Below are 1,058,710 nucleotides of genomic sequence, written 5' to 3' on the forward strand. Positions count from 1 at the left end.
GAAGCTTTGAGAGCTGTAACCAGCACTACTGTCAAGCTAAAGATGAGGATTACCAAATACTGGAGAAGCTGCATATGACAAACACCACTAAGACCCTTGATGGAATCCCTCAGCGATAAAACAACTCATTAATCCAAAATTATTGTTTGCATATAACTACAGTGCCTCATTATAGCCCACCTTCACCAATTTGCTTGTTTGCCCATGCATCAGAACTGTCACATACAGACAGACACGTGGCCCAATTAACTCCTGTAGAGAGAAGTCATGATGAGAACAGATATATAACCTGAATTTAAGGTATAATAATCTCTCTTAAAAAGGAGAAAAAAAAACCCAAAACAAACCCCTCCCTCCTCTTATAGGAAGGGCAGTTGCCTTAAAACCAGACTTCTTCCTGGTTTTGTTTAGTCCTTGTTTTCTAAAGCTGCTGTTGTTACAAGTAATGCTTAAGATCCTTGTTGCTGGAAAACATTAGGAGGAATTTGTTTATATTCCCTGTGTGTGTCTTGCAGGCATTTCACAGCATGCTGTGCATAATCTTTTCTTGCTTCCTCCGCTATGAAGAGTTTTCTTTGCTGGTTGATTGGCTGTTTCCTATAGTAACAAAACAGATAGAAAAGGAAAACCCTTGTTGAACCACAAAAACTAGCAAGGGATTTTGTGTAGTGCCTGAAATGAACTTTTAATTCAGTCAGAGAAATCAGTCTAGTCAGAAAACCATGTCCATTGCCATAATGCCACTTTCTGTGTACTTACTATCCCCTACTTTCTTCATGTTGTCCCTTGTATCTTCTGTGTACGTGGTTTAACTGTGCACTTCTGCTCCCCCAAAGACTCTTTCCCAATTGCTGGGTCACAGCTGCATCCCTCTGGGTAATCCATGGCCCATATATCACAGGACACATCAAAACCTCCATCTTACAGTGATTTGGAGAGGAGAGAGCTATAAGTACCTGTCTGAAGCTGCCAGATGCCTGTGAGAAGCTAAGCATAAAGCTCTGAGCAACGCTCGCCCAGTGCTAGCTACTGTGCAGCATTACTGCAGCACGGTCAGGATTCAGGTGCCATGCTACTGGAAAGCAAAAGGTTTATGCCAGTGTATGAATCTCTACTTCACGCAACAGTGATCACTTTGTATTATTTAATTTTCCTGTTGACTTTTAGCTTGCAAATGCAGATGTGCTGTTATTCAGATGCTCAGCTAGGCAGTTATGTGCTCTTGGCATTGGACCGAATGTCTGAACGAAGGATTTTGGCACTAGCCTGTCTGGAAGAAAGCTGTTTGCCTGCTCATGTTTTCATTAGTATCTGAGCTGATGAACTGCATTCTTCTGCATTTCTATGTTCCTAGATATAGATCTGGCTTCTCTCTCCAGTCTAGGCTAAATTCACAGCCAAGCCATTGCTCTACTGGCTGGTGAGCTTGTATCTGCACTGCTGAATTCATGCAAACACTTGGAGAGCCCGAGATGCACTGTCTGCCTGGTGGCAAGTCCTGCAGACTCTGAGTGTCCAGAAGAGTTAGCGTAGCTGGCCATGGTACAGTCCCTGATGCTTTCAAGAGTGAACTGCTTCTACTGATCTACAGCAACAGAACAATACACAATGGTAGCTGGGCCTCTGCCAAAATGTAAGTCTCTCCCTGGCCCCTCCTCATAAATACCTTAGCTGGTTTTAGCTTGTGTTGCTGTGTTAGCTCCAGCCAGAGAAAACCTGCCCCAGAAACGATGCTGTCAATTCTATCACTTTTTCCTCTCCTCACAATAACGACCCTTGAACTCCTTTTGCAGTAGGTAATACCAGCCTGCTGCCACTGTCCCTTACTCCATCTCCATCTGGGAAGCAGAGAAGTTTTATCTGCTGCAAGAAACTTCTCCTTGCACTTTGCTTGGCCTTTTCTACTAGAAGAAAAACCCAAATGCTCTCTCCACACACAAGAGCAGAGGTAACTCTCAGAAGAGGTGGTAAGTGTGATCCCTGGAGCAACATCCACCTCTCCTGCCTTCTTTGCACTCCATTCATAAGTGTGTCTTCCCTGCCTTTCCTACTGTCACTCAGAAACAGAAAAGTTTGTGTGCACTTTTACGTATTTCTCCATTCAGTTGTTGGATGGTTTTGCTTTATGTGTGTGCACACAAATGGCTCTTTCTAAGCACATCAGCCCCGGATGATTGCTTGTTAATTCGTGCTTTGGGCTATTTTGAGCTCTTTCCTCTCCTCCCAGGAGGGTGCGGGTCCTGTGATGATCCTGGTGTGCCACCTAGTGATTGGACTATTCCCTTGTCGCACGTCATTTATCCTGGGCAGCGAGTACACACATTTCCACCCCATGTGCCCACTGTCACCTGGATTGCAGGGAACCTGGCGATACCTGCAGCCCGTCCACTCTGCTCAGTCTGTCCAGGCAGGGAGGACCTCACTGCACTGCTTTCCCCTGCTTACTCCCACTTTCTGTCTCTTTTCACCTGGCTTTCCACCGTAGTAGCTGCCTTCTCTCGGAGGTAGGCAAGAAATGGGAGCAGACCATTTGCTGATGTGCTGACTGCCAGCTTGCAGGTCACCCATGGCCATAATCTAATCCATCAAGCAATATTTTTGCATATCATGTGAAAATTTAGTGTTACATACATGGCAAACAAGTGCTGTTGGGTATTCTAGACAGTGTTTAAAGCCCCTGTGGCATGAGGGATATCATTGCAAATATCAGCTGCCACTGTACTGCATCACCTCATAAAACAATTTCTGAACTATTCAGGCAGATCAAGGCTGGAAGAGTGATAGGTGGTGCTAAGGCTGGAGCTGAGGCCTTCCTGGGAGAGATTTGTGTCTGCTGCTCTCCCTCAGACACCCACAGGCGCTGCAGGAGACTGGCTGGGTGGAAAGGAAGAAAGCGCAGCCGAACCCGCACGCAGGCAGACTGACCTTCACCGCACTCCTGGAAAATGTCCTCTCTTCCCAGGTGCAGCTCCCCAGATGTTGACCTCCTGCCTGGTTTCTGCAGTTCCCTGGGGCATGGGAGTTGTAAAGAAACACCCTTCAGTTTACAAGCATCTTAGCAGGGCGGGTTTAGACCCTCCCAAAGGTTCAGTTCCTGGCATTGTACCCTTCTTTAGATGCTGCCAGGGAATCCAGCTGGATGCCATGTGTAGTTGCAGCAGCAGTGTGATACATACAAGTGCTGAGAAGGGACTGAACTCTATTACTGGACTTACTACTCACCTGCTATGAGTCATGCAGCAAAATTATGCTGCAGAGGTTGGTAGCTGCTAAGTCAGTAACTACTGTCTCAGCTACCCTACAACGGAAACTCAACTGCAAGTAGAAACATGGTGATGAGCAAACTGACTCCCACAAGCAGATGGGGCAATTAATAAAAGGTGAAGTGTAGGAAGTCAATACACTTTATCAGTGTAGATCTGTGTCGGAGGTCAAGGTAAACAGTTAACTCTTCTGAAAGCCTAAAGGGTCATTTCTCTCCTTGCTGGGCAGCCACGGTGAGGAGTCTCTCTGAAAGTTGCAAGCTTCCTGATCACAAACTCTTTTTTTATTCTCAGAGCAAAGGTCTGTTCAGGCAGGAAGGTGAAGCTGCTGCCTGGAGGCTGGGTTTGGAGCTCTCTGCCTTTGTCAGCACCTGGGAGCAGATGAGGCATCCCAGTCATATACTTACATTCTTAGCTGTACTTGAGGCATCCTCTGGAAACACAGCTTGTGTCTTCCTGGCTTCTCTTACTAGTGTTATTTCCCCTCTGATTCCACAGTTAATTGTCCTTGGATCTAGAAGGTTATGAGAGCCTGGTGAAGTGGGTTTATCCTCTCCTTACAAACTGCTGATCTTAGCACCTTCATAGTATTGCAAGGTGATCTGTGATATGACAGCAATGGGAAGAAGTGGTTATTTTGTTCAAGGAGCTTGAGCTTTGATTCAGCCTTAAGTCATCATTACTATCAGTTGACCATCCTATGTGAGTAAGTGGTCATTCTGGCTGGGGAGCCTGTGGAGGTGAACATGCAGAGATAACCTTCCCTTCCTTGCATACCACAGGCTTGCTCTCTGCCACAAGATCCCACAGGGTAAGAGGTGCAAGCTGACTGCTGACCCCTTGTTTTTATTGCTTTGCAGTACACAGTGATGTGTTGGGTTTTTTCCTCCTTTTTCTTCTTTTCTTCAATTGCACTACTAAGTGTGGGTGTGAGGGTAGGGGCTTACTGACTACAGCTGATGCTCAGAAGGATTTCTCAGGATTCTCACTGCTGCAGTTCTTATCCCATAGTTAATCAAGACTTCACAGTCAAATGTTGTAAGTGGTAGCAGAATCTGTACCTGTCCTAACACTGCCTGGGGCAGGGGTTTATACAGTTGCAGTGTAGGAAAGGGAGTTAATGTGGGCACTGTGGGGGTAGGAAGCATCTCAGCTGGGAATGGTGCCACTGCTTATGAAGCTTTCCCTGAGAGGGAGGACCCTGTTTCCTCTTATTTACTCATCTTTTACTCTTGTTTGCTCTTAAAAGAAGAGCTTTTGCCAGTACCTGCGCAATTACCAGAGGACTGCAGCACACGAGAACTCAAATTAAACAAGAGCTGATACCATCTTGGCCTGCCAATTGAGCCAGTAGGACTCTCACCCGCCCTCTGGGGAGCAAGGGTGTTAGACTGAGTCCTTCCCAAATATCTCCTGAGGCCTGGAAATGCAGGACCTGAAGGGCTGAGCACTTCAGGCAGCTTGTATAGGAGGCTGAAGCAGAGCTGCCAGGGGGCAGCTGCAAGCTGTCATATTCCAACAATGCACTGGCTCTTGCAATGAAGCAGGCAGGCTCCGAGCCTCCTTATCTGCTCAGGTGGGCCTGGGGGCTGAATCCCATGTTCTCTGAGAAATAACCCCATCTGCAGTGCACCATAGATGTGGCAGGGACTGGAAACCTTAATTTTGCTCTTGGCATTTTGAACTTAGGTGATGAGGGGATGGGAGCGTGAACCTCTGCAGCCTCCTCTCTGAACACCTGCCAGGTGCCTTGCAGGGGGAGAAGGCACAGCTGTGGGTGTGCTGCTCTTGCCTGGATAATGACGCTGCAGGCAGCTCTGATACCTTTGATCCTTCAAGGAGCCACGAGGGCATGGGTGAGAAGTGTACCCTTCCAGGTCCTCCTCCCCCTCAGAAGCGCTAACCTTGCTGAGGGTGCATGGATCTGCTTCATGGGTAACTTAATATGCCAGGGGCAAGGGGCAGTGCAAAATAACAACTTACTGCTGCTGTTAAAGCGTGCAGTGCCTTCCAAAGAGCTGGGCTGCTCCATGGAGCCAACAGACAGGGAAAAAAAAACGTCCCAGAGGAATGGAGGTCTTCGCACGCAGAAAGCAAACGAGGATGGGGCTAGCGATGCTGAAGGGTTTCTCTGCACCCGCCCCCCTCGCTGTGGTTAGCTTCTCCTGGGAGTGTCAGGGGACAGGACCGGGCTGAGGACGAACTCCGGCAGCCGGGAGGAAGGGATGTGGGAAGAGGAGCCTCTCCTGAGGCCCGGGAGCGCCTGAGCAAGGCTTCGGTCCGGCCGCCGCTCCCTGCTGCCGGGCACGGCGCAGGGCAGAGGCGGAGGCGGGCGCTCAGCACTGCCGCGGGCTTCAGCTTCCACGGCCAGAACGGCCGCTTCTGGAGCGGGAGCGGGGATGCTGACGGTCATGTCCCGCGGAGCCGTCGCAGGCTCCGGGGGGCAGCGGGGCAGGCGCGCCCGCCCCAGCGCATCTCCCCGCCGTCCGCTGGGCGCGCTGCGGGCCCCGCCGCGGGACAGGCGGCGCGGGGGGGCGGCGGCCTGCCGCTCGCTGCCTCTCGGTGGCGGCCGGGACAGAGCGCAGGGGACGGCCCCTTCCCCCGGCCGGGCGGGGCGGCGCGATGGCGGCGCCCGCCGGGAACTACAACTCCCGGCGTCCCCCGCGGCGGCTCTTCCCGGCGGGCGCACGCGCGGAGGGCTCGTGGCGCGCGGACTCTGTTTCCCGGGAGGCCGAGCGCGAGGCCCCTGCCGCCCCTCCCCCCCGTTCCATGCCCGCGGCTCGCGACGCCTGCTCGCGACGCCTCCTCGCGCGCTGTGACGCGGCCCCCAGCGTGGTGACGCGCAAAGTGTGTGCCCGCCATAGCAATCGCGGCCGCCGCGGGGTGTGCGGGGCCGAGCGCAGGGGCCGGGGCCAGCGGCGGCGACCCAGCGGGGCATCGGGCAGGTACGGGGTGCCGGGCGGGCCGGCCCGGGCCGCGCAGCCAACGCGCTTCCCCCGGGCCGGGCAGGGCAGGGCCGCCCGGGCAGGGCCGGTTGGCGGCCGCGGCCTCCGCGCCGGGCAGGGCGAGGCGGTCGCCTCAGGCCCTGGCTGAGGGAGCCGCCGGGGCGGGGGGGGCTGAGCGGGGCGGGGGGGCTGAGCGGGGCGGGTTGGCCTGCGCGGCCCGCCCCCACGCTAGGGGGCGCCCCCCGAAGCGCCCCTCGGCCGAGCGGCGGCCGGCACCCGGTGAGGCGCTGCGCCGCCTTCCCCCCCCGCCCCCCCCCCCCCCGCGGCCTGTCAGCCTCCCGGTGGGGGGGGGCGGGCCTGCAGCCGCGCCGGCCTCGCCCGCCTCGGGCCTCCGGCGGCCGGCCCGCCCCCCCCGCCGGGGCTCTCCCTGCGCGCCGGGGCGCCGCCGGGGAGGGAGGCTCTCCGGCCGGGGCCCCCGCCCCCTCGGCGCACCTTTAAACCTTCGGTTGGAACGGCCCGTGCCGGTCGTTCCCCGCTGGGCGCCGGCGGGCCGCCCGCTCCCGCAGGCCGCGGAGGCTGTGCGAGCTGTCACCGGCCGGGCCTGCCCCGTCCCGCCCCGCCGGGTGCGCGGCCCTCGGCTCCCCAGCCGTGCCGGGAGCCGCCGTTAGAGCGGGAGCGCTGGGTCCTGTTGGGCGGCTGTTGGGCCGTCGTTTGTAGCAGCAGAAGGCTGTTCCTGTTTTCTGTGCTTGTCTTGGCAGATCGGTGTGTACTGCCAGGTTTGTTTAGTAAAAGCAGAAATTCCAGGAAACTAAGTGACTTCGTGGTTTTTCCGTGGTCATAAACATACTAGAACCATAAAAAATGCTACATTTTAAAACAAATATTGAAAGCAACGTTCTGTTGTAACGGCCGCATTGGAGTCCTGTTAGGTGTTGAAGTGGGAAGTTGAGCAGATGAGGAATCCCTTCAGAGCTGCCCTTGTGTGCGATGCCAAAACATGATTTTGTGCTCTTTAGATTGTGAAGATTTTGTTAGTTTGTGGCGTGCTTTATTCCACAAGTGAACTTGAGCGCTGACAGTTCATTACGCTTCAGCATTAACTTTGGCCTGGGTACTTCAAACTCAACAGGTTTAGGCAAATAGCTGTCTGGTATCTCATCCGTTTAAAGAATAATTGTGATGAGAGGAAGATTTTTTTTTCATTTTTTTTAAAGTAGGGAATTCCTCATGTGAAAACATAAATATGGAAGAACATACAGATGTGTTGCTCAGCTTGCTATGTATTTAACTGCATTCCAACTTAAGTTCTTAGCTTTTCCTTACAGTGTTACGTTTCTCATCTATATTGTGTCCTTAGTTATACTTAGAATCATGCATAGGAATGGTATGAAATTTGATTATTTAAGCTAGGTCAGAATGTAGTTGTTAGAATTTGGGTTGGCTGTACATGTGGATGTACAAATCCTCTTGTAATTTTGGTCTGCATATGAATTTAAATGTGCAATCTTTCTACAAAGTTAACTAAAACTGATTTTTTTTTCCTAAGGTAGGATTTTTGTTTTTGTTATGTGGCTCTTTCATTTTCCATTTAAATTGCTAAGGTATGGATTTTGTGTTTGTTTCCCAAATAACCAAAATACTGGTTTTCAGATTTTACAAATAGATTTATTTTCACGTAAGAGGTTTCATACTTGAAAATGCATGTCTGTACTGAGGTCAGTGTGTTCAGAACCTCATAATCCTTTTCATGAACACAACACAAAATCAGTAGGTGAATGACCTGGAGTAGTGTTGCAGTCCGTCTGACGCTCAGGTATGTTGAGGAACAAAAGGGTGAAGCTGAACTGCTTGAACTGTACGGCGCTCCTCAAGGTTTGCAGTTTGAGGTCAGTGGGATTTACATTTCTTCGCTGTTCAGCGGTGTCTTGACTAAGGTGCCTCCAGCACTAAGGTGCCTGAGATTTAAAAAGTGTGAGAGTAGTTCTAGATATCTGTGTCTGAATACTTCTTTGGGTTTCCCTTTTCTGTCAAATTTTTACATCTAAGTTCAGAAGAGTAAAATGCGCACAAAGCCTTTGCTGTGATGTTGGAGTATAAGTAGTGTTTAATATTGAAGCAGTACTATGTGCTGAAACGTGCATGTGTGGATTTTCAGTGGGAGTGTTCACAGCGAGTCATAATTAAGGTTGTAAATATTTGTCTTTCAGAGTCAAGTCCTTTGAGTAAGTGCTTCATGTTTGGTTAATATCAGTTCTTTCGGTGATGAAATTTTGACAATAGTGGCATTTGCAAAAAAAAAAATCCCACTTCTTAGCTTATTAGAGATTCTAATTGAAATCCATAGTAGGCCATGATTTTCAGAACTTATTAAAAAAAAAATTAACCCCCCATGGATTTAAATCCACAATGAGACAGCTGCTCCTAGTTCTGCTAGTTTCTGGAGAGCAATTTAAGATGTAATTTGTTCGCCAGCTTGTCCAAGGGATATAATGAAAGTCAGAGTTGCTCTCACAGGCCTTCCTCTCCAGCAGGCTGGGTATATTTCTGACAGTTTAATTCATACTGTTTATGCTCTTGTCCTTTCTGCAGAAATCTTCAGTTTAAGATGGAATTCTTGAAAAAAGCGAGCACAGTAGGAATTGCCTTGGTTCTTGTATTTAAAAAGTCATTCTCCTGCCTTAACATTCCATCCACATATATATTATACTGCTAACATGCATTAATATGAGAACTGGGGAAGCAGATGCTTCTGAGGTAATTTTTGTTGTTGCTGCTCTTTGTGGTGTCATCTAGAATAGTCAAATTTATTTGAATAGGCTGGGAGGGATAAGCCTGCCGGAATAGATGAGATGCTTTAGTGAGGCATTTACATTCATTGCTGTGTACTTATAGAAAAGGTGGCATTTTAAAGTTTTATTTTGGGAAGATAGTTGTGTGTCAGCACACCCGTAATGCACTTTTAAGTGAGGTAGCTGTCCCTAAAACCTGGAATACTGGGATGTTTCTATTTTCACTTGGTTATGGTGTAGCGCTGGGTGTCCCAGAGGGCAATGTGAGCAGTTCCTCTGGTCTTCCTAGCTGGAGCTTTGCTGACCTGTTGTAGGTATTGCTGGACCTTTCCTGTTTTCTGGCTGGAGTAGTTAAGGGTTGTTAGGGGAAATAAGCTATTTTTCAGGTTGTAGGAGGGCCTGTTACAGGCCTTACGCAACCTCTGGGGTCACAAGGCACTTTTTTTCTGTATCCCTTGGTGTAGAACAAAGGTGGAGGCATCCAAAACGGTTGAGTGCAGATACCGTTACAGCACTTGAGTTCTGAGGCTGAGAGTAGATTTGTCTGTATGTTTATCTGTGATATTTAAAAGCTCAGAAGTGCTGCTGGCAAATGTTATTCAGTTAATGAAAAAGGGAAGGGAGCTTTTTGAGCTCGGAATAGTTTTCCCTTTCAAAGATGTTTTGGGGGGTGTGTGTGTACAGTCTCATTATGTTTTGTTGCCTGCATTTAGGTAGTGCTTCTTTTCAAAAGCGATTTATGCATTTGCATCAGATTTCTCAGTCTAGTTCTGTGATGAATGAATAATGAATGCTTTAGATAAAATCATAATTACTTGTCATTTAGGAAACATCATCTTTCTTTATGCTTAGGTGGGTTTTTTGTTAGCATATGCTCACTTCATACAGTACTTATCAAAATAGTGTTCTTCAGACTGGGTGTCTTGTAGTCACAGGTTTATTTTTCCAGTCTTTCGGTGACGATTTTTCACGCAGTTTCTGCCAGTTTCATCTTCAGCCAGGTAATCTTCATTTCTTGTTTCCCATTTAACTAACCAGTCGTGATACTTTAAATTCAGAAGCACCTGTGAGACAGGAGGTAGATCTGTAGGGTTGTTCATCCATTCCCTGAGTGAGAAAAGGTTTTAAACCAGTTAGAGGTATCTAACACTCAATTAAACGTGGTGACGTTTTTCAGAATGAACTTGGGCTTATATGACCTGTGTTGACTTTACGGCTCCTTTTACAGTCTGTCACTTAACTGGTTCAAATACGTATTTCAGGAGTTGATGTGTATGTCACTGTTTGAAACGTATCTGTATTTAACGTTGTTTTGGAAAGTTGTTTCTCTGGGTCAGTTATGACAAATGGATATTTAATTTCATAGAAGATGGATATTGGCCATGTTATGGCTAATTAAATGCTGGAAATTTTAATGTGTTTTTGGACATGAAAGGATTTCTTCTGCTGTGTTATCTGCCCCTCATCTCCAATACAATGTCAGTTTTTAAATTAGGATTGGGTGTTCCTTTCTCCAGAAGTTACAGCTCTTCACGGCAATCGCAGTCTGTCAGATTGGAAACTAACTGAGGGCATGGCAGTGTTTTGAGACAGCTTTTGTTCTAGTTTGGTCTGTCAATATTTCTAGTAGATTTTTATCAGACTGACAAAAAAATGACACCTGGAAACTTAGAGGCTTAAGCAGAATCTAGAGTGATAGTTCCCTCCATTGAACGGTACCGTAACAAGTCACTTGGTACTGTAGGTTCTCACTTTTGAAGATGGGAAGGTAAAGCAGTCAGCTGCAGTCTTGCAAGTAAAAGGTCGATAAACCTGAAGTAACTGCTCCAGCGGTCTCTCCTGTGATCGTTCTTCCTTTTTACTAGAGCCACTGACTGTTCTTGGAAAACTTGAACAAGTAGTGATGTGGCAACCCCCCAGCTGCCACTCTGGTGCTCCTGCTGCTGCCCACAGCTGCTCAGTGCCGCCTCTGCCTTCTGCCTTCTTGGCATATGATTCTTGGCACTTTCACTGATGTCTGGAGGGTGCTAAACTGGAATAACAACACTGATCGTAATCTTGCTGCCCTAGCTTTGTTGTTTCTCGAGTAAATCCCTGAGCAACAGCAAAGGACTAACTTGGGTCTGGCTTGTGGAATTGATAGTTTTAAAAAGCTTCAGTACCGAAGACACTTGTGGTTTGGTGTGCATACTTGCCATCACGGTCAGGGTTCTCATACACCAGTTAAGACTTGTGTTCAAAGTGTGTGCATGTTCTTTATTCTTCAGGCGCAAAGGACCAAAAAGAACTTTCCAACTTTTGAAAGTGAAGTTCAGCAGTATTCTGTCACTTAATCTTTTTTTTCTCATTCCTTGTTGCTGGGTGTTTACTTGCCTCTTCCAAATGACTTGTAATCTTTGATTGGGATTACTTCAGTGAATATAGTAAAACCGTGTAGGATTTCCTTCTCATTTTTCTGCCTTTTTTTTTTTTCTTTCTTCCTTTTTTTTTTTTTCTTGATTGTTACCTCTGCCTTAGGCTAAGCCATGACTTCAGGATCTGGGCATGTGGACTCCAAGGCTGAGCTCACTGCTTTGCTTGAGCAATGGGAGAAAGAACATGGCAGCGGGCAAGACATGGTTCCTATTCTTACCAGGTAAGATCTATTAAATAAATTCCTAAATACCTGAAGTTACATGACAGCAGCTTTTACTGTGTTTTGGCTTGATATTTTTATATACCTGATTACCTGTTGGTAATTAGTTTTCTTGGTCCGGAAGTTGAACTACAAGTGTGGTATTTAAATAAATACAATTTTTTGTAAGAAATTTATATTGCAAAGGTCTTACACAGACGGTCTCTAAGACTTGAGTTTAATTCTCTGAAATTACAGTAGTCAGAGGTATCATTATAATAGTTTAAATAACTTTGGTATCTTCACCTGAAGCTTGTAAAATGTTGATCAACATCAAAAGCTGTGAGAATGTTGTTCCGTCAGAGTGGTGGTGTGGGGTTTGTGATTGTAGTAGTGTTGGTCAGATTAAATGAAAGGATGAGAGCAGCTCCTTGGATGAATCAAGGGGATTATACTGAGAAGACTTTATTGAGGCTCATAGGGCATGTTTAAAATTTTAAAACTTGATTTTAAAAACTGGATGTTGATTGACTGGTATTGTGTTGTATGTGTGTGGAAAATATTCCTTGGACTGATACATTATTTTTAGGAGGTGTGTAGGTACTAGTAACACCATTAATTATAAGACACCTTCTATTACAGGAGAAACATTTGAATTATCAATTGCATTTGTGGTTTCACAAGCCAGGCCTTTCTTGGGTAAACTGATAATACTCTTGCTTTAATGTGAGATTCACAGAAATTCCACCAAATTCCTTCTCGTGCCACTGCTGGCAGACCCGCTGGCTGTCTTGTGTGTGCAGGACTTAACCATGCTTGTATGTTAAGAGCAATCCAGGTGTCTGTAATGCACTGCTCTGCATTGTTGGGTCAGATGAGTCTGTGCACAGATTCTGAGCTGGTACTGGGTGGAAGTAACAGGAATCCAGTGGAACTTCTTTGCACAGGTCTGTGCCATGCCTCACCTAGTGGGTACAACTTGTCTTGCTGTTCTTACTACGTGTTAGAAATTGTAGCACAGAAGAGGGAGATGAGCAGCAGAAAGCCAGTCCTAAACACCTGAAAATGAATAGGTCTCTTGAAAATCACGAGACCTTTTTTTGTGTATCTTTGCATATTGTCTGATTCATGTCTTCAAGGAAATGTGCTGTTTCAAGGCCTTTTCTCACAGGCGTAAACAGCAGACATTTACTATATTCTAAGAAATTTAAAGACATCTGAATTAAACATGTCTTTTCTTGTGTTTATAGCAGTCTGGCACTTACTGGTCCCCATCAGCTCCCTGAGTTCCATATGTTATTTATGCCCAGACAAGTCTGATAACTCTCTTTAGGTTCTCAAAGGTTTCTGTGCAGCAGGCAGAGTGGTTATAGATGGTGAAAGCTTGGGTGTTTTGGCTTTAGTGGAGGTAATAGCAATTTTTGTAAGCTAGATAGCAAGGGGACTCTACTGGCTCTGGCAGAAGTTGGATTTACAGGGCTTCAAGTGTCAAGTAAGTCATATGCCTGTTTGGAGTAGGGGGTTTTAGATTTAAAAGAATTTGCTGGAAGAGATACTAGGAATCCTCACCAACTGGACCTTGCGTTAGCTGATGCCCTGAGGTGCAGTAATGCCCTTGCATTTTGTTTTAAACTTAAGGCAGAGGAAGCTGCGGTCATGCTTGTTGGTGAGTGACATTTTTCTACTTCCTTCCACTTTCTGAGCTAAACGGAAGAAAACTTCCCTGTGTGGACTGGGAGTCTGTTAAATGTGATGCCGAGGCAGCCTATGTGAGAGTGCAGTAGTGAGTGTTTCAACAGTAATAGGACAAGAACAGTGTGACTTACAGGCTGCAGCTGAATTGTCACTTCCAAATAAGCTAGTTTTCTGAATTTACAAACTCTGGAGTGTCAGAAGGTACGATTGAAAAAATCGCTTGGAAAGTGTCAGCAAACAACAGATACTTAATATATATGGTTTTCAAAAATACTGTAAATTGAAATAATATTGCAAGAGCATTAGTTCATAGTCTGGATGCAAGTCGTGTTCAACTGTTCTAGCAAATCCTGGGAGTCAGATCCTTCACTGCATCCCAAGAGCCTTTGTCATAAAGGGAATAAATCAGCAGCTTAACAGCGTACACACAGCTTTCCACAAAGCAAGCATGTTGTGGTATGGGATCCCAGGGCATCGTACGCTGTTGCAGTCTGTTGTAAAGGTTTAGGTTGGTCATTAATGCCAAATGATGGCATAGAGCAATACTAGGATGGCTTTACATTATACCATCTAGATCATTGGGAGTCTTGCAAAGTTGACACGCTTTTATGTATACCACTGCCCCTTCCTTCCTTACTGCCAAGGTGAGCTCAGTTTGTGGAAGTGAAAATGAGGATCTGACTAACTTTCCAAAGATGATTGCAAAGGCAGTTGTAAAGAGAAATCAGTAAGAAGTGAGGGGAGAGGACCCCTACTCCCATGTAAAACCTAGATCTTGTCAGCAAACACTGAAGTGGCTAGAGAACCAGTGTAGCGCCAACTGAACAAAGGAAATCTTAAAACCTGAATAAAAGTTCAGTGTTTCTGTGAGTTGTTTTTTGCTAAAGCCCTGCGAACCACGTGCCTGTGTTATGAGGCAGCCATGAGCTTCGTTAGCTGTTTGACTCCTGTTGCTTCAACTGAGAATTGACAAAGCTGTTGGTCTAGATAGATTCATACAAGTGACTTCACAAATCACCTTTGTACATGTTAGTTAAAAGAAGGGTATTGTAAGCAAGCTTGATTATTTTTATTCTTTTTGAAAGTAAATTTAAAGAGACAGTGCTTTTTTATTTTGGTCTGACAGTTGTGACTAATTGTCAACCCATAATTGGTGATTCACCTGCCTGTTTCATCTAGGCTGTGATAATGTTGTCATCCCTGAAATCACTCGGCAGCTTCAGCTGGCATGCTGTTTGGCTGCCTATCTAAACAGGATGGACTGATGAGAATATTATGGTCACTCTCCATGCTGCTCATCTGTCCTTTCTGGCACATAATCAAAATGCTGATTGTCACCTAGAAAGACCTGACAAGTCTAGGGTACAGCTTCTCAACTCCCTGTTTGTCCTAGTTGTCTGTCAGCAGGCACCCCTCAAGCTATTGGTTCTCACGGAGAAAAATGAGAAGCGGGCAGTGGGGTATTCAAGTAACTTGCTTTTGCCAGAAATTCATGAGAGCTCAAGCTGTGCCACCTGTTAGCAAGGGACACAATTTGCATCTGTCCACATTCAGGCTTACTAAAAGTAAATATTAGAACCCCACAGGATAAACACTTTGCTGAAAGATAATTGTCAGATCAGAGACAAGCAGGAAAGTTCTCTACTCATTTCTGATAAGCTAATTTGCTTTTCCTACAATCTGGGTGGGCTTCGTAACATCATCCTCTGCCATACCTGCAAGTCAGTGTAGTTCACTGAGGCAGGACCAAGGACATTTTTTGCCTCTGATTGTCCCTGGGAACACAGGATATTTTCTGGAAAGTTACAGGAGTGGAGTTGAAGTCAGTGACATTCTGTAAGAGAAGTCCCCTGCAGAAATGAAATATTTTTTTAGGGATTCGTGCTGCCTTCCAGCAGTTTTTTCCCCTCGTCTGTAATAAACTCCGCCTGGATTGCTACCCTGAGGTGTTAAGACCTTGTTTTAAAATGCTGTGCTCACATTCTGCACCCCATTGTAGACCTCAGTAGAGGGGAGGGGGTAAGGTTTTATACCAAGGAAATAAGATTTAATTTGCTGATGTTCTTTGAATGCTGCACTCTCTTTCACCTCAGACTGCATATATTTCTGCTATAAAACTTCATGGAGAAAGGCAGTGTGTGAGTATGGAATTATTTATTCCTTGACCATAAGATAATCTCCCTCTTGCTGATTTTGTTTAAATAAAGACAGTAATTCATTCCCTTACTGCTCATTCTAAATGAATTAGAGCGTAGGATTTCTTGTGTCTGCTGAAGCTGCTTCTCAGTTTAGGGGAAGGCGTGGTCAAAACTACCTTCGTTGTTTTTTTCTGATACAGAGGAACATTTAACGCATTTTGAAGGTCTGTGAATAGGGGGCTGGCTGAGCTTCTTGTCTTAGCCAGTGCAGTAACTGACGCATATTAAAAAGTTGAGCTTTGATGAAGCTGAAGGGATAAGTTGAATAGAGATTGCACAACACTATTAAATATTAAATATTTTTAATGTTACACAAATAATTAAAATTTCATATTCAAGAATAACAGAAAAATGTGTAGGCAGTTTGAGCAGCTGCCCCTGCACAGGCTGAATAGGAAGGAGGACTAAGTCACCTCTTCAGGACTTACTCTGCTGCAAAAGAAGGGCTATGTGATGGTGAGAAGTACTACTCAAGCCCTTTATTTGCTCTAGTTCTCTACAGTACATGTTGTAGAACATCACCGGGACTCTTATCATGAGTAAATAAAAGGTGTTGGCCCCTCCAGAGTGTCATGCCTGTCATCACTGGGATGTTGTTGTGGGTTCAGCGTGTTTTGGAGCACAGTGGGGGGCGTGAGATACTAGAGGCAAGTCTCGCTTCTCACTCCTCTGTTATGAACAGTGTGAAACCCTCTAGTGGCACTGGATATTGTTCAAATGAAAGTTACTGAACTGTTCTGTAGTACTTTGACAGATAGGCTATTGTGAGGAGCTGTGCACTAGGAGAAGATGGTGAATTCTGCTCATCTGATGTTGTTCCTTCTGCAGAATGTCCGAGCTAATTGAGAAAGAGACTGAAGAGTACCGCAAAGGGGATCCAGACCCGTTTGATGACCGACACCCAGGTAAGGTGTCCTGAGTGGTTTTGGCAGCACCAGCTCTGTCACAATGGGTACCTGGTAATTCATATTGAAGAGAAAACAGTTCTTAGCCTCAGCGTGCCCACTGCTGATCAAAGTCTGATACTGCTTTTGCGCTGGTTAATTGTGCTCTGTAGGGCTGATATCTGGCTGTTTTGATGTTTGCTGCAAGAATTTGAGACCCTGTGTGGAGTTTTGGAAGAGTGTTTTAGAGGCTGATTTATGACATAAGGGTATGAGCATGTTAACAAGTTGTAGTTAATGTGAAGTAGTAAGTGTTAAATGGACAGAGAAGACAGTCTGTCCCAGATTATCTTGAATTTGCTGTTTGGTAAGTGCAGTGCTTTGGAATAGTTAAATGCAGTCACTGATGCTTTTTATCTTGTTATTCTTAGAATTGTTTTTTTTGTTTGGTTTTTTTTTTTTTTTTGGAGGTCATTTATTTCCAATTTACTGGAACAGTTTCCCTGGCATCTACATCTTCACTGTCTACAAAAATTGACAGTTCGATACTATCGGACTGCTAAAACATGTTGTGCTTTGACTAGTAGGCATTCCAGGGAGGTTATATCTACTAGAAAAAATGTTAAGTCATATAATTTCTTCAGTAATTTTCGTTCTGAGAAAGGTCCTGCTAACTAGAGTATTCCACAGTTGATTGGAAGATAAGCAGTTCAGTATTAGTCATGACATCTTGAGGTAAGTAGATAATCTTTTCCTGTTTCTCCCACAGGTCGAGCGGACCCAGAGTGCATGCTTGGCCACTTACTGAGAATACTTTTCAAGAATGATGATTTCATGAATGCGGTAGGTTTGCTCTGGGAACTGTATCTGTCAATTCCTGACACCTTCTTATGTTTTTTGTTTACTCTGCTGGTCAACCTCAGTACTTACTTAGTATTTATTTTACTGTTGTCGGGACTATCTCTTCCATAGTGGTGTTTTTTAAGAAGAGTTTAAGTGCAACTCATTTGCCACTGTTAAAGTGACTCAAGGAAGGGGAGAGTTCATGAGCTGTTCAGGAGTGCTGGAATGTGTGTAGTAACAATTGAATCAGTTCTTCTTAAGGTTTATCAGTCTCTCTAAAGAAAATGTAGCTCCTCTAATACAAGTTTAAAAGCATAATTATTTTCTGTAATGGAAATTAATATCATTAATTCCAATGCCTTGTCTTTGAATACTTGGAAGTGCTGGAATGCCTGTAGATGCAGAGGAGTATGTCAGCTGTAGAAGACTCAGGCAGAGAGTTGGGAGGCAAAGATCTGGCTTTCCTCTTGCATTGCTATACTCTAACATGAGTTAATAGCTAGAATTTTTGTTACTCTCACGTCCCTGCAAGCACCTGCATTGGTACACATTGCTGTAAGGATTCTGACAGGTTGCTCGCACGTAGCTTTGTCTTAAACAGCAAGCAATAAGTAAAGACAGGTGCCATTTATAAGTGTGCAATTTTTTATGTGAAATTTTTTTTAGCTATTATGTTTATATTGTTATCGAACTGCAGTTTGTTTTTAGGCATTTGTCTTTACAAATCAGTTCAAGATGATGTTTAGTCAGTGAACAGCAGATCAGAGGGAAATGCTGTTTCTCTGAGAAGTAGTTTCAGCTTCTGAGGCACTGAAGGGAGCAGGTGAAAGGCTAGTCATCTTGAGATCCAGGGCTTGCGTATGACATTCCTTTATCATTTTTCTGCTGTGGGAGTTGTAAGGTTTTCACTGCACTGGTTTGGGTCAGAGTTAATTTCAGACCAATGCTGTTCCTGATCTTCTCTAGCTAGTGAATGCTTATGTGATGACGAGCAGAGAACCTCCATTAAACACTGCTGCCTGCCGACTTCTTCTGGATATCATGCCGGGACTGGAAACAGCTGTTGTCTTTCAGGAAAAGGTATCATCTGTACTAAGGCTTGATTTGAAGTTTGGTGTATTATGTACAGCAGTTCTTGCCATAGGAGAAACCAGTAAAAAGCCATATTGAAATCCTGTCTCTGGGACACAATATATTCAGTCTTACTAATGGTTTGGGGCTTTTTGGTCTTGGCTTGTTCAGCTGATGAAATCTTGGGTGTTTCACAGCTTTTAAGGTGTAACGGGACTGAGTCAGAGGAGCTGGAACTTAATGTAATGTTTTGGGAAATGTTGAAATTTGAATTGTTACTATATAGGCATGTGAGTGGAGCAGGCTGTATAGAATGTGACAACTTGCTGTAGGAGTCTTGCCCAGTAATCCCCAGCTACAGCAGAGTGACAGCACGATTAGAGCTGAGTGATAAGCAAGTCATACTTTAACTAAGCAGTATAAAATCCACGTGCTTTGCAGGGATTATCTGGAACTGTGATGGACAGCCGAATCGGACTTCTGTATGTTGACAAGTGTGGTTTTCTGTGTTGAAAGTGAGGAGAAAGTAGATTTCACTCCTGAGCCATAGTTTCATTGTCAGTAAAAATTAATGTTTTTCTGAAGTTAGGAAATCAGGTAGTGCTTTATATAAAAGTTGTAAATTGATTTCTTTACCTCTGGAAATATGGATATGAACTCTAAAGCATGAGAAAAGGAAAGAATAATGTGCTGCTTCTGTGAAGGATTGAATTTAATTTGAGATCTTTTTGATCAGTCCAGAGACTAAGGCTGTGAGACTTGGATCCAAAAAAATGAAAACTAAAATAGTAGCTCTCCATTTGTGGAGGATATAGCTTTTTTCAGAGAGTAATGTTTCTTTAAATTTAAATTAAATTTTGAAATTGTTTTGCACTTGAAGACTTTTTTTTTTTTTTTTTTTGACGAGTATATATGGAACTCTGTTACAGCACATTGGGTTTCTTTGTGCAGCTTAGGGGAGCTGACAGAGCCATTTGAGGAGGGCACTGTTCCATCATAAAGGAGCCCTCTGCTGTCTGAGGTGGTTTACATCTTACAAGTGTTTTGTTTTGTTTTTTTAAGGGACATAAGAGCATTTAAATAATAATGCAGTTTTCTTTGAATGTATAACAGGCAACTCTTTAAGAATCTGTAAGCTGAGAGTTCTCATTGAGACATATGTTTATTCATTATTACTTTTAACTGATCTTTTGTATTATACCTGTGATTGAAATTATGTGCGACATTGCTGTCACAACAATGATCTGTTGTTGTATGATGTTTCAAAATCCAGTAATGATTTGGAGGAAAAATTGAATCTTGAATTCTAAACCATTGTCTTTTTAGTTGACTGTTTTACTTTTTAATTACACATATCTGGCCTTGTTAAAAGTTGCCTGACAGACTGTGTTCAAACACTGCTGATTTTGTTACTGTTAAAAATACTAACCATATTTAACATTGTTTTTCATATGTATGGATTGATACACTTGCTCTCTTCTCCAAACGTTATCCATTTTTGACTAAGATGAGAATTGTTCTTTTGCTTGATGAGTTGTCATTAAAGAGTTCCTCTAGCATCATGTAGCTTGCATATTTAAGTGACTTTTTTCAATTTAGCCCTAGTAAGCTTTTAGCGAAATGTGAGAAATTTAGCCAAGTTCTGTTCTACTTGGTGTAAGTTCAACACAGCTTCTTTGAGTTCTGTTAAATTGCTGGAGATGTATATTAGTGGAACAGGAGCTTGGGCTTGTTTTATTTCAACAAATCAATTCACCTGTAGTGTTTTGCTACTTCCTAGGCAGTAGGTTGACTGGCCACTTCAGAAGACCTGTGCAGGTGTGCGAATCCTAGTTTCAAGTATCTGAATCCTAGGAACAGTTTTATGCAGCTTAAAACGTTAGATTTATTTCTTTTTTTGGTTTCAGATATTTATGATTCATTACATGATGGGTAGGAAGTCTAGCCTGGTTGTTACTAGAGATAGGGAGAATTGTTACCAACAGATGCTTTCACTGTAACTGAGAAGTTAAAAATTAAATACAACTGTTGGAATTGCTTTCTTATTTTCTTCATTCTAGGAAGGCATAGTTGAAAATCTATTTAAGTGGGCACGAGAAGCTGATCAGCCACTAAGGACGTATGCAACGGGGCTGTTAGGAGGAGCTATGGAAAACCAAGATATTGCTGCAAATTACAGGGATGAGAACTCGCAATTGGTAATGATCTGTCAATCACTTTTCCTTTTTTAGAGGGCAGATACCTTTTTTTTTTTTTTTTTTTTTCCCATTTCTGGGAAGCTTACATTCTTGAGTTAATATATGGGTCTTACAGTGGTTGTAGTAATATCTGTAAGAGTCAGTAGCTCATGCTTTCCATCTTTTCCTGACCATGCATTTGGTGAGGTTGGTACATGCAGCCTGATTACTCTGTTATACCAGTTGTGTTAAAAATGCCACTGGAAACATAAGAAGGCAAATACTGTACTTTTTGATGGGACTCATTCATAGCTTCCTTAAAAATTTTCGGAAGCTTTACATCTGTAACTGTTGCATGTTACGATTTACATACTGGACAGGGATTTTAAAATGAAAGGTAAATCAACATAGGGACAACTTAATATGAAATTCTATTAACTTCTATACTAAACCTTTCATCAGTGCAGTGTTGATCCTGTATGATTATCAGCAATTGAGATGACTTTTGGGAGAACATAGGATAGGCAAATTTGTCTCCCAGGGCACGGTACTATGTGTTGAAGCACAGGTGAATTCTAATTCTTGCTCAGTTAAGGCCTTTAAAAATGAAAGTGTGACCTTAGGTTTTGTGGAACTGCGATTTATCAGAGCTGCTGCTTTGAAAGGGAATGTTGCTTTTATTCTAGGCTGGGCAGAGATGATGGAAAGATGGTGCAAGTTGGTATGTGGTTCTGCTAGCACCAATATAGCTCATCTGCTCTTAATGGCTTTCAAAGCACTTTCTTCTTTCAAACCAGGTGCTGGTATTTTAGATGAAAGTAGCTGTAGTAAAAAGGATTGGAGTTCTCTTATTCACTTTGGAATCATTATTCCTCTGGGCAAATGTATGCCACACCACACTTGACACTTTATGCTGTGGAGTTGGTTGTATGATAAGAACAAAAAATACGGCTGATGTGAGTTGCATGATGGAAGCAGGAAGTGTGTTCTCATGCGTGCTTCTTTTCTGAAACAGGTAGCTTTGGTGCTTCGACGGCTACGAGAGTTACAAGTTACTGAAATGACTACAAAACAAGAAAACAAGCGTCCTAGTCCTCGGAAAGTGCCATCGGATCCTCTGCTGCCTCTAGATGAAGAGGCTGTGGATATGGATTATGGGGAGATGGCAGTAGATGGAGAGCAAGAGGAGGTTTCTGCTGATATGGATATCTCCTTTCATCTTGATTCAAGTCACAAGACCAGTAGCAGAGTAAACTCTGCTACAAAGCTAGATGATGGGGGACTGAGAAAAAGCAAATCAGGGAAACAGCATGAGAGAGACGGCTTCCGGAAAGCTAAGCAGAAGCTGGGCTTCTCCGCTTCAGAACCAGAGCGGATGTTTGTTGAACTGTCCAACAGCAGCTGGTCAGAAATGTCCCCGTGGGTGATTGGCACTAATTACACACTTTACCCTTTGACTCCGGCCATAGAGCAGAGGCTGATTCTTCAATACCTGACTCCCTTAGGGGAATACCAAGAGGTGAGCATATGAAGGTGGGAGGAAGCACTCTGTGCTTGAATTTGAACTTGAATTTGTCCTGACAAAACTGAGTGGTATTTGGGGAAAAACTTGCAGAACTGTTGTTACCGCGCTCTGATGTTTCCTGGTATGATTAAGATCAATAACCTTTCCTGAGTTGTTGATGACTTTCAGATTGATGAAGTCGTTAGTTTGAGTATTACTCGGTAGGTAATACGCAAACCTGAACCTAGCAGGTGTGTGGTCTAGTAGTTGGAGCATGGCACTAAGAATTTTATTGCTGGTTTCTGTTGGTGATTGTTTACATGACAGAGGGCAAGTCACTTTGAAATGGAGACATTTTTCCTGTTTCTTCTGGAGGATGTGAGAGACTTACACAATTGAAAGTCTGAGGAAATAATGAACTTGAAATTCTAAATGAAGTGGTTTGTGTAACCTCTGCAGTTGTTCTGATGAGAAATGGCAGTGCCCATGTTCTGCAGATGCTTTTGAGAGCTGTTGTTACTTATGTGGACAAAGTAGTTGGGCAGTGTCAAATTTACTAGGTGCTTCCTTTTTCTTTTTTTTTAACCATATAACTGAAGTTAGCATAGGTCTGCAGGCCATCTTTATCTCTGCCTAATCTTTTTTAAGGTGGTTTAACTTAATTTGAAATAGAAAAAATCAACACAGTTTTGCTTTGTCATATACATAGTGTGTGTTCCTTGCTTCTGTGAGAGCCAACGGAACAATTATCCCCTTAATACCCTGCATGCTGACTGGATCACTTCATATGCCAGCAAGAATAGCATATAAAAATAGGAATAAACTATAAAGCTGTTACGCAAAGAATTATGCAAAGGGTTTTAGTTTGTTGCCCTGCTGTCCTGTTTTTTCTGTTTAGTTGTTGGGTAGTTGTCTTTGCACAGATGGAAAGTGGAACCTATCGCCAGGGTGGTATCTGTGTGACTTGCCATAGCTGCACTTGAAGGAGAGTCTTAAGATTTCAGTGTGGCAGCTGTCATGCACCTTGCTGCAGTCAGCAGATGCATTACAAGAGGTCTGTTAACCTTTATTGCTTCCTATGGATGGAGCTGGTTATCACTGACCTCTCATAACAGGTATCTGCTAATAGGGGAAAACTGGGGGTTTGAGAGAGTAAAAACCAAAACAGACCTTGTATTTTCTGTGAAACATTCAGCTAGTCTTCCATTTCTATTTTTCGCAGCTACTACCCATCTTTATGCAACTGGGATCAAGGGAGCTAATGATGTACTACATCGATTTGAAGCGAACCAACGATGTGCTGCTCACTTTTGAAGCCCTTAAGGTAAATTACTTTCATGATGCATGAAACATACCATAAACATTGTAAAATCATTGAATATGTCGCTGCATGTGTCGAAGGCAAATGCTTACCTTCTTTTGGCTCACGTATCTTGCAGCATTCCCTGGGATTGGAATTGGCTTTCACTCAACTTGAATACGTTGCAGTTTTGTTTTTATAACTCTTAGTTACATAAAATAAGAAAAAGGGGGGAGGGGATAAAAAGATCTTAATCATATAGGAAGTACATAAGAAAAATCCCTTTTTCTGTCAAATGCTTGTTCTCCTGCTGCCCTTAGATGGCATTCCTGGGTTGTTCTGCTACCTGTCATCTCGAGGGACATTTGTGAGGGGTGAGAAGCGTAAGCATCTTACTCTCAGAAGCCCCAGCATGGCATTTCTGAGCTGAATGTTTGAAATATAGTAGTTTTGCGTGAGTAGTCTTAAGGTTACCTTGCCAAGGTACAAAACCACAGGAAATTACCTTATTGAAGCCAAACCTGCAGTGCAGCAGCAGAAGTTACATTTTTATGTGCGTGCATTCGCTCTTTCACAGTAACTTCTCTGCCTCTGATCTTCCAGTGTTACTTTCTGTTTCATTTTCATTTGTCTGAGTGTTTATTTCCATAGAGCAGTGTGTTCCTACAAAAGGTGTAGGTTACCTCAGTTGGTACTTAAGGTTTTTCTTGAGGTGTTGGCAATATAGAGTGTAGCAAACTTCAGTGCAGCTGCAGACTTCCATTTTAATAATAGCCTTTAAACTTCATCTTGTAAAATTCTTTTTGACAGCAATATGGCATATACAAAGCGTGAATGCAAATTTAAGTATTTCTTGTTGATAATAGAAAGTGAATTAACATGAAAAGAATAGGAAGACTTAAGGTGGTCTGTTGGATAAATTCTGAGTTGCTCTGCTTTTCTTGTATTTCTTTTGCAAGATGTGTAAAACAAAGTGCTAGTGCCTTTTTTTGCTTTTGTCCTTGGGATAAATACTGCATTCTGGGAGTTGGGAATAAAGTGGACAAGTTAGGGGAGCACTTGAGGATTTTTTTTTTCTGCCATCTGTTTTTCTGCGGGTTAGGGGATGGATTTGATGATAGTTTGAAGAATTCCAGTCTAATCTGCTTTTATCCTTCCTTAGCATTTGGCATCATTGCTGCTGCACAACAAGTTTGCAACGGAGTTTGTTGCTCATGGAGGAGTGCAAAAGTTGCTGGAGATTCCTCGTCCTTCCATGGCAGCAACAGGGGTCTCCATGTGCTTATATTATTTGTCCTACAATCAAGATGCCATGGAGAGGGTAAGAAGCTTTCTTTTACTGTAACTGCAGTGATTCCCATAATTTCTTAAGTGTTTCTGCTTGTGTTCAAACAGTCAATAAACACCTCCTAAACTGAAAAGCAAGTTTATATAGAAGACTGATATGTGCAGAGGCAATAGGAAGTATATGAATACTGGTGTATTTGAGTGTTTTGGTTCAAGGGTGCGAATTTTAGTTCCTAGGGAGTTAACTGAAGACCTCTGTCTTGTTAGCATTGTCTCAATACTTCCATCATCCTTTTCATCCTGTTATTCCGTCGTTCCCTCAAAAAAATGTCTTTCCTTTCCCACCCGTTCCAATGGACTGCTATACCTGAGCTTGTTTTTTCTGTGCACAGGCCCAGTGTGGATAGCTTCAGTGGTACTCAGCACCTCAGCCAGATTCCAGACAGCAGAGAAACTTCTGTGGTGGTGTTAGAGTGCAGCAGAAGACCAATGCAGTTCTGGACTGCATTGTTTGGAAAATCAAATTAAATGATGCTAAGGGTTCTTTGTGGCCTGAGTTTACAAATGTTAAAACAGCTGGTAATGAAGGCAGAGTTCCTCACCTCATATTTTAGCATAGAATATTTTTTTTTAAAAGAAATCCTCCTCCTCTCAAGTAGTGTTTTTCCAGCAAGCATTTCTTCAGGCTGGTTGGTATGGCAGTCCACTCTTTCAGTTTCCCGGGCACTTCAAACAGTGTTCCTATATTTTTTTTTTTGTTTGTTTTGTTTACTGGAAGCAAGCACTTGTGTGCTGAGCCAGATGTACAAACTGATTTAGTTTACTCTAAAATTGCTACTGTGCCAAGAAAAAAAAAAGATGAACTTTCAGCTTTGTCCTGGTTTGGGCTGGGATGGAGTTAGCTTTCTTTTTAGTAGCATTAGTACTGGCATATGGGAGCATCCTGCTCTTTAGATTCGTTCAAAGCAACTGCAGTGCTGTAGCCTTAAGCCTTCTAATTCTACTCTGCTTTGAATGATGGCTTTTGACTCCTGGCTTGTCCCTGGCATTGTCTAGTAGGAGTTTAATTTTAACTTTGAAGTAGTTTAACTAGTAACTGTACATATCTGCTTATTCTTTCCTAGTTTTTGATGCTGTCTGAATGTGTATTGTGATTTAACATGCTTAACCACTCCTAAGCATGTAGAGGCTGGACTGGTAGTAGTTGTTTAAGGCTGTATCCATGTGGATTCTGTAGGCATTTGTATGAGCGAGTTCAAAAACCTTTTGATAATCATGGCTGAACAGGACTGTCTGTGCCTTGTATTACCTCTCTTATGAGGTCAAGGAAGGTGAAGCTAGGAATAAAATTTCTTCCATTTCTTTTTGCCAATTGTGTCAGAAAGACCAACCCTGGCTGCATATGATCTGCTTTGGTGTTTCTCTGAACTCTCTACGCTCCCTTTTCCCCTTCTGTCTTTGCTTTTCCCCCTTCCTTCGGCTTTTTTGCTTTTCCCCCTAATTCCACTTGCTGCTTGCATGGTTGTCCAAAAGGAAATCCAAAAGCTGTGGCAGGGTGCTGCATGAGGATTCCTTCTGCTTGACATCCTCAGGCCGTGTTGTAAAACCATGCAGCTGTTTTACAGTGACATTGTCTCATCTGCCAGATGTTATCCTCAGTATCTACAAATTCCAGGTAGAGCATGTTTCAAGGGGCAGTCCCTTGTCACTTAGTCTATGCCAAGCCTCAGGTCTTGGGGTGGAAGCAAGGCTGGAGCTGGTAGCACTGTATTCTCAGCGTGCCTGACACCAGCAGAGAAGAGATGAAAAAAATCTGCTGACTTAGCATATAGTTGGTGCCAGTGCTTCAGCTCTCTATGCTGTTCCTCTTGGTGCTGACCCTGGCAGAGGGTTCAAGTTCCTTATTGTTAGAAGTTAACAAATACATGCAAAAGTGCAGTTTTGAGCACATGGTCTGTACGTCTCAGAGGCAGGGTTTGAGAAAAGAAAAAGACAAGCTCAGTTGTCTTATTTCCAGATAAAGTCAAACTTCAGATTTGCATTTGATGGTCCCTACAATCCCCCTAGACTTCAGTGCTCCCAGTTTGCTAGAACTTCAACATAGTGTATGATACTGCTACACTGAGAAGAATTTTTGTTTTTTTTTCCAGTGGTAACTTCTGTTCCTTCTGTGCCTCTAGCATAGCATTCTTTGGATACCTTGAAGTGGTGTGGAGAAGGACTCTCTGGAATTATACTACACTAAGACTGCTGTATTTATTGTGTTTACGTCTGGGAATGGGCCAGTTGCTAGTCCTACATTGCTGCATCATAGCCTTTATTAGCCTACAGGGGCTTTCTTTCACTGTTCTGGAAATGGCACTTTTTTTTTTCATGTCTCAGATGTCATGGGTCAAACTGGGAGTAACTGATATTTGTCCTTTGTCTGTTGCCCCTCAAGGAACCCTCATTCTCCTTGGACAAACTCTCTTCAGTAATTTGTCTGAAGTCCTTCTCAAGAATGTTCTTTTGCTTTCTAGGTGTGCATGCACCCCCATAATGTGCTTTCAGATGTCGTAAACTACACATTATGGCTAATGGAGTGCTCCCATGCCTCAGGCTGCTGCCATGCAACCATGTTCTTCTCCATTTGCTTCTCCTTCCGTGCTGTCCTGGAGCTCTTTGACAGGCACGATGGCCTTCGCCGTCTGGTTAACTTGGTAAGGCTTGTAGTTTTATGTGGTGAACAGGGTTTTAGTGTCAGGTTTTGCACCCTTTATAGTGCAACTGTGGAGAATTCTATTCTTTTGTTTGATTTCTGCTCTGGGTTTTTTCCCTCCTCTGTCTCTTGGGAACTAAGAGGTGGGGTGAGTTTTCTAAGCAATGTACATGTGGATCCCTTTATCTTTATTATTTTTCTTATTGTTAAGATTATTATGCAGAGACTTGCTACCCTTTGCGAGCTTTGTGGTGCAACTCCTGGGTTAAGCAGTACTTAAACAGTGGTGGCTTAGTGGTAGTTCAGATGTTTCTCTCCATTCCACATACATGTGTAATATTGTCATGCACTCTTTTGGGTGCAGATAATTCCAGCCTTGTTCCAGGAGGGGTACAACTGTGTGTGTGCTGTGGTAACCACAGAACCTTATGAGCACAAATTATACCGTTAATGTACAAAAGCTGGTATGTCTGCATGGTATTGCTGTGCAGTCCTAATAGTTTGGGTTATATCTGACTCGGGGACATCAGCGCTGCAGGGTGTAAGCATCCTTCGTGTTGTGTAATATAATGCCTAATAGTATTAGGCAATACGCTGCCTCCAGATCAACGCTCTAACTTGTGGATTTCTTTCTTCATAGATAGGGAAGGGGGGGAGTGGTTCTTTTTAGACTTACTATTTATCCATGCAGACAGCCTTTTCTGTTCACACAGTTTTTGTCATCTCTCAGCGTGCTTGTATGTCTTGTGCTTGTATGTCTTGTGTAGCAAAGCAAGTTTGAGTTTAGTGCAAGTGCAGCTGAGAATTGTAGGTGCTTTTTTTCCTGAAAAGTGAGCTAATGAAACTTTTTTTCCCTTTTCCCTGACCCAACCTCTTTCTGAAGATAAGCACTCTTGAGATCTTAAACCTGGAAGACCAAGGAGCCCTCTTGAGTGATGATGAGATCTTTGCCAGTCGCCAGACTGGGAAACACACCTGCATGGCCTTGCGTAGATACTTTGAGGCTCACCTTGCTATCAAACTTGAACAGGTGAAGCAGTCACTCCAGCGCACTGAAGGTGGCATTCTGGTCCATCCGCAACCCCCCTACAAGGTGAGTAGTATGTTGCAAGCTTTTAACATTGTTGTTGCATTTTTCAAGCGAATCCAAGCTGCAGGAATATGTGGATGTTCTTTGAAGCCAGTGAGTGGAATAACTAGGCAGTGTGCAATGTATAGAAATAGGGTTGGTTTTTATTTGTACTTTTTTCTTGTCTTGTGGAATGACACTGCAGTAGAAAAATACAGAAGAGCCTTTGAGGTTCAACTGAACTACATTAGATTGAGGTTCCTACTCATCTACTGTGGTTCCCTTTCCATCTCGCAAAAACTGAAGTTAAAGGCAGGTTATTTTTGGTACTTGTGGGTGTTTCTATGCTTTTTAATCTCTGAAAGGACAAAATCTGTGTGTACAGAAAAGGGCATAATGCCAAAAAACTTGGAAATAAGTTTGATAATGACAACTGAAATGTGCCTTTTGGAAGCTATTGTTTTTAGGAATGATCTGGGAGATTCTTGTGTTGGCCATGATTTTTTTTTCCTACTTTCTCCCTGCAAAGTAATTATTTTTTTTTAATTTGTATTTTTAAACAAACCAAACCAAAATACTTGAATTTTATGGCTGCTTGTTTTAAGGGAGCACGTTCACCTGTGGTTTCTGGTTTATTTTATGATGGTTTTCTAGAAGAGCTGAAAAAAGGAAACATAAGGGGTTTTTTTTGCTTCTGCAAAAATCACTTATTTTCAGTAGCTAAAGAAATGTGTATAAGCTGTTGCCTTGTGTAATTAAAAAAAACACAACCATTTATTGAAAGGCAAGCTTGTAAGGAATTTACTTTTTCTTCAGTGTATTTTGTAGTCAGAACTTAGAGACTGTAACTGAATAATTTTTGCAGCCTTTTTAAAATATTTTAGCAGAAACTTATTTTGGATGATGGTCTAGTGACTACTTAGATTAGTAGCTTTAAAGCAGCATAGAAATTTAATTTAATGTAACTTTTCTTCTTCTTAAATTGGCCTAACCCCTTCTAGGACTGCAAAGAAACTTAAAAGATATTTTTCTTAAGGTTGTTATTGTATATTACAGTCACAATTGCTGTATTTTTTTGTGGCTGGGGAGTAAAACAAAAATTACTTAATCTTTGTGGATGCGGTTTTCAGTTAAATCCCAACAGTGGAGGATGTGATGTGCAAGTTTGTAACCCTTGTGAACTTTTTCTATTGCTTCCAACTCACTTCCCTGCAGGCCTGTTCGTATACTCATGAGCAGATTGTAGAGATGATGGAGTTCCTGATTGAGTATGGCCCAGCACAGCTCTACTGGGAGCCAGCAGAGGTTTTTCTCAAATTGTCTTGCGTCCAGCTCATGCTTCAGCTCATTTCAATAGCATGCAACTGGAAGACGTACTACGCAAGGTGAGCTATTTGCTGTAGTACTGTATTTTAGTGCAGTAAGCTGTGACTCTTGGGCAGCACACTACATTTCTATATTTTCTACCTCTCTGATAGCATTTCAAACAGGCATGTACTGGTTAGTGCTGTTAGGGCCTGTGCTGTGGCTGCACAGTACTTTTGAAAGTTAACACTGTGGAAAGCAGGACTAAAGTTTTGAGGTAGAAGGATGGATGTAATGAGACTTCTGAAGATGTAAAATGCCTCAGGCCTTTGGTTTCTGAGAAATCAGCATTATAGTACAGCTTAATCACAATTCTGTGCCACTTTCTGTCTCAGAATTTGTTTACCTTTTTGTCAGAGATAGGCTAGAAAACCTTCAAGCAGAGGGTGAAATCAAAACATACCTTAATCCTGGAAGGAGGTGGAATGTCTGTTTGGGTGCTGACAAGGAGAGGAGGACATGGTGTATGACTTTATTGATTTGTTGGTAGTAGAGTTTACTGAGCAGATAAAACTCTGCAAAGGAGTTGTGTGAATATGCAACAAGCTAGCATTTGAGAGAGGACAAATGCTGAGGACTGTTACTCTGCATTGCTCAGGCTCATGTGCCTAGACTACACCACTAGCTGTTAAATTCAACCTGCTGGTAGAGGGACTCACCTTATGATGCCTCTTTTTAAGTTTCTGCCTTGTCTTGGCTGCAGACAAGCTGTGGAGGTACCGTGATACTCTGTTATCTTTCTGTGGCACCTTTTCCCCCCACCTCCCTACCCCAAAAAAATCTGCAGCACCCTTACTCTTACAAAAGAAAGGGAACTGCCACCAGGCTCTGATAGGTATTCCATTAGGATCCTGTCCCCAGTGCAAAAGGAGGATGGGTGCAAAGTTCCAGCCTCTGTTTATCCTAATAACCATCTGCTCACCAGAGTGCAGCTGTAGTCCTCTCTAGAGATATGTTCACTGGTGAGTCACTGTCTGCTATAACTAGTTGTCATCAGCAGTATTATCGTCACCAGGACTCCCACCTTATTTCTGCTTTCTACAAAAGCTCCTTGCCTAACTGAACTTGAAAGCCTTTGAAATCTGTTTTTGCTTCTGCAATCCCCTGCCTCCCTCCCCCTCTCTCGGGTTTCACTCTGAGTAGTTTCTGTTCTCCTGTTTCTTAGTATCTACAGCTGTTTCCTAATTGCTACCTGGATTAACTCCTACTTTTCCATACAGGCTTGCAAGCATTTCCCCTTTTCTTGCATTGGTCTGCTCTCCCACCTCCTACTTAACAGCCCTTATCACCTTCCCCACACCTGTGTGTCTCTTAAACTGGTGCCTGTTGATGCCTTTTTCCCTATCACAGTTGTCTGTTTTACTGCTAAACAGTTTCCCTTCACTTCAGAAAATCTTCCTGTTTGACCAGTGACAGAGTATTTTATGCAGCAGTGTTTCCCAACTAGGATGTAGAGTTAGATTAGATTTGGAAGCTCAATTTAGAATGCTTTTCTGGATGTCTTAACATTCTTATTTTTATAAATACAGAATTGCAGTGCTTTTAGAAGCCTGTGGGCCATGTGGGATTAATGTTGACAAACTGCAGGCAGTGCTGTGCATGTGAGCACTGCCTTCTGCGGAGACCAGCCCTTTGAGTGGAACATTGTAAAATCAAAAGGGACCATAGAGTACATCAGATTTGACTGATTTACTCCTATTTTTTGGAGTAAAATTGATTGAATGCTATTTTATGTTATTGAGACAACTCTGTATGTACACCTCCAAGAAGTCCTTCTGTTGTTGTCTTCCAGGAATGACACAGTACGCTATGCTTTGGATGTACTAGCCATCCTGACTGTGGTTCCTAAAATCCAGTTGCAGCTGGCAGAACCTGTGGATGTGTTAGATGAAGCTGGATCTACTGTTTCCACTGTGGGTAAGCTGAATATGGTCCTGATGACTTACACGCTTCTCAGTTGTCTTCTGCTACATGGTTTTTAGCTGGCTGTTTCTCACCTACAGTGAGACAAGGGTTAAAATAATTAATGTATTTAGAGTTACTGTCAAGGTTGCAAATAAAGGGGAAGGTAGACCATGGTTAAAATTGTGTTGTGATTAGCACTGTGGTTGGATTACCAATTTGAAGGCATGGTCTTTGACTTGCACTTGTTTTCAAGAGCTCATTAAATACAGATGGAGGCAAATCTCCTTTTGTAATGGGACTATTAGGTTCCCTCAGCTTCCCAGAAATTTAGGTCTCATGGGGATATGGCGTTTGAGAATACAGGAGAGGAACAATTATTGTTGTTTGAGTTATGCTCTAACTGGCTACCTGCAGATTCAATATGCAAATGATTGAGATGGCCTGGATCAGATCTAAGACTTGTACGTTAACTGGAGCCTGACACTTAAAGAAAATAAAAATAAAAGATTGGTAGAGTACCAGTGGTAGGCACAAAACCTTTCTTGAGACAGACATCAATTCTTTCTTGAGTGAAGGTTTTGATCTTCTGAAGCAGACATGAAATTAACAGGAATTGTGTCTGAGGAGGGAAAAAAAACCCCAAAGTTTCACTTTTTTTCCTGAATCCTTTTGGAAGCTGTGATATGATTTATTTTTTTCCCTTCATAACATGGGTTCTTTCCTTCTTCTCGGTTTCCATTTTTTTAGTATTTATACAAGAGAGTTGCTTTCTGCAGTAAGAATCAGAGGCATGTCTGTGCATCTTTGTCTGTGCCAGATAATCTCCGATCTTGCATTCCTGGGCCATGCCTGATCACCATCTCTGAAAGGTTGTTTGACTCCCTAGTTACTGATGGTGAAGCGGAGGAGTATCAGTGTAGGAAAACACTTTGCCAGGGAGGTAGAATGCATCTTAAATTAGCAGAACTGCAGAAATTCCCGGAATGAAGAGAATTACACATTTTTCTCAAATTTGTTGAAGGCTTCCTAACTTGTCTGATGAAGTCATAAGCTACATTTTAGAGAACTAAAGAAACTATTTCTTTCCCTCACTAGGTATTAGTATCATCCTTGGAGTTGCTGAGGGTGAATTTTTCATCCATGATGCTGAGATTCAGAAATCAGCCCTTCAGATCATCATCAATTGTGTATGCGGTCCAGATAATCGAATCTCCAGTATCGGCAAATTCATCTCTGGAACTCCTCGGCGAAAGCTTCCTCAGGTCCCCAAGAGCAGTGAGCACACATTAGCTAAGATGTGGAATGTGGTACAGTCCAACAACGGCATCAAAGTGCTGCTGTCATTGCTGTCTATAAAGATGCCGATCACAGATGCAGATCAGATTCGAGCACTAGCCTGCAAAGCCTTGGTGGGGCTCTCGCGCAGCAGTACTGTCCGGCAGATTATCAGCAAGCTCCCCCTCTTCAGCAGCTGTCAAATTCAGCAGCTGATGAAGGAGCCGGTGCTTCAGGATAAGCGCAGCGAGCATGTGAAGTTCTGCAAATACGCTGCTGAGCTGATAGAGCGTGTCTCGGGGAAGCCGTTGCTGATTGGCACAGATGTCTCTCTGGCTCGGCTGCAGAAAGCAGATGTGGTGGCCCAGTCAAGGATCACGTTTCCTGAGAAGGAGCTGCTGCTCCTGATTCGGAACCATCTCATCTCTAAGGGCTTAGGAGAAACTGCATCTGTCCTTACTAAAGAGGCCGACCTACCCATGACTGCAGCATCTCATTCATCTGCCTTCACCCCTGTTGCGGCTGCTGCCTCTCCTGTGACCCTGCCTCGCACTCCTCGCATAGCTAACGGCATCTCAGCCCGTTTGAGTAGCCACACTTCTGTAGGTTCCACTGCCACCTCTGTCCATGCTCAGGCAAGGCCGTCTGCATCCCAAGGTCCACTTGCCCTTCCAGGCCCTTCTTACGCCAGCAATTCTCCTCTGATTGGCAGGATTAGCTTTGTCAGGGAGAGGCCATCTCCTTGCAACGGCAGAAAAATTAGAGTGTTGCGACAAAAATCGGACCATGGCGCTTACAGCCAGAGCCCAGCTATCAAAAAGCAGCTGGACAGACACCTTCCTTCCCCACCCACGCTGGACAGTATAATCACAGAGTACCTTAGGGAGCAGCATGCCCGCTGCAAGAACCCTGTTGCCACCTGTCCCCCTTTCTCTCTCTTTACTCCCCACCAGTGTCCTGAGCCAAAACAGAGGCGCCAGGCGCCAACTAACTTTACCTCACGGCTGACCCGCAGGGCAGCCTTTCCGAAGTACGGAGGGGTGGATGGTGGCTGCTTTGATAGACACCTTATATTTAGCAGGTAAGGAAGACAAATGTTTCTTGATCCCTCTCAGGATGTACCGTGTGCCAAAAGGCCTTACCTGGATTCAGGCTCTGCAGTCCCACAGGAATGTTCTCGGAGAGAAAAGTGTTTTAATTAAACAATGACCAGTGGGAGAGCCTTGAAAGGCATTTTTGGAAGTTCTGTTTCTCTTGTCCTTAGTAGTGACCCTTGGTACGTAAAGCACGCTTATTTTCAGTGTCATGTTAATTCATTAGCAACATTGACAAATGAAGCTCATAGCTCTTTTTTATCCTTTGGAAGGTAATTGTGTAACACCAGTTTTACACAGGAGTGTAGTGTAGCCATGAGGATAGCTGGCTGACAGATGCAGGACAGCAGAATCCATATTTTGCTCTTGGAGCTGAATCTGCAGCACCAGAAGTTGCTAGCCTTTTTATGTGGCCTTTCTTTGCTGAGGTTAAATGGGAAGATGTGAAGTTTATAAAGATGACACAGATGAGAGCATCTTCACAGTGAAACCAGTATCACCTTGGGAAATTATGGTGACAGGTTATTTGGCTGATGTGCCATGACTTCTTGTGTTGAGTTTCACAACTGTTAGAAAATTTTTTACTATCTGTACTTACCCAGGTGACAGCATTACAGGTTTTCCATCAATCCAACTTTGAAGGCAGCCTGCAAGTGCTTCAACTTAATGATGTGCTGTAACAGAAGTACTTAACAGTGCAAAACAAACCCTGAAGCGTTGCAAACACTGTTGTAACATGCTCACTTGAGCACTAATCTTACAATTGACACTTAGCTTGTCCTAGAAGAAAGCTATAAGAAAGGTACCTACACGATTTTTTTCAAGGACTGGATTTAGTGTCATCACACAGCACTTCAGTTTTGCTTCTCTCATCTCTTTCGGGTGACCCTTGTATTTCTACCTTTTCTAGGTTCCGTCCAATTTCTGTGTTCAGGGAAGCAAATGAGGATGAGAGTGGCTTTACCTGTTGCGCGTTTTCTGCAAGGGAACGATTTTTAATGCTGGGTACTTGCACTGGGCAGTTGAAACTCTATAATGTGTTCAGTGGACAGGAAGAGGCCAGTTACAACTGCCATAACTCTGCCATCACGCACCTTGAGCCATCCAGGGTAAGTAATCAAAAACCTGTTCTGAGTTCTGGAAGTTTCACAGCCTAAGCCCTGGTATGTTTTGGGCCTGTCTGGGTATGTACATCTAAAATGCACCTACTGGCTGGCCTGCAATGCCTGTCATTAAAGTACTTGTAATAGTTACATACACTCTCTCTATGAGTTCTACAATTTTTATTTTCTTCCCAGGATAATAGAGAATATACACAGTGGCTGTGTGCCTTCATAAGTAATGAATATATATATCTCTACAAGTGGAAAAATGCTTAAACTGACTTTATTTAAGATAAATGTGATATAAAATATCAGAGTTTCTACAACCTCCCTTTGCTAGAGAAAGAAATCTTTAGGGGGATGATTCTCCGAAGAAAGAAAAAGGTAACAGATTTATAAGCAGAATGGCCTGCACTCACAGGGCATCACAATTTAGGCATGGGTTATCCTGATTTTATCTGCTATTAACATCATAGATCATTTCCATTGATATCTGTAACATTATTCTTTGTCTTCCAAGGGCTCTTTATGTTATAGCATTAGATGCCTAGACTTTGTCCCCACGGGAGTAGTTTAGTAAGCACAAAATCTGCTATAGCCCCTAAATTCATCTTGTAAGTGTAAGTTAAAAGTGTATGGATAAGATGATAACCTCTGTTTTCTCTGGTATTCTTTTCCCTTCTTCCCCCTCCACTTTCATCTGGAAATATAGGATGGATCTTTATTGCTGACATCTGCTACGTGGAGCCAACCTCTCTCTGCATTGTGGGGGATGAAGTCTGTCTTTGATATGAAGTAGGTATACTCTGATCCAGCTGTGGGATATGCTGCAGTTAGAAAAACCATTCAATATAGGCAGAAACCCTAAGAACAAACCATAATACAGCACAGCTCTCACAATGTCTCATGAAAAAAAGAAATGTTCTCCCTTTTCTTATGTTTAGTATCTTCCCTATTTTATTGGGTACAGGTACCTATGCTAAATTCTAACTACCTAAAGTCCTATTTAGTGCAAGATAGATCAGTAAAATCACCGTTGTCCTGAAGACAAAGAAATATGTTTGCATTTTTATTCTCGTGTTTGTAAAGTATCTTTGCAATCTTTCTGTAGCCAGTTACAGATTCTTAGTAGTGTGGTGATATGCATGGTGAAGTTTTCAGACCTGGGTATAAGCTGTTTTTCAAACCTGTATAAAGCTGTTGAAAATTGATTTCAGTATTTACACTTGTTCCTTCCCCTAAAAAATGTGTGGAAGGCTCTTCATTTTTAAAAGGTTTGACTGTTTTCTGCCTTAGTTGTAAGCAGCAGTTTTGGTATGGCCTGTTTTAAGTCAGCTAGAGGGCATTCTTCAGATAAAAAGTTGAACGTGCCTTAGGCCTGCACATGTGTTTGAACATTCATGATGCCATTCATCGCTCGCTCCTATTAGTGCAGTTAGGTTTGTGACAGACCCTGTTGATGACAAGTCTTTGCATTTGCTGCCTGTGTTTTTTTCATTGATCTGCTGTAAAGGCTGTGTCTGTAAGAGATGTTTTCCTGCAAATGCCGGTGTGGTATTTGCACCCTCACTATTGTGGGGGCGGCGAGGTGCTGGAACACATTGCCCAGAGCAGCTGTGGGTGCCCCGACCCTGGCAGGGCTCAGGGCCAGGCTGGACGGGGCTGGGAGCGACCTGGGCTGGGGGGAGGGGTCCCTGCCCATGGCAGGGGACCTGGAACTAAGTGATCTTTAAGGTCCCTTCCAGCCCATTTGGTGATTTCAGCATTGTAATATGCCATGGTCAATGGTGAAGGAAATTTTTTTCTACATTTTTAGTTTCACGCGCTGTTGAAACCTCTGCAGAAGGTGTTGGGATAGTAGTGTTTGGTTCACACAGGCAGTTTGAGTCTGCAGTTCCTTGACTTCTTTACTGACTTTGTCTACAGGCATTCCTTCCCTGATGACCACTATGTGGAGTTCAGCAAGCACTCTCAGGATAGGGTCATTGGCACAAAAGGAGACATTGCCCATGTAAGTACCAGTAAAGGTCACGGTTCTGAAGCTGTGACAAGAACATAATTCTTGACAGGACATTTATTAACATATCTGGGTGCTATGGTGCTCTGTGTAACTGATGAGCTAAGAGGCTTTAAAGGAAAGCTTTGAAAGTGCCAAATAACTTCTCCCTGTGTCTAAGGGTATAAACTGGACCATTCCAAACTGCCTGTAGCACAAGCAGTGTGCAGTGTGTTGCCTCTGTGGTTCTATTCTGGGCAGTTGTAGAATCTGCTTTGTTTTGTTCATGTGAGAGAGATTGTTCAGGGGTTCTTTTGTTTCTGTTTTTTCATCTTAAGTTCCCTCCTTTGCCTTATTTTTTCAGTAATAGTAATAATAATAATAATTAAAAAAGTTCCACTGTAAACAGTAGCTCAGTCAACAGCTGTGGGAAACGGCCTTCAAAAAATGTCCTTCTTAAGTGTCCTTCCCCCTGCCTCCCCAATTTGCAGCTTGTGTTTGAGTAATTTAATTTTACCAATGTAGTTTCAGAGAATGGTGTTGTAGTGTTTTGTATGAATGCCTGCAAATTTGACAGACGCAGGCTTCAGAGTGCTTCTGCTTCTTCTCAGTGCTAATTTGTGTTCATTATAGGCATTGCCTCTTTTGAAAGAGTATTTGCATGAAAAATTGTCATGAAGCATAACTTACTCAAATTATTTATGAATTTACTTACTGCTCTGATTTGTTTAAGCAAGCTATCCATTCCTGCCAAGTTTTTAACTTGGATTTATCTGGAAGTCAGATCAGTTTGCGTATTGTGTTTATCTGGTAAACAGATTTGTTTTCCAATTCTAGAGAATTTTTTCCTCTCTTAAGTTTGAATGAGAGCTAGGTTCTTAGGGATGTTACAGATCAAGTTTATCAGAGAAGACTGTAATAAACCTTTTGTGCTAGTACAGCCCTTCTTATGTTTTTATCTTCCGAGAGTTGTTTGAGGCAAAGCTCAGAAAGTTGCCTTTCGACATAAATGCCAGGTATTTTAACTCCTTTTCTGTAGTTCCTGGCTTTTTTTCCTCACTGTGTGCTTGGAGTTTTTATGTTTGTAAATACCATCTGCTCCTGAAAGCAGTTCCATTTCTGAAACGGTTTCTGGCTAAGTGGTACCTAATGACGACAGCTTTGCAGCCCACTTTCCATAATGGGGTTAGTTTCTTTGGAACTAATCCTGTTTGTATTCAAATGTGTCAGTGAATTGCAAAGTACTGGCCAAAATGTGGTGAGGCTTGGTGCCAGCTGTGAAAAAGGACTGGTAGGAAGGGTTATCTTTGGAACGCTCTCAGTTGAAATGGAAAAGCAAAGTGGGAAACGGGGTGATTCTAGAAACAATCTAGAAGGGGGAACATAGGGTGATCTTAGGCACAGGTATATTACAAATTGTGACTAATCTTTCTTTTTCTTTTTAATCTAAAAGATCTATGATATTCAGACTGGCAACAAGCTATTGACTCTGTTTAACCCAGATCTTGCCAACAACTACAAGAAGAACTGTGCCACCTTTAACCCTACTGATGACCTTGTCCTAAATGATGGTGTCCTCTGGGATGTCAGATCGGCACAAGCCATCCACAAGTTTGACAAATTCAACATGACCATCAGTGGTGTTTTCCATCCCAATGGGCTAGAGGTCATAGTCAACACAGAAATTGTATCCTTTGGCCACTGTGGTAATGGATGTGCTGGGGCCTAAAGAATTTGTATTGATAAACAAGTAGCTGTTTGCAGAAGTTGTATTAATAAGTCTGCTGCGTTACAGGGTATGTATAGTAACAACAGTTTTCGTCTGTGACTCAAGTAAGTAAGGACTGTCAAACAGCTAGCTAATTTAAGTCTAGACTCTGTGTCTGATGGGGCCTAGAGGAAATACTTAACATTTATAATAACTTAAGAGAGAAAGCAAGAGAGAGGTTCTTTTGGAATATGTTCTGTGGTACCTCTGTTCTCTTCCCATCTCTTACCAAGATCAGCCTTGAAGCTGCTGCAGTAACTTCTCGTGACGGGGAATGACATTTTGAGTAAGAGCTTTTTTGTTTTGGACATGTGGAAGGGATTGTGGTGCTCGAATCAGACTCTGGTTCTGTTGTATTTGCAAGAGGGTGGCAGTGAGGTTTCTCCAATGGAATTAATCAGTTTACCACTGTGTTGAAAAGTAAGTAGAAACTTTAAATTGTTTGTTGCTCCTTAGCCTGTATGTTTCCAGTGGGACCTCCGAACTTTCCATTTGTTACACACAGTACCTGCACTGGATCAGTGTCGTGTGGTGTTCAACTATACTGGCACAGTTATGTATGGAGGTAGGACTTCTCAGTTTTGTATTACTCACCTTAGTCACCTCTGGTTTGAGATAAGTAGATGCTTATTCAGTGAAATTTGAAGCTTCAGAGGGTCTTGTCTAATGCCAGGCTTTGCTGGCATGTGTGAACTGGAATTTTTTCAGGATGTTTATGCTATGTGTGTTGCTGGCAAAGTGTTCTCTAACATCACTAAGATGGCAACTCATTTGTGAGATTAAAAATCAACCCATTGAAAAAGAAAATACGTATAACGGCAGATCTGATGATGCTTGAGAAAATGTTTTTGTTTGTAATAAGTTGCAATGATCTGCAGTATTAATAAAGGCAGCTCTGAGAAAGTAGATATGAAGTGGGTCTTGCTGAGCTATTAAATAAAAAGAAAATTCACGTCAGTCTGATTTGTTCTTAAGTTGGTTTAATGATAGCGGTGAATGGAAGGTGGATTTGTGGAATAATTTTCCCATGTATCAGCTATGTTGCAGGCAGATGATGAAGATGACCTTCTGGAGGAGAGAATGAGAAGTCCGTTTGGCTCTTCTTTCAGGACGTTTAATGCAACTGATTATAAACCTATAGGTAAGAGAGGAGCAAACAGCTTGGTCTGGAAGTTTGAAGGTTTATTGAAAGTTTTGTGTAGTAACATTCGCTTACAAAACAAATTGTGCTATGACCTGTTCTGATTGAAGCACAAGACTTGGGCTTAACACTGACATAGGTTCAAGGATCATATCCTGTTCAGCGAGTGATTGCTTTACTTGCTACTGTCCAGCAGTTCTGGCTTCATTTTCATTTCATCTTTCCAAGTAGGGCATAATCTGAGATAGTAGGTCATTTGGCGAGGATGTCATTGGTCTCATTTCAGGAAGGCCTTTTTTTTTTATTTATTTATTTTTATTTTTTAATTTTGTTTTCCTTTTCCCAACAGCATTTCCCCATGCTGGTAGTTCAGAATGCTGTCAATTTGGCCTCCAGCTTGTAAAGGTCCTGGAGCCAAGCTAGTTGCTGCTGTGGACTTTAACAAATGTGGCTTTTGCTATTGAAAGGAGATGTGGCTCACAGCTCAGTCCCTTGGTTGCCACTTAGCCTGGAAGATTATCTGTTGTTTACTGTGCTTAAAGAAGCAAATAAACATATTATCAAGAGAGAAGACACTGTGCAGAGCAGGTTAAGATCTTACCTGGCTATTTTTTATGACAGTCTCCAACATTCTGTTCTTTATTACAGATTGAATTAGTTATAAATGGTGATTTCCCTTTTATTTCAGCTGTTGTTTCTTGTCCCAACATTTTTTTACCTGCTTTTAGACATACATTGTTAGATCTTTTCTGTCAGCAAGCAATAAATAATATGCAATTAACCACTGAGTTTGTGTTGTGATGTTTTCCAGCCACCATAGATGTAAAGCGGAATATCTTTGACTTGTGCACAGACAGCAAGGACTGCTATTTGGCTGTCATTGAGGTAAAGGAGCTAAGAATGAACTCTGGTCTCTGTAGCAGTGGTTTGAGTGCAGTGCTTCTTGGTTGGTTTTTTGTTGTTGTTTTGGTTTGTTTTTTTAAAACCTTCAGAAGTGATGATTCTAGAGTTCCTATGTCCATACAGGTGTGCTGTAAGGACTCAGCCACGGTACCAGAGGGAGTCAGCAGTAGAACAGGACACAATTCATGTCCTAAGCAGTGGTGATGTTTTGATGCAGAGATGCTGTTAGTTTTCTGTTGTGCACCCACAGCAGTCTTGTTTTTCTGCCTCTGATTCCTTAAACTTCCAAACACGTTTGTGTCTCTTCTTCAGACACTGCCCCTTTTAAAATGTGCAGAGGTTTTCTTCTCGTAAGCATAAAGAGAAATGAATTTTTTTCCTATTTGTAGCAATAATTTCCTATTAAAATTTGTGCATTGTATCAAATAACTGGGAAATGCAGTCTTCCTGGGGCTTCCCATGGAGCTTTTCTGTGAATCACTCTTGTTGTTCCTTTTTCACTTGTCTTCCGAGCAAAATCCCAGAAGCTAAGGATTTGAAGCAGAAATTACTGAGTGAAACTTCTGGTTTGTTAGGGCAGAAGTAAACTTAAACTAATGGGTCTGTTTCTTTGCCCAATAATACATTGTCAATACCCAATTTCTTGAACCTCCTGACTATGTGCATGTAGTGACTAATTTAAAACCAAATATTGACCAAAACATCTGTGAATCACTGATCTTTACAGACTGCAAAAAGCAAGTCAAGAGTTTGTAGTAGGGCAGGCTTCATGTTTAACTGCTGAAGTTGGAGTTGTCAAGGTTGTGAGGCCAAGATATGAAAAGTTTCTTTTACAGAAGTCACTGGAAATGTTACTTCAGGGCATGTGGCAGCAGTGGTTTCTGGGGTGTCAGACTGCTGTCTTCCGGAACTCTTGCTATATGATGGCTTTTAGCACTGTCTCAAGGCATATGGTTCAATAATATGATAGGAGGGCAAATTTGAAAGGAAGTGGTGTGCGGTTAGTGAGAACTAACCCCAAGCTTGTTAAGGATCCAGTAAAGGTGGTGTGAAGTCTACTAGTAAGAGTGTAACTTGTGGATGACAGAAGCAAAAAATAGATATTTGCACCACTCCTGGGCTGGTCCTTGAAACCAAAAAGACTTTTTTTTTTTTTTTTTTTAGTGCTAGTTGTACTGCTGCTAGTAGATAGGAGGGAAGGATTTGGTAATGTTTTGTGATTGAGATCAGATATAGCATTGAATACAAATGTTGAGCTTATTTCCTGGGGCTAACTGCTGTGTTGGCATCTCCTCTTCAGAATCAGGGGAGCATGGATGCCATGAACATGGATACAGTTTGCAGACTGTATGAAGTGGGCAGGCAGCGTTTGGCAGAAGATGAAGAGGATGAAGAAGAAGATCAGGTGAGAAGTATAGCATTAACTTGGTTATTCAACAGCAGCTGTTAGCCATCTACATGTGAGAGGCTACAGGTGTTCATTTATTACCCATAAAGTACAAATGCCTCATTTGGTCTCACCTAATGTGAAGTAGATCACTTTACTGCCAATGTAAACTAAGACTATCTGTGTGGAACTTGTGTGAGCAGTCACTTTGTGCACTGTAAACCAACATGATAATTTATAGTTTGTTTATTTATTTTCCTAAGCGTTTCAATCTTGATCAGAAACTTTTCTTTTTGTTCTGCTTGGGTTTTTAAAAATATCTCTACATCCAGTAAAGACAGTAGTGTTTGAGGTTTTCCTTTTTTCAATTCCAAGTCTCATATGTGGGCATAACTTGTCACCAATTTCTGAATGTGGCACAACTTCTGACCAATGCAGTGAAACTGCACAGGACTTCTACACAGCAAAATGTTTTAAGAATTTTAAAGAAACCTGTAGGTCTGCATTGGGATGTGTTGGTTTTCCTTCTCAGATCAGCCATTCGATCTCTGGCAACTTGACAAAAGAGTTAACTGCAATAAGTGTCCCTCAGTGCAGTTGGTAGAATACACAGTAGTGCAGGATACTTAGTACAGTACAGTGAGAATTAAAGACAAATTTGTAGCTTTTTGGGTGTCAGGTGGTGGTGGTTTTTTTTTGTTGTTGTTTTTGTTTGTTTGTTTTTAACAGGCAAAGATCTTATACTTCAATTCTCTAAAGATTTTAAATGCATTATTCTCTGCTCTTTGGTGTCTGCATTGTAGTAAATCACATATTTGTATCTCCTGTGAGAAAAGCTGACTTGACCTTTTTCCAAAGAATGCCAGAAGGTAATATATTGGTGGGTTTTTTTCCCAGACTGTGTGGAAAGCTGGGTTTCTGATACCCTTTGTCTCTGAATCTTCCTGTTGCTAGGTTAGAACTTACAGTTTCTAGTTCAGAAGACTGGATAGCAGATCCCAGGAAAGAATAATATTCTTTGCAGATAGTTGCTATTACAATTTCACTGTAATTCTGAACATAAAGCAGTAGTTCTGTTTTGTGTATGTGCTTTGCTGTCCTGTCCTCTCAATGTGCTACCAGGTTGCAGCTGAAGTTTTGGCATTCTTACGAAAGTGCAGGTCACTGTTTCTGCCCCTAGATCGGATGGATTCAGTTTAGGAACTGTTAGGACGGGTGAAGAGTAGAATTCCTTAGAAGCAATAAAGTAGGGGGAATTACTGTTCCTTTCAAAGTGTTTCTACTTTCCCAGTGGCTCAGGTAGTAGTTTCTGGTTTTTTTTGCTTCCGCTGTTTTTGTTCACATTGAGTAAGCTTATCCATTTCTTCTTTATCAAATCTCAAAACATAGTTTGTAGCAGAAATTGATTTTGCTTTGTACAATGATTAACTAGCAGCTATCAAGACACTGTTTTGCAATCTCGCTGGTAAGTGTTGACTTAAGTGGAGATGTGTATTTGTACAAGAAGATGCAGTCTGGATGCTGTTGGTTCCAGGCTGTAACACTAGGTACCAAGCAGAGATAAGGTATCTATCATCCATCAAACATGACTGGGGACGCTTCCTGTCTTACAAGTGGAGGTGGCCCCAGGTAGATTTTAAGTATGCTAAAAACTTTTCTGTAAAGCTTGTGGAGTATTCAAACAAAGCTGCTCCGGGATCAATTTGCAGGCTAAGAGTGACTAGTTGATACTGTGTAATTACTGCTTTTTATGGTCATCACTTCTGGGGTGTATAGATCCTAGACAGTAATTTTTAGGAGTGGTTACAATCAAGTTTCTTTAGTAAGAGAGATTTGGTTTTACTATAAACAACACTTATAAACCCAAATTCAGTTCAATCTATATATATTTAGCAAAACAAACTAAACCACTTGCGCTCTGACCCCTAGCTATTCACTGCTGTTCCTCCAGGTTGTTCTAGTCTTAGGCTTACAAAATACAGCTTTTGTCTCCGGAGACATCCAGCATTGAGCTAGAATGAGTGGAGGTTTTCCAGAATAAAGACTGAATCTCTCTGGCACACTTGTCTGTTAAGGCCATCAAGAGTAATTTGTTTCCTAATGAACAGAGGAGTTTTCTGTGTATACATATGCTCGCACTTATATAGGTATTCACTGCTTGCCTAGTTAGTTTCTGTGATTTGGGCTTTGAAAAATCGAAAATAAACTTTTAAACTTGTTGGGACTTCTCACAGATATTCTAAAACACGTTCTGGCTAAAAGAAGATGCTGTTTGATCTTTTTCATTAAAGTGGTGTGGGGGTAAATCCATGTGAATCAACATTAACCTGGTATCTCTTTGGTCTGGATTTTTAGAGCAGATATTCATCTGTTTGCCCTCTCTGTCCTTGCACCTTGACTTTATGTATCTATCTATTTTTGTATGTGATCTACATGGGTCAACGAGTACAGTTTTTTACCTATACAGAAAGTAGTAAGTACTCAAACAGGAGCACTTTTGGTGGGCAAGCCTTGCTTGGAAGTCATGTGATGCAGAATGAAATTTTAAAATTTAAAAAATGTGCTTGAGACAAGTTAAGAACTGTGGAGAAAAATATCTGCCTGACACGTTTTACTTTTAAATTTTGACGTTCCATGATGGCAGTTTTGACAAATGTCAACTGATAACTCTGTGACAGATATTTAAAAAGCAGAAGACTGAGAGTCTGTAAAATGAACCAAACAGGGGTATTTGGCCTACAGATACCTTTCAGTTCCTTCTCTCATTTAAGTGTAGAAACAAAACAACTATATTACTCCCACTTTCTCAAACCAAACCTTGTAAAATCAACTGATCTGTTACATAAATTACCCTCAAATTAAATGATCAGGCTGACTTAGCTAGCTTATTAGTACATGGTATTGCTGCAGTAAATGTTTATGGTTTTGAGAATATATATATATTTGAGAATAGCACCACTGCAGCTGGGTTCTTCCTTGACTGTTACAGTAGCCTTTTGAATGAGATCTCTGGAAAGCTGCCTTTTCCTAGTTCTGGCCAGTAATCCAGAATTGTCAAGCCTTGTTAAACAGAAAAAGTGCTAAATGGATATTGATATTCAGTGGTCTGCTCCAGTTACGGTGATAACTGAGGGAAAGTGAAGATGTAACACTCTTAGCAAGAGTTTGTGAGCCTTTTTTGTTGTTGGATGTTTTACTCTAAAAATACTGTCTTTCTGCCTTGAATTTTCATGAGTTTTGTGGATGATTTCACTGCTGGATGAGTACCTAAATGGGTCCATCTGTGACTGACAGTTTCACTCACAAGTATTTGCAAAACTGATCTGTCTGTGGGGAAATAAGCAGTTTCCTATTCTTCAGTCCTGCAGCAAGGTTCTCCTGCTCCTCCTCCTTTATTAGCCGCTTTTTTGATACTCCTTCAGAGTTAGACTTAAAAAAAATAAGATGGGTTTCTGAGCTACTGGTACAGATGCTGGACCATCTTTTGGTTGTTAGCTTGCTTAATTCTTATTTATTTCCCTTTCTTGGTTTATTAGTATCCCCGTTTCACTCGGTAATTACTGCCTTATGTATTAAGGCAGACCAGGAATTTCAGAGGAAATGGCGCAAAGGAAAGCGGACGTACTGATCTGGCCTGGAAGTGGCAGATGACAGTTGCTACAGGCTAGAAAAGAGACTTCAGAAATATTAAGTGATCAGAAAGGCTAAAGCCAAGGGAACTAGCTAACCACAGAGTAGACTCCAAACTGAAACTTAAGTCTGAATGGTGTGATCTTCTGAGCGGGTTAAAGGATTTTCAGTCTGTGCATTTTTACCTCTTTATTTTAGTTTTTCTTTCCATATTATTTCTTTGAGGGCTGTTTTTCTCTCTGTGGTACATGTGTATGATGTTGCATCTGTGAGGCTCAAATAGCATTCTCAGTTGTTGTCATGTTCAGAGAGATTTATGGCTTCAGCAGCAGATTGCTTCACCTAGCTGTCCCTGTCCTATAAAGTGTGTTCTACTTCTTTTGCCAGAACTGAAGAACTGTTAATTATCCTGCAGTGCTTCTGGGCTATCGAAATGGTGATGGTAGGTGTGTAATTTGTCTTTTTGCATTGGTTTAGAAAATTTAGGTGATGTGAAATGAAAGCTTTGGAGATAAGCAATAAAGACTCAAAAGACAATCACTATTCTAACATGTGGTTTATCCACGATGGAGAATGTTTTTCCTTAGCTTTCTATGTGGTCATTTGTGATCCCAGTTTCTGCTTTTGTTTTAGGACTCTCCCCCTATATGCCTGCAACAGCAATTCCACTGTATTTTCATTGCTGTTGGTTTGATTTAGGTTTGTTTTCGTGCAGATGCTTACTTGCTGAGGAAAAACCCCACAAACCTTAATCCATATTGGCACATGTATTTGAGAACCATCAGACCATAGTAGTGCTTTGTCACTACAAGCTGCCTAGAATGATTTATGTCATCAGGGACCCTTTGCTTTTCAGGAGCCGTTCCTGTAATATTTGAAGATACGGTTTCTTTCAAAATCTTGCTCAAGATGAAATGGTTTATGAGATAATAGCTGGAAACAAGTATTTTCAGGTGAATATCTCAATTGATAATAATATACACGTTTATTACACACCTTAATAGGAATCTTTGAACTTAGCTGCAGCCAGGGAGGCTTAGTAAAGAGTGGTTTCCATCAAAGACCTGTTTACATAATAGATAAATCTCTTGAACAGACATACTCCAAAACAGGTATTAAAAATTAAATAAATAAATTCCCAGTACCTGTACTTCTAACCACATTTTTAAGATAGCAGACAAATAACTGTGACTGCCTCAGCCTATTCTGCTGTTTCAGAATCTAGTTTTACTTGCTGTCAGTGCAAACAAAGGAAATTCTTGGAAAGGGAAAAGTAATTGGAGCTTTCAGGCTAGACTTAATATTATGGAAAAAACCAGTTGCAGCAGAGATAAAAGCATATTCTGGCTGTTCTGTGACAGAAAGCAAAGGTTGGCTTTCTCTCACCTAATATGTCTTTCTAAAATTCCCAGAGTAGTTGGGATCCAAGAAGATAAAAGCTGCCTCAGCTGTGATGAGAAACGTCAGTTGGAAGCTTGAGAAAATATAGGGAAAAATTCTAGTCCCTAGAGGGAGGTTCATTTACCTGCCAAATTTTGAAATTCCTTTTACTATTTTTTGTCATGCAATTAAAGGATTTGGCTTATTCTTGTGAGTGAGTGTGAGATCAGTGAGTGGAAGGAAGCAAATTCAGAAATTGCACCTAGTTCTGGACTCATTTCTGAGCCCTATAGCATAGAGAATATAATAGTCACGTTAAAACACTTTTATCCCTAGCATTAAGGAGCATATCAACTGCAAAATGATGACTTGCACATACCTTAGAGAGGACAGTGACTCTGGAGTTAGACTGATTATCATCAGGTACACACAGTCACATTAAAACGGAAACATTTCATAGGCAAAACTAGAGTATTGGTCAGAAGAGTCCCAACTGAACATGCCAATCCAACAGAGGCCCAGTTGCTTGAACATTTATATTTTTCTGTGTCATGGATGCTTTTTCGTTCATCACAGGTAAGCAGTCATTGTTAGACAAGCTAAACCTACTTACATAGACTAAGAGAATAACTGCTTTTTTATTTCTTCACTCCATGTTTTGCCTCTGTGACATACTGTATGCTGTGTGCTGTTTCCTGTGTTAAATCTGCATATACCTACATCTGCACAGAAGCCTATGGTAAGATTTGTTGCTTGCTACATATAGTAACTTCTGTGCATTCCCAGGCTTCTACATTTTTAGCTCTGTGACCTTATTAATGGCTATGAAGAAGTGGATATTCTAACACTGAAGTAGCCAAGAAAGTAAAAGTAGGTGTAGCCCTGCAGTGTGAGATTGATACTTTGAATGAATTTAATGGTGTGATAGTAAGAAATGAGTTTGGGCTTGCTATCTGAGGGGAAGGATGGAGACTAGGTAATCTAGGACATAAAATTCCTTGCATGCTTGACCCCCTAGAAGTACTGTTTGCTATGTTTCAGCTTTTTCCACTGCACATTGTTCAGGGAGTGTTAAGAAGTAGGGTGGGTGGAAGGAATTGGATAGAAACTCATAAATGACTGAAAACCAGACATTGTCACTTTGTCATTCCTGAGAATTGCATAGTGAAGGATCAGAAAGTACAAGGTGCTACACAGACGCTTTGGAAGCAAAGAGAACAATTGTCAGAATATAACAAGAGGATTGTCTGTGGAGAAAGATAAATTACTAAAACAAGGAGAGACATTCCCGTGGAGTGAAATATTCCTCAGTGAACTTGTATTTGAACAACAATCATATGTTCTTTTTTATTAGAGCGAAACCCCTTCCCATGTTGGAAATAGGTAGTAATTAAACTAATACTGGTAATTTGGAGGAGACCAGATTAATAAAGATGAGTTTGCTTTTCTCTAGGAGAAACTGTGGGTGGGTGGGGGTGTGTGAAAGAGAGGGAGAAGTGAACTAGTAGGTGGTTTCTTGCAATAGCAAATAAATTGACCAAAGCAATGATACTCTGGGAAACTTAAGTTTCTTCACAAAAAAACCAACATTGACTAGAGAAAATAAACAGTTTGTAGAAGCAGATGCTTACCAGCAGATGATTAGACTTGGCTACAAATAGCCAGAAGAGAATTACATATGAGCTGAAAGACTTGAAATCAAGTGGGAAAACTTCCCTGACATTTGATTAACTTTCTCAGGTAGAGAAAAGGCAGCCTCGTAGATGAAAATAAAGAGTATTAACTTATGGTATGATTCAAGCAGAGGTGCAATAGTGATTGTGTTTTCAGAGGAAGGGACTCTTGCTGGAAAGCATCTGCAGGTGAGAGGTGTTGACATGTAAGAAAACTATAAAAAGTCTTAAGAGAGCTTATAAAGTAAGCTGACATATTTTTAGATACTGCAGATCTGCAGTGCTGTAAGCCATACTTCCTGGACATACACTGATTTAATGTTAAAATATAGTCCAGAAATATGTTAAATAAAGAAGAAAAATCCCAAAGTTCTGCCTAGTTAGCATGTATTTTGCATCAGACGAGGAAACAGCCTCAAAGTTACAGCATGGGAGGTTTAGATTGGATATTGGGAAAATTTTCTTCACGGAAAGGGTGGTCAAGTATCAGAACAGGCTGCCCAGGGAGGCGGTGGAATCACAATCCCTGGAGGTGTTTAAAAAAAATGTGTAGATGCGGTGCTGAGGGACATGGCTTCGTGGTGGACTTGGCAGTGGTTGGACTTGATGATCTCAAAGGTCTTTTCCAAACTAAATGATCGCGTGATTCTAAGTGAAAGGCTGGGTTTTCCCTGAGCCTTTGGATCTTTTTTGAGAGGTGAACACGAGTGAATTAATTAAGTATCAATAACCTGTACTACCCAAAAAGACAAATTTTCTGAATTCTGTATGTGCAAAATGAATGGGTAAAGGGGAACAGGAAGAGAGTCTGTCGTGTGATGAAAGTCTGAGGTGCATGCAAACATACATCAAAGAACAACATGGAAGAAAATGTGTAACGCTTGAATGAGCAAAGGGTACTCACCAAGTTCCGAACAGGCTGTAAATACGGGCACATGAAGAATTAGGTCAAGCATTTTTTTGTTACAGTGCTGCCACCCCTACATGTGCCATTTCTTTAGGGGATGTTTATTTTTTTCCTTTGTAGTTACAAATGATAAATTGATTGAACTAAATCTACATGGCTTTCTGAATCTTTACATAACTCCACTATTAGTGTGTGATCTTAAGGTACCAGTAACATGCTTTGAGATACTCTTGAGATAATCCTTTGCTATGTGATCAACTTTTCTGATTCTGTTAATGTCCAGCTTTTCTTGTACTACTTCTACATCTCTGTAAATCTGCCTGTATGCAGGCATGTTAAAAAGCTGATGTGAATCACTTTTGCCCTCTTCATCATTCTTGAAGTAGTTCCAGGGTCATAGACTGTGTGTTGAAGCTATTTATGTGTTACTGTGCAAGTGAATTAGTGAATTTTGGTGAGTTAGTGAGTGTTGAGAGATTTCTCTTAAGATGCACACTTAAATTGTCCCGTTCTGCAGTCTTACTCTAGAAGAATTGATAGTTCCTGCATCCTTTATACTTGTCTAAAATATAGAAATGATGGTACTGTACATTACTGCCTCACATTAGTTAAAACGAATTTTGATTTAAATGGGTACAAACCCTTTGTATTGATGGTCTTTGTCAGCCTAAACTAGTCTTTATTACTTGAGCCAAATTAACTCTTTGAGTCAAACAATTTCTGTGTTCAGCTGGGGCCTGTCCCTGTGCGGGCACCCTGCTTACATCTGTGGATAGCATTCTGCACTAAGGTTGCAGCCCCCTTTTTGGCTATCCCCTTGTAACTGGGGTTTCGTTCTTGTGTTCACTTTAAATTGTCAGCATTGTCTTTGTTCGTTACCTTACTTTTGCAGCCTTTTTGCTTTAACTGTGGTGCAATCAGCACTGTATTTGTGCAGAGAAGTGGGGCCAGGAAGCCATTTTGTGTATGAAACAAGGTGGGTGTTTCCTAAATTAAAATTCCTTTATTGTGATACTTTTATGGTACAGTGTTTTTGAAGAGCAGAAAGAGGCAGCCATCCAGGTATGTTGATACTATCATGCTGTCTGCATTTCAGCTGTTACGTAGTGACATCTGTGTATGCTGGAGTTGAAGAGCAGTGATGCTGGTGAGGCATTGTGAAGATAACACAAACCCACTAGTATTTGTATCCACTATGATATGTAATAAAATTAATACATATCTATATAATTACAATTTTGAGTCTCATTAGGGGTCAATGGGTACTCTACTTTAAACTGTTCTACTCTTGGCATCTGTCAAGGTAAAGCTCCCTTAAGTTAATCCTAAATTTAGGTATCTGCAAGCAATGAATATACCTGACTCAGTGTAAATAAAACGGGTAGCAGTGTGGCATCCTTAATTCAAAAGCTGGGCTCCCTTATGTCCCTCTGAGTGTTGCCTACTCTATTTAAAAGGGAACAGTAGATTTTTTAAATTTTTTTTTCTCCATCATAGCCTCGGGTTGGGATTGTTTGTGGTCTTACATGAACTATCTAAGAAGCCAGGGTTTTGGTCTGTCTGTATTGTAATGATAGTGCACCTGGCTGTAGAGTAGGCACGCAGAAATACCAGGCAGTGAGTCAGCGTGCTGGTAGTGATGTAAAATCTTTTACGGATGGAAGGTTATGAGATGGTCAGTTTGTGGTTCTGTAACACTACCCTCGTGCCTTCTGCAAAGATAACTGGCAGCTGTGAAGTGGCTTCTGTTGGACAGTGAAGAGAATAGCTTCTAAGGAAGCAGAGGAGGAATGTGAGGACTGCATGAACGGTTTTGAGTTCTGATCTAAGCTTTTAGAGATCAACCCAAACAGAAGAATATCTTCAGGCATCTAAAGGAGTTAGTGATGGCTAAAACAATTCCTTGATGCTGTTTAAGTCATGTGGAACGTGCTGGTCCATGGGTTCTGTGGATCATTTTACTCCAACGAGGAAGATAAGCACAGGTGCATGCTTGCACAGATGCGTGCTGCTTTTACATAGATATGCATGCTGATTCTTTCTTCTAGCAGCATCTGTGTCATTGCCCAAAGCTTTTGGAAACTACCGATGAGCAGGTAGGAGCTTGCTTTTGCAGGTTTTTCCTTCACAAACCTAGACATGGTTTTGGAGTAACTGTTCTGCCTGTCTTCCCTTGTGACATTGCACAAGGATTTTTTTCACTCTTATTTAATATGCTTGTATGAGTTATTGGGGAAGGCATGCCATTTTTTATCTGTAAATGGATCCTTATGTGAGACGGTTATGGTATCTGATAAGGATGCATCCTAGAATCCTTTAACAGACTGGATATTACTTCCATATGATGGTGTTAGACTCCACGTGGTATTTTCTCCCACCTTTCTCAGCTGTATGTCCCACAGGTTGGTTTTGGGTGCAGAAGCTCCATGTGCTTGCTTGAAAGAGATCTCACCACATATGTGCAAGCCTTGTGTTTCCAGGCTGGCGTATTGCAGTGTGTCTGCAGTGTTTGTATTTGGAGATGGTTCAGTAGCTAATCAAGAATTAATTTGCCTGTTACTTAGCAGAAGCATCACAGTTTCCAGGATCCTGGTTTTGTTCTTTAAAATATAAGGTACAGGCTTCTCACTAATTAAGAGCAGTCCTCTTCAACTGTGCTCTGTGTCCATCGTTCAGCTCGGTAACGAAGTGCGCTGCACCTTGTCACGCTCTCTTGCCACATGCACACCTGACTTCTTGTAGCGTGGTTTTCACACTGTTTTCTGGTTTACCAAGGACAGGTATAATTCAGATTTCATCTTACTGTTCTTAGGTGTTTTTTAAATGAACATGGCCTGATTCTAATCGCCTATTTCAGATTAAGTAATTTAAGCTGGAAAGGTGGAAACACTTCAATTCTCTGGTCTTCTGTTGCAATTTGTATTTTCACAGAGGACACTTTCCTCACTGGTTGGTATAATCCTTCAAAGTTAATGTTAATTTTCAGATAAATATACACCCTTTCTGTGTAACTTGGTTTTTATTCTTGTCAGCCAGGAGAATTTTTTAACTTTATACAACTATATTTCATTTCATCCTATATTTGAAGGATGATATATGCCTTGCCTTAAGCTTGAATGAAAATGTAGATAAAACAGTGTTTCAGTTTCCAGTAAATACGTTAAACATGAAACATAATAAAATTCAGTAGTTTTGACATTTTCTTTTAAGTCATTGTGGGCTAACTATTTAGGAAAAAATGCTTTCAGAAATTCCACAGATTTGAAAATGGAAGGTATCTATCTCATTTCAGAATCCTTTAGGCTTCTACTACATGAACTCTAATTGAATCTTGTAGACAATACACTTTTTTCCTAGTGTCTATGGTTGTGTGTCTGTCTCTGGGCACTGAAAAACTTGGCTTAATTTTTTTGAGCTTTTTAAATGAATTGATCTCCTCCTTTCCAGCTTCAGAGTTTTTTAGAGACTAAAAAAGGGTAATAAACTCTCCTGCCTTTTCAGTTTTTAATATTTTTTTCCACTCTGAATAGAATAATAAAGTTTAAGACATTGGTATCTCTGCAGATACTGCATAGAACAAAAGTAGAAGTTATTATAGCAAAAGCTTTTATATTCAAGCTATTTTATGGAAAATTATACTCAATATATGGCACTGCAGATCAAAACTGTGAACTGCAAGTAAGGTATTTCCTCTTCCAGTGTGTATGCAATTCCAAAAACAATATTTACTTGAGGACGCATTGACTACAGTAACATTTGTGATTGCCTACTATAAACGTAGGCTTTAATACAGGTTGTTTTAGTTTTATATTTACTGTAAGCTCTTTCAGAAAGAAAACTGTATGTAGCAAGCCAATGTTTTTATACTGTAATCTCTATTTAAATAACACAGCGCTTCTGGTCCGTAGAGACTTGGCTGCCTTTTGCCAGTGAAGAAACAATAAAATTTGCCCAGGCTTTTTGGCATTCCTTGTTTCTTTTGCCTGGGACAGATGTTGGATTTGCAGGGGTGTGGTGGATTCTTTTTTTTGTATAGTACTGACTGAAGAAAAAGTAGGCTGGGGAGATGACAGGAAGGTGGTTTTCCTCTGCCCTTTTAGATCTGAAAATGCAGCAGTGTGAAGAGCACAGTGTGAGTGTGGTGAGCTTGAGGACCAAACTAGTCCTTGAAGTGGGTTATGTTAGATACCTATCTTTAGAGCTTCGTAATTTTGCAAAATGTGTTCTGCTCTCGAAACAAAGGGGCAATTAAGACTGGATGACTGGAGAGCTGCCTTCCTGCCACAAGAGAGTGTTCTGTTATAGAAAAAGGGTGTGACCAAGAGGTGCGGGTATATTGAACCCTTTCTTTGAGCCTTGGAGACTTCCTGGAGCTTGGCTTGTCATGGCACTTTTGGCCTCTCATTTGTCTGGAAAAAAGATAGACTGTAACAACTTCTTCCCACTCAGTTTTATCCACTAGGCACAGATTTCTGGATTTGATCTGTACAATGAGGAATTCAGTTGCTTTATTGAATGCAGATTCTTACAGTTTGAATGAGAAGGATCTTGATCTGCAGGTAAATGCCAAAGATGAGACTTCTGAGCTGCTTTAAGTAGTTCTATCATCTGAAGCTGAGTGATTCAGGGAGTAGTTTAGGCTTACGGTAACCTTCCCTACATTTTACATCTAATCTAAATAAGGAATGGCTGAGAGATTGAACATGCATGCTGTTTGATGCAAAGTAGAGGTTTTGGTCCAGTTGAAGCTAAAGCAGTTTGTACAAAACTAGCAACAGAGCCGTGGGTTAATGGGTCTTATTGCATGTCCTTCTCAAGAGTGCACTGTGGCGACACGTGTTGATGGCCAGTATTGGAGGAGCTTGAGGCGTTGGTGCCTGTGTTGCACCAGCATTTTGCAGATCAGACTTTGCAGGCCTGCAAATAACGTAGCATGTGTCACGTCCTCTAGTTGTGGAGGCAAAGTGTTTATAATATGTGATGTCTGGATATGGGGAGAAGTGAAAACCATAGGTATGTTCTTTGTATCTTCATATGTATATAGCATATCTTCAGTTACTCCATTTTACATTTTTTTTTAATGTCTGCAACGGACTATTTTTGCTGTCTTTATAGGAGGAAGAAGAGCAAGAGGAAGAAGATGATGATGAAGATGATGATGATACAGATGACCTCGATGAACTAGATACAGACCAGCTGCTGGAGGCTGAGCTGGAGGAGGATGAGAACAATGAGAATGCTGGTGAGGATGGAGAAAATGATTTTTCTCCCTCCGATGATGAGGAGCTTGCCAACCTCCTGGAAGAGGGAGATGAGGGTGAAGATGAAGATTCTGATGCTGATGAGGAAGTTGAGCTGATTCTTGGAGATAGTAAGTGTGTGCCCAGCTTGGTGACCACAGGTGACCTTGTGCTTGTTGCATATTTGTCAGGACACTAAGTCATCATGCATGTTCACCTGTGGAGTCTCAGAATAATCTGTTGGTAAAAACAGCTCTGGAAAGGAAGGTATCTCCTTTCTTCAGGTGCTCCCAGGTATGTGTGTGAGGACTTGGCAGGCCAAGAAGCTCCACATGAAGAAGCTTTGTCTGATTGCTTGCTGGTCCTGCCTTTCAATGGGACACTGGTTGAACTGTTACCTCACCCATCTTCTCTGCCTTATTTGTAGTTTTAAGGATGGAGAAGCATTTTTGGTCCTTGGTGCTATTCTTTTTCTTTTCTAATTGCTTAAAGTGCAAAAACAATATAGCATTTCCAACTTCACTCCTTTTTTTAGACTGTTCTGAAGCTAACTTAACTTTTGGGATAAAATTTAAATTGTTTTCTGGCATTCCATAGAGTGATTTGAAAGATTAATGTTGTGTGTGTGTGTGTGTGTATATAAGAAAGAAAGGTCTGAACTTTTTACGTAGCAATTTGGAAAAAGGTTTCACAAGAAAGAGAAAGTACGTAAGGATAGTGTCAGGCTTGGGATTTGCTGCACCGGATTCTGTTTCCTTTTTTTGCAGCACGATTATTGTGCTTATTGTATGTGCAGCCAAGCCAACTTAGTTCTTTTTAATTTCCAAGCTGTAAAGTAGGTGTAATGTAGTTACTTTAAGTGAAAAGGTTGGTAAGGATGTGTAATTACAGTGTGCAAGGTGTTTGAATTCCTGCAGTGATAGGAGATTAATGTGAGAGCTGAGGTGGGAATCAATCTTCTCTGCCAATGCACTGGAGGATTAAGCATGCCAAGCCTCTGTTTTGGCGCTAATGTGGCTGGCAGGCTCATTTGTGTGTTTTCTATTAGAACGTAGCTCAGTCATTTTTAAGGATGTGGCCGCATCAGGATGCCAGAGTTATTGTGTGGAGTCAGTCTTCTGTTCTTTTGAAGGTAGTAGGTGTGCAATGCAGGGGCATATAGGACATTGACATTGCTCAAATTCATTAATAGCATATGGCAGTTCAATGTTTTTGGGATGGCAGGTAACTTTAGGTCTGTCCCAGTAGCTGGCAGAACCTTCTTGAACACTACTCCACTCCTGTTTCCTCAGCGCAGGGCCAGAAGCTAGTAAGAGAGAACCCAGAGTACTGTAACTTGAATTGTCAAAGGGCCAGAATTTGGGCCATTTCAGTAACTTTTCCTTTAACAAAACCAGGTGCTACTTGACACTTAGTTATTTCAAGTGTGCTCTGCAGAGCACTATGCATTATGGAGTGGCCACATCTGTATGCCATTTACAGATAGAACCACTTGATCAGAACTTGGATCTGGTATGGCTGTGGAGCTGCAGCTAGCCCATCCTGTGGCTGTTAGGTGGCTCAGCAGCATCTTTGGGAACTTCAGGCAGGCAGTGCAGCTCTGCTAGGCCAATGCATGTGCGGTCATTGCACAGGGTTTGATGAGCGGGGCTCTGTGGCTTCTTCTCTGTGACTGCAACTTCATCTGGCTTGCTTTTGTTTCTCACCCAGCAAGAACAATTAAAATTTCCCTCTCCTTTGCTCATACTCTGCTCCAGAATTAAAAGTTGTAAGGGCACTGGCACTGTTGCAAAGTACAGGTCTGAGGCATAGTGTTGTATTTAGAATGCTTCCTATTGCAGACCCTCACCGTAGTTTGGATGAACCCCCATAATGTGAAGTAGGTGTGCTTCAAAACAGAGTAACTCCGAGAACAGCTGAGACAGGGTTGCCAGTGGCTTTGGTTCCTGGTGCTTTGGAAGAGGTTTTGGTTCCTTTTCAGGAATAATCCATGGAGAACCTTTTAAGTGGAAATCTGTGTTCATCCTCCTTTGTCACCACCTTGGGGAGGATAGATCTGTTTGTCTTGCCCAAAGCAGCTTATGCATTGTGCAGATCTTTCAAGAGCTTGTTCCCATGCCAGTGGGCTGTCCTTTTTGAAATGCACGTGTGACATAAGGTGGAAGAAATATATGGAAATCTGACCAGAAGCATGGTAGGCTCTTGTTTCCTCTTCTGTAATCGAAAATGGCAGCTTCCAGGCAGGTCCATAAGCTTCTGCCAAGCAGTTAACTTCAGTCAGGTTTGCTTGTAGGCATGGAGCTCAAAGCTGGAAGGTTGTGTGGTGGACTAGAGAATAAAGAGTTAAAGAGAACCCGTTTCAAAGCTTTCCTCTAATGTTCTAAAAAACCCCAACCACTAAAAACCTGCCACAAAACAAAACCCAACAACTTTCTCAGCTCCTCTTCTTCTCCAGAGTTTCTGGATTGTTACCTCACTTGTGCTTTTTTCCCTCTAGTGCTTAAGCATAGCTGCTGCAGCACTGGTTGATGTTTTCCAACTCCCCTTACATGGCTGTAGCTGTTCTGGGAGCACTGATGGCCCTTCAGCTCAGGCTCGGTACGATGGATGGTGAAACTAGAGTGTTCCTTGCTGATCGCAGTGGATGGGCAGCTGGCTGACCTTCAAGGAGGAGGGTTGGGGTAAAGGGTTTGTGCCCTCTGCTTGCTTGCCTGTGATTTTTTTGTTTTTCCCTAAGGAAAGCATCTGAGAAGGGGTGAACCTTCCAGAAGGCCTTGCTTACTTTGACAGGATTTTAGAGATCCATTGTAACTGAAATGGCTAAAGATGAAGTCTTGGTGTCTTTTGTTTTTGTTTTTTGTTTTTAAACTTTTTTAACACCTAGTTAACTGCAGCATCCAATGAATTCACAAAAGAAAAAGAGCCAACGTCACCTGTAAGGTAAGGCAGGAGACCTCTTGCTGCCAGAGCTGCTACCACTTCCCTCTTGCACAGCTGAGGGAGGAAGAGATCTTATGTTTTAAGATAAAAAGCAGGGTGTGTGTGTGTGCACGCGCATGCGTGTGACTGCTTCTGGCAAATTGTTTCGTGTCTTCATTCTATACCCAAATGAAGAAAACCAGGAAAAGTACAATTTTCAGGTCACCTTTAATGAGTGCCACATAGTTAAATTCATTACAGAAACCTTCAGGTTGCTAGAGGAAGGTTCTAGCTGTGAGTGTATGGATTGCTTTCCCCTCAGTGGGGAGGTCTCCTGGAGTGCCAGGCCAGTAAGGACCCAGTACTGAGAAAGTGGCTCTCACTCATTGCATAATGAATTAGCCCCGTGCACATTATACAGAGGCCGTATTTCACCACATCAGGTTGGTGTAACCATCAAGCTTGCTTTCGGGTAACAGCTGTGAGGAGTGGCTGCCAGATCTGTCCAGCCCCCGGTGTGACGAGCTCTTGCACTTAGATGTGCACAGAAGTTGTGCAGGCAGCTCAGGTGCAGCTAACTTACTGCTGGTGTCTTCCCCATCTTGTCGTGAGAAAAAAACCTGCCAGCTAATAGAAGCTGCCCTTGCTAGGGCTGGTCTCCTCTTGACATTCTGTTTCAACCAGGGTAAGAAAGCTCTGGTGCAGGTTTGCTAACTGCTTTTGATTGATTTGAGATGCACTAATGGTGCAGGCTGCCTCTGCTGCTGCTGGGAAGCCCTGGTCTCAGGCAGCTGGTAGCCATCTTCTGTAACTGTGAGTGCATTGCCTGCTTGGCAGCTCTGACAGCTGGGTTCTTCCACAAACCAAACATAACCTTGTGTCTCCTTTGCAGCTGACAGCTCAGATAACTCAGACCTGGAGGATGACATAATCCTGTCTCTGAATGAGTGAGTAGTGACTGCCAGGCGGGGTGTTGGCAGGAGGAGATGCTCCCTTCCCAGCAGAAGACCGGAGACCAAATTGGAAACCGATTTTGAGCACCCCAACCCTTTTTCTCCTGGGAAAGCCTGAGGAACTCCAGCCCATCCGCTGTGTTGGTTTGAGTCAGTTTGAGGCTCTACAGTAAGGAGACCTGGGGTTAGGCCTCTTTTCTCTCTGCCTTTTTTTTTCTATTTTATTTTAGGCTGAGATGACTCTCCTCTTCAAGGAAACTTCTGAAAATATTTCACAATATATTTTCTTTGTATAAAGTTCTTTCCTAAAGAACAGAAATAGTTTTATATAAAACAGAAAAAAAAAAAAAAAAAGGGGGCAGGTGTTCTAGTAAAGAGGGGATGAACTTTGTATTCCTGTAGTACCTTGTTACCATGGGGTAGGTTTGGGGGAGAAAAATGGTTTAAAATTAAAAGAAGAGGCATTTTTATGCAACTACTAAATGAAATAAGAGGAACATGGTTTCTAATATTGTTGAGGAGTGAGAATATTTTTATTTTAAATATGATTTTATTTTTAAAAAGAAAGCAACAGGTGTTAACACCTGCTAGTGCGCCAGTATGTTTCAGACGCTTCTGTCCTCCAGGGAGGAGCCCGGGGGGTGTTGGTAACTGAGCGTACGGGCTGTTTAAAGTGGAGATTCTCGCTGTGATACCAGCTGTAGTGGGAGGCTGAAATCTTGGTTTGGCCTAGTCAAAGAGCCTGGTATTCTTGAAGACAGTGGGGATCTGGGATTGAAGTTTGAGCCCTCTTTCTCCCCTCTGCCCTTTTGTGGTTCACATTTTTAAATTTTTGTTCCCCCCTCCCTCTTGCCCTCTGTGTGGAAACTGCAAATTGAAGGCCTTTTTCTTTAATGTAAAGTGTATTTATTAAAAAATGAAATACAAATCCTGTCTCTGTTTATGGCTGTGAGTTGTAGCCATGCATTCCTCTGGCACCCATGCAAAAGCGGTGCTCTGTGCCCCCGAGGAGCTGGGCCTGCGAGCAGCTGGGTGCAGCTAGTGGCCTGGCTGCGATAAGAAGGTTAAAGTAAACGAGGAGTGAGATTTCTGAGCGTGCAGCCCCTAGGGACCCCTGAGCTGCCCGATGGACGTTGCACAGCGCCTGTGGGTTCAGCTCTGCCTTGCTGGTTTGCCTGCCAGCCTTGCCTTCTCGGCAGGGTGGTGGGCAGCGTGGCACCGCGTCCTCCCCGTGCTGTGTGGGAGCTGGAAGGCGCTGCTAATGCCAGGCAGTGGTTTTGTTTAAAGATGCCCCAGAACATCCACTCTGCGGTTCAGCTGCAGGTGGTGTGGCGGCTGCTGAGAGCCCTGGCCACCCTGCTGGTGCGTGCCCGGTGCTGGGAGCAGCACTGGGCCTCTCGCCCGTGCGGTTTGCAGCGTGTAGGCTGCCTTGCAGCTACGCTGGCAGGAGGCAGACAGGTGCTCCTGTTTGTACGTGACGGGAGGCCCTGCCCTGAGAAGGGGATGAAAAAACTGCAGCCGAGTGTTTGATTTCAGTGTATGGCGCACAACCGCACGGCGTAGTTCTGTGAGTCAGGAGTGGAAGGTAAGTACTCGTTGCTCGTTTGGGCAAGGCCAGTGACTGCGCTAGTTATTCCCAGGTGGTCAGGTAACATCCACTCACCTTTTTACCCTTCTCTGTTTTGGCCACTTTCAGAATAGGTTGTGAGGCAGAACAGGGAGCTGGAAGCTTCTCACTCAACACTACAGCAAGTTTTCCACCAAGAACTGTGCTCATTTCAACTAAGCCTTGAGGTTTCACTGCTCGACGAAGATTTTCTTTTTAACTAAGAGAAGGGATAGCTTTTCTTCCCTCCAGCATCACACCTACTTAATGCACTTGCCAGGGCTGCCTGTTAATAATTAAAAAGAAATGTTCTGCTGCAACTTATAATGGATAATTGTACCCTACAGAGTCGATAAAGACGAACAAGTTGTGATTACTGCAGCTTTTAAGACCAGCAATTGGAGCAGCGTTCTGATTAAGTGAGGGGATGGAGAATTGGATATGCCACCCAACATCTGTGGAAGTCAGCCTGTGCCTTACCAAAAAACATCTTATGCAACTTTACCTTGAGCAGCATGTTTTGTTCAAGAGGAGGGGGGGAAAAAAAGAAAAACAGTGTGTACTTAACTACTAACAGGGAGGTGCCGTTGCCTATCTTGTTCTGGCATTACACCACAGCTGTAATCGGCTGCATCTGCTGCTCGTTTAGGCCTGGCTATCTTGGAGAAATTCAGCAGCTACTTTTGTGACAGAACCAAACACCTAGGATGGAGCTGCTACATATAAATTTGACTTGAAACCAGGCCACTGTAAGTATATGTGCCATCCCTCCCCTCCCACACCTGTCCTCGCTATTGAACAGAGACAGAGGGAGGGTGCTGGGGCCCGATCCTGCTGCGGAGGCGGCAGGGCCTGGCTGCCACAGCCCGCAGGTCACCCACCCACACCTGCGGGAGCAGCCCCCGCTGCCTGTCCGGGCAGACCCCAGCCCCTCTGCTCGCTGACCATAGAAGCTGCTGCGGCCGTGGGGGGAGGCTGCCTGCGCCTGCCTTGGTTCTCCTGGGCATCGCTTCAGGGTGGTGGGGAGTAGGTTGACTGTAACAGGCTGGGTGGGTGCAGCAAGGGGGTTCAGAATTGAGGAGTAGCAAGGGTTGATTTGTTTATTTTTGTCAGGCCATAATTGTGCAACTACTTCAGATGGGGCAGAAGTCTCCCATTTGATCTGGAAAATCACTTCTTCCCCTGGCATCATGCTTTAATCTAAAAGCATGGTGTTTCGAGACAGTCCTATAACCTTCCTGAATGCACACAGCATGTTGATGTTATTCCATGCAGTATTTCTGCTCCTATGGAGGCATTACAGACCCTGGCTTAGGGGATGGAAGGGGCACTGGAGTCCCCTGCCAGCTGGTCAGGATTGCCAGCTGCCAGAGTGGGAAGGGTGCTGTGCTTCCTCCTGTGACGTGAGCAGAGGCATAGCCCAGCACCAGCCTGCGCCCTTGGACCAGCATGGTCCTCTGCTGTGCAGGCCATGAGTAACTGGCCCGTTCGGTACGCGCACGCCACAGCACCAGGCTGTGTAACCACCGTGCCAGCACCTGGGAGGTTATGCCCATACCCCTGCAGCGCAGTGGTTCGAACATCTCGTACAGGCCACGGCTTGGAGAGCAGGGTAGGAACCTCAGGGCTGGTCAGTAGTTTAGCCTGCATGTTAGCAAAGGGTAATAATAATTAAGGTATGATTGGCTCGTCAGCACTGGTCATTGCACATGCTGGGCACCCAGGACTGCCTAGGGCTAGCCCTCTTGTCCGGGTTTCTATTGTAGTAAAGACAGCCAGCAACTAATGTTAAAAAGAGGCTTTGTAAGACAGAATATTTACTGAATGGATGTGTTTGGTTTTTTTTAAAAGGAACAACTCAGTCTAAACACTAATGCTCTCAGACCACCAAATCCTCCATCTCATACCCTGATCCCACTTAAAGTTTCAGACCACCCTCAAGGAGTCAGAGACCATTACCCTGTTGCAATTACTTTACTGCCACCGCTGTACCAGGCTGACAGACCCCCAAACAACCCCCCAGCACTGCTGCACCCACCATCTTCCAACATCACTGGGTGGCTTAGGCCTCCTAACTAGGGCCGTGGTGTTCCTCCCACACCCCATCGTGTGTCTTCTCCCTAGAACCACATCCCATCCCAATTTAAGGACCAAGTCTTGCAAGCTGTGAGATACAGGTGCAGTGCTGTTTTGCTGTAACTATCTACCCTTTTTTAGGGCCGTTTCTCTTGGAACCAGCCTGGCTGTACATGTGAGGGGATGGGATGGCAGACAGGACGGCAGGACTTGGCACAGTCTGTTCAAGCAGTGACTGTGGCTCACTTGCATGCTGGGGACCTGGGAAGGCTCAGGGTCATCAGGTTAGAGGGCTGATGCTGCTTCTCTCCCAGGTGTTTTTTTTCCTTAAATGCTCCAGCTTTTCATTTATACTGGTTGGTTTGCAGGAGGGAGATTTGTTGGTCCTCCATTCATGCACACATGCTCACAACTGTCAGCTGCCTCCCTGGGAACAGAAATCCCATCGTTAAAAGTCTTACTCAACCCAAAGCATGACAGAGTTTGTCTTCTAAAAAAAATCCCAACCTTATTATTTAATTGTCTCAAAAGGAAAGTGGGAGAGGGGAGGTTTCTGGTGGTTCCCTGGCTTTGGCATCAAGCAGTTGCAGCTTTTATCATACATTTATTTTTTTTCCTTCCATTTCCTCACATTCACACACCGTAACGCAGGCATGCACAGGCACAAGACACACACACGCACACACATATGCACAAGGCCACTCCACGCTACAGCTCCCTGCCAGCAAAAAGCCAGCCAGGCATTTGCTACTGCACCACCACACGCTCTGCCTTAGGCTGAACGGACAGCTCCGACACGTAGCATACTCTGACAAAAAGCTGTAACCACTCTGACTCTGGCCATAAGGGGTATTTAATAGCACTTGGTTTCAGATAACACTTAACGGTTACAATTGTTGACATTTGGCACTGTCTACATTACAACAGCATTGGGGACTTGGTCACAAGGTTAAAAGTCAGCGTCCCTGTAACCGTGTAACACCGGGGCAGTCCCGCTACCCTGCACCGTGCAGCCCTGCTTTTGCGAAGGGTACCTCTGTGCTGCCCAGTGAACCCAGTTGGCTGCTGGGAGCAGCAGAGTTGCTCCTCTGCTCCCACAGTGTAAATCGGCTTTCCCAGAGCGCTGCCCCTTCCAGCAGACAAGCAGCTCACCTCGCTGAACCTCCTGCACACCACGGACAGAACCCTCTGTGGCCTTATAGCTGCATCCCGGCCCTTACAGACAGAATTATGTTTTCTGGGGTACAGACGATGCATCATCAAGTGAAATACTAACCCCCTCATCATCACGCTAACTCATTAGATTTACTTTTAATATAATCACAGTATTAAATGTTAAAAAAAACCCCAAACAACAAAACAAAAACCCAACAAAACAACCCTTACTTGTTGATATCAATACATTATTAAATTAAGCAACCGCTCATACATCATCAGCTGATGATGCCCCTACTGTGAAATTGCAGGGTTAAAAAATAAAAAAGAATAAAAGCATCATTAGACTGAGTTATGCTCCCTGCTATACAGGTGTTAACACCAACCATACCTGAGAGCACAGTTTTAAAAGGGCCTTTGGCAGCCATGAGCAAGTGCATCTGCTCAGTCACAGAGACTGATGCAAGAAAGACTCTGGTTCTCCCAGGATTTTTTCACTTGCTTACCACCAAAACAACAACAAAACCCCCCACACCTGCAAATTTAAAGAAATTCTGTAATGTAGTGTTTTAAATCCCACACAATTTTCTGTAAGCCTCCTAAAATCTACAGGCATCATTTTAAAAAACAAAAATATCCCCAAACTGAACAGTGTGAATTTTAACTTGAACTAGTTACCGCATCCTTACACTACTGAGCAACAGAGGTGCAGATGTCCTGGCTTCTTTCCTGAACAACTGTCTCATACCACAGACGGAAAAGATGACAGAACCATCCCATCTTAAATTTCAAATTCTGATCTCCAGAGTTTCCTACAGTCATAGACAGGTTACTTGCGGTAACATAACACATTTTCAGACAGCCAGACATGTTTATCGCTTTTTTTGTAAGCCTGCAAACAGGTTTCAACTTCAGCAAAAAAAATTTTGCTGTTTTTCTTTCAGTAAAGGATTTCAGACAGTGCAACACAATTGACTATGCAAACGGGCACCTACAGTTCACCAAAACCCTGTGCCCTTTATTTGCTTGTCTACATCTAATATAGGCCCAAAAGGGTTCCCCTTTGAATTATTTTTTTTTCCTCCTGCTTGTTTTGTTTTTTTTTTTTTTCTCCTTTTATACACACTGGTAATGTCAAACCTCATTTTTGTATAACCGAAGAACTTCTATATCTGACTGAGACATGTATCAGGTGCTCTCAAACCTCACAACAAAGAGTTGAATACAGAGCTGACTCCTTAGTAGCAAACTTTTTGCCAAATAATAACTGTAAATTTTTGTTGTGCATAAAGACCACTTCTATTCTTGGTCAGGATCTGCTTCCTTGGCAGCTGGCTTCCTGGGAAGCTTCTATCTTCAAATAGAGCATCAACAGGAATGCATCCAGACTCAAATTTATGAAATAAAAAGCAAACAGGACAAAAAAAAAAAGAACCAACCTTTCAGTCTCTCATACAGCACAAAGAAGAACCACCCCCTTCCCTCTCCCACCTTACAGGACACATAGAAAGAGACGGAGGAGGTGTGGGAGGCTGGGGTCTGAGAAACTGAAATGCGTTGGGGCCGCCCCCTTCCAGCTCTAGCGCAGGGAACCAGCCCTTCCTGGGCCATAAAAACTAGGATACTGCACAAGTTTAGAAATCCATCAGTGAACAAGGCTTTACTGACAACTTTTCATACAGTTAAAAAATAAAAATACAGAACAACAGCGGACAGTGTCACATATTAAAAACGAATAAAATGGGCTCTATTTAAATGGTATTAAAATTAATTAGAAACTAAAAAACTTACCACTTTGGTCGAGGTGTTTTGAGCCTCCACCAAAATGATCAGCCTTAAAAACAACTGCGTTGTGTGACACACAAAGAAAACATGGAATTTGAAAAGACAGTGTGGGCTAGGCAGTGTCTTTGACTATAACTATCACCATATGTTCTTCTTCTAACTTTCCCAATGTCCTTAGTGCTGACTGGAGGTACTGCTGAGAGAATTCACAAGGAGGGAACGCGTAAAGCATGCCTGTGCTGTCTCTGCCCTTCGCCCCTCCCACGGGCAGGCTGATAACCCCAGCAGCCTGCTTCTGTTTCAAGTAGGAGACCAGATTCCTGAGAAGCCGTCGCTGCAAGCCAGGCTCTACAACAGGGAAGGTCCCCTCAGCCCCTGCCCCTGCCAGGGTGGATTGGGTCGCCAGGAGCACAGCGTAGCCGTTGGGGCTGCCTTGTTTGATACGGCGAGTTACTTCATCCAGCTTGGGCTGGTCGAGCCGAAGTCTCTGAGCGATTTTGAGCTGCGTTAACTTCCCGCCGGATGAATGGTCTTTAAGGAGTCCGTTGATAACACCGAGGTCTCCCTCCAGGATGTGCATAGAGGTGGGGAAGCAGCTGTTTTTTAGCACAAGAAGCCCATTCCAAGCAAGCTGCAGCGTCTGAGCATATTCCGATAAATTCTTTAGCTTTTTGGTCTCAGATTTTGGCTCCTCGTGAGTTTTTGATTCCGATTCACCAGTTCGATGATTGCGTTCGCTGTCCCTTTTTTTAGGCTGGGGAGCATCAGATGGCTCACGATGGGGTTTCTCCTCAGTCGCATGACGATTGTTCTGAAGAGAGTTACTCTGCTCTTTCTCCGTTCCAGATTCTGTAGTGTGATTTTCCTTGCGAGCCCTGACTGGGCTGCTGTCTAAAGCTGGCCCACTGGCCTTTGTCCTGCTTCTGTCCTCGTAAGGTGAGTGAGTAGTCCTCCCGCGGTCACTGGAAAGACTCCGGCGTTTCCGCCTCTCTTCCCACGGTTTGGGCATGCTGCGATCGCTGTCGCTGCCCCAGCGCTCTCCGCTCCGGCTACGCACCGATCGGCTGTAGCTTTCCAAGTTGTTTCTGCGTTCAGCATTTTTGGCAGGGCTGGCCCAGTCTGCCTCTGCAAAGCTCCTGTCTCTGTCCGAGTACAGGAGATGCGGAGGAGTCCTATCTCGCACCCTCAAGTCTTGCTCTAGGCTTCGGTGTCTGCTGTACCCGTCAGCTAGCAGTTCGTAGTGCACGGGGAGTGGTGCAGGCTGGTACTGCTGCGGGTATCTCGTCTCTTCTGCTTTGGCAAAATCCACTCGGAGTCTCCTCTCCGGTCCACCCAAAGGAAAGCCCCTCATCTGCGCACAGGCGGCCTGGGCAGCATCCAAGCTTTCGTACTGGATGTAAGCGAAGCTGTCTCCCTTCACGTAGTCAATAGTCCTGATGCTGCCGAAGCGGTCGAACTCCCTTGCCAGGGCAGCCAAGGAAGTACTTGGACCAAGACCACCCACCCACAGCCTGGTGGTAGGGTTGGCTTTCCCGTAGCCAATTTTGATAGGGTTCCTGCCAACAACGCGGCCCGACATGGCAACCTTGGCCCGATGCGCCATGTCCAAGTTTTGGAACTTGAGGAAAGCGTAAGCCCCACCTTGGCCACGGGCAGGGCGCTTGATCACCACTTCTTCGATGATGCCGTACTTCTCAAAGGCACGCCTCAGCTCCACCTCTGAGACGTTGTGGTCCAGGTTGCCGATGAAGAGGTTGCGGGTCGCCCTCTGGTCGTCCTCCGGCATCAGGTCTTCCTCTGCCACAATGGGGTAGCTGTAAGGGCGGCCACGTTCGTCGTACAGCCCGTAGTAATCCAGGGCCCTCTCCCGCTCCCGGGAGAGCCCGATGGCAGCCGCTTCCAAAGCGAAGGCGGCGGCGGCGGCATGAGCGTGCCTGGGCCTCGGCTCCCGCAGCAGGGGGCTGGTGACAGGAGAGAGCGATCGCTGCTTGTACTGGTAGGTGCTGTGGATGGGTGGCAGGTAGCCCAGGGGCTCCGGCGAGGGCGCGGGGGGCGGCGTGCGGCTCCTGCGACCCCCCCGCAGGTACACCGGCTCCACCTTGAGGGGTCGGTCGTAGAGCAGCAGCTGCCGGGCCCGGGCGTGCCGGCGGGCGTCGCGGGCATCCCCGGGGTGTCGGAAGTTGACGTAGGCGACGCGGCCGAGCTCGGGCGTGTGGGAGAGTTTGACACTGATGTCCCCGGCGCCCCCCCCCGCGAAGCGCTGGAAGAGGCGGAACAGCCCGTCCTCCAGCAGCTGGTCGGGCAGGGCCGCGCTCAGCCCGCTCACCAGCAGCGTCTTGTACTCACAGGAGCCGGGCGGCTCCCCGGCCAGCGCCGAGCCCCCCAGCGGCGCCAGCAGCAGCGAGGGCGCGGCGCCCGGCGGCGGCCCGGCCAGCAGCAGCGAGGGGGCCACCACGGCGCCCGGCAGGGCCTTGGCCTTGGGCACGCCGAGCGCCCGCGACGAGGAGGAGGAGGACGAGGGGGCGGCCTGGCTGCCGCCGCGGGCGCCCGAGGCCGAGCCGCTCCCCGCCGGGCGGTGGTTCGAGTCGCCGCCGCCGCCGCCGCCGCCGCCGGCGCGCTCATCGCCGCGGTGGCTGCGGGAGCTGGAGCCACCTCCGCCGCTGCCGCCGCCGGTGGTGCCGCCGCCGCCGCCGCCGCCGGGCGTGGACTTGTCCCGGCTGCTGCGGGAGGCGCCCGAGCTCCGGTGCGGGCCGCGCCGGCTGCTACTCTCGCGGTCGCGCTCGCGGGGCCGCTTGGCGGCGGCGGCGCGGCCGCCCCCGGCCCCCGGCGGGCTGGAGTCCCGTTCGCTGCCCCGCTTCATGGCGCCGGGGCCCGCGGCTCAGGAGACGCCTCCGGCGGCCGCCGCCATCTTGGACAAAAGGGAACGAAGGCGGCTCCGGCCGCCGAGCCGCGCGGGCCTTACGTCATCGCCCCGCGTCCGTCCGCATGGCGGCGTCAGGGCACGGCGACGTGACGCCGCAGCACCGCCCGCCCGCGCGCGCCGCCCGCCCGCGCGCGCCGCCGGGCAGCCAATCGCCCGCCCGGGGCGGTGGCGCGCGCCCGGCCCCGCCCCCCCATCCCCCCGGCTTTCCGCGGCCGAGGAGGAAAGAGCCGACGCGCGCGCGCGCGGGAAGGGCGGTGCGAGCAGGGGGCGGGCCGGGGCCGCAATCACGTGACACGGCACGCGTCCGCCCGGTGGGGCCGTTGCACTTTTAATGACCGTCCCGTACAGCGCGCGCAGCTGCTCAGAGGTCCGCGCGGGCGCCCGCGGCCCGGGGCGCGTGCTTGGGCATCAGTTCGTGGATGCGGCGGATGAAGTCGCCCTTCTCGGCGCAGCCCTTGCACGCCTCGCCCCAGTCGTCCAGGATGCGCCGCAGCTCCTTGACGCGCAGCTTGCGCAGGTCGGCGGTGCCCAGGTCGATCTGCCGGTCTGCGGGGAGAGCAGAGCCGCGCTCAGCGGGGCGAGGCCACCGCCCCCGGGCCGGGCCCGGCGGCGGCCGCTGCGGGGAGCGGCGCGGAGCGTGGGGAGGGGGGGCCCCGGCCCCGCACAGCGCACGAGGCGGTAGCGCCGGGAGCCGCTCCGGGAGCCGCTCCGTTTGGCTGGAGCCGGGACGCAGCAGTTCGGCAACAGCCCTGAGAGCCCCTTTCTGACGCCAGCAGCGATACTTTAATTTTCTCTTCCGCTGGATCAATGAGAGGCGGCAGGGTGGTTTCAGGGGCACAGACAAGCGACAACAGAAAGCTTTTTGGGAAGCAACAGGACGTCAGGACGAGAAGCGTGGGGTGGGGAGACCCGCAATCCAAGGGGCGTCTCCGGGGAAGGCAAGGGCAGAGAGAGAGGAAAGCAGTCAGGAGGAGGCATTTCCCAGACCGTTCTTCATATTAGTCTTTTTGGGAAGTGTACATCACCCAGGAGCGCGAGCGTTCCAGGAAGGCGGTAAGAACCAAGAGTGCTGAGTGCCCTGTGCAGGGCACCAGAGGCGAGAGCCCAGGGAGCAGCCAGGGCTGCGCAGCTCAGCTAAGGGCGCGCAGCCCAGCCATAGTGACAGACCTGGCTGCTCCCCCGGACAAGCCTTACTGCACACTCTCCTAAATACGGTATTCCAAGCTGTGGCCTGAGCACCGTAGCGCTGATATGCCTGGGAGTTACTTACTTCAAGGCAGATAGTGGCTGCGCAGAAGCTAGAAAGGGTTAGTAGGCAACGGTCTTACCTGAGCATCTCCACAAAACTCTCTAGGACAATTGTTCATGGAGAGCAACCCAGGCTGTGCAGCCTCACTAGGCTTGTGAGCTTCCTACAGAGCTTAGGGCTGAGCAGTTTTAGCACGCTGTCTTACCCAGACAGTCCGTACCCCAGAAAAGCACAGGCATTTCCTCTTATGCTGGCAACTCACCGTATTTTAGTTCACAGATCTGACTGTCTTTCTTCTTTAGTTTCTCACAGATCTTTTCCACGGGGATGTGATGACTCATGGGCTTTGATACCTCGTTAATGATTTTGGTGGCCGCGTCGCTTGTGGCCCCAACGTAATAGCACTAGAGGGAAGAAAAGAATGAGGGGTGTGTGTGTGCATGGAAAAATGCCTTTAAAAGGGAGTTTCCTATCAGTCTTCTCACTCAGGTTTTGCAGCTACTGTAACAGAACCTTTCCAAGTGACTGCTACAGGCAGGCAGAAGGAACCCTAACTCTGAGCCCAGGCTACTGAGCAGACATTTCCCATCACACCACTTCTAAAGCTGTTGAGGCTGGTCGTCTGGTTTCTCAACTTTCTGAAAAATTGGATTAAGAATAAAGTCTTCTTTCTGAAGCATTCCCCCTCTGCTTTCTGATGGTGTCTCTCCAGTTCTCTTCTTAGGAGAGTTCAAGGCCTTTCCCTTGGGGCTCTTCATTTGCAGACTGACTTCTGTTTCTAGTTAGGGCAATCTGGTTTTCCTTTTTATTTAGTTTTCAGCTAAACAACTGAAGAGCATAAATATTTTAACAGCTTATACAGCACCCCAAATACAGTTTAAGGGACAAGGAAGTCCTACAGCAAATAAAAGCTGTGAATCCCCAGCACTTCAGTAACAGGGAGAAACAAGGTCAGCCAGTAAGATAGCTGTTGACAAATTGGTGGCTTTTTTTTTTTTTTAAGGCTAAGAGATCCAACTCCTTAAGTCCTCTATTATAAAAAATACAGGACCAATTGCGGCCACAGAGCTAGGAAGAACAGCCCCTGGGAAGCCGTATCATACAAACTCAAACCACTAGTTTCCCCTCCTTTGCCAAGTATTCTACAACTTACTGCTTCAGGAGGCAAGTATCGTTGACTCTTACGACTTACCAGGCGGTTCTCTTTGCCTTTTGCTTCTTTGCAGGATTTCAAGAGCTCCTTTTCAATACTGGCAGGTGTGAATTCAACATCGTTGTCCTTTAGACTCCGGTAGAACCTTCCCAGGAACGTGATGCACACTGGAAGGGAAGATGGACAGGGTAATCTGCCAAGTGCAGTAATCTTGTGGCAGCTCTTAGAGGGCACTTGTAGGGAAACATAGTAAGGAATTTGGAGAATAGAACTTCTAGAAGCTGCATTAGTAGTCAGTGACTTCACACATATTTCAGTAAGTCTTTCAGATCATGCGTGAATCAACAATATGCCCTGGTATTTTTAGCGTGTTTTTGAGAAATCTGAGAAACCAGATCCATGGAAGTGTGCAGCGGCTTCTATATACTGTCCTGAGTGAGCAGCAGGATTCAGCTGAGGGATACAAGACCAAACAGTGCCTGTGCAAAAATGTAAACTTATTTTTGTCTTATTCTTTCCACTTGGAGAAGCAATTTATCAGACCATAGGCTTCAAAACCAAAGTTCTGATTGAAAAACAACTCTCTTGACATAATCCTGTTAGACTCCACATGTGCTGGTTTTAGTAATACAGTATCACTGATTATCAAGTCAGTTCAGTTCATAGGCAAGTTATTTCCAAGAGAAAGGAATAGTGTGGTCACACGCTATGTCCACTTGGTGTGTTTCTCCTCTCTTCATTCCCACAGGCTTCTGAATCAGTTTCAGATTGAAATAAGGAAGAGTCTTAAAGATAATGAAACTCCCACAAGTGCACCAGCAGCTGAGAGGAGAGATCCAAGTTCCCACCCACGGGAAGGGCACACAGGGTCTCAGTCGTTACCCTTTCCCCTGGGGCAGCAGTCACTCTGCATACGCTGTAGCCCAAGCGCAGCACACCGTGGGTGGCACAGCACGCCTGCGTAGCTGGGGCGGCGGGCGGACCCCTAGAGTAGGCAGGAGCTATGGGGCAGGGCACTGAGGGAGACAGTGAGAGTTTTCGAGTGTCAGGTTTGGCCTCACGCCGCTGCTCATGCAGCTCGCCTGGGAGTATCAGCATCGCCTGGACCAAAAGCGCTGCGGTCCCACCAACTCCTGCAGCAGGACCTGTGGATTCTCACAGCTTCCAGGTGGGAGACAAGCCAGGCGCTGGGCTGCCCCTAGCTCAGGGGTCCTCAAACTTTTTAAACAGGAGGCTGGCGCGTGGATGAAGTGGCAGGAGGTCATCTGTGGCTGCTTGGTTTCCCCCCCCAACCCCCGCCGGGGTTCTGTAAATACCGGGGGCCGGATTGAGGACCCTGGGGGGCTGTATCTGGCCCACGGGCTGTAGTTTGAGGACCTCTGCCCTAGAGGAATGTTACGAGTTACGTCTTTCATGTGATTTGTTTACCCCAGCAGGAAGAGACTGGCAAGTATCGTTGTCATTAGCAACTTGTATTCAACTCTGAGCACAAGCCATGGCACAGGGAAACCGGGCAGATACAGGAAATCGAGTGTGATCATCACGAAACCAAGCAGAAACTTACTCTCATTATGTTAAAAGTAGAATTATAAGCTGGGCCGTTTAGGAAAACATTTTCTTGTACGTGTACAACACTGTCATTTACCTCACATCAGTTTGTCCCCAGTCACAGGCACGCACTGATGTCCACTGTGCGCTGTTTGGAAGTGAGAACCTTTGGAAAGAGTGAAGATGCTGCAGGCAGTGGTACCGATGACTATAGTACAGCAGAAACAAGTTTCCAACCTAGTGCTGGGACAGCAGCCAAAAGTTTTGATTTACTATGTCCCCTCCCCCTCCTTCTTACTGTTTCTCTCCCTACAAAAAGGAGGAAGGGGTGAGGATTAGTACCACAAACTCCTGACCACTCACTAGAGCCCCACCTCACGCTTTCCTTGCTTTGCCGGGGGAATGTGCTCCGCTACCGCGGCCCGGCCGTGCAGCTCCGCAGCCCCCAGCCTGGGGGCTTCGGCCTTGGGGCGGTACGCCAAGCACCGGGCCTGACTCGGAGCGGCTGCGGAGGGGGCACCCACCGCTCCGGCGGCCAGCGCCCAGGTAACGGCAATAAACACCGCGGGGAGCGGGGGTCGCCCGGTGAGCAGCCACCCCCTCCCGCTCCGGGCGCCCGGGGGGCACAGCCGGACCCCGCGGCCCGAGGGGAGCCGGTCCCATCCCCCCGGGGGGCGCCTGCCTTCCCCGCGGGAGCTCCGCGCTCCCAGGAACCCGCCGGCGGATACCGGCAACTTGTGGCGGCGGCAGCGCCGGGAGGGAGGAGCCGCCCCGCGGGCCGGGCCCGGTTCGGGGCAGAGGGGCAGCGCCGCGCCCCGCCCCGCGCCCGCCCCCGGCCCCGAGCGGCTCGCCCGGCCCGGGGCGCACTCGGGGGACTTCTACGCCGACAGGAGCCGCTCCCGCCCCGGCCCGGCCTCGGCGGCTCAGGGCTGTCACCGCGCCCCGCCGGCGGCGCGCAGCCCAGCCCCCAGGCCCGCCGCGGCGCTGTCCCGCGTCCCGGCCCCTGGTCCGGCGGGCGGGCCGGGCGGCGAGGAGCAGCCTCGCCTCACCGGGCCCGGGGACCGCCAGCCGGGCCGGGCCCGCCCCCCCTCCGGCCCGGCCCCACTCACCCTCGCACTCCCCGTCGTGCAGGGCCCGGCCGCCGGCCGGCAGCAGGAGCAGGGCCAGCACCGCCCAGAGCCCGTGGGCCGCCCGCATCCCGCCTCGCTCGGCAGCCCGCGTGCACTGCGCCCGCCGCACCGGCACCGGCACCGCCGCCCCCGCGCCGGCTCCCCCCGCCGCCGCCACCACCCCATTGGGCCGCTCCCGGCCCGGCGTCCACGCTCCCCCCTGCCATTGGCCACGCTGCGGCCTCCACGGGAGAGTTGGCGGCTGCTGATTGGGGGAGGCGGCGGAACGCCGGCGCGCGGCGAGTTTCCCCGCCTCCCTTTTGCCGCCATTTTTGTTAAGGGAAAGACGGCCTCGTGCGCTTCCCGGCGGCTGCCTGCGGGCGCCATCTTCTAAAGGGGCAGATTCTCACACCTGCAGCCGGGCCGCGCTGAGGGCCGCGGCGGGGGTGGCTCGGCCTTGGCTCGCCGTCAGCACCTGCCTCGGGGCCGGGCCGAGCGGCACACGCGGGCTGCGGCCGTGCAGGGTGGGCGGCGCGGGGCTGGCCCTTCGGCTGCTGGCCGTGTGCGGCCGTTCGGGGCGGGCGAGGCTGGCTGAGGCGAGGCCCTCGAGCAGCGCGGGGGCTGGTGCCGACGGAGGCTTCAGGTCGCAGAGGTTCTGGTTTTCGGGGCTGCTGTGGCCTGAGGGTGTGTGGGTGAGGCGGGGGGAGGGAGCTTGGCGGGGCAGAGAGGAGCCCCCAGGGCGGGTGGCCCTTGGGAGGGAGCCCCCCTCCCATCCTCCTGTGAGGTGTTGGAGCGGCTGCGGTAGGGACAGGCCTCCCCTCAGCCGCGGTGCCAGCGCTAATGGAGCCACTCGGCGTGGCCTTTGGTTAAGCCTGTAGCCCTGCGAGTTACAAGGCCTGAATCCTTTGCAGTGGGACAGCTGAAAGTTGAGTGGTTAAAGTAGCAGCCTGCGTATGGCTTGTTTCTGGCTTCTTGGGGGATGGTGATGCTTTTTCAGACTCAGGAAAAGATTTTTTTAAACTTTTAATTTAAATTCCTACTTATTATCCCAGTCATTGGGCTAATCACCTTTTGTTCCCAAAGGCCTCACAGGATGTGCTGAGAACTATCCCCAACCCTCTGAGTTTACCACTTCAATCCCTTTGGAGTTGTAGGCCACCTGGGAGGGCAGTACACACCTGCTGATAGTTTCTTGTCTTATGGGGCTATGTGTTAACTGTACATGTCCTAGGCTATCATTCTAGTAAAAGAAGGTAGAGGCAAAGTCACGTAGCCCTGTGCAACAGCAAGGCAGTGCACATCTTAGCTTGGTGGCTTCTCTTGGTACAGGAAGACTAATGAGGCAGCCTGGTTGTGCCTGCCCGAAGCAAAGCTGTGGTAGGAGCTGTGAGGAATTTTTTCAGTGTCAAGAGTCTGAATTTTATTGCAGGTCATCAGCTGCAAGTTGTAAGCCTGACAGAGGTGAGAGAGGCAGGATGGGGAGGAGGAGCAACCTGGTTCAGCAAAGGTCACGTAGTAGGTGAGTAGTAATTAAGACACTGTATCTTGCCGTGTGTATACATCATGTGTGTTTATCAGATAGAAGAGGTAGCTTTTCACCTTTCTAGATCTTGTTCTCTCTCAAAATGTGTTTATTAAGATTGGTAATGATATTGTCTTTGTTGTTGTTTTTTTTTCTTTTTTAATCAGTCCATCATGATTCCCAGAATTACTCAATGTCAGTGTACTTTAGGAAGATTATTGGCTTTTCTGATTGCTTGCTAAAGTCACTTAGTTGTGCGGACAAGTAGTTACTTAAATTGCCCTCGGTTCTTACCAGGGTACTGGCCAGAAGAACCACAAGATGAAGCGGCATGTTAATTAGTTGGAAGTAGGGCTTACATTCAGAATTAGGAGAATTTAGGAACTTCACAGTAGGGAAGAAATTTAACGATCAAAGGAGTGCAATTATGAAACATCTTCAAATAAAGTAGGAATTTAATATATTGCTATAGAACTGACTGTGTGAAGGGATAGGAGTGATTTTATTTGGTTTTGGCTTGGGAAATGAGCCTCTCTGTGTTTTAATATGACATCCTCAGATGGGTCTGGGGAAGAACAAAGATTCCTTTTGACAGCACCCGCGCCCCACCCCCTTCTTTTTATTTGTAGATTATTTTCCAATGTTCTGAGCTAGGAAGGATTGCCTTCATTTTAATTGCTGCTTCTTTTTTGATCCCTGGCAAGGTTTCTAGGGTTCTGCTCATTCCACCACCCTCCAGCCACTGTCTCTCTGAGTGCTAGTGATTTCTCATGTCTGAAACACAGGTGATGGAGAGCTTGTGCTGGTCCTCAGCAGTGTTGGGACATTCTGACTGTTACCAGTCTTAAGTTAAATGGGTGTTGAAAAGGCAAGAAACTTTTTTTTTTCCCTTTTCTTTTTTTAAATGTAGTCCTTAATTTCCACATGTGTAAGCAGTAAGCGGTTAATATTCAGGATGTTGGCTGAGCCTCAGAGATCCTCCTGCAGTGTCATGTGCTCAGGATGCTTTGAGTTGCGGCAACATTCATGGTTCCTAGTGTCTATCTTTTAAAAATGCTTGGGCTGAGGATTTAGTTCTGTATCTGAAAGTTATTTGGTTTTATTGTTTAAATGCCCCATAGTTGTTAAGGAGGCTTTAGCTACTGTTTTACTGTCCCATTTTAATGTTTGAGTTAGAACTATAGCTGGAGGAGGATATTAATCAACTAATTCTCTCTTTGGAATAAAGAGGAATATGACAAGAACAAGGAAGGAGAAGAGGTCTTCCTGTATGTGAGAACTTGAGATTGACAAAATGTGGGTGGAGTTTTACATTGTTGTGAGGAAGGTGCAAAGGGTGTATGTGCCAGCGATGGGGGCTTCTGGTCCTGTCCTAAATTGTGCAGTTAGACTGATCAAACAGAAAGCTATTAGCTCTCTGTTGGGGAGGTTGCTAGTGCTGTGTCCATTACAGTTGCTATACCCTACAGGATGCTGTGGGGGACAGAGGTGCTTGTGTTTCCCATGCTCGTTGGAAGCCTTTGGCTATGGGTTTGGTCCTAGTATTAGCTAAGCCAAATAGTACCAAAGAAGCGAGCTGCTGGGAAACAGGAGAGTTACTGTGCCAGTGAACAATCACAGGTTTAGAGCTGGAGCATGTAACCGAGTGAGTAGTAAACTTCTAGTGATATCTGGTCAGCTTTTTGCAAGCTTTAGGAACTAGGCACTCTGTGATATCATCACAATATGATTATGGATGGGTAGTCTGCTAGCAATTTAGTGTTGCACTGCATAGATGATAGGGTGTGACTTTATTTTTCAGGCCATAGGTGGTTTTAGAGCGAAGGCTAGGCATTATTCCATTGTATCTGGGCATGTGTGAGTGAGAGAAAGGTGGGTTATTTAAAGGATACCTAGATAGATCATCCCTTTTCAGTTTTCCTTGTGGAAAAGGGTGATAGTTAGAGAAAGGGAGCTGTTACAGAGAAGCAGAAATCAATTTCAGCATTAAATCATTTGCTTGTTTTCCCCATTCATAACCACCAAAGTTGGTGTTGAGGTGGTTTCTAACCAGGCAATTGCTATAGCTGAAAATGCTCTACATGAAGAAAAAGATTAAGAGGAGCCAGGTAGCTGTAACTCTTTGGGCTTGGCTGGGGCTCCTGCAGCGTGTGGTTTTGGTAGGCTGGTAGTACAACAGGAAGGTGTGAGCAGGGTAGGGCTAATAGGGGAGCTGGAGTATGCTTAGCTCTTAAGTCATGTGGTAGGAAGAGGTCATAGACTGGTTTGGGTTGGAAGAGACCTCAAAGATCACCTAGTTCCACTCCCCTGCTGTGGGCAGGGACCCCTCCTCCCAGCCCTGTCCAACCTGGCCCTGAGCCCTGCCAGGGTCAGGGCACCCACAGCTCCTCTGGGCAATCTTCCTCGTGTGTAGTCTAATTTTACTCAGCCTAAACCCATTACCCCCGATCCTGTTACAACACTCCCTGATAAGAGTCCCTCCCCACCTTTCCTGCAGGCCTCCTTTAAGTACTGGAAGACTCCTATAAGGTCTCCCTGGAGCTGCCTTTTCTCTGGGCTGATCAGTCACTACAGGCTAACAGGGCAATGGCAGCATGCGAGGGGTGAGCAGCAGAGTTAATTGGGCTTGGTAAATCTGTGGTGATTGGAGTTGTTGGTGTTGCCAGGAGGTTTAAGGTTAAGAGGGCTGAATATTTATCAGCTAGGTTATAGTCCTTTCCAGAGGTTTAATTTCACCTCTTATCAGCTATATAATGAAATTCATACTGAGTTGCACAATTCATACGTTGAAACTGTGCTAAAGTTTTCTTATTTAGATAAGGTGAGCTATTTGAATGTGGTATTTAGATTTCAATCTGACTTGCGTTGCCTTAGCTGAAATAAAGTATTTTGCAGAGACTTGCACTGAAAAAAATGTTCTGTTCGAAATCTGGTTTCTTTTAAAACTTTTTTAACCCTTGTTTAAAGCCAAAGGCTTCACACTTTTTTTGTTGTGCCAAATACAGTTTTTATTTCCTATGTTTGGTTATTAAATGTCTTTTAGGTGAATAAAACAAATATTTACTTAACTAAGATTTGGTAAGTTGGTCTAGGAACAGTCTCAAAGGGTTTAACTTATACAGATGTTTTTCAGGTGTCAGGTGAATACTTTAGCTAAGCCACATTTTGATATTTTAGATGGACTTTGAAGTGCCTCATTACCATCTGCGTCTTCTCAGTATTTGTACATGGTACAATGAAGAGGGTGGCTTGGCAGTCTATGTACACGTATGGCCAGCTTAAGTTAGACTGTTCCTATATTTTACTGCTGAACTTGTCTTTTGGGGCAAGTTTCTTACTTTTTTTTTTTTTTTTTTGTTAGTTTGTGAAGGCAGGATGGGACAAATGGGTTACTTTTTCTGTCTCCTGCACCTTGACCTTGTTTGTTAGTGCTAATGGAAGAAGATGCACATCTTTGAGATTACTCACGTGTGCAAGTCCCAGTAGCGCTTAATTCCAAAATCCTGCATTCCTACAGGTCTTAATGTTCTTTCACACCTGTTCTGTTAAAATGACTGGTATTTAAATACTGAACATTGAGAAATATCTTGCTATTGCGATAAAAAAGAAATGTCGCTCCTCAAGTAGCAATCTACATAGTGAGATATGTATTGGAGAACTGACTCAGTTGATCTCTGAGAGTACTGCCTCAAACCCATGTCTTGGGTTGTTGCACGTGTCATGTAAATCTACCTGACTAGACTAGCTGGTGGATATGCCTGATGCTTGCTTTAAGAAGCTGACACTAAATAGAGTAAGTGTATTGTCAGCTATGAGAATAATGTGGAAGCTGTTGCCTCGCCATACATAATAGCCACAAGGTCCTTTTGGTTGCCCCCCAAGTCTTGTGAATGTTTGGAGCAGCCTGAGGATAACCCTGTCTGGAGGACAGCAATGGACATACAACTGTACCATTTTAATATCAGGTATTAATCTTTAATTCCACATCACAGCAGTCGAGTGAATGGGTAAGGGAAAGAAACCCAAAACAAACAGCAGATATTTACACCTAAAATTCACACCACTTATTCGTTGGTTCTGGAAACATGCTATCACAATATATACAATGAAGTACCTTTAGGACACTTGTACAAATTAATTTTTTCCTTTTTAAATTTGATTTCCATTATAGATAAGATAGCTGTTTTCATTTTATTTTAAACATGAATACACAAAAGAGAAGTGGTTAGAGGTTTTTGCCTTTTTTAAATAAGCACAGAATGCCAGAGGTTAAAAACACATTTACAGGGCAGAATACCAGTCAGACATCACAATCTATACATTTTTTGCTCAATTTCCTGTACAAATACACAGCATTCAAATGGGGGTATTTACAAAGAAGCATGATCAGAGGAAATTTTAAATACCACATAATTTGTTTCCCAAAGGCTCTTGCTCTCTCCAGCCTCCCCAGTTTTGGCCAGTTCTCCCCCACAGAAGGGATATGCAATATCCCTTAGCTAAAACAGGGTAAGTAAGCTAAAAACCAAACAGAGGAAAAGACAGAAAAGAATCTTAGTCTTGCACACAGTAATAAAACCAAGCCAACCACTGGAAAAAAAATTGTAGGATTCAGAGAATTTGTTTTAATTGCTTTTTCTTCTGCTACTGTAGTTCCTTCTCAATTTTGTTTCAGATGGGGCCAGCAGGTACATTGATGATGGAGAGATTTGTAGCAGAATTCCACCAGTTCTCTCAGGAATGCACATGCTATTTTGTGATGCAAAGAAAACCCGATGAAGGCAAGTACATATTAAGTTTAAGTATAGAATGACAAGGTCCTGTTCAAAACATCCTGTTGCTGTGGTTTATACAAGGAATCTTCAAATCCTGCTGGGCAAGTGCAACAGCTTCCACCTACTCCAGGACTGACCTCAATGTTGGAGTTGTACTACGCTATTAAGACATCTCGCCCTACAGAGAAGTATTGTATTATCCAAGAAGTATTAGTTCCAACATTTGCAAAATCTTAATGATAGTCTCTCTATCTTCTGCACCCTTTAAGGCAAGCACTGAAAAGGGAGACAGAATTCTTGGTAGATGTCAGAACAGTAACAGAAATTTAACTCCAGAGTGGCTTAAATTTGGCAAGTTCATCAATTTGTCCTTCTCTGTGTGGACCTGCCATAAACTAGGTATCTGTATGCATCATCCGATTGATCTTCAAACCCTTACAAATCCATAGCAATGTCAGACTCCCAAAATGGATTCACTGGTATTGTACAATGTCTCTAATCGGAGCAGGATGATACGTTTTGAGAGACTGATTAGAGCTCAGGTTTTCCAGCTGACTGGGACTTAGTCCCACGTTAGTTGCATTCTTGGTTTTGCAGAGTTTTCTTGGCAAGACCTGCTGGTTTTTGTTTTTTTTTTTTTTCAATAAGGAAGCTCAGTAAGTCACTACATTCACTACTTTTAATCTCCTGTCAAAAAAAAAAAAAAGGGGGTTGGGGGGAGAGTGAATTGAATCGAACACATAGTTCTCTTAAAAACTTTACTTGAAGAGTCTCAGATTGGAGAATAGCATATATGAAAATATTTCACTCATTTCTAAGGAATTACCTTGACTTACCTGTACCAAAAAAAAATTCTGAGTGAGTTTTCATACATGTGTTCTGTACCAGAGATCCGGCTTGGTTCATTAACATTTGGGACTGTCCTAGCCTTGGAAAACTCTCCTTCCTGCTAGAGATGAAACATCCACTAGAGGCCAGGTTTTACTTTGTCTTATTTGTGAAGGATATAATGATTACAAGCAGCCTGTGTTAGTAACAAAATAGAGGAAGCAAGAGAGACTTTGTTCCAGCCAAACAGGCCATTTAAGAAACAAATCCATAACTTATTAGTTCTGCATGGGCTAGAGCTTGAGAATGAAAACAAACGAATCCTCTTAAAATCCCCTTCATACAACCACTAAGTCCAGACTTTGTACAGACAGACCATATTTAGGAGAGTTCAGAAGCAATGTACTCTGCCCCAGTCACTGTATTTAGAGGTAGTGCTAAAGGTGACCTGTAAAAGATTTGTAATATCCTTTTTTGCTTCTTTATGCCGTTTGTAGCATGAAAAACTGAGTTGTTAGGGCAAGAATTCAGTATGAAAGTTGAGTGCTATGTTTGACACTAATTGATGTGGTAGAGGCAAGTCTCTTATTTGAATGTGCTTCAGAATTTTCAGTGGTAAGAACGGGGGTGGTCTGTTACCGTCCCCTGCAGTGTGCTTTGCAAGTTGCAGATGGAAGGGGTCATAAGGAAGGCTAAAATGTGTGTGGGCATGGGAGCAGGAAGGAACACCACTTGTTTATCTAAAAACATTAAATATTTGATACTCTCTTGATTGAAAGTTTCTTGAAAAATATGAAAATAGGAGTAAGATTTCTTAAGTGTTCTCAAAGAACAGATCTTGGCTCTATGAACCACGGAATTTTTTCCTAGTCTGTAAGTTATGGAACTAAGCAAATGTCAACTAAAAGGCATGGTTTGTGTTCACGGACTTGTACTGTCTTCACCTCTGTATAGTTCTGTTTTTTGGTTTTGGGGTTTTATTTTTTTTGTTTTTAAACATTCTTCAGTCCTTTCTGGAGCCTGTTAATAAAAAAAAAAATTGGGGGTGGGGGGAAAGGCTCTATTGCTGACTGAGGAGAAAAGAAAATAAATCAACCTTCTAGAAGAGAGAAGAAGCAGTTCTTAAAGCTGCTTAAATCCTCTCTAAAGAAGCAAAAGAGGAAACACATTTCTCCTTTACAGGTTGCCTTTAAGATTCCCGACTCTAGGGTGTACACTATAAACTGGACATTTCTTGAATCTTGGTGTTTTCTGTCTAATGTGAGAGATGGAGATTCTTTCTGCACACCAGCTGCAGTGAGTTTTGGGGAGGGACTGCGGACATTTATGTTTACACGGAATGAATCTCAGCTCCTGGGTGATGGAAGTTGGTGACAATTGTGATGTTCAGCCCTGAGGCAAGGATTGTTGTATATGATACATTTAAGCCACCTTTTCTTTACTGGCTGGATCATCAACCAGCTTGTGGCATGAGAAACTCAATTTGGTTGTGGTTTGGTTTCTTGTTTGGTATTTTTTTTTTTATTTTTTAAACTGGAATAGAAATGCTGGTGTCAACAGCCTGCCCAAAGTTGGGCATGGGAAAGGCCTACAGTTAGGTTGTAGCTCCAGTGGCTACTAACCTCCTCTCATTCTGTAGCACAGATGAATAGCGTATGATTCCAATGAGAAAGCAGGCTGGTTTAGCCAGTGAAAGCAAATTTAAGAAATCAAACAGTACATAAAAAACAAAGGAGGCAGAGTTTGTTGGAAATGGTATCTTGGAAATCAGTGCATCACCACTGGTTAATTGCCTCAGCACCTGTGAACCAATGCAGGGAGATCACTGCACAGATATGTACAATCTTGCTCTCAAGAGAGCCAATTTCTTCTTAGAATTTTCATCTTTCCACTGCCTGCAGCTCATGCACCTTCCAGCCTTGACAGTTCATAGAATCCCTGATTTCAGCAATGAGCTTTCACTTCTGTACAGCAAAGAAATATGTCCCTAGTGCAACTGCTTCTACTCATGTGCGTCTCAGAACTGGGAGGAAAGCAGTTTCAAAATCAGCTTGCTACGTTCCCCCCTTTTTTCCCCCTCCACTTAAAGTTGTTTCAGCTTCTGCAAGTCTCTATGGCTTGTGTGCCATATGATGTGGTTAAGAAACTGCAGAAGGAATAAACTGTCCACTGCACAGAAAGTTAAAAAACATAATGGGAAGGTGTAAAAAGAAATTAAAAAGGAAAGCAGCAACCTCCCATGCTGGCCCAATTGCTTCTGGGGCTCCAGACATAAACTTGCAGCAGTAGAAAATCGGTTTGCTGTTCTCCGAGTCCTTATCTCTCTCCTTTGTAGTCAGACCTGGAATGATGACGCAAGCTGCTTACCAGGAGTTGTCCCTACTGCTCACTGATGCCATGCTCCCATGCTACTCTGGCCTGCTCTTCCTTTCCGCCACTCGCTGGTTGGGACACTTTACGATGCAATGGGCGGTGTTTGTCATCATCTTCAATTATCATCCCCTCCTCGTTCTCCATGTTTGGCAGCCGGGAGTGGTAAGGTTTGGGGGGTAGAGCAGGAGGGTCCATGGTGTCCTGAGGAATGACTCCAGATGGAGCAGAGTGGCTTCGGCATGGCTGGGATTTGAGTGACTCTAGGACATCAGGCTCAGAGAGACTGTACCTGACAGGGAGGTAGGGTGTCTCTAGGTCTTCATCAGTGTTCCAGGCCTGGCTGGGGACAGAATCCATGGTGTCTGTGCGAGGAGGTGGTTCAGAAGAATGTCCAAAATTGCTCTCGCTCAAGGAAGAGACACCACTGCTGGCACTGCCGGATAAAGTGGAGTTACTTCCATCTAGACCAGACTGCGGACTGGTGGGAGATGCAGGGATAGGATGAAGAGGGGACTGTTTGGAGAAAAACAAAACCAGGTTAAAATCGACAAAGGAGGCAATGCTGCATCTTATGTGTTGTTCCACATTTCAGCTTTTGACAGTGATGTTAACAATGGTACGTTTCCATTTATGTTCAAAATGTCAATGATTATTGGTTTATATGTGCACTCCCCTGACTTGTATGGAATTACCTGCTATGGGCAGACAACCATGTGTTAACACCAGACTGTTAAACAGTAGTTGAGGTGATAATCAGTGTGCCTGAAATCACAGTGTATGATGAAAAGAAGGAAAGTGGAAGGGCCTACAACACACATACATTATTTCTATAGAATTCAACTCTGGAATAGGTTGTGAGGTTTCAGTGAATTTTCTCATGTGTGAGTTACTGGCATGTTAAAAATAGCGTTGCTATATTAAAAAGCTGCTTGGTGGGAGCAGAGGAGGGGGGATTCCTTCAGGAGCATATTATTTTCCTTCTACATCCCTCTCTGCTCTCCTGCCATTTCCTTTTTACCTTGCGCAGCGTTCGTGCAGGCAATGCCGGAGGAGCATCACTGAGCTGGTGATGGAAGGCATCGAAGTGCAGTGAGTAGTGTCCTGGAATGAGACAAGGATCAGAAATGCAGACTTGTGCTGCCTCACTGCAGGGAAAGAGCTGGGGGTTTACACTCTGTAATGCCAGGTAGCAGCTCCAAATGCTGGTAACTCCACTCTGACAGAGGGCTTCCTTTCTCATAAGATACTGTGGAGTGCATCTGTCACACACACAAAATGCTAACAAGAAGGTAAGTGCAGTGACAGATTTCCATCTGCCCCTGTTATCAAGGATCTCATGGCAAGGCAACAGGCTCATAAACAACAAACATTTGAAGTTTCATTTAATAGGTTTGTAACCTTACATTACCACTGAAGATGGTCATTGGCAAGAAGCCAGGCCAAGCTTCAACACTCACACATCTAATTGTAGTCCCAAAATACGCCCAAGTCCATATTACTATAAGGACCGCAAAAAAATCTAAGATTTTTGGGGGAAAAAAGAAAAAGAAAACTTTATCCAGTGCTAACCTAGCAGACCAGGAAAGACTTCAGGTTTTGTTGATGATTTTTTTTATAGAGGCGGGGAAAAGGCTAAGGTCAGCTTTCAGGGGGTCTAGATTTACCTCTGCATGACTGCAGGCGTTCTGCAGCAGGCCTACTGGGCATTTCCTTACCATGGGGCAGGCTTCGGGGAGGCACTGGTGGGGCCAAGATGCTCCCAGCATGGGCAGACAGGAATGGCAGGGCCTCTCTGGTTCCGCTGTCTAGGCTCCAGCTACTGGGCGCTGCTGGCACAGCTGAAGGATTGAAACAGATTTAACTTGGGTAACAAGAGGGAGTTTGTGGGGCCAGAACGACTGGCTTTCTGGTGTGCTCTTTAGCAGTAAAGAGACCGATTGCAGGGACTTGGTGAAGGGTAGGTTTGAAGGCATACAAAGACATTGTCTAGTCTACAGCGTGTTAGGTTTATCGGTTGCTTTGTTAAGGAAGCAAGAGTTAGGTGAGCGTAGTGTTAGTCTGCCCATCTCCCTTCCATGGCCCCCTCGGCTCATTTAGCAAAGTGTTTTTGTTGTTTGTTTCAGGTGGTGGTTTTTTTTTTTTGTTTTTTGCAAACCAGTGAGTAAGTAGAAATGAAATCTCACTGATAGAATGGCAGCTGGATCTCAGTTGTAAGCTGTTCTGCTTTGTATTAAACGATGCAGAAGGGAACGTGTGGTGTTGCTGCACTAGAGCAGCTAAGTGAAGACTGAACGATGGACATGAGGGAGGTGACACCTCAATCTGTTAGAGAAGAGATATGACGTTAAAGCCCTGATTTACTAAGCTACAGAGTTGATCAAAAATTTTGATCAAAAAATATTTAAAGATAGCAGTTTGGGTTCCTTGTATTACAAAGTCACCTGAAGAGATCAAGTCTTTGTGTATAAGGCAGTATAGAGAGAGGAAGGTTTTCCTCATATAACGCATATTGAGTATGATCTTAATGAATTATTTTTTTGGTAGAAATAAACCCTGCTTCTTTCTAACATGAAAGTTTTTCAGGATCTTGAGAATTCTGTCAGCCTTAAACATTATTAAAATGCACCTTCCCTCCTTCCAAACAAACTGGAAGACTATTTATTCTGAGAAGACAGACATGCAATAATTGTATGTTTATTTAAAAACAAATAAGCTATTTCTTCAGATTAGCAAAGAAAAGGGAGAAGGCAAACAAAGTAATTCAGTGAGCCTACCAAAGAAAACTGAGATAAAAATAGCTTTTTTCCATCTTCAGTTTGGAAAATGGAAGCCTGGAGAAATAAACATAGAGTTTGACATCTGAAGAGGATTTCTCCTTAATTAAAATGCCTGTAGCCATTTTTGATGTTTCTTCCCTAAAATGACTTTGAAAGGTTTGCTTGTTTTTTTTCTCTTTAGTTCATGAGTTAGCATGAACACAGGCTCCCCAAGACCTAAAATTCCCTAAAGTAAAAAAACATCACAAAGTGACAGCTTCATAAGACAGAACAAAGCCCATAAAAATATAGAAGTAAATGTTTTTAGAGAGACCTTCAGCTTGAGAAAGGCATACTGAGAAGACACTAAAAATCCTGACACGAACAGGTACAAACCAAGGGCTACATTTCAACACAAGTAATGTGGCTTCAGATGAATTTTCCGAGTGTTCCTGTACACATGCCAGAGTGCTCTAATTTGCACTACTCTTAGTGTCAGAAGGCTTAAACAGAGGGGCAAGATGCAAACAATGCCAGCTATGCTACTCTCTCCTGCAGTATACCAGCGTCAAGTGAAAAGGACAGAACAAAACGTGACTTGCTTGGCCTGTAAAATGACTGTTGTACTTGTTTGGTTCTGTTTTTTTCAGTTGGTGGTGGGGTTTTGTTTGGCTTTTTTTTGGTTGTAATTTTGTTTTTTTATTATTTGAGCACTGAGGTGCAGTAGAAGAATGTGAAGAAGAGAACATGCTACCCCAGTGCGTAATCCATTTATACTTTATTAATGTTCCCTCATTCATGGCCTTTTGAGTGTTTAGAAGCGCTGGAAATCATTCTAAGGTCAGATGGTTTTGGAGAGTGGCTGCTGCCTGTTAAAACCAGCATTTTATCCAAAACGCTTCAGGGAGGAATCTAACCAGGGAGGTCCTAGTGCTCTGTCCTAGCCCATCTCTCTTTTCATAACAGTGTTTAGTGGCTCAGTGGCCAAGTTTAATTAGTAAGGCAGGGAAGCTGCATTTGAACCATTCTGCTCTGGGCGACTGATGTCACCCTGCTGTCAATGAGAATTACTGGGCAGAGCTTCTGACACAGCAGGGAAGGGGGTGGGTAAATTCACAGGGCATAACTGTTAACAAAACCCAAGGCAGATGGCATCCCAGCTTAAAAAGAATGATGAGGGTTCAAGGGCTGCAAAAAATGCCTGTAACTGCATTTATGCTACCAACCTGGCTGAAAAGCTGGGATTCCCATCACACCATCCTGTAAGAACAATTACTGAACATCTTCTGTGTCTTTCCTGGCTTCTTTGGGCATCTGGAGGGGATTCTGTCTTTGATCCCATTCTCTTTGCTCTGTATGCTACGCTCTTGCATAATATTGCCCACAAATACAAATGAAAGTATTTTTCCTAGACAGGTAATAAATATTTCTCTGCCTTCCATTTCCAGATCTTTCTCCTGTCCAGTATAAAGATCTCACCACCTCTGTCATATGTTCAGTTCAACCTAACACAGATAAGATGGAGCTCTTAATCTCTTGCCCCCTAATCTTAACTCTCCGTTGTCATCATTCATTATTGTCATCAAGTAATCATTCTGCCATTTATTCAGAACTGTATGCTGGCCTTTGGTTTCAGTCTGGACCGCTCCATAAGGCTGTCACATTGTTAAAGCAGTGGACTCTGATTAAAAATTCTAAAATAAAATTCAGATTTTTTTCAAAAAGATAATTTGGTTCAGGCACAGTTACTGAAACAAAAATACTGATATAAAAGTCTAATGGAGCGCATTATATAGGTCAGACTAAAGAGTTGTGCTGGTCTTTCCTGGCCTTAAAAATCTTTTAAGATACCATTTTTCCCAGCCGTATGTGTGACTGTTGCTTGCTTAGGCAGCCTCCTTGTTTCAGATTTTGACTCATGAATTTTGTCCTCTTCTGCTTTTTCAGAATGCTGCCTTTCAGATAAATTTTTGAGCCCATCGCTTTGTCCATGGCACCCCCTTTCGCAAGCTCCTCCTTTTCTGTTACACCAAACAAACTGTGTCTTCTTTCATGTGTTTTTCTGCAAGGGCTCTGCCTATTTTTTTCAAAGCAATGAGTTAAAAAAGCATACATTCCTAATGATAAATGTAAATATTAAGCTACCTTAGAGAGGGATTACAAGAAATGTTAATATTTTGAACAATAAATGCATATTAAAAGAAGTATTTATCTCATTATTTAAAAATATAGTCCAAATCTTGCACTCTTCTTTCAGATAACTTCTCATTTGCTGCTTTGGAAGTTTTGCTTGATAAAGGCTGCAGGATTTGTTTCAATAACAGAATGCTAAACTTAGAAGGCTTTCTGAAATAAAGAGGTTTGTGCAACTCCACCCTTCTGTGAATGATGTGAAATGACTATAGGTTGGAAGAAAGCCCAGTTAATTAAATTGTTTACTTAAACTAAAATGTGAGAGAATGTACTCTGCCAGGAAACATATAGAAGCCCATTCGTTACTTGCTGTAGCATGACCAGCATAATAGTATTTTAGAAAGCATGCATGCTGACGAGGAAAAAAAAGAGTACCTTTCTCAGCCACAGACAGGTTGGGATCACTGCAGGGTTTGCATGGTCCAATCATTTGCTGGATCAAGGCGCGCTGGAAGTTTGGTGGCTAAGGGAGAAGAAATTTAGCAAAGAAATGTAAAAAAAATATAGTAAAAAAATTACAGGTTAGGTGGTACAGAACCCTGGGGCTTTCTGTTCGCTTTTTTAAAGCAAAGAAAGTTTCTAAACTGAAAAGTTCACGGGAACCTTAGGCTGTGTCTACATTAGCAAGTACAGCAGTGCAATACTAGTGGATCTCTGGAGTGGAACAGTGCTGAGGACCCGCAATTCATGCTGCTTGTGTTCTCTGGAGGACTTACTTCAAACTAGGTCTAGGGTGGCCTTGTGCCCATAATCAGCTTACGTGCATCACGTGCCTTTCTGGAGCTTGCCTTCTGCCGTGGTTTCATTTGAAAGAATTGAGTTTGCATGCTCGGAGACAGTTCTCTGTTGTGAGTGGAAGTGCGCTAAGCAGGCATGATTAGGAGATTCCCTTCAAAAGTGCATGCCAGGGCCAGATTAAAATGCTTACACAGAGGCACACTCTGAATTTTTCAGTTTGTCCAGAGAAAGTAGGACCTACAGGCTCAGCATGTTTGGAGACCCTGTATCAGTATATTGTTTCAGCCTGTTGGGCTTTTTGATACCGCTGGGAATCATCATAAAGCTATTTAGAATCAGCTTTGAGGCTAGACTGCAGGACGGCCATGGTTCCAGAAAAATGAATTAATACAATAATATGACTATTTGCACTGGACCAGCGTTCATAGGATACAGCTGGGAAGTAAGAAGAGTCCATTTTCACAGAGCCTATCTGCAGTTTTAACAGTTACCACAAATTGCATCACTTGACTACCAAAGTGGGTGGCTCAAGGTGGTGATAAATATGAAAAGTTCTGCAATGTTAAGTAAAGTAAGTTGTTGTGCTTTCAAATAATAAAAAGGGAAGCTTGAAGGTGGTCAGAAATGGTAAAAATCAAGTTTCAGGTGGTCGAACCGACATAAAAGAAATCAGAACTGCTACCTGTCCATTTTCCATGATAGCTGTGGGATACATGGCGCTGCTAGGTCGGTCCCGATGGGCTGGCAGCAACATCATCATCTCCCGAGAGTGGCGATACTTATCTGGTAGAGAGGGAGAGCCTGTAAACAAGTGAGAATAATCACGTACACGTGACAAACAACAGCCATGTCTTCGCATGCCCAGTGAGATAGTCCACCTTTGCAATTTGGTCAGACGGATGATCTTACAGGACTCAAGAAAACATGGTGCCGAGCCCACTAAGCAGCTAACTGTTGGTGGGGTGCATAGCACGAGGATGAAGTAAGAACTGGCTTGTTATATACAATTAAGGACATACCATGTAAGGTATATAAGATGTGTGGGTCCCTAGTTGTATGTTGCAAAGTACCTCCTCTTAAAAAAAAAATGGGCATCTGTGTGGGATCAGTTGCAGCTGTGCTGTAGAGTGCCTGATGCTTCCTCACCCCATAAACTATATAGAAATGCCATAAAATGGAGCATTTTAAGACTGAACGTGGAAGGAAGGGTAGAAGCTTGAGATACACCATTCAGTTAAAGCAGGAAGTTACGGGAAGCCACTTCATTCCTCAGTTCTGGTGGAGATAGTCTGAGGTGTTGCCATTTAGCTGCTGATAGCTTCCGTTTTGTTAAAGCAAAACCAAACCCAATAATAAACAGAATTTTCTATTACCATGGGTGGCACTTTGCTTATAGTGCCACTGGGCAACATATGATTACTACTGAGCATGTTGGTAGACTGAGCCATTTTATGACAACAGGATGTTTACCAATGCTTACTTACATAGTAGGAGTGTGCTTAACTATGTGTTATCTGTGTAGCTGTCATTTAAGTTCTTAGGGTCGTGTAAACAGCTTCCTGGCTTGTGGAGTTACTTGGACTCATGTCCTTCAAGGTGAGTGCCATGTTACAGTATGCCTTCTGAGATGCACCAGCTGACAATGGATTTGCCAGAAGAATGATTCTCGTTAGTGGCTTCCTAAAGTCTGAGACTACTGATACACACATCCCTTGGGATGCACGGTATTAGGCAGGAATTGATGTTCTGAAGCTGCTGGAGTGAGCTTTAATTTGCACTGATTATTTCATTGCGTCACAAACACGCACTTAACAGATGGCAGCAGACAGCGCATTACAGAGCCATGCCGGCTTTTGGGGAATACATGCCCCCTTTTGCAAACTTTCCACAACCACACACATTACCTGGACAGCACTCCAACATATGAGCAAAGGCACTGGTGCTGGTTAATGCAGCTTTTACCCCAGCAAAAGCAAACATGCAGTTTTTGGGACTGATATTCAGCACACAGTGGAAGGAACAATGTGTCCAGCAGAATGCAAGATAAGGTCCTACGACTGCAACAATTCCATCAGGGGTGGCAGATCCCAGATTAATCTACACCCCCACCCCAACATGAACAGCTGCAGAGTATCTGCATTCTAGTTCCGAACTCATTTTCTCCCCAGACATAGAATGGAAACATTATTAGACAACATTATTTGCTCTTATGTACAACATCAGCTTGGAAAACACAGTGTTAACGCTTTATGCTGAGTCTCTTCCTCGCACTTCACAGATAGTCCTGTTTCTGCATGACAGATGTAAGGATGCTGAACTTTTAGGTGTGCCCAGAACTACATCACAGCACAACCTACACTGTAAACTTTCCCCTTTTATTTATCTTGTCATCCTTGTTCTTTTATATCCAAGATGCAAACCACCTCTATGTGCCATCACTTTATATGGGATTATAGCTTCCACAGACCTTGCACTGCATGACCTGAAAAATCCCACACGTGCTAAATATGGTGGCAGAGTCTAGTTTACAAAACAGCTCTGCTGTTTGGTACCCTAAATTTGTGAGTAACTATAGCTATAAAGATTGTAACAGATTATGCCAAGTATCCAGTCTGCAAACAAAATTAAGTACTGATACTTCTGAATTGTGGGGCGCAAGAGGAGTGGCTATAACTGAAGCTTTGATTAATAATCAGGCCTGCTTCTTTGGACAGATAGCACACAATCATCATGGTTTCTTTCAGGGACTGGCAAAACTTAAAAAACAAAAGTGAAAAAAAAGCAGCTTTTAAAAGCTTCCAGAGCAGCCAGTGGCCATATAAAATGCTGCAGCATGTGTCAGGGCTTATTCTTTTAGCTTGTAGCTTGGTACACTTGATGTGTGCAGCACTGAACATACTATTAATGAGAAAGGAAAACCTATGCTGAAGCCAGAGGTAGTTTTTTAATTATGAAAATATTAATCCACTTCTAACAAGTATTAGTTTTAGGTTTATGTAATTAGAGTCCAAACTCTGTGAATGTTTTCTCCTGATTCATTATTTTTATTACTGTTATGAAAACAGTTCGCTCCTGCACCAAATCCTAACTTCTGTGCTTTAAGAAGGGAATTTTTAATGTAAGTATATGGGTCCTTGCAAAGTGCTAAGTAAGACACCAGGACTCATTTTCTACACCTTAAAAAGGGGGCTGTGTTAAGGAAGCAGCAGGGTGCCTGAAGAGGTGAGTCACTACGTGCCAAGTGGGAGTTGCTTTTAGAGTGCATTGGAGGAGCCCCAGCCATATTTTAAATAAAATTACTGACAAAAGCCTAACCCACTCCTGGCATTTTCCAGGCCTTTGTGCATTACAATTTCTGCTTAATGAACGCTGGCTTACATAATCATTTCACTCCAGTAAGGTTAGAGCAGTGCCCCTTGAGTCACCTCAGATGGAGCCAAGACACACTCTGAAGCTCTCACTGATCCTCCATACAACAACACTGTTACTTTCTTGACAGGGAAGAAGCTACACAAGGGTCAAAAGCCAGGTGAAAACTGAAAGATACATAGTTGTTAATCTGAAAAACAGAGTAACTAGTAATGTCTTTGTCCTTAGCACAGAATTAGAAAATTCTTCCTGTATTCTGATTACAATTCTATTTAAGATTTTTGTTCTAACTTGTGCATATTAGAACTAGTGTGAGGTTTGCTGCTTTAATCTGTTGTTCAGTGATATAATGAAATCATTAATCTACTGTCTTGTTGACTATCCTTTAAAATTTTTTTGGATTAATGGCTTTATTATTTTCTTTGGACAAGCCAAATAATTTCTCTGTGTTGCTGTTTTAAACACCAATGAAAGGGTCATTTTTGGTATGATTTAAATTCCTGCTGGATTCTTAATACAAATGGCCATGGCTTCCTTTGGTCACAAATGGAACTAATTATAAGGATACCCCTTTCTTCAGAACAGTGCTAGTAGCTAAGCTCCAGAAAGAGCTCTGCAGTTAAACAGAGCAGGTGGTACAAGTATCTGGATAATGGGATAGTGGTTTTTCACCTCTACGTTGTTTGAATCAACGAGAGGAGCATTTAAAGATCTGACAAAATCCTAGAAATTCTAGATAAACGTGCTCAGGTTTAAAGCCACAGGTGACAAAGATGCTAAGCTGGTAAATTTAGGTGGCCTTTACAAAATGAATTGTTGGCCTTTGTATACTTCCCATCTTAGAAGTGGTTAACTGCAGCATCGTGACTATCGTAGCTTTGTTGGCAGTCTCAGCAGAAAGGCCAAGGTTTGGATGGGTCATGGCGACTGAACTATCCTCTCACCTCTAGAGGTGGTCCCTCCAGGACAGAGATGAGGCACATTGGTGGGGGCAGCGTGGGGAAGCTTGCACGGCTGCCGCCCATGCTGTATCTGTTCTGTGGATAAATAGAGGGCTTCAGCCTCCAGTGTTGTCAATCCAGCACCTTTCACCAGCACTAAATTAAAAAGAATATAAATAAATACCAAAAAAAAAAAGGTAAAAAAAAGGATAGAGGTGCATTGGCAGAGCTGCACATGTAATGTTTGTGAAGTACCTTGCTCCAGCCAGTGATACTGGTCTCTCATTTTCACAAGCATCAAATTCACCCAATTAAAAAACAAAACGAAAGGAAAAATCACCAAGGAGAAAACCAAAGCTGCATTACCACAGTGGAACTTAAGTGTAAGGGCTTTTTCTTGTTACAAACAACTCCATTCCAGACAGCGGTGTCATAATAACCAGAATAGTGACTTGCACGCTGTGAAACACAGAGAGCATCTGGGACTTTACTAGAAGTGAAATCCTGTAATCAATGGGTAATGTCTGAATGCTGTGCTCACCTAACTCAAAAGTGAACAAAACTAGCAGAGAAGAAATTGTGTCACAGGCTGTCAAAACATGTTAGTAAGAATGAAGAATAAACCAGATACATATATTGAAGTACTTTTCAGAATTTTCTCTTACTGTTTCCTCATCTGCAGTCATTTACACTGTCTAGTTCTCATCTCTGGGAGGTGCTGTTGGCTCATCCATCAGCACCATACCCTTTGTAGCATTCATCACTGGTTTCTAAGCAACAGCGAAGAATACAGTAAAGAAGGAAGTTGGTGATGCTGTGAAGTCATCAAGCTCAGAAAGACCATCACAGCCTGTCACTGTGAGCACTGGACTTTTAAAGTGGAAAAGAGCCTGAAACACTGATCACCAAAACCCCTCAGATCCCCCAAAAGATTCAGACCTTGCGTGCCAGCTGAGGCACATCTATTTAGGGATGTCTTCCTGACATGACAACCCTGTACTCAGTTCCACCCTCTCTTTCCTGTTATGCCAGTTTCATCTGGTTACTTTACTATTGTCATTACTTTCCTTCCAGCCTTTGGTAATTAGTGAAGCTATTTGCCTTTATTTGGAGTTGGCCATGTCTCACCTTCCTACTCCATTTCATCCTTCAATTAAATCACTTTGATGCATCTGTGTCATAACAACAGCCAGTCAATTAAGATTTTACTGCAAGATTGAGCAAAAAAGCCCCAAGCTGGCCCAAGAGAAGAGGCCCTTCTGTGTATGCTCTGTCCATAAGGAGATGTACAGTTCCCCTGTATGGGAAAAAGGAGTAAGATTTAAATATCAGCCTGTATCTCTGACTGTATCCCAGATACCTTCTTCAGACGCCTGTGAAAAGAGGTGTAGAAATTTGTAAACCTGCAACTGAGAATTCAAAATGAGAGGGAAAAAAACCGAACTTGAATATCAGTTACCAAAGTCAGCAGATTGCAGAGAGTAGTTTTGCTTCAGCTCTGAGGCTTGGGAGGAAAACGATTAGCAGTACCAAGACCAGCTACTGTAACAGCAAAGGCAATATGAGTACCCCATAGGGTCTGTTTTGACATTTTTCCTTTCTTCAAGAACATCCCAGCAGGGAAACCCTTCTTTAACACCAGTCCTTAAAGTTCTTATCTTTCAGCATTCATTGTATATATATGCTGTTGTATACATACATTTCTGCTAAACTGCCTCAAGTTCTTTTTTGTGCCATAATTTCAGTAAACAAGTAAAATGATTTTTTGGCCTTTGTCTTCATGATTTCTAAATACTGTACCAAAGACTATTCTTGTTTTCCTCTAGATTGCCTGCCACAGTTTTGTGGCAGAACAATGGAAATCATTATGAAATTCAACTGCCTGAAACGAGCATGTGTCAAGAGAGACATTCCAAACACTACTGAAAAAAACCCCTATTAAATCCATCTCTGGAGAATGAAAACCATTTTTTTAAGAAATAATTTTTGGAGGGGCATTTACAGCTCCAAAGGAGAAACAGTGGTGTATTTCAGTGTCGGTGGTTTTTCACCAGGAAGTCAGCAAGGTTGCCAGGTTTAGGGGGATGCCTGCAGGTCCAGGTAACCCTTCATTTGGGTCCGTCCATTCTTACCTCGAGCACTGGAAGGGGCAGAGTTAATCATCTGGGACGGTGCCGAGTGAGTAGAGCTCAGGCTTGAGGTGGAAGGGCTAGCCTGGGACGAGGATAAAACAGAGACATTGGTGACTAAGCCTTGGTACCTGAGGTTAGAGTAAACAAGCTGTGAGAGGCAGAGAAATCGAAGAGAGCGCTGAGCGGATCGGTGCATTAGATACTGACCTGTCTCAGATCTCCTGGTGTAGTCTCTGTCTAGTAAAAAGCTTCAGTGCAGGCCACTACTGATCTGCAGTCAGGACTGCAGGACCCATCTCACCCCCTGCCCAAACCATGAGCAATACTAACCGCAGATGTTGAACTGGTCAGATAAAAAGCATGCCGACTAAAATCTCACTTTCTGAAAGCAGCAGTGTGATCTTGGCCACAGTGTCAACTGTCACTGTACCAAAGCAGAAGATTCCTTCCCAAAGTAAACCTAGCTGAGTAACTCCATCATCTTTCTTGAACAGTGTTAGATTCTACCTGTTCATTTCTTTGAGGAAGTATCACAGGACAGATCCAAGCCTGTGCACAGGTGCAGCATACTCCTGAGCATAACCCTCCAGAGCACATGCAGTGCTGTTTCTAACAAGCACTCCTGGCTGTGCTGGAGGTACCTGCATGTGGTACATATCCTCAGGCGTCTCTCCCACGGAACTGTCTGTTAGGATAACCAGGTTCCCTGTTTCACTCGAGGTGTGGGATGACAGAGAGGATGACGAGTGTCGGACTGAACCAAGCAAGTTCAGCGGGCTAGAATGAAAACAGAGACAGAACAAGGGCATTATTATTTTTTGAACCTGTGTTTCCATTTGTGAAGTCTGATTTTTTCCAAGCTAGTAAGTACCTACAGTTACCTACTGCTTTAGGTCACCTCTAGATGTCAAACACTTTTGTAAAATCAGGCCCAGTAAGCTTAAACAAATCCATATGTGCGAGCTTCATGTATGAAAGAAGTGACAATAAGGTTACATGTAAGACAGCATAGAATGTAGGATGCAGAATTTCAGAATCCAAAACTAGGTTAACATCACGTCATGATGCTGGGTGCATATTTATTTTGTTTATAAAAAGACTATTCTGAAACCACCCTAATTTCTAATGCTGAAGTACAATGAGTGGGAGTACCTTAAAAAAACATTCCAAAGGAAGCCAAGCACAAGACCCACAGGTCCAACAGTTTTCCTTATTTCATCTGTGGGGCCTCACCATTACAGTTGAAGGCAACTTAGCAGCTGACAGTAAATTAATACATGCCAGTTGGCGTGCAGGCTGCACCCTGATCTCACTCATTTCATTTTTTGTCATTCTGAATTCACATACACAAATACTTACTTTGTACACTGCAGAACGTCCCTAGTTTGCCCTAAGAACTAAAAAAAGGCTTTAAAAAGTGAGGAATTCTGAGGCAAAACATTTTATCACCTAGGCACCAATTGTCAACTGCTAAGCTGCTAAAGTGGTGTAAGAGCTACTCTAAATAGTAGAAAGAATGGCACCATCCTGGATTCGTGTACTCAGGAGTAAGTTGCCACAGCTTTTCATGCCAGCCTTTACAAACAGCTAAGCTATATAGACCCACCAAGAGAAAAAACCATGGAAGAACAATTGATATTTCCTAACTTCAGTGACATTCCTGTCACTTTTTCGAACTGGCACAGATATATACATTTTCAAAATAGGCAAAATAGGCACTGTTTTGCTCTGATAACCCAAATTTTTACCCTCAATCATCTCAGGTTTTGTAGATGGGTATTCAGTTTGAATAAGCACCCACACTTTCAGATGTTTCTGTGAAGGCTGAGCTACTTCTTGGTATTCTGATCAAAACAACTTGGCAGCCTTTCTTATATTGGGGTTCTGATAAAAACAATGATGTGAACCTTTTTTGATCCTTAGAAATGGGTACATACTGAGTTGGCTTCTAAAAAAAGCAGTATAATTTTCCTTTTATGGTAGAAGGACCCATTTTTTTGCTGTCTGCATAACAGAAGTAGGAGAAGTTGGAACCTCCAAAGTCAGATTGAATCGGGGGATCCGCGTGGCAGATGTGTGTTTCTGCTTCTACAATAAGTAAAGTGATGGAGTAACAGCTGGAGGTGTTCAGCATTTGCTGCAAATTGGATTTCTCAACTTTTTGATTGCAGTCCTCAAACTTCAATAATTCACACTGAATGAAGATGAGAGGCACTTCTGCCAAAACTCATCCTGCTCGCTTAGATCCTCAAATCATAGTGCAACAGTGTGCAGAGATCCTAGGTATTTCAGTAGGAGAAAAAAACCAAGGGGGTACCTGTGTCGATGCACCAGCTTTATGCTCTCTGGGCTCATAGGTCCATGTGACACCAAGACATTGCTGCGTGGTGTACTAGTGCCAGAACAGGCTGGACTCAGCTTATCCAAACCAGGTAATTCCTGCAAAGGAAACTTACTTTAGCGAAACTGGCCATGGAAAACTACAGCTTTTCATCTTGTGGGAGTCCTGATCTGTTTCTATGTTCTCTACAGTTTTCCTCAGTTATCCTGCATTTCCACAGGATAAACAGCTTCAGTGCTTTACACTCTGTTGATTTCCAATTTCAGGAATTCGGGAGGAAGATAGAGGCATAGTGTGGCCCAAATTAAGCCACCTACATTTTTCAAAAAGAAAAAAGTGGACTCAGAAATACAGATCTTGTCCAAACTCTCAAGAAAGGTAGCAAACTTAAACTGGCTACTTCAACCTGTACAGATCTCATCTGCTTTGCAAGAGAAAGGCAGGATTTTAAAATTCTGGTGCTGTTATTTTTGGCCATCCTTGCATAGTGTTCATTCCTAGGAATGGAGGGGAAAAGCCTTCAAGTTAGAAGCTACCTTAGAAAATACGTACTCCAGTTGGAAAGTAAAGTGCTAACACACATATTTCAAATAATTCTTTTACATTATAGAAAGATATCCTTTGGTTTGTTTGTGATAATGTTCAAGAGAGTGTCTACTTTCTGCAAATTTCTGAGACCCAGCTGGCAAAGTTATCTCAAGTATAGTTGCCTGGGAATACCACAGCAGAGCACGTAGAATGAAAGGTGTCATTACTAGAGGATGGTATTTGTACTGCTGGTATATACCAAGTGGTGTGAACCACGCTCTGGAGGCAGTTCTGGTGACTAGATAGGAACCAGAGACCCATAATAGTGCATGTTCTGATCACCAGTTGGATGCCTGATGCAACCAACAGGAATTTCTGTTGCTGTCTGTATAAAACCACTTCTGGAGGGCCTAATCCATGTCATGCTACTCCAAATTATGGCAGTTCTTTCGAAGAGCTATCTAGCAGTTTCTGTTAATCTTTCTTCCCCTCTTTTACATAATTTTCTGCTATGTAAGACAGTAACAGAAAATTAAGCTTTGCGATTGTTTTGTGGTACAACAAAGAACATACAGATATTAACAGTTCTAGTTTAAATTAAAAGCCAAGTTAACATACTTAGTAGGACTTCCTTCTTGCACAGAAATCAATACTTCTTCTGATAATTTGGCAATCCAGTAGGTTCAACCAATGCTGTATCAGCCCAGTTCTTTTGTGAACCTTACTGCAACTCATAAAAGTTTAGTGATAACTGTGAATAATTCAAAACGGGAAAAATGACTTGTCAGCTTACATGGTACAGACTGGATCGCATCATCTGGAACTGGTCAATGAGCTTCTTATGCAGGGGACGCATTTCTGGGTGTACAAATTTCTCATGGACGGCCAGACCCACTCCTAAGACATGTACCTGTTAAAAAGAAAACATAGCATCACAAAACCAAATAAATCGTGCCTAAGAGAAGCCTGTCCCACAGTTCTGTCCATGTGCGAGGAAGTACTGTAAAATATGCCACTGTTCATTTGTGAGAGAGCTGATAACTAAGCAAGCCTAGGAGACCTGGCAAGTGCAAATTACTTCAACAAGTACTTTAAGGGTGAGACAACTACATTTATGTCATGTTGGATTACTTTTAAGAGATAACAGTAAAAAATTCCCAGATTGATTCTCTCTCCAGAGTGAACAGCATTATGTCCTCACACAGATAATGCATCGTGACAAGGAAAATTCCTTCCACCCGGTGTCAGAGAAGGGGTCAAAGTTGCCCACAGAGATTTCTAAAAGGAGTTTCTGATAATTGAGCTGAACAGTGGCAGTGTGGCATGCAACTCTTTCTGTTGCTCATTATTTATTTTTAAAGGTCACTTTTTCAAATGTCAAACACATAGTATTAGTGATTGAATGACATTATATAAGCTCCCAGATGAAAGAAAATAGTAATGACAGCAGGCTTAAGATGTATATGATTCCCTACATGATCTAAAGTCTGTACAAACAATACCTAATTAATCTTCAAACATTCTCTTGAGGACTGAAGGGAGATAAGCATTATCTTTATTTTACAGATGGGAAACTGGAAATGGAGTTAAGTGATTTGTTGAAGAAACAGGCCTAGTCGCTCTGTTCAGACTTGGACACATTGTTTAATGGGTATATCTTTGCCAAACTTTTAGTTAAGAGGGATGTGATTTTCTGATTTCACTCCCATCAGAGCATCTAGCTAGCTTTATCTACAAGATGTTTGATGGAGACACTAAGGGAAAACAAAACTGCAGATAATACAAATAGGCATCAAGTTTTCCTATGTGCCTCTGCCAGACAGATCAAGCCTGATCTGTCCTGTCTCTGATTATCTTTGAAATTTACTGGGAAGACATAATTCAAAATGCCAAAAATGAATGGCAGGCTTGAAACATGGCAAGATGTCTACTGCATAATAAATGGAGAAAACGAAATTCATGTACTTTTAGCAGAGCTTCACCTCACATCCCATAAGGTGAATAGCTTGTTCATAAACTCCTTGGCCATCTTCCCCCTCTTTTTTGTTTAAATGTACTAAAACTCATTGCTTCTGAATGAATCAATGGGATCTGATATGTTTACACTGACTGCTGATGAATTGAGACACTGTAGCAATGTTCTTTTGCATCTGAAAAATGGTACCTGTTCCTGCATGAGTTCCTTGAGCTGTGTGATCTTCTCTGCATCTCCAGGGTGCTTTGTGATATAATCTTTATCAAAAAAGGCCTGTGGGGAAAAAAAAAAAAAAAAAAAAGTCTTCTGCTTACTGGAAGATACTTTGTCATCCAAAAAGCTTAGAAAAACTAAACATATAAAGCTAACAGCAGCTGTTCAGCCTTATAGCTTTTAACACTCTGGGATCCAGCTAAAGCTAGAAGACAATTTTTGCAACCTAGATGATTCTGTTGAATCATGAATCTGACCAAGTTTCCCCATGTGATAAGCAATACCACTAAGCCTTGTATCATCCAGTTATTTAAATGTTAGAGTTTCCTTCACATAACTGCCTAAAGTTAAATTGAGTAAAGTGGTAACTGATGTAAAGCATGAAAAGCGTTCTCTTCGTGGCTCTGTAGGGAAGACGTGTCCCACGCTCCTGGACTGCTGCTGCCATTTTTCACCCTAGACTTACCTTTTGCAATGCAGAGTTTTAAGTAACAGTTTGCCAAAGATTATGCCAGATAAACATACCGCATATAAGATAATTTTAAGGTTACAGTGAATCTGAGATTACGCTAACAAAAATAATGGTTGAGTCGCACAAATTAGTGGCTTTTCCTGATTACAGGCCCAATCAGTCTCAACTACCATGAGTCCCACTGCCTCTATTGCAAAATGGATTTATAATGTAAGCAGCACAAAAAAAAAAATCTGCTTCACTCTTTTTACCTGCCAAGTTTCGTTCTTGAAAAACCCCACTGCCAGGCATACCTACTTCAACACAATATCCAGCTCCACCTTTGGATCCTCCTGTTGACATGCTGCTATGCAAGCACTGATGCAGAATAACCAAGCAGGATTTTTAACCTCATATTTAGATAATGTACATGAAAATGCCTTATCTTATTAAGTCATACTTTCTCTGAAACAGAAATGGAAACAAAATTGAAAAAAGGTGACACTAAATTCAGAAGCAGAGCCTGGCTTACCTCCTGGTATCGTGCAATTCCCCCATTAACAGCTGCATCAATCACTCCATTCAGACACATGCTGAGAAGATTAATGTTCCCATGCATTTGTTTATGCTGGTACTGGCTTATCAGTGTTCTCAGTTCCTGGTTTTTGTTCTCAACCACTTGAATGGCATTTTCCAAAGGACTTACTTCAACCTCAAAGGCAATAAAATATATTTTAATTCCGTGGACACTTAACTGAGATTTATTACCTTCCCTGTAATGAAATTATACTCTAGAATTGTTCAGTGATCTCAGTTTTTACTGCTTGTAAAAAATTAGCTACATTAACAAACTTTCCTGTTGGCAATGCTGTGTTTGAGGTCACCGAGTTGTGATAACTTCCTTCTGTTTACTGAAGACACGGCAACAATGTCACTGTGCCATCTTTTGACTCTGTTACATTCCCATGCTTACATTCAGCAATTATTTAGACTAAGTGGTGGAAGAAGGACATACTTCGTCATTGCTAAACTCTGTCACTTTAAACTGCAAGATTTCAGCCAAAGGAGCTTTAAGTTGCCTATCCCATGTCCTCAGTAACTCATCATTTCAAACTCCAGTTACAGGAACTATGAATGTTACCAGTTCTCTTCTCTCCACTTCAAACCAACGAGAGATCCCAGGCAGACTGTGAGTCAAGGTCAGAGTGGTACGTTCAATCCACAAGCTCTGCAAAGAGTAATTTGGGATGTGAGGTACACAGTGAATCACAATCACATCATCTGTACTCTTAGTACAGGTGCAAAGGGGGAAAAGTTCAGAAAATAATATATTAACCTCCCGAGCATTAACTTACTTTGCAGAATGTCATGCTGTAAGTCACTTGAACAACACAACCAGAATTCAGTATGCTCTAAAGCAACACATTCAACATTTCTATTAATTTTTAGAGGCTGACCACCAATTCTCTCATGGGAACCAAGAAGATACTGTGGACATATGGCAGTAAAAAAAAATCCAGCCAAATAAAAAAAACCCCATCCTTGCTTCAAAGTGCGTTTCTCCTGGCACTAAAATAAGTCACTTTTAAACTGGACGATGCTTTAATCAGGTCAGGTGTTTAACCACTGGACTCCACAGCTACTTGTTATTTGAGTTACTGTAGTAATCTTTGGTCATCAGCTCAGGATTACTTGAAAGGTTACATCAGCATAAAATAACAAGACAGTATTCACCTTGAAGAAATTAACTTAACATTGCTTATTCACTACTTCTACCTTAAATTCATTCTCCTTGTCCTTTGGGCCTTTGTGGAAGGGCCTGTCATAGCGGAATTTCCGGATGTTGTTGACTCTGTAAAAGCTCTTTATGCGATCAGGGACACGGTCCATTTGCAGCACATCTATATTGTCTGGGATTGGAGTCACTGCATAGATCTGTAAATCTGTCAATTATATGGTCAAAGAAAGTCACAGGACATCAAACAGAAAAGCTCTCTCTGCTTTGGGAAGAAACAGAATGGTGAATTCAGAAAGTCATCGTCCTCTTTGTTTTCCAACACTCTTGCAAGTGAAACAACAGAACACTAGGATAGAACTAGTAGGGGAGTCTACAGAGTTACAGTACTACACAGCCAGGTTAACCGAAAAGGAAGGTACCTGAGGATGTACAGAGTATGTAGTGAGACATCCAAAATACCTACAGCAAGCAAAATCCAGTTCCTATTAGTTTTAATTAGAACTAGGTGCCTCATTTGTGCAGGAACTTTATTCATCTTGATGTACTTAGGTATCTACATATCCAGTATTTCCCTTTGATATATTTCACCTTAGATACTTCAGCTTTGTATACAAACCAAAAATGTCCTAATTTAATCAATTTACAGTCCAGTTTAATTGAACTAGTTGAAACTTAGTGTTACAAACAAGACCTCTGCAAGCATCAACAAGCCAACCAAAATACACATACAAACAACCCTTCTGCCTACGAAAGTATCAGTGTTCTATAGTAACAAAGAGTGAAAAGGACATGTTAAAAGACAAGTGAGAAACAGCAACCCATTTCAGGAGACTTCACGTGCTGACAATGTCCTTCCGGTTGAAGTCCTGCACAACATCCTTGCTGATGTCACACAAGCCGTGTTCCCCTGACTCAAATCTCCGAAAGTCTCTGCAGACCCATTACACGTTACATGGTTCAGTCCTTAAATGTATATAGCATTGTACTGGTTGCATCAAATCACAGTACAGATTAACAGTGAGAAGAATGACGTTGGTAAAGGTTAAAACAGGGATGTGACCAAGCACAGCTATTTCCCTTACCCATCAGATATGACCTGCATTACTCCAAGTAACGAGTGACCGTTCCCTCCAACAACACATAGTGCAGTGAACCACTTTGCATCAGCTGTAGACAGGTTTACAGCTTTGTCCATAACTACCCTACCTAAGGCACTCAGGAACCGAGGGATCCAAGCTGATGACCTTTTCTATACCTTCCTCCTTTGTGCTCTATTACAGTTCTGATCGTAGGGTTCCCTTTCACTGAAGGATACACTGGGCATCACACTGCAGTATGGAGTCATCTGGGTGGTTTGGATGCTGCATTGCAATGGCCTGTGGGAACTCGCTCAACATCCTCTGCTGGAAGGCTTCCAGCCTCTCGTAGTCATGGCCCCGACACACATATTCTTTGTTCTGCAAGAGGGACAAGCATAAATTAAGTCTCCTTAAAAGTAAGTTAAATTCTAATAGCTTTTATATCGCTTTAAATTTTAATGCTTCAAAACCAAAGATAAATGACAATGCTAATATGAGAGTAAAATGTGCATTTAACACAGCTGATAGATTTTATTTCTTCCTTTTTCTTTACAAAGTATTTCATCAGGAAGTTATAAGTAGACTATTCCACTGATCTCTCAACAGAAAGATGTCTCTGATCCATACACACGTAACATTCAGTCCTACTGTCTTTTAATTGCTTCTCAGACAACTGAAAAGGGACTGTTTTTTAAATGGACTGTACTGAAACATGTCAACCGAAACTTAAGACTGTCACCAGCTTGGCTGTTCTGCACTGGGAAAGCTGCTGTCAAATAAGAGTTTACACCAGATGGATAAAAGTCCTGAGGATTTCATAGAACAGAGGGAGATACATGTTTATCAGTTTACCAGTTATCCTTAGAGAGAAGTCATAACAAACTGTTCACAGAAATCATTAATGATTGCTGCACTGTCACAGCCATACAATCCACTTCTGATCATGTTGATCGTCCTTCAGGAACTCCTCGGTCTATAGCGCAGTAACGTGGAAAAGCCTTACTAAGAATTCTCAGCGGCCACTTAGCAAATTCCCCTTCAGCCCTAAAAGCACTTTCCTCTTGAACAAAATTTCATTTCTGCTAGTAATGGAAAGCTTGCATTTAGATATGCCTCTTAAGGCATTAAACCTCTTGTGCAGAGTTCTTGGATGCTTTTTTGAGCCACCTCAAACTCTGAACAGCAGATACAGGATTTCTAAAGTCCTCAGTGTCATCAAGATTGTATTCCTGTGTCTCAACCCTGTTTACCACAAAACACAGTTCTCATCGGTGGTAACGTCTCCTGATGCAAGACCAATCAAAGCAGGCAAATTCCCTGATTCTGGTGGTTTTAATTCTCGTAACAATAACAAGAACTACAGGGAGATTTTTCACCTTCATAAAACAAAGAAAGGATCCCAGCAAACAAGAACAGTTCACCCTGTCCTATATCTTGCATTTAGAAGCCGCAGTATGTGCAATAATGTTTGGTTAGATGCTCTGGAAAAAGGTTCTGGTGCACAGCTCTTGATCTGGTAGCAAAATCAAAGAGAAAGGAGCACCTCCCCATCATAAAACACAGCCAAGGAGTGCAGTTATCTTTGGCTTTGCATTTCAACTGTATGGAACAGACCTCATGTTCAAGCTGTGACATATGTCACACTGTATGCATCAGTCACAGCAACCGATGAACTGGGAGAAAAACTGTATGATGAATCTTGACAGTTCAGTCTGTAATGCTCAAACTTTGCAGCTATTATTAAATTTGGAGTGAGTCCATGTTTAAAGGTGAATCTCTTCATGACACTTAACTGCATTTTCTATTTTAGCTTTTGATGGCAGCAACCCAGAAAACTGTAAGCCTATAAATAAAGTTATTGTGATTCTAAAAATAATGCCCTGAAAACACCTCAAAGCTAAATTTAATGGACTTTTCAGACAGATGCCAACACAAGATCTCTCAACATGGCTTCTCAGGCCTTACTTGAACTTCTAGTAAGTGAAAGACATGGACAGTTTTAATTTACTTATGTAGGATGGCTAGAAATAGATGCAGAGATCACAGGAATGTGAACAATGACTCTTCTAGACAAAGGGTCTTCAAAATCAAAGATGCAGAAAGAAGTGGTTATTTTCTGTCTTAGGCTATACAGCAACAGAAAAATAAATGAGAAAAGGGCTTGGAGTTATTTGATCAGTTTAAAACACTTCCATGTCCATTTGGAAATTTTAAATCCGTGTACATCTTCTTCTTCTCTAGAATAACTGCTTCCAATCTCTTTAGTGTGATCCATGCTGATGTGCTTGCTAATGGGCTTAGTCTGTGCTCCGCAACGTGTATGCTGTATGGATCATTAGAGAGAGAAAGGAGGAGGATGACTTTTAACGAGATTGCTACGTTAGTAATCTGCTATCAGAAGTACTGCTACCAAATATAATTGCAGAATTAACAAGGATTATAATTATGTACGCTCGTGTTCACTCTTCATGTCTCCAGCCAAGTATCCATACCGTTACACCATTGTGCAAGGAGTAAGTGCTGTGCACTGAAAACTTGTGCGGTGTTAAACACAGAGGCCATGCAGGATCCACAATAAACCGGTAGGGTCCATAATATAATAAGCTAAGCTGGATTCACTGATACTACACTTCAACTGTAGCAATGCTTACATGCCATAATTGCTTTGTTGTCATGTATTTTCTGAAGCATCTGTTGTTAGATATAAAAAAAGAAATTGTCAGTTTTCTCTGGAGGCTGTCACAAAGGGGTAGCTACTGCTTCATGCCGCAACACTTGTCACTTCCTCGGATTCCTCTGCAGGTGCGTTCTACACACTGATTCAGGCTGCTACATTACGGCACTGTTAACTTCATCTTTGAACAACATGAAGCCACCCTTTATCCACTGGTATTTTCACCTTTATTAATTCCAGCTTGCCTTTACTTCCCTTGCCTGTGTTTCTGTTAAAAGACTGGCATGAAACACCAGTGTTTAAAAGCCAGTTAAAAAACCCCCAACAACTTAGTAATCAGAGGGAAATTTAAGAGTGCAGTTTGCAAAATGGTACACAGTTTGGTGTTTTGTAGCTTCTTGCTGTACAACTCAGGAGTGGTGCCACCTCTTGTCAAACCATTTCTCTAAAGAGGACATAAGACATGCACCTCTGGTCTCCGAAAGCACGTTTCAGGCTAGCTTGTCCTGTCAACCTAGATGGCATCTACCATCAATTTTCAGACAGCTGTTACAGCAGTTGTCAGATTGTATTCCTTCCTTGCTCTGAACTAGCAACAAGACATTGTGTGAATAAATATCCATTTTCAGTTTGATTCCTCATTAGGAAAAGAAGATAATTTTACTTTTTAAATGGATTTCAGACCCAGCTGATGCTGTATACACCAGCAGACAGTAAGCTCAAAGTGAGGATGGGTCTGGAGAAGCTGCGAGGCTTTTGTTGAAGAGAGAGGAAATTTTCACTTGCAGATAGCATAAGAGAGTCATCAGTCTGGTATTAGAATGCTGCTGTCATGTGAGACTTTTTAAAGCGTGATAATTTAAAGTGATGGAAATTATTTCAGTAATGACCCAGCACTGGTGCAATATAGCATTTTGCTTAATATAGAGGCAGTTTGTGCTGCATCTGCAGATTGTCAAAAATACACATAGGCATGAGTCAAATTTCTGATCTGTTCCTAAGAACATTCCCGATGGACCACATCCTTCAGTTCGGCCCAAAGCTGTTTCCACTTGTGCAGGCATAAAAAAATTAAGCTGAATGGCAGACATCATATCTCCACAACAAAAATACAAAGCCTTAACTGCTGCTCTGAGCCTGGTCACTTTGTCATATTTTGTATAACTCCGGCTTACCCGCAGGAAAAATGGGAATTTCCGACCATAAAAACCAACTCTGAAAAATTCAGGTTCTAAGCGCTGCTGTTCCATGATATTATCATAATACGTAGCTTCCATTTTCTGTGGAGAAAAAAGATAGCTGCTATCAAACAACCCTTAAAGCTGCACTTAAAACATTAGACTCTCAAGATACATTAAAATATCACGTTACTCTTTTGCCCCCACAGTTTTTTTATGAAAAGACCAAAATTCTGTTGAAGATAGAAATTATTAATTAAACAGTCTACATGGTGGGACAGGCTACAGTATCATCATAATCATTTTACCTTTTTGGAAATTTTTCTGTTGTATCTCATTTTAAATTTTAATTTTTTTTGCATTGCAGAATTAATGGCAAAGCTGAGATTAAGATCTATGTTGCCTGTCTCACAGTGTCCTATTCTCTCCTACAACTCAAAATCTATACCACTGTCAGGAAAGTTACCAATTCAGTTGGTTTTGCTTTAATTGAGTTGAGGGGCATGAAAGAGGGTGAAACAAAATTAAATCTTCTAACAGCTCTGTGCACCAGTAGGTTTAACATTGAAGAAAAATGGGATTTGAAAAAAGTAAAAGGACTTTTCTCTAGTTCTAATTATTAGTTTGGTGGCACTGTGCTAGCGTTTACATCAGGAGTGGGATTTCAAGACCTCCTGCCAAACTGAATCTGAGTTGAAATGCTCACAGGAACTGCACTACAGCGAAAAGAGCTTTTTTATGAGAAGAATCAGTCTGACATCATTGCTTCCACTGCAGAGAACCCTGACAGCAGCTTTGACTTAAGTGTTGCATCAAGGTTTGGTTCTTGGTTTGCACAGATATTAACTCCTTCTCTAAACGGGAGAAGCTCTCAAAATCACTGCAGGAAGAGTAAAGGAATGCACTGAATAATGCGAGTGGCATAGAGGAAGATTCTTTACAGTGGGGAGAAATCCAGGTGAGTTCAGGTCAACACAGTTCAGATTTAGGAAACCTGAACAGAAAACATCACACTCAGGTGAGCAAAAGGATGAGTGACCTGGTTAAACTGATCAGCTGAGATGCTCTTCACCTGCCAGCCAATTAATCCAAATAATAAAGAGGCAGTAAAATTAACTAATTTACTGATATTTTAGGAAATAAAGTCTTGATGCATGACAGTAAGTTTGTTTGCTTATCATTTATGATCACTTTACTGATACGGTATTGCCTGTACACCAGGATCAGTTTTTCACACTGCCCTATTTTAGATGTGTACAACACACAGTGCACAACCCATGGCCACCCCTACTCTCCTCAGGGCCACTTTGAAGAAAACAGGTTCTTCAGAAGTGCAGTTCATGAGACCTAGTTAGACCTGTATCTTCAGATCAGAATAAATTCGACTTTTAAAGAAAATTTAAACCACTGTGTATAAGAATACTTCCACATCGCATAAATAGTAAAATTGGATATACACATGCTACTCCAGGGGACAAAAGCAGCTGAGCTATTTTAACATTCATGAAGTTTTTAAATAACAACCAGAACTTCAACTTTCTGTGACTGAAGCATAATGCTGCAAACGTGCCCCGATTTCATCATGTGTTTGGTTTTACTGGAGGACCAGATTCTTGTAAGTTGGTAGGGGTGCCATAGTTTGCCTTCTCCATTCTTTCTCTCTTGTTCCTCTTATGTCAACTGAGGCATGAGCTGCCCTTGATAGTTTTGGAATTAAAATGAAGTATCTATATATTGTTTAGGAAAGAAATAAAAGAAGATATTTTATGCAAAAATATATAAAAATATGAATTGCAACAGCAATCCCAGCACCCGTGTGTGTGCTGTCTCGACATACTCATGGGATTTTCCTGCTAGCAGTTACTTCAGTGGACCTACAAAGTCATCAAAATGATTCAATGCAAAGGAGTCGCTATAAATGCAGGGAGCTGTACAGGGAATATGACTGTTTTTTTGAGTTCAGAATGTTCTGAGAGGAGAACAAAATTCCCTGGGGAATGACATGGGAGTCTGCAAGGAGAGGAACTGCTGCTACTTACCCGAATCCAGCTGAGGCTCTGATAATCATAGAGACTCTCATACTGTATGGCCAGTTCTCTGCACAGCGGGATGCCAAACTCCCAGCTCTGTGAAAGCAATGCAAATCACACTCACAGCAAACGGAATATTGTTGCCAACTCAGATGAGGGGAATATGGAAACTCAATTCTGGGAATTAATTTTCTATGAAATGTCAGGGATTAGATGTGAAAATGGAACGTGATGAAACAGTTTCCATTAACTATCAGATTAATTCCTTCTGCAAGATGGTAACGCAGGCATATGTTCCACTGAAATTACACACACATGCTGCCCGTTACTGACAGTTCACTCATGAGACTGGGAAAATAATTTGGAGAAAGATTAATATCGCTGACAATTTTTCTTCTTGTTAGACACCCCTTCACCCCACCCCCACATGTCCTTTGCTCTCTGCGCTAGGACTCCCTGAAGTGAAGGGTTCAGGCCTGGCCCCCAGCTCAGCACTCCCCCCCTGGGCTGCTGCCGCCTCCTGAGAGCACCAAACCCAGGAAACACTCACGGCGAGGGACAAACACCCCCAGGACAGACCTGCACCATCCCACTAACTGAACAGCTGTATTCAGAACTGAAAGCAAACCTCATCTGTTCCCCTGACAGTCTGCACACAATCATCTTCCCTAGTTGCTGTTCTCGTCTCCCTCGGCAGCCAGGAAGGAGGAGGCCGAGTCTGTGCGTACCCGCCTGTGAGGAGGCTCCCCCTGACCCCACTTAGCTTCTTTGGAGTGCTCATTTCACACCCCTGAACTGAAATCTCCTCTCCCATCATCTTCTACTTGCATAGACTGGACACCTTTGGGGGGAATGACTGTTCCGTACCATACTCATAGAACACCAAGGTCTCAGCTGAACTTTATTGGATTAACTTTTATGCATTACTGGGCTAACTTGCTGCTTGTTCTAACTGGGATGCTGTTGCAGTGAAAACAAAATTAATGTGTGAGTTAGACCCAAGTGAGTTACACCTCGAGTTTTAAGAATATTAATAGCAATATTGTAAACTATCGGTAATGGTAATCAACAGTAATTATGTAAAATATTAGCACATTTAATATGGAAATAAATTTTTCTTGTTACATGTACCTTCACTTATAAAAGTGAATCTCTGCACTGTTTGATTTAGTGTATTAGGTACTTTACAATGCTTCCCTTGATGCACATACATTCGCAGTTTCTGTTCTTTCATCCTCAATAATAGCAAAGCTGTTTATCTCTGAATAGCAAACCCAGTAAGTGTAAGAGCCTTTTCTATTAAAAGGGGTAGTTGTAAGAACTAAAAAGGCAAAAATAATGATCCTACATCTCTTTGGCTTCAGTAAATTACAAAAACTTACATAAGTACTTGCTAAGTAAAAGATTCTTTCAGAATCATTTTGGGTATTCTGACAGCATTAGTATTTTGGGATGATGGGAAGCCTGAGTTTTATTTAGGTAAATACAATACATACAATAGGAAATGGACTGGAAGACCAGTTACTTGACTATTCAGAATATTACTTGGGTTTCTGTGATCTCAAATTACCAAGATTTTTGCTGTGGGTTGTCACCATGACATACAAACTGATACACTGCACTGAGATCAACAACTTTAACCATTTAAGTGTTTATATCTGCAAACACAAACACCGTTGCTGTTTTTTATAGGTTTCAACATTCTTTACAGAGATCTTATACAGAGATTTTCAGTCCTTAGCTGATCTGTATTTACTTGGAAGAATGGAAAAGAAAACTCTCTTCTGAAACACCTGGCCAGGCATAAATAGATTTTGTCACAGAGTGTGAGCAGAATCTTGCTTCCAAATGGAATGCTGTGGCTAAAGCCTACATAGTTCTCTTATCTGTCTTCCAGACAGAATCAGAAAGCTAGCTGGCTGTCTTCCCTTGAGGTGACCCTAAAGATGTAACCTGTTCATGTTCCTTTTCTGATGTGAATTAACTTAACAACAGGTAACCACATCTCATTTCTCTTTATACCAGCTCTTCTACATGTACCCTGATGCTATTCCTTGTCATCCCAACTCAGGCTTTCTCTCTTTGTTTCAGTTAAGACTTCTACAGAGAAATCCCACTGTGCTAGCTAAATATTCTGTAGATACAATATGAGATAGAGAAGCGAAGAAACACAATATATAGGTAACTTCTTAGAAAGAAAAGAGTCTGCAGATATTTGAAAGGAAAAGAGAATGAATGAATACCCAAGTCACTGGGATCCTCAGTTTTAAAACCTGTGATGTTAATGAGTACCATCTTCACAGTGTAGAAATTTAGTATGTATTTCCATGTGCTATGCAAGTGTCACTTCCCCCTAAAGCACCCTTCTTCCCCCTTCAAATTATTTCCTCATGTCTCCACTGTTAATCTCCCTTGTTATTGTTTTCTTTTTTGCCAACGTCTGATCTGTTTGCACATTGTACATGTTATGTCCTTCACTTGAAAAGCACATTCACATGGTATTTCTTGCATCTTTCTCCTGTTGCACCAGCAACTCTCAGTTGAGCACCACTGACTGCACACAAGGAGGCACAGAGACAATCAACATGAATGGCAGCCTTTATTTACTCACACCCCAGTGTGCAGATTTCTTTTGGAAATACGATTCACATGGGGGTGCACAAGAGAAATTAGTTCAGATGTTGGGTATGGAGCACACGATCTAAAAATGAACTGCTTTCGAAGTAGCTTTGGGTCTCTCACGGCACTTGGCTGGTGCTAAGGAGAACACACCGTGCTGCTGTGGTGGGAGCTGGTCAGAATTTTTAGCTAATAAAATCTAGCAGGGAACTCGACAGAAAAGGCTTTGTTAGTTTTCAAGCTGTTGCTGTCCAGAAGCATGATCAATTGGGTTCGAACTGTTCCATTCACGATCGTCTTCAACTAGAAAACCTCGCGTTTTAACAGACAAAATCGTAGTTGTGAGCTAAAAAAATAGTAATTTTCATTTAAAGTTATGCCCTTGCACACAGGGCCAACTGAGCCATAAACCATTTCAAAGCACAGCAGAAATCAGTAGGAAGGAGCACACAACCAGAAGGTGGCTAGAAGCGTTTGGGGACCCCTTGTTCCTCCCCAGCATGCGGCTGCTACTGACAACGCGGTTATGACGGGCACTACTCAGCTCTGCACCCAGCGCCAGCCCTGCCGCGGGCCCCGCCACCGGTGCCACCACGCGTGCCCTCCGTTGGCATGCTGGTGTGTCAGACTCAAAAGGCAGTCTTGTGGCCACAGTTTTCCCCCATTCCTGTGCTGAAGTTTTCCCATTAAGCAGTGCAGAATCGTTACACCCTCTTCTGCCTGCCTTGGCCCCCTTTACATAGTGGAAGATGCCAGGAGCAGCATGAGAAACTTCACTCTAGAAATGTAACTGCAGGACACAGAACAACAAATCCCACTCCAGGGCCTGAGGAGGGACCTTCTTAGGGTGGTCCAGAAAGAAAATACCTGACACAAGTTGAGGGAAGCAAGTTTCTTGCAGCCCCTGAGCTGTTCCCTGTTACAGAGCAACAGAAAGAGGGCTGGAAGGCAGCAGCAGGATTTGGCTTCTCAGCATCTTTCACTTCCATAGTTTGAGTGACATACACACTACTTAAGTGGATTATTTAGTCATTCAGCTACCATTTATAATAAAGGAGGATTAAAACACAAAGTCAAGTAACTCCAAAAACATCCAGTGGGGAAAAAACCTCAAGAGGTTAACACTCTATAATACGCTAGGAGTTTTACAGCAAAATTACACCTGTCAAGTTTTTACTCCCTTTCAGTGCATATATGGATTGCCTGGTTTTGTCAAAAATCCAGGCTCACTTGTTTTACATAGTCTCTGTATCATCTTTGCCAAGTCACGACAGTACAGTACAGCAATATTTGCACGTCAGTAATTCATTTTTTTTAAGTGCAGTCTGAAAAACCCTGAACATTTCTGAAACTAAAGAGAACCATATATAGTATTATTACAGGAGAACAGTTCTGCTCTCCCCCTCCCCTAGTTCTCCTTCATCACTTCCTCCTATATAGGCCACTTCTTCCTACATGCAGGAATCTGCCTTCCTTTTGCAGGTTCTGTAACGAATGTCTCTGCCATATGCAACTTTCTATTATCCGGGCTAGGAAAGAATTATCTGGAATGGCAAGCCCGTATGAATCAAACTGCATTTGCATTTAATGCCACTGTCACTGCTATCACAGGCAAAACCAACCCCGAGGCGCACATACAGATGCCATCTTCCAATAATATAAGCTGTAGGAATTCTTCTAAAGAAGGGAAAAATTTGAAAATATTCTGACAGATGATACCACTTTTAAGGTTCACCACTGAAATGTTCCCAAAACACCACGACACAAGGGACTATAACACCTACATCTGCAGTAATTTTTAAAAAAATATTTATTGTACGAAAAACATACCGAATATCTGAAATTGAAATGTACTGATTTTCTTCTTCTGCAATGGATGAAATGGCATTGTAATTGAAAGGCACTTTAAAATAACAGTGACACTGAAGAGACTTAAATCTTTTTTAATAGAAGGACTCCTACAGTGCATTGCCTGCCGTTTACTCCTATAGGTTAGAAACAAAACAAGTCCTAATGTGACTCATAACACAGCAATTTCCACAGATTAACTACAAAATGCAGTCCTGCCCCCTCAAAGCTAAGGAACTGGCATTCGTAGACCTTTCTGCTGTAGCAGGTGGTCCAAAGTTTGGTTTAAAGGTATAAAAATGTTTTGGTGTTTTTCCTGTTGGCCTGCTTAAACTAGTTCCAAACGTTTGGCGTAATGAAATACCCATATCCAGTGGCTCATCTGTTTTTTTTTCTCCAGAGAGCCAAGAAGCAATTTGCCAAGCTATAAAACCTTGTGATACAAATTTACTTCCAGACTACTGAACAGAGATGATAGGCTTGCAAGCCCTATGTAAGTCAGGAAAAGGGAAGGAAGCTGCTGGAAGAGAGAAGAAGTTGGCATACCTTCCCTTTGTTGAAGTAATGGATAATCTTACGGCACAGACCTTCCTTACGTTGCCACTCTGACTGAGATGGGTAATGCAGGAACTCTCTCAGAGGTCTGTCCTCCCACTGAAGCAACTCACAGTACAAAAGCAAAGTAAATGCAGCCTCTGTTGGAAATGCAGTTATTGAACACTGAATCAATCACAACAAATAAAGACAAGCAATGGGTTGAAAGGCCACTAGAGCTGCTTCTTAAACAGGCTGGCATTCCTGATTTACAAGTTGAGAAAACATTCTGAAGTCTTAGATGAACATTACATTATTCTATTACTTAAAATAGCAGCACAAAGCTGTTTCCTATGAACCTAATTTTTAGGTACAAATCTGCCAAGTTTCTTGTTGCTAGCTACTTGATTTGAAAGCACAGTCATATATCAGATACTCAGATATGTAACTAGATTCGGGGGGCCTGCAGCTGTGAACAGAGCTTGGACAACACAGTTAAGTCTACACGCTTTCTAAGTGCTCCCTAAATACTACAGTGCAAGGAAGTATGGCGAATTGTAATCTAACAGTGGTTTTGTGATATTAATCTTCCTCTACATTTGATTCCACTGCTGTGATTCTTTTGATCAGTCTTCCTCACAGGACACTTAAATGTAGAATCTGGAGCGTAATGGAGTAGTTGTATGGGCGTGTAGGCACGGACGTACATTATTTGACTTGAGGGAATGAGCTGGACTCCAGCTTCTTATCTTCCCAACTGCCCTAACCGACTCTTTTTCCAAAAGGATACATCAGATGTTTGAGTGTAACACTGGGAGAGTCAAAAACTTTCACCAGGATTTCAAGCAGATCCCATATGGTGTCTTACTAACCTGTATAGTTTTCAGCCTGTAAGTGCATGTCACACAGCTTGTGGATGTAGCGGATGTACATCTCTTCCTTGTTGATTTCAGATTTATAGAAATTCTGTGAAAGAAAGAGTGAGTCATTATTCTCACTGAGACTCTTTTGTCATTCAAGATAATCAAGATAATGTGTGTGTATAAGGTTGTTGAAAACAAAATACGTCATTAGCCTAAAAGAAAAGTAATAATTATTTTCACATTCACACTGGTTTAACTCACTAATTTTATTGCTTCACAGCCCCCACCCCATCCCCCTGAATGAAGGCAGTCAAAAGCTGAAGGAAAAGGTGAGCGAGGCTGTCGAGCCTCTGGCACCAGGGCTCTCGGAGCTCAGCTGTACGGCCCGAGGGACCTGACCTACCCGCCCCGCCTGAGGCAGGGCTGGGCTAGAGACCCCCAGGGGATCCTCACAGTCCCTGTTCTGTTCCGCCACCCCAGTGCTGGGATTCTGAAGCCACCCTTGCCTGACACAGATTCCCATCCCAACCCAATTTTGACAACCCGGCACAGCATCACAAAGAGATAAAGGAAACGGCTTTACCATGAGGTTAACAGTGCAGCCAATTTTCTTGTTTTCTGTTTCATCTCCTTTCATACAGTCCCTAAGAAAGCAGAGCAATGTTGAAACATACATCTGCAAAAGAAGTCCTTTTAAAATAAATTTGAAGCTATCTTATCCTCCAGAGAGTTTTCTTGGATCACAAAGAACAGTTAATCATATCCTTTATTTTATAAAAGTTACTCTAAGATAAATGCCCATATTATGGCTTAAATGATATGAGAACTGAGTGTCCCCTTACATGCTTGACCTAAGAAGCACCTGATATGACTGCTATTTAATTTCTTACAAGAATCTGAATAAAAATCAGATAATAGTGGCCAAAAATTATCTGAATGAGATCTACTATAAAGGTGAAAAACTATTTTTTTATCCCGGCGTAATGTTTAGTGGTTACCTAGTCAAAGGATTAGCTTCCTTTCAGCATGCTGAAAGATATGCCACTAGTAATATGGACTAGATCACTATTTTTTTCATAAGTAAGTTAAATCCAAAATTTATCTTTAGTTTCTGGAACATTTTAGAGGGTCTATTAAAAATTTAGAGGAATTTAGAGGAATAAATTAGAATATATTAGAAATTACTGATTTTTACTTTGAAAGTCACATTCATTTGTGAAAAAGAGGAAAAAAATTAAAGCAGTGACACAGCAAACTGTCTTGGGAACTACTCTGTCAGCTGGACTCCAGAAGATGCCCGTGTATTTCCAAATACTGATGCAGTTCCCTGTTCTCTCCTGGGAATGAAAAAATCTGCTGTGTATTAAAAATCAATTAAAAACTGGCATCTGTTCCTTACTTAAGCATGAATATGTATATCTGTGTATCAAAGCTGCATTGATAGCAGATTTAATTTAAAAAAGGAAGTTCCCTTTAGATGTGTCTCAGATACCTGGTCTGGCATAGGAGTGGTACAGCAGCTGTTGTCAGGAAACAAACAGCAGATTGGATCAAACCGGTAAAGGGTAACAAAAAGAGCAAACTGAAGAGCACAGAAAAGGATTTGGGATTGCAGAATACCCAGCCGAGTTACAGGGTTTCACCTATAATGAGCAGCAGCAGAAGAAACAATTACTTGAACTCCTGTCAGTAGGCTAAAGATAGAAATATTTGGGGCAGTTCTATATAGTTTCAAATTGTCTATCATTCCATAAAAACAACTCTGTGTGTGAGTGTATAAAGTTAAAATATTTTTTTGTAACTCAATCAAAATTCAGCTGTATTAACACAATAGTCCTGCAAACTTCAGTCTAAAACTAAACAAAGGATGCCCAATTTATAGTGGAGTCTTGCACACATGAGTCACCAGCTGACATGCCAGACTTTCCTCAGATGGAAAGTTTTCCAGCCCTGCATGTCTCGATGAGGCATTCAGCACATCTTGGTTCAGCAAGGCATTTGAGATCATTCCTGCATTTAGCATCTATTTCGCTGAACTAGATGAGACCATGCCAGTAATAGAAGGAATTAATCATTTAGCAACCTGAATAAACCTAAGTACAGAACTACGAACTAAAAAATGTCTTCACCTTTGCTGTTATCAGGAACGAGCATACAGGAATGAGAACTGGGGCTCTAGAGATCAGGAATTCAGATTTTTGCTCAGAACCCAGCAGCAGTGAGTTAGGCTTGCTTAATACTTGCTGTCAGAGGCCCATGCAGCTTGATAAACAATAAAAATAATCCCTGTAGAAAAGAAACCCGGTACTACCTCTTTACAATCTTCTTATACTTAGAATATATTGCTGTTGTTGGTAGATACCTGTAGTCAAGCAGACGCTCCATGAGACGTGTAACTGATGTAACAAAAGAGATTCCAGTCTCCCGCCACGTTTCCTGCTCAATCTTCTCCAGCAAACTGTTGGGAGATGTGAAGACAGCAGGTGAGGATTCTAGGGAAGTGGTGTAGTGCAAGCAGGCAGCTGTGGACAACTCGGTTTCTCCCTCATGAAACTGATTCATAGAATGACCGACTGATCTTACCTGGGATAAGGCCCAAAGAGCTGGGTTCTACTCCAGGCAGCATGAAGCAAAGACAAGGAAATTACAGCATTGACAGGAGAAGGACAAATACTGTCACATTGCCATTTAAAATACGTGTCCCTGCTGTGGCAGTGGCGTTGGAACTAGCTGATCTTTAAGGTCCCTTCCAACGCAAAGCAGCCTACGGCTCCATGAAGAGGAGCAATGCTCATGATTCCCATGCTATTCCCTGTAGCTCCGATACTGCTAACCGCAGTCAGAAGTTGGGAGTCTAAACCTGCTGCAAGTATCTCCTCTTTGCTCATCCCTATATACATTTTCATCTCTAATCAGCAATCAACTAACCAACCTTGAATCACAATTAATTTAAAGTGTAAATAAATATAGGCAATTTGTTCCTGCTCAGCAGGCTAGACAATACAGCAAGCATCTCACTGAGACAGCTGGGAAGGCTGAGAGGAGGCTAGAGTGAAAACACTGAAAATCGTATTTCAAAAGTAAAAAAAGAGCGTATTTACATGATAGTTTCCTGAAACTGGATTTCCACTCAAACAATTTGCCATTTCTGCACTGGTATGAAGAAGGAAATCCTGCTGGGTGTTATACATGTCCTCAGAAGAGGCAAACTCTTCTGTACGGGAATGATTTCCAGCTGAGGGAGCCAGTTTACATTTCAGCGGTATAGCTGAGACAGCAGAATTCGGGGTCAACTGTTTATTTCACAGAGCATTTATTAACTCCGTGGAATTGTTTCCTCAAAGTTCACATTGTTCTCAGAAAAGTCAGTAGCGAATATAAACTAAAAGGCAGCTGGACTTCCAGGCTACGTTTCTTTGTAATACATCCAGTCACTATCATCTAAAAATAAGTAACAAGCTACAGTCTATTAATTCTTAACATTTTGGGTAACAAACGCCTTCAGCTGGAGCAAAGGGAATGCACAATATTCCTCTTGCCAGGTGAATTAAAAAAATAAATAAATTCTTTCCTTTATCCCTAAAAGACTTAGCCGTACACATAACAAACCAGGCTTCCCAAGGCTGAAGGTACACAAACACATTTGCATGCTTCCCAGCTTCCCAAGATAAGCATGCGGGATGGGCAGGCTTATCTTTCCTGAAAACAAACGAGTGTGCCATTTTGAATTCAGAAATACAAGTGTTTGTTCTAGTGAAACAAAGGTTTATGCCTCAAACTGCCAGCATGCTGTTGGGGGCTACAGAAAATCGTCTGGAATATATGGCTAAAATTCTGCTGATGATCTCTGTGGCTCACTGGAATACTAAAAGACGTAGGGTTTGCTGCTATGACTCCCAGAGTTCAAAATAAGTCCTTCTGAAATAAACTAAGAACACTGGAAATGAAATTTGTAGACAGGTCAGTAATCAAAGATAGCTAAGTGGAAAGTCAGATGTAAAGTCTTTATCCTTATGAGTGCAGATTTTTGGTGAAAAAGGGAGTGGAAATACAGTATCATGATGGACTCTGGAGAAAGCAACTTGCAAGTGTTGAGCCAACCAAAACACGATCTTCAAAAACTGCAAGAAGCAAAGGACAATGCTGATGAAAATCTTTTTTGCCCTACCAAGGCCTGCCTGGCTGGACAGCAGCACCTGGCTGCTCTGCGCAGCCCTAAGGCCGTCACTTCTCTTACTGCTGTGCAAAAAGGAAGGCGCCAGCTGCTCCGGCACATCGGGTTTTGACAGGAGGGTGATACCCACTTACCTGTGCAGCCACACATTAGATTTCACAGAAAGAAGACAAAGAAGGACTCAGATTTTTATATTCTTTCCAGAATGAGAGGGACATATTTCTGTTTCACCGAGCTGTGTCACGAAAACCTGCCCGAACCCCTTGGCTGCTGCCTCGGCAGCCGGGCCCTGTAGCCTGGCTCCGCAGCGCCCGCGCGGCCCGACGCGGGGGCTTACAGCAGGCTGAAGAGCTCCCTGTAGTTCTCATCACCCTTCCCTTCGGACACCAGGCTGTCCAGCTTATCGATCAACTCGGCTTCCACCTGGATGAAGAATTTGGTTACAGATTAGCTGTTCAGGTAGAAGACTGGAGTTCCAAACACCAGGAAGACCAAAGAGTATTTCATTTCTCGTGCCCTGGGGCTGCCCACTGCTATGTGTGAGTGATCTCTGTGGCTCAGTCAAGGGGCCCACCTTGCTCATTCTGGGGTGAAATAGGAGGACTACAACTAAATTATCATTTTGGTTATCAGGGTCTAAATGAATCCTGGACAGGTAACACTTCTTTACAGGGATTTCTGAAGTTTATTGTCTTATTAAATAATCATTCAGAGACACTTTTTGTGTACTGGTATCTCAGATAAATGATACCCTGTACTGTAACAGAACATCCGCACAGAGAAACTAATTCATGGCATGATCGCCACCGGTCTCCTGTGATGGTTCTGCTGGTAGGTAACTGATTTCCACTCATCCAGGCATCATTACATTGGAAGATTATTTGTTTATTAAACCCAGCTTTGTCCAGCCTTTATGTGATGCGTTTTCTTTTCACAACAGTATCATCACATTTCTTTTTCCTTAGAAAGGTTTTGAATCTGTATTCATTTCCCTCCAGGTCTTAATATATCATATAACAAAGTTTGATGTCAGGTATTCCCATAACACTGATTCAAGCGTAGAAATCAATGTATCTACCATTAAACAAAATTTCATGTAGTCTTGGAAATCTTGTAGGAAACATACTTTCAGTACTAATGAAGACAGCGGTTTCTATAGGTTGAAACTGTTTGTAGAGATATGGCTTGTTTTTATTTAAAGACAAACACAGTTTGAGTTTCTCTCTCTTTTTCAGCTGCAAAGGAAGTCAAGATGAGAAGGAAAAGCAAATCACCCGGTGGCACACAGAAGGAGCTGGTGCTCTCCTTGCTGAAATCATAAAAGTGAGACCTGATTTACCATGAATCAGACTGCATTGTTACACAGTATCACTGGAAAAATAACCTTGTTAAAACATGAGCTACTGAAGAAAATAAAAGAGTAGGGCTTGAAAATGAGTTTCCAGAATTTTTATGTTTTCTGACAACCAAGTTAGCATTCAAATAGTAAAGAGAAACTAAAAACTAAAAACCTGTACCCTGTCTTTGCTTGTGATGTACAGTGACTTGATAGAAATCAGCAATGCGTCTGCCCAGCCACCTGCCGCTACAGTGGCGACAAATAACTTCCTGGTTCCAGCAGCTAATGTTAGTAAGGTTTAATACATCTTGTCCTATTTAACTATTTATTTCATTCTCACTAATACAGATGATTATTCTGTCTTTTTAATCTTAGAAAGTTACAATATATGCTTCATAAAGCAGTGTGGAAATTTGCTCCACCGGTAATTTAAGAAATATTCTTGGAGCTCTAGTTTAGAATACATTAGTGATTATAAAAATTCAGTGAAGACTATGAAGAGTTCATCTTGACACAGAAAGTATAAACAGGTCCAGAAACTTGAAGACGACTGTAGGTACCTATAACTGCAAATGCCAGAGCAGGGACTGTTCTGTTGTTATGCTAAAACAAGCAAAAAGAGGATATGATCAGATGCTACTGTAATAATAATGGTAATTGCAGTAATAATCGAGGGAGTTAAGAGGAACAAAACCATCAGTGCCTGGTAATACTTTTCCACACAGCCTTTAATAGGTCAAGTTATGGAACACGTCTGTTATTCTCCCGGAACAACAGATTAGAGCTGGCATTTTAATGAGTGGGTGGATAACAAATAATCACATGAATTATGATAATTTAAATAAAAGGATTTACTACTTCAGCACACTTATCTGCAGACACTTGCCCCCAGTATTGCCCCAAACACAATGACAATGAGGCATTGTCATCTGAGGAACTAGTCCAAACTGATCCTTCATTGTTAATATTTTGCAGTTCAGGGATCTGTTTTGCCATGGAAGATTTAAGCAATTCCCTGACCATGACTGGACAACAAAATGATGATGACTCCTCTCCTTGCTTTGCAATCAGAGCTCAGAGAATTGTTGTTGGGCATAACCGCTCCAGGAGAGCTGCCAGGATTTCTTAAACAATATACAATCACAAAGTCTATTTCAAAACACGGTATAATTATTTAATTATGCCATACCATTTTCTAGCTGGAAATTGAAGACAAAAAAGCAAAACCCACTGTTTTCACAAATACTGGTGAAATCCTTACATCTCTGTTTTTGGCTCTCGGTCTGACCTATTTAACGGTTGACTAATAATCCAAGTGAAACCAATGGGAGCAGTGGGAGCCCAGCATTTACAAAATTATTTTGTCTTCCTCATCTCTGGTGTGATGAGCACATCACTCCTCTGTATCCACGGGAAATGCAGCTTGCTGTGAAGCACACTGTTTAAATGAACTTGGGTCTTTTAATAGTTTTGTAAATTATGCTTCAATTTTTCTATTTTTATGTGTTTACATGACAACATCTTCACAACCAGAAACAGATCAACAGATACAGACTCCTTGCTTCAGCTGTTCATTGCAGGTAGAGCAAGAAAAAGAAAACTGGAAATGCCTGGGAAGTGACTTCACCTGTTTGAAGTTGCCATTCTTTCTCTGCTCCCAGTCCATCATGTCATGGAAGATAGGGATCATGATATTCCGGACTTCTGGTTGTGGAACAAGTGTAACACCAAGAAAGGGGCCAATCATTCCCGGAATAAAGTGAATCTTATGCTCGCCTGTACAACACAGAGCAACTGTGATTAAATAAAAGCCTTTGTTATCTGTCACTGAGAAAACAGGGAACCCCTGCAGTAATGACATATACAAAGTAGTAGGCATGAGCATTAGGAAAGCAAACACGTTGTTTTCCTGAAAGGACTGGGAAAAAAAATATTTGCTTTACACGGTTCCTTGTGAAGTCTCTAAAAGCATTTTAAATTTCACTGTAAAAGCCTTCAGCAAAAATTGTCAGTGCATTTTACTTGCAAAGGAATTCAAACTGTCAAAAATAACCAAACTAAAACATACTAACTAGGCGGAAAAGAGGCCACAGATACTTCCAATTTATGAAGAAAAAGATTTTGAATGGGCTGCTGAGAACAGTGGCATTTGATAGAATAAATTAGATTTCAAAGAACTACAGAGTTCTTCATTCTCAGTGCTCTGGAAGTCTCAATTTCATAACCGACCTTGACTCAGGACCAAATTGCATTGCTTCTCAGCAGCAAACCCCACGGTGTTCTGCTAACACTCTCTTCCGTGGCATGCTCACTGTGAGTCGCAGAGAATAAATCAAAATAGCCGCATTCAGCGATATGTATCTGTATCTACATAGGTAAAACAGGCTTCTCACTTTTCATCTGAATTTGTCTAGCATCATTTTCTGGCCATTTGATCTCTGTTATATTGGAGAGCCTCCTATTCTCCACACAGATGCTTAGAAACTGTAATCAAGTCTGGTCTGGCAGTAATATCATCCCTCTTCCTTGACTCAGGTTTCTTCCATATTTTCTCAAATATTATGGTATCTTTTTTACTCATGACACTTTACAGGTAGCTCCCATGCTGCTGATTGTCAGCAAGATACATTTGTAGTCTTTGTTTTCTTGAATAGCACTCCTACCTATATTCCTACAAACTAAATGTTTGGGGTTTTGTATCTGTTGCTTGCAGCCACATTATGAAGTTATCCAAACTGATTTGTGTCATTCCTTCGTGCTCTTAATGATTTGCCTGTTCTAAGGTAAATTGTACTATTTGTGAACTCTATCAGCAAACATTTTCATATTTTCCTCTGGACTACTACATGCTTCCTTTGTCCGCAATCATTTCCATAGGTGTCCATCTCTGGTCCTGGCTGGAGGCAGGACAGTGGCCCAGCTGGACTTGCTCTCGTGCAGTACAGATGTTATTTGGCTTTTCTATGAATAAAATCCTGAATTACCTAAGCCCAAGACTGCTGCAGCACACTTTTGAAAGCACAAGTCCTAGATGAAAAATCACCATTTACCTTTTGAGACCTGTGCCGAGACGTGTTGTTCCCCATGTTGTAACATGCTTAATGTTTTAATCAAAATATACAATAAAAGGTCAATTGAATTGCAGAAGTTGCAATTTTATCACAAACATTGTGTTATTGTGGACAGGGCTTTTGTGGGTTTTGGTTTTCTGATAATTTTTTTTTTTCTTTTTAAGGCAGTAATGTAGAATTTGGAACGCATACCAGATACCTGAAGCCCCAAAAGAAGAAGCTTTACTGTATGCCACTTCTGGTCTTTATTATCAAACACATATAGCTATGGTTTAGTGGGGCACTTGGTAGTGTTAGGTTTACAGTTGGATTTGATGATCTTAAGTGTCTTCTCCAACCTAAATGATTCTATAATTCTGTAGTTATGAATCATGACAACTTTGAATTTTGAATCATCCACAAATTATAATGTCAGTTATAGCTGTGAAGATTTATATTTCTGCTTTACAGCCACGGATCAGACAGAAGTCAGAGAGTAACAGTATATCTCCATATAAACCTGACTGCAGCACAGTTGAATGGATTAGATAAAGCTGATTTTGTATTTGCAAATACATAAGACCTGTCACTGATGCGTCAAAACAACCAAAACCTGCCACTGTCATGTTTGCGAAGAAAGCATTCCAATTCACAGGAATGTATTATTTCAAATAAAAAAACTATGATGGGACATAAAAGAAAAAGCGGTTTTGGTGGAAGAAAAGTGCTTTCTGGTTTTACAACTCTTAAAGAGAAACTAAGTATTCTCTGACCTCACAAAAAGTAAAAATATAAAAAAAATCGAACAGAAACGTGGGGTTACTTTAGCTTTGTTAGGACAGAGAGGGAAGAGACATACCCAGGTTCTGCCACATGCTGAAGAGCTCATACGCCATCATGACTCTCATATCACCGTATCTGAAAGAGAGGAGGCAGAGAGCTGCCTAGTGGAACAAAATCTGGCAACGCACTGATGTTAAGAAAAAAAAAAAATCAAATTCACATTTAAGTCAATGTAAGAATATCAAACAACTCGACTAATCACTGAACGCTGTATTAGGACATCTACTTATTTATTTGCCAAGCATTTCCACATCCTAAGTTCCGTAAGAAATCACAGTGACTTGTGGTAGAAAAATAAGTCTCATTTTCTGAGGTGGCAGAAAAGGCTGGGAACCCAACAAAATGTATTCTTACTTATCCAGAATCTTCTTCCTCTTAGCTGGTGTGGCGTTTTCCAGTTGGAGACTTGGCTGGTTTATAAACAAAACTGCCAGGCTGAAGTAAGAGTTCCACACCTGCGACACAGGAAGGAAGCTTTCATCATTGCACTCCATGAAGGAAGTTTCAAACAAGGCTAGGAAGACATATGTTCCTTTCTTTAATCAAGACGTAACCTAATCAACATGTATCTGAACCACTGAGACAGTAAACTCTTAAGGATACCAATGGATTACTCAAAACCTGGTAGGAACTAAAACCCCCAGGAAGGTAACGCCCCCAGGCTTTCCTCAGGGCCAGAGATCGACAATGAATAAACTTGGTGACTTCAGCAAAGTTGTAAATTGTTTTTTGTGTAGGCTAAACAGATTTTATCCCCCAAAGATCCCCACAGATTACCCTATATCATGAATGAGAGCCACATAATTTCGTCTGTTTTCCCAAAGAAATGAGGCTTTTGCCATCATGCTCTGTGTGCGTGCACCCCGGTATGTCTGGCAGCTTTTCCTTAGCGACAGTGAACCTGTTGCCCATTTTCAAATATAGCAGACACAGGGAAAACACTGCGATACTGGGTTCCTCCCAGTTTTAAGTCAATGGCCAGAAAGAGGCTTCTGGGAGAGGAGGATCACGAACGCCCCAACTTCAGGAAAAGTTGTCTGAGTTTACATTTTATTAGCCACGAATCTGTCAGACAGCATGCTTCATTAGCTCCACTGCTGATGAAGACACTAGTTTCCTTTATGAGGGACTCAATTTTCTTGATTTGATCTCACAGTGTATCTGTTCTGCTTCCCCTCAATTCCACAGCAGATTCAAATTCCTGTCTTCTATCAGCTAGGTCATCTTCCTCACAGACACTCAAATAAATGCTGCAAACAGAATCAGCTAATGCAGAGAACAGCCCTCACTCCTTTGTGGCTGCTAGTTTAAGAAGATGTCATATTTTCTGAGTATCTTACTTTAAAATCAAAGTCCGTCTCTGTGAAATTCTTATGCAGCGCAGAAGACAGGTACTGAACGGTTGTAACTATGATACTGCAGTCAAAAACAAACAAAAAAAGAAAACAAAAAAAGCATGTTTGAATCCAGCGTATAACACAGTACAGTGGTTTGTGGTACTGATTTTACGGTATGTACAGAGTCAGGCAATCTTCACGTAATCACTGCTAGAGTCACACCGAAATCGCCTATTTATCTGTGTCATAATAAACAATTTGTACGAAGTGATACAAGATTAAGAATTTTCATTGTTCCTGTGACGCTTGGAATTTACACAGGAGCATCTGAAGTCCTGTCTATCTTGAACACCTGGGCCACGTTACCTCCAGTGAAACGAAATACACTCACCTTCCTCCTATTTTAGGCAGAAAGATTTGTTGGGGTTTTCTTCCCAGAGATGAGCAACTCAGAAAGCTTTTTTCATTCTTGGCTATACAATGGTCCTTCATCTGGTTCACATGTCAAGATATTTGTATTTTGCCAATTCTGGGTTCCCTGGTATATTTTTGTAGGTGTATATGTGTACGTATAAAATTGCTTTTAACCAAGGTAAATACACCTTGGTTAAAGTCAATCAAGGCATGCGATAAATTCAATAAACAGCATGTAGGAAAGGCAACAATTAGTATCAAAAGAAACACCACATCGCCGATCCACATGCAAGCAATACTTCCAGTAACACCGCTGAACACACCTATCAGTCTAAGGGTTTAATGGCAAAATCATGCCAAAGGCAGCCAGGTAACCTACAGCGTCCAAGGCAACTGCTCCTTCATTGTGGATTTTTCTTTTCTTACAGGGCTTCGTTTAAACTTTGTGCTTCAAAGACTAAAACCGCTTTCACTTTTCATTAGCACTGTGAACTCCCAGAGCATGCAGCTCAGATGAGCAGCCAGCCTCTAGGAAAGCTTGTACGACATCTTGTAATGGGACCGCTCCAGTTGCCAGTTGGTCAGTATAATTCTATAGGTATTCTGTCTAAAGAAACTAGTAAATAATTCCAGCCACCCTGTGTTCATCACACTACTGCCATTCCAAACAGCACAGTACTTAACTCACCAGAATCATGAAAATTAGATAAAATTAAGCATTAAAATGGTAAATGACAACTTAATTGAGAAATAACTCTGTAATGCACTTTGTGTTGTCACTAGGGTCTGCTCCTCCTTTTCTAAAATAACTGCGTACTCCTCCTAGGTAGGTTAAGGAATGATGTTCATGGGAAGAGACAGATGTTTAATGCAGTAATTTACTGAGGATGGCAGCTGAGAGGCCTGTCTGTAAACACCACTTGGCATGGGCTCCTTGCCACGTGGTATGAGAGCTGCTGTGCCACTCTCACCTTCAACGCAGCTACTTCAGCTGTGAGTTTAAACTTTCAATTCTGATGCCAGTGCAAAGCAGAGTTTTAAAAAATCGCATGAATACAGAAGCCCCAGTTTGGTCCAGAGTGCTAAGATAACTGCAGAAGGAGGATGAGTGCTCCAGAATTCCTGTCTTGATCACCATATCTCAGTCTGATGAACACACTGCATCACAGGTTTCAGCTGCCCAGCTGAGGAGAAAAAATTCCGATACAGAACGTCAGCAGTTTATACCTGCTTCTCTACTTACTTGCTGGTGAGCAACCTCATCACCATCCAGTCTCGAGGAAAGACACTCATTTTCATCAGGTTCCGAAATACACAGAAAATCTTCAGAAGGAACTCCTGTCATGTAGGGAAAAAAAAATTTAAAAAATCACCAGCAGTTGCAGACTGATTTCTTGATTATAAGAAAGGCAATCAAGCTAGGCATGCTCCACTTGAGCATTGTGTTACTAGGCCATTCGCCTGAAAACATGGAAACAACATATGTTGGGATATGGCTCTATTCATTCTGTATGCACCTAATACAGACTAAGCAAGGTGCGACTAGCCGTCTTTTAAATCTTAAGTTCTACAGTGAGATGTGCATAATTGTATATGACTTTACTATCTAGAGCTCCAGTGCCAATCTGCAGCTATTTTTCAAATATACTGGAATCATAATCATTTATGCATTCATTTAATTACCGTATCTGTCCAAATTTCTTTGCACTTATGTCACAAATTTGACAAAACCCCACACACTCAAGCCCAATAAAGCTCCTACATATGCTTTTAAAAATAGTAACAGAAAACCCCATTTCTGGCAATATGCAGGTGAAAAGACCTCTTAAACACATTCAGCTGAACACCTGCTTTCCCCAGAAAATCCCCAAACATAGAGATCATTTCTGGTCTTTGACTGCCTGTACCTCTGTATTTGCAAAGAACAGCAGCGAGGATCAAACATGCCAAGTTGTTGGCCTTGCAAATTGTTTTGGTTTTCTTCTACACAAAATCAAGATAGCACAGAAAGCGGCAGTGCAAAATTTGTTCAGAACTGTCCTGCCATTATGCCTTAACTGCAGTGGGAGGTCGGGAATGAGCATCTCTGTGCAACTGAGCTCAGAGTAAAGCATCAGAAGATCCTTCACTCCTGGCCTCATTTTGGCCTCGATGTAACAGCAGTAAGTGAACATAATGCCTTTCCGTGCAAGAAGAAGTATTAGAAGTATTATTACAGCAATATTTGAAGGGGGGGAAAGAAAGTAATATATTTTATTAGGTCAAATGATAGTTGTAAAAAAAGTTTGGTATGAAATCTTCAGCCTCTGTGATACTCCTGGAACGTGTCCTTCAATTATCAGAGATACAATATTGTTTGTTCTTATGAGTGTAAAGACAAATTTCAGTTCAATGACAAACGTTTTCACTGGTCTGACATAAGAATATAGTTTAGATATGTTTTAAAAATATCTATTAAAATTAATATTAATTTACTAAATCATTTTCCTATGAGCAATTTGAAAGTTACCTGAAAAGTAGTAATCTCAGATAATTATCAACCTGAGATACATTGAATCCTGTAACCTAAAGTAAGAATGATATCATCCCAAATTTCTTTCCGAGACCTATTCAGCCTCTTTATGTACATGAAATATTTAGAAGCTGAAAACCTATTCAGAGAGGACTTCTCACTGTTCCTGTATTTCATTTGTTAAGGCAATTTAAGTTATATAAGGCCACATGATATTATTCTACTTGTCCATATCTTATTGAGCGCCATGCTAATCAACAGCATTTTATATAAAATCTTGTCTTTATTCGTGAAATGATTCTGCCTTTTAAACAGACTGTTGTCAGAGATTCTCCTCTTTCCTATGGAAGTTGAGATATAAAGTTAGTTTCTGCTGTTGTGAGATACATCATCCCAAAATTTCAGTGGCAAAGAAAGCCACCAGAGAGGTCTGCACCCTCACCAACCCCTTCTGTTCATGAAGAGCCATATTTTAAGTTAATGTTCACAAATCTGGGAAGCATGCAGCAAGTGGAGTAGTAAGGTTACTGCTTTCCCAAAAAAGATTTCATCTGCTAAAGACATCTGTATCCCTGAAAAAGCTTGAAATTCTCTTTTGGCATAAAATCAACACCCTTCCTAAGTAAGCTCCAATGCATCTTGTACATCTAGTAAAAGGCTATAGAATAATTACATCCACAGGATTAAAAAAACCCTGTTCCTCTGACTGTGTTCTGTAAGGTACAGCAGCGATATCCTTTTAAGTCTCGTAACAGCTATACCGGGACTTCCCTTGCTGTTATGAAGATAATTCAGTGCCCCGCGATCTGAAATGTTTTTTTAACACAACACTTATTATTATACAAGTGCAAGGAAGGTCGGTGACCAGAGTGCCCGTGAATGGGAACGGGAAGCAGAGCAAGCAAGGCTGGAGGGAATTCCCTTCCGCTCTCCCATTCCAAGTGAATCACCCGACAAACACGATGCTCTGTCGTACCTTTAGTTCATCCTTGCTTTGGAAGTTGTCCAGTAAGTGCTGGAAATGAGTGTCTGACATCTGACGAAGCAAAGATAAAAGGCAGGAGACATATTCTCCCTGTTGACCAAACAAGAAACTATTTCATTCAGACAATCTGAGATTTCATAATTATAAAACTCAACCCGGGGTGGGGTATAAAGGGAGGGGTCTGAAATGGCCCCAATGCCTATGACAGGAAAGCTGACATGCACAGAGATTAAAAATACTGCATGTTAACAGTTCTTGACTGTTAACACATAGGAATACACCTCTTAGAGGCTCCTCCATGGGTGCCAGTTTTAAATGTCTTTTACCCAATATTGTAGTCTAAACAAAAACAATTTAAAATGATTAATACAGACGTACATGAGTAGCCCTCCGAGCATGCAGGTTTTGACAATCACCTTTTTCAGTTGCTTGATATACTGTGTCTATCAAAGGTGTGACTGCGGCTCATGCAGACATACCAGGCGTTATTTAAACTAATTGGCTCAGATACTCACAACAGTATAGTGATGACAGCATGGGATCAGTATGGGCTACAAAAGGCGTCTGGAATCTCATAAATATTTGGTTTATTAGTGTTCATCAAGTTATGTGCTGTTGTAGCTAACAGTACTCCAGTAAGATATTCTGAATATAGTTGGGCAGGCCTACATGAGCTACAATTACATTTCTGGCCTGCAAAGCAGATGCACCCTAACCAGTTACCACAGTATCCCAAAGTGTTTTCCAAAGATGAGCTCCCCCATTTTATATATCTGAAAGCAAAGCACAGAGAAGTTAAGCAATCTGTCCAAGATAACAAGCAAGGCAGTGCCAAGAACGTAAGGACTATGTCTTTTGACTGCCACTCCCTTGTGCAACACTTTTTCTGTGACAATGAGCAGTTAATTTGGAAAATTAAACTTCCTTCTAAGCAGTATCTAATAAGATTCTGCATACCACTGTGCTGCGAAATATAAATTCAGGAACAAATACAAGGGGATTTTATACTTAGGACTGTCCATTCCATTGTAATTTTACTTTTTTTTTTTTTTTAAATTGGCTCAAGTATCTACCCAGAAGCTTTGACACAGGTTGTTCCAATAAACTTTACAGGGTTGAATTTCCTTAGGATAAAAGGTCTGCTCTTCTGTGCGAGGTGTCAGTGATAACAGTAGGTCAAACGGTAGGAGTAGAAGGAAATTGAGATGTTACTGGACATTTGCAGGCTACTGCCTTTCTTGTTTTGTATCAAAGAACGTGTCTGAAGCTACTAAATGCCTTGTTCCTTATTAGGATTCTACCATTTGTTACTTTATCTGAGCTCACACAGGAAGATACAGCCTTTTCTCTCGTGCAAGAAGTGGACCTCAGTGCACATCTGCCCCCAACAATACCACTGAGGTTTCAGCCATCTGATAAAAAAGCAAGTCTAAAAAAAGGGATGTTCTGAACAACAGCTTAACATGGCACATTGTGCAAAAGCTGCATTAGAGACTCTGACAAGCAAAAATAGACTAAAATAGGCTAGAATAGAAAAGGGCAATGAATCCAGAAAAGCAGAAAGCTGAACAGCAGAATTTAATTCTTTTTCTCTTCTTCCATTGCATGTCAAAGAAAAATTTCTCCCCCTAGGCTTGTGCTGGCAGTCTGGACAAAGTGGTGGCTGTTCCCTCTTCTCCCACCAAGCTCTACTTAGGATCTATTAATTTTTTTTTCAAAAGTTATGTTGTATTTCATCTGCATGAAATAACCAGTGAACCTGGACAGAAGCTCTCCAGGGTGTTATGGGACCTGTCCACTGAGCATTATGGTACTCTCAGTCTTAGGAATCAAGGGCCTGATGCTCGTGTAGCCCTTGGTGGTACCTGTTTAGGGGTGAAGCCCCAGGCAGCTACCTAGCTAGTGTATGCTGCAAGTTCTAACCGGTAACTTGCAATCACAGCTCCAAAGGCAAATAAGAAAATGACCTGGAAATCCACAAAAGCTTCCTGAGCTCCACCGCTTCCTGAAGACCTCACTACTGCACAGAGGAAGGAATGGGTTTGTGGCTTATTAAGGGAGAGAGACACAGCTCTGGGCATTCATGCAGCAGAGATGATAATGAGGTGCGGGTGGTGGTGAGGGGCTGAACCATAGGTTAGAGAAGCAGGAAATAGAAACTGATTGTTAGTTACTAACAGTGATTTCTGCTGTGCACTGCGGGCAACGTTGCCCTCTTACCGCCTCCTGAGACTGCGATTTACTCATGATTGTGAGCAGAGTTTGTAAAAGCACATCCAGGAGGCTCTCCACCATCATCTCAACCTCCTCCACGACATCTCCCTCCTACAGTAGGTGATGAGCAAACAGACAGTTAGAAACTGGAGAGAATGGAACGGACAAAGACAACCCTGCCAGGTCAGCCATAGCACAAACTCCTTGTGCCAGACAACTCCGCAGCAGATGTTCGAAGCAGAACAACCAAATTCCTCACCGGTACCTGTGATGCCAGAGTGAGAGAGAGAGAGAGAGAGAGAGAGAGAGAGAGAGAGAGAGAGAGAGAGAGAGAGAGAGAGAGAGAGAGATAGCGTGTGTGTGTTCGTGCGTGCGTGTGTGCGTGTGCGTGTGTGCGTGTGCGTGTGTTACTTCGTCAGTCTGATGGGAACATTCAGGGTCAGAGCCATAAAGGTAAATCTATAACCAAAGGTTTTCATACACTCTAAAACACAGTGGGATCCGATTATGTCTGGGAAGCTTTAATCCATGGCAGTATTATTTTAGCTTAAAACCACGATACCTTCCATCGCATTCCTTTCACACAAACTGTAACTTGTGATTGGAAATAACACATTGCTATGAATTATATTTAGCACCATGAGCTTCCTCCTTTAGTCAGGTGGGTAAACTTCACCAACCCCTGTCTGTGGGCATTGCTTTAAATGATCAAGTTACCATTTGGGATCAGAGTATTACCATCATCAAGGCTGCGTGTTTAAACTCAGCAGCAATTTCCAGAAGTAAGTGTGACTTCACTGATTGGATAATTTTAAGAGTATTCTCTTCACATGAACCAAAAAGTGCTAGTTACTGTCTCTTGCAGAACTACAAGTCCTAGAGCTGTGCAGAGCTTTTAGACTTCACTGACACCTAAGTTCTGGGCTTGGATGAAGAAAATTAAACAGTGTCAAACCTGGTAAATGCGTATGCTTTTCCCCCCTCCTAACAGCATGAAAACTCTGTAATCAGAATGCTCTGAGTCACACACACAGCAGCAGACCCTCATTTCAGGTGTTCTCCTGCTGACCAAAAGTTAGCAGAATTCAATTTTTAAAAGGATCTTAAAAAAACCTGTATTAACCTATAAAAATCCCTCAGTCTGAATTTTACTAAATTAGTGGTGCAATTAAAAAAATAATAAAAAAATAAAGCATCAGATTACCAAAGAGCTGGCCTTGATTATGGAGAAGATACTACTGAGGATCCCAGAGCAGATAAGTAGCTCCTTCTGCTGTCGTAGGTGAAGGTGAATGTGGTGAAGAACTACAGGTAGCAGGATGCGCCGGGACTCTGAAAGAAGGAAAACCAGATCACAGCTCTTCCAAACAAAATTAATTTTCAATCATGCCAATCAGTAGCCTTTTGGTATCCAAACTATTCTACTGATATACACTGCATTTGATTAAGTGGTGCAACTTCTATCGTACACATTGTAGTACACTACACTTTAAGAACTGTCTCTCATGAATGAACAGTACTTCTAGTTTCAGAAGTTCATATATGCAGTACACATGATGTTCCCAACAATGACTCAGCTTGCAAACAACAGTTGTGAACTGACACTTTCTAATGTTGATTTCTTTTGTGCAAACCCTTTCTCACTTTGCATTGCTTTCCAGCTCTACTGTCACTGTTAACAGAGCTCCTCTACTGTGTGCCTCTTGAAACTGGCTAATTCTCTCTTTTAGCTGGCTCACAAACCTTAATCTTACAGAAGGGAGAGCAGGTAGCAGCTGCAGAAATCAGTAGCCAAAACAGGAAAAAAAGAGACAGGGGAAAAAAGTGGCAAGATGTCAGCAGACTGATAGGAGAGCTAGAAAGAAAATAAGTCATCACCATATAGGAGGCAAGAAAAAGAGTACGTATCTTCCTTTAATGCAAGACCTGAAGAGTAGGAATGGTGGGCAGGCAAAAGATAACTTTGGAAACCAGATTCATCTTCCCAGGGGCAGACAGGACATGGGAAAGACCTTTGACAAGGAATATCGGGTCATGCTTCCACAGGAAGGAAGAAGATAGGGTCTGCCCTTTTGTTGGGTGGAAAATGTGGCAACTGTACAGTCACAGCTGCCTTGCAACGCTGAAGCTTTCTTTCTCGTTTCTGATGTTGTAGCGAGATGTCATGCTGCTATGCAGCAGCTATGCTGGTACCTCATGAAGGAGAAATGAAGGTTAAGGGGAAGGAGTAAAGCCCTAGACCCTGTGGGTAAAGTTACACCTGTCTTTATTGAGAAGACAGAAGAGGAGGCTTTCGCCCATGAATTGGCACTCACAAAGACAAATATTTTTAACCATAGGTTCAAAACACTGCAATTAGGTAAAATTCACTGCCTGTTTCACTGCCACCTTTGGACTAAGCTACTCATTCTCTATACTCTCATATTTTTTGAGATTAATTTCAAAGTTAAGAAAAAATATGTTTAAGAACAATTACAATGGATGGTTTAAACATGAGTCTGTGCTATTACCATTCTCACTTTGCACTGTGTAGAGTAATTTCAGTGCAGTAACTTAAGATCCTCACTACAGGGAAGATAAGCCCAAAGGTGCTTTTTATCTTCCACTATTACCTTCCTAACTTCTTTCATCCAGACTTTTATGTACGAAATAAACTCATGGTCTTCAACCCCTCTTCATTCAATTAATTCTTAAATAATTACTAGTATGTTGAGCTAAAGAAATACAAAGTTATAATGTAAAGATTAAATATACTTTAAAAGACTGTGGTGGGTCTCTCATGTAACTTCATCTCCCTGTTTCTTTCTCAGAGAATAAGCTTGCTGGAAAGGAGGTTATCTTCCTACCCAGGACAGCCACAGAGGAGTAATACAAAGTACCAAGTGAGATTTGGCAGTTTTAATAATTGATTCGATTTGTTAACATACATACTTTTATCAACCTTTAGAAACTACAACTTATCCATGATGTATTTATAAACATTTCCTACCGTAGGGAAACTTGGAAAGTACCTGCAGCAAATACAGGTGACAATGATGCCGCCAAGATAAATAATTACCAAGATTACTGGCATTCAGCAACAAACTGTTTGCAGCCAAGCAGCTGCAGAATGAATGCAGCATGTTCCTACTCTCAGCTAGCAGCATGAGTTAGCCTCAGTACCACTGCCTTACCTGAGAAGGAGAACAGGCGGCTGTCAACAGTGCGTGCGATAGACTGTAGCTTAACAACATCCATAGACTGCCCGATGTGCACGGTACTGGGCATGCTGCCCAGCGTTCCCCGCACAAACTCCGCCACTTCCTGCACAGTGAACATCTGCAACAGCTCGTCAAAGATAGCGGGGAAGGAGTTCAGCAAGGCGGCCTGGGAAAAGTAAATGAAGAAACTGAAAATTTTGAATTCTGGAACTGCAGCTAAATGCAGTGAAATAGAAACAACAGTAAAACTGAATTAAGGGTCTGCAAAAAGCTACCCAATAGTGCACTATGGTTGGTGTTCATGTTCTGCAATACCTGAACTCCACAGTGAGCAAACCACAGGTAGCAGATAAAAATCAAGCGCTGCTGGAATACCAAGTCTTACAATAAGTTGAGCACATACATACTGTAGAGCTTCAAAAGGCTGTGTTTTAGGACACAAGCTTATAAAACAGAAAAACACTGAGGTACCAGAGAACAGAAAATACTCAATTCTTGTTGATTTACTTTTTTCAATAAATATAAAACTTGCTTCTGATTAGTGTGTTCCATACCAAGTTTTTGTAGTTAAAACTCTTCAGAAAACATTTTGAAGTAAAGAACATGTTGACAGACTCTTAACCATAGCAGCCACTGTCATGTGACATTATATTTCTGCAACAGGGGTGAGGTGTGATTTCATGTGAAAGAGGCACCACATCATGCAAGGTGTGCATGTGAGTCGTGCAAGGACTGGTACTTCCAGTCAGCTGGAGTCACCTCGAAGGTGTTTCTTAAAGTGCAGAAAAAATACCAGCACAACAACAATAAAAATCAAACTCTTCCTCTCTTATGTCACACTTTTTCAATTAATTTCTTCAAAACAGTAGAAAATCCCATGCCTGACCCTATCCTCAGGTCCCACAGCCTTGATGTCAGACCTAACAACTGCCATACACCTCCAAGGTTTTAAAAGTCTTCTCTTCTACACCCTACCCATGCTCCAGACCCATTTCCTCACTGTAACTACTTAAATTCCTAGACGGTTGCACGCCTCAGTGCTGCACAGTGTGGTTTTGATCCAGCTGCCTCTCTCCCAGCCCCCCAGCCCCACCGCTGGCTGCTTCCACCCCCTTGCCTGTCACTCTCCACACAAACCACACTGATGCACCAAGCTTTGCTGCACATCCCTGTTCAGCTTTGCCCTTCCAGAGTCCCACCACCTGCCAATATTTTCTTCTGTTCTGCAAGTTTCCTTTTCTTCACCGATTTTTTAATTGTCATGACATAAAACATTTCTGTAACTCTCCCACACTGGCTCTAACACTTGGCATGCCTTTCCTAATCCCATATAATACACCGCTTCCTTCTTTGCAAAGTCTTCCCTCAAAGTATCTTCAAACAACACTGGTATCTATTTAATGGTCTTTGAGCAAAGTCTAAGTTATTCTTACAACTAACACTGTAGAGCTCATTAAATTATTCTGAATATAAATTTACCTCTTTCTTCTTCGTGCTCGTTATCTCTCCCAACATCTTGTTTTGTTACAATCAATTCAGATTATACAAAACCTCACATATCCTCCTGGGTGTTGTCACCTATTTGTTGCTACAAACATACAATGTACTAACAAAATAAACAAATAGGAATCATTTAAAATAGCTGATGGCACTCTTGGAAGCCTGAACAGCTGCAAATCTAGGCAGCATCTTTATCTCTGGGATAAACAAGTGAAATTACAACACTGGCCCAGCAAACCCTTACAGGAGTTTTCCTAAACTTATTTCTAACTATTACTATAAAGCAGAAGGATTTCTGTGGCCATTTAGGATATCCAGTAGCAATCTAAGGATATGCATGGGATCTCTTCAGGAAGCTTTGGATCCGTCCTGAGGAACAGCTACATCATTGCATCCGTTCCTTGAAGGGCCCTTTTTTGTACGACACCCTAAAATATGCTGGAACATTACTCATGTCAAACTAATTGCCTGGAAGGAAAGACATAATCAGTTTTAATCTCATTGCTGGGAAGTACTATATTGAGATCTCTCTAATATCCTGGATAAGAGGACAACTGTGAAGAAAATTATGCTTGCTAGGGCCTCAAGCATCTTCTCTAGATATTTAACAGTTGTCCAGGCTTCCAGAACCAGTACATAATCTCCTTGGCTGTCCCTAACAATATGATGTACATAATCTTGTGTATGCCCTCAGTACTGCCTTTTCAGTGTGTGGATGCCATAAGCTGTTCCATTAATTACTGAAATATTCCACATTTCCTAGTTTTAAAGTACCAGCCACTTAAACATCAAATTCCAGTTTATATGCAGGAAAAGAGGGTTTGGGGTAGGTAAATGGAATTAATTGGGAACATCCATGATGAAATACGTGTGCAGTTCTGGGGATCATTACTTACAGCATTAAATGACGGCCTTGACGTACCACCACATTTTTGTGGGGCACATGTCCCAGCTCCGCTCGCCTGCCCTCCGGGCTGAGGCGCCTATGGGGCAAGTGGGATCAAGGGGCAACAGAGTGGCAAGGGGGAAAGAAAAAGTAAACTTTTCAAAGATTAAATAAGGACAGGATTTACAAATCACAGAAGTCTAAAGTAAGAAATACCATAGTGAGCGAGAGGAAAATAAGGAGAGCCCAAGAGAAAACAGGCCAATAACACACCGTCAGAGCCAGCGTCCCTGGACCTGCGACCAGCATGGCTGGCAGCCGACCAAGCCCAAACAGCCTGTGCTCGCAAGAGCCTGTTTCCACTCACTGTCACTTTGCCTGCAAAATTCTGTGCACTGACTTCTCATGTTCGTGGCTCATCTTATTATACCCACTAATGGGTGATTAAATAAAAGATAAGAGCAGCTGTTCTCAACATCTGTCAGACCAGCTTCTTAAGAAAGAGATCACACTGCTGGCAGCTTCCCTAACCGGCAGAGCCGCTCAGTTTTGTTGCAATGTTCACAGCAACTGCTTCCTTGGAAAACTACATTCGGTGTTCAAAACATCTGTAAATGGTGATTAGTGATTACAAATCACCTTTGCATTACCAGGAAGTTCTAGGTGGTCCATTTTATAACTTTTAAACACAGAACTATGTAATTTTGTACAGTGGTCTTTAAAATACAAAACAAAAATTTAGCAGCATCCGTACTCACTTTGAGTAGTATCTTACGCCCACATGAAGTCTTCATCAAGTCATCTGGGCCATATTTAAAATAACGCATTAAATGTCAGCGTGCTTGTGGTTGGGCCGCGTACGATTCTGACCATCATTTTAGAGTATGCTGGAATTAAGTTTACCTGGCTGTGAGTACACTAGTCAAACTTCTCTGCTGTGACGTTGTTATGACCCTAAGTATTGACTTGAACTGCTACAATTAAGGATTTAAAATTTCTTGAGGCCAACTGCAAGACACGTGAACGAGAGGACTTGAAAACGCAGTTTACTTTTGCGGAGCAAAAACTAAAAGCTATTCTTGTGTGACAGGTCACTTTCCTCCTGAGAGCCCACGGTTCAGCTCACCCAGACCTGTGATGTGGTGCAAAGGTACCGGCCAACCACGTGAACTGCCTGTGGTGTCTTCCAGTATCATCAGCTTGTTAGAGGGGGAAACTCTACTAACCTGCTTTTAATCATCGTGTGCCCATATATCCTATCTGTGCAGAAAGTAGCTGCCTTTTGGTTTGCCGATTAAAGTGTAGAAAATAGCAAACCTGTGTGAAGATGAGAGTCTCAGAGCTCCTGCTGTCCAAGCTGAGCACAAATCTGATGGACTGGAAAAGCTCTTGGATGCTGGAGCGGAACTGTTCCTCCTCCATTCCACAAGTAGCTCTGGAGTAAAGTATCCGAGATTGGACAATGAACTTGAAAAGATATTCCAAGGCCTTTAGGAGCAGGAGGTGAAGGAGATTAAGACAGAGAAAAAGAGAGAAAGAAAAATAAAGGAGTTTTAAAGAGAACCAGGAAAGATTCTAGGTGCATAACAACAACTAAATTCTTCAGCTTTAGAAAGGAGAAAGAAAAACAGGTTTTGTATATTAAATAATTCAGTTAAGGAAGAGTTACTTATAGGCATGTACCCATTCTCAACCAATAATCTTTGTTACCAGTTTGCCGCACTAACAAAACCAGGAATGCAGTCAAGTCAAATAGACAAATTTGAGTCACGTAACTTGAGGAAAATCTTGGTGAAGAGACGAGACTTCGTTTTCTCATGACTTAGCACAATGACTGTAAGTGTCTGAAGAAGCTATTCTCCTGTTTTCATTCCAATTTTACCTTTAATTACTTGAGTTAGCTAATCTAAATTAAGATTAGTGGACTGCCAGTGGAACAGAAAAAGGGTTACCTGAAAAAGGAAAATCTACTTTTCAATATGAACACAACAGCAAAGTTCGCCTTTATTTCTGGCAGGTATATGTACAAACAGAAATAAATGCAGATGCAGACACAGAGGAAGACAAGAGCAGCATGTGAAGCCCTCTGGCAGCCCATGACAGTAGCAAGCAGCAGTACTGTAGTGAGTATCTTTTTACTTCAAGCTGCAGTAAGTTAAAGTCTTTCTTTTATCATCACATGAAACTTGGAGTCACCCAGCAGAGGGAGAATAACCTGCACAGAAGATGGCATTTAACACCATTACACAATGTGTGATAGATGCCGCGCTCCTGAAGGACTGGCAAATTGGACCTTTTTGTAGTAGAATGATCATTTGTTCTACGACATGTCTAGAGTAAGCCTGAATTTGCAACATAAACATCTTTAACTAGAATTTTGTAAATGGCATTATTCAGAACATTTATTTGGCAGCAGTGTCAATGAAGAAAAATACATTATTCTATGCAGCCTTTAACAAGCTGTCCTATCTATCAAATGTTCTCACAGGCACTAACACAGCAATGTAACATTCCACACAGGAACAAAGCCTTTTTGATCATTTGGAGTGCACAACTGTCATCACTGAAATGTACTAAATATCAGTGACATTTAGACTTTACTCCTTCCCTTAGTGCTTAACATGATACAGCACTAAAGCAGGATTAAGGGAAGACATGATGTCTAGTCTGATGATATCCTCAAAATTCAGCACAGGGAACGAACAGGCTGGAGCTTCAGTAATCACAGTCTACACAGAAACATATTCCACTGTATTTGCTGGAAAGTATTCTTGTCATGCTTTGCTGTTTGGAAAATGAAAGTTAATTCAAATACAAATCTTGCCCTCATCAGATATTTCTGCATCCATAAGATGCCACTCATTCAATCTCCACACGATATGCATGAATATGCAATGTTATGTTTTAAGTTTTGGAATGCTACAGCTTTAAGGATAGAGAATGGGAAGGTGAAATTCCTCATAAAGCCATGACACATTCCAAAATGCCGCTTATACTTAGAGAATTTTTTTTTTTTCTTTCCAGGAATGATTGCAACTGTGGTCATTTGGCATTACGTTAGTTATACTTCTGTACTAAAACATCTCCCAGTGAAGCTTCCTTCACCAAAGAATTTCATCAGGAAATAACACTTTATGTTTCTGGATAGTATCCAGACAAAGGTCAATTAGTTCACAAGAGTCAGCTCTTTAAGGTCAGCATCTTTGCAGCGAGTCAAGTGCTCGTACAACCTGTTTTATAGGTTTGGTTTAGACAACCATAATTCTAACCTGAAAGCTCATAACTTTAAGGTGAAGCTTATGTTTTGCAATGAATCAGAGGATTTGTGTATGAAATTCTGTAATTGTCTGTTGGAAGTGAAATGGCAGACTTTCAGAGAAACCCCACAGCCTTAGCACAGGCAACTCAACTGTTGCCTAGAATGAACCCATAAAGGCAGTTAACTAAAGAGTTCAGTGTGTTTGTGTTTGCAGACACATGGCCAAGATGGTAAAAGTACAAACCAAGTCTCATTAGCACAAATCAGCACTTGGACCAACTCTGCCTCCTACTACTTACAGAATCACAGATACGATGCATATATGTGCCTGAAGACATAGAAGTGTTGCTCAGGCAACACTTGAAGGTTTTACTGTAGCACATTCATAAATCCGGTGGACAGAACTGGGGACAGTCCAGTTGTGTATCTGGACTCTGCTGCTGCTGCTGAGACGAAGCGTATGTCCAATCCAAACAAAAGGCAAACCACACCTGATGTTCAGAGTATGAACAGATGAATCAGCTTTGAATCAGAGCTGCTTTAAGAAAAAGCACAGATTGATTTCCTAACATGAGAAACTCGAAGATTACTTTAGAAAAGACGCTGGAGCATGTAGAATGGGTAACCTTATCATAAGCACAGTGTAGGTGAAGAGGATTAGCTCTGAAGATCTGAATCTCTTTCACTGTCCTCACCAGAGTGAATAAAAGCCATCTTCAGTGTCACACTTCAGTCTCCGAGTATTCACTTCACCATTCCAGAGCAGCTAGCAAACTTCCTGCTACTGTCAACGTGTTTTTTCCAGAGACCTGCATCCCTGAAGTACAAGAAACATCTAGTATGCAGTTTTAAGAAGAAAAGTGCAAAGGTTCAGGTTTCAATACCAATTTGAGTCTTGTGAGAGCAGATAAAAGACCTAGGGCGAACTTCAAGGCATCAGCAACAGAAGAAGTAGCAGGTCGCACAACCAGGCTGACCAGGGTGGAACAATTATAATGACATCAGCAATTTTCTGGTATTCTTACAAAAGCAAGACTGTAGAAAATGTAGATCACCAAATAAAGTAATTATTAATTAAAGAGTCTTGAGATAGATTGGTCTCAAAAGCAACAGACTGACACTTCTTTTTTAAATTCAGGGCGAAGGGAACGATTTGGAGGAGCCCCCAGCCTCAAAAGGCAGGCTGAGAACGTAATTCCGCATCCCTCATTCACTAGCTCCCTGACTGGCTTGGCTCAGAAAGTATGTTCAGGGTTTTGAAGAAATCAACTCAGAAAACTGACCCTTTCCATATCACTGCTTCGTGTTACAAGAAGCTGTGCCTTCCTGTGGGATCATGCTCTTGTCACAGAACTGTGGTTCAGGTCCTGTGCAACAAGAGTTAGAATTTCCATCCAGTTAAAGTTGAATCCCCATCATAATGGCACGCAGTACATCAAAATTTCTTAAAAAAAGTCTGATGCACGCCCTGCGTGGCTGAGCTCCAGAACACCGGCGTGAAGGTGTGCCTTCCTCGGGAAGAAAAGGGCTTGCTGTTCAAGCGGGCTCCTCAATCTAGGCAAAGAGCACCTGTGATTCTGCCGCTGGAAGATAACTGAAGCTGAAAGGGCATCTCCTGGAGACACTTTGTAAGTTTTGCCATGACTGGTAGGGAAATTAAACCTGTCTGTGGAGCCATACGTGGACACTTTGTTACGGAATTCTCTAGGGAGGCACCGGCAGCTGCGCCTGGGTGCAGCTTACACAGAGCTTGTTATAGCGCATAATAAAGCAACATGATGCCCTGTGTTCTAGCACAGTTAAATATGTCCTTTTGGTTATAGCTTCTCCAGGTTTCATAGAAGTATTTTGACAAGAGCAGTCTTGAAGGAGGTAAGTAATTTTAGAAATAGTCTAGAGCACCACTTGCTAATGCCAAGGTCAAAAAATCAGGATCTTATGGGACATCTGCATATCCATCATGGACGTACATGGGCAGTCAAGAGCCACAAAAGAGTGCACAGATAATTCACATCTGCTTTCAGGTACTACATTTAACAGCTAATTCAGGGAAAAAGGGTTAGAGAGTTATCCTGTTTTCTCAGCTGAAGAACTACTAATGCAAGGAGTGTAGTGAAGACCATCCAAGACCACAGAAATTCCCAACAAATACACAGAATACAGTACGAGTAATGGCATGTTAGTAATGACAACGGGTTTGGTACAAACTTGCTCCAAATGCCTGAAATAAAATCTGGAAACAAAGAAGATTAATCACTTTCCTGTAACAGAAGAAGACAGAGACCTTAATCTGGGCCTCCAAGATACACCTGCAAAGGCCACTGTCTGAATAAGATGTGACAGCAGTGTCAGTGGTAGAGGATGCACTGTTAGGGCTGCAGAAACTCCAGTGGTAATTGTAATTCTTGTGCTTGGAAAGGCTTGGGCTGCCACATCTTCAAGCTGACCTCAGTCACTGAGGGAACAGCTGCTTTCTAGGAAAGCACTTGAGATTTCCAGTAAGCAAAGAGCTGCCTTGGAATCCTTGAAAGGATGTACCTTATTCACAAACAGTATGTTGAAAACCCAAGCTTCTGAAAGACTCCAGCATTCATATTTTTAACAACTCTGAAGAGGACTACTATGACATTCAAAAAATGCAGATCACATAGGGACAATATCATCTATCTCCTTTTGCTGCACTGCATATAGCACTAATGAGTGGTTTGAGAGAGAGAAAACCTTCCAGAAGTCATCCCAGCTAGAGATCTTCCTCTCATCTCATAATTTTAATAGGTTTCTTTGTAATGTCAAAAAAAAGGGATAATGATGGAAACAAAAAAATGTTGATAATTTCCTGAAAAGCCATCTTTGCCCTATTTTTACCGTTGCGTATGAATCTGTGGCTGAAAAATACTGCAAAGAATAAGCTCCTAAGTATGTAAATATCTACAAAAGACAACGTAAACACTGGTATAATGCCCTTCTAAGTACCAGGATATGATCTTAACAGGTGGTCTTGAAAGCTAGTTGATGGCAGCGATGCTATACCATTCAAATGGAACAAGGATTCTCAAAAAATAAAAATCACTTCCTCAAAATTACTGACTAGATTAGACTAAAGGAGGCAAAACAAAGGAAAAAAAATATCACAAGAAGAAGAAGCCATAATAAAGTTTGAACCGTATGCCAGGACACAGGCATAAGTACGTTTACAAGGAACAGCCTCTGCCTTTCCCAACTGGTTGCCATAAATTAAAGTAGTAGCATATGTATGTGTGTGTGCTTCACCTGTGAGATGCTTCACCTATTTGTACTGAACATGAAAAAGTGAGGAAAAGAAAGTACTAATCTCTGCCACTGGTACGAGTTCTGAAAGTGCCCAGTTTCAAATGTTTGGATGCTCTGCTCAGAGTAAGAAGGTACAGATGGACATTCACTCAAAGAAAAGTATCTTCCTGCAAATTTTGGAATCTTCTGTTTACGTACTTGAAGCACTACCTTTCTGTTTCGCAATTACACATGGTAAAACTAATAGTTTATTTATTCTGATTCCTCTGTAAACAGCACCAAAAATACTCCCTTTGTTTCACACACCATCAGAAAGCTGTGCCTTCTGGTGGGATCATGTTCTTGTCACGGAACTGTGGTTCAGGTCCTGTGCAACCAGAGTCAGAATTTCTGTCCAGTTAAAGGCTCCTTTATCTGCTTCTTAAAGTACTCCAGAACTTCAGCCCGTAATGCAATGAAGCTGTGCTGCAGCCAGAAATGAAAACCCTATCTTTGATCCACAGCACACCTCTGCCTAATACCTTTACAAAAACGGCTTCTTGAAGCGCAAGGTGCAGACCACATATAAATGGCCAGGGCACAGATACTCCATGAAAGTCCCACTGAAGTTCTCCACAGGGCTTCAAACAGACCTGACGAGACATACTTCTTCCATTTTTTTCTGCACAAGAGTGAATCTCCACCCAACATTACAATTTTGGCAAAATATTATTAAAAAAAATAATCTAGTTAACACAAATCAGAAGTCAGTGCCAGCCTATCCTTGATTTTATTTACAGCTTCCCCAGCCCTTTTGTAGTCACAGATGGAACAGACACACAAATACTTCTATTCAATACATACTCTCATCGCTTCCTGGATGTGGTCTTGGCGTACAAGCTCAGCTGAACGGTCCATGTACCACTTCAAACATCGGATCAGTTCCCTGAATATAACAGAGAGAAAAGAAGAGGAACCTTCAGCACTATTTTAAAATCATTTAGGCAACAAACATTTTGGTTTTAGGGAGAAATCTATAAAACAGTCTCATTTCACTCTATTTCAGCGGTCAGCTATAGCTGTCCTAGCTGCTTAATTTACATAATACATAGGTTTAAGTTTCAAAACTAGAACATAATTTCTTCTCTGAAATTGACTTAGACCATGCGGAACACTAAGATGTTTATTTAAAAGCTTTGATAAATGCATGCAACATAGTTCTAAGACTAAACCACACCTTTTTAAATTAAGTTTATATAAGAAATTCCAGGTCTCCCCTAAGTAAAAGTTTTTAGAAACTAAGATCACAAAGAAAATACGTGCATCTGTTTTCCTAAGTACACAATACCACTTGGACTAACTTGAAGAGCTGTCTTACAAACATGTTGGATTTCAGACATCAGACTACCAAAAATCATTTGTTTTGTCTGAAAGAGGTGATAATTGACACAAAGCAGAACACCTTTTTAGCCTCTGAATGTGACTATGCCTTCTAGTGTTGTATGGTACCTACAGTTTTTTTACCTGCCATTGACGGAAATTTTTAAGTATTTTTTTTAATTACACTAAAATGTGAATGGCATAAAACGATTAAAGCAAATTATAAGTTATTTTTAATATTTTACTGTGGCCAAAGATAAAATACCCTCAAATACACAAAAGAAATGGTCTAAAAGAAAGAAAAACAGCACCCAGAACGATAACTGTTACTGCTTTCAAAAATCTCTCTTATTCCCTGATGCAAGACTCGAAAAAGAATACTAGCAAATAAGGCAGAATCTTCAAAGTGACGGTGAAAACTAAGTTTCTCATCTACTGAAATTATACATTTAGTGTAATCAAATAGAACATCTTATCTGTATACCTGTCTACTTTGGAAAAGGAAATTAGAATTAGTTCCCTAAGCTTTCATACAAGTCTTACACCCCAACATCCTTAAGGCAAAAAATGTATATGCTCTTGGTAGCTCACTAGTACAGACTGGTAATGAGTTGTTGCTGAGCGACAGTCTGCCTCCGGGTAAAAAAAAAAAAAAAAAAAAAAAAGGAGAGCAAGGTTCACCAGCCTTAGAAAGGCAGGATACATCCCAGTGTCTGCTCATTTTAGCCACCGGTGAACATCCAGCAGCTTTTCTCTACAACTGCGCTGGGAAACTTCCATCTGAGTAGTTCTGCTTTTGACAACCAATGCTAACGTGAGGTTATGATTCTGATGGAGACATCATTCAAAAGCTTGTTAATACCATCTCTTGAAGTGATGGTTGAACAAAACCTACTTGTAAGCCAGTGCTCCTGCAAAGTGCTTCTGAATGTAAGTGTCCATCACAGGTCGAAAATGAAAATACTTGCTGTCACGCAGCAGATTTATGATGAACACCTGTGGGAGATAAAAAAGCGAACCCATGCTAAAGGAAGCTGCACATTGTTGCTAGGTCGCTACAAACAAGTTACACAAGCTCAGGAACAATGAAATACATGAGTTTCTTTAAAAAGATAGTAGTTGTGCTGTTAGATGTTATTGTTTGCTTCTCCCAAGTGATAGCAAATCTTGCTGTCCTAGGATCTGCTGAGGCTAGCCTGCCCTCCTCACCCAGAAAACGTAAGGCTGGATCCAGTTGAAATTTTATATTTCATGGAAGTAAAATACTATCAACATGATAATTAGAAACTTAAAGCTCACTGACCATGAGATAAAGAAAAGTAACAATTCAGCAGCTTACCAGAGACTGAAAGACCAACAGACCATACTTTTCTGTGTTGTCATCCAAAACTACAAACAACGTGTCGAGAATATCTTGTAGGAACTAAAACGACATGAATAAACAAAGAATTTCAAATTCAACTGCATTCAAAAGAAGGTTATTTCCTCCCTGCTTTAATTGTTTCATACATGTTGGTATCTTTGTGCAACACTTGCCAAGGACAAATCACTTCAGGTTCATGCACACGAAAGATTTTCATTTGGTTTTACTAAGAAGAATTTTTCTCTTTACAAGGAATATTTCTAAACAAAAATGACAGAAAACCAAAAAATAAGAAATATGTACCATGTCTGATTTATAAATATAACTTCAGTGTTCCTGACTAAGCCGACGAAAACTGCTGCCTAACAACAGTGGCAAAACAACTTACTTTAATTCTCGTATCATTAAGAGTGTATCAGATACTGTTTGTCATCAAATTTAAGACTTGGAAGCACATTAACTGGTGCTCCAAATTATGTTTAATACTGAAAACTTCTGGTATATGACAAAAAGTAAAGCTTTTATAACAAGCACTAACTGGGTCAAGTTACATATTGCCAAATGTTTCCTTTATCCATAACACCGCGGCTTACTCAGCGCTGGCGCAATTCAGTGATTTTCTTTCCTGAAAGCACAGTCCTCAAAAGGATGGCTGTGAAGAATAATGCTGAAGATCAAGTCAACTGCACATCCTCTCATGATTTTTTAATCTATTCCAATTAAATTTCTGATGCGGAAAGCAAGAAATAAAATATAGTAATTTATGAAGTCTCTGAAAGGACACAATTTCTTATTTTCTGAATTATTGCATGCTGTGCCTCATATCCCAGTGCCTAGTGGCAGCTGATTTAGGGAGGGAATCAATTACTTCTCCCCTTGGAATAATTTAATCCGTATCTTTTTATGCTTTTCTCTATAAAAACAGATACTTGTACTGCCTTGCAAACGAAGTGTACAAAACATGGCATTCTTGGAGAATTCCAGTATAAATGGGGTATTGTCCTCTTCTGTCTCTGTTATGAAGCTATCGTGAAGATTAATATTCAAGATATGGCAACATTCAAATGAGTTACAGTGAAGTGGCTTTAATCATAAACTACTAATTAAGTGATGTGATTTCTCTTTGGTTTCTTTTCTTTGGTCATTTGCCGTTACACATTATCTCCTTTTACTTCTAGATTTATAAAAATAAGTTCTAGGGGGAGTTCTCAGCACACCTAAAATTATCAGAGAGGTATGTAGAATGAACTTTTTTTGCTGAGTATTCAGATGCATTTTGAAGTTCCTCTGACCTAAGAAAGTTCAGGTCACACACAGGACTGGCAAGTAAAGCAATAGGGGTTACACAACATGATGAAATTATGTGATAGGAGATGGATTACTGATAGGTTAGGAACGCTGGAGGGCAACTGGTGCTCAGGCTCTACGCAACAGCTCCACTTCACAGTGCTGGGACAGGAAAATGGGTCTGCAGGATGGGTCACCAGCCACTGAGCAAAACTTAATTTCAAGGTGTCACATTTCTTTCTCCTCTACACAGATGTTTGGAGCATATTTGCAAAACAGAACTACATATCAGCTCTGCCAGCTGTTTGAAAAGGCCAAGTTTTCTGAGCCAGCTGTTTTCTTCACTCTAGAAATGACCAACCACATTCAGGCAATTTCAGAGAATGTCCTTTAGAAAATACTACTGGAACAGAGATCGGCACAAACCACCACCACCAGCGGCGACGTCTTTGTCAGCAAGCAGTGTGGCTCGACAGGAGCGGTCCTGCAGAGTGGGGAACGTGGTGCCCACGACCTGATACTTGCAGAGTATGAGGGTGAGGGAATTTTCCTAAGGATTAGCTACATTTTGATACCAAGGATTAACTATCCATTAATTTTTGGTGTGTACACTCCCTTTCAGTTTCATGTCAAAATAAAATCCATTCAATTCATACACTCTGGAAATTCACAGAGTGAATCAAAAAGCACAGCAAGAGGGAGCACTCAGAAGTGCATTGCAGGTCTGATGAACTTGCTATCACAGATACATACAACGACTTATTTCACGTAGTACCTTCACAATTTCCTCGCCACTGACATGTCTCAGTCGTCCTAGAATATCCATCACACGGTCTGGGTAGGCTTTCCATTTCAGCAGGGCAAGCAAATCCACTGCAGAACAGTGAGAGAAAGAGCTACAGTCTGTACGCAGAGGGACGGATGGCAACCCCAGACCCACCAGAGTCACTACATGTTACACTTCCGCTCTTGCTGCAGTTCACACTTCTCAGGGCAGGGGGGAAAGGGGAAAACAAGAAGGAAAATACATATTAAGTCCAATACTGCTAAGAAAGTAACAAATCGAGGAACGGGAAAGTGCTCTAAAAACAGCGAAGACTGCATTTTTCCCTATGTGACCAACACTGCCCTGTGGACAATCTACTTTTGTCTTCCCATGCTTCAGGGAAGTTGCCGTAAGAAGTTTTTATTTACTTATTAACCCTGTAAAAGCCAAAAAACCCCAAACTTCAGATTGTACAGAAAAGCCAACATTGAAGTTTTTATCCTTCAATCACTTAATGAAAATAAACTTTTCTTTAATGTATTACCCTTCTCTTGCACTTACAGTAATGTCTGCAATTTCTCTGCCACCTATCAATATCCTTATTTCCTCAAAAACAGTCTCTGCTCATTTCAATAGTGTTAGTAAAAAACCAAAAAGCATGCATATAATGAAATTATAACAAAGGAGTATCTTAGTAAAATAAACAGAGCACAAGCTTACCCATCTTACCTCCCTCTTCCCAAGCCCGCTGCCCTGGTCGATTCTGAAGGCTCAGCTACTCACCATTCTGGGTCAGTTTGGTGGAAGAAAGCTGTGTGGAGACCGAAAAGGTCTCTTTGGTGCTGCGCTGGAAAATGAGGCTGGAAGGGATGTTGGGGCAGCCGTTGTAGTCCTCCTTGCAGCAAGGCAGCCCCAGGTACAGTGCGTGATTGTTAAATGTGCTGTTCTCATCACACTGCGGGTACGGGACAAGACATGGAATTGTACCTGGTCAATCTCATTCCACATACTCACACCCTGACAGCAGTTGCCTAATGGTACTTTTATTGACCTTTTGGGTGCACAAAAACACTTCTAAGAAAAAGCTTTGCTTACCACCTTTGGGGTCTGTACATACACAAAACAGACCCAGCTCTAGAAAGTGTGGCTTCCTAACCACTGACTCCTTAGAACTTACCACGATCTTCCAACTGTACAACTTAGTGCTGCTGTCTGAAAATCATACTGCAGAAATAAACCAAATCAGCAGGAACAAAGAAAATACAACCCCTCCCAAACCCCTAATTACAGGTTGCCAAGCTGTAGCACTGTAACATGATGCATTTGAAGTACAGCCTAATTTCATAACACAAAGGGTGTAGAGTAATGTCATAGGCTGGTAAAACTGCTGAATGCTCATAAATACTAGTATGTTTGAATTCAAAACAGATAGGATTAGAGTCATCATTATCTGAAGGGAAAAGGCAAGCTTTATCTAGAATAGAAGGCTATATCTATACCTAGTCGTGTGACTTTGAATTTGTAACATTTTGAAACTATTAATCTATTCCTCACATACTTCTAGTAAGGGGAAAAAGCAATGTAATGGCCATTACTTATTTAAACTGAAGTATAGATGAGTAGGTGAAAAGTCTGCAGAGAAGAATTGGTACCTTATAAACGTAAAGCTCATGGATATCATCCGACAAGGTAGTGCCATCGTCTCTCATCAGCGGAGTGAACGCAAACCCAAAGAGCTTCTTTTCTCCCTTGTCTTTTGCTATAGCAACAGATGGAAATAAGGAATCGTATTTGTGCATCATAGAATCACAGAGTGGCTTGGGTTGGTAGGGACATTAAAGATCATGCAGTTCACCCTCCTGGCATGGGCAGGGACCCCTCCCCCCAGCCCCGCTGGCTCCCAGCCCCATCCAGCCTGGCCCTGAGCCCTGCCAGGGATGGGGCACCCACAGCTGCTCTGGGCAGCCTGGGCCAGCGCCTCGCCGCCCTCACAAGACAGATAATTCTGTCTGTCCATATATACCACAAGGTTATTCACGAACTTCTCTGCATGCCTAACAAAAAGCATGCAGGTTACGTAAGAATACACTATGTCTAATTCTATGCAAGTGATTAGCAAGCCTCAAAACAAACACAGACATGCTGAGCACAGTAAAATATAAAATATACATGCTGTACAGAAAATATTCTACAGGAAAACACAGCGAAAGAACAGCAAGGGAGAACATCTGCAAAATATTTTGCCTTGCAGTGGTTGTTCATGTTTTTAATGTGCTGTTTAACTAATGTAGCAACTGGCTAATTAGCAGTGCACCTTCACTATATTTTAGATTGGCATTGCTTCCCTGCTTTCCTCCCAGTAACAGCCTCACCCAAATGTACACGGACAATGGAAAGACCTCAGCTTTTCTAGAATTTTCTTGGTTATATTTTGCACTCACTGGAGCAATGTCTGAACTCAAACCGGAGGTGAGATCCACGGAACCTGTCTATAGGGATGGGCAACTTGATGATTTCTCCCCACCGAGGGCTGTTATTGTGGTAAAGGACAAACGAGTGGTATGCACTCCTGCTTGGCTCTCCTGAGCCCAGGCTGATGCAGTCCTGGAACAAAAGAAAACAATTTCAGATTAAAAGACATCACATCACTACAGATGAGTCATTTTATTACATGGTGATAACCTTTATATAATTCATCTATTTCTGTAGACATAAAGGAAGAGTCAGAAACAGAAACTCAGACACAATGAAAGCTGAAATGTTTAAAGAGATCTTTAAACTGTGTTTTGGGTCAAAGGATGAGCTAGGAGGCCTATGATACTGGATGAATTCCAGTACATTATTATTTAAGTTATTATTTAAGCTAAGTGTTCTGTCAAGCATTGAACAGATACAATAAACAAATAAGTCCAAATATATAAAGATGAGTCAACCCCCCCCCCAAACGAACAACAAAAAGGACCTCATAAGACCATCACTATTAATATTAGACTTTTCTGAAAATATAATTTAATCTGATTTCTGCTTCAGTATCTCTGTTCAGAAGTGATACCTGAACTTTTCAAGCTCTTAAAAATGTTGGTCTATTGAAACTACAACCAACCAGCTTCAACAAGTAACCCAGATAATTCTGGTCAAGTTACTCCATTAGTGGTAAGCAAGGAATTTCTGTTGACTAATCATCACCTAAAAACACAATGAGATCTAAATTTTCGCTTTTAAGATTTAAAAAGTTCAAAGATCTTAACCAATCTATGTATTCTCAAAATACAGATGGAAAACATTCATTGATATTTAGGAAATACAGAAACCCTTAGTCAGAATATGAGTGAAGGAAGTTAGAAGAAATACTGACATCCTGAAATAAGGACCGTAAAAGGTCCTTTGTAATGAAGACATGGAGCAGGAAGCACATTTCTTTATATAAGCAGTAACTCATGTTCTAGACCTAGCACTTACAAAGTGATCCAAAACATTCAACATCTTATAAAGCCATGCAGAAAAAAGATACCTTAGAGATTCTTCACTTTTAGCATCTCTAAGGATAACGAATCCAGGAAGAAACAGAAGCTAAGAAGACCCAGAATGACACAAGCGATATAAATTCCAACATTAAAGCACCCCACATAGAACAGTAGCATGACAATAAGAATTACTGGTCATTTTCCCAAAGCATCTCTAAATTCTAACCCCCAAAAATATCAACAATGTTGATTTATTTTTTTCACCTGTAAACAGGGGACTGTCAAGCCAAGCACATCCCATTAACCAGCCCCAGTTAGCTCAGCCTCTGGTAATATTCTTTACGCTTTGAGAAAGTTATGAATTTGTGAAGGAGCCAAAAAAGAAAGAAAAGTTCTCTGGAATTTTGGGATTCAATGCAAGAACAGCTCCCTGGACAGAGATTCGTTGCAAAAGCTCTAATCCAAACTGGGTGGCTGTAGCACATACAAAACTCAGCCCTCTCACGTAAGCCTTAGTCACCATACGATACATGCCACAACCCCAGCAGATATTAACACATTGGAGTGAGTGCAGAGGAAGCAGTACTAAAACCTAGTATGCCTGCAATACCCCAGTCATATTTTGTAATAAGAGTAACTTGTCAGGCTTCAACACGGCAATTCTGAAACCTCATTCTGCATGGGGTTCTTAGGAGAAAGTAAAATAGTATTTGTATTTCTTCTAGAAGGTACAGTAAAAATTCAGATTTTCATCTGAGCTTTTTTCTGTTGCCTCAAAAAATTACCTGCCTTGGCAGAAAAATGGTCAGTATTTGAATGGTGTTTCATGCTATAAATGTTAAATAAATGAATAAGTGAAGCGTCTTTCTTTCTGGTTGTTAGCTGTTTCTATGCATTTGTACTACAATCTATAGTCTGAGGAGGGAGGACTGCTTAATCTTTAATTCTGAATTGTGATCTGCAAAATATAAACATGAAACTAGCCTCCGTACATCCAGTTACCATAAGACCCAAATATGTGGGTGAATTAGAGGGCAGAGGCAAGTAAGGGAAGCTAAACTAGAAAAAGTATCAGCTAATAATTTTATCATTTAAGGTATGCCTTGCAATTAAGATATTCCTGCTACTGCAACAGAAAGAAGTAGTGAGAAATGTGTCAAGGATTTTATTTTTCAGACTATATTGAAAGATACTAACAATTGAGTAAGACCATTCTGAAAAGGAAATACTAATTTTCATTTCGAACAGCACTGTATTCTGGGAATAATTTCACTGCTTTTGGTAGGACTATTTCTGGACCAAGATATACTCAGCAGCAATAAGGATGTGAGACAGACAGAATATTGTCATTATTGTTGCAGATGGTTCTGCTAAAGTCTTCACAAAGGCGCAATTCCGATTTGGATTGTGCTGCTGGTCAGGAAAAGCTTAGAGATTTTATTCTAGTATCAGATGAAAATGTTGTGGCAATTTCCCCACACCTTCTCATTTGGCAGCCCCTGCCTGGGAAAGGCAGAGGGCAGGCAGGGACAGGGCTTCAGCCGGGAACAGCAGTGCTTTGGGGGCAATGACTTAGCTGTCAGTGTTCTGCCCATGCTATTCTAAGCTCAAACTGGAGGGTTTTTATTAGCTTCTCCACTGTATCACCTCCTGAAAGTTCTCAAATGAACGTCATAATTAGACAAAATGAAATAGAAGAAAGAAAATAGCTACCCTTGACTGACTGTCCAAGCAACCTTGGGTCACACAAGCGGTCATTAAGGGACAGGGAACCCCAACAAAGCAATTCCCTTTATCAGCGGTGCACCAAGCCCTAACCAACGCACACCTTATTCCTAACATTTATGTTAAAAAGTTAAGACTCCTCTTGTTGCAGTCTTCAGTATTTTCTTTTATATTATGCTGAATGACTGAAATGGATCCAGAGCTAGCAGTCTCTCCAGCTGCTTTGTTTAGGAATAAAATTATATTCTGTCTTTGGGTGAAACCACCTCGCTCCTAACAGAAAATGGAAGGTCATCACTCTAGGTGTCCATACCGAAGATTACAGAAACCAGATGGCTGCAGTGAAAAATAAGCCATCTAGGGTTTAAAACCAAATCTGTCATACAAAAGGTAAAAGGGTATCCGTTTAGTTGCATACTAAAATAACCCAGGACCTGTCTTACGTTTTAGACCGACGGATACCCAGACTTCCCCAAACCCATGGCAAGCTGGGATGGGTAGCTTGTTCTCAGGGCTTTTAACCCGAAGCACAGGAACATTCTGAGCACAAGCTTTGCTGTATTTTACAACCAAAATCTGCATTCTGAAAGTTGAGACAAACTGGAAATGTACAGATTAAGGAGCTGAATCCTCACAATTTTCAGGGCGTTTCTATAGACTCAAAAGCAGCCAGAGAGGCTCTTAACAGGGTCAGCTGTCTTCTGCAAGGACAAGGAGGTTACCACTGGTAACGCTGGAGCCATCTTACAATGGTAAGATAACTCACTAAGTTAGAAGTAATTCCAGATGGCTGTCTCATTTGCTTTAGCTTTGGTAGATGAATTTGCAGAATTTTTAAATCATGTAGAAGCTATGGCAGTGACAAAAAAAGAGGAGACATGATTAGTTTGCAAACTCATTTCTAAGTAGCTGCTTCTTTCTCTTATGTGCATGTGATTATTCCTTCAAACTGTCATTTAGCACTTTTGAACTGTCTCTGTATTCAATTCAACTGATACTCAGGTTTATGTTATTTTTCTAGTTCTATTCTGCAGTTAAAAGAGAACGCAAATGTACCTAAGCAGCGAGGAGTTGGAAATAAAGGGAAGGAGAGTTCAACTTCTGTTGTCTTTGATGGCCCTTTTACTTACTTTTCAGTAGATAGGCTAGCTTACACCTCTGAGTATTTCCTCTGTAGAAAATTCTAGTGTCTGCATGCTTGAAATACAATGGATCTTAAGCATCATTAGACATCACGAACCAAAGACCTCCCTGACATAAACAAAGTATCTTTGTTGCATTGATTGCCACTATACAGAGAAGCAGTAACATAAAATCTGCTATAAAGATTTTCTTTTAAATGTGTGGTTTGAATTTAAAAAACACGAAAGATCCTTTATCTGTAAAGTCTCTTCTTTATGACAAATGTTCATCCAAATTTTTTCTAATCGGAATGACTACCTTTTACTAGTCTTTGTTTGTACCACATCTGCTTCACTATCCCATGGTAAAGTCTTGAAGCACTGTTACAGTAGTAATAACAGGGCAGGGTAAGAAAAACTATAACTTAGCATCTGTGAATGACCGTTCCATGCAAAACCACAGCAGAAGTTAAGGCTGATAATGTCTAGAAATTATACGGCTTTTATACTTAATCATTAGCCACAGTTACAGTATAATTAGCCACCACCATGTACATTAGTATTTGAAGATGCTGATATTGCAGTTCGGAGGGCAAAGACCTGTATTGGTCTTTGGCAGACAGCTGTGCAGTAAAGTGATGATTTAAAATTTGTCACTTCATTTGAAAGGTACGCCTAATTCAATTAAACAAAAAGGGATTGTGGTCTTCCTGCTTCAGCTATGAGCACAAACCAGTTCCTTAAAAGAGACATACTTTACTTTTAATGAATTCACAAGCAATTGTAGTAATAAAGGAAAGGGTGTCCTTTCAATTAAAAACCAAAGATTGTGGCAATGAGTTTGGTACACAAGCACTTCGATGTTTACACTCTTCTAATAATAGCTACAAAGGCTATTTTATTGTGGTGGATGTTAAAAGAAGGGAGGGGGGAAGTTATTTCTGATAAATATTTATGTTAAAATACTTTCCATTTCCTTCTCTATCCTCACACCTTCCCACCCCAGCCAAAGCTGACTTAACTACCCTTTCCTCTTCAATAATACTAAAAGAAAGAACAGAGGAAGAAAGAAAAGTATTAACTATCACCATTCACAGCTGGAATGGAGCCATCCCAGGGTGAAAGCCAAGATCTTGGAAATACAGCTAGTGACATTTATTTTCCAAAACTACATTCAGTACCGTAACTCCAACAACACAGATTTAAGTCTCTCTTGTAATCACATTTCATCACATTGTAGGACACACATTATTTAATTTTAGATATTTGTCACATACTCTTCAGCTCTTTCTGACTACAGTTATTCTAAATTTTCTTCACTGACATCACATTTTGAAATTATGGAAGTTTTTCAGTTTATGAATATTTTCTCCAAGTTGCCTATTCCCATATAGGGGTAGTGCTCCAAATTCTTTCAAATTTATAACTGGCTACTTCCTTCATCTTAATATATAACTTAAAAACTTGGGGGAAAAAAAAAAGTAAAAGCTAGTTTTATTTTAGCACTTCCCTTGTATTAAGACAACAAAACAAGGTAACGTGTCCATGGAGCAAGCACATGGCACCTGAAGCTCAATGAGGAAGGCACTTACCTTCAGGATTTCTCCATCTGCATAGAGCACATACATGGTCACTTCAATGTTCTTCTGCACACTTTTCCCACCTCTTTCAAAGTCTCCCTTTTCTAATGTCAGGTATAAGTCATTGCGTATATCACCTACAGTAAAAGAGCGGAGTCACACACTTAAATTCAATATGGATGACTCAGTGTCAGCAGGCAACAGATTTTGATTCTGCAAATCGATTTTTGTTTTCTGCAAGACCATGGCTGATGCCCAAATCATTCCAAGCAGCAAGTAAATTGTTAATAAAGATGAACGTTTTAATATCAGTGCATAAAATCAGACCATTGTTAGTAATGCCTTTATTAAATGTGAACTAGGAATCAATACTTGCTTTTATTGAGTAAGTGAGAAAGGGAAAAAAACCCTTTTACTGCTATGTCTAGTTAGCTGATTTGGAAGTATCAGGTTAAGCCTGACTAAACATCATTAACACCAGACTTCCTAATTCCAATATATTTTAAGAAAAGTAAGTATTGTTTGTGATGATCAACAGAACATTTTGTTTAGTTAGCTCTTCAAGTACGTTCTACATTTTCCTAATTCCTTTTTATCATAAAACACAATAAAAGCGGCCTTTTTGGAAACCTTGTTGTAATTCAGTTCAGATGGATTAAGAGGGAATTATAAATTCTTTTTTTGCTAGATTTCTGGCTAGCCTCTGGTATCCATATGCATGGATATAACAAAGCACGCAGTATGGATACTTGCCAATTTCTCACTACCTCATTTTCGAGAGCTTTCAGAGCAAATGACTATTCAGAAATTGAAATATTAGCATCTCTCTCAGCATCTTGTTATCCTGAATTTCACAGATTCTAGGTCACGTTTTATTTTCTTTTAGGAATCTGATGTGGGAAACTCTGCTTTCAAAACTAATGCAGTAAATTCTAAGGCATGCACCAAAAGGAAGCAGGTAGCACCTATTTTTCTGTAAAATTTAGTTACTGTCACCACTTCATGACAGCTCACACTTACCACATTTTTTCATTTACTTGCCAGAATAGCAAACATATTAAAGGGCAATATATAAATATATATACATAAAAAAATAAACAAAAAAGTGAACTCTTTCAAGGCAAGTATTTTGTTAAGCAGCCTCAAGAGACTAAATAATCAAGTAATGGAATGGCTATCCAGCAAAGCAGAGACTCCTCGAAGGCCTGATTTCTTCCACTTGGAGAAGCTGATGCAGTTAAATCTGTTTATTAATCAGAAGCACAATGAAATAGGCAGCATTTGCTTTCAGGCAGTGAGGGATATCCTTTTGTGTCTGTCAAAGAAGCACTTCAAATTCTTTGTGACGTCTATAACCCCACAGAATTTGTTCCTTAATTTACTGTAGGGACGGACAAACAACAGGAGCTTTCAGTCCTGCCTTTACTTTCATTTTTATTTCTGGAGATAAGGACAACTTTTTTAAGCATGGAAAATACAGCTCTGTAGCTGACATTCAGTGCTTTCTGCTAGGAACTCTCTATGAATGGGAATCCGTATGCAAAATGTCCTCCTTTTTCCATCAACCTCACTCTCACTGTGGATTCACACAGAGCTGCCTGCTTGAAACACCACGCAACTAGAGGTTTGAAAATGCTATGGTTCATTAACGGGAAAAAGATGACAGCAAGATGCTGGTGAAAGACCTCAAATATTTGATCTTTTTTTTCTCATCAAATAATAGTCATCAAATGCAACTCTCCACAGCCCCCCACAACAGAGAAAATTATCTTGCTGTTCAAAATCAAGCTAAGCCACCGATATGCTGACTGTAGGAATATCAAGGAAATAAACTATTATTATTATATTTGCAACGGGTTTTGTAAGTAGGGACTTCTGTTTTGAAAATCCTCCTGCTTAACAGAGTCCATCCTTTTTTCTCAGTAGTTTGCACAAGGAGGAAAAAAGTTTCAATTTGTATGCTATAAATCTTCACAGAAATCAATTGTACTCAGTATAATTAGCATTTTGGAGCTTCCTATTTATGACCTCTTTTCTGGAAGACAGTCTGGTTACACAAAGTCCAATGTCAGATAGCAAATCATTTTCCAGCTGAAATTAAAGGGAGTTATTTGGTTATATATAGCATCTTATCTTGCGTGAAGCTTAACAGGAGGGATATCACTGCACTAATTTAGAAAAAAATAAAAAATGCCTTCGGGGTGGGGGGAGAGGAATCTAAAAACCAGTGGATCTGAATCAAAATGAAGAAAAAAGAAGAGAAATAGTATTTTAGTGAAGTATAATGGTGCACCTTCTCTTGTAAAAATATTGTCTATTGAATCTCGAAAAAATAAAAAAGGTTATTATATATAGTAAAAATAGGAAAGTAAATGTATCTAGCAAAGACAAAACACATTTAACTATCAGATATGGAGCCCATCAGTTTCTTGAAAAATCTGGAGATAAAAAATGCTTTTTAAAAAGCTACAAACTTTCTAAAGCTAAAAATCAAACTCTTGCATTTATCTCAGTGAATATAACCTCACTGCAAAGAAGCCTCTGCTCTCCCCATCACGTTCACTAACCACACAGCTTGCTGAGTCCTCACAAGCCATTTTTTTTCTCTCCAGTCGCTACTGGTTTTGAGCGTTTGAGCTCAGATGCACTAACAGGATGCACAGAAACTGGAGCAAATGCTCGAACACTGAGCAGTTTATTAAAAACTTTGGGTATGCAAATTGCAAAGCTAGAGAAAACATTCTGCACACCAGCACACAAGTGCACGACCAGAGCGCGCAGGGCAGCTTGCGTGTGGCTTAACACAAGCGTGATCAGTAGGATCGCGAGTGATCCCTGGCAGCTTTAACACAGAATGACAGCTAGCTATCAACTCAAAAATCTTGGCAGACAGGGCTTTTCCCATATTTAATTCCATCATCAAAAGAAAAAGAGAAAAATAAGGTCCTTTTTTAACAAACCAGATAATTCACGCCCTCTGCATGGCAAACCACTGTCCCAAAAGTGCTGGCTCTGACACGGCAGTAGCGTGTATTTTGGGAGAAAAGCAGCATGGCCCACCAGCCTGGGCCCACGGGCCTCCTGGCTCCAGAGAGCAGCATGGCCTATCAAACTGGGTCAGCTGCAGCCTCCGATCATCAGCACAGCAATAAAAAAGTGCTAGAAGGCTAATGGGCCAAAAGTACTTATAGGCTAAAAACTGCAGATGACATTTTAAGCTGAGGGCTTTTTGTGTTAGGTGACTGTCAAGGATAAACTGAAAACCTAGAGAGTTTTCAGAATGGCTATTTGTTTGGAAGCCCACCCCTCTACAACTGTTTTCAACTTAAAACCAAACGTAAACTCCTCTTTAGCATACTACATGCACTTTTAACATATGCAGTTACTGAGCTTCATTCTTTATGAAATGTCTTGAAAGACAGGATTTTTCACAATAATATATTAAGAAAATATTCCTGAGGTGTTACATGGCTCTTCCTTCACCTGTGGGGTTTTTGTTTTAACCTATTTACAAAGCCTTATGTCAAACGTACAATTGTTTAAATCACAAATCACAGATTATAGCTTTGGAGGGTTCACTTTTATTGAAATTAAATCCTTTCTCATATCACCTGAAATGATTTTAACAGTAATGGGGAAAAAAAGGAGTGGTGGCAAAGGCTGCACTAGCCAAATATTGATTTTGTGGTTACAGTATAAAGAAATGTACTGGAAGACTTCCAAACACTTATTCATCATTTTCAAGTCCAAGTAACTTAAGCAGTCCAATGGCCAGTAACTGACTACTATCTATTAGAATAAGTAGGAGAATTATCCTGATAAGATTTGTACATTTTCTACTAGAAGATTAATCCGTTACTTGAACTGCAAAGTAGTAACAATTTACAGAAGCTGCCTGCATTTAATGTAACATTTTTCATTTAGGGTTCCTACAAGATTTTGTACACCGAGGACAGGAATGGTTCCTGTTTTATACAGGTGAATACTGTGACAAAAAAAGCTTACACAATTCATGTAAGTTCCCAAAGGAGAAAGAGACAAACAAATATCTGACATCATGATTCTAGCAAATTTGTTTTCTAAAAGGTCAATTATTCTGTGGCTTTGTGAACCTGTAAAGGACATGTAATATATCCCTGTAAGCTGGGGAACAGTGGCAGCTCACAACATTCAGGATGTGTAGGTCCAGTTTCAAGTAACTTAGTAAAATAACTGTATTTATTCAGAGAATCTTAATGGGATTTTTTCAACTGGAAGTTTAGTCTTTTACAATTTAAGCAGCCAAAAATATAAAAAACCTATCTATGAAAATCAGTATTTATGCCTGTATTTGTTAAATTGTTGAGACGGTCCTATTTGCTTAGGGCCCAACACTGTGATATACTGTCTGCTTGACTCTCTCACATCACTGGGTTTAGGATCTTTTTGAAAATACTGGCGTTTCACAGAAGCGTGCCAAAAAACTCCAGAGCGTGAATGGGCAAGGAGGACTCTTAGAGTATGCTCCACAATGGCTTAGGGAGTAAAACCACAGCCATACAGTTACGTCCTATACATAAATGAGCATTCCCACAGCTAGATTCAATCAGCATCACCCCACTGACTGAAGTTACAGCAGTCCAGACCACTAAGGGTTTGACTCAAAGAGTCCAGCAAGTAAGTAAAATCTTTGAAACAAACTATAAAATGTAGAATATATTCATGTATAGCGTCAGAATGTGCTTTGCCTGTATTTGTTCTAGCTCTTTACAATGGTAACCGCTGTCCTTTCAGGCCAAGATAATCACATTGAGCTGGACGTTCCCTGGATGCACAGCCCATCTCTGCTGCAGCTTTGGAGGCGACTGCACAAAGCAGGGCACCAGTGACTGGGTTCTGATCTCAAAGAGCATACTACGCCTTTAAGTTGCAACTTTCTCTAAATGAAAAACATGCAACTGCTTCTGAAGTGCAGTGATTTCAAGACTGATGAGGTTAACAGAACGATGCCCACAATCAGCTCTGCGATCATCACATTTTTTTTACAAACCAAACGGACTAAAGGAAAAAAACTGACCAAGTGCACTGCACGGGAAGGGTCTCAAATGCTCTCTGGCCTTCCTTCTGGCTGATTATGGACTTGTTCTCAATCACAACTCAACAGATTAAGTGCCAGGCCTCACACTGCATGATTTTCCCTGGCTGTAACAGTGCAGTCACCTTTGATGCCGGTGTGACTCTGCTGTGTTGCCCACTGTGTCACTACTTGCCTGTTGGAATGAAGAAGCCTTGTACGGTCAGACAGGCTCTGGGAATCACATTAGATCCACTGCAGCAGCTTATTTTTCTTTGCCCTTTCACCAGTCAGTAACTAATTGTTTTAAGGTCCATATTCTTCAAGGAGTTACAGCATGTAACTGTTAACATTATTGCAAGTAGTATTACAGCAGCAAGGGGAAACAGAGCTTTGACCTACTGCCTATATGGTGAATTAAATTAACTTACCCACCCACCCCCCGAAGAGAACATCATGCAAGTTTAACTCTGTGCGTTCCTCGAGCTTTCAGTGAGCAGAACACTCAATTGTTTCAAGGAAAAGGAACAACCAGTACCTACTAGATTATTTGCTATCCATCGTTTGGCCTCTGTGTATAGAAAAGAATTTATACATTGCTCTGTTTAAATTCAATGATTTCCCTGAAACAGCTTGCTTTTAGTATTTGGAAATTGATTTTTAATATATTTTTTATTATCTCCACCAACTTTGCATTTCTGCAAGTTTATTTGTGACAAAAATATTTTTTATTCTCCTTGTAAACATTTTTTTGGCATAATTATTAAAAAATTACATCTTCTAGTCTTGTTGACTCTCGTCATGAATGTTGCAAGAACAGCTGATGGATTTTGCTATGTCCATTTCTTAATGTCCTTTTGCCATGACTGTGCTCACTGACAGAACAGATGCTGAGATGTTTCTCACCTTTGCTACTGATTCATCTGTCATAGCTACTAAATTTGTCTGAAACACTGTGGTATGAAGAAAGACTGACAAGACAAAGCCTGTGCCTCTGTTACCAAAGCTTCCCTACGATGTTATGGTTTGCTGTCTTTACCGATCCCCAACATTCCATGAACGAAGAGAAAATGGGAAAAAGCAAGCAACAGGCAGACATTACACAGAAAAGCAGAAACTTACACCCAACTATCTTCATCTCTGCATCAGAAATAAAGAGGAGAGAGTAAAGGGAGAGGAAAGGGAGAGAAGCCAGGAAATTACGACAAGGAGAGAGAAAAAAAAAAAGAGAAAGAAACATCACTCACAAGTTGAAGATGAAGCATGCACTTTTCATCAGAGCATCAAAGTAAAAGACAGAATACTTATCAGCACATGGGGAAGGGAAGGGATGTCCTTTGGGGTACTGACAAACGCCATGCCTATGCAATAGATTTCTGATCAGCAAGTTCTGTATACAAATAAAGTTGCAATCCAAAAGGCAAGCAGCACATGCCTCATTGCTTTTATCTCTGGGGAAAGGTAAAATTGTCAGGATCAGATGGATGGTCTTAAACCCAGTCATAATTTAGAAAAGAAAAAAGAAAACCCACAAATGAACAAAAGCCCACCACACCTCTTCATGAGGCTGGTTTGACTCAATCCCTTCTGATTCGGACAAAAAAGAATTCAAGTCTTTATGATGCTCTTCTCTGATCACAACACAGTAGGAAACAAAGATCATTTTATCTTTAGAAATGAAGACAGGCATGGTTATTTTGTAGGCCATTAATCTTGTTCTGCATAACCATGCAAGATATAAGCACATAAAGACCAGTTAAACTTTATTTCTTAATGATGACCAGCTACCACCTACGTTGCTCAAATGCGAGTAAGGGGAAAAAATTGCTTGATACAGGAACTAATGCTACGGTTTAGAAAACAAAACGGGGCAAGAAAACTGTGTGATAAGACACAGCTACAGGATTTTAATGGTTAAAATGTGTACATGTGAAAGAATTTCCTAGTAAAACAGAAAATGAAAATGTCAGAACCTATAATCAAGAAGATTAATTTGAAACCCTAGAGCTATTTACTTTTTAAAAAACAGATTTCTTGGTTCAGCAGAATGATCACTACATATTTTAACAATACCAGGTGATGTAGCCCTTATTAATGTATTCATAAAGAACATTTTTAAATCAGTGCCTTGAAAAATCTGCATCCACTTGCAAAATACAACTGATGAACTTTCTGTGCTCTTTTCTGAAACAGGAAACCCTGTCTTTAATGAGAAAGAATCAGTTCTGAAGCAAAGCAAGGAAAAGGTAGTTTGACAATGACAATTAAAGCAGTAGACATAGTTGAGAACTGCTAACATGCATGACAGTTTTTTTGTTTGTTTGGGGCTTTTTTATAACCTCCCCTGACCCCAAAGTATTTTCTAGCTTTAGACAACACTAGTAAAGCTAAGAAAGAATGTTTGATTCTGGTTGTTACAACAGAAGCACAAAAAAACCCTGACAGGCATTCCTTGTTCATGTAACTTGGCTAATTCACCTGAAGGGTAACTCTGCCCAAATGTTCTATCCTGGACATCAGGTAAACTCAAAGCTCAGTTTGATCTATTGTTCTAAAAACAGTAATTCTAAAAACAATTGTTCTAACAGGCAAGTATCTGCTGTCACTCGAATAATGTCAAACACACTTTTATGTAAAAAAAAAAAAAGATAAGTAATTAGAATGAACACTGTTCCCTGCATCAGTGAGTTTACATTATATTTTAATCTCCTAATTTTTACAGAGATTTCATCATCCTGCAGAGTACCCAGGAAATGAAAATTTTTCTTCAGAGCACCATTCACTGCTACCTCTCTCTTCAAATCTCACCTCTACTCTGGTAATGTCCTAATTTAACATTATAGTGAAAATCTATTCACACTTCCATGGCTGTGTTTAAGGACATTTACAAACTGCCTTTCTCCGCAAACATAAGCAATTTTTTTTCCAGAATCAAATGCCTAAAGCTTTCCATCTAAGTGCTATATATGCAGCCCCCTTCTAGCCCCCTTTGAATTGAGAAGTTCTGGGTGTCCAGCCGCTCTGGAGAGGCAATAAGCATCTAACAGCAGAATGGTGGCTCTTTCACACATTTTTTTTTGTATCAAATCAGTATTTTGAGCAGATCTATATATATGAGCCCAATTCCAAACAGATTATCATCTTAAAATCTCTGTTTTATCCAACAAAAACTGTGGTTTTCACAATCATGACATTACCAAGCGACTACGGTCTTTTGAAGAATACCATTTAAAAAACTGATGGGCTGACCAGCGCTGGGAAGTTTACTACTTACACCCGTATAGCCAGCCTTACAGTGGGAGTGCTGCAAACACACACTCTGGAATCGGGTTTTAATTTACTTAAACATCCAATGTCTCTAGGCTGAATATCACAAAAAAAAAATATATATACTTCAGATTTGTTGGACATCTTTTGCACTGAGGCAGTATTTTCACTAGAGTTCTTAGAGAAAGAAAGTTTGGAAATTTGAATTAGCTGCAATGAATAAAGAATTGTTAAAGTTTAGGGTAGGAGTACTTTTCACATGAAACTGCTAACTGGCTTGTTCAAGCCCTGGACAAAAGCATTGCCCAAAACAGCAGAAGCACAGGGAAGACAGCCTACTATGCCAGCTTGCAGAAAAAAAACAGGGCCCAGAAAATGGTAAAACAATTGAGGGGAACACTGAGGCCATAAAGCTATTCCTTAGGCGGGCTAAAATTCAGTGGTCTGAAGCACCTAAGGGACAGATTTATACACAGAAATGGAGGATAAAGCAGTTCTTACAGGAGAATCAATTCACTTATAAAGGTATGCAAATGTTATTGTTGATGTTGACTTTTCTAGCTGTGATCTAGCTGGTCTAGCTGACACATCCAGCTGTGATCTCAATTACAGCAGATCACCATGCAGCAGCTGTGCCTGCATATCAACAGACAATATTTAATCTCTCCTCTCTTTGGGTTAAGACTGAAACTGCTATAAGGTCACTAAAAACTAAAATCTGTAATTGTCATTATAGCCCACCTCCTCTGCTGCTCTGTTACTATTATTTCCAAGTTTGTTAGTAAATAAAACACATACTGTTCTAAATCCTGTTACTTTAGTTTCTAGAAATTCTTCCTACCTACTCCCTATTTTTATTGTGCTTTCTGAAAAGCCTCCATAACAAGGCCACAACAACTACTTTTGATACTGATGCGTCACTACTGCAGTCTTTCAAGTAATAAAATCTGATACTTTTCCCATTATGCTTTCATAAAATTTCCCATGTCTGCAAAGTCACCCTTGGCCTTGGTTATAACGCATAGCAAAGCAGTAGTATTTCAAATGCTATACATGTAATATAATTTGTAAGCCCATTTCTTACTACACTGTAAAAGTGAAGGCAGTATAATGCCAGGTTTTATATCTATTGATTGCATGACTGGCTAGGTTCTGGTTTCCTCCCTAAATGAACTCTTGGCTATGCTGGGGCTACCTCACCTTGTGCCAAAATAAGAAGCATCTCAAGCTGCTGCTCCAGAAGTAAGGAGCAAATGAAGTACAGCAATGCTTCAGTCAAGACCACTGTTGCAGGGACTACGTGCTCTGTAAGGCCAGCTGGAAAATCAGACCAGATTTGCAGCCTCATATATTGTCAACCATTACAAAAGGCTCATACTAATTCCAAAAATCAAGGCGGCAAAGTGGAAACTCTTTCCAGGCTTTGGATTATTGGGAAGAAGAAATTGATGCATTTTAAAAGAAACATCTCTATGCTTAGCATCCATGAGGGATATCTAACTGGCAGGGAAGGTAGGGAGAACATCAAAGCAATCTTTCCAGATCAACTTCCATGCATGTGAATGTAACACTTTCTATTACTATAATGTTTGTTGATTAAAATGTTTTAGCATCCCTCCCTGAATCTGGAATTGGCATTTATTCATAAATAAGGCAACTCTTCTATTAGCAATGTTCTTTGAGTAAATCACCCATTCCTGTGGGACTTGTCTAGGAGAGTATGAGAAAAAAATTACCAATATTTTAAGATAAGAGTTGTTATGTTTACCTGGCATTATAACATCAGGAAAACCCAACTTCCTGGTAACAGAAACGCCTCTGTTAAAGATCATGGGGTTTTCCCTTCGAATCTGCTCCATGTCACCACGAAGAAGCTGAAGAGATATTATAAGTCCTGGAAAAAAACCCAAAGTTGTTAATTTTTTCAGACCTAAGAATTACATGTCTGTACACAGAAGGCATGTAGGTAATATAATGCTTTGCTCCACAGTTAATTTAATACAAATACATAAATACAGAGTTCTTTTCTCCCTTGGAGTAATTTAAAATTGAAATGGAAGAAACCAAACTGCTTTAAGGGATCAGTTAAGAGTGTAACATTGTGTTAAAATACATTTTTTTAAAATCAGAATACTTAATTTCACAGAGATATTGCAAGAGACAGTGAGGTACTTAACACTATTTCTGTTCCTCACATACAGCAAGTTACAGCACACATATGAGCAATGCTACCTCTATCTGAACTACCACATCACACAATGTCATAGAATATCTCTAAAGTGCCTTTGATCCTGCTTAATACCATAAAAAAAATAAATTAGAAAATCCTCAAAGCATATCTGTTCCACTTTAACTATTTCATACAGGAATATTGATTTTAATGAAATTCCCTTCAGTAGCTCGGCAAGTTTCAAGAGCACCAACTAGTCAAAGTGACTTCTGCAACTAGCTCTTTCAACGCGACCTGATGTTCAGTACATCAACCGAATAGCTGGACTAGGAATAATTACACAGTTAATCTCAGTCCAACTGCTTTCCCTAGTTGCTTTTAATTTAAAGCATACTACACCCCTAAAATGAGGATAATGTATTGGTAAGGTTACAAAGTCAAGTGTTGTGATACCAGAAAACACCAGGATTAAGCTCAACCATGCAAGCTTAGTCTCATCTGCCGAGTATATATTACCAGCTTCACATATCAATGTGAATTACATTTACACAGCAATTTTCCACAACCTTTATCTCATCTAATGACTGCCAGTTAGTCAACAGTTTTTTCTATCCTCTGTTCACTCAGTGGAGCAGCACATATGAAAACAGACACTGCCTTGTACAGTCTCGCCTGCGCCAACTAACATTTTGCTATTTCCTAAGATGTATATACGAGCTTTGCAGACAATATTTAGTTGCCATTTTGTTAGACAAGTTACCAGGGGAATGAAACTGGTAATATCATGTACCTCCCACCCACTTTCTGCTCTCTTCCCTTGAAATAATTTTCAAGCCTGTTGTTTGACTTCAGCCAAATCTGGCAAATAGCTAGCTAGATAATATGAAGATTGTATATGTTTAATGAACACTGGGAGTTGGGATGAAAAAAAGAGCATAAAGCCTTAAAACAAAGGGAAAGGCAGGCCAACCAGCCAGCTGGACAACCAGCATGTATGCACTCCAAAGCTGCCAAAACAGGGACTTGCAACTGTCCAGCTAAGTAGGCAGGACAGCGCTGCAAAGCACTGCAGGGAAAGCAGAGGCTTTATCACCACGGAAAAAATTCAACCCCTTTGAATACCATGTGCAATGTGCATCTGTGTGTGCAGGCGCTACAGAAGGTTTAACAGAACACAGGAGGCAAAATCACTAGAAATCAGTCTTGACTATTTTTGCCACTTAGAGAAAAACTTGTTTATTTTATATCCTCTTTTGCTATTAAAAACAAACAAATAAAATTAAATTGAAAATTCCAGCAAAAATGACTGGAGCAAATTTGGAAGTTCAGACCTCCCCACATCCAACCCCCCCAGTACTTAGCAAACAGCACCAGAATTAATCTATTATCTATAAAAATCAGTCACTGGAAATAACAGAATATGTCATTTTCCAGCATGGTATTACATGTGTTACTTACGTGATGCCCTCCCACATATTCCACCCCCAAAACCTTCTTGCTCTGCCCATGAGGTTTTGTACATCTACTCTCCAGTCCCCTTTTCTGCTCAGCCTATCCTCCCAGTTCTTTTCTACTCCTTGCAGCAGATTTGAGGATTACTTTTACACAAGCCCTGGGAAGGTGGGGAGAGAAAGAACCAGTGCGTTTTTCTTCAGGGAAAAAATCACACTTGTGATTTGAGCACTTTCTCACTCTAAGAGCAGGCTCTGAGATCCAAACCGTATTATTTACGCTTAAATAATGTCAGCCTGCAACACTGCCCCTGCCACCAGGGCAATACCTCTGCCAAGTTTCAACCTCTTATTCCAGAGATGCATTAGATCTTAAGGAAACGTTTGAAATCATTATTTTGAAAAGCCAAAGGCAAGGATAAAAAGCTACTATTTCTTTCTGCTCTTCAAAAAAGCTCACGCTTGATAAAAAAAAACTTTAGGCAGACCCCTGGCATTGGAAATAAATGCAAGTTTTCAAAATGTAAACAATTCAGGAAAATCTTTTAAGAAGTGGTAGATGACCTTAACTGTAACAGGAGGAACAGCAGGGAAGGAGATCAGCTTTCCAGGTAATAAAATTTGAAACCTGAAAACAGTTTCATTTGCTTATTATTGTGCTTAATATCTTCTATAGAAGTGTGAACTGTATATTCCACTACAATACTCAATATGCAGTCAAGTGAAATTAAGACGATATCAGTATTCGGACATCGGTAAGCCAACGAATCAGGCACTCAGTAATGAATGCCAAACTAGCTGTAGCAAAGCAGAACTGTAACCTACCAGCTGGTTCATTGGAAATGGAATAGTAATGATAGCTCTGAATTCGTGTACTACAGATACCACTAAATGAAGTAACAAGATAGGACAAGATTTACTTTCCATATTTATCTGCCATTAGCTAGGAAAATAAAAATGGATTTGAAAGGTGTCAAAAAACTCTGCCAAGACAGTTATTCTCCTGAACTATGTAATGAAACATTTAGCTGAAACTATCACAGAGAGTCCTCTGGATAATTAATTTGTAAGTATGAAAACACTGCTTATTTTCTGGACAGTCAGGCAAATACATTACAACAAATTTAAGCTCTGGCTTTCATTCTGTTGACAGGGCTGCACGGTATCCTCAGGAGAGCAAGCCTCAGATATGTGCTATACCTGGAATTTTCAAGGGAATACAGGATGAAAAGGAAGACAGTTTTACTCAGGGAAATTTTGATGAATAAAATTTAAATTCTTCATTTCCTGTGCAGCCAAGTCTGGTCACAGTAACTTAAGCCAGTATCATGAGAAAAACCCTTTTAAAGGAGTTCTGCCAATGCCAATTGCTGCTCATGTTGTATCCTCCCACGGGCGAGCAGTTTTCACAAGCACAGATACTAAGTGAAGATTCACAGAGTAAGCTAATACTATAGCAGACCACTTGCTCTCTCTGCTGCTGACCTCTCTTGAGATAAAATAACAATACAGATATAATGATGAAGGTTATTTAGCATGCTGAATTAATACTATTGTCTGCCATATCTCGGAACAAAAAAAAAATCAGGTGTTTTTATTTTTTTTTTTAATTTCCTGGTTAAATTGGCATATGCAATACAGATTTTCACCTGTAAACTGAACGTGAATGAATTTTAGCTAAACTTTTAAATCACAAGTAGGAAAATTCAGCTATGCATAATCTCACATCTCACTGAATTTGCCTGCTATAAATAATTAGCAGTTTCCTAAAGGAAATCTTCAGCTGTTATTACGACAAAAATGCACAAATAAATATTTACCATAGTTTGAGCTGGGTGCTGTGTATTTGGTGCTGGACTTGCGAATAATATTTTCATGGATCTGGCACCATTCATTTTCGTTGTTACACCTAAAATAAAAGAACACTAATTCAAGTTAAAAGCTTTCTGCTGAACCGTCTTAGGACAGGAGAATCAGCTTTGCTGTAGAGCTACCATGAAAGGCTGGGGGGGTTTGATGCATGAGAGAAATCCCACATACTCTTGTTTTTAAAAGTGGAAGGAAACAAACCCACGCCTAACATGCATAAGCCTTTTTTATGGACACTATGGAGCCTGCGGTGACTTTTCAGTCATCAAAGCCATTGTTTCACTCTTCATATTATGACCAAACAAAGAAAGCTCTCGACACCATATTTGAAACCTGTGAATGTAGAAAAACAATTTTAAGCTGAAATTAACTGTTGCCATATATTACATTTTTGGTTTTAATTTTTTAAAAAGTGAAAATCAAGAAATACAAAGTGAAATTTGAAAGACTAAATAAAACCCGGATTTCTTTTTAGTATCTCAGGCATCTGCAACAAGACTTTTGCTTACCTACGTATTTTAGAGAATGCCTTGAAAGATGATGCAACTCCCCCCGCAAACTGTAGGACAAAAATATATAACACCACAAAGTATGCTTCCGTATGTGTACCATCTTCTGAAGGAATATTTCACGACTGTTTATTCATCTACATGTTATTTTAATAAGCATTTGTAAATACTGTTATACTTCATTTCAGTTACATTACCACCTGTAAATCCTCAATAGATTTCTAAGATAGAAATGACAATGTAATTATTTGTCAACAGATTTCTCATACTTTCACTCATTAATTTTTCACCAGGAAAAATGCCACTGTTAGTTCCAACAGCACACAGCAGTTTGGTGCTGGGATTGTAACGTTTTTCAGACGCTATTCCGGCAGGAGAGCTGACTGCATCGCCCTTGATGAAACACTCGGATTCAAACCCACTGGATGTACATCTGGCCAAGACCACTTAATGGCAGTACCTACAAACAAAACTGTTCTAGACATTTCCTACCAACTCTATCTTTCTGCGAACACAAAGGAGCTGAGGAACAATGGCAGGTGGGGGAACAACGTCAGGCGCAGGAGGATGGCCAGCACACTGTGCAGGTGCGAAATCCAGTAGGATGACTCACCAGAAAGGCTCTCTGGATCCTTTTGATGACTGCAGTGGGTTACTGCCTTTGGCGATACAGGGCTCATTATGGGATGCTGGGGAAGAGCATTTTGGGATTGTTACAGACTTAATGTGGATTGTAGGGAAACAGAGGGATAATGGTATAAAATGGCCCATTCGGATGTAAATAGGTTGCTGTCAGTATGCTTGTCTGACCATGCCCTATGCCTGAACTGAGTGCCTAAAACTAGGGACGGGAGGGATCTGTAGTGTGTATTTTTATGTATGTATGTATGTATGTTTTCCACTAAGAAGTTTTTACCCTGACAAACCAGAGAGGAAAACAGGATGAGGCCTTTTGAGGTGCTTTATGTGTTTGTATCAGCGTGTACTTTCGCCTGTGTTGACTTGTGTGGCTGGCTGTACACGTGTGTGTTGTGTGTATGTGCACGCGTGGGATATAGGTGCCTGGCTGGACCTGCGGGCATGGAGCTGGGGCAGCTTCACCTCTGTCAGGCTGCTGGATTCAGCAGCTCCTAACGTCTCCCATCACCATTCCAATGCCCTTAAGAATCTTGGAGATTTTAGACTAATCACGTGACATTGCATGCACTTACATGAGAATTTCCTTCTGTTCATTTTTTTTTTTTAATGGCTAACTGCCAATTCCCTCCTGCATTCTCAACCTTTCTCAGGACTGTTTCCTCAGATTGGAATATATAATCTTCAAAATACAAGTTAATGAGAATTATAAAGACAACAAGAAGGTAAGAAAAGAACGAAGAATGGACTATGCTCTCTACTGCAGCATGATGATGTTCCCTTGCAATAAAATCAGGCTATGAAACCATGCAGTGGAAAGTCAAAATCAGTATCAATTACTGTTCTGCTCCATGCCTTATGTATAAATACTTTGAAGTGGGGAAACATTTAAAAAAAATCCTCTGTAAATCACTATCTCTATCTATAGCTCTATAGATATTCTCATTACTCTGATGGCAAGATTCTGGAGAGAGAAATTAGGGACACTGCAGCATTTGGAGATTACATTGTGACAGAGATGGCTGAGAGCACCAGAAGCAGATGTTTCAGTCTCCTTCCCAGCCATGGAGAAATACAGATTACTCTTAATGATAGCCCACAAAAAAAAAAAAAAAAAAAAAAATCATGAGCAGAGAGCCAGCAAAGCAGGAAAGAGAACAAGAGCACACCTGGATGCTTGCTTCTTTCTGGATCTTGGGTACCTGAGTCAGAAATGCCATACTTCTGTTTAGGATCCAAAGCCAAAAAAGCAAGAATTGCAGTGCCACTGAGAAAGCAATGAAGGAAACAAGCCCCATGTTCTGAGTCAGTAGGCTACTGGTCCATTGTATGAGAAACGTACATTAGACTGGGGTGGGGTGGGGAGGCAAAGAATTGAAGTGCCCCTCTATTAAGCTATTACATGAAAGACGATCCATATAATCTCTCTTGTGAGCTGTGTTTTTAATGCAAGTGACTACAGCTGTTGTGTTTAGCACTGGATTCAGTGTCATCAGCACCCTTAGAGGTCTCCTGGGTCTCTCTGTACAATCAGGCCCCTAGGAGATACAGGCAGATCTTCAGTTTCATTAGCTTTCCCTGTTTCCAGGCAGTGACTAATACCTAAACTCTTTCATAGAGTTAGGGTATTAACTTACATATTCAAAGACAACAAACCTCAGGTATTAAAACAATGGCAGGGACCAAAGTGTAGGCATAATATAGGTTTGGAGCTGCTGAAGCATTTCTCTGACTTACCATTTTGGAAAATAAAAAATCCCTATGTGTGTATATATATATATATACTTACTGAGCTACATTATTGTATCATTCGAGTCTTTTTTCATCCTGCAACTTTTATTCAACCCAAAATCCTACTCCCATAGAAAGTAACCCATGCTATATGTTTAGTGAACTACCCAAAACTTTTCAAAAAGCAAAGACACAGTCTTGATCCCTTAGAAAAAAATTTCTCCAATTACAAGATATATTCACAAGTATATTTTGTAAATGACTGTTTACACAACATACCAATATTTAACTAGTATTTGTTTACATGTTTCTACTTTCAGTTGGGAAAAGACATTACTTGGTTAGTCTGGATCTAGCACACTGTGCACAGTTCTGGGTTCTCCAGTACAAAACAGACAACTGGGGAGAATCCTGTGGATGGGCAGGTGGCTGGAGCACACACTGTTGGAGGAGAGGCTGAGGGACCTGGGCTTTTTCAGCCTGGAGAGGACAAGGCAAGAAGGAGAACATAAACAGCAGCCTTCAAAGACCTACAAGCAGTTATTAAGACAAAAGAGCCAGCCAGATTCTTCAGTGGTGCATAGTGAGATGGTGTAAAGCAATGGGCATAAACACAAACAAGAAAGGTTCAGACAGGACATTAGAAAAAGCTTTTCCATGAGGACAGTCAAGCACCGTTGGAACAGGTTGCCCAGAGAGGCTATGCAGTCTCCATCCATGGAGGTTACTGAGAAGCGACAGGAGAAAGCCCTCAGCAACCTGGTCTGATCTCACAGCTGGCCTTGCTCGGAGGAGGGTGGACTAGAGAGGTCCCTATCAACCTGAATCAGGTTTCTTATTTACCTTAACACCAAAATCACATAATTTTATTTGCACTAGCATATGTAAACCTGTATAACAGAACTGCTAAACTCACTGAACTCGAATGGAATCATACTGGGGAAAAAGTGCCATCACTGCTATAGCTTGTTATCACATAATGAAGTAAAAAACAGCAATGTAGACTACAAGCCTTCAGCTCCTAGCAAGACAGGAGTCTTGACACCTAAGTAACTTGCAAAACTTCTCCCAAGCATATTAACTTTTTTCGGTTTTCTTGTTTCCCCCCAAGAGGTACACAATGTCAGCAAGATCAGCGTAAGCTACAAACCAGCTACTGTGAAAACAGCAGCGATTTTTTTGTCTTCTGCATTATGTAGCTGAAGAATAGTATGGCAAAAGGAATTATGGCTATCTAGAACAAGTAGTAGCTGGTAATTTTCCATGGCTTCAGTATTATGAAACCATATACTGCCAAGAGTAACGAGATAACCCACAAAGCCTGTCACGGCACACTTACTGACCCCCCCCGCAAATGTTGATTATTATAAAAGGAAAAAGAACATAGACAACTTGGAATAAATTAAACACAAAGCACAGACAGTAAAAAAGGAAAAATGGAGAAAAAAGATGAAGAGTTACTTCCTCCCAGCCCAGTATGCTATCCAAAAGTATTCATGTAATTAAAATGCTGATCAGACTGTATTCCCAGGTTATCTGGTGCAGTTAGATTGGGATTATCCCACCTGAAATCTCAGCTCCACCTATATCAACATTCCTCCTTTCACTGCAGTGGGTTTAGGTACCAGACATCTCAGCTGATTGTTAAGAACGTAAGAACATTAAAAAAAAAAAACAAAAGAAAAAAAGAGCTTGCCACACTAGCAACAAGAGATACTATTTGGGCAGGCTACGTGAGCAGCCAGGCCCAGGCCCCCTGCTCCCTGAGGTTGCTGGATTGCAGCTGTTGAGGTGTGCGATTGTGTCTTTTCCTATTCCTCTGCTTATGGACCTGTTGTTCATAAACCTGTCTAACCCCCTTCGGGCCTGCTAATACTGCCTGTCTTCACAACGTTCTGTGGCAGCCCAACCCAGAAGATCATTACCTGCTTTCTAAGGAAGTACTTTCTTCCATCTTTTTTTGATATCATCTCCTACCAATTTCATTAAGCATCCCTAATTCTTGTACTATTGTGTTCTGTGAACAACAGTTTACCCTCCACCATAATTTTGTAAGTCAAGTCTTGGTCATATCCCTTCCTACCACCACTTTTCTTCTTTTTGAAGGTGAAGCTCCCCACATTCTCAATCTCTCTCATAAGGAAAAGACTATGCTGTTAAACATTTTAGTTGCTCTACTCCATACCTTCTGTGACTACTATATCCTTTTTGGGAGGAGAGATCAGATATCCACAGAGTAACTCAAGGCAGGTCAGCACTGCAGTGACCTTCCAGAACTTAACAGTGTGGCAAACTGACTATACTGGCACTCCCCAAAACAATCTCTCAAAACCAAAACACAACAGAAACATCAAAGAAAGTAAAAACCCCTTTTCGATAATTGTGGTGTTCTGCACTAACTCAGAACTTTAACCAATATTCAGCTTACTTGTCACGAAAAAATAACCATCTTTGCATTGCCAAGATATTAAAAGTCATTTATCCTACCACAGATAATATTCTCCTTGAAGGAGAGAGATAACCTATAGGAAAAATTCTATACCATCCTCACAGATAAGACTATAGAAAACTTCTAACCTCTGATAATGTTTTTACTTGCTGTACCAGCCTCTGGAGTCAAGTTAAAATAGACTTCAGCCTCCAATGACTTATGCCTGCAAATTAACCTGGAACAAAGTTATCCCAAAATCAACGGACTGTAAAGATAGCTTTAAGCTAGTTTTGTACCAACTACCAATATAAGCTGCACTTCACATTTCCTGAACTCAAAGAAGAAGAATATTCTCCCAGGTCTGAAATGCTGGCCTGAAAATACTTGCTTGCTGTGCATTTTATTAACATTTCACTTGTCTAAATACCAAACACACTACAAAATATACTTCTCATTTAAATAAGAATTTTCTCCTGAGCCATCCATCACCTTTTCAGGTTGGCTGGTTCTACAGTAAATTTACCACATGGAATGTTTGCCATACTGCATCAGACTCTGATGTCAGACAGATGGGGACAGAAACGCGATGTACGCTCTTGTCCAGCTGGGCAAATAGCAACAACTGAGTATCAAAAGGGAAAGGCATTCAGGCAGTATACCACATTGAGAGGTAGGAATTTTAAGAGCTAGTGCTGGAGAAAGAGGAAAAAACCCCAAATAACTGTGAGAAAATAAGACAAAAAATAAAACTGAAAAAGATAATATGAAAGAGAAATATATGAAGTTTTAGGGGAATGGGATGATTGGCATAGAGTCATGTTCAATGAATAAGAAATTCCATTAAAGATAAAAATTCATATAAAAATATGAAATCAAGTGATTTCAGGAAAAAAAGAATCAAGAATTTAGTTTCCATCTCACTTTTTAAATATTTTACATGGATATTATTAAAAAGAATTTAAAAAGTAAACCTTCATGCTTTGACATAATGAGCTTATAACTAGAGCTGTGGTACTATATCCTCTTAGTAAGATTATAACATAACTGTGGGATTAACAGAAAAATCTGGATTGTGAGAAAGAAGTATTTTTCAGACATAAATCTTTAACAACAATAAGGCAAGCTGAGAAAGACTGGTGAGGTAAATTGATTTCCCCCCCACCCCTGATAAGCACTCTCCTCTTGTGGATCCAGCAAAAGTCTCCATTGAAACACCATGTATTTGCTTCAGCCTTTGTTAGGTTTTCAGTCTCAAATTTTTTCCAGCTTCTCCCTGTGAAAAGGCTTTTCTGGCTGTATGCTGCCTCATTTGTGGCAGTTGTAAGATTTAGAATTAGCCAGACGGTGTACAAAAAGGAATGCTTTTTACTTTAAAAATAGAAATATACCTCTCTCCTTATTTCATTTTTATGATGTTTTGGGGTTGGCCTGAGGCATTTTAACAATAATCAAAACGAAAGCAGCAGGTAAGAGAGTCAGTTCAGCGTTGTTTAAGTGTTCGTATACAGTTTTAAACTTACAAAGGACAAAAATCTGTCATTTCAATTTTAGTCTACAAAGCAAGAAATGGTAGGTTAGCTACAAGAATGTGCAAAGCGAAGCTGCAAGCAGATAAATCTGTGAAAACTTTCAGTCACGGCAGACCAAGAGCTATTGAAGCTGCAAAAGGGATAAGCTGGTGCTGTTTGGATAGATCCCTTTTCCCTTCTGAAGATTTTTGTTGGAGGTTTACAGAGAACACTCCAAGGAGCAGTTAACGTGAAAATATGCTGTACAAGTTTTACAACCACCCAAGTGAATGATAGTAGTGATAAAAAATTACAAGCATCTGCTTAGAGAGCTGAATTCTGTTCCAGGCCCTACCTCCACTCTGGGAAGGCAGGAATGGCTGCGCATGGATGCTGGAAACAAAGGGTGTGGGGAAGCAGATCTGCAGAACAACAGCTGATATAAACACTGAGGCAGATCCAGCTGGTATTTGGGTGATGTGGGAGGAATCCATATTACCGAAACACTTCAGGTTAAGAGGAGGAAAAGGGGAGCTCTCCATCCTGTGATTTTTTTTGATCATAGTCCTAGGACTTTAGATTGCTCTAACTGGTTGCATGACTTTATTTGTCACTGACAAACAGAGAAGTCCAGTATTTTACAAGCTTTTTCTCTCCCATCTTTCAGTGAGTAAGAAGCTAAAGATGCATTAAATGGGAATCAAACCAGAAATGTGATTTGAGAATGTTCCATTACTGTAAGCATTCAAAATGTTGCAGTTGCAATTATTAATATCACACCTACAAGGTCAATATTAACATAAATTCTATAACCAAAAACCACTGGTCTGAAATAAGCTAAACTGCATGGTGACAAAATGCCAAGATCATCCAGATTTTATTGACAAAGAGAAGAAAGAAGACCATGTCCTTCCTTATAAATTGACATTTTTGCTACAGTTTTTGTAACCATTGGCAAAAGAAGAATGGAAGAACCAACTGTGACAGACTTTTCTTTGAACTTACAGATTTCTAATGTAGGAAGAGATATCCAAAAAACTTGCAGTGAACAGTGAAAGCCATTTTTTCATTTCTAGTTTCCCTTGAATGTCAGATTTTCTGTTGCTGCACTTCTGAAAGAATAACAAAGTTCTGTAGCTTCCCCCCCCAGTTATCTTATTACTCAGAATAGTGACCACAGATCACAAAGCAATGTCAGCTGTATCTCAGCCCATCTGCAAAGCAGATCTTGCCAGTATTTATCTTCACTGACAAGAGATTTGAATATTCCCTGCAGGCTCCAGACAGTTTGTCTGTGGCCTCTTTATTACAACTGTGAGACCACATTTCATAATCAGAATTTGTTAGTTCAAAGTCTAAAATCACAAATAACCGAAGATGTAGGTTCTTGCTCAAAAAATGTCAACTTGTTTAGAGTTTTTTGGTCACATACTGTTGACTTCAGTTGTTTTCTACTTCTTTTGCCGGTCACCATGACTGATAAGGAATGGGGCCGGGGGATGGGGCATTAGTAACTATTCCCTTCCTCAGGTGAAATACAGCATATTTCTTTGGTTTTGAGCTTAGCAGATTTTAAGTAAATCACATTAACAGAAGTGCAGCTTTGTATGTCACATAGATTTAGGCAGTATTCAATAATTTCTGAAGCATTTCACATACCTGAAACATCTGTGCTAAAATTAATTAGTTTCTATAAGCTTCTGGAATAACAAAGGAGAAAAAAAACAGTGCCAGCAACACTAGCTTACCTTGTGAGGAGGATAAAGCAGCAAATGCAGTTTATGGCATGTTGATATTTAATCTCTCTTTAGTATCTCATCACCCAACATATACAAAGTGGTTTTCCTAATTATTTTCCATCTAGGAGTTACTCACGTGTAAACTTTGAGAACAAAATCCTTCTCTTCTTTTATTTCAGAGATTGACTGAAGTACATCCATGATGCTCAATACTGCACAGCCATAGGGGCGACGATAGTGTAAATGAGGGGGCCCTTTTTTTGAATCATTTAGCAACATGCGACCTAAATTAACAGAAATTTAAGAGGTTAGAGATTCACATGTAGCCATTCTGTCTATTCTATCCTATTATCCCTCTGAGTGTGCATACCTACAGCAAGTTTCAACTACACCTTGCAGTCTTTCCTATACTTCTGTATTGAGTCTGGCTGAGATGGAGTTTATTTTCGCCCCAGCAGCCCTCACGGCGCCGTACTTTGCATTGGTAGCTAGAAAAGGGGATGATAACACAGTGGTGTCTGGGCTACTGTCAAGCAGTGCTTGCACAGCGTCAAGGCTGTCTCTCCAACATTCCCCTCTTACCAGCAGGCTGAGGGCGGGCAAGATTTTGGGAGGGGACACAGCCAGGATGGCCGACCCAAACTGACCAAAGGGATATTCCACACCATACGACACTTGCTCAGCAATAAAAGCTAAGAGAAAGGAGATGGGGCATTTGTTATTAATATATCTGTCTTTCGGAGCAATGACTACATGTACGGAAGCCCCACGTCCAGGGAGGTGGCTGGACATCGCCTGCTGGAGGGAAGTAGAGAGTAAAACTTTTGGTTTTGCTTTTTTCCTTGGGTAGGGTCAGGTCTGAGCACTCTGCATCCTTTAGATAGCTCTGTGCAAGCAGCCAGGAGAACCTGGAAAGCAGCAATTGTATGCTGCTGAATGCTGCGCTGCAAGCGTGACAGGTACTGCTGCTAGCGCTCCTTTTGGCATCAGCAGCCAGAAGGAACACCCGAGAGGCGTGACAGCTCCCCTGCTCCTCTGTTGTACAGGATCTCCCTAAACTTGAGTGTGGGTGCTTGGGAGCACCACAGACTCCTACAGCAGAAAACAGATCTCTCTCTCTCTCTCTGTATATTTGTCTAACAGCCTCTGATTTCCTAGATGTGAACAGCCAGGTATACTGATGCCCTGCCCTGTAAACCAGCTATATATCCTCAGTAAAGACACCTCATTTGAAATTTTGGAACATTAAACCAAAAGCTTTTTTATTTCCTCCCTCCTCCTCCTCCAACTGTGGTTTTTAATCAAGTATTTTGTTTCAGACTGAGAAAAAAAAACTTGCTGTTAAACAGTCATCAGCAACTTTGTAACACTGAGCTACATATGGTCTGAATATTAATCCCAGCAGACAGGCATGGTCTATGACTGAGTTTTCTAACTGGTTAAATTGTAATGTCAGTTAATTAAAACATACATTTAAAAATACTGTAAAAACATTGATAATTATATATATATTAAGCATTAAATCATACTATACCTATTCGAATTACATGGGCAACTATGTACAAATCTCTCTTCATGTCCTTGCTGCTGAGATCCTAAAAGATTTGAAATAATATATATATTAAGAAAGAAGACATTGCATTTCCAAATTAAGTGCCTTCAAACTCCCACGAACAATAATAAGGACTACACAGTATTGGTCTCCATTCATTTAGCTCCTCCATCTTTAAATAGGAGAAAGTAGTATTATTTCTAATTTACAGACAAGAAAAATAAAGTATAGAAGGATTCTATTTGGTTCAAGTGTCCTTCAAAAGGAAAAGTAATTAAGGATTCTGACTCCACTGACTAATGATGCTGTATCAAAAATCTGGCAAACATTTTATATGTTCATTTAATCCTTAATTCAAACACGTAGTAAATTTAAACCCCTAAGTTACCTCACGTGCAAACCATTCTGGCTTCCCTCACCCCACTCCCTGACTGCAGGTCCCAACACCTGCCTCTAACCCTGTTCCTTTGGTTCTGCTTTTATTTTTTGGTTTTTGATTTCTCACTGCGTAGTCTTAGTTTCACAAGATGGCTCTAGAAAACAAATTGCAGTGTGACTGTCGGAATTTAGATAAAACTTCAAGTGCGTTTGGACCTAGTCTCCATTTTACGAGTGGATAGGTGCAATTCTGCACAACAAGCAAAAGTCTGAAGACAAAAAAAATGTAGAAGGCTGTATATTTTAATGCTTTTAAATGTGCAGCATCAACCCTGTTTCATATATGTTCATTACATTATGAGAGCAGCAAGGCAGCGCGTCGACCATGCACAGCACGTATGGGCTCTACCTGTAAGGGCTGGTGGGAGCCCAGGGCAGCTCGTTCATAGCTGAAGTCCAAAAGCAGCGCAGGCTGCGTGCAGACCACTGACTGGAGATGCTCCCTGCCCCATCCTCACCGCTGAAACACGGCAGGGCATTAGCAGGGGAGCATGGTAGATGCAAAGCGCCACATTCTAATGGTTTAGCGACACAGATGGTCACTCTTACATTTAGGACATTTGAAACAGTGGTACAGTATTGGAAAACCTAAGAAATAAACTCAGTTTTAAAATACGGTAGTTGCTTAGCAAAACACAGGACTGTAATATCTCCCAAAAGTTATTTTTATGGCAAGCAACTAGAAACACGGACAAAGAATCTGAAATTCCATGTCACAGAACAGCAGATCAAAACTTTTAAAAACGAGCTTGAAGAACCACCAAAAAATGGGAAAAGGAGAACCTACAGAAGAGTAAAAGGAAAGCTGAAGCTAATGAAGCCTTTTTTGTCTTGAATTATTGACCCTGTAAAGTATTATTGACCCTGACAAATATTTAATAATCAAGAAAAATTAAGAAAATACACATAGAATACTTTTCAATAGTTCATTACCGTGGCATTTTGCATTCACATGTTAGAAGCTGTCTTAACTGCAATTTCCTTGGCATGTTGTATTTTTTTCTGATAACATTATAAACAAAGATCAGCTTCTAAGACATTCCCCCCTCTTTTTGTTTTGGTTGTTGTTGGTTTTTTTTTTAATTAGAGGAAAGATCTAAGAACTCTTTCTTCCTAAAAATATTAGCATTCTTCAAGTTTTCCTTATGTTACTAATCTCCAAAACAAGAACACTTTAAAAAGTTAATATGTACTGTGAGAATATTCAGTCACGTTTCAGACTCTGATGCAAAAAGGGCTGTTTGTGCTCTATCGCAACAGCTGCTGCCTCTTTCTCGGCTCTACTGTGTTATCATGTTATTGTTATGTACTGACTTCTGCCACACAGCCCCCAAATTCTCCCCCCCAAAAAAGGGCATCGCTCCAGTCATTTCTCAGGACAAGAGCAACTGGAAACACAACACGATTAATGTATTCTTCCTAAGAAGGTGGGAGAGAGGAGAAGTGTGTACGCATGCGAAAGAGAAACACCCAAAACGAAGGTTTTAGCTCAGTTACTGTTGTTCACTTCACTCCTCCCCTTACACTGATACAACTGCCATCACTTCACATCTTTCTAAAATGATTTTTTTTTCGTTTGTTTGTATAAAATGTTTTCAACAGAAGGCTTTTGAAAAACAGCTCTAGGGCTTTATATATGACTTTATAAACAACTTGAGATGATGGCTATGTGTGCATGTTTTTTCACTTTTTTTTTCCTTTTTACTTGAATAAAGATGTCCATCCCAGCATTAACAGTCACTTCTAAAACACAGAGTTGTGTGGGGAGAACAACGCTGGTGTATTGGCTGTCTACCACTAAACTTCTTTTGAAAACACAATGCAAAAATCAACTGGAAAAATCTCAGATTCAGACAAGATCTTTTATTTTTCTTTTTCAAAAACCACACAACTAAGTGATATTAAAACCACTGTAAAAGGGAATAATGCAATTTTTATATAAAGAGTGAAGGAAATTTTAAACTGTGGCTATTCAAGTTGTCATTCCTAGTCTGAACCAACTTAGTGTATTAAAAGTTGTATTTTGCTGGAAGCTAAAACATGAACCTTAAGTCACACAGCAAATCTCTTTCCCGTGTGACTTGAGAAACCAAATCTCAAAAACTATGATGGCAATGCACATAAATGCTGAACTTCAGGTTATAATGACACATAGCACAATAAAATCTGGGCATAGTGACTGAGAACTAGGCATAAAGAGGATTTATTCTAAAGGAGAAGATTCAGTCCCTTTCAGATAGCGTTATATTGCTAAATTACAGCAGGCAAGTAATAAATCCACGGCTGTATCGTCTTACTCCATTTAAAAGGAACACTGTATTTCCCTGGGCAGCATATGCAGAAAGTTGCAAATATGCTGTTTGGTATGCTTACCAGCAAGCAGATCATGTCTCTCTGAAGCCAAAGAATTAAGCTATATAAATCTTCCTTAGCATTTTCTCTTCAAGTCTTATTTTGCTGCTGCATGAATAAGGGAACATAATTTCTAGGCTTTCTTCATCACCTAACATACCAGTGTGGCATATGGTAGGCTTTATCTTGCATGTCTTGGAGGAATCGAAGTTCCATGATAAGAAGGGATTTGACATAGTTTTAATCTCAGTAGTGCCTGACAAAAAGTTCAAAAAGCAAAAAAACTTGGAGGTAGTGCTTAATACTCCAGAAAGTAATAAAATTTTGAAAATTTCTATGATTTCACAGGGGAAATTTTATTATACTACCGGATTACTGGTTCTAATTAACAGCAATTTAGAGAATGACTTTTTCAAAGGGCAGCTGTCAGAATATCAGAAAATGGTAGGGCATGAACATATTGATGGGTTCACACTTTAGTTGCTTTTCAATTTCACAAAAACTATACTGTGTCACAGTCAAAAGACAAAAAATGTGGGCCCAGATGGCCTCATATTTCATTTTGTACAGCAGAGGCTTTTTACAAGACAAGAAATTCTTACTACGACATGGACTAAACAACCAAACCCCCAGCCTCTGTAAGGAAGTTTTCAGATAGCTTCTTTGCAAAGAATCCATGCACATGACTCGGGACCCAGAAGAGGACAAACTCTTATTTATTATTTGCTTGCATGCAATGTAAGGAAATCAATTTCCAGAAAGGTGTTCTTGGGGCTGCGTCCTCAGGGGGTTTATTTCCCACATCCTTCCGAGCTTCTTAAATGATACTGGTTGATAAACAAAATAATTTCATAATAATTCTAATTGCATGGCTTTTTAGAAAATCACCCTTAATTTTTTTCCCCCATACTGAGCATGGAAAAGACTTACTCCATAATAATTGTTTTTCTTTACAATGCTGGTTTCTATAAAGGTCTAACTGTATGTTACAGAAACTAAATACCAACACCCCCAGAACAATGGAATCAAGGATACCTGACTGCCAGTAATTAGCTGTTTAAACAGCTTTACTGAATTCAGTTGCTGACCTCATAGGCCACAGAGAGTAAGGTATTAAGCAAAAACCAGCAAGCTTATACTGTGTAATTACATTTTAATTTAGACACAGGAATGTTTCTGAAGTGTGCATAGACTGAGGTTTGCTTGAGTGAGCTCTGATCTTCAGAGGATGCAGGTTCCTACCTTTGGCGTGATATGACAGTGGATCTAAAATGAAAACCTAGGTAATTTTGATATCTAACACATGGAGACAGCTAAACCCCTAAAAGCTACAGAGTGAAAAGACAGGGATACTTTGAATTAAGATACAGGGCTTCTTGCCTCTGGGAAAGATTAGAGTTTTAGAAAGATACTGCAGGGTGGTGGGGGAGGGCAAGGACACAAATAAATAGATTTAAAGTCAAGACTAATACAAACTTGGGAAGAAACCTGAAAATCAGAGAACTATTTTATTTTTGAAGCATTTCATAATCAAGAAATTATGATGATAGAACCATTGCAGATAAAATGGTTATTCAAAACCCTATTATTTGTTGCTCCTTTGCTACATACTTTGGAAAGTTCTTTGAATTCATTGGTGAAAAATATTCTATCAGAAGTGTACAATTTTTTGCACAGATTATTTTCCTGTTACCATAATTCCTGTTATGTAGAGCATACATTCTGCCAGAAAGAGGGAGAGACAGTAAGTCTAAGCACCTCAGAGAGCCGATAGTGCAGCAGCTTTGGTATTTTTGTATAGTTAAATGGAAAGGGGGCTTGGGAGTGATCTCTGGTCAGGATAGGTGCGACAGAGCAGCACACGTCTGCAGCACTTGGGGCTGGCCTCTTCTAGACTAGGCTGGCCTCGTTCATAATATGCAGCAAGTCTCTTCTGGAACTATGTTATGCCCCTGGCCATAGCATATCACTACTCTTTTTGGTTTTTTGAAAGTGTTTTGCAGGTCACTGGAGCTAAATTGTTTCATGCTGCACAACAGGGTGTAAAACAGGACAGTTGTTACAGGACCCTAAGTAGTGTGGCATTGGTGGGGGCGGGGAAGTTTGCTGGTGAAAATCTTTTTAAGAATTATGAACCTCAGAGGCCAGAAGGTGCCAAACTTGATACAAACCAGTCTGTGCTGCCTTTTGGGAATAATCCATAGAGCAATTATTAATTCTACACTCAACCTTTTTGCGTGATCCAGACACCAGCGCTGACAAGTGCCCCCAGACACCTTTCTCTTAAAAGAGAAATACACTTGCTCTTGAGTTATCAACAGTGGAGTCATCAGTGCCAACAGCAATACTAAGACACCGTTACCTCTACTGATGTTTTATCAGCTGGTAGCACTTCACTGACAGTACCAAACCCAAAACTGCTACTGATGTCAGCATCAATGTCTATGCTATTTTTGGATTGAACTGTATCTTTTATATCCAGATAGAGGCAGAACTGAGCATCCTTAAATCTGGATATATATGCTCTGTTCCTTAAGAGGAGAAATTCATCTCTCTTCTTACAGGAGAAAAGGGAATGGTGGTGGGCACCATGCCTATTTCAGTGTCCAGCCCTGCTTGGCCTTCAAGGGTTTCTTTGCCAGAACTGAAGCTTGTACCAAAGCTGTCTGCCATCTTTTTTATTCACTGGAGGTAAAAATACTTCTGTCAAAGAGCTTCCAGCATGTGCAATAGCTAAAGGTGAGTCACGATGGAAGGTGTTTATCACACTTGGGATCTGAAATTCCTTATAGTTATTCTGTGATGAGCTGTTAAGTTTCAGTGCCTCTAGATTTCCATATTCTTTCTGAGAGAAGTGGCAGATAAAATTATGGTCTGACACATGATTCTGAGGCAATTTTTTACAGAACTTAAGACCAGTGCAGAATGGATATTAAAGCCCAAGTGTTTTGAAACTCCTATTTTGGCATAACCTAAACTATGAAACAAGATGGTACCTAGGTGAGAGGTGAGTATGAAGAACTAAAAGGAAGTAAATCTTAGTTGGCTATTTCACACCCAACTGAGGTATCATCTGGTAGGAGCCAGATGGGTACTACTTATCCTGCCTTTCTGGCACAGATGGTTAAAAATAGCTGGTACAGTTGGTCATATCTGCTCTGCATCAGGATGGGGTAGCTATTTGCACAGACCTGCCATAGAAACTTAGGAAGTCACAGTGTTTCCTTTACTACAACCAACTCTGCAGCTTAGCTTGCCTGCTGCTTCTGCAGCACATCCCGGTCTTTCTGCTCCGTCACACCCCCTGTGTTGCTGGCCTGGGAGGCTGCACCATATGCCTGGAGAGGCAACACAGACTCTAGAATGGGCCATGGCAAAAATCCATTTGGAGAATTTTCTGTTCTGCTCTCTGTGTGTTGTTGTAGTTGTTTGTCTAACTTTGATTCTGAAAAAGTGCCTTGCTTTATGTTCAGGCCAACACAGCTTTTTCCTGTGCCCTGTTTATCTAAGGGCATAGTACATGCAATAAAAATATTCAAAATTTCAAACTATAAGCAGGAAAAAATGCATTTAAAAGGAAGTACTTCAGAATATTTACTTAACCATAAAAATTACTTAGAAGTATGTCCATTTGCTTATGTTAACATTTAGTTATAAACATAAAACTTAGAAACAGCTTTCTTTCTACTCAACACATTGGAAAGGAAGAATGAGGGTTTTTCCCCTCAGAGTGATCACATCTAAAATCATACTGCTGTAACGGAAGGAGAAAGGGAATGGACACGTACCGTGAAAAGCGCACACATTCGGTCTATCTTCTCCGGATTCCTGGGGCCTCCGTTCTTGTTTAACCTCACCATAAACCTCTCACTGAAAAGCAAACAACGTTAAAAACAATAAATACGAGTTTCAGGTACACACTTCAAAATGAAAATACAGGTAGATATGTTTGGGGTTTTAAAAGATGTGCTAGGTATTATAATTTTTTTTTAATTCTGGAAGCATATGAAACAATATACACTGATCTACATACAGTTACATGAAATCGCATAGAAGACTTTTAATAGCAAGTAGCCTACATGTGAGAACATGTGTTGATGCATATTCATGATGTAACAGCATTCAAAATAATGTGACTATATGAAGCACAGGATTTGAACACATTACAACTAACCACTTCAGGCAAAGCTCACGCGCAGTTGCTGATGTGTACAGTGCCTTTGGTAAAACTGAGTTCATTAAAATCCACTCAAAACTAAAAGTAACAAGAATACCAATTAAGCAATCTCCTTCAACATATACTATCCATAGAAGTAGTACACCAATTCAAACACATTAAGATTCAATTGGTAGAACTGCTTATCAATCAAATTAAACAGTCCTTTCATCAGCAAACCCAGCATGTATAGCCAGACTGAAAATAAATAATCCTTACTATGGATGGTAAGCCATGCACATTGATACTATTTCTTAAGACAGACAGAGAATTTATGTCTACAAATAAATCAGATGAATAATTTATTCACTAGATGTGCGACAACACACTAAGTATTGACCAGTATTTTCTTCCTACAGATTCATAGAAATAAAGCAAGAACACATCATTAAATCTTCTATTTACATTTCCATTATATCACAGATCCTTTCAATTTTATCCAGTATGACTGTATCAACTCCAGTAACCTTTGACTAAAAAACATCTTCCAGCATATTATTCACTGCTGGTATGAAAAATATAAATATGTAGAGTACACACTACTCCCGTTGGTAGCTTGCTTCAAAAGGCTATTCACCCCTCCTGTTAAACCCCACGGGTTAACATCAGCTTGGAGATGTTTGGGTTTGGTGCTTAGCCACTGCTTTTTGTTACACTCTCTTCTGTATGTTAAAGAGCCCTTTAGAAAAGTTAGTTTCTTACAGCTAGCGATATCAGTCATTAATTACATTATGTAATCAAGCACCTCTCCAAACAAGTAAGGAATTTAACACTGTTAAGAAATTCAAGAAAAAGTGTTGGAAGCATTTTATAGAACTTACCCATAGTGCAATTTTTCAACACAATTTCATGAACAGATCTAAAAGTCTAGGTTTGTAACAGTCCACTACTGGTACCACCTATGCCATGAATACAAATACACACATATATGAAATCAAGTCCCTCCTAATCCTAATTTATCAAACATCGCATATTAGCCTTTTTACTACAGCATTATGTTTGTGAGTTCATTTGAATCGACCTGTCCATTACAAATACTGATAGATTTTCAGAATTGCCACTTTTGCGGGAATCGTCCCTAATTCTGTAAGCATGACTCATACATCTTGTTATACACCTTTGCACATTTATTTGTTTAAGTTTTTCTTGCTAAGCCATCTAGATGCTTTCTGGCTGTTTTACTCTTCCTGTTACTCACTATTACTCCAATCTCCATGTATCCCACAACCTCATTCAGCAATAATTTTTAATTCATTTGTAGCAGATGCTTATAACCTTGGAGATTGCTAACACACCCCAAAGAAACCCACAAGACACTGGTATTTGATGATTCTTCACCTACAACTACTTTCCAAGATGTCAATGAATAAATTAATGTCTTAGCAAATGCTTTAATGACATGGTATAATCTAATCTTTTAGTAAGAATTTTATGACGCAGTAAGTGGAGTGCAGTACAATACTACAACTACAGTACATTACAGGAAGTTACAACAATACTACGTCTTCATAGTTACTTCTACCTAATACATAAATCACAAAAAATGAAGTCAGAATTTTCAAAATAAGACCTATATTCAATAAAACCACATTAATTACATTCTTAACCTTTACCATTAACTCAGTCCTGTGCCCATTATTTTGTTGGTAACTAGCTAAAGGTTGTGCAAACACATAAGCAGCAAGAAACCCAAGCAGGATGGCCAAAGTGGTTGCTTCTCCCAGCTGTTTGCCTGAGTTATTTGTTGCTCCTGCAAACAGGTCACACAAAGAGGCCCTCCAGCACTACCTGAGCGATTACATTTTAGAACTCTAAATATTAAGATAAACTGAAACAGGTGTTAAGTTTAGTGGCAGTTGCAGTTGCTGGCATTCAGCTCTCCCTACTCAATGAACTTCAGAAGAGGAGCAGGCAGGACAGTTACAGTGATGCCCACAGGTAAGCTCTGGTTAAAACAGGGAATAAACCGGAAGGTAACTTTTATACTATCAAGTTCCAAACAGGAACTTTATATCACTAACATGCTTTATATCACTAAAACTATGTAGTAATTCAAAGAGATATTAACTCATGGCCATGTTCTTTCCATGCTGCAGCAATAAACATCAATATTTCCAATACCTTCAAAAACACTGCTCAGGGAGAATCTAATTTTAACAAATCCATTTAATTTTAATCCTTGAACCAGTTTAATTGTAAAACCTTTCATTTAGAAAGATTAGGTCATAACATACACTTTGTTTCTGGTACAAGTATAATTTGTAAAACATGTCTCCTTCCATAAAGAAAAGTAAATTTTCTTAAAGAAAATAAAAAATTGTCATGACCTACAGAGCTACAGAATTTAAAACTGAACTTGAAACAATGGTAATTAAATGATTATAGTTTATTTGTTAAATGTAACTTTGCCAACACTCGCTACTAGTACACTGAAAAATAATTACTGTGCCTTATGCATATTAACCATGCCCTATTTTTAAGGCTAAGAGCATAAAATGGATCAGTACTACACCAACAAAATCTCTGGCAAAGTGTTCTTTCGCTTCTGCTGCTGGGACTATAATCTGGCCACCAAACAGGGGTGCAACAGCTGAACACAAAGCTAACACATGCAGCCTAAGACAAGGAGGAAACAAGACAGCAATCAGCCTGCCAGTTGAAGATTATGAGCAACATAAATCATGCCTGCAGGGAAAAATGTAGTCACTGGTGAAGATGTCCATCCAAAACCACAGTGTAAACCAAAGCTGGCTCACTCATATTTGATTGCAAATCCCTGGAAGTTGCTATACCCTATACAATAAACACCTGGAGTATCTTCACTTTCATTGCAGTGGTCAGACAAGGCTGATTCTCTTAATTCGGAGGATGACTGATGTTTTGAAGGGAAAACAAACCAGTAGCAGAGCACCACACCAAGCCCTTTTGTGAGATGAAGAATTATTTACAGAAAAGGAGAAGATAAATTTGGAAGTGTACTGCTGACTAAGAGTATTTTCAAATTCTGGGATAAAAATACAGGAACTGTATACTACCATCCAATATTATAGAACCAGAAGATGCTGGTCCACAGCTAAAGATAAATGGAGTTGATGGTCAAAATAGACAAGTCATAACCACGGCCCTCCATATGAAAGGTCTGCCCTACCCTACAGTCCCGTCTCCAGCAACGTCCAGCAATGGATAATTAGGGGAAAAAATAGAAGATTGAAGAAAGCATGTGGTAATGCTCTGCTGTTGTGTACTATCAGCTTACACCAAAGTGAAGCTCAAGAAGAGCAGTGATATCTTTGAGTTTAATAGTCCTGGATATACTGAACCCAGGAAAATATTCAGGCTGCTACGCTTAAAAGATTCTGACCAGCCATTTACAGACTTACTATTAGAGAATGAACTCTACAGTAATATACGATATACATATGTGCTACACAAATGCACATATATATGCATTATATAACATAAGAATCTAAGAATTAAAACTCATTAAATAGACGTTCTTCAAGAAATAATTTTAATTGCTCTTTTACCTCCACTGATCTCAGTAATAATGTTACATACTGTATTTTAAACCTCCCCTAAGTGTTAATTTTTGAACTTCCAACATAGGTTTTCTTTGAGAAGTTATTTCAGCACTAATGAGCACTTCATTTTCACAGCTGAAGTTGAATACAATACTGTCTGCCATAGGATCCTGCGCAGGCTGCCCCTCCGACAATGGCAGAGAAGGGACTGTCAAGTCTTTCAGCTGAGGTGTCTATTTATACTTGATTCATTACCAGAAGTTGCATTGCTTAGTCTGCTTTCAAAACATCCAAAGAGAGATATTCTGCAGTCTCATTTGATTGCCTCTTGCAAGGTTTTGCTCCATTAACAATGGGAAATCGTTTAAAATTTGCAATTCACCTTTTTTTTTTTTTTTTTTTTTTGTTACAGCCACTGAGAAAACCTGGTTCTTGTCCCCATACTCCAATGCTCTGCAAAAAATGATCCAGACCAGCATCTTTTTCACCTGGCTATTCATCAGTTGTCCCCTTATTCCAGCACCACCTCAATAACCACCTTTAAATTAATACCTTTAATTTCTTATCCTCCCTTGAGTCCTCTTGAATTTGTGTCACTAAATAATTAAGGAGACTTTGAGGCAACCGCAGCATGTGAGAACTGTGGAACACGAAGAGGCATTCTGTCAAAGGACAGACCAACACGACAACGAGGATGAAAAGACGGCAGTGCTAACAGGCAGTCTTAAAAGACTAAGCCACCTCAGGTTCTCCCACCTTTCCTTGCAGGTCATTTCTCACCTCCAAAATGTCTCTAATCTTTGGTATTACTTTTCAAGAACAGTTTACAGAAACTAGCCTAAATACTCCCCTGAGGTCTCACTAGTGCTGATAATTTTAGTATGTCCTGGAATGGGACTTGAACTTTTTTACACCGTTGACCCATATGATGAACTATGCTCCCCATTTTACAACTGCAGATTTATTCCTATGTCAAAACAAACCAGGAAGAATAACCTTGTTTTCAGTGATCTGAAGACCCACTGCCTTCAGCTATTATTACAGATCTTTTTTTAGACAGATACACACATTTACAGTCAAATATAATGGGAATTCAGTCACTTAATTTCTTATTTTGGGAGCTGCTTCCTTTGAAGGAGTTCAGTCTTCTCTATGTCTATTCCTCAAGCTTATCTTCTGCACAAAGACAAGAACATGCACAGCACCTAGACAACAGTAAGGCACAGTTTAGTAAGACCAAAACACCAAATCTGAATAAACTCCATATGGAATTAATTGCCTGTGTTTGTATGCTTTAAGCATTATTCTTATTACAATTGAATATGCTCTGTTTTCTTGAAGAAAACAGATAGACAATACTCTGTTAAAAAAACCCTTCAAATACATCATAAGGAAAACTTAAAAACACAGCAGTTACAACTGCCAAATGAGCGGTGGAAATGAAGTATGGGGAGGTACTGAGCATTTGATACAATCCGTCTGTTTGATCAAACTACTATCAAAAAAATAAATCAATTCATTTTCAGCTATTCTGAAAATACACCAAAACCAGTTCTTTCTTGCATAAAACCAGAGATAAGAAATGCACCAAAACAGAGAAAAGAATTAACATTTTACCTTGTTGAGTTCAGTCCTAAGATGTGCCACACCAGTAGCAGTACTTTAAACAAAACTTTACTTATTCCTCTTGCTCCTACATGCTATAAGCAGTCTTCAATTACTCTAACTGCAAGATCTCCTCCTGTGCTAACTCACATCATAGTGAAACCACCTCTTGTGCAGCAATAAGTTAGGTTTTACAATCACTTGCATCATTATTAATTGCTAAAGCTACTCAAATATAAGAAACATTGCTCTGATAAGCAAAATCAAATAGGTTCTTGTTCTTTTACTTGAAAAGAAGAAAAATGAAAGGAGCATAGTGTCTCACTTCTTGGCTTCCTTTAACTGTCTGAAAAGCAGGACCATACTGAACTGGCATCTGTTTCTGCAAAAAGGAAGCAATCAATCAATGGTTTGGGACATTACATTTTCAGCATGAAGGAAGGGGCAAACAGGGACAAAATTTACTGTTGGGTGAGCAGGAGTGGCATTATGCCTGCGGGGAGGTTTTGTTGTTGAGGTTATTTGTTTGTGGGGCTTTTTGCATAACGTGAAGATGACAACAAAAGCCCTGGCAAAGCGCTTGGAATTAATTAGTAAGCTCCCTTGTACTAACCCATTGGTGGGTTTAGTGTGGGGTTGCGAGGCAAAAATTCTGACTGCCTATCAGTTTATGAATGTAGGTACAACATTAATAGATGCACAGTGCCAGAGCAATGGTAGTCTGTAGAGAGTCTGCAGATCCATTTTTGGATTTAATTAAAAACTGATGATAAAAGAACATGGATTTTAAAAAGATATAAAAATCTTTAGCAATGTATAGGAGATTAGTTTTCTGAAGCAGAAATGGCAACACATTAGGGCATCAATCCACTTAAGCATAAACCTCACATCTTGTACCTTTCCCTTGCCTCAAATAACACTTTGGTAGCCATTTCTCCCAGAAACAAATGTCTCTTCACCCCTTCCATTTCAATATGCCACTAAAAGGGAAAAGGTGCAAATCTGTTCCCTCATTTTTCTTATTTTCCTCAGTCCTTCTTCCTTCCTTCCAGAGAACAACTAGGGCAACACTGAAAAACCTCAAGATTTTTACAAACAGCTCAGTCCTTTCTCAAAAGCTGTATCTAACTGGGTTTTCTGAAACTAGCATTTGAATGATCCCTTCTAAGAATAATTGTTAGCTTTAAAATATATAATGGTCCCATGACATCTGTACCTGTGCATAGGGAAAAGGGTCATACAGTCGTGGAGAAGGTCATATAACTTGTATTTTAGTCCTTGACCTTCTCTCAGTGTCTCCCTAGGTTTCTTTCTTACTTTCTAGTATCATGTAAATACCTACCTGCATACGAAATAGGAACAAAAATCTGAAGGTGCCGTCACAGACGCCAGCAGGAATAAGCTACATACAAAGACCTGCCTAACCAGCACAGTTCACCTCCTTCCATTGTACTCAGCGCTACCATTTAAGAAATGGTGATAAGCATGCTATTATTTAATGTCTCACACACACAAAATAAAGTCCCTTCTATTCTCTTTTTTAATGAATTCTAATATGACAATAATTCTGACAATCATTCTAGAATAAAATTTGAGTTGGCATATGAGTATTGTAAGTATTTTAAATGTTAAGGTAAAAGCACCATTTCTTGTCCCAGATAAATCCTGAGAATAAATTCTATGCACTGCAAGCCCTGGTCATCCAGGATAGACCTCAGGATGATCTAGCCATTCTTGGTGACAACAGAAACCTTGCCAACATTTGCCTTCAAAATACAGCATTCTTGCTGTGCACATCACATTTTGGACAGTTTGCTTCATCAGTGCTATGAAATACTGCATTCTTTCTACCACTGTGTGCACAAGCTCTACAAGGACAATATGTTGACCAGGTGAATGGAATTACATTAGGAATTAACTGGTATACGACCAAAATATTTTCTTAAAGCTGCAAAAAAAGATGCTTGTTTCAAAACATTCATGAATTAGCAGAGAAACACCATGAAAGAGATTCCTGGGGTTTGGTGGGGGTGGGAGAGGGAGCGAGAACTGAACGACAGTCTCTAAACCTTACAGTTTGGACATGCCAATATTTACATGAAGTAACCTGTGAAACTCTTCTCTGTACCAGAGAGGAATTACACTGAATCAGCCCAACAGAAGTTTTAGAGACCAATGCAGCAGCATTAGCTAGTTTTTAAGGAAAGCTGTTACTGCTCTCCATTGCCTATGTGGTGGCAGAGACAACCCCAGCTGTATTGCCCTGGCTTTCCACTTGTGCTGTATCCTGCAATGATAACACCACCAGACTTCTCATATTTGCTTGTACAACTTTACTTAAGATTAAAGAAAAGACCAGAATTTCCTTCTCATTTGCCAAATTCATCAAAACGTTTCTCACGTTTGGGCAAAAACGTTACTATGCTCAGTGATCAAAACGGTCCCTACAGGACAGCATCGCATTTCGATGCTTTTGAGAACACCCTGTAGAAACTTTCCAAAAAGGAAACAAGTTTCACATCAGGACTTCTGAACTTTTATTTCAACCAGATGGTCTCATATTCATGAAGAAAGCATGCATTAGACCAACATATCAGTCACTTCCCATTGTCATAAATAGTGGATTGATTTTTCTCTTGAAAGATGATGTAAGCAGTAAGAGAAAGGATTTCCAATGAAGTACAACTATTCATGACCCCTACGTAAGTATGTGAAGAAATGGAAAGTGAAGTTATGACCAAACGGTAAATTATTTTTGCTCTTCCCAAGAGCTAAGTCCCTTATAAATACTAATTTGTGGAAAGATCACAAAAACTTAACATAGTTCCATTTTTGCAAAAGTACCTCAGAATGCATCTACATGTTGCCATTGTACTTAAAAAGGGAGAACTCTTGGGATGATTAAGCCATTTGTTTTGCAGTCCATTTAGGAGTATCCTCTGTAAAAAGCTTTTCAAATTTATTTTCTGTTACTCATGTTTATCTTTTAGAGTTGCTAATTTTGGCTTATCCTATTGGAAAAAAAAATCTAAAGTCCTTACAGCTACTGTAAGACTGACCTAATAACAAAATCTCCTAGTGCTCCACAGAATGAGTCTTCAGTTCTCAGTCTACGTGTGAGAGTAAGTCAAGGTATATCTACAGAATGATACAATGTGTGTGAAGAACTCAATTCCCATTTATAATGTAAACCAACAGCACATACTAGAGCCCATGGCCCAGCCATATTTGAGCAATCCATCATCAATAGCAGTCACTCCCGAGCCCCTGAGACAGAAAGATCACCTCCACTGAACTTTCAGTTTGCATACTGTCTGAACAAATGATTCATGGACTATTTAAAATCTTCCTTCTCAGACAAGTGCTCATGCTGTATGTTTGGGTTTTCCCCTTTTTTTTTTTTTTTTTGGGGGGGGGGGGGGGGAGGAGAGGGGAGTTCTTTCATGAGCTGCCTCATGCAGCAGGTCTGCAATAACCCCAGCTTCAAAAACAAGTGAAGAAAAGATCACCACTTTGGCTTATAGAGTGTATTTTATAAAGGCATCTTAGAGAAAAGAACAACAAATCTGTGAGTGAAATGAATCTGGCTCTGAGAAAATGCCTCCAAGCAACGCAGTTTGCTTCCCAGCAAATTCAGGCTTAATGCTCATGAATTATTAAATTACCACATTGGCTAGAAGCCCTGGGGGAGGATTACAGAGCTTACAGTAGGCCTGTTACTGCAAACACTGGGTTTCCATAGAAACAGAAAATAGTGAAAATAACTACCTGTCATTTTTCACTACCACATTCAAGCAAAACCAACCACAATGTTAAAAATGTTATTAAAGCTTGCAGCAGAAATGCAGCTAAGCACCGATCACACTCTCCTTGGGTTCTCATGAGTCTGCCACACTTCAACATTCAACGCCCTCATTAGTATTTTTTTTATTATTTACATCATGAAGGGTACATACTTGTGTTCCTGAAAGGAATCCTCTCCATTAGCTAGAAAAAGTTTCTATTTCCAAAAAAAGAGACTTTGGTTATGTAGTATGATTCCTCAGTCCCTGCCAGTGATCATGTTTTTAACTAACGAAAAGAAAGCCAGCACCGCCCTGCCAGGTGGTAGGTGTGAAATGCTTTCACCGTAACTGTAGGGAAGACTTCAAATTTTGGATTACACCTATTTTATAGAATGCGCATTTTATCACCATCTCTAACGTGGGAGAAGCTAATGGCTCTGAGATCTAAGACAGCAATAGCCTCTTTTAATTCTTGCTCTACAAACCAGATATCCCTGTTACTGGCTTTGCACATGACAGAGTCATGTCAGCCAGAGACACAAAATTACGTTTTGACAGTGAATTTTGCAGCAGAAAGAGCTCAAGTATGAAAAGTAGTATTCATTACACTGGGCCTTCCTACAGACAGAAAATTAATTGTAATTGCTTTCTCTGAGCTATGTAGTTAACCTAAACATTTGAGTAACTGTATTTGCACCCAGCCAGTCGAGACAGCAAAATTGCTTCTAGTTGCATGTGCGCATGACACATTTTTGTTCTTTCTGAGCAAGAAAAAGGAAGAATTTCAAATACCTGCAACTCATTGATTTCTTCCTGTTAACAACTAAAATAATTTAAATGCCCCTGTAGAAAAACCTGTATCCCTGCCTTTTGATATGTGATCTCCAATCTGAAAAAAAAATGTTTTGGGAAAGAGGGGGGTTGTGGTAGGAAAGGTAAGATGGATTTTTGTAAAAGCTCCTGTTTTATAATAGCTTCAATATTAGGAATTTTATAGGAAAGAATTAATATCTCTAGTAACACCACCTACCTCTCTACAGCAACTTTCATATAAAAACCCAGAGATTAATAATTTCTTTAAAAAATGTAATATTAACAGGAAAGGGGATAAATAGGAAAACCAAGCAAATGCAGATTTGGGAGAGATAGCTAGGGAATGAAAGTTAGCTGAAGCAACTGGCAGAGAAAACCAAAAGGCGTTACTCCTCCTTCACTGTTTCACCCTTTTTAAAAAAATCTACACAATCAAAAAAATCCCTTATAAAATATTCCGTATGTTTTATCTGTCTCCAGTGATGATCAAACTTGTATTTTCTTATGTTTTATATTATGTATTATATCAGTTACGCATTATAATTATGTTATATATATATATATATATACACACAGTTATGTATGAGATCAGGGAAGGCTCTTTGACCCCTGCCCTATGTGGCAGCAGACTTTAGAGACCCACGTATTTTCCATGTTAACTAGAGTGACCAGAACAAGGGCCATGGCTGTGGATAGCAATATTCCTTAATGTTTGCTTTCTGGATGATGTTTTTTAAGGAAGTTCACCCTGAGCAGCATGAAGAACAGACATCCTCCTTGTTACTAATGCTATGGATTATCTATTACACAAAAATCAGAAAAATACTTTCCTTGAAATACAAAAAATACAATAAACTGAACTACAGGAGGAACTGATGAGGATTAGCTAACCCAACAGATCAGATTGCTAGAAAAGAGGTAAAAATTAGAAAGATGGATTTTTTCGTGACTAAGCAGAAGAAAAACCTTATTAGTTGGTAAACCTAATCCCTAGGAAAATTCTCTGAATATTAAAGAAATAATTCTGAATGATATAAAGTTATTTTTTCCCAGTAGACAAATCATTATACTGACAGTGAACGAGATAACTTTTCTATTTTAAAATAACTACAAGAAGGCTGCTATTAAAAACTAACGAATGGAAAGCTTAGCATGTAATTGCACAATAAAAGTAAAATATAATTTTCTGCTTCCTAACATAGCAACTAGCAATAGTAGAACATGATAATATTTTAAAGCATTTAACAGGGGATAAACACACACACATTGCCACAGCACTCCCAGAGCTATTACCAAAAGAGAGAAGCAATGTAGAACAAGGGAATATAAAGTCAGTTCTGCACTCTGGAAAAGAATGCAGGCAGACTTTTTTGCCACAGCTTTTAATGTGATTCTTTCCACATTAACTACATTTCTTTCTCAGCTATTCAATTTCTACCATACTAATCTACCCAGTGATCCTGTCTTCCCTTCTTCTGACCTTATTAATGCCTATCTTCCTGTTTATTCTTCATCTGTCTGTATCTCTCCAACCCCTTTGCCAGTCTGAACTACTAAGCCTCCCTCTACCCAAGCAGCATCTGATTTCTAAAACATGTACAGTGTCTACAGCTCTGCTGTGCAGCATGTAGAATTGCCCCCATTAAGCATGCTGATCCTGCACATCAGAGCTTTGAGAGCCCCAAATCCCTAATCAGATAGAACTTCTGGAAAATTTGCTATTGCTTTTTCAGAAGTTTGCTCAGAGTTTAAAATGAAAGTTCCAGACTACAGCAATTGTCTACATTAGGAAGTGTTGCAAAAAAATTATTCAAGAAGATATATGTAAACGCGATGTAATTTTAGCTACACTGTTCTTGCTAACATTTTTGAGCAGCTGATACACATTCCTATTGACAGTTTAAGAGTCAAGAAAATATGACTAGATGATGACGAGAACCATGGAGCTAACTGTCATCAATAAATACACAAAGAGATAGAGGATTCCTGTCAAATTCATCGAATTCAGCAACCTGGTATACAGATTTATATTCTGACATCTGAATTAGGAATACTGTGTCGGAGAAAATTCCTACTACAGAAAAAGTGAAAATCAATTCCTGTACAAATTCATCATTGCTGAATCCAGTGTTCCAAAGTGGTGCATTTTATTCCAGTCTACCAAAACACTGTCACAGACATTTTGGCATTACAGCCTCCCCAGAAAAGCCAGTATCGTGACCTCTATCAATTCAATAACACCTATGAGAAGTAATGGAAATTTAGAGATAGTAAAATAGGACAAGACTGTAGAAGTGAGTAGTTAAACTGGTCCAGCCAAAACCAATTTGATCATGCAGTGGAAGTTAACCAGTTTTTGAGGCCAAGGGGACAATACATTTAAAATAATGATCATGTTGTTCTCTAATATTTTTACACCTTTAATATCCTACATTTTTATATGTTTGTCTGCTGATTTTTATCAGGTAAAAGAATTTGTTTGGAAGTATCTCAAGACCATGAGACGAGTTACAAATGGCAAACCATTATGTACATTACTTATGCAGTTACCACCTATACACAACTGTACAGCAGTATTAACAGCAGAACATTGCCTCTTATAATTTTTTTGATTCAGCCTTAAAAACAAGGGGCAGATGATTTTATGTTAATAACTTTAGAATAGCTAAATCCAACTATCATGATATAGCTTAACAGCATTTTCTTAGTCCATAATTATGTTTCCAAATCACGTTTCTTTCCCGGGAGCTGTTTTGTCAATGGCGCTAAATTCTTAAGACAGAAGATGAGAGACAGGCTGCACTACTCACATGCTCCCTAACGTCCACCCACAAATTCAGAACATTTCCACAAAAGCCATTTTTCCATATCACCTATTAGCAATAGTATTAAAGAGTAAGATTGTGTTTTCTCTTATTTTGCCTATTGCTTTACAATTCTATAACAGAAATAAATGTTTCAAAATTACCAAATTCCTATGTTGAAAACCGGCAGCTGGGTAGAAGATATGCTTCTGCCTTTCTAGTATTTTAAAATCACTGTGTGTCTCCATTTTCTCACATTTCTGCACGTGTTTTACCTAGTCATCTGCTGAGAAAGAACGGATTACAATTTTAATCTTCCGTGAGAAGAAAAAGAATGTGAAAAGGGATCTCAACAAAACACAATGAGATGCTTTATACAGGACTTGGTTTAATAACAAGGTCAATACCTCCACATATCTGAGGTAAGAACCAAAGAAGCAAGAGAAAAGAAGGAGGCAACAAAGCTGTTGCATGAACTTTGGAAGATTTCTGTTTTTGTTTTTTGAAGGAACAAGGACTTTCTCTGTAAGGCACCTAACCAATAAATGTTGATTTGCATCAGAAAAGCTACAAGCAGTTATAAATTAACAACTGAAGGATAAAGTCTTGCTTCAGAGAAGAAACAGGCTTCTCTACTCTGTTTCTCATTGTCCTAGGCAAAGAGCAACAGTGTGAAACTTGGAATTTTAACGTAGAATCTTTGGTGGAGAAAATACTCTGCCAGCCTATCTTTTCCGAATTGCAACCTCTCGTTAAGATCAGCTTCTGTCACGTTGCTGCTAGGAAACTACTAGCTGATATAATACAGTATATACAGAAAAGACTTCCATCTAACAGATTAATTTTAAAAGCAGCTAGGATTGTTACAATAATTCAATCTTGTCTATTATATAACACAGACCACACACCATTTATGTTAAGATATATCCTTGGGTTTATTTGTTTTAAGGCAGGCGAGGCAGAGGCAGATGTCTGGCTTATCACAGCATCACAGACTGGTCAGGGTCGGAAGGGACCTCTGGAGATCATCCAGGCCAACCCCTGCTAAAGCAGCTTCATTGAGGGCAGGTTGAACACTCGTGTCCAGGTGGGTTTTGAATGTCTCCAGAGGAGACTCCACAGCTTCTCTGAGCAACATGTTCCAGTGCTCTGTCACCCTCAAGGTAAAGCTCTTCCTCATATTCAGAAGGAACTTCTTGTGTTGCCGTTTGTGCCCACTGCCCCTTGTCCTGCTGCTGGGCACCACTGAAAAGAGCCTGGCCCCGTCCTGTTGACACTCACCCTTAAGATACCTGTAGGCATTGATAAGCTCCCCTCTCAGTGTTCTCCAGGCTGAACAGGCCCAGCTCGCTCAGCCTTTCCTGAGAAGGAAGATGCTCCAGTCCCCTCACAACCTTCGTAGCCTCCGCTGGACCCTCTCCAGTAGTTCCCTGTCTCCTGAACCGGAGCCCAGCACTGGACACAGCACTCCAAACACAGCCTCACCAGGGCGGAGCAGAGGGGGAGGGTCACCTTCCTCGACCTGCTGGCCACGCTCCTCCTAATGCGCCCCAGGATGATCCCACTGGCCTTCTTGTCCCCCAGGACACGCTGCTGGCCCACGGGCAACTTGCTGCCCACCAGAACGCCCAGGTCCTTCTCTGCAGAGCTGCCTTCCAGCAGGTCAAGCCCAGCCTGTACTGGTGTGGGCGCTGGTTCCTCCCAGGTGCAGGACCTCACACTTGCCCTTACTGAGCTTCATTAGCCTCCTCTCTGCCCAGCTCTCCAGCCTGCCCAGGTCTCGCTGAATGGCAGTGCAGCCTTCTGGCTCATCAGCCACTCCTTCCAGTTCCGTATCACCCGCAAACTTGCAAGGGTGTGCTCTGTCCCTCCATCCAGGTCACTGATGGATGAGTTGAACAGAAGCAGACCCAGCACTGACCCCTGGAAACACCACGAGCTACAGGCCTCCAGCTCGACCGTGCTGCTGATCACAACCCTCCGAGCTCTGCCACCCGCCAGCTCTCAGCCCACTGCACTGGCCGCTCACCCAGTCCACACTTCGTGAGCTAAAATATGTATATTTTGTTTTCCTATTTTTTATTCCATTCTGATTGCTTTTTGTATGAGCATTTGCTGTCTCTCTCCTTCCATTAGAGTGCAAACGATTTATGCTTATGATGTGTATTTGGACATCACCCTGCAATGTAATAGAATGAAGTATGCTCTGGCAGTACACAATATTTCAACACAAAATTCTGGACAGGCATCTTACATTACAGCAAACGTATTATGGTAGCAAGTCATACCCTGCCCCCGTATCTGAAAGTCTGAGTACAGCACTTCCAGTCACGTCTACATTTATTGCTTAAGTAATAAAAAAAATATCGTAACAACATGGTATGTGCCCATCGTGTAACGTTACAGTTAGGCACCATAATACCATTTAGATAAAGCCCGAAGGCACAAATTAGTACAGAATAAAAAACCCAAAGGTGTGAAATGCTAATCAATCCAAGTTAATAACCACCCAAATTATTACTACACTGTTACTGTGCCTTTCCTACATTCCTCTCTCATTGCAGTGCTTCGCACTCCCACAAGTTGGCTCTCATGTATGATTTTAACTCCATTACTCTTTTTTTCTCGTCCCCTTAAAAAATGAGTATTTTCCAAATTATTTTAAATGATGATCAGTGGAAGAAGTTCTACTAATTCCACCTCAATATTTCTCTTACACTGACAACTAAGGGAAAAAATAAAGATCTGAAGAAAAAATACACATTTAACTTCACTAAATTATTGAAGGATGGATGCCTGCAAAAGGAAATGAAAGAAATAGGTTGAGACAAGAAAAAAAATGCTGAAAGGTGAAAAGCTTAGATAACTATTTGATTAAGTCCTGGAGAAACAGAATTTTTAAAAAGGCAATATGAAAAGACTCTGTGGGCAGAATGTTGTGCTCTGTACTAGCGTACTCAGAAATGCATTACGGAAATGAGACCGGTCCAGAAAAAGTAAGGGAATTTGCATACATGAGAACTAGTCAAGCCTTCAAGGTCAGTAACTATGCAGCATCTTTCCTCTCATTTCATTGTACTGTATGAGAACTGGGCTATCAGTATACAGATTTATATACACCCTTTAAACCTGATTGTCAGCTATGATCCCCAGAAATTTCCCATGCATTGAAGAGTCTTAAAAGTCCAGTTGGAAGTACTTAAGAAGGAATATGTGGTTCTGCATTTGTAGGCACATTTATTTCTTTGCTTAACTCCTACCCCCCACCTCTAACTGGCATCATTAATTCTCTTGAAGCAATAAAAAACTGTCAAACAAAATCGTACTGAAACACATGGAACACAAGATCTACATAACGCATTTATGTGTACCCTCACATGAGAAGCAGACAGTAGTCCTTATGAACACTGACCAACCATCTATTTTTCTTTCCCAGTTTTATATCCTTTCATCCTTTTTCTTATCTTTCTGTTATTTGGACAGGCCCCATATAAGATAGGCCGATTACATGACTTAAAATAAAACCCAAACAAAAAAATATTTAATAAGCCTTGTTCCAATTGCATTGCAGTAGAACATACACCCGTCTTGTTTTGCCTTATCTATAGCACTGAAAAAACTCAAGGCAGAATTGGCAGCTAGAAAATATCTAAATGGATCCGTGATAATTGATGTCTTTTGCAATGTGATTTGATCCTTCTTATTTAATGAGTATCACACTTATTAGAACAAACTCAGTTTTGTTGGAGAGTGACACAGATAGGCCTCCAGTTCAGCCACAGACAACCGAATCCAAACCCTTAATCTTCAGAAGAATTGAAGTCAGATAACAATCATCAAGAAGTCTTCAGAGCCACTATTATCTCAGGATTCAGAGCATTCTAAGCATTTGTAACAGGAAAAAAATGTGCAGGAAAAATGGACAAACCTAAACTTACCTTTTGATGTGATAAAATAGGGAGCTGGATATAATGCAAATTACTTAGTGACCTTTGGAGTGTAGACTTACTCACCACTACCATAACGCATATACCGTGAAACTTGCCTCTACCAGTGGAAGACATTTCTTTTCCTCCCCATGGCTCTGTCAGCATAACTCCTCTGGATGTATGCCCTATTGGCCCTGCGTATCCTACCAACAAAGTGCTGAGGAACCAGAGAGCTGCTAAAAATGCTATAGCACTCCTAAATTTTAAATATCTGCCACACCTTTGGGTGAGACAAGTTTGGATTCTGATCACTAACAATCATTTTTACCTAGATAGAATTTATGGGCAAAATAAGATTCTTACTTAAGAACTTCTGCAGTACTGAAAAAGTTACAATAACACAGATCCACAGAATGCACCATGATGTTGATACTAAGTATTCCCCATGACTTTGTTAGCATCTCAGTTGGCTTCCATATTCCTTTGGGTAAACTGGAAAATTGGAATCTTCATTTCTGGTAGAAATACCTTTGGTTAGGATAGCTGCTGCCACTTCTTTCCTCTTCTCTGCTTTTTTCCCCAAGGCAAAATCACAGAATAAAATGTAACATTTTGTCTTCTATTGCATCTTGGTTTTGTTTCTTTTTTTTGGCTAACTTTTAGTTTAAGTAAGCTTTCTCACACATTTCCTGGGACACTACAAGATCATGAGGGGAAGAATGTATTACTGTACTTCTCATCCTTCACGTTTCCTGGAGTAACATCTCCAGAGTATATTTTCATTAACTTTAAACTTTCCTAGTTTTAGGTTGCATGTCTATAATATAAGCTTTTTAGATACACTGCATGTTTAGTATTTATCAGAATATAATTGTATCAATCTCTTAACAAGATGTGTTGGGAGCATCATACAGGAAAACACTACAATAGCACAGAGTAAAAGAGAAAGCTGTTCTTAAACTGAGTAACATCTACCTATACATATATACTTAATTTGTTCTATGTGATCACTTCTGGTAGCCTTACTATACATCACTTGAAGAAAAAGAATGTAATATCCTGAAAAGTTGTGAAACGATTTCCTTTGTTCCTGTTTCCAAAACCAAAATAAAGATAGTATCACGATGACATTGCAAACACAGTTACATAGATTTTTGAATTAGACAGAATGGAATAATAAATGTTTATGATCCAAAAAAAAAAAAATCATATAAGCAGGAGAGAGAAAATGTAATGTGCACTGTGGTGCTCACTGAAAAGTATGTGATCTTGCAAGTGAAGACAGATGGTGTAAGAGCAGCAAATTGGGTGTGACTGAACTTTTGAGGACTGCACAATGCAAACAAAAGAAAGTACTTTTCAGTGAGTTTCTTTCTGCATATATTACAAAAAAACAACATCAATGACAGAAATTCTTAAGAGTTTCAGTACCATGTCATTGTAAATGTTCTTAGTTGCCAATCTCCACTGTAAATTTACATCGAAAAATACGTACAGCCACCTGTTGCTACTACTACCATTGGTTAAGATGAAAACATTCATCACTTAAAACAGCCACTTTTCCTCATGCCACATCAAATATTGCCCTGCTGAGCATTCGGGCCAAGTTTTCTTTGCCCTCCATTTGCAGCCAATGTACCTTACAGAAGCCATGCCTGCATGTGTGTGTTGTATCTTTCTCTCCCTTTCCACATTCAACTCCAGCTGAGCTTTTGCTTTTCTATTCTGTCTCTGCATGCTCAGGCAATTTCTTATTTCCCCACGTAGCTAATCTGATACATCTGCTTGATTGTCTGCATGTCAGAAAGGACCATCCTTGAACTCCACAAAATGCAATACCAAGATAAACTGACAGCAAAGACAGACATCATGCAGAAACCAACCAACCAAGGCAGTGGTGCATTCTGACTGAATAGACCAGCTGAAAGATCCTAAGGCCTTCTCATAATGCTGTGTATTAAAGAGAGGAGACCATCAGCAAACATATGCCTTCCACAGAGACCACAGAATGGATCTGGTCTCACAACAAAAAGGTGTAGACTATATTCTGTATGAGAGACGTACACATGGACTTCCTCTGGCAAAGCTAACAACAGTCATGGACACATGATCTACCACATTTTCCAAAACCTCCAGTCACGAGGTCTTTATTATAACAGGCACAGTAAAGGCACAACAAGTAGGTAGATGGAGGAGTTGCAAGCAGAAATATGCATGGCATTATTGTTCCATGCACAATTATTGCCTAGGCCCCAGTTTTTTTCAAATTCAATCACATCAGAATTTCTTTTTCGTTCCTCTCAATCTCCATAATTAAGGCTATTCCTAGCCAACAAGAAACTGTTAACTCCAAGTGGAGTAAAATAGGGTAAAATAGTGCTAGAAACATCTATTCTGGTTTAAGATGCAGGCAGAATAAAAAACCTTTACATGTTTAAATATAAACTTTATAAAGAAAAAAATCATACTGAAATTTATTTATCCTTTTTCATACTTAGTGGATTCTTCAAGCTTATTTTCAGAAAAAACTGATATCATGCTTTTGAATGTGTAAATTTTGAAGTCGTAATTTTATACACTTATTAGTAAAAAAGAGCTATTGTAAAGGTAGCTGAGCCTCACTGCTTCAATGAATTTGGTTTATTTCCACCCACCAAAATAATGCTGCAAAAATGTTGTTTAAAACAAACAAAAAAAATCTTATTCACTGCATCCTTCCAGCACAGATAATACTCTGGATCTGTTTTTCCACCAGTTTTCCAGCCCCTTTACAATAGCTTCATCCAGTCTCTATCTCCCCGCTTTACCATACTAAGTTTAATGCTTCTCTTTGTCGAGGCATGGGGTGCGTTCCCACATACTCGAACAAAATCAGTTAGCTCTTACGTGACCTATGCTTGACAGATCTATGGTGACTTTTACCGATCGTCTTGTTAGCTTCTTAGTGCTAATAAACAGTTTATTTGTTCCAGAAATTTTTGCATTTGTCATCTGATTGCAGTTGACCTTCTTAGGGTGATTGAGCTATTAAATACTCCAGCTATCTTGGTAACATCTGCTGATAGCTTAACGTCCCCTTTAATCTGTTCTGTTATTTCTTGATTTTGTAAAAAAAATAAAATTTGCTGCTAAAGCATTATAGAATTATTCTTTTTTTGTCCTTGATGTCTTTTGGTAATTGTATTTTTCTAAAAGTTTCTGTGTCTTCCCATCCCTGTTCACACAATTTCATTAGTTTCTCCTTTTTTACATTTCCTACCAGACTCCATTTCACCAAAGAATTTGTGATACAGACTTCTTCCTGTTGTTGCCATATATTTAAACTCTGCCTCATCTTGAAACAACTTGCTTTTGTGCTCTTCAACAGTACTGTTAAGAAACTGACAACTCTCAAATTTCTTTCCTCCATATGAATTTACCTATCTTTTTTTGGTGTTTATTGACACCTGCCTTATTGAAGTTCACCATCTTTATGATAATATTTTCCTTCTTTCCTTTTCTAGTTACTATCAACTCTTATCATTTCACAATCATTCATCCCAAGGTACTTCTCACAATGGCTTTAATCAAAACTAGACTGATTTTCTCATTGTTTTCCACTACCTTCCACACGACAAGCTGAGGTATTAAATTTTAGTAACAAAGATTCTGTTGCTATATTAATGTCTTTTGTATGTAGAAATGTGGGACAATTTTTGCAACTAAAAAATCCCAAAGACTTTAAAACATACAAATAGACTTTCATCCCTTTTGATCTGAGCATTTACCTAACACTCAGACTGACAGGTTGCTTCTGCTGTGGGCTGAAACCAGTTATTGAGGCAGACATTCACCAATCCACTTACTGATTTACTTGTAAGTATTTCTTTTTATAATTCTGTCAAGAGTAAAAATTAAGTCACTTTTTCATTTTTTTTTTACCTCTAGGTTTTACCCCTCTGATAGCAGCATTGTTATTCTTGCTACCCATATCTCCCCACTGGCATCTTTTGTCTGCTTCTCATTTTTAGACAGCACAAACCATTGAACACAGTACAGTACCATATTTGTATTCAGAACCTGGCAATAGATATCAAACTGTATTTCAGCTGCTGCTCCAACCTTCTGATTGCTAATCCATAATTGGTACATGCTATTACTTCAGCTCTTGAAAAACACTGGAATTTTCACCGAGCTTCACTTTACCTAACTGGGAAATAACTTGCAACCCACAGGTTCAATGAGGTTTGTAATCTACTGTATGTCCAAAGCACTAACACTGAAAGCCCAGTGTGAACCGTTTGGGTAAGAAATTTATCAACCTCAAAACCATTTCAGAAAAGTCAATTTGTCCTTTTCACTTAGAATGCAGCATGCAGAAGCTTTGCTTGTTTTTCTACCTTAATGTACTATTTCCAGAGAGGAAAGAAACTTTATCTTTTAAAGTAGCTTTAAAAACATAATTCTAAATTTGTAGCAGTGTGTGTGACTTTTCTGTTTTTAAATTTCTTCTCCAAAACAGAGCTCAGCCTCATTACACGCTTCTTCCCCACCACTCTTGGGGATGTAAGAAAATGTAAAAATTATGCTGTTTTCACTGCAGTAGATCACTGATGCATAATACAAAAAGCTAAATAATCACAACTGTTTGCACATCAAAGCATTATTATATATATTTAAATATGCCTGAGCCACTCTTTGTATGTTTTCTCATTATAACTATTCTTTTTTAATTTTTTTTACCACTGGCAAAACCCCTTCTAAAGGCTTTCTCACTCAATGTTTACATACTATGCAAACTGCAATCCCAGACAATTCATCTCTTTCTAAAGCAATTTCTGAGGCCTTCTACAGTCATGGATGGCAGCAGCTTGTCCCTTCCTCTTCCCTGCAGCTTTCCTCATCTAAATAATTTGATATTTTACTGCTTCGTGGTATGAACTAACTAAAGTGTGCATGCTTTTGTTTTGTTTTGCCATTTTCACCTTTCCTTCTTAACAGCTATTTTCTGTTCATTCTCTCAATAGAGGAATTATAGGCATATCTTCCTAACTACATCAAAACAAGCACTTCTCACTTAGTGAGGCTGAAATAAACATGATGTAGTACCAGATTAGGCGTTCTTGCCATATTCTGCAAAACAATCTTTAAGTTGCCCAACTAAACAGTGACAGACATATATTTATAACACACAACTCATGAGAGCTTTTCAATATAGACCACTTGTTTAGTGGAATGTATTCTGAAGAGCTACAAAGCTGTTATCACTCTACTCTGAACTTTCTTGGATGAAAATTATTCACAGAATAATGTTCTTCCAAAGAGAGGAAGGAACATTTTGAAGCTCTTCCCTCCGTTTGGAACAAATCTAAATCTAATTTGCTGAAAACTAGGACAGTTTTGACCACAGTAGCAAACATGGTCTATGCTAACCGTCAGGACATGCCTTAATCAAAACTCAAAAACCCCACAGATTTGCTGTACTTTAGATCAGACCAAGTTACACATACTTAATTTCCAAGACACAATGTATATGCTGCAATATTCTTCTACGTATTCTGATGTTTTCAAAAAGAAAAACGAAAGACATTTCATATTTGCATATGTTAGTACCAATTACCTCAACATACTGAGCAGCACAGCTGTCCTGCCTAGGCTTTGCGATGAATAGGAGTACTTTAGTTTATATTGATAGCAACAGAGTAATGAAAACACGCTGTATTGTAACATACCTGTAAGGCAAGGAGTGGATGAGAGTTAAAGAGCCTCAAATTCAGCACCCAGACACACAGCAATCCTCTTTTCAAACCAGTCACACAGTGTGGCCCTGCCATTATTAGTAGCTCCTGAACAACAGCCCTAAGAAAGAAACCACTAAACACTAAGACCTTCAGTACCGTGTGGAGACAAAGTCACAATCCAGAACAAAATTCAACTATTCTGTGCCTTTAATGCTTTGATTATATGTAAGCACTAACCTTCATATGGAATGACTTGTATTACTGATACTCTCATGTATGCATTGCAGGGCTGTCACAATTTATCAGCTTTGTCCTTTCAGTTGTGCCACAAGAAGAGCTCACATGTTTTTCTCTAATGCATTTTCTTTGTTCATATTTTTTTTTCCCAGGAAGCTCTTTAGTTATTTGATACAGTCCTACCTGATCTGCTTGCCTTCTCGAACATCGTACAAAGAAAAAAAGACATCTGTGTCTTCTCCAATTGTATTGTAGGTGAAGCTCTTTAGACTGAGGAAGAAGTGATGAGGCACTGGCATACGGCAAGCTTCCCCATGACGCTGACGAATTGTATCCACCTGTTTAAAAACAACAAAAATGAATTTTAGCTCTTCACAAATAAAAGACATGACCAACTGGATAATTTCAACTGAAATTCTGCTCTCTTTTCTTAAGTTTACTCTCAAATATATTCTACCTTACAGACACATACTAGATTAAGTTTTCTTCCCCTATTTTTTTCCTCTCTTAACTTGAATAGTTTGAGAAACCACAATAACCAAGTAAAAAGGTTTATGCACATAAAATCTGTTTTTATAAAGTAAACAAAGTCAATCCTATTTCTCCGATACTGTCTTGATACAGAAAATGAACTATAATAAGATGGTGATAGGGCAGTTCTTGATGATTTCCATTTAAAGCAGATGGATTTCAAAGCATTTTTAAGAATAACATTTGTAATTTCTTTTTAGCAGATACAATTCATTTATGTAAGTCATTTATGTGGCCAGCAGGACCAGGGCAGTGACCATCCCCCTGCGCTCGGCACTGGTGCGGCCACACCTCGAATCCTGTGTTCGGTTTTGGGCCCCTCACTGCAAGACAGACACTGAGGGGCTGGAGCGTGTCCAGAGACGGGCAGCGGAGCTGGGGAAGGGGCTGGGGCACAAGTCCTGTGAGGAGCAGCTGAGGGAACGGGGGGTGTTCAGCCGGGAGAGGAGGGGGCTCAGGGGGGACCTTATCGCTGCCTGCAATGACCGCTGTGGGCGGGTGTGGGGATGTGTGTGTGTCTTCTCCCAGGTGACAAGTGACAGGACAAGAGGAAATGGTGTTAAATTGCACCGGGGAGGTTTAGATTGGATGTTAGGAAAAATTTCTTTACTGAAAGGGTTGTCAGGCATTGGAGCAGGCTGCCCAGGGAAGCAAATGAGTCACCATCCCTGGAGGTACTTAAAAGACGTGTAGATGCAGCACTGAGGGACATGGTTTAGTGGTAGACATGGCAGTGTTGGGTTAATGGTTGGACCTGATGATCTTGGAGGTCTTTATCCACCTAAATAATGGTATTATTTACAACCCGGGCTTTACAGGCTAACATTCCCTGCAGGTATAACAAAAAGAAACCTTAACAGCAGTGCATACAACGAGCAATCAATAAAGTAAAACAGCAGAAAGGTTTACATTTTGACTCAGTATACCAAGACTTATTTAGTGAAAATTGGGTGGAGGGAAAAAAAAGGAGTATGATTAGAAATTAATTTACTCTTTAAGTTTTATAGCCCTTTATATCCATTGTATGCTGATCTTAATAAACAGGCTGCAGGAATATCTCAAGCTTGCTAATTAGTCCCCTCTGAATGAGTAGACAGGTACATACTAACAAAGAAAATCTAGATTTTTCAGACTTCCAACCCAGATTTGTAATAGCTCAAAATCAATTTAGTTTGGTATTTTAAATTAAATCCAAGCAAATCCTCATCCTTTAAAGACAGGTACCTGTGGAAGCTCAGTTCTTCTGGAAAGATTAGACCCAGATTCCATGACCAGGATGGATTACGCTACTACAGAATGGATATGTGAAGCAGAAGCCTACTTAGCCACATGTTAGCAGGAGAAAGAAAACTCACATGGGCAGATCAAGGCTTTTGATACCACTACAGAAGTTGATCTTTTAAGAACAACAGTTAGAGCTAAGGAAAAGAGACCTAAATGGAAGTTAAAAAGGACCTTAGTTAATTACTTGGGAATCTTCTGAGGAAGTGTTGTATGGGTAGGGATTTACCCAATAATCTCCATCATATCCTTACATACATTACTAAACAATTAAAGACAACAAATATTGGTATGTAGATGATATTTACCTGTGATGTGCTCTGCTGGACACTGTGTCTACTTGACAAATGCTGTGGAAATACAAAACAGTAAAATTTAAACCTTTTTGAAAGTAAGAAATATTTACATTATATCTCTATAGCAACAGAACAGTAATTTCAAAATATGACTGTTCAAGATTATTCCCAAGTTTTCATGGCCTTTTTTCATAGTGTATCATCACTCACAAGACTACTAGCTTTCCTAAAGACTCTTCTCAGATAAACCATTTCTTAGCCTGACTACTTGAATTAACAAGTGGTATTTTACATTAGCTTTAAAGTAAATGGCTGTCACAAGCTGGACAGAATTTCCAACGCTGTAATAGCATTTCTTTTTGAAAAGTGCATCACCCTATACTGTATAACCTATGTGTTCTCTTGCTAAGTGGGGTGATACCCCACCACTAATCCTCATCTACCAGTATGCTGTCTATGAAAAGGTGCATCTGTTTAAAAATATAGACATCTATAAAGAAGGATGGATTTTAGACTTAAATTTTTTGCTCTGAGCAGAAAATGAAATTCTGATGTATGATTAAATACTTCTCTACAATTTTAGCTAGCCAACATCTGTAAAGAAGCACCACTATAAAGAGCAACATCTCTGAAACGGAACTCAGAGGGTGATGCTGTATTTAAACCTTTGTACGCTAGAAAGAAATGTTATAATCAGAAAATGGGACTGCAAGACTCACTGAACCCGTTTAATCTCCAAAGGGAGATTTAAATACTAATCTCAATTGAAATGGTTTCAGAGAGCTTTAAAAACCATATCATTAATGATTCTGCCACGCCTGTTCCACACACATTCATGTTAACATTAGCATTTTAAACTGAAATAGTAACATTAACACCACCACGTTAATAAATATTCTCTTCACTCACCCCCATCGCTATCCTTCTGTTAAATACTCAAAATCTTATTCTGACTAAACATATACACTCTGTAGCAGGACCAGCATGATCTGCTGATAACCTCATAGCTTCAGAAGAGTTGAAAGTAAAAGACAGTCCACAAAATGTATTTGGCAGCACTTTTTCCAAACTATGCCACTATCTTTCACACAGAACAAAAATAAGACTTTTTACCACAAAAGGAAAGATAATCTTCAAAATAACACTAAATCAAGAAGATATTAGGGTACAGACGGAGCTGGCAGAAGTGCTCACGGAGCCCCTTCCAGCCATCTGCTAGCAGTCGTGGCTAACCAGGGAGGTCCCCAGTGGCTGGAAGTCAGCAAATGTGACGCTCACCTGCAGGAAGGGCCGGGAGGAGGATCCAGGGAACTATAGGCCTGGCAGCCCCACCTCAGTGCCGGGGGAGGGGATGGAGCAGATCACACCACGGGGCATGTGCAGGGCAGCCAGGGGATCAGGCCCAGCCAGCGTGGGGTTATGACAGGCAGGTCCTGCTTGACGAACCCAATCTCCTTCTACGACCAGGTGATCTGCTTAGAGGATGGGGAAAAGGCTGTGGGTGTTGCCTACCCAGCCTCTAGTAAAGCCTTTGACACCAGCTCCCACAGCGTTCTCCTGGAGAAACTGGCTGCTCCTGGCGTGGATGGGTACGCTGCTCACTGGGTGAGAAGCTGGCTGGCTGGCCCAGCCCAAGAGCGGTGGGGAATGGAGCAACATCCTGCTGGCGGCCGCGCACCAGCGGCGTTCCCCAGGGCTCCGTGTGGGGCCAGCTCTGCCTCGTACCTTCATCGGCCATCTGGACGAGGGGATCGAGCGCAGCCCCGGTACGTAGGGTACTGGTACAGCTTGTGGGGGAGTGTGGGTGCGCTTGAGGGGCAGGAAGGCTCTGCGGAGGGATCTGGACAGGCTGGACCGATGGGCTGAAGCCAACCGCGTGAGGCTGAACAAGGCTCAGCGGTGGGTGCTGCAGCTGGGTCACAACAACCCCCCGCAGCGCCGCAGGCTCGGGCAGGGGGCTGGGAAGCTGCCTGGCAGGAAAGGGTCTGGGGGTGCTGGTTGATGGCCGGCTGAACACGAGCCGGCACTGTGCCCAGGTGGCCAGGGAGGCCAACAGCATCCTGGCGGGTATCTGAAACAGTGTGGCCAGCAGGACGAGGGCAGTGACCATCCCCCTGCGCTCGGCGCTGGTGCGCCCGCACCGCAAATCCAGTGTTCAGTTTTGGGCCCCTCACTGCAAGACAGACATTGAGGGGCTGGAGCGTGTCGAGGAGGAGGACAATGGAGCTGAGGAAGGGTCTAGAGAACAAGTCCTGTGAGGAGTGGCTGAGGGAACGGGGGCTTCTTAGTCTGGAGGAAAGGAGGCTGAGGAGAGACGTTATTGCTCTCCACAACTACCTGAAAGGAGGTTGTAATGAGGTGGGTTGTTGGTGTCTTTTCCCAGGTAACAGGTGACAGGATGAGAGGAAACAGCCTCAAGTTGCTTCAGGGAAGGTTTAGATTGGACATCAGGAAAAATGCTTCACCAAAAGGGTGGTCAAGCATTGGAGCAGGCTGCCCAGGGAGGTGGTTGAGTCACCATCCCTGGAGGTGTTTAAAAGATGTGTAGATGCGGTACTTAGGGACTTGGTTTAGTGATGGACTTGGCAGTGCTGGGTTAATAGCTGGATTCAATCTTAAAGGTGTTTTCCATCCTAAATGATTCTATGATTCTGAATGGCATATTTTGACAACTGTTTACATTCACAGTTATAAGAACGTCCTCTCTCACACTGTCAGCAGGAGAAATAATGATCTCCAGCTCCCTTGTTTGTCTGACTACTACACTGTCTTCTGAATGTTAAAACCCTCTCAGTTTAGGTGGCTGAGTTGCCTATTTAATCTTTGTCACCTGCAAGCACTCAGAATCAGCTGGCATAGGAAAAAACGGTTATTAAAGCTGTTGAAGGTACACTGGCTTCTTTTGACTAAAATTAATCTCTAAAACTGAGTAAGAAATTGGGACATAAACTCAAGCAACAGAAATATGAGAGCCGGTCTAAAGAGCTACAGTTTCCTCAGCAAACACAGTTGTTCACAGAGTGCACATTTAGGTAAAGCTGTAACAGTAAGTGTCAAAAATCAGGTTTTCAATTTTTGACAATCAAAAGACTAGATTTCACCAACTCTCTTCTTTAATACTGCAGGACCATGCTATTCCTATATGGACAACTACTGACTGAGTTAAATTTACATACCCTTGCCTCTGGCTAGGCAAAGTGCCCAACATGTACAAGCTCTCTTGGAAGGCATTTTTGGGTACATAAATGACTGAAAATAGCCAACACAGATTTGCCAAGGGTAATCATGCTTGATCAAGCTAGCCCTCTAGGGCAAAATAACCAGACCTGTAGGTGAAGGGAGACTACTGGCTGTTGTCTATCTTGAGTTCAGCAAGGCCTTGACCACCACAGCCTTTCACAGCATCCTTGTACCCAAGTTGTGAAGTTACACCTGGATGGGTAGACTAACTACATCGGTTAAAAAAATCCCAACCGTTGGACTGTCGGGCTCAAAAGTTTGATAGCATGTATTCTTCAGAGGTCTATCCTGAGACCTATGCAGTTTAATGAATTTGCAGATAATCCTAAATTGGGGTCAGCAGTCAATGTATTCAAGGAGGAGGCCTCCATTCAGAGGGATCTAGGCAATCCAGAGGAATTGGTTAAAAGGAACCTTATGAAATACAGCAAGGACAAATACAACAAGTCCTGCACTTGCAACAGGCTAATCCTTCCATGGTCTAGGCTGGGAACTGGCTGGCAGGGTCCTGCTAAAGAGCAAGCCAAACACAAATCAGGACAGCACTCTGACAGCAAGGACATTTACAAATGTACAGTTTCTATTAACAGGAGTGTAGCCAGTAGATTGAGAATAATTTATTCCTTTTTACTCAGCATTCAGTAAACTACATCTGAAATAGTGCACCCCATTCAGCAAAGGACCACCCAAGCAGCTGGGAGCTGGAACACATGCTGTATGAGAAGAGATGGAGGGAACACAGCTTTTTTAGTCTGGAGAAGGTCTGGAGGTGACCTGATGGCAGCGTCCCAATAACTGAAGTTACCAAGATGACACAACCAGGCTCTTTACAGAGCTGCACAGCAGGAGAAAAAAATATTGTGATCACAAACTACAGCATGGGATATCCCAACTTTCCAAAAAGCTAAAAATAACCCCATCATGGCAGTCAAGTATTACAGCAGGTACCAAATCTTTTCCCTTGAAGAATTTCAAGATCCAACTGGACAAAGCTCTGAGCAGCCTGGTGTGAATTCAGTATTGGCCTTGCATTGAGCAGCATGTTTGACTAATCTCCCGAGGCCCCTTTCAACCTGAAAAGCCTTGCAAGATGATACAAAAATAGGACTGTTATCTTCCTTCCAAAAAAACCTAAAATAAAATAATATCTGTTTTACCTTTATTTTCCCCAAAAGACAGTTGCCTTTTAAGGTTGTACAAACTTTAACAGATAAGATGATTCATTTCAGTATATCTTTCTTCAAAATCAAAGTGCTTTCTGATGCTTAAACTGAATCGTTGCCATTGTAACCTAGGCCCACTGATTGTCTTATCCATCATTATCATGAAAAGATTAATTAAATTCAGCTTGTGACTCCATTGTAATACTCAAATCTTCTCCTACAAAACCACCTAAGCTTGCAGCATTCCCAACCTGTACTTCAGAAGCAACAATTGACTGCAGAAGTTAAACCACTGCGTTTATGGTTCTCACTGGTAGCCTACACTTTTCAGATAATTTCTTCAATTTCTCTACATTATTTGAAATTCTGATCCTTTCCTCCAATGTACTACCACTTCCAACTTTGTGGTATTTGCACATTTAGAAAGCATACTCCCTATTTCATCATCCAGTCATTAGTGAAACATAAAGCACAACAAAATGGAGGATGACCACAAGAAATTAAGCTGACTCAACCTCTCTCCTATTTAAAAATTACTGATAACCATTCATCATTATATTTTTTTCTGGGTGTGGTTTTTCTAATTAGCTTTGTGTTTACAGTAATTTCATCTAGAACTAATGAACTTAGAAGAATTTAAATTAAAAAAACAATTAAAATCTTCATGAAAATTGCTTATTCTGAGCAAGTTCACAGTCACTATTACTGACCTCCCTGTTGCAAATAATTGGATCTTTTTTCTGTTCCAGGATTTTTTATGGGGAAAGAATGATTACTAGCTCTTCCTCCTCCATCACTCTTTTTTAAAGGTGTGAAGTATGCCTGCCCTTTGCTGGTACTCTGCAACCTTACCAGTCTTTCTAATGATTATCACTAACATGTCTGATACAGCTTCTCTAGACATCCCAAATGAAATTTATATATTTCTGGATATCTCTGGAACTGACAAGTACTTTATAAACTTTTCCACCCTGTTCCAGTGTGACTACTTTCACTTTCCCACAGGTATTGTTAGCAATTTGACACAGTTTACCACCTTACCAGAGCGTAAAGGGAGCAAAGCCAACATTAAACGTCATGTTATTTTCTTGGATCGTGTGCCAATTGTTTTCCCATAAGCATAAAAACTTTTCTTTAACTTCCCAATTACTATCAGTTGATTGATAAAACACTTTTTCTTGATAGAACTGACAACATTTGCTTGTTATATCTTAATTTGTAAATTGCCTAATTCTTCTATTTACCCATTAGTGCTATTCTATCATACTTTTCTATACTTCTGTTGTTTTACACTTACTTTTTGTAACCTTAAGTTCCCTTTCATTCACTCTAGTGACTGAAGATAGTAAAGAATTCTTAATTTACCCAACGTGGCCTCTTAGCAAGTATCTTGTATGGTTTTTTTTTTAATTTACTGAAAGAGCTATCAATTCTCCTTACTTATTCTTCCCAGCACACTTCCTTTTTATGATATCTTACCTACTGATACTAGTTTTTATTGTTGCTCTTCCTCCTTCCTCTCCTAACAATGTTAAGTGAATCCTACCACTACCACATCAGTCTCAAACAAACTGCTTTCTATCATCTCACTCTCAACTGACTTCTTACTAGAGTTTAGAACCAAATGTACACAGAACTGTCCTCTGACAATTTGCTTTGTTAAACAAACAAAAAAAGTCACAAAGATTTCATGAGCTTCCTGCACAGTTTGTGTCCAGTTGGTTTCCTTTACTAGCAGAGCTCTGGGCAATTGAAGTCTCTATTATCAAGTGTTATAACTACTCATTCTTAGCAATTTCATTTTCCATCTGAATAAAGAATAGGCAGCTATGAGGTGATGGCAGCATTAACTTGAAACTTAGATCTGATTTACTGGGAAATCTGGTAAACTATTATTTTTTTTTTGATAGTTGAAAGATATGGCTAAGATCCAGCAGTAACATAGCCAATAGTTGTACCTTTCATGCATCTCTTAAATTCATCCTGAAGACACATACACAAATCAATAAATTTATAGGAAAGCTACAGACATTTAATCACCAGGTTTGAATGTCTCTGATTTTTTGCAAACGCCTCCAAACATTTGTGTCTTGCAACCCCTTCCACTAAAAAGTGCCATCCAAGTGTTTCTGACATTCAGCTGGACTTGAGTTGCTAAATGACAGCTTCAGTCTAGTGGCAATTCCAGCACTGAGCTCTGTGGCAGAATTCTGACAACATATTTTCCTAAAATTTCAAAAACAATGTACATTTTTACAAAAAGTGATCCATCACATTAGTTAAAAGCACAAATTTTGTCATAAGGAAAAAGCAATTTGGTTTCCTTCAGGTGTAAAGCAACAATTTCTGACAAATGCTGTGTATCCTGAAGCCACTGGCATTTAGCTTCATAATGAGTCACCTGGAGAAACAGGGTGTATAAGGCCTCAAAGTACAACAGTTGTGACAAAGAGATTAATATAGTAGTCACAAATATACTTAGCAATGAGAAATGAGAGCTAAGAAGGATGCTCAAATTTTAAAATTTAAAGTTTACCAAGAAAAGTAATCCTAAATCTAATGACTGTATAAAATGCTTGAATTTGTTTGCACAGACAGGGAAGTCTAATGTGTTACCCCATCCATTGTTCTGCTAATATGCAACTGTTTTCTATGTTACATTTAACATTCTACAATGGCACAAGCATGAGAAGGTACCTGGACTCTCACAACTACTCCCGCAAGTTTTACTTTATTTATTTATTTATATTTTACAATATAAAACCTTATTGTTCATATGAAAGCCCATTAAGTATTTTGCCAGGAGTAAGGAGGATTCTCTCCCTGGGTTTCTGTTAAACAATAAAAACCCAAAGCCACATTAAAAAGACCCTAACAGAAAAACAAACACCTTCACCAAAACCACCTTCATTCAATTTTTGCCAAATTTAAGTTAAAAAAATAACAGATTTTCATCTGTTCTGGTTCCTGAAATTGCCTTCTGACTATGAACTGGATGTGATTAGACAGCACTGTCTTCTTGAATCTACAAACTAAAGCAACAGTGAAGTGTGAACTGACTAATGGTCACGTCCTGATACCAGCACAGAACTGAGCAGCAAACTGTGCTGGGGGTATTTTCTTCAGGACTAAAATGGGTGACATAATCAGACTACTTTTGACAATTAAATATTAGCTATTTGCTGTACTGCAAGTATTCAGAGTAAAGAAAACTGCAGAATGAAACACAGAGTAATAAAGCAATCCTGTTAGCAACTTACCTTGTGTTCTCAGAGTCATGACTGATAGAATTTTGTACCAAGTCATTTGTACATTGTATTTGAAGGAAAACTGCTGTAATAGCACCAAACTTTCCTGTGACTATGGCAAATCAGGAACAAACACTGAAGTACTATTGAGTGATGTACTTCAGTGTTTCTTATGTAACAATTTTTATTTCTCTCTGTTATAGGATGCAAATAATCCAAAATAGCAACAGCATATAGCCTGTTTACAAAACATGCCTTTATTTTAGGGAGATGTACAAAGGACCCCACGTAGACATTAACTATCACTCCTGCATCTCTGATAGCTGAAAGCCAAAAACGTTTTAAAATAGGAAACCCAAAGTTTATTAGAAGTGAGTGACACTATAACAATATTTATGTAGAAAATCTACTGTTTTTTTCTGGATGATACTAAGCCATGACATTGTATTACAGTAATTGTTCTTTCTTTCTTTCTTTCTTCCTTTTTTAAAAAAAAATAAAAATAAAGTAGCATCCCAGGAAAAGTCTTCATTCACTTTCCACTGAACATTATATGCTGTTTCTCCCTTTACTGCTACATCATGATCCAAAACAAAGTTAACTGTATTACACAGTTCTACTAACAAAGAAGAATCCAAGTGCAGTTCAGTTGTGAAATGCATTAGTGGCTTTCCAGTTCATTAATGACACAATTCACATTTCTAACACACCTTTAGCTTTGCTATGTACTAACATGACTGTACTAGTGACCAATAATGATAGAATTTGGAACTCACTGCAGTGAAGGGGTTTTACTACTTTTCCTGAAAATCCTAACATTCTTATTCAAATGCACCACACATGCTTTCTAAGGGACACTGCCACACAACAGAGATGGCCTTCATGTTCAAGGATTAGTTTTGCTTAAGTTAACTTATTCACTGGTCTCCTCCCTTGCTCTCCTTTTTTGTGAGCATAAAAAGCTTTGAAAGAGCAAAGATGCTTATTAACTATGCAACTCCTAGAAGCAGACTTTTCACTCAAGTATTCTTCAGCTGCATCTGCAGACTCTCCTCAAAGAATCAAATAGTGGCTCTCATGGACCTTCCAGACCCACACAAACTGTTGATGGACTCCAGGCTTGAGAAGCATTAATTAATGGAAGAAGCAGGCTGATCAACACTAGGATCCTACCACTGGAAGCAGTTCTATTTCTCCCAGCAAGTTAACAATTGCTGTTCAAAATAATCAAGTAACCCAAAAGCACATCAATCTGTTAGCCACCTTCATTATACATCAATAAAATTTTCCAGGACATCTGCCTGGCTCATGGTGCCCTCAGATCAATAGACCTCGGCAAGATATCACCACAGCTAATCTCTAGAGCTTCCAAGATTTTGTATTATTTCCCATCTTACAGAATTTAACAGTATATTTACAAAAGGCAGTGGCAAACTGTAGATTATGTAATACAATCTCTGCAGAATACACGCAGGAACCAGAGGTCTAGAAAACCTGACCTAGAAAGAAAAACTGAAAGAAATAGGGTTCTCTAGCCTAAGGAAGAGAGGACTGAATGGGACTTAACAAGTACGTAAAAAAGGGTGATGCAAACAAGCAGGGGTAAACTGCTTCTCTGCGGACATGACAGGAAGACGTGAAGCTTAACCTGTGAGTTTATAGTGAAATATCTCTACATCTAAAGACTAAAATTAATAAAACTTCCAAACTGTAAGAACAGTGAACCGAGCAAAAAGATTGCCTGGGTATGCTATGGTGACTTAAACACTGGAGATTTTTAGAAACAGAAAAGAAATTGTCATAAATGACAGAGGCAGTTGATCCTGACATTAAGCAAAAGAATGGACTGGACAACCTCTTAAGATTTTCCAGCCCTGTTTTTCTTTAATTCTGCAAATAAGTGAAAAAAGATTACTGCTACTTCATTTGATGCTCGTATATTGATTTTAGCAACAAAGATCAAAGTTTAAAAGGATTTCCACTAGCTGTGTATGATGGATCTGTTTATTTAGAACTTTTGCTGTTTCTGAAACAACAGATTTTAGAAATAAGAAAATCACAGGAAGAAACGACATTCAAAGCTACCTTCTGCAGTTTTCATACCATGTTACTTTATAAATTGAAATTACAATGCATGTAAGTATGCCATTTCCAAAAGAAAGCTGGTTCATTCTTACTAAACTCAAGGTACTAGAGACACCGACTATTCTGGTGGCTAGGATGCATATGAAAAAGACATTCAGCTTACAATAACACTATTCTAAGCAAGAAAATATCTAAGAGTAAAGAATAAAAACTTTTTCCCTTCTTTCCCTCCCAAATGGAAAACTCAAAGGAATCTCCCACAGATTTCTTACCATTTTATAAAGATCTGAAACACTGATCTGATCTGAATCCACAACCTCAAAGTCCTTCCGAGGAACTAAATCTAGGCCCAGATGTCTGCAAAAGAGAAGGAAGAAACAATGGTAAGTATAATACATTAGAGTGTTCACTATTATCTACTACAAATGTGCTTACTCAAGGGCAAGGACACAAGAAATACTAAACTATTTAAGTATTTTTGCATTTGTTAATCATTAAACAGACAGTCCTTCTAAATAAAAATAAATGCAAAAATCAAACAAAAAACCCCCTCCACACTACGAACTTGTTACTTTTTGTTCACTGACTTCAGTGGAACAATAGTAAGTAATGCCAGTTAAAGCTTTTGGCCACGATGTTGGAGCAATATACAGAACAAGTTGATTTAACACTTGGAAATGTAGTAGGCAAACAGCATAGTATGCTGGTATCTGCTGCAGTATTTGAATAGGTTCTTTCACTACATAATGAAAAAGTTCCATTAGTAATCCTGTGCATACTGGCAAATAGATACTGTGCCTTGGGAAGCTTTGAAACTCCTGGTATCGATGCAGCTAAACCATAAACTACCACTGTATAAACAGTATTTTTTAATAATAAGCAATAACTGCAATATCAACAAGAACACACACATATCAAAAAATCCCTTTTAATTATTCTGAACTGAAATAGTATTTTGGCTCAAATCAGATATATAAATTACTTTAAATAAAAAAGAAGTAAACCAGTGCAAAGAGGATGACTAGTTAAGAGATTCTGTATTAGAAGTCAGAAGTTCAGATCACAGCTGCACATCAGTAGTAAACAGAATAAAGTATTTTGTATCCAGAAAAACAAATGAACAACAATTAACAATTAATTAATAATTGTAGACTGCGGAACAAAACAACCTAAGAGGCATCAAAACTCAACTTTTGATCTGTAGATCTTCAGGTTCTGAGGCATAAAGAGTTGCAAGCATTGCAATAAAAAACTATTCTAAAGACACATATTAGGAGCAAAATTAAAGAAATACAAATAAACTATTTTCATGCTTTCATCTTATTTGATACTTCATTTATAGGTATTTTACAGTGAAATTCTTAAAAGTCTCAAAAAAGATTCAGAAGAGGTGCCCTCATGGACCACCTTTGCACTCTTTCTGTCACTAACTATAAAGGAAAAGCAAGTGTCAATTTAATTTTGTAATCAGACTGGGAAACATCCTGCACAGACTTGTTCCTGATGGCAAATAAAAAAAATTATTTGCAAAAACCCCTCAGGTACCACAGAATAATTGTATTGTGCAATAAACAGGAGTCTTCAAGCAATACAGTGTCTCTTTCTGAGCAATTAAATTAAAACAACAGCAAGGAAGAACCAGTGGTTTGCACGAAGCCCAGTTAGTTACCTTTGCTGACCACTGTACTTGTAATCATTGCCAGTATGTTTCCCAGTTCTGCAAATCTTTTTGAAATTTTGCTTAATCAGGTTTTCCTTCTTTAATTATATCCCTAAACCATCACATCTCAAAAATAGATAGCTCAGTCCTGGTCCACTCGCTGGCAAACAACTGTTAGTACTATAATTGCCATTAAAATACCGTACCAACAAACTGGATTTTCCACAGTCTTAGTTCTTTGCCGAAATTAGCTATATTTTCAATGGGAAAAAGAAAATTTTCCTTCATGAATTCAGTTATCATGCCAAACACCACTGCCTAAACTCTTAAGGCTAAACTGTGAAAGCAATGGTTACACACTTTCCGCACTTTTTGATAAAACCTATCAAACACAACTTATCCATGGCCCAAGACCAGTATCTGAAAACTGCAGCTGCAAAGATGAAAATTACTGTATCTATTTACCAAATGAAAAAGATTAAAATAACAATGCGTTAGGTAATCCTTACCTGCAGCAGCTCTTTGAGCCTACTTATAATAGTAAGTCCGATAATATAATAGAAAAAAAACTGTAACAGGTAAAAATGGTAATATGCAGAGTCCACTTCAAATTTTTTTAAATAAGGTTAATGTTCATCATGTTCATTCACAGAGGCTTTCCTGAACCTGAATATCTAAGACATTTCCAAAATACCATCACTCACATGTGTACCACCCCCCCCCCCAAAGTATATTTATAAAGGAATTCCTCTTCAACATAGATAATAACAAATGATTTCCTAATAACATTATCAAAACCACTTGTAACTGCAGTTCCAAAGCATTATTAGAGTTTACAGGAAAAAACTGCCAAAGCTAATCATAGCCTGATACTGCACTATTCTCATCATTTCAACTCTCCAGAGAACTGAGGTCAAACAGTGGTTGGACTCATTACTGAAGACATGACAAAGGTATTATCTTCTACTTAATAATGTTCAATACAACTGCAGTAGCATCCCTGTGAAACCTATCTGATACCCTATTTTTAGTTAAATCCCTTAACATCGTGGACTTTCAGCCCAGAAGATTCTCATTCTCTAATACTGTGTTAATCCTGCACAATTCTTGCTCCCAGGAAATAAAGGTGTATTTTGCTTTAGTACTAACATGCTGTCATTTATCGTGCAGGTGGAAGTTCAGGTTTATGCATTTAATTTGTATCCATTATTTTTTGTCAGCAAAGAGCATAATGCTTGAAATGGCAATGATAGTCGGTGTCCCACTTTCTCAAATACTGTGGGCATATAAGAGCACCAGCTGCCAAGCTGTATTTCTCAAAAACACAGCTTGCATAAAAATTAGATAATGTACCGGTTTGTTTATTTGACAGTTCCTCTCTCCATAATACTTTATTTTACAAGTAAATTCATGTGCTTTTTTATTCTGCCTTAACATTGAACTGTCTTTCAAAAATATGTTCCAAGTATACATACAAAATCTCCCCAAGCCTATCAATTACCTCAGTAGCATATGCCTGGGATAAACTCCAGCCAATACTCAGATATTCCTCCTCTTGTACATAGAATTCTTTAGAATTTTCCTTTCTTTGGGGGGAAAAAAGAATAAAAAAAAATATCCACCGCCCGCAATCTCTAGATACTTTCCTCTCAGAGGACAAGCCAATAGACAGAAATACTAGCATTTTTAATACTGAAAGGAATGAACATACAATTCTGCTTCAGGTTAAATGGGCTTCTAGAGAAAATCAACTTAGTTTTAATGGTAACTTCAAAGAATGATCCTAATTTTTAATATTTTCATTTATTTATGATACGAATGCTATACCATTTAGAATTCATAAAACCACAAGTCATAACAACTGTTCCCAGAAGAACCTTGCAGAAATATGTCATTTAACTAAAAATATGTCTTTAAGATACCCATCCAATCTTGAAGAACAGATCGGGAGAACTCATCACATCTTCACAGTGTGCAAGATACCATCCCCCTTGCTCCAAAAACGTGCTCTTAACCTTGACTCTTTTCAGCTTTAATCTTGCAGCCGCTAATTTTCCTTGTACTCCTTCTCTAATTGTATCAAAGCCTCATTTAATATCATTCATATTTCTCCTACACAAATACATTTATAAAGGTGTTGAAGGGAAACAAAATGATTCTGACAGTGATTCACATAAACTAAGTGGAGACTTTAAAAAAAAGACTTTGAAGGAAATACAATAGAGAAATCCATGGAAAATGAAGTATGAGAAACATGTTTGTGAAAATTAGACTGTGCTAATACAACTTCATATTTTTCTTCGACAGAATTAAATTATCTTGTGTACAAAGAAACTGCAGGGGCTGTGATCTATAAAGTTAGTAAAGTGCTGACGTAATGCTACACAGGAAATTATTTCTTAAAATGAAGATGATGAGATGACAGTAAGTAATCTTAGTAAAGAATTGTTTAAAGGGAACGGCAGCAAATACTTCTGAGCATGGAAGTATCAGACTACAGAGAGAGGTTATTAAGGTGTTCTTTAAAGACTGACATGCAAGAGAGCTCCTTACAGTTTTAATCTCTATTCAATCATTACTACAAGTATATTCAGGAGTAAAAATATTATATATTTAGACAGAAATGGCAACCATTCTTTCTGTAACCTCCTTAAAAGCATTTCATTATGGTTGTTTAAATTGTTCACTCCTGTTTTGATCACCTTTGATGCAACAATGACAACTACTGTAACAACTGGTTTCCAGTTATTATGACCTCATATATACGTGTAACACATCTGCAAATTCATTTTACAAACTTTAAGCTAATTGTTGCAACACTACCAGGAAGCAATTATTATTCCTTTCATGTCAAAAAAAGGTTAGTCACTTAAAAGTCCAAAAATAATCTTATAAGGATGTGAGCACTGAAATTCAAGACTCTTTGAGCTTTAACACTAAGCTTAGTTCATTGGATCGCACTATTCCCTCTACAGTGTTGCGCACATTAGTAGTTAGGTATTAACACTGCAACTGACACTGGCTTTCTGACTGCAATTTTGAGGTAAGAAAAAGACCATGACTTTGAAACTGTTTCATTTTATTTGTACAGCAGTGTGAAAGATTAATTTCTAACATTTCCCCCCGTTTTTCTTTTTAAATATTAATTTGTAACTTTTAACTATCTGTGGATCTTTCTCTGCAGAATGTATGGCAACCGTTTGGAAGAGTTCTTTTAATGCAAGGATTTAATAACATTTTATGTGAAAAAGAATAATCTTTAGCTAAAAAGTAGCATAAACCTACAAACTCATCTTATTTATGGCTTTTATCTGTCCAAAATCTCAATGTATTGATGACTCCCCGCTCCCTGCTCTGTTTCTGAGCCTAAACATTGAGTGTCTACCCCACATTTATAGGGAAGGAAGGGTCCTCCCTCAGTATAAATGGGAAAGCGATTGTGCTCAGAAACGTGGATGCTGTATATTAATGTCCTTGACAGGTATTATATTAATCTGAAAGAATCAATCCTGAAGATCATTTAGATGACCTCTTATTGTTAAGTTAAATTACTTTGAAGAAATCTTTACCTGCCTGTTTGGTAAATAAGGTATGCACATACTGCTGCAATTAATTTTTTACACTGGGGCAGAAGCAGAGTATTCACATATCAAAGAGAAGCTTGGTAAGACAGATTCCTTCATCTTTTTTTGATGCAAAAGACTCTAGAAGGAAACAGGTTTTTGTCAGTAAGAAAATTTAATTCTTGTTTCCCATTTTAAGCTTTAGTAAAAGTTGAAAAGCTTACCCATTAATTTAAAAAAAATAATTTCAAAATCAATTTTCTATTATACTTGCAGTGTGATTTAAAATTAGATGAAGAACTAGAGATTTCACTTTATAACATGATTTAAAATAAGATGATGAATTGCAGACTTCAGTTTTATAATGTCTATTTGCTGCTTTACAACTTTTTCATTGTTATTTACAGATCATTGGACACTTCCAATAGCATTTCAGACTTCAACAGATCAATATTCTAATAAATTGTATCCCAGTGAAATACTTTTAAAAAACACAACTATTTATAATATTATATATAAAACCTAGCAAGCTATGCAGGAAGAAGGACAGTATATGAGATGTGCAAAAATACACAGAAGAATGCTTAAAACTGAAAGTTTAAAACCACTAAGATGCTTATCTGAAGACAGTAAATCATGCTCTTTTGAGCAACTGGGAAATACAAAACCCTATATAGCAACAATACTAGTCACTGTATGCATAGAAAACAAAGCTAACTGTAGGGAACTGGAAGAAGTAACAAATCATCATAAAAAGGATGCACCCAGGATCATATTTTTGTATTGGGGAGAAAGAATGTGTAAACAGCAGAAAATTAAATTGCTACATTAAGTGGAAATCAATATTGCATTGTAAGAATGACTACCAACAATACAAAAGGTTAGCAGCAATAACTGTAAAATAAATTATATCCCTACCTTTTTAATAGACCAAACTACAGAGCAAAACTTAGTATTTAGACTAAGCATACAAAAATAAGCAAAAATGTTCACGGCAGTAGTTCTGAAAACAGACTAAATGAGTTTTTTCACAAAAAAAATCTGTAACTACTAATCCAAGGGGTGTTGCTGTCCCTTGACTTCCACCAGCTCCTAGGAGAACACAAGGGGTGACTACCAGCACCACTGCCAGTGTATTTAAGGCAAAATGATACCAGTTCAAACTGAAAAGACCCTTAACGGGTGGTGACAGGAAAGTGTGAATTTCATGTTCACATCATCCTTCCTAAGTAATACAATGCATTAATGATCAAGGTCAGGATAAAAGTAGCACACATACTATGTATTAGGTATGTATCAAGAATCCTTTTTTCTGAAAGCTACTTACTCATGGAATATCTCCTACCAGATTGTACTACACTGAATAACTACAGACTTGCTCAAATTGCATGTACTTAAGCTTCTCTATTAACATTAATGCATGTTAATAACAACATTCTTCATTTATTTTATTTCCAAATCTCAAGTATGACAGAATAAGCAACGAACACTACTACATTTTTTGAGAAAGGGCAGTACTATGTGAATATGCATATGAAAATCATTAATTTTTTAACAGCAGGTGGTTATGAGTTCCATGAAAAAAATCTGAGCGGGGAGATACAAGGAAGTGACAGAACTCTCCCAAAAATTCTATGAAAAGAGTGATGTTGCAGAAAGACCTTCCAAAATCCCAGACATTTTGTATTTAAATACTGCATAGTCTACTAATTAAATACCTTTTCAATCATATGCCTTTTAATGCAGTTCCTTTATTGATACCCTTAATCTGTTTAAGCATGTATGTCTGATATAATGTGCCTTTTTCTCTAGGGGGGTCAGTACCTGTTCTTATATAGTAAGAAACACAGAAAAAGAATTTTCCTAAACAAGCATCCTGAGCAGATGAATTTAATCACGAACATATTTATATTTCCCAATTTCATTGATGCTTCTCCATTATTGTCATGCATTAATTTACCCTTATAGTCTTAATTTACTTCGTACTTAAGGATTTTACATTAAAAAGAAAAGATGTCTATAGCCAGCTCCTTGAACAACCTATTCTTCCCATTGCTGCATTGCTGTCTACTCTCCTCACCTTTTTTTCTTACATTTTTGCAGCTTCCTGTTGCTAATTTCATCCATGCACTCTTTGAGCAAAAACATCTAGGCGTAATGCTTAAAAATGGTCTCTTGATTCCCATTTACCCTACTGGGAATGATACTGGAAAATATCTGTAACTCCACACTGCAGAACGACTTGATGCAATCTATTAGTCTATGTCCTTCAGAGCTTTCTTCCAACAGAGAAATGAAATGTAGCACAGGGGCTAGCTAAATCTTCATGAATGTGTTCAAGTATGTCTCTCAGATGGGGTCCTGAAGTGAGTGACTAAGGAACAGTCATAACAAAGGCATGTTAGTGAAAAATGTTTTACTTTCTTCCTTAGTTGTCAACTTAAAGAATTCTGCCCTGCCCCCCATATGTTAATTAGCACTAATCCTACTCCTAGTTGAAAAGCAGTTGTTATGTGTCTGAGGAGAGTGATACTTCCTTTAGAAAGGTCATATACGCATCATGCAAAACTTACCTGAAACACTATATCTCAAGAACAAAACCAGTTCTGGTGTACGGCTAGTTTCTGCCTAATGGCAACTTATTACCACCTCTCCACAAATTCACCATGGAACTGACCAAGGAGAGTCTAAACCTCTGAGAAATGTCATTACATAAAAAGTCAAAATATACAGCCTCAGCTCCAATGTCACTGTTGACGGTGAGATTCTCTACATATTGCACCAACCATTAAAATACTTCCTCAACTGAAAAAAAAAGTGGGTTTAGTATCTACGAACACATTCTCCCAGGCCTAATATTCACTATATTGATACAAAGTAAGTGACCTAATCCTCCTAGAAGTGCAGACAACCTTAGAAAAGGCTTACTAATAAGCAAACAGCTCACTTTATAGTAATAGTAGAGAACTATGCAATGAACTCACTGTGAAAAGTTGTATTTGATTTCCAAATAGTCAAAATGTTCTACCTGTGTACAAATACTACTGGAAGGAAAAAGTTGTTGGTATTTTTTTAGTAAGAGCTATTTAACAATAATTAAAACAAACAGTACCCAGCTGGTACCTGTACTTACTCATTGCCCCAGTCCAGCCTCACTGTGAGGTGTCTCTTGACCTCCCGCACCTGATCCTGTGTCAAGTGACCTGACAGCAGCTGTCTGCGTAGGTCAATGAGTTCATTCATCACATGCCGCAGCTTGTAGAAAAGATCTACCTTATGTTTCTGTAAAGGCACATTTTCGGGAGGAGAGGGGAAGAGAGTGAGAAGAAAGAAAGGAAGAAAAAAGAAACAAAGAAAAAAGAAAGAAAAAAGAAGGGGCAGAACAGAAGGAGAAAGGGGGGAAGAAGAGAAAGAGATGGGGGGGAGATTAATAAGTTTGGAAAGAGAAAGGATGTGAGAAAAAAGAGAAAGAAAGAGAGAGAGATATTAATAAGTTACCAAATTTTCATTTAATTACACTATAGGAACATTAATCCAGTTTGTACAAGCTTTAAAATATTTATATCAAAAAGAAGTGTTAACTGATGCTATTTAAACGGAGTAACATTTTATTTCTAAGGGTTTAGGCTCAATCTTCTAAGGGGTCCATTTTCTAATGGAACCTAACACTACAGAGAAGAGGATTAATTATGTGCAGCAGGGATCACTTATTCCAATGATATAATAAATTCAAAGTTTTAGATTTATAGTAACAGAGAGATGAAGAAGTTTGTCTGTCAGCAGCTAACTTAAGGACTCTAAACAGTTAGCAACAATGACTCACCACAACAGAAAACCACTTTTAGTTATTTTTTTATATTCTAATTACTAAAATTTACCCGGGGTGGGGGGGGGGTGGGGGTGGTGGTGGAAATGAATATGTTATCTGCACTCTGAAAGGGACTAAAGCAATTAATGATAAAATTTACCTGCAAAACTACTTTAAAAGAGGAAAATCACCACAGACATTAAAAACACACCACACCACCACCATTAGGAAAAGAAAAAAAATAATTACACAGCCTTTTCCAAAAGAGCTAGTATTCTTCAAATCTGAAAAAAAAGCCTACCCAAAAAACAACCCAAAAGCCAGACGGGAGTGGAAATACTTTCTTCCCCTGCAGGAAATAACTATATGGGAAGCCCACAAAAAAGGAAGCCTGAGGCTAACAACCAGGTCCGCCTAAAAGCATCCCTACGATAAGGAAGTGGGTCCAAACTGCTCCAAAATCTGCTAGCTAAGAAGTGTGTGTCAAGGCAGCTCTTGTCTATGCAGCCATGTCTCATACTGCATAAAATGACCAACGGGCAGTGCGTGAGGATCCCCTGTTGCAGTTGAACACTGGTTTTTGAACAACTAAGCTCCGTTCCCACTTTTATACAAAGCTTGAACTGTTTGAATACCACTTGGGGAAAGCAGTGGTTAGATGGACTGAGACTGAGACTTCATAAGCTAGCACCATCTCGATCGCATTGCTGCTTGTGTTTTATAAAAGCTCTCTAAATAAAATACCTGCATTTATCAAGACCAGATATGATAGAACACTTTTCTATTGTTTCCTATTGCAAAATGCAAGTGAAAAAAACGGTTTTCACTTGTTTTACCAAAAATACATTAGATGAGATGAAAAAAACAATTTCCATCTACTTGAGTTGTTTTCCTAAGTCATGCAAATCTAATGGTCTTGTAGGAAAACAATTTCAACACAACCCATTTTGATCAGCAATTTGTTAATTTCTCTGAACCCGATTACACATCTGCTTTGCTGAAGCAGGTTAAGCACAGATGGAAACATCTGCTGTTCTTATCAAACAGTTCTGAGATTAAATGATGCAGAAACTTTCAACTATGCATCAACATCGGTTCTGGTCCTACTTGAAAAAAACACAGACACCAGATCCAACAGAAAGACACACATTTTCAGGGCTGAAAATACTTACTCTAGGAAGACAATCATGTATAGCTGGCAAAGTACAAGATTTGTGCTTTAGTTTTATCAGTACAAGGGGCTGAAAGTAAATCTGGTATAAGCTGAAGAAGACAGTAGGTATAAGAAACGTCCAATTTTATATGCTATTTATGTGAGCAAGAAAAGGTTGTAACTTCTACACAGGATGAAGACAACTGAGTTTGGGCCTATCGAATAAGCAAATTAGGTATATACTATCAATAAAACAGTTGGCAATGAAACAATTACAAGAATCAGCTCCAAAATAATCACATTCAGAATTCCCAAATGAACCTGCTGAAAGAGCCACTCCCTCAGGCTTTTAATGATGGTTCAAGGCTACCAATGCATTCAGGTCCAGAACACTATGCTGTTAAATCACTATGTGTTCTGGAGTTATTTTTACAGAGTTATTTTTCACATAAGTATCAGAAGTACTTACTTCAAATATAAATAAATGAGAACTGAGATTGTAGAATACAATTTAGTAAAAGCTAGTCATATTAGGTCCTACACATCAATCAAAAAAAGAGAGAAACCCTCGAACTCAAACCTCTCTCAAACTTCAAACACTCCTTGTGCTCCAGGATCATGACAATATGCCATTTTCAGCTTTAGTTCTCAGACTTATTCTTTCAAAAAATATTTCACCTGCTTTAAACAGTATAAGCAAGCATTGACAGAGAGAGCCAAACATATGGTATACTCCTCAGAAAAGACAAGGTCCCCTATAAAGAAGGAAGGAAGAGTTATCAGAAAGTGGAAAGCCAGAGAAGCTGTAGATATGATCTTAGGCAAACAGCTATGAACAGAACCACAGAAGCAAGATCCATGAAAGTGAAGGAAAATACTTGCGAGAGAGAAAGGAGAGATAGAACAGAGTTGAAGGTAGCTCAATGCCAGGCTCACAGGCAGTAAAGAGTTTGAAGCCGTCAATAAACAGTGTATAACATCCCTCCTCACACTACAACAAGTCTAGTGACTAGTAAACTCCATTTAGGAGAGAGGGAGGGAGATGCACATATTGTAATGACTTTCCTCTGCCTTCTCTCTTTCAAGAAAAGACCTTCAAAATTCAACATCAAACTAAGGTGAGCAGGATTCCTCCCCTCATGTAAAGAAAATGGCTTAAAATGAAACAGATGAACCTGGACACCACATTTCCAGAAAAACTAATTTTAAGCACTAAAGCCATTCAAACAATTTTAGTCAGAGCAGCACCACAAACAAACTTGAAACATTTGCATTTTTTTATTTAGCTACTAACAAGATGACAGTCAGTCTGGTACATAAGTGTTCGCTCTGGTTTACAGTAAATTTTTATACAACCTGTAACTTCTCATTTTTCATCTAGCTTTGTCACGAGCTACCAAGCAACAAGCTTTATCAGTCAACAATTTGTATCAGTCCATTCAGAACAGTCTGCTGTGCACATTTATGAACATATTTGGCAAGTGTTTTGCATCTGGAATATAATTTTTTACAAGTATTTACGCAAAATTTTTACAGTAATAATTAAGGCGTGTTAGGGACAATGAATCTGGATAGTCTTCGTGAACTGGGGGCTCTTTTCTTACAAGCAGCACAAGCCTGTCCTCTAGCACTTTGTTACCTTATTTTACTATCTCCAGATAGTAGTAACATATCAAAGAAATACAGCAAATCTTTTTCTAACAAGTCACGCTTATCAACTCTTGGATGATCTCCATACACATAGCTGCACATCAAAAACCGTAATTCTGGCAATAATTGTTATTTCTTTTAATGATTCCGTGCTAGCTTTACTGATATCAAAAGTCAAAAGATGTTTCTGGTGTTGTGGTGAGTTGACCCTTACCAGCTGCCACGCTACCACCCAGCTGCTCTCTTGCTCTCCCTCCGCAACAGGCCAGAGTGAGGTGAATAAAATAAAAATAGTTGTGGGTTGTGATGAAGACAGGGAGATCATCTCCCAGTTACCATTCCAGTAAAACAGACTTCACTTAGGGGATATTACTTAAATTTCCCTTTAAAAACAAAAATAAGGAAGACCCAGGAAACCACAGGCCAGTCAGCCTCACCTCTGTGCCTGGAAAGATCATGGAGCAGATCGTCCTGGAAACTATGCACATGGAAAACAAGGAGGTGATTGCTGACAGCCAACATGGCTTCACTAAAGGCAAATCACGCCTGACAAAAGTGGTGGCCTTCTATGATTGATGGATGAGAGAAGACCAAATATCATCATCTACCTGGACTTGTGCAAAGCATTTGACACTATACTGCATGACATCCTTGTCTCTAAACTAGAACAACATGGATTTATGGATGGATCACTCTGTGGATAAGGAATTGGCTGGATGGTCACACTCAAAGAGGCATGTGGTTAACAGCTGGATGTCCAAGTAGAGAGCGGTGACGTGTGGCACTCCTCAGAGGTCAGCACTGTTTAACATCTTTGTCAGCAGCATGGATGCTGGGATTGAGTGTACCCTCCGCAAGTTTTCTGATGACACCAAGCTGTATCATGTGGTTGATATGCTGGAATGAAGGGACATCATCCAGAGGGACACTGACAGGCTGGAGAGATGGGCCTCTGCAAACTTTATAAAATTCAACAAGGCCAAGCACAAGGTCCTGCATGTGGGCCAGGGCAGTCCCAAGCACAAATACAGGCTGGTCAGAGAATGGATTGAGAGCAGCCCCTCAGAGAAAGACTTGGGGGGGTTGATTGAGGAGAAGCTCACCCTGGCCTGGCACTGTGCCCCGGCACCCAGAGAGCCAACCCAACCCTGGGCTGCACCAAGAGCAGAGTGGCCAGAGGGTGGGGGAGGGGGTCCTCCCCCTCTACTCCGCTCGCCAGACCCCCCCTGCAGCACTGTACTCGGCTCTGGGGCTCCCAGTGTAAGAAGGACATGGACCTGTTGGAGCCAATCCAGAGGAGGACCACGAAGGTGCTCAGAGGGCTGGGGCAGCTCTGCTGTGCAGACAGGCTGAGGGAGTCGGGGTTGCTCAGCCTGGAGAAGGGAAGGCTCCAGGGAGACCTTGTAGCAGCCTGGCAGTACCTCAGGGGGCTACAGGAAAGCCGGGGGGAAGATGTTTTGCAAGGGCATGTAGCGACAGGATGAGGGGGAATGGCTTTAAACTGAAAGGGGGTAATTTAGATTAGACACGAGGAAGACCTTTCCCATGAGGGCGGCGAGGCGCTGGAACACGTTGCCCAGGGCAGCTGTGGTGCCCCGACCCTGGCAGGGCTCAGGGCCAGGCTGGATGGGGCTGGGAGCGACCTGGGCTGGGGGGAGGTGGCCCTGCCTGTGGCGGGGGGGCTGGGACTGGGTGATCTTTAAGGTCCCTTCCAGCCCAAACCAGTCTATTAATTTCTTGCCAATTAAACAGAGTTGGGTGGTGAGAAACAAAGACGAAAAACCCTAAAATCCCTTGTCCTCACCCACACTCTTTCCAGGCCCCACTCCATTCCTTCATTCCCAGCTCCTCCACCCATCCGCCACAGCAGGGGAATGGGGTCGGTGCAGGGCATGCATGGGGGTGAGCCCATTACAGCTCCTCGCTGTTCTCCTTCCTCCTCATGCTTTTCCCCTGCTCCAGGCGTGGGTCCTGCCCATGGGCTCCAGTGCTTCAGGACAAACCTGCTCTAGTGCAGCCCTCCCCACGGGCTGCAGTGCCGGTACCTGACCCACCACCGCCTCACCTCCTCCCCTCCTCACGTTCTGGCCCAGCTGTTCATGAAGCTGTTTCTCACTTTTTTTTTTCCTTATCCTCACTGCCTGGGTGGCTATTTGCTGTTTCTTAAAGGTGCTCTCCCAAGAGAGGTCACCAGCTTTGCTAATGGGCTCAGCTGTGCCCTTGTAGCAGGTCCCTTGTGGAACCAGCCAGAATTGACCTCTTCCCATGGAGACATCCCCATTGCCAACATTTAGGCACAGCACCCAACACAGCTGGCTGGGGTTTTTAAACAGGTAGTCCCAGAAAATAAACCTGCACTCACATGAACACCAAGCTGTTTCATGCTCCATTGCAATAGCACAAACTCCCTGCTTCGTGCCTGTGGTGGCTTAGAAATGCTAAGTTGTCACTCTTCTTTAAATAACCACCACATAATATGAAAATATACAGAAGACCAGTATATTATGGAACATGACCTATTTATAGTTACTTTGTTACCATGACTTCATTTAATCCTACTGTAAAGAAGTCAGGATTTTGCTTCCCTCAAGAGCAGTCCCTTAAGACATTTTCTGTAGAATTGCCTTAGGCTGTAACAGGGGAACAGGGCACAAAAAATTATTTTCCTTATAAAAGCAAGTGAGTAGCTTTTCCCAGGTTCCTTGTTATGGATTTCAGTACCTAAATTAGATATTAAAGCCTGCAAGAATCATCATCACATGAAAGGAAATACTAAAGCTGGAAACCACCAAACTCATGCCTGCCTTTCCACTTTTATCTGGATTTTTTAATTAAACAAATTTTATAGTAAAGCTCTGCTGGAATTTATAGATTTGTGCAACATTTATAGTTTAATCTTACTCAAAATCTATATTACCATAAAATCGTACCACCATGCAACCTTAATCACTGCCTATCTAATTAGGTAGTATTCATCAAATGCCTGTTGATGAACAAAGGTCAGATCTTACCGGTCAATACAAGGATGTGTCAAGCAAAAGGAACTGAAGCAAAACTTGCATGGGAGACGTGGTTAGCACACAGGTATCAAGACTGGCACCCACAGTAAAGCAAAGCAATCTGAGAACACAGTTAATGCTTGTACATATTCTTCTGTTCTATATGTGTGCCTAGACATCTAGTCCTGTTGTAGCATTGAATTAAAATGGACTTTAGTAACAGTTAAAAAATACAGAAAACAAATAAGGGAAAGTAACATCAAGCAAGAATAAAGTGGAGTAAATTACAGCTTCTCCTAATTACAACTACAATGTACATTTACAAAAGGTTGTGGTACCACCCTGGTGTTTTCCCAAGAGTCTGGGGTTGAGCTCACACTTCTTGGACAGCAGAACACTGAACAGTCGATGAACAACTTTGGTCTTTCAAACAAGTAACAGACTGAGAAACGAGGACACCTCAGTTTTGGTTTATTTCCATTCTTCTGTCCTGAAGTTCACTATTTATTAGTAAGGATGCATTAACATGAATAGTATTTATTCTCTCCTATGAATAGTCATAGGATTTAGCTTCAAACAGAAATTTTTTACTCTAATATAAATCTGTTTTAAATTGATTCTCTCTTGTATTCACAGAGGGCATTTCAATTTACAGTATGTATTAAAACAGAGTAAATTAGCGTGAGAAAAATAAATTCTTCAGCCTTTTGCCAATGAAAATGTGTCAAATAGATTAAAATACTGACACGTGACAAAGGGGAAACTTAAGAGGCAAAAAGAGTGGTGGTGCATCAATAAAGAAAGCAAAAGCAGAGCAAACCAACAAAACAAAGCTTTTACAAGATAAACAGAGAGGTTGCTACAAGCTTTTCCTTTACATTAGATGAAATGACACATCTGAATCACCATATACCATACTTAGTAGTACAGTAACTTTTCTGGATATGCTGTGTCTATATGCTTCTTCCAAGTACTAAAATCCTTGAGCTAGGCAATAAAAGATATGTTGAATTTATATCATTAACTTCATGAAGAGGTTCCTTGCACTCTTCGTAACAATCCAAGCAGAAACTACAAGAATTCTGACTTTCCCTGAGTTGAAAAAAAAAAAAAAAGTATTCTCAAAAGAATGAAACCTGTGATATGAAGCCTTAAATTTTACAGAAGCTAATTTTATATGGGTATCTTCATACTAGTAGTATATATGCAAACTCTTTTCACCACTCATTCCCACCACTTCTCTGAAATGTACTAAAAATGCCATTTGTGCAGAACTTCTGCTAACCTTCTCCTCTGCTTCAGAGCATTTAATGTGCTTTACCAGAAACTTTGTACAGCAAAGCAACAATTGGATTGCCTCAAAAATAATTTCAGAACTTCCTTGGATTGCGCATTTCAACTAAAAGATTGTATTTGTTTAAATGAGATTACATGAAAATACTCTGCGATAGACAGAAAAAACCAATTACTTGATCTGCTCCAAAACCACAATGGTGTACTTAAATCAAAGCTATTTACCAACAAGTCCAAAAACCTGGTGATAAGTTGTATCTGTTGCAAACCAAATGAACACCCTGTTATAGCTTTTCATAGCTATAAACACCATGCCAGAGGATCAGCATGAAATTACAGCAATAGCAACATTTAAGGTAGTAACACAGAGGAGGACAAGTCCTCATAACATTACCAAAGCTATTTACTCTTTAAAAGGGCTGTTTTCTTTCCTAAGATCTCCATTCCTGTCTATGAAGGACATTGGAGAACATTTAAACCTGTTCTCACAATGCTCTGTATTTAACAAATCAGCCCATCTCAAGTTCAGAGATCTCCACAGAATATTATGAAGAAAAATGTTTATGCAGGGTTGGTACTATCCTATTGCCCTTCTTCAAGAACAGAAGTTTTTTCCTATTTGTTCCTATCACCCCACAGATCTTACATGTCTACCTTAAAAGATGTAATTCAGAACCTATTTTTATTGATAGCAATGCAGTATGTTACAGAGAAAATATTTTTTTATTTCCATTATAAACAACTTTTCCACTTTAAAAATCAGTTATACCACATACATACATAACTGCAAATACAAGGTACTACACTTACCAGCAGTTAAGATGCACATCTTTATTATCTTTTCCTTAGTTACAACTTCGGATACCCAAGTTGTCTAATAAACCAACTTGGGACAAGTAACAGATGACAACATTTAATAGTTACAAAAACAATTTGAAACAAATCTGACACTACTTTGGTGTCTACTTCATGCTATTAGTATTCATATGCTTTTGTTACTTTTAGAGTCTGAAAAGCAACTTGGCCAGAACGGGACAGTTACTCTGGGTGTAAATCAGTGTCGTTTAGCTTTTTTGGTTAACAGAAAAATAGGATGCAAAGAAGGGAGATTAGTCTTCTCCAGAAGAGGGGGCAGGAAGGAGAGGCTCTATGGGACAATTACCTTGAGAAGAGGAAAAATTTGTTTGAAGAAATACCTAAAGCAACCCTGTGACTCCAGCCCACCCCTATCCTGGCTGCCCCTGATGGCAGCTGAGGGCTGGAAAAACCTACATAATCAGATTGTGGAAGAGACAGCAGCTTACCATTATTTTGTTGACATTCAGATGAAGTTCTTAATTCTTTAGGAGTAGTAACAGCAACATTAACCTCATTTCATATCATCATATGAACTTTTTAACAAAGCTTAAGGAGATGGAATTGAAGGGGACAAATCTCTAAGTTTATCAGAACAGTTAATTCCGCATTCTTCATTTCTAATACTCTAAAACAAGTGGTATTAATACTCCCACCCCTTTTCAAGCTGTATCACATTTACTGAAGACAGTTCCAAATAATTTTTATATTAAATGTAATTAATTTGTTTTCATTTTGAAATGTAAGCACATGCAATTTAAGATAAGTTTATTGCCCCTTCTGAGGAAAAAAAAAAAAAAGCATACAAGGAGTTTGCTCTTTAATCAAGGATGATTTCTTGGGTTTTATTTTCCTGGTGCTCCCCTTATTTTTTAATGGCTTCATTATACCATGTAACTGTTAAAAGGACACAACAAGACAACAATACATTTTGCTTTATCATATTTCTTCAGAAGTATTACTAACTAAACCAGGTAAATAAGTCAATCTTCTGAAAGATAAAACACTAAGGAAAGAGCCTAAGAACATGCAAGAGGCTTCCTTTTTCCCAGCATGTGGCCCCAAATATCTCAGCACAACTAAAACAGAAATATGAGTGAAGGAGAAAAGTCTGTTAAGCAATGAAAAGGGGAAAAAAAAATCTGACATGCATATAGCTGATTCTTGCAGCTGATAAGGTCTTTATACATCTCCTAGAGGCGTAACAGAATTGTGTTGAGTATTCACAGGTTACATTTTCAAGACCATCTCTGAGCTTGAAAAACACTATTTTCCTTTTCTTTTTTTTACACAAAGAATAAACTATCCTGATTGCAAGACTGTAGAGTTTGAGAAAACTAGAAATAGCATGAGACTTGCAATAACATCTCCAAATTGGATAACACTGAAAAATACCTGCCCAAGCATGTTGCTAGTCATATTCAACACCATTCCCTCCACAAAAGACAGAACCATCACAAGTGATGAAGTGCTGCTTTTGACAAAGACCATTACCCTCTCACTGCACCAACTACACAGACCTTAGGTTATCCTGCAGCCAGCAGAAACCATCACAGAATGATTGATGCTGGCAGGGACCTCAGGAGGTCATCTGATCCAACCGTCCTGCCCAGGCAGGGTCACCCAGGGCAGATTTTTCAGGACCAGTCCAGATGGCTTTGGAGTATCTCCAAAAAGGGAGACTCCATGACGCCTCTGGGCAAGCTGTTCCAGTACTCAGTCACACTCCCAGTAAAAGTGCTTCCTTATAGTCAGACAAGAGTCTTCTTCAGTATTTCAGTTTATGCCTGCTGCCTCTTGCCTTGTCACCGGGCACCACCAATAAGAGCCTGGCTCTATCTCCTTTACACCGTCCCTTCAGGCATGTATACACTTTACTGATAACCCCCTCAGACTTCTATTCTCCAGGCTCTCTCAGCCTCTCCTTGTATATGACATGCTCCAGTCTCTCAGCCATCTTAGTGGCCCTTTTCTGGACTCTCTCCAGTAGTCCCATCTTTCTCTTGTACTGGAGACCCCAGAAATGGACACGGTACTCCAGCTGTGGCCTTAACAGTGCTGAATAAAAGGGAAGGATCACCTAGCTCGACCTGCTGAATTCTTCCTAATGCAGCCCAGGACAGCTGGCCTTCTTTACTTCCAGGGTGCTCTGCTGCCTCATGGTCAACTTGGTGTCCAAGAGGACTCCCAGGGCCATTTCTGCAAAGCTACTTTCTAGCAGGTTGGCTCCAGCATATTCTGCTGTCTGGAGGTACTCCTCCCCAGGGGAGGACTTTGCACTTTCTTTTCCTGAACTTCATGAGGTTCCTATCACCTAGCTCAGGGGTCCTCAAACTTTTTAAACAGGGACTCAGTGCACAGATAAAGTGGCAGGAGGTCATCTGCGGCTGCCTGGTTTCCCCCCCCCAACCCCTGGCGGGGGGGGTTCTGTAAATACGGGGGGCTGGATTGAGGACCCTGGGGGGGCGTATCCAGCCTGCAGGCCGTAGTTTGAGCACCCCTGACCAGCTTGTCCAGGTCCCTCTGGATGAAGGCACAACCCTCTGGTGTATTGTCACAGCACTCTCCAAACTAGCCAGCTGCAACAAGGTCTTTTACCATCACATATCAACACACTCTTCATGCCAGTCCCTCTGCTGCCTTCTCCTCGTCTCTCCTCACCCAGGGTGCCCTCTCTCTCTCTTCTCTCTGCTTCCTCCTCCTCTCTCTTCCTTGGCTCTCAACCACTTAACCAGCCACAGCTGCACCTTATCTACATTGGCCAACCCTGAAGCCAACCCACAGTTGTATATTATCAATGCTAATTAACCCAGCTTCATTCTTCTACAGTGTATGAGCCACTCCTCCCAGTTTTTATATCATCAGCAAACCTGCTGAGTAACAGTCCATCCTATCACCTCGATCATTAACCAAGTTGTTGAACAGGATTGGACCCAGAACTGACCCCTGGGGTGCTCCACTAGGTACTGGCCTCCAACTAGACTTTGTTCTACTGATCACCACCCTCTGGGCCTGGCTGTCCAGTCCAGTTTTTAATCTACCTCACCATCTACTCATCTAGTCCAAATTTTATCAGCTTCTCTATGAGGAGACAGTGTTGAAAAGCGTTCTGAAGTCAAGGTAGGCAAGGTAGCTCCTCCTCATCTGTCAAACCAGCCATTTCCTCACACAAGGTTGCTGTGACTTCCCCTTTGTGAATCCATGCTGACTACTCTCAGTCACCTTCTTTGCTTCATAAGCCTGGAAATGTTTTCCAGGATTAGTTATTGCAATTTTCTCCCAGGAACTGAGGTGAGGCTGACCAGCCTGTAATTTGCTGGCTTCTCCTAGCCCTTTATGAAGATAGGAATGATAATTGCTTTCCTCCCATCCTCAGGCACCTGTCCCAATTGCCATGCTCTTTCACTCGTGATTGACAGTGGCCTCACAAGGATATCTGCCAGGCCCCCCAGCACTTGTGCGTGTATCCCATAAAGTCCCATGGACTTAAGCACATTAATTTGCTTCAGTATTCCCACGCATAATCCTCTTCCACCAAGGGTAAGTTCTCCTTACTTGAGACTTTCCCCTGGCCTCTGGGACCTGGGATTTCTGAAGGCTGCTGTAGAATGAGGTGAAGACAACATTCAGCACCTTACCCTGTCCATACCCTGTGTCTCCAGGACCCCTGCCTCAGCAGCTGGCCTACATTTCCCTGTTTTTTCTTTTACTGCTTATATACTTGTAGGAAGCCCCTCTTGTTGCCTTTTGACAGCTCCAGGTGGGTTTTTGCTCTCCTAATACTGGTCTCTGCATGCTTAGACAGTATCTCCACATTCCTCCCAGATTCCCTGCCCCTGCTTCCACCTTCTGTATGCTTCCTTTTCATGTTTGAGTTTTGCTAGGAGCTCCTTGATCATCCGCACAAGCCTCCCGGCATCTTCGCCTGGCTTCCTGCTTGCTGGGACAGACTATCCTTACTTGAGCCTGGATAATGCGATTCTTGAAACAGCCAAGTTTCCCAGATCAGTCCCATGGGACCAGACCCTGGAAGGAAGAATATCTCAAGCAGAGCTCTGAAGAGGTCAGTGTCTCTTGAAAGCCAGGGTTGTGATCCTGCTTTTTGCACTACTCCCTCCCCTCAGGATCCTGAGCTCTACCATCTCAAGGTCACTGAAGTCAAGGATGCCCTTCCTTGTTTGTAAACATGAGGTCCCAGCAGTGAATGAGCTTTAATAAGCAAAACTAAAATCAAATGGTATCAAGTGTTCCCTGCTCACATCCATCACCTTCCATATTCCTTGTAGACTCTGTGTTCCCTGTTTACATAAAAATCACAGTCATAATGGTACTTTACATCCCAAAATATATTTGCTGAATTACGTGGCCTTCCAGAGGGAGAACTGACTATCTTGACCCACAGCAGTGTACTTTTTTGTACAGAAGTTCTAGTCCCACAAAGCTTGGAATATTGGTAAATCTGGCTGCAAGAGGAAGATGACTTTCAGCCTCCTGCTGCCATCTCTGTTACAGTCATTCAAAATGCCTCCTGCTGGAATCAGTGCCTTTGAGGGCCAGCAGAAGCCACTTATCCTCTGATGTACTAGAAAAGGGAAAACTGTATAGCCTCCATCTGAAAGAGATATAAATCTGCAGGATTTGAGGAAGACACTGCATCCAGTAGTGACTGGCAGTATTTACCTGGTAATAAATGAAAACATTTTGCTCTGAAAGAATCTGAAGCAGTATGGAGTAAGTGTGGAAGCCTCTGTATTTCATACTTTCAGTAGGCTTTTTACCATTATTTAAATGCAAATGAACTTACAACATTCAGAAGAAAGCTTCCTACCCGTGACTAAATGTTATATTCTTTTGCAAACACAATAACACCCCCCCACACCTCATCAGTGTATCTTAAGGTCATTTTTCTACATGACCAAGAAATTATATTATCTTTCACATCATTTATCAAGTAGAGTTAAATGCTTTTGTTTCCACTTTGAATAAACATGATAATACCTTTATTAGAAGGTATATTATTAAATAACATTCACACTAATTAATAATAGCCACACTGTCTAAATGACAGCTTACATGATAAATACCTATCAAGAAATTCAAACTGATTACAGTATCTAACAAGTGCTGTCAGATATTTTCCCCTTAGCAGTGCCTTGCACTGGTGTGCCAAATTCTAAAGTCGAAAAAAATTTTCTCTCCAAAGCATTTCCATTGCACTTAAGCTAAACATCGTCTCTTTCAATGCTATTTACTTTCCCCCTTTTTCCAGTTTCTCCTATACAGCATCACGCAGCACACAAAATTAATATTCTCATTCACACATGTGGAGTCTAGAAGTAGTACTACTACTTTGGACCTGACAAACATAGCAGTAAGAGAAAAAAAAATTCTGAAAGAAGTCACAGGATCTGTGGAACTGGGTCAATATATGTAATCTTAAAATGTCTCTAACAATTCTTTGTCAGGATGTTCGTGCAGGTCACGCAGTAAGTTCATTATGTTAGAGAAGGTTTTGCCAACAGCCAGGTTTTAAAGTTGTCTTAAGGGCACCCAAAATGTTAAGGAGAAAAAACACAAGCAAAACACACACTATTATTCCATGAAATAGAGAACTTAGACCATTATTTGCAGACCAGTTTGATTAGTGCATTTTCTAATGAATGGTCCTGGGCATAATGCCACCATTTGTCCTGCAACATTTCTGTGAATCCCTAAAGAAAATGGCTGAATGAATTCCAACAGTTTTCCAACTAGATCCTTGTCAGCTGAACTAAAAAAAGTAGACATTTCAATATCGTTCAATTGCAAAAATATTTCAGCTATGCTTCTCGTAGACAGGTTCCAGTAAATTTCATTTCTCCAAAGAGACAATTTCAACTTTGGAGGAACAGTTCTGAGTAAAAAAGCGTATTGATTTCCTGTGCCTTAGCCTGTAAGAGCATCTGTCATTTTGTTTATGAATTTGGTCACAAGAATGTGTTTCAGATTCAGCAAACATGAAAATTCTGCTTTTATTACATCATATTTATTCTGAAAACTACTTAGTAATATCATTAACACCACTTAGTGTAATTCCCACAGTATTCAGTATAGCTTCCTTAAATTACAATAAGAAATGAAGAATTTGGATTAACTAATTCCAAAATCCCACTTGTTCTTAAAATCTTGACTCTAGAAGTATCATGCTGTTTAGATCGATCAATGGGAAGTAAAGTTCACATTCACATTTTACCTGTAGCATTTATTCTTGTGCAGCTAAAAGCAGTGTAGGCAATACAATGTATTTTTTTTTATAGCCTGGATGGAATGAATCCATCAGATTTACCTGATATATTGGAAACCAACATGAGCTAAAGTTTATAAGATTTAAATTTCTGTCAGGGGAGAACAACCAAACCAGTACTACTGATAAAATCCGAACTGCTTTACACACATTAGAAACATTACTCCTAATCCTTTTTTTTAAGAAATGGGGGGGGGGGGGGGGGGGGGGGGAAGAACAAGATTGAAAATCTCTTCCTGAATTATTAGAAAGTTCTAATACTGATCCTTAACTGAAGAAGCTTCCAAAATCAGAAACCACTGTCCAGCAGAGGAAAATACTTTACAGGAGAAAATTTTAGCCCATATACCCAGCAATTTAAATAGCGAATTGATCCATTTCTACTGCTTCACACAGATGTTTAGCACAAATCTAACCCATCCTGGAAGTCTTAATTTTGTCTATATAACACAACTGCTTGGAAGAGTTCAGAAAATAACACTACTTTTTCTAAAATGAGGACCAAGAGGAAGCAAAATTATGTACATTTTACTTTTAAGTGCAGGGTTTTTTTGGGAAGGTAAGCCAATCACCTAAATTGATGCTCCAACTCAAAAATCTTCAGTTTTTCATATTATATGCTTCTGTTCTGCATTATAATGCAATTATTTTTATTCAAACACCAGATAGTAAGTATAAAATTGTGAGAAAACGAAAATCAGAATTCCCTTATACCTAAGTATTTTCTCCTTACTGAGAGTAACGATACTTCACAGTTCTTCAAGCTATTTCAATCTATGCCAACTCATACTGATGTATTAACATTTTTGAAAAATAAGGCTCATTTGTGTTTCAGTCATATCATATGCCTCCCTCTGCTATTACAAAAATGAAAAATGAATGCCAGTGACACAGGTCTTATTTATGCAAACCATCTATGATATTCTTACTTTGGAGCAGAGACAGAAGGAGAAATAAAGGGCAGGTCATGGGATCCACAGACATAAAAACTGTTACTACTGACTAAATAGCTGTCTTTTCCTATGTATTCAAGTTCAGATTTTAATGTTTATACATAATGAACAATATCTTTCCTAAAGAGAAAGATTCCAAGAGTATCAGTTGTGTCAATGACTAGAACCGTTTGACTAGAGCATCTGTCTCAGCTGCCAGGTCAAGGACACAAAGCCAGTAAAAACAGAAGTTGTTTAATTTAGCAACTCTGCTGATACCAATGTCTCTGAACCCTGCAGGCGGTGTTAGCTATGCTTAGGTGCAGAGTATCCCTACTTTTTAGGGAAGATGCTTCCAGACAGCTAATACCAAATGGAAATGCACATATGGCCTCAGGAAGAATACTGGTGAAACAATGCATGAATCAAGTGCAAGCTAAAGATAAGCGCCTTCACCCCGTGAAAGAACGCGTGAAGCAGGCTAGCTGTCACACTCTGGCACTGAGCTGATAGCCACCTCATAATGCAGCAGGAATGACAACAGAAATTACAATTTAGTAGCTAAACAAAGAGTACAGAAAAAAAAGTAGAATGCAGCAAGTAGGATGTAAATTACAAATGAAGCCTGTTTTCAAATACCTGTTTTGACTTGTTCTGTAAAATATTCAGGTTTTTTGGCAAATGAAAAATTAAAACTGTTAAAAGATGAGAGGCAGAGCTGCACATGAAAAGCCAAGAGAAAACAGGTACAACTCCCAGGATAAAGAATTAATCCAAACCATTTCAGTTTGAAAATGTTTGCTCCATGTATGTGACAACAACACTGCAAATATTTCTAATGGACCTGTGGCCAGCAGCTGTTTAAACTGCAGATTTTAAACAAAGATCTCAATAACATCAGAACAAAAACATGTTTTTGTACTTAGGGCATCTCATTACTATAAAAAACAAATATCAAAGCATTCCTGTTAGTGTGGAATAAGATTATTTCTTTTTCATCTATTTTAAATAGGGTCACCTTCTGCGATGGAATTTAGGTGTTTTCACTAGTGCTTAAAATGTAATAGCACTCTCCACAAACAAAAGCCAAAAGGAAAGGAAGAAAAACATTACACAGGCTAACACTCGGCTTAGGTATAATGGTTAAAAACTCGCTAATAACCATCAAGAATTATGTCAGCATTATTTCTTGACTGAAACACAGCACATCTGGCAATGCAGCACCCTCAAGTACACTCCTGATTCTCAACTGCCAAAGCAGCACAGCCTCAAAAGCGAAAGAACAAGCTATTGACTCACCCTTACACCTTTACACAGCATCTGAACGAGTTCTGGTGATCTCCCACTCAAAGATATCCAAAATATCTGCTGTTCTCAACAGCATTTGAAACGTAAGCAAGCCAAAAAAAGTATTGAATGTCAATCTTTCCCACAGTTTATACATAAATAGCTGGAAAGCATGTCCTTGCCAAGTAGATAAGTCATCAGAAACCACAAAGAATATGTTTCAAGGGGTAGAAGAAGCAGCATATCGTCTGAGAGACATCACTAGAGAAAGACTCATAAAAAACTATTAGACTTCTGCATACAATTCTCTTGCCTGAAAGAATATAAAACACACCAGTGTAGTATATCCACTTCTTAGCTTTTTTTATTATTTTAGTAATGCTGTTTTTCAACACACTTGGTCCTGACTAAACAGATTTAAAGATTCATCAATTCCAAGACGATAAAGGATTATTGTGATTATCTAGTCTGACTTCCTGCAGGGCACATGCCATAGAAGCTCGCTCAGATTGCTGCACTTCCTCTAAGATCATGTGGCAACAGATCATTTAAAATACAATCCAGTCTTGTTTTAAAGATATCTGTAATAAAGCAGCAACTGCTTTCCATGATTCATTTATTGTTAATTACCTTCATTATTAAAATGGCTTAATTCCTATTGGAAATGTACATGGCTTCAGTTTGTAAATACTGAGCTTTGTTGTATCTTTTTTTGATAGAATTGACAGATTTTTAACAGATTACCTCAATTAGCAGTCATCTACCTGAAAACTTTCTCTTTGTACCCATTTGTAAGTCATAGATAGGGTGACTCCTCACTAAACTTCTGCAGTTTGTCTGAGTAAATGTACAAAGTAGTTCCTTCACTTCTGTATTTGTCAGGTTTCTGCTGGAATATTATTCTCATTTTTACATACATACTTCTCTAGATTTATACTTTTATCATTGTACATTGAAAAGGTGGGGATAAACAGGTAATTCTTTAAAGCAATAATGAGAATATTCAGAAGACATAATAGATTCTAAAGACTGGGTTTGACTGTTCAGCTGTTTAAGTCTAGAAATGACAAAAGTAAGGAAAATAATTTAAATTAAAAACTTTAAGGAAAGAGGAATGGAATAATCTCTTCTCCTTGTCCATGGCAAGTAGAATAAGAAATAACAAGCTGTAAGGAAGATTCACATAGGCTTCAGAAAAAAAAAGTCTTTAAAAGTACAGGCCACAAAAGTACTGAACTTTTTGACAGGCTGCAAAATATCCATCGTTGCAAACTTTTCTTAAAAAATAACAGGCAAGACAAGCACATGTTGAAAATGCCATAGTTTGAAATTAACTTGCCTTAGAGGAGTTAGATGGACTAGCAGGTGACCTGAAGATCCATTCTAGGTACCTGCTCCTATCACTCCTTCCCTTGAAAGAATCAAGGATTACAGATCGTCTCTGAATCTTCCTAGCTCCTCCTGCCTCTTCTGAAGAGGACACTGCCGAATCAGTAGCAGTTGCCCAACAATCACCTCGTTTAGCCTGTACAGAGAAATTTTCAATTACCTTCCCCCTCGGCCCCCCAAGATGCCCCCCTGCCTATACAGACAAGACATCTTACCCTCTTAGCTATCAACATCAAGAAAGACTGATGTTCAACTGGTTAGCCGTAATAATGTTTCATCATGTTAAGTGTCATTGCACCTCAGGACACAAACACCATCTGTAGGTCCTTTCTATATTTGGACATGGAATAAATCCTGTTTAAATGAGCCAAGTATCTGACAGAAACTGTACAATTTCAGAAATAATCATTAACTTTCTACTTCTGCATCATCAGCAAATTTTATGAGACTGCACAATTTTTTGTGATTCTTATTAAGAGAATAGTGAATAAAAAAAAAAAAGAGACAAGAACAGATCCCTGCAGGTCTTATTACAAGCAGCAGCACAGAATAAAAACTCTCCATTTTCAGCTGCTCTATTATCAATTCATCTGGTTTTAAACCATTTAGTAAATGCCGTATCTAATTCTGCACTGTTTCTTTAATCATAGTGTCAAGGGAGGCTTAGTTAATGCCTGTAGAAGTCCTACATTTACCGTTAACTTTATCAATGCAACTTGTAATTATATTTAAGGATGTGCGTGGTTTCTGTCTCTGACATGGTTGACAATTTCTAAAGAGGTGGCTATCACTAGAAAACATTGAAACTCAACCATAAAGTTTTAAGATTTGAGGTTAGAAAAGATAATTGGCCTGAGACAACCAGGGCACATCTCCTGGAGAACACATGCTATCAGTCATGTTGGTGAGATATGGACTGGACAAAGGGATTGCAAGTTGGGTAGGAAGTTGGCTGGACTACCAGACTCAAAGGGTGCTCATGAACAGCACATAGGTCGACTTGTGGCTGGTTCCTAGCAGCATCCCTCAGTGTACCAAGACCTTTAGGAACAGCGTGGATACTGGAATAGAGTGCAGTCTCAGGCACTTCGCCAATGATACTAAGATTGAGGGAGCAGTCACCACACTGGAGGCTGCTATTCAGAGGAGCTTCCTCAACAAGAACCTCATCAAGTTCTTCAAGAAGTTCTTCCAAGGCAAAGTCCTCCTCAGCTGGGAAGAATAACCTTATGCAACAAGGGCAGGCAGCAGCTTTATGGAAGACAACCTGTGATTCTCATGAAGAAGCTGAACAGAAGCCAGCACTGCAAGAGGGTAGCCGGCAGGTCTGGGGGAGGTAATGCTTTCCCTCTATTCACTAGTCATGAGACATCTGGAGTACTTATTTGCCACATACAAACTGCCAGATGGGAATGTTTAGAAAAGAGGGATCCAGATTCCTCTCAGAGGTGCACCAGAGTAGGAATAAAGGCAACAGACTCTGGAAATACCTACTAGATAAATGGAAAACATTTTTCCCGTTGTGGGTGGTCAAAATTTAGAACAGATTTTTGCCCAGAGAGGTTGTGGGATCTTTACAAATATTCAAAACTCAACTGGACAAGATCCTCAACAACCTGCTTTAATAGGTTCTGCTTTCAGGAGGAGGTTGCACTGGAGACCCCCAGAAGTTCCAGTCTACTGGATTCTATGATTCTATGCCTGTGAAATTTAAGACACAGCAGTAAAACTCCCCAGGAGCCATGAGAATGTCCTTTGCCTGGTTCTGTCTTACTTTTAAGCCAAAACTCTATGATGGAAGCAACATGCACAGCGGTAATAAAGTTCCACAATGGAAGAGTTTGAGATAACTGGTATAATAAACCCTGCCATTTTATTATTGCCAACAGTATAAAACCTCTTTTTATTGGTAACCACTCAGTTATTAAAGGACAACACTGTGGCAGCACAGCCAGTTTAATCCACTAGAAAAACATGTTACTAAAAACAAAATTTGAAAAAAAAAAAACCAACCCAAGTAGTCTCAAACCCCACCATTGTCTAAACCTGTTGTCTTCTTCCCACGCACTATGACTGACACTTACACAGTGAGCCCCATCAAGAATCTAATCTACCAGAAAAATGGCAACAGAATTAAAAGATGGTTAGCATCCAGCCACATAATTCCCTAATTCACACTGCACAGCCACACAGACACAGTGCGTCCGTAAATGCAGTAAGCAGCGTACATTACGAAGCCTGGCTTCTTGAAGCTCCTGCCTGTCTGAATTACTTTCTGCTTCACGATACGGATGAAATTGCACTGCAGTCCTTCCTATGGCAGGAGCAATAAAGCCACATTTTTTTCCCTTTACACAGCCTCTTATTTCCAAGAAAATTAATTTTGTGGTTGGACTGGGAACTGGTAGAGAGTCTACGTGATAGGTCAGGGGGGTAGAATAAAGAATGACAGTCAAGGGGGTTGTCTAGAGCATTCAAAGGGACACCCATCAGAAGGCCCTGGCCAGGCCAACTTGAGGACCTCTAAGGTAAGATGACTCATAAGGTACAGCTTTTGGATTTCCTCTAATAAAATGGGAGAACTCCATCAGAAATACGGTGTTTTTCACAACAACGTTCTCGGAAAAAAAACCAAAGCAACTGAGATAGTACCACTACTTGCATCAGAAAGTCACACAGAGTATGAATGTTATACACACAGTATATAAATGTTTCAGCTTATTATCCATGTGTAGGAAAATTCCTGCTTTTTTGGAGATGCCTGTGAGCTACCTAGTTATGCATTTCCCAGATCCACCTACAAAAACTGTGAAAGATGGTAGCAGAATGAAGAACTAAGGTAGTAAAAAATTGTATCTTCAAACATGGTATGGCCTTTCTAGGACAAATAAAACTGACAACTTGAAACAAAACGTTTTAGATTGTTTTACAGATTATTTTTTTTTAAGTACAGAAATGGGCCTAACGTCTGTCTTTCCTCTTTCTGCAGCTATTTCAATACTACCATTCCGTATTTCATCTAACTCAGCAATGCCATTGGTATCAATAGAAATGTCAAATCACATTTATGTTATTTCTGGAATAGTATGCTGGTAACAAAATAACTGTTAAATAGACTAATTGCATTTAGATGTGTTTCTAATGTAGATTTACATGGTGACAGCCAACAATATTACAGTGAGAGCTGACATGCCTGCAATTATTGTCAGATCTGAGACAGCAAACTCAGCAGCTACTTCCGAGTATGACACCAAAATCCAACAACAAGCCTAACTGGCTCATTAAAATCATCCTCCCGATTCTAAACTTGCAAGTGATGCTGCTATTTCTCCTAAAACAAACTGCCATTCTGTTTACATTCTGTGGCATAAGGGCCAGACAAAAATTGACAGAAAACTTATCCTTCATTTGTATCTTTTCAGCACTGCATTGGCCACAATATTTTCCTCTTTTGAAAGGCAGCTGGACATCCCCATTTCACTATTTTAGTACCTCTTCAAGTAATAACTAAAATGTCTCTGTACACCATTTTTTGTCAGCTAAATTACTTGTCCTGGGATTTTTTTTAATTGCAGGAAAAGTGAAGTTAACACTTATTCTACTTGTTCCCTTTCAAAACAATTAAAGTCACAATTAAACAACAAAAAACCCCACCATAATCTAGGAAAAATTGGAAGTACCTGATAAAAATTCAGGCAATAGAAAAAACCATACTAAGCTTTCAACAAAGACTAGTACATACATCACTGGGAGTGACTGGGAAGTAACTGACAGGAACAAGGGAAAGGGAGATGAAGGAGCTAACGAGAAGCTTAACAAGAAACTGAAAAAAAATGAAACAAAAGGGGACAAACAATGGGAGAAGAGTTAGATGGAAGAAATGGGGTAGCTGAGTTCACTGTGTAAAAGTACAAACCAAAGTTTCCCAATGTTTAGGGCAGGGTGTTGGTTTGTTTTAACATCTGAGGTCCATGGAATAACTGACCTGAGTTCTGAGAAACTTAGGGCTGCTCTTCAGAGCAGTGCTGTGCCAACACAGAGCTGATCTGCCACATTGCACATATCTTTTTAACTGAGCAGGAGACAGATGACAGGGTTTGATGTCTTCCAAAAAAGCACACAATATTTAAGTAACATGCACCTCCCTATTCAAAGTTGACAGTATAGGGTTTTTTTTAAAAAAAATAATGTATTTGAAATTTTAAGAATATACTACATCTATCTAAGGATCTAGCACATGGACCAATAACTTCCAAGATGAAAAGTTTCTGTCACCACATACACTTAAATGAAATGAAAATACTAGTAATATCTATATTGCATAGCTTTAAAGTTGTTTGGTTGTTACAAAATACTCCAAACACCTTATTTTCTTCTTCCTTCTCTTCCATTCTACCCAGTATTCCATAGTCAATATTTTTATTTACTGTAATTTCATTAACTCCATGAACACATTCACAAAAACCTGCTATACACCTGTTTCTTTACAGCTTCCTTTTAATTAGTAAACACATAGGAAGGTTAAAAACAAAGCTCTGCTGCTGTTCTCTCCCAGCTTTCCCATAAAATAAGTTAACTTTGTTTTAGTAATACGAGCCACTATTCTGTGCTACATTTCAGAAATTCATTAAATCCTATCTGAGCACGTTTCCAAGCACGTCCCTCTAATAAGAAAGTCATTCCATTTGGTAGCATCAGTAAAACCACTTACAGTCACTGGGCAGAGATCTCAGCTGCAGAGAAACTGCAGCAGCTTACCTCCCTGTAGCAGGAACCTGGCCCTCTGCACTTCAAACTGAACTTGAGCTATTCAGGTCAAAACAAAAACGTTACTACCGTACTCCTTAAAAATGGCAACTCAGTGCCTTGCCAGTATTGGCCTCATCTGCAAGATGGCCAAGGCTGCCAAGTCATATAGAGAATAAAACCTCTATGGGTTTTTTTATTAACTTTATTAACTATTACCTCAAGTTCTGAGGCTACCAGGAAAAACGAGAGAAAGGTACGTATGGATTCCAAAATAAAATGACTGCCTTCAACCCGTTACTGGCCTACGCTGACTCAAAAGAGTTTTTGTCCTGCTTTCAGCTGGAGCAGAGGTCACCTTCTGCTCAGCAGCTGGCACGGGGCTGGTGTGGAGGTCAGTGTGAGAGCAGTGCTGACAGCACACTCGTGGTCGTGGTTGTTGCCAGGTGATGTTTATACTAAATCAAGGACTTCTCAGTTTCCTGGGCCCTGCCAGCCAGAGGGCTGGGGGGCACGGGCAGCTGGGAGGGGACACAGCCAGGACAGGTGCCCCAAGCCAGCCAAAGGGGTGCTCCATACCATATGACGTCATGCCGAGTATATAAACTGGGGGAAGAAGGAGGAAGAGGGAGACATCTGGCATCACGGCGTTTGTCCTCCCGAGTACCCATTCCGTGATGGAGCCCGGCTGCCCTGGGGATGGCCCAACACCCGCCTGCCCGTGGGAGTGGGGAATGTTCCCGGCTTTGCTTTGCTTGTGTGTGCGGCTTTTGCTTTACCTATTAAATTGTTCTTATCTCAACCCCTGAGTTTTACATTCCTTTCCGATCCTCCTCCCCATCCCTCTGGGTTGTCGAGCAGTTGTCGGCCGGGGTTAAACCATGACAGTATTAAATGCTGTCAGCAATAGAAGATATGGAAAAGTAACAGCACTAGGATCACTACTAGTACTTTAATCATTGTATGAGAAAACACTGACAATATAAGCACCTGTACACAGTAAACTGAGCTCAAGCCAATTCATAAAAGAAACTTGTATCGTTCTTAAATCAAAGAAAGACTTCACAGGAATATCATCATCACTAACCTGCATCTTTGATAAACATCAGTGTAACGGCTCTACCCAAAGGTATTAACTGCTGGGTTAGACAAAAGAGAAACCCAAAGTCCCCCCACTGGGGTGCTGAGTGATGGCCAGGATGGCACAGCCCCTCGCCCCGCGCTGCCTGCACGGCTGCCCAGGGCTGGGGGGCAGCAGGGGCACCGGGGGCAGCAGGCAAACTGCCTGTTTAGCGGCACTGCCAGCTGACATCAGCGTGGCAAGTCTGGAGAGGCATTAAGCAGCAGTCTGCCCTTCCTCCTGAAAGGATGCAACCTCAGCTTCCTCGCTGATTGCCTGCTGTTTCTTGCACAGGCTACAGAGCAAGCGTTCACAAATTCCCCATCACCTCTAAGGACACATCCGAAAGAATGAAGCAGACTTCAGTTTATCAACTGCAATTTAATTTAGATCAAACAGCTATGTGCAAATGGCAAAGCACATGAAAGATACCACTGTTCCCCCGGCTATATAAAAGCCTTTGAATCCAGACTACTGTGATTTGGGAGGTGGGGGGAGCAGACGGCCTGGAAGGGGGGTACACAAAACAGGAAAAAACAAAACCCAAACCCACAACCTTCAGATAAAGATCTCTGGATTCAAGATGTTCCAAATTTGTGAAAAGTCCTTTCAGGTCAGGAGCATTCCAAAATTCATGAACAGCTTAGCAAAACACAGTGGAAAAGAATGAACACAGGTACATTAGCTTTAAGAAAGCCCTGTGAAACGTCACACGTATGTGCAATATTAACTGCTGAGGGTAGGACTTTGAGCAAAAGAATGGATTTTAAATACTATTTTAAAAAAGCAATTATATGTCTTTGGAGCCAAAGCTATTACTTCCCTGCTCACCCCAGGCGAGGGCTCCCAAGTTTCCTGGTCTCTGCACTTGCACAGCGACCACAGAAGCCGCTCTGGTGCAAGATGCCGCCTGGATGAGCAGCACCTTCAGCACCGCCTGTGCCCTGCCAATGGCCAGCAGCAGCAGCAGCATTTGTGTCCAAGGAAAACCAGCTGGAAACCACACCAACTGGAAGCCAGCGATACAGAGGTATACCCATAGCAGTGGCTATTATCAGAAAATAATGTAATCCTACACATGATTTGTGTCTTCCATTATTTCAGCAACAGCTTTTTCTATAATATGTATTGGATCCCATCTACATACATTGGATCTTGAGCTATTCCTGGCAGTGAGTACTGGCACTAAAAAGAAATGAGTATTTGTTTTATAAGCAGTCAGGGTGTCCTAAATTCGTTTACCTTTCGAAGTTAACTTTTCATATCATCCAACAGATTTATTTATTTTTTCCTCAAAGCCAGTATGTTATTTTTAGGGGGAAATGTACAATCATAAAGTACCTTCACTACCTGAAGAAGCTCTCACTGCACAGTACAGTGATAGCAGCTAAAGACTTTGAAATCAAACTTGGCAATCAGTACTTTTATATTCAATCAATGTTTATGACTGAAACCAAAGCTGTTCTATGACCAATCAGCTAGCACAAGGCTCTGCTTCTAAATTAAAAATGAAATAAAACCAAACCACCATGAAATTTACAGCAAGATGAACATTAAAAGAAGTGAGAAGCTAAGTTACAGTTCTCACACAGAAACTTCTCCCAATTTCTTTTTTTTAATTCCTTTTATTCTAAGCAATCTTTATGTGTAAAATAGTGTGATAAAAAAACTTTAGGAAACAGACAGGTGAAATTCTGAAAGAACACATTTCTCCAAATGCCATGAATCACTATTAGTTCAAAATTAAGATGCAACCATTTCAAGAATTATGTGAGTAGTTTCCAAAGATACAATTTATATTCATTTCCCCATTTCTCATTCCAACATTTACAAAAACCATACATTATGAGAAAATTATTCAAAGAGAAAGTAAAGTACTCAAGAAAATGAGGATAAACAGTAACTGAAATTAACCCTGGCTCCTGTACGTATGCTTTATAATAGTTTTTAATTGCATGACCATATGCAGAACCTCCTTTTATACTGACCAATAAATCTAGTCATTCTGATTTTCATTATCATTTGTGGTTCAATGTATGGTTCTTGGGGCTCAGTTTGCTAAAAATTATTCAAATCTTACCATGAAGGCAGGTAATCCCCATTCCTAATGGTTTCTACATAGCGTTCAGCATCCTGCTTCAAACCTACAACATTTTTGTGAATTTACCTGCAAGGCTAGAAGTAATATTATCTTGGGTTTAAAGACAGATTTAAGTATAAAAGTGTCCACTAATTCTTTGTGACTAGCTTGTGATACCTCCTGCAGCACTGAGCTGGAAGATGGAAGGTCACAACACCCTGGGAGGGCGCAGTGCGTTGATTCCTGTTACAGGTGGCTCTCCCCCTGTCTCGGGGTCACACTCACCAGTCACTGCAGAACAGCTGGACACGAGGAAGGTGTTTACAGCCTTGTTACCATATGGTGAGCAGCCACAAAATTAAAGGTTTTACCATAACTCTTACAGAAAATGTAGACTAAACTGAGTACACTGGCATTCCCTAGTTCTTCCCTAACTCTTTACAACCCTTTTTATACTTTTAGAACAGGTTTTTTTTACCAGTTATCTCTACAGTATATTCACAGTCATGTGGCTGGAAGTTGCAACAAGAAAGAACAAACAGGTCTTTAATAATATTGTAAAATATTTTAGTTTCATCTTAATACCTTATGCAAAATCAAGTATCTACCCATTTGCCACTTAACCACTGCGTTTTTAAAATAAGATGCATTTTTATTCCTGTTTCTTTAGAAAGACCCAATAATCAAATATGACTTCCTCTCCAGCCAAATGCAACAATGCAGAGTGACCAAATTTGGCAGCCAAGTGCCAGCTGTCCACTGCTGCAGCTATAGTGTTCATGTTCTCACTAATATATATAATATATACGCTAATTCTCATAACCCTACTTTGTCTATCCCTCCCACCTGTGAAAGATTGTTACCCATTCCCCTCAGAAAACATACACAATTATGTCATTTATACAGACAGATACTAAAATTACAGTAATTTTATTAATAAATTATTATACGTTAGTTACCTTCTCCTGTCTGTGTCTTAAGGTTAGAAGCAACAGAAGGTAACACAAATCAGGGTAAGACTGAAGGACACTCCTTGATACCACATAGACAACAGTGCCATACAAGATGCCAACAGGACAGACGTTCTTTGCTTTTCTATTAAAAAAAATAAATCTGTCTCCTATAAAATGAAATCCAACAAACTGTCTTTTTAGTTCCAGTAAATACCCACTAGGGATGATCAGCCTTTTTCCTTCTAGGCTCTATAGCACACAAGCTTGCTCACTCACTCCAAAAAGCCAGACTGCCAGTTTCTCCTACCCCCTTTTTTCCCCCTCTTATCTAATTTTCTGTTCTTTAAAAGTAAAACAAAAACAAACTGCCATGTTTCCTCAATATTTGGAAGACTCACCTTTGGAAGACTAAAATCAAACCACATTAACATTTGCCTCTACTTCAAATGCAATTCTGTAACAACATTGTATCTGGAACAATCCAGGTGGGTCTCTCCAGTTACAGATGAAGAGACTCTCAAACTCCTGTTTGGATTTCTGGATTAAAACCTTTCTTCCTTGGTCGAATGCAATTAAGTGTTCAGTATGTTTACAGTACAAAAGAAAGAGTCTGAAAGCATCTGCAGGTCAGCCACTGGTTTGCCCTGAATGAATTCTATTCTGTTTCCTTGCCAGTCATCTGTTCACAGCCAGTCTTAAACCGGCATTCAGTCAAACCGAATTCCCATGTTTTAATATTGCACATGTATTTTACGCATACACTGTATCGCTGTTTTCAGCATGCGGTTGTCTGGACATTGTTCTGAAAGCAAGGAGCCCTTTGTTAACTACAAACTAGCTAAATACTTCAAAAACGTAAAATTAATCTCAAAAAATCCCTCCACATTCCCCCACAATTTGCTATGAATTTCAGTATCGAGAAGGCAGTTATTTTCTTCTATTTACTAAAATAAAAGAGCACATTATGACCTCCCATATCAATGACTAAATAACATTCTCCTACAAAGCAAGAAAATATAAAAACACCCGGCACACAGTTTGTCATAGTAAGACTTGCCAAGGACACCAGCAGGTGACTTTCATTTAATTCTGTCTTTTATTTTTAAAACCTATTAAAATCTATCTATCTCCATAGTAACTCAAAACATCTATTCCTCCCATACAGTCTGATTAATACTTTGTAGTTTGTTTTATAGTCAACCTTTTGTATCTTTGAAAATACATAAGAATTGTCTAGTTGATCCTCATTATCTTAAATGATATCATGAATCTGTATGTGGAAGAAAACGAAAGGTGAAGTGTACTGCATATATTGCTACTTGTTATACCATTCTTGAAATCCAATAAACTAGCTGTGAGTTCTGTGGTCTTCAAAGGAAAGTAATTTTCAAACCAATTATCATAATTTTTCAAATTTTAATGATAGGACTTGCTTACAAACTAATCTTATTTTACTCTCCTAAAAACTTATGCCTACTTATAATTCCTTAAACCTCACAGAGTTCTATATATCACTATGAAAGACCAACTGCATTAAAGCTCTTAAAAATAGGGAAGGGAAAAATAATAATTATGGGAATCCTTTATAATCTTAAAATATGAAGCACTTAAACTGAACTTCAGTGAGTTAGTGCTAACGGGGAGATGTACTGAAATGGATTGCATCTCATGGCAGTGACCTGATAAATATTAAGTGTGGATTCTACATGAGGACTGTTCCACCGAAGAAATGTAGAGGTCATGACATCCACTAAAGACCTCCAAGAAACCATAGCTAATAATTTTATGTAAATGCAAGTCTCAGTTTAACATGGCATGAGAAGGACTTTTAATCAACCTTCCACACACAACACATCTAAGCAGCATAAAAGCCTACGATTTTAGGTACAAAAACTTCTAACTGCCTAAGGTAACGAGTAGACATAAATCGCACCATGGCACTTCTATATTATGGTCTTTATTCTGGTGCCCACAATTCAAGAATGAGGTGGACAGACTGGAGCAGGTCCAAAGGAGGGCCATGAAGAGCTGGAGAACCTGCCCGATGAGGAAAGACAAAAGGAATTTGGTCTTTTCTCCCTGGAGAAGGTGGCTCAAGGGGACCTCATCACAGTATTCTAGTACATAAAGCGCAACTATGAAGAGGATGGAAGCAGTCTCTTCACAAGGAGCCACAGGGAGAAGACAAAGGGCAATGGGTATAAGTTGCACCTTAGGGAGAGGTTCCATTTCAACCTAAGACAGAAATTTTTTACAGTAAGAAAAATCGTTCACTGGAACAACCTCCCCCGGGACATGGTAGAGTCCTCATCACTGGTTGTTTTCAAGATGTGATCAGGCAGGGCACAAGATAATTTCATCTAGGCTCCTTTTCCCACAAAAGGTTGGACTAGATGATCCTCCAAGGCACCTTCCAACCTGGGCTATTCTACGATTTATCTCCAGCTTCCCCTTCCATGACTGATGGTACCCAATTATAAAAATACCCACCTCACGCATACAAAATGGAAGCATTCATCATTCTGTACACTCAGAATCACTCTGCATGTACCCTTTGCAACCCAATCAAGAAAGAGCCAACTGTTTTCTAGTAATCAAATGACAAATCTGCTAAAAGTCTCCAATTATGTTGCTAAGCAGTCAGATGTTTTCCCAGTATACTGTTTACTTTGGGAAACTGAAGAACTAGATGCTACTGGAACTGGAAATATTTACTCTTGGTTTCCTTTGTTCTGCACAGCCCTTAATGAGCCAACCAGCTGCCTCAGACCACTCCATGAAGATCCAACCTTCACTCCAAACACAGAAAGATCTAAAATTATCAATACATCCATAATACAGCCAAAATATAGAACATAGGACTATGGATAATAAAGTGATAACCTTTGAGTCTCTCTGTCGGTGTCAACTGAGGCCTGACAAGCTCCTAAGATTCTTTTTAGATATTTCTCACAATGCCTGAACAATCACCCTAAATAAATTTCCGATTCGCACGTAACCTTGAAAATTACTCAGAAAAAAGGAAAGAGGACCACATATATGTGCAACACCATTTCTGTACAGATGTCTCGGTACAAATACCTCATCTTTCCAGAAGCATGCTTGCACAGAACTCTAAGTGTGTATGAAATAAGCTCAGGCCTGACTTTAAGGAGCTCCTTCAAGAGAGATCTTCTGAAGCAGACCTCAGATGCAGCACATCTGTTTCAGATCATACCACACTTTTTTCTGTCTATATACTATAGAAAATGCATCAGCAGTTCCATGTTTTATTAGACATGAAGCAACAGGCATCTCAGAAAATGAAAATGTCTCACAAAAGACTCTACAAGAATAAACTACATTAGTGATTCAGCAAATGGTTGGTTGGTTTTTTTTTTTTTTACAAGGCAACTTTTGAACTAACGCTTTGATTTTAGGGACACCCTAAAACACCTAAATCAGACAGCTTCAACTGCATCCAGTCCCTTTACCCACTCTCTTTTCCTTGACAGGATCTTCAGAAAATTTAGAAGGAGCCAATAGGAAATTTCAGACTCAGCTGGCAAAAAATTCCATCTATTCCCAATGCCATTAGCTCTTACTCCTAAAACTAGACGAGCAGTCAACTCCACACTTTTATGCAGAAGGGGAGTGGGGGAAAAGTAGCAAATTACCTGTATTGATCTGACCAAATTCTAAATTGGGATATTGTGTTTGGTCTCTCTACAGTCATCTGCTATTTCAACAGAAATAGTCCTCACATCACATCTTGAACTCTAAGGAATTGGTTTTTTACTGTTAAAATAGCTACTACGCTCCAACTATGAGTTTCAGTGATCTCTTTAGCTGACTTAACTCACAGGAGTTTTGTTTGACCTAATTAATAAAAGCTCACAGAGAACTTGCAGATTCTTTATTTAGAAGTAGTATAAAAATAACAAACCTTATCAACACATACAGGGAAAGAGAGAAAGTTATTACTTTATTGGTATTATTGTGCTTGTCTCAGTGGAAGTCATACACCTGTCTGGGCAACTACCTGAGAGCCACATGCATGTATTTCACTGCAATGAATGCAATTTTGCATCTTTATCCCCCTCTGTGCCTACAGAAGTCTCCCCCAGGTTTGCTGTTGCTTTTCTGCTCTCTCTTCCTTGTTCCTCTGCAGCAGTCACAAGAACAAGCTAGGTTTCCTACAGAGAAACCAGTAATAATCCTCCTTTGCTCTCCTCCTCCACTTCATACCAAGTACAGTATTGGGCAGGGGAATCGCTGGCATCTTTTGTTTATAAGCCTTTGTAATACTGAGAAAGGATAAGCAGAACTTGTTTTTAAATTTATGAGGCTTCCCACAAAATGAAATAGGTATCTTGTCCAAATTAATCTAATGAAGAACACAGAGTATTTGAGCCAGGCAAAACAGTAGCACAAGACACAGGGTCCACACACTTAAGTGAGAATACACGTACATACGCATGTGCATGTGTATACATACCCTGGCACATACACAAACACACCTGGTCGGCTGTGGTTATCAGGAATCCTACCCAGGTTATGGGCAGCTCAGCGTACACGGCGCTCAGAGCACTGATTTTAAACCCTCAGTTCCCATGAACTCCCTACCAAAGATTTTGTACAACTGCAGTGGAAGCAGGAAAATCCAAAACAAGTAGGTTAAATAGAACAGTGGCCTTTTTTTGACAGAAAGTAGTTACTAAGTCTTACTGCTTTTGTGCTCAGGAGCCTGGATACAGGCAGATCAGAAAGCAAAGAACTGCTTTTTTATTTTCCAGTGTCATGTCACTGTATCAATCTGCAGACAGACTACACACTCAAATAGGGGAAAAAAAAATGTGCTCTTTAACAAATCATGGAATGGTTTGGGTTGGAAGGAACGTTTAAGGGTCATCCAGTCCAACCTCCCCTGCAGTGAGCAGGGACATAATCTAGACCAGGTTCCTCAGAGCCCTGTCCAACCTGACCGTGAGTGTTCCCAGGTGTCCTGCTTTGGCTGGGATAGAGTTAATTTTCTTTGGTGGCTGGTGCAGTGCCATGCTTTAGATGCAGTGTGGGAACAGTGCTGAGAGCATGCTGGTGCTGGTTTTCGTGTCGCAGGCAGTGTTTGCACTGGGTCGGGCACTTTTTGGTTCCTCAGCCCTTGCTGGCAGAAGGGCCAGAGGGGCACGGGGAGGGGACCCAGCCAGTTCAGCTGACCCAAACAAGCCAAAGAGGAATTCCTTACCATGGGACGTCATGCTCAGTATATAAACGGGGGGGCTGGCTGGGGCTTGCAGCTTGTTGCTCCAGGACCGGCTGGGCATCGGTCAGCGCATGGTGAGCAGCTGCATCGCACATCACTTGTTTTCTTTTCTCCCTTCCCTTTGGATTTCATTCCTCTCCCCTTCTCCCTCCTTTTCATTGTAACTGTTATTATTATTATTGGTTTGGTCTTATTCTATCTCAATTATTAAACTGTTCTTCTCTCAAGCCTAGGGTTTTACATTCCTTCCCGACTCTCCTCCCCGTGCCGCTGGGCGAGGGGGCGGTGAGCACCGAAGTACCGGTGGGGTTAAAACATGACACCAGGGATGGGGCAGCTACCACCTCCCTGGGCAACCTGTGCCACTGCTCCACCGTCCTCAGCATGAAAAATTCTTCATTATATCTAGTCTGAATCCACCCTCTTGTAGTTTAAAACCATCACCCCTTGTCCTATCACAACAGGCCCTGCTAAAAGGTCGTATCATCTTTACTCCTTTAAAAATATTAAATATTTTAAGTTCTATTACTGATTACTCAGTAACAAAAGAGGTGATTTTTTAGGTACGCATAGAATTTTAAACTAAGTTATCATTATTACTACAAAAAGACCCAATATAAATTACAAATTCTGTTAGCTTCCATACCAGTCTTATTTGAATCCTTTTCCAGTATGAGAAAAACCTCCTGCATTTTCAAAAATCTTACTGTTTTGTTATCATTTACAGGGTTACAATACCAGAATCTAACCACTCAGAGCAAAGCTTGACATTACAGTAAAGCAGAGCACACACCTTATATCCTTCCATTCCAAATTCATTTCAGCACAGCCCTTCCTTGATGAACTCCCTGCACACAAACGCCTTTCTGCACAGTCTCAGCTTCTAGTCCTGCTAAGACTATCACTTCATGTTCACCTTGACAGCAAAAATTACAAAGATATCACAGCCCTGTGTAGTATAGTGAACTCAGGCTAATCTTTCCAATATATATTTCACAGATATACTAACTAAAGTTACTGCACAACTCTTATAACTCAAAGCTACTCAAGCTTCCCACACGTAGTTTCTTCTTAGTAACAGCATGGACTCTGTGGTCAGAAGGGGTTGAAGAAGATTGGCAATATTTTATACAAACTAATTTTCTACAACTGTCTCTCTAAAAGTTGTGCTTCACTCTGCCCTTCTATTTCCCACCGTTGCCCTCTTCCCCCCAATTATTTTGTCATTTGAGCTATTTTATCTTGAAGCAACACAGCATCCCTCTTCAGGCAGTGTTTTAATACCTCCAGGCTTCCCGAGTATTACATTCCAGTTCTTGTTGTTTAACCGAAGGCAAATACAAGCCTTACAACATATCTCAACAATATTACTAAAGCAATTTCTTGGCATTTTTAATTGAAACAAACTTAGTCTTTCAAACAATAATCCAAGAAAGACATTTGCCAAAAAGCACAAGATGAACATTTTATCCTATTCAGAGAAGTTAAGAGGTGCGGTACTACTAAATAACCACGTGCTTACTGTTACCATCTGTAAGTACTGACCTACTGAAAGCACCTGCAGTAACTGGCATTTGAACTTTCACTACCGTAAGAAACTTTTCTACAAAGCTGACTAGGCACAGTAGCATGATAAATAACATCAATGAGATTTCTTATGTGACTCTTATTACAGTTTGGGAATAATAAAAATTTCTGCTGGTGCTGATCCAACAACAAGCACTTCCATTTAGTGTCTTAATATGTTTTAGAATATGACCTTACAGCGTAGCTCCTCACCTGAATACCAATTATAAAGTCCTAATCCCAGCTCTGCCACATCCATCTGTGTACCTCTGTACACTTCCTCAGGTTTCAAATTTACAGTTTGTAAATAGGACAGATTTCTGTTACCTACCTAACGACAGATTGTTCTTTCACATCAGAACGGCTATGGTACCACTACATCAGCAGTCCTGAACATAAGAAAACACTGAAGGTGATTAAGCACCAACAGCTTTGCCCAGGGAAGCTGCGGAGTCTCCATTCACAAGAAACTCAAAACCTGAGTGACCCTGTCCTGGACAAGCTCTGACGCTACTCGAGAAAACAGCTGAACGAGATGATGTCAAGAGGTCCCTTCCAACCTACACAATTCTGTGATCACCTCTGTATTAGAAATATCTTCTTTCTGGGTAAAAATACACCACAAAATTTATTTTACTCAGACAGAACCTCTGCCAATTTCTTCTTGTCATGAAACATGCCTCCTTCCAAAGTTCCATGAAAACAGTAAATTCTTCTGCCAATTTCTTCTTGTCATGAAATATGCCTCCTTCCAAAGTTCCATGAAAACAGTAAATTCTTTGCCCTGTTATTTAAGAATACAATAATGCTGTGTGCAATGTTATAATAACTATAATGAGCTAGAACAGAAAGCAGTCCCAGAAAGAAAATTACTAAGTGAAAGTTTATAGCTAGAGCTTTCTCTCTCCCTTCCCTCAAGGAACTCCTTTTAACAATAAACCCAAAACAGATTAGTAGAAAGGAAGTGCAACTCATTTGTAGGTAAAATGTTTCCCCTTTCTCCAATTCAGTACCATTGTCCGTGTTACTGTTGTCTTCTTCATCTGACACTGGGGAGAGAGAAAATCTTACAGGAAGAAAACAGAAAAGATCGCTTTATTCACATACACCAGAGGTGTAAGTATTTGAAATGGTAAAAGAAGGAGTACTAGCTTTTAGAGTGGTATTAAAAAAGCATATATAGCATGTACCATGGCCCCCCACCCATCCCAATTAGACTGGATGCTACTTTCCAAGAAAATTTCTTCAGAGTCATATGATCCCCACAGGAGAAGTGGGAGCAACAAAAGTAAAACTAATTTCATCATAGACTTGATTGCTTTTTGAAGGGAGTACTGGCTACGCTAGTGATACGCTAGTCTCATCACTTAACTGGATCTTTTCTGGTTTTATTTCCTCAATATCTAACTGCTGCCACTTCAGATTTACATAAGGAAACAAAGCTGCTGCAGCTCTCTGTAAAGGTATTTCTCTTAAGTAAGGAAAGACACGAAATTCATGCTCATACCACCTACAGTTCTTGATCCTAATCCTACAGTTACAGCTTGTAATTGCTAAGCTAAAAAGCTAAAAGGAGAGAGAAAAAAAAACAGAAAAAAAATACTTTCAAATGTGCAAGTTTTTTATTTGCTGTTCCATGGGATTTGGCCATTAAAAAAGTAAGAGAAGAACAAAGATGAAGGCAGAAGTAGGTGACGTTATGTGGCAGCAACTGAAAATTATATGAAACAGGTAAGTATGAAACTCAATACACTTATCTTGAGTGTTTATTTTTAATAAGTGAAGAAAAAATCATATAAAAAAAACCTTTAAGTTCTTCTTCTTTCAAACTCTAGATGCTAAAACAAATACTCACAAACTGTGTTGAATATTTCTTTTGATGGGACTTACAGCCTTCCATTGTGTGTTACTAAACACCTACATTTCTTACATATTTAAGAACACTCTAAAATTGGGGTTTTTTTAAACAATGAAGCTTCCAGATCTGAAGGCAGATTTCAAAACTGCTGAAGTTTCCAACTTGGCCCACATGCACCTCACACGATCAGTGATTCTGCAGTTAGCAAATCCCCCGCCAGATAAAATTAATCTAACAATTCTTATAGTTACTACTTTGTCCTAATGGACTGAAATGCAGGCAACGTTACTTCTCAGATATCTTGGGGAAAAGTACAATGAGAAGAGGGCTGTTCTTACCACATACAGCTGTTTCCAGAGCACAGCCCATTCCTGCAGTGTTGCTGTGACTTCAGTCACAACAGAGTCCTCAAGCGGCACAACTGTTTCATATTGCCTATGCAAGAAGATGGGGAAAAAGTTAGGAAAGGTACCATTGAAAAGGTAGAAAAAGAAATAAATGTCAGCACAGTAATTTGTAAAATGCTAGAACTTGAACTTGTTTGAATTTTTTCAACATAAAGGAAAATATCTTAAGAGGAACGTTTTCTCATCATTAACACTGAAGTAACTCCACAGTAACATCAACTGATCCTCCATTACATTCCACATGAATCAGGTTATGTGATGCATTTCCAAGTTACCTGTTGAAAATATATTTCATTCTAATCAAGGGCAACGAAAAACTTTTCATGATTATAGCATGTTAAATTAACTTGCCTGTAAAGTGTGCCTTCACAGTTTGTGTCCCTTTTTTCTAAACTAGTCCAACCCTTTTTTTCCCCTCGAATTAATACATTGGCCAGTATCATCAACTACCCAGAAGATCTACCATCTATTTACCTTGCCTATCCAGACGAATTTTTCAATATTGCTTATGAAACCCAAGCGACCTATCCTCTAACCAAAAGAACAGGACTTATCCCCTTGCAGTCAAGGTGCTCCATACCCGTTAAAGGAGAATCATAGAACAGGTTGGGATGGAAGACACCTTTAAAAGGTCACCCATTTCGATGCCCCTGCAATGAGCAGACACCTTCAACTAGATCAGGTTGCTCAGAGCGCCGTCCAACCTTACCTTGAATGTTCCCAGGGAAGGGGCATCTACCACCTCTCTGGGAAACCTGTGCCAGTGTTCCACAACCCTCAGCATAAAAGATTTCTTCCTTATATCTAGTGTGAATCTACCCTCTTTCAGTTTAAAACCATTAACCCCTGCCCTATTGCTACAGGCCCTGCTAAAAAGTCTGCCCCCAACTTTCTTATAAGCTCCCTTTAAATATTGAAAGGCTGCAGTAAAGTTTCCCTGGAGCCTTCTCTTCCCCAGGCTGAACCACCCAAGCTGTGCCAGGCTTTCCTCATAGGAGAGGTTCTCCATTCCCTCTGATGATTTTTACGGCCCTCTCCTCTGGACCCAAACCAACAGGTCCATGTCAGCTAAGCACAGGTCTCTCTTTCTAATGAATGTATTTTAATATCATTACATTATCCAATCCATTAGTGCCTTGACTTGCTCTTTCATTGAACCATGTCCAATGCTGTTACTGAAACAAGTGTCAAGACACTGTAAAAATAAGGTCTATTTCAAGCTTCTGCTCTTTCAGCAAGTTTTAAAAAAAAATAAAAAATGGGCAGAATTTAAAAACAAACACCAAAACCAAAAAAACCCCATCACATTTCTGAAACACACCACATTGGAAAAGTTTTCCATAGACCCTAAAGAAGTGGTACTGAAACACACTGGCTCAAGACGTGGTTTGGGACTAGTAGCATCAAGTAAGAGCCCCTGCGGCACGCCCCGCGGCCACCACAGACACGGACCCCCTCCTCCTGAGCAGTACAGCTGCTCTGAAATGCTCCTGAAGAGAAGCTGCAAACTCCCCATTCCATAATGACTTTAAACAATTTCTTCTGTCCTTTTTGCAGAGTTAAATGAGTGCTAACAAGTAAATATATGAGCAATGAGATGTAATTAATTCTGAAAGGTGTTGGTTTTTTGGGTTGGTTTGTTTCTTTTTTAAAGAGAACACAGTTAATCATTAAAAAAAAGCAACATGCAGCATTATTTCCCTTTTGAAAATTCTTACTGCAAATAATTGTGCCACATTAGCTGAAGCCAAAAGTAACAAATGATGCGGGAGAGGATGATGAAGTCAAGTCACTGTATGTCTCCACGTATTCTTGAAGCAGAACACTTACCAAACAAAACCTTCAATTCCCCATTTCCAAGCTACCAGAACACCCATATTAATCTCAATGACGTAAGTAAACCTTATATTAAGATCCAAAATATATACATTTTAGAAACATGACCATCTTACAAACCTGCCATAGTCACATTAAGTATGCAATCAACCCACTAAAGCTGCGACTGGAAAGCACCAGTTCATATATATACATGCCAGCAGACTAAACCAGATCACAAATCTTTTATCTATTATTACGCCAACAACCTTGTCATTCCAACATTTTGTTGCGAGAAACTGAAACACTGACAGACACTTGGCACCTGAGATTGCGCTCTAGTCTACTCCTGCAATATTTTGGTTTGGTGGGTTTGGTAGCTTTTTGGGGGGGAGGTTGTTGCTGGTTTTTTGTTTTGTTTTGGCATTGTTTATTTTTGTTGGATTTTTTTTTTCCTTTTTCCAAAACGTGGCCACAGTAAGACCAGAAAAATCTCAATTAATATTTTAACAAATCTCCACAGAGTATGCTTGTGATCTGAAGTATGACACTAAGAATATGATCACAATCCCAACACCTCTTCTTTAGCTCATATTTAAAGATCATTTCAAGGGTTAAACAAAAATTCTGCATTTAGTACATATCATCAAAAGTTTGCTTGACACTAGCACCATTAAAAACAATGGTGCAACCACTTCTAGCTGAAAATTCAGTTCCCTTCAGATCTTTGTAAAATGCCACTACAGGGAACAGACTCAAAATAGTTCTACATCCCTTTAAGAAACTGCAGAAAATTAAAGGATGAAAGGAATTACATAATAAAATAACTAATATGTGAGGAAAAATCAAAACCAAAGAAGAAATATGTTCTTCTAAAGGTTATTTTTAGAAACAGATTTTAAAACTTTTGGCATCAGTGAATAATAAAACGCTTTGGAAGACTGACCTTCAACAGTATGGCTGGGTTTAAAGAGAACGCACATCTGGACTACATTGAACCATGTAAATTTAATGCTTTGCATTCCTATAAACCTGCACTGCCTCCGTTATACCCACATATTAATGGCATTACATTGGGTCTATGACTCAAATCTAAGAACACTACACGCCACGCTGTCCTGGTTCTGGCTGGGATAGAGGTCGCTTTCTTTCTGGTAGCTGGCACAGTACTGTGTTTTGAATTTAGGATGAGAATGTTGATAACATGCTGATGGTTTAGAGGTTGCTAAGCAATGTTTACGTTAAGTTAAGGACTTCTCAGCTTCTCACTTCACCCCACCAACCAGCAGGCTGAGGGGCACAAGTTGCTGGGAGGGGACACAGCCAGGACAGCTGACCCCAGTGGGCCAAAGGGATGTTCCAGTTCCACACCACATGGCATCATGCTCAGTGCACAAACCAGGAGGAAACTGGCTGGGGCCACTGCTCGGGAACTGCCTGGGCACCACTTGGCAAGCAGCGAGCAATTGCATTGTGCATGACTTTTTTGGTATATTCTTTTACAGTTATTATTTTCCCTTCCATTTCTGTCCTATTAAACTGTCTTTACCCCAACCCACAAATTTTACTTTTGTCTTTTCCCAGTTCGCTCCCCACCCGACTGTGGGGGCGCGCAGAGACGAAGCTAGCGGCCGCGTGGTGTTCAGCCACCCCCCTGGTTAAACCACCACACATGCTGTTATTCCATAAACGCTTATGTTGACACTTTGAATATATTCTTAAATACAAGGACAGAATTTCTTTGGTTCAGAACTATATTACATTCTGTTGTATCAATTGGGATACCAGTCTTTGATACTTATTTTTAAAAAGTACATCAACTTTCCTAGTAAGTATCTGAAGTTCAGTATCCTGAACTGGTTACCCTTTACAAATTCTGAACTAACATCAAATACTAATTAACTACAGGTTACAGGAAACTGGTCTTTCCCCTAAGGCAACGACAGGTCAGGAGTAGTCATTCTATGCAATACATATAATTTTATTACACCCCAAAGTTATGAAGCATCAGTAATTACAGTTGCCCTTACAATCTTTACTCAGTCCCTTTGTGGACAAACACACAATCCACAACTATAAGTCACATTTTTCTACAGGTACTTCACTAGATGACTTTTTATACATTTTATCTTCCATATTTCCTTTGTTGCCTTGGGTCACTGTCTGAAATGCTGTACTTCTACATTTCCCTGCAGCAGCCTTAACCTCAAATATGCAGGTAAAAGCAGCGGTGAAGGCACAAGACACTGATTTCAGGCACGTTAGTCAACCTCACAGGAAGCTCTGCAGGTTACAGAGCCCACACTGGGTAAAATCTGACATTATGTCACCGTTAGTACTGCTATTCACATTAACTAAATTAAACCTACCTCTAGCAAACTACGAGTTATCTATAAAGACAGTGAAAGTAAAATATTTTCAGCAGAGTATAATTCAGTAATTTTTTGGCTTGAGGTGTGGAGAGTTGGATCCTTTTGAAAAGTTTCAAGGTAACTTAGTCACACTGTCAGCTATGTCTCAGTGAAAATCTGTTGATAAACAACATGGGCTGCCAACATGCCAGTGCCTCCATAACAAACAGGAACATACAGAATTTTGCCAGTGAAGAAACAAGCAGAAATGAAAACCAGAGTTCTTTAAAATGCATGTTTTAGATAATACCTCTGAAGTTACAATTTTATGAGCGAAAGTGAACAGGAGTAACCAAGATAATTGATTCTTGCTACATTAAAAACCAAAGAAACCCCAAAGCTCTGCAGAATTACATTTAACTCTCAAATCCTAATACCCAGCAGAAGACACAATGCACTAAAACCGCTCTATAGATTTTAATAATCATTTCTTAGATTCCTTTCTAGATGAAAAGCACTGCAGCTTCTTAGAAAGAAGGAAAAATACTCACCCTCTGTTACTGACAATTGCCTTTTTCAAGTGAATATAATTTGCAGGAAAAATCCCCTGCAAGAGAAAAAAAAAGTCTTTACGTTAAACAAATACATTTTCAGTTTTTAGCATTTATATCCTAAGCCACAATAAATAATTGCTAATATAACTATAAAAGAAAAACCCCACCAGTGTGTCAAAGAAGCTGCCACAGTCAAAAGTCAACATTCAAGTTAGTCACAATTGATCATTTTAATCCACCTTAGAACAGGACAGCACACTGAATCAAACCTCCATCCTGAAAGGTCAGTTTCTTAATAAGGAAGTTTTTCAGATCTGTTCAATAAAATTCTCATACAAAGACTCAAGCTGAATACTTTCCATTCCCCAAAAACCCTGAAGTGTTCAGAAACACGGCTGGTATGGGAAACATGCTTCGGTATAAAAATCGTGGGTAAGTCAACTTGGACCAAAATAAAAGGTATCACCCTAATCCTACACAGCTGCCTTGGAAGGGAGAAGATTGATTTAAAAATAAACACTTAAGTTTAGTTAGCTGTCTTCCTACTGCAAAGACTGTGTGAGCCCAATAGCCCACCAAGAGGTGAGAGGCAAGTGGGGAAAGGTGTGCCAAGCAGGCAGAGCTCAGTAAATGGCCTGCAGTCAGCAGAAAGGAAGAGTCACAGATGGAGCTACCAGGAATATCTACTGGGGAGACATCGGCCAGCCGGAACAGCCAGGAAAGTGGCTGTCATGCAGGTTGCAGCATAGCACCACTGTGCATCCAGACCAGGCTTCTGTATCGGTGTGCTACATTTCATTAGGTGACAAGGACAGAGGTTAAAAAAAACAACAACAAAACCCACAACACTAAAAGCCTACCATCAAATTTGTGTCTAGACCCCATGCCAGTTTTTCACTAAAGAAAGAAGTACTGTATTACTTGCACAGGCTGGAGCTATCAGATTCCCTTCTCCTTGCAACAAAAAGCTGTTTAAACCCACTTGGGACGGCTCCGGAGATTTGCCTTTTGCTGTTCCCAAGATGGCTGGATTCTAACCTTCCCAGTGCCATTGCGTTCTTGTGCGATGAGACATGGGGAAAAGAGGCAATTTAAACCAGACTTTCCTTCGTGTTCCACTATCTCTGTAAAACACACAGCCCTGAATCCTTGCAGCAAACTCTGTACATAAGAACAGGAAGCCTGCACTTCAGCAGGGATGCAGGATCAGCATGGGACACCTTCAGGCTAAAAACCAGTTGACAGCCTCTGGCAAAAATGTCAGTAATCAAGTGTGGGCTTTACATTTTTAGAGCTTTAGACAGTACAATCTAGGATTTGCGGGGGGCGGGGGGAGGTGTTTTGAAAGAAATACTAAGTAAAAAATTATTCAAAACACTAAGAAAAATTCCTTCTTTTTCACAGTAAAGTGGCACAAGGAAAAAAGATGAATCTAACAGGAATAGTTTCATCAGAGGAAAAAAGTAGATGTGCATACTTTCAGCCACAAGAAAATCTGGAAAAGGAAGAAATGCTACTTCATTTTTCATTTTTGATTGGTTCACTTCCAGTTAATGCTGTTTATTTCTGTGATCCTGTGCTGGTTACCTAAGAAACCAAGGGAGGTTTGAAGGGCTTTCCTATCAAAACTGAACATATGTGCAGGCAGCATATGTACCAACACACACACACACAAAGAATGTAGGCTTTTCCATTAAAAGAGTATCATAGTCATGAGAACGTAACACAGGTAATAGTTATTCCATAATACTGGTAAACATGAGGAATTTGGTCCTCTTTTCTTTTACAATCAATACAAGCTATATTTAAACCAAAAGACAATGAAGTGATGCTTACATAGAAGAAATTATTTACATGTTTGGATACATACATTCACAAAAATATGCACTCATTCGCAAAAAATTCCTAACAGTCAAAAAAAGTTCTCCAAGAGCGAAAAGGGATATGACTGGAGAATAACTAAATGCAGTGGTTCAACTGTAAATATCTGAAAAAAGAACAAACTTACAATAACCTTTTTCATCAGACTTTTTTGAAGTTCCCTCAATTAATAATGCAAATTATTAAATGTGTTCTTTAAAAATCCTGACTTCAGCAGTGCATGATCACCCACCTATGCTTTTCTTGGGGGAGTAGGGTAGAGAGAATCAAATTGAACAAGATTTATAAATGTTGGAAAGATTACACGTTACATGTCAGTAAAGTTTCTGATCCTTTGGGTGATTAATGAGTATCACACTTTCAACTTAGAAAATACATCCAATCCCCCCCCCAGGAAAAAAGTTGGAGAAGTAAAGCCCTAAGGGTAAGGAAAATGAAAAGTTTATTGAGTTGCCACAGGAAGATACGTATAATCTCCCACTAGATTGAAAACATGTATTCCCACTTACCTTTACATTTGGCTTCTTGATGGAAACACCTCTGTACCAACCTACAACCAGATCAAACACACTATGTTAATTTGTGGCCTTGCTTACTTTACACAGAAGCAAACTGAGAACTACACAGTTACTGAAATCATCTCAAAAACCAGCTGTGCCTCACATCAGGCAAAAGTTTTTAAAGGGCTTTTTGTTTTGGTTTAGGATTTTTATTATAACTATTCTTTTGCTCTGCAACGCTGACAAGCAATTAAGAACCTAGAAAGCTTCTGTTTATTCCAACCAGTCATAACCATTAGCCCCAGTGGTTTCACTGGGTTTCACAGCCGCACTCAGCACCCATGCAGGAATCTGTGCCGAACGCTTCTCTCACATGCTGGTACATGAGTCTCTTCAGAGTATTTATCTTAAAATTTCCAGACTTCAAAACCCTGTCCTTTTAAAGACGGGAAAAGCCATTACCATACATTTCTAATACTGTTTAAACAAATATAAATTCTTTGCATACGTCTGGTCTTATGTACGTCTGTGAGACTGGAGGACAGACTTTGGAATCTAATTTCACCAACCCAATTATTATTCTTGTATCCCCATCTATTAGCAGCCCCAGTCAGGATAATGTACCAGGAGTAAAAACTAAAGCTGCAAAAGCCACCAGCTAAATAGAACCTCCCAATTACTCCTGTGTTACACAGGTGAAAGTCATGGCATTCCACGCAAGATTCATCAAGGAAAAGGCAGAGAGCACCGTCTGGGTCTGACGGTGGAAAGGCGAACAGCTCAGCCAGCCATCGTGTCCACGAACTGCTGCTCTGCCCCGTAAGGCACATCACACTGCTTCAGTTCGTGTGAAAAATGCGCTGCTCTTCGTAGCTGGTGCAACGCTCAGCCCTGGAGCGCAAAGCCAACCATGCAGACCTGAGCCTGGCACCCAAGGAGCATGGGCGACGGCGAGCGCCACGGGGCCACCGCCGGCCACCAGCACGTGGGGCCAGCACATCCCATCGCCGCACATCACCCTCCTGCCTCCTGCAGCCCAGTGCACAGGCTGGCAACAACCCCAGACTGCCAAACCCCCACAATTCTACATGATCTAAAATCCACTTTCCATAAAAAATTCCTCTATTTTTTCCAGCAACTTCCTACTTCCCCCCCCCCCCCCCCCCCCCAACAGAGGCCAGCTACAATGTAATATCTGCAGCGTTTAAAAGAGCACTAGGAGAGCCTGTTGGTAATTGTTATGGAGAACAGAGAAGGACAGAACGAATAACTGTGTATTTTGTCCCTCTCAGAAAAAGGGCTTCACATTTGGCTGAATTATGACCCAAGTCTCATTTAGAGGCTCAGAAGTGGGAAGAGGGCCTTGATTTTGTTTTAATGACAACCTGCTAGTCTTGAATTATTTTTAATGAAATCTGAGTTAATATAAAAAGAAAATAATTGATGAATTCCAGACATTTGCAAATCTTAGTTTTTATTTTTTTCCATACTATGTTCCTTATTACACAAATTTCTCATTAAAATAGGACATAGCACAAAGATGTAGTTCCCCATGACTTAATACTTATACTTAAAACAAAAAAAATGTTTTCAATTTATTTCTTAGTTGATCAAACTTCATGGCAATCATATCAATATAAACATATGCAGAAACAACACACAGATCCTTAAAATGAGTAGTTTCTAAAACCCCACACAACTGTGCCTGCAACACCTGCTTTTGAGTAAGAGATGTTACATAGTTTTAAGGTCACAAAAAACCCAAATGCTTTTATCCTGTGATTCATTGTTACCAAAATTAAATGCAGCATGCTGCTAACTTTTACATTTGTAGACTCTGTACCTTAGACATGAACATACATTTTAAGCTTTAAGACAAACAGAATGGCAAGCTTCTGGGTAAATATGGGGAAAAGTGTTTTATCTAAGTTTATGAATAGAACTGTAAAAGAACAAAACCTAATAAAGCAAGTGTCTTACTCATGATTTAGATGTGCAGGGTAGGGAATGAAACATTTCTAAAAAACTACCTTAGTTCTGAGTTTCCTGTTCTTAATCCCAGCATAAATCTTCAAAGCTTAAAAAGGTATGTGTTCACAGAGTTGTAAACAAGAGGGTCGGAAGAACCCTTGAGAAATCATCTAGCTCAGCCAAGCAATGCCTCTAAATTTCTCACAGATGTTTAGTCTGCTTTTAGCAGCGTTCAGTAACTTATTATCAGGACTGAATAACACAGCACTTCCAGTCTGTGGAAAATGATCCACAGATCTTCCGCAAAACCTAGATTCCAAGGTACTTCTGCACAGGATTCAAAGGAAACAGTACATTTCTGCTACTCCACACATAGCAGTTTGAAAGTGGTGGTGATGCACAGACAGCTTTTTAGAAGTTTCTTCCACGGATCAACATCAGCCAAGAAAATTGCATGTAACAGTAACAGCTTGGTACAGTACCTGAAAATCTAGAATATTGATGTCAAGTGGAGATGGCAAATCCTCCCGGGGCAACCTATTTCAGTGGCTCAGACAACATACATATACTTTAGGACCTGAACTTCCTTTGCTGCTATTTGCATCCGGGGTGGGTTTTTTTGGAAAATATGGGAAACATTTTTATGACTTCCCTTTAAGTACTTTTATACATTTGGAAACCAGTATATTTCCCTCTAATCTTGCAGCTTGTGCTCTCCAGATCTTACTTTTCCTTCCTTTTTTTTTTTATTTTTCAGTGTGGCATAATATTTTTAGAATCGGCTTTCTCTCTCCGTTTTATGTTTCCTCCAACTCTATGCAAGCAAGATAAAATAGAAAGAAGAGCTCACCAGAACCTGAAAGCACTGAATTGTAAAATGTAATTCCTTATTTGCTTACAGTGAACATTACTAAAAACTCATTCTGTATCACAAAGTAAAAGCTATGAGAAAAGGTACAATGCTTTTTTAAAAAGTACTTTTAGAAAATTGCATCTGCATTATATTATTCACTAAAATGAACTAAACCTGCATTCTGGAATTAGTCTTAAAGAGTTTAATTTTGATCTAATATATTTTAAAGAACACTTATTTTGGAGGATTTAATCGTGGCAGTCATCAAATCCAGGCAGCTGCTCAGCTAATTGTGATCACAACATGCACTATACGGCTAGGCTGCAACATTGACTAACTTTTTAGGCATTACTGTACTACAAATAATTGTTAGTACTTTAGAATTATGGCATTCATTTTCTAGTAACACATTGCCTTTAAAGGGTATTGACTTCAAGGAAATGGTGAAAAAGATGGGATTTAAAACTAAGAAGCAGAAAAACATGGAGCAGAAAAACTATGAAGTGACAAGAATTTTGTTGCTAAGTTAACATGAAACAACAATCCCAAGTATCTGCTATTTGAACAGATTAACTGTCTAGTAATTATCAGTAACTAATACGAATTTGAGGACAGATGAAGTTAAGGTGTAAGACCAGAGCTGCAACACCTAACACCTCTGCAGAGAAAGACTGTGCTTCATGCATGCAACGCAGCCCCTTCTGACAGCTTAGAACATTCTCAAACTGCTTGACCTAGCGGACAACCTAGGGAAAGGAAGACACATAATTCTATTTTTCAAAAAAAACTATCACCGTGCTGGGTCTGGCTGGGATGGAGTTAACTCTCCTCACAGCAACCTGTCTGGCCCTGTGTTTTGGATTCGTGGCTACAACACTGCTGGTAAGAGATCCATGTTTTGGCTATTGCTGAACAGCCTTGGTACATCACTGCCCTGCGCAGCCCCTACAGCAAGCAGGCTAACAGTAGGCAAGAAGTTCGGAAGGAACACAGCTAGGACCACTGACCTGAAACAGCCAAAAGGATATTCCACACCATATAATGTATTTTGCTATTAAACAAAACAAAACAAAAAAAAAACCAAAAAACAAAACCCAAAAACAAAAAACCCAAAAATAAACCCATTAGAAGCACCGTTCTAAATAATGTCCTATTCAGGATAGGGAGGAGAACACTAAACATGGCTGATGGATTTCAAATATTGTACCATAGTCAAAGGAGATAAAACGATGAAGACATTCTAGAACAGGCAAAAATACCTCCAATGATACAAACGACACTGCAAGCAAATTACTTTTTTGATTTTTTCCCCTTTTTTCTTTGATCACCCAGGCAGTGAGTATAGGACAAGCCTACGGCTACCCCACAGCACACCACCAGCTGGAGAAAGCACTGCTAGGTCTGGCAGTCTGTGAGAGGCTGGCGGTGAACGCAGCCGGGGGGATCCATCCACGTCTACTTCTGGGTAAGTGTCACGACAAAGCCACAGATGATGAATGAAGGTGCAAAGCTTTTTGTTTGTTCGTTTTAAAGAAACTGAAAATATGATAGCCATAATGCCTCCTCAGTAAAACAGACACTGTCCATGCAGGAATTACGTACACTTTCCTAACCTAACTGATTCTGAATACGTCATACTTTACATTCTCAGTATGCCCAAGACAAAGGTTTAATCCAAGTACTGTAGCAGAAAATTGAAGGAATCTCATCCATTCCAAGTATGTTCTGGACAAGTCACTGTATCTTAAAGCCCTACTCCAACTTTGCTTTTACATGGACTCTACTGCACAGCGTAGTAGACAAACCAAGCAGACCACCTGAGGCCGTACAGCCACACCGCACAGTGATCTGCTCCAGCTAAACCTCCCACAGACGTTAAACCTCACGCTTCTCAGGTGAAACACAGAACTCAGGAAAAAACACAATCCTTCACAGCCACTTTTTTTCAATACTGTCTAATGATACTTGATACAAGCTAAGAAAAGTGAAGAGTAGGCTGATCTACAGCTCTTGCCCTCTGTGTACCCCACACAGCAAATAATCCCTCTGAGAGCTTCAAGAAGAATTACTTCCACAGTAGCAAAACTGGAGAAAACCAGAAGGAAGAGCACCCCATTATGCCTGCTCCCCCTGACCATTAAGACCACCACTTGCTCATAACCTTTTCTTCATAATGGACTGGCTATGCATATAGTCACACCGCAGGTTACTTGCAGGCCAGTAACAAAAGCGAAATTACTTTGCAGTGTAGGCAGGAACGCAGCCCTGTCCTCCCCTTTGTTTCTAGGGCTTTCTCAGCTACACGGGATATTAGGCTTCCTGCTTAGCTCCTCTGAAGCCCAGAATTCAACAAGGCCTCTGAAGAGGCAGGACATAAAAATGGACTGTGAATGTATATATCAAGACCACATATCAAAAAAAAATGCATAGGTAAGTAATGTATCTGTCACCTGCATATGTAGTAGTACACCTGTACATGTGGAAATTCACAGTGTGAGAAACTTGGAAGCTTATGACAGAAACCTGCATATTCTTAGACTGAAAAACTGTCTTTTCCAAAGATGTACCACACTCACAAGTCTCAACGCTAGTGCAATCCTGGTTAAATTGCCAAAGGAGCTCTGGGACAAGCATGCACATCTCAATCTCTTAATCTGAGCAATTAGAAGACCTACCAATGTTTTTTGATCTTCAAGTGAAAATGTCTTGAACAAAACCAGGATTTTTCTAAATGCCACCTTGTAACGTTTTTCAGATTTCCACTTAATCAATGAGAGGTCTGCCACATGGAAAAAGCCAGCCCATTTTGAGCACTCAGTAGCAGCAAAACAAAAGAGTCCTAACTGAAAGGTATTGATCTGATTTTAGAAAAATAAAGCTCAAATATCCAGGTTAAATAAAGTAGCATCAGCTGCAGACTGTAGGAAAAATTCTGCATATAATCTCTTCACAAACACAATTCTGAAAATAAACTCTGTAAGTATTTATGGCAACTCCTAAAGCTAAACTCTGCTCTTAAAGAAAGCACTGCTTGTAGAATCCTCTACAGGGACTCAAACTTCCTTTGCCTTACAAAAATAAGTATACTTTGCAGTAATGTGAGAAACCCTTGGATGTGGAGGAAAGCTATCTTTTGCATATCTAGCCAATAAGCAATTGCTTTTGCCTTTTAATCTGCATATAAGCTGCTGCGCAGAGCTGAAGTGCTCAAAGTGACCCAGGAGAGGGGCAGTAATAGTGCTTAGCAAAAGCTTCTTGATGCCGAAACAAGTCAATGCCAAGACCACTCTGTTCTGGGCTTGATGCTCTGAGCAGTGCCAGGACAGGACAAGCAGCAGATGAATACCCAAGCCAGCCTGCCAACACCATGTCAGGGAGCCGGCTCCTGCCAGCAGAGCCACAGGAATATGCTAATAATGCAGTCAGTGTTGCCACAACAAAAGCAGAAGAGATAGAATGTGTTTTATCTTGGCTTTAGCCAAATAGAGGACCATCAAGAAGCCGCTCCTGTGCTCCAAAAGACCAGTTTCAATAGCCAGGCAAGACCTTCCGCAGCAGCTGTGTGGGTCCAAGAGGCTCCAGTTTCACTGGCACACTCCACAAAAGGCAAGGAGGAAAAGGGATGAAAAGGGAAAAAAGCAAAGAGGAAAAGGGCTGTCTCACTGGAGACATCTTTCTCAGGGTAAACCCACGTTACGGGGAGTGAGTCAGCTCCCGGCTCCAGGTGGAAGGAAACCTGCACAGCTCCCACCGCAGTGACACTCTGAGGTGCGATTCCTCACTCATCTGTAGGGCAAAGATATCATTGCTCAAGCACACTGAATTCTTCAAAAAATTAAGAAAAAAATCCCTAATTGCGACTATATCTGCTGCTTAAGTGTCCCAAATACTGGAAAGCTTTCATTCGACCACGCTGTCACTGCTGGAATAACAGAGGGAAACTTTAACTATATTATATGCAAGGCTTAAGAACACTATCACTAACGTGCATGGGTAAGACAGTATTCTTTCAACTGGTGCTTCAGATATCGGTAAGGTTTCTTTTCTTCAGTGAATATATAAGAATCTCAAGGTAATAATTAAACACACTGAAGTTGTAACTTTTTTAATCTAAAGAAAACTGCTCCCTAGCGATTAAAATAAATGGGTAAAACAGACATTTTGAATTTACTCTGAATGCCACTAGTTACAGCTACCGGCAGTGGCAGGACAACAGACGTATGACTTGAAAAATAGGGTGTTCTTTAGAACACACAGTCCATGTGTGTATTTCAAACTATGAGTATGCTCATGCCTTGTCACTTGACAAAAGAAAATTCTCTCAGCATTTACAGGTGGCATACTATAGCCATACCCTTTCACCTCCTCAATGCATGGCATGCAAAGCAGAGAGCACTGCTTGCTGTTTCAATTCTCTCTCAGTGACAAGATTTTAAGTGGAAGGGCTCAGAGAGGGGAACAAAGAGAAAGGAAAGCTGTGAAAGCCAAGCATACATACAACTGGCATCTTGATTATTTCTAATCTTTGAGTGTGACCAGTCAGGGATCTCAGGGCCCTTTGTACAAGCAGTAAGTATAAAACCACCCCTAGTAACATCACATGCTTCAGAGACAGCACATTTGATGAAAACATGGATGGAGCTTTTGGTAACTTAGAAGAAAGGCAGACACTTAGCCCATGGGCTTGAACCTTGTGAGACTGAACGGGGCGGGGAGTGTTTGTCAGGTTTAGACAGTCAGAAAACAGTGGTTTAGACGTTTGTAGCCTGGTATGGAAGCAGGCAGAGTGGCAGGCACACAAACTGACTGAAATTCAGAAGTTCCAATTTCAAGCACATAAACAAGATCCATAGTAATAAAGACAACTATTTCATTGCATTTTATTTAAAATGAAATGCATAGACAACCACAATAAAAAAGACTTTTAAAAAATATGTTATTAATTGGTATTCGTGCTTATTAGCGTTAAAAAGACAAAAACGTGTACATATACATCTGTGTGTGTGTATATATATATATATATCTGTTCCTTTACTCTGAAAATATAAATAAAAATGAGCTGTAGAGGTACCCGAGAACTTGATGTAGAAAATACCCTACTCTAATTCAATCGCCCTAAATAAAAGTGACTGCTTTTTACATCAGTCACTACAAAAGACCAAGTGTTTTTTTGTAATAATATCAGTTATTCAGTAAATCATTATGATTAAAAATGAGCACATTCAGAAGCATAGCTAGTATTTGAATTTTCATCAGCCTTGAATTCTTCAGCAAGTCTCCAGAAATCACTCTTCACACCACTAGAAGGTTTGTGTTATGTGAATCCTTTTAACCCAGACAGCACAGTCCCTACTGTAGAGAATTATGCACAAACTATTCTAAGAAGCAAAGCTGAAAGAGCAATAAATCTTCTGTTGACTCCCACAGTCCTGACCCTTCTTTGAACAGGTTAACATTAATTTATCCAGTTTGTCTGGTCAAACAAATCCCCAGCAAATAATGCAGAAGTAGAAAATGAGGTATGTTTTATCCTAAATTTGCAAGGTAATCCAAGGACTGTGTTAAACAGCCACTTAGACAAGAATGCTTCAACGAAGACTACTTTTTTAAGAACCTACTTTGCACATTTAGTATGCTTTTTTGCATAATTCACACATGCAAAGAGCTGCAGCACAGACCATCTGAATATTCAGCGAGTTGCACACTGTGGATTTCCAGATGTTATTATCAAAATCAATGTAACTTTTTATATATGTAAAGTGTAAGGTAAAGGCATCCCAATCAGAAAGACAGGATAGAGGGCTTAAGAAAAACAAACCCTCACAAAACAAAAAAACTCCTCTGTACAAACACCTCCTTTCACCACTTTGTGTGGGGCCTCCTTTCCCAGCAATTTGAAGACTGGCATGAATTGTCTTTGAGGAATCATCCTCAAAACTACTGGCAGTTTCTGCAAGCAACTTCTCCTTTGAGACTGTGTTTTTTATTTCCCAGAGTTTTTAAAGTTCCCATGATTATCAGAAACAGTTTGAAAACACCATGACTGCTGTCCATTACACCCTGGAGTTACACTAGCCTATGCAAAGTAGTAAATTTTTTCTGAGCTTACACCAGGTACTAATTCACAAGACCTGGTAGAATGACTATAATCCACAGTCAGTGCTTGAGTAAAGCTTAGCCTCTTACACCACATGTGGGTTTTTTAAAACCATTATCACCTGCAGGTTTAACTGTTTACAGCATGCATCCTTATGGACCAAGCAACACTACAGCACTGCAAAAGTCTCATTCAATGGAAAAAATTTTCAAGTGTAGGTGAAGAAGCTGCTACTATCCTAGAAAAATAAGCATTCAGGAGGTCACTTTCTTACGGAGTTAAGTCAGCAGGTAAACAAACAAAACACCCAAGTATAAGAAAAAGCATCAAGAGCAAAAAACAGCTCTCAGCCAGAAAGAAGAAAAGCAGTCTTCTGACAAGCACGCAGAAGGTTTGCGTAGCAGCATTAACACTGGAGATGAAAAATGAATGTAAACTGAACAAACACAAAGACAAAACTAAAACTCTGTGGAATGTTAATTTGGAATTCAGATTTGTGGATCTGGGTTCTGAATTTGTTTTAACACTTCAGGATTAAGGCTACATTATTCTACCTCACGCTATAGTGAAACACGTTCTTATAATGTATCTTGTCAACCTGCTTCTCAATAGGCATGTTTTACGTCACTTGCTTCAACATTAGGATAAAAATAATTCTCCTTTTAAATATAACAACTGCAATCACACTGTTCATGTGAATAAAGGGGAGGATTAGGACATTCAATCTATTCACACACAGCCATCTCCAGCCACATAAGAAAGAACTAGAGCTGTAACATTTACAATGGCGTTTTCCTTTAGGTACAAAAACACACATGAAGATACATGCAATGTAATCCCCCCTACACCCATATTCTTTACATTTTTCCCAGCATTGCTCCCAACTGATTTGCTAATCTATTTTATAAGTAATATTTTTCATGCATTCAGATGTTCCTAAATAATAAAAACACTGATATACTTAATTGAAACACGTAACAGTAACTGAGAAAATATAGTAAAAAAGATACTATTACATGCTTTACATGATGAAAATTCACTGTAAGACCCAATTACAATACAACAATCAGGTCAGGGTTCAAGATTTTCTGGACAGATGGTTAACTTAAACACACTGACCCCCTATCAGACTGGATTAGTGCCAACAGCACTCAGCCCTTCCTACAGAAAGTGGGTCAGATTAGGTTTTATTCCAATGCTTTGATTTGATGCATCATGATTTCCAAACAGCTTATTAAAATCTGCTAGGTTAAGATATTTGTATATTCTTATACAGAAAAGGGGTCTCCTTCTTGGACACCACACTTACCTTCACATTTCTCTAGGATCTGAACAGTTTCACCTAGTTCCAGGACCAAGCCTTGCGGTACAGCTCCTCGGAAGCTGCATATCACTAGAGGGTGGGGAAAAAGAGAGACACACACATGAGGGTTGAATCTTTGTGTGAATTTTTCTTCTAAGCATAGCACTTAAAGCTCACTCCTCACATAAAAATAGCTATGACATAGCTGCCCAGAAAACCTGTCAGCCAACTTTTCCTCATCAGATATCTTTAATTCTGCCCTTATCAGAAATTAAGCTCAGCAGCAACATAAAAGCAAGGCTTTTCAAAAGAGTTTTTGAATTAAGCGAGGCTTGTAATCACCAACCTCTGATTCGTATTACATACAAAGATTGCTTTGTCGCAGTTCTTGCTCTACTACACAACCCATCCATGGAACAAGGCAGTCGAGACCGCAGATCCCGTAACAGGACGCCAGCTGCAGAAGTTACTGCCTTCCAAGCTGCCACTATTTCAAGTACCATCCATGCAATTAATACACTGCAAAAATACTGTATTATCATGCGTTATATTTAAGTAGATATATAGAACCTGTATTTTTCACAGGCACTAACTAACATGACATACCTCAAATATTTTTCTAGGTATCTTTAGTTTTCATTAACCAGGGAAAATAAGAATACAACCAAAAACATTACTAAATGAAACTCAATTTTAAAAACAAATTTTAAAGAATTAACGAAGTGTGTAATGATAGGTATATCTATCAAAGTGTAATAGGAACATGGACAAGGGAGTTACCTGAAATATGACATGTCAAAATAAAGGATGAATCGCAACCAAGGTCCCTCTCCCCCCAGTCCCATGATGCCTGCTCATCAGCATTTAAGAACTCACTCGGGCACAGATTTAATTGAATCATTCAAGTACTTTAAGCCAATACGTGCTCAGACACAGAGTACACCTACACACTACAGCACTCCAAGGGGAGCTCCCCAAGCCAAGGTAGTGATCTCCAGTGGGCACCGGCCTTTCTTCCCATTTCAGCAAACACTCCCCTCTAGATGTAAACACTCTGGCTACGGCTGAGATGTTCCCGTGTGGTGGAGCTCCATTTCAGCTCCTCCCTGAATAGCTTTTTATGTCGACTAAAGCCTCCCTGTGCAGAACTTAAAGGAGTTAACCAGAAACTCTGAAGTCCAGAGGAAGGATGCCCTGGAAAGTAGGACTGCCACCTGCACCATCTACCACAAAGTACGTTCCTTGAACCTTTAGTTTCCCAGAAATAATGAGAAAAGCATAGAAAAAAAACTCCTACCAAAATAAAACACGGTTTCAACCGTATACACTGATTTCATACAGGGAAAGGGCAAGAAAGAACAAACTATATATGCCAGGCGAACACCCACACGGATGAGACCGGTCTGAGGGAGAACCTGAATAAGAACCTGAAGAGAATCAAACCGCATCAAATGTTTGTCTTCCACAGTGAGACTCAGAGTGTTTAATTAAAGAGGAAAAAAATTAGGGACTCCACCAACAAACCCAAACTGTTCTCAGTTGGTAGGGCCCAGCAGAAGTCACTAGTTAAGTGAGGTTTTACATTCTTGTTTACATCAGAGACAGCAGAAACATGACAATTGCCTCCAGACTGCAGTAACACAGACAACATAATCCAAGAAAAACACCAAGCTTGTCAGCATTCTGGATTCTTTCTTCACCCATGAAGAAAACAAACATGAATTTCAACCAAAGAAAAACCACTCGATGCTTCTCCCAAAGTGCAGGCACACGGACAACTGCCAAGCGCCACACTGGCAGGCCAGCCAAACCTCTAGGGGCTTCTCTCGGCCCCTGCACGACTTTAGATAGCACTATCCTTTAAATAAAGAATTTTTTGTTTTCCTAATTAGGCAATTTTACCAGAACAAGAAGGTACAAACACCTTTTATTTTCAAGTTGTTTTGCAAAATAGTCCTATATTGAAATAACATGACCTTTCGATTCAGACCAACAAAAACACTAGAAAATTCAAGTATGTCTCAAACCCACAGGATTTTAAAAATCCTGGGTGAAGAATACTATTGAAAACACTGAAAAACAGATAAATGTTAATACAGTAGCAAGATACTCATTTATGAGAGTAATCCTAGACACACTGTTGTGGTTTTTTTAAAAAAAAAACAAAACAACACATACATAATATTAAATCAAATTTCCAGACCATTTTCCACGTCTCTGAACATATCAAGGTTATCATGACACAGAGACACCAGTTGTGGGACACATGAGTATTAGTGGTTGTAGACAAAAAGTTGGTTTGTAGACAGAAGTGTAGGAATTGTAGCAAGATTAACGACTGACTGGCCTCACTCACGCGAGTCCAACAACTCACACTTCACCTGAAAAAGCATTACAGCATGTTAACACTGCATTAGAGGGTTTGAATGGGCAAACAGCTGGCTCCCTGTAGCAATTATGTACCATATGAGAACTACGGAATAAAGGATGCCACCAGTAAAGAAAATGGATTTGATTCAAATATTAGTTCTTTGGTCATCAAATACCTTTCTATTATGTAACAATAAAAAGTACGCTTGGAATGAAAGCTAAAGGGAAGGTATCATGAAAATAGAGTACTTTTTTTTTCCAGTTGCTGATACAATAGATTTATAAATATGGCCAAGAATAATGACTTTTACTTCTTGTAAGCCTGAATACATTATGTTATTCTAACAAATCTGTTACTTTATAGATGCAAACTGTCCACTTATGAAAGGATTCTACTGGTCACACAAAGAAAATCTGATATAAGGACTCTACTGCATGAATATGTAAGCAGTTCTTTAGAATTCAGAGTACTCCATTAATAAAGATAGCAAAAGCTCTCTTCTTTTCAGTCAAAAAAGCATAAACAAAAATCACAGAACAAATATGAACTGATCCCATCAGCTGAAGATAGAATCTAGATGATCATTCTCAATTGGAAAATAAGTTCTCATATAAAGACACACACACACTGCCTCATGTTCCTCATTTTTAATGCAGCAGCATGAAATACCATTCCTTCATCGATAAATTTGTAGTCATCAATAAATTATGTAAGTCTCTTCTGTTTGACAATTTTAATCGTCAATAGTGCATGTGAATAGCAATAGAGATACTTTCAAAATAACAGAAGCCAAATCTCAAGAGTAGTTGCCTTTGCAACCACACTAGATGAAAGTCAGGAAAAATTAAAGAACCCAAATAAACAGACCCAATACACCACATAATGCCTTGTTAAAACTATTTAATGAGGACAGAGGACACATCATCTCCAAAATGAGAAAGAATGGCTACTGTTTATGACAGAATCCCAGAAGTCTGAGACTACTTTATAGTCTGACGTGATTCCAAAGGTTACTTCCAAAGTTATGGATCATACATTTGTTAAGCTAGAAATGCATTATACAACACAATCTTATTTATGAAGTCACTTTTAGGTACACAGTTCTTCTTAGCAGTACTATTTGAAAAATATGAACACAAATGTGTACGAGAAATATGGAATAATTTAACCATTCTGGAGAAAATAAGTTAGAGAGGACTCCAGTAACTGCCTTTATCCTTCCCACAGTGAAATTCTCTATAGCATAAGATCATCTCCAAACTGCCCATCAATCAACAAGTCTTCATCATTTCTTACAGAAGTCATCTCCTCTATCACCAGAACACAGAAGTAACATCAAAATGGACACACAGCAAAGCTTCTACCCACCAATTAATAGACCTGAATGATTCGTCTTGGATTCCAGGACAGACTGCTGAAATACTTAACATCTGTTTTCAGATATTAATCCCCCTTGCCATCATTCAGGTTTATAAGGGGGTCACAGGTCGCCCCCATGAAACATGATTTCAGCTGGCAGTTAAACCCAGCATTCTGCCAAAGAAGAATGCCCCAAGAAAGCACCACGCGCCACTTCCAGAAATTATCTCCAAGTGACAGTTAGCTGTCATACTTGAACTGCATCAAAGAGGGCCACAGCAAAATAAACCCTCCCTCTGCACCTCTAGTTCATTAATGAGAAAGGCACAAACGAATTCACACATAGGCAGTTACTCTCAAGCTGTAGCAGGCAGTATGAAGCAACTGGGGGGTATAACATATAAGAGCATATGGAATGAGAACAACAGTTTGGAAAGCTGAAGATACAGGACAGGACAGATTCAGAAGTGTTTTCCTCACCTATGGACATGCCTTGACACAGCATAAGCAGCTGCACTTTACGTTGCCAGCAGAAACTGCTTCAAAAGAGTAAGGGTACACAGGTAAACATGGCACTGTAAGACAGAGCCAGCGCCTCCGTGCACAGCTCGCTGGGTCCCTAACAGAGCCACTTGCCATGTGGACAAAGATGATCCAGTTGATACAATTCAGTAGGTTTTACAGCGTATGTTCCCAAACAGCCCCTGTCAAAAGCTCGTGCAGAAACTGAGCTGTGATGAAGTGGGAAGGCACTTGCACAGACAAATAACTAGCCAAGAGAGATGAAATAGAAGTAGTAGCCAGTTTTCTTAGTGAAGACAGATTGACCAGCAAGCTCTGAAGGGATCTCTGTCAGAGCCTTTTCTGTTTAAAGTATTTCTAAATGATCCAGAAAAGCTGATCATTTAGAAAAGTGACAAAGTTTGTGAAGCCACTCAAGCTATATCAGGGTAATAAACAGTTGCAGATGGACTTAAGTACTGCAAATAGAACTGGCAGATGTACACCATTTAGTTCATCTACATGGTGTTTCATGAGGGATGAACAATCCTCATCTCACACACAAAACGCTGGTCTCTCCCCTTGCTGTTACCAGGCTGAGTGAAACCCCAGAATGTTGTTCTGAGCATTTGTCATAGGCTCAGTGCTCAGCCACCACCTCCCCACACCACCACCACATCACGGCAGAACGCTATGTTGGGGGAAAAAAGGAAGACACAATTATCTACAGCAGTGTATCAAATTCACAGTGAATCCCATGTGCCAGTTTTCCACTTTCCCCTTTGTCAAAAATGTGTTCTTCATCAAAAAGGACAGAGCAGCATAGGAAAAGATAGAAAGAAGAGAGATGAGAGATACCAAGGACTGCATAAGGGGTTTTATATGATTAATTATTAACCAAGACAGGACTCCTCTACTAGTAAGACTGATGGCTGAAAGGGGTGCAGAAAGCATAATTGAGAGGTTGAAAAGGGAACAGTTGCTAATCATCCCTTCCAGTACAAAAAGCAGAGCAGTGTCAAATGAAACAGCTCAGGACTTTATTTAATCAAGTACTTTCCCACACAGTGCATGAACTGTGACACTCCCCACGAGATGCTGTGGGTGATTAAAAATAACATAAAAATCAGTCAGTCGGGTTCAAAAACAAATAAAGCAAATTAATGGATGCATACCACCTTAGGCTCAGCAAGTCCCAGACCCAGAAAGCACTTAAGCCTTGGGAAAGCATCACTTACCTTGCTGTGCTACTGTACTGTAAACACCGGCTACACCTGACAGGGGCAGGACACTGAATGAGATGGGTATGTGGCTGGACTGCTATGATCTCTCCCACACTGTTATTATGGAATCACAGCCTGAGCTTCTGTTGTCCCAAAGTGATAGCTTGTTGCTGCCTATTGATTTGCGACCTCACCTGAACACTTACGGCAAAAAGAGAGAATACGATTCACAGTTAGGGAACTGCTAAATTAGGTTTCATGTGTGTCATTACTACCTTCTGCTGCCCAGCTAAATAATCGAGCTGCTTTCATTTTTGCTGTGGTAGAATTTAAAATATACCTTCCTTTTTTAATTCCTACTAACACAATTTCCTATGTCCCAACTGCCCCACCCAGTCCCACCTGGGTTGCAGTGTTTCCACAGATCATTTTTCTTCTCAAATGTCAATTACATGATAAACATAGTAATACAAATATGTCACTCTTTTTACATGAACAGTGGGAAAACCCAAAACAAGCACAGGGAAATGTCAGAGTGCTGTCCAGCACAATACACCCACATAAAGATCATGCAGCATCTAGCTGCTAATTCCCCTGAAATATCATTTTTTCTTAGCATATACATAAAACCACTTTGCAGCACAATTAACTGGCATAGGTATATAACTCCTCATATACTATTTTTTCCATCCTGTTTCTACACATTGTAGTAAAGCCTACAAAAATATTTTGACATTGTATAACATTTTATTTACAATAGAGAGTATCAGCTCACCCCATAATAAGTAATTTGTTCATTTTGATAAAGGAACAGAGACCTTCCCCTACCCCTTCCCTCCCCACCCTCCAAGACTTATCAATCAATATTGGAAGTATTAATTTAAACGCAGGCTGAGAAACAAAATCAGTTCAAGAGGTTTCAATGTCTACATTGTACCCTTTTCCTTCTACAACTCTAAATTATGTTTCGCTAATCATTGCTGCTGAAACAGATGCAATATGCTAAAGAAGAAGAAAAAAAATGTGTTTTATTCCAAGACATTGGTGAGGTCAAGATTTAATGAACTCTATGGGTTAACTTTGGGGGGAAAAACCCACAGTATTTCATATTATCAGCTGTGAACATGCTTTTGTTTTGTTTTACTTTTTTAGTTGCACAATATGACAAAAAACCCCAAAAGAGTTCTTTAACTCCTGCCACTGCAACAATCCTAATTTTGCAAACTTGCAACATAACTGTTTACTCATGGCTTCAAAAGACAAATCTTCTTGGCCTTTGTGACAGTTTTTTCCAGTTCTCAACTCATTATTATTATTATCTCTCTTATTAAAATTCTGGTGAGTTACAGTATTTTTTAAATGACATCTTCAGAACAACTGGTCCAGGTTAAAGTATGCCACTTAATTTTTATAAATACTTTGTGCTATACTCAACTTGCAGTTATTCAGGTTATGCATTGATTGTGCCCTAAGTATATCTTTAACCAAACTAATTTCAGAAGGAATGGGAAGGATAACACATAGGAGAAGCATAGCTGCAGTTGTGTTGCTCTACAACCAAACTACTTAGCTCCATACCTTACCAATTTATAATCGCACCGAGCAGCCACTCAATTGTGTTCTGTGCTGCAAATATTAAAGTTATGAAGTTTTCTGATGCTGTAATTTATGCTTTATAACACATAACCGTATCTTAAACTGACACCTGCTAAGAATTTGGTTTACTTTGGGTAAACACATGTAACAAACTCTTAAATTTCACAGTCTATATAAAGGATTTTGTATCCAACTACTGCTAGTTATCACTATTAATAGCTGAAATGGAATATAAGTCAATCTGTGAGTCAAAGATTAATCAAAATCAATCATAAAGAATACAACATAATTACTTCAGATGGATAAATCAACATTACAATGAGGGTATACCTTTCCTTAAAATGCTTTTCATATTAAACCATCCATTAAAAGTGTCTAGCATCAAACACTGTAAGCTAGTTTTAACAGCTGAATAAGATTAACTTTATTTTCTTCCCTGTAATACCCAGATGATAATAAAGGCTCCATGTAACATAACTTCAGAGTCACTGTAGAAGGCGAGACCAAAGATGGCTCTAAATCCAGCACCTTTTCCCTAACGGAGGCTAAAACAAGGAGGTGAAGGAAGAGTATTAGAATAGGGTGAGGATGTAGCTTTCCCCAGCTTCAGCCATCTATGGATTGGGACTTCCTGAAGTAGAAATTTTTATTAGTATTAATTTTATGTATGTATTTAATAGGTTTTTTTGTACATTTTCTTCTACAGAGCCACCCAAATGTTTAACCACATCATCTTCTAACATCCACATCGCCACAGAACTCCACGCTTCACTTATACATCATATAAGAAAGCATTTTTAGTTGTTCAGATCCTGCATCAAATGCCCTCTGAGAATTTTATTAAAATAAAAAGAGCAAAGATCCCGTTCCTATTCTTCCACTCCACAGTATTTAGTTGTAGAATCTTCCAAGCTACCTTTTCTTAATAATTTATTTTCCAAGGGTGACAGATGTTAATTCTTCGTATTTACATACGGCAGACAGGGAAAAGTCCCTAAGCCACAGCAGTATGACTGTGCAAGAAAAAACCCAGCACTGACACAAGTTACCACACAGAAGAAAAGACAGCTAAGGGTCAAGATTTAGCTTTACCTTTTCGTGAGGCAACTGCATTGCACAATCACGCCTACAGGCAGCAAAGAATTAATACTTTCCAAGCCATCATGTGCCTCCCATTCTGAGCTCCTCTCAGAACTACAAACGTTTTTCTAGCAAAAAGGAGCAGTTCTTGCAAACAGAAAGTCGTGGGTTTAATAATTTAAAAGACCAAAAAAATAGTTTGACGGAACAAAAACATTCACATTTTTATTACAAAATTAAAGGCCAAAATGATTAAATTTTTGTAGAACCGCTTGATTAAACCTGGCAGCTTCATAGATTGCACAGTTAGACTCTGATGATATTTGACAAGGGAACAGAATCACAAGGAAATTAAAATGAAAACATTTTAATTTTATTCCACAAATATCTAGAAGAATGTTTTCACAATATACCTTCCAAGTATTTAAATGATTAATTGTGGTGAGGGTTTCAATTATTTGCCAGAATTGAATTTGAGACATGCAAATTTATTTGCAAGTTCAGGCCACACTCAGCAAGTACGTTTGCAAAGAAAATGGGGAACAAAGCCAGGACCAGTACTTCTAAAACATTCTGCTGTTAAAGCAAGATGGACAGTATGAAGAATTTAGGTAGGAAGGAGAGAACACATCCAATTACACTCTAAAAAAAAAAAAAACCAAACTACCCAAATAAAACAAGATTTTTGCAGAGAGGGGCATTTCTTGCAGAGTATGCTAGCACACATGACACGGAACAGGGTTCTAATCCGACTGGAATTGCCAGGCACTAAAGTAATACACACACACGCAAAAAAACCCAAAAGATTATCGAAAGCTGATTAAAAGCCATCCTAACATTACAATCGAAGAGTAGGGCTTAAACAAAAGACAGGATTTAGAAGAGGGCTCAAGAAGTTTTTGACCTTATTTAATGGTCCTCATGAATTTTCACACAAAACCTTGAAGAACAAAAATATCCTTCAAAACTGAAAGCAACCTGTTACACTTCGGGGTTTGCCTGTTACCAGAATTACACCGCGCCAGAGCGAAGGTATTTGGGCTGGCTGGGGAGCAGTGGCAGTTGCTAGGCAGCATCTGCTCCTGTCAGAGATGCTTCTTGCTTTGTGCGGCACGGACCCTCAGCCAGGAACAGCCACCAGTGGGTTATCACAAGGCAGCTTACTGCCATCACATGGTATCTGCACAGCGCTCCAACTGCTGCCTAGCAACACCGCCTCCTTCCACTGAGTCATACCAGCGCTACGAAAATATTCATGCAAAAAAAAGAAACAGATGCCTGAGAAGAAAGGTGATCATTCACTAGCAAAGTGAATTACTGCTAGCATCCTTCCCCTACCCTCTAAGATAAAAATAGAGATTAGGCTCAAAAATCATGAGCTGTTTAAAATATTTTTGCACATCCTGGTGGCAAGAGGTAGACTTGAAGGAGCAGATCAGAAGTCCACAGCACTGTCCGCTACCTCAGCTATATTAAGGAACTGATTTTGAGCTCCCAGCTTTGCAGGCACCTCTCCTAGTTACTCATCCCCCTCCTGTACATCTATTCCGTCAGCTACCAGTTCATTCAACTTCTGCTGGCAGCACAGAAGTCCCTCACCCATACATCATCCCCATTATACGGGAAGTAAATGCAGCAGCTTCCTTTTAAGCAGCGACAAAGGCTGTTTCAGTTTCTGAAACCCTTTTCCCCTCTTTCCAATATCTAACCTTGGAAGAGGAGAAAAACACTGAGCAAGCCACGCTTTGCAGAGGGAGCGCGGAGCCGTCCCGCACTGCTGTGTTCCACAGACGTGACCCACGAGCAGCCACGCTTCACTGCTGATCACTGGGAAATGAGGTCAGAAGCAGTCCGGTGCCGAGTATCCGGGGGACAGAGCTGCAGCACCTCTCCAGGTGACCTGCTCCTGTGCTGCACCGCATGCCCTGGGGAAATCAGTGTCCCCCTACACCGTCATCTGCCACCACTGCCCGTCCATCCACGCCACAACTCTGGAAAGCATCTGGCTCCATCTTCCCCTTAACTCCATAAAAAGTAGTTAACCGCAAACGAGACCCCTTCTTATCCTCCTCTTCTACAGGTTGCGCCACCCTAGATCTCACAAAACCTCCCCGATACCGCATGCTCCAGCCCCCTCACCACCTCCTACCCTCACCCTGGGCACTGGGAGACACAGCGCCCCAGATGCAGCCCCCAGAGCCCCCCCATCAGGGGGAATGATCCCTTCCCCCAACACACCGGGGTACAGGCACGCAGCCCACCACTGACCCAGTCACTGCAAACACACAGGTGCCACCCAACAGCGTTCTACAACCTGCCCCATTTCATACTGGCTATGGTAAGACCTTTAGTCCTCCCATCTAACTGCTAAGTGACAACACGCTGAAGTTACCCTGGCATTTACGGTCAGTTTGCACGCTCCCTGTGAGGAGGAGGAAGGGAAGAACAGGGCAGGCTTACAGAGCTGTATTTATCAGTATACCGGCTAATACATCTTAGCTGAAAACTCTGTATTTTAGCCAATCAGCTGCCACACAACAACTTTTTGTGGATGTCTGAAGGCAGCCTACAAGACTGCTAAGAAACCTTTCAACCCACACACAAGAACTCCGACTTTTTTGGTAAACTATTTGCTGCTAAAATACCAAAATATTAAATATTTGCCTGACACTTTTTTCCCCTGTAAGACCTGAAGAATTTTTACATCTTCTAATCTCAACTTAAGCAAATGTTTTGAAAGCATAAAATAGTGTACATCTGACACACTGGGGAAAATCCTCTTTTTCTTATTGCATCCTCCATCCAGGTTGAAATTTTTTTTTTCCCCCATTAAAAGCATACTGTCTTTTGCCAGCAATCTGAAATAGTCACTCCAGAATTGGAAAAAAACAGCAAGATCAGAAGTTGCAGCTCAGGGTCTTGCTGCAGTGAAAGAAGTTAGAGAGAAACCCCTATTTTCTACTTCCACTTGCCCACAGACAAAAAGAGAAGCATTTTCTGCAAGACCAATCCTTCAAAAGCAATCTTCCTTGGTGTAAAAGCCTCGAACCACAGAGATAACCAAACACTTATAGGGGGAAAACAAAAACAAACAAAAAACACTCACACACACACACAAACCCACCACAACAAAATCCAAAACTCCAACACACACAGACTTTGTCTGTAACTCCGATCAGGTCGGTGCACCCTGGCAGGCTGCAGCCCAGCACCAAGGCAGGATGGCTGCAGACGCTGGTGTGCGACCGTGCCGAGGCGGCAGTGCCAGCAGCACACATGTTCCGGCGGATGCCGAGCTGCCACACCAGCCCACAGGCCCGACCTGTGCCACGGGCCAGCTCTGCCCACACCAACAAGCCACTGCGAGGCAGCAGCCAGCCAGTGTCACCTTCAACGCAAGCCGAGGCACACAGGCGGGTCACCCGTCACAGGCAGGCGTGCAGGCAGCGCCGTCCCGTGTGGTACATGATGGCAGGTACGAGGGCAAGATCATCTCACAAACACGCTGATCCTGCTTCGCTCAGTGCAGTGAAACTAAGACCATTACCTCTTTGGTCTACCAAAAATCGAGTTGCCAATCGTTCAGCTCATGAGCTTTGGGGGAGAGAGAAAACCCACAGAGACACTAAAGTTCAAACTACAGTTTTCAATAGTCTTCTTTTTACAATAATTCATATATTTCTGGATTATTTATCCCACACTAGCTGACACCTTCTCACTTGCACCTACACTCTCTGTCCAGGTATATAATACAGCCAAATATATATATATATATATATATAAAGCTTAGATAAATGTGAGCGCGTGCCCAGGTAAAGTGGACAACTTTACACCGGCACCTCCTGGCATTTTTCTCTACAAAGGAAGAGATGGATGGAATAGAAATATCTCCTCCTATCCTCCCAGGTGCAGAGCCAGTTACTGGAACATACACATCGCTCCCCACAGGGACTATTTAACACTGTGATACTCTCCTGTGAAAGGTTTTCCGCTGCCTTTACAGCTGCTCCGGGTGGGCCACAGAGCCCAGCAGCACAAAGGACCGTATGCAACCCAATACCCAAACAGGCCCGTAAAAAAGTTATATATTAATTTCAGCTGGCTTCTGTTTACAGTTCTGGGTTTCTCCAACACACTGATCAAGATGGGAAGACCGAAAGGGCAGGTGTAGGAAGGGATGGCATAAACACCGCATGCCCAAATACATCTAGAGGGAAGAGAGAGGCCCCTGCTGCTCAAACACACAGAAACAAGAGATTTCTAGAACAGTGAGCCACCCGCCAAAGCACACCCAACCATGCTCTAGCATGCTGCACAGTGCACAGGCTTGTATTCAAAATAAAGAAAATAATGCACCACCCCACCTACCGTCAGCACCAAAAGTGTTTAGTGCATAAGCTTCCTTGTATTGCAGCATGTAGACAAATCTTTATTTTTGTGTCAGAAGTGACTGGTATCGGCTTGCCTCTTTAAAGCAGAATGACCCGGTTTTGATCACCAAGAGTTAGCTAGCACCACTGGCCATAAGCTTTTCTTAAGGCTGAATACCCAGAAAGACTCAAGAAACCATAGTCAGACGCTAAAGTGGAACAAGAGGGAAGCCTTATCCTTGTAAGAAGAAATCACCTCACAGCTATACTGGAAAGTGTGTGCTCAAACCCAGAGTCACCACTCTTCCTAACACCTTCAGTAAGTTTTGACTAAACACTTGTTAGTTAAACAAACACTAAAATACATCTAAAAGGAAGGAATTATAGCTAAAAAGACCTTAAGAGATGCTTTCAGGATCTCAGAAGAGATTATAAAGTTCATTTAGACACAAAAACTGAATGGAGGTTTGATTTTAACATCAGTCACTTAAGGAAGGCATTTAACCTCTTTGCCTTGAGGTTTACTGAGCACACAGATTTTGAAATGGAACAAAGAATAAAATGTAGTGATATTAAGGCTGACTCATGACTTAAAAGCAACCAGTGGAAAGCTGCTGTCAATTGCAATTGCTTTTGAACCAAGATCCTGCTGTATGCTTCCTTTAGCCGCTTCCCTCAGAACATCACAGCTGAGAGGAGATCACAATAAACTTAATTCACTACACAAGTTAACAAAAAATTCTCTGAAACAGGAGGAAAAGTTGCACCAGGCTCTTAAACAGCTGAATGATCTTCCAAAGACTTTCTATTCTTTGGTTAGTGTTTTCACATCCATGTCTGAAAAAAGCTTCCATTTCTCAAAAGAACCAATCTATGAAACATGTATGGCCACCAGTAACACCAGTTGTTGGAGATCATCAGGCATTTACAGTTCTTCCATGTAATAACCAACTTCCAAAAGCTTTTCTGATTAATATGTTAAACAATTATTCCTATCTACGGTGTCACTGTGCATATGAAGACAAAGAACTCTTCCCAATTATCCCCTTTTTGTGGGCTTTTAAATGCCACCAAATATGTGGTAGAGAATTTTCTACACCACAAGTTCTGGTAATGGTTCTTACGTGTTTCCCTGATGTTTATCATCGGGAGTCTGACTTTTTAAGCACAAAATTTCTTTCTGGAAAGAAAGGCTCTGCAAGTTAGTGAGGTTCATGTCCTGCTGAGCTATGCCATTGACTGCAAACCAACAACGCTACCTTCAGAAGGATTAATAGCAATAGCAGCTTTCCTCTTCCTCCTCCTTACAACTGCAAACCACAACCTGCACTGTCACTCCATACTCACACACCAACTTCCTATGCCTTAAATTGTTCAAAAGAGAAACTACTTTAAATTTTCCTCACTAATTTCACTCTGAAGATTCTCCCTTCCTGTCCTACACGCTTGACAATTTATACCCAAAGCACATACTGTTATTTGTAAGAAACACTAAAGAATCATCTAAATTTTCGAAGAGCAAGGAGCATTCAAGGTATTTTGTCATATACCCTGTTACTAATTGTAATTGGTACCTGCTGCATTAAAAAAGAATGCAAGGTAACTTGTTCCTTGAATAAATGTGAAAAGTGTAGTTTCCCACCAATGGATATTTCACATTCACGTTCCCTCCACTTCACCAAAGGTTCCATGAAAGTTAATTTTTCGCCGTCCCCACCCCTGTCTACAAAGTACCCTCAGTTCACTCCCATGCTCACATTAACAACTTCCCCTTCACGTTCTCCAGCCACCAAACAAAAAAGTTCGGAAGAATCTCAATAGAACTTTATTTTTGATTCTTTTCAGCGAGTCAGGAGCTGCTTATCTGTACTGCATCCACAGGAATTCTAGTACTAGAGTTCCTTCTTCCCCACCCAGCCACCAATTTTCATTAAATCCATAGGAAGTGTATGCCTGAGACTGCCAACTCTCATCATCAAATGTCTCTCATTACTGGATGAGAGGTATTGTTAGGAGAGGACACAAAGCCTGACACTTGAAGATTTCCACCTTCAGGAAATCAGTCTGAATATAAAATCCATTCTGCACTGCAGATAAGGTCAGAGAGGAATCACCTCTGCCCCCACCCTACTCGCAAGCAGCTGAAGTCCTGAAGGTCTTAACTGAATACATAATACAGTATAACTGTGAATAAATGGAGAAATTTGCTCTCAAAAGCATCAAAGCATGGAAAGTTAAACCCCATATTACAATACTATCACCTCTCACTCCAAGATCACGCCTACATTCCCATACAAACCACACAATAAACTGCTAAACATACGCATTTGATTCCTTGCCTTTGCAAGCAATTTGAAAAACTGTTTCTCAACTTCATTCTTCCCATATTTATAAATGTTTTGGCTAATTCCTACTGTAAATGCATTTGTGGACAAGTGGGATTGAGATGATCTCAAACTAGTAATATTTTACAGATTAATTCTCACCCAGCTCCGCAGACAAGAGTAACCACAATGTCTTTTGGCTAGTCTTTTCTAGGATAAATGAGCCAAAATACCTTAATACCTTCCCACAAAACAGTGTATTTAGTCTCCAAGTGATATCAGCAACAGCAGAAATACAGATTTATACTAGATGAAACTAAAATTCCCCACTACTTTAAATGACACCTCACTAAACTTTCCTATCTATACTGAATGTTTCCAGTTGGGTGCGTCTTGGGAGTTGATCTTTTCCAGAGACATTGCAAGGTATGATTCATTTCTCATTCAGACAAATAACACATAGACATTTCCTTTATGACCCCAGACTGACAAATTCCTTTCTTCGTTCTTAAGCCCTAAGGGCAAAAAAAGGCCTGTAGGGGCAAAATATTGAATGGAACTAAAAATCACTCCAATCCACAGACCATCTAGTTTTCCTAACGAGCAAGTCCCCAGGTATTACCACCACCTCTCCAAACAGCACCACGCAGAAGGTTCAGAAGTACATCCCTCCCCAGCACTTTGGCTCCAAGACAGATCACTGAAGAACATCCCCAGTCACCCTCCTCCTGCCACCAGACAGCTACAGTTTCTGCCAATAAGGCACAAAAGAAAATGAAGTATCACAGACATTCCATTACACAGAACCCAGCTGCAATGACTGATATTGCTTCCCAGGTCACCGAAGATGGACTTTCTCCTAATCTGGGGGAGGGACCTTCTCTTCTAGCTCTCCAAAACTTTTCATTTGAAACCTGTAACAAGCTGCTTCGGTGAAACAGAGAAACCGCAACAGCGGTCAGCCCGAGGCACTCCATCCCCCAGCTGCCTTCTACATAAACACATAAACAGGTAAGAACAGAGCAGCATGCCAAGGAACTTGGTATGGGAAGGCAGACTTTTTGTAAGTTCTGCAGTCCTGTTTTTCCAAACACACAAATTGGGATATTTGTGTAAGCCAAGGTTTACTGGTGAGGAGAATACAAAAAAATATCAAGATACTGACCAAAAAGCAGAAGCTGCAGTACAGAACTGCAACTAGGACATTATGATGTTCCATCCTTTCTTAGTAGGAGCAAGGGAAGTATTATTTATATGTATTTGTGCTTACAGGTTTATTTTTCATCATTACCAATTAAGTGGTGAAAAAAAAAAAGATTAAAAATTCATTTGAAATGAAACAGCAGATTTTAACACTAATTCTTTAAATAAACTAAGAACAGGTGCTGTTTATGCAGGCAGGTTTTCCTTCTTCTCCATGATTTAATACATATTTAACTTGGTCAGCCGTTCAAAGTACAGGATTAACTACATTAAAAAACTACAAAACACCACCAAAAACTTTCTTGAGAACCACCTAAACGTGCTCCTTGCACAAAAATAAAGCAGCAGAAACTGACAGCCTAATGAAATACATAATCAGCTCTCATTCATCTGCCAAATTTTAATTAACAGTTATTTACTAAAGAGTTCTCTCTGCTTAGCTTTTCCTTTTAATTCATTATAATTTAATACTTGCTTTAGAAGGATAATGTAACTAATCAGATCACTTTAATAAATATTTTCTTAGAAACAGAGGCTGCTTTAGAAATATTAGAACACTAGAGGGCTAGAGAGCTAGTTATCTTTGATAATCAGTTTAGAAATCTCACTAACTGTTTTCATAACTGGTCACCTTAAGCATCTGTGGAAGAACTGTTTGCCTTTCAGCAGCAAGTCTACAGTTTTAAAAGCACAGTTGGGATTAGAGCCACTGAAAATAGGTATTTCTAAATAGAACAGAAAGGAGCTACAGCTACCAGGTAGTTGCTATAGTAGCTGAGAAATACAACCAAGGAAGAACTTCAGCGTTGTCAGGAGAATGTTTAACTTATTTATTTAGAAACATCCTGAGCAATCTTTTAATATCTTTGTTGCAGAAGTATGCAATGGCTCGTATGAGAATTGGGCAATACCATAGCATCCTACAACTGCAAGCACTGAAAGCTTCCTTTTAGTTGCATCTAGACAAGCAAAGAGCACTTCAGAACCGCCAAAAAGCCCCTGACAGTCACATCAGCAAATTTAACATGTTATCTTGCAGTCAGGAGCCTGTGTAGCTGTAAAAGGGCTCCAGCAAGCATGTAAGAAATGTCTTTGTCTTGAACTCTTTGCAAGCCAGTGCGGAATACAAAAGCCCTTCTATACCCACGTGCTGGGAGAGGGAACATGGTGTCTTTCTGAAGGAACAGATTCTATAAATCATCATCTCTGAGCCAACTACCTAGATAAGAAAACGACACAGATCACAATTTACTTTCAACAAAGAACAGCATCAGGATTAACTACTTCATAGGATACTTTCACTCTCCTTGATACACACAAACAGGTATGTACAGGGCCTGGATGCCCAGACACACCTTTCTATTTCATGAGAAAGCTCTTTGTGGTATTCCAGTTGCAGAAATAACTGGATTTTTTTTCCCACCCCACTTACATCAACAGGGACGTAAAGTCTATAGCCTTAATCTAAAGTCAAATCAAAAACTTTTCATGGTTTAACAAGAGCACAGAGAAAACACACAAGGCTTTTTTTTGATGGACAGTGGTCAAAATAAAAACAAACTACTGAAGCCCAAGGCATAAGCTTATACCAGCAACTCATGACCAGAAAATTATTTTTGCATATATTACTTCATTTGTGAAATCAGGAATTACACTGGGGTGTGTGTGTGTGTAAATCACCTCCTGCCCACTCTTTTTTTTTTTGCTAGTGCACCTTCTAACAGTAAAACCTTAGGTTTACACCTTCTATAGATTAGTTTCTCCAAAATGCACAAAATTGACCACTCCAGCAAACAATGACAGATCCACTTTTGCAAAACCTGTACTCCTTTCCCCACTTATAGTAACTAAACTCCAGGCACAAGCAGCATCTTTCAGCTATTCTCCCTCTCTGGAGGATTATCAACCAATTTCAATTACAGGAAAAGTAATTAAAGCTACCCAAGAATAAAAAAACAAAAAAAATTTTGAAAAACTTGCCTAAAGATCACCAAAATTCTTAAGATTTAGCCAGTATCTCAGACCTACCTACATGAAAATGAAAAATCAACATCACAGAAATATTCTTAAGACTACAGAATATTTACTGAAATAACACTTCATTCACTACTCTCTCTTCTGGCTGGATGCCTCTTTTAGACTTGTTTACAACCCGAATAGAGATTATACATCTGAGTAAAAGAAAAAATTAGTTCACCTACTTTTTGATTCAGGTAGCATACATGCATATTTTCTTATTCGAGAACATGGGCCAGACACAAACAAAACTCTGAATATCAAACCCTGCAACATGGCAAATAAAAATGACTATGTAAAAGGAAGAGAGGAAAACAAACAAGACTTGAAAAATGAGTAATTTTTTTTAAAAAAAGCACCTTTCAGCCATTGCAGTGGCAAGTTTAGCACTAGGGCAACAGAGGTGGTCTTCCACCAAGGGTAGGGGTATGTGCAAGTCTGGGTACTTTGTATTCCCTGAAAGTCCAGCTGAGGTTAACAAAGCGGGTTAGCTTGATATACCCAGTGACTGACCAAGACAGCAACAGCATTGCAAGGGCTGTCCTGGGCTACTTTATGCCACTTGCGCACACTGCCCTACGCTTACAGGTTCTCATCTGACAAACCATATTTAAGTTTGTTTGTTTTTTTTAAACAAAAGTGAACTCCCCTTTATTTCTTCTATTCATTAGGAAGGTATGCGGAACATACCCAGCAGAATATTTGTTGCACAAGATGGAAAATCAACAAAAAGCACCAACATATTTTGTTGTCGACTATGTGCTCAAAGCGTGTTGTAGGTATTAGCAGCATTAGGTTTTTAACTGCTCACAAGTCAACCGTCAAAATTCACTAACAGTACAGGTTAACAGATCTTTATAGCAAGTTTGTTTATATTTTTTAAAAATATTTGCAGAAATTGATCATCTCTACACACTGTGAAAGTTAAAAATCAATATAAGCAATCGAAAACTACAAAAGCATTTATAAAAAGCATTTAGGTGCCTAATCAGGGCAGATGCTACCTACTTCTGTTATAAAAATCAACAGTTTAAAAAAATTAAACAAAAAGTGCAAGTAAAAGAAAGTCCGGGTCTCCCTTCCGTTTTGTTAGACACCGCGTCCCTGCTGCCGCCCGAGACGAGGATACACGAAACCCCCAGACCCAGCAAGGGCAGCGCAGCTAGTGCCTCGGGTCAGCGAACGGCTCCGGGGGGCACCAACACCGACCGACGGCCCACGGCGAAACCGGCACCGGCGGGACCCGGCTGCGGGCGACCGCAACGCAACGCGGCGCCCCACGCAGCGCCCCGCACCCCGCTGCCCCCCGCCCCCCGGGCCCCGCACAGGTGCGGCAGCGACGCCCCCTAATGACACGGCGCCAGAACCGATCCCCCTCCCCAAACTCCACACAAACAAGATCACCGCAAACCACAGATTAGACGGGGGAAAGGGGGCCGCGCCGTAAGGAGATTAAGGGCTCAGGGCCCGTTCCCCGATGATTTGGCCGCCGGGGCCGGGCGCCCCCCCCGGGCTGCTGCTCCCGCCGCGCCGCGGAAACTCGGGGGAGCGACCCACAGCAGGGCCCCGCGGGCCGGGGGGGGGCGGGTAGCTCGGCCTCGGGCACCCCCACAGCCCCCGGGGGCGGCGCCCGCCCGCCCCGCCGCCCCCCACCGCCCACCTGCCGGCAGCGACCATAGCCGCCCCCGCGGAGCGGCAGCGGCGGCCGGGAGGAGCGCGGAGCGGCCCCCAGGCCCCGGGCCCGGCCGCTGCGCAGAGCCGCGGGGGGCCGGCAGCACCTACCCACGCCGTATTTCTCCTCCTCGGTCGGGCTCCACATGCTGCTGCGGCGGCTGCCGGCCGCGGCCGCGGGTCCCCTGGGCAGAGCGAGGCGGGCGAGCGCCGCGCATGGAGCGGGGACGGCTTCTCCTCCTGCCCCAGCGGGGCCGCCGCGCCGGCAGCCCCCGCCTGATGCTCCGGCCGGGCTGCGCCGAGGGTCGCTCGCCGGGGGCGGGGGGAGGCGCCCCCCCCCCCCCCGCCTGGGCAGCAACAGCCGCCGCTCCCGCAGCGCCCGGCGGCGTCCGCCGGCCCCGCGCCTCCCCTAGCGCGGCCCCGCGGGCTCCCGCCCTGCCGCCTCGGCGGGCCCCGGCCCCGCCACCACCGCCGCTGCTCCTACCGCCGCCGCCGCCGAAGGACTCGGGCTGCCGCGCCCCCCCCTCCCCCTCCCGCCGGGCCCCGCGCGCATGCGCGGTCCGCACCGCCCCCCAGCCCCGCGCGGCCGCACGAGGCGCGCGCGGGCGCGAGGCGCGGGGGCGGCGGCGGGCGGGGCGGGGCGGCGAAGGGCAGGGCAGGGCAGGGAAGGGCTCGGCCGGCCGCGTGCCCGAGCACCGGGGCGAGCGCGAACCCCCCGTTACCGAGCCCCCGTTACCGCTGCTGCCGCTCACATGAGCCTGGGGGTCCCGCGGCCCCGGCAGCCCCCCTGCGCCTCCCCCGCCCCCAGCGGCCTGGGCAGGGCCTCTGTTGTCTGACACCGGCTGGGCCGAGGTTCCTCCCGGGAAAAGCGCCGCCGCCGCCGCAGGGGGGGTGTGGGGGGGTAGCCCCGGTGACACCCCCTCCCAGTGACCCGCCCCCGGTGTCCCCCGCCCGCAGCGGCCAGGCAGCGCTGGGTTCACAAACCAGGCAAATGCCGATGGTGGCCGCGCGAAGGGAAGAACGTTCCGGTCTGTGTTCCCTGGCTGCATGCAGGCCCCGCTCCGAGCGCTCTGTGGGACATTCAGGTGTGTATCCCACCCCGCACCTTTATGGAAACCTCTTCCCATTGCTGTGATAAGTTATCCGCGTTTTGCAAACGGAGGAACGAGGTGTTCACTAAGTGCGCAGCGGTGGCATGAGGCTGGCATGGGCAGGAGGGATGGGAGCGCCCCAGCCCTCCCACTGTGACACCACCAGCCCCTCGACCAAAATCTGTTCGATACTGTGACCTTTTTTAAAAAAATTAACTTCCCAAGTTTCTAAGGACCTGGCAAAATCTATACAGGTCACACAACAAACACTTGCCCAAAATGTGGAATAGGTTTTAGATTTGATCTCTGAGTTTGTCTTTCATTTCTACTGTTTCCATAAAGCCCACATTTGAATTCCTCCCAGCAAATTAAAAGCTGGAACATGTAACTCAGAACTTTTCCTGTAACGGGATGTTTGATGGCTGCGAATATTCTGCCAGACCAGCGGCTGTTCTCCCCGCGGAACCTTTCCAAAGGCACAGGCAGGAGCCAGCACCTTCCACACCGCATTGGCAGAAACCCTGGTAAACAAACTGCTCGCTGTGGAGTTTTGGGACCGCACTGAACTTTTTAATAATATAACTTCAGCTGTACCCAACACTTTTTATAGAATATCTGTTCTATCATTATATAATAAAACAGAACAAAAGTCACCAATTTGCACTACAGAACTTAGGTTGCTGTGGAAACCTTCATTATTTATTTTTTTAACATGTGCAACTTCTGTTTCAACACTGAATCTGTTTGGGTCTTTGCTTGGTTTGGGGCTGCTGGTTTTTGCTTGCCTGTGTAGAGTGCAAACAGAATGGCCAATAAGTAAGCACATTTGTACATTATTGATTCAGAAAAAACAACTTATTCAATCATACCTTAATTCATATTCTCATTTAGGCATATATATTTACAATAGCTTCATTACTTTCCTTCCTGAGACACTCCCACAGCATGCAGAAATAGCTTTCTGAAGGGACAAAGCCTGACAAAGTCATTGAGTTGCATCTGTTGGAGATAGACTGCTGCTGAGTTTGAGAAATGGGATTTTCACCTATGTATGTCAATAATAAATACCTCTTCATCTCCTGCTAGTGCTCTGGGAGCAGGAAAGCTCTGTAGTGACAACAGTTGGTTAATTCTTCCAGCCTTTTCATCCTACTGCCCCAGCAGTTTGTGGATTCTTCTTGCTGCTACGCTGACCAGTAGCTAAGCCGATCCTCTTCCCGCTTCACAAAAAACACAGCAGATTTTTTTCCAAAATACAACCATGTCTGAGTTGACTTTTCCCCTTAAATCAAATATGAGATGAAGGTGAACTTGGGAAGACAAGGTGAGAACCTTGCAAGGTTATATACACTCTGCAGAGGACACCGGAATAACAGACAGAATGGAACGGGCAAGGAACTAGTGGTGTGCAAGAAACATTTTGTTTAAAGGGCATGATGCCATTTATGTTCCCTGATTGTGGACATATAAATGACAGCATTAACAGGTACAGTCATATTGATGACAGATTACTTTTATTTGAAATATAGTACATATTATTACGTATTTATTCCTAACATTTTTCCTGCCCTGCTGCTGGTAATGCCTATTTTCAGACAGAAAGAGTCAGTAGAGGGGCATATGAGCCACTTCAGAAAGATAAAAAATCAGTGTATGCTACTGTAGAGTCAGTGGAATGCAAGTTTGCACAACTTAAAGTTACCAAATATATTTACACCTGTTCCTCTGATACATGCATTCACCAGTTTAATGAGTCATCTATCACCTCTACATAAATACTTGATTGCTTTAGTAAATATTCGTAACTTAAGTGTAGCATAGAACAAACACCTCATCCTGTAAGGGAGCCAGAGGCACTGTTCTCCCAGGCAGCAAGCAGGTATTCAGGATCACCCATGTGCAAAGGAGGCAGACCAAAGCAAGCAGGGACTGTTATGCAGGGCTGCAAAACAACCATTTCTTCTGTCTTTTTTCTGTCTTTAACAGAGCTCACACCTGCCAACCTCAATATTCATGCTACTCTGTAAAGCATGGGAAAGGCACAGCAGTATTGTGCAAGCACAAACGAGAAATTCTGAAGGTTATATGCCCCAGGGTTGTTTTTTTTCTGGAGCTGTTTTTATTTTTCTCTGTCATAAAGATTGCACATTCAGAAACCACCACCACAAAATTGGGAATCCAATGCCTACTTCATTAGAGTATTTAAATGATTTTAAGGTTTCGTTAAGAAGTTTTTTAAATTAACTTCAGCAATCAAACTACATTCTAAAAACTGCTGTAATGTCAGAGCTGCTACAAGAACCAAGTGCTGGTGAACATCATGGATCCAAACACTAATGCTCTTCAGGGAAAAGTGGCCTCCCCTTGTAGAAATCTTCTGAGCTGCCATTCTGAGTCTTTGTCACTAAACTGCTGTGTTGCACCATATGGAAATAATAGCAAATACACGCTTCAAGACTTTATATAATTGAACAAGTCAAGCCAGAAAGAAAGTGCTAAGCACTCTGAATAACGCTGTTGAATGTTACCGAACATCCACTGCGTACAGGAGCTGTAATGTCAGAAGTGTGGTGAGCTGCTTATGGTTAAGTTACTGCAGACACGATTGTCCTTATCTAAACAGAATATGCATTCACGTTTAACACAGGAGTAATTAAAATACGTTACAGAGTTTGTCTTATATCATACTATCTTGCTGTAATATAGATGTGATCTGAAAGACAGCTGGCTCGGGATTGGAGAGATTTGACACAGTTTCTTTCTCTTAAATAGATCAAGGGAACTGCATGATCCTTTCAAATGCTCTGCAAGGGACAATGGAAGGTCAGAGTGCAGAAAGCAGAGAGATTCTCATACCTCCCTGCAAGCAAATTTTTCTCAGTTATCTCAGCCTTAAGGTATCATGGAACATATCACCCTCTCGCCCTCTCTTTCAGGTAAGAGCATCCCTGTACTTTACCCTTTCTCCTTATTCTCAGGGCTATAGATGCTGGTACTTCTACTTCCATTATTACTTTCAGTCTCTGTTTTAGAAACATGGCCCAGAACCCCTTCTATCACAAAAAAAACCCCAAAATAATCAGGGATGAATTCTAACTCCCTCTGACAGTCAATGTATTTGATTATGTTACCTCCTTTTCTACACCTGAGGTTCCAACTTTGAATATTTATCTCTTTGAAGTTCATATTCTTTCCCTGTTGATAAGATGAACAGAAGCCATTAAACAACCTGACCTTCCCATTAAATTATAAATTCCTCACCTTACATGGAGAAACAAAAGAATCTAAAGCAAATACGCTCTATCACCACCTCCAATAACCTCACAGGTCCTTTTGAAGCACCAAGTGTTTCTCCTTTGTGCCTCAAAATAGGAATTCACATGTCTCAAGAATGGGGCTATTCCCCCTTTGATGAAGTAATGCTCTGAAACTTTTGAGCAGGAAGACTGATGTACAGATACAAATTATATTCTTTGTCCTACTGCACAAGGCCATCTCATGGATTTTTTTTTTTTTTTTCCTTCTGAAGAAAGGACAAAACCATCATCTTAGGAATCTAAAGGCAGCAGTTTATCCCTCTGAGGCATTGCAGTGTTTGTGTCCCACAACTTCATTCACCTAATTATTCTTTCATCAGGATGGTTTCTGATTAGCGCTCTGGATTGGGGGAGGGTTATAAAGGCCATCATCTTTAAAGTCCTTTTTAAAAGTCAGAATGAGCTTCTTATAAGCAGCTCTGCTCCCAGCCCTCAACATTTCTCAGAGTGGCAGGAAAGGAAAGCAGACCCCTATACACCACGCAGCATTTCTAGCTTGCAGTTGTCACCCCGTCATCTTTTCCTTACTGAGTGCATGAAGTGGGAGCTCATGAAGGACAGCAACCAACACATCTAACTTCATATGTGAGATGCAGCAAACATAACTTTCTGGTAATCCTCGGAGCATCATCTCAATTACAGTAGTTCATCCTCAGAGCATCATCTCAATTACAGTAGTTCTATTGTTCCATTCCTTTTGTACCACAATTTTTCTTCCATGCAAAATGGAAGTCAGCATGAAATATTCCAGTAATCTTCTTAGAAGCAAAGGTTACCTAAAGTCATCGGGGGCAGAGAAAGGGGTACTTTCAAATCCCTCCAGAACATTAGACATCTGGAGTTCAGTCTCATCTAAACAAACCCCCACAAAAACATCAACTAAGAACAAATAACACAATTTGTCGTTGCAAACATAATGTTAATAGTTACTTTTATTCTATTTTTAATATTGCTTGAAAGCAAATTATAAAACCAGAAAAGACCAGGACTTGCATAAGGACAAGTATGGATCAATCTTGTTATGCCAACATATTTCAGTTTGTCAGTTGCTTGCCTAGAAAATATCTGGATCAAATCAGGACAATAATTTTTAATTATTTTTTTTAGCACTAAAGCAGAGAATGAACTGACTAATGCTTTAATACCAATACCTCAAGTACAATTACCAAAAATCCACAGTGCAGACAGCAATTATTTAGTCAGCTGGACCTTTATTTGAAATAGATCACAAATTATGCTGAACAAATATTTTCCTGATACTAAAGAAATAGAGTATTTTGTTCTTCAATTAGTAAAAAAAGCAAAAGATTCATTTGAATTTTCACGTTTCATAAATAATTAAGAAATTGGAGAAAAATACTATTGCAACCTCATTCTCACTTATCCCTAATGTTCTCTACAGCAAATTACCTATTAAGAGAGTGAAAAATCATAGAATGTTAATTAGCACTGTTGTGACAAATTGATACCTTTGCCTATTAATTCTCTTTTAATGTTCAGGATATAAGAAACCCTACCAAAGTAATAATTAGCTCCTGTCTTATTTTTTGAAATGAGAGTTCAGAAACATTTGTGAACTCTTCTTGGGAGCATGCTTTTCTTTGGTCTTTTTTCATTTCTGACCTTACGTATTTCTTATCATATATTTATTTATTGCCTTAAAAGAGATCTCTTTCATGCTAATAGATTTATACTATTGAGAGAAAACATCATCACTCTTGGGAATGCAGGTGGCTGCCCAGGGGCTGCCCTAACCCACCTCAGCTGTCGCATCGCCAGCCCCGGGCCGAGTCTCCGCGAGCGCAGAGGTTTGGTGGGGTTTTGGGGCGCTCGCGCTGACGTTACCGCTATTCAGGGGCACCCGGGCCCGGTTAGCGAGGGACGGCCCGGCACGCCTCCGGGGAGCGGCAGTTGAGGGCTCAGAGCTCGGTACCCTGGTTTGCAGACACGGTGCGGCTCGGTGGAAGGAGCCGGTGCCGGTGCGTTTCGGTCCGCAGGGTGGGGGCGGGGACACGCTGGGGGCGCCCCCGCCGTAGCCCGGCTGGCGGAGCTCGTCTCACGAGCGTCTCATGTCTCCAGAACCTCCCCGTGCAGCGCCCGGTGCTGTACTGGGTCATCCACGTGGTGACGGACCGGCACCGAGCCGTGCCCCGCCCCCCGCCCCGCCGGGCGCTGTCCGTGGTGCTGCCCGCCGCTCCGCGCCGCGCCCCGCACGGCCCGCTCTCCCCGCCCGCCGCGCCCCGCCCCGCCCCGCTGCCGCGCCCCGCCCACCCCGCCCCGCCCTCCCCGGCTGCTACAGCGAGCGAGCGCACCGAGCGCCCGAGTACCCATTCCGTGATGGAGCCCGGCTGCCCTGGGGATGGCCCAACACCCGCCTGCCCGTGGGAGTGGGGAATGTTCCCGGCTTTGCTTTGCTTGTGTGTGCGGCTTTTGCTTTACCTATTAAATTGTTCTTATCTCAACCCCCGAGTTTTACATTCCTTTCCGATCCTCCTCCCCATCCCTCTGGGTGAGGGGCAGCGAGCGAGCGGCTGCGTGAGGCTGGGTTGTCGGCCGGGGTTAAAACACGACAGCTACTCTGGCAAAGGACGTGAAACCTCCCGCTTCCAAACCTCTGCGTTTTTATGAAGGGAGCGCTAGCTGGTCATGTTGGTCAACCCATGAACTCAAGGACCAGCTTTATATCTGGCCATTACCTTTTGACTTGTACAGAGAATATATTGTTACCAGAAAATAAAACTAGCACTAACATAAACAATTGGAAAAAATGGAATTTAGAAGTACTGAGATGGATAATTCAAAGTCATGCTGGACCTAGACCATGATCACTATTCATCCTCTTTTTTCTTATAGGAATGCTAGGGCACACGGTTCAGCTGTGGGCATACTGTTCCACTTCAGCTGCTCAGAAGAATTATTATGGAAATATAAAGTCATGACAAGATGCTCAATACCCAAGAAACGCTGTTTAAAAATTCCTACTATTGTATCATCTGCATTATTTAGATATTTATATTTTAAAAATATAAACTTCCTATATGTTTAACTGTAAAATGATTATGATTATTTTTATCTAGATAAATTCAGTATTGTATATATGAATATTCAAAATGAATAAAGAATGTATTTTGATAGTATGTAAATATTAGAAGCTTAAAAAATGTAATATTGTTAAGATTGGGTCAATTCAAATGCAATTAGTTCAATAGATGGCCAAATTAAATTTCTAACTGCTATTATCATGTGCCCAAAGTTAGATTCTCCACTTAAAAAGCAGACACTACTTAAGTCTTCACATGATCTTCAGATTCCAAAATGAATTTGAGATATAATCCCTGTGAAAGACACTGTAACAGTCTTATGTTCAAGAGAAAGAGATGTCTTCTACTTGTGTTCTCAGCATGCCAAGACTATTCCAGTTTTCTATAGAGCAAAATTCTGAGACTGTCCCATGCATGCCCAAATCACAACCACATCCGAATACACTCGCGTGTGTCAGGGTAACTGGGGGCAGGCAAGGGGGGTGGGGGAAGTAGAATATTTTGTTACCTCACACAGCAGAACAATTAGTCAAGTGCAAAATTACGCAGACTGGCATGTCTCTGAGTAAAAAGGATGAAGTTACCGTAAATCCATCCAAATACTTTTATCCAGCTCTGAGAGTGAATCAGCACAAAGTGACCAGCAGCTGATTCATCTAAATAACAAAAGCATGAACACCTCATCAGCTGTCACCACAAGGAAGGAATCAATAATTACACAAATACGCTCTCCTGCCGTACTGGCAAAGAGCTCTTAGTATATCCATCCATCCACCTTCCACTCGGAAGGTAAGAAAGGCTTAGATGACATCCAGACATCTTGTCAAGGGTGGTGAATACTCACTTTTCCTTAGTGGTGTTCTTGACACTTTAGCAACAAAGTACATTTCTGATAGTTGTTCACCAAATGCAAAAGACATGGATTTAACTCATCCCCCTCCCCCCCAGCTCAGCGAACAACCCTTGGGTAAACTCAAGCAGCAAAGACTAAGCCTAGAGCTCCTCAAGATGCTGTCTAGCTATTACAGACATGCAGACAGCTCAGTCTGTATCAGAGGCACTTTCCTGAAAACCAGAAAGAAACGTCCTCGTATCATGAAGTGACTGAATCAGGTGATTGAATCGATCAGCAGAAGAAAGAGCCTGGACTGAGCAGGCTGCCTTCCACAAGGAGAAAAATTGCCACCTGAGATTGTGCAGGTGTTATGTCAAGGCAAACAACATGTTCTTTATCTCCTGTAAAGCTATGCAAGAAAATGCTAATTCTTTATGTTACCATTAACATACTAAATAATCAGTAACATAAATCAACATAATTGTCTGTCGGAAGTAGAGGTGCAGAGTTCCCCGCCAAAGTTCTGACGGAAACATCCCACCCAAAGGCAGGCCACAGAAAGAGGGAAGTGGACCCATAGTATAAAGTGGTCAATGGCAGGCAGGAAATCTCACGCACAGGAAAAATAACAAGGAAAGAAGTTTCAAATGATCACTCGGAAACCAGCTGTGACCCCAGCAGCGTTTCAGCCACAAAAGTGTAAGTCTGAAGACTCTATAAACCCCTTTCATTCCTTCAAAGGGAAGGGAAGACCTGGAGAAGGGCTTGCAAAAGCTATTTTTTTTATAGGCATACTTTTACCTACAACACATGACAGAGTAAAGGACAGATTCAGTCAGAATATTTATTCTTCATTTATGATTCATAAAATATACACCCTCAGGTGGACTACCACCAGTTTTGGCTTGGCTTGGCCACTGCAACCTTCCTACACAGGATAAACCAACCTACATATCTGTTCAGCAGTCCTAAACCCATATAACTGATATAAAAATATAACATGCCTGCCAAGCAAAGCGCAAATGCACACTGCAAACAGATTGCTTGACTAATTGAACCTGTTAGGATTATGAAGATAAAATTCAGATTATTTTAATCACTCCTTTTCTCTTCCTATTGGTAGCAGAGAAGGATCTCCAGGAACTTAGACTCAACATACACCACTACAAATATTTTACTGTTTAGAATTAGAAGAGTGCAAATGTTGATGCAATTATTACATTTTCCTATTAATACGAAATCTTTTCTTTTGGTGTCTGTTACATCTCTCATTCATATTATTTAGTTCTCAAAATACTTGACTGTGTTAGCTTGAGCTAACCACACCAGCTGCTCCCTGTCACCCCCCAGACAGGATGCCTTCAGCAGAGATTTGAGATGTCACACCACTGTCTGGAGGAGCTCACGGCAGGATTTCTAGGGGACAGGTGATCTTGCACTAATACTAATTCTACTGCAACCTGGTAAAATCTGTTGTTCACCCACTAAAATAAATTTACTCTTCCTTACTCATTAGTCTGGAATTCATATTAATCGTTGGTGTTTGCAAACTGCTCGTTCTATTACAAATAATGAAGTCAGCGTAAGTATCTTTTATTAGACCAACTCAAGTAACTTCAAGGGGAGAAACAGACACATTTTTGGGTGCACAAGCCACTGAAGGAATAATGTTATTAAAAATCACTACCAGTGGGTGTAGAGACAAGGACTGGAATTTATTACACGAACATAATATTTTACAGTTGGAATTATGAAATACATCTTATCCCTAAAGGAATAAAATATAAAAAATATAACTAAGAAAAAGAAAGGAATATATAGCAATATGATGTAAGTGAAATACTTTACCATTGTGTATGAGATTGCTGTCTGAATACCTAATAATTAACCCACATGTCTAATGCATCGTTTAAAAGAAACTGATAAAAACATCTAAGGAGAATGATAATGAAAATTGATAAAAATAAATTACAGGAATAAAATGCAGAAATGCAGATATACTTGTGTTATGAAACAGGGAGACAACAGGTTAAAGAAATGTAAGTAGCATGGACAAAACAAATTTGTTTGAACTGAAATAACTTTGAGGAAATATGAACAAATGAGTTTGCTCAAGATTTTCAAGAACATTCTAGGACTGGATTTGATTGGAAAACTTCTTAATATTATTGCTCCTAGAAAGTGTATCAATATAGGAACTAACTTTCCTGACAGAGATGGGAAAATAAACGTTCCTGTTTGTGGTAGCATTCATATACTCATTAGTGTGAGGGCTGACAGATTTCTTTCCCAAATGTTTAGCCAATTCACATGAAGTGATGCTATTGTGAATGTGATTTTGATTTGCAGCAAGGACATTACAAAAGAGTTATCAAACAACATTGGAGTGAATGCATATAAGATGATTAAATGTAAATTAAATGGAATGATAAACAAACATTGGGCTTAATCTTGATTTTAGAGAATCTTTGAGCAACAGTAAAAACAGGCTCCAAAGGAATAACCACCCCTAAAAAAGTTAATAGTGTAAATGAAAAACCTAAAAGGGCATTAAAAAGGTATGAAGCTGGAAAAGATAGGTACAACTTACAGGTGTAAAATGTGAAGAGATAAAAGTCAGAACTTCCAGAAATCAATTTGAACTAAGTCATGGAAAGGATGATAAAATAAAAGATTTTTCAGACTGATTTTTTAAAAAAGGCAAAAAGTGGGACTACATTGCAGTGAAAATGAGACAGACATTAAAGGTAATGTAGAAAACCCCCACCCTTTCTTTTCCAGTTTTCAGTGAGGGTGTGTGGCAGGTTCACGTGCTAACTGGCAAACCCACGGCAGCCACTGGTGCACGGGTGTGCAGAGAACCGTGTGCAGGAGGCAGAAGGTAAAGAGTTTCACAACCTGCTGGGAACCCCACAGTGTACGGCTCCAAATTCCAAAGTATCTCAATACCTTAGTGTCCTGTTCTGAAAACAGAAATTTGTAATATGTGTCATCTTTTGCTTCTAGTCTTAAAATGAGGCAGGTTGGTCATTTGCATTTAGAAGGCAGAACTGGTCATCCAAGCAACTATTTCCCTGTTAGTCAAACATCTGCAGCATGCAAAGTTCTCAAATGTTTTGAATGAAATGCTAAAAGGAAAACAGAAAACGTGACAAAATGTAAGTTTTATTTAAATAAATATTTAAAATTAAACAATTAAAAAAACTTTTCTAGATATAAAAATAATTATATATATGATAATCTACAGGAAATCTACCTAGGATACAATAAGACTGAGCAGTACACAAGGCAGAGAAGAAAGACCTTGGTAAGGGAGCTGACTACTTTAGACATGCCGGTAGGTATGGGGTCCTCCAAGGGTTCTTTCTGAGAACATATTTTCACATAGAATTTATGTTAACAGCATTTCCACAAAACCTAGAAAGTATATTAATATAAACTGACTGCAGTACAATGTGGAAGATCAGTAGAAGATCTGAGTATTTTGGGCAGAAATGGATAATTTTAGTGCCAGAGCAATCTGTATGGGATAAATATTAATAGCACAAAATGGAAAATCATGAGCTCAGAAATTACGTCTGCTATAAACTTAAGATTCACTGGTTGAAGGTGACCAAGGAGGGAAAAAGTTTGTGCGTGGCCAATCACAGGGTGGCTACCAGCCCGATCTGTGGTGCAACCAAGGGGGAAAAAAGCAAGCATGATACTAGGATGAAACAGGACAAATCTCTTCATTGAAAACAGACCACTCGACTAAGCCTTGGTAAAAACTGTAAGTAAAAACCTGGGAGTACTTTATGTATTAATATCACCCATCTTCCAGCAAGATGAATGTGAATACACAGAAAGGCTATTAGAACAATTAAGGAAATGGAAGATATATCACATGATAAGAGATGAAGAGAAAAGACTTTGTTTGCCTAGCCAAGAAAAACAATGAGAAGACACAGTTGCTGTTAGGAGATCATTGCCAGTCCAATGTTCATTAGAAAGACCTTGTTACACATTAAAAAGCTTTATCTTGTATTAGATTGCTATTGTAATAAAACAACTATTTTATTCAGAGCATTCCCCCCCATTTGTTGATTAAATACACATCACCATTTTCTTTTGGAGGTAGGAAAAGTTACATATCATGTAACCACGATAAAACCAGACAAGAAGCATCAACCTGCCTGGCTTTTTGCTGCTGTAACCAGATAGAGATTAGGTTCAGGAGCCAAAACATGTACCCAAGATATAACTAAGCAGTCTGTATGGAAACCAGCTTGTCCTTCCCAAACACAGAACAATGACTGATGCGAAGAATAACTTCTTACAGACACTTCAGGAGAAATTTAGCACAATATTACAAAATAATTGTGAAGCCAATATACCATTTACTGATCACAGCCAAGCGCAGTTGTGAACTTTTCATATTACAAATATTCCACTAGAAGTGATCCTATAAAAATAGTGAACTGCAAGAAGTACATAGTAAGTTAGCTGCTTACAACAGACAGGTTGAACTATTTGAAGTTACGAAGTCACATTTTTACATTTTACTCTAAATACATGTTTATGGGGATTGCAGCCTAGGAAATATTTGATTCAGAGGCCAACCAAGGCCATATAATTTACTCAAGCAACCTATAAAACAGTGATGAGTCCTACACATGGAACTTTGCATTTTGAAGCTGATACTCTTCTGATATACTTCCAGAAATTACTTTCACTAATTCAGATCTTCACAATCCACAGATGCCTAATTTCTCTAGGATTACTTGCTGAAAGATTAATTTATTTTTTTTTATTTACAATGAACATGAATCATATGAGGCTTCCCACTTCGTGCCATATAAATGTGTTATCTAAAATGCTTTTGGGACAGAAGTATTACAATATTGAAAAATATAATGGTAATTGTCATTCCTAAAATACCATTGCTGTACACCCTAGGCATTGCAGATCTATTAAAGATTAATAAAACACACTGAAGATTTTACTACTGTTACTAGCAGTAGCTCAGGCCAAACAACTGGAATGAAGCAATCAGACCCTAATCAGCTATATAACTAATCATAATCATAACAAACCGCATACTGTTTCAAGTCTCAGTGAGAGCAACAGGGAGCTTGGATGGATTTAGATGAAAAGGGAAACAATTATTTCTAACTAATTTGCATGAATCTAATCTTACCACAAAATTTTACCTTCCTTTCATACTGTAACATACTGTGCCAACTTCTGATATCCACCCGTCCCCAAAAAGAAAACAGAAAAGGTTCAGGAAAAAACAGCCAAGAGAATAATTTGAGGTCTTTTAAAAAAACTATCTTCCTAATACAGAAATTTAAAGAGATTAATCTCTTTATCTCTATCAAAGAGAAGTGTAAGATATGATATGATCAGTGTCTATAAGTATATACACAAGGGGATTTCTCACAGCTCTTTAAATCTAGGAGACAAAGGCATTGCCAGATGAAAAGGCTCGATGCTTATGGCCTGTGCAGACTGGAATAGGTGCATATTTTTAATCATGGGAGGAAATTGGTACAACTTATGAGAAGAAGTAAAAGATTCTTTGTTGCTTCAACTTTTTACTCTAGGTTGGCTGTCACTGGAAGAAACATTCATTAGCAGAACCAAAAAGGATGCTCTTGAGGAAATTCTTAGGGGAAATTCTTGAACTCATGTATTTCAAGGTAGGTTATTGCTACCATTTTCTATAGAATGACTTATTAAGTAGGTGATCCTAACTCAAATTAATTTTCATTATTCAAAATTAGAATATATTTATATGAATCTAGTAGCACATACAGGTCTTATTTTAAAATTACAGCACTAGACGCTACCTGTGGGGGTTTATGATGTCTATTTTATGGAAACAAACCTTTCTAAAGATTAAATAAATTTTTGTATTCCTTTCCATAGAGAATTTCATATGTGCATGAGGCAAAGGATAGAAGCCTGATTATATATTGACTGAAACAATCTAAAGATAAAAAAGATCACCACAAAACATGGCTTCTTTGGAATTTTCACAGCCAGGAAAAAAATGTTTTCGTTGTTAGGATCTTGTGAATTTTCTTATTTTTGTAGTTCAAAATTTCCTTTGAGACTTAATAAACAAGAAGATGCCCCAAACATGACAGCTCCTACTGGCATGTTGACAGACTATGCTTGGTCTCAGTGGGCAGCACCATCTACATGGGTATGAAAGACAGAACTACAGGTTTATCTGTCTGTTTAAGAAATGCAGCTGACTGAATCTGCTCAGAGATTTGGAATGACTGAATAAATCCTGGGAATGATGGCTTAATGAGCAAGGTGTCAGTAAAATGGTCAATACTGACTAGTGAAATTCACAGATATTAGCAGTTTTTAAAAAAATGCAACTCTAATGATATCTACTTAACTGTTACTTTCATTTGCTTTGGTATCTGGCTGCCCATACATTTGCTCTTTTCTCTCTATCATCAGCCCTCAGTTTTAATTCCCATGCCGAGGGGTGTGAGGCTGAGGGGGCCCTCACACCCCTGATACACTGTTTGTAGCCACATTGCTGTATCCCTGTCACAGCAGAGTGCTGGGCAGGGGTAGCACCCAAGGACTTGCAGCCCAAGACGCACTTCCAAGCAAATTAAATTGCAAAACAACCCACTAGCTTCTGCTCCGGCCTTCACACTCACCTGCTCTTTGCTAAGCTGACCAGCCTTCCGTAGTGTCCTCAAGCTTCTCTTTGCTCAGAGAAAAGGAAAAGAACTTCTTAATACTGTATAATCTCTAACAGCTTTCCTAACCATGCACTGCTTTTGAATCACACAATCCTCAAATCACTTGTCAAGTGGCTAAAACGCACATGTTCAGAAGGTATAGAATGAATTTCCAATAAAACCATGATTTTGTGCACAGTTCCCAATAAAAACACTTTCTTTGTGATGCTAAAAGCAGTCACAGTATTTTCACACCTGCAGACTGGTTCCTGTTGCCAAAGGGATACTCACAAGCAGGCTGGGGGGGTCTACATGTGGCAGCTCGCATGGGACAGCATGGAAAACACCCCACTCAAGCAGCCTTTTTTGCTGATGCCCTTCTGAAACAATCCAGGCATATTTCCACTTGCTGCAGCCAACATTCAGATTATGCTTTGCTTTTTTGATGATTCATTGGGTCAGCTAATGCAGGAAATGTTTTAAGGGACTTTTTTCAGATTAGGCTGAACTACCACAGTGTTAGCAGGTCAGCAGTCTTTACCAATTACTTACAGTGCAAAACATTTACTGTAGCAAAGGCCTTGATTAAAGCGCTAATGGAAACAGCATCATCTCAGTGGTTTGGAGCACAAAGTTCACTTTTATGTAAGACTTTCCAGTACGTGAATCCATGAACTCAACTGCCTGTGGAAGAGGATTGCTTGCTTGAACGACCGCGCTGGAGTTACATGAAAACCTCAGATGCAGATGATTAAATCTGGATAGCTGAACCTTGCATTTTGTTTCAGCAGTTATATGGAGCAAGGTAGCTAAGATTTGTAGGGAAGCAGCAGACTTGGGAAATACTTCTGATTGCCCACGCATTCCATCCTTCCTCAGAGGTCTTTCCAGCTGAGCGTGAGTCTAATGGTTCCTGCCAGCTGTAGCTAGACAGATGCTGTTACTTAGGCACATGCTAAAAAGTCAGACTGCAAACTGTTCTTCTGCTTCTCCTGTCGGTGGCCTGTACAGCACACTCTTGGGATCCAGGTAATTTATTTAAGACAGTAAGAGGAGCATGCCTGCTTAGGAGATGTAACCAAAACAGTTGGCAAGATCTTCAGTTCCCTGAGCGTGGAGCAGGAACAGAAATGGAGAGGAGGACAGACAGTAACGAGCAGAGCTATTTAGCTATTTACTTCTCTGATCCTACTTCTCTGTCTCCAATGAACTTCCCAAAACTGGGGCAAACAAGAGCCTTCTCAGACCACAGCACTACTTTCTGTTCCAGATTCACATGCACACTGTCACCCCAGCGCTCCCAGCCTGGGAAGCGAGACAGAACACCTGCGTGCTCGGTGCTGAGAACCCAGCATCTATAACACACGTCACTTTGGGTAACCTCTGGTGTGGACCCAGGAACGAGTGTTCTCCAGCTGCCTAAGGGGCATTCAGGGGTGTTCCCAGAGCGCGTCTTCTAGTCTAGCTTTAACCAGAAGGAACCCAGCTTGGGTGCTCTGACACCACTCAGTGATGTGAGACAAAGCGCAGTAAATGGGAACGATGGAGAGATTTACTTCAAAACCACACCAGAGGTAGATGTACTCCGTGGTAAAAACCGCACCCAGGCTTCAAAATAAATGTTATCTCATGGTAGACCCTAAGATCAAAAAAAATAATAAAATCAAATAAAAAGCAGAGAACACTGAGTTGGAGTAAAACATGAACCAGCTCCAACATTCTTAATTTAGTGCAGAGAATTAGGCTTTGCTTTGAAGGCAACTTGACAGATATTAAATGACTGACATGAACCTTCGTACAGAAAAGTACTGTCCCCACAGTGAAGGGTGTGCTAGAAAATCCTGCGCTGCCTCGAAGAGTGAGTGCACGCCCCTTCTCTGGGCTAGGATGAAGAATCAGTGAAGTAGGGTGAGAGGTTCCTTCTGCATCCTCCTTAGATTGCGGAGCCACAAAGGCAGGGCATAGATAAAACATTCAGCTGTCCTAGGAGCAGATCTAATAATAATTGAGTAGGGCATTTACCATGGAAAACAGAATGCTAAAACAGTAATTTACCATTAATTCCAAATCAAGTTAGAGATAAAAATATCAAGCTAATTGGCTTGCCAGGCAATATTGAGTGGGAGGACCCTACAGGATTTCTGGAGCCTTAGTTTCCTGTGACTCTGCTGCTTGACAGAGCAAAGCTGATTTATATGAAAAATGGCCTTCAAGAACCTCATAGGAAGGAACAGATAGAAAGGAATTCCTCAAGTAAAAAAAACGCAGCTCTGCTATTACAGGGACGATCATTCACACGGCTAAAAGGAAGCGCAGTCTATTGAAGGATGACTCTGTGTTTCCAGACTAGCTAGTAGCAGGAGGCATTTCAGCCAGAAGTTCCTATGAGAAGGTGATTTTCAGACACTCTAGTTCTGCTTTCTCAATTTTACTCCTGCTGTGAAAACTGATGTTAAATATATATATATATATAAGAATAATACTGAACTTGTATAACTGCATTTCAAAATACATGCACAAGTATGTAGCTGACTAGCAAAACAACCTGATATTTAACCTTAACAGCTTAAAATAAGCCTAATTTTTGTAATTTAACCTCAGAATTTGCTTAAAAATTGATTTCTATTTTTCTCATTGTTCCAATTCTAGCTTTGCCACTGCTTGCAATCCACATTGGCAAGACACCCCCCAACAGAGATTTTCAGAAAGATTCGCTTCACTTCTGAGCTATCTAGAGTCTAGCTACATATTTCAAAGGGATTCCTCATTCCTCAACTTTGGGAGAAATTGAGAAAATAAAACCCTAGAATTTTCTGAGACAGACTGTATGGCTCAGCACCAGCAACTATGGCCAAGTTTTCCAAAACGCTTAGCTACTCTGCTGAATATCCACTGTGCTGAATGCTTAGAGAAATAAGCATTTATAGTGCTTGCATAGCAAACAAGCTTTTCAGAAAACCTGGTCTGTGACTACACAAAACTAATCAAATCAGTGAAGACTGTGTCAGAATCGAGGCATATCTGTTCTGTTACCAGAGGCTGTTGTAGGAATTAATTTACTTAAATGGCAATAGTAGTATATAAATGAGATGTGAATCACATTTTGGGGAGTATCTAAATGGGAACCTAAATAATTGCGGTTTGTATGTAGATGGGTAGAAGAAAATGTAAATTACACTGATTTAGATACAATACTGAGTTCAGCCTGATTAAAAAAGTTTTAGAGATAAAAAGACTTTTAAGGTGCAACTTTAATTAATGCCTAAATCTCATTTAAAGTCAAGGGAATTGTATGAACGTGTAGCTGTTTAAATATTTTGTCATTAATTCAAGTCAGCCTATCTGAAATACTTAAAAAATATACTAAGTAGATGGTGTATACTTCGGCTCCCTTTGGCTCTCAACAGACAGGAGAGGAGTTGCTGTTCCAGGCACAATACAAGCACACACACACGTGCAGCAACAGTTCCTACCCCAAGGCACTTACAATCTAAAAAAATATTCAGACATAAGCTCGAGGTAGTGCTGTCTTATATAAACAACCACATATAGTGGTGGAAAATACCACATCGATTCCATTGTGTATAAGGGTTCATTGAAGTATGAATAGAAAGAAAAGTGAAAAGGGCTTGGGATACTGACAGAAGTGGATGAAGGGTACTGTAAGGAAGAAATGCATTTGAGCCACAGTAGTTGCTACGGCCATCCAGAAGAAAAAGATCCCAATCCAGAGCTACAATTAGAAGCAGAGTGGTGACAGAGGGACAGCAGGAAAGGACAGGACGCAAGATATGGAGAGTTGCTCCGAGGTGTCAAAAAAGCCTCACCATAGCTCAGGAAACAGAGAGGGTGAGAAGGGAACAAAAGGACCTATTATGATATAAGCCTCAGCTGAAGAGAATTTAAGGGATAAAAAAAGATGAGATCCCTCTGAAAGCTTGTGACAGTAGTCCCCATACTGTCCCAGTGAGACAGAGCAATCCATCTCCTGTGCGCATCTGTATGTGTATATGGGGGAATAAAAAAAATAATAACCTATGGTTTCATCAGTGGGTATTCACACTTCAGTTTGCACAAACCCAGAGTCTGATGACACACATGCAGCATGGTTTTGAAACTTTCAGAAGTAAACAGAGGAATTTTTTGGAAGAGATGTTTCAGCACTATACCTAGAGAACATAATTAAAATTCCACATAACTATAAAAAATGACTGAAACAGAGCAGTCTTACTCCATCAGTATAAATGTGTGTATAGGCAGGGTTGTAGGACTTCCCTGCTTTTGTTTTCTCTTTTAATAGCTGTGGTCAGAAGCTTCCCTGTATTGTGTATGTCTAGACCCTGACCGATTGCTTCTTTGAGCAGCCAGCTACCATGTGATTCAAATTCCAAATGTAGGATGAACATGCTGCTGCAATAAAAAGAAAACTAAAACATGTCATTAGTGGCCTTTCACCGATCTAATTTAATCAATTTGCGGCTTTGGAAGAAATTAATATAATCCCAGGGACATTGCCAGAAAGCCTGAGCTATGTGCAGCCTTTGGAAACAAAAGGTCCATCATCTTCCCCTGGCGATGTACTAATGCATTGATTTCCATGCTGAGGATTAAAACTCCTTAAATTTCCCCAGGTAACCATGTTCTGCACACATCATGTTTATTTGTTAAATATAATATAATATATAAAAATAAGCTTAGGAAAAATTGCTGATAGCTGTTTCTCTACATCTAGAAACTCCTCTAAAACCATAATCACTTCATGCCCTTTGCACTAGAGCTGCACTGTGCCCTGAGCGATCAGAGCCCCAAGAGACGGGTCCTTCCCACTTGCTGGAGCTCCCGCGTACGTGCAAGTACGATGTGCGCCAGCGCAGGAGCACCAACACAGCTCAGATCTGTTTCTGAGAGGGTTCCTCCGTGGGCCCTGGAGTAGTAGCTGTACTGTGAGAAGGTGCAGAAAAAGGAGCTGAATGTCTTGGTGCATGAAGTTAGAGAGATTTAAGAGAGTTAGAGATCCCAAAGTCAATCTTTGAAGACCGGCCCAAACACTGTTAACTGGCAGATGGCCCAGTTTACAGCAGGGCTATGCAAACTTCAAAAGAACACCATTCCCAAGAGGCACCACAGCTGAATGTGACGTGCATATGACAAGGGTTTTGATCCAAGAAATTTCACGAAACTCCAGGTTTGAAAACAGTATGTAAACAAGGATGCAAGGTCTTCAGCCCTGGAAAGTTTCAAAGTATAAGCATGTTGGTTCTTTCTATTCCTTCCTCATCCCATGGTTTTGTTGAGAAAGAACCAAACATTTCACAATCACCATCCTTTTGCATGCATTTCCCTGTTGTGTTTTTTTTTTCTTGATGAATATACTTTTTTAAAGTCATAGTCCATGCATATTTGCCATGAAACAAGAAAACATTCAGTAAGGCATAAAGGAATGGAAAAAACCCAACTATAGTTGTCCTTCTTTTTGAAAAAAAAAAAAAAAAAAGAAAAAGAAAATAAAGGCCACTTTGCTATTAATTGCAATTATTCCCAATGGAGGTTTTTTTTTAACTGTATATACAGCATGACAGGGCCATTTTGTGGGACACTTTCCTTTAATCACTTAAGTTGTTATTCACACATCTTGATTCTCCTGCCCTGAAAGATCCTTTCCATATGGAAATATGTAAAAACAACATCATCGCATTTCTGAACAAGGCTTCTCCAGCATATCCAATTCTTGTTCTATCAAGGTCTCAGTCAGCACATTTCCAGCTCATCAGTTTCCTTCAGACAGCAGCAACACATACATTTTTGGTGTAAATTAGTTTAACTCCACCCAAATAATTACCAGCAGAGGATCTGGCCTAATACATTCAGTAGATAAATTTTCTTCTATCAGACAACAGTATCTTCAAAGCTATAATTTATCTGCATATTCCACAGTACAAGATAAGTCTCGTTACATTGAGCCTGAAATTACATTAAGCTCACCTAGGTCCAAGACACTTATCAAAGAATCACATCCCCAACCAAAAAAAGAAAAAAAAAACAACAAAAAAAGACATAAACATCCAAATTTCCTTTGCTGTGCAGAATATTAAAGACTTACTGAAGACTTCATGTGGCATGTGTGGGATAACAGTCTGTTTCATTGCAGAACTGCAGCAATTGAGAGAATAAAAATGGAAGACTGGAATTGCAGAACTGTTAGAAAACTACATAATTTATTTACTCGAGACTACTGGAGAAAACTTCTGGAAATCACACATGGAAAATAATTAATCCATATTGAAGAAACAGATGAAACTTACGTATTTCACCAGACATTACTGAATTTTTCTCAAAGTAATATTTCTCCTCCTGCCATTTTTGTGTAATGTGAAAACAGTTTTGAATACAAACCAGTCTGTTCATAAAGGGAATTTAAATATAGACAAAAATCTTATAGCTGGCACTATCATCTGCTAAGTACAGCCACTTGCCTGTACTTGAAACCTTCCTGTACGCCATACCTACTATCATCCCCAGCAATTTGTCCAGCTTCTGGGACAAAAATAAAAATAGAACAAAAATACAACCAGTATCAGCCCCCAGCACTCCTGGCCCCAGATCCAAGCACCACCTTTCCCATACCCTTAGAAGTGGCCCACTTGGAATCAGGCAGCCAGTGGGTTTCTGTGGCTGCAGACGTTCTCAAAAACCATGATGAAACACAGATCATGCTCAACTGTATTCACACCAGAGTCTTGTTATGTTACCTTATCGTGATGGATTGGAAAGTAAAAAAAATGATTATTCAACTAAAATGAGAAATTGCAATGACAGAAACATAACATGCGCTTTCCTGTTAAGGAAAAATCTGGGACTTAGATCAGCAGAAGAACAGAAGGAGAAGAGGCAGACTCCTAGCAGAGATAAAACAAAATGGTGCCAGCAGCATGTCCTCAGACACACACACGACTGAAGTAGATGACGACAGTTTGGTAGCCGGAACTGTGAAAGATATTACACACAATCTTACCCTAGTAATGGGGGGGGGGGGGGGGGGGGGGGGGGGGGGCGGGGGGGAGGGTGAGTTTCAGGGTTTCTAATCCTAACAGAAAACTCTTACATGCAAAATTCAAGCAGAAACATGAAAATGATAATCAAGGAAATGCTATGCAGTTTAGAGTATTACACAACTATAGCAGGTATGTGAAGATAAATTTCTGCCACTGCTAAAAGAGCTACAAGAGCTTAGAGATTCACCAGAATATGGCAAAAGGGCTACAGAGAAAATATTTGCATTTGTGCATTCCTTTCAGCACTGAACTGCCGTTATAGATTCTGTGTTGTCCTAGCTTCCAATTTCATATTAAGTGGCAGAAGAAGCAGGTTCAAAACTGCAAAGGCACAACATCCAACCAGCCATAAAGCTATCATGATCTGGATTCATAACCAGAGAGGCTGACAAAGCTACTCTGGCTGCTGAAATAAATAAATGAGACTCCCACTGCAAACAATTGCAAGAAACACTGATACCTCTGCCTAACAAACCTAACAAACCTAGCCTCTGCCCTAGGAAAGACCTCCCAGAGCACGGCACACAGACACAGCTCCAGTGCTGCAGCTGCCTTCGGAGTGTTTTAGCAGAGAACATAAGATCTTTATGACGCTAGTCAAAGGCTTACTCTGAAACTGCTTAAAGCACTGGCACAGATAGACATTTTCTAAACATATACTACTGGAGAGAAATGCTTGCATATCACCATATGGATTTGTAGGATATATATACAAATTTTGCTGTTGGCTTGTAAACTGTAATGAATTAGAGCATGCTTAATCACCTTCAGTTACAGCTTCTGTCCTGAAAGTAAATTTTAGGTTTGTCTTTAGCTGAGGAGGATTAATTCTTCTTGTAAAATTCTGCCCAAAGCTTGTAAATGAAATCTGAAAATAACATTTAGGGATGTGTTTGGTTTATAATTATATATTTTCCTCTAGTAGACAAGAATCTTCATATACAGCTACCTTTAAGGTTTCATCACTTTTTGATGCAGTCAACGTGGTTGCACTGAGTCTAACCTTCACTCTTGCCAGGTAAGAATGAAAGTGCTCTTGTTCCTAAAGAGAAAAAGAGAAAGCAAGAATTCTGGGGAGAGAGAGGGACAGGGTCCTACATACCTTTCAAAAGATTTATGTTTGTAAAGAAGAATTGCCCACTATAAGTAGCAAGCTCTTTCACTGTCAAACCTCTTTTATGCCCTAGCCTCAAGGAACAGCTTTTTATTCAAAACAAACAAATCCAAAACTTCTCTTAGCAAAGCAAACAGCCAGAAACTCAGAAGCCTCTCCTTTTGCACCTTTTTCTAACCAGAAAGAGGGAGAGGAACTGGTTGGAGAAACACAAAGCAATACCCCTGCCTCTAAAAGGCTGCCAAATCATGCAGTAGGCAGACAGCTCTTCATTTTTATCTTTTGTGCAGCCAGATCTGAATTCAGCAAGAATGTCATAAGGTACTAAGATCAATATTGCTGGTATATTTTCACCTCCAGAAAAGCAATGTATTTTCCACAGTTTTTATTTCAAATTTGACTTAATTATAGTTATTCCTGTAAGTTACCATCTTCTCATAGCAGCAGAGCTGGCAATGGTGCTTCCGGAGCTGTGGGATATTACACACTGTTTTACTTTGTTAGCTGAGGAAATCCGTTCAGACTTTTATGCTGAGCAGTGCAACACTAACACAAGGAGACATTTAAACAGTACAAGAACTAAACTTCAGGTTTCACTTTCACAGACATTAAACAGACTGTATTTCCTTCTAGGACTCACTGAGGATTCTGCTATCAATGTGCAAAAGCAGAACTAATATTATTCACTAAAGCTGTTCTGACACTTGACATCAGGAGACTCAGTTTTCAATTAGTTCATAATTTTGCCAAACTTTATGCATTTAGCCTGAACATTTTGGTGCTGAACATCACCTGCAGGGTGATTTGTTTTCTTCCCTTATAGACAGATGGTTTAGCTGGTTTGAAACAACAAAGCTAGAGCAGGGAAAATCCATTATTTTTGCTAACATAAAAAATAAGTTCTGGCAACTTTTGAAAAGCAACTGACGTAATTTTCATCAAACTTTCAGTGCTAGGCAATGACCGTGCTGCTACTGAAATTCCCATTCTAAGTCCATCCACTTTCTAACTTCATCTTATCTTTCAGAAGACAGACCCCACAGGCTTCTCTCTGCTTAAAAGAAAACAATGCCCGCCTTGGCACACATTTAGTGAGCAGTCTTAAGAGAACTGGAGAAAAAAGGACCAAGAAAACTGGCCTTCAGTGAGCTCCAAGGGAATAAGCTAAAAACCCCTCCTGTTAGTTTTGGAAGAATATAAAGGCTCCAGAGCAAACGTAAAGGAATGGTCTCATAGCCAAAGCAGCCTTAAGCTGGAGTTGCAGTAATTTTTGATGCATAAAAAACCTGCATAAAACAGAACTCAAGAAACTGGTCATTCAAGCTATTCCAGTAACCTTAACCATAAAAATTTGCCTCTTTATTGCACTTTTCTGCAGGAATATTTTTATGGATTTTTTACAGAATAAATTAATTTCTCATTGAAAGATGCCTTTTCTGTTTTCTCCATGCCTTAAGCAAAACCAAACAAAAAAACCCTGCAGGTTCTTTACTCTTTCTTTACATTATTAGTGTACTTCCTTCACACTGAGATTAAAATCTAATCAAGTTCAAGCTGAGAAAGAGCATGAAGGAAGAGTTCCTCTGGAGTCCTGTGAGAGGAGGGAAGTCCCAGCCGCCCATCATGAGAAGGGGTGGGAAGGTGCCAGCAGAGCCAGGTGAAGGTGGCACCTCACTGGGACATCACCCCATGGACAAGAAAGTTCGGTCTGCCTGGTCAGTGATGGCACAGAGCCGGTGCTGGTGGGGTGGAGAAAGCCCCAGTCGGGAACAACTACTCAGGGGGCAGGGCTCGGGTGGACGGGGGCGAGTGGGGTGGAGCTGGGGTGACACCCCCCAGGAAGTCAGAACTTTCAAGTAAAGTGGCCTGTCCCTTAACACACCGAGAGGGCTGTTCTCCCGGGCTAGCAGGGTCCTCAGACACGTGTACACAACAGGAAGAACTTACTACAAAGGCCTTCAGGTATCTGCATTTTAGACTCCTGGAGTCAGAATTTAAGGGGAGATCAATCGTGCAGCTAGAAGCCAATGTTTCGTTAATACTCAAAAGGAACTTTGATGTCATATCACACCCACGTAATGGCCATCACTCGTGGCAGAAGGGTTAGATATGCCTCTGTGAAACAAAGCAGGGAATGTCACTACTGTCGCCTCTTGCCTGGTGCTGGATACGCTTTATTCTGAAAATAGCATGCAGCTACCTGGCAGCACTTGCCAGCACAGCTGAATTAGTCAGAAAAGCTGCCAGGGAAGTGGGAAATCTCCAGGTCTCTTTGCTTGCTCCAGGGCTTGTTCCACTGTGGCACAAATACAAATACACGACTGTAGAACCTGATGTGCTGCTGTTTGGGAAAACAGTAATAGTTCAGGGCCTATTTTCTTTATGAATTTCACTCAGTGCTCCAATTAATGCTGACAGGCACTGCATACATACTGAGAGCAGCACAGACTCGTTTTTCTCCCAGGTAAAAAGATTTTGTTCAGACAGCCCGTGCTTAAAGATAGAATAAGTTCTTCAAGCATGCAAGTTTCAGACTTACTCCAGCTGCCTGATTCTTTGAAGTCACTGCTCTTCTTTATTGTTTAGTGATAGTAATCAATTTATTATTGCATTATAGATTAATAGATAGACAAAATGTAAATCATCAGAATATTCACAGAAAGGATAGGTAATTATAGCTGAGAAGCCTATTATCTTGTCCGCGGTCCTGTCATAAAGGTGGCAACGTTAGGGCAATCAGTAATTCATAGCAAGAAATTCAAAGATCAGGAATCGAGCAATGGAAAAAAGGATTTAGCTGATGGGAGCCATGAAGTTTGATTTAAGCTGGCCCTCTGAAACCTTTAATCACATATGCATAGTTTCTTCTTACATAAATTATTCTGCATATTCTTTACACAGTTTCTGCATAAAATATAAGCAGAGTTTGTGCATTAAGATGTGGTAGCTCCCAGATTTTTATTTAGCAAGGGGTCCTGGGGAACTGCTTAACAGAGAGAAAGGGAGAGCACACGGAAATAGCTACATGCACACAGAAAGAATATGCTGATTAGATTATTAGAAATTAGAAACCGTAAGAAATTATGGTTACTGATTGTAGCGGAATGAAGCTGGGTTAATTAGCATTGATAATATACCACTGTGGGTCGGCTTCAGGGTTGGCCGGTGTAGGTAAGGTGCAGCTGTGGCTGGTTAAGTGGTTGAGAGCCAAGGAAGAGGGAGCAGCTGAGGAAGAAGGAGAGAGAGGAAGAAGCAAGAGGAGAGAGAGCACATGCCCTGGATGACACGAGGAGAAGGCAGCAGAGGGACTGTATGAAGAGTATGCTGGTATGAGCTGGTAAAAGACCTTGTTGCACTTCATAGTTTGAAGAGTGCTATGACAACTGACCACGGGTATTCTTCTCCCTACCTCTGTCAAAAGTCTGATGTTGAAACGTTACCAGCAGAAACAACTGCTTTCTTCACAGTTCTGGAATTACATCTTTTCTGATTCACCCTTAGGATTTGGCTCTCTGAGAAGCAGACCAGGAGGGCTCTGGTAGATCTTTCAGTCGTGAGCATAGTTCCTGAAGCAAATGCCACTTATGAAATGCAGAGGTAGTATGAAGGTAAAATGCATCTAGAATGACCCAACAATTTTGGATGCTACATATATTCCTTTCTTCTCTTCATAAGCCATCCAGAAGAGGAAGGTGAAATACCCGAGTCATGGCCAGGCTGACTAGTCTATTTGGACATGAGATCACACATGCTTTACTATACTTAACTAAGCTTCCAGCACCTGATTCCAGATAACAAAAGCAATCCTACAAAAATTGAAACCCCAAGTTGCCATAAGGCAATCCAAATCAACCTTTACAGTGGGGGTTAACGCTTTCTCTTTGAGAGGGTCTAACACCAGAACAAATACGTATGTTGAGGGACTCACAATTTATGCCTACCAACAGCTGAAACATTAGACTTAATTGACTAGAGCAGTGGATGGGGTACCTGACTAAAATCTGGCTTCTTACATTCCCTCCATGTTAGACCATGTCTTATTAAATGAGACTAGAAAATTCTAATATTGTTTACACTTTGCCTTCATTACTAGTGTATTAATTTGTAGATACGTTCACCGGAATTATTTCATTGTTTCAGTCTCAGTTGAGTAAATTCAGTTACTGCATTTTTCTCTTTTGAGTAACTTACTCTGTTTTCACTAAAACTATTAAAAGCATGGAAAACAACATATTTCCTAGTTTTTATGATGGCCTATGAACATGTTGGCATAGGCAACCTCAGGTAAGAAATCTCTAAGGCACTTGGCTTTGCTTGCAGTTTGAAAGTTATTTATGTCTACGGAATGTTATGACCTGACAGCCACACAGTCTGTGCCTTTGTAAAACAGACAACCTAGAATCATTTGAGAAACAATGAAATTATGAAAATGGAGAGGAGACCAGTATAAAAAAACATGAGCCAGTTTAAAAAAAAATGGCTAAAAAACTGACAGTAATCTGTTCTGAATGGGAAAACGCTGTGCATGAAGATGGCCACTACTGGTGTTCCTCAGCTTTGCACTTGGGACCATTTTTATTTAGTATTTTAATTAATAGTGTTGGTACAAAAAGTAGGAGAGCACTTGCAGGAGTTCCTGACTGCATAAGGGAGGCGTAGTCAGCATATGCAGAGGCTAGGTTTTACACAGGAATTTTATTTGTGGATGATCTTGTTTAAGAAAATAATCAAAGAATGAAATTTTAATAATGCATAGCTACTAGTAGTAAAATAAGATTACTCTAAGCCTTAGCCTTACCTGTTGCCAGTGACAGAGGAAAAAAAACACCTTTGTTAGTAGATCTAAAGCTGGTGCCAAGTCACCTGTGTAACATAGTCATGACCACGGCAGTGCAATGCCAGGATTTAAAAAGAAAGGCCAAGAGGATGCAGAGAACTACCAGTGCCATGGGGTCAGTTACCTCCTTCAGCACTCTGGCTTTGCAGCAGCTTCCTGCACCGGTACTGGTTCGAGGGACTGTTACAGATCTGCTAATAAGTTAGAATTAATTGACTTTACTAGATTTTATAAAATCATTTGGAATAAGAAATATATTTTAATGAAACTTGTAGTTGCACAGCAAAAGCTGCTATGAAATCCTTTGTACAGCCCTATACCGAGGCCAGAAGAATGGGCTAGAATCATTGTTTAAAACTTAGGTAACAAATCTGGGATTTTACAGATTTCTTTGTATTTGGCTAGTCTTCTGTACGTAGAAAGTGTATTGAAATGTCAGAATATAGAATTAATGGGAAATGGGGAGAGTCGACTGGAACAACTTGTAGTTACCTGCCAAGAAACTGTGAACTTTAGTAAAAGGTAATTCCGGCAGGGGGAGATTGCGACCACCGAGCCATATACCACCTACCCAAATCGTACCCCAGACCCATTTCTGGACCTTTCTAACTTTTACTGCGCAAAATCAGATATGGGAGGAAAGTATGTTAATGATTTTTGGGAAGCACTATATTTATGCGTGAATACTTAATGAATATGCATGAATAAGTTCTATATATGGTGTATGATTTTGAAATTTGGTGTGCATTGATCGTGAGAGGACTCACTCACGCACCCAGCCATTAATAAAGAAGTGTCTGCTTATCTACATCACATTGGTGATGTGGTGAGGTGATGAAAAAGTTCTTCATTCGGAGATTTCAGTAACAGGACCACTATGGACACATGAGGAACCGAACATTTGCCTTTTGTAAGGGCAGTAGAAAGGTTGGCTTGCCTACACAAAGGCTAAGAAAGGAATTACTAAGTAATTTAGGAGAACAAATACTCAGAGAAATGAGGAGGAAAGAAGAAAACAATCATCTAACATCCAAGCTGGAATAAGATTCTGTTACAGTCTTCCAAGAGGAGTTTCAGGAACAGCTTACTTTTTGGAGAATAAGCCTAATCCATTTGTCAAGGGGATTTATACTGATATGATTGCTTATAATAGAAATGGCTTGGACTCTTGACCCAGGCAGTCCCTTTTCTCTTTATTTCCTTGGAGATTTAACAGATAGTGGATTTCCTCAGGGCTAGCACGGTATCAGTGCATGTTATCAGACAGAAGACAACGTGCCACTTCAAATCCGATGGCACATGGCTGGAATTCTAATTGTAGACTGCTATTTTAGAAGGCTCTTAAACTCCTAAAATTCAGGCTGCAGTTTTTAAAATGGATTTGAAAAAGATTTGTCTGACGTGGAACATTTCAAAATAACTGTCTACTCAGAATTCTTTAATTTTTACCATAAGATCACCCTAATGCCAGTTAGTTGGTAAATCCAGTGAAGATTTTTCTGGCATTTTGGTTCTCCTTTAAGCAATGGTAGGCAAGGTTACATTCTGTCTCATTAAATTCACTTATGGTTTTATCCAAATACAGTATTGGTCATGGTGTCCTCCTAATATAAGACCCTGAGCTGATAAATGCCAATTCACCTTACAGGTGTTTGCATTTGAAGTAGTAATGAAAATCTCACCCGGCAAACCCTCTGGGGTTCTTCAGATAAAAGCTATATAAAATGTGATCTGTCGCATGATTTCTGTATCTTGATATGGGGTGCAAAAAGTGAGTTATGTGCCACTTGCATTTTCTCTGGTGTACCAAGCCATCTTTCTGCATTTTCATATCAAGGGACTTGCAAGGTTACAGGTCCTCAATGGTTTGAAGTTGATTTTTCATGGTAACTGTAAGAAAAATAAATAATAAATAAAAATAATAAAATATGCATCTTCTGAAATAAGAAATTTATGAAAGAATATTACAATTGTTAAGCTCTAATCATCATACATGTCTGTACTCTGAGAAACTGCACAAACCATTTTGCTGTACAGCTCTCAGCAGGCTACATTAATGAACAAAAAAAACCCAAAGACCCTTTCTGTATCTGTACCTTAGGAACTTGGCTGGTGTTGTATATTCACATTCATTCAGATAATAAAACAATTTCCAGAGGAGATAAACAAGTCAGATGATTACCAATGTCATTACAAAGATAAAACCACATTTTAAGCTTGAAAAACATAATTTCAAATGGAGGTTTTGCAAAGGAAAAAAAACGTAGTTTCCTACTAGGCATGGTTTACTTGTCCTAAGTTCAGAGCCTCCTAAGCATTAAAACCAATAAAATTGCCTTTCTGTGTTTTCACTGAAACAGAGCAACAAACACACAAAAAAAACCCCAAACACAAACACCGTTGAAATCTCAAGTTACGGAAACATAAATGAACAGGCATTTTTAGCCTGTTTCCCCATTGAAACAATGAACCATGAAAACAGATTTTGCTTGAAACAGTACCCTATCTCTTGTCTTTTCATTTTGTTTCTCCCACAACCTGTTGGTTGATTTAAGAACTCATCTACATCCTATGAATTCACAAAATAGGCAGTTAGAGGGGAAAACACTGGTGTACACAGCTTCTCAGCAACAGCGGAGCAACTCCTGATAAAGAGATAAACACCACATGGAAAAGAAAAATTGTATTTTGAACCTGCAACATATTAGATACTGTGGTCACTCAAGTGAGATGTGAATGCATAGGAAGATTATATTTTTATTAATACCAGTGCTTACAGAACTACTCTGATGTCTCAGTATCAATTAGATTTTCAGTAAAATATTTATATATATATATATATATATATTCTTTTTTTCTTAGGCAACTGCAAAACCCCATACCCCACTGTGTAATATACAATGCTGCCACAATTTAATTCCTGCAGAAATAATTTACTGATTTTAATCTACAAAAAGGAGAGATGCTAATAAGAGTACCCAGTGGACTGGTGGATCTAGTGCTGGAACTGGGAACAGTTAATTATGTAAGTCAAGGGCTGAACGAACACTAATTAGCTCTGATGGTGGAAAAGTGGTTATATATTTTATCCAATAAAGGCAGCACCAAATATCAACAGCCCAGGGAAGCGAAATGGAAACCCTACATGAATGGAATCCTTGCTACTTCAAAACTTTTTCCTCCTCTTATTCATTCTCTCCAGCTACTCTAGATCTTGATTTATTTATTTCTAGCCACTGGTAAATTTCTAATCTCATGGCGAGAGCACTTCCCCGGCAACTGAGTGTCAAAGGTTCGAAGTCCGTGGAGCCCGTAAGAGATGAAGAACCTAGATCTGCCTCTGCCACCCGGGGCACTCATCACCGCTGCTCTCCCCTTTCTGCTTTGGTACTTCTTCGTGCTGATCTTAACGGTGTCTCTGTGTGCACCCCACTAAGGTCAGAGAGCTCAGAGGGCACAAAGACACCTGGGTTTAATAATCCCAAAGGGGGACAAGTATGTACCAGGGCAATAGGCAATTAATTCTCTCCAGAAGTGAGAGGTCAGCCCGTAATTACAATACCGTTCCCCTACTCCTATCCTTCTTTTGTAAGCAGTGGTGTCTCAGGAACACGGGTAAGTGACATTTTTATATGCATTTACATTCTGAATGTGCCATGCAGGAAACCAGGGAATCAGTAAAAAATACATTCTAGAAGTTATCAACTTTTTTCTGGAATGTCCAAAAAGGAAACAGTAGCTTATAGCAGAAGCTTGTGTTGGTATTAACTTTCTGAAGTTGTACTATATAATATTCTTCGATGAGAGCTCAAAGAATACTCAATGTCATCTTCTAAACAATGATGGAATTTGGGCAGATTTCTTTATCCAGATAACGCATGTAAGATTCACGTTTTCTTTAAAAAAAGACACAGAAGATTTACACGTACAGAGTGCAACAACACATAACATGCCACAAGAAGTGCCCAAAGAATCCTATTTAACAATCAAATGGTAGTTCTGGAGGAAGGAACAAAAGCTTTCTTTCCTTCCACAGGCCCCAGGACACCCCTGAAGCCGGTTCTGCCCCGGGGTGTGCTGCCTCACCCGCCCGGTGCCAGGCAGAGGCCCAGGTCGGTGGGATGAGCTCAGACGGAGGAAAGGGAAACTGGTTTGTTCTCCTGGTCAGGAACCGAGTGCCCTTTGAGTACATCTCTGGCACTTAACTGATGGGGCTCCCATTTCTCACTGAGCATGCACAGTCTCAACACTCTCCTACATGCTGTTTGCAAAAAAATTTTACAGTGGAAATACAAATAGCCTTGGATTTAGGCCTACAAGAGCCAACGTTTTTTTTAGTAGGGCCCTTAAAAGCAGTCCTTAAGTCTTCCTGGAAGCTGATAACTGCTCTGAGTCAGAAAATGTGGTGTCTTCTCTATCTCTAGAAATTGCAGGCTAGAGACATGAAACTGAGGCCAAATTATTTCCTTCCTCCTGACAGAGCCCTTCCACCTACTCATTAATTTTAACAGTGAGTAGTTGCTTTGTTGCTGGACTAACTTCCACAAAACACTTAGACTGGCCGCTGTATTAATCCTTCACAGCGCACTTTGAACAGAAGGTTAAGGGCAAATAATATCTATAATTTTACTGTCAAATAAGGGATTTTCTTACTTAAAACCTTCTGTTAAAAAAATAATAAACACAAACAAGATGGGTTCTTGTTCTGCTCAGCCATTCTTCTGATGTCTGGTTTTATGCAGCTCTTCCAGCGTTTTTTGCCTTATGTCAGGTCAGGCTGCACCTCAGAAGAGCTGGATTTGGTTCCAGCGCTCTTTCGGGTTCGGGGCCCCCAGACTGCCACCTCCACACTTCTTGTCTCAGTTGCATTTCCATTTTTAAATCACCCCCTGTCCCTGCTGACCAGGAGTTGAGACCTAGCAGTTCTAGCCATAAAGCTGTAGCGAGCTCTACATTCCTACACCATTTGGCATATTTTTTGCCTTACAGTAGGAGAGACAGAATATGTGGTACTTAATAGGCTTTTTCCCTTGCCATATAGACTTTAGTTAATAACACAGAACTTGGAACATAAAATGCATTTAAAAGTTCTCCCTCCCCGCTCTGATTTACAAGAATGGAACTGTCTGCCTATATGTAGAAGAAACACAGATAAACAAAGTTCAACGATATTTGATTTTTTTTTTTTCTCTTTTTACGCTACTTAACTGGAAGATAGCTTATACTGTTTTCCAGGAACTACTTGGGGGAAGCTACTTTTCATCAGGAGCCTCTATTTTAGATTTGTGAAACTGCAATGAAATCAACATGAATAAAGGAATTCTGAATACCCCAAAAGCTTACTTCCCTGACATAAGTAAAAAAAATCTTAAGGTTTCAAGAGGAAATTAAACCAGAGGGGACCTCTTTAACCATAATCTTAATTTCTTATTGGAAAGAAAGGAAAAGCAGATACATCACCAGCCGATTTCAATAGGTAATAGAATCATAAACTTTGAAGTAACAATGTTATCTGCTGAAGTTAAAAAAAAAAAAAAATAGCCAAAACCTGATTGTAAAAACTCCATGTAGTGCACAGTGGGCAGAATATGGGCTGAAGATCTGTCACTGGACACATGACTGAACTCCAAGGTTAAGTACAGGCTGATCAGGTTTTTAGTCCTTAGCATCCTGTTTCTGAGAGCCCTTTGCAGCAGGGATGGGCGAAGTGGCAGTTCTGCGGGGTCTGAGTTCATCATAAACATGCAACGGCAGCTGCAGGAAACATCCCCATCTAAGGGTAATGCCCTCATTAAGCAGAGCTTCTGGAAAGGCTCATCAGCTAGTTAAGAGCTGCGGCTGTGTCCAGCTCCAGCATATTTTCCAAGAGTTTTCACTGAACATTGTCGCTGCCACAAAGCTATCTTTTCCTGTGCTGAGTCAGCGCTTCCAGAACAGACTTGTGTTTGGCATATAAAGCCATCTGGCAAAGGTCCTGGTCAGAGGTGCTGCTTTTTGAATGAATGCAAAAGCAATTTCTGCAGGAAGGAAAGAAAAAAAAAAATACAGGTCAGAAAAATGAAGACAAGAAGACAGGAAAGAAAGATGAAAGTGCCACCCGAATCACAGAATAGAAGGTTAGGAACAGATTTCTAATCCTGATCTGCACCCTAAATCTCCCCCAAGGCAAATAATTTAATTCTTCTAGTTTCATTTTCCTTATTGGTGTACAACTTGCCTAATAGGAGCTCTATAAACAACTTACTGTTCCTCAAAGTACTTTGAAGCTACAAAATGCTTATTAATAAAGATGAGACTGAGACACTGAAAGAGGACAGAAAAGAGCAAGAGAACAGAAACTTAGAAGAATAATTAGAATAATGTGGAAAAGATTTTCAGATTATCGGACCTATGGTGTAGCAAGAAGAGAAAAGCCCAATAAAATAGATTTAAAAAAATGTAACAGCAGAATCTTTCCAGCTAAAACTGTCTACAAGAAATAACCACAAAGTAGTTTGTAGGTAACATACTTGTGACATTTTGGTCTTTTTTATTTATGATAAAGAGCTGCTTTCCTAATCCCAATTCATTTTCAAGAACAGCAGATTAACAAGAAGGGATCATTATCAAGCTGAATCTTCCCGATAATAATCTCCCAGCTCTAAATAATCACTGAAAGAGGAGCAGAAAAGGAACCATAGTAATTTCCTTTTAGCGCTTCGTGAATGGGGATGGGGAATATGCAGAAAGCTAACACAAAAAGGTGTCAGAATGCTGTATTTTCATAACAATTGGGGTTTTATCCTAAAATAAAACAAGTCAAAAAAGTAATCTTATTTAGTTTACCCTACAGTGTTATCCACATACAGAATTATTCAAGATAAGGGGAAAATTATTGGTTGTCTATCTAACAAGTTAAAACAGATTAAAACACTGTATTAATTTTAAGCAGAACTGTTCCTACACACACTTATTTCAGGGAAATTTAATTCAGTCAGAGAGAATTATGCTAAAAGAACAAGGCTTACTGAATTCTCGGTAATGGGGTCCCCAAATTTAGCTATGCTGTGGTTTAGGACTGCTTCTCAAAGTTGCTTAGGCCCTAGACATCACCTTCTTTCACCAAACACTGAACACACCACGTTTACTTGCTGTGGCTGCTTCTGTGGCTGTTAACTCAGCTCCCGCCAGGGCTCATACAGGCACAGCAAGTATTCCAGTCCCCAAATTTAAATATGTGTAAATATATATGCAAACATGCAAACACACAGTTTCCTGTATTTTACTGAGAAAAATACAAGACAATCTAAAACCTACACTCCCAAATTCTTAGAGAATTAAGATTTAAACCACAAAACAAAAAGGAAAACTGAGCAAATATTTTACCTCATAATATCAGAGCAATTTATAAAGTAAGATATGTTAAGAGGAACAACACTGCCCATGTTACACAAAGAAACACCTGAAAGCTGTGAAAAACAACACAAAAATATACTGGTCGTTATCTAAATCTATGCACGTGTTGGCAACAGACATCATTATCTCTCAGTCCAACATCAAGATCTCCTGTATCATGTTTGTACAAATTTCATTAGCTACCTCTCATGCCTGTCTGGTTATATAGATATATATAAATATTTTTTTAAGGAATAGTGCTGGTTCTAGAGAATTTAGAGGACTTGGGATGTTATCTTTCTATTGCTCACAACATAAGTCTCATTCATCAGCGCAAGTTTTCTTCCCTGCAAGTAGGAACACAGTCTACCAGACTGCAATGCAACTCTCCGTTTGATTCACTGGTTAAACAAGCTTGAGGAGGAGGAACTGGCAATATCTTCCATTTCTAGGTGATGCTGTAAGATCACTGCTTGGTGTTTGTTAGGTATGCAGATAAATCTCTCTCTGACACAGAGGGAAAAGAGTGAACTAAGCAGTGACGATCCTTCCAACTTCACATGTCTGCAAGACAAACTCCGCACATCTTGCTTGCTCTCTTAGATTTATTTGATATTATTTACTTTTGTGAGCTACCCCTGCCTGTCCTATGATGTTTTATCCTTGGCTGGTCATCACTGCCTTGCCTGTAACACAGAACTCTAGTCTATTAGCAGGCCAGGGAAGAAAAGCCATTCTAATCAGATAAAACAACAGAGGCATGACAGACTTGTGTATTTTCAAGTGTGGCATAAGAACTAACTTTAAAATATTATTTCCATGAGAAATTTTACTGCCAAATCAAATGAAACCTAAAAGCAAACTAAAATGAAAAGCACAATAAATAAAATGACAAAAAAGTAATTTTGAGCTTGAATACAATGATACTGTAAAAATAGCAGTGCATTATGCATGAATCAAAAGCAAGTGACTGACATAGGAGTTGGCCCTTGCAAATGAATTGCTATCAGAGTCACCAGCACAGACAATGTGCCTGGTGCTTCCCCTCAATGCTTACTGTCAGTGTCATCACATCCCCGCCTCCCTCCCCCTCTTACAAGCATGTTTCTAATCCATTAGTGAGGAATACGTATATATACTTTCTTCCTGGTAATGACAGTCTGCTGCTACACACGCCACTCATGACGACAGGATTTGCGACGTTAGAAGTGGTGCATGCCTCTCTGCCAGAAACTGCTCTGCACAACTTCCCATAGATGATCCCTGAAATGTTTGCTGTGTTGTCATGCTCCCAAGGTCAATGTTCATAACTGAACACAGACCTTTTGGGTTTTTTTCCCCGATGCACACCATGAAATCACTTTACATATAAATATTATTCCCTGAACAAAAGTCAGTGTGGTACTTTATCCAAACAACCAGCTAGCCAGTCAGTTTAGGATTAAATCAAATCCCCCCTCTTTTTTTTTTCCCCCTTTCCTTCTAACATCTAAAGATGGTACCTTGTCCTACTTTTGCAATCTCTTCCTTTTAAGATTGATTTATGGTAGCAATTTTCTTCCATCTGCATATCCATGAAACTTTGGGACCCCGCAGCAGAGCATAAGCTTATTCTAAAAATAAGAAGGCTTCACAAAAAATGAAGCCATATAAGAATACCCATGGTGAGCTATGAGTACATTACACAAAGCACAATGGGGACCCTATGGAACACAGCAGCTCTAAAATGTTCGAGGCACATTTTTACCCTTAGCAAGCAGATAAAAGATGACTCTTAGTTTTTAAATCTCTAAAGGATAAAAAGAAATTCACCTTGGATTAGGGTAAATACCATGTATGAAAAGAGATAGACAACAGCTTTCCCTATGGGAATATTTTTTCTTGTGAACTTATTCTGATTTTTCTGTGGGTTCCAGTTAACCCAAATTAACAATTCATGTTTGCTTTAAACATTTGCACTATTGACTTACTGGATCAGTAACAAGGAATTTGTAACTTCTTTTTGGAAAAGCAGAAAAAAAGATCACCCATCACCATCTACATGGAGGCTTTATGGGTTTTATATTTTGGTTTGGTTTTTTGGGCACGTCCTATGGGTAAAGCACAAATAATTATCCAGACAAATTTTTAAACAACATACCAAATAACAAGGTACTGATGATAAAGTGAACATAAAAATGCTAATCTAAAAGCTATTAATACCACTTTTTTAATGGAACTGGACTGCAAACTCCCTGTATATTATTGCCTATGAATAAGGGAAAAAGTTACTTAGAATATGCGCATTCCCTGCACTGCAAAATGAAAGTGACCCAAACCTACTATTCCTACAGCTGCCACCCCACTATGAGGTAGTTTTACACGCCACTGTAGAGAGCTCATGGTACGGGTCCTGTATCACTGATGCCATGACTACAGCTGCCAACGTTGGATGTGGGGTTCAGACACATTTTACACCAGAAGTGAGTTTTTAAGGGTATTATGAAAATCTCATGTAGGGCTGATCCAGACAGAAGGAAGCTTTTACAATAGCTGTTTTACAGCTAAGCAAAGGACTCGCCACTGAAACTATCAAGTTTGCCTCTTTCACAAGTACTAAATTCACATGCATTAAGGTATTTTAAAAATTATTTGTAACACAGGAAAAATGTTCCTGGACTCACATTACAGGGAACTGCTAAAACCCTTCAGAGGGATGTGTATCTGATAGCACTGCATGCACAGGCCAATAGTCAAAAAAACCTCCAGCAATAACCACCATTAAAAAGTTTCCTCATCTCAGAAAGTTCACCGGTGTCATTTTAAGTTCATGATTAGACATGGCAGAGGTTAAGTAAGCATCTACCATGAAAGGAATGCAAAGCCTGGAAGGAGGGTTTTCTGTTTGTTTTTAATGTATTGTGTTAGATTACTAGCTAATGAAAAGTACAAAATTCAACTATCTGCAGAGAAGCTGCAGTACAAAGAATTTGAGAACAGTGATGACCTTGGAAAAATTGTGTTGGCCAGTCTATTTTAATGCTAAGAAATTATGATTTTACCTTTTGCCATCTCCATGAGTAACTCTTGGCGAACTTCTGAGGAAGGACAAACTGCTGCAAATACCACAGCTGTGATCCCACTGTACCTCTTCCCTTTTTTTTTTTTAACCTGGACCTAAACATGCATCTTGATCAAATCCACAGGGACAGAGGGAACAGTGAAGACAGTCTGCCTTGCTCAGCTTGCATGCAGAGTAACTTCTTCAGCTCTCAGTCCTGACCAGTCTCTGCTAGCATTTCCTCTAATTAAAACAAACAAAAAAGCAACCCCCAAAAAAGTTTTTTTTAAAAAAAAAACTTCCAAAAAAGGAAAGAAAAAAAAAAAGGCTGAGAATTGCTGCAACAACTCTGGTAGTTTCCTTCCTCTGCAGCTAAAACAGAAAAGTTCTGTTAACTTTCTTTCCTACATACATAGAACAAAGTCTTTGATTCCTCATGCAAAAAGCTAGCTTATGATTATTGGAACACTCTGAGAAACTAGTAAGCCAAATACTTTTACAAATAAAAATTTTGTGCAAGGAGAGGGACACCAAGAGGGCCACCTTAGGCCTCTGCCTTCATCTTTGTGGGAACATCAAATCAAACTATTAAACTGCAATTACAAACCACTTGACGTTTACTTGGCTCAAAAGACATCATTTTGTAATTTAGTGTCAGCTCAAACTTCATAGTGAAGGCATAACTTCAATCAAATGAAAAGGAGAAATGATCTGAATGAGTGCTCTGAATCCACTTCTCTGTAGCCCACCCTCCCAAGAGGGCCCGATCCACACATCTCTGTTTCTACTCTAATGCTCTGGGTATACTCAGGTGGTATTTCAGACAGTTATTACTAACGAACCTTATTCCTCTGTCCACACTTCTTCAGCTGTGCTGTTGTTACACCATTACAGTTAGCATTTCCTAGTCAATTTGGTCAGAAGAAAGACCAGCTGCAAGAAAAGAAGTGGGCATTCACATTAGTCTTGGCAGACTAACCACAGATAATCAGCTCAGGTGTGCCATCACCTGAGATGATCCCATTTGCAAATCTGTAGGATCATGGTGTTTGGATCCCTCAGGTTTCCTTTCTTCCTGCTGCTTCCTATTCATTCCAAATTACTCCTCCAATTTTTTCCTTTCAGTCATCTAAGAAAGCCAACCCTTTTGATCTGCTCTGCAAACCCTCTGTAGGTGCTCATCCCTTCCCAGTCTTCTATAGCCTCCAGGGAGCAACAAAACGGTGTGGTGAGGAGAACACATCAGTACTGCCCTGAGAAGGGAAAAGGTGCAGACAGGACCTGGAAAGTCTGAATGTAGCAACGGGCTCCTCAGCAGTCCTGTGTAGGAACTGCAGAGAAAACGGAATCAGAGAGCGTTTCCTTTCTATCTCAAAACTGTACATGGTACCAACTGCTTCTTTTTGCAAAAGCAGTGAATGAATTTCCATTTCTCATGGTCTTTGGGGTTGTCAGCCACACACTTGCTCCCTGGAGAAGTAGGTGGCACTACTTTGCTGCACAGAGAAATGGGAGGACTGACCTTAGCCTGTCTGCTTTGATATAAACCTTAACTACTCAGTTTGACTTCAGTTTATATATCATATTTTTTGCCTCCTGTACTGACCTAAATACTGCAATATTTGGTTTACAAACATGCCAAGGGAAAACTGGTTTTGCCCTTGCCCTACATGTCCTTTTCTCTTCCCAGTTTAGCATCTCTAATGTACTTCTTTTACTCATATTATAGAAAATATTTTTTCATATAAAATATTTTAGTCATTTACTAGAATTCATAATCTCATGAGTGAGCTTCATATCCCACTGTCTAAATGGTCAACATCGAATCAATTTATTTATATTACATTAAAAAACTGCAATTAAAAACCATATAAAATGCTGGTGCCTTGATTACTGTTTGTAAGGCTATTTTTTCAAAAAATAAGAATCCAGGCTGACAAGAAAAACTTGTTCCTACAGATTATAATTTATAAAATAGAGAAAAACCCACCTCTTCTGACATTCTTTCCATTCTACTGCCTTTTGCTCCAGCAGGCTATTTCCTCTGCACACCTGCTCTCTATCTCCATTTGTCTGATTAATTATCCTCACCTCTTCTCTACAGGCTTTGACAAGTTCCTCTGCCTTCTCCAGCTTAATCTTTTGCTTTGTGTGGTTTAAATCTCCACCACAGATATACTGGCTCCTCTCAAACTGAAATAACATAGAAACTACCAATAAACAGTTTTAAATAAAGTAAAATAAATAGCAGAACATGTTGGCTATATTCCAATTTCTGGAGAATTTATAAATTAAGTATTTTTCAGAGTAGAAGCTAGCTGAGGGGTTTAGGTTTCCGTGTGATACGTACTCCCATGGAGAAAAAGGCCATATTCAAAGAGATCTTTATGACAGCATTATACACATTACTTCCCTTAGACAACACAGAAACTATTACAAATTCAGAATCTAATATAAATGCTGAGCAGTACTTTCTATATGTGAAACTATCACATAGGTGCATCTCAGTTTATATTTTTCAACATCAGAGTTGCCTGGTAGTACATGCTATAATTAATTCTTCTCAGGATTTCCCCAGTTGTTATTCCTCTCTTGTCCTGCTTTCAGTTTGTTGACCCTTGGTGAAAAATCCCACTTTTAAGCTAAAACATACCTATGCTTCATCACTCCTGTAGTTTGTAATATGAAAACTTTGTAGAATTTTATTAGTAAACAGTTCAAAAGCAGATATATAATCTTCACAAAGATGGGTCTGAGTGTTCCTTGGGATGTTACAGTAGGAGGACCAAGAGGGGCTGGCACTGGAAGTGCACTTGTGCTCTGTGTTCAGCTTCCTTCTCTGCCCAAAACTCATGTAACCTTTCCGAGTCTTTCAGTTCCAGATTCTCAAAGGCCACTAAGTCCTTCACTGCCTTTGAAATCAGAGTAGTCTCACTATTCTACTTCCACTATTTCCTAAGACTGGTAAGGATTTGCACATGATTATGAGATGGGCATTTTAGAAAAAACACAGAGAGTATGTTTGGCAGCACAGAGGCAGAAATAGAACAGGTATTACACACCTGTGTGAAGCACACCATTCATCCTCCGTGTCTCAGAGGCAGAGAAGGTATGAATACTTAAAAGTAGTTTTGCACAGAAACATTTACAAGCAATGCATAGTCTTACCAGCAACCCTTTTCTTTCACACGTATCTAAACCAGCCTGCACTTGTTAGATGCCCGTTTGATTTATTTGCCCATCTTTAAAACTGATCCATTATTTACATTTAACAAAGAGAATCAAATCACATATGTAGGTATGGCGAGATGTGGGTGTCCTGACAGGAAGATTTGGCCTCAGATGTCCCACCTCCAGGTTTTTTGTTGGGTTTTTTTTTCCCCTCCAAGCATATTATTACTGTCTATGAGTCATTTCATTAATCCAGAGAGAAGGCTAGAAAACAAGTGAATAAACACCCTGCTCCACAACCTTCTGTCTGCATTGTTTACTTCTCTGCTAATGAATGAACAGCTAAAAACCAGAATTATCCTAATTGGGGACATTCAAAGGGCCATTATCTCCTCTTTGTCAATAACTGCTGCCTGGGTCTGCCAGTGATTACAGTACATGATCAGAGGATGATCTCTGAATGTTCACTCCAGGGCAGTGTAAATCATGGAATCACAGGATTGTTTGGGTCAGAAGAGACCTTAGTCCAGGAAAACAGTGGAAAGGAACACACATGCAAATCAAAAAGTGCACAGGAGTCTCTTATGTGGCCACACTTTTCCCATTAAAAAATGATTAAAAAAAGGTGTGAGAAACACAACAGTTGTGATGCTAGACACAGGACCCTGCCTCCAGCAGCACACGGTCAGGTCTCTGGAAGTCAGCACATGCTCCAAGCTCTGCAGTTCGCCCTGTGTGCATGGATAGGGCTCTTCATTTATCACGAATGTGGCAGGCAACTGTCAGAGTGATCCTATCTCTAGTGACTTGAATAAAGATAGAAGATGAAGGACTAAATGAGAAACAAATTACTGTAGACTCAGTTTAGCCCTCCAACACAGGAATTACAGGAATTCAAAGTCTAACTTCTGCTATCCTGGAGGCCTGGGTTTCACTCTCCCTTGCAGTCCCACAGCTGCAGAGGCAGATACAGGTGAACTGATGCTCAGTGCAGCCCACACTTCATCCCAGCTCCTTTTGGATGCACAGAATCAACTTTTTCTTGCCTCGCTCGAAAGCACAGACAGAGTTAAACCCTGGGACTATTAGTTCAGACACTGTAAGGTGTTTAACAAATCCCTTTCAACTTTCAAGGATAGGAATATCGCAGAGTTTCTTCATAAAACAAGTATTTAATGCCCACAGATAGCATTCTAAATAATGTTTGGATTACTATGAATTATTTCCAAAATAAGGCATGATGCTAGGTCTGCTTGTGCACTTTATATACTCTTTCTCCTTTGTTGCCACATACGCTCAATTTTGGAATTTAGCCTAGCATTTATATTTCTGCATTTTGGTGCATAGTCAAACATGCTCTGATCTGCTTTCAAAGAGAATCTATTAATTTCTATATCAAGGGCTGATGTTCAAGCCCTGAGCTAAACATACAGCCCAACAGAACACGAAATTCAGCATTTGGCCATCCCCTGATGATTTCTTTTCCTGTTCCTATTGTATAATGTCTCCATCACGTGAGCGGTATTTTTCCATTTTTGTGACAACTGGTTGCATACGAGGGTTTGTCCCTGCCAATCGCCACACAAGCAGAGGTGCCTGCTTAAAATACGTTCAAACACTTGCAGAAATTACCATCTACTGCCCTGCATCCTTCTAGATGAGAATGCGCAGCTGTCTGGGGCAGACACAAATATCGGACATCACTGGTCTCTGACATTGCCACAACACATCAGCTTGTGTCACCTGGGCTTCTCAGGACTTAGATGGGCAGACCACCTCCAAACCTGGTCTGAGCCCTGTCAACAAATATGCTGACATCTTTGTGCCTGGCAGCATTTCAGATCAAAAGTTAATATTTTACCAGGCTCCTTGATAGCTTGTGACACACAAATCAACACAAAGCTAGCGTTCAGCAAATAAAATAGCCCTTCCCTAACTCTCTGTGAGACTGTTTCAACAGAACATCGTTTTCTTCTTATAATCCAATTATTTCAGGAGAAACAGAACAAAAACCTGAGTATGATTTAAAAGCGGTCAGCCAAGGGCTAACCACCACTCCATCACAGGGTATTTTCCCCCACATCTGCCACACAGTGCAGCAGACCAGAAGTGGGGAGGGCTGCTGGTATCCCCGGCTGGGGGACTATGTTCCTGCATCCAGATGCCCCAGGTACGAGAGGTCCAGCCCTCAGAGCAAACGTGCTGCTCACTCCTGCTCACCGTTCATATTACAGGACAGGTTCTCATTCCGTGCCAATCTCCTCTGACATACACCTACTATGAGTGGGCCTGCCGTCAGGGACAGGGTGACAGGGTGACAGGCCATGATCTGCCAGGCAGCTTCCCACAAAACTGAAATTTCCTATAGAGCTGAGGTACAGCTACTGAGCAGTATGTACAGACAACTAACTCAACGTCCTTTTACCTGACCTGCCAGGCCCCATCTGCACATGTAGAATAAAGGCAATTCCAGCCAGAGCTCTTCCTCACCACCCCTCTCCTCCTCCTCTTTGGACTAAGCAATGTCCAGTGGCAGACAGAAAAGAGATGACAAAAGACATGAATCCAGACATTTACTGGCAGTGAGAACCTTACTTTAATGATGCTGTGGGAAGAAAAAAAAGTGAACGTGACAACAAAAGCTCAGACTGAACTTTTTGAGGTTTTGTGCCAGCATATATATCTCTCCATATGTAAATATATATTTGATTTGTACTTCTGAATTGAAAGCATTTGGGCCACAACATTTGCAATACTTTCACATATACTAAACTTTACGATATATGACTTCAGAGATGTAAGCACACAGAATCACTTTTGACATGGAAATCATCATCATACAAAGAGAAAGCTACCAGGTCTGTCTTTAAATAAATAATTTTTGTTATGATGGTATTTCTGATTAACAGAAATTTGAATTAAATTTCTGCTTTCACATATACAGGAGTTAATTCTAATTAAGCAAGCTCAAGGTTTTCAGTTGCCTGGATAGTCCTAATTAGATTCTTCCACATTATTACTTCAACATATGCGATCATACATGCATACAAATATCAATGTTCTTTTTATCAAATATGAACTTCCTCTTCATATTTTCACTGGAAATAAATACCTGAGGTTGGGAACTAAATCTGCTCCAAAGGGAAATACACAACCTCAGGAATCCTACCCAGAAAAGTTTCAGGCTTAAACGAAATGCTTTAAAATTTATTTGCTTTAGTACAGAATAGCACCACCATTTAGGTTTCATATAGAAATAAAACTTTTTATATTAGACTGTAGTTGTGGGAAGAAAGTTTGACGTGTATGTGTGTGCACACAAATGACTGTAGATAAGCTATGAAAGTAAACAATATTAACAAAGTAATCACTTATTATTACTGAGTTCCTGTTAGCCAGCCATATAATTGTTGTAACTTGAGATGACGGAAGCTTCAAGTGACAAGCACCAGATGCCTTATGACACAGTTGTGTACTTCTCAATCTAATGATTTCTTACTAGACAGTTGTTCCAGGATCCTCGAGGAACAGCTTAAAACCTGACTTTGTGCAGGCATGACAAATTAATCAAGAAAACATCTGATAGCTCTCCTGAGTGCCAGCCAAGGTCTGAGCTGGATGCAGAGAATCCATTATGAAACAAGGAGGCAGACCTAGCTGAGTCACTTTAAACCAGGAAATTCAACTCCTTCCTACTCCTTAGATTTAAAATATCCTATAGCAAAAAGCTTCAATAGGATTTTTTTTTTTTTAATGTTTTGGGAAGAAACTGAAATTGCAGTCAAATCTCTTTAAAGCAAATACTCATAACTTCCAAGCAGTATAAAATACATCAAACTAACAAAATTAAGAAGAAAAAAATAAAAGGATTTGAAGGGAAGAGAACTAGACCACTTCATTTCACTCTTTGTAGTTAAGTAAGTATTCCACATAAAGACGTAAAAGTCAGGAGGAGGAAATAGAAGTATTTCTGCTCTAATTGGCTACTTGTCAGTGAGATAATGTACAACCACCACCAAGAAATTCTGGAATAACAGTTCTATGATGCAGGACACGAGCACCGTGCTTTACACAGCTGATTGAAAAAAAGCTTAAATCCCATGGGAAATAGGACTTTAAAGCAAGATAATTTCCTAAGAAATTTAAAAATGTTTTGTTCTGTATAAAACTGAGAAAAAGCAAAGGTTAAAACACCCATGCAGGAGCTGAAAGAGCTGATGACTCCACTTACACCCCTCCATTTACTGCAGCACGTTGGGTAGGAGAGATGATGATGGAAGAAGTGCATCAGCCTCTGGGAGGAGTCTCAGTGAGGCAAGCATGGCAGAGCAGCTCATCACACCATCAAGCAGGGGACTTCTGTGATGCTGAAGGGAGACCAGCATCCTTTTGGGTTATCTCTAAAGGAGGCACCCATAAATATTGGACAGTAAACCCACAGCCCATTCTCAAACAGGAAGAAAAAGTATTAAGTTCCAGCTGGGTTAATTTCTTTGTGGAGGTCTTCTATTACCCTCAGAGGGATATTGTTCCTGCTGTTACTCATTGCTCGGAACTTTCCTCCTTATCATTTTACATACAACGTAGTTTCTTGTTTCTTGCCACGTAGTGGGATTCCTTGAAAATCTTCCAATACTGTACACCACAAGAAGTTCAGAAATAAAAGAAGAGGTGGTACAACTGTAACTGAGCCAAAAGAACCCAAACACAAACATTGCATCATGGAACATGGGCCTTGAGACAAATAATTAGATTTTTACTCAAGACAAGGGTCAAACACACAGTGATAAAGTGCAAGATAGAAATGCAAAATGTCTGAAAGCAAAAAAGAAAGTTAACCTCATCTTGACAAGGTTTCTGCAAGCAGAAAGGGAGTTCACTCAAGCAGCTTTGGGGGAGCAGAATTTAATCTGCAAAGCATATTTGTTCAGTTATTAGTTGCTCTAAAAACTGGGCCACTTATTTGGTATACTAAGAGCATTTACTCAAAAGTCTCATTTATAAACATCAAGCTGAGCCTTGCTTTAGACTACCTCAGGAAAAAAAAAAATGGAGCCTGTAATGTATATCCATCTTTAGGGAAACATAATTATTTCTGAATTCAGGAACTGCTCTGGGCTGGAGCAGCAGCTAATATCCCAACCAGAATTTCCTTGATCATTACTCAAGCAGCAGCATTTTTGTTTTAAAAAACCTTCCTTCTCCTCCCCCACCAGTATTCCTCTTCTAACACATTCCATTCTAATTTTAGTCTTTTGAGAAGTTTCTTTTCCAGATCAACCCACTCTTTTCCACATTTAAATAATTTTCATTTTTTTTAAAGAGCTCAGCTTTAGCAGATGTTTCAGTAGCTAAGCAATAAGAAATCTCTTGAGAAAATCTTCCAAGTTTCCCAAATGGATTAGCCTGGAAATTTTGGGAGAACAGTATTAGGCAAAATAGACATGCCATTTAATTTCAAAACTGGAATAAAACTCTCAAGATAAAAAAAGACAAAAAGAAGCTCTGAAAAAGAAGCACTTAGCTCACTGTTAACAGATAAAGTAGGTGCAGCAAGAGACACTTGTTACACCAGCAATACTGGTAATTAACCTGAATGCACTAAAATTCAACAGAAATAAATCTGGAAGCTTAACATGGAAGAAAATGATGCAACACCTCCATTTTTTTTTTTTTTTTAATTTTCAGCTTCATTGCAGCCCCATGACCAAGAATACTAAGTGGTTTGCAACCATGGACTAAATAAGTACATTGCAGTGGCTAACGGTGGACAAACCCCAGCATGCTGTCAAAGCGGCAGAGACTTCACTAGTAACTTGGGCCAGCAGTCCCACACAGCTAAAACATATTTATTATCAGATCTGGAAGCTGAACTGAAGCAAGGTCAAGATATCTGTACACTACAAGTACCACCCCTCCCCAGACAGAAGATAGCCTGGCCCTTCCATGTCACCTCCAGCTATTTGAAAGCTGCACTTTTTCTCTTTTGGCTTCTGGAAGCTAAAACCACCGCAGTACCTTTTTGCAGTCTCAAGTAGTATGAGGAAACTTGTATGACGATGCCTCTGTGCCTTTATGCAGTTAGAGCAGACCTGTGACAGCTTGGCACCTGGTAGATTCATGAGGCAGGAAATTTTGAAGTGAATTTAATGCCAGGCATCATTTACAGATTTACCAATATAGATGTTCATCTACAGCCACAGGGTTATCTTCCACATTTCCCTAGAGTGCAGCAAGATCCTCCTTCTCTAGCAGTGAAAAAGTCTAATAATAAGTTGAATCTATCCTGCTACATCTGCACAGAGGTAGCACTTGCAGTAAAAAATAAGTTGGAGCAGAATACAGCAGCAAACTTTCTTATCTTATTCTTCAACATGACATATCATCCCCCATTTCTACTCACTTTGCCTCATCAAATACATCTAACCACACAAGACTAAAAAAAAAAATATTACCCCCCCCTATTTTAAAGTTGTATCTAATACTCAAAAAGCATTTTCTTACCCAGTGCAAAGATTTCAGGGAAACATTTCTTCAGCAAATGTTATTACCTAGGAGTGCTCTAACTGCAGTTTTCTAGATGTGAGATGCATTAAGGATGTACCTGTAGTAAACTTACTTCTTGTTAGCTTGCAAGAATTTTTGACTATTTTTGTTTTCTTTGAGGTTTCAAGTATGTGTTCTCTGCCTTCCAAATTTGCTCCCTTGTCTTCATCCTGTTTAGGCTCTCTAAAAGAGAATTAACTATGTTCACTCTCAGCCATGCCAGCTCCACTACTGAGAACAGCCAGGTGAAGAGGGGAAATACTGAAACAGGAAAAAGAGAATCCGGTATTTCCACAAAAAACTCTCTAAAACATGTACTCTTGGAAGAAAGGAGTTCTCCCACATATAAATTAATTCTCTGCTTGCCTTCACTCCCTTTGTCCCTGTGGTTTGTTAGTGAGTGTGAAAGGGCGCTGGTGAATGAGCTGGGGTGCATCCCCAAGGGCAAGTTTTCCTCCCATTAAGTACAGCGGAGCTGCCTCCCAGGGCTGACTTCATGCTTGGGCTAAGCGTGCAAATAGACCAGAGCAGCTGGACAAAGGTAGAGCAGAGGTGTTAATCTGTAACACAGGTTTCAAACAGTACATGTAGTCATGATTACATGCAAGTAATTAAAAGCTTTGGCTCTCTCCTCCTCACTAAATCTTCCTTTTCTCAAAAGCGCCTTTGCCAAATAAAGACTGAATTGAAAAGAGGACGGGAAATTAGATCAAACCGAGTACGTAGCATTCCCATTATCCCTCACGTCAGCCAAGTCAGAAGCGGTTACATAATTGGGCCTCTAGACTCTAGGCAGTGAAGTGTTAAGAGAGAAAAAGCAATCCCAGGACTGCATGCTGGGTTTGACAAATAGAAAAACACAGAAGTAGGACAAGAGCTTACCATTAATGTTAGTTTTTAATTGTACCATGTCAAAAAAAGGGTCATCATATGGCACACGTGGTCAAAGAGGTAAGAAAGTGTGCAGTGCAAGAAATGGAAAAGTGAGGGAGGGAATTTTATCTGCACTCGTGTACGCGATTGTGTGTGAATCAGAGAAAGTGCACTTGAGTGAGCAAGAACGCATGTGTATGAGAGGAGTACAGTGCAGGGAAATACAAGGGGAGGCAGCGGCCCATAAGCAATTGCTATGAAAAGGAATGGGGGCGGGGAATTGTGCACAGTCCTTTTATAGCTTCTGCTGTAAAAAATAAATAGACCTTTTAATCTGTGTTCTCCTTGAAGCCTTCTCTATTGACCATTCATTTCTTCTTTCCCTTCCCAGCTCTTTAACTCTTCTATATGGTTGAAGAATATGCAAATGCATAATCAGTTCTGTAATAGCCTATCCTTTCTAAAAACAGGCTATAAATTTGGATTCTAAGCAGCAGATTCTAAAAAGACTATTATACTGTATGGCTGGGGGGAAAAGGCAAGGCTCAAACACCACCACTAGCACACCTGGGTTCTTTGTACCGCAGCGGGGCCGCAGCCCGGCAGGAAACACCCTCGGCACAACGCGCGCACCTACCGCGCCGCGGGGCCCGAAGGGCGCAGCGCCCGTGCTGGCACCGGGCAGTGCTCCCTGCGGGCGCTGGCGACAGCACCGACGTGCCACAGGCCCCAAGACCCCGCAGCTTTCAGCTGACGCCAGCTACCAGGGCTGGGGAGCTCTCGGGGAGGCCGGGGACCTCGGGGCTGGTGGCGATGCTCAGGCCGGTCCCCCGCGGCCCCCAGCACTGCAGGGGGGCGCTGCGGCCAGCAGGGGGCGCCGCGGGGCCGGGGGACGCCGGGCGGCGCAGGGGCCGGTACGCACCGCCGGGGGGGCCGGTACGCACTGTCGAGGGGGGGCGACGAGCAGAGCTCCCTGCGCAGGTCCCCGCAGTTCGCACAGCTCCGGCTGAGCCGGCCACGCTTAGCACAGGCCCAGAGCCCGCCCCTGCCCCGCCGCGCTGCGGGAGGCTGCGGGGTCCGAGCGGGCGCGGGTCAGCAGCTGCGCAGCTCCCGCGGCGCCGCCTCCCTCGGCTGCAGTGGGCACGAGGGCTGCCGGGCAACACCCGCGTACACCCCCACGTCTGCCGTTCTGAGGCCCTCAGTCTCCCGCCGGGCTTTACAGAATTCCTGGACGTTGTCTGTGCAGGGCGGGCCGCCAGCACTCTTAAGTCCGAACCCGAGGAGATGGTGCTGTCCTGCCTGAAGGGACCGAAAGCTGAAGGTGCTGTGCCCGCATGCATCACCCATCACTCCAGCTTCTGAACTGCTGCCCGGTTAAGACTGGAAACCCACAGGAAGGAATCGGGCCCAGATGGGCTTTACAGTTCCCCATGGAAAACTACTCAGGAAGAGATACCATGTCTCAGAGCTCCAGACCAAACTGACAAGCAAGGCAGCACCAGCTGGAAACCAAAAGCTCCTGCTCAAACTTTGGGCAAGACAGAAGCAAACACATGGGTTGTGACAGTTTCAATACCATGCTACCCCCAAGGCAGCCAGGACATAACCACATCATACACAGGTTGCTGTGTTAACTGGGTTAGTGGGAGCATGTATCACCCCGATGGGCACAGAGATGGGAAGGTAGCAGTGATGTACATAGCACCCTCAAAAATTTGGATAGCATGGGACAGAAACTTGGATCTGGCTCTAATCCCAGCTGCTGCACCCTGAACACATCACAACTATTCATTTGTTGTATTATCATTTACAGGTAGTGAATAACACTTGCATAATTTCTAGGAGTAACACGATAAAATATACTGGATGTGCTATAATCATAGAGATGCTAGATAAACATGAAATAATTTTAAAACACATCTTTGCAGAGACTGATACTTAAAACAAAACCCTTAAAAAAAATCTTGAAGTTGGGTAGCCTTTGAATGTGGACATCACTGAACACTCACTCCCCTTCTCCCCTTTTCCATCACCTTCGACACAGATGTACTTGCAAGGCAGTACAAACTCTGCAACATCTCAACAAAACCAGGGGTGACAGGAGGAAGGAATGTTGTAACATGATTTATTAAAATCAGTTTATAAAACCCTAGGACCATTTCACAAAGGAGAATGGAGGTCTCATCCAACACTGTGAAGATGGGAACAGAGCTCCCCAGACACGGTCCAAAGCCTCATATTGATCCTTGTTGGAGGTAACAAGATCTAGGTGGCAGTCAGATTTGACGATTCAGATCCTGTCTGGAGCCTTGTTTTCCTTTTTGTCTTTTAACATTCTTCCGAGCCTATTAACACACCAGTACTCTGTGCGCCTACCTCAAAGCAGTTTTTGTCTGCATCACTGGAAGCACATAATTTTCAGCCTAGACTAATAATACTTTCACAAATATTTGTGTCACCTCAACTTAAAAAAAAAATAATCAAAACACAGCGAGAGGAAATATTTTGATCACAAAGTAAAATAAACTAGCAAACCAAGGCTAGAATCTCATAAACCAAGAATTAGAATAGGAAAAAACCAATGGGTGGATATCCTTATAGGTAATGTCCCTTAGGTGGTGAAAATCTTTGGATCCAGAAACACTGACAAAAACACCGCAAATGAAGTAGCATCCTCCCCCTCTCTGACCCCAGGAAACAAATCAACCCCAGCACCCCAAAATTTGCTACGATCAGCACATCTTAGGCACAGAATCTGGAGATAATTACCAGAAGGAATGCTGGCAGACACCAGGGTCCATTCAGAGAACATGCATTTGCCACTTCTTCCTGAATTTCAGAAGTGCCTCTTCCAGAGCAGTCTCTTGTATACAATTGCATGTCCAGTTGCACGCCCTAGAGGTTGTGGATCCAAAAGGAACAGTAATATTCTCTGCAGGATACTTTCAACTAATTAAATCCTTATTAAAAATCTTCACATAAAGTACCATTTAAATGAAAAACATTACAAGAGAGGGCCCGACAGTGGCATTGACGTGACACAATGGTTACAGTTTAGAAAACGTACATGTTTTCAAATGAGATTACATGACAAACTCAAACCTTCAAATGAGACCACATGAAGACTTTATGAAAATGGAAATGTATGGATGCCTTTTCCTGTAACAGGAATACAGGTGACATTCTGTAACTATAGGAGCTAAGTTTGGAAATATTGACTATTACCAATTCTAACACGAAATACTGTCCAGATGCATACATAATAGAACTGCACCTGTGCTACTCATATAAAGAGCAGTGACATTTTTCTTCTTTCTCAGTACTCATGTTTGAACTACCAAAACACTCCTAGCAGAACACTTGGCATTTTCTCTATTCCCAAGTTTTAAACACTAGCAGAAGTTACTTTTGTAGATGGATGTTAAAGCTTCAGTGCATTAGTATGCTGAGACTGACTCCTGCTCTCTCCTCTTGTCTGACACATTTAAAGCCAAAACAAAACCCCATAACCTTTCTGGTATTACTGCACCTGCAACAGAGTCATGTCATATACATTAGCCTTTAAAAGCAAAGCCCTGATTCAAGTTATAAAAATGTAATCTTTCACACTGCTCACTCTTTGCAGGATAGCTTCTTCATGGTCTCATTGCCTTGTGGTACAGACTGAGTTGATCGCACTTATTTTAAATTGTTCCTTTTAACGTTTACCCTCCACCTACAGGTCCCTGGCTTCTCTTCTCATTGGTTATTGCACCCTGGGGCTGCAGAAGAGGCACCTGACTGCTTCTGCTTCTTACGGCGTTTGTTCAGGAGACGGTTGTTGGATGTTTTCAAGTCTTTGATTTTCACCTGATCATAGTCCACCCTCATGGTAGCCAAAGCACTGGTCATCTCCTCCTGAAACCAAGGAAGAAATTTATTGAAAACCCTGAAGCAAAAAGCACACTACTACTCCAACACTACTGCAGGAGATGAACGTACAGAAAGGAACCCTCTGTTACACTACAGCCAGAAATAGCTGAGCCCTTTCTGCTGCATTGGACTATGACTAAAGGCTTCATTCTAGTGATGGGCTCATTCAGGAGGAACTATTCAGACAGTGTTTCATATGTGAGCATGCAAGACCACACTCCACTGGCCTAAATTCCACCATGTCCCTATGCCCAGCATTTCTTACTGGCTGGCTCTGGGCCTTCACCAGCTACTGAGCCTGGGCTTCTTATACTAGACTCAAACCACTGCTTTCCTTGCTCTGTCACCAAACTAGGCTAGCAGGAACTAGAATAAAGAGTCCATACAAAGTTGCTTAAAATTAGGAGCTTCGAATTCACACGCTTCCTTAGCTGGGATTAATGTTTAAATGCAGGCAAACTTAAAACTTTTAAAGAAGGTTGTGAACAAAAATCTGCTTAAGTAAATGTCTAGGCATTTAGTTCAGGAACAGAAAACCGATTAAATGTTACGGGAATGTTGGTGGCCCAAGGGAATACCTCTGCGACCTATACATAAACATAGCACAAACATAAGAAGTTCTCAGAAACATGGAGATGAAGAAGGCTAAGTGAAAATTTGACCTCTTTTGACTTGGGAGGAAAATGTTGCCTAGGTCCTATGAAATTTTACTATTACATAGCTCAACATCTGAGACTATACATCAGTAATTTAAACAGAATCAGTAATCTGTAAAATACACTATAGAAATGTTGCAATTATCAAAACACAAAGCACTAAGTGCAGAAAATTCATCATTAATTGTAAATGCATGCCCGTGTCATAAAGGCCAGCAGGAAAGAGTTAAGGCTTGCATACAACTTTTAGTCTGCCCTATAATTTCACTGTGCAGGGAGCATTCAGCTGCCATTACTACAAACAGGAGGTGAGGCACCTGGTTAGATTAAGGGAAAGACAGATATGTTTATCCCCACTCTCACCAAATGTCATAACAAGACAAGGCTAAGGTATTTCATGGTGTTTTACAATACAAGAACAGAGTAGAAAACCACAATGCAGCTTAATCCCTCCTGCCCTGTCCCCCTAGATTTTCATCATATTCTTCACTTCACTATAATGAACCTGAAACTTCCTCAACACTGTCCCTTCTCCTCTGTGGTTACATACAGTGGCTCAGCAGGTAGCATCATTAATACCTTTGATCATAAATATAATCTTTGTTGATACTTGGCACAGCTGTAAGGCTGTCAGATGAAGCTCAAATAGCTTTTTTTTTTTAAACAGTTACCATGTACACTACTGTTGTAACCAAGACTGTTAATGCTTCCCTTGTTTAACACAGTTGTATTCAAAATAGCCACAATCTTCAAGGAAATAAGCAAACGCAGAGAAACCAGCCCATCTAATCTCTTATCAGACTTGACTTCAAGAAATCTGAACTACAATTGACTCACTTTAACTTCATCCCAGTGGTCTTTATCCTCTTGCAGGACCCGTGCAGTATGAAGAGGAGTTGGTGGCACTGCCATTGATCTCTGAGAAAAGGGAAAAATTCTGAAAGAAGTGTTCTGCAAAATCAGGTTTGGGAAGTGACTGCTTGCTCTTTTATGTGTATGCAGGGCATAAAACTTTATCTAATGTCCTTTGGTGGCCCTCATTATTCATGCTTCCAATCACCCCACAAGCCAATTCATGTGTGAGGTAGAAAAGGACTTTAGTCCCCACATGACAGTATCTTTAAAGAACAAAAGGAGAGAAAAATCAGTGCTGAGTTTCTTTCACTCTGCCCCCTTCCAGTCCAGCCAATAACCATGTGCTAGGTAAATTTTTATGTACATTTTAGATTTTAACTGTCATTTCACTATTCATTACTCAATGTTTTAAAGTGGTTAATCTGACCTTTATTTTGTGGGACCTTTTCTCGTACATATACATTAACTGAGATTACCAGTTTATCAGATCAGAAGTGTGCCCAAAAGAGGAAATTATACTATTATTCAGACTACGGGACAGTTCAGAACACGGTGCATTGTCTGAGATGCTCTTACACACAAAATTGAGATCTATGCTCACCTGCCACAAAAGATCAGTAAATACTTTAAATTAGAATAAGGTACAATTTCTAAAGCACAAGGCATAGTTCCCTAGCTAAATTCAGCAAGAATCATGGTATTTCTTGCCGGTCCATAACCCAAACTATAATTTCATTTGGATATTCTACCTTCCTTATGCTTTCTACCCAAACTTGCTGTCTGCTGCTGTGGGATCCTACACCAGACACAGCTGCATGCCAACAAAATCTAGGGAGATCCCTCCACATATCACTGTAAAAGAAGCATTACGTTGGAAGCAGTGCTTACACTACCAGGCTAACAGAAGCACTGCAATAGTTACAGAAGTGGAAGCAGAAATCATGACTTGTGCAGCCTCTGGAAAAGGACCCTAGCTGGCCAGGGTATAGTTTTATTAAGTACAGCTGGGATAAGAGAAACGGAAAACCAGCAGAATGGCTTTAGTGATGTGCCTTAGCAGGTGTTGAAGATGCCCTCCTATCTGCTGTGAGCTGCTACTTGTTAAAAAAAAACTCCTTATTTACAAGCTAACTGGAGGATTATGTGCTACACCTAAACTGACAATTTTTGCATAGTTCACAATAATACTTCTGCTATCCATTTATCAAAAACAATAAAAAAAGAAAGGAAGAAAAAGGAGAGACAAGCACCCTGCTCTGCTGTTTGTGCAAGGAAGAACACAGACATTCACTATGTTGGTCTTTCCCTCTCCCTCCCTCTGCCTCATGGGAAAAATACATTCAGCAGAAAAAAAATGCCAATCTGCAGCTCCTAGAGCATTCTTCCAGGAACATTATCTAGCACAGCTCTTTGGTGCAGTGGAGTCTATAGACCTTGTCTCTAATCTCCTCCTTATTAATTGGTTATATGCATATTTCAAGTGACATGTGTCGCTGTAGGTGGTAGCTTCCTTAGCTATTAGGCACTCATTCTGTGAAATTCATCGCCTGCTGACTTCTGAAATACCTCCTTCTTGGGTGTTCAAACACTTAAAGCTGGAGGTATTTATTCCAAACATGATTACATTTTTGTTTGGTTAAAAAAGACTTAGAAACATTGTCTAGGTTCTGTTCTAGTTCTACAGAATCTCTGTAACCCCAATTTCTCAGCTTTCACAACTCTAAATGAACACATCCATTTACTTCATCAGGATGCTACACAGCTATTTTTATATGATTGTAAGGGCTTTCTGATCTTCAAACAGGCATTAAAGAAATGCTTTAGTCATGCCTCTGTTTCTGCCCCTTCCTCTGAGGATCAGCATAGACAGAGAAAGCACTATGGGAGAAAAGCGCATTCTACAGTACAAGTGATTCTGTTCCTGGCTGATGATTTTTTGGGCAGTGAGAACAAGACTGGTGTCTTGACAAGACAAGACTTTCAGGCCAGAAATGTGAGAAGTATAATCTGCTATTTTGAGTGACACCTACAGAGCAGAGATGATATCCTGAAACTCAGTCTGGTAACTCCTGAGATTCTCGTCTCGTTTGAAATATTAATATTATATTATTAGAGTATTTTTTCCCCCCCCAAAGAAATATTTTTAAAGGAAAAGTAAATTCAACCAAGTCACAAAATGAAACCTGAACTGGGACCATTAACAGCTCTGTGTACCACCCTATCTGGCAATCTCCTACTGGGTACTAAGCTGAGACCCTTGCTCCTCCCACACACATTTCCAAACAAGGATAAGAATTCCCACTAAGCACAGGACTGTGTTCACACTAACACAGCTATGCACAATGGTGCCTGGGACCACTAATAATAGCTCTTTTTAAATCCTGCACTGATGAAGTAAGTACATACAGTTTATTTTTATATTTTTAAAGAGAGTAACACATGCATATGCTGCAGAGTCAACAGTGACTGACTGCTCAGAGAAGATACAGATACATTCAGCTTTTGCTTCCAAGGACACTGTTGTGGGTGTCTTTCTTTATGTGTCCTCTGGTAACACCAAGAAGAATTGTGGTTCTACAGGCAGATGAACTTCTGTTAACAGTAATCATCATCCTTCTTTTGCTGTGCTATGTGGAGCTACATTAAGATCTGCATGTAAGAATTCATGTTGTAAATATATGTAACTCACATTAATCCAAGGGTGATTCATAAACTGAGAAACTGTCATCCTCTCTGTCGGGTCTGTCTTCAGTAAATGGCGAATCAGTTGTTTGGCTGAAAAACAACATGGCATGTTGTAGTCTACTACTGTGTTCCCAAGTCACCTTGAGAAGAAAGACCTGCTGAATGAAAAAAGATAATTTTGCAGAACTCAAAATACCTACCTATTGCTGTTATCATGTTAAGAAGCCATGTACAGTGAGGTAGGTTACGATGTTTAACGAGTCAAAACATGAAAACATCCAGAACAAGAGGTAAGAAGGAAAGATGAAGGCCTGGGGATTCCAGCTACGCTATCTACACCACCAAACCATTTTGAGAGCAAGAACCTGAGAAAAATAGAAACGTGGGAACAGAAAGCTGCCAAGCTGCCTGTCTGAAAGATGGCAACAGGCTTGGCATTATGGGCTGAATGAATGCATAAGCTGATGTTTTAGGAAATGACAGAAGACAAAAACTAGCACAGGCTGTGGAAAAAAAAGGACAATAAACTTTTATTTGACAACTGAGAGGCCACTAGAAGGACAACAAAGTCAAAGAAATAGATTGTACAAATAGGCTTTCTAGCAGTTTCTGAGAACATGGTATCTGCCAAAGCAAGAGTACTAAGTAACGGAGATATGATGAGAGTCTAGACAAGAGTTTCATTAATGCAGGTGACAGACCAGGAACACTGCATCCAAGGGATGATATTTAGAAAGATGTTCACATAACTTCCTTGGGGGAACCTAGAAAAACTTCTGAGTAAAAGTTCTCTTTTAGAAACATCAAATGCAAGACAACTAAATGCTTCTAAGAAGCTGCCAGAGATATAAGCTGAGACTTTAGTTTGTTGAGAGAGGCTGCAAAGGAGTTTTACAGTAGAGATTACTTGAAGTCTAAAATGCACAAGGGAACAAAAGCAGGGGACAACAGAGCCTGTTAAGGTGGTTACAAGAAGCTGGAGGGGAATTTAGAGGAAGTCTCCATAGATGATGCAATGATGCAGTAATTAGATAAAGAAAATCATGACAAGAACAGTACAAAGGAGAGCAAAAAAGCAGTCTGCTACGGTGCCTGATCAGCCTAAAAGAGCACATGTAAACTAGGTGACCTTAATAGGTTTAAAGGTAGAAGGCACCTATCTTCATTCAGGCAAGCATACAGAAACCCTACAGATTTTCCAAGTGCATGTCCTCTCGCCAAGCTCTCCTGGTGTTTTGATAACTGCTGTAAGATGAACAAGACCCAAGGCAGACAAAATATTAAACCAGAAACACATAAGCAAAACACCTTCCTCATTAATGTTCAGTAGTCTATGCTGCACAAGCAGCCATGAGATCCAATGAGGGGTTAAAATGCCACAGATGACAGTATTATCCAACTATAACTTGTTATTGCTAAACAGGAGACAACAGCATGCTAGCAACAGCAAGATAAAGGGCTTGTTAGAAAAAAAGATGTGCCCAGAGGTTGCTGACCTTTCCCTCTAATATGACAGGCAGGTGAGACTTCCAGCTTATGGAGACTCTCAGAATAAGAGGGAACCAAAAACACCCACTTTCAGGACACTGGTTTGAACCCATCCAGGCCACAGCTGAACAGCAGCAGCTTTTGGTCAATGACTTATACAAAATGAATTGTTGACCTTGATTTAAGTGGTGGCTGGCAAGTTCACACATCACAAAAAACTAGCATGAAAAGTTGCCATCCTTGGCTGTATCACCAAGGAGGGAAAAGACTGAATGAGTTCTTCAGACAGTTTGCCTTTCTTCCAACTCAGCCTGCATTGCAGCTGTCCTGGCAGTCTCCTTTCTCGGGATTAAAGACTTGTTTCCAGAGGGTTTAATCTCAGCATTCACTAGTGCTAGCTGGAATTTGAAAGAAAGTTTTCATCAGTCCTTTACTTTCTGTAGTACCTAGGTTGCTGGCTAGTATCTGAGTTCCCAGTCATCCTCTGTAACACTTTACAAAAAATTAATTTAAATTCTAAAAGAAAGGGAAACAAAAACTAAGACAGGCTTTTAGAAATAGTCTCTTGTAAGCACTCCATCACTGCACAACACCATGCACACACTCATCAGTAGCAGTGAGCATTGTTACCTTCGTCTGACACTTCAGCCCACTCTGGATTGGGAAACCCATACTGTCCCATCCGAATTCTTCTCTTCATCCCTGGAGAAATGGCTTGACCAGTGTTTGAGTAGAATGGAGGGAACCCACAGAGGCTGTTAGAGTGGACAAAAGAACTCTTTAACTAGGAAAGCCCTTTCATCTCTTAAAAAGCCCCATACAAGCTCATATTCCTGAGCAGGTTGCATGATCCTAGTGACTAATTACTTGTAAGAGCAGATTTAACAAGATATGTCTGTTTTCTATTAATCAAGCCTCCTTCCAAATACTTACAGAATATATGTGATGACACCCAACGACCACATGTCACACGATTTGTCATACTTCTCAGGGCCAAGGACTTCTGGAGCTGAAGAAGATTAAACCCAGAAATTAACAGAGTACCAGATATTTTCTTTCCTCTCCATCACCTTATAAGTAGCAGCACACTTCATCAACAAATATCAGAGGCATTAAAAAAATGCAACTCACTGTAGGAACTGGGTACTATTTTCTATTGACAAGTTCCTAAACACATCTAATGTAGCTTTAAAGAGGAGGAATGAAGCTGGCAAAATGCCCTACTCTTCACCCTAGTGTCTCTCTGCTCAAGAGAGTACTAAGATTACAGAAAAGCAGAAGGAGCTATAGCTAAATGTGTACAGGGAGACACTGTGTTGAAAGAGGCAGAAGCATATGTTCCAGAAATCAGAACAGAAAGGACCTACTTTAGCTGTAATAAAATTTTGAACGATACTTAGATGGAGTGTGTTTATCTCCAGCAGCTACAGAGCACTGTATTTTAATTTGGCTTCCATAGCATTATATTTCATTTTTTTCCCCTGAGGCAGGTGAACTGGCAGGGAGCTTGATTTTGTGAGGAAAATGATTCTCTAAACTTATGAGCAATCATGCTGGTTTATAAGAAGGTGTTGAGAAGGGAAATGTTAGCTTGTTTAGATACAAATATAAGGCATAAAACGATGTATGTGTAAATTACTTAATATTTTATCACTAATCCCGGCTTACAAAAATATAAAGAAAGCATCAGAAAAAAACCCATGGCTAACGTATGATCTGCTAACAATGAATAACAGTATCTTTCAATACAAAAAAATATAAAAAACTTACATTGTAGAAACGAACCAATTCTTTCAAAAAATTAAACCCTTTCCTCCAAAGAAATTCCAAGCATGGACTGCCTCAGTTATACCATATGGTGAATGGCTATTAACTCAAAGACCAAAAGAGATGTACTCTAAAATGAGTGCATAAAGGACAGTCTACTGTGACATTCATTACACGGTGCTCTGTCTCTGGACCAGATACAAAATACAGGCAAAAATTCAGCTGTGATTAAGTCATGTTGGTCTTTTATTACTAATTCCTCCATTTGCCAGCTTTAAGAAGCTTTACAGATGAGGCAATACTCTCCTGTTATCTTTTATTGCATTAGTTAAGCTAAGGGACGTTTCGCAAAGAAACACCCAAATAATCATGAAGCTGAGTTAAAATTATGGCTTTTATTGCATCATTCAAAGGAAACATCTGGATTACTTCAAGTGCACTCAGAAGCAACATGTACTTTCTCCTTGTTGCTCATTTGCATCCCCTGTTAAGGTTGTTTCCTTTGCAGCCGAGGAAGAGAGCAGAACTGAGCTGTACTGGAAGCAGACTATGTTTGGGTTGGATCCCAGTTAAATTCTGCAGGCTACCTCTCTGCATTACATTCACAATAGAAAATTTCCCATCTATTCCTACAGTTCACTGTCCTAGTAGAAGGGCGAAGGTGACAGACTGAAATAGAAAAGAAATGCATCTTGGATAACTTACCCACATAATAAGGAGTATAACAGGGTGTCTGCAGCGCGTTTAATACAGTGGTTTCTTTGGCAAAGCCGAAGTCTGTGAGTTTGAGTACAGTATCCTTCTCTTTAGAGGTGTAAAGCAAGTTTTCAGGCTGAAAGGCCACCAAGAGAAAGGATAAACTGGACAATGAAGAGATGTCTCTACTGAATTGAAAGGTCAAACGATTCCTGCTTGCCTGGATCACCACCAGCATCTGGGTCTTCTTATTTCTCTCACATCTCCACCACAGCATGCTGAAAGTTCCCTCCCAACATGTAGCATTTTTGCTCAGACTAAGGATCAACATCCTTCTCAATATGGTATTTAGGAGAGCCATCACAAGACTCTCATCATGTCCGATTAGCATCAAGTCTGGCTTCTTGAACCTCTTTCTAGTTCACTGCACTTACTAGGACTGTTCTGTCTAATCAACACCAGTTGATGTGACAGCACTCTGTACTGCACTCAGGTAGCTCAGGTAGAAGACGAGAGAAGTCATCAGCCAAACTCTCAATGAGCAACTGACATAACGCCATCAGAATTAACGGACACAGACACAGGTCCCTTCCTGTCCATCCCCATCCCCAACCCCCACCCTGAAACCCAAGTTAATTCCACTCTTGCTCTACACTCCATAAAGGCTCCCCAAAACCAGAATTGGCAAAGGAGGAATCACAGAATCACACAGCTCTTGTGCACAAGAACAGGGACAATAGAACATCTTCAGAATCTGCAACTGTTTGAACTTGTTTTCTAGCTTCTCAGTCATAAGGAAGCTATGCCTTCTCACATGCTAGTGTTTAGGGACATAAAGAACAAAGGGCTTGAAAGCAAACAGGATTTAGGATCTATTAAGTAATTTGTACCATTTCTATGTTAGTTCTCTGAGTGTGTGTAGGGGGTGTTTGGGGCTAAGCACTTCAGGTTTTGCACTGGTGATAGGCAATGGCACATAGCTCCACAAAAGGGAATAGATTTTTAGTCTCAGAACTGTTAAGTCATTCTCCAGTTCCTACGTAAAGAACCCTCAACCCACCCCTCAGTGACACCAAGCAATGGCAGCTCCCCTCCAGCTAAACACACAGAAGCATCTGTAGAAAATTCACAAACACTGAACTGCAGAAGCAATCAGATGCCTTGGTCTATCATGTGACCTGCTCTCCAGCACATTCCATCACACTGCTGTACCGCTGCACTAGAAATGCCTTGGCGCAGCTACCTTGTCTTTGCTTATACTGTGCACTTTACAGAATGAACACAAAATACAATACTACAAACCCTGTCAAATCTCTACAAGATCTGGGTACAAACTTTAGCTAATAAAACACTGTTCCACATAGTAATAACTGAGACCTTCCCATCTTCCCAAATATTTACATATACTAGTAAAGTGGGTTGGATGCATGGAATTGGTATTATTCCTCCCATATATGCACTGCTCCTGTTTCTGAAGGGGGTGGTGGTGTTTGTTTTTGGGGTGGGTTTTTGGTTTGTTTGGTTGTTGGTTTGGGTGTGGGTTTTTTGATTTTGGGGGTTTTTTTGGTCTTTTTAGGCAAGTATAAATCTGAAAACAACTAATAACTGGCAAAGACTGTACATAGAGGTATAGCATCTAATATAAGTTCATTTCAGGCAGTGTTATTTTCTTGTTAATTAACTGGATTGCAAGTTGGTAGTACCTCTTTAATTAACCATCTGACTATCACGAGATTCTTCTGCATTCTGTACACACCTAGGAGGCATTAGCATACATAAAATTCTGACCTTTGACTAGTTGCAAACTAGTTGTGAACAGATCCATTCTCACACTGGCAAAGGTACAGGAACACTCTGACCATCTGATTGTACTCCTAGATCTATTTAAACCACCACTGCCCATTTATTTTTCTGCCTTATGCTCTTTTCTCCCTGCCCACACACTTTCAAGACTCACCTTGACGTCTCTATGGGCGATGTTCATTGAATGCAGATACTGGATGGCTGTTCCAATGTCTCTCATTATTTCAGAGGCCTCTATAAATACAATTTTAGAGAAAGGTCACATTAACATTCCCACTGTAACTCAGGGACATGCTTGGGAATGCTTATGACTTACAAACAGCTTGCTGGAATACAGGGCTAGCATCAAGACTAGAGAACCTAAAATTAGCCCTAACAGCTGTGTTTTGGTTTTGCAGGCAGCCATAGCCCCCAGTTCCCTGGCTGTTCAGCCCTCCTGTGCAGGCACTGCAACAGAACCATTGAGTCTCCTGCTCTTTATGAGCTTGTAAAATTGTGTTTTAACCTGCTCACTGGAAAAGCAGCAAGAGCAGAGCAGGTACACAAGCAACATGCAAGACTACGGAGAAAGGAGCCCCAACGAGGACATAACCCTGATTGTCCAGGACATGTCCTCAGTTGTCTGAGAGAGAAGTTTAACTTTCAGCTTCTAGTTCAGGGGTAACAGAAGGATCTAAAAGATTTTCTAAAAACAGAGCAACATAACAATATAGTAATTTTAGGATAGGTTACATCTTCATTCCTCACAATCTTTAGTTTTTCCTCAGGAGAAACAAAATCAACAGTTCTATTCTGCAAAGCCCAAACTGCCACCTTTGAAATAATATGTTTCTAAAATTTAACATAACTCCAGTGGGAAATTCTAGTGGTTGGTGAGCTGCCTTGCAACAGCAGTACTCTTGAAGTCTGGAAGAGTTCAGTTACATAGGCAGAGGTTTCAGAGCAGGGAGGAGTGACATTCCCATTGTACTAAGTGAGCATTATGTTACATCACCATTGTCAGGGAAACAACAACTTCAACCTGGTCCTCTTTTTTCTGCATAGGTAGAAACCTTGGCTGCAGCAGTGAGAGAAGGTAGAAATCCTTGTACTATAACAACCTGGAATCCTTTCTGACATGGCTTGAGACTGAAATTACACAATCTCAAGCAAGGCCAATCAGAAGGCAGGAACACTCATCTTCTTCAGGGAAAACCTTGGCTCCTAATGGGAAGTTGTGGCTGATATATAAACAGCTAGCGAACCTCGGGAATGCGGTGGAACAAGACTCATTTATCTCAGGAAAGAATTAAGGTGGGTTTTTTTGTTTAACACTCCCAGACGATTTTGAGTAAGTGTTTAAGATATTATACAATGCTATTTAATCTAGAAAAATCACGTTTTTAGCACAGTGGAGTCACTAATGATCAGAGTCTTTCCCCTGGAATCTTTTATTTTAGCGAGGAAGAAATAAATTTCCTGAAAATGCTCATTTTCCCTACATGAGTCTTTCATAACACTTAAAGGATTCATCCCAGGCTAGGAAACACAGGAGCACAGGATCAAAAAAAGCCTGGGCTCTATAAGAGACTTGCAAAACAGTCACAGTAATTTACAAGCTCGGGTGTAAATGTTTCTTCTTCTAATCATTCTGTCACAGCACTAGCTACAAACACTAACATTTTATTCCTGAGCAGCAACAGGAGTTGTGAATGGACAAGAAGAACCACAGTCAACCACACCTGTGGTGCTCCGCATATAATAAATAGCAAAGACAATAAAAATGGCAAGACTATTCTACTGCAAGCTCTGTCACCAACTCACACCAGGTCTTTAACTTGTGCATATTCCCTATCATAGATAAGCAGGCTTGTTTACAGTGAGGCTAATAATACTTCCCTTCAAGTAGTACTTTAAAACCCTTGAATAAGAGATGTTTCATCTGATGCGATTTCCTTGTGATATTAATCACCTAACAGTATAGCTGTGCACAGTGATGCTGCTTGAGGGACCACCAGAAAAGAAATCATAGTAGGAGCTGCACTAATCATGTCAGAGGTGGTCTAGCAGAAGACCAGGGACTAGAGTAACACAGGCTGCGGTGGTACAGAAATGAAGCTGAGCAGGTTTGTATGAAGAGTTTTCCTCTAAACCTTCCACACTGTGCCTGAACTTAGCCAATTCTGGTAATTCCTGATTTTCTGTAACTTGTAAAAATAACTGTTTAATACAATGTTAGATGGAAAATTTTAAAAATAAAAACTTTAAAAAATTAAAAATTACTAACAAAAATCAAATTAAAGAAAAATTCCTGTAAGGTAACTAAGCAAGGGGACAGAGAAAGGGAGAAGCAATCTTTAACAAACTTTAAAATTAAACTTCTGATTTTTCACCTCTCTCAGTGAAAGCTTGATCTCCTCTCTCCTGGATCCTGCTAAACAGCTCTCCTCCTTCCATGCTGAAACGAAGAACACAAAAAAAACCCCACTTTACACGAGCAGAAAAGATCAAATTAACATCTGATTGTGCATCCATATAATGGCACAGAACCATGGCAGGAACAGGTTAGAAAAGATTACAGGGTGCCTCCTATGCCAATGCTTCCTAAACATCACACTCATCTGAATCAGTGCAAAAAGCCATTCTGATATGGAATAAACAGAACACAAAACAAGACCAAGAGATTTTGATGCTTTCAATGTACCCTGTCACAAGGAACATGACACAAGTAGTTGGGAAGTTAGATACACTAGCACTGGGAGGCTGACCAGTAATCTTGTTTTAAGTGCTGAAGATGGGAAAAAAAAAAAAAAGAAAGAAGGAAGCAAATATACTGAAAAGGATTAATTTGTCCCCAGTGAAGACAACAGTAACTGTGGTATTACAGATAAAGGAGAGAACACAAAAAGTTAAAGTCAAAATAGTAGCAAAAAGGATCATGTCAGATCACTGGATTTACATCTGAAGTTGGAAACCAATCAAAGTGCATCATATTTGTAGAGACATATCTTTCAAGGTGGTCTTAATTAGTCAATGTTTTAATGAGGACAATTGTCACGGGGTACAAGAAAAATTATTTACTGGTTAAGATTCCTCATTCTTCCATCATACAAGACAGCTGGAGCAGCTATACATTTCCCTACCAGTACCATAAAGACAACGAAAGGTTTGCTGTGCAAACCAAAATCATGCTGCTGAGAAAGCTCACCTAACTCTCATCTAACATCCAACACATTCTACCACTCCCTCCACCCTCTCAAAGTCCGCTGTTTGATGGGGGGCCGCTGCTGGTCCATACCATTCCATGACAATGAGGAGGCATCTCTTTCCATGATGTATATTCTCATAAACATCCAGGACATGGACAATGTGGGGACACCCTGATGCTCGCCAATGATACTCTACTTCCTGACGGGCTTTTGGGTTGTCATACAGGAGCTGTAAAGAAATAGGAGAGAGCAATGTCAGTGAGCCAGCATCATTCTGCTACAAATCGGCACCTACATGCATTGAGCTCAAAGATAGTGGCACAGGCTCCTCTTAGCACTTTCTCCAGCCAAAGGATGCCAAGCCATCACAAGACTTGCACCATCTCTGGGCTGCCCAGCTTCTTAGAAATACAGAAACAACTGGTCCCTTGGAACTGGAAAGACCTCAAATGACAGTAAGGAGAGACTTTGAATCTGAGATGGAGACAAACCTATCTCACCCACCTCTGGGTGGGAAACAGCAATTTTTTTCCTATTTGTTTGCAGTACTTGCAAACAGAAGAGAACCCCTCTGCTAAGGACAATAACCCTCCCACCTGCTCCTCAGCTGCTGGGAGAAGAGACTTCCGGGTGCAATGCAAATCCTTTAAGTTCAATGAGATTTAAAGCAATGAGGAATTTCACACTGACTCTGAATGGGCTTCTTAAATACTACACAAATTTCTGGCCCTATCAGGGTTGGGAAAGGGACTTTTCACTATATAGATGTTTCAACTTCTTTCACTGTCACATGCAGGGCCAGTTTATTTTAAAGGCACTAATCTCTACAAGAGAGGTAAGAGCTCATCTTTCCTGATCCTGCAAATTTGTACACAAGAAATGCGTCCCTTATTATTTGAAGAACTGGTCTGTATCAGACTCTGCAACTGAGCTTTTGTGCAACAGGGGCACATTGCTGAATCATGCCTTTTCTTCTCTGCCTCATCTCTCTAGACACCACTAACACTTTGTGACACAGACTTTCTCTTTACAGCACATTTATACAGTTCCTACACAATGCGGCTGTGATCAGATTTTGATACTTTATGCCCTATAGTAATAATCATTGCAATGAAGGAGCAGCAACAAAACTGATGCTATATAAAGCATTGTTATATGCATTAAAACAGAAGAGAAAACAAGCAAAACCAATCACCTCTGATCTATTTGCCTTAGAAAAGGACTACAACAACTGTGGGGAAACTGTTTTCAAGTAGGCAAACAAAAAGTATCATTGCTGCACTATTAGGCTTTATTTAGCCTGAAGCTCTTCTCACTCATGTTTGCTATCAGGTCCCAGTCACAACACAACTGCATGTTAACTGCTGAAAACAAGTATTAACATGTAACCTGTCATTAGGGACCTATGAATCAGACCAGGAAAGCAAGATCGCTTTTCCATCCAGTTGCCAAGCTAAGGCATGAATGAAGTCACAGGCACCTCTCAATATAGGGAAATGCATCATTTAAAGGTCACAGGAAGGAAATCAAAAGTTCTGTTTTCTTTATTGACCCCAATACAGACAATCTGCATCACTAGGGAAAAAACAGCCTGCACTTCTTTGCTGCTTTGACATCCCTTTAAGCAAAACAGACACAGTAACATGGCAGGAAATGCTCATAACACTTTATGAAATGCTGGGGAAGCCCTTGGGATCTACTGGACAAGGTAAGAGGCTTCTTTTCCAGGCTGGGAACAGGAAACGGGTGACAAGCACTCCTCTGCTGAGTGCACTTTCTAGTGTTTTTGTGAAGCACAGAGAGGCTGCAGGAGGGGACAGACAAGCTGCTGCAGGAGGGCTGCTGGCTCCTTAATTGAATGGGCAGGGAACCCCACCACCATGACCTCCAGGCTTCCTCAGCTCCGACCCAAAGGCTCCAGTGGGACACCAGATTTTCAGAGCACACAGAGCTGAAGAAGCTTTCTTGCCAAGTTAAATGCCCTTGCAGCCAACCTACTTCTTCCACAGCTCTTGTTCTGCACCCAGAGCACACCTTTTGAGATCACTAACTACCCGCCTCCTCCTTCCTGCTCCAGCCTAGCTGTGGCCTTATTTCCAACACAAATAACTTCCTAAAGAAAGAGATGGCTCCAGTTCGGACAAAAAGCCCATTAATGAGTGCAAGTGCAGTAGCTTTACTTTTTTCAGCCATCAGCCCATTCAGTAACTTTTCCTTCACAGCCACTGCGTTCTAGCTCAGTAGGACTGTCTATCAGCATTTTCCTCTCTGCCCTTCTGAGTTTGGGCTGCTGCCTAGAGGTCTCTTTAAAAGTTCATTAAATTACATGTGCAACAATAAAGCCTAAACACCCTCAGGACTAGCCAGGCCATTTAGAAAAGCATTAGAGGGTTTACTGCTTGGATATTACTGGATTAATGCCACTTCTGAGAAGGACGCTTTAAAAACCTTCTCACCTATCCTATGCTGCTAATTAGACATAACCGTTCTCTTTACTAATGTTAACTGCACTATAACCTGTACATCTTGTGCCTGCACAGTGTGCAGAGATGTTCTTTTTCCTGTTTGTATCAAGTGCTTATGAAAATTGTTTCACAGAATTGAATTCTCACTGTCTAAAGAGCTTTTACAAGGCGTTTTGATATACACAAGGATGCTGCATTTTCTTTTCTCCACCCCTACCAGCAAGTTTCATATACTCCTTTAGTGCCAAGCTTGAATGTACTCAAGTCAAGATGACACCTGGAGAAGCAGAGAAAAGGAAATGTAAAAATAAAGAGCAGATACACATACCAAGCAACATCTGATATATCAACCAACTGTTAACCTTCAGATTTCTCCTTCTGAGCCTCAAAAATAAATTAAATCTTTTCCTTATGTCTAAAACTGGAAGCCATAACTACAACTTTTAAGACACTTTATAGATGCAGACACCTGTAAAATGAAAGTCAGGCAGGGTTTAAAGCACCAATTTCTACAAGATTTAGGTGATGACTTCCAAATAGACTGAAATTCTAGCCCTGTGGTTAAATGCTACAAACTTGCAAAAAACATAAATGGACATTCTGGCATCTTCCTGAGCCTGAACAGTCTGTGCTTCTATTGTTGCAACAGCTTTCATAAGACTGCAACCAGCTTCCCCTGACATTCTACAAAAGTGTAGAGGTTGTTGTGAACAAACTCAGAGTTTCAGATAAGTTTTCCAGCACTTCGGGTTCACGTTGGTTTGAGGAAAGGGCAGCTTTGTCCAACAGTATCAGTTCAAGGAGCTGCCAGTCATCCCCCTAGAATTCCCACATAGTTCAGGTGAGTCACAGATTGTCATGATGGGCTGTGGGCAGGATCATGAACCAACCTAACTTCAAAACAAGACAAACCCAAGAAACATGCTATATCTCCCAATTTTTCATGAAGCCAGATCAGTGATCCAATGTACAATGCACAGCAGCCTTTGCATAACAGCGAGGGGATGCCCATGTGTGTGGTCAGACAACACAATTTGGAACAGAAGCTACGCGGTAGAAAGCTGTATTTTTGCTGGAGCTCAGCATTACTGAACCACTGCCTAAAAGAAGCAGATGAAGCAAGTATTAACAATTATTCACTGGGAGATCACCAAAAACACAGGTGATGGATGGCAAGAAAGTACAAGAACTCCAGAGCACTAACCCCTAGTGATTCACATAACTCTTCCTCGTATCTGCAAAAGCTGGAGGCAAGAAAGCTGCACATAGGGTTCGCTCAGCCTGTTTCTGAGGAACAACAGGGCAGACACCAACAGATGCTCCAGGATGCCCTGCTAATTCAGGGCTTGGGCAGTGGAGGGAGGCCTGAACTCTTTCAGTTCTGAGGTAATGGCCTAATTCTAAACTGCAGCCTGGAAGGCCAGCTCTGCAAAATTTCCCCCTGTGCAGAATTTCTTCGTAATAAAAAAAAAAGTAGACTAAAAAGAACACACTATCATCTACTTGCTTTTCCATCGATTCAGTGTTTTGTAAGCAAGGAAGGATAGCAAGAACCCTCATACCTTAATGGTCTGATCTATACAGGAAATAGCCTTCTAAGGACTCCAGGGAGCAGCAAGTGATTTTCTGGACTCTGAAATCGTAACAACAGAGAGAGAAAACATGCATAGGCACAGGTATGAAACAGGCTGAGGACAGGAAGCAATGACTTCTCTGTGACTCTCTCTTTAATATGCACCAGCAGATAACACAGATTACTATTACACCTGCTATCCATTCCCTACATAGGTGATTAAGACCCCCATATATGCTTTTTTATTTATTTTGAACTTCAGTAATCCTTCCTAGTTCCAAACAGTTGCAGTGCTTGGATTAGAACTGTTACAGGCTCAGTTCTCACCTACTGCACATGCCACATTAAAGCAGCATCTGACACTGCAAGCATCTTTTACTTGCACCGCTTCCAGGTTCTGAACTCTCCTTCAACTGACAATCAGTTCTATAATCTTTACACTATTTTCCTCACAGGAAGGCTTCCCATTATTAAAACAGCAATGGGACCAGTAGAGACTTTCAGTCCTAGGGGTCGTCAGCATATAATACTGATATATAGGCACTTAAATATAGCTTTTGTTTATTTTTCTAGCTGGGAAAAGAAAAGGCACAAGCGGGTAAATGTCTAACTTCTTTTGCTTTCTTTCCTCTTTGCTTGTAGCTGTTAGAAAAAATGCTGAATCCCACAAATAAGCCTTGCAATCTAAATTCACACTGATACACGGAAACTAACACCATTTGCTGCAGAGCAGCTCTTCCAGTCTTTCTTTATTCAAGAGGAGTTGATGGCAAAAGGAGGCTTGGATAATGTTTCTTTCATCTCCTCCATCCTCTATGCTACAAAAAGAAGCAAGGGGGGGTGGGGGTGGGAAGAGCTATCACTATGGTTTTGGACATTTTGTCTTTTATTACATCCTGATTATTTGCCCTACATCTATTAATTTAATGTTAATAATCTTTATCTGTTTTCAGATCTCTTCATAAGGGATAAAGCCATCCTTTGTGTTAGAACACTAAAGGAATTGAAATTATCCAGGTTTTCTTCTTCACACATCAGCACTGCCAGTCAGTCAAGCTGCAGCAAGAAGCATGTGCCTTTTTGCAATAGCAGCCCAGCAAGAAGGAAAATCTACACATGCAAATCTCAAAGAAAGCACTGAATTTTTTCTTAAAATAAAAAAATAGAACACATTTCTGCTCAAATTATTTAGTACTGAAGCATCAGTCTCTAGACAAGGGATAAAGCCAGGGCTGGGCAGGCACACACAGTGGGTCATCACAAAGTCTTTCACTTCTCTGCTTTTATTTCAAACCTGTCTTAGACAATTACAAATTAAATCTGCTTGGAGGTTTCCTTGAAACAAACCATCATCCTGATTCCCACAGAGCTGTCCAAGCTGCTGCCACAGTTGGCATTAACTGGCATCTCCATCAGTGCTCAGGTAGACAGCCAGTCCCAGAGGTGGGCTTCTACAAGTTAACAAATAGTCAGTAATAACACTCAAGTAGCACAATTTTGCAATACTCCAGCTTCTGGTATCCAATCCTTTCATTCAGCCTACTGAGTATCAGGGTTTTACCATCTGCACTGAGGGGCCTTCTCTATACACCTCTTCTCTCCAGTTTTCCAATCTCAGCTTATACTTCGAAATGGCAACAGCTACAACAGATCTTTGGTATCTTGCCAGCATAAATGAGAATGAAGTGGACTCGGAGAGGACTGCTTGCATGTGGTGTCAGAGTCACACTCTGAAACCAATTTCTTGTTAACATACAAGGCTTCAAATTCCTTAAGCACATGTTTTAAGGGGAAAACAGGAGGAAAGTGTAGAATGGACAAAAATAAAAAGAATAGGTTAGCAGAGATATGTGATCTTTTGTAAGAGTGTGCATACTGGACGTACAGCAAATCTGCCAAAGAATTTAGCTCTCCAAGCATTCCTGCTTCTTCATCCCCAGAGAGCACACACCACATAAATATTATTTCACTCCACGCCCCTCTCCTGCAGTGAATCAACTAGGTGTCTCAAAAATACCTTTGGTGTGGTTCTGAATTTTATTTATTGTAGCAGTATTCAAATCACCACCAGGCACCCAATATGACTATACCACCTGAGGTAAATAAATGAGACATACCACTATTAATTATCTAATTACATATGCATCTAGTCATTCACTCTGCAAAGGTCAACTGTTTTTGTTCATAAATATTAGTGGTGATATGGCAAATACAACTGAAATGGCAAAGCAGTGGGCCAGTATATATTTCAAAGTTATCCCCTTGCATTGCATATATGAGGTTAGAAAAGACAGGCACAAAAACGAGCAAAAAATGCCCATGAAGAAAAGCTACTGTCCTGATAAATACTCTGATAATATTACATTAATCTATTTGAACTGCAGTGCCAAGGTATGTGACTGTACATTCAATACTATGGGGTATATATAAATAAAAAGCATGCTATGCATTTTGCTACAACTGCAAGATTACTTTGCATTTTAATACTATGCTGTGTGGATGGAAAAATAACTCTTGCTGGCACCTTAAGATTCCAGTTGTACTCAGTTGTGACAAGCTACAAACCAGCTACATGTGGCTTCTATTTTATTCAAAATATCACAATTGTATTTTAAAAGAAAAATAAATCACCAACAGCTACTAACATGCTGTTACCAGACACGAACATCTTCAAATGATTGTTTATACAAGAAGGCCTAGAGATCAGCTCCTCTCTACCTTCCTTATGACAACTTCTGCCACAAAACACTGCCATTTCGCCATCACTGACAACTGCATTCAGTATCTGCTGTCAATACTCAGCATCTGGGGAGAGCTGCTGTAAAGCCCTTTCCAAAACTCAGACACACTACAAAACACCCTTTCTTTCCTTGATTCTTTAATACGCATATTATGACCATCTGAGACAAGACAAAACCGGGAGGTGCTCTAAAGGTCTTTCCACCCCTCATTTTAAAACCTGCTCTTTCTCTGGGAATAGGCAGACACGCAGGACAGACAGGCGAGCTACAGATTTTGGGTTCCCACTCTTTCAATGTCTGATCTTTGGTGTGTAGTATCTTGACAGGGCTTTGCTCCATACTGAGATGCTCTTCACCACCAAAACTATCACCTCCTTCCTCAAAGCAGGATTTTGACTGTAGTGCTTGCACGCACACAGCACGGGACACCCAGTAACTGCAGCACCCAAAATGCAGGATGTTCAGCCAGATGTGCCAGCATTGCTCTACCTATAGCATACTCAGGTTACTAGCATAATGCAAAATTTTCCAAAACTTCATATGGCATAAATACCTACAGGAAATTGGGACTGTGATAAAAATAAAGTAACCTGTAGCTCTACCATTATTTTTACTTTTTCTGCATTTCTGAGTTGAGGAAATCTAAAATCCCAGCTGAAAATGATGACTTTTTACTTTGCAGTTTCACTCTAGTGCCTAATATGAAGTTTGCTTTTGAAAAGGAGGGGAAAAAAAAAAAAAGAGTGGGGGAGGACCTTAACAAAAACTTCACTCCTGCCAGCTAAGAGTACATAAACTCTGTTAACAAGGATTCAGGTGACTTGGCTTCAGTACATCTCAATCCTTGGCTTGTCAAAAGTAATACAGCTCATTTGTAAACTTTGCTGTTCAAGAAAATTCCAGCAGTACAAAATGACATGGCACCTCCTCAGATCATAAGTCCATCAAAACCGTCCCTCTGCTTTGTCTTTAGGTACTCATAGAACACTAAAACAAATTAAAGACCATAATCTTGATCTTCTAGGTGTCTAACACCTTTATATGCTTGAATCACAGCATATAAAAGGTGACTTAAAACTTTGAGACGTACACCACGGCCAACAGTTTTGCTACCCTGCCATAGTGAAATTTCCCATGAGGATACATCTTGCCTGTACAGGAGTCAGAGCTGTCTTGGGGGTAACCTGAGACTGAGACACAGATTTCCACAAGAAGTATGGCCATCACAAAAAACTCTCTCCTTTGTGTTTTTTTTAAATTTTATTTCCTTACCTTTGCTTTTCCCCTGTGCAGTGACTCTGATCCAGCAACACCTCCAAAAAAACATACTAGCACTTTTCATGGTCATGAAATGGGATGGAATGTGTGTCTGCCAGGATGTGACCCTCTCACACACTTTCCAATATTGACAGCCACAGTTGCTATATCGCATTTTAGCACAGTTGCTATATCCCATTTTAACAACCCCTAACACCCACCCATCCCAACGATATGACTTTTTTTATACATATATATAGTTTTACACTTTTTTCTTTTTAAAAAAACCCATGCAACCCCCCCAACAACATATCTAATTAGTAACAACAGCCATTGCACTCTACACACATTTTCCACAGAAAGAAGGGGAAAGAGCAAATACCATAGATGTTACTCAGAATGCTTAATGCTCATTTCAGTGCTAACCACCATGAAACCCACCTGTACAGTTGTGTGGGACAGCAGGACACTGATACCAAGATGAGTGAGGCATGGCACATCTTTGTTGGAGCAGGATGTGGCAGAAGGCACAGACCAGAAACAGTAGTACTGAGAAGATCTAAATCTAATCTTCCCTTTCCCAGTCTTCATGCTAATAAATGTATCAAAATTAACACAGAAGTAGTAATACTGAACAAGGTAGAAGCAAAAATTAGAAACATATTGCATCTCATTAATCACAGGCAACAGTAGCTCCAAGAGGAACCAGTGCTGCCCGCCAGCCTTCCTCTGTATTTTTTCCATGTGTGACTAAAGATATGAAGATTAAATCACTCAAGAACTCCCAGGAAGGATTTGACATCCATCCCCAATACACGGAGGCTCTTCGAGGTGCGTGCTGAATTCATGGAGACACCTGCCATGCATCTGTCTTTTTATTCTGCTCTGCACCCTAGCCCCACTTTTTGACAGTGCATACCTTAATGAGCCTGTAGGGAACCCTTCAACTGCAGCTATGTTCTCCTCTATGGCCCCACCACTTGGTAGTGGGATTCAAAATGAGGATACCATCCTCTCATATCACTGCTCACACACCTAAACTCCCTTTTAGCTGACTTCCCTTTCCCTTCCACATGAATTTAAGATTGTCATCCATGCATGCAAAGCTTGGCAATATGCCACCACAGGCCAGTTCTTTCTCATATATTGCTGTTCTTTCTCTTTTTTTCACATTTCCTTTCTCGACACCCACATTTGTGCTTTCTGTCACATGACCAAACAGGCCAAGCAGTGTCTCTCTCTTCTGTTGCACCATCTATCTCAAGTATTACTAAATCATCCAAACACAAGTACCCAGAAGTAAACAAAGAACTCTCAAATCTTCCTTCTCCCATTCTGCAGGGCTCATCTACTTCTTTTAAGCATTACCTTAAGGGGAGACTTGCTAAATCCTAGACATCAGTGGCACTGACAGCAACTTTACCCCACACCCCTCAAAGAGATACTGAGATTTCATACAGTTCTTGGGAATCTGAGCGAATCTGACCAGCATGTCAAAAACTCATTCCTGAAAGCTGTCACCTGTGGGAACTTGACTTATCTTCAAAAATAAAACAAAACCCTAAAATCTTCAGCAAGGATATCTAGGATTTCTCTTCGCTTCAAATCACTGCTGCATATGTTTTCACACTCACATTTGTGCAAGCTCTGCTGTTGGCATTTTCAAGCAAATATCTCTTATCTGTTTCTAAGTCACAACTCGGTAGATAGCTCAGTGGTTGATGGTTTAAAGGTCCATCAGGCATGAAGATCCCTGGAACTGTTTATTGTGTACAGCAAAGACATGATAGAGAATGGTATGACTGTGAATGGAAACAAAACCATGCAGCATTCAGCAGAGGCTAGAAATGCAAAGGAAGCCATTAAGAGAAAAAGGAAAGTAAATTGCTCTCCCAAGACTACTTGTGCTTATTTTGTCTGAATATATATTCTAAAGACATGTAAGCTATTACATAGGAAAGGAAAGAAAAGAAATAAACTGGGGGAAGAGGGAATTCAACAGATGGAGTCAACATAAGCAAGTGACAGTGCAGTAAAACTGTTATTTATGTTGCAATTCTCACTGATTCATTTTGCTCTGTGCACTAGCTTAGCCACCTGGGGTTACAGCTCTGCTTCACGAGAACAGCATCAGAATCCAGCAATCAAAAACATTACTTTTCTCCCAAGCCCCACAGCACACTCCTGGAGCAGCTAATGCCTTACAGCACTCACTACTTGATTAAGTGCTCTTTAATATCCAGGATGTTGGAAAACACACACTTCCTAGAACACAACTGGGAGCTGCCAGTTCATACACAGCATAACAGTCCTTCCCAGTTCCTTTCAGAAACCTTCAAGAAACACCATGCAAACTACCTTTAAGGAAGATCTCCTCATCACATAAACGTCCCATCCTTCCAATTTAAACCCCTCCTGAGCCATAGCTCCTCTTCTTCATACAAAAATAACCATCTGAGTTACTTGCTCAGCCCATCCAGACTCCCACCCTGCCTGGTCAAGCAATAAAACCCTGGAGGCTCTCCTTCATCAGCCAAGAACTTCTGCAAGCTCCTGATGAGTCACTGCTCCTGGCTGCTCCGGGCAAGCAAACTTTATTTCCCCTGAACTTCAGAGGGCAAGGAGCACCTTTCCGTTTTGCTGCCCACTTTTTAGTCACCTTGGTCCCCCCTCTAAAGATCTTCCCCATACCAGGATATGCTGTGGCATGAGGTGGGAGCAGAGGGCTCCCTCCCCATCATCCATGTTCCATTTCTTTGACAGACGTTAGAGAGAACTGCTCCACATTCCCTGCAACCAGATGGCAGAAAGCAGTCAGACACCACAAAGGTAGAACAGAGTAGCTTAAATGGAAGGGTCTCTCCTTGCCAAAATCAAGAGCATTTCCTTCACATTCCTGAATTGATTTCCTCTCTGCTTTCTGCATTATGTTGGCTGCCTCATGACTACACATGCAAAAGGAAGAGGAGGAGGATCCCAAGAATATTTGGAAACCTAATGTTTTGATGTCTCAGCTAAAGCAGCACCATGCTAAGGACCGCACAGGGGTCAGAAAAACAAGATGTAGCAAAAGCACTGCCAAACAAAAATCATTCCAGGAATGTCAATCCTTTTAATCTTTCTGAGCTGAAACATACATCCATTTCCCTCCCTTAAGACACTGTCCTTTCCCCCGCTCTGCCTGCAGCAGTATCTGCTTGTGGTACACTGCAACACTGGCTCATTTCCACAAGTCAGCATGCCTGAGAGAGAAGTCTGGGCTTGGGGAAGGGGAGGAGGGAGTGAGAAAGCTGGGGCAATGGAGAAAAGGGATTCAGAAGATCTTTCTGGCCTGAGGTCCCCTGCCTGATTCCAACTAACATTAGTACTGTGGAAACAACTGCCCCACAAAAGTGTTAATGACTTCGGAGGTGATGATTTCACAGAAGCAATGTGCCATCCAGTATCATTCTCCTAGACATGACACATCAGGGAATCAGGAAAACATATCCGCACTAAAGCCATGTTAACAGAGAAACAGATTGTCTGAGCTGTGCAGCTGCTGGTCTCTCAACAAAGCTGATTCAACACTTCACAGCAGGCAGTAGCAAGGGGAAAAGGCACTCAGCCATGATGCTCTGTCCATCAGTCGGGAAGACAGATCCCTAAGTGGAGACAGGAAGGGTAAGGGAAACATGCAGATTTTGAACACCATGCAGCACTGCGTAAGACCTGGATGATACCTGCTTAATATGCAGGATTTTGTCCAACACCTGCCAGGTGGTGGTAATTTCAGCTTTCAGGGATTAATACTTCTATCACCAAAAATGCTTGTGTATTTATTTATATGTGGCCATATAACACTTTTACACACAGTAGTAACTTGATAACCTTTAGAAACTGTCTCTTGGTTTGTCTTCACCATATGATTATCATGTGTCATAAGATGGAGGGGGTTATTTGCCCAAATTCAGAGGCGCACTTGTGATCCTCCTGCCCCCATTAGTTACTAATGGAAGTTATAAAGGCTACTCACAACCAGCAAGAGACTAGCTCTGAAGAGCACCCCAGCATCTCTACCACTGCAAGCTTCCCGACTCTCATTGCTCTGTTTCGGGTGAGGGAGGAGAATCCCTGAGATCCAGGGAAAGAACATCAAGACAGTGATATATTGTTCTCATCATACAACTATGCAGTACAAGCTCAACCAGGTCAAATGCAATCACTTTCAAAACACTGCTTAATTCTAAATGATGATACCAACTATTGCAGAATCTGAAGACATTTTTCAAACCTTAATGTATTAAACCTTAAAGCTCCTGAAGTCTCAGCTTCTTCCTAGCAGTTGACTATTCTAAACTAAGAAGCTGTGATATTTTGAACAGGGGGGGTGCTTTGCCAGAATTCATAATTATCCATCACTAGCTGTATCTCCAACTGCAAGATTATAACTATTTTAGTCAAAACTAAAAGTTTCCACACAAAAATATACAACAGATGGATAGAAAAGAATTCTTAGGTCCTGGACAGAACAGACATTCAAAACCACCGAGACCTTGTATTTACATATCAGATAATCAAAATCTGATTTCTCTATTGAGTCTGAGTACAGAAACTCACTTCAAGATCCTTCCTTTGCCTGAATTTGATCAGGGTCTTCACAGCTCTTACAGAGAACTCTCTGCTTGTCCACAGTGTGCTATGTCTCCCAGTTTCCACTACTGAAACACAAGCTGGCAAAGCAGGGACATAGCCCTGAATTTCTCAGACCCCAGCTGAGTGGGAACCACTGTCTATTTTGAGATGGGTATGGCTATTCTCATTTCTCATGAGGAGTTTTAAAGGCTCATGAGTGTTTCTAAATGTGGGGAATACAAATTTTTGTATTTGATAAAGTTTTCACGCAGTCAAAATACTATTTCCTGTTCACTTTTAAGGGAGATACTTATAAAGACAATTGCCATAAAAGAAGGGAAAAGGTGAGCCTTGGCAAGAAAACCTCCTTGGGTGTACACGCACTCGTTAAATGCAGCATGAGGGAGATTCAGAAGAGAGTCAGAGAAAACAAGACACCCCTAAGACAAGTTTCATGAATGCTGGCAGAACTGGAGAACACCAGGACTCTCATAGGGTCTCTGGGAGATGCTATGGATAGCTGCACTTTAGTTTCTAGAACATACAGTGACATTGGAAGCACTACCGGAAAAATGTTTTTGCTCATTTCCCAAAGGACTGTTACATAAATACCTATGCCTGTTTTGCTTATCCCTGTGAGCCTTAGGTGAGAATACCACAAGAACTTGGGACTTGGAATATGAAAGTGAAGCCTTTTCATAACTCTGCAACATGCTCACCAAGGCAATTTCTAATAAAGGGTGTTTTAGCCTCTGTATCAGAAATAAAAATTATCTTGCTTTTTGAGAAAGATGGAGTAAGGCTTGGCTGCAGAAACATGACTATAATCTGGATGCTTACTCAAATGACTAAGCATGCATTTTTCATGACCCAAATTCTGGCTACACCACAATAGCACCAAAAAAACCCCAACCCACCAAACCGATGTTATAAAGCATAGAGCTTCAGATTTGAATAAGGCAATTATTTAGGGAAGCTAAATCAAACAAAAAACAATCTAAGACTGTGCCATCAAATGAAGTGAGCAGCAGAGCTCACCATCCTCCTTTAGAGACACACCTGGAAACTTGGAATTGTGACATTTAGCCACTACCCATAATCCCACCTCTTGGTCTGCCCCAAAAAGGCCTGACTGCAACTTTTAAAGCTGCACAGCCTCTATGTCTTTGGAAGCTTGTAAATAAATGCTACTCCTCTTTAAGCTCTGTTCCCCTTGACAAGTCTGCAGGCCTTGGCCATGAATCCCCTGCTGTTTTGCAATACATGCAACAGCTTTGTTCTCTTGCATATACAGCCACACAGTTGCCTTATATACTTTGCAAAAAGTACAAAAACTAACAAATAATCTGGCAGAAGCCAAAGAGAGAAAGACAGTTAAAATGCAGAATCCAGCAAGTGTTCTCTGGCACTTTAAAGGTAAAATTTAAAGGTACCATACTGCAAAGATACTATCAAATTTAAAGATTACAGATTTACAGATTATAAATATGCCATGGTGTTGCAGATTCTTGAAGTAGTCAGTTCAGATTTCATCTAGGCCATGTTGGATAAAATCTCCTTCGACTATGCAAAGCTTCCAAAAAACATTTGTTGTTGCCTGTCCCAAAATTCAAGACGCCCAGTCAACAGTCGCATTCCTCTTCTTATCTTTGCTGATCTCCATGCCATTAGGCTGTAAACACTGCTGCCTCAGATTTCCTCATCACCAATAACCTATAGTGTTCAGTGTGTGTGTGTGTTATTTATTGTACCTTTAGCTCAGACATCCTTTCTAAGTTTTTATTATTTGGGTAAAGTTAACATAGAAGCTCACTGTCGTAGCCCTACCAGTTTAACACATGAAGAAAAGCAGACACGACATGCACAATCCTGTGTCCTCCCTCCATCTCTTCCGCAATACCCTAATATGGACTCTTTTCACTGCTCAGAACATGCAAGGCTCTGGGTTTTAAAAACTCCAAGTGATGTTTGGATTTTTCAGATACATTAATATTCTTTTACATAGCTAAGCTGTCAAAAACATGGCACTAAAATTTAAACCACCACCCATACAGCTTATTTTCCTACCAGGACCATTTGCAGTGTTTGTTGTAACCACTACACACACCTAGAAGTACCTTTAAAAGAAACTGCATAGCAGTCAAAAACCTGAGCTTCTGATCCAATGTAGGCAAATGAAAAGAAAAAGAAATGCAAGTTGAATTCTTTTCTTTGCATATTCCTGACCAAAAAACCCCCACAAAACAAACAAAAAAAAAAAAGCAGTAAAGCAGGCAAGGCCCAGGTTGCAGATTTCACTGGAAAGGTTTAACTGAAAGAAAGGAAGAATAGTGATGCTTATTGGAAGTACTGATAGTAGAAGTAAAAATAACCCTACCAGCAACTGAATTTCTGAGAAGCATTTATTGAAAGCTGTTGTGCAATATAGTCTTTACATGTTGCATGGACTGCAAGTTTTCTGCGGCTCAGGGTGCTGGAAAGTGCCTGTAAGATTACACTGTGGACTTGTCTAACAGAAAATTTTACATACATATAGCCAACATGTGAACTGCTATGGCATAGTTAAGAGGTGTCCTGGTTTCAGCTGGGATGGAGTTAATTATCTTCTTAGGAGCTAGTACAGTGCTGTGTTTTGGCTTTGATGTGAGACTTCAGTTTCTCAGACCTCATTAGTGAAAAGGCTAGAGGAGCACAAGGAATTGGGAGGGGACACAGACAGGCAAGCTGACCTGAAGTAGCCAAAGAGGTATTCCATACCATGGGACAGCACGCATGGCATATATACTGGCAGTTGGCCAGGGCGAGCAGGTCATTGCTTGGGCATCAGTTGGCAGGTGGTGAGCAGCTGCACTGTGCACCACGTGTTTCTTTCTTCCTTTCCCTCTGGATTTTATTCTTTCCCTCACGCTTTTCATTATAACTGTTATTGTCATTATTGTTGTTATTGTTCTTTCATTTTTATTCTATTTCAATTATTAAATTGTTCTTACCTTAACCTCAAGTTTTACATTCCTTTCCAACTCTCCTCCCCATCCCCCTGGGTGAGGGGGGAGTGAACATTTTGGCAATTGAGGGTGCAGTTCAGGCTTCTAAGAAATGAGATATAGGCAATTAGTGACTACCTGTTTGGTTCAGTTGACTTCCAGAGCATTGCATAAGGTATCAGAAAGGGACAAGAGTAGAATCCAGATTTTTGAGAGTAGCATTCAGCTGTGGTAACCACAAGACCCTTCTTACGTTACACTTTCTAGTTTCTCTGTAAAATGAAGAGGAGGTGGGAGAGGCTACAGATAGCAGTTCCTATCACTCTGCATCCTGACTTGCATCCCGATTAGGTTCAGGTTGTACTCTCTTGTAAGGATGAAGTTGAAGAGGGAGGAATGGTGTATAATAATACTGTGTTTAATACGTACTTACAAAGGGAGCAATATTCAAGTTACTCAAGCAACTTAATCCTGAAATTCACTAATGTTAGAAGGTCTAAAAGGGCAGTTTGAGTCATATTATGAAATCTGTATATTTTTGTATTTGATTTTTTTGTTAATCAACACAGAGGCCTGTTGATAGCAGGAACAAGACAGACTAATGGTGTTTTTTTTCATCTGCAACATGTTATAATATCAGTTATAATGAAATAAAAAATGTTAGAGCTGGGCACTCCCAGCTCTAACAGAGCTCGGGTCTAAAAAGTTTGGCTTGAGTTAAATTGCAATCCACTACTCAGTACACTGAGGAGGAACGGGGAGGGGGATGATCCCAAAACCAAGCCACCCTCATGCAAGATATTTCAAATGGAGCTCCCAAAATTCAGTGGATACTTTTACTCTTAGAAGTACTCCTCTGCTCCCCATATGTGAAATAGGGACAATACAGACCTATCTTAAAGCAATGCTGTGAAAGTAACAGTGATCCAGCCAATATAGTGAAGCACAATCAGAAAGAAATTAAAAAAAAGTTTTCAGAGTAGGTCTGAAATAACCTGAAGTAAAGAAGCCTTGTGCGTATGCTGAACAATGACAATGAAACCAGCTGCTGAAACCAATCATTTAACAATCTAATATCTGTGCACTGAAAAAGGCTGAAATGTGGTAGAAAATACAGAGTGCAAGATAGTCGAAGTATATACATAGCATGGATCCTGACATTACTACAGCTGAATGCTCCATTTTCTCAACCCAAAGCTGCTACTTTAGGAAGGAGTTCTGCATACATGCAAGAGATTGTCTAGGTTTTTTTGTGGTGTGGTTTTTATTTTAGCAACAACAAAACCACCCTGAAAATAACAAATCCCCTTACATATCTTCATACCACTATCCCTCATGACTTAGCTGCAGCGCTAAAGCTCACACATTTACTGCACAGACCTCTATCAGTTAGCTTAAAAGTAACTAATAATAACAGAATGTAACAACTGTGGATAAACAAGAGGGTGTAAAACATTTTACACCAATGAGTTTTACAGCTACTTGATGACTTGACTGGAGAGAAACCAGGAAACTGAGATTCTGGGATGCAGTCCTACCTGGAGGGGTAAGCACTATGCTAGGCAGTTTTCTATTTATCTTAAAAAAAAAAAAAGGCAAAACCCAAACAAACCCAACCCTCTCCCATCCTCACCTCTGACCCCTTGCCTTAATCCCATCTTCCTCTCCTACCAAGCCTCATCACCCAACGAGCTCTTTTCCCACCCCTTGAAACTAGTACCAGAGCCCCTACCTGGTCAGCTCTTCCCCTGGTTCCTGTGGTCTGTTCCTCTACCTCCAAATCCCAGATTCCATCTACTTTTCTTCCCCTTCCCCATTCTCCACCCCTTGGCTCTGTCTCTGCTTCTGTCGAGGCCCCTCAACCGAACTCAGCCTTGACCCTCTGCTCCCCATCCATCATTTTATTGCTCCTGTCTCTGCTCCCCATCCATCATCTTATTGCTCCTGCCTCTGTGTCCTGGGTGCTCCTTCAGCAACGTCTCCTCAGCAGATCTCATTCTCTTACCATCTCCAGGTCCCCGTTTCTCTGCCCCCCACTCTCTCTGCTGGTACCCAGCAAATCCCTGTTCCTCTGCTTTTGGGGACAAGTGGTAGAGTTGAAGGCCAGACTAGAGATTGCTTCTCTTAGTACCTGCATCCAGAGCCAAGATAAATTTCAGGAGCACAAGGATTCAACCCCTGTGAATATACCTGTTCTGCTGTAGTCTGTGGCACGCCAGTGCAAATGCACCTTTGGGGAAGTCAACTGTTAAAACTGAACACATCTCTACTGACCATTAAAGATTTAGAATCTGGCTGAACTTGGGATGATTTTAATGGTGACAGGACAAGGTGCTCCTAGAACAAAATTCATCCCTCAATGAACTTCAAATCCAAATGAAAGGCAAATCACTAGAAAGTTAATTTGTATTTTATGTAGGCAAAACAATTTTTTCCTCCAGTCTTATTACTGGAAACGGCTGGAAAAATTCTGCCAAAACAACTGTCACAAAACTATTCCTGTTCAGCACAAGAAACACCATCCTTCAAGTCTGTCAGAATATTAAGATGAGAGAGAGAGGCCATGCAGATCAAGGCAATCCCACCAGGAAGCTAAGCTATGAACCTTGCCTACAGGCAAGTGCTTTGTGCAGCCCAATTCTGCGTCCTTCCAGAGGCACAGTAGAGTTCCCTGGTAAGAGCACTCATAATACCATCATTTTTCCTGATGTCTATTTTTTTCTTTTTTACATGAGATTTATCACATTAGTCACAGTTCTGATGTCTTCAACAAGATAAACCCCTCTTAGCAGATATTTCACCTGAACAAGGACAATGACTTTGGCAGTTATTTTTGTTTCTTTTCACAATCAACTCTAATACTGCCTGAGAAGATAATTACATAGAAAAGTAATCAGTATTTTTATCTGACATTACTTTTCCTGACGTTGTCTTCAAACCATATATATATTCAGCTTTCATCATTGCTTACCCTTGCAAGCACCCATTATCCAGAACGATCTACTCTTGGAACAATTCAGATAGTTGATGTTTCCCCATCTTTCCTGATAGGCAGTATCTGTCACTTGATGCTGAAATTTGCAGGGTGCAGATGGTAGTTCCATCCACACATTACATAGTTCCAACACCAGCACTATTGTAGTGAATCAGATGAACGCTAAGGCACCAAATATAACAGGGTCCCCAAGTGCAGCTGCATAGGAAAGTTCTTTAATTTTTTTAATGTTGCTTTGCTGTCATTCATTAATCCCCAAAGGGAATAAACTTGTACTCAAATATCAGTCTGCATCATTCTCAGTATTTTACTTCTGCCTATTCCTCCCATCTTCTGGAGAGCTAAGTCTTCCATTTTGTTTTGATTTTGTAACATCATATTGATTACTGTGTTATTATTCTGCACCTCTTGCTTCTGCTTGAAAATCATTTACAAAAACAGAAGAATCAAGAACTTAACACAACCCTCAGCATCTTTTACTGTAACTTCATTTGCTTTGTTCAAAGTCTGCCTCATTCCTCTAGAAAGAGATGAGGTGTAGTAAAGAACCAAAAACTGGAATAAAAGACTTTCTAACTTTATTAATGCCTGCTCAATCCAATAATCAAAACTAGGCATTATCTTTATTTTGGCATTATACTACACATAATTGTGCCACTACATTGCTTTTAAAAACATATGTAATTTTTCTACCACTCCAATTTTGGTTTATTTTAATTGAAATAATGAAAATCAATAATTCTTAGACTCATTTATCTGATTGCTTTCCTCTTTCAACAATGGTCATTATCTGTCTTTCAATCCCAGTATACTTAGTAGTTGTTTTTATTTTCCGCAGTTCTACTGGGTAACACATCATTTGCATGCCATATTTCTTTGTTGTACAAAGTTTACAGATAAGTAATTTGCTGTTGCCTATTCTCCCATTTCAAACTAACAACAAAATGGTTGAAGTTGGAAGATATTTATATTTCATGCTTCCTTAATTTTGAGGCAATTAGCAATAAATTAACATTTTAAGAATAGAAGATACTTTAAACATAGTCAAGCTAAAGAAGTCTAAGAGAGTATTTGGCCAATTCTGTGCTGGGCTTTTTACAGTACTTAGGTTTCTTGCTTCAGCAGACAGACCCCAATTCAATAGCAACAGCAAGAAAGGGGACGCAGGCTGATGTACAATGAATAGAAGCAGCTCTTGGAGCAGCCAAGCTTCCTGGAAGGCAGTGCTGACAGTTGGCTCATGTTTTCAATCAGCTAGCTACAGACACTACATAAATTCTTACTGCTAGCACAGAACGAGATGCTGTAACTTCAGGTTACAGGAGACTACCTACGGTCTTTGATACTGTGTTGAGTTCCAGGTTACAGCCCTCATGCTAAGAGCTTGAGCTGGGCACATCCTCATCATCTGATCGCGTATCAACCTTATCAACTTACGTGCTGTTGCCCTTGTACCTGGGTCCTCTCAACCAGAGAAGCCATTTGGGAAGTGGTAAGGGAGATGCTATCCTGGAAGCCTTACCTGACTATGTATTATGGAAAACTCAGATTAGTGGAAAGCATGGGCATTGGAAGAACAGATATACTCATCCCAGAATACTCCCTTGATCTTGGGCAACCAAAGCTTGTCCTTTACAGAGAGTCGTTCTTGGACAGTGATTGTGCTGTTCACCCCAGAACACCTCTGTAGGTAGACACCCATGCTGCGCAGTGCAACACACATACTTGTAATGCAGCCCAGCAGGAAGCGGGCACAGGGAACGGTTCCCCAGTACTCTCCAACGCTTTTGAAATTGCACGTAAAAGTAACAACTTCATGTAAAAAGTACTTTGGCCAAACAGTAGATGTACTGGGTAAACATGACTTCTAAGTCCTGCAAGTCTCCCATGGGAACACTTAAATCAAACAAAGTAGCTAGGTAAACTCTGGAATATTCTGCTGAGTAAAATCCTCATATATCCAGATTTTACTCCTCACACACTTAGCAGATTTTAAGATGTAAATTATAATTCTGTGTGGACAAACAGGAAAATGTAAGTGTTGAAACCTGAACATAGACCTCCTGGGCCTGGTGTTAAATTACAGAAACTTGGGTTACTGTAGGGCCATCAGAAGAACAAAGGCAGTGCAGTTATGTCAAACTGCAGAAGTAGCATGCCATTTATTTTGGGACTACTTTTTCCTACATCCTTGATTTATATTAAGCATGGAAGCCTGAGTATTTCCTGAAAATGGCAATGCTTACTGACTTTTATTTTCACTGTTGTGAGAAAACAAATAAAGCCAAAACTGAATTACTATTTCAAGCCAAACTCCAACAGACTTCAGGAAAAAGGCAGAAAAGGAATCTAACATTTTTGTTTTAGTTACTCATCCTACAAGTTTGATTTTGTTGTGTATTTGTGGTTGCTAACAAGGCTCTAGTGGGCTACAGTTCCCAGTAATTAATGTTTATTTGTTCTCCTTTTTCTAAAAAATACAAATTTTGGCTCTCATGTTGTCACACAAGGGTTATATATATATATACATGCAAAAAAAGTGCAGAACAATGTATTTTATTTTGTTTTGAGCTAACAAGCTCTAAGATTTTATAGAACAGTAAACATGCAAATAATATAACAGAACTTACATTTCTATACAACTAGTAAAAAAATTAGGAATAATTAAAAAGTAACTAGTTCGGGAACATATCATCTGTAAAGAAAAAGCTGAGTGGAGAGATAATACACTTTTACCTGGCCTCAGAAAAAGTTCAAATGCAAATGCTAGTTTTATTTTTAAAGCAAATTTACTTTTTTCTTCTTTAATGTATGCCTTATTAGGTACTGAAAACTCCAAATGTAATAGTTTGGAAAAAGATTAACAGCAAATTTAATCATACTTTGGAAGTACAGTTTCTATTTATTCAATGTTAAATGGATCTGAGAGAAGAAAAAGGGGTAAACTGCAAAGAGTGATGTCTCACAGATTACTTTCCCCTCCTATAATTTTTAATAATAAAATGGAAGTTTTGAGGTGGAAGGAAAAATTGACATTTACTGACATTTAGCAGTTAAAATTTAATCCTTCCAGAGGATGAATAGCAGAAAAAGTTGGGGGTGGAAGAGAAGGGAATCAATTTCTGCCCTGATTGCACTGAAGAAAAAAGTTTAAAAGCATGGAATAAACTGAGTGAAAGCACAAAACAATGAGTATTTGCAGATTAAGTTCTCCCAGGCATGGAGGGGGATGTCAGCAGTCCCAGGAACACTGATTTTGGACTCCCTAGAAATATCTCCTACAAAACAAGCAGTCAGCTACAAACCATTGATGGTAATCAGTCGTAGGAAACTGGAAAAAGAGATCACTGGTCCTGATGTCTCAGTGGCAGTAATTAGTGACCAATACACACTAACATATAGGTCAAAATCCACATAGGAGTCTATTATTTGTTTAGGAAAATGCTTTATAAATGTAATTAACTCATTTTTTAAAAGCGAATAGAAAAGAGTAAAATTTCCATGAGTTTTGTACCAGGGACACCAATCACTCTATGCAGATGCAAGCTGAAATGCAAAACATCAGCCCAGATTTCTGCACGATCATGCAACAAAATGTGCATAGGAATCTAAAAATTGACTACAGTCCAAAGGTATAAGGTATAAGGTATGAATAATTTGCAGATTTAGATCAAATGTAGTTTGGAAGTGTAAATTATCTTGATTACAGTTAATTTATTTTTTAATTAATGTTTAAGTATTATTTGAAGGCTTGAACAGACATCTTAAGACAACTCAATGCAACCTGATTTCTCAGTAGGGTCAGCACATTTGAAAAGACATCCCTCCTTTGAATCATTTCAAATTAAGTAGTTGAAATTGAGGCAGCTCTACTCTGGTGAACTCTTATAAAAAAAAACTCTGATGTACTAGGGCGCTTTGAAAGATACCATCCTTCAGAGAAGGTGAGGAACCTTTGGGTAATACGAAGCAATCATAAAACAGGACCTTGATTCATATTAATAATATATTAACAGCACTAATCTCAACCAAAGAGCATTTAATGCACTTGTGCATATAAAGGAGTAATGTCATGCAGTTGTCTACTGGTAATCCCTTTCACAGCAGGAAATCAAATGAAGATGGAACACATTAATGTTATTCATTTTTAATATAAAACAGTGCAATATTCCTCAGTGATGTAGGCAGTATGTTGTGCACATGAGAAGTTGATGACTAGCAGTGATATTAACAATACCTTCCCCTACCAAGTCATCCCTATTTTAACTTGCTCAAATGCAGGTCTGTAGATGAATTTTAAAAGACAGAAATGACCACTTTGGTCTGCTGAGTCAGAGCATTCTCAAAAAAACAAAGATGAAGAAATCTCATCTGGAACAAGCACAACTTGTGTTAGAAAATGATTGTTCAGCACTTAACACAGTCATAGCACAGTGAGTGGGCTCAGGTGTTCACATTTAGAAGGTTTACATAAACAAAACCTGAGAATACAAATCTCCTCATGACCTTTGATGCTTGGGATAGATGGGAAAGATGACATGTAAGAAACTCCACATTCAGCAGTAGCATGGATCCTTTCCATCCTGTCCTTAGAGGACTGCCACACATACCTTTCTCACACTGACTGTATCCAGGCTCCAAGCTCAACCATTCTCCTCCAAAACTGCCCTCCTGTGAAACATGCTCCTTTGCTTGTAGAATGCTGGCAAACTCCTGCTTTAGTCTTTAAACTGTCTTACAGAGTTATTAACTCATATTGCCAAAAATCAAGACTGTCACTGATACCAAGAACCAGCCTGGAGTATTTTGATTTAACAAAAAATTATTAATGCTGTGTTGGATGTTTTATTGAACCAACACTTGTGAGAACTTTCTCCGTACTTCCCCTGTGAGACTTAGCTGTTGTGCACTAACACACAACACTGCATTCACCCTTCCTCACACCCCCACAACAGTGATTCAGACAGCAGAGAGGTGGGAAAGACTCAGAATTAATTGCTCTTGTATAAAGTCTTTTACCAATAATGCATATCACTGTTTTCTCCTCCTCCGTACTGCAGTAAGAGATTAGTTTTTGTAGATCTTGAGTGTCACTTCCCATTTTTCAATGATAACACAGGCATATAGGCCCAGCCCAAGTTAAGTCACACTTGCCTGCCAAAACAGAGGCACCTGGCAATCACGGTTTCTTAAACGCAACTGGAACTGCAAGTCACTCTCACACTCCCTCTGCTTTCACGAGGCCTTTAATCACAGCGTCTCAGCAACAGGAAGAAGTTATTACAGAGCTGAGACTGGAGGAAAATTCCACTTGATACTAATCCACAGGAACTGAGACTGTTTCTAAATTAATTGACCTTTCCTCATCTACCACTCTCACTTTGTCAGCCTGCTTCCTTGCACTCTGGTGCCAGAAATCCTTTGAGATGCTACTTTGTACGTTTCCAAACATAAAGAATATCAACCACCTAACTAAATGTAATAAACCTGGCAAAACACCTAATTCTGGTAGACAAGACAGCTATCCAGAGATTTTGCCCTTTGTAAGAATGACTTGCGTACCACAAACTCCAATGCAGAACCAGATACTTGTTAAGAAAGTGACAGAAATAAACAATAAGAATACAACCAGCTATCAAAAGTGGGCTGCAATTCTATTCTAAGTTGCAGATACAAAATTTAGTCTTTAGAAGTCATTAATAGGCATCCAAAAGATTGAATTAAAACTGTGCGTGCACTTGGGTCCATGATTTCATTATGTATTTGAGCCAGCTGAAAGCATGAACTTCCCATTTCTCTAAAGTTTCAGCTTCTAGTTTTAACTGTCTTCAGCAGTTGCTTTTTACCATAATTTCTATTAAAGGTGAAAATAAGCAGTAGAATGTGCCAAAAAAGAAATTTCACCAACATTACACTCTTTGCACTTCCATGAGCCAGGTCTTATGAAGTGCCTTCCTGTCCTGCCCTTCATAAGACGAAAAAAAGAATAAAAAAAAACCAACTAAGTATGAATAGCCCTTATGAAAAATCCATTTCACTTTATGTTTATACTCTAATTTAGACAAGAACAACTCACCCAGGAAGACACACCCTGACATGAAACTATTATGCAAGTGACAGACATTACCCAGAGCTACAGCCGTCCATGAAGCTAAGATGGAAGTTCCACCTCCCTATGGAGGGTATTTTACACCTGCAGCACCAATACAATTTACACAAGAGACACAATAAGGTGCCTTCTGATGCTCTAAGTTTCATTACTTATCCTGACAGTCTTGTAATTATAAATTGTAATAACACGATCTAGAAAACCACAGCTAGATTTGTACAGTATATTGAAACAATGGGGGTTTTCCTTTGCATTTGCAATAGTCAGAAGAGCGCTGCTTTTTCTCTCCAGATCTTCACAGCATCACTACCACTCAGCTCCTGAGGCAATGAATTTCACAGGTTAACTACGTATTAGAAAATACTTTTTAACAATGCAATTTTCCAAGGTCAATAGCAGTGAGGCTTAGTTCCCACCCTAAGGGGATGGGTTCCTCAGAAAATCCATCTGAGCAGGTTTAATTGGAGCAGGGTTCACATTACTGGGCAAGGTAAAAGGACTGATCATTTTTCATGTTATCATTCATAAGCAGACATTGAATATGGGTCAGAAAGAATAGTGCTCTACTCACTGCTACAGGTTTTGCATGTATGCAAGTACTATTTTCTTCAAAGAAAGAAAAACTATTTAAAAAGCAGAGGACAGAGCAGTGCCCTTCAGAACAGAGGGCTTGAAAGAACAGGAAGCTTCTAAGGATCAAGGAACCATCAAGCCCCGTCACCCTCCCAAGTGTCGAATTTTGACTGTAAATTGATTGGAAAGGGAAGAGTAGAACAAAATGAAAGGCTTTTACTCTTCACAAAGACAATGGAGATGTTGTACTGTAGCATGGCTGCAGCAAGGGCCTCTACCGCGGCAAGGCAGCTGAGCCAGAAAATGCAGCCTCCTCCCCTCCCTACCTTCAAGCGCTGACATCTTTGGTGTTAACAGCTCGGTTGCTGTGGAAACCAGACTGCTTTTGACAAAGCCACATTGACTAAAAGCAACATGTGGGAAAATGGAATAAGGCCCCAAGAGAAATTAATCCTTTACAAGAAAACTAATAAATACATTTTTCGTTAAAAATGAAGCAAGTGAACAGTAGTATTTCTCACCATTACAATTACAAGCAGGAAGAACACTAGCAGCTATAGCAGTACCAAACACCAGGCCTTGTGGCACTGCAAATGGAATTTTAAGGACTCATCATCCCTGAAATATATGGTAGATGTGGTGCTAAGGAATACACAGGAGTCCCACGCAGAACCAGATGCACAAGGCGGCTGCTCCCTATCCAGTTTTCAACTCTTCTCCTTTGAAAACAAAAATAAAAACCAAATCCACTCCACAGTGTAACAGAAACCAATGGCAGCTACAAATCACTAGTCAAGTGCTTTCATCAGGCTTACAGCTGATTCACACCTAGGCAAACTATGCACCTCAGCCAAAATTTCACCACACAGGAAAGTTCAGTGGATGAAGAGCATGAGTCACTCCACATCCTGCCATTTCCTAAGAGTTTATATATTTCAGAAGTGCTGTCCAAAAAACCAAATAAGAAAGGTTTTCTGAGCTCCCCCCTTACAATGGGCTTAATAAATTTGTCCTCAGCCCTAGCTGACACAGACCCCAGGAGCTGCCTTAGGGCCTGTTACTTGGAATGCCAGCATACTTAAGAGAGTATTCAAGAAAAAAAAAAAAATCCTGGGGAAAAAACCCATGGGAAGAGCCAGAGTTTCAACTGGCAAGACTTTAAGATCTGTGAACAGTGCAACTTTAGTAAGACTGGCTCCTTAGCCATCTGAAATGTCTTGTAAAAATGGCACATTTGGGGTAGTTTGTTTGGGTTTAAGTTCAGCAAGCAAACTTTTCTGGATGAAAAACCAATTTTACATAAATATTTGCTTTTTCTCTTAAAACAGGCCATGAAAGCTTCGATGCAAAATGCCATACATTACAAAGATTCAGGAACTAGAAGACCATGCGTGATTTACATGCTGAGCAAGAATTCTCTTCCCCTTCACTCTGATGTATTAAAATGCTGGAGCGTTATAGCTTAATCTCATTTACAGAGCTTTGAATCATCTTAAGTACTTAGGAAGTCTGTGTAAAATACCACAATCCACACAGTTTATACACTAATCCAGACAGACCACACCACCAGCTTTCACTGGTGCTGATGGAAAGAAGTTCTCACGGTTTTCCAATTAAGTAAACAGGTCATCTACTCTCCACCTCCAACACTGGCCCCATCTCTGCACTTTCCTTTTCATGAATGTCGCCACATCTTCCTACAGTGTAAGAGCCACAATGCAAACAGTTCAGACAACTCCACTGTACCCAAAGAAATGAGGATAGCTATGCAGACAGCTATACTGTTACTACTAGAATATCACACATGATCCTGAAGTCTGGCATTCTAAAGACACACTTAACATTGAAAAATTCCATAACCAGGAAACATACACACTTCACAGGAGAAACGGCAACGTTTTTAGTCAGGCAAATAGTAACTGCAAAAACATTTAGGGATGCAAAATGTTGCATATGATTGTGTAAATAAATCAACAATTGTATTTTTTTTTTAATAATGACTGTATACAGTTAAGATTATCACAAAACAGTCTTTATATGCAAGAGACTAGTATATTAAGTTTCTCAAAAGCACACTGGCTTTTGCTCCCAGCAAGAGTGACATGCTCCTTCTTCGTGTTTCCCATGAATTTATAACAACATGAAGATAATCTCTTTTTTCTGTTGAGACTTAACTGGCAGCAAGCTATCATGAGAAGTCATTTATTTGCAGACCAGGCTGCTACCATACACAGAAAAAAATATACTAAGGAAAAAATGATGCATGTGAGCTGTGATATTCAGGTGTGGCCCTGATCTTCCCAAATTAGATGCTATCAGGTTTTTCCAGTCTGGGCATCTCTGTAGATTGTATTACTGTAAGTAAATGAGGTTGAAGTACACTTGTCTTGTAAATGAACTTTAAAATTCTTGCTTACTGTTCCCTTGCACCAAAGCTGATTTGCAAAATCCAGTTATCTGTAATGAGACTCCCAGCTACCATGAATCAGTGAGGTTTTACTTCAGTTAAATGGAATAGGAAGTTTTAGACTCTAAAGGGAGGAGGGGAGACAGAAGGGTCTTCCAGTCCAAAGGGGGCATCAAGTGACCAGTTGTGTCTGACCAGTACACACACATGTGCTCTCTCTTTAAGCACCTTCCTCGCAATTGAAATAAGATACGTATCTATAATACTTCCTCAGATCTTGGAACCTGGGTGATGGCAGGGGAACACACCTTGATCTTCCCAAGCTTTGCTGGTACCCAGAAGTCAGGGTATAACTTGTGCCAGCTTGCTAGCACACTAGAAAAAAGCACAGAAACTGCAAAGTATAGTTTTGTTTTTTTCAAGATGACCTAATGGTTCACAGCATTTGCCTTTCTGTTTGCACTTTTTAGGCTTAATGAACTGCCATTGAACCTAGTAAGAATTTACTACACATGGTTCTATTATTTCAGACCAAGCCCTGTTTTGTTTTGGTTTTTTAATTATTTGCTGTATTTAAAATAATGACAAAACCAGTCAATAACGTCAGATTTTAAGTAAATTGATAAAATCCACCTTTTTAAATTAACTAGTCCAACTGACACTCCAGAATGTACATATTTGGGCCAGAACGGCACCAAGTGCTCAAAGACTCAGGTCTTGAATGACTCACTGGTTTAAAAACAATTCTTGTAGCAGTAGAAATGACCCACTTTTTAATCGACTGAAAGTTATTTTAGGTATTTTATGCATATTTACGTAATACTTACCAAGATTGGCACTGAAGGATAAAATTCAAGGACCTATGCTATCTGTATTTTAGGTACTCCTCCATACACTGGGGGCTGCCATTTAAGTAGAACTTTTTTGAACTCACATTCATTCTACACTGTATCTGGCTTTGATCTACAACACACAGCTCCTTAAGTTTATTACTCATACTCAGCTGTGGTACTGATACTGAATTTCCTGTAGCATGAGATAAACCAGTATAAATAGGCTGCAGGAAACATGGTAGGTAAGAGGGAACTACAGAATAAAAGTGCCAGTTTCCTCAAGAAACATACAACTGCTCCTGTAAAGCAAGAGCTCCTTCATTCTGCACAAAACCCAACCAACACTTGGTTCCCCTGAATTCCCACCACAGTTCTGGCTTAGTATAATGTTATTTTTCTAAAACATTATTTTCTAAATAACATTCTAAAAACGCTGAAATGTTTAATTCCTAACCTGGCATAATTTTCTTGTCTTCTAAAAATCCAACGTACAGCACGTAAGAAGATAGTTAATATTTCCTATTCCACAATCAATCATCAGACCTTCACTTTCACTGTATGCATTGCCTTCTCCACTGCTACATTCTTTTCCTTGATCATAATCTTATTTCAGGCAATAAACAGGGTATTTTACAAGTACCAGCTATTTAGATAACTTGCAAAACAAATACTTTGGACTCTACAGTCTCCTGTTTGTGAGCAATCATGACCCAACTTCACGGTATACTAACTGAAAACAGACTACCCAGCAATTAGCTTACGTGATACAGTATTATTTAACATAATCAGAAACATTAAAATTGAATGAGAGACAGAAACATAGCTCAAGACTAAAGGAAATTAAGGTGTTGCAGAATGACTATCTTTCTCCACAGTGACTCCACTTAACATTCTCTATATAGTTTGTCCAATGCATGGTTTCCAAGATCCACGAAACATTCCTTAAATCTAAGCAAGGAGCCTGTTAATTTTTGTGTTTGCTTTTTGCTTTATTTAACATTTGGGCTTCACTTATTCGTCTTCAAATCAGCAAGTTGCATACACTGCATTGTTGGCACTTAGCAGCAAAGGACATTTTCCATGAGGCAGGCCATGGCTTATCTCACTCTTTATTCCAGAGAACAAGATCTATGTGTAGATGTGGCACTTAGGGACACAGTTAGGGGTGGACTTGGCAGTATTAGGTTAACGGTTGGACTCTATGATCTTAAAAGCCTTTTGCAATCTAAATTATTCTGTGAGCTAGCAGGTCCATTCATATATACCCCGCCTTAACCCAGAGGTCTCAGATGACTGGAAGGCAGCTGCAGTATACAGCACACGCACAGCACTGCAGAGGAGAAGCACTTTACCCACTGCCATACTGTTTTTCAGGAGAGCTTTCATACCAAAAGTACCAGTACACTCATAACCTATGTACTTTGTTTTCCTTGAAGTTCCAAGGGTCTTTTTTTGCTGCTATGCCTAAATTTTCCTTCCTTTTCTTCTCCTGGAAAGAAGCAACATCTGTTTACTGAAAAGTGAATAGTATGCCAACGACATGTAGCACTGTTTTTACAGCCTGAAACATCCACCAAAATCCTGAAGCTGCAGATGCAGAGAATCCCAATACCCCAGAAGAACACTCTAAAACTCTCTTTTCTTAATCCCAACTCTGTCTGAGCCCTTTCTACCATCTTTCACAAAAATTAAGTAGGTCATCAAATGCATTGAAATATTATATTGACACCGTTTAGCAGGAATTTGTGCCCCCCCAAAAAAGAAAAAGTAGTGAGCGAAAAAGAAAGAACAATGTAGGCTGGGGATTTTTTTAATGGAAGGCAAATCCCTAGAGTTCACATTTATCCTCACAGGTAGTCAGCTATATCGGTCTCCTCCCCTCCCTAAAAACAGGGAGGAGTGTGAAAAACAGCGGAGAACACTCAGGCTGATGACAGTGTTAAATGAGAGGAGGTTAAGTTTTAGCCCCGCAAGGTAAAGTGAACAGAAGGGGGCAGGCTGGCAAAGAAGAGATAAAAATAGAAGAGTGACTAGACTTCACTTGACTGCTATTTCTGGACCAACTACAGAAAGAGATCTGAGAAGGTTTTATATTTGTAAGGGAGAGAGAGACTAAACCATAGTTGCCTTCTAGAAGGCCATAGTCCTGCACAGCACTTTTGTTTATGCTTCTACTTTTCTAAATCCCTGCATTCTCACTATTTGGGAACAGTGCTGTTCAGCCAAAATGCCATTATGTATCTAAGTGAGTAACCAGATGAGATTTTCTGGAGCAGGACAGCAATGCATGTGGCATTTCAATCTAACAGAAACAAAGCTGACAGCACATTGTAAAAGTGTGTAGCAAATCACAATGCCAAGCAAGAGCAAACTAAGCCACATAATACTTTACAAAAATAACCAAAGCCCTGCAGCATCTCTGAGAGGATGTCTGGTGTTTTCCGACTCCAAAATGATGAGTGAAATCCTAACTAGTTCCCATTATGGACATAGACTGAAGATGTCAACAGGGACCTCCCAAATACAGTATGTAGTACTTGACTGACATGTGGCTCCAGGGATGAATGTTTCTGCTTGTTGGAGCCCTTTTCTCTTGAGTACCTCAGTTAAAATTCCTTCAACTGAGTAATTTCTATCCAGACCCTGGCTGTGCTGGCTTTGTTCCCATATAAAAGAAAACCTGCAGGCAGAAAGCAGCGCCATCTGCCAAGTCAGAAGCTGCTTTAATGGGCAAGTTTGGTGTGAAGGGGAATAGACTATTATGCTTTATCTTCAGCAGCAGGAGTGATGTTTTTCCTTTGCCAGGAGTAGGTTACAGTGAGCACACTCACACCTGAGGTATTTGTCCACAAATATACATAGATCTCAATGGATACTGCACAAGCAACCTCCAGGGGAAAAAAAAAAAAGAAAAAAAAAAGATATCCATCCAGCATCCCTTTTTTCCTGTTCAACTTGCAATTCAATCTTTACATTTCTCTTTACCTGTCAGACCAGTAGGGGTTTTTCTTCTGTGACATCTTCATCAGCCTCCACTTTCTATTCCTGTAAGTGAATGATAACCTTGCCATCACACCTAGGAAGAATAAGCAGTGGCAAGGCTGAAAAGTCAAGGCCCTATTGTCCCTACGCAGAGAATTATGCACCGAAGCTGTTTCTGAACATTTTTTTCCTCAAGTTTCTTGTCCCTTTTCCATAACTGTTTTGACTGGATGGTTTGCTCTGAAGTCTCATCTGGAGCAGGACTGGAGACTTGCGTGGCCCAGTTCAGGTTTCATAAGAAACAATGGAAAAGCTTCCTCTGAATATCTTCATCCTTGCAAATATCTTCAGGGCTCAGAAAAAAAAATATCTTTCCATTCTTGCCAATTAACTAAGCTCAGCTTTTATCTCTCCTTGTTGGGTTATCTTCTCATTAGACCATATTTGGAGAGAACAGTGGATTTTCTCTGGGCTGCTGGCAGTTTTACTTAATTGCATATTTAACTTTTTATTCAGCACTTAAACTCATAACGATGAGAAATACATACACGCAAGCAGCAAACTATTATCTGCCATTTAAACTCCCTAAAGAACTCGAACATCTTAATATATCTGTCCCTTTCAGAAGAAAAGTGCACCTATTCCACAGCTGGTGGGGTGGGGGCTGGGGAAGATAAAAAACACATATATAACAATTTCAGTGATATATTAGTCGTAACTGACAAACCGCCATTTTGGGAAGGGGGGATGGGGCGGTACTTTTGTCCTTAATATATTTTAAAAGTTCTGAAAAAAATCAACCAATTCAATGACTGCTGAACAGACACTGGTATTACAAGGATCTACTATAGATTTATCCTCCCCATCAGGCAGAGCACATTGTCAGGGCACAGCAACTTTACTTCTCTTTTCCCCCTCCACAACTCTGAGCACTGAATTTAAAAAATATAGTTTACAGATGCTAATATTATCCATAGGAATGTTTGTCCAATTTGATTCCAGAGCTACAGAATTTTCTGTGGAACACACTTGTTGCCACTGGACCGTGCTCTGGAATGGCAACTTTATTTTAAAATGCTTCCAGCCCTTATGACTGCAAAACCTTTGAAGTATGAATGGTCTACAATCAGGAACAAAGCCTCTGAACTCTTCAGAAACAGCAAACAGTTTCAGTATTAACTATTATCCTTCATTTCAATATGCTAAGTATAGAAATTAATGTTGATAGCCCTTCAGAAGGTTCTAATTAATGGATCACCTCAGAGCTGTAAAAACCTGACACTCCCCTATGCAGGCGCAAAACCCCAGTACTTCCAGTCTGTTTGCCAAAACCTCCACTTTCCCCATGATACAACTTCTGTGAGTCAGCTACATGAAGCTAATACAAAAAAACAGTGTGATAATGAAAATGAGTGTGTTGGAAACATGTGAATTAATCAGCATGTTATTGTATTATAAGCTTTTCTAGTTCCTCTATTAAAAATCTTTTCAATACACAAGGCTACCAGATGTTTCCAGTTTGCTCTGTCAAAGTGCAAAGGCTTTGCTGGGGACAGCAGTTCCAGCTCAGTGAAGGTAACACCATACCCAGACCTTGGCAAGCCCTCCAGCTGACCACTAGCAGATTTGTCCTGCTGTTAGCAAACATGGAGCGTGAGGTTTAAGAAAAGGAAGGGTACCTGCAAGCCTTCTAGACATCCCAGCTAGTAAGATTAACACCAGCAAGGACTCAGTAACACTCTTAAGTAATTCTCATGACAATTACTTCAGCTGGTTTTCCATCTTGCTATACAGAACCATCCTTGTTCTCATTTGAGGTGCTTTTTTCTGACAGTGTGGTTTAAAAGCATCAGGGAAATCTTCAAGTTTAAAAGCTGCAGAGCAAAAGGCAGGTAAGCTTTATGTTCTCTTAATGAATGGTTATTGCTCCATTTATTTAAGTGGTACTTATCACCATAAATATCTACTAAACCTACTTGCTATACTGGTGTAATCAGTGCTTTCCCAGGTAATACCCTTCTTTAAATGGATTGCAAGAATAAAGAGGAGAATAAGTGAGTAAACAACTAGGAATACCCCTTAAGAAAACTCTTCAAAGGGAAGAAAGCCTGAAGACCAATGAACACTCAAAAACTTCCCAGTTTAGGCCTATTTAATTGCACAAGATCCAAAATAGTTTCCTTCCCAAGTACTGCATAATATGTTCATTCAAAATCACAGAACACACTAAGACACTGTTCTCTCTCCTATTTTTTGTCTTTTAAATATGAACATGTGAATTTTACAGCTGATAACATTCGTCTGAAAACTCACACAGAATATTCTGGAAAAGACTCAAGTTTGGACTACAGTGTTGTAAGTAACAGAAAACAGCTCCACATATTAAAATTCTTTAAGCAGCACCCTTTGTGAAATGTAAGCAGCAGAACAAGTAGCTTTCACAGGGCTTTTGAAGTGAACTCTGGCCTCCAAACCATAAATAAAGAAAAAAAGAAAAAGCCTACATACCTTCAAAGCACATTTCTGGCCCGTCTCCTTGTTGAAACACTCCAGTACTTTGCCATTGACTCCTAACCCTAGCACCCGTTTGGAGAGTTTGTAGTCATCCGTAACTGCATGTTTTTTTATCTCTAGTTTGACATGGGCTGGTCCCCCAGGCAAGGATTTCACGCTGCTCTTGCTATCCACGTGACTTTCTGGCTGGGATTCCTGTTCACCTTCACTTTGTTCCATATCAAGGAAGAGTATGAGATGACAGAGATACCCAGCAGATTCCCTGTGGGGTACACTCGGCCGAGTCCCTCTTCTTAGGCAATCAAGCCCTGTGCATCAAACAGTCCATTTGCTCGCCATTTAGTCCTGAGTAAAAATGTAAATGAATATTAATAATTAACATCAGCTAACTGTTCTCTCACCTGACCACTTCTCTCTCTTCCTTTCCTAACAAGATGATCAGGCACTAGAGAGACCAAAAGTGGAGGTTCAGCACAGGAAAGTACATTTAATTTAGCTTTACAGACCAGTCACCCCAGTTCCAATATATACTATCTATCAGTCTGCAGTTATAAATTACTGCTTTTACTGCAACAAGTGCTTGTGCTGAGTTTTGGAGTGAAGTCTTACTCAGCTAAGCTCTGTACAACTGAACAGAGGTAGCTTCTGCTTCAGGGAGCTTACAAACCTGCATCAACAACCTGTTGCCTCAATGTTTTACGTAGAGATCTCCACAACTGTCCCCCACCTCATCCCAATATTCCAAGTTACGCAAGTGAACCACAAATACCTGGATTAAACCCCTGGGCAGGCATCAAACCTGATGCTGGCCAGCATTTACTGAATTGTCCCGGTCCACAGAGCAAGGGGCATGTCTGATTACTTCGGGGACCATCAAACCACCCAAAAACATGGGTACACGGAGATGCAACAGCGTGGCTCCCAAAGCTGAGGGGCTGCCTGACGCTGCTGGGCACCAGAGAGCCCCGGGCCTTTCAGGAGTGCGGCCCCGGGGAAGGTCCCAGTCCTAGGGCCTCCAAGCCCCCCCCCCCCCCCCCCTTAACACGGCTGAACCACGAGCAGGCAAAGCCCCCCAGGGAGGCTGCAGACCGTTCCTCACGCAGGGGAGCTGCCGGGCCCGAGGCCTGGCCCTCACACAGGCGCCCCGGGCGAAGGAGCGGCTCCCTCAGCGCCGACCGGCGGCGGGGCCGCTCCCTCTGCCCCTCACACTGCGGGGCGGAGGGCGGGAAAACCCTGAGGTGAGATGAAGCAAGGTGAGGCAGGCCCCATGGCACGCAGCGGGGGTTAGCGGCGACGGGGAACCGCCGGGGTATTAACGGCGGAGGTGGAAGGAGGAGGGGGCTCCACCGCTGGGCCCCACCGGAAGACGGTTACCTGCCCGTGGCGGCTCAGCGCGGCCCCAGCCGAGGCTTCCCGGTGCGGAGTCCCGGAAGGCGGGGTCTGCCTGGGCCCGCCCCGACGCCCTGGGCAGGTGCGCGCCGCCTCCCCCCAGCCAGCGCTGAGGGGAGGCCGCCGCCGGCGGGGCCCGAACCGCCCCGACCCCGGGGGAACCTGCAGGTTCCCCCGCGGTCGGGCCGGGCCCCGCGCGGGCTGAGGGGGGAGCGGGAGGCCGGAGCTGCCTCATTCCCCCCCCCCGCACCACCCCCGCAGGGCGGGCGGTGCCCGGCGGCAGGTTCCCCGTGGAAGGTGGGGAACAGCCCCTGCACAGGGTGGTGTTTGCCAGGCATCGGCCACGTTAGTTAGTTATTGGGATGAAATGGCCCTGCTGGGGGGGAACACGAAGGCGGGGGCGAAGCTGCCTCGGCGGCTCCGAGCTTGTGCGGCAGCGCGCCCGCGCGGTGGCGGGGCCGGCACGGCACGGCACGGCTCGGCTCGGCCAGGGGCACCGCCGGCCGCCCCCGCCACCCCCGGCTCGCTTTAGGAAGGGGGAATGCATTGCCCCTTCACTCCACACCCTGTTTGCAACAGTGGGGGTACGGCTGCGGAGCAAAGCGCTCGGTACTGGGCAGGCTGTGATCCTTCAGACGCTGCGGCCGCCGAAATAGCCGGTGCTGTTACAAAAGGCGACCTTATCTGCCAAATAAGCGGTCGGTATTTCCTTGCGTTTTGGTATGTACAGTCAGGATATTAAAATATTAAAAGCGACGGTTCCCACAGCAACTGTCACTCATCGCTGGTGCGCAGCGTGTAGTTATAGGGATGTGAAATGCTGAGTTTTTTCCTACATGCAAAGATGAGTCATGCATTGAAATGGTGCTGTGTTTGTATCACTGGAAAGAGCTTAAAGTTCACATGCCTTACGAGTTAAAAATACATTTGTCATTTTACATAACGTAATGGCATCTGGAGTTCTAGCGGTTAGGAAAATAATTAAAAGGGCTAATGAGTCCTTTCTCCAAGGGATAAAAAGTAGTTCAGCTCAGCAGGATGCAGATCTGCAGTGTATCGCCACGTGATGTGACACTACAGCTATTCTGCCTCAGGTTTCCCTTCCAGGCTTTCAGCAGTTCAGTGACTGGAGGGCCCAGTTCCCCTGATTCAGTTTGCCTATTCTGGGCTAATCAAATCCCAGAGGAAAACAGCTGTTTCCCGCCTTTCCTTCTTAGGTTTGGCTTCCAGACTTCGTAGGCTTTGCACCACCTCCCGCTGTGGCAATCTCAGGGAAACATACACATCACTGTAAGCTCTCAGGTTGCAAACCTCCAATAACACTGCTCTGCAGTCAGCAGCTCACTCTTATTTTTCCTTCCCACAGCTTCTGCCTGTATTTCCTGTTCTATTTGTCCTGGATGGTAATTTCCTTCTCTTTGCAACAGTTAACTATAATCCTCTTCCCAGCTCACAGTGACCGGGGGCCAGACCCTTCAGAAAATTTCTATATACCTCTGCTGTCCTCTGTATTGTAGAATTTGAGAAATATACCCATTCACACCGATTTGTAGTTCCCATTCCCGACCCTGCTTCTGATCTTTCCATGTAACTTACACAAAAGTCTATGGCTGACCAAAGAAAGAGAAGTTACAATGGCTAGCACACTGAAGACTGCAGAAAGAAATTTATGGCTCTATTCTGGGAAATATTAAATGCTGCAAAAATTCCAAACAGATGTCTACTTAAGGGCTTGCTATTTTTTACGGAGTGTGTCAGAAGCAAGGAATTTCATTAAGAAATTATGACTCTCACTATTACAAGAATGAGTTTCTACAAAGTAAGCTTTGTGTGGAAATAAAGGAGGAAAAATGAGGGAATAAGACAGGATTCTTCTGTGTGAACTTAGTTGGTTCTACATGTCTCTGTTACAGTCTCCCACTGAGAGAAGTTCAGCTGGTAGGATACAAAACACATTTTACAAGTCACTGCTTGAAATGATACCTCACTGAAACCTATGCTTGTTTGGGTTTATGACTCCATATTGTCTATGTACGCTTTTAGCAAAGTTCATCATTTTACCAGCAACCAGTAGTAAGTCTAAACAGGGCAAAGACCTTAAAAATCCAGTGTGAATCATGACTAATAAGGCCTTACACCAACCCTCTGCTAATTTCACCCACCATAAACTCTGAAAAAGCTTTTCCTGCACCAGTCCAAGTATCAAATAACCTGACTGTACACAAAGATGACCACAGCTGAGGAACAAAAAGCAAATATATTTCCTTGCTTTTTGTGTTCATTCTTTGCCTTAGATAGATAGGCTGTCCAAGCACAAAGCATATCTCTACCCCATGTGAAACATGAATATCATATGCAGAAAATTTTTAAAACCAGTGACAAAGACAGTATTTCTCAATATCTAAAAGTCTTTGCAGCAGACTTTTTTCACAAGGAACAAGGTAGCATCTTGATACTGTAACAGCCAAAACTGTCCTGTACATCTCTCTTGATTTTGCTTAGCAGGTGCTTTTTATTCAAAGTTATTCTGACCACGCTGAGCAGCCCCAAAGCAGTCTGGTTCATTTCCATACTAGTGAAATGACTCTGCTACAGTGACCTGGTGTGGTGTCTTAGGTGGCTGTGCCTGCAAACCCGTGCTGGGTACCCACTCTGAAGTTCCTGCACTTGTAAATCATGGCCTTTGCAATCCACATGCAGTTTGTACAGAGCCAAGAGCATTCATTTGTGCAATAACCTTCTCTTAAGCCACTTAAGGTTTTTTAATTTCTCTGACAAGCTCTGGGGTAAGGACAAGCATACTGGGTCCAGGAACACATGTTGCAATTAACAAGTGGGTTAACCATTTAACCCCAATGCCTCTGACATCCTAAAGGCAAGCAAGCACAGTGCGGTCACCTTGGCTGTAGCTGTCCCCCTGTCTGGCTCTGGGAGTAGTTCCCACAATGTCTGCGTTCAAATGCCAGTTTTAGATCTCCCTGGGAATTACGTCTCATATGATCAGAAACTCACACTGCAGATCCTGCAGTTCCTCTTTGTGGTCGTGGCAGGTCAAGCCACGTTAGCATCCTTTGGAGATACTGATGGAGGACATGCTGACAGGCCCACAGCGGCTTATGGAGCTGGGGGACATTTTTCATTGAAAAAGGTGTTTTTATTTATTTATTGATGTTTGCTTTTCGAAGTTTTAAAAAGCCCCAGTACTATTACAGGATAAAAGCCCACTATGGCGAAAGTTCTTTAATCCACAAAAAAATCCCTAAACCTGTAAATTAAATATTAATTTTGTTTTTACCAAAAATACCCAACAGCAACAACACAAACCAACTTACTTCAAGAGAGATTTTAGTAGCTCAGCTGTACCTGCCTTGCCCCAAACTAGAATGGTAGCTTATAGGAAAAAATAACCAAACAGTAAGGCCCTAATCTTGCAATAAGCTTTGGGGCAGCAGCCCCTTTTCTCTAAGCTAGTGTGTTAACCCTGTGAGGCTTCATATTTTAGCCAGCAGGCAGTTTGGATACACCGTTCCTGATTTTTTCATGTCTTGGATATCACAGAGAGACCACTACTGTTTAACTAAAGAAGGTTAATTTTGGCTATCCCACTGGGTATTTTCACTGCCTTTTTGCCATGCTGTAGCAATTCAGTAACAGTAATATCTGGGATCAAAGACATTTCAGACTTTCTGATTTGTCATTTCTTAACAAAAATGAAATGAAATTATCTGAGTTTGCTCTCATCAGGACAGCTAGGAAAGCTGACATCATCAAATGTTCTTTGAGGGGTGGCCCATTTTGGAGGAGTGAGACCTGAATGCTACAGGGACCTGAGTTCATTTATATACAAAAGTGATTTGCATGGAGGTTAGTCCTTTGATAAGCAATATCTTGTGGAAATTGCTACAATATCAACTACAATGAAGAAATTATCACCATCAGCTGAAAATGTAGTGACTTGTTTTTCCGAAACGTTGCTTCCTCTGAGTAACAGCTATATATTTTTTCTGGTGTTTTGAGAAATCTACTCTCCGGGGTGCATTATACAGATGTCACCAAAGACAAAATCTGCTATCTTGTCAGGTTGAAGTGAGGACACAGCTTTGTCTGATTGGGTGGTAGCAACAACCTTATTAAATCTCTCAGGAAGTTCTTCAGAAACTGCATCTGTGATATTAAAAGAAACAAAGGACAGCTCTATGGAACAATACTGCGATATGAAGAAGAAAAGAAGCTTCTTGTAGGATATTTAGTTCAGTCTGTCATGTGCACAGTGGTCTGAAACAGAGACTATATACATGTTTTTTCACCTGTGTGTGTCTGTCTCAGACTTATGAAAAAAAAGGGGGGGGAGGGAAGGGGGGGGGGGAAGCGGGGGGGGAAAGAAGAAAAGCCCAACAACAAGCCAGAAATTGAACACACAACTAGGAAAGCTCCTCAGCAAACAGCCTAGCTCTTTTCTCTCCATGGGTGAGGTAAAAACAGGTTTATAGAGCTCTTTCATAGGCAATGATGTTCACCTGATGCTTTGTGATCACAAAACTAGAAAAACTTCTCTTTTATTCTCAACGCCCTTTGCCCTGACTTGGGATTATAACACGATTTCTAGGAGGAATTACAAATTCTAGCTACAAAGCAGCTGCAAGTGAAGGAAAATCTCAAGAGCACCAGTTCTCACAATCTGGAGAGCATGTCCTAATACCTGACTTAGTTCCTCAAGATTACTTCCTCCCTGTTAGCAGATACTCAGCAGGCATTCTTCTATAGAAATACAGAAGAGGGTAGAACAGTTGTTTTTATAGCCCTGCATTCAGACACTGTATTACAGATACACTGTCTTGGTCATCAGGAAGATTTTGGGAGGCTCCATCCTGGCTCCTCCACTAAGGGTTGCTATCCAGGGATCTTAGAGCAGCAGGAACTCTGGGACACAGCTTATTTACAGAGGAAGTCAGAGAGATACCGGTTGGACATTGCCATTTCAGCAGAGAGGAAAAAAAAGACAAGTTTTTTTCATAGAAGTATCATAAATCGAAAGCATTCTAAATCTCCCAATCTGGCTACAGAAGATGGTGCTTCATTTTATGCTGCAGTGGAGCACAAGAAATTGATCTCTTTCATTGAAAGAGATCCTGCAATTAATGGGCATGGCAGTATTGTGTGAAAGTCCTGGGGTGGCCTTCCAGGCCACTCAGGAATACAGTTTTTGCAGAAACACAGCATCTGATACAAGCAGAAAAGTTCCTAACAGATACCACACTGCCATCATCTTCTAGGTCACTACATGCCAGCAAGCCTAGGAGCAACTGATATGGTGAGATCCTTAAAGGAACACAGAGGTAGCCAGCAATTTCTGTAGCCAGCAATGAAGCCCGTTGCTGTCCTGCACACCCTGCTCCTCGGGGAGCTAGCACGGGTGTCCCTGCATCCATGGCACTGCTCACCCACACCCTGGAGGCTCCTCCATTGCTCCACACCAAGTTGGCAAATCAAAACCACGACAGTGAGTCCATCGCCCTCCTGTGTCATGTTGATTACATAAACTGGTGTGCCCTGCTCAAATAATGAGGTGGCCCATCTAAACGAGGAATAGATGCTTATTACTGTTAATGTCTGTTCAGTCGCATGATATTCCTTTCCTTACCTTACAACACAAGGTGGAGGTCAGAGATGGCCTTACGGCCACACAGCAGCCTGAGGGGCAGCTTTCTTTCAGTCTTTCCTATACAAGTTCATAGCGAAGGTAAACCTAGCCTCCAGGCACAGAGACCTCTCGCAGGAGTTACGATTTCGGATGTCATTTTTCATTGACGCCAACTCTACAAGATTATGGAGATGTCCAGCTGTGCAGCTGGAGCAGTGTAACCTGCCCTGGGTGGAAAGGGGACCCTGCCCGCCCGTCTCCTCAAACACACGTTTATCAGTAGATGGTGCTGTTGTCTTGGTGAACTTTCCGAAGGGACTAACTGGCTCACGATTTCTGGATTTTCTAACCTCCTGACTTCATTGTGAGCTTTCTTTGATACCTTTCATAACTAAAGCCTATCACTCAATGGTAATGCTCAACAATATTTTGTGCTACTGCCTCTGCAATGTCCTAATTCCTCAACACTGAACCCTGAGGACCATTTGTATCACTATAAATTGGGTTTAAACAAATAATTTGTTGGAATGGCAGCATTTTATATTGACTGTGTACAGGTAACCAACTGCATGAGGCCTGGGGCACTGGCTATCGGGCACACTGTTCTGTTTCCTGCCTAGGGCATTGCCATGTGCATGGGGAATGCCAGTGACGGGCAAAACGTTCAGGAAGAGTGATGAAGTAGTACTGGACACTGCTGACAAAACCGATCCCTAATTTTGTAGATAAAATGGCACAGGATTAGCCTGAATAAAAATTTTGAGGGGGCTGCTAAAAAAGTTTCCAATGAAAATGAAAGCTCCTTTCATTAATACTCATATGCATCAGCTACTTCAGTTTAATTTTCATCTTTCAAGGTCCTGCAGGACTCACAAGAAGAGCGGCACAGACCTAGTGATTGCAGGTGGAAAACCACTGCATGAGAACGCAATGCACGCTGGACAACAGCGCGTCCACACTGGTGCGGACACCTCTGCTGCTTCCACAGGGCAGGAATACAGAGCTGCCGGCTGCAGCCTGCCTCTGCATGTTTCCACTGCACAGTCCTTAGCAAGCTTTCCTGCTCCAGAGACACAAATAGCTACTCAACCAAGGGCACAGAGCTTGCACACAAAGACTTTTCCAGAAGATGATCACTAGGTGGAGCCCAGTTCTAAGTAAAAAAACACGTCAAACTAGCTTCTCAATGGCAGCGCTGCTGCAGCACTCCTACCTTCTGGCACGCTACAGCTGTCCTCTCCAAGGCTGAAGATGAAATACCTTCTGAACGTGCAGGGCAACTGCAGCTCGCAGGAGGCAGCCGCCACTTCCGACGCTCTACTCAAGCCCTGCTCACACCCGCCGTGCTGCTGCACCACTAACGCAAGGTTTAGTAATGGCGAATTTGGATACAAAGGAGCACATGCGTACAGGCGTCCCCCTGCAACCCCGAGCCACAACTGCCAAGGTAAGCCTTCCAGGGAGCTTGTGACTGCTGTGCTTGCTGTCCGCAGGAAGGGTGAGCCTTGACACTCCTCTGCCATCCCTTACCTCTCCTGTGAATTTACACACAGTCGGATGGAAGCGTGAGCTGAAGTCCGTCTTAGGCTTAGAAGCAAACTGGTCAAGGGGTGCATGTGTGACAACATTCACATCCCTCTTGGGTACTTAGATGGCCCTCAGCACCTCTCACTTTGAATAGCTCAGCGTTATTAGTGGCACTCATTACTGCACTGGCCCTGCAGTGGTCAAGAAAACGAATGTTAAGCCTGCAGAAGGCTAAGCAGCTGCTCAATCAAACAGCAGGGAGTTAAAGACTGAGTCATGAGCTGAGCACAGGCTTCCTGCTGTCAGGCTCATGCCCTGCCTGTGAGAACAACCTTCTAACCCTATCCTTATCATTACCCCCCACCCCCTGCTCCTGGTCCCATCCGCTTTGGTTCTCAACAGCACCGTGATTACAAGTGGTTTTAAATACTCAGTCTGCTTCAATGGAGATGGCACACAGCCCCTTCTCACGTTTGCTGTTATCTCTGATACCTGCAGAGGTGGCAACCCGAAGCAGGAAAAGAACAATCAAGCTTTTGTTATAAAGTGTTTAAAAATAAAGGGTTCAATAACCCGAAACGGAACTAAGTATTTCCTCCTGGGTCACCCACATTTAACCTGACAGTGATCTACAAGCGCAGGACGACACGGTGGTGGTGTAACCTTTTCCAGGAGCCTCAGCCGAGCTGAAATCCAAATTCCCAGGGGATTCCCAGGTGGCCAAGGCACGGGGGACCACCCGCGCCGTGTGCCCGCCGTGCCTGCGCTGCGGACTGCGCTGCCCGGACGAGCGGTCCGCAGCGCAGTGTGCCCCGGGGGGCTGCCGCTGCGGCGGGGAGGGGCTGCGCCGGCTCGGGCCGCTGCTCCCTCGCCCGTGTCGCATCCCAGGGGAACGCCCGGTAGCCGCGGCCCCCCGGCCAGCCGCCAGCGGCACAAGCGCTCCCGCGGCCCCCCGGCTCGGGGGAGCGCAGAAACGCGAGAAGGGCGCCAAACCGAAACGGAACGAAATGTAAAAATGCAAATTACGTGTTACAAAATACAGAAATTTGAAATTAAATTTGGGGGTAAAAGTACAAATAAATGCATGGAGGCTACAAATGCGCCGGGCAGACGCGGGGGACGGCCCGCACTGGGCGGCCCCGCGCATGCGGCGGGCGGGGGGCGGGCGGCGGCGCCCATTGGCAGCGCGCGCCGCGGCGGCCCCGCGTTCCTGGAAAGTTCTTGGAAATGGATCAAAGGCGTTTCCGCGAACACGCGCGGCCGGCAGCGCCCCGCCCCGCCCCGCGCGCCGCTCCGCGCGCCGCTCCCGCCGCACCCCTCCCCCGCCGAGCCGTGCTGACATCAACGCGGCCGTTATGGACACAGCTATTTATACCGTGCCTCCTCTTTTTTTTTTTTTTTTTTTCTTTTTTTTTTTTTTTCCCTTTCCCCCCGCGTGGCTGATATCGGAAGAGTGATGTGAATACAATGCGATTCCAGGAATCCCTCACTTCCTGGAACAGATTAAAAGGGGCACACAAAAGATTACTTAGTAGGTCTGGTGGTGTGGTTTTTTTTTTTTTCCCCGCCGAGCTTCATTACTTCTGGAGTCAGTGAAAGAGCAGGTTGCTGCTCTGCCGGCTCCCCTCCCCTGAGCCTTCGGGGAGATATTATTTATTGCTATTTATTTATTACTATTTCAGAGCGCTCCGAATATTTTTTTCTAAGAGGCTGCTCTGAAGGCAGAGTAGTTCCTCTTTAAATAGATGTCATTTCCCTTTTCTATGGTGATTTTAAAAACTTTTGTTGTTGTCGCTTCCTGACGAGCCGCCGGCGGACGCGCTGCTCCCGGCGCCGCGGGTGCGCGTTCCCCGGCCGAAGCCGCCGGCCGAACTGCGGCGCTGCCGAGGCCGAACCCGAACCCCGCCAGGCCCGCGGCCCCCCGGCCCCAGCCCCCACCCCAGGCCGGGCCCAGCACGTTCCTGCCGGGAAGCGAAGCCGAAGGAGCCGAGGAGCAGAGGAGTGAGCGTTTCCCACCTTCTTCAAGACTTCATGCTTTTCCCTTGGTCCAGGAGTGACATGATCCTCTGCGTTCAGGGGTAAGAGCCTTTGCAGTCTTCTGTTACTGTGTGCCCGCTGCCGGTGATCAGGGACACCAGCCGCTGTGCCCAGCCGGCTGTGACCGCGGTGGACGCGGCCAGGGGCTGCCCGAGCGCGGGGGTCCCGGCTGTACCTTTTAGGTGCCACAGCCCAAACCATGGGGCCATAAAGTGTTCCCGATTTCCGCGCTTCCTACCGCTGAGAACCGGGGCGGTAGCCAAAGCCGCTGGGGGAGCGAAGCCGAGCAGCAGCGGGAGCGAGCGGTGCGAGCCGGGCCCCCCGCAGGGCCCCCCGCCCGGGTCCGCTGGGAACAAACCTCCCCGGGCTCACATGGCTTGGTCTATTTCTAAGTAAGCAGTTATGCTAACCACATAATTTAATTTTTTCCTATTGCTGTTACGGGTAAGATTAAATGCATGTCCAGGCAGGCAGGCTTGCGTTCTGTAGAATGCGGCTACCACCGCTGTCCAGAACAGGCAATGTCCGAGCCCCTTCTCCGGCACCGGTGCCTCGTACCCATGTGTTGGCTCTTCAGCGTCTCTGTGATGGGCTCAGGTCACCAGCACGTGTAGATACCTGGTCTGCGGGAATCATCCAGCGCTTTCACACAGGCTACGTATCTGGAAAGTGTCAGCATTTGTTTCAGCCTGAGCCATGTCAGTGTTACCTGTCCCTCCCGTGCTCAGCGGATTTTCCTGAGAGGCACATGTGCCTTGTCTGCTTTAAATGACCAAAGCACAGGGATTTTTCTGCCATTTTTCCCCAAAATCTGTTCCACAGACAAGCAGAGCTCATGCTTACTAATACTTTCCTACTACTCAAGTAGGTTTCTTTTCACTCTCATCTTTAGTCTACCGCTGCAGTTCCTGTAGCCACAGCAAAAGGGAATTAATTTTTCAACTTGGGTTTTGTGAAACCTTTATCTGAAGCTTTACTGCTTCCCTTCACCATTAATAACCGGTTACGTAGCCAGATGTGTAAATGACTGTCTCTTAATACCTTTTTCTGTGATCATTTATTGCTCAGTTTTCGTTATCCTGTAGGATTTTGTATATCCTGGCCTCCATACTTTCCCTCCTATTCAGACCAAGCTCCCGTGGGAGTCACGGGATGTGGCTGATGGAAGGGAGAGCAGCTTGACACTTTTCCTTGTGCTATTTGTACTGTGTTACAAAGTTTAGCTTATCAGCAAAGTAACTGCAAAGCTAACACTAAATGATATCAGACATCTGATTCTCTTGAACTTTCTTGCTTTCCAAGGCTTTCTGAAACGCTGCTTGCCAAGGCACAGGGAAGTTCATTTGCTGTTTGTCTCAAGACTTCACACAGACTGCCAGCTGGACATCCCATATTTTATATATTTGTCTTTTTCCTCATGGCAGCTGTGGTACTAATGCTTTACTCTGTTCAGTCCTGATCCTCCACCATGTCTCTACTTTCTGTCTTACAAGCACTAATTTTCAAATACTTACTTTGCCCCATTAAAGGGCTGACTTTTTCATGTCAGCATACCTTTTCCAACATGTTCTCACCCCAGCAAACTCTTTTAATCCCTCTTGCAAATGGAACTTGCATAAAAAGTTTTAGTCTGCCATTACTTGCCGATACCTCTGCTGTCCTGTCCCTGTGCTTGGAGCTTCTTTGTTTGGGCACAGCAGTGTCTCTTCTTTCTTCAACCTATGTACAAAGTTGTTCAGGACACCAGTGGGTCTATGAGAAATTCTAACCCCCTCCTCTGTTCCACTGTACTCCTTCAGCTGCAGTAGGGTGAGAGAGGGGCATAAGGCAGGTATATAGAAGAAAACGAGGAGAAGTGTAAGCATGGCCCCGCTCTGGCTGCAGTGGAAAAATCTCCACAGTGACTGCATGGGGTCTGGTCTCCTTTGGCTTCAAGGTGCCAGAAAGTGTCAGGCAGCAGAGAGCAAGCACAGTGGCAAACCTCATCTCGAGCACATGGGCTCTGCTTCAGAGAAATCCACGGTGGCTCAATAACAGAAACCTACTGACAAATTCACACAGTCATACCTTTTGGAAGGCTGAACTATGAACTGGTACAGCCCTTGAACAACTCTGCAATGAATCAGGAGTACATTTCCCTGTGTAACAGCTTTGCTATTTCTCCCTTCCTTCCCAGTCTTGTAGCCAATTCCTAATTTCCTCTCCAAAGCAGGTATATAAAATGAAAAAAAAAAAAAAAGTATTTCCATGCAAGGAACAAAACAAGTTTTCTTTGTTTTAAAAACCTTTCCCAAAGGGTTTTCCAGAAAAATTTTCCAGGAGAAAAGAAGTTCAAAGAGACTTGGAATTTGGATTACAGTATTCAAATTCTGAGGAGTAAGTGGGTAGTGAGCGGTGCAGGACTGACTTGACTTAACATTGGTCACAGACATTTTCGGCTCAGTGAACAGTGGGTATAAGAATGCACCTGAGAGAGAATGCTCTGCCAACAGTCCCGTGTAACACCCTCTTTGCACAGCATGAGCTATTATATTAGGTTCAGTACAGGGAAGGATCTACTTTATAATCCTTCTTGCTCAAAAAGGGGGGAAATGGATCAGGAATCTCCTTCCCCCAAGAAGGCAGGTAGCTAGACATTTGTGAGGACCATGACATTAGGACACCTAAATATCTTTAAAAATGCAGCCCTCAACACCTACAGGTGTAGCTCAAGTAGCACTTAAAAAAGAACTCAGAGGTTTCCTCACCAGTGATCTCCAGGTATAACAGTACATTCACATCCTCAGTGAAAGCCACTGAAAATGCAGTCCCTGTGATCAAGGGTGCTTGGTGAAGATAAGGGCTGGCAATCACTTTTATTAGGTTTGCCTTCCGACCTATTAATAGAAATTAAGAAATGAGGATCCAATACCATGAATGCCAAGTAGATATCCTGCTTCTGAAATGTGATTTGAAGTATGGAAAAAGGAAGAACGTTCTTTTCTAGAAAATACCAAAAAAAGTGAGGTTTTGCCATATATTGCATGGCCAAGAAGTGTCTCTGTAGATTCAGTTTTACTGGTGCTTTTACAAAAACCTTACTCCAAACCTATATGGTCTTCTTAGAAATGCAGAGTCATGGAACTGGGCATGGCTCTCGCTCACAAAGCATTGTGAAGCTGTTTTCAGTTTATCTCTAATCTACTTCCCCCCCAAATCCTTCCTTCCTGCTGCTTGTCCCATACTTGAAACTCAGCAGTTTGAGAAGGTGGAGTGCAGCTATCACCAGGTGCAGATCAGTTTACAACAAATTTATGTGCATGCCTGAAGTGTCACTGTTCACGTAAAACACAGAGAAGGAGGAAGATCAGGAGGGAAGTGCTCATGACTTCAGTCTTCTTCCGCTTCTCCCCTCAGTGATGTGGGAGGCGGTGGCTGCTGCCTTCACCATCACCAGCAGCTCCAGCAGTGCTGTGACACTCTCATGTTGAGGACTGTGTTGTATTTCTCTGGAAACAAAGACACCTTTTATGTTAACTGTCCGAAGGAATGTCTCAAGCGAGTGCATGTGGGGGACACAACACAGGACATGCAGCAGCACAGGGCACACAGAGGCGAAGAGCCTAGAAGAAAGGACAGAAACTGATGGTTTTGCTCAGGAGCTTGCCTAGGAGTTAAGACTTCTCTGGCCCCCAACATCCACCTTTCCCCTAGAGCTCTGCCTTCCTTTAGGAATCTCCGTGCTGCAAAGAAGGAGCACCCATGGCCCACGAGGGCTCCAGGCTCTGTGAAACTGCACTTAGATGCTGAATGGCTACACTAACACGCTCTTCAGGCCACAGAGGGATTAATGTTCACAGCAGTCCAGTCATGGCAGAACCACTTACTGCTGTAATCCCTGTGGGATTACAGCTGCATGGAGATCTCTGCTGTGCTGTCAGACGCTAGGGTCTGTGTAGTGCACAGGCTTGGTTGAAACAAGAATTCCCATTATTCTACTACAAGATCAGCTCACCCTGAGTTCTAACAGACACATTTAGGATCAGGTCAACCTTGAGCAGAAAGCGGGTGGGACAAAACCCAAGCTATTCCCAATTCTGCTTCTAATTATATTACAGTGAATGACTAACAATCTCACTGGCAGAAAAAGAAATGTTCCAATGTTTTAATGATGTAAATGAAGCTGTAATGCTGCTATGAACCTTCCTGCCTCTGCAACTACACATTAAAAGGCAACATCTAAATATATCAGGTTTCAAATCAACTTAAATTGCAAGATAAACCACCTTTTACAAGGTGAAAGAGGCCAGCTCTCTCTCCCTGTTTCTAAGCGCCCATCTTTAGTGGTGTAATTTTTCCCCCCTTGCCCCTCTCTGAAACATAATCGTATTGAGGATCTGTTTGTAAAACATAACATGTTGTAGTACAATGTAGCATGCACTGAAAAGACACTGCAACCTATTTCAAGGCAAGGAAAAATAGCAGAATGTGCCCTTCATTTCAGACCTCATCCTTTGCTGGCAGAGGAGAAGATCAGGAGAGTGTCACTCAGGGGCATTGCAGTGGAATTGTCAGAGCCCATCATGCAGCCTCTCCCAGTTATGACCTTCCAGGAGGAGTCCACACCAGCCTTTACAGCACCAGTTCCAGACAGCAACCCACCTCAGACACGAGACCCTGAAGAAGACCTTCTCTGCATTGCAAAAACCTTCTCCTATCTGCGAGAATCTGGTACGGCTCTACTCACAAAGTCACGGGGTCAGAAGGCTCCAGTGAGCAGGGAGCCAACTCTGCAATCTGAGCGCTAAGGAGAATCTCCTGATCCCGCTTCAGATGGGAACCTGGTTCTGTCACAGCCATGGCTGACTCTTGTGGGTGCAGCCTGTCTTATCTGCAGTCTCTACAAACTTGTGTCATGAAGTAATTCATGCTTACAAGTAGTGTAAGCAGAAGGTTTGTCTTTTGTAACTGAATCAGGAGAAAGAATTGCAAAAAAGGCCCCTCTTCCCTGTGAACTGCAATAGCTGCAAAAGTAATCATTCTCATCCCAAGCCCCAGCACAGCAATGACAAACATAGGTAGGAAACCCTTAGAACTTGACATGCTCTTCATTCCTGAAGGTTTTACCGAGTCTGGGCCAGGTTGCTCCCCAGGTCCTTGAACTCAGTAGGCTTCAGGGCTCCCCTAAATATATTGCCAGTCCTTTAATATGTTCCTTCCCTAACAAATTCTTTCTTGGATGCTTTTCCAGGTTGGTACTGGGGATCCATTACCGCCAGTGAGGCCAAGCAGCATCTCCAGAAGATGCCTGAAGGCACCTTCCTGGTACGGGACAGTACCCACCCCAGCTACCTCTTCACACTCTCTGTCAAGACAAATCGAGGTCCCACCAACGTGCGCATCGAATACACTGACAGCAAGTTCCGGCTGGACTCAAACTACCTGTCCAAACCTCGCATCCTGGCCTTCCCAGATGTGGTCAGCCTTATCCAGCATTACGTCATGTCCTGCACAATGGAAAGCAAGAATGAGGCTCCTTACCCGCCTCCGTCTCCTCTACCTCCCATGCAAAAAGAGATGGCAGCAGCTGCAGTACACTTGAAACTCATCCGGCCACTCAGCCGCAAAGACAACATCCCCAGCCTACAGCACCTGTGCCGGCTGCGGATTAACAAGTCTACAGCCGACGTGGACCAGCTCCCTCTGCCCAGGCGGATGGGGGACTATTTGAAGCAATACCCTTTCCAGCTCTGAAGCAGGGCCGTTATATCTCAGGCATGACAGACACGGACAGAAATAAGAGAACTTTGTGTCTTTGTCCCGCTACAGCGCGGCATCAGGTGGGCACAGTAAAGACCTGATTATCAGCAGAGACTGCATCCATCTTTCCTCTCCCCTTCTCTCTAAATCCATTCCAGCACCAGGGAGGAGTTGGTTGTTTCAGTGAGCAACGGGACACAATCTGAGCTCTGAACCTCAGGCTGCGCCGACAGTGGCTATGAGAACGTGCTGTAGGCATGTGCACACTACTTGAATTTCAGAGTTGCTGTGACACCGGGAATGTTAACGTTGTTATTTTTGCTATTTATTTCCATGGCAGTTTCTCTCCTCATGGTATTTTAAAAGCACCTTTTACTTTATGGGTTTTTGTTTCTTTTTCTTTTGTGACATTAGAAATAGAATAAATGCCCCCAGCCAAGTGGCAGCCAAAAATCTGTGGGAATTTGGTTTTGGATTCACATCCAAATAGTACCTGTTTGAGTCTGTCTCTGTAACAGGTCATGGGAGTCCACATCCAAACTTCTCCAGACTTCTGGGGTATGTAGTACTCCGCTGAGACTGTATCTTAGACCCACCTCTACAGAGGTAAAGATTTTTTTTGTTTTTTTGTTTTTTCTTCTTTGGCTACAGGGGGCTTGGTATTGTAACCTCAAAGCACAGTGGTAGCTCCCAGAGATGCATGCTGCATCATAGGTTGTGGACAGGAGACTTCTTCAAGGAAGCCCTTCTTCCTTGAGACCTCTGAGCAGAGACTCTGGATACTGAGCTTGGGCCAGGGAGCACTCATCCCATTTTTTTTCATCTTCACCATCTCCAAAGAAAGTTTGTGACAAGACATTTAGAAACAAGTAATCAGAAAACAAACTTTCTTATTTGCAGGCAGAGAGATTTGGTTTCAGAGCACTCTGCATTTGGCTTGTGTTTGGAAAGTGCTGTTCCCTGACACTGTCCTTGTGAGACGTGGGGCAAGAACAGGGACTCCTTGACGAGGGGTTCAGAGACAGCTCTGCTGAGCTGCACCAGTGGCACACACGCCTTCAGGATATTTATTTATTTATTTCTGGGAGGTAAAAAGTTAGAAGCACCTCAGTAGAAAAGAGCTGTCCTTCCCCTCTGCTAACATAATGCCAGACTGCCAGTTGCTCTGCTTCTGCCAGCATTACTCACAAGCCATGCGGCTTCAGTCACAGCTAGGTTCTAGCACACACTGGAAACCACAATTCGAGTTTTCTGCTTGCCAAGGAGGGAGACCTCTCCTCTCCCTTTCTCTGACTTGCATGTTTGTTATCCTTAATCAGATTTTTCACTCTGGGTTTACTTCTCACACCCCATCCCTTTCACTCCCCTGCAAACGAAGCACAACGGCTCTCCGTTGCTCTTTTGCAGATAGGAGGGACAAACAGCAGATGTGATCTACCCAAAACCAAGCATAGAAGGAGAAGTTGCCCCTTCCTCTTCATTTGCTTGATCCCACCACCTTCCCAGCCTGTAGGAGCCAGTCCACGCCATCAAGTGAGAGTGAAGAAAGGAACAGGCAGGTCTAGAGAAATTATCTTTTGGATTCTTTTGCCCCCAAGACCCTGTAATTTGATGATGCATGAACCAATGTTAAGGATTCCTCATTCATTTCTCCCTGGGACTGTCTCTCTAAGGCTCTGTAAATTAGAATAGACAAATCCCAGCTATACCTGAGGGTTGGGAGCAGAGGTGGAAAAGGATGGGATGGTGACCTAAGAGGCAAGCTCAAAACATGGGTGGAGTTTCTTCCACCCTATCTTAAAGCTGTCCAAAGGGACAAGATGGCCTGATGTGCTTAGTGTCTTTTTTTTTTTTTTTTTTCCCCTCCACATTTATACAAGTTTGTGCTCTTGCAAGCTTTGGTTTTGATACTTTGATGATTGACAGTGTGCATGTGTGATGTCAGGTTTGCTTTTTATTATATCCTTCCCTCTTGCCCCATATGGCAGCAACTGTGGGAAGGTACTGAATGAGAATGAAAACTTAAAAGGCAAAACAAAAAAGAAAGCTTTTTATTTCTTTTTTTAAATAATATAAACCATAAACCACTGAAAAGGCTTCCTTTTATCCAAACACCTCTATCTGCCTGAGGACACTGGGAACAAGGAAACCACAGCTCTTCAAGGGGCAGCAGTGATCTCAGGAAGCCCACATGGCTCAGCCACAGGCTTGGTATCTACAGCGTGTGAAAAATCAGTTTGAGAAAAGTACAGCGGGAAAGGGCAAGTTGTTCAGCGCTCTGAAACTTGCCTCCCACCTGATCTTTTCTCTGTTGGGGGTAATGAGGAAATCAAGCTTGCAGGTTTGACCTCATTGGCCCAAGAAAGCCCATGTAACAGGAATGAATGCCTGGTTAATCCCCCAGCAGGACGATGCAGAGGCTAAGCTGAAGGCTGTAAGCTCATATGGGCAGGGACCATCTCTGTTGTATGTTTGTTCCGCATCTAGCACAATAGGGTTCTCTAGGTGCTACTGCAATACAAAAATAAACAACACAGTTACTCCAAAAAAGTCGGTTTCTTCTATCTTGAGACAGTTTGTTAAAAATCATTTGACTTGGATTTTAAATAAACATTTTAAATATATTTTTAAGCCACTCAATGTAGAAGTCTTTGGTAAAATCCAAATGGATGAATTGATTTCCTATTCACAGAAATCCTCCTCAAGAAAAGCGGGCAAACTCTTGACCATTTTTTTCAAACAAGACACAAAACCCTTAAACGAAAAGTAAAGCCTTTCCGATACTGGGAGAATCAACACCGAAACCACCATCAGTGTGGGCCTGATTTCTACACACACCAATGAGCAGACCCTAAGTCCCAAGTTAAAGAATGTCCCCTTCAGACCTTACTAATGACATAGAAAAACACAGGACTGATTTTTGGATTGCTTCTGTGTGCCATAGAAAACCATTACAATCTAGGGGAAAGGAGATGGAACATAACTCGAATTCTGGCAACTTGTTTACAGCAGGCTGCAAGTTGGCCCCAAATTAAAATTCTGCTCATGGCAAGTGTTGAAAGCCAAGACCTCAAAGGCAGGCAATGTTTTGGGTGGGAGACCCATGGCATCAGCTTTTCCCCCCACGTTCTGCTGCTGCTGGGCCTCAGTCTGCCTGTACTTGCATTCTGGCCCAGCGCCTTTTCCCCTTCTCACCATGCATGAGACACAGCAGGCGGGGAAACCACCGGGGAACTGGGTCTGCCCTGTGGTGTCAGAGGGTGCAGAGGCCACCTCGTCCGTCCTGCCCCTATGAAACGCAGGGAACACGCTGAGGCAACCCCACTGCTGGTGTGATCCCACTGCGGCCCCTCCGCACTCGCGGCCCAGGAGAGGAGCTCCCGCCACAGCCCCCCGTCCTGCTGCGAGCAAGGCCCACATGTCTCAGCTGCTGTCAGTGGTGAAACATGCTCAGAAAAAAACCAGAAGCCAACTAGTTCTTCTCCATCATTCTCTCTTTCTGAATCCACTGGCTTCAAACTTCAAAGTACTGCTTTAAACTATTCCTAAAGCATGGGCTGTCCTGGCATTTGCTAGCAGACATTGTTCCCACAACCTTGCCAACACAAGTCTGTGGGCAGATTTCCATTGCACCCCAACCAGGAAATGTCGGCAACAGAATAATCTGCTCAAGTTTAAGTTGTTAAACAAAAACAATCACATCCCTCTTGGTTTTACAGGAAATGTGGAAAGCGAGCTAGACAGGGTGGAAAAAAAAAATGCAATCAAAGGGGAAAAATGACAACAAAGGGAAGGAAAGGCTGCATCCACCTTTAAAAGAGAACTTTGAAACCCCTGGGAAATACTGAAAAAGATGCAGCATTTCTGACACATTATTAAGTAATTTCTTAATTTCTTAGCTGGGCTAAACTCTTCCCCCAGCTACACACATGAAACCCCACTGCTCCCTTTCCGCAGGTTGAAGGCAGAAACGACTGGCATGAGTCAAGCCGATACACAACTGCAGACACACATGGTTTTACTGCAGCAGTTGTTATCTTAACAACTCCCACTCCGGCATCTTCAGCACATTTTGTTAAAGCAAACAGGTTCATGTTCTGAAAACTCCTGCACCAAACCTCTGTGCAGACTGAACTGATTTTTACAACAGAGTTCCACATCTCTGGAAACAGGAGCAGACTGACTTGGGAACGCAGACTGACCTTTATAATCGCTGAAGCCCAGCTGCAACACCTCATGCAGCGACACCTGTATAGTTTGCTGAGCCAAGGCACAACAGTTTGGCTGGATTCTCTCTTGCTTTGCAGTTTCTGACTGCAGACAGAAACATGGACGTGGAGCCCTCACTGAGAGTCTGAAAAGTGGACTGATAGGATCGGAACAGAAATCCCAGCCCATGATGGAAGCCACACTACCATGGCTCACTGCCACAGCAGAAATACCCCACAGTTTGTCAGGCACATACGGTATCATTTTCTGTCTTAAACCATCAGCCTTCTGAAACAGCAACACATGCAAGGGAAAAATAACCTGTTAACATGCACATGTTCCTATCCTTTCAAACTTACTGAAATCTTATTCCTTTCCCCAGATCCTCTCAAGTGCACAACTTCCCTTAGCCCAAGCCAGATGAACCAGCAAGAAATGAAATGAATCAGCAGAATGTATTTAATTCTCTTACGACAGACATGGTCAGATGTTTCCAGCACCAACCTATTACATGGCATTTTTAGTCCAAATTCCATTGGCAGTCTTACCTGCTACCTATGAAACTGAGAAAATTAAAATTGAAATTAACTGGATACTGTACATATGGCTCTTCTGCTCTGCTGAATCATGTTCTTGTGTTCAAACCAGGTAAAGGCCAGTTACCACAGTCCCTGCCTGTCCCTCCCTGATGCCTGTGCCGCACCTGCAGTCCTCCCAGGAACACACGGTCCTCCTCCCCAGCCCTGAACTCATCAGCAGTCCAAAGGTCTGGAGCATGAGGTAAAGCAATACCCAGTACAGATCTGATGTGCCAGAGCAACTTTGGATGCCAAGTAACATCTTCAGTTCCTAGCAGCATTATCACAACACTAATGTCCTACTTTCAGCAAACCCCGCCTGCCATTCACAGGAGAAAATGAAAGGAAAAATCACCAGACTACGCAGCGCCTTGTGAACCAAACCAGCCAAAGGTAAAAATAAGGTATTATTTAAAGAGATCTCTCCTGTCCTTGGGCAGAAACATTCATCCTTTTGCCTTTTTCTGTTCACAGCAACCTAGCACTGAATTGTTAAGCAGGAGTATGAGGGACCCCAGTCGTCCAGTGCTGCCTAACGGCATGATAGCAAAAAGAGGGCTATGCTGCTGCTAAGTGTGTTGATAACACGTTCAGACTCAGACTAATTTCTTTTGAGACATGTCTACATTCTGTCCACACCCAGTCCTGCCTATTTATTTTTTTTTTATAATCACAGGTGCCAGAGTGTCAGGGAACGAGACCGGGTGGAGGCCTGGTTTTATCTGGAGGCTAATGCTGCCTCATGTGAACCCCATTTTGATCTCCCACTTACGCTTCTTGAGAAACACAAGGATCGTGTGACTTCTGCTACACACCGCACAAACAAGTAAGGCGAGTGGTCCTCAGGAGCAGGCATAATCCTGCAACATCAATCAGACATCCATCATCTCCTCCGCTATACATCAAAAAAGAAGTTTAAAGAAAAATGACAAAGTGGGCCTAGGAATAAAATTAGATTAGAGTCTTTCAGTATTCACATCACATAGACTGATGGGTGTATACAAACATATATTCCAAATATTTGCAAGAACTAGTTTGGGGGTTTTTTACTCAAAAAAAAGATTCTATTGTTTAGAGGAAAAGGCTACTGGCAGGCAAAATGTAGACCAGACAGAAGAAAAATAATTTTAATGGCTTCACTGTTAGCCTGGGCATTAAACTTCAAAAGGAAACCATGAAAAGTAAGTAAACTACAATTTGGATTTTACATAATAACATAAAAATTAATCTTAACATAATAATTTAGAGGGCTTTTAGGACAAGGAAAGGGGAGGGAATACAACAAAACTTCAGAACTTAGCGAATATTCATTAAAGATGGGACTCAACAAAAAAGGAAATTTTATTGCAAACCATTGGTGGCTGGCTTAGTCCTTGCAATTTCCTTTTAATCAGCTGTGGTAGCGGTCACAGCTGGAGACAGGTTGTTGGGCGAGATGGCCCACAGGTCAGCCCTACACAGAGCTGGGTCTTGCATTCTTACAAATCATCATTTGAATAAATTAAATATAGAAAAGACCAGACCCCATGTAAGCAGCCTGCCCCAGCAGAGGGAAGTATTCAGTCAGAGCTGCTCCCAGCCTGACAAATCAACCCAGGTTTGCAAAAAGGCTTCCCCTTGTGACCAGGAACTGCTCTCACCCTTTGCCTCCTCTTGCTCAGACCTTGCTGGGTTTTCTCCTGAATGCCATTATTTCCTCAGTGCAGTGTAACTGCACTTTGCAGCAGATCAGATTTGAGTTGCAAAATGAATGCAATGTCAGTTTTTAATTTAAAAATAGCTATTTTAAGAGAACACTCTATCTAGGCAGAAAAGGCATTTGCTCTAACGCACCCCTGTGCAACTACAGTGACAATAGAAACTTGAAATAATACTGGGTACTGCAGCATTAGATTGTCCAAACATGTAATCGGAGACTTGGTATTTCTCAAAAACCTATGATACAATTATGCTAGACGGAAGGACAAAGGAAGAGCTGGTCAACCAAAAATCAGTGGCAGAGCTCAGCCAGGACTTGAGTTTCTTGGACTCCAGCCTGGCAGTCTGCGCAACTCCATCATGTGATTGCCTTGATCTAGAAGATATGCTGCAGCTTTTCCAGTTGTGGCCGTCGGAGAAGTGCTGCTCTTACTGAAACTGCCCTGCCTAGGAACTTGTAAAACATAACAGGCTAAATCCAGGCTTGCTTCCCATTGAGTGTGATGGGAATTACTTTCCTTCAGGGCTGACTTTGCTCTGCTGAATATTCCTAGTTTTACAGAAAAGGATCTTATCCCTGGTGTAATTCTGACATGAATTTGTCATTAAGGGAAACCGTAACACTGAAGCGCAGGTTACTTAATACAAGAAAAACCTTCCTTCACACACTGCCCCACCAGCACGCATAAACCCTAGTCTGGACATTTCTTTTTTTAAAATTAAAAGGAAAGCTCACCATGCATTGGACAATTAAGTTCTGGCTTCACTTGAATTCACCTACAAATGGGCCAGCCAGATATTTGCAAAGCTACTTTGGGATGTAAACGTTGGTCCGTGGAAAACTGAGCAGACAAACCTGGACTGATCTCAGCAAACTCATTTCATGTTGGCTAAGAGAACTTTCAGTGATGACAACTCCTAAAAACAACAGATCTGGGTTGTACTTGTGACAGAGAGCCAGCAAGAGCCAGCGCTGAGCTCCTGGGACGTCCTCCCACCCCCCGTCCCTTGCTGCATGTCCTTTATAGGCTCACTCGATGTAATAGCTGATCAGAGAGGCTGCGCAGTCTTTCCTGTCAGTTTTGTCTCTTCCCTTGAACAGCAATATGGTTTGAAATCTAGTTTACAGAAGGCAGAGCTATGTTTATACTTGTCAGAAGTTACCCAACTTGGCAATGGTTCTTCCCGTCATGCCCATGTCGCCACAGTCAACGCTGCAGAGGCAGTTCCAAACGCCAGCTCCAGGCCCGTAGGTATGGTGAAGAAGCACAGTGCGCAGTGCACATGCTATGTGTTTGCACTTGTCTAAAAGTGTTAAGTAGTAATAAAAGGTGGTGCTATGATTAAAATGTAAATCCGGAAAAGCCTAAAACATGACCTAATATTATTTCCAGGGAACTTTTGGGAAAATATCTGTAACTCTTTTTGAAAATACCTCCCTCTCTTCTAAGCCTTTGGTTTTGGAATACTCCTTATGTTCTTTTAAGACTCTCTGCAATTCACCCCTCTTTAATTTCCTTCCCTTCAGTCCTGTGCTATGAAAGTCACTGTGGCTGGGAGGCACTGGGCAACATTTCAGAAAGAACATGTACAAAGCAGCACTGCAAGACTGCTGCAGTGAGGCAGGTCAGCTGGATGGTCTATGGGGCCAACATGGGGACTCCATATTACCCTTTTCTTTCCAAGAATATAGGAGATTGAAGGCTTCCCTGTGCCTGCAAAACTTTTTCTTGCTGATCAAATCCTTAGGAGCGAGGAGCGGAGTTAGTGTGACCTGCCAAGCTGCTGACTCAGGGGTATTCACAAACAGCACTTCCAAGCAAAAAGGTGCAAATGCTGCGATGACCCCAGTGCCTCAGGATACTGAAAACTAGCTGGGAGGGAAAGCTGGCCATTAAGGTTGTGGGGAAACAGTTCTGCTGCAGAAGTCACTGGTTCTGTTACAAAGTGAACAGCTGCACTTTCCGCTTTCAGTGGCTGCCTGTTACTCGATTCAATCCATCTCTCTTCATCCACACCATTTTCTGCCTGACATACTTGTGCACCCCCAGGCTGCATGTAACCTTCTAGCTTGACTCTGGGTGAAGGGAAGAATTTCACCATGCCTTGCCAGTTTGTGTATCAGGCAGGGAGGAGGCCAGATCCACACACTCCTTCGTATGCAGGTCCCTCTTGTTCAGATGTGCCGCGTAAAGACGACACCTGAAGGCCAGTGCTTCTTACACCCCTTAGCTCTCTACTGGCTGGCTGTATAACACAGCCTGTCTTACCTGAAAAGACGAGCCTTTATTACACAAAACAGTACAAATCAGGCATGCAGCTGAAGACCAAATAGCTCACATTAGCGTCAAGTCACAGTGTGACATGGACTTCTGTACTAAGTGAAAATGTCACATGCTGGCTTCTGTTTCCTAACATAGAAGTGCATCAGCAGATTTTGACAGAAAATATGCATTGAACATCATATTGGTATTACTTCTTCATTTAAATAATTTTTAAATGAAAAAATGGTTTTGAAGGGAGGGTCCATCACAACTACTGGAAGGGGAAATACTCCACTCAGTCTTGGATGGGAAGAAAGGTGAGTTCAGAAAAAAATGGTCCATTCTATAACACAATCAGATCACCCCTGCCACATGTTGTCAAACCAGTCCTACTTGACTAATAAACAATAAAAATAAATATATTATCTTCCTTAGGCTTCTTACTCCATTTGCAGAAGGCAACAAGCAGGATTTTGTATGTTAATTTTGCAGTTTAATTTGTATTTTCCTTTTGGCCTATTATTAATCTCATAATCATCTCCTTTGCCTCAGCTCTTCTAAGAGGAATTAGCTGATGGAAGAGCAATAGTCCTGTCAAAGAGCTTCTTAAACCAAGGACAATCCTTCCTGTGAGACAAAAGAAACATTTTCTTCTGATGCCTGGGTTAAGGGAAATAGGTAACTATCAAATAAGCTGTTTCTTATTTATCTCTTTCCATTTCCCCAGCAGCAGCAGCCAGCATCCCTCTTCAGCCTATTGCTTCGGTGGAATTAAAATCCCAAAGCCTTACAGCAAATGTTGTATATCCTATAGTGATCCCTATACCTAGCATCATTAATTCTTGCTGGAGCATAACCAGAAAGCTCTCAAAATTGTCTCTGCAGTCACTGACGAAACAAATGACTTACTGAGAAGGGAATGTGTTACGAACACTGGTGGATTCTAGGTAGCCAGCTATCTCATGTAACGACCCAACAAATACTGGATGACGTAGCTAGCTGAGGTCAACACTCCTCACACAGGGTTTACCTTGACCAGCTACAGAGATATAATTATTCGCCATGGCTTGCTGTTCCAGTATGTTTGCTTGCTAAGGCGGACATTTCAAAAGATGGTATCACAGGAAATCAAAGTATAAAGGAATTATTTTTTTACTCTTACCCTCAAGCCCTCCTATGGCTGATATAATCAGTACAGCAGTGCTGTTTTGGAGGCAATTGATGATTAAAGCCTACAGAAGGAAGCACTTCAAATTATGCCAGGGAACACTGATTTTTCATGTATCTTTTGCCTTGTAGAGATGGCTTTTTGATGCTATGGGAGATGAAGTCAAATGAGATTTATATGTTATGGTATCAACCACAGGAAAAGGGAAGAAAACAGGCCCTTTGCTGTCTCTGTTATTAGGCATTCATGCCAGCTGGAACCACTGCCAAATAACTGTGGAAGACACCCCCAAAATCATCCCTCTGTGTGTGTGTGTGCGGAGAATACTAGCAATCAAATATTGTTCACATACGCTCTCTTCAGCTTCATCTCCCAGCCCCAGTTTCTAAACCTTGAGATCAGTATGTATGCTTGAGATGATTCTGATAAAAATCAACATGAAATGTGTTCTACAGTCTTACCCCATGGACACAAACTTTTAAAATTGCCTCCTATCCTGAAGGAATCATGGCTGTGATACTTTCTAACAGCAACAAGGAAAAGGATGGTGGCACTAGCAAACCTATAAATAGTTAAAGCAATGGAATCATTATAGTGAAATGGCAAAGACATCAATAATCTGCATAGACGTGTCTCTGGATTTGTTTTTTTTTTTTTTAATTTGATTGTTTAAATCTATGAACCCCAGCAACTTTTTTTCTTCTTCTTTTACTCCTCCTTCCCCAGTTGAACAATGTGCATGTTCAGGGAACATAAGGAAAACTGGCAGATGAAGGAAGTTTCCTCTTTTGTTCCTCTGAGGTGGGGAGATGTTGGGTCTTTGTGTGTTGCCTCCATGGCCTCCAGTGGGGAGCAGGAACGGAAAGGGCGAGGACCCAAGGACTGAATGCACACCTACACGGCGCTTGACGGAAGTGCCTGGATGACAGAGTTTTCATGTCACTCCTCCTTTCCATTCCCTGTACTGGTGATCTGCTACCACATAATCAGGAAATGTCTGAGTGATACAGAATTATCAGTGGTGACCAGCCTGACCCCGAGGCACACAAAGGCAGCTACAACATGCAGCAGTGGGGACAAAGGGGGACTATTAAAGGTACTTCAGGCCCTACACAGTTACCAAGTAACAATTTAACATCTGTTTTAAAATGACAGCTCTCTCTGCAGAAAGTAGGTCATTTCTTCACTGTCGAATTCAAAACAGACCAACCATCGCTGTGTTCACTTAAACCCAGTTATTCCAGCTATCAGACAGTTCCTACTGCTGTCTTAAGCTAAAATTAATTCTGTGCACGTTACTGAAAATCCTTTGAACAACCCAGTCTCAGAGGTTGTGTTCAAATCACTCCTTTGTCCCCGGGGATGACAGAGGACTACATCAACGCTTCCTGTGTGGTCCGTGGATTTACACGCAGAGACCAGGGCTGCCCGCGGGTGGCCCAGGGAGGTCTCTGGGGTGCGGGGCGCAGGGGGCAAACAGCACTCAGGTTCCCCAGGCTTCCCACTCTGACCTAAAGCCCGGATCCTCCTGCAGAGCTCCGGGCCACGCGCCCGGCTGGGAGCCACCACAGCGGGAATGCCCTTTCCAACAGTGGGCAAGGAGCCAGTCACCAGAACCAACACGGCTCTACCCAAGCTTGAAGAGTCTCCTGCAGCGCAACTTAAAAACAACCTCAAAAACAATTCTGGAGAAATGATTATGGCCAGCGTGCAGAGGGGTTGGTTCTCTGCTCTGCCGCCTCTGCTGAGGTCAAACTGATACAAGTAACCTTAACAAAAAGTAAGTCGGGCCCAAAGCTACTCTGTACAAAGGTGACTTCTCTAGCCCTCTGCAACACTGCCTCAAATCTGAACGAGAATGATTTGTAAGTGGCCCAAGCTCCCTTTTTCCAACACTGCCAGTGAAGACACAAGTCCATCAGATTGGTAGGACGACAAAGGAAAGCACAAGTGACTTCACTAAATCTTTTCTCTTGTCCCTAGGGCAATCAACCGCATAGTCCCGCGCAGAGAAGAAACCCACGTTTCTAAGCCTGGCTTTACAAGCTCGAGAAGTAAAGCTGTCTCTTGGGCTCCTAATCATACAAGGTCTTCACTTGGTCCTCTCCCTCTCAAACGGAAAACACCCCAACTTGACCCCTCATCTGACAGCTCATACCCTGTATTTTTATTGCTCCTGCACACACACAAGCGCTTGGCTGGCCGGAGTGCTAGGAACAGCCCACCCTTTCCCCATCACCGTGGTGGGTAGCTGGCTGCGGGTGGCGATGAATCGCAGTTGCTCTGAAGCTCAGTCTGATCGAGCAGGAGCCATGTAACGTCAGAGCACCTGAACAGGTCTGACTCCTCACGTCAGCTAATGAGCTTTTCATGGAAAGTTGGATTCTGTAACTAATTACATCTAGCTACACCCTTCTTATGACAAACACCTATTCCACCCTGTGTTTGCTTGAGAGAGATGACTAAGATGATTTGCTTGGAAAGAAACCAACCACAAAAGAGCATTTCCCTCCTGCTGTCTTCATACACCACATCTGATTAGTTTAATTTCCCTGTGCTGTTAAATGTCAAGTACTTTTGTTATGTGTACACTTATTTTTTTGAGTCTCCAAAGTGGACAAAAGGAGCTTGGGAAGATGATTTTTAAATTGTGCTCAAAACCTCCCCTGCTTGGAAAAGTACTTTTTGCCTCCTCCGTATGGTGCACTAATAGTTTGTAACCTATGCACAATACTTTGGACTCAATTTTCCTCCAATATTGTGGTAAATGTAAAGCTCCCAGGTAAGCCACTCAAGGCTCTGGAGGTGTGTGTGAAAGGGCAGTCACTCCCGCTACATGCAGCAGTGGCTGCAGACAGCCTAAAAGAAGGCTTTGATGTGGGAATGGAGGGGCAAACTCACGTTACTGGCCTGCTCATGCATCCGAGGGTGGGAAACGAAAGCGGGGCCGTTTCTGACTTGGCCAAGAAGCAGCATTATATTTGCTGCTGGTTGAGGAGGATCCATCCATAGACCAAGCATAACAACAATAGCAGCATGCCTCTTTCTTCTACTTAAACTTTGAAGAACCACCTCTGCAGGCAAGGAAACAATTTAGATCTCGGTGCCAGTGGAGCCTGCAGTCTGAGATGATGCTCACCCTACATACACTACAGGAGTGGGAAAAAATCCTGAGCAGGTTACTTTTCAGAGCAACAGTTTGTCATGCTCAGAGCCTGGCAGAACTTGCAGGAGGACAGTATAACCCTGCATGCCAGGGTACCCTAAGCACCCCACAGTTCTGGTCACAGTTTCAAACACAAGGTAATTAAATCATTTCAGTGAGTTACTACGTTACATAAAATAGACCTCTTGGAAGACACTGCGAATACACAGAGAGCAGCAAGCACACTATAAATCCATTCACTGGCTTAGTTCTCTCTGACTTCTTGATAAAGACAAACTCCTGAACTCAAGGCAGTTGCAGCCATAGGCTCCAAAGGTTTGCTGCTGTGCAACACGCAGCCATCGAGACTGCTCTCATGCAAACCAGGCACATGCATTTTCCTATACAGCAGCTTCAGCCTGACAGCACCAAAGCAGGAGCACCTTCTTCTGCTTGCTCACACCTTGGGCTGCACCCAGAGGACACTGCTCTCTTCATTCAAAGGCAAGCAAGCTGGGGCGGAAAGCAACTTCCAGATCTTTCTGTTCCACTCCTATCTTATTTCCAGATTGTAACAGAGGCAGATTTTTCATTTCATGTGAATTCCCTTAGGCCTCTGCTGTAAGGACTGAGGTGCTATTTTTTCCTTCTTCCTTGAATACCCTCAAAAAAGGCAAAAGGCATTTGGTCCAGATAAAAAAAAGGTACAAGCTTGAAGCAACTCTGTAAACACCAGTACATCTGTGGGATGACAATGATACAAAAAGATGAGAACAGGCCGTACCACCAGATCAGCCCAAAGGTACAAGCCAAGGAAAAGACCAAAGCACAGCTATGGAATTTGCAATTCATGTTTGTTTCTTTTGAAGCAGAGAGGCAAGTACAGTGCAAGTACAATAGTGAAAGGTGAAGGAAAACATCACACAAATGGGAATATGACCTAGAATTAAAAACTGATAGTCTAAACAAGGAACAGACAAGTTATCTGCTGAACTTTTTGGTCTCCAGAAATGAGAAGGATGCTGACAGTACCCACAGGGTGCCCTGCGGCACACAGAGAGACCACAGAAGGATGGCCCAGTGCCATTACTGTGCATGATGCTGCAGGAAGCATTAAGCCCCTACTGCTGAAGGATGCAACTGAAGCTGTGTGCAGCACTGTCACTCCTTGCTTTTCCCTGTCAGGCTGCAGAAAAGAAACTAAATGAGTTCTTAACACCATCCAGTCTCAGTCAGCCCGCCTCCAGACTGTCAGGTTTCTGTGGAAAGCCCATTGCTCCCTGGGGTCATTTTCACTGCACTTCAGCTCTTCCAGGAACTCAGACATGCTGACAGCAGTCCCTCCTCTGCCAGACACCCAATCAGAGCACCGACTGATGTTTTTCTAAAGAAGCTAATTGAACATGTCTTATTAAAAAGAAAAACAAAAAAAAAAAAAAAACAAAAAACCCAACAGCAAACCAACCAACACCCACTGCTTTGCTCTACAGGCAAATTCTACGAAACACAGAAAACCCAGAGGGCAAGACACTAGGCACAGGATCAGCTGGAAATACTGTTTAGGGAAGCACAAAAAGCTAATGATGAGCTTTCCTTGGGGTCTGGAAGGGACATAAGACCCACACCTGGCCTGCACCTTACACTTTGTTGAAGGGGTGTCTCAGTTCCAGGATCAATGCCTGGAGAAGTGCTAAAATGACAGTTTTACACACACTTTTCAGTGTGAGCTGTGGGGCAAAAGATGACTCAGAATTCACCATGTGACAGGAATTGCTGTTCACTACACAAACCCATTCGCAGTGATTAGCACACTGAAGTGGTGAAAGTAAGGCCAAGGACACTGAGCACACTCTGTATTTGTAGAGTTCCAGTTGCCCTCTCTGTACTGTAGTAACTCGTAAAGCAGCCTGCCTTCCTGCTGCCCCAAGGTTCTGAGATTAATCCCAACGTTACAAATACATCGAGCACTGCAAGGCTGGGAGAGTCATACTCTGATTACCTAAAAACTGTGAGGGAATATACCCCTTGGATATACAAGATGATTCCTGTCAGTCCCACCTATGCTCTTTACCATCCCACTCAGAAGTGGAAGGCTACTCCTGAAGGGACCAGAGCACACATGGGGCTGAACAGGAAGGCACTCATCACGCACCAGCCATGGTTTTACAAGCCTGGGGACACCAGGTCCCACAGAGCTATGCTGCTCTTGGAACCCAAGCTGGTATCACCGTGGCCATGTACTGAACAGACACAAAAGCTCAGAGTAGCTCCCATTCCAGCATCTCTGCAGCATGACTTGTAGTATGCAAACACTTCTCCAGACTTTAAAAAGAGAATAGGTTGCTCACTGCTATAGGTCACAGGTATGGAAGCAAAGATGGAGCAGATAGGAAACAAGCTTTGAAGCCTCATACACACCATAGCTCTCACTTCAATGGCAAGATAAATAGAAATATAGCAACATAACACAGTTATTTATAGCAATTGGCTTCCTACAGATTTTTCATCTGAGGTTTTCTAAAGGGTTTATGAAAATGTGCCCACTTCAGCACAGGCGTAATTTTATCATGACTAGAATTAATCTTTAATCCACATATTGATGCACAAGTCACTAAAGGATATATAATAATCACTCCATACATCCCTATCCCACAAAAAGACAGCAATTCATTACGAGGCAGCACCTCCAAACTACAGTTTGGAACTGGAAGCCAGGAAGTGTTCACAAGGAATTTAGGGAGGTGAAACACATTATCCATAAATGTAGGCTGGACAGGACACAAAATTATTGCTCATTTTTTTATATTATGTTGTCTTGGACACTCTGACTCTAAATGTACCTATCTGTCATCTGAACAGAGGGTCTCCAATCCTGTGCAAGGTGAAGGGCCCAGGCACAGCTGAAAGGCAGATAATATAATCATCAGGTTGAAGGATGAACAGGGTTGAGACATCTTCTTCAGTGTCTCCCTGATACCTTCTATTTGTGGGACGTAATTCAACAAAGGCTTGTGCAGCTGCCAGAATAATGAATTCTATTTAAATTCCTCCAGCAGTCACAGCTAGAAAACAAATTCCTAGTATTTCTAGGCAGAAAACACCACAAATGGCAGCAGATGTGGTTGCTCTCCCCAGGAAGACCTAGGAGCAGGCAAGGAGAGCTCAGTGCAGATGTCCTCACTGCAGCAGATTATCCAGCTGCACAGGCAGCAGACTGCACTGCACTGCGTGTGCTCTCCTGCTCTGGTCTGCAGGCAGCAGAGCTACGTTGCTGAGCACCAGTAGGTCCCTCCTGCCAAAATGAGTCATTGCTGGTAGGGTGCAAACCAGGCAAGCACATTCTGTTTGCATCTGGGCAGTTTTAGAGGCCCAGTATTTCCAGCTGTGGGGTTAGTGAGGGCTGTGACAGCTCAGGTTTGGCCTCTGCATGGTATTTACTGTTATCACAGATGCTTTGCACAGCCTTCAAGCTGCTTAAACACCCCCTTTGGACTGAGAAGCTCCAATGAAGACAACTGCTAACGTGTTACTCCAGGATATTGTGTTGCCCCAAACCTTTCACCTGCTTCTGTTCCCTCCAACCTTCTATCAGATAGTCTCAAGCAACAGGAGAATAAAGTAACAAATGAGTAGGCAAACAAATACGGAGAGATACACAGTATCAGGAGAGAATTAATACATTGGCACCAGATCATGTTGGAACCCTATGGTGGTGTGAATAATTTTGGAACCTTCCCACCCACTGCTGAGCAAGAAATCTGCACAGGTTTTCCCCAGACCCCACTGGAGAGCCAGTTCATAGGGAAAAGCTCTTCCAATGATGGCGCTAATCTCAGATTGGACAGACGTCACCCACAGCTCACGAAACAGGGAGTCTCATGTCTTCTGCACCCTTCTTGGGTCACCACAAAGAGACCATACAGTCTGTAAACATTATGCTGCAACTATTCCCACTTTTTTCAAGCTGTTCCAAACTCCCTCCTGTGCCAGCCCCTGCTGCTAGTCTGCAGGTTCCATGGAGTCCAGCAAGCAGGATTTTCCGCCGCAACTCTTGGCATGACAATGTGGCACAGAGAACACCCAAGAGAGGGAAGGGCAAAAGCTGCTTTACTCCAGGAGCCAAAACAGCATGTGGCACAATTCAGTTAGCCAAAGTGCCGCAGACAGCCAGTCCACATTGCAGAGGACACAGCCACGCTTGGATTCTCAGTCCCAGGCATTGCTCATCGCTTGCAAGGAAACTTGCTCAGGCAAGAATAACTATGCAGTTACTGTCTGGAAGAGAAGGGGTTTCTCTGACAGGACAAAGGAACTTCTACAGCAAAATATCTGTATGTTTAGGGAGGGGTAGGATCTGTTTGCTTTAGGACACCAGTTTCCCATAGGTTTCCTATGAAACTGAAGCTGAACACCATCTTTACCCTTCAGATTAGGTAACAAATTCATAAAAAGTTAACTCATTGATAGCTACTTTGAGGAATCACTGTGCAGCTTGTTTCAAAGCTAACAGACAGAAAAGCTGAGAGTTGTTTCACCTTTTGGATACATATGTAATAAACAAGTTATGGGCAAACTTCAAACCTACCTTTCCTAGATGGAAGTAAATAGAAAACGCAACAATGGATCGATCAAAAAATCACTCAAGACTTCACAAACTAAAATGATAATTGCCCTACTACTCTACCACTGATCTGCGGTGGCACCAAGAAGTTTGTATCATGACAAAACCCCCTATCTTGACAGCAAGTAACATCTGAAACGCAGGTTCTATCCATGTAAGTATTAGCTGCTGAAACTGCATATACCTGAGTGAATAATGGCATATGGCACCTGCACCTACTTATGCCGGTTGCAGCAATGGAAAGAGAGAGAAGCAATACAGATTTTTTTTTTTTTTTTTATTAACTTGGTATAGAATTTCATGGCTTCCCTCAGCTCCATCCTGTCTCTTTGCTGCAGCAAAGCAACAAGTCACAAAACCAAGCAGGAGTCCTGTGTATTTTAAACATGTGCCTGCATCCCAGAGGAGAATATTTGGTGAAGGAGGGAAAAACTGAGACAGGAAAGAAAAAACTACTTACACTGTTCTAGCTACTTTCAGGCACAGCGAAGACACGCTAAAAGGCCTGGCAATAATTCCATTAAAGCACAGCACCTACAAAGGACCTGAATATATTGCTCTCCCAGTCCCTCAAAAGGCCTTTGCACAGAAAGGTAACTAAAAAGAAACTGAACCTGTTAGGAGAAAAAGGAAGATTCCTGATGAAGAGTCTACGGACAGTCTTTGAAAGACAGCTGCTAAGTGTGTGCATTCCCATTCATCAGAGCCTGCATCGACTACGCACCAGCAAAACCTCAGGAGACCATGAAGAAGCCATGACAAGGAATCACCCTTCACTAAGCATTCACCCTTGTGGTATGAAAGCTCAACAGGGAGGAAGCATCACGTTCAGGGAGATGGGCTGAAGAAGGGTGGACTCTCCTGAATTCAGGATTTCAATGCTTCCAGGTGAGCCAGAAGCGTGCAGGATGCCCTCCGCACCATGGGCAGGAAGAACGCTCCCTGGGGGAAGCTTGCAGAGCTGCTCCTACCCATGGCACCGGGCAAGTCCCATGTTCTGGTTTGGCCGCCATGCACAGCCCCCACTGCACCTTTCTTCCACGCACCCCCGGCAGCAGGGGTCTCTGCCCGCATCTTCCACATAGTTACGAGAGCACAGCACTGCAACCCTTCGGTTATCTTTCTAGGAAAGAGCTAAGCCTTTTGATCTCCTACCAAAAACTAAAAAGCAAATTAAATGTTAATAAAACCTTAATAAAGAGCTACTCTTCTGCATTTTAATTAGTTGTTCACAGAACCCAAATACATCTAATATAATAAGAAAATGAAAGGCAACAAGGAAGTTGCTATGGCTTTGATGAAAAAGCTACTCCAGCAGCATAATCCTCGGAATCCATTAAAGTCTTTTACATGAAGAGCAAGAACAGCTGCCTCCCCCCGAAACATGAGCATATGCTTCTTCCCAAACCAAGGGCAGATGCAAGCCGAAAAGATTTTGGTAGCTCTCATTTTATGAAAGTTTCTCCACGGTGGAAAAATACACAGGAAAAAAAACAAGAAATGGAGAAGAAGAAAGGCTCAAAGCAGCATCAGAAAGTCTGATCAAATACTGGAAGCAGAATCATAATAAACGTATGGGAAGAAAGAGGTCTGTGGGCTGACTGATACCATAGAAAGGCATTAAATGTAAAAGCAAAGAAAATCTGCTATGATGTCTAGGGGAAAGCTGATGGCGTTGAATGAACAACATCTGAAGACAACACCTTTGCTGGCCAGAGCACAACGTGGCAGAGCTGTGGTTATCAGCTGGAGTCAAAAAAGAACAGCAAAACTCAGAGTTGGAACAGAGTTCACAGGACTTTTAAAAAAGCAGAACTAGAATCAAAATCGTGTGCAGAATGATAAAGTCCCAATAAAATTCATGGCACTGACGACGTCAAGGCCTGAGGGACCCATCTGGCCTGGCCCAGGAGAAAGCCAGAAAATGTAACTCCTTGCCTCCTCTCTTTGAACAACTCGCAGTAGTTAGCCCACCTTTTCCAGAAAAGCAACCCTTCCATCAGTAACATCTGGTAACAAAACCAGAAAAAGCAGGCGCTACCTGCTGCCTGCAGCTTTGCTACAGTGACTTATAGAAGTATCTTGGAAGCCAATATCCAACTTCAACACTTCCTCCACTCAAATCTCTGATAATTTGAAGTCGACCCAGAGCAACTCAGTAACTGCATGTAGCAGACGTATTTAAAGTCCAGCACTGGGAGTAATTCACTCCCCCCAGGCTGCCAGCAGCATGTGAAATAATTTTATCTTGTAAATGGGTAGTAAGAATAACATTAATTTGTCAGTGTCATGCTGACTGTTTTCCTTAGAAGGTCTACAGGGCTTGGGAAAAAAGCTCCCATTGTCTCCTGCTTTGGAAGGAGGGAACATGCAGTGGGACTGAACCTGAACAGGCAAACGACTGATGAGAGCCACAGCACTGGGAAGCAGAAAGTGTGGGACAGCAGCACACGCCAGGCTCAACCTTGATTTGCTGCTTCTTGTTCCGTTTATTCAAGGTCATGTGGTTGTGGGAGGTTTCAGGGTCTTGAAATCTCTGAGCTTCTGGCAGCCTCTCCAGCCCCTACCAAGGAGATGATGACTGATGGCGGGAAATTTTGACCTTTTAGCTCCATATCCTTTTTCTAAATTCCTGTGGTCGCTACTGGTATCTCCTGTGTAGCAAATTCTTTCTCTCTCTCCCCCGAGGAGCCAAACAACTCACTGTAGTAGAGCTCTGAGCAGGCCCTCGTGGCTCTGGTAATCTTCCCAGTCCCATGGCGTGACTCCAAACTTTTGCCCCCTGCCGCCGGGGAGCCCCAGGTCACTGGACGAGCTCTTTGCCATCCTTGGAATGGCAGCGAGAATTCCCTGAAGCGTCCCGTGGGCCCAGGCTGCAGTTCCAGGAACTGGCGGCTGCTGACTCGGCTTGAGCTCTTCCTAGAACTGCCGGGTCTTCGCTCACCCCTGGGGCGAGGGGCACGGCGGGGAGAGGGTGGAGGAGGGGGAGGACGGATGATGGGAAAGAGGCCATGTTGCGCAGACTCTTCAGCTCTCCAGACATTCCCCTCTCCTTTTTCATGTGAGTCCCAGGAGGATTATTTTTACCTTCTTTTTAAGTGTGGGGACGAGCCTAGCAGCAGCCTGCCTGCACTGGCAGTGGCAGCTCCCACCTCTCCCCCCGCTCGCCTCCCTGGCACTGCCTCCCCACTCCTGCTGTATCTCCCGTTTGCTTTCAGTAATTCCAGCTCCTGGATTTGAAAATGATTCTGCAAGAGGTGGCAGCCATGCCTGGGTATCACGCCACAACTCCTTTCCGAGTGTCAGCCTGCGTTATACCGGGAAACATCAGCAGTAACATGTACCACTAAGAAGGAAATTTGCCACAGGAGGGTGGTTTAAGCTAGGCTGAGCCTAACACAGGACATCTGTGCTACATCTCTACAGCCCCCTGAATGGCGGCTGGGTGCAAAGGCTGTGTGCTGCTGCAGTCATGTCATTGTGCTTCTGACAGTGCTCGTTTTATCTAACAGATTTTCTATGTCATGGCTATCCCAAGCACTCACACAGAGCCACCTCGGCTCCTACCTCCCCTCCAAGCAGCTGTGTGTACAGCCCATCACACACCTAGCTATAAAGTTTATTTCTAGGGAATAGATGTCTACAGCGTGAGCCAGACATGTCTGGAACCAAATTCTTTTCTTAGCTAATCACACACAGTTTCTCTTGCTTCGAGAAAACTGTGCCAAGATGATGGAGGAAGAATTTGGCCCGCAGTCCAGCTACTGCCCAGCACAGCACTTAGCTGTACGCAGGCTTGGGGTTTTCAGAAGGAAGCTCTCTGAGCACCTGGCTGAAGAATAACAGCCAGAAAACCCCAGAACACAGTCGATAAAAACTAGAAGCTGAAAGAAAGTAAATAAACTAAATGGGTTTTCCTGCTCTGACAGCCCAGGTTTTTCCTTCAATCATCTGCGCTGCAATGAAAGGTGATTATATTGCTCCATTTACAGAGTTTTTCCTGGCCTGTCCCCAAGGTCACAATACAGTGTGTTTATTTGATTTTCGTAAGGTCAAATAAGTATTTGGGTAACACAGAAAGTTTACTGTGGACTTTCACCTTTGGGATCTTAAACCAAAGCGTGACGGTTGCAATGAAAAAATATTTACTGCTGTTTACATATATTAGGGGGGGCTTTTGAAAGAGGGAAGGCTTTCAGTCTCATTCCACATCCTTCTCAACAGCTTTTCAAAGATTTATTATACATGAGGAAAGAGAAGCAAACATCAAGATCTAGACTTTACAGTGTTCCCAGAACACATTGCTGATCCTCCTGAGTGACTGATCTCAGACAAGTCAGGCACATCCAGGGAGTTATTCACACTGATTTGTGTGGAAGAATTCTAAGCAATCAGTACCGTTATTACCAATCACATACCTGGGGCTACTGTGTTCACATACCAGTCTAAATACGTGGGCAGAAGCTGCAGTTAGCAAGTCAGGTGCAACACCACCCTTTCCATGGGACCCAAAAGACCACTGGCATGGCTTATCAGCTTCCTTTATCTGGAAAACTCAACTTGGGACTTCATGTAGTTTGTGAAAACAGGCCATCAGGCACACACACTATCCAAAAGGCGTTTTGTCCTACTCTCCACATCCCCCAACTCCATGGTCTATTTGGTGATAGTCCTTTTTCAGTTTGTAGTGGCCACAGAAATAGTCAGAAATCAAGAGGACCGGGAGCCTGACACTGGTCCAGAACTGTGTCTCACTTTTCCAGAAAGAACAACTGCAAATGAAACCATCTCTCCCTACCCAAGTGGAGAACGACTGGCAAAAATCCATGCTCCTGAGACACCTCCAGAAATCAGAACACACCACATGGGGAACAACGTGAGCTGATGCTGAAGTTGCACCAACACTGACCCTGGACAAACGTGCACTGGTTTTGACCCAGCAGCACAATGACTGCAGTGACCACACGGGAATACAGAGTTCAGCTTCCCTCAGATCCAAGCCCCTTTCTGATACAGAAAAGGAAGAAAAGACATGATAAAATACACACCAGACACCAGAGTTCACCAGAGGCATCATCAAGTTGTCTTACACCAGTGGTTTTCAAGCTGCATCCTGAGAACTTGGGGGTTTTCCATGGATTACTGCTGACATCCATGAAAGACGACTAATTGGAGGAAGCCTACTGTCAGGAGGACTTTCTGATGGAAAGTTTTGAGTTAGTCATGTTGAAAGTGTTGACAACCACTACTTTAGGTGATGAGTTGCAAACAGTTTCTCTGAGTCTTTTAATGCCTTGGGTGGGAGCCGACAGGTGATGTGATGCTCTTTCTCCTCCCACCTACATACTGAGCTACATCCACTCCTTCCTAATTTAGCTCCTCCTGTAAAATTCCAGGCTAAATTAACTCTTGCTCAGGCAAAGCAGGTTAGGTCATTTTACTGATATGAGAGATGAAAGATGCAAGAAAACCATTTTTTCTTTCTGTTTAGAAAACCAGCTTTTTTTTGTCGTCACTCATCACTCAAATTCTGCCAGTCAAAACAGTGAATTTTTGAATCCCTGCAGCAAAATATAAGAAAAACAAACCAGATGTGATTCCACCCTCCAGGCGATGCAAAACTGCACGAACTACATAACCCTTCCTTCATGTACTGACCTCTTAATACAGAGTGTACCATCACTGCTGCCAATTTGCCCATGTAGCCATACTCCAGTCTGAGAAATGATTGTCCTTAATTCCTTCTCCACAACTTTAATTGTGCTGCTGCTTTGTCTTGCCCACTACAGGACCACAAAGCTTCCACCTTTTCTCAGACAATGGCTGATAAGCTGAACAAGATGTTCCTTTCTTCTTCGTTCTGGACGTACTGTTTCTGCAGCCATCAAGGCCTAACTGCATAAACTATAAATAATATCTAACCCTCAAGATGGTGATTAAACTTGTTCATTATTGCTACAGTATCAGACACACCTGCCTCTTACACTATGTTCCATGTGATGGAGGTGTAAGAAAGCAAGCATCTAGAAGAGAAGAGCAGGTCTGCAATAGGCTTTAGGAACTACCCCCTAAATTCCTGATGAGCCAGAGCAGGATTTGGCCCCAGCACAGAGGATGGAGCTCCTGGCATCCTGACCAGCCCTCCGTAGCCCTGCCAAGGACAGCAAGATGCTGTGAATGTTCACTGAGGTCAAAGCAACCCAGGGTGTACTGTACACCCAACAGTTTACAAAGGGCTTGCACACATTCACACACAATGTAATGCACAGAAAGGAGTAAACAGTCCGCCGTTAGCTGGTGCCATGGAAATTCAATAAAATACAGAACCAAATGTAAAAACCATACTGATTCACACATTTTCGCTGTTTTCTTTCCCCCTGTTTCATTCAGGCCATATTCCGCTCAGTCTCTTCTTTCACAGCAGTTGCTGTTTTCACCCTTTTTACTCCCTCCATTGTTTCCACACCTTTTTTGTTATAATAAAGTAGCTCCTCAGTTGATTTCTAGACTTCACACATTCCCTCCCCCATTTTCCACAGGGGACGTCCAATATTGCTTCTTTCCCTTTTATTTACCCCTGTTTTCTTCTGGTCCCAACACAAACGCACAACCATGTTCCAAACTAAAAGGAACAGCCACTGCAAATGCAGTCAGTCATCTGCCTGACCTCATACCACCACTTGGCCCAAAACCAACAAAAAGCATCTTTCCCTTTCTTGCTGTTCTCCATGCCCCTCCCTATTTAGAATCAGAGAGTAACAGAATTGTTCAGGTTGGAAAAGACCTTTAAGACCATTATGTCCAACTGGTAACCCAGCACTGCCAAGTCTACCATTAAGCCATGTCCCTCATTTCCATGTCTTTTAAACACCTCCATGGATGGTGGCTCAACCACTTCCCTGGGCAGCCTGTTCCAGTGCTTGACAATCCTTTCAGTAAAGAAAATTTTCTTAACATTCAATCTAAACCTCCTGTGGTGTGTTTTAACGCCATTTCCTCTTGTCCTGTTGCTTGTTAGCTGGGAGAAGAGACCGACCCCTCACTGCCCACAGCCCCTGTCAGGTCGTTGCAGGGAGCGATAAGGTCCCCCCTGAGCCCCCTCCTCTCCCGGCTGAACACCCCCCGTTCCCTCAGCTGCTCCTCACAGGACTTGTGCCCCAGCCCCTTCCCCAGCTCCGTTGCTCGTCTCTGGACACGCTCCAGCCCCTCAGTGTCTGTCTTGCAGTGAGGGGCCCAAAACTGAACACTGGATTTGCGGTGCGGGCGCACCAGCGCCGAGCGCAGGGGGATGGTCACTGCCCTCGTCCTGCTGGCCACACTGTTTCAGATACCCGCCAGGATGCTGTTGGCCTCCCTGGCCACCTGGGCACAGTGCCGGCTCGTGTTCAGCCGGCCATCAACCAGCACCCCCAGACCCTTTCCTGCCAGGCAGCTTCCCAGCCCCCTGCCCGAGCCTGCGGCGCTGCGGGGGGTTGTTGTGACCCAGCTGCAGCACCCACCGCTGAGCCTTGTTCAGCCTCACGCGGTTGGCTTCAGCCCATCGGTCCAGCCTGTCCAGATCCCTCCGCAGAGCCTTCCTGCCCCTCAAGCGCACCCACACTCCCCCACAAGCTGTACCAGTACCCTACGTACCGGGGCTGCGCTCGATCCCCTCGTCCAGATGGCCGATGAAGGTACGAGGCAGAGCTGGCCCCACACGGAGCCCTGGGGAACGCCGCTGGTGCGCGGCCGCCAGCAGGATGTTGCTCCATTCCCCACCGCTCTTGGGCTGGGCCAGCCAGCCAGCTTCTCACCCAGTGAGCAGCGTACCCATCCACGCCAGGAGCAGCCAGTTTCTCCAGGAGAACGCTGTGGGAGCTGGTGTCAAAGGCTTTACTAGAGGCTGGGTAGGCAACACCCACAGCCTTTTCCCCATCCTCTAAGCAGATCACCTGGTCGTAGAAGGAGATTGGGTTCGTCAAGCAGGACCTGCCTGTCATAACCCCACGCTGGCTGGGCCTGATCCCCTGGCTGCCCTGCACATGCCCCGTGGTGTGATCTGCTCCATCCCCTCCCCCGGCACTGAGGTGGGGCTGCCAGGCCTATAGTTCCCTGGATCCTCCTCCCGGCCCTTCCTGCAGGTGAGCGTCACATTTGCTGACTTCCAGCCACTGGGGACCTCCCTGGTTAGCCACGACTGCTAGCAGATGGCTGGAAGGGGCTCCGTGAGCACTTCTGCCAGCTCCGTCTGTACCCTTAGGTGGATCCCATCTGGCCCCATAGACTTGTGCGTGTCTAAGTGGTGCAACAGGTCACTTGACCACTTCCCCTTGGATTATGGGGGCTTCAGTCTGCTCCCCGTCCCTGCATCCCAGCTCAGGGGGCTGGGTACCCAGAGAATAACTGATCTTACTGTTACAGACTGAGGCAAAGACAGCATTAAGTATCTCAGCCGCTTCCTCAGCCTAGCCACTGTTTCCCCTCTGCATTCAACAAAGGATGGAGATTCTCCTTAGCCCTCCTTCTGTTGCTAAAGTATTCATAGAAACACTTTTTCTTGTCTTTAACATCAGTAGCCAGATTAAGTTCTACTCGGGCTTTGGCCCTTCTAATTTTCTCCCTGCACAACCTCACAACATCCTTGTAGCCCTCCTGAGTTGCCTGCCCCTTCTTCCAAAGGTCATAAGTTCTCCCTTTTTTCCTGAGTTCCAGCCAAAGCTCACTGTTCAGCCCGGCTGGTCTTCTTTCCCACCAGCTTGTCTTTTGGCACATAGGGACAGCCTGATCCTGCAGCTTTAAGATTTCCTTCCTGAAGAATGTCCAGCCTTCCTGGACCCTTTGGCCCTTCAGGACTGCCTCCCAGGGGACTCTATCAACCAGGCTCCTGAACAGGCCAAAGCTGGCCCTCCAGAAGTCCAAGGTGGTAGTTCTGCTCACCCCCCTCCCTACTTCTCTGAGAACAGAAAACTCCATCGTTGCACAATTGCTGTGCCCGAGGCTGCCTCCAACCATCACATCACCCACCAGTCCTTCTCTGCTCACTAACAACAGGTCCAGCGGTGCCTTCCCTAGCCAGCTCCCTCACCAGCTGTGTCAGGAAGTTATCTTCCACATGCTCCAGGAATCTCCTCAACCATCTCCTCTCTGCTGTAGTGTATTTCCAGCAGACGTCTGGTAAGTTGAAGTCCCCCACCAGAGCAAGGGCTAGCAATTGTGAGACTTTTCCCAGCTGCTTATAGAATATTTTCTCTTCATCCTGGTTAGGTGGTCTGTAACAGACTCCCACCATGATATCTGCCTTGGTGGCCTTCCCCCTGATTCTAACCCATAAGCACCCAACCCTATTAACCATCATTAAGCTCTAGACAATCAAAACACTCCCTAACACACAGGGCTACCGCACCACCTCTTGTTCTTTGCCTGTCTCTTCCGAAGAGTTTATAGCCATCCATTGCAGCACTCCTGTTGTGTGAGCCATCCCAAGTTTCTGTGATGGCAACTATGTCATATTTTTCCTGCTGCGCAAGGGCTTCCAGCTCCTCCTGTTTGTTGCCCATGCTGCATGCACTGATGTTGATGCACCTCAGTTGGGCTATTGATCCCACCGACTTTTGCGAGGCAGAAGCCCTAATTCCTACACGATCATTCTCAGGCACTTCCGTGGTTTCTAACACATCAATAACCCTTGTGCCTTTGCTGCTGCATGGATCTCTATCTCCTGCCTCCACTGAGGTGTCAAAAGGAAGAACCTTGCTAGCACACTGTCCCTCAAACACTGGTGTGCTGCCTGCAGACTGATCTCTAGCAATCCTGGGTTTGTCCCTTTTCCCCTTAAAATCTAGTTTAAAGCTCTGGGTTCTCAGAGTTTGAGCACAAAAGCAACTGAAAATCTGTCCAAACAGACACAGCCCATTTCTCAGTTAACTCCTTCAGCCACCGGTAAGGTAACACCTGTGTTTTTCCAGCAAAGCACTCATGTCACAGGCTCACCTCTCAGGGCTTAATTCTATACACATCGCTAGCAAGTATTTTTGCCCAGCCAGCATAAAATGCAGAGCCATTTCCCAAAGAGCTAGTTTCCAAAGAGGGTTTTGATTGCCAGGATTTGCCTTTGTAAATACTCAGAAATCTCCACTTGCCTGTTTTTGTCCCCCAGCTCCAACTATCATAGCTGGGCAGTCATATGATTTACCATACTAGTCTCTCCTCTACTGCGACAAACTGCAGTTCACCAGTGGGGCTGCTAGGACCAGGACTTGGGAGAAAAAAACCTTGAAAACCCGATCCAAGAAAATTGTATCAATACTCAGTGATGGCAGTGTGCCAGTGCCAGTTACTTCACTGCCAATCAGTTTATCAGAAGCACTGTGTGCTCATCTTTCAAGCCCTCTCCTGTGTCTCCCGGTGCCCCACCTTTCCTTCCTCCTCTGCAGAAATATCTGGGTGGCACCTTCTCTTTCCACAGCACAGTCTAAGTAAGAATGTAACATAAGTAATTCTAAGTAAGAATGTAATATAAGCTCGAATTAAAATGCAGGGGAAAACACAGTGAGAAACCACGGTATAATCTAAAGTGTTAAGGTGCTTTAGGTCCAGACCAGAGCATCTTCTCTGTTGCTCAACATGGAAACATTGAGCTAGTGCCTATCTGGAAGGGCAGAAGGCAGCTGGAACAGCACAGTGTTGGAAAGCTGCATCCATTTCTCCTCCCTTTCTTAGGAAGGCTGGGGAGCTTAAACTACATCCAGGAACTCTATCTTCTCTTTTAACATTCATCTGCCACCAGCTTTTTTGCAACGCAGTCCCTCCCATCCTCCTTCCTGCTGTCACTTCAGCCAGCAGCCAGGCTCTTCCAGGAAACCAGACAAGACAAGAGTAGAATCACACATCTGCCAACCACCTGATCATACAGCAGGGGCAAGGGATTGTAAGAGGAAACTAATTTTTTTTAAAGCAGCTTTTTACTGTTTCTTAGGATCTGGCTTCTGGGTAGAATGACACACAAAGAAACTCTTACAACACATATGAAGTGAGGAATTCAGATTAGGGAAGTACAGAGAGAAACAGAGACAGCTCTGAACCAAACTTGAAAACTTGCAGATCCTCAAGTGCATGCTGTAAGATGCGAGCAACAGGCTTGTACTAGGAACTAGAAGGAAAAAACAGCCCTGTTTAAATGCTCCTATTTGAGGAGCTGCTGAACACTCAGTTTTTAATTTTTTTCCTTTTTTTAACATAGATGATCTCAACGATTTTAACACTTGAATTTGAGGTAGGAGGAGGAAGCAAACGACTGCTAAAATAGCAAAGCAGCTCAGATCTCACCAGGGACAATCCTGAGTAACTGACGGTGAATGGGAAAAATGAACTCACATGTTTCAAAGGGGTGAATTTAACTCAAACATCTTAAGACCAAAAAGAGCTATAAATTCTTACGCCATTAATATCTCATAGACTTGTTTTCAATACTTCTCATTCATACTGCACCCATATGTAGAAAGCGTGGTAATGCACTTTCATGGTCTTAAATCTCAGAAGGGTTAAATAAGAGCTGGTGAAAAAGACTGTAACTGTAACAGTCTGAGTAGTGGTATTGCCTTGTGCACTGTTGGGAATGGTTATTTACAGGTCGCTCCCCACAACCATCCTGAAGAACAAGTGATCAGGGATTACAACTCTTAGGACTCTGAGAAAAACTTGCATTTCATTTACTGAGCGAAGCTTTCCAAAGCTGGTCATAAAGTTCCCTTCATCTCCTCCCGGATCATGTGCAGCCAAATACAGCTACACCAGAGAGTGCCTTTGCCATCCTGTCCAGAGGCTGGGATTCAGCTCCTAAACTTTCAAAGGCTGCACAATGTTCATAAGTGCACAGGGGGCAAATACGCACTGACCTGAACTGCAGAGCTAGGAAATATGAATAAAACAGAAAATACGGGACAGTTTACTAAAGGTTTGGTCTATGACTCAACAGTTTGTGAAGTTTGCCCATGAAAGGCTGGCAACCTGAAACTGATGTAAAAATAGTGTCGTCTTTAACAAATCCAAAGCCAATCCAAACTGTGTGACAAATCCACTGAACTTCAGGTTGTTACCGCATTGTGTTGAAATGTTTTGAAACTTCCCAGAACAAAGCTTTCACCCACAGGACAGAGCCATTTACACAAACCAGAAATATCCGCTGCTCTTAACACCGTGAGTTCCATGTACACAGCTGCAGGCAGGCGGGAGCGGTGCTTACTTGAACATCTACAGGCATGTGTGCAGCCACACACAAACACACCATGTGTATGTGTTTATTAAATCATACCAGCAAAAGCTTCAGTAAGAGAAAGTTGCAGTTGTGAACTCATCAAAGTAAAGAAACAAAACAAATACGTAGCGTAGCTCTTCAGGAAAGAAGGTATGGAGAACCGGGAGTCTGCAGATTAGATTTTTCCTGGGCTCTGATGACTTTATGGTAGAGACAGGTGAAGTGAAACCTGACTAGGGTAACTTTAGCCAGAGAGAGTGAGATAGAAATAAACAATATTATTCCTGGAAAGAAGGGGTAGTAGCTGTCCCTCTGCCAAAGTGCACTCCAGTCCAGAGCCTATTAGCTGTGGATTCCTTTCTGCGCTCCACCTCCCAGTGTCTGGGCAACGGTCCCAGGTCTTGACGTCAAAGCTGCCTTTTGTTTGCTGCACATACTTTCCCCTTTTGCAGGTTTAACAGACCGAGGCATGGAAGAAACTGGGCAAAGGGCTCTATTCTGACCAGATCTGCAAACTCAAGACAAGACCCCAAGAAAAGTCCTCCCCCCACATTACTGATTTCAACCATTCCAGCAAAAACAAGAATTTAGTTCAGTATGCCTAAATTGTTTTACATCTAAGTTGTCCTCTCGCTAGCCCTTCTTTCAATTCATGCCATGTGTTTTATCTGTTGTGGTTTTATTTTGCATTATTTAGATTGCAAGAGCTGTCAAGCAAAGACTCTTTCCCTAAGCGTAAGACAAGACTGTAAAACTACTACTTTAACTATCAGATATATTGGGAGCAATTCCTCTCAGAGACAGAGGATAAATGCCCAGTGTTCCAGGATATCAGGGCGGGAAGGAAGAATGAGACCAGGTGCTATTACGAAGTCTTCCACCCCTCTGAACTTGAGACAGCTAGAGCCAAAGTGGTTGTTTTCCAAAGTCAGCAGAGGAGCCTCTCCTCCCTGCTACTCACGATGACTTGGGCACATACAAGCCATTCCTTGCCCCTCACATCCACCTAACTGCCTGCCCCAAAACATAAGCTATCCTGTGGGAATATATAGGAAGAGGGGCCTGCAGCAGAACTATATGTGTTAGGTCAGGCTTCTCCTGCTGGAGAAGCCCTTTAAGATACAGTTATAGCAGTCACAGTAAGATTACGTCACTCAATATAAATTCAACACTCTATTACATCCTATAGATTTTTTCATTTAATGGCCAAAATACTCTAGGTCAACGAGGAGGGGGCAAAAAGAAATGGGAAAACAGTCACGTAACAGACACAAAAATGGGCACAGTAATCAGCTGCTACATATTTCCGAGAGGAGATGCCAGTCTTCTCACATGCTCAGAGTTAAGGTCTGATCACATTTGTAATCCCTCCTTTCAACAGCAATAAACCTGGCACTCAGTGGGATATTCCACAACAGGGCCCTCCTGTTCCCTGGCCACTGTGACTCCCAAACCCATCTCCCCACACCAAAGCAGAGGCCAACGCTCTTACTCCTGTTCCTCAAACAGAGGTGTGCTGCACGTTCTCCTTCCCCCCTCCTTCTGAAAGCTTAAAGCTGGCGAACCTTTGATAGCTTTCCTTCTTATAAGACTCTCAAACTAGTACTTGACACTGATTCTTGCATGAGTACTGGTGCTGGCTTTGTATACCTGTAACTAAGTGGAAAAACACAATCATTATCTCCTGGCTAAGGCACAATGCATCACTGCTGAGGTGCAGCATTCCTTGGCTATTAGTAGCTAACAAGATAAGCAGCCTATGCTTCTGCTAGTGGTGGTGGGACCGGGCGGGGACAGGGGGACCCCAACAAACCACCACCCCAAAAAAAGGAAATAAGGAAAGAAAAAAAAGAAAAAATAGACCTTTCTATCATCTCTGCTGTCAGAGTAACAGAAAACTATATGCTTAACCCAGGCCAAAGTGTTTCATCCCTTGTAAAGTGTTAATTTGCAAGGCAGAATGCAAGTCACCTGCATCTCAACAGAGCCTGGTTGTCCCATGCCGTCCTACTGACCCGCACGGAAAGGCAAACTTCCCAAAGAGCTAACCCACGTCCAGTTCCCTGGGACAACTTGCTAACTAGTGTGAGCAGATCTTCATTCAAAACACGTGCTGGGTAGGAGGGAGTCCCAGGTGGACTACACACAGTCACGCTTCCCTCTCCTGTCTTTCAGCCAAACCACAAGCACACAAATAAACGCAGGAACCGGGTGTCACATGTACTCTCTTTCAAGCTCCTTCTAGTGTTTTCAGAGAAGACACTAAACAAAAGGGAAAGGCCTGTTCATTTTCGCCTGTTCTCTAACAGCCAGGAGACACAAGCTAGCAGGTCAGTGGGATGACTTTATATTATCGACTTCAAAGCGCACATGGTGGTATCGGGGGCAGACGTCAGGAAGTTTGCCAGCTGCTACACTCTGATCTAGAGCTCTGCATGGGAGTGCTACCCCAAACCAGGCTCTGACTTTCTATCAACATGTCCTGGAAACGCACACTGCCAGCCAGGTCACCATGGAGATAAGCAGGACCTTTTAGGCCCCGTACAGATCCTTTCTCTAATATAAAGGCTTGACAGAATTTAGGCCTGGGGATGACTAGCAACTTGAACTTAATTTATGTCACATGGCACGCTCACGCTCTAGAACTAGGCTGTGATGCAGTCAGAAAGAGTGTTTCCAGGTACTGAAGAGACAGCTATTCCAATAACTTAGCACTCCCCTCTCCCTCCCCCGAAGCAGGTGAGTGAGTGACACGAGGCTTACTCTGAACCCAGGAGTCACAGGTCTCAAATCAATGGCCTGAAATGTTAGTAGCAGTAGCAGGGGTGTCAGGGTGGAACGGCTGCGTGTGGCTGGTTATTGGCCTTCAGTCTGCTGACCCTTCAGAGAGCTGTATTTCCCAAGCTCTCTCTGTCACTACAAGTGCTGAGAATCTTCTTTTTATTTTTTAAAAATAATCATAGACTATCTCATCATGAGAGAGAATTACAACTCCAGGGCCAGAGGCCTGAAGAAAAACAGTAAAGTATGCAGAGAGCTAACAACTACCACGGCATCCCCCTGATGCTGGAGATAGTTTAGGCTGGTGCGTCCTCTCAAAGAACCAGCAGAAAGGAAAGCCCACCATCATTGCCTAGAAGATCGGCTTTTAACAACCAGCTGGCTCCCAGAGCAGGATTTGTGCCACAGCAGCTCTGCCTGCTCCCAGCACCACCTCTTCTCTCCAGTCCAGACTCAGATGATACAGGGACAAGCTGCCCATCGTAGGAGGGTGATCGCTTGTGTGCATTTGATTTGTAGATATACGATGGGGTGTTTCCAAGTTAAAAAATACAAACTAGCCACATAACTGAAAATGTTCAGCTAGGTCCTAGTTGTCTCACCAAGCCAAATAAAAACTCTTACTGCCTCCCCAGCACCAGTTTGTGCACTGCCTGCTGAGTAGCACTGGCTTCCCACCCGAAGCCAGAACAGAGGAGCAGCACGGGGCAGGCATTACCGGGGCTTGGAGGCCACGGCTGCCTTGCCTTCCCTTGTGTCTGTCACATTTTTTAGGTCTCTGCACCAACATCACAAGCCAAAAGGAAACAAGTCCTGGGAGGAAGTGAGTCAGGAAACCCGCACCTCGTGCAGGGGGAAGTGTGACTCAGAGGCAGGGTGCTCACTGCTCCCTGGCACCCTGGAGGAGGTGATAAGATTGTGTAATCCCCAAGATAACTTGCTGCACATCCTAATTCTGCTGATCCTCCCAGGGGAGGGGTGCCTCTGCTGAGTACTGTACATTAGCTGATTTCTTAGAATAAACTGTGACAGCTCCCTGTGAGCTCATCGCGTGGGAGGGGGGATGCTGGGCTCCCTGCCTGTGCTGTCAGAAGAGGAGCTACAGAAGCACTGAATTTATCAAGAGCACAGCAAAGACCTGGCAAACCTCCTGTTTAGTCTATTTGTTCTTCTTTCAGGAACAAAGAGTTTAAGAATGGAAGTACTTGAAAGCCACAGAGGAACCAGCTACAAAGCAGAGGAGAGGATTTAAGAAAAAAATTGAGAAAGCAGAGGACAAACCTGGTGGCAATAGGATGGGGATTGACAGTCTGTGTGATTGGGACTGGTGGGGGGACAGCCAGGGAGACGGGTACATGACATCCCAGGAGGAAAGAAGCCAAAAGTGCAGGCAAAACAAGGGAAGCGAGGAGGGCAGAGAGGGTGGAGAAAAGATAGTAGGGACGGTCACTCAGGGGTGGTGAGGAAGGTACAGCAAAACCACAATGGCCCTGGGATTGAGAGAACAAAGAGACATTACACTGAGGGAAAGAAGCTACCATCCATTTTGAGTTCTCAGCAAGACACCAGAGCCAGAGTTTGCGTTTCTGCGTCTCTATTCATCTGCATAAGGGCCATTCCTGAAAAACAACCAGAGCCCTAAAGCAGGGCGGTGGAACAAGACACAAAAGTCACTCTTTTTCAGCCATAGAAGATGGTCCTGGTTTCCTTACCATGAATGCAGACATGAGCAGCACTAGTATTCACAAGCTCAGCTCTTTGCCTGTGTCAGTACAGCACTTGGTGCAAAAGGGTCTTGGGACATGAGTAGGCTTCTGGAAATTTCTGCTGAACAAGTTAAGCTCCCAGGCACCTTAGGGAGCTCAATGTCAACTGAACTTCCAAACTCCAACCCTCTGGTCCCCGAAGACAAAACCACATTTACGAAATTGCTTTTGCAAACAAACTACTGAACACAGAGGAGGAGAGAAGGAAGCCCTCCCTGTCCCCGTGCAGACACACCAGCGCACGCGCAGCCGCCATGCACCAGCTTCACAGAAACCTGTCAGAGTCAGAAAAGGCCCCATCCTGTCCCAAATCACTGGTGTCAAAACCCAGTAAACAATCAGAAAGACAGAATAAATGAGAGAAATCCAGGCCTGGCTATCCAGGAAATTCACTCCTAGGAAGCATCGCTGTCAGCAGGGACTGTTCTGTGCTTCCAGGAGAGCTCCACACCACAGACGTGGTGGTTGTGTCCCGGGGGTGCACTGCACAGGTGCTCTGTCCAGCTGAAGCAGATCTGAACTGCATTTCAAGCACAGTTTCAGAGTCCTCACCGTGCACAATACGGCACTAAAAAATACCATACAGTTTTTCAAATGCAAATTTGTTATGCTATTTATGTTTGAGTCAGGAGCCAGAAGTGATAAAACCATCCGTTTCAGAGACTTTTACCCCCAGCTGAGAGGCAGCAAAGGTGCTGGTTGAGACTCAGAAGACCTAAAGCCTATTTCCATTTCTGCCCCAACCTGTCAGCTGTCCGGAGACAAACCACTGTGCATCCTTGGGCTCCAGGTCCCTTTTCCCTTTTTTGCCTCACTGGTATTAAATGCAAGCTTCCTGGGCGTTGGCTGCTGGACAGTATATGCCTGTAACATTAAATGCATCCCAGACTGCAAAATGCTGAATGGTTCTGTAATGGAAATCATAATGACTACTTTAAGTTTCAAGCCTAGTATTTCTAGGACAAATGTCACAGCTCATATGACCTAACATGCCAGGGCTAGCGAGCCTGGGAAGAAGAGCTGTGTTTATTATCATGGGTTTAGTCAGACCCTATAATGTAATTGCTTATTTCACTGTGATCAGTCTGCTACCCAGAAATAGGACAACCATATTCTGTTCCTGCAGGCGGTATCTGTAAGGCCACAGTGCAAGAACTGGAACTATTGGTATCATGTGTTATAAGCATGCATTACTTATTCTGCTCCCTGCAAACACTCACCCACCTTATGGGCACAGTACAGGGACAAAGTTGTGTCCAGCAGAGCAGGTACTCATAGATTTTTGTTTAAATGATGTTCTGTGAGCCTGATTCAGCTGCTGACACCTCCTCACCACACAGGATGCCTGCACTCTTTTGAAGTGGCTCTGTTTTTCCCTTTGAATCTGTGCTAATAGGAAAGCATCAGGTGGAGAGTTTATTTTTCTAGTTACTGTTTTTCAAGATGCTGCTTGGCCTAGATTAATTCCAAGAACTGAGGCAGTTGAACAAAGAAACTTCTACAGATTCATCAACAGCATGAACATCACTGCTCCAGCAACTGCCCACGCTGTAGCAAAAATTTGCAGAAACCAAAACGAGACCACACACAACAGAAGGGCTGAGCAACGCATGCAGGGAACTGCCAGAGACAGCACCTTCAGCACCTCTGCAGACACCAGAGGCAGCAAGGCAGCCTCCAGGATGTGCTGTTACATTTCCCCAGAATACATGCTTGAGTAAAAAACCTCCCCACCGACGTTTATCCAGGCAACTAACCAAACTGCAGTGCTTCCATGGTGGTGGCAGGGGGAAGGCAGGAGACAGAGTTGTTCTCTCAGTTCCCTCCCAAAAGGCCATACTTTCAGGCAGGATTCACATACCAGAGCCTCTTCTCTGCCTTGCAATACTACAGGTTGCTGACTATGAAGCCTGAAACTTAAAGAGCAGTAAATTCCTTCAGGGGACTGGCCGAGACAAAGCAGAGACTTGTAAGATCCCAGTGCTTTGGACCTTCTTCCTTCAGCCCCCATGCCAGGAAAAAAACCAGTTGCTTTCATGAACTCTGCACAGGCACAAAAATAATCTCAAAAAGTCATCTTATTACATGCAGATACCAGTGCCAGCTTAGAAAGAGTGAATTTGACATCCCAGATTACCCAACCCCTTCTCATTCCCTCCTTCGTGTGTACTTTGACAGATGCCTATGAAGGTGTTCATGGTGAGTTTGTTTCCTTTCCCAGATTAATGCACTGAGGAGCTGAAATCAAGGGCCAGCCCTCATCAGAGCTCCGCTGAGAAAGTAAAGACCCCAGGCTGACCAAAATCAACCTGACAACCTGTGTAAAGTGAGAAGCCTAAGCCAATTGTAGGTACAGAGGGGAAGGAAGGGATTTTCTTTCTCCCCTGGATAAAGCAAGCCAAAAATGTTGAAAGAGAAAAACCTCTGCACTACTCATCTTCACCTAATTGCACCCATGGAAATAGCAGTAGAAAAGCCTGCATCTGCTGGTCACCTTAAGCGGTTTTCTGGATCTCATCATATTCATCACAGCCATCACTCAGACAAATTTGGCACTGGGGCTATGACTGTGACAGTCACAGCTGTGGAATAACAAGCTTTGCATTAGCCTGAAGAAAGAAGCAAATGAGCCAGTGCATTTCCAGTGATCCAGTAATAGTTTGTGTTTCCAGAGATATCTCTGCCTGGGGACCTCACATATATATATAATAAACCCTTATGATCCCCAGCTGAACCACAGGATCAGTAATCCTACACTACACAGTGGAAACTGAGGCACCGGAGAACAGTGCTTGGCCCCAAACACACAGCGAGAAACAGAATCCAGATTACAAGGTTATAAACTACAAACTCCTCTCTAATTCTAACACAACCACAGACCCTCATATAAGCAATTTCACCTAACTGACTGCAATTTACCTTATGGCACACAGTCTTTATATGGCCCTAAAAGCACATCAACCTTTTTGTGCTTCAGTACACAGCACCATGCTGTAATTACGGTCTCAAGGTACACCTTAAGCAGGACAATTCTGCGGGAGCCTGTGGCTGAGAAGTTCTTTGCCCTCCAAAAGACACTTCCCTTACTGAAGCACAGAGCCAGGGAGGACATGGCCACTGGAGCAACCTGCCTGGCTGAACAGCTGCTCCTGCTTCAATTCTGATAGGCAAGATAAAAAAAGAAAAGGTGGTCCTAGCACAGATCTAGTGAACCTCCACTACATCAGGGAGATATCTGGCTGATGATGTGACACTGTATTTCAGAGTGGCTTCCAGACACGTGGCCCCTGTGAACGAAGAAAGCTTTTGTCCCTTTCTAAAAGAGCACATTTTGTAGCCTCTCTTGGTGCAGTGAGGGTTAATCCAGGCTAGTGAACAAGAGGGACCAAGATCAGCTCATCTTTTCCATTCAAGCAGAGCCTGATACAGAAAATGCTGGTTTCTCGATGCTCAGTGCTTAGTGACTTCCAGGAACAGTGAGCTAAACCCAGCTGCTCTTCCCAGCACCAGCTGAGGGGGCAGCAGGGGATGGAACACAGCCCTGTTCTTGGAAGGCAGGAAAAAATAAAGCTCTGGCAGAGCTGTGCAAACTCTGCTTTCTCCCTCCTCCACTCCCCATAAGCCTCTTTCAGCGTCTCTGATTCCTTGCAGTAGAGCTGGGTTGGTTTTTCCTTTTATCAAATAAACATAAGAGCAATGCAAGAAAACTGCAGGCAATTGTCAAGCAGAGACAGGTTAAGTTACTCAAATAAATGATAAGCTCCTCTCCATGAGCTCCCACATGCCCCAAGATTTTACTCAGTTTAGTGCATGACCTACTGTACTTCTTAGCATTTTCCTGTTAGATAAACACAGAAAGCTATAGAACCATCCAGCTCACGTAAACTATTTTTGGCTGCTTTATCTTCATGCAACACGAATTCCAAGGGATGATTGGATATTTGGACTTCTCCCAGCCTGGCTGACTGTGAACGGAGCAGACTGTAACCTCATTGCTATTCTTCAGTGGAAAACAACATCTTTTAGAGATGACAAGTATCTGGCTTGTAGGTACAGTACACTGAATGAGATTCAGGGAAATAGAGCAGTCACCAGCTGTGAGGAATGTGAGGATCTCCTCCAGGCACACAAAAAAGGAAAACAGGAATCAGACAGTTTGTTTCATGGTTCCCCACAAACTGCCCTTGAAATAAAAGGCAGCAGCACTGAGCTGTGAACAGAGGCAGAAATCCTGCTGCAAAGTTTGCAGTCACCAGTGCAGCTGGGTGAGAATTTGCACCATCTCTCACACAGACTCAGGTCTGGCCCTGCAGAAGAATAAAAGAAAGCCTGCGTCACCTGTGTCAGTAGGCCTCAACAGAGCACCCAGCAAACTGGCTCCCTTGTCGGGTGTCTTGGCCAGCAGGCCCGGGAACAAATGGGCCACACAGCAGCTCAGCCGAACAACTGGTGACCCCAGGACAGAGCCATGGCACGCTGCCAGGGAGGCACTGCAGGAGAAGCTGTTCCCAGAGATATACAGCAGATGAGATGTCTGTCTCCAGCACAATCAGTCTCTCACCTATTATAAGTTTTACACTTCAATTGTTGCGGGTTTCTGTTTGTCCGGTGTTTTTTTCACCTGCTGGACAGAAGGAAAATACAAATCTGCATGGTTACATGGGACACTGAAGTTCCCTGCACTGCCAAGGCCATACACAAGTGTTTAGAAGACAAGCAGACTTCATCGTTATCTTTCATGGATTTCAGGGCTACCAAAAAAAACTACTCAGGGAATAGTACAGAAAGCAATGCAGAGTCAGCAGCAAACCACAAGACCAGTTTATAGGTTGTTGAACGTTCATTTTCCATTTGCTGATTTCTAGGTTCTCAGACACCAGCTAAGAGACTGAAGCACTCTGCTGTCCCTCCAGGACTTCTAAACTCCATCAGTGTGACGCACCATTTATCTCTGCTACCTTCAATTAGAAACACGAAGCGAGGCACTGGGCACCGGGCTCATTTTTAGCTGTGCAAAACCGTGATGACCCAGATACTCGCCTAGGAATCAATGTAGATGTGCTGATTTACAGACTGTGAGAAATTGGTTCATTAACTAAACAGAGGCCCAAGCCACACCATTTAAATTTGAAGAGTGCTCTTGAACACCCTGTTCAGTCCAGGAACTGGGATTTGCTTGGTGCCTTCCTATATTTAGCATACAGTAATGTAATTGAAGCAACAAAGTTAGACCCGCAAATAGACTGGTTTCTCAGTACTTAATCAAGGACCTTTTCCTAGAACTGCAGAGGGCTGAAATTAAAAGAATGTGTGGTAATCAGCCCCATGGAGGCAGGAGGAAACCACCATGAGTTTAAACTCCAAACACACATTCTGGCCAGTTGAACATACCCTTGTTTAAATTAAATGTGGCTTCACAGTGACCCTGGCCAGGGATTGCATGGAAGGCTTCAGAGTGCGCAACCCATGTACAAAGAATTACTGAGCAGACAACTCTGATGGTCTGCACTTCACTGTATAAGAACATCCTCAGACCCCTGTCCTTAATGGATGAAGGAAACGACAGGTCTGAAGTACCTCTGCAATAATGTTAATCTGTTTCTGTCAGCAACTTTGGTGAACAGCAGAACGTATAGGAAGGAGTGGGTGAAAGAAAAATTCATTGTACACACTGCAATATGCATAAAACAGGCAGCAGCCACACTGCAGTAGCACTGACCAACACAGCCAGGACAGCAGGCAGGAGCCCACAGCACTGCACTCGTTCAAATCCACTATTTAATAGGTCTTTCAAAATAAGGACAAAAAATTGAGTCTTCTAGTTTTTCTTCTTAATCTTCTAATTTTTATTGGGGGGCTGAATAGAATTACATTTAAAAAATCTTTTTTTTTGTCACCAGTTTTCATGTCACTCTTAGGAGAACTTCCTTTTTTCCTCTTTGCACTCTAACCTAACAATTGCCAGAAGAATAAGACAACGAAAATATTCTGTAAGGAGAAACAAAGTTAGACATTTAAGAAGTGTTGAAATGATTCAGAAACTGTCAAAGCTTGCAGCTCACAGTGAGTGAAAGGGAGCTTCATATTTATATATTTCTACAATATCTGCACCACAAGCCTCAAAATGCCACTTAGGATCTGCAAAGACATTGATGCAGAGCTAAGTCAGAGGAAAGCTAAGTCAGACTTTTAAAACATATTTCAGAGCTACACTTTCTAGCTTTGGCAATACCCTTGAAGAGGTCAGTTGTACCTCCCCGTCTCTTCTGCTCACGCTTTCTGCAACTGTTCTGCAAACAGACGGAAGAGCCTGTCATGCGCAGAGTGTGCCCCTACAAATGTCCTCCAAACAGCTTTTGCCAAAGTTTTAGGACTGAATTTGCTTCCCACACGCAGAAACTACTGACTTCTCTTGGCAATTGTTTCCTGCATACTGTGGGATCTCTACTGGACCAAGGCAGATGAGGTAGAAAGATTAAGAGTTCCCCCGCACTGGTTTCATATACTGCATTCCCATGCCATGCTATTGCGGGAGGCAGAAGGCAAGGACAGAGCAGGGAAAGTGAGAAAGCAAGGAGAGAAACAGGCTATGGGAACCAGACAACAGTAGCGTAAATTTAAATCAGCCATTGTGCCTTTGATTCACCCTGAGGCAAGAGCACTAAGAAGGAAGGGCCCAGCTAGCTCCATTCCCTGCCATCACCCTGCAGTGGAAAAGCAGTGCCGAGTGCTAAAGCTGAACCTAAAAATCACTCAAAGCCCCAGATACTGGTTATTGTAAAGCCACATCAGGGAAATAATTTCTTGTATGGTGCAGATCTTTTTCAATGCAGGTCTACAAAACATCATAGCATAATTAAGTTTCCATAAATATTAATCATTGCCTTTGTAGTTCCATTCCTTCCATTCATCTAATAATTAATACTGCTTTCACATCATCATTAAGATACCAGCTTGACAGTAGGAACAAAAGATTAGGCTGAGAATCTTATTGGTAATGAATGGTGATGAAAAATACCACATGCAAAGCGTGAGAGTACAGAAACTGCCCTAACCTCTGAGTTAACCTAACAACACAAAAGTCTCTCTGATACTCACAGATACTAGCATTTCCTAGAAGAAAAACCAAGAAGAAATAATTTACTCCTAGATTACAAAACACTCACTGGAGACATAAGTATATTTGAAAAACTACATGTCAAATGCAATTCAGGGAAACACACTCCAGAGTTTTAAAAAACAGCCACGTTACCTTCCTATCAAGGCAACATTAAGGAAATAGAAGTGGAATTGCCACCTCTGCCATCGCAGTGAACCCACGCAAGCAGAGGACAGCAGAGCTGTAATTGAGGGTAAATGAGAAGCTGTGAGGAAAGCTGACGGGGAGGTGGGCAACTGTGCAGAGTACAGACAATAAATATCTTCTATCGTACAATTCAAAGCATAATCAGCATGTGAACTAGTTTAATACTTCACCCTTAGCTTTGCCTTCTTTTTTCCCCCAAAGGCGTGCTGTTCCTTTGAACAGCCTTTTCCTTACTGCTGCATGCTTTTGCAGCAAGGAGCTCAAAGGCACTGGCTGCTAAGTGGCACTCAGGCATGTCTCTCCTGTATCTTTGAAAAGCTTCTTTGGGCAAGATCTCACACTTCCATGCTCCAGTCTGTTACGTAGGAGCAGTCTGCTTTGTCATCTCATCCAAGCCTTGAGCCGATGGCAGGCAAGCCCCTGCTAATGCCCCAGTGGAGACACAGCCAGCACGTAGAAAGGCCTTCCTATAGCTAATTTTATAAATTTAACAGGCAACTAACCAAACTGCAGTGCTTCCATGGTGGTGGCAGGGGGAAGGCAGGAGACAGAGTTGTTCTCTCAGTTCCCTCCCAAAAGGCCATACTTTCAGGCAGGATTCACATACCAGAGCCTCTTCTCTGCCTTGCAATACTACAGGTTGCTGACTATGAAGCCTGAAACTTAAAGAGCAGTAAATTCCTTCAGGGGACTGGCCGAGACAAAGCAGAGACTTGTAAGATCCCAGTGCTTTGGACCTTCTTCCTTCAGCCCCCATGCCAGGAAAAAAACCAGTTGCTTTCATGAACTCTGCACAGGCACAAAAATAATCTCAAAAAGTCATCTTATTACATGCAGATACCAGTGCCAGCTTAGAAAGAGTGAATTTGAATTTTGAAGACACTTTCACTCACCACTGTTTTTTCCAATGACAAAATGTATTTCACCCAAACCTGCACTGTTTTGATACTTCAGCAATTCAGTTAATTCATTACCAATGCAAAGCAATTTACAAGGGGTACGTTACTAGACTAGAGGTAAAGAGATCATCTCTATATGTTTACGAACCTACATGGCAGTTGTTCCTAAGCTGCACTACTGGAATCACTGAAGAAGGAACTAGCCAGGTCACAGGGCAAACATCTCTACGAGCACAGTTAAAACTGATGGAGATGGGATTTGGTAAATGAAAGGCTACAGCGTGGGTCTTGACTCAGGACAAGGAGAATGGGTTCCTCTGAGAAGGAATATGGTAGCTTAAGGATTAGAAAAGTATATGATGGGAGGGTGCAAACAGGAAACTCAAGAGGCCCACCTTCCTACACACATGAAACAGAACATTTCCAGCAGCTGCTGCCTCGTGATCTGCGCTTGACTCCAGTACTGATAATGATGGCTGTTGCTAATACCTACGGTTGCTATTGCTGCTGCCTGTGCATTAGAGCAACACAAATCTGGGAACCCCTGGCACAGGTTACAACCACAGGCTGAATTCCTCTTTGATACCACTTAAGCCAATATGAGTTCTGAGAAACTGCTGCCACATGTTCTCTCCATGACACACTGCTTAACAAGCAGCACTTATTTTGTGCTGGCTTCAGTTTCAGAGTGATCTCAGTGGATGGCCCCACATGCAGTGCTCTGCAGCAGAGTGACTTGGAGGTGGGTAACTGTGGCAATACCAGCATCTGTGAAGGCAACTACGTGCTCTTCTAGCTACACATGAACAGACACAACAGTTCCACCAAGCACAAGTACAGGCCAGGTAGAGAATGGATTGAGAGCAGCCCCTCGGAGAAAGACTTGGGGGGGTTGATTGAGGAGAAGCTCACCCTGGCCTGGCACTGTGCCCCGGCACCCAGAGAGCCAACCCAACCCTGGGCTGCACCAAGAGCAGAGTGGCCAGAGGGTGGGGGAGGGGGTCCTCCCCCTCTACTCCGCTCGCCAGACCCCCCCTGCAGCACTGTACTCGGCTCTGGGGCTCCCAGTGTAAGAAGGACATGGACCTGTTGGAGCCAATCCAGAGGAGGACCACGAAGGTGCTCAGAGGGCTGGGGCAGCTCTGCTGTGCAGACAGGCTGAGGGAGTCGGGGTTGCTCAGCCTGGAGAAGGGAAGGCTCCAGGGAGACCTTGTAGCAGCCTGGCAGTACCTCAGGGGGCTACAGGAAAGCCGGGGGGAAGATGTTTTGCAAGGGCATGTAGCGACAGGATGAGGGGGAATGGCTTTAAACTGAAAGGGGGTAATTTAGATTAGACACGAGGAAGACCTTTCCCATGAGGGCGGCGAGGCGCTGGAACACGTTGCCCAGAGCAGCTGTGGGTGCCCCGACCCTGGCAGGGCTCAGGGCCAGGCTGGACGGGGCTGGGAGCGACCTGGGCTGGGGGGAGGGGTCCCTGCCTGTGGCTTGGAACAACTATCTTTAAGGTACCAACCCAAACCATTCTATGATTCTATGATACTCAGGGCTACTCCTACGTATTGGAAACATTCACCTATACAACAAAAACACTGTAAGGAATGCTTAAGTCATTTGGGTCTCACTTAACCTCTCTTATCGAAGACAAGACAAGGCTGTTCCTAAAAAAACCCAACATCCCTCATCTCTGAGACTCTGATTACTATGTAGGTTTAGCAAGCAGCCACCACTTATGTCAGTGTCATGGTTTAACCCCAGCCAGCAACTAAGCACCACACAGCCACTTGCTCACTCCCTGCCTTTCCTCCCAATGAGGGATGGGGTAAAGAATCAGAAAGAAAGGTAAAACTCATGGGCTGAGATAAGAAAAACTTAATAATTAAAATAAAATGGGAAGAAAACTCCAAAACAACAACAATAATAATGACAGTAATAGTAACAATTATAATGAAAAGGAGGGAGAAGGGAAAAGAAATAAAATCCAAAGGGAAGGGAGAAAAAAACAAGTGATGCACATGCAACTGCTCACCACCCACTGACAGATGACCATCCAGTCCCCGAGCAGTGATCAGCAGCTCCTGGCCAACTCCCCCCAGTTTATATACTGAGCATGACATTCTATGGTATGGAATATCCCTTTGGCTAGTTTGGGTCATCTGTCCTGGCTGTATCTCCTCCCAATACCTTGTGCTCCACCTGCCCTCCCACTGGCAGGGCCTGAGAAACTGAGAAGTCCTTGACTGAGTATAAACATGACCCTGCAACCACTAAATACATCAGTGCGTTATCAACATTGTTCTCACACCAAACCCAAAACACAGCACTGCGCCAGCTGCTAAGAAGAAACTTAACTCTGTCCCACCTGGAACCAGGACGGTCAGGTTAGCTGGCTGACACATTACCCACAACACATCCTTTCTTGCAGTGCCATTACTCTGTAAGATGTGAAGGGCTGTTTTCACCACAAAAATCACAAAGCATCTTCCCTTTCCCCTTCACCGGCCATGGCTTAGTAATAGACCACAGAGGTCTCCAGGAATGAAGCACTACTGACAGTTATCATGGGACTCTGTGCTGTTGCCCAGAGTAAAAAGCAGTCTTTGTGGATAAGTTTTCCTCGATCAGCACCCCAACCCTTCATCCAGGAGAAGGGCCATTAGTTTCAATGCTCTGTTAGGTTCCCTTCTGTGCAAGGGGTACTCAGAGGAGGAGGTGGTGTGAGAATGCTCACCATAACGGGAAACCTCTTTGAGGAAACCTGTCGCAGCACTATCAAAACTGGCCGCCTGCAACAAGGCTTTTACCATTCCATCCCAGGTTAACTTCAGTAAGTAGTTCCCTCACCTTGCCCCAGCACGGCCATCAATCCCCCACAAGGTTTCAACAGTTCATCTACTGTCTGCGCTGTTTCTTCATACTCTTCAGGTCAGCCCACCCTGCTTCTTGCCTCTGCTGCATCCGGAGTCTTCCTTCTCCGGGCTCCTCTTCCAGCCAGCCTCTCCTCATCCAAGCCCCCTGCTTCTCCCCAGGCCTCTCCTACACCTGGGGCGCTCTCTCTTCTTTCTGCCTCTTTCAAGTCTCTCTTCATCTAGTGCTCCTCTTCATATGGTACCCCTTTTCCAGCCCCCTTAGAGCTATGTAACTACTTACTGGGAACCAGCCACAAGCTGCACATTAGCCACATCAGCCAACCCACCGCCCCTGAAGCCAGCCCACAGCTGTATGTTATCAATGTTAATTAACCTGCCTTCATTCCTTTGTAATTCCTCTACAGAAACCAAAGAGCTTCTGTCCTTCTTCCTGAATCCTGTCTTGTTCTTTTCGGACTAACTGGGTCTGATGAACTTTAAGAGACGCTGCATAGTGTCCTACATACCCAAGCTTTCAGGAAGGAGAAGTCAGGCAAGAAAAAGCCATTTATGAGAAAAAATGGAGCTTATTGAGCTGCAGCATGTAGACTTTAGCGTATGCAACTATTTACTTCTGCTCTAGCTGTACTTTCAGCAGTGACAGCTACACTCCTTTTTTTCATTTAAAATTACTCAGTGTTAACTGCAATAGCTGACTTCCAAGAGGAGGAAGATTCTTTAAGCAGCATTCACTAACCAATTCTGAGAAGCCAGGCTAAAGTCAAAAGGCCCATTTATTCAGCTTGTCACACACTGATCCATCCTGTTCACATAGAGCTCTGCAGTCTTGACAGCTGCAGCTACTTCTAAAAGTTCTTCTCATGAACTTTTTGTGTTCTCATGTTCATGAGATATTTACATCACTGTTTACCAGATACCCAAAGGTATTACAGCTTAAACATATAAACTTCACCCTCAAATAAACATTATGCTTTCATTTTTTACCTATGCATGTACACACAGAATTTGTTAAAAATTAAGAGCTTTTTGAGAAACAGGGAAAGGACACAAATTTATTAAATGCAAATTGATTTTTTTTTCAGCCAAAAAAATCCCAGCCAATCATATATAAGTGCTCTTAATTTTTTTTTTAAAAAAAACAATTAGTCTTCAGTCAGATTGGTTTTTACCACTGGTTGCTAACTCCTGGCTCCTCAGGCAATCAAATACAACAAACAACTGCTGTTCAACTGATATTATAATATAGCACCAGTATCTTATGGATTTTGTGATGCTTTGCTGCTGCCTTGATTTCTCCTGCGCACAGGACTGGTGCTTTGGAAGGAACATCTGTGCTTTATATACATCTCTCTACTTCATTGTCATATTGACAGGAAAAAAGCTCTAAGGGAAACATGTTCTAAATCCATTATAAAAAACACAGACACAGGACAAAGCAAGAGACAACAGCCCAAGACAACTCCTCTGGATCACAGCATAAGGGGACAGGAGAGCCTTGGGCATCCCACCCCTCTTTCCTTGCATGACATTCCTGTATTTTAAGGCACTCCTACAAGTCCCCTTCCAGCAAGCTCCAGCTCAGAGGGCAGTGTGTAGGGCAGGAGCTACGTACCCACCATACATCACATTAGAAACAGTTTCAGCAATTTCCACCTGCCACAGCTCGTCCCAAGTGCTGTGTTTCATTTGGTTAGTACCCCAAGATACCTTAAGCCTGCTGGGTCCATCGAAATAGAGAAGGCATAAAAGAATGTCATTCTCTTTCCCCAGCACTGCAGGTTTTGGATCGTTACCACCAGGCACAAAACATGACACTGATCCTGTAACAGTCTTAAAGCAGGGGAGTGACTTACCTTGAGTGAAATTCACAGCTGATAGAGGATTCTGCCCAGACTTGTCCACCACTTTGGCTCCATCCACACCATTGAAACTGGTTTAAAGAAAGCAAAAAATATAGGTACTCTCACTTTTTGGAAATATCTTCTTCCAGGAAAAACTGATTTACTAAACAATACATCAGACTGTTTTGGTTTTTTTTTAAAACCACCTAATTCAGTGAAGACTAGTATAGGCCCTTACTGCCTATAGTGACCCAGCTAAACAGAGATGTCCAACTGAAGTTCTTAGAACAGGAGCTTCTTTAGGGGTCATTGGTGACAGAAAGATACATTCCACCTGAATTTGATTTCCACTCATTTGTCAGTGCCCAGATTGCACTGCTGGAGGATCCAGAATTTCTTAGGTTTATAGGCTCATGTTCTATGACTCTACCAAGTTTATTCTGCTGTCCCTTCAAGGATCAGAGGCAAAGGGCTTGATCTACCTGGCCTGTTAGTGAAAAAAAATATTTTTAACACTCATCCTGCTCCTTTCTCCACAGCAGCTGAGCCTATTTTCAGCAGCTCCTTGTTAACTGCTTGCATCTGCATTTTCTAGAGCTCATGAATCCCCCTGGACTGAGAGGGAAGCAGGACTTGCAATTTGCTATATGATATAGACAATGACTACTGCTTCATTTTGAAACCCAGCACACTCTTTTCTTGCTTCTTCCTCAAGTGAAAAGAATGAAACACTTGCTCCTGGGTGACACAGCAGCTGCTCACCTTGCAGGAGCTCTGTGGGAACCAGGAACTGTTGCCACCTCAAAGGTGAGAACCTGCTGATGTGCTGAGAAGGAGTTGCAATGCTTCAGGAACAATATCCCCAACTTTTCCCTTCCCCTTCAATCTCTCTCTGCTGTGCCTGATGAAATCCTAAGAGGATAAACTCTACTTGGCAACTTTTCAAGTAGTGTGAGGAACGGACTCCTCCTGCTCAGAGCTGTGGTCCCTGCTCACCAGCACACGTTGACACACCGTGTGGTTCACCGGCAGGCAGAGTCAGCGCCTTCTGCGCTGCGGCGTTGCTCAGTGCTGTGTGTTTATGGCCACCACAAAGGCCTTTGCACATGACGCAGCTTCCTGAGTCAGCAGAGGGTCTCTGCTTCTACTGTTGTAGTGGCTGATCAACCTCAAAAAAGATAGGAGTTTTTCCCCATTTTTATGAGAGTCCTATAAGCCTCCCTGCACAAGACTGCTCAGATGCTTTGCCTTTCCTTGTTTCCTTGTTCGGTCCACACCCTGCAGACATGACTCTAACGCTCAAACAGTGCCACAATCCATCTACATATGCCGCTGCTGAGAAAACAGCATGGAGGGCAGGTGCCGGTACGTACAGAAGTGGAAAGACAGGAGAGGCTTGGGGTGCAACTGGATTGCTCCCCGGGGAAGTTCCGCTAGCATGCTGCAGGCATGACCACCACGGAACATGGAGCAGCCTGCACCACAGAGGCACTTTCTTGGGGAAGAAATACGATGTGAAGTCCTCCTGGTTTTACATCTCAGTGCCTCTTCCAAGTAACAAAATTCAACCACCACCAAATCATTTGTTTGTGGTATACAAATGTATACATTTTTGTGAGTGATATAAAATCCCAGCAGTGCTCACTTACAGAGCACAAGACTGAGGCTGCCCACATTTATGGGGCCAGAGTATTTCATCTGAACAGGGACAGGAAACCAGCAGCTCAGAGGTCCCCCTTTTATCACAGAGATCCGAGGTATTATTTGAAACCCGGGACTACCCTTCCAAACAAAATATGCTGGTCTGTTAAAACCCAGCAACACTGTTCAAAGAAAAGAAATGGCTGTGTATACTGTCATTCCACTACAGAAGTGAAATTGGTAACTTTGTCACACAATCCTGGTGTTTAGGTTTTCCTACAGATACTTTTCCTTTCCCAAACTTACTAGCATAGCACATTTTCATGCTCCGCTGTTAACTGGATCACTGTGTACCTTGTACAATTTTTGTTATATAAAGGTTGTACTGAGCATATTATTATTTTACACACTACACTTTCTTTTCTATATCTCTTATTTGATCACAAAGAATAAGGAGTTGATCTCACCTATCAAATAAACATAAATGCCTGCTGCAAGTCTGAACCAGGCTGAGGGACAGCTATTACATACAGATAAGCAGAGCTCAGAGTGATCTATGCTGCAACAACCATCTTACAGTTAAGTGTAATGCACAATCTGCTGTTCAAACCACAAATAAGCAGTAATATGGAATCAATGCAGGTAAAAACATAAACTGGAACTTGGCGTTAAAGAATGATCTTTTTAATAAAATCAAATGTTTTCAATTATATGAAAAATACTTTTCTCTCCCAGCATTTTTAAGGACTATGGTTATTTTTCCAATTCTTGTGTAGATCAACATAAAACTCTTTTGTTTTTTACATATATTAAAACCCAAACATTTCAGTTTTCAAAGGCTATCAGGGTTGGTCTGACTCTCCTTTCTGAAGAAAAGAATGAGAACTATATTTACACCTCATCGTTCAGGCAGACAAGTAAGGCTGAATTTGTTTCCTTTTAATACACATGGAAGAGCAAGACAACACAAAAATGACCTTGTGCTGATAGTTATCTTGGAAAGTCAATGATTTCACCTGTGCTTAATTTAACAGAGGGAAGAACACTAGGAAAGGGAACATCCTCACTTTTCAGAGAACTCTACAATTAACTGCAATGCTGAAAATGAATATTAAGCACAGTTCTCCTTCCTTCCTTGCTTGCATGGGAACAAACAGTGCTAGCATTGGAATAAATCAACACAAAGTTAATGCAGCACCATTTTGTGAGCACACTGCTGCAGCCTCATCACCACCATTGTCCTGACCAGAACTGATCAAACTGCTTCATCTTCATGTCACAGTGCCTCTCTACTACTCTGTATCTCACTACAGTGAGTAAAGGAGGTCAAACAGATGAAAAATTAATTCATTCCTACTTTGAGACACCCTCTGCCACAGAGACGTAAAGAAGCACTACTGCAAATCAGATCTGTGCCCAGGCTGCTCCAGGTGGTCTCTGCAGGAGACCTACTCCCAGCTAACACCCAGCACCTGCCCGGTTCTGAGCAGCACCTGCACAAAGGGCAAGCATTTAGCAGCCCTCACCAGCCAGGTGAAAAGGCCGTTTGTCACAGATGTCCCCTAGTTACCAATCCAATTGCTTAAGTACTTCACAGAGGTCACCCATTCCCAACATGGATCATGGCAGAACCCAACAGACACAGGCTCAAGAACCAGAATATTTTCAGATAATCTGGTAGTTGTTTTTTGTTGTCACTTCAAAGAGAACAAAAAAAAAAAAATTCCAGGTGCTTCTCAACCTATGACACAGTATGTTACATCATAAATACAGCTCTTAGGTATCCTTCTGCTGAAGTCACTGAAAAGCCCGTAAGCTTGGTGAGCTGTCGACTTCAAATCTTCAAATAAGGTGTCTGCCAGTAGATTCAGGAGTCTGAAGACAAGCACCCACTTGAGCTGGTATGATCAGAGCAAGTGATCCATCAAAGCCTCTTTGCGGAGATTTTATCAGAGCTGGGCAGGCAACTGGCAGGTCAAGAGTCACTTGGCATAAGTCACAGTACCATTAACCCCTCCCTGCCCTGTTAGGAATTAGGGCGGAAAATTGCAGGTGTGTTGTAGACCAAGATTGTGCAACAGGTCAGTCTGCATGGTTGCATTTCAGATACTTCCAACAGCTGCCACTGTGAATGGCTCAAGCATGGTGAAGGTGTATGCATTTCAGAAAAGTCGTTAAAACAAGAAGCTCTACACCTTCACAGTGAGAGGTTAGAAGAAGTATCTCACACAAACATCGCTGTGATGTGCCATGATATTTGCAGCTAAACTTCACTTTGACTAGATGATGTCCTGTCTCTATACAACATCTCTTACCCTGATCCAGTGAAATGAAAGGCAAATGCCTCATCACCTGCATGGACTGTTTAGCATTGCTCCTCCTGGTCAACAGCAGCACAGAAGAGTCAGACTGAAAGGCACAACAGTGAGGCTAGTGCAGTTCCTGATTTGTATTGTTTTTTCTCAGAGCATTACATCATGTTAATTTGCTTCCTCAAGTGAATTTCCTCCCCGGAGTCTGGCACTATTGCCTTGAATAGACTTCAGCATCACATAAACATCCCTTTCTCCTCCTCCCTGACTGTTCAGCTACATTTATATCTAACCTTTGGGCAGCAGACAGCACAGAATGCAGACTCCCTTGCATTCAGATGTTAAAAAGAAGTGTCATTATCCATAATCCTAGCCAGAGAAGCAGACATTAAAAACCACATCCACCTCAGTAGCTGGACCATACTTCTCAGCCAGGCACTGAGCTCTGTATTACAAAGACTGTAGAAGTCCATGCCTACCCAGGAAAAGGGAAACGGGGGGTAATTCCCCACCGTCTGCAGCCTTCTTCCTCATTTTATTAATCCATCTTCTAATGCCATCTGCTCCTTCTTTCAATCTGCTGCATCCTCACAATGAGACTGCAACCAGTAATTGAACCAAGCATGAGAGACTCTCCACATCCAAAATGACCAAGATTTGCCCTCTCAGATATTTCTAGAGAAAGTGGTACAAAATATGATGCCATGGCACTGGTTATAATTGACATATTTCAAGAACAGGCTCGTATCACTTGGATCTGAACCAAGCCACAGGGAAGTGCTGAGTTCCATCCTGCAACATTTCCCATCTGCCGTAGGGAAGGGAATTTTAAATCCCCCACAACTGGCTTGTCTTTCAGGGAAGGTGGCAAGGTCCAGTCCATCAGGTGCTGGAATTCTGCAAAGCAGAAGCAGCACCAGGCTCCTACTGCCTTACAGATGATGGCAGAGCTCATTTCAGTCCTTAACTTTTTCCTTCATGGCAGCAAGAAACCACCTCAGCACAACTGAACATGCTGTACCAGCACAAAGAACGACCCAGCTGCTAAGCTCATTGTGGAGACAGGAATGGCAGGTGGGAAGACAGGACAGGAGATGGGGTGTCCTTTATTATCAGAGTTGCGCTTATGTCTTAAGTGAGCCACAAGTGGGGAATGTAACTTCTAGGATAAAGACCTTACATTATTCAGTGCAGGTGTTTTATCCTTTTAACGGACAAACCTTGACAATCATGAATAGGAGCATTCAGATTACAGGGACACTGTAGCTGGGTTTTTCAATACATCTTGTGCAATACACTCCCAACTCAACCAGTTCTTCAATGTGAAATTATGAACACACTCACTGGGATTCACACACTCCACCCTTCATTACTTATTGTCAGGCTGAAGCTAATGCAACAAGAAGTGAACAGGTTCAAGAACCCCTTTGCAACGACTGCCACCAGTAGCAGAAGTATGTGGAAAGACTGAAACTCAGCTTGAGGAAGGCGCTGAGTGTGTCATTCTGACCGGATAAGCAGGACTGTATGTGTGTGTGGAAAAAGGACCCCCTGATTAGAAAAAATGCCTTGAAATTTCTTTCAACCCAGCTATCTCTGCTAACTAGCAAATAACATTCAAATTTCTTTTCTTATTGGAGAAGTCTGCTTGGGTTGTTCCATGGATGTCTGATTTTCCATCCAACTGAGAGCAGGGTTTGACACTCACTGTTTGCTTCTACAAAGCTCTCGAGTCTGTAGGTCAGCCCTTGTGATTGTGTGAACCAGACTAAAATGATTTTGTGGCTAACTCATACAGGCAGCAGGCAACCGCCATGCACAAGCCAGAACCTGGGCAAAATCAAGGAAGACTATAAAGCCCTGGGGGTGCAGGCGAAAAATTTTTGTGCCCAAGTTACTTTCTCTTCCATTTTACCAGTAAGAGGAAGGAGTGCAACCAGAAATAGGCATATAATGCACATCAGCTTCTGGCTTCGCAGTTGATACCGTTGTGAAGGGTTTGGCTTCTATGACAATGGGACATTCTTTGACTATAGCCTGTTAGGGAGGGATGGGATCCATTTGCCTAGAGGAGGCAAGGGAATCTTTGGCAGCAGGCTGGCCAACTTGGTGAGGCAAGCTTTCAACTGAAGGACTCAGGGGAAGGGATCCAATGTGGCAATGCTCATGCTGTCACATCCAACTGGGGAACAAGCCAGACCAACCAGAGCAGTGATGTATGTACCCTAGCTGCCTCCCAAGATGAGTATCAGAAAGCCAGCCTTGTGACACAAGGGTGTGCATCACTGTGGTGGATCCTCTTGCACCCCTCCTGGGAAACCTGTGTGCTCGAGCACCACTCTGAAATGCCCGTACACCAACGCACGCAGCATGGGGAATAAACAGGAAGAATGAAAGATCTGTGTGCGGTTGCAGGGCCATGATCTTATTGCAATTACAGAGACATGGTGGGATAGCTCACACGGCTGGAATGCTGTCATGGATGGCTGTGTACTTTTTAGGGAAGACAGGCCAGCAGGGAGAGGTGGTGGAGTGGCTCTTTATGTGAAGGAGCAACTGGAATGTATCAAGCTCTCCCTTGGGGGGATGCAGGACAAGTCGAGATGAAGGGGCAGGCCAACATGGGGGACACTGTTGTGTCCCACCTGATGAGGAAGAGGAAGCTGATGAGGCCTTCTACAGACAACTGGCAGTAGTCTCACAACCATAGGCCCTGGTTCTCATGGGGGACTTCAACCTCCTTGGTATCTGTTGGAAAGACAGCTTCCTGCAGAGCGCTGATGATAACTTTTTGATGCAGGTGGTGGAGGAGCCAACAAGGCAAGGTGTGCTCTTAGACCTTGTCTTCACAAAGAAGGGGTGGTTGGGATGTGAAAGTTGGGGGCAGCCTTGGCTGCAGTGATGACAACGTGCTAGAGTTCAGGATCCTGCATGGAGGAAGCAGGACAATAAGTAGGATTGCAACCCTGGACTTCAGGAGAGGTAACTTTGGCCTCTTCAAGGACCTACTTGAAGAAATCCCATGGGTTACAGCCCTAGAGGGTAGGGGGTCCCAAGAGAGCTGTCTAATATTCAAGCATCACTTCCTCCAAGTTCAAGATAGGTGCAACCCCATGAGTAGGAAATTGAGCAAAGGGGGCAGGAAGCCTGCATAGATGAGCAAGAAGCTTTTGTCAAACCTCAAACAGAAGAACGACATTCACAGGACATGAAAGAAGGGATTTTTTACCTGGGAGGAATACAGAGATGTGGTCATAACATGCAGAGCGGATAAGGAAGGCTAGGGTCCATTTGGAATTAAATCTAGTGAGGGAGGTCAAGGATACCAAGAAGGGTTTCTTCAGGTACATCAGCAGGAAAAGGATGACTATGGAAAATGTGGGCCCGCTGCTGAATGAGGTGGGTGCTCTGGTGATGAAAGACATGGAGAAGGTGGGGTTACTGAATGCCTTCTTTGCTTCGGTTTTCACTGCCAAGGCTGGCTCTCCAGTTTCCCAGGAGGCACGAGAGGAAGTCTGGAGAAAGGAAGACTTACCCTTCATCCAGGAGGATCATGTGAGAGACCAATTAAGCAAGTCTAATACCCACAGATCCATGGGCCCCAATGGGATGCACCTCCAAGTGCTGAGGGAGCTGGCAGGTGTTACTGCCAAGCCACTCTCCATTATCTTTGGAAGATCATGGAGAGCAGGAGAGGTGCCTGAGGACTGGAAGAAATCCAGTGTCACTCCAGTCTTCAAAAAGGGCAAGGAGGAGGACCAAGGAAACTAAAAGCTGGTCACTTCACCTCCATCCCTGGAAAAGTGACGGAACAGCTCATCCTGGCAGTCATCTTGAAGTACGTGAAGGAAAAGGTCATCAGGAACAGTCAACATGGATTTGCCAAGGGGAAATCATGCCTGACCAACCTGATAGCCTTCCGTGGCTAGTACTGACTGGGTAGTCGAGGGGAGTGGACATTGTCTACCTTGACCTCAGCAAGGCTGCTGACATGTCTCCCATAACATCTTCATATGTAAACTCACGAAGTGTGGACTGGGTGAGCGGCCAGTGCGGTGGGCTGAGAGCTGGCGGGTGGCAGAGCTCGGAGGGTTGTGATCAGCAGCACGGTCGAGCTGGAGGCCTGTAGCTCGTGGTGTTTCCAGGGGTCAGTGCTGGGTCTGCTTCTGTTCAACTCATCCATCAGTGACCTGGATGGAGGGACAGAGCACACCCTTGCAAGTTTGCGGGTGATACGGAACTGGAAGGAGTGGCTGATGAGCCAGAAGGCTGCACTGCCATTCAGCGAGACCTGGGCAGGCTGGAGAGCTGGGCAGAGAGGAGGCTAATGAAGCTCAGTAAGGGCAAGTGTGAGGTCCTGCACCTGGGAGGAACCAGCGCCCACACCAGTACAGGCTGGGCTTGACCTGCTGGAAGGCAGCTCTGCAGAGAAGGACCTGGGCGTTCTGGTGGGCAGCAAGTTGCCCGTGGGCCAGCAGCGTGTCCTGGGGGACAAGAAGGCCAGTGGGATCATCCTGGGGCGCATTAGGAGGAGCGTGGCCAGCAGGTCGAGGAAGGTGACCCTCCCCCTCTGCTCCGCCCTGGTGAGGCTGTGTTTGGAGTGCTGTGTCCAGTGCTGGGCTCCGGTTCAGGAGACAGGGAACTACTGGAGAGGGTCCAGCGGAGGCTACGAAGGTTGTGAGGGGACTGGAGCATCTTCCTTCTCAGGAAAGGCTGAGCGAGCTGGGCCTGTTCAGCCTGGAGAACACTGAGAGGGGAGCTTATCAATGCCTACAGGTATCTTAAGGGTGAGTGTCAACAGGACGGGGCCAGGCTCTTTTCAGTGGTGCCCAGCAGCAGGACAAGGGGCAGTGGGCACAAACGGCAACACAAGAAGTTCCTTCTGAATATGAGGCAGAAACTCTTTACCTTGAGAGTGACAAGAGCACTGGAACTGGCTGCCCAGAGAGGTTGTAGAGACAAAAATCTCTCTGGAAACATTCAAAACCTGCCTGGATGCCACTGTGCAACCTGCTCTAGCTGAACCTGGTTTAGCAGTTTGGACTAGATGATCTCCAGAGGTCCCTTCCAGCCCTGACCAACCCTGTGATTTTGTGAAGAGTTGTGGCAGTGACACAAGGTAAAAAGACGTGGCAAGCATTTTCCAAGTGTTTCCATTATTATGAGGGCACTGCCATTCTGGAACGTCCACAGCTGAGACAGATTCTCAATACAAGTTGAGGACACTCTTGAGGACTCACTGTTCTAAATTCAAACACCTTGCAAAAATGAAAGTTTCAAAACTGAGCATGCACTCAGGGCAAAACTTGCAAGTTTACAACTACTCATTTTTCAGAATTCTTTCAGTCCTCTTTTACAACCATTGCTCTGGTTTGGAATAGCCAATAAGAAAAAGTGAAGACAAATGAGATTTGAGCCCTTTGTTTCTGTTATTGCTGTTTTGCTGGAACTAATATAAAAACCAGCTCCTCAACATGCAAAAGTTTCTTACATTAACTAACAGAATTAGAAAGGAAAGAAATTAAAACTGTACAACACTTACCAAGCACCTTACTTGGTTTCATTTAAGCTGTGAAGGAAAGAAGAAAAAGAAAAAGAAAAAAGAAAGAATGGAGTGGCAGAGGAAGAAAGGAAAACAAATGGGAAGAAATACAGAAATATGTTTTGACTATCCCCTATACAGACTACGCTCTAAGTTAAATTGACAGAAGTAAAAAGGAAATTGTGGAATACCTCAGAAGGAGACAGATTAATCTTTGTTATGTTCTCTTGAGGCTTTCAGCTTCTTAGTGAGCAGCATTTGTTGTATTCACCTCTTCCATTTGCCAAGAGAAAAGACTGTGAGCTACTCAGCATTCTTCCAAATGCCCCTATGCTGCTCATGCAAACATCCTAAGACAGCTTAGAACAGAGATATTCTTGTCATATCTGAAGAGGCATTTTTTGGACAACTGGGGACAAAACTTTTGTCTCTACTGAATAATAAGCCTCTACCTCCATTTCTCAGATATTGCAGAAAAAGAGATTTTTTTTTCCTGCAGACTACAGATCTAGGTCTCACAGAATCCGACACACAGGTTTTAACTTCTGGAAACCAGACAGAAATTCAGACTTACCACAATGGTATCTGGAATATTTAACACTTCAAATACTCAGAAGTGTGAGGTAATGTTGTAGGAGTTATTGCATTAACAAATTCAGATTATTTCAAATTGATAACCTTCAGCCGATGAAACAGTCTTAACTTATTATGCCAGTCTACTAGTAACCTTTTTTGACCATCAACTTTGTTGTTGTAATGTTGAAGGACACTGCTGAGAAGAGTTAGGGTAAGATTGTGCTCATTTCCAAACAGGATATGTTAGAATACAGTTTTGAGTAACTTCATTTTTAGTAAGTAACACCAGGATTCAATCCTCTGTTGACCTGTCAGGTCGAATGGGGAGAAACATTCCTCAAAGTCAATAGCAACTGCAGGTCATGCATCCCACGGGCCTGGCTTTAATCACACTATTTCTGTGCACCAACAGAAAACCATAAAAACAAGGTACCAAATCAGCATGTGCACAGGACAGTTAACTTCACCATAAATGGGCCAAATGGCCCGTAAGCGAAGAGCTCAAGTTTCTGTCCTTCTTCAAGGACTACAGGTGTCAAGCTGGGCTGCAGAGGAGGACTAGGATTTGTTGTCCTTGCCAACTATTAAATCATATTGGTGTCAGTCCCTCACTGATTTCCCTCTCCTTACTAAAATTCCCTTCTGGTCCCATGATCACTTGAAAATGCAAAGACAGAATGCCTTAATTAGATGGAGGCAAGAGAAGTTGGCCACTTCTGAAAGACCTATGACTTCTCACGTTGTCGGGTAAGAGCCTCCTCTGGGAAATGAGATTTTTATATTCACTTTATTACTCCAGTGCACTGACTCCATCGATTAATGGCAACTTTCCAAAGCTCTGCTTACTTTTATTGCCAAGTCTGGGGACAAATAAGTAAAATCTATTAGTAAGAAAAAAAATGCTGCACAGAAAACAAAACTCAGCACAGCTACACCATGGATATTGCAGCAAAATTCAAAGCAGCAGCAGATTTTTTTCTTCATATGGGCAATAGTGCTCCTCCAGCTTTCTGCCATATATCTCTGATGGTCTCCAGGTCTGCAGCCAGAAGGAATGGGGAGTAAACTGTCTCTTGCACTGAATGCTCGTGTTTGATTAGGGGCTGAAAAAAGATACTTGCTCTGCTTCCCCTACTATCCCTTCTGTCATTCCTCATGTTTCTGTGCAGATGCATCTTCTATTCATTGATTGCTTCTTGCATTCTTCAGTCCAGTTCCAAAGAACTGCCATTTCTGGGAATACCCTTCTGTGTACCACCATTAAGGGCTGAAGTTCTTGTAGCTCGTTGTTTTTTTGCTTATCTATTTGCATTTTCCTCTCATTTTCTAGCCTGAAAAGTTCAGCTTGTCCTATAGGTAAGCATTCCTCAGATCTGACCCAAGATAACATTGTAATTTCCAAACCACTTTCATTTTCTCTTAATCCAAAAATTTACTGATAGCATTTCAAGCTTGTTGCAAACCAACAAGCTGGTTTGCAGGATTCCTAGCATCTCCTCTGACAAAGGCAGCTCTCCTAAGCTTTGCTAACCTTCCCTCTAGAATTTCATGCCAAAAGGCTCTCTTGGGAATTCTCCAGCAAAACTGGAAGCATTCTCAAAATATGTCCCAAAACATATCCTAATCTTTTATGGACGAGGAATTAGGGGCACAGAGACAAAGCTACCCTGCTACAGCCACAATGTAGATCTGTGCCAGACTAGAGCAGAAAACGGCAGCAACTGAGAGGTGGAGAGGGAAGATTTAGGTGAGTCCTGTGGAAGTTTTGCTTCTAAAAGATGCTGTGAAAAGGCTCTAAACTTACCCAATTTGGTGATGTCTCTGTTCCTAAACAGTAAACACAAAGCTGGGTATCTGCACAGCTCAGCTGCCATGAAACTCTCCATCTCCTGCAGCTGGCTATCGATTCTTAATTACAGCTGCTGACCGCTGCTTCCTTCTTCTACTGCAACTTGCCCTCCTGCATAGACTATTGGGTCAGGCTGTCTATAGCATCAACACGCACAAAATAAAACGAGATTCGATTTACTCTCCCTTTGCTACTGCAGGCTCTTCAGGCTCCTTTACAAAGCTCCTTTGGGTTCCATTTCTCCCTTTGAGAGGTTGCTCCAGAATCTCACTCCTCTAGTGGTTGCAAATCTTATTTCCAGGCTAAGTTTATTAATAGCAAATTTGTACCAATTTGTCCTCATGCCAGCATTGATCTTTATAATAAAGACCTTTTCTTCCCCTCTGGTATTTACTTTGCAATGAAGTGTTTATAAAGAGACATCACATTCCTCTCCCAGTCTTTGTTTTGCTAGGTAAAACAAACCCATCTCTTAGTTTTCTCTCATCTGCTGAGCTTTCTGTCCCTTACCCTCCTAGCCCTGTTCTGCACCTGCTCCTGAACGAGTACATTTTTCTGACAGAACGGTACACAGTGTTATTGGCACACTCTTGTGTCTTGGTTTTAAACATCCCTGTCTGTAGCAGGACTGTCTACTTGAAACTATCCTACAACCATATCAGCCCTGACACTTCACCATACATTCCTATTGCCATCAAAATTCCTCTGCTGCCTACAGCAGCCTTCTCAGCACTCTGCTCATTCCCTCCTCTACGCCCACCTGTCAGCCCCTCGTGCATATCATTCCCACACTGACTGAGGACACACATGGCATGAAGCTGGTGCTGGCACACAGTCCCTTGCTCTCTGCTTTTCCGCAGGGCTCTCCCACACACAGTGCAGGCACCAGCTGCATTGCCCTACTCCTCAACATAAGAACAAGCAAATGCCCACAGAGAACTCCCCTGATCCTATGCCTCCTGGGCAACCTTACCATGTTGGTTTGACTCTCCAGCTTTCAACCCTGGGTCTTCTATGGCTCAGTCAGTGATGACAGAAAGACAGAGCCTCACTTAGGCACCCAAATCTTAGACCTCTGTCCTACTCAGAAGTACATAGCCCTTAACTAGACTCTGCAAGCTCCAAAATGCAGCCAAACAACCCCTTCAAAATGGTCAGATACATGCACTGAACCTTCCCTGCTACCATGAAGCACAGGAACATCCTTTTCCTGACACGGGCCAGTTCTCCTCAGGCTTCCCTGCTAATGGAACACCAGTTCCCTGTTCAACTGGCTTCATTACATTAGGGTTCCCCTGTAGCTTCTAGTGTTGTACACGTAGCTGTGATGTCTCCAGACTACAGCCTTTTGCCTAGCCTTTCAAAGATCCACTTCCAGCATAAATCCAGATAGGGCAAAAATGGCATACTAAATACCGTTTAAGAACAAGCAAAGGCATTTTCATACTTGCATAAAGAATTTATTTGGACATAGCTAAACCCAGATCTCAGCCTAGGGAATAACCAATACTTCCATTCTCCAACCCTCAATCTAATTCTGTGAATTGAGGCAAGTGGGAACATCTGTTGTCTTGTGGAAATAAAATTCTGAGGAGTACACCCATGGGAATTTGTCCAATGCTATTTCAGAGGCATGGTTCCAGAAACTGCCCTCACACCCTGTCTTTGCTTGATGCACTGCTCCCAGACCTTGCAGTAATACTGGCATTAAGGTCACACAGCATAAACTAGTTCATGAAATCTGCTTGTTCTACACTGACTCAAAACCTGTCACTCATCTTCTTATCTCTGCATTTGCAACAAAGCTGTCAGCACCTTTACTTCTGACTTCTGGAGAGCTCAGCCCTCCCTGTTAGCTAAGAGTTTCTTTCGCAATACTATTAAGTAAAATAGCTTTTAAATCAGTGGAGTAGGGGGAACATAGCAGCTGTGTCTTGCTAAGGGCAGACCAGCTTCGGCAGCATACTGCTGACTCATGCTTCTTCTGCTGGTCTCTTTACATCTTAAAACTATTGATGCCTGGATTGTGTACCAACTCCCATGAAAATATCCTACTTATAAATCCCATTCCCACTGGAGTTCTTTGCCATGCGACAGCCCAGATCTGCTCCCCACTGTGGATGCTATTCCCAAATTGAACATGCTTGCTTAAAACACACACGCAAGCTGCTTCTGTGGTATCAGTTTGTCTTCTTTTAGCTATACGGTGTAATAGGTGCATGGATTTAATTTAAGACTGATAAAGTTTATCTGTGCTGTGAGCCACACTGGAATTTGTTCCCCAACTGTGGCTTCCCACCAGTGTCTGCGGTGATGAGTGATGAAAGGCAACCACAGACACACTTTCCTCCACAAAGGCAGCAAAGGCCCATCCACTAGTCATTGCATCTTAACACAAAGCATGAAAGGAAAGGAAACCTTGCCTCTATTAATTTTGTGGTCTCCTGGTCATGCAAACTACCTTCCGTGCTGAGGCCACCCTGTTTTTTTCTGGAACTTATTTGTGTTGCTTGTTTGGGCAGAACCTCAGAAAAGATAAAACAGGCATGACAACACTTGCTGTTTCCTCCGCGTGGACGGAGGCCTCCACAGAAGAGGTCCAGCAGTGAGAGCACTATCCTTTCCCTGTGTAAGGGGCAGGAAGGACAGCAGCTGTTTGAACAGCGTGCTCCTGCCTCAGGATAAGGGGAATTATTTCATACCTGACACGATGTGTTACAAGCAGTACAAAAGCAGTGCGGGAGCCAGAGAAGGGCAGATTGTGCATTGAGGGAATTTTTAGGACCTTCACTATGGAGATTTGGGTTTAACTCCCAGTCAGAAAGGTTTAAGTCATCTCTACTCACAGTGCTAAGGAGCATAACAAAAAGTGCCTTTGCTGGGACAGAAACATAGCTAGTAGAAAAGCACCATCAAAACACACTCTTGAGAAGAACTTCTTTTAAGAACAGATTTTTTAAAAAGTTTTTTTTCCTGAAGGAGCTATTGATTTTCGTAAAAGTTCCTGCCAAATCTACTTGGAACAACTTTGTTTCTGGCAGTTCAGAAGCTCTACTTCAGCACTTGCAAATTGTACATGTTTTATCTTAGAGGTTTTTGTCCCACATGCATTGTTATTACTTTGCCCTAACATGACAGAACTAGTGAAATATTTTATTACTTTTTAGATCATTAAGATGAGTTACTTACTACAGAATGAAATGTTACCTGCTTTTCTAGATGAAGGCAATTCCTGGGTGTTGTAATGTCAGTGCCAGACTTTTGTTACATTGTAAGCAAGGGACTTCTTGTTCTAGAGAATAAGATAAGATGTTTCAGTCATTAAGCAGCAGCTGCTTTTACTGATTAAAAAAAGAAAAAAAAAAAAAAAGAGGTAACTACTACTTTCTTATATACATACTGTGACTTACTGTTAGTCTTTACTTAGCAAATCAGCAGTAAGCATAAGCAATACAACAACTTAAAATGGATATAACTCAAAACAAAAATTCAGAAATCCCAGAGCAAAACATTTCTAAAACTCAAAATCTGGGACACAGTGTCCTCATAGGAAATTTTACAAATAAATTATTTAATTCCGATTAAAGAGGAGGAAAAAAACCAAACCAGCTTTACAGTGTCAGAACTTCCCAGGAAATGGCAATTCTGAGCTCAGCTAATGTGTGTTAATTCCGAGAAGCCTAAGCAGGATTTTTTTCTGAGGACAAAGTCCAAGAGGATCAGGACAGAGGGAATTCTGTAGGGATCCACAGCACAAACAGCGAGGTTACAGGAGGTCAGGCACAGCTGGGTGTGAGAGCACTCCAGGGCTGAGCAGAGTTTTGGAAGTAAGGCGCTGCCAGACTCGAAGAGCAAAGCGGGTTGCCTTCACTCTTCTGGCCACTGTCTGCAGAAAAGCAGCAGGTCAGGCCTCGAGAGGGAGAAGGGTCACACTCCTGTGTGGGACGCACACTGCTACCCAGAAATGGATGCTTGAGGCTCTCCTGGCACACGCCTGCACCTCCGAGAGGGATGCTCGGGAAAGGCGTGCCAGCAGCAGGATGGTGCCGCCCTTCTTGCTTCTCCAGGCTGTGCATCAGCAAAGGAGGTTTCCAGAAACTACCAACCATGGCAAAGGCAGGACTTCAAGCAGTTATTTGCTAATCAGGACATCACCAACAGGCTACAGGGCACTCATTCAGATGCATTCACCTCTTAATTTTTGTGCTTGTGACTCATGATCTTTCATGCTCATGACCTACCTTGGCCTTAATCCTGGCACTACTTAGTAACAAAATTACTTAATTACTAAATTAAATAATTTATTTAATACTTAACTAATTTTACTGAGTTATCCAGCTTTCACAAGTTACAAAGGCTACCTCTTCAAAGACAAAATTTTCACTCAAATTATTTATGCACCTTTTCTTTCCCACATAGGCAATGACGGATGGAAAAGCCAAAACAAATGAATAACTAACTACCTCCATACTCTTGGCTTTATTGCTGGTCAATAGGGCACACAATCAAGCCCTGAAGCAGAACAGATTGATATACCTGCTGGGTTTATGGAACTTACCATGGGGTTTATTGCACAATTCAGGATCTGCATCACATGTGTGTGTGTCTGTGTCTGTGTGTGAGTGAGTGTTGCTGAGGTGGAAAATACTGTGATGCTGAACAAAGGGTTACTGTCTGCTGACACAAATGAGACAAAAAACTCACTGACCTGGAAGTTAAAGTACAAAATCTACTTTCAGCCTGAGTGCCCACTGCCCATACACATTAAATGAAGAAGCCTTGTTTGAGCACAGTATGATCTTAATCTGCTCTTCTCAAGCAAAGAAACCAGATGCCAGCACCATGACTCCCACCCCAGCAAAACCCATCAGCAGTAAAATCACATGAAGGACAATGCAAGACTAAACTGCCTTTTAGATTAGGATTTTTTTGTCACAAGGTTACTCCAAATTATCTAGCATAAAGTATTTCACCCATGCAAGCCAGCAACATTGGCAGGGGGAGAGTTATGCAACAAGATGCTGGCAGGGGAATGGAGTACTGAAAGCTTTGAAAGAGATGGAGTAACCTGTGAGAAAAGCTTCTAAGTTCTATGGCAACACAAACACACCATGAACTGCAAAGGCTCAGAGAAGGACTGCAGAGACGCAGCAAGCTCAGAGTCAAAAGGTATGGTGAGAAGGTCATTCCCAGGTAAGTGGCAGAGCAGTATGCAAAAGGAGGAAAGATTTATCAGCTTAGCAGCCTCCAGTCCCTGGAAAGGCTTTGATCAGTGATTGGACACTTGTTTCACAGAATGCAAATACCACATACTACCAGGTGAGCCAAATTCAACCCAGCTGGAGCAAGCGGTATGACTCCACTGAGGTCAACACAGTTGTAACGGCTTACTTTGGATTTACAGGTAGAACACCAAAGCGCTATGCAAACCTAAGTAATTAATCATAAGCCAAATGCGAGGCCAGGAATTTCATAATAATTCAAGCCCTTTTCAACAACCCAAGCAATGCTGTTCATGTTCTAGACAGTCTTGGATGAGTATTTCAGATAAACAGTGAGAATTTTGATGGCAGAAGCCCCTCTTCTACCAGCATTGCTGGGTACAGCTCAGGCTGCCAGGGAAGGACTCCACTGCAGTAGGCACTGTGCTATCAAGCTGATGGGCATGCCCCACTGTGCACATGCTATAGCGTATATACAAAACACAGGAGACAAGTTAACCATCAAAAAAGGAAGCAGCAGCATGTGGGGAGCAAAAACTGTAGGCAACAGCTAGCACAAAATGGAAATCAAAATCTCCCATGTAAGAATTGCTGAAGACATCCCACTAGAAGCAGAGTTCTGCCTCCCATATATTCATTACCTAACTGTGCGGCTGGTGTTTATAGAAACTTGGGCAAGTGGCATCTTTGTGACATACTCTGAGCAGTGCTCTGCTCTCGATCAACAAGGCTCCTCAGAGTCCTGTGCTCTGTCCACTGTTGCAGGCCCATTGCCTGTGGCCTACCAGAAAGCCATCCACGTTGGAGAAGGGGTTCCATTCATTCTCTGAAGTACATACATTAAGCAGAGATACTCAGTTTGTCTCCTATATACAGCTTGGTCCTTATCGAGACTCAGCCCCATGCTTATCATTTCAGAGCGACAAAGCAGGAATGTGGCAGCACAAGCCATCCCTCCTAAAACCTCAGCTTCATTTTAACACACCCTTTCTCAGGAATCTTATCTTCTCTAGATGAACTTCATGTAATGTTTTTTTTATCCTTGCCTTCCTCCTCCATCACATCTATCATTTGCATACATCCAGGTCCTGCAGTGTTCAGTAATCGCTGGACCAGTAACACAAACTGTGAAAATCATCCTCGCGTCCTACCTCAAGACTGAAGCTCTTGAAACTGAACATCTCTGTGGTCACACTCTCCCATCCTTTCCTTATGCAAACAGGAAGGAATAACAGTGACTTCCTAGTCACTGTCATCCCCTCAAGTGATAGCTGGGATAGCTATACTATTTAAAGAACCAGTATAGGGAGAAACAAGTACAGCTAGAGCTAGGTAGCTGTAAGTCCCATTAAAAGCATTTGAACTCTTCGTGTGACTCTGCCATGGCTCTTCTTTTGTTATGCCTCAGTTTCTCACCACACCTGTTGGCCCTGGATATTTAGATGGCTGAGAATCCCAGCAGTGTCTCCCGATGCTCCCTGCCATGAACAGGACGATCTCAGACCACCCAGCTGTCACAAAAGAAAGGGTGAAGCCTGAGACTCCTTATGTAGCCCTTTGAAGAAAGCTGAACCCAGAGCAAATAATTAATGGGGACAAGGCCCCTTCCCCCCCAGGCAGCAGTTTGTTCACACGGTTGTTCCAAGGCCTTCTGCCCTGTGGTAGCTGTGCTCCTGTAGTCACGGTTATCATGGTAACACTGACCAGGTAGCTGCAACTGAAATGACACGTTGATGCTCACTCGGTCCAGAATGCTAGGATGAGCAAGACAGAAGAGTGACCATTCAGGTCTGCTGGTGGAGGGTGAAGATGAAGCATATCTTTAGAGCTAGAAGCTGCTACTTAAACAAAGCTACAGTTTTGATACCAACCACATAAAGGAGACAAACCATGGAGACCACAAAACGTGGCAGCACTTGTCTCCACCTGTCTGCAATAGCAATATATTAGATGCTCATATACTGTAAAAACACCAGCTGCTTTTGTGAACAGGATGCACCTTCTCAGCACTCTGCAGCAGGCTGGTTTGTCTGTGCATCATGCTCTCACGCTCAGAGATACGCTTGCTGCAGAAAAACTAGTTCTGGTACTTTGGCTTACTCCCACATCCTTTGGTTTTGCACTGGCAGCACTGGAAATCAGCAAAACAAATCTGATTTGTCATGCTGCAGCAGGGTGGTGTGCCCTGTCACCAAGAAGCATGTGAGGCAGATTTCATATGAGTTGGCTCATTCTTTGCTCTTTCCAGATGTAATTGAAGAAGAGATTGCCATAGGACAGTCATAATCCAGTCCTTTCTGAAGTAACTGAGCCCCCAACATCCTCTAATTAAGGTACTCTTACAATGGTCTCTAAGACAGAGAAGGGATATTATTCCAACTGTAACAGCAGGGAACAATAATACACCCTAGGTCAGGCCGGCAGTTTGTCACACAGCAGGGATCTGAATCCGAGTTTGGTGAATCCCAGAATAGGATGAAACAACTGTCAAGTTTCCAGCAAATGCAGTGTTAAACTTCCCAAAGGGAGTGAAATGGAATGACAGTTTATTTGCCTTTGACCTAGCAACAGCAGATGGAGAAGAGTGCTAGTCACACCTACTTCTGGGCTCAGCTGGAACTACTTAGGCCTTGCTTGTAGGTAGGAACTGCTGCAAACAGGTTCTCCCTTCTTTTTCATCACTACCCACTGTCCCCACAGTGAAATCCACAGGCACGTGAATTTCTTTTCTCAGGCATGAGAGAAAGCAATCTAAAGCAGTTTGCTCTAGAGCAAAACCCTTGAAAACAGCTGATTTTGCAAAAACTCCAGTGCATCTGCACACACCATATTCCCCAAAAGCCTGATCCCAAGATTCAGCCCAGAAGGAAAACCATCACGGTATTCAGCTCAGCACAGTACACATAGGTTAGCACGATCACATCTCTTGGTACTGGCATGTTCCTTGGACTGCTCCATTCCTTCTACCTAGAGGGTAACATAACCCTTATGCACCCTCTCTGGAGGGGATCAAAAACCCCAAGTAACATGAGCAGGCAATTTAGCAAACCGCTTGTACTTTCATTCTACCCTCAGAAGGCTGTTCTGCCAGAGCCACTGTGGCAGAGACAGGCAAGATCAAAGAGGGGCAGGGGGCTCACACAGGTCAGTACCCCATAAGACACCACCTCCCGCTTGCAGGCACACTTGTAAAAGACTGCCCCGTCCAGAGGGCAAATCTTGGGAACAGTTCAGATGCAGACTCTGACTCCAGGCACATCAGCCTAAGCCCATGTGGCACAACCAAAGAGCTGACCGCAAAGCAGGAGGAAGCTGGATAGAGGTCTGATTCTGCAACTAGGGCACATTGTAGAACATCCTTGAGGCTACAGTATCTTCTGCTACCTGTCCCAATTGCAACACCTGAATGCAGAGCATGCCTTGGCTGTGATCCCATGGCTGCCGGATGGCAGCATGTAGGCAGCCTTCTGCATTCACCAGGGACTCGATGGACCGTGCTGAGATCTGCAAGCAGATGCCATGCAAAAGTAACAGAGGACGACTGTGACATGACCCTTCACAGGGAGGAACATCTGAAACTTCTGACAAGTAACTCAAAACATATCAAAACATATATGGAACAGGAAATTGGCTCGAAACTGGATAAAGTCTCTCTTGGTATCTCATCATCATCTTGGCTGTGAGAGAGAAGCCTTTTCTCACTGGGTATTTGTCCCTCTGGATGCAACCTGGAGGAGAAACAGTAGTTTATTAAAACTTAAATGCAGCTTTTGAAAACTTGCCCAAACAAAATGTTAATGCAAGTTTTGGCTTGGTCTTCACTGCTTGGGAAATGACTCCTCTCCTGTAATAAGATGAGCTGTAGCAGCTCTGTTATTTCAAACACCATAGGCACAAGAATCACCTGCAACACATCTGAAGTGCACCACCTTTCAGCCCACCTGGTCCCCCTTTACAACTTGCAAGCAGGGAGGGAATGATGCGCAAGTGCCCTACAGGAACAACACAATATTGGTGTTCTTTTCCTCAGAAATGAAGGCTGCAAGGGAGCATGGGAACAGACTACCACTTGGAAGCTGCTCTAAGGAGAAAGTTGGCTGTTCTCCACCTCAGGACAGAGGCAGCAGTACTCAGCTTTAATGGGTGCAAGGAAGACTACGTACAAAGGATACGTTTCTAGCAGAGAGAACAATAAAGCACCAGAACAGATTGCATGCAAAAGTCCTTGTCAGCATTGGAAGCCTTTAAATCAGGCTGGGCAAACATTTATCAGGAATGATGTAAGCCAAGTTGATTCTTACATGGACAGGGAAATTGGACTAAATGACTGTCACACTCTCTTCCAACCCATTTTGATCTGTGGCCCTGCATCAAGGAACTGAGTGCTGGCCAGTAATCCACAAGCATTCAGTCACCTGGGTCCCCAGAGATTTCCTGGGTCACCCCTAGTGGACCCACTCCACGTCTGTCAGTTCCTCACCTGGAAAGAGGTCTCACCCCTACAAGGCCACAGGCTCAGCTAAGAGCGCTGTGAGGATAAACATGTTTCTTTGACTCTCTAAGGTCCCTGAGAAGTCCCTTTCACCCCACATCTTGGGTGGAAAACTGAAAACACAGGCGGTACTTGCACTTCAGGGTGCTTACATGGAAATAGCACCAGAACAAGAATACTCCACCTCTGTCCTCCAGCACACTGGAGATTGTCCAAAGCCATGGATTAATGCAGCCCTAGGGGGGGCTTCAGGCCTCCCATTAACAGCATGAGGTACAAGCCCAGTCTGTATCACAAGCTGGGAGGTCCCTTTCCAGCTTCCCTCCACGCGCCCCAAGCAGAGGCCCTGTTTTACTGCCACAGTAACAAGGGTTAAAGCCCCACGCTGCGGCTGCGCCTACTGAAGCCCTCGGTCGAGGCGAGCTCCCCCCCGGGGGCTGCACATCGCCAGGCCCACCCCCGCCGGGCGAGGCTGTGGCAGGACGGTTGGCCAGCACAGAGGCAGCTAAGCTGGGACCACAGCACCATCTGCAGGGCTCTGCCAAGGGCCAAGCTGTCCCCAGCTCCACGGGGGAGGCCGGCACACAGACGTGAGCACACACGCAACCACACTCTTCAGGGTCCGGGAGGAAAACAAAGCCCCTCTCCGGAAGCATCACTTCAGGAAACAGATCACCGTTTTGATATGGTTCCAATGACCCAGTAAGTTCCCACAAAATCAAATGTATGTCAGATACTGCATTATGTACAATGCCCACTGAAACATCAGCCTTCTGTGGCTTCAGGGAGCAGCTATGCATCTGCGGGCTGGGGGCACAGGGGATGGCTGGCGCCAGCTGAGCCTCCCGCTCGCAGGCAGCACGGACAGCACAGACGTAGTCCACTGCTTCAGCAAGGGCGCCAGGAGTGCCTGTGGTTCCTTGAAACCAGCATCTCCAAAAAACCTCTGCAATGCTTCTGTACCAAAAGGAGCCTGGGCCAATATGAATAAAGCACTGAAGAACACATTGTACTACACCAGCACATTCCCTCAGATGAGAGTCTGACAAATAAATGCAGCCTCTTGGGAGGAAGAACAACTTTTCTCCATTCTTGTCTTTATGAGAAGGTCAGCGGCACCATGTGATTTTCTGAGACATACAACCACTACGCAATACAAACCCACAGAAATGCAAGCATTTTTATTATTGCTTTAGCTATAAACATAGGAATTTAACACTTGTCCTATTGGATCAGACCAAGAATCTGTTCACAGAGAAAGTGTCCTGCTCAGACAAGTGATTGATTGATGCTTCCAAGAAAAGGCACACTGCTTTCTGCAACCCAGCCACCCGCACTCTCAGGCGGCCATCTAACTCTAGCCTGCTGCAGGGAATCAGGCTACCCCTTGAAGAACGCAGTATGATGCCACTTAACACTCTCATAAGCCAGTAAACTATCCAGCTTTTAGAATACCCTGCAGAAGCAAGCTGTACTTGTTGCTCTTTTTCATACATAAACACTGCCAACACCCGATGAACTGTGAACTCATTTCTCTAAATTTAATTTTTAAACAGTCTGACAAACTGAACTTAAAAAAAAGACCCTAAACTACTATTTAAAAATAACTGAACAACCAACCAACCAACAACCAAACAAAATAACATCTCTTTCACTGCAAATTGTACTCATAGCTCTAGCAGGCAAACCTGCCAGAAATCAGCTGTGCTGGAACTTTATTTCCAAATCTAGGATCAAGTGTACTTCAAATCAACTTTTTTCATTCTCTCTTCCCTGGATTTCCTCTACTGTGTTTAATCAGGGCAGGTACTGCAGTCCAGAGAAGGCTCATAGCTTCAAGTAGATAGTGTACAGGGCACAGCAAACTACTGGACCATGCAGAGCGGTGGGGAGGATAAATGCAGTGTGAGTGGTACGATGGGGTAGAAAGGCCCATCTGTGAGTGCAGCTGTAAAAGCCCAGAGGGTGGGGAGAGGATCCAACCAGGGACCTGAGCACTGGTACACCAGAGAGCACTCAGGGATCTACACAAAAGCAGGGTCAATGTTCAAGAGTTACAGAGCGAATGAAAGAGTGGAGAGTGTGAGTGTGGGAGAGGTAGAGAAGAAAGGGACTAGATCTCTTAGCACTTATGTAAAGCCCTCTGGATCTGCTGCAGCCTTCCAAACAGATGCAGTTTGCTGATGCATCTCCTACCTACTTTTCTGGCTATGCACTGCCAGTTCAGCCTGGAGAGAGCACCTGGCAGCACCTCCCTGGCGCACAGGGGCTGCGAAGGTCACTGTCTGGACACTTCCACCCCTACTGAGTGCTCACCTCCATTGGCCCAGCAACTGCTTCCATTCAGACTGGTAGACCTGATTCTTTCATTTGCTTGCTTTCCTTCCCTTCCCTGGCTGTCTATGGTCAGGAAGGGAACGAACAACAACAGCAGTAACAACAAGCAGCAGCTTAAATTCAATCCTGCCATTATTTATCATGCTGTGATGTTGACTGTCCATTTCAGGGACTTCTCTCAGTGTTGTTTCAGGCAGCCCTACTCTGAGTCATCCTTCCCAAAGCAACAGACCTCAACTGTTCCCACAGCTGTCAAGAGACTGGGTCCTACTCCAAACTTAGCTTGTTGTCAAATTTTGTACAAGTAATTTCACCTCCTGTTTTTCATCTGCAAAACTGGAGTAGCAATTCTGGCCTTCTTTGTAAAGTCTTGCATTTAAATGCCTTACGTGGAAGTCAGGCATTTCTATTACTATCAGAAGCAATCTGTGGGTGCCAGATGTATTCAGGTCTGCTAGCATGTTTGGAAATGTAATTGCACGGCAGTTCTTGTAAGGACACCGATCTGAAGCACTCTATTACAATGTTTTGATTGTTTCTGGGAGTATCCACCAAGTGTCAGGTGCTGGAGATTCAGATGGTGTAACATGTGCACTGATCCTTCAATGATACGTCACTCAGCAGGACTGGGAAACAAAAGCTGCCTTGCTGTTGGAGATCTGATCTACTCCAGAGCATCAGGATCCTGCAACAGAACTGAATTTGAAATGTGCAGATTAGTCATGTCCCACCTGCAAAGCCAATATAAGCCAGAGTTTGGACTTATCACCCAATCTGGTCACATTCTATGTAAACATATCTCAAGGCAAATAAAAGAGGTGAAATTCTTTCTAGGTCAAAGCAATGATCTAACATGTTGACAAGCTGTATTTTTAATGAAATATCTGGAGCTATGAACTCTTCCATATTGGGTCCCGGGATTATTGAGTCACTTTAGCAGAGCACACTAAAAAGTTGCATACAGTTCCCTGAGGAACGTGAAACACTTCTGCATGCTCTGTTGAACTTCTGCATTTCTGGATGAAGTCTGTATCGGGGAAACAAGGGGGTCTGCCACTGCCTGGAGAATTCAGTGCACTTGGGAATGAAGTGGAGAGTCCTTTTGCCATGCAGAGTTTTCAACAAGCTGTTCAGCAGGGCTCACAATCAAAAAGCATACTGAAAGAAGAGTTATTTCTGGTACAGTTGTCATCTGCTTTGTTTTTGGATGTGCAGAAACCTATGCCTGTGGAAAAAAGAATAAACAGAGCTTTAAGTCTTGCTAGGGAGAGCACGCCTCTACCTACATCCCATAAAAGCAGCAATTTTCCAGTGGCGCTAATCTCACCAGAGCTAGTCACCCCATCAGAAATGCTTACCTGCATCAGAATTTCTGACTCAGAAACACTTGCCAGGTTATCTCAGGATATAAGGTTGAGATATTTGAAAGAAGCCCCTGTTTTTTTAAAATTGGCTTCAGCTGTGGACTTTCTCTGGCTGAGTTCATTCACTACATCAAGGTGCAGGAACGTAATCTACAAAGGACACAGACCTACACCTGAAGTAAAAATCTGAAGGTAAAAAAGGACTTACTTGCCACAGAAGTCCTTGTGAATGGCACGGAGGACGAGCAGCAAGTTGGGGTGTGCCTGTAGCCAGCTGTCCACCATATCTGGGTGTCTGGGATCAACTTCCAGAAACACACTCCTGAAAGGACACATTGGGAGTAGAAAGTGGGGAGATGCACACATTCAGGTTACTAAACTGATAAAAATTAAGGTTGGTCTTTCTGGATGGCTCCTATCAGCAGCGCAGGAAATGAGAAGGTCAGCAAACACACTGCAATCCATTAATCCTAAAAGAGATCATAGCTGTGCATTTAAGATGCAGATCCCAACTGCCTCCAAGGGGAGAAAGCGTTGATCTTGGGGGGAATTCTCATGATACTTCTCTGCATGAGCAGTTAAACCTTTGTATGAAGATGTAAGGACCACTTTTGAACCATGCAAGTGATACCACCAGCTGGCCTTCCGAAGCCCCCAAAGATTTAAAGCTAGAATGAAGTTTTATAATGCAAATGCATTAACAGTGAGCACTGGACTGGTAGCATCAAGTTCCTCTTTGTATAAGTAGGGTGACATCAAGTCCCAGTAGCAAGAGTCATAAAGTACAAGGTAGCATACACTTTTTCCCACAGTAAATGTCTCCATAAATCAGTTACAAAACCATCACCAGCATTCAGACCTCCACAGAGGCCTGTACAGAGGAGAGTACAGCAGAGATAAGGGAACTTATCAGACCACCTCAGTTAGCACACCAGGACTAGGGCGGGACACTGCAGGGCTATTTCTGTCTCTGCTGCAGCCAGGCTTTATGACACTGGCCCCTTTCTGAGTCTCCACTCCTGCAATGAGGCAGAACCACCCTAGCTTACAGACACATGGAGACGATGGAACTGGTTACAGCCCGTGACAGCGCCGCAAGACACAAATTTAACAAGCAAAGAACAGAGGCCAAGCCCCAATCATACGCTCTCCTGAGAATTCCTAAAACAACCCACATTGAATACTCCCTATAAATTCACCAAACTAACTACAAGTTGGATGTGGATCTCATTCCTGACCTTAAAAAACTTCCACTCCTCAGTGGGGGCTCCACCTTATAAAACAAGCAAAAACAAAAGGCGGGGGTTGGGGGGTGGGGGTGGGGAATAATCCCAACAAACAACCCTATTGGACCAATCTCTGTTGCTGGGAAGTTCTGAGGAGCATCTTCTGCTCTTGTGGTCATGCAGAGCATGAGGAATGAATTCTTCTGCATGCACTCTCTCTCAATACTCCTGTTCCTCTTCTCAAAACAGCAGATTTCCAATGACCTCTCTTATGCTGGTAAAATGTCAGGAATTTTCAATAGGATATGTGAATGCCCTGGCACAACAGACTTCTGGGTATCAGCATGTTGATCTTTAAGCACAAAATGGATCCCATATGACAGAGAATAGGAATAATCAGCCTTGAATGTTAACCATAGAGAAATTTAACATTTAAGAAACTATCTCCTGCTGAACTTCTTTCTCCTGGAACATTCAGCACTGTATCCTGGCTCAGTAAGTTTCCCCTAATTAAAGGGTTGGAGAGAAGCAGACTCTACATCCATTCTCACAGAGGTTTATATTGCTTCTCCTCCGATCAGTTATTCTGCGTAGAATCCTTCCTCCCCGCCCCCCCCCCCCCCCCTTTCTCTGCTGCTTCTTTCATGTTGTTTCTGTTGCTTCTTTGACCTTTAAAGATTCTCTCCTCATTAACAACTACCAAACAACATCACTGTTTAAGGAAGGCTTGTATCCCTTTATTAACCAATTGCAAGCTAATTTTGCTTATAAACATGACATTTTTTTACAGTGCTGTTATTAGAATGGGGGGGGGGTGTGTGTGTAGAATTTTTGCAATGATTTTCCCTCTGTACCTTCCTGTATGAAAAAAACCCAGAAGTTACAGAAGTGAATGGATGAAAGACATGAAAATCAAATAAAGAACAGTGCTTACCCAGAATCCTTCAGAAGAGAAGAAGCCAGAGCCAAAATTGTTTTGATGACTCTCATCCCATCATCTCCCCCATCCAGTGCATCAAGATCTTCATAGCTGGAGTGTGGGAATAAGAAGACATTAACAACAACTCATGTGGCATGAACCATCCCCTTGAGGATGCACTCTCCCATTCCCCATGGAGAAAGGTGCACCTAACACACCTGAGCTCCAGTACTCCTGTAGCAGGTGACTGCACTTAGAGCTTTTATGTAAAATACAGGCAGTACCGCTAGGCTGAGAAACTCCATGTTGAGCACAAGCAGAAAACATCGCCTGAACTCTTTCTGAAAATTATGAGCCAACTGCAGCCAAGGTCATGCAGTTCCAACACGTGGATCTGTTCTCTCTGTGCCAGCTGGACAGGGAGAGAGTGGGTTGTACAGCAAGGGATCACTTGCTTTATTTCAAGCGTGCCAACCACCAGGTTGGACTGCCTTCTAACCTAGCAGAGTGAATTAGGATATAGAAAGCTCAGCTTCCACAATCTGCTCTGGTGCACACCTTGTACAGAGGTAGGCACAAGACTTTGTCCTGACACGCGTGACAATCAATTCTGAGGAAGAACCAGCATACACAGAGTAATTCCACATCCCAAAAGCGCTTATTCATGTTTGTGTGGGTTTGTTTGCTTAAGACAAGTATCGGGATGAGAATGGGTCACAGCATTTCCACACAAGTGGTTTTTTTCATCATAAAAAGCTGCTCAGATTGCTTGTACTTTCTTTCATAAACTCACACCAATTATTAAGGGGAGGTGGGAAGAACTAACAGGAAAAACATTCTGAAACAGTTTTGGATTGGGAACTTGTTAATTTCAAAGTATGTGCTTTTTCCATTTTTATAAATATTTAAAATACTTTGCTATTGTTTCAGACCTGTAAGCAGTATCAAAGTAACACGGTATTATTATATACAATATAAACACACTTACATAATGTACAGGTATACTAGGTTTGCATGTTTTGTGAGCAATTGTGTGAAGTATAAGGAAGCAGACAGAAAACCTTGCTTCAAGGAACAGGAGATGAAAAATCTTATTTGTCTGATTACCGGAGGACTTCTGTGTCCAAGGAAGCCATGTCTTCATGGAAGACATATGGAGGGTTACTGACTATGAAGTCTATGGGGCCCCAGAGTAGCAGCTGCTCAGCAGAACCTAGACAAGAAAAAGAAACACAATCAGGTCTCACAACCACAGCAATCTTCCCTATAAGCTCAGTGTCAAAATCCTACCCAGGAAACTATGTCCCCAGACACATGCCCACAGGTGTTTGGCTCTGCTTCTGTCTAATAACATTTTATCCTATTTCTTTTTGGGATAGCCTGGCCTACTCACTCTCCCACCCTGAATGCAAAAGTGATACAAAGCTTAGAGCAGGTGAAGTAGCCCCCGCTTAGCAGAACATGTTACAAAGCACAGAACCTTGATGCTCTGGAGCTCTGTGACCATCTGCACCTAAAGCAACAACCTGAACAAGAGAGCCCACAAAGACCTAAGTGGGAAGCTCAGACTAGCTGTCAGGATGCATATCCTTCCTCTTATCAGAGCTGAAAAAGGACCTCCAATGAGCAAAACAGCCAGGCCCTTTCAGCAGCATCAACCACCTAACAGTTTGCTCTCCTGCAGACAAGGTTCAGCTCGCTATGCTCATGCTGCTGTCTGGACTGACACATACCAGCCCTGAATCAGACACCATGTAACCATGTGAGTGTGGCACTGTCCTCAGGCCACCTCCTTAGCACGGGGCTTAGCCATGCAAGTGCAATGCCAACACAGCTACGTGGCTTTTGGACTGGAGCTGGCTGGCTTACTGCTGTTTGGAGTATGGGCAGCACAAACTTGGATCTGCAGACAGAAAACTGTGCAGACATACCCCTAAGAGGTAGTACAGTGCCAAAAACGATAGTGTCAGAAAGGTGCACTAATGAGTGCTCATGGCTCCACAGCTCCTGGCTAAGAAACAGCTGAGCACGCACCTATCAAACTGGGTATGCCTCACCAAATGGCAGTTTTAACTGGTTTCAGCCAAGTCTGCAAAAGACAGGTGTTCTTGCCTGGTTCAGCTCACCTAATTTCAGGTGAATAAGGCTGGGCATTTAATCCAAGCTCAGTATCTGGGCTCCCTCTAAAATCAATGGAGAGGCAGGCACATACACATTTATCTAAAGCATCCACATCAGCATGGAATGAGTTACACGCTGTATGTTTGCCTCTCCCTATTAACAGTAGAAAGCATCTGGACTACCAGCTCAGACACAGCTTTTGGACACCTAAAACCAGGAACAGTTCACTTTCTGATGTAATAAGGGACTTCTCTCAGCTGATCATTTGGCCTGGAAACCTCTGAAGGGAAAAGCTTCACTGGATCACTTCTTCCTGACCTTTTTATGTACTAACTTCAACACCCTCCTGATGCCTGCAGCCCAAAGGGGTCCCTTGGCTGTCTCTCAAGCCTGCTTCCCCTCATTCAAAGTAAAAAGGCAGAAAGACAAAGGGAACTACAACAGTGAAAAGAGTTACTGTATGAAACATCATGGTGGAAGATGTGGATCCTCTCCTGAAGCTGCAGTCTGTAAAATTCCAGATGCAAGAACAGAAAGAAAAGATTAAGAGGCATGTTTGTGTGGATGCATGAACAGCACATTGTATAAACACATCATTAAATATCACATCTCTTATCTGATACACATATGTTCTACCCCACTGACTGCTGCTGGATTCCTCTTGAGGGAAGTTAGGATCTGCTTTTTGCCCAAGGAACAAATTCAAAGCAAAGAGCACACTGTACACCCATGGTGATTCCAGGGTGATGCTCCTGTGCACCCAAAATGTGTATGTATCACCCCTTGCCATACATACAGCAGTATTCCATGACCCTGCTGCATATTAACTACATCTCCAGGGCCTCCCCCAGGTGAACTCACCATCTCTGGTGAAAAAAAACCCAAACCATCAACCAAACATCAAAAAAACCACCCCCCCCCCAACAAAATCACCTGCTTCAAATATGTAAGGCTGCTATTTTAAGTAGAGACAACATGCTCACGTATTTGCCACATTCTTTCTCCAGCCTCCTTGATAATCTAGATCTTAAGAGTGTTCTGGCATCTAAGTGTATTTTCTAGGCTCATATCACATGCCATTGTTAAGGTGATGAGATGTTACTGCACGCAACAGGGATGTCAGCACGTGCAGTGCAGCAGAACCCCTGTGCCAGACACAGAGATAAGAAAAAGGACTAATTTTAAAGGACAGCTCATGCACAGACTCTACAGTATAATGTATTTAAAATACACACTAGGATCTCTCAAGTATTAGTTTCTAACTCACAATCTTTCTTGCCCCTGACATCTCTGTGAACATTAATTGGGAAACACACGTCACAGTCAGCGCCTTTCACCTGCAGCCAGACATCCCCAGGTTGCTCACACCAGCAGAACCCCTGAAGGCACTTGAAGACACAAACATCTCTCCTTTACCTGTGACAAGTGAGCAAGTAAGCGTGCTGGCTTGCTGTTTTTAAGAAACAGGTCTATAAAGGCCTCAGTATTTTTTAGGGAGAAACCTCAGCAAGATTCTGATCTCTCTGACTCACTACACTAATCCAAGGTATAACAGCCTTGAGACTGCCAGACCACCACTGCATGGTGCTTATGGTGCTCCAGTCTGTCACAACCTGGCATGATCCATCCCTAGCTCCCAGCTTGCTACAGAATATGCTCCCTGCCAGGGGAAACTGAGACAGTAATCCCCTTGAATCTTAGGAGTCCTAAGCAAAGTTCCCTTGATGCTCCTGAAACAGGAAAGAGACTAGTCTGAAAGCAGCATTGGTGCTTGGTGGCAGCCTGATACTACAGAAGGTACAGAAAAAGACAGTATGAAACAGCAAGGAAGGAACAGAACCTCTAATTCCTCAGCTATATGGTTCACCCATCAAAATAGATCTCTTTTCTCACTAATTTTGTGAAGACATTTGAGTAATGTCAGAGGAAGCACCCTGCAAAGTCAGAAAGACAAGGCTGGCCAAGACCTGCTGTTGGAGAAAGCCTCCAAGCCTCCCAGAGGAGATGCCATTCCCAGACCAGCAACAGCATGTTGTGGCAGAGTCTGTACTGTCCCCCAACTCCTGTCTTCAGTGCAGTCAGTGTCTAGAGAAAACAAACTGCCCAACTCTTCCCAGCATATTCTCTCCTCCCACCACAGTGGCAGTTTTCCTCCCAGCTCTTCAGTATAACACCTCAGGGCTACGCAATGAGGTTCATAGAGCATGCTGCAACGAAGGCCTTATATCCAAGTCCTACTTGACTTTGCTGAGGGCCTGTGGTACTGCTCTGTCAGCATACACAGGCATCAAGAAAGGGAGGGATTCCTGCATCTGTCTGCAGTGTGTCCAGATGGGCCATCTGGCACTGGGATTGATTTAGGGAGAGCAAGACTCACCTAAGCATCTAGAGAACACAGCTGTGCTAAGGGAGCTCTGAAAAAGAAAGCAGAAATGAAGCTGGCTTCAGTCAAGCAGTAACACAGCGTATCCTACTGGCTTCTCTCCCAAGAGCTACAGGGCATCATGCCATAGGCAAGATCACAAGGACACAATGAAAATATCCATGGAGAAATATGAGGTTCTCTGGCATGGCATTTACACTCCCTCATCCACTCTTGAGCCAACAAGCAACGTTAATAAGCAAGATGATTCTTCCCAGATGCCAGAGCAACAATCTACCAAGGAGGCAAAGATCTAGCCAGCTTTTATTCTATCTATGCAAAATTGCAGCATAACTTGGTTTCACACTGACACATCAGAAGAAAATCTCTGCTCCCCATTCCCTGTAATGGGACTAGGAGGCAAAGGGTAATAGGTGACAAGTTTAGGAAAAGCTTTTTTCCTACACATCACTTCCGACTCACATAACAGCTGGGACTGAGTTGCAAGAAGTGAAGAGATGCAGCTCAGCGCAGCCAGAAACAGAAGTAGCCTGTCTCTGTAGCCCCAATGCTGGCAGCAGCTTGGGAAGAAAGGGCATGTGGGCCCTGCAGACAGAAATGCCAGTGTCCTGGTTTTGGCTGGGATGGGGAAAATTTTCTTGCTAGTAGCCGGTACAATGCTGTGGGTTTGGATTTAGTACGATAACAATGTTGATAACACACTGATGTTTTAGTTGTTGCTGCGTAGTGCTTACTCTAAGTCAAGGACTTTCCAGTTTGCCCTGCTCTGCTGATGAGGAGGTGCACAAGAAGCTGGCAGGGAGCAGAGCCAGGACAGCTGTCCCGAGCTAGCCAAAGGGATGTTCCACACCACAGAGCGTCATGCTCGGTATATAAACGGGGGGGAGCTGGCTGGGAGGGACCAACTGCTGCTTGGGGACTGGCTGGGCATCGGTCAGCAGATGGTGAGCAACTATATGGTGCATCACTTGTCTTTCTTGAATTTTGTTTCTCTCTCTTTTTGTCTCCTTTTGCATTAAAATTATTATTATTATTTGATTATAATAATTTAAATTATATAACTGTCCTTACCTCAATCCACAGGTTTTACCTTTTTTTCCCCCGATTCCCCTCCCCATCCCTGGGGGAGAGCAGGGGGAGCTGCAGAGTACTTAGTTGCCAGCTGGGGTTAAACCACTACAGTCAGTTAATGAGCACTATTTAAGACTCACAACTGTACTAGACTGTAAGAGCAGCGAGCAGGAACCCTTTCTGAGACTGCCCTAATTAATGCCTAGGGCCCAGCAGTTACTGAGGATACGAATACATACTAGAGCTCTGTACCTTTTACAATGCCTACGGAGACTGGGGTCCTGGGCTCAAGAGCATACTGCGATTCTCCGTCTGGGGCTGACTATGTTGTCACAGTCCAGAACAACCTGAGTTAAGAAGAACCAGCTGAGGATGCGGAGCCACTGGGAAGGACAAGGTCAACCTGATACAGATCTGTCCTGACTTCAGGCACAAGAAGTTTGATTCAGCAGCTCTGCATGTCCAGCCACAGCCCAGCCACGTCCCAACAGCACAGGACCCAGCAGCACCATTCTCACCAAACCCAAGACTGCCACACTAGCACATAGAGTAAAAGTGCTATTTGAGTGTGCAAGCTTATGTCTAGAGGACCAACGACAGAAACAAGCACGGCAATAATGATGTAGGGAGCCAGAGAGAGAAAGGTTCAGGCTATACTCGTCCTTAACCTGCTAAAGTGACATATACATTCTTACTACCTGCTGCTTTGATTTTCTCAAGTTCGCAGGAAGGGGTAAGAGCAGTTACTATGAAACACTTTGAAAACCCTTCGAAGACAGACAGCATGTAAGTACTATTGCTTTATTTAGGCTGCTGCTTTCAAAAAGCACATTCACAAGTCAAAGAAAAAAACACTCTGGTAAACATAAGCATTTTTTTTCCTTCTGAAATCTTACACACTTCAGGAGGTCAACCAACTAGAACATTCTCTGGTTTCCAGTGGTGATAAACATGATCACATGTCCAAATATTGAGGACTCTTGGTCTTTTTCAAACAACAATTTACAAAAAATGGGTAACATGTGGGCTCATACCTATGTGCATTCTCCTTAGTGAGATCCACAGCAGCCTCCTCTTTATCCACGGCTATCACCTGGCTCTGGGACAAAAAAAAACCAAAACACCACCAAAGAAGTATTACAGCATCAAGGTTCCTATACAGACATGTTCTGCCAGAAAAGACATGCAAGATAAAAATTACAATTGACTGTTCACTCTTGGCTCCTAATAGGAACAGCTCACAAAGAGTGCATCTCAGGGGCATTGATGGGATCACGAGTCACTTCTAATAAGGCTGCTAACGTGACAGAAGGCACTCCACAGCATTGCCATCAGCCTACCAAAATAGACAGGCTTCTGACCAAACCAACTCAGCTGACAACAATGGGAGTCACGCTGAGTGTGAGATTCAACACTCTGACTAGTATGGGGAAGTCACAGGTTGAAAGAAGATGATGTCACAGGCTTCTCCTCTCTAATGTGGACAGAATCCCTTCCAGAATTAAAACAACCGTTTGGACAGAGGTTCTGGCATTTCCCATCTGTTATGCAGACACCTTTTGCCTAGTTACTCCACTGCAGTCTTTACACCACATTCACTGCACGTACTAACTGCATGTATTTGACTGTGCGTCAAGTATTCGAGAGTCCTCCAGCATAACAGCCAGGACTACATAGTTATAGATTTGTTTGACCTTCCATTCCACCTTGGGAAAAGTGCAGGCAAAGGCTTGACCTGGTTTTGCTTTGCTTAATATTTTTTAAAACAGATGTTGGTAAGTTTTTACATAGAGAAAGCATGCTTAAACTACTTTGGATTTGGAGATGATGGTGTGATTGGCCATCACTCCCAGGGGGACTGATTTCACAGCCTGAGACTAGCGCACACACACATAAAGCTGACCCTGAAAGTGAAGGACACAGCCCAGTCCGTAAGTGAAAAGTTGCTGTTGTTTTCTCAGTACCCTAGTGCCAAATTCTGCCTCAAAAACTGAAGAGATCACACAGAGTGTGACCTTCACTTTGCTGTCAGCATGGCTACCACTAACGCTGATCAGTCAAGGTTCCCTGTTTGTCTGGGCACAGCAGTTTGCATTAGCCAGCTGGGAAAGGACTGTCATCAGTTACAGGGACAGACTGACACAGCTCTTTAACTTAAGAGGCAAGGAAAAGAGCATAAAGTACAGCTCAGGAAATCAGAGTAATTATAAAGTCTCAAAGCTGAAGTATTAACCTTATCAGGTCAGTGGGCAGAGGAACACAGACATCAACCTCTAACACACATGAAGTCTTATACTTCTACAAGAGGAAGGGCTGGCCACAGCAATTCTCATTCACAAGAAGGAACTGGCTGGTCTGCTGTTCTGAGGAAAGGGGAATATTTTTCCCTTAATCACGTGTGATGAGATCTTGCATTCATTTCCCTTTCTGTTTACCAACAGTATCTCAGTAAGCATGTTACATGCCACAATAATCAGGGGCAAGAAGGGCTTTGGCCACCCAGATCTCAGTCCCCTTCATGCTCATTTCACTCTGTTGAAGACGCATGAGTTGTTATTAGTGAACAAAAGACCAAAAATGTTGTTTGGCAGTTATGACATATTCTTGTCATACTGATCCCAAGTACTGACACTTTTGTGGTAATCCCTTCCCTGTATTCATTTAGTCTTCAGTCTCCTAGAGACAAGATCTTTTGATTCACAACAAAGTGATTTTTAGAGATGACTGCCCCATAAATTCAATTAATAGAGTGTGTGCCCATGCCTCAGCCCCTCTTGTCCCACAGCCCAGGATACTGGGTTAAATGAACACCCATCAGTGCTTCAAGCTAAGGTGATTAATAGTGAGCTGTGACAGCTGAAGAATGAAAACATTTGCTTCTCTCATCCTGACTATATCTCCACTACTCCTGCAGACAGCTGGGAAGAGCAATTCCTAAATTTCTCTCTTCTACCTAGCATGAACTAACAGAGCCTGACTGTCAGAAACCTCAGCTGCTTAAGTACCATAAAAGCAAAGAAGTTTGTTTGTGAAGTCTCAATGAAGACTAGTAGAGCGGCATTGTCCAGTAACACAGGCATCTATGGTACCATGAGCACTGACAAAAGCTCACCTGTGGCAGTTTGCACAACAGACTCAGAGCAATTGCCCCAGAGCCACAGCCAATCTCTAGGATCACAGGATGAGAGACAGGAACTTGGAAGCAGAGACCTGAATTCTTCTCACATTTCCGAGATTCTTCCTCCACAACTAAAGAGACAAGATCCTAACAAAAAAACAACCAATCAAAAAAAAATTCTAATGGAGTCGTTTTTACTCACACCTTTGCAGTCTGAGGACTGGAGTTCAAATTTCTTCACTCTGTAGCCCATTTATTTTTGTGGCTAATTTTTAAAACACAGATGTCAGCAATGGAACTGACATACTAGAAGTCAGTTCGGTCTCATCTCCCCCACAGAGTGCTTTGATTATTAACCAAATCCTCAGGATAAAATTTCCCACAGATCCTCTGAAATCTTCTAGCACTGTTGGGAAAAACAATAACCAAACAGCTGGAGCACATTATCTTCTGAAACACCATTTTATTTACTCCAAAATTCCAACTTTCAGAATTTGGAAGCTTCAAAATTTAAGATTTCTACACTGTCTCATTGTGGTATGTAATCTGGAGACAGGGGTACAGCTTCTAACAGCATCTAAACGAATAATCCAACCTGCAGATGAAAAGCAAAGGCAAAGAATTACTGAATGATCCAAATGAGTAGGTCCCTACATGGATTTCATATTTTGGACTCCTGCTACATTTTGTTGGTACAAAGGCACTTGGAAAACATTTCCATCCATGCTCCTGGATGCATATGCGTCTGCCATTGCTACCTCCTCCTTCCCACCAATCTCTTTTTTAAATCCCTTTGAAATTTCATGTAAAATCCAACATAGCAGGAGAGGTAGTTGGAAGGTTTGTGAAAATGAGTGACTAGCTACAACAGAAAGCACACATGAGCCTCCCTCAGACTGCAGCATGAACTTCTCTTGCTATTCACTGGAGAAAACTTATGAATGCCTTGAGTGCATCAGCAGCTTCAGCAGGTGCTCACGACTCCTTGCAATCCTTGCACTTTCATGGCACAGCAGCACAGAAACAAGGCCTTCCTGCCCAAGGCACTCCTATGATGGCTACGTTATTTCACTTGAGAGGTCTGCTCTTGGATCTCTCCTGTAAATCCAGGAAGCTTAACAAAATTTACAAAGAATAATTGGCTTTATTTTGCCAACAGGTAAAAACCAAAAGGAAAATTACTGGCCTTCTATGTTTACAAGGAATCTTGCATGGTTTTTGGCATAAGCAGGAATACTTAAAAAGCAACACATCCTGGCAGGCAGGTCAGCTTCTTTTTAGTAAGCAACGGCCTCTTCCAGGAGCCTAAAATGGGCAGGCTTGTACACAACGGCATAACCCCTTCCTTGGATATATCACTCTAACTTGGATATATCACCTGCATTGGGGTGCAGTGTAGTAAGTGCCTTGTGCAAAGCCGTAGTTTTTAAGAAGATATTTGTTGCTGTTGCTTGTCCTTCATGCTTGGCCAATTTGCATCTGCAGTAAGGAGGGAGGGAGGGAGGGAGGATGCAAACAGGTGTAAAAATGAAGCATTAGGACAGATGAGCTTCAGTGAAACATCCCTGGTGGCAGAGAAGATGGGACATGAGCTGTTTTGTCAGACAGTATTTTCTGAGGTTTCCCACTAGACATGAACTGTTTTTAAACATATGAAAGAACTGTGCCCCTACATGCAAGCACACCCCCACTGCTTAGAGAACAGAAGTGAAGCTTGCACTACTTCACAGTCTGGGATAGAGAAAGAGGCATATTTCAACATTGTTCAGGCCTTGCAAATCGAGCAGCTTCGAACCACCCCATTTTAACGGAGCCCTTTGCCTGTTGATTCTTCCCGCTCAAAGAGCCTGAAAGCATAAGTAAAAAGGAGATATTTGATTGATTTGAATGTATAAACTCTCCATATTTCTCCTGGTAACATAACTTCTACTTCAGATCAGCTTTTCTGAGCCTTTGCCATTTTCAGCTCAGCAGTGCTAGGCTTTGCTGCTTTTCCAGTAGCCTGGCTCTGCCAACAACAGCCTTTTGGGAGCCACTGGCTCCTCAGCTTTCTTCAGGCCCCTTTTCACAGCCTTTTGGGACCTTCAGGGGCTTCTTAGGAATAAGCACCTTTAACTGTTTTCATTGGTTTTTCTCCTCAAATCTTCTGCTGTTGCAGCTGGAGCGAGTCAGAGATGCCTGTGCCTTTGCCCACCAGGTAAGGACAACAGCCTCTGTGCTCCTCCAGACTGTGCCTTCTGCCTTCCATAGCCTCCAGCGCTCCTCAGCAATGAGCTCTGCGTGCTCATACCCAAATGCCCAAAACGGAAGGAGCAGCAGCCCGCAGGCTGGAGGGCACCATTCCGAGAGGCCTCTCTCAGAGACGTGTCTTCTCTGCAAAGTGGAGTTCGGTGACTGATGCCCAAGGCAGCCTCCGCCGGCTGTGAGGAGCCACACTGCGATGCCCTACCCTGGTTACCATGTGTTATCGGCACTGCACTCATAAGGCAGTTCTGCTAACAGCCTTCAAAATCACATATTCCTTGGTGCTGCTCTGGGATTCCTTTCCTAGACAATTACAGAGGAAACCATTCTTACAGGCTCCCAACAGGACTGTGGGAAACCATTAGAGGACTAACAGCACTTAGATAGCAACAGGAAAAACCAAACACCTTATCTACCCACTTATGTACAAAAATAGCTTTTGCCTTTCAGCTAACAGCTCCAGATGAACCAGTTTGAAAACACTTCTGCAGTGGAGACAGCCAAATTGTAACTGCAGCTGGTTTGGGGAAGCAGGTGCTGATGAGTCCAAGACCACAGAGGAAGAGCCACCCAAAAAATTCTGCTCAGTCACTAAATCACTCTTTGAAATACCAGTCATTTCTGGTCACTTAAAAATATTTCCAGGAAATCTCTACAATAACTCAGAACCATCTGTCTCCAGGGCTGATCACAGAGTAGCACAAGTTACTTATTACAGATGTCCAAATGTAACTTCCACACAGCAGAACTACTGTCACCATTTCTTAACTTCCTTAAAGTTTATCATTAGTAATTTCAAGCTTAGAGTTTCTAAAGGAACTTCTACTTTACACATTCCACAGTGAAAGTATTTTTAGAGTGCTTACGAAAGCTTGTATTCAAATATGACTGATTTCAGTTTTTACCACATGTATATTATAAGCAGGATACTGGCTTTGTATCCTGCTTCTTGACTCTTGGTTATTTCATATACTTTTTATGGAGGCAAAGGCTAATTCTCTCATAAAACATTTACCATAATAGTTCAAAATTAAAAGACATAAAAATAATGTGACAACCTAAAGAAACTACATCCTTTCCCAGACATTAGTACCTCACTAAAAAAAAATATCAATAATTATGAAAGCAAATTCTTTTATGAAATAAATTTGATTGGCAAGCAAAACAGGTGTATTGTAACTGGAAAATCAGGAAAAAATTACAAGAATAGATTATTTGATGTCAAATTAAATTTGCAAGTATGTGCATATTAAAAGCACGAAGTAAAGACAAAACAGAACACACTGGAATAAGACATTTTGTAATTCTGCATTAACTGGCTGTGATACCATGGTTCTTTTCTTTGCTTACAGTTTTCACGTGAAAACCACATCTCCCCAGCATCTGCAAGACAATGAGAAAAACCCGGCAACCACGATACAGAGTATGTCCAGTTAGACCCTTGCCATTGCCACCAGGTTTCATTTTCAGAAATCGTGAATGGTTAAGTTATCCAAAATTGTTTTGAAACAGTGTTCTTCAGATTCTCCTCAGTATTTTTCATCTTTCAGCAAGCAATCTAACCAAAATCTGCACTCCTCCAAGCACACCATAATCTCCAAGATGTCACCACTGAAAACTGATAAATTAAAGCACTTTGCAGAACATAGCAGAACCACTTTCAAATCTCATCTTGGGAGATGAAGTATTTCTGGCCATGCGTTACAGTGTTCATACAAAGACTACAAAATACCCTGCAAGACAGACATCCCCTATCTCTGTACAAGAATCTGAGTAGAGCCACAGCTGGGGAAGAGCCACAAAGAGGCAGAAAGTGCTAAAAAAAGATGCCAGTCCCAGACACAGAGAAAGTGGGACAACAGCAGATGGACAAAGGCTGTGTGGTCTTTATTGCGCAGGGTACCTCATGTCTTCTCTAACTGAACAGATTCAGAGTGCAAACACCTGCTAATGCCACCATTGCTAAAAGCCATCTTAACCATCAGTTTGATCACCAGCTCTAAAGGTTAACAGATGAAAATTACAAAAGTTCCACCGGGAAATAAGAGAAAACACTTTGGCATCCTAGGTAATTAACCTTTGGAATATGTTAGGTAAATTCTCCACAATCTGGCACTCTAAACTGAAACGGCAGGCTGTTCAAAAGAGCTTACTTTCACTCATACCATTTATAGGATTCAATACATCAGAGAGAGGAATGCCCTTTCTACAGAAAACCACTACTTTGGATAAAACAAAGATGACAATCAGCATATCTTCGTATTTTCTAAATCCAGGAAAATTAGTTAGCTTGCTCAGGTGCCTTGTCCCTGCAACATGCTGAGCACTTCAGTACCATTAACACATTTATCCTCACAACTCCCATTTTCCAGATGAACTACTGTAAAAAGTGACTATGCCAAACTCATGAAGGAGGACTACAGCAGAGCAGAGTATTGAACACAGTGCTCCAGAAGCCTCATCCAGACCTTTCCAATGATACCATTTAAGATTGCGGGAACAGGTCCCCCAGACTCCAGCTAGGAAGAGGCAGGTCTACAGCCACGCAAAGGCAACTGACCTCCTGCAGAAAAGTCGCAGATTACCACATCATCTAAATGAACAGTGCTTGGCTACTCTTGAATTACCTTTTTGTTTTTACTCTTCTAGATAAAAAGCTGTAAATGTTTTTAAAAAATATCCAAAGTGCTGTATTAAGGAGCAAGTAAAATCATAAATTAAAAAAATATCTTAGAAATATGACCTGATTCCGTATTTGCCCACAACTTGCTAACCACTGGGTAGGACAAATGCTCAACTGTGAAGTTATTAAAATTCAAGTTATCGCTTACAGCATGAATCTTTATTATCAGTAACAAAGCAGTTACTACACTAAAAAACCTGCTAACCAGTGCTACCGGTACTGGCAGAACTACTTTTATCCTGGAGTCTGGTGTACGCCTACATGGGTGTAAGTGTGATATTTGTGTCAGAGTGGAGAAATGGAACATTTTGAAGATCTTTTTTCCCTTAGTCTGTGCAAGAAATCCTATCCCCCAGCAAAAGCCAGTTTTGGAAAGTATGGAGGGAATGAATGGCAAATGGACAAAACCAGAAACTAAAATCCTCTCTTTGCAATGGCAGCAAAGTGGAAAGGAAGGAGGGTCCTGGACATGGCTTGGGTAGCCCCCAAAACAGAGCTGCTGACATCTGTGTGCAGGGGCAGACTGCACATTTCATTCAATAGATGGGTGTACGGATATGTTCAAGCAGCTGAGAGGAAGAGCTAGAAGTCACATGAAAAGGTGAGCTCAGCAGCTACTGCTGCTGCCCCTTGGAGCAAATCCTATGTATGGCTAAAACTGCCCCACAGCTGTCCTCTCCCCTGCAGCTTGCAGGATTGCCATGCCCCTGGCCCCTTTCCAGGGTGCACCAGCAATGCCAGTGTCCCCAGGACCTTTTTGTCATCTGTTACAGGCAGACAACACAATGGGGCCATAGACTAGACTTAGGAACGGGGCCAGCTCACAGCTCTGCAGTTACCAGCATGATTAATTCCCAATCTCTCTACCTGTTGCAAACTCCTCTTGCACAGCAATAATCAATGAACTTCCCCTTCTCTCCCATTTTACAGGATTTTGTGCAAATAAATATTCAAGAGGATGTTAAGAGCACGAGCCACCTCTGAAACCTGTGCATTCACGAGGGTGGTAAGCTAGGCAAGAAGCAAAGCATCTGGAAGGGTTTTTACATTGCACTGGGCTGGAAGTGATACAGGTATCAAGATGGGTTTTCAGGGACCTACATTCTATTGCTTAGCACAAAATGAGCGGGGAGAGGTATCTAGACCCTCTATGTCTTAGTCAGAAGTGAATTTAAAAATCCACAGGAAAAAATGCAGGACATACTTGGGAGGGAGAAGGATATCTGGTCCTGACTAACAAAGAACGACCTTCCAAGGACTAGAAGAGTCCTATTATCTGGAGTTCCATATACAGGGCAGACAAATATTTGCCTCCCATGCTACTTAATTTCCAGCACTCAGAGGTTCTCAAGCTTTTGTCTCTTAGCCAAGCCACTCACAGCCTGCTCTCACCTTGCAATTCCAGGAAGTCTTGCTTCACTGCCAAATTCACCCTAAGTTCATGCTGTCATTTATTTGGGGTGTGTGTGTCCCCATCCCCGTCCCCCGTTTCCCCCCTCCCCCCGCCATCTTTGCTGCTGAGTGAAACAAATGCAAAACTTTGTGAACACCTCCAGCTTCCCATGAGCCTCCACCCACAGCTCCTGTTCCCCAAACAGCCCCTCCAGTACGCATTCATGTTCTGACAGGTTCTTGGTATTACCTCCACCGCCCTGCAGCCAGGTCTCTAGTTCACTGCATTTCTTGGAACCACAGCTGAACAAAGAAAGCATGAGGACAGTGTCTGCCAGCACCCAAACCACAAGCTCCACAGCTGCGCAGCTCCAACCGGCAGACAACGCAAGGTCAGGCAGCTTTCAGCACCAAGGCAGTCACAGGGAAACAGCAGAGATTCTTGCTGCTCAGTGGTGGCTACAGAGCTGTGCAGAAGTCCAGAGTTAAAGCAATCATGTGCTACAGTCCAACAAAACAGCGAGTGACCTATCTGATGTTTCTGTGATTAAAAGTACAAGGCTAAGAAAAACAGATGAGTGGAGGAATGGGAAAGGCAAGGGTGGAGGTCACAAATTCACACTGTGTTCCCGAGAAGCACCTTTTTTTGTGCTCTCAGTAAAGCAGGGAAGACAAGGTTCCAGGGGTACGAGACAGGGCAGCAAGAGGCTCTAACCTCCCAGGTTAGCAAACAGGACAAGGAAAGCAAAAGACACATGGAAATCTGAGTAACCTTCTCTCTGCTCTTGCACACTTCCTGGGAATGTTTTACTTATTTATGTGCTTTCCAGAAACTTCTGTTCTCAGAATACAGGACTTTCCATAGAGCCTGATCTGATATTAATCAAATCACCCCTCCTCTCCTGTTTGTCCACTTGGCTGCCAATCAGCACATAACAAAACACCAGGAAGCCAAGAAAAACCTGACTCTGTGGCAATGGCCCTAGAAGATCATTGCCACATCCCATTCTTCCAAAAGCAAGCCACCAAGCCAGCCCAGTGCTTAGTGGGCAGGCAGGCTATAGCATTTTTGTCGTGGGCTCTTCTGCCTGACACCACAGTGGGAAAGAGAAAATGTTGCAAAAAGCCCATGAAACTCCCCCTATACACATACAGAAAGCAAAACACCAGAGTAACTCCAGAAGGGGCCACTGTTCCTGAAATAAAATGTGGCTTTAGGCAGAAGCAATAAAGAAGTGAAGGCATACCTGATACTGAGGAAGGGGTTTGGCTTCTCCATCATACAATAGAAGAAGCTCCTGATGTGTCGTGGCACACACCAAGCGCTGCTTCATCTGTTGGAGAAGAGGCTGTGACAGCACCCAGAAACAACTTTACCAAAAGGCAGTAAACTTTGCAACTCATATGTGCTAATGCCCAAGAGAAATTACCACAGTTGTCATGTCTAAATTTAGCCATGCCCAGGAGGGGTGAGTAGAATGGATCAAAGTCACTGTAAAGTGGCTGCACCACAGGTCTCGCACACAGACCTCCCTAGGCACATCTCCGCAGAAGGAAGGCATTTTCTTCCTCTGCAGACAGTGGTATTGACCACTGCCAGACACAGCATCTGTCCAGATGCACTGGTCCAGCTTGCTAATCTCCAGCTCTGAAATTCCAGTTACTTAGATGTTTGAAAGAAGCTGCCTGTAGGAAATTGATTTTTCCCCCTGTTCATATGGGAAACCCCTTGAGTCCGATCCCTCCTGTTACAGCCATTCTATAGTTTGTTCTTCTCCAGCTCTAGTCCTAACTTCTGCCCAAACTGCTCATGAGCTAAGCTACTCAGCTGAAACACATAAACAGGGACTCTCTTTCAATTAGAAAAAGGAGATTAAAAACCTGAAGACTTCATAGAGTTCTTTTAGGGCCAAAAAAATAAAGGCATTAACAACATGGAGATCTGTGAGAACATATTAGGAAAGACTACATAAGTTTACCTGGGGAACAGGTTTGTGCGTGACTTAAAAGAAAGCTGTTGCTCTCTGCACCTTCAGCACAGATTTTAGCTTTAAATTTACATTTTTGAGCCTGTCCTGGAAATTGGCAACTTTGAAGTAATCCTCTGCACAAGCACAGCCTTTTTTTCTTGCAGAGGAAGCCAGGAGAAGCTACTGCCATAGTTCATCTTGGCCAGTTAACCAGGAAATGGAGGAAGAAACAGGATGGTTCCTTCTGAACAAGAAATCTGTTCCCGGGAAAACATCCTATCCTGATTTTAAAGCAGCCAGCAACAGGCTCATGCTAAACTGTTTCAGTAATTAATTACACTCCTGTTAAAGATGGGCAGCTTCTCTTCTGGCCTGCATTTATAGTGCTTGTTATACACTTGTCTATGAAACCAAAGAGACTTCTGTTACCAAATTTCTGCTCCCTGTGCCACGTAATTAACCCCTAAGCTTGTCTTTGATGAGCTAAACAGTGTTTCACAATGAGGCAGATTTTTCCAGCTGTTAACGTACCTACTGACTCCTCTCCAAACCCCGTTTTCCATCTCTTTCTCAACCAGTCAGTAACATAACTGGACATAGTATTTTTGCAACTATTCCACTACTGCAGTACACAGATTATTTAATCCTGCTACTTGTATTTGGCGATCACCTGTTAAAACATGCAAGGATCACATTAGCCTGCTGGACAGCCCACTGAAAATGGGTGTTCATGGTCAGCCAATATCTGTAAAAGCCCCAAATCTTCCTCCAAGCTCTTGTGGTAGCAGAAGCCCCTCAGCCACAAGGCACAGGCTGCATTATTTTTTCTCTGCACGTAGGACCCTAGTAAACATTTGTGCCTAGCTCAAAGGACAATTCCAACTGTTCTGCAGCAACAACAGGCTCCTTTCAAAATTCCCATTCTTCAGCTTCTGTGCAACAGCCCACTTTCAGAAAATATTGTTTTCTTCCAACATACTGATAAAATATTGGCTATCATATGGACAAAATCTGATCTGTGTGAGGCCATAACAGCAATGCTCCAACTTTAGCACATTTGTTTACAGCTACATTTTGACAGACAGCAGTTAATTTTTGACGTATCAAATAATGTCCTATTGCATTTACATTCATTATACCTTATAGGAGTCTATATATATTTCAAAAAAGGACCTTAAGCTACATACAAGATAGGACACCATTAGCCTTTTCATTCCCCAAACTGGGAAGCCAGTGACACAGAAAGGAGAAGCAGCCTTCCTTTGAAGAGACGACTGGTCAGAGGCAAAACCATGGAAAAAAAAAAGGGCAATCTCCTGACCTCTGATCAATGGCTGTACTCACTAGACAGTGTGACCTTTTGACCGTTCTGAAAAGTAGCCATCTGTGGCAATTAAATTAGGGAAATGAAAGACCATTCTGCATCAAAAGTTTCCTCTTGGCACTGATTAAACAGAAAACATGTACACTGGTTTGACACAAAGCACTGGAGAAAGGCCCCACCTTGCAATCTGTATATTTGCATATACCTGTCAGGAAACAAAAATCCTCCCTTCTCTGTGTACTTGACTGTCTTGAAAGGTTAATGATTATGTTTAGCTACAAGTAAGGTTTAACTCATGAAAGGTTTCTCCGAGCAAATCTTTGACTATTCCACACACAACACCGCAACACAATGACTGCCATTCAGCTGACAGATGCAAGTAAACAGCAATGGTTTCTGCATATTGAGCATGTTTTATCATGAGAAAGAACCAATCTATCTTGGGAAACAAAAGCTTAAAAATCATAGGTGGAAAAACAACTGATTAGAACAGTGACAGGACTAAAATTTACAAATGCTATAGGGAGCACGAATGCTTTGTGTTATGCAGTAAGAAGGAGGCTCCTGTTAAATGCGCAGGCAGTACCAGAAGCAAAGAAAATATTTTTCCCACTTACAATACCAAATTAGAAAGATTCTTTGTCAGATGATGTCATGGAGACTAGACACAGACTCAAAAGAGGATTACACAAATTAATAGAGAACAGATCCATTAGTGATTATGAAGCAGGATGGCCCCAAATCCAGCTTTGGCTAAGAACAGTCCTTAACTGCTGAGCATCCAAGGATCCTTCCATACCTATCTTTTCCCTTGTAATTTTGCCCCCACCATCTGCTATGAGCCCCAATCAGACACAGTACATTGAACTCAACAGACCAATACAGTCTGACCAAGTCTTCTTTCTTGCTCTCAAGGAGGCTGCAGCCGTGATCTTTTTTGCATGACTACTAAAAAGTGTTCAGCATGGCACAGACTTGCAATTTCTTCCCCTAAGATCTCTCCCCGGTTAAACAGGCATCCTCACCCTACAGTGTCCCTTAGAGGACAATGGACTGTTCTCAGAACACAGACACCACAACAAAGCCAAGACAGAAAAAAAAAAAAAAAAAAAAAGTAGATCTGAGCTCCTGCTGAGATCACAACAGGTCAAGGGGGTGGCACCAGGGGACTTACGGGTGGCTTGAAGGTCAGAGGGGATAGTGGGACCGTGACAATCCTCCCAAGCAGTTCTGAGCCTCCTCCAGCAAAAGAACCCAACACTACCCACACAGTAGTTGCAAGGAATAAAAGATGACCATTTTTGTTTTCAACTAAACAAATAAGCCTTCATTTTCTTTAAAACGCAGCATCTGAGAGAGGAGGGGCTCAGAGGCATCAGAAATCCTATAATTAATAGGAAACAGAACTGTTCAGGAGCAACGCGAGCCTAAGCCTGGAGTGCCCTCTGCAGGTACGGGCCCGGAGAGCCGCACACCCCAAAGCACTGCAGGGAAGTCCTGGACCAAACCAAACCTTTCCTCAGTGAAGTCATGGTGAGGCTTCATTTAGCTCGTATTTACCCGGACCAAAAAGGCATTTTGTATCCACGCTGGCTGAGTTCTCCTCCTCTTTGTCCTATTTTTCCACTGATCCACAAGGCTGTGGCCCAAGTTTAGAAGGCCCTGTCCTGGGAAAAGGACTTTCTTCTCCATTAATACAGCGACTGAGCAACGCTGAGACAGGGGTTCTTTGACATTACAGTAATAATGACATAACAAAGATAATTCATAAGACTGAGAACATCCCTTAACTTTGACCCAAACACCTCTGCAGTGCAGGAGCCTGGCTCTGGCAGTCACACGAGGAAAGCAGGCAGGACACCGAGTTCTGCAAGCCCTTGCAAACCCACTCAGTGCTTGTAGCAGGGAGGCCAAAGCTTTGCTCACAGAGAGCAAGGTAACTGGAGGAAGGTGAGACTGTGGACAGCTTAACAAAACTCTCCTCCAACACAGTATGTCTGTGCTCACAGAAGTATCCACCAGTCCTGTATGCCAAGAAGTTACAACTGAATGGAATCAGTTCTGTTATCCCACTCTCAGAGCTTAAACAGGACCTGCTAGTTTCCTAATTTTGGCTGCCTGTCCCCTCCCCACCCAGATTCCCAAGGAACAGAAGAATAAAGCCAGATGTGCTGAAAAAATATTCCCAAGGGGAGCGAATGGGAGAGGGCTCAGCAACCAGAGGGACAGACTACAAAAGGGCAAATTTCACATAGGGCTAAATTAAGCAAAGTGAATTTCTGTCTTTGCATGTCTGTCTCTGTCCCCAGGACTGAAACAATGCTGGTGGATTTTGTCGTACTGTGTTTAATCTCACGACATTAGTAATGCATCTGGGAGCAAGAGCCATAACCCTTCTGTCGTAACCATAAAGTGTGTCATAAAGATGGCTCCTCTTCTTTTCAAACTTTGAATCAACAAGCAGGAGCATTTGCAGAAGCTACATAAATATAACTAGGAAGCAAATTTTGCAGCTGCTTGCATATCTGCACTAACAAGTCCATTCAGGGAGTCACATTTACTCAGCCAAGGACAAGATATGCCATGTAGGTTGTGTGTGCAGTCACAGATCGGCAACTTAAACCTGGGACATCAATATTGATAAAAAATCCTAAAGAACAAGGATTATTTACAGATATTATCTGGTGAAAAGTTTCAGCACTGTTGGTTTTAAGAACACTGCAGACAAATCCTAAACAAAAAAAGAGCAACAGATGCAACTAACTTCAATATTTTTAAAAGGAGATATGTCCACTACAGTTTTATATTCCAGTGAAGTCTGGCAAAATGACTGTGATGAAACAAAACACAAGCAAACTCCAACCCAAACACATCACACAAAGCTTTGAGAGATGACCAACCTTTCCTTCCTAGCAGAAAGAAAGGATCTGGACACCAACTCACTTCGTGCAACAGGTTACACACTGTACACGGTTCCTGGAAGCAGCACATGCCTAAAGCAGCATCCTGTGTGGTGCTGCTAAATAGCTGGATCTTGTCTCCATGCTCTTCCTGTCCAAGTAATCTCCCCAGTACCACATCACAAGAAAACTCTCACACGAGCTATCATCATAAACTTCTGGCCTTCCGTAACTAATGAGCTAAAAATGTGCCTTCACAGTAAGTACCGTGACACATCAAATAAAGTTTTCCCAGAGACACAAGGTTTGGATCAAGCTGTTCATGCTACATTTGTGCACCAGGGTATGTTAAGTGGTTTCAAACACAGTGTGTTACAGAGCACTGCATTTCAGTTTGGGCCAGCAGAGATGCCTTTACCAAAATCATGCATGTGGGTGTAATTAACAGTGTTCTCAGACATGAGCCACCCTGGCTTCCACTCCACACAATAGTCCTTTGTTTGAAGCCTGGCACTGCATGGAGAGAACTGGAGCGTATCACCAGAGGAAGCCTTGACAGCAGATGTTTTACTTGCAGAACATACAAGTTCTCCCTGGTTTTAATGCTAACATTGCACCCACAAATTAATGGGGAGCTAGAGGTTGGAAATACTCTCTTGAATCAACTAGAGCAGAAATATTGTTGACAATAACAAAGCTAACCATTGCAGGGCTCCAACTCACAAAACTATTCCTTAGGACCCTATTTCCAAATTTAATCACCACAGAGTGGTCAAATTCAGACACAACAGAGAACTCGCACCTTCTCTGGACACAAGTGTTATCACTATGATTCAGGGCCCAACACACTCTCGATGAGATGCTAATGATGCCCCACCCCAAACCAAGATTCTGGTTCTGAATTTTCTTTTATAGGTTAAGATGAGAGGATGTCTAAGTAGTAGTTGTGCCGATTCCGACTAAATTGTCTGGAATAATCGTCTCTCCCCTATGGGGAAACGCTGAGCAAGTTGGGCCTGTTCAGCCTGGAGAAGAGAAGGCTGAGAGGGGATCTTATCAATGTCTACAAATATTTTCAGGGAGAGTGTCAGGAGGACGGGGCCAGGCTCTTTTCAGTGGTACCCAGTGACAGAACAAGGGGCAGTGGGCACAAATTGCAACACAAGAAGTTACTTCTGAATATGAGGAAGAACTTTTGTTTCTTTTGGGGGTGACAAAGCACTGGAACAGGCTGTCCGGAGAGGCTGTGGGGTCTCCTTCTCTGGAGATACTCAAAACAACCCTGGACATGATTCTGTGCAACTTTCTCTTGGTGAACCTGCTTTAGCAGTGGGATAGACTAGCTGATCTCCAGAGGTCCCTTCCAACCCTGACCAGTCTGTGAACACCCTCATGGATTTCAGTAGCACTGTTCTTCAAAGGGCACAACAGAAGCACAGGCTGCCTTTGCCTTTTAACTTTTGTGTAATAAAAGGTGTCAGATGAAGGATTCTGCAGACTGCATCCTCTATTGAGCTGCTGCTTTCTTCATACATTCCCAATACCATCCCTTCCCCATAAAAAGCAAAGGTGGCCTTCCCATCTTTAAAGCTCATTCAGTCCTCGGCATCTCTTCTGACACTGTCAGTAGGGAACATTCTGTCTGAAAGAGCTTCTTCATTCTTTTTACAACATGGGCCCCTACTTATAGAGACCTGAGCAGAGAGGGCTGCCCACATATTACAATAGTCATCAAGCAGCAGGCAGATGACTGAAGAAATGACTATTAGACTGAAACAGGTTTAAGCTTCTGGGACTCCTAAATAACAAGCTATGGAGATCATTGTAACTCTAAAACTTCACACAGGCTCCAAAAGAAAATAAATTCTCAGATTTTTTTTTTAAAAAAACAATCAAACAAAACCAAAAACCCACAACCAACTCAAAACCCTCAAAAAACCTAAAACCTCCTGAGAACTAGTAAACAGAAACCTCCTGGGGACCAGTAAACAGAAAGACTTCCTTGATAAGATGGTCCATGAGCTGAAAGCTAGGCTACTGTAAGGGAAATTGTCACCATGTAGTTCTCAGGCTTTTCTCTAGCAGCAGCAACAGTGGGGAAAATGGAGTTTTAACTTGATCGTGAATGGCTGTCCTTTACATTCTTACAACTGACATTTATATTTAATTCCAGCCCAGGTCAGAACTTACCCTTCAGTTTCCAGTCTTTGTCCAGAAACCACTGTGGAGCCATCAGACAGGCAGTAGGTGCCATTTCCTACCAGCCTGCACTGTTTTAGTCTGCACATGGACAAACAAGCTCTCTGGAGTCCATCACCATTTTCCAGTAGCAGCTTTCTACTACTGCAGGATTTTGCTAACAATCTTTGGACAACTTCTGAGATTATTACCCTTGTATCAAAGTACTAAGCCACTGGGATACAGCAGTATGGGTTTTGAACTTCTAGGAGTCATTACTATATTAGAAATAAGGAAAGAAAGCCAAGTCCTTCCATTAATGAAGATGGATGTCTGTGTAATTAAGCGATATGCTAGCTTGCAACATCTCTCACTCTGAGCCAGGAGGTGAAGTTCAACAGCACTGGTTCCAGTTCACAAGCTTAGAATCCCCCTCTGTTCTAAAAGAAGTGATCTGACCTACTCATCACTACAATCTCACGATACACTGGGCACCTTCACAGCAATGCGATGTAATTTACAGATTCAAGCCTGCCCCTTCCTGGTTCCCCACATTCATACCTCTGTTTCAGGCCGAGGAATAAATACTGGGGGTCTCATCTTCAGAGTCAGGTCCTGAAAGTCCCACTCACCAAGAACATACTGCACCGGCATTCTGTGGCAGGCAAAAAGCAAGCACGAACACTTTAGGACTACACTCTGTAACACAGAACAGCTCTCAATACCATGCTTACCTCATTACTAACCACATAACCCTTAGGGTGAGCACCTAGACACCACCACAGCTCTCAGCTTCATGTGCAACACACACGTGCACTCTAAGGAAGCTGCAGGAGCTCCATTCCCACAGGAGTTTGTCATAAAATGCTGGACTCTGGGAACTACAGGCCAGTCAGCCTCACCTTGATACTGGGGAAAGTGATGGATCAAGTTGTTTCCAAACATACCAAGTACAAGAAGGTGACTGGGAGTAGTCAGCATGGATTTATAAAGGGGAAATCTTTCCTGACCGGCCTGACAGCCACTCGTGACACAACGACTAGCTCAGCGCATGAGAGAATAATCTGTTTATCTTGACTTTCCTAAGGGTTTTCATACTGTCTCGCCTAACATCATCATATACAAGCTGATGATATATGGACTAGATAAACGAAGTAGACTGAAAACTGACCACACTGGCAGGCTCTGAGGACTATGTTCAGCAGCACAAAGTCCAGCTGAAGGCCAGTCACTACTGGAGCACCCCTGGAGTCAACAGTGGGGCCAATATAGCATAACACTTTCATTAATAATCTTGATGAAGGGACAGAGAGCACCCTTGGCATGTCTGCAGGTGACAGAAAATTAAGAGGAGTTGTTAATAGACCAGATGGATGTGCTACTTTTCAGAGGGACCTCAGGAGGCTGGAAAAATGTGCTGACAGGAACCTCATACAATTCAGCACAGTAATGTGAAGTCTTAAAAACTGAGGAGGAATAACCCCATGCACCAGTATGGGCTGGGGGCCAAACAGCTGGACAGTGGCCCTGCAGAGAAGGCCCTGGGGATCGGGTGGACATGCTGACCATGAGCCAGCAATGTGCCCTTGCAACAAAGGCAGTCAGTGGCTTCTTGGGCTGCATTAGGCAGAGCGTTGCCAGACGGTCGAGGGAGGGGATCCTTCCCCTCTATTCAGTGCTGGTAGGAAATATCTGGGGTGCTGGGCTCCAAGTATAGGAAAGACATGGACATACTGGAGTAAGTCCAGTAAATGGTCATTAAGATGATTAAGGGATTGGAACACCTGACATACAAGGAGAGAGACTGGGACAGTTTAGCCTTGAGAAGGGAAGGCTCAGGCAGGGGTGAGGGGGGAGGGACAGGGGAAGGAAATCTCAACAATAACAACATGTATCTGGTGAGATGGAGTAAAGACGGCAGAGCCTGACTTTCTTCAGTGATGTCTAGTGAAAAGACAGGCAAAGGGCACAGACTGAAATATAGAAAAGTCCATTCAAACCTAATAATCACCAGCACCTCCCCCCACCTGTTATTTTTTTCTCCATTCCAAACACCGTGAGGGTAGCCAGCCACTGGAACAGGCTGTCCAGAGAGGTTGTATAGTATCTGTCTTTGGATATATTAAGAACCAAATTGGGCATGACCCTCAACAACTTGCTCTAGCTGATCCTGCTATGAGCAGGGGTGGTGGACTAGACTTCCAAAGCTCCCAGTCAGCATTCATGATTCCATGACTCTGTGAAGTTATGGTGCCTCACAGCGGCTGAAATTGTGGCCTCAATCTGCTGTTTCTACATGAAGAAGTGACGTATCTGTTGCAATCTTAACAGCACTTAAGTCAGAGCAATTTGCAAGTCAGACAGCCCTGGGAATTTTGCATTTCTGCTCCTAACACAAGAATCCAGAGCAGCAGGAAAATTTCAGTGAAGACACTCAAATCCTGCAAACAGTAACCACTGCTAACACTCTGCCTCCCTGAGAAACCTTCACATCCTATTCTGTGTAAGTCGTGGCAAGATTAACCCACACAGCAAAACAAGGATCCACATCATAACCACACTCTTGTAAACAAGCAGAAGGATGCCACCTCCAAATGTATTCTGAAGCATCTCTCATCCTTCTCAATGATCCAAGTTCCTGAATATTTCCTCTCCCCACACACTACTCCCTAGGTCCACCTTGATTACAGGTAGCTCCTTCACACCAAACCCATCCAAGTTTTGCGCTAAGAGAACCCCTCACACAGAGTAAGCAAATGGAGGCCAAATGGAGACCAAAGCTTCATCAGCCATGGATACCTCTAAACACCAGGGAAACCCCTCTGCAGACAAAGCCTAGAAAGAAAAGCACAACACCACCACAGACCAGTATACGACTGGCAGCTGAAGAGGGCGCTGAATCAGACAGAAGGGACCAAGGCTAAATTTTGTTAGCACAGAAGATCTTAATGAAAATGTACTCAACTCAGAGCCAATACTGCCAGTTTCCTACTCCTCTCTGCTCCCAGACAGACAGGTGGTTTGCAACCTGACAGCAACAGCAAGTGCCCATCCCTTGAGCCACCATGAGAGACAAACACAATACTGTTACTTGAACACATCAGCTGCTAATTCTCTTCTGCCTTCCCTCTTCCACTGGTCTTCTGGCTGCGTTAAGACTGAAGGAAAACCCTCCAAAGGAATGACTGTAAGAGAATGCTCCTACCTTTCTAGTCGCTTGTTGCTCAGCTGCTGGATTTGCTCCTGCTGCACTGCTGTAAGTGGAGTATGCAGGCTTTTGGAATTCAAGCTCTGAAACTGAAAGACAAGGTCACTTTAAAACCTGCCTACTTGTGCCACTTGAGTGTCCTCTGCACCCTCCCAAGGGCATCCTCCAGGGAGACCCCGTATGCTGACAAACAGGTATGCCTGGCACTGTTGGAAACCACAAATGATTAGGAGAACCTATTGGCATGTTTAAAAACAGACCTAGACAACTGTTCTGCTACTTTTCAGGGCTCAGAATAAGTAGTAAGATTAAGAATCATTCCACCAAGCAAGTCAGGGTACAGTGTGGGCATATATGTCATGGGTCATATTTCAGTCTCTGCAGAAGAGGGCATTTAAGAGACCCCAGGGTGTTCTGCTGGCATTAATAAACCATGCCTCACTGCCATCTAAGGAAGGGAAAGTTGCTCTACTTCCTGTGAGATAAAAAGAAAGGTAAGGGATTCAAGCAAAGTGACAAAGTGAGAAGCACACGCAGACCTTGTTCTTTTCCTATTACTTAACTGTTTTTGCTCCCAGGGCAAATGACACAATATATTCACTGGATTCACGTGCTTCAGGGATCCCATTTGTCTCGAACACCTTCTGCCAGTAGTTCACCACATCAGTGGCAGTCACAAACCCAGGTCTTGTGCTGCAGTTCTGCCTCAGAGATGACTGCTTTGGACTGAGGATAGGACCTTGACTTTGACTCAATCTCCCTGGCACGCACTGAGGTGCAAGACCCAGCAACCTCCTGAGCAGTGGGTGGCTGAGGCATCGCATTGTGGCAAAATCAGTTCCTGGCTTCAACATGTGTTCCCTGTTGCCATCAGCTAATTTAGTCAGTGCTGAGACTCACAGGCCAATGTTGTGAAGCACCAGCTGACCACAGTCAGTAGATCCTCCTCAGGGCAGCAAGAAAACGGCACTAGTTTGCAGCTCTTCTGGTCTAGAAAAAGAGACAAGAGTACAGCCTGAATCCCTCGGCCTGGCAAATCGCAGGTTCCCCTGATAGAACGCAGACTGCTTGCCCTAATCCCAGTCCACAGGTACAAAACCAATTACTTGCACCCTAAGAGTAACAAAGGATTACCCCAAGAAAAGACTTGGGTGACAGCTAACCAGCTCTGCCACTGCAATACATTTCTCTGCAGAGCTGCCCATCTCCACAGGCCAGAGCTACCAGGAGGCCAGTCTGGGCCCATGGCAGGGCAGAAGCGAATGCGCCTACACACAGGCACAACACTCCCACCTGTTCCTGGTCCCAGAAAGCCACAAACAGGCCAGCCTTCAGCTCCAGCACTTGGTGCTCTATCCCATGAGTGGGTCACCCTGGTTCCCTGAAGGAAGGCTTTCAGTCTCTCCTGGATTCTTTCCTTTACTCCCCTCTCTGGTCATAAACCACAAGTCCTAGGTTAGTGGGTGGGCTCACAGAAGCCCTTGACTTCATAGGTCAAGGATCTTCCCCACTGTCACCATCCCTGGAGAGCAGACAAGGGGCCACAGAGCCAGTGCTGAACTGTTAAGAGCAGAGGAAGGCGAAAAGCTCACAGGGCACAACTAAAGGGAAGAGAAACACCTGAAAGATACAAAGACCAGAAAAGGCAAACCCTGCCAAAGGGAGGTCAGTCTCTTAAAGGAGAGAACAAGCAGAGCCAGACAGAGAAGGAAGTAAGACTAGATGCCTGCAGGAGACAAAGTAGATGAAACTTTACAAAACAGCTGCTGTGTATCACACTTGGAACTGTGAGAGACAAACAGAACACCAACCCCACTTTCCTGCTGTGATCCAATAGAAAGAAGGGCGCCCCTCCCTCCTGACTCACAGTCCCTGGGAGCCATTGTGGGTTTCCCTGAGCACCCATTCCCAGTCCTCTATGGATGGCTGGTTTTCATCACTATCTCAGAGAGGCCACAACCTCCCCTCCTCCAATTCCTCCAGAAAACAACCACACAAACAAATAAATACCTCCCCCAAGCTGCAGGCAGCACCCAGGGTGGATGCTGCCCTGGAGGAATGCTGCTGCAGGGAGATCTGGGGAGGCTGGGTCAGCTCCCACCTTGGCAGATGCTGGCACTGCACCACTGCAGCAGCCCTGGACCCTGTTGCATGGGACACCGGCACAAGCAGCTGCATGGGGCCTGCCCTGCTCTTTCTGCAGTGAAACTGGAAAGAGTCAGGCCTCTACTGTCCTCCTTTGCAAAATCAAACCAGAGCCCTGGGAAGCAACAAAGGGAATACCCTGCAGCAAAGATCTCCAGATTGGCTTACCTGCTACCTCCTGGCAAAGGGGCAGGTGCTCGAATAGCCTAAGGATCCCCTTCGTATCAACTTTGTTACCCCCAGCAGATAGATAAGCAGCCCCTATAAGGCCTTCCTTTTATGTTACACATAAGCAGTCTGACAACTGTAGTCTTTACCAGAGCAGCTCCCCACTCCAAGGCCCTGTTTTGATGATACTGCCACAAGAGGAACACTAAAGGAATAAAACATTAACCGTTACTGTTGTTAGGGAGTCAGATAAGACTTTAATTGGCCATGACTGGAACAATGCTGCCACTACTGTCACAATTAATAAAGCCCAGCTGCGGATGCAAGGTCCCTGCCAAGAACAGTGACTGTGTGCTACTTCTCAGTGCAAATACCTGTGTGCACGCAGGTAGGGAACACATATTCTTTTCCCCCTGCAGGTCTGTGGTTTGGTCTATTTGACCCACAGTTCCCCATTCACTTAGTCCAACACGTGCACTGGAGCCGCCGAAAGGCACGGCCTGCCCGGCTCCCGGCACCTGCCCCACGCTCCTCGTCCCGCCCGCAGGCTCGGGCAGGAGCTGGCGCTGCGCTGCACAAGCCGACACCATCCGCCACTAGGGCGGCGGGCGGCAGCACCGGGACAGCGGGCACAGCCTCGCCGGCCGCACCAGGGGGGCAGCGGGCACAAGCCCCCCACTCGCCAGCCGGGCGGCTGCCCGCCCACGCCTCAGTTCCACTGACTGGGCGTCTCTGCGGCGGTAACGAGCCCCACAGCCCACCGCCGGCACCGCAGCCCGGCCTTCCTTCAAGCCACCCCCCAGCCTTCCCTGCAGACGCAATACCCGGCCGCGGCGGGCGGCCCACCTGGCCTGCACCACGCCACGGGGCCCCTTCACCTGGGGGGGGTGGCGGGTCCGGGGGCCCCTCAGAGGCGAGCGCGCCCGCACAGCGACGTCTCACCTCATGGCTACCGCCACCGGCCGAGCTAGAGACACGGCCGGGGCCGGGGGGAAGCGGCCTCCCGCCCCGCAGCCTGCGGTGGGGACTCGAGGAAGGGCTGTGGGGAGCACGGCCGAGACGCTCCCACCACTCACTGAGCGCATGAGTGACAGGCGCAGTGGCCAACTGCGAGCCGAGCCCTGCGGGGGCCGGCGAATCGCCTGGGGCGCGGCGGGGCGGGGCGGGCGGCCGAGCGGCGGTGTGGCGGAGCTGAGCGGCCCGGCGCGGCCCGGCCTGCCCCCCGCGGGCAGCGCGGCCCCCCGGCGGCCCCACCGCCAGCGGCGCTCCGGGGGGACCCGGACGCCTCAGCGGGGAGCGCTCAGTAAGTGCCGGCCCCGGAGAGCCGGGAGCACTAGCCGCCCCGGCGGGTGGGGCGCGGCGCTGAAACGCGGCTGCCTCCGGGGAGGGGCGCGGCGGCGGCGGGCTGGGCCATCGGGGGTCTCTGGCCGTCCTGTCCCGCCGGGCTGCGGGCGCAGGCGAGGGCTGCCGCGGCCTGTCGGTGACGGGGAAGGGCAGGCGGCGGGCGGCGGCCGCGCGCCGCGCTGTACCCGGCCCCGTCTCTGTGCCTGCCGCCCCGGCGAGGCCCGCCCAGCCCGGCCGGGCGAGGCGCGGCGCAGCGCTGCGGGCGGAGCGGAGCGAGCGGTGGGAGTCGGCTGCCAGCCCCGGGACCGCTCCCACGCCGCCGGCGGAGCGTGTCGGAGCGGGAGGGGCCGCGCAACCCGTTACCCGCCTGGAAGCGGCTCCCCGGGACGGCGAACGTGCGGCCTCCCGCAGGGACGGCGCGCCCCGCCGCTGCGGGCCCACTCTGCCCGGGAAGGCCGCGGGCGCGGGGCGGCCGGTGCGCAGCCGGAGGAGCGGTGGCGCGCCCGGGGAGCGCCCCGCGCTGGTGCCCGGGCGGGACGGGGCCGTGGCACGGCGGCGGCAGCAGGAGGGTGGCGGACGAGGCGCTCCGGGACGGCGGGCACAGGTGGCTGGGCGACTCCCCCAGCCCGGGGCTGCCCCAGCCCGCTGGGCCCTGGAGCGGGGGGGAGAAGCCCCCGGTTCCCGCTCGCAGCGGGAAGCCAGATCCCATCGGCGACAGCAGCCCTGTGCCGCCTGCCTTGTGGAATGGCTGGAGACACTTCATCTTTGTGAAGTAAAGCAGAAAAAATACTAGTTGTTATTTGCCTTCTTCATCCAGAGACCCCGCGACCCATCTTCATCCCCGTGACACAAACCTCTATTCCTGTCATACCCAAGAGGAAGCTGCAGCGTTAAACCCAAGACTCAAAAAGCCAGCAGCCTCAGGCTACTGCCCGACATGATGTTCTGCATCTCAGAGGTGCTGGCCACCACAGCATCTATCAGAAACCAGTTTGGAAATGCTGTCGTAGGGGAGAATCAAATGTGCTCTCCTTATTCCCAGACCCAGCAGAGCCCAGCACAGAGCGGTCCTGGCTGTGTGAGAAGCTCTGTTGGTGCAGGCAATGGAAGAATGCCAGCTCGCAGCAGTTGAGGATCTGGTTCCTCTTCTGTTCTATTTGTGCATGGACTATGCTGAAACCCACCAGCAATAGGTAGTAGCTGTCCCTGGCCCTAGAGCAGCCATCAGAGACTTGGAGTGTACCCAGCCTGCAGATCAAACTTCCAGCACCAGGATGACAACTGGGAAAGTGGTGGGAAAGATCATCATCATCATCTGCCCCTGGCTCTACCATTGTAAGCTGTGGGCCCTGAGCCATAATTGCAGTCAGCCTCCCCATCTGCCCCTCTGCAACCTAGACCAGAAGGGGCTTGGGAACAGCAATACCCTCATCTGGACCTGGACCTGGAGGTTGTCTAAGCCATGTCAGAAACCTTTCATACATGACTGCTTTTAGAGCTAGGTCTCTGGGCTTGGGAATCCTTCAGCATAGACAGGACCCTGAAAGCATGAACAAGAGCCTCTGTTCCCACCAGACCAGATTTTCAGCTGGCTAATTTTAAACTAGCCAGTGCATAGCAGCACAGCGTGTGGTCCATACAAAAGGGTTCTTTCCCAAAGGCTTGGTATCAGCTTCACCATCCAAGTTCCAGTGGTTTTCCAAAGCTGACCACCATATTGAGGTGAAGGCATAACCCATTTTGTTTCCAAAATTCAGGAGCTGTTCGAGATCACAAGCCATACTTTGCAAAGCCCTTGGGCCTGCTTCACTCCTTTCACTTAGGCTCTTTTTCCACTTTTTGTTTCCTTGATGGTGGCTTTTAAAAAAAATGTGAATTATCATCATTGAGAGTTTCCCTGAACAGCACAGTCAGTGATTCTCTCTGGGCAGCTGCTTGGTCTGCCCAGTACCTGCTCAACAGTTCCTTCCTTTTCCCTGCTGGGCTGTAGCTGCTGCTGCTGCTATTGTGGCACTCAGATTTCAAATTTGCCATCTTTGTGCCCTAGTGTCCACTACACTTGAGCTCCAGTGTGGTCAGCAATGGCTGGGGAAATCCAGGTGCCACATGGTTTAAACTAGGCGTGCACAGTTTGGTGGTCAGTGAAGGCTGCAATGAACTTGTGTCTCAGCATGGTGTTAGGTGGGACCTGACCGGAACTGCCATCTTCACGTTCCTCTAGAAACTCACGGGAGTTTGACAGCTCACACAGTCTCCCAGGCACTTCAAAATCCCCCAGCAACTCCTGCTTCACAAAGTTGCTCACAGGGAGCTGTGAGACAGATCCTGCATGTGTGCTGAGAAACGTACCTGCTCAGGGAGATGCAGGACAAGTGCTGTCTGAGTCGAGGTGGCTACTCCAGCTGCGGACTGACCACAGAGCAGCCTGGTACTGTTCGTCTGGTATGATTTCTCTGCCTCAGTTGTTAGTGACAGATGTTAATCATGCTGCTTAATGCAGTTATGGACAGCGGTAAGGCATCACAGTAATGGGAGCTGCACAGTAACCTTGCCTAGAACAGAACAGAGTGGAGCAGAACAATGGCTCATTTCTCTTTGCAGACACATCTTTTCCATTCAGAGCTCATTAACCCCTGTGTCCCTGCTGCATTCTAGTCCAGACATGTTATATCTGCTAAACTGCTGAGGAATTATCAGAGGACTGCTACAGTAGTTCTTGGGGTTGTCATTGCTCTGGTCCAGAGGTAGCTGCATTTTCGCAGAAAGAGTTGCTGAACTAACGTTATAGGCAGTGATTTTATAAACACAGTTGTGCAAATGCTTCCCATAGGATCATCCCATGGTGTTTTGCAACTCCTGATGATTTGCGCAATAGAAGCATGAAGCAATTAAAGCCTTTCATGTTTTCAGCATGAATAGATGTATCAAATTTCACAACTCATACAAAATTGGACTAATTTAAAAATTAATATTGATAATCAGCAGTGCATGACTGAGCTTGAGTGTGTGCTTTCATGAGGGACTTGAAAAATACTCACTGTCTGTAGTAGCAGATGGGGGACCAGTGTAAGGAAGTGCCTTTCCAGGGTGCATGGGATGAAGGAATGTGGGGCAACGGAGAGTGCAGTGACTGGATAGACCAGTGACTACCACAACAGGGAAGTCCAACTTCAGATTCAATAACATTCTGAGATATGGATGCCTCATGGCTGAGTGTTGTTTTATTGGACGTGTTCCCACTGATAAGGGTATCCATGTAACTTTCCAAAAATGAAAAACGAGACAGAAGCAGGAAAATGCTGTATCTGCAGATAGAGGCCGCCTGCCTCAGCCTGAAGCAGAACAAAGGCAGGGGTTCTGAGGCTGTCCCCACATCGGTCTGCCAAGTGCCTGCAAGGAGGCAGAGCTGAAGCAGCAAGGGGAGAGTGTATCACTGATTTCAAATGGATCGGGCATGACTCTGGGGGCTCTCAGTACCCCTGAAAAATCTTTTTCTTATTTTGAGTGGGCATCTGTGAGCTGTTCTCAAAAGCTGTACCAGTGAATCAGGAAACTTTGGAAAAGTCTCTTAAGAGCTCTGCACTGTTCATTTGTTCTCATTCTTTCCTAGGCTGAAACAAGTGTGGTTCCTATGAAGAAAAATCATCAGTGATGATGCTACAGGAGGTCTCACATGAGGGTCCTTGATACGAAGGGCAACTTTCTACTTATGTAGCTGATGGGTGAGGACAACAGGTTGGTGAAAGGAGCTACCAAGAGCTGGCAGGATGAGTTACAGCTCACCCTCTATACATGATGTGTATCACAGCAGCACCACCACAGCCAAGCCAGGCACAGGCACAACTCTGGATGTGACTGTACCAGAAACAGCTACCATAAGCCCTGAGACTACCAGTTTCAACAGCACCAAAATCCCAGACGTGGCTAGCACCGGACCCGGCATGAGCACAATGCTGCTGTCCTTTGGGATCATTACCGTGATTGGGTTGGCTGTAGCTATGGTAAGAGAGGCCTGCTAAATATTTCTCTCTCTGTTGAGGATGGAGGGTGGCAAAGGGGCTCTAGGACTGATGGAAGCCGTATGTGGTATCAGTATTTATTTTTAATAGCAGTAGGAAGTTTGGTTAAAAGAATGCAAAGCAGATTCTGTTCTGACTTGTTAAGTGGAACAGCTGCATTGATTTAAACCTTGTCAACACAGGGGCCCTGCAAGAAAGTTCATCCAAATTCAAGTTTTAAAGCAGACTGTTGAAACCACATTAATCTCCCCTGTGGACATTTGAATTTTTGAATTAAAGCGGCCTGAATCCATTTTAGCTGGACTCATTCTGGACTGCATTCCCAAGGTTCTGCTTGCTGGATATCAGCAAAGTACTTGAGATTTTCCTGCATAACTAACCTTGCTGTTAATGCTGTAGGCAGCAGCTTTCAGAAACTGTAGTTCTGGGCTTGACACAGGCAATGCAAGTGCTGCAGTTCTTCTTCTGATATGTAACCAGATCATTTACCTGCCAACAGAGAACAGAAGGTAGCAGCAAGCTCCCATTCCTCATATGAGGAAGGGCTTCACTAATACAACCATCAGAGGAGCCTACAGAAAGGGACTACTGCAAAATTGCATTGCAGACCCGAGGAGGAGTTTTTCCAAAAGCCCCTAAGAGAACCTGGAAACATTATCCTGGAAACGGTCCTAAGTTCCCAAGAGCAACACCCAGCGTTCGTAGTTCTCAGAACAAGGCTCTGGAGGCCAAAAGCCTCACTTCCTTCCCAGCACAGCCACTCTTACTGGCTGACATGAGGCAAGTCACTGAGCATGCCCTCTTTGCTTCTTCCCTTTATACTGGGGAGGGGGTAACAGCACTTCCATGCTGTAGGAAATCTACAGATGATGAAAGGTTCTTCATCCACTCTTAAATTGCCACACATGTCCTGCAGCCACCAGAAATGTGCTGAACTACACCTAGTAATAATACACCTAATACTCTTACTACTACTAACACGCCTAATAACACGCCACTCGAGCACGTAAGTGTCAGACATGATGTGCTACCAAGCTTACACTGATGCACATGAAAATTCATTTTTGGTTGCCACTTCTCCCTTCCCCCTGCTTTGGTGTGCAGTGACACCAGACTTGCTACACCTCCTTTCTCTGTGCCCTGTGCCCAAAATTTCTCTTCTCAGCTGTTCCCCATCCTACTGTGACTGTTATAATGATGGTTTTCTTTCTCCCTCAGGTTCTGTATATCAGGAAGAGGAAGAGGTAAGTAACGTCTATTGCTGGCTGAAGGAAGCTCAGTACTTCAAAATGCAGAGAGAACTAGGAAGGAGACAGGAAGATGGGGAGAGTGTGAGGGATGGCTGTCTGAGAACAAACCTACAGGGATTCAGCTGTGTGTGAATGAGGCAGGGGTAGGGACACTGCACTCCTAATACTGGGCCACCTTCAAACATCAGAGTTCAGAGGCTCCCGCACAGCTTTGGCAAGGAAAACATGGTTGAGCAGGAGGTTAGCCTGCAAACTCTTCATGCTTCATCTGTGAGATACGCTAAAACAGAGGAGAGTGTTATGAGCGTGTAAAGAAGCTGGGAACCTTTGCATGAGAGGTGTGGATCTCACATTTCAGCCATTCCCAGATCCCCGTTTTCCAAGACCCTGGGCCAATGACACTGGCCTTGCAAGGCTGAAGGCCTCTTTAGCTGCAGTCACAGCAACTGGCAGTAGCATAGTGCAGAGATGCAGCCTTCTAGCCTTAGTGTTAATTTCCTTGTTAAGCTTGCTGAAAATAGAGAGGAGAGCAGCATGCAGGGAGACACACATCTTGATTCTTCTGTTTCTGACAGCAGAGGCTGGTGAAGATCCATTAGATGTGGTACCTCCCCCCTGCCTGACCTTGTGGCAGGCCTGGCATGGCCATGGGCTTTGAAGAAGTGCTGCTGCCCACTGTAAAATTTCCAAGCCAGACCCTGAATCCCAGATCTGGGTACTGCCATAGTAGCAGCTAATGCTTGGCCTATTAACATAGTGCTGCTGGAGATAATGGTTGTGTTGGCAAACCTGTGTAGAAGCAGGGAGGGAATGTGTCATCCTAACAATTGCCAAAATAGATATTTGTGGTGACACTGCCAGTAACTGCTTGTGTGTTTCCCTGCCCCACCGCCCAAAACTCAGCTACAGCCTAAGGCAGGGCTTAGTGTTTTCACAAGAGCATGCCCACCCATCCGTCCTCCACCTCTGAGCTGCCCAGTAGTTAGGGAGACCCACTGGGGTAGTACTTTATAGCTCTGTCACTTGGAGCAATGATAGAAGAGTAAGAACAGTCTGTCCACAGGCATCAACCTCCTATGAGAAACTCTCTTTCCTGTTTTCTATTTATTATTTTCTATTTTTATGTACTTCAACCCCAGAGTTAAAGTACTGCTCTTAGACCACTGGAGCTAGAAGTGGACTTTTGCTGGCAGACATGGTGTGACGTCGCAGGACAGGCTGTTGTGTATAGAAGGAAGGGGAGGTCACAAAATGCCTAGCCAGTATGTTCCACCATCTCTTTTGTCCCACCACATAAAGCTTGGTATTTTAAGGTCTGCAGGAACTTAAATCCCTGTCTGATTCCTCTATTCATAATGCCTGCTAACATAGATTAGTGATGGCAATTAATCCCTGTAACTGCACTCTGGGTATCTTCCACTACTGCCAGCTGTGTGTAGTAGGTTCTTATCCTCATCTCTGTGGGACAGGACATAATCCTTATCCAGCAAGAGCAATATGAGCAGAATCCCTGCACAGGAGGAGAAATAGGCTGCAGATAGCCTCAGCAGTGAGGTGGGGAAGGCAGCCTGAGCACCTGTCCTCCTCAGCCAACCCTTTCTCTTCCCTCCCATGGGCAGGTTGGAGAAGTTACGGCACCAGCTCATGCCCATGTACAACTTTGATCCCACTGAGGAACAGGATGAACTGGAGCAGGAGCTGCTGGAACACGGGCGAGATGCAGCATCTTCCCAGGCATCGCAGAACAAGGTAGGCATCAGGGACCAGTGAGTCTGTTACTACAACCACTGGCACCTGCACTGTTTTTGTTACAGAGTCAAAACATTGTAGGATTGTAGAGTAAGTAAACCATGTCAGACTTCAGGAGGACTTTGCCCATCTCTGCCAGCCCTGGAGATACAGGGGTTGAGCATTCTGGAGTGCTTAGGATGGACTGAAGAGTCAGGCAAGTAGGACAAAGAGCCTGAGGAGGCAAAGCACTGGTCTGCTCAACTAGGAGAGAGAAAAGAACAACTTCAGTAATTAAGGGCAAGTTTACTACAGTTTACTGCCCAGGGCACCACAAGGGAGCAGTAGGATGATGAATGCCGTTTTCTGGGAGATGGGCTTCAGTGCCTACAAGGCACTGAGGCTCCTTTGCCCTGGCCCTGAAAAGCAAGTAATTTCCACCCAGTTTTAAGGTATCCCTGCTTTGCCCAAGGACTTAAGTATGGAACAAGGCCTTGCTGAGGGAAAGCCTGTAGTAACAGCTTACTGTGCTGCGAGCCCTGAAGAACGCAAGCAGAAAGCCTGCACGTTGTTGTGGCATGGCACATCTGGTCTTCTCACCAGCACCTCCAGGCCAACCCTGCTGGGCACAGAGCAGTGTGGCTCAGAAAGAGAAAAGGGAGGAGAGTTCTCCATTTGAATTTGGGGAGAGGGGAAGGAAGCTTTGCTTTGACCCCTCCCAAGTGTTCAAAAGCATGCAGTATGCTGCAAAATGACAGGGTCCTCAGAGACCACTGACTTGCTACTTGTGAGTTAGGAAAGAGCCTGATAGCTTGGCCAGTTGTTTTTGGTTAATAAGTCTTTTGTCAAAGACCCATCTGGACATCTCCTTCCCCCATCTTCAAGAGGTAGGAGAAACAGGGAAGAAGGGCTTCTCACCATCGTTTGCAGCCACCTTCACAGTGTTTTCTGTTTCCTTTGTCACCGCCACAACCACACAAAAAGCCTTTCTGAAAGACAGAGCCAGCAGGGATGGTTGGAAAAGGTATGTCTCTTAGCCAGTGATGCAGCCTCCCCTTAGAGTAAGCATCTCTCCTTTCCTGAATTCCTCTCCAGCTGCTCTGTGTTGCCTGTGTCTTCCCTTGCTTTTCCAGTTCCAGGAGCAATTCTCAGTTTCCACACACTTCACACCTTCAGCTATCGGTAGCAAGCTTGGTGTGGGAGAAAGGAAAAGAGGAAATAATAAATACAACTGTAATTATAAAATATTTACCTTGAGATATGCTTCCCAAGCTGCTAAAGAGCTCAAAGGAGATGTGTGTCTTGAAATATGAAAGATAGTCAACATATTCCATACAGTGGTTTGGTACAGCAAGGAATACTGTTGTATAAAAGCAAAGGATCTTGTCCTCAAAGTAGCGCATACTGGGAAAACATCAGGTCCTTCTGTTAGTGCACACAGAGGACTCCCTTCAGGTAGTAAAAGGGGGAAATGACAAGGCCAGAGTTAAACTTAGCACAGTAAAAGCAGATCCTATGTAGGGACTGGCCAGCAGGATACCTCAGATCCCTCCAGAGCTTGCTAATGCACAGATATCTCTGCTTGGAAAGTACACAAGCTTAAAAGCTTAACATAGTAAGAGTGGGAGAGTCTATAAACAACAGCTAAAGTTCAGTCTGTGGCACGTTTCCAGGCCTTCTTGATGAAAAGTCTTTTCGTGCTGCCTTGTATATATAAATAGTGAGACCCAGTAGTCCAACGATGTTGGAATTTTAAACCGGCATGGATGGGCTGACGTACTCTCTGGCCTGTTGGTATTTTTCTGACACAGCCTTGTTAATGCCACATTGGTCAGCCAGCCTCCCCTTCCATCAGGGGCAGAGTCTAGTTACAGTACTGTGCAGTCTGTGCCAAGCACACACACCTGAGCAAAGGCAGACTTGCTGGGTCTCATCTTTCACTGCTTCAATGCAGATTCTGCTGACAAGTCAAGGAGCCCTCCAGAGACCCAGCCGTCTTGTGTTCACAGACGTTGCCAATGCCATCAATGCATGAACAATACCTGCCCCTGCTCTGGGATCATGCTGAGACTGGGGAGGATGAAGCCAACAAACCAGTGACTTCCCGCAAGCACGGCCGATCCACTGAGCCCAGCTGGTCACTCCATTGGTTTGTGTTACAAAAGGGCACAAGCACTGGGAACTGTCACCACTTTGGGAAGCAAACCCTTTGTGATGGCAGTGGTGATTTTTTGGCGCGTCTGTTACCACTAAAAGGTCCTGAGCTCCAGTTTCTGGGCTGGCGCTGACTGCTATCATTTACAGAGCTGCGTGCTTAGGAACAGTGCCTGCTTTGTTGTAGATTAACTTGTCAGAGCACATGTGCATGCTCTCTGGGTCAGGGAAGGAGAGGTGCGTGTTTCAGAGAGCTTCCCCACTGGCTTTGTGCCACCAGTCCCCCAAAAAAGGGATGAATGAGCCTCTCTGCACAGTGACCGCATCTTTGGCTGGTCCTGGAGGTGTGACTGGTGGCAAAGCCCCTTTGAGTAAGGAGAGCAGACTCCCCTAGCTGAGTGGTAATCTGGGACGTGGCAGGGAAAAAACACCATGGGTTTATCCCCCTTGTGGCACATAGGCTGCTGAGAAATGTGTGTCTGGGATGACGTTGAACCATGGGGAGTTCACCAGCTTTAAAAAGTGAAATGGTGAACATCTGGCTGATTACATCTTAACTGAGGAAGTGGCTGAATATCCCAAATGAGGGCTGCTGTATACACAGCAGGGAATTCACACAGCTAGAGACAGGAGGTGTCAATGTTTGGCGATGTGACTCCCTGCTGCTGCGCTAGGAATAACGGTGCTTGAGCCACAGAGAGGAGTCAAGTAGAACTGGGCTTCTGACACTATGTATCCCTCCTCCTGTTCTGGCTCAGGGAAGTTTCTACAGTGCAGAATATTATCCAGAAAAAAAGATTAACCCTTGAAATATTTTCTTTTAAATAAGGAAAAACATGTATTGGCTCAGGATCATTACAACAGCCCCATGTCTGCCCACAGAGGTGACTGAACAGCTGGTTCGTACTTCCTTTCCTGCCAGGACCTGCAGTCAGAGCTTCCTCTTCTTCCTGCTGAAGGAACCCCCAGCTCTGTGTTAGCTTCTGCTCGTGTTACCTGCTAATGCAGGGAGGGCAGAACTAGACAAGTAAGCCAGGAGTTGCCCTGTAACCCTGAAGCATCTCTGCCTGTGCGTTCTTCAGGGCTGCAGGAGGGAGAGAGAGCAAAGGGGTCTCTGGCCACCTTGGCTGTGCGGCATGGGGGCTGCCCCCGGCAGAGCCTTTCAGTGGCCACCAGCCCCGAGTGCTGCAGGCCAGCACAGTGGCCAGGGGCCAGCAGCAGAGCCTGCATGCAAGCATCAGTGCCCAGCCGTGCATTGATCACCTGATATTTTTTTGCAGTATATGCATTTGTCAGTTGGATCATATTCCATCCACAGCACCGGTCAAAACGGAATCAAGGCAAGCCAAAATTTGAACGCATATCTAAAGGTAGGCTTTATGCAAGGAGACCATTGCACTGAGTAGCAATTCAGGTATCATGGGCTTTGTGGCAAGTTTGGGCCTGGCGTTTTTTGTTCTTCCAAATCTTTTTATTTTTCTTCTTTTTTCTCCACTGTGATCTTCCTCCCTCCCCACCCCCCACCCCCCTTCATTAAATGTAGACTCTTTCCTGGGCATGTGTCACTGATCACACAGTTTCTTACCAGCCCTTCTTCACTGACACAGCTTCCCTCCTGGCACTTTTGCAAGGCTAAGTTGCTTTAATTTTACAGTATCCCTCTTTCTTTTAAAAACCAGGGAGTTCTGGGAGTGTATTAGGACCAGGAGTGTCATCATCTGTGGAAAACAGCCCATCCTCCATACCCAGGGGATCTGGCAGGAGTTACTCCCAGGCTGTTGGTTGCTGCTGGTGTTTGCACTCCAGGGGTACAGTTGGAAGGAAGGTGCATGGGTACAAATACACAATAAGGTCCTTAGGATTTGGACGCTATCTGTGGGTCTTCCCAGAGGGTATGTCTCTGTGACCAGCTGAGAGGCAGACACATCACCCACCCCACCCCCCACATGCATACTTAAGCATCTCCTCCAAATGCTCACTGAGGGCAGCCAGCTACAAAGACATCAGATTTCTCCCTTCAGCAGCTGCCACGCCACTGCCTATCACACTCCCACGCTCTGCAGCCAGACAGGGATGCAAGCGGCAGCAGGCGTGTGTGGCTGTCCTAAATCACAGCATTTCCCCTGGAACTCTTAGGATTGTAACTTCATTTGTTGTTTTAAACTAGATAAAAGGCAAGTGTAAGCTGAGCTGATTCCTCAGACCAACAACCTACTTTGTGCTCATTACCCACCTCCACGTGCTGTGCATGCAGCTGCCAAGCAGTGCAGCTGCCAGCTCAGGTGCAAAAACATGCACCTTGTTCCACTTTGATGCAGAGCTATATCTTGTATAACAAACTCAGTTACAGAGGAATTCTCTTTAACCATTCCTCCTGTAACAGTAGGCTTTGTCCTGTGATGACTGCCCTTATATTAAAGAAGTACAGATAAAATACTAAAAGAATATTACGGGTATTTGCTGGGCTTGCACTGGAGTATTCTTTTAGTTCAATAGCACCTCCTCTCACAGGTCTTGGAAGTATATGTACAGTTTAGCAGAAGCATTATAATGTAATTTAATTCAAGTGTTTCTGTGTTTTAAGCATTGAAATATAATTAAACTATTTACATGAAATCTAGTGTGGTTGTCTTTTTCCCTCCTTACCATTCGTGTTTTCCACAGAAAACTGCTGGAGTGTATCCTCAATACCTGTTGTTAATTCAGGTGTACTGAATTCCCTTACTTTTTCAAAGACTGAAGTAAGTGTGAGAAACTTGGAAGGACAAACTCGGGGCAGAGGAGTATGTGTGTGTCAAGGTTTAGTGTTCCACAGCATGGAAACTCAGACCTGTCCAGGAAACCCTGGTGCTTGGTGGAGAAGCCAGGAAGGCAGGATCTTCCAGCCTAACAGACCCTAGGCATCTAGATTGCATAAAGACAAATGCCAGATTGTCTGTTTGCCATATTATGCTTTAATCAACTTAATTCCTGGACGAACTAGGGGTTCATCAGATCACCTGCAGCTCTGTCCTCAATAGCCTGCCCACACTGGGGTGGACATTGTGGGCAGCAGCATTAGTAGCTCCCTGGTGAAACTGTTGCTGTATTTGAGATTTGTTTTCTGCCTCACCTTCTGGCCCACAGACCCAAAACTTGGGACTAGTTAAGAAAGGTGTCAGATTAACTGAAGAGGTTATGCACAGGAACAAAACTAATTGTATGAAAAGCTAAATAGTTGTATGGCACTCAGAACAATGTGGGGCATAAACTGACTGCTGTGGAGACTTCTGGACGTACACATGAAGCAGAACTGGCTTGTGTTCCAATCCAGCCAGTTATGAGGTACTGTAAGATCTACAAGAGGATGGAATTAGGTATCAACATTGGGTTTTAAGGGCCTATCTGTTTTCCTCCGTGTGCGATTCCTCACATTCATTATTCCTTGTTTTCACATAGGTCTGTAGCTCCTGAATGACCAAATCATGTTTTATAGGGCCCAAAACTCCAATTCAGATAAAGAGAATCTGACCTTGTCTGGTCCTATACATGTGTGCTGAGGTTGTTGCACATGGAAGAGGCAAAGCAGAAGCCTAAGGTACTATGTTTTATACCTTTATTAAAAACAAACTTCAAGGCTAATTTGCAAGTTGCCAACGCTCTTCATGCCTTCACCAAAACGGTTTATGAGAATCTTCCAAACTTTGCTAGATAAGAAACCTTCTTCAGCTCCTGTGTTTTGAATCCAACTGTAATGAATTCCTATTTTTGACTGAGTCAGACCAAAACTGTCTTGAACTTAAAAACACTTGAAATGAATTTGCTTAGACATAGGATTTGGCTACGCAGAAAAGGTAACTAACTATATGGGAATTAAAAATTGGTTATCATTTCAAAAAAAGAAAATCCATGTAATCCAGCGTGAGATCCTAGCTCTCTGAGGATGGCTAGAATCCTGCCCACCTTTAATAGGCATTGGCTTTCATTCCAAGTCTCTGTGTAAACATGGAAGCTGAAGCTATGGACTGGGATTTTAGCTACTCAGAGTACCTCCTAATAGTGTGGAATTCTGCTTGTTCCTTGAACACTTACATTTGTATGGAGACATGTTTTCTACTGTGGCTTCCCAATGGAGTATTAAGAGGTAGCAAAGACCAGATTGTTTTTTTCTTTTTTTTTTTTTTTTAAGAGAAGCATTTTGTATGCATGTCCTAGGGGAATACTGCTGACCTAAAGCAAATGGGTTTAGTATCTAGCTGAGACGGTTTCCATCCCTAGTCCATGCCACCAGCTGAGAAAGGTTTGACTGATGTCATAAGAAAAGCCTGAGTCTTACAGATGCAATCCCTAATCCATTTAGAGGAAGCTGAAGTTCCAGTCTCACGTTGTAACAGCTATTACTCTCAGGTAATAGGGGTTAAGTAAATAGGCCTTACAGCCTTGCAAGCAGAGTACTAAACCTGCCAATTTGCCTGAAAATCGGCTAAAAGAAGCAGGTAAAAATATCTTGGTCTGCAACTGGAGCGGACTTTAAATGCAGACATGACCTGCAGCTGAACTTGCATGTCCATGGAAGAAGAGCAGCTCCCTAACCTGAATTCAGAGGAAATCCAGTTTGATCTTCTCATGTAACCATCAACAGTTATAGATTTGTGCCCACCTGGATTTATCCACAGAGCAGGAGCAGGGGATCAAACTCTTCCCATACCTGGCAGCACACCTCATCCTAAAGCGTAAGATTTATGTCTGTCCCTGTTATCTAATCCTTTTAATCCTTGTTGTATCTGATATGTGGTAGGGGAGGCACAAAGGTTATCTGTGATGCAGTTTTCTACTGAGACCACCAAACTCCATACACAAGAAAATACTGTTGGGGCAAACCAGACAAGATATAGAATAAACAGGATCAGGACTGATCGCTGCTAAACTGAGTGGACTGGACAAAATGGCCTAGAAGGAAGAAATATTTTTTCTCCTATTATCTCTCTCCAATCAGCCTTTCCTCTTAATTTGGCATACATTTTCTCATGTTAAACAAATACCTGCTAAGGGAACAAACCTCTGATGAAAGGATAATAAATGAGCTCAATATATACTACCATTTCATGGGTTTCTGCTATGCACTGCCATAAATTTAAAGCCAATTATGTTCTGTTTAAATATTTAACACTGTAAAGCTAGCCAATTTTACATCTTGTCAAAGATAATTGAAATACCCACTTTGTCCCTTTAATAGGCAGGCAGAGCATCCACGAGATGGAAAATAACACTAGAATTTCACTGTTTACAACTGGATATTGGAAATACCCTCAATTCTTCAGAATTTAGCAAGGTCAGCTGTGACACAAAGCACAAATCTGCAATACAATGCGAGACAGAGCAGGCAGTGACAATCTCTGACCAACTGGCTACTGCTGTCTCCCAAAACTAGACTGTATCAGCAAGCTTTTGTTTGCATAACTGCAACACTAGAGGACCTCACATACACACACTGTGAACTAAAAGTACCAACTAATTTAAATTGAATCCTGGGGCTCTGAAAGGAAGCAACCTTTGTCAGACGGTCCTTTGAAGTGATGAAATCCAGTGGCTGTGACTAAGCTTGTAAACATTGTGCACTCAGAGTTGCTATCAAATTCAGGGGAGGGCCACCAGGCCAGGAGCTGGTTATAGGGGATGGCCCTAAGCTGATAATGCTAGGATAAAAGTTTCTGAACCGATCCCCAAGACATCAGGGTGTGAACTTTCCTCTAAACCATCCAAGCTACGGACCACTGGAGCAACAGCATTATTAAGTAAGCTGGAAATGCCATGGAAGTTTTCTTTCCCATATAGTCAAGGACTCAAAGACTGTCTCTCAGATGCAGTTCCTGTGGGCAACTGACCAAAACTTAACTCTTGGGACTCCATCAATCTACCAGAAGTGATATGACATATAAGTTCAGCAATTAGCTGTGTAAATAGATTTCCTTCACTGTATCTGCACTCCTGAGTCAACATTAGCCTTCTGTTCAACTACTGCTGTCTGTGGCAGGGCAAGGCACCCTGTTACCCAAGTATTCTTAAGAAAGATCAATATCCTCACAAAAGATGTACTACAAACCGTGGAAAGCATCTCTCTGATAAGGCATTTGCCATTTCTTCCCTTAAGTCCCTGCTTGGATGTTTGGGGTAAGCCAACAGACAACAGAGAGAAAGCTTGGCCAAAACTATCACAAAGAAAGAATTTGAAATATGACATTAAAAATCCCGTTTGCTTTCCAGTCCTCTGGATTCAGCAAGACATGAACAGGTGACATACTACTGAGCTGCAGCAAGGATGTTACTCAAGAGATCTCCTAAGACCAGTAGTTTTGCCGGGCCTGGAACCGTCTTTTCCAGTGATGCCTAAAGGGAAAGATCACGGGAGAGAGAGGGTTAGAGCTCTGGGTCCAGGAGCCAAGCTGCCCAAATGCCCCGTTACAGAGTCAGTGCAAGGTTAAAAGGTGGCAAGAATCTGCTTCCAAACAACAAAGGTCTTCACAGCAACATTCCCATTGCTCTTTTGCCAGCTCCAGGCTAAAGACTGACCCACTGGTTTCCCTGGCAGCCAGCCTCAGCAGGAGGCTAGTGAAAGCCCAGAAGTTACAGTCTGCGTGAAATCCTCTGGCTTCTGCTGTGCAAACACACATGATCAACCTCTGCGGTGAGCAGTTATGTATTTCCAAGTGCAACTCTGGATCCTCATGAGACACAGAGTACCAGAAGTGCCTTACCCAACATCGTAAACATCAGGAAAGCAGATGCACAGAAGGTCTAAAAAATGCCTCAGAGTGGGGAATGTTTATGGCTACACACGCTTGCTCTGATCTGTGGTTAACCCCATGGTTTCAGGAAAGCTGAGATATTGGGGCAGCAGAGGGAACAAAGACAAAGGAGTTGGCAGCTGCTCTCTCGATGTACTGAGAACATGGGGAAGGAAAGACAGGCAAGGAGCAAGGTCTGGAGGCTGCTTCTGGCTTTGGACTGCGGCTTGGAAGTTTAGCCGTAAAGCAAACTCCCTCTCACACCTATACTTCATTCACCAAACAAAGTTACTGAAACAAACCCAGGCTGCTTTTGTGGCTTAGGAGGCTACGAATCAGCTTCATCAATCATTTATTTGGTAGTGGTACTCCTGGAAGAGAAGACAATTGCTTCTTGGCCCAGAAACCAAAAACTTTAACAACTGAGCTGTGATTGGCAGCACTTGCATGTAGCAACACAATAAAGTCTGAACCATCATCAAACCCCTGCCTGCTCCTGGATAACCTAGAGCCACCCATAACCAGTGCCTTGGGAAAATTGGAGCTGAATCCCCCAACTAAAGGCCATGGGAAAATATCAGCTAGCTTTAAAGCAGCTCCCTGCCCCTTGGCAGGTTTGCAAGTCTTGCGTATTTCTAGTTCGGCTCTTCCTATTTCATGATTTCCCCTGTAACAGACTGACTGAAAACCAGGGAGTCAGTCATTGTTTATTTCAGCAATTCTTTCTTAATGTTGCAGACATGAAGCCCAGGGCAGATCTCTTTCCCAGAGTTTTACAGCATACAACCTGCAGGATAAGCAAGCATGTGTATCCTCCCATGACCTCTCTCTAGCCAGCACCTCAAAAATCCTCACCTGAAAGAAAAAGCAAACCAATGAACCCCGCAATGACCAAAAGCTCTGGCTGTGCCTGTAGCAGAAGATTATTACGTGATTGCAGAATACTGACAACAAATCTCAGAGCAGTAGCCTCCTGCACACACAACAGAAAAGCTTGCAGGCATTTAATATCTAAATTAAACCCAGACCCACAGAATGGGTTAATCCAGAAACTGTCTGAAAGCTGCTACAGCTGCATCTTGCTTGCAGACAAGCCACAGGATTTAGTTTCCAGCAAGTCAGAATAGTAAATTTCCCCTTTCCCTTTTTAGTCAGAAGTTTCTAAGACAGGATTACTGCTCCGTCTCAAGCTCCCGAGTGAATAACAACTGCTACAAAATTTTCCAGAGGATTTCCAGGTTTCATGCTGTACACGCTTATCCTCACTGATTTTCTGGTTAATCCCACTGATTTGCTAGCAGGTTTTTTTCTTACAGAAGCGCATGCCTTCCCCAACAGTAAAACTCCCCTCTCCGTGTCTGGTGCTGAGCACGCAGCGCCATGCGCTGCACTGCTGTCTTGTGCTGACCGCAGCATCCGCTTTATCCTGTCACATCTGGTTCTACCTCATTGCAACAGGAGGGAAACATATTCCTCATGTCACTGCCCTCGGTCCCACTCAAACTGAAAGGAAGAAGAAAGTACCCACATCGGCTGTGGTTTTGGGCGATGCTGAAGAGTACTACAAAAAGGCAACGACTGGGCAGGAGGTGAGCTCATCATCTGTGAGCCTGTGGCTCTGCTGATGGCATCACACAGCTTGGTGGCAGGAAGTGATACAGGAGCAGGCGCTCGAGAGGAAACTGAATCGAGCAGCTGAGGTTAACTGCGCTGGTGTTTTATCATGCGGCATTTCCCGGGACTTTCTAAGAACCTCAGGCTGGGTTCGGCTGCCCAGCATCAGTTAGCTTGCTTCGCACGCCACGCTCAACTGCGCTAACGGCAGCGGGATGAGGGAGCAGCTGTGCTGACCACATGGCAAAACAAGGCAACATCTGCCTCTCTTGGGTTGCTGGCCCCTTCCCCCTCAAGAGAAAATGTTTAACGAATAGCTTCCTACAATGCTCACTGAAGGTAGGACTCAGCTGCACACAAGTTTTCCTGGCATCTGCCTCAGAAACGGCCCCCAATGGTACAGGCTGGTCATGGATCTGCTCTTCCCCAGGGCTGTAGCGAGGCTGGGGCATCTGTAAGTTCCTGTGACAGTGATAACAGTTATCTGGCATCTCGTCTCAGAGAGGCTTAGATAACTTTGCAGCCCTATACTGAAACTTGCCAGTGTCATCATTCTCTGTGCTGCTGATACACTAGCATCTCTGCTCCTGTGCCACCAGGAGAGAGCACTGCCTTAGAGCACACACTGGGAAGGAGAGTGCAAGACTATCATGGAGGCATGCTGGAGTTAATCCAGAATATCAGGATGTCCCAAATGTCAAGGGATCTTCAACTTTCCCCAACCCCCCACCCCCCCCCACCCCCCTAAGTAACGCAAGACATTCATGAGCAACTATTTTCACTTTCTACAGACTACATACCACAGCCAGAGAATTTCACTAAGCCATACCTGTAACAGTCATCAGAAGCTCAGATATGTGACTTTTTGGAAAGACAGAGATAGGGATTTCCTTCCCACCCCTCTTTTCTGCCTTCACTTCTGCTGAAGTGGCCACAGCTTCATTAGATGGAAGGAATGTGCTACATGTCCTGTTGTAATGCATCTGGAAGCCTTCCAAATTCTCCTCTGTAGGATTTACCAGAATGACTGCAGCCAGTGCTAGAGCTCTGGGGGTACATGCATGGTTTGCCAGGAGCATGGCTGCACAATTTAGTCCCATGTAATTATACTTATCTAATTTCAAACCTTGTGTGGCTGGCGCCAAGTTCGAATTCAAGTCACTGCTTCCCTGACGATTTCCTTCCTGAGACACTCCTTCTTGGACCACTAGTTGAGGCTATGAAGAAAAACACCAAAAACAAACAACACCCCACCCCCCACCCCTAAAATTAGGATCAAGGGACAAAATTGCAAATACATAAAGTAGATTTAAAACAAAAAGCCTTTGATCAATGTTACTTAAATAAGACTGTGCAGCCTAGAAAGCATGCCCATTTGTCACCGTTGCCTATACCCAACCATATGCAAGAGCAAGCAACACTGCATGTAGTGTCTGCACACATTCACAAGCATCTCTGAATGGTCATCAGAACCCATAATAAGCTATGATAATACCAGTCTTTTGAGATTTTTTTTTATTATTTTGAAAAATTTTGCAAAAAATTTTGAACATTGTGAAAAAATCTCCCCACTACACAGCTATGGAGAAGGTTGTTTCATCCTTGAAAGCACTTTCTGTATTTCAAGGTATTTTCCTGTCCTGAACAACTAAACATTTTGTCCATCAAAAATTAAAATCCAAATGGCTGTTCTTTTTCTTCTGCTTTGGTTTTGCCTCCCTGCCTCCTACTCCTCAGCTGTTAAAAAAAGTTAATTTGAATTGAAACATCATAATGATTCACTAACCAAAGCTAGAATGACACATTTTGAAACACTAAAAAGAAAAATGAGCCAGTGTACAAAAAGTTTTAATGTCAATAAACCAGCATGTAGCACAGGTTTTTTGGGGTTTTTTTTGGTTTGGGTTTGGGGTTTTTTTTTTGGTTGGTTGGTTTTTTAAAACAAATTACTAGGCAGCTCACTGTTTACAGTAACAAACACCCTAACTTACAGCTCTGGCACAGAACTCAATTTAACCACAAAACCCCAAGCCTAAGCCTACAACTGCAGCTATTACAATCAGTTACAGAAGAGAATGGCTGGAATAGTTTTTTCCAACCTCATTTGCAGCCTGTTATAGATTAGAGATGGCTATATACTATTTCTAGTATGCTATAGGTGTTTGTATAGACTGGGCAAATCCCTGAGTACCCTGATCTAATTAGACCTGCTTTGAGCAGTGGTTTGAACTAAATGATCTCCAGTGGGCCCTTCCAACCTAAATTATTCTATGATTCTAAAAAAATAAAGAGAAGCATAGGTGCACACACAGCTGAGGGATACCAGACATTCACTACCACTACTAGTAGATCCTGGGAGATATCAGGGTGCTCCAAACTATTGTCTTGCTTCTTCCGTGTGGCATAAAGGTCTCAAGGAAGAATAAAGAGCCAACTAAATTTATAAGAAAGTGTTTTAATTAGATTACCATTACAGAAAAATACGAATTTGCATGGAAGATTTATTTTGAAATTCCACTTCTAAAAAAAAAAAAAAAAAGAGAGAGAGAGAACATAGGACAGGAAAACTATTCCAGCTACCTTTATTTCAGATGTTAGCTTTTGCCAACACACATGGCTGGCTGTGCCACATAAAATGTTGGGGAGCATGTTCTTGGTGCTGCCTGGCTGCCCCCATTTCCTTTTCCCTGGGGAGGAAGGGAGGTGTTCCTCTCTTGGCAGCAGTGGCAGGCACACAGATTAACTACAAAGCAGGGCTGAAGCCATCTCCTCTGTCACCATTACTGTCAGTTTAACCACAAGACAGCCCTACTAGCAGGTGTTTTAGAAACTGCCCTTTGCTCTGAATCTCTCTTTCAGAGTTGTCCTGCATAGGATCCTCAGCTTTATACAGAATATACTTCACTTTTTTTGGCTTTCCTGAACCCCACAATAACAGAGTTTCACAGCCAAGGCTTCTCTGCCCCAGTTCAGACTGCATCACAGCAACAGGACAAGCTGGGACTGAATCTATTGCTCCCACAGAATTTCACTGCCTTTTTCCCTTACCAGGCAGGAAGCAGAACACTATAGCACTCCTGAGGGTTAAACTTGCCTATGTCAGATTCGATGAAAAACACATCAACTAGTGCCAGAAACTGCCTGCCAGCTCGCCTGGAGGCCTCTGGCCTCTGCAGTTGCATTTACCCACTGTAGTTTGTGGCTACACATACAGGTCACATCCATTTGTACCACTGTCCAAGGCAAGGCAGTAGCTGAGGCCTCCTTCCCCCTCTCCTTTCAACCTCTGCCTCCCCTCACACGTGGCCAGGTCAAATTGCACCTGCTAATGAATATCCCTCATAGCCCATCTCAAATCTAGCAATGTCCCAACTACTTCAAAGCTGCTTGTAAAGCCCTGCCACCTTTCACTGCTCCCAAGGGCTGTCACACCACTCAGATTGCCTGCTAGACCTCATGGAACCATCTGGATGCCAGTCCCTGACCCTACATTCACCTGGTGGAGGTATGCCATGTGATGTTCCTCTATTTTCAGCAGGGCTTCTTTTTAGCACAACTCCTCTCCTAGCTATTGCTTTCTATCTGGGTTACAATTTTAAAGTAACTTCTAACTGTCAGCTTCTGAGCTTCCTGAAACTTTCACCCGTTTGCCCCCAGGGTCTGTCTGAAATCTGTTGCAAATCAGAGTTCGAACAGTCTCAACCGCAGCTGGAGAATACAGTGCCAGTGCCCAGCCCTCCCACGAAGGGGTGAGAAACCCCCTTATCTGGGACAAACTCTCAGAGCAGGGAGAACCCTGCAATCATGATCCTTCAGGGAACACCTATACTACCTATTACTTCATTTTGATAAAGTTATCTTCCATCATTGTTACCTGGGGAGTCAGAGGTATGTTTTCTGGCCATACAGATCCCTGTGCCCAGCCCTAGTTCAGGCTGATGCTGTGTCTCACACTTCGCAGTACTACCCTGGCATTCTCAGTCCAGCTCAGCAACATTCAACTCTGCTCTCCATCAGCAGGTAACAACGTCTCCCTTCTCACAGTCCCTGATGTGCTGGACACTCTGCTTGGCCAGGACTGTGGTCCTCATCTGGTCCAGGGAACAATCTATGTATCCCTGCTTATAGAGTCTTTGGGCAGGAGAACATCTTCCCCACAGAGCCTGAGCTCCTTCTGACCCACTCTGTGCTTGATAGGAAATCAAGACCTAGAACTGGCTGTGCCTCCTTACCCCTTTCTGACAGCTCTCCAGTGCACATGGCTCTAGTATAGATCTCTCTGAGCTCTACAGGGTCAAGTCATTTTTCTTGCTTGCTTACACCTAATTCATAAAAGAGCATCTTCTCTCCTAATTTGCTGCTGCTTTGTATTTTTCCCTTGTCATATTTCTGCCTCTCTCTAAAAAACAAATACAACCTCAAAAAAAAAAAAAAGAAACCCATCAAAAAAACCCAACAAAAACAACCTTTTTTTTTCTTTTTCTGCTTTGTACCCCCAAGATGTTTCCTTTTCCTCTAAATGTACTTTGGGCTTTTCACAACAACCTGGCCACAGCACCCTACTACTACTGAAAGGGAGAACGCTGTCCTTTATTCATGCCCTTCTGTGTCCTCCTGCTTGTCTTTGTGATTTGCCAGCCCGTGAATGACACCAGCAGAACTCACCAGGTATGATGTTTTTGTCTCTAAGACCCAGCCATTTTGGCCTCCAATGCTTTTCCATAGAGCTTAAGGATCCCAATTTGCACAGCTGGCTGCTTTAAGCACTGGTAACATACTGGATTTCCTTACACAATGTATTTAAAGAACATAACAATTATAAGTGGGCTTAAAAAAAGCAATAGACTTTAAGCAAAAGCTATGTGCTGAACCAGACTGTGGCTTTCTCATCTGGATTTCAAAGAAGAAACAGCAACTGTATAGATTTATGGAGTAGATCTCTTGTCTGGGAGAATCAGTTCTTCACTGGATTTGCAGTTCCCTTCCACCACTATCCAAGAAACATTTGAATCCTAAGGTCACTGTCATGTCAGATAAGTCTAATTTCTCCCACATGTGGACACTTCCTCCCTGGTGAAGACTTCCTTCCCAGCCTCCTGCGTAGCCCTCACGGACTGCTAGATCCCTCTGTTTCTGCTGAACCACCCAGTGTCTCTTTCCCACCCATGCACTCCTCTGGCACCACAGCTTACAACCAACCTATAGATTCCTGCAGCAAGTGCACAGCTTGCATTTGGTCTAGAATTTTTTGTGGTAACAGATACACACCAGTGGTTTGTGATTGTTGTGAGGTTTTTTAAAATCACTCCTAATGATAGATAACGTCATTAATTGTTCACAGGGCTGAATAGCCTTATTGATTAAAAGCTTTCACCTTTTTTTCCATGCCTGAAATGTTCTGTCTTCATTTACTGATTCTTACTAATCCATTGTTTGCTGCATAGAAGAGCTTCCTGCTGGCAGGATTCAAAGTTTTGTCATTCACGAAATTTCTCTATTTGCTTAATTTTAAGTGTCTTCTTTTGAGACAAACTGACACACTATGCAATCACTTCAGTCTTTCAAGACTGCTGGGTATACAACCCCTCTGCCTGGGAAAGGATGCAATCTCTGGTTTGACATTCCAAGCCTGGGAAAGTACTGTGGAAGACTAACATGTCTTGAATTAAGTACAGCTGCTCTCCAGGGCTCTCAGAATTCTTCAGGACCTGAATCTTAGGGGTGACTGGAAAGGCAGGTCAGAGCTTCCCAAATGTGTTAGATTTCCAGGCCACCTAGGCTGGTTGGTTGCAGATAGAGAGCCTGAGAAGAGCAAATGCAACTGAAAATCCCCTAGGACCCATGACTGGAGAAGAGGAAAAGGGCTAAATGCTGTACTCACCCACTTGCGGGGCCTCCCTCTTGGCCTCTTCCCAGCAGAAGGTCCTACCTTTGTGGAAAACAAAGCGGGGGGAAAAATACCTTCAGCTCTCATTTGCTGGGCACTATGACTAATACACTGAACGTGGCCAAGGTTGTTGTGAGACAGTTAGCAGAAAAGAAGAAAGCTGGGGATAGAAGACAGTTGAGGAGGAAACCCCTGCCAGACTATACTGGTTGTGACTATTTGGCAATGGTGGAGGAGAAACACTAGAAGGAAGCTGCTGAACAGGCAATGGCAACACTAAAACCACAATAACTGGTTTGTCCAACAGTGGCAATTAAAGCTGAGCTGAATTAGGGGCAATTTTCACTGTCTATCACTAATGTAAGAGAAACCTCCCAGCTTGCTGCTCTAGCAGGGACAGCCAGCTCCTCTCTCACCCATAAAGAAATATAAACTATTTACTCTTACCATTTGTCCAGATACAGCAGTCACTTTCTTGCTTCCTTTTGGCCTTCCTCGTGGTTTCTTCACTGGCAATGGTCCCAGAGCTTCCTCCTAGATAAAAGGAGAAAATCATTTAAGCAGGATCTTCCCTGGAACTTACAGCTTCTCATTCTAATATGTCTTAGATTATCTTATATCAATAACAGCACCCAGGCCACTAAATACCTGGTTGTCTCTGCTTCTCCAGCCGTGAAGTGCATTAGAAGATGGCAATACCCCTACCCCTTTGTCTTTTGGGTTGGGGAAATGAATAAGTTCCCAGAACTCTGACCATAGTGCCTGGAAGAGAAAAAGCCTTGGCCTTCTCCACTGTATTTAGCTACTGGTACAGAAAAAGAGGCTGATGACACTTGAAAATCTCCAGACTGGAACAGAGATCTGCCTAGCTCCTCTCATGCCATTTACTGGCCTGAACAGCCATGGCTCAACACATTAGAGGCACATCCGAAGCCAGTGGCTGAGATGTCCCAGGGTGCAAGTATCGCTGCTTTCCTGAATAGCAGTAATATTTACAACATCATAGCTCAGCTTCCCTTGCTCTTTGTTAGTGAGCAGATTCCCAGGGCTGCCTGCAAATCCTATTAGGCTAATGCTGTAGCATCCTCAGGCAACCTCTCAGGATGCTGTAGCATCCTCATGCAACCTCTCAGGATGATGTGCCCTCACCTGTGGCTGCTTCTTTGGTCTTCCCCTCTTTCTCTTCAGGCCTTCAGTCAGTGTAGATGTGTCGGGGTTCACTGGCCTCTCGTTGCTCATGTTAGCACCTTCCACAGTTTCCAGATGATAATCCAACAGATTATTTTTCCATGGACTGGGAAATAAAATGTATCTCCTCTTTCTTTCTCTATCTTGTTATGGATTCTCCTCTACCTGCAAGGCTGAAATAGTGAGAGAGAATAAGGCATGACAGCTTGCTATCCGCTGGAAGACTCTGGGACACAGCAGACATTCAGAAGCGTAACCGTGCTTCATAAATATTAATTGAACCATTCCCTTACATGGCCTATTGTTCAGCTTTCTGAGGCTTTTGGCCAAAGGAGCTGATTGCTCCAGGTGCCACAGTATGTTGGTACCTCTGTCTACCTTTCCTCCCTAGTTAGCCAGTTTCATCCAAACTGACAAAGACAATGTGTTCAGCTCTCTGAACTCCCCTCTTCATCAGCTTCCATTGTCTGAGGAGGAAGGAGGTGGGAGACAAAGTGGTGGTGGCGAGTTAAAAATGCCCGATTCAAGGGCAAAGCTTCATTTGGAGCTCCTATATCATCAGCTAATCAAAGCTAATCCTGAGGACCAAATTCACAGCAGAAAGAGCCTTATAACTGGGTGCTTAAGAGAACAAGTATCAGGATACAAACTCTTATTAAAGAGGTGAATGTGACTCTGTAGCTGCCCCTCAAGAGTTTGTTCCTAATCACTGGCTGAACAGGTGCTGTCTGGAGAGGTGGCCTGACCCCACCTCAGAGTGCTCAGCCTCTGGTCTTGCACAAGGCTCACTGTTTCCTACAGGACAGAAGTCACTCAGACCTGGGCTTTGCTTGGATCTGGAGCACTGGCTTGTCTACTGCAAGTTTTGTATCAGCAGGGTTGCCAACCTCCTCGCTGTCTCCAAGCTCTGCTTAGTTCCTGCTGTGGTTGGAATGAGCCCTGATCTGACTTGTTTGCTCCAATAACCAAGATCACAAGCTGTTGAAGGTACATAGGACACCAATTACTTTCCTTGCTGCTGCTTGAGGTTTCTCCTCTGGCACTGTCTGCCAGAGAAGGTGGCAGTCTGACTGTGAGCCTTTACACCCCCACATCCCAATGCAGAAAGAGACCTTCACCAGAAGCAGCTGGCACCTTAATCCCAGGCTCATTAAGAGAGATGGAGGTCACTAGTCCTGCTTGTGTGTAAGTAAACCCTAGCCAAGGATCCAAGTCCAGCTCCCAGTTTGCTGGTCTGCTGGAAAAAGGCACTTGCACCTCCCTCAGACCTTGGCCCTCCTTTCCTTCTTGCCCAGGAGGGAGAGCTCAAGGAGGGAGATGAGACGGGCTGAGGGGACTGAGCCTGGCTGGATAGAGACCAGCAGTGCTGGCTGAATCCTCTTTTGTCGGTAATTCTTACCACAAAATAAATAGCTGAGAATAGTGCAGCCGGGTAACCAACTTCTGTGCAAAGCCATTGCCACCTTCTCACCTAGACATTGTGTGTGTAATCTGCCTTGCCTATAGAAGTTCTTCTACCTTCACCTAAGAAATGTTTTTTTGCAGCTCTTTGCTCTACCTGTTTTGTTTCTCCTTTCTCACTTGTTAAATTAAAGGTAACAACAGCGTGCTTTAACAGCTCTTTGTCCTATGGGCCCTGAGCGCTGCTGGGTCCCTAAGTCCCTCTGGCAGGCTCTACCTGAGGCAATAAAGGCAGCATTGCAAATAAGAGAACAGCTGCCCCATGAAGAAGAGTGTGACTGTTTTCTTCAACATAATGCTGGAGGGCAGAAGCTGGGTTCGGCTCCAGTTCATGCATGAGCAGCCCTACCCAGCAAACTCCCTCTGGATGTCCCTTTGTGCTCACTGTTGGCACCTGGCTCACAGGTGCTGCTGCACCACTCGGCTTTTCATTCCAAACCTCTGATCAGAGGGCGATGGAAAGCCTGTAGCTCAGGTCTCTGAGTTCAGGCTGCGTCTGGAGGGGAGACAGTTAGGAAAAGAAAAAAAAGTTTCTCTGTACTTGCAAGCCATGCACAGTTGCTGCCAGTTCCCTCAGAGACAAGCATGAAACACTTTTGCAGTCTCTTTCAGAGAAGAGCTGTGCTTTCAGGAACTGTTACCAGAGCTGTGTAGTCTAATCAGATGTTCAAATTCCAAAGATGAGACAGCCTTAACTGTAGATAACAACAAACACCCTGCCCTCTGGTCCAGCTACTGTTTCCTGCATCTGCATTTACTGGTCAGAACTGGGGCTCAAACGGCCTTGTGCTGGTCCTGGCACGTGGGGCTAGCTGAAGCAGGAGGCAGTCCCCGAGGTACACAGGCCCTGGACTGCCCGAAGAGCAGAGGAGCCTTGGTGCCTCTTCCCAAGGGAGCTCCAAGCCAGCCCTGGCTTGTGCTGCACACGGGGTCAGCCCAGAGCACTGCAAAAGTGGCTTGAAGCCTCCTGAGCTTGAGCCTCCCCTCAGGCGCCTGTGGAAAGGGAACAGACAACGCCATAGGAACGTGCAAGTGTGAAAGTGCCGTCCGAGCCAGTGCCCTGAGAAGACATTATGGCTGCTTTGACAACACGGCTTCTACCTATAGATCACAGCAACTGGAAAGCACCGGATCAGTGTTTCTTGGAATTCAGGTCCTAATGATAGTGTGTGGAAAAGATTTAAGGAGGAAATATAAACATGTCCTTGAAAAGCATCATATATGCATGTTTTTTTCCTGGTAATGCCAAAGTGTAAGGAACAGGATGAATGATGAGGTATGGCAGGTATTGTCAAAGAAAACAACAACAGATGTAGTATATGTGGTGAAGGCTGTGCTGATAGGAAGGCTGACTTATGTATCTGTATTTTATTTTTAAATTTCAGATCACACTATCTGCTTGGTCACCTCAGGCTGGACACGCAGAATCTGAAAGCATCACTGGCAGATGCCGCAAGAAAACTTCCAGCCTTCACACCACGTTCTAACAATGCAGTCATGACAGACACTGAAGCCATTCCTCTTATTGACATAGCCTCTCTTACGAGTTCACCGTAACTGAAACCTGCATTAAATCCAAATTTTGCATGTCATTATTCAAGTAGGAGCAACCACAGTGTACAGAACTCATTTTCCCCAGATGCAAAGAAAGTCAGTTCTTACGCAAAGATTGTTTTCTAAATCTTGTTAAGACTGATACACTCTACAAAGTCTTCCACATATCTGGCAAGCTTTCTACAGGCAGGACTGCAGACAAACAGTACAGAGACAGCCAGGAGACAGCAGTGCCTTTGTACATCACTCTTCCACCTTCCCATCACCCACTAAAGGCACATACTTCTTGAAGGCTGGTGTGAAAAGAAAAAAACACAAGCAAAGCTATACAAGCATCAGCTCTTAGGGCTTTTGTAAATTTTACATGACTCAATGTAAGATGCATAAAAAGCAAAAGCACCCACTGCAATTCTACTTCAAATTTCTCAACAATAGCTTTCCATTTATATATATAAAAACCTAAACCAATATTGACTCCCATTGTATACCAAAAACCAGGTATGTTTTCCAGGGTCACTGCACTCCCTGCTGAGAGTGGAGCTAGCAGGGCTGAATTCCAGTCCTATACACTGTCCACAAGATCTAAAAAGTCCAGACACTCACAGGCCTTAAATCACCTTCATGTCAGCCAAGTACACAGCTTTGCAAACGATGCAGATATGTGAACACATGTTTTTGGCAGTATTCAGACCTCTGTGTTGCAGAGACATCACCTAAAACAAAGCATCTCATGTCCCAAAAGCATTCCCAGGGACCTGGCAGAGGGCAGGGGATTCTCACAGTCTAATACTTTGAATCAGATTTGGGTGCTAAGTTGTACAAACCCAGTTTTTCTACCATACCAAATCCTTAAGAAAGAAAAGCTCCTCCTCAGGGCAATGGAGCTGTAGTCCAACACAGGGTATCGAGTAGTGTTCTCGAGGGACTTCTTCCTTTCTACAGACTACAGAGGAAGCCTTGTGGATGTGCTTGCTGACTTGGGCAGGTAAATTAAATGGCAGAACCCCATTCCTAATTGTTTCCTCGGGGAGGTTAAATTTTATGCTATGTCCTCAGGAGAGATACAATAGGACACAGGGATGCTTGAGACATTGTACTAAACCCTCTAAACTGTGTGCATGATTCACAGCAAGCGCTACCAGAAAATGACACTCTAGCTGCAGTGCCCGCATAGGAAATACAGAGCTCAGAAAGCCTTGTTCAAGGCATAATAGGAGCATGATTATAAGAGGCCCTTCATTACAGCCTTAACTCCGGCACTGTCTCTATAATAATAGCAAAAATCTATCCACAGAGCACAACTCCCACTTAGTAGCACAGCACCATTGTTCAGCTGTCACGTGTGACAAAGTAAATCCAGGGTAACTTCACTGACGTGAACATGGTCACTCTCGTAAAAGGGAGGGGGGGGGGATTTGGCCCAAGTCCTGCATCAAGTGGAAGAGGATAAAAGACTTTGTTAAAGACATCTAAAGAAGGGGACTAAAAAGGCCAGGCAGAGAAAAACCTTTCATTCCAGTAACTGTAGTAATAACCATCTGCACTTGCATTATGAGAAATTACTTTCACCTTCCAAGAAATCAAATGCTCATGTCTTTTCAGATCTCGCAGCAGATCAAGAAATAACACAGCTTGTCATGGTTCCCCATGGACCGTTTTACCAGAAAAGCAGGACAGCCAAGCTCTAGAATATCTCCCTTGGGAAAGAGCAGTGGTAGTAACGCTCTGGCAAATGCACTTTTCTGCCAGATTTTTCTGTGAAATGAGGAACTTATGGGCTACTAAATCAAGCTTGTGGCAACAGCAGGTAACTGCCATGGTCTCATCAATCACATATCAGAAACATAAATAACCTCACAAGGCGATTTCCCTAACTACTTTTAGTGGCTAAGTCTAAGCCTTCTTTGGTGTCATGCTTAAAAGACTCCTATTTCCTTGCCTGGTTTTTGTTTTCTTTTTTTAAGGAGCAATTTATTGTCATTAGTTCTAGCATCTCTAGAGTCCTTCAGCAGCAACATTCCTCTCTCCTCCATTTTTAAACCTACTCTATGAGATAAAGACACATTAATTGGATGTCCCCCATCTATCTTGCCCAGCTGAACAAGCCAGTGTGTTCCAGTTCTTGGGATGTGATCATATCTCCTGATCATTTTGGATGTCATTTACACGCTTTGCAATCCGAGCTCAACACTTCTGAATATGATAAGGATTCTTACTCTCAAACCTGTTTTCAGTGAGGACATCTTGACTAACTTAACCTCCCACTTATCTGAGAAGCATGGGCTAAGCAGCAGTTCAGTTGGAAAAATTCAGGTTTTGTGTAACATTAGTAGCATGACCTACCCAACTGATTCAACCAGCAAGCTATTCCACCACCTCCAGCATGTCCCAACTGATAGAATATCCAATTCAGAAGACAGAAACTATTCAAGCTTACAGAGGACAGATAAACCACCCCAGGAACTGTACAGGCTTCCATATTTCATATCAGTTCTAGGGACCAGTTCAAGGCCTGAACAGGAACTTCTGGTAGCTACCTACAGAGCTGCACTTCCGACTTTGTTATAGATTTCTCTGTGTAACTCTAATGAAAGGGCCTTCGTGTGTTTCAGTTCCCCATCCACAAAGTGTGCATACTTCCCTGACTGCTGAGCTATGCTGGTGATGGGGCTGCGGGGAAAGAACCCAAGAGAGGCAGAAAGAAGCCATCCTGCCTGTGCCTGTTCCTCTGAGACAGCCAGCACAGTAGGCAGGTGCTACCAGCTGTGATGGAAGCTTATGGACTAAACTCCTGTTTACTAGGAAACAGTGCTAGAAACTTTTTTTACATTGGAGACATGCACAGCTACATGGGAAAAGGGTTGCTGATTACCGAGTCTCAAGCAATGATGTGGACATGAACAGCCTCTGTTTCCTAGTTCCCAGATCCTGAGCACCCAGCTTCAGCACACTGCAAGGGCACCTCTTGAACAAACCTATGATTGATGCAATGCTTGTGAACTTCTCTGTCTAGATACCTGAGCCAGCTACCAGTCTGAGAGGCACCCTGCTTATCCTAATCCATACTGCCACTAATCATAGAAATACTACCATGGCTCTGCCGTAGCTAGCCTAACATAGTCCCATTTCTCCCTTGGAAAAGTGAGGCTTCGCACTTGTTTGTGGAATGAGTCAGGCCAGGTGGGGATCCTAGCTGCCCTGAGGTTCTGTTCATTTCTGTACGTGCAGGACTTTTCCTGAAGGCTGCCACATACTCCCACAGTGAAGGGCTCAACCTCAGTCCTACCTCAGTGCCACCAGCTCCCCAGCCCTGCCAAGGGCCCAGGCTTCCTGTGGTCAGAGCAGGCAAAGCAAGGAGGCAGTTAACCATCCCAGGGAAGATGTGTAAAAGCATGCTGGATGCCAAGACCAGAGAAGAAGAGAGATCTGGAACTTGTTCCTGACTCTCATCTTGGGCAAGTCACGTAATCTTTCTGTGCTTCACATTTTCTGTCTATAAGATTAAGGAATAACACTGGAAGTATTAGAAGTATTAACACTTGTCCTCAACCTGGGGTGGAGAGACTGAGGATTAAATCATTCTGATTTGTAGGGTACAACTCAGAAACCCCAGCAGAAGGGAACAGAGAAAGACATTAGCAGACTGCACCAGCAGCCTCCCCCATGCTGTGTTTGGCAGCACAAAGGAGAGGCTGTCACAACTGAAGAAAAACAGCCCAGATCAGCCACATCCTGCTGGGCAGAAAAACACACCCTCACCCTCTTTCCCCAGGAAGCTGAAGTGGGATCAGTTTGGCCAAAGCTGTAACCTGGAGTCCCCTGCCCTGGGAACGCGGCACAGCAGCGCTGGGGTGCGATTAGGGGTCCCTGGAGCTGCAGTGCTGCCAGCCTGCACAGCGCTTCTCGCCCGCTCCCGAAGCCGAGCAGGCAGCGGAGACAGGGTTCTCACCATCTCTATCCAAGGAAACTCACGTACCCAACTCAGGACCCCAAGTCTTGAGGCCTCCACCTGAGGTCTTAAGACACCCTTCCAACACTTCTCGCAAAAGTATCAAGCAAGATCAGTGACACTCAGTGCCTCTGTGAGGATTGCAGACTCCCCAGCATTGCACATTAAGAGTCTGTTAAAGTTGTCCCTTAGGGAATTTGCCCAAAGACCCAAATGTTTGATAAAGGACTCTCTTCTCTTGAGAGTATCTGTCCCTACACTTTCACCAAAAAGCAAGCTCCCCAAGCACTGCAGAGTTAAACCAGTGGAGAAGAAACAACAGTATTCACAGGGTAATAAAAGGATAAGGAGATATCTGTGGTTACTAAAACAAAATTGAAAATCAGAGTCTTCTCTTACTTCAGATAAGCCTCACTCCGCCACCAAATTACTATCTTGTTCAGCCCAACTACTGACATCAGCCAAACACTGTCCACTTGCACAAACCCAGGAAACGGCCCTCTGAATTTCCTGGTGAGGACAGGCACTTTGGCACCTGCCATGGCGACATACGAGGCAGCAAGATGCAATTTATTAATCCCTGTGCCTTAATAAACCCCAGTGCTTTGCAGATGAGCTCGGCATACACATTTCAAATGCAGGCTGGCTAATGCGGTAAGAAAGGAACAAGATTACCTGTTGAGAAGTTGGGCAGCACCACTTGACCTGACCCCAGCAGACCTAGCAATGAGGGCAGGAGAGCAAGACAGAGGTATCCAGCAGCTGACACCCCTCCTGCACTGGAGAGAAGCAGCTAAGAGAAATCTCTGCACACATTCGTTTCAGGAGCCTTACAATGAGCTGAACGCTATTTATTGCGCTCCCAGTTAGCAATATGGAAAGCAGCATGAGCGCTGCCAGTGATCTCCTTCCGATGGCAGTCCTGAGTAGCAACAGCAAGTGAAACTGAGTTCACCTCAGCCTGCCTGGAACCTCACACTAAACCAGCAACAACCAAAAATAAGAACACCCCACCCCAGCCCACTCACACCAGCCAGCTTGTACCACTGCCCTGCTTGCTAAAAATAAGGCCCATTTCCAAACGTGAAATGAATGATCTGAATAAAGGGGACAGATCGTTTCGCAGACTTCCTTCTTTACAAATGCTAGAAAGAATCACGCTGACCCTGTTTTATGAAAGAAAAATACCAGAACAAAGAAACCCCAAATGGGTAGCCCCAGGAAGGCTTGTGATAACAAAGTGGTTATTAATCTGAGTGCAAAATGTGCTCAGGGCATTTACTGTAAGCCACAAAAAAATGGGAAGCTGACTTCACTTGAGCATAAATATACATGGCTCTAAGTTCGGTATTCAACATTAATTATGTGAACAACCATTAGGGCTGGCAAAAGTCCCCAGAAGTATTTTGCAAAAAAGAATGCAGACTTTTCATATGACTGACTTGGTATATTTAAGACATTTATATTGTGTTTTTTGCACCATTAGCAAACCCAGAAAATTTAAAAAAATCTCAATCTGTACCTGTATAAAACCCATCAGAGTATCTTAGAGACAAAGTCTGAGACTCTTCTTTATGTCAAGTAGTATATTGTTTACAGTGACAGTACAATTGAATAAACTGAAACCTAATTTTTTTTCTCAGAGCTGTCCATATAAAAGATCACTTGAGTTCCTTGGTGATTTATGAAGGTGTCAGTAATGCACTTAAATCACTTACTGCAATCTGGAAAATACCAGTCTCTAGCTTATTAAACCATGGGAATGATGATCTCTTCTTTAAACGTGTACATGGGGGCTCTGGAGATGTGTCCAGCTCTTGGGGCTGCCATGTGTTTCCTCTGTAACCTCAGGAAAGTCACCGTTCCTTTGTACTCAGTTTCCCACATGTAAAATGGGGATAACACACAACACACAGAACACCTGGCTTATTTAGACAGTATTTTCTTGGCCAAGAAATAAATTTCCCACACATAATTACACAGGTCTTAGACAAAGTGCCTCAAGACTTTACTTGGAGCTCCTAACCACTAATAAAACAAAATGAACATGAAATATTAAGAAAAGCCTTTAAGCACCCCTGCAACAATATCTGATCTAAAAATCATTTAAAAGTATATGAATTCAAGTACCTGAAAATTATCTATTAATCTAAATGCTTAAATATATGTAGCTAATCCATCAAAAATCTTCCTGCAGACACACTACTGTATCGTATAGAAACATGCAAATTCTTTTCATTTTTTTAAATTAAAATATTTTAATATTATTTTAAATATCACTAGAGACAAAACTGTATGCATGCTGTAGAAACAGTGTAATCATAAAGTCTAGGTCAGATTTTGAACTGTTATGCTTTGTATGAAATGAAGAAATCTGCAGTTCGTATGGATACTTCCTGGAAAGGAAATTTTAAACTTGATTCTACAGCGCTAAACCAGAGATGGTTGACTGTCCACAAGTACAAAGAACATCATTAATACTGTAAAAATTAAACTTCTAGTTAGAAAATGTCAGATATAAAATTGGCACATGGAGTCCTATTTAACCTTTATTGGGCATATATTGAAGAATAGTGTCTTTAATTTAATATCCACACTTCATAATTTCATTAGCATTTAAGGCCAAGAAAAATGATTCAATAATTCTGTATATAAATGACTGTCATTTCATCATTATCCTTGGACTGAGCCCAAAACTTTTATACTTGGCTGAAACATCAGTCCCAGAAAATCATGTGTTCTTGATTTAAAGACATCATGGGATGGAGAATGTACCACTACTGTTGGACATGTGTTCCAGTGGTTAATCCCCTTTAAAAAAGATGCCTAATTTACAATTTGATTTGTGTGCTTTCAGATTGCAGGTGCTGGTTCTTATCATACTTTTCTCAGATAAGCACCCAGCCTACCTGTTTCCTACCTCCCCTGCTCAGCGATACTTCTACACTGTTATCAAGTCTACTCACACTATTCTTCAAAAAAATTAAATAGTCTGAGTTCCTTAAGTCTCACACTATAAAGCTTTTTTTTCCTAAAAAAAAAAAAAAACAAACCACCACAAAAAAAAATGTGTGCCCCTCTCCTCATCTTCAAATATTAATAAATTTTAAGAAGAGAGCCTGTTCACAATTGCACCATCTTAGGCAATTTCTCTTTCAGAGGCCCCATGAAGGAGGAACAAGCATGAGCTGGACCAAGCAGAAGAAAAACAGCAGCAGCCAAATCTGGAGGACAGAAGTCCTTCAAATTCCCTCCCCTTAGATAGGGGGTGGGGGGGGTGGAATATCAAATTAGCAAGGTTTCCATTCCTGAGTGACTTGCTAAGCTATTAATGTCCTGAGAGGGTTTGGTGTGTTTGCAGCAAGACCTGCTCTACACAAGGGCTAGCTTGTGCCTGCGAGATAGTTACTAGCTTCCTTTAGGAAACATCCAGATTTTACCACAATGCAGTGCAAGTCTCTGCCTGCATCCCTGTTCCTTATCTTCTCTCTTCCAGAAACTAGACTGGTCACTGTGGTATAGCATGATAGACACAGGCTAACACCAACTGTAGATTCATTTGTGTATAATCCCTTTCTGTTAGACAGGTGTATACAAAGAGCTTCATTCACTGCTGTCCTGATCTTGTCAGACCCTCTCATGTGCACAAACCTGTATCTCGTAACAGTAATGAAAGCTAGTTTCACAGTAATTGTTCTATACATGCTTATTATTTAGGCTGTATTAATGAATATTTTAACTAGAGATTGGGCTGAGGTGTGATTTCCACAAGATAAGAAATAGATTTGCTATGCTCTATTTTTTCATTGTAATGGAAGTGTGCCCCATAATATTATATTTCTTAATTCTTTCATATTATGCTCAACAGCAATTCAAACTCTCTGGATGACGCAAGGTTACAAAATCTCACTTTGAGAAAAGTTGTGGACTTGCCCGAAGGTCTCCAAAAATCAGAGGCTTAGAAAACATGGCCTGTGAGGAAAGATTGAGGAACTGGGTTGTTAAAAATAGAGATAGGAGAACAGGAGGAACATGATAATGGCTTTCAAATACACTGAATAGTGTGGCATATAGGAAAGTAGTAACGTATGGATAGGATAAAAAGTCAGTTTCAATGCAGAAGTGAGTTAGGCTGAACATTAAGGAAAGCCTAATGACTTCACGGTCAGGACAGCAGAACATGGGAATAAGCTACGAGTTTGTGGAGCCTCTGCCCATGGAGAAGCTAAAAAGTGGGTCACACACATGTACTAGGATTGACATGTGCTTGGCAGCTTCTCAGACTGTCTCACAGATCTCTTCTCAATGACATGAAGTTTCTAACTAGGCCACAGTTACGTATACTCATGCAGAACCATATCCATCAAAAGGCCAGAACAGCTGATTCCTAGGGCCGCTCACAGAATTATTTTCTAGTTGTTCTCCATGGCTACAAAATCTCCTGAACTGGCTGGGTATTACTTTAGAGTCTTTGGAATCTACCTGTTCCTACAGCTACAGAGCTTGTGATTCACATGGCGTAAGCTAAGGGATGTTTCACTATTTCAGGCCCAAAATGCTGTCAATTAATTACCAGAGGTGGTAGAATCTGGTTCTTGCAATGGGAAGGATGAATCCTGTTAAAACAACACCATAAACACTATATGCTGGTAAGAAGGCTGACCCTTTTCTGCCTTTATAGCAGAAGACAGTTGCTGTTTCTGACAATGTGCAGACAAAGAAGGTGGGACAACTAAGAACGAGAAAAGGAGAGGGAACAGCTTTGCTGCAGGCGAGAAAGGTGCAGTTAGAATTAGAAAGAGCTCACACCTTGCTCGATAAAGCCATGTGAAGACATTGCGAATGATGGCCTGGAGATGGCCTTGAATGACCTTTGTAACACAGAATGAACTTTCCATCAGCAGCTAGCCGAGTATGAATGAGGACTAGATCCCAACGGGAAACTAAAGGCTGGATAATTCTCATCTGTGACCAGAGGCAACCAAAAGCATCAACAAAGGGACTCGTGGCAAGCAGTCTGTATTGGAGGGCTACTCCCTAAGATGCAGAACATGGAGTCTGTAGCTGGGGAGCACAGATTGGCAGGCACAGCAAACAGCTTGGGGGGTAGGTGTACACATGGAGGAAGATTTATATTTCTGTGGGAGACAATTATCCCTTTAGGTTCCCATCCAAAGGAGCTGCACAGCAGCACCACATAAAAGTGGAGCATTAAAAGAAAATGCAGTAGCTCCTCGTGAAGTGATACTTACAGCTACCCAAAGATGCTTTGCTGGCAAGAGGATTTTATTAGCATCCCACGCTGAAGGTCTGAATTTCTGTAAGAGAGATGCAGTGGAAGACAGACAAACCTCTTTCTCCCCCACATCTGAATAAAGCCATTCTGAGAATTGCAACATACATCCCAGAAGGGCTCCTGTAACAATTGTGTCCTTCTTCCAATGTTCCCGTAGAAAGTTATCAGGTAGACCAAAGGCTGGTGTGCTCCAGCAAAAGATTCAGAGATGCGTCCCAGACACTAAGGCAAACAGACTCATGCTAAGGGAGCAACAATGGTAGTGCAGACCATGCTCCCTCCCCTGATTTTCCAATGTGTATCCCCTGTGCAGCTTCAAGATACCATTACTTGAATCCCTCTAGGTGTTAAAAGAGGATGAGTGAAAGAGGAAGAGTGAGAGGGAGAAGATCACATGTACTTCTAAATACTACCAGATTTTTTATGGTGAGGCTGAAGAGCTCATGAAGTCAGGCTGTTTTGGAAAGATGTCTGCAAAGAACCAATAAGCATACTGATGGATTAGCTGCAGAGCCAGTGCTGGGCTCACAGCACAGGTAAAGCCTCCAGGCTAGGCCCCTGGCAAGGTGGCTGCTGCTTGCTGTTGCTCACAAACGGCGCTTCAGAAGGAAGCATTCCCTTCCCCAGAGTGGAACCAAACCAGTTAGTCACAGACTTAATATTTAAGAACCTAGAGTGAAAAGGCACCAAAAAGCAAGACCTAAGGTGTGAGACCTACTTAGTAAAACCAAATGACCAATGCCCCCCCGGGACAGGGGACTAAGAAGACTTTAGTCTCAGTATTAGCACTGTGGGGTGCAGAATGCATGCTACAATAGAGGAATGAACACAGCACAGCTCCAGCATCACTGCCACAGGTATAAGAAAGCACAGCCCTAACTTCATGAACTTGTACTGCCCGTGCCTGAGACAATGTGCAACAGATTGTTTGAAGAAAATTGCAGGAAATTGTATATTATCTATATGTGTCCTGTTTTTATCCCTTTATTTCACTATCCCTTGAGGAAAGACATGATGTTAACACATAGCCAGAGAAGAACACATTTTGCCTTACCTTTGTCAAAAGGCTACCGGAAGAAAGAAGGGAAGGAAATAGAATATATAAGCAAAATATAAGTGCCTGAAGTGTTGCTCCCACTCCTTTACCAGGCACACACAAATCCTGGGGAGAAATCAGGAGTCTCCATTAACTTCAAAGAGATGCTTTTTCAAACCTTCCGTCGAAAGGGTGACAACTTCTGTATCACCACACAGTGGCACTCTCCCCACACATTTCCTAGAGGGAACGGCAGGTTTTTTTCTCCATTACCAAGATACCTATAAGCATAAATGCCACTGAGATGAGACAGGGTTTTCAGAAACCACCAGTAACTGAAAAACACGCAACTTGGAACCAGCAGAGATGGTTAAACACCTGCTTTGACAGCACAAGTATTAGCTGATTACAAGTTGTTAGAAACAATCTGTTTTATTGCTGGTAAATCTGTTCCCCGCCCCACCCACCCCCCCCACACCCCCTTCTCTACACACTTTACTTGCACTTCAACATTCTGACTTCACCATTTTGAGATCTCAGGTGCTTCATGCTACTTCTACCTTCCGTAACTCTGGCAGCACCACTCTATACTCTGGCAAATCATTTATTCTCCATGGCTTCCCAAGCCCTAAGACTCCCAAGCAAATACACATCCAAACACCTCTCTGCTAGACATACCTAACGTGAAGATTTATTCAAGGTGAAAACAGCGGTGTGTTGATAGGACTGCTGCAGACAAACAGGACTAAGTAAGGGGAAGTGATGGAAAAGTAGGGATGAGCTGGAAGACAGCCATTCACACAGGCTTTCCTGGTCAGTCTTGATTTTTCTGCTTAAGTACCAAACGTTCAGGGACAAACATAAGCCTTAATCTTTATGACCTAAACATAACTTGCACAGAGACAAGGTATCAGAGCTGATGTCTGTAATGATGCACATAAGACAGTGGAAGCTTACATGGTGTGAAAAGTCCCGCTCAGCCCTCCTGACTGACCTTTGGATGGGGCTATGTCCTACTGCAGGTGGGATATCTGTCCACCCCAACACTTTCTCCAAGTTCTTTAAGCCACAGATTGATTGTTTGGGATTTGCAGATAGCAACTCAGGTGTATTTACCCTTCAGTAAGACAGACCATGGTTGAATTTGCAGGTGCTCCGAAGTACACCTTGAGCCCTGCCCCTTCCAAGCTCCACCTTCTCACTTTCCCATTTACCCAGCTCTTATGAAAGCTCTTGTGCTGTAATGACAGAAATGACAAATGTGAGTCCGTAAGTAATGGTGAAAACATGGCAATAAAGTGTGCAATACCTTCAAAGTACAGAGGGAGGAGGGGTCTCCAGAGAGAGTCCTATCAATTTCCAGCTATTTCTGATCAGTCTCCACCTTTGCAGATGCCAGTTCAGATGAGCTAGGCTAGCTGCCACTTAACCAAGCAGAAGAATCCCAGATGCCTACAGAGATCAAAAGGGTTATCACGCATGTATGGCATAAATACCAGCAACAGTGACTCATCTGGGTGAGGAAACTCCCTCCACAGCCAGCCCTCTATTTGGAGGCTGGGCCAGAGCAGTGAATCTATCAATTACCACACAGGATTTTACCTCGGGGGACTCTGTCTTCCCTTTTCAGGAAGAAAACTCAGATAGGAGAGCAGTATTCCTCAGGAGAAACAATTACATTGCACATGACAAAAATCACCCTAAACCATAAGAGGTAAGAATATTCATGATTGTTCTGGCCAAGGTTTTCTTTGGAAAACCCTTGTTCTTGCACAGGGGAAGACAAGGAACAGTCAGTCCCTATCCATGCTCTTGTATCTTCAGTCATGTCTCCAAGCTGACAATACCTTCTCATTCAATGCTATATAGAAGCCATTTGGAACTTTCCCATGTCTAGTACACTCCTTGAAGATGAAGAAAACAGAACCACGTTGTATCCAAGGTGAAAGCACACCAGGGTGTTTTTTTTTTTAATTAAAAAACCCAACCAAACAAAAGCCCCCAAACAACATTAAAAACAAAATACACCCCCCCACACACACACACTCCACCCAGTCCTTTTCTGTTTAGTTCTTTATTCCTTTCTTAACATCTAGAATTTGATTTGTCTTTCTGCTAAGCTTGACCTGATGCTTTCATGGAGCTATCTAACATAACCCCAAGATCTCGCTTCCAAGCTGTGTGGTCAGCTCACAGCCCATGATTTTGTATGCACAACAAGCACTGTTTTTCTCTGCATGCCTCATTTCACATTTATTTACATGAAACTCCATCCACCATTTTACTGGCCAGCCACTCAGTCTCCTAGGTTTTTCAACAATACTTCACCGTTGACCATAGTCTTGGCTGTCTTGAATAACTTCATTCTATCAGCAAAGTTTGGAGTTTCACTGTTCTCTCTGTTTTCCATGGTCATTCCTGAATACGTTCAACATTACAGATCCCAGCACCGACCTGTGGAACTCCCCCAGCAACATCTTTCTACTGGGATAACTTTCCTTCCATTTCCTCCTACCTTATTTCCTGTCTCTTTGCCAATTATTTACACATCTCAGGACCTTCTCTCCCAGGCAATGCCTGCTCAGGTTCCCAATAAGGTATTTTGTAGAAGAACTTTGCCAAGAGTCTTCTAGAAATCTAGAATCAGCTGTTTCACTCGTATCTACATACTTTTCAAAGAACTCCAAAAGACTTTTACAGAAATCACACTGACTTCTCCAAAACTGCTTGTGTTTATCTCATTGTCAAATATAATTATTTCTGTTACAGCTTTTACTAGTTTATGTAGTACAGATGTCAGACTTACAAGCCTTTCATTTCCTGGATCCTCCCACAACCTTTTTTTAAAGATTGATGCTATATTTACCCACCCTCCATGCTTCAGGTGCCAAGAAATTTTTAAGAGAAATGTTACACACTGCCTTTGGCAATACAGCTATTTCATCCTTGAGTTCCTCAGACCTCAGGTGAAACCTTCAAGTCCTGGCAATTTGTTAGTGTTCAAAGCTGCTCAAATATTGGATTCTGGATCCAAACCACAAATCTGTTTCACCAACATTTTGTGTTCTGTAACAGAATGGGGGAGCAAGAAGGTGCTATCAACACCCTCACTAAGCAGCAAGGTGAAAGCTCAGAATGAAAGGAGGTCTAGTGAGAGCTGGGTATAAAGCCCCATACAAATCCTCCTACACAAACCCCTCTCACATACCCTGTGTGGGAGGGTGGACCTCACTACAGACATATCAGTGATCACTGTACTCAAGAAGTAACAGTGAAGCTAAATGACATTTCCCCAGCCAACCCATAGCAAGGCCTCATGCTCCCACAGAGCAGAGCAGTCACAGGCACAAAAGGGATATGTTTTCAAGTAGTTTAATTGTTCCTCCATTTGGCCAAATGAAGCATTTTACTGAGCAGGAGGTTATCTTGGAACAGATGCATATCACTCAGGTTAACCCTTCTAGTCAGACAGCAGAGCCCCGGTGCGGCCCTTGCCAGCCTCCACACTGAGGTGCTAAACAAATGGGCAAAGGGTGCACATTTGGAAAAGAAAAGGAAGATGACAGAGGTTGTATCTATGAAGCCTTCAAGTTATGAAGGGTTGAAAGAAGAGGTGTCACTTCACTACAGCAATGCAGATGGGAAGACTACTTCTACTTGCATACCAGGATGGCTGGGGCAGAAGCTGTGATGACAGACAGAGAGCTCCACTTGCCTTCCCTACGCCTCCAGTGCCCCCAGATACAGCCATGAGCAGTACCCCTAGCACCATAGTCAAATGGTACGAAGACAGCTAGTTACCTGCAAGCAGACATTTCATAAATGGGATGTGAAAGAAGGTTAAGAAAATAAATACACTCACTACACTAAGCTCCACTCCTGTTACTGGGATTTCCTGCTGGTAGACCAACAACAACATGGAGCTGCCAGAGGTCTGAGTCCTTGTTTTGCAGTCCGAGAGCTCCAGGATGAGACTCCTGGGTTGCAGTGAACAAGCAGCAGGGGAAGGGTGCACACCAACTGCAAGGCATCGGCAAAGGGATGCACAACAGGCATTAACTCATACCTCAAAATAGGTGTTGCTTTTTGGTTGTACTCATGAGTGTTGCAAATTTGGATGCCAAAAGATGGCTGCGATTAGAGTATTTACAGCTTGACTGAAAATGCAGTAAAACCTCCAGATCGTATGAGGGTTTTTTTGTCACCTCTGACTGTAGGCTAGAAAACTTCAGCAATGCATGTGGGGGCTTGAAAAGGAACTCACTTGAGAAGCTGCAATGTCAGGTAAGATGGCCCAGAGACCTGGGCCCAATGGTTCATTGTGCCATCTGTCCAAGCTACTCACACAGGCTGGCTTTGCTCAGTCACTGGTCTCCAACGTTTGGTGCTCTGCCACCCCGCAGAGAAGGGGATCTCATGCTGCAGGAGGTCTCTGCACCCAGCTACTACACTTCCATACCCCTGTAAGATTTCTCCATCTCCCATCCCTATCCTCATTCCTGGCGTATTTTAGGAATTCTCTGCAAAACTTCCCTTCTTCACACCAGGAGCTCTGGGAATTCTTCATTTTTCCAAAGGAGTCTATTTGCCCCATTTCTTTTCTCTGACACATTCACTTCACGCGGATGCCCTTATTCCTTTGTCTAGCTGCACTTTCTTCTCTCCATGTTTCTTTACCAGGGCTTCCATTTTCTCTTTTGCCAAGGGCTTTGCATTCCCCGCATTTCATATTTTTTTCATCTCGCTGCCAGGACAACTGCTTTGTGTGCCAAGAAGGCTAGACCTCTTTTCCCTCTTCTGATCTTAAGAAAATTAGTGACTTTCTATCCAGAAATCAGTCCTGAATTTCACAGCTGATCAGATGCAGCATCCAGTGGTAGCTTGTCACAGACAGATAATGCAGAGACAGGTATCTTCCTTACCCTTTCACCTTGTTTCTTTAATGGCCAGATCAAAAACATAACACTGTTAAAGAAGTGAAAATGAAGTATCTGTGCTCCTCAAGACGTATTCATTAACCAGGTGCTAGGTTTGTCAGGGATTTCAGTGGCTTGGGGTTTTAGATATAGGTTTTGAATTTTATAGTAGTGGTGCCATTTCAATCAAGGTAGAATTCAGATTCCACAGGTATCTAAAACATCCAGTAAGAAGAAAAGGGAAGGGAACTGAAAGACCAATTCTGCAGAAAAATTTGTCTATTTGGGAACACATCTCTATTTTGAAACATTATCTCAGCCAAAGCAGGAAATGGAGTCTTCAGTCTGTCACCCAGCTTTGGACCCTGCCATCTCAGGAAGAGAGGCCGAAGCATGAAGCACAAGGACACATGTAAGCTTGAAGTGCCCATGGATTAGTTGCAATACAGTGTTGAAATTAAGTAGTTCTGGTTTTGAAAAGTCTCATGCTAGCAAGAAGATTGAATAAAATAGATTCGTTTTGCAGACTTTGCTGACTCCTTGAAAGTTGAAGAAAGCAGGCACTGTTTTTCTTATAATTATCTCCTGTTCCCAGAGCGCTTCTTCTAGGTTCTTTACAAACCTAGTAGCATCTGGCTCTTTGGAATCCAGTTCATCCCTTACTTCTGCAGTGCTTACTTCCTATCCACCACAGATTTGCAAGTCAGATGTCTAGCATTCTGCAGGCCACCAGGAGACATGAATGGCTTGCTTAAAGTAATCCAGCCAGAGAGGTGATGGAAACAGGAAGGGGCAGAGCAGACCTGACAGGCAGCAGGCATGCATGTGAGAGCCCATCTAAAATTTCAAACTCTCTTCTAAAGGAAATCAGATGGAGATCAGGCTTGAGATTCATTTGCAGGAGATCAGTTGGTTTTTCTTATCTGGCCCTCCATTCCTATAGCATACATGTGACGTGATACCCTCCTCCTCATCTGTCTCTCATTCCAGATACAAGACCTCCTCCCTCCTGCACAACGCTACATCATCCCACCTTCTCTGACTGCTCCTACCTGTGCCCATCAGGGAGCTACAGCACAAGCACTTGCTGCAGCTCCTCATTATAGCTCAGAATTTTCCATTGCCCTCCACAGCCCTCATGGTTATTATTCTCTCATCACCTGGGCAAGCGAACTCAATCTTCGCTTTTCTGATTTTCTATTGTCTGTTTATTAGATGGACCCTTTGTGAACTCAGCAGTTCACACTTTCCTGTGGTGCCAAGTGTAAAATTAATATTGACTAAAAAATATGGGCACTATTTTGTGGCCAGAGAGGAGGCATTTCAAATTAATGAGAATGTTACAGTGTGTCACACCCACTGTCATCTTTCTGAAGCTCCCAACTCTTGCAGCTTATTTCTAATTGCAGGCATTAACTCTTAATGGGCCTTGTCTGTTCCGGCTGCGTGGGTACCTCCCTCAGCCAGCCCAGTGCCCGCATGTGCTGGGCTGGCTGAGCATGTCTGGGACTTACAAGGTCTCCTCGAAGGCAGTAGTGATGGTGCATCAAACAGCTGCCCAGTTCTTCTGACTCCTTCACACAGCTGTCAGGCAGGCAAAGCCAGAGGCTCGTCCTCCTTAAAGATGTCCTGACAACAGGTTAAGGGTGCTTGGCTGAGAGCGCCCTGAGGGCACCAAGGGACACAGCCCAAGTGCTACCTTCTATCATGCTGCCGGTGAGCTCCCAGGTTGTGCTGGCAGAGATGTCTCAGACCAAGGAGATCATTCTGTCTCCAAGGTCTCAATCCAGCTCTCCGGCTGAGAGATGACTAGCAGTGACTGAGGGGACAATCACTGCCATCTGTGGTAGCTACTACTGTGAGGAGGTAAATGGCCTATTTGGTTTACAGCTGAGACCACAAACATTTTTGCTAAATATTACCAAATAGCCCCTAAGCAGGCAGTATTAACTTTTGCTAGCTCAGAAATTGCTGAGAGGAGAAATCCTCTATCAGCTGAGCACAGGCTGCGACTCTTGGTGGGCACATCCATGCCAAAAAGTCCAGTTCCTGCGTCCCTCTCCAGACACCACTCTGTTTGCACAGAGAAGTGCCAGTATTTTCTAACTGGCATTACTGACCCAGCACCACTGCAGAGCTCAGGAGACAAGACTGCTTACATCAGAGATCTCATCGCTCTTACACATTCTGAGCACTTGCAACCCTGCAACTGCTGTAAAATGCTACTTCCGGTATCATGTATGCATCCACACACCAAGCAAGACGCTGAAGAGTTGAGTCTTTCAGTGGTCTGCCCTACAGCATGCACACATGCTAACATTAGATTTCTTTTGGAGCATCCCCCTGTCCATCTGGCCTTACACAGGAGGGGAACAACTGCTGGGACAGCGTATGCTACTTGAGAAACAAGCACTGTGTCCTGAGCCTGCCAGCAGCTGAGCCCTGCAAGCCATAAGAGACTGCAGTCACGCCAGAGGAGCAGTAGGGAAACTGAGGCAATGTATTACCCTACCAGAGACAGAGATCTTTCTCTCACTCAGACTGATTTAAGATTAGAAAAGTGCTGGCAATCAAGGTTTTAGTTGAGTGTATTTCTACAGGCAGTTATGGCTGAGTAACAGATAGGGGTTTTCTACTGGTCGATCAAAATCCCCCAAGGAGGTCAAGAAAGAGTCCAGGGAAGAAAAGAGGATTAGAGAGATGCTGAGCATGCAGCTATGATCTCAGGCAAAAGAAATCTTGCTGTTGCATGCCTTGTGCACCCTAACCCTTTATAGCCAAGAGCTTTTTGCCAACCTCTTAAAACAAACATGTAAAGCAATTATACTGGTGTAATTCCAGCTACCACTAGTACCTCCATGCACTTGCACAGCAAGCATAAGAGAGGACAGTTTAGACTTCATTATTATTACTTCAAATACTGTTGCCAACACAAAACATTTGAGTAACAGAGCTAACAGACACAACTGATTACACACACCCCCACACAAATTTTCCTCACTGTAACTGTCCCAGCCCAGCCCATGCCTGCTACAAAAGACTCCAGTGTCACTGCTTTCACTTTCAAAAGGAAGATAACACTGAATAAACTTTTGTTCTCCAATGAAACTGAACAAATGAAAGAGGCCAGATGTACAAGTCCTTCCTGGTCACATTAAGCACATTACAGACTTCCAACCATGTTATAAATGGAGGAGCGCTGCAGCATCACTGCACGTATGGGAGCACTGAGGCATGCCCAGTGGATGCCCAGGAACTGAGCTCCCACCTCCAGCCATGACAGATAAAACAAAGAGTTGCCTTGTTTAAAAAGGAAGGGACACATGGTTTCTAATGTGTCACCTGTGGATACTTAAAATAATTGTATCTGGACAGATTAATGGCAAATGGCAGTTGCTCAGATGAATACAGTGTACTATATGGAGCTACAAAAACTGCCAGAAGTACTTGATTTTCAGATTACACCAGCTGTAAAAAAATATGGATCACAGAATGCTGTCAGGAGAGGACAACGAATGCTTTCCAAATGACGTGTCAGACTCTGGCAGCTCAGGCACTAGCAAAACCACGCACCTGATAAGCAGGGCAATGTGTACTGAACCCCCTGACCCAGCACAGCAGAGCTGCAGGTGCACAACTCAGTCTCAAGCACAGCCAGCAGAAGGGTCTGCAGCCGCACAGATCCACATCAGACTCTGTCCCTCCCTTCCTACAAAGGTGGAAAATTCCCAGGCACGGCATTGGCTCGACATTCCTCACACCACAAACAACAGTCAAGACCAACAGTGACAGGTTTTGAAATCCTCATCCTGCAGCTCACAGGATGATCTATAATAGCAAAGACACAGAGAGATAAAAGCCTTCATGCAGTATGAAGAATTTCACTTTACTCAAGCAAAAATTAAAACCCCTGTCCTTTGAGAAAGATAGCAGGTTTTCCTTTATCTTGAAAGATCTTTAAAAAAAAAGGGGGGGGGGGACGGGGACGCGGACAGACATGTACTCCATCTTGCTAAGATAAATCAGCTTAAGGGGCAGATTCTTCTCTTATGTGGTCCCGTACAACCTACCAAATCGTATCAGCAGAATGGTGGAAGATCAGGTGAGGATAGGCTGGTAGCAGTTACCCAGAGTGCGTCCTGTGCTCTCCTAGCAGATCAGACCTGCTGCACACCTGAAAGACCTTTCTTTTGTCCTTCATGACTGTGCTTCAAAATGTAAGGAAAGTGAAGCTGGGAGATACAGATCCAGCCCTCATGCTACAAAAACATGTAAGTCAGACTTCACATCAAATGTGTCAGTCGTCCCCAGGAATATCAAGCTAAGCACGAGTGGGTGATTGCAGGACCAGAATGAAACATGCAGTTTGTATTGAAATGTAGCTTATGATACACTGATTTTTATTCTTCAGATAAAGCCAAAAAAGGTAAGGAGCATCCTAGCTGTGCTTGGTATGATTATCACTATTTAATAGTGTCAGCTGAGACTTGACATTGAGGCAAGTAACAGTTAGCAAATGAAAGAGTCTTTTACAAAATAGCCACAATGACCATCATGATCGTGCTATTTGTCTAATAAAAATGTAAAAGGTGTATTTTACTTAGCAGGTTTTTATGACTGTGACAAAGGTAAACTTCTTCAATAACCATTCAGTAATGATTAAGGCATGCTAGAGTTTAAAGCTCTAGTTTACAATAACCTTTCAAAACAAATTGTTTTCCTTTGCATTGCTGCAGGGCAGAATAAAGGTAGTTAAGGTACCTTAATTGCATTTCTAGTCCTAGCATCTTTTGAAATCATGCTTGGACTACAATTCTGAAGTTTTTAAGGCTTCGGTTGGAGGGGGTAGTCTGAACTGCAAAAAAAGCAGAGGGAGGAAAAGAAAAAAAAAAAACCAGCCAGGAAAACATAGGCATTTCCTGAAATTAAATCTCAGGCAATTAGGGTATATCTGACATTCAACAATGATGCAGTGCAAAGACAAAGGGGTTAACATACACAGCACAGCAAAGGACAGTGTCTTGGTTTGATCCAGAAAGCTATGCCAGAGCATCCTACATCTGGGTGGCCCAGGCACAAAAACATTTTACTTTGGCAATTGTATTTCTAGTTCTAAATGGTTCTTCACTAGCTCAGGTACTTCTGCACTGCAATGTGCAGTGTGGACACTTCTGGCTATGAACCCTCTCACCTTTTTCCCCTCAGAATCACCCATCAGCCAAAATTAAAACCCAAACAATTGCAGGAGATGCAAGCAGGGAAAAGTAGAGACAGAGCAAAGTGCTCCCTGATTTCACCATAGAGTTCTTGACACAGCCTGCTTGTGTCTGATCTGTTGAGTGCAGCCTCGAGTGACTCATTACAAAGTCTTGGTGTGTTAATTCAGAAGGCAGAAATTAATCTGGATTCTACTGGAGGTAGATGACAGCATTTTTTGTTCCTTAAACAGGAGCGGTTGCTTCAAACACACAGGCATTGTATTAGCAAGTCTGTTTCTCACCACAGCTTTAATAAGATGTAGGAGAGCAGCACTCACTCTCAATTTGTGGGAAGTGGTTTGAAAGCTGTTCTCTACCTCCCAGGCTCACGTGTGATGTGGCTGGGATTTACAACCCTGTTAACTTATGTAGGTTTTCCAATTTGCATCCATTTCCTGAAAGATTCAAGCCAAAGGAAAATGGATGCTAATGTAGGAGCCTGTATTTGGATTGGTGAAGCAGATAATCCAAGATTAATTTCATCTGACAAAAGAAATCTATTATTACAGTGTCAAACTCTGGTGTGCAGCTAGTAGCTCTCAGCAAGACTGGAGATGCAACTCAGCACCTGCGTTCTTGCACACAGGTGCTATCTGAAAATGCTTAGGAAGATTGGAGTGATTCTGACAGGGGCAAAAGTGCCTTTGAAAGCAAGGCTGAAAGCATCCTCTTTATCACCTGGTTTTTGGCTGGATGGAGAATTGAGCCTGCATGTGATACTGCAGCAATTATTGAACATAAGGCTATGCTAGCCACTGATAGGAGGTTTATTATAACCACAAAGGAGGAATAATCCATCTCTAGCCTGGGTTTGAGGTCTTTCACTGAAACACACTCAAGGATCTGACAGGGAGACCCAAGCTCTGCATCTCACACACTCCCTTACAACAGCGGAAAGTGTGGGTTAGAAATAAGTCTTTGATACTCACATAAACTACACGCCATGCAGGGCAACACCGGATGGGTGTAACAGTCCTTTAGAAAACTATGGAGCAGATCCAGTTCCTCACCAAACACTTAGAGGTCCATTCAATAAATGAGCCACCTCAGATGATTCAGGTCAATTTCCTCTGTTGCCCGAGACTCATCTCCCATTGCATCTTCAGCCTGAGAAAAGATGTTACCATGACTTTAGCAATTATGACAATATTAGCTGCTTCCCTCACATTCAGAAGTGGTTGCAACTGTGATCTCTGTATTACTGAAGATGTTTTCTTTCATCCAGGCATATCCATGTGCTCATGCAAAGCCTAGAGCAATATTGCCATTGCCCTCAGTCCCACTCCTGCATAAGACAGCAATGCTGACCCCAAAGCTCCTGCATATGTGAGAAAGATGTCTCTATCTCTGCAAGAGATAGACAGAAGTAGATAAAGAGCACCTGCACTTCCTATACCCCAACACATGGTTCTGGTAAAAAAAATTCTATAAAAATATGACCTAAGGGTAAGGAGTACAATGATAAATAGTAGACCAACTCCAACTGAATGAAGTACACACAGAAGTTGCTTTGAGGAGGCTGGCTCTTCCACCAACTGTAAGACTCACTGTTCTGACAGCTATTTGGCACTCTTCCCTACTTTAGTCCTTAGGTTGAGAGAATGATGTCTTCTGAGGTTCCCAAGAGAAGTACTGGATAGCATTCAAGCTACAGTCTCACTGCAGCACACTGTATCTCATTTGCTGTGAATTGCTGGGACTGCTGACCTGTGAGCCTGGCCCGTTTGCAGAGGCCCTGAGCCTCTGGCTGTATTTCTTTCTACCATTTAAGCCACATCCCAGCACAACTGCCACAGCCTTTTAATTCTCTGCAGTCATCTTGCACACACCCTACTCCTTGTTCTCCAAGGATTCAGCTTCTCCCCACCTCCTGCTTACACTGCTGACAGTTTGCCTCTGAGAGGGGTTTGCACTGACCCTCGACTGCTGCACGCACTCTGCTATTCGTCTCTTGCTCCACACAAGCACATGGGCACACAAAGGCAAAAACCAACAAGCCTGTTATAATAACATGTTACAAAACTTAGTAATGATTTCTCCTGCATGTGGAAGGATGACTCCTTGCTTTATCTGCCTGCCAGGACCAGGTTCACAGCTGGTGACATTGCCATGGGCAAGGCAGCAAGACAGGTGCTTCGTTTCCTGGCTCTGTCCTGCACAGATGAGGTCAGTGGAAGCTTTGCAGCCGCTTTCACTGAGAGCAGAAAGAGGCTTGGCATTATGAAGGTCAAAGAGCTTTCTAAATTCTTCTAATGAACCCTAACGCTGCTCTCAGCTTACAACCCCAGAGCGCTTTGCCAACACATCACTTTACTCAGTGTTCTGTTTGAGAACCAGCAGTTTGCCAAGAGATGCAACTGATGAAGGCAGTTTTCTAGCTCACCTCACTGCCATACGGTCAGGATGGCCTCGCAGGGAGCAAAGCCTCCATGGCTCACGCAGCACTGCAGAAGTAATCCCAGTTGCTGATATAACACCCATTTGTCGTCTGGCCATTGGGAACTGGACTGTCATGCAAATCCCACAGCATCATGTTGAGGACTGGTGAATGCCGAACAACAAAGTGCTGGGGGAGAAAGACTTCTGATAGCATGCTTCTGTGAGGGAGCAGTTTTTCAAGTCACCTTTCACCCACCAGATCACACTGAAGTGGTTCCTTATCGTTAAGAGCAGCTCCCATGTACTGCTGTGATTTCTCTGCTCCACAGCAGCAGCAAACCCATTATCCAGAGGAGAGAACCAGCAGAAAATATCCATAGGAAAAAAATAAATATCCAGCAACAGGATGAAATCCTGGCCCCAACAAACTCACTAGACATAAACTATGGAATAAGCAAGCTTTGCAACTGGCTCTACAACCCTGGTCACTGGGTGCAGACCATGGCTGCCTCCTGGCATCATGCTGGGAAGATACCTGTCCTTATGCACCCCTCCTTTAGGAAGAGAGCCTGGGAAGGCCCAGAAGAACCCCCAGTATATACCAATAGGATCCCCCAGTATAGGTGAGCAATGGAAAAGCATTAATGCTATTTGTCACAGACTGTTAGGGTCCATCAACCTTCAGCATCCTGGTTCTTGTAACCTCAAATATTTTAACCTTCAGAGTAATGCAAAGCCTTCATGCAGCACTGTGGGGGGTGGAGAACAAGACCTCTCCAACCTCTGCTATGCAAACAGCTTACACACTGAAACACAGGATTTATTTATACCCATCTCAGCATGACCAAGTGCCAGACCTAAAGCAATCCATCTTTCAAACTGTGGCAGAATGAACTGGTTTAATGACCGGCTGGGGTAGCGATAGCCCCTTGACGGTTACAGTAAAAGAAAGTCCTGTCTGATCCATGCCTCAAAAATGATCTGAATTGCCAATGCTTGCCTGAGAGAAGTCGTAGAGTGAGTAGAGGCTTAAGCCATCTGTGTTGGGGTCCTAGACTCCTCATATATGCCCCATGGTGCAGAAGAAACATGTCATGAGACATGAGACTGTCTTCCTCCTGTCAAACCGCATCAGTCTTCTTGGAAGCCATAACTCATGGTGACATCACAATCACAAAGATGCAACACTACCAGGATGGTAATGATCTTAAGCCTTTGTGCTAGAAGCAAAGGCCAATGAAAAAAAACCCCAAGGAGTCTCTTTTGCACTGTGGAGAAGGTGACAGCTCAGAAAATAAACCCTGGGAACCTAGGAGAGTGCCATGGAAAGGCTTTTAAAAATGACCCACCAAAGAAAAAAATCACCAGAGCCTGATAGAGACCCACATCTTTCCTGCATTTAGCTTTTCTGCCATATTAGCTCAACTCCTTGTCAAAACAAGTTCTGTTTTGCTGCTGTCAGCACAGTGGGCTTAATGTAGCTTAAGAAAAACATCTCACACTATTCTTCATACCTCATATATCATCTCCAACAAGCCAGATAGCAGAAAACAAGCTGCTACTGTGCAGCTGATTATTGGTGATCATGTACGCAGGCAGGCCCAACGACAGAAGAATACTACTAAATTTTGCTAAGATCTGTTTTTAGCTATGCAGAGAGGCAATGCATAATAACACAGGGGGAGCCTTTGACTCAGGGAAAAATCCAGACTGCCTATTAACTACAAAACCACAATTCAACATTTTCAGCACTAACAAGTGCACCAGAGAGCACCAGTCTGACAAGTCCCTTTTACACGGTACCTGCTGTTAGAGAACAAAGTTGTTGTCCATACGAGGCATTTTTACATGTAAAGTTTGTCTACAATGATTTAAAAGAAGAGTCAGAAGAGCTGAGATGGAACAGACACTGAGAACAAGTACTGCTATTAAAATCAAAGCAAAACCCGCCATTTGGTCTTTTCCTTTCTCAAACAGTTCAGCTGCTAATCTAGCAGAGACAGTAAGTCACTCCATTCCTCTTAATTATCCTATTTTGGTCAGCTCCATTCCTATGGATAGTATCTGTGTCTGCGCATACAGTAATTTAATACAGCTACTGGATTCAGTCACAGAATGTTAAATAGTTACCTATCTTTTGTTTAATTGCAGAAAATCAGGACATTCTCCTAACAGCATGGTAATAAGAACTTGGGGGATACATCCCTGAAATAACTCATGTCAATTTTCTAAAACATCAGCCATTTAATTTAGGAGAATCCCAGAAGATATGAAGATGATTTCCTGATACCAAGGTATTCCTGCCAGTGTTTCACTGTGAACCATGTATTTATTTTGTCTTGCATATCTACCCTGTGAAAATATTTCATCATCATTTTCCACTGATATTCGAGAGGGATCGTGTACTGCTCTCAGCAGCCAGCATTATAGTCTTCACCCTCTCTGCTGAGATTGGATGGTTCATTTCCTCTGCCCAGACTAACTTCAGATTGTCACTATTGCCTCACGGTTCTGAAAAAAAGTATATGCAAAATATACTTACTTGTACTTGGAGCAAGTAGTTCCTCATCTTGTAATTTCTTGACACAGCAAGCCAGCAGTGATAAAACAGGTTTAAACTACAGCTTAAAATTAAACACCTCTTCCTAGTCAAAGCTTCCATGTCAAAATTCTTGGTCATTCCTGAAGACATGCTCAAAGTGGTGTTGCCCCACTCCTCGATGAAGAACCTCACTACAGAACCGAAGCTTATTTCTCACTGCTTTTCACAAGGCTAGGACCTTAGCATGGAAAATAAAAAAGTAGGATCTGGGATCTGGCTTGGAAGGGATGTTCTGTGTTTCTGAGTCCAGCCCCTGTAATTCATCAGCAACATTCTAGACAATTAATTTTTCTCTCTACTGTTCCCACGGGAAGAATGCTTCACAACTTCATTCTGATGGTTGGAAGTATTCTTTTCATTTGCAGTCTCAGTTTGTTGATGATTAGGTTGTGCAGTCTTCTTACGCTGGCATTTCCCTTCAGCTTAAATAACGCATCTCCTTCCCCAGTACCTCTTCCTAGAATGCATTAGCAGACAGCTTTCACAGATCCAGCAGCCTTTTATTGCTAGTTACACTGAGTCAAATTTTTAGCATTCTCTTACCAGACAGGGCCTCTCTTCCCCAATCATCTCAGCTGTCCTCATCTAGCAAGCCAAATTCAGAATCTGTTTGTCATCAACAACACTGGCCTGGCTCCAGCCTGCTCACACTGATCTTCCACAGGAATTCCCGCAGGTCTAGTTGCCTCACTTTCACTTTTGTCTCACCAGAATGACCCATGTCAGTATCCCACTGAGAAAATAAAGTTGATACAGTCAAGTTAAGCTAGGTGAGATCCAAGTACTACAAGGGCCTCTTGCAGGTAGGAGCCACGGTACGCAGGGAAACTGATGAGCCCAAGTTCACCACAGCCTGTTCGGATGCATTAAGAGGATATCACCTTGAGCTAAGGTGCTGTCAGTGCCAGTGGCCCACACCAAGCAATACACTGCGCTCAGGTGCTCATGTAGGCCCCATTACCAATGGCTGCATAGACTTTCCAAACAAACTATGAATTCCTTAAACCCAGAAACACTCTTCTGTGCCCCCAAAGAGGACACATTTGGAGAAGGGGGGGGAGCTCCTCTTTCCCATCTCTGTGCATAAGTACAGAACCACCTCAGGTGTACCAAGACAAAAAACCCTGTTTCCAGACATTTGAGACTATGAGAACACTTCCCTTTCCCCCCCAGGAAGAAAAAGCTCACTTTAAGCCAGCCCATTCCACTGTTGCAGTTTACTGTGCAGTGGCAAACAGCCAAACGGCAGGAATACGCAAGCTGGCTTCACCACTGCAAGCAATGGGGCATGCTCACATCTGCAGAGGTGGGCCCCACCAAGACATACAAACTCTAAGCAGCTAAGTCATGACAGCACTGATCTGCCTGTACAGACAGTACAGCCACAGTCTGTTGTCAGGGTATCCTCATTAAACTCCTTGTCACTTCACCGGACAGAGGTGATATAAGCTACCTGTCCTTCACACATGCTTGCTTCACCTCTTCTTTCATTCAGGCATTCATTAGGCCACACAGTGAAGAAACCATTTCTTGTAGGATTCAGGACATGCACCTCACCTTCTTGTTGTAGATTTTTCACCTTGTGTCATGTCACTGAGAAAAACTGGCTATGAAACTGTGAAATGCAGCATGCTAAACACTGTCAACCTGTAAAATCCCACTGGGCAGCTGCTGTACACGCTTATCTCTGTGCAGCCAGGCTCTGCCATCTCGCTGGCTTAAAAGAAATGTTAATTTTCCCCTGTAGAATATGGAGCTGGATTCAATCTCTATTCAATCTCTGTTCCTGCCCCTTCCCTCTCATTCTCTCACAGCTTTTCTCCCCCTTCCTTTGTAGCCGCATGTCTAAGGGTACAGCAACACCCTGGCAGACCTTTGAGGCCAGCCAGTCCACAGCTCTCCTGAAGCCACAACAAATTTCACCACCTTCCACTGGAGCAGAGCAAGGAGTCAGGACTCTTGCTGCTGATTATGGTACCTCCCTTTCCCTTAAAACAAGCTGCCTCACCACTAAAACCTGTTTTATATGGAGATCAGCCCAGTCTCACTGCACATTAGAAACACCGAGGGGTCCTCAGCAGCCAGGAAGGCCAGGCACCAGTGGGGCACCTAGCTTTAGCAGCCCTGTGCTCCAAGGCACCTTGTATCACCATTAGCAAGGAGCCAGCGTTCCATTTTCTGCCCATCAGAAAAACTGTCCCACTGAACAATGTAGAGTGAGAGAGAAACAGAAAACACTTTTTGATAGTGCAGCATTCGAAACTCAAGCATTTCCTAGGCACAGTGACTACTCTTCTTTGGATCATTCCTGTTTTCTTGGAGAGCATAAGGCAGCAAACATCTCCAGAATGACTGCTTGCAGTAGGCAAGTGGTGGTAACTGCACAGACCTTGTTGCAAAGTACTCTAAGAAACAGCTTGCTTCCTTCTCCCTTAGTTCTCTTCCCAAAAGTCCCCATATCATCAATGAAATATACCGGCTTTCTGCTCTTCCTTGTTAACCTCTTCCAACAGAAAGGAAGTGAGTCAGCAAGACAGGCTGTACTGCAAAACCTAACCCACGTGGCAATCCTTCTCTTCACCTGGGGGGAGGGAGGGAAAGGGGATATGACCTCCTGTCTCCTAAATAAAAGCTCACAACATTGCATGGGCAGAAGAATAGGGCAACAGCCACACATGCCTAAAGTTTTTCATGCAGCAAGTGTCAGGTCATATCACACCTCTACCTACACCAAGTTCTCAAGCACTTGCAGTCAAGCCCTGACACTTGGTCATGCTCAGCAGTTCACACTGTGATGGAGCCATCCTGAAATAAGAATTGGGTACCAGACAGCAGCAGAGCAGTGTTTGTATGGCTTTGCTATAGCATAATGTCATTGCAATTCAGAATGCTACACTAAACGGCAAAGAAATGGCACTTAAGGGCTAGATGACAGGAAGCAGAAAGTTCGCACCTGCCACTGAGCCTTTCAGACCAAACTGAAATAACCCACTCGGATTTAATCTCTTCTTCTAAAGACAAAGCCACGACATGTATGTTTCCAGTTTGTTGATGACAGACGGGTGATCTTGTCAGAAAGCCAAAGACTTAAGTACAAAATTCGTGATTCCTGTTCCAAATTCTGTCTCACATTGTCTTAGTCAAGTTTCCTCATCTTTGCTGTTCAGCCTTTCCCCTCTGCAGAGGGGGAGGTTATGCTTCACCAGGCTCTACCAAACTTTATTCATGCAGTCCAGAATCCATCATTGCTACCAGAAAGTAATGTCTTTTTTATTTCTTAAACACTGGAAGGAAGATACCATATTTATACACATACACACAGAGAGTAAACTTCTATCTAGGAAACCACTTGAGTATTTCATCCTACTGGAGTAGGCAGGAAAGCGCATGAAAATAAAATAGTGGTGTTCTGGATGTTTTCATCCAAATCTGAAATAGTTTCACCTCTCCCAGGCTTTAATTCCCTTCTCATCTTCTGTCACAAGCGGAGTCTATACCCACAACCGGACTAATCTACATTTAGGGTCTTTCATTTCCCCCCTAGTCTTTTCTTCTTCTTCACCTGGATGTCCCTGCAGAGCTGTTCTAAGTCCACATACTACACACTTTTTTCTGTAATTCAGGCCTTGCTGAACATAAATATCAGTACAAAAAGAGGGGCATGGCCAGTTGTTCTAAATGCAGCCTTAAAATGACAGCCTTAGCAAAGCTTGTGCTGCTGAACAAAGAGACTTGAATTTTCTTGCTAACTAGGGATGGTGAGGGGTGCACTGGTTCCTTCAACAACTGCTTTGAAATAAAAGAGGAAAGTGATGTGAGTGATGATAATAAGCCATCAAATGGAATAAACCGGCCTACACCGAGCATCACCAACTCTTCTGTGAAGTCAGGCTGAAATTTTGAATTTCAATTTAGTAAGGGGAAGAAGAGATTGAGTGCTTTGCAAGAAAGAATTGTGTGTGTGTATCCTACAAGGAATAAAGGGATGCTGTTTCTGCAGGGAGTGGGAAGAGGAGGAAAGTGGCATTTTTAAGAGCATTAGTGCACAGAAAAAGCAGGACTTTTAATGGGGAGTTCCTTCTGTCTCAAAGCAGTAAGAGTGCCTGTGTTCTTGCTCACCTCAGGCACGATAAAATGCTCATATGGAGGGGAGTGATTCCGTCTCTGCTTCCCCCTCCCCCCCCCAGCTGCACTGCTACCATCTCCCACCCACCTGCAAACAGCTCCCTCCCCTCCCCTGTTGCTGACAGCGGACAGAGAACGCTGTCCCCTGCTATGCTCCCTCCTAGCAAAAGAAGTCTAAGAGCTTTCAGTGCTGAGAATTTTAGCTGCGCTGCTCTCCATGGCCTAAGAAACAGAAAATCTGTGCAAGCCAAGCCCAGTCCTTTGCTGCAGCGTTTTTTTGACAGATGTATGTGGAATCACTCACTGCAGGGGGTGGAAAAGGGATTTTGCTTATTTTATTTTCCTGCAAGCAAAACTGAGAACTGCTAAAGAAGCAAAAATCAGAACTGCTTCCATTACAGACCATGCTGATGTCCAGCAGCCAGACTGTAAGTCACTTGTGTTCAGCTTTTCCTGATGAGTTCTTACCTGACCCAGCAGGACAATGGTGGCAAAGTCTTTGTTTTCTATGTTAAACATAAAGCACAGTTTTCTGTTCTCAGTGCCAGCACCAATCTGTGCTTCTATCAATGCTGGCAGCAAAGCCAGTTGCTCAGTATCATTGCTCTCAAGAGCTTTTTAGATCCTGACTACTCTCAAATTACAGTAGATATAATGCCCAGCTGCATGCTAAACAGTTATTGCCAGAACTGTACCTTCCAGCAGGCAGGGCTCTAACGGGCAGCAGCCCAGCAAGGTCAGTCTCCTCTTAGCTCTGCCACTGTCTCTGTGCCATTCTTTCCCCTCCTTGTTTTCACCCAACATATCTATTTGATGAGAGTTTGCATGGAGACTGTATACGCTACCATACTGTAAGGACAAATGGTTTACTTCCGTCAACTGCTATACAATGGCTTGCTGCCACACTACAGAAATCCCGACAATTCTGAAGTCACTTTACTGGCTTTTGCAGACTTCATTTCATTGCCTTAATGGGAAGACAACACTGTTTGGGGTATCCACAACAGAAAGAAAATGATAGTGGGATGCATCTGAGTTCTGTAACACACTTGTTAGACCTTGTTTTCTCTTCCCAGGAGCAGAAATAATACAATGATTTGTATTTCTCCAGGTATAGACTCTTAACTGCATTTTGCAGAAACAAGCCATCCATGAGGTGTCTGGCACTTCTACCACCAGCTAACCCTTTGCCCACCAGGGAACACTTCCAGAACAAAGTCTCAGGAGAGTTTATTGTTGCCATTTCTGACATGAAATCAACCAGCCAGCAAGGATTCACTTCTGGCAGCTGAGCTATGCATGCTCACTTCCAAACACAGGTAGAACTTCAGACCTTTCATTGCAGGCAGGGCTATAAGGCTGTCTCAGCTCTCCACAAGCCTTTGGATGATGAACACAAGGACATCTGGGCCAGTTGTGAAAGGAAAAGCACAACAGAGGGAAACTTCAATCACAGTTGTAATACAGAAGGCTCTGACCCTTATAAGCCCTGCAAAACTGTAATACCACATGGTGTTCTCTAGATTTTGAGTGGTCTCTACGCTGGACCTAGAAGGCACTGGGTGACAGGATGAAACAGGCATGTACGTAACATTTCTTACAGGAAAAAAGATCCTCATTGTCACCACCATAACGCTGTGCCAATCAGCAGTATCAGGCAGGAATGAATGCCAGGAATTCCTGGCCTATGATCCTACTTCTGCTGCAGAAATCCATTGGTAAAGAGCACATATCCAAGGCACCTCCTGGTACATATGTGAAATCGGAATGGGCACGGGTTGTTTTGTGAATGCGAAGCCAATGTGTCTGCACAGCCACTACCTGCATTTGGGTGTCGAGGTCTGATACATGCAAATACAAGCACGCACATTTTAAAAGCCTTTTTAAAACTCAAGTGTTTGTGCAGCTGTGATCAAATCACTTTAATTCAACCAGAGGAGAAGCATGGCATGGCCATGTGATTGCAAACAGTGACGTTTCCTTGGCTTAGCAAATTACTATGTGTCTGCTGGGCTGTGGCAACTTATTATACACACCCTTTTAATTCAACTCTAATGCAGAACAGAATATTTTGGTTTAAATCATTCGGAAGCAAGTAGCTCTTCATTCAAGTGGTTTAAAGAAAAGCACTTCGTTGCTCAGTGAGGGTAACAGTGCACATGGTCATCCGCTGCCTGAGCTGAGCTTTGATATCTTGACCACTTGCAATTATAGTCTTAGAATACAAAATAATCTGTCTAGACGATAGAGGAATACGATGTATGTATGAAGTTGTTGTATGAGTACAGCTCTGTTACAAACACGTACTCCTGAATTTGTTTCAAACCATAAAGCTGCCAGGGTTTATCAAGGCATCACCTCAATGCCTCCTTGTCCAAGACCTAGGTACAGAGCAGGGGGCCTGTAACCCACCAGTAGCAGGCAATGTTTCAGACACATCCAACTGATGCTGTTGGATGTCTTGAGTGTCAGCATCAGAGCCAAGCTATGGAGTCCTACAGTACATTAGGGCTCTGGCTTGCTCTAGGCTGTTGCAAACACAAAGACCAAAAACTGGCAAAGTTTTGCCCACTTGAAAGCAAAAAAATGCTACATTTATCCCAGTGGTCAATGTGAGTGCTTAGGAGCAATGCCAAAACAATATTTATCAGCCCAGCTGCGTTCAGCTTACATCAGGGAGAACACCCTGATACAGCAAGCAGCCAGCCTGGGAGTACTCAACACGCTAACTCTTACACTATTTCATTTGTACTAGTTATTCTGTAAGGTAGTTTTGAAATGAGCTGACCTGTGAACTGAACACATCTGCTTGTGTGTACGTGGCAGACGAACCTAGCAAAGAGAGGAACTGGACAATACACAGGCCACTGAACTGAGGCAGCTTGCCAGTGCCTGGCTGTCACTGTGCCAGGAAGTACTGTTAGCGACGGGTCAGACTATTGCCACAATAACCGATCTAGAAAAGGAGAAACCCAAAAGCAAGGAGTTAAGTCTCCACCTCGCCTTCCTCTGTAAGCGGAACCACACTTAAAACACATTGCCAGCCTGGCTGTGCTAGTTTTTAAAACAGCATTGCAGAGTAAAAGGAGCAGGGGTGTGGCTTTACACTTGAGCAAAGCAGCAGCGGAATGGGCAAGCTGATGGGCAGGATGGCAGAATGGCTTTGGACCCTTTGTATCCTGCTGGAGACCTCTACAACCTGAGTGACGGCTGCAGAAGCAGGGACAGGGTACAGAGACCAAACTTCTGCTGAGCACGAGCACATGGAGGGAGGGCCTTTCCCAGAAGCTGTTACTGCTGTCTCATTTTTTGATTTTCATACTTCTTGCACCTGATCTCTGTCACTTGGCTGAGTCTTACCAGCTGCCTCACTTCACCCAGTTCAGTTTTTTTTTCTTACAGCACCCACTGTAAGAACTACCTTGCATTACCCTTCTCCTCGGGACAGAAAATGCAGCTTTTTCTACACTGTCAACTAATCTGGAAACAAACTGCCAAAAAAGCTGCATGTGCTGCCCAGACTGCTTAGTTCCAGGGAAGAAAGGCAATTTGGTTTAACTCTATTCCCTGTCACCCCAAGCTAATGCCCAATTAAAGTAACAGAAATCTAATTACACATTGGGCTGAACAAGGTAAATAATGCCAGCACGGCTGTGTCTGTGGCAATCCCTGCCTCCTCATCTCCCATCTTTGGTACTAAAAGGTGCTAACATGAGTGCAGCCTTCACCAGTGGCTCCAGACAGCTGAGTCACTACAGTTAGAACATGATTGAGCCAGAAGGGATGGGGTGGGAATGCTCTTATTCCCACATCCTACTAGTGTTACATAGCTGGGAGTGAGCTACCTACACCCAGCTGTGCAGACATGGATCTACAGTCTCTTCAGCACCCTGGTAAACTCATTCAAAAGTTATAGAAAAATTACAATTACAGCTAAAAAAATTAAGTAATATACTAAGCACAGAATTTGACATTTTTTCTTCTACTACAACTGTTTTCAGAACAGGCTGACATGAACAAAACATATATGGGTCAGTGCTTGCTTAACAAGGCCAAGACCTCACCTGAAAAATTCCAAGAGCTAAAGCAAAACCACCAGCCCATTACCTTGGCTCTAGCCTATGATGGTGACCCTGTGTGTTCCTCGGTATCACTTGACAACTTAAAGAGGGGGAAAAAAAAAAAAAAAAAAAAGGTGTGTGGGTGTGTGGAATCAAAAATATATCTTTGAACCTCTAAACCCCAGAGGTCCAGTTCTTCCTTCTAGTCCTCCCAGAAAACTAAGCTGCTTGCTTGGGAACATCTTGCCAACAACCGTCACAGTCAGAAAGCAAAAGGCTCTGACCATGATATCAGTCTCACTTTATAACCCAGTGCTGTCCCCGCAGGAACCAATTGCTACAGCAGGGAGGCTGGAGGCAGCAGATAAGCCTTAGCTGGGTGATAAGAGATCAGCTGCCGGGTTATCAAGGGAGTACAAAAATCAAATAGATTTTGATTTGGTTGTTAGAGCTTTTCATATATCCGGGGAATAGAAAAGAGAATGACCAGGGAGGGGGAAGGGGGAGAGAGGAGTCTTTTCCAGGGTGTTGTGATGTCAGATCTTTTTAGCAATGAATTTCTAGGTTAAGCAGTTACTGAGACATGTGGCTGCGGAGAACTGCAGTCAGCACAGGCATTTGCAGGAGGAAACTGAAAGTGGTGGAAGAAAGGCAAAGCATAGCACATCTAAGAGCTGCAAACCCTGCCTGAAGTAAGCAAGATGCAGTATAGCAATGACAGTCACTCCCAACAGGCACAGAAACAAAGAGCAGCAGCAGCACTGTACCCTCAGAAAACCACTTATTGCAGCATTACAACTCATCCATCCGATTCAGCATGGGAAGTTAACCTAGTCCTTCTCAGATGTGACCCAAGCTTTGGGCTCCAACGCCAACTATAATGTCCATTGGCCTCCATGCTATGTGTCCAGCTCTGTAACTCTTTGGCAGGAGCAGACCATCAGCAGTGAATTACATCAACAAACATCAGCTGTGTTGCTGTTTTAAGTCCAGAGGCAGGCAGATGAAGATAACAGACTGGATTTCATTGCCAGCAATGGAATAGGCAATGGGTGGCAACAGCCAGCCAGGCAGAGATCAGTAGACAGTGTAGTAGGAAGAAGAGAAGATGATCCTTTGATTACCTGAAATTTGACACAATAAGCTTGGAATTCAGGTACAATCGTGCTATCAGCAATGATAAGGGCCACATTTGTAAACTTCCATGTATTCACCTAAACATTAGCACCTCTGGTATAAGCTTCTAGTCACAAGTTCTGGATGCTGCAGCCATTTTCGTCACAAGGAAACTGTCACACAGCATATAAAAAGTGTTTTTTAACGCACAATGGCTTGCAATTAGGCTTACAACCAAAACCTACAGGAATTTAATTCAGAATTTGCCCTGGCATCATGGGATCAAGTGCATAAAGAAGGCAGGCCACTGGAGCCCTTCTCCTGGTCCCTTGGCAAGTGCCAGCAGACTACTCTCACCTCTGCTGCTCAGCCCACAAAGCACTGTCCTGGCCTGGACAGCACCTGGGGACAGCATCCACCACCATGTGGACCGCACCAAGCACCAGTGGCACGTGGACCTGACGTGTCCCAGTTAGGCCCAAACAGGGAGACAGCATCTCCACTGCGCTGCGAGGGAGACTCACGGACTGATCCGAACCGCTCTTCATCTTCAGTGAGCCACAGACTATTCGTACTCCCATAATCTACTTCCCAGCTCCATCTCCATCTCTGTTAATTACTGTCACAGCAGGAGAGTTTCTGGCATTTCAAAGAATGGCCTTTCTTATTAAGCAGGAAAATAGGAGATAGCAGGCAGCACTACATGCACAGAAACTGCCAGAGATGCTCTCTTCTCCAGGCACAGCACTGTTCATGGCTTTCCCTTGGTCAAAGCAGGAGAGCAGGTGGGAAAGCCACAGTAACTGACAGGGAGCTCCTAGCCTTCAGGCCTCCACCCAGAACCCTAGGAAAGGCTGAGAGCCTCTGGGATGTTGGCTGTACTAGGAGTGCCAGGCATCTTGTCTGACCCTTCCTGGTAGAGAACAGGGCAGAGAAACCAAGTGCAAGGAGTTTGGATTGAGCCTGGCCCACCTTCTCCCAGGAGGGCATGCGACAGGGCAGAAGGGCTGGGTCTGGCAGGAGCTCCAAAGTATTCTAGGCTCTCCAGCATCTAGTTGTTTCTGAGCACATCTCTAGTCCAATTTCAGATATATCTGCTGTTGCAGCAAATGTTAACTCTGGTGTTGGCTGGTATCTCACATAGATCTGGCTTTTGAAATAACTGGTTCTCTTTGAATCAGCCGAGCAAGACCATGACACCTTTATGCAGATAAATCTGCCCTTTTCAGCTAGGATCTGCTTCCTGGCAGCCTTTCCAGACTCAGACTTTAAGCACTTCCTATTGAACAAAACAGGTTATTTAAATGGGGGGAAAAAATGTAAAAGCAGAGATCTCTCTCCAGCTGATTGTCTTTGGAAACACAGGACTGGAGGCTGCTGTCCCAGAAGACTGAGCTACCCTTATCTGAGGCACTCTGTTAAAAGACTTGGAATCACTTATTAATTTAGTGAAAGCTCCTTAATTTTGATCCTTTGTCTGCACTAATTGATTTGCTATCAATAACCTGCATTGATTAGGCCTCCCGACCTGACAGAGACTCTCTTTCAGAGCAGGAGTTCAAAGCCTGAAATGATTAAAAAAGACATCACCAAAACGGCTGATAAAGAAAAAGGTGTCGTTCTTTTTCCATGCGAGTATGAAACCAAGTGCGGTTAACCCTTTTTTACCTAAAAATATGCTCAGGTCTAAGGTATTTGTATAACCTAGATATATCTATGAGATTTATCCCACTTTGCCATTTTAATTAAAATATTACTGATGCACTGAAATACCAGACAGGATGAGAGCTGAGGGAAGATCTTATCTGCTTCAGCCACAAAGAAAGCTCAGGGAAAGCTCCTGGACCTGGAGGCTGGTGAAGGTAGGACTCTCAGATCCCTTCCAGCAGATGGATGGCATTGTAAAGACCGTTGAGGAAGTCAGATTTAATTTGCAGCAGATCCAAAACAAATGCAACAGTAAAATTTAACAGTCACCGGGTAAAATTTTGACAATAAAGTTTTGAGGGCTGAGAATGGCTTGTGTCCAAGATGCCAGGAAATCACCCTCAGAAAGAGCTGCCTGTCCGAGAGGGTGCTGTCACACAGCCCCAAGCTGCTCCCGATTCAGTATCTACCTTGCACATGCTCCAAGAGGGGAAGAAGTTAGGGCTGTCCACATAACCTGTTCCTCCAACACAACAAACAAAGGTACTGGCTAGGGAGAACTCTCAGGCCATCTAAGAAAGGATGTTTTGGGACATACACTAAGCACAACAGAGTAGGAACACCTCAGCTGTCCTCTGTGCATCAGTGAGGGGAATAAATCACAGCCAGGGTCTCAGCTTTGTCAGCTTCAGATTCCCAGTCTCCAGTAATGGCTTGCAAAACAGCACAAGACCAGGTATTCACTCTAGCTCAGAATCTGAATAAATCCAGCTGCCCATTGTCCAGCAAAGGCACTTGACTGATCTTTGAGATATCCAAATATCGTAACAGCAAGGCAGTGTGGCTGGTGCTTTCTTCATCCAAGCTGTGTCAAGAACTCTGACCACCCCTGAGGTGTGACAGTGATAGCACAACTCCTAACAGCACACCTTCCTAGGCCTGCAGGTTTTCCTCTCAGAACTCATTTCACTAGGGAAAAAAAAAAAAAACCCAAACATGTCATTCCTCTCACAATTTGTTTGGTGGCAGGACTGAGTGTGGATCAGGTACAGTACAAAGAGACTGTTTCTACCCTGCAGGACAAGCCATCAGCTGCTGGTCCAGAAGGACCATGTTGGACCACTTTTTGAGAATCCTATGCAAATGTAACACGAATTATAGCTCATGGTTGAAACATGCCCTGTGTGACAGATTACCACATCAGTACTTCCAGTTCACATGGCAGCACTTCTGCAGAGGGGAACTGACAAACACAAATTGTACTGAGCTTCTGCATTTCTACTTTAACAACTGCATACAGCCACCAGCACTCTAAATGCCTTCCTATGCATCTTGGCCTCTCTTCCTTACGTGAATGCTTTTAATATCCCTCAGCCCTTCTAGCATATTTTTCTATTCCTTCCTTTCTTTTTCTCTCTTCCCTCCCTACATGCATCATAGGTGGGTGCTAAGTATCCCTGCAGCTACAGTTACTCTTCACATGTTGCTGTCCCACCCTCCTGTAGATCTTTCATGTTTATTTATTTACTGCGTGTCCTTCACATGTCCAGAAATCTCAGAAAAATGGACAAAATTTATAAGTTCTAGCTATACAAAATTTCCGTGAGAACAAGGAATGTGTTTACACCCATGCCCTGGTCTCATACCACAAGGAGGGGTGAATTCCTAAGCCCTGAGGCTCACAAGCAGCTCTGAAAATGGTGATTTAGCAGCTGCTTTCTTCCACAAAGCACTATGTGCTGGGAAAGAACCATCTTGCACATCACAGGAGAACCAGCCCACTGAAATTAAAGATCGTGTGTTTTCTGAAAATCCCTTCCATTTAGTATGGAAGCCATGTCAGCCTTTGTGTCCTCCACAAATTCAATGTGAATAATGGTTAGGACAGCTGAGCACTGGAATAGATGACCTTGGGAAGGTGTGGAGTCTCCATCATTTGAATTTTTTTGAACAGGCTAAACAGTCATCTGTCAAAAATGGTTTAAGTATTAAAAAATCATGCCTTGGGGGGAGAGGAAAAGGAAGAAGTGACCTCATAAGCTCTATTTTCTATTTCTGTAATTTAAATATCTCACCTGTGGACTCTAGAAATTCCACTTGCCCCCTCAGCTGACCACAGCACACCTTCTCCTAAGCCCTTGTGTTTCATGTCCATGTGTTACAAAAACTCCGTTCTGCAGTAAGGGTGGCCTTCATGCAGCGGTTCAAGTGATCCATTCACATCAGCTTCCCGCATTTACAAGATGCCGAGGAATGGAAAGCACAGTGCTGCAAGTACCTGAAATTCTCCATATTTTAAAGAGGAACTTCTATTCCTACTTTTAACACATGACCAACAGATCAAAGTAACTGAAGGCTTTACCTGGTAGCTCCCAAATACTAACACCGTGTGTACAGATATCACAGTGATGTGTGCAGTATGAGAACCAAAGGAGGTACGTTTTCTCCACCCACAAAGAGCAAAAATAGGCTTTTATTCTGGATGACTTATTTTAGACTAAAATCAAGAAAGAACAAAAGCAAAAGCTCCAGGAAGTGGAGTCTGCACTGGCTTCTTATTTTAAGATGCTGCCTTGACTTTTTAGAAATTTAAAGCTGCAGCACACAGAAAGCAAAATCAGATCAGTGATGTTACACAGCCCACTATTTCCAAATATCAACCCAGGCTCTTAGAAGTAATAAAGATTCAATAACACTCCAGTCTCCAGTTTTGAAAATCCAAAGGGAAAAACTGTAACAATTAAGGACAGATACAGATACATAATATACATTGCACAGATGTTTTATTTCCCTGCAATTATATATATGTCCTCAAAAAAACCCAACCAAAAATCCAAAACAACAACAACAACAAAAACCACCAAAAACCAAAAAAAAACAACCTTCATTAACTCAACATTACAGTTGTTATATATTCTGCATGAAAAAGAATCAGGAAAAGTGAAGGAAAGTACTAATCAAGATAGCATCAGCATCCAGACTAATCACATAGCCATTCCACCAAATTAATTTCCAACATGTTCAGATACTGGCCTTCCATAAGTAATTACTACACAAATATTTCCAATGTTGCCTCTTCAGTCTCAGAAGATGTATCTAGAGTAAATATTTTCACATGAAATTGGCAGCATAGTTTTACATACCTACTGCTAAACAACACACATACATCCTTTGGGGATACACACATAATATAATATAATCATTTATGGGGAATCCACACTAGCGTGTGCAAACCTACTAAGAAACGCAAGTTCATCATCAGTTAAGAAGAAAATCTCTGCTGAGGACACAGCCTCCAATGCAGACTGTTAATTCTGACCTCAGCACCTTAAGATTGCTCGCTAAGTCCCACAGACAAAACAGTGATAAACTACTGGGCTGAACTTAAGAGGCATGCATCCGAGTGTGACTGTGGGGAGATGGGCATGTATATTACCCTGTCGACATTTAAGACTATCCAACATTACTGACTTGCTGGTAGACAGCAATAACTCTGTCAGCAGCAGGGAAACTGAGCCACAGAACATTCCCATTTTCCAATGAGCAAAGGCGAAAAACACAAGTTTCATCTTCAATCATTTTACTTATTGATTGTTCTCTCAACCTACATCCCAGAATTTCTCTCCACCTCAGAAGCAAAAGAATCCCAAATTCCCTTCTTCCTGGAAGTTTTTTCCTGACCCAAGGAAGAAATCGGAGGGTAATAATTTCATTTGGTAACAGCTGCTTTCCCTTTCCTGGTATCCCACCTGGTGTTTGGAGAATCACTCATTCCACAATCAGCCTAATCCTTAGCAGCACTCAGCTTTAATAGCAATTTAGCTGCAAAACCTCTGACTGCTCAAAGACTCACAGGCAGAGCAGTAACACATACTTTGTTTATTTTTCCTCTCTAGTGGGTGTTTAAGACAGCCTACAAAGATATCTGGGTACCACAGTTTACCTCAAGCTCTAAAAAGAAGGTAGTCAGCTTAATACCATACAGCTCTGAGCTTGAACTTAAAAAAAATAAAATAAAATAAATATGTTTCTTCCAATTTTGGCAAGTGATAGGAAAACAAGCGTTCCAGTTCTGATGAATAATCTGCTTTGAGCTAAAACCCACATTGCTGAACTGCAGCTTCACTCAGCTTTAACACTAAGCAATAGACCAGCAGACTACATTTCAACACACAAATTAGTAGGGGCAAGCACTATGGTATGCAGATGATGTATTGCTGTTGCATCACCTTTTGTTTGATTAGTGATTAGAAAGTAATCACCTTCCTGCCCAAGAAATGAAATCCAGCAGAGTCCTTCTGCAATAAACACAGCATTTACATATATTCCTCTAAAAGCTATAAAATACTTCAGTCTCCATGCAGCGTAGTTTAGTTTGTCTTGCATATAGTTCAATACTATCCCCATGCACAGCTTGTTAGGCACAAAAGCCTTTGAAATAAGAAACCCCCTTCTATGATCCATACAAAAATCTGACACAGATGTCCCCTGCTTAGCATATGCAAAAAGCTACTACAGTAAGATGTAATAATAAAGGAACTTGATTGGGTTAATAGAGTCGCATATGGTGCTGGTGTGGCCCTTGAGACCATGCCCCCTCAGTTTCAGTTTTCTCTCACCTCAATCCTCTCCAGGGACTGGAGGAACGGTAGCATGGAAAGGGAAAAATTCAGGTTTGTTAGCAGATGTGACATTTTGGGATGAAAGTACTATTAATCACTACCACTGAGACAAGATCAATAAAAACTTTTAAAGATCACATTTTTCTAATGTGTGCAAAGTCCAAGAAACACTGACAGCCATACCAGCATCATGATACTAAGATATATCCAATGCTTTTCCTCTCCTGGGTTTTTACTTTGGTTTCTTCATCCCACATAAAAGACCTTACAATGGAGATATTGCTGTGTCGTCTCTTGTGACTGTGTGCACTGATGCTATTCACCAACTCCAGCAGGATGCTGCTTTATACATGCAGCTTTGGGATAAGGAAGGTTTGAGTGTGTAAGCAAAGAGGGTGTCTGAGTGTGTGTAACAAAAAAGAAAAAAATACTTTGCTGTGATCAGTGATCAGACTTGAGAGAAGGGGGCAGAGGAAGTGAGAAGACTACAGATTGCACAGTACTATACATTTCCATGTTTGCTTTATTTCTTGACCAGCGTGCAATTAACTCATGCTCCTGAGTGTTGTAGACCTTGCATGAAAAAAGTCTCTTCTCACTTGGGTGTTCGTGCCTTTTCTTGCTGTAGATCCTTTATATCTAGACGCATCTGTAACGGAGCAAGAACAGTTTCCTTTGCTTGTTGAAAAGGGCACTGTTTCCTGCATAAAAATCCATCCCTCTGGAGCACAAGAAGGGAGATGCTGCTTATAACAGTCGTCTCCATACTACAGAGCCTTAGCAAAAACCAATCCCATTAAAACAACAGAGCTCGTCTGCTGTCCCCAAAAGTCTGCTCCCACCCTGCCAGTCAGAATATGTTTCTGCATGTGTTTATTTTTAGGGTACAGCTGAACTAGTGGTGTCAGTCTAACAGACTGTGCACCCATTGCGCTGCTTTTTAATTATAATAAGTTCACTAGGGAGGAAAGGAGCATGAGAAAATCCAAGCAAATTCCCCAAAATTGCACTGTCAAATCTCACCTATTTTATCAGGGACCTAACCATATCTGAACCTTTCAATAAAGCTCCAGTGTCTGGATTACATAATTAAACAGCAATTTAATTTTAAAATAAAACTTCTAAAATACTTTGTTGAAAAGCAAAGCATGAAAAGACCTCAGAATGTGTAGGCCTATTATGCTCAAAAAACTAAATATGTATACTTCTGTGGTTTCTATAAGTGTGGATGTTTGTAAATCTCAGGTATTTTAAGTCAGTATCCTGAGTTTAGGACACCTAGCTTATGCTTTGACACTAACACCTGCTCCAGATTAATATTGCTATGAAACCTTCAATAAATTGTTTTCTGTTCTCAGGGCACATTGCTACCTGAAGCACAGCTTAACCTCTCTTGAGGAAATAGTCCCAAGCAGAACAAAGGAAATACATTCACAGCTAAATTAAGTAACAAGCATTTCCAGGGCACGAGGGACAACCAGTCATTCCTAGAAAGCGAAGGCTCAAGAAGTCGCTTGAAAAAACGGCTTTCCTGAGCTTCTAAAATGCTAACTATGCACATGTTTATTATTTACATCCAAACTGGATGGCATGCCTAATATTTCAGGAGGTATATTTTGCAGCTATAATACAACTCGAGGAACACCCCGTTTCACCATTTATGAGGTACCATAACAGCTGAACAATATAGCTCTTTCTATACATCACATTCAAAGCTGAGAAATACTTTGTTGTTTGCTGCAAATATCCTTTTTCTTATCTATAAAAATAGCAATAATAATGATGCCTTACACAGTTCTAGAACATCATAGCCCTTTCAAGGCACTCAACACCTCTGTCTTACAGCTGAAACAGTACTGGCATCTCCACAATTCAGACAGTAAGTAGAAGATGAAACACATTTGTGAGTTAAAACTACAACTTAAGAGCTTTTTCCCTGCTGGGATGCCCAACACCATGTAATGGTTATTTTCTCATCATTACAGAGGTGCCAGTGATAATAAATTAGAGAAGCATGGTGATAGGAGACAAATATGATACAACTATGTGAAGAACACTCTTCATTAAGAAAGAGCTTCATTAAGAAAGAGCATCATAAATGCAGCGAATATTAGGGTTTTAAGGAAAGTTTTTTCACTTTAATCAGGGTAAGGGGCAGATGCATTGCCAGAATAACACTTCTAGTACTAATTAGACCCCTTTAATCCCAGAAGCCATGTTACATTAAAGCACACACTCCTCTTATCATACTACACATCACCACAAGACAGGAACCCACAAGCTGGGGAATATGAAAGCTTTACAGTCTACATCCTATTTTTTTTGTTCTATTTTTTTTCTGATGCAAGTCAAAAAACCCAATACAAAACAAAAACCACCAGAGAAACAAAGCACCATCTCTTTCAGAGCAAGCAGAGTATCAAAGCAGCTAAAATTGCTTACCAGCAAAAGCCAGGGCACAAAGCAAACAGAAATTAGTTGTCAAATGGCTACTTAAGGCCTCCAGCTGCTTTGCGCTGCCACTTTTAAAGGGCCAGCACAGAAAGGCACATAGGGTAAAGCAGCATGTCCTTCTACAGGACAGCTTTGTGGAGGGAAGGCAGCCTCAAAGGAGGTGCTACTTTTGTCTGTTGTGTCCAAGCAACGCAACATGCAGTTGCAGCACACGCAAGGTCTTACAACTTGTTCTTGGCACAAGAGCTTCCCTGAGTGTTGTTCACCCATTACATTAATTCTCTGAATCTACAGCCATTTTATTTGATAGGCTACAGCAGCAGAATGACTCTTTGATGGCTTTTTCTAAGTATTAAATGACACTGTAAGGAAATGTACTAGAGATGGATACTGTTAATAGTTAAAACACGTACACATCCTTTAGATTAAACCAAAGTCCAAGGCTGCCTAAGCTGAAGGGGGAATCACCTGTAGCTAGTATTAGCAGAAGGTCCCTTTCTGACACATCATGTTACAACCTCTCAGTTACACGTACATCAATTGTATTTCTATGCAGTCATTAGATCTGTCTGAGTCTAAGGTCACCAAGTTGCTTTAAAACAGTTAGCACTGAAACCCCTCCAGGAAGCCAAAAGTGAAAAATTATCACTTGTTCAGCAACTTGGCCCAGACTCAGCCAGCATCTGGCAAGCCAGAAGTGTAGTGCTCATCCCATATGAGTGTTTTGGTCTGTGGCTTATACTGCCTTAACTGATGCTGTATGCTCCCTAAAAGGCAAATCACTATGTCAAAGCCACTCTCATTTTGCCATTGTGTGCATCACATCTGAAAAGATTGCTGCTTACAGTCACAACAACGGGATGCTGAGTTTGGGCTCTAAGCTATAGAGCACCTGGCTACAGCAGTGCTTTACCCCTTCCAGAAAAAATACTGCAGTGCATGAAGTGCTTTTCTTGTTTCACATTCCTAGGCAAGAAAGCTGATGAGCAACCTGAAACCAGATAGGCAGCTGGAATGGTTAGCAGACAGGACAGAAAGTGAGAAAGCCAGCAAGCAGGATCAATGCCTGTACATTTGGAGGATGTGGAGTTAGCATCTTGACTAACATGGTAGCTTTCTGCCACCGGCCTTGATTCAAACTCAGAAGTCTCACGTCAGCCAGCACTAAAACAGAAGCTGATGTGGGTCTTGCAGAAGTTTGTAAAGACTACATAGCATTCATGCACCCCATTTAGTTGGGGATCATGGTGAGGTGAAACAGCTGCCCCACACCAGGCAGCTGTCATTCGAGGGATTCAGCACAGCTGGTATGGTTCAGACTCAAAGAGAGGGAGAGAGTTGTCTGCAGCGGCCCTGGGGCCACATTTCACTGTTCACCCCCACACCTCCTTCCCCCTCCAACTACACTATGGTTACACTGTCATGTGTGCTGGGCTTCTCTATGAGTGTGTGGAAAGCTCAGTTGCCCATCTCACTGGCTCATCTTCAGTTGAGTGCCTCTGGCAAATGGGGACCTCTGACAATTCTCCTTGGTCTTCATGAGATGGTTCAGGCCCTCACATGTCCTTCCTTTGCCTGCAAAGATGAACCTTTCATGGTGTCTAATGTTTCTCCTTATCACACCACCCTGAGATGGGCAGCTCTAATCTTCTCTTTAGAGCTCGGAAGTTAGGGCACGGAGACTAAAGGCAAGTTTTCAAAGATCCTTAAGAAAACTATGGATACACAGTTGACTGGAACACTTTTCAAACACACAAAATGCATAACTGCAATTAAAATTGCTCAGTTGAAAAGTCTTGAGGAGCCCATTTACTTTTAATTGATTTCAATGGGAATTAGACATTGTTTGTCTCTGAAAATAGTCATCTCTAAGTATCTAAAAGCCTCACTCGCAGCACCTTGTCTACAACATAGCAGGAAATGGAGTCAGTTTTCCAAGCATGAGGCTACTACTCTAGCCACAGGTCCCCCATTAATCCTTCCTTTTTAAAAAAAAACAAAAGTCACCAGCCAGCCTGCAAAGGAGGTATGTGGTACCATCAGGGTCAAAAGTTACTAGACAAATTCAAGACCAGTTTCACAAGTGGTTACTGAAAACTAGGCAGGGATGTATCGTCTAGCACTCCTGACCCAACATTTCTGAATGCTGCAAGAAAACTGCAGCAAGTGCCAAGGGTCATAGGCTCCCCCTGTAAAGCATGTCTTTTTGCTATGTGGGAGACAGAACATTTGACCAGATGGACCACCAGTCTGCTCCAAGAAGGTGTTTGTCATGCTCTGATGTTCTTGCATCTTAAGCAGTCTGTGCTAAGTGGCAGTATAAATGCACTGATAGCCTGTACTGAGCACCAGCTTCTATCACACTGCAGTCACTGCTTCTGCTGCACCTCTCCTAGCTGGACAGAAACATGTGGACCTTGAATGGTGTGGTTGCCGTTTTGCTATGTAGACTGCTTTTTGTCCTGATCCCATGCATTTTTAAATTGGAGTCTGAACTGGTTATCTTCCTTTGAGTTACTTCATTGCCACAGTTTCAAACCTGTGAACATGCTCTGCTTTCTCGTTCTTATTCAAACTCTTTTGCATTCCATTTTTTTTCCTTCACAGCACGGTTATTGTGGCAGTGGCTGGCATGGTTATTACTACTTACTCCCAATCCCCCAATGGCAGTGTAATACCTCTTTAATTGGGTATTTCTCCCTCCCGACACTAATCTCCTAACAAATACCGGTGCCGTGTTAGATGCTGTGTGGGGATCTCTCATCACTATCTCTTTAAGCAGGCAGTTGTGTGTGGAATGGATGCATAGTCACTCAGCATGGATGGATTTGTCTGAGTTCCTGTCAACTCCCTGTTTTTGTCACTGAAATCTTGCATTGCGGATCCGGATTTCTATTGCTTTAACTTTTTGAGGCAGATTTATCTCAGCCCCTGTCAGATCAATGGGTTTTGTCAGAGAAATCTATGTGACTTTGTTCCCTGTGGAGATCTAGCTAGTCAAGTTTGTGGAGGCTGATTTGGAAAACTGAATCTGAGGCCTTGTTTGCCTATGTCAGGGGGGAACAATAAGAACTGAAAAGAGCAGAAGCCTAACAACCATGAAGATTTAATTAGAAAATACACCAGCAAAAGAAAGTTCATGAGAGACAGGACAACACACATCCCAAGTGAGCACATTCCTTCTAAAATACATGCACACGTGTACTTTGGTAGGTTTGGGGCTCTCCATCTGCTAGCACTGCACACAGCTGCCCCCTCTGCTCATGGACTGCAGCCATATAAAAATCACTGCGAACTTATAAGGTTGTAGGTCTAGGGGGCAAATCAGGCTTTGCAAGACAGTATGGTTGCTCAACACACCCCTACAGCTATGGAGGTGGTAAGTCTGTAGGAGGCACTCTTCCTTTAGTGCAATTCAACTATGTATCAGGAAGCACTCCACATCAGAGGTGATCTTTCTCAAGGGATGCAAGTCCAATTTTCTTCTTGCCTGTAGCCATCAGACTGCATAGCTGTCTGACACCACAATGATGTCAACAACAAAGTCTTCCAGATACAGGTCAGCTTTAGTGAATTGTTACATGTCCATCTTGTCTCCTTGGCTGATTCAAAAATTTCCAGGAACAGCTTCAGTAAATGGAAGTTTCCTGGTGAAAAGTACATTTTTCAAATAATCTTTTGGTTGGACTGAGGAATAACATTTCCTTTACTTATTACTACTTGAAGAGTTTTTGACAATGATCATCACAGTTGAATCTGACTATTGATCAAGGTCTGAATGGACTTCTAGAACAAAGTGGTAATAATAATAACAATAAAAGAAAGTAGGTAAATACATTAAAGGAAGAGCCTGCTGTTGACTGATAAAGACTCAGACTTGACTGGAACAGCCAACTCAACCTGAAAGCTCAACACGGCAGGGATGTAGTCCCTGTTGATGAAAATGCCATAATCTTGTATTTGAAGAAAAACATTTCAAAAAGAAAGAGTACCCCAGGAAAGGGGAGATTTGGGGAAGGCAGCCATTAGCATCTCAGCATTGATGAGAAACATTGCAAATTGTTGGCCATGGGTCACCTCATTGTTCTCTTTGCAATATTCTGGTCATGGGCTTTCTTTACAGCAGATGCTCATTTCTGTGCCTAACTTGTAATAATTCCCTTCTTTCTTTTTAATGAAACTCTCCTTTTGTTGTATGCTTTTCTATTTCAATTTTACGCCTGGAAATTCTTCATTCCCATTTTTTACCTTCTAATCCTTCTTCACCCATCCTTCTCTCCCTGCCTCATTTAAACATTCATGCTTCTGTTTTGCTTCTTCCACTGTGCGATTATCTATTCCCTTTTAACTGGTACCTCTCTTTAGTTTTTTTCCCTTTCCCATCCTTTCATCTCTCTCTCTCCCTTTTGCTGCTTGCTCTCTCAATCTCTCAGCTTGCTGCTTAGGAAGCAGTAGACCTTAGATATTGAAATGACATGTTTAGTTTCTGCTTGCAGTTCTGTGCTAGATACATCTGTATGTCTGTGCAGTTTCAGGCAGAGTGTAAGCCTTGGTAAATACAGGAAACTAAGCTGGAAGGCAAGCTGAATGAAAAGTTGCTTACTTACGCCTGTGATTTGTAGCTGTTTAATAATGGCCTGCTGATTAACACAGACTGCAATTCCAGAAATGCCACAGTGATAGATATTCAATATATACCTGAATAGAGATACACAATTCCCTTAACATTTAAAGCCAGTACTAGCGGTGCAACTATTATCTTGTAAGTTGTTCACACCACTGCCTGTGTGCATATCGCCTAGTAAAACACAACTTTAATTCTGCATGGGCCTCTGAGGACTAACAAGGTGTTAAATGATCATTATTACACGCAGCTGTCACCATGCCTGCAGTTTTATCAGACCAAAAGAATTATGTTGTAGCTTTCATGTTTTCACTTCACAACAATGCAGAAAAGTATGTCTTTAATAACATTGCTGAAACTGTCCCCTCATAAGTCAGCCTGTCTGCTACAGTCAGTGCTTCTCAGAGGTCCTCATATTTTATCTGGTTATAGTTAGTTAACAAAGAAGAATTACAAGGCTTGGCTAGACAAAGAGTAATGCGATACTTGTAACCATCCTATTGCTTTAGTCCATCTCTTTCAGTACATCCTAATGTGCAGCAAGGTTACTTCAGTGAGGAGCTTTGAAATGCTTGCTGTTGCTGCTTTCAGACTCACTTCCAGAAGCACACAAGATTCCTTTTGTTAGATTACCTGTCTGTGGTCTCCTTCTGCAGGTAATATGTCTGCAGGATGACTTCCCAAGCAGGCAGAAAGGACCAAAGGATGATAGGAGGTCAATTATTAGCAAGGCAGCCCGAGAGCAAAGGCTGCCTGTTCTATCCTACGCTAATTGTTTCTCTTGCCTTCACTGCAAGTATAAACCAGGCTGATTAGTTCAATCTGCCATCCTGGCTCAATAAACCAAGTTGAGAGTTGTTGTTACACACTCTGCTAGGGTTATAACTATCTTTTAGCAAAGATCCAGGTCTAGGAATGAGGAGGTGCAGAGGTGCATTCACAAAGATGAATACTAACCTGGATTGCTGCAGTATTAACTGGAAGTGTCTGTGAGAGTACATCTCAGGTGCTGTTACATGTCAGAACCTAGATGTTTGAAAACCAGTTTGGAAAAGGGGCTTTAGCACAAAGTGTGGGAGCCCACACTTGGAAACAAATAACTAGTCTGAGGTGCACCAGCACAGCTGTGGGAGGAAAACTTGCACAATGCCTTGACTACAGACATGGCTGTTTTTCCTCACATTCGTGGGCTTTAATTCTACATAAAATAAGAAGAGGAGGAGTGAGAGGCAACACTGCACCATCTTGACAGTCCTTTCTAAGTACATAAAAGATGAGCTGTAAGTTCCTCAGTGTCTTGCTACCATATAAACAGGCAACAGCAAACCACCATCTCTAGAGCCATGCAGGACAATGACAAATCAGTGAAAGGCAGCCTAATTCTGCTGATAACAGTGCCCAGCCATGTTTGCCAGTAGTTGGCTAATTAGTAGAAATACAGATTTCAAAGACAGCAACAGACTATTAGGGAGCTCTGTAAAAGTTTCAAGGCTGGCTATGAGACAAATCTCAGAGGACTGTGATAGAAGTCTTTGCATGTATGCCCCTTGATTTTAAGCTAACAGAGATCAGTGTTGGACTAAGGGTCTGCTAGACCTATATTACCCGAAAATGGCTGATGGTCTCAGTCCACCTTCTATTGGGTAGCCACCTACACCACTAAAGAAACAGGCAATCAGCTCACATTTCCAAATTTGTGGATATTCAGGCTAGCACTTTAAAATGACCGTGTGGGCTAACGTGTCTTGTCCCCCCTCAGCAGAGATCTGCCTGGTTCAGAACTGAGGCAAACTGTGTGGAGAGAAGGAGCTTATGGTAGTTTGCTTATGTTGTACCTGTCAAAAAAAAAAAAAAAAAAAAAAAAAAAAGAGAGAGGACTCTCATTTCTACATGTATGAGTCTGGCATACTTCCCAGGTACTGAAATTCTGTAAAAATTAGAACTCTGGAATATTCTCTTTAAATAGCCAGAGATATTGGTTAGCAAAAGGTCACTGGGGGAGCAGAAACATTAGGTAATAGCCTAAATAACAACTTCAGCAACAGTGAGAAGTCAGGTGGATTTATTCATTGTACTACCACAAAATTAGCTTTGCAGGAGTTGTAATTTAGGACAACATTATGTAGCTGTGACTGCAAGTTAAGCAGTTGTGTAAGGTGCACCTTCCCCTTGAAATGGGTGATAGAAATGAAAGAGGTCACCAAATGGTTGTACTCCATGTAAAGCCAAATAAAATCAAGTTAATACTTGAAGAGTATAATGCAAGATATGAAGTTGCCAGTGACGTTAAGGAGGTTCAATCCTTTCCAGTTTGTAACAAAACAACCAGTTGTAATTAACCTCATGTGAACTACTCGCATGAATATCCAAAAAAGGTCTGGTTACTTGTCCAGAAACTCTTAGAACTGGAAACTGGGTCAGAAATCAGACTGTCTTGTCAGATCATGAATTTTCTGGTTACAGTGAAAATGTAAGGATTCCTTTGGAGGTTATAAAACATATATATGACTACAATCAGCTTCTTTCTAGCCCAAACCTCCATTATCCAGTCCCACTGTATCTTATATCATTCATAAACCCCTCTAAAACAAAACCTACAGTGGAGTAAATGTTGTATTATTTAAAACTCAAAATTTGATGGTCAAAGTGAGGAATGGAATTATGAGGGCTCCAATAAGATGTTTTGGTAACAGCAAGCTGTCAGTTCTAAGCAGCAGGGAAATGTACTGCATGAAAGACAGCCTCCAACAAAACCTGGGGCCAGGTCAGGTGCTGCTGTATACACCAAATCTGTTGCTTTGAACTGTACTCTGAAGGAAACCAGCAGCTAATACTATCTACAGAGAACTGTGGTTTCTGAAACTGTTGAGTGGTCTCTTAAGGCAGTCCCATACAGAGCCTCCATTACAACAGGTAATCAGTGTAAGAGCTTCTTCAGAGAAAAAAGGGGTGTGTTCCTTGGAAACTACTTGGAAGAGAGCATTTCAAGCTATCTCTGCAGGAAAAGATCAAAAAGAAATAGTAGATTTTTTATCATTGTTAATAAGCAACTCAGTAATGGAAACAATGCTACATGTTCCAGCTACTTCTCAAAGAAACTAGCATTAGCTGTCTTGTCTCTGAGCATCAGCCCACTTGCACCCCTGGAGCTCCTGCAGGGAGAAAGAGATGACTGCTCACCGAACGCGGTACAGCAGCAGAGCTGGTGTGGCTACATCACTTTAGGCCTATTTGGAAAATTTTCTCTGGGACTTTGGCCTTAGACACAAAATTAAGTGCAACACAACTCATGTCCCCAGACAAAATGACATTCCTGTAAAAGAGAAGGGCTGTTCAGCACTGTGGCAAAATGTGAGAGACTGCATTGTGGCAAATGCCCTGGCAAAACTGATGCTTTGTGGAAAAACAGCTAGGAGCACCAGAGCATAGCTCCATTCTGCAGCTAAGGTAATTCCGCTCTGCCCCCAGTGTAAAGTCCTCCAAATCAGCTAGGCTAATCCTCAGAGAAAGTATAAATTATCCAGTAGAATCATTACAGGGCATACAAAATTATGCAGTCCATCTGAGAAGGACTACTATTGCTTTTTAGATTGGAAGATTTTCCAATTAATTTAATCAGACCACCTTCATGTACAATTAGAACTGAATCTGCCAGTGACTGATCTGCTTTGATAACTACATGACCTTCAGGAAAACAGCTTAGAAAATTATTGCTTCTAAATTTTATAGATTGAGGATTTGGTGTGTCACCTACAGACATGACTTTTGGGTCTTTTGAAATGGCAACATAGGCAGGCCAAAGGGAATATCCCCCACTGGTCTTTGCAGTGTTAAACACAGCTCTTCAGTTGTTTGGGAGCTGACAGCATGGGAACAGCTCTTGTCTTTGCTAAAATATCCTTCCCCCACTGTAAAAGCAAGTTTATCATAAACAGATTCCCTTAAGGTTAAACATAATCAGTCAGGGCCAGTTGCTCTTATGGGCTCCTTTTAGTCTCCTCTATCGTTTGTGAGATCACCTGTAAGTTATCCTAAAAACCCAGGGAAAGCAGCAGGGCTGGAAGCAGTTCAAGCTGAAAGTCAGACTAAGTGCACACCACTGCAGTCACAGTCTCAGGTGGGAACTCTGAATAAATGACAGTGTAGAATGACAGCTTAAGAGGAACCTGTGGGCGGGTAGGCATTAAACCTGTCCCAGACACACAGACTCGTCACTTAAGTCACACAAGAAGAGGTTGGTGAAACAGCACAAAATTATCTAATTGTATTAGGAAGAAGAACAAGTTATCTAATTCATGTGTTGTGCTGCCAGAAATCCAAATTAGAGCTCACAACACTGGAATTTTGGGTATCTTAAGACAGAACAAAGTGGCAGATAAGTTCTTCTCATCTTTATTCAGTATCAAAAGCCACTGGATTTTTTTGTGGCCATCATAAATTCAATCCAAATGAAAAGGAATGTGAAGTTTGATGGTACATGTCTCCTAAAACCTTCCACACCATAAACAACCAGGGCAGCAACATTTGGTGCTGAAACAGTCTCCCAGTCACCATCAGAGCTAGACGGAGCAAAACCAACACAATCACTAAAGCAAAGTGAAGAGGAGCTTGCCATGGGCCAGTTTTATATCTCTATTTTGTATCTTAACAACACAGTCAAGAAATCACGGATGGTGCTTGAATTCTTTATTCCTTCCTACACCTTTGCAATGCTCAGTAGAGAAAGTATATTAAGAATACATAGTACCACTGCTCACTGAAATAGCTAACGGTCCTTTACCAGGCAGCTCTTGCCCTGAACCTGCCTTCTTTTAGCACCTAAACAGAGCTAAGAAAACCACTAATTAATTCTTGAGCCCCTGCAAACAGCCACCTTCCCATTGTTAACCTTCTTTCTGCAAGACAATGAATATGAAACTGTCAGGGCTCTGCCTCCCTGAGGGGCCAGGCACAGTGACAGCATGACAAAACACTTGCAGTGGCTCTGGCCCTTCCCCTCACACAGTGCCCAGAGCAGCCGGTCCTGTAACTGCTCCTGAGCATCCAGAGGCTGTATCCCTTGCTGTCCCCCACCATGCCTGTATCCTCTCTGCTGATTATAATCAGGGAGACACCTGCCACGGAAGAGGCTCGCTTGGCATGCAATGCAGCAAGAGATTTACAGTTGAATTAATAGCTGTACATCTGCTTTTAAATACCTTGCAGGAGAGATTTTCTGGGAAGCACAGACATCACAACGGGACTGGCAGAGTCCCCTAGCTCACATGTACCAGTTTTTGAATGCTCTAGAGCAATGAGAAGGAGCAAGGAACACAGTACTTTCACAGTGATTTACTAAGCCACACTCCAAGAAAAGCTGTAACACTAGGACATGCTTCCACGGTGAATTTGTTTATGTTCAGTTTTTCTTGTGACCTCTCAGCAAACCTGTTCTGAAAGTTTTTCTGTGTTCTGCTACTCTTTGTCCAGCAGCAGAACTTCTCTGGACCAACTGTATAGACATCTTTCTCTCTCAGTTTAGCGAGGGGTTCTTTGGTAGCCAGTAATCCCCTGACTTTGTAGACCTTGGTCTAATGTGAATAACTCACTTTGTAGTAGCTTACTTGGCATGCACCCCAGAGCACAACTGGTGACCTGAGCAGACAGAAGTCCAGCCTCCGAGAGGACAGACAGACTCTCAGCAATGGGAGGTGAGCTTCATACAGATGCACAGAAGGATCACTGCTCTCCAGGGAGCCAGCATGAAAATCATCTGCCAAAAGAAACCCTCCTCACTTCCTCCCAGGGGGTGAAAAGGAATGACAGAGTGACAAACAAGGAGTGACAAGTGTGGAGTGTTAAGTGTGGAGTGACAAGTGTGGAGCGCCTCACAACAGTGACTGATCTGTTGGTAATGCTCAGAAAACCCCTACTACCCACAAGGAGGAGGGACAACAAACAGCCTCCACCAAAGCAGTCACCTCCACGCTGTCCAATAACCTTTCCACATATTCATTAATAGCAAAGCCACATGCCAGGCAGGCAGGCTAGTAACTCTGGGGTAATGGTGTACACACTGGCATCACCTGAGCTCCCCAGGGTCTATCTGTTCTATAGCCAGGGCTCCCATTCAGCAGTTCTAAGTGGAAAACTAACTCCCCTAATCATGAGATTGTACCCTTTCTCCTCCAGAAAGATACAAAAAATAGTCCACTTACCAGCAGAAAGGGCCCAGAACCTTCCTGACAGATTTCTATGGAATCTGTCCTTGAAACTCCAGTGGAACTGATTCATGTCTCTCACATCTACATGATGATAATTTGCAACTGGAGATATCTCATTCTCTCTCTCTCTGTTTAATTTTGTAGGATGGCCATCACTGTTGCAGCTTAACACCAACACTGAGTTCATGCCACTTTCTGCAGTCAATGTATGCCTGAGGAGACAGAATAAATAGTTACTAAACCTAATCTAGATTTGCTGTCATATTATAACTAGGCACTGGAAATCAAATAAATATATCATATAAGATGAGCAGTTAAAATGTCTACTGAAAAAACAGATTCAGGCAAAATGGCTTAATCTGCAGCATTAATGAGTAACAGATTGTTCCATCAATAGTATATGAGAAGCAGCATGCAAGAAAGCAAAACTCATACAAGTTTCCAGGGACTCATGGCATCGTAAAAGGCCCAGCTCAGAGGAATACTCAAGAACATGATTAAGGTTAAGTATGTGTTTACATCCCATTGATTTCAGTGAAACTGAGGTACAAGATTAAATGCTTTTTTGGAATCAAGGTGCTTTACTGGACTGAAGAATATTCTACACATAAAACTCAAGTCAGAAGCAAGAAGAGCTGGGAGGACAGGACTGGCCAGCTCTGCATTCTGCTATCATAGCTCTGTGTTTCAGCTCTAGCCTAAGAATCTTCTCTAAGATACATCTTCTAAGTTAGCCTTTGTCTGTGCCACACACTTTTTTCCTAATGTAATCCTCAGTATAAGGAGAAAACTGAAAAGGGATCCTCAGACTTTGCCTGTACCAAGAATACATCCTGACTTCTTGCCTGCGTGGGCACAGCTCATGGAAACATCACCACACAGCCATCCTGTGCTCTCTGCTGGGCAGCACATGCACAATTGCAGATGATCAGTAGCAGTTCCAGGATCCAAAATGGACCAGGACCACACTTCACAGGCAGAATGAAAACCCAGCTTCTTTCTCAAAGAGCTTGCTGACTTAATGAATGTTGAGAGGAAGAGACAGAGGAATAAACCAGAGAAAGCTCAAGGCCTTTAAAGACAGAAAGGGAGTCTGAGAAAGGAAGATAGTAAAAAACAGACGGATAGTATTTCTTCTGTTGAACACATGCACCTCAAACCCAGCAGAAACAATATAAGGACGTGAGTTGGTGTTCGCAGCCCTGCTCACCAGAATGGCCCATACTCGTATTAATAGAGTACATCTGCAATGCCATTGGTGAGGTGCTGCAGAGAAAATAATGAAATTACTTCACGTAAGCAGCAAAGACAACTGGCCAGCTCTTCCTATGGCTAATTCAGATTGACTCTGTGTTTCTTAGGTATTATTATTCAGTTTTAACATATTCCTTTATTTCTTGTCTGATCAGGCGAAGCAGACATAATACTTTCTGCTGTACACACACTATAATCTGTGTCTATTCCCTTAACAACAACTCGTGTCATTCTGCTAGCAGCAAGGGTCAGCATGGACAGTGCTTAGGAAAGCAGCAGAAGTCAGTGACTGGCGCTAGTGAACAGCCTGCTCTTTCCATGAGCGCTTTGCTGCCTAAGGCTTAAGAAGTCACATGGGGTGTTTAAAGAGAGGAGAAAATGGCTATTAATTGGCAAAGCCTTCCAAGCCTAGGGCTTTCATCCACCTGTTACACTGAGGTGAAGCGAAGCCTCCAGGGTATTTGTAGAGAGATGGAGCTCACAATTTTCCTTCTGTGACAAACAAGTTAGGTAAATGTACACGAACATGGGGAAAGGGAAGGACATCTCCATGCTCACTGCAAAAATCCTTAATTATGTCTCCCTGGCAAGACCAATTGTCTTGATGTTTAATCTTTTCATATTCTTTAATCAACTCTGTGGTGTTAAATCCAAAGTAGCTTCATTCATAGGCAGGGTTTCTGCAAAGACATCCCTTAAATGGGTTGGTACTATTCATACCATAGTCCTTCTTTAAATCCCTTTGGGAAAAGAAGACTGCGTCTGCAGTCCAGAAGCAGAAGACATGGGTTTCACCTTACCTGCAGCCAGAAATCATTGCAATGACCTTGGATGAGTTACCAACTTCCTGGTGCCTGTCAGACAGGGAAGAGGGAGCCTTACTGGCCTGCATGGGAGACCGTAAGGCTTGTAGCTAGCTGTTCTGACCAAGTCCTTTGAAATTCTGCAGTGAAAGGTTTCAGAACGTGACAAAGTCATGGTCCTCCCTCATCTACACCCCTGTGCATGCCACCCGTCCCATGGGGAAGTACAATGACATGGCCCATTGGAGCAGAAACTACTGGGCTGAAAGGAGGTCTCACAGTAAGCCTGTAGCCTTAATTACAGAGGTGTGTGCCTCTTGGCGTGCATTTCTCCACCTGAACATTGTGTGCTTGGGGTAAGTGCTAGTTAGAAGCTTTCACACATGCCAGAAAGCTGCCTTGGTGTGATGCCATGGAATAGACACGTTCATTCTCTCAGTGCTGGGGCCTGACCAAGGATGGCAGCAAACATTTACGAGCACAGGTGTTGCTGGCAGGTGTTCTGTTTCTGAGGAAGCTGCCTTCTGGCTGAGCTGCTGCCAGCCCATCTATCCACCTCCCCCATTGCCACACAACCTCACCTCCCCCAGGGAGTTTCAGGCAGGCTTATTTGCAAACAGCAGGCACAGGCAATGAACACATCAGGTAATTAAATGGCAGATCAATTCGACTTAGCTTCTCTTGGGAAAGCAGCCCTTGGGAGACAGAAGAATGAGGCAGCAGGAGACAAAGAGAGAAAAATTGAGAGGTACAGGAGAGGAGTAGAGCAGAAGAGCAAAGATGGAAACACAGCAGGCAGAAAGGGGTATGCACAATGTGGTGTGAAGCCACAGCTGCAGGGGAGGAGGCATTCAGGGGGAAAAGGGCATGGCTAGCACAGGCAGCATGAGAAAGACAACACTGCAGGAAGACATAGGAAAAAGAGAGCAAGTCTAAGGGAAGGTGAGAGCAAGACAGAGAAAAAAGAAACTGAAAAGAGTGGGATAATGAATATAGCAACTGTAGAGAATGGCCCCAACTGGCTACCTGGATCTCAAGCACAATGGATCCCCCTGTAAATGTTTACATACCTGCAAAAATATAAGCTTTACAAAATTGGACCTATCAGCAAAAAATAAATTTGTAATATCCTATTCACTTTATTTAAACTAAGGTGAAAAATCAGTGGATATTGACAGAGGACTTCCCTCCCTGAAATAAATATGTCATGAACCCAGCAGCTTTATGATACCAATACGAAAAACAGACACTGGAACTGACAGGCAGGAGGAAAGGCAATTAAACAGGCTGGTATCACTCTGACCAGCTGAGTGGAACACTACAGAAAAAAACAACATGAACTTGTAATTAGTTTTCAGTTTCTACCTTTAATAATCTGAGATACTGGTAGTACTAACTCACTTAGCAGTGCTAGTCTCGAGCCTTCAAGAGTCATGAGTAATGAGTAAGGTACCAAAAAACTGAGTCTTTTCTTTTTAAAAGTCACATGATTCTTATTTTCCCCTAGTTAAAAAAAACAAAACAAAAACAAAAAAACAAACAAAAAAAACCAACCAGCCCTGTGATTTACATTTTTAATTTTTTGTCTGCAACAGAGGTACTAGAAATGTAACCACATACTTAAAAAGAAAGATGAACTTCACAATTATAACATGACTTTGGGAGAGGGAGAACACTATAATTAAGGGGACCCAGAGAAACTCTGAGAGTCAGCAACACAAAGGGACCTTTCACTGTATGACCTTCATCCTGTCAGACTCCCCTTCAACAGAAGTGGCCTCTAGCAGAATGTCTCTCTTTGCACTGCCCCCTCAGTTGGGAACAATACAAATCTCTCTTCCCTGCTTCCAAATCCACTGCTGCCCGCTCTGCAGGACCCTGCCCATCCTAGGGGGTGTGCTTCTCACATCCCTTTTACAGCACAGCAGGAGCCATCCACAGGAGGGACATCTAAATGCCAGGGCTTGAAGCTACTGTGCCAAAGGACAAATGAAAATAGCTTATACTGACTCTAGGGAAGCCATGTCTTTCCGTTTGTTTGGCTAAAGCTCTGTGGTATCATGGTATGTTCTTGTAAATTCCCTTCTTGCATGGCTTCCACCCAAGCATACCAAGGCTATTTACATACACCCACCATATTTACAGGAGTGCTGTGAAGAAGCAAAAGACAAAACCATACCAAACCATGCAATGAGTCAGTGGCAGAAATGCTAATAAACCCAGATTCCTTGCTGCCTTTTTCTTCTTCTTAGGTAGACAACACTCCATTTCTTCTGCTCCCTTCAACTGTCCTGTGACAGACTTTGAAGAATAAATCTATGAAGAGTTATTGTTCCCATTTCTGCTTAGGCAGAGGAGCCAAGAACTTTAAACCCAGCGTCAGGGATGACCAGGCAATAGGGAATCCTAGGCCTGACTGCTTCACACCTCAAGGGCAGCACATTAGAAATGCTTTTTTCCCACCATCTTTGATTTCTCTCTTGCCAGGAAAAGAATGAAGTTGCTGAGTCTGAGAATGTCTAGCACCAGTTTGTTCTACAAGGTAGAATCTGACCGTACTGTTAATTTGGTTTTCTTTTTCTCTTTCCTAAGCCTTGTCCCCGCTACCTCTTATAGCCCACCTCTACAACTTGCAATGCCCCTTCACTGGTGACAGATTTAGTCCAATACATTCTTGACAGATGCTGTTCCTCAGGCTACGAGGTCCATACTCTGCACTCTGAAGCAGAATACCGATGACTGGTACTGTCAGGGCCAACAGGTAGCTGCCACAGAGGGACTTAGGATGAGACCACCAGCCAACAGTCACTTCACCCTCTCTAACCTCAAGCCAATGATCTCCATTGCCAAAGCACTGAATGGAATTAGATAGCCTGCACTACAGCTAGGAGGGAGGTAATCACACAATCAGGAGGGTGCAGAGGGAAGAAAGCAGAAAAATTTAACCTAAGTTAACAAGAACCATGAGGGTGGCAGAAGATGGAACATCTGGTCAGATGCCTTGCTCCTCTGTCCTGCAAGCATGCACACACAGAGGCAGATGTAGACATGTACACACACTCCTCCTGTCTACTAAATCTGGGCATCTGGGCTTCTATCATCTCATACGGCTAACCCTACATCCCTTCCTAATACAGGTTCTTTGGCTACCAGACCCTGCAAACAAATGGAGTCCTTACGTGGGTGATACAGACCTGAATAACTATCATAAGTCTGCTTCTTCTCAAGGTCTGACTCCGTAAACAACTCAACCTGTCAGCCTCTGCTTGTCTGTCCTTCTAAATTTTCCACAGTACTTACACTGTAAATGGGAAAGGGCACATTGGCAAAGAAGCTGCAACCTCAGTTCCCTCTTTCTCTGCAAACATAAACCATGCATGGGTTAGATGCTGCATGCTCCACAGAGACCAGATTGCATAGTGGTTGTGCTGGCACAGAGCTCTTCATCACAGCCCTGTCCCTAGCACAGTCCTGAAGGGAGCAGCACCATGGCTTCAGCAGCTGCAGCTGCAGAAGGAAGCTTCTCCTAGGGCTGAAGCGGAGAATCTGCACGAGTGCCCAGAGGAGACAGCAATCCGAATACTCCCATCTCTTCTGCCCGGCTGCAGCACTGGCATGATTTATATTCCTAGTGCACAGCTGGAGATAAGCTGTAGCACAGCACTGGAGAATCAAGCAGCAAGTTCCTGCAGCAAGGCAAAAATACAGGAGCTTGAGGTCACTAGAAAGGGGAGATTAAGTCCTCCTAACTCTCACTGAATCCTCATTTCCACTGTTTGTCTTGAGACAACGGCACTACATGTACCTGCCGAGAGGACAGCTGACAGAGGAATCCTAGTTATGCTTTAGTGGCCTTGTTCAAAGCAATCAGCTCTTTCTGATACAAGTTCTCTTTTTTTTCAAATCATACATTTTACTGTCTACACTACCATCAAGGGTGGCTGCAGCACCTCAAAACATACCAGAAAGGGTTTAAAACTATCTTGCTGCTCTTTTTTGTGCAATCCATGACACAGCTGCCCGCATCCCCTCTTTCTGACTTACTGAATTGCTGCTTCTTTTTTCACTGACATCATGAAATGAATTCTTGAATGGAAGCCCAGTCTGGCTTTTACAGTCCAGAATCTTTAATATCATGGTTCTTCTCAGCACTGTGGAGCTGTATCCAGTTTTGATGGGATTTAACGGTTGCTCCCTCCCAGAAATCTGCCACTTTAAACAAAAGGAGTAGATGAGTATGATAAATATTAAATATGAGGAATGTATCTCTATGTAATAAAAGCTGGCTAAGCTTGGTAGACTTTAGTTGTATTAGCTCACTTCTGTGAGGTGACTGATACAAATTAAACATTGGTCAAGACTGTACAACTTGCATCAAGCCCTACAGGTTTTTTAAAAGACAGTTCGCTGAGATACTAGATCTCTAAACCAGAGGAATATGGTAAGAACTTCTCATGTGCCTTGGTGCTGGCTGCAAGAAAGCCACTGTGCCCATTGTCTGTATTCTGGAAATTCGAAATCTAGAATCCCAGCATCAAGACATTAAAAAAAAATCAATAATTAGTTGGCTTTGAGTCTGTACATGTTTGTACTTCCAAGTCTTTCTCCTCAAGCAGACAGGTTAGAAACTGACATTCTAAAAAATGAAAGCAAAGATTCACATAATTGCATGACCCAAGAGCTTAGGCTTTAACATTAGATTTTACAAGGCTTACAATGAAATTGTGGTGGCTGGTAACATGGGGGATTCACATTCCTTTCTTTGCAGAACAAAAAGAGTGAACACTACACATACTCCAAATACATTTTGTCACCTGCGTTCTTCTTTATCTTTCTGAATTTATTGAGCCTGTCAACTGCAATGGAGGCCAGTTCAACATGTGATCCCCCAGTGGTAACATTCACAAAATAGGTTTGCAGTGTGTGACACCACCCCTATAATAAATGCTGTGGTTTATGAACTATTCCTAGGGCAGCTGAAAAGGAGCACTAAAAATTGATATAAAGGACACTGACCATGCTGCCTGGCTTTATGTCCCAGCTTTTTATTCCCCCCCTTTTTTGTTCAGTATTTTTTTTTCTTTCTAATATCTTTACCTTCCAAAAGTTCTTCTATATTTTCCTGCTACTTTCAGTCTCTTTTCTCTGTGGTGATTCTGATTTATTTTTGTTTCTCTGTCCCCTCTTCTGAATTCTTCCCTTTAGCTGTCTTTTAGCATTTTGTAATGTATAATTTTTCTTCTGTGTCAGGTTGGCACCAACTGAGATGCGATCAAATCTTTTGTCCCGAGGGATGCAATGTCTCTGTAAAAGACTTTGTGCCCTGCCAAAGCGGAAAGATTCTCTCTGCACCATAATTTGTAGACATGCCACCCTCTTGAGCCCAATTTAGTTTCTGTGTTATCACCTTTCAGATGATCGCTGCCCTTGGTCAAGATACCTACATGCCCCTGTCCCAGTTACCGTGTCTTGCTGATCTCCAGGTGCCGGAGAGAAGCACGTTGTTAACTACTGCTGCATGTGGACCATCATGCTGGATTCGGGTTCTTCTGGTCTGCCACATAGCCCAGGTCTACCATTTACAAGTCTGTCACTATCTTATGGACAGAGCTGAGGAGTGCACAGGACCCAGGACCAGTCCAAATCACCATAAACCACCAGCAAAGTGCTTTCCTGGCCCTTTCTCCGTTTTCAAGCAAAATAATTATTTTTTACTATTATTATTATTCCTCTTGCTGAAAATTCCTAATTTCCCAATGGAAATGTCCCTCATCTCACTTTTCTGACCAATTCTAGAGTCACAAGTGTTTGCACAAGTCTAGCAGGGCCTGGTACGTTACCAGAGGTTGCAGAGGCAACCTGGACAGAAAACACAGCCCCGTGCTCTGCGACAGGGCAGCTGGCAGCTACACAGACATCCGGCTTCTTGAGAGCTGATGCAACAGGGGCTTGGGCTAGTGAAGTGAGTCCTTAGAAAACCAAGATTGGGGTGATCTGGAGTCACAAATTCCAAATTAATGACCGCATTTGGCCTCCCTGAACCTTTCTGACGTGTAAGTGGATCCAGCACTCTCTTCCCCGGCTTGTCACTCCCTGCCGTGCGGTACTGGTACCGCTGAGGGACTGGTAGAAGGTGTGGAGCAGTCTCACCTCCCAGCTGCAGCACCCACTCCGCACATTTCAGGGCCGGGCCCTGCCTGCCTACCGCATTTTGTGCCGCCAGCAGCTCTGCTCCAGCAGGGGCGGGTGCTCTGGAACAGGCTTTACAGCTGATGCATTGTATTTGCATAGGCCATTGTCATTCCCTGCGCAGCTCCCTGCAGCTGGCATCCTGAACTGGAGAAATATCTTCTTTAAGGAGAAGCATGCACGACACAGCTAAAGATAAAAATAACAATAATTTTACTAGATGAAACTTCATGTTAAGCACTTAAAAAGCAATAAAAAGTCAATTTTCTTTCTTTCAATTATTTTGCTTATTTCGTTTTTGAAAAAAAAGGGGGAGGAGGAAAAAAGGGAAAAAAGGAGAAAAGTTTCCTATTTATAAAGACGTCTGTTTTTCAGCACCCAATGTCTTCACCATTTCTCACCCCTCTCTCCTCATTGCACCCCACTGCCAGTGAACATGAAAATAGCCATTATCAGGCAGGGCTGGGGCTTCCTGCCATGTACAAAGGAAGGGAAAAGAGTACTGATAACTGGTGAGCGCTTGCTGCCTCTTTCAGCACACAACCACCTTTTCAGAGAAAGAGAAAAAGATAAAGGCAGAAATTACTGCTCTTGCACAATATATGCCAAGTTCATAAGAGCAGCATTTAACACTTAATCAAAATGGTTTGACAATGTAAAAATTAGGTTTTCGAATGTCATTAGTGCCTTATAATAGGTTCAATTTATATCATTCCCATCCCTGTTTTTTCATCTCTGCTAATTGTTTTTATTCATTTCTTTCATTTTTTACACTGTTGTCTTGTTGGTTTTAATTTTTAATTATCATAGGACCTTTCCTTTTACCTTGTTAATTGGTCTAGGTTTGAAAAGACTGGTTCTGTCATTCTTTTTCTCCTAGGGCAGCTACAAGGGCTGTTTTAGGCAGGTTTTTTTCCATCGGTGGGCAAGCTCTCTTTTGGGCTAATTTGGGCAAAAAAGTGGTTGCTTTTAGGTCAGTGTGAGCACCTTTTTTTGTAGTGTAATTCACAGAAAAGCTCTCTTGTATTGACCTGTAAATTTCCTTCTGCACTGGCATGAAGGATTCATTTGGTATTGGCATGGAAATCAGACCTCTGTTCTACAGTTGATATGCAAACACTTTTCTGTTTGGAAGAAGATGAAAGCTCTCTTCTGCTCTGGCTTGCAAGGTCTTTTCTATATGAGCTCTCCTTTTTGTCACCCACTGAACACAAACACACACAAACACACCATTTCTTTTCCCTTTCCATGTACAAGAATGTTCCAAGTCTTGGTTATCACAGGGCTGCAAGACGTCATTTGCATGGAGATGTATACTGGCATCTTATTGGTTTTTTTCTGCCAGTATAAATGATGAAACTGGTTTAAATAATTCCACTGACATCTGGGGGGGGGGGGGGGGGTTGGGGGCAGAAAACCATTTTGGGAATGGCCATTTTTTAGGAAAATGCTGACACTTCCTTAGTTGTACTTGGCAAAGGCAGGTACTTGGGTCTTAAAGGGTAAATCTGCAAAATGAAGACGAGAAATCTGGGCAAAAATACAAGTTGTGGGGAAACGATAATTCTCCAACTTCATTTGTACACGGATGAAGAAGCGCTTGCAGTAACTCACTCTAGGGTGACTTCTTGCTCCTGGAGGAAACCGAAGCTTGTAGACATGAAAACTTTGTAATCTTTCTCCCATTGCCAGGAGGAGTGGGCTGTGGCTTCACACCAGTAAAACTGCATTACTTTGGCACTGCAGGGACACTTGGAAGTTTATTCTTACTCTCACTCCCACTCAGTTCAGTCCTACTGACTGCAAGATCCTACTTGCGGCTTCCTACTGGCGTTGGTGCACACTGGCTGCTCAGGAGGCTGTTTCAGTGTCCTAATTGGGCCCGAAACTCTTCACTTACAAAGAGACCATCCTCATAAATAAGAGTCCTTCACAGAAGCAGTACTGGCAGAACTCCTCCTTGCACCATCTGAGAGCGTCACTATGAGCCCAAGTTACACCTGATGTTTGAAAGGACATTTGCATCAGCAGCTCTTGTCTGGCAACCAAAGGCCTCATACCCAAGCTGTCAAGCATGAGCTACATGATAGTTTTATTCATTTGGCCTTTAATGGTGTTTTCAATTTTTCCTGCTGGGTAGGCCTGTACTTTTGCATCCTGCTTAGAGGTCTACATTGTCTCTATATTTTCTCCTCCACCCACTGCAGCTTGTGCATTATACCCCTCAGCTTGTGGATACAGACGCAAGTGTTTCATCCTTCCTACTTAGCCTCAAGATTCCTTGTAAATAACACAGAGCAGATCTCAAATTAAACCTTCAGTGGCAGTGCTCATTGGCAGAGCCCTACCTGACAAACTGCCAACGTACTGCCTGGCCCTGGGGACCTCTTACTCTGCTTAATGTGCTGCTGACTGCAGGCAGCCTTCTGTTCTATGATGGACAGGCATGGCTTCATCAAAGGTTCTCCAGAGCCTTAAATCAGGAATGATACAACATGTATCTATGAGATGCCAAGAACCTACACTGATGCCTGATAAGAGGAAGGCCTTTTACTCACCCCTCTCTATATTTAGCAGCATTCTCAGGCAGCGTTTCTAAAATTACCAGCTGCAGTAATGTGATTCATACCCCCATCACCGCCAGCAATGGATAAGAAGAGTGTAAATGACATGCAGGAGAAAATCATGAGCAGTATAGCCCAAATCAGGACTGGAATGGTATAATCTTTAGTTCTTGAATTGATGTCTATGCCAAGCTTTCAGAGAAAAGCAGTTATCTGATCTCAGCAGTAGATGGGAATGCCCTGAGCTGCAAGATACTCACCTGCAGAGGAAAGGCTCGAGACTGTTTTCAAGCCATGTTTTTGGGCAAGTCTGGGTACAACCAATAATGACAAAAGATGTGCAGAAATTGTTTTTGCAAGGACACTGTGCTGCTTGGGATGTGAATGCTGTCACTAGAACAGGCTCTGCTCCCTAAGAAGGCTCTCCATCTGCAGCAAATTAAAAGCAGGCAGGCAAAGCATCTGTATCAGTTGTGGGAACCGATTCCTGAGACAGCAAGAATGAGTGTTGTGATGGTTGTCATAGTCTGCCCTGAACCAGTCTGGAAAGAGGCATTACTGTGGAATGATTCCAAGAGCTGGAGCTGTTACAGGTAAATACCATAAACATCTAAATCTTTTAGGAGGTTCAGTCTGCATATCTGGGCCATTATGGGATATTAGCTAAAATGCTCATTTGAAAAATTATCCTGTGAACCACCACAATGTAGCAGAGGAGCTGTTTTGCTCAGATAAATAATAATTGAAAACTGAGGCAGAAACCTGCAGCCATATCAGTCTGTTTTGTGATCTTGTCAAATCTCATCACCTAATTACTAAAAGGCCTTGCTGGTCCATGACAGAGAGACCTGCAGAAAAGGCAGAGAGCCTCAGAAAACAGTATTTATTATTCTGAGGGAGAACTCTTCTCTCAGAGTTGGTGCTGAACCAATCCCTCAACAGAATTAAAGGGAGCTGTGCTTCTAGCAATGCTTTAAAAGAAATTAAAATGCTGGTACCCTTGATTACTGTTGCCACTAAAGATCCTTGTGCCACCATGGGGTGTTTATCCTGTTTGCCCTGATCACATTAATATTTGAGAATTACTTCCCGCCACTGTGAAATATCCCTCCTTCATCTGATCTGTACACCAGTTTCAAAGGAACACCATGCTGTTCGTTTCTTCATACTTCCACATACATTCCCCAGTGCTTTCACATAGCTGTTCCACAGCCAGGGAATAATGGTTATTGCCACACATATTGGCAAAGCATGCTTGGACCCTTTAGGATGAAAGCACACACGTTCACTATAAGAAATAATTTCGCTGTCTACCATTGTGGCAAGTTGTTAAAGACCAGAAGCGAGGACAGTGATGAAGTTAGAGGAAAGAGACCTCAAAGAAATCTAAAACTCTTACCTGTGCAGCAGACTATTTTGCCAGCTGGTTTGCTCTTTTATAGTTTGTTTTGGTGACCAGAATAAGTCCATATTCATCCACTGTTGCGATGGCCACAGGCAGTACAGAGAAGGAAGGAAATCCTCACTGTGCATTTTACAAAGATCTTAAAAGTTCAGACCAAGTTGCATACCCACACAAACGCTGCATAAACTGCACACTGAAAAGCGTAATTCCAATGCGTGGCAGCAGAGCCAGGCAACATTTTACATTTCTCTAACATTGTGACAAAACCTGGACAATAGAGAAGTCATAAGAAGATAAGGGTCTCCATTCCATTTCACACAGGTGAAGAATACTGGTCTGATGGAAAAGAGGCTGAGTTCTTAATATGAGGGGCTGAATAACGGCAACCTAGTAATCCATGGTCTCACTTGCTCTCAGCAACATTTACAACGTATGCATAGTTTCTTTCACGGTATTTCTTCTATTCAGATAATTTTCACTATCTTCACAGAAATTCCACACATTTCCTTTAGGGATTTTATTCATTTCCACCCAACCCAACCTCCCCAGCTCCAAACTGGGTAGCAATTAGAGAAGGCAAAGGTAGCCACATCAGGACTGGAACAATGAAAGGGTTAAGAGCTCCTCCCCAGACATGGGGATAGGGGGCATAATTTTAAAATAAAAGTGAAATACAGTTAGGAGGCAATTTTATTCTCTATTAACCCAATCAATGGAAGGTTCCCATAAACCATTAGCAGGGAGTTCAGATGCAGAAGGTGTCACGAGGGGTTAGATAAAGATGTTTCTGTGTTCATTAGTATTGACAGCTCAGGGAAAGAGAAGGAAGGAGAGAAGGGTGAGAGAGAGGAAAAGAAAATTCAGGATTGGGACACAAGGAGAAAATAAATACCTATCAACACATAAGTTGTATGAAATTCCTGTGCAGATGTGACAAGATATACTAAGGCAGTGTATTAAGGCATGCATCAGGGACAGGAAATTACAGGGGCAAATATCCCAGGGCTCATCCTGCTCCGTGGTGCATTTGGGGGAGACCTTGCTATACTGAATCCAGATTTACAGAGTTCACACAATAGTGATGAAGGGATAACTGTGCCCCTGCTTGTGACCCACAAAACAGTTGAGCCATGAACAGCCAAAACAGCTCAGCCCCCCAGCAAACATCAGTCCACACAGCACACAGCAGAATGATCTGTACTGAAACTTAACTTTCCCTGGTAGCAAGCCTCTAGGAGACAGGCAGAACTGATGCAGGGAAAAAACCTCTCCCAGGGTGTCTCAACAACCTTTCTCACTACCATATGTAGGTCTAACCAGTATTATCTAGCAGTTTGTAAGTCTCAAGATTCACACACAATGGCAGTAGCAGTCAATAAAATAATAACTCATTTATAAAAGGACGTTCAATTGCATCATCCATATTAAATAAAAATTTATTATTTCCCAATGCAATTTGTTTTGATTTAATGAATGGGGAATCATCCCTTCCCTACTTCCTAGCAACTGATTTCTTCAAATGGATCCTGCATCACTGGGTAGCAGAGACATGTTAGCAGAAATGCTGGGAACTGCTGCTAACGCATCCTGGAAAGCATCCTCACGGGAGGAGGAGGGAAGTGTGAGCAAAAGTTCTTCCACAGGGAGTGGGGTGCTCTGCTTGTAATCTGAGTCTCCCTTTCACCTCTGAACTGGAAATGTGGATCATATTCCATGTTATCACCAGAGCGGAGACTCAGCAGAGTTCCCACTGTGGCAAGAGGACAGAGGTGTGTAAGGGGACTGTAGCTGGGAGAGGAGCTGGGAAGAAGCATGGAGTGATGCTGGTGGTGAATTGGATGTGGCTAGCTCTTGGAGAGACCTCTCCGTCCTCATCTTCCAGAGTTTTTGATGACACTACTTTAGCTCTCCCTTAAGGAGACAAGACCTCCCCTCAGTCATCTAGGTGTGTTTAACTTTTCTGGAAATCTCCCTTTTCCCTCCCAAATCCTTTAATTTCACACTAACGTAGTCTCCCTGTGCTGTTCACTAACCACATGGAGGCAGCTGTTGCTTGCTCAGGACATTAATAGAATGTCTTCCCACCCATGCAACCAGACACAAAGGGGGCTGCTAATGGCATTGTCGTTTTGAAGTGAAATTCCAAAGCTTTCCTTTGGCTCATGTTCCTCCCTGATAAAACTCTCCTGTCTCTGTCTCAATATGAGGCAGTCTTATCTAGTCTCACTCAGGGGTAGCAGAAGCTCTGAGGCTGATCTGGGGAGTGCTCTACCTACCGTCTGGTGAGGAGGCAAAGCCATCGACTACAGCACATATGAACCAGATGTCTCAAAGGGGACATACAATCATCATTATTCTTGAGGCAATAGGAAATGCATATAATAAATCAGAAAGGCAGGGAAACGGTCAACCTACAGATGTAGGGAACCGTTTGAGTATCCCTAGGATCAGCCTGCGAGATGAATTTTGGGGACAGGGATCCACAGACAAATCATGGGCATTGCGATGTAGCTTTGGGACATGGCAGCATTCTAGGGAATACTAGGCTACTGTGTTCATTTGTGAGGTAATGTGTTCACACAGACAGACAGACAGATACACTTTAGAACACAGACACAACTCAGAGAATCATGTCCATACATTTTCACCCAAGGTTCTGATGTGGTAGTCAGTCCTGCAACTGTAAGGCATTTGTGTTTCTCAGTATTGCATCAAAACCTGTAACATACTTCTGTCTGTACAGAAAGGCAGCTACTTTGTGAAGCTGGGGCAGCCTGCTACAGAGGATGTGCACACTGTGCTATCTCTGACCTGGAGAATTTGATTTTGTACTTGTTTTTCTTGTTTCCTTCTCTAAAGATTGTGAAATCGTTCTGGTTCTTCTTTGGCAAGTGCAAAAACATAAGAATGGCATCAAGGCATATAGCTGGGACCCACTTTTTCATAAGACAGTGTTTCACAACACAACATGTTGTTTGGTAGCATGTCCCTCTGGGAATCTGCTGGAAGAGAACCAAAGAAGAGGAGAAAAACTCCTGCTGGCTGCATTTTCTTGGTACTCCACCATGGTCTCATTAGACTTCACAAATGAAGCCAAATAGACTGGGATCTTTAACGGATCCTAATCCTGTTGAACAGTAATTTGAACATCCACACCAGGAAAACTTCAGTTCTCCATGATAAACACAAACAATGTCATTGCTAGATGAACCATGAAAAGCCCATTCTGGGAATAAGGTGAACATCTGAGACATGCCTAACCGGCAGTGAAAAATTATGACTCCTTTTAAGAAAACTTGGTCTTAAAAATTATTAATATAGTCCATATATTTATGCAGCTGCTGGTAGTTGACAAACAGGGATTATCAGCCCTACTCCCAATCATTTCCACTAAAAAGATGCTCATGCTGTATTATGAGGAACTAAGAACCAGCGTGGAGCATCCTGGCCTGTCAACTCAGAAGGAACTGCCTGCATCCATTCCCGCCGCCTTGCAGAGCCATCACTCCTGCACCTCACAAAGCCCCCTTGAACACCAGGGATGTGCTCTGTGATGGGATGGGAACGGGTTCTCTTTCCCTACCACACTACCATGGTTTCATTCTTTCCCTGCTGAGGCTGGGTGACATGTTTCCATTGAGTTCACTGATTCAGCAAGATTGAGCCCTTGGTCTTAAATAACTAAAGACTGCAAACTGAATATTGTAGCCATGGCAACAAGCAGCTCAACTTTAAACTCTCCAATATATAAAAAGGCAATTTTCCTTATTTTTTCTCTCTGCATTTTTGTATTTCCAGAATTTACAATGGTAATAATGGCCTCAGGCCCTAACCTCCACCAGCCAGCCATTACCTTCATGGAAATACCTTCTCCATCAGCTCCTATTGTCAACAGTCAGCACCATTCCACGGAAACCATAGGGTCTCACCACACTAACACGACTGGATGTCTCAGCTGTGCCACAGCCCTTTGCAATCCTGCTACAGACTTATTTCCTGATCATGACAAGCGAACCAGAACCCCATTTAGAGCAGCTGCATGACTCTGCAGTGCTCGTAACTTCCCCTGGGAAAATGGAGAACAAAATGTCTCTCATCACACTGATTGCTATTGTGTCCTGCACGCATAAGCTCATGGGTAGACGCACATGCCTCTGCCTTCCCCCTCTGCATTCCGGGCTCATCCAAGTTGAGTCTCTCCCCATCCATCTTTCCCTGAATGGAACAGGAATGCTTTCATGTTTCAGTTTTATTTGGTTTCCTGTTTGTGCATCAGAAGCATTGTCCATGCCGTTGAGAAAACACTGGAAAGAGTGGAAATAGTTCTTTGCTAACTGCTGCTAAAGTCCAGCCAACAAAGGGACCTTTTACATTTTAGGAAATTCTTTTTTATTCTTTCTCAAATTCTTTCTGAAACTTTATTTCAAGAGCTAAGGCTGGATTAAAGATACAAATGAACTGTTTAGAATGTGTAAGACGTTGCTTGCCTATTCACAACAGGAACAGAAGACCTCAATCCTACATATACTTTTGCCCTTGACTCTGTATGTGGCAAATGGTTTAACTTCTATGTGCCTCAGTTTCTCCTTCTGTTAAAAGGGAAAATGATACTTCCATCTCTTCTAATGGTCTTGAAATTAATTTCATTAGTAACATGTGTGTAGTATGTAGAGATGGCAGGATGAATGGTAATGGTTGCAGGTATTATTATATATCACTTTCAGCAGACAGCAGTTTCTACAGCAGGTTAAATTCTGGCCCAAAAAGTACTTGACTGTGTCCCTTTAAGGTCACTTGCTAATATGTTGGAAGACTAAAATCCTTTGTATATGATCATGAATAAATGAATTGAGTATCACTGCCCAGCCATGTGGGATATGGAAACGATACTGAATATCATCAGCCTGAACTATCAACATCCATCAACTTTCCCCTTGCTCATCTCTCAGCTGTCGCAATAGGAAGCCCACTCCCCCCAGAGATTTCAAACGACTGGGGCTAAACAGCAAAAACATTCGGTGACTAAATTTGCCAGAGAAGGTCTCAGTCACGAATGACTAAAAACAAAATTATAGAGCAATCTTGGCTGACTGAGAGCAGAATGAAATGTGATTCATTTTCATCCACCTGGCAGGGACTTCAGGGGAAAAAAAAAAAAAAGAAGAAAAAAAAAAGAGTGGATTAACCACTTCCCTGCTACCAATGCCCATGCTCCCTGGGCTGATGTACATGCTGTTTGTATTACTCAAATATTAGGTCTTCTGCTTGTTTAGTAAGGCAACTCATAGCTTTTATTACTCGGGTGGGCCAGACCAGTAGTTGGACTGAACTGAAAACATTTAGTATGGTATACTTTAATGTCATATATGGTATATAGGAACGCTGACTATAGACCCCACTGTCCTCTACCAAGCAAGACATCACCCCCTGCCCCGAAAAAACAGTTTAAAGATGAAAGACAAAAGCTGGGTAATGACATACACTGGCAGGATAAAACATCTGTCAGCAAGGCAGGCAAAGGTGTCAGCATTGCATCACCTTGCAAGAGAGAAAAGAGAGTTGTAAGGTGGGGAACAAAGAAACATAATGACACGGCTTTCCAAATGCTGACAGGAAGGACTTCTTGAATGTGAAGAACAGCAGGGGAGAAAACATGGAGATGGTAATCTGACAGTTTGATGGGGGGATGATGGAGCCTGGTCTCATGGGGATATGGGTGGATGCTCTGGGCAGAAGCCATTGTTGCAGGCTGCTTTTCTCACCCATGCTGCACTCACAAGCTTGGGGATCACCATTGGACTCATCTGGAGGTCTCTCGGGGGGGGGGGGGTGTGGGGGTGTGGGGGGGGGTGGGGGTGGTCCGGAGAGGAATGAGACTGTCAGTGGTGCTGAGTCCCCTTTGTTGTGTGGGAGTCTGGGGCTAATCTCCCCATGCAATTTCTACCCATTATTGGAGGGCGGAAGGTGAGACGCTACTGGAGTTTAGTACCCATCATGACAAAAACCATCACCTGAAGGCTGTGTGGTTAGCCATGTGCACCAGGTGGCTCTGCATTCTGGCTGACCACCTGCTGAAAAAAAATAGATTTAAAGCATGTCTGTTGTCCCTAGCCCAGAGCAGCTGTTTAAAGAAAGAAATCAAAGTAAGAAAGATTACATTTTAAACAGTAAACATCACAGATTATCTTTTCTTCAGAATTTCTGCTGACACTTGCTAGAAGTAGAGTAGCTACAAGACTGACAACATAGGAAAAAAAGAAAGTGCAAACAATTAGCACTTTATTAACAAGTCAAAAGCAAAGGTTCTGAAAGGTCATATAGTGAACTCTCCAGAAACAGAAGTCAAGGATCTGTCAATAAGTTGATCTCCCTGAGGCAGCATTGTTCCTAAGGTCAGAGACTGAACTAGAACATGACAATTCATGTAAGGGTTGCTCCTCCTTGGGTGTCTGATACCCTCCATGTCAGCACTGCATTGTAAATCTCTAGTAAGATCACACCAGCAGAGCCATGATACAGCAAGTCAAGCTAATGGATGATGCATGTGATACTCAGAGCGAAGCGGTAGCACAGGTGAAGTGCTGGAGCAGGAGCAATTTACTTAGAGCTGCACAAATGCTAGAGAGAAGGCAGACTTCCCCTGCCATGTTTTGAGAATGCTAGGTAGAAGGCTCCCTAAACAACTCCCGGATTAAATCAAGAGGTCAAGCCAGAGGCAGGATGACAAAGACCAAAGCAGCAACTTCATGAATCAACAGCTTGTACAGGTGAAACAAATGGCCAGAGGTAGGCTTGGCTGATGCCAAATGCTTTCTGCATGCTGTGGTACAACTTATATGCTTGATTTGGTTTCCTTCCACAAATTGAGAAAGTTCTCATGAACCTTAAAGAAACTGTTTTAAAATCATCCAGGTTTACTGCTTCTTTAATAAATGTGTAGTTGGTCAGTTTAGTCACATAACTGTGCTTTTCAAACAACATCAGCAAAACCCTTTTTACTTTCAGCGAGCAGCAGGAGGAAAAAATATGAAAATAACAGAATTTTAAGTATTTAGGTTTGCTGGGGTGTTACAGTGAACAGAAGCATCTGTTTATATTGCAAGGTTATGGTCTGCCTCGGCCAAACACGGCACCTCAGCAGGGCTATGAGTCTCAGTGGAATTGTCATAGCTGCACTGCTTCTGTTCCATATACCGGCTTATGCTGAGCTCACTCAAGTTTTGTGGCTTGGCATGGTGGAGCTGTGCAAAGAAATATCTAAAGGTTCCCACACTGCATTTCCAGATTGAAATTGGTTCTCTTCTCACCTCTCTTTTAAACTAGCTTGTTGTGTTGATTAGATCTAATGAAAAAGATCTGCTTTCCTTAATGGTTAGCAAAAACACCAGCATGCCTGTAACTAAATAATAGTAATTGGCCAAATCCTTACACCGATAAAATGCCTCCTGAACGCCACAATGGTTATCTTGTTCTCTGTTATACCCAAACAAATCCATTGTCTTCAATGGAGTAGCACTTGTATAATGGAGGGGGAAAAAGGAATTTGGCCTAACAAGACTCTTTCAAGAGAAATGACTGAGTAAAAGGGCTGAGAATTTTGCTGATTACTAGTTATTTTAGGAACCATATGCACAGGCACTTCCTGACTCATGTTGCTTTCAATGAAGGGCAGCTGTGCAACAGCAGACTGAGCCCAGGAGTCTAGTTCTGACTCTGATTCACAGCATGATCTTCCGCAAACCCCTTACCTCTGGGGTCAAACACTCTGTGTGAAACAGTGTTGACAGTCTTGACCCTTGTTACCCAGTGCTTACAGATCCTCAGAAAAGATTGCTATGCTAGTGCAAAACCAGGAGTCCAAACTGCCCGTCTACCCTCAAAGAGTGAAGGGGCAGGATGAGGCAAGCTGGATTTCAAGGTGGACGGGTCCAACATGGTGTCCTTTATGTAGTATAACACATTTAGAATAAAATATGAACAAACACTTCCCAGTGTCTGTCTTAAAATGGAAAGGTATTTGCAATTTCTAAATATATAAAGCATTTGCTTTGGTTGTAATTTGCTTTGCTTGCTTAAAGTAAAGCCAAAGGATGCAATTAGGATTTCATGCAGATGAAGTTACGTTGTATTTTGTAAAATGAAATCCATTTCCTCGACCTGGAACCACACGCCACAACCTGTTCACCACATGAACAGAAGTTGTAATAGAAATTATTATCAAAATAACACCCAGAACCACAATCAGTATCAGTTCCCCTCACTAACCTGCACTGGATGGGTACACGCTGAGCAGCATTACTTAACTAAGAACTTGCTGTCCAGAGAAAGAGGAAGCAAGCAGAGAAGTACAGTGACCTTCTAAGGACCACACAAAATGCCACTGGAGATGGGAAGGGGCCAAGGTGTCCGAAGTCCTCACTAATAATCCTAATTTCTGCCTTCCCAGAAGAAATATGTCACTATTTTTCTTGTCAGACAGTAAATTTGCACAAAATAGTATTTTAGCAGAAGATTAAGAGAATAAAGCTATTGATGAGACTGCACTGAATTTGATGAGCAGTATTTGCAGAAAATCAGGGGAGAGTTTTCAAAATGTCAAAACTTCATTTTTATATATTTTTGTACAAAACGTTTCCTTATTGAAAACTGACACCAAAACCACACCTGTGCTCAAAAAACACTTACAAAAATGAATGGAAATTTGAAATCCAAATGCAAAAAAGATAATCAAACACATAAAAGACATAATCTTTCTTTGCACTCAATCTGTAGTCCCAGGGGACCCCAGTTATTTAATTACCACACAAGACTGCAGTGAAGGTGTGAGTAAAAGCACACAGTTCCACTTGAAGGAACAGGTACGTGCTCCTGTGACTAAGGACAGGCCAGAAAGCAAAGGGAAATTTTCAGGACAAGCTGCAATCCCTTCCTCTTTGTGCTTTTTCCAACACCAAGGCAAACTGTTTTTGTGCAAAGCACAGCTTCGTGCCCTGGTTAGAAGTAAGCCAGGTGAAGATGTGACGGCATGGACTGCACACATCCATTGTACAAGTCCTAAATATTGACTGGGGCAGCTGCACTGCTGCCTGCACTGATGGCACACAAGCAAGCTCGCACACGTTTTTTGCATATGCTGCAACTGCACCTTACATCCACGCTGCAGATACGCACCACTAGTGTAGCCTTAATTGTGCAAGGCATATTGCACTGGTTTATGAACACACACAAGCAGATTCCTGCACTGCTCCCAGGGAGACAAAGCTTATTGTAATTTCACCGTTAGCACCATTTGACGCAGCGCATACATTCCATGCTGCATTGCTCCCTTCCCTCTGTCTATAAAACAGCTGTGGCTGGCGGTCAATGCACTTGTCATTCAGCCTGAACGCTGCCACTGGTGCTGCAGCTCCCCACGGATCAGGCAGCAGGCTTGGTCCCATTGGGTTTTTGAAAGGACCGGTCATACAAGCTCACCCTTGGAAAACCCACAGTACTTGGGGGTGGGGTGGGACTGTGCCCACGTTACATGTGTAGTTCTACACTTGGGGCCCAAGAGTTCAAGAGCAAGAAATGTTGCAGAGTAATGGCATGGCAGTGAGGAGAGAACTTGGGCACATTACAGGTCACAGAGGAGGAGCTTGCTGATCTGCACTGGAAACAGCCTCCCTTCACTCCACATTGCACAGAAATAGGTATTCAGTTAAGAGTCATGTGCTGTGCACGACTCTCTTGAGAGGTGGGCTGGGGCTCCCACATAGCCACTGGCTATTTAAGGAGCAGAGGGCCTCAGGAGAAGGATGGGGCTTGTTTATGTTTCCTTGTTACCTGCAGCATTTCCATCTCAGGCTGCCTAATTTAAAGTGCTTCCAAGCCTGTGCTCTCTGAAGGCCTGGCCCCATTCAGCTCATGGACAATGGAAAACAATTTAAGTCTTGCAGCTACAGCAGGGTGATGCAACTGATAAGAGAACTTCAAGGTTAAATAAACTGTTCTGTGGGCAGAGGACTGGAAAAAGATCTCCACACAGCCAAGGAGGAAGGTGGGGAAGCACCAGCACTGGGCAATGGGCAGGATTCAAACACTTCCCCAAACCCTGAGAGACTTGCCTGCGGCCACTGCAAACAGGACTTGGAGAGATGCTCTGCTCCACAAATAACACAGTGTTTTGTCATTGCTGTTGTGCTTTGTGTAAGGGAAAACAGAATATGATTGTTGGCAGGGCAGTACTATAGTAAGTGAAAGGTAAATTAAAGATTTTTTATATTTTCATAGCACCTTCCAGTCAAAAAACTTGGTGTGCTTTAGTCCTATCATCTCAGTGATGCCAAAAAAAGAATAGGAGTGAAATTTCTGTATGAAGGGATGCCTTCTCTGTAATATATTACACAAGCTTTGTCACACAAAATGACATTCACCTTGCAGGCAGGCCAACAAACCCTTTCAATCAGTTCAAATGCAATGGCACTACAAATTTCACCTATTTGCATGCCACATCTACCAGAACTTTTTATCATCCAGTACTCTGTCATCACACTACTGCCTACAGGGAGGACAGCTTATCATCCTCACATCACACACAGGGAAATTCCTGAGGCAGTAAGTGTATTGCCCATGGTTTCATACAAGAAGTCTAGGAACAAACCTTAGGGGATGCTGCCCAATTCTCCCCTCTTAAGTGTCAGACATTCTTCGATTGTAAACAGTACACTTATCTCTGCTTAACAGGTCCAGATGCTAGAGCAAGGCAAATCCCAGTTTTAACTGTGTTATCAGTCACGTAACTTCAGTTGGACCATAAAGAGGGAAGGGACACTGTGCAGCTACTGCCTTGACACTGTTGGTTTAAAACATCAGTGGGGACTGGGCAAGCCTATTTTCATATAGCCTGTAATCATGTTAGCGCTATTTCTCATTTGATAATTGATTGCTGCTAGCAAAAAGTAGAACTCATAAGGCACATCCATCCTGCAGGGAGCTGAGGTGGGAGTCTTGCAATTTAGGCTTCTCTTTCTAGCAGAAATATCATCAGTGATAATGAGTCTGGGCCTGATGGTAGATCACCATTCAGGTGATCCCTGGATTCCCTGAGACAACTTCCTGTTTCCTTTAATTTTCTCATAGTTGTTTTTTTCTTACTGAGACACTGATGTAGGAATGCAGTCCTTGAGACTGTCAGTTAGCTAGGTTATTCTGGTGCTACATTTCCTAAGAAAATTGTCAGTACATTACATAAAGTGACTACACAATAACTCCTGCAATAAATTAATCAGGACGGTCACTGGCAGTGGCCTCACAAGGTGATGGGAGAGCTGGGAGATTGCAGCCTACCCACAGGAGATCTTGTAAATTGCCTTAATTGTGTATAAACAGAAAGAAATTCAGAGGCAACTGTCAGCCAAGGTCCTGCTGACTCAGTGCCACCTTGTGTTTTTACCAGGAAGCACAGAAGCAGAAGGAAGATCGTCAGTGAGGGGCAGAGAGGCTTTCTGAGTAAGAATGCAGCCTACTTTAATCTGTGATATTCTGGATTCACTCAGAACAAACCCAAGACGCCTTTTCCCCATAGGAATGCTATGACTCTCAGCCATCCAAGCCTTCCTGGAGGAGAGCTGGCATCACTGGGGCAGAATAATGAGCCACAAAAGGGTAGAAGTTTTTGGCCCAGCATCACAGCCAGTCAGTGGAGAGCTTTGAAGCAGGGCTTTCATTTTATAATGGTGACCTACAAAGTCTAAGCTCTATTCCAGACTCCTCTGAGACAGAAATATGTGGGCAGCATTAGTAAATGTCATTATACAGACTTGCAGGATGCTACACAGAGAAGAGTAAACTTGTCCATGTTCCTTCCTTTCTTCCTTCTTTATTAGTGGTTGGCTTTGCAGAGAAGTAGCCCAGGAGGGCCATAATGCTGTCACTCCTCAGGAGCCCTGGTGTGAGTGATTGAACCCCTTGTTTGTCTACTGTTCTTCCACTGAGGTAGGAACACGCTCACTCAAATGACAGAAACAGAACTATATCCATCTTTGCTCTTTCTTCCCTGAGGAGAGGATGGCTTGTGCAGTCTTACAGCAGTGCGGCTCTGAGAGGATGCCTGATGGTGCTGGGAGGGCACCTATGCAACCCACATCCCATGGAGCAAACTGCACTAGGCAGCACTGGTGGGAGGCTGTTGGCCCTTGTAGCCTCCCTCTACTGCTTAGGTCTTCCTAAGTCACAGGTAAAGAAAGAGAAGCTGAGGGTCAGCTTTCATTTCAGTTCCCCTACAATTCTTTTAAAAATCATTAATAGTTTCCACTTCGGCATTGAAGTTGTTCCCTAGGTTCACTTTGCTGGTTATGAAAAGAAGGATCTGATGATTTTGCCTGGAAATGTTCAGCGCAGGCATTTGCCCATGCTCCTCTGTCCTGGCCTGCACCATCCCACTGCTGGGCCTGCCTTGATCTCCCAGCGGCTCTGCCAATGTCCTGCATGCAATGTCCTAACCCAGAACTGCTCCTGCTCTTCCAGTCCTGCAAGTCTCCTCCCAGCTTTGCCCTCAAAATCTGAATGCAAGCCTACTCTTTATGAGTAAAAAGCCTGCATACTAATTACCTCGGGTTCTAAGAGCAACTTCATTATCTAATATTTTAATTTTACAAATAAATGTAGACAGCTGTAGAGATATAGATACAGAAATATGTATTCTTATTTCAGTGGAAAAGCAGTGCTACAGCATCTTTTCTAGCCTAACCGTAGCAGAGAGCATTACAGAAAACCTCACTTTTCCATTTAGTATACATCAAGTACACAGGACCAAACCTCTCCCCAGAGTAAGGTCGCTGAAGTCAAACAGGGATGAATTTGGCACTGTCTTTGTACTGAGCTTTGCAGCAGAAATTCAGACATATTCTGAGGCATGTTCCCACTGAACAGGCTGAAAGTGCGAGGCTACGATCAGGAGAGGAGAGAAATCAAAACTCTGCCACCATTTCATGACTATGTCTTTTGGATCAGCCCATCTGTCTGATATGCCCTTACCATGTCCTCTTTTCAACAGAACGGAGAACATTAGGAATTGTCTGCAGGGGATGATGAGGTCATATCTTCTTCACTGTAAAGCAAGGTATCTGTTTGCACAAGAAATTTGAGAAAACACAGGACAAAACACAGTCTACATGAGAAAAACACCGCTAGATCATTGTTTTCCCACAAGCAGAAGCCAAGTTTCCACAAGTTAGCACCCAGCTTACTGAAACTGAGGACATCCTTAAGACTTACCCAGGCCATAGTCACCAGTACGACGAACTCCTCTAGGACAGTAAATTGCTAATACACACTGGCTTAAGCTAAACTGCCAGAGAGAAATTTGTCTGTACTGAAGCCAGTGGAAGCTTTGGTATTAGTTCCAGTTGAACCAGAATTTCATGTCTCCCACCTGGTTTCTGTTCTTCACTGTTATTTGCTGTCAAGGCGCACAGGATGAGAGGCTTTTCACTGAATAAGTTGCTGCTGGTAAGTTGAACCCATAGGAGCAACTCCTTCTGACTGCAAAAGGAGCATGGAGACATAAAACACTGTATGATCCTGTTCTTCTAATACTAATCTGAACTCAAAAAAATTGAAACTGGTGAAATGGATCTGAACATTCTGGATTTTCTTATGTACCTTCTTTTATATAGTGTTTTCTTATTACAGATGCTAAAAGTGAACCTTTCTGCCATGAAACACTGATTCACATAGAACTTTCTGTCCGTGGGAGAAGAGAAGCTCATTATAATCACCTGAAAAAATTTATCTTCTGAGTTTTGATTGCTCTTGATAATTTCATTTAGTCAGTGCTAGTTCATTAATTTACCAAATACATATATTTCAAAAGTGCATTTCATCAAGCTTTATATTTTGTCAAGCTGCAAAACAAATTCCTAAGAGAATCAATCTGCCAAAAGACTGGAGATGGGGTATAAGCCCATTTCATCCAGGGTCTATGGGTCAATGTGACCTCAGCTTTATCAAATACAATGGTGGCAGAACGGTGTATGTGCAATATGTCAGCAATCCCCATCTAGCTCTTCCTAGAAAAGGATCTATATCAGAGAAAGCCACCATCAAAACTAGAGAGCAGAGAGAATGACCAGACCTTCAAAACACACCTATCAACTCACCCCTACAGCAGATACGTCTAGTTCAGGAACAAGTCACATTGGAAGGAGAGATGGTGATTGGGAAGTATCTACTGTTCCTGTCCATGACGCACAAGTTCTGCCACTAAATAAAGAACCTCATTCCCCAGAACCCTTCAAGCCAGGACCTTTCACCCAAAGTTAATCAATTTTTAAAGTTGAAAGCCCAACTTTGAGATGGAAAGGAGAGTTCAAAATACTATTTCATTCTTTCAAGCTGTGCTACAAATGGCCAACACCTAGGGGGGAAACATTAACTCCCAGGACCAGTGAAAAGACATATAAATCACATAGGGAAACATCTTGGCCCAGCAGCTACTAAACCACTGGAGATAAATCTAGGCAAAATCTTCCTGGAGTTTTGCAGATTTTATTTCAAGGGAGAAGAAATAGGGGAAAACAGTTTATTTGCTGCCCAGTATCAGTCAGTATTATACTATCTATACAATGCACATTTCCCTACATCAATAAACCACAAGAAAATTATCATACCCCTTATGTTAAGCTGTAAAGCTGTTACAGAATTTTGACATTTCAGTAGCAACCTTGTATTGTCCAGGTTTGCATTCACACCTCCTAAGGGTATGAGCTTAGCAAAGTTAGAGGAGATAGAGTATGCAGATAAACTGTAGAGAAGAGGGCACCTAAGACCACTTTGGGGAGAAAAGGCAGAAAAGTCTGTGCCCGGTAGCATAAATTCCCTTTCAGAACCCAGAATATTATCCAGGATTCAAGTCTCACTATCTCTTGTTAGCAAACATCTGTAGACTCCGATACAAAAGATTCGCCTCATTCCCCTCTGTATGCTGACCTACAAGGAAGATAACTATGTACTTCGGCTATCAGTTACTCCCACAGCCAGGGTAGTAGAGGTCTATACAGCGTGTATAAATGTTCCCACATTACTGATGAGTCACCTAGGAATGAATCTGAATTCACATGATGGAATTTCTGTGAAGTTTCCATTTGCCTTTTTTTCCCCCAAATACATGCACAGACAAATAAGAGAAACAAGGCATTGCAAAAATTGCTGATACCGCTAAGTCATGTATTTAGAAGACAGAAAATAGCAGGTGAAAATTTAACATGAAGACCTAGTTAAATCCAGTTCCTTTGAACATATTTCTGGTGAGCTGGTCCTTTCTTATCCTATCACATACTGTTTGCCGATAGAAGACTGACTTACATATTGCACAAGGCAGACCTATTCTTCAGCAGAACCGGAGGTTATACTGAAAGAGGATGTTGTCTTTAGGATCTCTACTCATTTATTGCCAAGATGGGAAGGTGTACAGTAAATGAGGCAAGGAACTTAGAGGAAAGAAGAGGTGGGTCTCAAGATTAATGTAGCTGCATGTCTAGAAGGATGGATTTTCTCCTTCCTGCTAGTACAAATGTCATTTGTACAAATGTCTTGGTTTAAGCAAGACACTTAAACCAAGTACCATGAAAGGTCACTCACTGAGTATGCCCTGTTTTCTTGATTCCTGACTTGAGGCCTGGGCTGTGATTTACAGACATCCTGAACATACCTATCTACAACAAACAAAGGTGGGAACTGTTTAAATGTGTGAAGTGCTTCAGAACTCCCTACTGCAATGTCTCTGCCTCAGTTTCCCAGACAGGAACCCAATACAATAGTATGCTCTCATCAACCAGAGACGTGGTACTAAGTTAGTTAATGTTTGTACAGAGGCTAGCCATTATAGTGATGTGTGCCACAAAAAAAGTCTGTGAGAAAATTAATAATTTTCTCTCCAGGGTATGGTTTGAATTGTGCCCAGCAAATAAACCCTGGAGCCATATGCCAAACAATGAGAAGGAAATAAAATATTGACTAGCTGCTTATTCATAAAGCTCCATCTATTCTGTGCATCTACCTTGACACAGAACTGCTGGGTAAAAAGTATGAGGAGATGCATTTAAAGATTTTATTGTACACCCAAAAGAAGACTCAAGCTACTAACTTCGCATTTGATGCTGCCTAGGATTTGAAGCTTCCTTTGCAGTTTTTAAGACATTCATAAAAGAGTACATACCTATGTGCAAATGTCTTTCTGTGTTATGATTATATTCAGTGATTATATTCAGAATTGGGTCCCTAATTCCTTTAGATTTCAGCTGTATTGGAATCTATTAAGAGTAATAAACTGTTTAAACAATGGTGAGAGGCAAACTGATAACTCATTTTAAAACCACAGGTGGCTTCTGCACTCAGGGAAAAATATCTTTTCTCCCTCTGAACTCCTAGCTAGATCTGCTGACAAGGCAGATAAACGCCTCTGAAGCTTATCTGTGCCTCTTTGCCTTCCCTCTCTCCTCAGCAGATACCTGTGTTTTCCATACAAATGCTGTCCATGCCAGAGTTAGAAATCCAAGAGCAAAGGTTTCAGCTAACCAACTGTGTAATCTGAAGGACAAGAGGTCAGAGTCTCTGAGGGGAGTATAAAGCAACCCGGAGCATCTCTGGGGAAAGCAATGGCAAGACCTGCACTCCATTTCTGTGCTCTTGACTTTAATGAGCTTTGCCAGCCTTTGTGCTTTCACTCCGCTGCCCCCTGGACATAGACAAAGGAGTACAGTTAAAGGAATTTACCTGCTGCCTCTATCAGAGAAGCAGGCAAACAAAAACTACAACCTCGACACAGAGAGAGGAAGAAACAATTGGTTGTCAGCATCTAATCAATAAATTCTCCTTGGACTGTTTCTAGTTCACCTGAGCCTGATCAATATCCATTGGGGAACCTTCCAATGGGACCAACTTTTAATTTATCTCCCAATTTCCTCTCCAGAGCCTAGGCATCGGATCTAATTACTGTGCCTGTTTACTGGTTTTGCTTTTCTTCCTCACCTGTGCGCAAGGAGGATATTACGCTTCTTGATGGGGAAAAACAGATGTTACAGTGCAAAGGAAGTGCTCAGTGCAAGAGCCCTGGATGCCACATGCTGATAAACATTTCTGGCCTTCCTAAGTAAAGGTCAGGGTGCAGGAGGAGAGCCAGAGAAAATTAATCCCTGGAGAGATGACACCAAGCATGAGACAACAAATGTGATCAGACACTAGTAAAGTACAGACAGCTGTATGGAAGGACGCAGGGAGAACTAGGACAGAGAATCCAGTTCTTGGTTGACTGGGAGACAAGAACATAAATGAGAACAAATCACATTAAATATCATTATATCATGAATCTACTAGTCGTTCCTCAATAACTTTGTCTTGAGATGTTAAAAGTGCCTAAACCACTGAAATTCTAGGGTATTTGAGTACCTAATCCACTTAGTTCCCTTTGACAATCCTAGCTGCAAATCTTTACTCCCCCACGTCTGACACTCTCCCTGTGAATAGCACAGGGAAGGACTAACCCATTGAAATGTAATGAAGAAACTAATAGCTGACCAGGTTCTGTTGTCCTGGCAGTGATTATTAATGGTGTAGAGTGACACACTCACTGGTGCTTTAGAAATGCAGATAGCTACTGGTTATGGGACTTGGATAAATCTGGGATACACCATTTCATAGCAGAGGTAACTTTTTTCTTTTTTTCTTTTTTTCTTTTTTTCTTTTCTTCTTTTTTTCTTTTCTTCTTTTTTTCTTTTCTTCTTTTTTTCTTTTCTTCTTTTTTTCTTTTTTTCCCCACAGCTAAAAAGAACCTCTTACCAGAAGGCTGAAGCTGCCCAGACATCAGATGTACAGGAATGCTTCACCTTCCCCTTTTTGGGGATTCCCCAATCAGGAAATCAGAAAAGATGGATTATAGACTAGGTGGCAAGAGGATGGGGAAACAAAGCAGAGCATCTACAGCTCTACAGAATGCCTCAGACAGATACATTAGTGCTTTAGACTTAGTAATGCCAAGGGCCTACTATTTGCAGCTCTATAACCCTTCACTTAAGCTACTGAGGCAGTGCTTTTCCAGAGTGTCAGTGGCATTATTTCCCCTGTATTGTTCCCCATACTGCTATTCTCATTCAGTTTTCCTTTGTTGTTCTCATGCTGTTACTCTTGCACTGTTGCTCTCGTGGCTTGCACTTGCTATGAGAATCTGGGACCTCACCACCACCCTTCCTGTCTGGCCCCTGGAGATTCTCCCCTTTCCTTTCTCTCTCTCTGTGCTTTATTCACTCCCAAAATAGACTTATTAGACGTGATGTATGCTATCAGCTATGGACCCTGCTAAACAACATTGTCCACATAAGCCTGTCTTACCATACTTTGTGCAAGAACAGCCATAACTGAATGCCACTATCATCAAGGGTGGTTACTGCATCATCAAATCACCAGAAAAGCAAATTGCCGCTACTAGTAACAGCAAAGCCATTAGTTAGTTGGGGATAGTATGAGTACAAACACAAGCTGTACGCGTATTCTGAACTCATGTACCACCCTACTGGAGATGCAATTGCCAGATGCCCACTCACACTGGATGTTGCTGGTTTCTATGCTAGAAACTTGTTAATTATCAGTTAGTAAGTAGTGTGATTTTTGTATACTAGCTTAAGCCTGTTTATGGAGGCCGTAACACTAGAAAGAAAGGAAACCAATAAAAGAAAAAATGAAACAAAGACTTGCACCTTCTTTCATGTTAATTTCATTTGGTAAAGAGTTCAAAGGCTTCTTCAGAAAAGCGCTCTTTTGCCTGTGTCTACATAATCACGGGTACTGGCACAATTGCTCTTGCATAATGTTTTCCAACAGTTGCTATAGCCCAAGGTGCAAGAAAAAACACGCTGCTGTCCTTCTGGACCTGACAGTAAAGAAGCTCAAAGTCTCAGGAGAATAAGGAGAAAAAGGATGCAGATGGTGAGGATCAGACAGAGCAACAAACAGATTAAACAGCAAGCAGACAGAAGCTTACCTGGCAAACAGCAGCCTAAAAGAGCTGGGTATATGAAAGACAAGAGGTTCATTTTCAGCTGGGAGAGGCAGAAATATGTTGAGAGGGGTGATATTTGGTGGTGTGGCTAAATGGCAGGTGCTGCAGAACAGAACATGTTTGCCCCATGAATGATGAAATCTGAATGAAAACCCAGAGAGGGGGAGAGATGCTGAGGGAGACGTAAGAGGACAGACAGAAAGGGGAAAAAAAGAGGATTACTGAAAACAAAAGACTTCATCCAAATCCCGCTGAATTTGATAAGAGTAGCATTCATGCTTTTATCTGAGTGCAAACATGGGGCAAAGACATCAGTACTTCTGACACTGGAATCTAAAGAAATGGCTTGGTCTCTGCAAGTTACTGGCACGAAGAGCCTTGAACTAGCCAGAACAAGAACCTACAGTACAATGCAATCAAGAATCTTGGCCCACCTTCTTCCCCTTTAACTGATATCATCTACATTTTAAGTCTCTGTGGAAAATAATTTTAAATGTCTGAATGTCAAACAGAGTAAGACAGACCTTTGGCTAAAGAAGCCTTAGCTAAAAGCTTCTACTTTATCCACTTTGATTTGCAGCATTTTCTAACCTCCTGATCCCACAAATTTTACCACTCCATGTCTACGTGCGTGAGTTAGAGATGATGTCAACAATAGAAAAAACAAAGGAAGGGGACAGAGGCATGATTACCTGGCTGGAAGTGAAACAGGGTATGGAAACTTCTTGTGGATCTCTGTGCACCATCGACAGCAGAAGAAGCTATACTTGTAATTAGTATTCCTGTTTAGCTTACTGAAAAGTATGCTTTACATTTATGCCTAAAAACACAGAGTAAGGAAAAGAAACCAAAGAGAAGAGTTCAGAACATGGCAGAGAGGATTAGAGGTACTGCTCAAACCAAATAATTCACACTGCTTAAAAGTAACAGCTAGGTTTCACAGAATGGTCAGGGTTGGAAGGGACCTCTGGAGATCATCTAGTCTAACACCCTGCTAAAGCTGGTTCTCCTAAGCACAGCCTCTCTGGGCAGCCTGTTCCCATGCTCTTGTCACTCTCAAGGTAAAGCTCTTCCTCATATTCAGAAGGAACTTCTTGTGTTGCCGTTTGTGCCCACTGCCCCTTGTCCTGCTGCTGGGCACCACTGAAAAGAGCCTGGCCCCGTCCTGTTGACACTCACCCTTAAGATACCTGTAGGCATTGATAAGCTCCCCTCTCAGTGTTCTCCAGGCTGAACAGGCCCAGCTCGCTCAGCCTTTCCTGAGAAGGAAGATGCTCCAGTCCCCTCACAACCTTCGTAGCCTCCGCTGGACCCTCTCCAGTAGTTCCCTGTCTCCTGAACCGGAGCCCAGCACTGGACACAGCACTCCAAACACAGCCTCACCAGGGTGGAGCAGAGGGGGAGGGTCACCTTCCTCGACCTGCTGGCCACGCTCCTCCTAATGCGCCCCAGGATGATCCCACTGGCCTTCTTGTCCCCCAGGACACGCTGCTGGCCCACGGGCAACTTGCTGCCCACCAGAACGCCCAGGTCCTTCTCTGCAGAGCTGCCTTCCAGCAGGTCAAGCCCAGCCTGTACTGGTGTGGGCGCTGGTTCCTCCCAGGTGCAGGACCTCACACTTGCCCTTACTGAGCTTCATTAGCCTCCTCTCTGCCCAGCTCTCCAGCCTGCCCAGGTCTCGCTGAATGGCAGTGCAGCCTTCTGGCTCATCAGCCACTCCTTCCAGTTCCGTATCACCCGCAAACTTGCAAGGGTGTGCTCTGTCCCTCCATCCAGGTCACTGATGGATGAGTTGAACAGAAGCAGACCCAGCACTGACCCCTGGAAACACCACGAGCTACAGGCCTCCAGCTCGACCGTGCTGCTGATCACAACCCTCCGAGCTCTGCCACCCGCCAGCTCTCAGCCCACCGCACTGGCCGCTCACCCAGTCCACACTTTGTGAGTGCAAGTGTTTGCTCAGCACTTGTATCTAAGTCACCTGAATAACTTATGTCAGTAAATATGATTTTTGATTTCTACAGCATCTTTCAAGAATCTGAGAGAATTTCATAAGCATCAATTAATTAAGACACAGCCCTCTCATGTGAGACAGGTAAGTACTATTATTCCTAACTTACAAACTGGATTTGAGGATTTGCCAAAGTATTGCTGGGGATGTAGACAAGCATTCTGCATAATTTTAACAAAAAAAACCCACAATCCAACCAACTTCTTAAGAAGTGAAGCAGTTTAGCCAAATGTATTCCACTAAGCTACAAAATACAAAACAGGATGTAAAACTGAGGTTGCCCAACTCTCCTACCTGCTCCTTCAGTTTCAGAACAGTCTCTCTTTTTAATGTGCGGGCAGAGGAGAAAATGGAATTTTTCTCCCACAGGGAATTTCAAAATAATTCTTCATTTCATACTTGAACAGAAAGTCAAAAATCTGGAGAGAAGTATAAATGTTAAGATCTAGACATTTTACATCAAAACAGAGTGATCCAACATGTCATTCTGTTACAGCATTTTTAATTTTGAATCAACATTTTGAAACAAAAAAAAAAGTAATTTTATGTTGAAATGCCAACCCCAAACAAAATATTTTGTTATGTTTCTCCCAGCTGGAAAACCATATATATATATATATATATATTATTTTTTGTCAGAACTGACATTTTCTCATTGCAAATTTCAGTTTAGGTGAAACCACATTGTCTGATGGGAAAACATTTCTGTGAAAAAATGTTAATCAGCTCTGAAGTGACTATGTTTTCTGTCAAGAAAAGGAAGATATAAAATGCTGACTTTAAAACTCTGAGGAACTGAAGTGTTCTGAACAAAAAAGATCTGGGAGGCCTCTGAACTGGACTGAAGTGCTGATTGGGAAGAACAAGTAAATTGTCCTAAAAAGGAAGTTCAGAATGAAGCAGATCAAATATCCACATCACCAAATGAAGAAATTGTCTTTTTTGTAGCTATACAGAAGTTACTTCTCTTATGCCCTGGAAACCAAGGTGGGTTATATAACTGGATAACATATGCACTGGAAGGCTACCAAAATTGTTTCCTGGCTCAAGAGAAAGATTGCCACTTCATTTATGACTAAACATGTACAAAGTAAATCTACCAGCTCCTCTTGGTCTTGAACCAGTAGGTAGGCTTCATGTTTTGAAGTATACAGGTTTATTCCTTTTAGGTATCGGTAATATACAACATAGCTCTTACTCAATGGAACTTGAATTTATAATAATCCAGGTTTAAAGGTTATTTGTGTTACATATAGGATGGAAAACAATAATATGAGGTAGTAGCTCTAATCATTCACTACCCTGAAACATCTCTTCAGGTAAATTCAGCTGCTGTTGGGCTGCTTATTTATTTGTTTTGTTACACACCTTTAACATTCCTCTTTATCATCTGTGGTCTTCTCAACTCTGAATTGTTTGCTGCAAATTTGGACTCTATTGATCACCCGGCCTGCAGCTCACTAAGAAACACAGAATAACATTCTTTCTATTACACAACCTGGCAGCTCCCTGCTTGTGGAAGCCTTTTTATGTTGAAAATTAATAACACATTTTATGTTGACCCTTCCATTTTCAACACCTTAATTTTTTCAACATACAAGTAAATTACATTACTTGATTTTCCCTTGCTTCATTTTTGCAGACAGGAAAATGAAAATGTGGTTGATTAGTGAAGCACAGCTTTTCTTTGCATGGTGAAGTTGCTTCATCTCTTGTCAGACTGCTCTCACCTAGAAAATTTATAATGCTGCTTTTATTTGTTGCTTCAGTCAGTCTTCTTGGTTCTCAACTAGGGCAGGATGCAATAACACGGTTACATAACAAAATAATTCTGGATGCTCTTATCATGCAATTCACTGACTTTGTGTCCTTTCCCTGTGTACACTGGACACAAGATCATAGGACAGCAATTCACTGGCCACTGAGTACAGTTCCCACTACTGCCCACAACCAGAACAAAACTCCCTTTCATAAATCTCTTTTTAGTAAGTATCACCTTAAATGGAGTTAGGTTGTTTGCCCCTTTAACTTATACAACTGTACCCTAACTCCCCAAATCTTTGCATTTCCAGCTCAAAAGTATCCATAGTGAGGTCACACTGCATTCCTGCTGGTGTTTCCACAGCTTTTTGCTCACAAGTATACACCACCATGTATTTAAAACAGGTTTTCTATCTTCTTTACTATTATTATCACAGAAGCATCTAGAGGTTCAAATAATACCGAGGATCCTCTGGGCTAGGAATAATATTTTTTTCTGAAGGTTTACAGTCTAAGGAGTTAAGGCAATAAGTGACATTACAGGGAAGCAGAAGGTCAAGTAAATCATGTAACAGATCAATAGCGGTACCAGGAATCCCCGGGTTTCCAGCAGGTCCCCAGCATCCACTGCATTTGCACTACTTCCAAATATAAACAATGTCCTATCTGCACTTTCTCACATCACCCACCACAAACCACACAAACATGTATAGGTACATATATCAATCGCATCCACTGTCTTGTCCACACAAACATAACCTATGCTTCGGCTTCAACACACAAAAATTGCCCTACAATATTCAAGAACCACCTGGATTTGATACAGAATTAGGGCTGGCTTTGCATCTCATTGCCAGTACGTGCAGGTGTCAGCATCACTACTAAGAGTAATGAAGCTCCAGTGGCTTCATTCACACACAGCCATCTCAAGTCACTGAAACATTCTTGCACCTCTCTTATTCATGGAGAGACTTTCACTGAGTGGAGAAATGTATTTTTGCTGTCATAAAACAAATCACAAACTTTTTTTTTTCCCCCCTAAAAAGTGAGGTTACTTGGATATCCTGAAAATTTCAGCACTTCCACACTTGCACATTCTTCCATCAGAGACATGTAGATATAAACCCCATTAAGTGGAAATGTATGCAGGCAGGTAGAGACAAGCAATTTTAGTTTGTGACACAGTATCCAGACCCAGGCAGAGGCTGTGAAATCCTGTCAGGCAGCCTCAGCTGCTTTCTGCCCTCAAGGACTGGGCCAGGGGCACTTTCTGCCTGACATGCATCCACCAGTCCTTCCACCTGCATGACAGGAGATTCCCTCTCTATCTCCTTGTCATTCACCCAAATCATTCTAGCAAAGCTGGCAAAGCAGGTAAAAGTGAGAGCTTGCTCCTCTAACACCACAAAAACATAACTGAGTGCATGGACACATAACCACGCTGTATCGCAGTCTTAATGTATCCCCTTTTGTGGGGTCTGTCTTGCTTGTTAACATCAAGGAAATGCATGTCTCTTGAACTTGTCCTTCATATCTCCTCTGCTGGTTCCTACTCTTTGTTTCCTCGCCTGTCGCTTGCAATCATAAAAAAAAAAAAAAAAAAAAAAAAAAAGGGAAAGAAAAAAGAAACGCATATAATTTTAAGCACAGGCCTATCCAGTGGCAAAATGGTTCGCTCAACAGAGAGAACATACATCCCTCTGCAGAAGCACAGATCCTATCTCCTAGTATAGATCACAACAGATAACCCTGCAGAAGGATTTTCAATCTAAGTCTCTATTTTGTTTGCTTAACAATTTAATATAATTTTTGCTTACTGAGTGCTTGTCTCCAAGATAAATCCTTCTCAAAAGATTAATATATACATATTTAATTATTTTTTAACTTTATCTATGTCTTCTGAGTGATAACAAGATTTTATTGGTTTTGGTAAGAAAAAAGTAAAACATAACTTTATATATAAAAATAAAAAATATAATTATTTTTTAATTTTCTGATCTTACATTTAACAACTGTGCTAAAATGGGCTGAGTCACCATTGAGGGATCCTGAGTTCATCTCTGACAGTGTTATAAGTGACTGGTTTGGACTTTAAAAAATTTGAAATCTTTCAAATAAAGTCACCATCTGTGCTCACAAATTTTAATTTCTGATCTCATACTTCAGAATGTCAATAGGCCACACCTAACAAGGCTAGTTCTGATCTAGCAAATCCCTTTGGCACACATGTAGGCTGAACAGGACTGCAATAGGCAACTTGGTTTCTTAGTGAAAAATCTAGCAAGTTATTACCCTGCTCTAATACCTTTTCATATTCGTTATCTACCAGTAAGAGGAAATCAAGAAGACTCTTCAGAAGCATGAAAAAATAAGCAATTTAAATAGGTGATTATCTCTCATGGGAAAGAGTTTTCCAGTGGCATCTGTTCAAATAGTGCTGTTACAGATTTCTTACATCACAACTCTCCCAAACTCCAAACAACATGGTAGGTAGGAAATGTCATTGTAAGATACACAATACAAAATTATTAGGAATGCGCAGTTGAACATCTGAAAGTCAAACATCAGGTTCAAATTCTTTGTGGCTCAAGGGTATAAGTCATTGTATAACCTTACTACGTTTTTACAGACTACACAATACCAGGTCATTTTCTCCAGAAATCTTGGACATATGCAGAGAACCTGGTGCCATATCACCTAGTCCAGCCAGCGCAGTAACTGAGTGAAAATTATGAAAAGTATTATTTCCCATCTTTACTCAGATCACATACTATCCTATTCTGTGAGAAACCCCAAGAGGAATTTATAGGATTATTCAATGAGTAAGGTACTATTCATGGTGAGTAAAGGTGGCAGAATCAACTTGCTACTGATTACAAGCTGCTTTTCCTCACTTACGCTGCCGTAAATTTAAATTAACTCCACTCAATCAATGGCGAATAATTGATATAAAATCAGAGTAAGAGGAGAATTAGTCTATAAGTATGTCTAGAATAATAAACAGTGAAAATTTGCCGGCATATATAACTCCCCCTTGAAGCTTTGCTGCAAGGTTACTTTTATAAATGATTGTTTCGTTCTCAGAAGTGCTGCTGCTGCCTGAAAAGAAAATATATGCTGAGCTTCTACATGCTAAAATACCCCATAGTTTCCAAGGTCTCATGTTTTCTTGGGTGGTATGGAAATCCCATGAATCCCAGTGAGCTTAGTTCACGCCATGGGCACATCCTAGCTAGCCAGGGCAAACAGGTCTTCTGGTAACTTGTGAGGTATCCTGGTGTGCCCCACAGTCTTGTGGCTGGGTCTTGGATTTCCACTGAAGAAAACTGGACTAGTATAGGCATGGAGTGATTTAAACATCACATCTCTTTTTCCTCTCAGCCTATTCAGCAGATCCTCCATAAAAGCAAACACAAGAGCAACCCCCGTCTGTACCCATGCATGTTCTAGATAATGCTGAAGCCCTGTTAGGATCCCATTGCCTCTTATATTCAGCTGGGAGGCTTCTGCTCTTTCCTCTCTCCCCTCTGCTTTATAAATTTTTTGGAGCCAGAACTATCCTTAACTATATTTGTATAGCAATTCCCACAACAGAGTTTGGATCTGCTCAATGCCTCTAATTACTACCACAACGCTATTATTATTTAATCTGCAGAGACCTCATGATCCCTTCTGGGTGGTGTATTTTTAACACCCATGACTATTGCCTGGGTATTGTTTAATTTTAGCTCCACACATCAGATTCAGAGAATGATAAAACTGCCATCCTCCCTCTGTGATCTTGATCCATCGCCTGTCCTCGCGTAAATTCCTGCCATTGCTTTCTCTGTCCCACTTTCTTTTCCTCTCCCATCCCCAAGCACCAGGTTGAGAAGGTTGCCATCACCTCTGGAACTTGCAGATTAAAAGGCAAAAAATTGATAGTAAACTGCCAATGGCTCATTTACTGTTGACGGTGAGTCAATCAAAATCCTGCTTTCCCACTGCTTCCTGGCTTTTCCATCTGTGTGAATTCATGACCCGATTTCTGATGTGTTCCACACTGTTACTTTTTTCCCCTCAGAGTTTAATTGCTTCTGTTTCACATTTGGGTGCTGAAAAATTGACAGAAGCTGCACAACTCCCTCCAGCAATGGATCCTATTTATATTGCTGTAAACTACATTTTGCAGTGATATGATTAGTAATAAAAGGGAGAAAATTAAACAGGAATTAGCATCTCTTCATATAAAATCTGGTTATCAACCACGTTTTACTCTAAGGGTCACAAGAAATGTTAACATTGTTAAAGGCCCACCACACCTGTAAGGAAGACATCAAGTCCTCACATACAGGGCATTCTGAGAGCAGAATGACATCAGCTTGCCTTACACCAGACATGGCATTTATCCAAACACGTCTGTCTCATGACTAAGCATTCTCCGCCATAGGACATGCAGAAGAATGGAGAACAGAACGAGGAAAGTCCCTTCACAGAAAAGTCATCCTGGCTGGTTCTCATGTTCTCACAGGGGCATCCTGGCCCTTTCCCCACAGCATAAGGTAATAGTATGTGTGAGGAAGCTCTGGAAAGGACTGGGAAAGAGCTGTGAATCCACAGTGCATGGAGAGTGCAAAATGCTAGACTCTGTTGAGGTGCACTGTAGGACTGAAGCAGAGCAGGGCCTATGATAGAAACTCAGTCCTCCAACCTTTCAAATGTCGTTAGACTTTCCCCATACAGATGGCAACTTTTACAAGTAGAGCAAATACCCATTTTTTTGCAGTCTGAAGTTTCTTTTGTCATGTAGTAGACCATCATGTGCAGCTGGACAATAGGCAGTATGTCAAGACCTGCTAGCAAGACCTGCTGCTCAGTCAGCATGCTACTGGGCTTATGCAGCTTGAATGAGGATGTTGTTATTATGGCCAAGATACACAAAAGGTCTCTGAAGTGGAAATAGCAGGGCTCTGGCAGTGGTGAGTACTGGGAAGGCTCCGCACACAGTCCATGTAACTGCCAGCTGTAGTCTAAGGATACCATAGGGATGCTATCAACTTCTGTGTAACAACAAGCTTGGAGACACCCTGGCAAGTGAGCAGTGGAATGGCCCTTCCCATCTTCACAGAAGCTGCAACAAAGTCAAAGAAAGTAACGGAGAATTGTTTTCCAGAAAAGAGTCCTTTTCCTCTGAACAATTACTGTTCCTTGGAAATCAATTAGCATACCACTCTCTGTCCTCCTTCTTCCCACAGCTAAAGAGATTCTCTTAGACGGTTCCTCTTGTACCAAGTCTCCATGGACAAGAAACTGTTCAGCAAGTCCTCTGCTTCCAGCACTGGAATGGCTGTTTTATTTCCCTGATCAGTTTATTAATAAACATCATTGTCCAGAATCCCTCTGTTAATAAACTGCAATGCAATGCTAATACACCACCTAGTTCTCTCCAGCAGGCAGCTGCTCCCAGAGGACAAGAAGTGGATTTATTCTGCCACCCATGGCACATCCCAGCAGGAAGTTTGGATACTGATATAATTCTATCAGCCCCTTTTTAGCTCTCTTTGCAGACAGTATTTGCTGTGTCATGATCTTCGCGTATGCTGTATGACTGCACCTGTCTGCATGTGCATGTACCAGGTTGACACACTGACAGGCCTTAGAGTTGCTACACATCACGATGGTGACCCAGGAAAGCATATTTGCTCTGCCTGGAGCAGTTTTGCTCCTCGCTGTTTCAGCCACAATAATCTTAATATATGGAGGTATATAGCAGTCTCCTCACTTCGTAGCCCAGTAACAGCCCATCTCCAACACCCTGCGTACAATTTCACTCACAGATGTAGAGGTGGGCATTCTCATTTACCTTTGGCAGACAGGGTCTGAGCTGTCTGTGAAGATGTCTTTTTATCCCTCCAGAAAAAAAGCACGTTACCCACATCAACCCAATTAGAGATGGATGAGATGGGAACGAGATGAGGAGTCTTGCAGTGTTCAGTAGAAAATCAGCACGGACCAGCGTCACTCTGCAAATATTGATACCTGGCTTATGATTCGAAGGCATGTATGTAAAGAACCGAGAGTATCATTCCAGTTACCAATAGACAGATCTTTCCATTAAACTTACATTTAATGTTTTGGGAAGGACAGTGAAGTCAGGTCCTGTACAGGAAAATTAGTCCATTGGTAAATTATCTGATCTTTGGTTCAAATGAAGTCTTTTGGTTTTAAATTAGAGGTTCTGGTTTCATTCTCCTCAGATGATGACCTGGCCAGGGAACGTCACTACGAATAGACCACCAAGAATGAATCCTAAAGGTGACTCTTCTAAGACGGTGAGACAGTGTGGTGCAGTAAAGTTTGGAAAGCTTGCAGTGACATTACCCAAGGAATGCCAACTCAAAGTACACAGGCATGACTTCAGCCTTCACTGCTTTCAACCTGGTGCCAACTGTACTAAGAAAAGGATATTTTGTCTATCAGATTTTGTGACAGGACTACTGGAAATTGGATTGAAAACCAGCAATTCAGGCAGCTTATAGTTATAGTCCAGGAAATAAAAAATCAGAGGTTCAGAGGATTTAGAAATGAAGGGTAAGAAAGAAGATCTAGTGCTGTCTTTCAAGAGCTACAGATTTCCCCCACTCCCTTTTTAAAGCAAACACCTGCAGCTAAGCCAAAGGCAATTGAATGGTTGCACACCCTGTTGCACAGACTTTTTTGCCCTTCTACAAGGGTAAATATTACAATTTTCTCTAGAAGCATCTCTCTAATCTTGCAAACTTCTCTAGAAGCTTAGGTGTGTTGGTGCAACGTTTTCTGTAACTTTATTACTTCTCCTTCCTGATATATTCTGATGCACAGGTATGTGTACAGCACAGCTTTGACTTTTCAAGGGCTACAGTGGCAATGCACATAGCCCTCACTGAGCTGTGAAGAAGTATTGTCACCTTCTCAAAATATTAGTGTCAGATGGGAAGCTTCTGGCATTTGTTACATTTGTACTATTGTTTTAGAAACTTGATTTTTTTAAATTCAAGGTTGTGATCCTGGAAGCTACTCATTCCTGGGTCCAGAAATTCTGTTTGGGTTTTAATGCCCTACCAGGGATGCATATTCTTAACTCTGGAAATAATGCAGTCAAACAGAAAAGAGACTTCTCCAAGGAAAAAAGAAAGCTGCCAGTACAATTTGCAGGTGTGTCCAAAATTTCCTCTGTGAATTTGGGCAAGTAACTTCATCTACTCTCTGCTTTTATTTCCCTGTGTTCAAAATGGAGGTGATACTTCACCAGGCTTTTTTAAAGGTAACATTCACAAATGACTGATGTACTCAATAAACCATGACTGAGTTGCAGAAAACTGACTGAGGACCCAGCATAAGCCTGCTAATTAATCTGGTCCAGCCTCTGCCCATGCAAGATTTCCTTGCACACTATATTTTTTCCAGTTCTGTACAAAGGAAAACAGATAGTCTTTAAACATCTGATAACCCAATGTGTAGTGGAAGTGCTTCTAAGAGGCAAAGAGTAGAAACTAGGGCTCCTGGGTTCTATTTTCAGTTCTGCCACTTACTATTTGACTATGGACAAAGCACCTACCCTCCCTACACTTCACTTCATTAAAAACAGATCAAGAGGGTATTGCAAGGTTATTATTTTTCTAATTACCCCAGAGTCCTTCATGAAAGGCCTTTCAGGAAAGAGGAGATTTTTACAGAAAATAGTAATCCGTCACTTAGTTGCCAAGAAATTTCCAAAGTCTGCAGACTGAACCATGAACAAGCTGTGTCACTGAAGCGTATTTCTACTTCTATGTGACAAACACCTGAGCAAATCAGCTGTGGGAGTAAACATAATCAAAGGTTATTAGTTAATAACTACTAATCTCCCACAAACACTTGTACACCAAAGCAGACACCTTCAAAACACAGGATCTGTTGCAAAAGAAATTGTGCTAAACCAAAGTTTGTTTTTTCTTGCCTGTTGCCCCGTTAAGTTTCAGTTGGTATTTCAGTATGTGCTAGAAAATGCAACCCAGGACTTTCTGTCAAATCAAAATTTTTCTATTATTTTTGTTTATGTCAATCGCTCCAATTTCTCCACCACTGCTCAGAAGCAATGGTGGGTTTTGATCTGCTTCAATGACATCATTCATATGGCTAATGCCGCTCAGTTTGCTGTCACCCACCTATGACAGGCTGAGTACAGTTTCCCTATCACGCAGACCTTGGCAGAGGATGTGGCTTAGGTAGGTTTTGTACCAGAATGCCACATGCTGCAAGTAACTCGTGCCTGTCCCACACACCACACTTCACCATGTCCTCATTTGTGGAACCATGCTGTTCCACAACAACATGACTAACCTGTATCTTTTCAGTAATATGTTTTACACTATGGAGCTCCAAAAAACTCTACTGGCAAAGCAGAGGGGATTGTACACTGCACAGCCTGGCATACAGTGATTCTAGGCATGAATGGCATTTACCTTTTTCAACACTGAACAGAACTGGAGCATAAAATCCTCAGTACTCTGGACACTTCAGTTAGGTGACGACTTTTCTCATGCACAGTCCTTTCCTTCCCCAGCCTCCAGAAGCAATGACCCAGTGATCCAACTCTGCATAATGTCCCCACGGTCTGTGCAGTACGTTGTCTGTGTGAGTGGGGAGGGTGCCATGTTAAAACTGTTGAACTTAAAACTTTTAAGTCGGTTGCTTTGTCCTGTTAAACAACTATTGTACTCTATCTTGTATTGGGATGCAAGCTGTGACAGTTCTGCTGAGCCCTTTAGGGTGTAAGACACAGTACAGAAAAACGCTAACTCCATTAGCCAGCACACTTTCTTTTACTTCTAAGAAGCTACAGTATCAAAGACATCTACTATCAAACCCAAGAAGAGCATAGGGGTTGGTAAGTGCCAGAGGGCTATGGACGCTCAGGGAAGATGTTATGAAATCTAGGTTTAAATTTTCAAAGTAATTTGCAGAACTGCAATGCACACCGAAATCTCATTCTCGGCGCATCTCCTCCCAGTCTTCTACTGATGCTGTATTCAATGTCTAGAGAGAGAGTATTTGCTCATCTTTGTTTGCTACTTTGAGAACTATTTGTACAAATAGGATTTTACAAATTACTACTGGAGTGGCAGGTTCAAGCTGCACTGAAACACCTGCCTTTCTTACAGCCTGCAGTCTCACTGAAGCTGACAAGGACTACTCACATGCTTCAAGTCAAACACACGCTTAAGTAGCTATTATGTGAAGTCCCACCACAAGTGAAGATTATGTAAGTAATGAAGTCACCCCTGACCTCTGTGTCTCAGGCTGAAACACTCAATTGCCAACAAATGTGGGTATTTTGGAAATTAACTCATCTAGCATCAAATGGATTTCATTATCTTTCCACAAAGTGAGATGATGCTAGTGGGCAGTGATTCTAGTGCCATTCACCAGCATTAGTTTATGCTTATGTGAAAATCTCCTTTCTTGTGGATTACAGTAAAGTTGAATTTGTCAGAATTGCAGAGAAGCTGGGGACTTTTGCTTTTGATTTCTGATCACAGCTCTACCTTCCTCCACCAAGAAAATAGAAAATGATTAGTCATGCAGTGCCTATTGATTTAGTAGTCTTCATTTTAAAAATTATGTTTCCCAGAATTGTTCTTTTTTTATTATTATTACTGAAGCAAATTGTAACACACTGAATTGGAAATTGGTTAACTCCTTCCTATCTCTGCTTTTATAGCTCATTTTCTTTCTGATTGAACAAAAGCTATAAACTGAGAACTGTTTTCTCTAAACATAGGAAATAAAAGACAGGCTTCATAAGAACGTGTCATGTTCAGGTTACTTATGCCTCTTTCATTCTCACCATCCACTGTAATTCCTTCCCTTCCTTCCCAACTCTTTTATCATAACCTTTCTATGAGAGTACCTATTATCAGAACCATACAGTAGATAACTGCTGGTAGTGAGGTGATTTGGCTAAACTATCACATGAAAGTTGTTTTATATTTCTGTGACAAGGAGTGGAATAACAGCTTGGTTTGTCCCCTGGATTAGGGAGGCACTAGCAAATCTCACAGCATTGTTCCTCCTCCTCTACAGGGACCCTCTTACTTTTCAAGGAATATTGGGGTGAAGTGCAAAAGGAAGCCTCAGTCTGCCTTCTATGGATATATAATGATTTCCAGTGAGATAAACTCTGGAAAAGGAGAGAACATCACTGCATCACTGAAAGACAAGAGAAAGCCTGTAAAGGTCCCTGGTCTATTTCTCTCCACCCAAAAAAAAAAAAATATTATATGAACAACAGATTGATCTTGCACATAGATCATGAAATTATTCCCTCAAATCATAAGTAATGTCATATAAATCTTCTTAAAATCCTTTGACCACCAACCCAGAAACCACTGCATTTTTCCCCCTCAAATGATCCCTGTAGTGTCCCTTTCCTGAAACATCAGCAACAGTCAGACAGCTGAGAAGATCTGGATGGGAAAAATTCAGGACAATAGGATGGGTAATCTGGGCTTTGTATTGGGACAGTAGGTCTCAGAAAGGTAAAAAGAAAATAATCTTCATGGAACTAGTATGTTCTTGGGGTGTAACAGACAGTGGAAGACATACAGATTTACTCATGGATTCTTGAGGCAAGAGGACACACATGCCAATCCATCTTGGACTGAAGTGGTGGCGGATGCTGCCCAGAAGAAAGGAATCATCCCCTGCTAGAACTGCATACAAAAAATCTGAGTAATTACTACAGTCAAAGTGAGTTGGTATGGATGGAAAAAGGCTTCCAACCAACTTCATAAGAGTGAAAATACTGTTGTTTCAGTCAGAGACTTAGGACTGTGGGGATCTTGGAGGTGAATGCTAAGAACAGCAAAGTGTGGCACTATCATAGAATGGTTTGGGTTGGAAGGGACCCTAAAGATCACTGTTGCAGCACTCTCTGAACTACCAAGCTGCAACAAGGTCTTTTACCAGCTCATACCAGCATACTCTTCATACAGTCCCTCTTGCTACCTTCTCCTCGTGTCATCCAGGGCATGTGCTCTCTCTCCTCTTGCTTCTTCTTCTTCTCTCTCCTTCTTCCTCGGCTGCTCTCACTTCATTGGCTCTCAACCACTTAACCAGCCACAGCTGCACCTTATCTACATCGACCAACCCTGAAGCCAACCCACAGTTGTATATTCTCAATGCTAATTAACCCAGCTTCATTCTTCTACAGATCACCTAGTTCCAACTCCCTTGCCATGGGCAGGGACATGTTCCACTAGGACCAGATTGCTCCAAGCCCCATCCAACCTGGCCTTGAACACACCCAGGGATGGGACATCTATATCTTCTCTGTGCAGCCTGTTCCAGTGCCTCACCACCCTCACAGTAATGAATTTCTTCCTCGTGTCTAATCTAAATCTACCCCTTTTCGGTTTAAAGCCATTCCCCCTCATCCTGTCGCTACATGCCCTTGCAAAACATCCCCTCCCAGCTTTCCTGTAGCTCCCTGAGGTACTACCAGGCTGCTACAAGGTCTCCCTGGAGCCTTCTCTTCTCTAGGCTGAGCAACCCCAACTCCCTCAGCCCGTCTGCACACAAGAGCTGCCCCAGCCCTCTGAGCATCTTTGTGGCTGTCCTCTGGACTTGTTCCAACAGGTTCCAACAGAAGAATAGTAGGATGAGGGGTTTGGTTGTGTTTGTGTGCAGAGCTTCCAATAAAACCAGACTCAAGAAGGATGAAGGAGCAGAAACCTACAGAATGAATACTGTGCTCACTCAGTGTACTGTGCGGGAGTTGAAACAGTTCACCAACAGGTATTAAATCGCAGTCGTTGTCCTGGATATTCATTCAAAGCTTTGCTAAGCTGTTTTTCTTGTTTTCAGTCTTTGCCCAGTGACCTTCATTTAGCCTTTTTAACAGACAAGGCTGGGACAGCCAGGCGTGTTTCTCCTAACTGGTAAAGATAAATACATTCATAGAATTGTTAGGTCTGAATTGCATCCACAGCATGTGTGCTGTAAAGATATACACTTGAGCTCAGCCAGAAGTTATGGGCTTGAAACAGGAATTTCTGGGTGAAATTCTCTGGCCTATGCCATGCAACAAGCCAGACTCAATGATCTAATAGACACTTCTGGCTTTAAAATCTATGAATCTATGAAAAAAGCCATCTGTTCTATGCTTTGCTTTTTCTGCAATCCCATTATCTCTCCAGGCTATCTATATTCAGCTTCCAGCAGCCTCAAGCTTGAAGAGTTTTAGTGATTATAATTCTACCACCATTTTGCACCTCCAAAGCATTTGCAGGGATGTCCCCAGGGACTGAAGGGAGACAAAGTCCAGTTGCAATTCCAGTTTGCCAGTTAAAGTAGGCTGACTAACTGCAATGGTATCTGTCATCAGCGTAGAACAACAGACAGAGCTGACTCCTGAGAACAGACATGGAAACTTGTGTCACTAATAGCTAGTAATGGCATCAGAAATCTGGGAAGTCTTAACAGGAGGCTGTAGCTTCTTCCGTTTTTATTTATATATTGTGCTTTTAATTAAATAGGCTTCCAGTTCTCCAACACCTTAATAACAACCCTGTTATTCATGCCCTGTACCTCCTCCTTAATACCTTGAGCCAATTTCTTACTTAAACCAGTGACATTTCATTGCCTGCAAGGGGGCTACTTGAAATTTGCATATGCCTAAGAGTAGAATCACAGCTCCCTTCTCCTAGACCCTATTTCACCCTCACAAATGATCATTTGTTATTATTTTTTTAAGGTTCTAATTTCACTAAGCCATAGTTTCCGCTGCTTCTGGAATCAATATTTTATCTGTCTTTTGACAATTTTTTTTTATTTTATTTTTACATGCGGTCTCCAAAAGGGTATAATTTACAGTTAATACCATGCAATCAAAGACAATGGCAGGATTCCTATGAGCAAAGCAATCCTGGCTTCCTAATCATGGCTCTCATGCTCTACAGAAGAATTACAATCCTGCTCAGGGAACAGCAAATACCTGTTCCCACAAACACATGCAGCACAGTATTTTCAAGATGTACTGAATGAGGAAAATCTACACCTCTCTTTGCTCAGAAGGACATGGCTACTGAAAAGCCTAACCATACCTTGGGAAAGGCACCACAAGAAAAGATTCCCCAGCTGGGAATGGCATAGCCCATACCACATTTTTGCGTACCATTTGTGTTCAGAAAGGATACCTTTAGGTGTGCAAGGTCATTTTCAGCACCATTTTGTGACCAAGACCAGCCATACAGTGACTTCAGTGCAGCCCTGTCTTGCTAGGAACTGATGCAAGATGTCTAAACATTCATCTCATAGTTTGCTGAGTAATCATTATAGCCAGCATAGTAGTAACACCAAGTGTACTTCCTCCTATATTTTCCACACTCAGGAGATGAGTCCCATGTAATACCTCTGACTTAAAGAAAACAAAAGCAGAGAAATAAGATAAGGGCTACTTTGGTTTGAGGTGATTCTGCAAGACTCAAGTAAAGGGTAAGCACTGTGACCTTTGATGGTAGTGAAAGGAAATCAGAGGAATCCGCCCGAAGACCCAGATGAACAGAACACACAACTTCAAACTCATGTGTTAGGACATCCCTAAAACACACAGGTATGTGTGCAAGGCTGTTAGTGTCTCTGCTGATGGAGAGGATGAGAGGGTTGAGCTTTCAGTTTTGGTGAAAGGAATCGGGGTACATCATAGCACTGATGCATTTTGTTTGCGTTATTCTCCCTTAAGCACTGTCTTTCTCTGCTTGCAATGACTTTGTTGGAGGACGATTTCCTTCTCTAAATGAAAACAACCAGAATGTGTCAAGGATCAAGTAAAAAGCAATATACAAAGCAGCCAGAAATAAAGGAGTATAGGGTAGGGAGCAGTCCAATTCTTCAGTTTCCACGAGGACGAAGACACTTAACCTGCTACTGCAGCAACAGCTGTTCCACTGGTTGTGGAGGGTACCAGTGATCTTACTCTTTTACAGGATGAGACCAAACGGAACAACATCAGGGCACAGCATTAGGGGGTTTGCCCAACATGTGAGGGCTTACAACCATTCACTTGGTGTGTATTGGCTGGAGTATTGTGAGAGGCTTCTACTCTCAACTGTTTGTCATTCTCCCTCTGCCAAAGGAAGCAAGCTTTGTAGCAGAACTGGTGGGAGCTGTTTAGCCTATTTCAGAGAAAATCCATTGACTTTGTACACTTTAGGCAGCTCTTAGGCAAAAATGCTGGATTTCACCCTGTAATCCTTGGAAACAGAATCATAAAGACAAGCTGGAACAACTTTAATCTCTTATTTTGCTCTACTCATTTACTAAGTCAACTTGTGGCAAAATGAGGTCTTGGCACATTTGGGGGAGTTTCTGTTCACACATTCTGACCTCTCTTGCTGCAACCAGTCTTTTCTCCATGAAACCAAAGGGTTTGAAACTTCATTTGCAATTCTCCATGCCACGCCTTTTAATCAGCATCCCGGTAAGAAGAGGAAGTCTGATTACTTCATCTCCCACTTTTAAGCAAACAACCTAAAATCAAGTGGCTTCTTGGGTTTTCCTTTTTATGTTCTCACAGGAATTTACAGAGAAAACATAGAGTTCTACACATTGGAACAGACTGCTCTCCTACAGCATCTCATCAAATGACTGTCAGGAAAAAAAAATAATCTCTGTCCCACCTCAGAAGAGCCTGTCAAGCAATGAAGGTGCACTAGCTATTTCCACTGTCTTACTGCTCCTGTTGCAACCTCTGTCTCAAGAAGTGTTTACATTGCAAATTGTTGAGAACTGGGAGAATACACCCAAAGAAAGATCACTCAGTACACGCCCTGTTTCCTGTATTATTCCCTTGCAATTTGCTATAGACTACTGTCAAGAGAAGGATCAGTATCAGACACAGACAGAAATCACATTAGGTAACAGAAGGCAGATGTAAATAAATTGCAGAGAATCCAGAAAAGGTGCAGAAGACTTGATGTAAAAATCCAAAGGCTCTGGCTTTGATACGAGTTTCAGGGAATGGAAGAGTGTATCTCAGAAGGGCAACCCAGGGAGAGAGGATAATGCTTAGTATATAGTGCATTCAGGAGGAACTGAAGGGGAACAAAGGCATGGCCAACAGTGTATCCATGTGCTGCAGACAGGCAATTACTCTATAAATCACAGTTAAAGGAGACCTTTACTAGCCGGCACTAACCACAGTCCTTACCTTCTCTGAGGGTCAGCCATTGTGATCACAGGCAAAGTCAGAGATTTGGCAGGGCAAAAATCGATATACTAAGTGCTGAGACACAGATGGGCCAGCATCAGCACTAACCCCCAAGACGACAGGTCCCTGAAGAAGTAGGGGCATCTCTGCTGACTGAAGGTGCCTCGAGGGGACAAGTTCTAAAATTGATGCAGATTAGATGATAGGATACCTGACCTGAAGGGGGGGTGGCCACAAGGGCATGATGAGCTGTTCTTGAGAAGCACGGGCTAAACCACTTATCATGATGATTTCATTGCAGGGAACAGTCATGCACTATTAGTGCTGAAAGATTTCCCAGCCCTAACGGCTAGGATTTTAAGAATCTATTTAACTTTGATAGTCTATAGCCCATCACTGGGAGTCTGCTTAAAGGTGTGATTGCTCTTCTTTGTATGGGAATTGCTGACAGATTCTTAACTATTATGGCGCTTACCAGCAGTAACCCATTTAAATAGAAAGAAAGAGGAGAGCATAAATGGCTTGTGCTGTTTGAATTTGATTTACCCAGCAGCAGAAAAAAGTTCCATGTACAGATCCTTGCTACACTATCCAGACCACGAGCCTGCCTTGCTCTTTGTATACCAGTATACTATAAAGTTAGAAAATGCATTATCCTATAGGAAGGATGCTACACTGATGGGAATTCTGGTGCTGGTTGTTTTTGAACTGCAATATGTGGCATTGTAATTCTGTGTCAGTGATTTAAATGCACTGGTAAGAGTTGGTGACAGCTTAAACGGCTCCAGCCCCCAGCCTTCCCTCACCCCTCTTCCCTGCCTGCAGTTCGTCTCTCACAGATGGAAGACTGACAAGTTCTGTGCAGGAACAATGGAGAGTGGGAGAGTAGGTGGAGAGACCAGTAATTGTTTAGGGTGGGGTTTTTTCAGTATTGTTTTAAAATATGAAGAAATGTGGAGACATTCCACCTTCTTTTTCATCCTGAAGTGCAACTCAACTAGCTGTGAATCCCCAGGGAGGCTGACTGCATAGCCACGCACCCCATTGCCCCTGCCCTCCAAGTGGGAGGAATGAAGAGCAAGAGAGAGAGGAGGTGACTGAGCGTCCCTATAGGCTGTTTCATCACCTGCTCTGCAGTGACAGGCTTCTGACAGCAGACGGCCATCTCTCTAAATCAATCGTCTGCTTCCTTGTTCCTTATTTCCCTCCCACCTCCTGCCAGCACACAACAGTGCCCAGCACACTGTACGACAGAAGAAACCCTCAGATGCTGGCTTTCCCCTCCTACAGGACCGAGGGTTAGCTAGCTGTGCCGCTCTGTCCGCTTGTTCCGAGCCACTCAAAGGGATGTGATGGGTCATTGCCTGAATCCTTAGGAAGGTTGAAAGACAAAATGGGCAACTGCAAGTGCTGGTGATGTAAATGATCATCGCTTCTCTTAAGATGCTTATAATGAAGGCTGTCACTCAAACACCAGAGGGGCAAGAAGACAAGTCAAGGCTGGAAAAACAGAGTGCACGCTGTGCAGGACTGAACCCCACTGGGAAATAAGGTATCAAAGCATCTTGTTACCACTGCCACCCCTATTAATAACATCACCGACTTCAGGTACAACCTCAGCAACTCTGGAATGGTCTAAAAATACTGAGTGATGGATGGTGCAGTACCACTCTCCTGATTTACATTTGTTAGAAGCAAACATCCACAGTTCACTGAGAGAAAATATGTGATGCTGTCATCCCTAACTGGTGGGAATAAAAAATGTATTACTCTGCTCTTTATCATGTGTCCTGACTCTATTTACACTTTCTCTCTCTCATGCATGCTGATATAGATATAATGGAAATGGAATGGGTATGGAAAGGATATCCATCAGAAAGAGGAAAAGTCAGTGACTCAGGTTAATCTTGTATCTTGAAAAAGTCAGTGGTAGGTATGTTCACTTTGGACATCTAGACCTCGGCACTTCATGAGGTCGCTCCTAGCACAAGTTACATACTCAGCTTCTTCATATTAGACAGGTAACTACACAGGTACTGGATGAAAAGAAAGATGCCTTCTGTAAAACAGATGTAAGCAGCAGCAGATTTCCAAAGCCCAGATTCATCACATCCAACTTCAGCTACTTAAATTCAGCATCTGAGACGGAAATCTTACCATGCTCGGCTCCCTCTACAGTCAGGGGAGAAGAAAATACTTCCAGAGGGTAAAGCAGATCTTCAATAGGCTCCTCATTTCCAGGGACCATTCAAAGAACCTAGGACAACCACATTCCTAGTTGAAGCACCTCAGTTAAGTCCCTAAAGTTCCATAGGAATAGTCTAGATCAGTATTGCCTGATTTCAGCGTGCCAGCTACCCTCTTGGTCACTTCTGACAGGCAGATTATCTCCTCTGGTCAGCCCACAGGGCCAAAGACCACTGCTCATTCACTATATTTATAAGTTCCTTCATATTCCTAAAACTTCGGAGCAGTTCTCCATAAATACCCAAAAATACATAATCATTTTCCACCAAATATCTTCTTTTTCAAAATCTGCCAGGCAGGTTAGGCTGTTGCAATAAGATGACTGCTGTTGACTAACTCTGTACGAGCAAGAGTGGGTAGGTTAGGGATGTGTGCCCTTAGCGGATGGACAGCAGTGACTGTCAATGGAGGGGGGATGGGCTCAGAAGCTCAACAGAATGGATAATATGGTCAGGGGCAATTCTCAGCAGAGAGTAATGTGGGGAGGCTCTGGGGGGAGTTGAAGAGAAGGAGCAATCAGCTGATGAGGGTTGCTTCTGCAGCATGAATAGGTTCGGGTTACCACCTGCCGCATTTGGCACCTGGCACATGGAGCAGGGTTGGACTCCGCCCAACCCTTTCCCAGCCATAGCTCTAGGGCAAGAAGAGCTGTATGAAAAAAGCTCTGCCAAACCACCTTAATGAAAAGACTGAAACTGGTGACACTCCCAGCTGCTTGTTTAAAATGACAATGTTTTTATTAGTGCTAAAATAGAATGGGAAAGAGAAGGAGTGTTGTGTAAAGTGTGTGCTGGCCTTTGTGCCTGCTGCTGGGGGTGTGATCAACAACACCAGCTGGCAGCTCTTTGGTTAAGAAAAAAAAAATAATACAGTCCTGGAGAATGCGATGTGAACAAGAGCAGGCAGAGCACTCAGAGCAGGAAAAACAGCTGGCGAGGGACCCAGGCTGTCAAGGCACAAATTGCAGTCAAAGCCAGTAAGAATTTCCTCCTAATGCACAGGAAGCTCTCTCCATCAGTCCAGCTTCCCCACACACGCCTTCTTGGCCTCCCATCACCTTGCTTTCAGTGGGACAAATGCAGATATCTGTGGACTGAAAATCTGAGGAGGCATGCTCCCATACATACCTTGACTTGGAATACAACCATGGGGTGAGGAGCGGGCAGTGAACTCTGCTACACACTGCAGGTTTGCAGGTTTGGTGGTTCATGTGAAGCTCGGGACTTGGGAACTAGTATCCTAGGAAAACAGCTCATAGACCAAAAAAATGTGCATGATCCTGTCCTGCAGACCCCCACTGCCATGGCAGCCTCAGGCTCCCAATCCAGCTCTGCAAACATACTTCACAGCTCCACCTGCCTCCTGCAATTTGATGTAGCTCAGCTGATTTCACTCAGTTCTGCCCTGAAGCTTCCCCTGTTTTTCAGTTCTGCACCACACAAATGATGTAAATCAGTTCTTCCCTGCAACACTCTCAAGTGTTCTAGAAGTCATTTTATTTTGATCAGTCAGCTATGGCCAAACTATGTGGTGTGTTGCTTGCAGTACACCTGTACTGATGCATTCACAGCATATTTATCACCAGAGAAGATGAGCAATTTTTTTCTCCCTTTGACTGAGATACTAATTAAACCTAAACCTACTTTTATAGAGATTGAGGGCATTCAAAGCCTAAAGACCATATTTGTTTCCTAAAGCCAACAAGGTGAGACAGAAGCAGGCTGCAGAAAGAGTTCATTAGCTTGGGAATGAACCCCTTCTCTGACACTGACCTACTCTATGACTTGGAGCATCTTACTTTACCATGCGTGACAAATACCAATTAACTCGCTGCATACACCACTAAGAAGTTGTTAGCATATACCGTGACGAGAAATGAAATGCAAGAACTTCGAAAAAATAAGCTGGGAGGTCAGATTTGGGCTAGAGTGCCTAAATGTATCTTTAACTGAGTGAGAACTCAGACTTTGAAAGAAAAAAGGTGAGTTTAAAAAAATTAAATCAAGAAATAATTGTGCAGCCTTTAGCTCTAGATAATGGCAGCATGAGAAGTTGGATAATTAAATGATTGATATGATTTCAGAAAGAAAACACACTTTTTCTGGGCATGCACAAGGTTATCTGTGTCATTTAATTAACCTGCATGCAGGAAAGGAATTCTCTGCTGTTATCTCTTGATCCCAGTCCTGTGATGTCTGCTGGGGGTTATTTTTTGGTTTTGTTTTCAGAGCTAGGTTGTGGTTTGGTGGTTGTGGGTTTGTTTTGTTGGTTTTTTTTTTCCCTAGGGATCAGCAAGAGCTGAAGAGATTGCTACAAAACAGAATATAAAACTTTTAAAGATTCTTCAGAATGGTACTAACTGGGGAATGCTTTATATCAGTTGTCTTGCATGGTATACTGATGAGGTTGCTGCCTCAGTTCCTTTCCTGTTGTGGGGAAACAATCCTATTTTGCTAGTTCAGCAATGCCGGTAAGGGGGAAGAGCAATCTGTGCATTATCCTCTAATGTCCATGATGCAAGCAAGTACAAGCTTCTCTACTGCCTCCTGCCTATTAACTGCGAGAGTCCTCTCATCACCAGAAACCTGCTTCAGTCATTGCTCTGTTCCACGGTTTCAAGCCCTCTCCTACCTCACCTCCCACCCTGCAGCCCTTCCTTTTCCCCAGCACCATCCCTGAACAGGGACCTGTGCTTCTCTCTGGAAACAAGCTCCACTCTTCCCTGCAGGCTGCACCTCTTTCCCAGCTGCCCCTCTATCAGGCTTCAGTTTTATTTGTTCTTGACTCCCGTTATGCAGGCAGAACAGTGCCTATTTCCAGAGAGAAATATGGGAGTCTCTGGAGAGAGAATCAGACAAGTAGGGAGCTGAGGAGAGGACTCCAATGTGCAGGTCTGGGACACTGAAGTACAGTGAAGTACATCAAAATTCAGAATAGTCCTAGCCAAACCAGCATGGCTTCTTCACTGTCAACCTTAGCAGAGATGCCAATGAACGCCTCAGCCATGAAGGCTCAGCTTCCTTCTCTCTCCCTTGTGCACCGTGGAGGCTCAGCTGTAAGGTGGCACTGGGTGACAGAAACCTACCCCTATGGTATTTGTTCTGTCCAAAACTCTGACCAGCCCAATATTTACATACAAGAAAGACAGGGAACTCAGGGATTGCTGCAAGAGTGGAAGGCTCTGCTCAAGCTTTGCTTTCAAATTTGGTCTTTCTAAAACACATCCCAAGCCATGCATGCTACAAGCCAGCACTTCTATTGAAGATATCAAGTAGTAATATAAATCACGACAGCGATGGGTCTATATACAGTAGACAGGCATGTATAGGGACAAAGGGAGCAAAAGAAAGGGAGAAGATAAACAGATAGATTTGTGTGCTGCAGAAATGTTTCTTATAAGTTTTTGACGGTGCTTTATCCTTGTCAGGAAAAACAGGAATATGTCTGAAAGCTCATATATAAAAGACTCCCTCTCCAACTTAAAATTCATGTCTGTATCTTCCTGTTAGGTGTCTACATACAGACTCAGTGGCATCAAGTATTTTTATACCATCTGATATTGTACATCAGCCCTCCAAGCAAACCACAGAAACCAAAGGTTGCATCGGCAAAGCCTCATTCATAGTAAAGGCAGCTGGAGTTCTATTTAAAAGAAGTGATCCCTCTGATCTGGGCTGAATAGCAAGGCAGTTCTGGACTGAGAAGTGGCAAGGCACAGGGCTGTTCAGCTCATGTTTGTGAATTTCTGTTCTTATTTTGAGATTTTTGCAATGTCTAAGCTTGCTGATACTTTATGCCAGTACAGCAGCACTGATGCAATCCCATTGGACGTAGTCATTGAGGCTTTGAGGAATGGCAGTACTAGAAGTAGTTTTCAATGTCTAAAAATCAAAATTTGTACACTCATTCTATGAACTCTTCCTTCATCAAATGACTGCTTTTGGTGGCAAATTAAAATTAGATTACTGAAACGGTTATCATCCTCACCCAGCTACAGTCATTCTACCTTAACATGTCAGGCTGAAAACTGTGGTGGTTCAGGAGCCGATTCACAAGCAGATCAGACACCCATGTCTCGAGGGCTGTAGTGTCCTTAGAGAAGAAGGGAAGAAAGACAGAGGAGGTAACCACTTAAAGTTGGCTGGTCTTAATCTAACACAATTCTGTCACGCCCTTCAGTAAAACTTGTCTTGATCTTCTTCAAGCCTGAGACAACCTCAGAGGCCAGAAGGAAGCTGGGATGTCTCAACAGAACAGGTGTTGGGCAATTGCTGAATAGTTTTTGTGGTGAGTGGGGCAGCCCTGTCATACTGGGGTTTATATCTTTGAGAAGAGCAGTTTTTTCATGAGAAAGGCTGGTAACAGCTGAATAATAGAAGGTAAACAGCCATGCAGAGACTTTTGCAAGGGCACGTAGCAAACCAATAGCAGAAATGCCGTTAAAATTCAAGCTTCCGAAGTCCCAGTCCTCTCCATTAGAACACACTGCCTGTAATCTAAGTTTTTTTACTTAGTTTTTTACAAAATTGGTAAGTTTTTTACAAAAGAGATGACAAAGTGGAAACTATAATCTCTTGGATATGTAGCTCTGTGGCCAGGAGAGGACTCTGTTATAATTTTTTTTAAAAAACTCGAAAGATTAGGCTGCCTCCCCTCGAATAATCAAAACAGAAAAAAGAGAACAAATTATATTTGTCAGCTCTGTCCACAAACCAGACACAGTATTTGACATCCCTGCCCCTTTCCTGGGTCTGAGAGCCACAGGCCTTGCGTGGGAAGCATGGTGAGAGGCAGGCACAGGAGTGCTGCCAGCAGTGAACAGTGCATGTCATGATGGGGAGTCATCACAGCTGTCAGCAATGACTGAGTCCTACTGGGTCAGGCCTCACCACCCAAGCAGCGGTGACTTTGTTGTACCAGGCCCAGTGTAAATATGACAGAAAGTCCTATGTGACTATGCAAGAAAGGTCCTTATGGAGTCTTCCCCCATCCTGGCAACCCGTCTTAGAGACCAGTGGCTATCCTTTCTCTTTCCACTTTTTGAAAAAGTTGTAGGAGGACTGTCCTAAGGCATAAAATGACAGACCAAGGTCAAGTACTTTGCAGAGCCAAATGAGGCAATGGGATTATTTTGAAAATTCATTCAAGAATACAACTTGTGGATATTCTAGGGGTGACATCTACAGATAAAATCATTATCTGCCCTGGAGAATAGCAGTCAGGAAAAGGATTATCAAGGAAGTATATATGAGCTACACTGGCACATTTCACTGCCATGAGATCTTGGTTTCCAGTTCACATGTTCCCAAGGGCTATTTATTTTAAAAGAATAGTCAGTCAAAACTGGGAGCCTGCAGAAGTGAAGAAAAATTACAGATACAATCAGCTATCTCTTCTGCAGTTGCTTGTATTTACAAGAATAAACAAAGTCCTGAATGTTAAAGCATGGGAGAATCCAGAAAAACAGAGCTGGGGAAAAGTTTTCACCTGAGCCTCCGGTGAGATGGGGGATTTTCAGCAGAGTTCTTGGAATAGGGGTGCCTCATTAGACTGCACATCCCAAAAGCAGTGCAACTGCACAACCCCTTGTCCTCTCTTCTGCTCTGAGACCTCATTGAAGATTTCAACTGTTTGCCCAGTCACACAGTCACAAACCCATCACAGAGAAGGATACACACAAAGGTGTCATTCTGCAAATGCAAGAGATGCAGATACAATGACAGCAGCACATGAAGAGTCCAAATGAGTGACACACACGATGTGTGTGACCTGGCATTCACGCAGTGCGGTGGTGTTCTAGCGAAACTGGCACATTGAGCCTCCAGAGCCCCAGCCAAGGCCCCTTGAGGAAGCTGGCTCAGGCTGGGGCTCCAGACTGCCTCAGAGAAAGGGCCGCAGGGCTGCTGCTTCATAGTGTATTTCTGAGCCACTGAAATGCTAAAGAAAGAAACAAACAGCAAAATATTTTGCACAGACTTGGAGATGGAGAGGTAATAAACGTTTCTAAGTTCTATCTCTGCCCTGTCTGTTCCCTTCTATGGCATTTCCATGACACATGTTTCAGTGCCACTGGCAAGCTGGAGGAGCCTGAAACTACCTCCCTCCAAGCACTAGTACTTACTCTCCCACGCCTCCAGAGTCAGCAATCATAAGAAAGCAGCTACAGGAGAGCATGTGACAACAAAATAAAGTTAATTTGCTGCAATATGATACTTAACCAGAAGAAAATAACAGAGCAAGGCCCTCGCTTTTGGACTATACCCACAATCCCTTGCACATGACAGGAGTGACAGAGTGTCAGCTTCCATAAGCTGCATTACAGTGACACTTGCCATGCTAAATGCTGATTAGAATTAAAATGGAAATGACATCTATGTGCACTACTCTGCCATTAATCTTGATGCTCTACGTTTTATGTTGACAGTGGGCTTTTGCGGGGGAAGCCTGAAAAGACAGGGGGTTGTAGGGTTTTTTTTTTTGCACTTGTTATTATAAAAGCAAACATGGTTCCAAACATGAGGGTAACACAGTGAATTACAGGCCTCTTGGTATCTCAGAGAGAATACAAGTTCTTTGTACTGTCACTTGTTGGACAGAGAGCCCAGGTTCAGAAAATACTTGTATGAATCTGTGTGCAGTAAATTTTTGCCACTAAAATGGAAATCTGATGTGACATCAGCATGCATTTATTCAAATATTTGATGCAGGTGCCTGCAAATCACATAACTACCTTATGCTGTTACTGACTGTACCATAATTGTGTACACAAGTGATGTTCACAAATGGAGCATGGTTGATTAGAAAATGAGACCTATGAGATGAGATTCTTCTTAACTGCAGTGGGGTGGCTGAATGGAGAAGTTCACCTTTGGGAAAAGGTATGCATTGAACAGAGTATTATTGTTCCAAGCCTACAGAAGAGTTAATTCACATTCAACATCCTGGGGTGTCTAAGGAATGCTACAGCAATGACACAAGTTATTTTGACTCATTTTGACAGTGCCCAAAAGCCCAAAAGTGGTTCAAAGCTAAGCCTCAAAGGCAGGCCAAGAACAGACCCTCTCTTCTCTGGTCTACTTCCTTACTGAGTTCTGTTGAAAATCCCTTTTCTTGGGATAACACCATAAACACCCTTTTCCGGAGGGGCGGATATTTTAAAAGCTCAGTAATCCTCTAGTGAGGAGGTTATCTATCATCCACCACACAACTGGAGTAGCCAGAACTCATCGTGGCTTACATTAGGGCCTGTGCCTGACCTGCCTCTGTGAATCAAGTATCCTTGGTCCTCCCACAGAACCACAGTCCAGAATGGGAAGTGGAAAATGTTTAAACAATTTCTCATTTACCTGAAATCACCATCTCTTTCAACTCTTCCACTGCTGATGAAAATTTTTCTTTTAAAAAAGATATAGGAAGACTGCAAGGCAGTTCAGGCTGAAACTAAAATAAAATTCAGCCATTTCCCCCCCTTTCCTCAGTACACGATCAGCTTACACAGCAGAAACCAATAACAAATCTAATGTACTATTGCATGAAGAAGAAATACAACTAACTGTAAGGGCTAAGTGCTGCGTCCTCCTAGCTGAGATGCCATGCACAGCTGCCAGATCTCACCTGCAGAAACTTGGTGGTACAGGTCCATCAGGCTCTGTCAGTGCATAGGGGTCAGCTCACACCCTGATAGCTCTCCTCTGCTCCATCACGAAGTGGTGACATGGTTACAGTATTGGCACCGTTCTCCAACCTACTTGCTTGTCCATGCCAGCAGATCAGATTCAAGAAAATATTTAGACCCATGCTTCACTTGCTCAGGTATAAGCACAGATGTATGCCGTTTGCCAAATCATGGCTGAATTCCAGAATCAAATCCTTAAAAATCACCAGGAAATGTTCTATTAAAATTTCTAGCACTCACCTTAACTCTGCCCCAAGACCCTGGTCTCTCTTCTTTCTGCAGAAGCATTCCCACCCAGGCTCCAGGCATGATGGATAGCTTCCCTCTCCCTTATCTCATGCCTACAACACTAAGGCATAAAGAGGGGCTTGGAGGGGAGGGAAGAAGATGTCTGTAGTGCCTGTAAAGTTGAAGATAACGTTTAAGCTTTGTTACACCGATGAGGCTGCATTAAGCTCCCACGACCTTGAGCAAGAGCTGCTGCTTGGGTTCCTCTCCTAAAGACTTTAATAAAGTGAAAAATTGTTTCAATACAAAATGTGATATTGGGACATTGTTCGTGCATATATTGAGCTTAAGTCAAATATTCTATGTCCTCAAATCCGACTGATTAATAATTAGAACCAGAAATTCTGTCTTTACTCTAATGTGTCTAGAAAAACTGATGGATTTAATTTTTTTTATCAGCCAAAAGTAAGAAAATGTAATCTTTCTTAAAGTATCTAATACAACAATGCAGAATAATTAGTTTCTATGAAAACAGGCATAATGGGACAGAATAATAATCACTTTCTGTTTTGTATCTGTCTGTCTGATGGAGGAGAGATTTACTATACAGTATAGTGCATGATGCTGTAGGAAATATCAGGCAATAGAAGAAATCTGTAAGGGGATAAAGTATTTCCAGCTGTGCATTATAAGAGTGTTTCATCTCGTGACAAAGCCTCAGGGATAGGTCCAAGTAATTATCAAGCAAAAAAGCAGCCCCTCTTAGGATTACAACTTGCCAAAATATGTTGGCCCTTAAAGCTCCAATTTTGCATCCCCCATGGCCATTTACTTTAATAGAGCTGTGCACTTACAGAGTGTTTTACCCTTTTCTTCCACGTCTTTTGGTGCCTTCAACACACTCATGAACTGAAAGGGGCTGTTCCCTGCCCTTCTCACTTGGGCAGTGTAATCCACATGTTGTATCTGGACAAGCCACGGCACAGTAAGATACACCAGCATGGCCAAGGCCATGTGACAGCTGCCCAAGCCTGGATCAGAATTAAGTTCACTGCCAACAGACTTAACCCAAAGCCCTCAACTGAATTGCAAGGAATAACTCACAAATCTCAGGAAGAAGTGAGTTCTCCAGCTGCTACAGCTCTGTTTTACTTGTTTTGAGTTGTAGTTTTGCTTACTTTTCTTCAGCTTCCTTCTAGGAAAGTAACCAGAATGAAAGCAAGAAGGTTGATACCTTGACTTTTCCCCAGGTACATTAATAAGGTGTCCAAAACAGGCTTGTTGCTGGGCATTATCATCCTACTGTCATTGTCTGCTGCTAGAACATCACCTGTGTGCGGGTTCCATTTGGACTTGACTCCAAAGGCATGATTTAGTCTGACTCCTTTTATTGCAGGTCAGTTCATTCTGGTTTACCTTGCCCAACCAAAACAGAATCTGTTCCTGTGGGTTTAATCAATACTTCCACAAAGAGCATTTTCCTTTGATCTTGGCTTCTGCTCCTGTTCTTGGGAATTCTTTTGAGGCCAAAAAGATAGGGGGGAAAGACAAGAAATTGGACAATATATTTGATTAGGTCCTGCTTGGAGGCATTCCCACAGAGTTAGTGACTTGAAATACAGGCACATGGAGGAAGCTGTGCTGTTTGATTCAAATGTATATCTTTCCTTAGCCGATTTGATTCAATTCATATGGAAAGTCCAAGGGGCTATGTAATTCTTGTTGACTTCTCTGGAGCACAAGTCATGGTACATTTTTCCTTTGCTTGGTGATAGTAAATGGTCTCCAGTTCTCCCTCCTTATAGTAGGGCATCTGAGAACCCTTCCTTTTCATGAGTTGTCAACGCGCTATACATGGTTAGTAGTGATCCTCAGGAATAACAACAGTTATACCTTTGCTTTTAGACCAAAATACTTCCACAAAATTTTTAATGTTTTGCTTTTTAGAAACAAATGCATGCAAGAAGAACTTTACCTAGAACTGATAGGAAACTTGCTCTGTAGTGAAATACGGCATTTGTTTAGCAGTACATAAGCAGCAATATACAACATTTTAGGATTAGAAAGAAGAAGAAATGAGCCACCTGACCAAAGTCAAAGCGTGAATCTAAGTAGACAAATACAAATATTCACAGCCTAGCCAGGTATTCACTGCTATGAGAATGAATACAGATACTTTATTTCTTAGCTGCAAGACATCTCTTCAATAATACATCACTCTCTACAGATCCAGCTTGGGTTTTATTCCATACAGAATCACTCAGACCTATCCTAATCCTGTAGTCTACATCCCAAATTCCACATAATTTTTTTCTCTCTGCACTCTTGGTATACCACACCCCAAACCTTTCCCATCTGCAAGGTCATCTGAGATTTACAGTTTAAAGGGATACAATCAACACAAACAGCACCAGTTAAAACATCCACAACGTCTCCTTTTCAAGAGCACAGTAATCTGATGATGAGACCTCCGTCAAAAAAACCGTCAATTGCTTTTAGACGCCACAAAAAGCAAGGAGAATGGGACTGTGCAATGATCACACCACCTAGAAACAAATACCATCTCCAGGTCAGTATACAACACCCCCCTCTACCGGATAAAACCCAGACAGACAGATGCACCGCACGTCAGCGGTGCTGTACAGCCTGGACCCTGTGCTTCTGCAGCAGTGTGCCGGAGCTTCAGTTGTGCAGCCCCGCCGCCGTTCCTGGTATGGAGTAGCTTCATACCTTTGAAATGCCCAAGCTAGTAGAGATTTACTTGTAAGCTGGTTTATGATATTACAGATGTCCAGTGTGAAATATAGTGGTTGGGACTTTTCAAAATGTCTCCTTCACATTGCTTGGTTTTAATTTCTGTCTCCCAGTGGGGGATACTTCTAGCTCTGACTTGGACTTGTTTACCCTCTAAGCTGTTCTCAACTCTTGGTAGCTATTCTCAAGCTGTCACAATCAGTGTCACAGGAAAATTATCCTGTAACATACATGACAAGTCACACCTACACTGCACAAAAGGCAAAATTATGCAGTGATGTGTCAAATGGATCATATTTGTGTATCACCCAACACGCAGGGTTCATAAAAACTGACATCTCTTCGCCAGCCAAGCTGAGGAACTGACAGGCTGCAACAGTGGCTAGTCCAGTCTCGGGAAACAAACCAATGCCTGCCTTCCTCCGCAAAGTCTACACACTCACATACATAGACGGAATCTCTCACTGTAGGTTGTGCCAGGTTATAAACATCCCAGCGAACATATCCAAGTATCCATATCTGCAGGTTGTCCCTCCCTCCATCTCCGGACAGCTACCTGCTCTGCTGTCTCTAAGCAATTCCCCCGGTAAAGCAGAAATGCTAGAGGAGGTAGATAGGCAGGCTGGGGGGTCGATGGCTGCTGAAGGTACAAGCCTGGGACTTCAGAGTGCCAGATCCAACCCTTTCCTCTGCCACTGACTTTGTGTGAACTTTGGTACAAGTCATTTAGTCTTTCTGTGCCTCAGTTCTCCCTCTGTTAAATGAAACAGCAAAACTCACCTGTCAAATGAAGCATCATGAGAATAAGTGTTAAACAGTGCAAGCGCTCATATATTCTAACCTACAGTGATGCATTCTACCTTAAGCACCTCAGACAGCCCAATAAAGGCTTTATTATCTCATGAAATCAATAAATAGATGTCCATGGATTTCAGCAGGCAGCAGTTAAACCCCTGCAAGAGAACAGGTACTCCTCATTGCCTGTATGGCCAAATGTTTGTTAGACTTCTCCCCTGCACTTTGCTCTTCCCAAAATACACCTTAAAACATAGGAAGGATCTCAGTCACTGACAGCTTTCAACCTAGAACTAGGTAGCTATATCAAGAAAGCAAAATAACAAGCTGCCAGCAGCAAATAGAAGAAAGACACTAGGCTGGGACAATGGAGGTCTGAGTTTGGTTCTCGGCTCATTCAGATTTCCTGCATAATTTTAGATGAGACATTTTGTTTCAGTATGCACCAGCTACTCATCTGCAAATTGAGGATGAATAATCATTCCTTTGCCCTTGCTTTCTATTTAAAGTGTAAGCTCTCAGGGGCTGAGGCTTCCACTTATTGTTGACAACTCTACATCAGCCATGAAATGTTTCTCTGAATTGCAGAAAAACTGCATTATAGATGCAGAATATCTCTGCTGTTTGTAAACAGTCTAGCCTGGGTCCGGAATAGCCACACGTACTAAGCACAGCCAATAAGCTCTACTGGACCCTGTCGTAGGCACAGCAGTTGAAACATAGCATTGTATTAACAAAGCAAGATCACTTCAGCAGCAGATTGTCCCTGTACATTTGCGTAGAGCTGTGCCCTGCTAAATGAGATCCCCTTGATACAGATGTACTTGAGAGGGCAGTGCAGCAATGCCGGAGTCAGCTGTGTGAAAATGAGCTCATGTCTGGAAGCAATGGTATTATTTAGGAATTTCAAATGTCAGGAGCATTCTAGCCCTCTCTTTCTTCTGATGAGGGAGATGTGATTACATATATGTAGCGTGTAAGCCCCGAGCACCAACGAGGATGTTCAGGAAATGTCAAAGTAAAGGTAATGGTGATACAGAGAAACTCCCACACAGAGGGTTAATCCCAGTCTGATGACAGTATAGAGCCAGACATCACCCAAATATTTTATTCTCACTCCCCTTCTGTCTCCAAGAGGCTCTCTTCCAGATAACTCTCTGCTGACAGGAAGAGGCAGCAGAGCGCAAGACCCTGTAGAACCAAGGAACCACATCTGCACAGTGGATTCAAGAAGAGTAGACCCATCTATTTCCTAAAGATGGACTAAAGGAAGAGAAAGTAAAAGAAGCTTGAAACACACCCTGAGTCAACACAGTGCTGATCATGAGCATCAAGCCACTTCTATTCCACTACCACAGGAGATGCAAGACAAAGAAATGGCCCCTGTGGCTGGGTTTAATTTTTTGATATGTTACCACATGGCTCTTGTTCCAAATTTTGGGTGTTTATCTTTGTAATGTCTATTGCAATCACTGTAATTTTCCAGCAGCCAGGTACATTGAAGGCAAAAGTACTAATAATGTGACATCATTATTTTTGTTCCATAGCAACATCCCCCCACACCCCTTACACAACAGGTTACAAGTCTGTAAAACTGCATTTTACAGTGCTATAAAACTCCTCCAGCTGTTATAAATACATCGTTTTAAGCGCTTGCATTTAAAAAAATGAAACAGAAAAACACTACTGAAAAGTTCAATGCTTTTTCTCCTCTGCATTCAATTGCATTAACTTTTTCCCTGCTGGTCTCCCAGACTCACTGCTGGGCTGGCAGATTTCCACAGAAACCAGGGGAACATTCAAGATGCATGCAGGCTGTTAGTTGGTACAAAAGCACCCATTTTACCATGAGATTTATTCAGTGGGTGTGAACTTTTACTGAAAGGATGCATCCTGCTTGTTAGGCAACATGGCAGGTGCATGTTACCTAGTTGGATCCAGGGCCATTGGCAATGGATTTGTAGAGACAGAATCCATCACAGTGCTGTAAGATTGGACAATATAATCACCAGGTATAGCTACTTCCTAGTTGCAGGCAAAGGGATTGGTGCTGTGGCTATTGGTTATAACTCCACTTTAATGCCCCATTAAAAGCTCTCAGTGAAGCACTTCATCCCACTGGGAATCTTTCATTGAGTCAGTTGTTAGGTGGGGCAAGTCTTCACCACAGGTGCAGGTGTAGGTGGGGCAAACTTTCACTATAGCAAGGAGTAGGGCAGGGGAAGAGGCAGAGGCTATACAGTGGCACAGGTCCAGGTCTTCTCTAGGGAGTGCACAGGCACTGTAAGGGCAGGGACCGCGGAGAGCCTGCCTTGGGACATCACCATCACTTGGCAATCCCCTTGTTTTCAGCGATGCTTGGTATAAAAAGAGTTCTTTCATTTCCACTTTGGGTGTGTTGGTTCAAGCAGTGTCTATAAAATAATGAATTAAATATGTGCTATTTGAAATCAGCAGAAGTTTTGCCACCATTTTCAATTTGGAAAAGATACTTCAAGTCCAACAGGCATCCATGGAGCCTCTTTTCCAAGCCCAAAGAGAGGAAAACCTCCACCTGAGCTTGTGCATTCAGTGAAAACAAGCTAACCATAGTCCTCAATCATCAGTGCCCCCCATAGTGAAGAAAACCTAGTCCCTGGAAAAATATTGGCTGTTGTTGCTTCTGCTTAAGTTGAAACACTCCAGAGCAGGGACTGGCTCTTAATCTGTACAGTGATGAGTATACTCAGAGCTCTGATCTTAGCTAAAAGATCTCAGTGTTGCCAGAATGCAAGTAAAATCAGTATAGAATAACTGCAGGTGAGTTCTACCCGCCACCTCAGATGTGCTCTAAGCTGGGAACCTCATTTTACTGGGCTGTGGATTTTACCATCACCAATGAGGCTTCTGATTCTTTCCTTTTTTACACGTTAATATTATTTTTATTTTCCTTGCCAGTGCTTGAAGCCATCGTGACCATGTATTGGGTAATGACAGGATAATTGTTTGGTTTATTGATCATTATAAACCATTCTGCCTCTCTGCATGATTTATAGCATTTAAAATACTCTCTCCTTTTCTCTCCATTCCCCAGTCGTGGGGGCAGCTAAGTAGATAGAAAACCCACTGGCTATGAGCAATCCAATTAACAATGACAAAAAAAGAAAAAAACTTTGGAAATGAACGAGTCCTTACACCATTTCTTTGATGGTTCCCTATTGATCCTTTCAAGCCGCAAATAAAGCAAAAAAAAGTGAAGCGGTTAGAATTGTGAAGAAATGAAAGTGCAGGAATAGCAAGGAAGAGGAAGGAAGGAACGCTGCTGAAGGGCTTTTTCATTCAAGTTCAGCTTCTGCCATCAGGATGCTGTGCTAACATACCCGGATGCCGGTGTTGCGCTGCTGGGTCAGGACAACAGGCAACTGCAGCTTGCCAATGCTCAGCCTGCAGGCTGTCGGCAGGCTGATGCCCTACCGTGGGCAATGTCCTCTGGTAGACCCATCAGAACAGCTGATGAAGGCATAGCTTATTGTTACAGCAGTCCACTGTGACACTGCCCCTGTGTCCCACAAGAGAGAAAAAGCCGAGGCTGTCCATTACAGCTGCAGTTTTATTGAGCCATTCATTTCTGCCAGCTGTATTGAGATACTTTTATTTGTGCATGCAGCTAATGTTCTAGATGCTTTACCTACAGTTTACCCAACGGATACTTACTCAACCACCAAATAACCCCTCCAACTTCCTACTTACACAGTTTTACCCCACTCCTCCAGAAAAGCATCAGCCACTGTTATAAAGACAGTATAGTATTGACACCAAGAATTTCCATGCATTTATACCTGAAATTACAGCAATTTTCTCCGTAGAACCAGGGCTTTCAGCTGCAAGATGTAAGTAGATGTCAGCATGTCATAAGCACCCTGCTATTCGCACACTGCTAAACAGTATGAGGTGTCCCAGTGGATCACAGTACAGAATAGGCATATAATCATTGGAATAGGTGGTGCTTGCATGACTCCTACTTGGAAATACCTGAAGAGACAGGAATTGGCTTATTTACATACTTGAAAAGTCACAGTAGTGTTCTGGGGCTGTTGAGGAAACCATTAAGAAATGGACAGGGAGCTAGAAGAGGGCCCTTATTCACTTTCCTCTTTACCTATGAGTTTATAAGGAGATACTCACTGCAATTGTTATCTGTTCCCTCAGCAAATTGGTTAGGATATAACAGGAGAAGGGAAGGCAGGTAAGTTTTCCCTTGGCCATTTTTTTTCAGGTTACTGAACCACTAGATAGAAATCCAGTAATGCAGAAAAGTAAGGCAGGGGAGAACTCCTTGGAAGAGCCCTTTCTCTATCTGATGTTGCTATGTGAATGATGGAGTTGGGGCACTCCTGAGCTAGTTCCTCTCTGCAGGTATGTCTACAGTGCCATCAGGAATGTGATTGCAGCACAAACTGGCATCCTTCAGCCAGTTCAAATTTAAACAGCATACACAGCAAAAGCAATGCAGACACAGGAGCACAGTGTGGCTTTATCGTATGCAGCACCGCTTTATCAAAGATAGGAGCATCAAGTGAAAAGCCTGCATTGTGCCCCCATTTTGACTGTCATGTTCAAGATGGCTTGGTCATGCCTACACACACACGACTGTCACAAGGCAGGGAAAAGATTCTGAATGGAGCCTATATATTCACAGCATATACTGAAAATATAAAAATAAAAGCTTATCGTCATGTTCATTTGGCCTTCCAGGATGTGCTGTCATGGCACACCAATATATAGATATTGGCTCATTTTGAACATAGCTCATAGCTCCCAATCACCACTACATTCAAGGTGAACATCTCACACGCGTTTACTTGACAGCTGTTGGTGAAAACTTTATTCCTGTCTAGTACATATGATCAAGCTCAGTTCTGATTTTTCATGTTCCTTTACATTCAAAATCAACTTTTCTCTTTTTCAGAGTTTACTTTCTGCCATGAGACACAGGCATGACATAATCAACTATGAGCACCTGACAGAAGATTTTCACTGAAATACAGAACTACTTTATAGCAATCAATAAAGCAGTAAACTCAAGCCTGCAGTGGAAATTCCCCCAGCTAAAACTGAGCTTACCATCAGCTAAGATGCCATCACTGGAGAACTTAAAAGTATACATCAGAAAAGAAAGTATTCAGTTATCATTACAGCAATTCCATCAGTCTCTGGTTGCCTTTGAAAACTCCAATCTGCTAAGTGTTCCCTGTCCATTGTCTGTTTCCCTCTTCTTGCCCAGGAAGAGAAGGGACAACAAGTGTTTTTGAAATCCTACAGAACAGACATATCTGCAAAGCCTGCCTGTTGAGTACATGTAACACTTCCCAGCAAAGTGAGCTGATGCCATCAGACGGGAAGCAGCTTTGGAGGGAAGGGTCCCAAGCATAGAAGACCTGTCCTATTTATTCTGTTGGGCTACTTAGAACAATACCAGATTCATAAAGTCGTCTCTGGAAACAGCACAGATCAAACCCTGTTGGTTTGAACTCAGTGGAAGGGAAATTTCAGTCCCTTGAATGGTTTCATAATGCATCAGGGCACATCAGAAGCAAAGGAAACAGTCTGGCAGAATTGCATTAATTTTCATGAACCCAGCAGCCCTGGAAAATCATGAAAACTGCAACATAATGAAAGCCTGGAAGGGAAAAACCTGCCCTCTTCTTCACTGCTGGAGAATCTGAATGTGGATTCCATCAAAGGAGAGAGTCTGAGAAACCACAGCAGGAATAAAAATTAACCCTTTGGCTCATGGGACTGCAGGGTTGAGGAGTCACCATTCTCCTAGTTACCAGTCTGCCAAAAGGGATAAACTCCTGTATGAGGGCTGGCCATCTCTATGCAATTAGACCTTAGCACTCTGCATGACACAATGAACTGCTGCCAGCAGGAATCAAGGAAGACATTTTCTTCAGTCTTCACAGTATTCATCTTCCACCCTCATTTCTCAGAGTCTGTCACTGATTTTAACAGGAACAGGATGCATGCGTTAGATTGATAACATCCTAAATGGATGAATGATGCTCACAATAAAACAAACAAAAATACAGTTCCCTTGCTCTTATGTCAAATGACAAAGATCAACCCCATGCGCAAACTCCTGCCAGATTGTGGAAATGGGCTTATCCTTTCAGATATTTCAATCACCTATACTTTATTCAAAAGTTGCACCCCTAAACACAAAAAGCAGGAAATGTCTACATATTACTGTTATTGTTACTGAAGAACTGAATAACTTCAATTCTGAAAACTATCTTAACACATCAGGGTTATACATTAACTACTTCATGCCTACTTTGTGCTACTGTGTTGTGTTGAAGAAAGTTAAGCCACTGAATGTAAGCTTTGATTACATTCTGTAGGGCCTACAAATGTACCTTGGTTTCATTCCTGCTTTTGCTGGTTGTGAAGCAGCCAGCAATTAGCTAACAGCAGTTGCTCTTCCGGGAGCTTTGCTGACATCATCTCCAATGCCAGGGAACAAACAAAGCTCTTTTTGCAGAATAAAAAGCACAACACGCATTGAGGTTGTTGTTGTTAAACAAAAATAACCAAGCTAATTTCAGCTTCATTTAAAAGCATGGGAAATAATCATTGCTCAGTGAATGGGAAAAGGACAAAATCAGTACAGAGAGAAATCATTTGCAGGGTCATGAGAGACTTCTACAAGCAATGAGTACTGAAACTATTTTTAATATTACTCAACAGTGCCCTTTAAATATCTACAGCTTCCTAGTACAAGGTTTTGGGACTCTTTAAATTTAAAGTATTTCTATATACATATATTTTTTCCATTGGAAGCCCACTCAGAATGGAAGATCACCGCCGCACTAGATGCTGTACACTTAGACAGGAAGAGACATCTCGGATTTAACTGGCACGGCAGAAATTTTGCAAGTGAGACACAGAAATTCAAAGCCTTGCTCCTGTTCGTCCAGAATGCCAATCAGGGAGAAGGGATTGCAGCCACAGTTCACTGAGCCACTGTCTGATGCCTTAACCACAAAACCAATGTTTTTACAAGACTCTGATCTTCATCGCACTGGAACAAGTCCAGAACTACTTTACTGTCTTAGTGCAGCATCCCTAAAGATACCACTGTAACCCTAAAGATCATTTTGCTCAGAATAATCAGCATCCTGCTACCGCAGCCTACTTCATTCGTGTCCCCCTGGTCATGGCATTTCCAATCTGCTGACCTCCAGAACGGCTTTCCCAGGAGCAGGGTGCTGGGATTTCCCACTGCCCTGCATTTCCAAGAGAAACACTGCTCACAGACAGGTAATGGCTCAGCTCCAGGAGCACGATACCACCTCTCTTGACCTCCCACCTCCCCCACAAAGCAAGAGTCAGACTCAAACCCTCCAGCAGTATAAAACTGAGCATGGGCTTGGCCATGTGAGCTACAGGATTGCCCCCCACAACAGGGCAAGGTTTACAGAGCAACTGACTTGTCTACAGGCTTTAATGGGAAACCTCACCAGTCTAGTGTGGTTATTCTATTTACTACTGCCCTTCCTCCTTTCAAAGACCCTGGCTGAGACTTCCCAGCCAGAAGCCCTGCTCCCTCTCCACACACCAAACCTGGGAGGATACTGGGCTGCCCTTTCTGGCTTCCTCACCCCCTGGGGCCTTCCCCGCTCCCTGGGGTCTTCCCCGCTCCATCAGGCCTTCCCGGCCCTCCTTTCCCCCCCAGCGCTGCTGCTAAACTCGCGTAAGCCCAGCCATCGCCCCTTCTACCACAGGTATCTGCGCAGGGAGGCGCCCTCTCTTCAGGTGCTTCCTGGGCCACTGCTCCCCTCCACAGCGCCCAGCCCTGCCCGCCTCTGGGCCCCTCTCCACCCGCCTCCGAGACACGGCTCCACGTACCGCCGCGGGGCTCTCCCCCTAAAGGGCCTGGCCCCTCACGGCCCCGGGCCTGACCCTGCAAGGGGCCGCTCGCCTCGCGGTGCCGGGGCTGTCCAGCTCCCGTGAGGGGCCGCGCCCCGGCGGGCTGCCCCACGCTCGGCGGGCAGAGGAGCCGGCCCCCCGGCCGGGCCCCTCGGCAGCGGGAGGGGGCGTCGAGAGCCGCCCGGCGGCGGGGGTCGCTGGGTGGCCCTGGGGGCGGCCGGGCCGGGGTCCCGGAGCACTGGGCCGGCGGGCTGCGGCCGCCGCCTGAGCACGAAATGCGAGGAGCTGGGGCGGGGGGGGGGGGGGGGGGAGAAAATGACCGTGTGTTTATGTAATCTTATGTAAATTGATGTATATTTATGCAAATATGTGTTAAGTAGATTCTACTGATGCTCTGGTTTAAAATATTGGTAGGTATGTGCTAATACATATAATACATGCCTAAGACGCTCCTGCAAGCCACCGGTGTCATTGCACACACAGACAACACGCTGTCTTAGGAAAGACTGGGAACTAGAGTGTTCCCAACGGCCTGAGGTTATAAGGTGGCTGTTCAGTGTATTTGATCCAGTGTTTCGGCCAAATTCCACTAAGTGTAATTATACCTTGTCTACCTACTGCAACTCTCCCACCAGCTTTACCTGGTAAAATGTTTTTCTGTTTTCCTCTGGTCAGTGGTGTTAAATATCTGCTATTACCTCAGAGACTAACGTGTGTGGGCTGGTTGTTCCCCGCATCTGGAACATGCCAGTACTGGAGGTGGGCAGGATTCGGGGAGCACATGTTCCCCATCCCCGCGGCCCAGAGGATGGCAGAAGGGTCTGTTCCACTCCAGCAGGTTGAATTCCCGTGATGAGCATTCTCCCGCTTCAGCGGTGCTTGGTCGAGGTGCTCAGAGTTGTTTCTGTTTGTAGGGGAGTTTATGTTCTAAGCCTAGAAATGTTGGTGACTCTGATTTGTAGCTCACTATATATACATACATAAGGTAATGCCTGTGTATGTGAATGTATGGCAAGTGACTGTAACCAAATAATCAATGGGTGGTGTTAAGTTACTGAATTAAGGCTGAGACAGGATTAAGGTGGTAAGGAAAAGCTCTGAAATTGATACTAAAAAATGGGAGACAAAACTCTCCGATACTCGGTTTGGAGTTTTAGAAGGCAGGCATTCTTTATTTTCAGCGCTGTATGCACAGGGGTTAAGTTCCACCCAATAGGCACACTGACTTTGTTCACTGTTTATCTTTACATAGCCAACTATACATATTAATTACATTTCTGAGATAATATTAGCATATTTGTTACAGTTCCAAGAACTACTTATCATATCTACCCCTTTACTATCCATGCGTGGTCAATGGGTCGGGTGGTCGTTTGGGACATCATCCTTTCTTCATCATCCTTTTCATGACCTTCTCTTCTTCTGGCCCAGTTTCAGCAGTCTTGGCTCATGTCTTGGTTTTGGACCAGTTCTTACCTACTTAGTAGCTAAAAGCAGCGTTCTACTAATAACTAAACTACATAATACAGCGTTGTACAGCTCAGCAATGTCATGGATACATTAGTGGCAACATTTACAGTTAAGCACACTGGTAAAATTCCCCTGGTAGCAAAATCACTGTTGTGCTAAATATGTGTCTTGAAACATGCGGTGGAACTGATTCAAGCATCTGTTCAGAGCTGGGTCTGACGGGTACCAATACCCGGAAAGCATCAGGAGCTGGATGTGGCAGAGGACTACAAAAGACCTGCTCGAGTGTTGTTGAAGGTGACATCAGCAGAGCACAGCCACTTGTAAACTGAAGAGAACCTCTGTGTTGTCTCATCAGTTGAAGTTGAAATCAGTTGTAAACAATACTGAGTTAAGGGATTTGATTTGAGTCAGAGTTTCAGAGCAAATATTAAATAGCCTAGAAAGTGCAGTGTATGCCATGTTTTATATTCATAAGAATGTTTATCTATGTGCATTAATTTAGCTGTATAATGAGTGACTAAAATCTTCCTTTTCCCCAAAAGCACTTTAAAAAATTGCTACTAAATTCCCAGATATTCCTATGTGCTCTCTAAAAGGAAATAAAAATGCAATTAAAGGGAATGCTAATTTCTTCAGGACTAGACCACACGGAAGGATGGATCGTAGCTCTGTATCTGTTCCTGGTCTGGTTGGTGGGTCTGGGCAAATTGACTGTCCATGCTTGTTTCCCTTTTTGTAAAATGGCAATAATATCTCTAACTTTGTAAGGCATTTTAAGACTTAATGGTAAAAAGTGTTGTAGAAGTGCTACATACTGTTAAAGGTGTTAAGGACTTTAAAAAAATACAAGAGTTTAGACATTAGAAATTAAAGTTGTACTGGTAACTTCAGATCCTGTGTCAAGCACTTTTTTTATTTTTCCAAATGGCTTTCAAAGTAAACTATTCTGATAGCGTGTCCACAGTGTGTGAGTTGGAGTGATGTTTTCCAACAAAAAAAACCCCAGGAAATAAGTCTTGGTTTCTGTGAATTTCTTTGCTGCTTTAAGGAGCTACACTTTGGGTTATTTTCCTTGGGGAACAATCTTAAATTACTTTTTTGTTCATTATAGATTTCTTCTGCATCTTTTTGTTGTGTAAGACATTCTTCTAATTCAGAGATTTTCACAATCAGCATCTTATTTAGTGTTTTTTAAAATAACTTTTTTTGGCTTTTGAACATTTATACTCTGAAAATGTGTTTAAAGGAGGCAGAATCCACCTCTTCCATAGAACAGCTCTCCCCTATGTAATGCCATAAAGAAACCCTGAGAATAGTATGGATTGCCAGAGGTGAAAGAAGACTGATTTCCTGCCTTTACTAGGTAAGTGGAAATTTCTGATTAGATCTATGTACTTCCTTGGTAACTAAGGCAGGATTTGGTGTAAGTTATTTAGCAAATAGTCATTGGTATCGACACTTCTCATAATTTTATTAAGTCTGGAAATATTTAATGTTTTTCTTAAATTGGTATAATCTGGAATCATTTCAACCTCGGCTTTTATTTTTTAAGAGAGTGTATTCCTAAACTTGATGATAACAAAATGAGAAGCATGCTAATGTGTTCAGCATGTGCCATTAGATAGACCTTGGAAGTCAGAAAGGGCCATAAAGAAGCTGTGGTATGTGTACACGTGTGTATCAATTTTACAACAAATAGAGTTGGTCCCCTGGAATAGAAAAGTAAACTCTGTATCAGTGCTGTGTTGTATAGTTGTGCTGCCTGCCTTGGTTGGTACAACCACATTTGCCTTTGTGCAGAGAAGTCAGCAGGAACTGCAGCCTTCCCTGGCATCCTCTTGGATGCTGTGGCCTCCTCAGGCTCTGCCCAGGGATTTGCATTCGAGGGCTGACAGGCAACTTGAATGCTGCTAAGATCATTTTGCCATTTCTTCACTGGAATAATTTTTGCAGTGACTAAAATAGTGTTGCAAAAGTCATATCCTTTTCTGAGATTTGTCTTGGATTACTGCAATGATACGCAATATATTAAAAGGATTTGCCTCATGTTGTGATTGGCCTCCATCCTGGCCAACACAGCAGGGTTTGAGCTTGGTTCTCTAGAATTAACCACCGTGAGCTGCTGTTGTGTGAGCTGCAGGCTCTAGCAAGTCCGTATTCTCCATGGTTGGGCACAGAGGGGACTTGTAAGAAATGCTCACCCCTAGGTTATGCCATGACCTTTTGTTTCCGCCTTAGAATCAGAATCATTTTGGTCAGAAAAGAGCTTTAAAATCATACAGTCCTTCTCCAGTAGGTTTGTTCCTTGCACATTCCCAGGTGTTTACTCATGGAATGGTGTTGCCCCAGGGCGTCATCTGTGACATTTTGGTTTGCTGGAATAGTGAAATGATTCATTTCACACGTTTGTCCTTTCAAGAATCTAAGGACGTACATGTATTAAATGTGAATCTGTCAATCAATGCAGGGGAGAATACCACTGCAATAGTAATGCTGTGCTGAACTGCACTCGGAGCTGAGAGCCAGAAGCTCTGCAGTTCTAGTTCCTTGGCCCATTCTGTTGCGTTACCTTGGGCAAATCGCTACATCTCCATCTCTAGCCTAACACACCAGAACATTCTTGTGGCGTGGGCCCCAAAGAAAAGCAATCATCTCCATAAATCTTCAGAGCTATCTGCTTTCTGAAGGCATATCCCTTGTGGGGTAGAATAATCACGTCTACATAAATCCACTGCCCTTGGCTTAGCATTGAACTCGCATGCAAAGTCCGTTGCTGAGAGCAGAGCTCCACGGCACACAGGGGCAGGAGTTCTCTGCCCTTTTCAGCTGCAATAAGTAGATGCTGATTTCTCTGGGTCATATTCTTTCTTGTCCTAGCACAGTTCACGCCTCATTTTGCCAGTTTGTAAAATCCAACATGTCCCTACTCTGCTGTGGAATGCACTGGAGAGACCTAGATAGAGAGGCTAATAATGCTCTTTATTTTACTCACCTCCCAGGGGTCTAGGAGAGTGCCTTGGCAAGTGTAAAAGTGCTTAGCTTCACTATATATTCATTTAGGTGCAAGAAAAAATACAAAAAACCCAAAACATGCAATGTTCTTAAAATGGACTGTAGGCAGAGGAAAGAAACATCTTAAAGCTAACCTTAAAACATGTTGCAAGTCATGTGAATGAACTTGAGTTAGGTGGGCTTCCCACCAAATCCAGCACAGATGGGAAAAGGTCCTATATTTGGAAATAGCACAGGGCCCAAAAGGGGTTGCGTCTAGATGAGAATTCCCATGTAGAGATGGAGACATGAATTAAATTAGAAACAGATATTAGAGCTCTGGGCCAGATTCATATCCTCACGGCAGCAAAGTAAACCAGAGAAACAGCAGCAAATCACTGATGTAAAACCACCATAAGCAAGAACAGAATCTATCCACAGGTAATAAGGGCAGCATCAGTGCCTGCCTAGGGTTTCATCCTGTGCTTTGTCCTAATTATGAGTAGATTAATGGCATGCTAAAATACAAAACAGATTTATGAGACATTGCCATCTCCCTCTGCATTGTTGTACAGCTGACTCAACAGTACGCTTACTCCTTGTCTAGAAGGTCAACTTGGGTTTTACTAAGCTAGGGCTGGGGCTCAGACTCAAAGACATGCTGCTGCTAGGATAAAAGCTAAACTGAAGTCCCATCTGTTCTCGCTGTGTCCTGTCCAGATAGATATTTAAGATCCCACAGCACATCTTGGATAGAGGATAACCCTATATATCTGGCCAGCATTCTTCCTATGTTACAAAAGATGCAGTCCAACTTGTATTTGAAGTCAGCAGAATTACTTCTGTGTTTTCTGGCAAAACCAGTATCTTTCCAGAGGGAAAGGAGCAACGAGTAAAATAAAAGAGGCACTATTATGTGTTGATCATTGAAAATCAGGAAAAACACTGTGGTGAGATTACTGTGTGCTACTGCTTCAAGAGCGTTTACTGACTCCAGTACACCTGTAACAGCACATTGCCTTTTGGGGAAAGACAATGGGATGATCAGCCAAAAGATTTCCTGGACTCTTTCCTCAGTGTGGCCACTAATGGACTGTTGGCAAGTTCTTTCATCTCTCTGTCTCAGTTTCATGACCTGTAAATAGCAATAGTAATAATTCGCTGGTTTTCGGCCTGACTGTGAAACTTGACCTGCCACTGTTAACAAAATGTTTTGACCTTCTCAAGTGGGAAGAGGGATGGGTTCAGCTGCATCTTCACTCTTGAGTTGCCAATCACCAGAGAGCAGAAAGATGTTTCAAGAGAAAGATCACATGATACTTCTCTTGTTTCTTCTGTATTTCCTCACCCCCACCCCAAGGAAGCAGTTCCGTTCTAGACCTTTCTTTCACTCTACACTTATCAAAACCCACAATCACTTTCTAGTGAAACCTTTTTGTCCAACTTTCTTCATCAACGTGTACAGCTTTTCCCTCAGCAGACACTTGCCTTTTAGAGGAATGCTGCAGATTTGCTTTGCTTTCTGCCTTCACTGCAGCAGCCTTTCTTGGGGCAAAATTCTCACTTACCTTAAGCAGGAATTTGTGTGCAGAGCCAAGCCAAGGCTCTGGCACTAACCCATCTGAGAGGAGCTTGCACATGCTTCTCTGAGAAGAGAGCACGCCACTGCTCACTGCATTAAGACTTAGTATCTTGGGGTTTGGATCCATTAATTAGTGACTTTCTCAGCCTCCACCAGAGAAGATGCTGGTTGGATAGGACTAAAAGAATAACTTCTGCCCCATGTATAATCCATATATTGTCACAGAGAAACTTCAGGGTGATGGCAGTAAAACAACTTTGTGATAAGATTTTCTCTGTTCTGCACTGCTGGGGTGAAGGTGTAAAGTCAGCGGGCAGGTTAGAAGGGTAGGAGAGCCCCTTTTGCCTGACCTCCTTCTTTACATTGGAACATCATATGTGCACCATAGTATGTGATACCCTCAACTCTATTTGATAGAGTTACATCCACATCTATCCCAGTAATTTTTCTTCTAGGCTCAAGGTTAACTCAAAATATGCCGTTATTTTAGGGACAATGTGGGGAAGGTGGCACAGCCACACAGTCCACATCCCTCTGGATCCAACACCTGAAATCTCATGTGTCTGCTGGCCCCTAATGGGGCTTATGGACTGCAGTAAGACAGCTTCTCTTGGCATCAGCATCTCCCTGTTCATTGCCAAAGCTGGAGTTCTGTAAACAGATCTCATCCTGGCATATGTTACATTGCCATACAGGCAATGCTCTTCTAACTGATTAATAACAAGCAGCTTGATAGGATTTGGGGAGGCACTGGAGTAATTAGTAAGATAAGGCCAGGTTTCTTTGTGCTGCACTTTCAAGGATGACAAAAGCTTTCCCCCTGAAGAGTTTCACTGATAAATCTGTATATAATAATAATAATAATAATAATAATAATAATAATAATAATAAAGAAGCGTTTTGCTAAAATGCAAGTTAAATATTCCTTTAGGAAATAAGAGGAGAGGAAGTGTTCAAGCCTGGGTACCGATGGGAGGCCAGGAGAATGGAAGAGGAGATGAAGATATGTCAAAGCTGATCTGTTAGGAAAGGACCTGCTTTTCTGCCTCTGCTGATAGCAAGGTTTGGTGTCTAATCTCCTAACAGCTAGCATGTTCATCTTGGTAGGTGTGCTGGCAGGGCTGACCGTTCAGTGCTTACAGCCTGGGCTGTCCGTGCATCCCCAGTGCACAACGTGCTGATTCCCTCTGGCAAGACAATGAGGTGGGTTGCTGTTCTAAACTAGGCGCTTCTCTGCCCCTCCACCAGGTCGCTCCCACTTCGGCAGATACTGGGATGATCAACAACATACAGGCTGTACGAGGCAAGTTTCAACTTCCACATAGCTGGCTGTTTAGCTGCTGGTGGCCATAGGATCATAAATACTGAATATTGCTTATTCATCTTCTCAGCAGGCATAGTTTCTGTTAGGTGTAGTGAGAAATTATGGGTGTGGGTTTGACTCATACAGAATAAGTGACCAGGTATCAAAATTTAAAAAAAAAAAAAAAAAAAAGGCTACAAATGTTGCCAAAGTGACAGCTGTTCATTTACTAAATATCTCTTCTAATATTGCTGGAACTTTTAAAATAATCTAATTTATATGGAATATTCCTCACTAATTGAAGCTGTCTCTTTTTTATTAAATAGAAAGGTTACAAAAAAGTATATTGACATTTTGAGAGTGATTCCTCTCAGGAGCACATTCACTGTTATGAATAGGATTTTACATGATGCAAGCCCCTAAATGCCAACAGTGATATGAGGAAACCTGCAGATTCTTGTAATTGTAAATGTAATAGGCAAGGCTTTGGGCTATTGCATCCCCTTTCTGGAGATCATTGTTGTAAAGCTCAGTGTTGTTTAGCCCTTGGTGTTCTCATTTATTTCCATAGCTTTTTCTGAAAGCAGAAGTTTGAAAAATGAAAGTCTTTCAAGAATAATCACTCTCTAAACACTTAATGCTGCTGTGACAGCACTGTCTATCACTCAAGATTTAACTTTGGAAATCCACATAACAGAGGAAAAAAACCTTTTCCAATTAGCCGAGACTGGAGGCAGATTAGTTCTCGAATGCAGCATTGAGAGATGCCAGGGTGTATATTAATGGACCACAGGAGCTGACTTCTGACCATAATTCTGACTGCATTGGGTGGTGCATAAAATGGAAACAGCAGCTCTCCTGCCTAGAGATGCAGGACTAGCTAGTTAATGTGAGCTACCCTTGGGTATATCTCATAGGTCTTAGTGATCTACAAACCTGTCAGGTACAAAATATGTCATCCTCATTCTTTTATATAGATGGGGAAGTTGAGGTGTGGAGAGGTTAATAGATTGCCCAAGGTCATACTGTTCTTTTGGCAGACCTAAGAATAGCACCCATGCCTTCCGTCTCTAGTTTTATGGACACGTGCACACGTTTAAGTCCTAGCCATAAAGTCTGTTGAACAAACTTTTTCCATTTTTTGGTCTGTAGGACCTGATTGGCACATGCCTTCATGATCACTGTGTTCCAAAATTAGCAGTCTTTAAATCCTTTTGTAGTGTAATTCTCTTCGTTAGAGCAAAAAGATGGTTTTCCCCACTCAGCAAGATTTTGATGTTTAGATCCAATGTGGAGCAAGATTTGTAGCAGTTCTTGCATCAAGAGTTTAACATTGGTTTTTTCAGATCTGTAGCACAGACTTCTATCACTTGAGCTAACAGGGTACATTGTTATACTGCTATATGTCATATGATCCTGTTGTTAAAGGATGCAGAATAAAGAAATAATCAGATGCACGCTGTCAGGGAATTTCACAGTCCTGGCTGACAATGGATGACGCAGGAGAGATGGGTTCAGTTTTAGGTCTGTGCTGCAGTTCCCTTGCTCTTGGTCAGTTCTCTCACCTCTTGAGCTCGCCACTCTCCCACAACTTTCCTTCTGATCTCTTCTTTCACTCACTCCACAAACTAGCAAAAGTTAATCAGTTCCAACTCACTTTTCCAAATTTCCATCTCCCTTTTAGCTTGTAGTCACCCTGTGCTTTCTTTCCCTTGGAGCCTTCTTTTGATCCTACACACCTCATCTTCTGCCGTCTACTTGGCCCGTAACCTGACTTCTTCCCTCTGAACTCCCAGCCCATCCTGGGGCTCTTTCTCCCACCTTCTTTGTGCCTTTTTATGTCCCCACTCTAACTCTGATCCCTCCTATTACCTTACCATATTTTTTCCCCCCTGTAGATTGCACAGAACGTATTCCCATTCGCAGTGTTGTATGTAAGAAAGAGCTGTGCAACCTTAACTGTAGGCATTGCTACCAGGAATACATATTTATATTTTATTTAGGCACACAATATTCTTTCAGAAGAATTAGATATAAAGATCACAGAACATTGAATGACCAAAATAACTTAATCTGATGATAAGAAAATAGAAGATGGATTGAATAAGAGGCAAATGCTGCAGGGGAAAAAAAAACCCAAACCAAAAAAGGCAATAAACAAACCACAGCATGATGTAGGCAGATTGAATGCCATCCTTGGGCAGTCCTACCCAAACCCCTCAAAAGAACTATATTCTGGGCCCCTTCTTCTTGAACAGACAGATATTACTTGGTTTCTTCCAGATAACACTTCTAATTATTCTAATTAATGCTTCTATCTGTGACCACTTTTCTGGGATTTTGGAGGGTCATTTTTCACTTTAGTATTTTGTGGTGGAGGGACAGGAAGAATGAGATGTGGTCTGACCAAAGGACCACATTCTAGGAACTCTTTTATTCTAGCCCAGCTCTGAAACAGACTCTCACTGCATCCTGGACTAATCACCTAGCGTCAAAGTCTTAACTTCTTCAGTTTTCTAAGACAGAGATCGCAGTGCTAATCCAACTACTTCGGAAGGGTATTGCACCAGGACTCATTCATGTTAAGCAGGATGACACTATAGCTTTGGCTTCTCCTGCTGATTTTGATAGGAAAAGTAGGTAGTTATATTTTGCACCTCTGTTTGCTTCCAGGAAGCTATTGCACTGCTGAGCAAAGATGAGCCTGCAGTCCCTGTACCTACTGTGTTGCTTTTATTAGGACTACGACATTAGAGCCTTGGTGACCAGACAAAAAATAGGACATGGCTGAAGTGGTTGCAAGGAAAGGAAGCATCACGGAGAAGATAATAGCAAAGCATAGATTCTAGTTTTCATGTGTCAAGCTACTGTTGTAACTACTGGGCCAGATTCCCAAGCACTCTGAAGTCTCTTTTTCTTAGGAATGCAGGAACAAGGATTGAATTCAAAGCTGGCTGTCAGTGGGAGAATATAAGTCACCAAGCCAGTGCTACTTTGGGTGTTTTGGTTTTTGGTGGGTTTTTTTTTTGACTGAAGTCATACCCAGTTTTATACTGAGGAAAGATGTGGGGTTTACACTTTGGATAGTTCACTGAATGGATATAAATAACATAAATTGTGCAAGTGCTGCTTGTATAAAATTGGAGAGACAACTCAAACTGCCCAAGGATAGTGAAGCACCACCACAGGGCAGCTGTGGGTGCCCCATCCCGGGCAGGGCTCAGGGCCAGGCTGGATGGGGCTGGGAGCAGCCTGGGCTGGTGGGGGCTGTCCCTGCCCGTGGCAGGGGGGTTGGAACTGGGTGATCTTTAAGGTCCCTTCCAATGATTCTACGAAGGGCCAGTTTGGTCTGTGTGCTTTCCTTAATTTCCTGTAGAAATTGCCAGTAAGGATACCAGATCAAAGAGAATTTTTGGATGTGAATTCTGATTATTGCAGACAATACATGGGGCACATAAAACTGTCATACAAAACCATCCCAACAGTACAGTTCTCATTAAATTGTTTGCAGGTGGATCTGATGAGAGTGGACAGAAACATCCAGGTGTTTTTACTGATCTCTTGAGATGGGGCAACCCACTTGTAAAGAAATTTATTTTACATGTATAGCAGTACTTATACTGGCTTTTAGTATTGCAGTTTCTCATAGCACTTATCCAACATTTGCCTATTTCTTTTTGCTTCAAGTTACTACTTGAGATTTTATTGCAGCAGTCAGTTTGTGGACAGAGTACAGGGGCAGGCACTCAGGTATATTCAGGCTGGTTCTCACTAGAAAAGGGAACAGTGTCCTCGGCAGTGCCAAGAATGCACACAGAACTAACAGACTAATGCTCCTACAGTGCCAAGGAGAATAAAAGAAGGGCACATTTGCTAAGAAGAGAAACTCTAATAAATACTAAAGGGATAAGAGTATAGTCTAAGGTTAGGTCAGATCATTAGTAGTTGGGCGACGTGTATCCTATTAACAACTCAACATTTTATAACAGATACTATCATGTCAAAATTGTCAGCTGATTATAAATATTAGCTGCTTTTACATAAGAAAACTGCTGTCCAAAGCTAGTATGTTCAAGTCATCACTAAGTAAGTCCCAGTTAGAGCTAGTGACTGTAGAGGATTATGCTTAGACATAACTGTTCCTACTTTTGGGTCAGGAAGTGTGCTAGATGCTCTCTCAAGGTCTCTTCCAGTCTTACTTTCCAAGCCTTAGTAATGTCAATGACTTTACAATGAGAACTTCCTTGAGTTTCTACAGCAGTGAAGCTGGCATAATATTTACATTTCCCAGGGGTATAACAAGAAGCTAAATCAAGAAATATCATCAAACCTTGCTACTCAAATAATGTTCGAGCTCTGAATTTCACCAGCTTGGGCTAAAAATGAAAAAATTGCCAGTTCTTCAGTTTTGCCTTCTGGGTTCCAAAACTGTCACATTCATGTGGCTGCATGAGGACCCTAAGAACAAGGAAATTCCATTTTTCCTCCCAACAGAATCTCTAGATACTTCACGAATTACAATAAAAACTGCCACCACTGTTTGTGCATAAAAGAAATCTGTTGAGATCCCTGGAAGTGAGGTAGTGGAGTAAGTTATTGTATCCAACAGCTATCAAGGGACTGTGAGGGGTCTGACACATCAGACTTTCCTTCATAGTTAATCAAATGGTCTGAACACAGGCAGCTCTGTGAGCCTGTGGACGTGTTCTGGAGCACTCGCCCGCACAGGTTGAAGGCAGACTTTCTTAGGCCAGTATTCCCCTGTGAGGGCAGCCAAAACTGGAGAGGTTTGAACCCCAAAGCTGAAGTATGTTACCCATCACAACAGCAGTTTTTACCCCTACCAGGAGAGGTGGTCCAAAAGAGGGGCATGAAAGCGGCACTCCAGCTGAGATCTTTCTCACATCATTCTTCCATGTACACGTGTTTTCTTCGGACTCCCAAATCCCAGGCTGCAGTCCGTATCCTCATGCAGCACTACAGGTTCCCCTCACTGCTGGCTGCCCAGCCTTGCCCCTTCGCCAGCTCCCAGAGGGCTGCCTCCGTGCAGGCATCTTCCTGTAGAAAGCCCTTGACAAAGAAGTACAAGAATTGCCAAAGAGCAGATCATTTCCCAGCAGTTCACGAGAGAGTGAGCAGTAACCTGTTAATTACTGTTGGAGTGGAATTTTGAGAGGGAAGTAGGAGAAAAGGAAACTGATTGACCTGAATTTGTAGACAGGGGCCAGCTGTTGTCTATGGGCAACATGCAGTTCACAAAGCTCTGGAGTGAGATGTCTTCATGCTTTGGGGACAACACCGTGAGCTTTGTACCTTAACCTCAGCCTGAGTCACATCCAGACAGACAATGCATACTGGCAGCTGGGCTTATTTCAGAATGAGAATCCCTGTCCAGCTTAAAGCAGATCTTTTCATTCATCTCCAGTGTTGCTCCTTAGACAAGTGCAGCAGAGCAGCGTATAGCCTGCTTTTGTCAGCCATGCAGAAATGCAGAATGGTGGAAGTACAGTTAATCGATAAAAACACCATAACAGAGAATATACAGAAAGGTGTCATAACCCTTTTAGAGGGCATCTGTAACAAGTTTATTGTTGCAAGAAAGACCAATCTGTGAGAGAGAGAGACTGAGTAAAGTTGTAGGAGGATGGTGATGATGACTAAATAAACAAGCCACAAGCACGTGCAGTGGATGAAGGTGTCACTGGCTTTTCGTTATTGGTGTTCGGTAACACCAGTTGGGGTCAGGATCCCCTGAACTCACCTCTACAGGCTGTCCTTGCCCTGATGAGTTTACAAGATGAGAAGTCAGGTTCATTAAAAAATATGGACCTAATAAATTACCAGGTTCAAATAATTTGCATTCCAGCAGGGTAACGGAACTCCGAACTTGCTGGATGCCGACACAAAATTCTTCCTTTCTGCAGTATCAGTAATGGGCATAAGCCCCGTCTATTTATGCCATCTACAGTATAATATTTGCATTTCTTGAGTGGCACTGGAACTTTTTTTCATCATCAGGCCTTTTAAGAACACTTTTAATAGTTCTCCCTAATGGCTTCTGACTGTGCTAATAAGTATATTGTGTGCAATGTGGCATATTTTAGGGATGTAGTAGACAGTAGATGAGGGGAGCAGACCAGCCAGTGCGAGTGTAATGTTTCACGTTGCTAGCAATTTGTTCGTGTTAGAAGATATCTCATGTTAATGCAGCTTAAAAAAAAAGTTATCAACCATGTAAACATCACTTATTTACTTTAGCTTCAGTATTTGACAAAATTATGAGGACTGACGAATCATTGGGACCACGGTTTCAAACCAGGGTGGCAGCTTTCACTGAATACAAACGTTTCTGACTTACCCTCCTGTGAGAGGAGAGCTGAGCCCTGTGGAGCCTATTATAAAAGACAGTTTGATGGAATAGGCTGAAATAGCAAGATTTATAAATAAAAGAAGATCAAGAGAACTGTACATAAAATAACCCATACCAAACTAACCTAATTACTCTCTATGGTGAGGTCAGTAAGAGAGCTGATAAAATGAACGTGTATGACATTTCTCTCTGTTAGACATTTGAAAGCCATTCATAAAAATCTCATATCAAAGAGTATGACTCTTTGACTGCTCAGGCTGCATAAGAAGGTCCCACGTGTTGAAATGCAGATGAGCAATGAGGAGGTCATTCTTGGGGCCACCAGGTTCTTAGAGGGGTAGGTCGCTTGCAAAGACCCTCAGCCCAGTTTCCCAGCTCCCCGGTGACTAAGAGCAAGGCTGCATGCAGAGTAACAGTGGTTTCTATGACACATAGAAATGCTGTTAACTTCAAAGGACCTGCTAAACAATTCCTTCAAAAAGCACAAAATATGTTGGGGCAATGGGTTAGAAAATGGTTGATGGTAGGTAACGTGGGAAAATGTGAAGCGGAGCACTTGAAAATCCCAAGATCACACAGCTGGCAGTGTTTAGGGAAGACATGGAACGTTCTAGCACTCTCTGGGGCTTTGGAATCCTTGTTGGCAGGAACTAGAGCAGAGCAAGGAAAGAAAATGTATTTCTATAAATGTTCAGCCATGATGTTGTGAAGCCTAAGCTTAGCCTTGTATGCAACCTTTCATACTCACTTTAATGAAATAATTGAGCAAACTTGGACACAGACAGCAAAAGGGGCAATTCACCCTGGGTGGGAGTGTATGTACAAACACCCACGTGCCACTTGAGCCCATGGCACCAGCCTTCCTATTGCTGGTGACTTGTGCTGGCATATTCTACCTTGCAGCTGAGGGCAGAGGATAGGAATGTGCACACAATTCAGCTGACATGCAGGGATTTGTTCAGTCTCCATAACGTTTATTTTTGAGTAAGAGTGTGCATGGACAGCATTGAACAGGAATGTCTGCCTCCTGAACAGCTCCACGCTTCCAAAAGCCACAAACCTGGGTAGGATTTAGGCGCAGATCAGTCTCCCTGATATATCAGCATCTCTGTAGAGCTGCCAGCTGAGACTGGGACATAGACCTCCAGTTCATTTCCAGCTGGCTAAAAAATCCCCTCAGATGGAAATGGCTTTCATACCAAAATTAACCTGGGCTGGTTTCAGACCAATATCTTAAAGGCGTACAGATTTTCTACTACCCTTTGAATCATCCAGTCCCCCAACAGGGAACTTTAATGCCAGTGCAGCATCTGCTGTAGAATATTTATATTCAGAGCTTCCTGTGTGAAGCTCTGGATGGATGTGATTACTGAGTATGTTGGAAAAAGGACAGTTTACTGCCTGGCTTTTATTTCCAGCTATTTTGTATTTCTATGCAAGGAGCTTATATGCCATGTTGTAAACGGCTGGTTTTCTTGTATGATGTCTCTTTTTTTTCTCATTCTCTTAATGGGCTTCTCGCTAAAACTGACATTTCAGCAACATTCCCATTATTAGTTATGATGCCAGTAAATGGAGGTCTCAGTAGTGGGTGAAATTTAAATTGGGTTTGAACAGCATTCAAATAATTCAGCGCTTTACTTTCATTTGGTGGTTCAGTTTGCACAGTGTATGATTTAGTTATTCACATTTTAGTTACTGTGTTGATGTTGTTTAGTGAAGACCTTCTTTTGCCTGGGACCCGACTACAGCTCTCAGCCAGTCTAATGTTGTTTACTGTAGCTAGCATGAAACTAATGTTTTGTTCTCTGGGTTCCTGTTTGATGTTATAAGCCGAGTCACACTAGCTAGTGCAGGAATCATTTCCATTTTGCTTTATACTGCTCACATGAAAAACAGCTAGCAGTGGAAAAGGACATATTTCTGAACATAAACGTTAGGTATGCTTTGCTCTGTTGGGAGTTTGTATAGTACAGTGTCTTGCATAGGGCTTTACTTCTCATTCCAAAGAGCTATCCTAAACTGCAGCAACTGATTTGAAACAGGATATAAGAGACTAAGTAATCCAAATCTGTGTTGTGAAAGAAGTCTGCAAAGTTGACGCCTTTCCCTTGGACATCTTCAATCATCCTACAAAAGATCCTGACTGGGAAGAAGTTTTCATAACTGAGGCTTATATGAGTCTTGGTAAATATCTCCTAGTAAAGAATAAGCTTAGTACTAAATATTAGTCAGCATTGTCTAGAGGCACCAGAATTCTTAGCTTGTATTTCCAGATGTTGACATTAACTCTGTGCATTTATTTCTTCAGCTGTAAAATGAAGACATATATTATCATTATCCCAGGCCAGCCTGGGACGAGTTGTACTCAGAGGCTGGCTTTGCCAGACCCAATCAGCTCCCAGCAGTTCCACATCTGCCCTAGATGTGTGCCAGGGGTTTCATCCAAGCCCTGCACAGCTGAGCCAGCCGACGCAGTCATGATGACAGCTAGAAGCTCCAGTAGGCTCCATTCCTCTGACTGGTGACCTGAGTGCACGAGGAGCATAGCTTCTCCTCCTCGGGAGATGCCATTACAGCACGATGCAGCGTCATCACATCACTTGGTGCTGTCATGACGTGATGACATCAGTTCATGACATCACGGAGCAGCACCTGTTTATCGTGATGGAGCAGTATCTCAGGAGAATGCCCAGTTTCCTCTTACATACACTGCATCCTTCTGTCGGGTTGGAGATTCACCTGAGTGTGGATGTTAGGTTATACCCTGGGGTGTACGTATGGGAAGCACAGAGTGAAAATAATTGACCCCAAATAATCTGGCCACCCACCTTGGCATTCAGTCCCACGTATCCACTTCTCTTATCTGAGCAGAAACTTGAAATAGAAAAATTAAGTACCGTGAGCCTGATTACTCTTCCTTTCATGTGCACACAAATCAGAATGACTTCCAGTGAATTCAGCAATAGGTAAAGCATCTGTCTGTGAGAGTAGGCTTGCACTCCTAAAATACTGAAAAGATAGGTTTTAACCTTTACATTAACACAAAGGATATCCCAAGCTATTAATAGGATGCATTTCATTTTTGCCCAATAGCCTAATTAAGAGCTAACTCATACTTGAGGAGAAAAGGAAGCAATTTGATTTACAGTATCTTATGTGATTAAATCACCAGGGAAGAGAAAGAAGAGTTTGAGATGGAAGGAGGGGAGTTTTAAAACATATAATTTGTGAAGAATGGATTTTCTTTCTTCTTACAACCCTTTTGCCTCTGTGTTCACAGCTTCAAAAGGATTCACTGACTTTTATTTATTTGCCTAAACTACTGATTTTTCATCTTGCAGGGTGGCTTCAAAATCCAATGTGAACTTTTTAAGGCACCTAATGATCCATCCTATTATCCCCCAGGACAATGCTAGTTCCAGTGATTTCATGGGGAACTGATTCGGAAAATACCCTTTTTCTCCCTTGAAGTCTCCCAGGCCCTCGAATCATGTTGATGTCTGGATACCTCCTTTCTTTGCAACAGTATGGTGGTAGCCATAGACAGCAAACAGGCCTGGGGTGAGGGTTGATTGGAGAAACAGATTCACACCGTATGTAGCCCAAACAACATACCTGCGGAACAGCTCAGTTTCTATGCCAAAGATGACACCTTATTGACAGGTAGTTTTAAGAGCAGTACAGATGCACAGGATTCCTTGCCCTTCTATCTCAGCACATAATACTGCCTTTTTTTTAAAAAGTCCTCCTTATTGATTTTCATTTTGCGATAAACATACTTAGAAACTTAGATAGACTTGAGAAACTGTAAGCGAATACTGACAGAAAGTGTCACGGGGCTTCTAAAATAGTGTTTACAGGTATTGTTGTTGAACTAATAAAGAGGCAATTCAGAATGTAATAAAGCATTGCCAACTTTGGTCATCAACTTCGGTCAGAAATTTCACATGCATGAATCTTCATGAGTGAATCGTGCCATGTGATAATACTGATGTTTTTCATCTGTTCATCTCAGTGCTTTAGAGGTGTCTAAACATTTTACTGACTGGAAAATTGTGGCACTATGTAACCAAGGGATTTGCCTAAGGAAACACAGATGATTTCTGCTATAATTAGTGCTAGAAATAAGGTCTCTTGATACTCTTAGCTTAACCATTAGACCTATTATCTCTTATAGCCTATTGTAGAGAAAGTATTGTGGCAGAATTGCTGCACCCTTTCTTCTTAAAACAATGCTGCCAGAGCCTAATCCCATTCTGTGCTTATTTGGAGCATCCCTTCCATTTCCTTCTTTACAGGATCCAGGACAGAATGGAAATAGAGATCCTGACTCTTTTTCAGATCCTACTTTTCTCCCCTCTATTGCACTACAAGCCAAAGGGAGCTTAGGCCAGTTTGAAGGCAAAAATATGTCAATCACACCGAAAACTCCACTCTGCTTTGCTGATCCCCAGGCAGGACAGGATATTGCTGTCCCATTGCAGGAATGATTTGGCTCGTAGCACAGGAAGAGGGTCTGAATTCTGCAAAATGATTGCCACCAGAACAGGAAACCCTACAGCCTCCACTAAACTAAGGATCTGGCAAACTTCAAGGACTGTACAAAACAAGCGGTTAGCTCTGCTGGGAAGTGGCTGGAGCTGTTTTGGCAAGGTGGGAAATATCAAGAAAGAAGATAATTAGCCGTCTAAAGGAAAGCAGTAAATGTGTTCTCACCTGAATGCTTATTTGTTGTTCCAAACTTTTTCATGGCTGTGACCTTTACTTTCATTGTTGGCACCATCACTTAATCTTGCCTGTGTCCAGCATGCAGGTACACTCATTGCTATGATGCACAGACTGCGTTGGGGCACAGTGGCGGGTGGGGGGAGCACTGTGGAGGGAAGGTGTGACTGGGCTGTGTTCCTTTTCCAGGATGTCACTTCTTGAGCACTTTGCCTGCAGCAATAGGGTGATACCCAGTGGAAGGTGGAACATATTTAGGGGGCAAGAGGAGTGGCTGGGATGCAGAATGTACTCACCGTTATGTGTCAGTAACCTGTATTTGGCTTTAGCTTTTTGTGTCCCTTTTATGCCCCCCTCACACTCACAGACATGGAAGGCCCCAACCCGCTGCTGTTCTCGCTGATCTTCTTGCTACACTTGACTCTTTAGCCCTGCCAAGCACTCACTACATTAAGCCTATGGGGCATGCATGAATCATGAGCTACCTTGGCCATAATTCAGGAAGCTGTGGCAGATGTCTGTCTTCTGGAAAAATGCCACAGCCACCCACAGCTCGTGGAAGAATTAACCTTGGGAGACGCATGCAACTGCACTAGTCATGTGCATCGCCTCTCCTCCAGCTGTAATAATGTCCAGTGTCTCCTTGGAAGGACACACCACCTGGGCAGCACCTCTTTGTGGGCTCTTTGGTTAGTCCACATCGCAAGGTGCTTCAAAGGTGATCTGACTGGTTTTCAGCGTTCTCCTGGGAATATTAACATGCAACATCATGACAATCCATTGTTGCTGCCCGGCGAGCTGCACACACTGTGATTCACCACCCTTTGGCCTGAAAGTGGGGTGCCTCTTGAACACACCCTTCTCTCTTTGATTTTTCAGTGTTTGCTGTAGCTGCCTGCTTTTGCTTTAACACTAACCAGGATGAACAGGCCAGAGATATTTTTCTGTCATCTTGGAATAGTCTGATTGGTAGCACTGGGAAGATCAAAATGACACAAGAAGACAGAGACTCTTGCTTTAAAGGAGTATTTCAGATGCAGGAACAGAGAGAAGTGGAGAGATGTAGCGCTGGGGAGGAGAGAGAAAAAAAGACAGAGAATTTGGCTCGGTAGAGCCAGGGAGACTGAGGGAAAGATCCAGGGGATTTCAGGGAAGACAGCACTGTCACCTCATCTTCAGACTAAAGAGCTCAGTAGGGCAGGTAAGAAAAGCGAAGGAAAGGCGAGTAATGTGAGGGAGGATGCAGAGGGATAGGATACAGATGCAGAGGAAAAAAGAGGAAGAAAAAAGTCTCTTAAAATAGCAAAGTATTCACAAAGTTTAGCTTTTAGCATAAAATCAGGAGGATTATAGTTTTCACTTCTCCAGAATAAGTAGCACAATAGACTCAAATCCTTCAAATACTCGGTGTTTAGGGGCCAGGGTTTCTGCATGTGGCCAGAAAAAAGGCAATGGTCATATCAGAATATGTCAACGGTACTAAAATATGCACGGGGAGAAAGCAAGCAAGCTGGCTGGTGTATAGAGAACAGCTGTACAGAAACTGTCTTTGTACCACTGTAGAGAACCACCAGGATCTCTGTTTGGGAATGCAAAGAGTCTGCTTTGTAAACCCAGAAACAGAGGCATGTTCTGATTTAGGGCTACTGCAGTTCTGCCTTGATGCTTACCACTTCCACCTCGAGGGGAAAAAAACAAGTGCCAGAATGATTTAAGGACAGAATATCAACCCACACTGCTGCAGGCCTGCTTTCCACATTTTCTTGGTTTTATAGTTTTAGCTCTTGTTTCAAGAGAAGGCCTTCTGCATGTGTGTTATATCCCTTCCAAAATTCACACACAAAAGCAATGACTGAAATTCTTAAGACATTAGCAGAAATTTTCAGAAGCTTGTGAAACATAATTATCCCTTTTACCTCCCCCTCCATCAAAAAGGCAGCACTTTGTAGGGAAATTTTGCTTGTGTGACTTGATTTTGTTGTGTCACTTTTCTTCCGATCATTTGCATTCCAGCCAAATGCAGCAGGGGAAGGGCACTGGAGGCTACAAGGCACACACACCTCCTCAGGACTGCCAGACCTTCATTCAGCCCCTCCTGTGCTACAAAGATCTTGTTGGATGTAAGGAAAATCGCTTCATGTGCCCCACATCTGAGTTTCCTAACTGTAATGTGGCCATTACAATGTCTTGGTCTCTCGGAAGCGGTGGGAAGGTTAATTGGATGCTCAAAGCCGTGATGTGGAGGTGATCGCCGGGTGAACAGGCAAGCAGAAGGCCTCACAGACCCCTTTCCATGGATGCCATTCAGACCCCTATCTGACAAACAAGTATCACATTCACAGCCCCAAGGGAGGACATGCAAATCCTCATTTCTCCGTGGGTCTTTAAACCAATGTGGAAGTTTAAGACCAAGGCTGTACCATGACAGTAAGAGAATTTCGCTTTATAGGCAAAGAAGCACAAAGCAGCGCCAATGTCTTTATTTGAAAAACTCCCCGAGACATTTCTAAAACAGATTTTCTGTAAAATCTGTTGCATTCACAACTACAGAATGTTATAATCTGGCACAAAAGTTTTTATAGCTACTCAAATATAATAGAGGAATCCCAGGCTCAGGCCTATAAAACCTTTTACAGAAGAGTCCTACTTTACAGATTTCCTATATAATTCCTGCAAATCGGCAGCTATTTCTGTATCATTTGGGCATTTAACCATTATGCAGGAATGTTGGCAACGCTGTTCTGGATGCGGCAGTACCTATTTGATTCATGGATTATTATTTTTTTACCCTATAATTGAAACCTAATTAATATATTGTTTGGGGGGGGGGGGGGGGGAATCTGGAAACACATGGTTGAAGTTTAAATAAAGTCACATGTTTTGCTCCAGAGCAAAGTGCTTTTTTTTTTTTATAACATGCTTCTTTATTCTGTTTCCCAGCTATGTTGCAGTGCGCTTTTTGTTGTTTTGCAAACTGTAACATACAATGATGGTCATTACTATTCATAGATTCATAGAATTTAAGATTGTAAAGGATGATTAGATGATCTAATCCGACCTCCTGCTTAGCAAAGACCAGACATTTCATCCAGTTACCCCCATATTGAGCCCAGTAAGTTGTGTTTGATGAAATTGGATCTTCCGGAGAGACATCTACTCCTGGTGTGAGGAATTCAAAAGGCAAATAATTCCTGTATAGTCCTTCCAGTATTTAATCATCCTTACAGTCAGAAAACCCTAAGTTCTGCACCTTGTTTCTAATTTTAATTTTCTGGCTTTAAATTCCAGCCACTGGTTCTTGTAATATGTCTTTTTCCACTAGATTAAGAAGCCCTTCAAAAACCCCTGTGTTCTCATGATAAAGGTACTTATATGATCTAATCAAATCACCTTTTGGTCTTCTTCTGAATTTAATAATAAGAAAAATCTATTTGTTTTGTAGAAGCATTTATGAGCCCAAATCACAGAGCAAGGCCATGAGGAACTGACAGTTTTTAGGGCTCAGTTTTTAGGAAACCAGGGTTAATTTTTCCTCTGTCACAGATTTCTGGCGTGGCTGTGGGCAAGTCACTCAGCTCCTTTGTTTCTTGGGTGCTCACTTACAGGATGGGAATACCACAGGATATATTCCTCCACAGAGTATATATGTTAACAACTGTAAAGTGCTGGGGGAACAGAACTAGTTGCTGTGCTGAGCACAGTATAAACACTTAACAAGATGGCAATCCTAAATCATTGTCCAACTAAATGAAAAAAAAATAATAATCTCCATGTTAGATATAGGTCAAGGTTGAATATTTCCTGTACTGAACTCTGAAACAAGTGCTGATTGCTGTTGTGAAGTAACCATGTTTTAAATCAAAGCAACAGTGAGGCATGACTACATTAGGTAACTGAGGGCAATGCTGTGTGACTCGATATGATGCTGACCTCAGCTGTTTCACCCCTACGTCATGCAGAAATATCATTTGGATCCCAAAGGTAAATGATTCAGTGGCAGGTGACTTGGACTTGAGCTAAACTGACTGACTGAATGCCCTCCCCCCCCCCCTCCTTTTTTTTTTTTTTGCACACCGGATCTGAACTTTGAGCACAGGTACATATAAAAGCTGGAGAAAAATACTGTCTTCAGCTGTCCCAGCTTCCTCCAAAGCCATGTGGGTCTATACCCAATTTTACATACTGGCCCATCACCCCTTTGGCAGTGTGGCTAGGTCTTTACAGAGCTGTGAAAATTTACAGTCCTGGACAGGGCTTTGCAACTCTGTACTGAAAGAAAAAAAATAATTGTAAAGTCAACAGGCAAATCCCAATTACACTTCCAGAGTATGCTTCCAGTCATGCCCAAGGCCTCCAAAAATGTGAATATCACCCAGAAAGATCTTGAGACTTGCCAGTTTGAGGTGGAGCATGTGTACTTCATTGAGTGCCTGGAAAATACATACAGTACCGAATGATAGTGTTGAAGGAACCAGTTCCAGTTGTGGACTCAGACCAAGCCTTTGCTTTGACATGACATCACTTTGGGCAAAGAACCTGTATGCTTCTTTAAATAGACACTCTATGGGCTCTGTAACGTAAGGCCAGCACAGCCCTGAAACATGCAGGTTAAATGCCCCTTGGAAACAGATAGTAAAGGATTTTGGAATATCTTTTGTCTCATTCCTGTGCTTTTTACCTTTCCCATCCATGGTGGCATTCTCAGGATGACTCTTCTCTCTTACAGGTTCTTTTTCACTCTGGCTTAAAAAATCTGCAAACATCCATGATGCTGTTTCGATTCTCCTTGTGCTCTTAAATACAATGTGGTTTTTCATGGCTTATGGTGAGTGCAACAGTTACTTATTACGTTTTTATCAATGTTAAAGTGCATTCTTTTCTCCTCCTGAAACACTAACATCTGGCATCAAGCAACCCTATGCATCATTAACTGAGGAACTCAGGTTTAAGAACCCCGAATAAGAACAAATCTCCATAGTCAGGATGTTTATTAGCTATTATAATTTGCTCAGTCTTAATTACCTCTTCCCCTTACTTGTTAATGGTATGTCAACAACATTTTCTAACCTCTCACTCAGCAACTGATTTGTCAAGACCATAGGTACACATTTGCTCCAGTTACAGGTACGTCTTTAGCCGGGGGGGGGGGGGGGGGGGGGGGGGGGGGGGGGGGGGAGGGCGGGAGACTGCACTAGCAATTACATGAGCACGGACCTGGACCAATTCCATGAAAGTGCTTCAGGTTTAAACAGATACATTTGTTCTGTTTACGCCGGACTACCATTCAGGTACCGAGCCAGATACCTGTGCCAATCTGCCTAAAATTGAAGCCAGTGTCCTGGCACACTGAGTCACCTTCATGGGGCATCCTGTGCAGAGCTGTGCTCCCCCCAGGCATGCTGGCGTCTCCCCTGCAGCTCCCCAGCAGAAATACATAAGCAGCGGCATTTCACTGTGAGCTAAGAGGGGGAAAGGAGTAGCCTTGCTGTCTGATTCCTCTCAGTCACTTGGTCTGCACAATGTGCTTTGAGAGGGTGGTGATGACCCCCCTTGCTCACCAATATCCTGCATGAGAGCAGAACCAGGGGAAGGCTGAACCTGGTTTAACTGAAGGAGTAAGGGAAAGAAACATGTCCATGCAGCAGGTATTGACTGCAAAGGCTCACATTTTTCCTGTGAAATGATCAGTCAGGGGAGAGTTAAACCCACACCTTCTCTAGCATTCACCTGCATTTGCAAATAAATCAGTCATAAGAACAACCTAGACAGCCTCCTCCTACATGGCTTCTCCACTAAAAGACGTGGGAGAACGGCAGTGGTGCTGCCTGTTTTGCTGCAACCCTTTCAGTATTTCAGGTATTGTATAGAATCTCACAGGGTCCTGTATAGATTATGGTGCTTTCACTGCAACATTAGGCCGGTTCTCAGAGCTGAGAACCTACACTGACATACTACAGGCTTCTCTGAAGGCTATGGCTTGAAGTCCATGTTCAAGCCCATGTTTGTGTGCCTCGGCGGTCCTTGGTACTGCAGGTTAGACACCGTTTCAAACAGGCCACAGCGTAGCAGCCCCTGCTGCAGAAAATGGGAAGGGTAACGTATGTAGCAGTGCTGTCTTTCCTGTCATTCTCAACAGAATACCAGGTAGATGATGACTCCACTGATTTGCTTCCCTCCCTTTTAGGGCAGCGTTGATTTTGAAAATTGTTGGCGTAAGGTTTTATAATACAGAATTTTACGCAGGCTCTGGATGTTGCTCTCTCCTGTGCACAGCTTGGAAAATAAACTTGCAGCATTTTTAAGGGTGGTAGTAAAAGAGGCTCCCTGACAAATCTGTATGCATTTTCGCCCTGAGAAATGGGCTTTGGTCCTGAGGTGACAGGGTTAATTGAGCAGCACACAGGTGTGAATCAACACCTTTTCCTGCCATGTATCTTGACTAATCCCATGATTTTTTCCCCTTTACATTCAAGACTGTTTCCAAATGGCTTGCTGCTAACCAGCCTATCCATGTAAGGGCTGCAGAGATCACAGCAACAAGTACCACACAGTCAAAATCATTTGAAATAACAAAGAAAAACAACCACACAAAACTAAACCAAAATGTTCATCTCAGCAGTGTGGGACTGTTCTTTAAAAACAGGGGCATATCAGGCCAGGCTTTGCTGTTAACAAACCCAAACAGCAACATTTGAAAGCAATTACTTGACATCTAGAGGTCTGCTGCTACTTACAAGACTACAAGGTCAAATTTTGCTCTGAAGGACACTGATATCTGGATTAAAACAAAACAATTGTAAGGATTCTGGAGAGACAAATCTCAAAGAAACAAATCACCTATGCCATCCTGAATGTGTTGGGTTACCCGTGCCTGCGATGGCGAGTTGCTCTGTACACACACACAGTTCAAGCAGACAGGCTGGAGCATCCAGCATTGGGGCTGCTGAATACATGCAATGCATTTGCAATTGTAGAGCAGCCAGCTGCTGGATGCCAAGCACTTGGAAAAGCAGCTGATAGCCATGGCAATACACATTTGTGTCCCAGGCTTTTCTTACAGGGCGGAGGATCAGACTGCATAATGCAGAAAAATCCTGTATTGTAAAGGATATCTGAACTGCAATGTTGCTTCGTACAGCCTGGATAGCCTGTTAGAGCAGCAACCTGAAATCTGGACCCTGTGGGCCCATATCTCGAGTTAAATTTTATCTGTTAGATGCTAACCCAGGTCCCCTGGGAAAGAAAGCATGGATGTAACAGGCAACAGAGTTTGTCTTTCAAGAGTTTGGAAAGCCAAATTCTACACATTGAAGAGTGTTTACTGTCTGCTTCTGACTCTGCCAGGAATGGACAAGCTGTTTATCCTGTTGTTGCTCTGTTTCCCATGTGTACGCTAGAGATTATCCACTTACCAGTGCTGAAACACACTTGGAGGTTGTAAATTGGGAACTTCTGTATGACAGGTCAGCAGCTGTGATTTTGACTGTAATAGCCCACGCAAACCTGGCTTAAACTATGTGCAGTAGGTGCAGCTGAAATACAGGGTGTGAAACCAGACCATGTCCTGGAGAGTGTGTGAAGGACAGTCATAGTCTGCCCATGGAGCAGGAACTAGAGAGGGAATAATGATGTATTTCTCAATGTTTTATTGAAGTATTAAGTTACTCCATCCATCTCTGTGTTGAACACATCAGGTCTGATGTTTTTGCAAGTCCAATTTTCTGGATCCAAATGTGAGTTTTACTGCTGACTTCCAGCATGAATTGGGAAAACAATAGTGTTTCTTTACCCGATTAGAAAAAGAATTCTCTCTGCAAACACCTTGACCTGGAGCCAGTGCATCCAGTCCTTGTTGCTTCCATTTATATCCCAGAGCTCCTCACTGCAGGAAAACTGTGGCATGTCTGGATGTGACGACATAAGTTTGGGCAGCGCTCACAGTGCTCCCGGGAATCAGTCTGGGTCTGTGTCACTCCAAAACGTTTCTTTTTCCCATCAGAAGCAAAGGATGGAAGCAATTCCCTCCATTGGCAGAAGAAAACGCCTCCTGCAAGCCAAGCCACAGAGTCCTTCAGAGGAGCAGCCTCCCTCCATCGAAGTCCCCCTCCCTTCCCAAGGCTTTTGAACCTCAGCACCAGGGTCCAGGCTGCCAGGAGCTCCTGTCCTGCTGCTGTGCCTCGCTGGCTCTGTGGGCAGGACCAGGGGACCTTGGGCTCTTTGACGCACAGTGCGCGCGGCTGTTCCTCCAGAGGTGTGCCTGGCGGCCGGCAGCCTCACCAGCATCGCACCGTCCCCGAGGCCAGCGAGGGCAAAGCAGCGCCTGGCCACGGCAGCCTCGTTTGGGCTGCCCAGCGATGGAACGGGAGAGCACGCGGCCGGTGCCCCAGCCCCTGCCCCTGCCTGTGCCCGTGGGCAACTGCAAGGAGGCTGAGCAGCGCGGGTTCGGATTTTGGGAAGATGAAATTGCACTGCAGATACCCTGAAGCCAGCGCTGCAAAACCCAGGCCTTCCAAAGCCTGGCTGAGAAAGCCCAGTGAATTGGGGCTGTGTTTATTAATTCCGTTATTTTCAGTTTGTAGCCTGCCCTCGTGTCCCACTCAGGACCGCTCCCCCAAGTCACAGCGTGGGTTTAACCCCCCCCCCTCCCAACCCCCGGCTGCCGGTACTGCCCTGTAGCCCAGCGGAGCCCCCGGCCGCTCCGGCCCCGCAGCCGGGCCCACCGCCGGTAGCCAGGCGGGGAGCGCTCCGCGGGGCAGCACCCGCCGGGATGCGGCGGAGACCCCAGGACCTGCGATGGCCGGCCCGGAGGCGCTAGCCGCCGCACGGCCCCGGGAGGTGGCGGCGTTCGCCCCCCCAGCCCCCACCCCCGCCGGCGGGGCCTGGGGACAGACCCCGGGGGGGGGAGGGGGAGGGGGGGGCGGTCGCGTGCTCGGTGCCCGCCCGCAGCCGGGCGCGCGGGGCCGGGGGCGGCGGGGCAGCGCGAGGGGCGCGGGGCGGGGCGCATGCGCGGGGCGGCGGGGCCGGAGCGGCGCGGGGGGCCGGCGGGCGGGGGGCGGGCGGGGAGGAGCCGGGCCGGGCCGGGCCGCTGCCTGCCTGCCTATTTGAGGGAAAGTAGCGGTTAGCGGGCGCTCAGTGCCGGGCGCCGCGGAGAGGCAGCGGGTGAGCGGCCGCCGCTCGGTGCCCGCAGCCGCTCGGTGCCCGCAGCCGCTCGGTGCCCGCAGCCGGCGCGGCGTTGCCCCCCTGCCGAGGACTGCCGCGCTCGTCGCACGAGTGGCGGCGGGGGGACCCGCCCCGCGGGGCCGCCTCTGCCCCTTCCCCGCCGCGCCGTTAATGGAAACATGGCGATGGCGGCTCCGACCGGCAGCGCGGCGCCCGTCGCCCCGGCCCTCTGCGGCCACCTGGCCCTGCTGCTGCTCCTCGCCGCCCCCGCCGTCCACGGCTACAGCTTCCCGCAGCAGCACACGTAAGTGCCGCCGCCCCGGCCGGGGTCCCCGCGGCTCGGCCCGGCCCGGCGTGGTGGCGCATCGCGGGGCCGCCCCGGGGCCTGCGGGGGAGCGGTGGCGGTGGCGGGCGCTGCCGTTTCCCGCGGCCGGGCCGGGCCGTGCTGGATGCGAGCGGGCGCGGCGGTCTCCGCCCGCTCCCTCCGGCCGCCGCAGTGGCGGGGCGAGGAGCGGACCCAAAGTTGCTGGAAAGCACAAACTTCCCGGCGGGGCCGGTGTGCGGGGCGGCTGCGGGAGCGCGGAGGTGGCGGGGGGGGATCAGAGGCGAAAGAGGACTTTTCTCCCCCGCCCCCGTTTCAAGCACACAATACGATACCCACAGCCGGCCGTACGCAGCGGAGTTTGAGCATCAACTAATCCGAGATGGACAGTTCCACAGGCGATCGGAGCTGGGGTCCTTCCTCTCCCTCCCCCTGGACCGACAGGAATCGGCCGCGGTGTAGCCAAAGTCGGAAAGCGGTTCTTTGAGTGAGGGGGCGGGGGGCCAGGGAGCCGCTGCAGGAAAGCATATAAATAGATTTTGGGGGGGGAAGAAAGCGAGCGTTTTGGAAGTTAATGCTTGGGAATATTTGCTAACGCATCGGGCTGTCTCACATGCCATGATAACCCCGAAGCTCTGTTCCCCCTCCACGCGTCCGTGTGAGATCTTGCCGAGATGTATTTTAAGACACTGTCATCTCCGTTATGAAATGCTGAGGTTTGTTGACACAAAACTGAAAAAAATTCCAGACGGTTCAAAGTAAAGGCTGACACCGTGTCCTTACAGTCTGCGTTTCTGAAGGTGGGGGAAAGATTTCAATGACACGGAGTTAATAATAGCAGTGCTGCCCTTAACTTTGTGCTGCCCCAGTGGATGTGCACTGCTTTATGTCACGATTTTCTTGTCATTTTTGATCTGCTTAAGAGCAGAAATACATGTTTTATATATATATATATAATGTCATAGGAAGTATTTTTGAAAGCCTTTTAGATTTATGGCTTTGATCTCCAAGTACATTTCTACAGGCATGTAGTCAGGCCTTCAGACAAGGCGGCTTATTGGCAGAAGAAGCAGTGTTGTTTATTTGGGAGAGCTCTAGCTTACCGTGTTAGCATCTGGCTTTGCTGAAGGCACGGCTGTTTGCACTCCTTGTTTATTCAGAAATAGCTCCCATCCAGGCAGATTCTTTCTGGATTCTTTTGGATCGTGCGGCCGTATTTCTGAATATCTTTGACTCTCTGGGAGCCGACAGGTTCCCTTTTCTTGCTGTCACGTAAATAAGGGAAAATTCTTCAGAATAAGACCCTGAGAAATGTCTGCCTACAGGGGGAGGAGAGGAAAGGGAATGTGCCCGTTCTCGTCCAAGTACCACAGCCTTATGGCCTGATCCAGCGTTGCTCTCGCATGAATAATCTTTACTTCCATGAGAATCCCTATAGAAGCGAAGGGAATTATGTATGTGGTGAAGCACAGATAAAGTTTCTGGGATGCTTTTGATATTTCAGCAGCTTTTCAGGGATTGTAAGTTGTTGCTTTCTCCTCTTAAGTTCAGAGTGCAGAGTCGTGTTAAAGAATAAATCTCTTCTGGGTACCGGTCTGCAAGTCAGAATGTCTTTTCTTTCTAACTGCAGAAAGTTTTATAAGAAGGTTCCCATACCAGGAGAGATGTACTTAAGAGAAGTGTATAATTTGTAAATAATGCATTGGTCTTCCCTCACCCGGGCTCATTATTATCTATGTTGTTCTAACAATCTGCACCAGCTCACCAGCTTTTCAGCCAAAGCAGTTTTATTCCAGATAATTTGGTGGAGCTTACTAGGATAGATTTCGTTAGCTTTGTGCTGTCTTATCAGGGTGGGCCTGATCCTGTACTGAGAGAGGAGGCAAGATGAGTAAAAACCAAACCCAGTGGCAAAGATTCATAATTTTGTGCAAATACAAAGGAATGGTCCTGAAAAGGCCACCAGTTCTGGACGTGCCTCTGGTGGGAAGTAATGCTGTCTTGCTGCATCTGGAGAAGAGACACAGAAGGGATGTAAGACCTCAGCCTAACCCGGTATCTTCTTGCTCGTTTCATTCCCCTTACGACCTGTTTTGTGAACCTAGAGATGAGTCACGGATGGATATTTGATGATGATGCACAATTGCTGGGCACTAGGTTAATGCTGTAACGTGGGCTGAAATGCCTTGTGAGCTCTGCCCTAGGGCTGCCGTGATTGTTTCTTGGGAAGGAAATATTTAATGGGAGTAGAGAATACAAGGGTAGGTAGCTGGCACCAAGGCTTGAACAATGCTCCTTAATTGACTGTTCCCCCAACCCCTAAGTAGTTACCTCTTCGCACCCATCTTCTTTTTAAAGACACTGGATATAACTTAAATCTTTTTGGAAGGTTTGTCTGGTCAGAAGCTGAGTTGTGCTGAAGAGATGGGCTGCTGAATTCTTCCTGTTACGAGCCAATTTTCTCCTACTTTGGACAATGTGAATGATTCAGAGCATTGATTAGAAACCTTGTTTGTCTTTGGAGGCTTTCTCTGTAAATCACTTAAGTCATCTTTGCTACAGGACTCTCAAAAATGAGGCTGTTTGTTTTGGTGTGTGGTTTTTTTGGTTGGTTTTTTTTTTTTTTACGCAGCCCCAGAACTGTTTCATTCTAAAAGGCAGCAGACTGAATGATTAGGATATTTTGCCTAAGGGCAGGAGTAGAAGAAAATAAAGAACTTTTTTTTTTAAGTAAAAAAAAAAATTGGGTTACAATTGTATTCATTATCGTCAGTGATTCTGTGTGTTGATTCTTGGTTCTGTCCCTGATAAATCACTGTTGTTCCACATTATCTCTCTCCTCCCGGGTAGCATGGTTTTAATCATCTTATGCTGAGCTAAGGAAGGCTCGGCTCAGCCAGTTGTCCAAAGGGGAATTTCTCATTGAGATTTAAAAAGCAAAATCCCAGATTGGAACAAACCCATTGGGGCGGGCACGTTAGGTGATATCCACTGACTGACAAAGCTCCTTTTTGGTATGATCACGTACAAGAATGTGCATCTGTGTGGTCAACGGGATTAATGCCTGTGGAAGGAAACACTGTTGGTTGCAGTTAATTTTTCTTTTAAATAGTACACAGAGGGATTCCAGTGGCAGCGTGGTAACAACCTCTGCTTGAATTTCTGGGAGATTTGGCGTTAGGTGATTGAAAGCCTGGTCAGTCAGGAGAGTCCAGCACCTGTATTGCTGTTGTCTCCCATTAGTGGGGGTTGTACGCACGTGAGTGCTGGAGAATGTGGCTGGCAGCACCGCCGCCTGGGAGCAGAACAAACCCCCTCCTCACTTTGCAGAAAGGCTTTTTGTCACTTGGACTTGAAAGAAAATTGCCATCTGCTAGAGGGTGGCGATCCATTTGCTTCTTGTGAGGAAGCAGGTGTGCGCAGAATTGCTGTGTGTCTGCTGGTGAGGCTTGGCTTTGCTGCTGCTCTGCAGGGCATATCTGACCAGTCAGCCAGCAGAGAAAGGGATGTCTGCAGGGGAAGGGACCAGCCTGGGAACCAGAGTCTGGTCCTGCCTCTCCAGTGTGAGGTGTAATGCTTGTCAGATGCAGACAGTAGTTTTGGGCAGCCAGCTGGCAGTGTTACTGGTGTTCCTGTTGGATAGTGAGCAGTGAAGGTTCCTGCCGGGAGCAATAAGGCCTAATAGGTGCCCGTCACCACTGGAAGGTGGGCTTCAGGCTGCCTCTGCCAAATTAATAGCTTCCTTGTAGCAGGTTTTGATTTGTACTTGTGTCATTTCAGCCCAAATGAGGTTAATGATACTGGTAGTGATGGCAGATCTGGGCTGGCAGGGCTTGAAATAACTAACTCCGTTAGGACTGGATGCTTTAGGGTTTGCAGGATGCCATAGAGGAAGCTCCTTCTCTTGTTCTACTGCCCACCAGCTATGCAGTCACAAAATCTCTTCCAGTTGTGGTTGTGATGCTTGGAAAGGGAACTTGTCTGGAAAGGAGCAGAGAAGTGGGGACATGGCCCTGCTTGTCTTCTGCTACGCTCGGCTGAGCAGAAGCGGCTCCTTGGGAGAACAGTCTACCCCAGTGAGTGCCTGACAGGTAATGTCGCTCCATCTCTGAGGGCTGAGCAGCCTGAGAGCTTGTACCTAGTGGGGGCACAGACACCCAGTGTCTCTGCGACAGCCCCATGTGGGCTGCCCATCAGTGGCAGAATCCGCTTTGGGGTGCACAGAGGCACCCTCAACTGCCCAGAGGTAAAAGAACAGTCCCAGGGAGAGGAACAAATGTTTTTAAAAACAATTTGCAGTATTTCCTTGGCATTTAAATTTTTCTTTCTCCATTCCTGTTACTGTTCCTGAGTGCTTCTGCACAGGTCTCACGTGGGGAAGGGGCAGGCATTGCAGAGCAGGGCATTACTGCTTTCTTGCCTGTCCTTGTGATACCCCAGCACCATACCCTGCCTGCAGTGATCCCCTTCAAGTTTGTGGTTTCAGGAGCTCAATTTTTTTTTCAATTGCATACATTGAAAAATTGTTAATTTAAATTCTCTTGAGAGATTGTGTGTGGGTTCCCACTGGATTCAATAAGGCTCCTGCACATAGACCTGAGGGTAGAAATGGGGTCATACTTGGTGTTTAACGGGCGTAGTTCAGGTGCTTCGCTGTAAAGTAGTTTTGTGTCTGTTGTATACGTGTGTGCAACAGCCCCTTAAAAGCTGAAGGTGGTTGCATAGGGTCTAAATGGAAACCTGAAAATTTATCCCTGAGTGAGCTTCCTGGTGTTCAGCTTCAAAAGCCATCAGAAAGGCTCTTGAGGGCCTAAGTGCTGGGGAATCTGCACGCTATAATATTGTACATGTGCACAAACCGTACAATTTAGACAATGCTTTTTTTTTCAGCCAATGAATTACTTAAAGTGGGATGAAATAAGGGAAAAAGTCTTTACCAAGCAAAATACTTGAGTGTAATATTCAGCAAGAAAGGACAGTATCTGAATGTTTTGATATTTCCTTTTCCAGGACCCTCTAGTAAGCAAAATGTGTTTTGTTAGCAACATTATTTTTTCCTTTTTGGGCTGTTGGTAGTATTTTGTTGTTTTAGAGCTGTTCCTGTAATCTCGCCTGCATCCTCAAGTTTATTATTGCTGGGTTGCATGGGGAATGGGGTTGTACAAACTGTTGTTACCGGGGCGTTGGTTTGTATCAATAAGCTATTGGCATGGGTTCCTTTGGGCTGAACCATTTGATCTTTCGGAGAACAGACGTGGATTTTTGTCATAACTTTGACAGTTGTCCTACGACCCTTGTCATTCTGTCTTGGCCATTATCTTTTGGTTATAAACATCATAAGAACTAAAAAGTGTTTACCCAGACCAGAGGATTAATTCTTCCGCTGTGAACCGAAGTGTTTCTCGCATTGACTGACGAGTGAGCGATCTGGACGTTTAGCCAGACCAGCCTGTGAGGGGTGAAAGGGCAGCAGGGCAAGAGACACATGGATCTGAATGGCAGTCAGGCCAAACAAAGGTGCATGCTCTGTGGTTTCTGTATATATTAATTAACTCTGCCCAAGGCCGTTCCTCCTGCCTGTGATGAGGCTGCCCTGCCGCCTCCCCATAAGCTGCTTCCCAGGCTGGTGGGGACAGCGCAGGGGGTGCTGTGCAGGGCCACCTGAGGCTGCCTTCCAGGGGGACCGGGATCAGGCGCCTCCCTCGCTTCTAGTGGAGGCTGAGAGCTCCAGAGGAGGTAATTGCTGATAGCAATCAGATTGGGTGCTAAATAGGGATATAAACCATTTAGTGCAATAGCTCTGATGATGATAAAGCCTTGGGCGCAGTTGCCAAAACAGAAGTAGAGTTTGCATATTTCTAATGAGCCAAGTGCCATTGTGCAGTAACACCACTGAAGTGTGTGGAGTTAAACCCTAGAAGTAGAGCATGCAGCATGATTTTTAGCTCTGATTTGTGTCAAAAATCCCCAAAATTCTTGCAGTGAAAAGGAGACCTTTAATAAGAATGAGTCTCCTGCCCCTTGGCCATGGTCCTTCTTTCTTTGCCCACTGAGTGTGGGAATGATGCTGCTCTCTCCGTGGACCAGGCTGGAGCTGCTGTTCCACCAGTGGAGATCTGTTACAAATCTGTGGAAGTCCCGGGCAGACTTTGGATTTCCTTCAGTCCTGCTGATGCCAGAACTGTTCTGCTACCCTGTCCTGTACGACACTTAGGGAATTCATGAATCAATATGGGTTGTGCCTACAGTGAGCGTGTGTTTCACTGTGATAGAAAACCCAGAGTGATGGATTGCAAAAGGCACGTTCATTTACCTGACAAAGGTTGTCTCTCTTGAATTATTTATGAGGCTTCACAGCATGCTAGTAAATTTTGTAAAAGCAATGGAGTCCTGGTAATGTGAGCTTTTTCGCTGCAGCTTCCCTAGTAGAGTTTTGCTGAGAAGGTACAGGAGGTGGGGGATGGTGGAGGAGGAGGAAGAAATAGGCAACAAGTGGAGAGATGGAGAAAGACTGCTGTTTTCACATGCAAAAGATGAGGTGTGCAGAGCAATGAAGTGCGAATTAGTTAGATCGTGCAGTGCATTGGAGCAAAAATCTGTGTAGTGTTAGAAAGCAACTTATGCTGTAGGGAAGGGAGGGGGGAGGAAGATGTGGAGTACAGATACAAGGACGGAGAAGGGTGAAAATCCCATGACCAGAATATGGGCAGTTTCCCATCTGTAGGAACGTTATTTTCAGGGGTAGTTTCTTTAAACCGTGTGCTCGTTATGGTGAGGTTTTCTTATCTGGGTTCCACTAAATGAAGGGTCAGGCTGGAGTTGGCCAGGCTTTTCTGTGTGGCATTAGGCAACTGGAAGGCTTGCAAGCGTGCAGAGCGTGTGGCTGTGGGCTGGAGGGGTTTGCTCAGGATAACCTGGAAGATGCATGGCCTGCAGGAGCACGAAGTCAGTGTTACCTGGTAGGGAGAGTGAGGGCAGTAAGAACCTGAGTCCTGGCAGCAGCGTGCTGGCTTGCTGCTCCCTGCTGGAACACCACCTCAGAACTAGGAATGAGCGATGCGGCAGGCACAGCACAGGTTTGTGGGGGAGCTGCCACTGCGTGCCTGGTTTGTTGGTAACTAGAGCCTTCCCCATGCTTCCAGGCTTCCCAGCGTCTTGGCCTTCCAAGTGCAAACAAAGTTACCCCTGAAACTGTTAAACTGGTGGAAAGAGTTGGGAAAGTGTTGTATCCATCTCCACTGAAGTGACAAATGAGGATATGATTCTCCTTATAAATACCAATGCACACCATAAATACCAACTCATAGCAGAGCTGGGTCCTGAAACTTGTCACAAGCTGCTAGTCTGGTTTATGGTCAGGCTCTGCTTCTTCTCCAGTGGGCACTTCATAGTCTTTTGTCCAGAAGAATCTCGTATCTAATGTCTGAGATCACTCCCATGTATTCTCCAAATGAGAAAACAAAACAAGGACCATGTTTCTAAATATTTTTCAGAGCTGACCTTGTATAAGCCACTTTACGCTTCAAAAATTTATAAAGCTCTCACTGATTTAGTTTCGTTGGAATAAGAGATATTCTTTTATTTGGATTCTCTTATCAATTAAATTTCATGTAATAATATCTCTGTATTGTGTCCAATGAACACTTTCTGTACAGTCTGACGCAGTGAGGGTCTGACGCAGTGAGGGTCATGAATGCAGTGCCTTGTTTGCATTTCTAATGTATGGTGGGTTTCACAGTCAGATTTTTGGCAGCTGTGACATGGATACCAAAAGAGAGACAGGCTTAAGCCAAGCAAAGCGCCTAATATTCAGCTTTATCAGGTGTTGAAGATTGAGTCAGATTCTGGGTCGTGAGTGGTTGAACGTCTTTTTATTGCTCCATAACAAACTCAGTAGACCCAGGAGGAGCCAAAGCACCATTTCCTCGTGTCTGAGGTAGTCTTATAAATTAGAGGTTTCTACTAAGCATTGACTGTAGTGTCACATTGATCAGTGGAGGGGGAAAAGTGTTGTGTGGGCTCAGGCCCTCTGCAGGGGGAGGGATGCCCATTGCTCAGGTAAAAGTAAACCTTCTGCAGCAGTGTGTCATGCATACCTGGGGAAAAAAGGGTGGAAGAAACAGCATTTAATTATTCAAGACTTGCAAGCTGAAAAGGGTTTCAGGACAGTGAGCTAGGCATGCATCGAAGCTTTGTGGGCACTCTGCTTCACCTCCTCCCCTGCCTGCTCTGGGAAGGAGGTTAGAAGATTACATGAGTGTGGGGGGAAAAAAAGAATCAATATTTTTCTCTTTGTGAAGCTCTTAGTTTTTATTTATTCTGGTTTTGTTTGCTGGGAAGTCTTAGTAACTGTTGATCAGTGACCAAATTGATGACATTATTTTGCCTCCCACAGAATGGCAGCACTTTTAAGAGCACAGACTGAAAGACCACTAGCCCCCAAGGGACCATCTCTGTGCACAGGCAGGGATGCTGTCATGCCCCTCCTTGGCTGCGTACTGTAGGACTGCTTGTGATTGAGCCATTCTTCCTGGCCTATGGTTTGTTACAATGCAGGAGAATTTGCCTTTGTCAGTCTTGCATACTGTACTCTGCTACAGCTATGTTAGGTTTAAAAGCTGAGAAACATCAAAAAGTTTTTCAAGTCACTGGGACAAATTCATCCCTGATGTAAGGATGCTGTGGGATTATGCTAGCGATCACTTTCAGGCCTTTGTCTTTTAACTTTTAAATATGGTGGTGGTCGTGGTTGCTTCTGATGTGGTTTTTATTGTGAGGTGGAGAAAAGAAATGCATCTAACACATCGACTATCTGCTCGTGCTTTGGTCCCAGTTTCTAAATAACCCCATTTAGCACCTGCTCGCCTGTTTGACCTGGCAACAAAAATGTTGTGTTGGCATTTCTGACATCAATACCGCCTTTTTACCCATCATCTTAAGGCTAAATTGAACCCTTCTGTGTCACTTGTTCCTCTGCTATCTTTATTTGTTTTGATCTAGCCTTTATTTTACAGAAAAATCTTAACCAGCTCTGTCTATTTCCTGCTAGGGGCTGGGGCTCTTTTTCGTGGGAAGTGGCTCATTCCACAGGTGAGCCTCGTACCCTCAGCTTCCCCCTGCTTCCCGGTGCTCCCTGCCCAGGCACGAAGATGGAGCAGCTGGGTGCGAAAGGGCTCTGACTGCCGAGTCTTGGCACGAGGTCTCACTTCACCGTTGTGGCTGCTGAGCGAGCTTGTACCTTTTTGCCCTCTTGCAGCCCTGTCCTGACAGCCTTGCTGGTGCCGTGTTTGCTGGAGCCGGCACACAGCATTCCCGAGCTGGAGGTGAGGCTGCATCCCGAGGCTGGTGCTCTGCATGGAGCCGTGCCTGTGGCAGCGCTGGTGTGCAGGGTCGTCTTTTCCTTTTCCTGCCTTTCTTCTCTTGACAATACTCCAAGTATTGTTCTGAAAGCATTGCTGGTTTGTGTAGTTTATGAATGTGATTATGTGTGCTGAAAGTGGCATTTTTCATTTTATAAGGGCCACTTGCCAGAGAGTCACCGAAGAAGTGACATTTATTAATGGAGCACATAGCCACCTTCTCATCGGGAAGTGACTGCCAGACCATCCTGTTCTCTGGAGTTCTGCTGGCTGGTGGAAGAGTAGGTTTGCCACTTGCCAGGAAAAAAAAAAAAAAAGTGGTATTCTTATGGTAGCTTGCATAATAGCTGACTTTCATTCTTAGTTAAGTCTACTTTTTGCTGTGTTTGTGCCATTTCACTGATTATTAGATTCCACAGGGTAGCATGAGGGTTCTTGTATGTGAAGCTTCTTCCAGAGAAAACCAAGCAGCTGCAGAAATGAAGGGTTTAGTAAATGGTACCTCTCCCTCTGGAAGAATATCAGAGTGATTGCAGTGCGGTGGTGGTGAGCTGCAAAGGGATCTGCTGTGGGTGAGGTGCTCCAGCTGTAGCATTACCTGAGGACCATGATGGGGTCACAAGTAATGCATATACCTGCAGTTTCTCTACTTAACAGTGTATGCCCCTTGTTGGATGAAGAATTCCTGTGCAAAGCCTAGTGCTTCGGGGGCTGGGTGGAACTGGTGGTGAGAGTGGTCAGTTTGCGGGACTGGGTGAGCTGCAGTTTGTGGTGAGATTCTGATGTTTGTGAAGTTCATCACACCCCCAAGTCCAGATCCCACAACCAAAGCAAGGACTGTTCCAGATATATGGTGGGTTTTTTTTCGGTCTAGTTTTCCACACAAAACTAATCTTGCTTCCTCATTTGGCTTGGCTAGGATACAATATTTATTACAATGTCACTCCTAATACTATTTTTTTTTCTACCACTATGATACTGAGGTTTGGTATTTGTCTTCCAGTAGTTTCTGAATAGCGCAGTGCTTGCATTACTGGCAGTGATACATAGTTAATCCTGAGCAGGGATAGCTGTGAGGAGTCCAGACAGACTTCAGCCCTTGGTGGCACGCATGGGAATGAGGAAACCAGCTTGGACATTGTTGTTTGTTTAAAATTGATTCTGTGTTAATCTTGCTGTGATACCACAGCTTCTGGCAGTGTGTGGGGTAGATCCTTGTGGCTGAGAATGAGGGCTGGTTCTCACTTTGGAAGAGTCTCTGCAAAGGTCTTGTCTTACCCCTTTGCTCTGAGGAATTTTACACGGAGGAATTTGGCCCATTTTTCCATGGCCAGGCCTACCTTCCAGGTGTTCTTATCCCCAATTGATCTTCTGGCCTACTTTCTGTCCACTGTGCTGTAAAAGGTGACCAACCTGTCAGTCTTGACTGGAACCAGGACCAAAGATTGTGTGCCTCAGCCTTGTTCCCTTGGAAGAGTAATTCTTTCATGGTGCCTTTGGGATTGTCCCCCCTCCCCACTGGAGGATGACTGTTGTCCTGTTCTCCATCTTCCACTCCTTATAATGGTTTTTTTTGCATGCACTTTGTAATAACACTTGCACTTCCCTATTGATCATTTTGCTGATGAAACTAAGGCCTCAGACTCCAATATGTTAGCAGCAGAGCAGGAAATGCAGCCCAAAGCACATAATTCCTCATCCTCTGTGCCTCCAAATGGGCCCATGTTCTTCGTTTTGGGATAAATGTTTCTTCTGCTACATACTAACAAGTCCATCAGATTCAACTGCAAGAACAGAAATGTGGCCAGGAGGGTTTGGACTCCAGGAACAGTATCGGTCCCTTTCTTCAGTGTTGGGAGAGTGGGAACTTCCTTGTGGATTAAAAGCTTCTCTGAAGGTCACCACTCTCTGGCAGATGCCTGGACATCAAAGCCTGGGCAGTGCTGTTCTCTGTACAGTTAGGCGGAGGGCGAGAGGGCTTGCTGCCAAGTGCTTAACAAGCTCAGCACTGGGCTATTGCAAATTAAATGGGTGCCCTCTGCTGCATAAGCCCTATGTTGGCCGCTTGTGCTGTGTAAGTTACAGCCAGGCACTTTTCCCAAGAAATGCTCTTTTCAAAATTGCACTTTTGTGCTGATGATGCAGTCATTTAGAATTGGCTCTCTTGTGCTCATTGCCTCCTTGTGGCTCACCAGTGGGACCAGTTACTGGGGGAACTGCAAGGCAGGAGCTGCTCACCATCCCTCTGACGTTTATCCCCTCAGATGGTACCTGAGATACCATCTGAACATTTCCCACTCCCTTCGTGTGTCTCGGAGAGAAATTCTAGAGGCCATTAAGCTGGGTAATTTACATGCTTCTTGAGCCTGTGCCTAGGGAAATATATTTCACAGGTAATTTCAAATCTCTTGGCGTGTGGAAGAAGTCATTATTCTAAATAGAAAGGGGCTGGTGATGTCACAGGCCCCATTGAGAGGACCACATTAGAGACTGGGATTTTTCTCTTACAGAAAAGTCTGAGGCATTCTATTCATAGGTGTTTGGGATGTCAGGTGGTTTTGGTTTTAATGCTGATACTCATTTAGAAAAGCAGAAGAGAGAATTATCTTGTCATCATAGTTTTCAGCTACATGTGAGCATATTGTGTGTGAGAGCTGGGGGGAGACCTGCTGTGGGGTGTCCGTAGGTGTGCGGGTGTCCGGCTGTGGTGGTGGCTGGCTGCCAAGGGTGAGCACCGCACCAGGCATCGGGAGGTCGAGTTGCAGTTCTGAGTCCGCCCCCAAAACTCTGGGTTGGACACTACTGCTTCACATTTGTAGACCCATTCTCCCCTCCTGAAAATATTTCAGGTTTGACAGTTTCATGTTGATTGGTGCCTTCAAAGCCATGTTTGATGGGCCGTTGCATGATCTGTGCTTTAACTGTGGTATTGCAGTAGTGAGGGGATGCGGGCAGCAAGTACAGTAATTGTGAAGCAAGGCAGCGGGTGCACTGCCGGCTTTTTAGCTTGAGGTGTCCGGTGAGGAAAGTGACACATCTGTGCTTAGGCTTCAGCAGGGTTTTCTAGGGACCCTCCCCTTCGGAAAGGGGAGATAGCCTCTTGCAGAGGAATTTTTTTCTTGCAGCAGGGGGATCTCCTAAGGTGCTTGGCATAGCATCCTAGTTCCTAAAGGTGCTCCAGCACAGCATCCTCCTTCCACAGGGTCCTCCAGGACAAGGAGGTACATCATTTCTGGTGTGAAAATCTGGCTACAGCTGGAGATGGGGAAACTGAGCCTGATGGACCAACATCCTGAGCACATATAGCAAATCCAGTAGTACATTCTGAGTATTTCCAGTGTGGTTCAGTCTCCCCATTTCAATAGGCTTGTATCCTCTTCAAAGGAGAGGTTGTGTATATGCTTTTTTTCTCTTTGGAGGGAGCAGTGTTTGTCCCAGCTGATTGGGAAGACGGAGGGAGGAGGTGACCTGTGAAAGCTGCTGGTTTCATCCCTGTTGCCCTGAGTAATGCAGCAGCACTGGAACAAAAATCAAACGGGGCTTCATGCTTTTGTTGTCCCTGCCTTGGAGCATGTCTGGATGCCACCTTACAGCAGGAGAGGTCTTGCAGACAGCTTTTAGATGTGTATCACAAAGTAGTGAGGTAATGGCATAAAATGCAGTAAACTATTATTTGGGTTTTTTAATGCTCTCCACCCCCACCCCTTTTTTCTTTCATTGCTGAAAGGGACTAATACAATGAAGAGCTTCTGCAAATGAAGGTGACTGCATGTGAAATGACAGGGTACTGGGTGTTTGGCTGGTGAGAGATGCAATGAGTGAGCATCGCTAAGTGCTTTATAATAACAATGATTACAATACTCTCTTAGAAGCCAGGAATCTTTCAGGTAGGGGGATGGTGGGGAGAGGGGTTGTTTAAGATGGGGGATTTAACTAGATAGACATCTAGTGACAGTGACGCCCAGAAAGCCCTTGAGGAATGTTGCATATGATGCTGTGAGAGGCTGCTCCAAAAAAACGAGGAAATTTGGTATAACACAGTTAGAGGCTGAAGAAAATGGCAATGGATGCCCCTCAATAGCAGGAGGTCTTTGTGGGAGAGGTTAATGATATCTTTTCTTGGTAAGAAGAGAAGTTGTAAGCACAATCTCGCAGAGGTCTGACTGGACAGTAGACCTCTATTAGACTCTTTTAATATGGCTCGTGTTTTAGTGATCAGATTAATCATTGTGTGCCTAGTCTGTTTCTGATCGGCTGAAATCTGCAGTGGGAAGGGTGGATGCTGAGAGCAGTCCTCTGCTGTCCCGTGGCTAGTGGGAGTTACCCCAGTGTACCGTTTTCAGCTTGGCCATGTTTGTGTTTTGCTGCACCTCTCCACAGCAGCACGCCTCTCCTGGCAGCAGCATTATTGATGGAGTACCTTGCATGAGCAAGAGCGTGTTGGGAAGCTTTTTCTTGCTGGGGGCTCTGATCAGTCCTTTATTTCCTACTTGCCACTACAGCATAACATCTCTCCCTCACCCTTTCAAAACTCCATTACAGCCATCAGGATGTGCCATTCCTTTATCATGCTTTGCCCCTTATCTTGATCAGACTCTTTATGCAAATGACCCAAGCAAGGGGAGCTGTTTTGCTCTGTCCAGTATCTTACTACTTGCATAGCCAGGAGGTGGTGGTTGTAAACTATCCAAAAGTCTTGCAGAAGCCTGCATCTGTTTGAGTAGTCCTGCTGTTGCTCAGCAATGATGGAAGTGCATGGGACAACTCCTAGCATCTAATCACAAAGCTGTTTGCATATGCTTTAGATGACAGATATAGAAACACTACCCGAAGTGTCATCTTCCAGCTATCTAGCCTGATTACTCAAGTGACAGCTTCCCTGTTTCTCCAGGTTGTAAAAAAAAAAAAAATATATAAAAAAACTCTCCCATCTCCGACCAACAGTGCAGATCCTGCAAGGTGTGGCTGTTTTGTCTTCTGGGGTGCTTCAGCCTTCCATCTGGTGATGAGGATTTACTGGAATGAACAAGATGCAACAAGCTATCCAACTTTTGTCTAGCTCCCAAGAGACTAATGAATTATACACAGAATAAACAAATAACCTGATGTGTCTGTCATTATATCATAAAGGACTTTAATAATTCATGCAGCTTGCAAAATCCTTACTAAGACCTACCCTCTGTAACCTTATCTTTGCTGTGGGGGATGGGATCTCTTCAGCCTCCACTCAGATTGCATCTGTAAAACAGAAGGAGTCGGCGAAGAGGAAGGTTTTATCATAAAACTTTGTCTGTATAATGGGTTGCAAAGCAATGTGCAAGAGTTATCAGCCATCGGGGTCTCAAGGGGTGCTGAAAATGACAAGTGGCTGCACCGGGTGAAATTTATGCAGGTAGTGTGCTTCATAAAACTGACATCTATTCACTTATTTATCAATTCATTGTGTTTCAAGTCCAGATTTGTGACAGGCTTTGAGATCAGGAGCCCAGTTCTAATCACATGCAATGAGAGTGCAAACGTGGGGGAACCCACAGACTTCTCTAGCTCCTGATGCGCATCAGCCAGTGTGCCACAGAAACCTCGTTTTGAGATGTGACATAAGAGCACAGCTTTTGAACAAGCAGGGAGGCTAAGGCATTAGCTTTGGCTCTGAACAAAACAGTTAACTGTTTTGGGTAGCACATTGCTGGTATCACCAGTACAGCTCCAGTAATCATAGCCATTGCCTTTGGCTTATCCTGTCTGTGTTACAGTCCTGGAGTTGCATGCTGGTGTTTCTGCTGCCATCACGCAAGAGGTCAAGTATGTGAGCCATCCACAGGACCATCCCCATAGCAGCAGGAACAAGTTGATCTGGATCTCCAGATGTAAATTCAATAACTAATTTATTCCTGTTGTAAGACAACCATATTCAGTTTTGCTTATATGGTCAGTAAGTGGCTTGGTTAGGCTCCCTGCCTGGCAGAGGACTTCTTGCTGAACTTCTTCTGTCTCCCAGCTGAAAACAGCAAGCTAGTGTACCATCTCGGGGTGCCCGGTTCTGCTTCCACTTGCAGAAGTGTGAGTTGGTGGCAATGTGCTGAGATCGGATTTACCCCTTAAGACTGTGAGGATTAATTCTTGCACATTTGGAATGTATTTGGGGACCCTCATATGGAGGTCCTGCCAAGTAATGCTCTTAACATCCAAGTATTTGTCACAGGATGGCTGCTGCATCGAGTGAGGGCCTGAAGATGAACTCTAGGCCGATCAGGATTGAAGTAACTTGATGATGGGGTTTGTAGCTGGAAGTGCATTTAGGAGAGTGCTCTCCTTTGCTGTATGCTCTGCAGAAGATATTTATTGTGGTTGCGTTGCAATTTGTTCTTTTCATTGCTGTATCAATGAGAGGCACGTTTGATCAGGATGCAGCGCCTGCATGGGGGCCTTTCGCAACGCTGCTGGGGGAATGTACCAGCTAACACATTCAGTGACTTCTTCTTCCTCTTTCTGTTGGCAGATCGTCTACCAACAGATTGCGATTTTCTTCAAACCTACTCTTAGGCTTTAAATTATTCACTAAATTATCCTTTGGCCTCCAGCTCCTTTGCATATCAAATACTCCTCCAGCTTTTTGTAAAGTTTGAAATTCAAGATATTTTGATTGGACACATAGCTCTCAAAGAATAGTTATCGTGGTGCTTTGTCATACTGGGAGGGCATTTCAAGTGGGGTCCTGCAGGGATCTGCCCTGGACCTACTTTTATTCAATAGTTTCATTAATAACTTAGGCAATGGAATGGGAAATAATGCTTATAAAATTTGCAGGCGACACTGAGCTATGAGAGGTTGGATTTACTTTGGAAGGCATTGTCAGAATTTTAAATGATCTAGAAAGATTGAATGGCGAGCTGGATATCGGCAAAATGAAATTCAGTGAAAACAAATGCAAAGTGCTGCACTTAATGGAGAAATCAAATGTACAAATGCAGAATAAAGAATATCTGTCTGGGTAGCAGTGCGGCAGAAAGAAATCTTGAGGATTACCATGGGTCACAAACTTTGAGTCAACGTAGTGCTGTTGTAGCAGAAGGGCACATTTATTCTGCAGTATACAGTACTTTCTTGGACAGGACTGGAAAGGTGATGTTTTCTTCCTCATGTGGCACTGGGTTTGACTTTTGTTGGAGCACCTGATCGTACTTTTTGGCATGAGCCTTTGGAGATGTAGGTAAAATGTAGAGAATCCAGGGCAGAGCAACAAAAAGGTTGAAATGTTTAGAAAACAGTGCAAAAGAGGGAAAGCTGGAAAAAACAGAGTTTGGAGTAGAGAAATAAAGAATTGAAGGACAGAGGATGCAATAGAATAATCATCTTCTAGTTCTTAGGAGCTTGTCATAAGGATTTTTCAGTGTCTGATGTAGGTGGGATAAGTGGGAAGAGGGAAGTGAGATTTAGGGTGGATACAAAGGGAGCTTTTTCACCACATGGTGAAAAATGGAACTGGGAAAAGGTGCTGTGGGGATCTCTGGCTCACCTTCAGCACAGGATGTAAAGAACAGGTTACACAATACTTCATGCAGAGGGTTCACGTGTTTAGATGTCCAAGTGCAACTCATGGTGAAAGAAGAATTCCCGAAGTCCCAGCCATCCCACGTGTCTGTGACTGGCTTGAACACCTACTACCCATTCTTTTTCTAGGTAGAGTTAGACCTTAAATGGTTAATGCTTCTGTTTTCCAACAGAGAAAAATCATATTTAAGGAACAATTTTCCTATTGCCCTAAAAGTCATTGGTGGGAGGTTGGTGGTTATTGAGTTTTCCCACGGAAAATCCTACAAGATGATTTGTGCTCAAGAGCTGTTAATGAAACACAGATCTTCTGTATTATTGTCAGATTATTTTCCCTCACTTTTTGCCCAGCTCTAGCTATCCTGCAGGTTGAGTAAACTGCCTAGTTATCCTTTTTATTGTATTGTAATACTTGTTGGGGCATCAAACTGGGGTCAAGATAGATCTGATAAGGGGGTTGATACTTGCTTCTGCCCCCCACCCCTGGCAAGACATACCCTGCTGCAAAAAATTGTAAAGCCGAAGCAGACAGAAGGTAGGACAAAGAAACAGGCACAGAAAGCTAGTGTTTTGAGTTGAAGAGAACAAAGTCTTTTGGTGATAGAGCTGAATGTAGAACACACTATCCTTCCCTTTCATGTTTCCTAAAGATCTTCCATGAGATAAAATTTGAATACTCATTTGTCCCTTCCTTCCCTCCTGTAATAATGTCAGAGATGCTTTCTTATTATAGGGGAGACCAGAAGCTAGAGGTGAATGTCTTGACAAGTATTAAGGAAAGACTAGTCCAGCAGGGAAACTTTTCCAACCCCTCCTTTATATAAACACCTGTGCACATACTTAAAATGGAGTCATAAAATAACTGTGTAGGAGGCTGGGTAATATCTGGAAGCACGGTCAGTAAGTTATTTGGTTATTTTGAAGGAAACGGGTGCTGTCTGCAAGTTGTTTCTGCAGGGCACCTTCTTTTTCCTTGATGGGTAAATACTGGGTCATGCAGGATTTTACAGCCTAGGCATGTAAGAAACTTAAAACTCAGAGGGGACACGAGTGTGCACATGCACGCGTGTGTACCGACACATGCGCTATTATAGTTAAAGGATTAAGCATTTTGAAGGAATAAGCCAATTATAAGAAGTTCCTGCACAGCAAAAATTAGACAACACAGTAATAACTGTATTAAATAGCAGTATTTGGGCACTGAACCAAAGCGTATGACAGAGTGAAGCATTCTTGGCTGAACACACTGCATGAAGTGTAGACACTTGTGCAGAACACTCTCTCTGTAGAACCCAATAAGCTTTGGGGCAGTGTATCTACTTAGCAAGTAGTTTTTCCTCTTGTCCTTTCATGTTTGTGTGAATCTCTGTCCTTATTTTTTGGGCCAGGAAGATAGCAAGAAAAAAAGACTGATTTATTTTTTTTTTTTTTACTATTTTTTTTAAACACCCTCTCTTGCTCGCAGCCAAACAAGCACTCTCCAAAGGCTGCTTTAAAACAAACAAACAAAAAAAAAAAGTGTCCTCAAGCAGAAAACTAATTTTCTTTCCTCTTCTTTCCCTGTGCTTTTGTGAGAGGCTGCTTGCAACGAGGCTTGTGTTCATTAGTAGTTGGTGTGACTGCTTTACCCACCCCACGTTTTGAGGTGAGGAGGTGTCTGCAGCCTGGAAAGGGTCTGCGTACCCTGAGCCACCACGGGGCAGTGGCAGGGGGCTGAGCTGCAGTACTACATCCTCCTGGTGCTGGCCACAGGCTGTTGGTGTGTGGCTTGTGCTGGTGGCTTGTCTGTGAATGTCTCCAGCTTCTGTACAGAACGAGGGCTCCAGGCTGCCATCTGTTGTGTGCCCAAGTGTGGGAGGATGCGGGCTAAGGACAGCCTGTCTCCTGTCTTTCCAGGCAATTCTCATTTTCTTCTGAAGCCACACAGCCGGAGCGATGGGGTAGCCTTGCAAATGGATGTGGATGTGCACAGAAGCCTCTGCAGCTGCTTGGGTCACCTGAAGCATGAAACATGCCCTGACCCTCAGTCAGGGTTGCTGTGAGCGGTGGCAAGGCAGAGGTGCCCAGCACGCAGGTGTGGGGCAGGTGGGGCGCTTTGCTTCCTGGCCCCCACTGCAACAGGGGTGATTTGCCTCCTGATGTGCTGCTTGTCACTGTAAATATTTTTTAAGCTCTGCTGCTTTTTTTTTCAAGTCTACTTTATCTCATCTCTAAGAAAAATAAAAAATGCAGATTATGAAATCAGCATTTTTGTAGTTTTCTGTGGGGAGTCAGGGATAAATGGTGTTGTTTTTAAAAATCACTGATGTCCCTTGTTGAATTTTGCTCAGGAGGCTATAAAACATACAGGGGAAGGAAACAAACCCCTTTTTTTAATGGAAGAGATTTCTAATGTATATCCTGAATGTGTGTGATTGTGCTGGCGCATAAAATAGTTGTAGTTGTTGAGTTGGAAGAGTCCTGCGGAGGCTCTCCAGCAAAGGCAGATCTAGCTGAGGTGATGGGGATCACTGGGATGTGCTGTGCGTGTCACTGCTGAAGAAGGGACAGGATGGCAGGGCTGCCGGGCTCCTTGCACGTGGTTCCTTTGGGCACAGAGCTACTGAGTGCAATCAGAAATGCTGGAGCTCAGAGGTTTTCTCTCTAGCCATGTTCATTCACTACAGAGGACACCACAGTGGTACCTGGTTTAGAGGGGGCACTGTGCACGTGGCTTACAAAGGGAGCCTGGTGGCTGCCTGGAGCAGCACTGCACCTGTGCCAGTGGTTTCCCAGTCGGTGCATCCGCTGTTTTCTTTAGACTTGATTTGTAAATGCCACTTCACAAGAGCAGTAGGGCACTCCTGGCTGCGTGTTCTGAGGAGTTATTGCTCCTCAAACACTGTAATGCCACCTGAGGTGTTGCAGCGATGGCCCAGGAATGCAGCGACTGTCACAACTTACTGCTTACAGCTTGCATAGGAGACACACTTCAAAGAGAAATCTCCATGTCTGTAATGGGCCATCAGTTTCTTTACCCTCTTCATCCTTCCTCTGTTTGCCTTATGTAAAATTTTAAGTGCAGTGACCGTTTGAGAGAAACAAGAGGCAGAAGGTCAACTGAGACAGGGTAACACTGGGGGTTTATGTGTTTTTTTGCTTTGTTTTGTTGTTGTTTATGTATTTATTTATTTAAATGGTAGCTTTCAATCCAGCAATATGGCAAGTGAGATGAAACCTCCAAATTCTGGGATGTGGCCTGCTCTGAAGACTTCTGGTCATGGACATGACCAGAGCTAGAGGGACATAGTAATGGGTCCGATATACACGAGGGCTTTTGCTAGTGCTGTGGCATGCATAAGGGATGTGCTAGTTGGAAAAAAAGAATTTTTTTACTACCACTGTTAAAGGCTCTGTATAGCCATGCTACACCAAAAAAAGAAGCTGCTTCTGCTAATACTTTTTCTTACTCTAGAAACTTGGCGTCAACTATGCAGAAATTCCCTCCTGCCTTTTTTCATAGTGTAATACACATTTTTTTTTTTAATAGTGGTATCTAAAGCTTGTACTACAAGGCTTAGCTGGGCTTTTTGGGACCCTGCTGCTCAGTGAGGCTGGGAGCCAGGTATCATAAGGCTGCACAATTAAGGGGAATTGCAGTCTTTCTCATGAATGAGAAATCCCATGGCTTTTCCCTAAAATAGTAGTTCTTCTTGGGGCGGAGGGAGGGGGTGGAATAAGTTTAAATTTATTTTTTTTTAAATAAATCTGCTGAGTAAATTTAAATTAATTGTAAATCCCAGCCCAAGTGAGTGCTCGGTGTCTCTTTTGCATATACCAACAGAGTAACACTGATGCTTCTGTCTTCCTCTATAACTAATCTTCTCTGAAGGCTTGGCCATACGTGACATTTATGCGGATACGAGCAGTTGTTAATGTTGATGGATACAGCTCAAGAGGAGGTGGTAATTTTCCCTCGCTGTGGTGGTGGAGGTGTTCCTGGAGGGAGCTGACACAGGCAGGTGTCACTGAAATCCAGGATCTTGCACAGAGCTGGACATTTAAGGAAAGGTGTCAGCTCCATAAGTCCTCAGCAGGGTTTCTTGAACCTGTGACTGCGTAGGAGCATGTAATTGATTTTTTTTTTTTTTTTTTTTTTTTTTTAGTTCACTGGACAAACTGGAAGAAGGGGGGGGGGAAATTAAAAACCCCTCCATTTTGGTGTTTCAAGGTGTTATTTTAAATGACTTGTGTAAAAATAAAAAAATTTTGGTGAAAATACTTCAGAAGATTTATGGGTGACTTTGGACAACCTGAGTATAACTTTGATAGCAAATAAAATGTTTGACTGATAAAGGAAAAGGAAAAAAACCAACCAACCAAGCTAAACCCCCTCAGCTGTGTGACCCACTATCTTTACACTGGCAGTCCCACTGCAAGCTTTGCTTTCCCTCTGGCAGGAAGGCGGGTTTGTAAATACCTTCACCCATCACCTTCCCTGGGTTTCTCCTCTGCCCCAGCCAGGCTGCCAGGGGAGAAGGGACAGTGTTGCCTCTGCCGGCATACAGGAAATAGCATGTTACACTGGAAAACTGGGAAGATTTGGCGTGTGCCATTAAATCTTGTTTTCATCCTCAGCCTTGTATGTTATTTAACTGGCATGGATTTGGCTGTGTGAGTAACATACGTCTGTCTGCCAGTCCCCCCCCCGTCTCCATTCGTCCCCTCTTGCCTCACAAGTGATGCTTCAGCTCTGTTCTGCCAATAGTCTCAGGCATCTTTCTCCTTTGATATTTCTGCCCAGCTTTTGGGCCGTGCTTTATAATTCAGAGTCCTCTGTGGCCTTGCTTCTTAGTTGGATTTCTTTGCTCCTTGATCTCCAGGAGAACTTCTTCCATGGCTTTGTGAGTGGTGGGGGAGCATGTGTGGGCTACCTGGGGAATGTCTCTGCAACGAAGAATGAAATCATCTGGTGAGACGAACCAAAGTGCAAAACACCCAAGCTAGTCTGCTCCCTTGACCTGCGCTTGGCCATGCTGCTGGCCTTCTACTCCTGTATTCCTTCTCCGCTTTCTCTGGTGTAGTGTTGAGAGATGAATATTGCTGTGGAAAAAGCACAGACGGTAGTGCTGGGCAGTGCCGAGGCAATCGAGCGTTGCTTTTCCAGGTCAGATGGGAGATTTGACATTTGCGTGGCCAGCAGCTGGAGTCAGGAAATCTCATTAAAAGAAGGAGAGTTATAAAGTTATGTGAATTTAGAAGAGGATTTTTTCTTGCTTGTTTTTAACTTGGTGTTATTGCTCCGAGTGGAAATCTGTGTGGTGGAGTATGTGGGAGGGTGCTGTGCCTGCGGGAAGGACTGGCAGAGCTCCCTGGCTGCGCAGGGGTCAGGACGAAGGAGATGCGGCGGGGCAGCTCCCGGCCCTTGCTGCAGCCCCGGGAGGCAGCTCTGCCTGCGGAGGACCTGGCCCAGCTTGGGCTCGGATGGAGGAGCAAAGCAGCTGAGCCCTTGGGCACTTGGTGCCCTGCGCGTGGCTCCTGGCTCTGCCCAGGCCCCCTTTGTTGTGCTGCAGCGACACTCCATCGCTGCAGTAGGACAGACATCTCTGGTCCTGCCGTGGCTCCATGCTTGCTCTCTGAGGCAGAGCCCTGCCGAAGCAGTAAGCTGTTTGCTGTACACCGTGGCACTTCGACCTTGTTAATCACTTTGGGCTTAAATAATTATCTACTGCAACTGTTTATATAAGGAGAGGGACACCCCCACCTTCTGATTTTCATTGTATCTTTTTCCCCCCCTTTTCTCTCTGTGGCGCCTTGTGCATAAATTTTGAAGTCTAGAAGTTTATAACCTGCCCCAGCCGTAATTCTCAAAGCCGCATGTTCTTGGTATTCTGCCTGCACCTGGTGCTGCAGAAAGAGAGCAGTTAGCTGAGGGCACTGATTTCTTCCCTCTCCCTTCAGTCACCTTGCTTATTTGCCGAGTGTCAGGGCTCTGACTCTTTCTCTCTTTCTTTCTCTCCCTTTCTCTTTCTCTCTATCTCTCCGTCTCTTGCAGTATGCAGTACTGGGCCAGGAGGCTGGAACAGGAGATTGATGGAGTGATGAGGATATTTGGTGGCGTCCAGCATCTCAGAGGGGTAAGCTGTCTGTCTTTTGCCTGTGCTGCCTTCCTTGTGGCAATGAATGTTCTCATCTGCAGAAATCACCTGTGTGAACACTTCCAATAAGTCAGCCTCTCAGCTCACTCCATGTGCGGGGCCATGGCTGGCTGTGCTTCTGGTCACTGGTCAATTTGATGCATTTATCAAGTGTGTGGGAGTTGAGTGTGTTTTCTGTCTGTCTCTCGGGCTGCATGTCACTACTGTCTGAGCATGTACCTGTGGTTTTTTTCCTATATGACACACTAAATGCATCTTAAACCCAACTAACCTTTCCTCCAGGGACTGAAGGTAGTTTAATTTGTGTTTTAATTTTAAACTTCTGTTGACAAAGCAGGAAATGTTAAAGGATAATTTGACTAGCCCTTGGAAGCTCTGTGTTTTTCAATAGACATTGCAGGTAAAACTATAATTCTTGTTTGGCTCCTCTTTCCAAGCGCCACAAAACAATATGCTGTTACTGATGCTGGCATCTGCCTCCTGCTCCCTGACTTAGCAGCGGAGCCCGGCACGGCAGGCTGCAGGAGCCAGACCTCCTCATTTCCCAGCAGTGATGCTCTGGGTTGAGTTAGGGCAGTTACAGGATGGTTTTGTGGTGGTTTATTAGGCTTATGGATCTAAGGGTCTTTTAAGACCTTCCCTGTTTCCTCTTCCCAGTAAGACCCTGTTTCCCCTTCCCAACGCTGTTGTGCGGACTAGCTGTTTTGAAACTGAATAATTTGAGATTAGGGTTATGGTGGTGATTGAAAGAAAATGGGCTTCTCGAGCATGAAAGATATGTTGCCCCCTAAAATTTCATGGGCTGTGTTTGTGTTTTCTCATGGCAGTGGCATGTTCTTCTCAGGTGCCAATGATTTATGGGCCTCTTACTGCCTGTCTTACACCATTAGCTACAGTGGTTTCAACAGAACTGTTCATGTTTTATACCGTTGGTTGTAACCCATTGTCTGAACACAGAAATTGCACTGTTTTCTTTTAAATGCATTTTAAAATGTGTTTAACTGAGGGCTTGTAAAACTCCTCATAGTTCGTCCGTTCATTTGCATTCGTATTTGAGCTCTACAGTGGCGTACCTGGGCTTTGCTTGCATTCATTTCCGAACTTTAGCTGGATTGATGGAAACTGCATGTGCAGCATGAAAACTGTACACACTGCTTTGGTCTATGCATTTGTGCAGTGCAGTTGTGCATGTTGGCAGGGTCTTAGAATCAGAGCTGGGGGTGAAAGTTTTCCAGGCAATACACAGGTGCAATGGCCAGCATACTACTTAGCAGAGCACATTATAAAAAAGAAAAAAAAAAAAGACTAATACTACATTTTGTACATGTCCTCTCTTACAATTTATTCTTATTAGCTTTGATTTTGCTCCTTTGCATGTTAAATAGGTATATCATGTAATTTTTTTAATGCCATAATTAAATAGAAATTACACCTCCAGTTTACCAGCACTTCTATTGGCCAGTCAATCAATTACAGGTAAGAGAGCTTCTCACTTGTTTGTTTAATTCTTCTGATAGAACACAGTGCATCACTTTAATGAATTAGAATCATAGAATTGTTTAGGTTGGAAAAGACTTTTAAGATCAAGTCCAACCTTAAACCCAGCACTGCCAAGCCCACCACTAAACCATGTCCCTAACTGCCACATCTACATGTCTTTTAAATACCTCCAGGGATGGTAACTCAACCACTTCTCTGGGCAGCCCAATACCAGGAAAACTGACTACAGAGGGATTGATGGGGTTTTTTGGAAATCTGTTTTGGAACCTTCTAGTGAAGCTGTGTGTGACTGTTGTATCTGGTGAATGCATAAACCACCCGAAACCAAGAAATAAGCTACTGAAAATTCCAACATGTAGCTGTTAAAGCACCAGAAAGGACTAGCAGAGGCTGTTTGTGCATCTCCAACGGGAAACGGGATGAGGAGTTCAGGTTTGATTTATAAGTGCAATATTGAGTGAATGACACTTAAAGACCATGTCACTTGGTTGTGCAAACTAGCATAGCTTTGTTCGTGTGAAATAGCACAGAGTGCTTCACCCTGAGGAGCTCAGAGCTGTGTTCACAGGGAGTCCTCTTACTCATTGGTTGCACACAGGTTCATCTGGGTTGCAACATGGGAGCTGTTTAATATCATAAAGTGGTACTGTAACCCACTGAGACACATGGATAAAATAAAATAAAATCCACGTTCTGCTGTAATGACACTTGAAATTTAGAGGGTGACAACTAATTTTTAAGGTTGGCAGTCAGTCCATGCTTCTCTTCTTGCAAAGGGCACTACCTGGGCATGATTTGGACTTTGTAGCTCAGTTTGCTCCACTGCCATGCTGGCTTGCAACCAGAATACAGGTGCTGGGGTCCAGTGCCAGCCCACAGAGCTGCAGTGTGCCTGGCCACGGAGCGAGTGGGCTCAGGGAGAAGGGGGTGCTGCTGCCTGAAGAACAGCGGGAGCTGAAACATCCATCTAGCTGGGAGTGCATCCCACCCACTGGGATTTCTCAGGAAGGTTTATTATTAAGCAAGAATAAGTCCATATGTGGCAGGAAGAATAAAGAAAAATGGGGAAGTAGAGCCGTGGTTTTTGCCGAAACTTGCTGATGTTCTCTGGGGTTGCCGTGTGAGCTTGGGACATTCAGTGTGTGCAGGGGGTGGGTGGGAACTTCTGGCATGTAGGGAACGATACTAGATGTAGCGGACAAAGTGCTGCAGTGTCACTGAAAACAAAAGTGGCTCTTCTGAACTCGGTGGGGTCTGCCATGCAGGCAGTGGGTCCTGCTGCCAGCTCTCATGGGTCTGTGAGCTCTCATGAAGCTTGTAAGCGCGCTGGAGGTGGTGCCGTGCCAGAAAATGATCTTCCTTTTACCAGTTCAGGCTTGAATATCAAAGTGACAGACCAGTAAATAATAATTAAAAAAACCTCCTCTGAGGTTTGTCGGGTTTACTTAAGAATATTTTTTTCCGTGGGTTGCTGTGAAAGGATGTGGACCTGTTCTTTGGTTATTGACTGAAATCGTATAACTGTTGTGGCATATGAGGCATGAAATTTATTGTCAGAAATATGGTGTCCAGGAATATAACAGCGCTGCATATCGTATCTTGCTGGAGTGCTGCCCACCTGAGAATGATTTTTGTTTTAACTCTTCAGTCATTTGCTAGAGCTGGGGTACTGAATGTCAGAAGCCCCTGCTTGCCTCCTTTCCCACAGGGTGGACAAGCAGTCGTCCCGTACGCTTGCCCTGGGGAGGTTATCCAAGCTTACACCTTTCAGGCGCTTCTTTCTGCAAGTGGACCGTTTTCTGTAGCAATTGCAGGGGACGGTCAGAAGCTCTGAGTTGCAAAGGGGTGTCGTGCCAGGAGCTCTCCTTCCAGCTGTGAGGCACCACCTCACTTCTTTTCTGAAGTCCAGGTCCTTGCAAACGTCCCTGTTGATTGGGCTGGTTGTGGTGGGGCTGCTCATACACCTGTGGGCTTGGGGCTTGTGGTGTTAATTCTCTGCCCCGTGAAGTCAGCGCTGAGCCCTCTAGGTGCTTGTGGTGCAGCATGGTGTTGGCCAGCCAGCTGCTCCAGGCATCCCTCAAAACAAATCTCAGCACGCCGAAATCAGGGCACGTGGCTTTGCCTCTCTGCCCCTGCCTCCCTCGCAGTTCACCAGAGATAACTGAGAGCACAGAGCGTTGCTAATTTGACTCTGACTGGCACAATGATATGTGGAACCCTAAAATGCTAGCTGAATAGGTTGAAATTCTTTAAATAATTATTTCTAGAATAAGGAATATTCCAGTAAAAACCCAACTCCCTGACTTCCAATCTTCTGTTAGTGACTTTCTTCATGGTCGCTGCAGGACAAAAATGTTGGGTTTTGACATTTCTTGCTACACCACACTAAACTTCTGTTTCTTCCAGTGTTTTGGCACAAGTGAAAGTTGTTCATGTTAGTCAAAACTGGATGAATTTGTTGTGTTTGCAGCCTAGATGGTTTCTTCATGCTGCAGAACCTGCTGCAGGGTAGGCTGTGCTCAAGAGATCCTTCATGTGCTGGTGCAGCCCCATCCCAACGTGCTGGTGCCCTGCCATGCCGGACTGGCAGTGGGGCCATGTGTGCCGCTGGCTTGTGTGCCTCGCTCAGCTGTTTGCCTGGATGGTGCATTAAAACTCCTTCTCTGGATAGTGGGCTGGGGTTCCAAGTCTCCTCTGGCTTGTTTCATAAATTGTGTTTGATCCTACGTCTTCTGAGGTGAGCAGGTAGCTGGTCAGACCATCTCCTCCTCCTCCTCCTCCTCCTCCAGTACCTTTTATCTGTGGCTGCCTGTTAATGGGCTTGCTTCTTTGCTGACAATTACTGAGCGAGCCAAAGCCTTGGGAATGAAATGGGCAGAAGCTGAGCGATGTAGGTGCTGAGCCCCCTCTCCTGCGCTGTCTTCCTTTCTGCTCTCCTCTCAGTGCCTCTCCTGAGGGCTGCTGCAATGGCAGGAGGAGCGCTCAGCCGAGGCGCTGTGCCGTGGCCCGGCAGCCTTCCCCTGTGTGGCGGGCAGGCGTTGGCAGGGGCAGGTGGGTGGCAGAGCTGGACTTGTGCTGCGCCTGCTGTCCTCTCTGTGGTTTGGATGAACAGAGCTTAGTCTGGCAAGCTGGGTTTTGTGTGCGCCTTCCCTTTCCTCTGGGCTGTCGGGCGAAGTCAAGGCATAGTGTCTGGACGTGCCTCACCAAGGTACAGCTGGAAGATGCGGGTGCTGCCGCCCTTGGCGGTGAGGAAACACCGAGTCCGTAAAGAGCCAGACGGCCCCAAAGCTGAACCCTGCCTGGGGTGCGGGGAGCAGCTTTCTGGCAGAGCTGGGCAGGCAGCGTGCCTCCGCACAGGCTCTGCTTGGTCCTCAGCACGTGTGACTGCATGGAGAGCAGGATGAGCCCAGCGAAAGGGGAGGCTTGTGCTGTGCCCTTTGGGGTGCAGCCTGCTACCCTCAAGGGGGGTGCTGAATGTGGCACAGCACAAGTGGCTAGGCTCCGTCCCTGTAGTCAACATCTTTTTACTTCAGTGGATTTTCATGGCTTTTATTCTTGCTTGTTATCTTGCGCTGTTTTCTCAGCTTTGTTTTGCCGGTTTGGCATCTCTGCCTGGCAGAAGTGCTGCTGTTCATTCATCTGGTCATTTGTGAAAGGGAAGGACGAATCCTGTTGGTTCGGGCTTGAGGCAGAGTGACCAGGATCTATGCAGGCATCCCCACCTCTGTGTGCCTCACAGCATGACCTGCAAGCCTGCCTGTCCCTTCTGCTCAGCAGTGCTTCTCTGATACATCACCTCTGGTTTTCAAAGCATGGCCAGCCTTGAGCTGAGGCAGCCACAGGTAACTGTGCACGGCTCAACCACAAGAAGTTGGATTTTAAAAAAAGTATGCTAGCAGAGTTTTGGCTTGGATCTGAAGAGCTGAAGTGACATCCACCTTGTATGTTCCCGCAGTCACTAGCATTCCTCCTGTGATGGGGTCTCTGCAGTACAGAGTATTTCATGTGGCTGTGTGAGTGCATCCCTTACAATACTGGCGGTACAGAGCTAGAGTCTCTTTATGCCAGCACTAGGAGGTAAGATGGGCTTTTATCAAAGGAGCTGCCAAGGTTTTCTGTTCAACTTTTTTGATCTTGGGTGACTACTGGCATAATAGCAATATAGCCTAAATCTTCCAAGTAGCTTTGGCATTACATAATATTTAATTTGCTCTTTGGTTTTCTCTGGATATAGAAACACTCACCTGGTCATTCAGTAGGGCTGGAGAATTCAGGAAGTGTTCATGGATTTTAAGTGAATGATGCTGGAGAATCGGAGCCCCCTGCACAGTGCGCTGCACGCAGTGTCTGCTTCCCAGGGGCTCTGTCAGGTGGACTGGGCATTTACAGGAGCACAGCAATGTTGTCCATAGACATGGCAGAGTGGGGAATAAGATGCTAATCTTCTGATATTCAATCCAGTACTGTAATCCACAGTTGGGACTTCAAAACACCATAGCAGAGCACATCTGGCCTTTTCCTTCAGAGGAGTCAGCCCCAGCCTCTGGTGTGGGAGATGAGTGATGTCCACTGACTGCACTGCGCTCGACAGAGTTGGGAGAAGGCATTTGAACCCAAAGCTTGGGCAGCACACACAGCCATCTGCTTATGCTACAGCAGTGCTGAATGCCTGCCTTCTTCCAAAAGCTGTGAGGGGGAAAGGACCTAACAGAGTTTTCCAACAGCTAGTGCCCCTCTGGGAACTGACCAAGAGTATGGACTCTGTACGCCAGTGAGAGGCTGCTGAGCTGCGTGCTCTTGGTTCCCAAGCTCATGCATTATCTATCTGATCCTTGCCATTTCTCCCCCCCTTTTCCCTCCCCCTCTCCTACCAGCATGCACACAGCCTGCTTCCGCACACCATCGCTGTGCCCTCCCCTGCTCCTCATCTTTGATAAGAGGAAGTGTGCGATGCCAGATAAACACATTCCTGTTCCAAACTGCTTGGGTTTATTTTAATCTGCCTGGGCCGTTCAGCAGCCTCAGCATTCTGTTCAGCACTGAGTGCAAAGCCAACAATATATTATCAAGGAGGAGCATTTAAATGTCTTTAGCCTCACAGCAGCTTGGCTGGAGAAGGGAGATACTCTGCCACTCTCTGCTTGGGCCAGTGTCTGCCATTGTTACCCCCTTGCACCCGTCATCTTCCTTCTCACTCTCTCTACTAGAACCATATTGCATCTGTACTGCAAGATGTCCGGGAAACATATGCTCCAGCTTTTAGTACATTTGCATAATTAGAGTAATGTGTATGAATAATTTATAGCTGTATGTGGTTGCTCAGTGTGTGACGTTAGCACCCCTTGCTAAATTCTTTCCAGTGGGTGGTGCAGATTCTGCACCAGAGCCATTGTGCCGATGCAGTGTACACAGCCTGTTGGCAGATGCAGGAGCCCTGCTTTGAGAAACTGGGGTGTGCGTATATATATATGTGTATGTGGGTTTCTCTGTGTGTGTGTGTGCATGTGTGTGTGTGTGTGTATATATATATTTAATGGAGAAAGATGGCCTTTTACACTTTCAGGGGAAGAGCAGACTAGAAGTCTGAGGCTAAAATGCCGTAGACTCTTAGACTCAAAACTTGCACCATTTATGCAGAAGCTGTGAATGAAAATGTTCTGCAACATTTGAAAGCTGAGGCAGGGATTTTTCCAGCAGGACTCAGGTGTGACTAGTTTGTTAGTTTGTGTGCCAGGTTTGTGGGTTTTTGTTCAGATCATGGAACTTAGCAGCTTGCGGAGGGAGGGGAGAAACTTGCCTGCACTGTGTCACAGAGCCTGATCTCAATCAGTTGGTCAATAAATAATAGCAAAGGACTGCCTGGGCACTGTCTCAGTTTGCCAGCTCTTTAGCCTGCGATTTCTCATGCTGGAAAGCCCAGAGTCCCAGGTAGGTTTTCTAAAGGAGTGATCCAAGTGGTTGAATTCTGGTATTTATGTTCCACTTAATTTTAGCTTAAACTATACTTGGTCCTTTCCAAATGTTTGAGAGCCTTGGCGGGAAAGCACCATGTAAACTGGAATGAAGTGCAGGCTTGCACACTTACTAGTTCATTAGTATTATCCGCTGGGAAACTGAGGCAGGTGGTTAAGCTGAGCAGGGCTGCATGGCGAATGTGTGGTGCAGCCTGGACTGTTCTCCGTCATGTGTACAGCCAGCTGGGTCCTTGGAGGGGTGTGTGTTTAGAAGGGTAACAGGCAAAGTAACAGTCCTTAAAGCCCTTGCTTTGAACCTTTTCACTTTACAGAATTACTTTGTAAAGATAATACGCTTGCAGCTAGTTGGTGAGTTAGCATAATCAGAGGGGATTGCTGTTGAGCTTTATGGAGTCATTTCTGATTTATATTGTCATTAGTGACAAGTTAAATGAGCCCAGCATTCAACAGATTGATGTTCAGGTGCATGCATCTCCTGAGCATGCTGCTCTGCACTTCGTGTCCAAAAATGTAGCTGATGTGCCAAGCCAGTCAACAACCGTGTTTGTAAGATCCTAATGAATATTCAGTGGAACTTTTACAATTGGTGGTATGGCCACAAATCTGTGGGAACAATGAGACCTTGGTTGATGTTTCTGGAAAGGTCCCTCAGCAGGCTGTCCTGCCCTGCCTGAAGGAGTCTGTGTGGTCCCCACGTCTGTTCCAGCTTAAATCCTTACCTTCAGACTGCATTTCAAAACAAGGCAAAATCCAAGCCAAAGCTGCCAGAATGCAGGATGAATAATTAGGTGGAAATCATTAAAGTTTGCCTCCTTAAAAACATACATAGATTATTCTTTAATGGAAAGTTAATTGTTTTATTATTCTCTCCAGCTGGTTCTTTTCCTTTACATTCACAGGGGAATTGGTACAGCCTGGGATTCAGTTTCCTGTGAGCAGAGCTGATAAAAAATGTAACTCTATCACTGATCAAGATACATATACACATTTTCTTTTGGTTTGTATTATTCCATCATAGTTTCAGATTTTAAATATCATTTATAGGCTGGAAGTGCCCTCAACTTGAAATGCTGCAGGCTGTGGAGTTTGCATTTCTCTTCCTGGTAGGTTTGTCAGGCAGTGCTTGGTGTTGGACACTGCTGAATCCTGCTTCTCCTGTGGCTGATCGATCGCTTCCAGGTACTGGACTGTAGAGGCGCCGGCAAGTGCCAGTGCTGAAATACGCAGCTGTGCTCCAAGGTTGAAAGAAGGAAATTGGCATTAGATACTTGGGGTTATGCAGGAAGCAGTGAGATGTGTCACATCTTTGTTCTGTACACAGAAGTGCAACAGGGCTTGGGAAGGTGGGGAGAACACGGTGGAGGTGACTTCTCAAGGGCATGGTTGTTGGCTTTTTTTTTTTTAAGGTTCTAGTGTGGCTTCAGCCTGGTAAATTGCAGCAGCGATCTTGGGTGTTAAGTGAGTGTATTTATTGTTTCTCATTACAACAGAATACCTTTGACATCTGATGTGAATAACTTGAATGGGCCCCATATTTCGAACTTGGCAGCCATGGTGACCTATTGCCCTGCAATGACTCTGCTGGTTTTATAAGTATTTATTTCCTTTTAATTATTTAGACTTAAAATATTACAGGGAGGGAAGGAGAGCGGAGTCTGATATTAGTTCAGCCTTGCCTGCCTTATTGAAGTCCAGATTATCTGCTTATATTGGAGAGCTTTGCTCGAAGACTGAGACCTGTGCTATGGCTGAGGCTGTAGGCTGCTGTTGCTTTATGGAAAGAGAGCTCTGCTCTGGGAGGAGCTGCCTCCAGGGAGGCTCCACATCTTGATGACCTTCAGGAATCTGTGCCTTTCCAACACTTGTATCCTTTGCAGCTTTGATGCTGCTGAATACGATGAGCTTGAAAATCTCCATGCTCTTTTGTGTCAGGGATAGGCAGGGCACTGTTGTAGTTTGAGAGGTCGTATCCGGAGCAGAGGGAATGAAGGGAGAAAGGAAGATGGACAGGCTAAGGAGGAAAAGTAGCAGGAAGGAGATGCTAATGGTTATGGATTCCCCTCTCCCTTATGTTGCTCTTGGGGGCTGGTCACTGCCAACGGATGTATGTGGAGCATCTCCTCTTTTGATATATTTTGGAGGATTGCTCTGTTTCATTTTTTGGGATTTATATTTCTGTCTGATCCTTGTGATTCGGTTACTCGCCGGGCTTCAGATTTTATTGACTTTTTCCTTTTTTTACCTGACCTTTCACACCCGTAAGCTTCTGTAAGACAGCTTTAGTATGTGTTTGTTCAGCACCTACCACAACCAATAGTGTCATGCTTTTGGAACACTGACCATAGGATAAATATTAAGTAGCAAGTAAGAGCACTGAGAAAAATCCTGTCTGAATGAAACATGAGGGTTGCCTGTGCAAAGAGATGCTGTGAATGAGAGGCATGGCTATTTCTGTCAGGCAGTTCTCTAAATGCCTGGGTGATGTGTCTTGAACCAGTGGCAGGATCTAGATGTGTGTCTATGTCAGAGGAGCAGCTCTATGGATTGTTTAAGCAGTAGCATTAGTTATCATCTGTTGGATGCCCAAGCAAAGCCTTTACTTGTAGCTAGGAGGCAGGGAGCAGATTTTCAGTTCCCTGCTGTGACTGTAGGGCCAGGTAAATAGAGAAGGAGGAGACAGCAGGGGGGTTATGTGACTTGAGGAGTAAAGGAGATTGTAATGGTAAATGTTGGATTACTTTTAAAAACAAGTAGGTCATTGAAGATGTTCATGGTTGGTGAACAGAAAAAGAAAGCAAGGCAGATTTCTTCCTTGTTCTAAAGATTTGTTACACGGTAAAGCTCACTTCATTAGTCAACATGCTGTCACTTTTAATTTTGCAAGTTCGTTTCTGTTTTTGTCAGTAGTCCAGCAAGGATGACACTGGACATGAGATTAGGGATCTGGGATCTTCAAAGGAGCCTTAGTTCCTGGTTCCCATGGGCATTGTGAGTAGGCTGGGCCTTATGTAGAGCTTGCTGGGAGCATCAGCTGTTGTTTCTGTTTCCTGCTCAGGCAGGGATTTGCATGCGACTCCATGGTCCTCAAGACAAATGGTTTAAAATTTAAATTGTCTTTTGTCTTCTGCCCCTTTTGCAGAGTACTAGCATGCAAGAAAAACCTCTGTCTCCATCCCTGCCTTTTGTGGAAGGGAAAGGGCAGCTACTTAACATCCAGCGGTAAAGATTTGACATGTGGTATATATGTATGCAGTATTGGTGCTGTGAATACTCTGTCTGATTCTGAGTATAAATGATAACTCCAATGTATTCGTAAACTCTGTGTCCTGGTGTTCATTGAAAAGGAAATCATAGCATGATGATATTGTGCTTACATCTAGTGTGTTTCATGGCTGATTATTAAAATTACTTGCAAACAAGTTTTCTCTCGCATCTCAATAGGGAAGAGAAGGAAAGTGCTACAGTCTGTCCTGTAAGTAGGTAAATTGAGGTTTGGGTGAGGGGAATCCTTACTCTGCACAGGGAGCCTGATGGAGGGCCAGGGAGAGAACCAGTAAATCCTGACTCCAGGGCTTATCTTCCAAGCATCTTCCTTAATAACAACTGTTCAAATTGTCACTTCTGGCTCATTATTACATCTGTTAGCACTAAGCTATGGATCCTAGGAAATAAAAGTGATAGAAACGTTCAGCTTTGAATTCTCCCTTAGGAGAGAGTTGAATTCTCCCTTACTTCTGGCATGTTTCAGAAGTGGCAGCTTATTGTTTATATTCATAGGGTGTGTAACACGTGGCATTTTCTCTTCGGCTCTGCCCTCAGCTCCCTCCCGTGAGCAGGTGATGTGCCTTCGTTCTTGCCTTGCCTTCGCTGTTGGTGCGAGTGGGGAGGGCTGTGCTCCTGATGCAGAGCCTGAGCAGCGCTTGATTGCTAGCTTTTCCTCCTCCTTAGATGTGTGCTAGCTCTTGAATGACATTTTGAGGTGCCTGAAGCATCCTGTGGAAGAAAATTAATTGGTTTTGACAAACCACAGCAGTCCCTTGGGTGCCTGGGAGTGCAACATTTATTGAAACCAGGCAGGAAATCAAAATGCTCTGGTGTTCATTCAGCTCCAGTGCAGCTGTATCAAAAAAAATTTACAAATCCTTAACCTTCCTCTGGATTTTTCACTCTGACATTTGGATCGTCCACTAACTCTCTAATAAAACCTCCTTTTTCTTTTAAAAGAGAGTTTAGTGGTCATGAAAGATGCCAGAATGACAGCCCAGGGAGGAGATGGTCTCTGTTTACCCACAGAGCAAATGCAGCATCAGGGCAAATGTACTCAGTGTTGTACTTCCACCTTGACCTGCAACATCCCAGAGGAGGGTAAGGAACTGCAGTTTTTCAGCACTTCTGGACTTTGCCTCTCTGCTTACACAACTCAGTAAGGAATCGGGCATCTCCTGCTACTGCAAAGCAGTATTAAGGGAGGATTTTTCATCACAGCTGTAGATGCAACTCCAATGCAAACCTCAGACTGAAAGCACTCTGCAAACAGAAACCATCTCCTAGCCGCACTTTTCAGGAGTCTGGCCTGTCTTGCTAACTTATTGGTTACAATCTGATTAATTTCTAAAACATATGCAGATATCCAGTGCAAGTTACAACCACTCTTGTTGGCAGAAGATACCTGTATATGTGAAAGGTGTGTTATGGTGCACAGCCCAGCTGTGGCTGGGCATGTAGTGGTCAGCCGGTGGCTTGAGGTCAGTGGTCGGTGGGGTGCAGGCTTGCTGATGGGGGTTGTTGAGTTACCATCAAGTTTGAATTGGTGTTCGTTCACCTTGAAAAGAATAACCAGTGGTGTTCTTCATACAGCTCTGAAGGCAAGGCTGGGAAACGAGGGCAGCAGTTTTTAAACAAAAGCTAGTTACTGCCCCAGTGCAGTCACAAAGTAGGGTTGGTTTTAGTTTGACGTGGGGTGTCCACCTGTCAGCCTGTAAAGTGGCATGTGATTTCTGGACCATGCCCTGCTTGATAGGGCTGTGGAATCTTTTTACAGGTCTTCTGCTGTCTGTCAGCATCCGCAGGAATGGTGTCGGTAGTGGGAAACCATATGCTTTTAGCCTGTAGGGTTAGGGTTATCACAGGTCCTAGCCTCATGGACTGAAAAGAGCCACTGGAAGGGATTTGGGAAAGGATTCACAGGCAGATGGTGTAATGGAGTTGTTCAGCCACTCCAGGGGCCTCATTGCAACTGATTTTTGAGTGTTTAACAGTTGTGGGGTTTTTTTTCCCCCTGTTGTCCATCACCACAAGATTTATATGGGGATGGTAGGGGTGAGTGGTTTGAATTCAGTAAACAAGTACCTGGGGGAAGCAGACAGTTCTAAGGCGCTCATGTGTGTTCTTGGTAGCTGCAAGGACCAGGTGCAGGTGGGATATCAGGCTAAGACACCAGCCTCGCCCCAAGGCTGTTGGTGTGGTTAGAAACCCTGCAGGTGGATTGAAGCTCCTGCTGATTTCTGGGGAGACAGAGATGAGGAAGTGATGAGGGCAAAGGAAGCATTTGCTTCTAAAGTCTTACTGTGAATTGGCTCTTTGCAGTCATTGCTCGCAGAGCTGGAGCCAGGGTGTGTGGTGTCTGTGAAAGGGACAGATGGGGAGACCAGCCTTAGTGGGTCCTTGAGACAGAGCAGGTAATGTGACTGCGGCAAAAAGTGGAGGAGTGTGAATGGCTGCTTGCTCTGCGTCATGGTGAGACGGTGAGAACTCCTTAAGCAATTAATTAGCGCAGCTGAGAAGCTGAGCTCGGTGCTAAAGGTGATCTGCAGTTGTACCAACAGATATGCACACAGGGTTCATTTTTCTGGCTTGGAACCTAGCTGAGAGCTGGTATTGGTGGCTGTTCACGAGTAGCTTGTTGAAGCATTGCAGTATCTTGTAGAATAGCTTGTACAAGCGTTGCCTTAAAAGTTCAGTGAAGTGGGAGGCCGAGGAGGGGTTTGTCAGCAATCCTAAATGCAGCTTTGGCAGGTCTGGGAACTGCAGCAGAAACACTGGCCTACATGGTTCATGGCAGAGTGGTGCTTCCAAGCTGTAGGACTGCACCACCGGCCTGATGTTAGGTCACGTGGGGGGAGGTAAACGGGCACCAGCACTTGGGAGGAGGGTCAGAGTGTGGATGTTGGCATGGACAGGGGCAGTCAAAGGTTTGCACTAGAAGCAACTGTGATCTGAGTGCTGGTGGAGTTGATGCATGGAGTGGCAGCACTGGTCTCTGGAATTACTGCATGGGTTTCTTCTTTACCTGTTCCCTCATCTAATGATTCTGCTTTCTGGCATAACAATTACCTACCTTGGGTATCAATGTTTATAGGAAACTGGCTCTAGCTGGAATTGTAAATTAGCTGCTTTGAGGCTTATGTCCCAGATGTCAGTAGTGATAGATACTGCTGAGTGGTTTCTAGCTAGAGCTAGAGCAAACCTTTCCATATGCTTCTCCAGGAGGCTTTTCCGGGCAGTTAAGTGGCATGTATGCAGAGGTAGCGTGAACTCAGAGAGCCTTTGTATTTCATCTTCTGTGACATGTGATATGCACAATGGAAGTGGTCACCATGGGTTTGGTCCTTGGTCTCTGTGGTCCACAGGAAGTGGTTTGTGGAGGTGGTCCACAGGAGCGGGGTTTGGCACCCCAGCTATTACCCATAACCAACAGGACTCCTGCGGAGTTTGTTGTATGAGTGTGACGCACCATGAAGCCAGGATGTGGGAAGATCCATGGCAGAGGCAATCCCATCCTAAGGGCAGAGGAGCCCACTGAATGGCCCAGTACTTTCCTTGCAGGTCACTGAGGCCATTCAGCTCTTGAGCTGGTGGGATGTCTGGAAACAGAAAGACCATGCTTTGGACAAGGTTTAAGAGCCGTGGGAGTGAAGATCCTTTGCAACTGAATGGCACCTTCTTTTCCTCTCTTATTTAACAGACTAACAAAGTTCTCCTTCACAAGAAGCATCTGACTGTGTAGGGAAAACCAAAGTGTGCTGCTGCTCGCATCTAGGGCAACAGGACAAAAAAGTCTGGGGGAAAACTCAGCAAAAAGCCTCATTCTAGATGCATGCAGGGTCTCTTATGGCTCTTGGCAAGGGAAGGGTGCAGCGCAGATTGTGAGTTTAGGGGCTTTCAGAGTCCCTCCAGGAGAACATCTTCTGGTCACAGTCGGTTTGGGAACAGAGGTGTGGACTGCCCTGGTCCCTGTGCGACACCATGCCATCTGCCTCTGTGCCTTGCAGGAGTCAAGCCCTCTGAGATTTCCCTTGCTTGACCCTTCTGTACCAGCAGCCCTGAGGTTCCTGCTGCTTTGCATTACAGCCGTGTGTTAAGAAATCCCAGTTCCTAGGGTCAAGTGCTAAGTGTTTGCTTCTTTATCAGATATTTACTTAGGAGGATTTCATTATATTGAATCTACTGGCTTTGAATAAATTCACATGCAGTGAATTTATTCTTGTTCTTTTTGAAGGGACTTCTATGCTAGAGAAAACTTTGAAGAAGAGCATTTATACTAAAAGCAATTACTTTCCTGGTAATTTTGTATGTATTTGTCTGCAGGTACTGTATTTCTATTTGACTGTGAGCTTTCTTCCAAGTGCCACTGCTGTGCTGGGAGTGGAGGAAGTTAATGCTTGAAGTTGTGGTGCCCCAATATTTTCAGTTACCACTGAATGTATTTGGCTGTGCACTTATTTGAACAAGCTCAGCCTGTCTGAGTAAAGCTACAGGTTGATTTTTATCAGTGTGTGCTTGCAGTTTCTTCACGTGTTCACGTGAAGTGTGTGTGTGGGGGGGCTTTGTTTTGTATTCTTGGGGGGTTTTGTTGGTTTGTTGGGGTTTTTTTTGCAAGACCAGTGTGTCAGCTTCTGGTTGGATTTCTTCAGCCAGGTGGTAGGGATGGTCTTACGTGACGCTGCAGAGAGCATCTCCAAACCCTTGTCCCTCAGCTCATGTGTATCCAGGAACTGTACTCTGCAGTATGGATAAGCTGAAGTATTGGCAAAAGCAGCTTACTATGTGTTTTGGAGTAATAAACCTGTAAAAAATCAATCTGTGAGTAACTTTGAAATGTGTGGTAGGGGCACAGCTGAATTCTTCACTTTGGCAGCTGTTTTGCTCTGGCGATGTGCTGTAACACCGTATGCACAGGACTTTCTTGTGCCTCAGTTGCAGCCCCCTGTGCACAGGATCTCCTGCAGTCACTTGACCAAGTCCAAAATGAAGCAGGAGGAAAAGCTCAAGTAAGAATTTAGGCAGTTTGGTCTGATAATCCATCAAGTCCTCTCTCCACTGGTTTATTTTACATACCGTGCTTCAGTGGAAGGAAAACCAGCAGGTAAGTCATTCGGCACCTCCTTGTTGAACAGAATAAAAATACATTGTGGTCCCTGTGATGAAACAGCAAAGCTTTGGAGCTGGAGGTTTGATTTACCAAAATTGCTGGTTGTATAAATATTAATGATGATAATAGCTGTCCATCCTTGCTCTTAGCATTTCCAGAGTGCAAACATACATGTGAATCCTTTGAAAACGGGCGAGGGAAAACTGGGGACATGTGCACAAAAACGAGAAGCATGTTTCTATTAAAATCCAGAAGGGCAGAATTTATTTTTTTTTCCTCCAGTGTGAGTTTCTCATTAAGAAGATTTGTTTCATTTAAAGTGTCTCATTGACTAGTTTTAAAAAGGAAAACCAAACCAAGACAAAATCCTTAAGCGTAGGTCCCTGTTAAATTGCAAATTCTATATTCCATGCTGGATTATTGTTTTATCAGTCATTGATAGTTATAGGGCACCTCTATACATATTTCTTCAGAAAGCAAAAATTGTTTTTCAAGGGAAGTTATTATACAGGAAAAAATTCAATTAATTAGAAACGATTGCTGTTATACTGTATACTACTTGTGCCCTAGCCAAAATCAGAAATCGAGCAAAAAAACTTGTGTTATGAACAGTCCTCGACATCCCACTCTAAACTTTGGGGGCTAGCTTTAACCCTTGCAGTAGATTGAGGTAATGAGGTAGAGAAAAACATTTATCTGAGCATTTCTGTGGTGTGAGAATGTTGTAGAGCTTTCTGGTCTGTTCGTTATCTGCAAAAGCCACTTGCATCTGGAAGAATCACACATCCCGCTTGATTTTTGACCTTTTTTCTTCACATAGCATTTGGTTTAGGATTTAATGACAAATAGAAAATATATTTTTGGATCAGCAGGTCTGAACTTTCGGTTAGTCCAGATAGGGCACAAACTTGAGCTGATTTGCTGGCAAAAGGGAGGCGAGACTTATGTCATTCAGGTGGAAGGCAGTTGGTCAGGACATCTTGTGGTTGGGTCCTGTCTCTGTCTTGAGCCTTTTCTGCGATCCTGGGTGCGTCCTTGATCCCTGTGCATCATCCCGGCAGAGAAATGTATTTCTAGACTCCCTTCCCCCCGTGAGGATTGCCAAATTCACATTCGATGAATGTAACACCCACCCCAGAAAAATCTAGGGACAAATCACACAGTGTTCATTATTTTTAAGAGGAAACCAAAAGAAAAAAGCATGCTGTGATTGTTTTGTAATTTATGTTTTGAAGTTGACACTCAATAGGTAGTAATTAGCCTGAACTGAAGGTAAAAAGAAACTTAAGGCATGACAGGGTTTTGCACTACTTTACTAGTATTGATAGAAAAGTACATTTTGGCAGATTTCTAGTTTCAGCTTCTTCGTGTGCTATTATAACCCTCTTCACAGAGATCCTGCAAACCTTGGAAAAAACACACGTGTAAACTCACTTAGATCTTCCCTCCCTAAAGCTTCTAAATGCGGGTTTAAGGTTCAAGATGCTTCTAGTTGTTGTGCTATACCTCAGTTTTAGTTATTTTTCTCATCAGACTGAGCAGAAGTGAAATCAGTGCTGTAATAAAAGATGTGCCTGTTTCATAAGGACCTTAAGAGCAGCTGTTGAGGACGAACGTTAGCCTAAGAAGGTCTCCAAGGGTTGGCTTTGACGGAGGTAATCTTTCTTGTAATACCATTCCTAATGTGGATCTCTGTTAGCTATATGGAATAATTTCTTCCTCTGTATTTGTTCTGGTACATCTCTAGGGCTGCTTGTAAGTGCTGTAGAATGTTTACTGTATTTCTTTCTTTCCATCTATTTTGCCGTGATCTTATAATAGGTATCTATTGCAGATCTGTTCTCTTCTAAGTGTGTTGTGTCCCTCCTTGTTTCTCCCTTACCCCTTATAACAGGTTTTTATTTGTCTTCTCCCTCAGATGTCCTCCTCTGAGCGTTGCACCAGTGAGCTGTGTGTACTTCAAATTGCAGTTACAGCTCCTGCTCATGGTATTTGCAGCACCTGGGAGCAGAAGGGAGAGGAACAGTACAGCAGTGGTTGCTTCAGTATCCCCTGATTCTCGCTCGTGGCTTCTGTTCAGATATGTCTGTTGTCCAACAGATACTTAGGAGTGCAGCTACGGTAGCTACAGTCTCAAGCTTGTTGCATTTGGTCCCCATCAAATCCTTCCTGTTCGTTACTCATTTCTCCTGTCCACTAGCCATTACTGGGTGGCATCTTGATGCTTTGAAATGTCTGGAGATGTTTTAGGAGTCTTGTTGCTCCCACTTCTTTCTTTGCATCTATTCTGCTATATAGATGATACCCTAATAGAGTAACACCTCATGGAGGAGGCTGTTGGATCTTGTTTTGACTATTACCGCCTGAATGCATTTGTCATTGCTTTCTCCTGCTTATTTTTTCCATGCTTTGGATTTGCCTAAAGGTATTTTGGTCAATATTGAGGCACCCTAAACAATGGCAGGACAGGTCTTCTCTAAAAATGATGTTAGAACTCTTGGTCAAATCTTCTCCTGCCTCTGCCACCCCAAAACCCATCTTTACCCTTATGCCACCACATCCGTTATATATGCAACTCCAGTGTTTCTGGCAGCAGATAATTTCTCTTATTTGCCATCTGGAGCTCTCCTGCCTGTCTGGCTGTTTGTCTAGATAGTTTTTAGACCGGTCGGAGGAATTCCACAGTACTGAGTTAACTAACAAGTGGGGGGCTCTCTGCACCTCCGACCTTGTGTTTGCTCTGGCTTAACAGAAGGTTGTAGCATTCAGGATGGGTCTGTGTCACATGCGCGCTGTGCAGGGGAATCATACTTGCATCTGCTCTGCACCTCTTCTGAAGAGCAGCTCACAGCTGTAATGTATGCAGCCAGGGGGACTTGGCAAGTGGTGGATCAACAGGATTGTCCAAACTGTCCCAGGGAGGGCCCTGGAGATTGCCGGGTGTCAGCCAGAGCCAGACCTCCGTCACTTGCCTGGGAGACCTGGGGCTGCATCACCCATCTGTTGTCCCCTAGGATGGGAAGAGATCCAGCTGACCAATCCCAATTACTTTGTCAATGAGGATAAATAAGGATCATAATCCAATTGTTATGGCAATTGCAGTGCAGCAGACTCAAGGCACCTTTCCAAGGCTTCTATATTAATACCTCATTTGTTTAAAGCAAAAGGAGGCAGGCTGATTTTTTTCAGGCTCTTCCCGTGTCCCGAACAAAGCATGCCACCAGCTCAGATGGACGTGTGCTGGCTGATGGATGTTGTTAGGACTGTCTCTTACTACCTCTGACTGGTGCGCTCTGCGTCCAGCACCAGCAGCTGAAGGCTGGTGATGACTTGTTTATTATGTATTTATGAATTTTATAAATAATAACATCTTCTTGGCACTAGAGTTCCCAGCTGTATGGCATTTCACCCTCTTAGTACAAAGCCTTAGCCAACAGCTACAGGCAGTGATCCCTTGTACCAAAACTATGGGAAGCTAGAAGGACTTCCCTTGAAGTCTAAGTCTATAGTCTTTTAGTGTGAAAATACAGCATAGCATCCAAGTTTGTAGTGCTTAGGACTATGGGTAAAGGAATTTTCTGAAAGTCTATAAGCAAATCTGAACAAGATTAATTATTAGTTATCAGGTCCTTTCAGGGATTTGTCTTGGTTTTTTTCTATGTTCCAAATGATAACAACAACAAGGTAATGAAGACAGATACTTTGGTTAAATTATTAAAGATTGTTGTATCTAATTACTCAGATACAACGAAGTGAAGTCAGCAGCATAGCACCTATGGAGCAGGGTCTGGTGTCACACTGGACCTCTCCCACAGGTGACTCGTTTGCAGTGCCTTTGTTGCATGACTCACAGGTGGTGCGGACGAGGCATGTGCCATGGCTCCGCATGCAGGGTAGACCACAGCTGCTGTGCCCCACTGCCTGCCATGCGGTGGGGGCCTGGGGGCAAGGGGCTGGGCGAGGCACTCAGAAAACACAAAAGGTGTCGAGTCTGGAGGACTGAGCTCTCCTGGTCTCCTCCTACGGAGAGACCTGTGTTCCCACGCTTGCTGTGAAGTCATAAAATCAATTACAAATTAAAGGCCAGATTCATGAGTTCACTTCAGCTGCTCCGGTGGTATAGAACAGCTGCAAATGCAGCTTTTATGCTGTTGTTGCTTCCCCCGCTTTTATGTGTTAGTAGCTTTGTCTTTAAAAGTGCTTTTTTAAATGGCTTGAGATTGATGCTTAACTTCAGAGTACTAACAAATATTGCATTGCAAGTTCCTCCTGGGGCTACTTCATTACTTTTTTTTTCAATAATTTTTAAAACAAAGGATATTCTTCAGGGGAATACTGTGCTAAGGTGAATGATGTTTCAGAGCACACATCAGTGCAATCCAAACAGAGCATTGCAGTTCCAGCGGTCAGTACTAAGCCCAGGTTTTGCCCAATTGAGAACACCTGTTATGATGTATAATTCTGTTAGACTAAGGAGTTGTTGGATGAAAACCAAAGAAATCTCAATTCTGCCCTCTCACAAACTAGTACCATTGGTCTCCTCTCAGAATTCATTGAATTGTGTGAGAGTTTGATTATTTTTTTTAATTAACTGTGGTTATTTCATTGTTATCTTCATACCGAAAGTTCCTGCTCTCACTTCTCTTGATAGCATTAAGCAAAAATGTAACAATCACGATTAAGGTTTAAGAACCCAAGTTACGTAACATATTTCAAAACATACTATAATAAAAAAAGCCTCACATTACATAACTACCACAATTTTTTTTGGATGGTTTCATTGTGCAGTTCAGGTTGCAGATACTGCTAGCTTTTCTTTCCAGTCAAGTGTTAAAACATCAGATTTCCTGATTTCATCATGCGTGTTCTTGAAAAGTTGCTTTTAAATATTTCATCTGAAGTTAATGATATGCGTTTTTAAAATGCGTTTTTGGGGAATAAGGACAACTCCTTAGCATTTGTAGGGGTTTTCTCATGTTTAAATTGGTAAGCACTCTCCCTGTTAGCTCTATCTTAACATATATTTATTCTAACGGAAAGCTTCTGGCGGGCACGATCGCCCCTGGCTTTATACCTTTTTCAGTGAGTCCTTAAACAATTAACGTGAATTAACCAGCAGAGTCTGGTGTGTGTGCCTGCACGGGAGGTAGGCTTGTGTCAGTGTAGCCCACACAGCGACGCCGAGAAGACGCAGCCCCACACAGACTGACACCCCCGTTTCCCTGAATTCAGATGGCTTGTCTCTAGGAGCATCCTAGCTGCGGTTTTCAGGAGTTTATAAATGACTGTCTCCATACGTCTGCATAAGTTGGGTATAAAACCATCCCACAAGTTAAATCAGACCGAAAGAGAGGGGACATGGGAGGAGAGATTATGTAATCCGCTTTACTGGAACAAGTGAAAATCTCACTAGTTTCCCCAAATAAGCAATATGCTCTGTCAGCGTAACAGTGAAGCACGTGTGTGCATATTCATCACAACCTGTACAGCCATACATTTGGATAATTAATCAGGATTGGGGGGACAACACATTTGCATCTAGGCAAATGGTCTTCCAAAAAACAAAGCAAGGAGAGACTGTTCCAAGTAATATACACCAGTGCTCTGTGCTCAGCATAGCAGGTCAGCTGACAGCACCATGAGCTTCCACGGCATGGATTAGGGAAGGGGATTTGGCTGTTAATTAATAAGTTCAGCAGCCTTTGTGTGCCTGTGCCTGCCCAGGGCAGCGGTGCGTGTCTGCGGGGCCAGGAGGTGTGTGCACGCAGTTGGTGTGTTGTGTTGGTGATGGTTCCTTTGCTCTTGGGAAGATTAACCTATTTTTAGACCAAACGGTTAGTGTGAGGCCAGAAGAAACCTTCCATCTTTTAGATTTATGGAGGTTGCCGGGCAGATCTTAAATGCTTTCTCTAAGCTGTGTTTATTTGTATTTTGGCTTCTTTTTGAAGGCAGAGTTCCCCGTGTCTCCTTGGATGGGACCCTTGATATTGAAATGGGTCTGGAGTTTGTCAAGTAATCTAATTCATTCAACATTTGGAATTACCATGCTAAAAAAAGTAATTTATTTTCTAATTATTCTGTCTTGCACAACTGTGCATCGCTGAAGTGTCGCAATTTAAAATATTTATCTCTCTCTGCTGCGTGATCCGCTTGAAGGCCGTGAAGGGGTGATGAAATAAAAGCACTCGTTCCCAACGCAGGCACATTACTTTGACTTGTCTTGGTCTGTTTTGACGTCTCCCTGTAAATACATTTATTTTTCATTAGGATGTTTCTGGGTTTGTGGCATCCAGGAAAGCCAAAGCCATTATGTTGTTCATCTGTTACAGGCAAAATGAAGATAAACAAGTGTAATGAACTCCTGCTGAAGCCATTTCTCTGTTGTCTTTCCCTTGCTGTAAGTGGGTGCGTGTGCGGGTACAGCCTTGCTTGCACAGCCTGGATGGGTGTGAGCGGCTGTCAGCACTTCCGTTACTCATTTGTGAGGAGGATTCAGGCTCCAAGTGCACTGTAGTCCTAAGGTTTTGCTGTTGTGTCTGGGAGAGCTCAGGCATGGGGCATCACACATGGCTTCCTTCAGGGAGCTGTGGTTTTTAGCTTGTAATCTTGCTCCCACAGCAGTTCCTTCCATCCCTCTCCAGTGTGTCTCAAGGTTAAATACAGCGGCGGTGGAAGCGTGAGGAGGTAGTGCCTGTGAGGTCCAAGTAGGTGCTGATGGGGTTTGTGGTTGCGATTGGAGGAACATACAGAAGGCGCTGTGTTCACTGTGGGGATTTCTTGTGCAGGCTGGGTGGCCTCATCCCAGCGATGGGCTCGAGAAAACTTTTGGAGAGCATGATAAGCACATTTCCAGTATGGCTGGAGGCTGGTGGGTAGGGACTTAAACACAGCCAGAGACAGGAATATTGTTTGGAGATCAGGGAAAGCTTGGAAAGGATAGAAAGTAAGCTGCAAAGAGGCATGAAGACAAGAATAAAAATGAGAGCGAATATTGGGCTTTCTAGAGTGGCAGATATGCTTTTTCTTCTTCCTAGTCTTTCAATTATTTCTCATTTATTTGAGCCCTCCTTTCTGTGCCCATCCCCACCCTCCCAAAGTGACTTGCTCATTGAGTCCAAGCAAGTTGATGCTGAATTTTAAAATAACTTATTTTTCTCCATCTGTAAACTGCTAATCTCCCAGGCTGAGGAATCCTGGGACAAAGAGGAGTCCGCAGAGTGGAACTCTGTAAAATTAGCTTTTGCAGCATTAGTGTTTGCACAGTTACAGGCTGAAGACCTGTGCCCCTCCCCTGCCTGGCAGCCTGCCTCCCTTCCCTGGGAGGCTGTAAGGCAGTGCAGAGCAAGCTGTCTTCCTCCTCCTCCTCCTTGCAGCCATCCCTGCGGAGAGGAGAGGATTGTATCCATTCAGACAGGGGGTTAATTTGTATTGTCTCAGGCTTGTCAGCTGTTATCGGAATGTGTCATTCTCAAATACAGCATAAAATCGAATTCTAGTGCCTATGTCACATTGCAGGGGTGAATAGCTGGGAAAAGAGGGCATGTTGGGGGTAATGGCTTTGGGGTGAAGGCACTGAGCTGAGACTTGGTGCGTGCTGTGCATTGCTGCCTTGTGCTGTAAGCCCCCCCCCCCCCCCCCGGTCTGATCTTGGGCAAGTGATCTTGGGACCTCTGTATGCAGGCTAGGGATGGTTTTGGAGCTGAGGGAAGGTGCAGAGGTGATTGTGTTACAGGCTGGCACCTTGCCAGGATACCCTGCGGGGAGAGCCCGGCCGTGCCTTTGGGAGGCAAGATGGCTCTGTGTGAGAGGCTGTAACCTGGAGGCTGCAGAGCCGCCCAGGGCCCTTTGCCTGGCTGCCCGGGCAAGCCGAGAAACCAGAGCACCTCTGTCACCTGTCTTTACACTCATAACTATGAGCCATGCTTGTGTGCTAGAAACCCCTGCAATCCCTCTAAAAACATAGCTCTTCTGGCTTTTAGAGGTCTAATGAGACTGCACGTGTGTTTTCTTTTTATGGAAGCAATAGATGGTGCCCTGAAATTTAGCTTTGAGCTCCTTTTGACCATTTCTCATGCTCTCTCATGCCTAATCTTGGTGTAAGAACACTTGAGCAACTTCCACCAGTTTTTGCTCTCTGCAGATCACCTGTTCCAATCCCATCTCCATTGCTTGCGCTTCTTTATTCCTCACTGCTTCTGCTGTTGTTTATTAACTTACTCTGCATGGCATCTGGGGAATTTGTTCATTGGAAAAGCAAAATGAAGTTGTGTTACAGCCTAACACGTGTAGCAGGGCACTCGCAGCCTGCCAGGCCTTGAGCAGGATCCAACGCTAATGCTGCAAACCCTCCCCGCTTCCTCTCCCGGCCCCACTCAGCTGATTGCCTTCTATTTTTCCTTGTGGTGTTGTTATTAATAATCATATACCAATCTCCTCTGACAATCACAATCATTTCCTGGGAGAGTGCGAATCCAAGTCAACCACATCCAGCTACCCAGCAAAATGATGCTGTGTCTGCCAGCCTGATGAATGCCGCTTCTGTCTGCACCCTCTCTGTGCGTGGAGCGCTTGATGATGCTGGAGGCTTTGAGCTCCGTGTGTTTCTCAAGGAAACTGGTTGCAGGGAGGAGACATGGCTGCTGAGGATTAGAGAGGACAGTGGTTTTTTGGGAATGACTGTGAGAAATCACGTTTTGCTCTTCCCCAGGGTGCATCTGCCTGCGGAGGTCAGGTGTGACGAAGGGGCTGTCTAGGGAGCTGGTGCCTGGTTCTGTATGGGTAAAGTCTCTGCCTTTAGGGCATGGTTGTAGCTGGCTTTGCAAAAGGTTTTTTAGGAACAGATCGAGCCACATACCCTGTGCTTCCCCGTCTCTGTTCCCTCAGTTTCCATCCTCCCGTGAGCCGAGTCCCAGGGAGCTCTTGCTAACAGGTTTCCTGCTGGAAGGGATTTCCAGTGGCAAAATGGGGGTGAAAGCTTTTTCCCAGAGCTCACCAGTTTCTCAGTTAGGTCCCTCTCAGCTTGGCTTTGTGGGCTCCCAGGCTACATGTGCTGCCAGGTTTTTCTACCAGAGCAATTTCCCTTGTTGCAATTCTTGACAGCACCACTTTTTCTTCATGAAACATTGGGCTGCTGAATGTCTAGCAAACTCAATTGGCCTGGATGGATGGGATGAGCCAGCTGGGTGCGCTTTGAGGCAGAATCTACCATTCCTTTCTCAGAGGAGTTGCTACCAAGGAAAAGGTGTTGGCTGCAACTTGGTAGAGTGAAAGGTTGTGCTTGGGTGGGAAGGAGAGCATGGTAGGGAACTGCTTATAGGTACAGGGTAGGGGGCTCTAGCGTGGCGTGCCCCCCCTGTCTGTAGCTCTTCTTCAGGGTGCTTTGTTCTGCAGCCTCCCTGGTTCTGCCTTTTATTGTGTTTCGTGAAAGTAAGTTGGCTTTTTGGCTGGTGAGATTGGCATGGCTGGCTGCGCAGCGTGAGCAGCTGGGGTTAGTGGGCACACGTTCCATGTGCAGGGGGATCGCCAGGGGCTTATTGCAGTGAGGTGCCCGGGATGGGCAGAGCTGTGGGTTGTGTCTTGGGAAACGAGGTCAAGAAACCCTCAGGAGCTCAAATAACCACAAATGACCAGGACAAACTAGGGCAGTGATTGCATGACTGTTTGGCAAAGGCAAGAGCCTATGCATGGCCTGCTTGGTTTGCTCTGGGCCTAGAGTGTCTTCATCTGGTTTTGCCTTTCTTTTTCACTGTGGTGGTGTTGGATTTGGAGCAGAAAGCCCAGACCTGAGCTCCCCATGCATTGCCCCTGTGAGCTAGCGGTACCCTCGCAGGTGGTGCGTGGGATGCAGCCCGCTCTGTGCAGGGAAGCAGTGCGTGGATAGAGCCTCCCGGCCAGCGGGCTCCAATCCTGCCCCTCATGCTCTCGGTCTCTGCTCAAGCGAATTCTGACATGTGTTTGTCTTTTCTGTATTTCCTTGTGGATCTTCCCATGAAATACTGTGAAGTGGATCCTGGTTTATGTTACAAACAGTTCGTAATGAGATTGGAGAGAGATACAGTGTTTGACTGCAGTGGCTGTTAATTTTAATATGCTGTGAATCTCAAGGTAGCTTTTTATTCTTCCTAAGTTGAACTGGTATGCTGCTGCTGCTGGAGTCTGCATGGGGGACATGTCATGTGAAACAAAAAGGTTTAATGAAGGACAGAGGGAGAAACTCTGCCAGTGTTTTATAAAACACAAATTTTATTTTCTTAAACAAATCACAGTGTCTAGATGTTTAGAGGTTCATGATTTAGCAGCTCTAAGAAAGTTTGGCAGCAGTAAAAAAGGACAGGGGGTGGTTGACAGAGGCCTTAAACGCACCCAGCTCTTCTGGGCAGAAGATGAGGGTGCAGTGGAAAATCCCAGTCCCTGCTGGCCTGAGCAGACAAAGTCCTTCACAGGTGAGGGACAGAGGAGAGCACATCAGCAGCACGAGGCCACGGATGGCAGGTTAGCGTTACAGAGTATGTTCCTTAATGGTCGGTGATTTGGCAGAGACCGGTGAAATGAAAGGGGAAAGGACAGGGCAAAGTGGTCAGGACCTGGGAAGGAGGGCTTGGAAGCTCTGCATAAGATGCCTGAAGTCAATTCCTGCCCAGGTCCTAAACCAAAATAAACTATAAAAGCCCACACGTGTCTAAAAAGCATCAGCTTCAGGGAACCCCCAAAACGGTACCAGAAGGTTCACAGTGGGGATCTGAGCCAGCTCGCCGTGTTCACCCAGCTCTGCAGAGTGGCATCTGGGCTGGAGTTTGCTGAACTCTGGGAGTGACAGAGGTTTCTTTTTAGTTGTGTTGGGGTTTGGGGTATGGGTGGGTGGGGTTTTTTGTTATAGCTGTTGAGCTGAGTAGCTGTTCTTGGACTGCCTGTTAATTCAGCGAGGGAATGTCGCCATTTGTGTTCTGTTTGTCAGTTGTCTGTGAGCAGCAGACTGTAGATGCAACTGCATTTGATCATTTGTCAACTTTTCCTTTTGTGCTGAATATCTGGTAGTGTTTGCTGAAAACTCATAGCACTTATGCTCGTTTGACTAGCTGCTGCAACAATTGCAGGTGATGAAAGAAGAGAAGCTGGGACATAGCTACCACACATCTGCAATTGAATATTTGTCAACAATAAGGTACTTGCTCAGCTTGCTAATAACAGACATAGAAAAGAGGTGTTTCCAGTCTTCACACACAATTACTAGTTCCCTGAATCTGTGGGCAGACTGGAAGCATATCGAATCACCTTTGCGGAGGTGCTCTTGGAGTTGTGTTTCCCATCAACAGCTGCCTCAGAAGTGTCAGATCGAGAGCAGACCTACAAATCCTCCACGTGGTGCTGACCCGCAGTGCCAAAACCCTTGGGAGATGTGTGTGGGACCTGGCTTTGCTGCTACAGCCCTTGAGGATTTTCATGGAAGAGGGATGGGAAATGGCAGGTCTTTTCAGTATCCGACCCTTGTACTCTGGTGCGTGTAAAATTCAGCTCTACTGGAGCTCCCCTGCACAGAGCACACCGCTGGCAGCGGGATCTTGATTTGGAGGTCTGGGGGAAGCTGACCCCACTTGATGGGAGAGGAGGATGCCCTTTCCCTGTCTCCTTCCCTCTGTTCAGAGCCTCCCTGAAGCCTGAGCACAGCAGAGCTGTGCTTCAACCTGGTTCCTACTGCCAAGTGCTTCCATTTACTCTGCAAAAAACTTCTTCCTTGCTGGCCGTAGGAACCGAACTCCCAGGAGGAGCCCATCACTGGGACCACTCCGTGCTCTGCACACGCACTTGCACAGGGCTCCCCGCTCAGACCAGGCTCTGTGAGCGGCAGCAGGGCAGTTATTTGTAGGGTGAGATTTTCTTTTTCCCCACTTTTGTTTCTCATCAGAGACTGAGTAGCACACCTGCTCATGGCATATCAGGCCTCTTGCAGCACACTTCATTTAAAAAGCTAATTTGTAATTGGAAAGCAATACACATGCTCCAACAACCCCCTCCTCTCCAAAGCAAACAGAGAAACACCACAGAGAAATAAAAATGGGATGAGAATTATCCATGCTTGCTCTACTCTGCTGTTTGTCTGCTGGGGGAAAAGAAGGGGTGAAGCAAAGTTGCTAAAATAAATATAATAAAAAATAATAGAAAAAGCAGCTTCTAATGTACTTAGCATTGCAAGTTGTGAGATGGGGATTAGCCCTGCCTGTCTTCACGTGTAACACAGTAGGCTCTGAACTGTTGTAGGAACAAGGATGCCTTTTTCATACTTGGCTTTCTGCAAGCAGGTGTGGATGGCAGCAGCAGAAGGGTGATGCCAGCCCTGCTGTCCTGCAGCAGGCAGATGTCAGGGGCTGAGCCAGCATCCAACATGTGGCTGGGACAGTGGTTGAGTTCCTTCTGCATCCCTTGGCATCCCCAAGGTATTTTTGAGGGGAGACGGAGTGTTTTATCCTGCTGCATAGCTATGGGATAGACTGAATCTGCCCCTCAAGGGACTCCTGAACAGCCTCCGCTTGCATCCGTGGCGTGCCTGTGGCCTTCATGAGTGCTTTTCAGAGCAAGGAGACCAGCTGCGTCACTGTTAACAATGCAGCTGCTGCCCACCTCTGCCTCCTGCTTTCCCCTCCTTTCCTCTCTTGCTTGCCCACTAGCTCAGCTGTGCTGTCCTCGTCAAACCCTCCCACTCGTGGTGTGTTGGAGAGGGGAAGGGAAAGGTGAACCTACTGTTGGGCTTTGCTCTGCAGAGCTGCCAGCTCCGATTTTTGTCATCCCTGCTCCACTCTGCCTCTACAAGTTCAGCAGGGGCATTTTCAAAGACATTCTCTGTGGTTTCCAGCTTGGGTTGGAGGGGCAGGGAGCTGAGGAGGAGTAAGCAGCTCTTGCTGAGGAGCATTTCAGGGTTGAGATGCAAGGTGGGGGCCAGTGCGTGCCAGGATCCTGTCACTGCTGATATCTTTACTGCAGCTTTTTTTCAGCATCAGAAAAGCAGGGTGGAATTAGGCCACGTAGCCTGTGGTACAAGCTCTGCTTGTTGGTATTGTTAATGGCTGCACTCAGAATATGCTGACTTTTTCCTGAATAAAAGCTAAAAAGGATCCCTTACAAGTTAATCATTATTAGTACTTGGTGCTCGCTTAGCTGTGCATGCAGTCGTTTGGGGTTGTAAATACCCATTCCCTTGCTTGATTCTTGTGGCTGTGGGATGTTCTGCTCTGCCTCTCTGGGGTGGCAGCAAAGCCTTGTACTGGGAGCTCCTGGGGATGGGGGGGGGGGAAGCCTGGCAGTGGTGGGACAGCAGCTCCCCTCTCCATAAGCTCATGTAAAACACAAGTAAACCATTTGAAGCCTAAGGGAGTTGTATGGGTGCTATGCTGGCATCACTAAGATGAACCTGCTTGTCGTTGATTCTGTGACTCCTCTGTTACTCCGATGCGAAGGCTGACTTACAGTGAAGTTTGTTCTGGCCCTAAGTTTGTCACATTCTAGTCAGGTCAGGGATTTATTGAGATTATAAACCAGAACAGAAATTTGTGCCTGCTGAACTGCGTGGTAATGTAGAGTTCTTTGCATCTCAGGTCTTGAGATGTCCTGGCAGAGTGGAGATGCTTTGCCCAGTCAGTGGGAGAGGACAGGGTACTGGTACGGCAGGGTGGTTGTTGTAGGTCACAGGTATCTTGTCTGGCTGAACTTTGTGGGAATCTGGCACCAACGCTCTTGATGCTGGGCCCCCAGGAGGAAGGCAGGACTGGTATGACAAGCACGGATGCAGTATCTCAGCCTGCTGGTGGGCAAGTGAGTGGTGGTGAGCATGTGTGGTGGTTTGCTGAGCACATGGAGGTGGCAGGTTGGGTTGTCTTCTCCTTGGGTTGCACCTTGTGTGCTGGTTTAAGCGCAGCAATGTGCTGCCAGGTTACTGACAACAACCAGCTGCAGCCGCCTGGTACCCTTCTCTGCTGGCATCTGTGGCTCTGTAGGACCATTAACCAGGAGTAAAATACTCATCTCTAACCTGGGAGTTTAGTCTTTCAGCTACTAAGTTCACTAGGAGTCTCAAAAATAAGTTTTTGGCCTTTCTATATTGTGACTTCTTCCACTCCAAGTACTACCCTTGTAATCTCCTGCACATTTCAAAGCTACTTGAAAGAGCTTCTTGCTTTAGTGCTTGCCAGATTCCCCCCCCCAGCTGCCAGGAAGAGAGTAAGCAGCCACTGCCTGTTCTACTTGAGAAATTCAGCTGCCAAGTGGTTATTTACAGCAGGCAGAGGAATGAAAATGTTAAATGAAATCAATTGCTGGCAATGTGAAAAAAGGAAGGAGGGGGAAAAAACCCCAAACCCTTACAAAATCAGGATTGCACTGGCTGCAAGCTGCAGCCACCTTAAAAGGATTGCAGAGAGCAAACACCAGAATGACAACGACAGAAAGCTGTGCCCGCATTAACCCAGCCTGCTGCTGACTCTGACTTGTTTCTGTTCAATCTCCCTATTCCTGCCCAGTTTGGTCCCTCTCCTGGCAGTGGGTGGGGAGATGGAAGAGTTTTGGGAAGGGAGCTGGACTGTGTTAAAACAGTTGTTTCAATTCATTTCAACATCAGGCTCCCTGCCTGGATTTAACCTGGAGGTAAATGAAAAATTAAAAACTAAATGAGCCCTATCTCCCTCATGAACATTGAATTTTGCCTTCAAAATGGGAATATCTTTATTTCCCTTAACACTTGTGGGGGGCTTGGTGGGAAGGTTACCGGGAGAGGCTGCTGGTTGGTTTAGTTTTGGCTGGATCACAAGTCAACTTTTTTTTTTGTGTGTCAATCCCTTCCTTTACATGGAAGCCTCAGGCTTCCCTGCTGAATTGCTACACAGACAAGTGAATCCCCGCCTTGCATTGGGCAGTGTGGCAATTAATCAGCCATTAAAAAGGAAGACCTGCTGTCTTTTAAACCAATTAGAAGGGAACCGGTTGCTTGTCTAACCAATGTAGTGGGATTTCTAGTACGTTAAAGACCTGTTGTGGAGAGGGTAGCTGAAGTAAGGCTCTGTTACAGGGGTTTCAAGAGTGTGTTGAAACCACCAGAGCACCAGATCTTCCTCTAAACCAGGAATCTCAATTTGCAGCCGTAAGTTGCAGTAAACACTGTTCCCTCTGCTTGCCTTGCAGTCGGCTGAAGGAAGTATTTTTAACTCTTGATGTGTTTTTAAAATTCCTTTTTCTCTTAAATCTCCACTGGGTTTCTGGATGGGGGTTGGAGGTGAGGAGGAGGATGCATGGTGGTCTAGCTCCTGGAGACCACCTCGGAGGCTGGGTACGAGAGGTGGAGCAGCGCTCTGGGGTGCTCCCCAGCACTGCTCTGTCGGCGCGGGGGCAGCCCTGTGTCATGCAAAAGGGATGGTGCAGGGATGAGGTCGCCAAGGTGCAGCTAACCCAGGAGCAGGAGCTGGTGCTCTCTGCATTAACACAGCACCTTTTTTTTAGGTTGTTGGCAGCATGGGGCTGCTTTCAGGAGCTGGGCTGATGCTTTTGCATAGCATTGCGTTTGGGGTGGTACGGGGCAGGATTGCTGGCTGTAGGCACAGTCTGCGTTGCAGCGACAGCTCGCTGTGTTTAACTGTGGCTTCTGCACGGTTTACTGCAGCAGCCACTGGAGCAAATCTCAAGTGTTTAGCTGGTTGCATCGGGCTTTCAATTCTTGGCAGTCCTGCTAATGTGCTAATTTGATCTGCTCTCTCCTGACAACACACTCAGTCTGCTGGCTGCCGAGCCAAATAGAGCAGGGGGGTGACCTCAGCCTGCTACCTGGGAGCACCAAGCATGGATTTTAGGAGCAGACCCGTGCTCCATCCATCCTGCCAAGGACCTGCAAGGGTGGGACAGGGTGGCTGTCCTAGCTGCAAGGAGGAAGTGCCTTGGTGAGAAGACTCTCAAGCTGATCCATTAGTTGCCTGTTCAATATAGTCCACTTTCAGAAGAGATGTGATTGCTGTTGTTAGCTGCTAAAGTAACAAGATGTGTGTTTAACTTTACCTAACATACTGTGTGCAGCTACTTAGGAACAGTGCAAACTAGATAAATAAATCTCGGTTTTGCTTCAGTCCTAGCAATGATTTTACTTCTGCTCCATTGTAACGTGGAGCCTATTAATTTCACTGGGAATGTGGGACTCAGTGTTCGCTTGCATTTAATAGCATTCACCTGCAGAATTTTAACAGATCATTCCAGATCAACTCCTGTAGTTGTTGCTAATCCTTTTTTACAATTCCAGTAAGCAGGAATAATATTAGAGTGGACCTGTGGCAGGGAGGCTTTGTGTTTATAGCATAAAATGTTGGAAGGTAGTGTGGGGTGGCAAGAAGGGCACTGGATGCTTTTGACTTCTGGGTTTGGCTCTGTGACTTGCTTGGTGACTGTGGGAAAGGCACTTCTCTGAGCCTGTTTTCCTGGCTCCCCTCATTGCACAGTGTATTTTTTGTGACTTTTCTCAAGTACAGTGTTTGCATTATTTCTACAGTTACAATGACTAGGAGCATCAGCCTGTCCTGCCCACTGATGCTGTCTTGTACAAGTCTGGGTAAGTGGTGGCAACATAACCTGTACCTGTGCTTCATCAGTGATGAAGTGCTGTGCAGGTCATACTATTAGCCTGTGACAATAAGGTCCCTTCACTCGCTGCTAAGGAAATGCTGCATTTTAGGGCTGATCCTGGCCACCAACAGACCGTACACTTGGATGTATAAATGCTTTGAGTCTGGCCCAGTGGAGCGTCCTCTGCCTCTTCCTCTTCCTTGCACACCAGATCACTTGTCGTGACCCGCCCTGTTCCTGACCTAGCTCTTGCTTGGGTCAGCGTCTCATCAGCCTCAGTTCAACACATTTAATCCTTATTAAACAGTAAGTGCGGGCTCTACAATCAGTAGGGTTGGTGTGCTTTGCTGAGTCGGGCCTTTAGTTACACCAAGCTACAACAGCTCTGCCTCCCGAGCAAAAGGTGCCCTCACCGTCCATCTCGCCTGCAGCTCACAGCCAGGGAAAGTGTACGCTCTGGTTGAAAGGCACCTCAGCTGTAGTCTGCTGAGCCAATCCTCAAATTGAGTTTGAAGTCATTAAGTGGAAAAGAAAATTTTTGTGACAAGTGATTTCCCTGAGCAGGTGACAAACTATAATGAAGTGGGGCGGTTTGGCTGGAAAGGTTTATGATAGCAGCTGTGTTCCCTTTCTCTCCTGCGAGCAATCTGGGCAGGAGAGGATTCATGGAAAACTGTCCATGTAGCTGTAAGATGTGTATGTCAGCCTTGGATTAACTTTCCCAGTCTTTTCCCCAAAATGTTGCTGGAGATCCTTTGGGAACAAAGGCAGGATGGGTGACTAATTGCCATTTAAGCTGTACTCTTCTTCCTAGGGAAGTAGTTGGTTGTGAAAAGCTTGTGAGCAAATAGCACCCCTAGACAATAGTGTAACATGAGGGCTCTGAGTTACTTAGATGCACTATTGCTAATTATATCCACACAACTTCTTCCTCTTGCTTTAGTCCTGTTCCTGTAGGACAGACATAGCCAGCATGTGTCTGCAGACGACGATGGGTGCAGCGCACTTAGCGGAGATCTGATGGGTAGCTTTAGAGATTGAGCAACAGGTGCATCACAGCCATGTGCAGAGCTCTTCCCAAAACAGCAGGGCGATGCAACACTGCCCTTGGTCAGAGCCAGAGGAGAAAGGTGAGTGAGGGCACTGGGATGGCTCTTGCAGCATGGGGTGAGGTTTGGGTACAAGAGCACTGAGAAGCTGATTTAAAAAAACAAAAACAAAAACAAAAAAACCCACAAACAAAAAAAAAACCAAACCTGAAGATGTGTAGTGTGAGAGCTGCTGCGGACAGCAGGATGCTGGAGCAGGGCAAGGAGTTGCTCATATTAATGTGCAGGTAGCCAAGTGTGACAGACCACGGCAGTAACACTTGGGAAAGCAGTGCAAAGGCTGAGGACTGGGCTGGCTTGGCTGTGAGCAGTATGCAGGTGTCCTGGCCGTGCCTGGACAATGCCTGGCTGTCTTTAATTCCACTTCTATGCTCTGTAGATCCCTAGGCCAGACATCTTTCTTGTCTTGGTAAGCTAGTGATTAAAAATTAAGTCCCTAAAATAACAGAGATGGGGCAGGGATGGGGAGGGGAGGATGATGGTCCTTAAAATGGGCAACATTTGCAGTGCAGTGCTAGCCAGGAGGTTTCTAGAATGTTCCTCTGAGGTGGTGGGCACCTTCTTAGAGGTGAGGCTTGGAGCACTGCAGGCGAGCTGCTCCTCATTTCTTTCTCCCCCAATTGCTGGTTATGCAGAGTGTGGGTGGGCTGGATTTTTTTCTTAGTGCAATGTCAACTACTGGCTGAGCAGTGCTGGAATTTGTGTCAGGGTTATGTGCTCTGGCGGGGTGCAGCCGGGTCTGCACAGAAGAACCAGGCGAGTTCTGGGGAGCAGGGATGTTGTGAGGCTGTGCTCACTTGTTGCAGAGGAGCCTGATCTCTGCGCTGCCTGCTCGGGTTGAGCTGTTAATGACCAACCCCTAGCCCTCTGGGCTTATGCTGGTGCCTACTTAATGGGATTTCTTCCACAAAAGAGTAATGATGAATCACCCAGGCTAGACACTGCTGTCTAAGGCCACCAGCTGCTGACCTTCAGGACAGTCGGATTTACGCCTTGAAGCAGGTGTTGAATTCCTGATGCGCAGGGCAGTGCTGAGCTGGGAGCTGCTTGGTCTGGTCTGCTCTCCATCCCGCACTGGGCTGAATTATCCAGCTGTCCCTGCCTCCACTGCTGCTTACCCAGGCTGGGATCTCCAGCAGCAGCACACGGGGTGGGGAGGTGATGGATGGTGATCAGCTGTGAGGGCCCCAGTGTGCATTTAATGAGCCTCAATTGCCTTAACAAGCCTCATCTGGGACCTATACCCACTGTCCCAGCCTCAAGAGCTTCATTTGAGCTCAGGTCCCTGTGTTTTCCTGAGCTCTGTTGAAGGTGTGACTGTCCCCAGTGTTGGTCCCTGGGTGTACCTCAGCCCCACATGGCAGGTCTCTGCTGCGGCCCTGCTTCTGGCTGGCTCTCCTGGATGCACCTTGGAGTGACATTGCAGGTAGCTTGGCCTCTAACCCTGTCTCCTGGATGGACTTTGAACCTACATTGCAGGTAGCCTCTCCAGCTCTGGCTCTCATTCTTGACTGAGCTTGGTGGAGGGACCTCGGCCCTGACTTGTCACCTTGCCTTGCCTGGGGCTGTCTATGGGACCTGTTGCTACCAGGCCCTGCCCAGGCTCACAGGGGTTGTGCCGGGTCAGTGAGGGCTGTCCTGCGTCACCCCCAGCTCCTGGTTTTTCCCCTACACAGAGCAACCCCACTTGCGCTGCTCCCTGGCACCAGCCATGGTCTTGCGGGTGTAACATTAGGCTGATAAAGTGCTGCTACTGAACCCCTAGCAATTGGATGGACTGGTTTGAAAATTTGCTTTTTTTGAGCTTCCATCTTTGCAGCCCTCCCTTGTCCCTGCCCTGGGTTCCTGGACAGCTGCTCTTTGGGATGTGGTGTGGAGAGGCTGTCCTGTCCTGGCTGGGAGGGGTCTCCCAGGCAGAGAAGGGGACGAGTGCATTACTTAAAAGAGTGCCAAAGGTTTAGTGTCTGCTAGGAATAGAGCAGGAATAATTGCTTGGAGGTATTAGGTATACGTAGCACTGCTCTGCACACGGGTTGAACGTGGACCGGGGGAGGGATCAACGGGAGCAAGAGATGCCAGCTGGAGACACCACAAGCTTTTTAAAAAGAGCTTGAAAGCAACACAGAACCCAGCACACTTGCATATTCCAAGCAGTGCACGTAAGCAAGACTCACTTTTACATTTTTCAGAGCAGATTAGCGATTTTCTAATTAGGGAAAGAGCTGAATATTGAGCACTGAAATGGATAAGCGACTTAAAAAGAACACAGAAAATCGCAAAGTGAAATCACTTAAATCAGCCTGTCTCCTCCCCCCTTCATGCTTGGTATGCTGTTTATCTTGGCAAATGGGGGGAAAATAAATTCCCTGGAGGTGGCACATACACATTGCTACCTGAATGCATCAGATAGATCTATGCAGAGACGTAAAAGCCCTAAATCGCAGATTTTTGAATCAGCCTTCAGGACCTGCAGAAATATGAGCAGAGCTGCATCCTGGGCTGGGGCTCGGTCTGTCCATTGTACGGAGCAGCAGCTGTTTGCTCAATTTTGACCTGGTTCTCGCTGTAGATTAAGGACTTCCCAGTTGTTGAGGGTTATTTGGCCCTTTGAGTGGTTTGCAGCTCGGCACCTTTGTGAAAGAGCATTGCCATGGTTGTGATTCTGAAAGAGTTCCTGGGGTGGCTTCTTCCTGGGTGCTGCCAGATGCAGATGTTGAGGCCCAAAATGTTGTTGGCCATGTACTTCTAGAACAGGGGTCCTCAAACTACGGTCTGTGGGCCAAATACGGGCCCCCAGGGTCCTCAACCCAGTCCCCGGTATTTACAGGCACACACCCCACACACACACCCCCCAGCTGGGGGTTGGGGGGGGAAACCAAGCAGCCGCAGATGACCTCCTGCCACTTCATCCGCATGCTGGCCCCCTGTTTAAAAAGTATGAGGACCCCTGTTCTAGAAGAAAGCATACTTTAAAGGCTAAAGGCTTGTTTTGCTCATCAGGCATGAAGCCTTTCACCTTTTCATGCCTTAGATTTGCCATCCACAAAATGGGGCATAGCAGTGGCTGGAATGGGATTGCACTGATCTAGGTTGGTGTCTGGGCTTTGGAAGGGGCCAACACTAAGGTACTCTGGAGAGGTGCAGAAGGCAGTTTCCCCCCAGAAATCTCTCCTTAGACCCTTGTAATCCCAAAGATAACAGTTAAGGAAGTGTTATGAACTGTAAGGATGCGGGGCAGAGAGCACATCTTGTTATGCATGCAGGCAGCACTTTGCACGCTGCAGCCACTGCTGGACCATAAATAAACGTTAGTGGGCACTCTCTCTCCCAAAACGCTTATCGCTGCTACCATCCATGTGGAAAGAGGAAAGTAAATAGATTCTTGGATTGTCTTAAAGGCAGAGGGAATAGGATAGGATCAGTCTATTGGATTAGTTGAATAAACTACAAAAAACAAGATATAATTCTCTGCAGATGCAGGGTAATGGACTATGTTGTATTTTGCATTTCAAGCACTGGAGCATTCAAACTGAGCTGTCAAAAACTGGTGGGTTTGTCTGAATTAACCATGGCTTGAAATGGGCACAATATTTTTGTGACTTACTTAGACTCCAGTAGAATTTATGCCTGGTTGCAGCACACACGGTGCTTGCCCAGGGAGATTTGCTCTCTGCCCCACAGTGCTTACAGCAGGAATACATAGTGGGGAGCCAAAAAGCTGCTTTGACGTTTGTCTAAAAAGCTGACTTTGCATCAGTGGTGTCCCAGATTAAGGAAGGTAGCTTGCTGGGTAGAAGGTCCTGGTGTAAATCCAGCCAAGATCACTCCAGTGTTTTAATCAAAACTTGCATCCAAAAGCTATGCATCAGCATGACTTGGTTTTTGGCAGCTCTATGGAGGCTGAGGACAGCTCTCTTACTCCTTGTCTGGCCAAGATACTCAGGTGGTAAGATGCTACAACCTAGGAAAAAACAGCATTGTGCTGGAATTGATGTTGCTTGTCCTCTTCCCTGGTCTGTGAACACAAAAGCATGGTGCTCAGTTTTTGCCCTAAGGGGGTATAAAGTGTCAGGGAAATACTGTGTGCCCTTTGCTTTCGAAGGGGCCCTTTGTATTGGCCTTAAAGATGGGTCAGAAGGATTTGTACGTTCCCTGACAGCTGTGGGGAAGGGGAAACTTTTCCTTCTATTCTCTAGATGAAAATCGGAGACGAGAGAGGTTGGCAGTGGAACGATCCATTGGTTAATCATGGAGTTGGCATTTGGGGGAATCCAGCTTCAGTTCCTGTGGAGTATTTCTAAGTATTTGGCCATAAGCAAAGATATAAAGCAACTGCAGTGCACAAACAACATGAGAAACGATCAGCCCTGCAGCAGGCTCTTGCTGTAGCTTTAAGCCATCTAACGAAGTATCATTATATTCAATGAATTGTATTCAGGTTGGAAAACCTTTGTTGTGCCTCAGTCAGTGCCTTGAATGCATATGAGCATATAGCTCTTATAATATAGATTCTATCTTCTGGCCACCTGTAAATTAACAGAGCCTCAGAATGGTGTAAATTCACTCTGGCGTTCATTCCCATTTTCTCTCCCCAAAATAGCTTGAGAATTGGAGAGCTTAGCCGATGGAAAGGCTCTGGTGGGGCATCCATGCCTCATCCGTGTTCTTGGGTGTCCCTTGCAGATGCAGTGAAGTACTGCAGCCCACGCAGCAGAAGAGGAGGTGGTTAGGTCAGTAACACAGTAGGACCAAACGAAACCCAGCTACCCTGAGCTGCAGTCTGAGCTCAGAGCTGCAGCCACCTGCCCTGTCAGCCTCCAGCCTGGTGCATTATATCTGTTCTAATAAGTAAAACCAGCCAGCACCCATTCTCTGGCTCTGAAGAAAAGTGGCATGACATGGCTCGTGTCCTTGTGGCTGACTTCTCCTCAAAGCAAAGTAACCTCATCTGGACTCTCTCTCTGCCAGAGTACGTTGGGGAGTCTGGGCTGGGACTGCTGCGGTGTGGTGGGGCAGCGCTGTAGCCTCTGCTGCGGTCCTGTTAAGGTTACTGGTGCAGGAAGAGCCAGCAGGTCTTCAGTAGTACTGAGTCAGTAGGGCAGGGTGAGCATCTGCTCATGGCTGGGGTGCAGGACTGGGTGCTGTTTGAAGGTGTGCCTTGCTATCTGTGTGATCTCAAGCTGTGAGGATGGTCAATGTCATTTTTTTCCAGTAGCTGCAAAAATCAGGAGAAATACAGCACAACGGAGTTCCACTAAGGCCTTACCACCTTTGTCAAGTAGCAGCCAACTTGCCATGCTCAGTGCCCAGGTGGGAAATAAACTTGCTAAATGAGTATATTTACTGCAAATGAATTTGTACCAAATCTTGTATGTGCAGCAAAATCCTCTCAGATGAGCATCTGATAAAGGATTAAAACTATTAAATTATTAAAAAATCCCCTCTGCAAATGGTGAAATATGCAGATTATACAGTGCTTTGTTGTTTTGTTTTTCCCTTTGGCTTTGCTATTTCCACCCTCCTTGCCTTGTTTGAGGGGAGGGAAGAGGGGGAGAAGGGGCTGTGCTGCAGCCCCTGGAGACACAAGGAGTGCCAGGGAGGCTTGTGGTGCTGGGGAGCAGTGGTGAGCTCCATTACCCTGTGGGAGGGGGAAGAGGAGAAAGAAAGGTCCCCCAAACCTCACCCAGCTACATCCTACTTTTCTAGGAAAAAGATGGATTTCTCCTTAGCATGGAGAGCTTTCTTCATGGGAAAGGCTGGGCGCACTGGGAGGCTCCTGGGAATTTGGAAGCTAAAACTGGTGAAGCCAAGGAGCAAGACTAAACCCTGCAGGAGGGCTGTTCCAGGCAGGGTAGCATCCCGGAGGAGTCTGCGTGAAGGCAGGCTCACCAGTAGTCCTCTCCTTATGCAAAACAGGGAAAAGATTGCTTTCAGGCAGCCTCTGAGGTTGCCCTCTTCACCTGAGCTGCCACATCTCTGGATGAGAGGACCATAAATGTTTCCTTCAGCTCTAGGACCTGTCCCCTTCCTTGGTAAGCTTGGCTGCAGAAATGCACTGGGACTCTGCAGCTTCCTATTATTTGCAGCATCTGTGTTGCTGGTACTGGCAGCTGACCTAAGTGGTGTTCGATGACAGCAGGCAGGGAAGTGTCAGGCCATCTCCCCTGTCAGAGCATCATTTGGCTGTGACATGCATGTGTCACTGGTCGCCTTTGGGTGTGCATTGCCAAGCATTCAGGGCTTGCTAGGAGTTACTTTAGCACTCAGTTTTAGGGAAATAACTGAGACAGCAATCAAAGACCCAATATCAGAGGAAAAGTGCTAAATACTCTGCTCTAGGAGAGGTCCAGCTAAAGCCCTGCCTAATGCTCATCATGTTCACAAGGCTCATGTGTGCTTTGTCCTCACTGTAAAGTAGGAGGTGTGAGAAGGCTGTGTCGTTATGGTCGTGTGCCTGGGATAACTCCTGGTAGGTCTTGGAGAGGAAGATTTGGTGGGAGAAGGGGCAGGGACAGGCTGTTATGACTCTGAAGGTTGAAATGAGAATGAAACATCAGTCTCTGCTGTTAAAGGAGCTCTGCTGTGGGCTTGAGCAGAGCCAGGATTTCCCCTGGCTGCCCAAAGCTCGTTTCTTACTGTGGCTGCTGCCCAAAGTACCCATGTCCCTGGTGTGCTGGGCACGGGCACTGCTCTGCTGAGGATGCTTTGGGGTCAGGCTGGAGTGAGCACACCTGGGTTGGGCCAACAGAGGATGCTGGAATGTTTGGTCTTTATGTAGTTAGGGCATTAGTTAGTCTGTTAATGGTGTTTAGTGGTAAGTTTGCACTTAAGAGGGATGGGGTAACTGCTTCATTAATTTAACCCTGATCAGGCAGTCAGGGACCACGTCGGAGCTGTCAGCAGCCAAGTGTTCAACTGGAAGGATGGGAGAGAAGGAAGGAAGGGCCAAAGGGGCTGTTGCGATGGGGTGTCAGCTCGGTATTTACGAGCAGAATAGGCCTCTGGTGTTTTATGGCCTGTAAGACTGTGTTTTCTCTGGGTCTGTTTGATTAGATAGGATTATCTCAGGGTTTTGAATAGCACATCATTGGTTTCTGCTCACTTTCACGGGGACATTCAGCAGCTCTGATCTATACCCCCTGTTTCCAAAACACTGAGGGGACAGTGCTGCTGGGGGGCAGCCTGTCCCAGGAGGGGCTCTTGGGGAGTGTGCACCCCTTATTCAGCCTGACTCCAGCTCCCCTGCTTTCCTGCTTGGTGCCCTACCTTTTGATTGCTTTTGGGCCATCACTCACTGTCTCCCAAAATCAGGAGCTGGTAGGTTGATTCTGTCTCCTTGATGTTTTGGGGAGAGCTGAATAAGGGCAGGAAAGGAAAAAGATGGGAGAGGAGTTTAACAGCTCCAAGGGGGACCGAGAAGACCAAAAGCCCGCTGTTTGTAGCTGGTACAGCACTGTGAGAATCAGTCATTGTCAGAGGCACGAAGAGGTAGAGACCAGATTTAGGGTTATTGAGCAGGTTTTCCAGCTTCCTGTGCCCAAACCTTTATTTAGCATTCATCACCCATGTAGATGTAAAAATCCTTGTACCAAACCCTTCAAAACTTCTCCTGTGGATGCTGGAGTGCTTCAGGTAAGGGCAGTGTGGCACTGGCAGCAATGTCAGGCGGGTAAGCCTGGCCAAAGTGAGCTGAAGTATTTAAGGGCTGTGACAGTGATCAGCCTCCCTCATTTCCACATTGTAGCTCCTGGCAGAATCCTGAAATGAGATGGCAAACTGCTTCTGTAGCTATTGTCCATATAGATTGGAGGCTGAGGTGTTACAGAGGCAGCTTTTCCAACAGGATTAGTCTCCTGGCCATGTGCAAAGTGGGATCTTTCTGCCATGGAGGCAGAGAGCAGGGCAGGAGAAAACGGAGCATAAGGACAGGCTCTGCTTCATCCTGGCCCATTAGATGTAGGAGAAACCAGTGCATCTTCAGCAGCATTGGAATTGATTGCCGTGAGAGAATTGCAGAATATTTCATGTTGCTTAGCACATGCGGGTGAAGGCAAGGACAGCATGGAGATGTGTGGGCTTGAAGGGACTGGAGAGGGGTTGGACAGTGATCTTGTTGGAAGGCTCTTGGCTTGCATTTTGGTTCCTGCTTACCTCAAGGCAGTTGCTGGTGAGTGGGTCGCTTCTGCCCCTTCCCTGTGAGTGGGGGACAGTGACTTGTGAGCAGGGGGTGCATCCTGACCTGGTGGCTACCAGCGTTATTAGAGGGGCTGTCTGCAGGAAAGGCTGACGTGAGCTGCCAGGGCTAGTGGCACCTCTAGGCGGCTCTCATAAAGTGCAGTGACTCTGTTCCACTTGACATCACAGGACTGATGAACTTCAGCTTGGGGGCTCTGAAAGAACTGTCCTTGTTAGCTGGTCTCTGGAAGTGGGGTCAAGGGAGAGCTGGGAGAGAGGACCAGGGTGCCTGTGGCGTGGCAGAGAGCTCCTGGGATGGGGCTGAACTGGAGACCCACAGGCAGCGGAGCTGGTGCTGGCAGATAGTCATTATGATGCTGCAGTGCAAAGAGTGGAGCACAGACGAGAGGGTGGCAGGACCACTCAGACCCTGGAGTTAACTCTTCTTCCCTTGGAAATGCATTCCCTTTAACCTGCTTTTTTTTGCGCCCGCCCCGCCCGTTTTTTTTTGAAAAAAAAAAACCAACCCAACCTTTGAAGCCTTTTCCCCCCAGTTCATCTGAAATGGATGCTTTTCTTTTTGTGGGTTTTTTTTTTGTTGGGTTTTTTTTTTAATTCAGGGGAAGTGCTGGCACTTAGCTCCTGCTGGGAAAAAAGTGCTGGAGCCCAGCGCCTGCCGGTCCCAGCTCGTGCTGTGTCCTGATTAGCAACTTGTGCCAGAGCACATCAGCACAGGAGGCAGGGCCCCTCAGGGAGCGATGGACAGAGGGGGAGGGCACCATGGCCATCTCAGCCCTTGCTTTGAGGACACTTGCTGCCTGGTTTACCAGTGCTGGCAGGGCACTGGGGCTGCAGTGCTTGCTGCCATCTCTGCCATGGGTGCATGTCTGCCCGTGTCCTGCTGGCTTGCCTTAGTGTGACCTACCTCTCACGGCTAACGGCTGCCTGAGTTTCTTTAGCCTCTCTTCCCAGAACGGAGGCATGAGCACAAGCAAGGCAGGCTTCCCCCTTCCCTCTGCCTGTCTGCCCACGTGGGCTGAGAAGCGGGTTTTGTCCCTCAGCTGATGCTCACGATGCTGCCTGGACATTTCTTCTGGTGGTGTTCAGAAGGTGGGACTTGGATTAGAGAGAGAGAAAAGAGTGGACAGATTGGGAGTTAAGCTGAGCCCTGCCAAGCCCATTTCAAGAAGCCCCTCGAGGTGCCATTGGCAGTGTCCTGGCTGTCCTAGCCCTTTGGCATTGGCTGAGGAATGTCTAGGGCTTGCCACTGTGGTAGTAAAACCTCATCTTAGGCTCACAGTCAACCCCTCAAAGCACCGAGGCTGGATTTCTCTTCCCTGAGGTCTGGAGGCAGTAAAAGCAACTGCCAGACCATTTCAGAGCTTGCAGTGTAAGCCCAGAGCTCAGATGGACACCAGGAAGTTTGCATCCAGTTCCTGCAAAAAAGTTCTGTCCCCAGGGAATGAAATCATAACCTGTAAAATCACTTTACTTCCATCCACTGGGACTACTTGCTACCATTAGTACTAAAAATTGTCCTATAGCAACTATAGGCTACCTCTTCTTCCTCACTCCCACTTCAGTATTGAAAACACTCCTTTTTTCGTATCTCTCCATCCTGAAGAGTTTTAATCGAATAAGCCTGGCACACGCACTGCTGAAAGGAGGATGCTCTCTGTCAGCCAAACTCTGTGCCTGTTCCATTTTCTTCTGATTTAATTTTCCAGAGATTAAGATCCTGCTCATCTCCACTCTCAGAACTTGGCTGCCTTCGTTTTGTTTGTTGGTTTTACTCAAGTGGGATTTTCCTTTCTGTTGGTTGCTTTGTTTTGAAAATCTTGAAACCCCAGGGGTATTGATTCCTGGGGACCCAGCCGGCTGTGAAATCGACAGGGAGCCGTGCCTCCCAGCACCTGGCACCAGCTCGTCCGCACTCACCCTCCACTCCCGAGATAGGGCTTGTTGTCTTCCTCCAAACAGCTTTGGCATTGCTGGCACGTGTTGCTGCTGAAGAGCATTTCTCATGTGGATGTGTTTTCTCATAGCAGGGGGCTGGCTGCTGGCTCCCGCTTGCTCTGCAGAAGGTTGTCTGTCTTTGCTGCCATCTTTGGTTCAGCAGCTACGTGTAGCCGTAATGGCAGGAAAGTTGCACGGGGCTAAAGCTGGAGTTAATTGTATGGATTTGGGAAGGTGATTTAATTGCAGATTGCAGAATGGTTGAGGCTGGTGGGGACCTCTGGAGGTCATCTGGTCCAGCACCCCTGCTCAAGCAGGGATTTCCCAGAGTGGGTCACTCAGGACCACGTCCAGGCAGCTTTTGAATATTTCTGAGCAGGGAGACCCCACAACCTCTCTGGGCAACCTGTTCCAGTACCTGGTCACCCTCACAGTGGGAGGGAGAAAATAACCAGTTTCCTTATGGTTTGATGGACCCTCTTATGTTTCAGTTTGTGTCCATTGCTTCTTGCCCTGTCACTGGGTACCACTGAGAAGAGCCTGGCTTAGTCGTCTTTACATCTTCCCTTCGGGTATTTATGGACACTGGTAAGATCCCCCTCAGCCTTCTATTCTCCAAGCTGAGCAGCTCCGACTCTCTCAGCCTTTTCTTGTATGTGAGATGCTCCAGCCCCTTAACCATCTTAGTGACCCTTTCCTGGACCCTCTCCAGTAGTTCCCTATCTCCCTTGCCCTGGGGAACCCAGAACTGGACCCAGCGCTCCAGGTGTGCCCTCACCAGTGCCGAGCGGAGGGGAAGGATCATCTCCCTTGACTTGCTGGCTCCTCTAAGGCAGACCTGGGTGCCGTTGGCTTTCTTTGCTGCAAGGGCACATTGCTGCCTCGTGGTCAACTTGGTGTCCGCCAAGGCCCCCAGCACCCTTTCTGCAAATGGAACGGAAGAAGAATAAGGGTCATATCTTTGCAAGCCTGTGTTTGATGGCTGGGTTAAGTGTGTTCATGCCTCCCTCAGCTGAGTGTGCCAGCACTTGCTGGCACCCCGTTTCCATTAGCTTGGCAGACTGGTGGGCTTTAGGTTCTGCAAAGTGCGGGGCTGTTGGTCTTCTGCCTGGAGTTCCCCTGGTTTCCCCCAGGTGCGTTTGATGCAGGGAAGGCTGCGTGCTTGTGGGAGCATTCCTGTGTTTGCGCCGATGCAGGGGAAGCATCCCTCCAGCTGACCCCCATGCTGCCCCTGAGGACTGTTGTTTGTGAGGAGGCTGAAACACCCAAATATTTCCAGTGCTCTTTGCAGGCTGTGCAGATGTCTGGGGTCAGTGGTGACAAATTATGTAGATTCCTCCCCCTTCCCTCTATCCTTTCTCATTTCCATTATCTGCCTTTTGTAGAGGCTGTAATTTATTGCGTTTTGCAACCTTGTAATTTATGGCTTTTTTTATAGTTCTTTCCAAGCTTTCAGAAGTAACAGCTCCATGTACCCCAGTGCATTTCATTGTCACACTTGAGGCTTCCCCACCTCCCCCTGTACTTCCACTCTTTTCTTGTAACTTGCCTGTTTACTTGCTAAATTATTATTGTGCACTCAATAAAAATTGCATTTAAAAAGTAGTAACTGAAATGACATTTAACATGGAAAGCACTTAAGCATAATTATGCTATATGCATTACATCATTTTGTGACAGTTAATAAAAAAATTCTGAACCAGAGTTTTTTGTTGTTGGGGGCTGTAGAGAGTGAGTACTAGCATTTCATCATTTCTAGAAAAATATTTTTTATTTTCACTGGAGGGCTTTGTCCTGGGATTTTTCTGTCTCTTCCTCCCTGACTGGTACTGTGGGTCTCCCATTTCTGTCGCAGTGGCGAGAGTGGAAGAAGTCATCCCTGTCGTTGAAAGGGGCTCAAGCTGGCATAACGTGCTCAGAGTTTGATATGGTTTATTCCCAACTGGGAGCTTTGAGAGGGTTAGTTTGTTTGGATCAGTGGCATGAGCAGACTTGCTGCAGGGTGGCACCATCACTGGTGTCAGCACCAGGGACGTGGTAGGGGGGAAGAGGTGATAGCCCCCTTCGCCCGTAGCAGTTGCATGTTGTCTTGGTCCAGCTGTGGAGACCGGAGTAATGGTGAGTGTCAGCATAGCCTCGGCTCCTGGTTGTTCTGTGCAGCGATTTTTTTTTTTTTTTTTTTTTTTTTTTTTTAAATTGTTTTGGGGTTTTTTTCTGAAGTGGCTGCTGGCTGTAGCTGAGAGCTAAACAGTTAATGTCCTTGCTTTATACTGTCCAATGACTTCTACAGAAACAGGGGAAGTGTGCCAACACCTCACAACCACGTGGCTCATATCCTCACTGATATGACTACTTGATTATTAGATTACCTGCAAATCACAGCTTCTTGACCATCTGCTGTGCAAAACTCTTCAGCTCCAGCCCAGCCATGCAGACTGTGCTGAATTCCTGAGCAGATCAGCCCAGCTTCCCAGCCATGGCTTATTCTGCTGTGCCTTGTCCAGGCCTTTTCCCACCTACGCGCTGCAGAACTTTAGTATATGAAATGCTTCAGGGGTGACCCTCATTCCTTGCTGTTCTTCCCTTCTCCAGAAAGTGAGATGAGCCTGGTCAGACAGGCTGCAGACCAGCTCTGTAAGCCAGGTTCCTGTCTCACATGGGGAACTGCAGCTGGAGATGCAGGTTGGAGGACCTATGTAATTAGGATAGTCTTCCCTGTAGGAACTGTGGTCTCCTTCATCTGGGAGCCCTAAGCTGCTTGAAAGAGGGGTGGTGGACCTCTTCCTGCACCATGGCTGAGGTGAAGAGACAAGAAGAGGAACACTGAGTAGCAGGGCACACGAAGATCTGAAAAAGCGTTTGAGATAGCAAACAGATGATAGGATCCACAGCGCTTGACCTTTCCAGGCTGCGTGCGAGGGATTTTTGGAGCAAGTCAAGACAGAGAACATGTGTTTTCTGCAATTCAGAGGAGTGGTCTTTAGGAAGCAGTGTCTGTGGCAGGTGTGGATACTGGTCCGTGAATTGGAAGGATAGTGAGCTTGTGGGGAAGCGAGAGGAGTAGGACAAAATGGAAGCATGACTTTAGTTAAGAAAGGAGGGCAGGAAACAAAAACCAGCGAGAACATCAGTGTCCATAAGCAAACTCCCCAGCACGTCTAGAAATAGTGTGTTGCTTTTCTGTGTGGTGTTGTGACTTGCCCTTCAAGTTAATAAGCTGTTAATCACTTTATGGGTCATTTCACTCAAAATGTTCACCGAAGCATCCTGAGGTTGAGATAAAGCAGTTTTGTGAACTCTGGCATTTTTTCCCCCTTTTTCTTCAAATGCACAGATAACTAGAAACCATGCAGAGGCAGTAATAGCTAATATAGCTGGGAAAGGAATCTCCTGGAGAGATTACTTTATGCTTTTTCAAGGAGGAAAAGGCATTTCTGGTTGCTTGTATCTTTTTTTTTTTATTACCATTTTTCAGAGTTAAGCATTAAAAAAAAAAAAGGGAGGGGGGGAAATCTATTGATAAAATCCTCATCCACTTGACAATCAGTCTCATCTGGGAACTACTTGGTGTTATCTTGGCTTAATTCATTAGTAAGAATAAAAAAAGGCATTAAAAATGGACATCTCTATTGAGAGCACTTAATTCTTTGCAACAAGAGTCAATTATGTCCTGTTGAGTAAACCCCATGCAAAACCACTTACTTGTGAAATTCCTTGGCCTGGTAGAGGACCTGGAAAAATAAGGCAGGAGGGCAGAATCCCGCACTAGCAGGAGATGTGAGAAATACCCATTTCGCCATGGATTTGCCCATCACCTGAAGTAGGAGGCTGGGTTGCAGGGGTGGGTGACACAGAGGTCTGTGATCTGCTGTCTGGGTCTGTTGGACGGAGAGAGGAGAGCAATTCTCCCATGAACTCAGCAAGCGGCTGGGAGCATAATTTAGCTCTCCTAATGTTTTATGGCCAGGAGGCTGCCGCCTCTCATCCCCAATTCCTCTTGCACTTACTTCCCAACAGCTCTTTAGTTTCTGAAGTAACGGGGCTGAATGCTCCTGCAGCACATTGTGGGGGATGCTGCTATGCCGTGCATGCTCCGCTCGCAGGAGACGGTGCTGATTTTTTTTGTTGTCTTGTTACTGGTCTGGAGTTGTATGGGGACCCCTTTGAGATGACGGCATATTTGCTGACTCTTCAGGTGCTCAGGATGAACCCATCACCAGAGTCTGGGCACCTGGCTAGGGTGTGGAGCTTTGCATGGGTTTGGTACTGAGAACTGCCGTCCACATGTATAAGGCCAGTTGTTTCAGTCCATGGCAGGTTGTTGAGTTTCTCGTTTCAGCAGGAATTAATTTCAGCAGCCCTGTTGCCTGTGTTGCTCAGGAGGTGAGGTACAGGTCCTTCTGGCTGTGTAAGCTATGGCACCAGGTGTGCTGGAAACACAGCATTGATCACTCGGGGCAGAGGACTTTCCTGATGGCAGCTGTAGTTTTGATAAGTTGGATGAGGAGAGTTATAAATGGTAGGAAAGGGAATGGCACTAAAAGGAGAAGCAAATTCTGAAGCATGTTTCCTGCTACAATTTTTGTGGCTGAAATTTGGTGATACGGTAAGATGTATATAGATCATCCAAACACGCAGAAATATACGTGGTCTATATAATCATCTAAACTTTATTAATGCCACAAATCCAAGTCAGCTTTATTATTTATGAATATAATCACAAACCCACTTTTCTATTGCGTGATCGGCTAAACCCCACTGCAAAGCAGCCTTCAGGGTTGCCCAGCCTGGAGCGTAGTGACACGTGTCAGGACTGCAGGAGTGAGCAGGGCGCCGCTGCCATGCTGCAGGGCTCGGTCCATGGTCCACTGGGCTTGGGAGAACAAGCTACAGCATAAAACCCTGACATGTGGAACATGAGGCAGAATCCTATGGCCCTGGGAAATGATAGGTTTTGGTTTAGAACTCACTCCCTAGTTTTAGGAGGAGAGTTATAAGGTGGTATTAAAAAGCACCTGCTGCATTGCCATCAGATGTCTCGCCATTTGAGTTTAAATGTCTCATCTGAAAGAATTTCCAACCAGGTTTCCTTTAAAGCAATTGAAGCTGCTTGGGTTTCAGCTTTTGCTGCCGCTGTTTAGAGTAATGCTAATTAACATTCTGGGCAAAGGAGCAGAGAGTGGGGAAGGGAAATGCTTATGATTTGTAAATGCCACTTTGCTCTTCTGGCACTGTCCCTCTGGGGAGAGGATTTCTTTTTGTTTTCCTCCCCTCCACTGTCTTGAAGTCAAGCTGATGGTTGGGCATATGTTTTGCCTTAAGCATATGCCTAACTTTTCACTGTGTGATGGTGGGTGAACCAGTACAGATGTGAGGGTACCTGCATGCGCGCAGAGCACGGACATGTTGCTTTGAGTGTATGTGAACCCATGGCTGGTGCGCGCGAGCCTTTACCAGAGGAGGAGGCATGTGGCAGGCTTGTCCATGCTACAGGTTTCCCATTCCCTTGATGATAAGCTACAAGCAAATGGGGATGAAATCAGAAATTGGCAACATGCTGTCAGGAGGGATTAATTTCTGTCCCTGATTAACTTTATGCTGGAACAGCAGGAGACTAATACTTCACTGTACATGGTGCCTGATGCAGCCTTTTCTTACGCCAAGTATATCTGAATCCATCCCAGATCCTGCTCTCCTCTTATCTTAGATCCAAGTGGCAGGCATGCTCTGGATGCATAATGACAGGCCGCATACATGTTTCCTAATGCTGATGGAAGGTACTGAAAAAAAATCTGCCAGTACTTTGGGGGTCTGGCTCGAGCCATAGAGGAGTGTTGTTTCTGCTTGTAGTAGCTTTAATGTACCAGTCAGTCCCTGGAGGCTCCTGGTGGAATATTAATACTCTCTGTTCCTGTGCCACCTTTCCCCTAAGGCTTCCACAACACTTTGCAAAAAATTAACAATAAATTCCTTCAAAGCGGGAGGTCAGTGGGACCATGCAGACACAGGAAGGTGATTTGCCACTGATCATGCTGGCAGGTCAGTACTGCGTGTGTGGCAAAGGGGGAATACGGAGCAAGTCTCCTCTCTCAGCCCTAAGTGCCAGACAATTGCTCCCCACCTGTGCCTAAAGCTTAATTAAGATTGCATGCTGTTGTAGGGAGAGTGCAGGTGTGGAGCTGAAATAGCGCTTTGTGTCGACAGCAGAGTGCACAGGCAGGGGGGCTGTGGGGGGACCTGCTCCTGTAAGAACAGATGGGTCTGGTACTTGGCGCTGTATCTGTGAGCGTGTGCTCACGTGCAGGGGGAAAGGGCTGGGATGTCAGGGACTGGAGCCCTCAAATGTTGGGGAAGAACTGAAGGAGGAAAGGGCAAGGCAAGTGAGGATGCAAGTGTGTGCACAGGTTTGTGTGATGGTGGTTGGGTAGATCCACGTGAGTGCTCCTGGCTGCCCTGGGGGTGCTGGCTCCCTCTGGCCCAGCCCTGGCTCTCTCACGCTGGTTGCTTCCCTGCAGCTTGTTGTTATTCCTGGGGTGCAGTGGGGACCCAAGGACCAAGTTCTTCCCCACCTGTAGGACAGCCCTCCTGCGATCTTGGCAGTGTACAGAGGCAGCATTCTTTTGCCACTAGGAGCGATGCTGGGATTGCAGAATGTCCTGGTGTCTTGTCCTCGGCTATATGGAGAGCAGAAAGTCACAAGCCGTATGTACAGGCTTTGCTGGAGCAGGTATGTCTGGCCCTGTCTGGGAAAGGAACAGCCTACCCTTTGTTCCCGGTCTCAGACCTGTAACACGTCACCTGGTGAGTCCCGTTGGTTGTGTGGATCAGCTGTATCTAGCGAAGGGTCAGTGTTTTCCTTTGCCTCGGTCCTTTTCTGGGTTGAGGACCACCCTTCCAAGAGCTGCAGCTGACTCCTTCTGGCTGGTACCAGGAGAAGAGGGAAGAGCCTGTGAGTCCCTTCGGCACATTCAGGGCTGACAGAGGAGAATTTGCCAACGTTAACCCCCAAAGTGCTGATGGAGCGAGTAGTGGCTGGTGTGGGTGGGAGGGTGCTCAGCAATGTTGGCGGGAGGTGGTGCGGCAGCAGGCAGCCCAGCGAGCAAGCACCCGTGGGTTGGAAATCTCATGGGCTCTGTGAAAGGTGGATCCATGGGACACTTACCTTCTACTCCCCACTGAGGACGACTCTGTGTCTTGTCCTTCCCATGATGACAGCAGGCAGCCCTGTGCCTTGGTGGCATGTCACAGCCGCAACTAAACGAGCAGCTGATTGAGAAGAAGGGTGGTGCAGAAGGGTGGGGAGGGCAATTTGCTGCTCTGCTAAGAGGTCCCCACTGTATTTTCTCTTTAATTTGAAGGCTGGGATGTGACAGCTGCACCTGCCTGGCGCTAGGAGCCGGTGTGCTAGCAAATCCTGCGCGGCAATAGCCTGGAATGGGGGGCTACAGCAGCAAGCTGGGTTTAGCAGGCACATCTGACAGACAACTGCAGTTTGTCATTGGCATAATCATGTATTTTGGAGGTTGTGAAGATGAGGAAGGTGAAGGAACGGGAAAGGTGGGACACAGGACGGATGGGTGCTGTTGCAGCCCCCCATTGCTGCAGTTTTGCCGTTGCAGGTAGCTGCTGACCTTTCCTCCCTGCTCTGTGCTTCCATGGCAGGCTGTGGCCGCTCACAGCTCCACTCTCATCAGCAATCAAATCGGGACCAGGTATCTCAGGATTCATCAAAGCTGCTCTTGTGGTTCCTGTCTGAGCACTCTTGTACCATCTCTCTGCCCTTCCAACAAAAAATGTGTGCCACCTTATGCTCCAGGCTTGGGCTCTGTTTTTTTCCCCTCCACCTCACTCCTGATCTGTATTTTCATTTCCCTCAAAGTTTTGGGTTTGGGTTTTCATCAAAAGTGCCCTGCTTTGACTGATGCTTGGATGTTTTGGGGACTCTTTTGAATAGCACCCTAGTGAAGGCTCTACAAATGGTGTTTCCTAGCCTCCTTAATTGTAGTTTGAACCCAAGACACTTGGATATGAAAAGCATTAACTTGTGGGGAAAGAACAAATGAATCTGGGGGTTTTTAACCTGTAAAAGTAGAAACTAAAGTAGGACAAATCTTCAGATATGTAATGGGACACAGCAGCATGAGGCTCAAGTGCCTGTCTGAGTCTTTTCACCAAGAACATGGTTTTGAATTGCAGCAAGGGTTTTACAGTTTAGGCATCATAAAAAGTTTTCAAGTAGGATTGTGAAGTACTGGAGCATTTTGTCTTGTGAAGCACTGGAATCTCCATCACTGCATGCCTTTAAGAACAGGTCAGAGGAACATGTTAAGAATGAGGTAACTGTAATAGTTACATTAGAAATCACACATCCATGATGCTACCTTCTGTTGGGGGTATCTGAGCCAGCTGGGACCACATGAGCTGATGAGATCTCTTCCAGCCCTGTTCTCTGTGATGCTGCAGAGTTTTCTGAATCTTTTAGTGAAGTCTCTTCATCCAGCTGTCTGATCTCTGGAGGTTGCCTTCAGAAAAGACATGCTGTGGGCTCCTCTGCGTGCGTATCAGTCCTGCCTCTGCGCTCCTCCAAGACTGTGCTGAAAACAAACCTGGGCTGGGTTTCCCAGCTGGAGGATTTGGTGCTGCAGCTCAAGTCTTGCTGGTGAGGCTTTGGAATTGGGAATAAGCTGAGAATCTCAGCTGATAGGACTTTGCAGAGGGTCACCTCTTTATTAAAATCCCCAGGTATGTGGTGTGTTTTTGTTAAAGTCTCCATTTCTGGACCCTTGCCTAGGGAGCAGGAAACAGTAGCAGGAAAATGTTTGAGTCTGCAAATGCATGGAAGAAAGCTGTCTGCAAATCTATTCTCCATATCCTCTGGGGGGACGAGGCAAAGCTTTATAAACCTATGCCACAACAGACAGGACTTTATATTAAACAACTGTAATGACTTTCTAACAGGCTGGCTAGGAAAACACTGGACATGAGTCAGGGAAGCCTGGGCTCTCCACGACCAGTGGGTTAAGTGCAGGGTTTTGAACAGCACAGCTTAGGTGTATAGTGAGCCGGGGAAGTGGGTTGGACAAGTGGGTCTCTTCCAGCCTTGCTTCCGATGAATCTGTGCATTTACAGAGGTGCTTTTAGTGCTTGAGGTTAGGGAGAAAAGCTTGTAAACATGAATCCCTGAAGATCACAGAAAGCCCCAAAACCTACATCAGAAGATAAATCAAGAGAATTGCAAAGTTGCTATTTCTAAAAGTTCAATTTCTTTAAAATAGATCATTACTCTGCAGAAAACTGTAGGGGTGACTGTTGACAGTGCTGACTTATGCTGGCCTAGATTTCAGTTGCTCTAGCTCTAAGAGATTTAGTTTAATTCCATGTCAGTGGAGTTATGCCAAATTTGCATCACTGCAGCAGAGAACTGAATTTGGCCAGTGGTAGCCCTCAATAAAAAATAAAAGGCAGCACGAGGCAATTGTTAGTCTTTTTCCTGTGTAGTTAGAAGGAAAGCCTGCAAAAATATGTCTGGGAGCTTTAGTGTTAGAGGCTGCACAGCACAGCCTTTTTCCACAGCCCTTCCTACAAGAAGCAGCAGCTTTTCTGGCACAGAAAATAAAGCTGTTTGGGGAGAGAGACCTGGTTATTTATTTAGAGTCAAGTCTCTGAGGATCCGAGAGTCTTGCATCACTCAGTGCAGAGTGAGCAAGGGAGCCGTGCATGCTTGGGGTTCCCTACGGGGAGCAGCCCTGCCCCAGGCACTGCCACTGCTGCATGCTTCGGCAGAAGAGGCTGGGTGAAATGCTTTCCTTTCTCTCATAGCAGTGGTGGTCCCTTCCTCATCCTCCTCACTGCTGGGGAAACTGAGTCCGGTGAGATCCCATTTTGGGTTGGTATTAGCTTTTGTAATGTCAGTGTCCTAAACATTTAGCCTTGGAAAAGAAACAGCACAATAAAGGAAAACAAAATTTTAAACCATCCAGCAACTGTGAGACAGGTAGAACTACAGCCACAGAGAGGCCAAGGGTGATCAGAGAAGCAGAGAAGTTTCATGCTTTATCTTTCCCTAGCCATCTTCATCTTCTCTTGTTCATCTCATTCATGTGCTCTCTGAAGCCACCAGTCCCAGCACAAACCCTACTCCCCTACCTGGGCTTCCTGCTGTTCCCCCTCTCCTCTGAGCCCTCCTTCGGGGTCCCCTTTCTCCCAACCCCTGCACTTGTCTTGGTGGGTCCAGCGTGTGTGCCTGTCTGCCTGAGAAAGCGCTTCAGCCTCTGCCAGTTAAACTGATGATCCATTCCAAAATTTATTTTAATCCTTGCTTATAGGTAAACTGGTGGGAAATTGAGTTCTGTTGAACCAATCAATAGAAATCAAGTGTGTGTTTCTGGAAGAGCTTCGTATAGAAAGATTTGCACCACTATCAATGCGACTTTTGATCTGACCTATCCCTTGCTTCGGTATAGCATAATTTCCTTCTCTTAGGGATCATACTGGGTTTACTCCAGTGTCCATTGTGCAGAAGCACTGATTCTGATAGCAATAACATAAAGCTGAAATATAGCAAAGAGTACATCTTTATGTGTGACAGCATCCCTCCTAGGATGTACATAGAGTATTCTAGGTGCAATTTTAATGATGCTAATCTGTAGTACAGCTGTTCTGTATAGACATGACTGATCAAACTGGTTGAACTCTTCTGCAGATATCCTGAAGGAAAGCAATTGAGGTACCTTTTAAAAATGCTGTGTTTTCTTTACTAAAGCTTTTGTTATGTCCCATATAACCAAGACAGCATCCAGAGTCAAGGATCATACTGGTTTTTTTTGTTTTCTGTTCTGCTGTGCAAGTGTATATTTCAGGAGTTGTGTGATCTCTGAATGCATTTGGGTATTTGTCCAAGATGCTGTACTTGTTCTCTCCATCTGGTACGTTAGCATAGAAGGCTCTGGTGGGCTTGTGACCTGACCTGGCAGCAAGACCCATGCCATCCAAGTGGCTGAGTGTGCAAAGGAGTTGCCTGGGCAGAGCTCCCATCCTGCTTGAGACCTTACTTTTTCAACTATGCAGTGATTTATTTTTACAACACTTTATCTGAAAGGAAAAGACTTGAGTTTGAAGTTGTGTGGTACTGAATTACCTTGCAGAAGATTCACTCTCTGCTGACACCCAGGCAGGTCTGTTGCTCTGAAAGCTCCCCATACAAGGGTTTGGGCTGCTGAAGACTAAAAGCAGCTTTCCAGGCCAGAAGAGGTTTTCTATAATCCAGGCTAACTGTGCACAGCCCTTTATCCCTGGCTAGTTGCTAAATTATGCATAGCGGTCTGAGGTCTGCTTCAGGGCTGGCAGGCCTGAAGTCTCAGCTGTAGAGGCTCATGATCTGGGGTGGAGTGAGCAGAATTCCAGCCAGTGCCACAGAGGATGGGAGACATGGATGCTGGTGCCAGATGGGGCAGGACAGGGAGCGCTGGAGCAGCTCTGCCTCTCCATCCCTGGTGGAGTGGGCTGCCTTCCTCTTGTCCCCCGTGTCCTCTGTGGTACTGCTGAACTTTTAGTGAAGGAAGGAGACCTTAGTTCTGTGATGTGTTTGCTTCAGTTAGAGCCGACCATCCCTGAGGAGCAGCTAAACTGGCGCGTTTTCCTGTCCTGCTTCTGCAGGAGAGCTGTGAAGAGCTCCTCCGGGGTGCTTGCATTCTGTTAGGTAGGTGGAAGGAAGGAGCGCAGCAGGGAAATGGCACTGTGTGAGGAGAGAGGAGAAGGGCTAGTAAATGTCAAGCTGTTTACCTCCTGCGCACGCTCGAGCGCGTCCGCGGGCTGCAGGAGCAGCGGCTCTTGCTGAGGGCCAGGCAGGGTTGCAGCAAGGGGCAGGTCGGGCTCCGCAGGAGCTGCCTGCACCACTGCCGAGGGGGTGTCACGGTGGGTGCCTGGGCCGGTGCCTGGGCTTGGGTTGATGCTCACAGAGCCAGGTCCTCAGGGCTGGTGGCATCCGTGGTGCTGGCTCTGGCAGGTGGTGTGGGCTGTATTTGCAAAGCCCTCGCTGGACTGCGGCACCACCGCTCACCTGCAGCTGCTTCCTTCCCCTTGCCTCCCTCAGCCAGCCCCTGACTCCTCGACAGGGAAAACAGGAATTAGCACCTTCCTGGCTGATGGCTGCTTTGCCAGAAGCCACCCAAGTGCCCTTGGTGGTCCCCATCCCCCCCGCCCCTGCAGTGGTGTGTGGTACAGGCAGCACCACTCATCCTGGCGGGCTGTCAGTGAGGCCAGTATCACACTTGTCACTGCCTGCTTGATTAGCCCTGACGCTGTGCCGAGGCTGACATCCTCCTAATGTAATATAGACACCACAATGATTACCATCATTGCAAGAACTATAAGCACCAGATGATGAAATTTAGCGACAGTAGGTGCAGCAGGGACGAGGGGTGAGATGGGAATCGTGCTGTCTCTGCGTTCTGCCTGTGGCCCTGAGCAGTCTCCATCTTCCAACAGGATCTCTGGGGTTTTGCACTCCTTTTCCTGCCTGTTACCCAGCCACGCTGGTCCTTGCTCAGCCTGGACCATCTCACAGGGCTCTTGTCAGTCATTTATGTTTACTAGGCAGTTCTGTAGGCTCCCTCTTCATCAGAGGGGTCTGCTCTGTGTGCTCAAGGCACGAGCAAGTCTGCTTGAGGGTTCCCTCTGTTCCTTGTCAGTGACACCCTGAGCCGTGGGGAAACAGCAGGACACCACTGGAGGTGAGATGAGTCTGGAAATGGGCCAGACTGCTGCTTGTCTGGTGGAGACCAACAGATCCTGAAGCTTTAGGAGAAACACCAGATGGGCATCTAAGCAAGCAGCCCCTCTAAGGGCAGGTATCCTGCTGCAGTGTTTTTTGTACCAACTAATGCCCTTTGCAGAGACCATATCTGGGTCACTGTACGAGGGTGATCAGCATGGGCCTGTCTGCAGGAGCTGGAAGTATTGCCCTAAACAAAGACCTTCCTTGCCCCCCATAATAATGTCAGATGGGAAAACCCTTTTATTTTCCTGACAGCAGTCCCATCTCTGGGGCACGAGGGGTTATCTTGGGTGTGCGTGGCTGTTGTGCCCGTAGAGGTGCTGTTTGGTCTTTGGTCTCCCTCGCCAGGAGCACCCCTCTCCGAGGCAGGATGCTCATGGAAGGCAGCCCACTCTGTTGCTGTGTATAGTACTTTGCTCTTCTGCAAACGTGCTGGGTTTGTGCTGTGATTACACGCTGGTGTTCGGACTGCAGCTGTCCAAGCCACGTGTATTGGACTCGGGGGGGGGGGGGGGGGGGGGGGGCGCGGAGCAGGAATTTCCGGGAGATAACTGTGTCCCGGATCAGATGTCTTTGCAGTGGGAGCTCGCAGACTCTCCCGGTGGGGCTGCAGTTGGCCCTGAGCAAATCCCGGCTGGGGGTTGAGCTGTGGGTATGGCTGTACCCTGGCCTGGTGGGACTGAGCACGGCAGGCGTCACCAGCTGCCATGGTGGGGGTTCAGCTTTTTGTTTGTTGTTTTTAAGTGAGGTGGAGGGGGAGTCTTGGCATGGAGATGGTGCTGTGCAAGCACAGCGGTGTGCAGCCCCTCCGATAGCTCGATTTTGGGAAGGGCTGCTTCTTGGAGGAGGTGAAGTGGAGCTGGGGGGAAAGGGAAGGAGAAGGGGTCTGCTTTGACTCACACGGGTACCCCACTGTCCCAGCCCTCCCATCAACATTCTCCCTCTTGGCCAGGGAGGGAGGCTGGAGACTGGCCCTGCTGCTGCACAGAGGAGGCCAGTGCCCCTGGGAAACAGCAAGGCTGGGGTTGATGAAAAAGTTTTTACTTTCTAGTGGTGCCCAAAGGCACATACATGTGCTGTGGTGCTGTACAGGGAGCTCCCCTGGAGTTTGTTATTTTCCTTCCTGTTTTATCATCAGATGTCTTGACCCCTTGAAGGTGCTGGGTCTTCTTGTGGCAGCTCATCAAGTAGTGATTTCTGCACTTGTGGGAGTATTTCTGTGCCCTTTTCCTTCTCAGGCTGCCCAGTTTTGGTGCTGGGTGTGCTCATGGGGAGTTGGGGAGGGCAGATGCTTTCTCTGAACCCTGGCAGCTCCCTGGATATATAGGCACAGAGGGAATTGATAGGTGAGATGAGCATCGTTAGTTATGCATTAGGAGCAAGGCAAACAAGTGAATTTAGAGGATGGATGTTCTGAGGCAGTATCAGATCTGCCTCCTCGGTTGTACAGTTGCTGCTGTGACCGTGTACTAGCAATCGGTTGTGTTACCACCTCTGCTTTTTAGTAAGGCTACTTAGCACGGCTGTGCTGGTTTAGATCATCTTCTCAGCTGTTTCTAATTGCACTATGCTTAGGAGTATTTGGGATTAAATTTTTCATGTTGCAGGCTGTCTTGAGCTATTTGATTTCCCCCCCATACCTGCCACCATTATCTTTTTTTATTTTTATTTTGTTATTTCAGTTCAACTCCATACTTTCTGTTGTTTTGCCTGTGTTAATATTTCCTTCTGCTCTTGCCACTTACTAGTTCCCTCTAAGCCACTGCCGGACTCTTCTTTCTGCTGCCATGCCTGGATCTTTTGGCTGCTGCATCCAGCTTCAGCCCTTCCCACACTTTTCATTGACATTTGCAGTTTATCATTTGGTCTTGATCCATATCCCCTGAATACAACAGCTTCATCCTCTGTGCTGCCTGAGGGCTAATACCTCTGTAAGTAATTCAGGGGCTCTGTGCAGCCCTTCTGCGGACCAGTGACTGAAAGTTTGCCACCCATGTTGGGCAGGGCTGATGCAGGGGTATTACCCATTCCAGCCTGGCTGGAGCATTGCAGGATCGGGCTTGGCTCTCGTGTTCCTGCATTGCCTTCCACTCGCCCTGCTTGTCACAGGGGTACATGCAGGCTGTGAGGGGATGCGGTGTGTTTGTTGTGAAGGGATTGCAAATTAAACCCCAGTCTACAAAGAGCATGCACCCTGCCCCCCACTTCTCCCCAAGGGTGCCGGTATGGCTGGGTGTGAGTGTACCTGTGCAGAATCAGAAGCAGCAGTTTCATGACTCCAAGGTCACTGCTGTTACAAATTTGAAACCCAGGTCCCAGAGCACCCGATCACAGGAGAATTTCAATGAGAATGGCTTTCTAATCTGGACAGAACTAACAGCTTCTGCCATCGCTGAGGAACGTTTGGGATGTCTTTGGTCAGAAAATCCTCCCTTCGATTCAGCTCGAGGAAAAACCCAATATGGAAAATGTCACCTTAGATAAGTAAAACTAGGGCAAGTTCTGAAAACCCAAAGCAAAATGCTACAATGGAGAGTGCGAAGCTATCTTAATTGCCTGGAGCAGTACCATTCATTCCCCTGCCTGTCTGGTACGTTCTTGTGCACGTATGGTCACTGTTAATTCATGTTGGATTGTTCTAATTAACGCCAATGAACTATTCAGCCAAGAAGACTGCAGAGCTCTGCAGCTGCAGAGAAGGCTGGAGGAACATCTCCTGGTTTCTTTTTCTGTTTTTACCTCCCTTGTGGACAGGCACCGTTTCTGTCCGTAACCAATAGGAGCCAATTTTCTGTTTCATAATAGGAAAATACTAAAGTCAGGATGCCCTCCTTACCCAAAGCTTTCTCCTTGAACATTGTTCCTCTTTGCTTTCCTAATTGCTGCTGCTCAGCTGGAGGTAACGCGCGTCTTCCCAACAACAGTATTTTGTTATGCTGTTACTTACCAAAGGGAAAAAAAAGAGTATGAGAGAATATTGCTTTGTGTCGAGCTTTCCTCGCTTTAACCCTTTCTGTGCTGATGTGGGATGTTTAGCATGTAATGTTTTGCTATTAGCAATATATTCTTTTTAGTCTGAAGTTCTGGGTGTGATGGAGCCCTGAAGTGAAGAACGCCTAGAAATAATTTCTGCTGGAGTCTGAGCATGCCTCTAAAAGGTGTTCTCTTACTAAAGCATCCTCTTTGGAGTCACTGTGCTGATATAACGATCACCTAAAATAAGAGAGGAGCTGCCAAATTGATGTGACATATGGGGGGGCTGGGGACCTAAATGATTTGGGTGAAGCCCTTGGAATGAGATTGGCTGAAAACTTAATGCTTGGAGTTACCCTTCCATGAAGACTGGCAGGTCTGGAGCCTGCAAGAGCAGAGACTCAGGGAGGATGCTGGAGCCATGCTCCGTGTGTTTCTTAGGGACTGAGGAGTCTGATGAGGATCCCAGATGTTTGGTTTGCTGTGTCTCTGCTCTTGGCCTGTGCTCTTGCAAGTCAGTAACCAGGAAAATTCACAGAAATGCTATTTTCTCCAGAAACTTGAGAAATGAGCAGGTCTGAGCCTTTTGTGTGCCCTCCCGCTGACAGAGGTGGTGTGGGTTGCCATCCTGGCAGCCAGGGCAGGCTACCTGAATCCCTTGGGGCTGCTTTGGGGGAAAAAACAAACCAACCGAAGAGCTGCCTGGAGTAGAGCTGGGATGGAGTAACGGTGTATGTGGACACAAGGCTGCTGGAGGGGGCGTGCTGTTGGGAATTTCCTAGTGGTACAGAAGAAAGAAGGAGCATGGGCAGAGCATGGACCCCAGCAAGAGCTGCAGAAAACAAAGCTGAAGCCTGAAGATGAACCCTGCAGGCCTGGAGGGACTGTGCAAAGCCAAAGAGCAGCCTTTCACTTTGTCTCCAAGCGTACTTCTGTGGCTGCAACCTCACAAACCACTTTTTTAACCACAGAAGGAAAGGGTAGGCTCTAGTACAGGTAGGCTCTGTGTGTGTGGGGTGTCTCTGCACAGGCCCTTGAATTCATCACCAGCTGCCTTTTGGTGAGCAGAGTTGCTTCTTGCTCCAGCTTGTTAGCGTCTGGAGAACAAAAAGGGCAGACTTTCCCAATATATCAGGAGCGTCTCATCCTGTTCTTAAGCTGTGTGTTGTGCTGCTGTCCAGACCCTGGGCACGCCTGCCTGCCCATACCTTTATTTTTGCTGGCTCCACCAAGAGCAACAGTTGTGGTGGTATCAGCCCGGTGGCTTCTCTAGCTGAGCCTCCCCTTTGACCTGCCTTTTGCCTCCCGCACAGGGTGAAATGGGGGTTTTCTGAGGTACAAGCTTGTCTTGTGGAAGCTGCTTGTTTACTGTGTGTGTTTGGGTGCTGCTCTAAGACCCAGAGCAGAGGCAGGCAGATGTTCCATGAGAAATGGTTTCTGCACCACCTCGTCTCTTCCTTTGTTGTAAACGGCCAGGTCTGCCGCAAGCCAGCAGTTGCAGGCAGAGTGCTTCACCTCTACTGATGCTCCAGCCAAGAGGGGGTTTTGTCCCGTGGGAAGCAATGATTCAGCTCCCAAGGATTGTGCAAGCGCGGGTAGGTGCCAGACATGCTTAGCATGGAAATCACAGCTAAGCATGGAGTCAGCTCCCTCCTTGGGGAGGTCCAGCTCTCCTTGGAGGGTTTTCTGCTGCCAGATGTCTTCATGTCTGGAATTGCAGGTATTTGTTAGTAGCCTGAGGATTCGGAGAGAAGCAGAATCCTGTTTGCTTTGTGGTTTTCTTCATGTATTAAGAAAAGATAAGCATAAGGATTATTTTTCCCCCCTAATCTCAGATCATGGTAAAAAGCTCTCTTTTACCCTGTGTTGGTTACACCTGACTTTGCAGACAGACCAATTTAAGTCAGAAAATGATCTGAGGAGATGACTGAGGGGTTGGTGGTTGCGAAGTCTTGTGGTAGGACTGAGCCCTTCTTGTTGGGGCAGTGCTGACACCGGCAGCACTTCCCTTGGGGGTGACATTGTCCTCTGCAGTTGGCTGATGTGGCTTGGAAGGCCAGGCCCACAGGTCACAGCTGCATGCTTTGGGTGCAAACATTCAAATTCAAAAAAGTGACTGCATCTGCCCTTCAGGATAATCCCAGTATAGACATGTGCCTCTCCCCACCATCCCCACCACAGCCTGGCCAAGTTCTGGACTAGTTGCAGAAATCCTGATTTCTTGAGGGCACCACATTATTACAGCTTCCTTAGAGATGTGGTTTTATCCTACTTCATGTGACCCCCTTGCTCCCGTTCTGGTACCCACTGCTGCCTCTGCCCGGGGCTGCCTGAGGCTCCACACCTGGCCCTGGCCAACCCAGTGGCAGTGCACAGACAGCTGGTGGCAGGCAGGGAGCTGGGCTTCACCTGCACCATTCAGCAAGTGGCCTTGGGGAGGGGGCTGTGCGTGGTCAGTATGCTTTAGGGGTGCGTTTGGGTGAGGAAGAGCACAGAAAGAAGCACAGCGGCTCTGCCTGTGCTGCTGGTTTGGCTCAGTGGGGGGGGGGGGGGGCGCAGTGTGGTGGGCAGCTCAGCTTCTGGGGGAGAGGGAGGATGCTCACAGCCTGCAAGCACAAAGGCAGCTAGCTATAAAGCCAGTGGTGTGGGCAGCAGGTCAAATGCTTTTTTTTTTCTTTTTTTCTTTTTTTTCCTCCCCTCATTTCCAAAGCTTATATTGTTACCTAATCCATGTTGCTAAAATTCTCTTGTGTTGAGAGGATCAGCTTTTCTGTGGGAAGGCTGCTGTCCTTCTCTCTAATATTGACTGCCTTTCTTTCTCTTGTTTCCCTTCTTAGATCTACAATGAGAATAAAAACCTGTTTGAAGTCAAGGAAAACGTGCCCAGGAAACTGGTGGAGAAGGTTGCAGGGGACATCGAGAGCCTCTTGGCCAAGAAAGTCCGTGCTTTAAAGGTAAGGTGATGGGTCTGTGTGCCGATCCTTTGACAGATATGTTCTGTTTAAAGAAGAGGGTTGATGCTGGTTTAGCCTTATGATCTCGGCTTCAAAGTGATTTCTGTGGTTGTGTGGCCTTTTCTGGGAACTGCATTCTGTAGATTCACATGGAATATGTCTGGGGTGTGAGGCAAGGATGTGTGATGTGAGGATTTACGATAGGTATGTTGCTTTCTGTCTTCTCCCACCGTGATGTGAACAGCTGAAGGTGCTGCCACAAGAATACAAGTGACAGCAAAAGCCTGGCAGAAAATTGGACCCAGTCATTTAACTGGCGGTATGGTGAGCGGCAGCAAAGGTACTGCAGGTACTGCAGTGTCCCTGCAATAGCTCATGGAAATGTTTCAGACAAGTGGGGGGTTTCCTGTTTAGGAGAGGATGCGCTGAAATGTTTGTGCCGGTGCCTAGTACTCAAATCCTGTGATTGACCGCTTGTGTGAGTTGCCCTACTAGCTGCCTGCATACATTTCCAGTCTACCATCCTATTTTGTAACACTCCTTTTAAAATTAATTAATTTTATCTGTAGTGGAGCAAGGTGACCTGCTCGTGGTGCCAGCTCGGTAAAACCCAGCAGTGGCTGTAACGAGGCAGCAGCGGAGCTGCGCTCTGCTACAGTGTTCTTTGCTACTGGGGAAGAAACAAGTAATTGCTTTCCTGGAGAGATGGAGATATCCTCTCTGCTGCGGAGTGTGGGAGCCGTGTAAGAGCTTCACTGCCAGGAGCTGTAGTGTCCTCTCAAATCCCCAGCTGTAGCCAGCAGCATGATGTGCCATGGACATCTGGCAGTATGGCCAACTGGATGTGGCTTGCAGCTTGATGAACTAGGAGGGCTTCTGTGGGGCGATAGACAAGGGGAAGGATTGGAGCAGGTGACATGGCTGTTGTGTCTGCATAGCCAAAAAGGCTTGGTCACCCTTCAACCTGGTAGGCAGGGTGACTAAGGCAGTGAGAGCTTGGAAGTGGCCAATCTCCATGCTGGGTGAGAAGTAGCTGAGAGAGGGTATGTGGGAGAAATCACAAAACACCCATGTAGACCTGGAGAGTCTCAAGACCTAATAGGATCTGAGTCATGGGTGGTCAGAGCCTGGCCAGAGGGTCAGGTTGGTATGGGGCTGTCTACAGTGACTGACAAAAGTGGTAACTGTAGGGATTTGGGTGAAGAAGACTGTTGTATATTCAGTTCTTGACTTTGGGAGGTGAAGGTTAGTCCCTCTTGGGTCTCACACCAGGTGTTTTAGCTTGAGTGGAAGGAGCTGAAGTGGCACTGAATTGGGGTATGCATTGCCAGCACTGCATTTGGGTTTGTGGAAGTGAAGACTAGGGACACCAGTTCTTTTCCTAACATGAACCTGCATCCCTGTGTCCATATAGTTTGTGTGCATGCCTGAGCGTGCATCATCTATTAAACATTCCAGAGATGTGCACCACCTACAGATGCTGGAGGAGGACACAGGTGACAGAGGTTAGTTGCAAACTTGATACGTACCTGGACAATGTGTTGCTCCTGTTGGATGGGCAGGGTAATAACGCCAAGTTACACAGCAAGACTCTGCTGGGTGATTTCCACTGGGTCGTTTGACCTTTTTGTTGGGTGTTGGGCAGGACCGGTTGGTGCACTGTTAAGGGCTCGCCTTGTGCTGGACCTGATGCAGTGGAGGGATTCTGACAGTGCTGGTTAGATAACAGGGACTTGGTGCTGGTTTATTGTAGTGGGAACAGTGATCCGTTGACCTGAATTAGTCCTTTCAAGAGGACTCCTTCAGGGCGCAGTTGGCGGATGGAGCAGTTTCTTACATCCAGCTTGTGTGAAATTCTTGATGTCTCGGGCTGGTGCTGCTGACAACAAAATCTGGAAATGGGGAAGCTGATGGGAGGAGGAGAAACTGGATCTTCTGAATCTCTTCCATGTCGTGCTAAGTTCCTTTGAAACAGTAGGGCTCCCACAGCTGCTTCCACTCTCCAGCCTTTGTTTTCTTCTGTCTCAACTCTCCCCCTAGTTGAATCATCTCCCCTGGAGTCATTTCCTCCCCTTCTCTCATGACTCACAAGAGTGATGATGACTTTGTGAAATAAATTTTTCAGCATCTGAGTCAGGTGGGACTCCCATGTATCAGTGAGGGCAGGTGAGGAGGGAGAAATGGAGCCTCTCCAGGGTGTATGAATTGCCACGTCACTCATGCTCACTCTACTGAAAAGATGCATCCCTGTCTCCTCTGCTGCAGGAGAGAGAAGGAATACTGCTGTGCTATGGTAGGGCTTTGTAGGAAGGTGCTAGCTAGCCTTCGGGCAGACGCTATGGGCACATGGTTCAGAATTGCCATTATGATTAGGTGGTGATTCAGTCCAGTCATCAAAGAGCCTGTTTTCCTCTGTTTCTAAGTGGAAATATTAATGTCTTTAATAAAGTTAAATTGTGTGTGGAGCATTTATTAATAATACATAGTTTCCTACCTTGTGTGTTGCATTTCTAAGAAGCAGAAATCAAGCAGAAGGAAACCACACTCGGCTGTCTGGTTCTGACAGGCATGGTGCAGTGCTGTGGCATGGCTCTGGCGCTAGCAGGACGTGATTTCCCACGTGCATTTTGGAGGAGTTCCGGAGCCAGGGGTGTGTGGCAGAGAGGGTAATTGCTTCCTTAAGTAGCAGTCATCTGCAAGGGGCTGGTTATTTGAATGTTGTCCCTCCCTCTTTGTTCCAGACCATAATATCTGGTGACAGTCTCATCACGGAACAGAAAAATTCCTAGGGAGATCTTTTTGCAATCCCCACCTGTTCCAGTGGGCACTAGAAAAAAAAGCATCTACAGCTGGGTCCTGGGGGACTTCTACCTGTGTCCCACACAGTGGCCTCTGTTTAACATGGTTTTGCATCAGCACTAACTGCCCTTTTCCCCAGCATCCTCCAGTCTTCTTCCTCTATGATGTCCACTGCTTCAAGCGTCACAGTCTCCTTTGGGCTCTGTAGTTCCAGCTGTCTGGTATTCCCAAACTTCAGTATGGGGGGAGATGGAAGAAATGCTCTTCAATACCAAAAGTACAGCTGCTCTCCTTTGAAATAGAAATAAAAAATACTGTTAAGGTGGAGTAACTCCTGAAGGAGGTGACATCAAATTTAACCAGTGTATTGCATTGTGGGGAAATTCCAGGGGTCTTGCTGTAGGTGAGGTGTAAAGAAAGGGTGGGTATGTTCCTGACTGGATAGGAGCTTAAGGGGCTTTTCTTGTCCACGCTCACGAGCTTGCCCTCATTGGGGCTAAGAAAAAGACAACTTCCTTCACATGTGGAAGGGAACAAGGTGGCAGGTTACAAAACAACTACAAATCCCTGTTGTATTTTTCTTGTGCTGGGAATCACAGCTGGCTGGCTTGAAGCTTGACATCATCCAAGACCAGAGATCGACAGGTCAGTTGTTTGCCAAATAGGTTCTCTGCTACGTTTCTTTTTAACTTAAATTTTGTATCGCTTCTTCAATCTCTTAGTGAGTTCAGACCCCTCCTTGCCTTTCTATGTGCCCGGAGGCACATGTATAGGCAGGGCTTCTTCGGTGAGCGTGTTTAGGAGACCAGATGTTGGAGTTTGGTGCTGGCAGAGTACTGAGCGAGCCAGGGAAAAGCCATCACCTGGGGGTGGGCACGAGATGGCTGCCACCTCTGGATTCCCAAACCTGAGGGGTGTTTTTCTCTCTTCCCGTCTCTTCTCTCTGTGTAGCCTTTCTGGGATTCCCCAATTTGCATGTAGAGAATTCTCTTCCTCTGAAGCCTCAGTGTCTGTGTTTGTTGAGGTTGGTGAAGACGAGCCAGTTTTCCATAGAAAGGAAAGGAATCAGCAACGGTAAATGGTACTGGCTGGAGCCTCCCTTGCCAGCAAATCCAGCCCCTGGCCTTTTCCGTGTGCTCAGACCACAAGGGCAGCTCTTCTTCCCTTCCCTGTGCTGTTTGCTGCTCCCACTTCATGCTCTGCTGGCGGACACGGGCTGCTCCGTCCTGCCACGCCGTGTCCCTGGGTGCCCAGCTGTCCACTGCTCATGGCCACCACGGAGGTCTCGGCAGCCCAGCCCTGCTTCCTCACCTGTGCCGGCAACCCACGGATGTCTCGGCAGCCCAGCCCCGCTTCCTCACCTGTGACGGCAACACCAGACAGCATGGTCAGAGCAGGAGGATGGCGGGGGGGCTGCTGAGGGTACGAAAGGCATCAGCGCAAGCAGCTGTGTCAAGCCCAGGGCCTTGGAAAACTCTTCTATTGCCGCAAAAGCATCTCTGCAGTGAAAAGGTGGTAGGGGAACAAGAGGAGGTCATTGCCTGTGTGCAGGATCTAGGAGGGTACTTCCCCCTCCAGGTCTACAGACACCCCAGATCTGATTCTTTCATAACGTTAGGTGAAGTGCATGAGCAATGCCTCCAAGTCTATCCTTTCCCGAAGCTCTGTAGACTGGGGGAGGAAGGGAGTTCTGATTTGATGGAGGAGGAGGCTGAGAGATGAATATTTGAGATCCTAGGGTATGTTTTAGGCTCGTTTCTACTTTTTATACCATTCTTGTAAAGGCTGCTTTTGGATGCCGACTGCTTCAGCCTTCACATATTTAACCACAGACAATTTGCTTTGCCTTCTGAGAGCAGCACATCCCACAGTTTACTGAGAGGGTTATGCCCTGAAGTGAGGTATTTATACACCGTGACAGGCCTAAATATTGCCACCTGTGCTGGTGGTCTTCTCCCATCTCTAAAAAGAGGCTTCGTGATCCATAGAACACGGTAGGAATGAATGTCTGCAGGCTCTGGCGTTGCCCCCATGGGATGCTGGTGACATGGTTGGTCTGGTATTTTCTCCAAAGAGCTGGTTTAGTTTTGCATATTGTACATCACCAGCAAAATCTTTTTGACTTAGGGTCAGCTTTGTTGCGTTTGCAGTGGACCTCAGCTGTGTGCAGTATCAAATATGACGCAGTGAGCAGAAGTGTGGCAAAGTGGCATTTTCTGTCTCAGAGAACTTAAAATGTGTATTATATACATCTGTGTGTATTTTACATAGATGTATGTATGTGTCATAGGTTTGGTGCACCTTGAGTGACTCTGGCGATGAGAGAACTAACAGCACTTTCCAGTAGTTAAGGGAAGAGTTTGTGGGGTTTCCTTCAGCTGAAGTGTAGGAGCTCACAATATATTTCACTGGAGATTTTCAAATTTTCCTGTAACGAGTAGGAAACCCTACACCTGGCATACAAAGGACAAGACTGGGGATTTTCTGTCTTTTGAAAGCATACTACAGGGATGTCTGGCTGGGTTTCCTGTGGCTACAAAGCCTGGGTGAACATTGCTCTAGGAGGCTGTGGTGTTCCCATCTACCTTGGATCCTAAGGGAAGGTGGCTGGAAGAGCTGGGATTTGGTGCACTGGGTTTTTGTACTGCCTTAACCAAATTTCTCAGTTCTGTCTCTGATTTCCACCCCACACCCTTGGTTTTGTGTTTTCACACTTAATGGCATTTTTTCCTTGCATATTCCTTCTCATGGTGCAGTTAGGACTTGGCCATGCTTTAGGATCCTGTGGTGGAGGGTGAGGTGGGAGCTTGGTGCATTACCATGAAGTACTTCCCAAGCTGGCTTCTCAGCGGTGAGAGATGGTCAGTGGAGGCATCGCGGGAGGTGGGAGATCAGGCCTGTTGTGCTTTTAGTCCTGGTTGAATGCTCAGCACATTACTGTTCAGCTGGGACTAGTTCCAAGCTCCATTTACGTCTGGCACAAGTATATATCAAGAGTGCAGAGGGGATTTAATTGGACAGGTTTATCCCTTTAACAATTCCAATAGCCCCAAGATTTCCCTTGAAGGTGTGTGGTGAACAGAGTCTTTATCAGCTCTTCTGAGGTTTTGCTTGTCTGAAGAGCTGCAAAAATTGGCATGCAGCAAAGCATCTCTCAGCCCAGTCTGGAGCATCTCCCCACTCCCTCCTCTCTGGGAAGCAGAGGCGCTGACCTCTGTCATGGTGTGGACTGATAGAAAATCGGCAGCATGTGCACAGCAGCTTTCCCTTCCCTCCTTTGCTGTTGGGGTGTTGCTGTCCTCTTGGTGACATGTGGTCTTCAGGGCAGGCAGTAAAAGGGGTGAGCGTTCAACACGAGCAGCCCTGGGTTTGTACTGGGTTTCTCCTCTGCTGCTGGCAGCTCGAGGTCCCATTTCCATCTCGCTGCCCTGCTGAGGTGTCTGAAACATGTTCTGCCAGGTGCTCGTTGGCCAAGTCATTGATGTGTTGAGGTAGAGGGGTGCTAGGCCACGAGCAAGTGTGTCCCCTGAGCTGCAGTGCTTCAGGGCTTGGGCTTGGGTGGCAGCGCGTAGTGCTGCACGTGTGGCCCTCCTGGGTTTTCTTGCCGCAGTGGCCCTGGATTTTTACCTGGTGAGGGACTTCTGGGCATGCCAGAAGGCCACCAGTGGTCACACCGTGGCCTGCTGGGTCCCAGACCAGCATCCGAGCTAAGGGATGCGTTACATGTCTCACCTAGGCAGCAAAGCAGGGGGAGGAAAGAAGGAATTAGGATAGTTCAGGTGAGCTCAGGTGCAGCCTGTGGTTTTGGTGGGTTGTGGTCATTGTCCTGTGCACACCTGCCTCGTTCCAGCCACACAGACACATTCAGGAGTTCTTGTGTTCGTGTAGGAAGGACCACAGCCCACATCCACCTTGTGCATGCTGAAGTACAAAACATTTAAAGGTATGTTCTCTGTGTTTTGTTAATTCATAGTGACAAATCCGTCCCTCTTCCCACTTCTTTGCTAATGGCTGGTTAGTGGCTTTTGGTTGTAATTCTACTTTTAATTTGCTCCTAATCAAATCCTGGCTGACTGTCCCCATGTATTTATTTATTTATTTGTTCATTCATTACTTTTTTGTGTGTGTGTGTCTTTTCCTGACTCACGATTGTTCTTGTGCTGGACCTGCTCCAGTAATCCAATTTGAATCCAATCTCCCAGGTCTGGAATTCTAATTTACAGATTGCAGAGGGGACCCGAACAATGCCCACACACCAGAATGGGGGTTTATTGTCTAATCTAATCAGGGACAATCAGATGTTTGTAACAAGTCTATCAAAACTGTATTGGGCCAGTTTGCCGAGCAATGTAACCAGCTTTCTTAATAGCACTAACACGATTTAGGGCTTCCTGCACTTTCATGCAGATTATGTTGAACGTTTCCCTTTCTTCTCCCATGAATGCTTGGCAGCAGCCCAGCCCGATGGGCTTTAAAGCTTTGTAAGCTGCTTGGTGCCCTCTGTGGCAGCGGGTTGTGAGGAGGCAGGGGCTGGTGCTGCCTCCTCCGGCACCAGCGCGTGCGGGAGGTTGGAGGGTTCCTGGGGTGATGCCGTTTGGGGGCACCTGTGCAAGGTACGGACTCAGTATCTCAAATGTATCTGGAGTCACGGATGGGGGAGTGAAAAGTGATGGCCCTGACCTGTTAAAATATTCAGCAAGTCTCCATAGCAGGTCACTAGTCCTGTATGCACGCTGTCAGCCTTCAGGCACCATGGGCTTGCCTGGCTGTTGGTAAAGAGCAAGTGAAGGAACCTTTGTCCTCTCTTGCCCTTGGCAGATCAAAGCTGTTGTTTCTGGGTACTCACTGTACGAAGTCTGGACAGTTGCTGTTCAGTGGAAAGACCTCTCTAGGGTTATTTGGGATGCCCTCTCAGTGTCTGGAGCAAAAGAGGAGGCAAAAGTAGTTCTGCAAATGAGCTGATGTCCCATTAACCCAAACTGGATTTTCCTTACTTTTCCTGTGCAAATAAATAGTTTCCTGACTTCTCCTTTCCTGAAAACTGAAATATTTCTATGGTCCCTTACCCTGGCAGCTATCTGTCAGCCAGCAGGTGAATTTACACTGGCTCTTGTGCTCCAGGCCTGTACCCCTTACCTCTGCACTTGATGCCTTTTGCCCAGGTGTTTATTTTAGGCTTATGGAAACCTTCCTGCCCCAGAGCATCTTCCCTTCAGCAGGCACTGTGTGCTGCACTGCTTGCCAAGGCCAGCACGTCCAGGGGAGCTGCCACATGCTGCCGGTGCCTGCATTGTAGCCAGGCTGAGGTTCGTGGTCTTGGGTCACGCAGCAGCGCTGAGAGCTTTACCTGGGCTTTTGGCCTGAGCAAAGCTTGCCCTCTCACCCACTCCCTGAGAGCTGCCGGGCTCGTTTGCATGTGCAGAGAGGAAGACTATGAACACCCTGTAAGGGGAGCTAGCCTTTCTTTGAGGGTTTAATTGCTGTGCATGCCTTGTCTTTGTGTGCTCTGCTCCCTATGGTGTGAGGAACCCAGAGACCTCCGAGACCAAACGAAGGATGAAATAGTCCTTAAAGGATGTTTTACCTCCCTTCCTAAGACTGTGTTGTGTATTTGACAGCAGTTGGCATGTTGTTTTTCAGTTTTCCCTGTTTTTTCCAGTGCAGGAGCAGCACTCTTAGCAGAAGTGAAGGTAACTAAAGCTGTTAGCGTTGGCAAGAGATTTGCAGCAGTTGAGTTCTTGGCTGTCTTAAAGCTGGGATCAGTCAGCTTAGTCCTTACCCTGTCGAGCTCCCGAGGCCTGGTGGGGCCACCTCATTCCATGCACCAAGGGGATGTCTTTGGGATGGTTGAAAGGGTAAAAGGAGATGGGTAAGGCTTACTGGTCTACTTGTAGAGGTAAATATAGATATAAAAGTGGTGAGTGATGCAATAGAAGAGGGAGAATTGGTGCTAGGGAAGAGAATTGCCATTTAATTCTTTATAAAACAACCTTTAAATGTGGCTGGGAAGATATGTTTGCAATGATAGCAAAAGAAGAGAAACCTTGTCACTGAAAAAGGGATTTATTTGAATTTCCTTGGTTAGTTTTGGTGTGAAAAAATGCATTTCCATGGCAGTTTGGTAGCTAGAGTTGCTTCTGTGCCCTGTCCTGTGACTTCGTAATCTGTGCACAGTTGGAGGGCAAGAGGAGGAGCTTTGTTTCCCTAGGGTTACCTGTAGTTTTGCGGGGAGTGTGTACCTCTGCACTTTTGAATCTGCTCTCAGTCCCTGGGAATTCAGCCCCTGCCCTCTGTACTGCTGTACATCTTTGCAGAGCTCTCTGAAGCCTAAGATCTTGAGCAGAAAAGGCTCCCACCAGTTTATTCTGGTTTCATGTTTTTCCCCCTGAATGTTTGAAATGCATCATCTGGAATGGAAGGCTCTTATATTGAATGGGAATAACTGACCTGGGAAGAAAAACTGAATCATTTTTAATTCAGTTCAGGTAGAACGAGGATTGGGTTTTTTAAGGGTTTCATCCCCTAGTCAAACTAAAAATCAATTATTTGTATAGTTCTGTTTACGGACGAGTAGTGAAGTTAAAGACTCTAATGACTGAGGGGGTGGAGGCTTGGTCCTGAAGGTTAATTGACTTGCATGAAGCTTTTTTGTCTCAAAAGCTCTCTTCAAATCCCACCTTCTTTTCCTAAAGAAAGTGGATTTGGCAAGTCTCATTTCTGCAGCCCACGAAACCCAAATCAGCTTTGGCACAGCTTATCTCAGTAGGTCTCTGCACGAGAGTCTTATGACTTGAATAGCATGGATAGCTGCAGGTGAAGAGCAGGAAGCAGCCATGAAGATGGCTTGCATAATAGCGATTTTGCTTGGCTCTGGGAAGCAGTGCTGTGCTGTTGTACACAAGCTGGCACGCAAGCGTGCTCCCTGTCTTGTACTATGGTGTGTATGCTTTCTGTCTTACATTGCTTTGCTTTGCATCTAATGAAGCTTTAGTGGGGTGAGCCTGAAACCCATCAGCACCCAGCCCTACCCCATAGCAAGGAGCTATTGTATGTTCCCAGAGCAGATGATGGCCATTAAATGTTTGAGTGACACTACAACAATGTGTAAAATATCTGCGATAAGGATCTAGCAAATCTTAATTTAAAAAAAAAGAAAAGCTACAAGAATGTAAATTGCACATACAATTGTGATAAAGAGCCAGTGATAACATTAAAGAGATTGTATCAATTTAATGCAAGTTTAGTGCCAAAGCCTGTGAACTGCTCTTTGAAGAGGAGTTGCTGGGAGCCAGTGGTATTCCAGCAGACAGTGCTCAGATGGTCTGGGTCCTCTGGACTAGACATCCCTGCAACTAGTGTGCTGCATGGGAGCTGTCTGCTTCCTGGGGATTTAATGAAAACCTTTCCTGTCTCTGCAATAAAAATAATGTTCCTTGGAAAAAATAAAGTGCCCTTCTGTCTGCTGGCCTTTGGGTCCCTCAAAATGCAATTAAAAAGCAGCTTAATGCAGCCTTGTGATGAGAAATATGTCAGCATTCACAGGCACAATCTGAAGTGAAAGCCAGATGAAACAGATGCGAGCAAAAATATTTAACCGTCTGCCTGCCTGGTGCTGCTTGCAGAACTGAACCGTCAGCTGAGCTGGGATGTGTGGGACTGGAGCAGGGCTGGCTGGAGGAGCTGGCAGCGGGAGCAGCACTGCGGGCATGGAGCCAGGCTGCAGTGGCGCTTGTGAGGGCGTGGGAGCTCATCCATAAACCAGCCTGGGCTTGGGGTGTCTCTGCCTGCCAGAGTCACCTGTTGGCTGGTGTTTCTGCTTTACGTCCTCGCTTTCTGTCCCTCTTCTGCTGTTTCAGATGTGCTGCTTTCCTGAAAGTGCCAAGGAGCATGGCAGCAAAGGCTGTTGGAAGTACCCTTGCAGGTTGGGTGGAAGTGGCAACTCCAGTTTTCTGTTGCAGGGCTGCTGGCTGTAGGTCAGTGTTTGTGCCTGCCAAAATGTTTACCCAAAACTTGAAGCATAAGAATGGGAATTAAAGTTAATTTTAAAGCGTGAGGGGGGGATGGTGTCTGCAGACATGAAAATGAAAAAAAAAAAAAAATATCTTTAAGTAAAGCTGATAATTCCTTAGCAAGTGGGGGATTGTAAGCGCTGGACTGAACAACACTTCCAGACTGGGATGCTAGTGCAACACTCCCACAAACACCAGCAGTGGTGCCTGTCTGTGGCTGATCACCTGGCTTTGATGCTGCAAAACAAACAATCATCTTTGACCATCCTGTGTTTGCTATTTGTGTGCTGTTACTTGTAAGAAGCGTGGGTTGAGATCCCACCTCTGCTTTAGACAAAGAACTGCTGTAGCAACAGCTTTACTGGAGTTGTGCTGGGAGCAGTGTTTCATGTTGCATGCCAGTAGATGGCACAGCTTTTATATCAGCTAATTATATAGGGAGAGAACACCGGTCTGTGCTGTTCATCTTAGCCATGCCTTGCTCTCCGCTTGCACAAATGAAGATGTCTCTGCAGGTGTGCCTGTCATTGAGGAAGTCAGATAAGATTACAGGAGAAGATGTTGAGCTTTACAGCACTGGGGGGCAGTGGGAAACCATAATGGGGAAGAGGAGGTAAGCAACCGACTCTTGGCGAGCATGGAAAAAGATAAGCAAAACTGCAAGGCGATGGTAGTTTGACTTCCCAAGCGTGTTCCAGCAAGTGGTGACTTCCCTTAGGATAGATATATTTGACTGCTCTAGCTTTATGCCAGGGGAAACTGAGGCCTGGAGAGATCATGCTTTGTCTTTGATACACCTGGAAACAAGAGCTGTGCTTCCTAATTAAGTTGTGGGACTTCTAGCTACAAGGTGTCCTTTATGTGTGGTTACTACAATAACATCTCTCTGGAGCTCAAAGCTCCTTCTCTCTGCTCTGCTTGGGTTTAGCACTATTGTTCCCTGGCCAGTTCAGGCTTCGAGTGTGAAAATTTTTAGTACAAAACGTGAAATGTGCCATTCTGAAAGGGTAAGAGTTGAATGCATCCTTAAATCTTCTCCATGTGTGATGCTGTCCAGCTGTTTTGCACATGCTCTAAACCAAAGCAGTGTTCTGGCCCATTCGGGACAGGCTTGTGGAGTTTTCTGAGTGGTGGCCATTGGAGCTGGGTGGGTTGCTCAGGTGCAGCAAGGCAGCTGTGAAACAGAGAGGGAGGCTGCTCATCCCTCCACACCCCTGTCCTGGGAGATGCACAGAGACCCAAACATTAGAAGCAGTCTTTCTTCCTATCTTCTGCCTGCTGAAGAACAACTTTTCGTGGCTGAAATTGATTCTTGCAAGTGGATGGAAAGGATATATCCCAAATCTTGAGGGCCTGGAGTGCATGTAGAATATAAAACAGAGTATATGTATGTGCTGCTGTAAATAGAGTTGTCACTCTAAAAGAAATGGGGTTTCTAGTGCTTGTCAGATCACTTAAAAACCATTTTTATTACTAGATTACATTCTAAGATAAAGTTTATTGTAGCAAAAAAGAGGGAAGGTGTAGGATTTGACTGCAGATTTGGAAACACACTTAAAAATTATGAAGAGTCTTTGAGCCTTAGCTGAGGGCAGGCTGCCTGCTTCAGAGTTTCCCTCTGGGGCATCTCCTGCCCAGCAGATTTAAAGGATGATTTCCTTATTTTGTTGCAAACTGTGCTTTAGCATGTCACCTTTTATAATCAAGCAATGATGTATCAGGTGGACGTTGGCGCACCTCATGAGTCTGGCTCCTGGGGAAGGGGGGTGGGGGCAGAAACCCTTCCAAGGTGTCTGCCCCAGCTGGGAGTGTTGGGGAACACACAGTTACCTAAATGTGGCTTTAAAGCAACTGCCCTAAGGGTTTCATGTCAAAACTGAGGGTCAATCCTAGCACATGTTGACTTTCTTTTTCCCATTCCTCTCCGCCATGACTATTGCTTCTAAAACATTTTGCTCTAGTTATATCCTTTGGCTACGCTCTTACTTTTAGTGCTACATCTGCAAGCAAAAGAAAACGCTGGGTGGGTGCCAGCCCTCTTCTTAACCATATTCTTTGCAGATACCAGTAGCATCCCTTTCTCTATCCCAGCTCCTTCCATCTTTTCCTCCTAGTTGTTCCTTGTGATATTTGTCTACCTTTGACGTGTATCGGTGGCAGTTAACAGTGTGTTGTTCTCAGTCATCTCAGCTGTTTGTTTGATGCAGTGTGCCAGAGAAAACAGCAGTCATCTCCTCCCACCAGGCTGGGACCTCAGAGTTGTGTTGTTTTGCATCTACCTGCTTCATCTACCATCATAGTTTAGATAACCACAAAGCACATCACAGACCAGATGCTGGAAGAAGCAGTTGCTCTGCAAGCACCATCTGAACACCGCAGCCCCCTGCACTGCGCAGAGCAAGCACGGTAGGGAGATGGAAACGGAGGAGCGACCTGTGACTGCGGAGGGCTGTCTGGGTACAGCAGACCTACTGTTTCCAAACCAGCTGTGGGTTTGGTCAGAACTTGGCTTTTTTGAATGTTGCACAGACATTTGAAAGTCACTCAGTATCTGGAGTGGCGAGAAGAAAGTCAGCTGGATTTAACCCTTAGATTTACACAGACCCATGTTTGCCATAACCTCTAGCCTCTAAAGAACTACATTTATTTTGCATACAGGCTAATGCAGGTAGTCCTCACTGCCTTGATATTAGTGTTTTCTTGTCTCTCCCACCCACAGCCCCTACTGAAACGCAGAATTCTGCAAGGTCCCGTTCTGAGTAGCTGTTTTGCTCCCTCTGTGCTAAGCATCCCTAAAACCTGAGCCATAATAGCATCCCAGCTAATTATATCACTGCAGATTTATTTCATGGTAATATTATTGCTGGCCTCAGGCATCACCACTATTGTTGGAAAACATCGAATGATCACAGCTCCTTAGCTGCCTCCATTAAACCTGAGAGAAGTGTCTGGGCCTGTTTATAAGTTTGTATTTTGATGAGAGCCAAGGATTGATGAGCTAGTGGATGCGAGGTTTGCAGAACGTGCCCTGGAGGGAAGCTTGCTTTGTCACGGCAGCCATAAGGTGCAGATGGCAGGATCTCTAGCTGAATGCATATGCAGCCTGGGAGGCAGGGAGTGAGAGCATCACCTTTATCTCTTCAGGGCAGACCTTGCCCCCTCCCTCACAGCAGCATCCAGCAGCTGAGGTCTTTGTGGTGCTCTGTGAGGGACAGCTCTGTGCTCTGGACCAGCAGTGCTGGTGGCTTGGTCGGAGCTGCTCCTGGGGAAGGGGGTGTTTTGAGTAAGCAAGTCATCTTGCGATGCCTTCTGCCAGAAGTCTTAGAGGCAGAGCAGAAGAAAAGGCAAAAATATCAGTGCTGTTTTTCAACAAAAAATGAAGAAAAAGAATTCAAGAATTTTCTCTGTTTTCCTTGCTAGAAATAAAATTCTTTGGCTGTCGTGCTGAGTACCAAGGCCGCCTGCTAAGAGCATGACTGTAGGTCCGTGCTGTATCCCCAGGGCTGTTCTGTTCCTGGGACCCAAGCTTGTAGCTGCTTGGTGCTGCAGGTTGCATCCTATATGGAGCACAGTGCTGGGATGGCAGTAGGTCTATAGGGTGAAGCACTTGGTGTTGAAGACCTGATATCCGTGCTCTGGTTTTTGGAGGATATATCAAAGTATTTCAGCATACGTCCCAGTACTGCGCCAGCTGGTTGCAAGGGAGCTTTTGCCTGTGCCTGAAGCCTGGTTTGACTTGCAGGGATCGAGTGACCATCATCCCCAGCCAGTATGTTGGTCGTACCCAGGCAGTCACCTAAGGGAACAGCAAAAGATTATCGCAGATCTGAGATTTTAGCTCATATGGAGAACGTGAGGAAGTATCTTATCAAGGTCCCTTTCAAGATCTGTAAAAGTAGATTAGTTGTTATTGATTTTACTGTGTCTGTCTGTGAAGTCCTTTTTGGTTATGGTGTGAAGTTCTCCAGCATAGCACCGAGTGGGCCAAAAACTTGACTGAAATGGGGTCAATAAATTACATGTAGACAAAAGGCACTTACACTCAGACTGCATCAAGTCTCCTGGTAATTTCAGCAAAACAGTCAGAGCAGAAATACACTGATAATTATTTAAATTAGACTCTGAGCATTGAATTTTTTTTCTTCAAGTAACAGCACTTCAGCACTTGTCCAGATGAGTGCTAATTTACCCAAATTGAAAGGTTTATTAAACATGCCAGCCAGTGCTTTAGTAATATTTAGGACAGCAATTTTGCTTCATTATATCTCTTAACAAAGAGGACACAGGCTTCTTGATCCAGCACCAGAGCAGTCAGGGGATGTTGGGCAAGATCCACGTCAGCTCTGCCTGGTCTTGAATTCAAGTGCATCATTTCTGCTTCAGTCCTGCCTCTTTGCCAAGTGCAAACCTGGGACCTGAACTGAAAAAAATTTCACTGACCTTGCCAGATTGAGGGACACTCACAATCCAGACATCTTCTAGGTGCAGGAATCACGGCAATGATTTGGAAACGCTGAAGGATGACATTGGGTTTGCTCCAGTGAAATGGGCCCCGAGCTACATGCTGAGGAAGATGAGCCTGAGCTCCTCCTGCTGCCCCTTGCTCGCTCTAGGCCATGTTTGACCACTGTCATTTCATGGAGAAATTGAGGTGCACAATGGTGATCCCAGCCCATCATTTGCCATCCCTCACTGCCCTGCCGCATGCAGCCTCCTGGTGTCTGTTGTTGCTGTGTGTGTTCTGACGTAGGTGTGGCTACAAACTGGTAGAGTTGAGTCGGAGCTGGAAGCTATCCAGTGCATTTCTCTTTGTTTCACCACCAGGACTGTCTCAAGATTAATCACGTTGTGGCATGCTGATTTTGCTGTTTCCCTTAGAACTCTAGATTTCTTTGTTTTGTATATTTGTGAAGATGCTTCACGAAGCCTAACAGATTGAGGTTCTGCTAAAATGTCCAGTAGAAGTTTTCCACTGCTTTTTTTGTGTATGGATGCAGGTGTTTGTTTCTGTGGCTTCTCCCAGGACTCAAATGGGGAATTTGGGTTAGAGATGATACAGAAGTGTCTTAGTCTGAGAATCTGCTCACAAAGAGGATGGTTATATAGTGTGCGTGCTTCTTGGAGATCCATCTAGGGGAAAAATTTTTTTAGGCTTTGAAATTCCTGTGGGTCCTCCAGAATAAAGACCATCACCTCTTTAATGCATGCATGCTCACCAAGGACATAAGGATTAGAAATACTGTATAATGTGCCAAAATCTGTGTTATGCTATTTGTATCTTTAAGACCTTGTCTGGAGCAGAGAGGCAGGGACAGAGTTTTGAGAAATCCTTGAGTTTGCTGCCATTAAAGTTCTAATAGGAGTTGAAGGAACAGGGTATGGACAGAAGTTCACTAGCTTTCTGCTGTAGGACAGTATAGTTTGCATACATCATGTTCATTGGTAATGGTATTTCTCCATCCTCTGATTATCGGTGGGAGCTGTCGTCTTTGCTGTTATATAGTAGCTGTCTGTCTTTACTGGAAGTATTTACTCCTTGCTCCTTCCATAAATACCTTTTCCCTCTCTCTTCTTTCTCTTTTTCCCCCCCAAGATTGGTATGTTAAGCTTTCATACTATAAATCTTGGGAGTGCCTGGATCTGTGGCTGTTTGCCGAAGATCTGGCAAGGGAGAACCCATTGAAGTTCTGCGTTGTAAATTCTTCCAGATCTCAGATGCAAGGTGCAGCCAACAGTGATGGGAAGATTTTGGCTTGATTCCCAGGCACTTGATCTGTCTTCGGTACCGTCAGGTCAACAAGTGGAAAGGCTGTGGCTGCTCTCTTGTGTAGGTGTGAGTGTTGAATGTTCCAGAGGAGAAACAGAGAAGTGGATCTTCTCTAGAGTGAATGCAGAGGCTCTCTAATCTCCACAGAGAGCTGGAGTCATCCCAGACCGGTTGAATATTATTGTGTTCTGTTCTGCTGGAAGTGCAGAAGAGTTGCTGGCAGGAAACATGCCTTCTTTGCTCCCCAGCATGGGTGGGTAGGAGGCCAGGTCTTCCAGAGACCACTGGTGATTCCCATCCTCCTCATGCTCCAGAAAGGACAGAACACTGTGCTGCCACAGCTCCCGAGACGTGAGCATTGGTGGCCCCCTGAGAGGGACCTGCTGTGCAATAATAGCATAGTATGGAGTAGGACACCTTGCTACTTGCACATCCTTGGTCACCAGGTCAGCCTTGGGCTTCCTGCTCTTCATTGTGCAGAAAATCATGCCCGCAGTGCTTCTAATAGCACGGTGTCATGAATGTTTCTAGCAGGCCTTCAAGTCTCTAGAGCAGCAAGGCTTGTTGCAGGGACAGCAGAGCTGCCTTACCCAAACGTGAGACCAGTCAGCGAGCCCTGCTCTGCTCATCCGCCAGCTGCCACATCCCACCAGCAGCGTTCCTCTTCTGGTAAAGCCCACTTTTGCCAAAGTTTTGCAAAATATGTCTGCTGCAAAGTGTTTTGGGCAGTGAGCAAGATAAGACCCAGTCATGGCTATCGATTACCTGTTGTGCAATGCTGTTGCTATTTATAGTCCTGGCAGTTGGCTCATAGGAACATGAAATTTTCAGAATGGGGAATATAAATGGAAATAATTTGAAAGGAACTCTTGCTCTGCATTATTGACAATATGTGTTTTTTCAGCGTTTGGCATTCCACAGGGAAGTGTTCTGCGACACCTCATGTATGGTGGAGCACCGGTACGCCATGGGCTGTCAGCTGGTCTCATCCATCTGCAGTAACAGGGGTGGAGGGAAGCAGCTTAGAGTCCTCCTGGCTTATCCACCTTTTAAAAGTATGAAGACAGACAGTCTGGGATTCAATTTTACTGTTCTAGCACCTTTGTCACCCCCCTGATTGGAAGTGCTTAACCTTCTCTTCATTAATCAGTTTGAATTTTATCTAAAATTCATCTTCGATGAAGGCAAATTAGATAGTCTGCTGCTTCATTCTTGGGCTGAAAATGATGGCCGTACATGTGGGGTTTAGCAGGTGAGTGCATTGCAGCCTGGATCAGAGACACACTATTTTTGGTGGCTCTGTACTGACGAGGCTGGAAGAGTCAGCCATGTCCTGCGTGCTCAGCTCGCACCGAGTGCTGCAGGCAGGACAGGCATGTGACGTACCGGTAAATCCCAGATGACACGTGGATGGGGTGCCACAACCCAGAGCAGCAGTACAAGTCCACCACCAGGTCACTGAGGTTGGCAGGGACCTCCAGAGATCATCCAGTTGAACTGCTGCTGGAAGCGAGGTGAGCTGGAGCAGGCTGCCCAGGAAATCCATTGTTCTTAGGGAGGTTGCTGTTGTCGTCTTCATTTTATGGGCAGGGAGAGTAAGCTCTGGGCAGTGATCTGACTGGGTATCCGGAAGGTGAGTGCGGGTGGTTGGGGTGACATGCCTGGCGTGATGGTGAGAAGATGATGAAGGCCTTGAGGCTGCAAGGCATGAACATGTGTGCTTACTCATCACTTCATGAGGTCCTAGTTGCAATGGTGCTGTCTTTTCATTAAGGAATTTTTTTCAGGAGTCAAAGCTAGAAAGATCTGTAAGACTTGAAGAGCTTTAAGATCAATACATAAATGCATCAGAGAGGTGCGTCGTCTTCTCTGAACAGCTCCTTTACATCCTTACAGTTGGAGGTTTTTGTACCGGGATGAGTACCGGGAAAACGGGGAATAAGGGGGATAAGAAGCAGCGGGCTCAGCAGAGTCCTTGGCCTTCTGGTCACCAGAGGAAGTGACCTTTCTGCTGAGATCCTCTGTAACAAGGACTCTTGGGCAGTGGGCTTCCTCTAGTGGTCTCTGAAGTCCAGCCTACAGGGGCAGTCTCACAGTACCTGATGGGTGCATGGCCTCCTGGGCCGTCCTGCCTTGCCCACCAAGCACTCTTACAGCTCCTGCTACGGGATTTCCTGGAAAAATTAGGCAAATTGCCAGGCACCCTGTTAGAGTCTGGCCAAGCCATGTTCTCATGCCCGGGTGCGGATGAGCATCTCACTGGGGTAGCTCTGTCCCAGCCAGCCAGAGAGCATCTTGAATGTCTGATTAACCTTTTGTGGCGGGATTTCAGCCATGCCCGTTCCTTGGGAAGAGGTAATGACTGCAAGGCACTTGCTTTTGAACTCCTCCATCTATCAAAAACCTGCATGCCTTTTCCTGGATGAGACTCCCTCCCGATGGCTGCGGCCGAGGAGGTGGGGAGCTGGGGCTGATGGGCTTCAGTACTGCAGAAAGCTGCTGGCTAATTTACCTAATCCATAGCACTGAGCTGAAATGCAGAAGTGCCAGCTCTCATCACTGCAGCTGCAACTTACATCGGGAGACAAAGGCGGGGGCACACCCCTGAGATAAAGGTGGGCATGGATTGGTGGTCTCCGCTCCTGCTTGGGGTGGAAAAGAAATTATAATCTCACCTTCTACTTTTTTTTCTGGTTATTTTTTTCTAGCTATTTCTTCCCTTTCTCCCTGGCAAGGGCAGATAGTGTAAGAATTAACCTCTGGGGACGTTGGTGACATCCTAGGGAGAAAAAAAAATGTAGGCTCCTAAGAAAAGAAATTTCACTGGCAGGAACAACACTTAGAAGACCCTGTCTCTGTTAGGATATAGACATTTTGTGCAGTGTCCTGAGTCCCCAGTGTCATCTCTGCTGTGGACCTGGAAGGCTTTTATAGCCCAAATCTGACTCTCTTTTGCAAAGCACCTCGCTGTGCTTCTTGTGAGGGTTCGGGACCTGGTGTGCGAATCTGTTCTCTGCATGGAGTTGCTCAGGTGACTGGCAGGTTAACAGCTTCTCCTGCATCTCGTGGAAAAGAGGAACACAGGAAAAAACAGAACAAACCAAATTTTGCTGCGCTGCTTGAAACAGCTTGTGAGCTGGGAGTTTGTCCCTGCAGTCCTTTCCTCATGCCTTCTGCTTTCTGCTGTGACTGATGATTGGGACGAGAGCCGCTCAGTGTCATGGAGCAGCTCCGCAGGCAAAGCCTTCTGGCAGTCTAGACCTGAACCTCCTTTGCACTGCTGCTGCTCTGGTCTAGCTGCTTAGCTAATACTTTGATGCTTGTGGGTTGCCTCATTAGGAAGAGGAACTAATGGTGGAGCTAGCGATGCACTCCTCGCTTCTGAGATTGCACACCAAGGCTGGCTTTGCTAATAGATCTTTGCTCATGGTTGCATGAAATTCTTGCTAGAACAGTGTTTGTTTGGAAAGTTGTTCTTAAAATCCTGGGCAATACAGCAGGATTCCGGTCTAACCCCCTGCACGAAGCAGGGGTGGTTGGGTGTATTGATCAGGGCCTTGTCTGTTGGGTTTGATCTCTATGGGTGAAGCTCCAGCACTCTGGGTTCCAGTGTTGACCAGCCTTACGTGACTGTTCTTTTAGAATTTGCCATGTTATGTCTGCTGCTTCTCATGTTATCTCTGTGCAGCTCCAAAAAGAGTTCAGTTTCAGCACACTCTAGAATGTGTTGAACTGCTTGCACCTGGCTATATTGCCCTTCCAGCAGCTGCAGGAGCAGTTTAAGCCCCTGTAAGTACCACAGCCTGTCTGTTCTTCTATCTAGAGACTTTCCCTCGGTCATCTCTTTCCTGGTGCCTCTTTCTTCCTTTGTTCTTAAGCTCCTTTACCCCATTAAACACATGGGTTTGAATCAACAGCCAGTGTAACCCTCTGCCCGCAGTACTTGCATTTCTAGCATGCCCTGCGTATAGAGCCTGTGGTTTAGGTGATGCCCCATCCTATTTCAGTGTTCCTTTTCTGAAGAGAAGACTTCCCAGCCTCCTTTCATTCAGGAAACAAAATGTTATGCAAATAGCTTCAAGCCCAGACTTTTGACCCTGGATTGCAATAGGGAGCGGGATGTCACTGTGAACTTGGGCCAGGCAAGCAGAGGGCACTCCTCCCTGGTGCTGATGCTGTGGAGACATCCTCATACTTGCTCTGGTGCTCACTTGTCACCAGGGGAGATGGTGTAACTGTGCTTGAGCACTCTCACTGCCCAGAGTTGGGTGTCGGGCAGCTGAACACTGGATCGGGTTGCCCAGGTTAGTACTGGAGACTCTATCCTTGTGGGTCCTCAAAACTTAACTGGACCCAGTCCAGTACCAGTACTCGATGGCCCCATCTGAATGGGGAACAGGACTTGGCCATATGATGGTCTTTCTGTCTGTGAGAACTAAAGTGGGCTTTCACACACTGAACTGGAGGAGGAGAGTTGTTGATGGTGCAGGAGTGGTAGAAGACAAGCTGCGAGCAGTATGTAGGACACCCACTCCTGACTTCCAGCCAAGCCAAGCTGGAGGAGGGAGTCTCACAGATTACTTCATTGAAGTCATCAGGAGAACAGCACGTCTTTGACTTGCTTTATAGGTCTTGTGCGGATTTCATGTGCCAAAGCTAAAATAATACATGATTTGTTAAACTGGCTTTTTTCACGGTTGTAGGAAACAACCCAGCCATTTAGCTCGAGCAGCAGAAAGCCCCCTGATCGGTGCTGGCAGGGTGGGCTGTGCTGACTGCTGTCGAGATGCTGTTTCTGAGGAGGCTGGTGGAAACAAAGGAGTCAGAGTGGTCCAGCAGAGCAGCCAAAACAGGGAGTGCAGGGAAACTAAACAGGAGCACGACGACTGCCGAACTGACAACAGTAATGTGTGTAGGACAAGTGAAAAAATCAGCCTAGGTGAATTCAACAGATGCCTCCAAGAACACAGGAGTCACACCAATGTGGGGTTCACCTTGCCTTTCAGGTGGGGCATCCAATGGACTGGGAGTATTTTCTCCAGTGGACTGTGGCAGGGTGTCTGCTCTTTAGGCATGGAGGTTTGGTTAAGATTTTCTTTACTGCTTTGCTAAATCCAGAGGAAGGGCACTTTAAAAAAAAAAAAAAAAAAAAAAGTTGTAAAATTGAATTGTGCAGAATCTGCAATATACCCGGAGCAGCCACACCTGATCCAAGGTAAAGAGGAATTTTTCGTCTTCCCTGACGGCTTTCTCTGCACATTCTGCAGTCTGCAGCTGAAGTGGGCTTTTTGCTCTTTCCCTATTGTAATCCCCTGATGGTTTTGCTACATTCACTCCTCAATCGCTGTAAGCTTTAAAGTGCAGAGAGTCCCATTAGATAGCCCTTTTCCATCTACATTATCTACTTAAGCAAATTTCCAATTAAGATTTTCTTTTTTTCTACAACTTCAGCCTTTTTGATGTGCCAGGTAATCTGTGTGTTCGAAATGCTGGTCTCACGGGGTGGTGGGTTCCCCACCTCCCTCTCTTCCAGGTCAAGTCATGGGGAAGTGGTAGCTCATCACAGGAATGCATTCACTGCATCCCTCTCTGATTTGGTCCTTTGGACACATTTTTGTATTGTGGTTTTGTTGTTATAATGGGAAGATGAATGATTCATTGCTCTCTCACAGCAGAGGGGTCAGCAGGTTGCCCACAGCCATATCTTATTATCATCTGGAACTTACTCTGCTGAGGGATTGCTAACCATCTGTAACACATACCGCTCATTTCTGTGGCGTGCTCATAACCTCTGCTAATTATTTATAAAGGGTTAATTAATGAGATTCTACTCAAAACAGTGACCCAGTGTTCTTTGTTTCTGGTCCTTCAGCTAAAGTAACAGCGCTCTTACTGAAAACAAAAGTAATTTATTCTTAAGAACAAGGTTTTGAGGTGCTTTATCAAAGCTTCATGAAAAACTGAACGTGGCACCTACCTCTTTCCTCTGATCACTGATTTTGTAATTTTATAAAAGAAAGCAATCAAGTTTGTCTCATTGTATTGGTGCTCATTGTTCAATTCCATTATCCTTTTAGGCTTTTCTCTTAATGTTTGTTCCACTGTTTCAGTAAGGCTTGAAATTGGACTAATTCCCCAGATCATTCTTCTTCCAGTTTTAAAATGTAGATGAAACAGATTAAGATTATTGAGTTCTGAAAATCAAAGAGACAATAAGGTAGAACCGTTAATGTGCTAAAGAGGCTGTTTGCCTGGTCCCGTTAGCCCCTGTTACGAAAGCAAAAGCAGAGGGCACCCTGGTATAATTGAAAGGCAACAGGTCTATTGCAAGTTGAAGGAAATGCTTTTTAGTACAGCTTGTAGCTAGCTGGTAGAACTTGTTGCTCAAAGATGCTGTCAGAGCAAGAAATTCAGCAAGACACAAAAAAGAGGGGAAGCTTGTTACAAGTAAGAACTGTAGCTCCGGCTCTGCAGTTGTTGCGATAATCCTTGCTTGTGTAGTGGTGCTGTTGTAACGGTGGGTTTACATGAGTGATAGACTATTTCAAAATCAATGTGAGTATCTGTAAATTGAGCTGAGAAGATGAATGACCAAGGCTGTTCTGTTTCTTGCTTTGTGAAGATTTAAGTTAATAATTAGTGAAGATAGGAAAATTATTTCCTTTCTTGCAGATGGAGTTTAAGGTACGTAGATGCGGTCTTTCAGGTGGGTCTTCAGATCATTTGCAGGATGCAAAAGCTAGTGGGACTCCAGGCCACTTCCACTACAACACTCTCGCTGCTTTTCCTGAAAGATGCATTAAAACTTTTCTTTTCGTGCTTTACAAGCACACCGCAAACTGAGACCACCTGGCAGTAACTCTCCCTAGAGAGCCTCCCAAGCAGGCATCTCCCACTTTACTGAGCTCTAAACTGCTTTGTATCTGTGAAGTACAATTGGTAGGGAGGAGGAATATCTTTTATTACACCTGCCTTAGTGGCTGAGCCAGATAGCTGCGCTGCCTTTTCAACTCTGTCAACTATTGGGATATGAAATATATATTTTTAAATTGCTAATGGGGAGATGAACAGGAGAGATGATACTAAGGCCTCTGCTCTAATGGGAATGTTAGGCATAAGAGACGTGCATGTGCATCTTCAGTGCTTCTTCTCTCCCTCTACTTCATTATTGCTTTCTAAGCCTTCTCCTTTAAAAATGAAACAGTTTCTTAAACAGGCAGTAGTTTTTCATGTATTTTACCCACTCTGTCTATTAAAAGATCTTGACCCCTCCATTTCCATCTTTTGAGATAAAAGTAGTAAGTTGTGCCAATTTGGTAGACACTGTGGAAATCAGTGTGTCTATGAAATGCATATTCTCTTTGATTGCCTGCATTTAAGCCTGATTATGTTCAAATCACCCAAACATCATAAAGCGCTATGCGACATATAATAATCTGTCTTCAGAGGCAGACAGAGAGAAGGGGAAACAACTCTTTAGATTTTGGTAGAACCCAGAGAGTTTTACACATTGGCTCTTCAAACGCCAGCCTGTTGGGAATGTCATAGAGCCAAGAGCCCTGGTGCTATTTGCAAGCACCAAAGCTTGGAGATATCTGAAAGGAGTGAGGCTTTAAGGCCAAGAGTAAGTTTTTCATTTTAGTAAATCCCACCCCAAAAGGTAATAAAGTTGCATCATTTGCTTGCATGCTACCAGATTCCACCAGTCTTCACTGATGCTAACAATCTAACATTCCTGTTGGATGTGATGGAGAAGAAAACAGGTCTTTTGCCAGCCTTCAAAGAAAATGGTGCAATCTGCTAGCCTAATGCCTGTGTTGCTGCTGAGCAGTGTGTTCCAGAGACCTCGTGCTTGGCCTTTGCCAGAACAGGTTTCTTGATCAGTTTCCCTTCAGAGAAGAGCATGCAATGTGCTCTGATCGTGGTCAGGTGGGGTAAAAACACTCCTGCTCCTTGGACTGTCTCAGAGGCACTGTCCATATTGCTTTGCATCCCTCCATGTGGCTTTTTGGTCTAGTACTCCTCACCTGGAAGGCAGTTCCTGCACCCCTAGAACGATTGCCTTGGCTACTAGCCCAGCAGTCCGTGGCCACAAAGTCTAGATCTCAAATAAAATAACTGTCGTGGTTTAAGCCCAGCCAGTGACTAAGCACCACACAGCTGCTCGCTCACTCCCCCACAGCGGGATGGGGGAGAGGATCAGAAGAGTGACAGTGAGAGAACTCATGGGTTGAGCTAAAGGACAGTTTAATAGGTAAAGCAAAAGCCACACATGTAAACAAAGCAAAACAAGGGATTCGTTCACTGCTTTCCATTGGCAGGCAGGTGCTCAGCCATCCCCAGGACAGCAGGGCTCCATCATGCATAACGGTTACTTGGGAACAAAAATGACATCATGCTAAATGTCCCCTCTTCCTTCTTCTCCCAGCTTATACATACTGAGCATGACATCATATGGTATGGAATATCCCTTTGGCTAGTTCGGGTCAGCGCTCCTGGCTGTGTCCCCTCCCAGTTCCTTGTGCCCCTCCAGCCCGTTCCCTGGCAGGGCCCAAGAAGCTGAAAAGTCCTTGACTGAGTATAAACGTGACCCAACAACAACGAAATACATCAGTGCGTTATCAGTGTCGTTTTCACACCAAATCCAAAACACAGCACTGCGCCAGCTGCTAAGAAGAAACTTACCTCTGTCCCAGCTGAAACCAGGACAATAACTGATGTACCCTCTAGGCTGTGACACTGGTGGATTTGCTGTACTTGGCATTCTTCAGGAGGAGATGAGGGCACCCCATTATTCCCTCCCCTGCAATGCCGCTGTGGTACAGGGATGCCCTGTGGGATCACTGCATGCTGCACTGGCTGTGGCATGGACAGAGCCTCCTGCTTTCCCAGGTGGCCACTCTGGCACTTCATCAAGAGCTGTGTTCAGTCAGAAAGGTTTCAGTGTGGGGATTGCTTTGAAATCACTAACTTACATTTACGAAAGCACAGAGAGGGTTTGTCATGTCTCTTCCGTAGTGCCAAGACTATTGAGCGTAGAGTCCCATCTGATCCAGGGCACCCTGCATGCAGGTGCTGTGGGAGAAGGAAGGGATGGATGGAAGCCGTAACTTGTGAGTCCCTATCTTCCCTCTGTGTGTCTGCTGGTGATTTAAATTGTCAGCTTAATGCATTCATCCATTTAACTGAAAAATGTGTTTGAAGAGCAGAGGAGGGTGAGGGCAGGCCCCTTCCCTCAAGTGGGATGTTTGCCTTGCACAGTTCCAGCTTTACTGTTTCCCCATGAAGGCCCAATACCATTTCCAGTGGAGTCCCAGGCTTTCCTTTGTCTGATGTGGCTGGAAGATCTCTGGGTTGGGAACGCTTTCCTACACATGCGTTTATGTGTGTTTGGATGTGCATGGGCACTGCCTGGCACAGCACCGGTACAGTGGGGGAGCAGAATGGGTGCTGTTTGCTTGTTTCCAGGCAGCTGTGCCCGGAGGTTTCCTTGTCCTCTAAGAAAGTATGGTTGTTGCAGTTGTAGGGCTGTGCTCTCAGTCTCTTAAGTATATCACTAAGAAAAATGGTTGGTGGTATTTTTTTCTCCTGGTGCTCTGCTAGTTCTGTTTAGGGCTGTTGTGCTGGATTTTCTTCCTTTTGTCTTTTGTTTTTCAGCATGTCTGCCTTTTTCCTTTCTCTTTATATTGAGATTTGTCCTTTCTTTTATAGAAATTAAAACGCCACATCCTTGCCAATCTGAGACTGAAGCAAAACTGAGACTAGAGAATAGTTTGTTTCTAATTGAGATTTGAAAAATATCCCTCAATAATGCTTTCAACTATTACGCGTGGGAATATTTTGATTACACTTGTTATGGCAAACCCACATTCTGCCATTGCAGGATAAGAGGACAAATGAGAACAGTATTTCCACCAAGAGGTGTATATCCTGAAGAGCAGATGGCTCAGGGTGGAAGCCGTGTGTGGTGCGAAGAGGCACAAAGTGATGTAAAACAGGTTTGCTTACCCACACCGGGCTTTCTGTCTTTGTGCTTCTGAAGCCTTTAGCACTGCTGAGCTCCAGCCCTTTGGGGATTCCCTGAGCACCAGCAAACATATCCCTGGTGCGTTTGCATCCTTTGCAGTGAGAGTGCCCTGGAAGATGGGCTGAAGGCTTTTGGCATGGGTCTGCGGGTCTACAAAGGACAACTGAGAAAAGCCATCCTTGTATTATCAAGCTTAAACTCCCTGCCTGGAACACAGAGCTCAGCTGGAAAGCTGGTAGGAGTCTGCAAGTCAAAAGAAAAAAAAAAAACAAAACAAAACAAAAAAACCAGCTGGAAAATGCTGCTGCAGTGTGAGTGTCCAGCATGGGCAGGCAGGAGGGGAGAACCGTCAGCAGGAATATTCTGGGAGTATTCATGGAGTTAAACACGCTTTGTAATGTCAAAATACAGATGGGTGAGGAAAGGCTAAGCAGCTAACAGCTTAGCTCAGTAGTCCTAAATCTGCAGTTGAGCTATAAAGAAGCGAAGGCTGATGTCCATCGCAGCTTGCCTGGGGAGTGCCTGGTGTCTGCGCATGGCTGAGCCTGGCAGCGAGGCGGTGGCGTGCAGCTGGCGCTGGGAGCGAGGAGCCGCTCGCTGACAGACAGCTAATGCTGAGGCAGCTCTGCCATTTGGGCAGGGTTCAGATGGATACCAACCTGTGAAAAGAGCTAAATTCGGAGAGAGAAAAGGGCATCTGGATGCTTAACGCCATCAGTTGCTCTGCAAAGGACAGGCGGGAATGGGGACTGGTGAGGAAAAGTTACTCTGCTTAGGTTTGAGCACAAGACGTGGCTGAGCCATAGCATCACAGCATCATGATCTGTTGAAGGGATGACCCTGCTGCCCACACGTCACCCATGTCCCTTTCTGCTCTGTGCAATGGGAGAGCCATGAGCCAACAGTTCGTAGGCTTTGACAGCTCACTTAGCTGCTTGTTATTTTTTTCCTGAATGATTGTGTCTGGGGTGCCACCCTGGACATCAGGGAGTTAGTTTGTGTGTGAATGCAGAGGAATAACTAAGAATCTGCCAGCAACAGCTCCTGGCAGAGCTGAGACCAGAACCTCAATGCCTGGAGTGAAGTCCTGGAGTCTTCCAAGTCACCTGGACCAGAATGACAGAGTTGTCTCCTGTCCAAAACCAATCCCTCCGGAGCCCACACCTCAACCTGGTGTTCCTCAGCACTGCCTTGCTGCTTCTAAAGCAAGTGCCTGTGCATGCCTGTCCTCCTGTGCCCTCCCATCCACGCTCTGCTTCATCCAGGTATGGTGCTGCAGCAGAGGAGGCTGTTTCAGACCTGAGGGCTGAGCAGTGCTGGAAGGGTTTCCCATACCCTCTTCACAAATAAATGTACTTGCATGCATGGATTGCATTCTCTAGTGGATGGAAGTGTCCTTAATAATAAGCGCGTTTTTTCTCTACATATAACCACTCCAGCGCTGTGTACCTCCAGGGTCCTCACGTCAGCCCTTAGTTGTCCCTCCATTGACTTGCTTCCCATGGCAGGTTAGAAAGCAAAGTGATGGAGTTGTGACTGCCATGGCAGGGAGCAATAGTGCCTGTGCTGCCTCTGTGGGTGCGGGGCTACAGACCCCCTCCCCAGGCCTGGCACTCCTCCAGCCCCCCAGCACTGCGCAGGAGGCAGCACGGGTGCGTGTATTTGTCAGTTAAACATTTGCTCAGCTGGGCAGCTGAGAATGAGTGAATCCATGGTTTTTGTCTCCTTTTTTTTGGCTAAAAGGTCAAATTTACATTGAATAAATTTGTGTTCCACCCGGTAAAAACAAATGTAACTGCTTGCAGTTGTAAGTGCGTGCAGGGGGATTGCCTGCTAACTAGGGTGCTCAAAAGAGTGTTCACTTACGTCTGGAGGCAAGCGATTACTCTCAAGTATTGTTCTTTTTCGAGCAAGCCCTTGCAGGGAGAGCAGAGGAGGAGGCGGGCGCTGCAGGGAGAGGGACGATGGCAGCGCGGTTGCTGCTGCAGCTTTTAGCTGGGGAGGCAGAGCCAGGGCTGGGCTGCTCCGAGGCCTCCCTCGCTGCATCAGGGAGGGCTGGAAGCCTGCAACCCTGAAATGCAGTGGTTTGTAGAGCAAATGGCTGAAATCTGCTGGAGCTGCGGAGGTCTGGGAAGTGCTGAGCATCATCAACTTCTCCAAGCAAGGCCTGTGGGGCTTTTCTTTTTGACCTGCAGGCATATGAGGGGCAGCTGCAGGAGGATGCTAGAAGGGAGAGGGGTGTCGCAGCCATGGGGAGGAAGGCCAGGGCAAGTGTGCAGACCCAGAAGCAGCCTGGTTAAGAGGCTCTGCCCACATCTTCAGCTCTGCCCTACTTTGTCACTCTGCAGCCTCTTCTCTCCCAGCAGTTCATCGGTTTGCAGCTTTCTCCCTGAGATCATCCTGCCCAGTTCTGGGCATGGAAATTCTTCCTGGTCAAGGAGTGCAAAGCCATTGTGCCCTTGTCATTCATGTCTCCTGGAGAGCTGGGATGGAGACGGAGAAGGGACGGCTCTTGCCTCTCCCCTGGCCCATGTGTGTGCACGCTTAGCGGCTCTCTCCCAGCAGGCACCCCTCAGCGTTGCCCCCCCTCCAAACGTGGGTTTTCCTTGCGCTGAGTCTGTCTCCCTGCCCACACAGCACCTGACACGCTGGAGCTGAATCAGAGCACTGCAAGTTCCCGCTGGGGAGCTGGGCCCCGGCAAGCTTTAGAAGTCTTCTGCTGGGCATGGCCGGTGAACAACTTGGAGCTGTATCTGTGGGGCCACAATGCTGCCCCATGCTACGTGTCCGAGTGCTGCGGGGCTGGCCACCAGGCCAGGGGCTTTCTGTGGCCGTTTAGGCTTCTGCCCCTTGGGCTTTGCCTGCCTGAAGCACAGCCCCGAGCAGCGCTGATTGTGAAGCCAGGGAGGAGACGACCAGTCTTCTCATATGCTGAGCACAGCTACGTGGTGGGTCAGTCATCCCAGGTGCTTTATGACTTCTGTCTGGCCTCAGCCAGCAGGCAGCAGTGAGCTGCATACACTCGTCATTTATCTCCACTCACCTTACAGAAACGTTTATCATCCATGTGCAGGAAGGCTGTGGTTTGGCAAACAGCTAAACCCACTGCTACTTGCCAGTAAGGGCTAGTGCTGTGAGCTGTCCTCATGCTGGGAGGCCCTTCCCTGAGCTGCCTGGGCTCACCAACCGAACAGAGATGCCCAGTGATTTGTTTTCCTTGAAAAATTTTCTTACAGCCAAGCACACTGCTTTGTCTCTGGGAGGAGTTGGTATGTGGAGGAGGCCAGCAGAAAAGGGGGAAGAGAAACAAGTCTGTCAGTCCTCAGCAGCTTTTAAGCATGCCCATGTCCTTAGCCAGCTGAGAGGGGATGAAGAGAATTTCACTTCTTGTTAAAACAAGGATTCGGTCAGTGATGGACCAAGGAGCATCTGGCATCTGCAGCAACAAATATGTTTACATGTCCAGGGAGGTGAAGTTGTCTCGTGTATAATGTAGGGCCAGACTACGTCCTGGGTAGGAAGAAAGAGTAAATCTCTCCTGGGCCCCTAAAGGACTTGGGACAGGGGATAAGTGCAAGTAAGTGTAGTAGAGGGAGAGGCAGATTCCACCACAGGACATAAAGCGTGGTTTTCTTCCATTCCTTCACCAGTACCTTTATAAACCCTCTGAATTGTGTTTTCTCTTTGTGTAATTCCATAAGGGTTTTTCTGTTCTATCTTAATTTGTTCAAGTTAAATGTGATTTCCAGGTAAATGAATAAAACCAAATCATTCTCCGCTCAGAGTTGTGACAAATGTCTAAACCATGATGCTGGGGTCACGTTAGCTGTATGCCCTCGTGGAAGCTGCACAGGGGAGGTGGAGAGCTGCTGTTGCAGGGCCAGAGGAGAAAAAAGTGTATTTTGGTGAGCAGGGAGCCTCTCTGATGTGCATCAGGATGCTCTGTGCTGCTAGATACTGGTGGTGGCCGGCTGGAAACCCAGAGGCTTTTAAGAAGTTAGTGGCTGTGCATCTGGTCCAGGCAGGGTGTCCAGAGACCTGCCCCCTTTGGTGGCAGTGGCTGTGGTAAGCAGTGAGCTCTGCAGGTGCAGCAGTCTTATCCCAGCACTGCGTCTGGCCCTGGAGCACAGAGAACAATGTGACATGTGCCACAGGGCTTGTTGTGTCTTAGGCTTCCTCACTATTGCTTTCACGCCTGTTTTACACAACCTCTGACTGCCAATGCCAGTTGCCCCCCCATCCGTAGACCTCCCTGCGGGCCCTGGGCACAGGGTATTGTGGTGCTGGGAGGCAGGTCTGAGAGTGGAAGCTGCACCCCACTGGGTGTACTGAGCTCCCTGCACCCCAAAGGTGAAATGAGTGACAGCAAACGTGCCCCGTGCGTGTTCTGCACTGCATGTGCTGCTCTGCAGGGGCAGGGCCAACCCCAGGGCAGCCTGCAAAGGGAAAACCTCCCAGAGGGCAGCTCCCGCCTGCTTAGTATTAAGCAATGTGGGTCCCAGCCCCTCTTTCCCAGTCGTTACACAGTGATTTATATTTGCTGTGTGCTGTTCTGTGGATAATATCCTTGCTGCCGCTCAGTGACTTGTTTGTCGGGTTGATTGATTGCATGACAGTGTCTTGGAGTTCTTTTGAACCTGGAGATGCTGCAGATGCTCCTCTGTTGCTGACTTTTGAGAGAGGGGAAGCTGTTCATGTGCTGGTGGTAGCCATTTCACAGCACCAGCTGTGGTCTGAGAACTGGCATGTCACTCGGAGCTGATGGAGGTGAAATCATGGCAGCAGGGATAACCCCATTAAACCGGAGCTGCCTGGCCCTCGGTCACAGCGCTGTGCTGGGGAGCCATGGCTTGGGTCCTGGTTCTGCTGCTGCCTCCCAGGCAAACTTGGACATATTTCTAAATACGTAAAGGGGCCCTGGAGGATAAGGATCTCCACTGTCCTCTACTGTGAGGATAAATTCCTAAGTGACTGTGAAAATTCCCAGCCGTGCTGAGAAGGGCCTTGGAAATACCTGGAAAGGACAATAAATTTCCAAACTGCGAGCACTGCTTAACCTAAGCTGCTTTCCATGGTCTCTGCACTGCAATACTGTGGTTTCGGAGTCACTCTACCATTTGTCCTTCAAAGAGCACAGCAAGGAAAACAGTTTCTTTCCCAATTCCAGCATGTATTCTGCTGGCAGTGGTCTGTTCCACTTGTTTTAGATAGTGTTTCTGTGCTCCATCTATCAGACCTCTGGGTGCCCTGGAATCAATCAGGAATTCCAGCCTTGTGCCTGCTAATTCCATGGCTGTGTGGTAGCTGAGAACTCTTTCAGCTGATGGATGGTGTGCATGGAGGTTTTACTGTTTTACTCTATCCAACCGCCACCCCCTAAGCAGTACGGCGTTGTGTGCATGCCCAGCGCAGGGGTGAGGCTGGGCACTTGCGCAGCCACACAAAACAAGACATGTTGGGTGTGCATGGGGATGTGCTCTCACTGCTACAGGACAGCATTAGGGTGTCACTGTGGGAGCTCTGGCTGTCAGAGGGGTGCTGGTTGCCTGGGGCACTGCACAGACTCTGTGTGTGATGCTGCAATGCTGGGATGGGCCCTGCAGGGGTTTGATGGGCTCAGCAGGGTATGAGAAATCAGTGGCTCTTCTGTGATGGGAAGGCACTGAGGAGCAGGTGTGCTCTGACAAAACTAGCTTGCATCCATCCGCAAGATGCTGGCCATGATGGCAGAGGAGGATATACAGCTGGGTCCATCTCCCAGCCTTGTAGAAGCTGGGGTCAGTAGCTGGACTCGAAATAGCTCCAAGGTCTGCATGGCCTCCACAGCTGCCCACAGCAGTCTTGTGATAGCCCTGCATGGCTGGCTGGTGGTGACTGCCCTGGCACACCTTGGAGAAGCCTTCTTGCATCTGTAAACAAATTTGGATCTGAAGGTAAGCGTGCCAAAGTGACAGGTTTACCCTTCTGAGGCACTTTCATTTTTCAGGTTTGACTTGACTTGTCAGGCAGCTCCTCGGATTGTAACCTGAAAGGGTATTATAGGAGATGCTGTACTCTGGGTGACATTTTTAATCTTTCATCTCTTCCAGCTAATGCATTTCGCTGATCAGTTTGCCAGGCAGAGCGACCTCGCTGGCGATGCCAGGTCTGAGTTCCTCTTCCATCTGCCTCTCATTCTGCACGCGCCGCCACACGGCTTAACAATTGTGTTTTTCATGAATAATTTGCTCTCTCCACATCAGGCAGTCTGTGTCACTCTGCAGTCGCCGGCTTTGCAGAGGGAAACAGCTGAGTGAATGGAAGAGCCAGCAATGCTGGCCCTTGGTGAGTCTGCCCTGTGCCTTCCTGCACTCAAAACAGGGGCTTATTAATTTCTCCTTCAAAGCAGCGTCCTTTGCTTCATGCATGCATGCTGTGTGCATCTCCCTTTTGGCTGAGTTCTCAAGGAGTGACATTTCAGTGTTAGCATGTGAGTTGGGCGTTGTGCCCTGTCCCAGGGGAGTGCCTGGCACATTTTGCTGCTTGCCGTGATGCATCTCTTGTGGTGGTGCATTGGAGGGCAGCAAGGGACTGAAACAGCGCTTGCCCTTGTTGTGCTGGCCTGGGAGCTTGCTCTCTGGTTATCCCCCAGGTCCCAAGGCTGACACAAGTTCCATTTGAAGAACAGCACCCACCCTGATGCCTCTGGGGTGAGCATTTTTCAGTGGGTGCTCAGCTGGGGCTCTCCCAGGTGTGGCTTTCCTTGGAGAGATTTCTTCCAGCTACAAGTGAATCCCATTGCTGTTGTCCCACCAGCTGCTGCCTGTACGGCTTTCCCAGGGTTCAGCTGCGTCCCAAGGCATCCGAAGGAGCTGGTTCAGCCCTCATACTTCAGTAGAGCAGATAACAGCTTTGATGAACTGTGTTATTTGCCCCAGGAAATTTTAATTAGTGCTCTGCTGTTGTCAGAATTGCACCAGATTTGGGTGTTGGATTTGCTCCTTGTGGTCCTCAGAGCAGCATCCCAGTCACAGCAGAAATCAGTTCAGATTCCCATGCCTGCTCAGGAAAGCCCCCCTACCAGAATAATGCAGGAGGTCAGGCAGGGGGCTGACAGGGTTGCGGGGGGATGCCCAGGCCCCTGGGGTCCCAGCGTTGGGCACAGCGGTATCTTGGAGTGACATGGTGCTTGCCAAGCTCTTCCTCAAGAGACTGGTGCAGGGTTGCTTCTCCCTTTGTATTTTCTGACTCTTTTCCCATCTTGTTCCAACATGTCATCACAGCTGGCCTTTAAGGATGTTCTTCCTTCCAGAATTACTGGAATTAGCCTATTAAAGCTACTCCCTTTAAAAAAGAAGTGTGGGAAATACACAAGTATTCCTCTGGAGCAGCAGCGCCTGCAGGCAGCCTCCGTTCACAGGAGCCCTGCTCTGTCCCAGCACCGCCTGTTACGCTGCGGCACCTGATCCAAAGTCTGTGAAAATCGAGGTTCAGGTTTCCCATGGAGCTTCGGGGCTTTCCATTGGGCTCTGGCTTGTTTGTGTAGCATGTGGTACTGACCAAATCTGATATTATCATGTTTTTATAGGAAGGGAAACTGAGGTCTAGAGTGGCTGAGTCAGGATATGGATCCAGCCACCTGGGAACTTGGTGCCCATCACAAGAGAGGGCCAGAGGGAAAGGTGCAGCAGCCCAACAATTGGAAAGGGCCATACGTTCACAGTTGGGAGGACTGAGGTTCCCTTCAGAGCTTTTTAATGGCTTGGAACCAACGCCTTTGGCCTGAAAGCCTTGTGTTTGTCTTTTCGATGACCCTTAGGTGCTGTGGTTGCACGGACGGTTCGGAAGCTCAGAGGCAGACCAGCGCTGTCAGATGCTTCTTGGATAACAGCCCATGGGCTGTCGTTTCTGTTAGCTTGTGATACTCAGTGCATGTTTTCAAATATCAACTGGAGTTGTTTGCAAATGCCTAGTAAATCCCAAAATAGCCCCAATTTGCTGAATTTTGTGAATAGCATTCAGCCCACTCCAGTTACAATAGCAGCCTGCCTCCATGCCTCGCCAGAGCTTTGCGGAGGTACAATAGTGAGAGGGGCGACGAGTGAGGCTGGGCGAGCAAATGTTATTCTTCCAGCTTGCTGCACAAACAAAGGATGCTATTTGTTTTGCTGGCTTCTAAAGAGTCTTATTTGTATCGGCTCCGATTCTTTTGCTGCATTCCTCATTTTTCTTTTGTGGCTTTCCAGTCTTTGGGGATTCATTGTCCTGATGAAACGTAGTCCCTTTCAATTGGTGCTGCAGAGCTGGATGACTGGTGCTGGGATGTGAATCACCTCTGATCACCTCTCCTTTGGGCGTGGGTGGGGTGTGGGGATGTCTGTCTTCGAGCATCCCTTCTGCTAACCCGCAGTGGCATGTCCTCAGTTTCCTGGGCTCCCTGGAAAGCCTGGCAGATCAGGGACTGCCTTCCCCTCTCGCCCCAAGCTCCTCTTGCTCTGCTGTTTACATGCTGGAAAGTTTATCTGTGCGATTTCTTCCTAGAGTCCAGCAATGCGATGCTGATGAGGAGTGACAGGAAGGTCACAGCGCAGGGGAGGAGGGTGAGGAATGTGGCCTGAGCTCGCTCAGCCTCACCAGCCCCGCTCTGTCTCTGCCCGGCACAGCCTTGCCAGGGCAGTGGGGATGTCCTTACTTGCCCTTGGGGCTGCTGGAGGTAGCAGCCTTCCCTTTCGCCGGGAGGTCTGCTTCGTGTGAAACGGCACTTTATATGACTCTTTAAGGTCTTTAATTTAGTCATTATTTGTGTTTTATTTCTCTTTCTGCTTCTGAGGCGTGGGTGCCTGTGATGAGCCTGAGTGAGCTGCTGGGGACAGGCAGGTGCCGATAACTCTGGTTCCTCTCCCCGGATGGGGGGATTCCCCATCCCACCACGCAACCCATGGGTCCTGTGCTTTCCTTTGTGTAACAGCTGTTGCCGAGTGCTCCTCTTGGTACTTGCTCTGGAAGAAGCAGCTTTGCCTGAGGCGGGGAAGGGAGGCGAAGCTGCTCATGTGCTGCCCAAGCCATTGGGCTCAGCAGAGCCAAGAGGCTGCCAAGCCCCAAACCCTGATGTGAGCATGGAAGATGTACACAGGTGCGATGGGATGGGTCTTGCTCTGGGGGTCAGGCAGAGGTGGGACCCCTCACAAAGCCACGGGGTGCTCAGGCTTTTTTTATTTATTATGGGAAGGGAGTGCCGGGTGCTGTGCTCCCTCTCTCCAGCACTGTCTGAAGCCTCAAACTGTTGAGTGGGTTTGGAAAGGATAAAATTCATTAGCATCTTAAAAATAAAAACAAAAACACTGCTGTCTCTTCAGGTTTGCTCTAGGCTGACGGACTGCTGGCCCACACCAAGCCGTCGCTGCCTGGCAGAGACCTCTCTCCAAGGCTGGCTGCAGTAATTGCAGGGCATGGTGCTCAGCATTCGTATCTGAGCTTGGCATCTATATCTAATCTGAAAATAAGTCACTATATATTTCATTAAATCAGCTGCTGCTGCTTTTATTTGCTTATTTTGAATGATGCTCTCTTCTGTTGAAAAGCAATTAGAAAAATGGTCTGTCTCTGTTAGCAGCCCATGACCTGCATGGCCCGTCCTGCCCCAGCCCTCCCTCTGTGGCTGCCTCTCAGCAGTGGGACTAAGCCACCATCCATCCACGCTGCAGATGGGACAGGAGGAGGTAGCCCCGTTGGTGATGTCCTGTCCTGGGACACATACCTGCATGTCTTGGCTGTGCAATGGCCCTGTGACCTTGAACAAATCACCTGCAAGTGGTTTGGTCTCTCCATCCCCTGTCTGTAAAGGAGAGATGCAGCAGCAAATTTGGAGGTCCCTGGGTTGCCATGAGTACCTGTGGGTAGGTGGGCTGTTAAGAGTCACTCGTAATTTGGCCAACAGGAGGCGAGTGGGCTAGCTTCACCACTTTTTCTGCTGGAAAGCTGCCTGAAGTAATTGCCTGGCCTGCTGTGCTCAGTTTAGCTAGATCTCTTTGGTTGTGACACAGTCTCAAACCAACAGCAAATGAAACCTTTTAACTTTCTGGATATAACCCTGCCCCACCTCACTGCATTCTGGAGTTGCAGGAATCGTATTTTAAAGCCTCGTGTCGCACCTGTGAGTGGTAGCAATGTACTTTCCTTGTGAAGTGGAATTTGAGATTCTCAGGTCATCTCATGGCCGAGGGGTTGTTGGTTTGCAGAGCGAAGTCCCCTGCCCCAAGGAGGGAGAAGGGATGCCACCGGCTCGGATGGGCCATGAAGAAACTTCCTACAGCCAAAACCTCACACACTGGTTACATGTGTATCTGATAACATATGGCAATTAGGAAACTTATTTCCAGCCCACTGTTTGCCGTGACAGATTCCTGAACCCCAGCCAGCGCTTCACGGGAGGAGCTGTCATGGAAGAGGAAATAATGGGAATCTCGGGCTTTTTATAGCGCTACCCGTTCTCTCTCAATTGCCTGTGGGGAGCCTGATGTCCCCGGTACCGTGTGTGATGGGAGTGCACTGCAGCGTTGGTGGCCAGAGGGGGACCTGGCTCCGGAGACAAGGTGGGACCTGGCTCCAGGGGAAGGTGGGAGCTGGTGTTTCTGCAGTGGTGAGCCACAAGGTTGAAGCAAGCTGGTCGCCCACCCATCCGAAACCTGCGTGTGCCAGGATGCTATCTGCTGGGGGGCACTTCCCCATCCTTGCAGCTGGCAGCTGCCTGACTGCTGGCTGCCTGTAAGGGGAGCCGGTACTGGGGAATTTTTAGGAGTTGGTGGTGATTTTGATGCCTCAGCTGTTTGGCAGTTCAGCTGAAAATACTACAAGTGTGCCCGGTTGTAGAAGTAGAGCTGTGCTGGGCATATGAATCCAGGTCCTGAACCATGCAGTTGCCCAAAACTATCTAGAAAAATCTCAGCATTGCCCCCAAGTGAACAACAGAGAGACTGAAAATATTTATTATGTGTTTTCACTTCAAGGCTTTAGGACTGTCCTAGCTGGCAGTGAACCACACAATCAGGAGAGGAAGAGAAATCCTCCTTCTTGGTCCCAAACTGAGTCTGTCTCTCCCCATTTTCACTGTCCTCTTATCAGGGTTATTCGTTTCTTGGATACCCCTATTTTTTTAAAACTAGTCCCTCCTTTAACCCTCTGCTGTCCAGGCAGGGCTGGGCTGGAAATGGGCAGCACAAGGGCCAGGAATGTGGCAGGAAAACATGAGCAGTGGTGATGGGAACAGGCCAGTGAGCCAGGGCTGGGACCTGCCACTGGATAAGCTGAGCAGCACGGAAACAAACATACAGGAAATGGCAGTGTGGGAATTTTAAAAATTTTTAATGGAATTTAGGGGGGGGTACGATAATTTAATTTGCTGTAAGAGCAAAGGGTGGGCAGCGAGAAGGTAAGGAAGCAGATCTCAGAATGATGACAGGAATTGTTTTTGGTGGTGGCTGTTACTTGGGTGGCACAGCAGTGGCTGCAGAGGTGCTGCAGCTCAGGCCAAAAGCATCGTCAGGTTTGCAGGGATGATGGGCTGCTGTGGATCACAGGTCCCACGGACCCACGTGTGGGAGGAAGGAGCTGTTGTTGGAGGCCAGCAGGTCTCCTGACCTGAGGCAGATCTAGAGCTCAGAGCTGCAGGAGGTATCTTACATGAGACCTTCCCTGCACTAGATGCAGCCTCCTGGACTGGGCTTGCTGCTGCTAATCTTCCCTGGGGATGTCAATGGTCCCTGCAGTTTTGAGAGAGGAGAACCCAATCTGATATCCCTGTGCTGTTCCTGCCTCCCCTGGCACCCAAAGGTATGGTGCTGTTGGTGTGGGGGAAAAACTGGTCAAAGCACGCGGTCAGAAAGCTCTTGGCCCAGCTCAGTCTCTCCTGCTTCTTTCCACAGCTCTTCTGTGCACCTCAAGGTCATCAGGCTGTTGCTTTCCACAAATTGCATTTTCTGTTCCCCTTCTTGCTCTTGTGTTCAGCCAAGTCCAGCTGCTGCACAGCTGCCGTGATTAAAGCGTCCAGGCTCTGGCTGCAGTGGCAGAATACCTCCAAGTGTTGTTTTCCTTAATGCACTCCAGCCTTGTTGCTCTGCAGGAGGCCGATTGCCCCTCCAGCTTCAGGTGGGCCCCTGTTAAACACCACCTTGCCCCAAACATGCCAGCTAACAAGCCCTTGCTCAAGGGCATCTCCCCCCTTCCCCACATCTGGTTGCACCCCTGTGCTGTCCCTTCCCCTCAGAGCGAAACCTCCAGAGTGGAAGCACACACCGTGTGGTCTGCCCTCAATTAAAGTGCATTTGCCTGTTGGTATTTCAGAAATGGAAATGACCGCAATCCAGAGTGTTTAAATTAGGAGTGACGGTATAGGAACGTGCTGTCATGCTGGTTACCGAGGGCTCTTTCAGCGTGATGCTGAGATTCAGGGATGCCAGTTAAAGAGCATCCCTCTTTCATCCTGACTTTATGTGGCGAGGGCACAGAGAAGAGCAGGCTTTACTTGGCAGGAAGGCAAAGGGGAGGAAATTGTGGGGGCTGTATCTATTGCTGTTAACTGTCAGTATGGGATAAAAGACCAGCTGGATTCATAAACTGTGTGTAACCCACCTTGGGGACAAGAGAAATCTTGGCTGCAGTTCAGGAGAGTGTTTTCATCAGGAGTTCTTAGGCATGGCCAGAGTTTGCGAGACCAGAGTGCTGCTGCTGCTGCTGCTGTTCGAAGGGGTGATGAGACGTGGCCTGTGCAGCTCTGCTCTCTGTTTTCTGGGGGTCCCTGGGAAGCTGCACCCCACCACACCAGCCCTGCAACACCACAGTGGGGTCTGGGGGATGCCAGCCCATGGCAAAGCTCTCCGCAGCCTCCTGAAGGCATGAACCCGTGGTTTATAAAAGCAAAATAAACTGTCATTAGTTGTTCAGGTCTCCATGACTCAAGCATAAATGACACAGTGACATCTGTGTGAGCCAGCAGCCAGCTTTCACAAGGGGAAGGAGCAGCAGCAGTGTGTTTTGGCAGGGAGCTGCTGCCAGACTCAGCTCATCCCCAGTGCTGGGGAAGCCCCGCAGCCCCCTGAATGGTCCCCAAGCACAGCACAGGGGGGGGGGTACCAATAGTCCTGGGCTGCCCTGCTGCAACCCACAGCGAAGCAACTGCTCCAGGAGCGCCTCCACATTTCTCTCTGCAGCTATGGTAAAACAAATTAATAGTAATAATAAATACCAGCCAAGCCACGCTACAACATATGACATAAATCTCAGTGCCCTTGCTGGGCCGAAACTGCTGGTGCGAAGGTTGGAAGCAGTCCCTTATAATGCAGGTTGTCACTAGTGATGCAGAAATGGTGTGGTTATAGCCTCTTGTCCTCATTATCTCCACTGGAATTTTAATCAGAGGGATGAGTGTCCCCCTCCCCACACTGGGGTGACAGGGCTGACTCGAGTGGTTTCGGGGAGCAGCACCTGTAGAAGCGGGTAGCATGTGTCATGCTTGGCATCCCAGCAGCACAAATTCACTGTACCTGTTGGCATATTTCCTCCCAGTAGTCTGCAGTCCCTTTGCTCCTCAATACTTTTCTTTGATTTCCTACAAAGATTTATTGGTTCTTGTCCCAGTTTTCATTATTAAATGGGTGTTTTTCTATCGGATGCTTTATTTTGGGGACTGTGGCATGCACGCTATTGCTCACCGGTGCTTTTGGGAGGAAGAATCAGGGTGAAGGGGGGCAACGTTTCCTCATCAACCTTTTTTTTTTCCTTCTGTGTTGGTGAGCCTCTGGCAAGGCTGGTGCTGGAGAGCCATGCCAGGAGGACACTCTGGGGGCAGCCTGGCAGCCTTTGCCTCCTGTGCTCAATCGTGTGTGCGTACACGTGGTTGTGCATGCTGACTGCTGCACGCTCACACAGCTGAGCGTGTTTCTGAAAGGCTCAGCTGCTTGGGAGCCGCTGCTCCTGAGGTCAGAGTTGTTCTTCATGCAAGAGCAAGCCCTGATCCCCTGCTAGAAAAGGTATTTAGTGGCAACCGGGTTTTGCCCGAAGCCTTATTTGTGCGACCTGTGCCTGGAGACACCGAGAGAGGGCTGCTGTTTCGCCTGTCTGCCTGAATGCCATCGGAGAGGATTTTGTGGAGGCAGTCCCCCAAGGATTTTGCTAAGTGCTGTTCTTCCCAATAATTTTCCAAATGCCATTTGTACTCCAAGTAGGGTTTTATTGCAAGCATTAACAACACAAAGAGTGTAGTGTGGCTCACTCTTGAGTTAACTACAAGGAGCTGTTCTGGTTTGAAAGTCAATTTCCTTCTTTTATGCTATAGTTGACCATATTTCTTAACGAGATCTGCTTTTGCAAGGGAAACGGTGCTGTTCTGCATGAGGACACTCCCTCGCAGCCCATTTCTCTCTGCGGCACCCCAGGTTGCCATGCTGAGAGGGGGCAAGTGGGGCAAGAAAGATGAATCACGCTGATTAGTAGTGGGTGTCTTTAGTGGGGTGGATTTTGGCTAAGAGCTGCCATGAGCCTCACCAGCTTTTCAGCCAGGCACAGAGCAGGCGTTGTTGACATTGTCCTTACTGACCTGAGCTGCACCCATCCTGTCGATGTACAGGTGGAAGGCTCTGCAGCTGGTGGCTCCTCCCCCGGATCCTGGCTCGAGCATGTTACAAGCCTCATCTCTGATTAGTATTGTACTATCTTATTTTTGTTAAAAGTAACAAAAATTGAAGCCCAGTCCCTGTTCTGCAATGTGAGTAGCATTTAAAGTTGATGATGATTGCAGTTCTTTTAGCCTCTTTTGTTGCACAGGGTGGTTTAGTATGTTTACCCACAGTATTTTTGGCATGTGGGTTTCACAATTTGTTTAGCAATGTCAATACCATCTGGAGCATCATCTATTTAAAGTACATTAGAGAGATGAGGAACAACCTATCATATTTTTCCATAGGGTGCATCAAGATTGGAAATGAGAGTCATTGAGAAAGGTTTAATGGGAAAGAGATGCTCGTTGTGCTGCATGCTTGTCTCTTATCACAAGCAGTTACAACTCTGGTACCATTCCTTCGCCGCTTTTCCTGATTGTATTGTGCCACTGTATGGTATCTGCCTTGAAAGGCAAACAGAGCTGTCTTAGAGGTAGGACAAAGGGACAGTGCCTTTGACTTATTGCCGTGGATCAAGTAGGAGGGCTTGCAGGGGGCTGTCAGCAGAGGGGACATCAGATGGGGCCTGTGATAAAGGCCACATGGGCGGTCTGTTCCTCCACTGCTCGTGGAGGTTAAAGGGTGCAGTGTAGGGATTCAATCCCAGTTTCCATGTTTTTGGGGTGCTCTGAGCCAGACCTACTACTGAACAGCCTTGTTGGCGGCTGTGGACCTGGCAGGGGAAGGGGTGGGCTCCCATGTCACTCAGACATGGGCCAGCCCAGCGTGTACACCAAGCCCTGGCTGATGGTGAGCTCCAGCTGCTGAAAGCTCTGGTCCTGCTCTGTTGTAGACCCCTCTGCTTTGAGTAGCACTAGGGTTCAGCCGTTGCTCAGAGGCACCTACAGAGCTCAAGGGACTGTGTGGATTTTGCGGTGGTACGGCCATCTTCGCCAGCAGCGCTGGGGATGCAGGGAGGGTCTCGGCGATGCTAGCTTCAGAGATCCTAGAAATCCTTGGAAATACCGTCTCTGCCCAACACTGGCATGGCATGCTGCCTCTGGTAGTGCCCTCAGGTACACACACATGGGGCTCTGTGAGCCTGCTGGTCTGGCTTTCTTCTCCTAGTGCCAAGACCACATTTGGCAGGGGTTAGCATAGCTGTGCTTTCAATTAGATCATGTTTTCTGATCAGCGTAATAGCACCAGCACGACAGGCGGCTCCAGCCCCAGCCCCCGCCCATGTGGGGATGTCAGCTCCAGAGGGGATGGGATGCAGTACTCTGCTTGGCTTTGGCAGCTGTTTGACATCACTGACAGTTTGGTGATGGCTGTAATTCCACCCTGTGAACTCTTGCAAGGGTGCTGGAGGAGGCTTAACGCACACCTGCTGTTACTGACAGTGACTCGTTCATGAGTGTGAACCCTCCTTGCTGCATGCTCCAAATCCCATTAACCTGGGGGATTTGCAGGGGTTGGTGGGGCTCCCAAGGCAGCTCACATCCTCGCAAGAGGAGCAAAGCCTCCAGGTGAGCTGGGGACAGTGATGTGGGATTGCTCATAGGCTGTCTTCAAAAGCTGGAGATGATTATTTGACACCTATGCAGTATTAAACCTGAGCGAATCCTGGCTGGAGGGGTCCCTGTGCCGAGCTGGCCCCCTGTGCGTGCAGTCCCAGCTCAGCAAGACGTGGTCCCTCCACCATCCCCATCACCTCTCTGCTGCTTGCAGTTCATAAACCGCTACAGTGCTAAAGGGCACTCTCCTGCTCTGCATCAAATGAGAGTAATTGAATTTCCCTTTCCCTTCGGTATTTAACATTATTTTCAGGTCGTGTTGGCATTAACAAGAGCCTGGCCATGGTTTGCATAAGGATATTTATAGGCCTTTATGCAGATGAGAAGTGTCGTCTCCCGGCATCATGTGCCTGGCTTGGACGAATACATTTCACATTGTTACTTTGAACTGGGTCACCAGAAACTTCAAAACAATATTCCTCTGATCATTTTGATACAGGTTACTTAACAAGGGAGATAAACTAGTACTTTAACACAATTGTAGAGAGAAATGAATTTGCAGAGCCCAAGGCGGTGTCGGGGCGGTGGAAGCTGTTCTGATACATGCTCTTCAAAGCTTCCTACGTTTTGCCAGCCTTAGCATTTTTAATCATTTTGCTGGCTGGCATTCATCTGGTAAGAGTATCAGAGTGCTTCTGCAAGCGGGTGAGCGTTTTACCACAACTATTAGTACAATCCTGCACTTGTCAACCTCTTCCCCTTCAGGAGGTTGCAAGGAAAATTCCTTGGAGTTTTAAGTGATGAGGGTTTTTGCTCTGTTGTAGAGGACAGGATGTAATTAGTTCTTGCCGCTGGATTTGGGGATGTCAGGTTTGTTTAGTAAAGGAACGTGGGTTAAACCTCACAGCTTCAACCTCTGCTGCCCAAGGTGCCTAGCAAGGTGGGAGAAGGTGCCGGTGGCCCATGGGAAACCTCCCAGGTCCTTCTGCAGCCAAAGCTGACATCCCTGTACAGGGAAAAGTGTGCATTAGCTCTTGCACAGTGCCCACAGAAATGTTCTCCTGCATCCCTGCACGCAGATAAATGCCTGCCCTTAGGCGGCCAATTGAGATTGAGATCCAGGTAATAATTAAAATAATTGTGTTGAGCTTAAACAGAATGGTGATCCACCAAAATCCTGGCATGCAGCTGCACATTCATCACCCCAAAGCCCGAGGTCCCCCTCATTTATTTTAGTGCTGGCAGACTGAGACAAACCCGTGGGACTGGAGCCTGGATGCTTGCCGGAGCCGGGGGACCAGGAGCCAGTGCTGCTGCCGCTGCACTGGGCTGTGTCCGTCTGGCTGTCTCTGCTGCCGGAGGAGGACGCCTGGCCTCATCTGCTCATCTCCCACGGCTAAAAATATTATCCAAATCAAACAATATAGAGCCTCCCCAACAACCTGGAAGAAGATGGACAGTGTCTGTGGGGTTTAGATGAGTCACCTCGGTCGCCCAAGGGGACAAGAGCAGAGCAATGAATTAACTCTTGGACTCCCAAGTCCCATCATTTTAATTAGAAGACCATCCTGCTAGGATGTAGTCCTTGGTCACGGGCAGAGCTGGTGAAGGTGCCATTGTTTTTAGGAGCTGTTTCACTCCATGGGTTAGCTGTGGACACAGTGCTGTTATCTAGGACTGAGGCCTTTTGCCCAGGATAGGGCAATAAATCATAGTTAACTTTAGATTAATCGTTTCTGTGTATCTCCATGTAAAGATGGCACAGATTTCCCCACTGAGTTTATCATGTCGTACTGACTCTGTGAAGAGAATATTTTCCTATCAAGGAAGCTAAATAGTTCATCTGTGCTCCTGGCTGTCCTAATACGTTTGAGAAGTCTTTAAAAAGCCCAAGAGAAATAATTCCAGAATATTGAAAGCAATTTGTCTTATAGAAGACAAACGTGCCTGCATTTAACTGTGTCTTTATATTTTGGGTTTCTGATTTCTCGGGATGTAATTGTAAGATCCTGTACTCATCCTGCCTGCTCGGAGCATTCTGCCTGCCATGGTGGCTTTCATGCTGCCAGCCGCACTGAAGGGTGAGCCGACACAGAGGAAGTAGTGCCTGCGTGTGAAACACCTCTGTCCCTGCCCCAGGAAGAGAAGGGGAGTGCAATCTCATGGGCTGAGTGCCAGTCTGCTTTCTGCAGCTGGGCACTGGCTTGTTGGTGGGATGCACTACGTGCTGGAGCACTCGGCCCCTGGATGGGGAGGTGGCAAAGCCCAAGCCCACCGTGCTGTGCTGGCACGGAGGCGTGTGCACCACCATTGTTCTGCTGGGAGGAACATGATTTCTGCGGTCAGCTCTGACCTAGCCATGTACTCCCAGGCAGCAGGGCCACTGCCACTTGTCCATCTGTCCTCCAGAGGAGGTTTTGTCATCCTTCCCCATGGACACAAGCAAGGCAATAGCCATCGCCATGCCCAGGTCCGGAACCTGCCCAGCCCCCCTGGGGCATGGCATGGAGCTGTTTCCTCGGTCCTGAGAGGAGTTACTGAATTTATCAGGAGAAGCTCCTTCCCCCAGTAATGAGCTGGCATGTGGGCTGTCCCTGCAGGTCCTGGGTGCAGGAGGGCCAGTGGCAGGACCAGCCCTGCTCCCTGTGCTCTCCAAGGGGAGGTGGGCTCAACTCTGACTTGTGCTGTACAACAAAGTGCAGGTGTTTTTGCTTAAAACACAGTGCAGCGGGTGTTTCTGTGGTGTCAATAAAACAATGACATTTTCCCAGGGTGAAGCTTGCTGAGATGGCACTGGCGAGCAGCAGCCTCACACAGGAGGGTTATTTCTGCCTAGTTTTAAGCAGCTACCAAGAATTAGTCTTTTATATCCAGGACAGTGCCGCGTGGGCAGCAAAAGTAAAACTTGGAGCTGCAGACAAATAATTAGGTTTCTTGTCTGGGGACCCACAGCAGAGGGAATGGAATCAGCTGATCCGAGTCCTGAGTGTCTGAGGTTCAGCATCCTGGTCCGAGGTTCAGCATCCTGGTCCGAGGTTCAGCATCTTGGTCTGAGGTTCAGCATCTTGGTCTGAGGTTCAGCATCTTGATCCAAGGTTCAGCATCTGGGTGCAGACTCCTCTTTTGATGGTGCCTGTGGCTCAGAGGGGAGGCTCTGTGGAGCTGTACCCAACTCCTCAGCAGGGCTGTGCCCTTGCAGGCTTACACCCATCACAGCTCAGCATCTATGGCAGGTAGGAGCTCGCACTTCTAGGACAGCTAAAGACTGGCAAAGGGTCTGAGGTGTTCTGGTGGGGAAGGTCCCTCTCAAAAATAAATCTGGGAACGTGCTCAGAGAGTTAGTATCTGCTGTCTTAAGAAAAAAAAAGAAGAAAAATAAAGAGGACTTGCTTCTTCTCCCCAGCAGACTTTAATGAAGGCTCCTACAGAGTGTGGCTTAATCGCTGTGAAATTATCACTTCATCTGTGTGATACATCTCTGTGTCTGTATCAGACCCCTCTGAGCGGTTCGGCTGTCATGTCAGCTCCGCCACGCTGCCGGGAGTGACTCGCCCGGCCCCCTCCCTGCTTCTCCCTCGCGCTTAAGGTAACATGGAGGGAATTTTTCAACATACATAAGATGGTAATCCATAAAGATGGATTTGCATTAGTCTAACAACGGCTGAGATGTTGACAAATGAAGGCCTTGCCTGTGCGAGGACTGGCTGCACTGGCAGTAGAGCACATGTCTCAGTGGGGATGCTCTGGCCCAACACAAAGTGTGGTGAACCAGCAGAGGCTGGGAAGGGCTACCCATGTCCTGCTGCAGCGAAGGCTTGCCCTGCTTTACTGCCAGCAAACAGGGCTTCGCTCCCAAGCTCTTGGTTAGTTCCATGGTATTTGGCACAGGAACACAGCATGCAAATCCTGCAGAGTGGCAGGGTGGGCTGGAAATAGGATAGAGTTCTGCCCTGTGTCTGAACTACTTTGCTATAGTCACTGTAGTGTTATTTTTTAATTCTTCTTGGCTGCGTGCAGCTATACATCTCCTGTTCAGAATAATCCTATTTGTGTTGCAATAACAATAGAATTACTGCAGCGAGCATCAAAGCCTGTGTAGGTCATAGGCGTTTTGTTTCATAATCTCAACGTGATGATGATGATGATGACCTTTTGCTGTCTGCATTTCCGTGTACCTGTGTCTTGTTCTTATTAAATATCCTTGCATTGAAATCTCTTGCTAATCTAATCTCCCCATGTGGCTGCTATATAATTATCTCATTTCATAAAATATTGCATCTGTCATTCTCCCCCACACACTTCTGGAGCAGAGGGAGGGTGAGGGAGAGAGGGGAGCAAAGAAGCTGCTGGAGGAGGCAGCAGTGATCCCACTTAAGTCACAATTTGTACAGTATTGGTTTGTAACTGCTGCTGCGTGTGCCACCTCCAAAGGACGACGTTCCCATCACTGCAGGAGGCCAGGAAGTTTGGCTTCAAGCAGGAAATGTGTGCACTGGGGGTTTTTTGCTTGTTTGGGGGTTTTTAATAGATTTTCACCTTGCTGTTTTTGTTCCCACTGTGGTTGCTGCCCTTTTAAGCTCTGTTTCCATGTACAAGGATGGAGAGCGGAGTTGTTCCATGCTGACCTTCCTCTCCGGTGCCGGGCTGGGTGCCAGCCAGCACTACTTTCAGCCCCTAAACCCAGGAGAGGGATTGTTGCTCCCTCAAATGCCTTTCAAACTCCTCCTGCTTTGCAAAAGCCTCTCTTGTGCTGGAACCAAGAAGCTCCTGTGCTGCTCTGGGTTGAAACAAAGGTGGTTGCTGGCCCAGTGCTAGAGACAGGCAGCAGCAGCCCAGGACCCAGAGCCCCCCTCTGGGCAGTCATCTCTGCAAGGTCCAAAGTCTGCAGGGCCCTTCCACGTGGAGCCACCCACAAATCAGCAACTTGAAATAAATGAACGTACAGCCGTTGCCTTCATCGGTAATACCACAGAGCTTCGGGGAACCAAGAGTCACAGGGCTCTGTTTTTGTAGTGTGTTCCCGGGGAAGGACCAGAGCACATCTGCTCTGGCAGGTCCTTTCTAGGAATAGCAAGTTTAATTAATCATCCTGTATTCTTTTCTTAAACTATTTCAATTCTTTTTTCCCCTCAAGGGATAATGCATTGCTGCCTTTTAAATAAGTACTGCAGTTGTAAACTCCTGCCATACTTCTGTCTGGGAGCACATCTGTCCTCTCGCTTGGAGCACATCTGTCTCTGCCTCCCAACCCATCGTTCCCACATTCTGGTGCAGTGGGAAAATCTGTATTTCGAAGGGAATCACGTGGCCAATTCCAGGCTGCAGAGGGTGTCACATGCAGAGCCCTTTATCTTCTAAACCTCCTTATCTTTTAATTCTGAGACATTTTTGTCTGACAGTTCATAAATTAAAAATGTTTCTTAGGTGACTTTTTGCTCCAGTTTTGTATGTATTTCATGTTAAGATGTTCCAGGCATTTGAGTTCTGGGTAGAATTATGCAAAACGAGAAGCTCCGGTTTTATGTTCTTATGGGACACACTTGGGATGCTGCAAACCATGACGCTACAATCAGTGACTGTGCATTTTAAAAATACTGAGCTCTTTATAGAGAGTTGTGAAATTTTCCTGTAGCCCAAGCATCGCCCTGAAATTCAACACATCAGATGTGTTGATTTATCGTACTCCGCTCTGAACTTCAGTGAAGTTCAAGTGCTGACCGTGACCTCGTGCTGCACTCTGGTGGCTAAGGGTAATTTTGATGTTGTAGCAATCTCTCTAATGATGTGATAATACCTTGAGTGCTGGCTAAGGCCATTTGCACCAGACTTCACGGGTGTGAGTGATGTGTGCCAGACATGGGGGTTTATAGAGAGGTGTTTTTATAGCATGCCTTGATCACCTTTGCAGTGATAGACCTTGGGGACTTTGCCAAACCAGCGGCTGGGAAGCAGGTGAGATGCTGCAAGCGCCTGGTTTGCATTGCCATGCTGCTGAGCCCCAGGTCTCCTCTGGTGTGTGGGGGCACCAAGTGCTGGACCCCCTGGGGACATGCCGCCTGGCACTGCACAGGCCATCACCTCTTTGCCAGGGGCATGTGGGTGATGTTACTGCTCCGGGCACACAATGGTGAGTCTCTCCATCCACGACCGATAGTCTCTCTGCCTCTCTGGCAGCTTGCCCTGCTTTCTTCAGTGCCCATGCAACTGGGTTTGTTGCTGGTTTTCTTGCTTCTCTCACTGTTTCTGTTGTTTCTAATCCTTTCCTCTCTACAACATGGTTGCAACCTCTCGTCATCGATGGTTGTCACCACCACCTTCTCTGCGGTTTATCTTCAGGCACTGCCTGTGTGTCCATGCCCCATTTCACCTGCCCAACCTGCTTGCGTTCGACATTTTGCCCCTGTGCCCTTCCCATGCTTCTTTCAGGTCTCCAAGCCATCATCCTCAGAGTCACTTTCCTGTCGGGCTGCTCCAAAGCTGGTTTTCTTTCTCGTCTTTTCAAATTGACTGCTTCAAAATATCTCTTCACCAAGGAAGGCCTTCTGCTGTTTGCCTTCAGCTTTCGTCCTGTTCTTTCTGAAGTGCATTTCTCCATCTTGTCTCGTGTGTCTGCAACAGCCCCCAAAAAGACAAGCAGAGCCCGTCGATGGCTCCCACCAACAGTGACTTTTCAGCTGCACTGTTTGCCTGCATGGCATGGTGGAGCAAAGTCCATCTCCCATAGGCAGCTCTTTGCACCTTTGTGAGATTTCAGAGAAAATACAGCTGCATATATATTGGTAAGACATACGGAGCAGAGAGGACAATTGAATTGCCGTGAGTGGAGCATGCATCAGTGTCCCTGACAATCTGGTAATTAGCTGGCATAGAAGAGCGAGCAGCGAAATGAGCCCAGCAGCTTGTTTGCAGGCATTAGGGGCTGACTCCCATGGAGTACCTGCTTTCTGCTCTGACATCTGGGTCTGTGATGAGGCCTGATGGCTGCTTTCACTTAAAGTCACTGTCACCTTGGAGATCGCTAACAAAAAGCAAATGTGCAGACAACAAATCCTTGCGAAGGTGCCAGCGGTCCCTACCTGCTGCAGAGCAGGGATGGGATGGTGGGTGCCCCCGCTTTGTTGCTGTCTGACCCCCCTTGCTCTCAGCTGGAGTTGTTTGCAGGATTGGGGGGGTCACGTTTGTGGCGTGGTAGCAGCACCCCAAAACCTCTCATTATTGGAAACTCCATGTCTCTCTCCATTCCCTTCTCTTCTCAGTTTTCTGTGTCACTGGTAACATGTCTGTGATGGAGGTGTCTTTGCCTTGGACCAGAGCTGGGGACCAGGGAAGCAATGTCCCCACCCACTGTGCAGGGCAGTTGCAAAACTGACACGTCAGCAGACACGTGTGCAGGTAGGGTATGGCGAGGAGGGGGCTGCACAGCATTTGTAAGCAAAAGTCTGTTGGGCGAGATGGATGCTCAGGGTGAAATATACCTGCTTGGGTTGTTGAGAGCACTGTGCTATGGTCCCTCAGCACAGGCTTTTAAAGAATTAACCTGCTTTAGAATAAGAGGCATGATGGATAATTGGGGAAATTAGAGATTAAAAGATATGAAGTTTTCTTGGTGCTGTTGAATTCCCTGTGGGATCAGTGCTGTTCAGTGTCTTCGTACATAGCCTGGGAAAGGAGGCTGAGTGCACCATGGCAAAGGTGACTGGTGCTCCTGGCTGGTCCTGGGTGGTGGGACTGAGGCAAGTGTAAAGAGTTACAAAGGACATCAGGTAGAGAGCAGCTGCCGGGTGAAACAGCAGATGAAATCCAGCGTCTGTGAAGGCCAAGTGACGCATGTGAGCAGAAACGATCCTCACATTCGTAAGCAGTGCCTGGCTCTGACCTGGCTGTTGCTGGTGAGGAGCCATGTCTCGGAATCAGGATAAACACTTCCATGAAAATATTGACTTGGTACTCCGTGGCGGTCATAAAAGTAGATTGAATGTAATGAATTTTTAGGAAACAAAGAGAAAACGAAACCCAGAGCACAGTTATAGGCTGTTGCATAAATCTGCCATGTGTCTGCATGGGAAATAAATGCTGTGTGCAGCTCTGGTTCCCTGCTGCAAAGAGGAGCAGGGAGACAGGGGCGATGGACGTCCCTGCGAGGTTTGACAATGTAAGCAATGCTCGTAAGCTGCAAAGAGGTGGCCAGGGAAATGCAGCCCTTGGCTGTGCAGGCAGGGGTAGGCACTGCGAGGTCAGTAGGAAATGACTTGGCTTTGTTTCTGCTAATCAGCTGTTGGGGCATCAAATGAAATTAATAAATGGCAGGAGCAGAGCAAACACACAGTGGCTCCTTTATGGCAGGAGGAAGGAGAACGGTTGGAACTGGCTGCCAGATGAGTTTAGAAAGCTTCCAGAAGTAATTGGGCAATTTTTTAAGAGGAAAATACAATTGAGAGCGTTGCTGGCACTGGCAGTGATGAGCTGAATCTCTGCACCACAGGATGCTGGAGGTCAGGAGGATGCAGGAGCATCAGTGGGTGCTCACATGACCATATCACTTTCCCTGGGCATCCCCAGTGGCTCTGCTTGGTGAGATAGTACTGGACTGATTGAAACTGGTTCACCTCTTCTCTGGGTGGCTTCACCCTGCCCTGTTAGGGACATTTGCACGTGTTGTACAAATGGAGCAGCAGGTTGGTAGCCTGTAGTGTAGAGGAGCCGAGCACTGGAATGCTGAGCAAAGCCAATGCAAGGCTGGGGCAGCAGCGTCACATCATGCTGGCATGGCTGTGAGTCCTGCTGGGGCAAGGGTGGCTCATGGCCCTAAAACCCTGGTACTGGATGAGTATGAGGTTTACAATCGCAGCAGGGTGGGAGTGTGGAGGCAGTCATGCTCCTGGGGTGTAGCTCTGTGCAGAAGGTACCACTCGAGGAGCTGTAGTTGGAAACTGAAGCTCTGCATGTCACCAGGGCAGCCCTGTAAGGCTGAGAGACACGGTCTGCACCTCAGGGCAAAAAGGTCATTCGTATTTCTGTACTCCTGGCTTCATGAAGGTGTGTTGGGCTGTTACCTTCATGTGAAGCAGCTGGATAGTCACCGAGAGAGGTGGGGAGTGAGAAACACCATGTTAGCATCTTCCGTTGGTGGCCACTGGTGTTCCTTGACCCTGCCATCCTGCTTAGTGCTCAGCCAGGTTGTCAGTGCTGCTGCCATTCCAGGGAGCACAGTAATACCAAAGCTGTGCAGGGAGAAGGGAAGGAAAGCAAATAAACAAGGAGCACAACTTAAAATCTCTCCAAGTGTGCAGTGGTTTGTGACTAATACTAACGTAATTGCTGTCATGCTTTTAACATAATGCTTTTATCTCCCTGATAGACTTCTTCTTCTGGTCATTAATCTCCAGGGTTTCTAAGCAAGCAAGCATTGGAGAGATGCAGCAGTTATGCTGAAACATGGTCAGAGGTGTGCAGATCATCCCAGAGCAAATGTGGGACGGGGGCTGCAGGTGAAGCTCACAGCTTCACTCTGAACCCTCAGAAATCCAAGGGCTGGACAAGACTATGTCTATTCTTTATGGTCTCTTTTCCCCTCCATACTGCTGTGTCCTGCTGGCCCGTGAACCCACTGCAAAAGCTGTCTGAGAGCTCCCTCGGTGTGCCTAAGCCATCTCCATCCTCTGCTTAGCATCCCTCCACCCCTCTTTAACCTTGAGGAACAGCGCTCGGGAAACAGCTTCCCTCTTTGCCCACTCTCCAAGGTTGTTGACACAAATTGTCCCCAGGAGGGAGAGTTGCAGCCATCAGCTCTGACCTCCTGCCTAGCATGGGCCGGGGAACTTCACCCAGTAATTCCTGCTTCAAGCTCCTGCCTTCTCTTTGAGCTGGAGAGCACCATGTCGATGGACCCAGTGGCAATGTGTCTGGTTTTGAGATCACACTGGTGTCTGGCAGGATTGTCTGCTTGGGTTTTTGTGTTTGGTTATTTCTTTGGCCTTTCTGGCCTGCTGTGAGCTGGGTCAGATCTGTGGAGGTGCGGCTGTGCTGAACCTGCTCCCGCTGCTGGGGGAGGACCTGCTCGCAGAAACCTCCTCCTGGAAGCTTGCTCTGGACGAGATGCTCCAGGCTGGTGTTGCTGGAGGCTCCCAGACCCACAGAACGGCCTCTCTGACAGCAGCAGTACCAAAGGAAGAGAGGAGAAGAAATCCAGGATAATTTCCAGGAAATCATTCATCTCACTGCCTCATTTATTTACTGCAAAAGTCTCAGAATGTCACCCAACTCCCTGAGACATCCAGCCACGCTGCGGGTAAGCTTCCCTGCGGTTCAACGGCTGCTCAGGTTGCAAAACTGCAGCCTTGCCCCGGTACTTATTTACTGTGACAGTAACTAACGCAGAGTGCCAGCCACACCAGACACTGCAGCGCAGGGATGCTCTGGAAACTGCTGTGAGTGTGAGCAAGGCTTTGACCGTGAGGTCTGTCATACCTGCTGAGCCTAAAATGATCTGCAAGCGTTGGGAACAAGGGTACGGTATCGCTGCCTGCTGCCTGCAGGCACTGCGGCTGCAGGGGGGTGAGGGAGAAGGGCTTGGGGAAGGGGCTGTGGCCAGGACTTGGCAGCCACTGGTTGCATGGGGCATGGGGAGAGCAGCTCGGCTAGGCATCCTCATCTCATTTGCTTTATACACTGCACACTCCCTTGGACTTGTCTGGATTTCAAAGGATGAAACTAAGCCAAACCCAAGCACTCGCCCCCTCCTGCCTTTCCCTGCTGCCCGTGTGAACGAGGGAGTCTGGGGTGGTTTTCACCGCCAGGTAAAATCTCGTCTCGCATGCTGCTCCCAGCATGTCTGCAGCCGGCTGTGGCTTGGCACCGGGGAAGCACCAGACCCAGCAGAGGTTTCTGCTGGAGGGCAGCAGTACGCTGCAAAGTGTTTCAGACCTTTCTGGCCTGGCTGACCCATGACTTTTCCCCTCCCTCCACTCCAGAGAGTTGAAAAGGATTCCCCTTCTTGTGTCCTTCCTCTGTTAGGAAACCAGCTGTCTTTGGGGATCACAGGGAGGGAGAGGGATGCAGAGGGATGCAGCAAGTGCCTCCCACCTGCTCTGCCCACCTTCAGCCCTGGTGCTGTGTAGCTGCAGCGTCAGGCCAGGCTGCGCTACCCTCCATCCCGGGGCTGGCCGGGCTGGCAGGCACTGGAGGCAGCTCTTCTCCACTGACAAAATGCTTTCGACCGTGCAGTCAAAATGATTTTGACATTGTGGGAAAGGAGAGAAATCTCACCCGGCATTGTGCATGGTTGGCAAAACTGTTGCTGACAAGATGAATGAAGATGGACGGATCTCGATCAGCTTCTCTGCTATTCATTTCTAATTCAGACATATTGCCAGTGAACCATCTCTCAGATCAGTTTGGAGGATTCTGTATGCGAGTGTTGCATTATGTTTGAGTTATAATGATATCTGCAGCTTGCGGTATGTTGCGGAGCAGGAAGGTGAAATGCCTCCTTGGCCTGCAGAATCCTGCAGGGATTATTGCTGGAATCGCCACTTGCTTTTTGCGTTTTGGTGGCTTGTTTTTCCCTGTGCTGCGAATACAGCCCATGCCCAGAGGAGCGAGGAGCCCTGGGGCCTGTGGCAGCAGCAGGGATCGTAGGCACTGTGCACCCCAGTGTGCTGTGAGGGTTAATGTGGATAGGTGGGAAGTGGATCCTGGGCAGCAATTCTGAACAGAAGAAGCTTCTCCAAATCTTACCAGGTGTGGCAGAGAGACTAGGTCTTTGCTTTGTCTCTGTCCATTGAGCGGAGCATTCCAATAGAACAGCATTTAATGTCATTGATGAAGCACCAAAATTTGCTTTGCTCTTGTCAAAAGGCCAGTCCGACGCTGGCTGTCACAGGGCACGTTGGCAGCACTGGGACTATCTGTCCTGTCCTGTGCACGGGTGCCCTGGCACATGCTGCTCCAGAGCATCTGTGCCCAACAGACCAGCAGCAGCCCCCCAGCAGCTTGGCAGGATACTGGCTTTTCTGGGGCCTTTCCACAGGAGGGGCTCTTCAGAGCACCCTGCTTTGCCATTTCATTCTTGATATGCAGGTGTTTTTTCCCAGTGAAGTGGGAAGTGGGCTAGGAAACATCGTGCTGGGAACGCACTGACTTCTGTTTTCAGTAAGCATCCCTGAGACCCTGTTATTCTAACACCCCCAAATGTAGCCTTTGGTTTTGATGCTCTGAATTAACTCAGATGAAATGGGAGCATTGTCCAGCTTTGTGCATGTTGTTGGGATGATCCCCTCCATCATCTGTTCAAGCAGACAAATCCCAGGTCACTGTCAGAGGAAAGTTTGGTCTTAGAGCAGGTAGAGGAGCTCATTTCTCCATGACAATTTCTACTTCATGTGTTGGAAGAGCCCCTGAGGAGACACAGTCAGGATTTAAGTGGCTGCAAGCCCTCCCAGCTAGCATGTCCCTGCATGGACCCTGTGACACCACCAGCACTCAGGTAAGCTGTCTACTTCATCCTTAGACACCATGAGGGAACAGAGCAGGGACCATCCTACAGCTCCAGTGCCAATCCCTGCTGGAGCGGCACCTGCAGAGATGCCGTAGACCCACTTGATTCCCATGCATGAGTTTTGGCTTCCCCACCTATAAAATAAGGGTGCCTGCCATTTTTTTCCCTGGTGCTTTATTAAGGGTCCCCCCTGTGGTACTGCAGCTTGTCCTGGGTGGTCCTTGCCACTGGGCCTGGAAGGGCAGGAAACCATCACCTTCCCCTGCGCTTTGGCAGTGGTATTGCTGCAGGGGGGGGTGGGCATCCATGGCCCCCTGTATTGACAGCCCAGCCCTCTGTATCGACAGCCTGGCCCCCCACAGCCACCCCCCCAGCTTGTTCCTCTCCTGGAGCTGCAACAAGTGCATGCTCCAAGGAGGCAATCACATTGAGTGTGTTACTTCTCCAGTGTATGGTGCCATATGGGAGCATACCATCAGTCAATTACGGCTTCTTTTCATATCTAAATAAAATGATTTGTTAATTTGAGTGAGTGATCACTGCATGGCCAGGATGCTTTTCCTGCAATGGCGAACAGCTTGCACGCTTGCAGAGATGGATGGTGAGCTGATGCCACTGGATACTTTCTGGGGTTGTTTTCAATTTAGCTGTGAATTGAATGAGAAGAAAAACGTTTCTCTTGGCAATTTGATAGGCGCTAGCTCTTCTGACAGATGTTGGAGTTTATTATCCCACCGGGACAATGTTTTGTAGTTTGGAATTGCTAATTGCTTCGAAGGCTCAGTGCTGTGGGAGGAGCAGGATGCGGCTGTTGGCAGGTAGCGGGCGCCACCAGCACCCAAGGACCAGAGCTGACGAGCAGTGTTGCCTTCCCTTTAATGGCTTCTGACTGCAGCTACCAGCCCGGCCTCAGCGCTACGTCCCGGCAGGCTCCCACAAGGCTTGCCAGCGGGGCTGTTACAGGCTCCTGTCCCTGGGGAGCTGGTGTTAGTGGGGGGCAGTCCCTCCATGCCAGGCACCTGTCCCTTCCCTGCTCTCCTCTGTTCCTGGGTGGTGCTGCAGGCAGAGCTGGCAAGGGCGCTCCTGGTGTGTGGGACATTCAGCCCGTGAGGCAAAGCCCGGTGACTGGTGTAAAAGGTACCTGGCAGCATTTCCTCTTGCACAGGTTTTAGCTCTGTGGCACTCAAAGCAGACTTGTCATTCTCAGCCACCTCACCTGTGTTGCAATACTTTGGGGGTATCTCTGGGCTGTCTGGGTGCTGCTGCATGCGGGTGCCCTCCCTGCTGTGACCTTGCTGCCAGCAGTGGGCTCGCAGTGCCACGGGGCTGCAGCACAAGCTGGAGTGGCAGCACCCACCTCCTGCAGCCTGGGTGCCCATCACTGTGGCCAGTTTTGCTCCTGCCCTGCTACCTGTTGTGCTGCTTTCGTAGCCAGCTGCCTTCCCCCTGCCCGGCATGCCCAGCTTGCCCCACATCAAAGAGCCCAGCACATGCCTGTGCTGTTGGCACTATCCCCAGCGCTCCAGGTCATGGCAGTGAGTCTGGGAGAGCGCTGCTCCCCTTCAGCCCTCCCCACGTGTTCTGGCTGGCTCTGCGAGAAAGGTTTAAGATGCACAAACGCAGTTTAGAGGAGCCGCGAGCCAGTTAACATAAATCGTTTGCAAGCCCATGCTCCCGAAGCGAAGCGGAGCCGCAGATGGAGGTAAGCGCTTGCTCTGTAAACAGCACTTGGCAAACATCAGCATGGGGGCTCCGTGCGACACCGCTCGGGCACCCGCATCCCGCAGGCAGCGCGGGGGCGCGCAGGGTGCTGGCTCCGCCGGCCGGGCCAGGCAGGCGCCGCCGGAGCTGCTCGGGGCGGCTCTAGATGAGGATTTTGGCCGAAGCGGTGCGAGCAGACCCGGTAGCGGCGGCAGCAGCAGCTCTCTGGGGCGTCTTCCCCCGGCAGAGACGTCAGCGGGTTGTTCCTCCTCCCTGCAGCGGAGCTGTCTCTGCTCTCCCCTTGGAGGGTACCAGGCGCAGCGGGGACCCTCAGCTCCGCTGTCTGCTGCCCGACGTGCCCCCGCGTGAGGAAACCGGGGCCTCGGGGCTGTGCAGCCACTCTCGGGGTGGGAGCTGCGGCCAGGGGTCCCACGGGCTGGTGCGGACAGCAGTAGGTGTTGCTCCCATGAAGCGTGTGCATTTTTGGAGCCTTGCTTGCTCATCTGCTCCTGGAACCTCCGCAATTGCCCTGAAACCCCTCACATCCCTCTCCGCTGTGCAGCGAGAGCCCAGCAACCCCTGTGTCCTTCCTGTGCCCTTGGAGACAGAGAAGCCTTTTGCAGAGTGGAGCGTGGTGAGGGCAGAGCGAGACAGGTGCAGCCACCTCAGGGTGGCTCTGCAGGGGTGCGCACTGTGCTGCCGCTGGGATTCGGAGCCCTGCAGGGAGCACAGGCTGGCAGAGCCTGCCCAGGTGGCAGCAGGCTGCACTGTGCCCGAGCCAGGGAGAGCAGGCAGCATCGAGCACCCACCCCTGCTCCATCCCCAGATGGCTTTTGTCCATGAGCGCAGTTATGCAGGCTTCCCAGTCAGAGCTTCATCACTTCCCTGTCCACATCCTGGAGCTTCGGTGGAAGTGCCTGCAAGGAGCTGGGCTGCATCCACCCTTCAGACCATGCTTTGCTTTCCCACATGGACTTGTCCCCCTATCCCCTTGCTTCCCTCTCTGGTATTTGTATTTTTTTAACCCTTAACACAATGCAGTGCCTGGATGTGGGATTCGTGTATCAAGTGGGGTCTGGCTACAATCTCTTAATTTTACCTTTGGTTTGCTGCAGGGGCTCAGGCCAATAACTTTACCCCTCTGACCTTGGTGTCCCCATGGGTGTAGTGAAGCTGATGGTGAGTGATACAAAAAGCACGGAGCTCCCTTGCTGTGTGTAGCAGCATCATTGCTCGGGTCTCAGTGTTCCAGTGGAAGTCACCACTGTGGCCGTGCACAAGAAAAACAAGGGCTGGGGTCCCTGGGGAGGACCTGGCACCTCCACAGCCACTGTCGCAATGTCCCTGCTTCCAAGCCAGCCCTAACATCAAGAGCAGAACATGGGATGGTGTGGAGATGTTTGACATCTGGAGGTTGGTTGTGTTCTAAGCCAGAGGTCTGTGTGTCCTCGCTGTTCAAAGCTAATTACGGCAGGGGTTAGTCTGAACCAGGGTAAAGTCCCTCCCCATGTTGTTAATGGTGAGAATTAAATCGCCTCTGGCTCTGAAACAAAACCCCAGACCCCAGTGCTCCTGAGCCTCAGGGAAACCAGAATCTGAAGCTTGGCTGCAAGCCTCCAATGTGAGTCTGATTAAGGCTGAAATAATCAAAATGACTGGCATTCCTGTTCCTTCACAACGCTGTTTGTGCCTGAATTTGCAGGGCTGGATCCTGGCTGGGTACTTGGTGCTGTCTGCTGGAGCTGGGCATGTTTGTGCCTGTGCTGCTGCATGGGAGGGGACTCAAACACGTTGTGGTTTTAAGTAATATTGAGAAGAAATGCAATATAGCATGTATTTTAGTCCATATAAGGTTTTGTGTAAGATTCTTTCAAGAAAAAAAGTATCCTAAAAATGGGACCTCAACAAGCTGACAAAGCTTGAAATAAATTTCCCTCTCTGCCAGTCTCCTCCCACCCTGGTCCCAGAGCCTCAGCTATTATGGGGACCCCAGTGTCCGGGCCCACTGAGAGCAAGGGACATTCTTGCCGCAGGCTGGCGGTGCCCGGGGTCGGGCTGCTGGTCCTGGTATGTGCCGAGAGTCCGTGCCCTCTGCCTGCCTGCAGCAGAGCGAGGTGCGGCCGCAGCCTGCACAGCCCTGCCTGCTGCACAGCCCACAGGCAGGAGGCGCATGGAGCCAGGCAAGCCTTGCAGCCCTTCTCACCCCATGTGCTGCCACAGGGTCCTGCAGGAGGGTGTCAAAGAGGCCAGGACCTGGCATGACTTTCTGCAGGGGGCTTCGTCCTTGGTCACCTGCCCCAGCTCCCTCTGCCACCACAGAGGGTGAAGGATGAGCCAAGCCACTGGCACGCTGCTGTGTCCAGCCAGGCTTCCCCCAGCAGCCCTGCTGCCTGTAGCTTCCCTGCTGCTGGTGTCCGAGCACTGCTGGGTGTTTGGGTTTAGGCAGGGCTCCTGCAACTGCCAGCTCACCCTGAACTCTCCTGGGCAGCCTCTTGTGCCAGCAGCACCAGTGTGCATGGGTTACTGCCTCCCCAGACCGTTGCCAGGGCCAACTGGGACAGGCTTGTGGCAGTGGGAGGGTGAGGTGTAAATAAAGGCTCTCTCCTTCCCTGCTCAACTTCCCTGGGGTGGGACCTCCCACCTGCCTGGCTCTTGGGGCATGGGGACTGCACCCCTGTCCCATGGGAGGACTTGGCAGGATGCCACCTCGCCTGCAGCGAGGTCCCTGGAGCAGGCGGAGGGATGGAGCAATGCCTGTTACACCAGATGCCTGGGGGTGGGTGCTGCCGGCAGCACCTCCGGGGATGTGGTTGGAAGCACGTGTGTCTGCTCAGGGCTTGTGTCCCGCTTTGTCCCAGCAGAACCGTGCTGGGGAGGGCAGAAGGCATCGTCAAGGCTGCTTGCAGTTAAAAAAAGGGCAAGAAGAGGCAGGGAAAATGCAGCAAGTCTACACCACTGCACAGAGCTCGGCAATGGGCAGGGGAAATAAGGCTGCGATTCCCACGGGAGGGAGGCTGCGAGCGGAGCCCCTCTGCCCTCGCAGGGAGGGCGGACAGCGATATCTGCCCCGTGCTCAGATGTGCTGTGCAATTAAGCATAGGTGGTGCAGGTTTGTTAGCGTTGTAACAAAATGGATTTTCTTGCTCACATGATATCACAGGGACCGAAACACCACTGGAGCAGCAGCACCTCCCTGCCATCTTCCTGCGTGCAGCTGGCATGCTTTCAACATGCTGCATCTGTCTGTGATTCCTGAGGAGGGGCTGTGGCTGGCATGTCAGCATTTTCCATGGAGGGACCGTTGGATCTGGGCACTCAGTGCTTTATTTTAACTTCTATAAGGGTTATGGAGAGGGGAGAGATGGGAAGAAAGGCTAAGAGAAGTGATGGAAATCTCAGTTGGCTGTAGGAGAAATGGAGAAGCAGATTGTAGTGTAGAAGTCTTTGATTGACCACAGTACCATTTTGTGGCTTTTTCTCCCTCTCTCTGGATAAAGCTGCACCATGACATCCATGCCATTAAACAGGCCATGTTCAAAAGAGAAAATTGCTGCTATTTTCCCCCTTTACTTTACTGCCATAAAAAATTGATCCCACATAACATCCTTATTTCAGAGATTGCTAAAAAAAATATAAAATTCTCATTTTGGTTTCTGACAGCTGCATAAAGTGGTTTTTAAATAAAAGGGACGTGAAACATGTAAAGAAAAATTTCAACCCTCCCCATCCCCTGAAGTTTTTGCTCCAGAAAGATGCCGTTATTTCAAGGAGTTGGGAGAGAGAGCACAAGTGTGCCAGCGTGAGAAGGGATTTGGTTTCTCTCTTGGAGTTGGTGATCAAGATTAAGACTTTGCTGGTAGCTGGACAGCAGCTGGAGCAGCAAACCCCCTTGCTTGCCTGAGCTGGGAATGCGATGGACTTCCTTCGGTAGCAGAGTACTTTTAGGGGGTGCTGGCAAAGAGCTTGCACTGAGGTGGGAAGGCAGCAGGCTAGGGAGCTGGGATCTGCTGGGGCACTTAGGGTCAACAGGCTGTAGGATACTGGGGTGAAATGGGGCGTCTGAGCTGCATCCTCCTGACCGCACCAGTGATACCCACTTCGTGCATTATCCCTGCTCATCCTCCATGGGGTCGGACCTCCCTCCCGCCTCGCTGGGTGGCACCCTGGGAAGGTGACAGGCAGAAAAGCAAGAGGAAGAAGTGAGAAGCCCAAGAAGGGATTTAAATGGGTAGCAGGTCATGGCAGGTCCCTGTGGAGGGAAGGGATGGGGCTAGGCAAGGTAAGGACTTTGGACTTCGACAGCTTTGAGTCAATGGTGGTGGAGCACATGAGAAGGATGGACCGACATGGGCTAAAGGGGAATGTGGACCCTGCAGAAGGGGGCTGTGGAGAGCAGGGTAACAGGAGATCAGGTCAGCTCTCACTGGAGGAGTTAATGATCTTAATAAGAATCATCCCATTTAAACAAGATGCTCTTCTGAAAAGAAGATTAAGCAGAGGGAGTGTTGACAAAGCACCGAGCAGGGCTGCCAGGACTCCAGTGAGCAGCAAGCTGTTGCACCCCCTCTCTCCACCTGCTCTGTAGCTCCTCTGCCTCTGCTCTCATCCTGATTAATGAACAGTTTCCTGTGGCCACCGGACAAGGGTGCAGCCAGGCCACCGGTGCCTGTCCCAGCAGCAGGAGTGGGTGCTGCGCTGCAAAGCCAGTGAGGATTTCCAGCTGAAGGGTGGCCCTCTGCTCGCTGCTTGGCTTGGCTGCGTGCCCGTGCAGGTCTGTGATTAGTGGAAACGATTCCTGGGGAGAAGTGTGGTGGGTGCGGTACAAGGCATCCCTGATGATGTTAGGTGGGACGAGGCTTGGCAGAGGACAGGGTAGGGAAGGTGACAGCCCAGCGAGGTGTTTGAGCTGCACAGGTTGTAAATGGTACAGCAAGAACGACGTTGCTGCATGCTGCGTGCCCAGCCCGCTCTCTCCGAGCGAGCAGGGCTATCAGCAGGGCTGTCAGATGTGCCACCAGATCCTCCCTGTGTCTTCTCCCTGCTCACATTGACATCTGTTTGCCTTTCATGTCCAGCAGACCTCTGAGTTATGAGCCTCTTTCCTCCACCAGGATCTTAGGGAGGTGATGAAGAGTTAGATGAGCTCTCCATAAATAGCTATGCCATCAAAAACCCTCAGCTCCTGTTTTAATGTTAGCAGGATTAGCTGTCTGCAAAAGTATAGGCTTAAGACTCGGCGGTAGGCTTTGCCCTGGTAATATGTCTCTATTTTCTCCAGCTTGATTTCTCCAGCCAGCCTGTCTCTGAATGCAATAAATTTTGCTCTTCTTTACACCTCAGCTGATGACTTATTCTTTGAAGCCTGTGTCCTTGGCTAGCCAGAGACCCTTCAAAGCTAAATTTTGTGCTTGCCTACCAATGAGATCCTTACAAAAAGGGCCAGGATGCGTGTAACTATTAGGGTTGAAGGATGTTACTGGTGCAGTTCTTCAGTCTCCAAATTAATCTTAGTTTTGAGCAGTGGCCTGGACACAAAAGGGGATGTGCTAGTGTAATCTATTGGGGTGCCACGTGCATTATGCACGCAGAGGAGGGTCAGGCTGTCACCAGGAAGCCCTATGACCTTGAGGACATGAAGAAGCTGGGATGGAAGGATGACACGGTGCAGAAGGGTAACGCAGTACATGGTGAGCACAAGAGCTTCTTCTGCAAATGGGGGATTGCCAGACTAGAAAGTCTGAGCTGTGTGGGTTGTAGGGTTGCCATGAACTGCTGACATGATGTGCTCATGGAAAAAGCACACAGGATCTCAGGGAGCTCATAGGGAAACCCCACATGGCAAGACAGGGGGTCAAAATGCCATCCCTTGGGTCTCTGGTTAACTGTGGTTTATGGTGTAAACTGGTGGTGAGCAGCCATGTGTATAGTGTGCTGCCCTGGGAACAGTTACCTGTCCTCTTCAGCCATCCCTGCAGTGGGGTGGCAGCTTCCAGGGAGAGGAGAGATGGGGCTGAGGTGGGTACCTGTCCCTGCTTTCTCTGGAGCATCTGCTGGGGAGCATGAGTCGGATCCCAAAGGTTAGAGGAAAATACAGTTGTTCTTGTAAGTACAGCAAAGGGGTAAATGTGCAGAGGGAGAAAAGTTCTTCAAGCTTATGTACAGCAATGAATGGAACAAATGAGAAATTTCCAGTGGATAGCTCTGGGCTGCAAACCTGAAGGTTTCAAACCACCGAAGGAAGCTGATTCTGGAAAATCACACTACTAGCGGACGCAGAGGCAACCAGCTGACCTGTCTTCAGGCCAGTCCATTAGCAGTTTCCAAAGAGGTTCCCATGAAGCAGGGGCCTGCAGTCAGTGACCCTGGGGCACCTCCTGGGCCACCATGTCTCCAGCCACCCAAGCACAGAGCCAGCATCTACCCCTGCAGCGTGCCGGTGTGCTGGGGCGCTGTGGTACTGTTTGTTTTATTTTTTTTTCCACTGCAATATAAACCCAGTGTGTCTTTAAGGCCATGCATGTGTAGGGGGATTTGCTGATGGCTCATCTTTCTAGCAGGCTTTTTCAGCTGAATGTCAGTTTATTGCTTTTGCAAATTGTCTTGTGCCTACACGGAACTGGCTGCCTCAGCAGAGGGCTTTGCCAACAATGTGCTCTATAAAAGGGTTATTAGGATAACAAGAAAGAAAACAGAAACCTTTGCAGAATCATAACAGTATAGCGTAGCCCTCCCCCTCCCCTCTCCCAGTTTATTACTCTCAAGTGCTTCTGAGCTGGACTTCAAACCATTGCACTGCTGAATATAAACAGCAAGGTTAAAGTACCCAAGACAGGAGCTAACTCTTTGGCAATTATCTGGTCAGTGGCAGAGCACTGATCTGTAGCTCGGCATAAACATCATCAGGAAAATATGCACAGTTTGCAAATTAAAAAGCAATTGCATTGTCTCAACCCAAGCCAGAAGCCTTCTGGTATGATTAGGGTCTCGCTAGTGGAGCCAGTCGGAGCATCCTTTGGGTCTCTGACATCAGCCCTTCGTCACAGGAGCCTGTTGCTGGATATTCCTGTTTTATCTGCAGCACTTTTGTACCTGTCTGGGGGGCATGTTTTATCAGGTGTTTTTGTTTGCCAAAAAAAGCACAGATTTCACTGTTAAAATGAAGGAGGGCAGAACAAGGCAAGAAGAAGTCAAGGTAGTCTTCTGTGATGCTTTTGAAATGATACTGTGTTTTTCTCAGCTTTGTAGAGAGGGAAACATTTAAGTGAAATGTTCTGGTTGACACACTGCAGATTTGACTTGTTTGTTGTTTTTCTAACTTTTAGGGTCAACTTCCATAGTATAAAAAACCTTATTGTACTGCTCTTCTCATCTGGGCTTGTTCTGTGCCTGTTGTGCCTTACAGCACTGTCTGCTCTTGTTTGAAGCCAGGTGGGACAGACAGAGATTGAATGACTTGACGAGGGTCGCTCAGAAAGCCTGAGCAGAGCTCGTGTCTTTGAGCCCCAAAGTAGCAAAAGGCTGGGCTCAGCTGCCTCTTTCTGTTGCCCTTTTCCCGCAGGGCTCAAGAGACTTCATTGCTAATTCTGGGCTACACACTTAAGTGCTGAGCTAAGGCTTTTGGAGGTGAGCCTTGAGGGGTCGTCATGATCCAGGAGGGATGTGCATGAGCGCAGGTTGCACAATTGGACTTGGAGACATGTGGGGCAGTTGGTGTGTGAACACACCACTGTAATCGATTGCCCTCCAAGTTCCCAGTGGTTTTGTAGGTGATTCTGCAAGTTTGCTTTCATTTAAAATTAGGCCTTTTGGTGGAAAGATGATGGAAGTCACCTCCTCAGCTATCGCTCCCCCTCACTGCAGGGCAACCTGAGCTGTCTGAAGCAGAAGGGCTCCCATCCTGGCAAAGACAGGACACCATCTTATGTTAACTTTTGCTGATTCCTGCTTCTGTCTTTCCAAGCCCCGTTGTCTGGGGTCTGCTCAGCTCCATCTTTCGCTGTCCCCATTCACTGAGCTACTTCTTTTCCTTCCTTGCTACTTTCTGCCAAGGCCAGGAGAAGCGGTGATGAGCTCCAGGTGAGAGGCCAGCCCAGCATGGGGCTTGTGTGCCTGGTACCCAGCATCAGTGGATGGAGGTGACCATGGGTCTGAGCAGGCAGGGTGCCTTGCCCCAGGCGCTGGCAGTGTCGGGCATGTGTCCCCTGCTCCAGCAGCACCTGTGAGACCTGCTGCCAGCTGAGGCTGGAGCTCAGTCCCCCTCACAGGATGTTTTCCCAGCACAGCTCGAACAATGCCCTCCTAAAATGTCCTACTAGGAGTCTGCAAAGGCCACTTTCTGTCAGCTGCAGTTTCCCATTCCCATGGCAAGGCTTTCCCTCCGCTGCTTGTGGCCAGTGAAATGCATGACAGCGTTGTTCTTGCTGCTGCTGGGCTGTGGCAGGCAGGGCAGTGACGGCAGCACCCGCTGCTCTCTGACATCCTTTGCCAGATCACCCTCCAGCTCAGCTCCAGTGGTGGGAATACCCACTGGAGCATTTGTTTTTGAGATGACAAATAACCTAGCAGCCAGTACATGGGCAGGCATTGGTGGGAAGAAGCAGTGCTCAGTCCCCAGGGCTGAACTGCCAGGAGCTTCTGGGGCTTCTCGCTCCAGACCTGTGCTCTGGGAGTCTGGACCATGCACATGTGCAGCTGAAACACAGTGTAGGACAGATGCCAGCACCTCCCCAGCGAGCTCAGCTGCTGGAGGGGCTCCAGGGAGGTCTCACGTTGGGGGACCAAAGCTTCCAGAGGAGGCACCTGACCTGGGCACATTATTTGCTGCAGTTTCTCTGCACTGATGAGAATTTCTCCTTTTTATGATTATTATTTTAAAGTGGAGAAAAGGACCTGGTGCCTTTGGGTCACGTGCATATAGAGGGTGTTTCTTTAACCATCAGATCCTCTGGTTAGGCAGGGGTGACCAGCTCAGGAGCTGCATTGCTTGGGGTGCCTCTGCCAGGAGCAAGCCACCCTCTCCCCACATCTCCACAAAAGACCTGTTTCAGCTCTGCCCCAGCCCTTGTCACTTACATGACATTCCCCGCGCAGGCCCAGGAGCTGCATGAGCATCAGTGAGGCAAGGATAAGCAGCTCAGCTTCAATTAAGCCAGGAATCAATAGGAGATTAATTTATATTAAGAGAAACACGTGCTGGAAAGGGAGGGGTCACGCTTCTCCCAAAGGTGGGGTAGCTATGGGTGGGACATGGGGAGCCACTAGCAAATGCTTTGTACACATCAACCTTCAGCACTCAGCCACGAGTGGCCACCAGAAGCTGACAAGAGGGATGCTGGTGTCTAGGGAGAGCGATGGGCAGCCAGGAGTGGGGCCAGCACTGGGCTCCCACTGTTCATGGGAGCACAGGGAGATGACTGGGCTCACCTTCGTATGTCTCCACATAGAGCTGGCCACCTCTGCCTCGAGCAGCACTTTGTGTTTACAGGGCATGTTTTTTTCCACAAGGGCTTTTAAGGCAATTCCTATCATCTGCTTGGTCTTTTTAAGCTACGAGCCAAATGTATTCCTGGAGACACCAGCATGCTTGCATGGAAGCCGTTCTGATGTCTCATGCTTCTCTTCTGCCAGGGAAGATGGCTCTGCTGAGGTTGGTGGAGGTGTGCCCGAAGAGCGAGGTCACCACGCTGGCACCTGGTGGGACTCAGGGCTGCATGCTGCGCCTCTGGCGATGCGTTCGGAGAAGGGACTTTCTTGCTTTCCCTCCCCTAATATTACATTGTAGAGTCTGTAAAAATGAAAAGTAGAGCTGAGAGAGGCTGTCACCATTTAGACCTAGTGCGAAGGCACCCGGCTGTGGAGGTGATGGACACGGAAGGTTGCCTGCTCACCCCTGCAGCCTCCCCTGAGTTAGCCAGCCACATGTGGAGAATGTATCACTGTTTGCAGTACCACCCGGGATTGTTGGCAGCACTGCAGAAGTCACACGGGTGACCTTTGGTGGTAATGCAGCCTGCCCAGCTGGATGGATTAGCATTGCTGCTCCAGCCAGTGAGGCTTGGTCCCCAGAGAGCAGAAGGCTCTGGCGCCTGTGACCTGCGGTGTCACATCCCACATGGCCCGATGTGTCCTGAAGCTGTCCCAGCTTGGCAGGGAGCTGGGAGACAGGGACAGAGTGTGCCCAGCCTCCACGATGGGGAGAGGGACCAAGGTGCTGGAGCATTGCCTCCAGATCAGCTGCTGGCGTAGGTGAGCCAGTAAGAGATTCAGGAAAGACTGGCTTTTGTGGCTATTACATCCAAAGCTGTAGCGAACTGGGAAGGAAATGATACTGTGATGGTTTTTTTCTTTGTTATGTGTTTCATGCTGATTCTGTGCGTGTGCAGAGCAGGGCTGGAACCAGTCAGGTGCTGCTCCCCACTCCTGTTTCACCTTGTTTTACTTTGTGGGGAGAGGACGGGGAATAAAAATGTTAGTCACTTTTCTCTGAAAAACTCTTTGACGTTTTCCTATAGCTGTAACACCAGAGCTAACCTTTCACTCGGAGTTTGTTGGAGGAAATCAGCTGTATTGGATGCCTTAGTGTTATAATTTTCCTCTCCCCCCACTTCCTCCCTTCCCGCACATTGTTTCTTCTCGCTGTTATTTTCATACCTCCTCTCTCCAGCCAGCCCTCCCCAACGGTCTTTGGAGCCATTCGGGCATGGCAGCGTACTCCACCCCATAGCCTGCCTTGAGCGTGTCCCAGCCCACTGGATTGTGGTTTTGAACAAGAGGGGGAGTGGGCAGCATCTTCTCATATCCACATGTTCAATCTGAAATGGCAAATGGGTCACCTTCCATTAAGTGTGCCACGCATTTGAAAAAAGCAGAACAGAAAGGGAAAACCACGAGAGCGATGGTGAGGTTTGATTTATCTAAGGCATGAGCTAATTCTGCTTGCCTGGGTTTGATGCTGCATCAAGCACCAACCCAAGCTGTAGCCCTGGCACAGAGAAACTGCACACACTGGAGCTCTCATCCTCCCATGGCTTTGTACATGCATTGTCTGCTCAGGAAGTGCTGCATTTTAAGAAGCAACTAGAAATGTTTACAACAAATTATATAAAAATCAATAGACTTGCTGCTGAAGGGTCTGCCCTCCCACGGGCGGTGAGCTCCAGGAGGAGCATCTTGGTGCTCTGCTCCTGTGGCTTCTGCCTCACCACGGTCCTGGTTGACAACAGGTTACCCCGGGAGAAATGATAACACCCTTGTGTTCCAGCTTATAAGGTAACAATCAGATCAGGTCAGGTTTATGATCCACCTAGCTTATTACTATTTCCATTAGTAGCTGCTAGCAGATGTTGGGAGAGAAGGATTATTACTCTCGCACTGCATACTTAGCTGGCAGATTATTGAAATTTCTTTCTAATCCTAAGAAGTTACTTGGGAGGTATAAAACCTTGAGTGATAGCACTTACGTTCCTCAGTACTTTGATCTTGGCTAGCATAACTGATGATACTCTGATTAATCTGATTTTTGTTCCTTAAAAAAATTATCGTGTCCCTGGCATCTTGAGGCATTGAGTTCCACAGGGAATTGTGTTTCTCATCATCAGATCTAAACGTTTACATAATCGAGCTCAGAGATACCTTCTCTCTTACGTGGGGATTTATACCTCTATGTCCTTTGAAATTCATTTCTTCCTTTAAGTGAATCAAATCCCCTGAATGTTTTCAGTCGGCCCCTGCGTGAGTTCCTCCTGTGTTCCCAGCAGCCACATTGCTTTTCCCTGCCCTGCATCTGCCTCTTCCCCATGCTCAGCATGGCACAGCCACATGTGGTGTCACAGATGAGGGGCCCACTGATTTATAGACCTGCTTGCTAATATGACAGTTTTATTTACCGCTCACTACTAAGCACAAACGAGCATCTTTGGACCATCACTTGCACTGAGATGTTTGTGCTCCAGAATGCCTCCGTCTCTTCCTCGAATAGTTGGGCTTAATTTGGAGCTGAATTTGGAGCTGCATCAGCATGCACGACGGATGGGTCCTAGTTGTTGTTCCCCAAAAGCAGTACCTTGGATGTGCTTACCTTGAATTGCCTCTGTCGACATGCTGTTGCATTCCCTGAATGAGCTGACCCTTTCCAAAGCTACGTGCACGTGTGTCTAGTCCCATCTGATTTTTTTCCCCTCTGTAAGGATTGCCGCCATCTCGCTGCATATGTATTCCCACTTGGGATGCTCCCCTGTTCGGTCCTACAGCCAGCGTTTTGGTCTCTGTGCATTGGAAAACATCCTTCTCCTTCACCTTCTGCTCCTTCCCTTCCTCTGTCATTTCTTCTTCTCTGCACCAGCCAGGCTCAACTGAGGTCTGTTGCACAGAAGAGTGTGCTTTGAGATTTGTTTGCTTTTGAGGAGGCAAGGAAGCCCCAGTGGCTGAGCAGTGCTTTATAAACCCATGAGCGTCTCCACCCAAGGAGCTGAACAAATGCACTTTCAGAGGTCCTTGGAAGAAAAGCTTTGCCACAGGTTTTCTCAAGTCTAATCTCCACCCTTCTCTGCACTCGGGGGTTTTTTCCCCCCTTTCCTCCTACTTGAACAAAAAATAAGGACATTATGGGAAAGGTTGAAATGGATGGCGGTGGTTCTGCTAGACTGCAGGCTGGGCATCTCTCAGCCCTGCTGAGGTGTTTGAAGGGAAGACAAATACCGATCTCATCGCACCTTGTGCACACGAGGTGGGTAACCCTGGCTCCCCCCTTGGCACCAGCTGGGCCCCGGCTGGCGTTGGCTCGGGCTCTGGTGTCTGGTGGCATGCTTCGAGAGAGATGCAAAATGAAAGACAGAAGGACAGAAAAGAGGATCGGAAAGCAAAGGCCCATTTGCAGATATTACAAGAAGAGGGTGCTTTTTTTCTGGAGAAGACAGAGGTAAAACATGGTAACAGCTTTCAAATACATGAAAGGTTGCTGTTGCTGGGGACGTGGCAGTAACAAAACCCTCCTCCTTCCCCACACATGCATAATTTTTAAACGCTTTGGTGTCTTGCCTTGGCATTCATCCGCTTTGCTTCAGCTTCCATCTGCTGCTGTGTAGTGTGAGCCAGGGGAGCAGTTTTACCGCTGCCCCGTGCCATTCTCCATCGTTCAGAGGCCCCCAGCTGCAGGAGCGTTGTGATGCGCTGAGAGGCTCAACTCAGAGATCCCAAAGGTTTCACAATCCAGACTCAAACACAAGATCAAACTGCATTTTTCCTATATCTCAGGATTTTGAAGGTCACCTTGTAGCCAGGTGAGAGGAGCACGAAGTGTGTACAGCTGGCACTGCTAGGCTTAGCTTGTGGTTGCTGCTGTCACGCTGATGGCTGCCTGGCAGCGGTGTGGTTCAGTGGTTCTTGCATTGCTCTGGATTTCGATTTTAGTGCTGTGCTGGTCACAGCAAGGTGCTCCCATCTAAGCAGCGACCCTGTTGCCCTCCAGGGACCACCGATGTCGCAGCAGCAGCCATGTGCTTCAACCCTAAAGTGGGGCATGCACATGTCTTTATGGGCAGTGCTGAATCAGCACCTCCACACTTCTTATCCTGCCGTAAAATCTTTGGAAGCTGGTGATATCTTGAGCTAGAGATTTCTTCTGGCTCCAGCATTTCATATGCTTGGCTTGTGCACTGAATGATAAACAACTAAGCATCTCCTGCAGCCAGTTCAGCAGGGACAGCAATAGGATGCAATACTTGCGATGTCAGGTGGCATCTGTATGCTTTCCTTTAGCTTTGCCACTTGCCCAGCTCAGCCTTCAGCAGGGACACATCTCCACAGCACTTACTTATATATTTTTCCTCCCCTCGCTCCCCAGAAAAATCAATTCCATTCCCCAAACAATGGTGAAGGCCTTGAGGAGATATTGATCTGTGGCAGACCTGGAGAGGGGAGCATTTGTGACACAGAGATGCTCTTTTGTAAGTAAGATAATTACCAGATCATGGGGACACTTGCTGAATAGGATGACATTAAATAGGCATCAGGGTGAAGGGCACCAAGGCCCTCTGAATGAAGCATCAGAACAGTTCTGTCCTCCCCAGCGGCTCCAGCTCCTCCTCCCTGCTTCCCTCTGCCATTGCTCCTGCTCCCCACCCCAGCCCCTCCTTTTTTCCCCAAACTCCTTCCAATTTCATCTCTCTGTCCCCTCCCTACAGTTCCCTGTTGTCCCATCTCACCTAAATAAATACCAGGTAATGCTGCCTCTAGTGCATCCCCTCCTCAACGGCTGGGGATCCCTGCTGCAGTGGGAATGTGCCCACAGCCAGCGGGCTGTGGTCCCCCAAAACCAGGGGACAGCAGAAGGGGCTGCTCTTCTTGCCTTGGTTTTGCCAGTGCTTCCAAACACTGGTTTACTTATTTAAGTGCTAGCAGGAAATATAGACCTCAGCGGCAGCACCGAATGCTGTAGCAATGAACTCCATGGTGATTTTAATAGTTTTCAGGTAACAGGTCTTGGATAGGGTGGAGGACTGTCCCCCTGCTGCGAAGCTTCGGCAAACAGGACTGGGGTAGGGGTGCTGCTGGAGGACCCAGAGCCCAGGTCCTGGCTTGTACTGCTGCTGGTGGGTTCCCCGAGGGAGCTGATGGTTGACTGTCAGCATGTTGGTAGTGCTTGGACCACTCATCTGCTGGTGCTGTCCCCATCAAGGTTCCAGGGTGCTGGCAGCTGTGGGGACCTGGTGTAGCCACAACCATGCCAAAGCTGTGTAGGTGAGGGATGTGCTGGGAGGGTCAGTAACTCCTAGAGCAAGGGCAGAGCTGGAAAAGGGGTGCTCAAAGCTTTGTCTCCATCCATGCTGCTCCTGGGACCTTGTGGGATGCTTTCTCCACCAGAGCAGCGCCTGCTGCTGCTGTGAGTGATGGTCAGGTTTGTCTCGTGGAGGGGCCACAGCAGGTTTGTTGCCTGGGCTTTCCAAGGCATCCCCTGGAGCCGCCAGCTCTAGGTGCAAAGTCCCAGAGCAACAAGGGCCTTAGCACAAGGTGTGTTCCCAGACGTCACGTTAGCAAGCAGCTCTTCTGCCTGGTCTCAGTGTTGCGGGCACTTGAAGCCATGTGGGGATGTTTGGTCACGGGGCTGGATGAAGATGCAATTCACTGATGAGCGGGACAGCTGCTGCCAACTGCATCTCATGAATTGGCACAGCACATTGTAGAACAAAACAATGCACAACTCAAAATACTACATCGTAAAATGTCTCTTTTTATTTACACTGTCACTGGTAGTATTCTCTTAATTACTCATTGATAGACTACAAATAGATTATGGTGCATTTTGCAGAATTAATGGATCCCTTGTAAGAGGAGCAACCCTCAGAGCACAGGCTCTGCAGGCCAAGAGGGAGGAGAGCAGGCCCCGTCCCTTCACGGGGGGCAGCCGTGTGTCCCACCAGCCATTGCTGCCTCACCAGGTCTCATCCAGACGGTTCATAAAATACGGCACCGCAGCCTGAACGCCAGCAAGGTCTGTGCTCACATGTGCTCCAGAAACCCGAAGAGGAGCAATTGCTGTCTGCCCGTCTGTGCAGAGAGGTGATGCCAGGGCCCTCCAGCCTCACACCCTGCCTCTGGAGGTTTCTTTTGACCCCAGCCCATTGCCAAACCCCCTCTCCAGCACTGTGGTTTCACAAAAGAGGTGGTGCTTCCAGGCTGTTATCAACACAGTGTCAAAGATAACCAAGTGTTTTCCCATACTGCCAGGGCAAAAGGGCTCTGTTGTCTGAGGGTGTGAGCTGGTAATGGCGACGGCCACCTCCAGTCCTGCCCTTGACTTCAGCAGCTGTGGAGCTCACACCTCTGGCCAGGGCTGCCACTGTTGTATTTCTGCCTGCTTTGTGCTGTTCCTGTGCAGCACCTTTGGGTGTTGCGCCTTTGGGTTTTGCACCTTTGGATCCTGGCCAGAGAGGAGCAGGGTGCTGGAGCAGTGATCCGTAATTTTTATGCCTCCACCAGCTGCCAGCTCCCTCCAGCCCTGTGTCTCAGTGTTGTTCCCTGCCATCGGCAGGCAAGAGCCGGCCTCGCAGCCTGACCAGCACCAGGCGAAAACAACAGAGTAGGGAATCTTATGCCTTTAAAATAAAAAAAAACCAAACCAAAATTAAAAAAAAAACATTACCATTATTGAATAAAATACCAACAATTTAAAAAATTCTTTTAAATATTGTTGCTGCATTTCCAGCTGTTAAAATCTTTTGTATTTAGTTATAATAACAAAGTGCTGCGGCTGATTTGAGCAGCAGGGAGGCAGCACCATTATTCAGAAGGGGTTTAAATGGTTGGGTTTTCTTCCTCGCAGTGGTGCTCTCTCGCCTATTAAAAGTCCTTTTGTTGCCTTGGCACCTCTGGCCCGGTGGCGGAGGTGGCACCCGTGCATTGGCGGAGGGCCCCGCTGGCGCTTAGCGACAGTGCTGGTGCCAGGCGGCCTCGGTGGGATGCCGGAGCTGGGCATTGCAGCGGCTGCAGAGCCAAGCAGAAGCTCTGCCGCTTTGCCGGGGAGGTCTCACACTGCAGAGTTCATGAGGAGAAGGAATACGGAGCGAGCAAGACCCGGGATGCAGCTGTGGGGAGCACAGGACTATTTAGGGAGGTCTTCTCGGCGAGGCTGAGCCCCCGGGTGCTGCAGGAGGTGGACATGCCTGCAGCCAGGTCTGGCAGGGCAGGGGGTCCTGCTGTCCAGCAGTCTCACCAGACCACCCCTGCCTGGACCACAAGGCAGAGGTGGTAGGGAGTGGGGTGCACGGGGTGCCCATCCTGGAGGTCAGATCCCCACGCTCACGGTTGAGCTGAATGAGTGACATTACAAAGGGTGCACAGGGTCGTGTAGCTTGCTCCTGCTCTGGGGAGCAAATGGTCCTTGCTGCAGGTGGCAGCACAGGATGGGGCCTGGCAGCCTCCCAGCAGCAGGGTGTTGGGGGATCAGTGATCCACCTCAGCGATAATGGCTGAGCGCTTGTTTTTGTCACCCCACATTGGTGGGTGAGAGCAGAGGGCAGAGGCGCCTGGCGTGGGGGGCTGGGGGGCAGCAGCAGCTGCAGCACATTTCCTTCTGACAGAAAATGCTATTTCAGTACCATCTCCCTGAGGTGGCAAGGGCTGGCGGAGATGTGAGAAAGCATCCAAAGGCGCTCCGGAGCATCTTGAACGGCTGGTGGAGGCAGGCAGCTGTGGTGCAGCCGCTGGGGAGCCGCAGGAGGTGGTGAGCCCGGTGGGAAGGACCTGCAGCGAGCCGTGCCCATGGGACACCCCTGGAACAGGGCAGGGGCCCTGGGAGGGGTGGCAGAAGGCACCAGGTCCCAGTGACATGAGTGCAGGGCGCTGCCGGCTGAGCGGCGCGCAGGGCTGGCAGTGACCTGGCCTCTCAGCCATCATGTTTCGGGTGCCAGGCCACATGAAAACCTTGTCGACAGGAGTAACCATATTGTCCCCAGGCTCCCCGCTGCGGCAGCGTGTTCCCCAAAAGGTTACCTCCAACCAGCGGTGCATTGTGGGTAATGAGATGCAAATTGATAGCGAGACAATAAGGCTGTCTTGTGAGTCCTTCCGACAGGGCCAGTGTTTAAAAGTCAGCCTGATTGCCTCGCTGGCAATTTGCATAGCATTAACCAGAGAGATTTTCTTTTTAAACTTGAACTTTTTCTTTTTCCGGAGGTCACCTCAAACTAATTACAGCTCCAATACCACTTTACAAAAGAGTGTTCTGCGGTTGCGGTGACAGGGTTGGAGTGTAAGGAGGAGACTCCCTGCGTTGGGAGCAGGGAGACCTCATCCACGTGAACTTGGGCGGGTTTTGTGGGTGTGCAGCAAGAGAGCACCATTGGGTGCGTGTGGGTGCCAAGCACTGCATCTGCTATGGGAGACAGCAGCAGCAGGGCTTGAGCCCCAGCACGTGAAAGTGATGGATCCCCTCTGTTGTCATCTCCAGCACAGGCACAACCTCCTCCTGCCTCTCACCTGCCAACGCAGTTTTGCTGGGCTGGAAGGAGGTGGGGTGTCCCCACTGCCCACTTGGGATGCTGCAGTAAAGAGGGTTGGGAGAGCCAAGTCCTGGGGTGTTTGCACCTTTTCCTTCACGGTGGTTTAGTTCAAGTGGGGATTTCAAGGTGTTTTCTTTTAAGTCAGTGTAAAAGTGTCTGGGGACCTCAGCCAGGGAGGGCTACAGGAGAAGTGGTGTCAGGCTGCTGGGGACACGGCGTCATGGTGACTCCACTCTGACCTGGGCCATTTGCTTTTACAGTTGAATTCTTTGGGTTCAAACTGAACTGATGTCCACTTAATCTTACAGTTGGATTAGATGATCACGGTAGGCCCTTTCACCTGAACTATTCTATTCTTTCTCCTCTTTTGCCTTGCCTTCCCTTCCCTTTCCCTTTCCCTTCTCTTTCCCTTTCCCTTCCCTTCCCTTCTCTTTTTTTTCTTTTTTTCTTTCCTTTCCTCTTTTCTTTTCTTTTCTTTTTTCTTTTCTTTTCTTTTCTTTTCTTTTTTTTCTTTTTCCTTTTCTTTCCTTTTCTTTTCTTTTTTTTTCTTTTCTTTTCTTCCCTTTTTCTTTTCCTTTCATTCTACCCTACCCTACCCTACCCTACCCTACCCTACCCTACCCTACCCTACCCTACCCTACCCTACCCTACCCTACCCTACCCTGCTTTCTAGCAGCTCATAGCTCAGTGTAGATCTTTGCTAACCCAGTTCAGTTTGACTAGGGTGAGGAGCAGTGCCTGCACCCAGCAGCTCTGCCAGCTGTGAAGCAAAAGGCAAGCAGTGAGCCGCTCAGGGGCAGCAGGGCTGCCCTCTCTGCCCCAGCAAAGTGGCTGCCCAGCCTGCAAGCAGGCACGCGGCTCCTCAGGGGTTCATCTGGTGATGCGAATGCACGGCCAGCCAGGGCTTCCACAGAGCACCTCTCAGTATCAAGGTTGCCTTCAGGACACGAAGCACGCACTCTGTGCTCAGCGACCCTGGGAGGACGTGGGATGGCCCTCCCAGATGGTGTCTGTCTGCTGAGATGCCCCGGGGATGGGGTTTGCCACCGGTTGTGCCGCACTACAAGCAGCCCCTGCAAGGCAGCAAGTTCCTGCCATGGGAGGCAGCAAGTCGGTACAGTGGCAGGTTTGAAGAGCCAGCTGGACAATTTTATGACCATTAATATCATTTGTAGTTTGCAGGCTGTGGCTATGATACAAATAATTAAATCTCATGCTTCACAGCGTCAGCTGATCGCTTGCTGCAGTCAGGAGTGAATCTCCTATGCAGAGTGTGTACAACCGATTAACTCTGTTGGAAGGATTGGTTTAATCTCCTTCCTCTGGCTTGTTCCTCAGTTTCCTTCCTCCTGGCTGGAGCAATAAGGCTCAGCACCAGGGCATCCCCTTCTCCTTCACAGAAGCCCAGCAAGAGAGTTGCCCTCCGAGGTCCCTTGGTATGGGTGGAGGCAGGCCAAGTGTGAGTCTTCCCCAGACTTCCCACCAACATCTGCTGTCTGCCCAGCCATGCCCCAGGCACCCTGACCAGGTTATGCTGGGGACCTGATGCCTCCCAAATTCCCCTCCGTCCTCCCTGCTTCTGTTGTTGAAGGCTGGTGATGCTCAAAGAAGCAGCCTGGTCCAAGATGGCATCCGGGGTCCCGCTGCCTAGTCTGCAGGTAGATATGCCTGCTGGAGGGCATCCTTTGCTCCTGCCCTAGGGTCTTTAGGCCATTTTCTCGTTTGCCTCCCAGCTTTTGGCAGTCCTTAGTTCCTGAATCCTTGGGATTTTTCCTTCTGGGCTGCCACGAAGCATTTGGCGTCCACTGCCAAGCCAGTGTGTGGCTGTGGCCTCATCTCACAGCATTCTTCAGCCACCTCCTCCTCTTCCTTGTCACCTGGAGAAGCTCCTTCTTCGTGGGTGAAGCCAGCTGAGTACACACACATAAGCTCCTTTCTCTGTGGCATCCTTCCACCCCGATTTTCAATGTATTATCTAAGATGTTAGGCCCAGGAGCAGAGCTCACAACACTCCTCCAGGTTTGTCAGCAGCTCTGGCACCCTTGATGTCTTGTCCATTCCCTGAGCAGCCCCTTTCTGGGGCAACATCCCAGCCAAGCCTGGAAGGACGGAGATCTGCAGTGTGATGGCACCGAGTTATTGAGCAATGCTGGCCTAGCAAGTCACTGTGGCACCATCCTGCTTAGCTAAGGATGGCAGAGCTGCTGCTGCCGTGGCTTGGTGCCTCGTCAAGGGAATCAGGGTGGGAAAACTGAGCAGAGAATATTTTTATATTTTTCCTTTTTTTTCTTTCTCTTTCCTCTTTTTTTTTCCATTCCTAAAGATTGAGTATAATCAGAGCTAATCAGAAAATTATGAGCTGTCTGATTGCTGATTAGATTCCTAATGTTAATATAGTCAAGAAGCCTCTCTTAGTGTTGTATTTTAAGAGAAGTGTAAAAATAACGTCTTAGAAGGAGCAAGCCAGAGCTGCTGGAGCAGCAGGGAACCCAGTGCTGGCTCCAGCAAAGGAGAGGAGGGTTTCACTGCTCGCCAGAAATCCAGGCCAGCAGAGGGGGAAGGGGCAGGACCTACCCAAACTATAACCATGTGCATTGAATTCGCGGGGGCTGCAGAGCCTGGAAGGAAGAGCGTAAAACCAGCCCTTCCCATGGGTTAGTCCTTGCACAGAACCAGACCTAGGAATTGTGCTGCTTTGCCCTGGAAGCAGGCATGCAGCTTGCTTTCTCACTTGCCTTCTCAACAAATAACATCTCCTCAGTTGCATCTCCCAGTGGCATGGCCCACCTTACCTGCTGCTGCAGGCAAGGGGCAGCCTCGGGTGATGGCAAAAGGGAGCCCAGTATGTGTCCAGTGCCAATGAGAAGGACTGGGACATCTGAACTTGATGCTGAGCAGCCAGCTGAGAGGGAACATCATGCAGGGGATGCTTCATCTAGAGCGTGGCATGCACTGGTGGGGTCACCAAGGTTACAGCACAGGAACTGGCCTGGGGTTTATGCACCTTCTCCCCAAAGCCTTCCAAAAGATGTGCATTTGTGATCCAGGGTTTATCCTTCAGCTCTTCCAGCTGTGCTGCAGTGGTGCTCCCAGTGCTGTCCCAGCCAGGCACCCTGTGCTGGGACATTTGCTGCATCGCTGTAGCTCTCACCCCTCCAGAGCTGGGTAGAGGACTGGCATGAGGCTTGTCTGCTGCCTGTCAGCTGCTTCTGCTGCCTGCAGCGCTCCAGCAGTGCCCTGCTGCCTACCACGGCTTTCTTTCCAGGACCAGGGAAGTGCTGAGCGCTGCTCAGCACCATCATTACCACCCCTCATTTTCCTGGTCTCACAGATGCACCAAGCTGTTAGGTCTGGCCACCCTCTACTTAATTTTCTGCTGGGCTTTCAAAATTAAAAGTAAGAAACTGTTACTGCTTGGTGAACATGAGAGCAGGCAGGGCAGTGGGCTGCAGAGCTGCCGTGGCAGCAGCATGGCATCCTGTGTGCGGGCAAGCTGCTGCCACACACACCAGTGGCAAAAAGGCTTTGCTGCCCCCCCGCTGCTGTGTGATGGGTGCTGCTCAGGCAGGAGGAGACCTCAAAATAAAAAATAAACAAACCTGTGAAGCCTTGCTGATGGTGGTGGGGCAGCCCTTGCCCAAAAGGCAGGAGTAAGATGCCCTCAGGGGTACTGGTGAGCAGAAAGAGGGTGCTCCCATGGATGCTGGTGGTAACTGGAGGAAGTCCTTGTCCACTTGTGCTTGACAGAGCCACTGCAAAAATCTTTAGGTCCTTCCAGAAGCAGAACTAGGAGACACTGTGTGGTGATGGCCCAGGGTTGAGATTTTGCCCTTTTTTCCCTGTTTAAGCACTGAAGATCAATCTGCAGTGTCCCCAGTATGGGGCTGGTACCTCAGACTGTGCAATGAAGCTGCCAGCCCTTTCCACAACTTCCCTCCCCAGTCCCCACCAGCACCAGCACAGTGATAACTCCCCTGCTGAATGGCAGGTATTATGTTCTGGTGCACTAATGTTCCCGTTAATAAGCTCCTCACCATTCACCATGTGTTTTACTTTGATTCATCCTGAAGGCACTGCTATATAATGGACTATATACTGTAATTGTCCCCCATTGTCAGCACTTAATAACTTAGTAAGATGTTATCACAGTAATTCATATATTTTTTTGCAAACTTTGATGAATTATATTTTGTTCTTAGTGAATAAAAAAAATCAGGGAATGGTGAAAAGAGGCAGAAGTTAGACAGAAGTCTGCTCTAATTGCAGAGCAGGCTTAATAATACGGATGTCAGTAGCCAGTGTCTGGGCTGCTTTTGTTTCCATGCCTCCAGGAACAGGCCACTAGTCTAGCTGGGAAGGAGCTGCTATTAAGTATCATTTCTTTTTTAAAACATCTTGATCAGCAGGAATTGGATCTGTGCTTGAGGGATTTATTTTTCTTTGCTTGCTTTTGACAAGCCCAACCTCAAACACAACGGATGGGATGTACGTCCATATCCGTGGGCAGGGGCAAGGGATGATGGCCATGGAGGGGGTGCAAGAGCTGTGAGAATGGCCATCGTGGTGAGCAGAGTGCAGATGCTGGTCATTGTGATGTGCATGGCTTGGGCATCACAACAGCTTCAGCGTCTACCTAGACATTTGCAGAGAAGTTTGGTCCCAAGATTGAGCAGCAGCAGGTAGAAGTGCTGTGCTGGAGCCTGGACAAGCATCTTCTCCACATCTGAGCTCACTGGCTGCCTCTCCAAGTGAGGTGTGCAACATCCCACCAGATATTTGTGGCTTTCAAGCATTTGTCAGCATCTCTTGAGTGTTTATGGTTCCTGATCCCATGTCTGGCAGGGGAAGGAAAAGTCCAGAAGGGATCAAACCCCAAATGTGATGAAAATCCAGGCAGGGAGATGGATGCCTGGGCTGAAGTGCCCCAGGTGGGAGGCAGGGGAGGGCTCCTTGGCATCCACGAGGCAGCAGGTAGGGATCTAAATGAGTTTTTCCCTGTAACACATGTCCTGACCTTTTTTAAAAAATGAAATCTATTTTATTAGTTTTTTCTTTTTATCAAATCCATCCATGAAACATTAAAGATATGACTGTGGAAAAGGTCAAGAAATATGTAGTTGTTGAAATCTTGTTCCAGTTGATGGCTTTTCCCTTAGGGGAGCTCTTCTACGCCTTCTCCTTCCCCACCTTAGTCTTTAAAAAAAGCAAGTGTCAAGCTGCATTGAGTTTTGGGCTTAACGGTAATGCTGAAACATGCTGCCGGCTGGGACGGAGGGAAGGGTGTTGCAGGCTCCCCAGCAGGGATGTTGCCCTCCAGGAGCTGTGGAGTCAGGCCAGTGTTGCCACTGGGGAAAACCTGAGCTGGAAGGGATTTCTTCCAGCAAACAGCCCCCAAGGGAGGGCTGTAAGGTCTCCAGCTGTGCCAGTGCCGTGTGCCCCAGGGAAAGGAGATGCTGCTCTGCGGTGAGGGCACATCTCAGACAGAATGAATAAAGGTGAAGCCCAAGAAATGGGCGTAGCAGTGAGTGAATGCGCTTTGAGTCCCCCTTCTTGGCTTGGGTGGCCCTCTATTCACCAGGAGAATGGAAGGCAATGACACTGGCTGAAGGAGAGGCAGGGGAGCTGAGCTCTTATTACCGGGGCTTTATTAGCACCAACATTTTCAGGGCATCACATCGGCTGGGCATGAGCTATGTGCCTGGACTTGCAGCAGGCAATGAGAGTACTTTCCGCATAAAAGGACCAAGAGAAGGGGGGAGAGCAAGACATTAAAAGTCAGTAACAGAGTCAGGAGTAGATCTGTATTGAAGCTCATTGTGAAAATTATATTATGGGAATGACAGGAGACTTTGGAAGCCAGAAAATGGAGAGACTCAGAGTGAAGTCGAATGCATGCCTCTCTTGCCCAGGGACGCATCTCCTGCCAGGGGCTAAGCTGGGCGTTGGACACAGGGGTGACCATCAGACCTCCTTGCATCCATGGTGATCATTTGCTGGTTTTTTGGTTCCTTCTTTTGTTGTAACACCAAGGAAGCTGGGTCATGAGTCGGCCTTGCTGTGCTGTAAAAATGTGGAGTCAAATGACACTTAAATTTTAGTCTCCAGATGAGAGAGAATAGGTGAACAGAGGGCGAAACCAAGGCAACACTATGGTTTTGCCATATGTCGATCTGCGCAGCAGCCAACCAGCAGCCTGGATTTGTTGTGTGGTCCATAAAGATCAACACAGGGGGTGGGGGCTGAAGGGGAATACTGCATGAGGGTTTGGGGTTTTGAGCGAGGAGGCAGAGGAGTGGGAAAGCACATTGGGACATCTTCCCAAAGAGCAACGAAGCCTGAAGAGCTTGAGGTTTGAGCTCTGCCAAAGAACAAGAGGCTGAAGGGCCAAGAGAGGATGAGGAAGCTTCTTGATCTTAAAAAGGGGTTTGTGATCCTTTCTCAGACCTGGACACTGGGGTGAAGAACGTGAATGATCCCATCAACTCAAAGGGCCGCTCAGCCAACCCTCCTGCGTCACTCAGGAGAGGGGAATAACTGCCCTGGCAAAACCAGGCCAGGATAGGGAAGTGGCCTGAGACTTGTGTGTTATGTCCCCAGGCAGTTTGTCGCCTTTCCCTGTTTGCTGGGCATGAGTGTTCCTGATGCAGTGGCAATGCCAGTGTTGATGGTGCTTGGGGGCTATGTCAAACTCCAGACGCCTTTTCTTACATTTCTGTTGTGTAAATTTATAATAACTGGACTTTCAAAATTAAGCATATCATTTGATTGATAGATTGTCGGGCCACCTTTATGTATAATTGTTGTGAAACCTCAGTGATGGGCAAACCCCAAGAGGCTGCCCAGCCCTCCCTGAGGCTCTGCCTGGTGTCCTGCTGCTCCCTCCGCTCCCATTTGCAGCATCCAAAGCCATGGGTCCTCCTTGTGAGCTTTGCTCGTTGCACTTTCCTCTCAGGTCTCCAAGGGCACCATTCACCCCACAGATAGTACATTTTCTTTGCTCAGTCTCGCGTCCTCCTCCTTCTTTGGCATTGCCCTTTTGGTGTGGCACAACGCCTCTTGCTCTTGGGGTGGGGCTGGGGGCTCTGCCTGGCACTGCCAGTCTTGTCCCCATGGCAGAAAGGGACAGCAAGAGTGCAGGAAGGGTGGAGGTGGTTGTCGCAAAGGGATGGAAATGGGTCCTGGCAACTGGGAGGCTACCCCTTGCCCTGTGGAAGTGCCAGGGGTAGATGGGTGAGCGTTGGGGTCACAGTGAGCTGTCACATTGGGAAGAGCCATTTGGTGACCTGCTAAGCTTGCTGGCTTCCACCTCCCTGACACTTCCCGCTGGCACCTGGAGCTGCTGGGGCTTGCCTGCCATTTTTCTGAAGATCTGAGCAAAGCTAGTTCCAACTATGGTGCTCTTCTCTCAGAGCAAAACACCACTAGAAAGTCCTTTACAGGATTTTTTGCATTTCAGTTGCTTTTCTCTGGTGTTTTAAACTGGAAGCTTGAACTGCTCTGGCTGTGTCTATATGATGGTGGTAGTGGGGGCCCAAGTCGCTGCCGAGTGTGCCCGACCCATCATAGGCTGCAGGAGGGTGACTGGTGGCACTGGGGAGCACAAGGAAGATGCCACCCATGTCTCGGAAGGGTTTCAAGCCAGGAATTTTTATGAGGGCTCTTCTTGGAGCTTGCTGGGGGTGCAGGGTGGTGACATTTTGGAGTGTTCTGGGGGGAATTCCACGTGCTGAAAATCTGCCGCACCATAAAAACTTAATAACAGAGGAGCTCTCGCTGCGCCGTGATGTGCCGTATGGAAATCCCCGCACAGCAGCAGATAATAAACGAGGTGCTTTTTAAAGCTCACACATCACAACGCAGCAAGAGGTGATGCCTTAAAATAAATCGATTGTAAGTGGTTTCCAGCGCAAACTTTTTAACAGCCTCTGCTTGAATGAAAGGCGAAGACCTAAAGGGGAAGATTTCAAAGGCACAAAAGGCCTCAACCCCATGGGGTGGGGGGACGGGGGCCCGCTGGGACACAGGCATAGAGGCTGGCTGCAGTTTGGGTTCCCAGGAATGCCCTCCTGCATCTCACGGAAGCTTCTCTGTTGTTGGTACCATGCAGAGCACTGGCAGGGCAGGGGGAACCACTCCTTGAACTTCCTGACATCTTAACATGGGACTTATATCTTCAAAATACGGAAGGATAAGGAAAGATTTTTTTTTTTTTTTTTTTTGGAGACTCTGGCTGCTAAGACCTGACTGGGCAAATTCCTCCTCTTGCCCAAGTGGCAAGTTGTATCACTTTCTTTTTTTTTTTCTGTATTTTTTTTAAAAAAACTGTTCCCCCAAGCTCTAAGTAAAATTGATTTTTAAGTGAAACTATCTCTTATAATTGCTGCTGAAATGCCTTGTGGTTATTGTAATGGATTTTGAACTGTGACAAGTCCTGCTTGATGATTGTAGCTGGAGCTGTGCAGATCAAGCATGGTTTAGGGAGGGCCATTGGATGGAATGATTGGAGATTATCTGGGGAGGAGATGGGGCTGGAGCAGCAGGCTGAGGTGCTGACTAATATGTTTGCTGACCCTCCCAACACTGCAGAAGCTGAGGCTGCTCTGGGACCTTGTGCTGTAAACTGTCTCACGAAACCCTTCATGGGAGCCATGTCCCTCCAGTCTGCCAAGGCCACTGCTTACCCATCCCTTGGGAGTCACAGCATGCTGGTACAGGGGGAAAAGGAGACAGAAGGAGCCCAGGGCAGCATCTGCTCCTCCTCCCCAGCTTGGTGAATCGCCTGCCATCACACTTCCCCAGCCCTGACCTTCTAGCAAATGCATCTTAACCTGAATTATTTCTGATCATCTGAAACCTTATTGTGTGGCAAGCAAGCTGCTCATCACCCAGCAAGTGAGAACCGCAGGATAGAGTTCCCAAGCCTTTCCAGTTGTGGCAGAGCTCCAGCAGACCCACTGCGCTGCACTGGGATGCCGTGTTTGTGCCCAGTAGTTTGGCTGCCCTGTCCTTGCCATGTCAGTGCCACCAAGCACACAGCAGGACCCTGGCATTAGCTGTCCCCAAGTAGCCAACAACGAGAACTGTGGGTAGGGGCACTTGCCAGGCTTTCAGCTTTGATGATGCGGCTGGCAGCCTTCCTAGTAGCAGCGGTGCTGCAGTTACCAGGAGGCTCGGACTGGGGTGGGCAGCCCTGAAGTTGGGAAGCCCTGACACTACTGGGACATGTCTGTCCCACCTGCAGCTGACAAACAGTGCTGGAGCCATGTTTGTCAGGTGGTTTTTATCCATCACCCCTCTGGGATGCTGCTGGTATGCCCCAGCCCTTCAGCACCTCCTAGGAACCAGCTATTAATATGCCAGCTTCATCCCAAGAGAGGCTTTCTTCCTTGCCAGCCAGGAATTTCTTTAGACCGTTTAAGACCAGTTAGACTTTGACTGATCTGACTGCTACGGAAGTAGTAGGAACTTCCATCAGGAGCAGACTGGGCTTTCTCTGCCCTGCTCATCTTGTGAGCTGATGCTCCAGAAGAGAGTGAGAGGTGTGAAATGAGCACAATTTCAAGCTGCTGGCCTTGGATTTATCATGCGGACAGCCTTTGAAAAGCAGTTTACATCCTTAGTTTTCTTCTCACTATCAAATACTCACTAAATTCTAGGTGAAAGGGATGCCTGATGTGCAGCCCTGAGTCCTCTTCCTCTTGAGGACACTGATGAAAGGAACGCAAGGGTCCCGATGGCTGCTTGCTGCAACAGCTCCATCGCCTGCTAGCTCCAGGGATGAGTTTACATCAGGCTGAGATGGTTGAGGAGTGCTGGCTGTCAAGAGTGCTGGCCTGGCCAAGCACATCCTCTGTTATCGTCTCTATCTCAGAAGCTTGAGGTGTTTGCCCTAGTTTGGACCTGCTGGGGAATATCCTCTAGTTTCTCACCTCTGCCTTTTTTGAACTGTGTGGCAGTGTAGCTGTGTGGAGCGCTGCTCCCACCCTGCACTGCTGGTTGGGGCAGCGTGGGTGCCCCCGGGCAGGGGCAGCATGAAGAGCCATGCTGCCGCGGGGCAGCTGAAGCTTCTGGCTCAGCTCTTCCTCTGGCTGAATATTGGGATCTTGGAGCAGAAGTCCCTGCGTTCTTCTCTGTCCACTGTAGAAGATGCAGAAGGCTGCCATGACTGCAAATAATGTGGCAAAGGGATCGGAGGAAAGTGCTTTTTCTCAGGTCCTGAACAGAGGAGGCAAGTGTGCCTGGTTTGGCTTCCCAAGGGACCACCTGCATCCCAGAGCCAAGCAGAAGCACCTTCCAGCAGTGCTTAAACATGATGGCATTTAAGAGTATACTTTAAAGGTATATCTAATGCGGGAGCAGGGTTTGCTGCCATACATCCAGGGTGAAAGGCAGAAGGATGCAGGAAGCGGCAATGCCAGTGTGGCCGAACGCTCCTTCTGCTGGCTACGTGCAGGGAAAGGGGATGGTGAGAGAGGCGAAGCCTGCCTGTGCCTGCCTGCGCCTGCCTGTGCCAGGTCCCATCTGCCCATCCTGTGTTCCGTGTCTCTGTCTCACTGCTGGTGGAGGTGGGGACAGATCCTGCACCCTGGTATTTGCCCTTCCTCCCCCAGGAGGGATGGGCCAGTGGCTATTTGGCATCGTATCAGTGAAAACAGGAGCCAAGGAGGGTCTGAGCAGCTGAGCTGAGGCTGGTTCCCAGGGGCAGGTGTCGTGACGGGGACACAGGGCACAGCTCCCCTTGCCCTCCTCCTCCTCTCCCAGGGAGCAGTCAGGGTGACAGGGAGCAGGGGCAGACTGCTCATGCTTGTGATTTTGGAAAGCAAATGAACACCAGCAGAAAGGTAACGGAGGGGGGCTTTGCACCAAGGGGAAGAGAGCAGAGAGAACGCCAGGCAAGGCTCACATGGTAGGATGCCTGGTTAGCTGCATGGTCTTTTGCCCTTGGTGCTTTTCCATCTGCGAGAAGTTAAGCTCTTCTGGAGGCCTGAGCAATACTTTGGGGTAGGAGAAAAGCCCCAGGCAGCGATGCTCTCCCTTCCCCCACCGCCTCTGCAAACACACGGGTACCTCTCTGCTTGGGATGTTCTGCTTCTCTCCTCCCTGTGGTTGTTGGGACTGGGGGTGGTGTTTCTTACCAGTAAAAATCGTGGCTCAGCAAAGAGAGGCACTGGCAGGGGAACAAGAGCCACGTGCTGCTGGCCTGCAGAGCCAGGAGTTACTGAGATGGTCAGTAAAATAATAAAAGCTGTGGCTTTGGGGCTTGTCCCAGGCTCCCAGGGCCAGGTATTGGCTGTGCCACTGCCCCACGGGGGGGTCTGCAGCGGCTCTGGCTCTGGTTTTGCTACAGGTTTGTGTTTGTAACCATGGCTGTTGGTGGCACTGGCTCTGCAGAGGTGTCCCCCTGCTCACCACCCTCTCAGACCCCAGCAGCAAGCACCAGCTGGTACAACACCGGGGTCTGGAAGCCCTTGGAGGATTTACCACCTGCTTTTTAGTATTCACTGGGGCTTTACTTGCTCTCTCACAGGCAGGGGAGTGTTAGCAGCCAGCACTGGCTCCAGCTCCGTTCTCCCTCTGGCACAGACTGGATCTGGGTGTGAGAGGAGGAGAGATGGGCTCTGGCCACCCCTTTCCCTCTGCGCAGCCCAGGGAGTTATTGACAAACAAGTTAGTGCTCTGAGAGAAAAATGCTGCAGCATGTTTGAAGCTGCCTCCTTGATCAATACTCAGCCGTGGCTGAGCCCGCTGCCGACTGGATTTCAGATGACGGCTGCGGGGGTAATAAGAGCCCTGGGATCAACTGTCTCAGAGATTATTACAGGATGAGATGCTTCGCTGCTTTACAGTGTTTACTCAAGATTTATATTCCCTATGTGTATATAAGGGGGTTGTCGTCTTTTGTTGCCGGTTGATCATTTTTTGATGGTGGCATGCGCGCTGTGCCGTTAGGGTTTGCATAGGGGTGTGTGTGCGGCACTGTCAGTGAATGGGGAGAGGGGAGGCTGTGGACGAGAGGGAGAGATGGGATCGGGGCACCTCGCAGCTGGTACAGGAGGTGGGACTGTGGAAAGGTGCCCTCTGCTCTGATGCACACAGGCAGACTGGGATGGAGGCATATGAAGTGGGCCGTTGCCTTTCCAGATGCTCTGCAGCAGCAGAGGCGGTTTTGGGGTGCCCTGTCCGTGCAGGGAGGCTTGGTGCTAAAGGAGAGAGCTTGTGCCATCTTCCTTCCTTCATTGTGGATGTGGAAGAGCTGCAAAACCAGCTCCCCGGGTGTGTTTCTGTCTGGAGATTGGGTTGCTTGGCTTTGTTGTGTGTGTTTGTTTACCTGCTCATCTTCACCTTTCACCTGTGTTTTTTTGCTTTAGGAGGGCTGGGATGTTAAGATGCTGTGTGGACCTCTCCGGCCCAGTAGCGCAGGGCTGTTTTAATCTCCAGCAAAGATCTCTCCTTCCAGCTGTGTGCTGAGGTGCAGGAGGTTAATACACTTCACGCCATGTGGGAAGGCGCTGAGATGAGGGTGATAACAGCTGCACAGAGGGAAGTTAAATGAAAGCTTAGCAGGAGCGGCTCTCCCTCAGAGCAGATATCCCTGGGCACACGCAGCTGCTATGTACTGGGCCAGTGCTGGGCCCTTCCTTACTGGCTGCAGGGAGAAGCCGGGGGCACCATCCCACGGTCCTCTAGGAGTGTTCCCCAACACCAGCACAGGCATGGGGTGCGGAGGCTTGGGACACAGGGACGGCATCACTGCTGTTACGCAGGGCTTCTCGGTCTCCTCTTGCAAGGTGTTTGCTGTAATCCTGTTTTATAAATCCAACCTTGGCCTTTGGCCTTCTTGTGCCACTCTGGTCTCTGCTCTGCTGCTCACAAGTGAAACCCACTGATCTGGCTGAGGGGGAAACAGCAGGGCATACTTCCTGCCATGTAGGTGCAGGGAGGAGAGATTCAGCAGAGCATTGGACCAGTTTCCCTTGGAAAGCTGCTGTGCAAAAAATATTGGAGCAATTCAGGAGAGCCCTGGGTGTGATGGGGCAGAAGGGGCAACAAGGAGGAGGTGGGCAGCGCCCTTGGATGCTTGCTATGTTGGGGGAAATCCCCCTGCATGCTGGCCTCTCAAGCAGCAGGGATGCTAACAGCAGGGATGGTCCCCTCTGCCTAGAGAGGAGGTTGCAGTCCCTGCCTGCACCAGCTCCGATGCTCAGAGTGTTTCCCACCACCTTGCTCCCAGCAGCTTTGGGGCATCAGACCAGCTGCCCCCAAAAGGTGCTGCCGTGGGCGAGCATGCATGGGTGAGCCGTGCTCGGGGTGGGGGGGCTGAGCTGGTGGGTGGGGGGGGCTGGGAAACGAGGTCCTGGAGCAAGTGGGGGAAGAAGGCAGCCATGCATTTGGAGGTGCCATCCTCTAGGTAGATGGGTCACCCACCTTGTCCCCCTCTCCTTTCCCACACGGCTTTCTGGAGGGAGGGTGCATGCCTGGCTGTGCCTCCTTTGCCGCCGCCTGCCCATCCCAGGTCCGTGCTGTCCCTCAGGCACCTTAATCCCGGGCGAGCCGGTGGGCTGAGCAGGGAGCTCCTGATGGATCTGCCTGGGTGAACAGCGAGGCAGAGAGGAACACTGTGTGGAATATGAAAGAGGCTGGGGCGCAATAAAGCCTGCACAGCACCTTCCTCCTCGCAGACCCCCTTTCATCAGGATCTCCAAACACCAATCCCTTGCAAATCTCCTGCTGGCCTTTTATGACCTGCAGAGTCGTTTCAATTCAGTGTTTTCAGCCTCTAAATCTCCTGTCCTTAGCCCTGGGTAAAGGAACTTCTGGGGAAAGAACTGTGTTCCTTAAAGTGCCATGGCCAGGGCAGCCCCTGCACCAGACCCTGCTGGAAATTTGTGGATATTTCATACCCATGCTTTATTTTGGTAATTCTTTTGATTTTTCTTGCCGTTGGAACCACACAATTGGCAACCCCAGGTCTGAAGCCCACTGGGAGCTTTCAGTGGCTGCTGTGTATGGGTACAGGACCCCTGCCCAGCTCCCCAGGGCACTGCCTGCATCCTGGGTATCTTGCAGTCCCTACACGCAGCACGCCTTGAGATGGACTGATTGATCTGTAACACTTGAAAAATAATGGTTTAATCATTATTAAGGATTAGAAATAATCCTTGAGCTGTATCGATCATGATAACATTATTCATGATGAACTCATTTGGCATTAATGGGAATGTCCTGCAGCAGTGTGTGGCTCCAGGCAGACCCGTCACCTTCCCTGGGGAGACGTGGCCGGGGGCGGGTCACTGGAGCAGCAGCACCTTCCCAGCCCTAACACACAACTGCAGGTTCTGCTCATGAGCAAAGATACGGCAAATAGCCCCCTTGGGGTCCCTGTCCTTGTTGCCATGGTTTTGGAGGGTTCCAAATCCAGTGATCACCCATCCTGTTCATGCCAGCAGCCCATCTCTGGGCAGGGGGTAGCTGGGGCTCCCCTATAGCACCAGCCAGGACTGGGACATGATGGGTCTGCTCCCATGGGAGCCCCCCAACACAGCATCGCTCCAGACATGTCCCCCAGCAGGGATGGAGACGGGCGGAGGATCTCCTGTTACAGGGGAAGGGTGGGTGCCTTCTTCCAGGGTGGATGTCCAGCAGGAGCCAGGATCTGGCACAGCACCCTGCTGTGGCTGTGCCATCTTGCCACAGGCTCCCCCATCCCTGCAACGTGCTATTTATCGAACAAGAACATCTGGGTTGTTTGTTTTTTTTTAAATAAAATTGTGTCCGGCTCGACTTTGACAAATTGACATTTGCCAGAGGAAAAATATCTTCTGTTGAAGTGTCGTTCCTGGGTGTAGCCGTCCCTTACTGCACCATTTGCAACCCTCCAGGCACTTCACACAAGGCGATGAATAGTTAAATATGTCCATAAATCTTACCCTGGCCCATAATAAACAAACACGCTCTTATCAAGTATAGAAAAATGCATATTTCATCACTGCTGCCTTAAACATGATTCAGAATAAATGCTCGCCTTTAATCAGCTATCTCTATATATAAACTGAGCACAAAAGCTTTCGGGGATGATGTGCAGAATTAGGCCACGGCTTTTTTAGGTGGCTCTGGGGAGGCAGGGCTGTGGCTTTGCAGGTGAGCCCCTCGCAGAACCACCCTGAAAACTGACATTACTTGGCTTTTCTGTCCAGCTACATGTTGCCTCCCATTGTCTTCTCTCTGCCACCAGTGCCATAGGTATTTTGCCTCAATGCTCAGCTGATAGCTGATCTTTCCCCTTGGGTGCTGGCCATTGAAAGCAAACACTTTGATTTGGAAATCAAGATGGAAAAAAGAGAAAATATTAAACAGGAATGTTTCGACCAGTGTGTGCTAAGATTATGCAGTGATGGATACATGTTTCCCCACATCTGATAAGAACAAGCTGCTTTCTCTGGCTGGAGAGGGCCAGATCTATGATGTCTTTCACTGCTCATCACCTTACTTTTCAGTACCTGTGCTTTGCCATGCTCCTGGCAATAGACCACCTGCTGTCATGGCCCTGCACCTGCCACGCTGCCAGGGGCCGGCTGCTGCCACTGTCCTGCAGGCAGTGGGGCCACGTAGAGGAGACACCGTGAATCCTCAGGACTTTCTTTCCCACCAGCATCTGCTTAGAAGGGCAGAGGCATTTTGCATCCCCATGAGCTGATGGGAGCACTGGAGGAACTGGTGACAATGGGGACAGCAGCTGCAGCACATATGGCTGTGCCCAGGGCTCTTGTCCACCTGTCTGGAGATCATTGTCTTGTGCGTACATGTTCTTCTGGCCAGGCACTCTGGGATTCCCAGGGATGTAGCTGGATTTCAGTGCCGCCCCAGTGGGCTCCTGCCGGCACACAGGATCCCTGCTGAGCAAAGGAATGCTGTTTCATTCTGGGATTTGGGGTTCACAGCGTGGAAGTTGGGTGTGCAGTAGCACTGGGAATCTTAGATGCATCTCTGCAGTGCTGCCCAGGTGGTGATTTGAGGTTGTTGTTTGGCCCACTGCCGGTGCTTCTTCTGCCTCCTCCCAACCAATTCAGGGGCTGGAGGTGGCCAGGGCTCCCCTCCCTCCCCATGCTCTCTGGCTGCCAGCAGGTTGTAAGTATGTGGAGCAAAGCATGTCCCATCCCACTGGGGGATGCAGGGAAACAAGGAGCAGGTCCTGCAGCAGCACCTGCTTGATGCGTGTCTCTAACTCACTAGGGAGCCTTCCTGGGCTTCAACAGCCTCAGCATCACAAGCCTCATGGCCAGTTAACCCCATCCAGATTAGCCACTCAGCCCCTGGCGCCGAGACCTCCACAGCGTGTATTCCCCAACACCCTGACAAAGGCAATGGCTGCTGGGGAGCAGGTGGGCTGTGCTGCTGCAGAGATAAACCCTGAGCCCGTGTGAGCCGTGAGGGTGCCCAGCACTCAGGGGTCCGGGTGGCCCTCAGCTCTGCGGGCTGGCTCCCGACACCATGCTCCTGCAGCTGGGCTGTGGTGCTGACTGGGTTCTACAGCCCTGGCAGGCAGCTGCCCGCACCCCTGGGGGCCTGAGGCTGGTGGAGGGGTGGAGGGAGAGGTCTGTGTCACTTGTTTGGCTCTTGGCTTTATTTGCTTAGTGATGCAGAGTAGATCTTGTTGTAAAGCCCAGAGCTCTTGCCCTTGTCTGTCCCCTTGGGCTCCATTAAAGGCCAGATTGCAGCTTCTTCCCGGTACTGCCAGTACCCCAGGGACTGCCTGATCTCCAGCCTTGCCCTGCTGCTCCCTCTGTGCTGGTGAGGCCTCTCGCAGCTGAGCCTGAGCTCAGTGAGGCTGCCCCAGTGCTGAGCATCACCCCAACCTGCTCCTGGCGAGCTCTGGCTCCTCTGGCTGCACCAGCATGGGCAGCAGCCTGCCCGTACTGCCTGCTGCCTCCGGAGCCATCAGGGTGGAGACACTTTTGTCTCCTTTGAAACCTCACGTGCTTTCGTGGGAGAGGGTCGTGCTTGCTGCAGCCTTGGGTGGGCCCTGGCCTGGCAGCCCAGCGCTGGCACCTCCCGCTGCAAGGAGCAACGGCAGGCAGAGCAACTGTGGCTCATAGCTGGTGTTGCTCCTCTCACCAGCTCCCTGGGAGCACCGCTGTGTTGCAGAGGGGCACGCCGATGGCCCAGGGCATGTGATTGGGTGAAGGAGGGCATGGGTATGTGAAGGGGTTAATCCAGGTGGACTGAGCCGCACATCTCTGGGCCCCATTTTGAGGGGGTTTTGAAGTATTTTTGAAGGGTCTGCCCTGCCCCGCAGGGAGCTGGGGGATATCGGCACAGGTACCCTGGTTCAGTCTTTGCCCTGTGCCACAGATGAGACCCTGCCCAGCTCCAGCAGTAATGCCAACTGCTGCCGAGCTGCAGTGGCTCAGCCCTGGCTTTGTTCAAGTGGCACCAACTCCTTTGGAGAGACTGACTTGCTCCGGGAAAGGCAGGAGCAAGCAGAGAAGCACCTGCTCCCCATGCCCGGGTTGTCCTTCTCCAGGCATTGCTGCCTGTGATCCCTCCTCCTGTCCCCTGCCTCCACGGCAGGGGGTGGCAGGGTCCTGAGGGATCCCCCAAACAGAGGGATGGCAGGTGCTGGGGCAGCACCCACAGCCCCGGGTTGGTGTGGGCGATGCCCAGTTCCTCTCACCTTCCCCGGACTCACTGCTGCTCTCCCACTTGTTTTGCAGAGACTTGCCAACGCGGCGGAGAAGTTCCAGAAGGCTCACCACTGGCAGGACAACATCCGGGTAAGGCTCCTTGCCCCAGCGGCTCCCTCCCACTTCCCTCCTGGATGTTGAGCTCCGTGGAGGCACCAGCTTCAGGGATGACTCCTGGCACAGGAATCAGCTCTTCATCCCATCCCTGCTCCCATCCCTCTTCCGTCCCCACATTCTCAGCTGCCCTGCGAGGTACCGCTGGCCGTGCCATGCTGCTCGGCATGCGGGTGGCCCCAGCACTGCCGTCTGCCAGCACTAACAAGAGCAAAGGGAGTGATTTCAACCTCATTTCCAGCCTCACCTCTGCCTGCACATGCTGTAAGAAGGCAGCAGGAGGTCAAGGTCAAGCTGATAACTCAGTGCTGAGGGTTTGGGGGATGGGGAGACTCATCCCCACACTGTCTCCGGCAGCCAGTGGGTTTGGTGCCAAGCCGGGTCTTGTGTGGGGTGACGGCAGCAGCGACTCGTCTGCCGACAGTTGCAGTGGGGACTGTTCCTGGGGAAGGGAGCAATCTGGGCCAGGAGAGGCAAGACGCAGGTTTAATGATTGCATTTGACTTTGTAATTCTGGCGGTGATAGCGCTCAGCAGGAACCTGAAGGATTCTGTCTGGAAATGCTCTCAAATTATAATAATAATACAAAAGGAAGGAAAGATTGTTTTTCTTCCAGTGCAAACGGAGTCTACAACAAAAAATACTCCTGAGCCACCCAGCCCCTTCCTCTGGGTTGGGCCAGATCCTGCCCAGCCCCGGGGAGCCCCCTACAGCTGCTGAGGGACCAGTCCAGGACAGCCCCACCACCAGCCCTTGCTGGGTGTGGGGAGGGGGGAATTTCTCTGCCACCACAGTCTGCTCAAGGAGGTGAACACCTGGAGCCACATCCCTCTTAGACAGACCCTCCTGCCATAGGTCACCAGGGTTTGGTGTGGGGAGGAAGAGGCAGAAGGAGCAGAAGAGAAGAGGCAAGTTGTCAACCTGCTTGGCTTTCATTTGCCACATGGCCAGGTGGGGTGGATGCTCGTGGCTGATCCTTATCCCCCAGGAGGTGTGTCCCATAGGCACCTAGGAAGGTTGAGCTTGCAGGGGTTTTTCCCATTGTTAGCAGAAGCAGCCTCGCTAAGGAGAGGTGAGGTGTCCCCGCTGTTGTCATTGGCACCAGTGGCCACCAGGACCTTTCTGCATGAAAGCACTGCTGAATTACTGTGACCTCTTTCCAGGAGGGTGGTGGAGGGGAGGTTAAGAGGATAACCAGGTCTGGTGCAGGCACTAGCTGATGCCAACACTGGTGCCTCACCAGCACCTCAACTGCAGGCTCAGGGCTTCTGGGGGAGGCTGGAGCAGCACTGGGGGAGCTGTGGGCATCTCCCACAGGCTCTCACCTATGCCCCTAATGCTGGCCTGATCCTGTGTGTCCTCTGGAGTCAGGAGCCCCAGGGCAACTCATCCCTGAGTAGCGCCCAAAGCTTGGCCATGGGCACCCCAGGGGCATCATGGTGGCCCTGTGCGCTCCCCACTGGGCTAGCACCCAGGGGTGGATGCCCTGTGACTGGGGCACAGGCAGAGCAGGCAGAGCTGGAGCAAAGTCCCTGCATTTTGCAGCAGTCCTCAGTGCTTCTACTCATCCCCTGGGCCACAGGGACGGGCAGCTGCTGCACTGCAGGGGCTCCTGCTGCAGGCCCCTGGCAGCCCCAAAGAGCTCCCCCTCCATCTAGACCCGGATGCCTGCCACTGCAGGGGGGATAACAGTCAGGATACAAAATGGGCTGGGAAAGGCTGGAGCGCTGCAGAGCTCTTGGATCGTTTTGCCATTCGCAGCACAAACCTTTCAGAAATACACTTTCACAGAAAAAATATTTTTAATAGCACTGTTTGTAACCACTTCATCAAGGTAATTAGGACCGAGTCACCCAGAAACAATGTGCAGTGATGCGTCACCGCAGAGCTCACTTCAGCTTTATCAGGACAGCCCAGACCCGGCTGGGACACTTGATGGACTGGCCTGGCGCGCTGCGCACAGCACCTGGGCACTGGGCATCTGCCCCCCTGGCAGCAGCCCTGCCAGACCCTGCCTGCACCAGCCCTGGTTCCCGGGCAGAGTGGAGGGGCAGAGGGGCTGCGCAAACGGCTCTCACTGCTGGGGTTAAACCTCCTCCTTTTGCCATCCTTCATCCATGAAATGGCAGGGCATGGTCTGACCTGCGTGCCAGCCCTGGTGACAGTGGCTCTGCTGCCACCCCTGCCTTGTTGCCGGTGCTGGCATGGGCAGCAGGCAGGGGAGGCAGCAGCGCAGCATCCCCAGCTCCTCCTCCGGTCCTTTCCCACGGAGCAGCTTGTTCCTTCTGGCCGCAGCTCTCCCCTCCTCTCCCAGCGTGTCGCGTCCTAACCTCGCTCCAGAGTCGATGACAGATTGCGGCAAGTGCGGTTATTTTCGTGTTTCCATCCAAAGACGCACCAGCAGATGCTGAGTGTTTGCGCTGCATTAGTGCTAATGGCAGCCCCATTAAACCTCACTGCAGATGGGTTGCTATGGAAGTCCGGGGGAAAATGAAATAGGAGCAGGAACCTGAGCAGCTGAGAGGCTGCTGCCAGCAGTAACTCATGACCCATCTCTACAAGGAAAGTTTAGTTTTTCTCACTTTTTTTTTGGTGTTATGCCATGCACCAGCCATGGTGGCCTTTCTGAAGGGGCTGAGTTCGACCTCCCACCTCAGGGGGCTTTGCAGAGCGCCTCCATTGCCAAAACACTCCCCCCTGCCCCATGCTGCCCTGCCCCATCCCTGCCCCTTTTCCTCACCCTGGCCATGTCAAGCAGGAGCTGTATCCCCACATGTCCCCAGAACTCCCCTGGACAGTGGAGTGCTTCCTTGGCCAAAAGCAATCTTGGCCCCAAGGGCACCCATGCAGTGGCACCTGGGGGACCCGTCATGTTGTCCCTCCAGCTCGTTTCACCCCAGGGCTGGATGGCAGCTCGGGGTGGCATGGTGGGCAGGGATGGGGCTTGGCGGGGCAGGCTGCAGTGTGGGGTCATTGTACCACCCTGGTGATTTAGAGGAGGGAGAGGCTATGCCATTCCTCTCCTGCATAGCAAGGGTCTCTCAGGGATGCACATTCACCCACTGGTAAAGCCTGGCAAAGCCCCAGAAAGGCAAAAGCTGGGTCTCGTTGCTACAGGGCAGACTCCCACCATAGGACTCTGCAGCCACTGGCACTGGTATGATAAGGGACCCCAAAAAGCTCCCAGTTTGCAGCGGCCTGGCCAACCATTTTTCCCACTGAGAAGCTTCTGGCCTCTGGGCTTGCATCCAGGGCTCTGCAGGGGGTCCACCAGGACAGGCTGGCTCCACTTTGTGCAGAGCCGCAGGGCACATCAGGGCTGTCCCCCTGTTCTGGATGTCCCCAACCCTGTTCCCTGTGCAGACCATCCCCAGCAGCAGATGGAGTATCAGGGCTGCAACCCCCACCACAGTGCTGTTTGCTAGGTTTCCATCCTTTGTTTGCCACCCTGCTCAGGCAAGAGATCTGCAAAATGTACCTACAAAAATGCTGGAAGGTCATGTTGAGTTTTTTGCTGCCATCCTTTGTATCCATCCTCGCTGACAAGCTGCCATGCTGCCCATTGGGCATCCCAGCCAGCTTCGTGTTGTCCCAGCTCCTCTCCACCCACACGCTCCATTTCCTCCAGGTTTTTCCAGTGCCTTAGGTTCCTTTCCAGACCTTCAGTCCCATCCCAGCACAATCAGCAGGGTCTCAGGTGTCCTGCACCCCCACAGCATGTGGGAGCAGGGGTTGTGCTGACCCAGGGGACAATGTTGAAGGCGCAGGTCTGCGCTGCCAGTCGCAAAATGCATCCCAGGGCATTGTCATCACTGCGTGTCAGTCTGCCGGAGCTGCCAGAGCTATTTGTCCCTTTAAGGGAAACTCTGACGCTGCAGAGATCCATCCCCGCATTTATGTGTGCTTGCCAGGATTATATAAATTGCCTTTAAAAGTTGACTTCTTTATAAGCCATTTTCTGCTTCATAAAATGTTTATTACTGTTGTTTTTCTCCCAGTTCTTCTTCCTCACTGCATTTTCTGTCACTACAGTGGGAAGCTCCCCTCTTCCTCTGCCTGATGCCCTCCTGCCTCCCACCTCTCATCTTTTGGGTTCTGGAAAGTGCCATTTGAAGGGTCAGAGCCTAAGAGGCCCTTTCTCCTTGGAAAAGAAAAATAGCTATACAATGAGCTGTGATATAAGAGCTGCTGGGGACAGAGTTTAACTGCTGGGCACAACATGGGTGGTTTTGGGGTGCGGGGGCATGCGTGGAAGTGGCAGAGGGAGCACGGGTGCCCGGAAGCCCCACGCTGCTGCCTCCATCCATAACCCCCGCCTGCAAGCACACAAGCAAATAACAAAGCCCAGATAATTTCAAGCTCCATTAGAAATGAAACTCCAGGGAAAACGGGATTGCGGTTTGCCAAATGGGGAAGGACAGGAGGAATAACAGAGATTGCACTTCCAGACACCCAAGAAAGGTGAGGGATAAAGCAGAGGGACATGGCGGCATGGCTGGATGCCCCTCCACAGCTGTACAGCCCAGGATGCAGCATCCCTCTGGGCATCCCAACCGGCTGCTCCATCTGGCACCGCCACGGTCCACCCAGCACGTGTCTGCAGTGGGAGCGGCAGCCGCACCATGCCATGCGTGGGTGCTGGTGGCTGTTCCTGTGGGTTTGCCACAGCGATGCAGGCAAGGCTTTGTGTTCAAAGCGGCATTAGAAAGGTAAACGCCAGGTCCTTATCCTCCTTTCATTTTTCTCCTCCTTTAATTACAGATCCTACTTATCAGCCAAGAACAGAAAGATCGTCGCTGTAACCTTGCACTTGCCCTTGTAGAAGGTTTACCTAAAAAGTTAGAAAATAAAATCAAATACTCTAATTTGCAGTCGTCTTGCCATTTCAAACACAGTTTTCATTACAGCACAGAAAGTGCGTTGAAGCTGTGTTTATAACCCCCTTTTAGATAACAAATCACATTTTCTTTTGGCTGGTGAGTGTGTAGAATTGATATTATTTTTTTTTTCAGTTTAATGGGTTTGTGTGTTCAGGAATGATCTCCATCAACTGAGAGTCTTTATTGTGTTTGATATAATGTCAGCTTTCATTACGCTCGGAGAATTACTGTGTTAAAGCACCAACCTTGCCGTAGAGCTGTTCTGGCCGAAAAGGAGAACAAGAAAATCATTCACAAAAATCCCCATGTCAGTGCCATTCCATCTTAGAGCTAAGGATGGGGCTTGAAGGGGGTTCCCATCGCCCCCCGCTCTGCAAGACAGCCAGGCCACCCATGGCAGCTCCATGGGTGCGAGGGTTCGGTGTGAGGGCTGCCGGCTTTCCTGCCAGTGCTGCCATCCCATCCCATCCCATCCCATCCCATCCCATCCCATCCCATCCCATCCCATCCCATCCCATCACCAGCAGGGTGTCCTCAGCACCCGCCAGCTCTGTGTGTGTGTTGGCATCCCTGCAGTACCCGGGTGCAGCAGAGGGGAGAGGCAGTTGCATCTTGTTTGAGACAGCCTCAAAGGAGCAGGAGCGGACAGGAGACGCCATGTAGAGAAGAATAGCTGGCGAGGCATGATCAGATAAAACATCTTCTCAGGGAGATGAAAAAACTGTTGACGGGTCACTTAAATATTTCCCCAGCTCTGTCAGAGAAGCAGAGGGAGGAAATTGCTTTCAAAAAAAAAGTTGCCAAGGCAGATTATGATGACTGTTTCCACCTGTCCTGGGTAATGCGTACAGCCTCTGCTGCTGGGTAGGATGCGAGGGGACTCGCCTGGCAAGGGCTGCAGGAGGGGCATGGTCCCCGCTGGGCTGGGCTGAGTCCACCCGGCAGCCTGCGGTGTCTGGGGCTAACCATGAGTATTTTCCTCTTCCCAGGGACCAGGGAAGGATTCATCATGATGCATATGGACAAAGTTATCTCTAGCCCAGTGGAAATAAAAGGTTCAGCCCTACTAGCCACTGCCAGAGGTTTTTTTATGATGCCCAGAGGCGTGGCTGTGGTTGCAGGTAGGAATTTCTCCCAGGGATTCATGCAGTCCCTTTGGGAGCCTGTTCCTGGCCATAGCCCTCACACTGCCCTGTGGCAGCTGTTGCAGAAACATTTTCTTGGACTTGTTACGCAGCCAAGAAGGCTGCTGTGCTTGTGCCAAGGCTGGGAGACCCTGGGGTGAGCACTCACCTGGCTGAGGCCTCCAGCCCCAGCTGCCAACTAGGGTAAACTGGCTGGCACAGACCCGTCCCCAGGCACAGCCATCAGATGGTCCCATATCACTCTTCCCGACATGGATGGGCTTGGCAGGGGGTGACGCTGCAGTGGAAACATTCTGTGTCCCCCTGCTCACCACCTACTGCCACCCAGCCTTAATGCAGTCACAAGGCTGCAGGTGCTGCAGGTGCAGTAGGAGCTGCAGGAGCTGCGTGACACACTGCAGGCAATCTTCCATATGAAAGGTGCAACTATAAGCAAAAATTGTTGCTATTTTTGTGTGCTTAATAGTTTGGAGACACGAAGAACTCCCTAAATATTAACTGCCCTTTGTAAGTGCTGATGGCAAAGGAAAGACGGGTTTATGAGCACAGCAACCAGTGCTGTGGGGGCATGCTGGCTCCTGCTTACTCTCCCAAACTGCTGAGCTGCCCATGGGTCTGAGCAGGCACAGATCCCCGTCACCTGCCTTGTCCCTACATCAGAATGCCATGGGCTGGGATGCTGACTGTGCCACAGACCCCATCCAGTGGCTGGGAAACAGGCAGGTGCCAGCTTAGGATCCATCTTGTCTTTTCCTGCCGCCCTCCAAGTTCCTCCTAATTGTCTGGAAGGTAAACTGCTGCAAGATTTGGCTCTTCCAAAGCAAAGTAAATCTTGAAAGAGATTTCCTGGCCGCAGGGATCACCTGTGCCACTTGAAGAAATGAAACCTGCAGCCGGAGGGCTGAGATGAACCAAAATAAATGCAGTGGAGCAGGAGCTACCTGCAAAATCACTCCCAGGAGCCGCAGCATCCCCAGGGCATGCAGTCGGCAGGGTGACCCTTACAAGATGACGGCAGGCAATCCTTCCAAGGACAACACATCTGCAGGAGAAGGATTAGCCAGCTCAGATGATCTTACAGAAAAGCTATACAGGGGGAGAGTGAGCCGTGTCACCTCTGCTGTGTCCCTGCTGGCAGTGTGCTCCAGCTGGACAGGCTGGAGCCAGGGGCTGAGGTGCCACCAGCAGCTCCTTCCCAGGCCTTTTCAGGGCAGTGGCAGCTGTGTGCATGATGTGGTTTGATTGCCACCTTGTTAGACTGCTGACCTGGGGGTTTGGGCCAGCACCCCCCTGTCCTGATATTGATGATCTTCAGTGAGAGAGCAGAGCACTGACCTTTCTAGCAGTATTTTTAGTCACTGTAATTGTTTTAGGCAAAAAAAGACATATTTGAGTGCTTTTGGAGAAGGCTGGGGGGGGGGGGGGGGGGGGAGTGCGCCTCACCACCTACCTGAGACCCCTGCCATGCCCCTCCTTGTCATGGGCTTTGGCTCAACCCTGGTCCGCCAGCACGTGACCAGGGAGCACTGGTGCCAAAGCAGGGTCCTCCCTTGAGCTGCTGGCAAGGCTCCAGCTTGCAGCTTTGCAGAAGTTCACAGCCTGATTTCGTTAATTAGCTTTTGCTCAGCATTTTGGTGTAAAATCAGCAAAGGAGGGGAGCCCTGGGCTATGAGGGAGGGTTCAAGGGGACAGGCAGGACCTAGGGTCCCTGGGGAGGCTCTGGCACCCAGCATCCCTGGAGCCCCATCTGAAAGCTCTGGGCCAAGCCCTTGGCTGGGGGCTGCCCAGTGAACCCAAACCACAAGGATTTGGTACAGGCACAATGGTTGCTCAGTGGCTTTGCCAGAGAAACCTGGGCAATAGCTTCAGCGGCATTTGCAGATTACTCTGCCTTTGCACTTAACTCCCAAGGTTGTTTTCCCCCTGCCTTGCAGTGAGGGTTTAGGAGGCTGAAATAACCCCATGCTCACCAGCTAGTGACACAGTGCTTGCAGTGCCATTACACAGATGCCGTTTGGCAATTATGATGCAAGAAAATTGGCAGTGGTTAACACATCATCAAGGAGCAGCTACTCAGCATCAGCCTCCCCTCCAGTGCAAACAGGTGAGTGCTTTCGGCAGGCTCGTTTGCAAGAGGTAGGGGCAATGTTTTGCCCTGAAATCCCTTGACATCTTCACCGCTTGTTTTCTTTATTACTGTTTATTCTGAAAGGCTCTAGAAATACCGGTGCTATTTACACAGACTGGGTGCTGGGTTTAACATGGACCAGAGGAGGAGGAGACAGAGAGGTTTACATGAAGAAGGCGAGTGTGTTTAAAAAACAAATACTAGGGAGAGAAAATTGTAGGACCCCATGTCATCTCCTGAGAGACCCCTGGCATCTCTAGACTGTCTCCAATGGCTCTGTCTCTCCTTTCTGGAATAAATTCACCAGCTCCACCAGCCTCTGCTGGGGTTGTCAGGGCTTGGTGCTTAGGTTTAGCAGCAGACTTGGCACTGCTGGGTTAATGGTTGCACTTGATGATCTTGAAGGTCTTTTCCAACTTAAATGATTCTACGAAAAAGTGCATGGCAAGGGCTCTGTGATCCCTAAGGAAACTAGTGGGAGAGATGTCCTTCCAGGGTGTCTGCTTCCAGTTCTGTGTCATGCCATGGGAGCGCTGGTGTGAGTAAAAGTAGGACCAGGGGACCAGCTCTCCTCCCCATGCATTACCTCCTCCTGCCTTCTCACCCACTGCGGGAGCAGGGCCACTGCCTGATGGAGGGGATGGAGGGGATTTGAGCTTTTTGGGGAAGCCGATGGAAGACAAAATGAATAACAAAGCACCTTCTGGATGGCTGTTATTAGTCACACTCACTTCTGATTAAAGATCATTAAACATGAAATTAGCTCATTTGTGTTACGGGTCTCCCAGGGGTTCCTTTAATTAGGAAGTGCAGATGGCCACAGACCTGGGGAGACAGCAGTGCCGGCAAGGGGCAGGGGTGTGCATGGAGCCGGGAGCAGCACAGGGAGGGCACCTAAAGAGAAATTAATCTTTTTTCCCCTTTTCTTGTTGTTTTAAACCCCTCAGCATTTCACAACAAATCAGAGATAATTAATAAGTACATTCCCTTAATGACTAGGCTTTTTAATAGCAGAAATTGGAAGATGCTGTGTCAATTTTATTTATTATTTTTTTCAATTTCCCCTCTCGGTGCTGACTTACCACCATGATTAGAGTTGCAGAGCCTGCAGGAGGGACCATCCCCTCTGCCCAGGAGGGTGCTGAAACTGCCCTTTGCCATCACCATCCTGGGGGAACATCGGCTGCGCAGGCTGCTGGGATCCCCCTGCTACCGGTGCCCCTACCTTCGAAGCATCCCCACTGCAGGGGCTTTCCCACCTCTTGGTGGGCTTGTGTCATAACAGCCTGGAGAAGCAGCAGCAAGCCACTCTAGGGAGCGGGTCTGTGGCTGGAGGATAATGCCAGTGAGGGGTTAGTGACTGCCAGCTCCCAGTGGGGCCAGGACAGCAGAGTGGGTGGTGCCAGCTCCTAGTAATCTGTTCGAACCTGCCATTCCCTTTCCAGGGCACAAGCCCCCAGCCAGGTTGGTCTGTGTGTCACGGTACCGCCGGCCCTGTCACCAGCCCGCAGCCAGGCTGGGTGCTGCAGAGGCAGCACCAGAGTTGGAGTCAGGAGGACAGGGACACTGTGTTTTGGTTAAGGTTTTGGCTGCATTTCTGTTCTGGGTCCAGATCACTTTCCTCGCTAACTAATAACAGCAGTAACCATCCCAGGGCGCTGCCTGCACAGCTGCTGACAGCTGGTTGAGTGGCAGACATGTTAGTGCGGCGATGGCTGCTCGTGCGCCTGCATCGTGCTCGCATCCCGGCACGCAGGGAAGCGTCTCCCAGTGCCCTTTAATTACCCTTTCTGATGGCACACAAAACGCTGTTGTGACAGCATTGCTGCTGTCCAGATTGCCTCTTTAGGAATTTTATCAGCTGCCTCGTGTCCTGACATGCAGGAAAGAAGAATCTGAGTGGACCTTTTTGCCTTAATAGGCTCTAAATACCCCAAATTAATGACGTGCATTTCTCCATGGGAGCGAGGACGCTCTTCTCCCTATTCCTGCTGCGTGGGGAGGGGAGTGGAGCTTTGCCGGCTTCAGGGGCGCTGCCTGCCACACTGCCCATGCCTGGCTCTCCTGCCGCTCCCGAGGTTTGCAGGAGGACCAGAGCATCCCGGGTGCAGTGACACAATGCAACCTCAGCCCGGTGGCAGTGCAGAGGCTGCGGTAAGGCCAGTGGCACTGCTGCAGGGCTGTTTGGCTGTGGCAGAGGCTGTGCATTGCCCCGCACTGCAGCAGCTCAGCAGCAGCCACGAGTAGAGGGAAATGTGGCAGACGGTGGCTGGTCCTTGAACAGTGGACAAGGGGGATGTGGGGTCCCAACCATGTCCCAAGGGCTGCATGGGGGGGGCAGAGTTCAGTTCCTAGTGATGTGGCTGCCAGCAGCATGTTGGACGTGCTGAGGGGATGAGTAACAGGGGAGACCCCTCTGCTGTCCCTATCCCTGCTAAGCACTAACTCCGCTCTCCCTCTTCTCTACAGGAGGAAGACATCGAGTACTACGACTCCAAGGCCGACACCGAATACGTGAGTACTATCCCTGCTGCAACACTGGCACGCTGAACACCCCAGCCTGGCGCTGAGTCCCTTGGTGGGGCAGTCCCAGCACTGTACCAGCAGGGCATAGCACAGCATTTGTTACAGCCGGCATAACAAGACTCTGTCTGCGGTGGGCAGCAAACGCCCAGTGCACAGCCATGCCCCCCAAGCCAAGCCATGGTGGCATGTTGGCCAGCACCAGGGCCAGCAGCAGGCAGGTGGGCATGTTGCTCCACCGCCTGCAAAAGTTTCTAAAATTAAAGCTGGCATTGAAATTCAAATGAAGAGCAAACCTTTAATTAGAGACTGAATTTAATTCTCTGCCCCCCTCCTGGCACAGCCGTCCTGTGATTTCTGGCAATCAGTGCTTTAAGTACAGACCCGACAGCTCCGCTCTCCCAGCTCTCTCAGGGGAGCTGGCATTTGCCGGCTGTTCCACACAGCAATGGTGGTGGCACTCAGGTGCCACACCACGGGCACAGGATGCTCCGCCGGCAGTGGCTGCTGCCCCACAACACCCCGCTGTGCTGGCAGGTGATGGGTCACCTGGCTCCTATGTTGTGCCGTGCTGTGGGATCCTTCCAAAACAGGGGCTCACCAGGTCAGTGATGCTCTTGGTGTGGGGCCGCAGGGGAGCAGCTGTGCCACTGTGTCCTTGGAGCTGGCTGGGAGCCCCAAGCAGAGCAGGGTGGGGGCTTGGGGGCAGCCCCAGCCAGTGCCAGTGCTCCGGGACTGGTCCTTGCCCCAAGGCAGAGCCAGCAGCAGATGTGCCATCCGGGGTCAGTGCTACAGTGGGAGGGGAGGAGTGGCAGCACATGGCATTGGCAGCAAACCACCTGCAAACCACATGGCCTTGTCTCGAAATAATACTTGGGTGACCCCACGAGCCTTCAGAAGGCCCCATGCAGAAGGGAGGGGAGGATCTGGGCTTGATGGGGTCCCACCAGCTTGGGTGACATGCCCTGCACCGAGCTCCAGCTCTCCTCTCACCCCGCCTTGGAGGTGGTGGCCAGAGCGGAAGAGGGGCAGGCTGGAATGGAGGATGGATGCCTTCAAAGCAGAGCTATTGACAAACTGCCCGTGCCATTGTCCCCAGGTGGTGACAGCAGGAGGGCTCCTTGGCAGGGAAAGCAAGTCAGGGAGAGTCTGGGAGATAGGATGGAGAGGTCGGGCAGATGCTGTGGCTGAAGGGGAGGGCACTTGCTCTCCCAAGCAGGTCTCCCTGCTCATTTGAAGCCATGGATATCTCCTGTCCCTCCCCAGCCCAGGGGGAGCTGCCAAAGCAGGGAGGATCCTGCTCTCCATGGCTGCTCTGGAGAGGACAGAGCTAATGGGCTTAAAATGCATTAAAGCGGATCTTGGATAGAAGTGGAGGAAAAACTGGCTGGCAGTTGACGCAGGAGGAGGCAGCCTGGGGAGCAGGGTAGCTCCCTGCCTGGAGGGCTGAGCAGCAGGATGCATGCACCCATAAGGCTGGGCAAGGCTTTTGCCACGGAGCAGGGGACAGAAGAGCTGGAAGTCCCCATGCCTGGTGTAACCCCGACTGGTCCTGGCTGCCCACACCCAGCCAGTGTCGGCAGCGGTGACCTGAGCTGGCAGCTCTAGCTGTTAGCTTTGGGATTAGCCATTTCTGCAAGTGAAGAGAGCATCCTGGTCACGTTAGGTGGGATTATGACATGGGAGGCATCTCGACCTCAGAGCTGTGCCTGCTGAGCCCTCCTGGTGTATGGGGCACCAGGGAGGAACCATGCACCACAGCGTGGCACAGTGTCCCTGGGGACTGTGGGGCTCAGCGCCCAGCTCCCTGGTCCTTCCCCAGGGGAGGTGGTGTGTCATCGGGGAGGAACAGCCCTGCAAATCTGTCATCAGCCACACTGACTTCAGTCCTCCTCTGGTGAAATATCAAGCAAAATTGGGAGTGTCCTGTTGCAGAGCCTTGTGGATTTGGCAGGGAGGGCACATCCCTATTGATGCTGTTGCTGCTTGCTTGTGAAATCCGAGCAAATTTAATTCCAGCAAAAATAATGGAGATAAAAGAAGGTGATACTGAAATAAAAAAGGAGAGAGATGATACCAGAAGGTCTAAATGGAACTAAATAGTGCTCTTTCCATCTTTTCTTTATTTAGCTTCAATTTTTATATTTAAATTGAGCAGGATCTAGCTGAAATTGAGTTAGTTCTGACGGACAATGCCTATTCAACATAACTGGGCTTATTCACAAGGCTTACATCAGCTTTAACTACAGTGCGAAAGAAATGAGCTTCCTATTCATTTTGCTTGCACCTCAGCTCCGCTATCTTCCTAAACAGATTTTGGATTTCCAAGTGTTTTTTAACAAATGGGAACATCAGAAATTTTTTCCTGCAGGTCCCCGAGGCTCTCAAAATGTTGGCAGAAATGGAGCTTTCACCTTTCTCTGCTAGCAAGGGCTGTGGGGTTTATCCAGGGAGAAGTATTCAAACTAGCAGATGCTACTGGTTGGGTATCACAAGCAGAACAACACAGAAATAAAGTGATTTTCCATCTTAGTATTGCATTGATGGCAGGGGATGATGCTTAAGTCACAGCTGAAGCCAAAATCCCTTGGGACATACCATTCTCCAGTGGAAAGCAGCACAGCTCCATGAAGGTATCCTCATCCCAAGGTCAGCACTCGGGCACCCACCCACTGCTGGAGGTCCCTGAGAAGGGGTGAGAGTGGAGGTGCTGCTGGCAGGCGGCTCTGTGACAGCCTTAGCACCCTCCGGGGCAGGGGGCAGCACGGTGTCGGTCCTGGCCGCCCGCTCGCTGCTCACCTTGCCCGGTAGATGCAGCGAGGAGAGGGAGGAGTTAAAAAAAAGCCCCTAAATGTCAGCAGCAGATAAAGGGTGTTGGAAAATTTAATCTTCCAACTTTCTCAACTAATGTGACATTTGGATTTCCTCCTGATAAGCTATCAGCCGTAGAAGTTTCTTTCTTTTGCCTTTTTTCTTTTTTTTTTTTTTTCCCTTCTTCTCTCCTCTGGCTGGTAATTTAAAAATAAATGGTCTAGAAAGATCTCTAAACAGTACCTTTGGCAAAGATTAAAAAAAGCGAAGGGGGATAGGGGGACAGGCTGGCGGGAGAGGCTGATTGTTATTTATAACCTGGGCTGCTATAAAAGCAGGAATGTGGCTGGAGAACACGCCATCTCCCTCCCTGGCATTAAATTACCGCATTTCAGGAAAAGCTGAGAGATTTAAGAAGAAAGGCCCTTTTGCATGGGCCTGGAGTTTCTCAGCCATGTGCTGGGGCATTATATTTGTATGCATTATTAGCAGTAATCATGATGTGTTGATAGGAGTATTTTGCTGGTTTTTCTGGACTTAGCACAGATGGGTGCCCCTGGAAAATTTAAAAGGCTGTGTTGGGATCTCGGAAAGATACATCCCGCTCAGATGTGTGTGAGATGGGACGAGGGATGCAGGGTTGGTGTCGGGGTGTTGCTGGTGCTGGTGGTAGCGGGAGGAGCAGCACAAGGGAGGGCTTCTTTGGAGCTGCAACACCCCAGCCAGCATCCCAGAGCAGCTGCCTGCACCACTAGCCAGACCAGCCCTGCATTTTTCATCGGTGCTGCCATTGGAGCCGTCATCATTAGCTGTGATGGCTCGTTCCCATGGAGATGAGCAATGAACGGGGCTGTCTGCATCCGCAGGAGCTGCCTGGCCGAGGCATCGCTGCTGCACCAGGTCACATCCCCAGCTCCATCTGCAGCTCCAAACCCCACCACTGGCGGGACCCCCCTGATAGTCCTTGTGCCCGTGGGCTGGCTGGCTCTCCTCAGCCAGCACTAGCCTGGATGTGATGGAAGGCAGGTACTTGCTGTGAGCATGGCAGCCTCCGATGAATCTGTTGTGTGGTGCTACTGGTGCTCATTGGGTGTTGGGGCATTTTTGGGTTTTACACCCTGTCCGATATTTTGGGAGACTCGAGAGAGAATATTGTGACTGGCAGCCCAGCTGCTAAAGCACTGGGGATGGCAAAATCTCTCGGCGCCTGGTAACTTCTTGCTGAAGCAATAAATACGTATAATATTGATATATTGCCATGGAGTCAATTTCTAATGGTGTGTAGCAAATAATATATTCAAACTGTAGCATCTATTTGTGTTATGTTGTACATATTGTAACAGATAAATAGAAGTTTCCAAGTTCTTTTGAAATGTAATGACGAGAAATGCTGCAAAATCTGCCTGGGGGCCTGCCGAGATGCTCATGGTTTAACCGGTGTAAATCCAGGAGAACTTGAATCATCTTCTCCTTTACTCTAATATAAATTTAATGCAGAATTTCTTCCTCCAGCCTTCCCAAGGTGGCTCTTTGTAGCCGCAGCCTAGCACTGAGATGCTCCCATCCCTGCCTGGGCTGGTAACAGCTTTGACTGCCTTCACCTGGGTGGAAATGACACCATTTCAGGTGCCCAAATCAACCTGGCTTAAACAGGAATAACTTGGTTGAGGTCAGGAGATTTATAGATAAAGGATAAACGCAGCTTGAATAACATCAGCTCTTTCCACGGGTCTCTTTGCTGTATAGGTGTCAGTGATGCATGAAGTGTCCTACGTATATATAGCTGTATATTTGTCTCCGAGATCTATACATATGCTTCTTTACAGCTACATGAATGAGAGCAGCCAGACAGCGCCGAACCTGGCAGAATACAAATTAGCCCCTAAGAAGTGGGTGATATAACAGAATAATGATAAACAGAAGAGTGGTAATTATATACATAGTAGTTCCAGCTCCAGTAAAGTGGAGAATAACCATGCAGCCTGGGGGAAATAGGGAGGGTTGGATTTTCCTGGCTGCTGGGGGTGGCAGGGGCAGTGGATGGGCTGGACTCTGGGAGGATGCCCTGCCAATTTGAGGTGCGGAGGGATGGGGAGGTGTCATCAGGACTTTGCTGGACTAAGAAAAAAAAAAGGTTTTAGTGTCAAAGCAGAGGTTTTGGTGCTGCAGGTACCCTCAGGGCCACGGTTTTATCCCATCTAAAGCCTGTTTTCAGCAGGCATCTCTAAATCACTGTCTGGTGCTTGGTGAAGCTGGCAGGGGCAAACTGTGTGGTGCTTTCCCCCAGAGACTTGAGCCCCAAATTGACGGCAGGCTCGGGGCTGGGGCTGCTCTCCAGCTAGCCCATGGCCCAGCATACAGCCAGGGTGCCAGCTCTGCTGCAGCATCACGGCTTTGCAGGGGGGGCAGTAGTCAGTTTGTGCCTTTTCTCCAGATTTACGTGAAATTGAGAGCATAATCTGGATTTTGATCGTGGTGACATGGCTCAGGGGAGGTGGGGACAGTCTCTGCCCACCTCCCACTCAGCTATTGCAGCTGTAATTGAGTTCAGCATCTTTCTGGGTGGCTGGAGCCCCTGTGGCAGGATCAGCTTGGTGACGTGGTTACACTTGCAATCCACCAGCTGGAATTAAAGCCCAAACCTTGCATATGAATCCTGTTATTCTCCCGAACTGTGGCGAATGGTTTGGCCACTCTTCGCAATGTCAGGGGAATGTCACTGCCTCAGTGGCCGGCCAGAGCTGGCACAGGGGAGGTGGCATCTCTCTGCATCATCTGCAACAGGGAAACAGGGAGGAGGCCAGGATGGGTGTTAAATGACCTTCGTAGTTTATTTCCCAAACACATAATTTTCCTTTAAATATATGGCTTTTCCCATGAGAAATTCAGACCTTTTGTCCCCTGGGTTTTGTTGAGAGGAGCCTGGCCAGTGGGAGAGCTGCTCACGCTGGGCCACCAGGACAGTGGGATGGGACAGTCCCCTACCCCTTGTCCCCACTGGTGCTGGGGTGCTTTGCTGCAGGACAGCGTGGGGCAGCCATCCCTGGCACAGTACCACACAAGCTCTCCCTGGAGCTGCTTGCGCTTCCAGTCACGTCTGCTGTCGTTTCTGCGGGGCTGATCTCTGCTACCGCAATCAGATGGCCTTACACGGGCACCGAGATAGGCACTTCGCTCGGGAAGGAGGCACAAGGGGGGGAGTTGGCACTGAGCTGCTTCGCGAGGGGAATTCATTCCCTTGCCAGGCAGCAGAATCCACTCCTGTGCTGCTGCGCCCACCCCTGCCCCTTTTGCTCCTGCAGCCAGGGCCAGGGGAAGGTGGCTGGAGCCATCCTGTACCCCAGCTTGGGCTTGGCATGTCTCTGCCCCTGTGTTGCCTGTCCCTGCCCACAGACAGAGCAGGTAGCTCTGCAGCTCTGCCCAACTGCAGCGGGGATGTAGCTCTGAAGGTATGGAAGGGCAGGTGCTGCAGCATCCTCCCCTACCTCCTCCCCATCCTGAGCATCTCCCATCCGGCTGCACACAGCCTTCCCCAGCCACTGGGCTTGTGGGCTGGGATACAGCAGCTCTGATTCAGCACCTTCTCCTGGATTTCTTTGCTCCCAGCAGGATGGCGGAGGTGATTTCCCCAGCTCTGTAGCAAGGCCACCCCCTTTCTCCCTCTTCCCTGCATGGCCCTGCAGCTCAGCTCTGCCCCTGTCCCCCCCTGTAGCCACCCAGCCGTTCTGCCTGCACCAGCACAGCCCTGCCCTGCCTTTCTGGAGGGGTTTCACCCGCAGTGCCATGCTGGCTGCAGGGCCCTGAGAAGGTTGAGGAGGGCTGGGAAGGCGAAGGAGGACATTTGAGCACCAGCAGTGGGGAATTCGCCGTCTCTTCACCATAATTAAATATTGTTTGCATTGCTTATTGACAGAGCACTAAGCTGCACTCCGTTTTAATTTGTTCTTTGATAGTTGCCTTTTGCTGCTAATTGATTTTCAAGGCTTTTTTGTTTTGTTTTGGTTTGGTTTGTTTTTTTTGTCTGACTTAATACCTGTCATGCTACCAAAGTCGGAGAGGCAAGGCTAACCGGCACCCACCTTTGTGCCCACCTGCTCCCAGCAGCCGCTCCTGTGTGCCACCAGCACTGGCATGGGCTGCGGGCCAAATCTGTCATGAGAGCCAGCATGGCTGGTCTTTGCAGGGGGGACATTTGGTGATGGGCTTTGGGTGGTGGTGTTCCCAGCATGTGTCCAAGGCTGGCACCCCGGGTGACCCCATGTGCTCTGCTCCTTCTCTAGGATGATCCCGAAGGAGAAGAGTTCGAGAGGGAGAAGTCTAGCTCCAACTCCTTGAAGCTGGAGTTCACGGATGACCCCAACTTCAAGACCAAGGTTAACTATTCGTACGCTGCTGTGCAGATCCCCACGGACATCTACAAAGGCTGTGAGTGCTGCTCCTCACCCGCTCCACTCTGCTCTGTGCTGCCTGGCCAGGCTCAGCCTCCACCTCTCCTGCTCAGGGTGCCACAGCCCCAGGGACTGTCACCCCGGGGTGCCACAGCTGGGGCTGGGGGCTGGGGGCTGGGGCAAGCTGGCTTCCAGCCGGGTGGACACTGGGAAGAGGCAGAGTCACTGTGTCAGAACAGAGGTGACAATGTGTTCCTCCCCAGGGACACTCAAGAGCATGGGATGGGCCAAGGAGGCAAATCAGAGGTTAGGGCTTATTAGGAAGGGGTGGAGAGAGGAAAGGAGAAATTGTAATTATGGCAAAGGATAAAGCTTGTGCCCACCCATCTGTGATCCCTCCCTGCACAAGAGCTCAGCAGAACTTGAGGAGCTTCAGAGCAGGCGCTGGAGCCAGGCAGAGGGATGGAGCCCCTCTGTGCGTGAACAGTTACAGCAGCAGCAACTCCAAACTCATAGGAGGGAGCGAGAGGGGCTGTGCAGTGGGAGAGGGCGAAGCAGGCATGCTTCGTCGCTGGCTTTGGGCTGCCTGAGGCTGAGGTTATTAAAAGGGAGAAAAAGCAACTGAAATCCTTCAGGAAGGCAACAGAGGGTGACTGCAGGATAGTGAGATGCTGCCCTGGGCAGACCCCGGTGCCAGAGCACACAGGGGGTATCAGCCCCATGGCCGTGCCCCTGCCACTGCCAGAGGGCACAGGCTGCTCCAGAAAGGGGGACCGGGTTGGCTGGCCAGCCTGGGAGCAGGCAGGGAGGGATGGATGTGTGGATGGGATAGGACACACCACACCAGCTTTAAGTCCCTGCTGGGAAATGACACAGTCCCTGAGCTTCCAGAGCTCTCTCTGGCCTCGCTCTGGCACGTGGTGACAGTCGGTCTCCATTTCCCTCTAGTGGCTGCTCTGCACCGAGCTGGGGACCACTCCCAGCCGGAGATCATACTCAAGCACCCGCAGGCCGCATCCTGTGCCCAGACCCTGCTGTTGGAGGGCACCCCTCATCTCCCTGTACCCACACCCCAGTGTTTCAGTGGCACTTGCCGAGGGCTCCCAGCTGGTCACAGCGGTGACTGGGTCCGAGCTCACATCCCTGCCCCAAGCGGCATTTTCCTGGTACATGGGCTTGTTACCGGCACGGCTGTGCTCACAGCTGCATCAGTGCAACGATTTCACCACGGCAGCAGCAGTGGATTAGAAATTTGCAATTAGTTTTATTACCCAGCTAGTGCAGGCCAGGCAGCTAATGAAGCACATCATGCAAGCAGGGTGGGCTGCGTGGGATGAAATATTCATTACTCCTCACCCCTGCTTGCCAGTTGACGCCACGGCTGATGCCCTGCCATGGCCACATAAATCACCCTGCTCGGCTGTGGGACAAGAGCAAATTGGAGATTAACATGCTCCAGGGACTCACAGCCTCTCGGAGAGGGATGCTGGAGAGGGAATGGGGCAGTGGGGGGTCCCAGTGGGGGAACACCCTTCCAAATCCCAATCCCAGTGGGGAAGGGAGCTGCAGCCACAGGGATGGGCTGTGCAGGCACAGGGATCAGACCATGTCCAGCTTCCCCAGGGTGCTCCAAAAAGGCACGGTGTAGGGCAGGGTGCTTAGCTGCTGCACTCTGGAGAGCAGGTTTGAGGTGTGAACATGGGGCCATCCCTGTGCCCTCTCCTGAGGGGACACCAGCAAGCTTAGCAGAGCCATGGGTGGGGAGCATGTCCGGGGGCGGGGGGGGGGGGGGGGGGGGGGCGCAGTGGAGAGGCGCTATCACTATCGCTGCCTGGCACGCTAATTAAACCACTATGGAGACACCCTCCACCGTCACCCCTCGCTACACACACAAATTACATCCTATATGTGTTTTATTTACTGTGCCATTTTTAATTAAATCTGCAATCGCTTGCTGGCAGGGCGGGGCTGGACTCACCCTGATGGGGACAGGGAGGAGACGGGGACAGGAACAGGAATGTCACCAGGAGGGGCTGGCAGGTCTGGCCTGGACTGAGGGGGACAGAAGCCATCCTGACTGTGGACACAGCCTCCCATCTGATGAGCAATAGCCCATCACTCTGTGCACAGGGAGAGGGTGGGAGCTGTTTGTGCACAGGGCAGTTATAGAGGCTGCATTCCTGCAGAAGGATAGTGTAGGGGCTGTATTCACATGCAAGGATGATATAGGGGCTGTACAGATGAGCAGGGATGGTAATAGGGGCTGTGTTCATGTGCAGGGGTGGTATAGGAGCTCTGTATGTTCACAGGGAAAGTGTAGGGGCAGCTTTCATGCACAGGGATCGTATAGGGGCTGTGTTTGCTTACAGGGATGGTATAGAGGCTGTATTTGTTCACGGGGATGATATGGGGGCTACACTCATGCTCAGGGATGCTATAGGGGCTGTGCTTCTGCTCAGAGGTGGTGTATGAGCTGTGTTTGTGCACAGAGGGCATAGGAGCTGCATTTGGCACAAGCCTGGTGTGGCTGATGGGCCCCAAGGGGCTGGGGGTGCAGGTGCTGCTGGGGCTGGAGGGGAACCTGTCAATATTGCCCAGGGCTGCTCCAGGCAGGCAGGAGCCTGGCAGCCTGCTCACGACCCCTTCTCCCAGGAAAAACCACGTCCTGTGAAAGAGCCAAACAAGAAATCATCCTAAGTGCCCAGATAACAGCACTCTGTGCGGGCACGGTGCTGAGAAATGGCTGGGGAAATATGGATGGAGTAAATCGTGATTTTAAGGGATAGCTGCCTGAGGGAAGAAGTCTTCTGCAGTGGTGCTGGGGTGGTGGGAACCGGGATTCACCCTGGGTGGAACCTGCCCATGTCCCGCCAGCAGCTCAGGGCTGTGGCAAAGGCTTGAACAGGTGATGACAGTGTTTCGAGGAGACACAAGTGTGGGAGGAAGCCTTAGGAGAGCTAAATATACTCCTCAAATGTACACCAGCTCGCCTGCAGCACTGCACTGGTTGCTCCGCCCAGTGCTAAGGAGGAGGGCTGCTCCTAGGAGCTCTTGCACCCCAAAAATGCACTGAGGGTCCCCCAGGATGAGTGCTGCCAGCTGCCCACTCCTATCCACAATGGCACAGCTGGCTCCTCAGCACCACAGCCCCAGGGCTCACCGTGGGGCTCCCCTGGCCCCGGCCCAGGGCTTGGGGTACCCACAGTGTTCCAAGTGCCCCAAAGGGCACTGTGAGGACTGGGGGGTGCCACTGTCCCCAAAGCATCTTCCCTGCCGGCTGGCCAGCCCCATACCTGCCATACTGCCCCATACTGGCGCCCCCCCCCCCGCGCTCTACCAGCTCCCCCCTTGATTAATCACAGGCTGGGGCTGCCAGCAGCTTATCTTTTGCTTTAATAGCTGAATAATTTAAAACTGCTGTTTGCCGGCATCTTAATTGCTTTTGCATCAGGTGCAGGGGCCAGCAGGAATGCAGAGCAGGGCCCGGAGGCTCCACACAGCCCTGCGGGGCACAACCCCTTGTTTCCCAGCTGGTGCCTGTCCCCAGGGAATGGGGCCAGCACGGTGGTGGGAGGAGCAGGGAGTTTTGCTGGGAAGGTGGTGAGATGGCAAGGCAGCTGTCCCCAGTGGTGGCTCTCCCTGCCCCAGAGCGAGGGGATGGGGATGGAGAGCGGTTGGGGGAGTATGGCCGGGTGGCTCAGGTCTCTGAGGAGAAGGGACAGCAGGCTGATGGTGGAGGCTGTGGGAGCAAGGGACCAGGGGGATGCAGTAGTATCTGCAAAGTTCCTGTGGGCTCCTCCATGGGAAGGGGCAGAGGGGACACACCACCTCTCCCGCCCTGCCATCGCTGTGGGGACACCATGGTCCCCAGCACACACACCTCCACCCCACACCCCCAGCTCTGCTGCTCCCCCGCATCTGCCCACCCACCCACCCCGGCTCTGTCTCCTGCAGCCACGGTCATTCTCAACGAGCTGAACTGGACGCAGGCGCTGGAGGATGTCTTCATCGAGAACCGCAAGGAGGATCCCTCCCTGCTCTGGCAGGTGTTCGGCAGTGCCACCGGCGTCACCCGCTACTACCCCGGTGCGTGGCAGGGGCCAGCGGGGGGTGGTGGCTGGTGGCTGGCCAAAAGGGCATGGGGGCGAGCATCCCCCAGCGCCAGCCCTGGGGGCCACCTGGCACACATAACCGTGCTGTGTCAAAGCCCATTGGTGTGAGCACCCTGCCAGAGCCTGCTGCTTCCTCACCCCTGGGCATCCCTAAGTCCCATTCCCCTGTCCCCCACCCCAGGACAGCCCTGCCTTGCTCACCACCTGCCTTCCCCCCGCAGCCACCCCGTGGAGAGCTCCCAATAAGATCGACCTCTACGACGTGCGCAGGCGGCCCTGGTAAGGGGGTGCCAGGTGGGAAGGGGGGTCCTGTCGCCAGCCCTTCCTGGCTAGGAGCAGCCAGCTCCCTCCCCTTTTCATTTCACACATGGTTGCCATTAGCAAACACATAATTCGGGCAGAGGCACCTGAGCTGCAGCTCTCCGCTCCTGCTCCCCGTCCCTTTTCCTAGGAAGGCAGAGTGGGATGGAGAGATAAATCCTTGGGTACAGATGAAGGTGGAGAACCACCCCTCACCCTGTGCCCCCCCTGCAGCCGTGGCGACTGGCGCTCAGTCCTGGCCAGCATTCCCATCCGAACGGGAAAATCCTGGCTCTCAGAAACTGCGAGCCAGGAGGATGGCAAGAGAAGCAGGCAGGCAGCGCCGAGCTGTGGTTGCGTGATAGCTGCAGCCATTTAGCTGCACACCGAGTGAGGCGGGACTGCATCGAGTCCCTGTCACCCAGGTAGAGGTGCCAGCTTGGCAGCGTCGGTGTGGTGCTGCCCGTGGGGCTGGGGGAGCTGCGGCCCCAGCCTGCCTGCCCAGCCTGACACACACAGTCATGGAGAGGAAAGCAGGTGCCAGTCCCCACTGCATGCCCAGGGAGCCTTGTATCCCAGGGGGTCACCCCCTGCCTAGCCCACTGCCCACACTAGGAGATGCCCCCTCTCCTTGTCAGAGAATTAATGGCCCTGCTACTATGGTTAATTGTCTTTGATTGCTCCACATTAATTATTAACTGGTCTCTGCCGGGGCATCCATGCGGGTTATTGGCCGAGGGGGGAGTGGGGGGCTGTTTTGGGGAGGAGGGGCTGCTGGTGTGTATGGGGGCTACTGAGCCTGGCTAGCACAGCTCCCTGTCCACTAGCCAGCCTGGCCACCCACTTCCCCACGCAGCCATGGAGGAGCAGCAGCACCCGTTGTGCTAGGTGGCAGCTCACCGCTGAGAACACCCCCTTGGGGTCCTCTCCTGCCCTTGTGCCAGGGTCCGGTGCAGCACACAGCCCTCAGTGCTGGGCCCACCAGGGTCACAGTCCTGCCTGCAGCCTTCATGGGGCTGCCAGCACCACTTGCCTGCCCTCCCCTCCCTTGATGAATGGCGCTATTAACCACAGCCTTCTCCCGCAGAGCCCAGGGTATTCATCTGAGCAGGGCAGCCAGAGATGTATGTGCTGCCACAACCCATTACAGGCAGCATCTTAGTTGGGCTCCATGCCACGCCAGCAGCCCAGCCCCAGGGAGTGGGGCAGTCACCAAGCCCCCCGGCCCCCACCAGCTGGCAGGAAGCCCATGGGCAGCTGCCTGCCCATCCTGCACTCCAGCTTGACAGGAGGGTGCTGGGAGGATGCAGCATCCACACCAGCAGGGCCCCACATGCCAGCATCCCCCATCCTGCCCAGGTAATCACTTGTAATTAGGAAACACCAGGACCTGGAATGAGCAATCAGATCCTGCCCCTTCCCCAGTCCTCCCCAGTAACGGTGAGTAATTGATACTAATAACAGACTAATTCATTTGCATCAGGCCTGATCCTGATCAGGCCAATATTGAGGCTCCCTTGGACTTCAGCCATGGCAGGAGCAGGCCTGACGCGATGGGACAGGGAGGCTGGGTGGTGCCTGCCCGTTGCTGGGATGGGTGCTGAGCATCACGCTGGCCCCCTCCTGTGCAGGATGGCACAGCAGAGCTGCAAGCAGGACTGACTGCTTCAAGCAGTGAGGAAGGGTTCCCTAATTGTTTTCAGGGAGGAGGATTTATATAGTAGTATTATTTTTCCTTCTCGTAGCTAAAAATAACTTAATCAGCCTGGCCTTTGAAGCTACCAGGGGGGTAAACAGCATCTTAATATGGATGTGTGTGTCAGCATAATCAGCGTGCAGAAAAGGGCCTGAAATGATGGAAGAGTTTAGCATTTAGAGCTCATTAGACTGATACGGTACCAAGTGGCAGGTCACTGGCGGTCTGCCGTGCCATGCCATGCTGTATCCTTGCCTCTTCCCGCCACCACCTTGTCCCTGCTCCTTGCCATGGGGTTACCGCAGGCATGAGTGCACAGGTGCTCTCGGCACAGCTCCCCGGCCACCTGTGCCCTGGCAGAGCTTTGCTCTCGGGCTGCACCCAGCAGGGTCAGGGTCCCTCCCAAAATGAGCAGACCCTGCTGACCTGCCTCTGCACCCTACAGGTACATCCAAGGCGCCTCCTCCCCAAAGGACATGGTCATAATTGTGGACGTGTGAGTACACGGGTCGGGGCCATGGTGGGGCTGAGCCAGGTCAGGGTGGTGGCACAGCATGCTGGGGTGCCACTGTCCCACCAGCAGCCTCAGGGATGCTTACTGGGACAGCACTGGCAGGGAGCCCTGTGCCCCCTCACTGCCAAACCCCCAACACCCTTCTCTCCTGCCAGGAGCGGCAGTGTGAGTGGCCTCACCCTCAAGCTGATGAAGACCTCAGTCTATGAGATGCTGGACACCCTCTCAGATGATGACTACGTCAATGTGGCCTCAGTGAGTGCCGCGGGGTGGGTGGCAGGGCTGTCCTCCCCAGGCAGCTCCCTGCTCCCCACTGTGGGAGCCCTTTTCCCCCAGACCCACCTGGCCAGGAGCTCTGCAGAGAGAGAAATGCCCTGGTTTTATTATATATATAATAACTATATAAGGAAATAGGTACTCAGGGCTCAGCTGTCCGTGGTGGTGAACAAAAGCTGTCCCCATCATGGGGTGTTTGCCACAAATGGTCCCAAGGCGATCCCAACCAGCCACCTCTGTCTGTCACAAGCCAGTGACATCATGCCCCTATGGCGATGTCACCAGCCCATGACCTCATGCAGCACAGCGGCTGTGCCACCAGATCTGTGCATCGTTGGGCACCCAGCCCATGCCGGCCCTCCCCTGTCTGGCCGCAAGCACACTGGCACTAATTAACGTGTCTGGCCTGGCTCCGTTAGCTGGATCGCTGCTCCCCTAATGAATGAGCCCTATTGCCAGCAAATGAAGCCATAAACAAGAGGCAGCACCTGCTCCCGCCGCCGGCATGCCGCAGCATGGCTACTTGCACAAGCCTGGGGGTCCTGCAGAAGCAACCCTGGCAGCACCCACTGCTGGCACCCACACCAGGCAGCTCAGTGCTGGATTTGTCCCAGACTATGCCCAGTCTTGGCATCGGCAGTCCTTGGGAAGTGGGACACGGGATGCTCCGACCACATCCTGCCCATGGAAGCTGAGCGTGGCGGGTGGTTTGTGCCTGCCAGGGGCTGCCCCTGTCCCCTTTCTGTGACTTGCCCCCCTCCTTTTTGCCTCCCAGTTCAATGAGAAGGCAAAGCCGGTGTCATGCTTCAAGCACCTGGTACAGGCTAACATCCGGAACAAGAAGGTCTTCAAGGAGGACGTGCAGGGAATGGTGGCCAAGGGCACAACCGACTATAAGGCTGGCTTTGAGTACGCCTTCGACCAGCTGCAGAATGTAAGCTGGGGGCCAGGCTGTGGACTAGGGGAGGGAGAGTACACCCATGGGTGCTGTGGGCAATGGGAATGCTCCAAGCATATGGCTGCTGCCCCATTCCTGGCACTTTGGCATGCAGAGGGCTCCTTGTCCTGCTTTGCAGTGCTGAGAGGGACATCCCTCTCCCCAGCACACTGTAGCTGAGGTTTTGCGGGAGCCGCTGCCTTTCTGGGTTATTAAAAGCTAGCAGGGCTGGGCGGAGGGGGCTAAATCCAGCCAGACACAGTGCCAGAGGCAAAATAAAGATGGATGGTGCTATTAGGCTCCAAGTGGCAAGAGCCACAACATCATTCCCAAGCAGACAGTGTCCCTTCTAACTTCATCCCAGCCACCCTCATCCTGGAGAAACAGACTGGGAAAAGAGATGGCTCAGGGCCAGCTCTCCCTGGCTGCATCCAGCCCTGCGCCTGGCACGGCTCGCTCTGGGTCTGGCCTCAGGCACTGTCTTTCTGCCCCGCAGTCCAACATCACACGTGCCAACTGCAACAAGATGATCATGATGTTCACGGATGGCGGTGAGGACCGGGTGCAGGACGTCTTTGAGAAGTACAACTGGCCCAATAAGACGGTGAGGGGCTGTGGGGCTGTGTGCTGAGCTGGGGCCACTCACTGGGGAGGGAGACGGCTGCTCCAGCTCCATTGCCAGCTTCCATCTCATTTGCCTCTTCACCATCCTCTCTCCCTGACAGCCTGCTTCTGCACTGAGCTGCTGCCCTGGTAATGGGATGGCTGACACACCAGTGCCGTTTATAGCTGGCTCCCACCTTGGCATGTGGGAGGCATGGGACCATGTGCCCCACAGGCCGCTGGGGAGGGGATGGGGCTGGTGGGCTCCCTGAACACCAGCCCCGTGGGGAGCAAACCCCAAGCATGGGGGCAGGTCTACTGGCAGGCAGGCGAAACAGCTGGACTGTCCCTGTTGCTGTCCAGAGACCTGTGGGTTGGGGGGGGTTCTGGTCCATGCAGGACCCTTGGAGAGCACAGACCCCTCTGGGTGCAGTGATGCCCCAGCCTAAGGACCCCTGGGGTAGGTGGCTTGGGCCAGTGCAGTGATGGTGGGGGACAGGACTGGCCAGGGCCAGGTGAGGAGAGAGGGGCTCCCTTGCTGCCAACATTCACAGGAGCCTTCTGCCCACCTGCACTTGGCCGTGAGCAGCACAGCTGCGGGCCATGGCAGGCAATGCCACACTATCACCAGGGAGGTTGCCATCAGCTGGCAGCACTGGGTGTGGAAGACCAGGGTGTCCAGCAGATGGTCCTCACCGCCACACTCTGCTGCAGGTGCGGGTCTTCACCTTCTCCGTCGGGCAACACAACTACGATGTGACCCCGCTGCAGTGGATGGCCTGCGCCAACAAAGGTGAGCAGGGCTGGCACCCAGTGGGCACAGGAGGCTGCAGGCTGCTGGGCTGGCCCCTCGCCAGGAACCTGAGAGGGCTCCGGTGCGTGCCACTGCCAGCAAGGTGCCAGGCTGGATAGCAGGACAGCCAGATAGCCGCACGGGCAGACAGCCGGCTCTCCAGCTGCCTTTCTCTTTCTTTTCCAAGGTTACTACTTCGAAATCCCCTCCATCGGCGCCATCCGTATCAACACGCAGGTACAGCAGGCAGGCGGGGCTGCCCACCAGGCATCCACAGGCAGAGCTGCCCTCCTGGGGTGCCCTGCCGGGGGGCACGCCTCAGCAGCCCCTGCCCCACTGCAGAGAGCCCCAAGACTGGCAGCCAGCGTGGCAGCCAGCTTGGGAGCTGAGCCCTCAGCCAGGCCTTGCGCTGTTGAAATAAGTAATTCATCTTCTGCAGCTCCCCATGGACCTGCTGCCTTTTGAGTGACTAATTATGAAACATCAGGCGTTAATCATCACAGAGCAGAGCTGAGCATGGGCAGAGAGCGAGCGCAGGCAGGGCCAGGCGCAGCAGCACCCTGTTTGGCAGAGCCAGGCATGCATGCCCCCCACCCTGTCCCACTGCCCCTTTTCTACCCTTTTTCTTTATTGGATGCCCCCGAGGTGCCATGGTAGGTAGGTGATGAGAGTCCCCTAGCAGGGCAGCCCCTCGGGGCAGGGCTGGCATTGTGGCACAGAGGCTGCCCCCCACCCAGAGGTCTGCCTTGGCAAGGTGAGCCAGGACAAGGGAAACCTGCCCCAGGAGAAGATCCCAAAAGGCCAGTGGTGGCAGCCAGGGAGACAGCAGTGATGTGGTCCAGGTGTGACAGAGCAAGCCCAGCGCCAGGGGTGGCTGGAGCCAGGGGGCTCTGGCTGGTGCTGCCTGGGGAGCCCATGCCCTGCCCGTGCCCAGCTGATGGAGAGCAGCACCTTGTTCCCATCTTATACACCCATTCAGTTCACAGCTGGAGCCATTACCCTCAGGTTTGGTAGCTGCCAGCTAGCCCTAGCTAGCTCAGCCTGCAGCTGGGGACCAGCACCAGGCACCCTATTAATAATCCCTGGGGCGTGTGTGGGGACAGGGGTGTCACTAGGTTGGAGCAGGAAGGCGTCTGTCCCGTGTCATGCTTTCCCCTGCCTTGTGTGCCTGCAGGAGTACCTGGATGTGCTGGGCAGACCCATGGTCCTGGCTGGGAACCGAGCCAAGCAGGTTCAGTGGACCAATGTCTACCAGGATGCCCTGGTAAGGAGCCCTGGCCCCGGGGTGCAGGTGGGGACACCAGCCCCAGGGTCCCACACAGCCCCAGGGTACAGGTGGGGATGCCAGCCCTAGGGTCCCTGCCTTGGGGTGCAGGTGAGGACAGCCAACCCCAGGGTCCCGCACAGCATGTGCCCCCATCTCCCTTTCCAGGGGGTAATCCCCTCTGCTGCCCACCCCCAGCTCTGGGTCTTGGGGCTGGTAAGGGACCATGGGATACCCTTCTGTGCTTGTGCAGGGGCTGGGCCTGGTGGTGACAGGCACGCTGCCGGTGTTCAACCTGACAGAGGACAGCAGTGACAGGAAGGTAGGAGACTGTGGCTGCCATTGCCCTGGCTGCACCAGGACAGAGGGGTGGAGAGGGTGCCGTGATGCTGGGTGCATGGCTGTGATGCTGGGTGCATGGCTGGGGGGGGGGGGGGGGTGGGGGTGGGCACTGGCACCCCTGGGGTGCTGCCTGCTCTGCACCCTCTTCCTGGGGTGAGACCAGGGGTGACTGCCATCCCTGGGACCCAAAATGGCCTTGGCTAGCTCTCCCAGTTCAATGGGGACAGCTGGCAGCTGCAAGTCCCTGGCAGGTGCAGTGTCCCATGGAGGGCTGCTGGGGAGGCTGGCATGTCCCACCCTGTGCTCCTGCAGTGTCCAGATCTAACCCACACATCCCTGGAGGGAGAAGAGGTCCATCCCCCTGTTTCCCCATCCCCGTGCTCGTGGTGGCAGGTGACAGCCCTGCTCCCACCTTCCTCCCTCCCTGCGCTTCCTTCCAGAACCAGCTCATCCTGGGCGTGATGGGGATCGATGTGGCTCTCAATGACATCAAGAGGCTGACACCGCGATACAACGTGCGTGGGGGCCCCTTCTCCTCCATCCCTGCCCTGCACTGCCCGAGCCCGGCATGGAAACACACTGTGGGGAGCCCTGAGCTGCACCCACAGCACCCCAGAGCACCTCCAGCAGCACTGACAGTAGCAGAGTGCAGGCAGGGACCAGGGCAAGCAGGCAGGCAGGGATTGTAGCTGGGTGATGTGCTGGGACCCAGAGCAGAGATTAAACCTTTGCAGAGGCAGCAGGGAATAAACCTTACCAGCCCGGGGAAAGGGGCAGCAGGGAAGATCCAGAGCCAGGATGAGAGATGCTGTTGGCCTAAGAATAGAAATAGATGGCTAGAAAAGCCCTGGGGGTGGTGTGGGGCGAGGTCTGCCTGGAGAGGTGAGGGCGGTCACTCCAGCACAGCATGTCACAGAGCCACTGGGCCAGCCTCATCCCTTCTCCTGTCCTCCTGCAGCTGGGGGCAAACGGTTACGTCTTCGCCATCGACCTGAATGGCTACGTCCTACTGCACCCCAACCTGCAGCCCCAGGTGAGGAGGGGCCCGTCAGGGCAGCAGCAGTGGGGGTTACCTGGACCCTGTGGGACACATGGCTTCCTGGGGTTGTTAGGAGCTAATTGGTGGAATTGTGATGAGTTTTTCTGGACTCAGTGACAGCTGCAGGAGCCCTGAGCCCTTCCCCGACTCTCTCTTTCTGCATGCAGATCATCAATTTCCGTGAGCCGGTGACGCTGGACTTCCTGGATGCTGAGCTGGAGGATGAAAACAAGGAGGAGGTGGGCAGATGCAGGGGCAGATTTTGGGGTACAGGCTGGCCCCCCAGCCTGCAGTTGCAAAGAGCACTCAGCTCCTCCAGCCTACCCGGGGAGTGCCTTGTCCTAAGGGCCCCAGCACAACTCCCATGAAACCATGGCAGGGACGGGAACTGGGTCACTGTCCCCTGGGTGCCAGCATGATGAGCCCCCCAGGCTGCTCACCCCTCGCCTCTGCACCCTGTGCATCACCCGTGCCACCCCACTGGGTGGGTGCCCACAGGCTTGTGGCTGGGCTGTATGGCCCTCAGTCATCTCCTTCATGTCCCCCAGATCCGGAGAAGCATGATTGATGGGAATGACGGGCAGAGGTTCATCAAGACCCTGATCAAGTCCCTGGACGAGGTAACACTGCAGGGGAAGGGGGTCACGGCCAAACTGCCACCATGCTGAGCACCCAGCCCTGGCAGCGGGGAGTGAGGGGCCATGTCCAGCACCGGGCTTGGAGCTGGGATCCTGTGTCACTGCACCAGCAGTGTCCTGGCAGCACAGAGGCCTGACTGGCTCCCTCTGACCTGCAGCAATACATCGACGAGGTGTTCAGGACCTACACGTGGGCCCCCATCAAAAGCACCAACTACAGGTGAGCGGCACTGCTGGCACACCCACGCTCACCCAGCATCAGCCAGACCCACACCAGTACAGGGCTGTGGTCCTGTGCCTGCAACTCCAGAGATCTGCAGGGCCATAAGGAACATATCCCATGGGCTGTGGGGTTGCAAACTGTCCTCACATCATTGCACACAGCCAGTGATGCTCTGGAGGGTATTCCCAAAAGTGCTGTCTGCCAGTGGCTGGCACTGCAGTGTGGGGCTGTGGTCCCCAGGGCTCAGGACAGGCTGCAGGGCTGACATGTGAGGTGCCAGACAAGGGACACCCTGCCACTGCCTGTCTGCACAGCCAGGGGCTTGCACAGGTCTCTGCCTGCTCTGGGGTGGGTGAGAGGGATGTGTGCCCATGCTGCAGCACAAGCAGTGGCTTCGGAGGCAGAGGAGAGCAAAGTTCCCCTCTCCATTTATCGCCCAGTTTGCACCAGTTTGGATCAGCAGATGCGTAATAAAAGACCCCAGCGTCATATCCGTGCTGTCCAACGCATGCTGCCTCTGTCCTGTGAAGAGCCATGTGGTACCCCTGCTGCCCAGTGTACCCTCCTCCTCCTGGCCACCCAGCTCAGGAGGCTGGCAAGGGTCACAGCCACCTCCCAATGCTGCCAGGTGTCCCCTGCGCAGCCCCAGTCCTGTCCCCCACAGTGGCATGCCTCCGGAGCCAGGCAGCACTGTGGAGGAGGGGACGGTGACACAGGGTAACACGGCTGTGGCCAGGGCTGCTAGCTGATCTGTAGGGTGAAAGATGCTGCTGGGCTACCGTGGCTCTACACAGCGACAGGGATGTTCCCTGGGACACCACCAGCACAGGGTGCCACCAGCACTGAACAGAAAAAAAGTCACCCCCCTCCTCTTGCCACCTGTGGTTTGGTGTGCCACCCCTCTGTCATGTTTTTTGGGGTGCCTTCACCGCTGCCATGCTTGCTGGGGTGCCCAGTCCATGCCGCCAGGTGCAGAGAGGGCTAGCTGGGGTGGTGGCTCAGGGGGCAAGTCCAGGTCCCGGTGACTCAAGTGTGGGTGTGACATCTGATGAGGGTCAGGAATCTGGCCCTCACCCACTGGTACTCACTTAGCCTGGGCAGCACCTGGCACAACCACCATCACCGAAGGCCACTGCAGCCAGCACCCAGGAGCCCAGCTCCCTCTGGAAGTGTGTCCTATGGGTTCAGTAGCCCCAGCACCACCTCCTGCCACCTCCTCTCCCACCCACATCCTGCACCCTGTGTGCCAGGCTCCTGGCTCATGGATCCCTCTTTCCAGGTTCACCGGCAGCCAGTGTAGTGGTTGTCTTCCACCTCTCCTCACTGGGAGGGTTTTGTCCCTTCTTTTGAGGGCTGTGTATCTTCCCACCTTCCTCCTTTATGGGGATGTCATGTCCCTCTGCCATGTGCATCTCCCTTGGTTCCCAGGCAGGTACGTCCTGCCCACCTCAGCCCTGGCTGGGCCGGCTTGCCACCTCCTGTGTTTGGGAATGCCCCTGGGATGGCCCGGGATGCCCTGGGGACAACCCTAGGTGCCACTGAGGTGGCCATGTGTGACCCAGGATGACCCTGGGTGCTCTCAGGATGAACCTGGATGCCCCAGCATGGCAGTAAGTGTGCTGAGGATGACTCTAGGTGCCACCAGAATGGTTCTGCATGCTCCAAGGGTGGCCCTGGGTCCCCCAGGATGACCCTAGGTGCTCTAGGGATATCCCAGGGTGCCACCAGGACAGCACTGGGTGCAGTCCCTGGAGAGAAGGATGCAGTGGACTGTGCAGGCAGCCAGTGGGGCTGCTGCCTGCCATCAGTAAGGGCTGGGTGCTGCTGGGGGTTGCCAGGCAGGGGCTGGGGGCCGGCCAAGGGGTCTGGGTGGGTGTAAAACCTTACATTGCCTGTCTGCTCTCCCTTTCCGCAGCCTGGGTCTGGTTCTGCCTCCCTACAGCACCTACTACATCCAGGCCAACCTCAGCGACCAGATTCTGCAAGTGAAGTGTAAGTAGCCCCCAGCTTTCCCTGCAACCCTCTTGCACCCCTGCTCGCCCCCACGCCAGCCCGTGGCTGTCAGGGGGAGAAACACGAAGCAAAAACTTGCAAAAAGAGATAGGGATCACTATGAGAGGGAAAAAAAACAACCCAAAAACAACCCAAAAAAGAGAGGCGTGAGTAGAGGTGAATGCACAGAGGGAAAGCGAGCTGCCTGCCTGGGGTGCCCCGGGGTGCCAGGGTTTGGTCCGCCCACTTTGCACCCCAAAACCCGAGCCCCAGGCTGCAGGCTGGTGCTGCCCGGCGCTGCTGCCTGTTTGCCTCCTGGGGACAAGGGATGATGCTGTAGCAGCCAGTTAATTTGCAAGCCTGGGAAAGTTTGCATGGATCTCTTTAATTTCCTTTGGTTTATTATGATTCTTTGGGTTTGGTTTCAGCCATTTATTCTTTTTATGAGTTCAGTTTTGGTTGTTTTCGATTTTCATTTGGAATTAATCTGTGTACGTGTGTGTTAGCCTGCCCCCCCCCCCCCCCCTTTCTCTCTCTTTCTCTCTCCCCTGACCCCCAAGCCTTTTTCACACCACAGGTCCACGCTGCTCCCGGGGCCCTCTCCCCTGTGGGAGAACCGGACCCTTCCCCTCTCCCCTCCAGTTCCTCCTGTTTCTCCTCCTTAGCCGCCCCAGCAGCTGGACCCCAGCCCTGCTCGAGCGCTGGGCCCTGCCACCCCCTCCATCCATCAGCAGGAGCCCCACGTCCGAAGGGACGAGGCCAGGCTGTCTGCATCCCTGGGAGGGGGGAGCCCCCCATCCTCCCCGGCTCCACCCGCCGTGCCGTGCATGCCCCCTAACTCAGTGAGGACATTTTGATATCAAGACTGTTGCAACTGTTTGCTACTGACTCATTTTCCGTTGGAGTATTGAATATATATATATATAGTTATATCTTTGCTTTTTATTATAATTATTTATTCTTATTTCACCGTGGCCTTTTCTTTTCCTTTCATTACTGGGTTTTTCTTTTTCTTGTTTTCATGTCGTTTTTTGCAAGAAGTTTCCTTTTGGTATGATTATGATACACAATATTTTTATTCAAACAGCGATTGAATAAAATATTGTTTGTCCACCCCTTCCCCCTTTCCACCCAACCCCCTTTTTTTTTGTTTGTTGTTTTTTTGTTTGTTGTTTTTCTTGCTTTCTCTCTATGGTGGATTCACACAGTACCAAACAACAAAATGAAGGGCAAGTATTTTCAGTCTCAGACCACTCACCTTCACCACCCCGTCCCCCGCCCCGTGTCCAGTCCCCCCCAGCCCCCTGCTTGCCCATCTCCCTGCCCGTTTGCCACGCCGAACCTGCAAACCGCCACCGACTCGCCCTTCCTCCCCCCTCCTCCTCCTCCTCCTCCTCTCCTCCAGTTCCCCCTTTATTTGAAAGCAACATGTCTTGTTCTGTCCATGAGAGCTTTGTCACAACGACCCCCCACTCCCTCCCCGCGCATCGCTCCCAAACCCGGTTCGATGCGATCCGAGCCGATCTCGTGTGAAACTGCCGATTGGGATCCCCCAGGTTTCGGTAGCTAGTTCGATACCCCGCTCTCCCCAACCCCCACCCCGCCCTCTCGCTCCCCGCCCCCCCCCCCCCCCCCCCCCGCTCGCCTCCTCCGGCTCCCTCTCCCCTCGGCCCGGCTCCCCGCTTCCTCCTCCCCAAGACAACTCAACCTGAAAGGGATAGGGCTGTGCAGGGAGCGGGGGGCGGAGGGGGGGAGCCGGGGGCGGAGGGGTGGCCCCGGCCTCCGCCGCCCTCTGGGACAGGCCTGACGGGAAAGCCCCCAGGCAGAAGCCCTCGGGCAGAGGTGGGGAGGGGACCACCCGGCTGCACGGGGGCCGCGGAGCCCGGGGGGGCTGCGCTGCCCGCCCCCACGGCTGCTTGGCGGCCGTGCCCGCAGCCCCGGGGCCCGGCGTGCCGTCGAGGCCGCCCGTGCTGCCGGGGAGCGGACGGGTCTGAGCCCCAGGTCCCACCGAGGCAGGCGGGGGGTGTTCGTGTGTGTCCGTCCGTGTGTGGGCCCCCCCGCCCCGCAGCAGAGCGGCACGCAGCGCCGGAGGGCCCCGGGGACCGGGCCCAGCTCCCGCGGAGGGCGGGGGACGCCCCGGCACATCCGGGCCCCGCCGCCGCGCTCCCCCCACCCCCCGGAGGCGAGGGGGGGGCACGGGGGGCACGGGACCAGGCGGGCAGCGCAGCGGGGAGGTGCCAGTGTCACCCTCAGCCCTGTTCTATCAGCCTTGAGTTGCCTCCTCCCGGCGCCCCTGCGATGGCAATGCTGATGGACCAAGTACGAGTGTTCTGTACCCCTCTCCTCCTCCTCTTCCTCCTCCTCCTCCTCCTCCTCCTCCTCCTCTCATTGGCTTGTACCCAGCCCCTGCCTACAGCCCTCGGAGAGCAACAGTCCAACCTCTGGCTGTGTCCTGCAGTGCCCCGGGGGCCGGCGGGAGGGCGAGGGGGTGGCGGAGGCCCCGGGATGTCCCGCAGCACAGACACCCGCCCCTCACGCACCCCCTAACCCGGCTTGCCCCCGCGAGCTGAACCCCGCATCCGCCGCCCCTCTGCCGGGGGGGTTCCCCGAGAGGCACCCTAAACCCTGCTGGGCTGCGACCCCCCCCTCCAAGCAGAGCCAGGCGCCGAGCTGGCGGGCGAGCCTGGGCCCCCGTCCCCGGGGGGGGGTCCCACCGCCCCGGGAGGGAGGGGGACCACGGGCGGCTGGCAGCAGAGCCCGGCAGCGCATTGCATGGCACTTGCTGGGCGAGGAGCCTCTGGTTGGACTGTCCTCGGCAAGGTTCCCCGTTTGGCCATGTCGATGCCTGACAATTTCTTTTTTTTTTTTTTTTCCCTTTTTTCTCCCGACAACCAAGTGTTCTGGTGATCCTCCTCTGGCCAGGAGCGCAGCATGCAGTTCCCTGCCCTCGCCCACCACCGCCCCTCCGAGAGAGAGACGCCCCCACGCCCTCCTAAACATGCATATATATATACCTGTGCGCACATATATATATGTGTGTGTGTGTGTCTGTGTGTCCCTGCGTACACGCCACTGGCCGCACATACACAACTGCCCACCTCCAGCCCTCGACCGAGCAAATTCAAGCTGAGATGGGCAAACCTCTCCTGATTTGGCTATAACTTTCCTTCCTGTGCGGTGCCAGCAACAGCAGAACGGCCTTTTCCTTCCTCTCTTGTTACCAAGAGCAGCAAATGCCTTTTTTTTTTGTTCCCTCCCCTCTCTCTGTCCGTCTCTCTCCCTCCTGGCCCCCAGCATCCCCTGTCCCCGCCGGATAACCTTCCCTTTCTGTTGCAGATTTTGAATACCTGCTGCCCAACAGCTTTGAGTCGGAGGGACATGTGTTCATTGCTCCCAGGTAGCTTTGCGTGTGCGCTTGCCGAGGTGTGCATCTGCCCAGGCCCCGCTGCCGATCCCCCCATCGCCCCCCCATCCTTGCCTCATCGTGCCTTGTCCCCCCTCCCTGTCCCCTGTCGCTGTGTGTGTTGTGTGCCCGCTCAGCCAAGGGGGGCTGCCACCGGGACCCCAGCCCCGTTCTGCCACCCAGTTGCATCCAGCACAGTATATATGCACCCGGTATGGCCCGACCTCTGTGCGTGCATATATAGGTATAGTTTCTGAAAATCCCCCTGCCGAGCTAGGGGCTGGCGGTGGCATCATACAGTCGTGCTGGCTGTGGGGGGGATAGGGAGAAGGAAGGGTAGGGTTTCGGCTCAAATTCAGGATGCCCAGGGGGTTTGGGGAGGCTGCCAGCCACAGGCTGTGAACAGGGACAGGATAGCGTAGTGGTCCCCGGACAGACAGACACATACCCTGCCCAGAGTTGTGCCACCTGGTTTTGTCACCTCATGGGGACCAAGGACCATCCCTCGGCAGGGTGTTTGGGAAGCCCTGTGGCTCTGCCAGCACCCTGCCCTTCCCACCACTCTGACCAGCCATAATTAACATTACCAGCTAATCACTTGTGTACCTATACATCATTACAACAGCTAAACACCCTATTAGATGTTTTATTGTTGCAGTTTTTGGGGACCACAGCAGGTCAAGGCTACAGCACAGCCACCTGTGCCACTTGCGGGTAACCCCTACCCTCCCTGCCTACAGCAGCCATCACTCGCTCAGACTAAGTGGGTAAACCAGCCCAAAATGTACAGTTACTGTGCAGCCCCAGCTTTTCGGGGGGGGGGGGGGGGACGACCTAGTCCCCGGGCAACACACAGGGAAAGGAGGATGAGGTCTGGGAAACATGGGAGCCAAAGCAGGGTATTAATGAGGAACAGAAAAACTCTTGTTAGTAAAAAATTGGCCCATAAATGCGCTTGGCGAATAGATACAGAGGTGATGTCTGAGCCCAAGGGCCAAGGAACAGGTCTGCCCCCTGAGCGCCCCACCCAGGCTGAGGTGATGGAGTCAGTGTCGAGCATGGGGCTCTGTGGCCAGTCCAGCTGAAGAGAAAAGCAGGCTTTGAAGATCAGGGTGAGCCCTTCAGTGCCACCCAAAGCGGCTCCGTGAGCAGCCTTCCTGCAGTGGGTGCCAGCCTGGCGCAAGCAGGGAGGAGCCATGTGCCGGGGGGTGGCACCCGGCACCCAGGGCGACTGTATGATCTGCTGTTGGTGCTACTGTGCCCACGGGCCACTGGAAATTTTCAGAAACCGTATATTCCCCGTCCCCCGTGGGTGTGTGAGTACCTGTACCTGTGCGTGTTGGTGTAGATATTTAGGTGGCTGCTCCCGCCAAGCAGGGGTCAGAGGGCCAGAACGGGCTGGCCTGGGCGCCCCAGCTCTTTTGGCTGCCCCATGGGTATGCTCCCTGCCACCCTGTGCTCCGGCATTTGTCCTCTTAATGAGGTTTTTGGCAGAGTCAGGAGCTTGGCGGAGGGGATGTGAGCAAGGGGAGCCCTGAGCCCCCCAGCACTGCCTGCAGCCACACCACTGAGGCTGGGAGGGCTCTCAGCCCTCTAGGGTGGCCCTCACCCATGCCACCTGATCAGAGCCACTCAGTGACCGGCAGGGTTACAGCTGTCCCCGGCATCGGCGGGGCTAGGGCTCTGCACTCAGGGTGGTCCCACACTGGAGTGGGGATGTGGCACCTCCCATGGTGCCCATCCCAGGAGAGGCTCAGGGCCAGCGATGCCAGCGGGCGAGCACCTGCCTCTGCCAGCCAGGCCTCACCCAGCACCTAACTATCTACGTAAAGGGTACAGATACATCTGCCAAGTGCCTGCATGGTGCTGCTGGTGCAGCCGTGGGGGCTCTGGGGCAGACCCCCGCTCACACTCGCAGCGGAGCCCCTGCTCCCCGGGGTGCCATAGGGGCAGGGCAGGGTGGGCATGGTGGCACCTGCCTCACCCCACAGGTAAGTACAGGGGCAGAGGTGGCCAGTCCCACCAGTAGCCCCACCAGTATGGGGAGAGGCAGAGCTGAGGGTTATACCACTCTGGGCAAACTGGGTTCCGTCAAACCTGGCCGTGGCAGAGGTGATAGCATCTTGGTGCCCATGGCAGTGACGGACCCAGTGGTCGGCTTGACAGCCAAGCCGGCGGCACTGCAGGCAGCAGAGGGCTGGGTGCTGGGCAGTTTGCTGAGACGCCCACAAACCAGCTGCCCCAGCAGGGTGACACTCACGGGAGCGGTGGCACGTCACCACCGTCATGTCCCCTGGCAAGCCCGCATGCTGACAGCATGGCCAGCACCTACCCTGCCGGCCCTGGGGGAGAACTGACCTTGCCTTTTCCATCCTCGCAAACGACAAACCTTGTCCCCCAAACCCCAGAGAGTATTGCAAAGACCTCGACTTGTCGGATAACAACACCGAGTTCCTGGAAAACTTTATTGCCCTCATGGAAAAAGTGACCCCAGACTCCAAGCAGTGTGAGTAGCTGGGGACAGCTGGTGGTGGGGCTGATGGGGGGGTTGGGGGGGAAAGGGTGCAGGGGGAGATGGGGCAGGGGGTGAACTGTGTCGGGGTTCAGGTCCCAGGAGCCACCACAGGGTGGGTGCGAGGGCAGGGCAGGAGGGCACAGGTGGCCCCCACAGGGTCAGCCCTCACCTCCTCCTCCTCCTCTTCCTTTCCATCTTCCTCCCAAGGTGACAACTTCCTCCTGCACAACCTGATCCTGGACACAGGCATCACACAGCAGCTGGTGGAGCGGGTCTGGAAGGACCAGGACCTGAACACGTAGGTGAAGGCAAAGTGGCCCAGGATGGGCAGTGCTGGCTGAGGACAGAGGGGGATTGGGATGGGCTATGGGCACAGGGACAAGAGCAGAGCAAAACCCCGCTGGTACCCAGTGTGCCTGCCCCCTCTCCTTGCAGGTACAGCCTCTTGGCTGTCTTCGCAGCCACTGATGGGGGCATCACCCGCGTCTTCCCTAACAAGTGAGTGTCCGGGGGCATGTGTGTGCCCAGCCCCGCACAGGGGTCTGCTCCTGCGGGGCCATCTCTGGTGGGACCAGAGCCAAGTGTTAGTCCTGGCCATGGCTGCTCCCCTCCAGGGCTGCAGATGACTGGGAGGAGGAACCAGAGCCCTTCAACGCCAGCTTCTACCGGAGGAGCCTGGACAACAAAGGCTACATCTTCAAGCCGCCCTACCGGGATGGTGGGTGAAAGCTTGGGGTGGCTGGGGCTGGCGTAGGCTGCTGCTAGTCCCGCATGTCCCCTGATGCCACCCCTGCCCTCTGCAGCCGGCTACCGGGCGCTGGACCTGGAGAACAACACCATCGGGATCCTGGTGAGCACCGCTGTGGAGCTCAGCATCGGGGGCAAGACACTGAAGCCAGCAGGTAGGCAGGGGACTGGGAGCCCCACCACCAGGCTGGGGGTGTCCCCGTCGTCCCCCCCCAATGCCGGGGCTCACCCCATCTCCCTGCTGCCCCAGTGGTGGGGGTGAAGCTGGACTTGGAGGCCTGGGCTGAGAAGTTCAAAGTGCTGGCAAGCAACCGGACAGACCGTGACCAGCTGGGCGCCCGCCGGGTACGTCTCTTGGAGCTCCTGTGGTGCTGGCACTGTGTGGGGATGGGGATGGGGATGGGGATGGGGATGGGGATGGGGATGGGGATGGGGATGGGGATGGGGACAGGGACAGGAAGGGAGCTCTGCTTGCTGGGGACGTGGCTGGGGAGCACTGCTGGGACACAGTGCCTGTGGCCCCCCTGGGCTTGTACCTCCTGCACAGCCCTTCCTGTCACCCTGTCCAGGGCACACCACCCCATGTGTCCCCTCCTGTCCAGGAGGAAAACTCTGGGTGGGAAAGACAGTCCTCCTGCTAACCTGTCCCTCTGCCCTGGTTTCACTTGACAGTGCGACCCCTCGACCAGCTGCGAGATGGACTGTGAGGCCAACAACAAGGTGGGTGGTGGGCAGGGGTGGAGGCAGCAGGGAACAGCAGGCAGGGGGAGCAGGGGATGGCTGGGCAGGGTCCCCGTCTCTTGCCCACCCTGCCTGTGCCATCTGGGTGAGCGCTCCTGCCCTGTGCCCCTGCTGATCCCAAAGCTCAGCCAGCCCCTGACCCCTCTTGCAGGGATGAAGCCCCAGGGGTTATGCCCTGGACCATGGCCACCCCCCTGAGGGGGCTGTTAATCCCCACAGTGTGGGCAGTGGTTCTTGTTCCCTGCACCCTCTCAGCACGGGTGCTTCCAGCACCAGGATGCTCCTGAGCAGCCCCCACGCTTGGGGACACCATACCAGCCCCCTGCCTGACTGCCCATCACCCACCCCGGCCCTGCCTGTCCTGTCTTGGTCTGGGCATGGCCAGTGGGTGGGTGACACTGCCCTCCTTCTGCAGGACCTCATCTGTGTCCTCATCGATGATGGGGGCTTTCTGGTGCTCTCCAACCAGGAGGACCACTGGTACCAGGTGAGCGGTGCCCAGGTGGCAGCTCTCCTGAACCTGTGATGCAAGCAGGGAGCTGAGACTTTTGAGCTCGTGTCATGGATAGCATGACACAGCCCTGCTCAAGTCCCTATGGGGGAGACCCGCAGTCGAGGTGGCGTTTAGGTGCAGACTGGGTGTCCCAATCCCAGGTGGGCAAGTTCTTCAGTGAAGTGGATGCCAACCTGATGTCCGCTCTCTACAACAACTCCTTCTATGCCCGCAAAGAGTCCTATGACTTCCAGTCAGTCTGTGCCCCCGAGGCCCAGAGCAACACGGGTGCTGCGCCCCGTGGCGTCTTCGTGGTGAGTACCCACGGGGATGGTGGCTTCCTGGTGGGCCAGGAGCTGACACTCATGGGTGTGTCCCCAGCACCTCATACAGGGACCTGCTGGCTCACTGCCCCCCCTCTTTTCCCACAGCCCACTGTGGCCGATCTCCTGAACCTCGCCTGGTGGACTTCAGCCACAGCCTGGTGAGTCCTGCCACAGCCCCTCCCCGGGGGCTGTTTCCATTGGGGGGTGTCACCAGTACATCCCTGGGGCTGGGACAGCCAGCGTGGCTGTGCTCTCCTTCCCCAGGTCCCTCTTCCAGCAGTTCCTCTATGGCCTCACCTACAGCAGCTGGTTCCAGACGGGTGAGTCCCTTGGGAGCCCCAGGCTGGGGGTGGGCAGGGGATGTGGTGGGGGCACATGGCGGGGCGGTCCATGGCCCTTGTCCCACGGCACTGTGCTGGCACAGAGGAGGTGGCAGGAGACAGCATGGAGGCCAGGGAGACAAGCTGCATCATGAAGCAGACGCAGTACTACTTCAGCACTGTCAACGCCACCTACAATGCCATCATTGACTGCGGCAACTGCTCCAGGTGGGTCCATCCCTGCCATCCCACCACCTTGGCAGGGTTGGGGACACCCCGTAGGCTGCCTTTGCCAGGACCTCCACCTGCCTAGGGGCGATGGGAGATGCCGTGCAGCGCTCAAGGGGCTGTGGTACCTGGGCAGTGGGGACAGAGAGCAGTGGTAGCAACCCTGTGGGCTGTGGGGTGATGGTGACGTCCCCAGAGCTCCTCCAAGTGGGACCAAGCCCCAAAAGTCCATCAGTGCCAGTTCCCTGGGCAGCCCCTTGGCTTCGGGACAGGGATGGGGTTGAGGATGGAGATGGGGACAAGGATGGGGACGGGGACAGGGTTGGGGATAGGGATGGGGATGCCCTGCTGGCTTGGCCTCCCCAGAGCCATCTGCCAGCAGGGCTGGCAAAAGGGGCCGGGGGTCAAACGGGGCACAGGGTAACTGGGGTCCCTGCTACCATCGCACCCCCAGGCTTTTCCACGCACAGAGGCTGGCCAACACCAACCTGCTCTTTGTGGTGGCTGACAAGCCTCTCTGCAGCCAGTGCGAGTCCATCAAGCTGCTGCAGGCAGAGGTAAGAGGTATCCTTTGGTGTCCTGGCTGCATCCCACCAGGACACGGTGGCAGAGGGGTAGAAGGGCAGGCGGGGTCTGGGGCAGGGCAGGGGTGCCAGGAGCTGCAGGGTCTGGCAAAGGTGGAGGGAGCTGGCCCATGGCTAGAGGGGATGGGGGTAGACATGGGGTGCCCCATGGGCCCCTGGCACCCTGTCCCTGCTGGTTTCCTTGACCTGCAAAGCCCCCCCGAGGGACCCCAACCAGTGTGAGCTGGTGGACAGGCCCCGCTACCGGAAAGGCCCCCACATCTGCTTTGACTACAATGCAACAGTACGTGGGGGGCAGGGGGGGAAGGGGGGAGTGGAGCTGTGGGGGGCCCTGGGGTGGGTTGGAGGGAAGGGGGTTCCCCCTGAGGCAGTGGAGCAGAGCCATGGGGGGTCCCCAGGGGAGCAGAGCTGTGGGGTGCCCACCTTGGGAGAATAGAGGAGTGAGTACCCCCCGGAGGGGAACAGACCCCGTGGGGTGTCCCCCTGAGGGGAACAGAACCGTGGGGGGATCCTGGGGGTGCAGTACCATGGGGGGAGACTGCTGATGGGGATTTGGTGCCCTGGGAGGACCTGGATGGGATCAGGAGCTTTGGGGTGGCCCCTGGGGAGGTCAGAGCCATAGGGGAGTCTCTAGCAGAGCAATGCCATGGGGTGGGTGCCCTCCTGGAGGGGACCAAAGCCACGGGGGGTCCCAGGGAGAGGAGCATTGTGGAGGGTCTCCCAGGGGGGCACTGCTACTGGGGTTCTGGGACAGGAGGTGCAGCAGGGCTGCAGGGGGGTGGTGGGTGCCCCTGCCAGGGCAGTGGATGCCCCTGGAGTGCCGAGGTACTGCTGGGGTGCCCCATGGCCCCTCTCCCTTTGACCCCTTCCCCAGGAAGATACCTCAGACTGTGGCCGAGGGGCTTCCTTTGCCCCCTCCCTGGGGGTCCTGCTCTCCCTGCAGCTGCTGCTTCTCTACTCCAGCGCCAGCCAGCACCCACTGCCCCCGGCCGTCTGCCTTTAGCCCCCCTGGCCACCCCCACTAGCTCTCTTTTCTTTCAAGCTCCATCTCCATCCCCCTCCCTGGCCCAGTGGAGCAACGTCCCCTCTGCCTCCTTGGGGACCCCTGTGATGCCGCCCACGCTCCCCACCGGCCGCAGCCAAAGAAGAGTTGGGGTGTGGGCAGGGGCTCCCCGGCAGAGCGGGGACCGGGTCAGTGCCCCAGCGTCATGCCCGCCCAGCCGCTTGGGACTTGGAAAGTGGTGTCAGCACCCTCTACCCACGACCCCTCCATCCACCTCGCCTATTTTTTTAGCCTGAAGATTTTAAAGCAGATCTTTATACATTGAGTTTCCAACATTTTCGCCTGGAGACCGGCGGTGTTTATTGTCAGCAACAAGGACACATAGAAAAAAAAAAAAGGGGGGGGGGGGGGGGGGGGAAGAAAAAAGGACTTGACTTGACTATGTGGGTCAGTATTATTTTTTCCAGCGAGTACCGGCCCCCTCCCCCCCGGCCCCGCAGGCATGCAGGGCAGTGGGTGGCTCCAGAATCCTTGGGGGCAGGGGCAGAGGCGGAGGGGGAGGGGGGAGCTGCTGACCATGATTGGGGTGGGATGGAGCCCTGATACCTGCACTGGGCTCAGCCGCTCCATGCGTCCTTGGGCACAGATACTGGGTTGAAAAACGGGGCAGGGGGATGGGGGGGCGTGGAATGTATTTTGTTTCTTTTCCGTTCTGCAGATCACTGTGAAATCCTGCCCTGCCCACCCCAGCCCTGCCCGGGCCCCCCAGCCACCCTCGCCCCTTGCCCACCCACCCCCCCCCGCGGTAGCCCTGCCAAAGAAACGGTGCTGCTTGTCCATGAGGGGACATGGCACTGCTCCGGCGGGATGTGCCTCGCATCCCTGAGCGGGAGGTGGAGCAGAAGCTGCCACACGTCCCCAGAGGGACATGCCAGGCTCCCATGCCCATCCCTCATGGCACTAGCACGGGGGCTGCTGGCCGGCCGCAGCGAGGGTAGCTGCTTCCAGGGGTGCTGCTGACGTCCCAGATGAGGGCACCCAGTGCTGGGAGGGCAGGAGGTGCCTCGGCAGCGCAGTGTCCTAGGGTGCTGGGGCTCACCCCAGGGCACTCAGGTGGGGGTGTCGTCCCCCCAGCCAAAACACTGGGTGCCAAGGAGGGAGATGGAGCAGCTGCTCAGCCACAGCACCCCACTGCACCCCACCACCCCAGCCAGGAGAACTGCCACAGGGCTGGGGGGGGCCCAGTGCAGGGTGCCCAGCCGTGACACTCCAGGGTGCTGCAGTGCAGGGGGTGCCATACCCACCATCCACGCCCCCACTGCTCCCGGCAGCGCCAGGGGGGCCCCTGCCTGGGTGGGCTGCCTCGGGGGACACTCACCCCCATGGGGACCCTGCTCAGAGCCACCCCATCAACTGGGTCTGGGGGAGCCCCCTCGGCATGGCCACCCCGGGTGGGGCTGGGGAGGGTGCCAGGCACTAATTAGTGCTGGGGTTAATTAATGGTCATTCTGCTTGTAGCTTTTTCAGTGTGTGTTTGGTTACTGTCTCTGGGAACTGTGTTTGAACAGATGGCTCTGTGTTACCGGGAGTGTGTGTACTTCTGTAGTCTAGTTAGGTGCTCTGCCAGAAAACCACCACTATACATACCTATAAATATATACATATATAGTCTATTTTAAGTTAAAAACCAATGAGATGAAGAGGCAGCGTGGCCCCAGGCCCCCCATCCCACCGGGGTCGCGTCCTGCCCCATCCCCACCTGAAAGCTTCTCTCTGCTCATTCAAAGGCATTGGGGTTTTAATTGATTTTCTTTAATTTATTTTTTATTTCTTTGGGTTTTAATTTTTTTTTGTACAGAAGAGTTGGAAAACTTAAAAAAACAACAAAAAGACAATTTGTAAGATATCGTGCGTGTGACTCCTTGTAAAATATTTTCAAATGGTTTATTACAGAGACTCAGTTATTAAATAATGTTCATATTTTCACTTCACAGGTGGTGGCTGAGTCATTGCCCGTGTACGTGGCCACGGCCGGGGGGGGGGGGCACAGCACGGGGTGGGGGTCTGGCAGGATATGGGGGGCCACTGCCTGCACCTCAGCCAGGGGGCTGGTGCGCAGGGACACAGGCAGGGGTACAGGCACCCACCCGCTGCGCAGGGGGGGGCTGTGGGGCAACAGGGGCTCAGCCCCCCCACGTAGCCCCCCCCATCCCCCTTGTCTGTCCCCGCAGGACCGTGTCACCCCTTCCCCACGTCCCTGTCCCCTGTGCCACAGCCCTCCCTCCATGCCTCTGTCCTCTTGCGCCCGCGTCCCCACATCCCCGTCCCCCTGTCTTGGGGGGGTCAATGTCCCCGAGTGCCCCCCGTGTCCAGCCCACCCGTGTCCGTGTCGTGTGTGTGTGTGTGAGTGAGTGTTCCCTCCAGCGTCTGTGCCCACAACCCCATGCCTGTCCCCCGAGTGGCCCCACAGCCCCGCTCCTCTGTCCATGAGGCCCGGGCCTCCCCGCCGTGCCGCCCCCCGCGGGGCCGGACTACGCGTCCCGACGTGCTTTGCGGCGGGACTCCGGCCCCACCTGGAGAAGCCGGCACCGCCCCCGCACCGCCCACGCATGCGCAGAGCCGCTGTTTGTCCGCGCCCGGCCTGGCCCAGCAGCGGGGCCCAGCGCGGCCTGGCCTGCGGCGGCGGCTAGAGGGGCCCGGGCGTGGGCGGGGGTTGAGCGGGCCTCGGTGCGGGGAGGCGGCCCTGGCGCGGGGAGGCTGGGCGCTGTAGCCCCCGCGGGGCAGCCTCGTGCCGCCGGCGGGGGCCGAAGATGCGGCGGTACCTGCCAGTGGCCCGGCAGCACTTCCTGGCGGCGCTGGCCGGCACCAGCGTGGTTGTGAAGTCGTTGAGCGCCGCCGTCGTCCTCCTCTACCTGCTCTCCTTCGGCCTGGACACGGCCTACGGCCTGGGGGTGACCCCCGGCTACCTCCTGCCCCCCAACTTCTGGGTCTGGACACTGCTGACGCACGGGCTGGTGGAGGAGCGGGCCTGGGGCCTGGCGGCCAGCCTGGCCACGCTGGGGGCGGCCGGGCGGCTGCTGGAGCCCCTCTGGGGTGCTCTGGAGCTGCTGGTCTTCTTCGCGGTGGTGAACGTCGCGGTGGGGCTCCTGGGGGCCCTTGCTTACTTCCTCACCTATGTGGCCTCCTTCCACCTCCCCTACCTGTTCGCTGTCCGCATCCACGGCGGGCTGGGCTTCCTCGGGGGAGTTTTGGTGGCCCTCAAGCAGACGATGGGGGACAGCACCGTCCTGAAGGTGCCCCAAGTCAGAATGAAGGCTGTCCCCATGCTCCTGCTCCTTCTCCTGGCTCTGCTGCGGCTTGCTGTCCTCATCGAGAGCAATGTACTGGCCTCGTATGGCTTCGGGCTCCTCTCCAGCTGGGTCTATCTCCGGTTCTACCAGCGGCACAGTAGAGGCCGTGGAGACATGTCTGACCACTTCGCCTTCGCCACTTTCTTCCCCGAGATCCTGCAGCCCGTGGTGGGGCTGGTGGCCAACCTGGTGCATGGCATCTTGGTGAAGGTGAAGGTCTGCCGCAAGACAGTCAAACGCTACGACGTGGGTGCCCCGTCATCCATCACTATAAGCCTGCCGGGGACAGACCCTCAGGACGCCGAGAGGAGGAGGTACCGCTTGCCCTGCTTCCATGAGTATGGGTAATGAGGGTCGGGTTTAAAACCGAGACAAGGAGGAGCAGGGAGATTTGGGTGCAGGGTGCTGTGGGGGGGCCTTCTCCAAGGGGTCTACTGGGAGCTGCCCTCCCTGCCACAGAAGGGGTGGGGAGCATTTTGGAGGGCTGGTGGGATGTTGTCCTGCACTTCACAGCATGGAGTGGTAGTCGACATGCAGGGGAAGAGCAGAGAGATCCTGGCAAGGGGGCAGGCGGGGTTCGGGGTCCCTGCAGAAGGAAGGGGGTTGTCAGCTGCCTGGGGAGGTGCAGGCTCCGGGCTCAGTTCGTGGCAGCCCTGCACTCATTCATCCTGGTGCAGGGGAAGGCAGTGAGTCAGCCCTGCGCCCCAGCCTTCCCATGTGCCTGGCGTTAGCCTTCCTGACTCCCTGCCGGAAGATTTGGACAAGGTATTGGCGCTCTGCTTTCCCTTGCCCTGTTTTATGCCTTTCTTCCCCTGTTCCCGGAGCGGAGCGGTCTGTGTGCCATCTGATAGCTTCTGAGCGCACCACGTGGCATGAAAACTCTGTGTATTGTAGTCTGGGAGCACGAGTGGGCTTCTGTGAGGCAGTCCCAGGCACTCTGGGTCATCCCCAGCACTGCTGAATCCACCCTCTCCTGCCGGGAAGAAGGCAGGGAAGGCTTGCACAGTTGCCCCGTGGGGCAGAGCTTTTAACCCTTGCTCTGCCCATTGGACCCAGGGTTAACCCACCCATCTGCCCTTGCCCCACAGGCAACTGGCCCTGAAGGCCCTGAACGAGCGACTGAAGCGTGTGGAGGACCAGTCAGCCTGGCCTAGCATGGAGGACGAGGAGGAGGAGGAGGCAGCAGTGAAGGCCAACAGCCCGCTGCTGCCCGACCCTGGCACAGCTGGGAAGGGTGCTGGCCAGGAGTCCAACCTCATCACCTTCCAAGATGTCCCATCCCAGCTGTGACCAGCCGAAATGCCGTCCCCCCTTCCCCGCCCTGTCTCCATCGAAGAGCTGCTAAGCCCCCTCGTGTCCCCCGAACAGCTGGGACGCTCGGCGGGGAGCAGGGACTCCTCCAGCAGCAGAGGCAGGGGGGCTACCTCATTCCAATGCTTCGTTGCTGTTTGTGGCCAGCACTGAGCACCTGGGGGGACTAGACGCTGCTGCCACCACAAGGATGGATTCCTCGAGCTGTTCGCCTTGGCACAAGGCTGTGGATGTCGGTACCAGCAGCGGGGGCTGTTCCAGGAGGGGGACGCGGAGCTGATCCCTGCCCTGAGGCTACTGCACTTGCCCACACAGGAGCAAAGTCAGCAGCACTTCCTTGCTTCTCCTGTGTGCTGGGGGTTGGTCAGAGCGCTCAACTCTTATTTTCTCCTTCTGAAGGTAGTTTTGTCCCCACCCAAGGGAACAGGAAGGCTGGTGGGTTTCATTTCCAAATTCCTTTCTTGTGGGGAACCTTCCCCCACCCCTGGCAGGAGCTCATCCTGACTGGTGAGAGGTCTGCTGGGCAGAGGGTGACACTCAGCCCCTAACAGCAGTGGTCCGGTGCCACCAGCTTTGGGCTTTGTGCATGGGGGGTTCTCTCCTCCTCCCTCTCCCACCCCCGAAGCCAGCCCTGCGAGGAGCCGGTGCCCTTGGCTGCTCCCCAGCTAATCCATTTGTCAGATTACACTAGAAGCTGGAATTAATTTTTACGGTGGGGCTCTCGCTGCTTCCTCCGGCAGCAAGGTTTTTTTCTTGCGGGTAGAATATGGGCTCCCCCTTCTCTTTCCCTCCCTCTGTGTTGATGGGCTTCTTTTTTTTTTTTTTTTTTTTTTTCCTGGATGGAGAGGATGCTCCTTGCGATAGCCTCCTCAAAGCTTCTGATGCCCCAGGCAGTCCCCAGCCCGGGATGTGGCTTGATAGTGTTGTGATTATTTTTTTAAAGGACCACACAAGAAGGTTTTGTCAACCAGGAAAAACACAGATGTTTCGGTATCAATAAAGAGTTCTTTGAAAGAGTTGGCTCCCATAGCAGAGCACAGGCAGGGGGCCAGGCACAGAGCAGCCCCTGAGTGCTCTTGTGCAGGAGCCCGGGGAGGGGATTTCTTCCCAGGTGCTCCCACCAGGCTGGGAGAGACCCTTTATGAGCAGGTGGGAAATCTGCAGGGGACATGTCTGCCCACACCCCAAAAGTCCTGCCCAGGCAGTAAAGAGGACTTGTTGTGCTGTAGCTGCCTGAAATCTTTATTGAATAAAAGCTCTGGATACAGAGGAATTTCCCAGCCTGGGAGCTACTCCCAGCTTTCCAGCCCTGCCGAGCAGGGTATGTGCCAGAGGAGCCATGGGGGTGCTGCAGCAGACAGCCTCACAGCACCCAGCTGCCCCAGTGGTGAGCAGGCTGGAAGGAAGGTTGTTGTGCTGGCGAGAGGAGAGGTGAGGAGGTTCCTTTCTGCCTTCCTAAGGGCTGTTTCACAGGCTGGCTCAAGGGCTCATCCCCCAGGCCCACACCAAGCCCTGCTTCCCCTGTGCTTGCACTGTTCCTTGTGCCCCTCAGAGGGACAAAACAGGCCTTTGCAGGCTGCCAGTATGCAGCCTGGCTCAGTAATTTTCTCTGTAAAATGACCCCCACCTCCTGCCAGGCTGAAGCTTTGCTGTCCCAGCCTGTGGGAAGGATTTGTGCGTGGCAATGGGTGCCCAGATCCACAGCTGTTGGACAGGGCTCACTGCACCAGTCCTGGAGACCACACAAGTCCCTGCATGGGTCTGTGCCATGGGGACAGATGTGCTGCTGTACCATTGCATCTGCCTTGGGTGCTGTCACCTTGCTTTGGCCCTCCTGAGGCTGAAGCCACAACCATGCCCTGTGCTTTTACTGGCCAAGCTGCCTTTGTGGTAGGAGAGGCAGCATGGTGCCCGCTGTAGCCTCTGGGGTGAGCAGGGACTCCCTGCCCTCCTCACCAGGAATGTGACAGCATCTGTCCTGCCTGCTCTGAAGCAGCCTTGGGTAGCAAGGGAAGGGAAAAGGAGCAGGAATCCTGAATGAACCCTCCAGTTCCTAGCACTGAGCACCAAGCTGTCATGGGGACCAGCAGCTTTACCTGTGCTGGGAAACATCCCTACCAAGGCAGGCAGGCATGAGGTGGGCAGCTCCTCATGCACATTGTAGCTGCTACCCGGGGACAAGACACTACGGACAATCCAGGACTAATGAGAGACGAGTAGGTAGAAACTGAGTTCTGAGAAGACCCTATGCAAGTGGGGGACCCCAGAGGGGGGCTGCAAGGGGGAGCCCTGGCCTCACTCACTCGCACAGAGGAAGTTCGAATCTGTGCTAGGCCATTAGTGCTGGCTCCGCTTGCGGTACAGGTAAGCATTGCTCACCTGGTTCATGATAACCAAGCTGGTGAGAAGGGGACACAGCATGGCAAGGTACCAGGAGACACTGGTCACCGAGGTGGTGAACCACAGAGAACACATGCCCAGCATCAGGCTGGCACAGCCCAGCAGGTAGCCTACCAGCCCTGAGGTTGCGTGGTACAGCTTGAGCTTAGCCAGCGTCCAGTTCTTCATCAGTTTGGGGTAGAGCAAAAGCACCCCCCCAGCACACTGCCCACTGGCATACAGCACGGTCAGCAGCCCCATCAGGCCATGCCAGGTCACTAAGTGGGCCTTGCCGTTCAGGTGCTTGTTGTAGGCGATGATGCCCAGACCCAGGAGGGCGCAGAGGAGAGCGAGCAGCTGGAGGGCCCAGTGCACCCGCACTTTGACTTTGCGGGAGAAGGAGCGGAGCAGCGAGATCTCCGGGGAGAATATCAGCAGGGCTTCCGTCATCAGGAATGAGAACTGGGAGACAGAGGCAGGAGGATTGGCATTGGCTGCCCCCACCCCTCTGCCACGGCCGGGGGCAGAACCGGCAGCGGGTCTGTGTCCCCCGGGGCTCGGCGTCCCACCACCCACAGGCAGCTGAGAGGCTTGACCCTCTGTGCCAGCTGCCATCAGCCAGCAGGGCCCCTTTCTCTCGCCCAGCAAGGTGTCCGTGGCAGGAGGGCAGCACGGGGAGGTGGCCGGTAACCGGGGCGGTGGGGATGGCGGGACTTACCGCGAGGGCCATGAGCAGCGGGTGCCAGGAGAAGAGGCCTGCAAGAGAAGGGCAGGCGCTGAGGTGAGCTGAGCTGAGGCCCGGCCCGCCCCGCCCCGTCCCGCCCCGCCCCGGCACTCACTGGATCCGGGCCGCGCCAGCACGGCCACGGCGGTGGGGAAGCCCAGCGCCACGAGGTGGGCGGCGGCGCCGGCGGCGGCGCGCAGCGAGCGGTACAGCCGGGACTCGGTCTCGGCTGTCAGGGCCATGGCGGCCGAGGGGGGAGCCGCCGCCGCCGCCGAGACGGGCGGGCCGGGGCGCGGCCCCCGATTGGGCCAGTCCGCGCTAGGGCCCGCCTCCTCCGCGCCATGCCGTTGCTGAATGGGTGGTCGCTCTGTCGCTCAGGGTGAGAGCCCGCCTCTATCGGCGCGGCCATGTGACGTTCCGTCCTGCAGGATGGACGCTACGGTGGCCGGCAGGGGTCGGGGCGCATGCGTGGTGCCTGCCGCTCTATCGCCCCGCCGCTCTACCGCCCCGCTGCCGCCTCGGGTCCAGCCCGGTCTCTTCTTGGGCCGCCATGGGCGGCAGGATTGAGTGCGTCTTCTTCAGCGAATTCCACCCCACGCTGGGGCCCAAGATCACCTACCAGGTGCGGGCGCGCTGGGCCTGAGGGGCCGGGGCCCGCCGGCGGGGCTGCGGCTGCGGCCTGGTAGCGCCCTGAGGGGAGCAGGGAGGGGGCGGCGGGGCTGCCCCGGTGGGGGCCGGCCCCGTTGGGGGCACGGGGCTGGGGCGGGCTCAGCAGCCGGCTGAGGCTGGAGTGGAGCCTTCTGTGCCACTGCAGGTGCCGGAGGATTTCATCTCTCGGGAGCTCTTTGACACCATCCAGGTGTATGTCATCACGAAGCCCGAGCTACAGAACAAACTGATCACCGTGTGAGTGTGGCCGGCCACCGGGCCCTTCCGGGGGGAGGGCATGTCACTGCCCAGTCCTGACCTCGGCAAGGCTGTGCCAGCAGGAGACAGCAGCTGGGTGATGTGGCAGTGCCGGCTGTCAGCTCTGAGCCCACAGGGATGTCTGTCCCAGCACTCAGCAGGTCCATTCCTATGCCTGCAATTACCCGTGCATGGGGGATGGGTACCTGATTCTGGGGGTGGCTGGTGCTGCACATGCTTCTCCATCAGCCTCAAATCCAGGAAAGTCAAACAAGTCCCAAGAGCTGTGCCACTTTTGAAGGGAGGCAGTTTTCTTTTCTGATGGTTGACCCTATTTTCTTCCCTTCTTCAGACTGTATTTTGCACTCTGAGCATTTGGGGATTAGACATAATTTTTCCTGTGAAGCAGAGAAGCCCCCACTTCCAGAGCTGACTGAACACTAGCCTTGTGTGGGGCTCAGGCCTCCCTGAGGGCGTAGGTGCATTTATACTTGTCTTCTGACAGGACGGCCATGGAGAAGAAACTGATCGGCTGCCCCGTGTGTATCGAGCACAAGAAGTACAGCCGAAATGCTCTTCTTTTCAACCTGGGCTTCGTGTGCGATGCTAGAGCCAAGGCCTGTGCGCTGGAGCCCATAGTGAAGAAGCTGGCCGGCTACCTCACCACCCTTGAGGTGAGGCCCGAGCCAATATAAGCAGAGGCCAGCTGCCTCACAATCCACTCCACAGAGTCACTGGTATCCTGGCACATATTGTGGATCGCGGCATTACTGGGGTGGGGGCCAGGTATACAGCAAGGAGGGGATCATGCTGGCTTTACCCACACATCACTTGAAGTTTTAGGGAGGACAGGATCTGGGATGTATGGTTCCTATAGCCGGTAATCCTGTGGGGAGGAGCTGGCTCGATTTTCTGCTCTGTTTAGCTGGAAAGTGGCTTTATCTCCAACGAGGAGAGTAAACAGAAGCTGGTTCCCATTATGACCATCCTTCTGGAGGAGCTGAACGCCAAAGGAAAGTGCACCCTGCCCATAGGTATGGCAACCACACCAGCCTGGTGGTGAGGGCAGGAGCAGGGCAGGGTGGTGTTGGGGGGCAGCTGGGGCACCCCCCGCACAGGTTGGCTCTGCCTATACTGCTTCTGGCAGCTCCCTCCCTGTCTGCCCTTGGAGCTGGGGGGGCATCTGCGCCAGCCTTGCCCTGGGTGGCTTGAAGGGCCGGGAGGTTATGGGGCTGCAGCCACCTTCCTCTGTGCAGCATGGTGGTGTCCTGGGGCTGTTGTTCACAAACTCCCAAGGGAGCAAAGGTTTTTGTGGGGACTGAGCACTTCCCTTTCCCTGGACAGATGAGTCGAACACCATCCACCTGAAGGTGATCGAGCAGCGCCCAGACCCCCCCATCGTGCAGGAGTACGATGTCCCTGTCTTTACCCAAGACAAGGATGACTTCTTCAACTCCCAGTGGGATCTCACCACGCAGCAGGTCCGTGTCCTTAACTGGGGGCAGCATGCTTTGAATGGGATCTGTTTCCAGCCTACCTGGAGGCAGAGGAGAGTCAGGCTGTCCCAGAGATCACTGCATTAATGAGCATGGTTTGGTGCTCCCCTTGTCTTTGTGCTTGGTCCCGCAAGCAACCCATTCACCCAAGACAAGGATAAAATCTGCTGGGGATGGAACCTGCCTGTGCCAGTGTGCTCCCAGACACAGGGGAGTTTCTTAGGCTTAAGGGTGATGCCTTGGGCCCCTCTGCTGTCTGCCATCAGCAATCACTTCCTCCCCTTCTAGATCCTGCCCTACATTGATGGTTTTCGGCACGTCCAGAAGATTTCTGCAGAAGCTGATGTGGAGCTGAACTTGGTGCGCATTGCTGTGCAAAACCTGCTGTGAGTGCGTGGAAGGAGGCCTGTTCAGCTGCAGGAGGTGGGGTGGTGGGTGCTGTCAGAGAGGGCGTCTCACGTTTCCCTGTCCATCTGCAGGTACTATGGGGTTGTCACACTCGTCTCCATACTCCAGGTGGGTCCAGCCATGGAGTGTGGGGCTGCAAGTGGGATTCGGGCAGTGGCTACACCATCAGAGTGGCCATGTAGGGGGGACAATGGGGTTCAGAGCAGGGCGGGTCTTTCCTGGAGCCGTGGCAGAGCAGAACTAGTTTTCCCTTGCCCTCCAGTACTCCAACGTCTACTGTACCACACCAAAGGTCCAGGACTTGGTGGATGACAAGTGTCTCCAGGAGGAGTGTCTGTCCTATGTCACCAAACAAGGTACGGTGACCCTGTGCTGGGCTGCTGGCAGAGGCGGGGGGAGAGGGAAGCTGACTGGTGTCTTGTCCCTGCAGGGCACAAGCGAGCCAGCCTCAGAGACGTCTTCCAGCTGTACTGTGGGCTGAGCCCTGGCACGACAGTGCGAGACCTCATCTCCCGCTACACCCTGCAGCTCCAGAGGGTGGATGAGAGGTCAGAGCCAGTACTCTCCTGCTCAGTCCCTGAGGGCAGCGGTGACACCAGGGGTGGCAGGGCGAGTGTGGGGTATTGAAGGGGGTGTACCCAACCCCTCTGTCTGTAGGTGGGAAAACATGAGGCAGTGAAATGGCATGGTGGAACCAGAAAGGAGTGAGGGAGCTGGGGTGTCTGACACCTCAGCATTGTGGTCCCGGTCTCTTCCCTCCTCATCCCCAGGAGGCTTATCCAGTTTGGTTTGATGAAGGGTCTTATCCGGCGGCTTCAGAAATACCCTGTCAAGGTCGCCCGGGATGAGCGGAGCCACCCAGCTCGGCTGTACACAGGCTGCCACAGCTATGATGAGATCTGCTGCAAGACCGGTAAGGGTCCAGGCTCCTCTGCATGATGCTTGGGGCCAATGGGAGGCAGAGGGCTGCCTGTGTGCCCAGGGCAGTGCACTGGTTTTGGGGTCTCCCTTGCCCCTTTTGGAGCCTTCAGACTGCAGGGAGATGGGACTCGGGGCTAGGTTCTGTGCTGAGCTGGGCTGCCAAGCCCATGCTGCTAGGGGGAGAGTGGGGGAGCCCAGCCAGCCCCCCAACACTGCTTCTGGGCACCCCCCTAACAACCTGCTGCCTTGCCCACCCCAGGCATGAGTTACAAGGAACTGGATGAGCGCCTGGAGAACGACCCCAACATCATCGTGTGCTGGAAGTGACGGCAGGGATGGCAGCCGGGGCCCGCCCCGGGGCTCAGGTGTCCCCTGCGCGTCCGCCGTGCGTGTCCCTGGAGCCCACTGCGCCCCGCTGGCCGCGGTCGCTCCCCCGCGCCGCCAGGGGGCGGTGGAGGCGCCGCCAGGGGCCCCCGTTGCTATAGGGACGTCGCCGCCATGGCCGCCGCCGCCGGGCCGGCGCCGCTGCTGCCCGCCGAGGCCGAGGCGCTGGTGCGGGCGCTGCGGGGGCACCGAGCTGCGGGACATCGGCGGGCAGGGGTGCGGAGACGGGGTCTGGAGCGAGGGGGCCTGGTCTGGGAGGGGTGAAGGCGAAAAAGGGGTTCTGCATTTGGAGTGTTCCCACAGGGGCTGTGGGGGGAGAGGGGAGGCACCGGTTCTGGGGCCTCCCCAGAGGGTCGGCTGTGGAGTAGGAGGGCTTCCCGGGAGGTCTAGGGTGGAGAGGAGTGGCCCAGTTTTGAGGTGACTCCAGAAAGTCAAGGTGGGGTGGGGGTAGAGGAGAGGCCCCCATTCTGGAGCCTTCCTGCAAGGACCGGGGGAGAGAGTGGGATCCCAGGCCTAGGGTGTCCCCAGGGCATCAGTGCGGGTAGAGGTGGTGGAAGGGAGGATGTCCAGTTTTGGGGTCTCACAGTGTAGGTGTTGGGGTCAAATGGGACAGCAGTGGGTTTGGGGCTGCCCCAGGGAGCGCAGGCTTAGGGGACACCGTGGGGTTTGGGGGTGTCTGGCAGGCTTGGGGCATTTCCTAGGGATGAGGGTGCCAGCAGCAGGTTCCCCTGTATGGGGGTCCCTCTCCAGGAGTGCAGTGGAGCCCCAGGGCTGGTGGCCAGAGGTCTCTGGCACTGATGTCCTTGCTGGCTGCCCTGCAGATGGCTTTCGCAGCACGAGTGTGTGGAGAAGCTCAACATGCACGCCATCCTGAGTGCCTCCATGGGTCAGGAGCAGCTCCTCACTGAGCTGCTGGTCACCTACGCCAAGGTGAGCCTCCTTGGGTGCAGTAGTGATGCCCATGCCAGGCCTTCAGCCTCGAGCTAGGGTTGTCTAATGGACAGTGTGTAATTTTTGGAATAAACCGGTGAAGAATCTGTTTCCGGGAAAGACTTTTGACTGCTGGTTTGCCAGTTTTGCTTTTTAAAAATATTAAAGGTCAAGCTGTGGTATTTCTACTTGCTGGTCTCCGGTTCCTCTCTTGGAGTTTTGTTTTGATCTCATGCGTGGGCCCCTCTGACTGCAGATCTCTGCCTTATACCTGAGGTGTCCCAGCCCCAGAATGTGCTGGACTGCACCAGGATGTGTGGTGCTCAGGACCTGCCCAGCTCCTCAGGGTCATCTTTCCCCTTTGCAACCACAGGAGCTCTTTCTGCCCGTTGGTCTGTGGATGAAAAGCTAACAATTTGTGAGCTGGGTGAATACACACACGGTGTGTCCCAAGGCTGCCCCTCTTTGGGGGCTAACTCCAAAATCTGTGTGGCTGAGCATTACCAATAAAACTAGTTGCCTCTGCAGCACTGGTCTGAAGGGCTTGATTCCCCCATCCGTTCCCTGTCTAGATTCCTGTTCTCATTGGGGAGCTGATTTCTGTGGAGATCTGGAAACACAAGATCTTTCCTGTGCTGTGCCGGCTGGAGGACTTCAAGCCAAGAAATACCTTCCCCATCTATGTGGTGGTGAGTAGAGGGGGCAGTGGGAGCAAGCCTGGAAATTGGGCAGGTACCACTATGCTTAAAAATAAATCTCACCCTGGAGATCTCAGAGCTAGGGTTTTATATCTCACCAGACTAAGAAGCTGCAGTGGACAGTGTGACACAGTGGGAAGCACGTGGTTTCCCAAAGCTGTGGCAACAAGGCCATATGCTTGCCCCCAGGAGGGACAGGGACCTACTCCCAGGGAAACTCAGCTCTGTGGAGGTCTGTGCCCCTGCCTAATCCCGCACAAGGGCTTGCGAGAGCTGCTGGATGTAACAAAAGCTGCTCCCTGAGGCAGCTGTGCTCCTGGCTTGCAGCTCCCAGTGACTCAGTGCTACCTGCACTCCCAGGCAACAATGCCCCTGAGGTTTTTGGCCCCCCCTGAATACTGTTTTTCTCTGGTACCTCTAACCAGAGGGCTCTCCGAGGTTATCTGCCTCTGGAGAAAGTGTAAGAAAAATGTAGCTTTTTTTCTTACTGCGCTCCTGGGTGCAACAGTCCCTTGGGCCATTCTTAGCAAGGGAGCGATTTCGGGGAGCTGGACTTCCCTGTGGAAGGATGCAGCCCTTGACCTAAGAGACATCGGCCCAAGGCTTGGAAGTTTTAGCCCATTTTCAGTCCAGGGCAACATCTTGCTGGGGCAAAGTGGTTGCTTCCCTGGGCAGCTGTTTGCCTGGAGCATTGCCTCAAGGCAGTTACCTCCTGGTTCCCAGTCGGAACAAGGCTGTCTGCTCTGGTCCCAGGGGGCTAAGAGCAGCACAGCCATACGGAGCACTGTCCAATCTCAGGCAGTGGCTCTGTGCCGGTGACAGGGGCTGCAGCTTGCCCAAGGGCTGTGGTTGTATTGCCACTGTAGTGCAGAGGCAGAGCCCTGAAAAGCCCTGCCTGCTGGGAAGCATGGTTCTCTGTCAGCATTTTATAGTGTCATAGGCATGTTAACATAAATATTAATATGAACTGCATGAACTGGAGTTGTTCTAAAGATTACATCACTTGTATTTGGCTCTTGGACTTCTGTTTGGCCACAATTACATAAGCAGCTTCTTAGAAGAGCGCTTTTCCCAGTCCCATTGCCTGTGGCCTCAGTACTGGTGGCTGCTCTGCTGTTGCCTCACTTTTGCCATTTTCCTCCCACAGCTGCATCATGAAGCCTCCATCATTAACCTCTTGGAGACAGTGTTTTTTTACAAGGTAAGAGGCAGGTTCAGCTTTCTTCAGTGTAACACCCTTGGGGGTGGAAAGCCACAGCAGTGGGGCCTGGCCCTCTGTGAAACTCTTGTTATTGTGAAGGAGATCTGTGAGTCAGCAGAGGACAGCATTCTGGATTTAATTGATTATTGCCACCGAAAACTGACCCTGCTCGCAGCTCAGAGCACCAATGGACAGACAGCAACCCCGGTGGAGCTGCATCCTGAGGATCTGGCCAGCCCCTCATCTATGAAGGTGAGGAGAAAGTCCTGTAGCTCATTGGGGTCACATATGATGGAGGATATGGGCAGCCTGAAGAGGCACAGGGGGGGGCCTTCCCATGGAGATCACTTTGGCTGCGGCTGTGGCACCTCCCAGCCATCTCAGAGGGTGTCTGGTGCTGATGCTTGTCTGCTGGGCCAGCAGCTGCACCAATCTTCCTCCACCTTGCAGCCACTCTTTCACCCTCCCTTGTGACAGTGCCAGCTTGAAGCCTCCTGCAGGACACAGTCTGAACTCTGAGGGGTGGGGGATGCTGGAGAGATGACAGTTAGGCAAAATATGCAGTACAGGGGTTTTGGCCATTTGCTGTTGCTCTTGAAAGCTGTGTGGGAGCCTGTGAAACCCCCTTAGTTCAGGCTGCTGCTGGAGCCAGCCAGGGTTAACCATGAGACGGATCCTTCCCTAAATCAATGTGCAATATGACTAGGAATTATCCTAATCTGTTTCCCCCCAGCTTCCTCAGCTGTTTGAGAAATACCTCCTCTCTGTGCTGGTCTGAGCCAACAGCAAGCCTGGAGTTGTTCCTAGTCAGGTGCCCCTGGGCTGCCATGCCCACCTTTCTGGTGTGGGATGTCTCTTCTTCTGGTACTTCTCAGCACCTGGAGTTTTCAAACTGTGCACACCACAAGGAGCATCTGGAGAAGCAGAGTTAAAGTGATAGCCTGCAAGCTTGGCTATACCTCCCTGTGTTGCCTCCATCCTTTGGCTTGTTGCCCAAGCACATGCTCCTCTTCCAGAAAAGGGAAGGAAGTGGAGGGCTCTGGAGCACAATAGAGATGTTTTCCAGGAAATGTTTTCCCAGCTGGGGAGGGGAAGGGGGTGTCTCTGTCAGTGCTTTGACATGGCTCAGGTTAAAAAAATGTCCTTTTCTAGCCAATAGGGTTCTAAAAAGGGCTTCTCTTGCAAGGACCCTGGTTTCCTCTGATTCATTCCAGGCCCTCCTGACTCTGCATACAATAACCCCTTATGAAAAACCTGTTCCTGCCCTCTCCTGTGTTGTGGAGCCTGTTGCCCTTTGTGACTGTGCATGGTGGTAACCCCTGGAGCAGGACCTGTTCTGCTGCCCCCCAGAAGCACAGGCAAAAGATAGTCCCTGCCCAAAGGTAGCAGCGATGAGGTCTGGATATCAGGAGGAGCTGTAGGAAACAGCCTCACCAGGGGAGTTTGGAGAGGGAGGTCAGGGGGAAGAGACTGTAAGGCTTTCTTAGTAGCATGTGGGGCACTGGTATGGGGAGCACAGGCCTTCTTACTGCAGGAATTTGGAAAAAAACTGTTGCAGTGGCACTTCAGAGAAGTAAGAGTTGCTGAGGTCAGTGCTCTGCACACGAAAAATGTGAGGTGCTGAGCATCTGGGACTTAAGAGGAGAAGTTCAGTCTGGGCCAGGGAGAAGGACTTGACACCTCTCAGCCTAGCATCCCGATAGTCTCAAAAGAGGCTGGGTCAGAGGGTGGTCAGGCTGTTAGCCTGAGCATGTGGGGGGATAAATGGGGCTCCACACCACCTGCGAAGGGAAGGAGGCTGGGTGGCTGGTGAGCATGGCATAGCTGCGGGCTGGGATAACCACAGGCTGATATTTAGCTGGAGGGGAGAGGCAGATCCAGGAAGGGTGGATGTAGGACTGCAGCTGTGCCAGGGCCGAGTTCCTTCCTCCTCTGCTGATCGTGCAGCTCCCCCCTTCCTAGCTTCACAGGTCTCTTCAGGCCCATGGGCCACAAGATGATCCCAGAAGGGCAGAGAAGAGTGGTCTGGTACTGGCCTCTTTCAGGGGGTGTCCCTGTGCCAGGGCACTGCTGCCAGTAGCCACCCGTGACCTGTTAGGGCGAGAGAGATGAGGGACAAACAACAATGGGCTGCGACCACTTCTGCATTTGCCCTTGCAAACGAGCAACAGTGGCACAGTTGAGATGAGAAGCAGTTTGATTTGCAGGGTTCTGGTTTCCTCCCCAGTCTGTGGTTACTGATGCACCACCAACAGCCTGCCTCCCTGTAGCTCCTGGGAAATGGGGCCTGAAATCCTGAGGCTATGTTTGTCCCTCCACAGGAGCTGCAGAAGCAGGCAGAGATGATGGAGTTTGAGATTTCCCTGAAAGCCCTGTCTGTGCTGCGATTCATCACCGATCAGGTAGAGAGGTAGGTGCCCAGGAGCAGCAGAGGTGCCAGGCTCTCCAGTTGAGATTCCTGTGGGGTCACAGCAGGTGCCTGGACCCCTTTCAGCAGCTGGCTGTATCCATGGTGGCAGTGGCACTGTGGCCCAGGAGGCAAATGAAGCAGTGCTCCACCCTGCTCCATGGCACTCCTGGGAACCCAGCTTATTGGTTTTTTTTCCTGCCTTGCTCAGTTGCCTCAGGGAGCTTTGTATCTGTTTTGGCACTTGTCTTCAAGCACCATTTCACCCTTTCTGTCCCATCTCCAGTCTGCCCCTGAGTGCACTGACACGAATGCTGAACACCCACAACCTGCCCTGCCTCCTTGTCGAGCTGGTGGAGCATTGCCCCTGGAGCTGCCGGGAAGCAGGTATGGATTGTGCCCTGTGGTACCTGGGGCACTGTGGTGGTATGCTGGGACATCCAGCCTCTTATGGCTCTGCTGTAGGAGGCCTTGCAGAAAGCTATTCCCCCTCCAGCATCCCCTCCCCTTGCTCCTCACTAGTGCCTGAAGTTGTTCAGCCTGAAAGCAGCTGCAGCACAGCTGAGCTGGGAGCCCAGCAGTGCTCCCAAAAGCCAGTCCTCACACAGGGCAGTGTCTTCTGAGCTGATCGTGGACAGACCAGGAGCGTAGCATGTCTGACAGCCCCACCTGCTGCTCTGAGGAGTCTTGTCTCAGACACAGAAAGGCCAGAGTGTCAGTCCCAGCCTGTCTGCACCTTTCTGGGACAACACTAAGAATTAGAGCCAGACATGGGCTCTCCCAGGGAGCAAACTGATTGCCCCGAAGCTGCTGGTTATTGAGCTCTGCTCTTGCCAAAGGCCTTCCTGATCAGGTTGTGCCCATCAGCCATCACCTGTGCCATCAGCCCTGCCTCCCACACCTCTGCAGCCAGGTGTGCCCCCCTGCAGCCCCCCAGCTTCCCCACTGCCTGCCTCTGAGCAGTGGTGGGGCACAGCCTGGGGTGTGGGAACCCACATGCCTCTCCCCAGCCCTGCACCAAGGTGGGTCATGGTGCGTGCAGGGGCAGAAGAGATGCTGGGAAGCACATGGCTCTGTGCCTGCCGAGAAGAGCCCAGCTGGATGTGGGAGCTTTCCTCCTTCCTCCAGCCAGGAAACGCATTGCTTCTCTCTGCCTGTGTGCTGGGGGTGTCAGAGGGAGCTTTGATCCAGGGCCCCAAGGGAGGGATAGGAAAGGAACAAGAGTGCAAAGATATTTCCAGGCTGTGCAGATGCAGAGTTACATCCTCCTCCATCCCCCAGAGCAGCACAGCAGCTCCTGGAGCTTGTTTTATCACTTCTGTTATATTCATACTACTTCCGGCTTCCACCAGCAGAAGTAACTCCAGAAGACTGGGTATTGGCCACGCTGGTACCCCAAAACATGCCTCTCCAGCCACTCTGTTGTTGCAACATGGGCTCCCCCACCACCTACCGGTGCTCTACACTCCTGACCAAGTATGGAGGAAGCTATCTCAGGGATTTTTCCATTCCTGCCGTAGTCCTATTGTTTTAAAACATGTTCTTTATGCTTTTCATGCTCTGTAGTATTTTGTCTCAGTACCAAGTAGGCTGCTTTGCTGAGCAAAGGGGTGGGGAAACAGAAGCAGGCAGAAGCAGAGGGGCTTGCTTGTGGTGAAGTGAGGCAGTGAGCATAGGCCAGCGTCCCCACCTCTCAGCTGTCTTCCCTCAGGCAGCACTGACTCTTCCTGGAATTGTGTGTTCTGTCCCTCAGGCAAGCTCAAGAAGTTTGAGAATGGTGCATGGCACGTGATGCCCCCTGAAGACCAGGTGAAGATGACGAAACTCGATGGGCAGGTGTGGCTTGCCCTGCTCAACCTCCTGCTGAGCCCTGAATGCCAGCGCAAATACCACTTTGATGGCTTCAACAAGAGCCAGCTCCTCAAGGTAAGACCCTACACCACGAAGGCCACAGGCTCTGCAGCACAGAGTAGGACCTTGCCTGCACTGGGCACCTCCGGCATCTCTCCCCATCCCCACTATGGGCTCCTAGGAGCCAGTGGTGGGAGAACAGCAGGGTCTGTCACCATGCCAGCAGCAGCAAAGCTTGTGTTTGCACCTTGTGGGACCCCCATGGGTCACTCTGCCAGTGCCCCACAGATCCCTGCTCTTGCCACACTGCTTCACCAGCTCTGGCTCCCTTGTCTTGACCCCTCTCCATTCACTCCCTTCTCCGTGACCACAGCTCCGTGCATTCCTGACGGACATCCTCATTGACCAGCTGCCCAGCCTGGTGGAGATGCAGAGATTTCTGAGCCACCTTGCAATGACAGAGCCAGCTCCCCCCAAAAAGGACCTCATCCTGGAGCAGGTATCCTGTGGCTCTGCCTCCACCTCTCTAGCTGCTCTGCTTTAAGCCTGATAGCTCCCCTGACCCCTTTTCCTCCCACCAAGCTCAGCTCTGGAGAGGTGGTGCCCTGGTAAAGCCGCTGAGCACCCATTTCACAGTTACACCTTTCTTGCCAGCAAAGTTGCCTGTGTGTGACATGGGAGCCTTGTCCTGCTGCCACAGTGGCCAAGCAGTCACATCTAAAGGCATAAATGCTGGGTTATAAACAGCTCTCTAGACTGCATCGAGTTCCTGGGGTGGTGACGGCATGGGACAGAGATAACCCCTGGCTTGTTTTGACTGTTAACAGCTTGGGAGTTGGGCCCTGAGGGTCTTCAGACAGTGTGAGGTTCTTGGGGTGTTTAATCCATGCAGTGGTAACCTCTTGAGCAAAGTGTTTCTGCTTCTCCTGGGCTGAGAGGAGAAACTGGGGGCAGGGGGAATATCTGCAAAGAGGCATCTGGGAGAGCAGAGGCTCTACCCCGCTGCTGGAGGCTCCCACACCACTTTCCAGAGTGGATGGGTCGGTCGGGCAGCGATCCCTGGGGCTGTGCAGAGAGGGAACACGCTGCCCCCAGTATGGCTGGCTGCATGGCCCTGGTGGAGGGTGATGTGCCCCAGCCGGAGCTGGCTGTGGGTGGCTGGACGCAGGGAAAGGCTGCAGATCAGTAAGCCAAGTGGCTGGGGCTGAGAATGGCAGCAGGGTGGAGGTGGTTATGGATTCGCTCCACATGCCTCAACTGCCAGCGTGTCAGTGGGGCAGGGACAGGCAGCTGCCGCACTGGGGACCTCATCCAGCCCCTGTCTGGGCTGCTGCCCTTCTCTGTAGCTCTGCTTTTGTGCTGGGGCTGCTTCTGCCTCTGCCAAGGGCTGGGGCTGAACCCCAGGAAGTAGGCAGGGGGAGCCAGCTCGAAGCAAACACATGGGCTCCCTGCTCTGCCCAGAAAGAGGTGAACTCACTCCTTGTCACCAAGCCAAGCTGAGGAAAGGAGTTTTTCCATTTGGCTGCTCCTGGAGCAGCCTCCTCCCCTTTCCAGGCCTGGCTATTTTTACTCTGCTGGAGAAGGCAGTGCTGTTTGAAGTAGCATCATCCACTCCAGAGTCTGAAATCCCCACGCTGCTCTTGGCTGGTGCTTTCCTTTTCGTGCTGGCCAGCCCTTCCCTGGGTGTTCATCTTCAGGGAAATGACGAGTGGAAAAATCTGCTCAGGCAAATGGCTCCAGAGCACGGGGTTCACACTGCTGCCGGCACATGGGGCACTGAGATCCCAGGGTTTTCTGCTCAGGAGCCTTGGGGCTGAACTCTCACTTGCAACCGGGCCCTGAAGGTTTTGCCTTGTTTCACCTAACGCTTGCTGGCAAATGGATCCATCCCCTCTGTGTACCCAAAAGCACACCCTGGCTCTCTGCACCTTTGCCTTTTCCCGTGCTGCCTCCACTCACGCTCCTGGAGGGGCACGCTTCTCATACCTGGGGCTGGCTGCCCCCCAGACACCCCATACTGCGGTGCTTTTGACTGGGCTGTGAGCACCCTTTTCCTCCCCTTCTGCCTTTCCCACCAGGTTCCCATCATCTGGGACTATATCCTCAAGAAAAACACTGGGAAGTGGGAGGCCATTGCCAAGCACCAGGTGAAGCATGTCTTCAGTCCCACTGAGGAGGAGCTGAAGCTTCAGGCACGCAGGTAAGGCCCTGGCACATGCATACAGGGTGCCCAGTGGAGCCAGTATCCCCATTAGCAGGGGCTGAAACTCAGCACTGAGAGGATGGAGTGGTCTGTGGTACTGGCTGGGAATGTTACCACCTCAGTAGTGGGGTGCAGTGGGGACAGCTTGCTGCTTGTTGGCAGTTCCCTGGGAGCAGCCTCACCCCCTTTTCTGCCTGCTGCAGGTGGGCACAGACCTACAGCCTGGACATGATGGAAGCTCTAGCCCCTGACAAACCCTGCTGTAGGGTGTGTGGTGCAGAGGCAGCCAAACGGTGCTCTCGCTGCCAGAACGAGTGGTACTGCACACGGTAAGGGAGCCCTGCCACCCCCCTATGTCCCCTGCAGCCCCCCCAGTGCCCCTGCTCCCCAGAGCACCCCAGACCTCATCAGAGGATGCTGTGAAAGGGCCAAGGGAAGCCAGGGGTCCCACTGCTGCTCAGCACTGGTGGCTCTCCACTTGCCACATACCTGTCCCAATCTTCTGGTGAGGCTGATGTGCCGGGACACTGGTGGAGGAGATGCTGGTGAGTGTTGTTTTGCTGCTGCGAGGTGCTGAGCTGCCAGTGCCCACACCAACAGCAGCAACAGGCTGGGTGTTCCATGGTGACTGTCTCCCTCCCCTGCACCTTGGTGGGGCAGGTGGAGAGGAAAGCACCTATGGCTCTGTGGGTGCAGGTAACAAGCTGGGATGTGGCAGCTGGGGTGGTAGCAGTAAATTTAAATCTTCTCTGGTCCTGAATCGTCTGGCAAGGTCTGGTGTTAAACCATCTTAGCCCCCAGAACCGGGGGCCACATCCACCTCCCTGTTGGGCTAATGCTTGGCTGTGCCAGCTCCCCTCCAGTGCCCAGAGGAGTGCAGTGCTGGGGTTTGTCCTTGTCACTGCTTTGCTCCTGGGGATGGATGTGGCACCACTATATCCCTGCTCAAGCTGCGAGCAGCCCACTTCACGGCAGGGCCCCTGAGCAGCAGCCTTCCCCTGCGCAGGGCGTGCCAGGTCCAGCACTGGCAGAAGCACAAGGTTGCCTGCAACCTGATGGCCGGGGTGCTGAGGAGTGTGGATGACCTGTAAGAGGAGCGGTGATTGGCACGTGGCCCGTGGCTTGGCAAGGCTCCCCGCTGCATACAGCCCAGTGACCGGAGGGGAGAAGCCAGCAAAGGCCCCCTCTGCCTGCTCCCAGCCCTGGGCAGCACTGGCTGAGCTTGGTCTTTCCTCTACCGCCACCCCATTGTGCAGCTTTCATCAATAAACCTCCTTCTGCACCCTGCTGCTGCTTGGCTCCTGCGTTTTTTTCTCCTAGCGGAAGATGTGCAATAGCTTCTTCCCCTCCCTTGTACCTTGGGAGAGGGGGAGGTTTTCATTACTCCTCTCTGCAACAACAGAAATCCCAGAGAACCTGAAAAAAGAGCCAATAAGGCTGTGGTTACCAGAAGGACCAAGCCCTCGGTGGTCAAGGCCCGTGAGCTGGGGCGGGAAAGGGGGCAAAAAGGCCTCCTTGCCACCTCTCCTTACCTTTTGGCTGTTACATTAGAGCAGCAGGGGCAGGCAGAGGATGTGGTTAGCCCAAGCACCTCGCTGTGAGAAAGCAATGAGTTTCTCGGGTGTTTGTTACCTGCCATCTCATAGGGATGGTTTCCCCCCTCCCCTCCCAGGTGATGTGATATTAGCACCAAGGGTTTGGCCCCCTGCCTACCAGCATCTCTCTGCAGGGTGTGGGGGTGGTCTGCTGTGCCTTGGGGTGCCTTCCACCTTTCCCAGCCAGCAGCTGCTGCCAGAGGGCTGGGGCCTTGTGCTGAGCGTGGCTGGGAAAGGTTGGCAGTGCTGTGCCCCTTTTCTGATGGGGTGTCTGAGACACACCCCCCACGCCCCAAAAGCAGGCGCCCCAAAGCACGCCCCAGTGCTGTTGCTGTAGGACCCACAGGCAGGAAACCATCTTGGGTCCAGCTGCAGCCACAGCGAGCAGCCCACGCTGGGGGTGAGGAGTTTACTCCAAGCACGGAGGCTCTCCGGGGGAGCTTCGGCTGCTGCTCACCCGCTGCCAGAGCTTCCCCCGGGCCCCTTCGCCGCTGGGAAACTGAGGCACGGAGCGAGGCTTGCCCCGGCCCTGGGAGGGAGCGGGGCTGCCCGAGTGGGGCCCCCCTTACCCGGCGGCGGCTCCGGGAGCCTCTTCCCCGCCTCCAGCCCGCCCCGCCGGGCTTGCCGGGACCGGGGGTGACGGTCGGGACCCCGGGGCGCCTGCGCGGCTGTCCCCCCTCTACACCCCGCTCCTGCCTCAGTTTCCCCTGCGGTGGCCGGACGGGGCGGCCCCTCCCGGTCCCCGCCCCAGCCCCGCTGCCGGCCCCCGCGTCGGCGCCGCGCAGCGCCCGCGACCGCCGGGCCATGGAGCTCATCGAGCTGCGAGAGCTGCAGCCGGAGCCGCGGCCGGCCCGGGGCCGCCTGGAACGGACCAACGCGTTGCGCATCAGCCCGGCCCGACGGCCCGGCCCCGGCACGCACCCCGACCCGCGACTGACGGCGGCACCGGGCGCCGGGCACCGCTTCGAGCCCCGGCGCCGCGGGCTCCACACCTGGTGCGACCTCTGCGGGGACTTCGTCTGGGGCGGCGGCAGGAAGAGCCTCCAGTGCCGCCGTGAGTACCGCGCCGCGCCCCGGGCCTCCCGGCACCCCCACGGGGCATCCCACCAGCGGGCACCCCCACCACCGGGCACCCCAACAGGGCACTGGCCATCCCGCCAGCGGGCACCCCCACCACCAAGCATCCCAACACCGGGCACCCTGCCCCTGGGCACCCCGATGGCACAACGGGCATCCCTCCAGAAAGCACCCCTGACAGGGCACGGGGCATCCTGCCACCGGGCACCCTGACGGGGTGCCAGGCTCCCCACCACCACACACTCCCACCGGGCACTGGGCATCCTGGTAGTGAGCACCCTGACTGCGCAGCAAGTCTCCCACCACTGGGCAGAAGTATCCTGGCACCGGCCACGCACACCAGGCACTGAGCATCGTGTTACTAGGCACCCCCACCAGGTACCATGCATCCCAGTACCAGGCACCTGCACTGGGCGCAGGCATCCCAGCACTGAGCATCCCCACTGGGCACGGGCAGCTCAGTACTGATGACTCACACTGGGCATCCTGGTACCAGACAAGGCCACTGAGAGCTGGGCATCCCTGTACTGGGCACACACACTGAGCACTGGGCCTCTGGGCACCAGGCACCACTATCAGGCACCAGACACCTCCATACTGGGCACACACACTGGGAACTGGGCAGTCCCCTGCTGAATACCCCTTCAGGCACTGCACATCCTGGTACTGGGCACCCACACTGGGCAGCCCGGCACCATGTACCCCACCAGGTAGTGGGCATCCCGGTACCGGGCACTGAGCATCCCAGCCATCAGGTGCCCACACTGGCCAGTCCAGGGAGCACGGGCACTGCGGTGCTGGCCAGCAGCATGGCACAGCAGTGTCCCATGTGGGTGCTGCCCCCTGAGCCCGCAGCACTGACACGGCATGGGCAGGCAGCTGGACATACTGGCACTATGCACCAGCCCTTGCCCCACCAGGCACCAGTACCCCCCCCGGTGCAGCCACGGACCCTGATACCCAGCGCCGTGGTGGTGACACTGTTCCTGTCCCCATCCCCAGACTGCAGCTTCATCTGCCACTACCGGTGCCGGGCCTTGGTGCGGCTGGACTGCAGCGGCCCCCCGAGCACCAGCGATGAGGACGATGGCAACGAGCAGGCACTGGAGAAGGACACCAACGTGGTAGGGCCTGGCCCATGTCTGCGAGGGAGGGCGTGGGCAGGGGTTGGCTGTGCCATGCTGTGCCATGTGAGGCCACGCCATGTCAGGGCAGGCTGTGCCGTGCCAAGCTGTGCTATATCAGCTTGTGTCGAGCCACACTGGGCTTTGATGTGCTGCTGGGCTGGCCTGTGCTGTGCCATGCCAGGCTGCACCATGCCAGGTTGTACCAAGCCTTGCTGTGTTGGTGCTGTGCTGCACCAAGCCAAACGATGCTGTGCTGTGCTGTGCCAGGCAGTGTCGAGCCACGCTGTGCTGTGCCGTGCGTGCCATGCCGGGCTATGCCACACTGGGCTGTGCCAAGCCATGCTGGCCTTCACTGTGCTTTGCCATGCTGGGCTGTGCCGAACCGTGCTGTGCTGTGCCGTGCCAGGCTAAGCTGTGCCCAGCTGAGCTGCGCTGGCCTGGGCTGTGCCCGGACAGTCCGTGCTCGCCGGGCCGAGGCACGGGCGGGTCCGGGCGCGGGTGAAATCACCGCCGGAAGCGGGACCGCGCCGCGCCGCCCCCCTCCCACGTCACCCCCCCAGCCGGGGCGGGGCCGACAGCGGGAGCTGGGCACGGACGGGGACCGCGCCGAGCCGGGACAGCACCGCGACAGGGACCGGGCGGAGCCGAGCCGGGACAAGGAGTGAGCCGGGCCGAGCCGAGCCAGGACAGGCACCGGGCCGAGCCGAGCCGGGGGCGCGCCGAGCCGGGCCGGGCCAAGGACCGGGCTGAGCCGAGCCGGGAGCGGACCGAGCCGGGCCGCAGCCCGGGGACCGGCCGGGCTGGCGCGTGGCCGGGTGTGCCCGTGTGCCCGCGGGCTCAGCGGGGCCGCGGGGCGGGCGGAGCGGGCTGCGGCCGCCGCCGTGGCCGTGCCTGTGGCCGGGGGCGGCGGGGCCGGGGGCTGCGGGGCGGCGGCGGCGCTGGCGCTGCGGCGGGACGGCACGGGGGGCAGCACGGCGAGCAGCGGCTACTGCAGCCAGGAGGACTCCGACTCCGAGCCCGAGCTCTTCTACACAGCCCGCACCTCCCTCGGCCGCCGCCCGCGCCGCCGCCAGGTCGGTCCCGGGCCGCCGGCCGTGACGTCACGGGGGGGGGGGGGGATGACGTCAGCCGGGGGGAGCGCGCACACGGCCCCCGGGCTGGGTGCTGGGGGACAAGCGAGGGTGAGCTTGGTGTGGGGCCGGTTGTCGCCCTGTCGTGAGGAGAACGTGGGGGGCAGGCGGTCTTGTCTTGGAGCTTAGCATGGCTCTGCTGTGGGGCTAAGCATGGTCTTGCTATGGGGCAAGTGTGGGAGCAAATGTGGCCATGCCGTGGGGCATGGTGGCTCTGTCCAGTTGGATGGATGCAAGTGTGGTGGAGCAAGCAAGGCACTGTGGGCTGAGCAGGGCTCTGCTGCCTGGCTTGGCCATCCCATGGCCCCCCAGGCTGGAGCTGCCCCCAGAGGGGGCAAGGGACGCTGCTTGGGAGTGCCAGGGTGAGCTCCCTGGGGCAGTCTTACAGCTGTCCCCACCCCGTGTGGACCCCTGCAGGGTCGGGCAGTGCCTGCATGCCACGGGATGGCCGGTAGGGCTGGGAGCCCCGGGTGCTCCCCAGCCCCCCAGCACCGTAGGGACATGTGCAGCTCCATACGGTGGCCCCACAGCCCTACATAAATACTCATTAGTGGGTGCTGGCGGTGGGGATGCTGAGCCAGGACGCCTGTGTGTCCCCGGTGTGGGGCCAGTACTTGGAAGCAGGTGCTGGCGGCATGGATGGGCTGCACCCCTAGCCCAGCCCAGCCCTGCTGCCTGGGATCCTGGGGCATCCCCCTGGCACTTGCCCTGGTGCTGGGCTGCCGGCACCCTGACTTGGGAATGCTTCTCTGATCTGGGGTTCTGGAAGAAGATGCCCAGCCCCAGAGTGTCCTCGCAGCAGGTTCACCCATCCCTGCAGCCCCAGGGCCGAGGGCTGGGGGCAGGGGGTGTCTGGTGCCAGTACCCTTGGAGCAGGGCTGGGGCTGTGCTGAGCTCAGCCGTGCTTCCCCGGCACAGCTCAGCTCCACGCCAGCTGGGCTGATGCAGCCCTGCACAACTACCAGCATGTGTGTCAGCCGGTGTTCCAGGGTGGGCTGGGGGGCCAGCAGCATGCCAGGGCAGGCACAGGGGGGTCCTCCTGGCCACAGTGCTGCTCAGTCCAGCTTCTGTTGTGCAGGATGAGCCTAGTGAGTGGGAGAAGGCAGAGCTGGACCAGGCACAGGTGGAGCAGCGGATCAAGGAGTACAACAGCCAAATCAACAGCAACCTCTTCATGAGCCTGGTATGGAGTCAGTGTGGGGTCAGTGTGGGGCCAGGGGGTCAGCGGTGCCCTGCCCTGGCCCCACTCACCCCCCCCACTGGTGTCTCCCAGAACAAGGATGGCTCCTACACTGGCTTTATCAAGGTGCAGCTGAAGCTGGTGCGCCCTGTCTCGGTGCCGGCCACCAAGCGGGTCCCCTCCCTGCAGGCAGGGCGGATGGGGCCGCACACCCAGGGGGTGAAGCGCCGCACATCCTTCTACCTGCCCAAGGGGACTGTCAAGCACCTGCACATCCTCTCGCACACCCGTGCCAGCGAGGTCATCGATGCCCTCCTCCGCAAGTTCACCGTTGTGGATAACCCCCACAAGTTCGCCCTCTTCGAGAGGTCTGAGAAGGATGAGCAAGGTAGTGAGTGCTCTGGAGTATCCCTGTCCCTATAGTGGTGGCTGAGTCCCCGTGGTGGCAGTTTCCCCTGGGTGGTGGTGGCCTTATGGTGGCAGCATCCCCATGGCAGTGGTGTCCCCCTGGTGGCACTGTCCATGGTGGCAGCATCCTTGTGGCAGTGATGTCCCCATAGTGGCAGGTTCCCCTAGGCAGCCACATCCACGTGGTGTCACCATCCCTGTTACGGAGGTATCTGCCTTGGTGGTGGTGTCCCCAGTGGTTGTGGAGGTGTCCCCCACGGCAGCAGTATCCCCTATGGCAGCAATGTTCCCCATAGTGGCAGCATCCCAGTAGCAGTGGTACCCTCTTGGTGACAGTGTCCCCTGTCACCATGGACATGTCCCCCATGGCAGTGGTGTTCCCCAAGGTGGTGATGTTCCTGTAGTGGCAGCATCCTTATGGTAGCAGCATCCCTGTAGCAGCAGTGTCCCCACAGTGACAGTGATGTCCCTGTAGTGGCAGTGTCCCCATGGTGGTGGTGTCCCTTCCGCCATGACATGTGGCTGCCGTTGCAGTGTACCTGCGGAAGCTGGCTGACGAGGAGCAGCCGCTGCGGCTGCGGCTGCTGGCTGGCCCCAGCGAGAAGGTGCTCAGTTTCATCCTGAAGGAGAATGAGACTGGGGAGGTGAATGTGAGTACGGGGACAGGGAGGGGACTGGCACCCACACCCCCAGAGGATGTGGCCACGGGGGAACGTGCTGTGTCCCCGTTGCGATGGCAGCCCATGTGCCTGCAGTGGGACGCCTTCACACTGCCGGAGCTGCACAACTTCCTGCGCATCCTGCAGCGGGAGGAGGAGGAGCACGTGCGCCGGCTGCGGCACCGCTATGCCCGCTGCCGCCAGAAGATGCAAGAGGCACTGGCCACACGCACACCAGGGTGACCACCATGCCACCCGTGCCCGTGGCCAGCCAGCGCGCCGGGACCCTCGCCTGCCGGCGGGTGGGGGCACAAGGCAGGGGGGGTGGAAGGGGGCACCCCGGGACCCACCGGGCCGACACAACCCCCGTGGGGCTGGCCCGGGGAGTGGGGTCCCCGGGGAGAACGAGTGTCCCCGGGGGAGTGGGTGTGCCCAGGGGGGCGAGTGTCCCCGGGGGTAGGCGGGGTGGCGAGCACCAATAAAGGCATCTTGGTGACGAGGCCTGGCCTGCGGCGTGTCCTTGGCGGGGAGGCCGGGGTGGGGTGGCTGGGACGGGACGCGAGGAGCCACCGGGTGCGAGCGGGGCGGCAGCTGGGGAGGGCACGCTCACGCGCCGTGCTCACGTGACCAGGGCAGATCCTCCCTCCCCGGTCACGTGCGGGGGGCGCTGCGCGTGCCGGAAGTGTCGTAGCGCGGCAGCGCACGCAAGGGCGGTGCTCGCTCGGTGTCGCCGAGCTCTGGGCCGCTCCCCCCCTCCCCCCACCCCCCCCAACCCCGGTCCCGCTCCCGCCGCCCCCGCCGCCGCCATGGGCGCCAGCGGCTCTAAGTCGCGGGGGCTGTGGCCCTTCGCCTCCCAGGCGGCGGGCGGCGGCGGCGCTGAGGGCCCCGGCGGGCAGCAGGCCCTGGCCCGGGCGCGGGCCGCCACCCCCTTCGTCTTCACACGGCGCGGGTGAGAGGCCGGGGGGCAGTTGCCGTAGCAGCCGGGTGGGGTGTTTCGCTGCTGGGTCGGCTCGGGCCTACACGGGCACCGGCAAGGCGCGGGAGGACAGGCCCTGGCCTGCGGCGGGGGGACCGGGGGGCGAAAGGGGCCGACCCCGACAGCCGCTGGGCCGGCAGCGGCCGGCCCCCGCGGCTCTCCGGGGGTAGCGGTGTCGGCCTGCCCCAGCCCCCTCCCGGCTCGGGGGTTCCTGCGGCAGCTGGCGGCAGGCTCTTACCTACTCGCCTCCCCTCTCCTCTCGGCAGCTCCATGTACTACGATGAGGACGGGGATCTCGCTCACGAGTTCTACGAGGAGACAATCGTTACCAAGAACGGGAGGAAGCGCGCCAAGCTGAAGAGGATCCACAAGAACCTGATACCTCAGGTAGTGCGTGGAGAAGGGTGGGGAAAAGCGAGTGCCGGAAGTGCCACAGTGACAGCTGAAGACCCAGCTGTGCAGCACGTGGGCCTTCTTCCTCGGGGGCATCTTCTTGCCGGGCTTGCTGGGAAGGTGAAGGCTTTCTGCAGTGCCCCCCGCCCCCCCCCCCCCTCCCCCCCAGCTTCTGCTTCAGAGCTGTGACTCCTGTGTGTCCTGGCTTACATGCACATCACAGCATGAGGCTGAGACAGGAGAGGCATAGCTGGTGACACCTTCCAGCTCACGTTTCCAAAGGGAAGCGGTACTCCAGCCCTTTAGAGCTGCCAGGATGGGGAAGATAAGTCGCCTGGGTGTGTGTTGTGGGGCGCAGAGTGCCAGGCAGCCCTCCGTGGCCATGATGTCCCATTGCTGAGCACCTTCTCCAAGGTGTGGGGTGCTGTGCTCGCTCAGCCAGTGTCCTGTTGCTGCAGAGGGCCAGACCCCGGCTTTGGGAGCAGCAGCCAAAGCCCATCACCTGCTAATGAGAGTGTGTGTGTTCCCCCCAGACACTTGGCAGTGACAGTGGTGTTGACACCTATGTGTTTTGCAAAACTCTCCTCTTAAAATAAGCAACTGTGGTCAAGCTGGGCAGGGGCTGGGGCACTGATTGAGAGTCTCACTACAAAAGGATAGCCTGCCTGTAGGGAAGCTTCTGGGGGTATAAATGGAGAAAAGGGGCGGATCAAACCAGTGCTGGAGAGAGACCCTGCAGGAGTCTTAACCACATAAGCAGAAAGGCATGGCTTTAGCAAGTGCCTGGGGTGAGCTGTCGGTGTGCTCTGAGGGCTGGGCAGACCTCCAGTGGAACAGGACCCCTCTGAGTGCTGCACAACCAGTTATGGGGGGAAGCATACAGTGCCACTCCCCAGGCTGGCGTTCTCACAGAGGCAGGCTTGGGTGGTGGGGCTGACTCCTCAACAATGTGGCTTGAAACTCACCAGGCTGGAGAGAGCAGGTACTGGCACTAAATAGCTCTTTGCTAGTCCAGGCTTTTCTCTGGCTCTGCGTGTACAGGCCCAGCCCCAAGCCCCTGCTCCCCCCTCTCCTCCCAGCCCCCACCTGCCAGCATGTTCTCCCGGTGCTGTAACAGGAGAAGGCTTGAACAGGGCATGGGAAAAGCGCCTGTAGCTGGCGTGGAGGGAGTGTGCATTCAGCAGCCTCCCCTCTGGATAGAAAGCTGCTTTTCTTGTGTGCCAGCTGCCCTGGCTGCTTTCTCTCATAGAGCTCTTTTCATTCTTTTAAATCCCGTGAATGAAAGGTGCTGGATGAAAAGCCCAGACAGCCAATATCTGCCAGTCACGCACCAGCTGCTGCACGGGCAGTGCCTGGCAGAGCAGCTCCCTCCTTTCTCACCCTGCTGAGCTCCAGACCCGCCATGTGTGGCAGCCATCCGTGCCGCCCTTGGCTCTCCAGGGACCGGTTCGAAGGGCAAAGTGCTTTCACCATGTGCTGTTCTCCAGGAGTACCTGGTGCCAAAGCAGCTTTATAGACTCCTGTTCCTTGAGGGTGTGGTATCCTCTGTTGTACTCACAAGGCTTGTGGCTGTTGTTGGATGGTCTCTTCTGCTCACCACTATGATTCTTCTTTCAGGGCATAGTGAAACTGGAGCACCCTCGCATTCACGTGGATTTCCCTGTGATCATCTGCGAGGTGTGAGTTGCCAGACATTGCTGCCCGCAGGCAGGAGGCCCTGCCTCACCACCCCCAGCCTCACCAGGTGAGGCTGTGTTGCGTTCCCACCCAAGGAAGACTCTGACCATGCGGCAGGGACAGGGGCTTTCCCCTCTCCTGGAGGTGAGGTGGGACAGAGCAGGCCAGGCTGGGCTTGGCTAGCACTCCTCACAGGAGATGAGTGGCCTTGTGCAACAACTGCTTAAAAACATCCTCGCTTGAGTCAGAAGACTTAAAATACCTTTTGTAGCCTCTAGCTGACATTTGATGGGTAACTGGAATTGCAAACAAGCTGCTGTGTTTGAGCTGTTAAAGGGAGAGTGAGCCTGCACTTCTCACCAGAGAAAACCCTCTGCTTCTCAGGTATGCGGCCCAGGGAGAGCCAAGGCAAGGTAATGTGCTGCCTGGGGCCCCAAGGTCCCTTGGGCCTGGTGTTTAGATGGCCAGTGTTGCGGCATGGTGCTTGACCATGGGTGTTAGGTGCTGCTCCCCTGGATGGGTCCGTTGATGGAGGATAAATGGGGCAGGCCAAGGTGGGGCTGGTCTTGAAGCACATTTGGCTAGCTGTTGCGCTCCTCTTGGGAAAGGGACGGAGATCAGATGCTGCTGTCTTGGACCTCGGTTTCTTCCCCGTGTATGTTTCCCATTTATGCCAGCTGTGGGGAGGTTGGCTTTGCCACTGCCTGCAGTCCCCCTTCCTGCAGGAGATCTCTGTGGTCCGTGGCTACTGCTGATGGCAGCGAGGTCCCCAGCTCTGCAGCAGACATGCCACCCCTGTTAGCAAGTGGGCTTCTGCTGAGCCCTGTCCCTCGCCCACTGTGGGGCTGGGCTGCTGGGCAAGGTGTCTCCTCCCCCTGCAGCCATCTTGAAAGTACCTCCTGGTGGGGTGGGCCTTGACAGAGCCAAGCAGGAAGAAAATCATCTCTTCGTTCCCCATCCCCCAAAAACAATCGATTGGTATCCCTATCTGGCTTGGAAATCTCCCTGGCAATGTGAACTACGGTTCCTCCCGCATCACAGCTGGTGGCAGGAGGAGAAATGCGATGCACTTTAAAGGGAGGCTTTCTGCTCCATCTCTGAAGGTCCTGCTCTTTTCTCCTCTTTCCTCCTGTTTGAGAAGGTTGAGGTTGGCTTGGCAGCACCAAAAAGCCTCTCACCCCTGCGCAGAGGCCCCGGGGTGCTGAGCCAGCTGCCTCAGGGCCGGGGAGAGGCCTGACCCATACCACCCCTCGCCAGCATTATGAGCCACTGCCTCCCTGCTTAGCTGCCCCCAGACCGGGCAGGTAGAGGAAGACGGTCAGCGGTCACAGCGTTAAACTGGGTCAGAGCCCGCTGCCCACAGCAGCTGGCTTGGCTTTCCTCCTCTTTCGTTCTAGAACTTACTTTCTAAGCACTTCAGATGTTTGCTACCTCGATTTTTAATTTAGGCTGCTGGCTCTTGGCTGCCAGCCCTGTCGGCCTCTGTGTTGGATGTATCCATCCCCACGCCCGCTGAGAGCCGCCCCGGGCGTAGGGCCACATTCCCAGCTTTGGGGAGGTAACAGCAGCAAGGCTGTTGCTGTCTTCCTGTCACCACCTCTTCCCTCTGTGTCCCCCCACCCACTGTTCCCATCGACAGGAGCGAGCATGGAGGGTAAAGCGGATATGCTGGCTGCCACTGGGCAGGGAAGCAGGAGGGCAGGGCTGTGGTCTACACTGTGATGCTGGGCGCTTCTTTCAACATCTTTTGTTCTCCTGCTTGCTTGAAAGTCTTGTCTTAAAACAATCCCCCACTGAAGTGTTTCTTATTTGCACCACCTGCTCTCGAGTTTCTCCTGGGCTGGATCTCCCTGGGAAGGGCATCCCTTGGGCTCCACAGGAGAGCAGGAGCTGCTGTCCCCAGGAAGAGGAGAGGAGAGAAAGCCGCAGCTGGGCTGCCTGTGCCACCTTGCCCTGATGCTATCTGAGGGCACGGGAAGCTGCACCAAATCTGTCTCTGGTACAGGAGAATACAGGGAAAGTGGAAGAGGAGTGGGGAAGGGGCTGGTGCAATTTGCCTGCCCTAACAGGGTGCCCCTTGCCTGGCTACTGGCCAAAAATCTGGCTACTGGCCTGAATGCCTGGGAAGGGGGGGGTAGAGACTGAGACCAGCTTAGCAAGGATGCTTTTGTCCTCCCTGACAGGCTGCCCACCCTTCCCCCAGGGCATCAAACATGCTTCCCCAAAAAAACACGCCTTCTCCCACCACCCCCTCCCCATGTCATTGGAGTGGCAGCAAACCTCTGGAGGCTGCCCACAAGCTGCGTGGTGCCCTGCTTCTTCCCAGGCTGGTCTCCTGAGCAACCAGCCCCCATACCCCCTCCCTTCCGCTGGCCTGTAGCCCTCCTGCAGCAGGGCCTTGGGAGCACCTGGAGGGATCTAAAAATGTGAAGGTCGCTGTAAATAGTATCTGTGTCCACTGTGGTGTTGGATAAAGAAAAAAAAAACACAATTCCTTTCTAAATTTTTTTTTTTTTACAATTTCTGTGTGATGTGCTTTCTTGTGTGGATGTATAGCCAAACCATACTCACTGATACTAGGCTCCTTGCTCCTTTAATGTGTGGGTAGGACCCATGGATGTGGGAAATGCACACTGTTTATGGTCCTTCCTCCTAGTGCATCTGTCCACTTTTGTTAAATTTCAATAAAATTATTTGTAGACCCCACAAGTCCCAAGAGCTGTCTTACATGGGAGGGTGCGTAGGCGAGCAGCTGTGCTTATGGGTGGAGGGAGGAGATGCTAGGAGATCCAAGGGGAGGTGGGCTTTGTCGTGCTGGTCTGTTTGCTGCTGGCACTTTGAGACCCCTGGTTTTTTTGGGAGAACGATGTTTGCACACTGGGCGGTACTGGTGGTGAAGGAGCCATGAGTCATGGCCATTGCCAGGTGCTCCAGTTTGGTACTGGTGCTGGCAGGAGCTGGTGGCTTTGTCAGGCTGTGACTCTGCTTATAGCTGCTGTGACATCCTTTAAATGCATAACTAAAATGTGTTTATATAAATATATGTAATTTGCTTGTTCAGCCCAGTACGTCTGGAGCTTGGGCCCCTCTCCCTTTCTATGTGGGGAGGGAGGGCTGAGGGACCCAGGTGTTGTGGGCTGCCCAGCTTCAAGCTGACCTCTTCCCATCCCTCCACTGGAACCCTGAGCCCTACGCCCTGCGGAGGAGAGGATCTGCCTGTCCACTCCTTCATCACCTGCCCTGTCAGATCCGTGCCTTATTAATCACCAGGGCCTGATGACTTTCTAGAAACCAGCATGACCCCATGACGGGATGCTAGTCGTCCATGGGGTGAGTGTGATCTCACTTTTGTGCCTTGTGTCCTGTCCCTGGCAGCCCAGCAAATGTTTTCCTGCAGCCACCACCACCTATCATCATTTCCTCCGCGCAAGCCGGCTCGGAAACGAGCTGCTGACGAAAGCTGTAATGAGAGTGAGTGGTGCGATGTGTTCTGCCAGCACCGCAGCTTGTGGGGGACAAGGCTCTGGGACTTTTGCCCATTGATCTGTAGGGGCCCCAGCCCCAGGAGGGACAGATCGTGATGGCCTCAAGGGGGACTGGGTGGACTGCACAGGGCGTTACAGCTCAGCGAGGTTAAACAGGGCAGTGGCTGCGTCCTGCCAGCACCGTGAGCATCTCCCGTGGCCACCCTGGTCCCCTCCTGCTGTGCCCACAGCCCCCAGCCCGGGGCGCAGGTGGATGCTGACCTCCCCTCTGGCTCCACCGCTGCTCAGTCACCAGCCGAGCTCCTCTTGCACCTCGCCCAGACCTGTCTGGCATGAGCGGGTGTGACTAACGCCCTGTTATCTGGCACCCACGGGGGATGTGCAGCCATCGGGTTGCCTGCGTGGGGCAGCTCCCCGGCTTGGCTCACCCCAGCCACTGTCCCTGCCACTGCCACCCTGTGTCCCCTCGCTCTCGTGCCTGACTAGGAATGGCTTCAAGTCACCTCATGCTCAGCAGGGCGAGAGCCCAGAGGGGAGGCTGGATGTAGCCAGCTGCCCCCTCCCAAAATCCAGGGTCTTCACTGTGGGAAGGGAGGAGGGAAGCCGAGGCAGGTGATGCCGAGCCCTCCTGCGGGGCAGCAGCAGGAAGCTGTGCTTCATTGAAGGCTTCCAGTCCTCTCGGCAGCATAGAGCTGTGACCCCTGAGGCCACCCTGCTGCCGGTGGGGCTGTTACCTTTGCTGTGTGAGGCTGTGGAGGATGGAAAATTTTAGCTTGTTTACTGCCTGCTGGCACTGGGATTTCTTGGCTACCCACAATCTCTCCCGAGGGCTTTGGTGGCCAACGCCTGGCCAGTCCCTGCCCCTCCTGGCTGGTGCTCAGCAGTGACCACAGGCTGGGCCGAGCGTGGGGTGCAGTCAGCCTGGTCGCTGTGCTCGTCCCTTGTGGTGCTGTCACCCTCTTCGTGGGAGCTTTGCCACGAAAGCTGACACGCAGGCGAGTTCCACTAACTGGAGCCATCTGTGGTGCCTGTGGTGCTGGGCTTGGCACTGTGCCGGCACCGAACAATGCTGGGCTCGGCACTCCTGCCCGCTCCCCCAGGAGCTGACGGCGGCTGGGGAGCGCTTCCGTAAATTCAGTCCCACTTCCTTCCCCTGCCGGCCCCAGCACACCCTTGTGCTCCGGCCCCAGCGCTTTCTCGGCGGGGGCACCCCCGTGGCCCCCAGCCATGCTATGGCCAGGGCCAGCCCTGGCCAGAGCAGGCAGGGGACAGGCAGGACATGGGAGGGGTCCCTGGGTCCTGCTTGTCCTGCTGCCCTGCCTGGGGCGACCCACTGGAGCCTCAGTGGCGCCCAGGAAGGAAGCCCCCCCAGTCCTGCTGCCCCTGTGCCCCCCCTAGTCCCTCCTGGTCAGGAAACCCACGGGGCCATGGCTGAGTCAGCAGCACCGACTGCCCCAGCCCCACACAGGATGTCCTGCCTGGAACAGCACCACCCGGGGTATACCATCACTCTGAGGTTGCCACTGCTCTGGGGACAGCATGATCCTGGGGTCACCACCATTCTGAGGACACCATCCTGGGATCACCACTGTTCTGAGGTCACCACCATCCTGGGGTCACCACCAACCAGGGGACACCTCCTGGGTCGTCATTGTTATGGGGCCACCATCCTGGGGTCACCACTGTTCTGAGGTCCCCATTGTTCTGGGTTCACCACCACCCTAGGGTCACCACCAACCTGGGGACACCACCAACTGGGGAACGCCACCATCCTGGGGTTGCCATTGTTCTGGTGTCACCACCACCCTGGGGTCATCATCCTGGGGTCAACCATTGTTCTGCAGTGACCACCATTTCGGAGTGACCATGTGCCTGGGGACACCACCATTTTGGGGTCACCGCCGCCCTGTGCACCCCCTGCCCCGCCGAGCGCCGCAGTGCGCCGCGTCCCCCCTGCGCCCCGCGGCGCCCCCTGTCGGCGTCCCCGCGGCCCCGCCCCGCCCCCATCTACTGCCCGGGGGGCTGGGCCTCACGGGCCGTACCATGCGCGGCGGGGGTTGTGTGCCTGTGTGACTCGCCTCGCCCCGTGCCGCGGCCCCACGTACGTGTGAGTCCGCCGCCGGCCCGCGCCCCCGGGGCCCCTCTGTGGTCCACTCCGCTCCCCGCCCCGCCCCATCGCGCCGCGGTCGGGGCGGGGCCGGCCGGGGCGGGGAGGCGGCGCCCCCGCGGGTGGTGCGCGCCGGGGAGGTTTAAAGCGGGCGGCGGGGGGAGGTGGGGTTGGTGAGAGCTTGTGGTGGGGAATGGAGTGAGTGGCGGTGAGAGCCGGGTGGGGAGCGGGACGGGACGGGACGGGACGGGACGAGCGGGGCCGGGCCGGGCCGGGCCGCGCCTGGCCGCGGGGGGCTGCGCCCCGGCGCTTTGTGCACCGCTCTCGGACAAAGGCGGCGCCGCGCCGGCACTCGGAGGAGCGGGACCGGCGGCGGGGGGGGAAGCGATCGGAAGCGGGCGGAGCCGCTTAGGACCGGGATTCTCGGGAATCCGCCCCCCCCCCCCCCGCCCCCGGGTGCTCAGCCCGGGACCCCCTCTGCCCCGGGCGAGAGTTGTGGGGCGGGGGCTCGGGGCAGTGTCCACCTCGGGGGGCGGTGCGGGCAGAGCCGCCCCCTGCTGAGCCCGCTCTCCAGCTGCCCCAGGCCCCCGCCGGGCAGGATGCGCGGGGGCTGCGCGGCGGCCGTGGCCGTGCCCTGGCTGGCCCTGCTGGCCCTGGCCCGACAGCCCCCCGAGAAGCCGGCGGCCGCCCCTCTGCTCACCCGCCGGCCCTTCCTGGTGGCCTGGAACGTGCCCACCCAGGACTGCAAGCCCCGCTTCAAGGTGCCTCTGGACTACAGCCTCTTCGACCTGCAGGCCTCCCCCAACGAGGGCTTCGTGGGGCAGAACCTCACCATCTTCTACAAGGAGCGCCTGGGGCTCTACCCCTACTATACCAGCAAGCATGTGGCCGTCAACGGCGGTGTCCCCCAGAACAGCAGCCTGTCTGAGCACCTGGCCCGCCTCCACGAGGGCATCAGCAAGTACATCCGCTCGCCCGCCAAGGAGGGGCTGGCTGTCATCGACTGGGAGGAGTGGCGGCCCATCTGGGCTCGCAACTGGAAGCCCAAGGACATCTACCGGGAGGTGTCGCAGCAGCTGGTGTACCAGTGGCAGCCCACCTGGTCCCGTGAGGAGGTGAACAAGCAGGCGATCTTTGAGTTCGAGTCAGCTGCCCGGCAGTTCATGGTGAGCACCCTGCGTATGGCCAAGAGCTTCCGACCCAAGCAGCTCTGGGGGTTCTACCTCTTCCCTGACTGCTACAACCATGACTACAGCAAGAATAAAGAGACCTACACTGGGCAGTGCCCAGATGTGGAGAAGACGCGCAATGACCAGCTGGCATGGCTCTGGAGGGAAAGCACAGCTCTCTACCCCTCCATCTACCTTGACCAGCTCCTGGCCTCCACCCCCAACAGCCGCAAGTTTGTGCGAGCACGGGTGAGGGAGGCTATGCGCATCTCACAGCAGCACCATGATGGCTACTCCCTGCCAGTCTTCGTCTACACCCGACCCACCTACATCCGCAAGCTGGATGTGCTCAGCCAGGTAGGGCTGTGCCACTGGGATGTCCTTGTCCCAAGCCCCAGGTGCCTGGGCTCTGGGGTCAGCCGAGGTGGTCCCTCTGCCCTTCTCCCATCTAGGTCCCCTGGAGCAGGGTGGCTCTGGAGGCTGATGCCCATCCTTATGGTGTTACTGGCACCCTGTGGTTTGGCAGTCTCCAAACTTTGTTTGCCCACTCCTAGGGTGGGGAGCAGTACCCCATGGCATGGGTTGGCTCTGGGGAGCAGGAGAGGTGCCCAGCTCTACCTCTCTCCCTCTAAGGTGGGGGTCATGGTGTGGGTACCCCCAGCTCAGCCCACCTGTTGGTAGATGATGGGGAGCCACAAAACTACCCCCCCAATGAGCAAGGTGTCTGGCAGGAGGACTGACACCAATGGTCACCATCACCAAGGGAGTGCCTGGGAGGTGCTGCAGGACTCCTGTGTCCTAGCAGCTGGATCCCTGAGGTATGTGAGCCCACTCCATGCTGGTGGGTGGTGTTGGGTGCAGAAGGAGGTTGGTGTTGGGAAGCCTTGTCCCCGAGGAGCTGGGACAGTCCCCTCTCCCTGTGACCTGGAGTAGTGATGGGTCTTGCCTCCCTGACCCTGCAGTGGGCTCTTTGGAGCACACTGTGCTGGGGGTGTGGGTGCTGTGTGGGGTCTGTGGGTACTAACCAGGCTCTGTCCCTGCAGCCAGACCTGATCTCCACCATCGGAGAGAGCGCGGCCCTGGGTGCAGCCGGGGCCATTTTCTGGGGTGATGCAGACTACACCAAAAACCGGGTATGTTTGGGGTCATTGTGCCCCTGGAGAGGTGCATGATGGATGGGAGGGGTCACCTGCCCCTAGAGGGGGACCAGTGGCTCAGGGCTGGGGTGTTCTCTTTACCTCGGGTGCTTCTCTCCCTGGGGCATCCCAACATGTCCCTGATACCACCCACCCACTCCCACACCTGCTTCCTCCAGGAGTCATGCCAGATCATCAAGAACTACCTGGAGGGGGACCTGGGCCGCTACATCACAAATGTAACAACTGCGGCGCAGCTCTGTAGCACGGCACTGTGCCAGGGCAGGGGCCGCTGCCTGCGCCAGGACAGCACTGCCGACGTCTTCCTCCATCTCAACTCCACCAGCTTCCAGCTGCGGCGACAGGATGAGGACCGCCCCCAGCACCCCCTCTTCTGGGCGGAGGGCCAGCTGTCCTCTGCTGACACCCTTTTCCTACGGACCCACTTCCACTGCCACTGCTACCAGGGTTGGCAAGGCAGTAGCTGCCAGGAACCTGCCGGCCCCCACGGTGGTGCCCCTGCCCCCCGGACACCACTGGGACTTGGGGTGGTACTGTTGCTGGTGGCAAGCTGGTGCTAACCCCCCCTGGACTGATCTGCTCCCTGGCACCCCTTCTCTGGTGTGGTGTAGGGGATTTAAGATATCCCTGCCCTGCCTGTGAGGTAGCTTGGTGGGGTGGGGTGGAGGAAGGGGCTGGCCCTCACTGTAGGGGCAGAGCTGTGTGGTTGCCCCACTTTTGCCCTCCCTGCCGTGGGGCAGGTGCCCCCCATGAGTGTGGGTGGAGGAGGCCTCTCCTGTTGTAAGGAGAAGGATGGGAGCAGGGAGTGGGTGCTGTGTGGTGCTGAGCCCCTGTGTGCTGCCCCACACCGAAGTGCTTTACCTTGAATAAAGCTGGGCAGAGCGTGAGTGGGGTGTGGGCTGGTTTGGGGGAGGGGGTGAGGGCGCCGGTCACCCTGCTGTGGCCTCGCCAGGGGCGTGGGGCGGTGGGTGTGCGGTGCGGGGAAGGCGCCGCAGGGGTTGGAACTTCCCGCGTGGGAGCGGCGGAACGCGGCTACGGCCGGGCCACCCACGTGGAGGCTGGGGTTGCCCCGCCTCGCCCTCCCCTTGGACACGCCTCTCCGCCGCGCGGCCGTGGGCAGGGCGCTCTCCGGGCTGCGGGGGCGGAGCCCACCCGGGGCGGTGGCGGGGGCGGGCACATCTCTGCGGGGGCCGGGGGCGCCCCTGTGTCGCCGAGCCGTGTCCTGGCCCCGCCGCTGCCCCGTGGGCATGGCCACCCCACTGCTGCCACCCCGTGCCTGGTGCGGAGGGCTCTCCGCGCCCGCGTGTCCCCAGGCTGTGCCATCACTGTGTCCTGCCCGATGCTGTGTGCTTCTGCCCAGCAGTGCCCTCCTCCCAGCACCCCATGGCCGATGCTCTGCGCTTCCCCAGTGGCGCCCATCCGGTGCACCCCGTGTCCGTCACCGTGGCCTTGACACCCCCCACCCCCCACCCCGCGTCTGTTTGTCTTTCCAGCCCAGCTCATCGGCCGGTCAGTCACTGGGTGTTGACTCTGCACATTCCTCCGCAGCCGGGCCTGCCGCTGCCAGCCATTAACCGGGGCTGGCACGCTGCTGTCCCTGCTCTGGGGCCGCCGTGCTGGGCTCCAGCTCCTGATAACTTTGGGGATATCACGTCAGGAGGTGGGAGAGGTGACCCTGCGTGACTGGTAGCACTCGGGGACAGGGGCGTGGATTAACGCTGGCCCTGGCTTCGCGTGGGGATAAAAGCATCGAAGTCTGCCCAGGTCTCAGCCCGTCTCGGCTCTCCCCAGGCAGCTCTGGCTCCCATCCCGTGCCCGCCAGCGCCATGGCATCAGGGTGGCCCTGCTGGGTCCTCCTGCTGCTTCTGCCTGCCCTGACCTGCACTGGGGCACCTGGCCCTGTCCTTGTCAACCGCCCCTTCATCACCGTCTGGAACATCCCCACTGAGCACTGCACCAAGAAATACAATGTCACCCTCAACCTGGAGATCTTCGATGTGTTGGCCAACGACCAGCAGTCCTTCATTGGGCAGGACATCACCCTCTTCTACACCAAGGAGTTGGGACTCCTCCCCTACTACACATCCAACGGGTTGCCAGTGAACGGGGGGCTCCCCCAAAATGCCAGCCTGGAGGCCCACCTCCACCAGGCCACCCAGGACATCAAGGTTACCCTGCCCAACCCTGCCTACAGGGGGCTGGCTGTCATCGACTGGGAGAAGTGGCGCCCGCTGTGGGTCCGCAACTGGGCCTCCATGGACATCTACCAGCATAAGTCAGAGGATCTGGTGTGGCAGCAGCACCCGCAATGGCCCCCCAAGCTGGTGAAGGAGACAGCCAAGAAGCAGTTTGAGCAGAGCGCCCGCAACTTCATGGAGCAAACCCTGCAACTGGGTGAGACCCTCCGTTCCGATGGTTACTGGGGTTTCTATGGCTTCCCCAACTGCTACAACAATGACTTCAACAGCCTGCCCTACACTGGGAGGTGCCCGGTGGTAGAGCAGCAAAGGAACAAGGAGCTGCAGTGGCTCTGGGAGAGCAGCCGGGCGCTCTACCCCAGCATCTACCTGTCCCCCCAATTCAACGGCACCAACAAGGCGCTCCCCTATGTTCGGCACCGTGTGGCTGAGGCTTTTGCTGTCCAGCGCGGTGTCCTTGACAGTGGCATCCCTGTCCTGCCCTACTCCCAGATCGCCTTTGACCGCACCATTGACTTCCTCTCCCAGGTGATGGGGATGTGGGAACGGTGGGCATCTCTCGGGCTGGTGGGTTGGTGCTGGGGAGTCTTTAGCTCTGCCGGGGCTGTGCAGGGGCTTTGGGCACTGTTGACTTCTCTTTACCTGGGTGCAGGAGGACCTGATGAACACCATCGGGGAGAGCGCTGCTCAGGGTGCTGCCGGCATCATCCTCTGGGGCAGCCTCAACTACAGCACCTCCAAGGTGAGTATGGCGGGCGGCACCATGCCACTGCCCATGGGGATCCCTGTTCCCCAGCCACGCAGAGCTGTGACACAGTGTGCTGTTGCAGGAGATGTGCCTGAGGCTGAAGAAGTATGTGGAGGGGCCCCTGGGCCACTACATTGTCAACGTGACGGCCAGTGCTGACCTGTGCAGCCAGAGCCTATGCTCCGGTCAGGGCCGCTGTGTGCGTCGGGAGAACAAGCAGGGCTTCCTCCACCTCGACCCCTTCCGCTTTGCCATCGACCTGCAAGTGGGCAGGCCCTGGCTGGTGGCCCAGAGCCTGGAGCCTGATGACGACGTCGCCCGGCTGGCGGAGGAGTTCAGCTGCCAGTGCTACAACGAGTGGCAGGGGCCCCACTGTGACACCCAGGGCTTCGCTGAGTGACACCCCCGCGAGACCATGCCAGGGACACTGGTGTGGGCAGGGTGACACCACCCCATACCCTTACTGTGCAGTTGGGACCCCCACTATGGGGCTGCTAATAAAACTGGTAGGTGCCTGCAAGCTTCTCCTTGTCTTCCACTGCAGCACGGTCTGGGGTGGGAGGGTCCCCTGGTGACACTGGCAGTGCCTTGCAATGCTGCCGAGGGCTGTGCGTCAGGCCAGGGTGCCTGGGAATGTAACACCACAGGGAAGCCACAAAACAAGAGGGAAATTTATGGGGAAAGACATAGGAAGGGGGTTAATGGGGGACAAGGATGAAAGAAGGGGGAATGATGGGGAGCAGCCAGAAAGCGGAGACGATAGGGGTGAAAAGATGTGGCTGTAGCTGGGAAGTGTGGGTCCCCCAGCCCCTCGCTGGGCATAGAGGGCTGCGGTGTGAAACCAGTGCCCCCACTTTGATTTTCTCTTGGATGGTTATATGTAAACCAGTTCAGCCCTTGAATGAGACAAGAGCACTGTTTTCTGTATCCCAGGCTGCTGACTCAGCAATATCTGGTTTTTAAAGCGATTGGGAGCAGGCATGAGATGAAACACTGCTTCCCCGGCCCAGCTGCGATGAAGGAAGATGTTGCCACCTTCACCTGGACGTTCAGCTTGGGCTGGGGAAATCACAGACTTGTGTCTCTGCTCTTATGCCCAAGTTTAGGCAACCTCTCCATGATGGGACTGTGCTGCACAGCACTGTGCGTTTGCTGCAGACTTACAGACTTGCACCCTTATTTCTTATGCTGGTGAATGCAAACCACTGCAAGGCACAGCCCATCCTCTGTGGCACGTGTGCCAAGCCAGCTCTCACCAAGTAGCAAACTCCCGCTCAGTGGGAAGGAAGGGCAGCACAAAGCAGTGTCTGGTTTAGATGCTTCAGTTAAAACCTCTTTGCTAAACTGGGCCTTGGTAAATGCTCTTATCAGAGATTCTTCCTCCAGTCAATGGGTAATGGGTGGCCTCCTCCTGTGGAAAGCTCTATGGCCTGGCTGAACCCCCTGCAGAGTACCAGGACTTGTGAGCTCCTAGTAGCCTGGTGTGGCCTTGGGAGAATGCCTCTGCAGAGGAATGAGAGGACCTCCTGGCCACAGACTGCAAAGGGGAAGAGCATCCCCAGGGCATGCACTGTGCAACCTTCATCCTGGGTTTTACTCTCTAGGACTGAGAAACCGGGCTGAGCTCTGGTCAGAAATGGTTCTGCTGCTGGTGGATCAGCTGCTTCTGCTTGGTGTTTGGGTGGTGGAATAGGAACTCACCTGGCGCTGTGCTGTGCAAAGAGGACAGGGCAGCTGGAAAAGCATTACTGCTCCAACAGTTTATTGCCAGCTCTACTAAGCTCTATGTACTAACAACTCCATTCAATACCACTGACTGGCTGCTGACTCTGCCTGTCCAGGACGTGCTGCACTGGGGTCTGATGTCATCGCCTGCATCTGCACCCCTGAGGCTGCATGTGCAGGTGGGGCAGTGGGGGAGTGGTGGTCTTTGGCCACAGAGTGATGTTAGCCTTGGCAGAGCTGAGAGTGGTATTGGGTAGAAGAGGGCCCGAGGGATGAAGCTTTTGCTGCCTGCTGCTCCGGCTGGCTCTGGAAGCGTGGGAGCAGCTGCTGGTGGAGACAGACAGGTGCTGCCGAGGCCAGGAGGTGCTTCAGCACATCATTTGGTGGATGCTGTCATCACGGGTGGAGACGCCGGCATGTCCCCTGCAGGCTGGCCACCCAGGCTTCTGAAAGGGTGCCTCTCCATCTCCAGGGCTTTCCGCTTGAGGCCAGCTCTTCTCCTGCACTTTTCCAGCAGGTGGGGATGCCCTCTGTTGAAGAGGGGGTTATAGTAGTAGAGTATCTAGAAAAAGCAAAGGAGAAGAGTTAGTTGCCACCATTCCAAGCCTGGAAAAACCCCAAGCTATGAGAACCAAGACTCTGAATTTCACAAGACAAACATGGGTATTGGAAGGGACTCGCAGGGTGTTTGAAACCTAAAGCTGTGGCTGAAAGGTTACGTGAAACATTCTGTTCAGTCACCATCACCCCTGGCAGCAAAAACAGTGTAGGCTTTTCAAAAGCACAAGAACTGCTTTCAAAAGCCAAATGCCATGACTTTTCAGCAACTTCAGCATGGGTATGAGCAGGGAGGTAATACTGGGGTCCTTAAATGTGTGCATCCTCTCGGTATTCAGCAGGAAGGTTTCAGGTTTGGTGCAGCAAGACACATAGCAAAGACATTCAGAGCAATGTGATTATACTGAGTCTGTCTTTCCGTGTAACAGGTTCAAACTAAGCAGGTATAGCCAAGCTGTATTTTATCTGTGTTTCCACTAGTCAGAAAGACTAACTCAAACCTTCCTGAAAATAACCTGAGGAGGAAACTAAAACCAGACCACTGGCTGCCATCCCCATCCCCTCTATTGTGAGGCCTTATGCAATGTGAAGGTCCGTCTCTCCCCCAAGACTCCTGCGAGCATTAGTTGATGTGCGGAGCGACTGCTGTACCTTGCTGTGAGCAGAAGCTTCTGCTTCTTCTGACAGGAACTCAGGCAGGAAGGCAGATCTTTTGGCATCCTCTTGCATTTTGATGAATCCATAGCAGTTCATCTGCCTGAAGGAAATTCTTCATGCTCTGCCTGGTAAAAACCTGCAGAGGTTCTCCCCGGCCCAGCACCTCCTCTTTGAAGAGCTCCTCATTGATGGCCATGCATTTTCCACCCCTTGCTCCACCAAATGGACTGAAACTGGTTGCTTTCCACCATCCTCCAAAGCTTCTGTGGAAAGCAGAGGGACAGTAGCCAGCTGCCTTCACCTGCGCTCTCACTGGAAGCAGGAGGGACTGGTTTGGTCTCGTGTCTGTCACCGCCTGGTTGGACGTGCCACTCCTTCCCTATTGCTCACACGGCAGCATCCCGGGAGGCTCCTTCCCCCTGTCCTGGAGGGCCAGGAGAAGTCAGGCCTGCTGACTGCCCCAGCTCGTCTGGAGCAGACAGGGATGGTGTTACTTGAGCAGACAGCTCCTGTTCCATTGCTTTTGTCTCAGCCAGACCAAAGCTTGCCTTGGCAGCCACCGCCCTGGACCGCCAGACCTCGTCCTGCCAGTCAGCAAGCAAAGGCCAGCTGGCACTGGCTGACTGTGGGTACCAGCAGGATATTCCGGCATGTCATTGTGATGTCCATGCTGCACAGTAGTAACATCACAATGCGACGTCATGGTGATGTTTGAAAACGGTGGCCTGGCAGAAAGGAGCAGCTGGAGGATGGTGATGTTTGAAAACAGTGGCCTGGCAGAAAGGAGCAGCTGGAGGAGAAATTGCTGAAGGGCATTTGCTGTTTTTCACTGGCAGAGGCAGTGATGGCGGGACTGTAGGGTCCCGAAGGCAATGAAGCTGTATTGAATGGCTGTGGGCAATGAGGGGACAGTGCTGTGTCTGGCTGCATCCAGGGGTGGGCCTGCAGGGAGGAGCGGGGATGGCAGTGGCATTGGGCATCCCAGTGCCCCGTTTGGGAAGCTTTCCATCTGGGTACCTCTGACACCTGCAGAAACACCCTGATGGTCTTTGTTGTCTTATCACTGGATGCTGACTAAGGAAGCATCAGCCAAGCTGTTAAATGAATGCGAAGAGCAGTGGCAAGTGTGCAGGAAGGAGCCTCTGCCAGGCACTGGAGGTCACACAGGACACAGGGAAAGGAGGAGGATTCCTCTGGTCCTGCTCTTTTTCAAGTGGCACTGCAATAGAGAGACAGACCAGGGTGATGGCTTTTCCTCAAGAGCAGAAAGCAAGAAGGAGGAGAAACTTCTTGGTAGAGACTTGATATTTCTCTTCCCTCCTGGGGTCAGGGTGGCTCCTGCCTCCTCACTGGGCTGGGGCAATGCAGAAGCACGAAGCGTGACAGGCAGGAGAGCTTGTACAGGTGACACTTGCATCAGTTTTGGCAACAAAACTGTATAGCCATGAAAATGTTTCCAAACATTGTTTTTAAAGATGCTTGCTCCATGGCACAAATGTCTTTCAAAAAGCAGTTGCTTTTTGAACTTCCTGGCTAGAATGCCTTGGGGTTGTGAGCATCCCCCAGCCCTCACACAGACCCCAGTGATAACCAGTACTTGCTTTCTGTGGAGTTAGTACAGCTGTTTTTTTCATTTCTTTTTGTTACATTGAATAAGGATCTGAGAAGGTACCAATGGAGAAATGATTAGACCTTTGGATTCCCCAGTTACAGCTTTCAGAAACATGTACTGGTTTATTACCAACCTATTTGCTGAGCCCTTGAAATAATTAGTCATAATTGGATTTTGGCCCAGAATTAATTGTTTAGTTTAATTCTTAGACAGACAGCTTGGTAAATGTTGGGTGTAAATGGTGGAAACAATATTATCTTAATATTTGTTGCACGTGGAATGTGATTTAACTTGATGAACGCTTGAACACACTCCTCCCAAGCTGAAGAGAATCTGTTACTTGCTCTGTACTAAATGCTGGAATTGAAAGCAAAGTTCACCTTGCTATTCACACAAAGAAAATTACTCTGGATTTCAAATCCTTTTTATGCCTGGAGGGTATCACACTGTGTGCTTGGAGCTTTTAGTCATTTAATACGCTTCAAGTGTTCACCTTCTGAGTACCTGTTGCTAATAGTGGCTGGTTTGGGGTTCTGCTGGGCACCAAAATTTATGTTATCTCAATCCATTAACTGAACCAAGTGTTGGAGTGGGCAGTGGCAAAAAAAGATGCTTCCTCTGGAGTTGCAGAAGGGTCTAACACTGTCAGAAGCTGCATAAGCACTGCAAGAAACCCTGCCTCTAGGTGCTGGCTTGTGCCTTGTCTTAAAAGTGAGGCTAGAAACCTGCACCAGCTTTTTTTCTTGTTGTTGAAACAGTGCAAGCTTGGGCACGAACACAGCTTGTCACCTTCAAGTAATAGTTTTAAATGTGTAAGAGGATTTGTTTTATTCATCCTACTTATTGTAGCTGTTCCTTAGTCCTTGCTCCTTATAGTATATCTAAAGACACCCAAGACACTGGATTTCATGTCATTTAGCTTGTCTTTCTCCTAGCTCTGAGTAACAGTGACTAGAAAGACACTGCACATCGTGCCAACAGACAACTTAGAAGCACTGAACAGCTGCTGGGTTGGGTTTTTTCAGGTCTGAAAACCACGCTATGCCTTGTAAATGTGCCAAAGAGAGCCCGCGGGAGCATGCTGGAGAGGAGCCAAAGCAAGAGGTGCCAGCAGCCATCCAACAGCAGCCCTGGGCCTTTGTGTGGTTCACGTTTCTGGCTGCTCCATGTCTCCTGGGTGGAGTATGCTTATGGTGCCATCACGCCATCTCCTGTTTTCTGGGCTCAGGATGACTGAGGAATCTGCTGTGCTTAGAGCTCGCTTGCCTGCTGCATTGCAAGGTTTGCACAAAATTGATTTCTAGGGTTTTTCCACATGCTGCTTCAAGAAATAAGGGTAGTTTGTCACTTGAAACTGTCTTTATGTTGCCTAGTTTTTCATTTCAACATCTGGGTATTTTTTGTCTGAGTAGCATAAGCCACATGTTATCGCCAAAAAAATTTATTGTAAATACTTACTGTGGTTAATTATCCCACAGAAAACTGAACTGCTGATTGCTCTGAAATTAAAAAGATTATTTTATGATCTAGAATGAACATGCTAATAGTGAGAAGCCTTGAAATGCTTCAATATGACTAGGACATAAAGTAGTTTAGCTGCATGGCAAGGTGTAGGTTGTCTTGCATAAAACAGACAGAAGAAAGCCCTCCCAAACAATCCACAGGCTTTTCAGATACAAGTTGGAAATTAGAGGCTTCCTAATCAGCTAATAAGAAAAGTTCTCATCTGTCTTGTTCCCTGACTAAAAACATCCAAATCGGCAAAGACAGAGAAATTTCTCACATTTTTTAAATGTCAGTGTGGTCAGACGCTAAGATATTGTTTTCACTTTTGTCTTTGCAGTAAGAGCCCATGCCTGTGGTTAGATGGCCAAGAGGGTGACTGTACTTTTGAGACCTCAGCAGTTGTTTTAGGACCCTGCTAGTCATTACTGCATTGCATCAAATGCCATTGCACTTCATCCAAAGCTTAGGCCAGAAGTCAAAAAAACATAATCAGAAGAATGGGAAGCAAGGTCTTCCAGACTGCTTCTCCCGCAGCCCTTGTACCTCGCTGCTGAGCTTCTCCTGTGGCCTGTGGCCTCAACATAGATGTACAAAGCTCTTTTGGAAGACACAAATCCTCCCCAGTAACTGTATGGTTTGAAACTAGATAACATGTGGGTCTTTAAAATGCCTTTTGTTCCACTGATGGCAGAGTGCTTGTGGCACTCGCTGATCACTGCCTAAGAGCTCAGGTTGCTTGATAGGTGTGCAAGCATGCTGCAGCTAAAGGAAGACAGAGGAGTGCTGGGTGCTTCACTTCTGGAGAAGATGCTGATAATCAGTGCCAGCTTGGTTGTGTCAGAAGCATCTGAACAGAGACATGCTTTCGGCTGAGGTTTCTGGACTAGTGAGCACCTGCTACCTGCATGTAAATTAGCACAGCCTTGGGGATAAGAAGCGAATAAAAATGTGTTCTTACAACTGACACCATGTCAGGCTGCATGAAGCGACTGCAAAACTCTTGGTGTGTACAAAACCACCCTTAATCCAAAACAAGTTCAGCGCAAGACGTGGCAGTCAGAGGAGAGGCAGGACCGGCAGCGAGAGCCGTTCTGATTAGTGCTGAAGCATGGGGATGTGCAGGTCTGGGAACGGGGTTTGGTTGCTCTGTTTAGCTGCGGTCACAGAAAGCCACCTAACTACCAGTCAAGCACCGCTTTGCTGTATCCAAAGTTTACAGGTGAGCCAACCATAGCAACTAAGAGGACTTGGGGAGGGGTATCTCAGACCAGGAGGAGGCGGCAGGACACAAACTGCCTCCAAGGACACTTGAGTGAGTGAGCAGCTCAAGATGCTACCCAGAGCAACACAGGTTTTGCTGGCTTTCCATAAAGCATACCCCCATATATGCCAATAGCATTGTGGGTATGCACCAGTCTTCATTGCTTTCCTATTGATTAATACTTCAAAATAAAATTTTCCACTTCTTTTTCACACGCAGTGTTGAAGCTCACTTCCGATTACCATTTCAAAAGTGAAATACCAACCCCTACAGAAATAATTTCCAGAAGTTTGAATGTAAGACCCTGTACCCAAAACCCAGCTCAGTCTGTCATCCTTCGCTCACTCAGAGCAGCACTGACTTGAACACAAGATCTTCTGGCTACCAGTTACCTCGAGTGAAAGTGGCTCTTCCTTACAGTCTCTTTGCATTTGGATTTTGTTTTTGAAAAATTGCCCACTTTTTACCTTTTCTCCTGCTCAGGTATTTCTAGGGAAGTTCTGAAAACATCTGAAAAAAGGTCTAAGAAAGATCTAAAATGGTCTTCAGGAGCCACAGGCTGCTGCTGCCCTGGATTTGACATACCTTCTTTCAGAGCACTAGGAGGGGTATCAGTCAGCATTCCTGTGGTTCAACAGATTTCAGAAGTTATTTGGAGGAAAAAAAAAAAAAAAAAAAAGTAGAGCCTGAAGCACAGTTCATGGGCTCTCAACAAGTGTTTAAACATCCTGCACAAACAGCAGACCCTGCTTCAGGTTAAAGAAACCAAATTGCCTCTGCATTTGGAAGCTTGTCCTGCTTTGTTCCGTTATTTTTCAAATCTATCATTGATGGGTCTGGGCACCAGAACAGGACTTCCACCACAAAAATGCAGGTACAGGAGCAGCTACTTTTTTGCAAGTGTTTCAAGTGCTGTGCTGGTGTGTGGGTTGCAAGGGCTTCCACATTTTCTGTTAGTGGAACACGTGGTTTGTGGTTTTCACTGTCAGCGGGACTGTCAGAGGCAGAACACTTGTGCTATTTGCAGCACCTCTGCTGCTTCAGTTTGGCACTAACTCCTCTCCTAGTTATTTTCCACCCTGGGATTTTAAAAATAGGTTAATCTGTGGTAAGCCAGCAGGAATGTTATCAACAGCCTGAAGGGAGTCAGAGTCAGGCCTTGCGCACTGACTCCAGTGAAGCCATTGCCTGAGTTGGGTACACCACCTTGCAAACTAATTTCCCTCCAATGACACGTTAAGCCTAAAAACATGCAGGGCTCCAAATGCTGCTCTGATCTGCAAAGAAAGATTTGAGCAAAGACTTAGAGTGAATGCTGAATATTACAGAAAAACATTTTGCATGTGCTGCCCTGCATTTGATTGTACCTCTTCTCAGGAGGAAGAGCTTGATTTAACAAATTACTGCCCATAATTCACAATTTAAAACGTAAACAGCTGTAATCTTCTGTGCTGTTGGGCAGAGTTTGGGGTTAGTTTCAGCAAAAACAAACCAGGCTGGAATTGGAGCCAGGGGGGACAAGCCAAAAAAACCCAAACCCAAACCAAACCAACACCCTGTACCAACTTTGAAACTGAACCTGCCCTCAGCACAAAGCATATACTCTTTATTATCTTACTTGTTTTAATACGCACCAACTGATACCTGCGCACAGCAGGTACCAGCTGAGATAACAGGGAGTTCAATGTTTGAGGCCTGACTTTCCTCATAACAACAAATCTATAAAGAGGGTAAGAGGACACAGGCAGCTTGCAGCATCCAGCATAGCAGGTGCAGTGTTGTTGGAAGACTGACTTTTGCCAGAGTATATTATATATGAGCCTGGTGCAGGATGCAAAACTAGAGTGGGTGTCTGAACATGAATATCCTCCATATTCTGCAGACTGTGCACTGTGCAAAGCGTCAACAGGATATATACAATGCCAGGAAGGCATGTGTTTGCTTCCTTGTCTTCAGGGCAGCTGGGGGAAGGGGTAGTCTGTATTTAATTTTATTCTTTCATAAAATGGTGGAGGTGGTGAGCTTTTTGAATACGGTCATCTGAAACCTGCCAGCTCTCCCTGACTGCATAAACCAGCTCTTGGGGCACAAATGACCCTTTATATCCACTGGCCTAGAACAGAAAAGACTCACTAAAAAACCCTACCCATTTTTCTCCCTGTATCTCTGCCACCCTATCAAAATTAGTTAGATGGAGCAGATTTTCTGTCCAAAATCCATACTGCATTTATTCATATTGAAAAATACCTTTGATGCTTTTTATTTCATGTAGTAACACTTTATCAGTTTGCTTGGACAACCTGCCTTTAGAATTTACTGTATCAGTAATTACATTCAAGTTGAACAAATTCATTTGAAAAGCTGCATTCTCCCCATCAGTGTATGAAATCAGGTGAACCAAGAACCACCACCAAAATCCACTAGCAGCTACTCTTCAGGGTGTTGGTCAGAAGGATCATGAAACCTTTTCCTCTTCAGTTATGGCTAGAAGGTGTAATGTGAGTGCTTGTTTTCTGTTAGCTATCAAAGCAAGCCATACCTTTGTTTTCTAAGCAGGCAGAAACTATTTCTACATATGCAGGTTTACGTAGAAATACCTACCACTAACACAGAGTTAGGGGAACCCATCTTTAGAATGCCTCAGTCTGAGTTCTTGCTAGATAAATTGATTTAAGAGTTAAAATAATAAGGCAGTTAACTGATGAGGAACCCCCAAGTGAAACAGAAGGAACGTACATGAAAGTATTAATTTCTATCATGGTCTGAGCGTGCCATTTATTTCTCCTACTACACAGACAGTAGTGGAAAAAAATGCAACACCAATGCAAGCAGTTTGCCAAAAATGTGCTTGATACAATATTTATATAATCCTTTTAGATGCTGCCTGTTGTGAAGGGGAGCTGTGATGAAAGACAAGTTTTTTCTTAGTCAAATGTTATGGAAAATCTCAGTTGTCTGGGATCAAGCAGCAGCACTTGACTACAGCTGCACATACAGAAAACAAGTGGCGTAAAAATAGCCAGACAAACACTCCAGCAATGCACATAAGATTCCTTCTTTGCAAAGAGCCTGAGAAAGGCCAGGCAAGCCCAGAGGGTCTGACCAGGTTTGAGACGACAATTGCCACTCACCAAGATAAGGCATCCCAAACCTGGAGTATGTTAACATGCTCCTATGCTTCAGGACAAAGGTTCACCTAATTTTTTAAGATCTTGTAGTCTGCTGGGCAGGTGAAATAGCTCAGAAGGAAAAAAATGAGGTACGACACAATTACATGAATGATTTTATTGCATTAACTTTTGCATGCCAGCTCACCAATTAGTGTTTCTGCCTTTTATTCTTCTGCACACTTGCAATTCATCTGAGTAAAGACTACAAAGTATCTTTAAGAAAAAGGCAGAGTTGTGTTACCTGGCTTGACTGAATGCAACAGTCCTACATATGCCCAATTCCCAGGAAATTTAACAGAGGACCCAAGAGCTTAAACCTCCTAACAAAACTGAGGAACTTGACCCAAACTTAGCCAAAATAGTTACCAAACATTGATTTAGCCATCTTTAAGTTACTGTCATCCAGAGATAAAAATTGCTGGCTCACACTAAAGTAGGAGAAAAGTCACTTGAAATAGCATCAGTGTCCCCAAGCAGTTGACGCCCGTCACAGCAACGTTGTTCTTATAAGCCTGATCAGATGCTTTCCCTTGCGAAGCAGCTGAAGGCAGACTGTCGGTTTGTGGCCTTTCCTCCAGTCTCAGGGCAGAAATCCATGCTGGGCAGTAGGTCTTGGAAGCCACAAAAGCACATTTAGGGCAAAAGATTATCCAAGGTCTGAAAGTGTGGAAACGTTTCCGATTTAGGTGTTGTTGAGAGAGGCACAGGACTAAGCAAAACATTTTCCAAATGGATGACCCTGCTTGCTCAGTGAGCACAAGCTGTGACCAAACACCCAGGCAGAAACTTTGCGAGTACTGATCTTGTACTCTCTTCTTTCCTGCCGAGTCCTCCTAAATGCAAATAAATGATCAGAATAATTTTTTTTTTTTCTGTGAATCTATTCCTAGCTCTGCTTATCTAAGTAATTATACCACCCTAGCTTGGAACAAAACTCACCAACCTGGTCAACGGCTGGCTGCACAGATCTTGAGTGAAACCCAAGACTTTGAGCAATTCTTGCTATTAACAGCTGTGCTGGTTTATCAGTGATTTGGTGTGTTTTGCTTTTAAGAACATTTAAGTCCTCTGCAAAGTTAGTATCCTGCAGTACAGCTTTTCTGGGACTGCAGCCAGCTGCACAAAGGCAAACTGCCTGGGACAAGAAGGGACAAGCCCAATCACAAGCAGACAAGGGGAGGAACATCACAGGGGCTGAGGGCTAAGGTTTGCCTTCCCACCTTGAAGAAAGGCTGTGGAGGAGGATAAACATGGTTAGGGAGAAGGCAAAAACCACCAAAAGAAAACACGAGCGCCCTGGTTGATCATGCAGTAAGGCTCTGACCACCAGCCCATCAGTTGCCGTCGCAACTGGTACTCGGGACCTTTTCTTCTGCTTAAAGAGGAGTTGAAATGTCTGGTGGTTGCTGAGCTATTTCTCACTGGGTGGGGGGAAAGTGGTGGCACTTTGAACCCTGACACCAACATTAAGCAGTAAGGAATCCTTGCAGCCATTTGATTTTGTTGGTTTTTCTTTATTTTAAGGCCAAGGACAGGAGGGTGAGCTGCTGCAGTGCCCAGTCTGCCTGAGCTTCATTGCTGGCCTCTGTCTGTGACTGTAACATATTTCAAGGGAAGAGCAGATGAGACTAGGGGCCTCTCCCCTGCCCCAGTGGCTCACCACCGCAGGACATTTCTTACTCTCAAACAACTCCAGCAACTGGCTTAAGCTGGAAGAAGTTGTATACCAAACCCAGAGCTATCTACATCAAGTTTTGAGCTATGCCATCTGTGCCAGAGATCAACGCTGTGCTCCAGACCAGCACCGGCGGCATGGTGACTGTGTGCATGCACCATGTCATCCCTCTTCTTGGGCAACGAAGCTTGCTAATGCAGAAAAGGCCACAGTTCCATAGTCACTTGAGCTTCTTATGAAGATAAAGCAAATGAATTATTAATACTTCAGATTAAATCAGAGGGAGTTAGTAAGGATTACATGTTGTCCAGACAGTAGACACAGACAAGTTCCATCTCCAGAGAGCCAAACACTTGCACTGTTCAGCTTTCTAGGGGCTGCACAAGGACCTGGATCTTACTTTGACGGTTCTTTTTTGATACAGCTAGGGCTGGAGGTCTTGCAGCCTGAGTAACTCAACCCTTGCTTCGGATCCCTGCACACACACTTCAAGGAAGCGATACCGAGTGCCGAGTGCAGCACTGACCTCAGCCGCCCAGTGTCCTCATTACAGGAGGCATCATCATCTGGAGATAAGCAGCAAAGCTCCCTATTTACAAGCATAACCCCCCTTTCTTTCATGTGGCTTGATTTCTGTAAGTGATTAGCATTTAAGAAGCTGTACTTTGTTAACTAAAGTTTTAAAGCATCAAATGATGCCCAGGCAGAGCAGCACAGTTACAGTGCTTGTGTTACCAGTGGGGGTCTGAAAACGACTGCCCAAACAGCGAACTTAGGCCTGGCATCACTTGGAGGGAGCCTGGGAAGAACAACAAGGATGATGAAAAGTCATCCTGCCCAGGTAAAGAAAACTTGCATGCAAATTTTAAGCAAAAATGCAAAAAAAACCCCAAACCTAAAAATCGTAATGCAGTTGCTCATGTCAATCATTTTCATCTTAAAGGAAAATTATTCTGATTTTTCAGTTTTTAGATTCAGTTTTAGAATCAGAACAGATTTTAGACTGTTGCTTCCTTAAGCTTCCTACATTTTCTGGTTGACCCCTGTTTTGTTAGCAGTGGTGTTTCCCCCTCCCCAAACTTGTTTGCCCATCCTTGCAGGCCCAGCGCGCTGAAGGACAGATGACATCTCTGGAGCAGGACAGATGACAACTCCGGAGCAGAGGAACAGATGACAGCTCCCGAGCAGAAGAACAGATGACATCTCTGGAGCAGAACAGTGCTGCCTCCTCGGCTGCTCACCTCGCCTGCTGACCTGTGGAAAGATAACCACCCCAAGGCTTCCCTGCGTGTTCCATTACGCCACGCTTACCTCAGACTGACAGCCTAATAAAATTAAGAAGCTACTAATGAAGCCAAGCCATAAAAATAATCAGTCCCTGCTTGAACAAGGTAACATACAGCCTTCGGTATCACCTCAGGGACAGTGTAAGGAACTGGGGGATTGCTGAGGTGCCGGGGTGGCTCCTGCCTGCGGGCCCCCAGCCCGGCCCCCCCGCTGAGGAAGCCCCCTTTCCCCCGGGGGGGCTGGCGATCCCCAGCCTCCACCAGGCTGCACGCTGCCCACGGCCGCCCCACCTCCTCTGCTTATTTGCGGTATTGGTTAACAAATCCCTGCTTCAGGAGGAGACGCCCGAGCGGCGGCCGAGCCGGCGGCCCCAGCCCCGGGGGCTCCGATCTCCGCCGCCCCGCCCCGCCCCGCGCGGGGCGCGCACACCCGCGGGCATCCCCGCGGGGCGCCGCGGCCAGGACCTGGCTCCGCCGTGCCGAGCGGCTGCCGGCGGGTTCTCCGCGGCCGCGCACCAGCCGGGCCGGGCCGTCCTCCGCCGGAGCTGAGGCGCCGCCGCTGATGTGGCGCTGCCGCCGTGGCGGCGGCTGCCCGCAGGGCCGGCACTGCCGAGGTAGGAGCCCCGGCCGCCGGGGCCTTCCGCGGCCTCCCCGCGGGCCGGGGCCGGGCGCCCGACCTTCCCACCCGGGGCTGCGGGGCGTCGCGGGGCGGGCCCCGGCCCCGGCGAGCCCACGTATGTCGGGGGGCGTCGGGGCAGGGCTCGGGGGGCCGCTCGTGGGCTCGGACGCCGCGGGCTGAGTTTTGCTTCCCGGCCCCGCCGGGAAGCGACCGGCCCCTCAGCGGCTCGGGAGACGGCAAGTGGGAACGGCGGCTGCTGCCGGGAGCAGCCCGAGGCATGGGCAGGCTTGGGAGATGCGGCATAGGAAGAGGGAGCCTACCGTACCAGTGGCTCTTTGCTTTCCCAGTTATTTTTGGAAATTGCTTTGCCGTGAGGATTGGGGTTGGGTTTTTTTCCCCACTGTCTGTGGGAAGGCATATTTACATCGCGCTCTGGCGAGCGCTTATGCTCTCCGTTGGCCAAAGAAGGCTGTAAAGTCAGTGTTTTGGCAAGTGGTGACCCGACCAGTTAGTTGTTCTTCTATTCCTAATGGCAATGCCATAAAAGCATGTAATCTGCATCTTTTGTACCTCCTCGCCCTGTGAGCTGTGGCTGCTGGCTGGCTGGAGCCTTTCCCAGGAAGGACTGCAGTTCCCAGGGGTACCCAGGCCTGGCCTGTGCGCTGGGCACCGGGTGTCCTGTGGGGTGAGAGCTGTCGTGCACATGCACCGACATGGACGTTCAGTCTTGTCACCAGTGGGTGTTTTTCCCCCTTTCCACGAAAACTGTTATGTAGGCTGGAGGGCAAACCTGGTGCCTTCCTGGGCTCTCCTGCAGGCGTGGGGCCAGCCAGGGAGGCAGAAGCAGAGGGATGGTGTGTGAGGGTGTGATAACGGGGCCGGGGAGCCTTGGCCTGGCACCCTGAGCCACCTGCTGCTGTAGGAAACGGGGTGTCACTGGGTGTAGAGCAGCTGTGACTCCTGCCGGGTGACTCAAAGGATTGCTCTTGTTTGCAGACATTGCTTGGCTTCTGCTGACGTTATAGTAGGCAGCCGCCTACTTTATCCATGCCTGACTCCAACCCAGGGCATGGAAATGGAGTTTGTTAAGGTTGGTGGTTTCTAAACCACCCAGACAAAGAGGGGGACCCTGATCCAGCTGTGATGGGCCACTGCTTGCCCACAGCTGAACTGGAAAACCCTTCGTTGCTCCTTGGGTCATTCACGGCATGTTTGCGCCAGCATTTTCAGTGAGCGTCTTCAGTTTGTTGGCTGTGGTGGAGAGCTGCTGAAATGGACACTGCTCTTGCTCTTTGATTTCAACACCTCATAGCTTGGCTCGGTGTTGATTCTGTAGTAGGTTCCCATTGTGCTTGTGTGGCTCTTGGGAGTGTGGGGAGGGGAAGAGAAAAGTTAAATGTTGCAGAAACTTGATTACTTTTAAGATTTTAAAATATTTAAAAACATTAATTCTGATTTAAACCTTTCATATTCGTAAATGTCGAAGAGAAACTTGTTAACATGAAGGCAAAGACATACTAACCCAAGTACAACTTGAAGCAATCCCCTATAGGTCAACTGATTTTGTAGTACTCTGCAGAGAGCTGAAGATGGGGCTGAATAAATACTGTTTGTGGGCATCCTGGTGCTTGCCCAATGTGTTGAGGAGCAGTTTGTGAAGTTTCCAGTAAGTTTGCTTAATGTGGCCTTACTCAGCTGTGAGGCACTCCCATAATTATAGCTGCAATTAAAAGCAATAGCATAAATTTACATAAGGTGCCGGTCCTTTTAAATCGTCACATCATCTAATGAGAGCATTCCTGTAGGGATAGTTATGCAGGATGAGGGCCCAAAGCTGAGAGCGTTTCAGTGAGCATTTTGTTTTCAAACATTTTTGAGGTCATTTGAAGTAAGGGTCTGCTTTGCAATAGGACATTTTGTTAATGAAAAAGTACTAAGTTATAAATAAAACTCTTACCAGTAGTAGAATATTGTTGAATTAAGTGCTTTTAGCACCTTTTTTTTTTTTTTTTAATGTATCATCTGTCTAATTTTAAAAAAACAGCCTGGTTACACCAGTATTTTTCTCAATTTGATTGCGTCAGTGTTCCTTCTGCTCTTATGAGTAAGAGATTTGGTAAATCCAAGTTGTGGATGATACCTAATTGCTGATGAAACATTATGGATGTGTTCTAAATTGCTCACTGAAGTTGCGTGGTTTCCTTGGGGCTTAACCTCTTGCGTAATGTCCACAGATTTTCTTTGAGGCTAATATAAACATTAGACTTCAAATGCTTGAAAACATATATTTGGGGAGTGTTTTGGCTTTCTTCTGAAGGAAGGGACTTAGTGGAGTGCTCTCACCTTCTCACTCTGTGTGCTTTCTTTCTTTTGTTTGTTTTAATTTGTTTTAATTTACTGAATATGGTTTAAGCTTGTATCCCCACTCCCTGGGTGGGGCAAGTTCTTGGGAAGAGTCGCAAGGGGAATGTAATCAGGTAAAAATTCTCAAAATGCAACTAAGGAAGCACCAGCCATGGGTCTGAGAAGCTCTGGGTTCCGTGGTTCTGCTCTAGTTTTCCCCAGAAGTCTTTTTTCCCCCCACTTTAGGTCAAATAATTAGCCTGTTAACCTTTTGTCACAGACATAACACTTGACCTGTGGTCTCTGGGAGCCTAAGAGTTTAAGTAATTAAATTGTGTAAGGGAATAAAGGAGAATAATGAGCTCCAAACTCACTAGTCTGTCTAGTTGGCCTCTCCAATGGCTGAAATTAAATAATTTAAGCTGATTTCTGGTAGTACTCAATTTTTATCAAGTGCTCAAATTGAGGATGTGAGTGTCCCATGCTGCTTCAGACAGGTTTTTTCGGAGGTGGTGGATTTATTTCAGGTATGATTTGGTTGTCCAGAGGGGTAGTTTCAGGGGGAACGCTGGCCTAGCTGACTCCAACAAGATAGCATGTGGGGCCAGATTGGCTAATAACCAGGCTTGTTCTTGGGTGCCTGCCAAAACCTGGCCGTAAATATTGTAATTGCATGCTAATTATGAATACTAATCTCCAGATGTACTTAACGTATTACCCAATGAAGTACTGACCTTGTAGCTGTCAGGTGGTGCTGTGTGCAATGTGGCTGTTCTAAGTAAAGTCACTGGAAAGTGGTGGGCTGGAGAATTTGTGTCTGCGAAGAGGAAAAATGCTTGTGTTTTTGCATAAAATGTGTGAACTTGCCTGTGCTGTGGTAACAGCACAGTTGTAAGTCCTTTATGGTTGTGTTTTGATTATGTCAAACAAACTCATCTCTCATTTGAGAGGCTGGTGGATGGCAGGGCTCTTCTGGATGGCAGCGTCTGCAGTGTTTCAGGATCTGAGGTAACGCACCAGAATCAATCCTGAAGTCTTGAAGTGTGTAGCTGCCATGGTAGGTCCTGAACGCAAATGATAAGTCTCCTAACTGCAGCTAACTTTTACCCATCTGATGGGTAAAAGGGTTGTTTTGTAATATTAATAAATTGGGATGGATTTGTCATGAGTGACCTTGTGGAAATAAGGTGCCTGTTACAGCTTTAAATTTGTATGTGTCGGTATAGTTTCAGTGTGACTAGTTCCTTGGACATCTGAAATGACTGTGTGGCATTAGTTTCCAGGTTCACTACGTTACCACCTTGTTTACAGGCCATGCACAAGTGGAAGGTGTTAGGAAAGGGTAAATCAGAATGGGAGTTTACAGTTCTTATCTCCCTTTTTCACTCTAAACTTGATGACCTAACATGTTCCTGAGCAACTGTTTTTCAGAATATGAATTTTCTTATCTTTCTGCATAGTATCAAGTTTTTGTGTCATGGTTTAGGAGCTGGATTCAGGCATGTTGTGCCTTGGTGCCAGGAATCGCTGGGCTGCTGAGAGAGCTGTGACTGGGCTCCCTGGTGGCTGTTCTCTTCCAGAGTTACATGACGTGCCCCTGCCAGCTGCAGGACTGTTCTGGGGCTGGTACATATCACTGAAGTGACATCTAAAAGTGACTTAGATGTGCTGTTTCTGCCTTCCTGGGAAAAGCCACTTGTGTTGTGAATCCATTTCAAAAGATGCAACATATGAATTATTTCTCAGTCTACAGACAGCAGCGTGCTTTGTTAGGTGGGTTAGCCTGTGCTGAAACTGCAGAGGTTTGGTTTGATCCTGCCTGTATTTTAGCTGTGTAAATAGGAAGGTTTCCTTAAGCATCAACTGGATTATATACAGTTTACCAGTGGGTAGTTTAAATCAAAGGATGCAAGGGACAAAGTATTTGTGGTGATTTATTTATAGTTAAAAACTTCCATATGACTACACCCCCCCTCCCCCTTTGACATAAATTAATCAAGGAGCACAACAAACAGGAGTTGGTTTAATGTGTCTGAAATGGTTTCTGACTGATTATCATTGCCTTAACAATATGTGGATTTAAAGCTAGCTTTTTCTTCCTTTTATGTTTTCTTTTATGATCATATATCCCTGAAATCTAAATGATGTTGGTGGTTATTAACCAACAATAATTTGTTGTTCATGGGAACCCTATGGATATTCTTAAACATGGAGCTCTGCAACATTTACCTTCTGCATTAGGGATGGGAAAAAATAGAAGAGCTTTGTCATTTTTCTACTAACAGTGTGAAACTGGTTTCCCCAAAACAATGGGGAGATCTCAGGGGTTCGTGACCTTTTTCAATTAAAAAATTTCAGATTACTTGTCAGAGAGGCAGACTGATGGGGCGAAGGAGGAGGATGGGGAAAAAAAGCAGCAAGGCAGCCCTTGCTGTGGAGGAAACAAGTGCTCCTGTTAGAGCTGAGCTTATTACTCATTTTGGGTAGGAGACTGATCTAGCTGTTTGTTTGTTTTGATTTTTTTTTTTTTTTTCTGAGACATGCTCTGTTCAGGGATTAGAATACAGGAGCTTAAAACTCAAGCAGTTCTGGAAGAGATGTCTCCTGTGGATTTATGTCTTGGGGTTGCACTTGCTTTTTCTTACCCAGGTTGGGTCAGTTCCAAGGACTTGGGCTTACCTGGTGTCCATCTTGTGTCTGATGGGACAGGTCAAAGCAGTTTGGGAGCGTTGGCAGGGCAGCTTGTCTCTCTTGGTAGCCGGTTGTCACTAAAATGTAGGAGACTAGTGTTTCTGAGACCTCTATCCCATGTCAAATAAGGTTCAAATCAGTCAGTGGCTTCAGACATCATTGGTGGTGAGTGGGAGACCTGAGGAGGACACAGACCAACCCACTGTGCCGTGGCTGGAGCCAGCAAGCCTGGACAGCTGGTGTTTCACTGGAAGTGGCAAGGGTGAGGGCTGGTGTGCATATTTGCTTTTGATTCTTTTGTTTGTTTGTTTGTTTGTTTGTTTTTGTTTTGTTTTCCATCTTTACATCCTTTAAACCCTTTATATCCAGTATATGTTTAGCTTTCAATTTATATTTAAATTTTTGAATGTGTATTTATACGTTCTGGTGCCAAAGGCTGTCACACATGCTGTATGTGACAGAGTAAGGCCTTCAGCACACCTGAATAATTTTTTAGAATTTATTTTCTTGTGCTGATTTTTTTTTTTTTTTAATATAAAGAGAATTCAGGAGTTTTGTTTAAAAAAGTTTTCTTTACTAATATTATGCGGGTGACTCACTTGATAAATGTTTCCTTTTGCAAGAGCTTTAATTTGTAGCATTTGTGTCATTTAGTCTGTCTGCACTCCATAAATTAGATTATTTTGGTTGTCATAATTTTATTATCCTTATTAAGCTTCTTCATCTACATATTGATCTTGTTAGTCTGAGGAAGCTGATAAGCCATCGAGCTGTACTTGCAAAATACACTGAAAATGAGAAATCTGCCCTGAGGCTTTTGAAGACAGAGATTCACCAGTGATCTGGATCTCCATGTGTCTGGCCTGTATCTTTTTTCCCCTTCAGCACTAGGTTTTAGACTATATGACACCATTACACTTTGCCAAATTAAGATTAATTTTGCTTTTATTATAAATTCTGTCACCAACAGCTTCTGAGAAGCTTTGTTCTAGTTTGCTTGTCTTTTTATTTGGATGAATATGCCCCTCTTTCATAAAGCTTAAAAATATTTCCAGAGGCAGCTGGCATCACATGCTGTGAGTTTTTTTCCTCCTTGTGTCAGTGTCAGTTTTCCATGCTGTCTTTCCAGAGGGATTTATTCTTTACACTCAAAAAAACTTGCTTCCTTGTCTCCGTTGCCTACAGGACGTGCATGAAACCAAGTGTAACTGTGGTGTGTGTAGAAGACTTCAGGCCCAGTCACTGCCCCATTAACTCATTTGCTTTTGCTTCCATTGCCATGGGCTTTTTCCTTAACGACTTACTTATACCATATGGTAATATATGCTGGAGAACTATACTCTGTTGGACCTTTAACTCTAGTCTCACCCCCCCACACCCCTGCTTTTTTGTTGTTTGTTCTAGCTCTGAGCCAAGTCTAGTCCCTCTTACAACGTGAGGTGGTACAACCTCTACCTTAGCCTCCCCAGAGCCCATTTTGGGTGCTTGTCTATGTACATGTTGTTACTGTCACTGAAATGTTTGAATGCCCCTGTTTTGTTGCTGTTCTCTGTGACCCCTTTGCACAGTACCTGCTCCTTCTAACAGATTGTTGTTCTTTCTTTCATGATGCTCTTCCCCCCATCCCTGGTCCGGTGTTTCCTCCTCCTCCTCCCACAATTTGACCTTGTCTTGCTCTTGCCTCCATGCTCTATTTCAGATGTTCACATGGCTTTGACTTCTGTTATGCGCTGATGACTCACAGATGCACCCTACACCTCTGTTTGTCACCCAGTCTGGCAGCTTCCTCCTGGCCTTTTTCTCTTTGATTTCTCCATTGGTAGTCATTCAATATTTCAAGCCTCCAACCCCAGACAGTGCTTCCTAAGTTCTTTTTATCTCTTGTCTTTTAAAATGCTGATACCAGACCAGTGGCTTCTTCCCAAAGCCTTCATGATTTTTATAATTCACTTGGCTTACTTCATGCATTTGGATCACATGCAAATTCTGTGTACTCTTTATTATCAATACATTTCCCCTTTTCCAGCTCATCAGACAACCTCCTAATGCTGTAATACATTTTACAAATGGTTTTCTTTAAAGTGGCTGTCCTGAGAAATTCTACTTCTGAAGTTACTTGATAGCATTTGGTTTTAAAGATGGCGTAAAGTGTTTTAGTTCCACTCTCAGAAAGCAGCTGCCCTTGTTGTGCTGTTTTTTATATTTAGCAACCTACATGTAGCTGCTGCAAACAGGTGGGATTCATAGCGTCCTAGCTGAGTGAAAGGAGAAAGGATATGTATACATCATAAATGTTACAATATCTAATACAAAACTGGCTGTAAATGAGCATAATTCCTAAGCCTTTCAGCATGGAGAAGGCTGGTCTGTTTTGTTTAAAACTGCCAACCTTTTCCTTGTGCTTCTTTTAACTATACTCTTGCTCGTAACAGCAAACCCAGAGTCAGAACTGGCAAGGTTTTTCTGATACACTTATGTGACCGGAAAGGAATAGAGAGTTTTAAGGTGATAGAGACAATCTGGATGGCTTAGTAGAGATTGGTTTTATGCAGGTTCAAGAGGCACAAAGGCAAAATTCTAGTGGCCACAAGTATGTTTTTGCTTTTCCTTATCTTTCAGATATTACAAATTTATCAAGCCTTGGTTTTCTGGGGTTGTACCATGGATTCCAGGCAACTGATGCAGCGGTGGAGAAGCAGACTTGTTGCCGTATCACACTTCCAAGGAAGAGGAGAGCGTATCAGGGCATGCCACCAGCAGTCCAGGTGTTGTGTAAGGCTGTATGTGCTGTTGCTGTAGTAACAACATCAGATGCTACCAGAACAGTGTGTAGGCACGGTTGTCCTCAGCACAGTGACCATCTTGGAAACTCAGCATTTTCAGTTAGCCTCTAGCCCTGTGAATGTAAATAGGCAATTTGTGCAAATGCCATGTATTTTAATGTCCTCTTTCTGTGCTACTTAGAAGCACATGCCCCTCATGTAAGTAGTTTGAAGTCCCTGGTATACAGTAAGCTATAAAGGGATTTTTAACACTGGGTTGCACTCTAAAAACATGAATAATGGATGTCATCTTTCTTTTATGTTGCATCATAACAGGAGGATTTAAAATGTTGCTTCATCCTCTGACAATGGAAAGAGTTTTAAGCCCAGTTTATAAATTTAATACCTGGAAGCACCACTTGAGGATGTGGCCTATTTTTCAAGGAAGTAATTTCAGTGTTCTCTCAGAGGTAAAGGTGGGGGGTGACTGCTGGGACTGAAGCTGTAAAGAATTAGTTATTTATACTTCAGATTGAAAGAATACAGTTAGTGCAGACCAGCCTTAAATCTGTGCCTTGCGTTAGCCTTAACACAGTAAACCTCCTTGCATGAGCACAATGGCATTGCATTGATAGGGTTATCTCCAGACACTGGGTTTCTCCCGCGTTTAAAATAGAGCGATTATTTCTTCTGAGATGTGATAAATGTCTAAACTAAATTTTTATGTATTTAGAAATAATAAAAATACTCTGGCCATGCTTTCATGAATGGTTCACATAAAGATAATGAAAGAACAGAGACAGTGCAGTGAGGTATATTTTTTAAAAATTTGGTAATACTGTGTGTGAATCTCAGTCTATGCTCTGGGGCTCTCATGCAATCCATGTGTTGGTGACATGATGTTCTGCTGATAACCTGTATCTTCCCAAGCAATGTTAGATTGTCTGATAGATTTTGTATGCATTTAATAGAGTGTGTGGGTTCTGTTGAAAGCTATCCAAGACTTTATTGGTACAATTCTTACAATAAAAATCTTCATATAGTTAGTACTTGTTTCCTGATCGTTAGGTTGTCATGATTTTGATAACACATAACTATGCTGGAATTAAGCCATGCCTAAACACTGCTGTAATTGATATGCCACTGTTTTGCATACATGATGAATAACTATCACAATGTTTCAGTGGACGATGAAGGAAATATAATGAATGCAAATTGGTGTGGGAATTAGCCCTCTCTCCAGCCAAAGAAGTATGATGTGAGGCTCCTGAGTGCCTGAACCCTGTCAGACCTTCCCTTGTATCAGATGGGTTGATGATTGTTAGAGTAGATGGGAACTTGTTTTCACTCTGATTTACTCTATACCAGCATTTTCTGTTTGGATGATTTCTTTTCCTTACCTATGCTAAGGAATATTACTTTGTTTCAGCTTAAGGGATCTGTCTAGTATCTGTGTTTATGTAGCTTTGTCTGTGTGGGATATTGGATGTTGTTTAAATCTATTCCATAATTAGCACCAAAGAGATTTCTTGTTTGTAACAGTAGCTTATTCTCATATAAAGCATGATTACACACCTTTATTTTCCCCCTCAATCTCTTTAGTAGATTATCTGTAGCCAGGAAGTCTAATAGTAAAATGAACTCTTAGAAAATAACTTCTAAAGATGTGTATTGCTGAGGGCAGATTCTTTTTTAGTTCTGAATTCTTAATGGCTTTGCTTGCCTTTGATGTAGCAGTCTACTTCAAGACAACTGGAACTTTTTCCCTTTAGGCAGTGATAGGAAATAGAATATGAAGTGGGTGGTGCCAGTAATAAACTTACTTGTTGCTCAGAAGAAATGGAGTGAGTGCTAGGGCCATGTATCACAAGGCATGGTCCTTGTGGTTTCAGCTGGTTTGGAATCAAGTCCTAAATGGAAGGACCTGTGGAGATGGTATGAAGAACCTGCTGAACTTTTCATGTGGGATGCTTGAAATTTTTGGGGACTTACTGGGCTCTTTGTCACTTTTGTTGCATTGACTCCTGGGATATTCTATGGGAAAACAAAAAGGATGGTACTTTTGGTTGAGAAGAAAACCATAGGCAGTCTGGAGACAGGAAGCCTTCACTTACAAAGGTGACATAACAAAAAGTCCTGAGAAACTGAACTGAGAAGGCATGAATCAATGTTTGTAATCTTGCTCATACAGTATAACATCTCCCTTCCTTGATTGCTCATTGTGCTTGCTAAGATCTTCACAGGAATGAGCTTACTGTGTTCTCTGTGGGAAGCTGAGAATTTTTCAACTCTTGTGAGGGATCTCTGCTGCAGGACGACTGTTCCCAAGTCTTTGTCATCATCCAGGAGTTCAGAAGTAGCCCTGAAGGAAGAGAGCCACATTTTTGGTTGCTAGTGCAGCTTCCTTTATCTCTAGCTTTCCTTGGCAGTTGAAGAGCAACGCTGAGTTAGTACTTGCCTTACAAAGGTAATAACATATCTAGCAGACTGGCATTGTGTTATAGGGCAGGTTGTTAAGAACTCCTCTTCCACGGTGAGGGAAGAACCTGCCAGGCTTGATCTGTATTTCAGGAATACAACGCATTACCTGGGGGAGGGAGCAGTCTGTCACCTGCTGAGGTGTTAGTGTAATAAAGGATGTGATCGAACAGGCCAAGTGTCCCACCTGCTCTACAGGAATTTTGGTCATTATAGTGGAAATTTGGTGCAGCTGCAAGTTTGGGTGCTGTCGTTACCCAGAAGCTTTTTCTGGGTAATTTTCACCATGTAAGAGCATTGTAACAAGTGCTTAGTCGAAACAAAACCCATCATCATTACAGCCTATAAGGTGCATGGGAGGAAATCTCTCCCATATGACCTGAAATCCAGTTTTGAAATGTTGGAATGCTGTTACTTGTGAACAAAAAGGGTGAAGCATAGTTGTGCATTTGGTCACCATCTCTTTTAATTGGCTTGCAGTGTTGTAACAGCCTTGTATATTAGATAGCTGTCGCTGGCTGTTCTGTTCTCTGGTGATGCTTCCAGCTGCATATATTTTGGCTGATGAAGGACTGCCGTGAGCCTGCTGAAGGTATACCTGATGTCTCTTTTTGTTGTTGTTGTTGTTCACTGAAAGAGAAAATCAATTATAAGTTCAATAGGAATTATCCTGTATGCTTTATACAAATACCATGATGCAGCATAGCAGGCTGCCAGTTAGCTGGTCAGAGCCATCTAGTCCACGTGGAATCAGGGAGCACTGGTTGGATGTTGAAGCTGGGCATGTAAGATATGTGTGTGGCTGAAACCTGTGCTGGTGTGTGTCTGTATTTCTTGAATAATGTGTGTATGCAAAATTCTGTTTCCTCTGTACCTCCTTAAATTGTACTGAAACAAAATGTGTATTGTGCTGTGGGGCTGAAGTCTTTCAGAGTAGCTGCCAGCTGGGGCAAGCATACAGCCCACCCTTTCTATATACCTTCTTAAAGGAGGAATAAGGCCTTTCGCCCTGATCTCTCCTCCTCTCAGCACTGCAATATGTAGAAAATGTTTTCAAGATGGAATCATTTAAACTAATTTCTGTTTGTTACTTCTAGCTAGAACAGTAACCTGCCAGTTGCAGCAGAGATCATTTGGATTTAGGTTTTTGCCAGCTGTTTACTGACAGTTGTGTGTGTACGGGTCAGACACTATTGGTTTTCTCCAAGTGGTGAGTAAGTAGCTGATAATGAAGGGATAAAAAAATTTATTCATGACCATTGTGGAAAGAGAATTTAAGTATTAGATTAATAATGAAATATGATTTGTTGTTGTTTAATATCTAGAAGGAAATGGGGATATTTAGTTCTGAGTGTGGACTGCCCTTCTGATACATATTTTTCCATTTGGTTGAGTAAATCACTGGGGATTAGTAGATAGACTTTTCTTCCCTGTAGCTTTCTGTAACCTCTGACTTGTAACCTTCAGCACTCTTAACTGTAACGTTAAGCACACTTAGATGCATAAAAGCCAAGAGCTGGTGTATTTTCATGCTGGCCTTCTGTAAGGCCTTGATAGCTCCTGGCACAGTGTTTACAGTGCGACTTAGCTGTATGTTCCTGAAATGTAGGAGTGAATTACTGCACGTTTCCAGGGGGATAGACTGGGTACAGGCCATCTGCTGCGCCTCGGCTGGTCTCGCAGTGCCTGAGGCATCTGCTGCCTGAGCCGGGGGCCCTGCGGGCGCACGCCCTCGCCCCCTGCCCCCCCCGCCCCAGCAATGCTGCTGGCCCTGCCGCCGCCGGGGGGTGCCCGCCGCCCAAGGGGCTCCGGGCGGTGCCAGGGCGCCGCCTGGCGGGCGCGGGCGGGACCCGTCGCGGAGCCGGTCGCCCCGACGCTGCGGGCGGGCCGGGAGCTGAGGGTAACCGCAGGGTTTCCGCAAGCCGAGGGCGGCTCACCGCGGTCCCCGCTGGCGTGCACGGCGGAGGAGAACTGCTGTAGCGCTCGGTTTCTGTAGATATCTCCAGTTTGTGTTGCATTGTGTACAGGCGCGAGGTGAGTTCTTCCAAGTTTGACTGACTGTGCTGCTCCATTTCTTGGAAAGCACAGCTAACAGCACCGCTTTGTTGTAAACTCTGGCAGTAGAACGGGGGAATTGGGAAGCTTCTGCTTTAGCAGCTTTTTATCTTGAAAGTTGTACTCTGTGTTCCAGGAACTTCCCCCCAAAGCTGCTTGATGCTTTGCTGGGAGAGCAGGGACAGGATATTGCCGTGGTCTGGTGAGCACTGTAAGTGTGGCACCAAAACATCTCATGTGCTCAACTTCAGGGCCTGGCACAGTGTGGGGACTCCTTTGCGGTCGTCCTGAGCATATAAACCACATGCTGTGACCTCTGGCTGTGTCTGTGTATCCTTTCATCATTTTACAGATCTCTTTTGAATCTCCTGTGCAGCAGAAGGGTTTGTGAACTGTTTTCTTGTGACCTGTATCTGCTGTGCTTGGTGTGGCGAGAGTGTGGGCACCTGGAGGACCGAACATCGTCTTTTCTTATTCCAAGTAGTGAGCTGGTGCTACTATAGTGATGGTGGAAAGCCAGGAGGCAGATGTGTTGGGTGGTTTATGGATGTTTTATAGGCTGTCAGGCTATAAAATGAAAGCTTTACTTTCATTAGGGAAATGAGATGGGCAAAAGTGGCTAGCAGATATTGTGGAACTTGTATTATATGGTTACCATATGATACAGCTTATTTACAGATACAAAGTATAGTTTCAGTATGATCAAACAAAAGCCTTGGTTCAGTCTCTTTTCTTTTGGTCTCAGAAATAATTATATCACTTGCTGTATGCATTAAACCCTAAGAGTTTCCAGTCTTGTCAGTCACTCGTTTGCAAAGAGTAAGCATAACACTGTTACTTGGCTCATAACTCTGTTACTTGGCTCAAACACCTTCTGTTCTGTGCAGCAGTTCATTTTTCAAGACTGCCTTTCCCCTCGATGGTGTGCCTCTGGCAGAGAGGTGTTTTTTCAGGTGAGCTTTCAGCTCGGCATGGCCCTGAGAGCAGAAGCTTTGGGTAAAAGCCTTCCAAGGAGTAAAGGCTTATTCGTGGTTTCCCTGCAGGAATCAGCTCTGCTTCTCAAGCCTTTGTGTTAGGACAGCGGTTGATGATAATGTGATTGTGCAGAAGGTGATCTTTGTCATTTATAGGGAATCTAATGAGCAATTTTTATTTGTTCTTTTTCTAGGAATTGAATGTAGCATCCTTGAAAAGCGTGTTTTGAAATGAGACCTCAGGAGTGATATAAGATTTCTGTATTTACTTTCTCTGTGTCCTCAGTCAAATAGCTCACTACTGCACTGAGGTTATTGAAACAACAAAAAAACACCCTTAACCCTTCAATAAGTTTGATCAACAAGATCAGCTTGATTGTTGACAAACATGTTAAGTCTTTACCTTACAAAAATAAAGGCTAGCAGGTGTCCATGCACACCTCTGTCATTGCAAACACTGGGATAAACCCTTACTTAAGTTTTGCGCAGGTGCCACTGATTTAAATCTGCCTGAGAAAGAAGGGAGTTTGCTGGTGGAGTGCCTCATGCTTGGGGGACAAGACTTAGAAATGTGGTAAGTCACCCTGCAGACCTCTGAAAAATTCTGTTCTTGTGTGAACAACATGAGGTCAGTGTTTTCAGCTGCGAGGCAGGTGTTTGAGTGGAGTTTCAGTTCATGTGCATGGATTTGCAGAAAGGAGATACAAACTTTGTTTCTGGAGACTGGAAGGATTTCATACATTTTTCTACTTAATGTATGTAAAAGAAGCCTGGGAAGTGTATTTTGTTAGTCAGCACTCCTGTTAATCTCTTATTTCTGTCAATATTACATCTGTTATGGACTTGCCTGGCTTTACTGGAGGCACTGTTGGGAAAGCTGGAGGATCTTGGTGGCAGCACGCTTTGCTGCAATCAGGGGAGCAAGGTGTGTACGTCCTTTACCCTGCAGTCAGCCATGAGTTTGTCTCAATGTTCTGTGTGTCCACTGGAGACAGGCTTCTGGGATTAACCTGGAACACGGATTAAACTGTTCCTGCTCCCAACTCTTTTGGCAACTGTTGGAAGTAAATACATAGAAGAAACGAAGAAGCTTTTAAGTGTTCAAAACCTTCCACGTCTCTGCTCCTAGTTTTCTGACTGTTGTAATGTAACCCCTGTAACTCTGCCCCTCCCTGGTTTGGCTGTCTAAACAAAATCAGGAAGAAAATGCTAGGGTAAAAAATATAGTGCAGCCACCTACAGCTGAAAACTGTAATCAGACTTGAAGAGAGGGAAGGAGAGGTCAGGCAAACGTGGTTTTGGAAAAACAGTGCTACCTTTCCCAGGGCATCTCAATGAATGTCTGATAACTGATTTTTCTGTTGCTCGGAAAGCTATGTTTTAGCTTGTAGTAGAATAGAAAAACTAAAAGTGGTCCCCAGGTGCTCAGTCTGACTAGCATAAAAAAATAAATGTACTGATCTTCACTTCTGTTTAGGCCAGTGTCATAATAACAGAGTGAATAATGATGAAAGGGCATATTGCACTTCACTAATGTGTTTTCAGTGTATTGCGTTTATCTCCTGTGAAATGTAGAGATTTATGTAATGGGGATGTACTTGCTTTCTTAGGACTGCCCAGCCCTGTTTGTTAGCTGGGCTTCTCTCACTTGCAAAGCTGATGTGGAATTGCAACAGCTGGATGTTTTATTTCGCCACACCACTGCTCTTGCTGTAGCACAGGAGGTTTCCAATGTAACTTGTCAATAGAAAGGTGGCTTGGGGTTTTTTTTGGGTAGCTAAACAAGGTGTGGGAAAGCTGTTGTTGGCTTTCTGCATTGATACTAATGTAGCCTCCAGGCCAAGATAGAGTTTAATGGGGAGTATCTACCCTTCGGTGCATGGCTTCTTAAAGCATGCTGCGCACTCCCTGACCGTGCTGGTTTTAGGGTTTAGGAAAGGGCCATTCGGACGCAGCGCACCGGCGCCCGCAGCTGCCCCCGCGAGCGGCCGGCGGCCCTGCCCGACCCTCCTCCCGCAGCCCGCCGCCGGCCCCGCTCGGGCGATGTGGGGGAAAGAAACTGCGTGGCCTCGGCCTGCCAGACTGCTGCCCGCTCGGGCCTGGGGGCGAGGCGGGCCGCGAAGCCCCCGCCGCATCAGGGGCCTCGCGCTGCCCTGGGCCCCGGCCCCCGGCCCGCCCGCCGAGGGCCTCGCTTGGGCCGGGGCAGCCGCGGCGGGCGGGGCGGGGGCAGCCGCGGGGCTGCAGCTTCCCGCGCCCGGCCTCGCCTCAGGGGGCGGTGCCGCCCCGCCCGCCGCCACTGCAGTGGGAGCGGGGAGGCGGGCGAGGATGGCGGCGGCGTCGCGGGCGCGGGAGCTCACGCAGAACCCGCTGCAGAAGACGTGGGAGCCCTACGACAACGGGCTGCCGGCGGGGCACAGCGCCCAGCGCGGTGGTGAGCGGGCCGGGGGTCTGCTGGGGCCGCGCTGGCCGAGCCCCGGCGGGCGGTATCTGTCAGCGGGAGCCCCGGGCGGCCGCTGCTCCTCTGCGGTTGGGCCGCAGTGGGTGATCTGGGCCCTGGGGAGACCCTCCCCGGGGCGATCCGGTCTCGACGGGGTCGGGGTGCGAGGGGAGCGGCGTGAGGGGCCGGAGCCAGGCGGGCCACGCCGCCGTTAGCGGCCCCCCCGAGGGCCGAGCCCCTCGCCCGGGCTCTCAGGCGCCTGTGGAGCTGGAGCGCGTGCAGCGGTGCCCCTGGCCGGGCCGGTGCTCGGGGCCGCGGAGCCGGGCGGTCGCGGTGCCCCGTGGCGGTTGGTCTGAGCCCCCGGGGGAGGCAGAAGCCCCCGGAGCCGCTGGAGCAGTGCCCAGCGCCGGGCGGCAAAGCCTGGCTGGCCAGAGTGTCTTTTCTAGTTACTTTTGTTGGTGTTTGGCGTCTTGTGTTTTTAAAACGCTCTGGTTCCAAGGAGCATTTGTGTTCAGTGTGTGCGTCTTGAAGGGAGACCTAAAAATGTCACTGGTTTTGTATTTTTTTTTCTTTTTAAGGCCAATGCTGTATCAGGCCATCTGTTGTATGAGTTAATGGCTTTCCTTATTTTGAGGTGCAGCAAACCAAGTCATCAGCTTCTAAAGACTTTCGCAGTGGCGTTTGAAAACCATAGTTTGTGAACAAACTTTGCCTCTCTTTTTTTTTTTTTTTTTTTTCCCCCCTCCCTTTACTTAAATAACTGAGGTCTAGTACAAGGCAGTTTTGCAGACAAAAGGGGCTTTGTCCTGCGGAATTGTTTTTATTTGTTATGCAAAAAGGCTGCGCTGACAGAAAGAGCTGAGGGCTCTGCTGGCATGGCTGGCGTCTTTGGGCTGCTTCCCCTCACCTCTGCTCTTGCTTGGGTCCAGCCCTTGCTAAAAAAAAGCCCAAACTTTCTTGGTTTCTGCTAGGGAAGCAGGCATGTGTTTCTGTGTGAATTATTTCAGCGTCTGGAGGATAGTATGTGAATGCTGCACTAGGAAAAGGGTCAGAAAGTGTGTATAATTGCTTTTGTAAACATGCTAAGAAGAATGCTTTATTTTAGCCTTAACTCTTTTCCAAATAAAATAACACTTGTTACAGCTTCCACATTTTACAAAGAAAAAAAAAAACCAGCCCACAAGAACAAAATTGCATGTTGGTCAAATATAATCTGGTGGTGTACAGAGTCTTCTTGGTGGAATTATTTAGTGTATCTTGGCTATAACGTAAAAATTATTAAACATACCTGTTATTTTTTTGGTAGGATTCTATAATTTATGATACCCGAGATGTAAATAAAAAACCTTTTTGCTAGAAAAATGGATTTGGAAACATTTGCTCTTGCAGCTCTACCTGTAACATGTCTACAGTCCTTTGTGATACATAAGAATTACAAACAGCCTAGAGAGGAGCAGAACTTCCTCTTCCTTGTTAAAGCCATCTATCTTGTTTCACCAAACTGAGAGTGCTTTTCATTGTTTTCTGTGCAAAGGTGCCTTGGAGCCCTTTTCCCTCAGATTTCCATGTATCATGCATCGCCCCGTGTTCTGATGAGGCAGTGTGACCTGCAGACCCTGTAGCCATGCTGTGGCAGCTCAGGATAGACTGCCCAGACTGGGTGATGTGGGGCTCTGTTGGATTGAGGAGTTCCAGTTCTCTGCTGCTACAAGTAACTGTGTTAACTGTTACTGTGTTAAAAAATACAAGCTCAGGTAGAAAGTGGGTTTCTTGTCTTCCAGTAGCTTTCCAGTGGAAGCAGTGAAGCTAGTCGCTCTGATGTCTTCTGAATTTCTAGGCTAAGCAAGATGAACTCTTTCAGTCTCCTTTGGTTGGGTTTTTTATTTCCTCATTCATGCTGATAGCCTTTATCTGCACTACTTCTAATTTATCTTTCTAGAAGATGGGCGAGCAGAATTGTGCACACTTTCAGTGGAGGACTTGGCAGATCCATCTTCAGAGGAACTTATCTGGGTTAGCTGGTTTTAGTGTGATTTTCTAGAAGTGGTAGCAACTGTAAGTATCTGGGGAAGAAGAAATCTGGCTAGCTGTGCCAGGGTTTTAGCTGTCACAGGGCTTTGAAGAGCTAGTTCTTTTAGTCTGTTCATTATGAGGTCTTCAAAGAGGAGTTCTGGCCATGTGCAGCCAACTGAGCAGACTGAGCTTTTACAGCTAGTGAGACCAGTAAAACAAAGGTAACTGTTCTAAATGACCTTCCAAAGTAAGACTGGTGACAGCAGAAGTGCACATTTTTATTAATAACTGCCACTTACCTTTTGTGGTCTTTTGTGAAAGGTTTTGTCTGTAAATAGGTTGCACTAAAGCTACTTTTGGCATCTGTTGTCAAGTTTGCTTCAAGCTCTGTGAATCAAGCAGTGGGCTACAAACATGGACATAAAAAAATTAATAGCAAAGTATGCTATAGTGAAAGTTGTTTTGAGAGCCTAGCAGAGGATGTTAGTAGCATGACAGATAGATAGTGAACTTCCTGTGGTTAAACATTAACCTGCCCCCCCCCCCCAAGTTAACAGCTTTAGTTCCCTAAAGCTCCTGGAATTTGGTCATTCTAATAATTCTTATTTGCTGTTTGTACAGCAGTATGAATGTACATCAAGTCCAAACCCTAAAAGTATCAAATGAAGATTATCTTTGCTCTAGAGGACTCTACCCTTTGAGCTCACACTGCTTATATGTATTTGTACCCCCAACCCTAGGAACTAAAGAAGGAGAAATGAGGTAAGGACAACAGCCAGCTGTAGCCTGAGGATCAGGATGTATGATGGGGCCATCGCTGTTGGCATCAAAGCTGTAGGAAGCAAATGGTAAACCTGAGCGAGTGGATGGCAGAGCTGCTAGGAGCAGCTGGTGGCATGAGGCTGGCTAGAAGACAATATGAATTCTGAATCTCTTGTACCAAGGAGATGTTGGAAACCGGTAATTTGGACAAAAGGAGGAGAGCTAAATTAAAAGATCATGGACTTCATTGGTATAGAAGCAGGATGCTCTTCAGGAAGAGTGGTAGGATGAGGAACTCATCACTGTGGGATGTGATGAAAGGTGACTGATCATCATTGATGAGCAGGAAAAAATGGATTAGCAATAGTTAAGTTGGATAAGTGATAAGAGAAAACATGTAGCCTTATTTGGAAGGGTGGTTGTGTTGGTTTATAGTTAAAGATATTTTTGTATGAGCCTCTAAATAGTACAGTGATTTCAGAGAGCAGGCCTTGAGTCGAAGCCCACAGAAACAGCAAGAATCCTTCATAAACTTCAGATGGCTTACTGTAGCAGCTTGATACAAAAAGCATCTGACCTTAAAAGTTGAATTAAAAAATTTGACAGAGAGAAAGAAAAACCAAAATCTCATTTTGGGTGGAAAAAAGGGGCAGCTGATAATATGTTAGGTAGTAGGTGAGCTTGAAAAGTACAGACTCTTGTCTCTGGTTTCACAAGACTGTGAGTTTTGAGTGTTGATGAAATGCAGCACAGCTGATGTAGGTTGTTCAGTGTCCCAGTTTGATTTCACAACCTCCTTAAATTGCAGTACTGAATTTTAATGCACTTCATCACTTGGCAATTTTCCTTCATTGGTATTTTGGGTATGTTTTTAATGTGTTCCCTCTAAGCAAGGGGATGCAACATATTTCTTTTTGATGCTGCCCTTTATAAATGTGCGATCTTATATACATATATTACAAACATCTACTGTAAAGAAAAAAACTGAGTAAAGTCTCATAGAGCATCTTTAGAAAATGATGGCATACAACCCTGTAAGTTTTGTTTTGCTGTTCTCAAGATGTATGTTCCTCTAGCAAAATTAACAAAACGTTGATAGCACATTTACACAATGGTGCTGTTGGAAACCCATAGGAGTTACATACATGAAGCAGTTTAAAAAAATGAGTTTGTTTTCTCGAGACTAGATTGTGTAGAGAGAATCTGAGAGGTAAACCAGACAATCCAGTGATGAGGAATTGAGAGGATGCTGTGCTTATGAGTCTGCCTTGGCTCTGCAACTTGCACCAATGTAACTGTAACTACTTCTGTACTGCAGATTGTTCTTTGCATAAAGTGAAGGATGGTGAAGTGCTGTGAAAAGGGGAATTGAGCATTGTGCCATTGGGAAAATATTAACTTAAAGAGGCTTTTTTATTCTGAGAGTTAGATATGTGTCACTTGTGGTTTGTTTAGTTTTTTAATCAGTCTATTTCCTCATGTCAAAATTGCTTACATTTCTTCAAAGGAAGGTGTAAGTCTTGAGATGCTGACATTTTAAATACTGTCATTGAAATGAACATTTCTCACCACTTCCAGTGAGTGTTGGCAGCATTTTGTTGAGAGAAAGGTTTGTTTTGAGTGTTTAATGCATGCTCAGAACTTTGTGTTTTGTTCTGATCTTGACTTTTTTTACTGAACTAATGAGCAAAATTAAGCTTTGTTAATTACTCAAGATCATAAGGAAGAAAACAAAAACCTGTGTCTGCTGTGATGAGTCTTATGCCTATTGTTGAGGGTGCTATGCTGAGGTACAGAATAAATAAAATAGTTGCTTTGTGTGCTTTTATGTAGCTGTTAACCTCTGCTGTTTTGGCCAGCAAACGTGCCTTTGACTTCTAGTTCCAAATGCATAGCTGCACTTGTCACTAAGTGCTGCTTGTGTAAGCAGTATTAGACTGCAGCCACTGTTGGCCATATAAACCAGAACACCAAACATTTTTTAGTGCCCCAAATTTTGGATTGTAAACTAACGTCCTCTTGTCGAAAACAAGCATTAATGGATGGTATATGCTGTAGCACCATGTATTGTATAGTGGTGTTTACAGGGCTATGGCATTATGTAAGAGCAGAATATTTAAGGTTGTTGGAATCAGTGGTGTGCCTCCTCCTAGTATGCAGGGCATCTGTCTGACTGGTGTCTGCCTTTAAAGAGGAAGAGTGCTCTCAGTCAGCCTGGCACCTAATTAGAATGGGATTGCAACTTGTTTGATTGGGATCAGCAGATAATTCGCTTGGTTTCTGCTATATCAGTGATCAGAACACCAGAATAGGCGTGCATGTTAAACTGTATGCATAGGGCTCTAATGAAGGCAATTTTAATTTTTGTACTTTCTTTGAGGAAATTTGCGTAAAAGTGCAAGTGATGCCAGACTTGCATGTTGACTGTGACAATGAAAGGAAATGTCCACCTTCCATGTTGTTGTAGTTGTGTTGGTCTGGTTTGCTGCTCAGTGAGAAGGATCTATTATAAGTTGATGCAAGCAGTAGAACTTAGCTTAGGGAGCTGTTGTTGGTGTAACCTGTGAAGCAACCATTTAAGGGGGCTGTAGCTTCCTAGCCCTTAGTTTTGCAAAATGAAATTTTGTTCCAGTACAGGTTTATCATTACATTCCCAAAAGACAAATTTTTTGTGAGAAGGCGAAATTTGTATCGCTTATCCCAGGAGGGGAAGTGGGGGAAAATACAGAAGGGAGGTCTGGTTATAATGTTATTTAGTAAATTCTGTCCATAATGTGTAGAAAAGCCTGTTCCAATTAGCACAGCTCCTTGCAGAGCAGGTGGACCTGAGGTACAGAGCCTTTCCTTACACATCCTGATTTTTTACAGCTCTTATTTCACTGTTTATACTTGAAAATTGTTTAAAACTTGAGCTAGGTATTTCAGGTTAAGAACCTTTCAAACTGGCTTTGAAGAACTGTGTCTTCCCTTAATGTTTCGAGGGACTCGGGGATTTTTCTCATCTCAGTATTCTATTTTATTGTCCTTAAAACTAGAAGCAAAGCTGTTAAGCTTAGGAAGCGCTGTACTCTGCGCTTCATAGACTTTGTTTCTCCAGAGACTTCCTTCTCCCTCTTGGAGAAGGGGGTTCACAGGCTTGAACTTAGGACAAAGAGGAAGAGGGACAAGAAAACATTATCCTTTGTGTCCATAGGCTTCTCCACAGAGGAGCTTACTCAGAGGGCTTTTTTCAGTGTCCTTCCAGAGACATGGACATGTTTGGGTGGATTTGTTTTGGTTTGCATTCAGCTCCCTGTAACTCTCATTGCACATTAGTAGCAGACCCTTTCATGGGTTTGAAGTTAGGTACTCTCTCTCGTGACAAGTGGTGTATTTTTAATGGGTTTGGTTGTTTTTTTTTTTCTTTTAAATGTGTGTTTTAAGAAAGTGCATCTGTCTCTGCTAATCAGCTTGTTCTTTTTTGATGAGTGTACTCTGTGGAGTGGCTGTGCCAGATGGGTGCAAGTGACTTTGTGGGATGGGACTTGTTCAACGCTGAAATGTAATCTTTTGGGGCAAATTGACAACTCCTCTATCAAGACACTGGGGAAATTGATGCACCTGTGGATTGTATAGAAGTGAATTTCCATTGAAATAGGGGATGGAGTGAACTGGTGGTATCTTTGCACTACTTTAATATCTTCTTTCTTTTTAGGCAGTCCCCTGTAGCTGTGGTAGATTCATGCAAGGTATCCATAGTTTTGTGCCATTAAAATGTTCAAAAACTTGTCATTTGAAAGGAAATGCCTCAAAAGTTTTCAGTTTATACATACAACCCCTTTAACTTGCTGCAGTGTTTATTTTTAAAAACTTAAACACTCTGCCTTTGTATGTGTATCTGTTTATCAGATTATTATACTTGATTGTGTAGAATACTTGTGCTTTATTCCGAGTAACCATAGAACAGTCAAAATAAGCTGTTTTAAAAGATATTTTTATGTTAATAATATTGAAAGGAGAAATAATAAATAGTACGTACCATGTCATAGTATGATGTATGAAGCTGCATCTGTCATGCTTGTTTTGCTTAAAACCAAGAAAAGGTTGAGCAGTCTTGAGGTCTTGTCTTACAAATTTAAAAATTATCTAAAAATTGTATACACCTTGCTGTTTCCTTTCAATGCAAGCACTGAACTGAGGCACATAGGGGTGTAAGATGTCAGTGTCCTTTTTTTGGAATCGTTTTTGTATGCCTTGGAACATGTATGCAAGTACATAGGTTCCTTGTCTTCTGCCTGTGTACAACTTACATGTCCAGCGTTGCACTACCACTGACTCGCCTTTCCAAAATTCAACACAGCATAAGAAACCTGGTTAGGTCCACTGCATTCCTGAAGAAACCCCCTGAAATAATGGGACACCATGCATGAGCTGCTTGAACGGTCACTTCCTCAGAGAGCACATGGATTGTAATGTTCTGCTGCAATATAAGCCTTTGCTTTGTGGGAATGATAATGGTAAATCCTAGTTTTCTATTTTTCTGTTTCAGTATGCATGACCAACTGTCCTACTCTGATTGTCATGGTGGGTCTCCCAGCAAGAGGAAAAACCTACATCTCGAAGAAGCTGACACGCTATTTAAATTGGATTGGAGTGCCTACAAAAGGTGATAGATTTGCTTTTATTTAAATCTGAAGAACAGGACAGATGTTAGGTGTTTTATAAACCTAATTCCCAGTAATTTTGTTGCCAAGTTTGTCTAATTAAAGTCGTGTCTGCTTTGTTAACTTATTTCTAAGCAATAGCATACACAGGCTCTCTGTTCTGTTTAGAATTAATCAAAATCCGATGAATGTTCATTTACTTCCTTGTTCTGCTGCAGGAGCGGGCCAGGTGCCTAGATCAATTTTTTGCCCTTGTCCCTTAACGCTTTGGTTCTTCAGATGTCTTCCCCCTCCTCCCCCCCCCCCCCCTCCTTTTTGTCTTTCCCCTTTATGTGGATGAAAGGGAAACAAGTGGACAAGCAGAAAAAACTTCTGGGTTAAAGTTCTGACTTCTCCATCTTCTGTCTGTGAACTTTGTGCAGCGTATAATTCTCTGTTAGCCTCTTTGTTTAACTGCATTTGTGGAATAAGCTACAGCTCTTTGAATATTAAGAACCGAAGGAACTGAAGCAGCTACTTGTTGCCACTCTCTTAAGTACTTCTATATGTATTTTGAGTGGGAAATGATGGCTCAAATTGGCTATGCCAAGGACCTGGCTGCTCTCATTCTGGAGCTCCTGTGGTATCTTGTGGGCCCAGATCAACAAGTAAACAAGACCTAAGTCCATTTGAGAATCTGAGCAGCCATCTTCCCTGCCTTTTCCTTTTATCTCTGTAGAAGAAAAATACAGTTTTAGTGGTCTGTGATTTTGTGTCTGGTGCAGTAATGGCAGTTTTATAGTTATGACCTGTTAATCACTTAAGTAACGTTAAACATATTAGATCATACTTAAAGTGTTGACTTTTGGCTGGATTGTCAAAGATGTATTTCCTAGTACCTCCAAGAAGTCAAGATGAAGAGTTCTGGCCAACATTTAAACTGCCTTTTGGTTCTAGGGTATAGCTTTTTGAGTTGGTATTTTCTTAAGCTCTTAGAATCTTGTCTAATACGCTTTATTTAGACAAGAGGTTAGGTGTCGTGACGGAGGGAAGACACAGTCGCTCAACATGAGTGATCAGCAGACTTCGTTTATTGTACCTTACAGTCACCTTTTATGCCTTGTTATAATTAGCTCATACGTATTACAAAAGTTAAGCTCATTATTGGTGAGTTGCCTAAATACCAAGCCCGCCCCTAGTTTCTCTTCTGTAGTTTTCTGTTCCCACCTGCAACATTCTTTTCCCACCGAAATCTTCCTGTTATTGTGTAACAAAAACAGCCAAAGACAGTGTATTTTGCTTTACTTCAGATAAGCTGAGGGCGATGCGCATTTTTGTCCAGCCAGCTGGACTATGTCTATGAGACCTTTTTTCAGCTAGCCAGTTATCCACAATTCCCCCGTTTTTATTTTGGGCGACGTAGGCTTGGTTGACCATTTTCAATAACAGCGTTTTAACACAGGAAAATACACAGCCAACTTATAAAATCTCAGTTCAGAAGTATAATTCCAGAAATACTTGAAAAATAAAGTTAGCTTGAAGCTTTAATTTAGATGCTCTTTCTGTTCCAGTGATATAAAAAGTTTAAAAAATTCAAAGGTAGTTTTAAAGTTCTGAACATGGACTAATGCAAGCTCAAAACCCAAAAAGAAACCAAACTGATGTTTGACTAGGAATATTTGCAAATATTTTAGTGGAAAATCCCTGACCATTAACAATTTTCTGTCCAAATAACAACTGCCCTTATGCAACCAACCAGTCCATACATTTTCTGAAGAATACCTCATTGATATCAAAGAATTAACAAAGGGAAAAAATTAGTTCTAAGCTATATACATTCATAAGTGGATTTTTCAATAGTTACATACAGATTTACACACTTAAGCCATAATGGCTTGTAGGTGATACACACAAGAAGAGTACGTTGCTTATCTGTCTGAATGTCTATGCTAAATTTGACAACTATGCCACAAGCCAAGCCTACATGGTTGCTGTATATTATGCACGTTCCTTAACAAACAGAAGTATAATAGACAAATTCCCAAGATCTAGTCCCCAACCTAATTATATTATTTTGTAGCCAATTAAGGAAAATAACACAAATGTGCATATCTACATGTGCACACACCTTTTAGTTCAGAACCAATCTGTGATAAAAGGCCTTAGCCTTATGGCATCATTGAATCTTAACAAGTACAGTAATTAAAAATGCAGTCTTACTGTAAGTGCGATTTATGCTGACATTCCCTCAAATGCTACACGTGAGTATTTCTCACTCAACTGCCTCAAGTTAAAATAGTAGTATTTGTTAATATGTATTAAAAAATTATTAATTCTCTACAATAGCAGTTGACTTCCATAACACTATGTAAGCAAAAGAGGCTTAAGATGGGTTTTCTGAATACTAACAATTAATTTTAGACTGTCTAAACTCAGGTCTTGAAAGATTTCACTCTGCCAGACATAGAAACACTGTTGCACTCCAGTTGTGATAGCCCTTTTCCCAAGCTGTCACATGCACATCTCGCTCAAGCAACATTATTGTTAAAGTTTCTCTCTGCTACATAAAAGCATATTGCACTTGTAGATATAAAAGACAGCACCCTTACTTAGATTATTACCTTATTACCTCATAACTCTTAGTATACCTTGTATCTCTGATTTCATCACTTCAAAAATTCACCAGAAGCAGATAAAACCACAGCATCAGACTAAACTACACCTGAACTGCTGATTCAAATAAAGGCATTCTCTTCAGATATGCCTAATGCTTACAAATAATTTTGGCTGGTTTTGATCAAAAAACTATTATTACATAATGATCAAAAATAATAATCCCGTTTGCAAAATGCCTTTAAGCCAGCCTCCTAGTCCCAACCAATTTCCACATTCAGAATACTGCATAAATACAGAATACAGAATTATCTCCATCAAGGCAAAAAGGCTTCTCTTTAAGCACAGAGATGTTTGCTAGTTCAAGGCAGAAACCCATTTCTTGTAGGGGACATCTGAAGCACTTTTTTTTTTTTTTTTTTTTGTGGGTTTGTAATGAATTCCGTATTTTTCCTTGAGAAGCTTAAGCTGTTCCTCTTGTTTCAGGAGTGTTTCCAACTCTGATTTGTTGAATAGGTCCTTATTTCCAAAAATATCATACATTTCCTCCACTGTGATTTTATACGGCAGGTTCCGAATATAAAGGATCCGATTGACCTCGGGGGGCAGCCAGATGTTAGCTCGCTTGGCCGCTTGCATCACCATGGTGCCGATCGGAGGGGGGTGGGGTGTGTGTGTGTGCAGCCTTGGAGAGAAACCGCAGCCGGGAAGGGGCCTGCCGGGCCGCGTGCCGCCACTCGCCGCTGCCGCGGGGGACCCGGATGCTATCCCATACGCTAATAACCCGGGTAATTCCTTTTTACAATCTATGTCCTGAACGCTCCGCTTTTCTAAAAAGCATATGAGCAAATTGTACGTCGCTTGTGTCTCCATACCTTCATCAGCGCTGTTGCAGCCTTTGCGAGACTTCGGCGACGCGTGGCCGGCGGGACCCTCTGTAGGTGCTCCCGGGCGCGGGAACTGTGCCCTTCCGCCTCCTGCGCTGCTTTCAGGACTGGTACCCGAATCTCCGTCGAACCGTGGCTCGCAGGTTCAGCCCTCTCTAGGGTCCCTGTTCGGGCGCCATTTGTCATGATGGAGGGAAGACACAGTCGCTCAACATGAGTGATCAGCAGACTTCGTTTATTGTACCTTACAGTCACCTTTTATGCCTTGTTATAATTAGCTCATACGTATTACAAAAGTTAAGCTCATTATTGGTGAGTTGCCTAAATATCAAGCCCGCCCCTAGTTTCTCTTCTGTAGTTTTCTGTTCCCACCTGCAACATTCTTTTCCCACCGAAATCTTCCTGTTATTGTGTAACAAAAACAGCCAAAGACAGTGTATTTTGCTTTACTTCAGATAAGCTGAGGGCGATGTGCATTTTTGTCCAGCCAGCTGGACTATGTCTATGAGACCTTTTTTCAGCTAGCCAGTTATCCACAGTTAGGGAGGATACATTACATAGTTTGAGGGTTTGCTGGATTTAAATTATCGCTTGAGTTTTGACTGTTTTCACACAGTATAACCCTTCTGGTGAGCAGTAACAGATCTTTGGGGACTTCAGTTTTATCCATTTGGCTGAAACAGAATTAACGGTCTAAATAGGTTAGCCTATAAAGCTGATAAAATGTATGTTTTATTTATACTTCATTGTGTTGAGCATTTGACTGTGTGAACTTTGAAAAGCAGGAATCCAGTATTGGATGACAAACAAGATACTGGCCACATATGGTTCATGTTTGGATGAATATATCCCAAATACAGTAAAATAGGTAGAGGTGGTCTGCTTCAGGTATAGGAAGAGTTCCGTGGGCTACTGTGAGTAGCACATCAGAAAACACATGCACTTGTGCTTAATAAAAAATAGTGAGGGTGTTACTGCCTAATTTTTCAAAAGTATACAACATAAAGTTACCATATGAGCTTCTATCCCAGGTTGCTGGTTATGGTTTGTCTTTGTTAGAAAGGGTGACTTGGGATTTTCTTGGAAAACCACAGGTCCTTTACTGTTGTTTGTTGTCAGTGGTGCAGTTTTACTGAAGCTGAAATCAATTTAAAATACCTCGCTGACTGAGTGAATAGTTGACACATTGTTTAATGCTTCCAGTTGATTGGGACCGAATTGATACATTGTAAGTATCAATTAGGCCTAACATCTGTTATCCTTTGGCTCTTGATGTCTTAAAATTAGTGTGTGCTTAATATAGTGAGTATTCTTATTTTCTGAGACAGGTATTCTTATTTTCTGAGAAGCTGGAGAGTTCAGTAACAGAAAATGGAGGTGAATAGCCCAGGGCTGATGTTAGTTGAATCATTTGAGCCATCACTTCTGTGTTTTCTTTTATTCCTTCTAAAATCCTCTGTCATTTAGGATGTGAAATGGTTAAAAATACAAAGGGCTTTTGTATGGGCTTTTTAAAGGAAATGAGGTCAATTGGATGCCTGAATAGAGCTGTGTTGCAATGTGGTTTTTAGATACTAAACTTTGGGAATCTTTTTTTAATAGTTCTGGCTGTGTGGTAGTTGTGATGCCAGTTAGCTTTGTGAAACTTCCGGAGGTGGGGATGCTAATAAAAAAGGCTGAACATTGTCCCACTAGATAGCACTTTTTCCTTTGCCATGCATGACCCTCTTGAAGTAACTATTCTTTCTTACAAAATTAATTAATTTTGATTTTTAAAGGGCTGTTGCCTGACAACACTGGCCATCTGAAATTCATCTTCTGTTTTTCTTACAAGTAGTCACCTTCTCATCTAGCCAGTGTGGGTAGTGCTCATTAAACCTTTTACAGAATAATCTGGATTGTACTATAATCCATGTAATACAGTTGACCACAAAAAAAAAATTACATTAACATTGTTGAATTCCAACAAAACTTATATTTTACTTCTTTATCCTCTGCTCCCAATCCCAACAGCAATCTATATATGACAGCTGATGGCTGAGATCTTTTATCCTATGTCTTTTTTTCTTAGCTACAACTCTGCAATTGCCTACTACTTCTTTTCCTCTTTCCAGAATTTAAGTCTGGCAAGTAGTTACACCTTGGCAGCTTCTCAAACAGAATACTTCATTTTGGTCTAATGTTAAAATAAAAAATGCTTTGCAGTTCAGCAGAGAAAACATGTAGGTCAGAAACAGCTTAAACATTAATTGCATTTCAGAGACCTACTTGCAGAGCTATTGAATTAAGTTTGTCAGGGAACAGTGTCATTGTCTGCTGTGTGGCAAAACAGAACCGCTTTGCCCTCATCCCCATATCTGATGTTGTGATGTGTGTCTGGCTGTAGACCTTATCGATGGATCTTTGCCCAGAGAAGGAACAGTTTTCTTTGGCCACTGTTAAAGAGATCACAGTAAGATTATGTTCAATGCTTCTGCTGATTTTTTAAATGTGTGTGTGTAGGGTTTTTTTGTTTGGTTGGTGGTTTTTTGGTTGTTTTTTTTTTTTTTTTGTTATAGCTTAAGCATTTTTTTAAAATAAATGAACAGGTATGTACTGATCATTAAGGAACTGAAATACTGGAGCAGCGTTCTGAAAAAATGTTTCCACAACTTGAATGTCAAGTTTTGTTTATCAAAAGCAAGACTGGTTCGTTTTATTCAGAGCTCTTCCTTGCTTAAATACGAGCTGGAAGTTTTGGCGGGTGCTGTCAAAATACTATTTCACTGCACATATACACAGAAGAAAAAATAGATTATTATTAGTTCTTTGTAGACTACTGACATAGACTTCCAACCACCCCTGCAAAAGAGGAAAGGAGTTTCTTTTTGTTGGTAGGCAAGCGGCACATTAGTATGGCCAAGTGACTCCATTGGAGCTACCAAGAGCCCAAATGTTCTTTTGCCATTTCCATGATTTGTTGTTTATACGCTTAAAAACAAACAATCCCCCCCCCAAACACAGTAAGTAGTATGATACGTTGATTTTATACATGGTAAATTATTTATCCTTGCAGGTAGTTGGATTTCAAAGCTGTCATAATTTTTGTCCTTTTTACTTGAATGTCATTCGTTCCCACTAATACTGGTTTCTTCTTGGCAGAATTTAATGTTGGTCAGTATCGTCGAGATTTGGTGAAAAAGTATAAATCTTTTGAATTCTTCCTGCCTGACAATGAAGAAGGATTGAAAATCAGGAAGTAAGTTTTGAATGTGTTTAGCTGCACAATGCTAATCGTATTGAAATGGTACTCTATGTAATTTGCTCTTAGAGACTTCTTTAAGTTGTATTTTTGTATGTTCAGGAAGACTCTTAAGAGACTGCTGTATAAAATGTCAAGAAAAAGAAGTTCTAGAGAAGGTTATTATTTTTATTACCTCTTCATAAGGTATCAGCTAATGGATGTGACTTTCTTCTGTCTAATTCCTAAAATGCCATTTTAGAGCTTTTTTTTTGATCATATAGAAGAAAAAAAACCCCATATAACTGCTTTTCTTTTTGGTTTGTGTACTGGAATTTTTTGCTTGGAGTACTTTGAACCTATTTGTTATTATCTGTTCAAATGAGTGGGAATGAAACACTATTGTTGTCTCCCTGACGTTGTCTTTTTGGCCACCATGCAGGTGCTTCATGCAGTCAATCAGTGCACTGCCTCAAAAATTGCCATGTTTTGCTAATGCTATGCAGGTGTGAACACCTGTGCCCAGATGAAGCACTTGAGAACTCCTGTCTTGTCTGGAAAGAGGCTTTGCTTTAATGTAGAAGAAAGACCTTGAGAAGAAAGGGGTAGATGAAGAGAAGGTCAGAGCAAGAGGGAGCTACCTCTTTCTTACAGAAGGTCAAATGGGAAGGTCTTTTATTTTCTTCACCATTCATTGTCCTTTTTACTATGTTCAGGAAAACATTTAAGAGTGTGCAGTATGAAATGAGAAGGAACAGAAGTGTGATTTGTTTAGGCTTTTTAAAATACAGAGTCTATTGTTCATAATTGCTTCAGCTCGAGCATCACAAATGTCTGGACTTTCCTACTGTCTGCACTTTCTTTTGTGGCTGTCCCTCTGTGTTCTCTCTTCCCTTTCCCCTTTAGCAGCAACTGAGTGTTGCTAATGTCAAAGGAGAACAATTTACATGAGAATCTCCTAATCCTTCGGGACCAAAGAGCAGATATGAGGTGCATTAGTCTTGCAAGCCCCTACCTTTTGCTTGGAGGTAGAGCCAAACTGTTTAACGTGCTTCTGTGTCACCTGTTAGACTAAATGGTGGAGAATGTAACATGAAATGGGCTGTGTGAGCTCATCTGCCTAGTTAGCAATGACTAAAGAGGGTATATATTTATTTAGTGAAGACTTGACTGATGCATCTGTTCCTGACATCTATTAACCATGCTAATGTGGAAATACTGTCAGGATTGAAAAGCCCTCATTTTTCTTTTAAGATAAGGCTGTGCGTGCAGAATTTGGCAAATGTAAGAGAAGAGTTATGCATTTCAGTCTGGAAGTCAGAGCAATAATGCATGGAAAGGCTGTTGAAATGGACAGGTTATTATGTTGGTACTGAAAAAGGCTGTACTCACTGGAAATAAATGGGTCTTTGTTCTGTGAGTAAATTGTGTACAGTGTTAATGTTGCCCTCCAGTATTGTTCATTGTGTTAGAGATCATGGTGGACTTTGAAGATAATACTAATGCTGGGGAGATAGAAAAGTTGCAAATGAATTTATTCTCCAGATTTAATACAAGTGTAAAGTATGGAGAGGTGGGGTTTTTTGGTATCTGTGTCATCAATGGTCTCCAGTACTAATTACATTGGGTTGGTGACTATAATGGGGTGTTATTTTCACCTCTTCCCTAATACATGATGCTAACTTTGTTTTGCCCTTGTTCTAACAAATTTTGTTAAAATAAGCTATTTTTACACAATAGTCAAAAAGAGAGGGAAGTAGATTACTGAAAAATAGTCGTCTTTCCACTTCAACTTAGGGCCACAAGATAAAAGCCTTAAGTTGTTTTATTTTTTCCCTCTTTGAGGATCCATTTAAGAAGCCAATATCTATGAATAGGTAATTGGGAAAAGAGAACAGTTTCAGGGATGATTCAGTGATGTTACTTTAGGTCAGTGAAAGTTTAATGGGGTCAGCAAAGTTGGTGGGTATTCTGTGGTGATGTATAGTTTTATCAGTCGCACAGAGGAGCACTAGCCAGGTCTTTTTTTTTTCCCAGACAGGTGGCTGTGACCACATTTCCTTAGTATAGCTTCATTGACCTCTGTTGGTTTTCCCATGTTTTGTGTGTGTGGGCTGATTAAAAAATACATGTTTTTGAGAGATACCATCTTAACATTTGCAGGGCACTTTAATCACAATGCAAAAGTGCGTTAATTAAATTACTTTAACTAGCATTTGAGTTTTACTCTTTTTCATTTTTAAGACGGTGTGCCTTAGCAGCGCTGAATGACGTCCGACAGTACCTCAGTGAAGAAAACGGGCACGTGGCTGTAAGTTTCTTGTTGGAAGACACATTCTTAAGATGCTTCCCTACAAACTGGGTGTCTGCTGGATTAATATACAGCCCAAGTAATTCTGGTGTCTCTTCAGTATGTCAGTTTTGGTTTTTTTCTTTGGGAGTTATATGTTAGATCTGCAGTGAAAGGATTACTTAAGTGCAGGGACATGATGCCATATTAAGCAGCCACGTTTGTGATTTGAGGGGTTAAATTTCTGAGTGGGGTAACACCCAGAAAAATGTCCCCCTTCTCTCCGCTGTACATAATGTACTGTATAATGTACACATCTGCTTTGGTTGCACTTGTGTTTCCATTTGATAGTCTGGTGTTTCAAGTGAAAGGTAAAGACTGAACAGAAAGCATCCTGGCTGTTGCTTGGCAGTTGTGTTACTGACATGGGAAATCTCTGAAGAGAGCAGGAGAAACTCAAGAGTAAATTGTTACAAATCTGAGTATTTAATAACGGGATGCAAAACATCAGCTCTTCAACTATTGATGTTGCATATTCACATTAATTTGCATAACATTGTTTTTCTTAAGACTGCTGACACAACTCTTGGGTTTTCATTAGCTAATCAGGGAAAACCATTCTATAGTTACAAGTTTTACTGGGGACATGAGGTAAACTTTGTATTGTGGTAAACTTCATACTAAGGTAAAACACTGGTGTGTTCAGAGCTAAACATAAGTTCTTAGAAAAATGTCTGCATGTATCTTGTAATTCATGGACAGGATTTACAAGTCTTGCAGATCTTCCGCCCTTTAAAAGCTTACACTTACATTTTGAATACCATATTGATTGCAGCATCTTTTGTGTGGTATAAGTTCACTAAAGAACTATTGTAGTGAGTTTGCATGGTAAGGTTTTGGTAGTGGGGGGCTACAGGGGTGGCTTCTGTGGGAAGATGCGAGATGCTTCCCCCATGTCCAATGTTGATGCCAGCTGGCTCCAAGATGGACCCACCACGGGCCAAGGCCGAGCCTGGGTAGCACCTCTGGGACAGCACATTTAAGAAGGGGGGAAAAAAAAGTCTGTGCCAGCAGAAGAGAGGAGTGAGATTATGTGAGAGAAGACACCCAGGTCAGTGAAGAAGGAGAAGGAGAGGAGGTGCTCCAGGTGCTGGAGCAGAGATTCCCCTGGAGCCTGTGGTGAAGGCTGTGGTGAGGCGGGCTGTCCCCCTCAGCCCACGGAGGTTAACAGTGCAGCAGTTACCTACCTGCAGCCCGGGGAGGACCCCACGCCAGAGCAGGTGGGTGCCTGGAGGAGGCTGTGACCCGTGGGAGGCCCGCACTGAAGCTGGTTCTCTGGAGAACTGGTAGACCTGTGCAGAGAAAAGCCCATGCTGAAGCGCGCTTGCTGGGCGGGACTTGTGACCCTGCAGGGACCCACTGCTGGAGCAGTCTGTTCCTGAAGGCTTGCCCCGTGGGAGACACTATGGGAGGGACCCATGCTGGAGCAGTTCATGAAGAACTGCAGCCCATGGGAAGGACTCTTATTGGTGAAGTTCATGGAGAACTGTCTTCTGTGGGAGGGACCCCACACTGGAGCAGGGACAGAGTGCGAGGAACCTCCCCCTGAGGAGGAAGGAGTGGCAGAGACAGCCTGTGATGAGCTGACCTCAGCTACCATTCCCCATCCCCCTGTGCTGCTGGTGGGGAGGAGGTAGAGAATTCGGGAAGGAAGTTTAGCCCATGAAGAAGGGAGGGGTGGGGGGAAGGTGTTATTTGTGATTTGAATGGTAATAAATTAAACTAATTTTCCCCAAGTCAAGTCTGTTTTGCCCATGACAGTAATTGCTGAGTGACCTCAACCCATGAGCCTTTCATTGTATTTTTTCTCCTGTCTGATTGAGGGAGTGATAGAGTGGCTTTGGTGGGCACTTGGTATTCAGCCAGGGTCAAATCACCAGAATTGTGCATTAGTATGCAATGCTGATACAGGCCAGGAGGAAGATTCTGTCCTGTATTATGTGTTAGACTGAAATTCTGGTTGCTTCTTCCAAGTAGTGTTCTGCTGGTAGTGCTTTCAAAATATTACTCTTTTTTTAGTATTTAGAAAATCATGTGCGTAAAGTAGGAATGTCTTGTGTTTTCCTGTTGAACATGTTGACATAGAGGGAAGGAGAAGTGTTTTCGTTGCTTTCCTTCACACTGAGGGATTTGAACCCTTATTTTTTTTGTTAGTAACGCAGTGCTTTTCACAAGCTGTGATGCTTTTTTAATTCCTTTCTCTCTTCCCCACCATAATTACTCCTAGGTCTTTGATGCTACAAACACAACTCGAGAACGTAGAGAAACTATCTACAAATTTGGTGAAGAAAATGGATATAAAGTGAGTCAAAGTTTCAAGCTAACACCTGAGCAAGTAAGGCAGTGATAGTTTTGCTCTTACCTGTATTCTTGAGTTAAGAAGTGCACTAACATAAGCCACGTCCTTCCTAGATGTTTAGTCAATACTACGTTTTGCATTCTCAAGCATTGTTTGTGATTAAAAGTCACCCAGTCCTCATTTTTCTTAGTTTTAATGTTATACTCTTTGAAGTTAATCTCTTTTATGCTATGGCTTCAATTCTGTCATCTGGGGCCTGCAGTTCTGAGTATACTGTCAGCCAGAATTATTTAAAATATGGTTCTTAGTGCAGTTCAGGATTTTGCTGCAGAAACACATAGGGAATTCTGTGTTAGTTCTGTACAAACTAAAAACTTTCCATGGCTTTCTGCCTTTTGTACAGGATTGTTTTGTGTTTAGCTGTTCTCCAGTAATCTTTCATTTCCTCTAAACTTGCTTCTCCATAAATCTTTGAGAGAGCAAAACACAAACCTCTTTTCCAGTGAGGCTACTCCATTCATTGAAAGACTTCTAAATTACTATTTCAGAAACAGTAGTTACTGTTTGTGTGGCTGAACTTGCATCCTCTGCATTTACTTTTTCCTCTTCTATCATAAATTTTTCTCGCTGCAAAATTTTTCCCCTTAGAAGCACTGTTGCGGGAATGAGTATAGAGCATGATGCTTTAGGGAATGGTAAGCCAACAACTGCCGATGAGAGGGTCTGGAGAAACCTTCTGAGTAAATGGAGGGAGGTTTAACGTTTGGCTGTTGAAAAGGGGTTAGCATGGAAGTGAGCACCATAGTGCTCGTGTGTGTTAGTCTCCAGAGGTGTTTTAATGCATCTTCTCTCTTCCCCTCTTCCTTCCTTCCTTCCTTCTGTATGTGACTTCCCATTTGGACTGAAGACATTTTTTGTTGAGTCAGTATGCGTAGATCCAGAGGTCATTGCTGCAAACATTGTGGTGAGTATAGCAAAGTTTGCTTTAAGTCAAGAGGTTAAAGTAGCTCAGTATTTTCAGAAGTACATTATAAGAACTTCCAGTAGCAAAAAACACATTAGCTCCCATTAATGGAACATTTCATTTATTTTCCTGTCCATGTGTATAGTAACTTAGAAGTTTAATTCTATAAAGAATAGCTCTTTCCGCTTTACATATATTGTAATTAACAACCGGAAAGTAAGCTTCTGTGTTGTGTTCTCACCCTTCCTATTTCTTTAAGCTTTTAAGCTTTAAGCTGTTAAAAAGGGAAAGAAACTTATGTACTGCTGTCATATGGTTATTTTAAACAGCAAGTGAAGCTGGGTAGTCCTGACTATGTTGATTGTAGTAATGATGAAGCAACAGAAGACTTCATGAAAAGAATAGAGTGCTACAAGAACTCATATGAGACACTAGATGAAACTCTTGACAAGTAAGTGGTGAAATAATACTGTGATCACAAGTGGGTTATTATAAGATGTTTCCTTAGGGGATGGAGCATCCTGTATTGGGGGCTAGGGCTTTCTAGTCATGTTTTTTTAACTGCTTGAGCTCCCTTTCCTTTGGCAAATTAGAGAAAATTGACTCTGGGTGTACTGCCTGGAAACTTGTTTGCTTGAGGAAAATTGGCTAACAAATCTACTCTGGGATAATATTCTTTTTGATTTTTCCCACTTGGAGAATGGTATTGTTCTTCTGGGATAGAACCAGCATTTAGAATTTTTTCCAGACTTGCTGTAGCGGTTGGTTGTTATTTGGTTTTTCAGTATGTAGAGGAGATCAGATTGTTGACATGGCTAAGATCAATTTTGACCACATCAATCTTAAAAATGTGACTTCTAAATTTATTTATTTGTGCTTGCAAATTATTCTGCAGATGCAGGGCTGTGAGAAACTTTGAGGTGGATTATTTGCCCTCATGCCAAAGCATTCATCTGTTTCTCATTCACTTTCAACAGCTGAAAGTAAAGTAGGGATGAACCATGTGAGGAGGAGCCCTGTTTTTCTTGCTAGAGTCCAGCATTTCAGTGTGCGATTTTGAGCTGCACTCATACCAGGTGCTCTTGGTTTGTTTCAGGACAAGTGCTATGGAGAAGGCTGTGCTGTGTTTTAGTGTAATTGCATGTAAGCAGCGTGACGTGAAGCTGATTCAATCAGATCAGTTCATGCATATAATTTCTGTGATGGACCTAATGGATGTGCCTGGGTGAAATAGTAATGATTAACTCCAAAGAATGCTATCAGAGATGAGGTGATGATGCTTGCTTCTCATCACCTCGATTTGGTTTTATTACAAGTTTTTTTTGTTTTATTGTGGTGTGATGCATATCTAGAAACCAATAGTGGTTATTTTCAGTTATTAGACTTTCTTCCTCCTCCATACTATTATATAGTGTATATATATGTATGAAATTATAGCTCAGATGAGAAGGGATAAGCCGTGAACATTTGCAATTATAACCTGTCTGATGCTGAGAGAAGGTAGTGGTGAGATAAATTACAGTACTGTAATTGTGTCCCTGTCCATGGCAGGCATGGGGGTTAGAATTAGGTGATCTTTAAGGTCCCTTCCAAGCCAAACCAATCTGATTCTACTGTTAATAAATAGTTGTTGACAGAGCGGCTGAGAAAACATCTTGCTTCAGGCTAGTCCCTGAGGCTTCTGCTGCTGTAGTTTTTCTGGAAGATTTAACTGAGGGGGGTAAATAGTGGCCTTGTCTTTTGGCCCCTGGGTGCAATCGGACAAATACTTGCTGTGGGGGAAGTGTTTGTAACCTGGAGAAAAATAACCTGGTATCATAAAATACCTGGATATCTTATTGAAGCTACCAAAGTTCAATGACTGCATTGAATCTTCCTTTCAGTGGGAGGACAGTAGTTTTCCAAGGATGGAATCTAGATTTGAGAGACAAAGTGCAAGTAAAGGGAACAGAAAAGAAAGTGATGTGAGCAGCTTACATGTGAAAGGAATAGAGTTCATCCTGTACCTTTGTTTGTTTTCGCAGTTTGTTGGGACTAATGCATATTATGTGGGTAATTGAGGGTTTGCTTATTGCTTTGGCTTGTTGCCCCTTTGTTTTATAATGAGAAAGAGGCTGGGAAGATTGTGGTACATGCTAACACAAGCTGTGGAATCCTGCATAATTTTTTTGTTTGCTCGTGAAAGGGATCTTTCTTATATTAAAATTATGGATGTCGGAAGGAGTTACCTTGTGAACAGAGTAATGGATCACATTCAGAGCCGGATTGTCTACTACCTCATGAATATCCATGTGACTCCTCGATCAATCTACCTCTGTCGACATGGAGAAAGTGAACTCAATCTGAAAGGGAGAATAGGAGGAGATCCTGGACTGTCTGGCAGGGGGAAAGAAGTACGTACCTCCTGCACAAGTGTGACTGCATTTTGTGTGTATCTATGCATGTGTGCAGTTTGTTCTGTGTAGTTACAGCTTTCTTCCTCTACACCTTTTTCCTCTTAATATATTTAAGAGGGATTTTTTTAGTTGCGTAGGTGGGTAGTGGAAACTGGATGGACACACTTTGTGTGTTGTGATTTTTTTTATGTGCTCTGTTAGCTATCTGTCATTCTGTGGTTGAAATTCCTTTTTATGCTACACCACAAAGCAGTTATCAAGAGGGCTTTATTTTTTGACTGTATTTTTGTAAAATGCTGACTTGTTGGATAATTGGGAAGGTTCACAAGTTAAAGCTGAAAGGAAAATTCATGGAGGTAAAGATGAACTAAAGAAGGAACTGCAGGAAACTTGTGTTTTCCTTGTACTCCTTTCCTTTCCTGTCCCTCTTGCCTTAATGGATGGAATATATTGTATTTTTTAGCAGAAACTTTGACAGAGCCTTTTGGAAAAGTTGTAATGAGTTTACAAAGGCTAGAGCCTGTGTGTTCCAAATTGAGTGCAATGTGTTGGCTCTGAGCCTTCATCCATTGTCTCATGGTTTTTCTTTCAGTTTGCCAAAAGCTTGGCACAATTTATTAATGAACAGAATATCAAAGATCTGAAAGTTTGGACCAGCCAGATGAAAAGGACAATTCAGACTGCTGAAGCCTTGGGAGTGCCTTATGAGCAGTGGAAGGTTTTGAATGAGATTGATGCAGTAAGTTCTTCTTTTCTAAATGTCTAGTAAGTTGCTTTGTTTGCTAGGGATGAAAGTTGTACTTAATTTTGTAATGATAGGCCTTTTATGGGATAGAAAGTAATTTAAGCTTCTTCTAGGGGCTGGAAAAGTTGTTGGTTCCTGTTCACAAGGCGAAATATTTTGTTACATTTTGCCATAATTAATTTAGTCTTGGTTATTCTTTCCCAGTAAAACATTCCCTTGTAGAAGCCACAATGATATGAAATTTTTGGTAGGTGGGTGTTGCTAGTTGGCACTTTCCAACTGCACCTGTAACACATAAGCAGGTGCAATAGATGAAATATGACCTTGCTTATTGGCCTTGCTTGCCCATGTGTGTAACTTCATTTGTGTAGGAATTTAATGATTCCTTGTAACCACATCCAGCTGAGTGTCCTGTTCATCACAATGTGAGAATTTTGTCATTAAGTGTCAGAGTAACAAAATACAATTGTTAAGGGTTGTTTATGTACGACTTTATTTAAGAGTGAGAGCTGCTTTTTACACCACTGAAAATACATGCCTTTAAATTATTTTTATTACCTGTAGGGAGTGTGTGAAGAAATGACATACGAAGAAATACAGGAAAATTACCCGCTTGAATTTGCACTGAGAGACCAAGACAAATACAGATACAGATACCCTAAAGGAGAGGTAGGCTAATTTTTCTCTCTTAACATGAAGGCTTCCTTGTCTGTTTGAATACAGGCCTTTTAGGAAAGATTTTTTTTTTTTTTTTTTTTTTAATTAATAAAAAGGTTCCTTTCTCCAGGGGAAAGCACACAGGAGCTTGCAGGGATTGAGCACAGGCCATTTAATTTGATTCAGGGCTTGAAAAATAAAACAATAGATTTAGAAAAACAATTGAGAGTTTTGATCTTGTGGGCATCGTTTCTATGCTGGTCCTGCAGTGATAAAGCAGGAAAAATGATTGCAAGGCTTGAAACTATTGCATATGCAAACATACTGCCAAGATTGCCTTTTTCTATTCATCCTGCTGTAGATAATGTCTGTTCTGCATGCAGTTCTGGCTGAAATGCTAGGGAAATCTGTAGCCACATTGGTGTTTTCACTTTAATAAACTCCTTGCCTCTGGGAAGATAACTTGTTGACAGCCTTTCTAAAGCAAACCCATTACAGTGCAGCAATTAACAGATGGTCACACGGTCTGTCTGTGGGTGCTAAAGGCTTAGGATTCAGGGCAGCAGGGTGGAGGAGTAATTGGACCAGCTGCTAAGATGTTTGCATCAGGAGGAAGCGGTGCTCTGTGGTCTTCTTTCCTCGGCAGTCAGGAGTAATCACCACGCTAAGAGCAGCTTGTGGTAAGAGCAGTGTTCTTGGTGGATGTGACCCCTCTCTTACTAATGAGGCAGTCATTAAGCTGCAAATTTCTCCCAATCCATTTGGACAAGGAGTGTTTGTTTTCCAAACTGATGTCATCCTCTAGGATGGTGACAAACATTTCAAACTCCTTCATTGCCTCGGGGTGATTAGTTGATCTCAGTCATTTGTCAAAGAGGGTTTCTCCACCCCTGGTACCAGTCACAGGGGTTTATACAGCCTCACTGGAGACTGCTGGGCTGCTCTGGCCAAGGCCTCCATCGGTAGTGCTGCTTTCCCTGCCTGCCTTGAGTGAGGGCTTTCTGCTCTGCTCATACCTTGCCCTCTCCTGTGTTCTCTGCACACCGGCTTTACTGTGCATGTGAAGAATAACTTAAGCATGCCCATGCAGAAATCCTGCTGTCTACCTGCAGCACCAGATTCACTGTGTGCGTGCTGTGCAGGACAGGTTGCAAGAGAAATCTGGCCTCGTTGTTTGTGGCTTTTAGTGGGATGGTGGTTGCTATTACCAGGCCAGTTCATCAAGCCCATAGTTTGTTTTCAAAGGGCAGCCTGAACAAGTCAGGTTTTGTGAACTCCTTGTATGCGGACAGTGGGCTGGGCTTCACAGATACTTGCTTGGAAGAGAGATGCTTTTGAAGACAAGGTATGGAAAATAATGTGTGAGACTAACCTGTACATTTGCAGATGCTGTGAATTCAATTCTAGGGATTTTGTGGAAGTTCTTGATCATAGTGACTGATTTAATTAATAAAGCTTTTCCATGAGGGAGGTTAGTTTTGTTATATGTATGCTCTTTGATAGTCTAGAAGACCTGGACTGTGTTCTTAATTTAAGGAAAATCATTACTACATTATTTGTGCACAAATACAATGTTGAGAAGATGACTAATCTGAAAGTAAGATCCACTGTATATATCTGTACTGTTCAAAGAGTTTTCCCTTTTTAATGTGCTGTGTAATTTCTCCTCCCTGCTCAGTCCTATGAAGACCTTGTTCAGAGACTGGAGCCAGTAATTATGGAACTTGAAAGGCAGGAAAATGTGCTTGTCATATGTCACCAAGCTGTCATGCGCTGTTTGCTGGCATATTTTCTTGACAAGCCTGCAGGTAGGTCTTCCTTGATACAAGTGGTCTATTTTTGAAAACTTACTGATCAAGGTTCCAAACAGTAAATTCTAACCATTACCTTTATCATCAGAAGGTGGTTTGCTAGGCCAGTATGCAATTGCAATTCTTTTGTATTTGACCCAGATGTGAAACCTTGCTAGTTGATTTTTATTGAGCTGCTCCTCATCTGAAATACTGTAATGTTTGTTTTTAGCTCTGTTTGAATAGCATCTCTGTTGCATGCTTGGGAAGAAGACAGATGTACTGTCAGATAAAAAGACAATTAAGTGGCTGACTTGTAACATAATGTAAAAGGTAGTGTTCATGTAATCTGTATTTCATATGAAATTTGTTGTTCAATTTTGCAGAACAACTGCCTTACCTGAAGTGCCCGCTGCATACCGTCTTAAAGTTAACCCCGGTGGCTTATGGTAAGTAGTATTAAGAATATGTAAGTCCAGCTGTACTGTCCAGAGTCATCAGTAAAGTTTGTGAAGCATTTAAATTAAAACACGGGTTTTATTTATTTTGCTTTGAAGTATAACTGAACAATTAGGTTCGACATTGCATGTATGCCTGCACAGCTTTGCAAGAATCAATGAATGCTTTGCTTTACATTTGCTTTGCATTATGCCAGAAAATACATACATATTGGTGAAGGCCTGAAACTTCTAGTGACTGTGACTACTAGTGGACAACTTTCTTCTCTACTCAGTTCATATGCTATTTCCCTAATTCTTCTGGCAAATCCATACTGTTTACACGTGTCTGGTATAGTAAGATTTCAGCTTTTACTGACATATTTGATGGTATTGCTTTTTAGAAGACAAGCAGATTTACATAGGTTTATCATCTTACAAAAGATCTTCCCCTTCCCCTTATATAACTTTATTCTCTTTTCCTGTAGTGTTTTTTTTCATGGACCTTCACACTACCATATGAATTTAGGTCATCTGTTGTTGCTGGCATTAGTTTGTCAGCAGCCATTATCACTGCTTAGCTCAGGGGCTTTAACTTGAGATTTGCTGCTTAGCTAGCTTGTGGGGTGTGGAGTTACGGGTTGTGACATGTACTTCTTGGGTTTTAGGCTCATTGCTAATTAAGTTTTGTGTGTGTTTCAACCTCGGCTTGACATGTGCCTCCTGTTAATTTTCTTTAAGTGACGACTTAATTATATCTTCTGATATCTCATCACACTTCAGAAGATTAGTTTACAAAGAGAACTGCACAGTTTATGAGGAAGTGGATTGCCAAAAAATGCTAGCTGAGTTATCAGAAATGCAAAGCTATCTTTGATGATCAGCTTTGAAAACCAGCAGTCTAGACCTGTGCTTTGGTTTTTGTTAGGTTTCAAAGAAAGCTGAGACAAGTACTAGCTGTTACACTGGGAAATCTGTCTGAAGAGATTTTTGTCACATAATTGCAATGTCCTCCTACAGTAAGAAAGAACCGTCTATGCTTTGGTGACATCTGCTGTTCTAGCCTTGCATGACAGGCTGGAGTTTTGAAAATTTAGAACAGTTGAAACTTCTTGGTTTTTAAACTGGATTCTCTTGACTTGCTAGTCTCAGCCTGATTCTACAGAGAGGGTTTTTTTGGGGGGTTGCTTTTGGGGTTGGTTTTTTTTTGTTTGTGTTTTTGGGTTTGTTTTTTGGGTTTTTTTGTTTTTTTTTTTATAGTGGGAAATCAGGTGACTGCTCATACATTTTTAAGAGGGCCTGCATGTTTGCAGTGTTTGCTCACACACTAAATGAGGAAGGAAAAGTGGTCTGAAATAATTGTCCTTATCCTTAAAGTGTTTGATATATCTGATTAGCACATTTCAGTCAACCTACTTTTTGGAATTTGACTATCTGAAAATACAAGGGTCGTGTAAACTATTTATACATATTCATCTATAGCATTATTTCAAGTTGATGTATTGCTTGGTTCATGGGAGGCAGGATGCAGGCTCAAACACTGTGTGTTTAATACCTTTCAGCCAATCCTGTTCTGGGGTAACACTCCCTTAGGTGTTTGCTATTCCTGGCATTTGAAGGTAGCATCATTCCCACCCCAAGTGTCTGATCTTTAGTAGGGGAACATCTGTTATGGCCTGACAGTTGGATTAGGATAAATTAGACTTTTTTTACCCAAAAATCCAGTGTAGCAGTGGTCTGTGTGGGAGCACACAGGGAAGAGAAAATGCATCTTGCTGTAGGTATGAACTTGCACGTAAGTAATTAAAAATGAGCTGGGAACGTGCTCTTTGTAGTTACTATGGAGTAACTCTTGTCAGTTTATTTTTAAGTTTTCCATATGATACTTTTTTCAGGTCTTCAACTCGGCTAGTAGTAGGGACTGAGAGGACTCTGTGGCAGTGTCTGCTGTGTAACCAGTCCTTAGTAACGGCCATCGTCAGGAATCAGAGCTGGTTTTTGCTTGGTCTCAAGGGTCACAGTGGATTTGTGAACAGAAGGATGACTAGGGTACTCTTCCAGTAGGAGATGTGTGTTTTTACCCCTTAAAATCTGTTTTCTGCTTGACTATTTCTGCAAGTGCTGGCCCTCCTGCAGTCCTCACAGTGTTTGTGATAAATGGAGTTTCTCAGAAAAGACTTCCCTAAGGGAAGGCAAATATTTGCCTTACTATTTATATATATATATAAATTTTTTTTTTTTTTAAAGTGCAGTGGTTTTTTAAGAAAAGAGTAAAATCACCTTTTCCTGTCATGTAATAATTCTGTGGAATGTCTAACAACTTCAGGAAATAAGTGAGAGCAAAATCTGAAAAGCTATTTGTGATAGAGCATGGACTCTGGTATGTTAGAGGAATTTGCCTATTAATGTTGTGTGGGGTAGTGGTAGCTTATAAAAGTCACATTCAGATGAGATAAGACAGTGTTTGGCAGACATTGCTTAAAATGGCGTGACCACAGTGTGTTGAGTAATATTAAGTGGGTCAGTTTGTACTACCTGAGTAATAGTTTCTTTGACTGTTTACTTTTTCTTGTTTCTCTGGAGTTCTCCATTTTTGGGTGAAAAGAAGTTCCTTTTCAGGAGTCAACGTTAAGGTTCCATTTAGCTCGGAGTTAAAACTGCTTTGCACATGTAGAGGAATGGGGGTTGCTAGCAGCACACAGTGTACCTTCTCGTAATCATTTTCCTGTTCTAATAAATGAAAGCAACGTTTATCTTCTGTATTACAATGAAATTCTGTGAAGTGTAGGATGTTTAAAAGTCAAAAAAAGTTACAAGAAAGAACTTCCTGACTGAATGTTGTGGTTGTTCATGTATGTTTAAAAATGAGAATTTGTTTCAAGGAAAATAATAATAAAGCCAAGATGAGAATAGGAGATGGATTATCAGATTGAGAATAATGTTCATCCTGGTGGAATAGAGTCATTTCATTAGCTTTAGCCGTTCAGAATCTGAGAAATTCTACTATAAATCAGAAGGGGAAGTGCATAACCTTCACCAAGTCAAAATTAGATTGCATCTTTACTGGAACTTCGTTTTTAATGCAGACCAATTCTGAAAATGTGTTCTCTATCAACAGGATGTAAAGTAGAATCTATATTTCTGAATGTTGAAGCTGTAAACACACACAGAGATAAACCCGAGGTAAGAATATTTTTCAAATCGGAGAACTTGATATAATATACAAGCTGAACTGATTTCCACTGTCCTTGTGATTAGAAATGCTATGATAACTCAGCTGAACATATTTATTTTTACATTTCAAGCTTTACTACTGGTTTGCTGTTGAGGGGAGAAAGTCGTCCTTTTTATTGAGCAAATTTATCTTACATACAAGCTTTAGCTGAAGTAGTTTATCTTCAAAAAATGAATGAGAGTTTGAAGGTATGGTGTCAGTCTAAAAACTGACTGTATAAACACTGTATAAACTGTAAAAAAACCCACTGTATAAAGTTCTTCCAGGCTTTGTCATTCAGCAGAAGTAGGGCGCAGTCAAAAAGTACGTTGTTATGAATGCCACGTTTAATTTGGAAAGAGTAAATAATGAAAGCATCAGCTTTTTATCACTGTGATCGTTGTTGTATGAAAAAGAGGAATTGATGGTGCCACCTGTGTTTTAAGCCAAAGCTGGAGAGAAAGACTAGATCTTGGGATACAACAGAACAACTGGGGAAAAGGAAATTGAGTGTATTTGTAAAATGTAAGTGGAGATAAGATGTCAGACCACAGCAGCTTCGTACTCTCCCTGTGTCAGGCCCATGGTTCTGTGTGCTTCTAGCATTGACATGAGCTTACGTTGATTCTGCTGCATTATGGAAGGTTACATAAAATGTGTCATGATTAAAGATTTCTGGTTCCCTTGTAGACCCCCGTGCTAATGCTACTCGTTATGGTGCTGATTCCTTGCTGCAGTTATGAGCCATACCTACTGGTGAATTAAAAGTCAATTTGATAACGTGAGAAAAAAGGGCCATTTGTGGTGGTTTTCAGATCAGTGGTTTATGGTGAAAATGAATATAGTGATAAAGTGTGGTTTTATGTGTGTGTTCAGTAAGGCATATGACACAGAATGCCTTACTTGTATGAGGGTACATGTTTGTGGCAGTTGTGCAGAATGCATGCTGGAGGGGTCTGCAGAGAAGTTTTGCTTTAATGACTTGGGCTTTTGGAGTTCTGAAAATACTGACTTTTGGTCATTCATAGCCAAGACATTTCTATTAGATAGTTGTGTTTCATATTTCCTCTCTCTTTCCCTCTCTTCTTTGTTGTTCTGCTTTACTACTTTTGTATCTTTGGTTAGGTTCAGGAAATCCATTCTGTTTTCACAGTGCATAAAAGGTGTGGGAGAAGCCCGGTTAAAAGAAATGAGGATGTCTTCAAGCAGGTGTTATGTTATCCATGTTAAACAGTGTAGACCAATTGAGCATCTTTAGTTTGGCTGATAAAATATTGGTGCTGAATTTATAGCTTGCTAAAGTGTCTTAGGAATTGCTGTTGGAAGTGCCACTTCTCTAACTGAAGATGTTTGTCAAGGGGAAAGCTCTGCCTGAATCAAGTGACTCCTAATATGTTTAGCAAGTGACATGGCCATAGTGATGTCAGGGTTGGGTGGCTGTATTTCAGGTGGATGTAAAGCATCATAAGGTAGTTGCATTGCAGTGGACACAAAGACATGAAAATGTTTAATTTGGACAGAAATAGAGTTAATGAATTTTTAAAGAAGCAGCAGATGCTTTTTTGTTTAAAAAAACCCCACTTTTATCCATCTGCCCCTAGAGAAACCCAGACCGGTGAAGTATGGGGGATGATACACTATTCGTTTAGTCTGTCTGCATTTAAATGCTGCTCAGAGGACTATGAAAATTTCAAAAGCTTTCATTTACATCACATACGAAAAATTTGAAAACTTTCTTTTGCAGAAGTAGTTAAATAGTCCATTGAAGTCAAAGCATTTAAATAAGAATAGTAGACTCCTTTTTGGCTTCAGCTGAAATCATCTATTTTCACAGTGTAGAAATGCAGGGTAAGCACTGGAGTATTTGTTTATGGTATGTGTAAACAACACTGTGTGATGATGATTTGTCTGAAGTGGAATGAAGCCTTGTGTTTGTCAGCATTGAAGTGGTTTACGTTCCTGACTTTTTCAAATGGAGGAGTCAATAGTCTTTTTACTGAAAATAATTCAGGGGAATTACTTTAGCTGTTGCTTGGGTCACCTCTTTGGGCCAGAAAACAAGCACTGAGGTAAACTGTCTACTTTGCACTTCTGTCTTAGTGAATGACAGATACAGAGTTTGCTTGTAGCAAGAAACCCAGCTCTCCTTTTTGATTTTGTTGGGTGGAGGGTGAGAGGGAGATGTTGGTGAAAGGTGAATTTGCTTTCTGCAGTGTAAAACAAGGTAAGACTCATGAAGCCCATCAGCACAAAGTTTGAAGAATTGGCAATTATTTGGCCTAACGTGGGCCAAATCTTAGATCAAGATCTTGTAAGGAGCTTCAGAACAGTTTATCATAGTCTTCTTTCTTGGTAGAAGGGAGAATACTAACGGCATGGTCTTTGGGACTTGTGTGAGCTGGTGCAGTGGCAGGCCTGATTCCTGAGCCGGGTTCCACACCACTGCAGTCAAAGCTGTGCTTCCTAGCACAAGGGTTTGGCTGTGCTGGTGTTTTGGTTTGGTGTTTTGATAATTTGCTGCATTGAATGTCATTTTGTTTTTCTACACCCTCTGCCAAATGAAGTGAGATGTAGTTGATGTGGTCAGTCTTGAATGGTTAAGGTGTCTGGGAGGATATTTTTCTGTTTTGTCAGGGTTGGTACATTGCCTATAACACAAACAAATTATTGAAGTTTTCCCTTGGGAAAGATGTATATGGCATAGTTCAGCAAAGCACTGAAAGTTGCTTAATGGGTAGATGTGTATGTGCTTCTGAAAGGCATATTTAAGCGGATTCCTGCTTGGGTCTGTAAAAGGCTTCCTCCTAAACATGAACGACTTGAGCTTTTGGTAATACTATCAGCATGGGATCACTGATTACTACAAACATGTTTTCCTGCTGTCTGGTTCTGGTACAGCAATCAGCTGTCAGTCTGCTGCATTCTCGGGGGGGTGTGTGGGTTAAAAAAAACACCTCTGCTTTTAAGTAAATGCAGCTGTGTACTTCTGGAGGAATCTGATTGGTATTTTTTGTTGCCCTTACTGCTGCATGATGAATATTCTCCTCTGTATTTTTATTATTATACAGAATGTAGACATTTCCAGACCTCCCGAGGATGCTCTTGTAACAGTCCCTGCTCATCAGTGAATCCTGTGTGCTGATCAACTATCAAACTTGGGGTGCTGTTTTCATCCTATTACTTCAAAATAAATTTAAAAACTAATCATTCCAATCACTTTGAAATAAAAAAGCCCCACCCAAACCCAACAACTCAAAACCTAAACCAAATGTCTGTAGATGTCAAATGTCAAATCACAATAAAACTATTTCACTGGTTAATTTATTGTGGATGAGTTATCAGACATTGATCGGCTGTCACTGGAATGCTGGTTTTGTAAATTGCTGTAATTTAAAGATCCTGCAGCATTAAGTTTTGCTGAAACAGCCAGCAATCGTTTAATGTTAGTTGCAGTGTGTTTCTTTATGGAAGCCACAAAACACAACATCCTGTGTGAGATAAGAAAAAGCTGAAGTTTGTTTTCTAGGCACAAGTATTCTCTATTTCATGCCCCTGGGAGTGATTGGACTGCTATGTAGCATAAAATAACAATCTATAGTTCCTGCAAGACCTTAATCCTGCTGATCCATAGCACTAGTGCTCTAGATGTGCTAATTAATGATGTGCTGTTTGAAGAGGGTACCAAGTTTTCACTTAGTTCCAGAACAATTATTCAAGGCCAAGAATGTGTATAAATGTTTTTAATATATGGCTTTGCTTAACAGCTGTTCTGCATTAACTAGGCTTTAGGGTTTGCCCACTGGCAGGAGTTATTTTAAATTTCCTCTTCCTGCTTCTTGTTACGGACGTGGGTAACTGTCTACTTAGCACTTCTTTCTTAGTGAATGACAGATACAGAGATTGCTTGTAGCAAGAAACCCAGCTCTCCTTTTTGATTTTGTTGGGGAGAGGGGGAGAGGGAGTTGTTAGTGAAAGGTGAATTTGCTTTCCGCAGTGTAAAACAAGGTAAGACTCATGAAGCCCATCAGCACAAAGTTGAAGAATTGGCAATTATTTGGCCTAACGTGGGCCAAATCTTAGATCAGGATCTTGTAAGGAACTTCAGAACAGTTTATCATAGTCTTCTTTCTTGGTAGAAGGGAGAATACTTCTCTGCTGTAACTTCTCTGCTCTGTAAATACAAGCATTTACAGCCCTGCTGTGTATGATTTGTACGCAGATTTTATCTAGGTTACCATAAGCAGTGCTGACTATTTCATAATGCGGAAGCAGAGTTAGCCTGATGATTTTGTAGCTGGGTTGTGACTTCAGTAGGTGCGAGATCTCAAACCAGCAGGGTATGCATCCTAAACTGAACTGTGGTAAGACCTGTGGCAGGCTGGAGAAGGCTGCAGCTTGTTTGAGATGTGACATGCCTTGGTTCCTTTCTCTGTGATGCTATGGTGGGCAAAATGACGGAGTGGGAGGCATCTGTGCCATCGAAGCAGCTTTGTTTAGGTAGCGTTGAGTCTGGGAAAGGCAGAAAATCACTTGCATCCTGGAACTGTTTTCTGAGGGGGTCTTTTAGCCTTGAAAGTAAGCAAGAGTGGCATGTTTTGGAAAGCTTTTATATGTTGGGTTTCTCAGGTGGTATGTTTTTCCAAAACTGGGATTTTGGAAAAAAAGTGTTACATATCTGCACTTCTAAAATTACACTGAAGTTTTCAGTGTAATTTGAAATGTCTGATACAACCAAATTACCTCCTGGCCAGAGAGCTTTCTGCTGTACTGCTTGGTATATTTAATTAATCCAGTGTCCCAGGGGGAACCCAGATTATGTTCCTTTCTCTATTGTGGCCATGATGTGGGAGCGTTTTGTCACTTTTCCATGTTTAATTGCCCCAGTCTCACTGTGAAAAACGCCACAGACAAGGAGGTCTGAGCCTGCTGTATGCAGTGAGCGTGGTTGCTTTTATCTGACAGTTTAGATGATGTTCCCAAGAGGTTGCAGAGACGCTTGGGCTGTCGGAGGAAATGGAGGGGGAAGATGGAAGGGGCAGGAACTTGGCCAGAGAGGAAAGCCAGGCTTGCCTTCTCTGTGGCTGGTGGAGGTGTAGAGAGGGAGACGGCAGAGGTGCCCAGGACCCTCCACCCTGCCAGCTGCTGCCAGCCAGCCCAATTGCCTGGGGCTGCAGCTGGGTGGTGTTCTCTTTACTGAGTGTGATGTTCATTGTGCTGGTGTGTGTAATGGAGTGAAGTGGATATTTAAAAGCAGTTTTGTGCTTAAAGGGGTCTCCTATTACAGCAGGATTGCTTAATAGTTCTCTCTGGCGTTTTTCTTATTAAATGAAGGGCCTGATGCTGGGTGTGAAGCAGCAGCAAGTTTGTTGTACATCTTGCTGAGGGAAAGCTGTCTGGTAAGAGTATTGGATTGTTTATATTGTGCTGTTTATTTCTCTATTTAGGCCTGTGCTGGTTCTTTCCCTTAGAGGCTCCTCCTCTTCCCTAGACGAGCCTTCCTGCAAAATCTTTCTGTTTTGCTGTGAAGACAGCATGTAGCTAATAAGCTGAAATGGCAGGCTCTATCCTCTTTGAAAACCCACAGCACTTGGTTTCTGGGGGAGGCTCTGTTCTGTAGGGAAAAAAATGTACAAACCAGGGAGGAGTATAATGAGGAGAGGAAAAACAGTGGTGAAAGAGTGTATTTGAGTTAATCTGTGTGTTTTGAGGCTTTCCAGAGAGGTCCAGCTGTGTGCTGAGCTGCCTCAGGGAGCAGGCGGTGGAAGCAGTGAGCCCCTGTCCGGGCTGACTGAGGGGGAGCCTGTATATCTTGGTAGAAGTGGTATTTTAAAAATGCGTGGTGTTTTTATTTCCACTCCTGTGTTTCCTGGCCTCTCTGGACTGTGTTGCTGCTGGTGCATTGCAGTGGCAGTGCTGTTCCCCGGACGGTAGTTTTGTCCCGGGTGCGCTTTGGTAAGGCGGTGCTGAACAGTTGCAGGGACACATTTTGGTCCCAAAAGTGAGGCTAAAACCTTGGTTTGCCTTTCTAAGCAACAGCACTGTTCTCATTGCACAGCTTTTCTCTCTTGATGCCCATGGCTATTTTGGAAAGTGGGTACAATCCCAGCTGCCGCCATCTCATCTAATGTGATTTCTACAGTAGGAATCCATTTACCATTAATGAGGCTATTAGTCTTTTTCTAAGCCTCAGTTGTCTGACCTTGCAGTTAGCTATTCTGTTTCTCTGCTAAGCCCTAGAGTGTGTTTATTAGCGTTTATCCCAGACAGGTTTTTCTTTCTTCGGTGTGACAGTTCAGTGTGCTTCGCTTCTACAGCCTGTTCTTCATATTTACTCAAATGGAAGCACTTATTGCTTTCTCCTTTCTTGACTACATATAGATATTCCCTCTTGGGCCTGTGTTTCTCTTGCTAAGATGCTGCTTTCATCTGATATGTCTCGTTGACTTAAACTGTCTTGTCTTGACCACCTTGTTTCCTTTTAGTTTCATGTTATAGCTGTCCAGTTCTTTCAGCTTGTGGGCTAGTTTCCAGTACCTCTGCATGCCTGCATATTGATGCTGCATTTCACGCTCCATTTAATTTTCTTTGAATCAACATCAGATGCTAAACTTAAAAAAAAAATTCAGCCAGTATTTTTGGAGTGCCTGTAGAGACTTCTCCACAGTCCCAAGGAATTTCTGGGTATGTTGCATCAGTTGCTAAGAAAAATACAAACAAATGCCAGCATGTTTTGTTGTTTGTTTTTTTTTCCCTTGTAGTCATGCAGAATGACTTTTGTTTTGCCAGCTCATGTTCTTAGTCAGATGCTGACACCTTCTGGGTGTCCTTTGCTGCAGGAGAGATGCCACCTGTAGAAGGCTCTTTCTGAAATAGGGCTGCTGCTTTTCTTTCCTTCAAAGAGGGAAGTCAGAGAGTGAGTCAGGCAGAGTGCTGGTGGGTGCAAAGATTTCCAGTCTTGGATGGCTGTGCCCAGCAGCGTCGTGTGTGTTCTCAGGAACCTTGTTGTGGTGTGTTCATGGTGGAAAACAGGGCTGACACTAATCTAGAACTGGTAAAGGCAGAAGTGATGTTGGCACGCTGCAACCCAAGGCAAGTCTGGTGTTGCTTGTTTATCTCCTGTTCTTATAAGAAATAGCTGAAAATCCTGGAAACTGGCATTGGAGAAGGGAATTACTTGCTTTTTAAGTTGATGCATTTTGACTAATTGAGTTGCATGTGTGCTGAGAGTCCCCCTTGCTAGTGTGGCTCTCCTTTTCCTTGAGTTGGACAGAAGAGACTTGTTTTTAAAGTAAACTCAAATAAATGTGGTTATAAAACCATCTGATGTGTGTGACATCTGCCAACATGCCTACATATCCTGAAGTGCATTGAAACTTTGTTACCTGCTTTTTAGGAAGTTAGATGTAGCTTACAGACAGGGTGGGAATTAGCCTTATAGCTTTTGGTGTTAAGTCATTTCCTGGAGTGGGCTTGAAAGAAGGAAAGATGGGCTTCTGTCCCTCTGGATTGTATCAGTTCTTTTGTGGTTTATGACCTTTGCTGTGTGGGTCTGGGTTTTTTCTTATACTATGTGCATAAAGACTAGAAGAAATAGTGGACTAGAAATGTGGTTTAAAACAGTGGTTAAAGGAAATTAAGTCTTAAAAATACTAACATAGTGACCTGTGTGCGGTGTGCAGAGACTGACTGTCCTACCAGACCCAGTGCAATACATGGCTTAGAGATGCTTTTTCACTGGCAGCAGAGAGCCTGCTTTTAGGTATCTGAGAGACCTGGGCTCTGCAAAGCACATAGTGGCTGGGACAGGGTCTCAGCGGGCTTCTGACCATGGGCTGGGACCTTCCCTTGTGCTTTGTTACAAAACATTTTGAGGAAATAAGCATTAAAACTTGCTCATCTTTTGCCTTGTGTAATTGCCATGTGTTAGGCAAAACCGCGGCTGACCATGAGACCTTTGCTTTAAAGTCTTTTTTGTCTTTAAATTTGCAGAATGTAGGTGTGGATCGATCAAGAGAAGAAGCTTTGAGGACAGTACCTAACCACCTATAGCTCCAGTTCTGGGGGTGGCAGCCCTTCCTCCAGCACAAGAGTGTTAAGTAGCAGCTCAGGTCCAGGAGGATGGAGAAGGTGTCGCTGAGCACCAAGCGAGTTGGAATGAATGCGCCTCCCCCCTTTGCTTTAAGACATTTCAAATGTGATTCAGCTTCTTTGGAGAAAACCTGTAGTTGTGGATAACTCCCAGTGCTGAAAGGTATCAGTAAAAAGATTTATGGGAAGCAGAGTAGAGTTGGGTTTAGATTTTTCATATGTAAATTTGTGCAGTTTCAGTGGTTTTTTATTGTTCATCTGTGGATACTGCAAGATGTTAATTGCCCATGTCAATTTTACTGTCAGATTTTACTTTCTTTTTAAAGTGTGTTTCTGAGAGTTCCTCTTGGTTTTACTGTGAATGGTTGCCTAGGATTACATGGCAATTTTTTTTGATGGTGTAATTAACATAGGTGAAATTCTACATTTTGAGCTTTGGAGGCTTTGTGTTGCAAAACTACTTAACTACTTTAAATGAGGAAACCTGTCAGATTTTGACAGCTTTTCTGTGTTTTAAAATGAACTTCAGTAAGCAAACCACAACTTAAAATTTTCCTGAAGTGGGGAGACTTGCCCTTTGCAAAAGAAAAGCATTAAAGCTAGATTTGCTGCCTGGAAGATTCTGCTGTTTTAGCAACATCTTAACATTTTCCAGGAGCCAGCTGTATTTTGGAGGGCAGTGGGGGACATGAGTGTGAGTAGAGCTGGCAGCCTGGGTAATGCATTGAGAAAGAGCGAGAGAGAGACACACATCCTTTCTGCTGCAGTTAAAGGCGGGGGTGAGCAGCTTTTCTGAGACTGGAAGGGAAAAGGATAAGTACATCAGGAAACAGTACAGAAAGGTTAGGTAGAGTTTAACCATTCTAACAGCTCATGCAAGAAAAACACCAGGTAAATTCTGAAATTATTTTTAACGTGGTACACCTGCCTTGGGGTTTTTTTAATTGTTTTTAAGCATCTTCCACCATCACAATTCTTTGCTGCTCTTTTATACCTTGTGAAACTCCAGCGCTAAAAATGGAATTTTTAATGTCTGTTGAGGCCACCACCTTTTAACTGTACTAAATCAGTGTGTATTTTGTATGTGTGTTACCGGACAACTGAAGTGAGCTGTCGGCGCTGCTGCTGGCTCTTAGTTCTGAAATGAGAACTATTCTTTGGACTGTGTTTTCTCTAAGGATTTCTCTTCAATTAATCAATCTTTTACTACATATGTTGTTTGGGTTGTTTTGCTAGGTTTTTTCTTTCTTTTTTCTCTATTCCTGTGTGAAATACCAGGCCCTCGTAACATAGTTCTGCAGGCAAGGGCTAAATTGTCTTTTGTTTGTGCAGGGTTTATAAAATAACGTGCTGCTATTGTGATTTTTTTTTTTTTGTAAGCTAATTTCAGCAATATATTCAGCTCTGGAAGTAAGCCATACTGTATCGCTGGGTTCCATTTCAGAAGAGGAATGTGTAGAGTTTAGAGTGACCAGAAACCCTTGCTTCAAGCGCTGCTGTCTAATGCTTTGTGTGTGTGATCCTTGTGTTAGGTAATGCCCATGTCAGATCTTTATTAATTCAGCTGTGTCCGTAGTTGTGTGAGGAGAGACTGCACAGCGCTGCTCAGAAGAATTAATTTATTGATCTGTAGGTAACAAGGCCACCTTCGTGGCAAAACCGTAGAAGTAATTTCCCCTCCTGATTTGACACGAGTTCAGTGTGGGAAAGCTGTGCTGTGCTGCAGGCAGCCCTCACGCCACCAGCCCTCCACCGACCAGCTGTCACCAGGAGCTGTTCAACAGTTCTTAAAGTGAGAAAGTCAGAGTTTACCCGTAGTTACAGAAGGCAGAGTTACAGAATCCTGGGATTCCAGGAGAATGGTACTAGAAAAGCAGGGTTTTACCGCCAGCTGTGGTACTTCTTCAGCTTTGATCGGACCTGGTTGAAGAAATATGGTGGAAGGAAAGGTTTCCCTTAGCGAGAGCTGAGCCCAAGGGCTGCTTCTCTTTACTGGCAAGCACGGCTTGAGGTGTGTCCCCTCTCCTTTTCTTTGTTTTACCCCTCTCAACTTTCAGAAATGCAAAATTCCTGGAGGCTAAATGTTTTATGTATAGTAGGTATTTTTATAGCCTGCTTTTGAATATACTGTGATGAGTGTTTTACTGGGTTGAGTGTTCGGTAAAAAAAGTTGTATACAAGTGTAAATGAACTGTTATGCTGATACTTGAAAAAAGAAAAAAAAAGTTCTACCTTAGGAAGGTACTAAATTGCTGACTGCATCTGACCCAAGTGCAGACAATGAATGTAGATTTGAAGCAAATGATGGGTTCTCCCTGGGGTATAATGGCCTTTCTGGAAAGGCCCTGTTAAGAACTGCAGATGATTGTCATGGTCTAAAACCTGCATACATCCTCCTCCCCCCACCCCGACCTTGTGTATTTGTACCCATGTTGATTTTACTGCCTTCTGACTGTTAATGCACTTGCTAGCTCAGATGTAGTCTCTCAAATGGGATTAAACTGTCTTTTCTTACATTTTTGGCCTCTGTTGTAATCTTTCAGACAAATGTAATCATTTGACCTTTGATCCAAGTAATAAAGATCAAATGCTAGCTGTGCTGATGGGTGTTTCTTCCGGTGTCCATTTACAGCAGCTGAAGGGCCAGGTGAGTGTTCGGCAGGTCAGCAGCTTCTAGCAGCATAGGAATTGTAGCTTGGTTAAGAGAGCTTATGTATAAGCCTAAGAATCAAGTTAATTTACCCCAGTGGTTGCCTGACTGACAAATAATTATAATTTAAGTAACAAACTTGGTGACTGAGGAAGAAGTTGGAAGAATCGGTTAAATAAGTACAGGTCAAGGTTTGCACACAACGGTGGGGAAAGGTAAGACTTTATTAATCTGGTAATTGGTATTTTAAGATCTGATCCACACTCTCAAAGCTCTGCTGTTCTCCCGTTGTCTTCTAAATGCTGCTGCTTTCTTGAAAAAAACTGGAAATGAACAGCAAAATGCTGCCCTCCTAGTACAAATTTGCATGTATAGGTTTAGGTGGGGGCCAGTACATTTGCAGGCATACCTGTCATTCTGAAGAATAAGGACACAATTAATTACTACTGTGTGGTTTAAAACTATATACTCACATTTTCACATCTTGCTGATCACTGTGTACCCTTGGGTGGTAACCACTTGTATCTGCTGGGTGGAAGGAGTTGGTTTTTTGTTTTTAACTGTACTGTGTATTCATGTTTGTGGGAGGAGAGGTGATCTGTTTTAGAGCTTTTGGACTGCTTACAGTCCAGACTGCGATGCTTCAGCAAGCCTGTCTGCTGTCTGCCAGTGTGGTGGAGGAGGGCCACAGAGCTGTATGACCTGCGGAGCTTTCGCTGCTGGTTGTTCTGATTAGGTAATATCCATGGCAGGGCAGTTTCCCATTCAGGTGGTGCAGTTAACATAACGCCCATGGCCAAAGCGTCCGGTGCTGCTGAGGAGGAGCGATCCAGTATCTCTGCCCAAGTGCTGTGAGTGCAGCAAGGCTGTTGGAAGGTGTGCTTGTGGCTGCAGGAGATGCTCCACATAGGTCAGTCACATGCCAGCTGAAAGAGTGGCTGTGTGAAGCCCAAGGTCCCTCTTGAGCAGGTTTGGCACCTGTTACTCTGCAGCAAAGCAGCCACGTGCAGTGAGCAAACGTTCCTGCAAGCAACAATTACTACTTTCTGTAATTATGACAGCTTCTTGCTGTCCAAATACCCAGTGCTGCTGGCAACCACGTTTGTAAATTCTAAGAAGTTTCTGTTTGGGTATGAGCATCCCACACTGGCCTTGGAGAGCAGTATGGGGCACTTTGTATTTAAGAGAAACAAAACCAATTTTGAGTCTTTCCTTTAATGATACAGGCCTATTCACCTCTAAATTACAGAAACAACGTATTTGGTTCTGATCTCTCGAGGAATCTTAATATTCCAACATACTGCGCCGTCAAGATCAACAAAGCAGTTTCCTACCATTTTGCCAGCGAGCAATAGGACTGTCTTGAGACGAAGTTTCCTCGAACAAAAACCGAAGAGATCTTCAAGACTCAGTCCAAACAGCTCCATCACCATTACATCGTAGTCCCCTTCAGCTCCACACCACTTAATTGTGGGAAAGCCCACTAGAAACAGTTTATTCAGTGTAACAATTTGATTTATATACAAATCTTCAAGGTTCCCCAGAGAGTCACAACTGTGGTTTTTTGTACTCACAGGGAAGCTCAATATTTTATGCAACCTTCAGCCAAGGAAAAGGTGAAAAACTCACCACTGCTGAACACTTCATCATCTGTAAGCTGCCCATCCTTAGCATAAAGGACTCCAAATTTAAAATTCACTGGTCCCTGAGAAATAAAACCAAATATTATAGGATAAACAGGCAATCACACAAAAGACCTAAAATAATGTTTTCTCTAAGGACTTGTATATACATCTTTTGTGTACGTCCTACACATGGGAATATACACTTCATACCAGCTCCATTACATGCTCAAGTAGCAGATACCTAATACTTTACTTTTGATCACAGATTATGATTTTTTATGATATTACTAAGTTGGTCATCTATGAATATGATATATTATGCTGGCGCTTAAAATGATTTGCAATCTCAAATGTTGCACAGAAATACCACATTTTTTTACTGCAACAAGCAATTGATATCAAAGTCGTTCTACGTCACCAAGTGAGTGCTAGGAGTGAAAAGTTTACATTTACCTCTTGCTCTTCAAGAGCCAATAAATCCTGTAAACAAAACAGTATCTTTAGCACACCGGTACTGAAGATAGCATAAACCCCCCTGTAACATACTCGTATATTTGTTTAATTTCAAAGTAGCCAGTTCAACTGATAAAGACAGCTTCTTTTGTAACTGTAACCCTGCTCCTCATTATTATCCTGCTACAGAAAGAAACAAACCACTAGCATTTATAGGTAACAACTTACTTTTCCAGAAAATAATAAAAAGCCACAACCAAAAAAAAAAAAAAAAAAAAAAGTCATCACCTCCTACCTTCTGTATCTCAGGATGAAAAGTTTCCCTCTGGCTCTTCCCAAATTTGTCATGACTCACAGCACTGAAATGCAAATGAAATACTGCTTTATAGGAGAGCAAGTATACATTGCAACATTAAACCGCTAACTGGCTGTAGTTAGAACTGATTTCAACAAGAGTTGTTCAAAGAGCCTTGCTTATGTGGAATTTTTTGTGGAAGAGCCATTTATTTTCCACAATAGTAACCCCTAAGACTCCCTAAACTTCTTTTGGATTTTAAAAACAGAAAGAAGTAGGACCCTGCATGGAGATCAGGTTTAAGTGTACTGTATTTACTTATAAAGCACAGAATTTTATTCCATCATCCTTCACTTTGGCTTTATACATAATCGTTGTGAGCATTTTAGGAAGACTCAATAACCTATTCTATTTCATAAGCTTCTCTTCTATCTCTTTTAAAATAATTCAAGGCATGTCAAATGAAAAACGAGCCGTTCAGCATCAAGTTAACACCCCAAAGAGCCACAAGCAAGATCGACTGCCTCAATCAACAGAAATACCTAATTTATATAATTTCTTCCTAACTCATGTTTCTACATGGCTATTATTTTTGCCCATTTTTTCCCCTAGCATTAATTTCTGGAGGTGCGCAGCATGCCACAGAGTGCCAAATGCAGTCTGTCTGAGGCACACTGAGCTGACACGGAGGTCACATCTGATGCAGCACCTTTCCATCATCATTGCTTATGCTATGTCACCACGCGGACAGGATTTCCTGTAGTTCCCTTTGAAAGCAATTAAAATGCTAAAATTAGTTTACAAAAAAGCAGGTTTATCGTATAACTGAAATTCTTTGATATAGTTGGTGTTAGAGGAAAATGCCAGATCAGTGCTACTGTAGGCTGTACACCTCAGCTTTGTCCCCTGTATAGCCCAAACCAGGACTGCAAGCGAGTTCAGCTGATAGATGCTAGACAATAAAAGTTTAATATTAATAAGATTATGCCTGACAGTTCAAAGGAGCTTTTTAGAACAGGAGACCCTGACCTTTAGAAGGCTGAAACGATGGAGATTGTCTACTGTGATTACTCAGAACTGGGACGTATTGTCTACTGTGATTACTCAGAACTGGGACGTATGGAATCTGAAGCAATCATCCTTGAAAGAAGAAGCAAAATAGCGAAGTGATCAAGATACGGAACAACTTGTGCAGCCGACTGTCCGCTGGATAGGAACTGATAGAACTGATAGAAGATTTATTGTGGAATCAAGAGATTACGTAATGTTTAGGTAGATACTATAAATATGTGACTGAAAATCTTGTAAGCTTGTCAGTCTCTGCGGAGGTGACCCAATGCAGCTGGACTGATTAAAACATGCAAACCTAGAGTAACCCATAAGAGTTTGAGTCTCTTCTTTTACAGTCGGTACCTAGACTCACGCTGGCTGTGAACATGGTGAAATGGCAAAGGACTATCAGCCAGGCCCAAGGGAAGGCTCAAAGGCTGTAAAAGCTAAAGAATAGTCAGGGAAGGGATTTTAGTCCAAGCCCAAGCGGGCAAAAGGAGATGACGTTAGTCCTGCTGCCTGCAGGTGTGTGGGAAAATCACCTTGAGGTGGGAGGAATTCGAGAAAATTGCATCCTAACAGAAGCATAGTATTACGGAAAGCTTTTTTTAGGGTAGAATACAGCTACAGCCTGGAGGACGGTTGGCACGCACACAGTCTGTATCACCACAGTTCCCTAAGCAGCAGCTCAGCGCACACCGACAGCGGTGACGGAGGACGCGCTGAAGGCAAAAAGCCAAAAGCAAACCCCTCGAAGCCCAGAACCATTCTCAGGAACACAGGAGTTAAGCCTAAAATTGGTTGAAAGCTGCCTCCTACCTGCTCCCCCGCCACCTTTCCCCCTCCAATGTCAGCACATTTCCTCGCGATCCCTTTTCGCAAACAAAAGATGGATGCCTGTGGTATCAGCTTGGTACCGAAGCACCACGATGCGCTTGCTGGCTACATGCTCTCTTAGAAGGCTGATAGCTTCTCCGCACACAACAGCCGAGGCTTCCAGTGTCTCTGGCCTTCCCATGCCCTGTTAAACGTGAGGAAGGCAAAGACCGATAACATCTCGAGGGGGTCAGGAGGAAGTCAAGATGCACTACATTCAGAGCACAACGCGTTACCCAAAGGAATTACCACGACAGAACAAGAGGCAGGAACGATCGGTAGACAAGCAGATAACATGAACAGCAGTAATACCCAGTCAGACTTGCAGGACTTCCAGTTACTTCATCCCGCAACTTTGTATTGAATTTAGTTAAAAGGTATTCAGATTCTTAACGCTCATTCTGCTTTTATAACTGCTAGAGAAAGGTTAACACGTGACCTTGGCATTACAGTCAGAATTCAAGTACAAAATTCACGGCAAAGCTGTGCCTTGTCAAGTGACTTCCAAAGCAGGCTCTGGAGCCTTTCAACAAGACAGTCAAATCTGGAGTCCCAAGGGAACTCTGTGCCAGCTCCATCAGTACATCTGAGCTCTCTGACAAGTACACCACCATACAGAAATGTAAGTGGGTTTATACCTCAGGCTCATTAACAATCTAGAAAAATAATACTGCCCGACCGGACGTGCTGCGTAACCACGAGGCACCACCAATTCCTCCCTGGCTGTTGCCCAAGCCGCAGCGCAGCACTCGGAAGCAGCGGGCACATGGAGCCTCGTGGACCCTCGGCGAGTACAAAAGTTATCCCTTCGTAGTCAGCAGTCCGACTCACAAGCACAAGGCACACGGGGAAAAGTAACATCTAGACTGACCTTCAGTTTAGCTCCCCTTGATTTGTCAACGTACAATTCTCAATGAACCTAGATACAAAGAAAAAACAAATGAGCCCCGTTTCACTGGGAAGCAAATCAAAAGGCCTCTTCCCCTCGGCTGCTCTGGCCCAGGAGCTGTCACGACACAGGACCAGCGAGACACCTGAGCTCCTGCCTCCCAACCCTCCCCAGTAGCTAAGCGCTTGCTGTTTGTAATACTTTTTAGAGAAATCAACAATGGGGAGGGGGGGGGGGGGCGGAGTCCGCCGCCGGCTTTCTTTTCCTTCTTTTGCCCGCTCGCAGGGGCGGGAAGAGGCTCCTGAGCCACGCCCCTGCGACAGCGTTACAGAAAACCCCAAGGCAGCCTCTGCGGCCCGCGGGGGCCGGCAGCCCCAGTCGGCTGCCACGGCTCAGGTCAGCGGCTGGGGGAAAGACAAAGCGCCGCGCAGAGCTGCGGCGGCTGCAGCGGCTGCCCGGGCAGCCCGGAGGCGGCGGAGGGGGGCGGCAGAGCGCCGCGGGCCGACCCCTCTCCCGGGCCCCGCCGCCACGAGGGAGCACCGGGGCCGCCCCACCGCCGCTACTCGCCTCCTCGCCGAGGTAGCGGCGCAGCTCCGAGACAAAAAAAAAAACAAACCACAACCAAAAAAATGCAGCCCCGTGAGGAGCCCGCTGACCACCGTCCCTGCCGGGGAGACGAGAACCGGCGGCAGCCCCGCCGGTCCCGGGCCGGGCCGCCCGCCTGCCTCAGCCCGCCCGCCGCCGGCACCAGGCGCTCCCTGCCGCGGCCGAGCGCCGGGCCGCCACATCCCCCCGACTCGGCCGCTGCCCGCCGGCCCCCGCCCGCCCTCAGCCCGAGCGCTCACCCACCGCGCCGCCGCACGTCCCGGCCCGAAACTCTTCCAGGCTCCCGGCGAAGGCTCCGCACCTCCACGGCCGCTCCAGCGCGCCGCGCGGGCCGGAAATGAACCCACCTTCCGGGGGCCGTACGCGTAGCCCATACGTACGAGGCCGGAAGCCCCGCCCCTTTGGCGTCAAGCCGTTTCTGCGCATGCGCTGCCCGGTTGGTGGAGCGCTGCTGCCATCTAGCGAAATAAAAATGGGTACTGCAGCCGGCCCTGTTGGTGGAGCGCTGCTGCCATCTAGCGAAACATAAATGGGTACTGCAGCCGGCCCTGTTGGTGAATCGCTGCTGCCATCTAGCGAAATATATTTGGGTACTGCAGCCACCCGGTTGGTGGAGCGCTGCTGCCACCTAGCGAAACTTAATTGGGTACTGCAGCCGGCCCTGTTGGTGCAGCGCTGCTGCCACCTAGCGAAATAAAAATGGGTACTGCAGCCGGCCCTGTTGGTGGAGCGCTGCTGCCACCTAGCGAAATAAAAATGGGTACTGCAGCCGGCCCTGTTGGTGGAGCGCTGCTGCCATCTAGCGAAATATAAAAGGGTACTGCAGCCGGCCCTGTTGGTGGTTCTCTGCTGCCCTCTAGCGAAAGATATTTGGGTACTGCAGCCGGCCCTGTTGGTGGAGCGCTGCTGCCACCTAGCGAAATATAAATGGGAACTGCAGCCGGCCCCTTTGGTGGAGCGCTGCTGCCACCTAGCAAAATATAAATGGGAACTGCAGCCGGCCCTGTGGGTGGAGCGCTGCTGCCATCTAGCGAAATATAACTGGGCACTGCAGCCGGCCCTGTTGGTGGAGCGCTGCTGCCATCTAGCGAAATACAATTGGGTACTGCAGCCGCCCGGTTGGTGGAGCTCCTTTCCTGCTATTTTGTGACTTGTGTTGGAAGTGCCTTGCACCAGGTTCTAGTATTAAGGCAGAAAGCCCCAGGGCCTCGTACCTCTGGGTGGCTCATGCTGTGTCACACCAGCTGTGGTGCCTTCCCGCTTTACAAATGCAATCAGTTTTGGCAAGCTTACAAAACTAGTGCTTTATCAGGAAGGTGTCTTTCGGTTTCAGCTTACCCATTTCTACTTTTCATATGCCTACATCGCAAGAAAAAGAAAGGGTTTTGCTTCTCAGGTTTGCTCCAGTTACTCGGCAATTCAGGCATGACCACAGCAGAGCTGTTTTCCTACAGTTTCCAGAACCCTCCCTCCCCTCCCTAGAGAGGGCTATGTGCAGGGCAAAGCGGACACCAAGAGTAGAGACGACTGAGTAAAGTTACCAACGGGCACGTGGTGCCTTCCTCGACGCAAGGGACTGATTTCAGGTTTTCTATGCTTGGATGACTTTTGCAGCTCAGAGTTTGGTTAAATCTACTCGTGGGGCAGCACTTGAACGTCTGTTGAGTGATTTCATACTGGACAACAGCAGCCACACCAAGACAAAAGTCTCCTCGGGGACAGACACGATAGCAGACTTCGTGTGGGCTGACCTCACCTTTTGCTTGCAACCGGCACCTTATTTTGCAAAGGAATCTTTGAAACCCTCTTTCTTTGAGACAAGGGACTGTAAGGGCCAAGGGCCAAAGCAGCCACGCTGCAGCCTGGAGCCTGACGGTGGCTTCTCAGGTTCCAGCAATGGCTGTGGAGCACAGCTCTTGTGTCACCAAGCAGAGCGCCTGACACCCTGAAGTGCCTCGGCGCCCCGGGGGTGTGAAGCCTCTGTCTGGGGATCAGGCAGCCTCCCACCACAGGTCTTGCTGAGCTACAATGACTCTGCAGAGGCTGTAAAATTGTCTCGGAGTGCTGTGCTGCTTAAGATGAAAGCGCTTCCGATAGCTCAAGCTAGCCCACCCACTCAGCTCTTACGAGCTGTACCTCCATATGCAATGGGAAGAAGTATTTAACGCAGTAACTCCAACTCTAGGCTTGGCACCCAAACCCGTAGATCAAACAGTCCATTTATTCTTATTATTGGAAGTCTCCTTCCTCCCCTCCAAAGCCTGTCGTGCTTCCCTCCCAGGGCGAGGGCCCTACTCGTCTCGCATATCCAGCAAGCAGCCTCTCGAGTGCAGTTTCCACAGGCACATCTTCTTGATCCGGCAGGTCAACGTAGGTATCTAGCGTCTGATCGTCGATACCGGGATCAATCGCACAGAAAGCAGTCTTCAGATCATCTGCCTTCCCCTCTCTGTTCCAAAACAACACAGTCACCATTACGTTGTGGTATGTGAAAAGAACATTTACTTACTTGTGTCACACTGAGAATCCATGTTGCCCGAAATGCAGAGCAGAGATGTCTTTTGATACAGTCATCTATGCCTCTACTAGCATCCCGTTGTTAAACAAATGTGCAATAAAGACTGGTGAATGCTAAACGTCAAACTGACCGGAAGTTAAGAAATCTTAGATTCATGATAACCTGGGAAGACCTTAATTTCACTCTATTGTGCATTGATATCCCTTATTACAGAACTGTACTTCTTGCTAATCCAGTGCCCACGTTGGACAGGATTTCACTTCACAGGCACCTGCCCACCTCTGGCGTTCTCCTCGGTGCTCGGTGTGGCACCAGACTTTTTTTCAATGCAGTAATTGCCTCTTGTTTTGAGGTGGAATTATTTCTCAGATTTGCACCAGTTGTCAGTCCTATTTGCTCTTCCCACTCCTCAGAACCAGTCTCTGAAGATGTACAGGATTTTACCGCTATTTTTGGAGAGCTGAGGAGTGTGGATAACTGGCTAGCTCAAAAAGTTCACATAAACATAGTCTAGCTGACTGGACAAAGATGCGCATCGCTCTCAGCTTATCTGAAGTAAAGCAAAAATACGCTGTCTTTGGCTGTTCTTGTTACACAATAACGGAAGATTTCGGTGGGAAAAGAATGTTGCAGGTGGGAACAGATAACTACAGAAGAGAAACTAGGGATGGGCTTGATATTTAGGCAACTCACCAATAATGAGCTTAACTTTTGCAATACGTATGAGCTAATTATAACAAGGCATAAAAGGTGACTGTAAGGTACAATAAACGAAGTCTGCTGATCACTCATATTGATTGACTGTGTCTTCCCTCCGTCGCGACAGAGGAGCACTGTACCGAAGGGGATTAGTGGTACAACTGATCTCTGCTCGCTGTCTGCCACGCCAAAGTTCTTTGGGTCGGGGACTGCTGCTCGCAGTGTTCCGCAGAGCCGGGCTCAGCCAGGTCTCGGCATTCACTGCAACGGGCACAGCTCTGTAGCGCAGGGAGGCCTGCGCTGGCCACGCACACTGCGTCCACTGCGGGGTTCCCTCTGCACGCACGGTCCTGAGCTACTGTCCCCATCAGCCCCTTCCCTCCATACTTACAGTAGATCTCCCAGCTTGTTCTTCAGCTGGCTCAGATACTCCTGCTTCTCCCTGACATCCTGGCTCCGGGGCTTGGCCACGAAAGCTTCAGCGCTCCCCTCCTCCTTCTGAAAGAAATTACAGCTGTGTTAGCACTGAACATGTGTTCCGGTCTGCATTAGAGCTGCCTCTCAATGTGCACGAAAATAACGCGGCTCTCCTAGAAATGGAATTTCCATGTGAAAAGTGGAAATAGAGAGAAAGAATATGGGAAAAACTCCCATCACAGAAAAGGCACAAGCTTGCACTGCCATTGTCTGCAGAGGGCCTTCAGGTGTTAGAGCTTGTGGTGGGCACTCCAGCTTTGTAAGTCTGATAAACCTAGCTAGTCTTATAAAACTAATTTAATCCCTAATTTAATCCCATTCTCCTGAAAAGGAAAGAGCCAATCCAAGAACTAGTTGATGCAAGCAGGTACAGCACTGAAGACCTCATTGACAACTTATCCTTATTCAAAGAATTAAACTGACGTTACTTAGGTTTTAGGGATTAGAGATTTAATTAAGGATTACATTTGCTTTAGGGATTTAGGGATTATATTAGGGATAGGTCTTTTGTGTGGGTCTCGCAGTACTACAAAACACATCTGTCAGCACCTTTGCAACTTGTCTCGAGTGCTCCAGGGTGGAAAAAAAATGGGACTCTCTGAGAGGTTCTGCCCAACAAAACCAGAAAAGGAAAGATCTTCCTTGGAAATACCTTTCAGGAATGGCAGGGAAAACGGTTCAAGCTTCTGGAAAGGCTGAGGAAAAGATGTCGAAGGATCAAAGAAATGCTACTCTATCCCAGAGAGAACCTCTGGATACAGTCGTGCTTAGTATGACGTGAAGAATTCTTGCAACGCTTCCTTGTCCCTGTATCATTGCCTGCTTCCCCCATGTGCTGGGGTACGGTGCAATGGGACATTGTGAGTTGAATGAACTTCCTCATGCCACAAGAAGCAGTCATTCCTTACAATGTAGTCTTGCTACTTAGTCATTCTAGTGCTTGTCTGCATTAATCTCGTCAGCAGAGAAGTAACCCGGGAAAACCCAAATACTGCTCTGCTGGACACTTCCCAGTCACGGCCACCAGTACCGGGGCAGGGAGAGGGGAGGAGGATGAGGCTTTTCAGCAGCAGGAAGCTGTTACTTTGGCTTGGCCATATAGCGCAGCATTAGCAGGGGCTCGAGCCCACTAGAAATACCTGCATGTCCGGTGGTTCACGTGGCATCATTGTAAAGTGTGGCTACTTCAGCTATGTCTTCAGTATGCTCACCGTTTCAGCTTTTCTAGTGCACCTGAGTTTCCCTGGCTTGAAATTTTTCAGTGTTTACACTAAGAAGAAGGTGAATATTGAAGACACCGGCCACGAAAGTAATTCTCCCACCTTCCTAATGGGTATTTATTACCAATTAATCTCAGTGGAAACAAGCAGTGAAGAAAGCTTCCACATACCCATGCAGGGAAGCCATTTCCCTCTCTTAGAGCTCCCGTTGCTATTTCTTCCAGAAGCACATCCACCAGCTGACTGCTGGTCTTCCCCTCAGCCAGAGAACCCCACTGGTCAGCTCCGCCTGGAAATCACCTCTGCAACAGCAAAAAGACACCGAGCTGCTAGGAGAATGTGCCCACACATACTGGTTTTGTGTGAATCCCACTAGGAGCCTAAGGATAGATACAGATCTCCAGGCATGTGGTTGGTCTCCTAAGCTGTCTAAGGCAAAATGGAATACCCTGCAAGCACCTCTCAGGCCACTCCTAAAAGCCTAGGAGAAAATGGGGTGTTGCAGGTGGGCTTAGGGGTTGGGGTTAGGGGTGTGGGAAAATCACCCTGAGGTGGGGGGAACTCGAGAAAATTGCGTCCTAACGGAAGCATAATATTACGGAAAGCTTTTTTTAGGGTAGAATACAGCTATAGCCTGGAGGACGGCTGGCACGCACACAGTCTGTATCACCACAGTTCCCTAAGCAGCAGCTCAGCGCACACCGACAGCGGTGACGGAGGACGCGCTGAAGGCAAAAAGCCAAAAGCAAACCCCTCGAAGCCCAGAACCGTGCTCAGGAACACAGGAGTTAAGCCTAAAACCGGTTGAAAGCTGCCTCCTACCTGTTCTCCCGCCACCTTTCCCCCTCCAACGTCAGCACCTTTCCTCGCGATCCCTTTTCGCAAACAAAAGACGGACGCCTGCGGTCTCAGCTCGGTACCGAAGCACCACGATGCGCTTGCCGGCTGCATGCTCTCTCACAAGGCTGACAGCTTCTCTGCACGCAACAGCCGAGGCCCTGTGAAAGGGGAGGAAGGCAAACACCGATAACATCTCGCAGGGGTCAGGAGGAAGTCAGGATGCACTTCAGTCAGAGCCCAACGCCTTACCCAAAGGAATTACCACAGCAGAACAAGAGGCAGGAGCGATCAGTAGACAGGCAGAAAACACGCACGGCAGCGATACCCACATCAGACTGGCAGGATGCTTCCAGTCGCTTCACCCCGCAGCTTTGTTTTGAATTTAGTTCAAAGGTAATCAGATTCTTAACGCTCATTCTGCTTTTAATAGCTGCTGGAGAAAGGCTAACACGTGGCATTGGCATTACAGTCGGAATTCCAGTATAAAAATCACGGCAAAGCCGTGCTTTGTCAAGCGACTTTCAAAGCAGGCTCTGGAGCCTTTCAACGAGACAGTCAAATCTGGAGTCCCGAGGGAACTCTGTGCCAGCTCCATCAGTACATCTGAGCTCTCTGACAAAGTACACCGCCATACAGAAACGTAAGTGGGTTTATACCTCGGGCTCATTTACAATCTAGAAAAATAATACTGCCCGACCGGACGCGCTGCTTCAAGCGCCTAGCAGGCCTGGCTGCGTAACCACGAGGGATCGACAATTCCTCCCCGGCCGTTGCCCGAGCCGCAGCGCAGCACTCGGAAGCAGCGGGCACACGGAGCCTCGCGGGCCCTCGGCAAGTACAAAGGTTATCCCTCCGTAGTCAGCAGTCCGACTCACAAGCACAATGCACACGGGGAAAAGTAACATCTCGACTGACCTTCGGTTCCGCTCCCCTTGATTTGTCAATGTACAATTCCAGACGAACCTAGGGACAAAGGAAAAACAAAAGAGCCCCGTTTCACTGGGAAGCAAATCAAAAGGCCTCTTCCCCTCGGCTGCTCCGGCCCCGTAGCTGACTGTCACGACACAAGATCAGCCAGACACCTGAGTAGCTGCTGCCTCCCAGCCCATCCCGGTGGTTAAACGCTTGCGGAGAAATCAGCAGTCGGGGGCGACGGGTGGGGATTCTGCTACCGGCTTTCTTTTCTTGCCTTTGCCCGCTCCCAGGGGCGGGAAGAGGCTCCTGAGCCACCCCCCCCCCGCGACAGCGTTACCGCAGGCCCCGAGGCAGCCTCTCTGCGGCCCGCGGGGGCCGGCAGCCCCAGCCGCCTGCCACGGCTCAGGCCAGCGGCTGGGGGAAAGACAAAGCCCCGCGCAGAGCTGCGGCGGCTGCCCGGGCAGCCCGGAGGCGGCGGCGGGTGGGCGGCGGGGCGGCGCGGGCCGACCCCTCTCTCCCGGGCGCCGCCGCCACAAGCGAGCACCGGGGCCGCCCCGCCGCCGCTCCTCGCCGAGGTAGCGGCGCGGCTCCGAGAGAAAAAAAAAAAAAAAAACAAACACCCACCCACCCAAAAAAGGGCAGCCCCGTGAGGAGCCCGCTGACCACCGTCCCTGCCGGGGAGACGAGAACCGGCGGCAGCCCCGCCGGTCCCGGGCCGGGCCGCCTGCCTGCCTCAGCCCGCCCGCCGCCGGCACCAGGCGCTCCCTGCCGCGGCCGAGCGCCGGCCCGCCACATCCCCCCGACTCGGCCGCTGCCCGCCGGCCCCCGCCCACCCTCAGCCCGAGCGCTCACCCAGCGCGCCGCCGCACGTCCCGGCCCGAAACTCTTCCAGGTTCCCGGCGAAGGCTCCGCACCTCCACAGCCACTCCAGCGCGCCGCGCGGGCCGGAAATGAACCCACCTTCCGGGGCCGTATGCGTAGCCCATACGTACGAGCCGGAAGCCCCGCCCCTTTGGCGTCACGTCGTTTCTGCGCATGCGCTGCCCGATTGTTGGAGCGCTGCTGCCATCTAGCGAAATATATTTGGGTACTGCAGCCGGCCCTGTTGGTGGAGCGCTGCTGCCATCTAGCGAAATAAAAATGGGTACTGCAGCCACCCGGTTGGTGGAGCGCTGCTGCCACCTAGCGAAACTTAATTGGGTACTGCAGCCGGCCCGGTTGGTGGAGCGCTGCTGCCACCTAGCGAAAGATATTTGGGTACTGCAGCCGGCCCTTTTGGTGGAGCGCTGCTGCCATCTAGCGAAATATAAAAGGGTACTGCAGCCGGCCCTGTTGGTGGAGCGCTGCTGCCACCTAGCGAAACTTAATTGGGTACTGCAGCCGGCCCGGTTGGTGGATCGCTGCTGCCATCTAGCGAAATATATTTGGGTACTGCAGCCGGCCCGGTTGGTGGATCGCTGCTGCCATCTAGCGAAAGATATTTGGGTACTGCAGCCGGCCCTGTTGGTGGAGCGCTGCTGCCATCTAGCGAAATATAAATGGGTACTGCAGCCGCCCGGTTGGTGGAGCGCTGCTGCCATCTAGCGAAATATAATTGGGTACTGCAGCCGGCCCTGTTGGTGCAGCGCTGCTGCCATCTAGCGAAACATAAATGGGTACTGCAGCCGGCCCTGTTGGTGAATCGCTGCTGCCATCTAGCGAAATATATTTGGGTACTGCAACCGGCCCTGTTGGTGGATCGCTGCTGCCACCTAGCGAAAGATATTTGGGTACTGCAGCCGGCCCTTTTGGTGGAGCGCTGCTGCCACCTAGCGAAATAAAAATGGGTACTGCAGCCGGGCCTGTTGGTGGAGCGCTGCTGCCACCTAGCGAAATAAAAATGGGTACTGCAGCCGGGCCTGTTGGTGGAGCGCTGCTGCCACCTAGCGAAATATATTTGGGTACTGCAGCCACCCGGTTGGTGGAGCGCTGCTGCCACCTAGCGAAATAAAAATGGGTACTGCAGCCGGCCCTGTTGGTGGATCGCTGCTGCCACCTAGCGAAATATAAATGGGTACTGCAGCCGGCCCTGTTGGTGGAGCGCTGCTGCCATCTAGCGAAATATATTTGGGTACTGCAGCCGGCCCGGTTGGTGGATCTCTGCTGCCCTCTAGCGAAATATATTTGGGTACTGCAGCCGGCCCTGTTGGTGGAGCGCTGCTGCCATCTAGCGAAATATAAAAGGGTACTGCAGCCGGCCCTGTTGGTGGAGCGCTGCTGCCACCTAGCGAAATATAAATGGGTACTGCAACCGGCCCTGTGGGTGGATCGCTGCTGCCATCTAGCGAAATATATTTGGGTACTGCAGCCGGCCCTGTTGGTGGATCGCTGCTGCCATCTAGCGAAATATATTTGGGTACTGCAGCCGGCCCTGTTGGTGGAGCGCTGCTGCCACCTAGCGAAATATAATTGGGTACTGCAGCCGGGCCTGTTGGTGCAGCGCTGCTGCCACCTAGCGAAATATAAATGGGTACTGCAGCCGGCCCTGTTGGTGGATCGCTGCTGCCACCTAGCGAAATATATTTGGGTACTGCAACTGACCCTGTTGGTGGAGCGCTGCTGCCACCTAGCGAAATAAAAATGGGTACTGCAGCCACCCGGTTGGTGGAGCGCTGCTGCCACCTAGCGAAAGATATTTGGGTACTGCAGCCGGCCCTTTTGGTGGAGCGCTGCTGCCACCTAGCGAAACTTAATTGGGCACTGCAGCCGGCCCGGTTGGTGGATCGCTGCTGCCATCTAGCGAAATATATTTGGGTACTGCAGCCGGCCCGGTTGGTGGATCGCTGCTGCCATCTAGCGAAAGATATTTGGGTACTGCAGCCGGCCCTGTTGGTGGAGCGCTGCTGCCATCTTGCGAAATGTAATTGGGTACTGCAGCCGGCCCTGTTGGTGGATCGCTGCTGCCATCTAGCGAAATATAATCGCGTACTGCAGCCGCCCGGTTAATGGAGCGCTGCTGCCATCTAGCGAAATGTAATTGGGTGCTGCGGCCGCCCGGTTGGTGGAGCGCTGCTGCCACCTAGCGAAACTTAATTGAGTACTGCAGCCGGCCCTGTTGGTGGAGCGCTGCTGCCACCTAGCGAAAGATATTTGGGTACTGCAGCCGGCCCTTTTGGTGGAGCGCTGCTGCCACCTAGCGAAATAAAAATGGGTACTGCAGCCGGGCCTGTTGGTGGAGCGCTGCTGCCACCTAGCGAAATAAAAATGGGTACTGCAGCCGGGCCTGTTGGTGGAGCGCTGCTGCCACCTAGCGAAATTTATTTGGGTACTGCAGCCACCCGGTTGGTGGAGCGCTGCTGCCACCTAGCGAAATAAAAATGGGTACTGCAGCCGGCCCTGTTGGTGGATCGCTGCTGCCACCTAGCGACATATAAGTGGGTACTGCAGCCGCCTTGGTTGTGGGTTAGGGTTAGGGTTAGGGTTAGGGTTAGGGTTAGGGTTAGGGTTAGGGTTAGGGTTAGGGTTAGGGTTAGGGTTAGGGTTAGGGTTAGGGTTAGGGTTAGGGTTAGGGTTAGGGTTAGGGTTAGGGTTAGGGTTAGGGTTAGGGTTAGGGTTAGGGTTAGGGTTAGGGTTAGGGTTAGGGTTAGGGTTAGGGTTAGGGTTAGGGTTAGGGTTAGGGTTAGGGTTTAGGGTTAGGGTTAGGGTTAGGGTTAGGGTTAGGGTTAGGGTTAGGGTTAGGGTTAGGGTTAGGGTTAGGGTTAGGGTTAGGGTTAGGGTTAGGGTTAGGGTTAGGGTTAGGGTTAGGGTTAGGGTTAGGGTTAGGGTTAGGGTTAGGGTTAGGGTTAGGGTTAGGGTTAGGGTTAGGGGTTAGGGTTAGGGTTAGGGTTAGGGTTAGGGTTAGGGTTAGGGTTAGGGTTAGGGTTAGGGTTAGGGTTAGGGTTAGGGTTAGGGTTAGGGTTAGGGTTAGGGTTAGGGTTAGGGTTAGGGTTAGGGTTAGGGTTAGGGTTAGGGTTAGGGTTAGGGTTAGGGTTAGGGTTAGGGTTAGGGTTAGGGTTAGGGTTAGGGTTAGGGTTAGGGTTAGGGTTAGGGTTAGGGTTAGGGTTAGGGTTAGGGGTTAGGGTTAGGGTTAGGGTTAGGGTTAGGGTTAGGGTTAGGGTTAGGGTTAGGGTTAGGGTTAGGGTTAGGGTTAGGGTTAGGGTTAGGGTAGGGTTAGCCTCTTAGGGTTAGGGTTAGGGTTAGGGTTAGGGTTAGGGTTAGGGTTAGCCTCTTAGGGTTAGGGTTAGGGTTAGGGTTAGGGTTAGGGTTAGGGTTAGGGTTAGGGTTAGGGTTAGGGTTAGGGTTAGGGTTAGGGTTAGGGTTAGGGTTAGGGTTAGGGTTAGGGTTAGGGTTAGGGTTAGGGTTAGGGTTAGGGTTAGGGTTAGGGTTAGGGTTAGGGTTAGGGTTAGGGTTAGGGTTAGGGTTAGGGTTAGGGTTAGGGTTAGGGTTAGGGTTAGGGTTAGGGTTAGGGTTAGGGTTAGGGTTAGGGTTAGGGTTAGGGTTAGGGTTAGGGTTAGGGTTAGGGTTAGGGTTAGGGTTAGCCTCTTAGGGTTAGGGTTAGGGTTAGGGTTAGGGTTAGGGTTAGGGTTAGCCTCTTAGGGTTAGGGTTAGGGTTAGGGTTAGGGTTAGGGTTAGGGTTAGGGTTAGGGTTAGGGTTAGGGTTAGGTTAGGTTAGGGTTAGGGTTAGGGTTAGGGTTAGGGTTAGGGTTAGGGTTAGGGTTAGGGTTAGGGTTAGGGTTAGGGTTAGGGTTAGGGTTAGGGTTAGGGTTAGGGTTAGGGTTAGGGTTAGGGTTAGGGTTAGGGTTAGGGTTAGGGTTAGGGTTAGGGGTTAGGGTTAGGGTTAGGGTTAGGGTTAGGGTTAGGGTTAGGGTTAGGGTTAGGGTTAGGGTTAGGGTTAGGGTTAGGGTTAGGGTTAGGGTTAGGGTTAGGGTTAGGGTTAGGGTTAGGGTTAGGGTTAGGGTTAGGGTTAGGGTTAGGGTTAGGGTTAGGGTTAGGGTTAGGGTTAGGGTTAGGGTTAGGGTTAGGGTTAGGGTTAGGGTTAGGGTTAGGGTTAGGGTTAGGGTTAGGGTTAGGGTTAGGGTTAGGGTTAGGGTTAGGGTTAGGGTTAGGGTTAGGGTTAGGGTTAGGGTTAGGGTTAGGGTTAGGGTTAGGGTTAGGGTTAGGGTTAGGGTTAGGGGTTAGGGTTAGGGTTAGGGTTAGGGTTAGGGTTAGGGTTAGGGTTAGGGTTAGGGTTAGGGTTAGGGTTAGGGTTAGGGGTAGGGTTAGGGTTAGGGTTAGGGTTAGGGTTAGGGTTAGGGGTTAGGGTTAGGGTTAGGGTTAGGGTTAGGGTTAGGGTTAGGGTTAGGGTTAGGGTTAGGGTTAGGGTTAGGGTTAGGGTTAGGGTTAGGGTTAGGGTTAGGGTTAGGGTTAGGGTTAGGGTTAGGGTTAGGGTTAGGGTTAGGGTTAGGGTTAGGGTTAGGGTTAGGGTTAGGGTTAGGGTTAGGGTTAGGGTTAGGGTTAGGGTTAGGGTTAGGGGTTAGGGTTAGGGTTAGGGTTAGGGTTAGGGTTAGGGTTAGGGTTAGGGTTAGGGTTAGGGTTAGGGTTAGGGTTAGGGTTAGGGTTAGGGTTAGGGTTAGGGTTAGGGTTAGGGTTAGGGTTAGGGTTAGGGTTAGGGTTAGGGTTAGGGTTAGGGGTTAGGGTTAGGGTTAGGGTTAGGGTTAGGGTTAGGGTTAGGGTTGGGTTAGGGTTAGGGTTAGGGTTAGGGTTAGGGTTAGGGTTAGGGTTAGGGTTAGGGTTAGGGTTAGGGTTAGGGTTAGGGTTAGGGTTAGGGTTAGGGTTAGGGTTAGGGTTAGGGTTAGGGTTAGGGTTAGGGTTAGGGTTAGGGTTAGGGTTAGGGTTAGGGTTAGGGTTAGGGTTAGGGTTAGGGTTAGGGTTAGGGTTAGGGTTAGGGTTAGGGTTAGGGTTAGGGTTAGGGTTAGGGTTAGGGTTAGGGTTAGGGTTAGGGTTAGGGTTAGGGTTAGGGTTAGGGTTAGGGTTAGGGTTAGGGTTAGGGTTAGGGTTAGGGTTAGGGTTAGGGTTAGGGTTAGGGTTAGGGTTAGGGTTAGGGTTAGGGTTAGGGTTAGGGTTAGGGTTAGGGTTAGGGTTAGGGTTAGGGTTAGGGTTAGGGTTAGGGTTAGG

General features: G+C 45.3%; 20 protein-coding genes and 6 long non-coding RNA genes across 78 annotated transcripts; 14 read left to right on the forward strand and 12 right to left on the reverse strand.

The window, feature by feature from the left end:
- The first annotated feature begins 5,999 nt into the window (after positions 1–5,999).
- Positions 6,000–59,917, forward strand: DCAF1 (DDB1 and CUL4 associated factor 1). Of its 4 annotated transcripts, XM_055806356.1 has the most exons (25): positions 6,065–6,208; positions 11,515–11,632; positions 16,333–16,409; positions 17,158–17,231; positions 18,198–18,311; positions 20,363–20,500; positions 21,495–21,998; positions 23,206–23,307; positions 24,446–24,604; positions 27,090–27,269; positions 28,152–28,361; positions 29,553–29,722; positions 31,495–31,619; positions 32,703–33,963; positions 34,887–35,085; positions 35,792–35,874; positions 37,006–37,090; positions 38,529–38,762; positions 39,315–39,408; positions 39,880–39,984; positions 40,796–40,869; positions 42,188–42,292; positions 54,980–55,235; positions 57,989–58,044; positions 58,916–59,917. In XM_055806356.1, exons 2-24 carry the CDS (start codon positions 11,523–11,525, stop codon positions 58,006–58,008), a joined length of 4,479 nt encoding a protein of 1,492 aa, XP_055662331.1. In that variant the 5' UTR covers positions 6,065–6,208; positions 11,515–11,522; the 3' UTR covers positions 58,009–58,044; positions 58,916–59,917. The 4 variants fall into 4 exon arrangements, 3 of the variants coding, with proteins under 3 accessions (XP_055662328.1, XP_055662331.1, XP_055662330.1); XM_055806353.1 differs by lacking the exon at positions 57,989–58,044 and having other exon boundaries at positions 6,000–6,208; XR_008747511.1 differs by lacking the exons at positions 57,989–58,044; positions 58,916–59,917 and adding an exon at positions 43,078–43,143 and having other exon boundaries at positions 54,980–55,106.
- A 2,189-nt stretch (positions 59,918–62,106) lies between these two features.
- On the reverse strand, positions 62,107–68,593 carry RBM15B (RNA binding motif protein 15B). Of its 2 annotated transcripts, XR_003556216.2 has the most exons (2): positions 65,605–68,593; positions 62,107–63,085 (listed from the first exon to the last, which is right to left on the reverse strand). XR_003556216.2 is itself a non-coding variant. In XM_013302548.3 (1 exon), the coding sequence occupies exon 1, from the start codon at positions 68,456–68,458 to the stop codon at positions 65,711–65,713; it is 2,748 nt and encodes a 915-aa protein (XP_013158002.3). In that variant the 5' UTR covers positions 68,459–68,593; the 3' UTR covers positions 65,447–65,710. The 2 variants fall into 2 exon arrangements, 1 of the variants encoding a protein (XP_013158002.3); XM_013302548.3 differs by lacking the exon at positions 62,107–63,085 and having other exon boundaries at positions 65,447–68,593.
- A 235-nt stretch (positions 68,594–68,828) lies between these two features.
- On the reverse strand, positions 68,829–73,754 carry MANF (mesencephalic astrocyte derived neurotrophic factor). The gene is made up of 4 exons (XM_055806358.1): positions 73,581–73,754; positions 70,963–71,090; positions 70,033–70,174; positions 68,829–69,067 (listed from the first exon to the last, which is right to left on the reverse strand). Exons 1-4 carry the CDS (start codon positions 73,666–73,668, stop codon positions 68,883–68,885), a joined length of 543 nt encoding a protein of 180 aa, XP_055662333.1. The 5' UTR covers positions 73,669–73,754; the 3' UTR covers positions 68,829–68,882.
- LOC114013311 (uncharacterized) lies at positions 72,644–79,917 on the forward strand. The gene is made up of 3 exons (XR_008747512.1): positions 72,644–73,017; positions 75,010–75,099; positions 79,778–79,917. It is a non-coding gene; the product is annotated as an uncharacterized LOC114013311 (long non-coding RNA).
- Positions 79,064–304,491, reverse strand: DOCK3 (dedicator of cytokinesis 3). Of its 13 annotated transcripts, none has more exons than XM_055806342.1 (56): positions 304,101–304,491; positions 284,282–284,365; positions 274,061–274,101; positions 271,668–271,723; positions 266,882–266,978; positions 230,463–230,611; positions 222,379–222,463; positions 212,383–212,424; positions 210,446–210,600; positions 187,421–187,502; positions 180,825–180,885; positions 179,427–179,574; positions 170,688–170,776; positions 167,015–167,140; positions 156,939–157,063; positions 151,478–151,640; positions 150,689–150,795; positions 149,820–149,991; positions 149,046–149,143; positions 146,960–147,043; positions 146,516–146,616; positions 145,105–145,186; positions 139,050–139,220; positions 137,743–137,829; positions 135,320–135,512; positions 133,351–133,478; positions 132,153–132,257; positions 129,924–130,022; positions 127,679–127,773; positions 126,025–126,100; positions 125,039–125,139; positions 124,701–124,759; positions 122,419–122,567; positions 119,790–119,875; positions 117,862–117,888; positions 117,641–117,736; positions 115,862–115,922; positions 115,288–115,381; positions 114,428–114,576; positions 109,424–109,510; positions 107,382–107,486; positions 103,769–103,910; positions 102,492–102,658; positions 101,857–101,943; positions 101,248–101,427; positions 100,241–100,324; positions 98,870–98,986; positions 97,525–97,646; positions 95,849–95,984; positions 95,208–95,289; positions 93,079–93,231; positions 89,448–89,566; positions 88,403–88,490; positions 84,794–84,916; positions 84,097–84,179; positions 79,064–83,591 (listed from the first exon to the last, which is right to left on the reverse strand). In XM_055806342.1, the coding sequence occupies exons 1-56, from the start codon at positions 304,135–304,137 to the stop codon at positions 83,085–83,087; spliced, it is 6,342 nt and encodes a 2,113-aa protein (XP_055662317.1). In that variant the 5' UTR covers positions 304,138–304,491; the 3' UTR covers positions 79,064–83,084. The 13 variants fall into 13 exon arrangements, with proteins under 13 accessions (XP_055662317.1, XP_055662315.1, XP_055662314.1 ...); XM_055806340.1 differs by having other exon boundaries at positions 89,448–89,548; positions 132,111–132,257; XM_055806339.1 differs by having other exon boundaries at positions 132,111–132,257.
- LOC129784598 (uncharacterized) lies at positions 103,843–105,306 on the forward strand. The gene is made up of 2 exons (XR_008747513.1): positions 103,843–103,948; positions 104,090–105,306. It is a non-coding gene; the product is annotated as an uncharacterized LOC129784598 (long non-coding RNA).
- Positions 304,492–314,965: 10,474 nt separating the features above from the next.
- Positions 314,966–342,568, reverse strand: LOC114011466 (uncharacterized). The gene is made up of 3 exons (XR_003553366.2): positions 342,387–342,568; positions 333,654–333,861; positions 314,966–315,401 (listed from the first exon to the last, which is right to left on the reverse strand). It is a non-coding gene; the product is annotated as an uncharacterized LOC114011466 (long non-coding RNA).
- A 7,761-nt stretch (positions 342,569–350,329) lies between these two features.
- LOC114011465 (uncharacterized) lies at positions 350,330–352,582 on the reverse strand. The gene is made up of 3 exons (XR_003553365.2): positions 352,061–352,582; positions 351,575–351,665; positions 350,330–350,466 (listed from the first exon to the last, which is right to left on the reverse strand). It is a non-coding gene; the product is annotated as an uncharacterized LOC114011465 (long non-coding RNA).
- Positions 352,583–355,083: 2,501 nt separating this feature from the next.
- On the reverse strand, positions 355,084–405,698 carry MAPKAPK3 (MAPK activated protein kinase 3). 4 transcript variants are annotated; one of them, XM_055805001.1, is made up of 12 exons: positions 405,447–405,689; positions 404,067–404,417; positions 370,115–370,254; positions 369,210–369,274; positions 366,992–367,071; positions 365,044–365,170; positions 363,505–363,580; positions 363,202–363,326; positions 361,088–361,173; positions 358,381–358,461; positions 356,825–356,872; positions 355,084–355,870 (listed from the first exon to the last, which is right to left on the reverse strand). In XM_055805001.1, exons 2-12 carry the CDS (start codon positions 404,289–404,291, stop codon positions 355,718–355,720), a joined length of 1,206 nt encoding a protein of 401 aa, XP_055660976.1. In that variant the 5' UTR covers positions 404,292–404,417; positions 405,447–405,689; the 3' UTR covers positions 355,084–355,717. The 4 variants fall into 4 exon arrangements, 3 of the variants coding, with proteins under 3 accessions (XP_055660976.1, XP_055660977.1, XP_055660978.1); XR_008747364.1 differs by having other exon boundaries at positions 355,818–355,870; positions 358,381–358,480; positions 405,447–405,698; XM_055805002.1 differs by lacking the exon at positions 355,084–355,870 and having other exon boundaries at positions 356,085–356,872; positions 405,447–405,678.
- An 8,110-nt stretch (positions 405,699–413,808) lies between these two features.
- Positions 413,809–423,029, forward strand: CISH (cytokine inducible SH2 containing protein). The gene is made up of 3 exons (XM_005234969.4): positions 413,809–414,707; positions 419,150–419,376; positions 419,897–423,029. Exons 1-3 carry the CDS (start codon positions 414,661–414,663, stop codon positions 420,397–420,399), a joined length of 777 nt encoding a protein of 258 aa, XP_005235026.1. The 5' UTR covers positions 413,809–414,660; the 3' UTR covers positions 420,400–423,029.
- Positions 414,714–489,833, reverse strand: LOC114011467 (uncharacterized). Its single transcript, XR_008747368.1, has 4 exons — positions 483,316–489,833; positions 482,908–482,992; positions 467,793–467,869; positions 414,714–418,268 (listed from the first exon to the last, which is right to left on the reverse strand). It is a non-coding gene; the product is annotated as an uncharacterized LOC114011467 (long non-coding RNA).
- CACNA2D2 (calcium voltage-gated channel auxiliary subunit alpha2delta 2) lies at positions 475,777–930,296 on the forward strand. 3 transcript variants are annotated; one of them, XM_055804987.1, is made up of 40 exons: positions 475,777–475,783; positions 706,889–707,164; positions 730,127–730,208; positions 792,488–792,604; positions 885,258–885,317; positions 895,964–896,008; positions 903,109–903,253; positions 907,171–907,302; positions 907,550–907,607; positions 909,770–909,820; positions 909,994–910,093; positions 910,890–911,048; positions 911,548–911,655; positions 912,369–912,447; positions 912,635–912,684; positions 913,622–913,711; positions 913,965–914,033; positions 914,494–914,568; positions 915,012–915,086; positions 915,260–915,331; positions 915,641–915,712; positions 915,889–915,950; positions 917,869–917,945; positions 919,154–919,174; positions 921,282–921,342; positions 923,757–923,854; positions 924,071–924,161; positions 924,299–924,361; positions 924,478–924,581; positions 924,667–924,765; positions 924,861–924,955; positions 925,283–925,330; positions 925,767–925,838; positions 926,006–926,158; positions 926,276–926,328; positions 926,435–926,490; positions 926,595–926,718; positions 927,173–927,282; positions 927,497–927,585; positions 928,177–930,296. In XM_055804987.1, exons 2-40 carry the CDS (start codon positions 707,040–707,042, stop codon positions 928,303–928,305), a joined length of 3,369 nt encoding a protein of 1,122 aa, XP_055660962.1. In that variant the 5' UTR covers positions 475,777–475,783; positions 706,889–707,039; the 3' UTR covers positions 928,306–930,296. The 3 variants fall into 3 exon arrangements, with proteins under 3 accessions (XP_055660962.1, XP_055660965.1, XP_055660964.1); XM_055804990.1 differs by having other exon boundaries at positions 928,345–930,296; XM_055804989.1 differs by lacking the exon at positions 919,154–919,174.
- Positions 490,581–525,252, reverse strand: HEMK1 (HemK methyltransferase family member 1). 4 transcript variants are annotated; one of them, XM_055805005.1, is made up of 11 exons: positions 525,108–525,252; positions 522,416–522,842; positions 521,850–521,941; positions 519,206–519,299; positions 503,948–504,100; positions 501,870–501,934; positions 497,839–497,888; positions 496,368–496,473; positions 495,276–495,371; positions 493,324–493,437; positions 490,581–492,976 (listed from the first exon to the last, which is right to left on the reverse strand). In XM_055805005.1, the coding sequence occupies exons 2-11, from the start codon at positions 522,704–522,706 to the stop codon at positions 492,940–492,942; spliced, it is 1,098 nt and encodes a 365-aa protein (XP_055660980.1). In that variant the 5' UTR covers positions 522,707–522,842; positions 525,108–525,252; the 3' UTR covers positions 490,581–492,939. The 4 variants fall into 4 exon arrangements, with proteins under 4 accessions (XP_055660980.1, XP_055660982.1, XP_055660983.1 ...); XM_055805007.1 differs by having other exon boundaries at positions 522,753–522,842; positions 525,108–525,251; XM_055805008.1 differs by having other exon boundaries at positions 522,753–522,842; positions 525,012–525,148.
- On the forward strand, positions 525,317–553,184 carry C5H3orf18 (chromosome 5 C3orf18 homolog). 11 transcript variants are annotated; one of them, XR_008747366.1, is made up of 6 exons: positions 525,318–525,468; positions 529,120–529,510; positions 530,747–530,772; positions 532,398–532,527; positions 538,136–538,237; positions 539,876–540,949. XR_008747366.1 is itself a non-coding variant. In XM_055805017.1 (6 exons), exons 2-6 carry the CDS (start codon positions 529,277–529,279, stop codon positions 536,358–536,360), a joined length of 501 nt encoding a protein of 166 aa, XP_055660992.1. In that variant the 5' UTR covers positions 525,318–525,468; positions 529,120–529,276; the 3' UTR covers positions 536,361–537,280. The 11 variants fall into 11 exon arrangements, 10 of the variants coding, with proteins under 10 accessions (XP_055660993.1, XP_055660992.1, XP_055660996.1 ...); XM_055805017.1 differs by lacking the exons at positions 538,136–538,237; positions 539,876–540,949 and adding exons at positions 535,941–536,030; positions 536,340–537,280; XM_055805023.1 differs by lacking the exons at positions 538,136–538,237; positions 539,876–540,949 and adding exons at positions 533,491–533,530; positions 534,461–537,280 and having other exon boundaries at positions 525,321–525,468.
- LOC114011463 (high mobility group protein HMGI-C-like) lies at positions 538,239–558,500 on the reverse strand. 5 transcript variants are annotated; one of them, XM_055805025.1, is made up of 7 exons: positions 557,753–558,500; positions 551,924–552,070; positions 550,075–550,286; positions 549,373–549,459; positions 548,920–548,967; positions 540,941–541,026; positions 538,239–538,388 (listed from the first exon to the last, which is right to left on the reverse strand). In XM_055805025.1, exons 3-7 carry the CDS (start codon positions 550,162–550,164, stop codon positions 538,259–538,261), a joined length of 441 nt encoding a protein of 146 aa, XP_055661000.1. In that variant the 5' UTR covers positions 550,165–550,286; positions 551,924–552,070; positions 557,753–558,500; the 3' UTR covers positions 538,239–538,258. The 5 variants fall into 5 exon arrangements, with proteins under 5 accessions (XP_055661000.1, XP_027638976.1, XP_055660999.1 ...); XM_027783175.2 differs by lacking the exon at positions 551,924–552,070 and adding an exon at positions 544,165–544,255 and having other exon boundaries at positions 557,753–558,380; XM_055805024.1 differs by lacking the exon at positions 551,924–552,070 and having other exon boundaries at positions 557,753–558,497.
- A 622-nt stretch (positions 930,297–930,918) lies between the features above and the next one.
- TMEM115 (transmembrane protein 115) lies at positions 930,919–933,980 on the forward strand. Of its 2 annotated transcripts, none has more exons than XM_055805010.1 (2): positions 930,919–931,999; positions 932,744–933,980. In XM_055805010.1, the coding sequence occupies exons 1-2, from the start codon at positions 931,116–931,118 to the stop codon at positions 932,943–932,945; spliced, it is 1,086 nt and encodes a 361-aa protein (XP_055660985.1). In that variant the 5' UTR covers positions 930,919–931,115; the 3' UTR covers positions 932,946–933,980. The 2 variants fall into 2 exon arrangements, with proteins under 2 accessions (XP_055660985.1, XP_055660986.1); XM_055805011.1 differs by having other exon boundaries at positions 930,922–931,969.
- Positions 933,981–934,190: 210 nt separating this feature from the next.
- LOC101919936 (transmembrane reductase CYB561D2) lies at positions 934,191–936,358 on the reverse strand. Its single transcript, XM_055805012.1, has 3 exons — positions 936,185–936,358; positions 936,064–936,101; positions 934,191–935,807 (listed from the first exon to the last, which is right to left on the reverse strand). Exons 1-3 carry the CDS (start codon positions 936,309–936,311, stop codon positions 935,304–935,306), a joined length of 669 nt encoding a protein of 222 aa, XP_055660987.1. The 5' UTR covers positions 936,312–936,358; the 3' UTR covers positions 934,191–935,303.
- Positions 936,359–936,526: 168 nt separating this feature from the next.
- Positions 936,527–941,302, forward strand: NPRL2 (NPR2 like, GATOR1 complex subunit). The gene is made up of 12 exons (XM_055805004.1): positions 936,527–936,691; positions 936,884–936,975; positions 937,481–937,649; positions 937,901–938,009; positions 938,320–938,456; positions 938,760–938,857; positions 938,951–938,987; positions 939,142–939,235; positions 939,310–939,427; positions 939,650–939,792; positions 940,060–940,165; positions 941,006–941,302. The coding sequence occupies exons 1-11, from the start codon at positions 936,620–936,622 to the stop codon at positions 940,125–940,127; spliced, it is 1,137 nt and encodes a 378-aa protein (XP_055660979.1). The 5' UTR covers positions 936,527–936,619; the 3' UTR covers positions 940,128–940,165; positions 941,006–941,302.
- Positions 940,155–950,761, forward strand: ZMYND10 (zinc finger MYND-type containing 10). Its single transcript, XM_055804999.1, is given in 13 exon segments — positions 940,155–940,367; positions 940,369–940,400; positions 941,006–941,114; positions 941,687–941,803; positions 942,960–943,013; positions 943,113–943,265; positions 945,335–945,423; positions 945,707–945,807; positions 947,174–947,346; positions 947,645–947,770; positions 949,350–949,471; positions 949,678–949,803; positions 950,481–950,761. Coding segments are annotated over 13 exon segments (1,356 nt in total). The 5' UTR covers positions 940,155–940,298; the 3' UTR covers positions 950,566–950,761.
- Positions 950,762–951,457: 696 nt separating this feature from the next.
- Positions 951,458–957,149, forward strand: RASSF1 (Ras association domain family member 1). Its single transcript, XM_005234973.3, has 6 exons — positions 951,458–952,123; positions 953,149–953,270; positions 955,482–955,586; positions 955,677–955,971; positions 956,526–956,641; positions 956,747–957,149. Exons 1-6 carry the CDS (start codon positions 951,874–951,876, stop codon positions 956,891–956,893), a joined length of 1,035 nt encoding a protein of 344 aa, XP_005235030.3. The 5' UTR covers positions 951,458–951,873; the 3' UTR covers positions 956,894–957,149.
- A 269-nt stretch (positions 957,150–957,418) lies between these two features.
- Positions 957,419–962,405, forward strand: TUSC2 (tumor suppressor 2, mitochondrial calcium regulator). The gene is made up of 3 exons (XM_055805029.1): positions 957,419–957,599; positions 957,893–958,013; positions 959,637–962,405. Exons 1-3 carry the CDS (start codon positions 957,457–957,459, stop codon positions 959,700–959,702), a joined length of 330 nt encoding a protein of 109 aa, XP_055661004.1. The 5' UTR covers positions 957,419–957,456; the 3' UTR covers positions 959,703–962,405.
- A 3,116-nt stretch (positions 962,406–965,521) lies between these two features.
- On the forward strand, positions 965,522–968,501 carry HYAL2 (hyaluronidase 2). Its single transcript, XM_027783163.2, has 3 exons — positions 965,522–966,814; positions 967,501–967,590; positions 967,773–968,501. Exons 1-3 carry the CDS (start codon positions 965,888–965,890, stop codon positions 968,172–968,174), a joined length of 1,419 nt encoding a protein of 472 aa, XP_027638964.2. The 5' UTR covers positions 965,522–965,887; the 3' UTR covers positions 968,175–968,501.
- A 600-nt stretch (positions 968,502–969,101) lies between these two features.
- HYAL1 (hyaluronidase 1) lies at positions 969,102–971,080 on the forward strand. Its single transcript, XM_005234971.3, has 3 exons — positions 969,102–970,340; positions 970,465–970,554; positions 970,643–971,080. The coding sequence occupies exons 1-3, from the start codon at positions 969,441–969,443 to the stop codon at positions 970,958–970,960; spliced, it is 1,308 nt and encodes a 435-aa protein (XP_005235028.1). The 5' UTR covers positions 969,102–969,440; the 3' UTR covers positions 970,961–971,080.
- A 12,811-nt stretch (positions 971,081–983,891) lies between these two features.
- LOC101918100 (6-phosphofructo-2-kinase/fructose-2,6-bisphosphatase 4) lies at positions 983,892–1,040,019 on the forward strand. Of its 14 annotated transcripts, none has more exons than XM_055804996.1 (16): positions 984,415–984,624; positions 989,793–989,925; positions 992,283–992,435; positions 1,007,673–1,007,789; positions 1,014,408–1,014,504; positions 1,016,731–1,016,797; positions 1,019,064–1,019,138; positions 1,020,043–1,020,099; positions 1,020,429–1,020,550; positions 1,022,285–1,022,492; positions 1,023,088–1,023,234; positions 1,023,805–1,023,909; positions 1,025,576–1,025,705; positions 1,026,074–1,026,136; positions 1,029,243–1,029,307; positions 1,037,328–1,040,019. In XM_055804996.1, the coding sequence occupies exons 3-16, from the start codon at positions 992,411–992,413 to the stop codon at positions 1,037,385–1,037,387; spliced, it is 1,338 nt and encodes a 445-aa protein (XP_055660971.1). In that variant the 5' UTR covers positions 984,415–984,624; positions 989,793–989,925; positions 992,283–992,410; the 3' UTR covers positions 1,037,388–1,040,019. The 14 variants fall into 14 exon arrangements, 12 of the variants coding, with proteins under 12 accessions (XP_027638969.2, XP_027638970.1, XP_055660967.1 ...); XM_055804998.1 differs by having other exon boundaries at positions 984,416–984,624; positions 992,283–992,443; XM_055804997.1 differs by having other exon boundaries at positions 984,416–984,624; positions 992,283–992,428.
- Positions 1,040,020–1,040,280: 261 nt separating this feature from the next.
- LOC106112347 (uncharacterized) lies at positions 1,040,281–1,053,579 on the reverse strand (the record flags this gene model as incomplete). Its single annotated transcript, XM_055805206.1, has 7 exons — positions 1,040,281–1,041,559; positions 1,041,706–1,041,781; positions 1,042,155–1,042,181; positions 1,042,450–1,042,513; positions 1,051,697–1,051,782; positions 1,052,540–1,052,587; positions 1,053,392–1,053,579. Coding segments are annotated over 7 exons (734 nt in total), but the record flags the coding sequence as incomplete, so codon positions are not given.
- On the reverse strand, positions 1,048,071–1,051,226 carry LOC129784516 (uncharacterized). The gene is made up of 3 exons (XR_008747367.1): positions 1,050,955–1,051,226; positions 1,049,479–1,049,585; positions 1,048,071–1,048,319 (listed from the first exon to the last, which is right to left on the reverse strand). It is a non-coding gene; the product is annotated as an uncharacterized LOC129784516 (long non-coding RNA).
- Positions 1,053,580–1,058,710: the final 5,131 nt, after the last annotated feature.

Source organism: Falco peregrinus, chromosome 5 (genome assembly GCF_023634155.1).
Source record: "Falco peregrinus isolate bFalPer1 chromosome 5, bFalPer1.pri, whole genome shotgun sequence".
Classification (NCBI taxonomy): Eukaryota; Metazoa; Chordata; class Aves; order Falconiformes; family Falconidae; genus Falco; species Falco peregrinus.

Coding starts and splice junctions, on each gene's coding strand:
- DCAF1 (XM_055806353.1), top strand. CDS start 11,523: ATGACTTCAGGATCTGGGCATGTGGACTCCAAGGCTGAGCTCACTGCT. Junction 11,633..16,332: donor ATGGTTCCTATTCTTACCAG/GTAAGATCTATT, acceptor TTCCTTCTGCAG/AATGTCCGAGCTAATTGAGA. Junction 29,723..31,494: donor TGGAAGACGTACTACGCAAG/GTGAGCTATTTG, acceptor GTTGTCTTCCAG/GAATGACACAGTACGCTATG.
- RBM15B (XM_013302548.3), bottom strand. CDS start 68,458: ATGAAGCGGGGCAGCGAACGGGACTCCAGCCCGCCGGGGGCCGGGGGC.
- MANF (XM_055806358.1), bottom strand. CDS start 73,668: ATGCGGGCGGCCCACGGGCTCTGGGCGGTGCTGGCCCTGCTCCTGCTG. Junction 71,091..73,580: donor GCACGACGGGGAGTGCGAGG/GTGAGTGGGGCC, acceptor CTTCCCTTCCAG/TGTGCATCACGTTCCTGGGA. Junction 70,175..70,962: donor AAGGCAAAGAGAACCGCCTG/GTAAGTCGTAAG, acceptor TCTTCCCTCTAG/TGCTATTACGTTGGGGCCAC.
- DOCK3 (XM_055806339.1), bottom strand. CDS start 304,137: ATGTGGAGCCCGACCGAGGAGGAGAAATACGGCGTGG. Junction 132,258..133,350: donor TAATCAAGGCCAGCTCTTTG/GTAATCTGATGC, acceptor CACCTACTGTAG/GAGGGAGATGTCGTGGAGGA. Junction 126,101..127,678: donor ATGAGGTTGCTCACCAGCAA/GTAAGTAGAGAA, acceptor TTTTGACTGCAG/TATCATAGTTACAACCGTTC.
- MAPKAPK3 (XM_055805001.1), bottom strand. CDS start 404,291: ATGGAACAAAGTGAAGGTGAACAGGAATCCCAGCCAGAAAGTCACGTG. Junction 363,581..365,043: donor TTATACTCCTTATTATGTGG/GTAAGTTATCCA, acceptor AATCTTCTTCAG/CTCCAGAAGTCCTTGGCCCT. Junction 361,174..363,201: donor GGCTGAAGTGTCAGACGAAG/GTAACAATGCTC, acceptor GTTGTTTTTCAG/CCAAACAACTGATTCGCCAT.
- CISH (XM_005234969.4), top strand. CDS start 414,661: ATGCTTTTCCCTTGGTCCAGGAGTGACATGATCCTCTGCGTTCAGGG. Junction 414,708..419,149: donor ATGATCCTCTGCGTTCAGGG/GTAAGAGCCTTT, acceptor CCTTCATTTCAG/ACCTCATCCTTTGCTGGCAG. Junction 419,377..419,896: donor CTCCTATCTGCGAGAATCTG/GTACGGCTCTAC, acceptor ATGCTTTTCCAG/GTTGGTACTGGGGATCCATT.
- HEMK1 (XM_055805005.1), bottom strand. CDS start 522,706: ATGTTGAAGCCAGGAACTGATTTTGCCACAATGCGATGCCTCAGCCAC. Junction 519,300..521,849: donor AGCAACAAGCGACTAGAAAG/GTAGGAGCATTC, acceptor TGCCTGCCACAG/AATGCCGGTGCAGTATGTTC. Junction 501,935..503,947: donor TGTTGTGCAAACTGCCACAG/GTGAGCTTTTGT, acceptor TTTTTGTCCCAG/AGCCAGGTGATAGCCGTGGA.
- C5H3orf18 (XM_055805013.1), top strand. CDS start 529,277: ATGAGTTACAGCTCACCCTCTATACATGATGTGTATCACAGCAGCACC. Junction 530,773..532,397: donor TATATCAGGAAGAGGAAGAG/GTAAGTAACGTC, acceptor TCCCATGGGCAG/GTTGGAGAAGTTACGGCACC. Junction 532,528..535,940: donor CCCAGGCATCGCAGAACAAG/GTAGGCATCAGG, acceptor ATTTTTTTGCAG/TATATGCATTTGTCAGTTGG.
- LOC114011463 (XM_055805025.1), bottom strand. CDS start 550,164: ATGAGCAACGAGAGGCCAGTGAACCCCGACACATCTACACTGACTGAA. Junction 549,460..550,074: donor GACCAAAGAAGCAGCCACAG/GTGAGGGCACAT, acceptor CCTTTTATCTAG/GAGGAAGCTCTGGGACCATT. Junction 541,027..548,919: donor GAGGGAGGCCCCGCAAGTGG/GTGAGTACAGCA, acceptor CTTTCCCTTTAG/GCATCACTGGAAAAGACGGT.
- CACNA2D2 (XM_055804987.1), top strand. CDS start 707,040: ATGGCGATGGCGGCTCCGACCGGCAGCGCGGCGCCCGTCGCCCCGGCC. Junction 907,303..907,549: donor CGTCACCCGCTACTACCCCG/GTGCGTGGCAGG, acceptor TTCCCCCCGCAG/CCACCCCGTGGAGAGCTCCC. Junction 923,855..924,070: donor GACCCCAGACTCCAAGCAGT/GTGAGTAGCTGG, acceptor CTTCCTCCCAAG/GTGACAACTTCCTCCTGCAC.
- TMEM115 (XM_055805010.1), top strand. CDS start 931,116: ATGCGGCGGTACCTGCCAGTGGCCCGGCAGCACTTCCTGGCGGCGCTG. Junction 932,000..932,743: donor CCCTGCTTCCATGAGTATGG/GTAATGAGGGTC, acceptor CTTGCCCCACAG/GCAACTGGCCCTGAAGGCCC.
- LOC101919936 (XM_055805012.1), bottom strand. CDS start 936,311: ATGGCCCTGACAGCCGAGACCGAGTCCCGGCTGTACCGCTCGCTGCGC. Junction 936,102..936,184: donor GCTGGCGCGGCCCGGATCCA/GTGAGTGCCGGG, acceptor CTTCTCTTGCAG/GCCTCTTCTCCTGGCACCCG. Junction 935,808..936,063: donor CGCTGCTCATGGCCCTCGCG/GTAAGTCCCGCC, acceptor TCTGTCTCCCAG/TTCTCATTCCTGATGACGGA.
- NPRL2 (XM_055805004.1), top strand. CDS start 936,620: ATGGGCGGCAGGATTGAGTGCGTCTTCTTCAGCGAATTCCACCCCACG. Junction 936,692..936,883: donor GGCCCAAGATCACCTACCAG/GTGCGGGCGCGC, acceptor GTGCCACTGCAG/GTGCCGGAGGATTTCATCTC. Junction 939,236..939,309: donor GTCCTATGTCACCAAACAAG/GTACGGTGACCC, acceptor TTGTCCCTGCAG/GGCACAAGCGAGCCAGCCTC.
- RASSF1 (XM_005234973.3), top strand. CDS start 951,874: ATGGAGCTCATCGAGCTGCGAGAGCTGCAGCCGGAGCCGCGGCCGGCC. Junction 955,587..955,676: donor GCAACCTCTTCATGAGCCTG/GTATGGAGTCAG, acceptor GGTGTCTCCCAG/AACAAGGATGGCTCCTACAC. Junction 955,972..956,525: donor GTCTGAGAAGGATGAGCAAG/GTAGTGAGTGCT, acceptor CTGCCGTTGCAG/TGTACCTGCGGAAGCTGGCT.
- TUSC2 (XM_055805029.1), top strand. CDS start 957,457: ATGGGCGCCAGCGGCTCTAAGTCGCGGGGGCTGTGGCCCTTCGCCTCC. Junction 957,600..957,892: donor TTCGTCTTCACACGGCGCGG/GTGAGAGGCCGG, acceptor TCCTCTCGGCAG/CTCCATGTACTACGATGAGG. Junction 958,014..959,636: donor ACAAGAACCTGATACCTCAG/GTAGTGCGTGGA, acceptor TTCTTCTTTCAG/GGCATAGTGAAACTGGAGCA.
- HYAL2 (XM_027783163.2), top strand. CDS start 965,888: ATGCGCGGGGGCTGCGCGGCGGCCGTGGCCGTGCCCTGGCTGGCCCTG. Junction 966,815..967,500: donor AGCTGGATGTGCTCAGCCAG/GTAGGGCTGTGC, acceptor CTGTCCCTGCAG/CCAGACCTGATCTCCACCAT. Junction 967,591..967,772: donor CAGACTACACCAAAAACCGG/GTATGTTTGGGG, acceptor TGCTTCCTCCAG/GAGTCATGCCAGATCATCAA.
- HYAL1 (XM_005234971.3), top strand. CDS start 969,441: ATGGCATCAGGGTGGCCCTGCTGGGTCCTCCTGCTGCTTCTGCCTGCC. Junction 970,341..970,464: donor CCATTGACTTCCTCTCCCAG/GTGATGGGGATG, acceptor ACCTGGGTGCAG/GAGGACCTGATGAACACCAT. Junction 970,555..970,642: donor TCAACTACAGCACCTCCAAG/GTGAGTATGGCG, acceptor GTGCTGTTGCAG/GAGATGTGCCTGAGGCTGAA.
- LOC101918100 (XM_055804992.1), top strand. CDS start 984,573: ATGTGGCGCTGCCGCCGTGGCGGCGGCTGCCCGCAGGGCCGGCACTGC. Junction 1,007,790..1,014,407: donor GATTGGAGTGCCTACAAAAG/GTGATAGATTTG, acceptor TCTTCTTGGCAG/AATTTAATGTTGGTCAGTAT. Junction 1,025,706..1,026,073: donor TTTTCTTGACAAGCCTGCAG/GTAGGTCTTCCT, acceptor TCAATTTTGCAG/AACAACTGCCTTACCTGAAG.